Genomic DNA, 1,112,114 nt, shown 5'->3' on the forward strand with positions numbered 1-1,112,114 from the left:
GAGCTTGAGGAAATCCTCAAAGTACTTGTTAATAGCTTTAGGCACATAAATATTGCTTCTGTATTTGTCACTATATGCATTTGAGCAACCGGGGTCTCCTGGGCTGGGAGGAGACGAACAGGACAGTCCTCTACGCCTGTGAGCACTACGGTTTTGCATATTTAATTTCTCTAGGAAGCATTTGGCAGCAGTCGATGCCATAAAAGCTGGTGCTGGCAGAAATTATCCACCTGATAGCTTCTGCAAATACTGTTTTGGTCTGCACTTTGCACTTGTCTGCTTGGCTGGAAGTATCCAGTGTTTGAACCGGGCCAGGAGATCCCCAGGAGTTATTTCTCTCCCTAGACTGACTGATGCTTCAGCCTGCATTTCCAGCGACAACACTTAGATGTACAGTCTGCATTTTTGTATTGTGAAGATGCTGCGAAATTTCCTGGAAACTGTCTGCTTTTGCAAATATTCCGGCAAGCAGAGCATTACTGTGTCACTATACTCAGGTAATAAGGGCTGAATCCCACGGCTGTGTCCCCACTGTCACCGCTATATTAAAGTTCGCCATTAGCATTTCTAGGGGAAATCAGAGCAGCTGTTCCCAGCCTGCTGTTTTCTCCGTAAACAGACTTGTGTTGCCTCAACAGCCGTCGTGACTCGGCGTGACTCGGCTCCGGGGCTCGAGCCTGAGCGGATTTTCCGCCTGGAGCCCTCTCCTGGAGGAAAAGGCAGCCTGGCTGGCGGGGAGAGCACGAGAGGCGAGAGGGGCGCTTGCTCCTGTGTCCGGGCCCTGAGGGCAGCGCTGGGGCTGGGGAGGTCCCTGGCCTTGCCGTGAGGGCTGGGGAGGCCGGAGAGGGGGACGCAGAGGTGCTGGGAGAGGGGAACCCCAGGCCCTGCTCTCGCAGAGTCCTCTGGGCATTTTACACCGAAATCCTTGGGGTGAGCGAGCTGCAAGCTGGGCTTCTGGCCCCCTCCCTCTCCCCGAGTGCCAGCCCAGCTGGCAGAGCTCTGGCCATGCCTCTCCCGCGCAGCTTCTCGGGGGGCCCTGCCACCCCGCAGCCGCCTCCAGCACCTGCGTCCAAAGCCATCCCTGGGGACGCCGTGAGCTCGGGCCGTCCCCTCGGTCTGGGGAGGGGACCAAACCAGCAGCTCCCAGCGCTGTCGGAGCGCTCTCTCCAGTATGCTGCCTTTAATAAGGGGAGATCCCCTCAGCCGCTGTTTTTAAAAGCAAGCGGCAGCTACCATTGCTTTTTTCGGCATGCCCGGGAGCAGAGGGGGTTTCGGAGCAGGCTGCTGGGCTGAATCTGCAGGAGCAGGGGAGCCCAATGGCCGGATCCTGCCCAGGCTTAGGGGCGAGGGAGGCACCGAAAAGCCCCGTGGAGCCAGCAGAGCCCTGGGACATGCATGCGAGCAGGACACTCAGCGGCGCCCAGAGGACTTTTTAGGAAGAAACAGCAGTTTCTGGTGTCAGGCACCTCCAGGGAGAGGCAGCAGCTGAGCTGGGGTTAAGGGATCAGCGCTCAGGCTGTGGCTGGCTAACCCTTGCCCTGACCGGGCTCTGCACGCCTTTTTTTTAAAGCCTCCATGAAAAAATAATTTCCACTTCATAAGGACTTTGTGGGGCCCAACTGACTGACACTTGCAAAACAGGCTAAGCTCACTTTACAGAAATAATCTGACGTCGGAGCCGCGTGGAGGCCGCTCTCACAGCTAGCCTCCCCACAGCAGGGGCTCACGGGGGGCTTTCTCCCCCCAAGAAATGCTCTTTTTTTGCCCCCACCGGCCAGCAGCGCGCGGCACGCCAGCCGGAGAGGTGGCTTGTCCCGGCTGGCCGTGGCGGCTGCCGACGGCATGGAGCGGAGCTCGCCTTTCCCACCGCCCTGGATGCGGGGCTGACCACTCCCCCTCCCTTTGAATAGGCGGCCCTGCTGCAAACACCATGGTATTTCCATCCTCTCCCGCTCCAGCGCAGAGGATAGCGCCAGGTAGTTGGGAAGAGATCGGAGACAAGTGTGGCAAGCCGTGGAGGACATAACCGTTTTCCCCGGTCTCTCAGAGAAGTAGTAAGTGACGGCGGGGAGAGGTTCTTTTTAAACTCTTTTGTGGGCTGTAGGTACCTGTGTTCATTTTCAGGACATCTAAGATTTGTTTTGCTAATGATTTACTTTTGCTCTCCCCATTAACAGTTTCACTCCATCATTGATTCGTGTGTTTGCTAATAGCACGGCGGGATTTTGTAAATATCTGAGCTATTCCCCTAAAAATCCATTTTCCATAGGGCATATAAAGTTTATATGTGTGTTTAGGAGAACACTATTGTTTTCCTCACCTAGGGGTAGAAGGCTGCTCCTAGGCATTACTACAGTCAGTTGAGTTTGCAGTTCATTTTGTTTTTCCGAGTTGCCTATGTTTTGATGCTGCTGGTTTGTTTTTGTTGCGAGGCAGGGGGAGAAGCGGAGCGCCCGGGCTCAGACGCTCGCTCAGCTCCCTCCAGCCAGCACAGCGCTGTGCTGCGCGCACGCTGGCTTTCCCCCCCGGTACGGGGGGCTGAGGACTGCTTGTAAGGGGGTTGTTTCTGCACCTCTGCATGTTTTTAATAGCAACGGTATCCTCCAACAGGCAGAAAATGCCACATGGGCCAGCGTTTGCTTTTGGGAGCAGCTGGAGCTCAGAGCCCTGACATGCGGCAGCCGCAGGGATTTGCAGATATGTTGTTGCCATTCCCTGGGAAGGGCACAATCCTGCCTCTCTCACCCAGCCGAAAATGCCAGCGGGATCCGTGAGTGCCCGAGAAGCACAGTCAAGGCCTTCCACGTTCCTATTAGCCTCTAAATTATTGCTTTGCATGTGGCCACTCATTTGGTATTACAGTTACCATCGACTTCCCATCCAGTGCTGTCAACTGACACCTTTGGGGGCTGTGGGCTGGCTCCAGCGTGGTTTCCTGGTTACAGGCTGTTCGTGCTGCCTCTAATTCTGCTGGTTTTTATCTTGCCCCTGAATGTCATGTAAACAATTTTCTGGCAAGCCAGATATTTTGGGCTACCCAGACATTTTCACCTGGGGCAGCAGAGAATGGCAGTGTTTATCTGGTGGCTTTAGTTTTTAGGGAAGTCTGTTGTGCATCCAACATCTGTGCACATCTGTGCATCGGTATTTCTGTGTCACCTGCCCTCAGCCTCTCTGCTGTGCTTCAGGGTCCCACGTGCTCTCAGAGGCACCAAGCAGCCCCGGGTTATTGCCCCCTTTGCACATTTGGCAAGCTGAGGCACAGAGAAACTAAGCATGATCGAGCTTTCTAAAGCCGTTTGGATACCTAATGGTGACGAGAGGTGCCCAGTGGGATTTTCAAAGCGCCAGCAGAGCTGGCTGCTCTGCGGCAGCTGATCTCTCACTGAATAACGAGAAACATATCCGCTTCTTCCCCACTCCGCTTTGCCCCACTTGAGGATCTGGTCCATGATGTTGTGCTTTAAGTCTGTTCCTTCACGGAGGGAAATGCATGAGGGAAATAACAGGTGACCTAATTACCCCCTCCCTCCTGTTCACATCTTCCTGCAATTACAAATAGCAATTATGATCTGAGAGCGCAGCACGATTTAATGGCGACGGCTGCTCTGGTTTAGTGTCTCACCTAAACCTGCGTCCTTGGCAGGACTTCCAGATGTCAGTTTACTATAGATTTGATGGTGCTGTCGATGGCAGCATTATTTTAGCTTAATCATAAAATAGTGATAGCTAGTATTTTTTTTTTTCATGGACTAATGAGTTGGGTAAAGGAGAAGTCTAAATCAGAAAGTGGTTTAGTGCCAAGCTCAGGGAGCAAGGGCTTGTGTGTGCATGTATGTATCTGGCTGGTCCAAACCTTAACCAACCTGGTGCTGTCTTGCTAGCGCTGTAATCCAGCCTGGATAGAGTTGGTCCATCCAAGTGGGAAGGCTCTTAAGGCACCATCAAATCTGCTTCAGATCTGGCAGCCGCTGCAGAAAGAAAGGGCACGGCATTAAAGCAGATAGCGGTGTGCTGACAAGCCGCCCCCTCCCTGCCCTCCTGGGCACGCCGTCCCCAGAAACAGTGCGGACAACATCCTTAAAGCGCCGCTAATCCAACGGCAATCGCTGCCGTGGCGTTAAGATAACGGCTTAGGGGCTCAGATGCTCGACCTCTCTCCCTCACTTTCTACGTCAAGCCATTTAATCGCTTTGAGTATTTACAGAGAGTGCAGAAGGGCTCTGGCTGTGTTTACCATAGCATCATTATTTACCATTCTTCCTGGCTTCCCCTCAGTAAATTAGGTATTATCTTTGCCATTGCTGCAAAGTTTCAAAATCATAATAAATGTAAATTCCCATGATGTGAAACGGAGACAGCAGGCAGCAATCTGTTAAAAAGCATGTTTTGTAAATAGTCTTCTCTGCAGCAAGTGAAGCATGCTCATTTGTACTGCTTGTATCCCTGCATTAGGAATGCTCCTTTTATTTTAAAGTTGGTGCCAGGATTTGATGAACTGAATGAGTTTTTAATGTACCAGCAGATCTACAAACACTGTTTCTCCTGGGACTTAAATTGGCAGACAGCCTGGAAAATGCCAGCATTTCACAGGTTAAAACCTTGCGGAAGAATGTCATTTCCATGAGCTATTTTCCCCACCCCCTCGGAGATGATAAATTATTACTTGATGCAAAAATAAAATGGCCATCACTAAGCAGCTTCGGGTCAGCGAGCCACCCCGACGCAGCAGCCCACGGAGGATGGTTGCATTGGAGGTGTGCAATTTTTAAAGACTTTGTTCAGGTTCTTGAGGACAGAAATGCTGCGATGGGGTTGCGAGTGTTGTCCCTTCCTCCCGGCTCCCTGCCTAAGCTGGCGGAAGGGGAACCTTCTTGGTTTATCAGGATGGAGAAAAGCACCCAGATCCTGTTTTGCGGCCGTCCCCAGTGTGGTACCCTCATGTGACACTTTAACTGAGACGCCAGCCTGGGACTGATGGGTACGGGATGGGCAGAGGCTGAGCGTGGCCCTGCGACCCAGAAATTGGGGAGCAATCTGAGCCCTGGGCTTTTACAAAAGACAGCGGGGATCCGTGCAGAGACCGCTAAACTGGGAAACAGAGAGGGGGGCTGCTGGCCTTGTCTCTGCCGCAGGAAAGTCCTCCAGCCTCGCTCTGCCTCCCCATTCCCCATCTTTTAAACAGTATAATACTGAGATCCTTTATGGCATTATTGTGAAGGGTCTTCATAAACATAGCACACAAATTTAGCCTTGCTTTAATATGTATTTTTTTACTCCCTCCTAACTTCTGCAAAGGTGTATGTGTTCATCATGGGGAGGAAAAAATAGTTTTTCCCTTTTCACACTAAATTTGGTAGTTAATTAAAAGAAATCTCCTGTAAAAGAGGAGGGATGAAATGAAAATTTTAATTTAGCTTAGAAATGACCCAAGAGTCTAATAGCTTTGGCTGGTATTTGATCGAGCCCTAAAAAAAAATGCTGCTCCTCCCACACGTTTTCACAATAAGACTCAAATAATAATAGCAAACAATAACCCTGAAGTCAAGCTGTTAAGTCATTAAGGATTTTACCAAATGGTTCAGATCCCGCTTTTATTTATTAACAGTTCTCAGCACGCTGCGGTTCTTGATTATCTTGGTGTAAATCTGCAGTTATTCCCCTAATATTGGCCGAGTTACCTGACGTGCAGAACGCTGGCGTTGAGGGCAGGATTTAGTCGGGCTGCAAGCTCCTGAGTGGTCATTAAAGCTACCTCCTGGCATCCAAAGGGAGGAGAGGAACTGTTGAGGCTCATCTTAGAGGAAGCTAAAGAGAAGAAAAATATCACCTGAACATCAGGGAAACTTGCTGACAGTGAGAGATGTATTGGGCTGTGAAGTAGTTTCCTATGGGAAGTGGTGGAAGTTCTGTTAAAATTAGCCCAGACAAAGCATGCCAGAGCTCCCTTTCTGAAGTCATCTTGCCTCCTGCTGCCAGCCTTGCATTCCTGTTTTCCCAGAGCATAATTTTGGGGTGTGTGTCTGCACAGAATCTGCTCACCTGCTCTGCCTGTTTGCTAGCAGGGTTGGTCTTCTCCATCCCTCCCGCAGCCTAATGCTGGCATCTCTTTGTCCTGTAACTGGAGCCTGGTCACCCCCAAAATGCGTATCGGCTTTTGGGAGGGGCCAAGTTTAATGTGTATTTTTAGCTGGACCTGCCTTGAACAGCCACAGCTCTGAGAAACTTTGGTTGCCCAAGCTGTACTGTGCTTCTGAGCAATGGACACTTTCTCACAGTGCAGCTTGCCACAGCGCGTGCAGGGGAATAGAAACAAATAGAAAAGCAAGCAGCCTTCGCTATAAATCTCTGGGCTAGAGATGATAGCTCCCCTTTCCCAGTGAGAGGCTCAGGAGGGGATTGCCGGTGCTGCATTAAAGCTCTGTGGCAATCTTATTGATATTCATTATCGCATGAAGCCTTGTCCTGGGTGTCGGGATGGGTTTAGCGCTTCTCCTGTGAGCGCGGCGAGGCCGCTTTGAGCGTTAACGCGTGGCCCTTTGCTGGAAGGTTCAGACAGTGAGGCGTCCTGAGAAAAATGCAAATGATATTCAGCGAGGCGTGAAAGCCGTTCTCAAGAACCGGTGCGACGTAGGTGTCTTGATCGAAAAAAAAGAAACAATTGCTTATTGCACAAGCTGCAAAGCAGGAAAAAAACGCTGCTCATGGTTACTGCTGTGCTAAGGCTGCAACTCTCACAAGTGTGCGGTGTTGAAATAGCTGGGCCAGCCCAGTGATTTCTTTGCCTCCATTTATTTTGCAGTGTCTGCCTTGTTTTGGGAACAAACAGTTTGGCAACATTCATCCTAACTCAGAGCAAGAGAGAGATCAGTCATGTTGACGTGAGACAGTTATACTTGTTTTAGGTTAGGCTTGGGGACAGGCGTGTGATTCAACGGGATTGAGTTACCGTGGTCTGAGACTTACCATTCGTTAGCTGAGTCGCAGAAATGGGCTCCGTGCGCCTTCTTGGTTTTACCCAGCTGCAGGGCGACCCAGCTGCAAGGAGATTTAAATGTGTTTTTAATGCCTAGTTAGAGTGCATGAGGATGTGCTCAGACGCAAACGGATGAGTTAAGGCTTCTCAGCCACAGTAACTTGCAGCGTGTGTGCTTCTGGGTTGCTGTAAGTGCAAAATGAAGTGTGCTAGCTGTTCTTTCACCATGTAGGTAGTGTCAAGTTTTGTGAATTAAACGGCATTAAAAAAAGAGAAGTTAAAAAAAAACACTGGTGTTGGAGCAAAAGTTAGCAATAATAAGCAGGAAATGATGATAATAATTTAATACGCATACACACGCAGGTGTTTCACATTTGGCCATTAGTCACACAGCACGGTGGGGAGAGGCTATCTGGAGCCCCCGCTGAGACCCCCTCCCGTGGCGGTGAGTGAGGCGCGGCTGGAGCCGGCCCTGCCGATCGCCTCGACATCGCAGGGCACGTGCTAGCCCTGTCCCCGGGGTGAGGAGCAAGCCGTGGGGAGGCTCGGAGCGGGTGTGGGAGCTGTGCCGGGCCGCAACGTCGCTTTGGACAGCCGGGCAGTACGGTCAGTGGGACAGGAGGTCTGCAGAAACCATGCGGCAGGTATTTCGGAGGAGCCCGCACTGCTGCGCCCTCAGAGAGGCCGAAGCAGTGGCAGCTCTTCCCTCTCGGGCTGTGCTGTACACCAGCACGATGAAAACAGCCGTTCCCTTCGGCTCCGAGTCACATCCTGCCTGAGCGAGTCCTTCCCAGCTACTCCCCCTTTACCGTTTCCTTCCAGCACCTTTCAGTCATACACCAAACGCAAAGTTCATCGGCCCTGTGTTCTCTCCTGAGCATTTAAAGGAGAGAAGGAGAAACACCTACCTGTTGGCAAAGAGAACCAGATTTCAGCTCCTCCACCTCACCCACACGAACAAGCCAGCAGATAACTAAAAATCCCATCTAGTGAACAGCACCAGGAAAAAGACTTGCTCAGGGGAGTGCATCCCATTCCAGTAACAACACGCGAAACTTTGACACACTCCTCTGAGCTGAGATGGACGTTTGCCACGCTGCAGATGAGTTGGGAGTAGGGCCTGGGGTCTCTGCAGCTCAAGGGAGAGCTACAGCAAGGGGGACATAAGCTAATCGAGGAAGAGAGCTTCCTCCAGAAGATCTCTCTCGAAAATGGAGAAGTTTTTTGCTGAAAACAAATTGGTTTTGAAGAAACTTCTACAGGAATAGTGCTGATGTCAACAAGCTGGTTTTTTTGTCCAAAAAAAAAAAAAAGGAAACAATTTCTCACCAGTTCTACGGCAAAGGAAACATGATCTCATCTATCCTCTGAGTAGCTCTATCAGCTTCCAGCTGATAATTCATTCACCGTCATCAGGCTCCCATCACAGTTTACACCAATGGGTTTGCGTTGTTAGTATATACACACAATCACAAAATCCGCTTTTAAGGCAGATCTTTTTTTTGTAACTTTTCCAGTTTAAGCTAATTAAAGACGATAGTGTAATCCTACCTTTGTAGAGCTGTGGCAAAGCATAGGTTATGCGGTTGGTTTAGCCGATACTGTCCACTTCTGCGGCGTGCCAGGCTTCTGCAGCAGGGCACCCAGCGTCCGTTTCCATCTCCGCAGGCACCTTGGGGATGATGAGCTACTACATGGACACAACCATCGGCGGTCCGGCCCCCTATCCGTTGGCTCGTCCTGGAGTGATGGTAAGAGAGGAGACTGGGTTAATTTGTTAATCCCAGCGGAGGGGGGGGTTTGTCTCTGCTTGCCGAGGCGGCTGGTTAAGTGTAATGTATATTAGTATACAAGCGCGCGCGTGCGGCTGGCAGACCGGGCTCGGTGACCGCTCACGGGCTGCTCTTAATGCCCCCGGTTGCAGTGGCCGCCTGAATATATCCTGCTTTCTCAGAGTGTCTTATATATAAATATATATTATTTAGACAGATATTTAGGCTGTTACTTAGACAAATCGCATTAATGGGCATTTAAGCAGAGACGTGATGGCTAATGTTTCAGGCCCTCGACAAGGCCAGAGGTGAGGCGCTGGGCGACACAGAAGCCTTGCTGCAAAGCAAAATTTCCACCAGATTAGGGACAAAAAGCCATTTTCACACAAGAAATATCTGTCGCATGGCTCAATACCTCTCCTTTAAACAGGTCCAAGCACAGACTTGGCATTTGAAGTGTTAACTGGAAATGAAGAAAAACTATTTTCCCTGGAAGAAAACGATATGAATTGAGGGAAAAATGATAAATCCTGGATTTGTGTGTGTGAATATACATACACATGCACATATATATACACACACATCGTATTTATATATATATATAAAATATATAAATATATATAGAGTGTGTGTGTCTATAAAAATAGATATATAAAAGCATCTAAAATATTCATTTTATATATAGGTATAGTTTACACTTGCATTTCTTATATATACACACATATAAAATATATAATGTATACATAAAAATATATATAACATACTTTTGTGTGTGTATATACAAATTATCCACACATATATATTTTATATTTATATAAAAAGAATATAATGAAAATTATATCCTGGGATTATTTTTTTATAGTCTCATATATTTTATATTTAAAAATATTTTAAATATGTGTATATAAACAGACGTGTTTCTTACAAAACAGGTTGTCATTTTTGTCCTACATAATGTGTGTGTGCGTGTGCAGACTACACGCTATGTATGTGTATTATATGTAGGTCTTATAAGCATGTATGCACATTTAACACATAAATGTGTCATACGTGTGTTTATAACCCTATATAAATTATGGAAACAACATAGAAAATTTGTGTTATATTTTACTAGGTAATATATAGTGATATAATAATTATATTTAGTAAATATGTATAGGATATGAACAGGAACGTGTGTAAAAGTGGCCTTCTGCTTACCGGGAGCTGCCTGGGCCCGGGGAGGCCTGAGGGGCCGGGGGGCCCTGCCCTGGGGGGCTGGGGGTTGGGGGGTCCTGCCCCAGGGAGCCGGGGGGTGGGGGGCCGGGGGGTCCTGCCCCAGGGAGCCGGGGGTTGGGGGGTCCTGCCCCAGGGAGCCGGGGGTTGGGGGGCCGGGGGGTCCTGCCCCAGGGAGCCGGGGGTTGGGGGGCCGCATCGCGGCCCTGAGGCGCCGGAGCCCCGAGGCCGCCTCCCCTCAGGACCAGGCCGCGGCGGGCGGCGAGGCCTGGCGGCCCCTTCGCTCGGGCGCTCGCCCAGAGGGGCCTCGCGCCGCTGAGGGGGCCTCGTGCTCCTGAGGGGGCCTCGTGCTCCTGAGGGGGCCTCGCGCTGCTGAGGGGGCCTCGCGCTGCTGAGGGGGCCTCGCGCTCCTGAGGGGGCCTCGCGCTGCTGAGGGGGCCTCGTGCTCCTGAGGGGGCCTCGCGCTCCTGAGGGGGCCTCGCGCTGCTGAGGGGGCCTCGCGCTGCTGAGGGGGCCTCGCGCTCCTGAGGGGCCTCGTGCTCCTGAGGGGGCCTCGCGCTGCTGAGGGGCCTCGTGCTGCTGAGGGGGCCTCGTGCTCCTGAGGGGCCTCGTGCTGCTGAGGGGGCCTCGCGCTGCTGAGGGGGCCTCGTGCCCCTGAGGGGGCCTCGCGCTCCTGAGGGGCCTCGTGCTCCTGAGGGGGCCTCGCGCTGCTGAGGGGCCTCGTGCTGCTGAGGGGGCCTCGCGCTGCTGAGGGGGCCTCGCGCCCCTGAGGGGGCCTCGCGCTGCTGAGGGGGCCTCGTGCTGCTGAGGGGGCCTCGTGCTCCTGAGGGGGCCTCGTGCTCCTGAGGGGCCTCGTGCTCCTGAGGGGCCTCGCGCTCCTGAGGGGGCCTCGTGCTCCTGAGGGGGCCTCGTGCTGCTGAGGGGGCCTCGCGCTCCTGAGGGGGCCTCGTGCTCCTGAGGGGGCCTCGTGCTGCTGAGGGGGCCTCGCGCCCCTGAGGGGCCTCGCGCTGCTGAGGGGGCCTCGCGCCGCTGAGGCGGGGAGCCGCTCCCCACGGCGCCCGCTCTGTCCCCCGCGCCTCACGGCCCGGTTTTTAGGGCTGCCTCCGGCCGCCACCGCCGAGCCTGGGGCTGGCCTCGGCCCCCGACAAGGTGGGAGCAGGAGAGGAGCCGGCCAAAGCCGCGAGCTCCTTTCTCCCTCTGCTGGCGCGCGGCGGTCTGGCCGGAGCCCTGCGTCCCCGGGGAGCCACCATGGCCCGGGGCCTTGGCCCTGGGAGCGCTGCCGCCCGCCCGCCCGCCCGCGCGGGGCCTCGGGGGGCCAAAGGGGTGAGCGAGGGGCGAAGCGGGGCCGGTGCGGCGGTGGCGACGCGCTGCCCGCCCCGGGTGTCGCGGGGCCGCGGAGCTGAGCTCGCCGTTCCCAGAGCCGCCCGCGTTCCGCTGAGGTTTAGCTTCCCTTCGCCTTGTGTTGCTTGGCTCGGCTTTCGGAAGCCAAACTGCAAACTGCCGCTTCTTTTTGTTGTTGTTTTGCATTTGAATGGGGATGAAAACGCAGGGTTTTGTAACGTGCTGCGAGAAGGGCTTCTTCGGAGACCTGCTGCCGGGTGGGCGCTCCCGGCTCCGCTCGCCTGCCGACCCGATGTTTTTCTCTCCCCGTTGCGCTCAGAAGCAAGGTGCTGCCAGCTCCTACGAAGACCCTTGGATGACCTGCGGGTTTCAGTCCACCTGCTACCAGCAAAGGACGTGCTACCCCGGCTGGGATGAGTCCGCCATTCAGGAGGTGCCCACGGGCTTGGAGCACTACGGCACAGGTAGGACGGCCTTTCCGCGAAGATGGGGGAGAAGGAGGACACGAGCGCGTGAGCAGGGAAAGCGGCCGCTTGCCCCTCTTGGTGCAACTGGGCAGCGTGTTTAAATGGGAAGAGCAGCTCCGGTGTCTGTGGAGTCCTGCTCTGCGGGTGAATCTGAGGGAGAAGTGCGATGCTCTTACCGTACGACACCTGCTCATGTCCTCCTTGTCTCATTTTTCCTACCACACTTTACGTTTGCTTTCCTCCCCAGGCCTGACTTAACATAAGGCAGGCTGAAATGGCTGTGCATTAGGAGCATTTTGTCCTCTAGCTTAAGTAGCAACAGTATCGCCCCTGGAAAGCAGATCTGTACCTGTCTCCCTGCTCTCTTCTGGCCGGCACTGTGTGAGGGTCTCCCTCAGTGGAGATGGGGCTAGAGAGCAGAAAAAGCCGCAACGCTGCTTAGCCTAAATAAAGATCCTTCTCCTGCTGGAGCAATGGAAGTGATGCGGTGAGTGCTGCAGGCCGGGAGTTTTGTTCCTCCCCTCCTTTGCGTGGGTGCCTAGCCGGGAGAAGGTGTCTCTGCTCTTCCAGGTGGCGACTTCTGCTAGGCATGGTTGTGTGCATGTCCCTCTTGGAACAGGAATTGCAGTTCGGTGACAACAAGGCTTCTCCATGGGGCCTTGACAGGCCCTGGGTCTCTGAGAGGATAATGTGCGCAGGAGCAAGCCGGATCTGCCCACCAGCTGGCTGCATCCTCACTGTTTCCAGCTTTCCTAGCGGCATTAGCACTGCCTTTAGCTGGAGCGACTTCTTGCAGGTTGCTTTTGAGAGGCAGTGTGGCCTCCACTGAGCACGGCGGGGAGCCTGGGACTCCTGAATTTTAATTCTGGTGTCACAATAACTTTCTGTGTCTGCTTCTGGGTCTCTTGCCCTTGCAGCTCAACTCTCTTCTCTTGCTGCCGGTGGTGGTGGTGGGGTGTTGAGGCACTGCAGAATAACCCCAGCTGGAGCTGGGTGGGTCACTCTCTGCTGTCAGGGCTATATGGTTGTCACGTGCTGTACAGTTAAGGCAATTCACTGACTTTGACTAGATGATTACATTCTCAAATGTATTCATAATTTGAAAGTCGTTACAAAATTGCCAGTGACTAATTCTTGCCCTGCACGTTGTTCAGCCTGTGCATCTCGAAGCTGAACTTGCAGTTTGGGCTGCTTCTTGTATAACCAACTGACTCAGTGCAGATCTCGGAGTGGACAGTTGGTACTCTTTCTTGCGAGGGGGATGGGGAAGGGTTACCCAGAGATGAGGCTTTAGCAAAGAGCTTTGGACCTTGGTGCAAGCCCTGTTTGCGCCGTGGAGTGTGCAATGTTCGCTGACCCTTACGATTTGGAGGCTTCCCCTGTCCACAGCAAGCAGATCTGGGCTTGACAGTGGTTTTAGGAAGGTGTGCCTCCAAGTTTCAGTTCCCCACATGTACCATGGCAAAAGAGAGGGCTGAGGTATGCTATGGCACAGGCCAACTATATAACTAAGTAAAAGAGCTCAAGTTGCATGAATGTGACCTTTGCAAAGGGCCAATATGAAGTTTATGTTTCGCTTAAGTCCCACATAAGCCTATCGTGAAGCACTTAAATCCCATGTAAGCTTTTGCATGGCATGTGCTGGTCTTCTGTGACTTGTTCCCGGCTCGTTAGTTATGCACATCGGCCCCTTGGGAGGGGAAAAGCCCTGATGTTTAGAGACTCTTTGCAGCTAAAGAGTTCAGCAGAACCAGTGACTGTTGCGGTCAAATGTGCAGTTTGAAATCTCTCCTTGGCAAATATTCAGGCATTTCGGATTTTTTTTCCTTTGGTGAGCACTTGCGTGTTAGCCAGAGATGGACACAGAGAGCTGTGCCTGTGGTTGGAGCAAAACTCCGATGTCTATTCCCAGCCGTTCTTATTTCAGCTATTTGCTCAACTCCTGTGGGTGACCTTTCTCAGCATGATGTCAACTCTGCTCTGATGAAATCTGCCCTTGCAGCATTTGGATTTACTCAAACATTTTGCAAATCTGTGCCTGGAAAGTTCTCTTTGCATTTTTCCCTACCCTCTCCCCTTTTCTGTGAAAGTGCTCTCTCCAAGGACCAACATATCTACAACCCAGATCTTCATAACCCCATGCTGGGTCTGTGAAATCTCTTGCTGCAAAGACTGGAGCCTGGTTCAGACCTCAGTAAAGTCAGTAAAAAAGCTGTCATTGACTTGAACAGGGTTAGATCAAACTTTCAATACCTGGGTACTGCTAGGATAGGCCTCTGAGTCTCTTTCTGTACCTAAGAATTACTTTTCAGTTCTTCCGGTTGCACTGCAAGGTACTCTTTCTCTGATTTTCTTCTTCGCGCTGTCGTTTCTTCAGTCTAGAGCATTTTCTAATTTTAAATGAGAGGAAACTCTCATTTGTATATACCGCTAGGAACATTCTTTCGTTTCTCCTTTGTGCTTCGGTGCACATTAGAACCATTCATTTGTCGTCTATTCTTCTGGTGTGCTGGAGGCTATTTTGGTTTTCATGGTCGTGGTGTTGGTAAGAGAAACAAGTCAACAAGGAAAAATGCAAGTGTGAATATGTCTTCTCACAATAGAAACCCACAACACTTCTAAAAGTTTTAGAGTTGCTTGCATTTAGAGAAGATATGTTGCCTTTGAAGCTTGGGTGAGTTTATTTACACTGTGCTTGAAGTCAGATAAGATTATTCAGTGATACGGATAAGGAAAACCTGACTTGGATCTAGCTTGATCATACAGACAAGTTTTGGCTAGGAAGAGAGATGTTTTTCTTGGTAATTTTTTTTAAGGCAAAAATTTGCCAATATTCAGTTTTATTCGTTAGTTTGCTACCACAGTCTGCAGTGTATAGCGTTACCGCCCAGAAATCAGCCCAGAATGGGTTGGAAGTAAGTCAGGGACGCATCCCAAAGATGAAGGAAAAGAACTGCAAGAATGGAGCTAGTGCTTCTTTATGAAAACTAGCTCTATCCCCTCGGATAGGTGGGAATAGGAGTGCAGAGGCCGTAGCACATTAACCTGCTGCCCGGCGGCCCAAAGCTAAGGGTGCCGTGTGCCTGCCGGGAGGTTCGTAGGCAGAGCTGAGCGCCGGGGCTGCCGAAGGCTGAGGGACGCCGAGAGTCGCGCCTCGCACCGGGACGTCGGTGTGCTTTGGGGCAGGAGAGATGAAGGGAGCTCATGCGTCGCTGTGTTGCTGGACCCCAGGAGACCAGCTCAGGCTGTTTCTTAGCTAGGAAACAGGGCTGGCTTTGTCGTGCTGTGGAGGAAGCAGCCGGCTGCCTCCTCTCCTTTCCTATCTGGCTAAATATATTTAATCCCTTGGGTAGCAGTATCCTACTCTTACCAGCTGGTAATAGCATCTGAGGGCTTTGCTATGCCTACACTGGTTATCCAGGGCTCTGCGAAAGAGTAACAAGCCTGTTCTCCGGGGAAACGTGGCCACATGGGCCCAGAAATTGCTACCAGCTACTGGCACTGGTGGCTCACTTAAGAGAGCATAAACTTGTTGCCCACCCGTTCATGGCCAAAACGGAGGCCTTGTGGCAGCCGGTAGCAGAGCAGACCTTTCCCTCCTGTCGTCCAGCGTCTCAGGCAGGTTGGAAGCTGGCGTGGGTCCCTCATTTGTCTGGTATCCAGAAGGTTGGGCACAAAGGTGAAGTGGAGGGAAAGATTCGATAGCAATATTACGATTTTGGCAGTGGCAGTGCTGCACCGCCTTTTTGAGCCAAGGTCATTTTGACAGCCCTTTCCACTACGAACTGGTTTATTTTCTGTAGTGATAAGGGAGATAAAGCTGTTTTTAATGGCAAGAGAAAGATGGAATGACTCTAGATGAAGAAGTTTCTATGACTGTTGCTGTGCTGAATTAGTACATTTGGAGTGAAGGTGCTCTCAGCCTTTCAGACAGTGTGAGTGCATTTGCGGGAACGATCCCACTCTCGCTGAAGAAAATGGGATTGGCTTGGGGATTTGCGTAACACGAAATGCAATTGAAGTCTTCACTAGAGGAGAGAAGCAGTGCTGTGAGCTGGATTCTGCTTTCCTGGCTAGAGCCACTGTGAAAGCTGATTTCAGTCAGACTTCCCACACTGAGACACTGTCGTGGATAACAGGCATCACCTGGAGCTGGCCTGCAACACCCGGTTCAGGCCAGACGCTGCGGGAGGGCATGGTGCACAGAGACCTGAGACCGCTGAGGGTCCAGGTGCCGTCTGGTCACGTCAGCTTCGTGCCACCTCTCAGCCCAGGACGTTTGGGGCTTTTCAGCTTGGGGATGGGACGTCCCTAATGCAGCAAACCTGCATCCAACCCCGTGGTGCTTTGTGGGCACCTTACCTCGGGTCCCTGCGGCCTGAGCCATAGCAGTGCCGTGCTGGGCTTGGCAGAAAAAAGAAAAGGAGGCTTTTGCCTGCAGCAGAGCGTTACGTGGCATTGCATTGCCCGTGCCCGTGGCCTTTGCCATCACCCTGCTAATTTTGGCGCCGATCTTCCCTCCGAGCCTGGACGGCCACCAGAAACCCCGCGGGGACGGCCTGCCTGCATCCGCGACGCGCCCGCCCTGCTCGTCCCCACGCTGCTCCCTCCTATGCTGCGCGACCTGCTCTTTCTCCCGGCCTGGTCCCTGGTGGAGTTCCCCGGAGGAGAGCGGTTTCTGCGAGCGGTTTCTGGGCCGTCTTCCAGGCCCACGCTCGGAGGAATGGGGCTTTGGGGAGGGGGAGAGAGAGCAGGGGGAAGGCGAAAGCTGACCGGCCTCAGCCCGATGGCTTCTCCAGCTGCAGCACATTTTCCAAGCGAAGCTTAAGGGGGAAAAAAAAAAAATCTGCATTTTTTCATGTCCTTTTATCCTATTTTTAACTGCGGCCTCCTTCCTTTTCTCAGCCTCCTCCAACACGTCCCCCTCCCCCAGCGCCGCTGCCTCCCCCGCACGCTCGCTGCCGAGATGAATGGGCGCCTTTGCACGGCGCAGGCACATCTGCTCGCGGCCGGGGGACCCGCAGGAGGTCTCCGGCGGTTCGGGATGGCTCTCCCGGCCCGGCCCGCCTGTCCTCTGCCTCCTTAATAAATGAGGAGGGGGCAAGGGAGGATGTGGAGGAAGGTGGAGGGAAACAGAGAAGGGGGCAGAGGGTGGGGAAAAAAATGAGCCGCTCCAGCAAAAAGATGGGGTGAGCTGCCGCGGGGAGAGATGAGCGAGAGCCGCGGCCGGGGATGCTAATTCGCCCCGAGGCCGAACAAAAGCAGCGCACGACATCCTCCGGGCAGCCGCCTCTGCCCAACCTGCTGCTGGGCGATCCCCCCGCGTCCGCAGCCCTCCCGGCCAGCGCTCCGGCCCGCGGCGATGAATGAGCCCTTTCTGCTGGGCTCTGCTCTGTCCCCCGGCCGGCGAGGCGGCACAGCCTCTCGCGAGCGCCGCAGCCTTGGCACTGCCTGTAGCCCGGCTGGAAGGGGTTTCTTCGACCCTTTTTCTTCCTGGTGGTCTTTGGGTGTTTTGCTGGCTCTGCTTTGGGGCTGAAGTCGGTGTCTGACCTGTCTGGACCCTAGCTGCAGGTGAAGGCCACCCCGTGAGAGCTAGATCCCCTCCCTGTGCATCCCCCCGAGTAACCTGCAAGTCAGCACTGGGCAGGTTTATTTGCACTGAAGCAACAGAATGACAGAAATCCAGGCTTTCACTTTTCTATTTGTTTCCTGCCTGACTCTGGAAAAAAATCCCTGTCTCGCCTCTGAGAGGCAAAACCCAAGGGAGATCCCTGCACGTTGGGTCATCACCGGAGAAGGAGCGCGGAGCTCTTTCCCGCTTGTGCTGGAGGCAGGAGCTGCTCAGCGGGAATGAGCGCTGCGCGGGGAGGGATCCTGCCGTGAGCCGGGTGTTGGTCCCCGGTGAGGCTGGGCGGACACTGCAGGGATGCTGCCCGGTTTTGGGTGATGCTGGCACATTTGTCAGGGCCTTCCAGGGTGAAAACAGGAGGATGGGAGGGGGCTGGATGAGCAGCAGCACTGGCAGCTTCAGGATGCCACGGGAAAGGAAAAGCTTGACGCAGAGGCGGGGAGGAAGAGGAGTGTCCCCTGCTCCCGTAGTGCCATTGCGGGTGACCGTGGAAGGCGTCTCGCTTTGGTCTTAGAGCATGATCGATGCCCCTGCAGGGATGGGCTGCATCTCCCTCCAGATTTACCTGTTCCTTCCCTTTTTCTGGAGGAGGAGGCTATCCTGCTCCACCCAACGCTTGCTTCAGAGCGGCCACACGACGCAGGATGCTTTCCTGAGCTTCCCCCCTGCTTCGCCTGCAGAACCGCGCTGGGGCCGGGGGGGCTCGCTTCTGGGGGTGCGGGGCAGCCCAGAGCCCTCTCCGGTTTTCCGGGCCAGCCCAGGTGCACCAGCACGGAGCAGGACGGGCAACGTGAGCGGGGCCAGCTGCCTGCTCCGTTTTCTCCCCGGATGGAAAGAGCCGGGTGCTGCTCGGAGGGCAGCGTGCGTATGCGCGGGGCAGGCGGCGGGGGAGCGGGGAGCGCGGGGGGCTGGGACCCTGGAAACAGCCTGTTTCTCTCAGCTCCTGGCAGCATGAAGCACCTCTCTCTCCCTCCAGATGTTCACTGTGTTTATAGCTGCTGAGGCAAGAGGCTGAACTCTCTCATTAATATGTTTCTCTCTCTCCCTCTCTCACATTGAAGCCAGAAGTCTCAGCTCAGAGGTTGCAGCTGGGAAGGAGCGGAGGGTGAGGGGTGGGAGAGCGGAGGGAGGTGTATGCAAGCCTCCCATCCCATTCAACTCCCCCTCTCCACTTTCCTCCCCCCGAAGCCTCCCAAAATACACATGCCCCGAAAAAAGAAAAACACTAGCAGATTTTTTATTTCAGAAAGTAAACACTTAGGCCATGGGGGTCTGGAGGTTATGGGAAAAGAGGAAACCATTGGGCTAATCAGGCCGGGACACACTTCCCCTGCTGAAATAAACCAGAAATCATTGCATTACAGGGCGCCGTCGTGGTTAACCCTGGTGCTGCCAACACAGCTGAGCGCAGGGGAGCTGGAGAAGGCTCTTTGCCTGCCCACGCATTTTCCCCTGCTCCCTGGTCCCTAGCCAGAGTGAAGCGCCGAGGCAGAAGGGGAGCCAGCTTTCGGAGGCAGCCCTTTGGCATGCTTGCCCTTTGGGAACGAGTCGTTGGGAATTTTTAGTAGGAAATGAAACCTTTTTTTCTATGGTTTATGAGTGTTCTTGCAGAATTTCATAGTTATTCTTGCTTGAGAACGCTGCCTGTTGGTTCCAAACACCCACGGAAGAGGAAACCTTTCTCTGCCAGAATCAGTGAGATTTTGAGGCAGTTTCTGCAGAGCTTTGCACAGTTTTCAGGGAGCTTTCTTTTCCCTCCTCATTCGATTTGCATTAGGGAGATGAATTACTAGATTACTCATTATTTGGTTGCAAGCTCTTTAGGAAGGAACTCGTCCTGCTTTCTTTTCCCCTGGGTTTGTAGAGCGCCCAGCACATGGGACCCGGCTGTGAGACGGGGACCACTGATGCTCCTGCGGGACAAATAGCTTTAGTGCTGGTGCAAATGAGGTAGCAGGCCCTTTGCACCAACTGTGCAAAGAGATCTCCATTTTCTGTGTCTAGGCCTGGCTTTGGACCTCTCCTGGCTCCTTTTGCAGTCACAGACTATAAATGGATACTCAGTACCAGGACTCCCACATTTTAAGACCACTGTGGCTCTCCGTTTCGGGAAGGTTGGCTCTCTAAGCACTGAAGTTTATTACTGTAAATGAATATTGGAAATTGTCTATTATTGCAAACCTGGGTCTGTTCTGTCAGAGCTCCTTCATGCGATCAATGTGCTGCTAACTCCCTTTATATCCCGCCGGGCCGGGGCTTTCGGGGAGGTCTAGGTGGGTTTAGCACCCAGCTCCTCACTGCCTCCAGGTTGCTTTGGACACCCCCGTCTTAGCACGATGCCCGTGCTGATGATCTGAGTCCACAGATGCAGACTTTTCCACCCTAACCTGGCGCTTTCGCTGCAAGCCTTCCCATTGCTAGCAGTCACTGGGGTAAGGAAAGTCCAGCATGGAGCCCTTAATAGCCGAGGGAAAGTGATCTTTCCAATGACACCGCCGAAGGAGGTTTTTAACTCATCTATTATAGTGCAAGCGTCCGCGGTGAAAGGTGCCGTCACCGGTTCCTTGAGCCATCAGCCAGGCTCTTGCGACATTCCCACCAGAAGGCAAACGCACAGATAGCGCGTGATAGGCGAGCGCTGCAGACGGGCTGCGTCCCACCCCGCTATCTCAAGAATGCATTCGAACAGGAGCTGCTGCTGCAGCCTCTGGAGGTTGAAGTCCCAGATGGAAATCGAGTTCCATGGAGATAGTCCCACAGGGCAAATCGCAGGAGTTTTGGAGTTGGTGTTCAGCTCAGATAAGCCCTTGAGAACTCAGATACTTTATCTGTACCTTATCTGAGCTATTTGCATCACTTGAGGCTGAGAAGCCACGCTGGAAAACGTTCGGGGCGGGGGCAAGTGTTCTTAGGATGGTCTGTTTTTCCCTTGTTCCTTCTCAGACACCTCCAGGAGGATTGGACTGTCCTTGTGCCACATGCAGCTCCCAGAGTTTATTTTCCATGCAGACCAGATGAGAAGCAGGGAGGAGAAATACCACGCTTCGAGTCGCACAGTAGCAGGGACGGGGTTAGGACTTATACCCCCTGCAAGCCCTGTAAGGGGGCTGAATCTCTCTGCTCTTTTGCTAAAATTGAATAGAAATGGGACTGATCTGCCCTTGTGAATGGGAGTGCTTCCTCCTTTTCAGCGGAGAGCTGGGTCTGAGCTTTTTCAAACGGGATGTGCTTTCCGTGCCTTGTTTCCTAGACCCTGTTTTGGGCACATGAAGCTTCTCACCTTGTCTAGGGCTCCCAGGGGGAGGTTCGGGGCCTGCGCTCCCTTCCTGCTCCCTTAGCATCTCTCCAGCCTGCGGACGAGTTGCTCCTCTTCATTCCTGCTCTGCAGCAAATCCCACTGTTTGCCCTGAAAGGGCCCTGGAGCTCTTGGTCTCTGTAGTGCAACATCCCCCGTCCCTCCCGGAGCGCAGGGCAGCTTCGCTCACCCGAGCTCTCGGTCTGGGAGGGAGTTCCCCGGCATCTATGATCTTTTTATGGAGGAAGGATTCGCAGGGATAAGAACAGAGGATTTAGGAGACCTGGCTGAGATTACTGGGTCTAACAGCTGGGCTTTGAAAGACTCTGGCTACATCACTTAAAGCGACTTTAACAGAAAGTCCTTAGGCACCTAAAACCCATTGATTTCCATTGCAGTTAGATGCCTAAATCGTTCCAAAGGCTGTCCCTGAGCCACTGCGCAGCAGTTTCTCACGTCGAAGATGCAGATGATTAATTCATTACGCATTTTATTGCCATGCTTAATTCATTGAGGTCAGCCTAGTGGCTGGAAGTCTCTGGAGAATAGCGTTTTACAAGAGGGCAATACTGTAAAAAGATATATATAGAGAGAGACATCTTAAGCGATACCAAGCCTTGAAGCTATGTATAGTCTGCCGAGCACGTGCTGAAGTTTACCCAGTCCACCGGAAGGGCCTTCCCCCGTGGGGTTTTGTATCAATAGGCTTTGGAAAGCTGCAGCGGGTCGATTGTTGGCTCTTTCACAATGGATTAAATAGAGTTTCTCCCTTTGCAGCTGGTGCAGGGGAAGGGAGCTGCCTCTCCGGCAGCAGCCTGGGCTGATGCGGTTGTGTGTGTGTGTGTGCGTCGGGAGGATGCTCTCCTGTCCGGCAGCGAGCCCGGGAGCCGGGGGGAGTTGCAGCAGGAGGTGTGGTGACGTGGGGGAAAAGCTCGCGATAAAGGGTGGAGGTCACCTGCGAGCTTATTTTTGGTGTTAGACTTCCAAGAGAATCTCGGTTCGGTTGAGAAAATGTTGCTGTTTTGCCCGCTGGCAGATTGCTGCCCCAATATCTGCTTTTTTGGCACGTGCAAACCTTGACCGGGGGGTGGACGCTCTCCTGAAAGCCAGGCTGAATGCCTGCGGGCCGCACCGAAAGGCAGTATAATAATGATCAGGAGTTCACGACAGGACTTCCCTTGCTGGGAAGGGAAGCCAGCCCGCTGAGACGGCATGCGTTGCCTGCGTGGCGGGGCACGGCGCAGCCGAAGCGCTCGGAGGTATTCGTGTTTTCAGCAGCGCAAGCGGGAAGCAGCAAGATGACTTGCTCTGTCAAAGCGTAGGTTTGATATGAAGAACTGACCCAAACGACTTCTCCCTAAATCGGCAGCTGTTTTGCTGGGCCCAGAAATTGAGATAATGCATTTCTCCCCTGGTTTTCATGATTCACTCTCCACATCCTAAGTTCAAGAGGGCCAGAGGGCACTCGTTTTTGCCAGACTTATGTCAGCATTGAGGTAGAATAGGAAAAAAAAGGATGAAATGCCCCAAGAGAGCCTGTGCATGGAAAATTTCTGACTTGGTCAGTTCCAGACATCTCGCAGAAGATGCACTTGGGAGCTTTCAGCCTAGTTTTGCCAGCTCAGGAGGCTTGAATAATTACGGAAGGTAGTGATGGAAATAAACCTGGCATCTCAGCCCTGGACCAGCGCTTCCCCGTGCTGCGACTTGGGGGTATCTGTGTCTGCTGTGAAATGTCTCCTGAGATAATCAAGCCTCCTCTTTCCCTGCTCTGCATCTCGTTGCCAGCTCACCCTCTGAGACCAGATGCTTCCTTTGTCTGGCAGCTCGCGGTGTCTTTCTGTCCAGGCAAACAGCTACGACGTGAAAGTAGTAACAGTTTCCCGTGCTGTGGAGTAATCAACACGACAATATAACGAGGCAGCGCGGTAGCCTGCCTTGCCTTATGCCTGCTGCTGAGTTCCAGGCTGGCTGTCAGCTTGGTCTCCTTCTTCAGCAAAATGCTGCTTTTTGGCTTTTTTTTTTTTGTTGTTGCTGCCAAAAGTGACTGATTGCTCTGCAGAAATCAATATTTTGTCAAAACAAAACGTAAACATTTCCAGCCAAAACTCAGCATTTTCTGGTGCTGGCTATGCTGACGTGCAAGCAAATCTCCGTGGGAAGCGCCAACGTGAAAAGAAAATGGAGAAATACGTTAGGATATTCTGCAGAATGTTTCCCCCGGCTCTCAAATTCAGACGTGTATCTGGACGGCTGCGAGGCAGAGACGGCTGAACCCGGGGGGTTCATCTGGGCCCCTCTTCGTGGTTATTTAGACCGGGTGAGTTTAAGCAGACAGATGCCCCCACAGAGAGAGCTGCTCTGATGGCGGCACGAGGAGCCCTGCTCCATGCCGTTTGTGCCATCGAGGATGCCGGTACAGTGAGCACCAACATTCGCTCCCTCTTTTCCAAGCGTCACGATGTGATGCTTCATTTGGGCTAAAGCTTCGAGCTGAGGAAGCCGATTTCTAAGGTTTCATACATCTGCTCTCGTCTCGTTGCTTGGTCTATCTTCCCTCCCTCTGCTTTTGCACCCAGTAAGACCGTCCGTCCCTCTCTCCGTCCAGCGCAGCAGATACTTCCATAGTGGTCGGTCTTCTCTGCTCCCTCCGCCGCGGCCTGCCAGCACTGCGGCGAGGGACGTGCGGTGGCACGGTGGCACGGTGGCACGGTGGCACGGCGGGAGGACTTTCCGCTGCACGCCCACCTGAAGCGAAACGGTTTTCTCGGGGCTCTCCCACGCCTGCCGAGTGCGTCTCGACGCTCCCCTCCCCGCCGCCGCCGCTCCTCACTTCATTAGCGCTGGAGATGTTTATAAATGGAAGAGATAATATTTTTCGTTTCCAGTTTGGGTTTCCAGGGCAGCCACTTTCTAAAGCACTTAGGAAGTTTAGAGAAGAGGAGGTTATATAAACGATTTTTCCCCCCTGGGCTCTTATTAATCAAGTGGCTTGTGGAGCCATTCCCATACCTTTGGGATAAAGGGCACTGGCTGGGTGAGGGGAGGCAGGCAGCTCATGCAAGACATCTTTTTTTTCGGCTCTTGCCCTTTTTTGTGCATTTGAGATGAATGAAGCAGTCAGACCTGGCTGGCTGGGCCTGAAAGCAGTCGAAGAGCTAAGCAGCGTGATCTTAGGTTATCTTCAGACTGTGTTTTGGACTTGAGTCTTGTACCAGCCCATTGCAGGCCTTCAGGCAAGTCACGTAGTGTCTTTTAACGATATTTTTACCTGGTCTTGGTTGATATTTCCCTGTAATTTGCTGTAAAATGTTTGCACTGCCTGAGCCTAGAGGACGTGTGATTTCAATAGCGATGGGCAATGAGTTCTTCCTTGTGCTTTTACTGTAAAACCCTGCGCACAGGCATACACGCACACTAATTAATATATTTCCTGGCAAGCGCCGATGCATTTCTGCAGCTTCCCGGCATTTTCCCACCCAGGCTCCAACAGCAGCTGCTGCCCAGGATGGCTGTGAGCAGCAAGGGAATCTCGGGGGCTTGCAGAGCGGGAGCAAGCTTCACATCGGCTTCCCCTGTTCCCATCGGCACGTAACGGAGCTCTGCTCCTCCTCCGGGTCCTTCCTCCCACCGCCTCCCCGTGACGAGAGCCGAGGGCCGGGGTCTCGCCGCTTGCCTGGGGTGGAAGGAGCTCTGGCAGTAGCGGCCGGTCCAGCTGTTTCGGGGCTGGAGCCGCAGGTCCACAGGAAATCGGCTCGTGAGCCTGCTGAGCCACCTTCCAGCTTTCCAGCCCTGCTCTCCTCGTGTGAAAAGAATGATTTAAAGAGGGTGGAAAATAACGATTTAAAGGGGGTAAAGGGGATATTCGCAACTATTGCTGACTGTAGACTTGGCAGAAGGAAACTGTATTTCTTCCGGGTCTGGGGAGCATGAGATGTGGTGGGGGAAAGGTGTTGAACATCTGGAGTGATTTAGCAGGCTTGTGCCGTTGCGCGAGGCCGTTGGCGTGCCGTGGTGGCCAGGCCTTGGCTCGCCTACAACCGTAGCTCGCCCCGAAGAGCCGCGATGGACTGAAGGAGAGCAAAGCCGCTGGCTTCTCGTGGCTGGCGCAGGGTAGGTCGGGCTTTGCAGAGCGTCCACGTTGACCTTCTCCAGGGCCGGACGTCGGGTCGCACCGGGCCTCACCAAAACATTGCGCAGGCCGTTCGAGACAGCTCCTCTGGTTTTTGGCCAATCATCCAAATGCATTTTCTTAACTTGCCAGAAATAATGTTCCAGCTGGAAGGAAACATCAAGTACCATGTTAAAATGCTGAGAGACATATTTTGTTTCTTCTCGCTTTTGGTGCTAGGACATGGTGTAGGCTTCCCAGCGAAAACGGCAGGTTCACTTCAGCTCCGCTGCGTCCAAGAGCCACCCCTCCCGCCAGAAACCTCCTCGAAGAAGCGAACAGACTGGGTGGAAAGTGGTTTTGTTAAAGGATTATGTTTAATTGACTTTTTTTTTTTCATTTTGAAATTTCCTTCCATGTGAAAAGTGCAAAAATGGAAAGTTTTAGCTCAGGTTGAATGACACAGGGCTTTCCTTGCTTTTATTTTCTTTTCGCTGTTTTAGCCCACTGAGAAGAGTGTGAAAAAAAAACTGGTTCACATCAGCCCAGGACATATTTAGAAAAAATATTTACATATACTCTTTTCCTCTGACTACTAGCAAAGCAAAAAAAAAAAAAAAAAAGAAATCAGCTATTTGCACAACTTTTGCTGTAGGCGGTCGGGAAGCGGGTGGGGAAGCGAAGCGGCGTGTGTGCCGAACCCCTTGTATCTCTACGTCTCCATTCGACAGCTCTCAGGAGATAATTAAAAAAAACCCTGAAATAACTGGTGATGATGATGGCTGTGTAATGGGTGACGATGTTTCCAGCGGCGCGGAGGCCCCTACCGACCAGCTGTCCCTTGGCCATTTACACCAGCGAGGATGGAGGACTGAGGCAGACTAATCAGGAGACCCTCATGGGGAGAGAGGCGTGTTATTTAATTAGCTTTACAATGGACTGACTGGGAGGCACGTGGTGGCTCTAATAGAAGGAGATAGATGTCCTTTTAGCCGGGCTAATTGTTAGGAAATAGCGGAGGCTTTGTTCAGCCCCAGCATGTGGCCTGTGATCTCTCAGAGCCCAGGGGCTGCCCGCTTATAATTTTAGACAGATCTATTCAAGCCGGCTCTGTAGCGCAGGGCCGAACAAGACGGGTATTGTTGGAGAGCCAGGATCGCTGTCCAAGAAAACCACCCCGAAAAACCCAAACACGTGTAGAGCGGAATATTTCTCTGTCGTTTATTCACTATCAGGCAAGGCTGCCAAGCGGAGACGATCGCAGGCGAGGAGGTTTCCAGCGCCGGGCGAGGGTTTTCGCTTTGAGACACACGCACGGGCGAATCCTTTGTCGTAGGGGTGGTGCGAGCGCCTTCGCGAGCGTGCCGAGGGGCCGTCCCTGCCCACGGAGCGCGTCTGGGGCGGGGATGCTCCTGCTTTTTTAGGGCTTTTGTTGGCAGGGTCGTCCCCATCCGGCAATTCCCACGCTAAGCCGGTGGCCTGCTCCGGTCATGGGGTGCCTGGGCTCATCGTGCCCATCTCCCGGTTCCTGTCTCCATAGATCCGCCGTTTGCACGGGTTGTCTCCTGATCTGCAGGGCTGCACGGTGCTTCGGGCCAGAGGGGTCCTGGCCATCGTGGACGGGGTGTCTGTAGCTCGCAGGGTGCTGAGTGACAAGTGACAGGAATCCCAGCTGTCTCGTTTGGGAACTGTCCCCTCGAGTGTCCCCGCAGCTGGACACGCCAGGTCCCCGCTGCTTGCAGGCCTGGGCTTTTCCTCGGGGGCCGCCGAGCCAAAAATGAAAGGTGCCTGTTACAGGACATCTCCTGCAGGGATTTTTTTTTTTTTAAGATTGAAAAAGTAGGGAAGGGTTAGCAAACAGCACCTAGCTGCGCAGGAAATCTGCTTTATCGGGGTGCTAGCAATGATCCCGCTGCACATGGCAGCACTGATATATTTGAGAATATAAACACCCCTTTTTCCAGGGGAGAAGAGACCTGACCTAGAGGGTGGGATGAAGGAGGAGGCTGCGAATAACGCACTCTCTCCCTTGTGATCCCTCACCTGTTTCCCAGGGAAGGGGATCTCGGGGCCATCGTAAATCAGCCCAGGAGCCTCTGTCACCAGAGATCGGTGAGTGCCGGGGCTGAGGACACGAGCAGGGACGCGTCGCTCAGGTCCGAGCTGGCGGCATTTGCCTCTGTTGCGAAGGAGGCTGCGCGATAGACCCGGCCGGAGGAGAGAGGTCCTGCAGATACGATTCGATGTGTGTGGGTGCTGCGGGAGGAGAAGTGGCCGTGCGTGCTCAGAGTAATCCTGGATGGCAAGCGTTAAACAGCAAAATCCCTCAGGTTACGTTTACCAGGAATTCAGTGCTGTTCGTCGCGGAGGAGAGGACGAACGTACTGAGAGCAAACAGCGCTGCAGAGCAGCTTACAAAGATTTTCCATGCGGCCAGTTCTTCCAGCAGGGTAACAAGTGAGGGACGGCACCTCCCGCCAACGAAGCTCGAGGCAGAACTGCATTGCTCGAGCCCAGATCAGCTCATCAGGTTAGGAAGCAGCGTGGGAGCTGGGGGAGACCAATCGCCGGAGCCGCTCCAAGATGCGTAAGCGGCGTGGGAGATCCCCGACTGAGGTGCCACGGGGCGCCGAGCGGAGCTGCTGCTCCGCCACAGCCGTGCGGTGATCCGCGCCCGCTGGAGCGCCTTCCCCACGGACAACGCGGGGCCGCATGCCGGCCGCGCGGACTAACGGGCTGTGTTTCCCTTATCCACGACGGGGAGGCTGCAGCCACCGGGATTAGCAAGCCAGCCTCCTTCCACCAACGTCAACCCGCTCGCTCCAATACTTCCCAGCTATGACGGCGCTTGAAAGACTTTCTCATATCATTTTAAATTCCAGGAAAGGTATCTCCCTGGGGAAAGGCCATGGCAGCTGCTGGCTCTTTCCTCTCATTGCAGCCGGCCACCTCCACGCCCAGAGCCACCTCCCTGCTCTTTCCTTTCTTGGAGCGGTGGCGGCAGCTCCCTCCAACAATGACCCCCTTACGATAAATCCTTTCATGTCTCCGTTTCTCCCTGGAATTGCACGACACTTTTTTTCCCCTTTGCTCCTGATTTTTGCCTCCTGCCCTCTGGATATTGTTTACCCGACAAAACATCAAACCGAGGCCCTGGCCGCTCGCGGTCGTTAAAAATCCCACGGCCGTTTTGGGGCAGGCTCCAATTTGGCTAATTGCGTTCTGCCATAAATATCCCCCTGCAGTTTTAATTGCATGCGGTGGTCTTCATTTCCTGCCCCCCCAGCTGGGCGGGGGGGCTCCGCGGCCCGAGGGACGCAGCCGCGCTTCGCCCCGGCGGCGGCCGCCTCGTGCTAGTAGCGGTGCCGGGAGAGAGCTGTCCTGGGGCTGCCGGTGATGCCTAATCCGGAGACTGCCGTGACGTCTGCGTTGAGCCCAGCCCCAAGGTTAGGCAGCGGCCCTGGGAACGACGGGCCGTTGTTGCCTGTCCTTTCTTCGTCCCGAACACGCGGAAAACCTCCAGGCTGCATTGCGGAGGAGGGCAGATGGTGATCTCCCACCAGCAGCCGAATCTTTCGACTATATTAATGGCAAGAGGGCTGCTCTCCGCGCTCGGCATCCTCCCGCCACGGGAGAGAGCCTTCATGGATGTGAGCGTTGCACGATGGCAGAGGGAGCGAGCGAATGGAAAAAGGAGGGTGAGACTTGGATGTTCACGAGGAAAGATTTTCCTGCAGGCTGAGAGCGGCAAATAGGAACCAGTTGCTGAGGCGGACTCGTGTCTGGCAGGTCTTGGCCTCCAGACGGTCACATCCCAGCTGAAGAAACTCATCAATGGATTCCTTCCATGCCTTCCGCGAACACTGAGCCATTGAGCGGCTCAGCTGGAGCTCAGAGCAGGGCTTTCATGTCGCAGGCTCTGAAGTGAGCACAAATTAAGGCGGCAGCTCGGACTGAGGGCAGTCTGAAGCAGGGATTCAGCTGTCCTGGGAGGAAATTTCTGTCCGCAGCCTCTCAGTCCTTTCCCCCTCCCTTCCTCCGCTTTGGGGGGTTTGGCCCCGGCGCTGCTTTTGGGAGCACGTCTAGTTTTCCCGCATGAGCAAAATGAGAGAGAAGTTTGGGGGAAGGGGGGCACGGAGGAACGGGGGAGCTCAAAGCTTAAGCCATGCTGCCCCAAGATGTGGCTTAACATCCTCAGCTTTGCAGGAGCAGGACTGAGCGGGGATGCCGACAGCGCGCATCTCTCCCCTAATAAAAAACACGCAGGCTGCAAGCGACGTCTTTATTAAAGTCTTTGCACTAGCGCAGAAGAGCCGGAGCCTCGTTACAGGTGCGCTGGAGTTTGGCCAGTCCTCCAGGCTGTAACGCGAGCGGGGGAGGCCCGGCCAAGCGCGTCGGCCCCCGGCCCCCAGCGCAGCTTTCCGAAGCCCACGGGGATCAGCGGGTCGCTGGAGGTGCAGAGAGGTGGAGACGCCTTGGTGAAGCATCCCTCCTGCTCCGTTGCTGGGGGAGCAGGTTTCCCCGGGGGCGAGGCACTGCGCTCGCAAAGGGCCGGTAAATCGGAAATAGGGCTGCATGTAGACGGGCGAGACACCTGAGAGACGAACTTTCGGTTGGAGCCAACTGCCTGCCCGGCTCTGACAGCTTTCGAACTTCCTCCCGTCTGCGCGGCGAGCTGCCAGGCTGCGTACGACGGCCTGCGCTGTGAGAACCCCCCTCCTGATTTCGGGCCCCCAAACCCCACAGCTCCTTTTAGCCGCGTGAGCATTTCTGCTATAAATACGCGTTAGGCGAACGCGAAAAGCGCCGCCGAAGAAAGCTAGAAATAATTCTGAGCTGCCGAGTTTGCATCTGCGGCTGGTGTCCGGGCAGGGCTGGGAGGTGTCTGAGCCTGGTGCATCCTATCAGCGGGCAGCCGGGAGCCCCGGCGGTTCCCTCCGTGCACGGCCGCGACGCTCGCCTGAGCCCGGCTTTGGTGGGAAGAGCCCGGGAACGTGTCGGCGACTGTTAGACTTTCTGAGCGAGAACCACAAAAGCGGGTTGCTAATGACTTTTCTTTCTTTTTTTTTTTTTTGCACTTGTACCGGTAAATTGACATCTGTGAGTCATAATCTCCTTTCTGCTCTGCCGTTTGCGGTCTCGCGTTTCTGCTACCTAAATATAATAAAACCTATTTTACGTGAAAGCCGAGAGCCCCGGGCCGCGCTGCCGCGCTGCCGATCGCGCATCCCCGGGACGCGCCCGGCCCCCCCGGCGCCCGCCCCCCCCGGCGCTCCGCGGCCCCCGGCGGCTCCGCGGGGCCGGGCCGGGGCCGCCCCCGGGGCGGGGCAGGCGGGTCCCTCCCCCGGGCGCCGCGGCTGCGGCGCGGGGCCGGCGCAGCGCCCTCCCCTCGGCGGCTCGGGCCGGGCCGGGCGAGGCGGAGCGGGAGCGGGGGAGCGCGGAAGAGGAGAGGAGAGGAGAGCAGAGGAGAGGAGGCGGCCGGAGCGGGGGAGCGCGGAAGAGAGGAGAGGAGGCGGCCGGAGCGGGGGAGCGCGGCAGGAGGAGAGGAGGCAGGAGCGCGGCAGGAGGGAGCGCGCAAGGCGGCGGCGCGGAGGGAGGGAGGCAGCGAGGCGCCCGGCGCCCTGCTCCGCGCACGGCGGGGCGCAGCCAGCCGCCCCCCAGCCCCGCGCCCGGCCGCACCATGAAGGCGGCCGTGGACCTCAAGCCCACGCTCACCATCATCAAGACGGAGAAGGTGGACATCGAGCTCTTCCCCTCCCCCGGTAAGCGCCGCCGGGGCGTCCCTCCCCGGCCGGGGGGAGCCGGCTGGGTCCCGCTCCCCCCCCCCGGTCTCTCCCGGCTGTGTTGCAAGGGAGGGGGGGGGCAGCGATTTGCGTGCGGAGTTTGGCTTTTGCTTTTTTCCTGCCTTTGGAAAAAGAGAGGAAAAACGAAACGCGGCGGCCGGACCCCGCAAGTCGCGGCCGGCGGAGACAAACTTGCTGTCGGGGCAGTTTTGAAGACTTTCCCCCCCCCTCCTTCTCCTCAGCAGCCCTTGCGCCCCCCGCCGCCCTTTTCCCTCGTTTCGGGCCTGCTCGGGGCGGGGGGGGGGGGGGGCGCTGGGGCGGCCCCCCCGGGCCCGCCGCGCTCAAGGCAGGGAAACCCGCTGCTTTGGGTTTTTTTTCCCGTTTTTGGCCGCTCAGGGGCTGGCGGAGCCGGAGGGGAGGTGCCGCAGCCCCCGCGGCAGACGCGCGGCCGGAGCGAGCCCTGCTTTTCCCGTCCGCTCCCGGGGGAGCGACGCGCCGGCTCGCAGGGAGGGATGCTCCCGCCCCGCGCAGCGCCCGGGGACCGCGCAGCGCACCGAGGAAAGTTGCAGTCGGGCTGCGGAGCTTGTAGGAAAGCCCGGAGGGGGCAACTGTCCCCCCGGCAGCCGATTCGGTTTCAGGCTGCACTGGGGAGGGAAATGACAGCTGGGTGCTGGAGCGCAAGGGGGGCCACAGCTGCACGGTGGTTGCACCCAGAAAGGTCTCCAAAGCACCTATACAGGCTGGGGGAAAGACTCCCGCTGCATCCAGCGGCGTTAAGGACCGATCTGTTACGGTTTTGGTTAAAAGAACATTTGCCGGAGGCTTAATCCCGCGCTTCGGGTCCCGACTGCGGTCTTCTCGCTTGCAGCGGACGCGATGGGGAGAAACACCTGGTTGGGGAGGGCAGGGCGGGGGGGGGGATGCGGGGTCTGGTTGTTTCTCTATTCGGACCGGCTCTCTGCTTAAATTTAACCCCCCCCCGGCAGGGGCGAGGGCCCGTCGCTGCGGCGCCCATCGCTTGGGTGTGCAGGGCTCTCCCGGGCCGGGGACCCTCGTTGCCCAAAGCGAGGGCAGCGCCCCGCGTCCTGCACCGCCGAGCCCCTCTTCCTCCCCCTTTGAGAGCCCTCCTTTGGCGTCTGGTGTCAGCAAGCGATTTTTAGCGTTGACCCAGCGTTTAAACCTTGGCAGGAAGAGCCCTGAAAAACAACACCAGAAAGGTAAAAAAGAGCTGACTCCCTGTCGACTGGAGCGGCCGTTGCTTCTGTTCTGGTGGTTGTACCAGCGCTGCGAGCCAGAAAGGTCAACGCTGTCAATTAGCTGGCTTAACCTCATTTCCCCCGCAACTTTTTGGGAGGATGCTGCAGCTTTCTGGCTCGGCCGGCTCTGGTGGCGGGAGGCAGCGTGGAGGCTGCTGGCGCGCGGTGCCCGCCGTGGGGCACGGGAGTGCTCCGCTGGCACCCGCTCCGCTCGGGACCTGCCCATCCCTCGGCCTCTTGGCTGAGTCCGCCACCGAACATAAGAGCTAGCTGGGGTCCGTAGTGCGTCCAAAGGGCTTAAAAACAACTTGAAAGGGAGGCGAAGTTGTGCAAAGCTCCCAGAGTGGAGGCCGCGCCGTCGCCGGCGAGGAGGTGTGAGCGAGGGCAGCGGGTCGGGAGCCGAGGTGCCGCGGCGGGGGCTGCCTCCGGCGAGGCGTGGGTTGGTTTTGGGTGGTTTTTTGGTGTAACGGTCTGGCATGCAGTGTGATAACGTCAGGTTTGATTCCAGATAGCTGGCTGATCCACCAGGGGTTGGTGGGACTTGGTTTACCGGCTCTTTTCTTATGACAACTGGAGGAAAGTTTATCCGTTGGAGTGAAAGCTCCAGCAAGGTGCAGATCCGCCCCGGCAGGAGCATCCTGCTGCCTTTGCTAACCGCCGCCCTCTGCAAATGGCTTTGTCTCCTTCGGCTCTGCACAGATCTGCTTGCTGCCTGCGGTCGGGGTGAAAAGCAGCTCCGCGGCCCGGCTGCGAGCTGGCGGCGTGTAGCTGGGAGTGCGAAGCGCTGTGAGATAACTGCGGTTCTTGCTGATGAAGCTGCTGACTTGCTGCCCCGGGGCTCCGCGCGAGGAAGGGTAAAAGGGCTGCAAGGGCACGAGGCGGAGGCCGGCCTCTGCGTCCCCTCGCTGCGTATCCCGGGCGGAGAAGGGGAACTGGGATCCCGGCGGCTGGGGGGTGGAAGGGCGCTCGTGTTTCCGGACTTCCCGCGTGCATCCTCGGCGCTGGGAGCCGGCCTCTCCGCGGAGCGCGGCACCGTGGTTGGCGCAGGACCTGCCGGCGTCGTGTGGCTTCCCCTGTCCCCAGCCAGGCCGCTTTTCCTTTTGTCCTTCCCTTTGGATGCGGACAAATGAGGGCGTTTATGGTTACAGCAAATCCTCTGGCAAGCACACGCCCTCCACCGTGGTGCCTTGCTACAGGGAAGTGTCAAAGTGCTTTGCAGGCCTAGATGTGTCTTCAGACCTCTTCAGATGGGGTTTGCACGCTTGGCCTGTGAGGGGAGGGCATGAGAGGCAGAGAAGAGGGCAACAGCCTGTGCAATGAGGGCCCAGGGGCGCTGAGAGCAGATTTGGTGACTCCTGGCTGCCAGGTCTCCCCGGCATCTCTCTCATCTGGGGAGCATGAGCTTCCAAACCTGCCTTCGCTCCTGGGCTTTGGGAGTCAACTCAATGGCCCCAGGTTGCTCTTCGTGCCCTGGGATCGTTCGCTCTTTTTCTCCTCTCACCTCCCATTTCTTAGCGAGGGAAAAAAAAAAAAGGTGAAAGACCAGAGCACTGATTATTTGCAGTGAATCCTGGCTCTCGCCCAGGACCATAAATGCTGCTTGCTGGGATCTCACCCTTTAATGCAGGAGCGCAGGGGCTGGGGCTGGGCCCGGGGCCCCTTAGCAGAAGCAGGCGCTTCCCTGGGAAAGAAAGGGGCAGTTCTCTCCTTGCTGAGCTCCTCGGGGCTGCAGGAGTACAGCACATAACTCAGATCTTCTCTTCTGGGTTTGATCTTGCATGATCCCTGCACAGCCCTCGCACTCTGGGCTGCTCGCTCCAGCTGTGCCAGCTGCTACTTCTAGGCGACTCAGTTTTTCTGTTGCCTTAACGATTGGTCTTGGTGGCTCGTGTTTTCACGCGAGTGCAGGTCCTGCAAGGTGAAGCCATTTCGGGGCAGGGGATTTCAGGCCAGGCTGCATCTGGCATCTTTCTGCACGCGAAGAGAAAGCTGTTGCTTCTGCAGGAACAGCCGGGGTGAGAGCTGCTCTTTGGTGGTGGCTACTTCTGCGCCGGGATGAATCATCAGCCAGCAGGAGAGTCTAATAAATTGAGGGCTTTGGGCTGCGGTGGCATTTTCGGTGCTGATTGCCTGTGGAGGAGGTGAGAATTTGAACTGAAAAAGAGCAATTACCTTGCTATCCACTTACAAAATGCCCATCACTGTGGTATCCACCTGGGATGGGGGAAGGATCACTTCCCGGGGAGGGAGGGAGGGAGGGAGGGGACGGCTGCCCCTGGCTCCCCGAGCTCCACCTCTTCGCGGTGGCAGCTCCTGGCTGCTCCAGGGGTGAAGCTGTGAGAAGAGGGAAGCTGGTGCAAACCTGACACATGCAAAGCTAACTGAGTGGGATGTGTGTTGTTACTCTGTGCATCCTTCTTCCGCGCGGATTAAAGGGGCGTTTTTAACTTGGGCACAGGGAGCAGACGGATATCTCCAAGGAAAAGGAGCAAAGCCCCGTTCCTTCCTCTTTTTTTCATCCTAAACTCCCCAAACCATGTAACAACTGTGTAATTACAGCGTAGTTACACGAAGCGGCCTCTAATTTGCCGTGTAATTACGGCACGCTATGCTTTGATAGGCCTTAGAAGCAGAGGGCTGGCGAGTCCCGTGCTGGAGCACCGTGCTCCGATGGGAGCTGCCGGGCGAGCTTGCGCCGTCCCAAATCCACCACACGCTGCCGGCAGGCAGGCGGCAAGTAGCCGGAGCGCGCGCGTGCCGGCGGGACCGTGGCAGGCTGCGGCTCCGCAGGGAGCCGGCTTCCCGGCACGTCACCCTCCGGTCGCTCTCACCGCGAGGCATCCCCGCTGCGGGGACGTTTCCCTGCCGTGGTTAAGGCCCTGCAGATAGACCTCCAGAGGCCGGTTTGGTGCTGGAGGCAAAACCGGGGGTGGCTTGCTGTCCTCCGGCTGTGACCGTGCGCCTGAGAGCAGAGGCGACTCAGGCCCTCGGGGAAGAGGTAGGTGTGAGCAAGACCAGCCCTTAGTCTGGAAATTGCGTAGTGGTGTAGCCTTGGAGGTCCACCATCCAGAACGGCTGGTTTGCGTTGTGCAGTGTCAACCAGGATTTTTGGAAGGGAAGAGAAGAACGATCCCAGGTGGATCTGCCCCAAACCGGGACAGAGGGTCTTCTCCTTTTCGCACCCCCAGCCGGCACTTGCGTCGGCACCCGAATGGCCGCAGGTGAGCAGGTTGCACGGCCTCCGGAAACCGGTGCCATCCCTGTCCCTGGGGCGGATCCAAGGGATGGAGCTGATTTCCCAGGTTTGGATGGCGGCTGTGAGTTGAGGACCAGTTTGCCGCTCGCGCCCATCAGCTCCGCCGCAGCCCGGCATACACGCTCCGATCCGCCGTAAAGCCTCGTTGCCGCAAATCTTTAGCTGATATAAACTGCACAGTTGTCTCGCGGCCAAAAATTGGGCCTGCATCCCCGTCTTTTTTTTTTTCCCCCTTACCCGCGACATCGTTATGCATCTCAGCTCTTTTGTTCCTCTTCCGTGACTAAGCTGCTCACTGCCTTGCGTTGCTTTTTTTTTTCTTCGCTGTGTAGTTTATAATCTTCCAACTAGATACAAAAAAAATTTGTTTGCAGCGCTGGCCAAGGCGGCTCTGGTTTCGCTGGCATCGGGCCATGCTTACATCTCCAGTCAAAATACTGCTGGTTAAACAATAAATATTTATTGATTCTCTTGCAAGCTCCTACATTTTTCCCAGGTGCGGTGGAATTTGGGGGGCCACTCGAGGCCCTCGAGAGGCTTTATTTTAGCTTGAAACGGCTGGGCTGGCTTTCTGCGGAGCTGGCCGTTGCTCCTAGCGATCGCAAAATCGTGAGATGGCTCCAGAGATAGTGGATCTCCGGTTGTCCTGGCTGCGGAGGTGACCCCGGGCGAGCTGGTGCCTGCGGCTCTGCTCCCTGCTGCCCTCGGCCAGGTTTGCGGAGGGGACCTGCCCCCGTGCCCCCCCCCCCGGCCCCGCTGGTGACTACGTGGAAACGTGCAAACCCGCACGTGGCTTCACCTGCCTGAACATCCCCGCGAACACGGGAGCAGCCCCTGTCCGGGGGGATGCGGACGTCAACGTCTGGTGGCCCCCGACGGAGGGTGGTGTCACCGAAGCCGCGGCGGGCCCGGCGCGGCACTTAGGGGGTGGGTTTTTTCCTTTCAGTTCTATTTATTTATTTACTTATTTTCCCGTCAGCTCCATTTATCGCAATAATCAAAATGTGGCTTTTCGACCCACATGAAAGTTGGTTTTTTTATGTTGCTTTTGCATGTACGGAGCTGCATGTGTTTGTGCAAAACCGCTTCGTTTTGGTCAACGTTCTGGAAGCTGAAAAGCAGCGAGGTTGGTTTCTTTTTTCAAAAAAACCTTGCCGATTTCAGAAATTGTTGACGGAGAGCCGTAGCGTGGCGAGGAGCAGCTCCGCGAAGCCTTGCTCTGCCGGGGCGCCCGGGGCAGCCGCTGGGCTCTCCGGGCGGGTTGCAAACGCCGATGGGGAGCCGGAGTCGGGCCTCTGCCTATCTTCAAAAAAATAAATAAATAAAAATAAGGGAGGAAAAAAACCACCCAGAGAGAAGAAAGGAGAAAAACCAAGAGACGGTGTGCCTTTAAGCAGCAGCGCGCCGGCGGGTGCGAGCGCGCTTGCTAAGCTGGTGACTAATGCGGCGCTGGGAAGCAGCGCCCGGCCGGTGGGTTACTCATCCGCAGGCCCGGCCCGGCGGCCGCTTGACTCAGCGGGGCCACCGGGAGCTGCCGGAGCAAATTCCAGGGAAAGCAACCGGCTCCCGCCTCGTCTCGGAAAAGATGGTTCCCCCAAAAGTCCCCGCGCCGGCCCGGAGCTCCGCGTCGCGGGGAGGCGGATTGGGACCCCCGGCTGCTCCCCGGGGACGGGCGGCTGCCCTGGGGTCTCGCAGAGCCGCGGACCGGCCCCGCGCTCTCCAGCCCGGCCCCTGCCGAAGCGTCGCCGGGCTCTTGCCGGCGGCGGAGGATTCCCGGCGGCACTGGCAAGGGCTCGGGGCTCCCGGGTAGCCAACCGCCGCCCCCGCCGCCCCCTCCTCCGTTTGCGTCTCCTCCTAATAGCCTCTTGGCCCGAGCAGCCGAATTCAATCAGCCCTTTCACCATCTGCTCCCAGGCACTTCTGCCGGGGAAGGCTCGGGGCCAGGCAGGCTGTAATTCCTTAATAGCTTCCGGATGCTGCGCGCACGGTGGATGCGAGGGCTGCGAGCGTCTCGGCCTCTCTCCCCCCCTTCCCCCCGCGCTTCGCTCGGCCTTCCAAGTTCGGGCTTCCTCCGGGCCGATCCGAGCACCCCCAGCCGCTCCGGCCCCCGGCTCCCCCGGCGGGTGACATAATCCCCGGCCCGGCAAGCCCAGCGCACGGGGCTCCTGGCTGCCTTCCCCAGCTCCCTCCCACCTTCCCGGGGTTTGGTTTGCCCAGTGGCCGCGCTGGGTCCTTCCCCGACGGGAAGTTTCCTAGAAGTCGGAGCTGAAGGAGCCGACGGCATCGGGGTCGTTTCTGGAAAGGCCTCGAGCTCGCGCGTGCGGGGCTGGTGCTGTTGGCAGCGCGGAGGTTGAGCAGCGTAGCCCTGAAAAGCGGCAGAGCCCGGGAGCGCGGCCCCGTGTTCGCGCCGGCTCTCCGGACACCCGCGCTCCTCTCCAAGCCGCTGTCTGGAGCATGACGTGGGAGAGGGACGGAGGAGGCTCCCCGTCAGGGCTGTTCGGCTGTTGCGCTCGGGAAAATCCCCTCGTTCCTTGCCTTCGTTCCCTTGTCTGCTTAAAAATAACAATAGCAGAAAGCGGATAATTCATAGGATGTTGTGAAACAAAACCAGTTTGGCACCAGCGTTTCTAAGGCACTCGGCTCAGCGTGGGCTGGAGGTTGTTGGTTCCCAGGTTTCTCTCGGGGCCATTTCTGGCCTCCATCGCTGGAGGAACTGAGCAGCTTGTTGTTTTACTGTCCACTTGCTCTTAAACCCATTATACAGATGGGGAAACTGAGGCACGGAGCAAGTGGGGCCAGATTCATGCTTCCCATGTTGAACCGAGGTGATTTGCTGTGGCCTTGATTCCTCCCATGGCTGATGGCGAGGGGAGGTCACCTCCAGAAGGTGTCACCTCTCCGAGGAGCATTAAGGAGCCGCCATGTGATGAAGCATGGCCTTCTTCTCTGCCCTCTCCCTGCCCGGAGGCCGATGTAAAGCTGACCCTTGGGCATCTTTCTCCAGCAACACATTCATTTGCACGGCTTTCATGCCAGCCAAAAAATTCCCCACCTCTGTGGCTGCTGGGAATCACCTGTCGCTGTGTCGAGCGGGCCCGGGCCAGGCCTGGCATGTGCCAACATTTCATGTGCCGGGGGTGGGCGTCGCGCGCGTGCGGTTCTCGGCCCACGGGATGGCACAGGAGAGCGTGGTGCTTGCTGCGGTTGTGGGCTACCTGCGCTCCTAAGTGATGCTCACGGAGGTGGCATGCGGTGGCCTGACGGACCAGCCCCGTCACAAGTTGGTGGGGTGGCTTTAGCGGAGTCACCGCCCCGATGGGTGCCCGGTGCTCCTGGTGCAGGTCTCAGGGCACTGAGGAGAAGGGCTTGCTCAGGCAACCTTGCTTTGACCATCCTTGGCCTCTTTTTGGTCTCGCTGGCTGTTTCTCCTGCCCCCTCCACACCATGATGGTGCGCTGAGAGGCTCAGCTAGCATCGGGAAGACACCTGGAGCGAGCAGCGAATAGCGTGAGCTGCTCTGGTTTTGATTTAAGCTGCAGGAAGCTACTGTGCGTGTTGGTGAGCCGCTGCGAGGGAGGACGGACACCTTCAGAGAGGTGAGGTCAGGATGGTTGCAAGTGCAAATCTCCATCGGCCGTAAATCCAGGGATGCAAAGCAGCAAATCCACATATAGTGCAGGGGAATTGGAGGTAGGTGGGTCATTGCTCTACCTGCGATCTCTTGGCAGCAGCTGACAGAGTTGACTATTTGTTCTAAAGAGTCATAAATAATTCTGTTGATTAAAATGATTGATTATCCTTGGTCTAATATTATTTAGTCAGAGCAAACAGTGCTGAGATTTACCAGCTGCACTCTGACCTTCCAACCCTGATCTGTTTGCAGAAGCCTGTGCAATTATTTGTTTGATTTCAAACCTAAATATACCAATCTCTTCTCCTTTTGGAGTTGCAAAGAAAGCTGGGCAGCTCGGCCTGATAAGGCAGGGCAGCGGAGGTGGGTGCTCCCGCTGTCTCGTGCGCGGGAGTCCTCGCGCGCTGTGGCAGGTTGTGGGTTGACGGGAAGGGGTGATGCTGCGAGGCGGAGGCCGGGCGGTTGCTGCGGGAGCGCGGGGAGCGAGAGCAAAGCCTTCAGCTCCTCGTCTTCCTCTGCACATCCTCACCATGTTCGAGCGCTGTCTGTGCATCCTGGGCAGAACTGAAACACTCCCTGCCGTGCAGGAAAAGATGCTATCGATAGCCTAATATTAGAAAATGGGCCGTCACAGGGTAAGGTAGAGCAGGGATCCCTGTGCAATCCACGGGGGATGTGATACGCTACGACTTGCACTGTCCCATTGAGCAACCGGCGGCGGTTTATCGCGCTCTTGGCTGTGTGTCTCACTGGCGTTGCCCTGAAGCGAAGGGTTGGCCGGGGAGGCTGTGGAGGTGGGGAGCGGCAGGAATCTGCAGCTGCAGCGCGGTGTGGCAAGCTTCGCCCCCGTACCTTCCAGCCCCCGGGGCAGCGTGCATGCTCGGGAGGTGACCCCGCGCTGCCGAGCCGCCCTTCCTTGCCACCGGTGAGCTCGGTCGCGTCTGCGTCGCTGGCTTTGGGCTTTCTGCATCCCACGGAGATGTCCTGGGCTTGAGCGTGGGGCACTCGGCACTGTCCACTCGTGACCTCTAGGCACTTGCCGTATGGATCCCACCAAGGTGCTCTCCATAGCCGGTCTGGCCCTTCCCGCTTTTACAAACCTTCCGGGTTTATGGACGAGAGAGCTGGCAGGAGAAGCTGGTGAGCGGAGTTGAGTGGCTTTGATGTAGAGGGAGATATTTTGGGGGTTAGACATCATCCTGGCTGGAGGGCACTTCAGACTGCGTCCTGCCATGTGGTACCCACGTGTCTGGCATGACGTGGCATTGATTCAGCCTCCGGGCCAGGGCTAATGCCAGGACACAGAGATGAGTTTATGAAGGACTTGGGCTGAAAATCAAGTGAAGCCTGGGGAATTCCAGGCTGGGCTTGGGACAGACGGATTGGAGGGAGGAGGAAAAGGAGGGATTTGGCTCGGCTTCTGCATGTCTCATCCCTTTCTGATGCAAAGAGAATTAAGGCTCCTCTCTGGGACCAGGCTAGCAGCGGACTCCCGGCAGCAGGGACATCCGTGGAGTCTATCCACGTAAGAAGTGTGTCGTATCATGGTGATGGACACTACGCATGAGGGATCACATTCTGGGCACAGAGTCATTTCATGAGACCACGGATATGCAACCAAACCATCTCGAGTTGTAAGCTCATGTGTAGTATGGCTACTTAGAAAATACGCTGGCATGGCATGTTCTTCCGGTGTGTTGGGGCAGACTTTGGGAGGCTGCGATCCGTTTGTAGGGTGATGAAAGAGCTAAGCATGACTGAACAGTCCTTGGCCCGTATCCCTGCTGCTAGGGGACAGCTCTGCCAAGAGATCTCAGCCTTCCTTCTTCACACTTCCAAACCTGACAGCATCTTTCTCACACAATGTACTGCCGATTGACCTTCTCCCTGACTTGCAAAATCTCTGCTTTCCCTATTTTGGGAGACTATCATGTGCTGCTTGGCCATGCTTTGGCCTCCCTGGAGCGGAGAGAGAGGCAGCAGCTGGAGGCGGTGGAGCCGAATCCGCGTTGCACGTTTTGTCCATGTCTTTGGAGGGTGAAGGGGATGGAGATTAACATCTGGAGGAGACTGAGGGCTTGTTTGGGTAGGGAAGTGAGCAACCTGAACTGCCCGGGTGCGATCACAGCAGTACAGATTTACCTCAATAGCATCGTTTGTGTACTTTTGCAGTCCAGAGTAGGAGTGGGTCATCGTGCTGGGGCGCCAGGGCATCTTCCTCCGGGGACAGGTCCTCTGCTTGCATCACTTGTTCACCAAAGACATTAGGGATGATGCTGCCGGCCAGAGATCTGAGGCGAGAACAACCGAATTCCTGTTTTTAACCTAGTTGGGAAGAAACGTTGCTGTTGCAGGTGGTGGGAGGGTGGGAGTGGGGCAGGGCGTGGGTGCCTGCTGGCTCCCACGCAGCGGGGACTGGCTGCAGTGGGAAGGGGATGGGGTGGAAGACGTGGACCGCTGCCTCCTCCTTGGAGAAGCGGAGCCCAGCCCTGGGTTTGCCTGGGAAGGGCTCGGGCCGTGCTCTCGTGGCTACGTAAACCTCAAGGGCCATTAAGGCAGGATGGTTGGTCTTAGGGGGTTTGCAGCCTCCCAGAAGAGAGCGAGGAATTTCAAGAGGCTTCTGGGTGCAGGCGTGAGCCATTCGAATACCTCGGGCACCGTTCCAGGGAGCAAATGAATATCTGCTTGTTTGTTCAGTCAGAATCGCTGGATTTTTGGAGGTTTTTTCTCATCGCTGTTGAGCAATTTGAGCCGTGCTGCTGGGGCTCGGGGTGTGAGAAGCTGGGTTTAGCCGCTTGTTTGTGGAGGAGCATCTCCCGGCGCAGAAGCGCTGATGCGGGGCAGCCGACACAGGCGTGACCCGTACTTGCTATTTACACTTGACCTCCTTTCAGCCGGGGCTGGGTGTCCGTTACGGGCTTTGCTGGGCCCACCCCGCTCTCCCATTAGCGAGTGTGTGCGCGCGCCTGTGCATGGGGATTAGAGCTATTTAGCAAAGCGGTTAGTGGGGATTAGAGTGAATTATCGCAGGGGAAGCACGTCCCGGAGCAGAGCGCCGGGTCCGCGAGGGGCAGGGAGCGTCCTTCCACCGGGCTGAGGAGGGCTGGAGGGCAAACCGGCCGGAAAGCGAGATGCTAATCCCGCATCCCGGGGGGACGCCCTGGCTCACGTGCCCTTTGCCTGGGAAAACGGGAGGCTGAAGGGCGATGAGGGCCCGACCGCTGGAGTCGGAGCTTCGGCTCCCAGGCAGGAGTGGTTTGGGCACGTGGAGATTATTCATTGCTGTCTCTGTGTTGACTCCAGCCTCCTAGCAACCTCCTGATCTGGCTACCTCCAGAGTGCTGACCTGTAAGTCTAGCCTACCGCAAACATGCACAGCTTTGCACCGGTTTAATTCGCCCCGTACCACACGGGCAGCTTAGGATGGGGCTTGAACCAGTTCTCAGTTGTGATGCTGCTAAATCGGAACCGACAGCAGCAGTTTCGGAGCCGACTTCAGAGCGGTCGCCTTTGCAGGGGGCTTGTATTGGGTTAATGCAACGGCTGTAGCTAAACCACTGAAACGCGCCTGCCTTGTCGGCACGGCCTAACCTCTGCCGTTGCTTCATCTCAATGGAAAAAATCTTTTTGCTGCCTCCACTGACTGCTTTGCATAGTTTTGATGAACGTCGTTAAACTGTGGCTGCATTCCCCGGCCCCAGCGGTGCCTGCAGCTCCCCCGTGCCCGCGCTCGTCCGCCTGGGCTCCCCGCCGCAGCCGGGATGGGAAGTGCCGAGCGAAGGTCTCCGCCGAGGGAAGCCCTGCTCCGGATGGGGCCGAGCGTCCAGCCCCGGCTGTCGTGCCCTGCCGCTTTGCTCTGCTGCCTGGCCGTTGTCAGAGCTCGCGATGGGAGTGTCTTCACTGCTGGCAACACCTTGCAGAAAACGGGGGGTTTCCCTGCTCTGCGGAGCGAGGACGAGGGGGAGGGAGGAGTAACCAGCTTGCTAGTGAATCTCGTCAAGCCAAAAATATTCTTTTTTCATGCTTTTTGTGCTTTACACCCAAAACATGCTCTTTGTTTCCATCGAGCCTGGAAGCCCAGGTCGTGCAAGATGCCTCCTGCGCTCGTGCTGGGTGGCACCTCTTTGCCCGCACCCTCAGCGGAGGAGAAGCCGCGGCAGGCCCCGGCCCCAGCCCTCCCTCCGGAGCTGGGCAAGCTTTCCCATAATTGCAGCCATCGCTGACTTAAGCCCTGTGGTTTTGCTTCGCTGTGACCCAGGGGTTTCTTCAGCCCGTCTCTTCTTACTCGCCCCCACAAAAGCCGGGCAGGATCGAGGGAGCTGACCACGGGGCTGCTGTTCCCCCGCAAGCTCCTGGGACGAAAAGGGATGCCGTTTTCCCAGGATCCGAGTCCAACACCCTCATTATCAGGCCAGGGGAGAGAAGGAGGGTGGAAAGCAGCCTGAGCGAACCCAGCGAGCAGGCTCGGAGGGAGCAGCGGGGCCCGCGTGGGCGGCGGGTGAAGCATCCTTTCACCTGCCGCTGCTGTGCCCTGGCCCTGTGCCGGCTCGCAGACACGCCGCGCCGGCCGAGGGCGACCAGCGCTTCTCATCCCGGAGCCCAAACAGCAAGAGCATCCTGCCATCCGAGTGCCACCCTCGCCTCAGCCTTTCCCGTTCCTCCCTCGCCGCGATGCTCGAAGCGCAGAGGGTCCAAACTTCGACGAAATCCTTTTCTCTGCAGCTTGCGGAAGACGGTTTTCGGGCCCTTTTTTGGTGGCAGAGCTCTGCCCCCGTGACACGCCGCATCTCCATAAGAAAGCTGCTGAATGCCGGAAGAAAGCCGGCTTTGTTGTGCTTTCTGCAGCGCTAAGCAGTGTGGGCTTTCGGTTTCCTCTCTTGTTTTTCTCTTGAAGCCCAGCTTTCATCTCCGAGTATTTATTTTTCACTGCTTGAAGGAAAAAAAGAAAGAGTTATTTTTCTTTTTTTCAAGAAGGGAAGAAATATATTTGTTTTAAACGAGAACAGCAGACGTCTGTCCCTTTTGTGCCGTTCCTTGGAGAGAGGAGCAGGGCCGGCTTCTGCAGGCCCCGTGCAGGAAGGGGTGGCAAATCTCTGCTCCCTACCCGCCCCGCGGTCTCTGCCGCGTCCCCGGCGCCCCAGCCGTACGCCTGCCCCTGCGCTCCTTGCTCCGCGCCCGCCCTTGCATCCCGCTTTTCCCTGGTGCCTTTTTCCAGCCTTCGGTCCCGCTTTCCCTCTCCTCCCCCTGAGTTTCGCTGCCCTCTCGGGCCGAGGAGCCCTAATTGGAACAGGCCGGCTCCTCTCCAGCTTCCTGCGGGGGAGTGAGAGGCTCGGCTTGTGAAAACAGTTCAAAAGTGCAGACAAATTTTTGCCTAATCCTGCCTAAATAACTGGGGCTCAGCTGGGGTTATTCGCCCGGCGTCGCTGCCCTGCTCCGGCACGGGCACCCGGCGGAGGCGAGGCCGCCCTGGGCTGGGTGGAGGAGCCTCCGAGGTGCCCGGGCCGAGGCCGCTGCGCCGGGGAGCGTGGGAAGGGTCTCGCTGCCGTCCCCCCGCTGCAGCCTCCTCCTTTCGTGAGAAAGGTTCCTCCGCGCCTGAACCCTGCCAGCTGGGAGGCTTTGAAATTCCTCCGCGGTTCCTCCTGCCCCCATTGCTAGCTCTGCCCTGGTTTTGGTCCTGGTGAAAGCCGGGGTAGAGGAGCCTCCGTGCGCGGTGGGGACCAGCTCGGGTGGCATCAGGCTTGACGTGAGCTGCGCTGGGGAAACACAGAGGCTTTTTTGCTCCTCTGCTCCTTGGTGGTCACGGGCTCGTTGGAGGCACGTGAGAGGAGGGTAGGACCACAAATCCTTGCCTCAGCGTGGAGGCGATTCCCGTCTTGCAAACCCTCTGAGATCCATCTCACGCCATCGCAGACATGCAACGGCAAGGAGCGTGAGCTCCTGCCCCGGGCCCTGGGCACCCCGAGTGCGCTGCGCAAATTCCTGCAGTCCTCCCCTTGCACACTCCTCCCAGAGAGACCTTTTCTGGACTCTCTGCAAACGGTCTGGTGTGAAGGCAACATGCATCTTCTCCCAAGCTTGTCTGTGTCCTTCAAGCCACCAGGTCCCGGACCTCCCCGGGATCCCAGCTCCCCAGCAGCCCCTGGGTTTAATCTCAGCCCTGGAAGGGGGGACGAGGAGGCTGGGCAGGGAGCGTGCTTTTACCTGAGACAACAGCCTGCTGGGTTCCTGACCTTGGTGTCCATCCATCAGAGCACGGCAGGCGGGGCGGTGGGGTCAGCCGGCCCCGCTCTGACCCACCGGACATCCATTTGCGCGCAGGCTTCTGTGCGCAGCAGCGGCGCCCGGACGGGGACACACTGGGGCTTTTGATGGGAAACAAAGTGAGCGGCCGGGGCGAGCTTTAACGGGGCAATGACTTGGAGTGGAAACTTGGGAGAAAAATGACTTTGCTCCCGTCCTCCCGCTCAGAGCGCCTTTTTATTTTTTCTTTAATGTCATTTGTTTTGCTTAGGCGGTCGGATGCTAACGTTTTGGCATGCGGCGGAGTCCTTTGCATTTTAAGGTCAAAATCCCTGAAGTTTGTAAATCGCAGCCCTTTACAAATATCAAATGTGTAGGAACAGTTTACAGATGCGAAGCCTGGTGAGAGCAGCATGAGAGCGGGACGGCGGGATGAACTCGGTGCTCTCGGCCCCTCTGGCCGCTTGCCGCGGGTGCTGGGAGAGCGGGTTTGGGGTAGGACCCCCCTGGGCGTAGATGCCGCGTAGGGATGACGTGCTGGCCCTTGGCGTTGGCGGGAGCGTTATCCTTTTGTCCTTCTGAGGTCTCGTCTGCAGGGATCGAAGAGAACCGGAGGAAAAACGGGGTTTCGAGAAGCCTGGCCTCTGGGTGGGACGGCTCAAACTGAGCCCCCAAATCCCTCGTTGCTTTGGGAAGCGGCAGCCGGCTGCAGAGACGTCGCCCTCTGCCTCCCCGCTGCGTAAGGCAAAGTGCTTCTCCCTGCTCTACACATGCTGCAGATGCTGGGGACATAATTTTCCAGAGCAACTGCAACTCCTGGTAGCGTTTAAAAACCAAACCAGAAGGCCCTGCCTGGTCTCCCGGGAGGAAAATCGCATGCAGCTCCCCGTCCGTGTAGCGGCAGCAACTGCAGGCAGGGCATCGAGGCAAACGGCTGCACGTGGAAGCGGCGTAGATGAGGTTTTAATGGGTGTCGTAAAACTACACAGCCGGCCGAGCCTGGGGTCCCGACGCGCGGCCTCGGCGGCCCTCGCTGCCGTGCTTGCTTTTCGGCTTTAAACCCCGAATTTCCGAGCGGCGCTTAGGTGTGACAGCTGCTTTTGGTGCGGATTCGTGCTCCTTTCCCACACATTCCTCCGGAGCCGCTGTGTGTGCGTGCCTGCCCGTGTGCGCCTGTGTACTTTGGGGACAGCGGGAGGTAGGCGAAAGGGGACATTTTATTTGTGTAAGATTTGATTAAAATCTTGGAAACAGGTTTCAGATGACAGTGAAAGCTGAAACCCGGGCAAGCTTAGCCCGGTCTGCTTTTGTTACTGCGTTTCTGACCTTTAGGCACCCCAAACTGAAGGCGAGTGATTTGTCTGCTGGCGAGGGGGGGCTCCATCCCGCGCCGAGACGCCCCTGCCGCCGGCAAAGTTGCCTCGGGGAGAGCAGGATAAGGCCCCACGCGCTCCCGGGGCCGACAGGGATTTTTAAAAAAAAAAAGATGTTTAAGTAGCTTCTGTATCTCAAAACCAGAAGAGGCAGAGCTGAGGTAAAAACCGTCCCCCCCAAATCTCCTGCAGATCACTCAGCTAGGACTTGTCCACAAACACGTATGCAGAGCTTGATGAACGCGTTTAATTTTACATGTTTGACCTCGTATATAGATGTGGGACACTGCTGACTAAAATTAGGCTTCTGCGAGTGTTTGCAAGCTTGGGGCTTTTCGCTGTGTTTCGTTCTGAAGAAATTTTAACTAGTAGCTGCTGGTCCAATAACAAAAGTGTCGATGGTGCTTCACTTCTAAATTTGCAGAGCGCAAAATATTTTGAATGAGAAGTCCTGAAATGCACGTTTTGGTTTGTTTTGGCATAAAAAAAAAAAAAAACACAACCAACAACAACCTTCCTTTAGCGCTTTGCAGGCGCATTTTTTTTTTTCATCTGCAGCCAGACCGTTTTCTTCTGCGGCGACCTCTCCCTGGGAATCGCTTTTCAGGATCCCGTGTTTTGACGTTTTGTTTGCGCAGGGCTCAGCGTTCACCTTACCGAGCTGAAACCCTATCCCCTGCTACTGAAAAATCGATGCGCGGGGCTGCGTGCAAGCCCAGCCGCGAGCCTTGCAGGCGAACGCGGGAGCCGTAGATGCTCCCTTTCTTGCGCCGCAAAGATGAAAAACGCAGGTTTGCAGAGCCGAGCGCCTCGTCCCCCCGGGTCCCTCGGTGGCTTGCTGAAGGAGGTCATCTGCGCAGAGGTTTTTGTGAGTGGCTCGGCGTAAAGCAGGGGCAGGACCGTTTTCTTGGGCTGACTGACTCATCTTCCCATAGCGCCGGGGAGCAGTGAACTGCCGTTTAAGCAGCCGGCGCAGGGGGGTGATTCCTGGGTGGTCCCTGCAGCCACAGAGCACAGCAAGCGCAGCATTAAAATGTAACATGAGGATGAAGGGAAAGGGGCACTGAACCACTTTCTCCCAGCGTTATCTCAAAGCAGCAGATGGAGAACAGAGATATCTAGGGTGCCTGCTCGTTTTTCCATGCCCTCTCCAGCCAAATCCAGTAAATAATGAAGTGTAATTTGCCAAACAGCCCTTGAATGTGCTCTTTGCTTTCGAAGGTCCAGATACTTCCACTGCAGCAGGCCAATTCCCTGATTTATGTGGCAGGGTTAGGGAGAGGAGTCAGGCCCCGAGAGGCCTGGAGTCGGCGAGGGATCTGCACAACCGGACTGGTGCTACCTGAGCAAAGGATTGTGCAAGTCGCTACTGCAGTGGCTTGGTGGCTGATGGGAGAGGGAGCCGAAAAGAGGGAGGTTTGGCGTGTGTTTTACCCCGACACGATAGCTGGAAGGGGCAAAGACGGGGACAGAAAGTGGCTTTTTTTAGTGTGCAGGCAGAATTGCGTCGGGGCCGGCCGCTGGCCTGGGGTTGCTCTGAAGATGGGTCGTCCAAGCCCTTTTGCACTTGAAACCCCTCCTCGCGCCCCTTGGGCTTGGGTTTGGCTGGGCAGGACCGGGGTGGACCATGAAGTCCAGAGAGGCTCAGGGTACCTCAGCCCGGCGGCTGCAGAGCTGTCCTAGCCCTGGCTCACCGGGGCATTAGTTCTTCTCGAAATAAGCCCTGGCCAACATTTTGCAGGTATGATGGGTTATTAAATCAGAGCCTGGATTCGCATCTGTGACGTAGAGCTACGGAAAGCAAACGTGGCTAAGATTTCCACAAAAAAAGGAGAATTCTTTGCATTTTGGTGTCCGCATCCAGACAGTCCTGAAAACACCAAAAAAAGCATGTGCAAGTTGTCTCGTTTTCCACTGAGAACAGTTTTCATTGAAAAATGTCCAGCAGGCTACAGTCGCTCTGGCTCCTACCCTCAGGTGGAAGCGCTCTGAGGTTTGCAGTGAGACTGATGGAGGTCGGTCATTTGAGACGGTGATTTTAGGAGAGGCCTGCCTTCTCCACAAAAGACGTTTTTCAGGAATGCTTAAAATACGTGAAAAAGAGCCAAACCTTTGTTCCGATTGAGGGGATTTCTTTTTTTTAAGCGGGTTTATGAAATGCTTAGGCTACAAATATCCACCCCCTTCCAAATCAATTAGAAAAAGAGAAGGAAAAAAGAAAAAAAAAGGAAAGAAAGTGCGCGAGACCTTTGCTTCCCACCAGGCCTCGGTCCAAGGCCCCGGCGCACGGCCTGGCCCGCGGCTCTCCCATGGGGGTGGCTGAGCGTTGGGTGGTGACTCACTCCGAATCGCGGCGCTCTGCTCCCCGGGCCGCGTTGTTATGTAACTCCAGGCTAATGTGGGATTTTCCAGCTCTTTGTTTTGCCTCCCTCCTCGGATGGATTTTTCTGCTCGTTCTTCATCATGCCTCATCCTGCCGTGAACTTAGTTTTTCCAGGATTGCCTGGGATTCTTCTAAAATTGTGTGTCCCCTTTGCTTTGGCGGTAATTCAGAGATGCTGGTGTTGGTGATGGTCTTTGATATGACCATCAACGCAACCGTGTCCATGGTTGGCTCACGGAGAGACCATGTGCATCATGTAACTCGGCTTACCGGGCAAGGCTTGTCTCTGCCCTTCAGCCCCAGCATGGTGAAACACTTCAGCACAGGCTGCTTACAAGCATATGGTTATTTCCCTTGTGTTCAAGCAAATCTACTCATGGGCTTGCGGTTAATAGCAGGTTTAGGGCTAGAGAGTCTTGGTGGGAAACTTTCAAGAGGAAAAACGGGATTGTTCTGTTTTTCTGACAGTTAACGTAGCTAAGGAGTACTTCTGGTGTGTTGGGTGTGCGTAAGGTGATGGACGTGACTTCAAATGAAACAGGGCAATGCTGGAACACAACGGTGTGGGTAATCAGTCGTCCCGACGGGTGTCGACACTGCGGCGTGCCGTTCCGGAGAGCTGCTGGAAGGGGGATCCCAGACTGCGCTTGAGGACTCATGTTGTCTTTCCTGGTCCTATGTCCTTATGGCTGTTCTTCTCTCCTGCTTCTTTCAGATATGGAATGTGCGGACGTGCCTTTGTTAACCCCCAGCAGCAAAGAAATGATGTCTCAGGCGTTGAAGGCCACCTTCAGTGGCTTCGCAAAAGAGCAGCAGCGGCTGGGAATCCCCAAAGGTAAGGCACAGCACCCTGGTGAGCACCCATGGGAGACACGGAGAACGTTCCCCCTGCCAGGATCCCCGTCTCCAAATCTGCCATCTCCTTTATTGATTCTCTTCATGTAGTACTGCCTCATTTCCCAGCAGCTTCAGCTGGAAAAGTCTGGACGTAACAGGCAAAATTTTTCAGACTGTGTCTGTCTTTTCTGCTAACAAAGTGAGATGACCTCTACTGCGTGACTGCTCCTATAGTTTTGGTGCTCTTTTGGAGACAGCTCAGGGACCTCTATCTGAAAGCACCTGGTCATGTCCACAATATGGAGAAGCAGCTGGTACCTTTTACAAGAGGCCGATGAAGAAGCGGGTGGAAGAAGGGGATCAGAGAACCATAGGGATGAAGCTGTGCAGGTGGCTTATCCATCAGTATAGCTGTAGGCTTGTTTGTGTCCTGTTTTCCTGGGACGATGTCTTGCGGTTGCTCTCTAATGGGTCTCTTCCACAATTCCTTGGCGCAGATCCCCAGCAGTGGACGGAGACGCACGTGCGGGACTGGGTGATGTGGGCGGTGAACGAGTTTAGCCTCAAGGGTGTGGATTTCCAGAAGTTCTGCATGAACGGAGCTGCCCTCTGCGCCCTGGGCAAGGAGTGCTTCCTGGAGCTAGCGCCCGACTTTGTGGGAGATATCCTCTGGGAACACTTGGAGATCCTGCAGAAAGGTGAGTCCTGTTGTCTCTGGGGTGAATTGCTCCTGTGGTTTGGGCTAGTCTGGTTTTGGGCCTTTCCGAAGAGCTTGGCTTACAGTGTGGCTCTGCAATGAGGTGCTCACCTTGGGCTGTGGTACCAGCAAGGGCAGCTGTGTCCTTCCAGTAGGACCGAAATGGATATTCCAACCAGTACTAGGCAATGCAAATCCTGGCCCCTCTTGAAAGAGGAGGGATGTCCATGCCGGTCTCTGGCAGGAATACGCAGCAGGCAGGGACATTTTGCTTGCCTGGAAACTAACGGTGGGATTTTCCAAAGCATTCTTTGTCGGTTCACTCAGCTCCCGTTGTGAATTTTACTGCTTCCTCCAGCGGAACAGCATCAACAAAATCCCACCCAGTCACGACTGAAAGCTGCTTTTCTGTGGTTCGTGTCTCAAAAGGTGTAATAACATTTAGGTAAGGGTGGCTGTGTCCCCCGCGGGAGGCTGCAATCTCTGCCAGTCCCTGCCTGCGAGCATGTGAGGGCATTAATTTCTGTTGATCTGGGGGGCATTGATTTTAGGTGTTGATTTTCATAGCGTTTGGCTGAAGGATGCTCGAGCACCGCTTGAAAGCTGGGAAGGTTTCTAAAGAGCAGGTGAAAAGTCTGAGACCTTTAACTGAGTCTCGAACAAGAGTGGCAGCAAATCTGGGCTCTCTCCCTAGCTGGGTTTTGTGCAGGGCTGTTTGCTTTCCGGGAATATCCCTTGCACTGCTGCCGAGACCGTGCGTGCCTGTCTCTGGGCCTGCCGTGGTGGCAGGAAGGAGAGGGGGAGCAAGGTTATGCCTTCCAGGAAACCATTGACAAATGGATGTTAATTACTGATTACTAATTTTACTGGTACCTGTGGTTTGCAAAAGGTAAACATGGTTCTTCCCAGGGTCTGCGACGGGCTGTTTTTCTGCTCTTTGACTCCGTATGTGTTCGGTTCTTTTCTTTTTGCATTATTTTTATTGAGTGCTTTTATCAACAGCGAGCAGTTTAACGAAAGCAAGATGACATGGTCAGTTCAATTTCTCCTTGCTGTGTGCTGTTGCTCATAACATAACTCTGCCTTCCCGATACCCTTCTTCATTCCCTTGTGCCGTAAACTGCTGAAGCAGGGCGCGCTGGGTGGTAGGGACTTGCAGAGCCATCAGAGATCTGGGTTTGCTCCCATTTCTGTTCTTCCCAGACATGTTCTGCGGATCCGCCAAGACATGGAAGTAAAGCTGGCACTGTAGTTTCGCTAGCTGTAAAGTAGGGATCATATTTCCTTATCTTACAGCACTGACACGTGGGTGTTCAGATGCTGCAGTCATGCGGGCATAAGGTCTTAGGTAGATAAGAGCTTTTACAGAATAAGGTGCTTGTCGGGTTCTGGACTCAAAAGCTGCAGCTTTTATTCCAAAAGGATGGAATAAAAGAGAATTTCTTTATCTCAGTGCTGTTGGCACAGCCCTGGGAATGAAGAAATCTCCATTCTGTGTCCAGTTTTACTGGTGACTTTTGTCACTTCTTGCATGAGTTATCTGAGATCTAGCTCCCGTGGTGGGTTCTTAACACATTTCCCAGAGGTGCGATATCTGTGAAGTGTTTGGAGATTAACTGAAAAGAGCTTCCAAGAAATAACCAGCTTCACCCCTAGGACTAATTCCTGTCCTCACTAAGTCCTGGGACTCGTCTTACTGGTATTACGTCTCACAACGCCAGACGAGGTCTGGGTTCTGTTGGGCTGGGCGCTGCACAAGGATAACGTGCCAAATAGTCCCTGCCATGTCTCTCGATGGTCCTCTCCGCTCACACGAGATGGTCCTCTCCACTTTGCAGCTGGGGATGTGAAGCATAAAAGGACGAAGGTTTCGTCAGGCTCACAAATAAGAGGGTCCAACTCATCACTCTCCATCTCTTCCATCCTGGCCAGCCGCCCACCAATGTCGCTAGGCCCTGCGGGTGCTGGGAGCGGCTGTTAACCCCAATGGTGGGAGAGCCAAACATAACCACATGTTTGGCTTTACCTATAGCTGTCCCACCACCGGCGTCAGGTCACGCTGGGACAGGCTGTGACCTCAGTGTCCCTCCTATTAACATGCCTCCCTTGTGAGCTCTTTCCGAGAGGGTGACTCATGTACCACAGGCTGCTCAGGGTTTAAAAACGGCAGGAGCTTGGCGACTTTTCCCTGCATGGATTTGGGTATTTTCAGGCATTATTTTTTTCCAAATTTCTTCTTAAAATAACCTCCTCAGTTACCAGCAGTCAGCAGTGCCCCGCGCTTGACTGTAAGCCTAGCTGAAGGTTGCTCCCTGTCTCTGTGGTCGCCCACCCTGCCCCTTGGCAGGCTCCGCGGGGAGAGGAGCAGAGCGTTTCTCATTAGGTCCCTCTGTTTGCACAAACCCTCCTTTTGTTAGAGCATATTTTCCACCCTGCAATCCCCAGGAGAGAAGGCCAAAATTAGGCTTCTTGCAAGCGAACGTGCGTTATCTTTGGTTGGTTTCTCTTAAGCCTCAGCAGAAATAAACAGAACCTGGCGTTGTCTGTGTTTTTTATTTTTGCTACCCGCTGCAAAGAAAATAAAATCTCCCATGGCGGTATCTCTGCCCGCATGCTGTGCTGCAACTGGAGCCCAAATTAGTAAGGTGCTAATGGAAAAACTGGCCGGGGAGCTGCAGCGGGGCTACTAAATAGGAAGGCAAACTCAGCGCCAAGCCCCGAGTACCAAGGTGTGGGGAAAAAGCAGTGGAAAGCGGAAAATCTCTGCTTTGATGTGCTACATACTCCTTCTTTTAGTGAATCACGCCTATATAAAGCCTGCAACTGTAGGTGCTGCGTATACGTGCATGCAGCACCGAGTATGTCAGGCGTTGGTCGATGGTCAGAGCAACAAAGTGTTTCTGAGCATAGGATCCTCTGCCTTCGCCAGGTGTAAGCTAAACGGCCTAAAAATAGAGGCTTTTTCAGGAAAACAACTGTCCTTTTGTGGTGGGTTTTTCATGAGCTCATACATGTAACCTTGCTAAACAATCATCAAAAGGGTGAAAGACAACAAAACTTAAAGGAAGCAAGGAAATTATGCAACTAATATTTCAAAACCACCTGGAGCCGCTGATTGAGAAAGGGGTTGAGGTTCTTTGTCCTGTTTTGTGTGTTTGTTTGGGCTTTTCTGCTTGTTTTGCTGTGTTTTATTTATTTGGCCATGCCTGGGACTAGACTTCCCAGAGGAACCCAAGTGCATTGGGCGCTTGTTGCACTGGGATTTCGGCACTTACCCCATTTCTGTTCCTTTGAAAGTCCCAGTTTAAACTGGAGAGGAGAATTTTAGGAAGTTCAGACCTGTCTGTGTTACTGAAAGTTTTGCAAAGCACGATATGCCTGTGGACATGTGACATTTGCTTCCTTTTCTCGTTGCAGAAGAGGTGAAACCGTACCCAGCAAATGGAGTGAATGCAGCATATCCAGAATCCCGCTATACTTCAGACTACTTCATTAGTAAGTCCCAGTGCTTCAGGACAGAAAAGTGTCACCTCTCATAGGTTTGTCTGCATCATATGAGGCTGCACCATGCAGCTGTTGCCCTGTCATGGCAGAGCTTGCAAAGTATGTAGCTCGGTCTTTCCTCCTCTTTCTTCTACTCTTCGTAGTGAAACGACTGTGGTAGCATTTATCAGAGTCTCGGTGTTAACCTCCAGTGACAGTAGCTGCACGTGATATGTGCTTAAAGGTGTGATTCAGGATATCTGTAAACTCAGAGCAAATGCTGCTTTTGTCTAGTGTTTTGGGTCGACATTTTTAGAAGCCGTCTTTACGTTTCGGTGACTGCCCTGAGATGTCGTGATCTGACCTGGCAAGCACTGTTTGTTTGAAGCTGTAGCTCAACAGGTCTGGAAAGAGACCGGCTCAACACCCCAGAATATTGGGAATGTTTCTAATATGGGAACCCATTTAAAAAAAAAGAAAAAAAGAAGGGGCAGAGGGGAAGAGAGCTCTCATTCTGGATTGCTAGATAGGAACCTGGCAAGGAAAGAGATGGATGATCAGTCTGGACCCCTGCACTTCCCATTGCCATTGGTTTGGAGGTTTTCTGTAAGAGAACAGCATCTGAGATCTCAGTGTGCTGTGGGAGACTTAAGGGAGACTTAACGCTCTGGCTTTCTTCGAGCTGGCCTGTTTCGGGCTGCGTCCTGACGTTCCCGCTCTGCCGGCAGGTTATGGCATCGAGCACGCGCAGTGCGTGCCTCCCTCAGAGTTCTCCGAGCCCAGCTTCATCACCGAGTCCTACCAGACCCTCCATCCCATCAGCTCCGAGGAGCTCCTGTCCCTCAAGTACGAGAACGACTATCCCTCGGTCATCCTGCGGGACCCTGTGCAGACGGACTCCCTGCAGACAGACTACTTCACGATCAAGCAAGAAGTGGTCACGCCAGATAACATGTGCATGGGCCGTGCCAGCCGAGGTAAAGTCAGGCTTCTCCCGGGGTGCTGCTTGGGTTCTTGCTACCTCTACCCGTATCAACGCGTACAAGCGCTGCCTTTCCCTCTGTAGGAGACAGTCCTTTGCCCAACAGGGAGCTGTGCGATGGCATTAAGGAAGCCTATTTCCCAATGTTTATATCTTGTGGGATTGAACCTCCCAGGCAGATTCCTTGATGGCTTTGAGCCCTCCCTGCCTTTTTCTCGAGGGAAAACATTAAGAGGGTATTTCTCTTCTCTGCTCAGCTGCCTGTTTTTACAACATCTGCAAAAATACAACATTTCTGGCTCTCTACTTTGATGTCAAACTTGAGTGAAGTTGAAATAGGCTTAGAAGTTGCTAGGGAGGACAGACTGCTGTGTGCTTGTATAAATCTCATTTTCCTAGGGGACCAGGCAAAAACCCACAAATCCTTCACAAGTTCTCATCAGGAATTACTGTCCAAGGCTCTGAAAGCTTTTACGCATGATGATCTGAAGTCTTTATCCATTATCTCCATTGATTTTAATGGCTGTTTGCCTGAACTGATAATCTCTTCCAGTGAACTCAGGCCCTATGCTTTGTTAGGAGATGCAGATGTCATGCGTTGGGTCAATGACAGAGCCGAATGACCCCCTGAATTCTTGTGCTACTACCCTGCATCTCCAAAGAATGATAGGTACATAATTCCTGTTTGAATTGATGGCAGTTAAACACCTAAACACTTTGGAGGATCTGAGCCCAAATGCCGTTTCAATTAATATCATTAAATTCTGAACACATGGGGCCCAGATGCCCCATTACATTGTAACTACATTGCTTAAAACTAGGCTGAGGATCTGGCTCACAGTATCTGTTCAAAGCTAAAGTTTAATCCGTAGCGTCAAAGCCACTTCCAAAGGGGTATCATTATCTCCAGATTGCAGGTAGGGAACCCGAGGCCCAGGGAAGAGATCTGACCTGCCTGTGATCGCACCCTGAATAGAAAGCAGGCGTCCCCGTTCCTAAAATTCATTATAGGGACGTGTTGCTGTGAGCCAGGTTTGATGTTGGATGTTTAAACCCATTCATACAGCACCGAGAGCGGAAGATGTGTTGGTTCCCCGGGAAAGCTGGAGCCCCTTGCAGGTCTGCATCGCACATGCAGGGCTCCGTGGAGCTCGTTTTAAGCCTCTCATTCCTCTTCCGAGCTGGGAGAGCTAATGACAGGAAAGTTATTATTTGTGTTATTACCCCTGCTTCTGCTAGCTGAGTGTTAACATGCGAGAGGTGATGATATGGCGAGCCGAGAGGGCAGCTGTGTTTTAGGTATTTTTTTTTTTAGGTAAGCTGCTTTTTCTGGGGTTGTCTCTTCCATTTGCGTCTTCCCCTTTTCTTGACCTTCTCTTTCATGTAGGTGATTTCATAATAGTTCTCATTGAGATGCAATGATTCAGGCCTGCTTTTGCAATTGTACCTTGAGCCTGTTCTCTCTGGCAAGCCTAAAAAGGCTCGAAGGGAGAGAAGTAAGAGACCTGAAGCTTGCGTTGGGGACCCAGGGCCACAAGTGTTAGCAAACACTTTAACCGTGGTGGGGATTTAAGAAATGCAACAGGCTACGGTCTTGCTTACATGAACACTCATTTTAGCAATGCAGAAGGGCCTTTGGGTGGTATAAATCCTCCCAGAGTGGTATAAAGAAGCCTTAATATAAACCAGAGTCCAGCTTATTTATATTTACATACATTTTTACCTTCCACATCAAGTAACTGCATTAAAAGATTAATCAGCTGCAAAGTCAAACACTTCAGAAGCAGGAAGGTCAGGATGAAGGTTTTCCAGGCAGTCCCCTCCTACCTTGCTTTGTGCAGGCGTTAGGAGTTAATTCTGTGGTTCCTTGGGAGTTTTTTCCCCTCTGCCTTATCAGCGAGGGCGTCTCTTTGGAAAGCGTAGCTGCCAAAGCCTTAACAAGTTTCTACTTAGGAGGTGCAAGGAGTGATTTTCCAAGGCTCACAGCTAGGTCAAATTTAGGTGAGTTTTCAGTGAAATGACAAAAGTTGCGTCTCTGACGCTGCGGCTGTTCATCTGGGAGATTTTTCATTCCCTTTCTACAGGAACTCATGCCCCAGGACTTCCCAGGGAAGTGGTTTTGCCGATTAATGAATGTGCACAAAGCGGTGTATTTTCCCGTTGCAGGATCTGGGAAGTAATTGAACTGTTTTTTGTGCAGTTCTCAAAAAACTAAAAGAAAAAAAAAAGAGCTTGAAGCGCAGATATTATCAGTAGAAACATATGACGTTTGGACCCATTATAAGTAACTAGCCAGAAAGCTTTTAAGGGGAGATGTTGGGCATTGCACTACACTAAGCCTCATGAATTCATTTTAAGGGGAATTTGGGCATCTCAGACGTGAAGGGAGTCAGGGCTGGCTCGTGGGACCAGTTCATGTGGTCGGAGAGACGGCATCTTCTTAGGCTGGGCAGGGACTGCCCGTCGCCAGGTCGGGGATCGGGGGAGAGCCGCCTTCGGCAGCGCTCTGCACCCACAGCAGTTAAAGTTGTTTTGCAGCAAGTGCTCCTCAAACTACAACACACCAAATATCTGGGGGAGCGTGCCAGCGTTGTTCCACGTTCCCGCTCCCCCGTGATTTACTATCTGGGCTCAAGCGGCGGGTCGCTCTGCCAATGGAAATTTCTCCAGGAGTTCTTGCACAATCCCAGCAGCTGTTTTTAGCCCGGTTTGGGAAATTGGTGAACTTGAATGATCCTGTTACGCTCGTAGCTTGTCAGCAAAGATGTTGAGCAATTGGCAGCGTAAGGGAGATCAGAGAGAGCAATTTCAGTTTGTTCTTGGGATCCTTTTTTAGTTCTCCGTTCTTTTAAGTACAGCGGGTATATTACACTGTCTCTAGTGGGTGTAAATCACCATAGCACTGGTGAGGATCTGGCCTTTTGTATTCTGGTCTTTACTAAAAATACCCCAGAGAGCAGCCTTGATACGACCCAGCTGTGCTCACCTTACCAGAACTGGAAAAATAGCTGTTTGAGCTCCCAGCCTTTGGCTCTCCTCCTCCATCAAGTCTGCTGCTGTTTGGGGATTTGGGGGGTGGAAGCTGGTTGTAACATATGGCAATAAAAGGCAGTTGTATAGTTTTGTAGGAAACATGAAAAGTAAGGGTGTGCAGTGGCCTAGAATATGCCGGAGCAGCATTTATACGGGGTTGGCAGATACAGCATGGGGCTTACGGGAGACCCTTGTCTTTCTGCAGCAGGTGCTAGAGGCCAAATAGGTGGCCCTGGAGTGCACTAGTGGCCTGTGTTAAGGCACCTGAACTGAGCCAGAAGTATCTGGTAAAGTGGAATATTTCTCGAAACAGAGGACAATTTCCAGTGCGCCTCAGGCATCTCTCTTGGGTGGACAGTCAGGACTCCCGTTTTCTTTTTCCTGACTCTGTCTGCCTTGCTCTGCAGCCGTCACTTCCCTGGAGCTCGGATGGCCCTGCTCTGAGCTATGCAAATAATCAAAGTATCCCAGCTTCAGGGCTTACTTTCGAGTTTGTTTGGAGGTGAAGCGCGGTGGGACGGCGTTTGCCCGGCTGTGTGCTGCCTGCGCGCCCTTCTCCCGGCCGTGCCGCGTCGCGGCAGCCCCTGCCAGCCAGGCGCCTCTCACGTGCCCCTTCCTCTCGCCAGGTAAGCTGGGCGGCCAGGACTCCTTTGAGAGCATAGAGAGCTACGACAGCTGCGACCGCCTGACGCAGTCCTGGAGCAGCCAGTCCTCCTTCCAGAGCCTCCAGCGCGTCCCCTCCTACGACAGCTTTGACTCGGAGGACTACCCCGCCGCCTTGCCCAACCACAAGCCCAAGGGCACCTTCAAGGACTATGTTCGCGATCGGGCCGATATGAACAAGGACAAGCCCGTCATTCCTGCTGCTGCCCTGGCTGGCTACACAGGTAGGGTCACGCTCGGCATGGAGCCGCCTCTCTGCCGAGCGTCCGGGGCGGTGCCGGCGGTGCGGTGAGGGCAGCACCCGTGCTCACACCTCCTTCTGCGGGGCCTCCACGGTCTGTGGGTTGCCCAGGGTCGGCATCGGCAGCCCAAAAGTCAGCGAGTGAGGGCTTTTGGAGTGCCCCTGGGGTCAGCCACATGCATGTGGTCCCGGCGCGGGCACATCTGCCAGCACGCTGACCCCCAAGACTGCGCTTCCTTCAAGCGTGGGCACCCCAAAACTAACTCATGGAGAATCTAGGATCTGGCGGAGTGCAGGATTTTAGGCTCATCTCGTCAGCCACTGATATGAGCTCTGCAGCTGCTCTGTTGCCTTTGCTGATGGCTCTTGCCTATTACTAATGCCTTGTGTTTTCATTTATACCTGGATGCCTCCCAGTTGAGCCTTGTAGGGACCGATGTCTGCTTTGTACTGCTGAGAGCACAAGCTGCTAGGGAGCCCTCGCTTCCTCCTCCACCACTTTTATGCAACTTGCTGGCCTCTTGCTTGTGGTCTCTGATCTCAGGCAGGAGCGGCTGCGTTTCCAGCATAGCTGCATGTGATGTGAAATGATCTCATCCCCCTTTGGCACGGAGGAAACACCTTGTTTTGCTCTTTGCACTGGTGTGAGGCAAGGGTGGGACAGTGCCAAAGCAGACCCAAACATTTTCCGTCCCCTGCGCTGGGAGAGAGGAGAAGGTGCGAGGCCGTGCAGGCTGCAGCTCTTTATATGACAGCTCTGAGCCCTCCAGCAAGCTGGCCACCTCCTGTCTCCACGGAGGGAAGCCTGGTGCAATGGGGCTTCAAGCGAGTGCTGGGAGGATGCTTTCCCGTTCTTCTGTGCCCATGTCTTTTTCCTGCACTATAGGTAAAATTTGCAGGGCAGCCTCCTGCCCGTTCCCCTTTCTCTTGTAAATACTGATCCCTCCTGCCCTGGTTGGTAGCAGGGTTGTGGCCCGGAGGAACCAAGTGGTGGAAATAGTTTGTGCAGATAAAGATCATCAAAAGCTTCAGAGCAGATCCTGAGGTGTGACTGTCCCTGAAATCTCCTCCCACGCACCGCTCATCTTAGGGCTGATAACTCATTTTTTTTGTTGGGGGGTGCTGCAGAGGGGAGGAGAGGTGGGGAGATAATTTTAGGAGCTATGTGTAAAAAAGGAAGTGGTTTGTTGCTATAGCTTTAGTTAGAAAGACAGCTCAGCCCGGCCTGCTGAATGGGACTGTTTCAAGGAGGCCTATGCAAAACCATTCCTGAATGGTTCTTGGCCGGGGGATGTGGCAGAGAGAGGCATGAGCGGTGGGAGGGGCTGTGCCCCGGGACACACCGTTGCCGTTGCTCCACCGTTTGGCGGAAGTTGGTGTTCCTAAGAAAAGAGACCCGCGAGCACTAGTTACGCTTTTTCTTCCTCTTTTCTCCTGATAACGCCTTTCACTGGGGCCTGCAAAAAGCGTTTGGGGTACCCAGCGCTTGGGTGGGAGCGTTGCTCGCCTTTTAGCAGGTAGGGAAACTGAGGCACGGAGGTACTGGCGAAACTGGGGGCTGTGTTTTCAGAGCTGGGTAGCTGGACGTTTCGCTCCGCTTTTGCTCCATCTCATTAAAAGAACAGCCGCCCCCACGGAGAGGCAATGTTCCCAGCTGCCTCCGTGAGAGGAGCCCAAGTCAGTGGCTGGACCCTGTGGTCTTGCCAAGGAGTATTATCACCCCAAAAAGCGTCCTTGGACGCATGCCACCAGGAGAGTGAGACTTCAGTTAATGCCGTGCCAGAGCACAGTTGCAAGCCCTTTGTGCCGCATAACATCTTCCCTTGCCTCATTTCAAACCCTCTGTGGAGCTGGGAAGATAATCCCTTGGCCCAGGTGTTTCAGAATGATCAATATTAGGGAGCGCGTTATTTTTTTCATTGCTTCACTTGAGAAACCTTAAAACAGGAGAGGAAAATTGGAGGCTTCCTGAATCACCGTCACTTGGAAATCCTTGGGTGGGAGTGATGCTTGCTTGCTCAGCGCTGAAACAGCCACAGCCTGCGTTTACCATTGGGAAAGCTCTCTGAACAGATGAGTTTTGCAGACATTGACTCCAGAGATGTCACCTGCCCCTTTTTACAGCCTGCTGCCTTGTCAGCACCTTGTATTTTCTGCTGCTGCCCCTGCCTGTGCAGAGGGAGCACAGCACGGGTGCAAAGTGAAGCCAGGTTGCTGTGAAAACAGGTTGCAGCGAGAGCAAGCAATAACACGTTACAAGCCGTAGGAGAACGGGGCCCTCTCAACACTGCTCTGGATTAGGGTAGTTCTGCAAAAGACATCCCGGCTGGCCGGTGGGAAGTGCGGGCCCTCTCTCGGTGCCGCTGAGCAGGAGTGTGGTGACTCCCAGGCAGAACTCTTGGGTTCTTCGCTTTACTTTGCTTTTACTTTACGCAGGGGAGGAAGTGCTGTCTAGTGGCTAGAGCAGAGGAACTGCAAGTCTAGGCTGTGCTTCCAGCTCTGGTGAAGAGGTGGAGCCTAGCGAGTAGACCAGGGGATTACCAGCACCGGGTCCCAAAGCAGCCGGGACCTCTGGTTTCCATTCCTCGCTCAGGTGAGGGCATGTCCAACGCCAGGCATGTGGTCACCAGCCAGTGGAGCACCCAACAGATACCCCGAGGTGCCTCGGTGTGCCGTTCTAGGACGTGCAGAGCAGAGGTGGAAGAGTGAAGCCTGGGAGGTCGTAGCATCGTTTTTCTCCGGGGCTCTCTGTGTTGACTTCAGGAATTTGACAACACCGTTCAGATTTTGTTACCAAGGGCCTGTTTTGCTGGTGGCCCTGGGAGGTGGCACTGTGCTTTATCACAGCCGCGGCAGAGCTCTGATGGTATCTGCCCTAGGAGGCACAGGCTTCGGTGAGAAGGTGCATTTTGGCGGAAGCTCCATTTGCGTTTGATGTGTTCTTCACCCAGCTCGCAAGCAGCTTTTCAAAGCTGCGTTATCTGCCCCCACATCTTGACCTAATTTAACAAGTTGCCATGGTTGCTCAGATAGAGGTTGATGCAATTTTCTTATCTATTTTGAAGGAGAAATGTAACTGCTCAGGAGTTGGTGAACTTCAGTTTCCATAGCCGCAGGGACCCACAGGGAGGGCCGTCCCTGGACACCTCTGGTTTAGGGGCCGGCTTGAGTCTTACGTTGAGCGAGATTTTACATTTTTGAAGTGACCCAGCAAATGGAGACAGAGCATCTCTATTAAAATTAAGCAGGTGGTACGTTAGGACTTATCTGCTCTGTAGGCAGATGTGCTCGAGCTCACGGTGACTTATTTGAGCTAGTTTTGAACTCCCTCGTTCGTGCAGCAGTGTGGTGTTTGGTGTGGGCGGGTGGCTGGCGCTAGGTGCCATGCTGTCACAGATGCCTAACACACAGACCCAGATACCTCAGCCCTGGGGCCCAGCTGGGTTAAACAGCTCGGCTTGGCCTCCGTGCCACCTGCAGTCCTGCCTTTGGCTGTGTCGGAGCCGGATCCTGCAAGCTGCTGGCTCCAACGGGTACCACAACCGCCCGCATCCTTCGCGATACTCCACGTCGCGTGGATGAACACTGGCAGTCTACGGCAGAGAAGTGTCCTGCCCATAGAAAGGGCAGGTGGTGTGGGTCTAACCGCACTGCTCTTTGTCCTTTCTGCCCTATTTTTATTTTTCCACTCCTCTGACCTACTTGTGCTGCTGCCCTCCTAGTCATGCAGGTCCAGAGAAGGTTCAAATCCTCCCGCCGGCCCTGTGGTCGTTCGCGCTCGCCACGCTGGGCTGAACTGTTTGCAGCCTCTCTCGAGCGCCTCGAGGCACTTGCGTGGGTTTCTAGGCGAGTTGTGGTGTTTGTTTGCTTTGTGGCATGTAGAACCTCAGCATCTTCTGTGCAGGCTGGGGCTTTCCATCTCGCGGCGTTATCTGCGTCGCCGCAGTACCTGGAAGCCCAGTGGCAGGGCTCTGATGTGCCGAGCTGCTGCTCTGAAGAGCTGAATAGGCAGAGCAGAGCAGAGGTAAGAGGGACAAGAGACACGAAGTGGCTTGCAAGCAAATCTGCCACTGCTCAGGGAACCAAACCATGATCTCCTTTCCGCAGGGCCAGCATTGCAGCTGGAGTGCTGTCCTTTGGTCCCCAGACCTGCTTAAGATGTTATTGAAGCCTTCACAGATGAGCTCAGCACCTAAAGGGTTAATACCCCCTTCCCAGCTAATGTCACACGTGACCTGACTGTCTCCCTTAGCTGACAGATTGATGTTATCTTCATTATCATGCTGCCCTTAGAGAAGACAAAGTAGCGCAGGACCTCTCTGAGATGCTATCTCGCCCAAGCACCCAGAAGCGTTTCTGCGTAGCAAAGGGTTTTTGCCCAAGCCAGATCCAGCCCTGAGCCTTGCTATCAGCCTCCCCGGTACCATGCAGATGTCTCCGAGATGCGCCCGGTAAACCCACTGCCCCCGTCCAAATCGTCCCAGCCTGCAGCGCGTGCCTTCAACGAGCCTCTGTTTCTGGGCGATGCTTATCTGTGGCACAAAAGTGAAAGCGCGCAGCTGCCGTTTTGCAGGAAAGTCAAGTCAGCGCCAAAGAAAGTGGGTCTTTTGAGAGAGCTCGTGTGCTTCTTCCCCTCCTCTTGCTGCCTACGCTGCTGGCCTCAAGCTTTCAGGCAGTGAGCTCCCCAGGTGTGCTCCCGGGAAGGAAGCACGCTGGCTGTCACCGGTGTCCGGGAGCCTGCCAGCAGCGGCGTTCCCGGCCCCTCTCCTGTCACGCTCTGGAGCCGGGGGTGTCCTTGGCATCCAGAACCTCTGCAGTTGCTTTCCTAGAAGCATCAGGCCTGCACCCTGCTCCCATGGGTGGTGGAGTGTGCCAGGAGGTGAGTGTGAGCTGCCTGGCGTGTGGGTGTCCATAGGCTCCTGTGTCTTGGTCAGGGGAAGTCAGAGATGCTGTCAGCTGCCCCAACGGTCAGAAGAAGCAAAGCAGCACCTCCAAACCCTCTGAGATACAGGTGATGGTGTCAGCTCGCTTGTTCTGTTCTTGCCCTCGCAGGGTGACTGCTCGGTGGCTTCCCCTGCCTGCTTTCTGCCTCCAGCGCCCAGAGCCCCTCAGCTCTACGAGCTAAGCGGGGCTTTTCTCATCCCAAGGTGGGAAGCTCGAGGGTGGGGCTCAGGGCTGCTTCGGTGGCTCACGACCCACCTGCCAGACGTGTGCAAATGACAGTGAAATCAGCCCCACGCAACGCTGCCCAACCGTGACTGCAGCTCAGCGCTTACAGGAGCTGCTGCAGCCGCCAGCAGCAGCCTCGCTGCAGCCTGGAGAAGCTGCCGAGGCGGCGAGCGCTGCTTAGTCGCTCCTCTGAGCAGTGAGTCAGACCGTCGCATGGCAGCTCCTGTGAGCCTGGCTGTGCTGGGGCTGAGCTGGGCCTGCAGGACCGGCTTCACGAGGGAGGTGGAGAGTTCACAGAGACTCTTTTGCTCATCCTTGCAGCAGGGGACATGCATGAGAAAAGCTGAACTGGCACAGAGTGGCCCGTCTGGCCACTCTCCTGTCTGTAACCATGGCCAAAAGCAGGTGGCACGCCGAGGAAGGGTGCTTCCTGGGTCCTCTGGGCACACTTGCTTCATATCTGCTCTTCAAAGATGCTTCGATCTGAGCTTCACTGCCGTCCTCCCTGCCTACGCAAGCTGGTGCCTCCCTGCAGTGTGTCTAACCGAGCCAGCCTGGGCACGAGACGGGGAGGAGGCAAGAGCGGGTGGTGTGGCAAGGAAGCGATGGAGATGAGCTGCACCTTCCCATTCCCCACGCTCGGCCAAGAGGGATCTGGCTCCTGCTGAACCTCCACCGCCGCAGCGCTGTCGACGGGGGGCTTGGGCGCGGAGAGCACGTGACGGGAGCAGAGGCTGTTTTGGAGATGTTGCTATGCCCATTTGTTTTGTTTGGTGGGAACCACAAACCACATAGCGAGAAGAATAGGTGCGCCGCGCTCGGGTTTTTTTGTAGGTTTTTTCTGTTTTCCTTCTTTCAAACGGAGGCCGTTGGGAGGGGTGGGGGTGTCAAGCCGGCTCGAGAGAAGGGGCGATGACGCGTTTGGTGCCGGGCCTTCCCAAGTGCAGTGCCGGCGCCTGTCTGCACCGGCTGGGTGGTACCAACGTCACCGCGAGTGAAAGTGGCCGGCGTGGGTGTGTGGCACCAGGGCGAGAAAGGGCTTGGAGCAGGGCGGGTGGCTTGCTACGCTGCGGTCTGGCAGCCCCCCTTGCCGCAGGGTCTCTCTGCCTGGGCACCGGCTGCAGGCGAACAGATGCAAAGCCGCGTCTTCTTCCAGCCCGGACCTACCCAACCTACCCGACTTATTTCGTCCTGTTGGTCTCGGTCGTTCCCTCCCTCTCCCTCCCAACCCTTTAGGACACAAGGAGCTCCTCTTCGTTAGTGAGGCTCCTCAAAGCCCTATAAAAACGAGGCGCCGCCGCAAATTGCGGCAGCGCGTCCCATCACGGCCAACGCTTCTGTCACCGGGGTTTTGGCGTCACTTCTGAGAGCGCTGACGGCGGGTGGGCAAGGTGCTTCTCCAGCTCCGCGTTTTAAGCTGCGGAGTCACAGACGCCACATTCATCTGACTCCGTGGGGAACGTTTGGCTTGGCAGAGCTGTGCTGCCCAGCCTCGGTTTTGGTTTAAAAGCTGAGGCTTGCAAAGCACTTCTCGCAAAGGGGCCGGAGGAACTTTGCAGATTGTGTGTTTTGGTTTCCAAGTCTTCCCAGCCCAGGGCCGGGCGAGGAGGTGGGGCAGGATCTCGCAGGGCGGTCGAGTACCTTACATTGCGGCCGGGCGTTTTCCAGGAGGACGGAGCCGGTCCGATAAGGGCGGCCGGGTGGGGATGGAGCGGTTCGCGCCCAACGCGGCGGTGTGCAGAAACCCGCCTCCGGCGCAGGGCTGGTGCGATGCCGCCGGGGAGCGCGCGGGGCGTGCAGGCTCGCTCCCGCGCCCGGCTCCGCTCGGACAGGGTTCCCACTGTACCGCCTGGCGTCGGCAGGCTTCGGAGGCATATTTTCCCCGTGACGCCGGAGCATTCCTGCGGGGTGACGCCGGCCAGCGGGCCCCGCTGAAGGACCCTCTTCAGGGCCACCGGGGCGAGACAGGGCCGCCTTTGTGAGCCCCACTCGGCGGACGCTATTCTTAGCAGCCTCCCGTGGTGCCGGAGGCGGTGGCGGGGCGGCCTGGCCCGGCCTGGGCTCCGGGAAGCCCCGGGACACGTAACTTGGGAGCGGTGCCATAAAGGGTGGCTCGTGCCCTCCCTCACCGCGCCGACAGCCGCCAACGCCGCTGCCCCGGGACGGTCGGCTCCTCCTCACGGCCGCGCACAACGAGGCAGGCTTTTGCTCTCGCGGCCGGAGCCCGAGGCGCTGTCTGGGCTCCGATGGCTCCCGGCACGCTCCGGCCCGGCAGGGCGCGGGGACAGGCTTTCCCTGGGGTTCGGTCCGCTTGCGTCCTCCGAGGACCTGCTGGGGATGGTGGGGCAGGAAGAAACGGAAGGGAGAGCCGGCAGCTAGTTTCGGAGACGGCTAGCGACCCCAGGAAGGAAGTGTTTTCCAGATGAGATTGGAGTTAGCCGTGTCGCTCAAGAAAACGCTGGCGGCAGTTGTTTTTTGGCGATAACAAAGACAGCAGCTCGGGGGCTGGCGTGGATCGGCCCGGCCGCGCTGCCTTCGGCGGAGCTGGTGGCACCGTGCGTGTTTGCACCAAGAAGTGACGTGGACCAGGCGTCCGGGGGGGAATTCCAGCCTCGGGCCGGGGATGCGCGGAAGGGATGAGCGACACGGGGTGGGAAACGGGCTCTGCTCCCAGGCGGCGGTTCAGAGCCCACGGACGGGTCGTGGTTGCCCCCAGGCTTTGGAGATGCGATGGAGACGCTGAGGACCACTCGGTGGGTGGACTTCTGCGTGCGAGCAGAGGGTTAGGTCGCAGAGAAATGCCCTTTTGGGTGTTGCAGGAGAAACTCAGTGCTGAGATAGCTCTCCCGGCGCTCATCACGGCCGTGCCGGCCGGAGCAGACCGAGCGTGGATCCCCCACGCTCGCCCCGGCACCCCTGCCCCGGTCATCTGGGCTTCTCACAACAGGCGGAGGGGTGGAGCGGCTGCCGTGGGCTCCGCAGAGCTGCTCCCGGCGCGCAGGCCGGGGCATGTGCCGGGGTTGGTCCCTGCCACCTCGCGCACCACTCGCCTCGCTGACGTTTCGGAGCCGTGCCCCGGCAGCGGCACATCTGCCGGCCTCCGCTGCCTTGCCCTCTCGCAGGGCGGGTGTTTATAGGAGCCGCAACATGCTTGCGAGCCCTGCCGTAAACACATTCTTGACATAATGACTTGTCCAGCGCGGAGGAATTTGGGGTTTTACGCGAGTCCCGCAGGCGGCTGGGAAGAGACCTCGGGAATCCCTGCTCCGAGGCGCAAGCCGCCGAGCGCCGCTGCTTCCTCCGAGGTCCAGAAATACCCCCGGCCGAGCATCGCGCGGGGCCGGCGGCCTGCCTCCCTTTCAGAGAGAGGGTGATAAATGGCTGGGTTTCCCGACACCTCGCCATGCCAGCTGGCAGCCAAGCGCTCACCAAGCGTGAGCTGCCCTGGCCGCTTGGCTCAGGGTTAAGGACACTTTTCTCAGCAAGCCTTTGAAACCCTGAAAGCCTCCAGTGAAGCCAAGGTGGCCTGGGGCTGTTTGGAGGGCAGTCGTTCGCAAAGAGCCTGGCTCCCGGACAATAAATTTCCATCCATTTTACTTTGGGGAGGGAGTAAAAGAAAAAAAAAATCCTTGTTCTTTGGCTAGGAAGGAGGGGAATCGATGAGAGGTGACAGTTCTGGTCTTGCTTCAATCCTGCGGCCTCGGGCTGCTGCTCTGCCAGCCTGGCTTGGGCGCTGGCTGCTCTGCTGCACCTGGGAACTGGTGTAAAGCCGCGCGGGACAGGAGGAGTTGGAGCCCCGTGTGAACGCACCTGCGATGCCTTTCGGGAGGCCTCAGGAGGCCGAATGGACCTTCTGCCTCATGTACCCCCAAGGTTTCCCAGCATCCGAAGCTATAAACAGGCCTAAACTCTGCCCGAGGCGTGGTGGCACCTCGGGTCAGGGCTTGGGGGGCTTCGGTTGCGGGTGCGATGCCTGCTCTGACCCTCCTGCCTCGTTTCGGCATGGGTGCGACTCCGTCTGCGCCGGGGAGGCCGCGAGCAGCACCGTCATTGAGTCACCGTCCTGGCAGCGCTTCCGCCGCGGACACCTGGCTGGAGCCTTTCCCGCCGGATGTTTCCTTCCGCCCCGTTCCGATGTGCAAGCGGGGAGGTGCTGCGAACAGGGATCGCTCGTGTCCCGTGGCTTGGCGGAGGACCCCGGGCCCGAAATCCCCCGTGTTTCGGGTGCGGCCACATTTGAAAGTTGCTCATCAGGGAGGGTTTGGCTTGAGGGCTTCTCTCGTAGCTGTGATTGGGACACCAGTGCGAAGGAGAGAGGAGTGTTTTGAAATCCCTCAGCGTACGGCATTAATCGAGCCAAAAGCCAGATTGTGCTCTGGGTGCTGTGCGTGAGCCATGCTTAAATGTGTAGGGCCCCGGAGCTCGAGGCATGGCAGGACACGAAGCAAATAGGCTTGTGTTTTGAAATTACCTTTTGGGCTGGTGGTTTTGATGTCAGACCTTGGCTGCTACTTGTTTCGTGCAGTGACGCTGGGCTGTGTCAGGCGGGATCGGGGATTGCAGTATCCTTTGGAGGCTTTGGACCACGGTGCGTTTGGAGGCGTTTCTTAGCCTGCTTGACAAATTGCTGTTGGCCAGAATTAACACCCCACGGCGTTGTAAAGAGAGGCTGGTCGTGACTCGACCGTACGTGGCAGGGGATGCTTCACGGTGACTCTTGGCTCTCCGGCTGGGTTAGGAGAACCAGCAGCCGCGGGGAATTTGCGTAGACCGGGTTGGCCTGTGCCAGCTCTTCTGTCATGCAAAAACGCGCTTAGGATGGAGGAACTGCTCTACCGAGAGCCGGTGCTTGCTGGATTCCCTGGCCAGAAGGTGCTTTTAAAGACAGTGACGGCAACATCTGCCAGTCCCGAGCTAGGAGACCTCCCTCCCACGCCGCACGCGGGGCCACCAGCCTGCCGAGCTGGCCGGCCCTGCCTCGCCGCGCTCCAGCAACCCGCCGATCCCGGTGAGCTGACGCAGTCCGTTCCTGCAGCGACATGCCCTGGAAAGAGGCCAAATAATTTTCATACCTGGGTCCCCTTTATCTCAGTAAACAGTCACGGAGCAAAGAGTCAAGGTCGGGAAGCAGGAGTCTGCTGGAGTTCATGCAGTGGCCAGGAGCTTTTTGGCACGTAGCAAATGGTGGTGCTCCTGTGCCAAAACAATGACTCCTCACTGCTCGGGTGCCAGAAAAATAATCCTATTTATGTAACTCTGGGTGAAGCATTCCAGTGCATGAATATTCAGCTCTTGCTGCAAGTAGGAAGCTCTTTTACCTGCAGGATTTAACTCTCAAGCTGTCATCTCGGCCCAGATCTTGCCCTTTGGCCACTGATGCTTTTTTTTGATAGCGGAAGGGTTTTTTTTCAGTGAGCACCATTTGTCCTTATAAAGACTGACGTGTGGAGCCCCTCGGGTTAACCGTGGAGGAAAGCAGAAACCCCGGGTTTCCAGTGAAATGGGTGAAGCAGCTGAAAGGGTGGTGGACCTTCTCACGCCAGGGACGTGGCAGAGCTGCTGGCATAACTCAGCGCAGATGAATGCGTGCCCTTTTTGCCTGTGAATTTTTTCCCCTGGGTGAGCCTGGCTTGGGCCAGAAAGGGCCATTTCTTTCCTGGCATTAACGTCTCATGTCTCCTTTGCGTTTCTAGGCAGCGGCCCCATCCAGCTGTGGCAATTCCTGCTGGAACTGCTCACCGACAAGTCCTGTCAATCCTTCATCAGCTGGACGGGCGATGGCTGGGAATTCAAGCTTTCCGACCCGGATGAGGTAGGGTGCCCTCGAATTAAACGCACAGCCCAAACGCTGCTGCAGCCCTTGTGCGGCCAGCCCTCCTGCCCTCCCTTCGCGGCTGCGATCTGGGCAGTTGCATTACTGTTGTCCTGCCCATGTGTAGAGGAAAACAGTGATTTAGAGCCTAACTGAGCCCTCGTTAAAGAGCAGCTATTAATTGGGCTGCAGTAATACCTCGGAGGCATGATCCAGGCCCAAAGTTGAAGGGGAGCAGAGGAGATATCATGAAAAGAGGCGTAGCGCCAGCGCTCTTCGTAGAGGAGCAAGACATAGGCAGCTAAGAGGTGGGGCTTCCCACGGATGTCCCCTCCGTCCCCCTCCCTGCCCTCCACGTCCTCGTGGAGCCCTCCCTGCTCTCCCCGAGGGTCCTTTCTGCCGCCGGGCGGAGGTTGGGTTTCCTAAGCTTCAGCGCTCGCGTCCCGAGTCCGTCCGGCGGACGGGGACGAACCCTTTCCCGTCCTGCGGCTCCGGTGGCTCTGCCTGACTCTCGGCCACCCCTCTCCCAGGTGGCCCGGCGGTGGGGCAAGCGGAAAAACAAGCCCAAGATGAACTACGAGAAGCTGAGCCGCGGCCTGCGCTACTACTACGACAAGAACATCATCCACAAGACGGCCGGGAAGCGCTACGTCTACCGCTTCGTCTGCGACCTGCAGAGCCTGCTGGGCTACACGCCCGAGGAGCTCCACGCCATGCTGGACGTCAAGCCCGACGCCGACGAGTGAAGCCGGCCCACCGGCGCCTCGCGTCGCTCCGGAGAGTCGGCGGGACTTTTTTTATTTTTTTGGGCCATTTGTTTTCCTTTTCTTTTTTTTTTTCAATTTTTTTAAAGAGCAACTCAGATTTGATGCTTTGAGGATGTTGGGAGAGAGGGTGGCGGAAGAGTCAATGCTTTTGCCTGGAACCAAAAACCTTTGGTTCGGAGAGAGATGGGCTTTTGATTTTTTTTTTTTTTTTTCTGGAAAGCTCCGAGACAGGCTTTTTTTGGGATGAAATTCTGAGTTTTAAGGAAGCCAGAAAAATGTAGCTCACTTTAAAAAACAAACAGAAAAAAAACCCCAACCCCTCCGCATCCCTTGCTGTATAGAACAAATATTAAGAAACGGATCCCTTCGGTTATCGTGTTTTTAGCACAACAAACTGACAGTTCAGGAAATGGCAATATTCCTAGGGATTTGAGGATTTTAAACTTTTTTGGGGGGGGAGGGATAGGGAAAACAAAAGTGAGTGAAACTTCCTGTTTTGGGGAGGGGCAATAGAGAAAACGAAGAACCGTTTGTCCTTCTTGTTACGTTGCCTTTCTGTCCATGGTCTTCTTTTCTACAAAAGACAGAATTTTTTGCTAGGAGGGATCAAGACTTTTTTTTTTGTTTTTAATTTGTTAAAATTTTATTTTATTAAATTTTGTGCCAGTATTTTTTTTTTAAATAGTCTTAAGCTCTAAGATGGTCTCAGTATTGCAATATTGTGTGTGTTCGTTTCTGTTATGCCAGCAGAGAGTTTTATCACAGCGAGGAAAGGAAAAAAAAAATCAGTTTATGTAGACCCCACCGGAGAAGCGTAGCGCTGTGGCTCACGATCTCTGAATCGTATGTGAAGGAAAATTAATCCCAAAGCGCCTATAGGGATGCTGGCTGGGTGTGCCGCTCTTGCTCGGAGTCCCGCGTGCTTTGCTCTGTCGTTTGCTGATAAAGCTGGAAATTTCTGAGAGCGCTTTTTTTTGTTGTTGCTGTTGTTAAAAATAGGTCTTTTTTTTTTCCCTGACATCTGCGTTTTGTGCACAAAACGGCTTTCCAAAATGTGTCAGGAGGCGCGTTGAACATGTCATTCACATTTTCCAAATAGGATTTTTTTTCTTTTTTTTTTTTTTGGAAAGGAACGCCTTGGTGCTTTGGAGAACTTTTTCTGAGGGGCGAGGGAGGAAAAGGGAGGAATTTCCACATTTTTTCTTGCAAACGGGGCTCCCTCCGTCCGCGAACCCTTGGCGGGAGCAGCTTGAGGAGGAGAAGGAGGAGGAGGAGGAGGAGCGGGCACCCCCCCGACACCAGATCCATGCGGATCGGCCTGGGGGATCGGGGCTTTGCACCCCGAGACCATCTGGGTGTTTTATTTCTCAAGTCAGTATTATGCATTTGAGCCAAAAGTACCTTTTTTCGGGGGGGAACAAGGCGGCCAAGGACGAGCTCCGGCCGCGGGTGATGGGAGCAGGCAGCGTTTCGGGGGGAGGAAGTTGTGTTTTGGGACCCCCGGGCTGGGCTTCGCGTGATCCCGCCGGGCGCAGGAATGGACAGGGCGGGATGGACGGGAAGGCAGGGAAAGAGGATAGCAGGAAGGAGAACGGAGCGTGCACCAAAGGGAAAAAAAAGGGAAGCTGCCCCCGGGGAGGTGAAATCGCCCCCGGGCTCCGCGAGCGCCCTTGGAGCGGGAGGCAGAAGCGGAGTGGAGCGCAGTGATTTCCCGCAGCCGGCCGCGGAGGCAAGGGGCGCTTCCGAGGCTGGAAAAGGGAATCGAGCGGGCCGTGACAGCCCCGAAATGCTCGTCAGGACACCAGCAAACCATAGGACATGCCGGCTGGGTAGCGGCTCCGCTTCGGCCCGAGCGCCCTTTCCAAGCGGAAAACAGGGATAACGCTTTATTCCGGCTGGAAAAAACACAGGTGCGGGTAGCGCCCCCGGCCAGGCGCTCATTTTCCTTAAAGGTTTCCCAAATGTAGCTGTCGGCACCCGGCGATCCGCTCAGCCGGAGCCCGGCGAGCGCTTAGAGCGGGCAAGCACCGGGAAGCGGCTCCGGTTTCGGGAAGCCGGCCCTGGCCGGCACCGTGGCGATTTGCCCTTCTCCGCTACTTCTTCCCGCCCGGGGGGGCCGGGGGGGCTGTTCATACACTGGAAATTGGCCGGTTTGTCTGCTTTGGGGTTCGTTGCTTGCTTTTTTTTGGGGCGGCGTTTCCGGGCTGGTTCCTTTGCGCGGGGCGAGCGTCACCTCGGCGGGTGCTCGCGGCACTCGGATTTTAGTTTTGGCTTTTTTGTGCCGCCGCTTCCCCGTGTTTTTTGCGGCTCGCTCTTGCTGGCTTGTTCGCCGGCCCGCTGGCTTTTTTTTAGGGGAATTGCCCAAAGGGGCCGTTTCGCAGTTCAGGGGTATTTTGTGCGCAGAGCAAGCGGGTGCATCCAGCCTTGTTGCTCCCTCCCTCGCCGCCCGTGCCGGTGCAAAGCCGCGCGCGTGCCAAGCCTAGCTCCGATCTATTTCCACGCTGCTACCATCCAGGTCCGCACGCGTCGCTCCGGAAAAACAGCAAAGCAGGGCAAAAATCCGCAGATACCTAAATTCTCCAATGATTTCACTCTCCATTGCCCGAGCCCCCCAAGCAGCATCTCCCCCAAGAGCATCTCCCCTGGCTTCTCGGCGCGCTCCGCTCGCTGGTGGGGTCTACGTAACCTCGGTCGAGCTTGTCTACATTCCAAAGAGGTTTTTAAAGAGATGAGAAATCTATGTATACGTATATGTTATAACGGAATATCTCCAGGAATTAACTGCCTCAGTGTTAAAAAAAAAAAAAAAATTAATGTCTTTTTGTTCTGTTCTGTTTTTACACATGGGATTTTTTTTTTAAGCTGATAAACATAGAAGAGAAAAAAAAAGAGATTGTTATATTGTGCTGTTCGACTATTTTCCAACTTGTATTTTCATATAATTTATATTTTTTAAAAGTGGAAAAAAATTTTAAAAGCGAGATTACAAAAAAAGGAAAAAGCAGGTGCTTTTTAAAAAAACTGAGCTGAGGTAGCTTAGAGATGTAGCGATGTGTGTGTGTGTCCGTGTGTTGTGTTTGTTTTTTTTTTTAAAGAATACAAAAAAAGTCCCTCCTACATCGAATCCTTAAAGAAGGAGGGGGTCGGTCTTGTTTTAATTGCTGATGCTGGCACATCATTTTGCTGGAGAGTTTTTTATATACTGTAGCCTTATTTCATATCGTATTTTAAACCATGTGAAATTAAAAGAAGAATAATTCATAGCGCGCGGTGTCGGCGTGCTTATTCGCCCCTCCGGGCCGGGGAGCGCTCGCGGATGCTTTTAGGCTTTTGCTCCAACGCCCGCGGGTTAAAAATACCCCGCGGCGGCCCGTCGGGGCGGCCCCCGCGCACCTGGCTAACGCCGGCGCCCGGCACCGGGGAAGTCCCCGCAGGCCGGCCGCCCCCGGCGCTGCTCGCTGCCCGGGGCTGGTGACGGTGGAGGAGGCATCCTCATCCGCATCCTCATCCTCATCCTCGTCCTTGTCCTCATCCTCATCCATCCTCATCCTCATCCTTATCCATCCTTATCCTCATTCTCTTTCTCATCCTTATCCATCCTCATCCTCATCTTCATCCTCATCCTCATCCTCATCCATCCTCATTCTCATCCTTATCCATCCTCATCCTCATTCTCTTTCTCATCCTTATCCATCCTCATCCTCATCTTCATCCTCATCCTCATCCTCATCCATCCTCATCCTCATTCTCTTTCTCATCCTTATCCATCCTCATCCTCATCTTCATCCTCATCCTCATCCTCATTCTCATCCTTATCCATCCTCATCCTCATCCATCCTCATTCTCATCCTTATCCATCCTCATCCTCATTCTCTTTCTCATCCTTATCCATCCTCATCCTCATCCTCATCCATCCTCATTCTCATCCTCATCCTCATCCATCCTCATTCTCATCCTCATCCATCCTTATCCTCATCCTCATCCTCATCCTCATGCATCCTCATCCTCATCCATCCTCATCGTCATCCATCCTCATCCATTCTCATCCTCATCCTCATCCATCCTCCTTCTCATCCTCATCCATCCTCATCCTCATCCATCCTCATCCTCATCCTCATCCATCCTCATCCTCATCCTCATCCTCGTCCCCGCTGCCAGGAAAGTGGTTGGAAGAAAGAGGGAGAGAGCATCCAGCCAAGCCGGACGCCGGGGGGTTTTGCCAGGAGGGGATGGGTTTTCGGAGCGGTTTCCCGGGTGGAAAAGCGGCGCGGACGGCCGGCTAGCCGCGTCCCCCCGCCGTGCCCACCGCGTGCCTCCGGGGAAGCAGGGATTTGCGGGAAGGGCCGTCCTGGCTCGCGGCTCTCCCGGCAGCAGCAGCAGCCCTGGGGCGCTTTTCCGCCTGCCTCCCCCCAGCCCCCCAGGGCCGCCCTGAGGTTTTAGGGTGAAAACGGAGCGTTTCAGCGCGGGGAGGGCAGTAGAGGGACGACACGCAGCTCCCCGGGGGGGCAAAAGCCACCCGGGCGCTCTCTGACCTCGGCGAGAGGCGGCTCTGCGCAGCGCCCGCCGCCTCCTGCGCTCCATCCCACTGCTCCTTTTTCACCCGGAAAAGGGGAAAAAAAGGGCGAGCGGAGGGCAGCGCCCGCCTGGCACGGCCCCTTTCCACCCTGTCCGCCGCTCGGCCTCGCCGGGAAACGGCGCCCGGCCTGCCAGCGCTGGGATATTTTCTCCCTTTCCCCCCTTTTTTTGTCCGCGTTTAGAAGTCTCAGCAGCGGGAGCACTCAGCCCCCCGCCGCGAGCATCAGGCGTCGAGCAGAGGGGAAAAACACGACCCCCAGCCCGCGTCCAGAATGAGCTTTTAGCCGAATGAGCTTAATAAACAGTTTGGGTTGCGACTGCAGCCCCCTTAACCGCACGAGCCGAGGGCAGCCGGTCTCCTCCTGTGCGCTTTTCACGAGGGCTTGTGGTGCAACGAGCCCCTCCTGCGCCCGTTCCCGTTAGAAGTGCTGGCAAACGGGAATTCGGGTCCTGCCTTCCCTATTTTCCCCCCAAAACACCGAGTCCCTGGAGAAACACGAAGCCTGGGATGTCCGTTTGCTTTTCTCGTTTGCTCTGGTGGCACAGAGAGCTCCAAACCGCGCGTGTCCCCCGTCTCCGCCAGCCAAAGCCGCTCCGTGGGATTTGCCTCCGACTCCGTCCTGCAGCCCCAGCGTGGGGATGGGACAGAAAACGGTGGGGACGGTCACGGGCTCCCCTGGGTGCCGGCTGGGTGGCTTCGAAGGAGCAACAGCCGCTGACGCAGAAGATGCGCTGTCGTTGGTCAAAGGATGCAGTGTTTTGGGGGCAAAAGATGCGGAATTGCGGGAATCTCGCATCCTGCATCTCCAGGTGCCAAACCTCGCAGCGTCCTCCAGCGACGGGCTCTTGGCCACCGGCAGACAAGGTTTCGGGAGCATCCCTTGGGAAGCGAGGCAGGGAGGAGGGAGGCCGCTCTCCTGCTTCGGGAAAAGCGGAGCCCGGAGCAGAGCAGCCAGCGGGAAGCGGAGGGAAGTCCAGCAAACCGGCTCGGAGCTGCGAAGATCCCAGCCCGCCGGTGGGGCAGCCTAAGCTGAACCAGATTGCTGTTGGAAATAACTCCGGGCCGTTTCCACCGCAAACTATGCAGCGCTGCTGCTCGGAGGAGTCCGCACACCGTCATCCGAGGCTATTTTTTTCCCCCTTTTTCCCTTCCAAGCATTGTTCCATGCCTGAAGACGCTGCCTCAGCCGGCTGGGCTCCCTGGGAAACAGCTTTCCCACCCCTTTCCCTCCCCGCGAGGGCCACGGAGGGAGGCGGACGGGAGGGCAGCGGGAAGCGCCGGCTTGTCCGTGTTGCCGGTGGGCACATCCCTGCAAGCTTGCGCCAGCGCCGGCTTCCCGCTCCGGATGCTCGGAGGCCCGGGATGCATCCAACCCACAGCCCGGGGGGGGGGGGGTGGGGGGGTCCTCGAGGCTCTGCCAACTTTGGGGTTGTTCGAATTAGTGAATGAAAGCGAAGCCTGAAAAAGGCGCGATTTGAATTCCTGGAAAAGCGCAGCGGCGCGGGGAGAAACGGGACCGCTGATGGATTAGGAGTTTTCTCGGAGAAACGTCTGCTTTCTGTCAAAATCCGGGGATTGGCATTACAAAGAGGAGCCAGCGCAGACTTCAACTGAAATACTTACCGTGTGGGAGTGAACCGGGTCGAATTTGACTTGTAGCTGAAAAAGAGCAATTTTTCTGGGGGTGGAAAGGAACCAAATTAAATCAAAACAGGTTTTGGCCGGCTCTCCGAAAAATCCCGGCGTCCTGCTCCCCGAAGGGCTCCGCAGCGCTGCAGCCGATGACCCCAGCGGCTCCCCCGGCACGGCACCGGCTCGCTCCCGTCCCCCCTTTTGCAGCTCTTGTAGCCCCTATTTGGGGCAAAAGGCACGTATTTATTACTTGGACGGGGTTTTAGCGTTAAAAATGTGCATCAATGACTTTAAAAGTTATTCGGAGCGAAGCCACGGTTTTAAACACGATGGAAATTTGTGCTTTCGGAAAAGCCGCTTCTGGCGGGGGAAGATTTCGGTGGCTCTGACATAAGTATCCCTAATCCCGCTTTCTGTCAGATCTCCCATAAAGACACCAAGCATTTTTGGCAGAAAATTCTCAAGGTTATCGATCTTAAAAAAGCACTTGAGAAAGAAAAAAGCTTTCAGAAGGGTCTATAACCAGCTGAAATCGCTCCGGGAGGCGAGCGCGGACGGATGAAACCTTCCTGCCGGCTGCTGCCTCGTTCGGGATTGGGATGACGGCAGAGGCGGACGCCTGCGGCAACTCGGCTTTTTGCTCGAATCTCTCGATTTGGTCCCTACGGTGAAAAATGGAGGGGAAGAGTCTCCCCCCAGACGTGGGCTTTTCCCCAGGTCTCGTCTCCGGGCAGCTCCCGGCCGGCTTGGCCCGAGTCCCGGGAAAGGATTTATACCGGCAAGAGCGGAAGGATAAGCTACACCTCCGACCCGCTGACAGCTAAAGCTACCTGCAAGAGGAGACTTTATTTCTTTAACGCGGCGCTATTTAAACATCTGGTTTTGAAGGTATTTGGGGAGCACGGGCGCTTCCCCACCGGGCTAATCCGATTCACCCAGCTCGGAGCCGCCGCGGCAGAAGCTTCACCCGGCCGGGCTCTGCGGGATACGGGAGATGCTCCTCGCCGTGGCATCTCGCAGCCCATCCCAGGAGGGCGCCAGCAGCGTTATCCTCATTTTGTACACCGGCAAATGGAGATATGGGGGGATTCAGGATATAAATATGGATTTCCAGGGCCTAAGTCAGCTGTGAGTGGAGGGGGGTCAGGAAGATGCTTGCACAATGGTCACTATCCGGTGTCCCCCATCGGAAGGGGGACGTTGGAGGGCAGAGGGAGGAGAGCCAAGGAAAACGCTGGGACAGGAGGAACACGTCGCATCCGACCTGCTTTCTCCCACGACGGCTGGATGCAGCCTCTCACCGCCGCTCGGCTCCCTTCCTCCCCTCTCGCCTTGCCGCGCCGGCACGTTTCCCACCCGGGAAAGCGGGCGCCTGCATCCGAGCCCGAAGCAACCGTATCCACAAGCCCCGTAAAACCGGCGAGCCTTGGCAGCCGCCGGGAGCCGGAGCGGTCCCCGCGTGCCGCTCGTTCCCACCCTCCCGGGGATCCGGCTTCAAAACGCCGGCCGGTAACGCGAGCCCGGCCTGCAGCCGCCCGCTAGCGACTGAGTATTTTAGCAGGGCTGGTACCCAAATTCCCTCGGCCCCTCGCCGGCGTGTGAGCTCTGGGAGTCTGAGCATGTTCCCTGGCATTAATCACTGGTAATAGAAACCAGAGCTGGCTCTTGTCCCCGCTGAGTCAATGCAGCCCTTCACAGCGCGTTGGGAAACGCGGGCTGAGAACAGGGCATGAAAGAAATTCCAGGCAGGGCTTTTTTTTTTTTTTTTTCCTTTGCAATGGAATTTCGAAATTGGAAAAACATAAAGGGAGTAAAAATAGAAACAACAACAACAGAAACCTCAGGCCTCCAAAGGGCCGCCGGCTCCGAGCCTCCCTCCTCTACCTCCCTGGCTGCCTCCTCCCGCTCCCTGCCAGTGACTCCAAGAGCAAAGGTTGAACTTTTCGGGGGGGGACGGAGGGGGGGATAAGGCAGGATCCGGTGACGGAGAAATGACTCCTACAGCGTGGCTGACAAGCTCGTACGGGAGATCCAGTTTGCACACGATTTCGGTGGGGATAGACGGGGCCGGGGCGCCCTGGAGCGAAGGGTGTTGAGACACGGTGTGGTTGCACCGTCCGCAGGACCTCACGAGCCCCCCGCCAGTTGAGGTGCTCCTGCTCGAGACGAGAACTTCCCACCCTAATCGTTTCACCGCCCTAAATGCCGAGAGAAGAGGGGTCGCCCAGCGAGGAGGGTTTCTCCCTTCTCCACCCTCGGGCACGGCACGGCTCCGTGGATAGGTGCTGTCGAGCACGGGGATCCGGCCCCGTTTTGCAGCTGCGTTGCACGGATGACCTCAGAAAAAGCTTGCGGAGAGATTAATTGCGGTCCCGGAGACCACACGAGCACTTAAGAGAGAGATGGAAGCGCTAAACACTTAACGAGGCTCCGCCGAAATGGCAGCTAAATGGTCTCCTTCCGCCAGGATTTCGGAAGCGATCGATGGAGGGTTGTGATGGGGAGAGAAATCTCCCCCCGCTTTTACCGGATGCTGCCAAAAAGCGACAGGATTGCTTGCGAATAAGCGTCCGTAAGCGTCTGCGGTCACTGGAGTGTTTCGAAAGAAGCAGCAGGGATCTACATCCATATGGAGCAAAATGCCGTCGGGAAAAAAACCCCAAAGGCCTGAACAACCCGCCTTCGCTTGCTGCAGATTTTCCCACCAGGCGAAAACTTGGATATTGTATAGAAATGCGAAAAATGTGATGACCGTCCCAGCCCCGTTCCAGCCTCGTGCTGTTCCCTGGAGGGCTGTTTCAGTGCAGGCTCCTCCGAAACCGCCCCGGCTCCTCATCCCCCGGGAGTTATCCCTGGAGCAGAGGGATAGAAATGCTCCTTTTAGGAAGCTCACCCAGGCCTGAAGCCTCGGCATCTCCCTAAGACAGGCAGGGAAAGTGAGGCACGCACGGGGCCACGCCGGGACGGTGCCGAGCGAGGAATTAGCGGCCAGAGCCCATTTCCCGCGGCGTCGCTCCTGGGAGGAGCCGAAAGCTGAGGTTTGCTCGTGCTCCGTGCCATTTCCTTCTTTATCTTCAGCATCTTCCCCCACTTCCCTAAAACGTAGAGGGAATCCAAAGCAGTTGTTTTCTCGGAAGTTCATTATCGAAGATTCCTTGGAAAGGGCAACACGGATACTAGCACGACGCGTTTGCACTATCACGACGTCCAAGGGCCCCTCGGAGGGAAGAGGTCATGTTTCTGCGCAATCCGGGAGCAAAACGAGACAAAAAGATGCTTCCTGCGCCCGCACGGCGCTGCTGAAGGAGATGCTCGGTCCCGGGTGGATGCAATCGGGGGGAGGCAGCGAGAAAAAAGTATTACGCAGGTGCTGCGGGGCAGTTCTGGAAACTGCAGGTTTCCTAATGCTCGAAATGCCGCTGCTGCGATTTGCATTCCCAAAAAACCAAAAGCCTTCCCCAGGCTCTGCGTTTTAGGTCCGGGGCACGTTCCCTCGTGCGGAGGAGCAGGTCCAGCGGAGCAGGCGGAGGAATGCAAGAAAATGGGGAGAAATCCTATTTTCATTCCCATGCAAACTGCTTCTTGCTTGCAAACAGCCGGGGAAATCCTGCTCCCTGCGCAGCCTGGACCGAGGTCTGAGCCCTGCCGGGTCCAGAGCCGCCGAAAAGCCCAGCCGGGCTGGCAGGAGCCGACGGTCGGGCTGACGTCCCTGGTGGCCCTGGCAAGAGGGGGCTTTGCAGGCACAAGCGGAGCCTGTTTTTCCGCCTCCATGGCGCGTTAAGGAATCCCAGGGCCGACGCGTCCTACGCGGGGTCATCTCCTCCGGGACAGGGTCCGGCCGAGGCTGCGGGCTCCTGCCGCACATCTGCTACCGCTTCGGCCCCGGCCTCGCGGGTCAGCGGCTCTGCCCGCTCCCTCTCCCCTTTCACCTCGGCCTGCTCGCGCACGGGAGCTTTGCGTCCTCGCCGTCGCGCCCGGGCGCACTCCGCGCTTGCCGGCCGGGTTCCCCCCTCCGGCCCCCGTGCGGGGTCATCTGCGCGGGTCACATCGTTTCGTGGCGGTGGCCTTTGCCCCGTCCCTCCCTGCAGCGCTACCTCGCACGAAGCAAGCTGCTCTACCCCTCAAACCAGCAGGGCATCACCGTCCGCCCTGAGCGTAGCGGTGCCGGGCTGCGCAGCCCGCGCTCAGCCCCGTAGTAGACATCAGAGAATCTCCACCGCCGCTCACCTAGAGGCGCGAGCGCGTTGGAAACCCTGTGGTTCCTGCTGCGCAGGCAGCGTCAAATTAAGGCTCCGGCTGCCTCCGCCGGGTGATCAGGCTCCGCTTCCCGGATAAATGGTTTTGCTAGGGGCAGGGGAGAACCAGGTCCCAAAGGAGCGCCGGAGCCGGCGTGCACCCCGAGCCGCAGCTTCCAGCGCGAATCCCCAAAACCACCCCAAAACGTCCAGCCCTGGGTGCTGGTGGGCGACAGGGCCTCGTTGGCAAACAGCGAGCGTGGTTTTAATTTTCCTCTGGATCGGCGGAGAAAAGCAAAGGGCGAAGAGTTACGGCCTCCCCTCTCCGCCTCCGGGTCTGCGAGCGGCGTTCCGCAGGCGTCGGGCACGCGGTGGCTTTGGGGACGCCGCGAGGGAGCGGAGCCGGCCCGGTCCCTCCTCCCCAGCCCGGCTATAAAGGGCCACGTCAAGCTCTCCGGTGTCCGAAACCCTCCGAACCGGCCCCCGGCCCCGGCTCCCTCCCGCTCGGGTGGTTTCGGGTGTTTCCCCCGCACGATGCTCGGATCCGACGCTACCGCCGAGGAGAGGAGGGATCTGCCCAGGCCGTTCTGCGTCTAATCTGCCGTTTTTCCTGGAAACGGTTCTTCAAGGTTGAAAATTTTCTCTGAGCAGAAATATCCCGTTGGAAAACCCAAAGGTGAGCCGAGGTCATGGACGCAGCGCTCCCGGCTCCGCGGGGCATCTCCAGCCGCAGCGCAGCTCCCCGGAGGGCCCGCGGCCCTTTGCCGCTCGGGTTAACCTTTGCAGCCCTTTCTCTGAATTCAGAAAGCTGTTTTTTTCTTTCCTTTTTTTTCCTTTCGGACGCCTGGCCCGCGAGCAAACGGATGAGACAAGTTTTCCAGCGCTCGATGATTCAGCTCGCCTCCTGCGCACGCTCAGCGAGCTCCCGGTTCGCAGCCCCCTCTCCCCGCTTCCCCCCTCTGATTTGCCCCAGAGAAGCTGTAAATGGAAGATTCCAACTCTCCGCTAAACAACGTTGCTTAAAACACATTTGGCCCGCGTTTCCAGGTAATATAACTCCACTAACGTCAGCAGCGATGGCCACGCGGGTGGAAAATCGCTGTCAACGGCATTGCAAAAGGACCGTCGGCTGGCTCCGGGCTCTTAAAGCGGAACGAGGAGCTGCTGGCGCTTCAGCTCCGACGGCCGCGCTTCTGCACGCGCCGGGCTTTCAGGTGTGCCGTGCTGAGTTTGCTGGGGGACGGGGGTCTTTCAGGCTCGACGGCCACGTGAATCACGCTTTTTGCAGCGCTCGCGGCCCCTGCGAGGTGGCTGCGCGCTCGGCGTTGCGCGGGGCTGGACTTCGGGGCTTGCAGCCCGCCGGCTCGGAGCAGCCTCATGCGCTTTGCATCCGCTCGCTTGCACGGTGCCTTCGGTTCGGGCATTTTTTGGGACGGATGCTGTTCCCACCGTTACGGCTGCCCGGCTCCGGCCGGGGCGTTTTTGCATCCCCTGCGGCAAAAGCCATCGCGGGCCGCGATCTCTCGCCTCCCGCTGCCCTCCGTGGCCAGGGACAAGCATTATTCCGTATAATTCACAGGTTTTATTCCCTTTATTCCTTCTCATCCCCCCGCCCACTTGGCCCTCGCCATCCTGCCGTGCTCCAGCCTTTCCCGACTCCCCGGAGCGCACGGCGGGGCAGGCCCGGCCCGGGAAAAGGCCCGCGGGGTTCATTTCTCAGCACCGCTGGGGGATCCAGGGAATTTCCAGGTCCCCGGGAAATCAGGGACGCTCGGGGCTGCTGATCGACCTGCAACGAAGCCGCGTTTCTAGCGATGAAGCTGCAAAAAGCTGCGGATGGATGAGCGCGGGGAAAAGCTCGGCTCCTTGCTCCGGCCCTGCCGCAGCCGCCTCCGCGCAGAGTCTGCGCGATCTATTAAACATCTCGGAGAAGGATTTAATTTAGTTTTAATAAGACAGTTTGGGAGATGTTAATTAAATCGAGTTATTAAAAACACATGCTCTGGGGTTAGCTAATACGTTTCCTTTTTTATTAAGTCCATTAAAAAATAGGAAAGATGGAAGAAGAAGGAGGAAAAAAAAAAAAAAAAAGCTGGCTTCAGATGCAGAAGCTTGTCCAAAAGCTGCTTCTCCTTTGGTCAATTAAATACACCTCAAGCGCACCCAAAATGAGGAAATAAATAGGAAAAACCCAGCAAGGTGAACTCGAACCCTCCCGGGCACAGCGAAGCGCCGGCGAACGTCGCGCCCGAAGGGAGGGATCCCCTGGAGCCCGGGCGCTCGGCGGCCCTCTGCCATCTCGCCTAATCCGATTTCTTCCCACCGCCGGCAAAAGCGCTGCTGGGAACCTCTTCGGGAGACTGTCAGGGTGATTCGGTTAAGCCGAAGAAAAACTCCCGCATGCCTTTAACATGACAAATATTTTATGAGGTGGAAGTGCAACCAGATGTAATTAGATTAGCAGCCCCGAGTTAATATATTTATAAGCTTTTAAGGATACCATGCGCCGGTGAGACGATCAAAGCGACCTGGATAGGAAACTACGGTTTCCAAATCAACCTATACTTTCTGTCTGGGTTATTCATCGCCAACTTGTAGAAAAGGACTTAATCCTGCCAAAAAGGCTGCAAGGGACTGGGAAACCACCAGGGCTTTATTCCAGCTCGGCCACCGACCCGCAGGGCAATTGTGGCCGTACGTCGTCCCACGCTGCTTTTTTTTCCCCCTGTATATTTGGTTGTGAGAAAAGATGCAAATATTTGAAAATATGCAAATAACAGCTTTCCTCGCCTTCCTTCAGGAAAGGTTTTTGAGCTCTGCGAGTTGCGTAGCGGAGTGAAATGCCATTAAAAGCCAGGGCATGCCTCTATACGGCATCTGTAAGCATCAGCTTGCGGGAATGTTATTAATAATAATTAATTATTATTATTAATATTAATAATTGTTATTAATGTTATTAATAGCGCATCAATATTGGCAGGTCTCATTGCTCCCGGCTGCAACGGCTGGGGAGATAAAGACACTTTTTCGGATCAGCCCGTGGGTAGAAAGGGCTCCTTGCGCTCCGGAGTAGCAACTGCAGAAAAGGCGGATATAAAACCATTTTCTATCCATGGAAATGGATACATGGAAATGGAAAACAAACCGAAGCGACCCTCGCTTCTCCTCCCCTGCCCGCGGGGCCGTGTGACGGCGGAGCACGGCGAGCAGCACCCGTCCATCCCCACCAGAGAGGATCCTAATGGATTTGTGACGGCTCTCGGGGCGGCGGTGATTCCCGGCTGCTGGAGAGCAACTCCTGGCTCCACCGGTGCAAAGACCAGGACGTTAAGTGCCGGAAAATGCATTAAAAATTATATTTATTATCCACACCCGTCGTGCAAAGGGAGAAGGGGGAGAGGGTAGGGATGGGTGTTTGGACAGTTTTTCTGGAAGGGCTGCTGTGCTCGGAAACGTTACCTTTAATGTTACGATTGTTAACGATTAATTTTTCTTTTTTTAAAAAAGGAGGTATTTGTTTTGGGGCCAAAAAATGGGAATTTATTTAAAAAACTCCGCAGTCGCCCCGAGTGCCCAGGTGCCGGCCCTTGGCAATGCGGCTTCACGGAGGTACGTGGGACATCGCTGCGAAGGTCTGCAGGGTCTCGTTGCCCACCCCAAATTACCCGTTTTCCAGCCCACAGCTCTCGTTGCTCTGCCTTCCCCTGTCCCTACGTCTCCGACGCTCTCTCTAAGGTCATATTAGCAATAAGGCTATATTATATACAGCTTTAAAGTTATATATTTTTTATACATAGCAATAAAGCTATCTATATAAAGCAATAAAGCTGTATTAGCCGACAGGCTAAAAACGGTGTGTGGGGGAGGAACGTTGCTACTCGCTGCCTTGCCTCAGTTTTCCCGGCTGAAAAATGGGATGCTACGATCACCAGCACGGGAAAAACCCTCTTTGGGGAAGAGCATCAGGCCCGGGTGAGGGTGTCACGGACGGGTTTTCGGTGTCACGCGATGGCTTTCTGCCTGTGGCTCGTGCTCTGCAGGGCAGCTGCCCCGTCCGCCTGCCGCTCCCCGCCGCCAGGGCCCGGACACTAATAAAAGCTGCTGAATTCACCGACGCGGCGACGTTTACCGGCAGCGGACACGCTTTCGGGCGCTCGCAGCGCTGGGACGTGCAGCGCGGCAGGCCGGGGAGGTTAGTTACCACCCGGGATCCGGGGGCTTTGGGTCGCCGTAGAGCGGAGAACGGGATTTGGCCTCCTGGAGAGGCTTTCCCGGGAGATTTGCTCCGTCGCGAGCCCAAACCCCGCTGCTGCTCCGCGCGGCGAGGCCCCGGCGCGCGGGAGGGTCCCTCCAAGACCAACGCAACCCAAACGCTTGACAGCGGCGTGGTGCGGCCGCGGGGTCCGTCGGAGGCTCGTAGCATCCCCGGGGGCAGCAGCCGCCCCCGGCTGCCGACGCTCGCCGGGAGGAGGCCGACACCAGCCACTTCCGCAACCTCGGCGGCTGCCAAGCAGCTCGAAACCACCCAAAGAGTTTCATGGCTCAGACTCTAACGGTGTCCCGGGGCTCCGGGGATCAGCTCTAAGGAAACATCTATTTTTTAGGTGGCGGACGTGAAGCGAGACGAATCCCACCCTTAGCAAGCGAGCAAAGAGCAGCAGGCATCTCTCAGAGCTTGTCTCTCTCTGTCCAGCCTTTCATCTAGACGCCCGCAAGATAAAAATCCGCAGCTCCGAGTGTTTCTTTGCAGCGACCTGAATACGAACAGAGGGGAACGCCGCTTCCTGCAGCTACGGCTTTGCGGCCTCCGCTAACCCACAGCAACGGGGAGCAAAAGAAGGGCTTTGCCCCCCACTTTGTGCCAGGTCTTGTGTAGGCGCTCAACGCGAACCCAGATGGGCTTGATGTCCCATGGGGCCTGAAGGCCTCCACCTCTCTCCTTTGGACACGGACGGGCTACGGTTTTCCAGTTATATCCCTAAGGCAGGACACTTCTCCTTGCTCCTCCTTGGTTAGCAGAGATGGAGTTCAGGTCCCCTGACTCTGAGGTTCAGATCTAGGTATGAGCTTCGATTTCTCCAAATTAGGGAAAGAGCAGAAAGCGCCTGGGCATCGGCACAGGGGACCCGGCCAGGCATGGTGAGAGGGAGGATTAACCCCAGGACAAAATCCTGGCCATAGACCCCTGGCAGGAGTCTCACACCTCTTTCTGAAGCCACCATCCCGGACAAGATATTGGGGCAGCTGGGTCTCAACCGCAGCCACCCCAGCGTTGCTGTAGTTTCCCTGCTTCACACAACAGCTGCCTTTCGTTTTGTCCTGAGAAAGCACATACTGACCTGCCGTAAGCTCCCATAAGCTCCAGCTCCTTGGTCCTTGCGGAGAGGGGATCACCCCACACAACTCCTTCCACCAAGGAATGACGCCTGTCTGCAGACGCTTGCAAGAAACAGCTTTCCTTCTGCATTTTTTAGCTCGAAAATGCAACAGCTTGGAAAGATGGTATGAGAAGCATTTTTCTGTCCTGCTTCACTTGTGTATCACCTTCGTCTTCGCCTGGTCTCAGGGGAGCTGTATCTATCAAGTGTCCAACGGTTGAGATTTGCCCTCTGCGGAAAATTCTGCCAATTCACGTTTTGTCTTCACGTAGCATCCAGCCAAAACCCCAACAGACCTGCTCTGCGAACCAGCCCCCGTAACGCTTCTCCCGGATGGCATTTTTCGCTGAAACTGCCTCATTTGCAAGCACCTGCCATATTTTGCTTTAGAATTAAAATGAAAATCGAAAAGAAAGCTAGTTGTGAAGCGCAAGCGTAAACCCCTTTGTTCCCGCAAAGGCAACCTGGGACGTTTGGACATTGTCAAAAGCCTGTTTCTTATTTTCCTCCCGCGATCCGGCTGCGCCAAAATCAACAGGCTCCAATTTGAGGCAGCCTCTGACTTCCCGCATCTCAGGGAAACCTGGCGCAGCGCGCGGAGGCCAGGGACGCGGGTCGGCTCGCCGAGGCCAGCCCTGACGACGTGCTGGCACGTCTCCCCATGCCGTAACGGAGGATTATCCGCCCTCTCCGCCTCTTTTCCCTGCCGCCGCGCTGCTGAGCGAGCCCCGGCGCGGGCCGCGGAGGGAGGCGGCTGCGGAGGAAGCCGCCCGCGATGGCAACCTGCGAAAACACAAACCGGCCCGATAAATACGGCAGCACCGGAGATTTTGTGTTGCTGCTAAATCTTTGATTAACAGGAGCTGCGTGGCGGAAAATAAGCTTTGTATTTTTTTGCTTCGCGTCTCTTTTTCAGGGCAGCCTGTGCTCCGGGGCAGCACCGCCGGCTACCCCGGCCGCCCGCGAGCGCGAAGCCCGGCTAACCTCGGGCCTCGCTCCGGGTAGGAAACATCTGGAAATGCATTTGCCTGGGCTGTCACAGCGAGATAAAGCCTAAGTGCTAAGTGACAGCCGGCGGGGGCTCCAGGTGGAGCTGGCGGGGGATCCTCCCCAACCGGCATGCTGGAAAGGGGAAAAAACACCAAGCGATGAGTTTTGGGAGGGATCGCGGGGCCGTCGCAGCTGGCCGGCCGCTGACGCAAGGCTGTTGTTGGCCCCGCCGCCGTTTGCACCTTGGAAGGGGGGAAACTGCCTCCCACCTCGCCGCGGTGATGCCGGGGCACCGGGCCCCGCCGGGACCGGGGGGCTGCGGCGCGGGGAAGCTGCATCCCGCAGCCGAGAGGATGATCCGGGCAGCGCCGGGCTAGCGAGTGACGTTGGCCGGGGGCTTCCTGGCGCGGCCGCTCCGCCCGGCGTTGGCGGGGCAGAGATCAGCGCCGGGAGGTTTTTGTTTTGCTTTAATTCCCGCTGCCGGGACTTTCGTGCATCGGGAGGTGACGCACACGCGCTTTTGCGGCCTGGCTGAGCCAGCCCCTGCCCGGTTTCGGGTCGGTACCTCCGGAGGAGCCAGTCCTTCCCCAAACCACCCGCTTTGCTCCGCTGCAGGGGTCCGATCGCCTCGGCTGTCGGTGCCCCCCTGCATCCCGGCGGCTGCCTTCGCCCTCCCGGCCGGCGAAGCCTCGCCTCCAGCCGCCCCCTCCGAGCAAACGTCCTGCTTTCTTGCAGGAAATTGCAACTTGGGGGTCGGCTGGGAATTTTTTTTGGATGCACCACGTTTTTCCAGGCCGAAACCAAGGCGGAGAGGGGAGCCGAGGCCGTGGCAGCCTGCGCGGGCACCGCCGCCGCTCAGCTTTGCCAGGCAGGGAAGAGATGCTGGGGACGGGCACGGTGCATACGTTGGACTTTGCAAAGCCGAGCAAATTCCCGCTGCGGGGGAGGTTGCCGGAGGCCTCCGAGGAGTGGCCGGGGCCGGCTCCTCCCGAGCCCCGTAAACAGGAAGGCGAGGAAACGCCGCGTCGAGGCCCGGCTCATCCCGGAGCCGGCGGCGGGCAGGAAGCGGGGCGCGCGCCGCGTCTGCCCGGCGCACAATGCCGGGGCGGAAAGCGGGGGGTTTATAAATACCCCGGGGTCAGGGCCGGGCCCCGGCAAACAATAGGCGAACGGAGGCCGGAAGAGGCCGGCGAGGCCGAGGCCGGGGCACCGAGCGCGGCCAAGGCCGCCGGCGGGTTGGCCTCTTCCTGCGCGGGGCCTGGCCGCGCTGGAGACGGGTGGGTGTCGTGGTCCCCAGCGCGCTCGCGGGCGCTGCCGGGCGCCGTCGGCGTCGTGACGCCCAGCGCCCGCTCTGCGCGTCAGCGGCGGGGACGCTCGGAAAGCCGCTTGGCCGGGAGCCGGCTTCGCCCTCAAGGGCCTCCTGGATGTCAAAGAGGTGCAGCACTAAATGCAACGGGTCCGGGGAATGGTGGAGGGTCCGTGTGTCCGCAGGGACGTCCCCAAGGCCAGGCCACCACGTAGGAAAATGCTCAAGCACCGCTGCTGGCAGCACCTGGGAGCATGATGAAGTTGACCGTGGAAGCCCCCGTCTTCAGATGAGAAGATGCCCCAAGGCCCTTGCTCTGCTTTGAAGGCTTTGCGCCGTGAAATTGGACTTTCTGACCGACCCATCCAAGCCCAAAGTGCCGACAAGGGTGGTTGACCCGGCGCCGAGCTGCCCTGCCCAAGCATCCTCAAAGGCGGGGGGCTTCGTGCTGGGTGCCCCCTCCTTTGGTGGGACCCCAGGCCACGAGCTGCCCTCAGGGGGCCACGACGGGGGAAGGAGGAGGGCGTGATCGCAGGCAGGTTTCTGAAAACTTTGGCTGAAAACGTGGTATTTCTGATGGGATTTAGGGCAACTTGGAGGCTGATCCCCAGACTAAAGCCTCCCACTTTTCCAAGGTTCAAAACCACTCGGGAAAGGGGGCCGTGCCCGGCACCCATGCCCACCGCTCCCTGGGCGCCTTCTCCGAGCTGTCTCAAGCCGCTTCTGCTCCCGCTCGCCCCTCATTACCGCCCCGATTAAGGGCTGCATTTCCCATCTCCTCGCCCGTAACGGTGCCCCGAGGAGCAGCCGCTCGCCGCTCATGCCTCTCGCCGCCGCGCATTAGCCGAATGACAGGGTTAATTTGGGGGGGGCAGAGGAGCCGGGAGGGGGGCAGGGACGGCGGCTCCGGCATCAGGAGCCGGATATTGCAAGGATACAGTGCAGCAAAAAAATATTCCACTTCTCGCCTTTTTTTTAAATGAAAACTCAATTCACGGAGGGAATTAAGAAAAGCAATTTAAAACTCTCATGAGGGATAATTCTCGGCTTTCAGCTGCAGCCGATCGGAGGCAGCGGGGTCCTGCCACGCCGGCGCTGCGCTGCTTAACCGCGGCGCGCGGGGCAGCGTGGTGGCATAATTACACCCCGCGTAGCTGAATGTCACCTTGGAGAAAGCGCGGGCGAGTTATACTGGTGCAAACCAACTTCATGCAGCGGTAAATATAGCCAAATTCAGCTTAGTGTCTGCAACAATTAGGAACTGGTGATTGCAACCGTGGCATAAAACCCCTAAGCACAGGCTGTTGCAATTAAGGCAAGGTTATAAACTTGGAGTCACCATAGCAAGATCCTTCCCAGTGACCACCGGTACCTGTTTATTCTTAGCCGTCTTTCTCTTTTTTATTCTTCATATTTATTCAGCTATCAAGACAATTTTCGGGGGGGAGGATGGAGGGATACACAAATAGCGCTGCCATTTTTAAGGCAGCGGTTACCGAAACGGCGCGCGGGAACGCACCAGTATCGCTTCAGACTGGTTTTGGGCCCTCTAGTGGTTTGCGCCGCGCCGGATTCGGCTTGAAAAAAGGTGCCTTTGTTCCGAGCGAAAAGCAAAAAAGCAATTTCGGCAGTTTGACTGCGCTTTTGCCCCAAATAGGGAGAAAAAGCCCAAATCCCCCTCTTTTTTTTTTCTGCTTTTCTGCAGACGGGCTTATGGAAGGAGCCCGGCTTCCGGCTGGCTGCGACAGTCATTCGGCGCCTCTTAAACCGACGAAGGCGCCCGGCCACTCATTCCAAAACCGAAAAGCCATTTCAAAAGCCCGAGGCGGGCGCTGGCCGCGCGGGGACGAGCCGAGGGCCGGGCAGGGCGGCAGCCGCTTCGCCTGACCTGCTCCCCCCCCGCTTCACCGCTAAAGATAAGGATACTACAGTTTAGCGTGATTTCATTTCCAAAAAGCGGCACCGGCGGATGAGGAGGCAGCCGCCGAAGCCCAGACGCCCGGGTGACGGGCTCGCGACAGCGGGGATGCTTCGGGGCGCCTGCCCCAGCCGCCGTCCCCCGCCGCTTCGCCTTTCTTTCCCCCAAGCCGCGTTTCTACGGCACGCCGGTGTTTATTTGGGTTGCCAGGAATAAATATTGGCTTTCCGGGCGGCGCTGGCGATTGCACGCCTTCAACAAAGGCAAGGGGGCGGGGGGAAGCGACTGAAAAAGCCCCCTCCTTACGTTGCCTTTTTTTTTTGTTTATGAAATAAGCTACGCATAATGAAATCATCCCTGCAAGTCACCCGGTGTGTCATATCCTGCCCAGTTTTTCATGGAAAACAGCTCGCGTTTTCTTCTGCCCCTATCCCGGTCGCTCCACGCACCACTATATGCATTGCCCCCGCTTCGCCCGTGAGGGGTGCGACTTTTGGCCAGAAATAGCTTATTTCTCGTGGCCGCAGCAAGCGTGGATGGCTGTGCCCTCTCCCGCGGGGCAGACCCAGCTCTGCGGCCTCGGAGGTATTTCGGGGTGGCTTTCGGAGCAATCAGCCACGGCCTGAGATAAAATACTGCTAAGGCAAGCAAGAGCTTTTTCTTCTTATTTTTCTGGAAGAAAAACGCAGGAGGGAGGTAAATCGGGGCTCGGAGGTGCTAACCCCATGCTCGAGGGACCGGGGGGGTTACAGTGGCACGGGGCAGGGATGCGATTACACCAGAGCATCGTTAAAACACCACCATTTAATGTGCAGAGCGGCCAAGACGGTACCCGGATTGAATTTGATGGCGCCTTTCTTCAGAGGCCTTTAAAAGAGTTTCCCAGCATGGGAAAAACCTCGGGGCTGGTCGAAAAAACTTTTATCAGTGGGAAAATGCTTTCTACTAAATGCAAATCAGCGCCGAGAGCTGCCACCTCGCTCAACGGAAAGGTGCTGCCGTTTTCGCGTCGGTTTGCAATTTATTCTCTTTTTCCTTTCAACGCGGGCGGTTGCTTCTGAGCTTTTACAGGTCACGTTTGCAAGCGCTCAGCTCCAAACCTGGGACCTAAAACTCCTCGTTGGCTTAGTCTATAACACGCTAAAGAGGAGGTTTGCTCAGAAGGCAGGTTTGGATCCTGTGCCAAATTATTTCGCCAAATCCCCTTCCCAGCTGCTGACGTTCGGAAAGCCAAAAGCGGCGTCTTTGCTGCCGAGACAGCGGTGCTCCGTTCGCCCTTAATTCCCACTTAAAGACAGGTCCCAAAACCAGTCCTTTCCCTTTCTTTCATCATTAACCGCTTTCCCCAAATAATGGAATTATTGCATGCGACTCTGGGTTTTAACACGATTCGGGTCGCTTCTCTGCTTGGTGACGTAAAATTTGGGGTGGAATTTGCATTTCTGAGCATTGTTTTCCCTTTGAACACCTTTAAGGTTTTATCTTTATTAGGATGCTTGAACAGTCCCTACAGACGGGGGTTGTCATGTCCAGCAACCCTTGCAAAGCGCTTGTTCATCTCCAGAGATGCTGCAGGCCAATTCCTGCCGCTTTCTACCCCTAAGGACGGCCGTGCCCAGGCCAGCGCGGGATGCGGCCAGCCCCGTCGTGCCCGTAGCGAGGATGCTGCAAGCGGCCGTTTCCTCCTCTCCCGCTTTCTCCCATTTTCTCCTCCGACACCGGAAAGCGAGTTTTCCTTCCCTGCCTATAACCCTCATGGGAAAAATGATGCTGTTAAAGGCTTCGATCTGCAAACGGATCCAAATCTGCCTGAAAAAAGCGTATTGCAGGCCCTGGACCGCAGGCTGCTGCTTTCCCAGCATCCAGCTCGTATCCTACCAGCGAGTTTACACCGAGCTGCAAGTTTTTAGGGGAAAGGCGCTCCACATCTATCTGCAAACCTAAGCTCGAGAGAGGATCTCAAGGCCACAAAGTCTCGGGGCCGGGACTGCCATTTTCTGTCTTTTGGCGTCACTCGAGAGTAGCGGCAGCCGTCCCCAGGAGCATGTTTTCCTCAAACCCGCCGCCGCTCTGATGTTCGTTCTCGCCGCCAAAACTGCTGCGGTTAATAGTCCTCTGCACTTATTTATTTTGTTTTTCTTACCGCCGTCGTTCTACGTATCTGGGTGCAGCATTTGCAAAAAAAAAAAACAACCCAAAAAACAAACAAATGCATGGAGGAACCTGCCTTTTATGATGGGCTGCTGCGAGCACGACCCGCAAACAAAAAGGAGCCGTAGAGCTGTTTTCGCATGGGCTTGAAACCGATATCGCACATAAGTCTGAGTCACGGCGCTGTTTGCCCCGGGTTTTTTTTTTGTGTACATGGCAACGCTCAGAATCTCGGCTCGGGGCGGCTGGAGCGCTATCTCTGCTGCATCTACAGCATTTGATTTTCAGAGAGGTGAAACGCGAGAGATAAGGCGAAGAAAAAGCCCCGCCGTGCCTCGACGCGCGCCGAGGCGTCTACCCACAGGCCTCCTCTGCCGAAGCGCTAAGCGGCTCGTTGACGTTGCTGGGGGCCGTATTTTAAGAAAACAAGAGTCTCGTACGGGCTTTTTTGGATGCAGACTTCTGAGCGCGCTGTCAGGTGCACGATGCCGAAAAATTTCGCTCTGCAACGGCAGCAACTTGGGTTGCAACTTTGCAATTTTGCCGCGCCGCTCGGCCGGAGCAGTCTCGCTGCAGCTGCGCCTTTTCTTTTCTTTCCCTCTCTTTGTGTCTCTTTTTTTTGCTTTTCTTCCTGTTAGCAAATTACCTGCAAGGTGGTTTCTGAGCCGTCGAACGCGCGTGTGTGAGTCAGGCGCCTTTCAACCCGTGGGCTGCCGGCAAACTGCGTCCCGGGTGCAATAAAGCGAAGCCGCCGGCACTCGGGCAGCCGACGGCCACGGGCGCCTCCGAAACCCTCCCGCGGCAACTCGGGGCGGGATGTTTCAGCAGACCCGTGGCGACCCGGGGGCACACGTGCGGGCTTCCAGGGGGATTCAAGCCCTTAAATCATTCGGCGACCTCCCCCCTTTGAAATACATAATCTCCGTAATATCGCTGATTTATTGCAGGGTTTTGTTTCCGTTCCCGCAGTGACCCGCGGCTTTACCTGCTCGGGCTGGTAATAAGAATACGCCGAGGAACTGCTGCATAAACCACCCCCGGCCTGAGCTTTTTTTTTTTGCGTAATCATGTTTTTGGCAGGCCAGATGGGATGGAGAGAAGAACCGCGGGAGCGCCGGAGATGCTGGAGCAGCCTGCGGGAAACGAGGGGGTGCGAGGCCGGAGCAGCCCCCGCTCCGGCAGCTATTGCTCCATCAGCCTTTTCCCATCCTGCCCAGCAAAACAGGGAATCCCACGAGGAATAGGTCCCCGGGTGAATACAAGCATCGGCCTTGCGTTTCCACCCGCACCTGGGGCTGTTTTAGGGCACCTTAGGGCCCGGAGGGTGCCACGTGCCTAGGGAGAGCCACGGAGAGCATCAGGAATGGCCGGGACGGGCTCGCTTTCCCCGCGTGCTGCAGCTGCAAACGCGCCGGCAAAAGGTCCGCGCGGTGCCCGCGGGTGGGAAAAGGGGCAGGGAAAGAGCAGGGCCGCGCGCGCGATGCCGAATAACCCCGGGAAGCCTAGGGGAATTTGGGGAAAGGCGCCACGGGGTGGAAAACCTGGCCCTCTTGCTCTTTAATAGAGGGATTTTCCTCCGGAGCTGGAAAAAGCCAGGAGCAGGGTGAAAAGGGTTCAGAGCGGATTTGGCAAGTCTCCGCCTCACGCAAGGCTTTTGCCCGCGGATGGACAAATCCAGGAGGCTGATAGAAACGGAGACACTTCCCACCGGTTTGATACCTTTGCACCCTCCGATCGGCGAGGCTGAAATTTCGGGGATGCCGCGACGGGTCCCCAGCGGCGGCCGCAGCCGGGGCTGAGCCCGGGGGCTGCTCGGAGGGGGATTTTTGGGGAGGGGGGGGCAGCACCCCTCTGCCCCCCCCCCGGCCCAGCGCTCGCTCTTTCTCTTGGCACCATCTAGTGGCTGCAGGGACCGAGAGCCCGGCTCTGCTGCGGGGCCGAGGCGCCCTCGAAACCGCGGTTAAACGTGGACGTGCGAAAGGAGGGGGGAAAAAAATAAAGAAAAGCAGCGAAACCTCGTCTGGGTTTGCGCCACACTTTGTGGCCTTGGGGCTTCGCATCTCCTCGCCCCGCGGCCCGTCGGGACCGGCGGCTTCTCCCGCTCGCCGCTGCCTCCCCGACGTCCTCTGCGCCTCGTGAGGACCGCGCTTCCACCCGAAGCCTCGCGGACCAAATTTGGGGCATCTCAGCTGGCAGGAAAGCTGGCTCCCTCCATCCAGCAGCCGAAATCGAGCCTCCCCCCCCCCCCCCCCCCGCCAGGATCCCTTTGATTTCCCTTGGTAGGAAGCCCTGCTTTTACCTCAAAGAGGTGTTTCGTGGAGACGGGATGCTGCGCGTCACATCTCCCTGCCTTCACGTGGGGGGTCGGGCCGGAGGTGCCCAGCCGAAGGCCGGCAGGGTCCAAATTAGCCCCAATTTCTGCAGAATCCCAAATGCCTGAAAGATAAATATTTCAATGCGCCGGAAAGTTTCGGAGGGGAAAGGACGGGAAGCAGCACTCCCATCCCACCCGCCGCCTGCCCTAAGGCCTTGCACAGCCCTGGAGAAGGGGCTAAGCAGCAACCCCTTCCCCGTGTTGTGCCCATGCTACAGCCGGGTAAACTGAGGCACTCGCCCCAGGGGACCCAGCGCTGTGTTTTCCGGACGGCACTGCCTTGCGCCAGCCCTTGGGAGGCAAAACCCAGGGAAGCAAGGCCGGCATTTTAAGGGGGCTGTTGTGCAACGTCAGAAGTCCTGACCGAGCCCTCGTGGGCGCTGGGAGCCCCAGGAGAAAGCCGGGCTCTGCTGGCCCCAGCGAAGGCAGCTGGCCGGGGGCCCGGAGGAGGCGGCGAAGGATTTCGCCGCGTGTCTGCAACCCGTCGGGGGGACGCTGCGAGCAGAGAGGTCTCCCCAAGTGATGGATCGTACGCAGAGGCTGGATGCGGCGTGATACACGGCTGCGGCCGAGGGCGGCCGTGAAAGCGTCGTGATCGTCTCCCGTTTCAATCACCGCCCTGCACTCTGCGTGACCCGACAGAGAGGTCACCCTCTCCGGAGCCGGAGACCGGGAGGAGGAAACCCCTGGAAGAGGGCAGAGGGTGCCACAGTCACCACCGCTAACATGAACCGGCATCTCTGGACCTTCTCAGGCCGCCTGTGGTGCCTTGGGCCTGCGCCGTGGTGGGGGAGAGGTCCTGCTTCCCGTCCCATCCCCGGTATTTTAATCGGCCGCTGAAGTGTGGCAGAAAACCCCAGCTCCATCGCTTCCCATTATTCAAAAATAAAAAGCAAATGTTGGACCGCGCATCCCGGAGTTCAGCTCAGGGGAGAAGCCACAAATCTCCCAGCCGTCTGGGATCTTTTGTTTATCGCTGCGGTTAATCCCATTTTGGGGTCTCCCAGGCTCAGCCTCGCAAGAAAGACGGATGAGGTGCGTCAGAAGCTCACCTGATTAGCTGGCCTAATTCAATGATTTCGTTTCTTTTCTGGGGCCGGTTTGGCGAGGGAGCCCAGGCAATTTCTGCGTGCAGAGCGCCGAGTCGCGAGCTCGCCGAGGGGAACGAGCAGGGCTCCTCGCGCGAAGGACAGCCGGCCAGGAGGATGGGCAGAAGGATGTCAGGTTTTGGGGAAAACAGCCTTTCTGCCACCTCTTCATGGGCCTCAACCTCTGTTTGGCCCCAGGGAGTAGTCTAGCAACGCGAAAACCCTCCTTCCACCTTTTTTTCCCACTGGGATGCCTCCACGCTGGGGCTGGGCTTTGCCACCGGCTTCTGTATCGCCCTGGGTGTATCACGTTCCCTTTGGATAGCACAGAAAATAAGGAGATAATCTGCTATAAGGAGCTTTTTGGGCTGCTGCTGGGTAAGGATTGGGATCTCATGGCATGTCAGATTATAGGAAGCATTTAAACTAGGGAGTCCAGGAATAAAGTTTCCGCAGAGCCAGTGCGGCACGCAACACCCTGAACCAAACTGCAAAAAATACTGCAAATATTGCAAAACCAGCAACTTCTGTGCCGCCGGCCAGAGATCTGCCATTGCAACGGCGCAGCGGCGCACGCTGCGTTTCCTTTTTGCCGAACAAAACCGTGAAAAGAGGAAATTTCACCGTGCTGTTTCAGGGGCTTCTGCTGTAAGAGAGGGACCTTGCGTGCAAGCCCCAGCACCCCGCGCTGCGAGATGTCGCCTGTGCCGGCCCAGCAGTTCTGCCGGCAGCGTGAAAGCAGAGCCGGGAGCCTTTGCAACGCCGCGGCGTTGGTGCCGTGGGGGCAGGATTGGCCCAGGGGAACCGCTCGGGGCTGCCGGCCTGGCAGGGAGGCGCGGGAAGAAAAAAAAAGGGAACTCAGACCTGGGTACTGTCAAGTCTCCGATAAGTCGGTTTTTGGAAATGAGAGCGTTTCCAAGCGAGGTTCCCAGGGTGGAAAAAGCCCCGGAGTTATTCGTGTCCAGACGCTGGCCCGTACCAGCCCTCCTCCCCCGCGGCCGGCGGCTTGGCATGTCCCAGCTGCAGACAAAAGCCCTTCTGAAAAGGAGCAGGAGGCGCGCCCTGACTCCAGCCGCCGTGATTTATCCCAGCCGCTGGCATCCCGCGAGCCAGCCGGCGGCTGCGGACGCAGGGCCCGATCCGGTGGCACCCGCTGCCCTAGGGGAAGGGTGCTCCGCGCCGGCGAGCATCCCCGCGAGGACGTCTCTCCCCAGCTTTCCCTCCCCTCCCGGGGCGCCTCTCCTCCCTTTCCGCAGCCCATCTATTTTAACAGCCCGGGCGCCCGCTCGCTCCCTCCCCAAAACCAGCCGTCGCCTCCCATCTGGTTCGGGTTAGGAGTTCATTCGCGGCGCGCGGGGCCGGGGGGGCGCCGGGCTGGGACCCCCCGCGGGTGCTGCTGCCGCTCTCCCCGGCCCCCGCCGCTCGCGGCCCCCGCCGGGCCCCGCCGGCCCCCGCGCAGCGCGACGCTGCCGCCCACATCTGCTTCCAATTGCCGCTCCGCTGCGCCGGTGCTGGGAAAAGGGGAAGCCTTCGCCGCGCTTCGGGGTCTTAAAGGCCCCGCGGGCGGGCAAAACCCGGCGTCTCCGTGCGCTGCCAACCCCAGGCAGGTTTTCCCGTCGTTCCGTACCAAAGCGCGGGCTCTTCTTCTCCTCATTCTGCGAAATCAATGCAGAACTGTTTCAAATCTCTGACAAATGCGTTTTTTTCCAGCCGGATCCTCAGGCGCAGCAGCAGACAAGCAATGCACCTACCTGCGCGCTTGCAGGATTCGTGCCTTTGCGGCTCCTCACGAGCAGAACTGCAAAGCCAGGGAGAAGACAACCTTAGGTCTAGCCCAGCGCCAGCAGGCTTAGCGTGGGCTTGCTCTTAGGGAAGGGCGGTAAGGAAGAAAACAAATACATCTGAGAACAGAATGCATTCATCCAAACCGTATTCTGCCGAGATACAGGGCCTAAGTTCGCGTAAGTTTGCTGTTTGCCCGCAGCCAACGGGCACCAGGAGCAACACGGGACTGTAGTTAGCACTTGTCACCTTTGGTGCATCACGTGCGGCCATCACTTGCCTTTCGTTCCAGTCCTTTCTGCACGCTTCCCTCATGCTTTAATTCTCCTAAAGGAAAAAACCTGCTGCAATTTCATCACAACGCTTCCTCGGCGCGGAGCGAGGCGTGAGAGCCGAGACCTTGCGTGCCGGGAGCAGCATCCCACCTCCTTCCAGCCAGGCATCGCCTTTCCAGACCCGTCACAAGAGGGAGACAAAAAGCCAACGGCAGCCGGAGGCTTGGCCTGGAAACATGGATTTGCAACAGAAAATGGAAATGTTTCATCTCCTAAATGAGAAGCAGGGTGTTTCAGCTCTTCGTGTGTTAGGGCCGGCGTAGGAAAATGGCCTGGGCTGAAGCTCTCCCTCGAGTTCAATAGACATTTTCCATAAAATGCAGTTTCGGGATTGTTTCATACTCTGTTTCCCCGCAAATAAAACGCTTTATCTGAAAAACCTGTGGGCCTGACTGAGGGAAAAATGTGCAACTACCAGAGAGAGCTGCAAGGAAGAAGACTGAGGGCTCTTTACACGTCCAGAAGATATTTGCATGCCCCGGACCTCTGTCGCGGTGGATTTATGCAGCTCCACCAGAAGGAAGCGGACATGTCAGGCTTGCGCTTCTTCAGCTTGATCTTCTCCTGCACCCAGCGAAGGTCATCACCACCCAGCGTCAGCCAAATTAGCCACGCGTGCAGCCGACACATAAACCACGGGCCAAAAGGCCTCGTTAGGAGCTGTTTATCTTCATCCTTGCGACAGATAACCTCGACAAAACGGGCATCCGGGGTCACACGCTCTGCACACTCCTGTGTGGAAAGCCCTCCGCGGATGGGCGGCTTTCGGGCTGAGAAAGCCCAAGAACGGGGCGGGCGAAGCGAGCCGCTGCGCCGGGAAGAGGACCGGAGCCGCTAGACCAACGCGGACCCAAGGAGGCAGCAAGGGAGCGTGCCAGGGCCCATCCCGGATGGCCCCGGAGCCGGCACGGCGGTGATGCCCCTGATCCCATGCCGCTCGGCGGAGTGCTCCGGCGTTCAGGCCACCAGTCGCTTTTAAGGGAAGGAGCCTGCAGCTCTATTCGTGCATTAAAAACTGGAGAGAGTATAAAAGAGCTGTCTTTAAAACACTCAAGATGTACTCAAAGCTCGGCTGAAACGAGCTGTGAAATCTTAGGGCAGCGCCAGAATTGGGAAAGAGCAAGGGGAAAATCTGTTCCAGAGGTTCGCAGGGCCTAAAACTTGCATTTTGTTGAAAAAAGCGCTGCGTTAGACTCGAAACTGGGAAAATTCCCCCACCCAAGTGAGATCAAGCACTGGAGGAACCTTCTGATGGGACCGGTGGAACGTGGTTTCTAAAATTAGGCTGGACAAAGCCTTGGATAACAGTGAAAGTGTCTACGTTGACAGAAGTGGGACGGCTCAGCTAAAAACAGGCAGAAAAGGAGCGTTATCTGCCCGTCTTGCAGCACGGGCTGTGCAGGTGCTGGCGCGTCCTCAGCTCGAGCCGTTTGCGTGGTGCTGGGAGCCAAGATGTGCCGGGGACGCTCTTCCCTTGCTAAGCCACCGCCGGTCTGTGTATCCAGAGTACGTGACATCCCCACGACCAGCTCCTTTCCCTGCGCTGCTGAGGCCGGCGGGATGAAGGGGCTCCTGTTTCTGGAGGATGCTGGAACCGCTCCACGGTTTCCTTCTCCCCGCGCGCTCAGCGTTTTGCTTTATTTTCCTAGAAACTGCAATGCCGGCCGACGGCCCATCGTACCAACCGCCTGCCTTGCTGATGCAGCAGGGAGCATTACCGCTCGTATTAATAGCTGCCCTTCATTTCAACTTGCTGACACCGCGAAGATGGTTTTAATTAAAACTCGTTAGCGGCAACCTGTTACCGAAAATGAGCGTGGCTAACCCAATTACGGAGGCAGCTCCACAGCAATCCTGCTCTTCCCAGAAACCTGTCCGGGGTGCACACGTATCCCACCGCCCTCCTCCGCAGGGACCTTGTTCCCAAGGACAAGGGGGTCGGATACCCCAGGCGGGCGGCGAGCTGGAGTTTTGGGCGCTGCCGAGATTTCCCGGGGTGCCGGAGGCGGCCGGGGGTTGGATGCAGGCAGAAAGAGGGCAGCGAGGGACTGGGACACCTGCGACCGTGCCAGCTGCCACCGCCACGTATGGGAAGGAAGGAGAAGACAGACGGAAGGACAAGAGCCCGTGTGGAGGGCAGGAAGACCCTCCAGACCCCAATTGCTTCGGTAGATGGTCCTCCCTGTGGGCCCAGTTGCCCCAGTTCGTCCCAGCCAGTGCAGAGCAGTGATTTGAGCTATGGGGCGAGGTGTGGGGGGCGGAGGGCCTCACTGAAGCACCCCAAAACTTCGGGTTCATCTCAGCGGGCAGGTGGGCAGGCTGCGAAGCTCGGCTCCCGGGGGCCCGAGCATCCCCGCGGCGGGGGCTCCCGCCGAAGCCCCGTGCAAGGAGCGAGAAATTACGAATGGCTCCTTTCCCCCCCGCCGGCCCCTTTCGCTCACGCTTCGCCGTCCCCCGCCGGCAGCTGCTTCCCATTACCGTAAAAGCTGACAAGGTGCAGGGCTGGCGCGGAGCCTCCCCGGCAGGTAATTTTGACGAGACGCAGAGGGCCCCGGCCGGGTGTCTCTGATGGGTTTCCGGTGCTGTTATCAGCTCTGCCCGGCCCCCCCCCCCCCCCCCCGCCAGACGTCTGCCCTTGGGCGGCGGCGCGGGGGGGAGACCCCCGGCTGCCCCGCGGTCCCGTCCGTGGGGCTGCAGCGCTTGCTTTTTTCCGCTTGCGCTGCAAGTCGGAAAGGGGATGGGAGGAGGGAAGGTGCCGGGCGCTCGTGGGGTGTCCCCCCCGAGCTGGGGGACGCGGCGCGGTCCCCGTCCGGAAATGGGCCGCAACATCAGCCCGTGGGAAATACATCCGCGGCACACCTGGCCGGGACACGTTTACAGCCTTCCCTCTCCCCGCGGTGGTTATCACACACGGCCGCGCGCTGCGGAGGGATAACCCAGCCCGGGTGTCTTCCCGGGCCGCGCACAAGGCACCGCAGCATCCCCCGGCGCAGAGGGATGCGGGAGGCCGGGTACCGCCGGGGTTGGACGCGCCACCCGGCTTGGCCAGCTTGGCTGCTCTGGGCCGGGTGAGGGATGTCCCGGACCGGGCCTTGGACGGCGGGAGATGGGCAAAAGGGCAAACAGAAATACCGAAAGGGCAAAGGAGGCTCTCGAAAGGTGTCAAGGGTCTGAAGCTTTTTGCAAACCGGCGCTCGGCGCCTCGCAGAGGGGTTTCCCCCGGTTTTGCATGTAGCAAGGAGCTCGTGAAACCTCAGCTCAGCCTTTCGGTCTTCCCCGTGAAGGCACCGGGAAGATGTCCCCCCCGGCACGGTCCCCTCTCCGGGCGGCTCCCCGCGGCCGGCCAGCCGAGGCTCCTGCCAAGCGGGGCTGCGCGTGTCATCGTTAAACATCGCCTTGGCTCTCAGGCTTTTGCCGAACAGGCTCTCTATTCATCCAGGTTAGCTTAGGCTGTGAGGCCGGGCAAGGCTTAGTGATTGCGTGTGTTTATTTAAAAAGCAGAAAAAATAAAGAGGTGTCCCTTCTTCGGGGGACCTGTGGGTTCCCTGCCGCAACCCGGGGTGAAAAGTGCAGCACCCGCCTGCCCCCGGGTGAACTAACAACCTTCCTCCGAGTCTGACACGGCAAATATTATTCTGTAGGTCTGCAGCAGGGCTGAGATGACCGCAGGCTTGGACACACGACTGCTACCTTGCATTAACTGTGAATTGAGGGTGTGTGAGCAGGGACCCGCAGAGCTACGGCGGTTCCCCTGCCCGGGGGGGTTTATCCTGCACCTGAGCCCGGAGCCCTTCGCACCCGGATGCCTAAAACAGCTTCCCAGCTCTCCCAGCCCGGGAGATTTTCAGCCAAAAATGAGTATTTTGAAATAGAAGGTGAAGAAGGTCTCATGAGGGGATCCCATCCCCGAGCCCCGCAGCATCTCCTCCCCGCGCGGTCCGGGCGTTTGCGGAGGATGGAGGCTCGCAGCCCCGCGAGGGCCAACGGGCATCTCGCGCAGCCGGCGGCCTGGGATGCTCGTGGGGCTGGAAAACGGGACATGGGGCAGCTCCAGCATGGGGAAATGCTGAGGATACTAAGTCAAAAAAGGCGTCTTCCTTTCTAGGTTAGCATGTCAGGCGGCTAGAGCTTCCCTTTCCCCTCAATTAACTCCTGGCCGGGTTGGATGAGATCACGCCAATTTTGTCTCCCTAGAAACTCCGCGGCCGGCCTCGTTTGCCTTCCCGAGCAGGGCTGCTCCATTTCCAGTGTCCTTCATTAGCCAATAATCGGATAATTGCCTTCCCTTTATCTCCGGCGTGGGCCGGGCGGGCAGCTCGCAAGCCTGCTTGCCCCCGCGGCATCTTCCACTTCGCTAATCCGATCAGCGGCGGGTCGTCATCCTTCTCTGCCAAACTTTCCGGCAACGGCACTTCGGCCCGGCTGAACCCTCTCCCGGCGCCAGCCCAACTCCTACCGCCCTGGTGACAGAGCCCGGCACGGGCCGCGGCAAATTTTCGGGACTAAAGAGGCATCGAAGAGCTCAGCAGCTCCCGGAGCCAAAACCTGTCCTACATCAGCATTTGCAAGGTCCCGCTGCACCCAGAGCTGTCTTCTCCCGGCTCGCATCCCACGGGAAATCCCACTCTGCAGCCCGGCGCTGAAAGAGTGAAGGCTTCGGGGCCGATCGCCTCTCGGTGGCGATTTTAAGGAAAACAGAAGATTAAAATCTGCCTGAGCGGGAAGGATTGAGTTCCAAGTGCAACATGTGAGCGGGGCCTTGGGCACTGAGCGCTCTTTGTGCGGCTGCTGTGACCTGCCTGTGAGCCGGAGGATTTTCGCAGCCGAGCCATACGGGCGTTTGCCGAGTGTCAGATTTAATCATGGGGAAAGGGAGTTTTTCCTCACCCACATCTAAGGTGTTATCTGCTTCTTGAAAAACAGTGTAACAGGAAGAGCTAAACTTTGCAAAAATGCCTTGTGTGTGGGTGAGGTTCTTCATCTCGTCTGAAGGAGGATAGAAAGAGGAGCTCAAACGCTTGGGGTCCGGCCAAGGACACATCAGCACATCCCTCAGCTCCAGGCGCCGGGGGCCAGATGCAGGTTTGCAGATGCCATTCGCTGCAGCCCAAAGCGGCGGTGCCGGTGATGCTCAGCGCCAGCAAGCCTGGTGGCATCGCCCTGCGGGATTTTAAAGGGCAGAGCACGCAAAACCGTTACACAGCCCTTTGCATCACCCGCAGAGCTGCTACAGCAGGTTCCCTCTTTGCTCGAATGGGCATCTGGGCAAATGCGTGCGCTAGGCTAGACTGGTGGGGCTTTAATTTTGCATTTTGGCCAGGTGAGGGACCCTCTTTGGGGACCTCCGCTGGAGTCCTCCGGCCTTCCTCGCTGGCACAAGCGGGGGCTTCTCCTCTACGAGGCCGTTGGTGGGAAAGCGTAGTGTGAACGCATCCTTCGCTGCTTACTCAGAGGGGTCAAAAGCCTCACGGGGATGAAGGCGGGTTTGCAGGCTCCGAGAGGATGTTTAGGTTTACGAAGCGTCGCTCACGCAGCCGAGGAGCGGGAACACCAGCACGTCACGGAGCGAGCTCATCGGGTGACTAACGGGGCAGATATTCACGCAGACGGACAAAAAGAGGCAAACAAACCGGAGGCCAGCTTGTCTGCACATAAACAAGCACGAGCTCTCGATCCTGCCCTCTTTTCCATACGCAGGCTGCCAGCCGCAGTGCAAACCCGCTCGCCTCGGACCGCAGCCCCGGGCCCTAAATCCCTGCAAGGGTCGTCCCAAAGCAGGACCTTTATCGGATGGGTCCCAGCCCCATTGCAGCCGGGCTGCAGCATCCCAGCTGCATCCTCACGGCCGGGCAAAGCAAGGATGTTTCCCCTCCTAGACCGCCGCGCAGGGGAACCGTGCATGCTCCAGGCATGTCACTACACTGCTGAACGTGCTGAGATTTCGCTTATTTCTATGGGTGCTCAGCACCGCGCACAAATCCCCCAGGATCTGGCCCGTGAAGAAGACCCACGCTAGCCCAGACGAGGCCGGGCTCCAGCGGTGGTCGTTGGCTTGTCAAGCACTTCAGCACGAAAGGCAGGCGGGAAGCGTCAAATATTACGCTAAATAGCGGCGCGAGAAGTCCTGGCTGTTTTAGGAGGGCTGCCAGGCAGCGAGCTGAAAAAAGCCCAGCTCTCCCCACGTATTTATTTTCCAAAGCTTGGAGCTGTTTAAACAGCAAGGTCGCGGCAGATAACAGGGCTGAGCCCGCAGGTGCCCGGGTCGCTTCCTCCGTACGCGGGGTGACGTGGAGACCCTCCGCACGGAGCACCCCCCAAAAACCGAATGGTTGGGGTCCACCCAACACATCGGCGTGTTATTTGTGGCAGTTTGCTATCCGATATAGCAAATCTGGGTGCGAGCCGAGCTAGCTATCTATTACTAATCGCGGGATTACGGCTTTAATCACGCATGGGCGTTGCTGTTTTGGGGCACGAAACAGGGAGCCTGGAGGGGATCCAGTGCTCTGCGGGTGGCCCGGGAGCCCCGAACCTGGCCGGGACACCGAGGGCTGCTTCCTCTCCCGGCGCTCAGCTAAGGAGATGCGACCGGGGCCGCGTCGGGGCAGCCGGAGGACGCGGCAGCAGCCAACGGAGCAGCCGAGCGGGGCCGAGGTCGGGCTTGCAAAACTCCCTCTTGTCATTTACTGATGCTAATCAGGCGGCAATAAAACCTGTGATTGCCCATCTCATGAGCTAGATCACAGGGAGAACAGGAAATGAGCTAAGTTAATCAAATTAGATGAAAGACAAGGAAAAAGGAGGCTGAGAATCCCATATGGGGAGCAATTTTATTAGTGCTTTGCACTCCCGTGGAACATTTTGATGGGAAGAGCTCGGGCATTAATTCGTCCGTTCAGCGCACTTAGCAATAGCAGTGCCCGAGGTAATGCACAGAGGTGAGCGCCGTTTCCACCCTTGCGCTTTGGGAATGGACAAGGCAGCTCGTTAGGATGGGAAGAAGGGTCCTGAGAAAGGTTTGAGATCGCACCGTGACAGGTGAGGACCAGGCTGCCCCTTAGGGCTGCAGCATGCATCTGCCTTGCAGGGCACAGGTAGCCCATGAAGACGTATTTCTTGCTGCGATGCTCTCCTTTTGCTAAAATTCAGATAGGCCCATGCTTCTCTTCTTCACAGATTAAGAAAGGATTTCTTGTCTCTCCCACCAGAGCCCTCGTCCTGCTTTTGCTACTTAGGACCTCGCTTTGGATGCAGTGGTGGTGTGGATGCAGGCATCTCTGCACCCTGCTCTCCCGCTCCGGGTTACAGAAACGCAAATGTAAAGAGCAGGACGCGTCTTCCTGTCTTGATCTCGCATGCGGCTCCTCCTTCCTGCCTTTTGCTGAATTTCCTTAACAGAAGGAATGAATATTTCATTACATTCTTTCTGACACTGAATTCTCTTGCAAGCCACCACAAAAGCCTGGCAAAAATTTAGAAGACGAAAGCAAAGTATTGTGCATCAAACCCGTAACTTTTAGACCACCCAATAATACAGGCTCGATACTGAATGGCGATTTAATATTTCCGTTTATTATTAGTTCAGGGATCATGCTGCTGCATATTGGCTTACTGTGGTCCCCAGGACAAGGGGTGACACTGAAGCTTGACGGAGCTGGGATCTCCTGGGTCCCTCTAGGGCTGCGCAGATGCAACGTCCAGGCCACGTTTAGCAGCAGTCCCTGCCGTGTCCCGGGTAGCGTTGCCTCCTCTGCAGGAGACACCTCAAAGGAGCATTGGCTCCTCCTCAGTCGAGGCTTTCCACGCTGGGAGAGCCAGGTTTTCTTCCTCCTGGAGACCGAGTCTAAGCCAAGCAAGGTGGCGATGGTTTGAAACCAAGCCAGGATTTGTTGGTCCCATTTCTAAGCAAATAAAGGAATAATATCACCGAATACCTATGCTGTTTGTAACCGGTTCACTTCGCCCGAGCGTTGCCCGAGGGCACCGCTGTCCTGGAGATGTCCCGGCTCCACCAACGGCCGGATCCTGTGACCCAGGCTAGGAAAGGAGGAGAGCTCTTTGGAAAGGGATCCCATCTGCTGCTCGGTTAATGAATGCCACATGCGGGCCAGCTGAGAGCTATCCGTCGGGAGGTTAAAGGGCTGTAACGGATACTACACAAACACGGCCTTCCTCAGCGTCACCGTGAGGCAGATGCTTCCGCACACAGCAGGTTGGGACGGCTTCTCCTCCAGCTCCGAGGCGAAAAACGGCGCGGGTTATATTTCTCAAGCTCCCGGGATGGTTTCGTCGAGAGCTATTTGAGAGAGGCTCCGAGGACCAGGCCTGGACTGTTACGCGAAGCAGGGCTGCTTTCCTCTGAGCTGATGGCGAAAAGCTCATCCGGATGCTCATGTCAAGGACAGCTCAAGGGCTTTGTAGTTACACGGCTCAGGGGTGCTCTTGGTGGAAAGGTCGGGCATGGAGGATGCCGTCGCAGGACCGCTGATTCCGATCTTATGTTTGGTTGGCGTTTTTTAAAAAATGGTCGGAAAGTGCTAGCTCATCAAAACTGAAGGAGCCCAAGGCCTGAGCATGACCTCGGCTCAAAACAGTCCGTAAATGGTGTACGAGGGGACTGGATGCAAGGACATGCAAGGACGTGACTTGTTCCAACATCACAGTTAGCGGTAAAATAAGCAGTAAGAGCCAGGAAGAAATGAAGCGTTGGCCATCTTCCTGCCCTGTGCAAGAGGTCCTATGTTTTAGTCTACCAGGAAACCCCCCAACTATTCTTTTAGCCCCTTTCACCTGCCTTCAACACATTTCCCTCTGTGTGCAAAGAGGGAAAGAATTTGACTTGCAAATGCTGTTTCAGTTCCTCTTTGAGAAAGGAGCCTTTTGAGTAGCGAGGTGTTGCACCAGAATTACTCCACTGTCTACCACTGCCCCTCCCGCAGCCCCCGGTCCCCCCGCCGCCCACGCAGCCAGAACAGGGTCTTTCATATGGACCGAAGTGGGGTGAAGAGAGCGGATGAGCGAGAAGCAGCCTGCGCACAGCGGGCTGGAAAGAGGAGTGTGATCTCCTCCCTTCAGAGCAGCTTCATTTTGAGTTGGCCCATGCCAACAAGCAGTGTTTCCAGCATGACCGCGGGGCTCCACACCCAGTGTGGGGCAGCTGGCCAGGCTGTGGGTCCAGTGCTGCGTGCTGTGCAAGGGGGGCTCAAAGCTGAGGGACCTCCAAGGCAACGACTCCCAGAGGTCCCCATTGCCAGAAGAGCCCCGGGGATGTCCATCGTCCCCTGGGTAGACATTCGGGCTGTCTGCCCCATGCCGGTGGGGCCACGGGGAACAACTGGGCTGCAATGGGTGTCATGCCCAGCTTCCCAGCGGCTTCACTCGCTCGGCCGGACCTTGTTTCCATCCCTCCACGTCAACCACCTCCTCTTCCACGGGCACATTAGCCCACCTAGGGCCTTCTTTAGGCGGACACGGTCTGTGCCGGGCACGGCGTACGGATGCAGTCCCGCCCTCAGCGCAGAGATGCCTGGCAGAGCTTTTTTTTTGGGGGGGTGGCACTTAAAAAAGAAAAAATTATCAGAAAGCGCTAGTTCTGTCAAAACTGAAACCGTTCACAGGAAAGGGCTTTTGAACGAGCTTCCTGTTTCAAAAAAAAAGGGGGGAAAAAGGCTTTTAGAATGCCCTGAAATTGTCAAAAACATCCTGTTTTGACATTTAAAGAAAATTTGTCTTTTGGTTGGCAGTGAGTTTGTTAAAAAATCATAATTTTCTGAAAGAGTGGAGGGAAAAAAAAAACCCCAATCCCCAAACCCAAGTCTCCTTCAAAGTAAAAGATTTTTCGAGGCCAGTATTCAAGGTTTGGGATTTTTTGATTTATGAAAGGTAAAATTGAGCCTGCTCACTTTAGGAAGCGACAGGGTGTTCGGTGTCTCAAACGATGTTGTTGCACTGGAAAAAAATCCCGCTGAACTCAGATCACATGCAGGGCTGACTCATCTGATACTGTCTGAATCCAGGTTTAGGCAGGAAAAATCCATTAACGCCAGCATGTGTTGCCTGCAGGCCCTGGTTAGCAACCAGATATGGTTTTATCCTCCAAAACGAACACGACTCTGCTTTTTAGGAAATACGGGAGGTTTGGGAAGACGAGACTCCAGGACCTTGAATTCGCCTCACCTGTACCTGACGCTGCAGGGTTTCTAGCCCTGGAAGGTCTCCGGCATGCGCAGGACGGAGAGTCCTTCGGATCAGCGTGGATCTGCCAGGCTTTCACACCCCAACTCCCATTTTCACAGCAGGAGGATTGGAGATGGGGGGGGGGGGGGGGAGAAAAAAAAAATCCAAGCACCGTTTTAGAAAATGGCAAGACAAAGAACAGATTGTTTGAATGATTTGCCCAAATTTGGTCAAAACTAAGTTCAGTCTGAAACTGTGGTGTTTCCTTCCTCCACCCCATCGGCCTCCACAGAAATCTGCCACATTTTAGCAGATCTGAGCACCTTACAAGCACAAAAGTTAGGCCACACAATATATCCCCCGGCGGCTTTTAAATGCTTGCATGGCGTTTTGAGATTTTGTGGTGGCAAAGTGGGATACTAGCAGCTAACGAATTTAGTGATTTATAAGCCATGACATGCTAAATTAATTAAGAAACAGTGGACAAAATGCAAATATAGGAATAGTGAATTAGACCCTGTTACTAACCAGATTTCAGATGATGAATATCTAAGCTCATACGTGATGAAAAAGCAAAGCTATGAGAAGTGTCTGCAGTCACAAAACAAAGTCTATTAAGCCTACTTGTTCTGGATAGTATTGAACAAAGCTCGGGAGAAAAAATTGGATAAAATAAATGCTTTTGATTCTCTAATGTGTTTTGAGCCGAGGCCAAGGACTCAGATGGTTTTCCTAAGAATTACGCTTGGTTGTTTGCAGGGAAATAGCTCTTTACGTTCGAACAATCTTTGGGACTGGTGAAATGCTTCCCAGCTGTTGCCTGTTGAATTCAGATGTCACTTTGGGCTTAGAAAAGCCTTCCCCAGTCACAGATGCAAACGGGCTTATTCATCAGAGCGCTCAATATTAAGCAACAGCCCTTAAAAGCGGGGTTAGGTGGTGCACAGACCCAGGATCGCCTCTGAAGCAGAGATTTTGCAAAAAATTGCCTGCTCCGGGCAAGCTTTGAGTCTGCGTAAGGGGACGAGGAGGATGCTGGCCACGGCGGCACAAGGCAACCCGGAGGCAGCGGCGCTTGGAAAGTGGGATAAATCTCACGTCCCTGCCAGGGCAAAACTCCCCATCGGACGTCTCTGGCTGACGTCTGTGTGCTTGTCCCACCCGGGGACCCTCCTCGGCAGGAGGGGGGGGTTCAGGGCCGCCAAGAGCAGGGACGTGGCAGGGAGCCGGGCAAGGCGGACCTGCTCCCTGCCGGCACGGACCGGCCAGGTTTGGTGGCCTTGGGGACATGAGCTCAGCCAGCTGGGTCTTTCAGGCCACCATGATTCACCCTTGAGGGTATTGAGCCCCGTGGCAACCTCTGGACGTGCCTCTTCCACGTTCTCCTTTTGAAGGATAGAGCTTTGCTCCTCCTTCCCCTGTTTCTCCCCCCCCTCATCCAAACCCTCTTGCCAGCATATTTCCCGCTTGCAAATGAGAGCAAAAAGGAGGTTTTGGGGGAGAGAAGTGAACGTCTGGACGTTCCTGGGCCTCTGATAAAGGGATGGGGGGTGCCGGCAGCTCCGTCACGCAGCGGCTGATGGTTTTGCGATGTGGGCTGTGCAACGTCCCATCTGGGAGGGAGGCGAGGCCAAGCTCACCCACTCACATATTTTCTGGAGACGTGCAACTGCACATGTGTCCGGAGGACAGGAGAAACCTGGGGAGGAGGCAACCTCGCCGCGCCACAACGCCTGCCTTCCCCCTCGGCAGTCTCTCCTCCCTGCTCCCCAAGGAGCCACGCGCCGTCTCGGCCCTGCGAGACGACAACCTCCAGCCGGGAAAAGCCCAGGGCAAGCGTTTGCCAGCTTCTGGCCTACACGTTAAACCAAGAAGGTGGTCCGGAGAGAGCAGGGGTCGGAGCAAGGCTCTGCCTCGGGCGCAGCCAGGCTGCGAGGAGCTTGCCCACGCGCTGGTGCAAACCACAGGAGGATGGGAAAGAAGAAGTGCAGGTTAGCGAAGGGCTCACAGCAAAGCACCACCTCCGTTTTACACAGGGGAAAACGAGAGAAATGGTCCGTCACCGGACTCGGCCGAAAGTAATGCGGCTAACTGCAGGCGGGATGACAAGCAGGCTATTTATCATCCGTCCAAGTAGCATCTCCGAGCGCCGGATTAAAATCCCACTGCACTCCATGCCGTCCAAGCAGAACAAGAAACAACAGGGATTCCCCAAAAGCCTTGGGAAAGTCCTCCGTTTTCTTGACAGCCTCGGCTGAGATTTCCAGACCGCCGTTTGCAGAGGACGTTGGCCCCGAGCCCCGGGGTGCCCTGCACCCCCAGAGCAGAGTGCCCCAAAACGTGGGGCACCACCCTCCCAGATAGTCCGTGCAAGGGTGAGGGCTGTGCTGAATGCAGAGGGATGGCCGTCACGCGAAGGGGGACCGAGCCTGGAGGGGCCCCGGGGGGAGAAGAGTCGCGTCCGACTCGTCTCAGGTCAACGCGCAGAACTGCTGCCTGCGCAGCCGTGGACTTTCGCCTCCTTGCACCCACGTGCACATGCAGACCGCAGCACGCAAGGGTTTACGTGCTCTTCTGCAACCACTTGATGCTCCAGGCTCCTTCTGGCACATGCTTTAGGAGCGGTTCGGAGCTAAAACCTTCAGTCTTGCGGGGGGATGCAAGGGCTTGCTGCTGGAGAGCCCAGATGGAGCTGGAAAGCAAGGGTTTGGCACGCGATTTTATCACCTCTACTCATCTCAGGGGCCGGCTGCCAGACTGCTCAAAGGTCAGGGAATTAGAGATGGATGTGAGAGGAGTATCATTTGCATCTCTCGCGCTGTTATTATGGAAAAATGTTCTTGTTCATCCATTTCATTTTACACCAGGGTATAGCCTGGCTAGCCCGAAGTTGGCGGTGACCTCTTCTTCACGCGCCAAGACTCTTTTACACACATGCAATAAAATAAATCACTGGAGCGAGTTGCGTTTCAGCTTATTCTCGCCCCGGTCTTCGGACCGGGAGGCCGGAGCCCAGAGCCGTTCCCGGGCGGCACACAGCCGGCCGTGCGCGGAGCGGCGTGCACGCGGGCGCTTGGCCGGTTCCTCTGCTGCCTTCCTGGGCTGGTGACTTTACGGCCTGTTCGTTATAAACCATTAGAAGCCCCCCGTGCTCTTTTCTTGCTCTTAAGCTGAGTTAAACTCTTTGCATGCAGCAAATCTGTACGAGGGGCAGGTGACGTAAAAAGATTGCGGGCGCTTAAGCAGGCAATGGACTCGGATGACATGGGCAGGTGCTAAACCGCAAGGCACCAACTTTAGGGACCTCTTTGCTCCCGAAAGCAAAGAGCTGCCTGCCGCGGTGCTCCTCTCCCGCGGACTCCGTAAGGCGCCTTGGGATGCAGGTGGAGCAGCGGGAACCGCCTGGCACGCGCGCTCCGGGAGCCAGCACGCTCCGCGGCGGATGAACAACGGCTGGCTGCGGGAATGCAAACCCACAGCTTTGCAGCCCGAGCTGGAAAAGCCTCCGGCTGCCGACCTGCTGCGGCTGCGCGGCCGGGCTGTGCCAAGCGCCCCGGGTGCTTTGCGAGGACTCCCTCGCGCCGGCCACCCGCCGCTGCCGCGCCGGCGTCATCCACCCTCGGCAGGGAAAGGCAGACAGGTCAGGGCAGAGGCACCCGGCCAGGACGGCCGGTCCCTTCCAGATTTATTTTGGATCCCGGAGGCGAATGTGCTCACAGTTATTACGCACCGGGCTGGAAGCAGCTGCCGCAGAGGTTTTGCCGGTCGTTTCCTCGCTCGGCCGTCAGGCTGAGAGCTCCCACCTTGCTGCCTCTACCGACCGCGGCCAGGCGCTTCCGCGCCCTGCGTTAGGGAAAACGCTGACGTTATACGGCTGCGATCAACACCTAGTTTTCCTGATATCAGTCTTTTTGACCGCGATAGTTTCATAGGGGCAGTAATTAGGACAGGCGGTGCCTTGCTGGGTCGCTACGTCCAGTCCCCAGCTATTGCAGGCAAATGCACTAAATAATACATTTCTCACGCTCCGCACTCGGCTTTTCCATACAGCCAGTACTTAAAGCTCATGGATTTCCATATCAGGGCCAGATATTACTCGTTTTTCCACGATAGCACTTTTGACCTGCTGTGGGAATAGCTTTCCCTTCGCATACCATCCATAAGCTTCTTGACCCAGCCCTGACTTAACCCGTCTCATCAGGAGCTTAGCACTAACCCAGGCACCTTTGCACTAGCATCCTAGAGGTCCAAATCTCAAATAACTTATTGGCTGGCTCTGAAAACCCATAATTCCTTATTTTTTTGAGCACTGTTCCAAGTATCTAGCCTCAGATATTTCTGGCTTGCTGGAAAAGGAGCAACAGCGCCCATTAATAAAACGATTTCAGTGCTTTTTCAACAGCATCAGTAAGAGTTAGTAGAACATTTTCACCTCTTGTGCCGCAGAGAGCAGTGACTTTCTGCACAGGGAGGCCGCGTCCTCGGACGCGCGGATGTGCCGGGGCTTTCTGCTATGCTAATAGCGCACGAAAGCAGCTCATTAGCATGCAGTGGCTAACTGCAAATCTGGGATTTGTTCACTTCGCTGCCTCCTAATGCGCAGATTTCTGGTTCGTGAATTCGCATTAGGCATTCTTTGCATGCACATCGAATGTGTGCAGAAATGTGCGCATGCAGACTTTGATGTCTGCAATCTTTAGCTTCATCTGGTTTCCGATAAACTTGTCTTCTGAGCTCAAGGTTTCATTCCGGGATCCTTCTGCACGATGCCTGCATTTCTGACAACTTTGGGCAACATCTGGGGAGTTTAGCACATGCTCAGGAGGGCAGCACGCTATTAATTGGACATTAAGTGGCAGGCCATGTCTGAGGCTATTGCACATTGTATTAATTACCGAGCGGCTAATAACAACCTTCTGCCCCTGGTATTTATAGAATAATAAAATCTACCCATGACACTGGCCTCACATCTGGTGAAACTGGCAGCCACATTTTCATTTGCCTCCCTTTCTCCAGCGTGCTAATAGCTTTCAGATTGCCAGGGGGACAACTGGAGATCTGAGCGTATTACGGACCCGTCGCTAATGGCTCCGGAGTGAAGGGTGAGCTGAGATTTGCACTTCAAACGGGGCCGCGGCCCCGACTCCTGCCCGCGCTGAGCGCGACGCGGCGGCAGGCGAAGAGCCGAGACGCTTCACCCACCAAACTAGCTACAGGCACTGCAGGCCAAAACGCTCCGGGTTTGAAACTCTGCTCGTATCGCCGGCGCGAGGGATGCTGAGGGTCGCGCCGGGCGCTTCGTTCTCGGGGATAACCCCAGCTCGCGGCGGGTTTGCTCGCTGCTGCGGGGCACGGACCTGCTGGGCAAACTGGGATGGGGAAGGGCCAGCTGGTGCCGATCTCCCCCAAGGTGCTGGGAAATGGGATGGCCTGCGGCTGTATAAGGCGGGTATCGCCCTTTCCCCGGGGGAATGGCTGGGAGGAGAGCAGTTTTGGGGTAAGGTGCTGGGGAGGAAGCTATGCTATTTAGGCGAGTGACTCTAGCTTCAGCGGACGCTGTAGCAGGGCATAGCTTGCGAGAGCCCTCTGACCTAATCTGAGAAAGCTTCTGGAGAAGCAGAACTGGGGACAGCAGCAGATCCCTGCTGGGCTGGTGTTGCCCTCTCTGCTTTCCGGGGCTGGCTTGCAGGCAGGGCGTGCAGGATGCCGCTCTGCAAGCACAGAGCCGTGGGGTAGCTGGGTGTCTTGTCTCTCCAAAAGAGTGAGATTGCAGAAAGACCTTTGGTGGGGAAGCTCCATCTCCTCTCTTTTCCTCTTCAAATTAGCTCAGATGCGTGGGGTCTCCCAGCACTGAGGAGACATACCCTGAGTTAAGCTACTTCTGTCCCTAAGGAAAGAGAAGTAGACATCCATCTTGCAGCATTCCCCGGCCTCGGTGGGGCTGCTGGGGAGCAAGGAGGGGGCCTCGCTGGGGCAGGCAGTGTGTTGAGCTCCTGCGTGCGCTGCTGCACGGGCAAAGATGCCCTGCAGGACCAGGGTCCGGGAGGCAGGCTGCAGGGGGGAACGCCTCCTCCAAGAGGCTGTGGGTGCCCGCCTCTGCCCACGGCCAGCACGCTGCTTCTCCTCCGCTTTGGCTTTCACAGGCGCTGGCTGTCAGCGGGCCAGCCGTGGGGCACTGCCGGCTGATTGCCCCGGAGGAGCGGGCATTTCTGCGCAGCCTGGCAGGGAGGTCCAGCTGTGCTCGCGCTGTGCGCTCCGGCAGAGCGGCAGCACCCACAAAACCTGCTCCAGGGCTGCCTAGTCCCTGGCGACACGAGGGAAGGAGAGCACGGGCTGCACATGGCCACAGATAGCGTGTCTGCAAGGAAATCGGAAAAGCCCGGCGAGGCTCCAGGGTGCCTAAGCCCTGTCTGCGGCTGGTCGGAGGAGCAGCGTGTTTGGGGAGCACCTGAAAGCAATCAGAAGCACAGTAAAAGGAAAGTGCTACTCTCTTGCTAGGGCTGAAATCCATCCTAGCCCATGTCTAGGACTGAGCCCCCGGCCAGCAGCTGCTGCAGCAGTGGCACTGATGTGGGTCCCTGCTCGTCTGCGAGGAAACCTTTCTGGCAAGAGGACAGCACCTCAGTCTGGGTACCCAAAACAGAAGGTTGCAGAGGCTAAAATAGCTGGGATAAAACTGGCTTGAGTACTAAAGTGCTCTGGAGTTGGTAAGGGCATTGCTAGTGACGGGTGCGCCTCTCCTGGAAAGCATTGCTCTGCATCTTGGCGTGTGAAATGACAGAGCTTTCTCTCTCCGTCTCTGCCTCTGGGTTGAGGAGGATAAAAATAGTGCCATGCAGCCCAATAACTGCCCTGTGACCTTTGCATACCTCAGCCAGGGCTGAGATAGCCAAATGGGTGTGCGTGCAGCTTGCTCTGCTCTAAAGCTCTCGGGAAAACGCACTGCGCGACTTGGGCTCGCATTCATAGCGGCGCGGCGCCTCGTTTTCCAGGGGATGGCTAATAATGTCCCGTCTGTCCTGCCGGCTTCGTGAGCGTGGCGGGGAGGATGCTCTCGCCCTCCTTCCCCTCTCCGCCCGCGAACAATCGCTGCTCTCAGACACTGAGTCCCGGTTTGTCTCCGTTTCAGCCTCGCATGAGCCTCTCTCGGTGGAGGAAGTTATATCACTCTCCAGGAATTGCTTGGCAAATACAAGGAGATTAAGGTATGTCCCCCTCGTAATCATCTTTGGCAGCGGGCCAGAGTCCCCCACGCTATCAAAGGCTCTCTGTCATGGTCTCTGCCTCTCGCCTTATCACGAGGCTGGAGGGCATGATGTAATTCAGACCCCAAAGCAGGAGCCACAGAGAAATCAAGTATTTCTGTAATCCCCTCGTCTCTCAGTCAAAAATCTGGCAGTTCCTAGCAAAAGAGCTTCTCACAGACATTCAGATGGCCTGTTTGTTGGACAGGCTGCCAGAAATAGCCTCCCACGGGCCATTAGCCCTCCCGAGCATGAAGGCCACCACTGTGTCACCTCAAAATTGGGCGGGCAGGCGAGGCCTGGTCCCAGCCTGTGCCTTGGGAATGGAAACGGCCCCTGACAACAGCCTGGAGCTCTGGGTTTCCCTGCTGTGGTCTGTGCTGTGGGTGTTCGTGAGGTTTGCTGGAGAGCTCAAGCGACGGCCTTGAGACACTGGGTATGGGCGTGCACCTGGGATGGGAGCGACCACCTTCCCAGCTGAGGTGCCTTCCGCGTTCCTGCTCCTTGGCGAACGGAGATGATGGAAAACCACCTCTGAAAGACAGTCAGGCCGTCCTTCTGGTCGTCTCTGTCCTCCTTTCCATCCTTTATGGAGGAAACCCCTCCAAAAGGACTACTGACGTTGCCTTTATCTCTGTTTTTCCACTGGAATTGAAGCACTCAGTGAGGAAAGAGTTCTCATCTGCAACAGGTTTAACCAGTTGGAAGCTCCGGCACAGGTTTAATTTCTGAAATCTAGAGGATGAAAGGCAATGAAGTTTTGCCAGCCTGTCTTTCCTAGCAATTTCTTTCCCCCTTTCTTGTCTTCACTCTCCTGCTTGGCAGTAGCTGTAGTGTGAGTAGGTCTGGTCTTACTTAGGTTTAAATATGTGCACATTGAGCTTTTAGCAGTATAAACGCTACTGATTTACAGAATTTAGTGGTATCAAGCTAAAATCTGTACGTTTACATAGGTTGTGATTCTAAAATACCAATTTACTAGAGCAAAAGAGACCTGCCTTTGAAACCTTCAGCTTTGCAATAGTCGAGGGAGAATTCAGCATCAATTTTTTCTTCAAACACAGGAGGAAGGAGAACGGCAAAGCCTTCTGTTTTCAGTTTTCAAAATTCAGAAAACACATCTGATTCTGTGTGGATTCAAATGATAATGAGCAGATGCAGTAAAACCATCTTCTTTGTTTTCTTTATACTTCTCTCCTATCCTTTGTCTTTAAGTTGGAGGTGTGATATGGTTTTTTTGGAGGGGGGAAAGCCTATGACTGCTCCATGCGGTGTTCTTCCAGTGGCTTTCATTTCCAATCGGCTAAATTAGACTATACTGTGGTTTTCACTCATTTCCCCAAGTTTGTTTCCTCACATCCATGGAAAGCCACCTAGTTTTCAGCTCTTTGGCAGTCATTTGATGACCCAAAGTAAAAAAAATGCTTTGAATGGCAAAGGAAAGTGGCCAAAATAAGTAAAAAGCCATTTTTAGCGATGAGTGGCATCCGGCTGTGCCAGAGGGCTGCCTAATGTCTCTCCTCCCTCGTGCCTCTGCTCCGTAAGAGCCTCCGGTAGCCTTCAGGGAAGCAGATGGGCTCGATGCTCTCCAAGGAAGACCATGAAGAAGAGGTGGCCCAGCTTCTTCCTGACCAGTGGAAGGACGGCCAAGACATCAGGCCATGGTTGGGAAGACAAATCTCTTCTGGCCACCTTGGAGCATCTCCAGCGTTCCCATCCCAGGCCCGGGGAGCGCCGCACGGAGGCTCTCCGTATGGCAGTGGGGAGCGCTCGACTCAAGCAAAGCGTTGGTCCTTTGAGGTGTCCTGTCTAGAATCTCCTTTCATCTCTTCCCCTCCCCGATGCCTTTTCTTCCACACACACACTTGTCACCACTTCTTCTCCAAGCTCTTGAGACATCTGCTCTGCCCATGGCCTATAGAAACGCTGAGGGGAGGGATCGCTCATTGGGAGAAATGTCATAGTGCTCCCTGCCTTTAAACAATAACTTCTGAAAACATCTGAAATGGACATAATTCTCCTTTTCAAGAGCCCTATCTGAACAGCTCCCCAAATGCTTGGCTCTAGCTTCAAAGTTGGCGTTTCACTATAAATAAATAACATTTCATTAAAAAAAAAGGAGCAAAATTAGCCAAAAAACTTCTACAAGCAGAAGCCTAACCAATGCCAGATAATGGGGCAATATGGATTTTTATTTTTATCCACGTGGATCCATGTGCTCTTTATCTCCCGCTATAATTTATCCTTATAAATTAGGTTCAGGATATTAAAATAACATTACAGAATTTACCTACCACAGAGAAAGGCAGTGGAGTTTCATCAAGTGCTTTGAGATCCTTAGATGAAAGGGACAACGACCTTGACCACACAGCCTGTTGCTTCTCGTTAAATGCACATGAGCACTTTGAGTAGCAAGGATGTGTTTAAAGATGAACCTTAACTGGCCCTGATGGCAGAGCACAAGAACATCAGCAGATTCGTATCCTTCCAGCTCAGGACCTTATCTTGGGCATGTGCTTCAGGGAAGGGAGTTCGGCTGATGCGGGGTGAGGAGGGCTCGTTGTTACTGCTGACCTCTGTCCTGAAGCTGAAGTTCTGGTTCTCCCTTCCACAATACGTATATGGTCAGTGGTAGCATCTGGTGGTGCGGTCTCCTCTGTCCCCAGACCCTGCTGGGGTGTCACCTCCTGCCTATCGAGGTGCCTAAGAGCTTATTCCTACCCCAGGGCCTCTCTGGGCAAGTGTACAAATATCTATGCACCTTCTCTTGCCTTGCCTGTTGTGCCTGAAATGCCCTTGCCAAAATGGCCTTGTAACCATCTTTCCACCAGTTCCTCCTGCCAGAGCTCTCTCTGCCTCTTAGGAAGTTCTTGTGCCACACGCGAAGGCACAGAGAAAATTAAATTCTCTGCAGTTCCCTACACATTCGCTTCCTTTCTGTCACTGTGCCTCCTGATGGAAAACAGCCCTTCTAATCTCGATCCTCCAGAAAGTGTCTGGAATCGGACTCCGAAATGACGTTGTGGTGGAACTGGGTCTTCTCAAGGTGGCCCTTGGCACATCGTGGGTGTCCAGCGCCGAGTTCAACAGAGCTCCGAACCCATCAGTCCTTTGGATAATCTAAATACCTGATGGAAATCACCTGCCTTTGCGTCTTTATCCAATCTGTCTTAATGCAATAAAAACCTTCACTTTGCTGATCTTTCCAAACTCTCGTGAGGAACTTGGCTTATTCAGGTTTCTGTTGGTGCTCGTGAAGAGCAGGGCGAGAAAAATAGAAGGTTCGTCTGGGGACGACGCACCTCCTCGGTGGCACGGGCAGCTCGGACGTCTCTCCCGGCTGCCGTAAACCTCCCCTCGCCCCAGCGTCCTCCCTCCTTCCCCCAGTTACCAATCACACCCATCCCAGACCTGCTGCTGGAAACCCGAGAGGTCGCGCAGCCCGTTATTTACGGGCCTGGCGACTCGCGGGTCAATCTGCAGACCGTCTGCAACAAGCCCTCCACGTCGTGGCACGCCGCTGGGGATTTAAGGTGAGGATTTAAGGTGAGGATTTAAGGTGAGGATTTAAGGTGAGGATGCCCGTGGAGCAGGAGCCGCGAGCGGCCTGCAGGCACGCGGGGCTTGGCAGAGGCAACGTGTACGAAATCACCCGCTCCATCTGGGGCTGGGTTTCCCTCGTAGTCGGGGGCTGGTTGCTTTTTTGGCTCGTTACCAGTTTGTGTGCATGCGGCACCCGTAGCATTTGGGTTTTCTGCCGGTCGTATGTCCCTGCATGCAGAACGCAGATCCGCTGCTTTTTTATCAATGCCTGAATTTTCTCCAGCCTTAATGTTCCCCGAGGCCTTTGGCACAAAGGAATACTTGTTTCTGACTGTTTTTCCCCCAGACACATCAGTTTGAGATTGCCCCTTAGTCCTATTTACGATGCCTTTGCCCCAAATGTGCATACATTTAAAAATCAATCCAGGCCTTTGACTCCTTCGCTTTTACCCATCGATAATGAGAATTCAGACTCAGATATAGAATAGATGCGTTTCTTTGACTGATTTCGACTGCCTGGTTGTCGACCCTCTCGGTTTCAGGGGTTTCGCTGTCAATCGCCGCACCCCGGCACGGCGGCACCCGCGGAGGCTGCACACCCCAGGCTTTGCCCCTCGCAGCGGTCGGCCCTGCTCGTCCGGAGACGGGCTGCAGATCTCGGTGCAGGATTTCCTGGGAAATCCTGGGAATTTTAACCCTGTCCAGATGCCAGCGTGAAACGTCTCCGCCACTTTCTCCCATGCTGGGTCCCGAAGAAAGATATAAGTAGTTCCTAACTGCAAACATAGCTCAGGCTGTTAATAACCACAGAGATACGAGCGGCATCCTCTGGCAGCCCGGCTCTCTGCAAACCTGCCCAGAAAATGCGGTTTGCTGCCTCAGGTGGGTGCTCTCTGGATCTTTCCTCCTCTTATTCCCTGAAAATTGAGTGTGCTGGAAAGCCGGAGCGTGGCCTCTGTGGCACTGCACTCAAAGTCACACCATCGGTTGCCAAGTGGTGGTTTAAAGAAGAGCATCGCTAGACGCTGGGGATTTCCAGTGACTCATATCTAGTACCAGAAACGCTCGAAGATGTTGAGGAAAAGTGAGCTGAAGCGAACGGGGCTGGCTTTTACCTGCAGCCACCCGCTGATCAGGCTTGCCTTGCAGCCCAGCGTAAATTTTGGGTTTTCTCTGAAAAATGCGCGCTGGAAGGTTTCTTAGAGTGCACCGCAGACACGTCTGCGAAACTGCCGGAGCAAAGTAACCGCGTTTTCTTTAGCAGCAAAAATACAGCTCCCTGCATTTAATTTAATCAGAGCCGCCTCCGCCCGGGGTCTTTCGGACCCGAAAGCGCCGTGGAAGTGCCGCATCCATCGGCGGAGCAGAGCTAAAAACCCCCCCGGTGCCGGCGTTGAGCACCCGCCCCGGCCGCGGGCGGCGAATAATTTCATTTTTGGCCGGACGACGGGCTCTCAGCACCACCTCTCGGGCCCCATCTCCCCCCTCCTTACGGCGAGGACCGCGGCGGATGCAGGGGCCAGGAGGCATCCGACACTGGCAGAGATGCTGCTTCTTGCCCCGACCCGCTTCCAGCTTGCTTTGGGCTTTGGTGCCCAAATCTTCCAGCGGTGAAGATTCGGGCAAAAGCTGGGGATATCCCTGTTTTCCCCTTGTTGTTGCTTTGAGGCAAAATGCCCTTCGTTGGGTGGGATGCGGTGGGTTCGCCGACACAGCCAGAGAGTTTTATTCGTGATGAGGACCGGCAAACTCCATCCCTTAATGAAAACCTGTCGTCTTCTCTCTCTTTTCCTCTGAAACTTTAAACCGGCTGCGGCGCGCTGCGGTTTCGAAGCCTGATCTTTCCTCGCCCTGTCGTCCGCAGCTGCGGTGATGCCCGAAGGTGGGAGGAAGGATGCGAAAAGCCCCTCGAATAACAGCTTCCTTCCTTCCTTCCTTCCTTCCTTCCTTCCTTCCTTCCTTCCTTCCACTTCTCTGATTTTAACCTGAGCCTGGCAAGGGGAGAGAGGAGGAAAAGGGCACAGGGTAGAAAGCTCGTGGCGGTGTGTTTTTTAACGAAGGAAGGATCCTTCTTCGGTGCATCCTAGCGCAGCCCGCAGCGGCGGTCGCTGCCATTGCACACGCCTCTTTTTTTTTTAATGCTTGCCAAAATTATTCTCTGGCGAATAGCAAAACGCTGGGCAAAGTGTGTCTGGTGCTGGCATCGCTGCTCCTCGAGCGGCTCCCTCGTCCCCCGCGCGCCCTGCGCGAACGCTGACCTCCGAGCGCTAATAACCCCGCCGGGCTCCCGGGGGCCCGTTTGGGCACATGTGCTTTAACGTAACAACATTTGGCGTCTCAACTGGTTTTTTCCCCCTTTTCGCTGCTCCTCAGGGCTCGGAAACCACCAGGTCAGCTCGGTCTTGGAGCGGAGGGACGCAGACAACGCTGGCTTTGATGCTCGGAGTTATAGCACCGGCGGTCAGGGATCACATCCTGCTGTCTTTGCAAAGATAACTCCAGCCCCCTCGCTCCTTCCCCGGTCCCCGAGGAACCTGGCTCGGCGCACGACCCGGCGGAGCGGGAATACCCAGCGCAACATCTTGCATCAGTTAGGAGCTTTTCCGATGAGCTCCAACTCATATTTCATATCGTTCCCCCCCCGTCAGGAGAGTTGCGCCTGTCACATTTACCGAAGGCGAAAGTACAGCCATGCTTTATTCATTAGCCGTCCCCGGCTCCGCAGCAAGCACCTGCAAAACATTTCGGAGCGCGCCCGGATCAGCGAGGCTTCATTAGGCATGACACTTTCTCCCTGGCTCGGAGGAGGAAGCTACATTTTATCCCCGAACTTTTTCGGCTGTAAAACTGCTCTGAGATCATCACCTTGTAAGAGCGCAGCCTCCACAGACCTCTCGACTCGGCCGGGGGAGAGACGGAGCTAGGTAACGATGCAGCCGTGAGCGCCGCAACGCGATGGGGGCTTTGACGGTTGATGGAGCTGTTTTATCCGTGCGGCATCCGAAAGCAAGCAGCGTCCCACGCCGCCGGCAGAACGATGTACGGAGCGGCCGTGCAGGGAGTTTGCAAGCTGTTTTGAGCAGCGATGCGCTATTATTTTTTAAACCAGCGCCAATCGCAGGGGGATCCGGAGTTTGCCTTAATCCCGGCCCACCGTCCTCCTAAAAACCCCGTGAGGATAGCCGGGGCCGTGCGGGGAAGGCAATCCCGCAGCGGGGTCGCCAGCTTGGCTCGTCCTTTTTGAGTTATTTTGGGGAAAGCAGCGTGCGAGCTGGCTCTGCCCCTCTGCGTCTCGCCCCTGAGCCGGGGCTCACGTGTGGCTGAGGCTTTGCCAAGCTTAAATACCGGGGAAAAGCGCTTCGGCGCGTCGTGCCGGCCCTCCCTCCACCTGCTCCCCGGCATGCCGCCTCGCCTTGCTTTCCCTCTACCTCCACAAACACGCGGGTTTTTCTCCCGCTTTCATTTCTGAAGTCTTTAATCACTTTCCCCCCCCTCTTTTTTTTTGCCTTCCCTCTCTTCTCCCATCTTCTGACACATGCAATAAAAAGGCCGGTAAAATATTCATGAAGAAACACTGATCTAGCGCCTCTGGGGTCCGGCAGACGAGGTGGATACGGCCGGGTAATTAAAAGCTACCGCCGGTAGAGCAAGAGCCTGTGCCGAGCTAATGGTCCGCTGCTGCTCGATAGGGGCCAGGGAGAAGCAAAGTCTGATTTCCGAGGCGCCTTGCTGTCAGCCAGAGCCCTACGGCTGCGTGATTAATGCAAATCAATGATAACCCTGAAAAATCAATGGCAATACTGCAAATCAGTGATAATCCTGAAAAAAAGCTTGCTACGTCCTTCCAAACCCAACAGGCACCGAGCTCAGCGGGGTCCCGGGACCAGCTCGACATGCTGCTGTTTGCCCTGCCCCGAGCGTAGCATTAAACGCGCTGCAAATAGGTGCGTTTTCGTGTGCGGCAGCAAGGGAAACATCCCTTTTTTTCCCTTTTTTTTCCCTTTTTTTTCCCTTTTCTCATTGTGCAGCTCAGGGTGGTGTTTTGCCAGGCCAAATATCGGCCTCTGATTAGCCGCGTCCCCAGGGGCATCGCAAAGTTTTGCTTTTAACCCCTCTTTGCTCCCTGCCCTTCCCGCCGCATCCCCCGGCGCGGCCTCCCTGCCCTTTCCTGTTATTGTCCTGCCTGCCTCTGATAAGATTAAATACGGGCCCTTCCAAAAAGAAAAAAAAAGCCCTTTTTTTCCCCCCCGCTCCCGTACCACGTTGCTCTTCAAAGAGATGGGGGAGACGAGATCCCGCTCCGAACCCCCACGAAGAAAAGCCCCTGCGCTCCGAGGCCGAGCAAACACCCCGGAGCCCCGCGGCACATACGTATATACATATATATGTAAAAAATATATATATAGTATATTATGTGTTTTTTTATATCTGTGTATTATGCATTTGCTAGAAGCAGAGCAGACCCACGTCGAGAAAACGCATCCCTGCTGGAGAATTCAGCAGATTCTTTGCATTTTCGGGAAAACGGTCCCCGCCGGGGCGGCTGGCAGAGCGGGAGGAGGCAGGAGGTGACACGAAGGGACAGGCCCCGCTCCCGTTTCGTGCCGGGTCACCTCCGCAGCCCGGCGTCCGTGTGTCAGGGCCGGGGCCGCTCCGACGGAGGGACCCGCTTATTTATAGGGCTGCTCCCTAAGGGCTTCGCTGGAGATGAAGGCACAGCTGTGGCAAGTGGAGTGTGCATGTAAATACATATATATATCAGCTTTTTACCCTTAAGTGCTAAAAAGAGGAGACAGGTGCAGGTTGGGGTGGGCATATGTTTTTTTCCCAGCTCTGCAGCCAAAAAGCCTAAAGCACGGCAAAATCCTTGCCTTCTGCTAGCACCGAACGACGATTTTCTTCCCATCCCACAAGTCCTTTTGCAGTAGCGGGACCTTCCCTTCTGCTAGCACGCAAACCGGACAACGTTTCTAAACATTTTTCCAAAAATGTAATGGTGCCTGGTGCTTCTGGTGCCCAAAGCAAGTGGGGTTAGATGAAGGAAAGAGAAATTTAGGGGCGGGAGGTTGCAGAGCAGCCCCCAGGTTGGATATTGCCCCCGCGCAGCTCTCCCCCAAATCGGGTTTCGGAGCATTTCTTCTCTTCGACGCACTGCGCAGACAGGGAGGGGTTTGGGAAAATTTTTGACCAGCTCCGTTCCCAAGGCTTGGAGTCAGGGTGTGGCGTGGAAAAATGTCCAAACGCCAAGGTGTTTGGCACGCCAAAGCCCGGAGCCTCCGACGGTGCAAACCGGCCCGGCTTTCCTCGCCTCCCTGCTTTGAAGCTCACCTCCGCGGCGCGGCCAAGGGCTCAGCACCCTCAGCGCATCTGCGAGCAGCCTCGCATTTGCAAGGAACATGCAGACATCTAGCTCTTTCGCTGAAAAAACTCTTATTTCCCATCTTCATTCGTGCTGTTGACTTCCGCCGTTCCCCGCCTTGCCTTGCCGTGTTACTTGCAAAACGGCTGCTGCTGCTGGAGGCCCCGGAGCCCATGGAGACAAGCGTTTTCCGAGCTGCTCCTACAAATTTTAGGTGAGAAAGAGGCAAATAATGAGTTTTTACAAAAGAAATCCTCAGCTGGTAAATGCACCTCTCTCCAAAGAGCCGGCTCGGCCCTCCGTGCCAAAACTGCTTGGGAATCGCAATTGCTGTCCCACAGGAAACTCCAGCGTTTAGCTCAGTCCTGCATTGCAGGGAGGGGGGAAAGGTTGAAAACGGCTAAGCTGCATTTTGTGCAACAAAACGCCTTGTTTCTTCTTGAGAAAACCCCCGAGGCAGCTCGAGCTGCGCTGATACCGACGGCAGCGCTTGCCGGGGCGCGCGGGGCCGGAGCCGGAGGTGCCGTAGGGAAGCGAGCTCCCGCGAGGCTCCGCGGCCGTAACTTGGCTCTTTGCTGCGAAATCTCTGTGAAAACAAGCAAACTTCCCTCGCTGTAAAATTCGCCGAGATTGGGACAGGGCTTTGTAACGCAACCAAAGCGGGCAAGCGCCTTCTCTTACCTCCGCGTTAAAAGACTTCCCACTTGACCCAGCTCTCCCCCAACCCTCGGGTAAAAAAAAGATGACTGCAGAGCCAACATATAATCCTCCCCAGAGCATGTTCGGGGCTTGACAGCCTTCAATAGGTTAATTTTTCAAAGCGGTAAGCTGATATTTCTGCATAAAATGCACATCTGCAGGGTAAATGCTATTAAGTGTCGGTGAATTATGGTCCCAGAGTAGAGATCACTTGAGCCTTAATGCTACAAGCACCTTAATGTTTTTTTGAATGAAGTTTCGGCTAATTGCTTCCATATGATTTCTTTTCCTTTCTTTTCTCCCATAGTTTTTCCCCCTGCCGCTGCAAAGAACGAGCAAGGAAACTGCAGCTTAAGGATAGGCCTGGGTCTAACGCGCGCTCCAGGGGCTTTCGCCCGCGGCCGGAGGCACCGAGCACCGGCCCTGCGATATTGCCGCTCCCGGCGTTTGCTGCGCTGGGTCGGAGGAAGAGCTCGGCCAAGCCGAGCACTGCGGAGCTGGCCCAGCGTTATCCCCAGGCCTGGCAAGCGAAGCGGCCCTTTAAAGAGAAGCCGTTTGGATCCAGGGTTGCTTTTATCCCGGGATGCAGATTTCACGAGAGCTTTGATCGCATCTTTCTGGCTGTAAACTTTATTTGAATAGCGGAAAATAAACACAACCTCCCTCCCTGCAAAAAAAGCTTTCCAATCTGGTTTAATTTACCGGGGGAAAAGGAAGGAGAAGCAGCGCAGGTTCCTACAGCTTTTTGCGGACCGCTCGACTCGCGGGGCTGCTCCCGGGTGCGGGTTCCCGGGAATTGCAATTCCCGCGCTGCCCCGCTCCGTTTGCTAGAGCTGCTTGCAAAACGGGGACACAGCGTTGGAAAAAGCTCTTTCATGGAAACACCAAGCCTTTTTTTTTTTCCTCTCCCCCCAGCCAAAGTCAACACGTGAAGGAAAAGCTCGATCCACCCTGCAAAGCCGGAATAGTGTCCTGCAGCGTTATGGAAGAAGCAGCAACCCAATTTCTTCCTCGCCGTTTCCGAGTCACCTTCCTGAACCGTCCGGTGGGTTCGGGCAGAGGGTTTGGGCAAAACGTGCACATCCGCGCATTTCCCGCCCTGAAATGCCGCCTGCCCCGAGCATCGCCGTTCGTTACGCTTCTGGAGCCGGAGGGGGCCGAGCCGAAGCGTCCCACGCGGCGTGCCGGGGAAGCCGAAGGCTCGGCGAGGCGGAGGGCAACGCCGCGCTCTGAAAGAAAGCAGAAGCGGGCGGAGAGCGGTGCAGACCGGCCCCGGTGCTGGGTGCTGGGACCTTTGATTTGCAGGCTGCGTTTTTATTGCCAGGGCTCGGGGGCTTGCGGATACGATGTGGGAGCACAGCCCCAAAGCAGGCAGCTGAATTAGCGCCATTTGGGCGGTAATGAAAGGCCCACGGGCTGCCGGAGGCTGTTGCTGCCACGACCCCTTCCTGAAAGCCTAAAGCTCTCGCTCCGGTCACGCATAGGTGCACCTCCATCGCCCTTCATGCAATCAGTCTAATTACTCTTCGGTATCCGTGTAACAGAGAACAGGATCCGGCCCGAAGGAGCAGAGAAGGTTTTCAGCTGTTTCCCAAGTTCAGCTCAGGTGCCGCTGCTGGTGCCGCTTGCGCCAAGGGCAGCGTTTTACCCGCTTGCAGCCAGGCAGCAGTGCAAGCGTCCAGCCCCCACGGGATGCGGGGGCATCCGCCCGCCCTCCGAGCATCCCGCTCTGCAACGGGCAGAGGTTGAGCCCAAGCCGGAGGAAATGCGATGCTATAAACAGGTCTCGATGACCGTCCGCCCCGGGTGGGACTGTAATTGCGGGTCCCATGGAAGCGGGTTTTTTGCAGACGTCGGAAATGGAGACTGTCGTGCAAACAGCGACTGGAAAAAAAGCATTAGCGCGCAGAATCACGTGGGATTTCTCCTGGAGTAATCGAAAACAACCCCAGGCGTTCACGAAACACACGTTTCTGCCAGGACTGGTGTTTTCATCCGACTGCGCTCGGGTCCCTTCGAAACGCGGTTCTCTCCCGGAGGGCAGCTCTGCAGAGTCTGTGCTCCGTGTCCCAACGCAGCACGCTCCGGTCACCGGAATATACGCACGTGCACATATATATACATCTCCGTTTTACTTAATAGCTATGCAAAATACTTGAAAAGCGCCATCGTGAGCTGTCCCCGCTCCGTGCAGGAGGGGGACCAGAGCATCCCACCGAAAAGCACCTCTCCTCTGTGCAACCTGCCACCCCGCGCAGGCCAAATCCCTCCCGGCTTCGCTCCCGGCAGGTGCTGGCTGCACGCAGAACGGCACTAATTTAACAAAAAGCGAGATTGGAGGCCGATCTGACTTAAACGGAGGCAAAGCGCATGTGAAGGGTTAAGTCTTTGCTATATAGGGAACTTAATTTGGATTAATTGGAAGCAGGGATGCTATTCCTGATGAACTCCCTGTGCGGATGTTCCCCGTCTGAACTAGAAGCGTCTGATTCTGCAAAAAAAAGCTGATTCACGCTGAAAGTGGATTAAGATTGTTTGCAATACCGCGTTCAGCCTAACTCCCACGGAGGACTCCTTAGTCTAGCGCAACGTGCTGCTCTGACAAGAACTACGCTTAGGTTTAAACCTGGCTGCTTTGTGTTCCTGCGGCAATTGAGGACAGGTTTACCTTCAACCAGAAAAAGCACGTCCGTGTAGAAGACCACGTTGCATAAATCGAGCACAGTAATTAGCTGGAAGGAAGTTGAACCCAACCAGCAAACCTTAGCGGACAGGGAATTCATTAAATATCTATTCGGCCAAGCGCAGGGCTGACTTTGCAAGTGAAAGATGATTTTAATTGTATTTTCTTTAGCTTTTTTGCCAGGAAAAAATCCTTGCGTGTCGTTCGCAAAGGCTCCAGCCGGCAGCGCACGACAGAGACGGGCGCTCCGCTTCCCCGTAGCTCGCTTCTTGGCAGCAGCAGAGATCCTTCTCTCTTGTCTTTTAATTCAGAAGATTTATTGACTCGCACATGAGACGATGACTTCCAAAGCATGGAGCAGGGAGCTGGAGATTGATGTTTCGCACTGTCGACCCCGGCGGGGTTTTGCAAAGAGCGGGTTGGCCCTCGACTTTCAAGGAGAACGGAAAGCGCTGCCTTAGGGACTTCTTTTGCCTTTCTCCTATTTTTTTTCGCATGTTTTTTTTTGATGCCTTTCTGCTTACAGGCTCACACAGGTGAGCGGGGTCTCTGGCCAGGCAAAGCCGGTGGCTCTTTCCACCCAATGCTGGTTGCTTGCCCACACACCAGCGAACCCTCACGTGCTGGTTCCCAGCTGTGGATTCCCAAAATGAGCGACACCAAGCAAAGGAGAACCTTGGGGCGGGGGGAAGGCCTCCGTCATCATCCTCGCAGCGAGGAAGGGCAGTCCTCTTCGGGAGGCTGTCCTTAAGCACGGGGCGTGCCGTGGGAAGGAAAGCGAAACTGGGCAATCTTTGGTGGCTCCACAGCCTTAGCGTTTCGTCCGGGCACCGAACGCAGTTAAGGCGAGCGGGAAAGGCCCACGCACGCGGCCAGCGGCACGTTTCGGGTCGGCTCCCTTCAGCCGTCGTGCCGGGCCTGACCTCGGCGGAGGGGGCTGTTTCCCACCACCCCTCCGCCTCTTCCGAAAAGCGCTAGGGCGCAATCAATAACCCACGGCCGGACAGGAGGTCGAGCCGGGTCGCCGTGCTGGGCCTTTATTGACTCCCTCCCGCCGGCGGGCGGAGGCTGGAGCCCGGCCAGAGGCAACAGCAGGCTCGCGCACCGCCCCGGGCGCCGGGTTTCCAGCAGCGCGGGCGAGCAGGGGGGGGTCCCCCCGCTCCCTCCCTCTCCCCAGCCCACCGCCGGCTCCCGCAGCGGGAGGGCGGAGGTGCGGAGATGGGCCTGCGGCAGTGCACGGGGGCTCTCGCCTTCCCGGCCTGGGGGGTCCCGTCTGCTGCTGTTTGGGTGCCACGCGGTCCCCGAGGTGCAAGTGGATGGGTGCCGACACGCAGCGCGTGCATCTGGCTGGTATCTCCCCGTGCTTTCCGTGCCACACCAGCTAGCCATGTCTTGGCTCTCCTCTCTTCGAGTAAATCCAGTATTTCTGCACAGGCTTTGAATCCCAGGCCCGGGAGACACCCGCCACGGGGAAGCCGCGACGCTTTGCATGCAGAAGCACATGGCTCTGCCTCAGGATCTGCTCGAAGCTGAGTGATGCCTCATTTACCTGTCCCATGGGATGAGTTTCAGGCCTGTCCTTGGGTGGCCAGGAAAAGCGCCACCAAAAATAGATTATGCTTCACTCATCTAACACCCTCTTTATATCTAAAGATGGCTAAAGAAGTATCGGTGAGGATCTCTCCGCAGATGTTTTGATTAGGCAATCTGAGGAGAAGCAGCCTAATGGGTTTTTGAGCTAGAAATCATTAAATATACGATTGGGATCAAATAATATTTGCCCAAAAGCTTCCCTGCACCGATGGCTCTCGTATTCCTGGGGATTTATGAAATGCATTTTTCCCGGTGTTTGCAGGCTACGGCCTATTTGTGATCCCCACTCGAGGTCCCCTGGGGCAGCTCATTTCAGCATGGGACCACGCTTGGGGTGTCCGGTTGCCGCTTCCCACACCCAGCCCACGGTGCTAGTAAATCCCCAAAACCTATGGAAAAGCGTCCCCCTGCCCTGCGTTTATCCGGAGCTGCAATTTGGGATAACCGCGGTCATTTACGAGGACCCGCTGGGAGGGAAATGCAAAGTGTCACCCCTTGCAAGGAGACGGAGACGGACAATAGCTGGGAGCGCGAGGGCTCTGCTGCCTCAAACTGGGCCTCTCTCACAGTGATCCCAAATCCCAAATCTATCCGGGAAGGCCGGCAGCAAAAAAGACAACTTCTTGCATTTTTTTGCAAGACTCGAAGCTCATCCGTTTTGCCCGGGAATCACGTATGTAACGGGGATATTAGGGAAAGCCTCGGATGCCTTAATTCCTTCGGTGAGCCTGCTCCAGCGCTTCAGGGCGGTCCAGGGGCGATTGGGAAGGGAAGGGCTCAGACGTGCTTTTAAAAGCTGGAAACTTGGTGAAAATCAAGCTTTGCCCTGGGGAAATGAAAAGAGCTAGAGTCCATTAAAAAAAAAAAAAAAAAAAAAAAGACTTGGCCAAATCGCTAAGCAGGATTTAAAAATTGTTGTATTAAATCATTCGACGAGCTGTGCTGTACGAGATCCAAAAAGTCGTTCTTTGGTATTAATGGTTTTTTCCCCCCCTTCCAAGGCAATATATACAGATATTTTGCTCCCTTAGTTCAGATGGCTTCATCCGACTTTATTGAGGCTGTGGAAAGGGCAGCGACAGAGGTTTTTAGCATCCTCCTTCGCAAAACGCATACGCGCGTGATCCACTTTGAGGCCTGGCTTCACTCCCGGTGACCTGGCATTCGCTTGACGTGATGCTCATGCTCGTGCTCTATCCCGGGATGAGCCTTCGGCCTCGCGCGCCCCGGGTCGGCTCTGCCGACCACTGACACTTTGGAAGAAGCTGCATCGCGGCGAAACACCGACGGGCGATGGTCAGCCCATGCTTGCGGAGCAGGTGGCTCCTGGGGCTCAAGGGGCTTTGGGAGGACCTCAGCCGAAGGCACCATTCCTGCCCAAGGACCTCCAGGGCCACCAGGCAGATGCTCCCGGCGAGGCCAGGGCTCCTTCGGGCTCTGGAGGCTGCACAAAAGGAGGGATTTTCCTGGCTCTCCTCGGGGCTTGGCAGCCACTAGCTAGCCAAAACAAGGGAAAGAGGCTAAAGAGACTTTCTATCGCGTCCGGAGTCGGCGGCGCGGTAAAGTCTGTGCTTACAGGCTTGCAAGCAAGCAGTCGCTGACGTGATTTGCTGTGCTGGGCCCTAAATACCGGGTTAGACTGCAGCGAGCTGGGCTGCAAGAGTTACAATTTCCTCTCCGCATTTGCTCTTTCTTCCTAGCAGGCTTGCGGCTAGACAGGATTCAGCTCCGAAATATCTCCATCATTTTGGGGCATTAAAAAGTCAAACTTTCCCTTCCGAGGGAGGTGGAAAACGAAAGCTTTTTAGGGGGAAAGGAGTCGTTGGCAGTCAGCCCCTGCTCCTGGCTGGGCTAGCAGAGGGTCTTGGCGGAGACGGTGCATTTGAAGGGCTGCACTGCCATCTCCAGGTCTGTCCGCACAGCCGGGGACGCGTCGCCGGGAGCAGGCGGCATCCCGGATTCATCCTGCAGCAGGTATATTAAGCCAAGCATTAAAATGTTTCTCTTGGACCAATTTTTAGCTCAAGCCCCCAGGGTTTTTTTGTCTGTAAGAATGAAAAAGTCACCGTGGGCGTTTCACCTTGGTCCACACAACGTGTTAATGCTTGCAGCGGGAGCCCAGAGGGATTTCACGATGACACCGCCCTGGCCCGGCACCGGGGGAATTATTCCTTGGGAATAACTCGGCGTTTCCCTTTTCCGCATCCTGCTCTCGCTCAGTAGGAATCTGCCATGTGAGCGAGCCGGGTGCAGGAGAGGAGCCAGACCAAAAGCCCGGGGAAAAGACAATTTCCTTGGAAAATCCCAGTTTTTATGGTTTTCCCAAAGGGCTGGGCTGTTTTCTCAGCCCAGGAGGTCCTGGTGTGGCTGTCTGGACCTTCTCCTCTACCTGTACCTCCCTCAAGTTGGGGAGGTTGTGGGAGATGAGGCACCTGCTGAGGACCACGGGAGCTTGGCTAGGTGGAGGTCACAGATGTCCCCGCGTCTCCCACCGCCTTGGGGGCAGCAATAAACGCTCAGGGCTCTGCCGCAGGGATGCTGGATGTCGGGGTCCTTGGCTAGGGACCGGCAAGTCGTTGTTGCACCCGGGGACCCATCGCTGGGCTCTGCCTCGGGGGCCGGCAGCGTGGCGTCGGGCGCGTTTCGTGCCGTGCGCCCCGCACCGTTGCGTGCACACCCGTACGCAACCGTCCTCGCTCCGTGCCGGCGTATCCTTCTGCACGAGCGCCTGGATCCGGCCTGGCCGCGTCGAGCTGCAGCAGCCCCGCGCACCCATGAGATGGCACTGGAGCCGCGGCTCCGGCACCCTCCGGGCCGGATTTGCCGGCTCCCACCCGCCGCTCGGCCAGAAAACCCGGCACAGGGCCTCTTCTCCCCATGGAGACCCAAGGGAGCCCTCTCTCCTCGATGGCTTTCCCACCACTTCCCGGCTCGAAGAATACGTGGAGACAGTTTTCCTTTCGGTTCAGCCTCAAACCAGTATCGACAGCTTTTATTTTTGCCCTTTATCCATATTTGACGGGAGCCCAAGGGGTCATTGCTCACCTTCAGCCCAGCGCCGGGCAGATTTTGCACCGCTATGGCCCTCCCTGCTCTGCTCAGCGGTGCAAAACACCTTCTCAGGGGTTTTTTTTAGCTATTTTGCTAAGTTTTTTGAGCTCGTTTCCCATCTGCACAGGGCCACATTTGCTCCAAGCGCTCCTGAACAGGTTTGCCAGTGCCCCAAATCCTCCTTTCACCCCTGCGTTTCGGACAGGGTGCCCCTAGCTCCCGAATCCCGGGTGATTCCTTCACCTCTTGATGCCAGTAAATACCCGTTAGGGGATTTACTTCTTCCCTCCATGCAGGCACGGCAGCTTGTGGCTCAGCCCCGCATGCTTTTTCTGCACATCCTTGCATGCAGGACATAAATTCACCGCGTTTTTCCCTTCTTCAAAGTGCATGCATATACATATATATATATATACACACACACACACGTATTTATGCAACCAGTGTGCTCTGCAAAAGGAAAATCAGCAAGCTATATCTTGGCAGAGAAGCGTTTTTATTATTATTATTGTTTATGAGGCTCAGGAAAAAAACAATTAAAACTTCTCTTTAGAAAAACCGCACGAAATCGGAGCCCACATTTAATCTGCAGTCTTCAAAAGTTTCTTGGAAAGCTTAATTAAATGGTAATTCATCTGTGCATTGGCTCTGTCTTGTGAAGCCTGATAATGCCGGAGTCTTAATTAAAAAAAACTAATGCAGCTTTTAGTTTTTATTCTGCCAGTTCAAGGGGAAAAAATCACCAGCCGGCGCTGTCAATAGAGCTGAGAGATGCCTCAGCATCGCATTGATTTTATTCTACTTAAATTCTCGGTGTCAGTTCAGGTAATCATATTAAAAGTTATGCTGCTTTTATTTATTTATTTGCTCTTTGGGGTGAGATGAAGCAGCGGGCACTGGAGGATTTTTAATGCCTGTAAATATTTAATAGAAAAGCCGGGTGAATGAGTGTCCCTCCTCAGCTCCCCCCTTCCTTCTCACATGTTAATTCTCGTCTTATATATAACCAGGAGCGGGGAAGGATGTTGAGCCAAGAGGCAATGGAGAGACCAAAATGGGGTTTTGCTTGCCGGTGGAAATTGGGAATAACAGCAGGGAAAAAGCCAAGGAAACCCCAGGAAAGGGCCGTGCCCCGGTGCGTCGAAGCCACCTCTCCGTCGTCCCCGCGGCCCAGGGAAATGTGCTTTTCCCGCGGCGCTCACATCGTTTCTCTGTGCTGACGAAGCCGGTGCTCCGGCTCCGACCCCCGAGGAAGTTACGGAGAGTCTTAAACGGATTTGGTGGGTTTAGGTAACATCGGTCTCATCACAGCAGGGCTTCGGCATCTTTAATCGACGGCGTTTAAAGGGGAGAATCACGTTGGCAGCACGAAAGTGTTCGTTGCGGGGAAGCAAGGTCGGGGTGAATAGGCAAGGGACGGTGGGAAAGGAAAGGGCTGGGAAAAGCCGGCTGGGAGAAGCACCCAGGACACGTAACCCCTGCCCCTTTGGTCCCTGTTTTATCTTAGCATGAAATTAAGGCTGCTGCTTTCGCGGGTGCACGTGCTTTCCCTCCCTCTGCTCCCCATCTCCTCCCGCTCGGGCTAGAAATCCCCAAGGAGTTTCCACCTCCCACCAAGCCACGCAGGAGGGCCTGCACGTATTTACCTTTGCCTTTCTGATACGAATCAGGCTTTTTCCATGCATGAAAAACCCAGATCTTTTGCCCCGCTTTCTGCACGCGTCTCGGCATCCTTACCCTTGGCATCGGAGCGGCCCGGCACCGCCGCCTGCCCGGAGAGGGAAAAGGGCACAGCGGAGCGTCGCCAAAGACAACTCTTTGGAGCCACTTCTGCAAGCTCCAACTTTGCATTTGTGACCAAACCCGCTCCCCTTCCAGCTACCGACAGTGATAGAAGGGCCTCTTTAATGCTAATTAATGCAATAGCACAATGAATTAATACTGTATTAGGCAAAGCTGTTAATTATACCCAAATAAAACAAAAAAAGCAATCAAGGCAGGGAGAAGTGACAAGCGGCACTTGGCTTCCTTCTCGCCATCCTCCGCAAATATCCCGTCGCGGGTTGGCAGAGGGGGAGCTCGGCCTCGGGAATGTTTTCCTGGCCTTTCTTCGGGGCGGGACATTTAATTCGGAAGGAGGACAAGGATGGCCATCATCATCCTCATTTCATAAATGGTGGAAATGGAGGCACGGGCATCTCCTGGGATGGGGGCTGATTTTGTATCCCTCAGGCGGAGGAGCGGGAATGCCATGGGAAAATCCTGCTCCTCGTCTCCCCGAGCGCGGATGGTCCCTGCTCTCCCGGCAGCACCGGTCTCCGGCTTTAGACACCCCGCTGCCCTATTCCTGCGTTACCTGCAGGAGCAGATGCCGCTTTTTTCTCCCCAAAGGCCCCTTCGGTGCTGCACCCAGCACCTTGGCGAACTCTATAATCACCTTTCCAGCTCCATTTTATTTATTTATTTTTTAAGTCTTGCTGAAGTCATCCGTAATCCCTTTAAAGGTGCAGAAGGCGTTGGAGATACTGCAGGGATACGGCACTTTGTCAGCAAGACAGGCCCTATAAATAATGCACAGACGGAAAGCGGCAGCAGCGGGGCCAAGTCGCGAGGCGCCGTTCGGACGAGCCCCAAAACGGGGCGAGCGGGGTGTCTGCCCGTGGATTCCCCTCTCTCCCTGATTTTCCAAGATTTTCCAGCTTTGGCTGTGCCCTGCTTGGGCTCTGAAGAGCTGCAGACCCCGGCAGCGATCGAACCCGGCTCCTTGCACACTCTGCACCAAGATTTTGGGGAAAAACAGACTGAAATGGAGGCGAGAGCAAAGCCAGGCCATGCATTTCCCGTGCCTCAGTTTCCCCATGCTGGCAGTGATGCTGCTGCTTTATGAAAGGGCTTTTTTGCATGATCTGCTGGTTGAAAAGGTGAAAAAGCTTCCCTGCCAAACTGGAATTAAACGGTGCTAATGTGGGATAAGTGACTGTTCAGGGTAATAGCAGGAGAGAAAAATTACATGGCACGTTATTTATAAATAATAAAGTATAATTTATTAATAATCCTGAATTGAACAAAGAATCTATGAAGCTTAATTAATTATTACTTGCAAAGTGCTTTGGAGATTATTGGGTAGAGGCTGCTATAGAAGTAAAAGGTATTGCAAGAAGCGGGAGAGGGAGCAACGGGATCTCTGCTTGCCGGGGGAAGCTTTGATCCATGCTAGAAAATGTTCCTCTAAGTTGTTTTGGAGGAAACGGAGCAGCAGGGCAAAAGAGGGGATGCTCCGACCCTGGAGCCCATCTGCCCGCCCAGCGGCCGCTGGATTTTCGCACGGACACAATCTCTTACGTTAGCTCCCGCTTCCCGGTCCTTGACCAAAACCCTGGGGTTTTTCCACCGTTTAGGTGAGCGGAGCGGCTGCTGCATCCGAAGGCGGCTGGAGTTTGGATCGTCGCCTCTCCGAGCAGCGCTATTGCTATTCAGTGCCTTGAGGAAGGGCCGTTGACGGGCTCTGTGTTCTCACTAACCTTGATTTTGGGAGGAAAACAAGCACGTGCTGTCCAATAATAATAGTTTTCAAAACCAAGCAAATCTGCCGAAGCTAATGAAGGCCGCGCAAGCAGCCGGCCGGCATAAATCATGTTATTTCGTAGAAGACGTTGACAAACGACAGCCAGGAGGGAAGGTAACACCACGATTCCCCCCTCCCGACACCTCTGGGAGGGATGCAAAATTTGGGAAAGGCATCAAATCCCCCCTGCAGCTACGGGTCTGCTGGATACCGGGCCCGGTTAGAAGAGCGACCGCTGGGAAAGAGGCGCTTGCAGCTGATTTAATGCCGGTATCAAACTGAAGCACGAGCTCTCCGGGTTAGAATATGGCTGATTTTAAAATCGCCTCCTTAAAACTCATGCATCTTCCTTAGCTTTCCACGAACCATCATCCTCTGGCCTTAAGAGCCATTTACTAATGTCTGCGCAATGGACTTCAACGGCTCTACGGCTCCGTTTTCTGCCCTGAACCGACCCGAAACCAGGCCTTGCCGCGCTGCCGAGCAGCACCGTGGTCTTTGGCTTTCCGGGCTTTATTTTTTAACTGCTTTTTAAAGTGCCGGCGTGTTCTTTTGGAGTCATATTAACCATGCAATAAATTTGCATAATGCGGCTCCATAATGTTTAATCAAAGCCTCTCCGGAAAGCAGTTATTGCCCGCGAGCTCCCATAAATTCTCGCTATCGCCTCCACGTTAAATACTAAAGCTGCTCGGGGCGTAGCGTGCGCTAATCGCCTGCACCGCCGCGTTTGAGAGAAAGGGAAAATAAAAAAAGGAAAAAAAGGGGGAGAAAGCCAAGCACGCAAGCGCGTGGTTTCCCGGATCTCCGTGCCTCTCCCAACGGCTCCAAGCCTCTTAGGAGGCTAATTCCAGCGCTAATTCGGCGTAATGCTCTCCTGAATAGCGATGGGGCTAAGGCGGGTTTGCCTGAGTTAGGCGGCTTATTCTCACCGCTCTTAATTGAAAGCGACGTCTGGCCGCGGGAGACGTCGCGCTCGCAGCACCCATCGGCGCGACCGGGAACGGAGCTGAGCTGCGGGTTTCTCGGCTGCAAGAAAAAAAAAGGCAGTTTTTACCCCAAATCCCAAAATGTGGATCGGCCCCTTTTTGGTGTAAACGCACCTTAAAGGCACATTATTGCTCCGATTAGCACTAATATCCAGAGAAAGGATAACCGATGTGTTTAGCTAGTCTTAGATTTGAAGCTTAGGCTTAGGAAGAAAAGTTTCTTTTGGTGCTTTCCCAGGGGAAAAAGAAATCCCTTTTTGGCACTCTCTCCCCTGCTAGCTCTCCGGCAAAAATCTGGCCCGACATCTTCTTCCCAGGCATCAGGTTCAGACCCAAATTGATCCTTCGATAAACGATTTTATGTGCTCTGTCCCCGGCGAGCAGCGGACGCGTCTGATGCCAAACACAACACAGAAAACTTCCACGGGGAGCGAAACCGGGGGCGGTTTCGGTGAACCGGCTGCGCTCAGAAATTGGTGAGAAAATAGCGAGGAGCAGATGTTATTTTCCTCGTGGCATAGATCATCTTTTTTTTCGGTTTGTTTCGTGAGAATTGTATTTAATTGTATTTAAATTAAAGTTGGATCCCAAAAGCCTGCGTTTTGAAAGAAAAAGTGACGGGCTCTTGAATTTTCACCTTTCTTTCACTTTTGCACACCCTATAAACCCTTCGCCACCTTCCAGCCACAGCGGGAACCAGCGGGAGCCAAGCCCAAGCTGCGTTGCTGCGGGCTCCCGACTAACTCAGCCTGGAAGCGGTGCTCCCCTCCGCTCGATCCTGCAAGCGGTGAAAACACATCCAGCGCCGAAGCATTAATACGGAGCGGCCGCGATGCATCGGGATCAGCAGCCGCGGAGCAACGCAGGGAGCTGCCTTAGTTTTTCCTCCCTTTGCATCGGACAAAAATCCGCGAGCGGGATGGGAAAGAAAAATGCCTCCCCCCTCCCTTAAACTGCCTTTTTAAAAACATAGTTCCTGGAATAACCATTTGCAAACGTGCCATCTGACCCTGCTCTGTGCCGCTGGTCCGCGTCTCCGCTCCCGGCCTGATTACGAGGCAATGACTCCGTTTAATACTATCTAATTTTTATTGCAATATCAATAAGGAGAACTGCCAGTCAGCGGCGCGGTTCAGAGTGCATTAGTGCATTAGCCTCCTGCAAGCCAGCGTGTCCCTAATGCTTGGGGACGGCAAAGCAACTGGGTGCCAACAGCATCGGCTTTGACACCGCGCCGGAGCGGGGCCGCGGCGAGCACTGCGCGGGGGAGCTCGGCCCCAAAAGCGTCATAAATCAGCATTATTATATAGCGAGGCCGATGCAAACCTGGACCGAACCTTGGTCAGAAGGAAGAGGCGGACGGGCATTGCTGAGCTGCCGCCCTGGGGCTGCAAAAACCCCAGATTTGCACAGTTTTGGCTCCTCCTCTCCTCTCGACGCAGCTTGGCATCCATCCTCCTCCAAACCACGGGAAATCCCACCCGGTGACACCGTTTTATGGCTAAACCGCCCCAACGCGGGCTCGCTTTGCCCACCCGCCCGCAGCGAGGACAGGACTTCACGTCCCCCCGCTGCCGCCGCGTTGCAGATCCGTTTTCGCGGCTGCTTGAATTACGACGGATGGCTGGGCTTGGGTAAAGAGACCCTTTTCATCTGGAGCATAAGAAATTGGATATTCCCGGAGGCGAGACTTTCCGGGCTTGATGGATCTAGTTGGATCTGGTAGAGCGAATCCCAGGAAGCCTAAAGGTTGAAATGCCTTAAAAGTTTAAATATTACAAAAGCACAGATTTATTACATGGAGTGACCTTTAAAACTTGTCTCATTAAACTACATCTCCTGGCCCTTCTGGGCCTCGGCGCCTCTGAAGATGAGGCTGGGGAGTTCAAAGCAATGAGCAAAAATGGTTAAAAAATGTCACCGCTTTATAGACTTTCCTGCAAAACCGAAACCTGCACAAGAAAAAAAAAAGGAAAAAAAAAGAGTGTTAATTCCCCTTTGGGCCTCCACCATCATCTGTAATAATATTTCTTGTCTCTAATGATAATAATAATATTTTCTGTTGCTGTTATCGTCTTTTTTTGAGGAGTTGAGGGCAACTCCTGCAACCAGAGGAGGAAACATTTATTTATGATGGACAGACCTGTGTGTAACGGCCTCCCCGCAGCAGTCAGGGATTTGTCTCTTGCTGAAGCGAAGCTTTTTGGAATTTTTGGGGGGACGAATCTCAAATTTCACTCTTTCTTGTTCCGATTTGCAGGAAAAACCCCCATTCGGCGCTGCTGGAAATTTCAGCACTGCAGACGGTCTTATCTTACGTCTACTTCTGAATCCTTGTTTGCAATTCAGATTAAAGAGGGACGGGGAGGGGGAGGTTGTTTACTTGCGATTTGTCTACGGCCCAGGTATGTTCGGAATAATCAATCTGCGAGAAAAAAAACGATTCGGCCTCAAGTTGGTTGAGTGCACCGTCATTCCTCGTTTTCACCTGCACTGAAAAATCAGGCGCGCGATAGAATAACGTGATCACTTTCCCCAATGCAATTTGCTGCTCTTCCTCATAAAATCAACCTAATTACAGCCGCGCACGTTAAGTGAATGCCAGATACGGGAGGCACCTGCGCTTCCACGTGCGGCGCGGCCGCGGCGCGGGGGTCTCGCGCCTTCTGCAGCCAGGTCTCAGCTCGCGCTCGTGACACGGGTGGAGCCCTAGAGGAAAGCAGAGTCCCAAGCTTGCATGCAGAGTATGTCAAGATTAGTTTGCATGGGTAATTTTGCAAAAAGCCTTCATGTTTTGCAAGTTTTTGCAGTGGGACTGGTGTTGCTCTCTAACTTCGGTGCTAAGGAGAGCAGAACGTGATGGGTTTGGAAGAAGAGGTGGAGGGGGATAAAAAAACAGGCCGAAAAAATGAAGAAAGTGGAAGTTGTCAATTGACTAATGAAATGAAATCACATTTGCCAAATGGTATTTTTTTATGCTGCCCTGCCTGTCTGTCCGGCTTGCTGCTGGGTTGAACGACTCCGCCGGTGATTAGGCATTGAAAACTCTCGATGCTGGCTCCGGCATGGCTCTGGCACGCTCAGAGGTCCCAAAACGCCCGGCGCGGTGCCGTCCCCGCTGCGCCGGCGGGTATTTCCGCTGAGGCTGGTGTGGCACAAAAGATCTCCCCAACCTTTAGCTCCTGCCTCCCGTCTCCCTCCCAGCCTAACCTCCGCCAGCCACTCCAGTCTGCAGCTGCTTGTTTGATTTTTAATTATTCTTCATTATATTTAAGGCAATTTTGAAGAGAAGGAGGGGGGGAAGTTTACGGCAATTTACTCCGCTTTGTAATTAGAGCCGGTGATTAGAGAATCTTTCGCTTCGTGATGGAATTTTTCTTTTAAAAGGGGGGGAAAAAAAATCAAAAAAGAGAAATGAAAAAGGGCCGCCAAAAGAGCTCAAAGACTAGAATTAAACAGATTATATCTCATTACTTCCAAATGGAAAGGAAAGTTACAGCTTATTAGAGCAGTTGCATCTGCAGCTGAGCGGGAGGGGAAGCGAATTCCCGACACGTTAGCAGGCACCGGCATGACCGCAGCGTACCGAGCGGCGTCGGGCCTCAGCCTTCGCCGCCGTGGGCCCAGGAGCTCACCGGCCCGAAACCTGAAGAGCACGTGGTGAGGGGGAATGAGGGATGGTGTCTCCTGCCTCTTCCCACTTCGTCTAGCTGGGAAAAATCGGATCGCGCCGCTCCTCCCGCCAGCCGCGCTCGGCCCCGAGCTGCCACCACGCGCGCCGCGGCGGAGAAAAGGCCAAAGCCGAGCAAGCGGCAGGGCTCTTCGGATGCCTTTAAAAATAATAGCGTATTGATCTCGGCTTAATGGCATTCCCAGGCAGCAACGTTAGCATTTCAGTGATATTTCACCCCAAAATAAACAGGCGGGGGGGGGGAGCTAGGAGGAATGGGCTTCGGTGGGCTGGTTGGCTGATATTTCTCCAAGCCTTCTGTTCCTGCTTGGAAATGGATGGCTTTTTTATCTTTTCACGTCCCTTTTGCCGCAGACAAATGCCATTTTCCTTTCGGCCCGTTTAAAGGCCAAGGCTAATCCGGCGACGGACCCCGCGGCCCGCGCGCCGCCCCCTCCCCTCCCCGGCCTCCGGCCTACGCGGCCCACACGGGGCGTCGGGCCTGCAGGGCGAGGGGGCGAAGGCGAGGGGGGTGTCAGCTGGGCACGGGGAAGTGTGTCCCCTCCTTGTCCCCAGGGGAAGTGTTTGGGCCGGGCTAGGCAGCGGCGGAGCCGGGGAAGCCCGGCCAAGGCTTGTGCGCGGGTGGAGGCCGGGCCAAGGCCGGGCGAGGAGGCCGCCCTTGGAGGCGCGGTTCGGGAGGCCTGGTCTACCCAGAGGGCGCAGGTGCGCCTGGCCCAGCCCTGAGGCGAAGTGGGCGGGAGCTGATAAACGGAGGAGGAGGAAGGAGGAGGAAGGAAGTGGAGGTGGCTGTGAGCTGTGTGGGGTGTGGTGGAGAGCTGCCCTGGAGGCTCCTAGGCTAAGGTAAGGGCTTTGGGAAGCAGCAGGGGCCGTATTCCCGATGGGATTCGCAGGCCTCAGTGAGGCCTGTGAGGCCGAAGGCAGCCGGGAGCTGGAATTTTTCTCAGGGCAGCCTCTGGCTTTCTCAAGGTCAGCAGGAGTGAGGCAGGGTGTTAGGCCCTCCCCTGCCATCACCAGTTATGCTGTGCTGGGCCAGGGTTTGTTCCCCTCCATGGCAGGTGGCACCTGCAGCAGCGTAAAATCCTGTGTGGGGGGGAAAATGGGGGGGGGGGGTCCTCAAATACGCCCTGTTGTGCAATGTACTTAGGAAACTGGCATTTTTGGTTTCCCAGATGCTGTTTCTGCACCCTCCTTTCTGCTCCCTCACCCCGGAGCCTCGGCCTTGCGAGGTGCCCCCGGGCCGGGGGACGGCGGTGCCGGCTCCCTGGGTGCTGCGGATGCGGTCGCAGCCCGGCCGTGGCTGCTGCTGGCCTTGGCAGGAGAAGTTGGGGCTGGAGACCGATATAGGCAGGCAACTCCATTAAATTGGAGCTCAGAATCAGTATTGATGACACTTCCCTGCTTTTTTTTTTTTTTCCTAAAGAATTTTTTCATTAGCGAGTAACAAAAATTATTTAGGCGCTTGACACATCCGGAGCGGTGGTGGATTTGCAGCGTGCATTAGCTCGCGAGCTCACCCAGCCCTTAATAGGCTTCAAGAGGGATGGATGCATTTTGGTGAAACCAGGCAAGCTGATTGCTGCCTAAAGAACTAATTCGTCTTTATAGCAGACAGCCGTCAGAGGACAGTAAAAAGGAGTAACACCCAAGGTCGTGCCAATTAGCCGCAGAGGAGAGCTGCGACGGGGATAAGTGGAGATGTGAGCAGCTTGGGATGCGTCTATGCACCTGGAGCCGCCGTGTTGTGCCCGGCCTGGGAGGGAATTTGCTTCGGCACGGCCGCTGGCAGATGCTTCGGGGCAGCCCGGGGAAGGGGCATGGCTCTGTTGCGACCTGCATCGGCTGGTTTTTGCATTAGCGGTGGGGAAGAGAGGGGAGAGGAGAGTCGCTCGGGCGGGATGCAAGCGCTCCGCTTTCGGCGGCGCGACAGATGGGCCGGTAAATGAAGCTGCGAGAGGATCGAAACGGGTCACGGCAAAAAGGCTTTCGTGTAGTTTTTAATGCCGTAAGGGATCCCTGCAGTACCCTGTCTGCCTGCATAGCTCAGGCTGTTGAGCTCCTCCAGAATGAGGTCAAGAATCTGGTTAAAATTTCTTCTATAAAGGGGAAAAACCACCCCCTTGCGAGCCCCCACCCCATGCGCAGGGGCACATCCTCTCTGGGCGAGAAGTTTTCCAGCCTGACTGTTAAACAAGCAGTAAGTGCCGGTTGTCACTGTAACAGCCTCCCGTGGCTTGCGCCGCGTCGTGATTGAAGCTCCCATTAACTTGCATTTCCCTTTTCATTTATTTATTATTATTATTTTTTTACTTGAAGCCTTGCTAGCCTTAATTTGATTTTTCTTTTTTTTCCTTAAGCTCTGTCGCCACTGCTCTCGTTTAATAAGTAGTTAATCAATTCTACTGTTGCTGCAGCCCCGCTGCTCGCAGCCATGCTAAAATGGGATGCTCTGATTAATTCCCCCCCAATTTGTTTGCTGGCAATTCATTCCAATAACTCGCCCCGTGGGGGCTCTGGGAGGGGGGTACGCGGATGCGCCTTTCCGAGGAGCCGCTGTTTTGCCTCGTGGCTGGCGATCGGATCAGGAATCAACGCAGTTTCCAGGCCCTGCTATTCCTGGGGGCATTTAACACTGTCTGGGGACCATGTGGGAACGTTTCCCATGTTTTTCCCGGAGGTCTCCATAAACAAGGGAACTTTGAGGGAAGGTTGGAGAGCAGCAGGTTTAAAGGATGGGCCAAATCCTGCTGACAGCTGGATGTGTCCCTACATCCTTTCGCCACTGTGAAAATGGAAACCCTGAGCATTTTCTACAGGCACAAAGTTCTCCCCTTGCTTTTCTTTCCTCCTTCCGAAGGCAATATCGTGCCCGGTTCCCCTGAGCTGCAGAAGTTAATCATGAAAAACTAATAGGCTCAGGTCCCCAAGCAAAGAAAAGTTGGATGGGGGAAAAAAAAACAATGCCTCCCTCCTTTGGAGAGACTTTCCAAGGGGAAAATATGAAATTGGTCAACTGAGTTGCTACCTCTTATTGAGGACAACTTGGAATGATTTGCAGTTTGATTTTGGTTTTTCCTGGGGATTCAATTCTGCACAGCATTTGAGTAGTTGATTTTCTATAAAGGCCTGGAAAACCTACTTTCAAAAGATAATAGAGCTCGATCGGTTCACCTGGGTTTCATTTTTAATTCACTCTGCACGAGTACTTAAGCCTCCCTCCCTGTTTGTGAATACACCTATTATACATGCTCTTGGCACTTTGGATAATAGAACGAAGACTTTTAACTCAATGATAAAAATAATGCACAGATAATGGAATAATTATGAAGTGCTTCCTTTGTGAATGCAAATCTGGAGTCTCCCTGTTTGCTGTTTTCCCCCATGTGCCGATTTGTGCCGCCGTGCTTTTGACCGAGCCGAAACGTAGCATGGAAACAGAGCAAAGTAATTAACGGGCTTTGATAACGTCGCCTCTCCGGTTAAATGGTTTTCTAGGAACAAGCAGTCCGAGGTAGCCCTGCGGCACGTAGCGTGCCCTTCTCTGTAGATGTGAGAGGCAGAAGTTCCTTTTTTGAGAGGGAAACAGGCAGAAATGGCCCATGTGGGCAGGTAGAGTCTACCAGCATCCTGGTGCCTAAGCCTGTGCTAAGTCTTTTGCTAAAAGAGCAAGTCCTAGTGACCCAGGACCAAAGCAACCATCAGCAAGGTGCTGGCAAGCTGGTGGCTAGTGGGTCCTTTTTTTGGATTCTCACACCTTAGGGACATGCAGTGGTGTTGCTAGAGGTGTGTTGTTTGGTGTTTTCCTTTCTGGATGGTTTCTAACTATTTTGGATCCACTGGGAACGTGTGTCTCTATTTTAAAGGCTAATGCTGTTAATATAAAGAGTGCGAGTTAGGGGTTATGAGTGTACTATGCAAGAAGAATGTTGTTACGGTTGTTTTTATTAAAACCTTTATTCTAATAGAAGTGGCACTTATAAAAACTTAAATGACTCCGTGGAGCTGGTGGGAAAAGGAGCAGCTCCTTTGGCAATTATTTTACCTCAAAAACACTTCAAAGATAAAAAGAAAATCAGCCTGTTCCATTCAGGAGAAAGACTACCTTTCTGTTTTGCTATAAAAATACCTCCAGAGTTTGTCCTAGAGAAGTGCTCACACTTTAAATTCACCTTCAGCTTGACTATTTATTAAGCCTCCCTGTGTGGACAATAAAAAGATCCCCCCTAGTCTTGATTTACAGACCATAGGACGAAGGTTTCCCCATGTGCCCGGAGCATCTTGCTTGACGGGTGCATCCCTTCCTTGGTGGGAGTCTCGGATAAAATTGGTGCTATCCATATTGCGAGCGGCACATGAGGCGTTTGACATGCACTAAGTTCTGTTTAATGTGTTTTGTTCCTTATCATATTTACATGTTTGTGCTTAGTTTCTCTCATAAAATACCCTGAACCTAGAATTTACAGAGCGCAAGTCTGTGGGGCTCCATGCTGCTGGGTAGTGGTGCAATCAAGGAGTTAGCAGAATTCAAAAAAAAAAAAGAAACTTTTTAAATTGAAGATGAGATGGATGTAAGGGATAAAGCTTTCATTTTGTAAATGTTAATTGCTGGAGCGAGGGGAGAAATAAAATAGAGATGTGCAATAGGTGTGCTTTGCCAGGATGGTGTGCCGCCAGGGAGAGCGATGGCACTTTTTGCATTTTTTTCTGGAGTGCGTGTGGATGCTGTTTGCACGGGATGCTCTTCAGATCTGGCCTGGAAATGCTGTTGTGCTGTTTGTATCGTTTCCACAAAAGTACCTTTCTGGGAAAGCCGCAAGTGTTGATTTTGCTAAGCGTTCAGCTCTCATGGGGGGGAAGGACAACCTCCCTGCTCTCTTCCAGCGCGCCCGCACCTGCGGGTGAGCTACGGCAGGGCCGTCGTGGGGGCAGAGATGAAGCACGGCATTTGTTAGGACGCCTTGAAGGCTCCCGGATTGCTATTTCAGGAGAGCAAGATTTATGACCGCACTTAATGAATGCTAATCGTTCTGCTATCGGGCTGCAGCCGTGCGAACGCTCCTGCCCTGCGCGAGGTAGAAATGTGCCTTCAAAGTAGCTCGAAACGAGGGGAAGGTGGGAGATTAGCTCTTGGCACGTGCAGGTGACAGCAGGGACAAAAGGGCCTTTGCTTTGGTCTTGCCTTGTTAAAATAGCCGGCACCGAAGGGGTTTTCAGGCTTGTACTAGGTCTCTGTCGGCGCTAGCCTGACTATAAATAACTTATTCACATTCTCCTCGCTCTCTGGAGGCTCCTCCTTATCCATTCCTGTTGGCTTCAGGTGTAATTAAAGACAATCTGGAAAGCAAAGATTTTTTTTTTTTTAAAAGCAGTTCCTGGGGACTCGAATGTCATCTTGAGAAGAAGCTCTTGTAGAAAAAAGAAAGCAATAATCATCCCCACCCCAAAAAGGGGGAGATCATCCTCAATCCTCCCTCCTCTCGATTGCTCCAGGCTGCTCAGCCCTCCCAGGACCAGCTCTGGACCAGTTTGGCTTCATGGGAGCCCAGCTTGTGCTGAAGGAGAGCTCAGCATCTTGGGCAACTTGTTTGCTTTTAATTTCAAAGCAGAGAGAGCTTTTAATGAAAGGGGAGGACTGGACCTGAGGCAGCACAGGACCTGACGCTTATATCTCCTAGAAGAGCTTTTGCTGAGTGTCAGCCCACTTTTTGATGAGACTCCTGGTTCTTAATAGCTTTATGCTATTAGGTGCTGCAGCACGGATGACAGATTCCCACCCAAAAACCTCTATTCTTCAAATGGGGCTTGTTTCCTGCTCCCTTCTTGGACCCAAAGGGTGTGGAAGGCTAATAAGCACTGTGAACCATGTGTTCATGTTAAGAACCATGATTATCCTTTGGTACTGCCGGCATTGGGTTGGTATTTGCATGATGCCAGTGGTTTACTTTAAGTGCATCTCTTTAAATGTGAAAAGGTGGTGTTTACACTTGAGGTAGATGGAGATACGGAGGCAGGGCTGGTTAATGGTCCTGGGAAAACAGGCTGTGGCTGTGCAGCAGGCACCCTATTTTCAGTCATCGAGCCTCTACCACAAGGCCATTGGTCTTAAAGCCTAGACTGAAGGAGCGCTTCACTGCTGTGAATCACAGCAAAGGCAATTCAGACAGTCTTCATAGGATCTAGCTGATTTTGTTCATCCAAGTATGGGTTGCGAAGACCCACTCTGTCTTCAGCACCCACTTCTGGCTGCAAAACAGTGGAGAAAAGCCAGTGATAATGATGCTTCCTGGTACATAAGTTAAGTTTCTCGAACTAACTTGGGAAAAATGGAGGGAAAAATGGAGGTCATGGCTTTTCTCCATTGCTGTCTGGATTTGTGTCTGAACGCCGAGGAGGACAGCATAACTGGACAGTGAGTGGCAGGTACAACTCACCCAGCACTCAAACACAAGCCGGTCATGCCGTGTAGGTCACCAGACAGCCAAACGGATCACGCCTCAGAGCGCGGATGAGCTCATCCCTGTAAAGATCTTATGCGTCTTTATCCATTTCGTCCCCCTGGAGCGGAGAGCGAAACTCCTTGACCTCCATCACCTCTCTGAAGCATCTCAGCCTCTTACGCTTGCAATTAGTGTCAATATTTGGAGCCCTGTTTGGTAACACTCCCAAGGTCTCCGTGCCACCGGGGCTGGAGCAACACCTGCCAATTCTGCACTGCCTGGGCGGGGGAAAGGGTGTCAACCTGGCTGTGATGCACAAAGACGCTGCAATGATAATAAATTGGCTTGTCAAAGAGGAGGGCAGAGTCGCTATTAATGGAAATAATAGTAGATTACATGGGCTTTTGTCACACAATATAATCAAAGGCAGGATCAAAGGGAGGGAATACAGCAAATGGTTAGCAGGGAAGACATGCTAATGAGATAAAAACGCTAGCCTTGCCACCTCTCAGAGCTTCAATCGAAGGATAATTGATACTAAATAATGTAGTTTTGAGCTGTGGTGAATTGCACTTAAAACCAGTAGACAGGGCTGTGAAAATGTTTTAGTTTTTCTGTTACTTCTCTGTCATCTCCATCACTTTTTTTTTTACGTTGCAGCTGATTGCATGTGTGGGAGCTGCTGGAGGAAGATAGAATAAGCTTAAAAAAAAAAAACCCCTTGGTTGGCAAGGGGTTGGTATACTTATTTGCATGGCTTTGACTTGGTGCTGCCAGGTCCATGGCTCTGCCTCTGCGGTGGGGTTTCCTCAGCTGATTTGTTTTTGAGTTTCTGCAGCAGGATGGACCATGCTCTGTGCAGAGGCACCAGGGATGGTCCCTTGGGGCTCCCCGCGCTCCAGAGCCAGTGCTCGCAGCATGCCCAAATGCCGGCTGCTGCTTCAGCCTGCCCATTTTGAGGTGATTTAACTAATTCTCTAGCAATAAGGCAATGAAGTGCAGAAGTTTTGCCTGGTATGGTGTCCAAGCAATGTTATTTTATGCCCTGAAGCCCTCTAGCCATCATGGCCAAAGCTCCACTGCATTTCGATCATCTACTTATAGCCCAAGGAACTAATGATACTCTAGTTTTCTCTTGGAAAACTCCTGTATTGTCTGCTTTCTGGAAGGAAAAAACAAAAAGCCAGACTGGACATATCTTAAACAGCTCCTAGATTATAAGGTGCTTCACATAGTGCTTTCTGTGCATCTTGGGGCAACTCTGATTTGAGCCTGGTAGTCTGAGTTTGTGCTAACAGTGCTCCAGAGATATAGAGCTCCCTTCCTCCCGTATAAGACTCATCTATTCTTCTTTCGTCGCCTAATGTTGCATATTAAAGGTACCTCCATTACAGTTGCAAGCGCCAGCTCAGAGTGCTCTTTAATCACCGCCCAACGAACCTGGCTGTCAGGACGAACTAGCCAGAGAGCATCTGGAGCATGTCAGCAGATGGGGTGGGGGATGTTGTAACGCAATTTCCAAGGATCCGCAGGCAGCGCGGGAAGCTGGATACTGCCTGGGGACAGCACACGAACAAGCCCCGCGTGGAGCAGAGCTGGCCCAAGGACTTGTTTGTACTGAGCCCAGCAGATCCCACATATGGCAGTACTTGCTCAGGAGTTGCAAGCTTCGAGGAATGACAGCTTGCACCAAGATTCGCACATCCCAGGAGGGAACAGCTGTAAATTAAAAAATGGGAGAGCTGTCGTAGTCCAAAGAGCATCACTTTGGAACTGGAGGGAGAAATGTTCATTCCTCAGGCTGGCAACAGTGGGAATATTAAAGAGCGTGGTTAACGATGAACAGCAATAGCCCAGCATCATCAGCACGGGGTGTTTCTCATCGTGGTGGATGCCTTCTCCAGCTTATTTCCCGTCCCAGACACGGGCGGCTAGCCGTCGGTTCCTGCCGGGCTTTGCAGAGGTAGCCTACTTGAATACGTGCTTATTCTGAACATCTTCAAATTGCGCTGAGGGTCTGGGTTTAAGAAGCTATGCAAGTGCTTTGCTGAGTGTGGGTGGTGGAGGATTTTTCTGGGATCCCATAACAGCTGCTCGGGATCTCAGTGGTGCAGCTAAGCCATGCAAAAGCATCCACTGGTTTGAAGTCAGTCAGAGGCCTGTGGTAAATACAGTGAATGACAAGCTAAAAATAAAAACTGCACTGGGGGTTGCAGGGCTTTTTTACTTCCTTGTGGCAAAAATAATCAAATCAGAACATTCCCCAGAAACTTTTGGTTTTGCTTATTTATTGCAATGGGTCCAACTGAGTAGTTTCCCAGCAGAAAGAAGACTGTTCTGTGCCACGGAAAATAAATAATGAAAAATAGAGCATCTCTTCTTTTGCATTTCCAACCCCTCTTTGCTGGCTGATGCCAAAGATGATTACCAAGGCTAAATTAAGACTAATTTTGCCAGATCTCCTCTGAAGAGACTTGGAAGTGCTTCTTAACGTAAGGTTGCCCCGAGGGACTGGAGAACATGAAAGATCCAGATTTGTGCCACTGTATAATGTAGAGCTTACATACTGACTCAAAGGTACATCAATCTGAGGAGAAGGAGGGATAACAGATGGATTCCTATTAAGTTGGACTCCCAGAAACACAAGCAAAGTCTGAATTTCAGAGCAGGTGTGATGAAGTGTGATTGCCATCTTCAACATCAGAAGCCAAGACAGACTTTACAGCTGCTGAAACAGTTTACTGGAATTTAATGAAGCCAGACCTCTTTAGACTTGAGTCCAGGCTGTCAGACAAGCTGTTTTCATATAGGAGCCATATTTCAATAGCTTATGCATCACCAAAGTCCACCTGTGAGTAAAGGCATAGAGAAAAGTGGGGTTTGAGATGGGATTAAGTTCTTCTGCTTGACCTTGGGACAGTTGGCATTAAGGCAAGTCGGTGTCAGGAACTCATCATTTCTGGATAAGAGGACTGTATTTGCAGGACTCTTTATAGATGTTTTTGTCTCCTTTAATCAGGCAAAAAGGAAGGTAAAATGGTCCTGTGAGGGTCTTGTGCGCTGCTGAGACAATTGCTACAGATTTTAAGTGTCAGCGCACATATGCTTAGAGAGCGTGTGAGCGTCAGCATCTTTTCACATGAGACGCTGTGGTCAAGGTTTTGCATACGCTCAAGTGTCTATATTTCCCCTACCAGAAGGATTAATGGTTCTGGTTGTTATGGGGATGATAAAGGTAAATGAATTACAACAACATAAGCAGAGAAGGGCTCCAAGCAGTTTCTGCCATTTATAGCTGTGTGTGTGTAAAGTATACATTCAAGATGCATCTCTCAAAATACAGGTGTGAACTACCTGAGCCGCATTTCGATGGAGTTTCTCAGCAGTCTCTGTTGAAAGGACCTGATAATGGTGCAATGGGCTTTCACCCAGCCCCATCAGCTCTGCCTCTCCAGAGGCAGCTGAGGACAGACCCTTACCAAGGATGCAGGAATGATGGAGTCCATTTCCTGGAACAAAAAAAGAGGGGAAAAAACTTTAAATCGGGCCAGAACAGTGATGCTGTCTCTTCCTGAATTGTCAGTTAATTTGGGATGTAAGGGGTGAGTCTTTTTAAATTCTTCCTCTATTCCTTCTCTCATCCCGTTATTAGTCCACTCTGAAGCAAAATAGCAGCACTGCAACTCAAAAAGCCAGAAGTCATGTGTCAGTGGTGTAAAAATAATGCATTTCAATGTGGCCAATGTCTTCCTCGCGTTGTTCTTGTCTATAAGGCTTTGGTGGTGCCGTGCATTCAGAATGAGCATTTTTTGGTCTACCTGGCAGTATTTCCTGGTAAATTTACTACTGTCTGAAACAAAAAAATGCCCAGGTCTCATTTTCAATGTTTTTTTATTTGCTTTATGAGTAAAGCTAAGAGCTGGAGGACAATATGTGCTGCTCTGGCCATGCTTGAGCAGAGGCAGAGAAACCAAGGCGAGAACATTATATAACTTGCCTGTGGTCATACAAGTGATATGTTGCCAGGCCAAGGCTATGTGAGGTATATTTAGAAATGAGTTAAATAGAGCATGGAGCCAGCTGGGAGGGGAGCGATGGCTTTGGGTCTGCTTAAACTGCACACGTGGGTTCAAAGTGGCTGCTTGCTCCCAGGAAACATGTGGGAGTCCTTTGGGTGGAGATGAGAGTGAAAATGCATGGAGATACCTGTGCTCTGTGGTGGTCCCGCAGGTCTTGAGGGAGGTTTCCAAGTGCCCCATCGGATATCATGCTTGGAGTAAGCTGTGACTGGCAGCGAGAGCAAAGCTCTGAGATGGGAGCCAGCTCCAGGTCTCACCAAGCCCAACCCAACACGGAGGGGTCAGCTCCGGTTTTGACAATCAAGGATGCGCTTTGCCGAATAAACATCATAACGAAAGTTTTCAAGCTGTAAGGATCCAAAAAGACATTAAACGTAGGAGAAAGAACTGCTGTGTCTCAGCAATGCAGTGTCTGCGCTCTGCCCGTGTCTAATGAAGTGATTGTGTAAAGCCTCCCCAGAGATGCAGTGGTTCTTGCTGCCTCTCCAGCCCAACCCCTGACTCAGTGACTTTAAATATCTGCTTTTTTTAAGGCCACAGGTGTATGGCTTTGGGGTGAGTGAGAGAACTAGACTGAGCCATTCCCAGAAGAACTAGGATGAAAATCAGTTTTTTTCCTCTTTCTTGTACCAGCCTCTTCGAACCTACTGTAGCTGGCAATAGCACCCATCAGAGCAGAATAGTCCCCCTTTCTCCTCCCTCCATGGACCTGTTTCTGCTTGGAGCATCTCGTTTGGAGCCAGGTGATCTGTAAGCTACAGCTTGCACATGGTTCTCCAGGGCCTGATTTACCTGCTCGTTCCCCTTTTTTTAGCATACATTTTGCAGATCGCTGTGCGAGCCTGTGTTTTATTGATCAGACGGTTGCAAACTCCTTTTCTCCAGCCCTTCATTAAAGCTGAGATCACTCTTTCTGAAGGTCTCCCTCAAGGCTTGTTGCTTGTGGAAACCATGTGATTATTGCTAAGGCCTGAGACCATGTTCTCTGGTTCCCCATTGTTTGTTGTGGAGATGCTCTATTTATCATGGATTTTCTTTTCGCACTCGTTTTTCTCTGGCCTTCAGAAGGATAGAGGAAAAGAGTACTTGAATTTTCTTTCTTGGCTTTGTTGATTAGCGGATTTTTGGTTTCATTTCGTTCTGTTGAAAGCAAGCGCAGAGAAGTTGGGATCTTCTGGGTTTTTCCTTCTTAACGAAAAGGTCATGTTAATTAACTGTCCTCGTTATGACAGGCAGTGCTAAAGACCAAGTAAAGAATTGGTTATGTTCCCACCTCTGTGTGGGAGTTGGTGTGATAAGGATACTCCAATATACATAATACAGTAATTGTAATGGCTTGCATAGGGCTTGGGCTATTCAAGCTGTTATGTAAACTGAATAACATGCCACTTCTTCCCTTTTCACTGATGGACTATTATATCAGCTGGGCTTGGAAACGGGACGCTGGAGATTAACTCATTGAATACTGGACTCTGAGGGGGAAAAAGGCATTCAGGGAAAGGCTCCTAAAAGTTTCCCTTTCCCCTCTAAAACCTAAACCTAAAATCCTAAACCAAGTCCTAAAACAAATATTCACCATATAACTTCAGCTGGAAAAAGGCAGAGCTCCCCCCTGCCCCCCTTTTAGATGAAGTCTTTTTGCTCTGACCATTCTGGAGAGGCGCCTCTCTTGCAGAAGACCTGCACTTGTTTAAACAGAAACGAATCGAGGTAATAAATTGTACCCCCCTGTCGTTCACTGAACTGAGAACACTTTTTTCCCCCTTCCAGCTGTTATAAAATAGACCAAAAGAGGGCTATTTTAGATCAATAATCTTTTTTTCCCCTCTCCCTTGATATTCCAGGTCAGCTGGCAAATGGAGAATTATTCTTTACACAGTTCTAAAAAGCTCCTGTTATCACCCTTATGAGACATCCACTGGCCCCAGATAACGGAAAGCGTTTCTGAGCAAATGGGTAATAAAATGAATTGCATTTCCAATGAGCAGGCGTCAGTTTTGCCCTTGACAGCGCCTAGTTCCTCGCGATCTCCCAGCCGTGCGCTCGGAGGCAGAGGTGCGGGAATTAGCAGACCTCGGTCCTTCCTGCCTGCCTCCATTCCCGTTTTTCTGCTCCGTTTCAGCCCAAGGTTTTCGTGGAATGGCGGCCCTGAGCCTCTCCGTGTCAGAAATTCATTAACTAACTTTGCATTTTGATGTAGTACGTGGAAATGCCATCTGCTACCCGACGGCTGCGCGCTCTAATCTGCCTAAATCCCGCTGAATCCCGCCAGCGTCGCCGAGATTGGTTGGTCCGCCACTCGCTTTCCTGTTATTAGCAAATTAAGACTTGCTTCCTGATGTTGATTTCCTCCTCTAAAATACTGCAGCGGGAACAGACATAACCCTATTACTGGGCCAGGATATAATCTAGCCATAATGTTAATCTTTGCTGGGCTGAGACGGGATGTGTTTCTGCATCTGTTGTCATTCTCCGTATTCCTAAAGCTTGGGAAATCTGTTTCCTTTTCAAACAGCTTCATTTAAGTCAAATTAGATAAAGCGGACAGGTCAATCGGTCTAGTATCTCTCCTTCCACTGGCGCTGCCTTAAGTGTTAGTGTGTGCTTAAGGAAGTCTTTCTGCAGAGGGGGGGAAAAAAAAAAAGAAAATCAGCTTTGGGATTCGTGCATCCTTCTGCGCTAAGCGCGGGCACGGCAGCCATCCCCGGGCGGGTAGGGAGTGTCTCGTGCCACGAGGAGCAGTGCTGAAGTCTAGAGATCCAAGATCTGGATCATCACAGATACGGTGGAAAAGTGGAAAATCCAGAGCGGGGTTTTGCTGATTTGGGTGGGGATTTGAATGGTCCTTGTTGCGCTCTCGAAGCACGAGAGGTTGGTAAAACATGAGTGGCATATTCTCCAAAAGAATGGGATTTGCTTGCCTGTACTTCAGAGTCAAACTCAGTCACCCGCTTGCTATAAGCGCTCTTTACAGTCAGCGGAGAGAGATAAGGCGATTCATCTCATCCTCAGAGAGGTCAGTGAGCTGCCCTTGGCCACTGGAGCTTGCAGCTCAGAACTGGATGTCTATTTTTCAGATGCCTTGAGGACGGGATTCATCGGAGTAAGAACAGGACGATGTGACTTCTACGTGGGGCTCGGATGGCAATGCCCCCGCCATGATACCGCTCCTTCCTTGACTCTGAGAATAACCTAGATGAGCACGTTGGACTTGGACAACCCGCTCTTAGACACCTAACGTTTGGTGGTGGGAGGAAGGACTCAAAGCCGAGCACTAACTACTCTTCCAGTGACCTTCCCCACTTTTCATGAGCTGGACCATCTTCACCTGCGCAGTCCCTTTCCGTTGCTCCAACGCTTTCCAGTGCAACGGACAAGCAGGGCATAACGCAGACGTGTTGCGCCGGGGTTGGAAAGGTAAGTGCAGCTCCTAATTACCTCGTTTGCATTCTTTTGCTTCCCAAAGCGGAATTGCTAATGACTGCGCGTGAAGGCAGTGTGATGAGCAGGAGCTGAGCTTGCAGATGCCAGCTGGGAATGTCAGCTGAGCCGGTGGGTTTCCAGCAGGCCGAGAGGGGGGATATGTTGCTCTCCTGGTGGATGCAGCGGTGTAGATGACGCGGGGTGAGGTTTGCCTTCCTCTTAAACCTTGTAAAACTTGCAGGGAGCAATTCATGTAAGCAAGTTGGGACCTCCATGAAAAGACAAATCATGTCCTCGCCTCCATTGATTACCTTGACTTACAGGGTCGCTATCCCTCTAACGGCGGTGTGAACATCCACTCTGTTTTAGTCAGACACTTCCCATCTGAAAGAACTGACGTGCTGCAGGAGGTTGTCAGGAGCAAATAGATCAAGCCGCAGCGCTAATCCATAGCTCCTTCACGGGCCAGACCAAATCGAAGCCCCAGGGCCTTCGTTTGAACCAGGATTTCAATCGGGCGGGTTGCTGGCAAGTGGGATTTCATCCCGTGGAGACTTGTGCGTCTCCGAGCAGATCTCGGGGTGTCGCAGGGACGGAGGCATGTGGTCCTCGGGCTGTGTGCACGTGTGGTTCTTGGCAGCAGGCACCACCATCCCGTCAATACAATCAGACAAAGCAGTGAGAGGAAGGTTTGATTATGAGAAATGGCCAGGAATGAGAGTCAGGTTTCATGAAAACATGTGACTCTCTTCAATCCATGAATGCTGTCACCAAGCCTGGCTTTGATGGGACTTCTAGTTTCAGTGCAGCTGCATTCACAGCTTTCATCCAAGTATCTCTCTTTTCTAGTTTTTGACCTAGAAAGTCCATCTGGGTTTTGGGAGCTTTGCTGATGAAATGGGTGTGTTTCTGTGAATGGCTTCAGCCTCAAAGCAGCAGCAATTTTCAGTGCTCCTGAGCACATATAGGAAACCCGAATATTTCTGCTGGAAAGGTTCGAGGTTTTTTAATTCATGCTGATTACTTAGCAGAAGAGAAAGGGCTAAAAGTGCAAGCAAAGTGGCCAGACGCAGAGGCTGGCTGTGGCAGAGGCAGAATTTGCCCTTGGAGGCACAGCTGAGGTCAAAGCAACCTTTACCCCCCCCTCCAAGAACTGAACTAGCAAAAGACAAGAGGAAAATGAAGTGCTTGAGAGGGGTCAGACCTGACCCCGCTCCCGGCATCGTGGCACGGGTTATCAGCAGCGTAATTCAGGTCCCTTGCAGTGGGCACAAGCGTGCCAGCTTGCATCAGTCAGAAATCAGGCTGTTCTGCCAGTGACGACTTGCATTCGACTTTATTTTTTTTGCCCGGCTCATGCTCGCGGAGCCTCCTCCAGCTTCGGCTGAGCTGTGAATCAGCGGGAGGCTCGCGGATATTCCCAGCGCTCGATGCAGCTGCTTTGCAGCTCTGGGGCCCCGCAGCAGCGAGACGGGAGTTCAACCGTCCAACGCCCTTGGCAGGGCAGCCAGGGCTCCCCGGCGAGAGGAAGATGGGCATCCGAGTCAGCTGTGCCCCTGGGCACCCATCTGCCGCCCGGGAAAGCTGGCGCTGGGGCCAAACCGTGCCTGGTTCAGGGCTCCCGTGGGATGCGGCGAGGTTCGGGGGCTTGGCGGGGATTTGCTTCTTGCAAATCCCCGCACTCAGCAAAAGATGCTGTGGGAAAAGCCCTGGGAAAGCGGCGTGGTGTTGGCACTTAAATCCCAAGTGTGGTGCCAGCTCTATCCCTCGCGGTGGGCATCGCTGCTGGGGAGAGGGAGCCGTCTCCCACCGCGGCACTCCCGTCTGCCTCCGTGCCTTTCGCCACTGCTGATCCAGGGCTTCTCCGGCACTAATTTGCCCGGGGCGCGGGGTCAAGCGAAGCAATTTAGAGTAAATTGCGGTCACCTCAGACTTTTGCATTAAACTCTGAACTTTGGGAGCTCGGCTGCACTGAAACTGTTGGCGATGTGCTCCCGAGGGACTGGTATGTATTTATATCCAGAGTGCTCCTTACTGCATAACCTACGGAGGCTGAGGAGGTCAGGGGAAGGAGGGGGGAGCAAGGAATATGCCTTTGGCCTGCCTTTCCTTTTATAAACCCAAAGACAACTGAGTTTAAGGGCCCCTGCTCGTTCAGAAGGCCAGCGCGCGGTCAGCATTCAGCAAAAAGATCTGGAAACAGAGGTAAAGGGGATCCTTAACAGTCACAGTTTAGTTGCTCCTTTTTTCAACCTGCCGAAAACATCAGGAATACCTCAGGCTGGCTTTGCAGAAATCAAAAATCATAAAGCAGATGCATTCCCGGCCCCAGGAAGTTAGATCCTGGGATTTTCCAAAAAACTCCAAATACGGTGAGTTTGGCGTGTCCATGGCTCACGTTACTCCCGGGCTTTGCAGACCTGCAGATGTGCCTTTTCTTGTCTCATTTTCCCAGCTCATGTCTCTTAGCGCAGATGGGAAGTTTACCTTTCCCAGCCCAGTGCTCTTGCTGCATGTAAATGAAGAAATTCAAGCCTAAAATCTGTCAAGCCAACACCTTCCACCTGGATTAAATTGACTTTGAAAGTGTACGCTTAAAGAAAAAGAAACAACAAACAGGCTAAAATCCCAAAAGGGAAAGAATTAATAACCACGGTGTTTTCTAATATGCACACAAAACAACTCCTTAAATCTAAATGAAATCTATATTGCATTCGTTTCCTATTTCTGAGCAGAGACGGGACAAGTTTGGCTCCACATTCATCCCAATTTCATGCTTCGCCTTTGAACCCAGCTTATCGGAAATGTTCGCTTTCTGCTTTTCTCCCCCGTTGCCTCATGGTGGGGTTTTGAAACTCGAATCGAAGCGGCGGCCGGCGTGCCGGGGAGAAGCAAACACCCGTCCCGTGCCCTTGCCCCTGCGCACGTGGGCTAGGACATGGCACATCCAGGGGCAGCTTCCCTGGAGCATCCGTCCCCACCGGATTGCGTCGGCTCGGCTTGCTCCGGGGAGAAATTTTCCTTTCGGAGGCTTTGAAGGATGTTATCAGGCGAAGGTAATCTGACAGTCACAACGATGCTGCAAGCATCGTTCTTGAGGATTTATGCCCGTAGCGTGTGAAATCTGCATCCGCGACAACAGGTTTTCTGTGAATTTAGTGTATATAATCTCCCTTCCACGCTGGGCTCAATACCGCTTCCCCTCATGATAAGGTGCCCATGTCACTTTTCCTCTAATGGACATATATTTTTTTTTTGCTTCTTTCAATGTGAAAAAAGGAAAATGGCTCTTATTTGAAATGACTTTCATTCCCTCCTTAGGCAATGCAGAGAAACAGTATGGATCTTCCTAGAGGGTTTACACACTCAGGCCATTCTTCATGTAACCTTGCTCATTTTTTCATGGAGAAAACTAGGAAGATTAAAAGAAATCTTTGGGATTCTTGCTGGGGCATCCTTATCTATAGCTGTCACCTCACAGCATCCAGCAAAGCAAACCTAGGGTGTTTATTCTTCCCTTTAGTTTGCAAAATTCTGCATTTTATTGAAGCATCGGAGATGGGGACCCAGATCCCCACAGGGCAGCAAACAAAATGTCATCCTCTTCTGCTCAGCGGTGCTGTCTCACGACGGTGCCTCAACTGTTCAGCGCTTCAGCCTGACTTCCCCCATCGTTTTGGCTGTAGAAAAGAGTTGAATGAGGACCCAATGAAGCTGGTTTTCCAGGGATGCGTGAGCTCTTCCGTGGAGCCGAGGCTGTCTAGCAAAACCAGGATTCACGTGGTGACATGGGGCAACTTCGAGGCAATCGCCAGATTTTGTTTGAAATGGGCCAAAACGGGTTGCAGAGCAGCTAGGGAGGAAGCCGGTGGACAGACGGACGTCCTGCATGCACACACACCCAGCTCTGCTCCTGCAAGCCACGTACCCTTAGGAAGCAGACCCGAGGAGGAAAAATCCGCAAGAGCCCTGTCTGCCCGAGGCCTGGAGAGAGAAACCACGGAGGAGCCAACTTTAATTAAAATTATTTGTGGCTGGGGGGACCGCGAGCTGCGCCTGTGTCCTGAAGATGCAATTAAAAATACAAGCCTGAGCAAAGGAGCAGATGGACAGCAGTTGTTTCGCTGTCTGGCTGCACCTGCCAAACGAGCTTTCTTTTCCGAGCCGCAGCGGTATCGGAGGGCTCTTGGAAGCAGGAGGAGTTTGCAAGCTGGCTGGCTTCTTCCGCACGCCGTGCAGGGGCCTGGGGCTGTGCCGGGCTCAATGGATGGAGGTAAGACAAATCCCCCCACAGCTTTTTACCCCAGGGAGAATTTGGCAGGTTGGAGGCTATTTAGGTCCCTTGGTGCTTTCCAGCAGGTTGTCGTCTGCCTCGCTTACGCCTGGACGTCTTGGCTTTTGCTGCTGTAAAAAAAAAAAACTGGCTCCCAAATCTTCGTGGGCTATTTCTGCGGACGTTTTGATGCAAGCCCTGGCCCTGCTGAAGTCGAGTTTGTTATCAGCTTAATAGGGCCAAGGCTTCAATCCATCCTCGCAATAAAATAGAGAAATGTTGTTGGCCGTGCGTTTTCTGATCAAATAAGATTTTCTCGCGGAGAAACCCTGCTAACCCTGCGATAGCGGCCCTGCCTCGGCATGTGGAGGCAGAGATACTGCCAGCTGCAATTAACTGTAAGAGTCTTTGCATTGATAACTGCGGAAGAGATTTGTGCCTTGAAATTAGAAGCACTATCCCCCACAACAAAACTTTGCCTGTGGCTCAATCCAAATTGGGGTCCTTGGAGGAAGTAAATAAGGCAACAGGCATTAATTGCCGTCACTGGCATCTTAGCAGTGCCTGGACAGGAGGGACCAAGTTCCTCTCTTGCTCTTGAAGTGCTCCTGGCCTGCCAAGGTCAAGCCCTTTTGGCAAGTTATTGGGGAATATTTTCTACTTTTATGGACCCTAATTCTTGGGGTGCCTCCCTGCAAGCTGCACAGGCAGCAAGCGGAAAGAAGGTGCTTTATCCAAAACACTCTGCTGTGCGCAAGGAGAAGTCTTTTAAGCCAAAGAGTAGGGAGCACCTCGGACACGTATTTTGACCCAATGTAATGCTTCAGGATGGGGATTAAGGGGAGCTTCCCCCGCCAGCAATGGGGACTGGAACGAACACAACCGCAGCTCAACTCACCAGCTGGGCTACTTTCTAAATTCAAAGCCAGTCCAAAAAGCTAATACAGACAATAAAAAGGCACCACCTCAGCTTGGTTTCCCATTGCATTAAAACCCGGTGCTTGGTCTCCAAGAAAAGCTCAAGCTCAGCTTTGCCTGGCATCCTTTGAAACGCGGCTGGAGAAGTCGTGTCATCCCAACTCCTGTCCCCAGGCCATTAACTCTGCCTGAACTATTCGTGACAGCTGCTTGTCTAAACTATTCTTAAACCTGCGACGGAGAGGCGGCAGGCTCCCTGGGTAACCATTTCCTCATCAAAGCAGAATTTGCCAGCGCTCTCCTCCTAATGTGCCCTGGAGGAAATTACGAGACATCACTGAAACTTTGTACGTGTTTAATCTTCATTACGCAGGAGCCGCGCGCTCCCGCATGGGCAGCCCCGTCTCAAGCCGGCTGCGCGAGGAGAGCGATGCTCGCTTGCCCGGCGCGGCCGTGCAGCACCAGCAGCTTTGTCGTGACTCCCACGAGGTTTGGTTTGTTCTGGAAAGCCCTGGCTCCCGGAGGTATGTCATTAGGGCAAAATCTCGGTTTTTGTTAAGCAGGCAATGCGTGTTTAGGTCTGACGGTTGCAGGGGAAGGCCGTGACCTACACGATTCCCAAAACCTCCGAAGGCAAATTAACTGAGTCTTGCCATCCTTGACTTAGCATCATAAAATCCATTGCAATCACCCAGACAACCCTCCTGCTCCCTAGCAATCAAGCAGCAAGCCCCACGCGCGATCCCGGCCACAGGATTTGCCTTGCGATCCTTCGGGAAGGACCTCGGAGCAGCGTGTTGTTCACAGGCAAAATGCAGTCGGGGCATCTGACACTGGGAGCTCGAGCCCTTGCCAGACTTTCCGGCCACAGCAATAAATAATGAGCCTGACCAAGCATCCACTCGTCATGCAAAGGAAAACCATGAATTAGCAACTCCCTTAGGCTCCCTGGATATTGAGGAGTCACCCGGCGCCCTGTTGTTTGCCCACAGCTGGTTGGGTTTGTTCAGTTTTGCAGGACCCCGGTGTTTTTGCCACCGAATCGAAAGCAATGTCTCTTGGGAGGCTGGAAGGACTCTGGAAAAGAGCTCCCGCCGTGAGTAAATCTCTGTAAGCTGACCCATGTGGGCTGAGGTTCAGGGACGGGAGCGGGGATAGCCCTGGGCGGGCGATTGCTCATCTCTGCTCTGGGCTGTGGCTATAAATAAAGCCCAGGCTCCCAGAAGAAGCAATGGGTGACTTGGTTTATTCTCCCTCCTCGATGATAGCTGAACGAGAGAGGACAGCCTTAAAGGGACGTGAGAGCCAAATATAACACAACAAGCGTGGTTTCCTAGAAATTAAGGGCGAGCTAAAAATCGGAGCTGCCAGCTCATACGGCTGATGACCGGGGGCAATGCGCTGGTCTGCAAGAACTTGCTTTTGCATCTGAGCCCTTCACCTCGACTCAGCAGGCGTAAAATAGAGAACAAAATGCTTTCTGCCCGGCTGGGCTCTCTTCTGCCCACTTCCACTGCACAGCTGTAATGCAGAGATGCAAAGAAAGACCACGAGATACCAGGGATGCGATGGATGGTCAAATACAGCCCAAGCCACATTGATCCCAGGCATCTGTAATGAGCCGCTGCTGAATTCTGCTGTGCAGGCATTAATCAGATGAAATGGGAAGGCATTTAGGCGAGGACTTTTTGGTGCCATGTTTCGTTAGAGCCTGGGAGCTGACAGCTGCCACGGAGCTCTCCTCTTGCTTCTCAAATGGCTTTAGAAAGGCCAAATAGGTTTTGCAGTGGAGACATCTGCCATTAGACCCTGCACACTCTCTGGGACTCGCAGGTTTTTAAATGATTTCTCAGGAAGGTCTGAGGGTTTCTTTGCAGCCCTGGAGGTAGCAAGATGGCCAGCTCACAGGATATTTATCTTTTATTTCATGCAAGGGCATCAGCACCAGCTTTGTCCTTCTCTCACATTGCATTTCTTTGGGCATCCCCATGACTCGGGGCTCTCTCCTCTTCTCCATTCCCCGTCCGCTTGCCTTGTCAGGCCGTGCCGCCGTTCCTACAGCGATCCCGTCATGCCGGCATGCATTTGCCAGCTGTCTACAGCCCTCTCTCTCTGCGGCTAATGCCATTACAGATCTTGTTGAAGCCTCATGCAGACTCCAAACAACCTTCATCAGCCTCAAAAAGCTCCTCGTTTGCTGCTGCATCTGTCACTGCAGATGCTGGCGGGGAAGGTCTCGGCAGGGTGGTGGGGACTGCGGTGGTGGGGGGAGCCTGGAAGGATGCTGGTCCCTGAGTGCCCCGTGTATGTTCCTGAAGGTCAGAAACAGGCTGGCCGAGGAGAGCTCACCTCCGTGTGTGGGGACGGGACGGGTGGATGTCCCCAAGCAAATGGTTCGGTCACCTGCACCGAGCCGGCACTAGCCAAGGACGAGGGATGGAGCCTGGTTTTGCCACGGGCAGTATTTCCCAGCTGAGAGAGAGAGAGCAGTGAATCTCGCCTTGCTGAGAAACTTGAGATCCCATCCTCGCCCCTACTTACGAACAAGAAGAGTGAAAGGAGAGGGCAAGATTATCATTTTCTGTTCTCCTGCGCCTTCCAGAGTGGTTTGCATTTGAACATTTTGCTTCAAGAACAGCAGCAACTGCCCTTGAGCCCTGCCCTTCTCATTCATGGGGCTCCTGTGCTTTGTAGGATCTTTGCATGTGTTGCTTATACATTTGTGTACCTTTCCCAAGAAGAGGTGGGTTTTTTTTATCTGGTTACAAGCTGAAAGAGAAGCTGAAGGCTTCTCATGTTCTGTTGCGTTAACTGGACTGTAGGGACATGAGAAGGTGTACTTAATGTTACAGGTAGATGTTCAAGAATCAAAAGGATCCAATAAATGGAAACTCAGACAGCTCAGCTTGCCTCTTTCCACTGTGAAGCAATTAGGTTCAGAAAAGGCAAAGGAACTTATTTTGTGCCTTTTTTTAAAAAAAACCATCTCGAGCTAAGCAAAGCAACTGCAAAAATCCCTAATCAGCAGCCGGCCGCTTCAAAGCAGGGGCCTGTAGCCCTGCTGTGAGGGCTGGCAGTAATGAATGCAGGTCTATAGCGTGGGGCATTGCCATGGGGGGAAAACAAATGGAGGGGGGGGATGCACCATATCTTCCTCTTGGGCTAACTAGCATGGCTTGGTTCGTTTTTAGTGGAGATGGACATATTTACAGCTGCTGGTGTGCTGACTCTGGCTGTGCAATCACTGTGTGAGCGCAACCAGTTTTGCTAGAAAAAAAGCTGGAGCGAAGCATGCAGGTTACCTGCGTCGCTCTTGGCCCCTGGGTTGGCACCTAGTCACAGCTCCATCCTCTCCTTAAAGAGGAGGCTGCCACATTTGCGTGCCGCATCGATGTGTCATCGCCTATTTTTTCCAGCAGAGAATCCTCTCCCAGCTCCGTTCGCACCTCTCTGTGTTTTTACATTCTCTCTAGGGTTTTTGGAAGAGATAAGCGAGGAGATGCAAGAAGGAAATGAGCATGCAGCTTTCTTGGTGCGTCGCAAGAGCGGCGTTTCAAGGCATAGGAGCTAAAGAGACTCTGGGGATGTGTGAAGGTACCTTTGCCCTTACCATTAAACACTCGCATTGGCTGTAGCTCTTTCCTAAGAAAGCGTGCCCTAATCTTTGAGGTGAAGTTATGCATGCTGGTCTGTGTATGGCTCTCCTGCCCTTTGGCATGGGACACATGGCACAAGGTCTCACCATGCTCTTGCCTCTAGTCCATGCCTGGCTTTCCCCATTAAGGGAGCCTAGAGGGGAGCTCAAGTGGAAATAGGTTTATTCATAGCTTGGACATTCAGAGCACTAGGACCTGGGATAAAACATAACCCTGTAGATGCTACGCGATTCACATAGCTTCTACGGACCTTGAACTTATCTGCTGTTCCAAGAGTGATTTTTCCTGGATTGGCACCCACTGGGACAGCCCTGAAATGTTGTCTTAGCACAAGACACAGAAGGATGGGCCTAAAATGGTATCCAGTGCTACGTGGGTTTAGGGGGTGTATCTGTGGCTGGGAAATGCGTGGCTTAGTTGTGTTCAGTGTCGCAGCAAAAGGCCCTTTCCCTTTCCTGCTAACAGAGGACTGTGGGACCTGAAGTATTGCACCTTGCTGAGCTTCTCACTTTGATGTTAGATAAGATATTCAGGATCTGATAGATGCCAGTCTCTCCCGCGTAGGCAGACGGATAGGTAATGTATCACCGGCGCGCAGACTGACGGTTGTGTTAGGGATGCCGGGGCAGACGTTCCTCCTCTTTCAGCAGCCCCTCTCGTCCCACACCCACTCGCGAAGCGCGATGGAAATCGTTTTGCGGTGTTTTAGGGCCCATGAATAATGCACTCGCAAAAATGCCCTGGTGCAACCGAGCATGTTTCATCCCATCAATATGATAAATGCAGGTACAGTTGTTTTAATTGTCGCGATCATGTTATAGGGGAAACACGTCTGTGCTTAGCCTGGGGGGACGTTAATGTTGCCCTGATCTTGACAAACCGGTTCATTCGAACACAGTCGTTGTGCTGTCGTCCTTGCCAGCGAGGTCTTCCCGTTTCCTCCGGGAGCAGCCGTGGTGCCTCGGGTCCAGGAAAGGATGAAGGCACCTATGAGTTAGGCACTGATCTTTCAGTCAGATGTCTCCGAAGCAGATGATAAAATTGAGAGCTGGACACCTCTGTGTCCCCCGACCTGGCCAGGGAGTTTATGGATGAGCCCAAGGTCCAGGGAGATGCTTGGAGCTGGCAGGAGCTGCTTGCATTGGCCAAGCTCTTTTGCTTTGGACTGCAAAATACCCAAAACGTGTAATACCCGAACGAGCCTGTGCCAGCTCTGCGCTCCCCCTCGATGGGCCGAGATGCGGGACTGACAGCCGGTCTGCTTCACAAGATGGGTTATTTTGGCCTAACAACGTACAGCGGACTAAACAGGGCACTGGCCAGAGGCAGGAGTAAAATATCTCCGTAATAAACTGAAACATTTGGCTCTTTGAGCCCGTGCCAGCTTTTATAACAATTTCCATCTTAAGCCGGCTCAATACATATTTAATGAAATCTTCTATAAAACCTTTAACAGCCCTCAATTCATTTCAAGTGGTAAATGAGTCAGCAGTTTGAAATGATGAGCAGGATTCAGACTCCACGGTCGTTACTTAAGGAGGAGAAGTGATTCTTTTTTAATGCTTTTTCCTCTAAATAACATTTCCCTTCTTCTCGCTCTTCTCTCGTTGCTGGTGTGATGCTGCTCGATAAAGAGGTGAAGCTAGGCGTGGGCTTAAGTCTGCATCTCGCATGGATCGCCCCTCACCACCAGCACCTTCCCGCCTGTCCTGGTGGGCAGAGCTTTTCATCTGGAGGCCAGACTGACCCATCTGACTGTCCCTTATCGCATCTCTTGGTAGAGCCAGCTCTGAGTAGGGGTTCATCTCTCCCTGCCTCAGTTTCCCCATGGCGTTAGCGATGCCGACCTCCTGTAAGGCATTTCTGGGACCTCCGCAAGGAGAGCACAGCGGGCCGTGCCTGGAGCATCCCACATATTAGTAGCGTGGGACATGAAAGCGGTGGGTATGGGGACGTTGCTCCTGGCCTCCAATCCCAAGCATATCCCACTGGCGGAGCTGTTGCCTGGCCCGTTATTCCCCTTTCCCTGGGTATCCGACTGCAAAATCCCCTGAAGGATTCAAGCGGCGGAGGAAGCCAGCTACCAGCTGGGTAATCACCGCTATATGGTACCTGCTCATTTGAATAATGAAATGGCATCTTTGTTGAAGGCGGGGAGACTTCCAAGTTGTCTTGTTCCGCAGCTCACCTATAAAAGCCGGGCGAGCTCTGCAAAACATTTCAATTCTCCTGATCACTGTAATTACTGGACAGGTTCCAGCGCTGCTCTCTGGCTTTCGCGTGCCAGCAGGTTAGACAGAAGGGGGGTGGGCAAACGCTGTAGAATAAAGTGAATCATTCTTCCCTTTTTATCCAAAGGCCTTTGTCTTGCGTTATATCGATTTTTTTCCTTTATGGCAGCAGGTTGCTGCAATGCAAAACAGCCTCCTGCCGCGGTGAGGCTGCGCCGGGTCGTTTTTGGTCAGCAGAAGGGTGAGGTGCAGTTGCTGGACGTGGGTGTCCATCACCGGCCGTGGTATGACACCGAGTCTGGGATCGCTGCAGGGACAGAAGTGCCCTTACATATCGCTTTTAAGTTTCGGCTAGCGGGTGAAGGTGGCACGCAGCCTGACGCGGTCCTGCGGATGTCTGGATTCAATTTCTGGCTCTGCCACAGGCCGCCTGGCCTGGGTCAGCTCACCTAGAGCAATTTGGTGGCAGGCTTTCTAGCACACCCGCAGCTACAGTCATTCAGCGTTTTCAATTAACTTTTGCATTTAAATGGCTTGCATTCTGCTGAATTACTATTAGATGCACAACAGGCGACCGTCCCTAGTAGTTTTATTCTGGCTACGTGGAGAAATGACAGCCCCGGTAGCTGTGTTTGGGGCATGTTTGTGCAAGATCCGTGCTGAAATCTTTGCAGCTGTGGACACGGGTTTGCAGGGAGTCGAAGTAGCAAATTAAGCGCAGCTTTGGGAAGCTGACCTGAGCTGAGAAAATGGTTTGGACCACGGTATCCGCTCACTCTGAATGCCAGGTGAAGTATGAATTTGTCTTGTGGGCTGGGCTCCTCTTCTCTGACCCTGACCATCTAATGGAGGGATAGCGTCTTGTTTACTGTCCAGGGACTGGCATGTGCAAAACAATATGCATCCCCTCTGCCTTAAAAGAGGGGAGTCACCCTCAAAGCTGCTCATCCCTCTCTCCATTAATGGAGGAGCTCAGCCCTTAACTCGGATGAAGCCTCTGAAGTTTGGATGGCTGAAGCGAGGTGGGATGGTCTCAGCTAAGATGCTGGACATGGTTTTTGAGAGGTTAGAAACAGAAATCAGGCTACTCTGTGAGGTAGATGCCAGATTTGTCCTGTGTTGGCCAAGCAGAAAGCTAGACCCAGCCCCGGGTTTGTCATGAATTTCTTAATTCGGGCTGTACAGCAGGTAGCTAGCGCAGCTTGGGTTGCAAGAAGGCTTGCAGTTTCTCAAGCCTGCTGATCTTCTGAGCGCCGTCACGACTTTCAAGCTCTACGATTGTATCAGCTCCTCACGCGTGGTCTGCAGCTCAAGTTTCGAGCAGCCATGATGTTGTATGGCCAGGAAAAAGAAATCCATATGCTGCCCTTAAGTGCTTGAAGTACTTTAAGGTATATCTTGAATGGAAGATATTTCTAGCCAAGATGGGGAGGTATTCCTGTTACTCTGCTCCAGCCAGGTGAGATTGCCTCTCAAACACAGTATATGATTTTAATCACTGCTATTGAAAAAGGCTGAACTGGACCTGGAAGAGCTGCGGAAAAAAGCAACTGCATTGTCCTCGGAAATGGAGAGCAATCTCGGGAGAGGAAAGTGGAAGAGCCGGACTAAGCAGAGACAGAGAGGGGACCGGCTTGTTCTTTATAAATATGTCCAAGAAGAAAACACCAGGGGAGGACAAAATAATGGCTTCAGTTCAAGGCCATCACTGAACAATGGCGAAATTGAGGCTGGAGTTCCCGGCTGGCGAAGCAATTCGGTTCAGGACAGACCGAACCGCTTGGAAGATTTAACCCAATTAGCGGGTGAAAGGGATGAGGGGACGAGACCCAACAACGCAGCCCGGCTGGTGGTGGCTGCAGATGGAGTTTGATCTAGGGCAGTCACAGAGGTGCAACCGAGAGTCCTGCGAGAGGCATGGGAAACCTCTAGATCCGCCGTGTGATCTTTTCAAACCTAAATTTTCAGCAGAAGCTTCGTGAGTGGGGGCCACGCAACTAAGGAGAGCCCCACACGCTAAATGGAGGCGACCTCTGTTTCAAATTCTTAATCGCGCTTCAGACCCATCAGCGAGGAGCGCGTCTGCCGAAACCCGCCGCCTCCATCTATCTTTCATGCGGTTCCCGTGCAGACGGCCTTGGTGGCCACCCGGCTGGGATGGGACCTGTCACTTCCCCTCAGCCTGCGGCAGAGCCGGGGAGGAGTTTGTTGAACAAAACCCATCGCAAGCTGTTATCTCCTACACGCATCACCCAGATTAAATGGCACTTAATGGAATAATGAACCACAGGGAGAAACATACAAGGAAACTTCATTAAATCTTGTTAAAAATGAATAAAATTCCGAATCAATTCCCATTAGTGGATGCACTGATATTTCACATATCTTTAGGAGTTTTATTATGCATTCATGCATAATCTGATATAATGATGGCTATTTTCTCCCAAACTCCTTTCTTCCTAATAAAAATGAGCGGGACGAAGGATCCAGTACTTCACTCTCTCACGCTTTTTTCTTTTTTTTTTTAAGCATTATATGAAATATTTAAGCAATGTCTTTTGCTTCTCATGGCCATGCCCTTATTGTGTCAAGTCCAATTAGTTAAGTATACAAATGAGAGTAAACAAAGGTGACAGATAAATGAAACACATGCTTACCAAAGTGTCAGAGGTCCCCTATGTACAATCCAGCCATAGGTCACTTGATGGGCTGCTCTTACTCAACCGTGTGAGAAGTTGAGAGGAAGATGATGATGAAAGCTTCCAACAAACTACTTTCTTACAGGACCAGATGTGTTTGCCCCCCCCCCCCCCTTTTCCTCCCTCTCTGCCTTGCCCGCTTTCAGCTCTCGTTTAAGCACTAAGTGTATATTAAGCAGAGCCAAACAAACAGTGGAAAACAGCTTCCCTTGGATATTCATAATTAATAACGTTTGGAAAACGCCAGAAGTTCCAGCAAGGTTTGGGCCTCATGCTAAGTGCCGGAAAAGCGCATTGCGGATGCAGTCCATGCTCAGCATGTCTTCAGGGTCTCCCAGGCAAGCTGCAGAAGCTGGATAAGATAAACCTAGAAGAATTAGCGACAACTTGGACAGTAAGCACTTTGGCGTGAGGACCGGATAGATGTGCTTTTTTCCAGCCCCCAGCTCTTCAGCACTGCAAACTTAGCAAAGGTCTTTGGTGACCGCCTTAAATCCAACATCTGCAGGATGTATTAGTGCCTAGTTTTTCTACTTGTTGTCCCAGTCAAAGAACGCAACTGCCTTCTGCTAGGTGTTGCGGGAGCTCTGAACAAAAAGTGCCCGAGACAAAAACCCGGTAGGTGGATAGAGGCAGACAGATGGAAGAGCAAAAAGTAGCAATGAGGCAATATTGGTCGGCATGTTAAACAGGAGTCAAGGCATGATAGACAGCAAGACACCAGCTGCTTAACTGTTGTCAGGATTTTAATAATAATAACAGGCTTGTTTTGCATAAACTAGCGGTGTGCATAATTCATAGGCGTAATAAGATGATCATTAGGAGAAGTCTCAGCTCACCTCCTAGCTGCATGTGGTCAGGCCGAGGTATTCAGTATGTATCGCGGCAGAGGAAGACCATTAAGGAGGCATATGAAAGAGGATAATTTATTCAAATTCGAAAGACAGCTTCAGCTTGACCCTTATGTGTTCACTCACCTTGAACAGCCATTCTAGCTTCGCTAGCGCGAATGCTCCTGGAAAGCAAACGTCTCCCTCAAATAGTCCCCGCAGTCGGCGTTTCAGAACTTCTCACCGCTTGCAGAATTCACGGTTTTCCTGGCAGTTAGCTCAAGAAGACGTGCCCTACTGCTTCGGATGCAGGCTGGGCTGGTTTAAAAGCGCTGCAGCCCAATTGCAAGCGAAGGCTCCGGCTCTGCAGATGCAAAGTGCTGCGCTCAAACTGCGGACAAGGCGGCGGGGATGCCTGCGGGTCTATGGGCAGCCGCCCCGGGAGAAGCAGCTGAGAGCCAAGGGATCTCTAGAAAAGGCAAAACAGGAGCTGAATGTAAACTAGAAATGGCCAGATACAAATTAAACAGCAAGGGTAATTAAGCCCTGGCTCAGCTAACTGAAGAAGGCGGTAAATTCTTCGCTACTTAAAGCTGCTGAATCGAGACACAGAGTTTTTCTAAAAGTTGCTGTTCTGGGTAGGTTATTAGGCGCAGAGCAGCGCTTGCTGGAGGAAAATCTCTAGGAAGGCAAACTAGATGATTTTGTTTCCTTCTGGCCTTAAAACTGTGACTTTCTGACTTCTTTGTTGAATATTTATGTGGCAGCAACATCAAAAGGCCACTGCTAGGTCAGGGGGAATTGTGCAAATGTGAATTGTAGATTCCATAATCGCATTTTCAACTCGAATTGATCCTCAGACCGTGAAGAAATTTGCAAATATTTTCAGACGAGGAATATGGTGGAGACTTTTTCAATCTGTTTGCAGGCAATTTGCAAACGAAACCTTGGCAGCATTGGTTGAATACGTAATTAATTCCATGATTTATGTGACCGGCTATAACTTCTTCCAGCCTTCCAACTCCACGCTAAACAATTCAGGAAAGGAATGACTTGTTTTCTCCCTGTTTCATTTTGCTGGTACTGCTCACTCTAATCCGATGGTCTGAGACGTCCGTGTATTGAAAAGACATCTTTTCTTCCGGGGGAAATACAGGGGGAAGGCAGTGTGCTTTTCTGATGGATGTGTGCGGAGAAGATAACTTGTTGTTTTGGAGCTTTCCCTATATTCCCCTGCCGCAGGCGGTAGATAAACTCGATCAAGGCCTTTGAGTGGCAGAAGTTGCAAATCGATGCGTGTGTTATACAAAGCAGGTAATCCTAAGTGTCCAAGATATGGCAGCATTTGTGTTGTAGATGAGCTTCCTGGCTATCGTCTCCTTTAGTACTTGTGTATCTCCCTGAAGCCCTGGAGAAACAGCTAGATTCAGGTCATGGAAACCCCAGACTCCTTCTCCTACCTTGTGGTTTTAGGGGTGGAGGACAGGTCCTTGGTGGAGGAGCAGGGAGGAGACACAGTTGGGAAATAAGGACCTGTCTGATGTTGATGATGATGATGAATTTAGGACACAAACTCATGCATGAAGCTCTGAAGGAACAGGGCGACTGATTTCCCATCAACCAGTCGGTGAAAGCAGTCCCCAGCAAGGTCCTTCCAAAGGTCCTTTCCAGCAAGCTCCTTGCTGAAAAACGTACCAACCTAGTTGGCCTTGCTGGTGGCTTGTTCTCTCCCTGTTACCTGTTTGCGCGGACTGGGGGGGTTGAGCCAACACACTTGTCAAAGCATGTTGTTTTTAACCCCAATTTTTGAATTGTCCAAGCTCGGTTATCACAGCAACTAAGTTCATTGCTCCCAGGCTACAAACGTCCGACCGCTCGCTCCAATAACTTACAAAAGCTGCTTGATGAAAAGTGAACTTTTTTTTTTTTTGCGGCAAAAAAAACACATTTTGGAAGAAAGGGAAGGAGGGAGAAAGGTCTGGGTTTTTTACAGCCACTTCTTCTTCCTGGCAGAGCTAGAGTATGATTGATAGAAAGAGATCCCGTCGTGATATTAAGATATCACATAATGGAGAGTCTACCACCTCTCCTGATAAGGCTTTACTTAGCTGGGCATTTAATGTATGTGTATCCATTCTTCTACTTTAGAATGGGGACAGTTATAGTTCCTATTTCTTGCAGCGTTGTTGTGAGCCTGAAGTTATTAAGGTCTGTAAAGCATCTGAGAGCCATTATAGTATTTTGCTTTTCTACCGCCGGAAATCATCCAGCTCGCTAGAGTACAGCAAATGGTGTTGTCTCCAAAGCATCCATTGTATTTAAGTGCAAACTGATAAGATGTCCAGCGGCAGAGGAATTGCATGGAAAGCCTGCGCGCTCGCCCAGAGCAGCCGGCACAGCTGAGCCCATTTCCCCCAACTGGTCTGACACAGTTTTGCATAATATTCTATAAGCCGTTCATTTTCCACGGGCCTTTTCATGAGCGAATCCCCAAGCGCTTCCCTAATGAGCTGGCAAATTGCTTAATTCGTGAATTCGCGGAGGGAAGGACGGCCTCTTTGCGCTGCCCTTGCACAGAGCAGTGCTCAGCGGGGTCCCCTTCGCGGAGGTCACCTATGCCATCTCCGCTTTAAACGGGCCACCTGAGGTGCCAAGTCATTACCGGCCTCATTTTACAGCCCGCGAAACGGAGCCGGGGGCGACGTGAGGGCTCCCCAGCAGCGCTCGCTCGTGCCCTCGCCCCCGAGCAGAAGCCCTATAAAAAGGTCGACCTTCAAATCTCATCAACAAACTGGAGTCAAAGCAGATGGAGATCCAGGCCACCGGTCCGTCTCGCTCCCCTCCTCTTCCTCGTGCAAACGGGGCCCTTCTGGAAAGAGTTGCCGCTCAGCTGTTGGTATTTACATCCCCATTACATCTCCATCTTCGCTGACAGCATAACTAAAATAAGCAAATCTGGGCAACATAAATCCCTGTGATGAATCAAAAAATATCAGGCAGACCCAAAATGCTGCATCCCCGCCAAAATAAAACTATTTGATAGCTAAATAAATCCCCCAGGGCATGTTAGCGGCTCGAAAGAGCTCTGGGGAAATCCTGGGATGATGCGATTTGTCTGTCAAATGAGAGTGACAGGAAATAAATATCCTGAGAATGAAAACTATTATCCTTTCGGAAAGTCACTCCAGCCCTGTGATTTACTCAGCTGCCAGTTTCTGGGTCCTGCGCCCCGGCAGCTGGGGTGGAAGGGAGGTGGCTCGCAGGAGCAGATAATCCTGAGAAATACCTTTAAAAAAGACCCCGTGAAGCACCATCTCCACGTCGGAGTTATCGCTCCAAAATCGTGGGATGCCGGCAATCTTTTACGAATAGCATTTGCTCTTCCCCAGCAGGAGCCACTCGTAACAACAGATACAAAGAAGGTGATATATCCCTTCCCCTGCCGGGTTGCATCCGATGCCGGGGCTGGTCTGGCCCCTTATTGCCACATTGGGTCCAAGCTTGCTAAAGAGGGTGCGACACTTGGCCAGGTTTGCAGGCATCTCATTGACATTGGTGGCCCTGGAAGCATCGCTTTGGTCCTCCCTGCCTCAGTTTCCCTCTTTGAAAATGCAGATCTGCACACTAAAAAAATTCCCTGTGGCCCAAATCACAGCTCTCGCACCCAGGATGTCCCCAGAGGGCTGCTGATGGCTGGAGAAGCGAAGGTCCACGTTTGGAAAGATGTCGAACTCGACAGCGTATGCAAAGCCTGAAAGCGAAGTGCAAAGTGAACTGAAGTTTCCTGTCCCAGCCCAACCTGTTCAGCTCAAGGCTTGAAGCCACGGCCACGTATCGGGCTCTGCCTCCTCTTTAGGACCTTTTTAGGTCTCCTTTGTAGGGAGCGCGGAGGAGCGGAAAGCAGCGCGGTTGGCGGCACGGATGGGATGTGGTGCCTCGTGCTCCCAGCGAGGACTGGGGCTGGGGCCGGTGGCAAACCTCCTGCCCTAACAGCTCGCTGCCAATTCACTGCATATTCAATTATGCATCATTTCCTGCTCTCATTAGAGGCCTTCAAAGAGCCTGGAAAATATCTTCATCCAGGGCTTATTTCACCCACGTTAAATTTTCATCTCAGCTCGGGGAGGGAGATACTGGCATCAAACCCCGTGCAGAAGCACACGGACGAGCGACGGGAAAAATCCCACCAGCCCGGCCCCTTGCTGCCCACCCATCCCTGCAAATACCCCTCCAAATCCGTTAAAAAACGCCTTTAAAAATCTCCTTCCTGCAGGCAGTACCTTTTGGGGAAAGCTGCATTACCGAGGCGTTTTTAGCCTCCTCGTCCCCGCTTAAAGCCCTCCCTGCAGCAAGAGGTGAGCGGGGAGGACTCGTTTCTGAGGGTCCGGCTTGCGTCGGGGCTCCTGAGGATGCATCACTCAGCTTCCCATGGGCAGACGCCTATTAAACGAGTGCCAAGAAAACTATTTATTGCAGCGGGGAAACTGGGCTGCCTCTTTGTACCTGCACATATTTATAGCGATTTAATAATCAGTTATTCCATCAGCAGTCAATAAGGGCCCTGTTAAATCTTTGCGGGATGTGGACGCAAGAACTTTCGATTAAGACGTTTATTTTGATTCTCTTCTGTAATTGTGCTTTTATTCCCCCGTCAGCAGCCCGGAGCCTGCGTGCGACACGCTGCAGATGGACTGTGGCAAGGAGGCTTGTGGTCGTGTGTTAATGGAGCCAGGAATTGATTTTTATTTTGGGTCTTTATTCACTTTTTTTTTCCCCCTTCCCCTAACTTTTTTCCCTCGCAAGGGATAATTCATTTCACGAGCACAAATAGATCATTGTAAACGCGGCATAATGGAGCAGTAATTACCTAAGAAGTGATGGATTTGGGTGGGTTTGGTCGGCGAAACGAGCCGAAACGTTCTGTACGGAGCCGCAGCAACGATTCTGAAGCCGATCAATGAAATGACGGGAGTTTTTGGCTTCTTCCTCTTCAGTCCGGCTGCTATTTTAACCTTCCCGGAGACTGTACCTTCCAGACATCTCCCTCACGGGGCTAAAAATAAGGATGCTGCTTACGGAGCCTTAACGGGGCAAAGCTGCCCCGCAGCTTGGCGCATCGGCACGATGCTCTGAAACAAGGGACCGAAAGGTGACACGGAGCAACCTGAGCGCGGAGGAACCTGGGGCAGAGATGCTGCTCCGCGTCCTGGTATCTTGTAGGATCTGCTAATGTCCAGGAAGGCAAAAAAGAGGCATGGGTAATTCATTAACAGCTATGATCTACCGTGCGTGGGGTTCGGTTAGGCGCGGTATGTATCGTGTGCCTCGAAAGCAAGGAAATGAGAGGTTAACGTGCTTCCTTGGTTTTTTGCACTGTCTACAGACCACACGCTTATCTTAATTGCTGCAGCATCAGCCTTTCTGTGTCTGGATCTGACAACAAACCCGGCTTTTTGTCCTCTTGAGTTATTAAAGACGCCGTCCTAGATGGCAGAAATAACAGATAGGCCTGCTGAGGAAGCGGCTATGCTGGTGCCAAGCCCCAAACCTCCTTTTCGCCAGCTTCCCAGCCATCAGGAGGTCTTTCATCTCCTTCCAGCGTCTGAAGTCTTGCAGGGCTCTTTGGCAGAGGCAGCCCGCGAGGAGACGGCTCTGCTTCTGCAACCTCAAAGCCGGTAGCGCGCTTAGAGAGCAGACTTGTGTTTTAATTGAAGGGGTTATTGAAGGGATAATACAACGCGGGTGTGGAAAGCAGGTTGCTGTCATATGCTAGGTGGATCTATCGCTCCAGCGGTCAAGGAGTCTCCAGACAACGCGCTGCTTTGGCTGCTGACCGCAGTGGCTTCCGCGAGTGTCCGGGGCTTGCAGCTCTCGGCCCCGCAGCGGAGGGTGGGATCCCTCGGCATCCCCAGCCCCAAGCCGCAGCTCCCGTGCGGGAACAGGTCTTGGAAGTCCGGAAACAGGGAGGAGGCGGGTGGCATATGAAGCTCACCGAAGGTTTTCATGAAACATCTTGGTTTCAGCATACGTCTTTCCTTGAGAAAAAAAACCTGTATTGCTGGAATATTCCCCGTTCTAGCTCAAATCCTGCTGAGGAGCAGCATTGCCTCACGCAGCTGGATGCAGGAGGAGGGTGAACAGGGACTGGTAACCTTGATTTGAAGTTTCCATCTTGATGGTAAAGGTTGGTCATTTATATTTATTCTGCAGATACTGCTATCAGTGGCTAGGATTTGGGGCCCAAATCCACCAAGTAAGGTGGCACCAATGTGCTTAGTTGCTTTTCGCCGCCGAGCAGCATTTTCTAGCCTCTCGATCGACAGCTGTGACAGTACCAGGCAAATAAGAATACATGTAGGAATAAAAACAGAGCAGGGGGACTGCAAAAAATAAATCTGAGGATTAAAAAAACCAGAAGGATTTCTATTAGCCGTGATCCAAGCTCTCAGATGTTACCGGGGATGTTCCGGCATGGATGCAACCTGCCCCTGCCTGGGACCTGCACTGGTAGCGTTTGCTGGGACTGGATGCCCAAGTGCTGGGACTGGATGCCCAAGTGCTCTCGTTGCTTCTCGATATGCAGCGTCAGCAGCCGGTGGTGAAAATAGTCTGCGCCGACGTCCTCCGCCTTCAGCAGAGCCGTAATGGGAAACAAATTGTGCGAGACTCCCCGGCGGTGGAGCGAGCTCAATCTGCATTTGTGCTCTCGAGCGAGCAGGGCTTCAGCCCGGAGTTTGATAAACACGGGCAGAGTAACGCTGCGAGGGCCGCGCGTCTCGCCGGCGGCGGGCGAGATTGGCAGCTGCCAGCGGAGCTGACGGCGGGCCGCTGCCGCGGTTCCCGGCTGAGATTTAGCTTGGTCCGTGCCCGAGTTCAGGCTGTCGGGGAAAGCGGACGCTAAGCGGTGGGTGATGAGGTTGCACGACGGGGATCGCCCGCAGTCCTTCATCCCAGCCCAGCTTCTGCGGGGATGAAGGAGAGCAAGACGGGGAGATGCGGGGGCGATGGCTCTCATCGAGCCAAAAAATCAGTGCTAGGCACTGCAGCCGCCCAGGGAAGGGAAGCGATCCCTTAGGAAGGTTGATGCACCGGGGCCGTTGCGGATCAGCCCTTCTGGGGTCTTGCGGCATGGGAGAGCGCTTGGGGCTCGTCGAGGCCGCGGGAGGACAGCATGTGTCAGCAGCGAAGGGCTCGCTTCCCCCGTTTTTTTTCCTAGCTGCTTCATTAGCTTAATCATCCGAAGCAGGTTTTACGTGCTTCTCCGGCAGCAGAATGATTAGCACTCCCCAGACGGAGGAGGCTGTCAAACGCCAGTCATTACACAGGGCTGCAAAGAGGATTTGCTTTGGCATTAAAAGACCAAGGCATTAAAGACCGGTGCCAGGGGTCGTTCAGGCTGCCGGAGACGTCACGCACCACCCACGAGCTGCCTTCTCGGAGCTGTCTTTAAAAGTCCTTGTTGAGATAGATATATCTGAATACTTTGGAGGATGCTTTTGCTCACCTTCTCCTCACCGACCCCTTTCTGGTTCCTGTTTGCAGGCTTATTCCTGCAAAAGGCACCGACCCTGCTTTTTAATAAAAGCTGGGATTCCTGTAGGACTCTAGGATCAAGGGATTTAAGAAAAAAAAAAAAAGCCAATCTTCGCATTGCTGAGACCCCCAAGAACCAGCCGTGCTTCAGCTCGACGCTTTTCCCACCTGAAGCTGATTAAAGCATAAAACTCGAGAGCTTGAAATGAGCTGTAAGAAACGCCGGTCTGAACGGTAAGAGGGGGAGCCGCAAGGAATTGCTATTACGCACATCATGTAGTGCCTGCAAGTGCTGCCGAGCCTAGTCATACGTTCATATATAGCCATCGAGGAGTCCGTTTTTACATGCCTATGGGCAGGCAGATGGATACACGGACCATTAAACGTGCCCAGCTGGAGAAGAGCATGCCCTTGGCTCTATGCAGCTCCCATTGCTTTTTATTCCCTGGCCTTAGCCACCTTTCCGGGCCGGCAGTGATTTTGGATCGGAGTCCGTACCGTGCGGAGATGCTCTTAGCACCTCCAAGCCAAGTCGCTCCAAAAGACGTTGGCCAAACCACCGAGGCCGCCAAGTCCTAACTCTAAGTAGCCGTCAAGATCATTCTGTCTCTTCTTCCGCCTCTGCCATCCGGCCCTTAAATTAAAGTGAAATTCTTGCAATTGCCAAGCTCGTTCACACAAAACAACATTTTGCATTGGAGACCCGAGTGGCCTCACATCCCTTTTAGGACAAAATTAGGATACAGCAACAGTCATAAGGGCTTTGCTCACCCTTCTTCTTTCCCTTCGTGGGGCCTGGAGACCTCTCTGCCCCTTTAGGTCAAAGCACGTGGTGGGTGATTGAGTTATCCAAACTCTTCTCCCCTCTCCACTGGGGTGGTCTTCTCCAGCGGCTCTGAGCCGCAACAAGTTGCCTCTTTCCTAGTTAGACCTCCCCGGGGCCGAGCGCCGCGGCAAATTAGGTATTAACATCTGTACAGCTGTGTTATCCCCGACGCCAGTCACGGCTCCGTAATTGCCCCGAACGCCTTCCCTGAAGGATCCCTGCTTGTATGTTTAATAAAACAACCGCACCAGGTCTCGGATTTCCTTGCTTGCATGAAAAATTCATGGCTGCAGCTTCCCGTAGGTGTTGATTCGCCTTACGTCTGCCACCAGCCGCAGGAGGAAATCCTTTCCGCGCCGAGCGGGATGCCAGGAGCGAGCGGATCGTCCCGGAGGAGGATCTGGAGCTCCGAAGGCCCTGCAAACCCCAGGGAAGCAAAGAGGGAAACTGAGGCACTGAGATGCGAAGTGACAGGTTTGGGGCCAGGAAGGTGGAAAGTGGGAACGGGGCATCCCTCTGCCCCCGTGTCGCCAGGGATCGGTGGGGGTCTGGCGCTGCAGGCGTTGCGCTAAGGGACCGAAACGCCCCGGTGCCGAGGAGGGAAGCAGGAGCGGCGCTGGCTGCGCTGCCCGGGCGCGCGGCATTAATAGAGGAATAAAAGCGCTTAAATGCACACGAGCTGCGCAGCGCCGATGTGTCAGACAAACCCGAAAGGAAGGGAGAGGTTTGCATTAAACTTTTGCATCGCTTCAGGGCCAATGCTGAGCATTTGCCCCCCGTTGAGCATCATGAGCGCCGCTGACGGGGGAAACTGAGGCACAGGATGGGAAGGGCTTTGCCCAAGCTCCCACAGCAAGTTTGGGGGCAGCTTGAGCTTCCCAGCTCAGATACCTGATTTTCGGCAGTGCCAGATGGGCAGGAGAGGGAGGGAGGTGGCGGCCCTCTGCCCTATCTGGCGGAGAGAGAAATGGAGAAATACAGATAGAGAAATTCCCGCGCTGCGGGACGAGGCCGCGCAGGCAGGCGGCAAGCTGGGAGGACAGACGTGTTCGATGGTAATTAGAGACGTTAATAATTGACCGGACGATGATGCGGGGAGATTAAAGCGGAGCTTCGCCGAAGGTGATTGCATGCGCGAGCCCGGTTAGGATGAACGAGAGCAATGCTGCAAAATTTGGGCTGAGTTCCCAAATCCCGTAAGCCTCAGCCTGGCCGGGACCTCAAGACCTGAGTTTTGTCCGTGCTCTGCCCTAACCCCTAACCAAAGAGAGCCCCATCGTCTTTTCTTTCCCACGTGCTCCGAAGGAGAAACCGGGCGTTTCATTCCGAAATAAACCCCTCGGATTTTATTTTTTTTTCCTTCCCGGCCACTGCCAAAGTGGTTGTAATAATAATAATTAATCACCAGCGAAGCTCGTGCTTTTGAACGGGCCCCTGTTAATAATGCGCGGCGAGTCGTATCGCGCTTTACAGGCGTCAGCTAATTAATCCGCCCCACACTCCCCCGGCCTATGCTCATGACCGCGTGGGAAAATAAGGGGGATTTTAACGTGCCTTCCTGGGTGAATCCCGATGGATGCAGCGAGGGGATAAATCTCCTTCCGCGCCGAGAAGGGCTGCTTCGGGGCTCGGGGCTGCCGGGGATGCTCGCGCGTGCCAGGGTCCAGCAGAGCCTCGTGCTGTGGGTCTCACGGGCACGTTCCTGCCATGCTGCTGCCCTTTAAGGATTAATAGCTAACTCTAGGCTTTTTTTACTTTTCTCTCTAATTTACTGACTTCCCCCCCCCCACCTTTCAGGTAGAACAACAGGAGGGTTTTGAAGCCGGAGAGGCAATAATGCCGGAGTCTTCAGTTTCCCGTTACCATCCCTCATTTTAAACTTATTTCCCCGTGATTTGAAATATAAATGACGCTTTTGATGTCTGCGTTTTTTTAAAACGCTTGTTTCAATTTTCGCCTTTTAATTTTTCCCAGTAATTTCCCCCCCGCCCCAGCCCGCACCGGTTAGCTCAAGCCCGCCGCTCCGGCACGGCGGCGTAAACACAGCTCGGGCAGAATAAATAAAATGCCTTGAACTGCAAGATTTCGCTTTGAACAAATGGGATAATTGGGGCAGCTGGAAAAAAGGAAAAAAGAAACCGCCTCGAACGCAATTTTTTTTTTAAGGGGGGGAGAAATGAAGCCCGACCCCCCGCTCCGTTTTGGTCCTGCATTAATAAATAGGAGGTGGCGAGCCCAGCGCGGCGCTGGCTCCCCCGCTTTCCCCTGCGAGCCCAAAGGATATAGATGGATGGATGGGTGGTTAAATGGATAGATATGGATATGGAGATATATATAGATAGATAGATATATTCACACACACATACATGCATATTTATTGATTTATTTATCTATTTGTATATGACTCAGCCAGGTCGGTCCCGTGCTGTAAGGACGAGCCAGGGCCGAGCCCCGTCCTCCCGACAGCGTCGAATTAGCAGATCCGATCGCGGCCCCTCGATGCGCTTTTAATCGGGTAGGAGGGAATCGCAGGATCGTTAATCCCCCGAATCGCAGCGGCGCAATTAGGCTGCGCGGAGGCGGTGAGCCTTTCCGCTCCGCGGCACGTGGCCGCTTCGAAGGGAGGCGAAGAGCGTGCCGGAGGTTGTGTTTAAAGCCTTTATTCTATGTGTTTTTAACAGGCCTGCCCCTAAAGTGGGCAGATTATTGTTTTATAGAAATAAGGTGTTGAAATACAATCGGGCTCGGATGAAATATTTGCCGGCGACCGCGGCTGAAGTTTGCATCTCGGAGCGGCGTCCGGACAACGGCTTCCGTCTCGGGAAGGACAAACCGCAGATTAAAGTGATAGCCAGGTGATAAAAGTCCCCGCTTAAAATACACATTTCTCACCCGTGTTATTAATAACATGCTCGATTAATATTTTAAACCGAGCGGATTTTGAAGGGCCGTTTGCGAGCCAGATTGAGGGCTTTTTGCTGAGGTTTTCACGTCGCGGGAGGGACCGTCTCTTTATGCATTGCGAGAGCGCTATGCATATTTTATAGACGTTAAATATAAATATCACCGTCCTCACCCTCCTCATCCTCGCCATCCTTTCTTGTGGCTATTTTTGCGCTTTGCTCCTCTTTGAGGCCGAGGGTCCCTTGCCGGGGGGATTTCCCTGGCGAAGTGGTGGGGCCGTTTCCCTAAGCAGATCCAGCAGATCCCTACGCCCAGATGCAGGTTCCCAAAAAAGGGAAGAAAATAAAGAGGGGAAAAAAGCCCTAACAGATCGGGAGCGCTGATGTACGCGGGCCCCAGCGCTGGAAGACGATGCTCTCGGCCGGACGCTTCCCCGCGCCGCGGAGCAGAGCAGCGGCGCGGGCGGCCGAGAGCGGCGAAGGCATCGATAGATGGCACTCGAGAACTGCTCCCGTTTCCCCGGCGCAAATTCGGGTTTCGCGGGGCGCCGGGGAGCCCAAAGGGCCTCGGGAGCCTTCACCGTCGCTCTTCTCCAAGGCAGAGCCGGGCGCTCGAGGGCGGCTCCGGCGCTCGGCCGCGGCACCTCTCCGCTGAGCTCCCCGGCTTCGGAGCGGGGCAAAAAAAACATCGGGAAAGGCGTTGCAAGGACTCGCGCTTCGGCTCGGGCTGCGCCGCGCGGCACCAGGGAGGAAAAACACAGAGAGAAAGAGGGGAGGAAAAAAAAAACCCTTAACCTCCTCCACCAAATTGCTTTTGCTTAACAGTTTAGGTCAGCTTCAAGTAGGTCACAAGGATATGTGTATCTTCAGAATAAAGTCTTTAATCGGCTGATGGATATGAAAAAATAAATTACAGTGGCAAAATGTAATAAACGTTAAAGGGAAAATGATGAGGGTAATATAACTACATTGATTTAACTAGGATGATATAGAGGAATTGTCTGGTTTATAGGTCTTTAGATGTCTATTAGCGGCTCGGTATTAAGGAAGAGGGCTGCTCTCTTGATATACTTAAGAGCTGTCAGTAATTCCTATTTCACAGCCCGCTGCCTCCATTCGGCGAGCGTGCCGGGGCCCCGGCGGCCGCATCCCGGGCTCGCCGGAGGGTGACTGCCGCCGGGACGAGCCGCCGCCGGGCCACGCGCTTCCATCCGGCAAAGTCACGCCGCGGCTGCCGGCCCGGCCCCTGCGCCGCCACTGCGGTGCCATTCGTTTTAATAACGCCCGGCGCGTGCTCTTTGCCGGGATGCCCTTTTTTCCCCTTGGTTACTGCAAGTATTTAGGTGTTTAGATGCATTTTCAGGCCTCAAAATAGCTTTTAGCAGCTACCCGCGTGTGCTGGATGCGGCCCAAGGCACGGCGAAGTGCTCCTGCTCTCCCTGCTTTCCCCCTCCTCCTGCCAAGGAGCATTTCAGCCCAATTCCCAGAGCGCCGGGGAGGCCAGGCCTGATGAAAATAGAGAAATAGTCCAAAAACCCTGAGATTGAGCAGCAAATTCGCTCCGTCGTCCCTGCCTGGATGGCTGCCAGCAGGTAGGATGGTCCTCGGCCAGCTCGTGCAAAGCTTCAGGTTGTCCAACTACTGCACAGCACGCTCCTCGTTTGGGAAGGAGGTTTGTAATTGGTAACGAATTGATAACCGAGCATTGCTAGCAAACCAGTGGTGCTCCAAAACTGCAATTAAATTAATTAAATTAATTAAAATTAAAGCCTTAGGAGGCTCAGCCGGGCTCTGTTGTGGCACGTGAGCTCTTCAGAAAGACCAAGGAGCATCATGGCCCAGGCCTGGTGCAGAGCGCAAAGCCCAGATGCAAAAAAAAGACTGAATAAACAAAAGGCAGGATGGGGTTTGGGCCTAAAACGGCTTTTTTTTTTCCTTTTTGCTTCTCAACAAGACAGGAACATTTCAAAAAGTATGAGAAACATGCCAGAGATGTTGCTTTTCTTGATATTTCATAACGTTCTCACCTGAGGCATTTTGTGGGTTTTTTCCTTTTCCTTTTTGGTTATGAGTAAAAGAGGTTGTTATCAGAAGTGTGCTTTTCAGGAACAAAAAAAAATTCAATGAGGTATATCAGTTCAAGCCTTTGTTAAAAATACATATATATGAAAAGATCCCCTTGTGCACAGAGAACACCTAAATGTCTCATTTGAATTAAACACCGAATTTTCCAATGTCTAGTTATGCTTAACGCAGAGTTTTACATACCAGGCTATTTATAAAGTTCATGGTGCCATCATGAGCAAGCCGTGAACGAGCAGAAAGGGCTAAATCCATTGAAGAAATGGTTTGCGGTGATTGATTTGGCCAATTCCAGCCATAACTGAATTCCTGCGGCTCCGATAACCTCTTTAGCATTGTCAGATCGCGCTCTGCGCCCCACGGGTTTCTCCTTTTCCTTCCCTTCTTCCACTCGTCTTAAACGAACAAAAAATAATGATGTAGCGCAGTCGGTCTGGCGCTTATCTGTCTTCCTCTGATGGCGAGGTGTCAGCGGGTCATGTTGAGACTCCGGGGATTTTCACCTCTTCTCCCCATCGCAGGCTTTCGCTAAGGCTTAGGTGCTCCCGGCAGGTGTTTCTCTGTTTTTTAGCTGGAAATACTTCAGAAGACCCGGGATGTGCTTGACGTTGCTCCTTCCGAAGCAGAGAGTTAAAAGCGCAACAAGCGTGGAAGGAAGGCGAAAGGTGTTTTAGCTCCTCGCTTCGTCCGTGAACGGCCTGGAGCCCGGACTTCTTGCCTCCCTTCCAGCCACACGACGTGGCCGCATCCCAAAATCAGGTGCAATCAGGAAAGTGGAGGTGCACACCTCTGGAGAGGGGGCCAAGCCTTCGTTCCGACACAGCTTTCCCGTGCGACCTGCAGAAGGTCAGGAGGACCTGGAGCTGAACTTCTCCGAGGAGCCGGCGAGCTTATGTCTTGCCCCTGGGGCTTGCATCTCACCCTTGGGGCTTGCATCTCACCCTTGGGGCTTGCATCTCGCCCCTAGTCCTTGCATCTCGCCCCTGGGGCTTGCATCTCACCCTTGGGGCTTGCATCTCGCCCCTGGAGCTTGCGTCTTGCCCCTAGTCCTTGCATCTCGCCCCTGGGACTTGCATCTTGCCACCCCAGCAAGAGCCCGCAGCCACCGCTCTCCGAGATCCTCGCTAGGAACGATGCTCTGTTTCATACGGACATTAAAATAAAAAATAACCCCCCAGCTCTCTCCATCGTCTCCGTGTCCTTTTGGCGATCGCTGCCCTTGGATAAATAAAATATCACGCTGAGCGCTGCGGACGGAGCCGGATTGGCAACGGGAGAGCGACAGAGCCATCTCCGGGGTCACTTTGCAGCCCTCGCCTTCCTCCGCGGGCTCGGCCGCTTCCCAGATGCTGACTAATGCATTCGTTATTAGCTAATAACGAGCGATGCTCATTAACAGCGGGGACCATGTCTTCCGCCGCCTCGGGCCAAGCACGCCACGGGCGCTCGACGAATAAAAACAGAAGGCCACGACACCGGCCCTTTCCTCAGGCTTTGCAAAGGAAAGGAGATTTATGGAGGCGAGAAATGCATTCGCTGGGCACCCTGGATCCCGTCGGAGTCCGGAGTCAAAGCCTCCGTTTCGGCCCTTGCTTTCTCCGATCCCGTCCCTGGGGCTGGTTTTGCGGCAGATTTGCTCTTTTTGACGATCGCCCGATGCCGCGTATCCATCGTGCCGCAAATAACGGGCACACTCGGCGGCTATAAATACAGGTGGGCCAATTAAGCAGAAAAATAGGATGGGGGTTGCTGTGTACAATGAGGTTTTTAAATGTCCTTTGTGAGCGTAACGATCGCTATTCAGAGCGAGACAAAAGCAAAGATGCGTCCTTTGCAAAGTGGATCTCGCATCGCTTTTTTTTTTATTCCCTTGCACAAACCCAGCCAGAAAAATATATTATTCATATTGAGACGGAGAGCGGATGAAGTATTTGCAGCTGAGGAAGCAGCACATCCTCACCCAAACCGGCCAAGAGACCGACCCGGGGTGCTTCGTTTCAAGGTGGGAGAAAGCAAATGTTTGGGTTTGTCATTCTCCGGTAATTAAACTGCCAGTTCGCCCCTTTAAAGAGAAGGGGGGAAAAAAAAGCTTTTTGGGAGCTTGCAGCAGAAAAGTGTTTTGGCACTTCTGCAACAAAGCGTTTCACTTCAGAGCTACTGGAATGAAACATCTCAGCGCTTTTCAAAGGTTTCCTCCTCTTTTATTCTTTTTTAACCTGGAATTATTCATCTCGTTAACATAATCCTGAATTCGCACCGTGCGGGTCCTCTTCAAGAGCCCTTGCAACTGATGTGCTCATGGATCCAAAAAGCCCACATGCTATATTGACTGAAGGCCACGATTCTGCCTATATTCACGCTTTATTGCTAATGTTTCCTGCTCCGATTAGTCTATACGTTTCTGGACGGGTGTGTGGCAATGCAACCCCATGGCAGGACAGACGGGGACAGAAGGGACCAGCTATGGGACAACATAGCAGAAGGTTGCAACCCCTTGAGTCTGAATGTGCCAAGGAGAGTTTGCAGGAGGCTGCTGGCAATTTCCCCACCTGAAAAGGTGTATTTCTGTAAACAGGAACGCACGTTCCTATATGAGGCTATAAATATAGATGCGGGTGCGTGGGGCTCGGTTTATTGAGACAGATGCGGAAGGTGTTTCGCAGGCATCACATAATGCAGGTGCGTGTTTACTTCTATCTATGCCTCATATAAATACTTATAGATGTAGTCCATCTTGGTTTGGGCACAGCCTCATTGCTATGGATGTATTCCTCTGAATTGTGCATCCCTCCGCTGCGTTTCCGCCCCGGATGGATCTGTCTGGTGCAGCCCAGCCTAGGTGCGAGCTCCCGGCGCTTCGCGTTCGGATACGCCTGGGGAAACGCGGCTGCCTAGAGAAACTTCTGCGCCTCCATCAATCTCCGTTGCCAGCCCCGTAAATGCAGGGAGGCGCGGGGAAAGCCAGCCCGTGGTTTTGGGTTGATTTCTGTGTTTGAAAGAGTGTATTTGAGCGTAGCAAAATAAATCTGGATGCGCCATTAGCTGCAAAGGCTCCTGCTGCTGGCAACGCACGCGAAGGTGTCGAACCCACAAAAAGCCCGACTGCTCGGAGACTGGATTTATTAATGCAAAAAAGAGCGGGGAGGAAAGAGCGGTTTGGCTATGGCGCACAAAAAGATGCTCATCTTTTACTGAGGGGCTAATGAGGTTATAGAAAATTTGGAGTGCTAATAGGTGCTGTTTGCGCCGCGGCAGCTTGCGGAGGCCGCGGGATCGGCACCGCCGGGTGCTGCCCGCGTGCAGCCGTCCGGTCGCTGTTATTGCTGGTGTTGGGGAAAAAGCGGTTCTTTACGCTTCTCTTTTGCATCGCGAGATGTGCACGAAGTGCCCGTGGGCTCCGCACGGAGCCATACGGATCGACTGCCCGGGTCCAGGCAATTCCCAGGGTTTTGCTCTGTTTCCGATGCATCGATAGGTGCAGATAGAGATGCAGATACATATATTGGCATATAAGCTGCAAAATGCAAGTGGTTTCTTGGGCGTTAGCACAGATTTCGGGCCAGGAGCCCCTAATCCGTGTTGCATCTGGAGGCAAACAGCACCCGCAGGCGAGGGGAAGCCACCAGCCAAAGAGGAAGGGGGAAAAGTTGAGTTTTGGCTTGAAACACCTGCAAAACGCCCTCCAGGGACAAAGCGCAGTCGTTACGCGAAGCGGTGCCCGCAGCCAGCGCCGAGCAAATGCGAGTTATTAAAGGGCAGGAGATGGATGGAGCCCGGCACCTCCATTTGTTCGGCCAGCGCCAAATTCGTTTCCAGAAAAAGCCCTTATCAATTTCCCGGGAATCGTCTGCCCTGTCACCGCGGCCGGGGCGCTAATGTGCTTTACGGCGCCGTGCGAGCCGGCGCGGCGACACCAATCTAAATAAGGGAGGAAGGACGGCTTAATCAGCCTGTCGCTGACCGGTTATTAACGGTGGAGAAACAAGGGCGTTAGAGGAGAAAATTCGGGGAGGTCAGCTCGTACTTGAGGAGGGAGCCGGGAGGAGAAGGAGGGAGAGGTGGGAGAGCAGGAGATGGCCCGGGACGAGCTGGCCGGGGACGTCCCCGCGCTCCCGCTCTCCGCCGGCGTCCTTGGTGCCGGTTGCTGCAGATCCCTGCGGGAGGCAAGCTGCCTGCTTGGATATGCTTTATCCCTCGCAGCCCCTGAGGATAAGCCAGGATTAGTCCTTCCAGGAGGTGATTGCGTTTTGCCTGCCGGAGCCCTCCCTCGAATCGTTTCTCCAAGGAGGGATGAAAAGGAGGAGGAGGAAAAAGGATGCTGCGCAAAAGGATGCGCCCAGCACCGGGCTGCGAATTGGTCGCCCTATTTATCCGGCTTTTCTGCCCCCCGGATGGGGCTTATGTAGCACGTTCGGGCTGGATGCCCTGGAAAAAAGGGGGAAGAGGCAAAAAAAAGAGCAAGGAGGGATGGCGCTGCCTTTGCAGACCCGCCACCGGTCGGGTGTTTGATTTTTCCCAGCCGGCATCAGCACTTCTAAGAAACGAAGGTCCCCGGCCCATCGGATGCAGGTCGGAGGAGAGCGGCTCCGTCTCGGCTTGAGCACGGCGAGGCAGGTCGGGCTCAGTGGTGCCATGAGCCAACCCCGAGCAGCGACGTGAAGTGTTGGACTTGGCTTCCCTTGGCTCGTTAGAGCTGATTACACTAATTGACATGTTTGTTTGGGGCGGATATATTTTGTTGTCCTTTTTCTTTATGTTTTTTTCCCCCCTTTTTTTGGAGCTGGAACCACATGTTTGTTGCCAGCTGGTTGCAACAGCGGGCGCTTTCGAGGGGAGATCCCCGGCCTCGGGGACCGGCCACCCTCTCCTGCAAAGCGGGGCCAAGGGCAGCGTGACGGATCATTTGCTGCGGAGGGTGGAGAAAGGGGGCCAGGGCGAAGCGGGCCAGGGACATCGCCCCGAGCCGCTGTCTGCTCCATGCCCTCCATCCCAGGAGTGATTTCCCAGTGCTGGCCGAGCCGAAAGGCCAAAAGAAGCAAGCAAAACCCTTTAATACTGAGTCAGCCCCAAACCAACACACAGTTTTCCAAAAAAAAGAAACCTCTCCAAAAAAAAAAAAAAAAGGTGTGACTGCTGAGCAAATGGAGCATTGCCCTGTCCGGAGCAAAAGCCTTGCTTTTGTGGAATTCGCCACAACCTGCCGCCCCGCTCCTCTATCGGTATTAAAAATCACAGCAATTCATTTAGGCATTGCAGTTTCTAACAGGCAAATGTGCGATAACGCGCTCGGCCTGCTAAGGCCGCAGCTGCACGGCAGATTAGTTATATTGTGCTGCGAGGCACCCGGCTAAAGCAGCGGCGAGGCACTTAGGGAATTAGGGCCCCGCGCTTAATCGCTTAGCTGGTGGCTGCGTCTTATTAAATTCCCCTGAGTTCAGCAACTTTGGAGCCGGCTCTTTTTTTCCGCAAGGCTAACAGCGAAGCATCCGAGCGTCCGCGGAGCTTGGGTGATTTGGGGTCAGTAATGGCATCTAAGGAAATGTTTTCCTTTTAATGCCACCAATCTATCTTTATCTTGGTAGTCAAAGCAGGTAGATGGCCAGCGCGGTTTCCCCAGGGGAGTTAAATGCCTCAGTCCTGCCGAAACTGGTGGGAACTGGGGGCTTGGGGTGGAAATCCTCTCGCCAGCTTCAGGTGGAGGTATCTCCAAAGCTTGGTTCATGTAACCCATACTAAATTCCCGTTTGGATGAGAGGACTTGCCCTCAAGAGGTGCCTCCTTCTCCTTATTCCCTGCAGAGGTAACATGGAGTGCCGACAAGGCAGGTGACTTCCAGTTGAATCCCGTCCTCCGTTATCCACTCCGACCTTCATGCTCCGGCCGAGCAGCGTTTTACAGCGGTGTTTTTGCCAGGGGATATTCAAGGAGCAAGACTGTGTTTGGCACAAAGCGAGGGTGACAGAGTTTGTCCCCGATGTGCCACCGGCTGGGCGGGCTGTGAAAAATGATCCCTGTCTCAAGCGTTACTCCATCCATTTGCAACTAGAAAAGACAGAAAACTGAGAAAGCACAACAACCCCCCGGCATTAGGGAAGGGCTTTCATTTGTTTAAATGCTGTTTGGCAAAGAAAGGCAGCGTTTTGCTGCCGGTGCCGGCACCGACGGCAGCTCCCCGGTGCACCTGCACCTCTCTCTAAGGTGATGCATCCTCCGAGAGCAAAGGCTTTCTGTGCTGTTTCCCATCACACTCTTACCATTGCCTGAAGATCCACCTTCTTGCCCTTCTGCAAGGCCCTAAGGCAATACTTCTCCCATTTTTTCCCAGCGCGGGAATTGGCCGCGCTCCTGCTCCGTGCCAGCCCTGCGCTCCAGAGGAAGGCCGAGAGCGGGTAGCTGCATTTAGAGAGCATTCGTTTGGAGACAACGCATGAATACAGAGATCCGGAGAGAAAAACAGAGCAAGATCGCAGACTAGAAGAATATTAATATTTAATCACAGCAGGCCAGAGGTTGCCGAGGCAATCGCTGTTAAATGTTATTGAAACAAAGCATTCGTATTCCCAGTGTATCGGTACTTTAGAAGAGCTGCCTTCCTCATCGCTACCCCGTTGGTCTGTGCTGGGGATTGGTGCTCTAAGTAAAGACTTCCTATTAGGACTTTTCCCTGTGGAGGGAAGGAAAGGGATCCCCAGATAAAAGTGGGTTTCAAAGCTGCTTTCTGCAAGATCGCTCTCTCGCTGCGCAAGGGATGGCTTGGAGGACTTCTCCTGGCACTCCAGTAAAGAGCAACAATTACGCTGGGGAAAAGTGACAGGTATTTTGCATACCCTGTGGCTCTGCACGTTAGGGGATACACATTTATCATTCACGCCCGGCTGGCAAAGTGGTCTAGGATGCGCTGCAGATGTAGAGAAGCAGAGCGCACAGGCTTCTGCCTGTTTTTCCCCATCTTCCCCAAAACTGGTCCTTTCTCCTCCTTTTTGCTTGTTGGTCCAGCCCTGGTTGAAGCAAGCAATGCCTTCTCCATCCAGGTCTCCTGTCAAATGCTCCCTCCACCGTCTCTCTTCTCTCTCTCCCTGCCCAGTTTAAGATCTTCAAAAGAAAATGAAGCAGCCCAAAGTGGTCCAAGGAGCTGTTTCACTCTTCCTCGGATTCTCAGCAACAACCTGCCCACATCTCCTGAACCAGGAGTCCCGGAAAGTCCTTAGGACATGTTTTGGAAGGGGCTTCAAGGGTTGGGAACGTGTCTCACCCCACGCTGGAGGATCTTTGGAACATGCAAGGAGTTAAACCTTGGGCAGCAGCTCCTTGCCACCTGGTTTGACATGTCATTAGCAGATTTGATATCTCACTTTTGTCAAAGTGGGATTTCTTCCCTGAGAATTAATTCTAATCTTTCCCCGCACACAAATCATTAGCCTGGCTCTCCAAATGAAGTGCTAACATTTCCTGTCACCTCCTGCTCCTCACTAGCTGCAGTTCCTTAAAGCTGCTGCAATCAAGACCATGAAAAGCTAATCAATTAAGTCCCAATGTATCAAGAGCTCATGAGCCACTGTGAAGAACCCAACACATCATTACCGATCTCGAGAAATTTCTGCCTAAAGAGCGGATGTGCGGAAAGCAAAGGCATACTTTGGCCCAAGGTCCTTTTTTCTCACAACCACCTTCATGTCAGAGCTCCTGGCTGTGTTAATACAAGCTACCCTCCACTCCCGGAGTAGCAGTTGCGCTTGTGCCATCTTTAACTTCTCTAGCACTTTATGACCCATAGAAGAACCTTGTCTTCTCTCTGTTGATGAAAGGAGATGATTAGGTCTAGCCTGGGTCTTCCATGTGGATCCACATTGTGGACATCTTATTTGTTAGGCAGTGCTGGTTATGCCCCTGATGATTTTATCATCCCTGTGTGGGCTTTTTTGCCTGGGAAATCGATTCATAGAGGACGGGAGGGGTTGTTTCCCCATCTTCAATCAGCATGAAAACTCAACAGATTGGAAACTCTGACTCCTACACACACACACACGCACCAAAAATCTGCCTGACAGCTCTACGCCAAGTCTCCAGCCCCAGCCTACCCTTCCCCTGAAGTTAAACCCAAGCATCTGCATCAAAATACAACATACAGAGCTCGTCTGTACTCGGATTTTACAGCAGAACTGTTGTCTCCATGGAAACCAACACTCTTGCTCTTTTTCCCCCCTTTTTTTTTTTTTTTTTTTGAGTTCCGATGCAGCCACATCATTGAACATCTCTTAGGCCGTGTCCACCCGAGGAAGGTTCGTGGGCTACTTCAGCCCACATTTCAGAAGCACCAGCGGCTGCCGCGGCTGGACACCACGATGGAGAAACCGGAGTGCACAGCAACGCAAGGGGCGAGGTGGGAGCGCTGATCCGAGGTACTGGACTTGCTCCTAGGACCAGACGGGGCACGGGCATCTGAGCAGGATGGGCTGGAGAGCAGAGCCAGGCCCAGGGACCATTTCTGAAAGCACAGGCATCACCAGATGACGTGCTGAGCTGCCAAGGGCCACTGACCAGACCTTATTGACTGAAGACATGGGGCAAACTATTAGTTGGATACCTGGATAATCCCTCTCCTTCCCCAGCTATTCAGCTTTATCATCCCCTTTGTTTTTGGGGTGATTAGTTGGAGAAGATCCAGAAGGTAAGGCCAGGACAGGTCTCCTGTTGCTGCCTCAGTCCCACCATGGCTGCCTGCACTAATACAAGAATTACTGAGCTGAGATTTTACAACAAATCAGTTATCTCCATGGAAACATGCCACTTCTTAGCCCATCTTCGCATGGGAGAAGTTACTCGGTGGTGCTAACAGCGGCGTGACAACAGCTGGGCATTACTTGGTCCATATCACAAAGTCATGCAGAGGGGATGCATCCATTTCTTTTCTGGAGAAGAGCTGTTTGTACGGGGTTTATCTTTATGCTTTTTCCAGGTAGAAAGCCCAACTTCAGTGTGGTTGAAGATGAGGCCTTCCCCCTAACACCTCAAAGATAGCACAGTGGATCTGGGCTCCCTGGACATGAATCGCAGCTGGCCAGTCCTGGGTCAGGCCGGCAGACCGGCGCAGTCCTGAAACCCAGCACGGTGCCTCCAGACTGACTCGAGTCAGGCTTTTTGCTTGAATTGCCTTAAACAGAGCCCAGCTTCATTCCTGAGAGGGAACAGCATGAGCCTGATGAATGTTTCTTCAAGCCCTCGGAGCTGCTCTTAAGGCAGGGTAGAGATTTCCCCAGGGACTTTGGCAGGTGTAAAAAGAGCACGCTTACGGGAATGAAGATAAGCCGCTGCATCCCCAAATATTTTAGTTTTCAGTCTTTCCAGAGGGCAAAATCCGCATTGCACAGCCAAACCGTTGTGGTCAGGCGCTGACAAGCTGTGGCCAGCCTTACTCAACACCCTGGATCCCGGCGCCCTTTCCAAAGGTCGTTCGTATCTCCTCCAGCATCCTGTATCCTCCTCGAAGCATTCGGCACCGGCCACTTTTTAGGAAAAGATTACCAGGTTTTAGCCACCAGCTGATGGAAAGTGGGCTTTTCAGTAGCAAATACGTACTTGATGAATTAGCCTCTTCAGGCTAAAATTGGAGTTATCACCTCTGCACATCCCCTGGGTCTTCATTAAAGATGCCGAGTGCCCTGCATCTTTTGCAGGCTTTAGCTGGCCTTCTCTGCCAGAAATTTCCGTGCACAGAGCCTGCAGGATTTTTTCTCCAAGCCTCAGCCATCCGCACTTCAGGAACGCTATCTCATCCGCCTAATCCTGTAATATTACACACACACACACACACACACGCACGGCTCATTTAGCACGTGTTGCTCTGCAGCATAAAAGCTGCTCTGTATTAATACTGTTATCAACAGGCCTCGAATATTGCCGGGCTTACTAATTAAGCCTGACGACACGATAGATGACAGAAGGGAAGGTTAAGGCCAACCACTGAAAAAAACAGCATTGGCTTCCGCCTCGCGAGGGGACAGATGGAAACCGCAAGAAAGGTCTCACGCTTTCCCCGCACAGCCGAGCCTTTCGGCACGGCGCTCGTAGCGGCGTTCGCAGCTCTGCTCCGGCTTGCACAAGATGCTCTGGGGTGAGGCTCCTCCTTTCTCTGATTTAAGAAGTTTGCCCCGGCCTTTACTGGCAAGTAATATTTACAGGTGAAAAGGCAGGGCAATATTTAGAAGTAAGTGGTATTTATAAGTGCCTTTGCAGGGAAATGTTTACAAGCACGGCACTCAGGGGTAATTACAGATCAATACGTCGAAGCAGAGCAAATAGGCAGGTAGCAGGCTTTGGCTGGAATATTACAAATGAATATTTAGATGCAGCACATGCACATAAGTATGTGTACACCGTATGGAGGAAGCTCAGCCAAGCAACGAACGGAAAGCCTGGCGATGCCTGGGAAATCCCCGTGCAATTTATCAAGTCAAAACCCGCTGTCAGATGGGAGCTAGCCGGGATAAGGCTGGGATCAAGGCTGGAGATAAGGGCAGAGTCAGCGGCAGAGATTGCGGCTGGGAGGCGGCGCGGGAGGCCGCAGGGCGAAGAGGTGCTGCTCGGAGCCGGGCGCAGCTGGAGATAAGAGGCAAATAAAACCGCCGGGGAACCGCGTGTCCGATCAGTGCCCGTCTCCGGCAGCATTATTTTCCAGGCTTTTCACCCAGAATGCTAAAGGGCGTTTGCAAAGGCGAGAACAAAGCTACAACCTGATTTGCGAGCAAAACAGAAGTGAACAAATACATACCCAGAAGACCGGGGCATTGAAAGGAGTGCGACAGACTGTGCAGCCACCATCTGAAGTGCTTCTTGGGCAGCTCGTGACTCTTAAAAGGTTTCCCCAGGAGCAAATGCTTTTTTCTTTTTCTTTTTCTTTTTCTCTTTCTCTTTCTCTTTCTCTTTCTCTTTCTCTTTCTCTTTCTCTTTCTCTTTCTCTTTCTCTTTCTCTCTTTTTTTTTTTTTGCATGGAGAAAAAGAAAAGCAAAAGGACTGCTGATGCCTTCAGGAGGAAATGGAGACAAATATGCCCTGACCACGAGGGTTGCCAGAACAGTAAAAGGACAAGTCCCATCGTTTTGGAAAGTGTCCGAGTGATGCTTTTAGGGTCCAGAGGCTTCTTTTCATGAGGCATTTGCACCTCAAATCCCAGGGGGCCCAGATGTGAGCTGTGGCCCTCCATGGGAGCTCGGCACCGAAACATCCCCTCTTGCTCAGAGGATGTCACGAGACTCAGAGTCCCCTGATCCCCCAGGAGTTTACCCCAATGGTTTTGCACTCTCCACCTTTTGCAAAAAGTGCCGTTTCTCACTTAAATTTGGCCTGACTCTCCCTTCGACCTGTTCCTTCCCACTCTGCCTTTCCCCAGTGGCTTAAAGAGCCCTTTAGTAGCTGGTGTTTTCTTCTTGCGAAGGTACTTAGACATGCTAATGAAGTCACCTCTCTGCCTCCTTTTTTAATAAATTAAACAGATGGAGCACTTTAAAGCATTTTTTCCCAGCCTTTGAACCTTTTTTTGTGCCTCCTGCTTTCCATCTGTGGTGCTTTACTGGCAGAGCCCGACGAGGCCAGGGACGCTACCTGTCCGCATCCCGGCGTCACCGGTGTCGGCTCCCGAAATCCCTCCCTCCGCCGACCCTCTCCTCCATCCCGCGTGTCCCCTTGGATGCCAGGAAAGCAGTCGCTAACATCAGTGGGTTTTATCGTTTCAAACCTCTAGCCATTCCCGCGCTTCAGACAATCCAGCTCATTAAGAGGAAAGAAAGACTTTAAATTTACTGCCTCTATCAACATATAAAGCCTTTGCCTTTCCAAAGGCCTCTGTCCAACTGGCGTTATACCATAATAGGCCTTTTCTTTTTTTTTTTTCTGAAGCAAGAGATAATAATTAAAGATTGGATTATGAGCTAGCCCGGCATCACAAAAAAAAGCCACAATTTTATCGTATTACACGGCATCAGAATTAATTAGAAGCGCCTTAATCGCTAATCTCAGAAAATATTGCGGGATCTCTGGCCTCGATGTAACATCCCCCCAGTAACGCCGCCCGGCAGTTCGCTGCTTTGAAAACCCGCCGGCAGCAGCCCTGCAAAGAAACCTTTGCGAAACTCGGTGTGATCAGTGTGGCTTTGCTTAGCGAGAGCTTGCAGACGCCCCGGCAGACGGCTCCCGCGATGCCGCCTGCCCGGCCCCTTTGCACCCGCAGCCCGGCGCTCCGTGGCGGCTGCTCTAGCAGCGGGAGCGACTCAGGCTCAGCACCGCGTCTGCTGGCAAATCGGCACGGAAAATGCTCCGGCGCGTCCCCGTGGGTTTCTGGATGTCCTTGGGAGCGGGGATTTAGCGCGGGGCCGAGCAGGGTGGAAAGCCAGGTTGCTTTAAAGAAACCCCTTTGCCTTGAAGGAGCCCCTTCGCGCCAGCACGGCGTTACCCGCCGGCGGGGTTTGGGGGTGAAGAGCATCACTGGTGCAGCCCCAACACGGTCCGTCCGTGCCTCCGCCGCGCTTGCCGCTCCGATGCTTTTCCCAGGGCAAACCGGCTGCCGAGCAATCTCCCGGGCCGTTTCCTTTGAAGACAAAACCGGCAACCGAAGTGCTCTATGCTTTCGCCAGCAAAATGGGAGTTTCGCTGCCAGGAAAGGTGTCGTTCAGTTTGCTTTTCCGAATTTTAATTCTTTCCAAAGCGACACACTTGTTGAAATGTTTCCATTGGGGTGAAGGCAGCCAAAATCCCATTTTAGCCAAAAACTCCCACCTGCTAGAGCAAACAGCCATCACTAAGGAATGTTCTGCCTTTATCTGAACCTACTGAAATCCACGGGAAGAAGCCTTTATTTTGACTGCTAAGGAGGAGCTCCAGCCTCTCCAAACAAAGTCGTCCAGCTGAAATAGCGGAGTTCAAAATTCCCCATGCCTTCGGGCAAGCAGCTCCTCTTTCCATTTCAAGCTTCACTTAAAAAACCGAATTCCCTTTGGGATCATGATCCCAGTCCTGCCGGGTCGCCCGGTGCCATCCTTAGTTCAGGATCCACCAATCTGTTCTTACATTTCTCGCAATAACCTGGAAGGAGCAAGGAGAAGACACAGGCCTTTGGTAGAAGTAGCGGCTTAGAAATGTCGGCTGCGTGGCAGACGCCCTGGTGCAAGAACGAAAGGATCCTGTGGGACAGCGGGGTTTTCTGACCTCATCCAAATATTTTGGTTATTCAAGTCAAAAGGGGCTTGAAAGAAATGCAGAAGGCACCAACCAGGCTGGGTACAGTCCCGGGGCAACGAGATGGGAGATGATACTCAACGGAGAGAGGTGCAGGAGAGGGGGATGTGGGGAGACCGACTAAGCTCTTCCTGCAGTGCAGCGGTTCCTGAATTAATTGCAGCCTTGCAGGAACACAGCCAGGCATCCCGCCGGAGCGCCTGATGGGCGGATCTGCTGCTGGCAACGCCGTAATTAGGGGGAGAAATGAGCCGTTAGGCTGCATTAACACGGGGATGGGCAGTTTTAATGCAATGGTGTTGCTCAGCTGTGCAAATTCGGGGACCGTGGAGGACCCTGTCCCTTTGGGGACACTCGGAGGACCGTGATCTCAGTGTCACCGGGGATGTGATTGCCCAAGGGTCCAACACAGCAGGTCCAGTGCCTGCTGCAAATGAGGAGATGTCCAAGACCCTCCAGGCTTGCTGCTGCCTCCAAGATGGATGAGGTTGTTTGGAGCCAAGCTCCAGCTTGTCAGAGCGGTTCCCATAACTTTATGGAGTTGGCGAGCCTTTCCATGAGCCTAGGACGAATACACTAGATGGGAAGGACTTGAATTTGTGTCCGCAGTTTGGTAACACGTTTCTTAAGCTGCAAGGATCAATTTGTTATCCCTCGGTGCGATCAGAGCGAATGTACACACATAAATACATATGAGAACCTGTGCGTGGCTATAGTTCCCTGTCCCTGCTTTAAAGCATCCTGTCAGCCTCCTCTTGATCCTAGTTGCTGCCACACGTTGGGCTTATATCGCAGCCATAAATATGTATTTATAATCTCAAGGACAGTCTCATTGCCAGCTGATAAATTCAAAGATGCGTCCATCACCCTTTGGGTGTCACCTCCTGTCACTTGACCTTTACGAAAGAATAAACTACAGCCATTTTTCGGCCTCATTTTGCATGCGCGGGTGTTACGGATGTGAATGCGCTACACGCGTTTTTGCCCCCCGCTTTACGCTCTTTCGGGTGCCGACGGTGGGGGCATGCTCTTCTGATGCATCCCTCTGGCACCCCGGGCGCCTGGAGTCCCACCTGACCCAATTCACCCATGTTTTCTTGATTTCTGATGGCCCTTTTTGGTTGGCAGAGGGTAGCACTCACTAAACCCTCCACCCCATCTCCCTGGGGGCCAGGATCTAAATTCCTCGATAAAAGACATGAAGCAACGAGCCGTTTGCAGCCACCGAAGGGCAGGAGCAGACGGGCAGAGCCGCGGGTCGGCGTCTCGCCTAGCATAAATCAGCGCAGCTCCCGGCGATAGCGGGGGGACTTGTGCCAGCTGGGAGGATCCAGCCTCCCCTTTCTGGGCTGCATCTCTGCAAGGATCAATAGCAGAGAAGCGGGATGCCAGTTTGCCGATATAGTCAAGGTGCTGAAGCTGGAGGCGACCTAATTTGCCAGTGCTCACGAAACGCCGAGAAGCTGCAGCTTTGCAGAGCCCCAGCGGCTGCGAAGTCCCGGCCCTCCGTGGCTGAAGAAGGCGATACTTAGGCAGGTAGAGCGCTCCAATTCTGGATTTTTTACTGCTTTATGAGCTTGTGCATGTGCGTGAACATGTTCGCCAGCCTCCCATCCTGTCTGCTGCCGAATCCCCCCGAAATACAGCACCAACACAGCCCTCAAAATGTACCACGGGGCCACAACCATCCCTGCTGCCTGCTTTTTGTCACCCCGTCAACATAACAAGGTGCAGGCGGCCGTTGGAAGGAATCTGCCTAATTTCAGCCCATTTTATGCTCCTGAGAGCCCACGGGTTTATACCCCGGCCCTTCTCGCGCCCTGTCCCTCTTCCGTCCCGGCGCCGCGCTTTACTCCCGGCGAAGACGGCGGACCAGCTCCGCTGTGAATTCGGGTTAGCTCCCCGCGGAGCTTTGCCAGCCTCTGCCAGCTGGCGATTTGGCCCGCGCTGGATTTAATGATCTTCTTTGTCCGTCGAACTTTATGACTAATTATTATAAAAGACAAAAAAAGAAGTTATAAAATCCAGCTGAATGGCGGCGGTTTAATCTGCTGCTCTTTTCAGCCGGCACTTATGGAATTTTTAATATCCACTCCTTAAAAGAGAAGCAAATTAAGATAAAAACCCCGATGAAGGGGATAAAACGCAAACAAATAGGTTCTCTGTCAAAGATGACGGCTTCGAAACGGAGCGGAGAGCCGCGAGAGCCAGCTGGCAGGCGGCTAGCGGCTGCCTCCTCCCCGGCCAGCACAGCTCTGTGCCCAGAAATGAGGGATTTCAGGGAAAAACTACACGGTTTTGGAGCCATCCTGCCTGTTTGCCCCAATCCGCAGCTTGACGGAGGCTCGTGGACGCTCAACTTTCCCTTCCAGCTGCAGAAAGAAATCACCTGGATGATCAGAATAGAGAGACCTTCTCGCAGAGGTGCAGAGATGGAGCGCTAAGCAGATTGCCGGGCTCATCTCACCAAAGGAGATGAAAAGAAAACCGTCTAAGCTGGCGATCCAGCCTTAACCGTTTTGGCTGCCGTTCTCATGCGCCCGGCGAAGGCAGATTGCATTGCTCGTTGCTCAGTGCTCCGCTCCTGCATCCGTTTTCCATGCTGGAGCCAAAAGGCTCAAGGCATTTCTGGGACCGAAGCAGGAGGCCAACGCTTTCTTCTGCCCCTGTTAAACTGACTTCGTTAAGAAAAGAAATCATTGAAAAAACTGCAGTTTGCATCTGCTCAGGAGGGAGGGTTTGCCCTTACTGGCTACGTGCCTTAAAGATCCTGCTGGTCTGGCGACGCGAGAAACCCTGAAATGAATGATTGGGAAGCTCAGGTGATGGAAGAGGGCGAGAGAAGGGAAAGGGCTTTTTTCTTCTCCCCTGCTGAAGACAGCAGGAATTGGGGAAGGACTGCCTTACACACTATCCATCAGGAAAAGACTTTCCTTTCAAAAAGTGAGCAAGAAAAATAGTGCCTGGGAAAAAGGCGCAAGAAAGAGTGCAAGGAGAGCAGCTCTGCTCTTCTCCTCCGCCAGAAGGTCTTGGAGGTCAGTCAAGTCCGGCTGGTCTTTCCAAGAAGCACCCAGCGGCGTGGCAGCGGGATGGGAACATGGAGAGCCCTGGAAAATGGGGCAATGCTGGGCGCCTTTCCGCAAAATCCCGGCCCGGGGGTCCTGGGAACGAAGGAGGGAGCTAGAGCGGTTTGGGGTGAGGAGCAGGGGGGGCTCAGCCCACTGCACATCAACGACAGCTGCAGAGAGCAGATACAGCCAGGCCCGGCGGTGACGGAAAAGCAGATTTTTCCCGGGATCCCAGAGGAGACCATGCAGAATTTGTTGCAACCCAGGAAACCATAGAAAAGTTGATGGAGTGAGGATAAATCTGAAGGAAAGGATGTGCTCTGCAAGGGCAATGAGCTCTGTTGCAAACCCTTTTTTTCCCCCCATCCTGTTCCCTTCTGGGCTGCCTCTATTGCAATATTTTCACTCCTCAAATTTGTTTTACCACCGCCCAGCTCCACGACGGAGCAAACACTCCCGGGGGCTAAGCAGGTTGCCTTGAAGGGAGCAGCTCAGACGCATCCAGCAGGGACGTTTTGCCCACGCAGGATCCCACCCCGTTTCCACAGAAAACCGAGACGGCATTTGCATTATGCAAATCTGGCATATGCAGATTGCCACTTCCAAAAATAATGCGCAATCACGCAATTAACAGCTGCCTCGTCTTGCGCTCCCAGGTAGTCTTAATCCCTGCAGTTCTCCGTGACGTTATTTTAGCTGGGGACGTTGCCCCTTTCGAGGACATTTTGCGATTTCTGCCAGGCAGGCGAAGGCCGTTTGGACTCTGCGTGAAACGCTGGGCTTGTCTGGGGTAGGGTTTTCTTTTTCGGCTCCTCTGCCCTGAATTTCCCGCAGACGCGGGCACGTGGAGAAGCGCTCCCGGCAGGCGGAGGAGACATTTCTGCTTGCCCACGGTTTTGCAAAACGCTCGGCACGGCTCCAGCGCAAGCGGACAACTCGGCTCGCCCGAGGAGGGGAGCTTTCCCCAGTGCAGCCATAAATTTCCCTTCGCTCCGGTGCAACACAGGCATCCAATTAAGCCCATAATCCTATAAACCTGCCAGCAATCAAACACACTTTTAAAAATCAAGAGAGACAGGTACCTTAAATCAATACGGCTCGGTAACAACGCGCAGCTTGTCGGCTCGTCGGACACCGCAGCTTTTGCTGCGGCGCCGGTTTTACACCGCAATGCAAGCAGCAAATGTGCTGCCTCGTGGGCTGGGTTTCTTGCTTTTTCCCCCCCCTTTTAGCTTAAGCAAAGTGGATTCCTGAATGGGGCGAAATGGTCAGCGGCTGGAGTCGAGGGGGAGCCGAAGGAGCTCGGTTCGGCTGTAAAAATTCACAATTTGGCCAGCAGCGACGATGCCTCCGGGGATATGCAAGCGCGCGGAGGCTTGCAGAGGGCTGTAGGACGGGAAGAAGGGACTGCAAACCTCTTGGCAACCACTTTCCGGTTGGTATAATATTTAAGAGTGCTTTAAAGAGTTTTATTGGGGCTATTTTTTTGGATCCCTTCACCCGTAAAACCAGATACTTTCATCTCTCAGAGTCCAAGCGCACTAAACTTGGAGGTAGTCATAAAAAAATCTTTTAGACTGAGCTAGAAAAGCTTTCCCGGACCTCCAAACCTCCCAGCTTTAAAGTATGCAAGTTCGGGCTTTTCCAGGGCTGGGAGTTTAACCACAGCAGGAACCGGCCCGTGCCCCAGCCCCATGGAGGGCATCCCCCTTTCCCAGGCCTTTACAGCAATGAACTAAAGGCTGTAAATTAATGACTGCTTCGTAGAGAGAAAATGTCCCCGTTGGCCCAGGGCTGGACTCCATCCATTCGAAGCAAAGCATTTGATCTCCGCGGTGAGGAGCCCAGGATCTGCGTCCCGACACCCGCAATCTCCGCCTCTCACTGAGAGAAAAACCCGTTTTTTCTTTGCAGGCTGCCGGTATTTGGTCCAACCATGGGTACGAGACAGGAGCCCAGCACGGGGTATAATTCAGGCGACTGGCGTATCCCTGCCGGCTCCGCGTGAGCGAGTTGGGCAGGTTAAGCTAGTGGCAGGGAGCCGCCTCGCCAACACCCCTGCAAAAATCCCTCTTTCGCGACCGTCGTCCTCAAGAGGATCTGCCTCATCTGACGCCTTTAATCTGCTGCAGACCTGGAGTTAAGGGGGGAAGAAAAAAAAAAATCTGTCATTTAAACAGCCCTGTTTCCTTTCCCAGCTAATAGGATTATTCAGAAAGGCTTTAAATCAAAATCCCGAAGCCTGTTATTGGTTTTTAAATGAGGCCGAGCCTTTCTCGTGCGGCTTTTTTCTCGCTCTTGCTGCGGCGCGTCCGCTCCGAGTTGGACAGTCACAAACCTCTTCTGGGGTCGGGGCCGCTCTGAACCACCCGGTCGCTGGGGATAGAGGGGGATTTGGGGATGGAAAAGCGCCGATTTTCCATCTCAGCACCCAGGGCTCCGGCTTTTTATCTTACCAAAGAGAGGGATGGGGCTGACTTGATCAGAGCATGCGAGGGCGCGCGCGGGGAGGAAACCCTGGGCACCGGGAAACCTCTTTAATCCATCAGCGAAAGGCGCAACGAGAAGCCGAAGCTGGGAGCAGAAGCCAGATAAATCCAAATTAGAAACTAGGCCCCCACTTAATTTTTTTCTTTTTTTTAGATCAGCAGGAGCAATTAGCCGCCGAACCAAGCTCCCGGCGAAGCGATGTGGCCTCATCTCCTGACGTCTGTCCGATCGATGCCGGGTAATACGCTTCGGCTGAGCAACTCGATCCCGGTGTAGGAGAAAACCGAGCGGGCCGAGCGACGCGGGCAGTCGGATCAAGCAACGCGGCGACCCCTTCCAGCCTTTGCCCTGCCCGTAAGTGGTCCGCGGCTCCGCGCTCCATCCAGGCTCCGTAGGGATCAGCTGGCAAATGCAGGTGCGAGGCAGAAAACGGAGCTTTCTCGTGCCGGCTTCGAGGATGCTGCAGCTGAAAACGCCGTTTCCAGGCCGCTCGGTGCGGGAGAAAGCCATTTGCAGGTAGGAAGCGCCTCTCCGAAGCAGCGGCACCGTGGCATGGCCACGCTTTGCACGGGAGCGGGGAGACGGCCGATTTTCTCCAGCCTCTGCCCCGCTCCTCCGCCCTGGAGCCCCTCTGCTAGACGGGGGAGCTCGCCGCTGCCTCGCCTCGCTCGCGCCGCGCAGCCTGCAGATGCATCGGATCCGCGCTGGAGATAATGATAGAAAATTACAGTGTAATAAGATAATGGGATTTATTTATAGCATTTGCTTTCCAATCACGCCCCCATGATATATGCATCCCCACACACACGGGCCCGCGCGCCCGTGCGCATCCGCGGCACTTTTGCTGTATCCGTATTATCCTAAGTGGCTGGTTTGGGAAGCAAAAAGCCAGCTGGGGCATGCGGAGACGCTCCCGAGCGCTTCGCCACCAGCGCGAAGGGTGCTGGCACGTCGCAAACAGGCCCCTCGTCAGCATGACAATACCGGCGTGTTTCTATGACACTTTTATCCCAGAGCACTCGGGGGGAAAAAAAGAAAAATATGTAAACTGCTGCACAAACGCCAGCGTCTGCAGGGAGGATTGAAATGCAGTGACACATTTAACTGGAGACGAATCCTGTATCCGAGAGAAACGAGCTAAGGGGAGATTTAGGAATGAGGGACCGGGGTGGGCTCGTGGGTGCAAAACGGCAGCGGGGCCCAGCCGGTACCAACCTCTTTGGGGAGATCCAGCTCTGCAGCAGCGGCACCTCGATCCCCCCATGCAGAAACCCTTCTGCGCCCGTGGCTGAGCCCCGTCCCGCCTCCCCGTGCCTCAGTTTCCCCAGCGCTGAGGCAGAGCCAGTGCAATTATTTTCCCAGGGCTGCTGCAAATCTCCTTCGAGCCAGCTCTTCCCGGGATGGAGATGAAAGGCGCCGAGGCCAACCTCTGATCGGGGAGCCGGGCGAGAAACTCCTTTACGAACAGCGGGAGAGGGAAAAATAAAAGGGAAAAAGAGGGGGGTGGCTCCGAGCAGGGGAACGTCACCAATTACGGGGCTGAATAAGCCCTAAATAAACCCCGCTTTGATGACACCTCCCTCCCAACGGCCCGGCCGTGCTGCCCTCGCCTTTCCAGCAGCTCCCGGGCTGGAAGTTCATGGCCGGCTGCTCATTTCTGCGCAAGAATAAATGCAAAACCGCCGGCGGGTAGCAAAGGGCGAGGAGGAGCCGCGCTCAGCCGTCGCGCTCCCTCCTCCCAGCCGGCGAGAAATCCAGCCCTGCCGAAACGGAGGGCAGCGAATTGCCGGGTCCGGCCGCGGGCAGGACGCGGAGACGGCGCGGGGCTGCCGGCTGCTCCCCCCTGCCGCCTCCCGCCACGTTTCGCTGCCATCTATACTCAAACTCCGGTTTAATGAGCCCTTTCCTTATTTCCAGAAACTTTAGCACATCATTAAAGCAGAGGAATGAATAATACATCTAGCGGGCGAATTCAGCTGGGCTCCGCACTGGAGGCAGCCTCCGAAAGGAGGAGCGAGGCGGGCGGAGGGGAAGGGATGCCGGGCGAAGCATCCCAACCGCCCCTGCAGCCTCCTTCCCACCCTTAAAAATGAGGCAAATTGGGGAATACGGGAATGTATTTTTTTCCAGGTGAGGATCCAAGTGTGAAAGGCTTGGGCCGTTAGCTGGGCAGAGGTTTCCCTTCCCGGGAAGGCTCCCGCCGAGCTGCTCTGCTGTCGTTTGGGGCTTTTTTTTTTCATTTTAACGAACAAATTGCCCTTGCCCAAAGTGGTCTTTCCGTGCGCGTGGCTTGCGGACGTTGATTTATTCCTCCCCGATTCTTTCTGGTTGTTACATTTCGGATGGTGCTTAGTGATGTGAGAAGAGCCATCGCGGGCTGCTGCTAAACTGGAGATAGCCGCAGAGGTCAAGGAGGGAAGAAGGGGGAAAAAAGAGGAGCGACCGGGGAAAAAAGGGCCAGCCGTCTCCCGGCGTGTCCCCACTGTCCCCAAACCTGCCGAAAACCGGCGCAGAACGGTTAATTAGCCGCATTTCCCCCGGGCCCTGGCTGGGGGGAGGAAGGAAGGAAGCAATTTAACTCTATTTCCTCGTTATCTGATCTCAGTCATTTTAATTTGTGTTCTCTTTGAGGCTGCTTCTTTGCTTCTTTTCTTCTTTTCTTCTTTTCTTTCCCTGTGGTTCAGCTTCTCCCGGCGCCTTCAGCTGAGTGATGGGTGCTGCTGCAGGAAAAGGGGAGATTTTTCCCAAGGTCGCACGTGCCGGCGGGCGACGGCGCTTGCAAGGTGAGGCAGGGCGCGGGAAAGGCCCCTTAGCGAATCGTCGCCGTTCCTCAGCACCCCTCTGCCGCATTCCCGTCACGAGCTGTGCACGGCCTCAGCCCTCTGCGGCGAGGGGCGTGCGATGCAGCCGAGCTGCTTCCCAGCCCGGCCGCCGCGAGCTCGGCTTAGTCGTTGCGCCCGCGCTAAGCTCCGCTTTGCTGCCGCCGCGGTCCCGCGCTCAGGATTTGGCCCCTGGCGTCGGGATTTAGCGACGCGGCCGAAAGGAGCTCTCGGCGCCCCAACCCGCCGCGGGGGAGCGGGAACCCGGGGTGGGAACGGCGCGATCGCGGCGGCTGCGGGGGAGGCTCGAAAGATCTAGGCGGAAAGCGAGCCCTGCAGCCCTAATTAAAAGGGCCGCTGTCGCTAACGATCGGCCCGCCGCTAATTAACTGCAAAACTCGGCTGTCGAGCCCGCGTCTCGCTCTGCCGCCGTCGTCATCGGCGGCTGGAAGTGCCTCCTGCGGGCGCAGCGACGAGTCGGCCCGCTGCTCGCAGGACGGGCTCGCGAGCAGGGCCGGCTCTCTGCAAATTCCTCGCGCCAAGATCTTCTCGTTCTTTGCCTCTCTCCTTCTTCTTTTTTTCCCTAATTTGACCAATTCTAGCGCTAGGCTTCAGAAATCAGTGACTTATAATAGAAGTGTCTCCTCAGCCGTATTTATAGCATCACACCAGCATGACGCTGTCATAAAGTTCAGGTAGCACGGTAATTTAAATTTAGCTCGGAGAGGCAGCTCGGAGGTGGCGATGTCCTTCTGGAGCGTGCGTTCCCCACCTTCTCCCTCCTTTCCCCAGGTCAGACGAATCTCCGCACCGAACCTCCCATGTGCTGCTTGGACGGATGCGAATTTGGAAGTGGGATGGCAGGGATGGGACGTGGTCTTTGCGTCCCTGCTTCGCTCTGAGAAGCAGACCTCCAGGCTGCTGTGCTGGGGAGAAACCAGCAGGTTCTTGGGCTTCCAGTCGTTGCCCAGAAAGTTCAAAATCTTCCTCACCAGCCTTGGTGGACTTCATTTTCTTCTGATTCGCTTCTCTTTCATGGGCAAGGGACCATGGTGCATGGCGAAAAAGGAGATTCCCATCCCAAAGAGCTGGTCCGCAGAGTGCTCAGTGCTTTGCCCTCCTGGTCCAATCCCACCCCAGGGCCTCCAGGTCCGAGAAATCCAGCGCTCCCAAAGCACGGCTGGCGCCAAGCCTTTCCCATCTGCTCTGGCCCCTCGTCACGAACGCACAACAAACATATGTGGCAATTAGATCCATAAAATATCACGTCTCGTACGTGACTGAGCTCCAGGCATACGCTCTTCGCAGCGTACGTCTGCGGTGGGTTTGCTCCTGGAGAAGACACCGAGGAAGAGGGATTCGACGTTCTGCTCACCTACGCTCGTGACTCAGAGGCGGCTCAGCCGAGTGCCCGGGCAGGCTGAGGGCTGCAGGACTCGGGGTCTCCTTCGCTGAAGAAACACCTCTGTGCCAGCGCCGCTGATCGCGTGAGTGTTTGATTGCGATGATAACCGCTCGTGGGAGCCGTAATTGAATTGCCGCTCAGCCAGATTTGGCGAAGCGGCATCTCAAAGGGAGACCGGCGGCACTAATAGTCACAAGATCCTCCGCAGCCTCCGTACGGCCGCTTCATCCGTGGAGGGCACCAGGAGAACATCAGGCTCCTCCGCCAGAGCTGCTCCTCCGGATCACCCACCACCCACCCGGAATTTCCCATGGACTAGGCGAAACTTGCCTCCGAGTCCGGGAAGCTGCCCATGGGTCACCCCGTGTGTCTCCTGGGCTTCTCCAGTCCCCATCCAGCTCGTTACCCTTTGGAAGAAGCTCTTCCTCGTCCCCTCTCATTGCTCTGCAGCACCTCCAAGCAGGCATCCACCGGCCTCCGCTGCGGCAGTAAGTGGGAGCGCGGCGTCGGCACGTCAGGCACTTCCAAGCGCGTCGACTCCGGTAGCGTTTATTTATCCCCCCCTTTTCCCGTAGTTAACTTCCACCGCGGAAAAGGGATGCGCCGCTCGCTATCCACAGGGAAAGAAAGAAATGTGCAAGAGGGAAACCCATCCTTCCTGAAAATAAAAGCAAGAAGAGACGGTGCGAACTATTCAATTAGTGCCCCGCGATCTCAGCCTCCCCCCGTGTTTAAATAGGCCACCCGAAACACGGCCGGGTCAAATCCAGCTCCCTCGGTGCTGCGGGATTTTGCTTCGTCGCCACGAGCAGCTTTGGAAGGGCTTCCCGGGAAGCTCCCATCGCCAAGAGGGAAACGGAGAGGCCGGCGGGGTTTTTGTCTTCGGCAGGGCAGGCTGCCGTGTAGGAAACACGGAGAGGATTTTGTTTTCTCCCTGTAACACGTTTCCCCCAGCCCCTTGCGTGCTTGCCAGGAAAAAAGGGGGAAAAAAGAAACTTTTCTGGAATTGCACTGTACGGCACGGCGCGGGCGCCAGCACGGGGGCTCTCGCCACCCGAAACGCTGCCGGTTCTCCCTGTGGAAGGGGAAACCGAGGCAAGGGGAGAGGTTTCTTTCTTTTTTACTCTTTGGAGCAGGCGAACGGGCCGAGCTCGGCGGGAAAATACGGTGCTAAGGAGGGCGGTTTCACGGGAAGCCAAAATGCTGCGATTCCCCCCAAAACCTCTCACCTCTACCAAAAGCAAGTGCCCCGCCGCCGCCGCGCATCCCCTTCCCCGGGCTTTGGCCCTCGGCTACTGCTGTAGCCTCTGTTGCGGCCCAATATTAACCGAAGCAAAAGCTGCCGGGGGAAAAGCAGAGGTGCTGGGCTCCGAGACGGATTGCGGGAGCCGAGGAGATAAATCCTGCGAGCGCAGCCTACGTGGGGAGAAGAAGACAAATACCGAAATAAATATGAAAAGAAGACAAATTTGGGCTACAGGGAGCAAGTGAGCCAGAGAGAGAGAGGAAATTGCGCTCAAACAGACAAGGTTTCCTGGAGACAAAGGTAAAATTGGGAAAAATGAGATCGAGACCAAAGGGGGATAAATCATGAGGGCAGCCCGTCTGAAAATTATTGGGAATGAAGCCTTCCCGGTAAGTGAGACATCCACCGCAAGACAAATCTGCTGCGAGGAGCCAATACAGATGCCGCGGCAGGGATACAGGCTGGGGAAGACGGATGTGCCGGGGGACGGCGACCTCTCCGCCTGCCCAGAAGTGGGGTTTGGGGTCCCACGCGGGGGATTTCACCGTGCCAGCCGCAACGTAGAGCTTGCTGCACGTTTTTCCCCGCGGCTCCCCCCGCCTCGTGTTTTCAGCTGCGAGGAGCGGGTGCCGAGCTAAACGCACCCGGGTTTCTGCTGGAAAAGCAGCAATGTGCACACCAACACACACTGAAACGCGGTACTTCTATTTAGGGGGCCTTTTCTACGCCTGTATTTGCCCTGCGCTCGCTGCTCTGCCGGCCTTTCCCCTCTCTTCCCCGCGCTGATTTATGTAGTTTGGAGTCCTGCTCGGGAGCTGATAGCATGACACGGCCAGACTTCAGAATAAACCTCCCTCTTGATACCGGGTTATTTTATTGGGTGCATCAAGGCTGCAAACAACCTCGTTCATCTTCGGGAACGTATTTTCCCATTTGCTGTATAAATACATACATGTTTCCTTGCATTATTCACCTCGGCGCCGCAGATAGATGAGCGGCAGCAAGGGCACCACATTTTTATTCCTCGCTCGGCGAGGGGAAGGCACGAGGGAGGCTCGCGGCGGGATGGGGCGGCCGCGTGCGGCACGGGCAGCCTTCTCCCCATCACTTCAGGCTCATTTTCGGAATTGCAACCGCGGGGCGTTTGCTTTCCTGTTACGCCTATGAAATTAAGTGAGACGGCGCAATAAGAGCATTGCCTTCAAAATGATGCTGCGCTGGAAGAGCAAGCTCGCCACTGCCGCCGGCGCGGCGGGTTCGTCTCGGGCTTAATTTCCGCGGGCTGTTGTGTTATTAGGCGTTAACATGCTGGTTTTGTTTAATCTCCGGCTCCGTCGCCCATGGCTGCCTCCAAGCCGACGGCTCGCTCCCGTTGAGGGAAGTCCTCATTCATCCTCGTTAGCGCAATTAGGGGGAGAGCGGAGCGCGGCGGCGCTGCTCCACGCGGGGCCGGGCCAGGGCGAGCCGGGCAGCGGGGCCTCGCCGCCGGCGGAGCGAACGGCTCCCGGGAAGGCGGCGAGAGCAAATGAATTGAGCCTTCAAGACGTCTTCGAGTGGGTGCTGGCGGCTTTGCTTCTCCAAGCACGGGGATTGCAGGGCGCCCAGAAATTTGGAAATTCAGAGGATGCCTTCCCGACGTGGGCTCGAGGCAGAAGGGATGCCGGGGCAAAAGCATCCTCACCTTACGTGCACCTAAATGCAAAAAGAACAGGGTTGTTATTTTTTTCTGCCAAATAAGTCAGTGAAATTGTTCAGAAAAGTTGCAGTGGGCTTTGCAGTGTTTGCTCTCCGCGGGCGAAAACCACCGTCTCCAAAATGCGGGGCACCGAGCCTGCCGGTGGCCCGGCCCAGGCGAAGCTCTCCGCGGAAGCCGTCGGCGCTCGGCCCCTGGAAACGACGCTAAAATAGACCTGCGGAGTCGGGATCGCACCTCCCGAACGGTGATGCCGGTGGTTATGGGCTCTAGCAAAGCCCCTGCGGGAATTTGCTGCCTATCGGGAAAAATCAGGCAAGCGGAGCCCAGCTTCAAGCTGACTTCACCGCAAGCGTAAGCGGGAATAAAAGGGAAGCGGCTGAAATTTGAGCATCCCACACCTCCTCTCCGCTTTCACCTATTCTGTTTTTATAAACCAGGGTTTATTCACATATATTTTCACGTGGGCTTGTTATCCGCGCAGACAGCCCCGACGGTAATTCCCCCAAACCCTGCTCTGCTCTTGACCTCAAAACGTTCGGGCTCGCGCCCGGCCCTGCATGCCGGGGACGGGGATTTTATTTTTCCCTCCTGAAAGCCTGTCGAAGAGGAAGGGCGCGGGGCAATTTAAAGTCACCAAAAAGCCGATGACTTTTCCGGAGTTCCGTGAAAGGGAAAAGTCGAGCTTGCACTTCTGATGTACTTTGGATAAGGGGATGCAGAGGAGGGGGGGAGAGATCGCTGAGCCGGGGCGATTTTGGCCCAAGGGGTTGTTGGGTCCGGATACCCCTTTTCTGGGACGGTTTTCCTTCCCCGGGCACATGGCAGCCAGGCTGGCGAAGCATTAGCACGCAGCTCGCTGCCAGGGGCCCGGGGAAAACCGGCTCGGAGAGCGGCAGGTGGAAGGGAAAGCCGTGTGGATATGTGTCTTGTTGTCACAGTCCCATTAACCTCCGCTCAGGCTAATCCTGTCCTTAATTGACTTGACCGTGATTATATTCAAGATAGGCGGAGCGCGGCTGCCGTTGCCCGAAGTGGCTCTCCATGACAGTGCGGCGATCCTCTCCGCGGAGAGCAGCGCGTCCCCGTCGCGCACAGCGGCAGACCGGGGATAATAACGTCTCTTTCCCAAATAATCCTCGGGCAGAGGCAGAATCCGGCAGGGAAGGTGGTGCGGCGTGGGGCCGCGGTGCCAGGCCCGCGGGTTGACGCGCTGCAAAGACGCCGAGCGCTTCCCGCGTCTCCACCATTGACATAATATAGCGTTATTATTCACGTGCAGCCATAAGGCTGGTGGTGTCTGTATCTTTTTTAATCTATTTTTTTTCCCTGACTTTCTCATGCCGTGGCGGTACTCGGCAAACTAAGTCTGCTTTTGTATTTACTGATTCATCCCTTGGTGCCTTTATTGGTTCTGATTTTTTTTTCCTTTTTCTCCAGAAAAACTATTGGAATGGTTTTAAGCAATTCTTCTTACTGGGGAGCTGATAAGGTTGATTTACAGCAACCCAATGGATGCCGAGAGGGCGAAAAGATACCGGAGCAGCGCTTGGTTTCAGGCCTCGCCTTGGAGCGGATGCTGATGCCAGGAGGAGCATCGGGCCACGATGGCTGGAAAAAGAAAGGTTGGGAATTGTTTCGCTGAAATTGGGATTGTAAGTGAGGGGGGAAAAATCTCACTGCCCCAAGAGACAATTTGTGTCAGCCTCTTGAGGGAAAAAAATCAAGTTTCCGTAGTTTACAGATTTCCTCCAAGGCGTGTGGGGGGAATCTTTTATTTTTCCTGCTTTTTGTTTAAGAAGCAAGGGAATAGGGGAAGGGAACAGCAGGGAACTGAGGTTTTATTTCAAAACGATGCAGCCGAAGCAGCTGCTGAGCAGTTTGGCAAGGCCACATGCAGCTTCTCTTGCTTTGCCGTGAAGATACGGCCCCCAAAGCTCGCCGAGGGGGCATTTTGCTGCTTTGCTTTTCCACCGATCGAGGCCAGGCTGGGTCTTGGGACGGACTTCCAAAGGGCTAATCTGCCAAAACAGTTATATTTTCCACACTACTGGGGCTGAGGACTCCGGGGAGCCTGAGCTCCCTGTCGCAGCCTGGCCCGAGCAGCTCCACAACCTGCCCCGAATCCCAGCGCACGGCTGGAGGGAGCCCGGAGCGGAGCTATTCCAAGTACACCAAGTCCACTGCTGCCCTTGGGCTTGCACAGAGCAGAGGAGACTATATTTTAGCCCACAACGGTGGAGCAACCTCCTCCTCGAAAGCACGAGGGCTTTATAACCCATCTCTCCGCAGATGCTGCCGTTTTCAGGTCCCCATCCAGAAGACAGCTCAGGCGGCAGCTCCGGGCAGGGGCACCTCGAGGGCCATGCGGGACTCCAGAAGCCGGCCCGGCTTCAGCTCCACAAGCACCCGAAGCTGGGGGAGAAGCTGGTGGATGCATCCTCCACGCACACTCTTGCAAACGCGGGGTACCTCCGCCAGCCCCTGCCTTCGAACGCATCGGTGCAACCCAGCCGCGTCCCCCCTGCTCGGCCTTTTTCTTGACGAGCATGGGATGTTTAGCGGCTCCTCTTGGCACGCGCTCGGCAGCCAGAGGCAGAGGCAGAAGCGATCAAACCCGGCGGCTCTTGCCTCTTGTCTCCTCCACGCGGCCCCTCTTGCGAGAAGGAGCCCTGCTTGGAAACCAAAGCTGAACGCCGGCAGCGGAAGAGCGGAGCAGGCGCCCTCTGAAATGCAAATGCCTCTTGGAGAGCCACCTGCCTGGAAAGCGCCGATGCTGCCGGCTCAGCTCGGGAAGGGGGAGAGCTGCTTCGGGGCCCTTGCCGCTGCCGCTCTTCCCGTCCTATGGCCTTATCCGCTGGGCCTGGGCTGGGGTCGCGCGCGGCGGGCGGCACGGAGGCGCACGCAGCACACGCCAGCCACATCGAGCAGCTTTTTGCACCCGCTCTGTAAATCCCTTTCCCTCCCTTTCTCATTTGTAACATTTCTTTTTTTTTTTCCCCCGCTTTCCTCAGTGTCCTGTTCATCTCCCGGCTCAGCATCCTTTCATCCTGCTTCAGCTTCATTAGGAGGGAGCCTGAACCCAGCTGCGAGCTACAGCTGCGAGGAGGCAGGTAGCTCGGGGCTGCAGAGCCGGCTGCAATTTCCATTTAAAAGCTGATCCTGGCCTGCTTTGCAGGTTTGCCTGCTTGGAGGAGGGGGGCCCTGGCCTGTGTGTGAAGGCGAAGGCGAAGGCTCTGCTGCCAGGAGGGTGAAAAGTTTCTAGACCTCCCAGTGCAAAGTGCTTGCAAATGGCACAAGAAAAAATTCCCAGGTATTTCTAGGTTTCTTTTTACTTTTATATCTTGGTTGTTGTTTTTGAGGCCTGGCTGTTGCTTTGGCTGCTCGGACCTGGCAGTGCTGCCCTGGAGTGTGCACATCTCCTGGCCTAAAGTCTGGATCAGGCTGTGGGTTTGTGACCCTGAAGCACCTGCAAAAGGCCCAGAGAGGGAGGAAACGCTGGTGTCTGTGTGCATGAGGCAGAGGGCCTAAAAATGAGCATGTGTGTTCTTGCCTAAGCTATATGGCATTGCTCCATCCATTTGCTCATGAGTTTAATTTAATAAACATCTGCAAAGTGTCTTTGATGCAATGCAAGCGCGTTGCTCCCGGAGCGATGGGGAGCTGACAGGGTGGTTGTGCAGTGGTGTCTGAGTCTGGGATTGAGCTGCTTGTAAGTGGCTCACCTGACATCAAAACATGCAGTAATAGTAATAATAGCAATTATAACCAGAATGAAAATACTGTGGTGGCAGAGATTTTTGAGCTCCAGGTGTGTAATGGAAATTTGGATTTTTTGCTAATGTACTTCTCCCTAATAACCACTTTTTCCCCCTGATGTTTTTCATCTGAAAGAGCTGGTGTGCTGCACACGCTATAGTAGATCAAGACACATCTTGCTCCTTATCCTCGTTTTACACGAGGGGCAACGGGGAGGATTTACAGCACCCAATTTTGTAGAAATGTTGCCCAAAGTGGAATACCCAACCGTGCATGCTCCGGGAAGGCTGTAGCTGTGCCGGGGCTAGGACTAGCAGAGGCGAGAGTTTATAGGGGCCGATAAAAGCTTTTATTAGACCAACTGATCTAGCTGGAAGACGCTCTGAAAAATCTGTGTTGTGGCTCGGGCTATTTTCCCCCGTAGCCGGCCCCGCGTTGCCCTGTTGTATCGCTGGCGGGGTAGATGCCATGTGTGCAACAATTTCTCCTTGTGGAAAAATAATCTAAGGGTTCATCCCGACAGTAATTTATAGCAGTCGTAGTAACCTGATAATAACTTCTAGCAATTAAGCACCACACTAATTCACTCATTCACTGAGGACTATCTTTTTGTTATTTATGGGGGCTGTGCTGGAGTATAAATATCTGCCTCTCTCTGTTGCATAATGAAAATTTACTAAGTAGCTTTTTTTTTTAATGTTTATTCATTTTAAGCTATTCTTAGTAATCACGTGTAAATAAGGAGTAATTGCCTTACTTTGGGATGGTAATTAGAAAGTACTAAGTCATTGTTGCCTCTTTGCGAGCGGATGGTTTGCTTAAGTGCGCATCTGCTCTCGCAGCATTAATTCAACCCACCACCCACTCGTGGGCCATGCGAGGCCCCGGGGCTGCATCCGGCTCTCTCTGGAGCCGAAATGAGCCCGGGTGCTGTTTTTTAGGGACTGTTGGGCTGGATTAGCCTCAGGGTTGAACAGCGGATGGGGCAAGGTACCCAGATGGGCTCAGCCCTCGCCGCGCCGAAATCCCGGGTCGGACTGCAGCCGTTTTCCCCCGGCGCGGGGCAGCGAGGCCGAGTCGCGCGGAGCAGCGCGCCAGGCTGGATTTGCATCTGCTCATCGGAGCTGGATGCGGAGAAGTAACTTCCAGTAAAAAAAATCCCATTACGGAGTGTCAGGCTGTGAAATGCCGGACTGGCATCACACCTTGCACAGAGAGGGGCGAGAAAATGGATGCCCATTTTGGCCAAGGGGAATTTCTTGTTTGAAATAGTTAAAATGAAACATTTGGAGTTTGCAGACTCAGATGACAGTTTTAGCCCAAATTGAGTCATGCTGATTTTTTTTTTTTAAGTTAAAGAAAAAAAAACCTTAGAAAAATCCCCTCCCCTCCAAAAGCAGACAGAAACATTTCATTTAACTCCAAATGCTTCTTGCCAGGGCTTCGTCTGGATGAGAGGAGCCCTGCTTATTTATTTATTTGCTTGACTCGAGGCAGCTTTTCCTTTTGCAGCCTCCTTAGTTCAGCCATCAAACCAGGAAAAAAAAAAAATCAATGCTTTACCCAGCTCTCCTTCCACGAGGCTCAAAAGCAGCGGTGACTGATGGGGGCCCCGTGGCCTGAGCCCTCGCAGGCTCTATAAAGTCATGAGTCGTCCTAGAGACGTACCTGGCTCCCTGAAGCTTTTACCTGGAAGCTTTTGGGGTTAATTCTGCATTTTTCTGGGTTTTTTTATTATTTTTCTCAGTGAGTCAACAAGATGGGGAAAAAGCCTCTTTTGCGCAGACCGAAATGTCTCGCGCCACCTAAAATGAAGCACTATGCTAAGGTGTGGTGAGGGCAGGCAAGCGTTGTTCAACCACCTTTTAACCCTTTTCATGTTATACCATGTTATATTCAAGCACTGCTTGAAATGAAAACTCAAAATATTTCTTTGGAAAATCGCAGGGATGAAATATTTTGCCTCTCCATTCTTCTTTTTGGCCCAAACTGCTCACCTAATTTGCCTTGGAAACGGCTTCAGCTGACGTTTTCTACAAACATCTTCAATCAGAAGTTGACCCAGCCTGAGAAATGGGTTTGCTGGTTCATCCTGACCAGCCGAAGAGGTAGAGAAGGACCGAATGAATCGGAAAAGGTGGAGGACGGGAAGGAGGTTTTGCCTCCCCAGGCACCATCTCATGGGAAACTCGGTGGAAATGGAGGTGGGACCCCATGGCCGGGCTTAGAGCAGCCCCGGGGCTGCTCCGGGTTTGCCGCGGGAGCCGCTTCGCCCCGTGTCCGCCTCCTTCGCCCAGCTGTGCCCCGGGAGGGCTCCTGGCAGCCTGTTCCCCTTGCAGAGAGCCTGCAAAGGGGGAGTTTTTGGCCTTTGGCCCAGCGAAAAGGAGGGAGAGAGATTTTGGGACTGGTCTTGTTCTCCTGCCTCCTCTCTTCTTCCTGCCTCCTGCTGCTGCGGCCAAGTATTCAGTGAGCTCCGAGCGGCGGATTGGGGCTCCCGGTGCGGGAATTATTCCCACGCTGACACTGTTTGCTTTCACAGCCCGCTCAGGCTGCAAAAATAAATGCTCAGAGACACAGGCAGGCCAAAAAGGTGCACCATCCCCTTCCCTTTGCCTCGCCAGCGGTGCCATTTGCTCGGGACGGCGGCAGGAGCGAAGGTTTTTGGCAGCCGCCGGGAGAGCCCGAGCAGCGCTGCCGCGGGTTGCATCCTCCGAGGAGCGGAGCTGTTTACTGGAGACGTAATGAGATAATCAAGGAGACATTTCAACTCCTCCGGAGGCGGATAAATGCCTCCAGGAAACTTCCCGCGCCGCCGCTGACCCACTTGCGTTTTGTGCGTTCGAAGAGCCGTCCCCACCACTCGCCCCTGCCAGCACCGAGCTCCCGAGCTGCCACCCTGTTCGGGGGGCTGGCGGTGAGCTCTCAATACCTCCGTGCCCATATGGTCTCCCGACTCCGCCGAGCACATTTTTAGGGCACACTTCTCAGCCCGCTGCTCCCTCGACTCGAAATAGAAAGCTGAATTTGGGATGAAATGCACGGGAGTTGGCTGGGGAAACGGCATGCAATTAAAAAGGATCGGCTGCCAGGAATATTTTATCCTGTGCATATGCTGCTTGCGATCCTGTGCACGCAAAAAAATAATGGATTTTTTTTTTGAGAGAGAGAAGAGATAGTTGCCCATGGTCTGAATTGCTAGGACCATTTTGGAAAAGCCGTGCTGAAGTGCTGCTCTCTGCTGCAGGATGGAAGATGGGTGCAATGAGCCTTTCCTGGTGAAAAGCCCAAGCAGCAGCGATGAAATCCTTGGTTTTGCATACATGAAAGGCAAGGGACATTTTTTTTTCCAAGTCATATTATTTAAAGCTTAGATTGGGACCACTGTTGCTGCCTCATGGGTCATATTCAGCGACCCTCTAGCCAGCGTCGCTGTGCAAAAAATGGGAATTCCCACTGCGTGGAGGAAAGGCTGCGAGAAAAATGAGTTCCAATTGAGCAAAACTTTGCATTCCTCTAGTCTTGGCCCTTTTAATACAGTCACTAAAGCCCCTTCAACATAAAAAGAAGACAACAGCAAAGAAAAGATGTAGCCAAAGAGCAGGAGGAAGGCAACCGCTCTGGCTCGGGCGTCTAGCTGTGACCACGGCTCTAGCAGAGATGTCACCGGGCAGTGAAGGTCCCACAACCTGCCAGTCCCACGTCACCATGGCTCGTCCAGCGCCCAGGACCCCACAGGGCAGTGAGCCCATGTGGTTGAGAGTTTGTACAGCTCCGAGCACGCGGACGGGCACGAAGGCGTTCCCAGGATATGGCCGTTAATCCGTAATGACCCCGCCAGCATGCCCGGTGCCGCTTGCTGGTCCCCAGCCTCAGCAAAGCCAGCGTTGCGCGCAGGGCTGGCTGCTTCTCTCTTTCGGCTGCAAAGAAAAGAGCTACGGAAGGGGAAGGAAACGCTCTGAAAAAGCCATTTGTCCCCTCGGCTTTATTCCGACTGCAGAGCCGGAGCAGCTTGTAGCTCCAGAGAACTTTTAATAGAAATCTTCGGAATGAAATGGGCTACAGCTGTTTGCCTTGATAAATATATTTTATGCTACATGCCTCAGCCGCCATCTGTTTGCTGATACGAGCATTTCTCCTCCGCGGCAGCTGAGGAGAAGTCATCAAAGGGACTAGCAGGCGCCGGGGCGCGTCACAGGTACAGGGGACGAGGTGAAGTGGCCCATGCAATGGAATTATTCTGCCGGCTTAATGTGGCAAAGCTTTTACAAGAACAACGGGGAAGGCGGCGGGTGGGCACGGAGAGGCGGGGGAGTTTGCATTTCCGAAGGGAGCCGGTTTTTCTTGCATTTCTGTTGTTGTTGTTAGAGGAAAAATGCACTGTGTAATGCCAAGGGCCAGACTTGCAGAGGTATTTGGGCGTTTTGAGATGCAGGGAGAAGCCTAGGTGCTTCAGAGGTTGACATGCTTCATGTGCATGGAAAAATGCCACACTAAGTTTCGGGGCATTGGGAATTCCCTCCGAGGTGTCTTTATGCACCTAAATAAGAGGTCACCTGAGTGGGGGCCTTCCTCAGTCCCTCTCCATCCTCACTCAGGAAAGCTCCCGTTTAGCAAAAGTACTTGAGGCATCACGAGCCGCCGCCGCAAGCAGCTTGTTCAAAACCGCTCTCAGCCTCGTGCCTCCCGCTGCTTTTCGCTGGCGACGCTAGCTATCTCTCCCCGTTTGCGAGGGCAAGCTGAGACCCAGCATGGAAATCGTTCCCGATTGATTTGCAAGCTTGCAGCAACAGAGAATCCACCAGCGTCCTTGATAAGCGGTTTTAATGGTTAGCTGTGCTCACAGCTGAAACCCCTGCCTCTCCGCTCTTTGCAGAGTAAAGACTGTTTGCCGGAGCGAATGCCACTGATTTCCGCTCACCGGTACCAATTCGGCATCAAAACGTCCGTGCAACCAGCAGACTGCAGCCACGTCGGCCCAAACGTCCTGGCTCTCTGCGGGTACTTACCCCCCTGGAAACGTCGCTTCGTCGGTCACCGCTTCGTCGCGGCTGAGGTCTGCCGCACCAAGCAACGCTATCGGAGTTGGGGTTTGCTCGCCCAGTTTTGCCTGTGCTTGCGTCAACACCCAGCCGCGGCGCTGCTGCATTTCGCCTAGGTACGTAATAGTGGGTTGTCAGTGACACTCGGGTGCCGAGGTGACAGGTGCCTGCGCCATATCATGGATTATTATGATTATTGCCATCATGGCTATTATTATCATATTATTTTATATTGCCTAGACGCCTCGGCCAAGGTCAGGGCTCTCATGAGGCCGCAGGGCAGCGGTTCGGCACGCGCACACCACCCTCCTCGCTCTGCGGAGCCCCTGCCGCCCGCCAGCCCACGCTTGCCGCTTCCTCCCTCCGTACCTGTGCTTCGCACGCAGCAGATAGCAGCAAACCCAGCACCCAGCTCCCCCCCTCGCCTTGCATCTGCACCCCGCAGCAGGATGCGGCCCTATGGTTAGCAACCAGACCACAGCTCGCTCCACCCCGGGGTGACATGTAAGGGCAATCGCAGGCTCTTTATTGCATTTATTACTGTCAGGTGGGTTCCTCCCCCTTAGGCCTGTCTTCCCGCTTGCCTCTGTGTTGCTTTGCCCACCGCAGGCCGTGCACGGGGCAATCCTGCAACCCCGTGAGCCGGCAGGTAGGGAGACAAGGATCCTCGTGGTGCAAAATTCCCCCTCCCTCCCGGGCTCCGGGGGTTGCACTGCTGTTCCTTCTCCCCTCAGATTTGGGGGCAAAACCTCCAGAACCGGTATGCGATTCCCCTCCGTCGCTCCCAGCCAGGCGCCCGGGGCTGACATGAGGACGTGTTCCCCGCTCGCAGGCAGCAGCCCGCTCGTGCCCGCGCACCGCACGGGCACCGGGGAGCGAGAGCAGCAGCTGGCCGGTGGCTTAGCAGCTCCGCGGAGCCGTATCCATCATGCTTGCAGGTGTCAGCTGTTCCTTGTCACCTACCGCTGGCCGCACGGGTGCAAAGCGAACTGTCTTGCTGGGGTCAGGCTCAATTTTCGCGCCGCTGATAGCTGTCTTGTAAGCCTTGTCGGTCCATCTATCTGCACGCCCGCCCGTGCCCTCCCTGCGCCGCGGCTCTGCCAGCGCGACCCGGCCCCCGAACAAGGCACGTTTGCTGCCAGGTCCCCCCTTTTAGGGAGGGCATGGAGACAGGACCTTGGAGCGTCCCAGGACTGCCTGTCCTCGGTGGGGCTCTCCTCCAAGGCTGCAGGATAAGTTCCCCCGGCGTCAGCGGGAGCTGAATCAGGCCCGACCTGGGGCCAGAGCAATTGGTGCCTGCTCCTCGCCACGACTCTGAAACGCTCCTTTTGTTCCGCATCTCTCTCTCTCTGCCCACTCCTATTCTTCCACCCAGAGAGCTTCAAGCTCGGAGAACTTTAAAACTCAAGGGGCTTCAATTCAATGCAGGGATTTTCTTTATTGTTATTATTTTCCTCCTCCTCCCTCATCGCTGGCATCTTTCACACAAAGCGCCTCGAAGCACTTTGCAGGGGGAGGTAAAGGCCGAGCAGAGCCCTTTTGCAGAGCGCGGCATCTCGGCGGTTCAGAGAAACCATACGGGGAGGAAGGCAGCTATTTCAGAGCAGGGCTCCCAGCAGCTCCCAGTCCGGCAGCAGGTTGCTGGATGGGAGCCGGAGCTGGAAAAGCCTGCGGACGCCATGGGGAAAAGAGCCTTTAGCATCACCAAGCACCATGTCCTCTCTCCACCCAGCCTGTCCCGAGCTCCCATCCCTTCCTGGCTGCATCAAGAGCTAAGGCCAAAAGGGAAGATTTGATCATTTGGCGCAAAACTTTGCATTATGCAAACGCAGGAAATGGGCCACGCAACGTGCCCTGACCTGCAGACCATCCGGCACCTCAGGACCACGGTAGCACGTGGCTCCCTTGGGATTTTGCTGGACTCACGATTCACACGGGAGCTTTTGCTGCCGGGAGGTCGTGGATTTAGGTGTTTTCATGTCAGCAGACGCTCGTTGCTGTGAATGATTCCTTTCAGTAAAGCCAGGCACTGAATCATTGGTCTGTGATCCTGTAAAATCAACGTGCCCCACTATAAATAACCGCTCTCTAATGGGCTGTCATTTGATGGCTTTTGGAAAGGCTCGGCTCGTGTGAGCAGAAGTTTTAATGACTGTAATTGAAATTAGATGAAACCCATCAATGTTGGGCTTTCTGTGACCCATGCTAGGACAAAATCTATCATGCATCAGGGAAGAATTACACCCCCGGGACGTAGCAGGCATGATGAAGCCAGCGTAACTCCATGGACATGTGCTGAAAGTTTAGCCAGGGGGAGTTTCCAGTGCAGAATACGCTCAGCATTTTCCCCTTCCCGTTTATTTCACTGTTTGCATCAGGATGGGTCCGAGACGCCACGCGCACGTGTATTTTTGTTGGCGGGTGGGCATCCGTGCCGCGGGGCCGGGGCACCCTCCCGAGGAGGGTTGCGTTCATGGGGTTGGCGTGGGACGTGCGTTTCGGGGGAGCCCTGAGAAGAGGCGAGGCGGTGGTGCCGCCGTTCGAAGGAGGCACGCTCACGGCTCACACGTGACTCCTTTTGCACGCAGCTCGGCATTTTGTTGTCTTTTTTCCTTCCATCGCAACCCGAGCGCTTGCCCGAGCAACCACGCGCCTCTGGGCCGCCAAAGCTTTGCGGGGAAACTTGGAGCCTGTCCCCGAGCGGCCACCAGCCCGCGGGGACGGGGGACAAGTCCCCCCTTGCGTCACGTGCACGCATCGCGTGGGCAAAACAGCCGCTCTCCCGAGACAGGCAGTGTCGCGTGGCAAATTAAGAGCTGTTGCAGGGCCCCCGCGGTGCCGATAGACCTCGGTCCCGAGCCGCGGCGCAGGCTTGGAGAAGTGCTGGTAATTAGGCGGTGCGGGAGAGGGGATTTCTGCACGCTTTGGTTTTGCTCCTGAGGGGCAGAGAGGAGGAGGAGACAGGAAAACGGGCTTTTTTTTGTTTTTTGTTCTTTCCTAATAGGCCACGGCGATTTGCAGACACGCAGAGACATCCCGAGAAACACTTTGCTCTCATTAGGCGGGGAAAGAGGCTGGAGGCCCGGCAGGGATGCACGGGAAGGCAAAGGGGGGTCGCTTCGGGCAGGGCTCGAGTGACTGCTGCGGGACTTTGCAGCAAAGGGACCTGCTCAACAGCAGCCAAACCTCCCGGCAAGGCACCCATTGCATTTCGGGGGAAACTGAGGCACGGGATGCTCCGAGGTGCCACCATGCACCTAGTGCTCTCCCTGCATCAAAATGGGCATTTTGTATGGGCAAGCACGGAGGCAAGCGGACGCCCCTGGAGAAGGGCGTGAAATCAAGTCAAAATGGCTCAGAGATCAGCTTCAATCCAGGAATTTCTCAACTTCTCAAGAGTTGCCTCCAATATAGTCATCGCTTGCAAATCTTTCCAGCCTGTGGGAATAAAATGCAGGTTCCTGCTTGTTTACTACAGAGGAGATCCATGCTTCTTTTGCCTAAGAAACTTTTCCTGGCCAAAGATATACTTTTTAATCGCAAATATTTTTTTGCCTGTTTTTCAACATGCTGTTTGCGTTTTTTCACATTCAAACATTTTCGCTCACTTTAACATTCGATTTCTTAAAAGTCACAAGAAAATGTGAAGCCTCAAAATAGAAAGGGAGTGGGTAGGGGCTATCAAAATGATATGTTTGATTGCCCTGCAATGAAATATATTTTGAATTTAACGGTTGCAGAAGATTTTAAAAGGATTGGTTAACATACCCCATCAGAGACAATGTTTTTATTTCAAAATTGCCAGCAAACCTAAAATTTCATTTTCGTCTATCTCTATTTGTAAGTGAATAGTCACTGGGATATTTGATAGCTGTAATTTACTCTTCAAGCTGTGCAATTAGCCACCTCAATCAAATAGCATCATTTCTATCTTTGCTTGAAGAATAGCTATTCCACTGCAAAATAAATGCCTTTACTTGACTTGAGCAAATCTCAGGGATAGGCTGAAATTTGCTCTGTGCAGCCAACTCTTTATTTCATTTGATGCTCACACTCGTTGTGCTTTTTTAAAGCTTTTTTGGAGCAAAAATGCGTCTGAAAATTAACTCAGGGCTCTTGCTTCTAAATACGACTCATCCACCTGCACAAGCAACCAGCTCGTGGTGGGGAGGCAGGAATTTCCCGATATTTTGGTGAATGTCTTTTCCCCTGTCCTGCGGTTTGGGGGATTCATCCCTTTTGCCCTTCTCTCTCATCCTGTGCCATTGGCTCTCATGGAAGAAGGAGGGGAGGCAGCTGTGCGGGCAGGGGCAGAGCCAGCGGAGAAGGGGTTACCCGCGGCAAGTTTTTCCTCTTGGCATTTGGAAGCACTGGAAGTGTTAGAGGAAAGTCATTTTAGTGCAATTATTTGTCTTTTTCAGCAGATAAAATGACCCTTATTTCCAACAAAGAACTAATTTCCCCAGAAGGTCAGAAAGCAGAAATCTCCAGTGGCCCATTTACCTTCCCTTCGCGGGCCTGGAGTTGTCATGTGTAAAACCCTGCTCACGGGGATGCCTCCGCTGATCACGTTTTAAATTTTAGGAGGTGGCTAGATCTAGGTATAGGCACCGTAATCTAGGCATATTATTTACCAGTAACGCTCATCTGAATCAAGTCTCTGGAGATTCACCCATGGCTGGTAACTGCTAGTTAGAGTTACAGCCTCCACACAGCCTACTGCAGTAAAACAGAGAGAAGGAAAAGAGGGAAATTGCCTTGTAAAAACTGCAAGGACTTTTGCTTTCTTCTTTTGCTGGAGCTCTTAAATTCAAGGCTAGCTTTAGAGCCTCCGAATCCTTGTCTTGTTATTGGCAGACGTGAGAGAGACAACTTTCCTTTCTATTCTTCTTAGCATAACAATCCCTTGTTAACATAATAAGATTAATCCTTGTGCTGCAATCAGGAAGCCATACGTTCTCCAAGCCCTAAATAATATCACTCTCTTTGCCACATTTATAAGGCTTTTTTTTTCTTTGCATTGGAAAAAAAATTGAAATCTTGTAATCTTGAGATAAATATAACGGTGTGGAAGCTTCCCATTCTCCTCCAATCTGATTGCAGTGGCAGCAAAAGGACATGGGCCTAATTAAAGTGCCAATCAAGCAAAAATGGAACTCATTGTTTTTGTACAAATGCTCCATTTAACCCTCTGAGGCTCATTTGTCTTTTAGGGGTTTAATTCATCCACCGGTTCTTTCCTTGGCTGCAAAGTCCAGGCCAGGTTTCTGAACGCGCTAGTGTGATGAAGCCCATGCAAAGGATGTTAAAAGCTACAAAGCCGGCAAAGAGGATGGGGTCTGTCCGTGTCCAGCAGTCTTATGAAATAGTTTTCTTTGCATTTTTCCACAGCCGGATCCTCTCCCTTCTAGCCCACGAGGGGAGCTGCAGAGCTCTTTCCGTTCCTCCAGGGTCCTAGCTGATCTGGAAACTTTTATGGGGCCTGAAAAAGTCAGGGTCTGAATTTTGCAGCCCCCCGGGAAGTTTCACAGACCTTGATAACTGTCTGCAACGTGGCAAATGCTCAGAAGTCCAGACCCGGGGGAGGTAATATATGTGCAAACACACGTGCATCAGTGCTTCTTAAGAAGTTCCCACCTGCGAGCCGAACTGCAGAGCGATGGGAGTTACTTATCGCTTCAGTGGGGCTTTTACGGTGGTGTAAGCGAAGCCTTTTTCTTCTCAGCTGACACTGAAAGTCCACATTTCAGCTGGCAGACGGTAACTTCTTAGGAAGCACCACCCCAGCCCCGTGCGTTTATCGTGTTCGGGCACACTGGTGAATGACACCCTCCTCCAAAGCCTGGGTAGTTTTTACGGCGGGCTGAGCCCAACTACCCAGATCTGAACACCCTAGGGCATCTACGGGAAAGGGAGGGTGAGGTGAAATCTGGCCCCTGATTCTCCTGTAATGCATTTCAGCCCGACAGCTTATTCCTAATAACATCTATCTGGGCACATCTGGACAGTAAAACAGAAGCTAGGAGCCTGTTGACGTAAAGGCTTTCTGGTGCTCCCTACTTCTGTTCAGACCAAGGAGTACTCACTCACATGTCGTCAACTATCGCTTGACCCCGGGAAATGCCTTGCACGGTTTTACCCCAGGGCTTGGAGGCGATCTCGACCCTAAACGCACTTCTCAGCAGAGTGCCGTAAACCCCCTGCTCCCGTAAACGGGCCAAAATGCATTTAGACCATCCATGCAAGAAATCGCAGTGGTTCAACTCAGCTGTTTTAACCTTGCATTGCAGGGACCGTTGACATGAAAACAGCCAGCCAGCTGAATGCAAAACATGACATGAAAATAACTTAGCATGAAAAAAACCTGCATGAAAGGCTGCATCGAAGCTTTTAGAGGATGGTTTCGGGATCGTACTTGGTTAAGCCAGGAGGGCTTAGCAGGAAACCAGTTGGTGAGGTGACACACGGGAGACTGAACCTCAGCGAAGTCTGCAGCATGGTTTGGCTTTCAAAGGACACCCGGGTGCTGCGATGAACCGTGCTGCAGCCCGGGGAAATGCATGGCTGCGCCGCGATGCCACGTGGCTATTAGCAGAGGGCACGACGCCTGCATGAAACCACAGGAGGAATTGGGGAAAACGAGCTTGACAAGGACCGTGGCCCTTGCAAAAGCATCGCAGAGGCATACTGACCCAGCCGACGCTTCTCGTCTCGGGGGTGTTGCGGCTGTGCATTGCCAAAGAGGCACCTACAGCACTCCCACTCCTGTCTACACTCGATGCCCAGCTTTGGCAGCACCTTCTGCTTTCCCAGAGGTCCCTCAAGCCCAGCCCAGCCCTGCCCAGTCTCTAAAAAAGGGGATGGCAGCCCGGAGTAGGAAGCTGATCTGCTTTGCTACATCCCCATGAAACAAAATGTCGTCAAAGCGCTTTTTTTTTTTTGTCTTTCACCCTCAAAGCCTGAGTGTCTTTCTCCCCCTGTGGCTGTTTCCAGGGCCTGCCTATCTCTCCCTGTATTGTTCCCGGACCTGCTGTACAAGAGCTTTATCAAGTGCCACAAGCAGAGATTTTTGGCTGCTGTCCATACAGCAGGGAGAGAAAGAACGAGGCAGGGAAAAAAGAGCTCCGGCACTCCCCCTTATCTGGTTTCCTGGCCTCTGTCTGGGTTGTTTTCAAAGGCAGTCCATGGGGAGATGCGGAAAAGAAGTGGCCCTTTTTGGATGCGGTTGCTTCGAAAGCCCGAGCGCTGCAAATCCCCCCCGTGCACGGGGAGCGGAGCCTGCCTCGGCGCCGGCTTGGCCGGGAGAGGCGAGAGCACGGGAAAAGCCTGCCCGGCGGCTGTGCCAGCGTCCTACGGTAAAGCTAAAGGCCTGCGGTAGAGCAGGAAAAGCTTCCGCGGCCCGGTTCGGAGTTTGAACAGCAGGACTACGTGCTGGTAGCAGCTTTTGCTTGTCATACATATTTAAATGGCAAGGAAAAGATTTCATGTGCTACACCAGGGGAATGCCTGATTGCGTCGTCCCTCTCTTCCAGGTGTTTGGCTTAGCTTTGTAATACACTGGGATGAAATCTATCCGAGTTGCTGTTGTCCTGCTGTTTAAAACTCCATTTTCTGTCAATATTGCTTCATTTTTACCAAGTTGCTTACATGTTTTATTTTATTCTTTTTTCCCCGCTTCGCTGCAGCATTGCAGAAGATTTTGTTTCTCCAGCTCCTCAGTAAATAGCCCAGAAGTAAGAGAGTCGGAGACATGGGAAAGTTATTTGTTTTCATTGTCGTGATGTTTCATATCTATTGCACTTGTCAATGCGGAATATCAAAAAAAATAGAAAGAAAGAAAGAAGAAAGGTGCCTGGTTTATCCCCTTTGACTTTCAGAAGCAGTGGAGAGGCTTATCATCTGGTCTTCCCAGCTCCTAGCCTTGCTCTTTGCTACTAGAGATTGCACGGTGACGGAGGCAGACACAACACCCGAGTTACGGTGTGAGAAGGGAAGACGCGCTTGGGACCCCACCAAAGAAAGTCAAGGACAAAATTCTGCCCTGAATCTGCCTGGTGCTTTTTGCCTGTAATACCCAGCTTCTGGACCTCACATGACCTCGGGGTGAACTAGGCATTAAGCTGATTTCCAGGTGATTTGGGCTCTTCTCAGCCGGTGGAAGTCCCTTGGCCTCTGGCTTCCCGCTTGTAGCAGCAATACAACCGTGCAGCGTCCGCTGCGCTCGCAGCTTTGTGCAGCCTCTGCTCGGACTCTTGGCTGCCCTCTCCAATAGAGACAGGGGTAGCAAGGCAAGAAATTGTAAAAAAATAGTGTATCATGAGACTTGCAGTGTCCTGTGGTCCCACAGCGAGGGCTTCTTCAGAGGACACCCTGAATAAGGGGACAGGAAGGGGCTGAACGCAGGGTTTCGAGCTGCAAAACACAAACATTAAGCACCGGCTTAACATCTCTCCCCAAAGGCGAGGTTTCACCTATCTGTGTTATTTCCTTAGCTTTTTAATTGGAACAATTCATTTTCTCATACAAAGCACGGCAGATCTAAATAAGATATCCAAGAAGAGCATTTAAATAATCAGATTGCACTTCATTTTGTCTCCTGTAATAATGAGGTCTTGCACGCAAGGAAACAGGGTCTGAAAGATTGTTTAAAGCTGCTTTTAAATGCTTGTACTGGTCATGGATTAGGGCTGCATGGTGCGAGGTTTCACATTTTTGACTTGGAGCCAGTTGGCATTTTGTTCTCGACAGGTAAAAACAAGCTGCAGCAGATGATCGATCGATTAATTGATCCATCTATCTATCCATCCATGCATCTATCCATCCATCTATATATCTATCTACCCCTCCATCCACCTATCCATCCATCTATCCATCTATATATTTATTCATCTATCTATCCATCCCTCCCTCTCTCCATCCGTCCATCTGTCCATCTATCCATCTACCTATCAATGTCTGAAGATAGCGGAAACAGTCACTTCCAGCTTTGGTGCAAGGTTGGGACTCCTTTGACCTCTGAATAATGATATAGTTACAAGTATTATTATGGTTACTTGAATTTTAACTGAAAAAAAAGGGGTTTTGGCGGGGGTAAGAACTGGCAGTTGGGTAACTTGTGTTCCCCCGTGTTTTTATCCAAACTGTGCTGATCCCACTATGCTAAAAATACCTAGTAAGTCGCTACCGATAAGACCACAACCGACACGTAGCAAGTTCAGAGGTGCGGCCGGAGGCAATCAGCTATCTTTCAGCTGTGACGATCCAAAATGGTGTTACAAGGCAGATTTTTACATGCATAGTACAACCACCTATTCCTCTAAATCAAATTTGACTACCAATGTACAACAGCAGCGGTAATCAGTTAATAAAACTTCGCACTTAGATGCTACTTTCATGCAAGGATTTAAAGCCCTTTGCAAAGGTCAATATTACAATGATGGGAATTTTCCAGTTGAAATGTTTTCACTGCGAAGGAAAAAAAGAGAAATACTTGCTTTTTCCTGCGAGTTAAAAATTCTACTGTTTGCAATGCGGGCGAGAAATAACTCTCTTTGTCAAAAAAAAAAAGAAGAAGAAATTGCCATGGAAATGTTAATAGAGCTTTGAAGCCACGTCGAAATTCCTTACTCCTTGTTTAAGAGCCGCGATGTGCATTAGCGTCCCTAGTCTGTAAGCAAACAGCATTTTGCAGATTAAACTAAAACACAACGGGAAAGTCGCAGAATTATTTAGAAATCTAATTCCCACTGAAATCAGCCACCGAGCGTTTTTCGCCTGCAATTTGACGTGCATCTAAATCAGCGCCACTGCCCTCAAAAAAAATACGCCACCTGCAAGTGCTCCCCGGCCCTACGTGCCACCTTGCGCAGCGCCGGCGTCAGTCTCGGTGGAACCAGTGAAAAAACACCCTGTTTTGCCCAAAGGTTATTTTTCAGCTGGATGGATTAGGTAGAAGAGCCCAGGAGGGTGAACGTCCCCTTGGCCGAGCTCACTCAGGAACGCAGGAATATGGCGGTGGTGAGCAAATGTCCCCGCTTTTGGGTCTTTCTGTCGCAAATGGGATGATGGGGGTGGGAAAACAGGCATGCAGGAAAATCAAATAAACTTTATTTCCTCAGGGATTCAGGCTAAAAAGCTCCATTTCCACGGTGGCTCCCCCCAGAAGCGAGCACAGCGTGATGGTGTAGGGCTAAAACACCTGTGTTTCAGTCAAGAAATCTCCCTCCCCGGCGGCTCCTGAGGTGGTTTGAGTGAGCCACAAGTGAGCCCAGATGAAGAAAAAAAAAATTAAAAAGGTAAAAAAAAATTTTAAACAATTTTTAAGCCCCCCCAAATTTAAAAATTCAAAAGAATTTTAAAAAAATTTAAAAAGCCGAAAAATTAACCCTCCCCCCAAATGTCCCCCAATTAAAGCAGCCCCCCCACACACCTGGCAGCCCCCCCCCCCCCCGCCGCGCGCGCGGGCCCCCCTTTGGGCGGGAAACGGCCGGGCCGCCCCTCCCCCCCTCGCCTCATGAAGGAAAGAGGCAAAACCCCACTTTATTTCGTTTTTTTTTCTTTTTTTTTTGGGGAGGGGGGTTGTTCTCCGTCACACTCGGCCGCCCGGACGCTTGCGAGTGGAAATAAATTTTATTTTGGCGGCGGCAGAGGGCGAGGATGCGGCCGTTGGGGGGGTGTTAGCCGGCGTGAGGCGGCGGGCGCGAGGCGGCGGGCGCGCGGGGGCCCCGCCCCCCCGTAACGGTCGCAGCCCCCCCCCGTAACGGTCGCAGCCCGCCCGCCGGTGCGCGGCCGTTACTCCCCCCGCCATAATCACTTTCCGCCCTCCCTCCGCCCGCCTCAAAAAGCCGGGCTGCGCCGGCGAGGCTCGCTCCGCCACTCACGGCAGCGCCTGCCGGGGGAGGAGCTCGGGGGGGCGGCGGCGGCGGCGATGGAGCCGGGCGAGCGGAGCCGGCGGGCGGCCGCGGCGTGAGCCCCCCGCGGCGGCGGCGGCAGCAGCAGCGGGGCAAGCGGGGCGCCGCCGCTCCCCCCCGCCCCGGCGCCGCGCCGCGCCGGCCCGCGCCCACCCTGAGGAATGAGAGCTTTCCAGGCAGACCTCCTCCTCCTCCTCGGCTGCTTCCTCCTCAGCCACGGTAGGACCGGCGCCGCACTTACTTTCCAAGTGGGGCTCGGGGTTGAGGGGGGCGCTTGGGGGGGGGGTGCGGAGTCGGCGCGGCTGCCCCCGGCCGCGGCGAGGCTGCTTGCCTCAAAAAAAAAAAAAAATCTTTAGCATGTAAATGAGTTTTTTTTCCTGCTCCGGCTCTGTTAATTAGACCGTGTTTGTGTGTATACACGGCTCTGTCTAGCACCCCCCCCCCCCTTCCAGACCTCGCTCCTTCAGCCGGGTCGCCGGTGCTGGGGAGGCGATGGTAGTTTGTTTGTTTATTTATTTATTTGGCGAGGGGAAAGGGGACGGGAGAAGCCGCTTCGGCTCGCGCCGGCGGCAGAGGCCGGTTGAAGCCCGCGGAGAGCCCGCTGCCTGCGGTTGCAGATCCGGGAAGGGAGCGCTTTGCTCCCGGTGGGGAAAGAGCCGCTGTGACTGCGGCCAGCCGAGGGGAGAGGGGGGGGCTCCTCGGGGAAGGGGGGGTACAGCCCCATCCTGACTCCCCAGCAGCCAGGGCAAGGGCTGGGGAGCCTCGAGGAATTCGCCCTGGAACTTCATTGCCTGCCTACCCCCCCCCGTCCCCCGAAAACAGGAGGGGGTTTTTGTTTTTTGGAAGGAGGGGCGGTTGGGGTAGCTTGATTTGATATGCTCCTGCATGCCTGTTCCCTGGAGTGGCTGTCACCTGTGGAGGATGCGGAGCTACAGCCAGACCCGAGCTTCTTGTATCTGCTTCTCTCCCTGCCACGCCGGTGTCAAATACCATCTGTGTCACGCCGTGATGGTCCCGAAGCCAAGGCGGCCTTTATGAGGGAAGGGCTTGGGGTTGCTTTAAAAAACGAAAACCACACAAACGGGGGGAAAAAAAAACCCACGCAGGTCGTCCATCTGTTGATTAAATGAAGGATAAAACTTTTGGAGAGAGTGATGCTTCTCAATAGGCAGCTGTTTTTTTGCTCAGCCAGACATTATTGCTAAACAACCCTCCCTGCCCTGTCCTCCCTCTCTTCTCCAAGCAGAGATGCCTTGTTTAGAGCTGGCTGCATACTTCTGGCTGTCCTTACCGCTTTTTTCCCTGAGCCGTGGACTCGGATGTGGTGTTGGGTTCCTACTCTGCCCTCCCTTCCCCTTTTCTCTTTCCCTCTCTCTGCTTGTACTAATTTTCCTTCAGGGAGAAAGCTGTGTTTGCACTCGTCTTTGCTTCTGCACAAAAGAAACCCACTGTGTCTTCCATGTAGATTTCTGGCTGAACAAATTTGAACTCTCCCTGGTACAGCAGGGCAGCAGCAGGTCCAGGGATATAGGCAATTTGGAAGCTTATCCTGGCCTTTAGCAGCTCTGCTCCCCTGTATCTCTCAACTCCCTGCAGGTCAAATGACAGTTTGTTAGTGAAGCCGAAGAAGTTTGTGTCTTAGATCCAGTGGGGATTTGTGTGCTTTTTTTTTTGTAATTTTTGCCTCCTCCCTTTTGCAGCTGTTATTTTTAATAAGGGCTAATGCACTTTTTAATAGGCTGTGTGTTTGAAAGCGGCCGTGGCTCCTCTGTTCTGCTGTGTACAGCCTGAGCTGAGTTGATTTGTCTCCCCTGTCTGTATCGTGGAGTGCGCGTCTGGTACCTTGCTTATTCATGCTGGGTTATGTGGTGGAGAGAGAGTGCTTTGCAGAGCGGTTTAGACTGTCTCCTCCAGTCGGAGAACTGAATGCATTCGTATGGAGTTGCTGCTTGCAGTGCATGAAAGGGGCTGTCAGTTGCCTTTCACCCTTTGGGGTGAAATAATGCAAAGGATTCCTGATAGGATTTCACGTGAAGGATTCCTTAAAGCACATGGTGATTTGGGGAAGGAATGGCCAGGAGGTAGGACCTGAAACTTTTATTTTCCAGGATGTGTGTTGTGTTTGTGCCCTTGGAGCAGCTGCTGTGGCTGTTTGGGCATGCCCAGCTGTGGTGGCATTTGCTCTCCTTGGGCACAGGTGCTCCTAACAACCAGTGTGCTGTGCCGGTGGGTTGTTCCTTGTGCATCCAGAGGGCAGTCGTGCCTCATTCTGGAAGAAGCCAGTGGGCCAAAGCTCACTTGCAGGATGAGTGCCATTAAAATCACTTGGCCCTGTCTGCCAGGAGTTTCAGTGGCTCCTTTTTGAAGGCAAAGAGCAGGGCTGCATTCTCTTACCTGCAGCAGCAAACTGGTTTGAGGGGATTTGTCATAATGAGGCAGGCATGACTTACGTTTCCTATGTGTTTGGCTCAGGGGAATTTCACCTCTGCAGAAAACCTCACTTGGGGAGCCAAGGTCCAGACCCTAGTTTAAAACCTCCCTTACACAAAAGCCCCACAGGAAGGGCGTTCTTCCTCACCAGATCTTTAAGCTTATGCCCTTGGGTTTGTACTTCGTGGGCCCTATGCCTCCTTGTGGCATGCTGGGTTCCTGCTGCTCCTGCAAGCAGCACAGGCTGGAAGTTGGGCTCCTGGCTGAGCTTACAGGAGGAAGGTGCTTGTTGCTCCCTATCAGAGGCTGTGCTACACCTGGGTGCCAAGCACAAAGGATGGCCTTGTGGGGTGGGGAGGGGGAGGAACTCAGGGATTTGATCTACTGTTTTCCTGACCCTGCTAGGATTTCCTGTGTGAGATGTAACATTTTCAGGAGATGTAACATCTCACTAAGGTTTCTGCTTCCCCTCAGATCCTTCCAAAGCCCCTAAGCAGAATAATTTTCAAACACATTCTTCAAAGCCAGATCAGAGTACAGTATATAAATGTCCACCAACTAGTTACCAGTCACATGTTCACTCCGCCTGCTCCCCTGCCTGTCCCTTGTAAAGAAACATTGCAAAATAGTCCAGGAGGAGGATCTCTTTGCAGCTGACTTCTGCGCTTGGGAGGCGTTGCATTTTGCTTCTCTTGAGGTAATCCAGGAAGAACAAATTTCCTTTCCCTGACTTTCTGCTGTCTTACTCCCTTGCAAATGGTCCGAAAGAACCCATAGCTTTCTGTTTCTGAAGGTTGATGGGTCAGTGTCTTCTACGTAGGGCAGTTTTTTCTCTGGTATTGCTCTTCTATCTGCCCCCCCCACCTGTCAAGACCACTGCAGCTTCTGATGGAAGTCAGAGTGAAGTCACAGCATGACTTACCTCCTGCTGAGACTAGATGTGTAGTGCCCCTTGGTGGGAAGAAATTGATGCTGCCATGAAACTAGCTGCTTTTGTTTCCATCTTGTGAATAGCCTCTTCCTCTCTCCTCTACTTCAATGTCATCCAAACTGGGTGAGGCTGGAAGCAACTGAGGAAAATGTGTACTGTCTGTGAGGCCTGGAGTGATGGGAAGGAGCACCAGTGAAGGTGTACCTGCAGCCACATCCTTCTTGTACTGTCCTGCACTGTAATAACCTAGATGAACTTGGCAAGATCAGGAATTTCTCTTGGATGGGAAGAGCTCTGTCTGTCTTGGAATCTCTCTGCTATTCTAAGGGAAAGCAAACATGCATTTGACTAAGTTCTTGGGTGTTGTAGAGTGTGTTTTTTCTCCTTCCCAGTTCACTGGGTTCCTCCCTGGAAGTAAATTCTTTACAGTCAAACCAAGCTCTTTTGTCAGAAGGGTCCATTATTAGCAGCAGTGGCTCAATTTTCAGTGGCTTGTCATCAGACCACAGGTGAGAAGGGTGAAATTACACTGATGAGAGAAACCAGGCCAATTCCACCACCACCACCTAGGGCTGGAAGAATCTGAGGATTTTAGCATCACAAGAAAGGTTACTGGGTGGCAATGAAGAAAATACAAGCCTTCAGAGTGATGCAAGGTGTGTATAAAAGGGCTAGTGACTTTTGTCTGCAAACCACCGGGTGCAAGGGGGATTTGTGGATTGCTGCATTCAGCAAGGGTGATCCAAAGTAGTGCCTGCTAAGGTAAAGCCCGGAAATCTCTAGTTGTGATTCCTCTTTAAAGTTAATTCCTCCTGCCCTGTAGAGAGCCGCGTAGCTGCACAAGAGAGAAGTGTTAGCCTATTTCCTAAACCCAGCAGATGAATCCCCGCTGTCAGGTATTGTTTGAGGAAGTACAAGGAATGCACAGGGTGCTGAAAAACAAGTAAGTGCTAATGGGCTTTAAGAGCTAAATCAAGGAACAGGGTGGTGTGTGTGGTGGTGGCTGTTGTTGTTTTTTGTAGCAGCTAGCATTTGTAGTAGCTAGCAGCACAAGAAGAAGTAACAACTAAAAATGATTGAGGAAGGGGGAAGACAGTAATGGGCAAGAAAGTGATTTGTACAGACCTGGGAGGTGTTGCTGATGAAGTGTGCAGGTTTGTCAGTGCCACAGGAGTTCACAACTAGTGTGCATGAGAGGCAGACTGAAATAAGCCTCAAATTAGAGCTGGTGTTATCCAGCCTGTGCTGTCCTGAGGGAACAACACGAGACTGCCTCTTCTGACACATTGTCCAGTCTGGTTTGATGCACTTGAGATTTCTGCATGCTTTCCTATCTTCTGTCTGTACCTTCTGCAGTGAGATTTGCTACAGGACCGCAGACTTGCCTCAAGCTGGCTTTTTTGTGGGGTTTGGGTTATTTGAAAAGAGTGAGAGTGGTGCTGTGGTTACATTCAGATTCCCTTACTTGGCCAGGGTGAGGAAACTGTGAGGAAGAGCACCTGCTCTGGTGCTAATGCTGCATCTGTAACCAGCCTCCCTGCTCCAAGGTTACGTGGAGGTCTCTGGGCAGTTTGTGTGCAGTATGTCTTGCACAGCACATCTCGGGCAGATGTCGATTACTTCTGTGCTTTCCTGTTGTTTTAAAGGGACACCAGTCAGAGTAGAAATGTACATAGAAATTCCTGACAGGTTACCAGCACTGTGTGTCACTAGCTGCCAGACTCTCTGTAGTTGGACTGCATATGTTAGAATAAAAAAGCTCAATGTTCTTCTTTCTTTTGTAGCCATAAATAAAGGGGAGAGGCTGATGTGCCCCTTAGGTTGTGAATTGGCTGAGGATCAAGGGCTTTGAATAAACTACTTTCTCTTGCTACAAGCGGGCTGTGATGGAGAGTGTGGTTCACTTCAAACCTCTGATTTAATGATCAGTTTTGTGAGTTTGTGCCATGCTCCCAGCATTCAGCTCCTCAGCGTGCTAACGTTGAAATGCTGGAGTTGCAGTGCTGGATGGGGGGACTTTATGAAAGTCTTCTAGACAATACTGATTTTGCATCGCTTCCAGTAGGATTTAACAGGTTTTTCTAAAGACTACCAGCAAATTTGTGACAACTGATGCAGCAATTGCTGAAGGCCCTAAGTCAGCTTCTGTTCAGAAGCAACACAGGTCTCTCCTCAGGCTTCACTGGGTGCTGCTTCTGACCACTGAGTGGTAGTGACTGTGTACAGCTTATCTTATAAATCAGTAGGTAGTGAAACAAATTGGTTGTAAATCAGTCTCTTATTTTCTCTTCTGAGATTTAAGGCAGCTGGTGTAACTGCAGGTTTTTAAGGTAGTCTGTCCTGTGTTTGGGGCTGGTCATAGTCCCGCTTTTGCAGGGGGAGGTATGAATCCATGGACTGCAGTATTAATTCCAAGCATGCCAGGAAAGGGACAGGATTTCTTTCCTCAGTGACAATAGTGGCCTCCAAAGCAGAGCAGAAGGAGCTGTCTGCAGAATGTATAGGTCACTTGGCTTTTATATGGCTCTTCCTTTTACTGAGTTGTATTAAACAGCTTAAAACATAAATGTGCTTTTAGTATACCTTTTAGCAGTGGGCTTTGGGCTTCCTGCCTCTTTAAATGTCACATGCTATAAGTAGGAGGTGGAATGCTTGCATCTTAAATTCAGATGCTAACTTCAGGATAAGATCTTGTCTTAATGTGTTCATTCAACGCCCCCACTTGCAAAGAAAGCTATAGCAAGCTTTTGGTCTGTAGTGTTTTGGACTCTTGCTGTGGAACAGAATATAATTTTTTTTGAGGGCTCAGCCGTAACTGCTGTTCCTTAACTGTTAATGCAAGCACTTCAGACTTTCAACTAGGATAATAAATGCTTCCTTTTGTTTTCAGTTACTTTGTGTTTGGTGGAATCACTGCTCAGGCTTGTGTGTGTGGTTGAATGGTGGATAGGAACCTCTAGGTGCTGGTGAATTCAAGTCCTTGGGTCCGCTATAGTCATTCCCAAGACTGCATATGGCAAAGCCAGGTCACGTACGCCTTGACTGGGATTAATATAGCCATGCCCAGCGTCTGATTGGATGCTATAGCACCTGAAGGCTGAAAATTTAAGGTGTTGTCTTGGTGAACAAGCCTATCTTTGTATGGGGGGGGGGGGGGAAGAGAATCCTTTAATAACAGTGCTTTTTGGAAGCTTGCTGCCCAGTGGTACATGCACTACAGGCTAGAGGAGCCTTGGCAATTACAGATTAAATGCACACTGATAGTGGAAGGGATGAGCTTTCTCAAACTTCCTCTTGGGTGAAGGATCAAAACTCTGTGCTGAAGTTCAGTGTTGCTTTTTTCTCTCCAAGCAGGGAGTGTGTGGGAGTCGAGGAGAAGCCCATGGGGTTTGGATTCCCACCTTGCATTCTGGGCAGGTTTGTTTTCTCCCTTAACTTCATACTGCCTAACTCATTAAAAGATCAGAAATGAGGGAACTAGATCCTTCTCAGACTCTTCCCCTTCCCCCCCCCCCCCCCCCGCAGTAGCATGAATGAGTATTCAAGCTGTATGCTGCCAGTCAGTAAATGTCAATATTGGATAAGTGTTTCCTTTATATCAGTGCAATTTAGCATAAGCTGCTTGGAAACAAATGTCTTCCATAAGCATGAGGTGTTTCAGTAAGTACACAGTCAACATTACTATGAGGATTAAATAAATGTCAGCCCCACTTGTATGCTCAGTAACAAGTTAAGACAGCTGAACTTACATAATGGCCAGCGTGGCAGTGACAACAGGAGGGATTAGGTGAGTCTCCATGGAGAAGGTGGGCATGCAGGCTGGAGGTTTCTGGCTCACAAGGGGATGTGGTATCTTGGGGTGCGGATCCAGCTGTGAGATTAGTCCCTGCTGGCAAGGCTTATGCACATGAAGATGAATGAGGGAAGACTGTAACCTCTGGCAGATCTACTCTGAGCTGTGTGAGTGAGGTTTTCTCTGCCAAGCAGGCATAGTTTTTGTGCAAGGGGACCTGGCTTCTTAAAAGGGATCCAAATCCAGCTAGCAAATCGAGATGTTGCTTGATTTGTCAGCAGAGGCTTAAATCGCTTCCTCAAGCTGCTTGTGCAGGAAATGCCTACTCTTTACCACCCCTTACTTTGCATCTCCACCAGTCACCCAGCGATGTCACTGGATACTGTCTTGATCAATCCATAGCAAGCTTCACCCCCTGTGCAAGCAAGGAGAAAAAAACTTGAGAGCAAGATGGAGAACTGAGCTGGATGTGTCTCCATTCCCAGAGATGCAAAACTGCTTATTTCCCCTAGCTGGCAAGGAGCTTACTGTAGCCACTTGTTCCCAGTGGCACAAAAGTAACAGTAGACAAAATTGTTAGCAGTCAGATGAGCCTTATCAGCTTCTCTAATGCCTGTCTCTCTCTAGTCCATGTGGACTTGTTACCCGCAGAGCGCCTATTTTAATGACTGGCCATTGCTGTTCCAGGTGACTTGAGCAGAGCATCTCGGTTGCATCCTAGCAGCCCCTGTGAGCAGTTGGAGGCTTTGCAGCTAGCTCATACAGTGGAGTCTAACTGTGGCTCTCTGCTTGTTAGGCTGTGCACTTACAAAGCTGAAGAAGCAGCTTGCAGACATGTGGGGTGTCTTAGTAATTCAGATGACTGGAAGGGAGTGCTGGTGTGCACAGGGGAAGGAATATCCAAGTATTTTGAATATCAGACCAGGTCAGCTGGCAGAGCTAATGCAGTTTCATCCTCACTTTTTCAGTTCAGCCTGGTGGTGGCAGCAGCAGCGCTTGCATGGAGCAAAGTAGTCTGCTCCAACCTGTCAGTGCTGGGTTCCTTTGGAAAGGTGCAATGAGACTTTTTGGGTTCCAGCTCTGTGGAGAGGCTGAAAGCACCAAGCCCGTGTCCTGGGGTTAAGCAGCAACTCCATTCCCCCCTCCTGTGCTGCAGAGAGGGCTTTTGGAGGGATTGAGTGGGGAGGAGAGTTGAAGGAGACCTGAAGTTCCCGCCTCTCCCCTGAGGAGCCCTGGTCACCCAGCTGCACGGTTGGATGTATCTCCTATCCCCCTCTAGGAAATGGGAGAGATCTTGAGATGACCCTGACAGGGAGCACATAGTAGTAGTGCAAATGCCATCAGCAGACCTTGCTCAGAAAGCAGAAGGGGTGAGGGGTCAGGGGGAGCATGGCGCTGTTCCTGGCACACTGCTTCTCGGTGACTGGTGATGAATGCATCGAGTCTTGTGGTGCGGTGGAAGGAGGTGATGAACAGCCTGTGTGTGCTGGAGGGGAGTGTAGTAACCTTCAGCAGCTCCAAGGAGCGGACTGCTGTTGCTGGTCAGCGGTGCCTGCTGTGCTGTTATTTTACTGTCTTTTCATGAGCTAATCCCAGAGTGCGATTTAACACTTTTCTATTCTGCTTCTGGCTGTGTCTTTAATAAGCTGGGAGTGACTAGGCCAGCCCCCCCATGCCAAAGAAATGGAACAAACAGATGCTAAAATTAGGCACAGCTGTTTGCAGTGTTTTGTCCTCCTGATTGTGAAGTCTGACACTGTCTATGCTTATTCCTTGTTCTGTCCAGAGACTGAAAAGGTTTAAGATATCAAAGCTTTGAGTGGGTGTAAATTAACTCCTTATGTTTGAGCTGAAGCTTGATTTATTGGTAGGTGGTAGCTTTCTTGCAATTTCCTTATTCACACTCTTAATCCTGGAAATTGCCAGGTAACCTCAAGACAGGCATATTCTTTCTGTACTTGGGAGACTGCAGTGCTGGATTTCCTTTGCTTATATGCTTCCTACTCGGAGACCAAGAAAACTATCCTCAGCCCTGCTGTCCCTTACCCTTTATGTGCCTAAACCAAGTTCCAAGAGCAGGTTGGGTAACTGCCACTGTCAGACTCAGTCTGTGGGTGGCTAAGGGTGCCTCAAGCAGTCCTGATCCAGCACCACATACTGGATAGGTGATCTGCTGTCACTTCAGGGAGATGGAAGACTTGCTGAGCTTTTTTTGCTTGGTTAGTATGTGGTCTCTGCATTTGTAGTTGAGTTGTTGGGGTGGGTATTGTCCCATGTGGCTGGCCTTCCCCAGGCATCTGGGATGTGTTTACTCCTGGCAATGAATGAAAGAGGGGTGTGTGTGTGTGGTTTTCCTTGTTTGTTTGTTTTTTAAGAGATGTTGGCTGCTTCTTATGCCCCTTGGAAAATGTATGTTTCCTTTTACTTGAGTTGTGGCAGTAGGGGCTCTGTGTCAGAGGGGGAAGCTTTATGGAAGATCAGAAGTGTCTTTTTCTGTCAAGCCTGGAATGGTGAAAATGTTGCCTGCTGACAGATCTGTGATGATAGCAGCAGCAGTGTTGCTGGGCTGCATGCGAGCTGGGGTCTTGCATAATGCTGTGAGTCTGAGGGATATTTGCTTCTTGTGTGAATATCTGTCCTATACCAGAAACAGTTTCTGGAAATTCTTCTTCCTCCATTCATGCTTAAAGTGGTAATATTGGTTTAAGATAATGCTTGTGATAAACTAGGAAACGGTGTCCTTTGAAGTCTTCAGAGCCCCCTTCGATCAAATCGGCTGGCTAAAAAGATGAATGGTAGGGCATTCAGATCTCCTTGTTTCAGATGCAAAGCTCCTCCTAAAGATGTGTTTTCTTCAAAAAGCTGACACCTCACCTTCCTCTCCTTCTCCAGGAGGTGCTGACTGCATCGAGATGGTGTCTGCTACACTTGCTCAGCATCTCTGTTCTGCTTGTTGTGTACTATTCTTGATCTCCGAAATATGCCTGGGTTTCTCTTCCTTTTGTGATGGAAGCAAACCAGAAGGGGAGTGCTGATGAGACAGTGGATTTTGCCTGGGAGTGGCTGGAGGTGGAGGAAGGGGAAAAAGTGAAACACTGCTCTTCTCAAGAAAGAGAGAAGGGCCATGGGCACTTGCCAAATGGTTGGGTGTCCCTTGATGATGTTTTTACAGTGATGATTGCAGCAGGCTTTTCCTCCAACTGATTTTTTTCTGCAGCCAGCAGATTTCTCTGTATGGTTTGGCTTTCTTCCAAGCATGCACAGAAATCCATATTGTGCTTGTAACCTGTAAAGTTGCTGGGCAACTTCAGCAGATCAAAACTGCTGTCCCAGTGGAAACAGCTTATTCAAAATTGGGAAGAAGAGTTGGAACTCAAACTTCCTGTAGAACAGGAAACTTCCAAGGATTCTGGACTGGAAACTTTGAAATACACCTCCCTGGAATTTTGGCAGGTCTGTGTGTCTTTGTGGGTAGTTCTTCCCTCCCTTCAGTCTTAACTTTGAGCTCCAGAAGGGCTTTTTGCGTGCAAAGGATTGTGAGTACTACTGTCCTCTAGTGGATGAAGTGGGGCTGGGAAGCTGTCATAGAAAAACTGCCCAGCAGCCGTTGGCCATCCTTTTCTGGGGTCTGGAAATGGGATGCAGACCTCATCTTGCCATGAGGATGCCATTTTGTCACAATATGTTTAAGTGTATAAGAGCGTTAACCTGATTTGTATGTCTGTAAAGCACTTTGCAGTAGGTTCAATATGATTAGGTTTTATTCTTGACGCACAGTTTTTCTCTTGGTTTGCTAGCATGCTTTTATCCCCCGTTCTTCTGTACACTGTGACAACATTGTGTGCCTGTATGTGTCCTGTATGTTGTTTTTTTTATGCACACCCTTGAAATCCGGTCATAATTTTTAGAAAATGTGGAAAGATGAAAAAGGTGCCAGTGGCATTCGTCTGGCCCCGGTGCCTTGAGCAGGTAAGGAAAGGACCCAAGAGGCAATTGAATAGATTGATGGGCAGTAATGGGTATAATAATTTTTGTCCTATGTTTTTAATAAAGTGATTGACGACAAACGCAGCTGGAGCCCCCGTGCGGAGACCAAGAGATGCAGTTAAATTATGGAGGCTTCTTAACTTAATGAGGCCGTGTAATAAAAATGAGGCATAATGAGCGAAGTATAATAGTACTATTATGCTTACGACTGCTCTAGCAGAGGGCTGAGCAGGCAGTGCTTGAACATGCTGGGGAATGATCTCTGGGAGGAAGGGTTTTCTTGGTTGGAATGAAGATGGGGAAGCCAGAGCACATCTGGGAGACTTGAAAAATTATTGGCTAGCCATGTAACATACTTCCATTCCCCTCTCCAGCAGAGGACAGGTAAAATAGAGCACCAGTCTGGGCTCTGCAGGAGTTGATTTCTGCACACATGCACCCTTATTTGTGTGGGGTTTTTTCTTAATGGTTTTGGGCAGGTCTCTGCTGCTCTGGGTTTTATTCACCTCATGTAACCTTAGGGAAGTCTGTGGGGATGAAGGGTTGCCTGGCTATGTAGATGAAATTGTGAGGGGTTTAGATTTTATAACAGACAGGTAAAGCATTAGGACTTTGTCAGAACCACAGAGGCAGGATGTATGGGGAAGTGATGGGCAGGCTCTTGGAGAGGTTCACCAGGGCTGCAGCGACTTCTTCCAGAAGAGAGTCTGCATGCCAGCACCTTGATTTGGAGACTCAGTGTTGAGTTTTGCCTTGTATACATTAGCTGGATTGGGGCCTCTGTGGAGGTGGAGGTGGGAGGTGGATTAGCGTCTGCAGAACAGTTTTGTCCCTGCTGCTGTTAAATGTAGTTAAACTCGAGCGACTTCTAATCTAATAATGAAAGGAAGAGAAATAAGCGTTCTCAGTGATGCATGCCCCTCACGGTAAGTACTAATTGAAAACAGATATTTACTTTAAAATGAAAATGTAATATGATAAATGATGGGTTGAGAATTTTGCATGTGTAGGAGGGAGAAGTAAGCACACAGCCTCCCATCTGCTCTGTCCAAGCTTTGTGGATGACAAGGAGTAGGATCTCCATGCCTTGGGGTCAGCATGCCAGGAAGTCAGGAGAAAGGGCCTGAGGCTCAAGCCTTCCCCAGAGCTCAGGGCCTTAACTTGCTAAAATTGAGGTGCATTTGGATTCTCTTTGTTGACCCTGGTCTGCAAAGGATCTTCCAACTGGGGCTTCTCTTTCTTCTTCCAGGCCTTGCAGACCCCTCCCAGCCAGCAGCTCCTGGGGAAGGAGAGGTTGAGCCCTGTAAGGCAGGGGAAAGTGTCATCTCCCTTGTCACTAGGAGTGTGGAGCTGAGTGGTGGTGCCGACGCTGTTCCTGATGGTCTCCACCACTTGAGACCACCTTGCTGCGATGAGCTGGCTGTCCTGGCCCCAAGGCCTGACCTGGTGGGTGAGGTGGCCAGTGCTGGAGAGATGCCAGTCGTTGCTGCCCTCTGGGGCTGCTGGAGCAGGGTCAGGCATGTCTCTGCTTCCCTCAGGCCGCTCTGATTGGGCCCTAGTCCACTGGGGAGATGGTTGGCCAGGAGTGCTGAGGCTGGGGCAGAGGACATGAGTGAGCAGCCATTGATTCAGTGTCCTTTTTGCTTCCTGGCAAAAAGCCTGGCAGGATCCAGTTTACCCCAGAATCCCCGTAAGGCCTGCTTAGACCTTGCTGCAACTCCTTGCCTCTTGGCCTTGGTTTGCCCACCTTCCTCTTGTCTCCTGCAACCTGTCTCTACTAAGGCATTGTTCCAGCCTCAGAAGCCAGAGATTCAGTGCTTTTTGAAGTAGTTTGTAGGCAAAGCCCAGTGCTGCATGACCAGTGACCATTAAAGGTTGTGCTGTGGATGCTCTCGGACAAAAGTCCCCCCCAGCTGTAATCTGTGGAGGAAAACAGTCTGGCCCTAATCCTTTTGTGCAGAGTTCCTGCTTGTTTCTCCTTATGGGTGCATTTGTATAATTTGCATTTTGCACTCTGATCATATGCATAGAATTCAAATTGAAATGGGGGCTTGAATAGATTTGCATGCTGATGAGGCACTGGTTTTATTTATTTATTTGGAGTCCTCTCGGGCAGGCAGCAATGTGCTGAAAAGCAGCTCGTGCAGCTCTGTTGGTTACAGAGCTCTGACAGTGCGAGGACCCTTGGTTTTTCCTGAGACCCACTTAGCCCCAGTGTGTAAGCAGCTGAAGCTAATTGTCTCTGCTCCAGCCTTCTTGGTTCAGTCCTTATGAACCCTTATGATGGCAGCTATCCATCAAGAGCAAAGGATAGTTTTACTCCACTTTAACCAGAGCTACATCTTTAAGAGTATATTTGTGCCCAGCCACCTCTGAAAGCCACAGAAGTCAGGCACTCCAAGAGCCTTTGAGAGCTGTAGTGTGGACCTAGGTATGTGGGTCTGAGTAGAAATGCTGCCTGAGCTGCAGCTGGTTTTAGCCAGTACGAGCCACTGGGTGCTGAATATAGTTGTCGGTGCACAAAATAATCGGAGCATGGTCCTGCTTTCTCCTTGACTTAGTTTGCAGTGGTATTCAGGGTGACTTGTGGCACTTGCTGGCCTCTGCTACTTGCATTCCTCATCGGAGCATGACCCGCCTTCATCGCAGGGCTGTTACTTCTGGTGTCTTTCAGGAGCTGACCCTTGCATATGGGCTTTGGCTGTGATGGCCATCAATCCTGCTCTGCCTTGGCATGTGGTGCTGCTGTGAGGCCAGGTTCCTTCAGTGCTGTTGTGGTACACCCATACTGCTCTCCCCTGATGGGAACCTTGAAGCCTCCTTCAAAGTCAGCAATAGCAAAGAAAGCTTAGAAATGTCAAGACACGGTCAGCTAGAGAAAGGGAAGCTGAGGGCTAGGAGAAAACTGGTTCCCAAAACTACATGCTGTTGCTGGGGGCAGGGGGACGTGCCAAAGCCCAGCCACATGAATGAATTGCAGTACCTTGTCCCTTTGCATTCCTGCTCCCTGCCCCATATTTATGGCAGAGACACCTGGTGTATAACTTAGTGTTTTCCATGCCAGCTCTCCTTCCCCAGATGACTTCTGCTGCAGCTGAGTTCATAGCTGGCATGCTGAGAAACAGCTAAGGGAGAGCTTCTGCGATGGCAGCAGGAATTGGGTCAAATTGCACTGCCCCAGGAGAGTAAGTTTCTCTCAGATCAGTCTGGCATACTGTTATTATTTTACAGGGGATGTTATAGGTTGATAAGGGAGCTGTTCTGCTTTAACTGCCAGTGGGGCTTGTTTGGGGCTTATTGTATGCCCTAGTTTATATTTTAATATAGTCAAAGGTGACTTACAACTTTAATATTCCTTTTAAAACTGATTGTATGAGTGTGGTGTGTGTTTTTAAACCTATCGACATGAAGCCAGATTAATCGTAGCCTTCCTTGATCCTGCTGGTATCTTTTCTTTCCCTGGCTGGAGACATGTGTGGTCTGTGTTGCACCAACAATAGAAGAGAAGGAAGATGTTTGCATGGTGATAAATAATTGTCACGGGGTCTGCTTTTCTTCCAGAGAAATTTCTGCTCTACAAGCTTAACAATGGCATCAGTGGGAGCTCTTGCTTTTGTATGAGGTTCTCTGCCTCGCCTTGTGGAGCAGGGCTTTAGTGAACAATGTCCAGCTTTATGCTTCCCATAGAAATCTCATTTTTGTCGTTCTGTTTCTCTTGTATCGCAGGCTCTCCATAATACAGTTTCTTCCTCTCCTCATTGTGCCACCTGCATTAAAAATTTTTGCACGCTTGTTGTGCTTGTTGCTACTTGCGAGATGTTTCATGCCAGAGACAACAAGGTTCCCTGTGGGGAGGGATGGCCTTGTGGTGGAGGTGGTGGGGTGGGCCATGGGGAGTTGGAGTTAAATTGGTGTCCTTCAAGGAGTCCTTCAGCATCTTCGGGCAGTCATGCTAGGTGGAGCATTCAACAGCTGCCAGAGCTTGGAGATGCTTCTGTCTTTGGATGCCTAACTCAGAGTACTCTAAGTCACCTTCAATATCAGATATTTGCTTGATGCTTTTGAGTAAATGCGATGCTTTTAAGATGACCGAAGTCAGGCGCACAAACTAGTTGCTTTTGGCAAAATTCAGTATTAACTTCAGGCTACCAGGCCTCCTTTGTCAAAGTAGGCTGGTGTTCTGACGCTTCTGTAGATGAGAAACTCAAATCTCGTTTTTTAAGTGAATCCCCTTGACTTGTCTTGAAGACACCCAGTAGTTAGCTGTGCCGCTGTAGATGCTGTGGGTCTAAGAGCAGTCTTGCTGGTGTTGCCAATCTGTGAAGCCTCAAAGGATGCTTGGTCTTCATAACTGGGAGAAGAAAAAAAAAAAAAAAGGTTCAGTCTTGGCTCTAGAGACCTGTGGTTGTGAATCTTCATGTCTCTAGCATTGATCAGCCTGTCTACCCTTGGCCCTTGTTAAATTTACCCAAAATGGTGAGTTCATAATGGGCTGGGAGTGCTCTCTGTACCTCAGTGAATGATTACTAGAATCAAATGTGCTATAACTTTTAGGTTTTATTTTGTATGTGGGATAGAATTTCACTCTTATGGCCCATCTTCTCCAAAATACCTCCCAAATTCTGCCCTTAATTTTTCTCATTTCAGCCTTATGAAAATGTGCTTTTCAGAGCTTGTTATGCATGCATAATGTAACTTGCTGAGTATAAACGTTAGATTGCTGGGCTGAGGTCTTGGAGTTGAATAAGCACTGTGACTCTGACCATGACAGGTGGGGGAAACTGAGGCACAGAAGTCTGGAGCAGTGTTCCATGCCAGTCAGTATCACAACCTGGAAAATAAGTAGGGGAGCTTGCTTGCCAAACCTACCTCATCTGTCTTTTCCCCATGTAGCATTTAAGCCTGGGATGGCAAACCGTCAGGTATGGTATGTTGGCTCAGAAGTCAAACAGAAGCGATCTTAAGACAGTGATGAGACTGAAGAGCCATTAAAGGCAAGACTTGACATTGCAAGCAAATGCCAAATAGCAGCCACATAAATCCCATTTGTTTTACATTTCAGAGCTTAATGAGACAGAAATCGCATGGCAATTGTCATATGTGAAGGCAGAGATTGCTAGTTTGCATTTGAGTAAAGCAATCGCTGTGTGCAGCACCAGCATGACAACCCCCCTGCAACTAACATCACTTTGTCTTGCGGCCCTGGAGATTACCAGCCTTACATCCCCCAGTTACTGATGTAGTAGAAGATTGCACCCTTTTCATACAAAGAATTGAGATGTGCAGTAATTGGGTCTAGGAGCCCAACTTCTGTGCAGTTTCACTAGGATATGGGTGTTAACCTTTGGGATCTGTCTGGCATAGCTGAATACTGTGGGTCTACAAGTAGGCTGAAGCACTGACCTCTGCGCCATCCTGTATGCAATGTGATAGCCCTTGTGCATGTGGAAACACTTCTGTGAGTTCTCTAACCCATAAACCATGAAGCTTTCCTCAGGTTTTTTTGGTGCAAACCTGTATGTAGTTTAAAATTAGTTGAACAATAGAAAGGTGTTAATGTCAAAATGCATTGTCTTGGGTAGCTTGCTTCACCTCTGCTAATTTGTGCCTTAGCTTTCCAGATAATGTTCATAAATTGTTAAAGCAATATTTTAGTATTAAACATAAGCTACACTTTTTGACAACTGTTGCAGAGTAGGCTGTGTTACAGAGCTCTGAAAATTGTTTTTTCAGTCTGAACTGAAAAACTGAAGAAAAATGCTATACTGGGTTACCTGAAAACAAGACTGAAAATATTTGTTTCAGGTGAAATAAATGTTTCAATTAAATGCTCTTTGTTCAGACTTAAACCTTTTTTTAAAGTAAATTTGCTTTAGAAACATTGTCTTGAAACAAACTTGAATGTTTCATGTAGAGGGGAAAATGGCTAAATAAAATATTTTCACTTTTGACCCTTCTCACCCCCATTTTCAGTCAGAACAATTGAATGGCTTTGGGAGTTCACAAATAGCACCAGTTGACCCATATCTGAATGTTGGAAGTATTATGCCCAAGATGCAGGGGGAAGAGCTAATGAGTCATTTTTCTAATGGGTATCTCAGTAGTTGAGAAAAGGGCTGAAATTATATATTTGAAGGAATAATAGGATGCTTGTCAGATGACTAAAGAATCTTATTTTTAATCATCCTGGGGGCGATGAAGAAGGGAAATTGTGAGGTGGATCATCCTGATTTGAGAAGTTGTGGGTGAGTAGTATTTTACAGCTAGCCTAGAGCTTTGGGGGGGTGGAGGGGGACAAAAGACTGTTGACAAGCCCTGCTGTTTGCATTGCAACCCACATCCATCTAGGTCACCCCTGGAGTTGAACCTCAGTCATGAGGCCTGTTCTCGTTGAGAGGAGCCCCCTAGACAGCGTGATTCTGGAAGGGGCGCGTTGGGTTGCTGAATCCATTCTGTGCTATTGAGCATGTTTTGTCAGCGGTTTCTTCAGAATGTTACTAAATGCCACCTAGTCCAGGGGTTGCTATACCATTGGCTGTTACACTTGGCTTCCTGATGAAGGTTTCTGGTGATCCTTACTAAAATATCTAAGACCTTCTCAGTGTTGTGAAAATCTCCCCAGGCCTTTTGTTGCTATTGCAGTGTACTCTGAGAAAGTCCTTCCATGATTTAGTTCCCACTGCTGATTTGTCTTAAAGCTGAAGTGAGCAAAGGCTTTGAAAATAGTTGCAGCAGGACTGCTGTGCTGGTTCAGGTTGTCTTCTCAACAAGTGATGCCTTTCTAGGCACACAAATTTGGATGCATCCCCACCAAGTTTGTGTCCGGGGCCCTGGGAAAGGTGCTATCTGTTTGAATAGAGTAATTAAGCAATAGCATTGTCCTGGACATAGCAACTAAAGATTTTTTTTTTCCCCCTCTATGATAATATGTCTTCATTTCTTTAAGGAAATCATTTGCTCCTGTGAAGACAGGCCTCTCATTCCTTTCATTGTGTGGGTTCAGGGGGAAGACACTAATGGCTTAATTAAAAGGTTGGAGAGAAAAGTCTGTCTTGATGTGTGTGTGTGTGTGTGTGTGTGTGTGTGTGTGTTTTTTTTTTTTTTTTGTATCAAATGAGGGACACATGTCAGGTCTCTGATTTCCTCTTTCACCCTTGTCTCGTGTAGATCTGCCCACTGGAGTAGCCTGGGGTGGGTATGCACTGTACTTCATGGAAAAGGCTGAGGTTTATTCTGTGTGAAAGGGGAACATTATTTCAATTTGCAAATTTTGCAGGATGTGGAAGCAGCTCTGCATTATATACAGCCTTCCTGTCTGCTGGGACTGTTCTATTAACATCTTTCACTTGTTCAGCTGGATGCTTTGCAATTCCTTTTAGTGGTGATAATCCAGCAAAGACCTCTGTTGTTCATGCTGTAATATTTATGGATCCAGCCCTCCTTTCAGTCTCCATGCAGAGTTTGACCATATGCAAGGATATAATACAAACAGCAGCTTTAGTCACACAGTAGTTCAGGCTTTTTCCTAGTTGGGATGTAGGGCTCTTCAGTGCCTTGTTTAGAGGCCTAGCTGATTGGGTATTCCTTTGGAAATGGGATAGAAAAGTTTGAGCGTGCCTGACAGAGATTGTGCTCTCCCTAGCTGCCTCTGAAGGCAGGTGTCCTTTCCTGGGAACAGTTAAACTACTCTGAACAGAGTCATCAACTGGTGCTTCAACCATTTTCTTAGGACGCAGAGGATGCACATGTATGTAATCCTTCATGCAAGCTTTTGAACAAAGGTGTCTCAGCATAAGGCATGTCTGTGTGGGTGAGAAAAGCCATCCTGCAAATGAGCAGAGCCCCACCTCCTTTACAAGCTGATCTTTTTGGGTGATACAGTGGACAGAGGGGAAGGGAGCCCTTCTCAGGCGGCTCATGCTTACGAGTGTCTGTGCTGGGATGTGAGTGCCAGTAGCTTTCCTATGTGTGAGGGCAGATGGATTTAGCAGCTTGGTCGAGTCATAGACCTGGTGCACTGACCTTATCCCTTTTGGCTTTCGCTTTGGACTTTCCCTCTGAATCAGCATATCTGCATGCCCTGCTGACTGCCATATGTGATGCCTTTCCCTTTGCCTACTCTGCAGGTAGCATCTCCCCCCATGCTCTGTTCTCCCAAACCAGAGGGGAGAGGACTTTCCCCTGCCAGGGAAGAAAGCAGAAGGGAGCCTGGCAGCAGCAAACATGATGGGCACATTTAAGTGAGTGCTCTTGAGATTGGTACTTTAGCTCATTTAGGTGCTCAGCTTGGCATGAAGGCACTCAGAGCATCTGACACACGTACATCTCTCTGCAGTTCTGATTCCTCAGCTTCTTTCTCTTCTTCATTTTGCACAATTAAATATTAAAGCCATAAACACTTCAGTTTGTCTGCACAGCACTGTCTGCCCAATTACCCTCCTGCAGGGATGTTGTATTGTGCAAGTGTTTTCCCTGGTGCTGGCAGCCTTTGGGCTATGTTCCGGTCCTTGCTACAAGAAAAGCCCGTGTTCTCCAAGCCTCTCCTCCCACCTTTATCTGCGGCTGTCCTGCTCCTTGGGGTACCTCAGTGTGAGAGATCCCCCTGCGGTAGTGGAGTGGCTGGGTCTTTTCCAAAGGCCATGGGGCCAGTAGGAGCTCTGGTGTTCCTCCCCACCCCAAGCTGTTTTACAGGTATTGACAAGAGACTAAAGGGAGAATTCAGATGGTGGATCCCCAGAAACCTGATAAGCACAGAAACAGTTCTTCCCCAGAAGGTACAAGATGGCCCCTCTGCAGGTCTGCAGTTTGGTAGTTTTGATCTGAGAGTCTGTGGATCAAAGCAGTGTGTTTGTGACCATCAGAGCAAACTGCTGACCGACTTGCCAGTCACATTCTGGGGAATCATCCTGATTTGAAAACATCGCTGGGGGGGGAAAGGGGTTTGGGCTGGTCCTGACAAACTTCAGCACTTTGTGTTGGTCTGCAGTACCTTATAAATCCTTGCTGCCTCCCTGAAGCAGTGAGTGTGGTTGAAGGTGGGATTTTGGTGTCTCCAAGATGTTGGAGGTAAGGCATTAGTTTCTGAAGTTTTAAAATCTGTCCATAGATCCTAGTCCATATCCCAATATTGGGGACCCCTTTCTGGTAAGTAAAATTCCTTTTGGATTTTTATACATCTGATGAGATTTTGCTGACAGCCTCAGTCAAGCAAAGCTGCTCTTTTGGCCTTCCAGGGCCTTGGTATTCAGTAGAGCCCATTTCCAAGAGGGATGGGATGGCAGGATTTTACTGCGCAGTTTTGAAAGACATTTTAAGTACTTGACTCCTGCCATCACTGAGTTACGTGCCTGAATCTGCCCTTGACTGTGCAGGTTGAATTTCTTATGATTTTCAAGGTAGTCTGTATTAGCAGCTTGTCCTTTGCCAGACAGATCAGTGCTAACAGCTAATAGAGTTTCTCTTTTCATTCATTCAGCAGAGATGTGCTGTCCCAGACCTTGGCATCTGAGATGGTCAGTGTGAATTTCAGCATAATAGCTAGGAGTCCCTGGCTCACTCTGGGATTGTGATAATGAGCATGTGCTTAGTTGTGCCCCAAGACCAAAATTCAGATAGGAAATATTTATGGTCACTGTTAGAACTTATTATCCATTGGGATTGGTATTGACTAGGTGCTCGTGTCAGTCAATATTTCTTTCCTGAATCAATAAATCTTGGTACTGAACTCAAAATAAGTTTGTCTTGGAAGTACAGTGATCTGGAGCAGGCAGCTCAGGATTCCACTGCTGTCTGAGATAGAAATCTCTGCTCTCTGTGGGTTGCCACTCGTATAGTGAGCTGTAGGGTTTTGTGCCTGTGGTCTCAAACCAACCTCTCCTTCCAGAGAGGGGATAGGAAATACTGCAGCTAAAATGAGAGTCCCTCTGCATGGTTGTATTCTGCCTCGCACACTAAGGGCTGCAGATCTCCTGTGCATTTGTTTCTACCTAGGATCAGTCCCAATCCTCCCAGCTGCCATGGGATGCTACCTGCTGGTACGTGAGCCACCTGTTTGGCAGACTGCAGACTGTTTGGGGCAAGGAAGGATAACTGCTCCTTTTGTCTTCTCTAAACTTTTTGTGGTGCATTACAAGCTGTACCAACAGCTTCTGGGCTCCCCAGGTGGGAATTGTTTGGAAACATGAGACCTTCATGCTACCTTCCTGTGTCTTTCTATAATGCTCTTCTGGTCATAGCCATCTTCAGTTGCTGCTTTTCCTCCTTACATGTGCATGGAGTTGTTCTTCTCCCTGCCTCTGCTTTTTAGAGCTGTTGAATTTACTGCTGGCACCAGCAGTCCTTGTCCCCTTTGTGTGCATTGCTCTTGAGTGCGTTGCTTTCCAGCTCAAGGAGGCCCTCCTGGAAAGCCAGTTATTAATGCATGAATCTCTCTAGGCTTGATGAACTTGCTGCTGTGGTGGCTTTTGTCCTTTACAAGATGTTTCATGAGAAACTTTACTGTTTTATAGTAGTACCAGATCTTCTGGGCTTAGCTGGCTTAGAAGCAGCTAAGGCCTCAGGCAAGTTCCCGTACAAAACCTGTTGGGAGTAATGAACCACAGATGACACTGTTCTCTGAATCGATATTGAGCCACTGTTTCTAGAGAGCTGCCAGCCACGCAAATGCAAGGGTAGCAAGGGAAGAGTGCTTTCATGGGGGGAGTTAAGTCCACTTGCTAAACTGTTGGTACCATCAAATATCTGTCTCTTCCCCCCCCCCCCCCAAGGCTTCTGTATTTGCCTTGGACAAGAAGTGACTCTTCCTGTTTTCTTCCTTGTTTCTTTCAGATGCTGTGAGGCTTAGCGCAGTTCATGCTCGCAGAGCGCTTCTTGGGTAAAGCGTGCTTGAAAAGTGTAGAGTATTTATTATTATTTGCATAGCAGCCCCTGACCTGCTGTGAAGAAGCAGCCCTTCAGCTCTGCTGAGTAAATATACTTTAATTTAAAAAACTGTGCCTGTGCTGCATTGAACCAGTCTGTCTCACGTTGATTTGCTTTCTCATGGGTAAAAGTCTTAGGAGTATTTGACTTTAATGAGTTGGGAGCATGCAAAGCGCCTGCTTGGACCAACACAGTGCACCATCTCGACCCTGACAGCGCTAGTGCCAGATATGAATAGCATCCAGGTGGACTGCTAAGAAACAATTTGCTTAAGGAGTACTTCTGCACCCAGTTTAGAAGTTGCCTTACGGCTGGAAACCTGCAGGCTTCTGTCCAAGCGAAAGGACCGCTTTGAGGTGGAGCGCGGGTGACTTGCAACTGTTCTCGTGGGAAAGCTGCATGGTTTGGGGATGTTGTGAGGCTCTGTTGAAACTGCTGCCAGCTCTAGCCCCAATTCTGGGACATCACCCTTGTGCTTAATCCACTTTGGTCCCACTAGTGCAAAGCTGTTTGAATTGCAAATAGGATGCCAAGGTCCTAGATGCTCCTGGTGGCCCATAAAATCTTCTTGAGCTTTACATGACATTAAAGCTTGAATAGTTCCTATTTAAAGAGTGTTTTTCCAAGTGCTTGAGGTTGGCTTAGTGCTGTTCTTGTTGATGTTGATTTAACTCTAGTTCAAACAAACTTTGCTCAACACTGAGCGCACTCTGGAAATCTTTCCCCCAGAGGAAGGAAGGCAGATACCTGTATTAGAAATGTATTTGGAAGCTCTGGTCTTGCTTTATGACACAGCAGCTTAGGGCAGTTTGCGGTGTGACTGCTGGAGCTGTTGAGGACGGAAAGCATTTGCCATGATCCTTCAGTTTCCTGGCCTTGGCAGATGTGTAAATCAGATGCTAGGCAATACTGCGTGTTAGAGGGAGGGGTTATTTCTGCTTTGTATTTCACTGAGCAGTGTATAAGTTCAAGTGGGAAAGCTGCTTTATCTTCAGCATCTTGCTTGAAAAAGTTGCACATCTCGACAGATTTCCTTGATAAATTTCTGGAGCATACCTTCATCTTTCCCTCTTGTCTGACAAATGAGTTTTTTTCCGTGGTGTTTCTTATCGACTTATTTGCTTTTAATGTTCCTGTGTTGCAGAGAATGAAGAACCCAAGCAGCAGGAGTGTCTTGCTTGTAATACTGGGGTATTGTGTTTTATTTAGGAACGTGGGTGCTTCCTTGCAGTCTTTAAGAGGGTGCTGGTTTTGATGGAGACTTGGTTTTATTTGCAGATTAAAAACACACTTGGCAAGAGATGTCTGTTTGTGCCCCTCATCAGTGAACTGTTGGTGCCTACCTCCTATCTCTGGACTCTGACTTGCATGTGCATCTGCGCTCATTTACCTTTGCTTCCCTCTATGCAAGTGGTTTATAGACATTATAGCCAAGTTGGGACCATCTGGACTGTGCTCATAGCTGTCACAGGTGGAGAATCTTGTGAAATGTCATAGTTTAATCTGAAGTCCTCTGTTAAGAGTAATGCTTGTTTCCCAAAAGCCCCAGGATATGATATGGGTAGAGGAAACAGCAACAGGCACTGCAGTGTCCCTGAACAGAACTGGAAAAGGATAATCCATCCATATGTGCACGATGCCTCCACTCTGCATGTTGTTTCCCATGTGGCCTCCTGGTCAGCAATAGCGTTTAAGGCTGTGCAGCTACAGATGCAAGTTCCTGATAACTCTTGCCCAGAATGGGATGCTGCAAAAGAGTTGTGCTTCTGCGGAGTTGCTTGTTAATCCACAGAAGATAGGATTTGCCAAAACGCTGAAGAACTGAAGTTCAGCTGGCTTGCAATAGGATTAGAGCTCCTAAAGCGGTGAAGATTTTCAGAAGCCTGTGTTACTGTTGCCTCTGTCCTGGAGTGGGCAGAGAATGGGTGTTGTAATGGTTTGGATGCAGGTGTATTTTTGTGCTTCCCAAGTGGTGTAGCAGGTAGGCTGATTTTTGAGGGGTTTCTTGTCTTTTTCCCCTCCCCTCTTGCCTTTTTGTTTTTTGATCTCTTAGTGTCTTCCATACTGAACCGCCTTTAAGTTAGTATCACTTCATTTGCCACAAATGCAGCCAGCGCTCACATGGAGCGCTGCAGCTAGCAGCATTCTAGCATACTGCCACATCTCTCACCAGTTTATGACAGGTTGAGAAGAATTAAACCCAGAGGGATTATAAGCAGGCAAAATGCAATTACTCAGGGAGAAATCCCCTAGGATTCTGGTGGCTACCATGTCTTAAAGGGACTGCTGGGGCTTCTTAGCAGTCTGAAAGCCTTGAGATCTGTTAATGCTGTGCTTTGAGAAAGCTGTCACCCTAAGTACACACTGGGGAGGACTTGCCAGGTTGGAGGTGACATAGAGGCTGTTCTTCATTCAAGCAGGAAGTTCAGACCCTGAAATCTGGAGGAGCAGATCTGGTCATGATGCAGCCTCTTGTAGCTCTGTATGCCTGGGGAGTGTTGTCCCCCATAAGTGTGAGTGCTTAGCTTGCCTGGCTCATGTGCGCCTTTATATGCATGGGTTTGATGCATAAGAGAATTGCATGTTGATTCCGATTTCTAGAGCAAGAAAGAGATGGGATGCATGTTTGTTCTGACCTGTGCTAGCACTTCTGCATGTGGCTTGTAATAGCCGGAGGCCATGTAGGGTCTGGTGGCTGCAGAGTATGAGGCCGGAATAGAGGAGGAAAGCAAGATCAGCCTTTCCTGTGGGAAATTCTGGAAAGGTGCAACGTCCTTTGGGAAACAAGTAGCTATTGTGGGCAAGTCCAAAGAAGAATTGCATAGTGTGGTGGACCAACATCCTTTCTCTTACAGCTTCTTTTTCAGATTCTTCCTTCACCAGCAAATCTCTTTCCAGGACCTTTCCCTCAGCCCTAGGACTCTGCCTGGTTGCTAACAGTACTTACTTTTTTTGTCTGCCTCCTTTTCTGAGTGAAGCTCCCTCCCCCAAGTCCCAGAACCATATGTCATTAAAATGCTTAGACATGTGGAAAAGGCCTTGACAGAGATTCAAGGAGACAGGGGAGATGCGGACGAGTGGAGACTTTGTCAGATGGAATGATTCTGACATTAGAAACACTAACCCAAAGAGAAAGATATAGCTATAGGAGGGGGATGAATGGGTAGAGAGACGTGAGTTGACAGAGGCGTGGAGACAGGCATCGTGGGTGAGGGAGATCGAGACAGAGGAGAGGCGGAGGAAAAACAGAAGCAATTTCCAGTAGCAAATGAAGTGAAAAGCAGCGGTGAGAATGGAAGACCTGAGTGTTGTCTCGGTTTCAGGGGCACTGCAGGGGAGCCTGCGATCCTGCCCTCCCTTCAGTTTGGAAACCTTTAGTTCCAAGAGCAGCAAAGCAGGATTTCCCGCACCCCCAACCTGTGGGCATCCCAGGAGTGTTTTGAAAGGTCATCCAAGAGCCTTCCCTTCTAGCCTGTCCTCCTACTGCCCTTTTCTGCTGTGAATAAAGCTGTTAGCTGGCTCCAGCCTCCACCCATACCTGTGGGCGAGAGTGGAAAAATAACCCTGTGAACATCTCTAGGAAGAAAGGAGGATGGAGACAGCTTTTCCCCTCATTCTCTCTTTGTTGAGTCTGTCTCCCCACCATAGTCCCTTTCTGTCACCTGCTGCGGTGGTAGGGTGCAGGATTCCCCCTGTTATCTGCTGTTTGTTTAGGCCCTTCATAAAAAGACAACAGTACTGTTTTGCTGGTTGTTATCATGTTTTGAAGATAGCTTTTTGCCTGCAGAGAACACCTGAATTGCTTTGTGATCCTGTAGAGAAAACAAATGAAACCAAGCCTACTCTGCTCCCATTGACAGGAGGAATTCAAGCATCCACACATGCGGGAAGCAAGGATGTATGGCCTGGTATATTTGATATTCAAGGCAGGAAGCCGGTGGGGAAAACCTAGCAAAGAGTTCCTTGCATTGTTAATGCAAATATGCCCGTGGTTCAGAAAAACCAAACAAATGAAACGGAGCTAGAAAAAAAAGCAATTCCCGAACTACATGCAACTTGCAACAGAAACACAGATTCTATTGTTTAAACAGACTTGGCCAGAAAGTGCCAGGAGAAATACCACCTGCAGTGGGGAAGGGAACAAAAGGTCTGACTTCAGGTAATGTAAGTCATTAGCAAGCCAGGGAGGGCAGCTGTATTGTAGGGGATGCTTCTACACATCCTTCCTCACCACCTCTGTACTGTATGCTGAGAGGAGTTATTTTTACTTAGGATGAGTTAGAGGGTAGAAGTCTCTGACCAGCAAGGATTTGCCCTTGGCTGTGCTTTCTGTGCCCTTTGGGGAGGAACTGGTGGGCTGCACACACTGGAATACTTTATTTTAAAGTAACCTATTTGGCATATGCATCATGTCCTCTTGGGCGGTTGAATTGGAGTGCGTCTTCAAATGGGGCGATTGCACAGGTGGCCATTCCCAGATGGCTCTTGCGGCCCCTCTGCCTTATGGGGCCTGAAGCAATTCCACTGCCTGCGGGTTTGGTAGTGACACTCCTGGGACAAGGCACTTCTCTTGGGAAGCTGTGCTCGCATGCGGGTTGGTCACTATTGCTGAATCTTAGTGCTCATTTTCAAGGAGCTGTGTTTTGCTTCCCAGCAGCCTGAAGCCAGCGAGCCCAGGTCTGTGCAGCAGAGGAGCAGGGAGCTCTTTCCTGCTCATCCCTGCCCATAGTAGTCTCCTACTTTTGTTTTCTTGAGCTGAGACTTTAGTGGGTTTCTTGGAGGATGTAGCGACCCACCTCTAGATGTAGGAACAGATATATTCTAGTGGGCAGGAAATGTTTTGATTGAGGCTGGGCGAAGACAGATCTTGTGGTTTTCTCTGGTACCCAGACATGATTACTTCTGTCTTCCAGAACTCATAGGGTCTTCCTAGCTTTGGTCTGGTGGCTGTAGCCCTGCAGTGGACTGCAGTAGCGAGGGAAGCTGTTATTCCACCTGTTTTCTGGGTATAATTCTCTTCCTTGTTTTTCAGCATGCTGCACCCCTGACAGTGGCATTTCCTTAGATGAGTCACTCCACAGACAGCCCATAATTTTTCTGAAAGTAGCCTATCTAGAACAAACTTTGTACTCTTAAGTACGAAGGAAAGCGTTCTTAGGCGAGATGAGCTCAATTTGTTTAACACTGTAATTCACTGTTAGAAATCTCTCCCTTTTGTCACAGGCAGAGTCACTAGATGCATCAGCCTTTGATCTCAGCGGCTGATCTTCTGTATGTAAGAAATTTCAGTAACACTTTAAATTATGTGTCTAAGATACCCATTACCACCATGTTGCGTTTAGATTTAGGAAGACTGTCGAGTAGTAGATAAATACTAGATGAGGTGCTTTTTAAAATAGTTTATTATACTGGTATTTTGCTGTCTGTGAGCTGCTCTTAGGAACTTGGAAACTGCAGTTTCTTTCCTGCCATCTTAAAAAAAAAAAAAAAAAAAAAAAAAAAAGCCCCATGAGCATGAGTTTATGGTACTTCAATTGCCTAATTTGACAGAAGTTGATGAATGACAGGCCTTATAACTAGTGGCTCTGAGGCGAGGTGTGCCTGGTGATTGGATTCAGGTTCACTTCTTGTTCTGCAATTAATTGCTAAAGTGACCTTGCTTCATAACTGCCTCATTTTACCTATATGAAATAGAAATGAAGTCCTTTGATTCAGAGAGCAAAATCTAAGTGAAATCTTCGTTAGGAGTTGGGAGATGACCTAGCTGTGTTCAACAGGTTGCAAAACGGGTGCGTTGACCCCCTCATAGTACACTGAGGTCTGTTGTGTTTCCTTGGAGTTGAATCTAGCCTGTTGCACTCATCCGTCAGGTTGCTGTGCTAAAGAGAATCACCTTGTTGCTTTTATGAGTTCAGGTCCCCATGCTTCACTTGAAAGTATTGTCTGTCCTAGAGACAGCTTGGGGAAATTTAAAGATGTGGTTTTGCTTCCAGTGTTCTCAGTATCACCTACCTAGGAAAATCTTTGGGAGAAAAATCTAAGTGCAGCAGGGAATGCTGAAGTAACACATACCAAGACTTTTTAATTTTGCCTCTGAAAGCATACACCTGAGCACCAACTATGTCTTAAAACGAGCTTTAGGTGGAGAGACCTGAAGAACTCCTCTTCTGTGCATGTGTAAGCTGAGAAAGAGATGGACCACAAAATCCTGCAGTGTGATTTGTAAAGTAATAGCTTTGAAGCATCTCTTCCAGAGCTGGAAGAGGTTGAGACTGGTTTCACAAGGCACAGTGCTGCACCTCTGAGGGCTTGGCTACTGTTTGGTGGCTGGCTTCTGACTTGCTGTCAGCTCCCTGCTGCTTTCAGCTCCTGGTGTTTTCTCTCTGTGCAGTTGCTAAAGGCTTGTGCTTCAGAGCTAGAGCTTTCGGGTTCAGTTCCTGCTGATGACCGAGCTAGCAAGTCGTCAGGCAGCGCTGCTGGAATAGCTTCTAATTTTGAAACCCTTCCTTTAGCATCTGCAGCTCCAGCCATCGTCCCCTTTCACTTGTGTGGTGGCTGGAAAGTGAAACTGAACATATTTAAGGACCTTCAGGAGAGGAAGTGACCGGTCTCTACTGCACACACAAACCTGATGGTGTGCAAAGAGGAAGCCAACATTTTTTTCCAGGGCTAACAGCCTGTAGTCTTGCTAACAGCATAATTTTCAAGCTGGCATTCTCTCTTAAAATCCTGTGAATGTGGTGTGAATGGGATAGAAAAGGTCAAATTTTGAGCTTTTAGCTACTTGGCCTCTTCCTTTTTAGTTTGAATAAACTGTGATCCTGTTTGTTAGCGTAGCGGCCAACTGCAAAGGAGAATGTTACAAGATGGCACTGAGTGTGTGTCTGTATCACTGGTGTTCAAAAATAGGCTTGTAGTCACAGTGGTGGCTATTCTTAACCAGATGATTAAGTCATCTCTGAATATAATTTATCATACTAAATTTTCAAAGCTGGTTGTGTTGTTAAATATGAACTTGTGCTCTGAGCATATTGTGTTTTTACTTGAGGAAGTCTGCCTGCTTCTGTAGGCAGAGACATATGTAGATGGGAAAGATTTTCCTCAGGTGGGTGTGAGAAGGAAGACAGGTTGCTGGAAGCAGTGATGCCTGGTTGACCACATACCTGCCTAAGGCCTACGGATTTGGAGCAGTCTTTGTTATGCCATGCCCATGCTACTGAAACACCCGTGGAGGCAAAGGGACTTGCTCAGTGGAGAATGCAAAGTTTTGCTTCCTTTTGAAGTGCTCTGAGACCTGCAGAAAAAAATGAATTTGGTGCAGAAGTCTTTTCTGATGGATTGTTGCTTCGTTTCTTTGGAGATGTGTCATTGAGGGATGCAGATATGACCTTAAGATGGAAGAGGTGAGCCCCAGCAGATGGTGGTGTGGCCAGAATACCTGTAAGCATGGCTGCTTAAGTCCATTAATGCTTAATAAGTCGATTATAGACTTATTGCTATTCCTTGCAACTAAGATATATTACAAGCTCCAGCAGATATTTCTATATCTGAGATGGAATGAACTTTTTAAGAGCAGCTGCTGTACTATGTCAAGACAGTGCTGCACTGTGCAGGTTAGCAGAGGTCCCTGTGAGGCATTGTAATGAAACGCAGAACCTTTCACCCTTAGCCAAAGCTTTCGTAAATTGCAAACGGGGATTAAAATGGTAGCAGAAGCCTGGGCCCTGTACCTCGTCGTGCAAAATGCACGGTGAATTTTGCTCAAGACAAATTGAAAAGACCCACTAGGACAACAAGTGTTATGGGGCAAAGGGGCAAGTCTAATGAAACTAACTGTGACCGCTTTCCCCAAATTAAATCCAGAGCACTCAGTTTGCTGAGAACTTCCTGGCCTTGGTTTCTTTTTTCTTATTTAATAAAGCAGTCATGTAGTACCTGAAAGGCCAGAGAACTGCAGAGATCGAGAGTTGCTGGGAGGGGGGAGCGCAGGAGGAGGAGATCAAAATGGGTTTGTCAGCGCAAAAATCGCATAGCGCACAGCAAAGAGACAGAGAGAAACAGATCGTATGGGAAAATGAGACTGAGAAACAGTGAAGGTGTCAAAGCAGGTTTGTCGCTGGCAGAGCCAACTGAAAGTGAAAGCGTCATGGAGAACTAGAGGCAGATCGAGACTGTCAGGGAGATTTAATTTGTTTGAGGACTGAAAACACTCACAGCCTTGTTGTGATTGGAGTGGACAGCAGGGAGGTAGGTGCCTGCAGATGCTGGAGCAACCCACCGAACCAGAATGGGGAGAGAAGTGAGGTGGGGGTAAGAAGGCCACTTCCAGTAATGTTGGAAGAGTAGTAAGGAAGATGCAGATTTAGATAGTATTCAGCCAAGATTTGCTCCTTCCCCCAACCTGTGCCCCCCTACTGCTACCTACGTGGTACCCAATGAAGCACCCAGCTTGGGAGTCGGAGAGTTTAGGTTCTCTTGCCCAACTTTGGGCAAATAGCTTCACTGCACTGCCAACTGTGATGTCCAAGGGGAGCACTGGCCTCTCTTGGGAAGGGTTGGTACCTTCCAGATAGCTAAGGGGCCTTTTAGTAGCAGGAGCTGAGGAATAGAAGTGTGTTTTCATTCCAGCACACAGCATCGTAGCTTGGAGTCCTGCCCATGGAAAAAGTGGCAGCAGGTAGATTTTTGCTCTGTTTGGTTTTTGTGGAGGAAGAGATACCCTGAGATCTTAGGACATCTGGGTGCTGCTTCTGGCTCTGCCACAGTAACTACCAAGGATCTTGTATCGCCTTTCACTCTTACGGCTCATTTGCAAACAAGGTGGGCAGGAATACTTCTGTCTTCTGACTTATCTAACCTAGCTTGGGCACCTGGCCAAAAACAAGACAAAAAGGCATCTGGAAGCATCTGTTTTGGCTCAAACTCTAAACTCACTGGCAAACAGTGGGTCTGACTTCCAGGTTAGGTCGATGAATCCTGTTCTGAGCGTGTGCAAAGCCCTCATGAAGGGTCCTTTAAGCTCAAATGGAGCCTGTTGTGCTTAGTCTCTTCTGGGTTATATTTCTGACTTCTGGAGACACCCATAGCTGAGTATTTACTCTGCATCCACAAAGGTTGCCCTTATGCCAGCGGTGATGTGTCTGCTTGCAAGTAAGAGGAAGGCTGAGGGCATTAAGGAGCTGAGTGGAGGAGTAAGCTCCCATCGTTGCATTGCCCAGGGACTTCCCTTTGGAAGTCTTGGACCTTCCATTGAGCTCCCTGGGAGTTGGGTGGAAAGGAACTGGTGTGTGAGGGAGTGGTTGCAGTTTGTCTGGAGTTTGTCCAGGTGGTGGAAGGAGAGAGATGTTCCCTCCTACTCTGTTTTCCTCCTCCTTGCCTCTGCTTGCTGGCAAATTCCCTTTTAATATTCCTTCTGGATCCTTTTAATATGACAGCCAGGGCATGCTGCCGTGCTTTATTGCCACCATGTTAATGAAAGGCCATTGTAACTGAGCCTCTTTTTGTGACTTGAAGATGGATTTTTCTCTTAAGATGAGTAAAATGAGCTATCTTCATCCACTGTGTAGATAAGAAACGGTGAAAGATAGCTGGAGCTAGAGCATTTTTTTTGCTGGTCGGCAGCCCTTCTTCTGCCTCATGAGTTGTTACTTAAAATCTCTAAGACAGCCGCCTCTTGTCAAGCTGCAATATGGATGGTGCAGGTAGGATAAGACAGCTTCTAATGATTCTTTTTGAGTCCAGGGCACCAGGGGCCTCACTAAAGATGGGCAGGAAGAAACCCTCTCCACTGCTGGGGATCCAAAGTAAGCTCTCTGTGTGATTAATATCGCAACTGTTGAAACCTGTGCCTCTGACTGCATTTGCCCTGGACCTGATGCAGGCAGTGCTGCTGCACCCACTCTCAGAGGTGCTGTATTAGATGATTGAAGCTTGCAAGTTAAGGACAGTCAAGCTTAGCAAGCAGTGGGAGGACAGGCTTCTGCTTCTCTTCCACGTGCGTTGTAAGGGATGTAAACAGAGCTAAGGAGACACTGATACCAGATGAGTGTAGCTCAGCATGGTGCTGGGGAGCATTGGGTTGTTGCCATTCACACCTGCTGTAAAGCTGTAGTTGTGATCGCACATGCTAATTAAAATTCTCATGGCTCTTTCCACTTGAATCTAGGTGCTTGGGCTGCTCCCAGACCAGACACAGTTCACTGAGCTTTCCCAAGCTGGTAAATGTGGTTTTCTGGCTCTGAGATGGGCTCTTCCAACGTATGCCTGTAGTGTCCTAGACCAATGCGTATGTAACATGTGATTGGGATCTCAAGGTACTACTGCAGTAAAAATTCTTTAAAAAAAAAAAAAAAAAAGCCCCACAGCTGCTGTGTGCAAACAGTCCACCCCTTCCCTTTCAATACTGTGGAGGGGAGTTTTGAAAAGATGGTAGTCTTTAAAGCAAATTTAGTATATTTAGTATTCCCCTGGGGGGGGGGGGGGTCGATCAAGGAAGACTCTAAATGCTAGGTGTTTCTCAGGTTTTGGTATTGGGTGACAAGTTTGGGGTCAGAGCACCACTGAATCCAGGGCAGAGACCCTGGAAACAGTTGAAGGAGCATTGAGCCTAGTGGAGCCTTACCTGCTTCTGCCTGCCAAGATTTTGGCCCCTTACTGCTGAACTTGATGCATCTTTTTCATTTTGCACACTTCTCCTGCAGAAAAGCTGGGATTAAAAAATAGGGAGGGGAAAAGTTTCCTATCTGCTTTAAATTAAAATAAATCCAGAGCAGAGAAGGCCTTTTGTAAGGTCTGCTGAGTTAATGGATTCATAATGACTTTTAAAGCTTCACTTGGGTAAGAAATACTGTTCATTTCATAATTGCATATAAATATACTCTCTCATAATCTAGGACAGCATAGCAAAAGGAAATCTACTGGCTTAATTATAAATCTTTTTATTAGCTGGAACCCCGCTGGAATGAAGAAAAAAAAAAAGCCACATATTGTTTTTATCTAAGAGGAAGAGCATGGGGAAAGGGGGGGCAGGCTTGGAGCTGAGCTATGAGGAATTAGACAGGAAGCAAAACAACCTGGAGTACCCAGGGCTGTAGGGTAGCAATGCAGGGTTTATGTGAGCACTTCTCTCCATATAGATCTATATGTATTCTGCATGCCTTCCCTGGGTTTTCTGGGTGTTTTGAGCTAGCGCAGAAGATCAGTTCAATCTCCAGTCAGTGGCTTCTCAGACATGTATTTTTTTATCACTTTGACCTACTGTGACCTAAGTTTGCTGGGCAGCCCTGCAAGCTGAAGCAGATTGGCATCTCCAATGCACATCTGCACTGCTGGCACAGGCAAATTTCTCTTTTAAACATGGGTACTGAGGGCTAGAGCAGAAAGCTTTCATGGAGGGTTTGAGAGCCTGTGCTGCATTTTGGGTAGCTGAGGAAGGAAGCCATGTCTCTGCTTGGGTGCTTTGTTGGAAGTGAGGTGCTATGTGTGTACTACATAAGGGACCCGAGGTCAGCAGAGGGACCCTGGGGTGAGTTCCTGGCTCTGGGAAGTAGTGGGTGTGAAGCCTAGTTGTTTAGGCAGCTGCCACCAGCGAGCAGCTCTGGCCTCAGAAGCTGTTTCCGCAAACCTGCGGTGCCTTGCTGCGCAGGATAGCACTGGCTGTTTGAGGCTGAAGGATTGGGCTGCTGTGCCCCTGCAAACTGTCTATCCATCATACCCTGTTCTCCCTTTCCAAGGGAGCGCAGCACCCAAATGTTTCTTTTAAAAATGAAGAGAAACTAAGTGCTTAAAGGTCAAGCAGCCCATTTGGGCCTGATGGAGATGAAGGAGGCTACCTTTTGGTCCTGGAGACCTGGTGGTGTTATTCTGTTCTCAGGTGGCTGTGTGTAATTAAAGGCTCACTCCAAACCCCCAGCAGTGCCAGACACCTGCCAGCTGCTTCCTCTCTCTGCAGAGCCGTGGGTCAGGCATGGATGTGCTGTGCCTGGCATCCACCTGCTTGAATGTGGCAGCCCAGCTGGTAGCAGTCCCTGGGTATCTCTCTAAATCCTCCTGACTGTGCTTGTGCAGCCTTGGCGTCCCACTGCTCTCCTCAGGAAGAGTTTCCCCCTGGCCCAGGGGACTTGAAATGATTGTGTTTCATAAGGCTTTTCATAGACACTGTGCACATATCTCTTTACTGCCTGCTTGTGGGCTGGCAAGCTTTGGGTTTTCCTGCTGCATCTCCTGTGCAGGCATGACTGATTTAAAGGACCATGAGCAAATGGCACCAAGTCTTTAGCCATTTTGGGGTGGGCATTACTCTGGGTGCTGACCCCAGTGGGGGAAACAGCAGTAAGCATATCGTCCCTGCTGGGAGGCCAAGTTTCTTTTTATCCAGGGGAAAGAAATCGCATATTGGTTGGCCTTTCAGCACCAGCAAAGTGCTCTTGGAAACCTAGGTCCTAAAAGCAGTAGACGATGTGGCCAAAAAAGCAGGCTAAAAGGGGCTTCTAAAACAAAAGCTGTGCAGCTAGCACAGGGGCTCAGGGCTACCTTCTCAGCTGTAGGAAGGCCTAGAGCTGCATGACTGTAGGAAGACCCACCCAAATGTCTTCAACTGGTGGTTCTAGAATGGTGTATCTTCCTCCAGCCCTTTGAGGGTTTTTTATCCCAGACTTGTTGAATCCCTTCTTGAACCTATGCAGACTTTGCAGCCAGTGTCCCATGGCACAGAGTTGCTCAGTTCAATTACACTGTTTCTTCCTGTATCAGCCTTGTTTGGGGGTGGGGGGGAGCTGTATGAGGCTTGGTTTTCTTCTTGAGAAACATAAAATTCCTGTCTAGACTAGCTGTCTTGCGATTCCTGACTTTTTCTCCCCTCTGCATGCGTTTGCAGAGAGCATTGGGTTTAGTTCATGACAGCATTATTCCCTGTAGCCATAAGGGAAGCATGAGAACTCCCATTGGTCTTCCTCTCCTGAAACAGGGTGCTGAAGTCTTCAGAGTTGTTTCTGTGTAGTGTGGAAATGTAACTGGAAAGTGTGAAATCTGAGGGGCTACAAATAAACTTAGCTGAAAGAAAATGTAAACTTCTCCTGTCTGGGTATAACTCAGTTCTTCTGAAGGATTTAAAATAGCAGAGAGGCTGGGCAAATAATTTTGCCTGTCGATTTGACCTTGTATATTGAAAGATCCTGTATTAATTCATTCCCTCTTAGGGGAACCTAGGAATGTTTAATCCATGCTAAATTGTCAACGATTTTGTCTAGATCTTCCCTGGGTCCTTTATTGATGGAGGTGTTAGGGGAAGGGAAAGATGTAGCAGAACCAGAGAATTAAAGCAAAGCAGACCAGTGCAGTAATTTGGTTTTAGATTTGCCTTTCTCCCCCCTTTCCTCTCCTTTTGAAAAGGTGTGTGGGGGAGAAATCTCTCCCTTACTCTTCCCTCCAGACCATCGAATTTAATCTATAACTATTAAAGAAACATTTCGACCCAGACATCTTTTTCTTCTTTTCTCTGTATTCAGAAGCCTCCAAAGTGTCAGCATGTTTCCATGCAGGCAAGATGTGCATAGCATCTAAACAACATAATGTCAGTGTGGTAGAGAAAATTCCCACTGAGGGCCCTGCAGGTCAAAGCAAGCTAATGTATGATGCCCTCCCTTGCACTATTGAGTGTGAGTTGTGCTGATAAGACTCTGTATACTCTATTAAATCTTGTCTACTGTATAAGCAATACACATGGAGTTATTTATTTATTTTTCCTGCCTTCTTCCCCTGTAAATTGTCATCCTTGTGCAGGTGGACCTGCTCAGCCATAGGAATTGGTGGTAGCCATTTTTCTTTTTTTAATTTTTAACTGTGTGACGCTAGCAACTTGTGTCTGGTTGCTTTATGCGCTGTGACTTAGCTCTAGGGCCTTGTGTAGCGCCAAGCCTATCTTCCATGCTGTCGAGGGTTTGAGGTGAGTGCCGAATCGCCGTTGGCGCCTTTGGAAAACAGAGCGCTTTGCAGTAAGCGGCTGAAATTTTATCCCTGTCTGAGGCTTTTGATGTGGAAGGCCTTCAGGAGAGCGCTGCCCTGTTGTGGGGCCCCAGGACAAGGCTGGCCTGTGTCACTGCCTGTGAGCCCTGTCTTTCTCAGTTAAGCAAGGCTGGTCCTGTACTGAGCCTGCAGCACAGGGTACCTGGCCTCTCTGTTTCCTGTTGCTGTGCTCTGCCCAGGCCTTTTGGTGCAGTTTCTCCCTCCCCATGCCTTTTGTTGTTCCAGTCCTGGGACTATCTGAGCTTCTGATGAATGCATCCTCTTCTCTGGATTGCAACAGAAATGCTCTTGCTTCTGGTTTGAACCTGGCTGGAAAAAGGCTCCCATTTAACCATGTTTGTACCACCTTGCTTAGCCCAGCTCCAGCAAGGGGGAGGAGAGGTCAAACTGCAAAAGCTGCTGAGGTGGGCCTTGAATTAAGAAACTATTTGTTGAAGTCTGTTAGAAAAGAGGCCTTGGGGACTCATTATCTGCTGTGGATGTTACAGGGAGTGAACTGGCCATTCGTCTGCTTTTAAATGTAAACAGACAAAAGTTCACACCTCATGGTGGGTCTTGGCATGCCTGCCACAATTAACCAGGATCCTGGGGTGCTCTGACAGCAGGAGGATGGGCTCCCCCGAAGGGTTTGCTGTTTTGGGGTGGGAGAGGATAAAAGCAGGAAAAGAAAAGAAAAGGACCTCCTTTCCATCCTGAGGACCTCCTGTTCCGTGGACAAAGAGCAGGGTGGCTGTGCAGCCTGTGTAGGCCACCAAGGGGAAGATTTGCCACCGAGCCTGGTAATGGACATTTACACTGTCTATATATAAGGTAGGTCTTGGACTGCTGTGGGGGTGCCTGTGTTATAGAGAAATGTGGCCACATAGTCACCTTAACCCTCTTTCACCTTAACTGTGTTTTTTTCCTTCTTTGTGTGTGTGGGGGGTTTTTTTTGTGCTGCTGTGGATTTGGGGAGTGCAGCTGGCTCCTGTACAGCCACCCTGGTGAATAAAAAAAGGATGATGGCAGATCACTGATATTGAGAGTGGATAATGTTTGTGGAAGAGAGCATTGGGGTGAGGAGGAGCAACATGAGGGAAATCACCGACATCTGCTCTCACATTCAGTCTTCACACTGATCCCTCTTCAAATCTGACAATCCGCTCCCCCTAATCCTTAAATCCCACCAATCTGCTGCATCCACCCACCCTAAAACTTCATCTCTGTGTAATCTGCCTGCCTACCCGAGCTCTGCTGGCTAATAGGTTGTCTCTCTGCAGTAAGGCAAGAGGCAGCTGCTTTGCATGATACAGCCCAAATGAGACTGTGGCCTTCTTGTCAAATGCTGATGACTCTCCTCACCCAGCTGACATGAGCACAGACATGAATTAATCAAACAGGCATCAGATGCTGAGAGGAACTGTGAGGAGTTACTTTCAATTACTGCCTGACAGACAGTGGGGTTCAACTGGGCTGTAGGGTGGTAAATAGCAAGTCTGTAATGCAGCCTTTTGACTGGGTTCCTGTAGTTTGTCTGGCCACTGCGAAACATATTAGTTTAAATACAGGGAAGCCCCCTTCCCTTGAGAGCACTTCCCGTGGCTGACTTTGCAGTGCTTGGTGCAAAACAGTGATGGGGAAAATACTGGGAGGAGAGGCCTCTCTTAAACCTCTTGTGACTGCTGGAAACATGTTGTCATGTTGTTGTGCCAAAGACAGATAGCTGAGCTGTCTTTGGGAGTGGAACTAATGTCTGTTCCCATTACTTGTGGACAAGTTTACGGTGCTTTAGGTTGGCAGCAATTTTGCTTTTGGGGAAGTACGTATAGGGGACAAGACAGGCTACATCTAAGGGTGTGAATCTGGCACCAGTGGAAACCTTTCTGGGCTTTGGGAGTTATATTGGGTCCATCCAGTGGAACAAGCAAAGTGCTTCTGAATTGTGTTGACTTGCCAGATGGAGCAAGGAAGGGTTTGGGGGCCACCTACTTCGTGTTCGCTGCTCTTCTCTTGCATGTGTGGTGTGATTTATTGCTGCAGCAAGAGCTGGGAAAAGCACATCCCCAGAGCTGATGGTCATTAACTCAGGACATCCTGCACCACAGGTGTTCTGTAGATCTACTGCACTTCTTGGCTAGAGGGCTGACATCTAGGGATGTGTTGCTAATTACTCTAATTACTATTACCCAGGACTGCCAAGGTCATCTCTCAGTTGTAGTTCCAGGCTTTGCTGTACTGATGCAGCTCTGCCAGTTTTAGCAGGAGTGATTTAAATGACACTCAAAGACTGCAGGCAGTAAAATGGGATGGGGAAGGAGAGAGAGAATATTGTCCCTCCTTTGCAGACCCATGCTACAGCAATGTCAAAATTTGGCACTTGCACAGCAATGCTGCTTTGGTCTCTAGCAGCTTCTCTGGGAAGGAATAGAGAAACAGAAGAGACTTTGGAGCATGAGCTGAGACTGGCCCCGCTCATGCTTGTTGTCTGGGTGGCTGTGCCATGCCCCTCCGGCCCACAGATAGATTGCCAGCTTCGGCTCGCAGATGGGAAAACGGTTAGTGACTGGTTCTGCTCGGCATGAGCTAGCTGGCTGGGAACACTTGCATGGCATGCTACCCTTTGCTTGTTACCTAAAGGTGACTGAAGAATAGATGACTCCTGTAGCTTTTTTATTTTTGGGGGGGGGGGGGGGGGGGGGGGGGGGGAGAAAAAAGATTCAGTGACACCAGAATCTTTCCTAAATTTGTCTGTCTTGTGTGAATAAATCATCTTAAAAAAAAAAAAACCCAAAAAATCCAACAACAAAGAACCCCCGGAAACCTTATCTGTATTTCTTTGCTCAGCTTTGGCTTTGTAGCAGTGAGGCCTGGGTTGTTGCCAGTTTGGGGGCAATTTGAGCAGGTCTTGACTCGGAGGAGTTCTGTGGAGCTGGGTTATCTTATCTCTACCCATGTTTGTCATTCACCTGAAAAGGGGAGAAGAAAATCACTCTTGAGTGGTGGCTTTTCCTCTTTCCTTGTTGCCAAAAAAAATTATGAAGCTCCTTCTTGCTTGTTAGAGCTAAATTAGTTTAAGCCTCCTTTTTTGTTTAGGTAACCCTAGTAGCTTATTTTAAACATATACCCAGCAAGTAGGATTCATTACTTATTAATTTACAAAGTGGTAAATTTCAAAGCTGTCATAATACTGAAGTCATGTTCACTTTACTTATTCTGCATAATTAATTGTAAAGTAATAATTTGTACATCATGATATTTTCATTCCAACATGAAAGTGAAAGACTTGGAGCCGTAACAGCCTCAGGCACGAAAGCGAGAAGACGGCGGCTTACAGATGTGCCTGCACTGAATGGAATCTCAATTCAGCTTTGCTGGCCACAGTGCTGTGCACAGGAGAAACATTTGGGGAGAGGCTCTGCTTTTTGTCAGAGCTGCTGATTTTCATCAGATGAGGTGTGCCTCATCTGCAAATCAATCCTCAAGCCCCTTAGATCAGGGCAAGTTCATGAGGCACTGCGCTGGGTGTTGTCTGCTCGGCTGGAGGGCAAGCTGTGGTCTGTAAAATCGTGTGGGATCCTTGGAGCAGTGTGGGAGGAATGTGAGCACAGCCTGGCAGCAGGACTCGCTAGGGTTTGGTAGCTGGGGAGAAGGTGCTCCCAGCAAGAAGGAAGCTGTAGAAAAGGGCTGTTCCCTGCAGCTCTTCATGCCTAATGTGGAGAAGTCTCCAACTGCAGTTAGCTGCATGTGCTTTGTACAGACCTTTCCCTTGCTCTCTGGCGCTCTTCCACCACATTGAGTGTGTGCGCCGCAGAGGAGTCGCTTGGGCAGCCTAAAGCGCTGGTATTGGTGAGAAATCTGGGAGGATGCTGCTACAGGCGGTAGCTAAGCAACAGGGATGGGAATATAGCTCTGCATTTTGGGTTTGGGAGCATTGGGCTCTATCTGGATATAGTAGCAGAGAGTTTCCCCCCTCATATGGCTCTTGCCTAATCCTTTTGTCTGCGAGGCAGAGCTGTCTGATAACTGTAGTACTGGGCCAGAGGCTCCTGTTCTTGAGTGCCAGCCTTCTCCATGCTCTCTTCCTTACCTATAGATGGAAGTAGCTCTCTGAGAAGGTCAGCATCACTGTGGACAGAAAGAGTGAAGGTCAGTGTTTGTCAAACCTTCATGCTTTCTCTTGCACCTCAGCCAGTTTGTCCAACCTGCTGTTTAGCCTGGTGCCAAGACCACTTGCGGCGCTTTGCAGAGTGCTTTTCGGTACTCTTTGGGACCCCCAGAAGGGGGCTGGTGGTCTGCTGAATCGCCACGCAGTCGGTTTCTTGAACACTGAATGCATCTGGGTCCTGCTAGTGGAGAGCAAGGCAGAGGCTTCTCTGTCTCCTTCACTGTGTCTGGCCTATGAAAGTTGCCTGCGTGAATCTGCTTGCTGGGAACCTTAGGAGGGGAGCTGGTTTAGCTGAACCTGCTTAGACAGTGTCCCAGCACCTGTGATGACACAGCCAGCACTGCTCCGACCTGGCCTGTGGCAGTCTGTCCCTCTGGGATCTGTTATCCTGCAGGCTCTGGGGAGGGTGCTACAGGCTGGCAAGGAAGAGTAGGATGAGTGGCAGTTTGGAGGCTCTGACTGTGGTGGTGGGGGAAAGGGCATTGCAGAGTCACCTCTGGTTTATCCAGGATGCTGAAAAATAGAGGTTGATTTGGTGGGAAGAATACCTGTGTCTGTGGAGCTTCACAGGGAACAGAAACCGTGGGTGTTTTTGGCTTGGTTTGTTCTTTTGATGCTCTTTTTCCTTATAAACAAAAGGAGAAGTGGATAGCATCTGAAACTGCTGAGGACCCTGAGCCCTAAAGATGCTGAATGCATGTAGATAAACACTGCTCCAGGGATGGAGCAAGAGCTATTTTCCCCAGTGTACAGATGGTACAAAGCCACGCTGAAACTGAGGTTTATAGGCAACGCTTCTGTTGGTCCATACCTTGGATGCTTTAAGCTTTTCTTTCTCCTGATGTTGCTTTGGAGGGAATTAAACACGTTTCCAAGCTTTTCAGTCATGAGAATTAAAAGCTTTCACATGACAGCTGAGAGTACCAGACTCAACTGACCCGTGGAGCTGGGGCTTTTTGGTAGTACTTCAAGAGAACCCAGCAAAACTCCCAGTAAGCTCAGTGGTATTGATTTCAGCCCAGGCATAATGAGCCTTGGCAGCTCTGTCAGTTGCAGATCTTTGATCTCCATTTTACTATTAGTTTCCCTATCTCTCCAAAAAGCTCTGACTTCTGGTTTCCTGTCAGTTAGTTCCTCTCATATTTAGGTGTTCTTGAAGCGAGTATGTTGGTTTCTGAAGCGTGTGTTTGTATCTCTCCCACTCCTTGAGGAGACTTTTGCTGTTTGCCCCCAATCCAGTTTCTCCTTGGCAGACGTGGATGTTCTCATGCCTTCCCATTTTAATGTGGTTGGTCCACGAGGTCCTGGAGATGAAGCCATTTTAGTAGCTTGGCCCATACAAAGCTCTGAAGACCCTACAGGCAAGGGAGAAGGTGCAAAGGAGGCCTTGTACAGCATATGCTATTAAGATGCCTTAATCCTGGGTGTGCATGATGGACAGGATTCAAGTATGCGACTGTACAAAGCACCATGTATGCTCAAGGGCAGTCTGTGCTTGCATTTAAGTGCCTGAGAAGCAGTGATAAATTGATCATTTTAGACTTGATCTTTCACAAGGGGAGCTGCCTTCAGTCTGGTGTCACTGACCCAGCAGACAGCTCTTCAGTGGAAGATGGGTCGCTCTTGTGTTTTATTGCGTCTCTGCTATCTGCCTGATGAACCCCTCCGCTGCAGTGAAGCAGCACAGGAGGCAAAGCCCCTGAAGGAAAGGGTAAGATCACAGATCTCCCAGCGTTGAATTAGTCCTGTACTTCTGGAATATGCTGTATCAGGAGTGTCACTTCCCAGTCCTATAGTCAAAAAAAACCCTCCTCCTGACAAGTCTTGATACGTTAATTGCGGATGATGATGCCACTTGCAATTGCAACAGCAAACGGCAAAGGGGATGTTAACAGTAAACATTGCAAGGATATCTTGAGCAATGTGCACTTCATGTCCTTCAACATATCCAGCTTTAACATCCCATTAGCAGTGAATTGCATTCCTAGTGATACGGTAAAGGCTTTTCGACCCTCTGGAAGCAGGACTGTAATTTTTGTGAAGTCTGTCTGTTTATTTAGTGAGAAAACAAAAACAAGATATTGAAGGTAAACAGCTTTCAAAAATGAGTGGTGTAACAGTAAACTTGTAATTTGCAAATGGTTGTTACACTTACTATTGCAAAGATCAATTTATAGCTTTTGTGAACTGGTTATTTTGCGCAGTCTGTACAACTTATTTTAATCACTGGAAGCTAATCTCATTTCTAAGCCTGAAAGTGGTCCCAAACATTGAAATTATATGTTAATGTACAGAGATTGACAAAAGGAAGCTGGTCGTATCGACTTGGAATTAATGAAGCAATTCAGCAACGAACAATAATGCTGGCAGGAGGTGTTAAGGAGAATTGTTGCAGTTGTTAAATTTTTGGCACCGAGAGGTCTCATTGCTCTGAGGAGACAGTTGGATCACAGCATAATGAAAATTACCTAGGACCTTTGGAGATATGTAGCTGAACGGAGTCATTTCATAAAGAGTATGTGAGGAAATGGGAAAATGCTGATGGAGGGACTCCTATATTTTTTTTTCTTTTAAGTGGTTTACCACATTGAGAGAGGACTCCTCTCTGTGTTTACTTGGGACAGTAGAGGTAACATGTTCATTTGCATTGGGCTATACCCCTGCTGCAGGCAGCGATTATTAGCTAAATCTTACTCCGAGTTACAGAAAAGACTGAGCTTCAGGCAGGATGGTGTTCTGGCAGTTAGTCATAGTTTGCAGCTATGAAGCTGCACGTCTCGAGATGAAGTGCTTGCAAAGCAGAAGTGTGTTTATCAGCCTGTTGCAGATCAGGAGTGTAACCATGCACAGGTGGCAGCAGGACCCTGTATAATTTTGCAAGGGTGGCTGAAAATTTTGCATTTGCTGCAGATTTTCCTCTTCTGTGGGATGCTCTTTAGCTTTATCTGGTTTGGGGCTTCCTGAATGCAGTATGCAAACTGTTCTTTTAGTTTTTGCCTTTGTGAAGAAGCTGCGCGTGTTTTGGCTGCTGGCACCTCAGAGTGTTTCTCTTAACCTAGAATCAAATTTGTAAGCGGCTCTGTTATGCTTGGTGGTCAGCAGTGCGAGGACTTGGAAGGGGCTGAGCTGGTCTTTGATTTCTTTGACCAGTGATCAAGATCATCCAAGAGATACAAAGCATGAAGCTTTATGTCAGTTAAAAAAAAAAAAAAAAAAAAAAAAGGAAACTTGTTCAGAAATAGCTCTGTTCTTTGGAATAAAATTCTCAAGTAAGGCTGTACAGAAAGATGCCAAGTTGTGTTGCTGCTGTTAACATCTCAAGTCTTTGAACTCGTACACACAATACTTGAGAGACCAATTTGAAGAAACTGAATTCAAGGCACAGCAAAAATGCTTTAGAAGCTGCTTTCTGACAGCGATAAACATGTGAGACAGTGAAGTAGTTGCCCAATGGATTTTGAAGGAGCTGCTAGTGAAAATTCCTTCAAGGAAGCCACAGTTGAAAGTTGAAACATATTTACCAATTATTGACTTGTGGAGTGATGGTTTAGTAAGAGGAATGAGACGTGAAAACATCAACACTGGTCTCCTCACAGAAGAGGGAAATTCGGTACACCACTGCAAAACCAGAGCAGGACCATCAATGGGAGACGCTTTCCTCCTTGCTTAGCAGTGTTTGGCAAAAACAGATCTTGTTTATGACTGTGTGATCTTCTTAAGCATCTCAGGAACAGAAGAATCGATGTCCGTGTCCAGACTTTGCTCATCAGTCTTTGCCTTTTGAATGGAATTTCACATTCCCTGATGTTAATGCATGCCTCAAGGGTTTTCTTGTCTGTGGCAGCAGCAAACTGCATGCGCTGCTTGTGTGCCTGTTTAGACTTGCAGTGCTGTTTTGGGTATGTAAATGACTCAGTGGGAAAGAAAAATATTTTCCTTTACAGCAGGAAGGCTAGGACTTTTTCTGTATCCCAGCAGTAATTCTTTTTCCTAGAGCACCAAGTCTTAGTGATAGACCTCTTTGAGGACACTGAGGATCAGCATAAAATGTAGAGCTCTCTGAGTTGCATCCTTTTTTGTTTTGGTAGCTGGATGAGGGTTCCAGGGAGGGGGGAGTCTCCTTTGGACAGATATCAAGCGTAGGGGATTTATTTGCACCAAAGCAAAGTAAGGGTTCTTGTTGATCTGTCTTGTGGATGCTGCAAACAAAATATTTATTTTTTAACTATAAAGTTAATCCCAAAACATGCGTGTGTTTTCTTGGAATAAAAGGTGAAAATGCTGAATATTGTAAATATCTTCATTTCATAAACTGAAGACATTCCTCAAATGTAACTCAGATTTGCAAGTTAATTCAGGTTGTCTCTCTGCCTTTCTTATTCGCACAAATCCTCAAAAACCTGAGCTCTATGAAAATGTCAGTTTGGGGCAGCAATGCTTTGAATTTTAGGCTCAAATGAATTCAAAATCTCCATGTGAAAGTCTCCAAAATCTTCATATCCTCCTTTAACACTGTTATGTGTGTGAATCTCACAGATGTCTCTGCATCCCTTTGAAATATAAGGTAGTGTTATCCCTTTTTTAATGATACAAAATGGAACATACTTCGGGGTCATGGATTGAATCTATGACTAAGGTAGGACTTCAGATCATCTGTGTTTGAGCCCTGGGTCTTAACTACAAGACCATTCTTCTGCCCTAAGAATTAATCCCATTTGTGAGCAGAGACATAATGTGGGTTTAAGCTCCTCTGTAATGTGTGTTACTTCTTGACATAAGGTTTGAGATGGCACTGAAACGTCCCACCAGGACTCGTTCCCAAGTGCTAGCATGCATTCTGGGAGTTGCGGGGTCTCTAAGCCAGGAGCAGCATCTCTGCTTCTGAAAAATTGATGTTCTGCACTTTGTTTGCTTTGGTATCTGAAAACTCAGCAGGCAAGAGATCTGGATGTCACCAAGACAAAATACAGCATTAAATGCCGATCCGTGCCACTGTTGATGCTCTACGCGGTGCAGACATACAGCTTGTGAGATGGATGGCTTGCATTGTTTTATGACAATAATGAGGGTTTCTGGTGCTAGCAGGCTATCCATTCAGAGGGTGTGACAGTGCCCTGTGAAAGGCAAGCTGTTAATTAGCTAAAGCTGTACCAGCACAGAGGGAGGCAGGCCTGTAAAGAAAAAATACGTGTTTCTTACAGTGAGCCCAAGTCTTTGGGTGCATGAACAGGCCCACAGCTTGCTGACATCAGGAACAGCAGTCCAAAAACTTCTTACTGTGTGCGCCACTGAAATACGGTGCCCCTAGGACAGTGCAAGATGGAGCTGTTATAATGGATTCCTGTTAACTCAACCCTTCTGTGAGTTGCAAAGGGCTCAGGCTCACTGGCTGCTTGGAATTAAATTTTGTCCTCCTTATTACCTTGGGTGGCTGCTCTGATCTCCTAGTTCAGACCCTCCCAGGTGGCAGGGCTGTGTGATCTCTGTAATGGTGCAGATGAGCTTGTTGCATCTGTGCTGGATCTATAACTGGCCTGTGGTTTGCTGCAGAGATCTTTGTGCTCTGGTAGCGCTGCCCAAGTGGATTTGATGTTAACTTGCTACCGGTTCCCAGGGAGCCATCAGCCAGTTTGTGCTTGAATTTGTAAATGGCATTTTCATCTCTAAGGGCATTTAATAGACTTAGCATGGCTGAGTGGGTGCAAAGCGATGTGATTCTTGTTGGGTCTGTTGTCATACTCCTGCTAGGGCTGGGTGCAAACAGACTGCCTCCTGGGGAAGGCTGTGCTGCTTGCTCTTGGGGCTGGTGTGTGTCTGCTTCAGCTTCTGGCTGGAAAGCTTTTGAGGACTGCAAGGATTAGTTTAGAAGGGGAGATTTTTAGCTCACTTTTTACAATGCAATTTGAAGTGGCCTCATCTTTTTTTGCCTTTTTTTTTTTTTTTTTTTTTTTTTTTAATTAAAAGGCAAGTTGCATTAGGGAAGGAAGAGGAGTCTTGGAAAACTCCAGAGGTTGAAAGTGAGGATTTGAAATGGTTGCAGGTATGCAACAGAAGGTGTGGTAGAGTGAGGTAAGGGGAGAGGTGGTTAGAAACAGGATGTTTTTTATTTGCAGTGCCCATCTGAAATTGATGAAGCAGGGAAATGAGGAAATGCATTGTTTGTTTTTCTTTTCTATGGAAGTTTGTATGTTTAAGAATAGTGAGGCACTGAAATACTACAGCCCAAACCCCAAGCGTTAATGAGTATGTCCATGTGGTTTTGGAACTGTGCGTCTTCTGTACGTCTTGTACTGTCCCTGTGGAGAGTGATTGTGTGGTTTTGGAGTGTAGACCAGTTGCATAGCAGTCTCTATTTTGGGGGTCAGATTTTGTGATGGCCTGCAAAAACTCCTTTTCAGTCCAGTGTGCTTCCTCATAAGTAAGTAGCTCCAGGAAAAAACAGCTAATCTAAACTGTCTTAGTGCTTTAGTGTTTTACTGTGGCATTCAGTACCCCTTTCTCTGAGCCTTTGCTGCCTTTATTGTTAAGCTTGTAGGTGTGATATTGAGCAATTTTTTTGGCCAGCCTACTGGTAATGAGAAGTGGTACATACTGGGAAAGGTAATTCATCTCCTGAGAAATGAGGTAAACTTGTGAGGAGTCCTGGGGGGAAAACACAGCAGCATATCAAAATATCTCACTCCTTGGCTAAATAGTTCAGGATTTTGCTGTCTTTGAGAGAAGAAAGTCCAACTTGTCACCCTTCTCATTCTGCTGATTATTTTTGGAGAAAAAAGAAATCTGTCTTTAACAAAAAGTCTGCTTTTTGGTCAAAGACCAGGTTTCAGTGGAAAACTGAAGAAAATTGATCAACCCTATTGAAAACTTGCCTCTGCAGCTGTCACCATGTCTTCTCCAGTGTGTGTGAAGCAGCAGTTGCCCTTCTTTACTCCCTCAACTGCTCCGGTGAGATGCTGTGTGCTCCAAGCAGGAACATCATCAGCCAAGCGCAGTGTCTGCCTTTGCAACAAAAGATGATAAAATTCCCCCAATCTCCAGCCATAATGACCTTGGGTGTTGCTCAGACTGGTCGTCTGCTGTCAGAAAGGGGAATAGGAGTTGGTCTGGGTGGGTTGAGGAGATCTACTCATCTCTCAGATGAGAATCCAGCCCTCTCTACTGACTGCTTAATTAGGCTGCCCAGAACCTGGGATTAAAGACTTTGCTTTATTGGCTGAATTAAAATAAAGTCTGTGTAGCATGACTTCATCAAGCAACCTTCAGCAGCATCCGTTTTACTGTGCCACATCCCGTGCGTTTTGAACCGCTGGCCCTGAAGCATGGCAGTGAGTTAGTGCTTAGAGATTCCTCCCGGACATTTATTCTGAGCGTTCAAGTTGACGGCCGTGAACCTGACCACTGGAGATGCTTTTTCTATGCCTGGCTACTCAGTTTGATAGACTGTCCATCATTTTTATTTATTTTTATTTTGGAGAAAGGACTTATTTATTTTTATTTATTTTGGAGAGGGGATTTATTATTATTTTGTTTCATGGACTCTGTGGATGGATGTGTGCAGTGGCACAAAAAAGCATCTGACTTGGACTTGCAGGCTTGCAACAGACTAAAATAAACCACAGGGTTTAGTAGGCAAGGTTAGCATGAACCAAAGCAAAGATGGTGAGGTATTTTTCCCTGTGTGTTCAGTATGGGTCATGCTAGGCAGGAAATTTGGTCCATGTTTGGGTTTTTCTTGCGAAGCATTCTGTAGATAAATGCAAAGACTTAGTGACTCATGCCCCAAGAGCTGAACCTTGGTGGGTTACCCCATCTTGTGTGAAGCCAAGATTTGTGCGTGGGCAACAACCCTCAACTGCAAAAACTTCTGACAGTTGTGAGCTGGGATGGCATTCTGGGGTGCACATGCTGAATTTATTTTGCTCTAAGGACGTTCAGTGAGACATTATGGAAACAGCCATTAAGAAAGACTTTTATTGTGAATGCCAAGGTGTTTTTTCTTGTGGAGAGTGGTGTTTTTGTGTGTGTGTGTGTGTATGTATGTATGGATCTTTAGAATAGGATATTATAAGTAGAGTGGGATGAACTGGTGGTTTTCTTTCTCGTAGCGATTTGTGGACTAAGGGCAAGAGGAGAAAACCTCTTTTGTAGCATGGTAATAATAAATAGGAAGCAAGTGTCTAGAGATGTTTGGTGTGGTATTGTGCTCCTTAAAATACATATGTCTTGAAGTCCGCCAGGCGTTTTGTCTTACAAAGCATATGGTTTAACAGATAAAATGATTTCTGACCTGGAGACCTGAACTGACAACACTGGAGACAAACAAAAACCAGAATGGCTCCATCTGTCAGGCCCGTTTCATCTCCATGCTGCTTACTGACATTTACGTGTTTGCAGTAGGAAAGTCTCTCTCAGTGCCCCTCTCCCTCCTTCCCTTTCCCCAGAAGTTGGTCGTCGCCTGTCCTCGTGTGCCTTGGCTTGGTGCGCGTGTTCAACTCCGGGCTCCTGGCTGTGACCTCTTCTTTGAAGAGCTTTGCCATCTCTGCAGCTTGCTGCTTTAGCAGTTGCTGGCTGGGGGAATGGGTCAGCTGCTGGATCCAGTCTGAAGCATTAAGCAGTATCTCTTCTTGCCCTCTCTGTAGGTCAGGAGCTTGCCACAAGTGTTTGCAGGTCGGATTAGTTTGATCTCTCTTCACACCAGGCAAATGATAATTCATGGATGTCACTCTAGTAGCATAGTCTTTTGCATGACAAAAGCTTCGGGTGCTGGCCCTTGTCCTCTACTTCCATTTCAGTTTCTGTGTTTTTCCTCTAAATTCAAGATCCCTTGTCAGTTTTCTGCCAGTGTGTTGTTTGACTGGAGTATCTGGCCGTGCATCCGTTGACTCTGTATATCCTGGCAAGTTCCTTTAACACCTCCTGTCATGTGCAGGAGTCAAGTATCCCTTGCAGAGGTGATTGCTGGCCTAATTCCTTATATCAGTGTTGAATTCAGAGTGTGAATGCCAGTCTGGAAAGCCTGCCATCACCTCCCTTGCAGACAAGAGTCTTGCATCGTCCTCTGTGCGGTCGCTGCATTAAGATCTTGATTGTGGTGGGGAGTGGTAATGCTCAAGATTGCTTATTTGCCTCCATTGCCTTGAGAGTGTGATGGTGGTGCAGTGAGGTGGGGCTGTATCTGGGGATGGATTGCGAGGGGTGGGTGCTGCCAGCTGTGTGAGGCTTTGGATGATGAGCTTTTCCCATGTTGCTTTCTAGAGTAAACTTTGACATCTCTCTCTCCTTCTTGTCTCATTATTCTTTCAGTACCCCCAATCTGCCTGTGCCTATGTGTGTTCAGTGGTGGAACAGATGACAGCTTAGGAGAAGGGGATTATTTCTGCTTTTCCCAGCAAATATATACCCACATAGTTATTTAAAGCTGAAACGAAAAAGCCAGTAGCATCTGAGAACAGAAGCTCTGCTAAGAAGTTTCAAGCAAACATTATTAGATATGACCTCTTGTTTATGAAAGACTTTGCAAGTGGAAGTCTGTTACCCTGTTATTGCCTTAGCGAAAGACCTATTTTCCGAGCCATAATATCCCCGCCAGCAATCAGTCTGATTAGAGTTTAGGATGATGCAGTAAATATATGAAAGCTCAATTTAACCAACAGCACAGAAGCAAATAATAAGTTGGGGCCTTTGGCCATAAAAATGCAGACGTTTACCTTGAATGTTGACTTAAACCATTTCAATTTTGTGCCAAATGAGGCTTGAAATGTATCATCCAACATAGTGTCCAACCAATAAAAATTGTCTTAAATACTGTACCTTCCTGCTGGTAGCATGCTACAAAAGTTAAACCTCTCTGTTGTTGGGGCTCTCTGGACATGATGCAGTAACTGATGTACTGCTTATTTTGGGATCTCAAAGCATGAATATCTAGGTGACATGGAAGCTTTCTGTCTTCAACTAGACTGTACAGCAGGGTAAAATCCTGGTGTCTTTCTGCTTCAAGAGCCAAGCCTGTAATTTTAGAGTGAAGAAGCAGGATATGACGATGGAGGGGTAATGACAAATATAAAGCAAAGCTGCAGGATCTTCATCTCTTTGCTTTGCTGAGCTTCCTGATTATTCAGTTTCTTGGCTTTAATCTCTAATTAAACACCACTACAGACAGTGTGTTTGTGCCACGCTGAACATAAGTGGCCTCTTCTCAACAAATGTGTAACTATGATCTCCATACTGTTAACCAAAAAAATGAAGGAGCCTAAAGTTCTCAGGGAATGGCAATTGCCAAAGAGACTTGGTTTTCCCTTTAAGTGCACAGCAGATGACTGTTGGGCTTTCAATGTCTTTTAAATGGTAATTGCTTGAATCAAAAGCATATTTAGAAGAATGGAGGAGATTGGCCTCTGTATATGACTCTCAGCCATCATGGTGGTAATGAATCTCTCTGGAGAAGAGTCCAGGAGCTGGGAGTGCTGCGTTTTGCTTTCAGCTCTCGAGGCAGCTCTGTTTCCTCTGTAGCTTTTCTGTGGGGTAGGAAGGATGCTTGAGGTGCTCAAGCATCATTCCTGATGGCACCGAAATGTGTTTTTTCTGTCTCAATAGTGTGTTAAAGATGCGCAGTGGTGTTTGAATTTCTGTTCTGTTTTTGGTTCGAGCCTGTGCTGGGGTGGTCCGTGTGAGACAGTTACTGGGGCAGAGGGGAAGGGTGCATTTTTAGAGTGGAGAAACTATTACAAAACATGGGTGTAATCTGATGCTCATGTAGCCAAGTTTGGTTTGTCCCTCTGCTTCTCCTCAGAACTGCTAGTTTGGAGGTGACCTGCTTTGAAAAGGGTTAGGCAAAATCACGCTGTCTCTGGAAGGGTGGTAATATCTAAACTGCTCAAGCTTGGCTGCAAAAATGCAGCTGACTGCACTGCGCTCTTCCATGTATACAAGCATTTTCTTTGAGCCCTTCTAGCATGTTGCCTAAAATAAGAATAACTTCTTTGCAGAAGGCCAAGAAGCACTGAGGTGATAAAGGCTTGCAGCTGACGTGCAGACGCTTATACATGGCTCAGGACTAAAGTGGTGTTATGTTTTAGTTTACAAAATCTGGGACTGACTAGAAAGCTTTCGGCCAGAACTTTCAGGCCTGTGGTTTAGAGAGGACGAGGGATGTGGCTGGAGATGTGTGTGTGATTGAAGATCTCATGTATGTGAAATAGTGCATACCCGAAAGCTCTAGCGTTTGGGGTGGCTGTTGCGATCTGTGGAGGAGCTGCTGCCTGCCTATTCATTTGAACTGTTTCCCCTTGTGTTCTTTAACTCTCTCTTAAATACCTGCTTCCTTTCCCTGTCGGTGATCTGCATAGTTGGGCTCTGCCTTGGGGGTAGGAGCAGCTCCCCTGAGATCTCAGGGTGAGCAGCTGACATCTGGGTGGAGAAGGGGGATTGCTGCCGCAGAGCGGACAGGCACATTTTTTCCTCTGTACTGGGACCCTGCCCCTTTAAAGTTGCAGGGTGCTGCTCTTTCTCCACTTCCCGAGGGCTGTGATTCAGCTGTGGAGGCAGCAGCAGATGGATAGGCTGCCCCCATTGCTAGAGGCTTTTCTATAAATTCCCCGTGCCCTCAGAGGTCAGCGCCCCGCAGAGCTCTCCTGGCGCTCCGCTGGAAAGGCTCGCTGGGCTCCAGCTCTGGCATTTTGCATCCTCTGCCGCGTTCGTGTGCAGCCTGCCTGGCAGAGCACCAGCCCACCCGGTCCCGCTGCAGGCGCAGGGCACGCTGGCAGGGCTGGGCCCGGTTCCGATCGGCACCGGGGGTCCTTTGCGCTTGGCTTCCGCCTAGACCTCCAAAGGAATCGCAGAAGCAAATGTGTTGGGTTTTCTACTGGGTCCTGTGGTTAGGTGAAGGCGGGCAGGGATGCAGGTAGCTGCAGTGTTAAAGGGGCTGTTGATGCTGCTGTTTCTCCACGGATGCCTCCAGGCCTTCCCCGCCCGCTGGATCAGGCTGTTTCTCTGGCCAGCTCTGTTTGCCCCATGCAATTCCCTGGTGTAGCCATCACCCTGGCTGTGGTATGTAATGAGTGTGCGAGGTCCCAGCATGGTTAGATGGGAGATGGAGGGAGAAGCTACCAGGCTGGAAGAAACATAGTGCTAGCTTTTTGTATCGGTGCTCTTTATGCAGAGAAATTGTGCCTATTTTCGAGGAAGGGCTGCAGGACAGTTTGTTCTTTAGCCCCCTGCATGGAAACTGGGGCCTGGGGAAGACAACCTGCCCAGCGTGGCTCAGTGGCCCTGGGCAGGGAGAGCACTGGCCTGTTTTTTGGCTGCATGGCAGTGCAGCTCTCTGGTAGCTACACAAACCTGGCCCTTCAAAGGGGGCAGGATGATGCTCTGATGTTGCCCCCAATTCCTAGATGCACTGCGTGGAAGTGCTGTTATCCACTTGTTGAATACAGGGAGAGCTTGAGGAACAATCTGAGTCTGTACCCCCAAATTCAGGTGTGTGAGGTGAGATAAACTCTGCCCCTGCTGCCCTCAAACTGGCAGGTGTGGGGTTTCATAAGGGGGGCTTTTTAAGAGGTAGACACATAAGGAATTGCAACCACTCCCCCTCCCTTTTTCAAGCATCTGTGACGATTATGCTTTTGTCAGCTTTCCTCTCCCTCAAAAGAGGGAAGAATTTGAAAAGGATATTAAATTGCGTTTGGGAAGGGTGCACAGAAAGGATGGGGGCAAGTTTTCCTGTCACTCATCAGAGCCATGTGTCCCACATTCCACCCCTTGAGGCATATCCTTTGCCTTGGTTTCTCTTCTATACCTTTCTCTTTTCTTCTGTCATGACTCCTGGAATAATTAGTTACTAGCACTGTGTGTGTGTGTGTGTGTGTGTGTGTGGTTTTAAAGGTATCTCTTAAATCTGCAGCATGGGTTCCCTTTGCCACAGCTCTCTGCAGTGGCTCATTCCCTTGAAGATATGCAATCAATACTTCTCTTGAACCCACTGATATACTTGGCCATCACTTAAATATCATTACAGGAAAGATTTCAACAAGATCACTGCACATTATACTTTAAAGTTTGACTTTAAAAGAATGCCTGGGCTTTGCTAAAAGGCATTAGTAATGGGATTCTCTATCTTTGAGCTTAATTTATTCTGAAGAGAATAAGGCCATTATCTTAAATCTTTTTCCCCTTTTCCTCCTGGTAGAAAAAAGGAAAAAGCAGGCCTCTGAAGTCCAGCACTTATGGCAAAATCATTGTTTAATTACTTACTCTTTTAACCCTTTAGAGGATGCTGAGGTTAGGGAATGCGGAAGCCAACTTCTCTCGACCCACTTTGTTCCGGAGGGAATTCCTCACAGCAACTCCCACAGGCCAAGGCCCAAAGGATTAGCAAGTTGTGGGCTTATCTTTGGCAAGGAAGCTAGAGCTGGTTCCCTGTTAATGTTACACAGTGTTGTGCTTTTCCGGAGATGTGCGCTGACTAAACCAGAAAGAGTAGCAAAATCGTGGGTTTTATATCATTGCTGGCCAACAAGTGTAGGATGGAAGCCTCCCTTTTGAAAGCTCTCCTTTTGACAGTCAAACCCTGCTTTACAGAGTTCCTATGGGCTATGCCGAAAATCAGACCAAAGGTGAATACTTGTCTGTAGATGTATTTTGCGCACAGAGACTGTGTGAACGGATGTTGAGTTCTTGAGGGTTGTATTTGCATCAGTATCACCAGAGCAGAGAGCTTCTGAACATTGTATTAATGCTCAGCCAACCTTGAATTTTTTTTGATGCATCCCCAAAGCCTGCGTTGCATTTATGTCTGTGCTTCAAAGTCGAGCTAAAAGCAGGCTCTCCACTCCAGGATAGGTTACGCCTTGGTTTTAAAGCATGCAGAACTCCTTGGGTTAGGACAGAAGCATAATCCAAGCTCTGTTTTGAGCAGGGGAGATTTTTTTTGCAAGAGTGAGGAGCAGAACCAAGGAAAGCTTTTCAACTAGGAGCAAAAGGTGGTTCTCCAGAGCACTGGGGTGAGTCTTCATTTACATTAGTATACTTAACTGCAAAATCTGTGGGGCACTGAAGCAGAGGAGAGCAGAGGCTTTGCCCCTGGGCTGTAGGAAATGTATTAAATCCGGATGTCCTGCATCCTGGGGCTGGGGCTTTCCCATTTCACTTGAATTGGTTTCTTCTCTCTGGGACCCTCCTTAGGTAGAGGCAGGATTCTGTATCCCTTAGAGCTATAGCTGCTGGTGCCTGAGTTACCATATGAGCTAAGGATCAATTATACATTAGAGACCTGGTAATGATGAGAATTAAATGAGCTTTCGCTGAAGTGTGCTGTGCTTCTGTTCACCTTCAAATAGAAACCACTCCAAAGAGCACCAACATCTGCACAAATAATCCGTCTTCTGGAAAGCACATTGATCTCCTGTTTACATATGGGAGTGTTCTCCTGTTGTCTCTCCTGGGGCAATGAACTCTGCACACAAGAATGCGAAATATTACGGCTTTCCACAGGACCCTGCCCCGTGTTTGCACATTACCTCTAGCTCCCACTGACAGGGAGCAGGGGGCAGCCGGCGCTGGTGCCGGGGGCTCAGCCTGATTCTAGGCTCTTGAGGCTTGGCCACGTAGCAGTGTCAAACATCTGCCTGGATGCATATGGATGCTCCAGCTGTTCCAGCTGCTTCTTCCCAGATCTGTAGAGTTGCCAGTTGTTATTAAAGGTATAAAACTGTGTTTTTCCTAAACCGCTGCTCAAACCTGCCTCCCAAGAGTGATGCTGCTACTCCTCAGTTTGAGGAGTATTTTGGCATCCCTCCATTGCGTCTCCTCTCTATCTCCAACCCAGAGCTTGCGCTCGGTCGTTGCAGTTTGGCATGGTTCTTGCCCAGGCTGTCCCTTGTCCTAGGCTTGGGTGTTTATACACTGGGCCTTAACTTTGGGCCTCTACCCAGGGGTTTGTTGAATCATTCAAGATTTCTAAATTTTTGGATACTGTCTCAAGGTTTTGGCCCTAAGCAGGTCTTCTGACTTAAACCGGTGTCACAGAGCATTAATCTGTAGCATAGCCTTTAATTTGTGCAACTTATAGGGTTGTATTGATTACTGTTTGAGTCCTTGTGACAATCCTGTCTAGCGGTTAAAGCAGCGTCAGGCACTTTTCTTTTATTTGAATCCCTTTGACTCAGTTTCTCCCTATGGTAAAACTGCATTAATGATGCTTACCTATTTCAGTGCAGTTCTGAAGGTTAATTTATTTTTTCCAAAGCACTTAGCAAACATTAAGTGTTACATAAATCTGAAGTAGTATTATTTTCAAGAGTCATTGATTTGCCAAATGTGGTCATATTGTCTGTATTTCATTTTTCCTATAAAAATTTCAAACCATTAAAAAAAAAAGAAAAAGTAGCTCTTGCACTAGACCAAATAATTGCATAAGCAAACAGCACAAAATGCCTGATCAATGAGAAGGCAAACAGGGCCAATTGCATACCAACTCCTGTCTCCATTTATGGTTCTCATGGACCACATTGGAGAGTCAGGACTTGCTGGGATTGATGTTACTGCACTCAAGTGCAGCGACAAGTTTGCAGCCCCAGCACTGCATGAGAGCTTGCCAGATGTGTGCGCTGCGGTTCCCACATTTTCCCCCTCTTTGTTATTGCCGTGCTCTGTATGACTCTGTGCTGCCTCCAGTTGCTTGGCTGTTAAAGGGAGCAGCTCGTACACCCTTGGGAAAATCAAATTATTCTTCCAGCAAAAAGCAATATTATTTACACACCACTACCCCTATTATCTCTCTCAGGGCATTGCAGTACAGACTGGCATTTTTTTGGGGGGTGCTGGATGTAACCACAAGGAATAAATCATCAGGGAGCAGTGTTGAAGAGCAGGGTTGCTTCATACAGCTCTTCCATAATGCTGTAATTTACCCTATCAGGAACAGCAGGACGTAGAGATAACTATGCTTTCTATTAAGGTGGGAGAAATAATAGAGAAGGGTGTCTGTGGGGGGAGGGTGGTTGTTGTTGTTTGACTCAGTAAATGGCAAGCATCTTGTTTTTCTCCATTTTTATTTGGTAAGCCAAGATGAAGTAAGCAGAGGCTATCTGTTTTTTAGCCTCTTCAGAGCCACGACCCTTCCCCAGCTCCAAATCAATCATAATTCTCTTAGACTCATTGATTTGCAGACAGCGTGAAGCCATCTGCTCCCTATATCTCCAGGTTATTTTCTTCTTGCTAGAAATCCTGAATTTTGCATTAGTGTGAGCTGCAAGCGTCAGGACTGTTGTAACCGGGGGCTGGGCTGAGCGAGCTCTGCCTACCTAGGTCTGCTCCTGTGGCCTGGAGAGCCCAGCTCCTGCGTTCCCAGAGTCCTCGCTTTTGTGGTGGCAAGTGATTGGACACAAGTTCCCAAAACCCAGATGTCTTGGCTGCTGCTGTCTGGACTGAGACCAAGCAAACTTGTTTCATGTAAGTGTGTAAGATCAGGAGCTTTTGAGTGAGATGGGAGTTGCTGATCTAGGGGGGAACCAGCTCTTGCCAGGGGCCTCTAGGCTGGCGCTTGGCGATTCAGGCATGACTTGTTTCTCTGGGCAGAGCCATGCCAGCTCCGGCTTCCTGCCTGTCGCTGCTTGATTCGGGTGGAGAAAGGAGAGGTGTGTAGTGTCTGCACCAGGCCCTCAGGCTTCTCTGCCTGCACTTCTGTGTGTCCCCTTGTGTGTAGTAGGCCCTTTAATTTGCCGTGGTGCATCGCTTTCAGAGACATGGAAAAGCGATGAAGTTACTGCTTTTCAGTAAGCCAAAAAGCATGGCTTTCTTGTTGAGGGTTTTGTTTGCTGCTGGATGGGATTCGTGTTTGCAGAAGTGCTTTGACATTCTGGGCAGATGGACTTGACAGAATCGTAGAGCACCGTTTTCATCCGAGGACTAGACGTGAATGCTGAAGATGTAACAAACTTCCTGCAAATCTGAAGTGGGCTGTGGGTTTCAGAGCTGATCCATTCAGTGCCTCTGCTCTTCAGAAGAGTGGCCCTTCTGAGTCAGTAGATTACAGCAGTAAGTGTATACTACTGAATAGGATATCTCTCCTGCAGTACATGCTTTCATTGTCCCATCCACATTTTGGTATTTGCCATAAGCCATGTGCTCTTATGAAAAACCATTTGCAAGATAAGTAAAGGAAAATGTAATCCCTGAGTGGAATGAAGGGTGCTTTGAAATGAATGGAGGATAATCCTTTTGTTGTCTGTTACAAATGCACTTTATTTCTGCATTATCTGAGCATGAGAATAGACTATTCACTCAGCCAACAAATCCATTGCAGCACCCTCTCCCCAGCGCGTCAAACTCCAGTGGCAGGCGGCGGAGCAGCCTCTGAACTTTCTTGCTGGCATGATTATTTTAGTGCTTGCGGTGTGCACCGTGTTGGCTTAAGTCATGCTAAAAGACTTAGGTCGAGATTCACAAAGTGGTCTGAAGGATTTAACTGTCTGCCTGTCCCTGATTTCCTGTCGAGGCAGATAGGGAAATCTGCCTGAATTGCTTTGAAAATCAGGAACCCCAATCCCTCCCCCAGGGGCTTCTAGTCCAGGAGATAGCAGCTAGAGAAAAATTTCATCCACTTGCATTCAGTGTTTTCTCTCTTTTTTTCTTTCTTTCTCTTGCTGGCAAATTTCTCATAGCAAGTTCAAGCCCATTGACTTAAGCAAGGAAATACCTCCAGCTTCTGCAGAGCATGGACTTTCTGACCAGTATGGCCAGCAGCCAGGTGTGATCCATCCAGCCACACTGGCAGAAAATAAAGCTCAGACCTTAAAGACTATAAACACTATGTTACCTTGAACTGTAGCAACTATTTTCAGCTAATACTAAGGTCCTTTTAGTTATTGCAGACATTGATTCTTAGGGCCTGTAAAATGAGTCACAGCCTTCTCCCTGGCTTTTAGAGACTAACCCAAGTTCAGCAGCATTTCATGAGATGCGTTTGTTCACTCTGGTTTGACTGGCTGCTATTCCCAGCCTTCAGCCGGCAGTTCCAGACTTCCCTTTGACTAGCGGTTGCCTTGCTTACACTCACCTGCTCTCCTGGTTGCATGTGTAGTCTCTAGTTGCATTTCCAGTGTCTCAAACACAGGGTGCAGAGTTTTTTTTTTTTTTTTTGGGTGGGTGGGGGGAATAGGCCTTTGAAGTGAGGTCTCTCCTGGGTCAAACGGTGTCACCCAGCTGGCAACCTTGGCAGCCTCAGCAGCTGCTGTAGGGAGGGATGCTGCCGGTGACAGAGATGTCCCAAGTGCCCTATGCCACACTCTTTCTTTATACATCCAAATGGGCTTTTCCTGGGTAAATTCCCAGCAATGTTGGATGCTCCGAAGTATAAGGGTATAAATGGGGTTTCTGTCCAGTTGGAGCCCAACTGTGCTGGGACCATCATGATTTTCCCTAATCAACAGGTTTAGGCGTGCAGCTCCAGTCTGTGGGCTCCCCAGCAATCGCCTATTAACTGCCTTTTAAGCATGGATGGTATCAGTCTTGGAATAATCTAGTTGCTTTTAGTAGAACAATTATAGCTGGCAGAATCTTTCTGTGCCTGCATAGTAATTAGGGGTGAATAGGAAATTAATTAAAAAGCTAATTATAAAGCCTATGAATGTTGTTTCCTGATTTTTTTTTTTTTTTTTGAGGAATTTGCTTTTGCTATAAATGCCACCTTTTCCAATTTATTCAGCTCTGGTGGTTGTAGGTGGGGAAGCAGAGGGAAATGCAACATCAGTTCCTGAAGCTGCATGATGCTGTGCTGTCTTCTAAAGAGATTGTCATATATGATTGAAAAGACACAGGAACAGTACTAAGCTGACTGTAAGCCTGTTGTTTTCCAGCTTTTTCCATTATGAAGCACAAAGGAAACTCAAGTTTTCTGCCTCCTGGAGTCTCATACCATTCTAATCTAAAGCTAATCCCTTCAAACAAGCATACCGTCTACCCTTGGAATAGCATCACAGGTTCATGGTGGGACCTTGCTTTCTTGGGAGCTACACGGCCCTACAATTAATCGGGGTATTTAGGTGGCTTCTAGACCATGTTGTGCTCAGTAGCAATTTAAACCAAGTGTCCACTGGTACATGGTAAAAACTACCAAGGGAAAACATGTGGTGTTCCCATGCATAGCAAATGTATTCATTAGCATCAAAGCTATTACGCGGAATACCAAAATGACCTTGCAGTCATTAGAAGCTAGATATGTTACGACTTAAGTTTAGAGGGACTTGCATTACAATGTAAAACCTAATTAGTGTTACCTCTACTAACTGCTACATATTGCTGAGGTATATAAAATAAATGCATGATTGATACCAGGTACCATCAATGCTAACCCCAGCCTCGGTCTTTAAAAGGAAGAGAAATTTACTGGGATAATGAGTAGCACTAAATTAGTTACCTTTGGCACCTTGTTAATGTATCTGTTGTTGTGTGCTTGAATGTTAAGAAGATTTTCTTATGCAGCTGGTGACCATAGGGTTTGCCAGTGCGCTTCATAAATATCTGTCTGTGAATCGGACTGCTGGAGTCTCTCGGGCAGAAGCTGGGGAGAGCGCGGCTGGAGAAAATACTAGGAGTAGTTAGTGGTGCTGGAGTTGCCAGATGGCTAAGTGGAAGGAAATACTGAGGGTTTTTTAATCCTCAAGTCTCTTGCGTGTCCTCTCCCCAAAGCTCCGGGTTTGTTCTTGGAGCTGAAAATCTTAGCATGAATTCTGTGTGAATCAGCTAAGAAAAAGTGATGGGTTGATCAAGGAACAGTTTCTCCTGGCAGCTGTGCTCAGCATTGGTAACAGCTGCTTTTTCATGTGTTTGAGTAACTGATTACTGGTTTAAAAAAGAGGCAATTTTGTCTTCAACCTGCCTTGCAGGTGAATAGTGTTGTACATGTAACGCGAGGCAAAGGCCTGGGCTGGAGCAAGTGGACAAACCCAGCAGGTAAAGGGACAGACATGCGGCTGGTGTGACCACGAGGACACCTCCACGCAGCAGCAGTTTCGTATGTACTGGAAGTACAGGTAATGGGGGGAGTGGGTTAGCAGTGAGAGAAGCAACTGTGAACAGGTTAAAAACAAAACGGGGACCCAGATCAATTGCAGACAAAAGCTTCCTGTTGGAAGTGACAGTAAGGCTATGCTTACCTTAAATGCTGACTTCTGAACACTTTTCCTTCTTTGCTTCATAACACTTTTGTTTCCCAGCTGTCTTGTCTTTTTTTTTTTTTTTTCTTTTTTCTTTTTTTTTTTTGCAATAACCAGGTTGGGAAAAACTGAACTGCTGATAATTAAAATGAAATCTTTGTTCCATGCTGTCTCTAGTTCTAGGAAGTCGTCGTCATCAGAGCCAGGCGGTGATATTTTGATAGTCTAGATTTTTTTTGATATCTGGAGTGAAGTTACAAAGCGGGGAAGGACAGCAGGCCTAGCAGTTTTATAATCGCTCTTTCTAATGTGCAGTATCATGGGAATGTTCTTAGATGTCTCCACAGTGGCTGTGCTTCAAACACGTGTGCTGTTAAATGCAGAAACCAGCTACTGAATTAATGAATGCGGCTTCAAAGCACCCTCCCCCCTTTCCTAAGCTGGAGATCTGAAGGCGATCTCGAAGTGGGTGACGTGCCTTTGAAAATTATGCAGCGCAAACAATAAACCTCATTAAATGAAGTCAGCAAAAACAGCACAGAAATCCAGTGTGGAGTCAGAGGCAGGGATGGACATAGCAGGAACTAGCTTGGTCATTTCCAGTTGCTTCCAAGGCAGGCAGCTCCAAAAAGGTGCAGTGTGCTTGCTGCAGGGGATGCAGGGAGCAGAGCAGAGTGTGCCTGACTCCCAGTCACTATCGGGTTGTAGCTTTGAGGAGTTTTGGGATGCCAAAGTTGAGCAGAAGAAGCCTGGGTACGATACTGGTGTGTCTTAAATATGAGACTTACTCTTGTAGTATATGGGTGGCTCTGCCAGGTGAGGGAGATTGGATGGGTTTCTCTTCTGCTGTGTCATCTGCCTGGTGAGAACAGTTGCCTTGGGTAATGCAAGGTGCAACTGCTCGCCTGGTCCTTCTTTAAGTTGTTGTTGGGGGGGGGGTGTGTGTGGCGGGGGTGCTCTTCTGCCTGGATGAAATCTGAGCTTTGGCACACTGCAGTCACATTTATGTCTTGGCTTCTTCACAGCCTGCCCCAAGAGCTGAAAGAAAATCCAGTCCGCTCACCCCGGCTGCAACGCGGAGGAGGGCTTAACTCCACCAGCACCCTCTGCAAGCAGGTCCACCCTCCTGTTCAGTGCGGGGCCGGGTTGGCTCTGATACTTGCCCATTCTGAAATGAGGATTAATGAGTTCTTCCATCTGATACTTGTTTGAGATTGCCATTTGGGTTCGTTTTAAACTAATTTTATTCTTCACGTCACTGGCAATTTATGCAGCAAATGCAATTATTGGAGATGAACGCTTGCCACAGCTGAAGGCTAGAAGTGCCACTTCCTCAGATGCGCGAGGCATGGAGAGCTGGGGAATTGGGGGGGGAGGCAAAAAAGAATATTAGAAAAATAATCTTTCTCTACAATACTCTCAGAGCTGATACACACACCTTCATAAAAAAGTAATTTAATTTTCCCAGTGCAGCACGAAAGGGAGATCTAATTATCCACTTCTAAATTGCTTTCTTAATTTTTCAAAACATGGCTTTTTGTTTATGCCTTTCCCTGAGCCCTGCTTAGAGGCTGCCATAGAACTCGCCTCCATATGGAGGTCAGTGATAAAGCCACCTGGAAACGTACTTTCTCTTGATAGCAGGTGTCAGAGCTTCTAATGCGCCACGTGGGCCTTTTGTCCATTTTAATGGTGCCTCTTAACAGAGCAAGGCTGTGAGCGTGAATACGCTTTGAAGATGTTCTTCACACGATGGTGGAAAAGGCAGGGCCGCGCAGATGTTTTGGGAAGCAGCCCTGAAGCTTCACTGAGGACTCGTATCAAATTCACATTGAATGTTTCCTTGAGGTTTGAGGGAGTTTATTCCCTCATCCTCTAAACTGTTGGTTGCTGTGTTTCTAGGTTTCACTCGCAAGTATCTCTAGGTCCTCATGGTCTGCAAAGACTATAATTCTCTGTAATGAAATTTCTAGAGTCTCCTAGAGATTCCTGCAGGCGCTGCCTTCTAGGCTGTTTATTTACCTTATGCCTGGACAGTCTTTCTGTGTAGTCCCCAAAAGTCCATGCTCCTGCAGGAAACTATTTAAAGAAACATCAGTCAGTGTTAGAGCAAAGACAAGTGTTTGAAGAACTTGGTTTTGATCGTATTCCATAGTACCCTTCTCCATGCTTCATGTGTTCTTTACATAAATTTCCCCAAAGTTCAGCTAACAGGCTTGTCTTCTGAATTTAAAATGATGTACACACACCTTCTCTAGTATTTGTAGCATAAATGCTAAGCTGTACTTTAGCAATTATCATGAGTTTCTGGAAAAACAGGTTTCACATCTTGAAGATGATATGACACCTTCAATTATTTAGTGGTAACTGTTTTCAAACTGCAGGCTACAATCTATCAATGTTAAGAGATTCAGAGGAGCACAAAGTAGCTCAGACATGTTGTCCGTATTTTGTACTTGCATTGCATCTCACTGTTAAACTTTTCTTCTGCGTGCTCCCTTAGATTTGTTCTTGGCTGGGACTGGGACTAGGCAATGGGATTTGTGTAGAAGGCCATGAGGTCTCTTTTTTGTCCCCAGTTTGTCTCACTTGTGCTGGTTTTTTGTTCAGTGATTGAGACTTGGGACTTATTGTGCAATGGGCAGCTCATCTTTAAAAGTTGAAGCTTGGAGAGACACATAACTTGCATCTCCAATTAATGCTTTTTTTTTTTTTACATGTACTTATGGGAGGTCCTAGATCCATGCTTGCCCGAGAATTCCTTCCTTCGTCTTCGTTGCAAACGCATTGCATAGGCTGAAAGGAAGGCTGGTTTCAGAAGGATTGGAAACAGTGCAAAATGTCAGAATCATGTGAAAGGCAGAAGAAGGGTTGTACCTGCTCCTGTGCTGTGATCCTGCTTAACTGTAGTGAGTTTCTTGTATATGGGTAGGTGCAAGGTATCTGCTAGCCCTCCGCATGGCTTAACAATCTTCCTCATCTCTTCTTTTTCTCTTTTCTTCCCCCCTCTTTTTTCTTTTTTATGCTCCAAATGTAATGGCAAACTGTGTGCAGCAGGCTGATGAGCAGAGCTCTTCAGGCCAGCACCCTTCTTGCCGGTTTGGGTTTGGCTAACTGCAACCGAGGACGTTCCTACCTTGCACGCGTATAGGATCCGAATTAGTGCCCTCGCATTGCCGTGGTGCGTGCAGGTCAAGAACTAACCTGATTCTGAGTATGGGAGATGGAGCTGTCAGCTCCTTGTGAAGCTCGCCTGCAAAGCCTGGCTGCTCAATAATGCTCTAATTAACTACTGCAAACTTCAGAGGACCCAGCTAACTATAATTGAGAGATCAACAGAGGCTGCAATGAAGTTAGATGTGCATACTAATTACTGAATTATCTAACACCTGCTTTTGAGAGCAGTACCAAAATATAAATACATTTTGCATTGTGAGGCCCTTGCTATGAGGAATGCAAGCAGATCTTGTGTGAGTGAGAGATGAAGTGAATTGTCAGGCAGCTCTTGGATGCCTTTTCTCATCTGCAGTTTTCTAGAGGCGGCTGCAAGACCTCATTTGACAAATCTCTATCCTCTATTTTTAGTCAGGGTATTGAGGCTGTCTTGTTGCAGGCTCAACCTGCAAGAAGCCAATTAAGCAGTATTCCAAACATTAAATCAGATGCTCCTGAGGTAGTGATGATGATGATGACGTACTTCGCAAGGCCCTGGTGAATTCTTTCAGCCCTATAAGTTTCATGTCAGTGTCCAAATGACACTCAATTTGCTGCCTGCTCTGAAGCCTCTTGGAGGAAAAAATATTAGGATTCATTTTTCAGCTGCCGTGACGACAAATATAAAGGTTAAATGTCCCAGATTTTAGTGCAGCAGTCTACTGAAGGTCTGTCGCCAATCATTCTTGGTATGGGGAGTAGAAACAGGTGAGGGGAGAGAAAAAGCTGTTTTTCTTTATTCCATTTTGCTTTAATACTGATCTAAGGTGCGATTTCCACATCATCAGCTCAATCAGCCATTGCCATCAGCCCTCTGAAGGCAATAATTTTCTGCTAAGCAATTTTGTCACCAGACTGGAGGAAAAATGAAACCAACGTTTTAGTGTTTTGTCCAACCTGGAATCAGCGTGCACGGTTCACCATCTCCCCCTCAACAAGTGGCTATTCGCTTTTTCCTCTCCTGAGGATTAAGCCACTTGCTGTGGAAAATACTTGAGCTTTGTCATTTTCTCCCTTTTTTGAGTATCATATTTGCTCAAGTACCATAAGATTTGTTGACTGTTTTGATGATTTCAAGTAGCATTGTTTAGGTTCATAGCATAACTGGTTGCATACTTTGCTGTTGATAACTACCTATTCTATCCCTTCTGAAAGGCAGGACCTCATGTGAAGTCTCCTGCTCTTGAAATGATGCTTTTAGTCACCGTTTCTGTTATCTTTGCCGCAGTGCGCCAGAGCACCAGCTTACCCAGGCTCTGCCGGTGAGGTGGTGCACAGCGTGGCCCCGTCGCTCAGGCTGTAACTGGTTCCAGTGCAGCTGCTTGCGTGCCGTGTCGCTGCTAACATTTCTGCTTTATTTTTGCACCAGCAAAACCAGGCTTAATCTGAGCATCTGCACCAAGATGTCGGACTTATCCCCAATGTTGGGAGGAGGGGGAATGTGTCCAAATGTTTACGGCAACGTTTCTGCCGATGGCCTTTTACCTCTCTGCTCTGTAGCTCTAGTACTTGGGAAAGAGCAATAAAGTCAATGCACTCTCCCAGTCTTCAGCTGAATTGTGCTCTCCTCTAGATCAGCTGAGCATCTGCCAGCTGCCTCTCTTGCTTATGACTTCTCCCCGTGCTTTGATGTCTGGTCTCTGTATCGCTCCCTTCTCTACCCTTTCATCATCAAAAACAAACAAAGCCCCCAGGAAAAGGCTGGCCAGACCTGCTCCAGCTTTCAGACCCTCAGGAAGTTATTGAATGACATCAAACAGGTGAAATGCACATGTTCCCTTGAGAGAAAACCATACCAAAGATCTTTATGTTCCACCCCAAATCTGTTTCCCCCGGCTTGGTTTAGGTTCTCCAAAAAGCCTTGAGTGTGTTGGGCCCAAGCCAGGGAGGTTAAAGGGTTGGCAGTGTGAATTTCTTGCAGAGCTGCACAATTGCAAAGGAGGACTCTCCGACTGAAAGAGCCTGCCCTTTGGAGGGGGCACTGGCTGGCACTGCTCTGCCAGTGATGCTTTGCTGTAACCTCGTTTGCTTCAGCCTGTTGTTGCCTCACGAGAGGAGAAAGGGATCCTGCTTCAGTCGCAGCACCCCAGAATCCCAATGACCCTCCGTCTGAAGCATGCGGTACCTTCCGGCATCATGATGCTTTTGTTGTGGACATCTCAAAAGATGCAGACAACTTGCCCCTCACTGCCTTGTCCCAACAACGGTCTTCTGCAGCTCCTGATCAAGCAGCCTGTGTGAAGGCATGTTAGGTGTTTGTGGTGTTTAGGGGGAGGGAGTTTTCTAAATTCCTCTCTCCTGCTCCTCTTATCAGAAGCAAAGCCAGGATTATTGACTGCTTGTAATGCTAAACTTTCCATACACTGGCCAGAGCCTATTGCTCACTTTGAAAATCTTTTTGTAACTGCAGTTGCCAAGCAACTGTCAGCTGTATTTTTAAGATGCTTACCATCTTTGAGATGTTGGGACCCAAATGCTACTGTTACAGTCTCCAAGATTACTGTTTCCCCAGGCAGCAGGCCTTGTGAAGGCCAGGTAGCATTCTTCCAATTTTTGTCCTTATCTCTGCTCGCTTTATTAGTGTGCTTTCACAAAGCTCTCCCTCCGCTAACCCGATTGATTATCTTGCTGGTTAGGTTTCAGGGGAGTACCTGGCGCTCTGTTTGTCCTTCAGTATGTGCTTTGACATCTAGCACTGAATTGAGTCTCTTGACACAAATCACGTGCTGTCTGAGTCTGGAAAACCAGGTGTTGCCTCTTGTAACTAGTAAAACTAGTAAAGCCTTCCAGTAGTGTGTCTTTTTGTCTCCCGAACTTATGGGAAATGCTGTCTCTTTGACACGGCTGAGATGATAAATGCTGGGCGTGTTGTGGCTGGAGACTGCTGCCAGCAGTGCCTCGGGGAGGCCGTAGCTTGGGTGTCGTCTGCTCCCGGTGTGCTGCGGGCTCTCTGGCCGAGCTCTGCTCCTCGGGCTGCGAGGCGGCAGTGCAGGTGCTCCGCGTGGCTTCTGCAATGGCAGACGCCTGGCAGTATCTCTCGTGGTCTGTGCAGAATGAGAGGGCCAAGGGGAAATCAGAAGCCCATCAAACTTTGCCTATAGAAGTGCTTATTAACAGACTCCCTCTGTACATGGATATGCATGGTTTATTTCATTTTCGTGCCAGCCTATTCCATTTGGGTTAATAAAAGAAATATCCGTTCTATTAGGTGCATTACAGTGACAAAGCACCAAGGGAGAGGGAAGCTGCGTGCTTGTCAGCCGCCTGAGTATTGGGCTGTCAGTTGTGCCATCAAGCCTTCCTGCTTATTTGCAATTTTATTTTCAGATGTGATTGACATCTGGAGGCTCTGACATTCTCGGCACAAACATACAGCCTGTTATTATGCTTGCATTAACATTTTGATAAACACACAGTGCGGCATTGAAAAAGTAATTACATGTCATCACATCTCTGCCTCATCAAAGAAAACTTTGCTGTGTAATTGCTCCAAGATTTACCCAGGTACAATGTGTGCTGCTTCTAGCAAACGCTACTTTCTATTGAATGAGTTTTCATTTACCTTTAGAGATGCACAATATCCTTTCCCCGTGGGGCTTTCTGGGGCTAAAATAAACTTGGTGATATAATTTAGCTTTCCATAAATATGCTTGGATATTAGAGTGCAGTGCTTTTTGGATAATAGTTATTTAATGCTTGATGTAAATATGTTGTGTGTTGTATTGGCTAAGCTATCAAGGTAAGTTTCTGACGACTGGGAGAAATAGCGTATTGTTACATTGGTTTCTGCATTAGCAGAAGGGCCCTTTTGCACTTATATTTATATCGGTACTTCTCACAATGACATCTAATTTTACAATAAAGTGAGCCTAGCTGAAGCGCCTCGCTGCAGATTCTAAAATATTGGCTATTTCCTCGCTTGTAAAGGACTTTTCTGATGCCTCTCTGAAAGAGGTATTATATGGAAGAATACAAATAATTCCAAGGGGTTTTTTCTTCTCTTCTTCAGAGCTAAGTAAGGAAGGGAAAGGCTCATAGATGTTCTGTCAATAAGTCTTGTAAGGCAGACACTGAAAGACCTGAATGAAAAGTAGAGAAAAATCACGTGTATATCATAAAATAGGTGACAGTGGCCAACTGGACAATTGCTCATTAGCCACAGTGCGTTTTCGGGTTATTTAAGATGCCGAGTGCTGGCTAAGTCAGCTTTGCTCCTTGCTGGGTAGCCTGGAGAATGTGAGCATGTTTTTACTGCTGACTGATGAGATTATTTCTTTTGCTCAAATAGTGCTCACCTCCACTCTAGAATTACAAGCTAGAAGTTGTGTTCCCAGTTCTGGTGGGATAATGTTTAACCTTGATGCTTCCTTTAGCTAGGCGATGTGTTAAGTATTTCATCTGATCTAGAGGGGAGAGGGTTAATCCCCCCCCAACTAGAACAGATTGCATGGTACCAAAAGTGATTATGCATTTTAATTTTTGTATCTGTGTACTCGCTTGCAATCTTTCATCACTGTCAGTGGGTTGCTGGGGAAAATATGGGGGGCTTGTGCATCTCGAAGTGGTTGGTCGAATGCCTGCTCTGGAGAGGAGAATATTTCTCGGGGCTAGGTATGAGAGAGGGAGCGTTATGAACAGACATACTGAGATGCCTTTTCTTTCTTGCAGTAGCAGTAAGGAAAATGAGTGCGGGATGACCTCAACAGTCAATTCTTCCCATCTTCTGTCCTCTCACTTTCTTCAGCATTCTCTGTTCCAAGGGACACGCTCCCCTTCTGCAGGAACAACTTTTCTCTCTTTTTTTCTTTCAGCTTGACATAAGGGGAACGATTTCTGGAAGCTTTCCTCCTCCTGTAGACTATAGGCAATGCTAGCTTGTTTACATGAAGGTCTGTAGCCATCACTGCATTTCCCCAAAGCCATTTTCCTTTCTCCCAAGACCTGTGCCCGCTCTACTGGGGGAGGACAACCTTACTGAAACAAGCCAGCACCTTCTGGCTTTGGGAGCCCTGGGGAAGGGGGTCTCTCCCGGAGCCACTACCAAGCAGTGGATGGCAATGGTTGGCCATCCATCCCCTGTCCAGGAATCGGTGAGCTCTAGATGACAGCTAAAGCCCTGCTGCGTGCGGCAGCCGTAGGTAGGGGAGATCAGCGTTGCTGACTTTGTTGGGGTGGTGACTTTAATAATAAGAAGCATTAAAGACAGACAGAATGGCACACATTTCCAAGTGTGTTTAATGGTTGGATAATGCGATGTTAGTGTCTATTAATCCTCTAAGGAGATTGGTATTAGCTCAGCTTTAGCACTAGACTGAATAAATACGTTAACAGGATGCACCCAGGCTTGTGCCTGGAACATCTGTATGCAACATCTGTATTATGATTATAGGCTTGTGGCCTATATACAGTATCGATGAAATTAGATCTGGTATTATATCTTTAGTGCAGCTGGGATAGGTTAATTCCCTACTGCCAATGACAACGGGAAGGACTTGAGCAACAAGCCCGGGTGGTGCTGAGGGACCCTGCAGTGCTCCAGAGAGGCTTAGGGCAGCTCTGGGTTGCTCCTCTGGCTTTTGTAGCTGCTGCTGGGGTACTGCACGTGCTGACCCTGCATCTGTAGAAGGTCACAGGCTCTGTCTGGGGAAGTAGCAGCAATTACAGCACAGGAGGGTCTTTCTGGAGTTGCACTTAACCTTCTGCTTTCTTGCCTTTTGAGGGGGACTGCTCTCTGGATTTTAATCTTTCCCAACCCAATGGCACAGAAAGAACAACAACCGCATCCGCTTTGGGTAAAGAGCGGGGAGCAGAGAAGGGCTTTCAGGCCAGAATGCTTTGTCCCAAAGCTTCAAAGTGTGATCCTGCTAATGTGCAGCCTCGTACCCGTGAGGAGCTGGGGGTTTCTTGCTGTACCAAACCCAGGCCGTGGTCCTCCAACAGGCTTTGTGCAGCAAGGCCTCTGCACCCATGCCTGAACATCGAATGGGGCATCTGTGTGTGTGCTGTCCTGCCCTACCACGCTTTATTATGTGACTTATCCCGAGGAGCCATTACAGGGTTGTGGCAGGCTCAGGATTCCTGCTCATCTTTTCAGCTCTTACCCATTTCCTTTCAGGACATTTACATTTAAATATGTGTTCCAGCAAAAGCTTTACAGGACTGCAACATCGGACCAAAAAAAGCAGTTTAAAAATGCATTTTTCATGCTGTTTTATACTCTATTGATCTTGTTTTTCTCATTTTTGTCTTATAAAGAGAGGGTTTTCTAATACAGTTTTCAGAAATAAAGGAGTCAGCAGTTCTGCCCTCCTAAAGCAATAGTTATTCACCCAGATTATAAACAGAATTTGTGAGGGAGGGAAATGTATACACATGCGTACACACGCGCATACATATACAAAAAAAAAAAATCCTTTTTCAGCTTGGAGTGAATGGCTCTTCAGGTGGAGGGTTCAGTACCTGGCTTCTCTCCTTGGCTGGGCTGCTGCTGCTGAGCAACGTGCTTCATTTTGCTGACATGTGAAAGCTGGTGAGGAGTGAGCTCAGAAACAGTTGCTTGTTCCCTATGAGAACTGCTTGTAGGCAGAGATCAGTTTTGTCTTGTTATGAGGCAATAATTGTTGGATTGCTGTAGTTTGGCATTGTTGATGTCCAAAAATCTCAATTCTCAGTTTGAAATGGCTGTTTTCAAATGCTGTTTGTGTTTGTCTTTTGGGGAGGGCATAAAACATGTCAAAAGTATTGAGAAGAATTGCTGTCATTGACTTGATTCTCTAATCTTCCAGAATTTTTTTTTCTGGTTAGCAAATATTTCTGAAATGTTGATAGGTTTTTTTTTTTTCTTTGCATTTGTGAGCGTCAGTTTTTTGATACCTCAAAAAAAAATCATAGAGCAGGAAACTGCTTTCCATCTGTATTTTGATGTTGACAACCATGTATCCTGGTTTAAACTCCCAGAGTTTGTGTGAAGCTGCCAATGATAGTCAATAATATGCCCTTTTATATGAAATCTGCCTTCTCAGTTTGGTGGGAAACAAATGGGACCACATATATTAAATGACAAACTTTGGCTCAGAGGCTTAGCTCATCTTTTCAGCTCTGCAAAATTCGAGCCAAGCTGTTGTCAAGTGCGGCGCTTTCCCGAGTCCCGGTCAGCCAGGGAGGACTGTCGTGCTCTTGTGCTCCCAGGTCGGGCACTTGCGATTGCGGAGGTTTGGGCGAACGGCATGGACCAGGCTGCTTTGGGTTGGGGTCTGGGTGGACGCGGTGCAACAGGGAGCCTGCGTCAGCCTTGTGTAACTATTCAGCTTTGACTTAAATCTTGTGTTTTGTGTGTGTTTTTTTTTCTTTAGCTTATCTCCTCTTCTGCACTGCTGGGGATGCATGTTGCCATGTGCCTCTGGAATATCATCCCTCTTTCTTGCTCCGGGTCCCTGCAATCTCTCCCTGTTTAAGGATGAGCTCTGCCTTACTGGCTTTTTGCTGAGGGTTATTTCCTCCTCCCCCATTTTATTGGACCAAAAAGTCCTTGTTGGCTGTGGGAACCTCCCCTCTTATTTATCCTTGTTCTCTGTAATCTTGTACAATAAAGCTTAATCAACCCACTGGTGCTCCATTGAATCCTGTCTGGGAGACACAAAAGAATTAAAGCAGCCGGGTGTCGAAAAGCTTTACCCAGCCTCTGCAGTTGACTCTGGGGGCAGCCCTTGTTGTGCCAGCATCGGAGCGCTGCTGGGCAGAGTGACGTGGCCTCGTTCTGTGATGACAACGAACGGGAGGTGGCTCCCGTGGGGAGTCCTCCCCCCACCGCCTCTTCTTTCCCTGTGTCCTTGTCCCATGCGCAGCTCTAGGGTTTGCCTGTCTGCAGCCTACCTGCTGCGGTGGGCGTGCTGTTTTGCGGTTGGTAGGCGTGTATGCACCACGGTAGGTGTGTACACCATCCAGAGGGTGAAACGCAGCCAAGAGAAGGCTCAGCTGTCTTTGCTTTTGCTGCACTGGACAGTACGTCGTCTGAGGTGCTCCCAAAGCGTGTGCTGCAAGCAGTGGCAGACCCCCAAACTCTCCTTGCAGAGAAGTGGAGTGTCTTTATCCCCCGGTATGAGCAGAGGACTTGCAGAGAAGACTGGCGCTGCTTTTAAGCTAGTGCACCTACTTCTATAGCTCGGTTGTGCCTCATGCTTTTTAGGCACAGCATTGCTGAAGACAGCCCTCCAGAGATGCTGGCTTGGTTCTCGTGTGTACCACTTTCCATCTGTTACCAGAGGAACTGTTGGTTTAATTGCGTTTCCATCTCCTCCACGGTTTATAATAACCTGTAGTGAAGGGCGTGGAGTTGCCCATGGGAATATCACTTTCCTGCATCCCATTGGGTTCATTAATAACCACATTATGTTACGATGTTTTCCCCTTGTATTATTCTATAGATCATTTTTATTATGTAGATACAAACCCTTTGATATTGTAATTGTGAAGTACATGTTATGAAGACAAATGTGTTTGGTTTAATGAGAATGGATTGCCAATAAAAGCCGAAAGAGAGGAAAGCATTTTTTAGTGTTAACCCTCGTAGAAAGTGCTGTCAAACTGAGCGTTCAGCAGAAAACATCCTGAGATGCAAAGGGAGTATTTTTAGTTTGCTAATAAGGCATTGACTTCCGGAGCATTGTAATTATCTGATAAAAAGAAAAAAGCTACCTCTGATAGTTCTGCGTAATGCTAAGCAAGCTGCTCTAAGATGGCAGTGTAACGTGCAGCAGAGGTGGAGTTGGATCAGTCCTGGTAGTCCGTGGGACAGGGAGTCCCTCTGGAGCAGCTTTGGGCTTGCCCTCCTCAGAGGACCAGCTGGCCACAGGCTGTGCTTGCGGGTCTGTCTAGCCAGTGCAGATGACATAACCTCAGCAGAGGTGAAGCCACACTGCTATTAGCATGTGCTGGAAAGCGGTAAGCTCAGAGGGCCTGCAGCTTGGTCCTGCCACCTCTGCGTGCCAGGGCTCTGTCTCCGTTATTGATGCTTGTGTTTTCTAAGGTAGGTAGCGTAGGCATGGGAGAATATACTGCTGTGATGCTGTTTTTTTGCTGTGTTCCCAGTGATGGCTTGTTTTATGGGACTCCCACTGCAGTATCAGGAGGTATTTTGCCTTCCAAAGCCTATAGAGAAGGGGAAATACAATACTGCTTAACCCATGGAAATATTTTGAGAGTTGGCTGTGGGGGGGGAAGCATCCATGTAATCTCCCACTGCATTAAAGGAAGGACTGGGAGATTTTGAAATGTGAAGGCTAGAAGGCTTGCCTGCTGTGGCTTGCATAATGTGGGTCAGAAATCGCCCCTTGGTCAGCTGGAGGAGAGAGATCCAGGAACTTCAGCACCTAGAGCTGGAATCAGCATCTTCTTCCGTTCTTCTATTTCTGAATTTATTAGATAGGGGTTCTTTATGAAGAAGAAGGTATGCACAAATGCACACATTCGGACGCACACACCTCCCCAAACACACATCTCTAGGATGGTCTCTGTTAACCTGTGACTGCCAAAGTGAAGTAATTCTGCGAGACCAGCCAAGGGATTCTTTGAGTTAACAGATGGAAGGAGCCTTCTCCCCATCTGATGCGAGCACAGATTTAATCAGCTCACACTTTCGTTTTCCACCTGGCATAGACTCTGGGAAATGCATCTTGATTTGCGTCCTTCCCGTTCTCCCCACAGACTTTTGACATCTTTGTTTTTTTGTGACTTAACAGCAGCAATCGCATCGAGGCACTTTGCCACCTGTCACAGGGACGAACGCGTTCCCTCCCTGTCTGTTGCAGACTGCTTTGCATCGCAGCCTCTACCGGCTGGTAGGGAGCAAGGTGAGGTGAGATTTGTGGTTCAGCCATTCAGCATTGCTGTTTAGCACTGGGGACGAAGCAGGAAAGCAAGAGGGCTGGTCCAGCGCTGAGGCTATTGACTCAGCTTGTTGGGTGCCTGGTTCCTTTCCTTTTTCCCTGGCGAAAGGCTTTCTACCCAGCTTTAGAAAAACATTTAAGTTCCCTCTTCCTCAGGTGCCTTTTTATGCTGTAAACAGTTAAAACACCCTCAGTGTGCGACAAGGGTCACTAGTAAGACACACTTAGAAGTGTGGGGTCAGGTAGAGCTCCAGGTAAGAGTGATATGTAAGCAGAATAGAAAAAGGTGGGCTCAACTTGTTCTAAATATTGGTAAAAATGGGGCTGTTTATGCTTGTAGGTGCTGCTGTTGCTTGCAAGTTTCTTAATATTTAATGTCGTTCTGTTCTTGAAACCTGGCTCTTGGAGTCTGGTTACTGAATGTAAATCTGTATTCTCTAAGAAAACCAAAGCAAAAAGCCCTAGATGCCCTCCAGCACTATATTAAAGCTTAAAAAGATTTTTTTTTTCCTTTGAGGTGGGAAAATGAACGTAAGCCTCGGCAAAGTTCTGTTGCATGGGAGGAGGAGAATGAGATTTCTGCAAAGTTGTTGACTGCTTCCTTGGATAGATCTTGCTGAGGAGGGAAGGCATTGCTGCCTCTGTTGTATGGATGGGGAAACTGAGAAACAAAAGCAATTTGATCAAAGCCACCTGGGAGGAGAGTGGCAAAGCTGAGCAAAGGAGCCAGGTTTCATGTGCTATATCTGGTAGCCTTTGCACACATTATCTTCCTGTTAGAAAGTAGATTAGACTAGTTTGTATTGCCTCTGCTGAGGGAAATGCTTTATTGTGTTGATTTTTAAGCAGGAAAAAAATCATTCCTCTAGCTGCATTAGCTGAGATATTTGTGCGTCTTAGCAGAGCTGTCAGAGTTAAATCCCGGATACAACCATTGGAGGAAAGTAAACTGAGAAAAGTATTTTATTAGTATTCTAGTATTGATTTCTTAATGGCTTTCCTTCCTGGAAACCAGGAAAATATTTACTCTGCTCTGAAGTCATTTGGGGCAGGGGCTGCTGTGTGTAGGGCAGCAGGGCCCTGGTCCGTGATTACATGGAGGGGCAGTGGCAGAGCTCTGGCCTGCGCCTGCCGGGGGGAAGGAGATGCCTGGAGTAGAAACTATACAAACTTTTCCAAGGTTGAATTTGGTTTCCCTCCTCGGTACACCCTCTCTCGCTTGCACAGTTCTGTTGTTTTAAGCTTTCAGTGCAGCAGGCGGAAGAAAAGAAAATCGCTTTCCACCTGCAAATGATTATATAAAACACATCAGTGCTGTAATGCTAGGTGAGGAATTGGAGATAATAAGAAAAACCTATAAGGAGGATCATCGGTTTAGTTTGCCTACCCACAGTCACGGGGAAAGCGATGCATTTGATATTGGGCTGTTCAGTCTTAGCTGATAAACCAAGCAAGCCAGTCACCTGGAAAGCTAAATACCGTGTTTGGTCTGCTCTTGACTTCTTATTCTTTTCTCTTTCCATCTAATTTTTTTTAGGGACTGTGTTATATGAATATCCTTGGCTTAATTTGCATTGCATTAGAGTAAAACATTTTAAATTCTTCACAGCAGAAGTAAATCTGACAGACTTTATGAAGCCATTATACCTGCAGGTATTTTATACTTTTAAAATACATTCTTGTCAAGCTATCTTAATTATATTATTATATGTACTTTTGAACTCGGATCTAGTCTCGGGTGATATATTACACTTTTGACAGCGCAGTCCTAAAAAGCTACAATTTATATCCAAGTTCCATGGCTGAACAAAGATGTATCTATTATGGATTCAGGGGAATTTATTAATTTACTGTTTTGGAACACTTATTCATTGACAAAACTGCTGGCTTTAAATTTCTAGTGGGTGATTATTACGTGGAATGTTTACATGTACCGAACAGCCGCTTTTGGGGCTGACAGGATTGCAGTTGAGAATAGCTGAGAGCAGCGTTAGGTAGCAGGCTGCTGATAGTGCAGCCGGAAAGCGAGCTCCATAAACTCTGCTTGCGTTTTAGCATGGTCGCTGTTAGAGCATTATCTCATTCCTGCGTGCGTGTCCACCTTGCAACCCACTTAGGGTCATCGGCATAGCTTTAACAGGGCCTACTCTGGCAAATGTCTTCAGCGAGTACTTAAGCAAAGCCATTCAATGCTTGCAATCGATGAGAGTTAAGAAGATGCAAGTTAAGTGCTTTGCTGAATCACAGACCTTATTTGTGAGAGTGATTTTGCTCTCAAAAGCAAGTCTAGTGGGCTGGAATTGCAAGTGGAACTGTTTAGTTGAGTTAAGTGCCCAGAGGCTGGGGCAATGGGAGGGGGCACAGCGGCCTGTGGAGCAGTTTAGCTGGCCGTGTGACCGTGGACAGGGTGCTTGCTTTTCCTGAGCCTCACTTTTGTCATCTGAAAAAGCGACCTGGAAAGAGGAAAGGCCTCTCTGTCCCTCCCTTTCAAACTCTTCACCAGCTCTGAGACTGCTGCAGCCAAGGCTTGTGCCAGGGCTGGCGACAGCAAAGTCCCTTTGAGTTCTCGTGGTCTCTTTCCTCCCATTGAACAGCAAGAGAAGTATGGGTAAGCAGCGGTTCATGTGCTCATTAAATTGCCGTCAGCTTTCTGGTTGATCTGTTCCAATAGATGGGAGGCTGTTAGCTAAACTGGCAGCAAGGTGAGGGAAACATCTGCCTCCCCAGTTGTTTGCTTGCCAGCGTTGGCACGTGGGGTCCTTGGCTGTTCCAGAAGAGTCTCGTCTGTGCCGGGCTGTGGATTTGCAATGAGCTGCGACTGTTTTGTGTGAACTGCCTCCTTCAGCTGCTCTTTTCTTCCTGCAGCAATGTCGACAGCTCTTTCCTCTGAGAAGGCATAGAGGAGTGGAGAGGCAGCACAGACTTTCTATTCCAAGCTAGCAATCACTGAAATCTATTCAGAAGGTTTAATTGCTGCACGTAAAACTTGTAAATGGCATAAAGCACAGTCGAGCAAGCAGTTTTTCCCTGCCTCCTGAAAATTCAGATGATTTTTTGTCCCCCCCTTATTGGTAGCTTAAAGGTTCCAAATAGCACTGATTTTCCTCAAACCCTGCACTTTCATCCAGAAACAGGTTCCAGCCAGGTTCATTGAAAATGTCTTGGTATTGTCAAAAATCAGTTTGACTGCTTTATCTTGTAAAACTTTTAAAAGTAAAAATTAACTGACATTTCAAAGTGAAATGTCATTTTGCTCCAAATAAATAACTAAGTTGAATGTTTTGACATTTCTAAAGCACTTTCCCTACAAAAGAAAAGATGCTTCCTGAGTGAAAATTGTGTCAAAACTGACTTCTTTCTTTGAGAAATCTTGACTTTCATGGATTTCTTCTTGTGAGAAGAAATTCAGCAGTTCACCTGCGGGTCTTGCTGACCGAAGAGTGACTGGTGGTTGGGTTCTTTGGGGCTCTTATAGGGTGCAGCATGCTGAGGTACTACAGAACATCTTTGCTGCTTGACACCCCTGAATGGTTATGCCTGGTTTTATTTTTAATCTTTAATTTGTGTTGGCCTGACTGCTCGTTAAGAAACTTTGAGATAAGCTTGCAAAGAAGCTGAGCAACTCGGTGGTTTCCCATGGTGCCCCGGAAGCAATGTTGGGGCACATGAATGTGTTCGACATCAGTTCAAACCAGGCGAACGCTGGTTTAGTTTGCATCCACCCCATCACTGGATTTAAGACAGCCCGCATACAGAGTTGTACTGATTTTTTTAAAACGATTGATGTGATACTTGCCTTCAGTAGAAGTGGCATGCCTTGCTGAGTAAAGCAGATCTGAGTGTATTTATTTAGACACACTGCATGAATCAAGGGGCTCATGGAAGTGCTGTATCTGAACACAAGTTTAAGGAAGGTAAGGACAGCTTCCTAACAACAAAAAAAGCTCCAGGATGATATCCTCATCAGTGGGTTAGCTCCGCTTGCTCCAGCAGAGCTGCAGCAGAGGATCTGCTCCTTTTTGTATGTAGCAATGAAAGTCTGTTGTGGTAGCTTACAGCAGGCCTGAGATGCTTGCTTGCCTCTCAGACATCAAGAATAAATGTGTCTGTAGCTGTTTCTTCTGGTTCATGTTTGGGAGTTAAATTGACATTACAACATACTGCAGTGATTTAGCAAATGGAAGGAGAGAAAAAAGATTCCCCATCTTGATGCAGGGCAAGGTTCTGTGCTGTGGGAAGTCTCTTGCACACCGTTTCCTGTACCAGCAGAGCAGGGAAAGCTCTGGGACCAGAAACTTTCAACTCAAAAGGACAGGATTCCTTTCTCCTTCTTTCATTCTTTTTTTCCCCTTTTATGCTTTCTTTTTAATATCTTATTTCCCTATGAATCCCCCTCCCCACACATTGACAGGTCCTCCCCAACCAAAGTTGGCATATCTGGGTCAGACGAGCCTTTCAGACACAATCACAGATTTCAGCCTCCAAACTACCCCCGCTCCCCCTGCTGCTGAGATTTCTGGAGAGCATTTAAAAGTGAAGACCCTTTTCCCTTTTGGAAGGCCGTGTAGTTTTCGTGCTTGTAATGCCTTCCCCCATGACTTCCTGGGGTGGTCTGAAGGCTCTGGGTCCAGAGAGTGGGGAGACGGTGATAATGGCCTTAGCACATGCCAGAGGCTGCTGCAAAGCGCAGGGGAATCATGAGCAACTGTGGTGGGGAAGAGAAGTAGTAACATATTTAAATTGCAGTCAGGCAGATTTAGCTTGGACATCTGGAAAATCCGTCTCTCAGTAAGGAGAGTGAAGCTCCGGGCCAGATTACGTGGGGAGGATGTGAACTCTCCATCCCTGGAGGTTTTTAGGGCAGCTTAGACACACATCAGCTGCTTTTCTTGGAGGCAGAGTTTCTGCTGTCCTGGAGAAATACAGAATAAGAAAAGTGGCTCGAGAGGACCTGGAAGGCTCATCTCCCCATCTGCCTTGCTCTAATTCCTGAGCTAAGCAGCCTCAGGCTGGCTTTATCTGGGGATCAGAGACCGCTGCAGGCCCCTCACCTGCAAGGGGAGGTTTCTGTGGCCGAAGGAGGTGCGCGTCTGGGACGCTGGTGAAGGGGTGTCCTCCCGTCTTGCTGGGCAGGTGCAGTTATTTCTCACATGAGCCCTGACTAGTGCCAGTGAAAGTCCCTGTGCTGCTTTTCTGAGAACAGCTCTGGAAGATGGACTCTTCTGTGATGAAATGCCAAAGGGACAGTCTGTCCCACTGTGTGACAGTAAAACCAGTAAGGTAATGCTAAATAAGAGTAGATGTTTGTCTTGTCCAAATTCCAGCTAGATATGTAACATCTTTATATTTCCATGCGCTTTTATTTGGTAACTGCAGCCATCTCTTTTGTTTCCCATCCTGAGTTGCTGTTTATCTTTCTACAGTTTTAGGGGGTGTTCTTGCCTAAGATTGACTGCTTGTCAGAAGCTGGTGAAATTTTTTTTCATTCAGTCAGTACCTGCCAAGGGTGTCAGGACCAGCATTTGTACTCTCGTACGTGGTCATGTAAAAAGTCGCCTTCTGGGCTGCTTTTGGGTTCAGCGGTTGAGGTCATCTTAGGGCGATACAGATTAAGTGAACTGGGGACCACAGTCTAGGTAGGCGATGTTGCCAACTGCTGACTCTGGGTTCAAACATCCTCGATTTGGGAACAGGCAGCCGTCTTTGGTATCTGGTGTTTGTCTCCCAGCGCTCTTATGTCCTCGGTCTTCTCCCAGCAGCGACCTGTACTGAGTTGGCTGGTCCTTGTGTTCCAGAGCAGCGATTAAGGAACCCGTTAGCCGTTGCTTTAGAGAAAGGGAAGGGCTTGTATATTCCTTGGCCAAGGTCCAGATTCAGAGACTGGCCAAAGTGTGAGCAAAAACCCAGACGCAGCTTTCAGCCGTGGTGGAAACCTATTTTGGGAAGTGAATGGATGCAAGAGGCTATTGGTTATCTGTCAGAACAGGCGAGCCGGTAAGTGAGAGGTAGTCAATGACATAAGAGATGTCAGGTTTTATTTCCAGTAAGAGCCGGTGAAGCTCGGAAAATTGTTCATTAATGCTTTATTGATATTTACGTTACTGTTGAAGTCTGGGGTGGGAGTTGGGGGGTCTGTGCCCACGTAAATAGGACTAGGCTGAAAATAGGTTCTCTTACGCCTGGCCAGAGGGTGTGCACTGACCACTGGAGGTTTGACTGTCACTCTCTCTGAACAGAGAAGAGATCGGTCCTGCAGCTGAGCCAAAAGCTGTGGAGGAAAAAAATCTAGTAGCATAGGTCAGACTGAGGCAGGAGTCTTGGAGTATTTTTTTCACAAAGTAAAAACTAAAGCATCTGGTTCTCCTTCTTCACATACCTGTCCTCCCGGGGGTTTTTATGGTGCCCTTTGCATCAGGCATGCAAATTAAAGCAAATGATGCATCTCTGGCAGTGTTGCTCTTTTTCAAAGATTACACAGGAATACAAAGAAAACCTCTTCCTGCCCCAGTTTACCTGTATGCTAAACCAGGAACCACAGTGTCGTCCTCTGCTGTCTGGTGTACGCAGATCTTCTGGAGACAAGCAGACAGACAGTGTGTATCTCTCTACCTGAACCAGCTTCCTGCATTTCCTGTCTAGTGAGAACCATCTCGCTGGGTTTAGATGAAGCCTGGACTTTGCCATCCAGAACTGCCTGTTGCTTCTCACCGATAGTAAAGGAGCTTTGGCAGCTAGCTCAGAGGTACATCTGCACACTGAAGACGTGGTCCACCTGCTAGGAAAACCATGGTGTTGCTGTTTTGCAGTGAAAAATATCCAGAGGTGTGTATTAGCTATTCAGCAGGCAGCTGTAGGAAACTGAGAGCAGGTGGTTGTGAAGCTGCCTCTTCAAGATCCAGGGGAGAAGGAGGTGGTTCAGGCAGCAGGGAACCTAGAGGAGAGTTTTGCAGACCTTGGACTGTCACGTGTGGAGCGCAGCTGTGCTAACCAGGGCTGGGGAGTTGGCATCAGCAGAGTTGGCCACCCAGGTGGATGCAGAGTGAGGTGAAGTTTCCCTCTGTGACCAAATTGGCCCAAAGCTGGGTCCAGAGGGGTGTGATAAATGATGCCAAGGCTCCAAGCTAGACTGCCAAAATCACTGCCCAGGCACAGACCCAAAATCGCTTCCCAGTTTGCCCTGACTTCGCAGGCAGCAGCATCCCTGCATGCCTCGTGCCTGCAAGTCACTTGAGCAGTCAGTTCCTGCGGAGCCTTGCTGGAGGGAAAGCTAGGGCTGCTGTGCATCTGAGCAGTGCTTGGCCAGAGCAAACCTGAAACCCGTGCCTATAAATAACGCAATAATTGAGATAGTTTAGAAGATAAAATATCTCCTGGTATCATGTTTAATAAAGCTCTGTATCTCAGCTGTCATCAAGCAGCCTAATTTCCTGGGCTGCAGATCAGCAGGGAGGCAGCCTATTGCTGAAATCCAGTCAGTGCCGCGCATCCATCTCAGAGGCCCACCATGCATAATTCCCTTGCTTTTCTGGGGTTTGGCTTTTTGTTGTTGCTCCCATCTGCGTTCACATGCATAGCGAGTGTTTGATCCCAGTAGGGTTTGTGGAAGGACTGGATGTAACATCCTGAAGGCTGAATTTGACCCAAGAGTCCTTGCTGCTCCCTGAACCACTCATTTTGAATTTTATTTTAAGCATAACATTTTCCCTGGTCTCCTGCATTCGGTCTAATCCTTCTGTCTCCTGGGACATTGTCTTAATGGAGCATTGGGCATCCCATAGCTGTTAATAAGCTTATCCTTGTTGTTCCCGGGATATAAAGGCAGCAGCACTATTCTCACTTCATAGGTGGAGAAAATTGTCCCTTATGACATCTGCTGTCAGTCAGCTTTTCCAAAGCAAGGAGGGTTCCCATTAATGCTTTTCTTCCAGAGGCAATTGCGGTTAGAGGGCTGAGTATTCTCTCTGCAACACATCCGGTGGGAATGAGGGCATTTCACCTCATTACCAAGCATGATGGAAAATAGCTTGCAAGTAAGTTTAAAAATGCCCATTTTACACTTTTGATACTTCAGGGGAATTGAGGTCAGGCTACCTGGCTTTATTTCCTGCTGCTCTCTCGGCATGGCACTGGGGCTTCCCTGTGCCCAATGCTTCCCTGTTGTGTCACGGGAGTCGCAGCACCTTTCTAACGCTTGGGGAGGGTTATCTCGCCAGTCCTGGAAGAGTGTATTGAGATATACGGGGTGAAGAGAAACCCGGGGCGCATTGCTTAGCCCCCTGCTGCAGCTCTCCAGTCTGCTAAATGGGCAGAGCAATCATCTGCTCTTCCCCCCTCTGGTGTGGAGAGAAGGGATTAATTAACGTTTATAGGTGCTGTGAAGATGAAAGGTGCTGCAGTCAGCATTGCAGCACTGCTGCTCCCAGAGCTACGCAGAGCATAAGGCCATGGAAGAAACAACGTGCAGAATAACGCTCTGTTCTATGGTTTTTCCACTGTCAAAAGTTGGTTCAACCGGAATGTAATTGAACTTACAGGGAAAGATACTGATTTAATCCAAACCAATCCTCCCAACCCCTTTGTACCTGTAATGTGAATTAAGGGTGATTAATATTAAATGGCAGGCTCCCTTCTGTCTTGCTTTTGGGTCAGGCCATCAGAAGCATCTTCACTTCTCCACCAGAGCCATCTCCACTTGCTCCACCAGGTCCCTGGTTGCCAGAAAGTGATAGGAGAGCAGGGCATGGGCCAAAACACAGGAGCATGGTAGCTATTATTCTAAACGAAAAGCATCTCTTCTCATTAAAGCTGGAAATTATGGGCCACAGATACCTCTGATGGTGGTTCATAGAATCAATAAAACCCCAGTTTGTTTTGAAAGCCAAGTTGCCGATATGCCAAAATACATATTTTGCAAATTGCTTAATTTACATTTGAAAAGATCAAACCTTATTTCTCCTGGAAGCTGAGAGGTGGGGTGGGGGAAGCAATATGCACGCAGCAATTCAAATCTTTTTGCTATTCTGCAATATACATAATTTGATCAAAATTGATAGCATTTGAGAAACTATTTTCTTTTCTCTTTTTTTCTTAACGACAACAATGCAGGGAAGCTGATAGCCTAAGTTGTCAGGGAGCTTTTACTAATTCTGAAACAGCAGTAGCTAATTCTTAGAAGTAACATTTCTAGCTAGGCAGGGTGTCTTCATTTGCAGCATCTGTCTTCTGGAGGCATGATGGTCATCTGTACTCTAGGGGTGCTCATTACTTCAGTCTCGGTTCTTTACTCATTCCTAGCGACTTTGCGGCATCCACACTGGAAGCGTAGACTACAAAAGCCTCTCTTAAATGAGGCAGAGATGTACACTGGCAGGAGCACTAAACAGCAGCTGACAAGGCTTGAAGGCTGCTTGGCTTCCTTGCTTGGTGCTTGTGGAAATGAGCTTTCTTTTCATGTGTCTCCCGTGGTCAGCGGGCTGTGCTGCTGCAGGTGAAGAGCTGCGATGTGAAGTCGGTGAGAACCACTTGCCAGAGATGAGGCGGAGCTGCAGGCTGGGATCTGGACCCAGAGTGTGGAGCCTGTTGATCATCTCGGAGTTTGGTTCCCGGCTGCCTGTACAGACAGGCGTCAGCGATGCAGTTTGCATCTCAAACCTATTTTAGCCAAGCTGTGGGATACGTGGAGCTGAGCTTCCTACCGGCCCCTGTAACGTGCCAGCAAAATTTAGTTGAAGTAACTGCTGCTGGCTGTTAACTTGCTCAGAAAGGGGGGAAGAAGTGCACTGGAGCAAGACTGAGTTGGGCCAAAGAAATGGTCCAATGAATAGATAGAGTCTTAGGAGCATCCATGTGCAGGGGAAAATCTGGAGCTGAAGCTCAGCCCTGTGTGTTTCTTTTGCTGATGGAGTCGAGGGCCTGACTCTCTTACGTTATAGGGACTCCATAGACCGGCCTGGGTAATGCTTATCCAAGTGAGAAGTGTTTCATGTGACAAAAGAAGAAAAAAGTAAACGTTTCTCATCTTAGGACTTACACAGGTGAGTAGGAGTATGGAAGGTGAGAGACATTCTTGTTCTAGGGAGAGAAATGACATTTTGGTGAGGTTTAGGTTATGTAGAGATCTAAGTATTGCAGCTGCTGTGAGGAGGAGAAGCTGAATGAAATGGGTTATCGGGGAGAGGGACAGACAGCTGTTTCCTCAGGCAATGAGCTGTGCTCAGCTAGGGACTTGGGTCTGTATGTGAAGAAGCTGTAGTTTGCTGTAGTCGGTGCTGCTGAGGCCTCCGCTGGAGCGCTGCATCCAGCTGCTGAGCGCTTGCTTGGAGGAGGACAAGGGATGGAGAGCGGGTAAGAGGACGGCAAGGGACATCCACTGTCACAAGTCCAGAAGGATGAGCGTTGATTGGGGTGGCTCGCAGCGCTCGTCCTGCCTCGAGGCAGCAGGACTGAGCAGACCTTGCGGTTACGGTGCTTATTTACCTGCTGTCCTTGTCGCAGGCCCGTGGGTGCCTGCTCCCTTTCCAGAGAGTACCTGCACACCTTTCTGCCGTGTGCTTCCCCACCCAGGGAATTTCTTTTTTCATAACCAGCCTCCCTACCCACTTGAAAAATAAAGATGTATGACTCTCACTTGAGGAGAATAGATTGTTTTCGATTGCTATTCATCTATTATTTTAGAAAGTAAAATGAATAAAACTTATGCAGGTCACAGACATTAAAGAGCCTTTTTATATCAGTTTGGGAGCGCTTGTCAGCTTTGATTTATTAAGTAAAGTTCCCCGACTGGCTACTAGTATGTGTTGTCAGTCTCTTGATAATGGATAGACCTCACAGCTGAGTGCTCTGTGATTAGACTTCTCAACTATGTATTTTTAAATAAAGGCATTGCTTTTTTGGGTTTGCTCATTTCCCTCTGTTAGGCGATTCTGTTCATCTCCTCCTGCCCTCCCTCCCTCTGCTGTAAATTTGTTTTTGTTGGAAGCTATGAGGAAGGTAAATGGAAGGCATCTTTAAGGATTTTTTTTCCCTAAACCCCGCTCCCAACTTAGCTTGATTGATTAAATGTCACGGGGGACAAAACCGGATAAGAAGAAGCTATCTAAACAGCTTTCCGGAGAGACCCGTTCCACAATGCTGCTCCGCCATGCACTGCTCTATTGCTATGATTGTGTCAGCATTTTTATGATCAGGCTTCTCTTCCTTGGGGTTTACAGATGGAAATTACTAGTGCTGTGTGGAGAGATGACTGATAGAGCCTGACCTCTCCAAAGAGCCCATGGGCTGAGCCGACCTGTTACTTCCGACAGTGGTACCTCCTTTGCAAGGTCACCGAGAGTTAATTGGGAATATGAAACGCTGCATATGTCATGAGCAATAACACACGGGAAAATGAGCGGCTCTGCATTCAGGGGCACGACTGCGTGTCTGACGATGGTCCTTCGCTGCCGGGCTGTGCTCGAGCCCTCGTTGCTTGCCGGCAGGAGTCACCTGTAAGGTGTCTGAGCAGCTGCTCCGGAGCGGAGGGCAGGGCCTGGCAGTGCTTGCTGCCCTTTTGGGTGTGCTCGGTGATGCTGTTACCAGCTGTAACCGCTGCTGACTCCGAGTAGGGATGACAGCAAACGGGTACTGAAGAAAAGTGTTCTGGACTAAAACTGTACATCCGCAGCTAGAACTTAATTATGGTTTTATACAGACCTGAGCTGGAGCAGGGATGAGATTGTTTCCCAAGGGGCAGGGGGAGAACTGGAACGAACTAGTGTGTAATTGAAATAGCCCAGGTGCGAGGCTGCCGAGTACCTCCTGTAAATGGGGTTACAGATCCTTTGCCAAGGGCAAAACTGCACCAACTTCCCTGGGAGTCTGGGCTGAGACAAGGCCTGAGTTAGAGCGTCTGGTTTTGTTACCCCATGTCTCAGTCTCAGAACAAAACTGAGTCATGTAACTTCTGAAATACAGAATGTGCTGAAAGGAAAAAAAAAATCCAATTGTACCAATTTCATAAGCCTCTTTGCTCTCGTATGACTCCAAAAATTGCTTTGATTTAAAGGCTAAAATCTGACAAGCCAATAGACCTTATAGAAAGATCTTTTCTTCCCCCTCCTCTTCCAGTTTGTTCAAAATTGAAAGACGAGGAGCATTTGTATGGGGAGAGTGGGAAGCAATTCGTTCAGGGAAATGCTTTCTGCAGCCCCTCGGCTGTTATTTCAGGATGCGGTGGTTGGAAGAGGCCTTTGGTTGCCTCAGTCTTCAGCCGCTGCCACCTCCTGCTCCATCCTGCAGCAAAATCTCTGCCCCTGTGTGCGCCTTCAAAGCCTGTGGGCAAGGAAATGAGTGACTCTGGGTGTAGGCGGGGAGAAGAGGGATGAGAAAGGGGAGTGCAAAGAAAGCACAGCATGGGGTTTAGAGTGGTGGTGGTGGAAGTTGAGGTGACGTGGCTTTAGTTATCAGCTCTGCCGCAGCTTTTCGGAGCAGCTCCGCGACCGTAACTGATGGCTGTGGCCTGCCGAGGTGGGGATTAATGAGAACTGTGCGCTGGTGCTTCTGGCCGAGGCGCGCCCTGGGGCACCCCGTCCCTGGGGGGATGCCAGTTCTGGTGCTCTGCAGGAGGGAGATTTCCACTGTCCCTGGTCTCCTGGAGTCATTCTCTTCCTGCAGAGCATTGGGCTCGTCTCTGGTGCTGGGGGACGCTTGTAGCAATGTCTTTTGCGGTTCATTAAGCGTCTCAGTGTTGCTGTTGCTCTGCCTGAATGGCATTAGCTGCTCTGCACGTTCCAGTGACACTGCCATTATCTCCTAATAACACATGCATTAATTATTAAGCTGGCTTATTCTACACCTTTAAATGATAACCCTGCCATACGTGCATGCTTAATATATGGAACCCCAGTGTGCTTTGAAATAGCTCGTTAGGGGCATTTTTAGCTGGTCCCTCTTGACTATTGTTAAACTGTTGTTTCTTAAACTGCCACAGTGACAGGCATGCAGGGACATCACAGGCTAGTAATGCTGGAGACTCACGGTGCTATTGGGGTGCCCGTATGAAGCGCTGGGAAATGCGGATTCGCTCTCAGGGCTGTGGGAACCTCATCAGATTCAAAGTGAAGCATCTCCGCTGAAACAGGGAAGACCAGGCCCAGCCCAGCTCCCTCGGTTCGTCAGAGCTAGGCAGGTTGACGTTAGCAGGGAGCTCCCACCCTGCTTGTGTCCTTAGCATCGGTGGCAGAAGCTTCTCTTCCAGCCCTCGGCGTTAGCAGCTTGTTTCATCGTGCCTAGTTGGTACCGGGAGGATGTCTGCAGCCAGGCCCAGCAGGGATGGGGCTTGCGGTTGGGATGACAGTGCAGTGTTTTGGGTGGGAGTTAGGCTGAGCTCTCCCAGAGCCTGAGGGCGAGCAGCTTCTGCACTTCATGCCTTAGAGCCAGCAGGAGTGCAGGTAAACCTCCACATCCTAAAGCAGAATCTGCCTAACCAGGTCTCTTTTTTTTTTTTTTTTTTTGGTCCCCCCTCTCTTTCCCTTTCCCCTTCCCTCCTCTTTTATTTCTCCTGAATAAAATTGGCTACATTCTTTCTCTAAGGAATAAAGACCTAGAGAAATTCCCCCGTAGTCATTTGTTGAGAACGTGTAAAATAGTATTTCTCTGCAGCAGGCCTGAGTAACCCGCTTCCCTTTGCCAGCAGCAGGTTGGTGGCTCAATGCCTTCATGGTGTTTCTCTCACTAGCCGAGTACTGCAAGTTGCTTTTTTTGTCCTTGGTGTGCCCATGTCTATCCTTCGAGCCCTACAGGGAATTCATGGGCTATCACGAGGAGTAAGACTTCCAGGTCAAAGACAGTGAGGGAGTGTAGATGCGTGCTAGAAAATTTGATGAAGCTGCTGTCTGGCCCCCCCAGCCCTCTTGTTTCCTGGACCACTCCTGTTGACGCAGCAGATGGGGTTTAATCAGGACCGCCACAGTGCTGAGGGGGTATTATTAAGAGACATCTAGTTCTGGATGAAAAAAGATTATCCAGGGTTTATTTCTAGCTGATAACACTCTGCCCTTTTATAACACCTTTTAGCTGAGGATCTCAAAGCTCTTTATGGACTTGAGTTAATTAAGCCTCACATTGCCCTCTGCTGTCCTGGGTATGACCAGGTGGATGACTGGATAACAATTAGGAGGGATCCAGCTCTGGCAGGAGGATGGGATAGATGATCTCCAGGCTCTTCATTACTATCTTATTTGCATGTTTATCTCCGTTGCACAGTTGAGGAAAGTTGAACCCAGAGACCTCAACTAGTTCATCACCGCATCAGGTTAGGAACTGGCAGGTCCCCTCTTCGAGCCACGCACTGTGCTGGCTGCAAAAATACCTAGGTAGTAAAGCATTGCTGTCTCTGCCCTTCTCCTTTCCTGGCTTTGGTTTTCCATTGGGTTCTTGTGTGTCAGCTCTGCTGAACTTTTCACCAAGTTTCCTTCCTGCAAACCCGATCTCAAAGTTTTGCATTGGTAGAAAACAGTCAAATGAACAGCCCCTTGCCCCAAAACCACCACCATAAAAAAAATCCTCTGACAGGGCCCCAGAAAAGAGCTTTTGCTGCCTGTCTCTACTGGGCCAGATTTCTAACGGTGATTTCCTCAGAGAATAGTTGGGCCTAAGGTTTCCTTCCCGTCCTCTTTTCTTTACTTTCCCCTAACTAAAAATCAGGAAGCTCTGAAATCCTCTTTGAAGTAACACTGTATGAAGAGGATTTATCCTTGTCCACTTAAATATTCATGACAGCTTGCATTTCTGTTCAAAAAGACACTTGTTTATTTAGATAAGATTTAATTTATTCATAATTTACCTAAATTTGCAGGAGCGTGCATGTACGTTTTAGCTTATAAGCAGCATAATACATAAAACATTATTGAGGCATGCAAATTACACAAATACAGCATTTGAAACTGCCTGCTTGTTTTAGGCAGATAACTAATTTCTTACCCTGAGTAGAGACACAAACACAATTGCATGGGCTTGTTGCCTGGGATTCAGTGACTCAGAATTATGCTTCCCTTAATGGAAGAGGCACATCTTTTTAACAGGGCCGTGATAGAGCCCACTTTTCCCAGAGCGTGAACCGTGGTAATTCTCAAGTCCTTTGCTGGCAATGTTTTCGCAGTCCTGATTTGCAGTCCTTTCCCAGCGGCTGGATTCTGATTCATTGAAGTCTCTGGGCAAGTTACTGTTTGCTCCCTGGGATCAAGGTTGAATTTGCAGTGGGGCTTATCACCAGCGCCTAAGGGGGACGGCGGGGTGAGCAGTCTTCTCTCTTCCACACGATCAGTCAGACAGTGCAGGATGGGTTCTTGCTGCATATCGACCTCATTCGAATGCGTGATGGCATTGCCACTGATTAATCCCCGCGTCCGCCAGGGCGATGCAGCCACTTGTTGCTTTTCTTTAGGCAGATCTCATGCTACGTGTTCCCTTCCTACAAAATCCCACCTGCTATGGCTTCCAGGTTATAATTGCTCAAATTAATATCTGTAGAGGGGGCCAGGCCCTCCCTAAGGGAGGGAAAGATCCTGAGTACGAGGATGCACCGGCCTTGGAGCTGGTAAACTAGGCTTGGCTTCCTCCCAGATCATGAACACGGTGTGCTGTAAGGCCGATGGCGTGGACGAGGGCCGAGGTCTGGAGACGGAGCATGGTTTCTTGAGTTGTGCAGTTGGCAGCTGGGCAAGATGCACTTAGCATCGCGAGGACTCTTAGCGCAGTCAAAAATTGTTTCTAACTGGTCCTAGTCAGGAAGTACATCTGCAGTTGTGTATATGAAATCTGGGGTAGATGCACGTGAAACCTAAAGAGAGAGGTATCTTGGACTTGCATGCTATTCAGATTTCTTTGTGTACGGCTGCATTAGCCCACAACCTGTTATTAAGATTGCCTGCCACTTCACATAAGACTCTGTTTTCAGTTGCTTGTAACAGTGCCAAGCTGTAACTATTTGGGCTGAAATTTTCATGGCCAGATGTCCTCCTCGGGCTGACAGGTTTTGTTTGCTCTGGAGGGAGGGGCAGAAGAGGAGAGCTGGGGACAGCTGAATTGTTCAGTGGTTTGGGGTTTTCGTGTCTCAAACTGTAGCCAGAATTTTTGGTAGTATCCAGTTGAGGCTAATGGGGGAAAACAGATCTCTTCTGTTTTTTTTCTCCACTGTAAAATGACCTGTGCAATTCAGAGCAGGGACTGGAGCTTTGGAGCTGGCATGGTGCAGTCATGAAAATGGCTTTCTAACCTTGGAAAAACCCTTTGCATGCTGGAAAAATCTCTTCCCTGCACTGAGCCCGGTGGTGTTGGTGTGATGTGCTGCAGGTCTATCGGCAGGATAGAGACTGGCTGGATCTGACGTGCTGGGCGAACACGCCAAGGAGGCCGTCCGTGTTGGCCATGTCCCGTGTGTCCCCTGTCCGCGCGGCTTTAAGGCTGCCAAGTGAATTGGGGCACGGAGTCTGCCTTCTCCGTGATACCTGCTGGGTCGCACCGCAGAGAAGAGGAGGTGGCTATGTTTGAATGCAGTCTGCGTTTGTGTTTTCAGAGACTTTAATTACAGAGGCTTAATTACATGATCACAGCACATTTGCTTTTTCCACAGGACGATGCCTTCACTCGGAGCGCAGGATGGACAGTATTCACTTAATGAGCTGCTCGCACTCAGGTAGCGCAGTGGTGAGCACTATAGGAGAGCCCAGGAGAAAATTAATACTCTGTCTCTGAGTAACATGCAGTAAAGTAAGGCCTGGGGCCACCCATAGAGCAGCAAGGAGAAATAGCAATATCAAACACCAGCTTACTAAGGGAGCACAGCTTATTGTATGTGCGCTGTAGGTGCTGAAATGAAATGTTATAGCCAGTATGCACGGGGGGGCTTTGGTGGTCGTAATTCTGGCATTCCTTAATTTATCGTGAATGACTGCGTTATCTGAATGTGCCCTTCCAACGTAGGTATCTCTGTCTGCGCAGTAGATTGTATATGTGGATCAGAGCTATTCCTTATGTAGGTTTTATCATCTGATCGCCCTCTTGCACCTTCGCTGCCTGGTGTTGTGCACAGACAGTATTTTTAGGCAGGAATTTTGTGATGGATCAGTAGTGCTCAGAAGAGCTTTGATATCAGATGGGGCCTGCTGGAGGGACAGAAATGCAAAGAAAAGGTAGTAGTGGTGATGGGCTACGAGTAGTGTTACACAGGTGAATAAATGCACGTGTCAGAAATGAGTGTTGGAGAGAAGGCTGGTTTCACCCTTAATATTGGGTGAGTTGAGATAAGAGAGTATGTTTGTAGGAGCATATGCGTGGAGGAGAATTTTGAATAAAAATTTGAGGTTTCAGATCACTTCACTTAACAGCTCGTAATTGCGTGTTTGAATGACATGATGCTTACACTGTGCAGAACATGGGAAATGCAATGTTTTGGTATGCACGCGCACACATTAATAATGTCAAGAGCTGAATATTTACTGAATAACATTGAGCATGGTGTATTGGAGAAGAATAAGCTATTGATTGGAGTTAAAAATAAATAAAAAATTCCTCCCTCCCCACCACCTGTAGGTGTATTAGGGAGAAAATACTGAACTGGGCACTCCTGGCTCCCATGCAATTGATGCAATTTATTTTCAATTTGTCAGATGTGGCATTGGAGCAGCAATTGTTTTTGGTGATTTATTAGGAATTTTCTAACTGGGGCGCTCTGTTGTTGGAGTCACTTCACTTGTGTCCCAGTAGATTTTGGCTTTCTATAGGCTCCAGCTGTGAACTGAAGAAGGTGAGTTTTTCTTTGTTTTGGTTTTGTTTGGTTATTTTTAAACTGAAAGGGAAAAAACAAAAATCTAAGCCGAAAGGGAGATGTGGGGCAAAGTAGCAGAAATTGGCATATTTTAAACATGATGACAGAATGGGCTGGTTAAATTGCTTCTGTGAACTGATTTAAAACATGTTGGTAGGCATCTCTATTTCATTAACTGTCTTTCTCCATCCCTCATTTCAGTCACTGGAGTCGTTGTCTCTTATTACCTTCCAGGCTCATGATATCGTCCACATGGTTATTTTAGTTATTGCTATGTGTATACAGAAAATAGAAGAGGCAATTTTGGGACAGAAGCAGCTTGGGAGGGATGTGAGTAGAGTGAAATAATTTGAATTCTGTGTGACACCAAATGGTACCAAGTCATCAGGATTACTGCAGCATCAGGGGTGTATTTCAGCCAGAACCTGTGGGAGAAGCGTCTGTGGTTTGCGATAGCAGGTCTGGACCCCGTGGCCGCGTGCTTTCCCACCGTGAGCAGCCGATAGTGAGCCAGAGCCAAGCTCTCTCCTGGGAATCAGGTGGTCCAATGCCAGCTCAGTTTGCCCACTGTTTTTTAGCCTTCCTGACTGATGCTGGGTCATGAATTTGGTGAAGGTAAAGTGTATCCTCACTTAACTCCCCCTTCAAGAAGAGGCTTGGGGAGCAGGGGGACCCCGTCCGTGTCCTTAGGGAAAGGAATTAGCTTGTCCCTCCAATATGCTGGGAACGTTGGTACTCCACTGAAGTCGTAGGTACAGCGTGAAGGCGTATGCGATGCTCACAGCGATCGGTGAGTGTGAAGGCAAGTAAATACAGGAGGGAGCCCCGCAGACCCCTGCTTGATAGCAGAGGGAAGGGAGTTACAGTGTGACAGCTAGAGTTGCACATGAGATGTGATTTCTGTTCTTGCTGTTGCTCGTGTCCCCCCTCCTTCCGTGCCTCTTTTTTCCTTTCCACTGGCATCATATAGGCTCAGTAAGGCCTATAGGATGGGTCGGGTCCAAAGGAGGTGCCCGGCGGGGAGGCCGAGCGAAGGGGCACAGCTCTGCAGGGTGGCGTGGCGGCTGCTTAGGAGGGAGTGGTGCGCCCTGACAGCCGGGCACGTTTGGAAACGGTCAGAACAAAGCAGCGGGGAGCCTCGATAAGAGCGCTCGAATGATCCTATTATCAGGATAACCGCAGAGGGAAGAGACTGTTCCTGGCTGCACATAGCAACATTACTGTGATTTAAAGGCAGCATTTGTGACTTTAAACTCTGAATTCCCCGGCTTTGCTTGGTTTAATTCAGACCCTAACAAAGCGTGTTGGGTGTATTGCGAAAGGACACTATTCGCCCAGATCCCTGTTAAAAGTGATGTCGCTCCACACGCAGCGGCACAATGAAATACACTAGTGGTCTTAATAATAAAGCGTGCTGGAAAGGCACTAGCTTATTGAAAGCATGGCCTGCCCGAGTACTGAGAGGAGAATGGCAAGCTGCCCTAACAAGAGCGAGCTGACCTCTTAAAGGAATTGATCCACGGCATGAGGGCTCCGGCAGTAAACAGCAAAGCCTCCTGAAAGGCAGGACGGCTGAAAGGGTGACCGTGAACCTGAGGCGCAAAGCTCTGCTTCAGACTGAAACCTTTACGCAAGCTTCAGGGCTTAGGAACATGCTTTTTCATCTGGCTCTTTCCTAATGTCTCTGCATCCAGACCTAGCACGTAAGAGGATCTGGTGCCAGGATTTTGACCCATGCTTATCTTGCCATTGAAATGAAACTGTCTCAAAGCAAATCCCAGCTCTCCTGACTAGCTGGGAGGGTTGCTTTAGCTCCCTCTTCCCATTATTGTTGGTGTTTTAAGTCACGGTGCATGTTAATAGAAATACAACTGGAACTAGCCGGAGGATCAGTCTGGGAGCACCACCAGCTTCTGTGCTGGCTGCCTGCCCTCATGCATGGTTTTGGGAACTGCAAAGGGAATACAGTCTGTGCTTGTTAGCTCTTTTCTACTCTCTTTGTGTAGTTGCTTGGTATATTTGGGATAGTCTCATTAACCCTTTAGTAACTCTTCTTTCTTGCATTCTTGCATCCTGGGCAAAGGAAGCACCTAGCTCCTGAGTTTGGGAGGTCCAGTCTGAAGTCCGGGGACTGAAGAGGTCCCTGGACTTGAGATTTCTGCCGTCGCTGCTTGCTGGTGCGCAGGAGTCTGCAATTGAAGAGCTCTCAGACTTCATCCCTCGCACTAAGTTAGCTCTGTGTCCGTGCCGGGCATGCAGCCTACGGCAGCAGGTATGAGCACATCACCCGGCCACCTGTAGAAAGCTGCAGAAGTCCCTCATTAATTGCAAATGCATTGCTCGCAATGTCCAATTTCCAAGGGCCATCACTTAGAAATGTTAATGCTGCTTACTGTAGCACGTGCTGGATAATGGCGTTTCTCAACATCTGTTTTCATTTAAAACTTCTGAGCCTCTTCTTGCGTGCAGCTTTCGGTAACGATGCTGTCTCATACTTGCTGGGCAGCAGGATGGGAAGTGGTAGTCTCCAGCCCAAACAAAGCAAACCCCAAAATTTTATTAATGAAGATTTGCAGCTGCTCATGGGACTTGGCAACTGTCTGCAAGAGCTGGTGACGAGATTCATCTTGTGAAACGTACCCGTGATAAATATCAAGTAGGAGTGATTAGCAAGAGGTGGTTAATTCATGAGCGGGCTTTGCATGTAAGCTGGGGAGTAATTTGATTTACAGTGGCAGCAGAATGCATTATTTCTTCCCTCTCTCTCCCAACCTCCTAAAGGAGCTGCAGGCCTGAGCTCGTAAAGCAGCAACTGTTGTAGCTACTCACCTCACTTACAGCCCAGGGCTGATCAGCCTGGAAAGGAGAAGGACCTAGTGAAGTGTTTGACAGACAGTTTCCAAATTATGAAGGGCACAGTGAAAACTAACATGTCCCTCCTGGACTGTTAGTGAGCCGATAAGGGGATCTGAGAGTTTTGGAAGGTAAATAAAGTGGAAAGTGGAGAAGTTTTACTACTGTATCATGTTGGTGATGGTGGTCTGGTAGTTAAAGCGCTGGGATGAATCTCATTTTACAGCAATAGCACTATTTCCCTGCATTCCTCTGGCAAAGCGAGTCTATCAGCTTGCTTCATATGCAAAAACAGGGTAATAAATCTTCCCTCCCTGCTGTCTGTGGTCCTTATCTGCTGTCTTCCGCCCGTACGGTATTTCAGCACATCGCGGCCGCACGTGTTTGTGCTCACGGTGCAGTTTTCCCTGGGTGACTTGGCCAGGCCCTCGCGGGGAGGCTGCGCCCTGTCAGAGGGCGAAGGCAGGGTGCCCGGACACCCCCCTTCATCGCCGCGCTGGCCCTCCTGATCCCACTTCCTTTCCTGCATGCCGCCCCGGCAGCGCCTTGCGGGCAAACTCCGGCTGCTTTTTATCCGGGTGGAAACCGGCCGCGCTCGCAGCCTGACAGCGCAGGCTTTAGCGTGGGTGGCCCAAGCCACCCTTTGGCTGCGGGGAGGTGGGTGGTTGGTTGGATTACCGGCCTGCTCTGACCATCCTTGGTGGACACAGCCCCATGTCGAGGAGACTTTCATGTCCCAGCACTGTTGCCTGCTCTAAGAGCTGGGAAGTGCTCAGGGAGGAGACTGAAGGGTTAAACGAGGCAGGTTTTTGCAGGAGAAGACAGTATGGTGGTTATGGCAGATAATTGTCATGTCCCACTGGAGCTGAAAAATCTGTTAATCGAAACAGGACTCACTTCATGTGTGAGGAAGAAACCTCCATGTTTTCAAGGTATTAACTGCCCCTTCTTGCTGGGGTCAGGGACAAGCTACCCCTTTGCAGGGGCTCCCTACCTCACTGTGAGACAGAGTTAGCTGAAGTAGTGTTAAATTTCTTTGTCTCGTATTTTCATCCAGCCTCACATGCTCCATCTCCATATTGTTATAGGCTTGGAAGGGGAAAGAGGAGGGAGAGGAGAAAAGAAATGTTGCATTTCCATTTCCAAAGCTGTGTTTCAGCTCCCGAAGAGCAGGAGCGCAAAAGTGATGCTCATGGAGCCGGCTGTGACAGCTCGATGCCGAGGGGAAACCTGTGCTTCCATTTCCAGCCCTGTCCCCTGCGGGCAAAACGAGCTGAGCAGAAGAGTTCACTAGGATCAGCGTGGAAAAGGAAAACAATTTGATCAAGGGGCCCTGGAGTCAGGCACATGGAGCACTGGTCTGGTGGGGTTTTTCAGCTCTAATCAGTGTCAAGTTGATTTTATTTTTAGAGAAGTGATCATATTAAAAAGGGGGAGGGGGGACACCTACAGGTATATGAGGCAGAGCCCCCATCAGCTATTCACCTGGTACTTCCCCACTTGCTTAAAGCTTTTTAGAGCTAATTGCACGAGAAATGCGTGACGCGGGGTTGCAGATGCAACGTTTTACCCTGCGTAGCAGTGCCTGTCTTAGGAGCATCCTTCTGTTTTGTAGCAACTAGGGGGAAAGAGGGAGAGACTGTTTTATGCCATGACCAGTGTTGCTTTCAGGAAAAAATAGGCTGGGAGGTGCTGCCCCCACGCACGCCCTCTGCCCCGGTACACATGCTCGTGTTTGGGACTGGGCTCGCCGCCGGGAACAGGGCGGACAGTTGTCATGGCCTGTTCAGCCCTCGACCCCCTCTGCTAAGCTGCCAGCGAGGAAGGCAATTAAAGTCAGTTATGGTGCTCCTGAGGAGTTGCCCTGTGGTCTGTTCTGCACTGCATCCTGTCACAGCTAGTGCCCGGCATGAGATATTTATAAGGAAGACTGAGGAAAATTCTGCAGTATGTAGATATGGGTCATCTACCCTCCAGGCAGGTCTTGTCCTAACTCTTAATTGTTGGAAATTGCTCTAAGACCTGAAGTCTGAAGGTTTTCTCTTCCTTCCCAAGCTGCTTCCTTTTAGCATTAACTACTCTAACTCTTGTCACCTTTGTTGTCCATGTAAACCCTTGATTCCTTTGGAAACTAGGCAAAGTCATGTTCTTGTTGACACGTGCTGATGGAAGCGAGCTGGTGTTTTGGGGACACGCGTACCCTTTCCACAGGCGGTGAATGGAGACCACCTGGAAATGTGCCCCTTGGGTTTTCCAACTGTTACACCTCTGTGCAGACAAAAGAAGGAAAACCTGTGGTTGACAGGCTGTTGTCTGCAGGAGTATTGCTTCCTTTATTTGTTTTCACTCAACCTCAAATTCTTTCCTGTTAATGATGGATATAATTTATTTTCCTTTTTTGGGGGATGATCTGAATTGCACCAGTACAGCTAACCTAAAATAAACCTTGAAGGAAGGTGAAAGTCCATTTCTGCCTTCTGTGGCAGAGAACATGAAAACAAGAGGTTTTTCAAGCTTCTCTGACATTTTCTGTTCTTCTGAGTGAAGGGTAGTAGGAAAACAATGAAATAAGACTTCCAGTCTGGACTCTAGCTGCCAAGAAAATTATTAGGCTTTTTTTCAGGCTAGTCTCTCTAAGAGCTTTTTTACATCCCAAGCCAAGGGGGTGAGATGAAACACTGATGTTTGAAGGTGCACAGGCAGGCCTGTCTTTTAAAGTGCAGCTGCAGCCAGCAGTGAAGAGGTCGAGTCATACGATGTCTTCTTCTCTCCCAGCCTCAAGTCAGGCAAAACCATGAATTTCCCTAACCTTACTCCAAGTGAGAAAGGCAGCTCTGTTGCAGAGATCATGCTGTTCGTGCAAAAACGATGAGTCTGCGCAAAGCAGTTCTGACCCTGTGCTGGCAGAAATGCCAGTGCGGTATAATGAAGAATCTGAGGTGGGTAAAAGACTGTTAATGCGTGTGGGCTTACAAGCCCACAGAGGTGAGCCATTCCTCTTGATAGAAGAATGGATAAAAATTGCCCCGTACAGCTTTCATCCTACCTCAATTGATCAAGGTAATGGTGGTCTTGTGATGAGCACTTCTGCTTTGCCACATCCTTTGATCGCTTTGAATTTCATGGCGACAGTGGTAGTGCAATCATGGGATTCCCACACTTGAAAAGCTCAGGCCCTTTCAGAAAAACAAGAGAAAGTCTCCACTGAACAGCACGTTGCCCTGGCTTGGTGGTTATCTCCGCCAGAAGATGGTGGTGGTAGGCAAATGGAGGCTCACAGATGGAGCCACAGATGACTTAGCCGGATCTAAGCAATCAGCAGCTCATTCCTCCTGGCTTTGACTGTCATGCTCTAGTAACCAGGTAGTTCTTGTTGCTCATCTAGAAACCCCAATCGAATACCTCCATTATCACACAGCAGTATTTCCTTTGTGGATAACAAGTCATACTGTGAGCATTAATGTAGCCTGAGTTGTATGGATTTGTGTTGTGGGATTGTTGTAAGCTCTGATTGAAGCTTTTTCTGTGATTAGAGTATTTATTCAGGTGTGAGATAGAGAGTCTCTGTTGTCTACTAAGATCTGAGTTCACAGCACAGTGCTTCTCCTAGGGGTGTTTATAGGGCTGTGCCATACGAAGTCAGATTAACGAGTTGTATGCGTGAGATCTCTTTCCTCTATCCCATGATATATCCGTCAGGGCGGTACCTGGGCACCACAAGCCTTGTCGCTGTCTCACTGGAGGACATATGCTATGCACACGGGAAACCACAATCTAGACACTGCCTGGGACGGAGCAGCCAGCCATCTGAAGGGGTCTGTGGGCTGGAGCATCGTCCGTTCTCCAGGGCTGTAGATGTTTTTCTGCAGAGGTGGGTGTGCAGCTACACAGCGGAGAGGGGAAGGACACAAGCACACTTCCTATCTGTCCAGCTCAAGCCCTCGCAGGGCTGAAGAAATGATCTGTCCTCACTGCACGGAGAGGAGCCTGGAAGAGTGCATCAGGTAGAGTGAGGGTTTCCAGTCCAGCAACTGCAGGAGTTCAGAGGCAAAGTTCCCCCATCACAGCTGAGACGTGCGATGCTTTCGTTCTTTGAGGGGGTTAGTTGAGATTCCCTTAATTGGGATTAATGTGTAATTGGGGGAGAGGCTGGAGGCACAATCTATCAGTTCTACCAATGAAAAATGATAGGAAATGGCATCCTCCCACTGTCTGGCAGGCTCCCAGCCTCCTCCACTGCACACCTCATTATCCCGTTAGACTGCTTCATCTGGATAGTGTTCGCCCTTAATGAGAGCTGAGTGATATTAAGTTTCTGCAATGTTACTTGGTTATTACCTTCCCACTCCGTTTCTTCTGCAGTAGCAATGGGGCATACTTCCAAGATGCCATGGGTCGCTAGACCTGGAACGAGAGCTCCAAGACAAGGGAGAAGGGTGTCCGCACTTAGGGCATTGTTTTCTGCGTAATATTTCACATTCAGCCTTTTCATCAGCGTTTCTGGCCAGACTTCTGTTCTCTTGGCTCCAGCAGAAGTTTTAGCTTTGACTCCAGCAGAAGGAGCATGCTTAGTCCTGCCAGGGAGTCGTATAGCTGAGTTGTGGGCTAGACGGAAAGCTGGAAGGTATAATAAAACGGACAAGGCTTGGTCCTACTGTACGAACAGGTGTGTCCAGGCCAGACAGTAAAACAGTTAAATTACCCTGTGAGTTGTGGCCAGTATGGGCTATAAAACCTGCTCCTTCTTACCTACCTTCTGGTGAGCCTCATGCGGTATCTGAGGGCCAGTTGCTCCCCTGTGAAATGTCCTTCTGGTCCTTCCTTGCACCCCACTTGCTTACTTTCATCATCATCAGGAGCTTCAGACCCTCGCCGTTAGTACTAGCCTCGTGGGCTAGGCTTTGTCAAATGTTCCCTGCCCATCGGAGAGATGCGTGCCAAGTGCAGCTCACTTGTCCACTGAGTCAAGTAATCTCTTCAAAGACTTCTAGCAAGTTAATAAGGATTGATCTGCCTTTCATGAGATCATGTTGACTGTTCTTAATGAACCTGGGCATTTTCCAGCCTTCCCTTCCCCTTTGAAAATTAGCTTCTAAATAAATACTCTTCTTCCAGTCAATTGGCAGCTCTGTCTGCATATCCCAGATGCACATTAAGATCTAGATTCAAGGAGGCACCCCTTTAGGTGCAGTGATGTTCACATGTGTATTTTTTAAGGCAAGTATAAGCTTGTGGTTGGTCCTAAATAAAGATGTATTTGGTTATATTGAACTATCTCTTTTGAGTGATGGCTTGAAAAAGCAGGTTCAGGCCCGGCTCTTCCAGAAGATACACAAAATGTAGATGCTGCACAGCTTAAGACAGCTGGATCTTGATCTTCTTTTGGAGAGGCTAAGTCTCCATCAGTACCAATAAAGCTGGGAACAGCATTTCAAGATGAGTACTCAGGGCAAAGAAATTAGTGACTTCCCACAAAACCATTGCTGTTAGCAGCTAGAGCAATCCATCTTACTGTCTGTAGCAAAACCAAGGAAGAGATGCCAGAGTAATGAAGTCTTTGAGACATCGGTGGTGGTTCTGGTACAAATATCCACGTACCCGCACTCTTGCGTTCCCTGCCTTACCCACTTTAAGGGACGTTCGTGAGACTGGAGTCCTGCTCTGTCATTGCTTTCCCTGCTTGCAAAGTCCCATGTGCGTGCATTACCATCTGATCCCTAATGCTTTGTGTCAGTGTTAAGTTCCCCGTAGTTTTTATTGACCGTTTCTTGTGTTATCTGCACACTCCCCAATTCCTCTCCTCTCACAGGAGAGCTGATCCTTGACTTAGGCAAATCCTCATCCTCTTCGTTTGCGAACACAGTTGCGAAAGCAAATATTGTAAGTGTGAGCTTCTTATCCTCCTCTGCTTCCAAATTCCCTCTGTCACTCTTATGTATGCTCTATCCACTTATCTGCTGTGTATATGTAGTGGTCTTCTCTTCTGTTGCTGTACAAGCCCAGGGATTCTCTCTCGTTTGCTTTCTTCGCTCCTTTAATTACATACTTGTGTGTTTACCTTCACGCACCCATGCCCCCTACTTCTAAGACATCCCTACTTCTAAGTAGATAGGTTTTCTTTATACGTGACTTTGATTAAAGATAGAGACAAACCAAAATCGCAGGCTTTGAAGATGCAAAACCTTGGGCTGTTTGAAGCTGAATCTGAATTTTGTGTTGAGCCAACCTTTTAGTCTCCGCTTTGAGTGCTGTTGTGACTGTTTGGGTTGTGCGTGCGCGCTGTGCGAGATGCAGAATCGAACGCCATCACAGCGCTCACAGTGATACACTGTATGAAATCAAGGCTGTTTTGTTGCGTCTTGATTTTTTTTTGCCTGTCTGTGAGATGGAGATAATACGTTCTACAGAGAGAAGATGGAGGAGTCGTACCGGTGAAAGCCGCTGCTGAGGGCAGCCACTGGCAGATGTGGGAGCCCAGCTGCCCTTTCTATTGCGGTTTTGCGTGGTAAGGATACAGGAACGACACCTGGACATAGACTTTGCCCAGAGCGTGTCTGGTATACGCTGCATGTAGTAGAGTTAAAGGCTTCAGAGGCTTTTGCTGCTGTGGGAGCTGCAGCCTTAGTGGATTTGGTCCATGGGAGTCCGTACCCAACTTTGCGCTACCATCGGCTCCACCCCAAGTCTTGTGATTTGTGGTCCGATCATCGCTAATGTTATAACCTGGTTACGTATCGATTTTTACCTGCAAATGCCACGCAATAGTGTTTATTACATAACAGTTCCCATCAGGAAAATGTCTTGTCGCATGATATACAGCAATGCTAAATGTTGCCAGAGCTTAAGGACTGTGCTTTTTGCAAGATGCAGCAGTTTGTAATTTCAAGATCAATATGATGATGTGGTTTTTGAATTTTAATGAATACACTACGCCAGTGTTTGTTGTTTACCTGCTTTCTGATTTTTTAACAAGTGGCTCTAGTGATAATTACCGAAATTCTGCATCCACAAAAGGGGGGGGGGGGAGGGAAATGGGATCCTTCGTAACTATCCAACTGGGCAATTATCTCCATACTGTATGTGCTGCTTTTCTATAAATGTTGAAATTCAGTAATTACCACTAGAGCCAGCCGTGACATTTCAAAAGCAGATACATAACAAATAGGGATGCCATGGAGTCATTAAAATTCAGATATCAAAACAGCTCTCCCTATTCTTCTTTGCATGAATCCATCTCTTTGTCTCACAAGGAATTCAGTTACCAATTAAATACCTTTTTTTTTCTCTTTTCTTCTCTCTTTTTTTTTTTCTTCCTTTTTGCTTTTCTCCTTTTACAAGTGAATTTTAATCTCAATGAAAGGAGCTGAATTGACAGTCATGACAGTTGTAGTGAGGAAAAATGTGGGTAAGTTTAGCCTTGCCTAAGGAACCTCGCCAATACCTCCCAGCTCAGGAAGGGCCCAGCTGGGCTGAGCCCTTGCAGGGGGGGCTGTTTTCCTGCAGCTTCTTCCCAGGGCCATTGAAGTGAGACGTATCGGGGTGGAAAGGAAGCGAGATGGTTCGGTGAGGGTTTACCTCGCGCTGTCCCTTTGCCCCATCCCAAAGGCAGCCTGTTTCCAGCTCCCTTCTCCTTTGGGCCCAATTTTTTCTTGTCACCTGCTAAGGAAAAAGAACCTTTTCAGATTCCTAACAGCTTGCGGAGATCACTCTTGCCCGTTGCCTGTCTTTGAGACGCTGCAGAGAAATGTGGCTGCCTGGCATCGTGTGCCCAACGTTTCTCGCGCGCTGGTCAACTCCCAGCCTTGTTAGCGGCCCCTGGTTTTGGCTCTGCTGAAGAGCAGCTTTTGCTCCACGTGAAACGCCATGCCAGGGCGCCGGCTTGGCGTCAGCCGCAGGCGCGTGCCATCCACCGCCCCCAGGAACAGCTGAGCTACTCGGAGAATTGTCGTTCGCCTTCCCATCTCCTAGCAGTCGCTGACGTCTGGCAGTTGTTTGTAACAGTGTTGTCTTGTTTACGGGCTTGACTGGTGGAAGATGGGATTTGATGCCTCCCAATCAGCAGCTAATGAAATGGAGGAATTGACAGCGTGGAATTGATCCTTTCTTTGTAATCTCGTGCCGGTGAGACAGGTTTGTTTCTGCATCTGTCAGGGCGTCGTGTGTACACCGCGTATGATAAGGAGCCGTGCGCCGAAAACAAGGTGAACAGCGGTTTCGTAAGGGAGAAAAAGCTGTAGGGTTTTTACGCCTCCTCTCTTCCCATATCTAAGGGCCTCTCATATTTTCAGTGCATGTGCTCGAGAGGCAGGATAAATCCATGCTGAGAGAGGCCAATGTGCACAGAGGTGATCGGGCTCCTTAAGGATGGCTGAGTGTTAGGAGCCTAAATCCTGGTGTGGAAGGGGCCTACACAGATGAAAGTCCGTATACTTAAGGACCCATTGGTTCTGTGTTTTCTGGCTTTACTCCAAATCATCCCTGGATTTGTCTGTAACAAAGATCTCTAGCTCCTAGACAGCACCCTGACCACTCTATTTCAGGAAGATTATTTATTTCACCTTACCTTCAAACAGAATTCTACTGGAGCTGAGATTGATTTTGCAAAGCATGTCTGGCTAAACGAGTTGCTGCTTTAGGTGGTTTGATTTTCTCAATAGGTCTGAAGGCCATCCTTTGGCTGTCCAGGAGAGGACAGTTTCAATTACTCCTTCATCAGCTTGTCTCTGGGAGCAAAAGTTTCAATGCGGCCTATTCAAGGAAAGCTTGCCTAAGGTTTATTCTGTAGCTTGACGCATGTGTGGTAAGGTGGATAGGAATTACACTCACTTCAAGGAGAGATGAGGCCCTTGTGTTGACTACATTATCATTTATACTAACAAAAAGGGCTTAAAATGTTAGCATATTCTTTTGAAAACTGAGCTTTGCATGCTATTAAGAGAAAGGAAATAGAACCCACGGTGCATTATATTTCCAAGCGCCTGTCAAGAAACGCTTAAGGATGTCGCCTGCTTACTGAGCATCCAGCTAGAGGAATAAATTCAGAATTTCCACCCGTGTGCTGATCCCCTAACTAAGAGATAGAAAACTCTATTCAATTAAAATACGAGCCAACCCTAAATCTCTCAGATTTGCATTGGCTAGAAACTTTGGGGACTGCAGTTTGAGAGCTATCGAAGTTTGTGTGTGTGGAAGGCACGAAGAGAAGCACATTTTGTGGCTTGTTTTTAGAGGATGAGAGAATTTGGATGAGATTCCCCCAGCTTTCTTTTGAGAACCATAGCACTGTGGATTTTGGCAGAGTGATTTCCAGCCTGATCTCACTTGCTGGAATAGATAGGAAAAACAAACTTAATTTAACCTCTCAGTCTTGGACTCCGATTTGGGAAAAGCACTTAAGCGTCAACTTTAGATCCTGCTGATTTACTGAGAGCTGCTGGCATGAGATGGCTGGTTCAGGTGCAAGGGGATAAGCTGAAAGTCTTCAGTTCCTGCTGGATAAAAGCTTGCAATACAAGACCACAGCTAGCACGTGGCTCTCGATTGCAGAGATGTCGCACGCTAAAGTGGTCATGGGGACTCCCTGAAGCGGCCTCCTGAGGGAGGCAGTAATTTCTGGGTGTGCCATGTGCCGGTGCATGCAGAATCCTCCTAGATGCCAAACAGAAAAACTCAACCCTTCCCCGGAGAGGGTTTTTGGAGATGAGCTGCTGCTCGGCACTTTGCTGGCTTGAGTTTTGGCAACACCTGTAGTAACCTTGATACAGCTTTGTTAATCTTTTCTGTATGTCACTTGTTTGGGTAACTTAAAATTGGCTTGAGTAGTGTAGTGTAGCAAACAATCCACCCCCGGCTAGCGTGGGAGGAAAGGGAAGGAGGGAAGGACTGGATGAGTGCTATGGCTCTGTCTGGAAACTTAAGACGTGAGCAGGGCAGTGGGAAGCCTGCATTGTACTGGGATCTCCCTGCTCTGCTAATAAATAGACAACCTCAGTTTCCAGGGCTGTCTGCCTGGAACCTTTCTGTAGCCACAAATTCACCTTGAGGGGAGGAAACAAAATCATAAAACGCGCTGTACAGGGGAGATGCAGACTTGCTGTATCAGGCTGCTGAGTCTAATGCTTTGAGTCTTTTACTGTTGCATCCTCCGGTTTGGAAGGAAATCACTCACGTACCCTTCACGCTAGTTGCTATCTCTGCTGAGTTGCACAAGGAAGATGCATGTAGCTCCCATAACAACTCAAGTTCAATTTGGGAGCAGGAGCAGGTGGGGGCTCAGCACAGCATCCCTGAAGAGCAGCTTTCCCAAGCTGGAAAACCAGAGCCAATTTTTAAAAGACAACATTTTTAATTTCTGTAAAGGCCCTGCAGCTCAACTTTTGTGTCTGATTACCTGCTGATGAGCGTGTCTGTAAGTTGAGATCCTCAGTTGCTGTAAAGCATTGCAGCTCTGCTCTTAGGCAACAGAGTAGGGCTTATACTGGGTGAGGCAGTGGGCATGGCACACCCTTCCGAGCTTTATACCTTTACACCTTCCTACAGAAAGTGTTTTTAAAAAAATAAGTCTCTGTAGGAAAGATTAGTGGTCAAATTCTGTTCTCAGTCAAATGCTTTCCTACCTGGGCCCTCTCCAAAGAGATAGGTATCCTCATGGCCATTTTACAGATAGGGGTGCTGAGGTGGAGACCTCGGAGCATCTTGCATGGGGTCACCCAGCAAATCCACAGCAGCATCTGGGACTGAATTTGAGTATGGGGGCTCCCCGTTATCTCCCACCGCACTAGGCAGAGCTCCATCATGCACAAGCTGCAGGAGAAGAGGCAAAAAATGGCATCAGGCAGGCTTTGCCAGCAGGCTGGAGGCGTCTTTATTGGCATCTGTTATCTCTGAGCAATCCACACACACTGACACGTGCTGCGTCTGTCTCCACAAGCACAAGCGGGTGAAATGAAGATGTCTTGCCGTCCTTTCTCATCAACAGTGGTGCGTCCGAGATCCCACTGATACATTGTTCCCTTTCCTGTCCGCTTTGATTGATTTGGTGCCTCCTCTCTGGAGTAAGGGAATTTGTCTTGGTTCCGCTCTCCCCTTTGATGCGGAAGGACTTTCTCTCCCACCTTTTAGCCACCGTTCTGCTATGAAGCCCCATCCTATCTGGGCTGTTCTGACACGGTGAGACTGGGCAGGAGAGGACGTGCTGAGCCCCTGCGCATTGCAGGGCAGGATGGCCAGCCGCAAATCCTCTTTACAGGGATCCTCCAGAAACTGCTGCTGACACCGACGCACCAGCCAGAGAACTGGCCAAAACGCTGCTGCTTTCAGGCACTTCCAACCCAGAGATAGCGGCAGGGCTTTGGACTTGCACAGAGTACTTTCAGCTTTAACGCAGAGGAGGGAATAAAAGCTCTGCAACAGCGAAGTCCATTGGAAAGGTTTTTTTGTGTGTGCAGTAAGATAATATATGGTAATGAGGACAGCACCGAGTTGCTGTAAGTTACAGGAACTTATCGCTGCTCTCTGCTGTTGCTGCACGTTCCAAGGATTCGGTCTCACCAGAGCAGCATGAATAGATTTATTTTGTATTGTTAGACTGTCAAGCCACTGCAGAGCAACAACTTCAAATGATAACTTCTCCAGCTTACAGAAGCTGTGAATTACATGCTTTTAGTCCCCAGTAAACAAACGGGGTTGACAGCTGTTCTGCGGAAGCCTTCCTTCCCCTCCATCCCTCTGCACGCCTGCTACGGTCTGCGGCTTGGTATTAGCTCCTTCCTACCCCATCTGATGGGGCTGTTATTAGGAATGGCAAGAATTTATTCCTGGTGGCAGAGCATACCAGAGCAACTGAACATATAATCAAGGTGTGTGTGTGGGGGGGAAATGCTCTCCCACCAAACCCTGCCATCTCCTGCCAACCAAACTGGGCAAACCTGAGTTGTTTGGGAGGAATTGCCTTCAAGGAGGAGGAGGTGGCAGCCCAGGAGGAAATGTTGTGATGTGACACCTCCTTTACTTGCTTGATGGGGCCGTGTCTCTTTGCTGGGGCTTTGGCCCCTGTTGCTGTCTCCAGCGAAGGGGATCCCAGCGTGTTGGTATGGGGTGACTTCGGGATGGAAACCGGCCAGGCCACGCGGAGCTGGAAACGTACAGCCGTTGGCAGTGTTTGGCTGTCTCGTTGTCCACAGCTCTAGGTGACCCAGCACAAAATGTACCCGGCGATGGGTACTCTGTACAGGTGAGGTAGTTCAGCCTTTACGCGAGCCACGTGGGCACTGAGATAACTCAGGTAAGAGCGAGAATTGCTCTTGGGTGTGGAGTAAAAGAGAGTGCGAACGGGAGCCACAGAGATGAAACAGAGGGAGGCTGGGAGGCGAGCCCAGGCTCTCGTGCAATTGTTCTTGGGCTTTCATTTAGTCCTGAAAAGATGAAAAATAATGGCCGGGCCTGGGCGTTTGGTGCTGAATGTTGGGCTTTTCTTTTCCTTTGGCTCTTCTGAATATCTATAGAAGTTTATTTCTTCTCGTGATGGGTGTTGCACAGGCAGGCTGGGCCTGCGTGTCTTTTCCAGATTAATAGAATTATCATTGGGAAGGACTAACACTTCCCAAAACCTGCTCTTGCAGTGCTGCCTGCGTTGAGGCGTGGAGGTATGGGGATGGCGTGTGAGTACAGGATGCCGTTCTGCTCGCGTAATAGCATTCGCGCTAGGCCAGGCTGGAAAGTCTTATTTTAAATATTCCGGTAGAGTTTGAGACTGTATCAAGTAACGTCTCTGAAAAGGAAATAAACCCATAAATTATAGCACAGTCTTATAGCAGAAAGGCAAAAAGAATACAAGATTAGTTAAATGTATTATTTGCTGACCTTGACGGCTTGCTTGTAACATTATTTAAACATTTGGTTTTGCAGGGCGATGTTCTTATTTATTTATTTCATGAGCTGCCAGCTTACAAATTGCAAAACTTTTGCAGTTCCTCTTATCTTCTGCAGAACCACTGAGATGGCAAAATATATTCTCTGTCTCAACAGTTCAGTCTATATTTGCATGAGGAAATTGGAAAGCAAGTTGTTTTTCTTCGTTTGCATGACAATACCCTGAGCGCAATACAATTCACTATTTAATTTGTGATAGTTAGTGTGCAAGAAGAATGGGCCAGGCAGTTTGGCTCAGTTTTGTTGCTGATGTTGTTGTTGTAATTAAAATTGATTTATAAGTGAAGGCGAAGAGATCGGACAAGAAAGAAGGCAAGTACCTGTTTGTTCAGCATATTGTCAACCTGTGGAACGCGATGGTCGGGGTCAGCGAGTTCAGGTCTCCTACTGAAGGCTCTGGAGGAGTTTTGCTGAGTAAGTTTCCAGGGTTGAGCTTCTAATTAGTCAAATATTTCCAAGTGGATGTAGTGGGAAATGGCAGATCCGACATCAGACTGGGCCTCAAGAAAGGAGCAAAATACCCGCCGAGCCTCCCCTGGTGTCGCAGGACCTGGCTGCAGCAGCACGAACCCGTTGTGACGTCCTCACCAGGATGCGTGCACAGATTTTTACAGCATAAAATTTATGTGCCAGGAGTGACTTAATCCTCGACTTGTTGTGTTAATTTGGCTAGAGCGGCATAGCTCTGCTGATAACGGCTCAGGGCAGAGATGACCGTATCCTAAATAAATACGTGGTAGGATTGGACCTGGAATACAGGGAAAAATGTAGAATACAGCGTTGATGTAAGGCATGCCCTGCAGTTTGTTAGTATTTCTTGCTATGCTGGGTATTACTGAAGATGGTTAATGTTTCGGGTGGGATCTAAAAATCGGACACCTGGATGTGAGTTAGGAAGCTTGTACTCACGGGGCTTTTGTAGTCGATGGAGAGAAATTGGCAGCCTCAGATGACAATTTGTCTCATCTGAAAATAGGCATTTGAGGAGACTTGCCTGCTAAAAGTGCTCATTTCTCTGTTTGACTTTAAAGGAAATCTCGGGTGACTGATTCATTCTTCAGTGTCTGACTTTAGATATCTGTAGGTAAATGAATCCTACCCGTCCTGCCTGCTTCAAGCTACTTTGAAGCTTTTCTGCGCTGAGTGTTTTGAGAGGAATTGAGTTTCCTGACTTTCCCTGTACGTCACTAGATTAATCCTCTAGCTGGGACCCATCTGTTTCAAGTGAGACAGCCCAATTGTAATTACGAAGCTGTTAAGACAACAAGAAGCGTTTTGGACAACAGTTTTGGTCACGAAGGAGTTTTGAAAGGCAGATTTAGGCCAGTGCCAAGCAGTTTTTGAAAATCCCTCACTTTTCAGACTATGCAGTAATAGAGATTTTGAGTAATTCCAGTACTTCTTCAGCGCAAAGAAATATTAACATTAGATAGTGATCGTCTGACTTCATAAAAGAATGAACAAGGCCAGAAGGATTAAAAGGTTGGAGAAAACTGCGTAGCAATTGAAAATCCATTTCACTTGCCCTCGACAAGTATGGGCCAAGGGTGGAGAGAGGATGAAGTATTGGTCTCTTCTAAATATGGGTCACCGAGGGGGAGCTAGATGAAATATGTATATACAGCCTTAATGATAGCAGTTACCGTAAGTGAATTTTTTTTTCCTTGTACTTAAGTGCTAGGGGCATCGTGGACTAAAAGTTATTTTTGGAGGGATGAAGTTTATGAAGTCAAGGAGAAAAGATGGAGCAGACCAAAAAAAAACCACCCAAAGAGCTTCTCAGTGCTGGATCACGAACACAAGCTAAGGATATGGCCAGGTTAGAATTAATACTAACAAAACTAATCTATGCCCACGTACATCTGAGATCAGAGTTGCATCTGGAAGGGCTGCAGCTTGTAAGGTGCCAGAAGTGCTGGGAAGTCCTGGCTGCCTCGTCCTCTCCATCCTGGAAAGCTGGAGCTGGGTGACGCTGCCTCAAACCAGGGGCAAGAAGGGGCTCGCGGGGGAGTCCCAGTAGAGGGAAGGGCTCAGCAGTATCAAAAAAGCTGAAAGCTTTTGTATGTCTGTATGTAGCAAGTACTGTTTGCCATTTATGATATTTCAGGGGAGTCCTGACTTTATAAAGCATTCGTGAGCTGGCCTCATGGTATGCATTTTTTCCCCCCCAGTTATTAGGAAATATTCAAATATTGCAAACAAATGTCAGTCTGTGGAATATTCATGAAGTCTCCTGTTCGAGTTAGTCCCCCAAGTCGCTACTGGCTGGAATATATCAAGCTAATGCTGATTGTGTGCATTTAGAGCTGAATAAAGATATTCAGCCAAGTAAGCGCAGAACTGCTTTTGTAGCTATGAGACTCTGGGAATTTAAAGGCTCAGATGAGTCCCGGTGCCAGAGAGCTATTAATGGACATTGTTGTTTCTGTGTACTTGACCATCTCTGGTATCAAGGGTAAAATTTACCTCATCTACCTCTGGTCATCTCAAAGTTAGGATTCCTGTCGAAACAGTTTATCTGGGCTCCCCTTGATCTCGAGAGCAGCTGTTTCATCTCAAGTCAAGGTAAAAAGCTGACATTTGAAAATGTTGTGAAAATATAAAAATTAAAACTCATTTCAGATTGGTTACAGTGTTTGATTTCAATGCGTGCAAGCCATGCTCTTATGGTTTTTGCTTACTTTTGAAATAAAATTTCATTTCAAAAGAAGGCAGAGTAAGTTTTCAGTATGTAATTGCCAGGAGAGGATATTCCACCCCTCTAAAATGACTTTGTCAATGTTTTCTGTTTTTGTCAGGCTGGAAGTTTTGCAAATGAAGTAACTGCTTTAGACAAAATAATACTACATGGTAGGAAATCATTTGGATCCAAAAAAACAAACAAATAAAAAAACCCCCAAACAGTTAGCTCTTGGCATACCCAGTTTCTCTTCCCGATTCTGGGTTTGGAAAATGTCTTCTCCACAGCAGAGGTGAAAGAAGGGGACACCTCGGCCCCGGGAGAACAGGATTAGGAAGATGGGCTCGTTGGTCTGGCCATCAGAAGTATAACGAAACCCAGTAGCTGCAACTGGAAGCTTCCAGGCAAGCTCGGACTAGAAAATAAACAATATACTTTTTAATAGGGAGGCTAATTAGCGCTCGGTACAAATGTGTCAGGGGTTCTGATAAATTCTTGGTTATTGGCAGTCTTTCAGGGGAAACCAGATGTTTTCCTAACATCTAGTTACTACAGTTCAAGCAGGCGTTAGCACAGGGAAGTCCTAATGTGCTGCTGAGGCCAGAGGTCGAACGAGCTGATCGCGGTGGTCCCACAAACCTCACAAATCTGTGTATCTGATCTCGGGTAGGGTGTGTGGACGCTGCTGCCGTACACGCTCCTAACGAGAGCTTTGCAGTACCTTTCCGTAGCAGCCACTTGCTTTTTAGTAACCATCTTTAGCATGCAAGCTGCAGGGAGAAATAATTACGTTTAATAGAAACGGTGGGTTCCCGATGAAGATGTACGGTGCCTATACACAGAGTGCTTCTAATGAACAGAAATGTCAGGCCAAAATAATAGATGAAAAGGATTATATTCTCTGAGGTGTATTATATTACCCTGCCTTTTTGTTTGGTTGTCTGGAGATACTGTGCTGTAGCTGGAGGCAGGTGTTGGATGGGAAAGACCAGTGAGTTGATTGAAAGGAAGAGACTCCAACGCTGTTTTTAAGAGCGATACTAATTAGTGGGTTTAATTGGAAAGGGGAGGTGCTGTCTTCAGGTCTGTTTGCAAAGCACCCTGCGGAAGCCCTGGGCGCAGGTGGGAGAGGAAGACACCTTTTTCTGGGTGGCCGCGGTTCGCATGTGGAGATGGTGAGAGCACGTTCTCCTGGGGCTGGCGCGAGGGCTCGCGGTGGTGGGAGGGCAGAGCTGGCCTCCCTTGGTGTGCAGCCCAGCTCCCCTTTTCGTTGCCTCTGTGTCTGTTGTTACGAGACCCTGGCTTTGGGAGCTACATAAAAAACTGCTGCATGAGGTTATATTAAGAAGTCATGGCCCCTGCGGATATTAATTTTTTAATAAAAACTAGGCATGAAAGTCACTAGCTGAAAACAGCTGTGTCCTGCTTTGCTAGTGTCACAACGGTATTTTTTAAGATCATAGCTCGTAACACGGGGAGAGCTGTCTGCAGAGGGAGTGAGAAGCAACTCTGTGTTTATGGCCATTTACCTTCCGCTGTAATCTATTTAAGGAGGAAAATTGCCACTTACACTTGCAAAGCAAATTGGCTTATGCTCAGTAATAGGTTTCTCAACTCTTACATGTGTCTAGGAAAGGTCATCCCGAAGACTTCTGCCCTGCACAACTTAGTCTTGACAGCCAGGAGAAATCCTAGGATCCCAAACTGTAATTTGTTCCACGTATGAAGCTCACAACAAAACCGTGCTCGCGTTTACCGGGTTTCTCTGGCATTATTGCTGCCTGGCTGGGTGGTAGATGTGTCCCTGTCATCTCCTTATTAGAACGGGAGTCTCTCAGCATGAAAACCCCCAGCCCGTGTCGCGCAGACCAGGTGGACCGTGCCTCCCCCTCCCTGCCGCTGCTGCCGCTCTGCAGATGCGTCAGCCTGCCACATCCTGCTACAGAGGGCCCATGCTCTGTTTTAATGTTATTAGCCATCGCCTTGGCAGCAAATATAGATGTTGTGTTTGCAGTAGTAACATTTCACAGGTCCCGGAGGAGTCTTTACCCTTGAGTGCATTTAGTTGATAGCGAAACCAAAGTGAACATAAAAACAAGCAGGTCGGAAGAGAGGCAGTGGCCTTTTTTGCTCCAGTCAGGCTCTGGAAGTGCAAATTATCAGGCCAGGTAATGTAGCTGACTGTCTTCCCCCGTGTAAATCTCGCCCACTTATCTGTCCGTGCAACTGTGAAGTAAGCAGTGTTATCAGCTAGTGAAAGCCGCTGTTGTGGCAAGGCTGGCAAAGTAATTATCTTAATAACTTAAATAGCAACAACAGTAATAATATAACCCTGTGTTTGTTTGTAAGTATTCTCACCTTTATTGAAACATCAATTTAGGGGAGCAACAGGAGACAGGAGAACAGAGTTTGTGTTCTGTGCATAAAGTAAAACCGTCTCAGATAATTGTGGTTTGTATGGTGAGCATCTTGCCTCCAAATGCAAGGCAGAAGCCAGTGCTAGCTACTGAGGTACCTGGTGCAGGGAGACTGAATGCCTTGGAAAGCAGCCTGAAGCATCCCAAGAGCCAGAAGGCAAGGACAGGAGAGTGATGAGAGTGCTCAAAAACACTGTTACATAAATAATCTTGAGAACAAGGACCAAGGCACGATGTCAGCTCTAACAGGAGGGCATGTTACCATGTTAATTGGACTTCCAGCAGTCCAGAAATTCATCTCAGCCTCAGGAGAGAGCAGACTGGTTCTGTTTCTGCCTTGTCTCATTGCTGCTTCATATCTTCCTGGTCCTGGTTCTTTGCTGAATTCATCCCTTGTCCCTACTTAGCCCAGGACCTGTCTGAAGCAAAGACTGGCTTTACCATTTATTTGCACGCCCTTCCTCACGTGGTGATGCTCTGATTCATCTGGCCATCTCAGCCCAAATGGCATCTGAAGTGCGTTTCCCCATAGCTCGCACGAGCAAACCGCTGGTTAACAGCGTGCTTCTTGGTCTCTTCCATCAGTCTGTCATCCGTCATCCTCAGCGCAATAAAAAGATCTCCCTGGTGCTCTGGTGCCCACTGCATCATTAAACTTGGGCACGTTCTGGCTTGTTCAGCCAGGCGCCAAGGGCTGAAAAGACTGGAGCTTTGTGGACTGTCCCTGCAAAACACTAGAAGATGCCCTAGTTCGGAGGCCAGAGAAACGAGTGTCACGTCAAAGATTCGCTAATGGACCCTGCTAAAAGGATGCCTGGGGCTCATTATAGTGGAAGTAAAACTTGAAGGTCAAAATGGCATAACATGATGTTTTCAGACTTTACAAAGAAAGGAAGGAAAAAAAAATGTATCGGAATTTTCTTTCGTCTATTTTGAGATTTCTGGCGCAGCAGGCTCGGAGGGCAAGCTCCTCATAGGAGATATGTTTCTGATATTCCACTGCACTTGAATCTTAATCATGATGATGATGGGTTTTTTCCCCCTGGCAGCCCTTTTGTATCTATATTATGTTTTTCAAGCAAATGTCCTAATGACATTTTTCCATTTATTTAGTTACATTTTCCTTTCACCAGTGCTGTGTTTTTGTTATGAGCGTGGCACTGTGTTCTCCCCTTATAACAAGGTGCAGAAATAAGAAACCCTGGTGGGAGGAGGTTGTGTGTCCTTCTTGGCAGCAGAGCTTGTGATGGCTGGTTCCCCGTGACTCCTTTCTGTGTTGATTCCTGATGGTTGAGCTGCTGCTGCATCCTGAGAGCCAATGAGGGAATATTTTCTTTGGTTGCAGGGAGAGGGGTCACTTGCTGTCTTTTTCTCCTTCTTCTTTTCTTTTGTCTTTCTTTTTTAGCGTTGAGTCTCATCATCCCTTGTCAAGTTTGGTTGAGATTAGCCAAGAAGTTCAAAAGTACTTAGGAGAGACTGATTGATGGACCAACAAGGCTGTCAAGCTAGCTTAAGAAAAGCAAGCTAAAACTAAAGATAATAATTAGTGAAATCAATGAGAACAAAAGAGGCTGGAAGGGTTTCTGGCTGCTTGGCCTAGTGGGGATCATAAACGCAGTCAGGCACCTGGAGTAGAGACTACTAGAAGACGAGCTGAGGTCTTCTGCAGAAAACTTTGAGACAGACAGAGTTTGACATTGTTTTCATTATATGCCAGCTACTTTGGGGAAAAATGAAGAAAAGATTTTGATTGATGTACCTTGAGAGTTGTCATTCAGATGTAGCATACTCTCATTTTCCTTCATAAATGGGTCTCTGCTGTTGGCTTCTCTCTTCTACAATGCGCAGACCGTCTATGCCATTAGTGAGATACCGCATAGGCGAAAGGACCCCCAAATTACCTGGGGATTTGCAGAGTGACGTGTGAGATGGACTGACAGGCACATTCCTGAGGGTGGCTAAGGGAAATGTGGTTTTACGCTGGATTTTCTTTCCCAGCTGACTGTGTTCTGATCAAGGGATGAAGTAGTGTAAGATCGCCAAAGGCAATGCAGGAAGCCACATCCCCTGCAAGCTGATGAACCTGAGGTTTGTAAAGGCCTGGAGAAGACAGCCTAGAGCGGGTCTAAGTAGCACCTCTTCCCGCAGATTTCTTTCTTGAGCAGCTGAGCATCTCCTGCTACCTGCAGATAGATAGCAGAAGGCTGATCTGTCCCATAGACATTTAAGGTTAAAAGAAACTATTCTGATGGCCTGATTTTGTCCTTCTGCAAAACACATGCTGAAGAATTTACCAAGGAGGGATGCTGCATCCTTTTCCTCATGGGGAGGCCCTGTTTCTTGTCCCCACCCGTATTGTCACTGGTGCCCTTTTTGCAGCAGGGCAGTGTGGGACTGTGTCTTCTTCAGGGGTGCCACTTGATAAGCATGTCGGGTGTCACAGGGCAGATCCGCCTGGTGCCACCGTTACAGACGTTGTACCCGTCACTGTTGCAGTGTAAGTGGTACGAGGTTCGAGATTTGGCCATAAGCTTTGTGAGCGGACATGAGTTTTACCAGTCATGTGTGAGCGCCTGTAAGATACTGGCGGAGCTCCTGCTGTCTGGGCCAGAGATGCTGTAGGCCGTGCAAAACCTGAAGTAGTTTCCCTAGACGCTCTCCTCCATTCCTCCATCCTGCTCAAAAATGGAGTCAGTTCGTGCTCCAGCGTCACGTATGCAAACAGAGTAGTTCTAGTTGTTCTGATAGATTCGTCAGCACAGAGCCGTTGTTAGACTAATCCTTGCAGCGCGTGTGTATCCCTTAAAATCCAGGTGGAGAGCTGGAACTTGGTCTTGTGTTACATAACACCCGGAGTATGGTGCGTGGGTCAACGAGTGTGAAGTAAGGACTGCCGCAAGTGAAGAGGTGAACTGGCAGAGCTAAGGTACCTGCACATGCGTGGGTAGGAGCAAGGCTGGAGTAGCTGGGGATGGGGTGGGAAGATGCCAAGAGGAGGAGAGCCGGGCCTGGGGCTAGGACACGCAGGCAGAGAGGTCTGCGCAGGCCGTTTTGGCATTGCTGCCTCCCTGCAGCACTGGTTAATTATTTCAGTTTCTGTGAGCTCTGGATGTGAATACCAAATTCCTGGCAAAGTTTTGAAGGAGGAGCCCCTCCTGCCCTCGCAGCGCTGTGCGACTGTCGATTCTGATGGGCACATTGAAGCAGACAATGCGCGTGATGGAGTGCCTTTACACTTGACACCCGTGTTTATAAATATGTATCCGCATGCAGAGGAATTGTCTCAAGCTGGTCAAAACACAATTATTTCATTTTCCTCCCTGTTCAGGATTGTTGTTGTTTAGGAATAAATCGCTGCTGCTGCTGATTTACAAGGGCAGGAATGACTGCACAAAATGGGCTCAGTGAAGTGATTTTGAATTTCCGCTACAATTACTCTTCTCTTCAACCATATGATTCCCTTTTTCTTGCATGCACCAGCCAGGTCCTGGGTTTGTTTTGCTCGCTGCAGCGCGCTGCTGCCCTGTGAGGTTTGCCTGTCCTTACCTTTCGGTGAGCCCTGGGGCTGGACGTGCAGGAGAAACAAACTTCAAGCGCTAAAAGGAAGCTGGCAGAAGAGCTGTGTCCCACGGTCCCAGTGCACTAGTACCAAGGGATGTCGATGCTCTGGCTTCAGCGGCGAAGCCAAGAGTTAAGACCTTGTTTTTGTGTATAGCTGTTGTGTATATACCTACTATCTACTGGGTAAATGTCTTCTCTTCTTGGTACCTCAGTTTGCTTGCTATTGCACTCGGGATAAGTCTTCCTGCCCCAGACTGATCTCCTCAGCAAGCTAGTGTTCCCCTCCTAAAGGGCTTGGCAATCCTCTGAGGAGGATGTTTAAGTTCAAACAGATGGTTGGGACTTAGTGTTTCCTTACTAAAGCTTTTCACAGCCCAAAGGGTGACGTGGTTATTAGAAGCTGGCCATAGGCTTGGTTAAAGTTCATCTCTTGGTTTCTTCATCATCTTCTGGTTTCTTCTGTGGTCTTCTCCAGCTCATTCAGTTCTGCCTTTGCCCAGTTTCACTTTTGTAAGCAGGCCTAAAACCCCATCTCAGAACAAAGGGGCAATTCAAGTGAGCAGAGGAGTCATTTGGGAGAGTCCAACTTTCTCTGCTGTTTCCTGGCTTAGTTTGGCATTGAGGGGAAACGTGCAAGGATGACCTTGAGGCTGCATGTGTCACTTTGCGTCCCTTCTCCCCCCCATGTCTTCCCTGTTCCTTTAACAATGTCCGCAGTAGCTTTGCAGCCCCAAGCAACGCTGCTGACTCTTTCACGACACTGGGATTTTGGGTGGTGTTAATAGTTCAGGGCTATTTTCCCCCCTCTCTCGTTGTTTTATGAAAGGTACGTGCTGGTGACTCCAAAGTTATTAGCAAAAATCTGAGTTTTATAGCACTAACACAAAACCACGCCAGCTAAGCCGAGCTCTAAATAGTATAATAAATGGGAACATCTTGGGTAATGTGATTTATTATTGGCAGCATGAATAGAAAAATAATAAAACAATATAATGACTCTGCAAGAAAAATGAGCTTTTTTTATTATTATTCATACTTCGAAGCTTGTTTACAAGGCAGGAATGAGGTCAGCCTCTTAAACAGAGTTGTTGATGCCAGATCCTCGACTTCGTGCATGTCAGGAAATGCAATTCCCCTTTCCCCCATGTTCGTTTGCGTGGGGAATTAGGCTCCCCAGTTTCATTATCGTTAATAGACCTTGCATGTGTCTGAGTGGCGTAGTGTGTTGGAGTGCCGGATTGATAACTGAATCCGCACGGCTCGATGGGCACGTCTCTTTTCCACGCCTGGCGAAGAGAGCGATGCCTTGAGAAGCGGGGTTCGTTGGTCCAGCTTGGTAGGGCAAGGGCCGAGGCCACTGATGGCTCCGGGGTTGGGTGGGCAGCTGCCGGTCAGGGCCGCGGGGTATCCGTAACGCCGTTTGGGAAGGGCGTTCTTCAGCAGTGCTTCGGAAAGGGCAGGAACAGCACTTGAAACGGATTTGCTGGGAGGGAAGCTGAGGCACAGAGGGTGGACTCAGCGATCAGGGACAGAGCTGTCAGTAGGACATCAGTCTCCATCCGCAGATGGTCCGTCAGGACACAGCTTGGCGGGTGTGTTGGTGGGGGGTGCCACCCCGAGGCCCTCCTTCCTTTCCCACCCGTTGCCTTGGCCAGTTTCCTGGAGAGCCTCCTGTTTTCCAAGGGGTAAATGGAGTCATCACCTTCCCTCGGTACTGGCTGGTGCGTGCTGTAACTTCCCGGAAAATGCCTTCATCCATCTTTTTATTTTGCCTTCCATTTCTTGCCAAACACAGCAACATTTAACTGAGACAGGACTGAGCAACACTTATTTTCTCTTTATTTTGCCTCAGCCCGGCAGTACTCGAGACCGATTGGATTTTCCATTACTGTGGCAGGTTACGATCCTCTGGTAACTTTTCCTGTAATTTTCATGTTTGCCTTTTAATATTTCTTATGAGATTGAAAGCCTCGGATAAGAGGTGGTAAGCTTTTGCTCAGCATGTTACAGAGGAGCTACTTGAATTTGAATGAGGCAGTAGGAGGGTTGCGAGATACCAGGGCTTCCTCCGGCTTTGAGGCTGCACAGACGAGGGAACGTGATGGAGCCGGGAGCAGCGAGGCTGCAACGCGCCGAGCAGCTTCTGCGGAGAGCGTTTCCTAAGGCCCAGCAGCGCTAAATCTCTGCGCCTTTATAATGACAGCTTCTGCTAGCATCAACATCTCCCATGTTTTTCAGTGAAGTAATTCTTTTGGATGTCTTATGGATAGATTTTTACAGAGAGGGATTTTTTATTTATATATAAATATATATCTATATCTATTGTCAGTTTGTGTTATAAAGAGTATAAAGTACATCTCTGGCTTCTGCGTGTTCAGCTCGATTGGGATCACGTAACAGGTAGCTTTGGGAGAACGGAAACGAATGCAAGAACTAGCGTTTCCCCTTCATCCCGGTGGCTTCTGGGCACCGCTGCAGTCGTTGCTGGGCCGGGCTTTGAATGGCCGTGGGATACCACTGGTGTCACTGGGATTGCAAAATACCCCCCTGCGCCCTCCCCTCCCCCAAATAAAAATAATTCCTGGGTGTTGTAGGGAGAGAATATGTATAATTGAGCTCTTAATGACACCTTATTTTCCTCCTTATGGAAAAGAAAGGCACGCTGGGCTTTGTCTCCAGTGACTTTGGTGCAGACCGCTAGCTTCCCTCTCCACAGCCCCCCAGAAAACAGGGCTGTGCAGAACTGCTTTTAACAGAAAGTTTAACAAATGCTGCCAGTGACACTCGGGTAAACCCTCTTCCCGTGGCGTTTCACACGTGGTGGCAAAGAGACAGTAAAGCATCTCCCCTAGCTGGGCGCTGGAGTGGCCAACCCACGGAGGGACGCGGTGCCGGCGTGCAGGAAATCTTTGCTGCGGGACCCAGATATTGCATTTAGATGTAGTCGCTTTCATTAGCTCCTTGCTTTTATAGCACTCATCAGTCTTTTTCCCCTGCCAGAAAGTCTCAAATGTGCTGGAGAATATTCAGACCTCTTTTGGCAAGCGTCAGAGATAAGTGGATAATAAAACACACCGTGAAAATATTCTCTATCCTATTATTAGCCACTTTCTTATTATACTTGCAAAAAGGGAAAAAAATCCAGTTATAAAACAGTACATTTCTATATTGTCAGTCCATCGTGTCCAGGCGCCTGCAAAGAAAGTCTTTCAGCGAAATTCTCACTATTGTTTGTTGATTGACTCCATTAATCAGTCGTTCATAGCTTCAGCTCCGTATTTCCATGAGTTTGCGCCGTTTAAATCCTCCCCACAGCCTCCTTTTGTGCTACCAGGAAAGTTTGAAAACACTTAAACCAAGGCTGCAGCAGGAATGAGAGGAGACAGTTCTGCAAAGATACCTGCTCTCCTTTTATAGAGAACAAAAGCTCCCTGGAATAGCAGCTGTTATTTACTCATCTCTCATCAGCAGATTTGACCTAATTTTGGGCTCTAGCCTTTGTTTCAAACACCTGGTTGCAGCATCGCCAGCAGATCCAGCTCCTTTCTAGTGGCTGGTTTTATTTGATGGGGAAGGAGGGGGGAATCTTACTCAAGCTGCAGCCAGGGAAGGATTGACAGCAGCTCTTGTAAAATCCTTAGCTGCTGCGGTTTCATTGCGACTGTCTGTTGGGTTGAATGAGAGCTGCTGAAATCTTTGCAGAGCAGACCTCCACCCGGAGTATTTAGTGTTGGGGAACCCTGCAAGGGGCTTTCTTCAGTATGTGCTGTGTTGGCATGTGTGTGCTGCGTGTTGAAACAGGCTAGTGGCATGTACAGGACCATCTGGCAATCAGCAGCGACATTGCAAACGGTGACATGACAGCTTTGGATACGTCTCATCGAGCTCAGTTTGTCTCAGGTGAGAGAGGCATGAAATGGCAGCTTGCAGGCCACAGAGAAGCCATCCGATCTGATAAGCGTGCCAGACCCCCTAGTCCAGCGAGCCTGCCTAATTTAAAAGCCGAGTGCCCACTGACGGGCACCTAAGTCTCTTGCTCAGTTTTGCGTTAGCTCCCCATGATGGGGAGCCATTACTTTAACCTGAGAAGCTGCCAAGCTTGTGCACTGCCTGGATGAATGTAGCCGTGGATTTGTTGTGGCTTTCCATTTCAAATAGCCCACAGCCTCCTGTGCTGGCGAGAAGGCAGCAATGGCGAGAGATGTGCTGATGAGAAATGCTGGGCCCCGAAATTCATTTTTCAAAGATGGCAAGCAAAGCTGGTGATTTATCTGCTGTCACTCCGGCCCGAGCAAACCTTCCCCACCAGGTGAGTGACGTAGAAAGGATGGCTCAGCAAACATTAAGCATAAAGAAGCTCTGTCAAGTTTCCCCGACTTTTATTTTGAGCCTCTGAAGTAATTAACGGCGCTGACTTGAGAAAAGCCGAGCGCCTCTCCCATGCAGAGCCTCTTGAGCCTGTTAGCGAACTTTCCTACCTGTTTGCCTCGCGCCCTCCGTATGTCTTTTCAGTCTGGTTGCTCACCGCGTAATCTTGGTTGATTTATTGCCTTCAGAATGGGGCCCGTTGTCCTCGGGGCTCATCAGTCTCACAGCAGCTCTAAATTGGCTTTAAAGAGACCTTCGCTATCTTTCGGAAAGATCTGCTATCTAGCACGGCATTATAATTTTTGGCAGCAGAGAGTGCTACTCCCTTCATGTGCTTATCAGAGTCCGTAAGCCAGTCTTCTCCAGGGGACGCCTGGTAGCAAACCTTTCTGGCAGGAGTTTCAGCTATCTTATTAGAGTTGCGCGCTGGGGAAGCCAGCTCTTCCTTCATTTATTTGGGAACCATGTGATAAACTAGCCGCTGTTGCAAGGTGATAACTGCGCTTACCCTCTCGTTTATGTACAGTCAGTGAGGGCCCTCTGCACCCGCTCTCAACCACGGTAGGATCGGCCTGGGAGAGCAACAGAGCTGGGATCGGATCTGCACTGGGTGCAGAGAGGAGGCAGGTTTTGACCCACCTCAAATTGGAGCAGGGGATTGCAAGGTCACACGAGAATCGTACCGCTTGTGAAGCTTTAAAAAAGAAAAATGAAGGGGAATACAGCAGAAACAAACATCTGTTTTGTTCCCCATCTCTTTATGGTACATATATAGATTGGAGAGGCCCTAAAAGGCCCAAAGCGTTCCGTAGGTGTTTAAATATTGTGGAGAGAAGTCTGATGCTGTTGGAGGTGTAACGCCACTTTAATCTCATTAGATCTGCAGAGGTTGTGCTGATGGTACACACAGCACAAGACAGATCTAGCAATGATTATTCTTCTGTCCCCATAGTCCCTTCTGCGGCACTAAAGCTTTTGCAAGCTGTCCTCAGGCACGATATATTAAGGGAGGTGAGTGCCGTGCGATGCAGCTGCATCTGGGGTGGAGGTTAGCACATTTGATGTGCACCATTTCCTTCTAGCGATGGCGAGAAAGGCGGTTTAAGGTGTGACTCTTGCTTAGCAATAACTTTGAGTTGTGAGAAGAAGTACGGAGTGTTTGGAGGTCATGGCCAAAATACACTAGACTTTTAATTTTAAAGACTGTCTTCAGTTGGCTCCCCTGTGCTGGATATAAGGTCTGACACCCAGTTCCTGGGTGCCCCAGGCTTACCTCCTGCTGGCTTCACCTTCTCACAGCAATGCAGATCAGCTGGGTATCTAATTGGAAAACAAGTGAATGGTTAATGTTGATCAAATGAAATAAGGGATCTTTGCTCCCATATCATCACTGTTTTCTAATAAGCATGCAAAGAAAACTGCAGGTGCCGGCTCCTAGATATCCTCACTGTTTCATCTATGGAGATGGTCCTTCCTGCAGGCAACTTCCACAGGAGCTTCGTGAGCTGTGGCTACAGCTCACTGGTTTCACTGGGTCTTTTCTGGTCAACAGCTTAGCTGGAAGATCAGTTGGAAAACCCAAGCTGCTGGTAATTTCCTGCCGTACCTCACGTAAAATGGGAAGTGAGGCTTTCTTTTTGGCAAGATTAACCAAGAATGGGAAGAGTAATTCACTGGCTGTGTGTGGTTCTTAAAGAACCTCTAGCAAAAGATTAAAGGTGGCAACCATGCGCTCTGGTGAAATTCAGATTATTTCAACCATATTGCTTTTCCTTAAATACCCTTTTTTTGTGGTTTCAGATGGCTGAGTTGTTCTTGACCTCCTGCTTTGAATTCTCATGGTTTGTTACTGTTCGTTGTTAAAGAGCTGCTGTGCTCTACACCAGAATCAATGCAGTTCAGGCCTAGGTAAATGAATCCTGTAGATAGTCGATTATAAGCACTTTGGGACCCTTCTGAGTGTAAAGGAGTTATATAAATGCAAGCAGTTATCTTGTCATTTAGATAGTGAGATGAATAGGCCCTTCAGAAGTACCCAATAGGTGTGGATAGTTACTGCTATTGAAAAGCTTCCACCTGATATTTAGTTTAATTATCAAAATTATGTCAGAAGCAAGTTCCTGAAGACCTTCTTTCTTCCTCCTAAATGGCAGTACAACCTGGCATCAGGTCATACCTGACCAGCTAAATGCTGTAGATCTCTACCACTCCGCTGAAAACTTGCTGCTCAGTATCACTGCAGAATGTATTGGGAGGAGAACCTGGTGGTATGTATGGGAGGAATACCTGGGTGCGCAACGTGTTTGCCCAGATTAAATGAAAGTTATAGTTATGAGACCGGATTATCTTTGCCTTCCCTTTTTCTCAATGCGTTGGCTGGAAAAGCGGGCCCTGTTCACGCTCCTCTCCTCAGCGGGCGCACGCTGAATGCACTCTGCTTCGGGTTTCCAAAGCTGGTTGTGGGTCTTTTTTGCCCCTCTCAGTCAAACATCTTGAACAACCTTTTAATTTCCTGTCACCACCATCCCCTTTAACATAATAAAGTGTGCGACGTTCTCCTTAATTTATTAATGCCCAGATCACTTTTATTAATGTTCTCAGTGTGCTCTCAAAGGGCTGGGACCTTGGGAGAGGGGGTTGTTCTTGAAATGTGCTATTTTACTCTGAAAAGAAATAGAAAATATTGTGAGACTCACGATAAATCATGTGCTCTACGTCACTGCAGTTGTGACAGAAATTAATGGGAGTTGTGAGGCTAAATTCCCCATCATCTTTTGCTAATCTCAACTTGGGTTTACGTCCTCTATTGCTGGCTTTGTACATTGCTATGCTGTGGAGTTGAACAATATTTCCGCGCTCGTTTTTCATGTAAAAAGGGCCCTAAAGCAGACTGTAAACTTTACAATGCGATGGAACAAACTGGAGTTATAATGTAAGCTTTTTGTCATAACCAAATGCAGCCGCTTCTGGGGCTCGGCAGGGACGATCAGCTACAAAGGGAAGGAAACAAAAAGGAGCAAAGTCTTCAGGCAGTTACGAAAAGATGCAGAGCAGCAGAACCGCTTTGGAGCGAGGCCATACTCCGAGTTGCTCTCCTGACTCTAATAACCCAAATGTTCGAGGCATCGGGTTGTATCTCATCTGAAGCATAGTTCCTCTAGCAGTGTAGCGTACTTACTGCTGTGCAGGAGCACCGGAGACGTAAAGGCCCTTAATGAAGCATTATTTCATACGGCGTTGGCTTTGGAGTCTCCTAGCTGAATGCAAGACGACGTGGCGTGTTTGTAGTTTGAGGACCCGGGACTGCATGTTAATGCCCAGAAGCATGTTTTAAACGTGTGCCTTTTAAGATGTCACCTTTATTTTTTCCTTGTTTTCTGTTTCTGGCAAATTGCTAAAGCCGACTGTGCTGATGACTGGTAAAAATTTAAAGATACCGAGTTGTGCAGAACTATCTGTAAAGAAACATCCAAGCAGTTACTTGCAAGGAAGGTGTTGTATGGTGCTTTTTTCTCTCTTTTTCTCTCTCACATACACATTCTCTCTTTTTTAAATTATTATCTCTCAGCATGTTTGGGGTTTCTAAGACCTCTTTGCAGCTTTCAGAACGTAGCAGCCATTCAAATTTCTTCACATTTGAGTCAGGCATCTGGACTCTCCGCTCTAGTCCCTCTCTATCTGAGTGTCCTAACTCAAAGGAGACATGTGGCATCAGCCCTCAAAAGCCTCGGAGACCGAGGGTGTACAACAACAACGTCGTATTGTTCCATGGGCTTTTTGAAGCCCTTTTTAGCCAGACAGTACCAAGAGACAAAGCCAAGCAGAGAGGACAAGAAATAAAGCACAGAGAGATGCAATCGGTGGGGAGGGGCGTGAGGTCTCCGAGATGGAGGCTCTCCGCTGGATTTTGAAGTCGATAGGGCAGTGATGGTTTTGGGTCACGTGCAGACAGCAGTCTTTTCCCAGCCGGCTTCGCTGCTGCTGGTGGTGACGGTGTGCAAATTCCTGTCATTCGCTCAGCACCCAGCTGCACTGTCCGGTCTCCGTTATTGAAAGCTGTGTGTTGGTAACAGGTCTAGATCCCTCTTTTGTATAGTAGCTATGTGTGTGCACGTGCAATATAGCTGGTTGGGTAAGCTGCTGCATACAGGATTAGGACTTTTTCCCCCATAATATTGGTTGAGCTAGTAGCTGAACTTGCAGCTTTTTTTCCCTCCCCTATAAAAAAAAATAAGCTTCTTGTCAGCATGGGCTTTTCGCTGCGAAGTATCTGGTTTTGATCAACAGTTTGAGGTTATCACTTTAAAAAAAAAATTGCTAATTTTGCCCAAAACTTGGTAGTTTGTATTTGAAATAAGAATTCTTTACTTTTCAGATGTAGTGTTTTTCAGTGAAACACTTGCAAAAAAATGTTAACGTAGTAAAAACTTCAGCCCCTCCACTTTTTTTTGTTGCTGAGCTTTCTTGTGGAAACAAATTTCCTAACTAGCTGTAAACGTTTATTCCTTTTCCCTGTTCATGAATTATCCAGTGCTATTCCAGTGCCTCGTGGTGGAGCTCAGCCAGCGAACAGGCTCCATCATGAAACACTCCACGACTGTAATTAATAGCATGACCTGCAGAAAGAGCTTCAATTTAGAGCTGCAGACTCCGGTGAGCTCCTCCGACGCTCTACCTGCTCCGCTGGGCCTCTTTGGTGACCGGTGCCGTGTAGTGTTGCTTCTCTTCCCTGGCCGGATGGGTATAAACACCTGTGCAAATTCACAAAGAGAAAAATAGCAGGGATTTATATTCAGGCAAACTAAGGAGTTTTTGAGAAGAGCAGCCAGCGAATGGGATGAAAATGCTTCCAGAGCACCGATTCCAGTCCAGTCCCTAGGCAGAAGTCTAGGAGGATCAGGGAATATGGTAGAGCCTTTAGTCTTAGCGGGTTCCCAATACAGCAAGTTAACTGTTTTCCACCAAAGCTGGGAAGGAGACAGAGCCTGGCGGGGGGAAGCAGCATGGGGAAGCTCCACTGGGTTCATCCGATGCCACTCCAGCGAGTCGCAGATGTGGGCTTGCTCCTGCCGCCCCGCGCGGGATGCTCACCGAGCCTCCTGCCCCCTGCGAGCCTGCCGCCTTCCTCCAGCCCTGGCAAAGCCACTCCTGTCGCTTCGTTACTGCAGGTGCCTGTTCAGAGTAATGAGCCACGTCGATGTGTGTGAAAATGCCCCCTCAGACCACTTTTCGAGAGCGAGAGCTGTCTGCCGCGCCGCAGAGCCTCGCCGGCTGGTTTTGATGGCAGTGCGGAGAACTCGGAGAGCTAGCGTGCCGTAGGGGAAGCCGTCTGGGGATCTTGGTTTGTCTGGGGGATTTTGAGCTGTTTATTTCTGGCTTTATTTTGTTGGGCAGGGATTTTTCCTTTTGAAAACGAGGCAGGGAGGATTAGCGCACATGGCTGCGCCTTTGGCAGCCGGTCTGCGCTCTCCTTCCCCTCGCCCCACCTTGCCTTCACGTAGGAGCGACCGCGCTAACTCAACAAAAGCCGTCATTACCGGAGCAGCCGTGGCAGGTCACTATTATGGCACCAGAGCCATCAAGACTAGCTGGCATGTTGTCTGCGGTGGCTTCCCGCTGTTTGCAGCTGTCCTGTGCACACGCAGAATGGAGGAAATGTGGGAGGGAAGGAGGGAGGTGCAAGCCTTCCCCCTCTCATCCTTTGTACTGGTCCCAGCCCCATCTCTTGTTATCTGGCTGACATAAATTGCACAAAAACATACAGGTGTGGAAATCTTCCACTAAGACAGTGGAGAAAAACAGCTGTAATTAAAATGGTGATACGTCCTGTTTCTAGCATCCATCTCTGTTCCCCGTCCAGCTGCCGAGGTCTAGGCCGATTAAACCATTACAGGTGGGAGTTAACTTTAATACTGTGTCCGAAGTCGGCGGGGCTGCTTCTTTTTCCACGGTCTGACTTGGTACTCCTGCCCTCTTGCCTTCATTAATGTGAGACAGTGAAGAAAATTATAGGATAGCCTGCTCAAGGCAGCCACATGGAAAGGTTTTTTAAAAAGGCAGAAGTAAATAACAGTGACCTGGCAATTACTGGAGCATTGTTTATTCCAGTGCTAAATGCAGAAGCCACAAACCTGTTAAACTGTGGCAATGTGGAAACCTATTATAAGGAGGATTAAAAACAGCTAGCCTTTGAAATACTTTTTTTTTTTAATAGGTGATGCACGCTGAATTGCTTGCTCTTCCTTCCCGGTGCTCACCTAACACTCACCTCTGTAGTATCGTACCTAGTTTTGGGGCCGTGGCCAGGCAATTTGCTTAATTAGATAAGGAGCAGTACTTGGATCATTTGTGTCTGCTTTCATCAGGGGTCTGAAAGTATTTTGCAAGCGTTTGGGTGGCTTTTTCACCAGCTCAATTTTTCAGCCGGGTTTGGGTGCCCTGGTTGTGGACTGAGATGCTCGGGGGCTGATTTTTCGGTGATGCCAAGGCCATGTGCATCTGTGGTCCTCGTTCTCCAGCACCTCTGAAAAACAGGCCATAAGGCTTGGAGGAAAACAAGGCACTGTCCTTTCCGTTCATGGCCAAAGGCAGGGTGATGGTCACCAGGGCTACTGTACTGGGCAGCTGGTTCCAGTTGGCTTGAGAGCCAACCGAGGGAAGATGGACTGGGGAGCAGCCCCTGTAGGTCGTGTCTGCCTCAGCGGGACGTGGTTGTTGGAAAATAACGAGCGGCAGTCACATTTATTCTGACTTAAATACCTTTTTAATGCTTAAATGCACAAATTATCTTTCCGTTAATTAGGGGATTTGAAATATCAGTGAGCATACGCGCAGCCTTACCTCGCTCTGCCCCCGGAAAAGGGTAGAAGCGAAAAGGCCCTCGCAGGGAGATGGTGGGAGCGGGAATGGAGGCAGCTGGCGCCGTCTCCCCGCTGACACCGAGAAGGTCAGCTGGAAATGGGTGCTTGCTGCTCGCTGGCAAACTCAGACGGCGAGGGCTCCGGCGCAGCGTCGTGCCCGGTTCGGGAGATAGAGCATCCCTCCTCAGCACACGCCGGTGCTCCCGGCTCACCTCCTACGCGCCGTCTCGGCCTCCCAAGCGTCCCTGGCCCGACCCTGGCTGCCTTCTAGGACGGAGGCAGTGGAGGGCTGGGGAGGCCTCACAAAAGTCACCCTTTCCCCCAGGGGCTGCTGATACGATTAGGGGGGTGAGGAGTGGACCCTGTTGTTCTGTGCAAGCCCTGTGCTCGCGGACGTGAGGCTGGGAATCAAAACCACCGCTCAAGCAGCCTGACTGCAAGAGAAGCTCAGCCGTAGGATTAAGGGGGTTCATTTCCAAGAGGGAAACCAGGGTCTCTTACCCTTAAATTACCTGCGTGCGGAAGCCCTTTCGTCCAAGCTTCTGCCAAGACGCCATTGCTTCGTCTGCTGGGAGGAAAGGAAACCCTGGTTCTCCTCCTAGCATCCTCCTTGCAAAGCTCTGCTTTCTCCAGGCTGAAATGGGCCGAGTCCCATGTTCAGAGCTGATGGTTTTCTTCCATCCACTTGGTGTGGATGTGGTAACCGTGCCGGGAAGCTTGGCCCCTCCTGCTCCTTCTGTTTGCTACTGCAGGCAAAAATCAGCTACTAGCAAGAGTCCTGATCCTTCGTAGCTTGCTGGATTTTACCGGAGTCACGGCCAGATTTTAATCTGGGTTGTGCGGGTGTAAATCCTCACTGGTTTCAGTAGAGTCCATCCAGGCTTTGCAATAGTCTGAGCGAGATAAGAATCCTCTGCTGTCCCTTCCTCCGCTCCGCGCGCCCAAGCCCTGGGAGAGCCTGAGTTAATATATACTCCCAGCCTCATAAATCTATACATGAACTTGACCACTCTTCCCCTAGGGTAATGCAAATCAATATGGCATTTTTTTTCGCGCGCGCTCTCTCTCTCTTAACGGAGCTATCTCAGGAAAATATAAATCTCTGTATTAACTGGAGCCGCCAGCCCTGAGGCAGCCCATAAAGGCACGGAGGGCAGCCGCAGCGTGCCCTGCTCGCGGGGAGAGTTTCCTCGAGGAGGCTTGCGCAGCAGCGGGGAGGAGGCAGAGCGCTGCTCGGGGCCTCCTGGGGTACGAGCAAGCGGGCTCCGTTTGCAGGTCTTCCTCCCGTCCCTGGCTGCCAGCTCCGTTTAAATTAAAAGCTCCTCGCTGTGTTCCCCGTGGCATCGGTGCAAATTTGGTGTCTGAGCGCTTCTAGGAATCAGTGTCCCGGCAGGCGGAGCTGGGCAGAGCGCGGCGTTTCATCACTCGCTCCACTAAAAGCGGGTGCCCCAGGGATGCGGCAGCGTCCGGGCCTCCCATCACCTTGGACGCTCCCTGGCCGGAGTCCGTGTGCGGTTACCACGGCACGCAGCGGTTCGCCCTCCCGTCGGGAGCCGCTTGCAGCAAAAAGCCGCTAAAGCCGGTGCCAGCGGGGAGGGCAGCTGAGCCACGTGTGCAAACTGGTGCAAAAAGCAGGAAACTTTAGGCTAAAAACTGATGCTTTCTAAGCTGCTGGTGTCCTACGTGGAGCAGAGTCTGGAAAAGAGCCGTAGGTCTTGGGGAACCCCAGCACGGGGCGATCTCACTCCCTGCCTTTGGACAGCAGGTTGCTCTGGGTGGGAGGTGAGGCTCTTCCAGGCTGGGATGCCATCGCCATGCCTCCGTGAAACGCCTGGTGAATAAACGGAGGGATGTGGGAAGTACGGCATCCGGATGGCCCTGGGAAGTCTCCTCTCTGCACTGTGCTGGTAAGGGGAATTTTGTCCTCAGATCTAGAAAATTGGTGCTTGCTGTCAAATGTGACTTTCTTCCAAAGATCGACGGCACTGCAGATAGAGGCAAAGAGCCGCTCCCGAGACCTGGAGAAGGGAAGAGACCCTGACACCACCAGAGGTTTCCCCAGGTGTCTTTCCAGTGAACTGTTGCTGTCATAAAAACTATAATGGCCACGATCAGCTCAATTAGCCAGTGCCACCGTCTGTATTTTGAGTTAATAACACAGCAGAAGTGAGCACAGCCAGGGAGGGCATTGCAAAGTAAGTTTGTTTGTTTATTAAAGAACACATTTTTCACCCCTTTCCCATAGATTAATAACTGAGCAGAGACCTTGAAAGGTTAAGAGCTTGCATCCCGGTTCATACTTTCTTGCTGTTTAAAGAATATCCAATTCATTCAAGTCACAGCTTTTTCTGCAGCTAAAGCAGTTTCCCGGAAGAAGCTGTCACGCAGCCTCACAGTTATGTAAATGCGATAGTTATTTCTGACGCTGGTAAATAATAGTTCTGTATGCACCGACACTGTTTTCTTACCTTATCGTGCTAGGGCTCGAGCCATGATTTAGATGTTTGCAGCTTATTAGCATTTCTTGGACTGTGGCAAGCTATTTGTATGGTGTGTTTCAATCTTATTTTATGCACACGAAAGGGAAGAAAAGGTGATTAGCACTCTTTGGGAAGAAACGTCTACTAAATTGCTGTTCTGATCAAGGTAAATCAAGCCATCCGGTACGATGATCTGGTGTCATCTGTGAGTCAATCGTGCCCAGAGCTATTCCACATTAAATTAAGACCTTGAGGTTTTTGTTTGTCGGTTGAGGGTTTTTTTTTTTTTTCCTTTCTGCTCTGGAAAGATCTTTCTGCAAAATACGTTACCTTAATCCAGAAAAAATAGGATCTAGCTTCTTCCATCAGGGATCTCAGAGCATGTAGAATGCTGAAATAAGATTCAAAATAGGCTCAGGAGAAAAGTAGCATGTCTCTTCTTTGCTCAGATTGAAATATAATTCTGCACAAATAAAGTTTACTCAATAACCCGCGGCAGAGCCGAGGTGCAGGACCGGAGCGCCGCGAAGGCTGTGCCATTTCTTTGGTCTCTTTGCCATGCTCTTTTGCGGCAGGTTTTCTGTGCCGGCGTGTGGTGGTTGTTCTTACAGGAACAGCGAGGGAATCGGCAAGTCCATCTGCCTGCTCCAACGCAGGGATTTCTGTGCTTCTGCCATCCCTGAAAGAGGTTCGTCTGAGCTGTACTTAAGGGCCTGCCGTGATGGAAACCGTGCTAGGTTATCCGTGGAAAGTTCTCTCTCATGTCTTTCCTAGCTCGCTCTTGCAATTTAAGCTCATTATTTTTTATCCTCTCTGCTGCGGACATGGAGAGTGGATTTCCTTCCTCCTGACATTGGCTTTTTATGTATTTGAAGATTATTCTTGCGGCTCTCCTCCGTCACCTCTTCTGCAGACAAAACAGCCCCGTTTCTCTCGCGCTTGCTCCTCTTCGGTATTTCTGCCTCCTCCGGCCGTTCTCGCTGCCGGCCCCCGGACGCTCATCCCCGGCGCCTTTTCGTGCACGTGGTGCAAACCGGGCTGCTGCTTTATCCGAGCTGAGCAGAGCGCGGGGATTACTTCGAGTGTCTCACAGATGCTACTTGATTGCCTACAAAGAAAGAGCAGACTCTTTGTGAGCAGGGAAAAATAGATATCCCGAATCCATTTCCAGCTTGCAGTGAATATGCTGCAGGCCTAGGAGATGGTCAGGAGGCCACGCAGACTGTGCAGCCCTGGGAAAGCCCTCTCGGGGCACGTCTGGTCTTCTCACAAGCGACCACATCTGCTTACTCACCAGTGTTTGTACTAAAACTAATTAAAATCTTAGCTGGCATCATCCGGCAGTACTCCTGAGATGCTCTTCCACCACTTCACGCTCGTAACAATTTAAACACTCATAAGGTTTCCAGCCAAAATTCATTCCCGTGGCAGCATAAGGTCTGGGAGGGCTGGTAGATGAGCCACGTTTTGGTGAAATGAAAGGGCAATGCAATCGTGCTAGGACTTGTGCATCCTCCAGCTGTACGATCACACTGGTACGTGGCAATGTGAAAGCCGGATTGATTTGTGCGGTGCGATGAGTTCCCAATGCCGGCCCCAGGCATCGCTGGCGTTTGGGCTCCTCTCGGATGCTGGGAAGCTTGTGTGCAGCTCGGAGGGAGGGCTCCGTGGTGAGTGTTCGAGATGAGTCACTCGTGCAACCTGGCTGTCTCGCAGAGCTCAGCTCCATCCTCTGCCTCCCCGCAAAGTGTCTTCCTGCCCCAGTTTTTCTTTTCTTTTCGTGTTTATAGGTGCCTTGCTCTGACCTCGAGGCTGTTCGCTCAGCCGCCGGCGAGGTCGTACGGTGAAATCTTCACCCTCGGTGCTTGGGATGCGTCTGTGCCCTGCCGCCTTTGGCGATTATCCCCTGTGCGACTGCTCATTTCCACCCGAACTTTAAACATTGTTCCGTTTTATGTAGTGCAGCTTTTAATTTTCCTCCCGAACAGAAGCGATTGTTTATGTTGTAAATGCCACATTAGGCTCTGTGAAATGGAGATGGAATTGATTTTCATTTCAGAGATTTCACAGCTTGCCCCAGAACTTTCTGCTTGATTGCTGGTGCTTAGGAGGGCGCGGGGCTCTGAGAGAGTCAGAAATGGGGGGTGTAATGTGGTGTACAAAAACAGGAGAATCTTACTCAAAAGCGAGATCCTCATGCTTTGGTTGCTGTAATTTGCCCGCCATCTCAGCTGATGTTTTCAGCTCTGGCATCCTGCTCATTTTGGATGCTATTGCTCGGTCCAGGGCTGCCAGTCGAGCTTGCGAGGCTCCTCACCCCGTTGGAGGGCAAATCAAGAGGGTAAGGGGCCGCGCAGTGATTTCTTGGCTCTTGGGGGGAGTGCTTGGATCAGCCTCTCCCTTTCAGCTGTGTTTCACGGCAACGCGTGAAAATTGAGGCAAGGTGAACCCAAACCGGCCAGTCCAACCCGCACTGGACCATTCTCATTTGATCTGCTGTTCTGCTTGACTCGTAGCCGCCTGTCCCCCTGGATGTCCCACGGTCTGAGTCCCTGAGTGCTTTGTAGTGAGCAGTGAGGGGGAAGAATCTCTTGGTCTTGCTTTTTCCCCCATGGAAAGGTCTTGGCTGTGTTTTCCATTTTATTTTTTTTAATCTCTCCTTTTCTTTCCTTGGTGTAATGGGAAGTCATGATTCCTGCCGGTGCAGCTCAGCTGTCCTTGTAGGATCAGGATTAGCTGGGAGGAAAAGAAGATTTTCCTGTGGACTCCTTCCTGCTAGGTATCAAACAGAGATTATCTGTCTCCATCATTAAAAAAAAAAGAAGTGACTCTATCAAGTCACTTGACTTCTGCTGGACTCAGGATTGAATCCACCACAGCCAAAAAGTATTTTCACGCTCTTTTATTCTCAGCCCGGCAAGGAAAGCCTGTTAGGGCTCTGGTTAGGAAAATGCATCCTAAAGGCAGTAGCTGGCTGTAGCACAGATAGAGGCTGCGGGTTGACTGTGAATTACTCGTGACCATTTCATTTGCTTCCTTACTGTTCTTGCAACATGTAGCTGTATTGTTGTTCGTGTCAGCGAGGCTTGTGAAGACATCTTGAAGGATCCTTGGGGACCTGGAAGTCATCCGCGGAGGGAGCAGAAGTAGCACTACCTGATTTACAAGGCTGTAAAGATGCCTTTCGCTTCTGTGTATCCGTCAGGCTGGGGAAGTGGGAGCTGTGCGAGGTTGGCGGTGTTTTCGGGTAAGCGAAGCGGGACCCCGAGCGGCACGGCAGCCCCTCCGTGCCGGTTGCCATAGCTGTTTCTTTTAATGAACTACTCATGTTTAATCACTCTGAGGCCATGTATCAAAGCCGGCCGAGCTTTGCGAGGGGAATGTGTGTGCCCTCAGCGCTATCACAGTGAATCATTTGCGAGCAACCCAAAGGCTGAAATATGTTTGCATCAACCATTTCTCAAAGAATGCTACATAAAGAATCAGTTCATAAATAACGAGGCTTGAACGTGGAAAGTTCATAAACATCAGAGCCTGTTGAACAATTTGTTGCAAATAATTCACCAGTGCAAATCACTGCGGTGGGGGTTTTATAGAGGGCAGAGGGAGAAGCACAGGGTTTTCCTCCCTGTTGCCTTACAAATGAATTAGAAGAAACTGGAGAATAATCTGTCGTCCTCCCCAAATGTATTTTTGGAGCCGACTTCTTCAATTCCAGTGCAAATATGAATTCCCCTCTAGGCAGTGGAGCACGATATAGTTCTGTGTACAAAGAAGGGAGACAGAGGAGAATTGCAAGTAAGTGGCATAAAGACAATTTGTTTGGAACAGGGAGAAAGATGCACTGTGACAAGGATAGATGGAATGAGGTTGTTGCCAGAGAAAATCTTGAGGAATTGTGAGCCAAGTTGGGGGGGAGCCTTGGATGCTGCTAGCATGCAAATCTCGCCGAGTTTTTTTGGTCGTGAAGCAAGAGAAGGGGAACAGAAATCCACAGAAGCTTTGTCAAGTCTGGCATTCCTTTTGCATCCAAAAGCGGGTATTGATTTTCCACCCATGACTGCTATAAATGAGAATTTCTGTGTTGAAGCTAAGGCCTGGGCTGGTTGTGTTTCTTATCTCTTTAAATATGATTACCTGCACTTCATGGTTTCATGGTTAAAATCATAATGAACTTTGCTGGTGGAGTCAGTCCATCGTCGCAAGCGCGTTTGTGTGTGTGATCAAATGAATTCTCCCGCCGGTTACTCACAGCTCTATCTCCAGGCTACAGGTTTATTGACTTGCTGCTAATTTTCTTGTCGGGATAATTCTTCCAATCAAGATTTAAAACAAACTGGGAGGTTACTAAAGTGCCAGAGATTAAAGTCCTAATGCTTTTTGATTTGATTAAGGTACCTTTGAGCTTAGGTATTTATTTTAGGGGAGCAGGAGAAGGAAGCGGGGTGGCGGGGGGAGATGCACTCGATTTTAGTTTGGTGCAAAGCTTTCCTTTAAGGGACTGGGTTGTTTGTTTAGAGCAAATCCTTTCTTCCTTGCCAACATCTGCTGTTCTGTATTTGCTCGCAGGGGAAACTTAAAAAAAAAAAAAAGAAAAAAAAAGAAAAGAAAGAAAGAAAAGGGAGGAAAAAAAAAGAAACAGATTATTCCCACTGCATCAACCTACAGGCTGCTGCTGGCTGCAATTTTCTTCAATTTCTTGCCGTGAAAAGCAAGACCGTTCATTTTGTAAGTGCTGCTTTTGTGTGTGACCTATATTTTGAAAACTGATGGGGTCACCACCTCCCTCCTCCCAACCTGTTGAACCAAAGAGCGTTTGAGATCTGCACTAGATTGTATTTATTTGTGAGATTATTTAAAAGGCAAGGTAGCTATTACTAATAAGATAGTGTTCTTCTGTTGTTTTTCCTTTTGATTTATGTTTTTCCCCCCTTTACTCTCCTTTGGAAATGAAAATCCTAGCCTGGCGCCGTCTGGGCGAGAACACGCTCTCCTCCACGCCGCTGCCCTTCGCAGCTGGTTTAGGAAGCGCGTAATCTTTCTCCGTTCAGCAGCTTCTGGCCCTTTTTTGTTTTTTCCCCTATCGGTTGCTATTAGGCCGGCTGGCAAGTTTTGGAAGATGTCTTAGCTTGGCAGGTCAGTTTGCAGACGTTGTGTTTGGGCACGTGAATACGCAATTTCAGAACTGAAGTTGCTCAGTGACGTGTCTCATTCCCATCCGACTGGCGGCTGGAAGAAGCGTAGCTAGAGCCAGGTAGGAGGCAACCCGGCTCCATCCACGCTCAGGACTTCCTCCTGTCTTTATTGCGTTTGGGTTGGGCTTTTTTTTTCGTCTGAAGTGCCTTTTTTTTCTATTCCCTTTTAATCTCACTTTCTATTAAAAGTCTTCCCAGAGCTAATATAATAAATTTAGATCCAAAGCCAGATGCATAGCAAAACTTTTGGCAGAGAATACTCTATCAGAAGACATTGCAAATGAAATATGCTTTCCCTTGGGGATTATTCTACAGTTTAATTTAATTTGATATTTCAAATTAAATTAATTCAAATGGTTATGCAGTTTCCAGGGAAAACAGACTTCATTTATGATGTTCTGCCACCAAATTGTTTTGCTCCTATCATATATCTTATATTGTTAAGCAGGAATGATAAGCAGTGACAATGTAGGATGTTTCGTGACCTGTGTTTTACAACTGCTGCCGTAAAGGGAACCACTGCGTTTCCTTGTGCAGGGGCTTCTGTGCGTGGTTAATCCAACGCTTCCACTGAAACTTTCTTTCCTATGAGGACAAAGGGGGGAAAACTTGTACGCTTCCCAGCCGGATGCACTGAGCACTGTTAGTGCCTGGAGTTTCAAAGCGTCCCTGTGAAGTGTTGCTCGGTGAGCCTCAAGAACAAGGGCACTAGAGACACCAAAGGCCAAATATCAGAGGAGCCTAGATACCCCCTGGATCGGTTTCCCCGCGGTCAGGTGGGAAGTCTGGGCGACAGCAAGGTTTTTTGGAGAGCCTGGGGCCAGGAGCTTGTTCTCCAGGCTCCTCCGTCCTGTGCAGGATTGCTTCTGCTGGCCGGTCCGCGCTGCGCAGGGTTACTGGCGGTCTAACAGCCCTAAAACAGTTGCCTCCTGAGACCTACGTGGACTCCCCTGGGATTTCCTTATCATCTTACATTGCTTTTGAAGTGACTGATGTATTTAGCGTGGCTTTTCCCCACTAGCTCTTACTACCCAGAGTCATCAAGGAACTTGCACCAAACTCTGAAGTACATTAAGACAAGGTAATTCAGGGAAGTGTTTGCATCTGGAAATATATGTAAGCACTTTCCTATCTGCTGGCCTGTAGAAAAGCCATTATTCTCGACAGGGGGAAAAAAATATTGGTAATATCACAAGAGGCTTTAGAAGAGAACATAAAACTAGTTTCATTTTCCAGTCAACTGAGATCTAATATTTCCTATACAAGATGTTTGGATGTTTTTAGAAAAAGGAGCTATGTTTATTTGTCTAAAGTGACACACACTCCAAAGTTCTGTATTGTGCTTGTGGGTTTTTTCCACTGTAAATGGTTTTGTAGGAAGAAAGCTCTTTCTCATCCATCACAGCCAGTAGATTAGAGAAATATAAATATCATCTAAAGAGAATGGAGCCCAGCGTCTGCTAACGAATGCACAGGAGGAAAATGAGAAACGCAGGGTCTGTTCTGACGGGGAAGATCGCCGTGTGCTGAGACGGAGGTAGCCCTGTTGTGTCCCCAGCTGCCGGGGCTTTGTCTGCTGGAGTATTCTGGGGCGCGGGTCCCAGAGCGGTCCGTCTGCTCGGGCACGTGGTGTGCGATGAGGTTCAGATGCCCGCAGTCTTGCTCGCGGCAGGGACCGGAGCCTGGCAGCAGGTCGATGCTGAGAGCTTTTGCCTTTTGAATTGTGGCCGTTCACCAACCTCTTTCAGGCGCGATGGGAGGTGAGTCTTTGCCTCGGGGAGCTCGGGGGGCGATAGGCAGGCGGGAGGCACGAGGGGGGGACAAAACAGGCAATTACAGGGCCAGAACCAGTGGCTCGCAGCTGGAGTTGACCCTCTCCCTCCGCCAGTTTGCAGGTTAATTGGAAGGAGCGGGCCACGGCGCTGAGCACCCGCGGTGCCGCTGGCTCCTGGAGGTGCAGCGAGGTCTCCAGACCCCGACTCGCGCCCCTGGAAGAGGGGTCTGGGCTCCAGGTCCTTTGTGCACCGTCACGTCTGACTGCTATTTGAAGGGCCTAAGTGTCTGGATTTTCTGTTTTCCTGTTTTAACTCCTCTCGTTTTGTTTCTTTTGTGAGAGCAATTTCCTCTTCAGTGCTTCCCCAGCAGCGAGGACGGCAGCCAGGAATTCTTAACCTTGAAGCTTCAGTGCTTCGCTTTTGATTGTGTGCTTCCAGTGGTTTCAGCGCGGAAACCCTGCTACAGCTAAAGTGGCTCTTTGGATGTTATCAGGGTAATCAGGGAAACAAATCCCGGTGAATTAGTGCAAATTTCATGGTGCACAGAATATGCAGGAGTACCTGGTGCTCGGCTGCGTCTCACCGCTTACGTTGCTCGCGCAGAGATCAAACCCACCTTCCAGCACAGGTTCCTCTTTTTTCATCTCGTCTCAGTGATTTACCTTGCGATCTCTCTTCTCTGCCTCTGAAACCACTCTGTCCCTGCTAATGGGCCTGGGAGGCAAAGCGCAGGCTTGCAAGTGCAGCGGCCTGAACGCGTGCAGAGCGCGAGGGGCCGGCAGGCAGGGAAAGCCTTCCCGGCAGTGGAACATGGCAGCGGTGCGTTGGTTTTGCTTTTTCTCCTTGCGCATCCTTTCTCCTGCAGTTAGGTCTTGCTCAGGCCTGTGGTCTCGTGGGCTGTGTTTGCAGGGTCAGGCCTTTGAAAAGTAATTGCTTCAAGAGGTCCCTGTTATATAGCGCTCATGCCGTGAACAGATGTGCGCATCACCTGTTCTGCTGCTGTGTGCGGGAAAAACCATGTGCTGGAAATTAAAAAGTGCAGACCCTACAGGAAGATGCCCTTCCGTAGCCAGCCCTGATCCTGCAAGCCGTTAGTTTTCTTTCTCCTTTTGTCTGTCTTTAAAAAGTTGCTGTGGTTCCTCGGGACACAGTGTGCTCCACAACTCCCCTTTTCTTCTACAGCAGCGGTTTGAGTCTCAGCAAAGTCACTGTGTCAAAGAGAGATGGCTTGAACCTGGCTCTGGTTTGGGTGGGTTTTTTTTTCCCCTGTGCACCTGAGTAGCATCCGCGAGGGGCTGGAGCCGCTCGACGTCTCCGTGCCTGTGCAGCAGCAAACTGCTGGGCTCCGAAGAGCTGATGTTGATGCGCACAACGGAGCAGGTGAGGGGCAGCGCGTGGGGGTTATAGATGGGCAACAGGGCCAGGGGCTGTCAGAGGGTTTTTCCAAAGTCATGCAGACCCATCTGGACTCAAGGCAAGGGGAGCTACCATCCATAGCTGCCGTCTATAAATACCCACAGAAAAACTGTATTAAGGCAGGAGGGGATTATTTGCCGTCTTAGCGGAAGGGGGAACAGGAAGGTTTCAGCAAGGGATGAGTTTTGGCCACCAGTAGCCAAATGATGGGAGTGGGGCCTGGCTTCATGGGGAAGCTCCTCTTTGCTCTGGGGAGTGGACTGGAAGAGGTGTCACTGGGCCCAGTTAGTTGGGTAGCGATATTGCTGCCTGACTTTTACGGTCAAAGCAACTCGGGCTGCCTTTTTTCCCATCTCAGTTGCAGTACGGTCTTTCCCTCCTCACTCTCGGGAGGAATCTTATGACCTGTTATTGCAGCTACCTGCTTTGCTTCTGAATGAGCTGTTTGCCACCAAGGTTAATGACCATCGGAGGAAAAGCTTTCAGCTCAGGTGATGAAGAGCATTTGCCCTGCGTGTTTTTAAGTGCGATAAAGCCAAGGGGAAAGACACTTGTGCACACCCAAGTCCTCAGAGGTGTTTAAACACCTGATTCCTGCTGCCCACATAACTTTGAGTACTGGTATCTTGCATACTGCATTACTTAGGGCAGCTTACAACCCTCCCCTGAGCCGAGCGGGGTCTCATTTCCCTGACCTCCGGAGCACTGGCTGTTATTGCTTAAATACGTCAGCGCAGCTAAAACCTGTGATCTAGGAGGCTGTTCAGAGCAGTTTCACAAGCCCTTTGGGGGTGGCACTGCTGCCCTCGTGACAGTTTAGGAGTTATTGATGGAACAGCCTTTGGGGACCAAGTCTTGCCTTTCAACGAGGCGAGGCAGAGATGATTGTTTAAATAACCCCTGGGGACTGGAACTGGTGGTGACCCAGAAACAGTTTATTCTTTTTATTGCTTTCCATAACTTCCCCAGGCTAAAATGGTCTCCAGTAAAGGAAAACTGTGTTGTTACTGGGGGAGTAAGCAAACTGGCAGATGAGGGCAAAAGCTTAACAGACTCAAGCATCCAGGAGGCAGGAGCTTAGACAGCCCCATGCCTGAGCTAAGCAGCACTTGCGCTTTTCTCTTATCTTCATTTTTAAAGTGACATTCGGTGACAGAGGGGAGGAATTGCCCTTTGGCAACATGAATCTTTCCTCTAGAAACACAGCAAAGGACCCTCATTCACTGGTGGGAAAGACAGAGGTAGCCTGACGGGGAAGGCCCATGGCAGTGGGCCTCAGCATGGGAAACCAAAAGTTGAGTGCTGAGATACCCTTCAAATGATCCAGCCAATGATCAAATGGCTCAGAAAGATGAAGCATTGCAGCTTTCCCCCAAAATTTATTGTTTATTTTTTGATGCCATAAAACACTATTCCAGTAACTCAGGGTGAAAACAAATGTGGCCTTTGCACAGGATGGCGATTCCAGTTTTCGCTGATGTGCTACTTGTCAAAGGCCAACCAACTTCTTCATCCGCTGAGGGTGCTTTCAAGAGCTGTATTCTTCTTTATCATTTGAGCTGCTGTGTGGTTGCTCACTGGTCAAGAAAGTATCTCGTAGCCCGTGTACCTGGTAATGCCTAAGTGTGTCAGAGCTAGGAGTGCGAGGAGATTCATGCGCTCTTCTTTACCAGTTTCTTACCTAAGTGCAGACCACCAGCAGCCCTAATTACGGCAAGGTTGAATTCGGGGTTGTGGCCAGCAGTTTGCTCGCTAGCAGTTACAACAAGACCTTTCCATTCACTTTGTGGAAGCAGCTCATCAGCTCTGGCACATAACGAGTCTTAAATTCTCTGACCCAGGCTGCAGTTTAGCCAGCACAAAGGGTTTTTAAAGCTTGTTTTTCTAAGTGCATTTTGCACTGAAGGGCACCGTTCTGGCTCCACGTAACAGCCCCCTCAGCCTAAACCGTCAGCGTGGAGTCGATCCCAGGCCGTCAGTACTGAGAGCACAAGCCGTAGCGTCTTGGGCTCCGGGAGAAACGTTGTCATATCCTATCACTGTGAGCTCTTACACTCTTATGAACACCAGCCACGAGCAGGGAACGTGACAAATGCAGTGCTAGCACAGATGTAGAGAATAAACAAGCCTTTGCCCACATTAGTGGATTACTAATGAGGAGAGACCTCATCAACCGCCCAGCCATCTAATTTGTCATGCCTGTGATTACACTCGGTCAGGAATTGTACGTGGCATGGCATTTCTTGACACAGAAACAGTTCTGGGAGAGGGAGATTTGCAATGGGAAGACGGCCATTCTCCCACTTCTGTCCCCTCTTCGCTTTTGGAAATTTCATCTGGATCAAGCGTTTTCTGGTGCCAGACAAAAGTATGATCCTGACGGCTTCTCGTTGAGCTCCCAGATTTCCAAGCACTTCCCATGGCTGCAGCCCGTCGGCCGTGGTGATACGGCAGCAGCCCGGTGTGCCTCCAGCTGCCAGCCAAGCAGCGATCCTCTCTGGGGTGGGACGTAGACGAGACTAAATCTGCACTCTGCATTACACTATTGCCATGTTGTGAAATCTGAGGCGTCCGGTTTTGGAAACCGGTACCAGCCCGCCTTTGCGCGTGTTCCCATTCATGTTACGTGAAAATCTACTGCTGCCCAGCAGAGTCTTGATTCGCTGACTAGTTAAAGCTCACGTCACACAGGGAAGATGTAAAATGCTATCTGAGTGCTAGATGTTATTATTTTAAGCTTCCCTTCTTTTCCTGAGGCACGGCAACTCCCCAAATCCCAGCTGGCACACCACATCCAGCCACAAAACACCGCTAATTGGGTATTTCTCCTGTTGACCTCATTTCTCAAGCAGACGTTGGCTTTTTTCTTTTTTTTAACCAAGAGGGCCCAGATCTGAGACAGACAAAACCCAGCCACCTGATGCATGTCGGGGCTAATGCTTTGTTGCATCTGTCTCCAAGACCCTGCCCTCCTTTAAGGTGCTGCGATGCTGCTCTTCCTCCACCTTCATCCCTTTTACAGAGAAACAAATAAAGGATAGAGAGTAATCACTGAGGGGAGGGAGGGATTGAGAATAGAGTGATATTTTTGGAAGAGTTTTCAGGCAGACATGCCCTACACTGCAGCCGCTTCCCGTCAGGACTTTATGTCCTACTTCAGTAAGGCAGCAAAGGTTTTCTCCCTTGTCGCCCAGCTAAGGTTGAGCATGATCAGTCCTTTCTTTTCCTCTTGATGCTCTCCTCAAGCCAGACAGGGTGCTGGCTCTTCTTTGGGGAGTAGGAATGGGCAAGCCTGCAGCTCCAGCTCTGTCTCGATGGGATGGGGATGAAAGTGTGGGTGACTGGCTTCAGTTGGTACTCGGGACGGCATTTCCGCTCATAAAGCAGTCTGGGCAGCCGAAACTGCAGCGGGGCTCTTAAAAGGACTGACATTTTGGAAAGTAGTTGGGACAGGGGTTTCCATCTTGCTCGTAAGGAAGCAGACATGAGGTTTTTTAATAACTAGCAGAGAACAGGGCCTCAGCTTTGTCTCATCTTTGCAGACTGGATGGCCCGGAGCAAACTGCAGACCCAGATCTGTAAATCGGCACAGCTCTTCTTGCCTGCAGCGCAGCTAAGCCGATTTACACCGGAGGAGGATATGGCCAGCAAGGCATTATCAGGTCTACTATCCTTAAGATGTTTTACTGTAACAAGATTTGGATACTGAAAGGCATCTTTTGTTGCCAATTCCCCTTCAAAAGATAAGGTGACTTGTGCTATTAATGCTGTAATGCTCAGCGAGTCTGGGCTGGTGTGACTCCCGCTGCCTGCTGAACGCGTCGAGTTCATTAGAGCTGGCTTTGTTCAGGTCTGCGCGACCTGCTTCGCCTCCCAAAGAATCAAGTATCATCCCATTAATTTCTTAATTGTCTGGCGTTCTTGAGAAAGTGCCTCCTCCAGGAAAGGCTCAATGTCACATTGTGGAGGTGGCAGATGGAAACCTCACCCCGGCGTTCTCGGTGGCGTCTCGTGTTCTTCCCCTCCTATTTATGAAAACATATCTGAGTCTGTTCCTCTGATTCTGCCCCATCTGCCTTCCCGACATTCATCAGCTGTGCCGTTTCCCCCGTAGCCTTCGTTACCTCCTCAAAAATGAACACGGAGGGAAAACACGATTAGCTGCCGCTTTGGTTAAATAGTACCTTGAGAAACAGAACAATGACTTTAAAAATAAGGAGAGAGTGCAAATCGCACAGTTTGAACTAATGATGGAAATTACCTCGGGTTAACTTGGATTTTAAATCAGAGGTTTGGGGGGAGGTTTTTTTTTTCTTTTCTTTCCAGCGAATTATGACAAATATAGAGGCCTGCTGGATGGATGATTAGATTTTTTTTTCCCCCATCCGCGTTGAAAAATGAAATATTTCCGTAATATTAAATCCCTCAAACTGATCAAAGAGCTGTGTCGAAAAATGTTGTAAGCGCTTCTTCTCATCCAGTCCTGCTAGCGACCGCAGAGCAGAGGCCTCTCGCTGTCCCTCTCCGGCAGCAGCTGGAGGTTGCCTCTGCAGAAGGAGCTCGTGCCAGAAACGGGGCTGCGTCTCACCTGCGAATTCCCTCAGCCGGGGTCCTACGCATGGGCTGCGGGTCGGGGCACATTAGGGAAAGCATGAAACTAAAACACAGGGGCATCAGCGTTGCGCTCTTGCCTGTACGAGCCGCGTGTCCGTAATCTGTCCTAGTGTGGTCTGACTTTTTTGCTGTCCAGTGCTGGGGCTGTGACTAGGGTGGATCTGGCAAAAAAGCACTGCATTTTCCCGCGGTTCTGCATAACCGGTGTGATAAGGGGATGTTTCTGTTTCTGGGGTACAGCTTTATGAGCAAATGATGGGAATTTTATTAGTATTTCCCTTCTCCTCCTCTTGGTTTTCTTTCCCCTACTTCCTTTTACTGGAGAGCAAGAAAAAGAAACCAGAAACCCCCAAATATTTAGTAATCCTTTGAGAAAACTAGCACGGAACGTGTGCAAACACTGGTAAAGGCTGTGATTTGGGGCTTCGCACTGTAGGAGAAATGCAGAGCGTGTCCAAAAAGGCCAGCAGAGAAGGAGGATTGTTAAAAGCAGTCAATGAGGAAGAGTGGAAAGGGTTGTGGTTTGCTTAGTCTAGAAAATAAGGGGCGACATGATGGTCTTCTGCGGGGTAAGAGGTTATTATAAATCAGATGCTGAACAAACAGCTCTTTTCCGTTCAGAGTAGTGACGAGATGAGAAGAAATCAACCTGGTTTTCAGCGAGAAAGATTTATGTTAGCTATCAAAGGGCGAAAAAAGATCCCTTCCGTTAGGGCACAGGAGCACGGCACAAGCAATTCGGGATATTACGGAGTCTCCTTCGCTGGAAACTTCATTAAGAACAGGTTAAACAAGTATCCGTTGGAGATTGCTTATGTGTACTTGATCCTGTCCCAGGGGAGGCGTGGGGATGGCGAATGACCCGATGCCTCTTTTATTTATACAGTACTGCACTTAAAAGCGTCTGAGAGTTACTTCTGTTGCTGCTAGGTCTCCTGTGCCGTTCAACACGAAGCTCCTGTTGTCTTCAAACAAAAACAGAGCAGGGGGAAGAAAGGACTGGGCTTTTGGATGTGCTTGCGTATCGGAAAAGCGTGTTTTCTCGCTCTGGGAGGATTGTAGAGAGGTGTGCTCTGAACTTCCCTAGCATTTGCAGTGAGTTTTGATTCATCTGTCATTGAGTATGTGGTGCTTTTTACATGCAAAGTGAGAATAGAAAGAAGCTTGTCGATTGTTTTGCTGCTTTGTGCCTCAGTTTCCCCGGCTCCCTGTGCATGTATGCATTCGCAATCGCAAGATGGAAATCTCCACCCTTCCACCTATTGATTATCCTGCTTTAGGAGCTCAGAACTCTTGGTGCTGTTGACTAACCCTCACAAGGAAAAAATAAGCGTTTTCTCTAGTTACACAGATGGAGAAACGGGTGTAAAAGAGATGAAGTCATTTTTCAGCAAGTCACTGGGCAGAATCGCCGGCAGAAAGCCGGAGCCCTCGTTCCCCAGCGCGGGCTCTGGCGAGCGGCCTGCGGGCTGGGGTTAACCTACGGGAGGTTCGCGAACAACCCTACGGAAATCGGGCGGTTTTGCAGATGGAGGGAAGGAAAGCAGCAAAGAAATGGATTACTGCAACTTTGCTGCTTACAAAATTAGAAACAATTTAAGGATTTAAGGATTAAGTACCATTAATTACTGCCCAACAAATGCTGAACTACAATGGAGCACTTGTGGAAATAGAGAGAACTTCTGCATGAATACGAAATGGCTTCATTAATGCTTGGTGCAATTTCATTGAGTGATGAATTAATTCGTCCGATGCTCCAGGAATTACTGAGTGGAACGGCGGGCAAACGCAGCGGAGGCGGAGGGGGAGCCTGGTCTCCTTCCGCCCAGGCAGAACAAGTCGCAAGGTGAGGGGGATGCTTGTGTGAAAAAATAGTAATAAATGGGGAAGTTGGTTACCTAATGGTGGGAAAAAAATAGCGAGAGAGAGACAAACTACAGCCGTGCCTCAGCTGGAAGATACTAGAGGCTTTGGAGGTCAGGGTGGGACCAGTGGGGCTAAGGTGGTCCTCCCCCCTTGCGTCTGGAGAAGATCTTCCTATGAATGAGGCTGTTTTGCTGCAGACGGTGGGCCACTTGGACATCAGCTCTGACTTGCTGTGACGTTCCCTGCATTTCTATTTCCTCCTTCCTTTTCGCCTCAGCAGTAACCATGGGGCTGAATAGAGTCTTCCAGCTCATTTATTTTCTTTGGCTTCTGTGTTCAGCCACAGCTCCTTGGCTCATGCCGTGAAAGCTAGGTGGTCCTCTATTCAGGTCCCCGAGAGGCCCCAGACCAAGCAAGACGAGCGAGCCTGCACTTTGTTTTCCCCCTTGCTCTCATGATCATCGCGAGCTCTTGCAAGGCCTGCAGCGTCCCAGCGTGGTGGCGGTGGCGTGTCACCACCTGGCCTTGCTCCCTTGGGCGAACGGAGAGCCCTCTGCCCTGCCGGCACCGAGCTCCCATACAGGTCTGGATGCAAGGGCCTGTTTCCCCAGGGAAGTCATGTTCCCTGGGCCTGGAGAAAGACTTGCTGCTTTCGAAATCAGGGAGAGGCCCGTCTCGCGTAGGACCCTGGGGAAGCAGTGACAGCTCTGACCGGAGACCTCTTCCTTGGCAGCAGTTTCCTCCAGAAGAGGTGGAAAATGGGGAGGGAGTTGCATCTAGCCAGCACGCCTTGCGCCGAGTAACTTCCATTCTTCGTCTCGCTGCCTTGGCATGACGGCTGCCTGCGTAGCGCCTCACCATCTCCCTTCAGTACCTGTTACCTGGAGCTCAGCATCGGTTTTTGGTCCCTCAAGACTTCTTAGCCTTCCGATCCGTCGCAGCGTTATTGTTTGCTCATCCGGCCGTGGCCTGGAGCCTGTGCGAGGTGTCAGCAAAGAGTTGGCCCCAGTCGGCCTGCGACACAGGGCGGGGTGCACTGAGGTGGCTTTGCCATCGGTCTCCTTTTTATCTCTTTCCTGCATTGTCCTTTGGCTGCTTCTGTGCCTCACGCTGCGCCGCTCTCCTCCGGGGGAAATTTGCTGCGACCGTGGAGGTCAGATCATTTCTCCGCTCAGCGTGGGTCCCTTTGAGCTCCGTGGTTTAGGGTCCCTCAGCTTGCTCGGTTTGCATTCAGGAGTCTCACAGCTAAAGGACAAGGGTGAGAAAAAGCAGAGAGGCTTTGTTCCCTCCCTGCCAACGGGAGACTCAACGGTGCTGGCACAGCACTGCAGAAGGCACGTGCAGGGGCTGTTTCTAGCCCATGTAGCAGACCATGGCTCTCCACCTCCCTCTGCCTGCTTCCTCTCCCAACCCCGCAAGCCTCTCATGTCTTCAGGGCAGCAGAGGTTGTCTCTTGCTATCAAGAGACATGAGGACCCTGGTCTTGGTTGGTGCAGCTAAATGAGCCTTCAAAATATGCTCCAAATGTGCCAGAGCTGCATTGGCCTAAGAATGGTGGCTCTCCAGCGTGCCTGAGTGGAAGGATGCAGGCAGAGGTGGAAGGAGGTCTGCTCTACCGCGTTAGCGTGGTGCTGCCTTTTGTGCCTGCCTTAGTAGTTAATGGTCCTCTATGGCTCCTGGTCCAGAACCGCCTCACGTCTGGGTGGTTCAGAAATGCGATGAGCAGGGATACTCCTGTCTGTCTGCACCTGCCCGTGGAGACGTGTCCTGGATTGACGATTAAAGAACTGGGAAAGAATATCTAATTAACAACCTCGATGCTAGCAACATGCAGAACCCAGACCAAAGTTTTCCTAGCGTAATGAGCTGATGTAAAAGCAGCCAGAGGGAGACATCGGCAGCGTTACTGGGCTGGCAAACCCAGGCACACAGCAGCCCATTCTTGAGTGCCATCTTCTGGTCCCTGATATGTGAGCGAGCTGCAGAGCTCTCCGGCTGGAGCAGTCCGGTGGCAGAGCTGCTGCCAGGCATACGGAGGGAAGCGCGTTTCCTCTCCACACCTTCTTGCGAGATGTGCTGGAAGTGGACACTTTTCTCCCTTGCTCTGCTCTCCCCCGTAGCCTGCCGCTCGTTTGGCCGTCGTAAGCGGTGGGAGGACCTCCGTTCCTCAGCGCGTGGAGCTGCACATCTGCCAGTCGGCCCCTGCAGTTAGTTGGTACGAGCTCCCCGTGCCAGCTTGGGAAGCAGCTGTTTACTGGTTTATTTATCCCCTCTGCAATCACCACGGGAGGATAATCTCAGCGACATGCCACATCTTGTTTACAGCCGGCCCCTGAAAAGTTAGAAGTGCAAGTTGTGGGGTGGGGAAGAGGCGGGGGAAGACGTGCGGTCCTGTGCACTGGGGACAGAAAGAGGAGTTGGAGAAATGTATAAAACATTAACTGACATTGTGGCAAGACACAGACGGGGTAGAACAATAATTAAAGTAAACAGCACATCAAAAGCCTAGCTAAAACTCTCATTTAAATTGAAAGTCAATGTAGAAACAGCTCATGTAGCCATGTATAAATGTGTTTCTGGGAACCTGTTAAGAATATTAATGATGATGGAAGCAGAGCAGCAATGATTCAGACTTTATGGTATGTGACAATTCAGGCAGCCACCAGGCTTGTGCTTGGCTGTTGGCATAAGGAAGCTGATGAGAGCTTGGATCTTGCCAGAAGAGGTTTCTTTCTGGGGAGACTTTAGAAGAGAGGCGTCCTAAAGCGAGCAGGAATGGAGCCTCTTCTTCTGCCAGGGACGTGCGTGGGTTTCGTTCAGCCTTTGCTGCCTGTGTCCTTCTTAGAGGTAATTAGTCAGGGACTTGCCAGCAAAACACTTAGGCCTTAATTCGTACCATTAATGTTTCATGCCAGCACCGCAGACTGGCGAGCTTTTGTTGTTGGAAAACGCCAGTTTGTCCTAAATGGCAGTTCTGAGGGAAGTATATTGTTTTTGAGGAAACTCCTTGGAGATTGGGTTAGAGTCTCTGGTCAGAGATATCATAACCCTGGCTTAGTCCAGTAGTTGGAAAGGCCTTTTCTGTACTTGTGGTTTCTGTTCTGTGGTTTTGTTCTCTACGGCCAACCCCAGATTGTATCTCGCTGTCTGTTCCCCCAGGCTTTGCCCAATTTAGAGTTAAATGACCCAAATCAGATTCTTGCGAGTTCTTGCTTGGGATCCTCCAACACATTTCACCACCCGTGCTGCCTTCCTGATCTTCCCTTTGCTTGCGACCGCCCTGTTGCTCCTGGTTCTGCCTGCTTGTCCCTTGCTACTCTACAGAGCTCTCGTCCCCAAGCCTGTCTCATTAGTACCTGAATATAGCGAGGGACCCATAATTTGCAAGCTCAGGTCAAGATTCAGGCCGTGCAGAACGAGCTGAGCAGCACCGCCGGTGCCCCGTCGCAGATGCCTTGCTCCTCCCTCGGCACAGGAGATGACGCAGCCCCTTTCCTCCCCGGCTCAGCCCTTGCCGAACGTGGTCTGCAGAGCAGCGCAGTTTGAGTTAAGGACGAGAAATCAGTGTCAGATTTGTCTCGGCTCCGGCACCGAGCACCTTTGGGCTGAAGAGCAAATCTCTTAATTATTCCCCGTGCCATTTGCCCTTGCCTGTACGAGGACTACAATAGCTCTGTCCTTGGGGAGGACAAATTCTCCTTAGTCCTGATAATACTGTGATTTACAGAGGCTTTCCCTGGCTAGCCTTCAGGGCACCGTGTTACCTAATGGAAGCAATTAAAAAGCGTTGGGAAGTGACCCCCCGAAAGTTCAGGCAGTCGCAGATGAAATACGGGGATTAAGAGGCAGAGTGTGGGAAGCTGCAATTACCTTCACCCCGAGCAAGAGCTGGGGCGTGTGGCTGCAGGAGGGGTGTCCCCGTGGGCACGGGGAAAATGTAGCGTGGCCGACTGAGCGCCGATGTTGCGGGCGAAATATCCGTGCTCTCAGCCCCTTCCTGAGTGCATAAGACACCGTTTGGGCATTTCCAGCTTGGGAGGTCCTTGCCGGGAGACTGCGTAAAGGTTTCATTTTCCAGAAGTTTCAGTTTCCAGAAGTTCCAGTTTTCTCATAGCAGTGACAAGCTCTTTTGGGGTCTTCTAAGCTGCGGCTCCCAAGCGGCTGTGTAGAGGAGGGCATTAGCTCTGCTTTACGGATGGGGAAACCGAGGCCGGGCTGCCCCGTCCTGCCCGCGGGCCCGGCAGCCGTCTGCCCGCCTTCGAGGGAGGCTGCTCCTGTCTCCCGAGGGCGAGCTCAGGGCATTTTGAGGTGTCCGTGGTTCGCAGTAGTTTGACTGTCAGGAAAGTGTCACAGCGAAAGTTTTTATTTCCCTAGCCACATCAGCTCCTTGCCCCTCCATAGGGAAAGTCGTAACTTGGCTTTGGGAATGACTGGCTCTAAATTGGATCCGATTTTTTAGTGCCTAGATGAAAATTGAATACCGCGTGGAGCGGTTCCTAGAAATGATGGCGTGTTTAGTAAGGAGGGGGTTTTCTCCCCCCCTCCCTGCAAGCAGAGGGGCTGCAAGGCTTCTGTCAGAGCTTTCCCAGCCTGCTGATATCGGTGTGACCTAGATGCTTAAGCATTCGTTTACTGCTGAAGTTTTGCATTTCGAGGTCTTAAGAGTTTGTATCGTGGGCTGTCTGAAAGGCTCCGAGAGGGAAAAAATAGCGAGGGCAGCTCACAAGTTACAGAGGCAAACCGATTTGACATTATTATGCCTTCGTTTATTGGCAGCCCACAATGAGATGTAAAGAAATGTCAAAAAATCCCGTGTGCGCCTGGGTTTGGTTCAGGAGAAATTGCTGCTTGCCTCTGCCCCGAGGCTACGAGTCGCTCCGCTAATGCACAAGGCACTAAAATGACCCCTTTGTTTTTCTTATGATCACTTCTGATAGCGCGCTCTGCCAGAGATATCATATCTTTGATCTCTCCGCACTGATGTTAAGTCTCTCTTGAGTTCAGTAGCATCTCCTTGAGATTAATACTTCGTGGCATTCTCAGCACCAAGCTGTCCTAGCCCATACATCACCAGATGTCACGCTTGGCGCTAGCCTCCTGCCTCAGTGACTCCGCGCCGGCACGATAAATAACCCTTGGCCGGCTCCGCTCTTCCCTGTTTGCTGTGTACAAATAGTTTAGCGGGGAACGCGGGAACTCTTTGGTGGGAAGGAGGAAGGGAAGTTCCTGCAGGAGCAGCGCGGCGAGCGGACCGAGCTGCAGAGCCGGCGCGGGAGCGGCCCGATTCCCGCTGCCCGCTCTCCGGCGGGAGGAGGCTCCTTCGCCGCTGACGGCGATCCGCGAGGCTTCCTCTGTCCTCTCCCCGGCAGAGAGCGCGAAGTCATGCAGCGGCTCCTCTGAAACGCCTTACAGAGAGTGACAAAGCGGTGTACCTCTAGGGTACCCATCTGCCAACTAACTCATTTCCTATCTTGTCCATTAGGCGAATGAGTTATGAAAATCGCTTTCTGCTTTGGCTTTTCTTTTGGCTCGTGTCTCTTTGCTCGCCTGGTTGCTTTCCGAGGGGCGGGCGGGCGGGCAGCCCGGCGTCCTCGCGCGGGCCTGGCTCGGTGTAGAAACACCTTTGTTGCTCGCGAGAGGAGCAACCTGCCCGCGATGGCTTGTGCCCATCAGAGGCCGGGCTGCAGCAGGGGACTCGGCGCCCGCTCCCGGCGTACCGTGCAATCCCGAAGCATCACGCGCTGGGCAGGTACCCGAGAGGCGGAGCCGGGGCGCACGTCCCCAGCGTGGGTCGGGGCTGCTGCGGCCTTGCTGCTCTCGGTACCTCGGCTCGGGATTGCAGCTGGGTCGTGCACGTGCCGTGGAGCAGGGGAAGTGCTGGTGTTCGCGAGGCTTGAATAGAGGCTTGGAGAGCAAACGCCGGGGGATGCGATCTGCTGGCGTCGTGTGCAGCTGGCGTGGCTTTGCGCAAAGCGGGGCTTGCAGGGTGTTTTCATTAGCACAGCGTCTGTCGCTTGTGTGCTGGGCATTTCCGTGGTGTTGCTGGTGCTGCTGAAGTCTGAAGTGCCGTTCAGCCCCTAAAAGTGACTCTTTCAGGAAAAAAGAGCAAAACGATGGGGGAGAACTGGGGAAACCATCCTTATGCAGCAGGGGAAACACCTTGGGCTCCGCGTCTCCTGGCAGCAGGCGCTCTGCAAGCGTGAGGGGACTGTCGCCGTGCGGGAGACGTCCCCCCGACTCACCCCTGGCGAGGCTGGCGGGGAAGCGAGCCTGGAGGACCTACCCCAGCGTGGCGTTAATGGCTTTGCCTGGGAGCGCCCCGCGCATGGCGTGGCATGACATTACACCACAGCACGTCACCCTGCGTGACGCGGTGTCCTGGGGCGAGGACCGCGCTGCAGACCGTCCTGGAGTCCCAACCTGACGGATGCAGACGGACGTTCATCCCGCGCAAGCAGTGTTTGGCGTTTATGCGCACAGTTGCCAAGGAGAAAATCCTTTAATTCCCTTGCTATTTATTTTACTGAGATAATTGAAAGAAAGGAAGAAAGTCTCGGGGAGGGGAGTGAAAACCCCGGTGCCAAACGGTGCTCAAATTAACCAGCCTTGAGCCCGTGGACCTGCCCGTTGGCGGGCAGACGGGCTGCGCAGCCTGGCTGGCCTCCGTCGCTGGGCCGAGCACCCCTGCCCGCCGCAGCCCCCGGCCCTGGGGCTCTGCCCTCTCGCTTGGGCCCTTCTCCGGGCTCTTTCCCCACCTTTAAGGTGCATTTAAGCAGCCCTCCCCGCTCGGGAGCACGGGTGGAGCGCACCGGGGGGCTGCCGCTGAGAAGGGCCATTGCAATTAGAGAGCTGCCCTCCTGCCTCCCCCTCTTTTTTCATCACTTCCCTTCAGTGGCCTCTGGGGAAGAGGGTTTCAATATTTTAAGTTCTGTCACAACAGGTTAGAGTATTAGCAATCATGGTTCACTGCCATCTGTATTTGTTCCATTTGTGGCGTTTATGATGGTTATCCACATTAATTATTTCACTGCTAAAGTCCCTTCTAATTTCAGAGCACTGTTATTTCTACGAAAGATGGATATTAAATATGCCACACATCAGCACGGGGTGGCATTACACCATGCTATTAAGTTCTGATGCGAAGGCTTGGCAAAAAATAACTTTGCTATTTGTAATCACCGTGAAGTGTTTTAGTGTTGCAGCTTGGAATAAGAAATAAAGATGATGACAGGAACTGATTTCTTATTAGGACACGGTGCTGGAGTTTACATAAATCAGAAGGGAAATAACGGTGTAACTCTTAGCTAGCCAAATCCACTCGGGTACCTGTCGGCCCAACGGGGAACGGGCCCGAAGCACGTGGAGGGGACCTGCAGCTGCCATGAGGTCCCTTTTCTGCCTGGGCAGGAGCCGAGAGCCTGCGATATTTTGCTCAATCCCTGGCTGAAATATTCCCTCTTAGCAGCGAGTGTTTGTACGCAGGGTTCGGTAAGAGCAAAGGGTGTTTTGAAATGAAAAGTGAACTTGGGGGGGAAGCTTCCCTCGTTTTTTTTCTTCAAGCATCAAAACAAATGTCTCTAATTCCCTGGGTTTTGATTGTTTGCTGGGGCTGCTGTGGTTTTCCTTCCCCAAGCCTGAGCAAATTTGGCTGCGAGGAGGTTCGCCAGCGTCATCGGAGCCGTGTCTGTCCCTGAGCAGTATTGTAGCGCAGAAAACTTCCACGGCATCCGCTCGGGCATCTCGGCGTCACGCTCTCAGGGTCCAACCCCAAAAGGGACTGGTAGGAAAGGGTGCTCAGCCCCTTGCAAACCGAAACCCCGAATGCAAGTCGTCCTGCGCCAGGCAGAGCCCCGAGTCCTGCCCTGCTTCGTGCGTCGGCACGCAAGCGCCTAGTGCTCCGTGCAGAAGGATGCACCCAGCCTCCTCAACTGTTATTGTCTATTAATTAAGTGCTAATTAATTATTAAAAGGGTATTTATTGAGATTTAACAACTCTGCAGCTTAAAAAAAGAAAAAATGACTGTGACAGGTGTTACACTTCGGTAATGAGGTTCTTAATAATCAATTGGCGTTTGTTTGACTTGGAATAACATTCTTATTAAAGCTAAATCAACTCTTTACTTGAGACACTTAATTACATGTGGGTTATTTTTCCCCCCCGCCTTTCCTTGGTGCGGTGGGAGTTCCCAGCCCACGTCTCGAGGCAGAGCCGGGAGAGGCTGTGCCTTACTAAATATGAGAGGTGATGGTTATTCACTGAGAGTGCCATTTAAAGAGCGATTTCCCCAAGCTCCTCGGCACGCGCAGGCTTTGAGGGCTCGTGCTCGTCGCATTAGGAGCGCCGGCGTCCTGGGGAGAGTCGCTTCGCCGACACCAGCCGCGAAACCTCCGTTTCCATCCAGGGGCAGGCGCCGAGCATCCCGCTTCCCGGAGCTGGGGAGAGAATTACCAGCTTTGCGTTTTGCTTTATTTTGTGTATTCATTAAAAATTGCGGTCAGCACTGGTAGAAATAAAAGCTCAGTGCTGGAAAAAACCGCGAGGGCTGCGTAGCAAGGTGCTTTTCCCTTGGCTTCTCCTAAGCGCGGGGCCGAGCGGTGCCCGTGGTGCCAGAGGTCCCCTTTCCACGCAGAGAGCCGGCAACCCCTGGCAACTGCTCCGGCTTGAGTGCGTTTTGCTGATCCCAAGGCAACGGGCTTTTGTCTCCATTCTCCAGGCAGCCGAGCCGTTGGGTTCCTGTAGGGTCAGCGCCGTCTTTGCAAACGTTGCGGTTGGGCATATTTTCCCGTTGCAAAGAGCTGGAAGGCTGGGCAGGGGAGCCACTGTTGGCTTTAATCGAAATTTAATTACTTCCCCTTTTAATGCGGCTTTTAAAAAGGAAACAAGAATCCCAACCGGGCGCTCTCTTAGCACAAACAACAACAGCAAAAAAAAAAAAAGTAACCGACAGCAACAAACAATCTGTGCTATTAGATGATCATTATTCTGATATTATTTATTTCAGACTTTTTGATACTCTCCAGTGCTTGGCTTCGCAGGCTCATTTAGTTCCTTTCAGAAGCAATGCAGCACTGCAATTTGCCAGGAGAAAATGTGATAAACATTATCAAGGGGGAATGAAAAAAAAACCGACCGTAGAGATAAATATATATATATTACGGATTGGGGAGATGTGTGGGTGTGTGGCGAGTGCAGTTTATGGCTTCAAAGCTGCAGGCGATGGCACGCAGCCTGGGGCAACGGGTGCAAAGGTTTGAGCTAAGTCCGGGCTGAGCCTGGCACCGGTGGGTCGAGCTGCTGTAACTTTATTTCCCTCGTGCCTGACTCTGCGTGCCAAAGCGACGTATTACTGTTTACCCGAAGACCACTCCAGGAGCCTGAAAATATACGTGTGTAGTTTACATCTTTTCGAGGCTGTTTTGCTCTGCGCTGTTGCCTCGGCCCAGGCACAGTGTGAATGCGAAGCAGTGTGGTGCGGAGGGGGGATGCTGAAGCGGATCTAGGCAGTGGTAGGTTAATGAGTCCCCTCCTCCCACGGCGAGAGAGGTGGATGTCGGGAAGGTTGGGAAGAAGGTGGATGACATTTTAAAGTGCAAAATCCCTCCTTAAAACCCAAAGCGAAGAGCAGCCGTGCGAGAGGAACGCTGGGCCAGCTCGGGTCCCGGGCCAGCTGGGCGAAAAATGCTTAGAAAAGCATCTCCGCCTCTGCTCAGGGGCCTCTTACTGATGCCTTTGCATTTTCTTCCTCATGCGTCCTGCATGCAAAGATCTCAGCCCCGTTTCCCCACAGTTTTCATGCTGTCCTCAATTTTTTGAGGACAGACGGCAGAGGGTGCTGGGGACCAGCGCGGCCGGAGGCGAGCTCCAGCCCCATGGGAGCGCGGGCCCTGGAGACTGCTCCGCCGAAGCCCCTACGCCCAGCGTTACTGCTGGAGGAGCCCTGAAACTCTGGGAGCTCCTGGACTCTCCCAGCCTTGCTGCCAGAAAGCATTAAATCGCGGTATCGTTAGATCGCGAGAGCCTGCGTGAATTATTATCGATAGTCAGTGAGAGCTGTTGCACCCCATTAGTTGTATGGATTAAGAGAATCTGTTCCAAAGTTTGCTATCCCAGAAAAAAAGCTCAAACAAACTGGTTTGGACCAAAAGAAAGCCCCCAGAAACGCCGTTCGTAGGGGACTCTCTCAAGTCACGCTGCCAACGCAGCCTTGATGGGAGCACGCTCACCTCCATGGGTAAAACGAGCTGATTCTGGAAAGCTTTGGTGGAAGAGAAGTTGGTGAAAATTGCATTTTCTTGTAGTCCTATTCTTGCGAATGAGATGCTTTCCGGACATCTCCGAACCGGCTTATCGCCAGGCACGCTTCCCAGCGTGCAGCTTAGCAGGAGCCAGCGTATTATTGTTGTATTGATTTAACTAAATCATTTGGGGGGAAGGAAAAAAAAAACACTACAGCACAGCTAGATTTAGTTCAGCCGGTGCAGCTCTCCAGTGGGCACACGCTTATTGATTGGAGAGCATCGGCAGTCGCTTAGTTTGTGATAGTAAATGTACCATATGGACGGACGCTCCTCTACAGGCTGCTCACATATCACTTCGCAGCCCGACTCCGAGAACGGGAGCGTGATAAGAGCCAGAGCAGCGCACGCTGCACACCGAGGGGCCGGGAGGAAAGATTTGGGTGAGCAGTGTATCCCGCACCTTGTCTCCGTGGGAAAGGCTTGTTGCCCGTCGAACTGATCCACTTTAGGCAAGAAATACAAGCCTGAGCAGGCATTTGGGAAGGAATAGCAAGACCTGCTTGTGGATTAGAGCAGTGTAACTTTGCCAGCTTCAATTCCCTTCTGCGCTTGCCAAAACCTCTCCCGTGTCAGCAGTGGCCTACGTTCCCTTGCTCATCAGCTCATGGGTAGCCCTAAGTTTTTGAAGCCATCCGCCCCATTTTATCACCCCACCTGGGAGTGACAATCTGTCCTATTAGCTCAGGCTAATGGTAGTTTTTCAGCACAATTTTTGCCTTTCTTTGCCTCTTCCTCGTCCCTCCGCAGCATCTCCCCTGGCAAGCAGGCCAGCCCGGCGGCCAGCGGCCGACGTGACGGCTTGGCGTTCGGGGGGTTGAGCAGATGGATGGCTAGGCGGACGGATCGCTTTTGATGTCCCTCATCGAGAAATTCCTTATGAAAGGGAGTCTTAAAAAAACCAAATCATGCAATTCATTTATTGTCAAAAGCACCATGATATTGAAAAATGAGCCTTGATGATGTGAAATGATTGGGATGCACTGACATACCTTAACTCTAGCTACCTCGTCCAAACAGCTCTTCTAAGCTCAATGCAGCGTGATTTTATACGTGTTTACGTGTTTTTATTTTTTGCAAAGAGACACCGTGACACACATTGATGCTCGCAAAGGCCGTTTTGGGATGACCACGAATACACCCATAACGTGCCGGTGCTTCCGCGTGTGCTTTCATCTCGGCACAGGCGACGGCCGCTGGTGCGCGGCTGTTGCAGATCGGCCAGATTTACTGCGTATGGCGATGGGAAGAAGGGCAAAAGGAGGGGTTAAAAAAAAAAAGCTGCAACCCCCCCCCCCAAACACCACCAGCCGTACCAAACCCAGCAGCCCCCCAAGCCCCCTCCGCTCCTCTCCTGTTTTGACACCGTAATGGAGCTCGTAGAGATTATATGACTTTTTTAATAGAGTCTTAGCAGGCCTAGGAGAGGGATTTGCTCTCCCGAGAGCCTTGTCTTTGGGATGTGTGTCAGAAGCGTTCTTAAATCTTCGAAAAACCTCGGCTCGCTGCGAGGACGAGAGCCCGGCTGCCGTAAGGAGCTGTAAAAAACCTGCCGATAGACAGATGGAGCGGCGTAATTATCCATGGGGGGGAGCGGGGCGCGCGCGCCGAAATTATTAGTGTGGGCAGACAATTAGAGGCTTTTCCAGAAGATTACCCTCTCCCTCCCATCTGTGCGCCGCTTCGGAGTTTTACGCTCGTGCTGCTATTGCCTTTTGCCGCCGGCCGGTCTGCCCAGGTTGTCCTCGCGCTCGCCTCTGCCTGGCCTCGGGCTCTCCCAGCGCCGGGCTTGGCCCCCCTGCTTGGCCCTGTCCCCCTGGGCGGTCAGCTGCCACCTGGGCTTGTCCATGGTCACCATCCCTTCTCCACCCAGGCGCAACCTGAGGCTGGCGGCAAAAGGTTCGGCTCCTTTCAGCCACGTTTCGGCCAGAAAAAAGGAGCTCGTTATATTTTCAGGTCAATAACTTTTTAAGTTTGACTATTTGAAGCACCGAAGAGTTAAACAGGGATTATTTGGGATGGGTTGCGCCACTAGTTTTTGTTCAGCCCAGCTCACGTGCTTCGTTTCGGCGTCGAGGGGTTATTTTCCAACAGTTTTTTTTTCACGTTACAGTCGCTTCGTTTGGAAAACATTGCTACCGGCCGTTTGTTGCATTTCTTGAATTAGGAACAAAAAAAAGAAATCCGAAAGTAGACGACTTGCGTGATTCATGAATTACCGCATCAGCTGTTTTCCCTAGCAAAGAAAAAAATAGATGGCGTGAAAACTTTCGCCGGGCTCCGGCAGTGGCGATCCTTGCGGTGATGGTTCCCGGGCGCAGGGCCTGGGCACTGGCGATGGCGCTTCAATGAGGGGCCCCGTGAGCCCAAACCCGTCACCGAGCTAGGAAAATTTCCGTGGCTGTTTCCCACGAGGCCGCTTCCTCCTTCCTCCCCCTCTGCCTGTCAGGCAAACTCACAAAAAGTTTGGATACGGGCACGTCTTGAATGAAACTGCTTCTGACGCACGTGCCGGGGTTTGGGGTTTGGGGTGGGTTGGTTGGATGGATGGATGGATGGTTGGATGGATGGTTGGATGGATGGATGGATGGTTTTTTTCCTTCTGCTGTATCTTAAAAGGCCTGTCGAGATCCTGTGCTTCAAACCTACCCAGACTTAAGAGGCAACCTGAGGCCTTAGCACTCATTTCTGTCCCATAAACATATATACAGGGGGAGACGTATAAATAAAAGAAGAATTCAGTAAACTGCATGGTTCAAGTTGACATCCAAATATGCTGGCAGCAAAAATGGGGGAGCAATAAATAATCCAGGACGCAGGAAGGCAATTAATCATTTATGAAGGTCGCTGGATGACGCTGCCCATAGGTAGAGGCTGCTCTTGGGGTGAGGGTGACCTTTTCCTTCTCGTGCATGTCCAGCAGCCTTGGCGCTTAGCTGGCTGCCCGACGCGCCCCGCCGCCGTGGCACGTTTGGGTGAGGCGATGAGACGGGTTGACATCGCTCAAAGGCCGCACACCGATGGCTCTGTCGCTTCTGGAACGGGTGGCAGCAGTGGTGGCAGCTTTCAGAGCCCGCGAGGAGACGCGCGGCCCCGCTCGCCGAGCCGGAGGCGGCTCTGAGCAGCCCCCAGCCAAAAGCGAGCTGAGCAGCGGAGAGCCGCACCTCGCGTAAGCCCAGGCTTATTTTGGCACGGTTTGATCTGGCGCTGCGCACTTCTCCTTCGCATCCGAGACGCGCAGAGGGAGCGTAGGAGGGTTTATTTATTTATTTGCACGCCGCGTTATAAATGGCAGACTGCGGAGCCCACCGCCGCGCTGGGGGAAGGAGAGGCTCGCGCACGGATCTGGCGCTCTGCAAGCAGGAGTTCAGGAGACCAGAGCCGGAGCTGGGCACATGGGTTCGGCAGCACTTTGCAGCTCTCCCTCCCCTCCGGCCGCTGCTCGGAGCACCCCCGGCAGCTCCCCATTGCCTCCCTCCAGCCAAAACCTCCGCGAGAGGTTCGGGCCCCTCGCTCCCGCTGCAAGCCCGGCAGCAGCTCTCGGGACGCATCCTGCCGCTCCTCCGCCGCCCCGCACCTCCTCCCGGCTTTGTGCGTTTTCCCTCCTTTCGTTCAGGGCCAGCTGACACCGTATCTCCCCGGTTTTACGGTGATGAGATGCATACGTGGCACTGCCGGATAAAGTTAGAGTCAGTCGAGGGGGTGTTCGCCCACCACCCGTTTCAGCCACGGCTGATTTTTCCCCCTTTTTCCCCCCGTTGGTGTGCTCGGCGGCGTTTCCCCAGGTTCGGCAGTGAATGAGCTGCTGCTGTCGCCGAGCCCCGCAGGAGGAAGCTCCCCGCCACGCTGCTGGTTCCACTCGGTTAAACCCACAAAGCTCTTTGTTTTCTTTTTCTATATGTTTTTCCCCCGCTGCCAGTTGCACTCCATCCTCTTTTTTCCCCATCTTCCCCATATATCACACCCGAGGGTTGGCAACCTTTGGCGATCAATACTCTTTATGTAATGGTGTGCTTACAGTCGTCTTGGAAGTGGGAAAAGGAGAATTTATGAAAGTCTTTAAACGGGGAGAGAGAGAGAGAGAGATGTTGCCGGAGAAGAGAGAGAAAAAGTGCAGGTTTGCCGCCGGAGTTTGGGAGAAGTTTGACAAGGCGGCTCAGAGGGCGGCGAGGAGGTGTGAAATGATCTCTTCTTGCTCCCCTAATTTACGGCTCTGACAATATGATGCCGTTAGTGCGCATCCATCTTCAAGGATAAGAAAAAAAATCAAAATAAAAAAAAATCATTACGTGCCTTTCAGCATTGACCAGCCTGAGGAGACGGGAGTTATTCTTAAGAAAGTCGTGTATCTTCTTTACTTTGGCATCAATATAAATAAAATTATTTATCTCTCAAATTTAAATGCTCTGCACCTTTAGCAGGCGGTAAATCCTTCTCCTCTGTCCCTTTATGTATTTATTTCTTGCTCCATCCTTCACGGCTGAATATGAAATCACAACTCTGCTCTTCCCCCGGGCCTCCTCGCCCCCGCACAGGGCGGGGGGCGGACGCCGAAGCCTTCTCCAGCCTCTCCAGGCCCGTTAGCCTCAGGGATGCTGCCGCGCTGCAAGGTTGGGCTGGGATCCGCAGGGTCCCGGGACGGCTCGACGGGCTTTCCGCCCCTCCGCATCGCTCGCGGCCGGGTCACGTGCGTCCGCGCCTGCTTTTAACAGGCCTCCGCTGCAGCGCTCTTCGAGCAAAGGCGTCTCGGCCTAACGCCGTCGCTGCTGGACCACGTTGCCTCCCGGGGAGCTCCTTGCTCTCCCGCCCTCCGTGTAACGCAGTCGCCGTTGTTGGGAAGTTGGGGTTTGCCCGTAGTCCCCGGTGTGCGATCTGAAATACTACCTTTCCCGTTGTTCCTCCTGCGGGAGCTCCCTCTCTGTCCTCCTCTGGTCTTTGCGCCAAGTTTTGATGGGATCTGTTGACTCGGGATCCAAGGATAGGCGCAGTGACAGCAGGGAAGGGCTGCTCGGCCCTTCGCCAGCCCCGGCCTCGCTTTCCGGGAGCCCCCGCGCTCGGCGGCGCCGGCTGACAGCATCGTTAGCTTCCCCCTGCTCTGGGTCATCCGTGACATTTTATCATTTGGGTATTAATTGCCGCTCGAGATGGCAGCTGATGGCGTGCGATGCCTGGGCGGGGGGGCCCTTGCCGTGATGCGTCGGCTGTGGCTGTTCCTGGTCTGCCGTCAGCACTTTTCTCTTGTCTGACGTCTTTAATCGAGAGGGCTGTTGGATTGCCGGGGTTGACAGCAGCGAGGCACAGAAAGCAGGGAACAAAAACAGCGAGACTTCATAAACATTGCATCCGATCTCTCTCTCTGCTTCTCTGTCTCCTCAGTGCTTTATCTGACATGATCAACTTCTGTTCCACTTTGCTTCCTCTCCTGGATTTAAAACGGGAATAAAATAGTAATAATAATAATAATCTTGCAAATCAATGTGTATTCTCACAGTGGCCAAATCATAAAGATTTCAATAGCAACCTCTATATTACTGTCTGTCTTGCACAGCGCTGTGAATTATTACGGCAATTACTCGCCTGGTGCCGGAGCGGTCTAGCGGTCAGCGTTACAGCCGAGGACGTGGGATCCGCGGGTCAGGTTCCCTGCGTTGCTCTGCGCCGCCTTGGGCAACTTCGAGCCCCTCGGAGGCACGCGGGCCTTCGGCGACGTGGCCTGGGGTGGTCTGCACGGCACGACGGAGCTGCGCGGGGACAGCCGAGCTAGCTCCCGACCCGGCAGCGCTGCCTGCGACAAGGCGGGTTAGTGCCAGAGCCGCTCGAGGGCTCTCAGGAGCCGAGTCAGTGCCGCAGCCTGGTGCCAGGAAGCGAACGTGTTGTCTAGGGGCTCTTCAGCTTGCCTCAGGGCTCTTCAGCGTGGCCTTAAACTCCTTGGCTGGCTCTGCAGTGCTGCAGGTCCCTGCGAAAGAGGGTGGTGGAGGGCTCGCAGAGTTGAGACGGGGAAAAGACGCTGGAGGAGTGTCAAGGGTCCCCAGTTTGCAGGAGGAAGTCCGAGATGACGCATCCGAGGTGGGACAAAGTGAAGCTCCCAACCTTTGTCCATCACGTTGGGCTCCTTGGAGGTCCCCCCGGCCCGGCCCGGCTGCTCCTGCCCCGGTTTTAGTGGGCAAAATAAAGCCGACTGGAAACCACGCATTTGCCCCAGCGGGACGTTCAAGTGGGACATCTTAATTCCAGGATGTGTTTTTGATGGGAAGCTGTTCACTTTCTTTGGAAATCTAAAGAAATTTGGGATGACTGTTTTTGTCTCGGGACCACGTGTAGAAACGCGAGGGGAAGCAGTCCTCTCACCTAGGCTTATTTTTTCATTTGGAGCCCTCGTTTTGCAAAGCCGCCTCTCCCTCTCCCCCGACCAAAAATAACCTACCAGCAATGACATTTTAACAGGAAATTGAATGAAAACATTTGTTTTAAATGGACATTTTGACTTGAAATGTTGATTTGTTCGGGATTTTTTCGCTACGGAGCAGTAACATGCTGTCATTTCGAATGGGGGAAAAACGTAATTGTCTGGAAAAATAGCCGGGGCCTCGCTGGGGGGACAGGCAGGGGCTCGCGCTTCGCGCCCCGCGAGCTCCCGCGGCCTCGGTGGCAGCTCTCTGGGGCAAGATGCGGACCCAGCTCCTGCCAGGCACCGCGCTGAGCAGGTGAGGAATGAGTTTGCATTGCGTTAAAAAACAAAAAAAAGGGGCAGTTTTCAGTTTTCATGAGAAAGCTGGAATTTTTTGCAGGGGAAAAAAAACGATCGATTTTTTCCAGCCAGCCATTCTTCAGCGCCGTTAGGAGGATGAGCGTGTAGATGTATTGAAGTTTCGCCTTCTTTAAATATCACTGGTATTTATTTTCATTACTTGCTCTTAATTGTAATGAAGCTGAAGTCTCCTCTGTGCCCTAGTGGGTAATTTATCCTGAAAAGTATCTAGAAGTGTTTCTTGGTGTGCAAACATGCTTTCATCTATCCAGCGTCCCATCTGTCTGTCTGGATGCTCCTCCACCACTTCCTTCCTCTTCCTCGTGATCGGAGCCACGAGACCTGTTCAACGAGCGCTGCTAAAAAATCATCGTTTGCATTTCAAACGAGACAAAGCAAAAAAACCCCAAAACCCCAGGGGAAAAGAAACAACTTTGCTTTCCCAGTTCCTCCCTGTTTCTTGCATCTAAAGCAATTATTAAACTTGTCCAAAGGTAAAACTCTCCAGCCTTCCCCCCATGCTTCCCAAGGACAGGATTTCCCCTGGACAGGCTCCCCCCATCCCTTTTTCAAGGCCCATTCCTCCTCGCCGGGCTTTGATGTTGTGATGAATTTGTGCGATGTTGCCCTCTAATGGCTGATCAACAGGAAAACGATGGCTCCGACCACGAAGGCTTTCCCAGGAGATCTTCCTTTCCTACCCCGGGAGAAGATGGGGCTTTGGGAGGTGGGGTCCAGGCTTCTGCTCCTGTCGCTGATGGAAGTGCACAAGAAACGGGTGAGAGCTCTCACCACACCGCCTCCCGAAATCCCTTCTGGCATTCGTCCCTCTAACCCCAACCGGAGAGAACCCAAACCGGTGTCGGGGAGGGGGATTCTTCCCCAAAACGCCCTTTCCGACCTCTCCAAGGGTTGAGCCGGCTTTCCGCCCCGTGCCGGAGCTCCAGAGCAGACGGCTCGCCAGCCCCGGCACCCCACAGGCAGCAGCTCCTCTACTCGCTCCTTTTTCCGAGTGAAAACATTTTGACTTGAACTTTCATACATAATAATGAGGGTTAGTTACCAAAATGCACACATTTGCTTTAGTCACTTTCATTTACTACTGTTTTAAATTATTTCACAGCCTCGCAAATCTCCCTGTGACAGACAGAGCCTAGGCAGGGAGAGGGAGAGAGGGAAAAAAACCCTACTAAGTGTTCATTTTTCATATAATATATTCCAATCCTGTTAGGTCGTGCTGGTGAAGGTAATATTTCTGGCATTCATTTAATGAAGTTGACATTGATGAATGGTTAATTATACAAATTACATTCTTATTAAATCCCCTGGAATCAGTGCCTTATGAAGTCTTAGCTGTGGACTTCTTGTGCTATATACGTATTTTTTTAGGAGCATCTTTACTGCTGGCTGCTGCAAAACCTTCTTCTGAAAACCTTGAGAAGCATTAAAAATCCCCTAGTTAAGTCAATTACTGCAGATAAGTTAATCTTAATGGGTTGCTTCAACCCCTGTCCTTGTGCGAGTTTGCTTTCCATTCCTCCCTCTCGCACGCACACGGCTCTGGAGGCGGCTGAAGAGAAAAGTTTTCGGGCGGTTGTTGTGACAGATGGATTAAGAACGGCTAAATAGGGCTGGTGGCAACATTTCAGCAAATTTTGCCCCCTGCAAGCGTCGACCTTGCACAGAAAGTTGTGATTTGGGGCAGGGAGGCGGCGAGGAGGCTGGTGCCTCCCGCTCCCATCGGCAGCTCCGGCTTTTTTCCTTCTGGAAACTCGGTTTCGATGTAGGGACGGGGAAGCGCGATGGGGCAGCCCTGCTCGCAGCCCCGCCAGGGCCCCTCCTGCGGATGCCTGGCACGAGCTGTAACCGTGCGGCACGGGCCGGACTGGGAGATATCGAGCAGGCCGTGTGCGCTCGGGGAATAAACGTAATAAATAGACTATTAAGTTAAGCAAGTTTTCAGCTTCAGCGGTGGAAGTGCCCATCTATCTTGCGTGGCTTGCTGCATGCTTCATTACCGCATGTAACCACACTGAAAAAATATGCTTTATCCTTTATAATTAGATGATAAGTTCCCAAAGATATACGTTAGCGCTGCCAACCACCTGACACTCTGCAGCGGCTCAGCGTCGCCCGCTTCCAGCAGCTTCTAATGAAATTTATTGCCGAGCCTCGTATTGGACTAAGTTAACATCACTTAATCTTCTTTCTTGACAGCGTTATGGACGAGGCACTCCAGGATCTATCGTCCTGGATTTAGGGACTGTGCAGCGAGCGCGGCGTGCCGAGGGCGCGCGGAGGTACGGAGAGGGCTGCAGCCGGTGGGGAGGGCAGGCGGGCCCCGGGCTTTCTTCCCAGAGCTGCCGCCTGGGTTTGCTGTGCTTAATAGAGATAACGGTGGCAGTTAGTAATTGGGAAATGAGCTGTGACCTCTTCGGAGAGGGAGGAGAGCGCGCCGCGTTATTTGCCGTGGGAAGAATGTCACGAAAAATGGGAAACGCTTTCCTAATGATATAGGCTGTGTCCGCGGATCGGAAAATTGTCGTAACACCCCTGTCCTTTCTTAGCCGTGCTGGGCCGTGGTGCTGGGCTTCTGCCTCGGCCGCGAGCTCTCGCCTCGTCCCGCAAAGCAGCCCGAATCCTTCAGCGAGAGAAAAACGGGCTGGGTTTTGTTCCACGTTTTCCTGCTGCTTTGAGGGGAGGTTGCAGGGTACGAGGATTACGGGGAGTTTCCTCCCCTCCTGGTCTTCACAAGCGCAGAACTGTCTGGCTTGGAGCTTGGAGCTCCGTCCTCCTTTTCTTCTGCGTCTTCTCCCATTTCTTTTCCTTGTCACAAAACGTTGACCCCTGCCGCTTGCCAGGGCCTTGAGCGAGCCAAAGGCGGGAGAAACGGTAGAGCTGCCATTGTGTCACCCTCCTTGTAACCTCCGTATAACTGCCTCTATCGCAGGAAGGCAGGAAGAGCAGGAGGAACCTCATGAGCTGGTTGGGGCAGGCAGCTCCATCACCAGCCATGACTCTTATTATAAAATATTCTGGAAGTTAACTCAATAAAAAAAAAAAAATAATGAGAGGAACCATCTCTGCCTTTGTTTATAGCTTCTTTAAGTGTATAAATGAGCACAAGGTGATTAATGAGGGGGATCTGAGAGAGAAAGATTTGCATGCACAGCGCTTGAATTATTTCCTTATTGCATGTGCTTCCCAGTCGCACTGTTTATCGTGCTGCTCCGTGCTATTTAATACAGGATGACTAAAGTTATGAGATCCTATTTATTCCCCCTGACACTGTCCCCTCTGCCAGCTCAGCCCGTGGGACAGAGAGCGCATGCACAATGAATTCGGGAAATATATTAAAAAGCAATTATAAACTCCCTGCCTTCAGTCCGGCCTTATTCTTCACTCCGCTCCCTGAGAATTAGCATAATGTCTACAGGCTCTCACGGAGTTATCAAAACATGATGAGTCTGTGTCTTATTTGCAAGAGCCGATGGGTTGGAGAGTTAAAGGATGCCAAAGGTGCGCTCAGATGCTCCTTTTCTGTGCCCTGCCAAGTGGTGCTTGTGCTGATAGCGTTTCCCCCCCACCTCCACCCCCAGGAGACGGGGGCAGCCTAAATTTTGCTGGCACAGCATCTGCTTCTTGCATTAAGTCATGTCCTTTGCTCTTCCCACCACGGTTGCTCCATTATTAGAATTTCATTAGGTTCTTGGAGTGCTTTCACTGCCATCTTCTGCTTTATAGACTTCCCAACATCTCTCTGAGGGAAAGAAAAGACATCAGGGAGAGCAATTTCCTACATGACTGGTAATTTTTGCTTCCATCTCGAACGTTACAGGGTAAGATCCCATTGGCTGTGAGCAAAATTTCATCATTTCTGGTCTGCCGTTCCTTTTCCAGAGCTTTTTTGATGTGCTTGCGTGCGTTTAGGCATTAACAGGTCTGCAGGTCTGCAACGCCGCTCACCCCGGCAGCCCGTGCTGGGTCACGGCCGACAAAACCGCATCGCTGCAGCCCAAGGAGGCCAGGTGGGAAGAAACCAGGATTTGGGGGCTGAAATCACAGCAGGGCCTGGGGGAGCTGAGGCAATCCTTAGTGGACAACCCTGCGCTTCTGCCAGGCAGGCTCGAACGAGGCATCGCAAAGGCAAAATGGTAGGCGAGGTTGTTTTCTCCACGCCTGCTCGTCTTTCAGTTAAAACGACAGTGAAGCTGGAGCCTTTCAGCCCCCCAGCTGGAGCAAGCCAGGTTTGCATTGGAAAAACTTCTAGCCTCATTATCGCACACTTTTTTTTGATGTCTTCTCATACGCAGAATAATACATGTAGACCTAGCAAATATAAGGTACCATTTAACGAGCTAGTACTGCATCTCTCCATTTAATTATATGCAGTCTTTTGGATTTGGGATTTTTTGTTCCAACTATGCCATAATTCTCTTCGGCAAACCTTGTGTAGGATTTTAACTCACCCCCCAGCCCAAACAGTTCATCTCTGTTAGACGTGAGGGCACACGCAAATTTATTTGCATGTCAGGGAGCGCTTGAAGGCTTTCCTAGCCCGTCTTTGCCCAAAAAGTGTTTATCAAGCATCTTAATACAGACCAATTTGTATACCTCAAAAATACATTTATTCTATAAATGGTTTATAGAAAACCAACAGAAGGAAATGGGCTTTACTGCTGTTGAATTCATTAGTAGCAAACTGCCTGATTGCTTTTATTCCTTTTAACCTCCTATTGTACGTTTTATTTGCTTGGAATATTTTATATAGCTTGGTGGCATTCTGAGCTGGTCTGATCCTGCTCCAGTTACGCTGATTTAAGCCAGGAGCTGTTTCAGGGAGCTCTAAGGGAGATATATCGGCCTGGACAGGATAGAAATCAGTTGTTGTCGCTGCGTTTTACCCCACGTGCTGTTTCTGTTTGAACAGGCGGGAGTGGAAGGAGCAGAAGGTATTGACAATTTAAATTATCTTGTTTATCTCATCTCGGTCTGTTCTCAGCGTTCGCAGAAAAGCTCTAATCCTCTGGCCTTCCACATTCGCCCGCATCCACGCAAGGGCTCTGAGTCATGTTTATCTGAAAACCTAGAGCCCGCGGGCTGTCGATGATGTCTTTCGCGGAGGGAGTCGCGGCTCCGAGGAGTCGCGCTGCTGTTTGCAGCAGAGGAGCGGCGGCTCGGGAAACATCTGTGCCGTATGCAAGCGCTGGTGGATGAGCACCGGGTTGTTTCCTTGGGATGCCTTGCGATATTCCTGGAAGGGCTCAGTTTTAAATGCATGCGGATAGGGATGCGCAGGGGAGGAGAGGGCAGGAGCGGTTCTCGGCGGCAGGGTTGGTTTAAGGCATGCACGTGCCTGCCGGCTGGACGTCGCATCGTGGCTGGACCTCCGTTCCCGGTGCTGAGCTAGCTTGGCTGGTTTCCCTTAAACCCAACAGGTTTGTGCTTTGCTGCCTTGTCACGGCGAAGCCTCACGCGTTTCTTAAGCCCTCTGGGTCCTGGAAGTGACTGTGCCCGTGTTTAACGTGTCCCCTCGTGCGGCGCGGTGAGGCGTGTGCCGCGCGGACGCTGCTCCCGCCGTGGACAGGCCTGTTCTCCTTGATGGCTCGCCAACGTACGTCTTCCATCGCGCTCAGTGATGCTTCCCCATGCCGTGCGTACGGAGAAGGAGTTTCAAGAGGAGATCGATGGCTTTGAGTCGGGGAGTCAAAGTGAGGTTTGCACCTCCGGGGCCTGCTGAGCAAAGTAGCTGGAAAGTCGATCAATCAATTCCTCGCGTTCCCCCTCTCCCCGTGCACTTCCCTTTCATTCACTTCTCCTCCGAGGCATGAAGTCTTGGATTTTAGAGTGTCAATGAATAAAATATCTCTGTTCAGTTGCAAAACACTTTACTGCAAAATGTTGAAAGGATCCAGGACAGGGGGAGCGTGTCCTTCGGCGTGCAACGCCAGGTACACAGCGAGTTTCTAGAAGGAAAATGCCGAGGAGCCGAGAGAGCGCCGAGGCCAGGCGAAGCCCAAAGCGAGCTGCCGGCGGCGAAGGCGACGGGCTCCTTCCATCCGCTTCCCGACGAGGTTTCCAGGGTTTCAGCCTCCTCCCCGGGCTTGGCGGCGGGGGCGAGCAGAAACGCTGTCCTCTCCGGAGAGAGGAATTGCCTCCCGCAGCCGCCGATACCAGTGCCCCCGTTTCCCGAGGCGGAGGGCTGTTAATAATTCGAGGCTCAGGTAGGAGCGTTTCCAATGTGTCATTTACCTCCTTGCCCAAAGGGAAGGAAGAGAGCAGCAGGGCGAAAGGAGAGGGAGAACCGCTCTTTGCACAAGCAGAACGAGCTGACTTCAAAAAGAAGGGGAGGAAGAAGAGGAGAAAAGGAAAAAGAAAAAGAAAATTGGGGCGTGGAGGGGGGGCATTTCTCAGCGAGTCAAAGTTTGTGTGCAAACAAGCAAAGTGTTGCCAGACCGCGAGGCCCCGGCAAACTGAGGCATTTAGCGCTTTGGCAAGGCTCGTTTGGACGCTTCCGTGTGACCCAGTTTGGAGAGCAGTAGCCGGCAGTATTTTTTTCCTCCCTTCAAATAAAAGTAAATGAGAGAAGGAAATAAAAAGAGAAGAAAGAGGGAGCCTTGCTGTGGAAGGAGTTTTGACACTGGGAAAAAATATCCCACTGAAAGGGATTAATCCTCTCTTTCTTTCTTCCTTCTATCAAAAACCTTCCTGTCCCTGCCAAATCTGTACAGCTCCAACGGGGGGAGAGGGCAGGGTATTGGCACCTGCCTGTTGTTTTGTCCTCCTACCTTCATCCCGCCTGCATTCAGGCTTGCTAAAGAGCTTGGGAGGTAGATTTTCTTCTCCTCTTTCTTCATGCAAATACACCTGGTTTATTGGCGCTTTTGATGGGAGCGAGCCTGGGAGCCCGGCAGCCCGGCGCGCCTGAGCAAACCCCTGCGCGTGCCGCTGGCGAATCGCTGCAGCCAGGACCCGGGGGGAGTCTCCAGGAATCCCTTAAGAAAGCAAGGTGGAAATCCCTGAGCGGGGCTTGGGGTGCAGGAAAACAGGGGGCCAGTGCACGTGGTTTCTTCCCTTCAGTTTGTGCATGGTGGTTAGGAGAGGTCTTCCTGGAGGAGCAAGGAGTGGACAAGGGTGCAAGGCTGCTTTGGTAGTTGTACCTGTGATTTTGTTATCCTACCCCATGGTGGAACAGCAGGAAGACACTGGCATGCTCCTGCAGCCCCTTCTCTTCCCTCTTTGCGTGCTGGGGGCAGAAGAAGTCTCCGAAAAGAAAATGGGCGCAACTGCCTTAAAGATGTGCTCTTGTTTTCCGTAGGCGAGAGGCAAAACTTTCCGCTGAGCTCCACTTCAAAGGCAGGCATCCAGCCTTAAGATATTCATTTTAGTAATTCATGTACAGCTGCATTAGTTAGGGGCTTCACAATGTTTTATCCACTTGTCACAATTAGACATTATTATTATTGCTGAAAACAGAGATGGCTGAGAGATAATGATTCTTTATGAACCTTCCGTCACAATTAATGTAGACTCCATACTTGCCCATTTATTGAGTTTCAAGCTAATCATTCCTTATATGTGTTTCAAGCCTTTAGTGAAGTGCAAATAATTTGAACTAATTAGCTTATTTTAAAAAGGGAATGAAAACAAATGGCACATGAATGAATTGTGGGGTTTCATATGGAATTAATATCTCACTAATACATGTGGATTTGGTAAATTCATTATGCATTCATAATCAGACCTGATGAATCACCTAGCTAATTCAGGAGTAATTAGGCATGAACTACTGACACTTATTTTAAAGTGCGACCAAACTTGTTGGATTTATCCTAAGGACTCAATTATGGTCTCGGAGGCACAAGGAAGCACTATTGTATGTCTTGTAAAATCGTCCAGTGTTAAACAGGGCTTCAGCAGGACCCACTGTGATTTATGGCGGTGCTGAAGCCGGTCGCCCCTGCAGCCCGGAGGCGTGCTGGCTGGCCGCGGTACCTCGGGCTTGGTTGGCGTTCGAAACGCTGCTCGCACTGAGCAATCGCTCGCAGGAGATTTTTGTGGCCGCCTCCCCCCCCCCAGAATAAATGACTGTGCAGTCGGTAGGTCTGCGACCAGCCAGTTTTTCACTGCTCGGCAGTTAGAGTGCATTAACGATTCTCATAATTATTTATTTCTGTATTACCATAATGGCTTGCTCAGCACAGCATCGCCCTCGTGCAGCATCCCGCCGCACAAGACGCCGTGCGGATGCCGAGCTCAAAGCAGCGCGTTGGCCCCGCTAGCAAGGGGAGGCAGGTGCGCGGGGATGCGCGGGGAGCGAGGCGGCGCTGGGAGGAAAAGTCGCAGCCAGCCGGCTGGTTTTGGAGATGCTGAGGCAGAGGAGGGAGAACGGGCGGCTTTGCTGATATCCATGGGGAGCTGATGAGGGAGGCGCGGGACGGAAGGAAGCACCAAGGTGTTTGGTCGGTGTTGGCACAGCAGGGTGACGGAAAGTGCAGGACTAGCACTGCATGGACAAGCGTGGAGGAGAGGGCAGGAATGACTGGAAGAGCGTGCGTTGTGCCTGATGGGCTACAGGAGGTGGCTAGGTCGAGCTCATCAGGAGGAGTTTAGCAAAATGGTGACCTTTGCAATAGGATTCAGGGTGGACGTGAGCAAGGCGAGTTTGCATTTGCAAAGGTCAGAGAAGGATGTTGAGGTAACAAGGGACAGACGGCTCGGAGCTTGGACGCGTGTCTGAGCAGGTGGATGGAGGAGGTGGGCAGAGGGGGAGGATGCAGGAAGACTTTGCGGGAAGAGGACCAGAAGGAAGCCAGCACCCGGGGTACGGCTCAAGGGATAGGCAGCGCAGCGGCGGTGACCACGTGGATCGAGAAAGGGTCGGAGGGAATGGCCAAAACGAACACTACAGCAGCCCAGCTGAGCTTGGCCTGGTGGTGAGGTGTCTACGAGGAGAGGGCAGAAAGCAGGCTGGGCTTCTGCCTGGGCAGGTGGAAACAGGTCTACGTCTCGGTGCTAGCTAGCTCTCCGTCTCTCTAAACCAAACCTCTGCTGCAGATCTGAGAATCATCTGCCTTCAGGTACTGAACTTGTGTTTGCAGATAAGATTATCCAGGGATTAATTGTAGAGGGAGAGGAGAAATGTAGATTAGTCATCCCTTGAGAATAGACATAGATCAACAGCGTTTAGAATTACCTTTGGGTATTTAACAGCCACGGATCAGCGGAGTACCTGAACACCTAGCATGTAAAATCAACAGCCTTGTTAATTATGAAAAATAATTCATGTCACACAAATCTAAACCCACAAAAATCTCTACGTTCGTTCCCGAGGCAGCTGGGTCCCTCTCACGCTCACCCGGCGCCAGGGGCCAGCAGACCGTCTTTTTTTCATTTCGTCCTGTGCCGTCTCCGCAAAGCCGAGCGAGGCAGGTCTGGGCTATGCCGACCCTCGGTGCTCGCTGTAGCCTCTTGGTGCAGCCCTCCGTTTGCAGTAGCTGCTGCTGCTGCGAGCGCTAATACCGCAGCAGCGCTGGGAGCTGGCGATACGCCGCGGGGGAAACCTTCAAAGATGCAGTTACCTGCGTTCGCCTTCCCTCTGTGGGGCAGAGCTGCCCCCATGGTATTGCTAAGAGGCCGTGGACGGCGAGAGGGGCTGCATTGGCCCCTGTACATGGGTATATATATCTGTGGGGGTCAGTACTCACAGTTCCTAGCAAAGCTGGAGCGACCCAGGCTCGGCACCTCTGCCAGTCCAGCCCTACGTTAATGCCTACCTAAATTCAAAGACCAAGCCACAGAAATGGAGAGCTTCCCAGGGCGTGTGCATGACCACGCAGTCTTCCCTCACCACGTGCCAAAGAGCTGAAGAGAAGAGAACCGAAGTGTGAAATCATATTCTGGGCACGCAGAGAGCTCGAGTTTGTGTGCTTGCTGCCTGGATCCCCCAAACAGTAGGCCTGGGACCCGCTCCGCTCTTGGCTGGGTACTTGTGATGCTGCGTGCAGATCCAAAGCACAGGGCAATCACAAAGAACAAACAGCAGCGATTACTTAATACTTCATGGTGATGGAGTACTGAAAATTAGCACTAGAGTTAAGCACTAATAAGACGCATAACACTCCGTAAGCTTGCAGAATTTTATATAGCAGAATGAAGGGTAAATAAAATTACAATTTAAACAAAGGCAGATAATTTAATTATCTTGTAGGCTCAGTACTAAAATTTGGAGTGATTGGCTAATCAATACGCTGTTACAAAATACAACAATGCAACACGCCTGTAAGGTTATAGGAGATGGGTACTTTGAGGTGACAGAGTGAGTTGTTGGAACTGGGTAGTTGTAGCAGACAGTGCCAGTCCCTGGGCAGGTTACGCTGGCAGCTCTGTCTGGAAGAGCAGCATTAGCATGCAAGCAGTATTTGTTGCGGTGGAGATGAACCAGACTCCGGAGGTTTGGAGCTGCGGAAGAAAGTAACATGAGATACTTTCACCATTCCCTCTGTGTGGTTTTTGACTCTCAACCTAAAGGCTTTCGCTGCTTTGGCATTTAAATTATGCTTTCGGGAAATGAGGGAAAGAGGCAAAGCCTGGCGCTGGCTATATGAGCAGTGAAGGATCTGCCACCCACGTACGTGTGTATAAAACCCTGCCCTGCTGCAGCAGCTCAGACTCGGTGCCAGTCTGCAGGAGTCCATGCAGCGATCTGTCCGACTGTGCAAAATGGCACAGAAAGGTCTCATGTCCATCTCCATGACCCAAACTTCTGCAGGATGCTTGGAGCTCTCAAGCTCCTGCCCTTGGTGGCCTTCCAGATTATGGGTCAAGCAGTCTTTCTCGAGTAATTTCTTCATGTTAGGACTTGAGGTCTGTTTTCCATCCCTGACATCTTCCAAAGATGACGAGGAGGTGACACTCCGGAAAGCCATGACCCTTTGCCTTTTGCCCCTTGAGATTTCAACCCCTGAGGCTCCCGGATGCCTCCCTGCTCCATGTGTGAGACAAGCAGCAGAGCGTTGTCGGCTCGTGTGACGCCTCTGCTGCTTCCTTTCCCTCCGAGAGGCAGGATCTCTCCTCTCCTGGAGCGCTTTGCACAGCGATGGCTGCCTTGGCCACATCCGCAGCTGGTAGGAGCTGCCTTTGCTGTGCTGCCTGTCGGAGAGCCGCGCCAAATTGCACCACCTGAGGAGGTGGCCGCTGCACGGAGCGAACGGAGATTTGTGACAAGCGATAGCCTGCTATCCCGGCGTGAAATGCCCTCCTCTGGTTCCAGGCCGATGCCAATCCCAGGGAAAGCAGATCTTCTTTCCAGCCCATTGTATCTCGCTAATTTAATTCCATTCTGTATGTCAAATCGCATTATATATTCACACCGACGGAAGATCTATTTCTTTTCCTTTATTAATATTAAGACATTTATTTGTCATTTTTTAGCAAAATTGAAAAGGAATCAAAACCTCATTTTCTGGAAAAGCGGTATTCTTGGCGTGGACGTGCTGCTGCACAGCTGTCTCTCCGTGTGCCGGCTCCGATTTTTCTGCCGTTCTCCCCCCCGTTTCCAAAGGCTGGCTTTCGCACGTGACTCCCCTACCCCCACTGGCACCCTGGGGGGCTTCACGTAGTAAAGTCCCCTCTTCCGTGGGGCACGAGGCCGGGTTCGGAGGGATTTGGGATGCCTGCTCCCAGCATCTCGGAGCGAGGCCCGGTTCGATGACGGTGATGCCTCCTCGCGCTGCGAATTAAGTCGGGTTTGCCCTGAGCGCAGTTAGCTGAATCCCTAAGGGACGCACACGGGGGGAAGCGTGACGTTTGCTCGGGGATTTGGGGGCTGCCGGGATCCAGCACAGACTGCAGTCACGGCAAGGGGGCTGGATGGACGGTGCCGGCCACGCGGCCAGGAAAGGCACCGGGACACCAGCCTGCGGCTGCGCCAAGACGATCGTCCCTCCGGCTCCCTCCCCTTTCATCCCCCTCCGCCCGAGTAGCGTTTCCCCCGGCGGGTCTGGCTTTCCCCTCCTCTGCGCCTGAAATCAAACCGCTTGTCGGAGAGCACTGGGGTTTTTTGAAGTCCGATTATTCCATGCCATGGCCGGTGGGAAATTCATCGTGTCGTACAAGGCGCTGAGCTCCTCTTTCTACTTTGGCATCTGAGAGCTGTTTTTTTTTTTTTTCCCTGTCTTTTTTGAAGCTCTTTGAGGGCAGGTTCTTTGGGGAATCGAATCGCTTGAATGAACTTGTTGTGTTGCCACGGCTGGAGCAGGACAGGCCTCTGGGCTTCGCGGCAAATGCAGGTTCAGTCGAGGCTGTCGTGCCTCTGGCTTCGTTGCAGCAGACGTTTGCACTTTGTGCACTTCTCCAGCTCGTGCTCCGATTCAAAGGTGCTCAGGCCACATCTGCTCTCAGAGGGCCTGCGCGTGGCTTCCCCAGATGTCAGCCTGCGCTTTGCAAGGGCATCTCTCATCGCTGATGCCCTGATCGCCCGTAGGGTCTGTGATCCCCACGGCTTGCTTCGTACTTGAGAGGGTGACAGGGCCGGCAAGGTGCGGTCCTGCCCCACGTCGTTCTCACCGCTGGTTTTTCTCAAGCCTGCCCGCTTGCTTGCAGAGTAGCCCACAAGCTGCGTGCGCCAGCGAGGAGCCACAACTTGCTTTCTTGTTCCTAGAGCTCAATTGACCACCCAGAACGAAGGAAGCAGCATTTCTCATAACTTCTAGTGTTTGTTCTTTATTGGCAAGGCTACGTTGCCCGCAGACGCTCGTACAGCTCCGATTTTCTGAGCCCCGCGACGTGCAGCCGCAGGAGGCCGGTGCAAACGAGAAGTCCTGCACGACTGCCTGCAGGGGAGCCCGAAAGCTTCCCTGTTAAACGGAGGATCTCAGCACAAGCAGAGCCCTTCGCCAGCCCCGGGAGAGCAAATGCAGGAGCCATCAGGGATAAACCAAGGGATAGATAAGTCGATTGGCCTTTGCAGCCCGCAGAGCTCACCGGCACTTTTGGCCCTTTGCTCACCGGGAGATTTCTGCTGCATTCGCCGTCTCTCTTGCGGCAAAACGTCCGCAGTGCTCATTGCCAGGCGCTCCCGGCGAGCGCGAGGTGGAAAATGGCATTTTTTCTGTAGGGAAGCCCAGCACGCCGCTGTTCACCTGGCCTGGGGCAAGAAACAGGCGTTTCTTGCAAAAGGAGACGTTTGTTAGAAGGAAGAAAAAAAAACCCCTCTTTTCTCTCTTCTCAACGTAACCTCATAGAAAGCCGTTGCTTTGGTAAGGGCGGTGTGTTGCCGTTCCGCTTTATGGTGTCAGATGATTATAAAGTTGAAACAATAAAAGCAAATCAAAGCCCTTTGATAACATGAAAATGAAACATTTGGGGTTTGGCTAAAATGAAATATATTACTGAACCTGGAGTAAAATGCTTGTATTTTAAGGATTGCCTTGTGTTGCTTTCTGAAAAAGCTTTGTATTAAATTTAGGTAAATTTTAAAACCAAGTATGATTTCAAACAAGAAAAAACATCCACATGTTTTGCTTTGAGAAAGCAGGCACAAAAAGTTCTAAATTTCCCTAATTTTCCCGTAAAAAAAGAACGAGTATTTCCAGTCAGAAGTGTTTCAAACCCGTTTTGAGAGGTTTCTGACACTTCAGTTTTCGGCAAATGCGCTTTCTGATTGAAAGGAACTGGCCCATCTGTAGGAGAATGTCCTATATTCAGAATTAATAATATTGCCATGAATAATTCATTGCTCTTTATTACATGGGCAGGTATGTGTGGAGTGCAACGCGCACACATGCAGTCTCATCATATTCAGTTAAAAAGTCATCAGTTAGGATTTTGGAGTGCTTCCGTTAGACTCTCTCTTTGCAAATTAGCCGGTGTCTGGCAAATCAGCCTCCAAGCCCTGCTTTTGTTTGTCTCCACGTAATCTGTAGGGAGATTATTACTATCATGTACCATTCAGTTAATAGGTCAGATATGAGACCTTATTACAGCTCCAGGATAAATTGCCTCTCCAGTGGTCTGTGGCTTGACCTTCACAGACTTTGGAGTTCGATGTTCGACCTTCACACCTTCAGCAGGCTTTAATTACCGTCGGCACGTGCCGGAGAGCCGCCGCACGGGGAAGGGGCCGGGCGCGTTTAACCGGGGCACCGCATTTGCACAGTCTTGCTGCACGCTGCTGTGCCGGGGACGGACACAGCAAACTCTCCTTCCTGGGGGAGGTTTAGACCCGGGGTCTTGTCCAGTCCCTCTTCTAGTTGCTTTTCACCCAGGAATGGGGCAGTCGCCTGCAGTCAGTGGGGCTGCGGGAGCACAGTGCCTTGCAGCCGCGCAGTAAAGGCATGCGGTCCTGCGTAGACCTGCTGCTCCCCGATTTAACCCAGATCTCCGGACTTTGGCAAGGCATTTGGAGGGTATTACATTTCCGTCAAGCTCCCCAGCCACCCGGGAGCAGGGCAGCAATTGCAGGAGAGGAGAACTGGAAAGACAGAGCAGTTTCCCCAGAAAAGCTCAGCGGGGCTGGTGGGAACATCTCTGAATTTGCCCAGGAGAACTGTTGGGCTTTTGCTCCTCATAGGAGCAACTGTGATTCTCTGTAGTATTGTCTCTAGTTAAATACACACGGGAACGGGGATGGTTGCCTGCTGATAAGTGCAGGTATGGAGGCACGTTTTGGGGAGCATGGGTTCAGCTTTCATTGCCCTTTTTCTCCCCGGCGTCCCAAAGCCTGGAGCAAGCTGTGGAGAAAGCCCGGTTCTTTGCCCACCGTGGGAGGAGAGCGGCCACTAAACAAAACGCAGCGACCTGCGTGAAGGGAGCGCGTCCAGCTGGCTGGGTGGGTGGCACTCGGAGGACAAGGCTCCCGTGGGTCCTCCGAGCCCTGCCCTGGAAATCCACCTCCTCGGCTGTACTAAATTACGCCCCGTGCGAAAGTCGATGGCCTTCATTATGCGTTGGTGCAGGTGACATAATTCTCCCTTGGCGCGTTCGAATTGGTGAGCACATGAACTGAATATTAGCAACACAGATACAAATAGCGTTTTAACTCAGTATTTATCACAGCACTTTCTCAGGAGAAAATCTATCAAAGCTTTAAATCTCAAACTCTACCATTCTTGTCGAGCGGCAAGATCAATTCATTAATATTTGGAAAGCTCTCAGTGTTATTAATCATCTGTTATTATTTTATTTATGTAGCTCTTTGTAAGAAAAAGCGCACGAACCAAGGCCAGTCTAACTTATGGCATTTGTTGCCGTGGGGGCTCAGGGAAGAAGAAGGATGGGAATAATTTTGTTGGGTAAAAAAACATCATTTGTGCTTGAGTTTTCCATGGTACTCTGAAGTAGTAATGGATGCTGCAAGCCATCTAAAGGCTCAGAAAGGTAGAAGGTTAATTGTCGTATCATTATGAATTCACTTCGTATTCGTTGTCACAGCGCAGAGCCTAATGAATTCATTTAATATTCATGTGGATGTCACTTCGTGTTGCCTCCACGGGTGTTGCGATGTAGTGTGAGAAACGTCCGTGCTCCAGGCCCCGCAGCTGAGGAAGGAGCCTTCCAGTGCGATGGCCCCGGTTCGAGTGGACGGAGCGGGGAAGTTATTAAACTGTGTTGCTAAACAGCTAGCCGGAGAGGTCAAACCCCTAAATGAGTTGAGCTCCTTCCCTGGGTCTATTTCATAAGAGTACTCACAGCTCGAAAATAGGTTTGTAATTGACTGATCGAGACAGATGAGTTTGGGAAGAGGTGATTGATGTCAGCAATGTATGTGAACACAATCAGTGTGGCTGAGAATACTAATTTCCCAGCCGGGTCCGGCGCACAGACGCGCTGCCTAAGCGCACGTCGGGTAAGTAGATCAGATCTGTGGCTGCCAGGCCCCTGAAGGGATCAAAACGGTGCCCTGGGCTCGTGCTGCTCTGTGCCTCTTGAAGCGGGGCAGGCTCAGGAGTTGCTAAATCAGTCGTGTTTTATTGGGACTAAGCTGCAGTTAGCTCTGAAGGTCTGGATGCCCCGGAGCTTTTTGGTGGGTGCTTACCTTTAAGCCCGGGAGTAGTCTGGCTGATCTGGAGAGGAGCAATCCCACCCCAGATGTCAAGAACGTGCAAGCGCTGTGCTCAATCAGGCCAGACGCAGGCCCTGCGAGTTAAGCGCGCCCTGGAAAGCTGGAGGCATCGAGGCCTGCAAGCTTAAGGGATTTAGATAGAATTGTGAAAAACAACAGCCTGCCGTGCGTTTCGGTCACGGAAAGCCTTTTCATAAGCCACACGCTCAAATGGCAGAGAGAGAAACGCAAGGATTATCACCTAGGTCATTAGCGGCAGCAGAACATAGATGGCCAATGCTTTTATAGAACGGGGTTGCGAGCGGTATAACCTTTTGGTCACTGCAGCTGTGTCCAAACGGAGCTTCATCCACAGCGGTCAAGCCTGCGGCTCCTGAGTCTCCGTGCGTTTACTTGGGGACTGTCGCTCTTGATGGGTTTGTGGGCTGTGCCATCGCGCCGGGCTCGGGAAACGTCAAGAAAATCAAGGTGGGTCAACTAAACCAGATGCTCCTGCTCACTGGGGGCCGGAGAGAGGTGAATGGCAACTGTAGCATGGACAAATGGGAAAATCCGTGTTTCCCTGCTCTTGTACTTCCCACAGCTGCGACAATAACTCAGACAAAATTGGGGTTTAGTTGCTTTACTGCAAGACCAAAACTACATGCTGGCGCTCCTTCACCTTGAGGAGCAGTGCAGAGGAGCCGTTTCCCTTTCCATGTTCTGGATAATTAGATTAATGGTGCACTCTGGGTGAGCTTTAATGTATGGAGGCTACATCAGAGCACTGTAATTCATTGCTCTACCAGCGAAAGTGCTCAGAGCCCGGCTGCGGGTGGGTAAGTTCAGGGCTGTGCTGTGTCTCTCCTGGACTCGGTGACGAAGGTCTCTATTTAGCTGGCTAAAAGATGTGACGTTGCCAAGGGCAACGCCTAAAGAAGTTCACTTGATAGGACAGAGCCCGCAAAGTTAAAACCCGGAGAAGGGGTTTATTGCCCCAAAATCACCAGGGGAAGGAGCACCGCCCCGGCCACTATTAGCAGAGCAATAATTATCTTCTCATTATGAAAAAACTTGCGATTGCTGAGGATGAGGATGGTAGGTAGGTGCCGCACCTCCTCTGCAAGCCGGCGTGGGAGGAGCACAGCGTCGCAGCCTCCCGCCAAGCCGCAGGTTGAGCGCGGCCCCGGAGGGACGAGTGCCTCCCTTGGGGCTCCCTGGCATCGCTTCCCGCCGCGCCGTGGCCTTTGAGATCTTCCTCGCCTGCGTGCTTGTTTGTGCTTTTCTTCTTTCAAAACCTGAGCGGCGATACCTCCAGCGTGGCGCGGGGATGTTGAGAGCAGGGCAGCGAAGCTACCCGCTCCCCTCCCCTGCAAACGGCCGCCAAAGCCCTCGCGCGGCTCGGAAAATCTCTGCCTCTGTCTGCATCCAATTCTGCACTCAAAGCAGCGCCTGCAGAGGTAATTACCGAACGTCTGCGTTGCTAGAAAGCTGGCACGTACAGCCAGAAAGCGCAGCTCAAGATTTACGAAGTGCCACTTCTTTTTTTTTCCCTTTCCCCTCTATAAATACAGGAGTCTGATAATTGGCATCGACACAAACTGGGAATCAGCACCGGTTTGTTCTGCGTAGCGGGATGTGCCGACCGGAGATCCTGGTCGGTCTCCAGCCGCTATCCGTACTGGTCTGGGGGCTCGATTCCTTGGCGACGTTGGGTCTCTGAGCGAGTTCAAATCCGGGTTAGTTGGTGGCGGCTGCTCTGGCCTCGGGCACGCGGGCGATGGAGATGATCCGCCGTGCCCGGCTGGGGAGCGGTGGTGTGCCGCGCTGCGTTCACCTTCCCACAGCCTCCTCTTTTACGGCCGCGTTGTCCGGGATAACGGCCTCGCCGAGCAGCGTCAGTTGGTGCTACCGCTGTCGAGGGAGACGAGCGGTTTTATTTCGATATCAACTGCTTAGCTGTTAACCTTCGGCTCACTTGGGGTCTCTGAATTGTGCGTGCGGCTCGCTCGTGTGTCGCTGTCACCTCGTGCCCACCAGCCTCTCCCTCTCTCCCCGCGGTAGCGGCGGCAGCGAGGCCCCAGCTCGGGCCAGAGACCCTCGGTTGGGTGGCCTGGCTGCGTGCACCTCGCTGGGTGCTGCGTTGCAGTCCCTCCCGCCCCGGCGACGGCCGCGAGACCCTTGCTCAGGACTTGCCGGGAGCTGGGGAACGACGGGCACGGATGGGAGGCAGCATCTGCGTGGATCCCCGGCCCCGTCGGGCGCGTGCTGCTCCCGCTGCGGTGTGTCGTACGGCTCGGCTGAACGGGAGCTGACCTTTCCAGGGGAGCCTTTTCCCTCCCCTGCCCTCTTCCTCTTCCTCTTCCTCGGCTTGGCAGGCTCGGCAGCGGGACAGGCATCTCCTGCCCGTTCTGCCCCTCCGAGCTCCCACGTGCTCTGCAGCATTTGCAGTCGCTCCAAGCCTGTCTCCACCCAAAGGGTAGGTGCCACCTTCCTCCCTGCGTCTCCGCGACGCTGCACTCCTTACGCCTTGTTTTCCTCGGTGGCGGGATATGAAAAAGGCACAGAAATTGAATCCCATTTAAAGGTATCCGCCAAGAGAGGAATTTTTTATCCTCCTTCCCCTTCCCTCCTCCTTGAAATGAAGTTTCTTACACTGCTCATTAGATGATAAGTGAATATAGAAAAACCTTTGAGCGAAGGTAATTCCTGGCGCGCGGAAGAGGGCTGTGGTGCTGGCTGCACATTTATGAATGCAAACGAGTCTGGGCGTCCTGTGGGGATGCTTTGTCAGGCCTTTTATCTCCAAAACCAAAGTTCAAACCGACTTCCTGAGTCAAGAACCATAAAATTATTCCGCTGAAAGAATTCTCAAATGCCATCTACGGAGGGGGAGACCTTCATTTATCAGCCTCTAAACCGCTCCGTGCATGCGCGCGGGAAATGAAAGGGGCCCTCATTATCAAGGTCCTATTCAGCTTCACGCTGCTCTCCTATAATTGATGGAATATATTATGCTCCAGCAGGGAAAGTCCTGGTGACTCAAATGGAAACCCGTAATAATAATAATAACCCGGTGTACTTCTGTAGCCCATTTCATCTCCAGATCTCCAAGCGCTTTTGAGACAATTAAGCAAGACCCACAGAAATCCCTGCGAGTCTGAGAAGTCTTTAGCACAAGTTTTGCCTTCGCTGCAAACTTAGCGCGAGTTGGAGCTTGAGTATCGGCCCTTCGGCTCAGCGCCGGCGCCAGCCCGGATTTGGGGCCGGCGGCCGGCGGGAGCGGACCCTGTGCGCCCCGGGATGCTGCTTTGAGGAGCAAGGTGGGACACCGTGCTGTTCGTTTCTGAGCCCAGCTTCCCCCGTGTTTCTAGCCCCAAAATCAAGGGCGGATCAGAGCTTTGCAATCTGCTTTTCCAGTGACATCGGTGGGGCTTCAGCATCCCCGCGTGAGCGCCTCGTTCAGCCAGGACCGCTGCAACGTCCCTGACGGAGGCTGCGCCTTTCGGCCGAGATGGGTCCAGCTGTGCAGAAACGCCTGCGCAGAAATGTCGAAACGGATAAATAAAACAGAGGGAGCCACGTGGCGGGGAGATGAGGGGAACAGCCAGCGCTGACGCCGGAAAAGGAGAAATCTGACTCCTGCGACTGCCAACGCATCTGTCCCAGTTACTTCCCACCAAGGAAAAATAACAGCGCTGCATCGTTAACGCCTTGCTCGTTACCAGTCGCTCCGTGCCAAATATTGTGAACGTTGTGGAGATTTTAATTTAATTGCGGCACCAATTAATAGGCTGGTTTACAGGCAGTTTGCTGGGGTTTTTTGTTTGTTTTTAATCACATAAAAGGTACTTTACCTTCATCACTTTTTTTAAGAGCTCTTCCTGCAGCTACAAATTGCTGTCGTTCTGGTGGAGCCCGGAATAGCTGCGTGCGCCCTTATTTGCGATGACTGGGGAGCCGCTTTTCGGAGCGGCAGAGACGTCTTTGCCCGTGCAGCTCGGCTGTGCTTTAAAAGCCCGCGGATGGAGATGCAGGGATCAAGCCCAGCTCATGAATACAGCTCGCCTGGAGTGGAGGGAAACCTTTGGGGACCGAAAGGAGAGCTCAGACTCTGTTCCCTTTTCATCTTTAGTACTTTTATTGCCGAGCAGGTTGCAGCCGGGGTAGGGGAGCGGGCAGCGCGGCCCCGTCCGTTGAGGACGAAGCTGAGAGCTGCGCGTGGCGGCGGCGGCTGCGTGCCGATGCGGAGCGAGAAACGGAGGATGCTCCCGTCCCCGGGCGGCCTTCCCTGCAGCCAGCCGCTTCCACCGTCCTCCGGTCCTGCCTCGAAGGTGGAGGACCCCATTTAATTAAGTCAGGAGAATTGAATATGATTGCTACAAGCATCAGCTAATTAAAAGGAGGGAAACTGCAAATGAGAAGTGCCATGAATTCAGTAAAAATCAATCAAATTAGAGCGTCTCATCATCCCCTCAACTGGGCCTGATCTTCTCCCTCCTCCCGGCTTAACCCCTTGAGAAACAAGTTTTTGCTCTGTGTTAGAGGAGGAAGCTGAGGAGACAGGCACGGGATCAGAAGGTGGTATTTGGCGCTCCAGAGGCGTGCGATCACCCTGGTATTTTAATTTTCTCATGATCGCTGCTGGCCCCACGTCTCCCTTTCCTCTCTGCAGGTACTTGCCTTAGGACTGGCAGGGCCCCTCTGCCTTTAAAGCTTAAACAAAGAGTGTGACAGCAACACCCACAAGAAGAGGAGGAAGAAAAATCCCACTTAATCAAAGAGAATATTAAAGCGGAGCTTTTTGTACAGCATGGGCCTCAGATTGAGAAATCCCCTCCGCTGGCGGGGAGTGAGGCAGAGCGAAGGAGATAAAAAGGCGTCAGAGTTTTAATTAAAAAGCCGCATTCCGCCTTCGTTTGCGGCTTGTTGCCGGCTCCCTTCATTAGGCTTCACCCTTTAAACGCTCGTTATCAAAGATTTACAAATGCCAGCGGTTCGGGTGCCCGCGCTCGCTTGAAAGGGCCCCAGCTGTTTGCTGGCTCGTTTTGCAGCGCGGTCAGCGGCCGCTGGAGGAGAGGAGAGGAGAGGATGGAGGGCGAGAAGCAGCGCGGGCGCCCGTAATTGCCTCGCTGCTTGGGAGAGCTCGTAGGCGGCGGCAGCACCGATGGGGTCAGATCCACCGCCGCTGGCTTTCCCCATCCCTCGTCTTCCTGCGGCAGGGCTGCTAAAATCACTTCTGTTTGCAAAGCACGAAGCCTTGCTGGGGAAACCGGCTGCCGAGAGCGCGGGCGGCTGCTTTTGCCTCCTCGCAAGATGGGGGGGAGCTGGCAAACCTTGCTCTTCTAGGAGCCCAGGTGAGGTGGGGTCAGAGCTGCAGCCGCCTCGCGATCTCTGATTTAGGACCATGCTCCGTCCCTCTTCCCTTAAATAAAATTGTCAGGATCACTCCTTGCCGCCTAACTAGGCTGCCCTGGTCCCTCCGCTGGGTCCCAGTGACAGCTGCTGGCAACACGTTACCGAAGCCAACTGCTGGACCTGACAAGATGTGTTAATTAGGATGTGATGTACCACGATACGACACATCTAAAGCACAGCAGAATTGGCAGCATCAGTCACAGCGGAGAGAGGGGGCACGCACGCCGTTTTTAATTAAAAAGAAGCATGTTCTGACAGCGAGGTGTCAGCGCCAACGCTGCCGCGTCGCTCACGCCGGTGGGGCCGTGATCGTTCGAGGTCTGCGGCTGTTGTCCCCGGGCTGGTCTGGAGGGACGTTTCCTGCCTGGGAGCAAATCCGGACACGAGGTTCCTGCCTTCTGTCTTCCCTGAAGGAAGGACGAAGCCAGGATACTGGCTTACGCAGCCGCTCCGTTGTCAGCCAGATGCTGGTGTCTCGGTTAGGTCAAGTGTCTCTCGGGGTGGGAGGTATCTGTCTGTCTCGCCCTGCCACTCGTGCTCTCCGTCTCTGTCAAGGCTGCGTTTTTGACTGTCCTTGTTGCCACCGACTGCATGCGAACCTGTGCTGAGGGATGGGCTTGGGCGACCTGCATGTGCCCAGGGTGGAAACCTAGGTGTCTGATGCCCTTTGGCAGAGACCCAGCGGTGCATCTACCCACAGCTCCTGCCACCTGCCCCAGGTACCGCTCTGGCCCTGTGGGATGGCCCCAGCGTCACGCCTGGACGTTACCTGTCCCCGGGCAGGTGGAGTCCGTGGGCAACCCCGCTGGAAACCCCCCTGTGCGGGGTGGATGCCATCAGTCCAAGCCGCCAGTGTCCAAAGGCGTTGCCAGGACATGAAGAGCTGGGTGAGAAGCCCTGCAAGGTCCACGTGCCGCTCCGTGTTTTTCCGGACAACATAGGCTACGTGATCTTGTGTTGGTCACCTCGTTCCTCACAACCTCAGTGGGATTAATAGGACTCACAAAGCTTTTAGAGTGACTTAAGTAATGTCTTTGCGAAGTAATCTTCATTATTAATGCAGCCTCAGCCCCAGAAACCAGGCCCCCTTGTCTGGTCTCAGGCCAACGTTTCTGTAAATACAGGAGCTTTTTGTGTCGCGATGCCGGTACCTTTATATTCACCCTGTTCCTTCGGGTCTCCCTGTTTGCTAGCCTCAGAGCGTCCTCCTGGGCTCACCAAAGCAGGCCTGAAGGCAGAGCTCTGCTGCGGCACAAGCTAAGCGCAGGCTTAAGCCTCTAGGTCACTGCACACAAGACCTCAGCAGTGGGAGCTGAAGGCACCCGCCAAGGGACCCCTTCCTCGTCCGCAGAGCAAACGCGGCTCGCAACCCCTTCGCCTTCGGCGTAGCTGCGCCCAAGTAGATCCGGGGAAGAATCCGGCTCCCGGCGCAGTCCTGGAGCCCTGGAGGTGGCCGTGCCGCGCTGTTTGTCTCCGTGATTCCTCGTAGCCGCGTGGTTATGAATCAGTGGCAGACTTATTTCCCAGTACGCCCCGGCCTATACACACGGGCTCAGTTAGGCGGGCGAATGGAATAGCTTGCGTGGTGGTGTTGTATAATAATTGTCATTGCTCTACCAGGAGTTTCAGATGTATCTCCAGTGGAAATAATAGCCCTGGTTTTATAGGAATGTAAAGTATGTATCCATGCCTATTTCCATACAGGGGCAGAACAGCCTTCCCCATGCACCGTGTACGTGATTGCTTTTTCCAGTTCCAAGGGAGCTTTTCTTGAGCAGATGATACATATTTTCATTTCCGCACAACACACATGGGCTTCCAGGAGAAGGCTAGGGAGATGGAAAGGCGCAGATTGATCCGGGAACCTGCAAGCCGGATCCGACTCTTTAAGGGAAATCTCTCCAAAGTGTAGTGCTCGATGTATCCCGTGCTTTACCTCGTGTGTCCTGGGCCAGCTCCTCTGGTCCAGCCGCTGGTGCGTGGCTGTCGGGGTTGAGCGTCTCCCTGGGCCTTTTATCTTTTATCCGGGCCGGGGAGCGAAACGTTGGGGCGGGATGGGGGCGGAAAAGAATTTCTCAACGCAATGGAAACACGAATGGACAAGATGATTATCTTCGTCTTCATAAGGGTTTGGCTCTGCGACAATCCACCGCATTTTATAAAGCTCGTTAGAGCTGGAACTTTATGCAAAACGCTAAACGAAATCTAAAAATATAAGGCAATAGAGGCAAAGCAATGGGGATTATTAAAGGGGGGGGAGTGTTATATTGGAGACAATAAACCCTGGAAGAACCGGGAAAACAATGTTCTAGTAAAACCGTAATAAATGACTGTGGTTTAATCACTTGGTAAATAACTAAGATATTTCTGCATGTTTTATAGTATCACTAAAAAAAACCCCCAAGCCCTTCTACGTTAGGGATTCAGCCAAGATGATTTTTGTGGAGACACAGTCGCAGAAGAGAGTCATTTTAGCAATCTACTTTTCTTAAATAATGGTATATTATTTTCTACATGGATCCACTTTTTCAACCTCTCCCATGCTTTTAAGATACCATTTACCATTAGCTGGTTTCTTCCCTTTCCCCACTCAGCGTGCTCTTGAGTCTTTGAACACAGGGAATTACATTATTCCGAGCAATCTTCCCCACCGCAGCAAAAAGCAAACACTTCGGGAAGCTCCTGGAGGGTCTCAATTTTAATAATGATCTTTCATGTGCTTGGACCCTAATTGCAAGATATTATATGGGTGGTTTAGCAAATACAAGCACATTTTGCGCGACTTTCTCTTTGCCAATTAGGCTGGAATCAAAAGGCTGGGTGGCCTTCCCCCCCCCCCCCCGGTTACAGTGCGTTATATTAAGATGAAGTGCCTTAATTTAATACGCTTGCCTTTCCTCTGAGTCAGGCCTGCGCTGCTGAATGAAACCCGGCTCTCGAGTGAGTTTTGAAGCAGGCGGGTTAAGCGCGGGGGAGGCGTTAGTTTTTACGGTTTCGGTCTCCTGTGGTTGCAGGGGAAAGCGATAAAACACGACCCCTTAAAAGCTCAAAGCTCAGAAGGAAAATAAAAAGAAACACTAAAATTTACTTGTTAAGCAAGTGCATGTGATTTTCTTTTTTTAAGCCGATCCCATGACTCGGGGCGTAAATCACGGTTTTATTTGAGTGCTCGGATCAGGAAATACATCGCTTTCTTTCTGCTCGGAGCCAGGGAGCGATGGATGCTCAAAGCTTGCAAAGCCCCCTCAGATGTACTTCTCCACCCGACACGGTGCCCCGCAAAGGTGCGGATCCAAGCAGCCCTTGCAGCCGCGCGGCCGGCACTAAAGAGCGGCGGTTTCCTCTTTTCTCCCGGCAGCTCGGCCCCCTCGGCGCGAGGTCGGCCACCTCCAGCGGCAAGACGCGCTCTGTTTACTGCTTCGGGTGTTATTCCGCAAAAAGGAGCTCTGCCGGGAGCAATTCCTAAAACGGAATTAAAGTCCTGAACTTGATGCTTTAAAAAAAGAAAGAAGAAAAAAACCCCAAACCTGCTAGGTTTACTCCCTAGCTGGCAGGCAAGTGAAATAAATAAATAAAGGCTTGAATTAAAATTCTAGGGAAGCCGTCCAAACTAAATATGCAATATTTTCCTGCAAAGGACCATAATGTTATTTTTATTTTTTCGCTCCCGACATGTTCAGAGTGCTTTACATTTTAATAAATGCATATTTTGAAGGGGGAAATATTATTGCTTTGATATGGCAAGGATTATTTGATCAAATAACGTATTAGAAGTTTTTCAGGACTCTGTTATTGAGGGAGAATGTTTGTTCTTTGCCGTATTCTTCCGTCTAATAGGCGATGATTGCAAACAAATAATTATACGCTGAAACAAATGGGGGAAAATTAAGGTTATCTGGCATGGAAGAGTAAAAAAAATCAAGTAAGAAAATAAGGGAGGAATTTATAGCTGAGTATTTGGGAGATAATTGCCTATCAATCGGCTGATTGCGGAGTGGGTCTGGAGGGATAACGGCGTTAGCCGGCGTAGCTGGGCAGGTGGGCCGCCCCTGCGGGGACAAACCTCGGGGGTCCTTGAGAACAGGTTTTTCTTGGCTTCGTCTCCTCGCTCGCGTTGATAAAGGCCTGAGAGGAAAACCCGGCGGGTGATAACCAAGCGCCGCCGCCCCTGGGGACTGCCGTCTCTCCAAAGCACCGATAAGGCTCTCGTCGCCTCCGCTTTGGAGCATCTCGGATCCGCCGCAAAGATCCTGCCCCGCTATGCAGCCGTCACTGCACGTGCCTAACACAATTCACCCAGAGCGAAACCCTCTTTTCCTGGAGCCCGGAGATGCTCCGGCATGCCGGAGCCGTGCCGGGAACGCAGCTGCCTCCCTCGGCTGCAGCCTGGCCGCCTTTTCATGTACGCCGCGGCTCGGAGGGATCAGTGCAGGCGCCCGGGATCACTTGACGCCTCCGTTCCTCGCCGGCGACCGCCCCGCGGAGGGCTGTGTGCGCCTGCCACGTGCTCAGGGCTGCTTCCAGCTGGGAAGAGGACTAGGAGCAGCCTTTTCCTGGGGAGCGCAGAGCAATTCTCCCCTGCCCCTCGCAGCCTTCCTGCGATAATCCACTTAGACTTGGTGGCTTTTTTTATACATAACCTTCCCTTTCAACTCTCGGCGTCGTTCTTTTCCCATCTGGTTCTGCCTATGCGTCTTTTCTGCACTCTGTCTGATGACTTACTCTTAGCAAGAAGATTTTGTATATTAATATTATCATTATAATTCTTCTCTCCACCACTTCAGATCTTGGGAGGAATGTAATTGCCAAAGCAGACTTTCAGTTACATTACATCCTGATATCCGAGCAAGTTACGGGGGAGTTCACACTATCAATTTGCTCAGTGGTTTCAATTTCCCTTCGGTGTTACTTGCTGAAGGACCCCGGTTGTGCAAAGGAGCCAAATCCCGCAGCACCGAATTCATTAGTAATATCGTTGTTACTGACTTCATTAGGCTGGTGCCCGGCAATCCCAATTACCGGCTGCGGTGCCGTTTCACTGGGTGGCCTGTTTCCCACGTCATGCCTCTTCCGTCCGCCCTAGGTCCTTTATCGTCTGCTTGTTCTGCACCCTGAGGCGTATCACTTGTTTCAGTCCGCGTTTTGCGAGGGAGAGTATTTTCCCCTGCCTTTCTCCCCGGAGAAGCGGGACGTGAGGTTCCCGTGCAGGTTGCTTGCCCCGAGGTGTTTCTTCCATTCCACCGCGACGGAGTTAATGGTCTCCGCGGGTTCACTGTGCACCTGAAATTAATCTTCGTTTTTACGGTGGGGTGAGGAAGCCGAGGGGAGCGGATGCGCGGTCGCCCTCCGAGCGGGTTCCCGCAGTCGAGGGGACGCAAAGGGAGCCCTCCGACGCGGACCGCGCTTGCCCTCGTGCCGCTGCCGTGCTGGGGCTGCGGTCCTCCCCGGAGCCACCGCCACAGCGGGAGCGCTCGTGAATAATAAGAGTAATCATTCTGTCGGCGGCCTCGGTGCTTACTCGGTAGGTGCTGGGGTTAATTTGGAAGCGGCCGGGAGGGAGGGATGCTCTCCTCGGCCCAGCCCCTGGTTTACCTGCCGGCCGCTAATGCGTCTGCCCCGTGACTGCCTTTACACTAACGAGCTTCCTTGTTTGTGCCGGGGTCAGCGCCGTCGGAGAGCGAAGCCAGCCCGGTGCTGCCTGCTGGGGAGCCCCGCGTTAGGCAGACGGATGGTGTGCGAGTCCCTTGCGCTTATTGAGCGGAGCAGAATAGTTTCATTAAGAGACGCTGACATTATTAAGGCCAGTTAAATGTCTCCTGGAGACGGTGGGCCCAGTGTGTGCTTAATACAGCACATTCGCCAGTTCGGCTGGGACACCCAGAATTCATCCATCAGGCCGCAGCGTTTTTGCCCGTTGTCCCTCGGCTGCCGGGTTTCGTTTGGGCAGTTCTTCTCTCCCCCTCGTCCAACGTGGTGCCAGGGACTCAGGTGGACTGAGAGCGGGGGACCGAGAGAGCTTCAGTATTTACGTTGCGTGCATCTGGAAACTGCATTGCCTGCTGGCTTCCAAATTGAGTACATTAAATACAGCGCGTTAAACCTCCAAAATATGGAGATAGCCAGGGAGGGCCTCAAATTTCAGACGGTGCTCGGCCGAGACCCAATTTTAGAGACTACTGAGTTCGGTTAAGAGATGGGAGGGTTGTTGGTGCGGAGCCAGGGAGGAGGGGGGAAGCTGGCCACTGGGGTGGACGGAGGCGAGCCAGATGGGGTCCTGGTCAACGAGGAGATTGCGTGGGATGCTGGCAAAGGGGAAGAATCGGGCTGGATTAAAACGCAGTAAAAATCAGGCTTCATCCCTTGCCCAACCGCACGTACTGTCAGCTTTTGTGTTAGGCATCAGCCGCAACATTGAACAGAGCTAGGAGCAGAGAAGTGCTCAGTGCTAAATGCCATTGCTTTGGCCCAGCTCTCCGAAAGGGCTTCAGAGGCATCGAGTGATTAAATGGCAGTGGGAGGTGTTGCTGTTCTACAGGTGGGGAAGCTGAGGCAGAGTAGGGAAAACGACTTTTCTGAAGTCAGGCGTCTCAGCACAAAAGCCTGGAGCAAAACCTGGGCATCTCGCGTTCCCTGGAGGGAAATCAGGTTGGTACTTTCGGCTTTACATCCACCACTCATCTGACCCAGTTATCGCAGCGTTATTCACTCTGTTACTTCTAATGACACGTCAGTATCTCCCTGAAACGCATATTTTTTCATTAAAGACGGCGAAACCGAAGCGGGAGCGCTGCCATTCAGATAAGATGTTCAAACTGCCTTCCCGTTCACGCAGCGCAGCTCGCTGCTCCCCTTTGATGAGTCTCTCGGCGCCTCGCGAGCCCCGTGAATGGCTTTCGCAAACGCCGCTTTGCGTGCGTGCCGCAATCCCCGCGCGGACGCGTCGAGACTTCCTTCCCCGCTCCCGAAAACGCAGCTTGCTCCGGCCCTCCCTGCGTAACAGCGCTCCGGTGCAGCCGCTCCGGTCAGGAAATGAATGAGGGGAGAATATTGGGTTTCAGCTGGGAATTTAATTAACCGCGATTTGATTTAGATACCGCATTTACACATCCGTGATTAGAAGAGCACTGCAGGGTCTTCGGTGACCAAGAGCGATCAAAACTTTGACTTAAGAAAGGCGTCTGCGCTGCTAAACAGACCCTTTTTGCTATGGAAAAGCGTCTTGGCCCTAACTCTTCCCCACGCTGCTCTGGTTTAGAGACAGGCCAAATCTGAATCCCGATTTTCTCCCCGTCTCTGGGTTGTTCCAGTCTCGGGTTTTGCTTTCACTCCGTCTCTAACCGAGCTGCCAAGTTTTACCTCCTTTAAAGTCAGTGCCGGCCAGCGTGTTCCCCATCTCCGGCTAGGAGAGCGTTGCTCAGCGCCGCCCCCCGCTCCCCCACGCTGCCCTGGGCTCCTGCGTTAATTGAATAGTATATTTTAATGCCAGGCCTGGCAGCCCGCTCTAAGTGATTGTAAATAGGGAGCGTTACATAAAAGAGAGCAGAGGGAAGACTGCAAACATAAAATTTTATGGCTTAATGTAGACAATTAGAGGGGGACTCGGGTATCTGTTGGAGCAAAGGTTCCTGCTCTCTTTGGAGGGTCAGTTTTGCTTGCACGGTATTTCTGAGCCCCCCCTCGGTTGCATTCCCCTCCCCGGTGCAATGCCCGGCTCTGTCCCCCCATCCGCGTGGGGTCTGGGGGATGCCCCGGACCGGCCTGGGTGGCCGCGGCCGGGCGCCCCTGGCCGCGAGGGAGGGCGAGCCCCACGCGTGCCGGGGCTGCCACCGCGGAGGCTGCCGGGAGCTTGGCAGGAGGAGGCGAGTGGCAGCAGATGCCGGCTGTCACACGGAGCAGATGCCTCATTAGCCACCGCGCCGCACAGCAACAGCCCAGCAACAGCCCAGCTGTGCGGAGGGGGCGGCCCGCTGCCCCCGCCCGGCTCGTTTGCTAAACGAAGTTGTTGAGCGCTCGCTCCTGCTCGCCTCTCTCCCGTTGCTTCCCGTGGTTTTTTCCTGCTTTCCCCACCCCACTGTCCTCAGCTTGTCCCCTGGTGCAATGTCTCCCTGCAGCCTTCCTGCCAGCTCCCGCAGGACGTCTGCCCGCCACGGGCCCCTCACGAACATCACGTCCCCGCTGCAACCCTCCAAGTTTGTCCCTGAGCATCGTCGCTCACTGCGTGGGGAGAAATGGTCAGAGCCCCTCGCTCACGCCAGCACCCAAGGGTGCTCTCCGCAGGAGAGGGGGCTGCTTTTCGGGAGCGGGCGTTGGGTAGCCAGAGAGGTTTGAGACCGAGCGTGTCGGCTCCGACCTTATTTCACCGTGAGCTGGATACTCGAGCGAGAGCCATCGCTCATCGGCTTAAACAAAGTGTAGTACAAGACAATTCAATTAACCGCGGGCGGAAGTCAATAGCACGGCTCGGTTTGTGCGCTGCTTCCCGAGCCGGCGAGATCGAACCGCTGCGTTGGCGCCGTTGGCCAAGGGCTGTGTTTCTGATGGGGGAGAGACCCCTCTCCGGCGGCGTCCCTTGGAGGGAAGAGGCGGGTTTGCCTGCGGAGCGAGGGAGCGTGCTGGACCCTGTGTTTCTCCATAGCCATCTGCATCCCGAGCCAGTTCCTGGGATAAAGCAAAGGAAAAGGGAAGATCTGAATGAAGATTAATGAGGGAGCACTGGCTGGAGGATCAAAACTGCACCACTAGTGACGATAGGTAGGAGGGACAGTGGGATTTTCTTAACGAAGGTTTCCTCACTTCTGGACACCAGGCCTGGGACAGATCCGTTCTGAGCTGGTGTTATCCAGCGGGACTTTCCAGGCCTGACAGACAGCACCGTTTGTGAGAGAGGGACAGCGAGGCGTGTATCTAGAGGCGTTGGAAAGTGTGAATCGATGCGATGCTTTGTGGTATCTCTCAACCCAAGGCGGAGTTTGCTGAGCTCGCTAAAGCCAGCTCTCCGTTTCTGAGCGCTGAGCCGCGCCAGCCAGCCAGCGCTTTGTCCGCCGCGCTTTTGAGGAATATCTGACTTCTCTCTCTAGAGACCCAGCTTTCTTGTCAAATCACTGGAAATATCCAAAGATCCTCCAATTTTGCTTCTCCTTCCTGTGCCCATCCTTTTCTTCTCCTAGCATATTGCTTCTCCCTGAGCTTTGCCAACAATTCCCCCTCCGATGTAGTTGTAATGCTATTCCCGTGTTTCCTGGGGTTTGCTTGTGTTTGATGAAAAGACCTCATCATTCCAGATTTGTCTTGCGTGAGCTATCACAGGATTAGCGAACTGGAAATCTTTCAGAGTTTTCTTTCAGAAGCTAGTCTCTCGGGAGCATCGCTTTAGTAAGTGATTTTTCTGTTCTAGCCCAAGGAATTGGATCCGCATCCGGTAGCCAAATTGAATTCATTCGGGCAAGGTTAAGAGCCATTTGATACAGTTTTAGATTAGGTGAAGGCAGCCCTATATATTTCATATTCTGAACTAACGGCTGCAGAGTTACCAGGGATGGGCCAGCATAGTGCTTATTGACTGCTCCCCAGTGATCCCAGTGTTACAAATGGATGTTACTAAACAAGGGAACGGGACCTAAATCTTTCCCTGCTGAAAGGTAGTGGAAATAAGACAGGGCGATAGGCAAAGGAAATGGCTCGATGCTTAATAAAAAGCTGGGGTGGCTGTCGGGATGGTTGTGGACAGCTTGCAAGGGCCTTCTGCTTCGGATGCGGGGGTCTGTCTGGATTCCTCCTGTTGGCTTGCGCTGCCTTGTCAAGAGCCGTGCAGGACAGCATGGGACCTTGTAAGAAAGTATTGCTGTAGGCAGCAGCGTGGTACCCAACAGTACTGCTGTGTTCCCACAGTAACGCGGTGGTGTTTGGGCTTGCCGCATGCTTCCCCACCTGCGCTTGCAAATAACGGGAGTAAACTGAGGTAGGTTTGTGTATACCGATGAGGGAACGCTGACTGGTGTCAGCTGAGACTAGACATGGATCCGAATAGAAGGACAAATGGGTTTCTGTTTTCTTGAGGTGAGCCCATCCATGATCAGAGCGACGTCTGATGTGCTCATGTGCAACTGCCATCTGCTCCCTGCTGGAAAGCTCTCAAGAGCTCTGTCCCCTGGGGTCGGAGCCCTTCTTCTGTTTACTTGGCCCGTTGCAGGAAAAGGGTACAAGAAATCGCTCGAGGGTCTGTAGAGAGCTACTGTTCGGGCTGTGAGCCGTGTACAGAAGCACGCAGGTCCGAGGGGTTGTACCTTGGGTGTCCACTCACAGCCATGGAAAGCAGTAATACAGGAGGGCTCATTTACAGCAGTGCCCTGTGCATAGGCTTTAGCACAAGCCAGACAGAGCCAGGCTGATGGAAGAGGGCTCTGGAAAAAAAATAAATTATATTTAGGATAACATAAAGTCCCCTCTGAAGGATTCTAAGGCAAGTGACAGTCAAGGCCTATAAAATGCTGTACTCACTGACAAACCTCGCCCATGATCAAGAACTCAGTAGCGGTCCCATGTGGTTTATTGCTATTGCAAATGCTCCTCGAGTCATGGGATGAAGCGAGAAGCTCAGTTTTCCTTTCCTCTTGACTATTTGGTCTTCACTATGGCAGAGAAAAGTTTGAAAACATAACCTTTTTATAACATAACATAACATAACATCCTGCAGAGCTAGGTACATCCTGTAGAGCTAGGGAGCAAATAAAAAGGTCATGGAGGTAGTTAGTTACCTTTTCCTTTTTCAAAAAAAAATCATAGTTTCTTCTTTTAAGAGTAGCTCAGTCTTATTTATTTATTCATTTATTACTGCTTGGAGCTGGTGGTGTGTAAACAGTGACAGGGGTTAGGCCTTTTTTTGTATCCCCTGAGTTGTTCCCCAGGCTGCTAGGCGCAAGGGGAAGAAGGACTAGTTAAAAAGAAAGAGGCATACGGAGCTGGCAGAGCGCAAGATGAGCACAAGTCCTCTCCTAGGCACGAAGGAGGTGGGGGCAAACTGAGGAGGCTTGAATCGAATCCTCACACCGCACAAGGAGAGCTCTTCAACGCAGGAAGCAGCAGAGGAGGGCTCTTCGCCTTTATGACGGCAGAAGCAGCTTTGGAAATAGTGTTCAAAGTCAACTCCCACTCCACGCTGGCCCTAAGAGAGTTGTCAAGGCAGTTCTGGGCAATTTTGTTAGCCGGCATCCTAGGAGTTGTAGACCTGCGACTGTGTGCAGTCAGCTTTGTGAGACATCTCTGCTTCGCCCCCCAGACAAAGTGGGGGACGAGAGGTGCTGGCTGTCACAGCAGAGGACACAGGGCACCGCCGCAAGTGGCTGCAGATTGCCTCAAGAGCCAGTGGGACATTTAGGCTGTGCTAATGCTTGGCTCGACCCTTTGCCCATCCTTCCTACGTACAGTTTTACAAGCCTTCCTCCTGCTTCACTCACCTTCATCACCCAACCAACCCAAACCAGCACTAGAAAACTGGGTTTTCTTCCATGCTATGGCTACAGTCACCTCAAAGGCTTTGCTGTGCCTCCCCCGAGCTAATTCCATTATGCCTCCCCCCATGAAGCCTTCACATCTCGATTTTCTGGCCATGAACCTGCTTCGCCCCACTTCCCCCATGTATTTACCCCCGTGTTAAAATGGCAGGAGGACTGGTGGAGAAAATGGACATTTTTGTCCTTGTTTGAACCAGAGGAAAAGTGTTCTTCCTATGCAGAACCCCTCCTTGAAAAATTCCTTTGTTGCTGTTGTTTGGTTTGTTGGGTTTTTTTAATAAAACAGTTGAAAGCTACAAGTTTTTATTTCAGTTAGAAATGAGCACAATCCAGGTAGAAATGTTTTTGCTTGGGGGATTTTCCAAGCTAAAAAGAAATAGGAGAAAGCACAGAAGGAAGCACGGAGGAAACAAAGCTCAAATAACACATCGCTGTGAATCCCACTGAACCGGGATTTAAATATTGTTCGTTTTCAATTGTTTCCTCAGAGAAGACCAGCCACTGTGAACAGTTATGACAAATGTGTTTATATTGTTTGATGGAAATCTTATAGTCAGTACTAAAATGTAATATTGTGGGGCAGGATGGGAGGAAAGCTGTACATTTATCTGCATCCTGCAAGCAGCCAGACGCTTCAGGATTTAAGTGGATACAGGCATCTTAGGATTTACTGGGCAGTAGCCGTAGGTCCTTAGTTTAGGATGTCTGATGGCGGTGTATCTAATAGTGTCAATGCGAGGGACAGCATTCCCCCGTTGGCATCTGCACAGACCGTAGCAATAGCGTCGGGATGAAGCACGGCCCTCGGTGCTGTGGTACCCGAAAGGCATGGCCAGGCGTGGAGGTGGAGAGTGCTGTATCACCCCTGCCTTCAGCAGAGGTGGCACAGGCAGGAGCCTCGTTCCCCCAGGAGGTAACCTGGACTCGCAGAAGCCCATTTTTGCTCCCCTGCAGAATTCATCCTTTCTCCAAGACCCCAGTTCCATACTGTTTTAAGAAGGAGGCTCACTTTGGTGTTGGCTCTGACTGTCTCCATAGGCCAGCTTTGGAGGCAGCTGTGCCATCTCAAACCTTTCAAGGAACCCACAAGGGCTTAATTAAAAACTAAGCTTGGGCACTGTATTCAGATGAGACTGTCGGCTCCTCTGCTGACGGCAGCTCAAGCTTGTCACTTTGCTGATCTGTGCTGTAAGGTAGGAAATTTCAGCTGAGAGACAGGCCCTGGGCTGGCATAGGCTGAACCTTTCTACCATAATCCTCAGGCTGGCGAGAGCGGGGTGGGGTGACAGCGGCATTGCAGTAAGGGCAGGGAGCGATCAATCATCGAGACTTCATTAAAAGAAGCATTGAAGGCGGATGCTTGACAGAGCCAGTCTGTGGAGGTGACACAGACCTGACTCCAATCACTAGTACTTCAGGGAGAAGAAAATCTGCATTTCCTAATCACACTGCTTTGGTCAGAAGTCTCTTGTTTTCAGTTCCATTCTGGGCATTTGCACATTTTGAAGGAAAAATGTAATATTAACCATTGCCTCCCGTCCCTGGAGGGTCAGTGGTGACACAAAAAGGAGTAACTTGAGAGAGAGACAGGTTTTGGGGGGTGTAAGAGATCCAGAGGAATGTGAAGTTGGAGGGTGGCCTAAAGGAATGGAAGATACAGCATGTTAACGCAATAATCGCTTGTGATTCCCAGCTAAGCCCCAAGCCGGGTATTGAAAGAGGGGCATGTGTGCGATGTGTTTACTCCTGTGGGTTTGTGTGCATGCCATGTCAAGGGGTGCGGGTGTGGGCTTAGCGGGCACACTTCGTGCCTGCTTGGAAAGGGTGGTAGATGTGTTCACGTAGGTACCGGGCGTGCAGGACACAGGCAGTGTCGTGTGCGTGCGTGCGTGCTGGGAGCGTGCGTATGTGCATCCGGGTAGAGGGCAGTGTACATGTGGGCACGTCCGTGTCCGTGTTTATACACGGTACGGCTGCGCCGTGGCGTGTGTCGTCCTCCTGCAGGCATCTGCTGTGTGGGTGCAGAGCCTGGCGCGTGGCGTACATCTGCGCTCTTTTTTGCACGCAGATGGCACGGCTGTTTGCACAGCGGGAGCAGTTGTCCTGTGGAAGAGGTGGTTGTTGCCAATGTCCTGGAAAAGACAGAGCAGTTTCGGGGCTATGATCTCACGGTACTCATCCCCGAATAGCCTGTGAGCTGGCTTTTCCTCCTGGCCCTGGGGCTGGAGACCCCACTGATTTTTCTCCAGGTTTTTCCTGTCCCTGGTGGTTTTTAAAGGTGAGCCTTAATACAGGCTGTGAGGAAAGGCCCCCTTACACAGCTTGCTGTTCCTGAGCTGAGCCTTTCCAGGCCCTGCCTCTTTCTGTTCCCATGGGAAATATTTCCCCCAAGCTTCGGATTCATTTCGTTTTTGAGTTCAAAATCCAGGCACTTGTCTCCTTTTGCTTGGCCCGTAACCAAGCCAGATCCCTCTGGCATACCAAGAAATTGTTCTTGAACTGCAGCCTAGAAGAAAAGAGAGATCAACGTTCAGATCTGTCCCAGCTGGGAAGCAGAGGACAGAAGGGACCACAGGTGAGAGCACGGAGGTACCTGCACATGTTCTGGAGACCACGGTGAGGTGGGTCCCTCTCTTGGCCCCATAAAACTCCTGGATCTCTGCCGTGCAGAAGGCTCCCTCTCCTTGTTTCTAGGAGCGTGTGAGCAGCGCTGTCCGCGCTGGCAAGGCTTTTATTTGCCAAGTCTGGAGCCTGTGGAGCAGTGGGCAAAAGACACTGAGCTAAGTGCAAAGTGACTGCTAAATTTAGACTGTCTGGGGGAGGAAATGAGGGGAAAAAAAGCTTAGACAAAAACCCTTGTGAAAAAAGTGCCATCCTTAAAATGAGAGAGAGCGAGAGAAGAAAGATGGAGAAAGAAGAGGAAATAGCAAGGCAGAGAAAATAAAGGGAGAGTTTAATTTACTCCCTTGAAAAGCTGAGATGTACCAGAGGAGCTTTTGCGCAACCGATGTCAACTTTTCCATTTTGCGGCAGCCCCAACTCGTGCCCGTAGCCGGAGCAGGGTGCCACGTTGTACCGAGTCGCCCATGGGCCACACCATGGGAGCTGCTGGTGTGGGCCTGCAGATGCAACGTGGGAATCCCCACAGATGGAGGACCGAGGCATGGCGATGGCGGTAGGAAGCAGAAGGCAAGGAAGCAGGTCCCAGGGCCAGAAGGGCCGGCCAAGACCTTTCTGCTGTTGCCCCCGTGGCCCTCGCTGTCCCAAGAGCTGAGCATCACACCTGGCATCACGATCGCGGCCCCGCCGCAACCCGCGGCTGTCTGAGCGGGGTGATGCTGTGCACACACACACACACGCACACACGCACACACGCGTGCCCCCTCCAGCCTGCCGTTTGCTACATCTCTCTCCAAGGAGATCCCAGCTGCTCTTGGCGCTCCATCTGCAGCCTTCAAACAGTTGCTACGGGGAAAAAAAAAAAAAGAGGAAAAAAAATAATAGATTGAGTTCTGGGAGAAAAAAAAGAAAAAGCCCAGCTCTTCTGGCATCCCATAAATCTCAATTTATTTGTCCCTTTCTTCTTCTGTGAGCGAGAAGGAAAGGGTCCCTCCTCGGAAGCACCCGAGGCTGAGCGCGGCATGCCGGCACCGGTGCGATGTTCCAGTTTTATGGAATTGCCCCCGCTCCGCTTCCCTCGTGCCCGTTAATTACGGCCCGGGGCCGTTAAGCAGCACGAGCTTTCAGAGCAGGAGCCTTTCTGCCTTCAGCCACCGTCGGCAGCAGCCAGCGGGCAGGGAAAGGGAAGGCGAAAGATGGGTTTCGGGGGGGTTTGGGTGCATGGGTGGGAGGGTGCAGCACCCCGGAGCAGATGGGTGCTGCCTCCCTAAATAATATTGTGTTGCCACAGGACTTTGGGAACGTCGTGCCAGGGAATTGGGCCCTATTAGAGCTGCCTGTTGCCGCAAAAGGGACCTGGATTTATCCTCACATTCCCAGCCCAAGGGCATGGATCGCCACCTTGGCGTTTCCCAGCCAAAATGCCCCCCGAAACAGGCCCTGCCGGCCCAGCGGGGCACGGCTTCGCCCCGGGCGCTGGCTGTTTTGCAAATCCAGCAAAACTTGAGGAAATGCCTGCGACGGGGAGATGCCCTTTGGCTTTTCTTGGCACAGCCGCCGCAGGCATCTCCGCCGCCCGTTCGAGCCGTTTCCCCGCTCATCAAAATGGCGGTTAATGGCAGGCGCTCCAAATCTGTTGAAATTAGGCCCACAGGCAGCACAAGAAGGCGTCAGGCTGGGATTTAGCGGCACCTCCGAGGCCTCAGAAGCCCCCAAAAGCCCAAAGAGCCCAAACCGGCGCCCGGCGGAGGGCAACGTAAATGAAGGTGCCTCCACACATCCCATTTCTCCAGGAATAATTCAGAGCGGGAAGCCTGCTGCCCAGTCCTCCACCCCTGAGGCCAGTTAGACCCTTAAAAAAGAAAAAAAATACTATTTTTCCCTCAGATTTATTCTTCCCCTCAGGTTAGAGCTGCGGCGGGAGCCGGCAGGTGGCCGGGGAAGGTTCCGGAAGGCTGGTGGGGGCGGGGGGAGGGGCGCTCGTTAGCGCCAGGTGCTGCCGCCTGCCTTAATCGGTGCTGAGGCAGCTGCTCGCCTTGCTGCTTCTCCGTGCTCTCCTGAGGTAAATGGGGCTCGGGATGGCTCAGTGGAGGCTCAGGACCAACAGAGGATGGCAGGGCTGGACCACGGTGGACCCGTGTCCCCCCGGTGAGGCGATGGGGAGTGCAGCATCCTTGCTGCGGAGCAGAGGTACATTTTTGCACCACTTTTGAGAAGTTATGTGGAAACAGCTGCGTGGGGAGGCTTAAAATCACCTCAGAGAGAGTGTTAACTCGTATGTAAGGGAAGGCTGGCACTACACCATGTGAAAACCATAAAATTGCTTGCCTCCCTGGGGGTTTCCCTTGGGTGTAGCTCCCCTGGGGACAGCGAGGCTCTGCCTGCTCACCCCGGGGCACGATGCTAGGTGCTCCTTGTTCAGAAAAATCCTGTTTGGAGGCAGCTGCAGGTGTAAAAAGGCCTGCCGGGCAGGAGGACGTGGCTGGGTGCTGGTGTGCCCCACTGCCCGTGGCGTGGTTGGGTGGCTGGTTGCTCTCGGGAGGCACCCGGGGTTACCCACCCTTTTGAGCTGTTCTGGCATGCCTGCCTTGCAAACAAGGAGTGGAAACCAGAAAGGCTCTGCAAGCCTTGGGCTGAAGGGAGGTAGTTTTTTGAGTTGCCTGTTACCACACCTGAGTGGGGTCAGGTGGTGGCTGATGAGTAATTACCTGCCGAGCTGGCAGGGAGATGTTGCAATGGGAATGTGAACCAGCTGGCAGCAGCTCTGCTGCCACTGCCCTTCAGCTGCACGAGAGGGATTGCTTTCCAAGCCAGAAGTCTCCTCCGTGGCTCGTGCCGAAGCCACGTGCCCTTTAATTCGGCTTTTGCTTTGCTCACTCCTCTTGTAAATGCGGTGTCCTGCTTGGAGACTGGTTTCCTTCTGGTGTGGTGCTGTTGAACTTGCAGAGGATGCATTTGTGTCCATGTTGCGTGCAGCCTGGCAGTGTTGCAGGAGGCTAAACTCTCAGCCATCTGAAGGCTCGGTTGTATTTATCTGATTGCAGGCTGCTCTTTCTTCTTTTGCCTACTGGCACCTGCAGGAAAAAGTGCTCCTGCCAAAGTGCAGCCACAGAGGGAGAAGAGGGTGCCAGCCTGGCACAGCGTGAGCTTGTGTCTGAGCATCACCTATGGCTTGTGTGGTATCAGCTGTGTCCTGAGGAACAGCTAAAGTGCTCCCTCTTAGGCTGGAGGTGTGTGGAGCCTTCTGCTGCTCAGGGGTGAAGGCTCTGGCTTTCCTGAGCTTGCAGAGAGATTTGTGTAGGAGTTTGCCCTCCACAGCACGCGGATTTGATACACCATGTAATAGCAGAGAGGTGCGTTTTGGGTCACTTCTACCATCAAGCAGTGGCAGAAGTAATGCAGCCGCCCAGGAAGTACATGCTGGAAAGTCAGGGGCACTCAGTGAACTTGGTTTCTGCTGCTTTCTCTGTAGGCATCAATCAGCTGGCTACAGATACCGACAGCAGCATTAGAGGGGGTATCGAAAGAAATGAATCTCTCGCTCCCCTTTGTTAGCATGAAGGGGAACGTTTCCTGGCTGGAGCCAGAGTCAGCTCTGTCAGAGCAAAGCTCCCTGCTTCTCTCAGCAGCCTCTGTTCATTACTGCCTCTCTGGGGATGCTTGAAGGATTGCGAGAGAACAATTTCCTGCAGTTGTCTCTGTAATCTCTCTGAGCAGGGGACCTGGGAGCTGGAAAGCCTAGGCTTTTGTCGAGTATTGCCGAAGTTGCTTTGGTTGAGCAGAGAGGGGCTGGTGGGAGGGTTTGGGGTGCTGCTGCGCAGCCCACGCCCTGAAACAGGGCAGGCACAGTGGTGGGTACTGCAGGGTGAGAACTGGTGCATTGGCTGGTGCAGCAGCAGTGTGACTTGAGGAACCGAACAGCAAGGAGCTGAGCAAAGCGCACTGAGAGATGGGGGCTGTGAAGGACACTGGGTGCGTTGCTGGCATGTTACAGGCTGACTCGGGTTGGAACAAAGCTGAAAGCAGGCTCTGGCTTCTGTCTCCCACAACCAAGTGGGTGCTGGCAGCTCAGCTGCTGTGCAATGGGTCTGTCTTCTCCCATGAGCAAGCTGATGATGACACCCTGGTAGTGCTTCTCTCATTGTGGGAGCTGGCAAGGACTGTTTGACGCCCCTCTCTTCCTTTCTCCCCTCCTTCCCACAGAACTTGTATGAGTCTTCAGTTCCTGGCCTAGGATGCTTGTAACTTGTACAGCAGTAATTACACTCTCCATCTCTTTCCCATCAAGAAATAAATGGCAGCAAATCACACCCCCCAAATCATATAACCTTCATTTCTAAAGGTTAGGTGCAGTCAGTTGGGTAAATTAAGGGCTAGGTTATACCCAAGACCTTGCAGTTCCCTCAAGTTTCTCATATGCTGTTAGTGCAGGGTTGTTGCCACTACTTAAAAGCTTGACAGGGAAAGCACAAGTGCTATGGGAGCAGTTCTCTGTTGGAGAAGGCCTCCAAGTGAGGAGGGGCTCGGGGTGGCCTTTGGAGGGGAGGAGGTGACATGCTGACTGCAACAGATGGTACCTGCCCCTGTGCTTCAAGTAGTTACTGGGTTAGAAAATGGGAAGGTATCGGGGTCCCTTGAGGTCAGACATTTAAAGTTCATTAAACCTGTTCTCTTCTGTGGCCCGGCATAGCCTGCATCTCCCTGAAATGTCATCTTCCTCATGTGTGTTTTGATATCTTCCTTATACTTAAGTTGTGGTGCTTGACTTTGCTTTAAAAGAATACATGCTTCCTTCCCTCAGTCCTGCATAGGTAAATGATGAAAATCCTGAATGGGGTTGGATATGCCAGGATGAGGCTAAGGAAAGGCCAGTATGTCTGCCCAGTTCCTTCCTACCTGTTTGTCGTTAGATGCAGGGCTGCATGAAGTGCACTTCTGCATCGTGCCCTGACAAGTTTTATTGGCCCTTGCACTAACCAGCCTGCTTTTAACAGCAGTGACTGGCATGTTCCAGTTCCCCTACCTGTAACCTGTCTGGGTAACCCTCTGGGGATATGGTCGCTGTCCTCAGCTTGTTTCTCAGCCTGTCACCTGAAGCATTTAAAGTTAGCTGGGGAAAAATCTTATTTCAAGGCTAGAGACCTTGGGAGGCCATCTCGTAGTGTCCTGAGCCCCAGGGCAGGCCTTCACCTTCTCCGTCTTGTACAGTGCTTTGAAGGAGGGTGGTTGCTGCACCAAGTGGTTCTGAATATTCACTAGGGAAACTGCTACTTCTATTATGAGGCATCTCTGTCTCCTTCCTTCCAAAATGGTTCTTGTTGTGAGCCGCCAAAGAGGGTGGCTGGGGTCTGGGTGAGGTGGAAAGGTGTCTGCTGTACCCTGTCATTGGTAAGCTGCCCTGCGTGTGAGTTGGTGCACACCCTTGCTGCAGAGGAGCGGCTTCTTTGGGAGGATGTGTAGGTGAAAGCCACTATATTGATAGTTTGTATTTTACCCTCTTGCTGTCCTGAGGGATGATTCCCTGCTTGGACTTGAGTTAATGTATATGTCTGAGAGACCAGGTGACAGCTTCACATCAGCAAAACATTAGGAGAGGAAACTTGTTTTCCTTTGCTTCCATTGAAATTTAAAAAAGAAAAAGTGGGCTGAAAGCAGGGTTCTGCATTGGAGCTTTACTTAATACCACTGCTATGGTTGAAATGTCTTACTGTTATCAGCTGAGGCAGGAAACAACAGGGAGCAAAGGGCCAGCAGGCTCTAGCAGTACACTCCCCAAACGAGCTCACGTTGTGTTGCTGAGAGGAGGTGCTTGGCCCTTCCTGGGCTGTGTCCGAAGGAGCGTAGCCTCCCAACCCAGCATTATCCCCAAAGTGCTGTGGGGTCACCGCTGGAGAGTGCGGTCAGGTTTGGGGCTCTGGGTGATCTGTGCGGAGAAAGCGGCAGCGGAAAGCAGTGAGCACAGTCAGAGGCAGGTTTGGGAGGACAGGCTGGGTAAAGAGGGCTCCTCAGGTGAAGAGGTGAGAGCAGGAAGGAAGGTGCAAGTCTTGAAACAGGTAAAAGGCTGCCACACAAATCTCTTGGCTTGTCTTAGCCAGAAGAGGCTTAAATTGTAGCAAGAGCAGCTTAGGTTGGATGTTAGAAAAATCTGCTCGTGGATGGACTTAGAGGCTCCCAAGGGAGTGAGGTCTGTCCTATCCTTCCAAAAGTAAGTGAGGAAGAATAGAAATGTCCATTGTACCTATAGCTGCACTTCTGGGGCTCGGATCTCCTAATATGAGATGCAGGGCAAGAACAGGATCCTGGCATCTTTAGTCTTCCTCTAGGCTTGCTCTGCTCCTCCCACTTGCTGTCTCGCATTCGGAAGAGGAGGAAAAATAAATGGCAATAAGAATTGTGTTCAGCTCTTTTATTTAAGTCATAATCATTCCTAATCTAAATGTGCAGGAACTGTATTACACTGCCTAATCAGTCACATATATTGTACTGTGTTTTTGGTTTAGTGAAAAGTAAAAGCCATCTAGAAGGCAGAAATATGTTAAATGAGCATCTCTTAGACTGTGTACTTTTTTCAATGGATAAAACAGCCCCGGCATCTCAAGCTTAGTGGCTTATGCAAGCTGATCCTGCAGGGTGAGTGTACATCCCCACACCCTGTGAGGTGGATGGTGGAAGGAATGATGGGATAGGGAATAACGAGCTGGAGGTGGGCAGGCTTCTGCCCTTGCTGCAGGTGGTGTAGAGGGGCTGCAGCAGGTTACCATACGTGTCCCCCATGGGATACCCTGAGGAGGAGCTTCCTTGGGCAGTGAGTGTGTCTGGAACAGTGACGGTTTATCTGGGCAGGTTACAACAGGGCTGTGCTGGCTGGGGGTGTGCAGCCTGGCTCTAGCGCAGCTGGAAAGCTGCTGTTGTGAGCCCTGCAGCAGCTCGAGGGGGGACTCTGCCAGGCCACTGCAAGGTGGGATCTGGTCCTTGGCATTCAGGGCAGGGGTGAGGGAATTGGGCAGGAGGTTTTCCTCTTTGTCCCATTGAGTCTGTGTGCTTGTCATCCTATAATACATGTTGTTGATTCCTCCCACCCCAACAGTCGTGTTGCCTTGCTGAGGGTACTTATCTGCCCAAAGACAGTGCTGGAGATGATGTGGGTGGTCTGATGTGCTGCAGGACTCTCCTGTGGAAAGTCCCTGAGCTGGTGGAAGGAAGGAATATTATTGGGGAAGCTGGAATCTCTCCAGGTTCTCTTATTGCATCATGTTTGTTCCCTCCCTGTTTGCCAAAAGCACCCTTATTTATTTCATCAACTAAATGCTGAAAACCAGATGCCTGACTTCCATCAAGGCATTTAATGATGATGATCATTGCTTCCTCTAATGCAGTGCCTTCTAGTGTGGGATGATGCCAGAGCAGTGCACAGCTGTTGACCGATGGGTGCCTGTCTGTTTTCTTCAGTATTTTAGGCTACTTATCTATTTTTGTGCTAGGATCCTGTTCTGCTGAGTTGCAGGAAGTTCTGAGGTGGAACGTGGCAGCTGTTTAATGGTGTGCAGGAGTGCAGCGAGGCAGATGAGCTCGGGGAGTGAAGAAAATGTCCTGCTCCTCCATAGTGCTTCAGAACACCTCGTGCATACTAAAAAAAAAAAAAAAGTGATCTCTATGTCCTCGTAGAAGCAGAAAAAGATTACTGTTGCCCTTTCCTAGGTAGGTCATGGATAAATAATGTGGACAAGGCTGCAGAAGGAGTATGTGGCAGAGCCAGGAGGAAAGGTGTGTGTTTGTCAGCTTGGAGGCTTTTACCTATGGAGTGGAGGCCTGCGTTTCCTTCTCCAGGTACCATGCTGAGCTTCGGTGGGCACTAGGCAGAGACACCCATGTTAGGAAATAGCACAGGCCAGTATTGGAGGTGCTGGCCGTGCTGGGATAACCTGGTGGTGAAAGCTGCTCGTACCCCGCCTTTATGCAGGCGTGAACCTGAATGTTTCTGTGGGCTGCTCCATTGATTTCAGAGTATGGTTGTGAGCAACCCCAATTGCTTCCCTTTTATCTGCTAGCCCCACCTAAGAAGGTGGGAACAGGGTCACTTCCTCACCTTCTCCCTGTGCTGCAGGCCACTGCTGAGACCCGCAGAGGCACCTCAGCATTGCTGTTCTGAAAGGTGTCGAGAGACCTTTTGGCTCACAACGTGTGGCAAATGTGTGATACTTAGGTTTAACTGCAGCGCTGCCTTCCCCCTGAGGAGTTCTGCTTAGCTTCTGGAGGTGGATCTTCTTAGATCTTCTAAGAAACAATTTAATTTAGAATTTCAGTATTTGCTTTGATATTTGTTGAACAAAGTGTTGACACAAAACACCAGGCTGCTCAGACTTCCCCCCCCCCCCCCACGTGTAGTTAGGGCTTCAAAAATAGTTTAAATGAATTAGCAAATTATCTTGATTGCCCTATTCATTTTTCAGCAAATAAGCTACTCACCTGGAAATACTGACTGGCTTGAGGCAGGAGCAGAATTTATTTCTTCAGATAAGTGGAACTGGGATGAAAGTCCTCTTTATTTTTTCATTTTAACTGCAAAGGAGGATATGCTTTTGTTGTGCTATTCTGTGCAAAAGGTAAAATAAGAAGAACTCTGCATAAGTGTGCCAGTGCCTTTCAAGAAAGTTTCTTCCCCTGCCACAACTCTTTCCTTGTAGAAGTAGCACCTCAGTTTTAAAGTTAAAACAAGACTTAATGTTCCTTTCACAACAATGTGGGCATGACTCTGAATCCCAGCATTTGGCACTCTTCTGCTGTTTTCTGTTCCATGTGCGTGTTTTCTTTGATCTCTGCACTGTGGCCTTGTTTTATTTTTTTTCTTTCTTTTCCCCATTTCACTCACGAAGACGGCTTTGTGGAAGAAGCATCATTTCATTTTCATGGAGGTCCTGAGAGGGCAGCTGGCAGATCTCATATGCTGGGTGTCAGCTACATTAAATGAACGCATTCAGATCACTGTAAATCCCTATTTACACATAATAAATGGGAGGATATAAAGCAGGGGAAATAATACATTATTGATTCAAACAATGGCATGTAATGTCCTTTGAAAGGCAGGTGGTGCCTGCCCATCCATCAGCATTCCTAAGGCATATCCTCTCGCTTTGGGAATGCAAGGCGAATCCGTGGCTTTGAGTGACTCCTTCAGCTCGGTGCGGGGAGAGGAGGGGCAGAGCTCTGTGCCTGGTGGAAGATGGATTACAGTCTGATGTTACTCTCTCTCCAGACCATCTTCTAATAGCAAAGTGGGATGTTTCTCTGGGTGACCTGAAATCCAGCCTGTTTGGATTTTTTGTTGAGCATGCAATTGCTCGAAAGGAGATTTTCTTACAAGTCGATCCAAAGCATCCAAGTCTCCTTGACTTCCCCCCGAATACAGGGGAGTCTCTCCCTTCATGTTTGGCCTGCAACCAAAGAGTTTTGTGTGCAGGGGCCCTTGTTTGCAGACAGGCAATGGCCTAGCTGCCCTCGCCTGCTCCAGACCCTGTTCAGTTTTAGGGGATTGCAAACCTCGCTCCTCCTCATGGTGTCAGCTTGCAGGCTAGCTGTCTGGGTCATGACAAGTTCAAGATGCAGCCACTCTTACAGAGAGAGCAGCATCTTTGTCAAAGCTGGATATCTTGAATTGGCACGTGGGAAAGCTTTCCTCCCAAGCTTCCCCAGCCTCAGATCTGAGCTGTTTGCTCACTCGTGTGAACTCTGCAGTGAAAACATATTAAAGTTCCCTTTTCCTCTAGCTGTTTCCCTCCAGGTATTTAATCTTAGTTTACAGATGAAATGTGCAGTGGAGAAAAAGATGCTAATCACACAGTTACTGCACTCTGCTCCAGCCACTGAAAAATTTATTACCATCTGTCCTGGATTGGACGGAACTGTGAGCATCAAGACTTTAACGTCTTTGAAGCAGCAGCAGATAGACTCGGCACTGCAATGGGCCAAGGCCTCAAATCTGCAGAGGCTGTGGGTGCATGGTTTGGTACAGAAAAGATACTGCTTTGTAGTTTTGCCTTTGCCGAGGGCAGAGGCAAAAGATGTGTGGTGCTCAAAACTTCCATCACTTGACTGAAAGTGGAGTCGCCTCAGCTCCTTTCAGTGTCTTATGGTGGAGGGAGCCTTCTCTTTCTTTCAACCATTTGACTGGTCAGGTCTTCCCACCTTTTTTAGGCTGTGTAGTGAGGTGGCTGCTGTTAGTTCAGCGTCACGGATATGTGATTATGGGACTTGTGTCCTTAATAGGCCCCTTTCCCAGGCTGAGAAGGGGGCGGATGGCTTTGTGTAGTCAGGTTCTGGCAGGTTTTTATGAAACTGGAGTAGAAGGTGAAGTCAAAAACTTGGCCAGAAATGGTATTTCTCAAGCTCCCAGGAAATGCTGTTTTTGCAGTGCAGGCTTCTGAGCATGCTGAAATATCAAACTGCCTTGGAAGCTAAGTGTGCATGGGGCTTTCTGTTGGTTGGTTTTGCCTGTCTCTGCCCTTAGTGTCTTATTGGACTTGCAGTTCAGCAAGTACTTGGACTACAGCTCCCATGATGCATCTTGGACATCTGATTTGCACTTGGCTTTTTGCAAGAGCTGTGTTTCTTCCCTACTAGCTCTTCCTGGAGCTGTACTTTCCCTCCAGGAGCAGCAAGGCCAGCTGAATCTCAGAGCACGTAATGATTTCATAGAGTGCCTCTCTTGTGGCTGTGTGCGTGCATATGTTTCTCTCCCCTTTTGTAAGGGTTTAAGCTATTTCTGTAAAATCTCACACCTTGAAAGTCATCTCCTTAAAAACAAAAATTGCTGAGCAAGGAGATAATTGTCAGTGGTGCAAGGAATACTTTTGTCTCTCCTGGAGCAATTAACAAACCTAAGCGCAGGCTTGCCTGTCTTTCCAATTAAGCTCTGGCAAGCTGGAATGCATGATGTGATAATTAAGCAGAGAGGTTTGGAGCAACTGTGCCTGCTATTTTGAGGATACGGGAGCTTTAGGCTGTCTGGCTGAAATGAAGCTATTGAAAGTAATGGGCTGGACAATCTCACCCCATTACTTTTAATGGGACTGCGAGAGTGTGCGCTTGGTGGCAGTGCACTGACATGGGGATAAGCAGGGGAGCGGTTTTCACATATCGCTCATACCATGGCCAACCCTGGGAGAATGGCCCCCAGCAGTGGAAGATGGACTACCCCCAGTAAGTTATTTGGTTTGGCAGCAGATAGGAGGAGTAGTAGCAAGGAAGGTGCATGAAGGCATATAATGGCATCAGCTGTGAGCTCAGGCTCAACTCTGTCAAGGCATGTAATGAGGAGGGGAAATGCAGTGTGAGAGCCCTGCTGCTTGCACATCCTTTGGGCTGCATAAAGGCACAAGCAGGGGGCTAAATCCCTCCCCTGTCTCTTCCAATTTACCTTCCTACCTCTTGTGCATGATAATTGTGTCTGTAGGAGCGGAGGGAGTATTTAATGTTTTGTGAACCCCACTAGCCTTTTTGCTGAAACTGTTGTGTACCACTACTAGCAAAGTTCACAGTGTGAGAAGCTGACTAGGGCAACTAGAGGGATCCACCTGGTAGGACCAACTGCAGAAATTGGGAGTTTTCAGGTCTGTGAGGAAACTGGTAATGCAGTGGCTCTAAAAGGGGACCTGGGATGGTCATGAGACAAAGCCAGTGTTGCAGCCTCAAAAGATTTAGGCAAGGAAGTGGCATCGTTAGCACCTTCTGATGTGCTGAATGCTGCGACCTGCTTCTGGGGTTGTGAATACTCAATATCTTCCCTGGCTCTAGGAGAGGTGGCTGGTGCTGACTTGCACAGAAGCAGTGCAGTCTGACTGCTGTTGCAGCAGGATGCCTGTCCAGCCTAACAGTCTTGATGATGGGTTTGCTTCTCGGGGTGGGACCAGATCTGCTACTGCTGGGGCACTGAAGGAACGTGGTCAAGGCAGGGCAGCAATCAGCCTCCCGCAGCCTGAAATTTGTCCGTTTGGTTTCTAACTCTGCTGCTGCTGAACACAGCAAATGCTCTCCCTGCCAGCGCACTGTTAAGCTTCAATACCCTAATCAAAGCAGCCTTCCTGCAGAAAGCAACGGAAGCATAATGATTAGATAATCCCTTAATTCTTGTGGCTTTCTCCCCTTTCTTGTAATTGGTGCCTTGTTGGCTGTCAGTGGGTAGGGACCTGTGTTCCTGCTGCCCCTTCTTTTAGCACCGCGTGTTGTTCGAGCAAGTCTGAGCAGAAGTGAAAGAGCAGGAGCCAGGAGTAGGGGCTCCATTCAGGCACAGGCAGCTCCAGCCTGTGCCTCAAGCACAGCTTTCCTGTGTCACCCTGTTGTCCCCTCTCTGCCAGTGGGGGCTGAACCAGTGCAGCAGGCCAGCAGCCATGCTCCCAGCAAATGCACCTCCAGTGGGATTACCTCTCCACGAGGGATCTGCTGCTACTCTCCTGGGCCAGGTTACTCATCTGATAGTTCTGCAATCCCGTCACATGTTGGATTCCCCAAGATACTGGGGAGCCAAAGCTCCCATTCAGACTGCTGGGAAGTTTAAATATCTAAATGGGAAATAGAGATCCACATATGCATATGCAGATCTGGCCCGAAGTGGCTTGTTCACATCACGGGTCACCTTCGGCTTGACCCCCTTGCCTGCGGTGGGAGCAAGGAGGCCGGTGAGCTTTGAGCGTTGTACCCTGCAGCCCAAGTGCCATCTGTGAACAGCCGCACGAGGTCTCGCACAGCTGGCGAATGGCCCAAGAGGAGATGGCTTCACTTGGGCTGGTGCTGCACAGCGTGCCCCTGCCCCCTTCTCACCTCTGCGAGGCAATTTAAGGAGTTTTGTGAGCTTGCAGAGAGTTGGCAAGGAGGGAGAAATAAAGTAGAAGCTGAAGATCAAAAATAAAAAGTCTCTGATGCACAAGAATTGCAGACGTGCTGTGAGGTAACTGGCAGATACAATTTAATTATAAGATACACAGAAGTAATGGCATTTGCGAGGCTGGAGCATGATTTTCCAGTAATAGAAGGACCACAGGGTTCCTTGTCTGACTGCCGTGTCATCTTCAAATGATAGCACGACTGCACTTCATTGCTTTTGCTGCCTTCAGAGGGGTTTAAAGGGCCACAGCTACTTGGTGTCAGCAGAGCCAGGGCAGTTGTCAAGGGTATAAAGCAATTGCATCCAAAGGAGTTGGGGCAGCTAGGCAACAGGCTTTGTAGGATCTGGGGCAGGAGGATCTCGTGTACACAGAGCAGATGGGCTTGAAGGCAGTGGTGATGATTTCTGGGTCAATCAGGAAAGCTGTGTTTGGGCATTTCTAAGGTTAGAAGCACAGTGTGCTTCCTTGTACTGTCTTCTGTCTTTCTAGATTTCCTAAAACTGATACCTCAACCAGAAGTGCTTCCAAGGTGGCTGGAGAGAGCCCACAGGCTCTGTGCAGAGGTGTGAGGGACCATTGTTGTTGATCCAGACCATAACAGATGTGAACTCTACAGTGCTGGGATTTTTTTCCCCCCTGCCAGTGTGTCCATGTCCTGGCAGCCCAAAGTAGGGACTTCCAGGGCTCATTCTAGTGCCTCCATTTCCAGGTTTTCCTCTTAGTTGAGCAGAAGTGGTTGGGGAGTAGTCTGGGTGGGGTGTGAGGGTGGTATGTCTTCTGTTCTGTGCTGATCTCTAGACCCGCAGGTAAATGTGGCTCTTTGTATGCCTGGGAGGGTAGAATGTGCTGTTTATTTCAAGGTGAGATGCTCTCACCAGGTTTCAGGATAATATCATGCTGTGTGTGCTTGGATCGCAGTGGGATGTGCAGGGGTCCTGCAGTGGAACCTAGGAGCAGTGCAGTGGTTTTAAGTAAAATGAGAAACCAGAGTGTTTGGTAATTGAAAGTGGTTCTTTTAAAAACAAACAGAAAAAACAAACAAAACCAGCTGTCTCTCTTAAGGAACCAAAATATTTGGATCTTCTATCTTTCTTCATGTCAATTTTGTTTTGAGCTTTTTTTTTTTTCATCCAGACTTCAGGTCAACTGAGGCTAACAGTCTCCCCCACTGAAAGCCACTTTGGAGCTTGGGAACAAGTCCTGATGCCATTGCAATCCCCTGGGAGACAGAGTAGAAAGGCAAGCCCATCTTAAACTGGCCTGATCCATCTTCCGAATGTCCCTCCATCCCCTCACACTGTGCTGTTCCAGTCCAGATACCTGCTTTGTGCAGCATCCATGTGCTGCCGTGGCCCAGGCGGCAGTTGAGCTTTCCCAGTCTCTGGAGCATGCATTCGTGAGGGCATGCCGATTCCCTGCAGATCCTGCTTCCTCGGCTGCAGTGGGAGAGGCATGGCAGAAATGTGTGCTGGTTTCCTGATAGGTGCGGGGGCTTTCGCATGCATCCTCCCCACCTGCCTCTCTGGTAGGGCAGTGTTGTTTTTCAGCTATAGGGAGCTGAATATACAGCTCCTGGCTGGGGGGTAGGAGGGGAGAGAAGGCTGGGCAGAGAGGAGCAAGTAATGCCATATTGGTGCCACTGCAGACCTTGTTAACAGCCCCCCAAGTGACTGTAAGTTCAGGTCTGACCCGCCAAGTGGAGCAAGATGCAGGTGACAGACAGCCTGGGGCCACCCCGGCCCTCAGCTTGTGAGAAAGGGAATGCCTGGGGGAGGCAGAGCAGATGGACAGAGCAAGGGACAAGGCTCAGACTGTCTGTAAGCCTCTCCTGCCCTCGCCGTTCAAGCCCCAGCAGGCTCGGGAAGGTACATGGAGTGCAGATGGGCTGGTGCAGCGCAACCACTGGACTGTGATGGAGACAGATGTGACCATCACCTGGCTGTCCTCCGGTGGCTCTGGCTGCCCTGGCAGGGGTAGAGTCTCCTTGGAGTCAGTAAATGTATCCTTAGCAGCCAAGGAGAGGGGAGAGGATGCAGGTGGTGCCTGTGAGCCAGATGGCAGTTGCACTGTGTGGCTTTGGGGGCTGACCTGGGAAAGTGTCAAGGAGAGACTGGGGGATTCATGGGAAGGCATTCATGTACTGCCCAGACTGCTCTGGAAGAAGTCTTGTCCTGACCTTCCTGCAGTGAGTCGCCGCCTTGAAACACGAGATTCATTTTGTGGCTTGAATGTAGCAGCAGATACAATGGGCTTTAGTGAAAAGCAGATTAAATCCTCAGGAAGATCTTAAAGTGCAGGTCAAATCCACTGCTGAGGTAAATTGCCTGTATCCTAGGGATGGCCCAAGCCCTCTGTGTCTGTGGGAAGCAGGGGAGCTTCAGGGGGTCTGAGCTAAGCAAGATGAAAAGGCAACAGGATAACTTGCCATTGCAAAATACGGCAGAAATCATGTAAATCGGGAGGAAGTGTTTGAACTGTGTCTGCATGCTGAGAGGCTGTAAAAGGAAATGTAACCATGCAGGCGTGGACAGGGCCTTGATGCATTGCTGTGGACAGTTCACTGCAAATCTGTCCTTAGAAATAGGATGAGGAGAGAGCAAGTGAGGAAGATCATGCCATGGTAACAAGAGGGCGCATTGTACACCAGCATGGCACTGTTGGCGGAAGGAAGGTGATGGCAAATGATTTCTAGACCTGAAATATGAAGCAAAGACTCTGATATTGGCCAGTCCTTCATACCTCTCCCTCCTGTGTTGGCAAAAAGGGCTTGTGTAGCAAAAAAGGGCTCTTGAAAGGATGGTTGTGAGATGGGATAGGGCTCTATCTAGGTGTCCTGCACTCCTTGCCTGCGTGGTATGTAGCACTATTCGTAGCCTGCTGTGTTGTGGTACCTCAGCTGGCCCCCAGTTCCTGTAGCTGGTCCTTCCCACTGTCTAATTTGTGCCAGAAACCTTGCACAAATCCCTGGTGCCGCTGAGGCCTAACAAGACTGGTGAATTCACAGCACCTTTTCCCTGTCCTGTGGGGCAGCATGTTCTGCATGGCACGTCCAGGCTGCAGTGTGCGACCACCCTGGAGAAGCACTAGTTGGGGACCAAAGCTGCAAATTGATGGTCTCTTGCTGGTACTGCCTAAGGGTGTGTTATCTGGGCACAGCCATTTCACTACGGCCTTTTGAAGAGCCTATGTATGTTTTGGCAAAATTACGTGGAAGTCTCTGGTTGCATTTGTTACCTGATCAGCAGTGCTGTCTAAGTGCAAGCAGGAATTGGCCTACTGCTGCCAGTGACATAGAAAGCAGCCTGTGTTTCTACACAGCTTCTTTAAATAGAGCAAAAGCTATGTGAAAGCTGAGACTTTTGCAACAGGGAATGCATACTGAGGGATGAAAACCTGTTTGTGCAAGGAAGTTCAAGTACTCTTAAGTTTTCTTACTCGGGGGGGTGAATTGCTCTTGCTGTAGCATTCCCTGCAGGCTTCTGTGCTTTGGGCTGAGTGGAGGGGAAGTACCCTCAGAATGACCGGATTTGGGGGCTGCGAGGATTCCTTGTCACTTGATTGATGCTCTGTAAATACAATGAGCTTGTAAGATATCTGGAGGGCAACTGCCATGGAGGATGTGAGGAGGAGGAATATAGACAGATGCAGCTTACTGAGCTTTAGGGGCCAAAGGTGCTCTCTGTTGCCACTAGAGAAGCTCTTCAAAATGTCTCAGCGCTGAGCTGCAGTTCGAAGGTGCCTCTTTGTTTGTTAGCCAAGGAACATAGGAAAGTAAGTCTCTTTGCTCAGCAGCATGAATCCCCGTTCCTTCTTTCCCCTGCTTCCAGTTGTCCTTCCTGCTCAGAAGCAACTTTTAATTGTCTGGTACTAGGGCAGAACTCTCTTGGGGAAATCTACTTACTGCATGGTTTCTCTAGTCTTCCTCTTGAAGCTTTTGGTCCTGATATTTGGAGAGAGTTGTGGCAGCTAGATGCCAGGTATAGTATGATATTTCAAAGTATGTGCCTGTCCAAAGTTGTTTGTCCCAGACAACCCCATCCTGGGCCATGGATGGCACTTCCCCCTCCAGTGGTTTGAAACAAGCTCAGTTAAAGTAAGCATACCCCAGTTTTCCTGTCGTCTTCCATTATGTTTTGTAGCCTAAAAGAGTATTTGGTAGAGGGTAAAAGCAGAACCAGAGCCAATTGGCTTGCACTGTTTAAAAGGCCCTGAGGAGCTACTGTCATCTTTCAGCATCAGAGACTCCCTTCAGGGGAAACAGCGCTGGGGTTGCTTTGTTTTGGCGATGCTGCTGTTTCTTAGGTGCAGATGCACACTTAACTTCAGCTTTGGTTAAAGCAAATTCAGATCGTAACGGAGGTATTTCACAGGGTTTTGACCTTGGGCATTTTCCTTTGCGATGCAAGTTGAGCCATCCTCCCCAAGGTGACATTCACCCCTGTGCAGGGGCAATGGCAAAGACTTGCTGCTCTGAAGTCTTCAAACAGGACTGGCTTCTGACCGGGAATGAGGTTTCTGCAAGCAAGGAAACTTCAGAATGAGGCTTAAAGCTGCCCTGGACGTGGCTTCCCTCATTAATATGAGCAGGACTTCCAGGTCTGTGCATCATCAGAGAGAAGCCCTTCTGCGCAGTTGCGTTTTAGATCTTGGAGCAATGAGCTGGCAAACACCTCTGCTCCATCTGTTTTACTTCATTGATGGATTCTTTAAAGTCAGATTGTGGTCCCAGAGGGACACACTCAACTAATCCTCTGCTTTTAAGATTTTATTTGTGCAATAAATGGATGACAAGGTGGTTTGCAAGTACATAATACAATAAATGGGTTTATAAATGTAACTTTTCTGCAGAGCACTATAGAATAAAATACAGTATTACTACAGCTTTTAACACTGATATCTACTTCATTCCTCTTTCGAACTGTAATGTGACCATTTTCTCATCTGGGAAGCCTCTTAGTTTTTTTAATACGGTTTTATAAATTAACTGGGCACAGATTTAATAACAACTTGCATATGTATAGCTTTTTTCATCTCTGAGGAACTTGGATTGCTTTGCAGACTTAACAGTGTAATAGACAAATTACATGTGGAAGAATCGGTTTGCTCACTGCCAAAACGTGGCAGCTGCTTGGAGTTGCTCAGCAACGCTTGTGAACGCGAAGGGTGGCGAGGGAAGGATCTTGAATCAAGCACTTGCAGTGAAAGGAGAACTTGGAGGGGAAGCATGCAGCTTCCTTTACTGGCGCCCAGAGCAAATTCCCCTGAAAAAAAGGTCACAGGGATGCTTATGAAATCCGCACAAGAAAAGCAGGATGATTCCTGAGCCTGGAAGGCAGCACAACAAAAAGCAATGAAGGAAATGCTTCCTCACACACGTCTCCTAACTTCTGGGATGCAAAGTCAGTAGGTCTCACTGAAGCTGAGAACTTGGAAATGCTTGGGCGATTGGGCTTTTCTGTGCCTAATGAGTCTCCTTAGCAAGATATCCAACAACAGGCACCTTCGCACCTTGGAAGAGAAGATTGTTTCTAAGCAGGAGCATAAGGTTTCTAGGCAAAGGTTTTTGAAAAGTGATCCAAACCTGTTAGTTTTGGTGACGTGGGGCCTTGTAATGTCTCGCTGGGTGGCTAACTTAGAAACAAACAGAAAGGTATTGAGTGTTTTCCCTTGAAGCCTTCCATGCCCTTTCAGGAGCTCCCATCCAAGTTGTCTGCTGCTTAGATCCCCAGGTGAGATGATATGGGGGCTGTTTACAGGCTGCTGTCTCTTCAAGCTGCCATGTCGCAGCGTTGCAGGCGGACACTGGGATTTCTGTCATGGAGACTGTCAGTTTGCCACCCTGGAAAGAAAGTTCAGAGCTACAAACAAAGCTCATGCATATAACATGCGATTGGAAAAATATTTACAAATAGCAAATTGCCATCCTTACAGAATGAAAACATGAGAAAATGGAAACGTGATATTTATTTCAATACAATGTTTTTAAAATTTAATTTAAGAGACCAGCTGTTTCTGCTTCTCTTATAAGAGCTTAATTGGTATATAATAGCATAGTTAATTAAATACAAATCAATAGTTTAAAACAGCTAATTGATATTTAATATGTATGGGAAAAAATAACTTAGTTGTAATATAATTAACTCAATATTGAATAAGCAATGGAATTGCAATTATGCCTTTACAGCAATTATAAAGTTTATCGTTCTTTAATAAACTTGCAATTAGACAAGATGAGCTGAAAAATTATTAAAACAGGTATTATTGGGCTATTAAACATTTATTATCATTCCTGGTGGAATACAGCTACACAATAGTACACATTACGGTTGTGTTAATAAACCTTTACTACTCCTTTGCAGCGTTAGCCTTTACCGCGCTGGTTGATCAGACTCCTAGAGCCCTCTGACTTGTGGGTAGGGTAATTGCCTTGAAAGTGGGTAATGAAATTCCAAATGATAGGAGGAAAGAGGGGGGTGGAATGAGAAAAAGCAGGGGGATGCCATAATTTGGGTCAGCAAAGAGTCATTGTTCTTCCAAAGCAAACTGATCCCCTCCGGTTGCCCAGGTCGGACCTAAGATGCCTTTCTAGAGGTTGCTGTGCCTGGCTCATCTGCTCTAAGCTCTTTCTTTTTACTGGCTTTTGTTTCTTTGTTGCTTGATGCTGCTAATGCTGGCAATGTTTGGTTTGAAATTGCTTCTGCTTTGTCCTAGTGGTTTTTCCTCTAAGTTTTGAGATGAATTAATGCAAGTGTAAATGTGTTTCTGCATGTTTTTCTAAACCAAATACTTAAGCTCATGCGTCTCGAAAGTGACTGAGATGATAAACTTCGAATGTGGCTTGTTTTGGTATGCTTGAAAAATCAATTGCCACTGCAAGGAGATGGATGGGATTGTTTTGGGGAGTGGGGGGCCTGCATGGGTTAAAAGGTAGGTTCCTTTTCAGTGCTATCTCAGCACCCCCCTAAAGCCAGAACACTTAAAATGGTGGGTATCTGCTTAACTGTTTTAGCTTTAGGCAGCCTCTGAAAGCCATGAAGTGGTGAGCCATCCTTAGGCATCCAAGTCATCTTGAAATGTTTTTGCCTTTTAAAGGCACTCTCAAGTATTTAAAGGTGCCTTTAGCTATAAAGGTTTTTGCATGTTCTCACAAATTTATAGTATGAATTATTATATGTAGTGCTGTTATATAGCTCCTTTCATCATGGCATATCAAAGTGCTTTTTAAGCATTAATTATAGCACCCCTCGGGGAGGCAGAAGACAAACACCCATACCCGTGTGCTCTGGTCAGGGCTCCAGACAGGGAATAATCCAGATTTAAGATGGATCCAGCCCGTGTGGCTCCTCTCTGGCTATTCCCCCCCCTCAAGGGCTGCACTAGCTGAGCTGTTGTGATGGTGAGCTCTTGGGCAGCACAGCTGCAGGCTTGGGTTACAGCCCCTTGCCACAACCTCTAAAGCACAGCTTCTCTCGGGTGTGTTTCTCTCCCGATGGTCTGGAAGATAAGAGCTGGCTGTCTGAGGTGTGGGTGCTGTGGTGTGGTATTCACCCCTTGTGTAGGCTGAGGCTGTTGCAGCCTGTATCCCAGCTCCCCCTCTCTGCTTTGGCTCGAGGTGCTTTTGCGGGTGTTTGTGGAGCCTCTGCAGTCCCAGGACTGTGCCTGCTTCTCTGCCCCCTTTGGCAAGTTGCCTGTGTCAGGGAAAAACCCGGCTGGCATCAGCAAACAGGACAGTACGTGCAGGCCAGGATGTGCGACCCATGTCTGAATTAGTCAGGTAGGGATGCTGGCTTGCTCAACTCTGCTGTGGACTGCGCTGTCTTGTGTGGTGCTAATCTAATTGTGTTGTTTTAATTACACTTTGATACCTCGGTGCTCACCAGAGGCTCAATAGGAATCGATGGTATTTTGCTTTGCTATCAATAAAGACACAAATGCCTCTTGCCCGCTCCGCAGGTTCTGCATAAACAGTCGCGGAGGCTTGGGATGCTGTCGCAGGCTCGCAGCTGTTCTGCTGCGTGCACGTTGATGTGTGTGGGGTGTCTGTCTGCCCAGGCCTTGCACCACCCTCTGTGGAAACGCCACGTGAAGTCCCGTGAGGTCCCATCGATTCTGGTTATCGGACAGCGCTAAAGGAGACAACCTGTGCTGAATGTCCTTCAGCTAAAACCAGCAGGTCCTAACTGTAATCAGGAGTATCAAGTAGAGGCATCTAATGCTCTGCAGGTTGATGTATTTGTTAGTGTATTTGTAGTTGCTAAGTAGGCTGTGCCACGGCAGCACAGATCCTGCTGCCTTAGTCCTGAAGAGCAAGAGGGCTGGTTTCTGCTTCTGTATTGGAGGTTAGTTTACTACTTTCTGTTGACTAGGACTCTGATTCAAGAAACTGCTGAGGAAGAGGATGGTTGGTTTGCCTGCCCCAATTTAATCTTGAGGCAACTATATCTGAGTTTGCTACCTTTTATAGTCAGTGAGAGAAAAACAGACACCTCCAGATTTGCCCAAGATAGGCGAGATGAGTCACTTTCTAGAGATGCCCGTTTCTTTCTGTCTGGGGGACTACTGTAGGTGTCAGTGTGGATTTAGGGGTGTAATTAAATCTCAACTTGCCTTAAGGATCTCAGGAGACACACTGAGCATTGACGTCAGTGGGATTGCTTCTGTGTTTTATTTTAAGGACATGTTGAAGTCCTCCCTAGTTGGGAGCCTTAGGACCAGGAGCTGCGGGTTCTGAGCCTCTTGCAAGATGGAGCCATGTATAATGTTAGAGAAACCTCTTTAACTGCTCCTTGCAGAGAGGAGGATGCTGACCTGACCCCTCTGCCAGGATGCCCTGTCGGCTTGTATCAGGGAAGGGTGTTGTATATGCAGTGCTGTGTAAATCCAGGTGCTGTTCCTGTGCATCACACTGGTGAGCAACTTTCTCTTCCCCTGGGAGCAGCCCAGATGTGCAAGCCAACCCCAAACTTGTATCCTGGAGTGAAAAGCCAAACCTGTGTGGCTAGGCTCTGCCTGGCACGAGCGAAGGCTGCCGTGCAGTGCTCGCTGTGGTCCAACACTGTTGCTGTGCTCTGAGCCCTCCTGCTTCGCTGCCTTCCCCTCTTAGATTCAGCGACACTCCCGAGTGCTCCTCTCTCGGCAGAGGGGGGGCTCTAAAGATGCCACAGCCACATTAAGTAAACATCAAAGGGGCTTTGATCAGCGGGGCTCTGCAGAGCGCAGGGGCCCCCGAGGAGCTCAGCAGGTCCATAGGCAGGCAGTGTCAGGGACGCGGTACCTTAATTTTCTCCACTGCGACACAGGAGAATTTGTTTGAAGAACTGGAGCTTTTCGCCGCTCTGGGATGCACACGGGGAGAACGCATGCATGCAGCCTACTTCTGGAAAATCCTTGCTCAGATCTCTTGCTCTGCTTGTTACTGATAGTCAGAAACCCCCATTAAGAAATCAAGGGATCAAAGGCAAGTGCCTCCTCAGGCTCTGGCACTCTGCCACTCTTAGGGTCACTTGTTTGTTTCTAAAGGGCAAGATGCCTCAAGTCAGACTTGTCTTCCCTTTAGAGGTCCGTGTCCCATTTCACCATGCTGCCTGTTAAAGGCAAAAGGGATTAAAAAGTCCATATTGCTGCAAAGCACTGATGGGAAGGAAGCTGCAGCTTGCTCCCTATGCATAATAAAAAGGAGCACTTAAAAAATGGACAAGGGTGGGGGTGGTCACCTGCCTCTTTCTGGATGTGTGTGGCAAAGCAGAGCAGCACGGAGGCTGCAGCTGGCAGCAGTTGGGTTGGAACCACTGGCTCACATCTGTCCCTCTGTGTTGCTGGGACCTCAGCAAAGTGCAGCTATCAAACTGGGCAGAGACTGATTGCCTGCCTGCCTCTCTTGTGCTTTGCCTAAACAGCGTCACCAGCAGACTTTGCTCCCTGTGGCATCCCCACGTGCTTGCCCTTGTGCCCAGCGCAGTCTCACCTGCTAACGTCGCTCCTTCTCCTCTTGCAGAACTGGGGCTCCCAGGAAGAGGATGCTGCCTAGTACTGGGGTTCATGTACAAGGAGAAGTACCGCAGGATGACTGAAGGTGAGTGGCTTCCCCACCTTCTGTTCTTCCTTCCTCTTTAATAAGCTCACTGCAAGGGGATGAGAATGTCTGCTATTGCTAGCAGTGTGCTTGGTTCTTGTTCGCACAGAGGAGAAAAACCCGCTCCCTTTTGATTTCTCAAGCATCCTAATGGGTAAAGATGTTGGAAGCCCCCTATGTGAGGCTGCAAGACAAGAGCAGAAGCTTACTAGTTCCATACATCCATCATCCACCATCTTTTCCCTGGGCTACAGGAAGGATTTGGCACATGGGAAGTTCTTGCAGCAATTGCTGCATGTGGTCCTTTTATTCTGGCTCTGTGGTAGTACCTCACCATGACACCTTCAGAGTACAAGTCTTCAGCTGTTCATACCGGTGCATCGAGTGTGACCGATTACCTTCGTATCACCAGTATCCAGGAAGCTGCAACATCCTAGAGCTTCTGTGGGCTACCTGGCTGCACGAATGTCCACCTTATTGGTGACAGTTACAAAAGCCAACTGGGGAGTCAGGCCTAGCCTTGATGTGATCAAAAGGCATCATCATTTGCTTGGAAAAATCCATTTGTTCCTGATCTGGAATCAGGGCTGCCAGAGCCTTTGTACCTCTCAGAAGCAGAGACTTTACTCTGTTGCTTGTCAAGCTCTTACACGGAGGCTGAGATCTCTAAAATTTCCCTGTTATATATTCTAGTCACTCTGAATTGCTTTACAAGCATTGATTAATCCACAGAAATATAAATAATTATGAATCATAATACTAAACAAAAAAGTATTTACACTTAGAGTGAGCGTTTTTGCTTCTGGTAGCTTTATTGCTTGGCTTTTTCCTGAAGTAAACCGTTGGTGCAGTGCCATCTGGGATTAATGCTGAATCAGAGAAGGGTTAAAGGTCCCAGAGCTGTGTGATATGGGAAATCTGTGCTGGGGATGTGGCAGGGGGAGCTTGGCTATTGCAAGGTTGCTCTGGGGATCCAAACAGGCCTGAGCTGGATTTGGTTCTTGTTTGAGGTTTTGATTGGAAATGCTTTGAAAAGAGGCGAGGGTGTGATTATCTCCCCTGTTGTGCTTCCTTTGACTTGTGTGGGATAGTGTATTCCCCATGACTAGCCTCAGGGGTCCTTACTCTTGCAAGGAAGCCTTGTCTTCATGAAAGTAAAAGGTGCATTAGCTTTCTTGGGGTAAAACTAGCGGAGACAGGTTATGGCTTGAATATCAGTTAGGAGATCAAAAGTTCCATAGTGTTCCCAGGAGCTTTGGTACTGAGCTGATAATATGGAAAAAGTACTTCAGAAGATTTCACCTCATGTTTGTTAATTATTGTGTGCTTTTTAAACGCTGATTAGAGTATGTTTCTTTAATGGCAAGGGGCTGCCCCATGGGAGAATAGATGGCAAAGCTTGGTCTAAGTATTGTGAGAAGGTGAAATCTCTCTCAATACTTTCTTGTCCCCCAAGCCTCTCAAGGAAAGGCTGTGGCCATGCTCAGGTGAGTAGGAGCGCTCTGGGGATGTTCTCCTGGTGCTGGAGAGCCAGCAGGCATGGGGACAGGCCTGGGCATCCCACCTGAGCCTTTGGCATCATTCAGAGACGCTCCTGTCCCCAGTGGATTTGAGTTCTGCTTCCACCTGTGAAGCGAGCCCCCTTTGCAGCCTGAATGTGGCTTTGTGTGAAGAGAACAAAGAAACATGAAAGGCCAAAAGTAAAGGCTTTGTGTGGGAAAGGGAACAAAGTGTGCCTGCCTTCCTCTGTGCAGCAGACGAGTTTCTGGGCCCTACAGACTGCGGGACCCTTGCATTTAAAGGTACAATCTGCAAAATACAAAGTCAAGGGATTTCCATGGCTACAAAGACCACCTAGGATATGCATGTGTTTTCACTAGAGGCGGTTCTGGGTGACGGTGGCAGGCCTCGAGCCTCCCAGGCTTTGGATTTCAGTGCAGATCCAAGCTGTGCAGCGTGGGCTGAGCTTTGATGTGAGCCAAGGCAGGTTTCAGATGTCTGGTCATCTCCAGTGGTACAGCTAAGCTGCTTCCTGCCCAGAGTACATGAGCCAGACTCTTTGGCCAGTTACCTTGTGGGGATAAGGAGGGAGACAGGTTCCCTTTTGCATTTTGCCAAGTGGGAACTTTTCCTTTTTTACTATGTTTTGGTGTTAATAGCCCTAGTAATTACAGGGTACCTGAAGGGACTGAAAGCAGAGGTAGGCAGGGGGGGCAGTTGGACACTTATGAGGTGTGGGGTCTCCATCGTAGTGGGAATGGGTGATTACAGGGATCATTAGAACCTTGCTGTCACTTAATGGCAGTGTCTGCAAAATGTACTTGGAGGTAGAGAAGCTGGGGGGGACTTAGACACCTCTTCAGTGTGGAAGAATTGCACCTCATTGTGCTGCTTTAGCTGGCTACGGCAGTAGACCCCCTAGTACGAATCATCTTAGGATGCATATCGTAAGAACTGGAAAAGTCTGAATGTTCGTTAACACATGTCAACTCTCAACCCGTTTCGTCAGAAAGCAGGTCTGGACGAGGTGCCGGCCTCTGCCAGCCGTAAGTCAACGGCGCGGTCTTGGCCGCTGCCAGCACTGCTGGTGACGTGCGAGACAAAGCCGAGTCGGGCGCTGTCCCCGCAGCTGGCACTGCTGCGATGCATGGGGTGCCGTCGGCTCCCGGTCTGCCTCCCGCCGTGTTGCTGCTGTGAAGCACGTGGCAGGGAGGCGGCTTGGGTTTGGGTGCAATTTAGAGGCACGTGTGGGGAGCAGAGCTGGGACACAGGAAGGTGCCGCTCCGGTGCGGCTGCGACCTGATCATCCCTCTGCCGTGATTGACGATTGCTGTGTCTGCGTGCTGGGATGGCTGTGTGGTGTGCGGCTGTGAGTTGTAGGGTGAAATTAAGCTGGCAACAGTTGTAGACAGAGGGAGAGAGGTAGAGCTGTCTGTAATGACGGCCTCGCAATAAAGACACTTTAGAGTTAATCCTCCACCATCTGTCTTCATTCTGCTAATAACCCACTCAATCAGATGCTGCAGACTGTTTGTTAACATCCAGAAACAGATACATAATTGGGAGGAGTGTGCTGTTTATTCGCTAGGGGCTGGTTCCTCCTCAGGAAAAGCTCTCCCCTGGCCACAGTGGCAGTTCAGTGGGAGCCAAGGCCGTTGGACGCGATCTGCCAATGCACGTACCATAAAACCAAGGTCACGCTGAGGCTGGCAATGAGATGAATTCCCCTGCTTTTCCCAGGTCTTGTGCTGTCTTGGCTCAAGTTGATGTTTTGGGGGGGCAGAAAGGTGGTATCTGTGATGTGGCTCACCTTAGTCCCGTCCTATCCCCCAGTCCAAAAGCAAGGCTCTCAAAACCTAGCCTGAAAACTAGGACTGGATTTCTGTTCCCTCTTCCCCTTCCCCATTCAGTTGTCTTCCCTTTCCGAAGCCGAAGGTCTTCAGTGGGCAGCTCAGCCTTCACAGGCACATGTGCTGTAGAATCCCTCCCTGCTCACCCTGGTGTGCTTGGGCTCTGCTTGTCCCTATTTGCACTTGCCCTGCTCTCCTGTGAGGTGGCCAAAGACTGGTATTCAAATGTTGATCCTACTCCTGGTTTTTTTTGTCTTTCTCCTTCCTGTCTTTGACTTCTTGCCAGATCTAACTCGAGTCATTAGCAAGCGTCACTGCAGCAATTATGGCACTTTTTGGCTGCCATTCATAAAGCTACAAATGGGAACGATTAAGTGCTAAGAGGTGTCAGCCTACTCCTTCACCACCTGTTCCCGCCAGCGCCGGCTGCTAGAAGGTGCTTGCAACTGTCTCTCCGCTCGCAGGCGAGCGGGAGCACGGCAAGGCAGCGTGCTCCCTCCCTCTCACCTCCCTTCTCGGGGGCTTCTCTGGCTCCTGTGTTGTCCTGCATCGCAGGCAGCTGGCATCCGTGCAGGCCCAGCCTTCTGGATTGGTTATTGCGTGGAGGGGAAGGACGTGCTTTCTGCTTGTCTGAGGCTGGCTGGTGAAAGCAGCGGTGGCTGGGAAAAGGGATGGTACAGGACTTGGCACAGCATGTTCCTCCTGGACAGGCTGATGGATGTGGGAGAATGATCCGTGTTTGGGGAAGGCTGATCTCCCCCTCTTCGACTCCCTGTTTGGCTTATATCCCTGCTTTGCTCACATCCACGCCATCAGTCAGGGACAGGCACCAGGCTACAATCGGTATCTTCATCTCCAGGCAGTTTCCTCCAGCTTGGCTGCTGTAGCTGTGAGCGCTAGCTGGTGTGCCAGGAGAGGTGTTTGTGTTAGTTATCCCAGGCAGGAGGAACCCAGCCCATACATCATGGCTGGGAGCAGAACTTGCTTTCTGTGGCGTTTCTGCATTCGAGGTGTCTCGGTTCACTTTACAAGGTACTGCGATACAAGCAGCCATTACATGCTGAGCTGTTGCTTCCACGTAGCAACGGATGCTGCTCTGTGTTTAACTGGGAGAGGGTGTTGCTTAGCAAATTGTATTTGCTGGATAATGACAATAGAAATCTGCTCAGATGAGGGTTGACTGAATCCAAGGCAGGAAGTCTTTCTCTAAAGACCACGTGGATGTTGTGGGGCTGTTGGTTAGCAGAAGAAAAATCTTCAAGTCTGTGAGTTTGGTTTGGACTCTGAGCTGAAGCTGGTAAAAGTAATGGCTTTGAAAACTTCATCTCAACCATTTTGTTCAGAAGGGATGGGATCTCGTCAGTTAAAGGCACTGGGTCTAAAATAAGGTGGTCATGTTTCTTGTCAGGGGCTGATGGTGGTCCCAACAGGGTGAGATACATCCCCCTAGCTCTGGCCTTAAGATGCAGGCCAGGGTTGACCCGTGACAGTGATGGCCTGAATGGAGGGAGAGCTGTGGACCTGCTCTGTTATCCCGGCTCTGCTCCTCTGCAACATGGTTTGTGTCCCTGTGCAGCCATCGGGGCCTGGGACTAGTAGGGATATTTCAGATCAGCCTCCAGCCTGCCTGGCGCAACAAGCTGCCCGCTTCTGGCTTATGTTATCAGCTGCATTTTTCGCGCTCACGAGCTGCAAGCAGCGTAGCTTTGGATGGTTTTTTTGTCTTAAACGCCTGTGTATCTCTAGTTTGCAGATAGGTTCCAGTTCTGCTAGATGCAGGGAGAAAATTGTGCTTGCATATGAAAGCTGTTTTTATGGCTTATAATTATCTTGTAGCCATCCTCAGAATAATTATAGCTCCTACATTATTAATAATTGGAATTCCAGTCCTTGCCATAGATCACAAAATGGAAAGGAAGCTCAACCCGGGGTTTGCATAATGTACCTTGGTCTAAACTGAATAATTGGAAAATGGTGGAAATCGTTATTTTTTTCCCCCATTCCTTGATGCTGGAATTAGTGAGATATTAGTGCAATTAGCCAGTGCTTCCATTTGAGCCTGCAATCATTTGGTTTGTAATTTAGAATAAATGTAAAAGCCCACTTGTGCTGCTGAACAGATTATTTGTCCTGTTTAAAAGTATCTAATGGGGTGGCTGTCATCTGAGCAAGATACATTTGACCTATTTCAATTTGTTTCCCTGTTAATCTGCTATCTGTTTTCCTGGATCTTTTTTAATAAAAACAAAGAAGTGGGTGAGAGACACCAAGGAGGGAGAGAATGGAAGCGTTATAGATCTGGAGTTTATCATAAGCCAAAGTAACTTGAAATCAAGGCTGTTAAACTGCACAAAGCAATAAAAAGAAAACGCTATTTGGAGATCATTTAAAGGGCCGAGTGACTTGTCAATGAAAGGTTGCTCTATTCAACTGGCTCTTAATAGCTTTTCCAAGGGAATCTGCAGCTCTTGCCAGAATGAAGGCTGCAGATCCTTTTGCAGCTTTGTTGTGGGAAGGAGTATTTAGGTTACAGGGTGTTGGGGTGCAGCAGCAGCAAGGCTGAGATGGGTGGTGGATTTCACCCCTGCCAGAGAGCAGAGGAGAGTGACTTAAACCTGAACCTGGGGGCTTCAGGCTTTAAAAGATGTCTTAAATATCGAAGCCCTGGATATGCAGGTAGATACACAGGCTGAGTGTGTCACTCTGTGACGGACCAGTGTCTAGCGTTCGGTTCAGTCCCACTCTGCTCTGACTGTGCCTGCCTGCCTGCTCCTTCGGTGAAGGAGATGGCCAACAAAGAAACTCCATGCGTTTCCCTTCTGCAGGCTGAGCAGCCTGGATATGCCATCTCTGTCATGCCCTGTCTTACTGTCTGGGGAGAAACCAGCTGGGACTCTGGGATGGAGCTGCTGCTGTTTTGGGAAAAAAAGCTTGTTCAGAGGAGCTGGCTGTGTCTCTGCTCCACATGTCTCTTGCTTGGATCCCATTTCTGCTCCCTGCAGTAGCTCAAAACAGGTTCAGTGAGCACTTCTGGCCAGGAAAATGTCCTATTAGAGTATGGCACTAAGACACAATGATGTCTTTGTGCCACCATTAGCAGCCCATCAAGGCAGTTGCTGCCTCACGGATGGTGGATTTATAGGGAAACATAACCTGACTTAGGATCTTGCAAGAGGCTTTACATCTGCAACAGCACAGTCTGAGCATGGGTCCCCCACACTCAAGGATAAGGTGGAGCCAAACCCCCTCATCTCTGTAAAAGATGACCCTTCTTTTCTATGAATGCCAAGAGCCAGCCTCCATGCTCCTGGGTACCCACCTGCGCTGCTGGAGAAACTGAGATTTAATCAAGTCCTTTGGCCTGCTGGTGGAGAGCTGCTGTCTTTCAAGACCTGGATGTTGCAGGGGACCAGACCTTTAATGCCTTGTTTTGGTTAGTGAAAGCAGTGGTCCCCAGCACCTTACATGTGGCCATCTGAGGTGCTGCTCACCTGCCTGGGCAATGAGCAGGACCCTGTGGTGTTCAGTGTGCAGCTTGGGAACAGGATCCCTGGCATGAGATCTAGTGGGATCCATTGTAGCGGTGGGTCCTTCGCTAGCTGATCTCCAAGGCTCGCTGCAGGGTGTGGTGCAAACTTTGCCCTAACTCTGCTGCTGTCATCACCAATACCAGTCCTGTCTCCTGGGGGCTTGGCAGCTCTGTGATAGGGAAAGCTTGCCTTACCCCAAGGGTTGTCACTTGTCTCTGAGAAGACACAATTGCAAGTGATTAGGGAAGGCATCTCCTGTATGAGCTGCATTGAGCCTTTTGTTCTTTATCTGACAAAGGCCTTTGAGAAGGAAGAGGAGAGTGGATGGAGCTCCGGATAAGTTGTTAAAGATGCATTCTTATCAGCAGAGGTCTCGTTGACATCTCTCTGATGCTTTGCGTGCCTGTTAGGCAAACAAGGCAGGGATGCAAGTTAAACTGGAGGAGAAAACAGCAAATAAGCTGTCTCTTGTCTAGTGCTGGGGAGGACTTCACCTGGGCTGGGTCAGCTGGAAGACTGGGTAAAATGGTCCCGCTCCTCCTGTCTTACCTTTTGCTATGAGGAACACAGGCCTTCGATAACTCCCTGATTTACTGCAGCTCCCTGCCCCTCTGGAGAGCGGGAGCCGAGTTTCATCCTCGATGCTCCGATTGTCTAGAGTGGTTGTGGTGCACAGCTGAGCAGCACCGCTGGTTAAGTCTGTTAAAAACCTTATGCTTTTTATGGCAACGGTGGTGTAGCAGTTAACGGTCTAAGGGTATAATTTTATATATTGATTTGAGTAGAGGTCCCCTGTGGAAAGTTATTGCTGTGTGGTCTTAACTAAATGAATACAGTACTTCTTCACTCCCTGCATACTAGCTGAGGACAGCGTGTTCTTCCTCAGATAGTGTAAAATAATTCAATCGCTTCCATTCCTGTTAAACCTGCAAGTGTGTATGAGAGAACCAGAGATCACGTGGAAGCTGTGCCATTCCTTTGCAAGTGATGAAGGGCCCCTTAAAGACATTTAAGGGATCTGAGATGTTAATAGACCCAGATAAATATCTCGGAGGGAGTTAGACTATCTTGGCTATTTAAATTCTGTTGTACTTGTCTTCCTCTTTAAGTTCTTACTCACATTTGTTATGAGATGTGCATGTAAGGAACAGAGTGATCTGTTATGCATCTGAAAAAGGGCAGAGTTAAGGTTATATACCTCACCTAAGACTGAGTGTCTGTCTTGTGGTGTTGCTATCTTTGGGTTTGGGGTGGTTTGTTTTTAAAGTGTGCATGTGGGGGAGTATGAATTAAAGGAGATGCAAGCCTGCTCTATCAGGACAGTGACTCTGGCTTTCCTCATCTATGTGCTGCCTCCAGGCTACCCTCAGCTTCCCTCCAGGCGTGTGTATTTATTGGCAATTTCCCCCTCTCTGCAGAGCCATTGCAATAGCCCAGGGGTCTTTTTTTAGCTTTCCTTCCTCGGTGTCTATGGGACCCTGCCAGAGAGGTTGCTGGCAGACTGTATTTCATAAGCAATACAGGTCACCCCGTTGACTTGGTGTCCACCAGACCAGAACCTGGACACGCAGGTCTGGCTATACCATTAAGTCAGGTTCTGATGATGCCATAAATCCTCCTGTAAGCTCTCCCCACGTCAGCACAAGGGCATGATTGTGCGGAAGCCTCCAGCTTCGCAGTGTACTTGGAAGTAATTGCTTCCAAGAAAAAGACCCAGGCTTTGATTGAGGAAAGGGGCAGGTGGGTAGCAGCGTAGGCCTACCTAGGCCTGGAGAAAGGAAGAGCTCTTTGCTGCCGTTGTCTGGAAGCCTTCCTTGGGCACAGCTGCTGCAATGCAGTACCGCCTTCTACAAGGCTTTGCAGGCCTTCCGCCCGCAGCCAGGAAACACGCCGTTCGTGTCAGCCGTGGCCTGCCTGGTCCAGCTCGTGAAGAGGCAGGGGACATGCGCGTGCTTCTGCCAGCACATCCGGAGTTGTAGGTTCATAGACTGGAGCAATGAAGCAGTACCGGCTTACCGTAGCTTAGAGTATCAATTAAAACTGATGCAGTCTTGTAAGCTGCTCTCAGGCACAAGCTCTGTATTGATAAACAGCCAGGCTTGCCATTGAACTGGCTCTCAAGCCAGCGGAAATAAAGCCACTGCTCAGGTGCGAACAGAAACTTGCTGTGGCCGTGGTTAGAGTACGTCCAGCTAAGGCTAGGCTGCAGGGTGATGAAAGTCCTTTCTCACTGCGCAAGATACTGTGCTTTACAGATATAATGAAAAATTGGAAGAAAGGGTATGTTTCAGGCCTAAATGCAAAATGAACCTGTTTCTGTTTCTCAGTGAAGTGGAACTTGGTTGGAGTTGACTGGAAGGTATTGCAAAAGTCCCAGCAGAACAGCCTGCTTTGTTTGGGTTGGCGTTTTTTTAACCCTTCTGAAAATCCATTCTTATCACAAGGAAATGGCGAAATATTGTTTTCGAAGTATCGAGTTGAATGTTGCAAGTCCTGTTCTTTTTCATCCCGAGCTATTTGCTGTATCTGGCCAAACCCTGCCATCTGTATTCAGTAAATAAACCTGCAGTGCATTAGCAGCCTTCAGGGTGAGGCTGATGAAGACAGAAGGAACAGGCATGATCACAAAACTGAAGGACAGGTAGAGAGGATGTTTGAGGGGGAGCGCGACTGAAATTCCCTTTGGCCGGGCAGTCAATGTGACGGTTATTTAGCACTCAAGGCTGCCCCTGTGTTCCCGCACAAAGAAATGAACTTAAACCACAAACCTTAACAGTTACGTCCAGTGCAGCAGCAATCTCAGTGCCCTGTGTGTGTGTATGTATGTGTATATATATATGCTTTTATGCCCAGCATTTGCTCCCGTAAGTATATACTCAATCTATAAATGTATTAATGGGTCTAATCTTAAAACACATCTAGAGATATAGATTGAGACTCCCTCTGCCCCTCGCCCTTAACAAAGATGAAGGTTTTATGTAGATGGGGAAAGAGAAAGGAAGTGAATTGTTCAGTGACTAATAATCTTCATCAATATGCATGAGAGACAGTATGCATTTTGGGCTTTAAAATGAAGGAAGAAAGAAATTGACTTCTTTAGAAGCTAAATGAAATATTTAGTTTGACCTGGAGATAAATATGCCAGGTCTTTGTTGCCAGCAGCTTAGAGCAGCATTCAGCTGAGCTTTCAGTGAAGGGGCCTGGCAGAGACTTCTGGGAGGCAGCAAGGTAGGAGGGTGTTGGCAGCTCGCGTTGGTGCACGCAGCGGCAGCAGAAGTCTTCAGCATCTGACACGACATGGGCTTCAAATGGGGAGGTGATCCCTACCTCCGGGGAACCCGCGATCCAGGCAAACTGAGGGGGAAATGTGGAATAGCAACAAGGGGGGGCTGTCCAAGGTATGCCAGTGGCAAGGCTGGGATTAGGCTTGGGCTACCCCAAATGCCCCTCCTTTCCTGCCTGCTCTGTCCTTCCTAAAGCAGAAAAGGAGCCCAATTACACTTAACTTGATGTTGAAATGTGTAAACCCCCCCCCCCCCCCCCCCCCCAGTACCTGAAGGTAGATGCTTGATCCTTCCCCATTTTGATCATCTGTTAGCTACAGTTGGGAGGAGAAGGAAAGAAAGGATTTTTTTTCCCTCTGCAGAAGAATTTGAACTGTGACTTCTTTTTTTTGGTCAGAAGGATGTCAGTCCAGATTTGCAGCGGTTTTAGTGGAGGATAGAAAGATCACCAGGATTTTAGTACAAGATTTAATTGCTGAAAGAGCAGGTCAGGTCTGCAGGAAAGGCTTTTCCCTAGCCCTCTGTATTTCTCCTCTTCTCAATCTTATTCTCTGCAGGTTGCCCTTGTCTCCTCTTCAGGCCTCCTCTGCTTTCAAGGCTCCTCCTCTTCATTTCCGTGCCATCCCTCTCCTCCCCGGAGTGACAGCTGTCCCACCCCCGCCAAGGTCGTTTGCCCTTGAGACCATCTCTGATCTGTGCCCTGATAGAAGGGCCTGGTATTGACTTTGGCTTCGGCTTCATTAAGAGGCAGCCTCATTTGTCAACTTGTTTGTTTCGATAGCTGCTTGGGAGATGCAGGGCCCGCAAACCCCTCCTTGCTGTGCCGTGGCATTATTCCAGCCTTACCTCCCTCCTCAGGGGTTTCCAGGCAAGGTCATTGCAGGTGGCCCTGCACAGTCCTTTCCTTCTCATTAATCGATGTCGCAGAGGCTTTCAGCAAGGCTAGATCCAGTTGGTTCTTGGAGGGGAGACCTCTGAAGGGACTCCGGGGGCTGTGAGAAGCCGTGTGCAGGTGCATTAATCTGCAGTGCTCCCAGCTGGAAATGCACGTGGTCGCACAGGGGGCCTTTCTGCTCCCAGGGAGCCAAGAGGTGGGGTCCGAGACAGGCTGTCCTGGGAAGCTCCCTTCTGGGGGTTCGCGAGCGCTGGGTGAGTAAGGATCGCAAGTAATGAAGATTAATTTCGCTTGTCAGCTGTCATCAGGTAACACATGTGCCAATAATAGCTTCTGGTTTTTATCCAGATGGCCAAATGAGGTTAATCAAAGAAGTTACCCATGCCTTTTTTTTTTTCCTCCTTTCCTGTTGGTCGGTGAATAACGTACTGACAGGCATCTGCTTGCAGTGTTTGACCTCTCAGTGATTGCCTCCCAGTGCGCGTGCCTCCAGGGTGGCTATCCTGGAGAGCCCATGGTAGCAGGGACTTTAGCTGACGGTAGGGTATAGAGACCCCTGAATGACAAATGCAGTTGCTGTCTGCTGTTCCTCTGTTGGAATATTCTGGTGGAAATGATCTTTCTCTAAAGTCACATGAGATAACTGAAGCTCTAGGCATAAGTGTTCCCTAGGGCTGTTGAAAAACTTGGAGTGGGTCAGCACAGCAGGCTTGGGAGGCGGAGAGGCTCACGGCAAAGTGGGAGGAATGTGTTTCTCTGCAAGGGTTAAAGCTGCATTTGGTGCTAGCTGTCCCGGGCACTGCAGCATTTCTGGCAGCCAAGAGGGAGCTTGGGGAAAGATGTTCCTGTCTGTTGCCACGAGCATTTTGCTTCAGCAGATCCCGAGGTAATAAGGCATCAGTAATTGTGCGGCTCCACGCGGGCTGCGGTGTGACTGGCACCGGCGCGTTGTGTGCGACGCTGGTCCCCGTAGCCCGGGCAGCGTGGAGCAGAGCCGGGGGGAATGCTAAGAGTGGCAGCAGGAATGGCACAGGGATTAGAGAACAAATCATATGAGGAGAGACCGAGGGAGGTAAATTTATATAGTCTGGAGAAGGCTCAAGGGGAGACACGACTGGAGTCTATAAATACCCGCAGGAGGAGAAGCCAAGGGAGGAAATTATTCATGGCCTTAAAAGAAGGGAGGACAAGGAGCAATGCCTGGAGCAAAGACAGGAAAAGTTTATTCTAGGCCTTATGTGGAAGGAGAATGGCCTTCAGAGTTGGTCCCCTGACCAAGGTAGGGTAGAGCTGCAGCTCGGTGCTCGGCATGCTCTCTGGCCCCTTTTCGAAGCCCTACAAACCCAGTCTCTCTTTCTCTTGATCCCTCTCATACCGAGCTCCGTTTTGTCTCACAGCAGCTCCACCTCGTTTCTTCCCTCTCAGCCATTTCACATGGGCATCTTGCACTGAGCGGCCTCCGAATGCCTCAGAAGGCTTAATAAAACAGATTGAGATGCGATGGGGCTTACGGCTTGACAACTAGTTCCCCTTGGACTGGAACATATTTGCCTTTGCTGGGTGACAATGCTTTAAGCCCGTAGCCTTGGGCACCTTGGCTCATTGCTAGTCATCTCTCCAATGAATAATACACAGACCTGAATATCTGTCTGCATACATCTTCCTCTCCTATAGGGTAATTTAATGTTATCTTTGGGCATCCTGCTCCTGAGATGAAGAGATTACTTCAAACCTGCAGCCCACAACCACAGCCATTGGTTTCAAACGTCATTAAGTTTCATTATAACAAATAAACACTGCAGTGACATTTATAAGTTACCGGAGAGCACACAAACACAAATATGAAGCAGATAAACTGCATTTGATCCAAATAATTACTGCAGGCAATATCAAGCTTAGGCTGAGCTGGCAGCCGGGTGCCGAGTAATTTATTGGAGTCCGTAAGGCGCTGTGTTGCACATTGCTTTTTAAAAATTATGATGATGGTTATGTGTCTCTCTCTAAGGCCTTAGATAGGTTATGTTTGTGCCTTGCTGAAGGCAGGAAGCTTTTCCTCAAGTCAAAAATGGAGGTGGGACTGACTGACTGTGCTGCTGTTGACTAGGTTTGGGACTCTCCTATCTGTCTTCCTCAGGGTTTTAGTCTGAGAAAGGACCTGCATTTGGCTTCTGCCATGGTTGAAACTGCAGAGGAGGCATTTTTTCCTCTTTTCCGCAGAGGTTTCTGTCCCCAGTTGTGGACTCAAAGTCTCAAGTAGATGGAATCCTTCCAGAGAGCTTTCCACTGTGTGAGACTAATATTGTAATAATAAAGTTCATTCATTTTTGACTCAGCCTCTGGTCTGAACTCCGGGCTTTACACTACCTGCCTGAAACCCCAAGCAAGAAACGCTCTAATAGCAAACCAGAACAAAAATAATCTCCCCCAAAAATGTGAGTGCCAAGTGGTCCCTGGTTGTTTGCACTCATGAATCTTTGCCTTGCTCTGTAGTGGAAGGAAGGGCTCTGCCTGCTCCAGCACGCCTTGGGAGAGAGCATGTCTTGTTAGTGAGCCATGTGGAGCTTGTCACGGGACGGAAAGCTTCCTCTGTCCCGCAGGCATGGAGGCTCAACCCAGGAGGGGGTGCGGAAACAGCTGGGTTTATTGATGAGCATCTCTCATTACCTGCTAATTAACTCAGCAGGCTGGAATGCTGTAATCTTCTCTTGGACTGGGGTTTCACACATCCAAGCCATTGATTCTGCAGTGGAGATCACTGAAAGGGAGCTAGTTTAGAAAAAAAAAAAAAAATCCAGTCTTGTGCTTAAATACATTGGGGTCCCCTTCTGATGTGGGTCTTTTCTCTTCCAGCAATGAAGCAGAGACATGGCTGTGTCTGATAACAGCAGTAAGGCATGGTCACTTCTCCTTGGCTTCTCCCAAGGATGCATGTGTTTTGACAGAGCAGTTGCAGGGTGTAAATATTGGCAGAGCTCTAATCTCCTCTCTTTACATGTTTCTTGTTTGTACTGGGTAAATCCCAGTCAAAAAGCAGGACCTCGTTGTAGGTGTGGGTGCATGTCACTGATCTCCATAATGCTCATTTCTGCTGGAAGTGGCATTCCTCCCCTTCAAGCTGAGCAATGGCTAAATGCACTTTCTAGGCATTTCCCCCAGCTCTGCGGATACTGTGGAGGCAATGAGGAGACCGCTCTTATTAGGCCATCAGGTATGGATAGAAAAGTAGATGAGTTTTAAGCACCTTTGTCAGTTAACGAGTATGGGCACGCGCCTGAAACGTTTCCTGCTCAACCGATAATCTGTGACCTTAGTGTCTCTTACCTCCCCCGTCTTTTCCCTCTTTGTGTATTGCTTATGCACAACTTCAGAATTGAAACAAATTATTCTAAAGAACAGTCTAAATATGAATATTGCATTTTTTTAAAGTGCACATATTTACAATCATTTCTGCTTGGAAAAATCAAAACAAACAATAATTACAGCAGAAATCTGTTAATTCTCACTTCACTTCATCTTCAGACTTGATAATTCACACAACACAACCTGAAGCAATCTTGCCCTGCTTCTCAGCTCAGCTGAACAGCAGAGAGCCTCAGTGAGGTCTCGGATCCTTTTTTAATATCACGTAGCTAATGTGACCCAGAGTCGCCCAGAAACAGCATGGTTGATGTTTCTTGCAGGTAGTGGCATCCCAGCGCTTCAGTACGATAGTAAGATTTGTTCTCATAGCTTCCTGCCTACAAATGTTGGGTTTGATGCACAATATGGGTATTTCTGTTTCAGTGGAGGTATCTGCTGGAGGGGCTTTGCGTGGGCAGTTGAAGAACCTGGAAAAGTTGGAAACAGTCTGTCGGAGAGCTTGGCCTCTCGGTGCTAAGCTGGTTAACTGCTCTTTGCCTGAATTTCCCAATCTGTAACATGGGCATAATGTCTCACCAGCCTGTAGTGAGATCCCTTATGTAGAGGCACTCAAATATTTTGAGGAGGAGATGGGTGTATAAATAGTAAAGCTTATCAGAAATAACCCAAGCTATGGATTAGCTGCCAGAGAGACTCTGAAGAACCTTGTTTAAACTAGCAGAAGGCAATGGGGCTGAAATAAAAGCTTGTCATGCAACAGGGTCACTTTCACTGGAAGTTTGGCTAAAAGGTGGAAGAGCAGAGCAGAATGTTTCAGTAGCTTTGGTATTAAATATCTGCATTTTCTGTTCTGAAAAGAATCTTTTTGATTTCTGTCTGTGACTCAAAGTATGTGATAACAGATTCTGAAAAATGAGGATGGAAGTAAAACATTGTGTGACCCAGGGCAAGTTCTTTGGTCTAATTTTCCACCCTGTAGACAGCATAACTTCCAGTTTCTGCTATTCCTGGGATCAGAGCCAGACTTTGAAATCTCAAAATCATTTGTGAAATGGATTATTCATCCTTCTCCTAGTTTTCCTCTTGATGAGTGTCCTGTGTGCCCTCTAACTCAGAGATGGGCTTTCTGAGATTTATAGGACCATATTTCAGAAGAGCAGCCCTGATCTGGGAGCAGGGGGTGGACCAGGAGGATGTAGCTAGATGGAGTGTAATCCAGGGAATCACCTGAGAGCTTCCAGAAGGTCACAGGAGAGAAGGTCCTTGAGGATTTTATCAGGGGTATTTTGGGGATCAAAAGAAGCTAATTTGCCAATTTATAGCCCAGAATGGAGGTATCTGGCTGTGTGGATGGGAGCGTTAGGCACAGACTACTGCCCACCTGTCTGAGTGTTAGCTGTTTTGTGAATTAAAATGGGTATTTGCAGATAATTTGCCTCCCAGGAGTGTCTGTGCAGTACTCCTGGAGCTGAGAATCCTGCCGATAGCTTTGCAAGTGTGGCCGTCGGCTACGGAGGGATGGTGTCAGAAAAGCACCCGTAGCCGGCACGAAGGCGGCTGGCTTGGCTGGAGTTACCGAGGCGGCCCCTGCTCACGTATCGGCTCCCGCGTGAGCATGTCGGCCTGGCTGTTGTGGAGCAGTGCCAGGACAGCTATGCCTTGACAGAAGAGCAAATGGTAATTTATTATTCTGCGACAGGTTCCTCATGAGCACTGATAACAAAATATTTCTTACAGTCATGGACAGTTTTCAGTTGGCGCTAGGGCCTCCAGCTGGATCAATGCGAGGAAGTCTCTGCCCCTCTGCTAATGAGACTGAAGCATCTCCTGCCTCAGGGTAGGGATGCTGCTCAGGTAGTTCTCCAGTCCCCTCCCTCCACTGTCCCCCTGCAAAGCCTCGCCTGCATCCTCTGCTGCAGGAGCGCGCTAGCTCCAAGGCAGCCAAGTTTATGAAGAGGAGCCTTTAATGTGCTGACCCTTGTGGCAAAATGCCACCTGATTCGGTTTGCTGCTTCTATTTCCAACCCAGGGAAAGTCTTGTGTGCCCCAAAGCTCATCTGTTGTGGGTTTTGTTTCGTTTCTTCTTCCTCCAGCTGTGTCAGCTGGAGTAATAGAAGATAACACATCTTCCTGTGAGCCTTTGCTGCTTCTGGGCAGCAGGTACGTGCCAGCGTGTTAAAGCGGAACGTCCAGGATCGTATGTTCTGATCCTGAATATTCAGTGCGATCCAGTCTGTAAGGTCACTTGAACACTGCTTTTTGGAGCCTGTTTATTTTTCCTTCCTTGATGCAGCACATTAGCTTGTTTTCTATCAGCGCAGCTACCGAGAACAGGTATTTAATCTCACAAGAAGTAATTCTCAAAGCTGGTGCTGGGAGGAGGTTGCCAATAAATATCCCATGGTAAGTGTACTCTTACACCTTTCCCAATTGGTAGCTAATAACAGAGCAGACGATGACATTAAGCCCTTTCTGCATGGCTGATCAAACTACTCACAGTGACTTTGAGAGCAGTGCTGGGATTTCACACGGGTATCAAAGCAAGCAGAATACTCAATAGTTCAGATCTCTTGCCTGTGTGACTAATAGACAAAAAGATTTCTAAAAGGTCTAATATCTTATTCAAAATTGCCCTATCTCATATTTGAAGCTACTTAGTGGACACAGTGGGATGCTGATGTTGCTTAGAGAAGAAACATTAAGAGAATATCTGACATCACCGCAGGATGAGCTCGGTCGCTGTGCTGAGCAGGCTTGCTTGGAGCCGGTGCGTGGATGAAAGGTGAAGGGTTATGCAGAGGCAAGGCCGAAGAGCCGCATGCCGCCTGTGCCCATCCTCACACTCAGCTGTGACTGTTGGCCCTGCTTTCTCTGGGGTGGTACCTGAGCTAGCAATCTCCTTGTCTTTACCTAAATGTAGCCTGCTTCTTCCCCTTGGGCGCTGAACAGCTGGCTGGAATTGGTAGGGACCATCAGTCTTTGCCTGCTGGGTTGCTTCAAGGGGAAAATGGGTCCCGTCTCCCTGGGCATTTGTGGGTGAGAAAGGTCCAGGCTCAGCTCCCTGCCCTGTGCTAGCAGGCATCGAAGAGGGGACTCATCTGATGCCAGATCCCGCAGCTGCTCAGCGAGAGGTGGGCTGTTGCTTGCCTTTCAGTGCAGCTGATTCACTCCTTGACTCAGGTTTGTGAGGTTTTTTTCTTATAAATTGAATAATTCAGCAGCATCAAGCTTATCAAAGCCATGTGAGCTGGGCTTACATAGTCAAACTAATATTACTAAAAAAGGCCATACTGACATTTTATTTCTTTTTTTCTTCTAAGGGGACAAACTGTAATAATGAAGGCTTACATGAGAGAAACTTGAGCTGTCCCCTTTTTTCTTTTTGCTTGCTTGCTTGAAGCAGGAAACACACAGCATTGCTTTTGGCTGTCCCCAATACCTGACCTCTCGGGTGAGCTGCTCCGTGCCTCCTCACTCTGGACTGCATTGACAGCTTTGCTGGTGTGATTTATTTGCTCCTGTCTGGGGAGCCAAAAGCCTTTCACTCCTCCAAAGGTGCAAGGAAAGCTTGCGTTTGCGCTGTCTGTGAAAATCCTTGCTGTGCCCCAGGGTGTCCCTGGGGACGCTCTCCAGGTCCTCTGCTTTCTGCTTCATGGGCACCTGTGCTCAGCCAGCGCGGAGCTCGCTGCTGTCACCGCATGCGACCCCGAGGCCGGCGCCTCTTGCTGGGGAGGTAACTGGGAGGAGAGCAGGCTGCGAAGGCTGCGCTGTGGCTGTCCAACATGCTATCGGCTGCTCTGCCTGTTTGCTTCCCTGTGACTGACAGTTCCAGGGAGCACTGTAAATAATGTAACACCTTGTCTGCTTGCTCTTCCTAGTCATCTAAAAATCGATGTAGGCGTGTGTGTTAAAGTGCAATGGGCCTTCTGCAGGGAGCTCCTTGTCCTTGGCACAGGGAGAGGACCCATCTCAGTGAACACTGAGAACTAGCCCGTTCGTTACAGGATGGAGACCAGAAGCTGTGCGGGGTGACGCAGAAGCACAATCCTGAGCGTGTGGCGGGAGAGCGCAGGGACGTAGCCACCGCTGCCTCCCCTTCCCAGGCCTCTCCCTGGTCAAGAGACAGCTCCAGCTCTGAGCATCACGTAACTGGTCCCAATGAAACCAGCACTGAGGAGGGCTGAAACACCAGGACTTGATGTCGGGGCACTTGGAGGCAGAGGAAGGAAACGAGGGGTGCAGGGGTATGCAGAGAAGAGAGGTGACCGTTTTGCTCATCTGGTGAAACACCTTGGTCTGCTTGTGCCTCTTACAGCTGGGGTTATTTGGAGGTTGGCGCATAGCAGAGGCTTTACTGCAGTGTTAGAAACCCCCCCAAATGTGCCAGGTTTTCTTGTTGCTTTGTCAAGTCAGTGGTGTTCATGTAGCTCTCACATAAGGGAAGGTTTCACCAGCTTGATCCCCTCCTTCCTTTCCATACTACACCTCAATGGGGTCAAACTGGGAAGTGAAGAGAAGTTGATGGACTGTGGGTGACCACTCTCCACCCACAGAACCAGCCTTGAGGGGTAGTGTCATCCGCTTCTTCTGGAGAGGGATCCTCCTGAGATGCAGCAGAGACAGGGCAGCCCCTTGGTAATGCTTCTGCATTGCGTCGTGCCTGCGCTCAGTCTGCATGTCTGGAAATCGCTGCTGGCAGAGGGCGCCTAGGTTTGGGAGTGCCACTGAATCCTGGTGTTTGCTGGAAGCGGCTTTCTCTGGGACTGCCGCTTGTGGTGTCTCCTCACCATCCAAAACTGCAGATGTCCCTCAGGCATGCTCGTACCGTGCTGGCTCACGGCAACAGCTTGGGCTCTGTCTGCATCTCCACAAAACACACCATGTTCAGCCTTGCAGCTGGTGGGATGGATCCCCATTGCATCGGGACCAAGAGCTGGCTCTGGAGATGGGAGTACGTTTTCTGAAAAGGAAGCAAGGATTCAGGTAGTGCTGGGTTTTCTCCTCCCACATCACCACCGTTGTCAGGGTAGGTCTAGCTCTCGGCATTGTGGGAGAGGGGCTCCACAAATAGTCCTTGGCGAGGAAAATGTCCCACCGCCCTTAATCACTGAGCTTTTTATTTCTAAACAGTAACATTTTACGAGGCGCTTCATAGTCCTCCTTCACCACTATCCTTCTCCTCAACAAAAAGAACTAATTCTTTTCCAAACACAATGGAAATTCAAAGTGCCACTTACATAAAAGGAGCCACAGCGTCTCCATTTCTAATGAGTCATTGTTCCCCCTAAGTCCCTTGCTTCTTATTACAATACTTGCTTCTCTGGGGTAATGAAAATTTAACTATCTGCTGTTCCTGGTTGCCTCTTCTTGCAGCAAGTTGTCTGCAGGCAGGCTTATTTTTACACAGGAGGCTACAAGTTGAAATAATTCAGCCAAGAGCTTGTGCAAACAGATTTCAGTCTTCAGAGAGCTCAGAAAGCCGGTCGCTGATTAGGGCTTCAGCGGTGGAAGGAGACTCCAGGTTGTGCTCCGGCATAGGCTCCCTCGGTGACCTCGGCAATGCCACCGTGTAGGTGTGTCCCTCAGTTTTTTCAGGCTGTAAAACAGGGTTTCGGTCTTTCCCACCACGCATGGGTGTCGGGACTTTTCTGGAAAGGAAGACTGCGGCCGTGGTGGCGTGATTTCCCTTGGAAGTCGCAAACGCAGCAGAGTCTCAGCCTTTGTCTGAGAGAACAAGGCAGCATTAGAGAAGCACTGAAAAACAGGAGCCACAGGTGCAAAATCCATTAAGGAAATATAAAGGGTTCTAAAGTGATTTTCTTTTTCTTCCTTTTTTCTTATACTCTTATGACATGCTTGTGACTTCTTAAGGGTCCTGCTTTTGATTTTTTGAAAGCAGGGTTAGCATTAACTGCTTGCTGTCCTTGGTAAATCCTTTATTCTCCCATTTTGTTCCTGGCACTCAGGAGTTCAATAGCTGCAGGAAGCACCCCCTGTTTTGTTTTGGAGAGGCTGCCTTCAGGAAGGCAGGAGCACGCCGGGCCAGAAAGTGGGTCAGGCAGTGGTCTGATGGTGCAAATAGCTCCTCGGGGAGCGAAGCAGAGCCAGCAACCGGGAGAAGATGAGACTCGGAGATCAAGAGCCTCTTGCACCTCCTCTGACACCAAAGCCCCGTCTACAATAGCAGATTGACCTGCTGCTGACAATCTGCATTCAGCAGAAGGGCAGCTTGAGAGCGCAGATAGGGCTTTGCCGTCACGCTGGAACGTGGCCAAGAGGCATTGTTAGCATCTCATTTACATATCCATTTGCTTTGTTTAAAAAAAAAAAAAAAAAAAATCAGCGACGAATTTAGAGTCCTAATATTTGCTTCTGCTTGGTGCATCTCCTCTGTTAGATGAACAGCGGAAGATGCTCGCATGGATGCTCTTGGGGGCAGAGTTGGTGCTGAGCGACTCCTGGTGACACTCGAAGGAATCTAAGCATCACTTGGGCTGTTTCTTTCTGTGAAAGCTTTCCATGTCTTTATCCTTGAAAAGGGGTGATGTGGGAATGGAACAGGACCACGTTTCCAGGAATGCAGTGCATGGGGTTGTGTACAAGCTGCTGCATCGCACTGCTGTTCACTGTTGCTGCCGTGGGGCAGGTGAGCACTTGCAAAAACCAGGACCCGAATCCCCTTTGCACGGCAGGGAGGTGCTGTAGGAGGTGGGAGCAGGATTATGGGTGGGTGATGGCTAGTCATGGACACCTTGCTTGGACAGTCGGCTGGGCGAATGTGGCAGTCCTCCATCGACTTTGCTGGAGATGGCTGGAGACTGGGAATAGGGATCTCCCAGGATTGCAGCAGGCTGGAATGGTTTGTGAGAGACTTCATACACCTGCCCTCCGATTTTCAGCTACCGCTGTCTCCTGCTGTGGTATCCTCCTCTGTCCCCCAAAATGTCACCTGCCCCACACCTTTGCTGGTCACTGCCATGAGCCCAGTGCCTGCCCTGTGCCCCATGGAGGGGAGAACTGGCCGCTTCCTTTAGGGTGGGCTCCACAGCCTAATAATACCCGATAATGCCACCACTGCTGAACTCTGCTTATTGCTGCTTAACCAGATGGAAATGTCCCCGCTAACCTGAGATTTTCCCTTTCTTGTAATCCCCGTCCCTGCTGGTCTCGGATGAAGCTTGGAGGTAGCTGCAAAGAAAAGCTGCTCCCAGCGAGCCGCCTTTGCAGCCAGCGCAGCCTGGCCAGGCTTAGTCACAGGTGGTCTCATCCTAACTCCGGTCTGTACGAGGATTGGGATTTGGGAGACTGGGTTATAGTTAAGTGTGTTTTTTTGGTGTGTGTTTTTTTTTTTTTTAGACTGTCTATTTGGAGACAGGGGAAGTGGGAAACCTCTGGGAAACAAACTTTGAGTTGACCCGACCACACGTGTGACCAGTGAAATGTTTGTTTCATTCTGTCCTTGCAGTGAAATAACCCTGTTCTGAAACAAAAGCATTGTTTTATAATGATGTTGTAGAAGTTCATATGAAAAATACCAAATTGAAGAGCTTCAGCCCATTTTTTTTGTAGCTGAAACTGTTCAACGTGCATTTGTGAATCATCCTCTCCCAATCTTCCCATTCTCAGTTACTTTCTGTCAAGTATCTTATCTCCCTTAAAACTTTTCTGCAAATTACTTGTTCTTTTTACATTAAGACATCAGACAGCTAAAAGCTGTAATGTGGTCAGGGCTCTGATCTTCCAAACCCAGTTAAACCCAATAATCGGACTTTAAGCTGCTTTGAAAACCGGTTGAGCTCTGCCTTCAGTACTTCTTTACTTTTTGCATCTGATTTATGGGGAGATGATCCTGCTGTGGAGCAGGGACGGGACCAGGTAATGCTCTTAAGGTCTTTACCCCCTTTTCTCCTCTGCTGTGGCTGAAACTGAACCGGTGATGTTTGTAGCAGAGATGAAGCCTTGGACAAAAAAACAGTTTCAAGTAACAGTTTTTCACATTCAACAAACAGAGGGAAGGAAAAGACAGGAGACATATGCTGTGTTTTCGCTCTAATTTTCCATGGCCGTCAGCTGCTCCCTAAAACAAATCAAGAAACAAAAAACCCCAAAATGGCTTCATTTCCAACAGCAATTACCAAATGAAGTCTCTGCTTAATGGACATTTTCAGAGGGCATGGACACCACTTTGTGTTTCTGCTTTCTCATTACGGCTCTTGCAGCTCCCAGCTGACAACCTGATAATTCTTGCCGATAAAACAATCTTTTTTGGTTATTGCTGCATTCCGGCGCTGTCCCCGCTTGCCCGACTTGCCTTGAGAATTGTCAAGATTACGGAGTGAGCTGTGAAAACATAGTTAGCGGGTGGAATATAAAAAATAATAAGGCAAAATGCTCACTTTTTCCCCTTCCTAATTTTCTCTCTCCCCCATCCCCGCTTTTCCCTATTGTACTGGTAGTGCCTGTCCTTTGTGAGTCCAAATAAAATATACAGCAGATTAGAAATTTGTTTTCCTAGGAAATATTAAATCTTAATTCAGAATAGCAAGTGTTTCTGCTGGTATTGGAGGCCAACGTGACTTCTAATGTGTCTCCTGGCAAAAAGAGCTGGAATCTCATCAGTTCGCCGCAGTTTGAGAGTGCGCAGCAGTAAACCCGCCCTGCTGTGCCTGCAGCACGCCCTAGCGCCGAGGTCCCCCACTGTGGTATTTCTGAGCACGTGTGATGAAAATGAGACTCCTCTGCAGGTACGTGGGTGACGAGGGAGCCAGGAGCTCTGCTGCAGCTGGGATAACCGCGCTCGAGGTGCGAGCGGATGCCGAGCTGCCTGGCTGGCGCGGGGAGAGTTGCACCAGTGTCGGGAGTGCTCTTTAACCTGATGTACGTACAGGAGTAAAAATCCCGAAGAAAGAGTAGAAATCTCTGACCAGGAGCAAGTTTAAGTGAAGCTCAGATAAGTTAAATTAAAACATAAGCGTTCATGTGGGGGCTTATGTTGGTTTAACTGCATGCATTAGAGACTTAGCTTTCTGGCTTTGCCCTGTAGGCAAAGCCTAACAACTCATTTGGAAACAAGTTTATTTGCAAGAACTTGTGTCACACTTAACCTTGGTTTAGGATTAATCATCAATTGATGATTAAATTGAGTAAATGTAAATTAGGATTGAATTGATTTAGGGTGGTTCAAATGGAGACTGTTCTGGTTTAACAAAACTGATTTGAAAGAGAAACTTTTTCTTTGACCTGCTACTATTCTGTGTATCGAGCTGTTGTTTAGCAAAGGAGTGTGGGCTTTTAATTCTGTGCCTGGTACAGGGCAAAAATTCACACACAGCAAGGCTCCTGATCTTTAAAACCCCAGAGGTAATACAGTAAGTCGCTATCCAGTCACTCTGCCTTTCTTCCAGCTTCTCTCCTTTCAGATCTCTCTGTGTCTAGAGTAAAAGCAAGACTTTTAAGTGCTGGCAAAGTGGTAGCAATAGGTAGATGCTCTACAAATAACTAACATGAAAAACAACACTCGCAAGATGTCCAGATATCGGCAGAGTAGCCTGGAATGGCTTTTACAGCCCTCGACCTTCCAGCATGCGGCGGGAGCAATACCTGTATGTGCTAGCTATAGCGCAACAGGCTGTCCACCTAAGGCGTCCCACATGTATATGTGGCTTAGGGATACTTTCTTAGCGTTTTTTCTTGTTTTTGCAATATTGGCTTTGCACACTCACGTCCAAGAGAAGGGAGCGAACAAGCGCTGTGCTGAAACGTGCCCTGGTCTGCCCTGAACCATGGGGGCCTTCTGTATGGGAGCCTGAGACTTGCACTTTGCCTGGTTGAAAAATGGAGCACCGGTTTTGGGGAAAAAAACAGAAGGATTTAATGTTTTGAATGTATTTCAATCACAGCAAAGCCAAGCAGTGCTGATAGTCTTCAGAGCAAAAATAAAATAACGCCACTGCTTAGCAAACCGTGATGTGCAATGAGAAGTTTCAGTTACTTCTGAGATGTGAGATATTTCAGGCAAAACAGGAGATGATGTGAGGGCTATTTTGAGTTTTTATTGTGTCATTTGGAGGGGTGAAGGGTGAGGAGGGGATTATATGATAGACCACTAAATTCAGCCCATCTGTGTCAACCAAGATGGTAGGTGTCATGCTGAAGAGCTTGGCTAATTAGGGCTGGATTGCTTGTGAGTTCAAAGATAAAACTTTAGCAAAAAGGAATGATGAACCCAGGGCTATTACTTCCTTTTCTCCACAGACTTGTGTGGAGCTTCCAGCAGATACTAGTAGGTTATGTTTTGAATCTGGGAGAAGAGAGCAGTAGTAACCAACCGTCACTGTGTTTTGTAGTGGGTTCTCAGTTGTGTGTCCTGATTCAAGAATACCGAAGAAGTGGGAGCGAGTCTCGGAAGCCGAGGACCAGCATCCTCTTATATTAGGTGTAACACAGAATATCACTGCTTCCTGAGACCCTGCTGCTTTCCCTTAGATCAGCTACAACGCTAGCACTGCGTTCCTGAATAAAATGATAAGAGGAAATGCCTGGCACTACTTTGCCATGGATTTTTTCCCTAGGGAAGAAAAATCCTTGCAATTTTTTGTCTGGGAGTGTGAGTGGGCAACAGGTGATCCCACAAGTAAGAGCTACAGGATTCAGCCTCGGGTTTGTGATGAGGCTGACGCAGGAGCATCTTGGGCTGTTGCATCCCAAGACAGGAAACATCACCTAACAGCTTTGTTCCTCTCTCTTGTCCCCATATCCAGGTCAAGCCTCTTCCTTCACCCAGCAGCCGCAGGACCAGGTGGTGATAGCGGGGCAGCCCGTGACGCTGCTGTGTGCCATCCCTGAGTATAATGGCATCGTGCTGTGGATTAAAGATGGGCTCGCCCTCGGAGTCGGACGGGATCTCTCAAGTAAGTCCCGGTACTAGTTCTGCCTGAAAGAAGAAAATGGGAGCTCACCCAGCCAAACGATACGGGTGCAGCTGCCTGGGTCGATGAGATTTTTTCCTACCTGGTAACTCCTAAATTGTGATTGTATATTGATCACTATGTGGACATTATATTTTTCACCTCTTGGAGAAAAAAAAAAAAAAAAAAAGAAATGCTTGGTGTAGGTCAAACCAGAATCCAGTTCGTCTTTAAAAACTTCAAATAAGTATTTTTACTGAAAATAACAAATGTTTTCATGTTGAGTTGACTGAGAGTCTTCTAGCTGACCAAAACAAAAATGTTGAAACTTACAGCAGAGAGAACTTTAATGCTACCTCAAAACAAAGCAGTTTATTTCCTGTAGGGGTAACCCAACCCTTTGGAAAGCCTTGCTTTGGTTTTGGTGGATTTTTTGAAACAAAAAACACTCAACAAAACAAAAAAACACTTTTTGGTCTCTAGGAACCCTGCTCTTTAAAGTGTGATGCCTGCTTTTTCTTCTTTTATTTTTAATGTATATAGTTATTATTTTCTCAGAATTGCCTGAGTGAGCAGTCCCCTTTTCAAATGTTTTTCAAAGCTCTGTGCCATAACTTATGCACATGTTAGAGAGCTGATCTTTCCCTACTAGACCTTGCAAATAAATGGGTAACAACAGCTCTGCTGAAGTATGTAGCTTATGTGAATGACTTCCACAATTAACAGAGCTGGGGCTGCTTTAGCAAGAGGAACTGCCAGCTCGCATGATACCAGCTCAGCCAGTCATCTAATTAGCTAAATACAAACAAACCCATCATTTGTATTTCTTGCGGTTCAGGAGAGCAAATCCTGCTGTTGATAGCTTGCAAAACAACAAAAACACAAGCGTGTGCCAGGATGCCTGTGTTACACAGTGCATTAATCATCAGCGCAGGGAAGGAGGGGTGATGGCATCCTTCCTTCCGTGGTGCTTCAGATGTCTTGCAGAACAAAGGGCAGGCTGATCAGGGCTGTTGGTACCCTAGCAGGCCCTTCCCAGGCTTAATGCATAGGCTTAATAATGGAATTATTCCATGGTCTCAGCACAAGAACATGTCCAAAAGCTGACTCAAGTCAGGGCTTCAGGACTTGTAGCACCTCCTGCCCAACACCTGCAATACTTTGAATTAAAGAAATCCCATGACAGGCCTCAGAGGAGCTGGCGGTGCTGGGATTCCTAGCGGAGGTGCTTGTTTTGGAGTGTGGGACACATCCATGCGTAGGGCAGCAGCTGTCTGAAGTGGGAGAATAGTTCCCCACATCATGGCAGCTCAGTACCAGTCTGCTATTTGCACATCGAGTTGCCTTCCAAATTTAGTGTCACTTTGCAAGACAAACCTGAAGTCAGGTTTTACCCATCTCACAGCCAAGCAGAGGCCTTTCTCCACCTGCAGCTGTGAATGTTGCCTGTGAAAGGCCTCTGATACTGCCTCTGAAAATAGAGGTGAACACTGAGCTATGCAAATTCCATCCCTTTCCTGAGGGTTTTGGCTATTGCTTTTTCATCAATGCTTTCTTTTTAAACTCTTAGAGCAAAACCTCTAGTCTCTCCCTGAATCTGGAAGGCCCCTCCATCTTTTTGGACCAGCTGTCAAGGCAGGGAAGAAGCTACCGAGCTCCTGGACATCAAGACAGGGGCCCTTTGCCACAGAAAGGCTTGGGATTGTGTCACCCTTCACCCTAGGGGACATCCGGCTGCCTGCCTTCTAACTCGTGCTTTGTGCCCGCAGGTTATCCGCGCTACCTGGTTGTAGGAGACCATCTCTCTGGAGAGCATCACTTGAAAATCTTGAGAGCTGACCTCCAAGATGACGCCGTCTACGAATGTCAGGCCATCCAAGCGGCCATCCGATCCAGACCTGCCCGGCTGACGGTTCTCGGTAAGTCCCATCTCCCCGTCGGTTGGAGATGATTTGTTTTCTCATCTTCACGGTTGCAGCGAGTGGCTCTGTGACAAAATGTTCTGTTGCTCAATCAAAACACCTGGAAAAGAACCTGTCATGGGAGCAATGGGGGCGCATCTTGGTCCCAACAGCAATAGCAGAGATATCTGTTTAAAGGGTACAACAGTTCTGGGATGTGCGTGGTACTTCAGCTGAGCAAACACAGGTACCAGTTCAACAGTGCACGTAAGTAAATTTAAGGATATGAATAGCATCAGTGGCATCAGCGCATTATGTTACACCTGGTGGCAGGACCAGAAGTACTGCACTGCTTGGGAAAAGGCTGGTTTTCATAGTAGATCTTGTATCATCGTGTGTTTCTCTGCAATTAAGGTTTCCCATGAGCAACACAGGGGAATGTTGCAGGGGATTGCAAACAGGAGACTTCACCCAGCACCTTGTAAAGACCCTTGGTGGGTGGGAGATGGAAGAGTGATGCTGGCAAAGGTAAAGGGCTGTGTCGACAGGCTGGCAGAGCATGCGTGCGTGTTTGTCAGGAGTGCTGGGAAAGGCAGGCTGGACCAGTGAAACCTCCCAGTGTGGAGGATTAAAATGGTATTTTTCTTGAAACGTTTTGATAAAACCCAGAATGTTTCCTGTCAGTATTTCTCCCAGATATATTCTGATTATTCCGTCCAAAAACTGAATGTATGTACCTTTTTTTAAGTTTCTTTAAATTGAAGTTTGGGGTTTTTTCTTTCTTCTCAGTCAATTTACAGGAAAAAGAAACTTTCCTGAAAGAAAAGATCTAAACCAAGAATTTCTGTGCTTTTAGTTGGGTAATGCGTCTTATCTCAACTAATTAGTTTTAAGCAGCTGAAAAAGTTAATTACGGAACTAGTTCTGGTTGAAGTTGTACCTCGCTGGAGCCTGTGCATCCCAGAGGAAATGGCTTCTAATTTATGCTTTGTAATTTCCACGGAATCTGCTTTTCTCTCTCCGAAACCGTACGCAGTACCGTACCCACTAACTTAGATCAACTGCCATCTCTTCATTCCCTGACCCTGAAGACGGTAATGATTTTCTTTTGATCCATCCTTCTGCTCAATCAGCCCTTTGCAGTAGCTCAGCTCTGACATGTGCCCATACATGAAAGAAGGCTGCAAATGAGGGGGAAAGCAGAACAGGGCTGTCAGTGGTGCTTTTTCACTTACCATAAACCTCTGCAAGCTCCGTCGCCTTCCCCTCCCTTGTCTGGGCCTCTGCCTTCTGTTGCGAAGTCAGAATATGTTGCTGAAGCTAGACAAAAGAAATAATGTTATTTAATTAGAGCTAAAGATTCCAAAACTAATTTAGTCCCAGGGTGCACAGGCGTACGTCAGAGCTCAGAGCTACTGCAAAGCGTTGATTGAGCAGAGAGATGTTTTTATGGATCAAAAGGAAATCGTTATTATCTTTGGGGTTATGGAATGTGTTGAATAGATGGTAGTTAATGTTTATGTGAATATACATGGTAGTTGCTAATTGGTACATTTACCTAAGATGTTCAGCAACTTATATTTGCAGCATGTTTTCCTTTTAAGAAAATTAAAGTTACAGCACATTCAATTTAAACGCGATCGATAAGAAAATGGAGCTTTGCAATGCACTGGTAGTACATTTTTCATTTCAGATGTATTTATGCAGATGTTCTGGGGAAATTTAAGGCTGGTTGGGGAGGTATGAGTGATAATTCACACCCCCGGAAAGGGGGTCATTAGTGTCAGCGGATCGCAGTTTGAAGCTGTCGCAGTAGGACAGCGTGTCCTTCTGCACCGGCGGTGAAGGTGGATGTTGCCGCAGGTGGTCTGCGTTTCCACCAGCCTGGTGGAGGGGAATCGAAATGGCACGTTTTGAGTAGATGCCTCCAACACCCCATGTGTTCAGAGCTAGCTCTGGCTCCTGACAGTTGGTTACAGCATTCAGTGTGTCAAGCTGAAGTTACGGTATACTGTACGCTAGGGAAGCAAAGTGCATATTTGTACAGGAAAATGGAGAGACGTTTTAGGTAGTTACGGAAGTGTAATGCCACCAGCTGTGCAGACATCTCTCCCGTTCGGATCTGGAGCGTGCAGACTCAACGTGCCTGCTTTTGTCATGAGCTGAGCAGCAATCCCTGGGGGAATCTGGATTCCCCAAATTTCAGCTCACTGGGCAGTCAGGTGTGTGACATGTTACCTGAGCCGCCTGGCTTGAAGTAGTTGCTTGCTGGGTGTTCCTGGCACCCATTATCAAGGATAATTTTTAGATCCAGGAGAGATTATTTTCTTAAAAAGAAATTTAAAGACACTCGGCTTGATACCCAGCCTGCCTCAGGTGTCCTGCCACCCGTGACCCCCAGAAGCCCACGCTGGCCTTTTCTGCGGCCCTGGAGAGGGAAGTTGGCCGAGAGTGAGACCTCAGGCAGCCTGTGTTTGGAGGACCTAGCTCTCACCTCCAGCATCCTGGCAAGTAGAAGGGCTGGAAACCTCCAGTACTCGAAGACTTGTGATTTCAGATGGAGAAATGGGGAGGCAGTGCAGGAACAGGAGGCAAGTTTGGCTCCGTGTTCATAATTCCCAGGTGCAATCTCCATGCACTTGTCCTTGGGTACAGGAGCTATCCTTCCCGTTGATCCAAGAGGTGCGTCGTCATAACACGGTTATAAAACACAAAAAGGCGTCCGCTTTACTGCATGCCGCGAGCAAGCTCTGCTCTTGGCGTTCTTGGAGCTGAGAGAAAGTTTCTTGGCGGTTTAAGGCAAGGAGGAGGTTGTTTTAAGGCTTGGAGGTTGGGCAAGGGTGCTGCTTTGGGAGTTTGTTACTGTGTGTCTTGCTTCTGCGCTTGTTCAGAGGAGCTTCATGGCTCAGAGGTGCCAAGGACTGAGCCGGTAACAGTGGCATAAAATCAGCAGGGCATCGGTGCATCGCGTCGCTCGGGGGGGTGGGGTGGGGGGGACAAACCCTGCAGCAAAGCCAAATGTGCTCTGTGTGGGTCCGGCACTGCCGATCAAAGCATCTGTGCTGGCAAAGCAATCGGCTGGCCGTGTTACTGGTGGCGATACCCGGCCCGGCTCTGCGCGAGGAGGTAATGAGACTCGTAAACCCCTCCCGCGGCAGTGATTTCTCTTTATTTACATGGGTTCTTGCTGCATTTATAGAGGGAGGCGATACTGTCGTGGCTGTTACCCGGGGATATTATGCAATAAAACGGTGTACGTGGTCACCGTAAAACTGTACTGCTGGGCAAATAATCGGCAGCTCTGTGTCTGCAGACGATACACAGCTCTGCAAAAAGATGCAGGACCTTGGGTCTGGCTGTCCAGCTCTTCCGACTCGTTCTGCAGAAGGCCCCCCTGAATACGCGGGTGTCTTCCACAGCGGTGATTTCTCACCGGCTGTGCATCCACCTTGCTGTATTGCAGTCAGCCGTACCCTGTAGCAGTGATCTTTGGAGCGCAGAGCCAGAACAGCCCCGGCCAGAGCCGTGCAGTCGAACGGAGAGGCGCCGCTTTCCAGTGTATTTCTCCCCATGCCCCAGGTGCTCCTTGGGGGAGCTGATACAAGGAAGGGAGCTGTTTCTGCCAGAGCTGATGCAAGTACCGTGGGTGTTGTGGTAAAAGAGCTTATTGCTGTGTAAAGCACTGAGATGGAGGGAAAATAACGATTAAAAGGAGGAGGGGAATGGATTTTAAGCAATGTTTGGCATCTTTGGAGCTGTTGCTGTTGCTCTGGCTTTGATTTGGGGAGTTTTTTTTTTAATGATATTTTTCACTTCCAACCAACCTCGCTTCATCTTTGAGGTTTAAGCAAGCCTAAATCATCGCAGTCAGCCCAGCTTCACCTGGGCTGGTGCTGAGACTGCCGGTGTCGCCTGGGCAGGAGGGGATCCGTAAGGCAAACCTTGCCTGCCTCGAGGAGGTGGTTTGCCGCAGCCACGTCAGAGCTGCGGGGCTGTCGTGGCTTGGAGCCATGGTGTGGTGCTGGGTTTGCCAACAGCTCTTAACAGTTTGTCAGCCGGTCGGGGATGTTGTAGGCAGTTCCCTGTTTTGAGGGGTTTCGCTGTATCCCCCTCCCTCACACCCCAGCCTTGGCCTCTTAAAAATACCTTCACTTGCGCGTTCTTCTGTGTGGGTTGGTGCAGCCTTGTCCGTTCTTGCCAGCTTTTCCACTTCCTTGGTATCGAGAAATCCCCTCATGCCACCAAATTCAGTTTCCAACTGCTGTCATTCATGTCTGACAACAGATTTACGGGTCTGATGCCTCCTACTTCCCTGCTCAGAGGCAGAGCTACACCGTATTTTAATTAAATATTTAAGATTTTGTCACATTGTTTTCAAATCTACATGGTTAAATGTAGTGGAACAGATCATTCTATAGCCGTGGAAGTCCAAACACTCCAACAGATGAGCCTATTAGTGCCATCAGCGTCGGGAGAAGTGTTGTGTTTGTAGAGTCACAGGGACAAATACTGCTCGGGGGCCCTGCTAACCCATCCCAAAGCTGAGGGCCCTCCTTTCTCCGCGTGCGTGGCCTAACGCGCCCACTCACCCTCCATCCTACCGCTGCCCAAATGGCACAGGGCAGGAGCTGCTGCTCGCTCTCCTGGGGACATCCACCCTGGCGTGGCAGGCAGCAGCGGATAAACCCCTGGGAGATGGGATGTAGGAGATGTGGAGGCACCCACGTGCAGCCCAGCCCTGCAGAGATGCCAAGGCACCTTTGGCAGCTTATCCAGCACAACCAGAGCTCCTCGGGGCAGGTCCCACGGGCGTGCTCCTGGCAGCCCCTTGCTGGGGCTACAGGTCCAGCCTTGGGACTTTGGGGGCAGCAGAACCAGAAAGTGGACACAGAAAGCAGTGTTTTCTGCAAGCCAAGTACGTCAGCGCAGCAGCTTGGTGGGACAGCCCAAGCTAGGCAGGCTCTTGGAAGCCACTGGAGGGCTGTTCGTTACCTGGTACATCTTTAATGGAAGGGCTTCTTAATTTATGGTCTATTTAACTAAGCTGGGGTATTAATTAAATAAAGTAAGAGCCTGATTAGGACTTGGAGAAATTTAAAAATAAAATCAGACGGCAATTGAGCAAAATTGCAAAGCAAACACTTTGGCTGTAACCACTGGAGAGTTCCCTCCGGTCTTCCATCAAAGCTTGGAGCAGGGAGGGCAAATACAAGAGATTATATAGCCAACAGATGTGTGTTGTTAAAATATGCATCTTGCAGCCGTGTAGTTGAAGGAGCCAGAGGGCTAGCTTGTGGATCCTTCTGCACTCGGGGGACTGTGCATGAATTCCAGGCCCCGGCAGCCGAGCTGGGATTTGCAGACATGTTAATTAGTGTTGAGTTTCCAGATCTCGAATGCAACCAAGCGAGGAGAAGCTTTCAACAGAGCATTGGCTTCCCCAGGAGGGAGAAAAGGGGAGGGGAAGAGGTGAGCCTCGGCTTGCCCCGTGGATCCGGCAGTGGCCTTGCGAAGCCTCAGCCCAGGCTGGCCAGGGGTGCCAGGAGCCGTGCCAGGCGGCAGGGGAATCCAGGCCAAGCAAAACGGATCTCCAGAGGAACAGCCGGGCTAGGGAAGCCGGAAGGTAGCGTGGCTGCTCTCCTTCGCTGGCGTCTGCACAGGTACATCGCAAGCTGGGGAGCTTTAAAAACTAGGACATATATCCTCAAAGACTGGGAGAGGCAGAAAAAGGATCCAGGATCCAAACTCGGAGCATAAGTAGCCACTCATGGCAAAAGCTCATAAACAGCTGCTCATGGCAAAAGCTCGCCCCTTGCAAGTATGCTTTACTGCCCAAGCTGGCTCTGTGTTATCCGCTTTCTGCCCTTTTTGCGGGAAGACGGAGAGGAAGCAGCCCATCCCTGGCCATGCAGCAGCAGCATGACACATTGGGGAGTTACAGCCCAGGAGTCAGTACTCCCGAGGCCCCAAATTGCAAATGGTGGCACTCTGCCTTCTGATGGCTGATGGTACCTGGCCACATCTGGACGTGTTGCTAGAGATAGCAGCAGGGCTGCAGGATGAGGCCATCTTCCTTCCCCTGCTCCTAGGCAGGCCCCCAATCTGATCTGCTAGCTTTTTGTTTCATGAGCCATCCGCCCCAGCCCCTTATTTTAGCCCCTCTGTTGGCACTGCTGGCGCTGAGCGGCGTTAGGCAAAAGGCTGGTTTTAAACAGCTTCTGGCAGACCCGTTTGCAGCGCTGGCTCTGCAGGTCGGCGCGGGCAAAGGTTTTGCTCCAGGGAGACAGTGGTGGGAACTGTGTGACAACCAGGACAAGGGGGCCATGGGGGTAGGAGGAGGGAGAGAGGAGCTACTTGCAGAGACTTACAGTTAATAATTGATAGACAATTAACTGGTACATTCACCTTTCATCATCTAATTCCATCTCCTCCCCCTCCGAGGCCTTTTCTAATATTAACTCTGCCTTCATGTGTGTCCCATTAGAAATAAAGCTTTCTTAAATCAACATGAATTATTTAATGCTACAGATTGAGTTAATTTGAAGTGAAAGCTCCTGTCTTTTAAGACGGCACAAGCCGAGACAGGAGAAGAGGAGGGTCACCTCGGCATCACGTGCATTTGCGTTAAATCACAGCCCTTTTCTTTTTTTCTTTTTTTATTTTATTTGAAGGTTTCCTTCTAGCCTAGTCTTTCCAGTCCGCCCCTGCAGAGCAAGCTATTCGTGTTACCAAAACAATCTCTGGCAGCTTGAGACATCTGCGTTTCCCAGCTTTTCTGCTCTTAGAGTTTGATCAGAAAACAAAAAGGCTATGGCCTTGGAAAGCCTGTTTTTCAATATTTGTTTGTAATCCCAAGCTGCACTGAGAAAATTTGAAATAATGGGTGTTTCACATCCAGAAGCAGTTGAGCTTGGAACTATCTAAACTATTTTTCCTTACTTCTAAAACAACATGTAGAGTCAGAATATCAATTCAGAATAAAAGAGCAATGGAAAAAGTGATTGTTTTCTTCCAGAGAGGCTCTTCTCCTTGAAAAAGTTTGCATTTGCACAAAACTACATTTTCTACTGGGAATATTTTCACTGTCAGAATAGCAACCGGGTCTACAGAGAATGAAACAGAAACATCAAACAATGCAAACATAAATCCCAGATAACTTAAATATTTGATGCCGCGTCTGAGCAGCTGAAGTTCATGGTGCTCTGAGCCGGGAGAGGTAGGATGGGTTCTTTGCTAAGCTGGGGTGGGCAGGCATCCCTGCAGGCTCCACCAGGTTTGGCTAAGCGGACCCAGGGGGCTTGGATGGGCCTGGCGCTGTATGAATTTGGGATGAAAACAGCCCGTCGCGTGCGAAAACAGACCAGACAGAGGTGCAAAATGCTCAGCACCAGCTGAAGAAACAGCTCTCTCTGAGCTGGGTTTCACCTGGGTGTTGGGAAGTGCTCTTCCTCCCCTTCCGTTGAGGGGTTTGCGTGTGCCAGGGAGGAGGAGGAGGGGAAGGGAGGGCACGGCAGCATCCGCACGTGCTCTGCTCCCCTCGCTTTGAAGGAGACAAGCAAAATTGATTCACTTACATCTCTATTAAGCACATCTTAGCCAGCTGTGCGGTACTTGTTTGCAATGCTGTACAGGATGTGTCTGCCAGCCTTGGGCTCTGCAAAGTTCATTACTGTAGAATCATGTCTTAGAGATTACACGTGTGGCAAATATAGGGGAGGGGGGAGTGAAAAAGTGCAAAGAGAAGAAAGGGCCATTTCCCCGGCTCTCTTTTTTGTTTTATATTAAAGATATGCCTGCCATGCTGCTGCTTTTAGCGTGTGGTTGCAGAGCTGCTGAGACAAGGAATAGCTCGGTGTGTCCAATTGCCATGGAAATGTAAAAAGCCCCTTCCTTAAGGACCCTGGAGGGACTTTTGCAGTGATTGGTGGGAAACCTGGAGCTTCTGCAGACAGCCTGGTCTGTGGACTGCTTTTGACAGCACCCTGATGGGGATAAAACCTGTCCTAGGCTGACAAACAGGCTCAGTTAATCTGCCACTATGTGACTAGGAACTAAAAAAGAAAAAGACACCCAAGATATTCAGATGCTTTTAAAATGATAGATGTATTCCTTCCTGCCTAGACAGGGCTGTATCTCAACAGCGGCGGGTGCCCAGTGGTACAGAGGAGAGTTCATCTGGACCAGGCCCCTCGAAGTGACGAGTCCAGCACCGAGCAGATGCGATCCCTGATTACTTGAACTTGGGTCCAGTGTTACTGCCGTTTTATGAGCAGTCTTGCAAAATTCATGTTTTCTTAAAGCCCTAGGCTCTGGAGTCAGGTGATACCGTAAGAATCGTCTTGTTCTGTACATAAATTAATGGCTAGCCTTTGGCACTGCAGAGACAGGCTTCAATACTGGAGGAAGATTTGTGTGCCTGGAAGCTTGTCTGTTTTCTTTGAAGTGTATCATTTGGTCTACCTCTCCCATGGAGCCTCACCTTGCTTCTGTCCTCAGAGCATTGCTGCAGCATTCCTCCCTGAATGCTGACAACTGAAAAACTAGAGAATAAATAAAAGGAGACACGTTTAGGGATGATTCATGTTAGGAGAATGGGGTGAATGAATGGGATTCTTGCGCCAATCTGCGACTTCTTGTCTCGATGGGGTAGGGTCTGACCCGTGGTTTTATCAAACGAGGTATTGGGCTGTTCTATGAGGGTTCTTCTGGTCTGTACCAAACAGATAGATGCAAAGCGCATAAAGAGGATGGAAAGCCTTCCTGATTCTCCGTTGTTCCTTAAGATGCAGCGGTGGCTCCTTCTTTTTGACTTCCTCCCAGCTCCTCTTGCTAGCTCTGCTTACATTCCTGCTGCTCGCAGAGGAGCCGCGAGCAGTTACTCCTGGCACCGATGGCCATGAAGTTGCCATGAAGCGATGTGGTGGTGGAGCAATTAACTTGGGGTGCCGCTTTGCACGTGAAGCCAGCTCCCTCTCTCCCAGCCCTCAGCAGCTTCAGGCGTGTGCCATTTTGCGTGTGCCCCCCTGCCTAACTGGGGGGCCGAGCGTGGCGCCGGGGGGCCAAGCAGCCGGCAGGGCTGCCTGTGGCGCAGAGATCTCCAGCTATCTGCAGTTGGCAGCAGGGACCTGCTCACCTCTTTGCTGCTCTGCGCAGGTGAGCCTGGCAAATCTTAATGAGGCTGTTCTTCCTTAAAAGCCCGTGTCCAGCGCTGACATTTCAGAGCGCCTGGGCCGGGCGAGGCTGCACAGCCTGCGGCACCGAGCAGCCGCGGCCCCAGATGTGAGCTGGGACGGGCAAAGCGCTGCAGCCGTAAATAAGGGCTCCAGCACTTCCAATTTCACATAGTTCTAACAAGGGGCTCGTGCTTTCCATCAAGCTCAGAAACGTGAGAGGCAAGAAAGCGCAGGCTCCTTGCTGTGTGTCAAAATCCCTCTGTCTTGCTGTGTTGATCGCTTGTACTGCTGTGCCTATGCCGCCTCCTGCTCTGCAACGCATGGGCACAAACTGTCTGCATCTCACCCCCGAATCCTGCCCAGACACAGCACAACAAGTGGCCCCTGCTCTGCGTAATGCATATGGACACAGGCGAGTGTTTTACTTGATGGCTTTTGGATCACTGACGTGTTGCATTCCTCATCACACAAACAAAGCACGTGCATGTGCAAATCTCCCTTTGCTTTGCACGCCTACGCACATTCCTCCCTCTGTCGCTAGTCAAGACAGAGCTCCTCTCTCTGTACCCTACCTGCGCTCCTCTCTGTCTGCATTATGTATACACGCGACATCACCTTTTTCTCTCTCCTGCATGCACGCACGCATGCACGCGCAGTGCATTCCTCCTTGATGCAATATAGATTACAGGGCTACGCGCTTGGGCGTCTCTGCGATCGGTGGCTGCTCAGCCGGGGATCTGTCACTGCTGAGAACTTGGTGGGTTGTTAGTGACCTGACAAAAGTATTGACTCCCTCTCCCCTTGTCAGCTGGCAGAGAAGAATGAGGCCCTCGAAGCGTGACATCACCTGAGCGACAGCCCCCGCTTTCCTATCGATCCCACCTAATGAAAAATGAACCTGAGGCTTGGCAGGGGCAGGGACAGCCGTGAAAGTAGAGCAAATGCTTGTGGAGCAGGCGCGGCAAAGCGTTCGTTCGGGTGTTCCTCCTGCAGGCCCCTCTGCCAGCCTCGCCAGCTCTCCGCTCGTGGTTGTCCTGGAGGGATGGGTGTAGTGCTTAAGGGTCTGGTTTGGTACTTCAGAGCAAACCCCTCATCTGCCGCTGTCACCGCTGCACTTCCCCGGGAGGCCTCGTGGATGGAGGCGCTGTGCTTTTGCTTGCTCCGTTTGCAGCTGAGCCCTCCTCGTGCCGTCAAATGCGACTGCGAGTTTTGCCCGCGCTGTCCATCCTGGGCTGCCCGTTGCGTGTCTTGCATTTCCCCCCTTAGGCGTTGTTTCACGGAGGCCTCGCACCAGCTCAGCCTGCTTCTGAGCTGTTCTGCCTGCCCTGGTGGAGCTCTGCCTTCTTAGCACAGGTCCCAGCTACGACCATCTTCTTCCCCGGGTAATTGCGGAGAAAGGGTTGTCGAACCCCGCGACGGATCTTTGTCCCTGTTACAAATCCACCGCAGTACTCTCTGTTCCTGGCATTTCTGAGTGGCGCTTGCTTTTGAAGCCTCTCTGTGCACGTCTAACAGATGTCGGCTGCCCACCCAGTGCTGGGCAGGGATTGCTTTGGGGCTGCAGTGTTCCTAGCTTGGTCTTTTAGCTGAACGTGGGCTTCAAAATCAGATGGCCGTGTCTTCATGATTGACCTTTGGGCATGCTTTGTAACTGATGGGCATCCCAGAGGATATTCATCTTATGCTAAAGCAGAGTTTAGATAAATGGCCCTCTGGAAGGGCCTATTTCTCTTTTTTTGACATTAAAGGGTGCCCAGGGTGCTCAGATTAGTTGACCGCACAGATATCTGAAGTTTTGGGGGGATAACAGCAACCGCCTGCTGACTCCGGGAGCCTCCCTTTGGCCGGTGCTTCCTTACGGAGGCATGTGGATACGTTTGGCTCTGTGCTGTGGGCAGTCCCTACCAGGGCTGGCATTAGAGGTCGCAGTGAGATGAGCGCTGCCCCTAATTTGTTATTAGCTGACTCGTTTCTGCAGTCTACCTAGTCTTACCTAGAGGGATCGCTGGCAGAGTCAGATCACCGTTTGCTCCCTTCGCAGTAGCATGGGCCGCCCAAGACGTCCTCCCGCCGCACGCGTACTTAGGTCAGAGTACTCCGCTCGCCGAGTGAGACTCATCTCAGCTCCCTGTACACAGCTGCTAATGAGTTGCTAAAGTGCAAGCCAGGCATGTAGCTCGGAAGAAAACGTATCCCGTCTCAGGCTCCGTCGCAAAACCAGCCTGTGGTTCTGGTTGTCCTCGGGCAGCTCAGCCCCTTGGCCTGCCTGCTTCCCGGCGCCTGCCCTGGCCCGGCTTTCGGCTTTGAGCCGCAGCTGGGAGCTGCTGTGCTGATGCTGCCGGACGTGCAAAGGCAAAGGGAGGCGGTGAGCGTGGAAGCGGCGCTCGGGCTGCAGCCCGGGACCCCTCTCCCTGGCCTCCCTCCCGCTCTGAGGGATGAGACCTGGGCTTTCCCTGCCGGGGGCAGGCAGGAAGAGGCACTATCGGCCTCCTTTAACGTGCTCAACTCTGACCTCCGCGGAGTGAGACGAGGGATTCACGGCAAATTATGGATTTAACACCTATGATGAATCTCCATTACAGCATGAAATGAGAAAGAAAAATGTAGCTAAATGGAAGATCTCCCCTGGGCAGCAGGAGGCTGCAACTTATGAGAGGCTGCAACTTATGAGAGACTGCGGGGAAAAAAGAAAAAACAGGAACTGGGAAAAAGCTTGTTTCCTTTAACTACATATTGCAGAACCTCGGCAGGCCACTGCTTGCAGGTTAACGGGGACACGAATTAAGGGCAGGACTCAGACTCGTGATACATCAGAGGTTCCCAGCTCTGTCGCTTCCGCTTGGCATGACCAGAGGAGATGAAACATTGTTGGTTACTGGTCCCTTGAGTGCTCAGGGCTACCTGGGACCAGGACCAGGACCAGGACCCTTAATCACAGCAATGACTGTAGCCTGGCTGGATCGGTCATCTCCCTTTAGGAAATGCTCTGGTCGGTGTTGGTAACACCGATGCCTGTGTGCTCAGAGCTGGCCTGAAGTGGCTTCCAAAACGGCTCCTCCACCTCCGGCAAACCTGTGGCAGCGCTGGCCAGGCCCTGCTCTGAGCCGGAGGGACTTGGCCCCTGGCTCCCAGGCACCGGGGGCTCCCACCGCGGCACCTGCGCCTGGCTGCCCTCCCGCTCGGTGGCTGCAGTTGGCCACCTTCGACAGGGTTAATCCCTCTCCCAGGCCCTCGATGCAGCCAGCTCTCCGTCAGCGGCGATGACCCAGGAACCTATTGATATTTCCAAGGCTCCTATTGAGCTGGGCGCGGGAAGCCGCGGTGGGAGTGGAAGCACCGCGCTTGGTGTAACGTGGCTTGAGCCGTGGTGGCTGAGCTGAATTCCCACTGGGAGGAACTGTCAGTAGCTCCCAGCCAGGCAGCCGAGCGGCTTTGCCGGAGATGCAGGAAGGAAAACGGGCTTAGGGACAAAACACAGGTTTAGCGCTGGTGGGAAAACCAAGAAACGGGCACCCTGCGTGCTGTCGGCTTAACTTGCCTTCCTGGCTGTATGGGTGGAAAGGTGATTTATGGCCTGGATGGAAGCACAAGAGTCCCAGGTTCATTTCTGTGCTGCCAAAGCCTCCGTGTGTGACCTTGCGGGAGTCCTTCAGGCTCAGATCCCTCGCTCCCCTAAGAAAAGGAAAAAAGGGCTGGGGTGGAACGGGCAGGAAACTCCAGGCTACATCCGTGATCTGCCTTATACCCCGCGTCCACTGCTGCAGCGCGGGTGGCATCCCGAAGAAGAGGGGTTTGTGCGGTCGCTCGCCTCTGGGGCAGGGAGCAGGAGCTGAGCAGAGATTCTGCAGAGTCACAGCTTTGGACATAAGTGTCTGCATTTTTGTTTGGGTCGTAAATCCTTTAGGAATCGAACTCTTCTGCCTGCGATGCAGCTGTGCGTGAGGGATCCTCTGACTGCCCTCGCCCCACCGCGATGCTGCGGGGATAAATCCCTGACCGCTTGCAAAGGGTTCAGATGATACGGGGAGCATCCCTGTACCTGAGGTAGCTGTTTCTTATTCAGGTTGTTGCTAGGGAAGTCTGCATAGATTTCTCATAGTGGGTGAAAAGTGAGTTTCAAATCAGAGGCAGCATGAAAAATTGCAAGGGGAAAATAAAGTCTTTTATGATATCACATTTAATTGCTAACAAAGAAAAATCACACCTCTCACATTTGGTTCACCAGCTAAAACCCGGATACCAGCTGCCCCATATGTATTTGAATCCAACTGGTAGGTTTAAAAGATGCAGAAGGTATTTAATGATAATGGTAATGATTTACATTTATATAGTGCCTTGTATCCACTGGGATCACAAAGTGCTTTATATATCTATGGATAAAAATATACTGGATAACAAGCGCTACATCCATCACCAAATCAGAGCCACTTCTCCAGCAAGGCAGCAAGCTGTTCAGGAGAGAGCTGCTGCGTTTCCAGAGCTGCTCTCCCTCCTCGCTGCTGTGGCACTTGGGGTGCTATACGGTAATTTTGTAATAAAATCAGGTGATAAAAGCACTTTAAAAACAACAATGTCATAAAAAGGAGAACCCTCACTGTCATAAAACTGCACACAACCGAACAGGAGGGGGAACCGAAAGGGAGAAGGTTATAAATAGGGATTGTCACTGTCATAAAAATCAACTCTAGAGGAGAAATGTCATGTAGCTACTACGGCTCGGGAGGTGAAGCGCCTACGCCGGCGACAGCATCTCCAAAAGGGCAGGTACCATCAGAGTTCATGGCTGCAGAGTGACCTCCCAAGATTAGCTTAGAGGTGTCAAGGCAGGGAAAATTTGTGTCCCCTGGGGCTTGGACACTGTCTTGCCCCGTCCCCCGGTTAGTCCTGCGACGGATCAGGGACCCCAGGTGCGATCCAGCCACCCTCCCTCGGCTCCCCGAGCAAGCGAGCTCTGCCGGCGGCACCGGAGGGCCAGCAGGGATCAGGTATCCGTGGGGCAGAGACATGCCTCGCCGCTCTGGGTTTCGGGACACCCTCCCCGCGTGGGTCAGAGCGTCCTGGAGGTGACCGTCACCATCTCCCCCGTGCGGCCTCGAACCTCGCGAGCTCCAGCGTCCGCCTGCTGAAGGAGCCTCTCCGTCGGGACCGTTTCGTGGCGGTGACTCGTTCAGCTGGCGTCTGGTAGGCAGGAGAAGGGAGGTAAGGAAGGAAGGGAGAGAGGAACTGAGCCCTCACAAAAGGCTCTTAGAGATAGTCATTCAAAATTCATGGGCACAAAATTGCAGTCTGCATGGATTTGTTTCCTTTTGGAAATTACAGGAAACTACAGGCACCAACAACTGTTATTCAAATAGCCACTTGAGATGATTAGGATGGCAGGAGGCTGTACTTATACATGCAGACCCAATATAATCAGACGCGAGGCAGGGTGGGAAGGCGAGGCCAGGCAGGGGGACGCTGAAGGAGCTCCAAAGTGTAACCCAGCAGCAGGGCAGCTCTGTGGGAACAGGCAAGGGGCCGAATCCTGCCCCTTTGCTGCGATCTGAAGCGCAAGTGGCGTATTAGCCCTCCGGCGCTGGAGACCGGCAGGCTCGGGATGCTAAGGGGGAGCGTGCGTGCCCTTGCTCTCATCCGTGCACCCGTCATCCTTCCACCCATGCTCTGCCCTCCGTCCTCTGTCTGCAGCTACCTGTGGTCCTACCAGGACCTGAAGCAGGCTGGGAAATACCCTGGCAGGATCCCTCCCCAGCCTGCTATAAATCAAGAAAGAAGGAGAGTTTTAGCCCATCCTGAATTTATTAAAAAAAAAAACAACCCACATACACACACAAACCTCAGAGCAAATATTGTTTTGAGGATCAGCCTGAGGGTCAGCAACGAAACGCAGGCAAAACATTGGAGCCACTGAAGGGTGGAAATTGTATAATAAAAATAGACTCTGCAATACATGCAGAGTGAAGGAGAGACTTCTAGCTTTTCGTCTGGAGAGCTGTTTCTTTACTTTTAAAATACTCCACAGCAATGTCGTGGGGTGCAGAATGACGAGAGCGTCTCGGCCTTGCTTCCTCGCCGCTCGGGGCGGCACAGCCTGCCCAAGCCCCTCTCAGCTGAGGCTCCCACCCACTTGCGTCCTGACTCATTTCCCTCTCTGCCTCGATTAGGGATCTCAAAGGGACTTTTTGACACTTTGATGGGAAACGTGCAGGGACAAAATAGGGATGAAGAGGAAAGCGAGTCCCCACCTTCCTATCCTCCCACCGCACGCGTGCCCCTCTCCTTCCTGCGTATGGACAGCTTCTAGCAACCTGCCGTGTTTTCACGAGTCGCTCAAGGTGTTTGTAAATGTTTGTACACAGGCAGGCGTCCCATCTGCGGGCGCGTTGGGCAAGCGTTGGCAGCCGCGAACGCGCTGCTTGGCAGGGTTCTAGCTGGAAGCGCCTGCAGCAAACGGTAGGCACAGCGTGAACCGCACAGCGTGAACCGCGCAGCGCCAGGGCCTCGCTGCAGCTCTGCTCCCGAGTACCAGTCCTCCAGCATCTTTAATGTGCCAGACCAAAATCCTGGGATGCAAGGCCCTCTTTCTCCTCCTCTGCCTACACCCAGCTCCTTTTCCTGGCCGCAAGGTCGCAGGGGACTTCACAGGTCTATCGAGGTCTTCCCTGGGCTCATCCTGGCCAGCAAGTCTTGTTATAAAGCACCTGGATGAGGGAAAAAGATGTATGTGCACATCTTGGAAGTGAGAGAGGCCTGAAGGGCAGAGCAGGAGGTCCTCAAGGGACTAACTTTCAGGTGTAGGCAACTGAGGAAAAGGCTTTGGCACCCTGGATGGGTCAGGAAGCCTTAGCAAACCTAGGCTGTCATTAAACACGTGCGCTAATCAGATAACCCCTGTTGCTCCCTCCATGGCACTTTTCGGGGTGACCTTGAGGATTTGCTGGCCAGACCCAGGTGCTGATGAGCTGCTTTGCACACACTGGCTTCCATTTCTATTTCTTTTTAAGCATTATTCTCTTATTCAGTAGTATTTTGCAAAACTTCACAAGCTTTAAGTCCCAAGACCTTTGCTAAGAGGTTGTTGATAAATCTGGAGCAGACCGCAGAAAAGCTTTAGTGCCATATTCTCTTTCTTTACATTGGAAAAGCTGCTTATCTGCTCCAGAGAATACAGGTCCTCCCTCCTTATCCGTGCTGAAATCTTATCTAAACTGGTTCAGGTGGCAGGGCTGAGAGAGGGAAATAATTAAGCAAGAGACAGGTGAAATGCTGACATTATTATTACTTAAATGGCCCAAACCTTTTACCTCTTTTTTTTTTTTATACTGCTGGTGACACATAACAAGGGAGAAATCCGTTTTTGCAGATTATCTCACCTATCCACGCACGCAAAGTTGCCCCCGCTCCTGCCCACTGAAATATAAATCGCGTTTAACTGGTTCCGTTGGCAAGACAGAGAAATAATTAAGGCGAAGGTGGTTGAAATGTTGATGTTATTACTGTAATGCAGCAGCCTGTTTAGTTTCTTTGCTGATGAAATGCGACCAGGGGAAAATCAGTTTTCGAGATTACCTCCCAGAGATGCAAATTGAGGAGCGGAAACCATGTAGTCAGGAAGAAATGGTCTCAAACTAGGAAACATTTCAAAGTCTGTGGCAGTCTCTTAGGGGCTTTTAAGACCACAATTTACCTTTTGACTGCATTCTATTTTCTCCAAAATCCTTTATTTCCCTCTTATTTATTGACTAGAGAGACAGCACAAAACTGAGAAAGTGATTCTCCAGCCGCTGGTCTTAAAAATCCATAGAAGAAAATTATTCTCAAGAGGGTGGGATTTTTTTTTGTTGAGCTCCTTTTTTTTTCTTAGCACTCTCTGTGAACCGGGGCTTAATTGAAACTCTTTGCCTTAGAGCGGCCTCGAACTGGAAGGTATCAGGGTCAGCGGCATCTCGGGGTTAGATGAGGGAGGTGGGAACTCTGGCAATAGGCGCCGAGATGCTGCTCTTCTGCAGGGAGCGGGTCTCGCTCTGGGCCACACGTGCATTGAATGCATCGGGTCTCCGCACGTCCGAAGGCAGCTCTGCCAGGAGGCCGCGGCTGCACTGCTGCAACGCGCCCTGGATGGGCTGGGCCTGAGTTCGGACATGGCGCTCGGAAGCAGGCAGACGTGAACCGCTGCTGCTTGAATTACCAGCTCTCCCGGAGCAGCGGCACTAACGGATTGATTAGCCTCCGTGCCTCGCTTCGCGATTCGTGCTGCTAACATGTACTTCTCTTCCGCCCGCACGCGTCTCACCATAGTAACTGAGTCACTCCTCCGCTGCCGGAGCGAGGAACGCCCCCGCTCGCCGCGCAGATGCCGGGGCTGCTCCCGGCTCTGCTCTTCGCCGCTGGACAGAGCTTTCTAAAGAAACGCGCGTCCTCGCCGAAGCCTTGGCGCGGTGGCAGTGCCTCCCGCAGCTCCGCTGCCTCCCCTTGCCCGCTGGCTGCCTGGCGCAGCGCTCGGCATCTCGGCAGCTGCTCCTTTTCCCTCCAGAGGCAGCTGCTGGGGAGGCAAAACGATCCCTTGGCGGTGCTCAGAGCACTTTGTATGCAAATACCCCGCAAACGGCGCTGCAGGATTTTTGCTGCCGGTGCATGGCTGTCCTTCAGCCTCCCCTTCGCCGGGCCCTCCGCGGCCTCCACCTTCCCCTGAGGAGCGCGCACATCTCCTGGCACGCACACACGCGTGGCGCACGCAGCTCCGTCTGCGGGTGTTCCCTGCCAGGAGCGACACGGAGACGAGGAGAAAAAAAAATCATAGAGAAGTCCTGCAGCGTTGGCCTAGTTAGACCGTTCCCAGCTGTGAGGTAGCTCTGCTGCCCCAGTGAGCCCCCCTGAGACGTCTCTGCTTGGAAGGACGTAACTAGATTAGAAAATAATGCATCAGCTTAGGCTAATATGGGTCAGAATTGGTGCAGCCTAGTAATTAGAGCCCAGGTATCGGAGATGAAACCCTTTTAGGCCATCCAGTCAGTCTTGCAGCTAGAGCAGGGCTGTGTTTAGTTACTCATCTTGCAGCTTTCTGTCCTGCTTAGGGTGCTGCAAGCGAGGCAGGAGGGCTGGGGGTGAGGCAGCTCCGGACCCGCCGTTGGGGTACCAGCAGCAGACCCCGCGCAGCATCGCCGTGCCCACGGTGGGTTAACTCACCCACAGAGCTCGCTCGCTCCCTCCGAGCTCTGTGCAGCCGGGACCTGAGCAGCATAAATCCGTCCCAGGTATCTCCTTCCAGCCCTGCCTTTGCAGAAATGACCGCACTAGGGCATCTCCCGAGCCTCCATCACTAACGGGAGGAGGGGAGCGCAGCTCAGCCTGTTTCGGGAGGCAGGCACTTTTCCCAGGCGCTCGTTTTAAATCCTGCTGTGTCTTAATTCCTCCCCCTCCGTTAGCTAGCTTTCCCCGCTGGGTCGCTCTCCCCGGTGCCTCGGCATCCATGCCCCATCCCCGCGTGTCCGGGGACTTCGTTACCACGACCTCCCAGATGTCCCCTCGGCCCTGTGAGATACGTTTAGCTCTTTTCATCGTTCCTCATCGGTCGGTTCCTGCAGCCTCCTGATACTGCTTGGTCGCTCTCGTCTGAACCTTTGCGCGCTCGTCGATACCCTTCTGCTTAGTTTCCGAGGCGGCGCTAGGGAAGATCTGTGCAGAGCCGGAGGCCGGCTGCCCTGCCCCGCAGCAAAGTCACGCCTGACCGTGCGGCAAAGGCCGAGCCGTACCTCCCCTCCGTCCTTCCTCCCAAGCACTTTGGGCGATACCACGGACTCGGCTCGGCTCCCGGCCGGGCCGGCGCTCCCCTCGCTCCCCGCTGGCCGCAGCGGTGGGAAGGACCTGGCGTGCCCGCTGCTTCGGGACTGCTCCTGGCAGGGCTGGAAAGGGGGTTGCAGCCTTGTGAAACCTCCCGTTAGATCTAGAGCCGTGATTTCCTCGCAGAGCCGCGCCAGACCTGCTGCTTCCTTTCCTAGCTGCCTGTTCCTCTGCAGTTTTCTGGGTCTGCTCCCCAGGCACGACTTTGAGGGAGCTTTGCTTCCTAGTGCTGTTCAAAGATACCTTTGACTGGTGCCCACGGAACAAGAGGAATGGAGAAATAAAACTGCAGAGGTTTGAAAAGTTCCCTTTTTGGCATGACAGGTTTTGCTGCAGTTGAAATGGGAGAAGTCTGATTTGGGCAGGGTTTTCACCAGAGTGAAACCTTTCCTTTCAAGCCCACCTTCTGTGAAAATGGCCACCGGGGGTGGTCGTGGCCCCGTTCACCTCCGTGGACTTAGCTGTCTCCCGTGCCACGTTGCAGTGTCTCCTTCCGCACCCCGTGTTGTCTTTCCAGGGGCTGGGAGCCTTTCTGAGGGTGGGAGCAAAGCAGGGGGAGGGCAGGGGTCCTCCGCCCTCCGCAAAGCGCGGCTCCGTGCTGCCTCGCTGCTGGCCGGTCCAGCCACGGACCCCCGCTTCCCTCCGCGCCTCCATTGCTGCGGTGACAGCACCCTCTCCTGTCTCAGCCTGTTCCACTGCATTTTCTCGGCTCGCTTCTCTCGCGCAGAAAGCCGGTGCTGCGGCTGTGCGACGCACGCGGGGTCCCGCGTCCTCCGCGGGGTGAGCACGCGGGTCCCGGGAGCCGGGCACCAGGGATGCCGCCTGCGGTGTTCGAAGACGGGCTCTGCAGCCCTGCCGACGCCTCAGCCCGGCACGGCAGCCCCGTGCGACCCAGCAGGCTCCTGACAACGGTACTAAAAGACTATTAGGAGGACTATGGGAATATTTAACTAAAAACAATTTCTAGGAGAGATCTGTTATAATTACTAATTAGATCTGGTTATAATTATCTCTCTTTGCAATCCCATACCTGACACAGAATAGCTCCAGTTCCTCCTAACAATTAACAGAGAAAGTCTTTTACGATACACTGGGTGATTACATTGCAGTTGCAGCCTCTGTGGCAAATTCTGACTTATTAAAGAAGGGCTGATATTTACAGAAGAACATTGTGATCAAATTAGGCTAAAATTAACTGGAGTAAATTAAGAATAGCAGGTTTTTTCATCTGTTTCCCTTTCTTTTCTGCCACAGCGTTGCCTCTGGGTTCGTTCTTAATGCGTTGTGTTGATTGTGTTACTTGACTGGACAAAAAGATGCAGAAAGTGGTGGCAAACCATTTCTCAGCTCTGATTTGCCTCTGTGCAGCCAGTCGAATCAGCATTCGCCTCTCAGGCGCACGCGCTTCCCTGATCCACCTTCTCCTGCTGCCAAGCAGCTCTTACATAGCAGAACCACGAAACCACGGGGACCCATCGTAAACCTTTCTGCTGGGCGCTGAGTCTCCAGCTTTTGCAGACCCCCAACTTTAATAAACTTGTTATAGGCTCTGCCTGCAGTTCTCTGTTGCGCAGAAAGCTGGCTCAAAGCTGGCTCCTTGCACGCTTTGGTTAGTGCCTAGGATTTCTCTTAACGATATCAAGGGGGTGGATTTCCCCCGGTGGAACTAGGACCAGCAATCGCTTGTACTTAAGGTGCTCCTTAAGTCAGAAGTTAAGGTGCTCCTTAAGTCAGAAGTTAAGACTCCCACTCAGAGTTAGGAAGAATTGCACGATCTGGAGATCATATAATAGCGAGGAGCCATGTACTCAGTGCAAAATAATCATTAGATGACTTGAGACCTTTTTATTTTTTCCACCAGGGACTGAATTATTGGTGACCAGAATGTGATTTCTGGGAGTGTCAATGTTATAAACATCCAGCAAATAGTTGATGCAGATAAACTGGCTATGGCAGCGTGTGGTGGGTCACATGGACCATGGCTTTGCTTCTGCTCCCGCGTCGGGGGCTGAATCATTCTACACCATAGTGTGGCAGAGGATGGTTAAGGTAATGAATAATACAGTCTCTGGCCCAAGTCTTTGGATAGATTATCCTTCCAGTTAAAACGCATGAATTTGACAGGCTTTGCAAATTGCTTCTTATTATGGATTCACCAACTTCTCCACCTCACTTGGTTGCCTCATCCATAATCCATCAGATCAAAGCGTTGCACTAAACGCGTGTCCGTTATTGTATGTTTAGCAGTCCTGGATTTTCCCCTAATCCCGGAGCCCCACCCCAGTTGTTCGGGTTTAATGCCACCTAGCTGGTGCCTGGAGGCTGAACCTCCGTCCCGGGAACTCCGCTTTTAGCTTTAATCCCCATTCTGCCACGCGGAGGACACACCAGCTCCACACCAGCTCCGCTGCCGCGGTTCCCGAAGGAAGCGAGCCCCTCGGCAGGGAAAAGGCTGTGTTTTGTTCCCAGGCAGCGGCACGTGGGGAGATGTAGGGCCAGTGGAGTGACCGTGGCAGTAACCAACCAAATGATGTTTTTGGTTTGGTTTTAGTTATCGCTTTGTCGTCTTTTTTTCTTCCACTTTTTTCCGCTAGAGAGGAAGAAAGGAGAGATGTCTTACTGGAATAGGTGGGCGGAAATGAGGCGAAAAACCGTCATCTTTTTCAGTTTTTGTATCATTGGAAAACTGAAAAATTCCATATTGTCTGCACAAAATGAAATGCTGAAGTTTATTGTCCTTTCTAGGGCAGCGTAACATTCTCTGATGAGCTCTTCTGCCTGCTCTTTTGCATGACTGTAGAGTTCACAGGGAGGCAGGATTATTGCCCACCCTTCGCGGGACAATAGGACAGCCGGGCTGGAAGGGCTGATGGGAATCCGCAGTGCAACTGGGCACATACACGTTTTGGCAACCCTGACTTCAGAGGATGTTGTGAATAAAAAGCAAGTAGGACCTGGCTTTGAAAGCCTGCCTTCCGTTAAGCCGCAGTACGGGTTTACAGGAGCCCACACCAGCCATCAGGCTGCAGTCGCCTTTGAAGCAAGCCCCAGCCAAGAGGCTGGACCCCTGGGAAACGGCTTTGGGAGGGTTACTGCAGCAGGTGAGGGAGCTGGGCCTTCCTCTGCCCCCTTGTCGCAAAAGGAACAGGCACTACAGCGAATGTCTCCTCCAGGCACTAAAGCAAACACCCCCCTGGCAAGCAGGCCGTGTCGGCCCCTCTGGCCCCCCCTCAAGGGAGCTTGCAGGGACTAACGCTTTTGCTGGTGGCGCCTTGTTCCTGCTTTTCCATGGTCACCTTAGAAGCTTTTCTTCCCAGAAAACCCAACTTGGGGAATCAAAGAAGGAAAACGAGTGTTCGCAATTCACATCACACCTGAATATTGGCAAGACATGCAAATTATGCACCTGCATCACATGGACTAGAATGAGATGTCTTTACTGAGTGGTACCTTATTCCTTGAGCAGCCTCATTGCAATGAAGGGGAAAATTAGGAATGCTTTTTGCTTTGGGGACAATTCTTTCATGCAAATTGTCTTCAGAAACCAGCAAGGATTTTTTTCATTTCCAAAGAGCCCAATCCCTTTTTGAACGCAGGGGGTTGTTGGCAAGAGGAAGCCATCTCAAGTCAGGTTTCTGAACCAATTCTTATCGTTCCAGGCACCGTGATCAATACTGAGAGAAAGCAGACCCCCTCCGAACCCGTCAGAGCCGCATCTCCAAGGGGAGTTTTCCCCAAATCCCGCTCCCCTGTTTCCCAGCCTGCCTTTGCGTTAGTGGGACAGAGCAAAGAGTTAATTGGATTGGTAGAAATAAGCCGAGGGCAGAAGCAGCAGCATCCTTTTCTCCATTGTAGTGAGTCATATGTTTCCTTAACGCATTCCTGCCCCTTTTGCCGCCGTCGTGACCTCTCGGCGTTGCTGAACACCCTGTTCCTGGTTAGGATCTCCAGCCAGCCTTTGTAGCGCCTTGTCAGCCCTAATTGCTTTCTGCTCGGACCCGTAAAACATTCAGTTCAGCAAGGCTGCAGGAACAGAGCAAAGGAGGACAGAGGGATCGGTGTAGTAATCCCTGGCTTTCTACAATGCCCACGGTGCTGGGCACCCCTACGGCGTCCATCGCCGCTCCTTTCGAACAGACGGGAATGGTTCATCAGCCCCAACGGAGCAAACAGCGTGGGTCTGTCGGGCAACGCCAGTCCCTTTCCATTCGGGATCTGAGACCGTGATTTAGTTGGAGACAAGCAGCCAGAGACATAATTACAAGCCAGTTGCTGACTCGTGTCAGGGTGGCAGTGGCAAATTGGAATATCATGAACACCACTGTGAATCTGGAAGAAACTGTCCTCTTCGGGGGAGTTTCAGTGCTGAACCTGTTCAGTCCGTGGCACGGAGGAGGAGGAGGAGGAGCTCGCATATATTCATATTCATGCAGAAGTCACCGTGTTTCACGTTCCTCTCTGCGCACAGCGGGAGCGAGCCCATTCTCCTCCCGAGCTTGTCTCGGCAGTGCAAGCTGTCACAGTGCTTGTTTTAGCCCTGGAGGTCCGCTGTTTAGTGACCCAACATCAGGGCTAAGATGGCAGCTGTCACTTGCTAATATCTCTCTGGCACGTAACAGTAGCACCCATTGCCATGCTGTCAGCGCGGTCCAAATATGTGTCCGTAGGTTGCATGCGACTCAGGCAACGCGTCCTTCATTTCCTGGCTCTGACAGGTCAGCCCTGCTTGCAGGAGCTAGCGAAACTTGTCGCAGAGCCCTGCCTGGCTGCCCGCGGCTCCTTAAAGAGTCGTGCTCTCTGAAACCCAAAGGGCAGCGTCCAAAACTTCTTGTGCAGGTTTGGTATTTCCTCGCTTGCCTGGCTGAAAATGGTGTGAACGCGTCAGGTAGCCACTCGGCTCCTTCGGCTGCGCTGCTGCGTTCGCTAGAGCTGCGTCGCTGGACGCGGGCACCGGCTGTGGGGCGCCCACCCAGGGCAGGGCGCAGCCAACGCCGGCCCCGTCAGCCCCACATCGGTGACCGCACCGAGGGCAGGGACGTGCCCCGATGGGCAAAGAGCGAGAGCCCGCCCCGGCCTCGCGCTGGGCAGCCCGGGATGAAAAGCTCCTCTGTGTTTCATCTTCACAAACAATCCCCAAGCAGACGCTGAGGCAAGCGCGTCTGTTTGCAGATGTGTATAACCCTTTCTGTTTGAGGCTAAGGTTTGTTTGTGGAGCTGCTGCTTGTCGGCGCCGGGATGAATGCCATTACGGGGAGGCTTAGAAACGGCTGCGACGCACAAGAGGCACTCCAGCCTCAGAAGTCAGGTCCCCAAAGCCTGGAGCCTGCAGGAAGAAGTGAGGGACTTTCTAGTGAAAATAAAAACGCTTTGCCTCGGTTATTGGTGGAGCATCCCAGGGTCATGTTCTGAAGCTTTGCTACGCTGAAGACTAGAAACGTGTTGTCTTTTCTTTGATGAAAGCTCTGACTCTCTTGTGTTCAAATGGATTTAGGATCTGAGCTGTGAGAAAGGCGAGAAATGATGTGACGAGCGTGGTGCAGTTGCTGTGTATTTGGTAACACGGCGCGAGTTGGCTGGCAGATGCTCGCTGCCCATGCCTTCCACCCCGCAGAAGCTGAGCAAGGCGTCTCCTCTCTCAGAAGCGGCCGAAGACGCCGGTAAGCTCCCCTGCCGGTGCCGATAGACCCCTTTCTGGGAAGGGGATGGTTTGCCAGGCAGGCAGCTCTGCCCCTGCACTCGCCGGCCCCTCTCTGGAGCTGCAAGCGGAGCTCGAGGCAGAGGGGCAGCTCTTTGGGGATGTTTTGCCCAGACTGCAATGCCCGGCACGCGCCAGGTGCCACCATCCCGGGACCAGCATGGGGCTCATGCCGCAGGCATGCCTGTGTTCAGAGTCAGGCCATCTTCCCCTCGGCAGCCTTTCCTTTCCACCTCTCCTTTCCTCTTTGCCCCTCCGCTGGTGTCAACATGAGCTTAGTGAGAAAGCAGCAGATGTGCCTTTGATTTCAATTGACTCAAGACTTTAACCTAATGAAAATGGTAATTTGCATCCAGCTGTAGCGAGGCAAACGCTGCTGAGCTCCCCCCCAGCTGCGGGAGATGTAGGAAACAGCCCAGCGGTGAAGCACTTCTGAGTCCAGCCAGTTTCCCAAGGCGCGGAGGGAGTTTCAGCGCCCAACGGCTGCGTTTTTGTGGAAATGAGCCCACCCGCCTGGCTCTGCAGCGCCAGTGACGGCCCCGGCCTCCTGGCTGTCCCGCACACCATCCCCTCGCCCACGCCGGAGGACAGCAGACAGCAAGTATCTAGCTAGGAGCGAGCTTTCAGCATCCTGCACCAGTTCCCCAAAGGTGGAAACAGCCCGTGCTTCCACGAGGCAGTGGGACTCGGCTCCCGCCGTCACTTTGCTCCCGCTGTCGCTCCCCTCTCCAACCCTCCCCATCCGCTTCCGATCTGCCTCTCCACTTTCGAACCTCATGAATTTTTCAGTTAATTATTAGACTCGCTAAATTGCGCCGTCTGCTCGCGCTACAGCTGTCATTAATAACGCCGGGGCTGGCCGTCGCCGGCTGCCGTTCGCGAAGCGAGTGCTCCGTAAAGTCGCGGGGTCCGTGGCTCTGTGGGCCAAGCGTATCGCGCCGAGTGGCTTCTTTTCCGCAACCAATGAATTCACCTGGAGTCATTTGTTGTGTGAGGCGAAGATGGCAAACAGTTTTGGCTGGAAAAGAATAGCTGAGGGATTTGCTTTCCTGCAAACGTTCACACATTTCACAGGAGCTTTTCTGAAATGAAAGGTTAGGCGTGGGAAAGAGTGAAACGTTTGTTTTGACATGTTCCAAACATCCCTTTTTGTTCTAAATCAGCACTTTTTGTTGAACAGAATTGGCCTAAATTTCTAAGAAGCTTTGAAATAACCAAGCGGGAAAGCAAGACATTTCCTGTCAGGTGCAATGAAGCCTTTCAAGCCGATTGAAAACAAACATTTTCACCTTTTAGTTCCCCTGCAAAAAAAATCCCTCCCACGTTCCCTTTCCATTCAGCGCAGCCTGAACGTCTTTCTTGACTTCTCCTTTCAGCCACCGAGCAGCAACCGCGACACAACCCAAGGCCGCGGCTCCCCTCGGACAGACTGGCTTTGCTCTCTTTGCACCTTTCCCTTTTTTTTTCTCTTTTTCCATCGTCCGGCTCCGGCCGAGGCTGAGCGGCCCGAATGATTAAAACCCTCGGAGGCGGGAGAGGGACTTTGATGGATGCTTTCGGCAATGCCGGTAGCATCTCTATCCGTACGTCCTGCCGGGGAGATCTATCTTCCGCCGGGAAGGAGCTGTCGCGGGGTCAGGCGGGGGCTCCCAGCAGCCGGGAGGAGCCAAACCCGCGCGGGGCCGGAGGGGCCCAGGGGCTGGAGCATCCTGCACGCGTCGCCGCCGGCTCCCACGCAGGCCAGGGCTCCAGCACTTGCGTTTATTTTTCCGTAGGCATTCCTGGTTTTCGCCAGCTTTTGTTAATGCCTTTGGGAGCCATTTGTGGGTCAAACTAAATGAGAGCTGCTCTCCTTGTGCGCTCGCTGTTCCTGGGTAGGGGGAATAACGCGAAAGAGCCAATAGAGCCTCGTCATGGCCCTCAAAGTAGGCTCCCCTGGGAACTAAAAGCTGATACGCCATAAACACGAATAACAGAAAGAAAAAAAAGAAGAGAAAAGATAATGCAAGTATTTCCACTCTGCTGTGCCGCCACAGTAACTCCTGGGAGCCGTCATGCAGATACCCTGCCCTCCCCGTCTCTTCCCTCGCCTTGGTTCCTCGGCCAGAGCAATGACGCATGGTCGCCCCGACTCGGGAAGAGGAAAGGGATTTGCAAACCTCCCTGACCAGAGCGTTTCCCCGGCTGACATGTTGCTGGCTTTCTGCTAGTGAGTTTTTAATTAAAAAATAATAAAATTCCACCGGAGCACACGTTTTGCCTGGAACACTGAATCAGTCAAAAAAAAGATCGATAGCCTATTTAAAAAAAAAAAAAATTGGATGAGCCAGAGGTAGTTTTGGTAGTTTTTTGGGGAGCGGGAGCGGTGCCGGCCGGCGGCTCCCCGAGGCCCCTGGGGGCTCCCCCCGGCTCAGCCAACCTCCCAGGCAGTAACTGCAGACCCGGGAAATGCCACGTCCTGCGGCGAGCGGAGGACTCCGGTACTTAGTGAATTATATATCCTCACCTCGGTGAGCCCGGGAGCACCTTTTGCATCTTGGTATTTTACTATTAACAGTTGTTGAGCTGTAAACTGCTCGTAAAGAAAGCACCTTTCCGAATCAATTTATCCGGGGTTGATAGGAAACCATAACATACCGTTTTCTTCCGTGAGTGTCAGGGTGCGGCTGGCACGATGTGCTGGGAGGAGATTTTTGTGCTGCAGGGAGGATGCAATTAGCTCAGCCACACTCTCCTCTGCAGTTGCTTTAGCTCAGCTTGTTTTGTTATCTCTCCCTTCACAGACTCTCCGGTCCCTTTTCTCTTTCCTTTCTGCCTTTCATCTGCTATTTCTTTTATCGTTGTCGTTGTTTTTATAGGGCTGAAGCCCCGGGGCTCTGCCCATGGCCTTGCTGGGCAAGGAGCTGGGCAAGCACAGGGCAGGGATGTCACCTGTGTCCCTAAGAGCACGCAAGCTCTGTTGGTGCTCCTCGCAGAGAAACCCACATGCCAAAACACCAAGATGTAGCAAAATAACGACCAAACCCGTTATTTGTCAGGCTCCTTTTGTTTTGTTTTTAAGCAGCTATCAGGTAGAACTGCCGTTGCAGCCCTTTCTTTCTGCTACCGTGTAATTTGCAAGCTCTCACTGCAAGCTGTATTAATGGGTCTGGCTACGCGGGGATGTGTTCAAAGGAGGGACCTGAGAACGAGAAGCAGCCTGGGGGAATTCGCTCTGAGATTTAAAGACTCGGATAATTTATCTTAAAAAGGGGATCTGCTAAAGGTTTATGCGAGGAGGAATGATCTCGAGAAAGGAGACCGAGAGCATCTCTCCCTCTCCCTTTACAAGGCAGGGCAGGAGGGCGGACAAAGGCGTTCAGAGTTTGCGCCTTTGAGACTGCACCTTTTCCATGCAGCGTGCAACTGAACTGCGGCACGTGCTGCCGCTGCCTGATAACCGGATTCACAGCGGGCCGAGACATGTGTCAATGCCGGGAACATTGTGATTGATCGCGCCGCGTGCTGGAAGGGCTGTTTTGGTTTCCTTCGAAACATCTGGCCCCGGCCAGCGTCAGAGATAAGGCATTGCAGCGCATTGATCAGGCCCCATCTGATAGTTCCTCTCCATCCATAATGATTTGCTCTGCCCTTATTACCTGCGCAGCTGAAGGGCAGAGGCATAGCTGGATCTGAGCGAGTGTTACGCCGGGGTGTACGAGCTTGGCCTGGAGGGTAACTCATGACAAAGCTGAAATCAGTCCCCACTGGGGGGATTTTGGAGTATCGGGCTGGCAGCGTCCACCGCCGCATGAGACTTCCAGCGCCTCAGCCAACGCCTGAGCCATGCCAAAGGCAACCACCCTCCCCGGCCCGCAGCCGAGGTCGGAGTGGCGATGTCTGCCGAGCCTCAGCTTGCACGACTTAGGGACACGTGTCCCCGGAGTTCGGCAGGTTTGAATTCAAGCCCCGCTTGGGACCCGCTGTTTAGATCACAGCACAGGGGGGTTGGTTGGTTTGGTTTTCAAACACCACGCTGCGTACAGCACTGAAGATAGCCGTGGGGTTCATTTCTTGTTTATTGTAGCATTATGTCAGGTTGCAATTGCACTTTTGCACCACAAAATGCACCGCAGGGCTGACTTAGCAGCCGGCTAACACGGGGAACTGGAGGATTCCTGCAGGTGTTAAATGGCACGGTCAGTGGCGACTCCGGGAACGACAATTAGCTGGGAGTAGGAGTAGCACCTTCCCCGCAAGGCAGCAGATCTGTCAGCGCGCAAAGCTCCAGCGCAGGAGGATTTCAGGCACGGGAGGCAGCCGGGGTGGTGGGGCACAGGCCAGCCGGCGCTTTCAGAGCTGTGCTACCACATCGTGCAGAAAGCAGCCTGGGGCCTCAACGTGCTGCGTAACAGGCCTGGGCCTGTCGTGTGAGTCGAGGATCCTAGTGCTTTCTAACCTGCTGCCTCTCATATGCTGGATGCCCCAGTGGTTGTGAGTCCAGATGCTTTGCGTGGCCACAGTGCCGCGGAGACAGGAGTGAAGAGTAGAGCTGACAGATCTGGGACATGGCAGGGGATTAGTGTGTTTCTAAGTCCTTAATTTAGTTCTGATGGCGTCTTAAACCCGAGAGGGTTCAGCTGGTACCCAGATCAAAGCACGCTACTCTCAGCCAGCCCATGCGTACACTGTCCTTGTCCTAGTGCTTCCGAAAGACAGCCACTGAGCACCGTGTTTTCATTCCCCCGAGGCGTTTCCCTAGCGTCAGCTGCCCTGGATTCCTCGGCAGCAGCAGAGCCGTGGATGTGAGCGGGAATCTCCCTGGCCCACCAGCGCGCAAGGCAGCAGGTTCCTTGGTTGGTGCAGCACGTCTTTCTCCCACCCAGCCTCCATAAAACACAAAAAGAGGAGTAAATTCAGACAAGATGTGGACAAAGGGGGCTGACTCACAGCTGGTTCTGCAGACCTGTAGGACCGTATTAGTCTTGAAAGCCAAACGAGACATGCAGTCCCTTCCCACCCAAGAAGAAAGTATTTCCGAGGAGAGGAGATCTCCAGCTGTTGAGCTGCAGACAGAAGTATTGCCCTGGCCTAGGCTGATGAGTGCTCGAAGTGGGTAGATCAGACATGACTGTAGTTATTTTTCAACAGGCAGAGGTGAGCCGTAAGCAGGACCCCAGGTCCAGACTTTGCAGCTCTCCTTATCCCATTCCCTTCCCTCGGTGATAAACCCCGGTGACCGGATCCAGGCTTTCTGCCTCCTTCCCCAACCCCAGGCTGCAGCTGAGGGAAGCAGTAATAACTAGCTGCTTCGGGGAGATGGGCATGATTTAAAGGGGAGCACGTGATGAAGCTGTGGCCTTTAAGAAAAAGAGGAGAGGAAAAGAAAAAGCATCCTTTCACCTTAAAAAAAAATCAATCCTCCCAGAGCCAGAACAGGCGAAACTCCTCAAGCAGCAGTGCGGGCATGACAAGGCACGCCTGTGACTTCTCAGTCCGGCGGCAGAGCGCCCGGCCCCGTCCGAGCGGGCAGCGCTGCTCCCGTGCCAGCCGAGGGCAGCTCAGCGAGCCGAGACCAAGTGCCTGCAGATCCCAGCCGGGCAAGGCTGCGAAAACACCTTGCACACGGGGGAGGTCAGGGAGCCCCCGGGACTGAGCGGCTGCGTCAGCTCGGGGGCTGCGAAAGGGGCAGCGATGGTGCAAATTAGTTACCGAGCTGGAAACGCAAGTGCCACCGTCTGCCCCTGCAAACCAGGCAGCAGCAGCAGCCCTGCAAACGCAGAGGGCTCGAAGTGCGGGCGTCAGCGCCCTGCCTGCCCGAGCAGGGCCTTTGAGCCTCGCCAGAGCAGGCAGGACCTCTCCCACCCCAGCCCGCGAGAGGCGAGATCTAAGAGCGACTCCCGCCAGCAGCAGCTGGCTGCAGGAGGGGGCCCGCTAGCGGGATTCGCTCCAGAGCGTGCTTTCTTGGCTTTTTTCTTCCTCTCTCTTTTTTTTTTAATGAACAATAATAATCCTCGTCTTTTTGGTACAATTTGAAAATATATGACAGATGGGGAAAATAATGAATTCCGTTTTTCTCCTGCGTTCTCTGATGTGTCAGTCTGCACCCAGGAGCAGCGCGTGCCGGGGAGGAGGCGGCAGTGGGGGCTGGCCTATATTGTGTGGATAATGATTTTATTGCCTATCGCCCCCTCCTAGGAGACGGCTCGCGCGTGTCCTGCGGTTGAAGGGAGTTGGGAAGCTGCTGGGCTCTCTTGCAGTGTCTGTCAGTCTTGCATTTCTGTTTGGGAGAGGGTGTTAAGGGACACGCTGGGGCCTCCCTGCAGCCGGGCTCTTCCCCGGCGCCTGCGGGCTTGGGGGACCGGCCTTGACCTGTGCAGCTCCCTGCGGGGCTGCCGCCTCCTCCACGGCGGCTGGCTGATGAGCCGAGCGGTGCTTGTTGGCTCGCGCACGCATTGACACAAGTCTGTGCTGTTTAGTCCTAGCATCACCCCCAAAGGTGTCCTAAATCGTGGCCCGCTGGAGGAAATCAGTGCATTCGCGGTGTTTGCAGTTCAAGCTAAGCAGACCGCGGAGTCCACGCGTGCCTCAGTTTCCGCTCGTGGTGCGCGTAGCTCCCCGTGCTGCGGCGGCTGCGTGGCGGGGTCGTATTAGCAACAGGGTGTGCATGGTACGACGGTAGCAAGGCCAGTTACGCGGATAATTTTTCCTCCCTTCCGATCCCTCCCCTCCTGACATGTCTGGTAAGTCCTACCCTGACCTTCCCCCGTCCCCTGACAGGCAGAATTGGAGCCATTACTCACCATCACCGCGGGTCAGACGTTCACCTCGCTCCTTAATCGCTTGCAATACCCTTCGGTTTAAAGAGAGCCGCTTTGGGGGCCAGAGCAACTTGTCTCAGACACGAGCAAACCCGGACAACCCAGCCCGAGTCCTCGTGCTGCCGAGAGGCTCGGCCGGGCTCCGCGTGCGTGCGGGAGGTCTCAGGACATGAGGCAGGGCTTGGCGGTAGCTGTTTGTGTGATCTATCCAAACACAGGCACGATCGGGGGGATTAAATGAGGCACTGGCAGCTCTGATATATCTGCTGGGGTTAGATTTTCCTTTCAGCTGCAAGAGGAAATTCTAAATTTCTTACTCTCTGCAGAGAGGATATTTCAAATAAGCAATCGATGGCTGGCCAGCTACCTGCCTGCCTACGCGCACAGCATCTGGCTGTTTATTAAAGCTTGAAGGCATTTGCCAAAACTTTTTTTCCTGGTATAAAAGGCTTTTCGATAGAATACAAATGCTCATTTATCTGGTGTCAGATTTGCTTGTTTTGTCTGAAAATGGATGCTGTCCAGAGCCAGGTCGTTCTGCCTCACAAAGGAGTTCAGAACTTTGAAATTCAGTTTAATTCCGATCTGACACCAAAATCAAATATTTAAAAAAACATCTCTCCGAAAGAACCTGGGACCAAAAAAACCGCTCAGCTTGAAAGAGCAAAATGCATTACATGTGACCTGGGGCGAGGTTTGGTGGGGGAAGATCAGCCACTGGCGGGCAGCAAGTGGGGAAGTGCGGCTGAGCCGGCGCGTCCAGGCAGACCTTTGCCGAAATCAAATGAAACCCTCTGTGCAGAGCTCTGGGCTCGCTGGATCTGCGTTCCCCAGCAGGACACCGAAAGGAGTCTGGGAAATAGGGGGCTTTCGGTAGCTGGATGACTACCGAGATAAACAGTATTTCCTAAAGCTTTTTTTAGTTATGGAGAGGAGACATCATTGCCGGCGACTTCCTCGCATCCTCTCCCTCTCAGACGCACACGCCAAAGCGCCACAAGACGAATAGGACCAAGAAAGAGATGCACTATTTAAACTTTCATTGCTATTTTTCTCCCTGCTCCCCTTGTTTCTTTTGATTTATTTTTTAGTGTGTTTTCCCCAGGCCGTGCTGTTTGCCTGCATCTGTTGCCTGTCCTCCGTCACTCCGCAGCAGCCAGGCAGCTTTCCGAGAGTACCCGCAGCCGCCCTGGCTCCTTCAGGCCGGCAGCAGGAACAGGCAGCAGAGCTTCAGCCTGCCTCGTCCGAGCGAAAGAGGACACGGGAGGCTCTTTCCTTGCAGAAGAGCTGAACCCATCCTGCTGAGTGCCTTGCAGGCTGAAACGGTCTCAAGGTTGCAGGTGCAGGACGCAGAGGAAGGTCTGGCCGGTTGTTCTTGGAGGGAATACTACAGGTTGAATCAGGACCCTCAGCCCGGCGGCTGACCCGTTTGCAGACTCAGAGCAGTCATTCACTCTGCTGTGTCCCTTGTTCCCTGTCTGCAAAGCTCCTCGCTTGCAAAGCGGTTGCAGTCCTGGCTGCATCCCGTTGGGGAACTGACGCATGTCCAGATGGTCGAGGGGAAGAGGCAGTTGCAGTCCAGGATTAGGTCTGCTCCAGAACCGGGTCACCAAGCCCCGCGGTTTTGCCATGGGTAACATCACTCAGACACAGCAAATCTCAGCCTTTAAAGCATTGGACAAACCCTAGAAGTATGTTTATATCCCTCCTAGCTATGAGGAGCTGCTGGAAATCTGAATCATAAATGTGTGAAGTCCCGATAAATGCAAGGCTAAACATCCATGTAGCTGTAAGCTGCTCTGCAGTTGTTTGGACCCGCACAGTCTGTAGCCTTCAGGGCTTGGTGATGCAGTGAGACCCCAGGCTGGCAGTCTGCTGGAAAACTACCGCCGGAAACACAGTCCTTGTAAGGGGATTCTCTTTTCCAATATAGCAAGCTCCATCCTAAAAGCAATTTGGTTTCTTCCTCCCCTTGAGAAGCTATTCTAGAAACATGATGAAACAAAGGACCTTCTTTCTTTCCCATCCTCCAAATATTCCTGCTTATTCCCTTGTCTTCTCCCTTCCCCCAAAACATTCACAGCCTCTCCTAGCCTTCATTTTGCTAAATGAAACAAGCCAAACTCTTCTGGTCTCGCCTCGAAGGGAAGCTTCTCCATTCCTATGCCGAACTCAGCAGCCTTCCTCTGTGTCTGTCCCAGACCGAGTCCATCATCCATGAACCTGGCCAAGCCCCCCAAGGGCTCAGCCTTCCTCTGTGTCTGTCCCAGACCGAGTCCATCATCCATGAACCTGGCCAAGGCCCCCAAGGGCTCACCCATGTCTGGCAGAGCAACACCACCGGCCTCTGCAAATTCCTCCGACGCTGGCAAGGAAAGCAGCCGTTGGCTTCGGAGTGACCCCTTCCTGGGGAGGCAGAGACCACACAGTCCACAGGCCCAAATCCCCCGCTTTCGCGAGCGCTTTGCCAGCCAGCAGACCTGGTCTCAAAATGCCCCGGCGTGGAGCGGAGATTGGGTTTGCAGAGGAAGACGCTCTTCGCGGGGTTTGCGTCGCGGAGGCCTCCACGCAGCAAGCAGCTGTATGCAGAGCAGGCCAGCGCCTGGGTACAGTCACCCGGAGCAAGTGTACTGTGATGCCCTCATAAACTTGACTTGTCTACAAAAGGCAAACATGCCTCTTTGACAAGCCTGTGATGCAGCGTCTGAATACACAAATACTTCACCGCGGCCAGAGCAGAGCTTTAAAATCCCTGCTCGCCGCAGGAGAGGGTAGGCTGAGCCAGCCGGCTCCCTTCAGGCTGCCTCCCCGGGGCTCCCCATGCTTTCCTCTGCAGCATCTCACGGCACCGCTGTCGAGAAGAGCGCGGGAGCAGGCGAATCCTTGTTCACTTCCATGGGGCCTTGGGTGTTCGCACTGAGAACTTTTGGTCTGCGCTGTGTGCTCGGACTCTCAGCTTTTGGGCTGGGGACCATCTCCTGGTGGTTTATAGCATGTCGCAGCCAGTGAGGGAGCATCTCTGGTCGCTGTTCTTGGCCTAAACAACACATAAGATGAACCCGAAGCCTTGAATACCACAGGGCCTTTAGGGAAGATGAGCAACTTGCCACCGATTTCTCACTCTTCAGGGGACACTTAGACTGAGCCTCACATCATGTGAACGTGACCTGCCCGCAGATTGCTCAGAGGGGTCCTCGGGGGCTGCTAAATATTTGCCTCTCCGCCCCAGCAGCCGGGCGGTCGTTGCCCGCTGCTGAGCACTTGGGGTGACTCTGTTCACACCGCCTCGAAAAGAGGCGGCTTGTTGCACGGACCGATCGGAGGGAGAGGCCAGCACCGGCAAAAAGCGCTCAGCGTTAATTAGGAGGCAGCGCTCGTGGCTGCAGGGCTTGTTGCCTTCTGCACTTCCAGGAGCTGCCTTCTCCCTGGAGAGTCCTGTTATCTCAGTAACTATTGCTGATAATTGAGGCTCTGTCTGCTTGCCACCGGACTGTCCAGCTGTCTAACGGCCGTGAGTCTTTAGAGATCGCCGTATTATTTCTTAGTCAAAACTATACTGTTAGCCTGGGGTATTAGTTCAGCACTGAATAATTCTGCATGGTCTTATTGATTACTCGTGTGGTTACGGTTTGCGGGGTAGGACTGCTTGCAGGAAGGACTCTAACTAGTCAACTAATTTAAGAAGTTGCTGAGTGTGTAGTCCAAGAGCAGCATGCATTTATTTATATTTCTTTATGCTGATGGGCTAAAAAGTGTGGTTTTCCCAAAGCGCTCCAAAGGACAAGGAGCAGAGACCCCAAGCTGTCCTTAGGTACTCATCCAGGCAGCCCACAGCTATGCAGAACAGATTAATGCCTGTCCTCCATAGCTTTAAAATATTCAGCAGATTGTATATTTTGACAGAAAACAGGGGTTTTGAGAAGGTAAAATGTGCCATGTTTTCTTTGGGAAGTTTTGTCTTTGGTCAAGAAAAGAGCAAGTCCTCCAGCTGAGGTCCTGAGTGGGCTCTTAGGAGCATGAAACCTTCTGCAGGGAGTTTTCACCCCCCATCCCACAAGGACCCAGGGCAAATGTCTGTTTGGGGATAATCCATCAGGACTGAGCACGCTGTCCCCAAAAGGCGAGCTGCGTACCGCCTAGCTCTGCAGCTTGCTCATCGCCCCGTGGGCTTGGGCTGAGCTTTCCCGTGCCTCGCACAAGGCACCTCTCTTAGGAGGAACCCCGCAGAGGGCTGCACTCGGCGCCGGTGGATGCTCCGTGTTGGTGCAAGGACAGGGTGTAACGCAGGGGTGTGCGTGCACGCGCTTGCGTTTCTGTGCTATATAAGCAGGTTTGCATGCAGCACTGCACATGGGCAGAGCCTGCGTGTCAGTGTGTATGTTGGCATATGCTCGTGTGTGTAGCTGAATGTTTATCCGCATAAATGGGTCCGGGGGTGTGTGCGCAGACAGGCAATCGCACAGGAGCGTTTCTCCATCAAGCAGGCACCAGTGACACCCACAGACAGCATGTGCTAAGTTCATTGATCCCTTTTATTCTCTCCCTCTTTAAATTTTCCAGGCGGGTAATGGTTAACTCCTTTTTCTTTGCTGTCAGGGAAAAAAAAAAAAAACACAACCCCAAACAACTCTTCCTATTTATATCCCGGAATTAATCAGAAAGGCTAGCACTTCTGCATCTGCGTGATTAAAAATTAGGAGACCAGATTCTGTAGTGGTACCTTATAATAATAACCAATGCTGGGAGTGCAATGGATGAATAATGGATCACGGCTCTGCGCTCCTGGCTTCTTGCTTTCCCTTCTTTCTTCCTCTCTTTTTATCTTTCTTTCTTCTCTTCCTTCCTCGTTTTCCAGGCTGGAGATTGAATGGGGAAGTGATGCATCATCCTTCATTTTGTAGAAGTTAGAGATGTTGAGAGACATTGCTGATTTCTATTCATCAGACCCTCTCTGCCCCAACCAGATCCCCTGGTTAGTGAGCCTGAAGACGATCAATAATTCATGGCTACGTGAATAACCGGGGGATGATAACCACTTATTTGGGAAGCTGTAATCAGGACCCATTCTCTCTCCTGCTCTTCCTCTCCTCTCTCCTCTGGAGCCTCTTATCTCAATCGCCTCCCCCTGTCTTGCTGCTAATCCAATAGACTGAAGCAGGAGCAAAGCCATCGGTTAGAAAACAAGGTTTTCTGGCAGGGGGAAAACAGGCAGCACGATGCTTTTCTGCGTGGCGTTGTCCCCCATCCTGCAACGTCCCCTGGGTTTCACGGGGCAGCCGAAGGACAGCCGGGGCTGCTCTGGGGGGCTGTGTTAAACCGGCGCCTGCAAAACACCACTTCAGCCCGTGGCACCAGCCGTTTGCAGGGCATCGGTCAGGAATATTCAAGCCTGTGCAAGTCCCTTCAGTTAATTCTGAGATGCTCTTCAAGGGAAGGGTTGTGGGCTGGGTTTTTTCCACGCGTCACAGGATGAATTGCCAATATTTCACAAGCTGAGGTCAAATTCAATTAATAGCTTCAGTGGGGAAAGAAATGTTAAAAAACATGTATTTCCTTTTTGAAAACAGTATAAATGCATCCAGTGAAATGAATGTGTTTTTTAAAAAGTAAAAAAAAAACCCTACTTCCTTAAATAGCAACGGAATGAAGCAAAAGTTTCATGTTTTCATATTTCAGGGGCTGCCACATTTAGACTAACCCAAAACACTGGTTTTCACATTTTTCACTTTCTTCTAACCTGAAAAATGTACATTTTGAATCAGTGTAGAAAAGCTTTTTCCCCCCCAGTTTTTGGGTTCCACCCACTGAGCTGAAAAATCCCATTACTCACAGCATTTGGCAGATGTGTGTGTGACCAGCGTTGTGTGTAACCAGCGCATCTGCCTCGCCTACAAATCCTGGGCTGATGCGGGCAGCCACCTTTGGATTGTCGGAGAACATAATCCCTTTCCATCTCGTGAATTCAGCCCCATGCTGGAGAAGCTAGGAACGCGGTTTTAAATATTTCTCAGCCAGCTAAAGTGCACAGGAAGCTCAGCAGCAGAGATGTATTGGGGGGTTTCAAAGCAGTCTTTGCCCGGCTTAGACATTCACTTTGCAGGGCTCAGCCGGCTCTGAGAGGGGGGAGCAGCACAGGCATGCCACAAAAGCAGCTCCGCTTTGGTGAAAACAGGCAGGTTTTCCCCAGCAGCATCCCCTCCGCGAGGATGTGGAAAGGCAGGAGGCATTTGCCACCTGTTTGGCCTTCCTCCGAGCTGTGTGTGAAGCCGTGATTTCCTTCTACGCCCTTTGCTAGGATGAGCTCTTGTGCTTGCGCAGAAGGTCCTGCAGCGTCCACCTCCCTGCTTGTCCAAGCCCAAGTGCGCTCTCCTCTCCTAGAGCACCCCAAAGTGCTACCCACAGGCACTGGTGGTCCCGGCCCCCCCAGGCTGGTCCCTGTGTCCCTCCCTCCTGTCCTGACCGCCACCAGCACAGCGAGAGATGGGAAACTCAGTTTGGAGACCAGGGCTACGCTTTCATCCTGCAGAGAGCTGTGCTGGTGGTGGTCAGAGGTGCCAGGCCTCGAGGGCTGGTCACCAAGAAGGGTCCCCCTCGTCGCCAGCTTCCTCGTTTCCATCCTGCCCGGTCTCCGGCATGAAACACCTCCCCGGGCGAGAGTCTGGGGCGGTGCGGTGCCGAGCAAAGCCACGGCCTGTAACGAGGCCGCAGGCTCACGCTGGCTCTGAGGCTGAGGCGCTTTCAAAGAAAGGTTGAGATCTCAAATCTCTCTTTGACACCCCCGGCAAAATCTGCTTTCACAGAGGGAGATGCTTAAAAGACTCACTGCGGCGAGAGGGCGTCTCCGACTGAGCGAGAGGAGTTTGGCAGCCTTTTGTGCAGCGAGATGGCGGCACAGATGATGAGCGAAAGCGACAGGGAAATCAAAGCGGGGCGAAGGAGCGATCAGTGGATCCTCCATCCCTCCGTGACGGAGGGATGCCAAGGGAGCCCTGTTCAAAGGCGAGCAGCTAGCAGCCGTGCTCCTGAAGCTCCCGATAAGCAGTTCCCCCGAGCGCAAAAGATACCAGTCCAAATCCAGCCCCCCACCCTCCCCTTCCAAATCCCCCACGTCCCCGTTGCTCTGATAACTCTGCCCCCTGCTCCCCCCGCAGATACCCTGCCCCAGGACCAAATAGCGCAGCCGCTCCCCGAGATCCCCCAATTGCTCTTTGGCATTTCAGGGTGCCGAACTTCCAGACGCCTTCAACGGTTCACACGTTGCCTGACCGAAGCCCGTCGGGGCTGTGCCGCGCAGCCCTGCTCCAGGGAGCCCGGCGCACTTTCCGCCGTTAGGGATTGCGCGTGCCTGCGGCGAGCGGGTTTGCTCTCGGCTTTGCAGCAGGCTGTTAGCGGGGAGAGGCGCGCTCCCCCCAGGGTCTTGGCACGGATCCTGCCCCCTTATCTGCCAGAACTGGAGGGATGAGGCCTTTTACACCATGTGTTGCTCTTTGTACACTGGCGGCTTCCCCAGCCTTTGCAGTCTTTCCTCTGCCAGCCCAAGCCAGCGCTTTTCCTCTGGCTCCTGTCTGGAGCAAGAGCCGTTCCTCTGCAGCTCACCCTTGCCTGCCTTCCAATTTGCAAGCAGAGGAGCAGGGTCAGACCAAAGCCCCGTGAAACCCCTTCTCCTGTGTCCAGCGGTGGCTAGTTACGGTTGCCTAGGGAGGAAGAGAAGAACAGGGCCAGCAAGCAGTGATATTTCTTCCAAACGCTCTCCAGCCTCCCACAGCCTGCAGCTCAGGGACATCCTGGGCCAGAAGTGTTTCTATGTATTTAGTAGCCCTCCGTGGATTTCTCTGCCACAGGCCTGATCTTTTGCGTTTCTGCAAATCTCAGGCAGCAACCTGTGCTGTGCCCCCTCTAAAACACCAGCTGGTTTCTGCCGCTGCTCTGTTCAGACCTGGGGCACAGCTTTTATGTGAGCAGCAAAGGGAAAGCCAGTTGTAACATATTGAAATGGGGTTGCATCCAGCCACAGCGTTTTTAAAACCATCTGCACAGGGAGGTGTGGGAGATCACAGTCCTGTCTGCTCTTGCTGTCTCCTTTATATGGTCCTTTTCAATGCCTGCTGGCAGTGCAGGCCCACAGGCAGCAATCGGCAGCTTGGTTTAATGCTAGCAAATGACGTTCCCTCCTTCTTGCTGTTTCCTTGCAGTTCCTCCAGATGATCCAGTCATTATGGGGGGACCGATCATTAGCCTGCGAGCAGGAGACCCCCTCAACTTGACCTGCCACGCGGACAACGCCAAGCCAGCAGCCTCCATCATCTGGATGCGGAAAGGAGAAGTCATCAATGGAGCCACCTACTCCAAGGTGAGGCAGGACTGGGCTGGGGACACATGCCGAGCTCTTCCACTCCGTTCAGAAAGGTTTCCCAGGCCTGGTGCTGCTCTTCACGCCACCCCGGTACATCTAGGCAGTTCTTCAACTCTGCAGAGCTGGGGCTCACACCCCACATCACCCCATGCAGACTCCTTTATGGAGGGGCTGGGAGCAAAACCTGACTGGGAAAATGTAAGAAACCATGAGCAGACACTGAGAAGGGCTCCGCTCTGAATTTGGCTCTCTTTCTGTACTCTCTTATAGCTGGTAATTTGCCTGGTGTGCCCTTTCTCCCCTCAAAATCACACCTGGGTGTTGTTCTAGCGTTGCTTGGAGGAGCACACAGCCAGCACTGACCTGGCCTTGGCTGTAGCAGAACCTCTGCAACAAAAGGTTTTTGCAGTGGCGTATGTCCCTGCCTCTTAACTGCAATTTTCCATGAAAAATTGTCATAGTTGTTGGCATTTTTTAATTTAAATGGAAAGCCTTTATTGGGTCATAAAGGAAAACATCAAAGAGCAATCAGCAGTGCACTTAGAATGGGTACCCACATGTTTTCCTGTTTATAGAAGCCTGATGTCTGGTAAGTACTAAAGATTCAGTAACACTTGACATTTTTAATGAAAATTTCTAAGGAACAAAATTCAAGGCACAAAATGGGTCCATTTCCAGCCATTTTTAATGCAAGCAACTTCAAAGTTTGGAGTCACAGGCATTCTTCTCACAAGCCCTTGAGATTTTTTATTAAACATTTCACCCTGTGCTACTGCTGGGAAGCCTCCATCCAGTCTTGCCCCAGCAATATCCCAGTTCGCTTGGAAAAACAAAACGGAGCTAAAACAGTCTCCTCTCTTCTTCCCTGTTGCTCTGCAAAGCACACTGATATCCCAGAAGACAGCTTAAACTGAGCTGCTGCGCCGAGCCTTACTGCTGCTTCCTTGTAGCTGATGGGAATGCGCAGAGGGGAAAATGGCCCCGTCTCCCCGTGTGCAATGCAAGAGGCAGCGCTAATTAAAGCTAGAGAGAACTGACCTCTCCCTCTGCCGATTCAAATGAAAGTAATTAAAATCCAGGCCATTAACATGCAATTGTTTAACTTATTCCATTCACTCCAAGCCTTCCTGTCCGCTGCAGGCCTGGCCCTGGGGAGCCGGCGGTTAAGCCCTCTCTCTTTCAGACGCACAGGTAGTGGATAGCAGGGAAGGAAGAATACCCTCCCCCCCTTTTGTTTTTCTTTAGAAAATCCCTTCCAAAAAATCTTCCACAGCCAAGGTTTCAGGCTGCATGGGAACTACAGAGCCGTAAAACACCGGAAGTAAGTTTTTAGATGAGGTTGTACGACACTTGTAATCATGAGCCCGGAAGATCCTAAGAGCTCCTAACTCAAAGCCAGTAAAAAGAACCAGTGCTGATTATTTCTATTGTAAAACAGTCTTACACAGCTGGGGTTGGCAGCAGTGATGCAGAACCTCAGCTTCTCCTGCCTTACTGGAAATCTCCATAAGGCCCTTCCACAAATGCTTCCCTGCCGTGCGCCGGGAAAAGCAACGCTCCAGGGCTGGGTGTGCGCAGAGGTGGTCAGCCAGCACCCGCTGCCGCCAGAGCTTGGCACCTCAAACATCACGTTCCCCACACATATGCACAAGAAACCCTGACTTGACCGTATAAAACATTTCTGTGACTGTCTTAGCCTTGTTGCATTAAAAAAAAGAAAAAAACCACCCTTCAGGAAAACTACTGGCCACTTGTAGCCATTTTTTGAATGGGAGTTTTTTTATTTTTGGAGTGTGAGAAACCTTTCCCTTTTGAATTTTCCGTTAAGACCATTCCTCAGTTTTCTCTTTCAGTTTTTCAAAAGAATCTAAAACCCAACCCAGATTTTATTTGATCCACATATTCCAGTCAACCAAGTAAAAATGCTGTTCAGGTTACTGATTGCCTCAAGACATTTGTACTGAGTGATAATTTCTTTGTTTCTCTGAATTTCAAATTCATCAACTGATTAATACATAATCCCACTGTAATCGCAGCCAGGCAGTACAGATTAGCCACATCTGGCTAATAACTCCCCGTCCCCTCGCCCGATCCCTACTGAAGGGCACAGGGAATTGGGGCAGGGTCCCTAAGGCCACAGGGATATCATAGGATCCTGGGGCCTCCTCCAGGGCTCGGAGGGTACCCTGGAGCTTGGGGGAGCCGTGGGGCAAGGTCCTGTGCAGCCAGGACCCACAGTGCTTGGCTTGGGGTTCAAGACATCCTCAGGGCAGCCTTGGAGGCCCCACATGAGGTTCCTCAAGGAAATTAAGGGCAGTTGGTGCACTTAGGGCCCTGATGGTCAAGGACTAATAGGTCTCGGTCCTGCTCCTGCCCAGCTTCTGGGCTGATTGCGGTGACTTATCAGAGAGGAAAACTGGCAGGGTCCAAAATGCGATTGAACAGTTAGTGAATGGGTGTGTCCGTGGGCGTTTGCCGTTACTAGCAATGGCCAGGAATAGCTGTGCTTCTGGCATTTCTGGTCCCTGGAGGCTGTTGGTAAACTGGAGAAGGGTCAGGGAATGATTAAAGCACTGGAAACTGTGCCACATCTTGAGAGCCTCTGAGGGCTCGATCGGTTCAGTTTATCGAAGACAAAGCTACAGGGTGACATGAGCATAGTCTATATGAATTTATGTGGGGATTAAGAGTTCGATAAGGAAGGGCTCTCTAAGCCAGCAGGTAGAGGCACAACAAGCCCTCGTGGCTGAAAGTCAACATCAGATATGTCCAGGGAAGAAACGAGGCGCCAAGGCTGAGCAGGGACGGTGGTTAACCAGTGCTGTATCAGGTCCCCATCACAGTGCACACCAGTACAGGACAAGCCAGAGTGGTTATGATCCACCACAGGCTGGTCTGGACAGCTGCAGAGCAGCCGGGGCCCGTGGCTCACACGGATGCGGACACGGGAGACAGGCAGGGAGGGGGAGGCTATTAGCTGGCAGAGGAGCAGAGCCCTTTTCCCTTGGCGTGGTGAGGCAAACAGGGCGTCCCTGGAGGCACCATGGAGGCTCTGGGGTTGGTTTGCACCCGCCCCTGCTGGGAGAGTCTCTGCTCCAAGGGGCCTGTCCAGCTGCCACGAAAACCAGTGGAAAAAATTTGCCTTGACTCGTGGGCTCCATCTGTGTCCGCTGGCTCCGGTGTCAACCCCAGCATGGCCCGGGCCCCAGGCACCAGCACGCTGTGACCAGAAAGGGAGCAGCTGGCTCTAGCAAGGCCACGACCCCTTCCTCGCACACCAGCACCCGCAGCACCCTCTCACCGTTCCCCCCATATCTGCCTGCATTAGCATGTGCTACTTGGCAGAGCTGCCATCCCCTTGTCTTGGGGAATTTTTGCAGGATCAGTCCTGCGCCACTGGCAGCTGGTGTCACCACTGCGCAAAGTGGCTGCAAACTGCAGCTGGATCGGTCCGGGCAGCTTTTCACACTTGCTCTGTGCAGGTGTGGAAGGTGGCACCAGGTTCAAGAAGCCGATGGCCGTGTCTCTCCCCTGGCTCCCCCTTTCCTAGGGTGGTGGGTGACACGTATCTCACTGGAGCTGTGATTCTCAGGTCTAGGCACAGCAGGGTTGGAAGGAAGCAGATGGGAGTTAAGTACCCAATTCCCAGGAAAGCGCAGTGAAATTTGTCTATGTTATTCCCCTAAGGCTTCTTGGCAGATTCCAGCCAGAGAATTGTTATTGCAGAGGCTGCTGTTTGGCTGACGAGCCCGCAAGAGCAAGGCCGAGCAGTGTGTACAGAGCCTAGCACAACTCTCAGCCAGGAGGAAAGGGGCTGCGCCTCTCTCCTGCAGGAAGTTGCCTTGTTTCATCTTCATTTCTCCCCCTGCAGACGCTTCTCCGCGATGGCAAGAGGGAGAGTATCATGAGCACACTTTTCATCGCCCCTTCTGACATTGAGAACGGGGAGAGCATCGTCTGCCGGGCCACCAACAAAGCCATTCCCAGCGGGAAGGAGACTTCGGTCACCATTGATATCCAGCGTGAGTACGCAGCTGGCTGGGCTAGCTCTGGGTCCTGTTTGACTCCAGCCTCCCTGGTGCCTCCAGGACTACCTCCGTGGTCCGAGTTGCATGGGTCAGGACCTGGATGCTGGGGTTTGGGCATTTCTCTTCACTGGGGTTTACTGGTGGTGCCAGCTGCCATGCTTTTGAGTGGCTGGTGTGCTCTGCGCACCCGGATCAGGGCCCTTCTGGGGCCTCTGGAGCAGGGATGGATCCCAAATGGCTTTGGCTGAGAAAGCAGCATTTCTGGATACAGACAGTAGCAGAAGTAAGGCTTATTAAGATTTCTGGTACAAAAATGGGTGTTTCTAGTCTTACAGGCTGTTCAGTGGTTAGCTTTTTGTTCTCCCTCTAGGTAGCATGTTAGACACCTAAGTGCTCTGTGGGAATTCTCCCTCCCGTGAAATACAGCTAGCGTAGATCACCATCTGATGGGGACAGGGGCATGCTGAGAGTAATATCGCTTACCTTTTACTGTAAATCCGTGGAGCAAAATCTTCCTTCCTCAAGAATTCAGCTGGCTGAGATGTTTCACAGTTGTTCCCTCCTCCTCTGCAATAGCTGTTGCTTTCAGGCTCATCCTGACCTCTCTCCAGCCGGGCTTCATTTGCACACACAATTCCTGCAGCTGTATTTACCAACAATTTGCAAATGCAGGGTGTTCAATATTAGCATGCCAGCTGCTTTCCAGAGTCCAATTAAAACTGGCTGAACAAACTCAAGCACAGCAGAAAATTCACCATTTAAGACTCCCAGCTTTTGCTGCCGGAAGATTAACAGGCTCTTGGGTCGCTCTATAGCATGTCCTGACAGAACCGGCCAGATAAAATGAGATAATAGCATGGGTTATTTCACAGCCGGCAAACAGTTACAATAGCTGGAGACGCACACACTTTCCTACAAACAACACAAAGCCTGAGACGTCATTACACTGTGCTGTACAGTATGGGGCAGGAGACGTGAGCTGAATCCCCGAGCCTGGCGGAATCTGCTTTCAAAAGAGAAAGACCCAATAAAGAACACCAGTTTCCACTCCGAGCCATTAAATACTCCATGCTGTGAAAGTAATAATAATAATATCCTATCCGGCTATTAAAAGTGTGTTGTTCTTAATGGGGTCTAATGAGGATATCAATTTCCCAGTGCTGGATGGCTGATGGAGGGATGGAATAATACCGAGATGGATTAACCAGCCTGTGCTGGGGTGGATTTGATCCCAGATGCAAGAGCCTGCTCTAGGTGCTGCCAGTCCCTTAGCTTCCCACACTCCCTGCCTTGTAGGGAAGCGGCTACATTTGCTCTGCATAGAGCTAAGGGTGCTTTTCCTTGGCAAGAGAGGCTGGGCCAGGCACTTCTCCTGGAGAGCAGTCCTCAGGCAGGGCTGGCTGCGGAGGCAAGGCAGGCTGCGAGCCCCCCTGCACCACCCTGTGATGAGATGAGGCCTCCCCACGAGTCTCCTCCAAGAGCCAGCAGAGCAGTAGCACCTTGGGGGAAAAAAGAAGTGCTTTCTGCAAGAATAAGGAGGGAGCCCAGCAATCCTTACGGCTGTTTTGCTGGTGAGCGTTCCCCAGCCCGGCACAGCCCGCTGCATTTGCCCTGGAGGGTGTGCGTCTCCGGATCTGCCGTTCGCACCGCAGCAAATGCTGCCCAGCTGCCCGGTGGCTGCTGTTCCGGTTTGGAAGCGATAGCCTTGCAAAATAATCACAGGGAAGCAAAAATAATCCCTCCCAGGAACCAGCAGCCCAGTAAATCACTCCTCCTGCTTTCATTTTCTTTTGCACTGAAAACAGCATCAAAAAAGCTCACATTCAGCAAAGAAATGCCAGGGTGGGGTTTATTTCCTACACAGGGTGTACGCGCGTGCGTGTGCTCGCGGTGGGAGAGAATATCCTATTTCTGCTGATGGGAAGTTTAAGTTCGGCTCCCAACAATCTCATGCAGGCACCAGATCTGCCTGCCAAGCTTAGCCTGACCTGCAGTGAAATAGCTGAGTCATAAACAGCCTCCCCTTCCAAAAAAAGGGAAAAAGAGAAAGAAAAACCGGAAAAAAAAAAAACAGAGCAGAGTCTGTAATGGAAACACTAAGCGACTCCAGCTGGAACATCTGTTCAATGTGATTTCCGTTCCACCAGCCACATCAAAGTCAGCCTCCTGTGAGTTATGCGCCGAACATCACAAGTGGGATTAAAATCATGTTTAATAGTTTGATATGCCATAAACTATTTATACTGCTAGAGCCCAGTGGCTGTATGGAAATTCGCATCCGGCGTGCCGGGATGGGGAGGAGCAGGGTTATTGCTTATCCAAAGCCATTTGCTCCAAGCCTCTGCACACACATGTGTAGTTGCTCATTTTTACACCTTTTCTTCATGACAAGAAAGGATTTGGCTGTACCTAATATTTTTTTCATTTCAGTATAAGACAGAAAATGGAGGATCTGTGGGCTGGGGCAATGAGCAAACTGATGGCCACGTTGCTGTATTGGAGCACCCCGTGCTGTCTTTATCCTTGTAGCATGGGAGCGTTTTTATTCCCTTTTGCCATTCCCCCTGGGAAGTGTGAAAGCCCAGAGGTACAGAGGGTTTTAGGCATCTTAGTCAGCTTTAAGTCCCAAATTCCTGCTCGTTTTGACCTTTGCCCACAGCCTGCTGTATTTCTCTGCCGGGGCAGTTGGGCACGATGCGAGCCCCCACCGCGAGCGTGCCGAGATGCGCCGTACCTGCGCGTGCAAGCGTTGGCATGCCCGCTCTCCTCCCAGCTGCCTGTGGGCTGGGTCTCTCTGATCCCATCATTCAAGTTAATTACAAGAAGGCAGGCAGGAATTGTAATTGTAACCGAGTGGGATTACATTCTGATGAGTTACAATTTGTGTCCTTTTTTTTTTTTCCTAAAACACCCCAAAACACCACTCACACACACAAAACCCACGCTATTCCAGGCACCAGCCGGCTCCTGGGGAGGCTCCCGAGCATTACCACCGTATTAGAAAGCACAAGCCCATTTGTGAAAGGGGAGATCAAAGACTTTAATTCATTTCCTTTGCTCTTTTTCTTTTTAATCTGCATTTTTTATTTTGAGTGCAGGAGGGAGCCAGGCTCATTTTAATCCAAAGGGGCTCCTCTGTAAATCGTAGGCACAGCGACTAACCCATCAAACAATGGGGAAGCTACTAAAGAGAAGTGTGATTCATACTTAACAAAGGAAGGTGATTAGCTGTTGTTGTATAACAATGGGGAAGTGTCAGGATGCCTGCAAATGAATTAGGAGCGCACTATATATCTCTGGGCTGTTATGTTAGTGGAGCTCATTTATATTCCCAACTGCGCCCATCTTTATTGTCATTTGAATTGCACATTTTAAAATGAGATTAGGGTAAATTGAAAATACCTATAATTTCCCGTCATAATTTCCCATCAAAAAGGCAGGTGGCTTAGCTCGCGACAAAGCCGGGCTCTGGCTGGGTAAATATCACCCGGCCTAATGAGGTGGGGACGCAGGGGAGGAGGAGGCGCTCGGGGTGCTATGGCACGCGGGGTGCTGGCTCGCCAGCCCAGCCGCTGGCCCTCTGCATCTCCGATGCCAGCTGCCTGCACCGCAGCACCCGGCCCCATCGCGGCCCCTTCTTCCCCAGCCGCCAGCCTTCCTGCAGGGATGATCCCAACCAGTCCCACGCCGGGCAGGCTGGAATAACACAGGGTTGCTTTGGATGCAGACCTGCGAAACAACTGAGGGCTCTCAACATCTGTGTGTGTGGACAGGCTTTCTCCTTTCCTCTCCTCGCCTTCAGCTTCCTCGGTGCCAACCCTTCCTGTGCCTTTGCAGATGACATTGCTCCAGCGGCTTTTTCCTCCACAGCTCCTCATACACCCAAGAGCTGGCGAAGGGCTAACTCCATGCTTCAGGTGAAACCGGTTGCTGTTACCTTTGCGAAGTGGTACCCTGAGTGCTGGCAGGAGGGATTTGGGAGCCCACCTCACCCACGGAAGGCAAGGATGGAGAGGTGTGGTGGCGGTGGGGTTGGTCCTGCATCCGTATGCTCAGGAAGAGCCTGTACCTTCAAGCTAAGGGGGAGAGCAGTTTCCAGAGAACCGGATATCTAGCAGGACCTTCTCTTGTCCACGGCGAAGGAGGCCGGTGGCCTGGGCTTTGAAGGAGGAGCCAACAGGGAAACTTGGTCCCCTTAAACTCAACAGCATCACTCCTTGGGCTTGCAACAGAGCCGTGACTAAACCACGTCCAAGCAGTAACTACTGCAGTCTCCAGCCCTGTGGTGCTAACACCTTGCACCAGCGCTGTGCTCCAGGATGGTCACCCGCGCGAAACGTGAAGGGAAATGGGTATAGATCAGCTCATCTTCCCTCAGGTCACCAGGGCTGTCCCCCTCTCTCCACTATGGCTCTGGCCCAAGACTTCTTCTTTTCTTTTTTTTTTCCCCCATGGTTCAGACCCGGCTTAGTTTGTCTTGCAGATAAAATCCCCAGCGTTCTCATTAATTTTCCATGAGCCTTGCCAATGTCTTCAAGGCTTTCTTGACGAAGACGGGGGGTGATGTCTGTGCTGCGGGCTCCCTTCGCAGGCGGCAGCACAGATCAATAGCGGCCAGCCCTCCCTTGCCGAGCCCACGGCGCGACGCAGCCCCACTCGTGAATAAACGACGGCCATTTGGACAGCGAGCTGGGGAGCCCCAAGCAGCTAGACCCTGGCTCCCACCTCCTGCAGAGCTGGCAGCACAGCCGGGACCCAGGTCACCCCCAGCCCTGTCTGCTCAGACCCTGAGGAGGAGGGTGGCCCTGTTGTCCTCTGGCACACAGAATATGCTCAACCACATCTGTTCCTCATGGTCAAACCGGCAGAAATGTTGCTGAGACCTTTAGGAAGAGGAGAGAGGCAGCAGGCAGAGGTGAGCCCAGTGCATCCTGTTTCAGGATGTGTTTTTGCACATGCCGTACCAGACTTCAGGGCACGACTGGACTGAGGAGCTGACCTCACCCCCGCTCCGTGGCCCCGGTGCAGTTTGCGGCAGGACAGCTCGTTCTTCGGGCATCATCTCAACCTTCTGGAAAACCTCTTGACACAGCCGTTTCATTCTGCTTTTTGTTTGATTGCTTTTCCTTTATAACTAACCACTCTGGGAACTGCCGGGCAGAGCGCGATCAGGGTCTGTCTAGCACTGTACTGTCTAACAACGACCTGCAACGGTGCCTCGGGGAAGACAGAAGAGCTCCGAAATACCGCATGAAGTTTTTTCTTCTCTCAAATGAGGTCTCATCCTTAAAATCTGAAGCTGGAAGTCTAACACCCTCCCTGAGATATCATGAAAAATTAAAACAACTCTGGATATTCTTATTATCCACCTAAACATCCCTGCCTTTTCTCTTCTTGTTTGCTTGCTTTCATCAGTTCTCTTCTAAATTTTGTTTGCTGCTAAAGCATTTAGATGCTTATCATGTAGAAGGAGAAGAGAAACAGAGCACCAGTCGGAGGAACCAAAAGGCCTGTGACACCAATAAGGACTTGCCAGCGATGATTAGGCTGATGAAAGAGCAGAAATGCCACTTTCAAGTTAACAGATGCACAGAAGATCATCATTACACAGTGAGATATTAAATGGGAACTTTTCAAAGCGGGCAAGTTTATTTCCTTAAATGGGAATCAGAGCCTGCATTAATGCTTTTGAAGTGAAATGCTGTGTCGAAGGGGATGCTTGGTGTGGCAGCCTGGTAGGTTGGTGTGGGCAGGCACTCGCTTGTGAGCACCCTTGTTTGGAAGGAGGGTTTGGAGCCTATAGAAGTAAAGGAGATAAAAACAGTGTACGCGGCTGTCCTGGCGGGTGTCTGCCCCAAAGGACTTCTGTACCACAGGCCTCTGCCACATCCGAGCCTCTTCTGCTCCCAGGTATCGGCTATGTGGGTGGGTATGGTTTGTGGCAGTAGGTGGGCAGAGAGGCAGGGACAGCGTCTTTCGTCTAGCTTGGGTCTAGGAGGATTCCCCTGTATGAGGTATACGTATGCGTGTTGGAGAAACCCTCATCTCACCATACGTCCTGGGGAAGAACCCCTTGCTGGTGGCTCCCAGGCACAGAGGGGAGATGGGAGGGAAGCGACTGAGGTATTTTTGGCTGAGTGCTGCCTGCTTTGGGGAACAAGTGATCATGCAGCTAGAAGGGGAAAGAGAAAACCAGCCTGGCAGAGCAACTGCTGAAGGGTTTCGGCTAAACCCAGGCTTTGCCGTATCAGCTGGCAGCTTGGACATTAGCTGCTGTCAGGGACTGTGGAGGCTGCAGTTGAGCTTCCCTTACGCCGATAATGTTTTCCTGAGGTGGAATAGGAGTCACGGGTTAGGCCTGCCCAGCCAGGCTGGGGCTGCGCCTACTCACAAAACGAAGCCTTAGCCAAGGTGTCACGTAGCTTGGGCTGTGGATATTGGTAGTCCTTCCTCCTAGCACTGGCTCCCCTTTCTGTTTTATCTACTGAAGCCCTCCAAGACCAGAGCTGTCTGAGAGTGTATCTGTACAGCCACGTGCACAGTATGACCCTGTGCCCTGTTTTACAAAGCACTGAGCGTTATATCACAGCATGAAGGAGTCTCGGCAAGGCTTGCCTTGTTTTCTCACAACTGAGTTTTGCTTTCCAGGTCCAGAAAACCTGGGGAGCCTGGCAGTCAGTGGGCAATGGGATTTTTGATGGTGAGCTTCACGTCGCTCACGGGCTTGTCGCTGCCTCTTTGCAGACCCACCCCTGGTGAACTTGTCCGTGGAGCCGCAGCCGGTCCTAGAGGATAACGCCGTCAAGTTCCACTGCTCCGCCAAGGCGAACCCTGCCGTGACCCAGTACAGGTAAGCTGGCCGCCCCGCTCGCCATCGCTGCACGGTAGCTCCAGCCCTCCACTGCAGAGCTCTTTGTATCCCCCACCCCGAACAGAGTTACTTCTGGGGGACCCAGGAGTGGTCAGTGGCTCTGAATGCAATTTCTGGCAGCTATTCCACTTGCTCCCATATTTATTGCCCCCTGGCATTTCTTCTAGCTCGCCCCATCGCCGCTGCTGTCCATCCCAGGCTGTGCTTAGGTGTAGCTCCTGTGGCCGGTGGATGTGACCACTGGAGCCAGACACAGCCGCTGACCCCGCAGAGCAGCAGGGACCTGCTCTGGCACAGTTCTGCTGCTGCTGAGGAAAGCCAGCGCTGCCTGGCGCCACGATACTGTTCTTGCCTTGATGATGTTGTTATACATTAAGAGGCTCCAATTGCCTCCGCGTTAGGCCGTCTGGTACGCTTTGCTGCATGCAGCAAGTCCTCGGTCAGAGATTCACTGGTGCTTTAGAGAGGATTAGAGGCCTGGCACGTTGTTGGTGGAGCCATCTGTTTGGGGACATAACTAGCAAAACGCGCCGAATGAAAACTCTATTATGGGAAAATTCTTTTTCTTTTTTTTTTCTGTATAATCTTTTATGTTTGGAACACTACAGCTCCATTAACCTCTGCATGTAACCCTCAAGCACCTGCCCCAGGCCTCTCTAACCCCAGCAGAGCTCAGAGGGGAGACATGAGCCAGAGGCCTGTGGGGCAGTGGGACATCGGGGATGTGCAGCAGAAAGTCTCCCCTTGGCTCCCGAGTGCTGCCCACCCAAAGATCCTCTTCCTGGTTGTGCACAGACATCGGGGCAGGCTGCAGTCGTTGGGTACACAACAAGCCTGAGACAAAGCTCCTAGCTTTGGCAATCACATTATCGTTAGCACGTTTTGTAGCTGAATGCTCTCCACCCACTAAGCCTCATCCCTTACTATTTTTGAGCTGGGGGAGCTTGCAAGACACGAAACTTGAAGTCAAACCCACTGCCATGAGCCCTTGGATATCTGGCCCAGCAGTACTCATGGGGTCTGATGGTAACTGCTAGCATTAAGAAACACACCGTCTCTCAAAGGTTTCTCAGGCTAGGCAAACAAAACGTTATGGAAAGAGGTGTGGGCTGTCGTCACGCCTCAGGATGAGAGAGCGTCTTACTCAGCCTCCTGGCTCCAGCTCTGTGCCCACTCTCGATCAGGACGGCCCTTGTCTGAGCCAGCGTGGAGACGTTTCACAGCAATCACATATCCTTGTGTCCCGCCACTGTAATCAGCCGTTCATCACTCCTGACTTGAAGTTACGTGCATGCACACGCACGCATGCAATCAGTTATGTTTTTGCAACAGCACCAGTTTGTAATAACGGAGGAGGCACCTCCAGGGACAGGTTACCATGACCCACCTCCTGTTAGACTCGTACAGCTTAATTAGTGCAATCGAGTTTGCTGGTAGGAATGATTCCTTCCGGCTGGATATCTGCTATCAGCACAGCAAAGCAATAATTGCATTCCTAGTTACACAGAAGAGTTATTAATTTGAGAAGTCAATTAATGTCAAAGATACAAATAGCCCTGTTTTCATATTTACCTTTAGGAAGAAAAAAGAAGTGCGCGACAACCTGGGGAAGTATCTGGGTGAACTTCCCCTGTGCATGTTACACCTTGATTGCTTCTTGTACAGTCCAAGGCAGAACAACTGTGTTTGGCTGAGGAACAAGACTGTGGCAAGAGCCGGACAGCCTCTGCTGCAAAGACAGCTCGTCTGGCCTGATCCTCAGCTCTGCCCTAGCAGGAGGAGGCTTTTACTTGCCTCTCCTCGGCCCAAAGCAGCTCTGCCCTGGGCTGCCCCAGCTAGCCCCGGTGCGTGTTAGAGCAGCCTTGAAAGGCTTTGGTCTGTTCTGTCCTCTGGGTGCCAGGTCCCAGCTATTTCCACCCTCTGGGTATGTGGCTCTCCCCGGCCAAAGCAACGCTGGGTTGCTTTTCTCCACCAAATAGCACACAGACCCGCCGCGCTCTTCTCCCACCTTTGGTGTCGTCTCATTAGTGCGAGGTTTTTGCTGTCCCCTGGAGCTATAAGTGCCGTCTGCAGCCGTCGTCTTTTCTTCTTTCCCACCTCAAGGCCGTGTGTCTTTTCACCCTTCCTGGCTGCTTGAGCATCGGTCTCCCTCGCACCACAGAGCTCTCTGCTTTGCCGCAAAGTGCTTTATGTTTCGTCTCATGATGGACTTTCATATCAAAATTAATTGCACAGTTTTTTGGGTTATATTTTCTCATAAAAAGGATTTTAAAAAAGAGGCATGAAAAATTCAAGCACTTTAGTTTTTCATTTCTTAAACTCCCTTAGCATGTTAACATCACACAAGGCTTTTTCCCTACCACTGTGACAAGTAAACAGGATTCAGTGCACTGCAGGGCTTCCTTCCCTTTAATGGCTTTGATTGATTGGGGGAACTTTCAGTTCCCTTCCCAAGGATCCCAAAGCTCTTCACCAGCTATGAAAAGGAGACAGACATCTCCGTGTGTCCTCTGGAGCAGGACATCACAGCTGGGAGGCGAGGACAGGATTTAAGGCTTTAGTATAGAAATTGAAGAATCCTGTCTGGGGCTGAAACAGCCAGAGAAGAAAGAGATTTACTCCTCCAGAGTACAGCCCAGATGCTGGCAGTGCAAGACCCATGGTTAGCAGCAAGACCCTCAGACCTTTTGTAGTGTTTATCCTCTAGTTGCCAGCATTTTCAGAAATATGACAATGTATCCCCATCCTAAAAGGGCATTATAAATGCCCTAAGTAAAGCCAGGACTCTCTGAATCATAAGGGATGGCCCGAATAACTTGCCCAGCCACCAGCAACCTCTATAACACTGTGGCAGCATCGTTGCGGGCACAGAAGTCTCCACAGGCCCTGCGTTGCACTCAGCCCAAGGCGAGAGCATCGTGTGGACACGGGGATGGAGGAGGCAGTGGCTCTGAAGGCATCTCAGGAAGAAGAAAGAGAGAGAGAGGAAATGTTACAGGAATCAACAGGCTGTGCTGTGTGGTTCAGGCACTGGGAGCTGTGACAGGGGAAAACATGAGCCAAGCAGCCTTTTGCACCTCACCTCTACCTAGAAGGGAAAACAGATTAAGGAGTGGAACGTGTAAAGCCTCAGGACTGAGACGTGGGTCTCAGAGGTGTGAAAAGGCAGGATAACGTGAGCGTGGTGTGAGTAATGGGGTCCCTAGGGTCACTCGGTGTGTGCCGTTCACGTCTCCCCAGGGAGAGGGGCTCTGCTTGAGGCTTGGGATTCAAGCAAGAGCCCATGACTGGTGAAAATGAACCTATTCTGCCTTAAAAAACAAGCAATAGATAATAAACTGGGAACAGAAAGAAAGTGTGATATTTCTTCTCCCTGGGGAGAGAACCACTCTGATACATTTTCTGTGGCTTCCCTCATCCTCAGATAGAAATATCAGATCTTGGTCTTCAGCCGACATTTATTTTTAATACCTCCCAATATGTTTGTCAGTAAACAGCTCTGAACACAAAGGAAAATGTCTAAACAATATAAATCCCCTTTTCTGGGCATAAATCCACAGCCAACTCTGCAGTGCCATCTCTGTTATGAATATCAAGCAAGCTGTCACCTTACTTGAATTTGCACCGGGCTCTGACACTGCGGCACCGTCATACAACGCTTGCGTGCCCACCGTGAGCGTCCCACGGCCACCGCCACGTCCCATGTGCCTAGAGCCACCGGCCAGAGGGCCACCGGGCTCTGCGAAGGGGGACAGCGGGTGGCATCACCAACACAGCGCACTGTCTCCTTTCTTGCTCTTGGACCGGGTTTGCACCACGAGGTTTTCCGGCTGGGAGAAGCCAGCTCGCGCAAGCACCTTGCTCGAAGGCTGCGTAAGGGCCTGGAGACCCTCGGCTGAGAGGCGCCTGCGAACCGCGTTGTACGTTAGCAATAGACACAAAGCCAGCCCCGCGGCTCTGCCGCCCTGCGCTTTTAAGCACAGGCCCTTACATAAGGGTCTGTAAGAAAAAAAATAATTCAACAAAATTTCCCAGGAGACCAAATCTCCTCCACCCCCGCCAAAGCCCCACATTTCAGTCAATGTAAGAACACAGTTTTGATAAAATCGAGACAGCTGCTTTTTCCTTAAGAGGTTTTGTTCATGTTCTCTCTTATATAATACATCACATACGGTTTTTTAATATAACGAAAACCTGTTTAGAAATGAAAACTCAAAGTGTTCTGTTCCCGGCGTCAGAATGGAAAGTTACAGCCGTAGCAGAATGTTCTGTTCTGAGGGGGTTTAAATGACATTTTGTCAGAATTGACAGGCTCCCGTGAAATGTTTCCATTTGGCCTCGGTGGCATTTTCTAATGGGAGGAAAAGCCAGAACCCTCGGTCATAAATTTGCTGCCATCTCAACCTGTTAGTGCCTTTCTCTGCCATCAGGGCCGGGCAGGTGGTCCTTTTCTGGAGACATGGTTTCTTCACTTGTTTTCTTATTTGAGGACCCCCAGCAGCTGGAGAAGCTGCTTAAGCTAAAATCCCAACCTGCCTCCCTCTCCGGCGGCAGCGATTCCCTTACGAGAAGCGTCTCGTCCCCGGGTGTTTCAGGTGCTCTCACCCGTGGCGTTGCTCACCTTCGGATGGGCGGCATCGCCAAGAGCACACGGCGCGTTGAGCAGAGGGCTGGCGAGGGATCGCAGCGTCACGCTCACGCGGTTGAGCAGCAGGCTCGGGGGGGGTTTTTGGCATAGGGGTGAATTAACCCCGACAGCAGGGTTTTCTGCTGTTTGCACATTTTCCCTCTCACCTCGTAGAGCAATCAGGTTCAAGGGGACCTGGTCTGCTTAAAGGACCTTCACGGATGTGTCCCCATCTGCTTTAGTGCTGCATTTTTCTGTCCGGCCCCCACAGGCGTCGTGGGACTGAGAGCTCGAAGGGGCCCTCCTGGGCCGGGGGAAGCCCTTACGCTGCCCTCACTCCGGCTGCGGCATCAGCTGGATCTGCCGCCCTGTCCTAGGCGATTACGGAGAGGTGCACGTGCTGTTAAACCAGATGCCTTGCAGCAGCTGGGGAGGGGTAGCTGTCCCTCTGTCCGTACGTGCCTGTCTGTCCGTCAGCCCATGCCGTGTTTGAGGCACGCCGTGCACCCCAGAAATGCAGCCGATGCAGGAGGTTGGCCAGAAGTCCCCCGCCGTGATCACAAGAGATAACGTCACTCGCAAAGGTCTCTGCTAGCCTTGGAGGGGAGAGCACTGTATCAGTGCACGAGAGTGAGATATTTATTATTGCCCTGCCTGTACCAGCTCCCCATCTCTCTGCGAAAATAATCATTACCACAGAAGCCCAAAAGGCTGAGGGACTCTGCCTCTTGCAATATTAAACTTTCCCATTTTCTTCTGCCACTTTAAAGATTCTCTTTCTTACTGCGAGTGATAAATAATAACAGCAAAAAAACACCCCACAGACACACAACAGACATCAAAAGCCAAGGGAAGATTGGCAAATAGAGAGATCTGAAGTGAGCAAAGAGGAGGCCTGGTTGTGAATCAGTTCACGTAGCCGTGACTTCTGTTGCTTTCCATTAATTTTACCCACCATCACAGGTGGCAGAACAACAGCGACAGCTAATTACTCTCTCTCGCTTTCCCTTTCTTGCCCGTTTGCTTGCAGCAAAAGAAAGTCAGTAAATTCCCATATTCCTCCCCCCTCCATCCCAGAGTTGTCCGCCGAGAGGCCGCAGCGCGTGGGAAGCGCGTTCTTAGAGGAAGACCCGTCGGTGCAATCTGCACGCACATATGCTCGCTGCCTGGGCTGGCTGGAGGGGCCGTTCGCCACCGCTCCTCCGTGCCTCGGCTTGCGGCAGGAGGGTGGGAAGGGAGGCTTGCTTGTTTGTTGGCTCAGTGGGCTCCGTTCTGCAGACAGGGCCTTTTTGTTTGGAAAAACGCTGTTTTGTCTTTGGACCAACAGCATGCTGTTGCTCATCAAATATTAATCCAAACTCAAGTGCTTCTTAAGAGGTTTGCTTTAAAGGCAGTGGGGCTTGAACACACCTGATGGGAGACAGTGTCCTGACCTCCCGGTGCCTCTCCGCAGGAGAAGACAAGGACGTGACCTCCTGCTGCTGCAAAGGGCCCTGTGGGAGGAGATCCAGTGCCGCCTGCTCCGCGGGGTCCTCGCGCTGGTGGGGGTACGGGGCGGACACTTCACACCCCAGCCTCAGGGGGGTGGCCGGGACGAAGAGCCCAAGCGCTGAGGCCGAGGTGGTCTGGGCACCGTCGGCGGATCTGCTAACTCTGAGGGTCGTGGGGCAAGTTAGATGTCTGCCAGGTTCCTGCTGCAGGCGGCAGAGTCGGGGGGGCAGGAGGGATTGGGGTGGAGCCGAGTCCAAATGCGATTCGGTGTGACGTTCCTAGAAATGCATGTTGGGATCCAGTTTCTGTCTGCTTTGAAACAGAAAATGTAAGAACAGTGCACTAGAAATGTAGTGTATGTCTCCTTGAGAGCACGGATGCTTTGCGTGCATTTCGTCTTGTGCTAGACAAAGGTTTGTAACTGCTTGGAACACCTACAACCCGCATCTTCACACTGCGACCATATTTTGGGGTCTTGCTAGGGTTGATTTTTGCCTTGAGCGAAGTCAGCGGCTGCTGGGAACAGAGGGAGCGCGGTGCAGCCAGAAATCAGGCCCAGGGGCCTGCGATGCAGGAAACGTCCCTTTTCCGGCGTGCAGGGCTGCCTCGCGGAGGTCAGTGCGTTATCGTGTCCCGCTGCCATCGGCTGGAGGTGTGAGTGCTCAGAAAGCTGGAAAGCGATATTTGTGAATTCTGGGCTGAGTATCCTGCTGTGTTACAGTAAAGTCGTTTTGGGGAGCTAAATATTTATTGTGTATCATACCTAAGTACTGGTCTGTGAGCACTTTGGCTGCTGGTCTTGCTGGGAAAAAGTGTCATGTTTGTTCGGGTTCAGGTAGATAGAGAAAAATTACACCTGGTATCTATGAGCTCTGAGGAAAGAGAGAGAAAACAAAAAAATGTGTGTAAGTTGTGCTTGGACCCGCCTGCCTTATCCTGTATCGTCTCAAAGGCCTTCCTTCCACGGGGAAGCATTCCCACATTTTGTTTGAACAAACCCAGAGGAAAAGCTCAAACTGCATAGAGCATTGCAGCTCCTTCTGGTTTGGGTCTTATTTGCGCACTTCTGGGAGCTGCTGGGAAAGAATATCTCACCGGAGTTATTCACGAGGCGCTCCGGGCCACCGCGGAGGAGCCAAGTTCTGCAGGAGCGAGGGCCCCACGTCCTGCTGGGAACAGCACTGCCGCGCCTTGGAAGTTTACTCAGACGCTGAACCAGCTTGGCTTGGCTTTGCCTTCGCTAAACAGCAAAGAACCAGTTCACTGCAGTGCATACCGGGTTTCTGGACGTGCACAACTTCTCTATTCGCAGGGTGAAAGGCCAAGGGAAGGCGCATTTGAAGCGTAATACTCTTTGGTGACACCAAAGTTGTCCTTACTTCTTGCATTTAGCTGCTGCAGGATACATTCACAGATCCATAGGCTGTAAAGGCCAGAAGGGATTAGTGGATCATGGAAGGCTGATGGAGAGATACAGCGTGATGCATTTCATTGGCAATTTTTGATGGAGAAGTAGTAAATGGTCAATTTACTGGGCCCGCCTGGTGCTGCTGCAGCCAAGCCACAGCAGGAGCCATTTTCCCTATTCTGGCACTGAAAGGACCTGAATACATTTTAATATGGATTCAGATGACTTTGAAAAATATCTTCTGTGACTTTGTGTGTTGGTATTTTGCTTACTTTCTTTTGTCCAGTCATGAAAGCCCTGTAAAAGAGAGCCTTCCCCCGCGCTCTGCGTCCTCCAGGGCTTCTGAGCGCTGGGACCGCTACGTAAGCGTCACGTTTTTTGTCTCCCCGGCAGTCTCTGCCAGTTGAGGGGCATCTGCAATATTAGGCACTTATTAAATGACAGTCACATCTCCATTAATATTTGAAGGGGACTCTTGAGAGTTCGAACCACGCTGCAGAGCAGCCAGTGACGACAGCGGAGGTGTGAGCTGCGCAGACGCGTGGGCACGCACCCCGGCACCCATCAGACCAGCAGCGAGCTCCCTTCAAAGCGATTTGTACCTGTTTAAGTGCTAAAGCTTTTCAGGTGTCACCAAACACAAACTCCCAGCCTGAGACGTTAAAATGCAATCAGCAGCGCGGCTGGCGACCAGGACAACAGCAGGAGACACAAGGAGGAAGACCCGGACGTCCCCACCAGTGATGACGAGGGGACCTGCGGCTGGTTCACCACGCTGGCCCTGCAGAGCCTTGGCGATGGCTGATAGGCGAGAGGATGCAGACACCAAGCATCTGCTCGAGGAAGCAGGCAGGTAGCATCTCAGCAGCTTCAGCACCAAATTAGGGGGATAATCAAAGACCATGTGCGCCCAGCTGTATCAGTGTCTGTGGCCAGGGGGCTGCGGTGGCTATAGCCCGAGACCGCTCAGAAACCTGATGGCTGAAGGCTGCTGATGGCTCAGCATTGTGCAAGAAGAGGAGTTAAAGCCCCATTTTTCCATCTTCCGTTTGAGAGGAACAGCGGCTCTGTTTTCGCAGCCGTTTCTTGGCCCACTGGGACCCTCTCCCCCCAGACCAGCCCCCGCTTCAGTTTGGCGTGGCGTCAGCTTGGGGAAGCTGCTCACTTCCACCGGCGCGCAGGCTCCGGCTGCCCACGCTCCCCGCTTTTGCTGCCTTCCTCCTCCCTGCCCGGAGTGGCAGCGCTCCCATCTGCTCCCTCCTCCGGCAGAGGCCAAGGCTGCCGTCTGTCCAGCGCCGGGACGCGGCGGGTCCATATGCTGTCCCCCGGCAGGGCTGTCACCTCTCCCCCGCCTCCTGCAGCCGAGCTCGGCAAGGGAGGCAAGAGAAAACGGAGCAGAGAAGGGGCCCGCAGGCGTTTCACAGCAGCAACAGAATAAATCTAATTTATAGACATAGGAAAATGCAGCTAAAGCAGGAGTTGAAATGAATGCAAAGCACACAGAGGTCTCAAGTTATCGGCACAGTAACGTTTTTCCTGACTATCTCTGTTTTCCTGCCTGGGTTTCTCTTTGTAGCTTCCTCCCAGACAACTGGACCTTTGCTCTGAAGTGAAAATGAAAGCTGGGGAAATAAAAAAATAATGGGAAATGGATTCTTCAGATCTCCTTCGCGATGCGCCAGCCCCATCTGCCAGCTCCCTCTGCCAGGGAGCGCGGTGTGGCCGGGCGGCAGGCAGCGGGGGAAAGGCGGGCTCTAAAAAATGAAGTAAAAGCAAATGCCCAGACCCCTTTGCCCCCGGGAAGCGGGACCAGGCCGCTGGGCTCCAGACGCGAGCGAGAAGACGGGGTTGGAGGAGCAGAGCCTCCCCGTGCCCGCGGAGGCGCAAGCGCCCAGAGGTTTGTCTCGCCCGTGCCCGGCTCGTCAGGGTAATGGGGACAAGCGTGCGGGAGACGTTCGGCGGCAGCTCAAGCTAATTAGGAGAGAGCGTAAAGGAGAGAGAATCTGATGCCGGGAAAGACAAAAAAAAGGGGGGGGGTGGGAGGAGAAGGGAAGTTCTTTATTCTTCTGAGCACCATTTCCCGAAGCAGAAATGATTAAAGGTACCAGATTAAATGAGCGAAGAAGCAGCCAAGGCAAACTGCTCCGTCGCTGGAGCCTCTCCTGCGGAGGGGTTTTGCCAACACGTTTGGATAAGATTCACCACGCTGCAACGGAGAGCTTTGGGACACCGGGCGCCCCGTGGTCGTCCCCATCCCAACTAGGAGCACTGGGCCTTCACTGCTCCGCCGGTGCCGGTCCCCCCGAGCGTTGTCCCGCTCCGTGCCCCCCTCGGTGGTGCCGCGGCCCGGCGGCAGCAAGCACGTGCAGCCAGCCAGCATCGCCCACGCTGTCTGCTCCTCAGTGCGAAAAGGTCAGCGAGGTTTTGAGCAGGGCTCGGAAAAAGAGAGCAAACACGGCAACCTTTCTGAAGCAAGAAAAACCGACATCAAGGAGGGGGAAAAAATCCAATTCAGTCCGTTTCAGCTGAAGGAAGCAACTAGACAGCGTGGGCAGAAAAATGCCGTGGTTGAGCAGTGCTTTCCTCGCCTGGCACGTTGCAAGAGCAGCCATCCCTGGCGAGCGTGGAGGCAGGACGAGAAGATCAGGCCGGTGGGTCACTGGCTGGTTGATCTGGAAATCCAGACAGCCTTGCAAGACTGAAAAATCACACCGTCACCTTGATCGTGTTGGCAGTGCTTTAAGTTTGAAGTAATTCCCAAGAAAGCAATGGAGTTAGGCCAAGACATAGCCCACGAGAGGCAGAAATCAGGCTCCCCTGGGAAGCTGGGCAGTGACAGCCTATCTCCAGGTAGAGATATCTCCATCTTCATGGCTCCATGGGAGATACGTTGGGCAGGAGTCAGCAACCTCACGAGCCGCCCGCTCCCTCTTAGCAGTCTTTGAGACTTGGTTCCTGCCAGGTGAGCGAACCTGCATCCAAGGCATCTCATTTCCCGCAAACTTTGCATCCGGATCTCTGCGCATTAGCAAAGACCTTATGGTTTGCTACCAAGCAAAGCTGCTAACACGTCTTTTAAACACCCGTAACTTTCGGAGAGATCTAAGCCGTTGTACCACAAGTGAGATATCCCCTTTTTTTTAAAGGGAGATGTTTTTTTCCAGGCCTGCTGGTCCCCTCTCCTTTGAGACAGTCTCACGCCAGGACCGGTGATTGATTGGGAACAGAGTATCGTTGGCTGCTCTGACTGGATCTCCTCCTTACTCTTTGCAGGGGAGGTGGTGGCCTCTCAAGCCTAATTTAGAGGCCTTTAATCTGAGTTATTCCAAACCACGCTTGCCACTTCCTTCATGTGTTCCTGGAGGATGATGGGCTGATTTCACAGAACGAAAAGCCTTAAGCAAATCTTGTCACACAAGAAAATTGATTTTTCAAAACTGACTTTTACAAGATTACTGGAGTTTTTTTCCCCTCATCTTTCTTCTATATCGTTCCCTTCCAGTCTCTCGAGGTGGCTTCAGATCTAAGGAAATTAGAGATGCTGTGACTAAATTGAAAATGTAAAAAGGGGGAGAAGAAGAAGAAAAGACACCCAGCACTCAGCTCCTCTCCTCGTGCTGTCTCTGAAGGATGCGGCCTTGTGTGCTTGTGCTGTGAAGTACCGGAGAGGCTTCCTTCCCTTCCCTCCCCTCCTGACACAACCTCCAGGCGACGTCGGATCCCCGCGTCTGAGCGCCCGTGTTGTCCTGCCCGTCGCAGCTCGGCCGCCGGCCCTCCCAGCCTCGCTTCCTCCCATCGAGTCGTGCCTTTTGCCAAGTGCTCGCGAGGTCTAGGGATCGTGCCAGCCTCTTAGGGGGAACGTGCCCGGATGCCGCTGTGCTGGTGGGCATTCCTGGGTGATGCCAAGGTGCCAGTCTTCCCTTTTCTCTCCCTCACTCCCTCTATTTTATTTTCTCTTTCTAAAGAGTTCCCCCCCCAGCTCAATTCGGAGACGTCTCGGTGTGTTTTGTTAAAAAAAGAGGGAAAGAGTTGCACTGAAGTCGTTTCAGACAGCTTAAAATATGCTAAGCTCTTGTGTTTCTGTGATATAAATAATAAATCCTCTTACAGCTGTTGAGTTGGAAGGGACGTTGATTTAAGATGCCTTCAGCTCTTTTGGAGGGTTTTCTGCTTTCCTGCCAGAGGGTAGGGAATAGGGCAGAGGGCAGGTGAGCTAGAAATGTCTCCTGGGTCCTTCCCGGGACGGGAGCAGGGGGTTGCACCCCCCTCAGCCCGCAGGCGTGTTGCGAAGGATTTCACTTCTTGATTCCCTCTGAGCTCCTTTACTGCAGGTCGCAGAGGACAGAGCAAAGTTTAAATGGAAAGTGAAGCTGTTACCATCTACTTCTGTCCCAGGCACCGTCTCTGCTCTGGTAAACAAGCGGTGATTTGGTGATTCCAGTTCACATCAGTTATTATTCATTAGACTAATTCCCCCAGCACTGTCCTTAGAAACGCTGTCTGTACTTGAGCGCGCTATCAGAATAGCTACAAAATGTAGGCCAGCATTGGAGCTGCAAGGCAGGAGCATGAGAAAACCCAGGGGACGTCGGCATCCCAAAGTAGATCCGCCGGGTCCCACTCAGCCCCCGGGAACACGTGCCCCAGTTATTTCCTCCATACAGGACTGATCTTGGACACTGGCATTCGGAGGGCTCATCCTGCCATATGCAGGCTGTTGACTCGCGGATCTGCTGCTGAGCTTGGGCAGATGTCACGCAGACTCGCTCTAGCTGGGAATTCAGGCTGGGATCACTGGGAAGGAGCCAAATCTAAGGGAAAACAAGGGAATAGTGATGCATGGCACGAGCTGAGCTGGGGAAGTTTGTAGCATGAGAGACTTTCCTCCACAATAGTGCTTTAAATGTTTCAGGAATGAAGAAGCTGCTGGTAAGGATGGGTTGTTCATCCAGAGCGACATCTCCCTGTGCTGCGAAGTCATCCTGCGTGTTTGTTTGCCATAGACGGCACCCTGGCCTTGCTAGGCACGTCCCAAAAAGGCCCGAGAGGTATTCTGGCCTCGCAGTGTCAGACCGCGGAGTAACTCTGTTAACTTCAGGTCTTGAAGATATCCTTGGGTTTCTGTTCCTGTGCCAGCTCTCTAGAAGCTATTGGCAAATATTAAAGCAAGGGGAAAACTCAAGCTGTTGTCTTTGGATTGTATGGCCATTTGTCTATAAAGCGTCAAGCAACACTTACTGCTCAGCTCTGGTTCGCTGTTGAAGCATGTAATTAAGGACTCGCGGTTTTTGCTTTTAGAGACTTCTTTTTTTGAAATGTTGTTTCTTACTGTTTCACACTGAAGCCTGTATGCAACAGCGTAGCTTGTGTGGGTCAGCCCGTTTTATCAGTATGCTGCAACTTTTGACTGTTTTCTCATGAATATGAAGTTAGTGTTTAGGACCTGGCTGCTGTTCCTGGTTTCTTGCCCTGTCCCCAACGAGAGATTCTCTGTTGGTGAGATGAGGAGCTCTACAGAAGAGCAGTGTTGTTAGCAGGCTGGCCTAGGGGATTCAAGAGGCTTGTCCAAAAATAATGGCATGAGAATAAGCATTCACGAGGCTTGTCCAAAAATAATGGCATGAGAATAAGTTTGGGGATGGATGGATGGATGGATGGATAAACAGAAATTAGGAGAATTTTCTAGTGAAAAGATGAGATCTTTTGGTGAACTTGTAACTTTGTTCTCCTCCTCTACCCGTGTGTTGCCTGTATTTTTGCGTTCTCACGAAGGGAGTGCGTTTCTGGATAAGTCATGTGTTACTCCTCCTTATGAATTGCCAGATCCCCAAGTTACTCGCAGTTTAGCCAGCAGGAGCCCGTGTCGGATTACACAGAAATCTCTGCCCTTGGCATCTTCTTCAAGAAGATTCTCACATAATTAGTATTTGCCCCTCTTCACCTGGGGCTGCCCGTCTCCTAGCGCGGTTGCCTCTGTTGATAATCCTAACTTGAATCGTTTGATCTAGACACAGTTCAGCTCTGAATAATTAACGGTTCTGGCAGGACGGGGCTAGGAACCTGCCAGAGGAGCTGTGCCTCCCACCAACCTGAGAGCAAGCCAAAATCCAGACTAACGGAGCCTAAAAAGCGCGCCCAAATGGTGCAGTGACCACACCAGGTGTTGCAAGGGAAGGAAGGACTTTAGAGGGGGCTCAGTGTGTCCGCTCTGAGCTGGGGCTGGAGAAGCAGAGCTGTCTCAGCCTGGCAGCAGCGTGTCCAGATCAGGGACAGTGCCCTGGCTGTTCATCACGACCAAGGCTGGTCCTCCTCCGTGCTCGTACTGTTAATACAAACCGGCCCCCTGACCTGCACCTTCTCTGCTGGAAGCACCGTGCCAGCGAGAGTGCAAAGCTGGTGTGTGCTGAAGCCCTCTCGCACTGCAGAGACGGAGCCTGAGCAGCTCCGCAGCCCAGGTTCACCTTGCTACTCATGCGCTAAGCACACGGGGATAAACACGTCAGCAGACTTAGCAGTTTTACCAGCCGGTCTCCATAAATCTGGCTAAAGAAGTTCCGTCGTGGCGGTGGAGTGGGCCAGGAAGGACCCCAGCAAGGAATAATCCTGTCAAATGATTTGAGGAAACACAAACCACTTGATGAAATTGGATTACCCGGGCTGTGTAAGGAATAATAATAGGTAAGCTATTAGTCATGTGTATTGTGCGGCAGGATAAGTCAAGACGATGAAGGCAGGAAAAATGAAATGCGTGGAAGGGCCTGCAGGACAGGGTGAGCTTCACCCCGTAGAGGTGGCACATCCGAGCTCATCCAGGAGGCTCCTGCCAGAGCAGCATCAACCCTGACTTTCCCTCCCTCCGCAAAATGGTTCAAGTCAGGATTAGCACACTCAGCAGCTCTTTATCGTAGCCTGGCTTCCCTCTGTCACTTCAGGTGACCTGTCTGGATGGTTTTAGACTTTCTGTGCACCTAGAATGGTCAGGAATTAAATGCTAGTAATCTACCTTGGGGAAAAGGTACTTTTTTCATATCGCCTTGTGACTCCAGGGGTTGAAGATTTAAGGAGTGGAGAGGAGTTACTGCAGAAGATGGCAGTGCTGTGAAGGTGTTATGGGCGTCTAGCAACCAGCACAGCAGCCTCGCCGCTGCGGCGAGGTCCGGCGAGGGAAGCTCGTGCACGGCGCGGGTGTCCGTGCAGTCGCTGGGCCGCACCGCCCCATGCGGGCTGCAGCTGCCCCGCGTTTCTGGCAGACGCAACACGCTTACAGCCGAGTCTTCCGCAGGTCAGCACAGCCCCAGCTGCAGCTTCCCGTTTTACCGGTTCCTCAGGCTCTGGCGCATAGCGTTACGCCGCGTATTAGCTGCACGGCTCATCAGCCGGGTTTAACGGTTGATCAGTCAAGTCAGGGACAAGTTAACAACTTTGTTTACTTCTTCCCCTCTGCTGCTGTGGCCAGTTTGTTCTGGTTGCTGTAACGGAGCGGAAGGCTATTTTGACTGTTTTCTCACCAAAATGAACCGCGGCTTGTCCAGGCTTGTGCAGTGACACCGGCTTTAATTGCATCATCTGTGAGCGAGAAGCCTTCTCAGCCCGCGTCCTCCCTGCTCCCACACCCCAGAGCTCACGGTCAGCACAGGTCTGGCACGGGGCTGTTCCTGCTCTGCCATTTCTCTCATCTGGCAAAACAGCGCAAGAAGGTCCCGTTTTGCCAGAAATCAAAAAGTTTGCACAAAGCAGCACCTGAGCAAGACGTCGGCTCTGCGGCCAGAGCCCAAACCCAGCTCTCCGGGGAAACCATCTCCTGTCCGGCACCCCAGATGCTCTAAGGAGATGTCCTCCACGCGGGCCAGCACAAGCACAGCGCGCTCCCGGCAGAGTTAAGCTCGGGTTGCACCGCTCCAGGGTGATCTGGGGAGATGCAAGCAGCCCCTCGCTGATTTTCCCCACCCTTGGGATCTGCCGATGGTAAGGAGGAGATGCAAAATCTCTGCATTTAAGACAGTCACCTCCTTTGAAGACTGCAGTCTGATGAGCAATCAGGCTCACAGCAGACTTCCTGGCTTGGTGGGAGGGGGAACACTAAAGGAAATCAAGACAGAGGTTTCTTCTGCGCAGCAAGGTGTTATTATTATCATCAAAACCTCGGAGTGTTTAAAAACAATCAAACCCCGGTAGCAGCAACTGATGTGTTACGGCAAGGGCAATCAGGCACCAAACGTGTCCATGTCTGGGATTCAAGCCTGACCTCCTGAACTCCTGAAATTCAGGAAAAGGTTGCAGTTTTTCTCACTGTTTATTTGTTTCTAAAGAAAGGCAACATGGAGGAAAAACATGGGCAGGGGCCGCGTGACCCTTTGCGGCACCACTGAGATGCCCGCATCCCGGCTGGAGGAGCAGAAGAAGCTGTCGTCGCGGCAGGGGCGGCTGCGTCGGGCTGTGCGAGGCCAGAGGTTCGTCAGGGCAGGGGTCTGACGCCCACACTTCAAGGCTGGGATGTGCGTCAGACAAAATGATACCAGTTGTTTAATGCCCGAGACCGTGCGGGATGGGGGGTAAACGCTCTCGGCATCTTCCGGTGGTGCTGGCCCCAGGTGTGTGTCCTCCCGGGGGGCCCAGCCCGGCTTGAGTGCCCACGTGCAGCTGCCAGCGGTAAGAAATCCAATTACTTCACAACTCAGGCTGGGAAGTTCTGAGGAATGGAAAATGAAGACAAGAAATTCCCAGGGCTGCTGCTAACAAGGCAGTGAGCATTTCTCCAGCGAACGCCGAAAGAAGGCGAGCTCTGCCCTGCTCCCAGCCTGCCGGCTTCTTTATTAAACCTCGGAGCTCTTCAGCAGGGGTGATAACTGATAATTGTGCCTGGGATGCAAATGGGACCCAAGCATGGAGGAAACCTGCGGGACACTGTAGGAAAAAAGGAGATATATATATATATATATAAATATATATATAATCTGCAGAGACTGCAGGATGGATGCTCTCAAACAGCCGCCTGCTCGAGGACAGGCCAGCCGCCAGCCGGGACGCCCAGCGCCGAGCTCCGGGCTTTGCCCTCCTGAACTTGAATAAAGCTCCGACGGCCCAAACTGGAAGGCCCAGCCGTGTCATTTTTGGATGGCGGCGAGATCACCCATCGCCCGTGCCGGCGGATGAATGACCCGCTGCATCGGCGCGGAGGGAGCGCGGCCGAGGCCCCGCGCATGGCTCCGCCGGGGCCCACACGTCTTCATTAGGGAGGGAGCCGACAGGAGAAGAGGCATCACCCCATATATCACCATTATGGAAATTCGCTCTTAATAAAGAAATAATTTGCGCGATGCATCATGCGGGAGCCGTGCAGGGGGGCAGCGCGACACTGCTCAGGCCCCGCTGCTCGCTCAGTCTTTGCTGTCCTCTGCCCCTTACGGACCTCCAAGGTCCTACACCAGCGTCCGCCGTCCTTCTCCGCAGCCCCGTCCTCGGTGCAGGGGCCCAGGCTGGTGCTCACGGTGTCCCGCCGGCAGTCACCGCGCGGGAGCAAAGTCGGCGGATGAGAGGGGCCCGCCACGCCGTAGCGCGAGTAATTGAAGGTACTGCTGGCAATAAAGCAACAAAACCCATTCTTGGAGCAATTTGTAGCAATTAATAGCCCTTCCCAGGAATGAAATGTTAATTAATTCATTCCGTGAGCCATGCATTTATTTAAGGTATTTGTGGGTGTTCTCGGTACTTTTATTAGGCAATTAAAATGCATCCAGGAAAATATTTATCTATTTTAAGTCATTCATGGTAAACACAATTTATATGGCAAGCAACTGTTTTATTTTGCATTGTTAATTAAAAATTACGACACACTCCACTTCCCTGGGTTGCACTCGCTCAGAGCAGCCGGTGTCGGGAGGTCTGCTCGGGAGCTGGGCCGAGCAAAAACGTGCTGCAGCGCTCGGCCGCGCTCGTTCCCCTTGGCCCTGGGCTGCGAGGGGATGCTGGAGGGAGCAAAACCGTCCCGAGGAGCGCGCGCTTTCTGAAGGCCTCGCTGGCCGCTGGGGAGAGGCTTTTGCTGCAGGATTCAACACCCAAAGCTGAGCCAGTGTTTCAGAGCATTTGCTTTCAAGTTATCCGGTGTGAGCTTGCAGAAGCCGGGAAATTAAGAGCGGGCTCAAGAGCTCAGTGCTTAAACCAGGGGAGAGCGAACGGCTTAGCAAAACCACGGCTAGGGGAAACGCGCGTCTCCAAATCGCCGGAGCGGTGTGAGCAAAGAGAGGCTGTGTGCGGAGAATTAAAAGCCGGTACCGGAGTCTGTCTGCGAGGGCTAAATCCGACCCTGAGCGGCTGCGCGGGCCCGGCGTGGCCCTGGGCTGCCCGGGAGAGGAGGCTGCCCGAAACGCCAGGAGAAAAGGTTGCGTGTTCCCAGTGGGGGAATCACCAACCGCTGGGTTGCTGCTTGGAGAAATCGGTGTTTCCCACCGATGTTGGGGCTGTTGTGGGGGAAGCGAAGGTATTAACGCGGGAGCGAGAGCGTCGAGCAGGCATGGCTGGCTTTCAGATCCGAAAATTTTCCCTCATCCAAGCACGCACCCAAGCAGCATCGCTTTACTCAGAGGGGCAACGACATGACACGGCTACAAATTCCAGTAAATAGCTTCTTCACACACACTGTTTGCTGAAGAATTACAAGTCCTCTTGCTGCAGACAGAGGAATTTATTTGTTACGGCGAGCGTGGCCAGCGCTGAGGCCGATGCAGCACTTGCTAGCGATGCTTCGCGACGCGCCGGTGCTCCGCAGGGCGCCCAACGCTCCCGTTGCTGGATCTAACCCCGCTGGCTGTTGACGGGCTCCACGAGCAGCATCTCCTCCAGTTTTGGCATTGCAGGGCAAGGTCTCGAGCCCAGCCGGGTTGTGTCTACAAACAGGTTCAGCAGCTTTGCCTGAGACCCTGGAAGGAAGCGAGGCTGCTTCGTCCCAGCCCAGGGCGCTTCCAGCAGCGCCCGGTCCCCCCGCGTTCGGCAGGTTTCCTTCGGAAACCGGAGCAGGTTGCGGAAGCAACACTGAGGCACGAGAAGCAAAACAAACCGCCAACAGTGCTCGTGAACAAACTGTCCTTTTTTATTTATTGGCTTGCGCATGTAGCTGGGAAGCAATCGATGCAGCCAGAAAAATGCTGCTTCTCTGGAGAGTGTCTCCTTGGAGAAGTACCTTCCTTCCCGCTAATTTTTAAGTGTTAAAAGGACCCAGTAGAGGGTTTTTTTTATTATTCTTTAATCACTTTTTTCTCATTGCTGTCCGTAATAACCCCTTTGAAGCTTGGATCGAAATACCTGTTTCCTGGTTGAAATTTGTTTTCCTCCATCGCCGAGGCCGATTCAATTTCCAGAAGATACCAAATTGGGAGGCACTGGGCGCTCACCCCAGAGAGGCTGGCGAAAAATAAACGCAGAGCTGCAGAGAGCTTAGAAACCTGGGGAAGGAAAGAGCGAAAGGAGACTCGGCCCAGAGGGGGAAAAAGGCTCGTGTGGGGCAGCGGGCTGAGACGGTGCTTCGTGAAGAGAAGGGAAGACCTGGGGCTGTGCCAAGCGCAGCGGCTCGTAGGGAACGAGACCCCCGTTACGGGACACGGGGAGGAGCGGTGGGGGATTTGGGGTCCTGCGCGGAAAGCCCGGGGAAAGGGACGGCCCGGGTCCTGCGGCAGGATGCCAACAGGCCGGCTTGGTGTGGGGAGACGCCCCGGCACTGGCGAGGGCTACCAAAAATGAGCAGTTTCATGGCAGGTGAAGATCAAGCAAATAAATCCCCTTTAAGGCTCCAGGACAGGCTGTCTCTCTGGCTCACCAGCATAGATGACTGCGCTTAATAAAGAGGTAGCACAGGTGGAAATTGCAGGCTGTGTTCCTGAGATCAAAGCGGATGAGCGGTGCCCTCTCATCTTTAACAGCCGCCAGTCTGTGAGATGTTTGAGAGGAGCAAAATTGGCTTTGGGGAGGTGCAGGTGCCCCCGCCGCGTCTGCTCCAGCCGGGTTTGCGGGGAGGGGGGACGAGTCCGTGGGGATGCACCAGGCAGAGGGCCCCGCGCGGGAGTCACGCATCCTCCGACGTATTCTCGGCTACGTTTTATCTAGCCTCCATTTATAAATAATTGACAAAAGGTTAATAGGTAGGAAAGGCATGTTGCAGGCTTGTTAAAGACATGGGTAACTTGGCTCGTGGCTGTCCACAAGCACATCATGGGAAGCTGCGCCGCGGGTTATCAGCTGTTGTTATTAAAAAGCAATTTGGCATTATAAAAGGTCCATAGTGCTTGTTCAGCCACATTGATTCAGAAGTGTTAAACCTTGGAAAACTAGAGCAAGAACCTTGATCTCTGCTGAAGCACAAAAAATTGCTTTTTATGACACATCTCTCCACTGGGCAAATCCAGTTTTGCAGAAGCAATAGGTTTTGAACAAATATGTAAAGCACTGTGCTCTTGTCTATAGGAAACGCGACGAGTCCACGGGTTGCTAATAATATTTCATTCCTGGCAATAGAAGAGCTGGAGAAAACTCTCCCTTTGCCTTTGCCTTCCCTTCTACCTTTCCACCTTCCTTTCTAACTTTCCAACTTCCTTTCTACCTTCCTTTCTGACTTTCTACCTTCCTTGCTCCCCTCAAGCGCTGGCGAGGGGCAGATTCAGGTCCCCTTGACCAGCAGAGCAAGCACGAGGAGATGAGGACCTGTTTCTTCTCCACCCCACAAGCTCTGCGAAGCTCCGGGGAAGAGAAAGGCCAGCTCCGGCGAATCCCCGCGGGCTCTGCCGCCGCGGCCCCGGGCGAGGAGCAGCCCTTGGAGCCCAGCTGCTGCCCGAGCACCGGCAGATGCCCTCCGGGATGGGCAGCGAGGCTCCCGCCGCCGCTCCGGTGGGAAGTGGGCAACATCCAGCCTCAGGCAGTGAAGCACACCGGTTCGATCAGGCTTGCTGTCCGGCCTCTCATGAGCCGGTTGGCTTCGGGTTCGGTTCCCTGCGGAATGAGAAAGGCGCAACCAGAACATTAACGATAATTCAGCGTTTTGGAGCAGCAGGTGGGAGGTGCGGTTTGCGCTCTCCCTGCCGTAAGAGGAGCTTCCCCCGTTAGCACGTGAAGCACAGCCCTAGGAACACAAGCAGCGTCTGCTGATGAATTATTGAAGGGGGGCGCAGAGAGGAAGGCAGGACAGGGAAGCCAAACTGGCCAGTCAGCATCTGTTAGAGGTGCAGAGATAAATGAAACAAGAGAGCAGATAAGTGCATACAAATCAGCTCGCATCTGCGCTGCTAATACATCTCTTTCAAAACGCTTGTGTCATCAGACGGCGGGTGAAGCCTTGCAGGTTGGCTGTCCTGATTCAATTAGGTTCACTTTAGCCCGCGCGCGGGGAATTTGCTCTAGCGGCGCTGTCAGAGCGCTTCCCCCGCCCGGGCCGCGGCAGCCCACGACGAGCCGGCGTTTCGCTCTCCGGAGCTGACGGCAGGGGCTCGTGCGAGCCCCGCTGAGCCCCGCGGGGGACCTGTCTGTGTCTGACAGCGTCCCTCTTTGGTTGTACACGTTCGCTGCTGGAGGAGAGAGATGCTGGGGAAGAGTTTGCAATGCTGGAGGTTTGCAGAGCATCTGCAGCCCTCCCCGAAATGCTGCCCAGCTCCCCGGAGCACAGGAGAGGCCACGGGGTTTGTAGCTGGCTCAGAGAGATGCCCTGGAATTGCCCCGTGCCCCAACAGCAGACTCCCGGCACCTGCGTCTTTCCCCAGCCCGTCCCATCTTTTCCAAACATCCCGTCCCATCTGTTGCAACCAGAGGCAAACGCCCCCGAGACAAACAGGGGCAGAGATTCCTCAGGGAAATCCTCTTCCCTCTGCTTTAACTGTCAGTTGTTTCAGTACGCTTATTATTTTTTTTCCCCCAGGCTGTTTTCCACGCTTTCTTTCCCTCCCCCCAAAGAGCGGCTGGAGTTTCACACAGGCTGACAGCATCTCCCGTCTTTTCCACCCGCCCCAGAGTGGCAGGTTGCCAGATGGTGCCCCATTAGGTCACATTTGCTCATTGTTTGGCAAACAGCGGCTTAATTCAAGTGCTGAGTTGACAGCTTGTTCTCCAAGACAATTTGCAAGTTGCAGTGTTGCAAATGCCAGCTTGGCTTTTCAGGGTAATGTTATTTCAGCTGCCTTAAAGGGATAAAAGTTCTTTTTGATGGACAAAAAAAGAAGAGAGGGGAAAAGGGTGGAAGTAGGGGGAAGCTGAAAGGGTTTTTAGTGGTTTTGGTGTGGAAGGGCCAACAGCATTGGTTGGCAAGGGTTCAGCAAGTGGCAGCTCTGTCCTGGCACCATGTTCCCCACCTTCTGAGACTCGTCCTGTCCCATCTCTCCCATCACCAGGCTCTTCTCCCCCTTGCCTGCGCTCCTGAGGAGTAAAGTTTATTTCCAGTGAAACTGGTTTTCATTGGGAAATAGCAATTTTGGTTTATTTTGAAAACATTCCAGCGGGGATACGTGCACTTTGATGGCTCCTGTCCACGACCTGCAGAGGCTGAAAAGGGAGAAGGCCTCAGGCCACTCCGTCTGCCCCATCGCTGAGGATGAGGGTGATGCCGAAGATGAGCACATCCCTCCTAAGTCAAGGGCAGCAGTGGGAACCCTGCAGCCCTTCAGCACTGCCAGCCGTGTGCGTGACAGCACGGCTGCGAGGGCACCTCTGTCACTGCACGTCTGTGGATGGAAAGCAGCACAAAACAGCAACACAACCCTGCTCTTTCTCATACCACAGGTGGGCAAAGAAAGGCCAGGTAATAAAGGAAGCATCTGGTGACTTCTATGAAACCATCGTGGACCACACCTTCTTCTTTGAGCCGGTCTCCTGTGAGGTTACCAACGCGCTGGGCAGCACAAACATCAGCAGGACTGTGGACGTCTATTGTGAGTAATCTGTCAGCTCGAGACTGACTTCCCAGGGCTCAGTTTATAAACGGCATCTAATCTCAGGGTCAGCAGAGCTGCCAAAAATTAATGGGAAGGGGAGGACGTGCAATTCCTTGGCTAGCTCTGACAGTCCCAGAGTGACCAGGACTCGCTGGGCTCCCTCGCAGCCCAGACGCTGTAAACGCTCTGCAGAGCTGTTGACGGGACTCCCGCCTCGCGAATGCCCAGCCCTGGGGGCAGTGGTCCCTCAGGCATCCGGCACTTCTGGGACGGCAGAAGCAGGCACCTGGCTCCAGCTCTTCTAGTTTATTTGGGGGCCGTATGCAGCTGTGACCCGGGGTTACATCAGGACCCTCCACAGCTTCCTCTGACACAGTGACCGTTTGGTTTGAGGGCTTCTAGTTGACAGAGCCCATCACTGGGAGTGATGCCGGTCTCCTCCATACAGTTGGGCCCCGGATGGCGACAGAACCGCAGTCCCTCCTCGTTGACCTGGGCTCAGACGCAGTCTTCAACTGTGCCTGGACCGGGAACCCGTCTCTCACCATTGTCTGGATGAAGCGAGGCTCAGGCGTGGTAAGAACTGCTGCTCGGGCGGTGGGGAATGACTAGCACATGCAGGGCCCAAGACATCCCTGCATAAACCTCCCCATCCAGGCACAAGTCCCACAGGCCGTACCTACAGGCTGGGAGACGCTGTCTGGACAAACGCTGGCCCTGCCAGGCTGCTCCTAAAGCCAGTCGATTGAAGGGGCTGGCGTGGCATTGCAGAGTAGTGGCTCTCAGGCCGTGGTCCTGGTCAGCAAGGCTGCGGCGAGTGTCCACAGTTAGTCCAGAGACGTGCATAAAGCAGTGAAGTGTTTATTACCTTTGTGACATTTTAGATAAAGGTGCATGTGAATTCACGAGGCATTTTGATGGCAGGCTGGAAAGTCGGGCCGTGCGCTAGCCTGGAGTCCCTAGAGCCCAGGGACCTTGGCTGAGTAGCTTCAAGAACTCACTTCTCCACCCTCTCACCTGGCTTGAGACCCGTCCAGCTGCTCCAGCCACCGGGTGCCCCCCCTTGAGGTTAATTAATGTTCCTGGAAGCAGCATGCTCATCCCGGAGCAACTCCATCTTTGGAGAGGCAAAGGGAAAACGAGGCTGCCGAAAATGAGGACGCCACTGCTGCAAGCAGAGGAAACAAGGCGGTGGATTATCTGACCCTGCCCCATCGAGGCCTAGCAAGGAGGAACGTGCAGAGCCACGTTCTAGGGCGCACGGGGGTCTCCCCTGCAGGATACGTTCGTAAAGCAGTCCTAACAGGAGCAGAATTGATTCACGTGATGATCAACATCAGGGTTAAACAGAGGCCAGAGCATCACTTAACCTCTCGCTGACAGGTAGCAGTTTTATAAATCATATACATGTTAAACACTGTGCCCGTGGGAAGGAGCAGGGTCTTTCCCGGCTGCTCAGGGACTCCTTCAGCCCGGGCTCCCAGTGCTGCCACGGCCAGCAAACGGGTGACAAGGGCAGCGATGGGGCCAGCGGGTGATGTCTCAAGCCTGCCTTGAGCAGGGGGCTCAGATGGGAAGACTGTAGCGGTCCTCGCTGGCCTCCAGACCTGTGGGTCTCCTGAACCTCGAGGCTCCTCAACCAGCCCTTAAATATTAGCTCGATTCTCCTTTGTGCTCCGCTGTTGCACACCTCCGAGCTGTTTGGAAGCTTTTCTCCTCTGGAATTGATCTGGGGCCCACTGCTGTCAAGGGAGGTTTTGCCATCGACTTCAGTAGAAACAAGCTTAAAGTGGGAAAAGCTACTGCAGTGCTTAACAGCTGTTTCGGGGATGAGTCCTAGAATTATAAGCACATCTTTCCTCAAATCCATTCATTCCTGCATTGCATTTGAAATTATGACAGGGCACAAGATACTTTGAGATCAGAGGTCGCATTGTAACGTGCTTACCCCAGCTCAGCCCCTCTGCGTGGGCTGGAGCCTGCTCAAACGAGGGAAGGCCGGATCCGGCCCAGCAGACTCCTCAGCGTCTCTCTTGTCCTGAAAAGCGTAATGAGCTTTGCAAATACTCATCATGTCTCAGCCAGCGCAGGGAGGTGCAAGGTGCTCTGATCCCCTCTTCACAGGCAGGACAGCTGAGCAAGCAGAGTGAAGAAGCTAAAGGAGGGTTGAGAAGTTAAGCAGTAGCTGCCCAAGGTACACGCAAGTTTGGGTTTGAAAGCATCTTTTGCCTTCGTCTGGGCAAATGAAGTCTGAGGTAGCGCTGACTTACACGGCTCAGGATGAGGTATTATTAGGCTGCTAAACTCACATGGGAGTGAGCTGGATGGGCTGAGCCACGCTGCTCACCTCCGCTCCCTCCCTGGCCAGGGCCCACATAGTGCACAGGCCGGGAAGGGGAGCTGGGATCGCCCAGCGCCGGAAACGTGTGCGAGGCAAGTGTCTGCGTTAACCGCTGGGGTGTTTTTTCCAAGCGGGAATGGCCTCAGAGGAGGCTGTCTCCCGGGAAGTAATTACAGACTTGGGAAAGCTGATGGCTTGAATCAGAGCGAGGGAATCCCAGTGGGTCAATAATCCCTGGGTGGCTTCCCGTCCCACAGCGGCAGTTGTTGTTCCTCTCGGTTATTACCATCATCTGAACGCAGGCAGCACTCTCGCCCTAGGCGATTATCTCGGTTTCGCAAAGCCGCTGGAGTGTGCCGAGCGGTTAGGAAGGAGCCCTGGGAGGACGAGGGCTGCCTGACCCTCGGTGTCCAGCGCCAGCCGCGCTTCAGGCCTCGCCTTTGCTCCCAACCCATCTCGTGGTGCCAGGGGACGGCCGTGGCTCTCAGCTCCGCAGCGCCCAGGCAGCACGCCGGCCAGCCGGCTCCCTTTTTATTTGGCTCCCTCTAGCTGACTCATGCTGTCTTGGAGCATGCCACAGATCTCAGGGCTCAGGACAGACTCGCCAGCCTTTTTAACCCCAAGGAGATACTTGTGCTGTTCAGCAGAGCTGTCTCCATTTCCCCCGAGGGATGCTGACAGCTGATACTGCTTCGTAAAGCCCATCAGCCTCCAGCTTTTGCAGTGAGATGTGGGAGCAGGGCTGCTCTTTTCCCAGCCCTCCACTGTAGGAGCCGGTTTGGGATCCTAGGAAACACCTCCCCACAAGTTGCCTCCTTTCCTGTGCCCTTTTACCAGGAAGAAAACAGATCAAAAGCCAAAGAAAGGACTCCTATGGGGCTTTTTGCAAAATGGGAATTTGTAAGAATTCAAATGCACGAGAACAGGACTTGTATTCCCCCCCCAACTGGGTGGTTTCCTTATTCCTTGGCCAACAGCAATGAGTGATATTTCCATGCCATTTTAGACGATGGGCTTAGTCACTTCGGATAGTACTGTTTTCCCTGAGCTGCCCTTGAGCTCCTAGCGAGCTCTGTTCCACTTCACGTTGCCCACCCTGAAAGCAGTCCCCTCCTCTCTTCCAGGTCCTGAGCAACGAGAACAAGCTGACGCTGAAGTCCGTCCGCCAGGAAGATGCTGGGAAATACGTGTGCCGAGCAGTGGTCCCGCGGGTTGGCGCGGGTGAACGCGAGGTTACGCTGACCGTCAACGGTACCTCTTGCTTTTCTGTTGTTATTCTGTCCTGGTGTCTCATTGTGTTTCTCCCTGTTGCTCTGACAGCTTGTTTTGCATGAGTTTTGAAGTATCCACTTAGGTTTTTGCTTTTCTGGGTAAATCCTATCCTTAGTTGGAGCTGGGAGGATCATGCTGTGTGGGCAGTATGAGCAATTTGGATTTCTGAAACTGCATTCATTCGCCTGGAAATTCATCGGTTAAAGCAAGACCCGGAATTGCAAAAACCAACATTAGCTGAGATCTGTTTGGTTCCATATTGTCAACAAGGGTTTATTGAGTAGTTGGGAGCGAGCATCTTTAAATCTTTAATAGATTTATCTTGCAAAACCCTTGCAAGGTCAGAGAGCGCTGTCATCGCTGTTGTACAGCTAGAGAGCTGGGAATTGAGCCTGGATCCGAAACCAGAAGCCTAATCACTCTCTCGGAGCACACATGGAAATACCTGTGAGAGAAAGCGCTGCTAAATAACTGGGCTGCCTGGGTCTCCCCCGGCACAGCGGCAGGATGCAGCCTGGACCCTCACCCAGGCCCAGGAGCTGGGAAGCACTCCACACCTCTGTCGTTTATCAGTGACCTGGCCGGGATGCTGCAGCAGCCAGATGATTTCCAGTCTCACCATGCCTTGTGCCAGGCAGGCTGCAAATGGTGTAAATACAGTATGAATCTTGCATTGTCTCTCACCTGCCTGACAAACTGGCAGGTTTCAGTCCCCCCTCACTATCGCAAAGAGGAGAAAATAAGCAGGGAAGCAGCACAGGCAGCAGCAAGCCTTCATTTTAAATGGAGATAATGCTAGAAAGAGAAGCCAAGGGCAACACAGCAGGGTACTGAAAACCAACCACTGCCTTGACTTCAGCTGAGCTCCTTGGCGCCGGCGTGCTCCTTCCCCATCGGCTGCTGGGTTTTAATTACAATTAAAATTGCCTGCAGAAAACAAAGCAACAAATTAGCACAAACAAAGAACCTGCTCCCTTTCTGACACCTACCAGGCACCCATCCGCCTTGGATGCAGAGCAAAGCGCCCAGTGGGCTGTTTGCAGTGCGCAGCACGGAAAAGCCTCTCTCGAGAGCTCTGCAGCTCGCGCTGCTGCTGAGCTTTTTGTCCTGCAGAGCTGGCGCGGGAGCAAATGAAATCTTTGCTTCTCAGCTTTGCACATCTCCCCGGAGCCGACTGCCTGCTGTGCCCCTCGCCGCTAACACGTGCTGCTGGGGCCCTGCCGTTCGGGCTAGGCATAACCCCGAGGTGACAGCACTGGCGTCACGGGTGTCAGGCCTTGCAGTGGAGGGGGATCCCACACCCCAGCGGCGTGACAGGCTCCTGTCCCTGCGGAGTGACCAAAGGCCGAATCCGGGCTAGGAGACTCGAGGCAGGCAAGCCCCAGAGCAGTGTCCTGGGTCTGACATCTGGCAGCACTGCGGGTGTGCAGCCTGTGCTGGAGCTGCGCGTTGCAGCTGGAGCAGAAGTCCGGCTCCATGAGCGCGAGGCAGCGTACCTAATCCAGCTAATGGATTCTTCTGAAAGGGTTTTTCCGCCGTAAGTTGAGAGGGAAGCTGGACGCCTCATATTTTCAAGTGATTTTAAATCCAGAAGGTGATACAAGTGTCTTGTTATTATCAGGTGCATTTCTCCATGGGGTGGGATTTGTCACAGGAAAATTAAGCATTTGGAAGTGTCTGTTCTGGGCTAGTTGCATAGACTCTGTCTGCAATCAATGCACAGGGACTTCAGAAGGGCTGATCAATCCCACTGAAAGCCTAAAGCTCAACAGGGACCTGGGCTGAGGGATCTGCATCCGCCCCAGCGTGAGCCTGCGATCCCGGCTGTCCCTGTGTGCGGCCCGGGGAGGCCGGTCAGAAGTGGCAGCAGCACGACGCGGAGACGGGAGAGCTCTCCGTCCGCCTGCCGGAGCGGCGATGGGGTCTCGCGGCCCTTCCCGCCGGCTCCTTGGCATTGCCGTCCCCAGCCCGCGGCCTCGCGAGCCAGGTTGACTGTTGCAGCGAGCGGCTGGCAGTCCACCCCCGAATCAGAGCGGGAGGCCGCAAGCCTGAAGGGAAGCAGATATGATTCAGGGCTTTGTTAATGGGAAGGAGGATTATGCAAACGAGCAGCGCTTGGCAGGGCCAGAGCAGCAGAGACATGAAGGAAGCGAGGAACTGTTGGTGCCGTAATAAAAATCAGCCGCAGTCTGATTTACGGTCCCCGCACGAGCCAAAGCCTCTTGATCTTCCTGAGTGCACGCGGTCCTGTTTGCAGCTCCCACAGCCGCTGCCTGCTGTCTGCAGCGCGGGGCGGGAAGCAGCACAGCATCACCTTCACGCCAGGGCTGCCTGCCCGGCGCATCGGCCAGGCTTGGCGGAGGCCGGTGAGCAGGAGCCACCGCCCTGGCTCTTCGGGACAGAGCCCCTCTGCAAGAGAAGGTTTGTTGCTAGGGCTGACCAATCTGAGGTGGCTAATTCAGGATTTAAACCACCTTGAATTCGCTCCAGCAAGCAGTTGTGGGGCTGATTTGCCCCAGTGCTTGGTCAGGAGCATGCCGTGAGCTTTGCAGCACGCCGGCCCCTTGGCTCACGCCTGCAGCAAGCCTCCGAGGGCCCTGGGCTTCCCCACGCGCGTTCCCACGGGGCTCTCCCTGGCTGCGCTGCGGTTACGCTGAGCGGGAGCGGAGCATCCTGCCCGTCTCCGGCGAGTCCCAGCATCAGGGCTCTTTCTTCCTCCTCACCCAGCACAGTTTCTGCAGGAAGCAAAGAGTTAAACCGAAATCTCCCAACCAGACCATTTCCGAAGTCGCGAAGGCTTGAGAGGAAAGGTTGGTATTGACTCAGGCAGCCTGGAGAAGTTCGGGCCATCCTTTCATTCCTCCAAGGCTCCCGAGTCAGCAAGCTGCCTTCTCTTTTGTGCGAGCCTCCAGGACCGCACAAATAAATTGGCCCTGCCGTGCTAAAAATAACCGCAACCAATAGCTCCATCATTTATATCCATAGCAACATTGTTTAAAGCTTTTTCCTGCCTGTGGGCTGTCTAACACTTAGCGCTGAATGCCAGGCCGGAGATTGGCAGCTTTCATAAGGAGCCAGCGCCTGGTGGAGAATCAAACGCCGGCCCCAAATGTGAAGAGGCTGCAACTTTGTGCTATTATTTCTGGGCATGTTCATTTCACAAATGGTCTTTAGTCATATGCTATTATCATGATGATAAGCCTTCGACTCTGAACTCCTAAAGCAATAATAAAACCCAAAGCCGTTGGCATTTGTGCCATTTAAAATCCGCTCTCCTTGGGGAAAATGATCTTTTTTATGATTATTAAGCCATTTTTCTCTAGCGTCACCCAGTCTTGGAGCACTTCCAGAATTTGTAACTAACATACAAGTGCCGAAAGAGAAAGAAGCTAGCTTTTCTTTATTTAGGCCTGGCCTGCAGATCCGGTCGCTGGTTTTGCCTCCGTTGGCTTGGGGTCATCAGCAGTCAGTGCCGCCAAGCCGAGCCGGCAGCCCGCGGGGCGGCGGGATCATCTGCTAGCGCATCTTGAGCTAGCCAAAAAGCTCAGCCCACGTTCCTCGTGCCACCCTGGGAGCGTGACGGGATGGAAGTGTCCTCTCCAGGAGGAAAAGGCACCGATGCACCTTTAAAGCCAGCCCGTCACAGTTAGCTGCCAGCGCAGGGAACGGGAGCTCTCCAGGCACCACGTGCCATTTTGCTCTTGCACCGTACGTGGGGATTGAAGGCCAAGACAAGCCGAAGTTGCCGCTGACTCTGAACACATCACGCTTGGACTCGGCTGGAAAGAGCTATTTCAAGAAGGCCAGGTGCTGTTGTCATCCTCCTACGGGGCCTGGCAACAATCGTTCAGGCACAGAAGCACCCAGAGTCCCTATGTGTTTTTAAAATCACAGCAAAGCAAGGAATGCACGAAGAGCTCCCAGGCCAGCACTTTTGAAAGATGTTTAGATCACAGATGTATAAATGAGCATGCGTCTTGTGAGCACACCTAGAAAAACATCTCAGAGAAGACCATTTGGGCAGAAAACAGCAACAAAACGTTTTTTCTCTTTTCCGAAGAAAAAATGCACAGAAGTTTCCAATAACACACAGTTACGACCAGTGTATTCAATTAGCGGCAAACAAACCTTAACTTCTCCTTCATGCACATCTCCTGCTATTACCAATTCTGACCACAGCGCGCTTTGAGCAGTCAGCTCGTGTGCTGCTTGTGTGCGGTGCTTCCAGCGCTTTCTGGACGTGCGGATTTGCAGGGTGCGGTGAGTCTCCGTGCAGTGCTTTAAGCGAGCCCCGTCTCCAAAGCGATGCTCTCAGCCCTGCAACATGCTGGTCCTATGAAGGCAGCCTCCGTGGCAGTATATTTACCAGCCGATGTTTCATCTGGCAAGGGCCTGGGTGGCCATAATCATGCCGCTTTCCCCTGGGCGAAGGAGACACAGCACGTTTCCGTTCCCTGGTTAGCTAAGCACACTTTAGCAAGCTGGTTTTCCGTGCGTCTCGCCTTGGAATACCATAGCGAAAGAGGGATGTGGCTCTATTTCCATGGGAATTATTTGAGGAGGTTGACACTTCAGTGCAGAACGGTATTATTAGGGCAATTTCAGTAGGCAGTTGTATGCATTAGTGCACCACGGCTAAGAATTTAGCACTTCAGTACATTTTTGTGCACTCTGCAAATTTACAAGTTGGTGATTTTAATGAGAATCAGTTGGGAATACCTGGATGAATCCGTTTCTCACCACTCTACCCAAATCCCTGAGACTTTTTTAGAGGAACACATCTACTGCAGAAGAAAAAACAGCCAGGAAAAGCCTCTCGATCCTGCAATGGAGCAATCAAGAGGGGACCGCCACAGGGAGCTCGCCCAGCTCCGACTGCCCCGGGGACGTGCGCCCGAGATCAGGCCCTGGCTGTGTCTGTGCAAGCTCTCATGCTTACGCCTGCTTTGTACGGCTAAATGAGCGCACACAGGTTCAAGCCCCCGTGCAACCCTTCGGCTGTGAGCCCTGCGTGTGGGAGTGCTACAGGCGAAGAACAGGCTGCAGCTGAAGCGCTCGTGTGCGTGCTTGCACGTGGCCTGTGTTGCTCCAAACGCGTGGGTGGGTATTGCCAGAAGGACGTCTTTTCTGGCAAACCCGGGGTAAATTAAAAAAAAACAACCCTGAGCAAATGTCCGAAATAGCCAGGCTGGGGCAGAGGGAGCCCCTGCCAGCCGCTGCCCGCTCGCCCCAGCCGTCGCCTTCCCTGCCCCGCGCAGCCTGCCCGCATCCTGGCTTGCTGCTGCTTTCTCTTTTGCCAGCAGCAAGCCACTCTCAGAAATGCAAATCTGTTTTAATTAAGGAGGCTAATAAACAGCAATTAGGATTGCGGCTCTTCTGCTGCTCCCCTGGGGTCATTCCCTCCTCAGGCCCTGTCCTCGTGCGGGTCCCCACGCCGCTGTTTGACACGGCGTTGGGAGAGCAGAGGACACCCCGGGACCTCCAAGCCGTGCTCTTGGCCCCAGCCCCTCTTTTCATTCCCACTGCTGCAAGGTTTCCACCAAGGAGGGACAAGGACATTTCCCTGCAGGTTGTGTGTCCCCAAATCCCTGTGCCTCTCAGCAGCCGGCAGGAAGCTTCCCCTGAAGGAGGGACGCTGCTGTGCCTCCGCAGCCTGCAAAAAATTAAAAACAAGGAGCCAGCCCAGCTACGGAGACCCCAGAGGGAAAAAGCACTTGTACCTGCAGCAGATTTCAAAATTAAATAGACAGACTGGGGCTTCTGGTTCATTTCAGTTTGGGCGTTGCTCTGTTTTTCCCCTTTCCAGTTACTGAATTCCCAGGCTGAACTTTCCCTGGTCGTCATCAAACGTCTGTCGGGCTGGGGCTGTCCCCCACGTCCCCCCGGCTTTGCAGCTGAGCAAGGGGGCCGAGGAGGACAGGGCTGCATCCAGCCAGCGCCGGATGCCTCTGCCGCACGCGGGAGGCACCGCACAACGAATACGAGTGCACGACGGAAACGTATCTTGTGTTGGCCGGGGCTGAGCTGGGGACACTTGGGTTACGTTACAACCGGGCAGTCGCCTTGAATAACGCACCCAGGGAGTCGAAGTGCTGTGCGAACACGTGCTTTTGAGGACGGGAGGAGGCCAAGGCATGGAGAGAGGAGTAGTCAGAGCTTGTTTAACATGATACTCATCGAAAGGAGGGCACAAAACCCAAGTCCCTGTTGCTCTGCATCACGGGGGGGCTGATTTCAGGTTACCGATGCACGGCTTGCAGGTAGCAGCTGTCTCCGCCGGTGCCTCATTCGCTCCCTACCCTCCGCACACGCTGCCTTAATCCCCTGGGGAGCAATTAGTGTAATTGTTGCCTACCGGATCCAGGAGAGCGCTGAAGAGGAGCGGGCTGGGCCCTCGCCTTGCTGCTGGAGCAGTCAGCCCTTCTCAGAGGCCGGCTTTGCCACGGAGATGCCCACCGCAGGAGGAGGGTTAGGGGAAGGGCACAGAGCGGCTTCTGGGTAGGGCTGGACACAGAAACGGTGGGGGAGAGGGTGGCTCTGGGGCAGAAGGGGACCTGGCAGAGGGAGATTGAAGCAGGGTGGTTCAATCACTATCAGACAGCAGGGATGATAGCGATAGACGCCCGCCTTGAAGCGAAGATGCCCTTCTGTCCCATGCGCAATGTCCCTCTGTGTCACAAATGAGGGAGCTGTTTCTCCATCCATCTCTCTCAGAGGGGGACCTCAGTGTCCTGCTGTTTCCCCCGCTGTCTCCAGTGCGCTGTGTTTCTGGCTGTGGGACTGCAGCCATCCGTGGGAGAAGCCAGCGTCCCTCTTGTCTCTCTTGCAGGGCCGCCCATCATCTCCAGCACGCAGACGCAGCACGCCTTGCATGGCCAGAAGGGGCAGATCAAGTGCTTCATCCGCAGCACCCCTCCGCCGGACCGAATTGTGAGTAGCACCCTCCAGGGCAGCGCCTCTCGGGGCGTATCTCATGCGTTGCATGTCTTAGGGTGCCCTAAGGTGGGCAAACCACAAGCTCTCCCTGCCCCCGTCTGATCCCTCTTCTCGGTTGGCAGGCCTGGTCCTGGAAGGAGAACGTCCTGGAGTCTGGCACCTCCGGGCGCTACACGGTGGAGACGGTCAGCACTGACGAGGGCGTCATCTCTACGCTGACCATCAGCAACATCGTCCGGGCCGATTTCCAAACCATTTACAACTGCACTGCCTGGAACAGCTTTGGCTCAGACACAGAGATCATCCGGCTCAAAGAGCAAGGTGGGCATCTCCGCCGTGGGGCTGAGGCGCCAGCGGGGACTGCTCGGCAGTGGGAATTAGCTCCTGGCCAGGCTGTAAGAGTGGGGAGATGCTGTGAGAGGCACAAAGTGCTCCAAAAAGCTCTTGGGATGTTGGAAGAGGAAACTAGAAAGGGCAGTGAAAATATGCCAGCTGTGCTAGTGTAGAATCACATCCTTAGGGTACCTGGCGCTGGCAGAGGGACGAGGACATGGGAAAGGCCCTGTAAAGTCTCTGCCACCCAGCACTGATAGGGTTTTGCCCCACTTTGCCAGTGCCTGGCTTGCTGGAGCCGGAGGGCATGGGCCAGGCCTGGGCCTGGGGCAGCTGCATCTCTTGCTCCCTGCCCCAGAGCCTAAAACGATGCCACTGCCGTGGGCTGGAGGATCTTTTGTATCCACCGAGAAACAGGAATGGCTGCTCCTGCTGAACCCCGCTGCTCCGCAGTGCCGGGAGCGGAAGGAAGGCATCTGGGCTGATGGTCGTTGCATCCCACCAAACAGGGCTGCGGCACCATGCAGCGGCCATCAGATGCGATGCCGGCACGTGGTTTGGCAGGGCTGGGCTCACCCATCCGGCCTCGAAGGCCTGTTAAGCAATTCTGAGGGGATTTCTGGGTTGGCCGGGGGATTTCCACTCTCCTGGGGCTCTCCGTAGCAAGGGAGGGAGATATCTCTGTGAGGAATATGTAGCTCCTGGAGGGACTCCAGTTCTATTTTATTAAATGCCAGGGCAGGCAGGTGGATTGTTCTCATTAAGCTGTGATTTATAGGCAAGGCTGCCGTCCAGATTAAATCAGAGCTAAATGAACCCCTTAAAATTAGCCTTGGGCTTCTTCCAATTCAAACAGAGCCAGTGGTTTTTCCAGGTCTTCTGCCAGTCGGAGAGTGAGCAGCAGCAAGCCCGCGTCCCGGCGGAGGGTGGCCGGGCAGCTCCGCGGGGCGTCGGGGCCAGGCCGGGGTGCCGCAGGGCGGAGCGAACACCCCGGCGGGCAGGCGGGCAGCCCAGCAGGGCGCTTGAGCTAAGTTTAAGCAGGCGCCGCAGCACCCGAGTCCACGGCGGCCCAGCAGAGCCGGCTCCGCCTCTGAGGTCCGAGTGTCCCTGCTAGGCAACGCGAGGACGTCCCACGCCAGCAGCAGCCCCTGCCCCGGGCAGGTGACACCGTAGGGTGGCAGAGGACGCCGTAGGGTGGCAGAGGACGTCCCCTTCAGGGGGACCTCCCTGCGCTCGCAGCGGAGAGCAGAGCCGAGGGCTGAGCGCTCAGAAATACTGGTGTGTGCGCTTGGGCTGTGCAAGGCTGTGGACACTTGCTTTATTTTCAAACAGGTACGGAAATGAAATCAGGAGCTGGTATGCACGCAGGTATGGAAATCATGAGCTGACGGTGAACGTGACTTGTCCCCAGCCGCCACCGCACCTTAGGACCCGGCGTCCTCCTCCCAGCTCTGCTTTTCCGGCGCTGCAGGCAGGGCCGGCAGGGCAGGAAGGGGTGTAGGAGAGCTGCAGGGAGCACGGGACGGTGGTCGGGGTGCGGACTGGGAGGCAGGAGCAGTCTGGTCTCAGCTCTGCCACTGACCTGCTCTGCAAACAGGGGCAAATCGCACTGCCTCTCTGTGCCCCAGCTCCCCGTCCGCTGAGAGAGGGATAATGCTGCACAGCCGCATTTTGAGTGCTGGGGAAGGGACCACGTAAGTGCTATTACGGGCGAAACAGAGGGACAAGGACAGGGTTCCTGGGAGAGGAATAGCCAGTGCAGGACTGGATGGATGTTTGGACAGATGCCTGTGCGATGTGCTGCCCTTGTGCCTTCCTTGTCTCCTCCAGCCAGAGCAGGGGTCATGGGAGAGCACATAGCCAGCAAACAGCTCCTTCTCGGCTTGCATCACTACCTGCTTCTGCACCACAGACCCTGCTTCCCGAAAGCTTTGAGCCAGCCAGCATTCCCAAAGGCGCCAGGCTCCTGCCTCCTCACCCTTTGGCTCCATGCGTCCCTGGGAGAGCCAAGCATTTGCAGAAATCCTGCAAGGAGTTACCACCGTCTGTAGCAGCATTGCCTAGGAGGTGGTGGTAGACTAACGAGCAAAGAAAATCCCAAATTCTTCTGGCTGTGGCTCAGCTAGTCTGTCATAGACGTTGTTTTTAAGATGAGCTCCTTGGGACAGCTAGGACCAGCTCTGGCCTCTGCTGTTTGAGCTCCAGTTAGAGTTCCCAGAGCACTTGGGAACTGCATTCTCCCGAGGTGTCCCCGGGGAAATAGTCGCGCTGCCACGGTGAACACTCTCAGTGGGTCTGGCAGTCTAATCAGGAAGCAGGAAAAGCCGTCTGAGTCACGTCACCGAGGGCCTAGCTCAAGTGACAAGTGACAAATGGAGGGATCAGCAGGCCCAGCAGAAAATTCACGAGCAAGCCAGAAAGTGAAAAGCATCAGCATAAACCACAAACCGAATCACTTCAAACAACAAGCTAAGCAGGGAAGATTAAAGGCTCTTTCTAGATCAAGCATGAGCAGAAGAGGCTAAACTCAAGCAGTACAATTTTTTTAACCATCTCATCTAGGACTGTAAGAAAATAGAGGGGTTGCCCTGCTAGTCTGGTGCAGTCCTCAAGGTAGGGCTCAGGACCCACTAGGCGCCATGGCCACTGCGAAGGGGTACCGTGAGGTGGCTTTATACCCTTCTAGCCCTGCTGGTGTTAGATAGCTGTAAAGAAACCCTTCACTGATTGCAAAGAGCCTATGGTAAAGATGCCGGTGGAATTATTATAATCCCTTAAGTCACACTGGCCGATGGATCTGCTAGTGAGGATGTACACCCGAAAGTCTGCCCATCAAGAAGGTTAAAAGACGGGATCCGTGACCACTACAAGATGTTCTTTGTTGCTGCTTTTGGTATCATCCACCTTTGTACAGCCACAGCATCCAGCGACAGCCACCGGCGACCAATGAAAAACATAGTGCTGAAGCTCTATAGCCAGCATCTCGTGTTATCCATCACCACAGCCTTGCAAAAGCCAGATCTCCACTGCAGATTTGCTGGCAGCATCAGCAGATACCTGGTAAGATAGGAGGAAGTGTCAGTGAAAGAAAAAGAACAGTCCCCCTATGTACCCTGAGTTTCTCAGGTCCGAGGTGAAATTCTGTGGTCCAAAAAGAGAATGAGACTTACCCCAGCCCAGAAAATCCCAGCTAGATCATCTGTTTGACCTCATGTTCCCCTACCAACAGCATCCACGTCCCCCATCTGCTCAGGAGACAAGGAAAGAGGACCGCCGAGCATTCATTTTTCCCTAGATTCGGTATGAACCCCTCCATTTACAAGGCAGGTCAGCCCGAGCAGGAAACACGTGCTGGAGGTGTGCAGGGAAGGTGGTGAGGACACACTTGGGTCTCCTCCAGAGATGCTGTGGCATTTCATGTGTTCATTCTCTCTTACTGAGTCCTGATCTGATGTGCTCATTCAGTGCCAGTTCCTCCCTTCCAGCTAACTCCTTCTCCCCCTTTGCCCCCTGAGCAGGAATAGCAACGCAGCATTTAGTAAGTGGCCAAGAGCTTCAGAGCCAGCGCGCACAACTCTTTCCCCCGTAGCTGAATGCGCTTCTCCATCGCCAGCAGGAACAGCTCTGCTGCCAAATATCCCAGCAGCTTGGGGCAGGACAAGCCATCCTTGCAATCACCTCCTGCCTCCAAAGCTTCCCATTGCAGGGCCAAGAGACAGGCAGGGACGACGGTCTGGTCTCACTGCTGATCAAGGGTAAAGTCTGGGTGAAAGCCTTTGCTTTGCCAGTCAGCCTGTGTGTCACCTTAGGTGAGTCACTCAGGGCATGTTTTTAACACCCCACTGAGCAAGTTGGAGCTCCTGGGAGCTCGGCTGGCCCCCAGGGAAAGGGTCGCCCCGCTTTTGGGCTGTCGTGGGTTCACAGGAGGCCAAGTGGGGCTTAGAAATAACAGGCGCGGGGAGGTGTAGGCCTCTGGGGGCCAGCCCCTCTGCTTCCCCTGGCTTTTTGCAGTGGCTGCTCTGAAATCCAGCCTCACCTCCTGCCACCCCGGTCTCCGTTTAGCAGCCCTGGGGTCGGTTGGGAGCCCACGGGAGGGCAGGAGGGAGGGGTGGCCAGGCGTGCGCAGAGCAGACCTGCGAGGAGACGGCTTTCTACCCGTCGGCTGGGCTGAGGAAACATCTCTGCCTGCCCGTCCGTGCCTGCTGACGTGCCGCTCACCCACTAACAAGGCAGACACCCGAGGCAATTAGTGGTACCAACTGCTTTGGTACCCGCAGCCCTCGAGAGCGAGTGCTGAGTGTCCATGTCTAGCAATAATCCTGAGGAAGAGGCACAAATGCAATATTCGCTGTTAAGTGGGGACCGTGCTTTGAGGGACTGAAGGAACTGAGCAGGGAGATAACAAGGCTCTTGGGCTGAAAAATCTGACCCTTTCGCCATAAATGTGATTTCATATTCCCCCCGCACCTTGCAAACTGCTGCCTGGATCTGTGCAAATAAATCGGCTTTGCCGTCTAAGCTGCAGCCCGAAATCCCCGCTGGGAACTGAACTACAAAGTTATCGTCGGCAGAAGGATGCGAGCACGTAACCCCCGCTCTGCGGCCGGCCCCGCTCCTCCAGCGGCGCGGCGGGGCCGCCGTCTCGCCTCCCCCCGCACGCCCCCGGCCCGCTCGACGCACCCCTCCTCGGCACGGGCCCATCCCGCAGCCGCAGCACGCACCTCAAGGGCTCCGGAGAAGGACGGCCGACTCGATGAGCCAAGGGAGAAGGCAGGGGAGACCATTTGGATGTAGAACAGGCAGAGGCGGTGAATGATGGCTTGGGGTTAATTCAGGCACGTACACTTTACAGCCAGGCACCTTCCTGCGCCGGCTCCCGGCAGCTGAGCTATTACCTCGGGCAGAAGGGGCTGCTCCCCGTCTCCATCTTTCGCCGTTGCACCCAGCCTGGCTCCCGAACCTTTCTGCCGCCCGGCGCTGACTCCGTTTTGTCTTAATAACATTAACACGCTGCCTTCTTACGTGCTGTTCATCCTTTCAGAGAGGGTTTTTCGTTAAACCGCGCAGCACTCCTTAAAGCAGTCATTAGCCTCTTCTTCTGGTCCCCTCCTCGTCCATCCCCCGCAGGGAAACTGAGGCATGGAGAGGTCAGGGCCTGCCCAGCTTGCAGCGTGTGTCAGTGGCAGAGCTACGAGATCTGCTCCCTGGGCCCAGGCTCGGGACTTGCTGGGCCCCCTCCAGAGCGCACGCTCGTGCGCGGAGCGCGGCAGCGCTGCGTCCCACCTCCCCAGCCCCTCCGTCCCCGGCAGCCGGGACCGGGGAAGCGAGCCGGGCTCCCTCCACCTAGCTCGCTTCCCCCGTCCGCTCCTCCCGAGGACGTGCCGGCGTCCACGCAGGGACGAGGGAGCAGCCTGCATTGCAGCGGGGCGGGAGCGGGGAAGAAGATCCGTTTTGGCGGGGGGAGGCCTCCCCCAAATCCTCCCCAGGTAGCCGGGGAGCTCAGGGGAAAGCCGCACGCCCACCTTCGTCCGGGCTTCATGCACCCTCTCCTTCCTCTTGCAGAGTCGGTGCCGATGGCGGTGATCATCGGAGTGGCCGTGGGGGCCGGCGTGGCGTTCCTGGTGCTGATGGCCACCATCGTTGCCTTCTGCTGCGCCCGCTCCCAGAGAAGTAAGTGTCCCCCGCCAGCCCCCCTGCACCCAGCGGGGGCTGAAAGCCGGGCCCGGAGAAGGGCCGGGGGCACACAGCCGCCTCTCCACGGCGAGGCACGCAGCTCGGCCAAGGCATTCGGCCTGTTGGCTGAGGGGAGAGGGCTTTGCATGGCGTCAGCGTGTGTGGGAGGCAAAGAAATTAGAGGCTGAGTTTACTGACACGACACCAGAGCAAGCTGGCTCTCATACGGCTCCACCAAATGCTCAGTGCAGGTTTGCAGCTCATGGCAGCCCTGCGGGGAAAGGGCTGCAGAGCGCTTTAAAAACATGCTCATCTCCATTTGCACGGGGCGCAGCTCGAGGAGGGGTGGGAAGCCTGGGCCCTGGGGGCAAAGGGGCTGCAAAGAAGGGGCCTGTTCTCCGCTCTCCGCTCTCCGCGCTGGCAAGATCGTGACGCCCAAGAGGGAGAAGCAATCCCGGCCTCGGCGTGACAAGTTGGTGCTACACACACCCCTCTCTTCGTGCTCTCTTTGTTGCTGTTTAAGTCCATTTTCTCGACATAAAACATATTTCCTAGAGGGAAATTGCAGCCAGCTGAGGGGTTTTTGCATGGGACACATGGTATTGGAAGCGTGGCTGCGGTGGGAATGCAAGTTAACGTGACATTAGAGACGCAGGTAGAGGGAAGGAGGGGTAAACAGAGTGGTATCATGTTGCCTCATTAAAAAGACACCGGGAAATTAAAGGATGATTGTTGGCTAAATGAAAAGGCATCAAACCATGAGGGAGAGGAGTCGGATTGTTTGGAGCATCTCGGGCCGCGTGAGAGAACGAGCGATGCTTGATGGTTTTCCCAGCTCGGGGGATGTGCGATACAGCTGCCGCGAAGCCAAGCGCCATACACAAGCTCTGTGTGCGCCTGCCAAGAAACAGTTGGTTTTCTTTTCTTGGGTTTTTTTCACCTCTTTTTTTGATTGTTTGCAAAGGAATCAAAGAGCCCCAGCTCCTCCTGGATTTGGATATGAACGCCTGGCCTCCCGCGGCAGAAATGTGTTTAATTTTAAGAGCAATAATGATATCTCTGCCTGTTTTATCCCCCGTTTTTTGAACTCTTGCAAACTCCATTAGCAGCTCCTGCAAGTATTAACAAATTAAAGCCGGGGCAGTCATTAATCTTGCTTTTTGGGAGGGATTGCTGATGGACAGGAGCAGCGCTAGGACCTGAGAAGAGGCCAATTCAATTTTGCTGAAATCATTCAGCGGTGATGAGCGACGCGAGCGCCCGAAGGAAGCAGGCCAAGCCGTGTTGCCACGTCCATGGTCAGACGTAATCAGCCGTGCTCCCCCCCGGTGCGCAGCGAGACGTGCACATGCTGCATCACTCGGAGCCGGCGAGAGCCTGTGGTTCATTCTATTCCTCTTATTTGATGCAACCAGATGGTGCGGGGTTCTTTACAGGACACACAATTTAACACTAATGCTGTGACAACAGATCGAATACGTGGCGCAAGGGCCAGGTTTTAGAGCAGAGAGCGAAGCCAGCGATTGGAAGCGATGGTCACTCAAAAGCATCCAGAGGAAGGGACTTTTGGAGGAAAAGGCACTGCCCGTCCTTCCTGAAGGACATTGGCGCTTGTGCAGAGCAAGCTTGGATCTGGGAGAGGAATAAGAGGCATTTTTCTGTTCAGGAATGGGGGGATAAATAGCAGAAGGAGGGTCCTGGGAACATGGCAGCGTGTCAGTGTTCGACGTCCCGTTCCTCCAGGTATTTTCCAGTGCAGCCCCGCTTAGGAAGGACTTGTCGGTCTCCTGAAGGCAGCACGCGGGGACGCCGGCTCCGCGGCAGGCGCTTTGCGGCAGCAGAGCGGCACGAACGCTCGGCGAGGCTGCTGCTGGGGAGGCGGCGGAGCAGGATGCCGCGGCACTAATGAACCATCAGCACCGAGCGGCAGAGGAACCTCTCCGTGTCCTCACGGCCCCGGGGGGCCGCGGCGGGTGGCAGGAACTTCCCTGGCTAATGATGCACTCAGCCGATTTCTCTCTTCTGCCTGCGACCTGCGGGCGCTGGCTGAAACCTGGCTGGTGCCACGTAGCTGAGCACGGCACTGTCCCAAAACCTGGGTGCAGGTTGGGTTCCCTGGCGCCGTGCAGGGACCCCCGGATGCTCGTGGTGTGGGTGCTCGGCCCCCAGCAGAGCCGCTCAGCAGGTGTCCTGCTCAGAGGACATTGGGAGCTGCCCAGACGGGGTTTCTCCAGGGAGCAGGTTGCTCCGCTCCGTGGGCAGCTCTGCCGCGACTCGCGTTTATACACCACGCGGCGAGGGTGAGGAGAGGACTTTGGTCATGGTTAGCGGCGTGAGAGCAGCAGAGGTATTGCAGAGAGCGGCTCAGCGCTGACGGGACAAGCAGAGCCGTTTGCTAGGAGGAGAGGGACTCGTTTCCTGCCAGCGCGGCTGCAGATTCGTCTCGCAGGACAAATCCTGGAGCGTCGCTGCGTCATTTAAAACAGCTGCCTGCAAACACAGCCCTCAGGCGGACCGTGGAGGGCACAAGGTGACCCGGCGGTAACTTTGGGAAAGGCGTTTCCTCCATGCCCCCAAGCTGCTGCCTGACACGGCTCACGGGATCGGGAGAGGCAGTCGCTGGACCTGCTCTTTGGGAGACGCAGCAAGAGGCAGCACCAAGTACGTGCCGAGCAGAGAGCTGCCTGCAGGCCATTTCTTTTCCTAAAAAGAAAAAAAAATACCACACATCTGTTGTTGTATCTTTGGTGACATAACGGCCCAGAGTTATTTAAGGGGGAACACCCCCGGGAGAGAGGATGTGCAAGACAGTAATTAGCTTTTCCTTGTGATTAAATACAGAGGCTCCAGCACCAGGAACATCATTCCAGCAAAAAAAAAAAAAAAAAGACGACACAGGAAAGAGCAATAGCAGTTTCCCAGAGAAGCCTTTTGTCTTGCACTTGGAGATGTCTCTGGATGGCAGCAGGGCTGCGCTTCCCCAAAGCTCCGGCAGGGAAGGGCGAGGGACACTGAGGAGAGAAGACGGCTTGATTCAAGGAAGGGGCTTCAAGCCAGCCCTGATGATGTGTTGGCCAACCTCCTGAGAGCTGACGCCGGCCTTGTGCTCCCATCTCCTTGGGTCTCCGCAGTGCCCCCTCACCTCCCAGGCTGCATTTTATATATAAGCGTTTCAAAGCTTCTCCTGCTCTAGCGTGTCTCCAGCTCGGTTTATAAAATGGCTCATCCTGTAAGCCACAAAGAGCTCGACGAGCCAAGTGCCGGGGTGTGAGAGTGCAAGCGATTGTGCTTGGTTTAAAAATAAAATCACCTTCCCCTCCTGCGCGGTCCAGCCTGGAGCTTGGCTATGCTGGTGCTGAGCTGGTGCAGAACGGGCTGGAGCTGGGAGAGGCGCCCGGGGAAGTGAGCGTGGAGACCTGGCCTTGCTCTGCAGGGACCTGAGGGCTTGAGGGGCAGGAGCTGATGCTCCTGGATGGGGTTCATCCCGTCTTTCTGGCGCTTGCGCTGGCTGGAGGAGCACTCCAAGAGCTGGCTGTATTCCTGCTGCTCGCTGGACGTGGCGGCTGGTGATGCACAGCCAACCACTCAGTCCCTGCAAGAGGCCCTGTTAATGGACGGACTCAGTCCTCGCTTGGCAGGGCACTGTCGGTCCCTTCGGCAACGTGCGCTGGAGACAGATCTGACGAGTCCAGAGGTTCAAGGCACATTGGATCCACGAGGGTTGGTCCAGCCATCCCCGGAGGCGAGAGCCCGCCGCGGTACGCAGAGGCAGATCGCAGGCTGGAGCCCAGCTTCAAAGTTGGACGCTGTTTAGATCTTGCTGTTCAGATTTGCATCCCTCTCCGCTTTTCATCTCAGATTCGCGCAGCCGTTTCTTCTCCTGCTGCTTGGTCTCTTTGGTTTAATTTTTCTAAAATGACTTCTTCAAAGCATGCCCAACACCTCCGGGGAAACCAGAGAGTCTCTCCAGAAACCTCTCCCTCCCTCCCTCCCTCTCTCTCTCTCTCTCTCTCTCTCTCTCTGTCCCCCAGGCCTTGCATTGCCCTGCGTGAAAACAGGCTGTTTGGAGCAGCAGCCAGGGATGATTTCATCGTCTTTCCCCAAAAAACTCCCACTTAGTCTTTGTTCATTGCTTAGCCTTAATTGCCTTAAGCCTATTGCTTCCCATTTGTAGCTGCACCCCAAACTTGGGGATGGCTTTTCTCAGCGGCTTCCCAGCACCCGGGAAGAGCTGTGCATTAAGCCCCTCAAGAGCAGCTATTTCACATACTCTTAAAGCGTACGCTATAGGTCAGCAACCTGGACATACATCCCACCACTGGAGTGTTGGCCCTGTGCCTCGTCGCCCAAGACTGTGTCTGCAAGGTGCCAACCTGAGCTGCTCAGCAGCGCTCTGGCTTGGCGAGGGTTAATTTTCCTCGGCGGGGACAGAAGTCCTTGGCGATCAGTCCGGTCCCTGAGGTTGTCCAGGCACAGTCGCCTCCAGGTAACCCCTTCTCCCTCTCCGTCTCCCTCTCTGCGCAGATCTGAAAGGTGTGGTGTCCGCCAAGAACGATATCCGCGTGGAGATCGTGCACAAGGAGCCGGCCTCGGGCAGGGAGACGGAGGAGCATCCCACTATCAAGCAGCTGATGGTAAGGATTTACTTCTGCCCCCTGGAAGCAATCATCCCGGGTAAATGTTTGATGGTAATGAGCACGGGCACGTGTAGCTCAGTGCCGCAATCCCCACTCAAGGCAAAGATGCTCTTCCAAACGCTTGCTCGGAGATGCACAATCTCCTGCCATAAAAAACTCCTCAAGTGAGACTTTGCTAACGAGGAGGGAGAGGTTTATTACAGTAGCCCAGCTGCCCACGGGGCTGATTGCGAAGCACGTTTGCCACCTCGCACGGGTAAATTGCTGCAGACTGCACATGGACACACAGTAGGTGAACACAATATAATAATAAACTAATTAGCCGGCGGTAACTGCACCCCTCTGAACATGCTTTGGAGATTCATCTGTGCGAAAAGAGTAGGTGCACAAGAGTCATTTGCAGATTGTTAACTTTTTTTTTTTTTTTTGGGGGGGGGGGGGGGGGGCAGCCCAGCCTGACGTGGATGTGTTCGTGACCCGTATGTGTAATAACCTTGGAGATGTCCCTCATTCCTGAAGCCTCTGCTTCAACCCGAGGCCTCTGCTTTCACCTGAGGGGACCAAATGACAGAGGCAGCGCGAGATGCTGCTAAGTGAGATCCAGGGAATTCAGCCCCTGGGTGAAATCTGCTTCAGTCCCTGTGCACACGGTGCATCGCATCCGTGCAGCCCTACCCTGGGCTGCTCCTCACTGCTGTCACCGCTCTGTGCCTGAGACCCAATTTGCCTTTGCTTTGCTTGTTAGTGTCATGTTGTAAATGACAAATACAAGCCGAACAAATGGCACAGAAAGCTTAGCCACAGAAAGCCGCGCGGCCGTGAAAGGTGAGACAATAGAGATGTGGAAGGGGGAAGTGAGTGCAGAGACCAGAGGCTGTTTTCAGGGCTGCTGGTTGGGTTTTCCTGCTCCAAACCTCCACATTTTGGGGCAGCACTTGTAAGAACTGGTTTTCCTGCCTGCGAAAGCGAGCTGAAGAATCACCGGCGGAAACGCAAGGCTGAGCTCCCTGGGGCAGGCAGAGCAGATTTCTGCGGGTGCACGTGTGCAGCAAGGGAACCTCAAAACCGAGAGGCAGGAGGAGATGAAGATCTGATGGCACCTGTTACGCCGGTGCTGCCAGCAAAGTGCGTCGGAGAGTCCTGAGCAGAGGCCCTTCGTTCTCAGCACAGCTATGAGCTTTGCCCAGGAGGTACCAGCACAGGCGAGGAAACATTCGGGGCAGGAGCACGCCCTGGCGCGGGTCTGTTCAAGGTGGGCCTCGCTAGGCGCGTCCTGACGGCCATGTGTGGGCTGCCACCGCTTCCCAAGCAGGGGGGAAACAGCCCGCGCAGGGCCCCGACGCGTTCGCAGATGCGCAGCGGGGTTGTCTGAAGCTCAAGCAAACAGCGTTGCCCCGCGGAAGGGCAGAGGAGGCCAGCACTGTGCTTTGGACCGCGCTGCTCACGGGAAGGGGAGTAAGGAGCTCTCTCGCCCCAGGACCCCCCTACTGCCATCTGTATTGGCAGCGATCAGCAGAGCCGAGCTGCCACGGGGCTGCCGGAGAGGCATCGGCACGCGAAGGAGGGGCTGGGCTCTGCCCAAATGCTGTTCAGCCCCTCAACCAACACGTTGGAAGCAAATGTAAAGCCACAGCAGAGATTATTTGCCAAACGCAGGAGATTTTGCCTCGATGTGCGCCCTTGGCGGGACTAGCACTGGAGCGGTGCAGAGAGCGGCGCTGGGCACGTTTCGGTAAGGCGGCCGGCAGGACGGAAACGGTGCAGAAAAAAATGACACTGCAATAGCTGGGAAAAAAAAATGCCTTACAGGGAGACGGCTACAAAGCTGGTGCTTGAGCTTATCAGAACGACTTTTGAGGGGTGATTTGCTCACGGCGTTGTATAAAGGGGCTATTTAGGTCCGAATAGGGCAGGCGAAGCCGAGCACTTTCAAGTGCCGGCCTCCCTGGCCCACGGCAGCGGCGTCCCCAGCCCGCACGCCTGGCAAACGCCTCCCGCTTTGCTCGCCACGCTGCTTAGCTCAGAGCCCCCGGGGACGCCCGGCTCCGTCCTCCCCCTCCGCGCTGTTTGCAGCAGCTGGCAGAAGCGTCCTCCTAGGGCTGTTAGACACCCCGGCTCCGGATGCTGAACGGATTCCTAATAGGAGAGTCCGAGTTTGTCAATGACATGACAGATCAAGTTAAAGAAGTCGTCCTTGCTAACGAGCGGCAGCGATGTCTCTCTGGCAGGGGCTGAGCGGCACGAGGGGAGATGCTCTGCGCCACTCGCGTGCTCTCGACCCTCACCCCAAGACCGTCCTGCTCCCCCTCCTCCCTGCACCGGCGTTATTTCCCCTGCTGGCTCTTCGTTTGCCTTCCCTAAGCTTACTGTTACATTTCCTGCCCCGACTCAACCTCACGGTGTCCTTTGAAATTATCTCCTTGCCCTCAACAATGTTCGCAACACCTTGCAATTTAATATCAACTGCGAGTTTCATTAACATGCTGGGTGCTCACACGGAGAGATCATTAATGCAGATGTTAAATAAAACCGGGCCACGCGTCAAGCGTGGCAGTTGCGCTCGCTTGCAAACAGTTCCCCTCTGCTCGACAGCTTGCCGCTTAGCATCAGCCTCTTCGCTCTTCCCAGACCGTTTGCGAAGCATATGACGGGGCTCCTGTCCAGCCCGGCGCCTGCAAAGCTGCAGGAGCGAAAAACCCAACTGTCTCCTTGCTGCCGCATCCCTCCCACCCGCTAATTTTGCAATTCCACCAGCAAAGCCATCCCGCTCGCCTGCCACCGTTTGCGCCTCGCAGAGCTGCCGCTCTGCGGCACTAACGATGCCTCTGCCCCTGCATTTCCCTCGGCCGGCTTCGCCCTGCTGGAGCCTTTCTGGTGAGCGAGTGCCAAAATGAGTCTCCCCCCCCCCCCCCGCTCCCTTTTTCCTGAAAATTGCTATTGCATTTGTTATTCTCCAGCCATCTGTGACCTCCACGGCTCTCTGTGCTTTTCACAAATAATTATTCATGCATCTATAAATTCATTAACACCTTAGGAAGCAGGTTCTGCCGGCTGATCTGCAGCCGCTCGCATTGCCGCCGCACTGCCTCCCCGCCTTCGCTGCCTCTTGGCCGTTGTGCAGGGCAGGGCTGCGGGCCCGCGGAGGCCAAGGCACGGGAAGGCGGGCAGCATCCAACGGCTGGAGGCCAAAGAGCCCATGGGAGAGGCTGATCCTGGAAAAAAATATCTGTACAAGGGCGGCTTTATCGTTCCCGTCCGGTTCGGCTCCGGGATTCGTTGCATCGGCGCTCTGCTTTGGCTCGTCTTTTGCCTGTGCTGTATCGAGGGGGTTGAAGAGCAACACCTCAGCCAGCTCAGAAATCTCAGCGGGGCTTGTTTTTATGGCGTTTTTATTTCTTCGCCGGCCATCAGCCCCCACTGGGCGCAGCCGAGGCCGCTGGCTCGGGGATCCGCACCCATCTCGCAGCCCCGCTGGGCGTCATCCAGTTACGCGACGAGCAGGAAACAATCCCGAGGCGGGAAGGCGCTCGCGGGGAAACCGAGGCACAGAGCCGCCAACCCTGGCCGCCTCTGAGCTTTGCCGCTGGGAAAAACAGCGCTAACCGCCCGCTCCGGCGCGTCAGCAGCCCCGAGGCTGGAAATGGGCCCTGCGCTCGGAGCCGCTTCGCTCTCCTTCGCGTCTTCCTCTCTTCCATCCTCTTCCTCCCTCCCACCCGCCGTCTGTGCATTCATCATCCCTGCTAACAGTGGTAATGGAGTTAACTTTTGTCCCCGCGACGCGTATCGACACGTGTAGCCACCTGTTTAAATTAAGAGCCTCCTCATTAACAGGCTATTTATATACAGTAACTCGGGGCGGCGTTTGCTATTCATGCCGCGATCCGAGGGCTGCTCGCGCCGGCTTTGCAGCCCTTTTGTGCTCAGGCAGACCGAAAAGAGCTGGAAAGTGTTCAGTGAGGGGGAAAAAAGAAAAAAAGCAGACAAGGAAAAGGCCGTTTGCCTCCGGTGAGCGGTGCCCCATGGTAAAAAAGCAGCGCCTGCTCCTGCCCCAGTGCCGCTCCGGGGGGGCCGGGTCCCGTCGGACACCGGGCCGGGAGCGAGCCTGGGTCCTCTGTTTGCCCAGGGATCAAAAAGCGACGCGGGAAAGCAAACGCCCGTCCCGCCGGCTGCCGAATCAGCGGAGCGAGGTGGCATTGCGCTAAGCCGCGGCGCAAACTTTCGCAAAGGTCACGTTAATGAATGGCTTAATTTGGGAATTAGAAATTAACTGATGCGATTTCGCTTTCTGAACTGCTCCTTTTGCCGCCACGCGTCCCCCCCTCCCTCCCCGGAGCGGGGGGCTCGCTGCGCGGGGTCCCAGTGCCCTCTGACGGCGCGCCGGCTCACTGCAGCCCCCGGCTCGGCTGCCGGGAGGATCCACGCGGGAGAGCCACGGCGGACGCTGCCGGACGCGGGGGCTCCTGACCCCTTAACTTGCCGCTTGCTGACTGTGCCCTGGCCTGCGTCTCGTGGAAAAGCCCCGTTTCCAGCCCCTGCGAGCGATGGAGGGTCCCGTTTCTGCAGCCGTCAAACCCGCTACGCCGCCGTCCCCGTCACCCATGGGTGCCCCACGCTCTGCCCTGCTCCGGCTGCAGAGCGGCGCCACGCGAGGAGCCAGCGCTGACGGCTCGGCCCCGGATCCAGCATCGCCCCCGGCAGCAACGCGGACCGGACCACCGCCGGGAAACCACAGCGTCCCTCCAGCACCGGCAAAGGTTTTGTAAGGCCACGTGCCCGCACCGCCGTCTCCCAACAGCCTTCCTCCGGGGCTCGTGGTGTCACCACAGTGGACACGCGGCCGCTGGAGCTAACAGCCCCCCTTGCGCAGTTTTAGCCACCCTGAATTTAATACTTGTGACACCTGTATTTACCCTGGTAAATCAATGGCTGTTACAGGCTTTTTTCCAGGAAAAAAAACAAAAAAAAACTCAGGTACTTTAATTTATTGCATTTAATAGCTGTATCAAAGGCTTTCGGAAGATCAACAGAGAGTGCTGTAGGGCAAAGTTCTACAACCACTTACCGCTTCAAAAAGGGAAAAGAGAGGAAAAAAAAAACCGAGGTGGCAGCAGCCAAGCTGGGCAGTAACCAAGCCTTGCTCGCAGCTCGGGGGCCGCGATTAGCTCAGGTGCTCGCCGGCAGCACGTCCGGCGCCGGGGTTAGGCCGGAGAAAGCGAAGCGACCGCGCGCGGGCTGGAGCCCCGCGATCGATGCCGGAGAAGATAAAAGGCAGCTGAGAAATTGGCTGGTAATTATTGGGCTTCGGCAGGGCCCCACCTTGCTGAAGGAAGGGTAATTAAAGCCGTCTTCCAATTAGCGTGCACCGTGCCCCCAGTCGCAGTCAGCCTTCAAAGAAAAACTAATGAGGCGGCGAGAATTGGGCTGCGGTGCCCCCCTCCCTCCCTCCCTCCCCGCGACTCCCACGCACCCGGCCGGCAGCGCCCGTCTCAGGCCTGCGGCCGCCAAGGAGCCCTGCGAGCCAAAAAATCAAAGCCAAGGGAAACGCCTGCGCCGTCCCAGCCGCCTTCTGCGCCCGGCGGGGCCTTGGCAAGCGCCCGCCGCTCTGGCGGGGCCGGTTCGGCAAAACTGCCGGGCCGCAAAGCTGCGGAGAAGAGCCCAAGTCCAAAAAAAAAGCAGCAACTCACCGGCTTTCATGTTATTTACAGCGTTGCGGAAATGCCCAGAAGTCGCTGGGGTTTTGAGAAGTTGTTAGCAGCCGATTTCAGATGGGAAGGGAGAGATGGGGGGGTCGGGGGGGGGGAAGGCGATTCTTGCTTTTCGGTTTGGGCAGGTGCGCTGGAGTCAGCGTCTGCAGCCCCACAGCCAGGGCCGGCATCAATAATGCAGCTCCCCGTCAGCCCGTGGTTTACAGCCTTGGACGGGGAAAACATCAACCGCGGCACCGCTCTGCCCTTTGGCTGAGCCGGTGGGGGAGCCGCCGCGGCCTCGGCTCTGCCACGAACCTGCCGCGTGCCCTTGGGCCTGTCCCTGCGCTTCGGGTGGTGGGGGGACATGGGGGGACGCAGGGGGATGCGGGGCCGCTCACGGCCTCCTGCCTGCTCTCCTAGATGGACCGCGGGGAGTTCCAGCAGGACTCGGTGCTGAAGCAGCTGGAGGTGCTCAAGGAGGAGGAGAAGGAGTTTCAAAACCTGAAGGTGAGCCGGTGGCAGCCTGGGGCGCCGGGCTGGCCCTTCCCCTCCCAGTGCCGCGCGGCAGGTCCCCTCGTGCTCCTCATGTCACCAGTCTGAGGCCCAGCTCCAGAGGCCTGTCCCCTGCGCCAGGGAGGATGCTGCGGTACCCAGCCAAGGATGCTGCGGTACCCAGGGGAGGATGCTGTGGTACCCAGCGAAGGATGCTGCGGTACCCAGCGGAGCTGTTGCCGTAGCGACCGAGGAGCACTCTGGGCATTCACGCCATGGGACCGGGGTTCATCCTCTCCCCTCCCCAAGCCCAAGTTTGGGGGCTGGTCCCAGGCACCCTTTAGAAAACGGGGGGGGTGGGGGCACGTATTTGAGAGGTCCCCATTGGTGCGGGTGGCACGGGGCCCCGGGGAGGGCGGGCGGGCGGCCCCGCGCCGGCGAACAACGGCTGCCCGTGCCCGCAGGACCCCACCAACGGCTACTACAGCGTGAACACCTTCAAGGAGCACCACTCGACGCCCACCATCTCGCTGTCGGGCTGCCAGCCGGACCTGCGGCCCGCCAGCAAGCAGCAGGTGCCCACGGGCATGTCCTTCACCAACATCTACAGCACGCTGAGCGGGCAGACCCGCCTCTACGACTACAGCCAGCGCTTCGTGCTGGGCATGGGCAGCAGCTCCATCGAGCTGTGCGAGCGCGAGTTCCAGCGCGGCTCCCTGAGCGACAGCAGCTCCTTCCTCGACACCCAGTGCGACAGCAGCATCAGCAGCAGCGGCAAGCAGGACGGCTACGTGCAGTTCGACAAGGCCAGCAAGGCGTCCGCCTCCTCCTCCCACCACTCCCAGTCCTCCTCCCAGAACTCGGACCCCAGCCGGCCCCTGCAGAGGCGGATGCAGACGCACGTTTGAGCGGCCCCGGGGGGGGGGACGGGGCGGGCGGCAGCGGGACCCTCCGAGGAGCTCGCGGCCGCGCCGGAGAGGCCACAGCCGGTGGGAAGGCCGAGCGCCGGCACACGCTAAGCACAAACCCGGACCCTCGGCGGCGGCCGGACCGAGACGGGAAGGAAAAGCCGAGGGCCGCGCCGGCGGGGGGGGGGAGCCCGACCCCCAGCCGCTCTCGCCGCCCCCCCGCTCGCCCGGCTCTTCCTTTGCGTTTTTTTGGTGTTCAGTGTCCATAATCCTACAGTGCGTTTCGGGGATTCGGCTCGCGCGGGGGGTGGGGGTGGGGATCGGGGACGCCGGCGGCTCGGGGACGTGACGGTCACTTGGGGGGGGACACCCCCCCGCTTCTCCCCCCCCCCCAAATAAAAGTGCCCCCGGGGAGGGGGCCGCGCCAGCGCAGCGCCGCCCCCGCTGTGGGTGTAGCGCCCGGCGCCACGAAATAAAGAGAAAGCTGAAAGCAGAGGGAGCTGGGGGTGGGGGGGGCCGTCGCTGCTGCTTTGCGCCGCTGGGACCCACACATGTGGGACAGGGGGGGAGGGGGCGCGCGGTGGCACCGGGGGACCCCGTCGCGGGGACGCGGAGTGGGCTCGGACGGGGCTCGGCTCAGCGCACCACCCCCAGCGGGAGCCAGGACGCGGGGCGCAACGCCGGCGCGGCAGCAGGTAAGGGCCACCACGGGCTGGGGACACGGGCACAAGGCACAGGACATGGGGACACGGCCTGGGGACAGCAACATGGCATGGGGACATGGGCACAACACAGGGATGGGGCCATGGCACGGCACAGCGACATGGGCACAGCGACATGGGAATGGGGACAGGGCTCGAGCACAGGGACACGGCCTGGGGACAGAGATGGGGACACAGGGACCCAGGCTTGTGGACATGGCAGGGGGACAGGGCCATAAGGACACCATGGGAATTGGGTTTGGGGACATGGCACAGGAACATGGGGTGGGGACATGGGGACAGGGCCATGGGCTTGGGGACATGGGGCAGAAACACAGGACATGGGGATGGGGACATAGACATGGGACCAGGCCATGGGGACAGGAACATGGGGACATGGCACAGGACCATGGGGATGGGGACATGGGGATGGGGACAGGGCACAGGGCCATGGGGGCAGAGCCATAGGGCAGAGACACAGGACATGGGGACAGGGACATGGGATTGGGGACATGGCACAGGGCCATGGGGTAGGGACATAGGGCAGAGACACAGGACATGGAGATAGGGACATGGACATGGCACCAGGCCATGGGGACAGGAACATTGCCTTGGGGACATGGGACAGGGACATGGGGCAGAGACACGGGACATGGGGATGGGGACAGGGATGTGGCACAGGGCCATGGGCTTGGGGACATGGCACAGGGACACGGGGTGGGGACACAGGACATGGTGACATGGGCTTGGGGACATGGGACAGGGACACGGGGACACCAACATGGGCTTGGGGACATGGCACTGGGACATGGGGACAGGGACACAGGCCCATGGGGACAGGAACGTGGGTCCGGGGACATGGCCATGGCCCAGGGACACAGGACAGGGGGACACGACGCAGGGGGAGCCCAGCACAGACGGTGTCAGGGCACACTCATACTCACACTCCTGCTCCCACTCAAACCCCCCTCACACTCCCACTGCTATGGGCACTGGCTGCACTCACACTCCCACCTCACTCACCTCAACCTCCCACAGCCCCCTCCCATGGGCCCTGAGCCTGCACTCACACTCAGCTGAGCCTACACTCAACTTTCACACTTGGACCTGCACTCACAGCCATGCTTGAGCATACACTCACATCCGTAGTCCCCCAAGCCGCACTCTACCTGCACTCACAACCACACTGCTGCTCAGGTGAGTGTGAGTGGAGGCTCAAGTGTGGCTCTGAAGATGCAGGTGAGTATGAGTGAATGCAGGCTTGAGTGGGTGCAGGTGAGTGCAAGTATGGGTGCAGGTATGTGTATGAGTGAGTGCTGTTTGAGTGCAGGTGTGTGAGTGTAGGTGCAGGTGAGTATGAGTGCAGGCTCATGTATGAGTGTATGTCCTAATGTGAGTGCAGGTTGAGAGCAGGTGAGTGTGAGCCCACACTCAACCTGCACTCACACTCACCTGAGCCCACACTCACCCTGCCCTGTAAGACCAGCACTCACACTGACCGGAAGTCACAGCCACACTCAAGCCTCCACTTGCCTGAGGTCACACTTCCCTGATCCTGCACTCAGACACATTTGAACCTACACCTGCACCCACAGCCATGCTCACTTGAGCTTGCACTCACACTCTGCTGAGACCATGTTCAACCTGCACTGACCACACTCACCAGAGCCACCACTCACCTGAGCCCACACTGACCCAGCACTCACCTCAAAATGCACTCATACTTGCACTCACAGCCACTTGAGCCTGCACTCACACTCACACTCAACCAAGAACACCTCAGCCTGCACTCATGCACCTGATCATGCACTCACACTCACCTGATTCCACACTCAACCTGCACTCACATACTAAAATGTGCACTCCTAGTTGCACTCACAGCCACTTAAGCCTGCACTCATACTCCTGAGAACACCTCAAGCTGCACTCACCTGAGCATGCACTCACATTCATCTGAGCCCACATTCAACCTGCACTCATAAACATGCACTACTTGCACTCACGGCCACTTGATTGAGCCTGCACTCACACTCATACTCACCTGAGAACATAACCTGTGCCCATACTCACCTGATCATGTACTCACACTCCCCTTAGCCCACACTCAATCTGCACATCCACTCAAGTGTGCATTCTTACTTGCACTCACTCAAGCCTGCACTCATACTCATCTGAGAACCTCCACCTGCACTCACCTGATCATGCACTCATGCTCACCTCATCCACACTCAACTTGCACTAGCACTCAAGTGTGCACTCATACTTGCACTCACTTGACCCTGTGCTCACTTATACCTGAGAACACAACCTGCACTCACCTGATCATGCACTCACACTCACCTGGGCCCACACTCAACCTGCACTCACACTCATACTCAAGCATGCCCTCCTACTTGCATTCAGCCAATTGAGCCTGCACTCACTCATACTCGAGACTGCCTCAACCTGCACTCACCTGATCATGCACACACCCCATCCCACTCAACCTGCACTCACACTGAAATGTGCACTTATGTGCACTCACATCCACTCCATTGAGCCTGCACTCATACTCACCTGAGAACACCTCAGCCTGCATTCCCCTGATCATGCACTCACACCTAAGCTCACACTCAACCTACACTCACACTCATACTTGAGTGTTCACTCCTACTTGCACTCAGCCACTAGAGCCTGCACTCACACTCATACTCACCTGAGAACATAACCTGTGCCCATACTCACCTGATCATGTGCTCACACTCCCCTTAGCCCACACTCAACCTGCACATCCACTCACTCAAGTGTGCATTCCTACTTGCAGTCACTCACTTGAGCCTGCACTCACCTGATGATGCACTCACTCACCTGAGCCTGCACTCACACTCATACTCAAGCATGCCCTCCTACTTGCATTCACCCACTCATACTCACCTGAGACTACCTCAGCCTGCACTCACCTGATCATGCACACACCCCATCCCACTCAACCTGCACTCACTTACCTGAGCCCACACTCAACCTGCACTCATACTGAAATGTGCACTTATATGCACTCACATGCACTCCATTGAGCCTGCACTCACACTCATACTCACCTGAGAACACCTCAGCCTGCACTCCCCTGATCATGCACTCACACTCATACTTGAGTGTTCACTTCTACTTGCACTCAGCCACTTGAGCCTGCACTCACACTCACCCAAGAACACGTCGGTCTGTAGTCACATTCACCTGATTATGCACTCAGCCACACTCAAGCCTGCACTCACGCAATTGAGCCTTCACTCATACTCACCTGAGAACATTGCAACCTGCACTCACACTCAAATGTGTACTTGCACTCAAATCCACTCAAGTCTGCACTCACACTCATACTCACCTAAGAACACCTCAACCTGCACACTCACCTAATCATGCACTCACTTGCCTGAGCCCACTCAACCTGCACCCATACTCAAATGTGTACTTGCACTCACACTCGTACCCAAGCCCATCTTAACCCGCACCTGCACTCACCTGATCATGCACTCAGCCGCACTCACTTGAGCTTGCACTCACACCTGAGACCACACTTGACCTGCACTCATACTCACCTGATCCAACACCTGGACCACACACCTGAGTCCCCACTCACACTTGAGTGGGCACTCATACTCACCTGAGGCCACACTCAACCTGCACTCACACTTACACTCATGCACTCCTACTTGCACTCACACCCATACTCCCCCAGAACACCTCAACCTGCACTCACACTCCCCTGATCATGCACTTACAGCCACTCAAGCTTGCACTCACACCTGATCCAACACTCACCTGCACCACACGCCTGAGACTCTATTCACAATCACACTTCAGTGTGCACTCATACTCACTTGAGAACACCTTAGCCTGCACTCACCTGATCATGCACTCACACTCACCCAAGTCCACAGTCAACTTCTACCCACCTAAAAACTACTTGCACTCAGCCACTCAACTGAGGCTGCACTGACACTCACGCTCACCTGAGACCACATCAACCTGCACTCACACTTGATCATACACTCACACTCAGCTGAGTCCCCAACATGCACTCACATAAAATAACTATTTACACTCACACTCATACTCACCCAAGAACACCTCAACCTGCACTTACCTGATCAGGCACTCACCAGAGCCCACACTGAACCTGCATTCATTCTCAGGTGCGCACTCCTACTTGCACTCAGCCATCCACTTGAGCCTGTGCTCACACTCATACCTGAGAACTTGCATCCACTCCCCTGATCATACACTCACACTCACCTGAGCCCACACTCAACCTGCACTCAAATGTGCATTCATACATGCACTCACACTCAACTGAGCCTGCACTCACTCAAATTCACCTGAGAACCTCAATCTCCACTCATGCTCACCTGATCATGCACTCACCTGAGCCCACACAACCTGCACTTACTCACCCAAGACCACACTCAACCTGCACTCATACTCAAGTGTGCATTCCTACTTGCACTCAGCCATGCAGTTGAGCCTGCACTCACACTCATCTAACCTGCATCCACTCCCCTGATCATGCACTCACACTCACCTGACTCCACACTCAACCTGCACTCACTCATACTCAAGTGTGCACTACTTGCACGCACATCCACTCAATTGAGCCTGCACTCACACTCATACTCACCTGAGAACACCCCAACCTGCACTCATATAATCATGCACTCACCTGAGTCCACACTCAACCTGCACTCATACTCAAATGTGCACTACTTGCACTCACAGCCACTCACTTGAGCCTGCACTCACACTCATACCCAAGACCATCTCAACCTGCACTCACCTGATCATGCACTCACAGCCACACTCACTTGAGCTTGCACTCACACCCGAGACCACACTTGGCCTGCACTCATACTCACCTGATCCAACACCTGGACCACACACCTGAGCCTCCACTCACACTCAACTGTGCACTCATACTCATCTCAGCCCACACCCAACCTGCACACATACACCTAATTCTGCACTTGCACTCACAGCCACTCAAGCCTACACTCACACTCATACTCACCTGATCATGCACTCACAGCCACACTCAAGCCTATACTCAACTGATCCACCACTCACCTGAGCCTCCACTCACCACTTGAGTGTTCCCTCATACCTAATCATGTACTCATACTTGCACTCACAGCCACTTGAGCCTGCACTCACATACTCACCTGAGCCTGCACTCCCCTGCACAATCACGCACATCTGAGCCTCCACTCACTTGAGTGTGCAGTCACCTGAGCCCATGCTCAATCTGCACTCACAACCACTTGAGCTTGCATTCACTCATACTCACCTGAGCCTGCACTTGCACTCATACACTCACAAGGTTGCACTCACACCTATACTGTCCTGAGACTACACTCAGCCTGCACTGACCACTCACCTGAGCCTGCACTCAATCCTGCCCTCATACTAGCACTCACTCACCTGATCTTGCACTCATACTTGCACTCACAGCCACTCGAGCTTGCACTCACACCTGAGCCCACACTCAGCCTGCACTCAATACTCACCTCAACACTCCACACACCCCTGAGCCTCCACTCATAACCACACTTGAGTGTGCACTCACACTCATACTTACCTGAGATCACACTCAACCTGAACTCATACCTCATTCTGCACTCATATTCACACTCACAGCTACTCAAGCCTACACTCACACTCAAAACCATCTCAGCCTGCACTCACTCACCTGATCATGCACTCGTCTGCACAACCTGAGCCTCCACTGACCAAAGGGTGCACTCCCACTCACCTGAACCCACAACCTGCACTCATACTAACCATGCACTCACACTTGCACTTGCAGCCACTTCGGCCTGCACTCACACTTATACTCACCTGACCTTGCACTCATGCTTGCACTCAGCCACTCACTCCAGCCTACACTCACACCTGAGCCCACACTTTGCACCCTCACTCATACTCACCTGATCCTGCCCTCCTCTGTACCTGCACAACCACATGCACCTGAGCCTCCACTCACCACTCGTGTGCACTCACACTCATCCTCACCTGAGCCCAAGCTCAACCTGCATTCACAACCACACTCAGTTGAGCTTGAATTCATGCTCATACTCACCTGAGCCTGCACTCACAGGCACTCTCAAGCCTACAGATACCTACACTCGAGGTTGCCCTCACACTTATACTGTCCTGAGATCATGCTCAACCTGCACTGACACTCACCAGAGCCTCCACTCACCTGAGCCCATACTCAACCTGTACTCACAAACCTGCCCAGCCCTGCATACTTGAACTCACAGCCAATTGAGCCTACACTCACACTCACCTGAGACTATCTCAGCCTGCACTCACTCACCTGATCATGCACTCACAGCCACACACTTGAGCACTCACCTGATCCAACACTCACCTGCACCCACACCTGAGCCTCAAGTGTGCACTCATACTCACCTGAGATCACACTCAACTTGCACTCATACCTGATCATGCACTCATACCTGCGCTCACTCACATGAGCCTGCACTCACCCAAGACCATCTCAACTTTCACTCACACTCACCTGATCATGCACTCACAGCCACACTCAAGCCTCACTCACCTAAGCCCAGACTGCACTCACTCACCTGATCTTGCACTCACCTGCACATGCACCTGAACCTCCACTCACCACTCAAGTGTGCACTCACACCTCAGACCACTCAATGTGCACTCACCACTCACCAGAACCCACTCTCATACTCACCCAATCATGCATACTTGCACTCACAGCCACACTCCAGCCTACACTCACCTGAGCCCACACTTGGCCTGCACTCACACTTATGCTCACCTGATCCTGTGCTCCCTGCACCTGCACAACCACATGTACCTGAGCCTCCACTCACACCTGGGTGCACTCACACTCACCCAAGCACAGCCTGCACTCACATTTCAGCTTGCATTTACACTCATACTCACCTGAGCCTGCACTCACCTGCATCTATGGCACACTTGAACCTACACTCATACTCACCTGAGACCACACTCAGCTTACACTCATGCCTACATGCACAGCCACTCATGTAAGCCTCCACTCACACTCACCTGAGGTCATGCTCAACCTGCACTTGCACTCACCTGATGCTGCATTCACAGCCACTCTTGAGCCTCCACTTTCACCTGAGCCCACACTCAACCTGCACTCAGCCACATTCAAGCCTGCACTCACACTCATATCCACTCACAGCCATATTCACTTGAGCCTCCACTCACAGTCCACACTCAACCTGCACTCATACTCACCTGATCCTGCACCTACATCTCCACTGACACTCACCTGAGCCAAAACTCAACCTGCACTCACATATACTCACCTGATGCTGCACTCGTACTCGCACCCACACTCATCCTGCACTCAGCCACTTAAGCCCACACTCACACCTGAGACCACACTCACACTTGGAGCTGCACTCACCTGATCCTCTGCTCACAACCACACTTGAGCTTGTACTCACACTCCCCTGAGCCCACACTCAACCTGTACTCACACTCAGACTGGCACTTTCATAGTGACCTGATCCTGCACTTACACTCACCTGCACCCACAGCCACACTCAAGCCTTAACTCACGCTCACACCTGGTCGTGCACTCTACCTGCACTCACAGCCACACTCACTCAACACAGCACCCACCCTCATGCCCACCTGCACCCACACTCAACCTGCACTACCTGCACTCACAGCCACACTCAAAACTCCAAATACTGCCACTCATGCTCACCTGCACCCACTCAACCCACACTCACAGCCTGAGCCTCCACTCACACAACTTGCACTCACACTCCATCCCTGCACTCACACTTGCATTCAGCCACATTCAACACAGCACTCATACCTGCACTCACACTCATGCTCACCTGAGCCTGCACTTTCAGTCCAGACTCACAGCCACACTCACTTGATGCTGCACTCACACACAACCTGCACTCACTGCCACACTCGCTGATGCTGAGCTCACACTCACACTCCCCTACACCTGCATGCACTTGAACTTGCACTCACAACCTGCACTCAGCCCGCACTCACAGCCACACTCAATCCTGCACTCACACTTGAGCCTCCACTCACACATTCACTTGATCCTGCACTCACCTGCACACTCATACTCACCTGAAGCTGCACTCACAGCCACGCTCCCTTGGTCCCACACTCACACTTGTGCCCACACTCAGCCTCCACTCACCCTTACCTGCACTCACACTCAAGGGCACACACACACATCGCTGTGCTCACACCTGTCCCACTCATGCTCACACTCACACCTGCATACAAACTCCACCTCATACGAACCTGCCCCTTGCTCACTCACAAACATGCACTCACAAATGCACCCTCACACCCATACCCTCGCTCACACTCGCACTCACAAAAGCACCCTCACACCCATACCCTCGTTCACACACACTTGCACTCACAAACATGCACTCTCAAATGCACCCTCACACTCACCCATACCCTCACTCACACTCGCACTTAAACATGCACTCACAAATGCACCCTCACACCCACACCCTCGCTCACACTCACACCTCCACCTCATCCCTCATGCCCACTCCAGAGCCTCTCACTCACACCCCACTTACACTTGAGCACTCGCTCACACTTGCCCTCACACTGCATACTCGCGTTCCCATGCTCAGCCCCACCCGCACGCACTCACACTCATGCTCACACTCACGCTAATACTCACACTCACCCAAGGAGACGCCAGCCCAGACTCAGCACCGGCTTTATTGGCGCGGGGGCTCCGGGGCCCGCGGGGTCCTGCCGCGGCGGCGGGGCCCCGCGCGAGCCGGCTTGCCGCGCCGGGACGAGCGGCGCCAGGGGCCGGCGCAGCCCCGCGGAGGCGGGCTCCCGAGATAAATAACCTTTTAAATTAATTAAATTAAATCTGTGCCGAGCGCTGGGCGTTGCTGCCTCCGGGCCGCCCTCGCCCGGGGGAGGCAGCGGCGGCCTCTGGGGATCGCGGCCCCGAACGCCGCAACTGTGGACTCGGCTTTAAAAAAAAGGAGGGAGGGGGGGAAGGGAAGGAATTGAATATTTACACCTATTGCAGCCCGCGGCGCGGGGCGCCGAGCCCCGTCCCTGCCGCGAGGAGCGGTGGCGGCTCCGCCACAGAAAGTCCCCCGTCTCCTCCCAAAAGAGGCGCGCGGAGATGCCGGCTCTCGCCGCTTGGGCCCCGCGTCGGGGCCGTCGTCCTGGTAGGGAAGAGCTGAGGGGGAGAGAAGGAGACAGGCAGGAGCCCCCGCGGCCCGGCGCTTCGCCCCGGCAGCCCCCCAGGCCGGCTGGGAGGTGGACGCAGCCGGCCAGACCCCCAAGCGGAGCCCCCCAGCCGCTCGGCGTTTCGGCAGAGGCAGGACGGGGAGCGGGCGGCGCTTCCCCGGGGCCCCGGCGCCCCAGCGGACCGTCCCTGCGAGGCAGCGGGGCCCGAGCCGCCCGGCCCAGAGGCCCCTCAGAAGTAAGTGAGGTTCCTGACGAGGCCCAGCTCCAGCATCCGCTTTATGGCCAACGCCTCGTGCGAGACGTTGTGCTCCGACATCTGCGGGAGAGAGGAAACGGCCCATCAGGTTACGGCAGCCTTAGTCTGAGCTCGTTAAACCGAACGGGGGTTTTGGCAGAGCCCAGCCGAGCACCGGATGCCAGGCCGAAAGCGAGGGGCCGCGCGTGGGCCCCCTTCCAGGACGCGGGCAGCCGCTCACCGCCATAGACTTAAGCGTGATTTGCTCGTAGTAGTGGATGGTCTGCTTCTTGTTGGCCGAGTCGGGGTAGCCGAAGCCCGCGATGTGCACCAGGTCGCAGAAGTGCAGCGCCAAGGTTATGGCCAGCAACCCCGTCGTCGGCTTCTGCAGGGAGACGGAGAGGGAGAGGCCAGGCGCTGAGCACTCCAGCTCCCCTGCGCGAGCCGCGGGGCGGCCGGCCGCCTCCCCTCACCTGTTTCACCTTGCGCGGCTGCTTCATCGGCAGGTTTAGTAGTTTAGCAGCAGTCACTTCCATGTAATAGGGGTTGAGGATCCGCACTTGCTCGGGGTCAGCATCCCAGATCAAAGGGGGCTGTTTCCAGAAGCCCTTTCGAACCTGCGCGGAGACAGCAACATGTCCCGCGACCTCCCTCCCCACAGGGAAGGAGAAGCCCCCCAGGCAGGGGGCACGGGCAGGATTGGTCCCCAAGGGAGGCGCGGACGGGGGGAGCCAGCCCCGAGGCCTCCCGCCGCACTCACGCGCTTCTTGTCGTTGAGAATGGCCTCCATCCACTGGAAGTCCATGGGCTTGAAGGGCACCAGCACCAGCAGCGTGTCGGGGTCGTTCTCCCTGCGGGGGTTGAAGTGGGCCGACTCCGGGTAGAAGAGGCGCATGGTGGTCTTGGAGCCCACGTCCTGCTCGTAGCCGTGCACCGGGGCGTTGTTCAACCTGCGGGGGTGGCAGCCGGTGAGCGACAGGCGTCAATCACACCCGCAGGCCGGAGCGGGGAGGAACAAACGCGGAGCAGCCGGGAGGCCGAGGCGGCGCTGACCGCCGGCCGCCTGTCCCAGCGCTCCCACGCCGGCGGGTGTCTCGGGGAGCGGCGGTACCGCACCTGATCACGACGTCGTACGTGTTGATGGTCTCCCCCATGGAGCTGTTGCGCAGCCGGTGCCCGTTCCCCACCACCGCGCACCGCCGGCACTTCAGGCTGCAAGAGAAAAACACCGCCTGAGCCCACCACGCGCGGCAACGAGGCCTTTTTTCACCCAAAGGGGCTTCGAAACCCTGTGTTTTCCCAGGCACAAAGCTTGCTGACACTCTCCGCCACTCCTGCATCCCGGGGATGGTGGAGGCCCAGGGTTTTCGCCCTCTTCCAGCCCCCCTGGGGTCTCTGGCCCCCCCCAGCCGCCTCCGCTCCATCCAAATGCAACAGCTCGCTCCGCGCTCGGGCCGAGGCAGACCCCGAGTGATTCACGGCCTTTTCACGCCAGCACTCGCGGTGCTGGCAGCGCCGGCGAGTTCGTGTCCTGGAGCAGCGTCTACGGGGCTGGAGGAGACGGGAAGCCTCCCGGGGACTGGGCGCGGGCCAGGCGGTGCGGAGACGAGACGCCGGGCAGGCAGCGAGGCCAGCTGAGACCCCGGGAGCTCGGCACAGGGTCCGCAGCCCCCATCCCACCGCAGCGAGGGGCGCAGGGTGCCGGGAGCGCATGGGAGGATGGGGCAGCTCCCCTCGCCGCCCGCGTGCTACCCGTTACCAACCGCCCTCGCTGTTGGTTATCGAATCGGGTTCGTTTTGGACCCAGTCTCGTCCCGCGGAGACAGTTTGCCCTTGCAAAACCGCCAGGGGCAAATTTGCCTCTCAGGAGAGCAACTTTAAAGGAAATAAAGACAAATCCAAAGCACCCTTGCTGTTACCTCTGGATGCTCTCGGGCATGGCGTAGCTGGTGACCGACAGCAAGCGCAGGAGGACATCTTCTGCAGAGGGACAGCAAGAAGCAGGTGGTGAGGCCGCTCTGGAGAAGACACCCGCTCCCCGGAGCTGACCCCCTGCGCCGCGCCGCGTCCGGCGAGGCACCTCGCCGACGGCCATGACACCCCGGCTCCTACTTCATCCCTGAGGGTCACTTTTCACCTCGTTAACTGCCGACATTGCGGGCTCAGAGGCTCGACCTGTTGCGGCTCCTGGAGAGCTGCAGAGACAGCCCTTTAACCGGGCTCAGTAAAGCCTCTCCTTCCCTGTGCCCCCGCCCCTTCGTAGGGGCCACGCACCGCCAGCAGACCAGATACGTGCCTCAAAATTGATAAACACAAGCACCGACTGAAATCGTTTGCGAACGGGAAAAGAGAAACAGTCACAAAGATCAGCCCGGATCTGTTTTTAGGACCACGTCCACGCGGCCTCCAAGGGCAACGCCAACACGAGCAGCCCGGGCTGAAACCCGAGGGAACAACGGGAGGCGGCCGGGCGGAGGGAAACCCACCACGGCAGGTTGTGCGAGGTGCCAGCCCGCTCGCTTACCGCTTCCTTTGGTGCCGTAGGGCAGCTCGTAGAGCGACGGCGTCTTCACCCAGAAGTAGTCCTTCAGCTGCAAGAACAGCGGGTGATCCCTCGTGTAACTGCGAGGGGCAAAGCGCCAGTGAGACCACGGGGCAGAGCGTGGGCGAGGACCCGCAGGCTGCGCCGGGCTCCCCACCCCTCCCGCCCGCCCGCTGCCCTCACTCACTTCGCTATGAGCTGCGCCGCTTTCTTTTCCACCTCTCCGACCGGACACATCGTCTTGTTTTCTTGCACGGGGAAATAAAAGCTGCAAGGGCAACGATAAAACCAGTGACCACGCTTCCAGGGAAGGGGACTCGGGACAGAGCGGGGGCAAAGTCTGATTAAGCACTCGGCGCAACCATGGCCTAATTCAAGCCCTGCTAGAGGAGGAAACCAGCCGAGATGGCACTGATTTGTCCTGCAGAGGTTGGATCTTACAGTGCGCGCTCGGTCTTTGAAATAAGAACCTGCCAGCTGGGTAAAAGTCATTTATTTTCTGGGCTTTTCAGTGTAACTAACACCAGAAAAGGTCTCTCTTTTATGCTATTAATAGGTCTTATGCTATAAACTTCCCCTGCCTTCATCAGCATCACCACAACTGGAAAAATGGTGGGATTTTCCTATCTCCAAAGGTCAGGGGAATCACTGAAATTTGCCCAGCGCCCAGCAGCACAGTGACAGGATACCACGGCCGGGGAAATCGCGGCCCACATCCCTCATCCGCTGCCCAGTGACGCTGACGGCGTCCAACCTCCGACGTCACGGCTTGGACAGGCCGAGGTGGGACCTCGCACCGTGTCCACCCACCTCCGGCAGAAGCTGAAGGCGCTGCCACAGCCCCCGCTTGGGCGCCGGTGCCTCCGTCCGAGCCGCCTCGTCTCTCCCGGGCGTCTCCAGCGAGACGGGCTTTACGCGAGGCATCGGCAGGGCTCAAAGCCCCCGCGGGCCCGGGACCGAGACGCTGCCCCTCCTGAGGGCGAAGGAAGGGGCAGAAAGCCGAGCCTCCTGCCCCTGCTTAAACTTTAAAAAATACACTCACAGCTGTATGTACCTGTCTTCCCGGGAGATCGAGTACCACACCATCACCAGAAACAAAGCCAGCACTCCAAGGATCTTCCCACCTAGGTGCAGAGAGAGGAAGAGGACGGGCCGTGAGGCCGGAGCAAGCGAACCCGCGCGCGGTGGGAAAGCCCGGCAGCCAAGGGGCGAGGAGGGGGAAGCCCTGCCCCACCGCGGTGCTCCTGGGCACGGAGAGCCCACGGAGAGCCAGGAAGCAGCACGCGGGTGCACGTGAAAGAAGGGATGGGCGACGTCTAGGACACTCGGCTTTCTGCGAGGGAAGAGCCGAAGGAGGAGGAAAAACGCCCGTTCAGATGCCTGCTCCACACTTCCCTTCCTCGATGATGGTTTTCCACCGCTACATCCCGCCTAGTTTTTAATACGCGGAGCAAGTGCCTTTTCCCGACATCCCTGCAGGAAATCAGCGTGGCCAGTGGATGTCACCAGCAGGAAATCTTTCTGTTCCTGCCGCTTCGCTCATGCCTGTGCTGCCTACCTCCGCCAAACCCCTCGGCACGAGGTGCTTCTGGCCGCAGCCAGGCCATGCGAACGACCAGCCCGACGCTGCCTTCAGGGTGGAGGCCCTGGAGGAGAGGAGAGTGCTCCAGGCACCCTGCACCTTGCAGTACTGAGCCCTTGGAAGATGTAAGCCAGCACCGACTCCACTGCGTTCGCCGGACAACTTTATGAGGCACAGAGCAGCAGAACTGCTGAATTTCCGTTTCTGGAGTCTGCAAAACCCCTCCCCGTCTGGCTTCAACATGAGCTTTATGAGCTGTCGGTTCCTTTCTTAAATCCTTTCTGGAGATGTTAAAGGAAACCAGCTCCGCCGTCTGCGCTCCCCACCTTGCTTTATGAGCCGTCGCACCCCTGCTGCGCCCTTCCTCACGCTGGCAGACCTCGCTCACGCGAGAGCTTTCCCTCCCCTCTACCCGCCCCGCATGGGGTATCATCTGTGCGGCAACGACTTCACGCAGCCGTGCCAATGTTCAGCTCCGTCCCCAAGCTCTACTGCAGAAAGGGACGGAGCAGGTGCCGGGAGCCCCTAATCCACCTGCAGAAAACACGCTGAGAAAACGTGGGCTCAACACCAGAGGGGTCATCTGCAAAGACGCCGATGCTCCGGTAGATCCACCACCCTGGGCAGGTCGCTCTTGGCCAACACCTCCCTCTAACCCAAGCTCGTTTCCGGACGCATCCATGGCCAGCTCCCGCTGTGCCTTCGCCATCTTGTGCAAAGCCCTTCGCCCAGACAGCAGCGCTGGCCTTGCTGGCATGGTTCCCTCCTCCGCAGGTTCAAGGCTGAACCTCAATCTCATGCCCTAGGTCCAAAAACCACTGCTCCGCCATTTCCTTGTGCCTGGCTGATGCAGCAGGCTTCACAAGCACCGCAAACGTGGCACACCCTTTCCTGGTGACTGCCCCTGAACTCCATCCCTCGTTTCAAGTCCCAGAGCGGCCGGGACGGCCGGCCAGGTTCTGGCGCGTGAGCCTGGCGGAGCAGGGCCGACGCTGGCAGGGAGCAGCGCATAGCGAGCCCATGACAAAACAAACACAGCCCGACCCCCGGCTCGCGCTCGGAGCGCAGCCCAACAGCGGCGCGGGGCCGGCGCCCACCTCTCCTGCGAGGGCAGGCGGCGAGACGATGAGGCAAAGCCGGGTTAGAGCGTTGCACGGAGAGAGGCAGCCGTGAGCGCGCCAGGCTCTGGCAAGCTGACTGCAGGCAGCTGAGGGAGAGGGAAAGGTAACGAAGCACGTGGGGAGCAGCAGAAGCGTGGGAGGGTTTCACAAGCAGGGAAAGAGGTGGGACCACCAAAAACACACGTGCAGCACACTTTCAGCCTCTAATAACACCCTGTCATTTGATGTAACCAAACGGAGTGTCCCCAACCACAAAAATGTCACTAGGGAGGGTTCAAATGCGAACTTTGGGGACCTCCTTTTTCCCCCTCTATCCCCGCTCGGGATCCCCACGAAAAGGGACCCCGCACCCCGTGCAAACAGCTCAAGAGAAAGCAAGAAGGTCCCCAGGAGCCCTCCCACAGCGCAGCGACCCGGGGAGCCTCCCGGAGCAGGGACACAACGGGAACGCGGACTCACGAGACTTGAGCATTTTTATCACCGAGGGGGGTGTCACCCGAGGGCTCGAGCTCTCATCGCGGCTGCCGCTGGTCACCTGCAGCGAGAAGAGAAAGGAGAAGGGAGTCAGCTCCGCTGGGCAGAAGCAACCAGACCCACCCCTGCAAGAAGATCCAAAGGCTGCTTCCGACCCGCTTCCGCCCACATTTCTCAGGCGTGATCATGCCGCAGAGACGTTATTACACCCGCCTCCCAACAGGGCCGCGAGCCCAGCTCCCCGCAAGCGTGCCGCCGGGACCTCGGTGCCGCCGCGCGCCCAGCCACGCTCCCGAGGAAGCGACGGCGGCCGAGCTCCGTGGCGCGCGGTGAAAACCCTCTGCGAGATTTCTGCTTGCGCTCAGATGCGCTCGCACGTCTCTGACCCACGTTCACAAAATGTGGTTTTGATACGGATGCGGCTCCTCCAGAATTTATAAGCCCAGGCTAACGGCTGTGCTGCGGTGCCCAAGAAGCCTCTGACTTCTGGTGCATCTAAACGCAGATTTAACTACTAAAGTCCAGGATTAAAAGGGAAAAACAAACCCGAGTTCGAGCTTCAGCGCAAAGGGAGGAGCAGCATCACACATCGAGGCTTGCATCTAGAGCTCCAACCAAAAAACCCCCCAAGTTCCCCGACTGACTAATCCCTGATGTATCTAGCAGCAACTTTGGGCGAGTTTTGAGCACAGTTGTGCCGCGAGCGCTGAAGCGGCACCAGCTGCTAGAGGTGCTGGCAGCTACGAGGCCACGTGCCCGGCCGCTGCACCGACCCATCACCAAGCTGAGCAGAAACGACGGACTAAGCAGACTAACGTTAAAGCGACGCACATCACGTACTTGCAAAAACTCCAGCTGCTTTAATTCAACCATCCCAGCACCGAGGACCTCTGCCCGTTCAGCACAAACACCAGCCGCAGCGGCAGGACAACCTTCTTCTGCCTCCGAAACCTCTGGCTCCTGGAATAAGTTAGCAAATACCTGCGGTCACGGCTGCCCCCGTAGCCTCGGACTACGTTCCTCGGAGTCTCGCACAACTCCCTAATTAAATCACGTTCCCGGGAAATCCTTATATCGCCAGTGCCTGCGGAGAGCGAGACGCCCCTCCGGAGCGGCGGCGGCGCCTGCCAGCAGCGCGGGCCAGGACATTCTTCCCAAATGACCCTGGCGCTCGGCGTCGCGCTCGCCGCTTTGCGGCCCAGACGAGCTCAGGAGTTTGCCCGCTCGCAAAATAAAGAGGCATCTTCCACGGGAGGGAACGTGAAAGCGCTCGGAGGAAATAACCCCTCCTCCCGAGCCGCAGAGGGATCCATCCCACACCGCTGGAGCGCAGCACAGGCTCGGTACCGACCAGGCGTTCCCAATTTATGCGTTTGCGATGTAAATGTCGGAGGCGGCGTTTGCCGCGTGCCCGGCCGAGGAAACGAGGCGCCCAAGTTAGCATGGCAAAACCGGCTCTGTGGGAGTCGGGAGAGCGGTACCCGTTCGCCCCCGAAGCGCCAGGATCAGCTGCGGCAAAGCAAAAAGAAAAACCACCTCTTTTTCCGGCCACCGGGACCGGGCTTTGGACGATCTTCGGAAAACCTCTGCGGTCCCAAGCCCTGCCCGTCGGTGCCGGCAGGCACGTCAGCTCCGGGGCGCTCAGCTAATTTGCGCTGCAGAATTAGAGGTCGTTATCGCAGGGAATAAGGGTCCAGCAGCGCCGCAGAAGGCAACGAGGCAAATGCTACCAAAGCGGGAGCAGGAGCACGAAATGGAGCCGGGGAGCCAGTGCCAGGGATCCCCGTGCCGAGCCCCGGCCTGGCCGCGGGCAGCTGCCGACTCCAAGGGCAATAAGGCGTTGCGGCTCCTGCCTCGCACCGGCCCCGGCCGCACTTTGCCCCTCTGCCTGCCCGGAGACGCTCCTGCCACTGGGAAGCGCAGCCTCCCCTCTCGTGTTTGCCTTCTACGTACCAGCTTCTCCAAATATTGTTCTTTCAGGCCGGAGGATGTTTCCTCGTGCCTGCATGCACAAGCTGAGCCTTGATAAAGCTGAGCTAAGGCAAACACAATTAATAACACCGAGTTAAACAAGCGCTCTTCAGCAGAGGGATTTGGGGCAGGCGAGCGCACCCACCTCCCGCCGATTCCCCCAGACACAAACCAGCAGCTTTCGGTGCAGAGGCAGAATCGAGCAATTTTCTCCCTGATTTACGGCGTCGGTTACCGCAGGAATTTGTAAGATGTCAAATTACCCGGCTCATTACCCAGCCTCCGCCAAACCCCTGCGTGCCGCAACCTGAGCCCAACCTGAGCGTTGGGGTGCCGCTGACTCCCCCCGCCCTCGGATCGGCGGCTCGCCTGGGGCCGGATCCCTCCCGCCACGCTGAGCCGCGCCGAGGCGTCTCCTCCGCAGGCTGCGGCTCAAGGTCTCGGCGCTCTCGGAGCCACGGGGCCGGCGGCGGCGGAGGGGGAGAGGAGGGCGGCCCCCGCCCTGCAGGTGCACCGGGAGCGGCTCCTCCCGGACCGCAGCGGCAAGCGGGCGCCGCTTTGAAGCTGGGCAGGGAGGCGGCGGCGGCAGCGGCAGCGCTGCGGGGATCAGCATCTGCTTGGAAGGGTTTCAGCGCCCAAACAATCGCGTTGGCGCCGGGCGCGTTTCCCAGCCCTGCCGGGACCGGGGCACCGAGGCAGCGGCTGCAGCCCCGCTCGCCGTGTCCCTGCCGCCCCCTGCGCTGCCTTGCCGACGGGTCGGGGCTTGGGGACGGCTTGCTCGAGGCCGCGGGGCGCCGGGCCGAGCCTGCTTCGTTAGCGCGGCAAATGCCATCGTTTATCACGTTTTCTGCGCCTCAGCTACTCGCGAGAGCGCTTGAAGGGCTCTAATTGCGCTCTAACGAGAGGCAGGCTGCTTCCTCGGCCCGCGGTATCTTGGACAAATAAGAAGCTGTCCGCGGATTTACACGAGGAAACGGATATGGCTCGTCGTGGTGTCTACCCGCGACGTCGCTTCGACGGAGCTGGCAAACAGCCCCCGAAGGTCGCTCCTTCGCCATGGAAGCACTCTCCGCTCCGAGCTGCTCATGCCAAACCCAAGGGGGAAAAACCTCGGGATTTCTTTTCCCTGCGAAAGGCACCGAGACCTCCCCCGGAGCAGCGGAGCGCCCCGCGGCAGGCGCCTGCGTAGCACACGTGTGTTTGCACAGGGTCAGCTCTCCGGTGTAAATCAGCACGGCTCCCTCCCTTTTCCGCTGCGCGAGTCTCGGCCGCGGGTGGGCCGCAAAATTCGGCTCCAGAGCTCAAAAGCCCCTTCGGCCCCGCTCACGCGGCTCCCCAAGAAAAGCAAACACCAAAAACCTGCATTTCCCGGCGGGAACAGAGCCAGCGAGCAGCCCCAGCTCCCCCGAGAAGCGGCACCAGCGGCAAGCGCGGACACGCCGCGGCGCTTCCCTCTCCTCTCCCACAAATTCTTCTCATTTCTCCGTCCTCCCGCACCAGCTCGACCCTCGCAGCAGGGACGCGACCCAAGTCCTCCTCCGGAGGAAACACCCGGCCCCGTGCAATCCCAAAGCGCTCCTTTCCCAGGCTAAGGCAGAAACGGTGTCGGTATTTGCACCTAATAGTCCAAAAACCTCCTGCTGAGCCTCCCCACCGCTGATTCTCGGCCGCAGGGGACAAACCAGTGCAGCCGAACACCGCAGGCCGCAGCGTTTCAGCCCAAAACGTTCGTTAACGCTCTATTTCCCCAAAAAGGGGCTTTTAGCAGGACCCGCTCTCCGGGGTCCGGAGCCATCAGCCGCGTGAGGGTGCAGGACGTGGGACGAGCGACGCCGCAGCCCAAGTGGGAAACCAGGTGCTCCTGCACATCCCGGAGCCTTGGCACAACCTGGCTCCGCACCGAATCCCTCGAGATCTTCCGTCCCCCCGCCGCAGCGGACGGGTGACGAGCCTCCGGGCCTGTAAACGCCCGGGCTGTCGGGACATGCCGCAGAGAGGAGCCGGACACCCTCGAGGGGAGCATCCGACCAGGAGAGGATCTCAGGAGGAGATATGGGTCCTTCTCGCGCGCAGAAAGGCGCTCAAAGCGCTAACGATCATCATTAATCACACTAACACTCAGAAACGCCACGGCCTTACCTCGCCGGCGTCGCACAAGCTGCCCAGCTCCTCCATGCACGCGGGTGCCGAGCCGGCTTCGCCCGACAGCAGCGGCAGCGGCTCCCGTTCGGTTAATTAGGCTTTATTTTATTCCATTTGCGAGAGGTACCAGCTCGGTTCTCTGCACGGTAATTTGGCTTTGTTAGCGGAGCCGCGGTTGGGTTTAATTGTTCTTTTCCCTCCGCTATTTAAAAAAGAAGAAGAGAAAAAAAGACCCTCCTGGCGAGACGCTGCTTGCCATAACCAAGCGGGAATTTTTCGCCGAGCTGTTTAAGGAGGACCGAGGCATCGAACGCGTCGCTACCACACGCCGCCCCACACTCACGTCAAGGCAAGCCCCGCCGCTGACCCCGGATCGGAGACGGGAGCTGCCGCCGCCGGAGGAAAAACGAGCAGCCGGAGGAGCGGAAAATCCCCACCGTGCGCTTGGCGCAGGGCTGAGCTTGGGCAAAACGAACCCGCGGAGAGCGCGCGGGGCGAGGGGCCGCCCGAGGCACGCCTCCCGCCCCCGGGCCAGCCGGCACGCGGCGGGGGAAACCACCGCTCCGGGGCAAAGCAAGAACACCCAGGAGCTCCCGGCTGCGGCGCTGCGGCTCAGCCCACCGGGCGAACTCAACAGCGATGCTAATTTTGTGCCTCGCTCTTCCCCGTTGCGCAGGATTTCACCTGCTTACCCGAGCGGGTCCTGCCGTTTCCCCACCGGATACCAGACGCTGTTTGTCGCCATTACCGCGTCGCTCTGTTTACTCGCCAGCCGCCTTTCGCCCGGGGAATAGGCGCCTGGGGATGGCTCGCAGCCAAGGGAGACGCGGGGCGACGCGGAGAGCGGCGAGAGGAGGGCGAAGCCAGCGCCCGGAGAGACCCGCGGGGCGGTGGCGACTTTTCGCCACCTTAACCCTCACCCGCTGGGCGGCCCCACGGTTTCCGCGTGGGTTTTCTCCGCGCCAGCACCCACGTCCTGTTTTGCGCCGGCCCAATGGCCTCCCCCAGCAGCAGAAAAACCAGCGGGGGCCTGTGCGGGGCAGCCAGGCCGCCCCCAGGGCTGCCGCCCTCAACAAAACCCCGCGAGAGGGGCAGCAATCCCCCCTCACAGGCGCATCTGCCAATTCCCCCAGGAACCACCCCGGCCGAGGGAGCCCCAATGCGCTTGCGGCACCGGCCTGCGCCCCGAATGTCCCTCGGTTTATCCATCAACCCGATCCGCCCGGCGCAGCTCTGGCGCCCAGAGCGAGCGATGCCGGCATTGCCGCTTCCCTGGCTGCTTCTGCTGCGCCGCCGCTGCTCCCGCTCTGGGGTGGACGAGCTCCAGAGCCCGGTGTTTCGTTTCTGGGAGAAAGCCGCGCTCTCGGCTCTGCTACCGGGGCACCGAGGGGAACACGGGGAGCCAGGAAGAGACGGCAGCTACTTACGGTCCGTCCTCTCGATCCGAGCGGAGGCGGCGATATCCCCGTAGGCTGGGCGTCTACAGATCCATCCTCTCTTCCCCTGGTGAAGGAAACAGAGAAAGTCTTAGTGCGAGAGCAAGCTGCACATGACGGTGGCCTTCTCCGCGGGCAGGATAAACTCCAATTGTAGCCTGCAGATACCCCGGCTCCTGCCAAGCCCTGGCCTCTCACGGCAGCTCCGTGGCACCCGGCCACGCTGCACTCACCCGGGCTTCAGCCCCGTCCGACCCGGAGCTGGTTTAACCTCGCGTCTCCGCTGTCAGTCCCCCTCTCCCCGGCCCAGGCACCTTCACCTCGGCCACTGCCACCGCAGGGGCTTTTTTTAGGCTCCGCACCATGATTTGGGGAAGAAAAAATAACCACAGCAAGAAGCTTCTGCGTGCAGAAACGCTTCTGCTGCACTGCAAGAGAAGCCACTGCCTTTACATGAGGCAGGAGCAGCTGTTCTACATCTACCTTAATTTTCCCGTCCTGCTTGGGTAACCACTAACGAGGGGCAGGTGGGGAACGAGCCAGGCCCCATCACCTGTGGGCCCCAGCCCTTTCGGTGGCCACAGCAACCACATGTTGGCAAGTTTTCCGCCCCGGCTGCGCGTCCCCTTGGCCTGGGTCAGCGCCAGGAAGCTCTGCGAGGCCTGGAGCTGTTGAAAGCCATGGGGAAAAGCAAAAATCGCGCTTGTAAGCGAGCTTTTAGCCCTCGCTGGGAAACTTGCCGAGAGAGAAACCATCCTACGGCGAGAATTAACCTTAAGTCGGCCCGTTCCCCTCTCCGGCGCTTTGCAGAGGGCTGCGGCAGGACGGACACGCGCTGCTGGGAGCAAAATATCACAGCTCCCCCCGCCAAAACCATGCTGAACACCGACTCCGTCCAGCCCCAGGCACATAGGGAAGCTGCGGGTGGTTTTTATTTCGCATCCTCATCTGGTTGCTCCAAACCCGTGTTCAGTTCAGCCCCTGCCTGCCCCCCACCTGCGCCACCACCTCCTCCCTGCTGACTCTGAGCCTGGCTCTCACGCCGCGTCCATTCTTGGACGGGACCCAAAAGCCACCAAAGTTGCGATCGGGTCCCAGAAAGGCAACTCGATACGAGCAGGTGAGCAGTGCCGCCCGAAAGCAGCACCTGCGGCTGCCTCGAGCCGTGCCCGGCCTCCTTCCAACAATTCCGGCCTTCGAACACAACAAAACCCCCCAAACGAAGCAAAACAAAGCAAAAACCTCCCCAAGCTCAGCAGCGTTCAAAGCCTCCAGCCCCAAAGCCAGCCTAGAAAACCACGACCGGAGAGTTTCCCGCTGGAAAGCGCCATTCTAGCAAAACCAGAACGCTTCAGGGAATTAGGTGGATTCTGGCAAAGTTTGAGTTTGGAGGGGAAAAACAAAACTCCCAACAGTGACAGAAGAGCCGGGACCTGATCGCCAAGAGATTCGGGGGCAGTGGGAGGGCTCTGCCCCAGGGCAGCGCCAGAGGCTGGCAGCGGGGAAAGGGCGCGAGGAGCAGCTGCGTGCCCTGGGGCGACTCGGCACATGCCTGGCGCCTCCTTAAGCGTCTACTCAGCTCCTACGCGTCTCCGAGTTCTCCTAGCCGTCCAGCTCCGCGCTTCTCAGGTTTTCGCTTTCCCTCAGTGATTTTCCACCCTTCCTCATTTTTAATTTATAGACCACGTTTTCCCTTCCTTCTCGAGCAGGACGGGCTGTCGCTGGAAGTTACGTTCACCCTTTGCTGCAAACGCAGTGTTTTTCTTCAGAGGACTCCGGCCGCTGCGGCCCGAGGCGAGGACGGGCGATGCCACGGAGAGACCCAGCAACACAGAGCTGGATTATCCAGAGCAGCAGCTGAGCTGAAAACAAGCGATTGCTACTGCAGGTGCACGAGAAACCTCCCCAAAAAGCAGCACCAAGGAGGGAGCAGCGCAAGAAACAGCTGTGGGGCGCAGTCCTTTCCAGGCCGGAGCCTTTCGCGACGCAGAACCGCAGAGAGCTGGTACCGAAAACCCGGGACTCGCCCGGGGCTGCCTGGAAGCAGGAAACGATTCACGATTTAAATGTGCATTTACATAACGCAGATAATCTGTCGATTTAACTTGTAAATGCAATCTCTACCGGCATCCAAATTAAGCGGCCGCGCTGTTGAGGTGGCGGTAAGCCCCGCGAAGCCGCAGCGCAGCTCCGCTGTGGATGGCAAGGGAAAGGGCCTCAGGTGTCCCCGGCCCTCGCCGCGAGCCACCACGTCTCCCGTCCCGGACACGCGAGCTGAACAGCCAGAACTGAGCGCTACAGGGCCGCGACCATCCCGCGATAAGCGGCATCTCACAGACAAATCACGTTTTTGTTGCGTAAATAGCGCGCTTTGAAAGCCGGGCTGTTTTGGGCTGCTCCCCCCAGCCCAAATACCATAGCTCGCTCCGCGGGCTGAAGCTGCAGGCAAACCTGCCGAGCCCGTATTTGCACAAACAGACACTTCTTTGTGATTTTGTTTTTTTTTTTTTTTTTTTTTAAGCAGAAGCGGTTATCAGACAGGGATGGGCCCAAGGACTTCCCCATCCTTGGCTCCGTTCCCTCGTGGCCTGCTCCTCCAGCTGAATTCGGCGAGGGGAAGGCAGCATTTGGTTTAACCCACGCTTCCCTTCCCCGCTCCGCAGGCCAGCATCGCCCCCGAGCAAATCAAACGCGGGTCTCCGCGGCCCCGTCGCTCGCACCTCGCCCGGTTCCTCTCGTTTCTCCGCCTGCCTGGCACCAGCCCCCCCATCTCGTGGGTTGACAGGGAGCTCAGGCGTCCCCGGCATCCCCATGGGCAGCGGGGCGGGAGGAGAGCTCTCGCGGGCGCACCAGAAGGGCGCTTCTCCAGCAACGGAGGGGCCCGACGTCCCGGGAAGGAAAATCCAGCTGCGATGGAAGCGAAACGACACGGAGCAACTGTCCGGGCTGAACGCGGGCCAGGGAAATAATCTCCTTGCGATCGCCACAATTAAGGACTGTTTTATTAGCAGCTTAACTGTCCCTGGCAGGCCTTGGGGCTCTTCAGCTTGGCTCGCAAAGCAGCAGAGAGATCCGCGGGCCAAAACCCAAAACAAACGGGGAATTGGCGGCGTTTTCCCCCCTCCTAAAAGCAAAGGGCTCGCCCCCAGCATTTCCCCCATTTTCTGCTGGAAACGGGGGCTCCGAGCGGGCGGCCGCCCCGGGGGACGCCAAGGCCCCGCGCGGCACGGCGGGCTTTCCGGCGGCGTCCTGCAAGGGGAACAGCTGAAGTGGAAGCGGCATCTGGAAGCGATTGGACGCTAAGAGCCTCTCCCAGGCGCAGAAGGGAATTCCAATGGTGTGAGCTCAGGTTAAAGCCTCCTTCGGAGAACCAGCGGAGCAGTGTCTCATATATATTTTTAAACCTACAAACCATAACAAAGCACTGCGAAGGGGAGTCGGCAGCCCTCGCGCTCCGACCTGGACGCGGCTTCGCCATCGGACCCATCAGGGCGCTTCCACGCTCCTGCTTTGCGAAAGGACAAGTCTCTCCCCAGGTCTGTTGATACAACCTCACAGGCGTGGTGGCAGAAAGAGGCTTCACCTCTTCAAAAATAACCTTGTTTGTGTTACCAGCGAGGGTATAAACGTTAATCTCCTGAATAAACACTTCTGCGGAGAGAAGTTTGGCTCTCCAGCAGCAATGAGGCTGAAAGAAAAGCCCGGGCCGTGCTCGCAGCAGGCTGGTCTCCACTGAAACGCGCTCTCCTCCCGCGACCCGCGGCCCGGGTTCGACGCTAGCCAGGCGCAGAGAAGAGCCCTGGAGCAGCCGTGTCGGTGTGGGATGGCGCTCCGCGGGGACGCGCAGCCCCGGCACTAAGCCTGGCCCGGCAAAGCCAGCCAAGCTCCGAAGCGCGCTTCATACCTGGGAGCGCACCAGAGCCGGCATTTCCCTGCAGATTCGCCGCCTCCTTCCCACCCGGCGCCGATTAGCAAACGCCGGCGCTGCTTGCGACACGCTCGCAGAAACCGCCAAGGTTCTCGCTGGGGCAGCGGACGTGCCGCAACCGGCAGGCTGCTCCGCGGGGGCAACTCCCGGCAGCCCCAAACCCCCACCCAACGCGCGGGGACCCGCAGCGCCGGCCCCGAGCGCGTAACCCTGCAGGCACCGGCGCACAAACCCGCTTGCCGAGACGCCTAAGCCGCCGCGCGTTCCTGCCGTGCCTCTCTGCGCGGCCGGGGCAGGCACGTACACCTTAAAAGAAAAGAGAAGCCGGTTTGCATCAACACCCACATCCCCTTTATATAAATAACCTGCACGCAAACACGGCGGTTTGCGCGCTCAGGAAATCTCGAGCGCACGCCCGGCCGAAGCAGCATCGCCTTCACCCCAGCGAGTCCCTCGCTTTGCACGAGAGCAGTTTATCCCCCAAAAAGAATTGCGGGAAGGAAAAAGCAAATAAAGGATGCGTGCGGTTACCCGTGCATCCACTCGCCCCGCTGCGGCAGAAATATTTGCTGTTCCCAAACACTCGCGTGCTCCCTCACACCCTCCTCCGGCTCCCGCGCGCTCCCAAGCCATGGAAACGGGAAGGCGATGGAGCAGGTCGCAGAGGCCGGGGCGCGTCCCGCCCTTCTCTGGCGGCTCCCGCAGAGCCGGAGCACCCCGTGTTTTCCCAGCAAGCAGCCGGAGCCCCGAGCAGCGCCAGCAAAACCGGAGGGGAGGCTCGTCTCTCCGAGGTGACGGCCAGGCGCCGAAGCGCGATTAGCTGCTGCCGGAGTCGGCTCAGCAGCTTCACGTCTCGCCGCCGGCCAAGTTTGGCTCTCCCTTTCCCCGAGGAAACTTCCAATCCCAGCCCCGGTCACGTGGAAGGGGTCAGGAGTCGTAAATACGCGAGATTAGCAGGAACTAGCCTTTTCTTTTCTTTTCCCCAAGACGACGCAGGGTTTTCCTAGAGGAAGATCAATAAACGCACCTCCCCGAGGGTTTCGGCCGAAGGAGCCGCGCTCTCCTGGAAGGACGAGCTCCCCCGGGCATCCAAGCACCCGAGCGCTGCAGCAACGGGAGGGAGTTAAAAGAGAACCAGAATTTGCAAATAGCCGCGTACACCGTTAAATCATTTCCTCTTCTACTTACTGCAAAAATAAAGCTACTAGTACGGGCTCCATCTACTTCCTGACGGCTGCGAGAACAGGCTCGCGGGCAGGAGCGGCTTGGGAGGGAGCGGGTGGCCGGCACGGCGCGACGCAGGCCTGGGGGAGCGGGGGAGCATCGCCGGGACACCAGCCTCGGCGCAGACAGGTTTGCCCCCGAGCAGCAGCAGGGCCCGGTCCCGCATGCGAAATCACCGCTACTTACACAATCGCCGCATTATGCAACCTGCCAAGAAACAACAACTGAGAAAAATAAGGAAAAAGCAGCGGAAAAAAAAGCACAGTAGTGAAAGCTCTCAAGGAGACGGCAGCTGAGAGCAGAGCCAACTGCGGGGAAGGGGAAATCGTTCCTCCATCCTTTTCCTGTGCCGGCTCCCCGGGCTGCCAGCCGCCGCGGCAGATTTATACCTCCTCGCGCCGATCCCTCCCGCGAGCCGGCCAGCTGGTTTCAGAGCGCTCGCCTCACGGAGCCCCGGCTCCGGCGCTCTGCCCGCACGCATTTTTGGGGGTCCCGACGGCAAAGCCTCTCCGAGAGGAGCGGGGTCCCCGCGCGCCGACAGCTGGAATTAGCTCTGGAATACGAGGGACTAAAGCAACAGGATATTGTTGCTTATATAAGAGAACGAGCAGTGGAATATGTGGCAGATGCACCCGGCTTTGTGGATACCGTCGGATAACTAGGTACCGAGCCCACCCGGCTCCTGCGCACGCATCCCACGTTCACCTGAATCCCCCGAGGTGCTGCCGGAGCGGTACCCAGCGCTGCCACGTGGCTCTGGAGGAGGGGGACATCGGGTCTTTGCGGTCCCTTATCCCCGTCCACAGCCCGGCAGGAAGACGGTTGTTGGAGCCATCTCCACTGGAAAGGGATCCCTCATGGCTTGTTCCCGCTGGAACTGCCAGGAGATTCCCCGTTTGAGCCCGTCGGGTTGGAGCATGGGAAGGCGTGACATCGTCCCGCGCTCGCTATCTCTGCGGTCAAAGCTTCCTGCCTCTGCCGACACGGTTATTTCCCTGATGGGCTGGAGATGCTATCTGCCAGCCCTCCTCCGCTCCGCTGTTTCTCTCACTAGCTATACGACAGCCCAAGACCTTCAATACCGCAGAAGACACAGGCTATAAAAATCCAGGCTTAAAGACACGAGTCTGGTTGCTCCAACTTTACAATCCATGCTGATCCCGTGCTATGGCTCGCAGCGACACGAGGAACTCATTACAGATGTGACATGTCACGAGGAGCTGGCAGCCCAGCATCTCCAGAGCTTCTGCTGATCAGGGAAGGGCTTCACACTCAAATGTGCCCAGGACACCGTCTTCCTTCATCCCGATGGTGTCTTCCTCCGCACAGGATACATCCCTTTTCTCTGGGCCGTTTTGGGGGGAGGCAAAGCCACCTCTGCTGCTGCACCTGTACCTCCATCCCACCTGGCTCCTCAATCCCCACTCCCAAAACGCAGGGCAGCGGAGCCCGGTGAGCCCTTCAGCTCTCCCATCCTGTCCTTCCAAGGCATTCGGAGACATCCAACCGCTCCAGGGAAAAGCGTGCGAGATCTGGGATGCACTGATGTGGTCAAGAAGACCAGGCCAGCCCATCGTCAGCCAAAGATGCGTTAAACGGGGCCATGCTGCGCGCCCGTTCCTGTAGCCAACCGCTGCGCAACGCACGTTCCTGGGATCATCTGGCGATAAAACGGGCCCCAGGAAGAGGCCGCTCGTTGGTGACATCCACCCGGAGAGGCTGTGCACACTGTCCTGGGCTCTTGGCCTCCTCCTCTCTCCGCAGGCCAGGACTCTCTAACAGTGCTTGGTGGATCTCCCTTCTGCTCCAGTCGCCCTTGACTCCAGCCAAACTTTGGGCAAGTCTCTCCCGGTCCCCTCGTTATACAGAGGGAGGAGGCTTGTCGCACGGGCTTAAAATAACCAGATGCGTTGTTTCTGCAGACAAAGGCTGACATGGCAGGGCTCGCGCCCTCCCCGGGGCTTGCAGAGGGCCTCCCGTGCCGCTCCGCACAGTCGCCGGCTGCGTAAAGCCTCCATGAATGCAGCTGACGGGAGTCCGTGTGATCCGTCTGCCCCGCTGAAAGCCTCTCTAGCCGACGGGGCTGTCGCAGGGGGATCCCGGCAGAGCCGCTCGCCAGGGGAGAAGGGCAAATTCAGCAGGGCTTTCCGAAGGCTCCGCCGCGAGGAATCGGTTAGCTCCTCTCCAACAATTTGCCGAGGTGAGGAAGGCAGACTGGACTCACTGAGCCACCGATGGCTCCACGACGGCCCCACGAGTGACCCAGGGTGCCGAACCAGCCCTGAGGGTTTGTTTTTTTTCCCTTTAAAAGCAGTGGTTTACAGAAATCAATCCAGAGCCTGGTTTCCTGTAAGAACCATCATCTTTTTCACCGGCACGCTCTCCTGCGAGACGCAGGCTCTCAGGGCTGGGTTTGCGTCGCTGGGGCCGGGATCCTTCCCTGTGCCGCGGGAGACGCCGGTGGGAAGGACGCGACACGAGCGGAGCTCGCCGTTCCCCAGCCCCTGCGTCTGCACATGGTTTGCCTTCCATTAAATGGTGTCACCTGAAAACCCCGCCGCATCCAGGCACTCATTTTTTGAAAAACAGGAATAATGCCCCTTTCTTGCCTCCCGGCAGCAAGCTGCACGAACTGGGATCGCTCCGGCACGACCGCTGTTGCCTCGGGGTGCCGTGCGGACGGACGGTGATAACCCACCCCCGGTCTAACGACCCCCACCAGCGTCCCCCCCCCCACACGCCTCTCGCGCAAACCCTTTCCCCAGCCTGAAGTTTGCCGGCGCCGTTTGCTCTGCCGCCCACCCCGACCCCCCCGGAGATCTGCCAGCCTCCCGCTCGCCCCCCCCCTCCTCTCGCAAGCCTAAAGAAGCAGCACAGCAGGGGCAGAGCCCGGCCGCAAGTTCAGACGCAGCAACAACGGCGCAGCCCGCGCGCCGGAGCGGGCGAGCTCAGCCTTCCGCAGCTCCCAAATCCGCTTTGCGGCTGTATTTTTAGCTCGGAAGCCCCCCCCCCCCCGCCCCGCGCCCCCCGAGCCCCCGCGCACTCACCATGGGGCGGGCACGGCGGGCGCGCTGGGCCGCGGCGAGCCGGCGAGGGGGCGGCAGGGCTGCGGCGCGGAGGAGGCCCGGCGAGACGGCGGCAGCAGCAGCAGCGGCGGCGGTGGGGCTCCGCGGCGGGCAAGGCTGGGGGGACGGATGCCAAAGTTAGCCGGGGCCGGGCGGGCGGAGGAGGGGAGCCCCGGGCACGCTTGCGCACAGAGCCCGGATCAGCCGGGGGAGGCGGCAGCGGCGGGCCGGGAAGGCAGGCGCAGCCCAGCCCGCCGAGGGTCCCCGGCGCCGCCCGCCGGCAGCGGCGCTCCCGCGCTCTCTCCGGTTCGGTGTCGCACCCCCGCTGAGACACTGAAACCATCAGCCTCCCCCCTCGGGGCTTTAATTTCTAGGGTTTGGGATCCATTTCTCCGAGCGCCCTGGGTGCTTCCACCCACCGCGTAATCACCGAGACAATCAGCGGTATCAGCGCTGGTACCTGAACGGGTAACAGCGGGAAACGCCGGCTTCTCCGCAGGCAGCTCCCTGCAGACGGGAGGAAGGACGGGGGCAAAGTTTTATCCCTCTTTGCCGCGGCAGCTGGGAGGGGGCCCCTCCAGCTGAGGGCAACCGCGTCCAGCGCCAGTGATTTTAATTGATAAATTATCTGTTGGCTGTTGATTGCTCTGATGGCCCAGCGCAAACAGGGCTAGTTGAGTGGCCGTATCAGTATTTCCAGAGCCGGCCTTACCTCGCGTCCTGCTGCGAAGTGTCTCAGAAACGACGGACCGCTCTGCTGGAAGAAAATTCCCGACTCAACGACAGCAAAGCAAGAGCTCCCAGAGCCCGTGTTAAGGGTGGCAGCCACGCGAGCTGCCAAGCCCAGTAACATCTCGATAACTTTTGCTGAAGGGCTTTATCCCCTGAGCCACTTACTCTCTGTATGTCTCGCTACACATGGTGACAGGGTTGCCTCTGCGGTGAGGAGCGAGGCAGAAGGGGACGGGCTCATCCAGGGAGTTTTTACGCATCCCGACCAGCGAGCTGTCCGTAACCGTGCCTCAACTGCCATCGGCTCGTGAGCAATCCGGGGAAATCACCAGGCCCGCAGCTCGGTGGGGGAGCGGGGACTCGCCTAAGGAATAGTTAGATCCTCCAGTCTCTTGGGTTCCCCCGCGAGGTTTATTGCATCTGCAAGCGATAAACAGCATTCTATAAAACGCCAGCAATAATAATGCATCCCAAATGTCTCTTCTTGCCATACCCCCAAGGAAGAATATTAAAAGAACATTGCAGCTGTAAAGCTCAGCTTCCCGGGTACTCCTGAGCCTGCGGGTCCCAAACTCCGCTGTGCCGGTGCGGCAGGACGGCCTCCCTCCGGGTGCACTCCCCCAGCCCAAAACGACTGCTGTCTTTTCTGTGGCAGCACCAACACGAACGAGACCAGAGTAAAAACACTGCCCGGAGGCGGAGATTCGAACCCAGTGCCAGGGAACGACCTTGGTCCTCTCCCTCCGGCAGGAAACCTGCTTCTCTGGCCAACAGCAGCCCTTTTCCCGTGCCGAGGAGCCAGGACCCCGAGCCCATCCCGCGAGCGGAGCTGCAGGTCTCCTGCGCAGCGCGTCAGCCGTCTCATGCAGGCAGGAGGGAAAATCCCAGCAGCTTCTCACGTCGGTGGAGGCAATTGGGTCCCATCGGGCCGCTGCTTTTCCACGCGGGAATCTTGGTGTGCCGCTGGGTCACGTTTGGGGAAAAGCCGCAAAGATTGCGAGTTCCCGGATGTCTGCAGCATTTCACAGCTCTTCTAACTGCTCCCCAGGTCTGAGAGAGCCCGAGGCGCACGATAACACGGCGCGTGGCCAGCGGGAAGCCAGGCCACCGCGAGATGCCGGAGGTGTGGAAGCACCCTCATCCCTCGCAGCCAGCGGACGTTTGGGCCTCAGAGAAACTGGCAGGAGATTAAAGCAGCGCCACGGAGGACCGAAAGCTCACGAGGGCTCTGGTATCTCCAGCCATAACTTGAGGCAAACATTGAGAGCTTGGCTTTGCGGGGAAAACCTCCGCGAGGAGACGGAGACGGCCAACAGCGCGTGGCGGAGGACTTCGGGGGACTCATCCGGAGGTCCAAGTTAATTCCCAGCTGATCGCAACTCTAACAGATGACATATTTTAAAGTCTGATCATCATAATAAAGCACGATCCGTAATTTAGGAGCGCCGTACAGCGGTTCTCCTCCACTCGAAAACACGCGTTTTGGAAACATATTTGCTGCGTTAGCAGAACGCCGCAAGCGTTTGCTGGGTAGTTAAGTCATTGCTAATGACTACACCCTGCCCTAGTATTTAATTTACAAAGCGCGGAATGGATAAATTGCCAGTTACATTAATTCAGCATGATCAGCGCGCAGTAATTTAAAGGAAAAAAGGGAGAAAAAACACTGCTGGCTGTTTGAGAAGCGGATTTGTAACGAGCCCTGTATCACCCTGTTCAAAGCTATTTGCTCCAGCCTCACGGGAGGAATTCGCGTCCGTAAAATGGCCCTCGCGGAGCCACAAAGCCCTGCGCCCCATCACACCCAGGGCTGGCGCCATCCCTGCTCGGGCTCCGAACGGGGCAGCGGCAACGTATCTCCTCCCTGCTCCAAACACCTCCGGGTGGGCTCCGGGGCCAAACGTGGCCATGTGGAGTGCGTGCTCCTTGTACCCATCACCGATGTCTCCGCCAGCCGACGGCCAGAAACAGGCAAACGTCTAAAACGGGGCATCCCGATCACAACCCAGGAGCGACTGTTTTTCTCAGGGTGACTCATGGCGGAAGCGACACCTAATCCTGGCGCGTCCCGAGAGGTTTGCAGGGGGCGGCAGTCAAAGCGCCGGGGCCGGAGCCAGGGATAAGCGGAGGCGGAAGGCACGCGGGGCCTGGTACAGCATTCCCAGGCCCTCTCCGGGATGCCGCCCCGTGGGAAATGCCGGTCGCTCGCCCCGAGGCGTTTGGCAACGCGGATCCACTGAAGCAGTGTCTAAAATGCCTCCCCCCGGCTCTCTCTCAGGGTGGCTCCTCGCCCCAGGCTGCTTGTGGCTCCCGAAGGACACAGGCAGTGGCCAGGCCTCCTCGTTTTCCCGGGAGAAGCCATCCCAGCTCCGTCACGGCAGGCAGTCGCCCCTTCCGGAAGCATGGAGCAAGGTCTGCTCCGAGCACGGATCACACAGCAACTCACAGCCGCCGCCGTCCTCCAGCATGAGCGGGCAGAGGCTCCAAGGAAGATGGATGTGCTGTTCAGTTGTCTGTCACAGTCGGTTCTCAAAGCACTTATACACCTGGAAAAGAGGGACCAGGGACGCTTCTGGGATGAAAGGATTGTCCCAGCTGTTTCTAACTGCCTCTGTTCCTGGCCTGGCCATAAGACCATGACTTCCTCGACCCAAAAAGACAAAGCAAGCAGCTGCCTCTTGGCACAAAAAAGCCACTAGAACCCAAAAACAAAACAAAAAAGGAAGCATTTCACCTCTTTTCCTTAGCAACTTAAAATACTGCAGAAGAAGGACAGACCTGAAGCGAGGGAGACAATTCCCCAGCACGTTACACCTTGCTTTGCTACAGCATACGGCGTTTTCACAGAGAGAGCAGCAAACCTCACAAAGCAGCTGCGCTGGGATGCTCTGCCTCTCCCACTGCTGAAAGGCACCGGGGAACTGCCTGACCTGGATGTTTATCAGTCAGACGAGCATCCCTGCTGGTCCTGCTCACAAGCCAGCACGCTCCGGACCACCTTGCTACAGGCCAGCCCCCTGACACACTGAGCAGCCCCAGGAGGAACAAACTGCATCTATTTTCACCCCCCAGAGCAAAGGAATCAGCAAGAAAACACCTCAAACTCCAGAGCGTGGAAAGGAGTAAATAACCGGGATAGACAGCAACATGAATCCTTCAATTACATCCCTGGTTACCAAGTGACCAGAAGCCAAAACCCTTTTTGGCAGCCAGAACTTAGGAAACTTCAAGAGGTTTGTGTCCAGCAGAGGAGATGCCAGTCCCCTGAGACACCGAGGGCCGGGAAGGCAGCCGAGCTCGCTCCCGCCCAGGCCTTTCTCCGCAGGCAGAAATGGGTTTTCCCCAAGCAACGGGCAGCTCGCTCTAGGTCACAGCTCAAGCGCTGTTAGACAGAGTAAAATGGTGAGGGGGAATTTGTTATCTCCCTGAAACAGCAGGGAAAACTTACCAGAGCTGGAAAGATGAGCAGTTCTGCCGTCCAGGGCCTCACCTGAAAACAGCTCTCGTTAGAGACAGCTTTCGGCCACATACAGGCAGCTTTTAACTCCTGCTCCCCTGCAGGGAGATTTTGAAGGGCCCCAGCATGCCCGTGCCTTACCTGCGAGAGCGTCACAGCCTGGAAGATCTGAGGAGCCCCATGGCCCCCTCGCCCTCCCCGCAGGCCCAGCTCAGCCACGACTCCCGTTTCTCCCCCACCCCCCCAGAAGCCAGATCCCCCGGGCGAGACGATTCGGCACTGGGGTTACCTGCCCCAGCACCCCAAACGACTTACCCCATGGAAAGGCCTCGAGGTCCCAGCGCCGAGCAGCTCACGCGGTCACAGGAGGCTCCTCTGTCTGCGGGAAGGGACGCTGTCACACCAGGGCCTGGGCCAAAGGGAGCGCAGCCACCCCTTCCCTCCTTCCCTCCCTCCCCCCGGGGGGGGGGGGGGGGGGGGCAAGGAACCCCTGGCAGACCAGGGAGCACCCACTCCCTTAAACGAGCCCATTCCCCTGCTCCGGAGACACTCGGAGATGAGGAATTGGGCAACAAGCGGTGCCCTTGCGGGGCCACATGTCAGTTAAAAACACCACACACAACGGTTACTCAAGCAACATTTTAATTGACTTCAGCAGAAGCAGTTTCCATAGCAATGGACCGTCGGTCCCAATTCGTACAAAACCTGAGTTAAAAAAGCACCGAGAACCTTTTAAAAAACACATCCACGTTTATTAAAACAAAAAGGTACAAAAGTAGCCGCGCGCTGAGCTCCGCCAGCTCAGACTCTTCCCGCTTCCTGGAATTTCTTAAACAGGGGCTCGTCCGCCCGCAGGGCGAAGGTCAGGGCCCGTTTCCGGTAGTAGCCGGCGTCGAGGGCCAGGTTGTCGATGACGTCCGCGAGGAGATGGGCCCGCTCCGCCGAGCTGCCCGGCGCCTCGTAGCCCAGGGCGGTGAAGTGCACGTGCAGGTGGTAGTAGGAGGGCTGGTAGTGCAGGTAGATGCGCAGCTGCGATCCGGCCACGCCGAAGCGCTTGGCTATGGCTTCCTGAGGAGAAAGACAGGTCAGGAAGAGCAACGCGCGGCGAAGGCCGGGCAGCCGGGACGGCCGCGTGAGGAGGGAGATCCCGAAGGCATCGCAAGAGTCCCCCGACTGCCGAGAAGGCAGAGAAACGGGGCGCCGCTGGGGCAGAAGGCAGCAGAGGCGCGTAAAAGCATCGCGGAGGGAAGCGCCGCAGCCGGACGCGCCTGCGCAGGCAGGAAGAGAGCATGCAGGTAGCAGGAAGCGACCGTTCCATGGGGATCCAGCCAGGGCAGTGGGATTAAGGCGATGCCGGGGTCAAGAGCTGCCGCTGAAGTCGGGCACTGCTCCTCCAACGCGGACACGCGCCTTCCCGAGCTCCCACCGAGGTCCTGCCCCCTCCTGCGTGGCAGGACGTGCCATCCGCTCGCGTTGTTTTCCATCCCGCTCTTATCTCCTCAGCTCGCTCGGCAAGCAGCAGGATCCCGTTACCAGCTGGTGTAATTAAAGCTATAAACAGCAGCAGCAAACTCCACTGCGCTGGCTCGCTCTGCCACCCGGCACGCTGCAATCCCCTGACTAATCTCTTAATTAATCTCCGCTTTCCCCGGTACAATTACTTTCCAAATTTCTAAGCAATGAGAGAGAAACTCCATCACACTCCGATCTACCAAGCACGCAGGGCTGGAAAAACTCGGCGGCCACAGAGAGCGGTTAGGTTAGAAAGCGTGTTATTAACGTGGAGCAGAGCGGACGGGGCTCAGCGCGCGGAGCTCGTCACTAGTGGAGCGATATCGAGTCGCCCCGCGGGCCCCGCCGGGGAAGGTGCCCGACAAGGGAGGCCAGAGGCAGCTCGCAACGGGCCGCGCTGTCCTCTCTAAAGCCACGAATTTCGGCTCCTCAGCTCAAACGCAGCCGTGAGGAGCTGGCTGGCTGCGGCGAGGCATCCCGGCTCCGAGACAGACAGTGCTTAGACACAGTCCGGCTGCCAAGAGAGGGTGTTTGCTTCTTTAAGCAGCGCACGATGCTTCTCCGAAGGGCTGGGTAATCGCGGCTACATCCAGCGCCTCTCCCAGAAAGACGCTGCCTTCTCCCGGAACGAGCCGCGGTGACGCACGAGCCAGGGGACAACGCGGGAGGCCGAACAGGGCCTCGGGAAGCTACGGGTTGCTTCCCACTGCACACCCGAGCGAGAGCAGGGAGAGCTTAGCGCGAGCTTAAGGGAAGAGCTGCTGAGGCAGGAGAGGACGTGCTCCGAGCCAGGGAAAGCTCCAGCCATGCCATTAGCGCTTAGCGGCGAGGTGGGAACGCTGCGAGGGGAAAGGAGGAGCCCCCGGGGTCCGCAGGAAGAGATGCCGAAGGTGGCAGCACAGCCAGTCACGCAGGCGTTGCCACGACAGACCCTTGTAAGGCTACGGCAGCGCCCGCTGGGCCGGCTCCGCTCCGCTCCCAGGAATGGAGGGCAGAGAGGGAGGCATTCCCACCTCCCCCTCCGCCTCCCAGGAGAGGGGATAAGTCAAGGAGGAAAGGAAACCGGAAAATGCTTCCCATGGCCCTGCGGAGACTCACTGCTTTCCTGGGCACCGAGCCCTGCACAGGGCCTGCAGCAGTTCGAGACGCTGTTGTCAGGCATCCGGCCTCAGGGGCACAGAAGCCGGAGCACGAGGCAGGATTTAAAGCGCCCTCTTTCCACGCCAGGCTCGTCCTCCCCTTCCCCGCGTGCCCAGAGCGGACTGGACCGCCAGCGGCTCCTCGCAAGGACGGGCACTGCGGGCTGGCCGCACCGTGCCCTCCCAGGCCGGGGGCAGCTCGCACGAGCGCCCCGACAGCCCTGCACTCACCTTGCCTTCTTGCAGGATGTTCCTCAGCAGAGGCAGGTGCTCAGCGGTGAGGTCCCGGAGCGACTGTATCCCCCGGCGGTGAGCGAGGGCTATCAGGTAGAGGTCGTCCAGCTGCAGAGAGACAGGGGACATCGACAGAGCTGGTAAGAGAAGGAACAGGCGCACTACAGCTTCCCAGACCGCGTGACAACACGCAGACGCACCGCACGCGCTACCTGCCGACCTCTTGCTGACAGCCAGGCTGGGCTGACCTGTGGCGCTACAGGCGTTCACCCCCACACCCAGCCTGTTTTGGGGAATCTGCCTTGACAAGTCAGGTTGTCAACTGTTTAATTGACTCAGACCGCTAATAAACAGAAGATGACAACTTCACCCCCGGCCAGTAAATGCTGTGACCACAAGTATTTGCTCTGCTCTAAAGGTAGATCGACCAAGCCTTTGAGGCTGCAAACACAGCCTCCGTCGTCACTAGGTTTTATTTTAGTGCTCCAAAATGATCATAGGAAGTTTCCTCTGTCCTTTATTTCTAGTATATGTCGGACTTGAAAGCTAAACCACCTTTCACAGAAATAAGGTGCACATTTATAACATCTCCTTCAAAGGCTGTTTCAGAGCATAGGTCAAGACTAGCAACACCCACAAGGCAGAAAAGCATCCTGCCCCGTGGCACGGGGAAACCGAGGCACGGATCAGCGGGACACAGAGCAAGTCGGTGGCAGGCTGGGAAGAGCTGCCAGGAATCCCGAGGCGCACACAACTCCGAGCACGGTCTCTCTGCAAAGGCGAGTGGTTTATCTCCGCGCGCAGGCGCTCGGACGAGGATTTACAACAAACTCCAGGAGCCAAAACTGTAACTGTAGACTTCCAAATGAAAAGGCTGCTCTGTTTCCGCTCTGGCATGACAAGTACTCGACCACTTTGCAGTCGCTCCAGCTCTATAAATAACTGTGTTAGGCCTCATCCATCACCTGACACCACCGAGGCACGAGACACAGCCGTCCAGCGGCTCTTCAGGCAGGCCTCGGCATCTCCGGGAGCATCCTCCCAACGAGACGCTTGGCGAGATGCACAGGCATGGAGCATTGCGTGTTTAAGGAGAAAAACAAGCGCTAAATCAAATCACCTCCTGTGTAGTAGTGCCACAGCGTAACAGAGATGAAGCCCCTCTTATAGGGAGCCTGACATTTGGAGCCAGACGCACCCGCGAAGGCCCGGCACAGGCCCGCTGATAGGCGCTCGCTGGAAACCAAGTGCTCGGATAACCCAGGCCCAGCGCGTCTTTTCAAGGCCCTAAGAAATCCATCTGGCTGTGCTGAAACAGATGTTTGTTTGCAAAGACGCTCTCCAGACCCTGCTTTGGGACTCTCAAAACACCACGCTTTCATTTATAGCCAACGAGCGAAGCGATTCTCACGGCCGATTTGCTGCTTCCCAGAGCGGCCTGCGCAGCGCTCCAGAAAAAGATGGCGCGTTACTTTTGTGCAAACCCAAGCTGGCGCGCAAGGGAAAAGCAAACGGCTCTTCCCTTAGAACAACATCTGTACATTACTGTTTGAGATAAATAAGCCTGTTGCTAAAAGGGCCCTCAGTGATGTAATGCGAGGCATCATTTCAGGCAACGCCTCGGGGCTCCTGCGGGCTTGAGAAAAGCAAAGCTCGAGCGAGCTAAACTCGGCCTTCCAGCATGTTTAACAGGAACTTTATTCCTCTGCACAGTCCAAGTTGACAAACAGCCACTGCGGACTTTTTTTTTTTTTTTTTTTTTTTAAGGTATCAGCTTACTAATGTCAAGTGGAGCCTGCTGATCCTGGCCAGCCTCCCGCCAGCCCAAAGCTCAGCAGAGGGGAGAGGACCACAGGCACTCCCCGCCTCGATCTGAAGGCCCGGGCTCTCCCGCGCGGCCGCGCCAGACCCTCCCCTCCGCCCGATGTCAGCGCAGCAAACGACTCCCAGACATCGCACGAGTAAACACCTCACTCAAGCGAAGCAGAATTACACGCAAGAAAACAAAATCCAAGAAAAAGCCCAACTCAGCCCAGTATTGAGGGCCAACAGGCTGAGCAGCAGCAGCCATCTCGGCGCCCAGAACATCAAGGTCGCCAGCAAACGGAAAGACTTCAAAACACAAATAAACCTCCCTCCCACCCCTCAGACTGCAATAGTCACAGGTGAACACGCAGCACTAGCAGGCAAAGCGCTAAGTCAGGGCAACGCAATGCGATTGAACAGACCTCTAAACCTTCCCCCCAGGGAGGCTCAGCAAATCCTGCCGGGAGCCCTATCTAGCACCGTAATTTAATTTAGCGGCCTGCGGCTCTGAGACACTGCCTGTGGAGCGCGCCGATCGGATGAATCAAAATCAGAGCATCCGAGCGCTTTGAAGAGCGGCCGCCGCGACGAGATCTGTTCTGACAGATCCCGAGTTAATCTAATACATCAGGACTGGAGACACACTGCACTCAAACGCACCGCGTCTTTCAGGATATAATTTATTTATGCCAGCATGTAACCTGAAAGACGCTCCCTCTTTCCTGAGCACGCGTCCAGCTTCCTGCAAGGCAGGAAGAGCCGCTCTGCTCTTTCCCAGGACCACGTCACCAAAGAGGGGCTGTGCGCGTGCCCTGCTCGATGTGGGAGACCAGCCGGAGGGCGAGGGCACACAGGTAGGGCAGCCTTTACGGGCGGCAGCCTGTGAGGGCCAAACCAAGACGACCCTGTTCTGCCTGCAAAGAAGCAACAGCAGGACGGGGAAACACCCCCTAAAGACAAGCACCACCATCTTAGCACTCCTCAACTGCACTAGCTCCAAGCTATGGATACAGTAAAGTCCCCAGAAAACCTGAAGCGCGGTTTCTAGCCCATCTGTCCGCAGTACAGGTCAGAGTCGCAACAGCCAGTTCCAGAGACTTTGCTCAGAGCAAGGGAACAACGGCCCGCTGCATGGAATACGCTGCATCTCTTAGGAGCGCTAGATATTGCTGTTGCCACCCATAGGCAGCTGGGAGCCCAGAAATTAAAGGCACCAAACAAGGCCTAACGACTGCAAGTTTGCAGTCCATCGCCCGCTTGGCAAGAACTGCCTGCGCACGAGGTCTCACCGTCCGGGGAGGCGGCAGCAACATGAGGTAGTTTTCTCCACATACAGGCAGGGGATTTTTGGAGAAGCTGGTGGGGGGGATTCAGTATATCTAGAGCACCCTCTGCAGTCACCCACGTCCTCACCCAGCCCTCCACCCAAGGCCGTGCCGCCAACAGTTCGGCAACACAAGCAGTACATTCCTCCGACTCCTCACCTGCCTCAGGCCCGCACTCGGCAAGAGAAACAGAGTTGTGCTGGCCTAACAGCTCGCGAGTGGGGCTTATTTTTAGCTCCCGTTTGTACGTTATCAAACAGTAGCTTTCCCTCGCCGCCACCCACAGCAGCTTTCTGAGGACGAGGAACACGAAGGGGACGTTTCCAGCTCCGCTGACAGCTCTGGGCATTTCATCTCCGTGGGCACCCCGCAGGCCTTGATGCCTTCAGACCGCAGAAGTGCTGCCTGAAACCAAGTCAGAGCGCCGAAGGGAATAACGAGCCTCTCAGTTTAGGATTGCAGCCTGGGCTCAAGGCTCCGAATCTCAACAAGTGGCCACTCCAGTGAGGAGCTCAGCAGCTGCGCACAAGCCAACAGCCATCTGTTTAATACCGCACAGAGGAGAGTTAATTGGAGCAACTGAAGGACAGCACATCTGCCTGATTTACATCCAAAGTTTAGGCTTACAGAGCCCAAAACAAATTCATCAGGAATACACACACAGCTGGATTTGGGTTCAAAGGCATCACGAGAACTTTTGGGCTAATGCAGGAAAGAAACTGAAGCTAATAAGTCACTGAGCAACAGCGAAAGGAGTCCGTTTTGCGGTGTCCATAGTCTGCATGCGATAAAAAGGCCTGAATCACTGGTAAATCATTACTTAATGGCAACGTGAACAGGAAGGATACATTCCCCTACTAAAATTTGCATCGGTGTGCTATTAATAGGAAAGCAGGCGCTTCTTCCGCATTACCTTTAAACAAGCAGTATCCCTCCAAAGGCGGTAAGAGCAGCAAACAAACCTGGTTTTGATTCCACTTAAAGTCCGGAACTAGAACAAAGCCGTCGCGAGGATCTGGGTTTTCGTGGATTATTCGATCGGCCTCGGCTTTCTTCTCCAGGATATTATAGACCCACTGAAAGAGAAATGTGATTTATAAGTCAGCAGAGAAATATCAGCAGGCACGTTCAGCCCAAGCTCACTGATTAATGCCTACTCACTACAAGTAAGAAATGTCATAAAACCCCCAAGGACTCTATTTTGAAAAGACCAAATAATTTCATGGCCAATAACATGTAGTTAATTAAACATAAAGCCCTCAAACACACACCAGAGTACTGTGAGCACCTCAGGTAAGAGATATCCTCCCGACCCCACCGCACGGCACCGCAACGTCGGCTTGCTGAATTACACAGGGATTTTTGTTTTCCTCTCAAGCATTAAGAATTCACCACAGCTGGAGATGAGGTATTGAGCAGAGACTGTTTAGTCCACTATAGAAGTGGTTATATTTGCATTTAATAGGATTTGGAAATAATTCTCCCTGACAGGGTCTAGCTGTACCCCAAACAGATTCAGCTGCTTTAGAAGCCACATATTAGGTCTGCATTAAGGTACTAGAGCAGATTTTCAAGTGCCCAACACCGAGCCTCTGATCCAGCCTTACCGCTCTAGAGATTCTTACAGAAAACCCCCCACAGAGACGATTGTGTATTATTTGGACAGCCCATGTTCTTTTATGGCCCCAAAAGGCTTTAACTGGTTCCAAGCAAGCCCAATTCCAGGCACACAGGCCAGCGCAACTGGCTACAGCATTCGCGGGGCTGAAAACCCTCCAAGGGCCAAGATCTCTGGTCAGCGCTTCACGCTGCAGCCTCTCATTAACCGGCTGCAACGCCATCTCTGTGAGCGCTTCCTGCGGGTTTTGCCAAATGACCCTCCAATGGGCTTGCTTGTCATTAATGCCTTTGATTAATACATTATCTGTAATAAAACCAATGCTCCGAAAAGGAAGCCATGGCCACGGCTCACGCAGCGGGAGTTTTCTCTGGGAAACAGCAATAAACAGAAAGGGAACTCCCTGGTGCCTCGAGGCCTCGCTGCAGAAGGCCGCGGCATGACTCAGTATCCACAAGGAAACCAGCAGTCAAGAGTTCAAACCCCGCTGATTTAACCCCAGCGAGCCGAGAGCGGAGGCCAGCGTGGACCTCGGCGCCTCGCTCGCTCTGCTCCGGAGCGGCCGCGAGATGCAGGGCCGCACATCGATGCCTCCGCGACGGACCAACAGCAGGAGCCGGCGCCCCGCAGCTCACCGCGCTCTGCCGCCTGTCAACACCATGAGCGACGGCACCTGTGGAGCGGGCCGGCCCCCTCGGGCCCCAGCGAGACACACGGGGCGGCAAGTCAGCTCTTCTGGGGCGCAGCGGAGCTCTCTCACAGCGCTGCGCAGAGCTCTGTGCCTGTTTGCACCTTTTACCCCCCACGTTGTGCTGAAGCCTTTACGACTCCTCCTGGAAAGGAAACTCGGATGATTTTCCGTTCAAAAAAGGCAGCAGCAGATTGCCTGGGAGCCTGCGGCTGGACGCAGCTCCCGCTGTTGGCAGCTACCACTGTACTGGTGAGCACAAAAGGCCTGTGCTTTCCTGAGCAAAGTATTTCACTGGGTTTCCTGGCTGATTAGAACACAGCTCCCCCTTCTTCCTCCACATTTCAAGCTTCACAACCCAGATGGCCTGTAATTCTTGCTCTGATTATTCCCCTGCATTGCTCCACCAGGGAGCACCCTCCGCAGCTCCAGCCGGGCTAGCGGGAAGAGGAACCTCGGATCCCAGAGGGACCCCTTGCTGGAGCACAGCCATCAAAGCAAAGCGCCATCCACGGACGACACAACTCTGCTAGGAAATGGGGAAAACAGCGGTAGGTGACGGGGTACGCTTCTAACATTACCTCGGGGTCTTACCCAAGGCTTCCACCATCAACCAGCTCTTGAAAAGACAAGACGAGGCAGTAGAACTGGCTGGGGTTTGGAGGTTTACTTAACTCATTTCGAAACATCAGCTTTCCTCCCAGCTAATCCCTAAAAAAATAAAGTCTTAACTGAGACAAGTAGTTTGCAGGCAAACCCAGTGTTGTCTTAAGGACGTGGGCAAACATCTAAGCCAAATATAACGCTGATCGCGGTCACGCTCATCTTCCGCTGAGCTCAGGTATGAGACATCCCTGTTACTCCAAGCAGGAACAGAACCAAACCACTGCCAATCTACCGGCAGCACAGACACCACGCGAGCTGGGTCAGCGGAGGGTGTGCGCACAGCCAAGATAGAAGAAAATCCTGTGGGGGAACTCTGTCAGGAGTTCAATTAATCTAATCAAAACTTAATATCATTGTGAACTGACCTGGATATATCCTTAGGGGCAAACCAACGTCTCCTCCCTTGATCTTTTTCTTTTCCCCCCTTAAGTTTCTTTTCTCCCTAGCAACAACATCTCACGGAAGATTAGATTCTCGGAGAGATTTTGGGAGTCACGGAACAAGATCACTGCGCTCTGTGACCCTAGGAGAAAAGCAGGGCAGGAAGCTCGGCAGGAAATAAAAGTTTGCCTTTTTTTCCTTGTGCCTCCTCTCTTCAGCGGTGCCAAGCTCTCGGCACCCCAGTAAGTCCAGTGACCAGATGAACTAAGTTCTAAACTAGCGCTACCTCATATGATCAGCAGGTGATGCCAGTACCAGCGCGGGGAGGACAACACGCGTCCAGAGCCCGAGGCCACAATGAAACGATTGTGCTGAAATCGGCCACCCTTTGAACTCGAACCTCCTCCCGGCAGAACAGAGCCTCCTCTGTACCCCTCCCACGCTTCTGCTGCCCTTCATATTTCTTCCTCCTCTTGGGAAACCAGCCGCACAAAGACAAGAAGCTCCATTATCAAGGCACAGAGCGAGGACCCATCACCAGACTGCGCTGGCCAAGATCTCTCAGCTCAGCTGAGAGCGACCCTCCTGACAGCTTCCCCGCAACCATGTGGGGCAGGAGCCGGCCCGCGAGCGCACGGGGGAGAGGCACAGAGGCCTTGCTCTAGCAGCTTCCAAAGGCATCCGCCAAACCGGGAAACCCAACGGCCTGCAAAGACAAGGAGAAAACACCTGCACAGGCTGCTGGCGTTTTCTGGCACACACTCGCCTCCCTCCAGCTAATAAACGCCGCCCGTACGCTGTCGGTGTTGCGGCCTGGCTGCCGGCAGGAAAGCTGAAAGACGGAGCAAACAGGAGCAGGCAAACAAGCAGTAATTGAGCGGACGCTGCGGCTCGCAAGGTGCCTTCTGGTACGAGATGCAAGCAGCAAAACTCGTGTTCGTCTGCGAGTGATTAGAAACCAGACATCCCAACCCCAAAGCCTGTTAACCCTGCTGGTTAAGGCAGCAGGAGAGGGGTCGGTGGGGAGGCAACGCAGTGGGTATTCCAAGACCTTCCTCCCACCACCCTTTTGAGGAAAAAAGGGGGTTATTTTTAATGTATGGCCTCAGGAGACCCTCCCCTGCAGCCAGCAAGCTGCAGAGGCAGCAGAGGAGAGCGTGGAGAAGCCACCAACCAATTTTAAACACTCAGGTTGTGCGCCGGTTTCCATTTCACAGCAGTGGCTGCACAGATTAGGCACACGAGCAAATCGGTTGCTTTTAACGCACTGAAAAAGCAAAACCCAATTACTCAGTAAGCCTGGCATTGCTGGAATCCATTTTATTTCCCCTTCTGCTCAAGCTGGCACGAATTGGTCCCTACAGACTCAAGACACGTGTTCCTTCTCTCTCTTTCTTTAGATGAGGTAGGGACAGAGACAGACAAAAAGGAGACCTGGCAGCGGGCTCAAACCTGCTGCTACTGCAGCAGAAGCACTTTGTGCCGAGCTGCGACGCAGGAACCCACGGGGGATCTAGGCCTTCCCACTTCCGCAACACCCAGGAGGCTCCCGAAAGCCCAGCAAACCGCACCACCGCCCAGGGAGCCACCCTCGAAGACAAGGCATCGCGCCCCAGCACAGGCAGCCTCTGGAAAGCTCGAGAGAGGCAGCTTTGGACACATCTCCACAGCAGACATTTTGCTATGAAAAGATGGAAGTGCCGCCTGCCACAGGGAGAACAGAGGGATGGGAACAGCGAGGGGTTTTAAGGGAGAGAGTCCTGTTTTGGCATCACTGAGCTTAGCCCAAAGGTCAGACATCCCCAAGAAAGGGCAGTAGGTGAGTGGGTGCTTCCAAGAGAATGGACAACTCCAAGGCATCACAACTCCATCGTTCCTATGGTCTGCAGCCGATCACATTTGGGAAACGGGCTGCCCAGAAGGAAGAGAGGGTGAAGCACTGCCGAGCTGGTAACACACTGAAGGAGCAACCAAGAGGGAGACTGGGCCAAGGACTCTCGATTCACCCATCTCTGATCTGGGCTCGTGAGGAGACCCCAACGGCCCAGCACGTTAAAGAGGCAGACCAAAGGCAGCCAGAGCCCCGCTGCTGTCCCCAAGGCTCCTGCAAACGGCAAGCTTCTTGACTTGAAGGCATGTTTTCACTTCTGGTTTGTCTGGAGGAACAAAGGACTAACAAACACGCAAGGAATGCAACCGCACGAGGCCTCGAACGGCTCCTCACGCTCCTACAGGTACAGCCCCCGGCAGCTGCGGGGACAGGGAGCAGCCGGGCTGCACACGTGAACACCGAAACCAAGGCTGCCAGCAAAACCCAAAGCCAGAAGCTAAAACTCTCTCCCACGCTCAGCTCCAGCCACCCAAATCCACACCAATGCCAGCACTGTCTGAGCAACGGGGCCGGGGGGCAGACCCCCCGGCAGCACCCGTACCTGGATGCTGAAGCTCTGCGAGCGGAGGAAGGGCAGCGTCACGCTCTCGTAGTCCTCCCAGGTTTCTCGGATGAGGTGCACTTCCTGACGGAGATACTTCTGCAGGTGCTTCTCTGTGGCGGGATACACCACTGTGGTTTTTATCTCTGCAAATAAAAACGTTCGCTGAGTTATAATCAGAGATGAAGCCTCCTTCAGTCTCCAGTAAGTCTGTTTTCCCTTCTAATAAATGTTACGCCAACACATTTCAAATGAGACGCCACTAAAATAGCAGGGTGGGGGGAACTGGCATAAGCAGCAAACAAATACATTAAACTGCAGGGCTCCTCCTGCACTTCAGAAGGAAACGTTCATACAGCTGCGGACCTGGAAAGCGATAAGCGACACCACAGCTGGAGCCTGTATTTCCAGTCCAGGTGGAATGGTGTACTGGGTGAAAGCATTGTTCCCACAGCCACTTTTCAGATGCGACAGCAGCAATGGGGCAGAGCCAGGGTTTCAGAAGAGGTTACGTGCAGTCAACAACCAACGACACAACCATCTCACTACCCTATTCCCACCCCTCTGGGGACTCTGCCTAGGTTTTTAGCATATGTGTGCGGAGCAGGGCAGGAATTGTCTCAAACAGACTAACCTGCATGGCTTTATCTGAGCTTAGAGCTGCTAACTGCACTGTAACTATTACTTTCCAGGACAAAACAACGGAAGCCCAGAAAACCCCGAGCTATTTCAGCCCTGGTGCAGAAGGGGTTTGCGCAGCTTCGGTGGAGCCGCCCAGATTCCCACAAAGGGAAGGAGGCTGTTAAGCTGCTTTCTGGTGGTAAATAGCCAGATTTGAAGGAGCTTGGCTCCCACTTCGGCTCCAAGATGAGGCAGCCTGATTTGTGAGAGCCAAGAGCCAAACCTGAATTGAATGCAGCTTGGAGGGTCCTTCTCAGCAGAGCCTGCTGCGCGCGAGCGCTCGGGCTGCCTGCTTCAAGGGCAGCAAGATTAGGCCAAGGTTTCTGCCGTTCGGCCAACAAAGCGGAACAAAAGCTGAAGCAGGGAAACCAGACCAGACAGCCTGTCCGAGGACACGCGTGCAGCAGCGCGGACAGCAGCACCCAAGAGCATACAGGTCTTGGGGCGCGGTTACATTATCTCGGCCACCTATTAGCAACCTGGTTCGGGTAGGGATTCCCATTATGGCCCAGCACCTCACCAACGCCCCTACCTTGTCCATGAAGAGAGAGCAGATGGGATACAGGAGCACAGAAGCAGGAGAAATCGTTAATACTTCTGCCACAATAATTCATTATACCCCAGTGCCACTCATCCAGTCCCGAACCTCCTGTCCTGCTCTGTTCAGGCTATGCACCTCACACCCCAGCGTCCCAAAAGCTCTGTCCATTCACAACACGTAACGCGACAGGGAAACGAGCACTCAGCTCCTCTCAAAGCCGCTTTCAGGCACCGAGCCGGGACCGCTTTGCACTCCTCGTGAGCAGCCACATGACATCCAGGCCATCCCCTCTACCCCGCAGGCGAGTCCCTCCGCTAGCCGATTCCCCCTGCCAAACACAGCACGCGGGAACAAAACCTCCTTGTGCGCGGTGACTAGTGGCATTCATCTGGTGCAGACCCCGACTCGCATCACCTCTCCCGGAGGGAGGAGACCCCGACCGCTTCCCGGGGCACACCAACAAGATAAGGGCTGGCTCCACTCCCTCAGAGAGCTCCTGGCCACAAGCACGCTCCGCTTTGAGGCCTTCCGAGCACACAAAGCAAGGGCTGGGCTGCATCCAGAGCGGACGACACCGGCTGATTAACGCAGCCAGGAGGAAGGCTCAGGGGAAAAAAGGGTTGGAAGATTCAATCTGTTCCCCTGGAGCAGTTGGCAAAGAGCATTTAGCTGTTTACTCTCTCTAACAAGATAAAAACAACTGCTGTTTACCTTGAGATTAGAACTTTGCCAGGTACTTTCCAGGCCATTGAACAGGATGCAGGCGTGCACCCGACGGACCCGAGAGGTCTGACCTCGGCAGCGCTGAATCCGACCCGCAGCACTAACGCGGTCGGAAAATATCCCTCTTTGGCCGCGATTAGATCTGCGATATGGAACCTAACATAACCCCAATGGCACGAGCACTGCCTCTGCGTTCCCAGCTAACAGAAAGCCGCTGCAAAATTTACCGCTGGAAGGGGAAAACAGCCTGCAACTCTGAACAAATGCCGGCTGGCAGCTGCCTCCATCTGAACAGAGCGGCAGCAGCACCATCAATGCGAGTTGGCTGTCGGAGCTGGTGTCTCCTCTTCCTCATCCCCCCTTCCAGGCGGGATCACCCCTCCGAACGCAAGGCCACCTCGTGATTCAGGTTTTCATATCGAGATCCGTGCCCGCGTTCAGCATCCTTCACACGCGGGAGACAACGCGGCCCAGGGCCTGACTCCCTGCTCGCACCGAGGTCTAACGGTGCTTTGCCGCTGCCATGAGGACCGTTGGCTACACACCACCGGCCAAGTCACTCACCATGGTATGGAATAGTTACGCTTCATGCTTGGTATACTATGTTCCCCAAACACCAAACTTAAATATCTATTTGTTCTGAAAGCCAGGACTTTCTGAAAGCTTTTTTTTCCCCCCCTTTTTTTCCTTTAAGGTCAGCACTGCACAAGCTGGGAGACTCTGCTTTTTCATTCCGTGCCAAACCCAGCTTAATGAAATCCACAGGAAAATGCTGGTAACATGAAATAGGAAAATGCAAACCACAAGGGCAGTCTGGTCCGCTTCCCACCATACACATGTTCAAACACGGTTGTTTTCCAGGACTCGATTAGCACTTCTAGCGGGATGATGTAATAGCAAGAGACGAGGCTGCAGCTCTTCCACTCCTTGCTTAAAAAGACAAACACACAAAGCGCTGGGAGAAAAAAAAAACAACACAAGAGAGAAGAAAATACCAAGTTCAGCCTTAGGCTGAAGCTGCCACGAATTAATTTCATACTCCAAGACAAGGGAGGAGCAAGGACTCCAGGGAAGCCCCCTATACCCTGGGGACGGTGACAGTTGCAACACACGCACCTGTATTTATTTATTTTTTTACGTTTCTGCAGAGAGTTTCCCTCCGGCTGCTCCGAGGCTGCAGAGCATCCCAACCTCCCCGGCTTCGCGTCCACAAGGCGCCGACAGCAAATGGGCGCTGCTGCCTCCGCAATTTGGGGGCGGCCGCTCTCGGTGCAGACAGCCACTTAAAGTGCTTTAAAACGTAACACAAGATCAGAGAAATCCTTAATGCGCAGCTGCGGTTGAGCAGCAGATGTTTTGAAGAGAAGAGGGGGAAGAAACTGTGGTTTGCTAATGATAATTTCCTTTCAAAAGGTCTCAGCAACCCCACAACACCCCAGCACTGCTAACATAAGTGACAAAGACCAGGGAAGCTGGCTGGAAAGCGTTCAGAGCCCGACTTTTATGACGAGCCCAGCACCCGCATTCGGTGCGCAAAGGCCGGGCCTCGCTAATGCCGAACAGCCCCGCTCAGCCACAGAAGACGTCCGCGCTACAGGCATCAGCCAGACCACGCTCCCTGCTCAGTCTTTCCATTTGCTGGCGACCAACCGCACTCATACCTCAGAGCTACCCTGTTCCTGAAAGGCTCCGCAAGCATTAAAACACCCTGCACGGTGCAGTGTGGCCAAAACCTAGGCTAGCGTGGAAACAGAGGGGTAAAGATTCACTTGGCACACGGGGGGATTTTTTTCTTCTCTTTTTTAAGCTCTTTGAAGGCTCAGAGATTGTCTCCACTCGCATTTAAGTCACATTAGCTTGCGTGTTTCTGTGCGCCAGCCCAGGGACTCCACAAAGCGCCTGCGGTTTGCTCTGGAAGTCAGAGCTGACCATCGATTAGCCAGAGGTAAAAAGAAAGTCTAATTGAGCAAACTTGAACAAATACAGGCCAGAGGTGCTTTGGTGGTACAGAACAACCGCTTGGGCAGTTCCTCCCAAAAAGGGAGTAGCTAGATGCTTGAGGGAATAGTCCATATTTTGGTTCACCGCCCAGAAGAAAAGTGAAGCTCAAAACTGACGAGAAACAAATGACTTTCCTCCTCTCCTGCTAAGGAGGAGAGAGTAAAACAAACCAGCACAAGCCTTTGGGCCACAAAGGTACCCCAGCTCAATTTGGGGAATTTAAGAGGAATAAAAGGCTGCGCAGAGCTGCCACCAGAAGCAGAGGACAAAACATGCTACCCCACACTGCCTGTGCCTTCGAAGCAGCCCAACTAAATCAACAGCACAGCTCAAGCTGTCCTGAACAGCTTGCCGGCATTTTAGAGACGGTTTTATCTTATCACAGGTTTTACCATCGGCTTGCACCTCATTTTTAATTCAATTAACAGGCGAGCCTAATCATGGAGCCAATTCCCAAATTCGGGTTTTCAAAGGAATGATGTATCCTGGCACGGGAAGAAGAAAAGCAGCCATTCGGAGTAGCGCAGCCATCTTATTTCAGGTGCTTGAGGGATCCAGGCTCTCTACCAATGTCTTGTCTCTTCCCCCGCCCCTGCTGTGCGGTCTCGGGGCTCTGCAGAAATTCACACCCAGCTCAGCATGTCAGATGTCAAACCAATGCAAATTACGAGGAGGAACAGCTAGGGCGGCTTCCTGCGCCAAAGCCCAGGCGCCTCGTGCTCTCTTCTCTCATCCTCCTCAAAAAAAACCCACCCTCAGAGGCGGTATTAAAATGGACTATTATCATTTTTTTGTTTAAAATAAATGAAAATGTGCTGAGGAGCTGAGGGAAGCCCATGGGGCAGGAACAACCTGACTCTGCTCTTGGGTAGAGCTGCATTTTCCTCCCTCTGCTAAAAGGAAATTGAGATGGCGGCTTGGCTTGTAATAAATTCAATCAATCCAGGAGCGCATCAAGCACAGGAACCAGGGAAGAAAACTGCGTTGCCTTCTTGCAAGTGGCTCCTTTACAACATCTGTCCTGTTACCTAATCTCCTTTCCACGCTGTCTTTTCATCTTTAGGCTCTCCTTTAATGCAGCTGTAACAATAGTGACTCCACCTCCCCCTTCCCCTGTTGGATTACCGTCAGCTATAACAACTGTGCAGCAGTCCCAGGGGAACACCTGGATTTAACCTCTCTCTCCGCTCATTTAAGCGTTAATCCAGAGCGCTCTGCCGGGCCACATCCACAGGCAGGCCGAGCGACGGAACGAGGCTCTGGAAGTGCCGCAGGCTCCGAGACAGACCTTCACGGCGCAGCTCCGGCGTGTTTCTTCAGCTCCTGCTGCCTGAAACTGGATACCTTCTGGGCTCAGGAATGCAAGAATATGTATCACTTCCTGGATGACTGAATAGTTTCCCTGCTGGCTTCCACGCTCTTCCATTTCTCCCACAATTTCTCCACCCCGAGCTGGAGTCGGAGCGTCTCCTGATGCCCTCGTTTTTAGACCAGGAGTCTAGTAAGCTTAAGTCTGCAGCATAAAGACAGGTCGGGCTTGTAGAAAGGATGAGTGACAGGTAGCCGCACCCCGCCAATCATTGCCATGCAAAGCTGCACGCAGGGAATAAAGACCCCGTCAAGCGGGAGGCTGATAAGCAGCACCGGCGTAATTCGAGGGCTCTTCGGTGCCACGAAGTACGACATCCTTCAGCAGCCGGACAAGAGGCGGCTGCATTTCGCTGGAAACCCCAAACACTCTTTGCTAAACAGATGTCAGTTGAACAAATGCATCACCAGGAGCTGGATGTTATTAGGGGACGCGTTGCTTAAGTGATCTGGCTTTTACAATTGATCCTTTGGCACCTGGAAAAGCTTTTCCTTGCAATGAAAGCAAGCCTTGCTCTCCCTCCCCTTAGCAGGCTGGTCATGGAGCTGTGGTTTCCTCTGCCAGCGCCTCCCACCTTTAAACATAAGCTGTCTGTTAGATCCAGGCAGGAGGAGGGGGAAAAGGCACCGGACTGATATTTATGCATGGCGATAAAAGCTTGTTTGGATGAGAACTACATTCCTCCCTCACTCTCCATATCAGTTAACGCTACCCTGTTTTCCAAATACAGCGTTCGCAGTTTCTCTACACTGATCCACACACAGTGATCACACACCGACTGCCCTCAGAAACCAGCAGCTGCCCTAAAACAAAGCTGAAAATATTCTCCTTCCCAGTGAGTAGACCAGTTAGGGATAGAGGGCACGCTCTCCGACAGCAAATCCCACCAACAAACATTCTTCTCCACCATCAGGTGGTTTTGGGTTGCCAATTGAACAATGACCATTTTTAAACTGGTTCCCAAATACATTTCCCATTTTACCCTTGGCATGTCTCTCTCCTGGTGGCCCATAAGTCCGACGAGCAGAGCAAGCCAAGGATGAGGTGCCATTTCTGACGGGCACGTAAACCAGCTTCGTCTTGGTGAGTCCTCCAGCCAGGAGCCACCTCTAGCACGCTCTCAGCCCTACAAAGCTTGTCCTCGAGCTGCAGCAGAGCGAGACTGCTACTCCCAGGGCAAAGCGAAGGCCCAAAGTCATTTGCTCAAGGCAACCTGCATCCTCTGGCCTTCCTTTCTGTGCCCTCACCACAAAGGCAGCCACGTAAACAAAGCAACTCACCCAGCCCCGCGGGCTTCTTTTGCTACGAGACAAAAGCAAGCTTTCATTACATAACGTCTGTGCTAGCTTTGCTCCACAGATGAAGCTGCATCCAACTCACTTAAAGGAGGAGGCGGGCAAAAGGGAAGGGCAAAGAGAATATCAGCTTTCCACTGTGAAGAAACTCTGAAGGCAGAGCCTCCCAGGGTGTTTGGGCCACAAAGGCAACACTGAGGAAAGTGCTTTGAAAAAGCGGAGCACGCCAGCTTTTCAGCATCCCCGCCCAGAGGCGCCTAACCAAAAGCAGCACACAGCTCCTCCTCCAAGGCATTTTACACCAGTAACACACCCAGTTTTGACAACCGGCTCTGTCACCTGCGCTGTGACCTCCTCAGCCTGGGCTGTGGGCAGGAAGTGTTTTTACTCATCTTCAGAAAGCGAGCGGTGGCGTTCTGGGGATGTGGCTGCCCTGCAGAGGGAACCCCGTGGGTAAATATTTCTCCGTATGACAAGTGACCCAGGACTTCTCAGGGGAACTGCTTAGTGCCAAAGTCAGGCCTTTTCCTGCAAAACACTCTTCCTGAATCCCATTAGTCTGGCTATGGATGGACGTAAACCCGCAAGTGCCAGAAGATAGATCCCTGCGTACCTCCGACTCCATGACCAAGACAGCCAAGCTGGGCCGCTTGCTGAGTCCCACCAGGTCTCCACGTGATCAGTTGGCATCTAGAGATTTCCTCCACACCCCGACACCACAAACAGCACTGCAGGAAATCACTCATCTTCCTATTTTAGGCTTATCAGCTTCCACCGCTTATGTCAAGCGCCTTCTTGGGCCGTGACTCAACTCGAAACAACCATTTCCTACTCCTCCCAAAACGCCGGGCTTTCCCTCCCCTGCTAAGCGTCCTGCAAGATCAAGTGCAAGAGCAGCTCAGACATCCACAAAAACAACCGAGCAGAGTGTCGCGGCACCTTGCAGGGGAGCCGGAGGAGACCAGCCACTACCAACCACGCCAGAGGCAGAGCGGAGAGCTCAACACAGAGCCCACTCATTCCCAAAGCCAGGGCAACACATAATAAATCTGGGGCGCCCCAGACCTGCAGAGCCAGGCACAGAGAAGCCAGCTCTTGTTCAAGCTGCGGCAGGAGGCAGGGTATCTAATAAACCAAGCCCCAGCTCCTTCAGCACTGAGTTTCTTGGGAGGAAGAAATAAGCCATTCTTAGCATCGGCACACAGGCCCCCAACTGCCAAGGAGGGCTGGAAGATCTCTCTTAGCAGAGTTCATTATTTACTCTGCTTGCATTTTCTTTGGTGAAATTTTAATGAAATGTTAGCATGCGAAGCTGGAAAGATTAAGTGTCCCTTAAGTCATCCATATTTCAGTGAAGAGAGGCCTGCTAGGCCCTGAAACTGTGACACAGCTTCCAGCCTGCGCAGCAACAATCATTTCCAAGGAGGGGCAAAGCACAAGCTCCCCAAGACAAACAGCGACACACCCTGCACACAGGCAGTGCTCCCGCTACGCCGGCCGTCTCCATCAGGTCCTCTTGCTGAGGCTGTCCGAGTTGTGCCAGGAAGGGTGGGAAGTAAAGATGCCCCGTGTTTCCTTCATGCTCAGTCACACCACGCCATTTCCAGACCATACCAGATGCGTTACTGGATAGCGTTTCTGCAAAACCTGCCTTTTAAAGGCCTCGGACCAATTTAGATTTCACCAGCCCTCAAGGAGGAACAAGGAAGTAAGTTACCCCGCTTTACTCGTGAAAAACAGGAGCCTTGACTCCTCGCTATTAACCCAGCCCCACAGCCCTCACTGCCTGCAGGCTCACCCTGTTTGAAATGAGCTTCCTCCTGCTGCCCCCTACCTCCCCCGAGCAGTACAGGGCGGAAACAACAGAGCAGCAGCTAGTTCTTCGGTCAAGCAATGACAGACAGCACAACTGCTGCTATAGAAGAGACAAACGGCAGCAGAAGGAAGCACATTTCACACATCAAAAATGGTCTGTTGATTCCAGCAGCATCTCCCAAACAACTCATTTTTAGGTGTTCCACCAAAAGCCGGCATCCTTTTCCAACCCTCGCTGCAGTCAGGAAGAGTCGCACCAGCTCTGAAGCACGGAGCAGGATCCGCAGACATGGAGCAGCGCCTTTGCTGCGCAGGGTCCAGGAGGCCCTTCTCCCCCGCCACACGACCGAAGCGCCGGGGAGGCCTGGGCACAGCCCGCGTCCCCTCCCTGCTGTGGCTGCCTCTCTGCACCAGCTGCCAGAACACCCACGCCCACGTCACCCGGACAGGCCCGGCTTGGCCCCAACAAATTGTCACCTCCCCGAACAGCAGGACCTGGCGCCGTGATAACAGAAATGAGCAGCTCCAACAGCCTTCTCGCGTGGTCCCGGGTCTCACATCTGGAACAGCTGTTTGGTGAAGCTACCCGCAACAGTGCCTCGGGCTCCCAGTCATCACCAGTCACAACTGCCAGGGACAGCAGCAGCCCCAGCCAGAACCCGACCCTCACACCGCTCTGCCCCCACAGCCTCCTTTTATTTCAAGCAGACTGCCATCAAGACAGAGCACGCTGAGCACAGGAGGAGTGGGGATTTTAATAAGATGGCTGAAGGTTAACTCTCTTCACAGAGAAGTTAGTAAGCACTGAAACACAAAGCTCCCGGCCTGACATAAATCTGGAACGTTTCTGCTACCAGAGTAACGAGAGAGTTATACAGCGCCATAACAAAGTCAAATGCCAGCACCTAACGCTTCTCGTTACCGCTTCTCATTACCGGCGGGGTTGCAGCTCGAAAGAGGCCCCGGGATTTCAGTGTTGCAATGCCACCTCGTGGGAATCACTGCGAGTTACTACCAGCCCCGAAAGCAGCGCTCCCAAGCATCTGAGTTCGGATTGCTCAGCGGTCACGCTAACGGTCTGCCCACAGCATCGTGGGATCACCCTGCCGTGAACGCAGGACGTAAGGTTACTCAGGACAGCTTTAAAATGGACACCGACCAGAGCGATCCCTTCAGCATCCGGGCAGCGTTAATCCCTCCGCCGCTCCCTCATCGCCAAAGCACGCTCTGCTTCGCTCCTCGGGCGTACGAGGCATTGCACAGCCCTCAGAAACGGCAAACTCACACACAGCCCACGACCACAGCTGCCTGGGAAACAGTCCCCAGGTCACAGGCTCAAAAATGTCTTTAAAAGTAATAATGAAAAATCACGCACAAGTTTTGGAAGCTTCTCATTAAGATGGTCTGAAAACTTAATTCAGAACCACAACAACTTCTCACGTAAGACTATCAGTTTCACTCCTTTTTGTTAAACCTGTCTGTTTAGCACATCTACAGAAGCACCAGCACAACCACTACACTTCCACAATCCAAGCAGCCATCAGCATTAAACCAGAGCATCAAGAGTACTCGCTGAAAGAGCGTTCCCGTTTCCCGCCTGCTGAGGAGTGCCACCAACAGAGCATCCTTCTATCGCAACAAAACCGCGTTCGCAGCACACCGCGCCGCTGAGGTTTCGCAACCAGCTCTGACCTCACATTAATCGGGTATCATGACGCAAGACTGTGTCAAATCCCCCGGGAGCAGCTCTACATCAAGGCACAGACAGATGTCGGCAAGCAAGTTACAGGTGAGGCTCCCCCTCGCGCTCACTGCGCTCCCCCCAAGGTGGGCTGCCATCCCTGGCAGGGGTGGGAGCTTACCACTCAGCTCTGGCGGGGGATAGAGGTGGTAGGTGCTGTAGATGTCGTTGGACATCTGCAGCTCCAGTTTCGTGTGCTTTTTCAGCAGGTCGGGTATCTTCTCCTCCCGGAACGGCGTCTTTTCCAGGATCACCACAGCATCCGTCTCTTCTCCAGAGGGGCCGGTCACCTAAACAAGGAGGGAAAAAGCAGTCAGTGAACGCCGATCCCACACCAGCTGGGGATCCAAACGCCTCGCCAGCCGTGCTCCCCAGGAACGTGCGGGACCCCCCGCGTCCCCACGCACACCCAAGCCGCTCCGCTCGGAGGAACCGCAGTGCCCACGCGCCTTCCGCAGCCCGATCCCAGCGAGCCGCAAGCCAGCCCAGATGCAGACCTGACCTAGCGCAGTTACTCAGCTTTGCGGTGTGGGGGTCAGAGCACGCTCCAAATCGCTCCCGGGCACACCAGACCTGGGGCAGGCCGCGCTCCTGCATCGCCTAAAGGCGCAGGTTCATCCAGACTGCCGAATTCAGAGGTGGCCTGCAGCTCCATGCCCAGTTCAGACCAGTATGAACGCCACTGCTGCTGGGACAGTCCCAGCTCCAGGACCGGCAGAAGACCCTCCACGGTCACACCAGCACACAGCCAGCCCGCAGGCGGCACAACCGGCACAAGGCAGGAGACGCTCTTCCGGCAGCAGCAGCATTTAAATCAAGCCAGGAGCAGAACCGTACCCTAATTCGCACCCTCACTAATAAAACTTTGTTTAATTACACATTAAGCAGTGCTGCCGCAAAGCCCGAGGAGCCCAGGGAGGCTCGTGCCACGCCACAGCCTGTTCCGTGAACGCTGTCCTGCCCACAGAGCCGACAGCAACAGTACTGACAAACCCCCTTCCGCGGGGCCTTTTATTTAAGCGCATTTTATTTACACGGTTTGAGCAAGCTACTCGTTTGCAATTCAACTCCACTTTAAACGCTAAACATAACAAACCCATCTCCGGGCCAAAAGCAAAAGACAGACTAATAAGAAAAATAATCTCGGGCTCGAGAAGCGTTTCCAGCGCTTTGTCACCGAGACCGGTCACCACCTTCCCCTTTCCGACGCAAGGCTGCGGAGCAAGGAACCAAACAGATTTGGACAGTGCTGGACCTCGAAAAGGAAGTGCTGGGCCAACTTGAACACGCTTCAAACTGGTCTTTATTCAAACAGAAAGCCCGCATCAGTGGAAGGAAGTTTTAACAGAGGCAGGTTAGCGCGGCTAGTCTTTACAAACAGCGTGCTCGTTTCTGTCCCGTCTAGGGCGGCTTCACGCTGGGAGGGGGGCAGACGCTGCCCAAGCGCCTGCACACAAGAGTGTTGGAGGGTTTTGCAGACGGGGCTCCTGCTTCCCCGCGGTGAAGCCTTCTGCCTCCGCCCCAGCCGCACACGGACCCAGGGCAACGTGCTCAGAGCGCGGCCAGGGGGCTGCAGGCACCATGGCTCCAGCTGCAGGCAGCCCGCTTCCCCCATAACCGCCGCCAACCGCCGCCTCACGCACCCAACCCCCCTCAGCCATCACCTCATGCAGCCCCCCAACCGCCGCCTCATCCGCCCCCATAACCATTACCTCACGCGCCCCCATAACCGTCACCACGCGCCACCTCATGCGCCCCCATAACCGCCCCCCACGGCCGTTACCTCACGTGAGCGCCCCCCCACGGCCGTTACCTCATGTGAGCGCCCCCCCACCCACGGCCTCCAACCGTCACCTCACGCGCCCCCCAACCGTCACCTCACGCGCGCGCCCCCCGAGCCGCCACCAACCGCCTCCCTCACGCGCCCCCCAACCGTCACCTCACGCGCCCCCCAACCGTCACCTCAGGCGCGCGCCGCCCCAGCCGCCACCAACCGCCTCCCTCACACGCGCCCCCTCCCCCCCGCCGCCTCACGCGGCCCCGCAACGGCCGCCAACCGCCCCCCTCACGCGCCTCCCCCCAACCGTTACCTCACGCGCCCTCCTTCCCCCCCCCCCCCGCGGCCCGGCGCCCCGCGGCACCTGCCCGTGCAGGAAAAGCGCCTTGTCCCGCGCCGACTCGCGCAGCACCCGCCGCACGCGCAGCCCCGCCAGCGGGAACGGCAACGCGGCGGCGGCGCCATCGCGGGGCTCCGCGGCCTCCTCCTCCTCCTCCTCCTCTTCCTCGCGCTTCCTCTTTGTGCGCGCGCCCTCCGCCATGGCCGCCCGCGCCTGCGCCGCCCCGCGCCGGACAAACCCCCCTCGCGGGCGGGGCGCGGGGGGGGGGGGGGGCGGGAAGCGACACTTCTACCTTCCCGCGCGCGGCCGCCGCTGCCCTCGGCGCTGTCCTCGGCGTCACTCGGGGCGGCCCGCGGAGCCGCGGCACAGCTCACGCAGGTCTGCGGCGGGGGGGACACGGCCGTCACCGCGGGGCCGGCCCCCCCCCCGGCCCCCGGCCCCCCCCCCCCCCCCGGGCCCGCACTCACAGCGCAGCACGGCGTCGCGGACCTGGCGGAAGGCTGTGTCGCGGCGGGCGGCGGGGATGTAGTAGAGGCTGCGCAGCTCGGCCGGGTACTCGCCGCGGCCCACGTCCTTCAGCACGGGGATGGCGCGGCCGTCGGCCGCCGGCGCCTCCGCCAGCGCCTGGTGCAGCTGGTACTTGCACCACGGGTCGCGCAGGAAGGCGGGCGTGATGAGCAGCACCCAGCAGTGGCTGCCGCGCACCGCCTCGCACAGCTCCGTGGGCACGGCCGCGCCAGGCGCCGCGTCGCGGGGCTGCAGGAAGCAGCGCAGCCCCTCGGGCTGCCCCTCCAGGTAGGCCGCCAGCTCCTCGGCGAAGGGCAGGTCGCCCGCGCTGTGGCAGATGCAGGCGTCGTAGCTCTTGGCCCAGCGGGCGCTGCTGGCGCTGCTGATGTCCACCGAGCAGGGGCTGGCAGCCAGCCGGCGCGCCTCGGACGACGAAGGCGAGGAGGAGGAGGAGGAGGAGGAGGAGGGCGGCGGGTGCCGGGCGGCGGCGCTGAGGCCGCTCTCCATGGAGCCCGGGCTCGGCTTGCGCCGGCGCAGCAGCCGCTGGAACCAGCCTGCGGGGCACCTGGCATCGTGAGACTCCCCAAAACGGCCCGTTCCCCCCCAAAACCGGGCGGGGGGGGGATGCCAGAGCCGGGAGGGCAACCGAGGCGACACTCACCCGCCATGAGGGCCCACTGGAAACCCGTCCTGCGAGCAGCCACGGGGAGAAGCCGGCCGTCAGCGCCGCCGCCAGAGCCGCCCGGAGCTATCCGGACCCGCCGCTGGGGCTGGGACTCAGGACGGAGGGGCAGGTGGCAGCGTGCCGGGACGCTCGGTCGTGGCCTGCCGGCCCCCCGCTGCTGAGCGATCGCCAAAGCACCCGGTGGGGCCAAAATCGGGGCTACGCGACGCCCCCGGCCTTGGGGAACACGCACCTGGGACGCGGGAGCCGGAGCAGGGCAGTGCGGCGCATCAGCCCCGGGGATCAGCGAGGCAGTGGCTCCTCCTGGGGTCACCTAGAGCAGAAAGGAAAGGAAGGATGCGGCACATTCACTCTGGAGCCTAATGGGATCGCTGGCAAACAGCGAGGCCAAGCCGTCCCTAGCAGCCCCCAGCGCCATGTGCCACCTTCTCCCCGCCTCCGTGCTTCCTCCTCTGCGATAAGGATGGAGCCGTTCCCTGCTCGGCCCCATCTCTTCCCACCCCCAGCGACGGGATGCCCCCCCCACCACACACCGGGACAGAGCCCAGAAGCCTCCCGGCAGCAGCTCCGGCTGCCCTGGCTCCCGCTCCGCAGCCGGCAGCCCCAGGAGGCGGGCCGGGGCCCCGCAGCAGCGAGCAGAGCAACAGCTCGGGGCACCGCTGGCCCGGCCCAAGCCCCGCCTCGGTGTGCGGAAGCGGCAGCAGCCTTGGGGCCTCCCTCTGCCACTGCTGCCCTCCCACATCCACCCGCGGCCCCAGGGACCCGGGCAGGAGCCGGCAGCAAGGCAAGGGCTCTGCAGATGCCCCCGGGAGCAGGGCACTAGGCCGGTGGGAAGGAAGGGAGGCCCAGCATCCCGGGATATCCGCCAGGATCGACAGCGAGGCCGGTCTCCCTGGAGAGGGGAGGCCCTGGCAGAGCCCCCACGCACTTATCTGCTATATACACAGAGCTGCTGGCCCCGGGGGGGCGCAACCCGTAACACCGCGGGGATCGAAGGAAAAGCACAAAAACACCCACAGCCTGTTGCCACTTGTCTCGCTACACGCAGAGGCCTCAAAAAACACGGCCCCCCAAGTGCGAGGCCCAAGCAGCGAGGCTGGGGGTCGCAGCCCCCTCCCCGGGAGGAAGGAGAAGCTGGGGGCAGGGAAGGGGAGGCTGGCCGGGCTCCTCCCCAGGCGCTGCGCTGCGCCACAGCACTTCGCTACCAGCGGGACAGCGTACACGCCCCCCTCCCAGCACCCCCGCCGCCCACCACTAAGGGGCGGGCCGCCGCGGACCACTTTTATAGCTCCCCGAAGCATCGCGAGAATGTGGGGGGGGGGAGCCAATGGGCGCGCGGCGGGGCGGGGCGGGGCGAGGAGGGAGGCGGGGCGGCCGCAACGCGCCTGCGCGGGCCGGCGGCGGTCGGGGCGTTTCCGCGTGGGGGCCGTGCGCGCGCGGCGGCGCCAGGTGCGGGCGGGGGGCGCGCGGCGTTGCCGGGGCGACGGCGGGGCCGTTGCCAGGGCGACGCGGGGGCCGCGAGGGGAGCGGCCGGTTTCCAACCGCCGCTACAGAGTCGCGTAGACGCCGCAGCGGCGTCCGCGCTGGCGGGGCGCCCCCAAACCGGCACCGCGAGTCTCAGCGCGGTGACGAGCTCCCGGTGGCTCCGTGCGCCGCAGGGCCGGATGGCGTCCACGGGGAGCCCGGGCGAGGAGGCGCCGCTGGAGGACGGGCTGCCGCCCGCCAAAAAGCCCAGGTAACTTTAACTCCCCTTCGGAGAGAGCGGCGCGGCACAGACCCGCGGCGATCGTCCCGCAGCAACGGTGTCCGTTGCCCTTCCCGTTCTTGCCAAACATCACATGTCTGCAGATCGAAAGATTTCGACGAGGCCTCCTTCAGTTTCTGCCGCTACCATTTGCGCTTCCTCCCCTTGCAGGAAGCTGCTGCCGAGCCTGAAAACCAAGAAGCCCCGGGAGCTCGTTCTGGTGATCGGCACGGGAATCAGCGCGGCGGTGGCTCCCCGGGTCCCGGCGCTGCAGTCGTGGAAAGGGCTAATCCAGGCCCTGCTGGATGCTGCTATCGACTTCGATCTGCTGGAAGACGAAGAGAGCAGAAGGTTCCAGAAGTGTCTGCACGAAGACAAGAACCTGGTCCACGTCGCCCACGACCTCATCCAGAAGCTGTCTCCGGTGAGTACGCTTGTCGCGCTGGACGTGACCATCCCAGTGTCCCGCCTGAGCGTAGCGTTTGGCTTTCGGGAATAATTCGGTCCTCCGGCACCCCCTGAGAGCCGAGGGAGTGCCCGATGTCTCCTGTAGCCTTGCAGAGCTCTTGGAGAAGCGTGCGTGGGGTTGTCGCACGTTCCTTTTGCGTGAAGTATCGCGAGAAGCCGGGCTCTGACCTCGCCCTCCCTCCCCCTCCCAGCGCACGAGCAACATCCACTCGACGTTTTTCAAAGACTGTTTGTACGAGGTGTTTGACAACCTGGAGTCCAAGATGGAGGACTCGGGGAAGCAGCTGCTGCAGTCCGTGCTCCACCTGATGGAGAACGGGGCGCTGGTGCTGACCACCAACTTCGACAACCTGCTGGAGCTGTACGCGGCCCACCAGGGGAAGCACCTGGAGTCCCTCGACCTCACCGATGAGAAGAAGGTGAGTAAAGCAGGTGGGTTTTTATTGTCGGGGCCGAGCTGGTACAAGGTCGGACTGTCCGGCGCCGTGGCTCTTCCACCGCCCGCCTTCTGACCCGCTTCCTCGTTATGCTGCGGCTTTTTCGTGTCAGCGTGTCCTTTTTCTATTTGTTATTTCGATTTCTCTTGTAGTTCTGCTGCTAAAGTCTCTTCTCAGACTAGAGCAGCTGAAGAATAAACTTTGTAGACCTGAGAAACGTGCTGAAATAATATTTGGAGTTTTCTCCTCCTTTTTCCCCGCTGGGTGCAGCACTCTGGGTCAGCCTCCTTCCCTCAGCGGCAGCACAGGCTGCTGCCCTCGTCCTCTCTCGAGCAGGTACAGCGAAACCCGAAGAAGAAGCTGCAAAGCTTCTCCAAAAATTTTTAACAGCGCGTATTCGGAAAGCGGAGGAGGTAGGAAGCGGGTCCTGGAGCAGGAGATGCGGGCCGGCGGTGGAGAGCGCCCTCGGGCCGGGATCCCGTGGAGGCGGCCTCGGCGGCGTGCTGAGGTCCCCGGGGCGTTTGCTTGGTGCAGGTGCTGGAGTGGGCGCAGGAGAAGAGGAAGCTGAGCGTGCTGCACATCCACGGCGTTTACACGAACCCCAGCGGCATCGTGCTGCACCCGGCCGGCTACCAGAACGTGCTGCGCAACACCGAGGTGATGGTGAGGCGGCCGCGGCTCGGAGGCGGGGCGTGCACGGGTCGGGCGCCGGGCGCGGAAACGAGCGGAAATCCACCGCGTGCTGCAGGAACAGCGCGCAGAAAGCGATGCTCCCATTCCCGGTGCCGCTCGGTTTTCCAGCCGGACCTGGCTGTCCCTCACCGGCCGAGCGTTGCGCCCTGGGGAAGCTCGGGGGACACCCACCCTTCCTAAAAACGCCTTTCCTCCTCCAAGCGGGAGATCCAGAAGCTGTACGAAACCAAGTCGTTCCTGTTCCTGGGCTGCGGCTGGACCGTGGACGACACCACGTTTCAGGCGCTGTTCTTGGAGGCCATGAAGCACAAGTCGGACCTGGAGCACTTCATGCTCGTGCGGCGGGGAGACGTGGACGAGTTCAAGAAGCTCCGCGAGAACATGCTGGACAAAGGCATCAAGGTGATTTCCTACGGCGACGAGTACACGGACCTGCCCGAGTACTTCGAGAGGCTGGCGAGCGAGGTCGCCACCCGGGGCCAAGCAGGTATGGGGGCCGCTGGCCGCGTCGCGCGCGTCTTGGGGATCCCGGCGCGCGAGCTGAGCGCGGGTAGAATAACACCTCCCTTTTCTCTGCGTTGTGTTGTGTCGTTAAGCCTTTTCTGTTTTGTTTCCCCGCGGAGGGGCGCGGGGACGTCCCCCTCCGCTCTCCCCCAGGCGCGCCCAGAGAGGGGCAGCAGCTCAACGGCCCCGCGGCCGCCCGCGCCGAGGCGAGAGGTAAGGCGGCCCCGCGCGCGCGGCGGCTCCGGCGCCAGGGAGGGGAAGCAGCTTCCAAAGGGCCTTTCATTCCCCGCAGGCTGCAGCAGCTGAGCCCCGGGACCCGGCTGCTCCCCAGGACGAGCCCAAGCCGGTGCCTCCGGGGGAGCCAGTTGTGGAGCCCCTCCAGCGCCCGGCACCGGCGAGGCCAGGGCAGAGCCTCTTCACATGATGTAGAGAACCGGTTCTCTCCATGCGGTTTTGTCTCGACGTTGCTGCTGCTGCTGCAAAGCCGCCGCTGCCGAGGCGCCTCGGGCAACGCCGTGCCGGCACCCCCAGGAGCCGTCTGCGAGGTGAACCACCTCGTGCACCTGCACGGGGGAAAAAGGGTGCGAAAAGGGCAGAAGGTCATCTCTAGGGCACGGACCGCACATACTCTTTTGCCATCTGCGCATGAGGAGGAGACCCCCAGATACCCCCAGCCCGTTTCTGGAAGGGTCCGAGAGGGCGGACTGCGCGTGACAGCTAATCTGCATGGGAAGCGAGGAAGCACCTCCCAGAGCGGGGCAAAAACCTATAAAAACTGCAGACTGTGTGAATGGGGGGGGGGCTTGCTTGCGACGACTGAAGAACTCGAGCGGAGTCAGCGGAACCAGACAGGAGCTTCCTGCCTCTGCCCCCCGCCGCCGAAACTCCCGAAAGAAAAAGGACCAACAGGACAACGCTGGATCCGCGGGTGGTGATATCTTTTCTTTCGCGCTCTCTCTCTCTCCCCTCTCTTTTTCACTCTTTTGTTGAATATCTTTGTGTTAATAAATCTTAAAACTGGTTGGCTGGTGTTGTTTCACCTTAATTCAGTCCAAGGGCATCACAAACTTGGTCGTTTGGCCCCAACGGAAGGGAGGTCGTGCTGAACGACTCCCTTCGGGCCGCGACACATGATGCCTGGTTTGATATCATTCTTTTTTATTTAAATCAAGGCTGTCCCCAGCCGCCTCTAATAACACACTTAGCGCTTTTGTATTCTGTACTTTCAACTAAAAAATGGGACTCGAGCAGGTTTTTTTTTTTACTTGAAGCTCTAGTTTTCTAGCCCTTTCTTTATACTGTACAGTATTTTGTATGTTAGAGCTTGTATTAAAGGCCTGATCCGTTATTCCCTCGTGTCTGGCGTTTGATTTATATTCCACCTTAAGTGTTTTATACGGACCATGTGGACTTAGACCGTTGCACACCGCAGACAAGGCAGGAGCCCGGCACCCCGCCGAGGAGGAAACACGTCCTTGCTGCAGGCAAGTTAGTTATACGCAGAAAAAACAAATTACCAAGTTTATTTATATAAATTATGTCTCTTGGAGCAGACAGCGTTCAGTTTATTGCACTAGAGCACATCTGCGATACGGAGCTACACGACACGGCACAAGTTTGGTATTATCCGACGTAGCACTTGAGACCGGGATCAAGAGGCACTCGAGGGCGAGGAGGGCGCAGGGAAGCAGCAAGCGGCCGCCGCCTCCCAGGGATTTTTTCTCTCTTTGCCAGCGCCGTCGAGCGTACGCGGGGGCAGGCAACGGCGCGGAGGATTGTTCGTACCGCGCAGCGGGGCCACGAGCCGCTCCCGACCCTCGGATCGCCCCGCGGAGGCCGGTACGAACAGTACAAAGCTCCGAAGGAGGCCGAGTCGCTCGGCAGAATGGAGGAACCCAGGGGAAGGGCCCGTACGAGCGCTCCAGCTGGAGGAGACAGGTTTTATCCAAAAATAAACTATAGTCAATAAATACGGCAGGAGCACGGAGCTGGCGGGAGTAAGCACAACACGATCACGCCACCTCCTCCTCCCCTGGCGGCCCCCCGCCCCGGCGGCCCTTCTCTCTGCCTCGCGCTACGCGGGAAAGACTACAGTCGGTCGCAGGGTAAAGCATGTTCTCCCGAGACATCCGCAAACAGCGATTTGGTGCGATAATCGGCGTTAGGCCTTCATGAGCGCCGCCACCACCGCCTTGGCGTTAAGGCTACGCAGATCACAGTAGGTTTGTCCAGTACCGACGAAGACGATGGGCTTGCTCGTGATGTAGGTCATGGAGATGGCGGCACCGACCTGCCGGCAACAAGCGTTTTATGCTACAGTCATTCTGGAAGGCTTTTAACACAGGCGTTGAGCATAATTTGCGGTACGTGTCCCCCCGGGCTGCGTGGGATGCGCTTGCCGCAGCAATTCCAGCCTTATCTCCTTGGGGGACCACGCTGAGGGAGTGGTCAAACGTTCAGCCTCATCCCCCTTCCCATAGCTGCCTGATCCCAGTTTTGTTTCCCTACTGCAATAACACAGGCAAACGGGAAGAGCGCGCAGCCGTCTTTCCGCGCGTGCGGAAATTGGGTCAGTCTGCTCCATTTTAAGTGGCTCAGGTGCAGGGGGAGGCAGAGGACCGCGGCCGAGCCACCCACCTTGGCTCGCTCGGCCCCTGCCCCTCCTGCCACCCGCGGGAAGCTCTGTGCGAGAAGAAAGAGACCCCCCGGGTGACGAAACGGCCGCCTCACCTTGTCATCGATGGTGTCGAACTTGGTGAGCACGATGCCGTCGATGAGCCGCGGCGTCTGGGCCATGGAGTGATCAGCCAGGGCCTTGTTGAACTTCACCTGGGGAAGAAAACGTGCCCAGGAAACGCGTTTGTGATGGGGCTGCGGTGTGAAACCCTCAGTGTCCGCCCTCATCCCGTCTTTGGGTTCGGGGAACGAATTCCTGGCGCTCACCAGCTGATCCACGGCCTCGTTGCCCACCAGAGCTTCCCCGACGAACAGCACCAGGTCCGGAGCATTGACGGCGATGAGCTTGGCCAGGGCCGTCATCAAGGGCGCATTGTCCTGCATGCGGCCGGCGGTGTCCACCAGGACCACGTCGAAGCCCTGGTTACGAGCTGGGGAGCGGGGAGGCGGCGTGAGCGGGAGAACACCCGCGGCTCCCCCGGGACGGCGCCCGCGGCGACCCACCGTAGGAGATGGCCTCCATGGCGATGCCGGCGGCGTCCTTGCCGTAGCCCTTCTCGTAGAGCTGCACCATGGCCCGCCCGCCGTGGCTCTCCGGCGGGTGCAGCGCGTTGAGGCGGCGGGTGTGCGTGCGGAGCTGCTCCACCGCCCCGGCGCGGAAGGTGTCGCAGGCGGCGATCAGGACGCTGAAGCCGTTCTCGATCAGCCAGAAGGAGATCTGCGGGCGGCAGCGCCCCGTCACCGCCGCGCCCGCCGAAACGCCCCCCGCCGCCTCGCGCGCCGGCCCCGGCCGCGCCGCCCCCCACCTTGGCCAGGTTGGTGGACTTGCCGACGCCGTTGACGCCGCAGAAGGTGACCACGTAAGGGCGGTGCTGGCGCTGGGCGTCCATGACGTCCCGCAGGACGTCCACGCGGCGCTGGGGCTGCAGGATCTGCACCAGGGCCTCCTGCAGCGCCTGCTTCACCGTCGAGGTCACCGCTGGGAGAGAGGAAGCGGAAACAACCCGTCACGACCGCGAGCGCCGGGGACACGGGGGGACTCGCGTGAGCCGCGTCAGACGGAGACACAGCGCAGCGCGGCCACTTACTGGTGAACGTTCCCATCACTTTGCCTTCCAGTTTCTTGGCCACCGACTCGCAGAGCTGGACCGCGATCTCAGCCGCCACGTTTTTCGCTGCGAGGAGGAGGAGAGCGGGGTTAGCGCTGCCGGGTGAGGTCCACGCACGGGACGTGGCGGGGTCCCGCTGGGCCCCAGGAGCTCGGTGGGTCAAGGGAAGGAGAGGGATGGAGACGGCGTTGCAGGATCCCCATCAGACTAGCTCAGATGTTCCTTCAGAGCATCCCAAACTACAGGATAGCCTAAACGGGACCCGCAGCCCAGCAAGACACCACTGCTGTCCTCCCTTGGCTTGTTTCTGTGCTGCTGAGGACCCCCCAGATGCGAGGCAGGAACCTGCTGCACCATGGGTGAACAAGAGCTGCCCAAATCTTCAGCGCCACCCACTCTGGAGCCCATCTGAAGCAGCGCAAGGACTTGGGGATCAACTCAGAAGAGTTCCTTCCTCTAGAAGGATCTAACGCCCCTTTTCCCACAGCCTAAAACGTTCCCAGCGTATTCCAGACGCACCAATCAGGTGATCCTTCATCTTCTCCAGCACCGGGTCCATGTCCTCTCTCGTCAGGCTCTTGGATCCCACCAGGCCCTTCAGCATGCCAAACATACCTCCCAGGCCACCCTTCTTCGCGCTGCAGAGAAGCAGAGCCGTTACCTTCACGCGCGAGGAGCAAACTGCACGAAGCACGCAACAGCGAGACGCAGAAAGAGCCCATAATACAGCAGAAACACTATTTTTCTCCGCTGCATTACAAACTGGTTAGACTGGGAGATGAGTTTTGGGAGAGAAAGCAAGGAGTGTGCGGCGATGGGGGGCTGCGAGAGCCCTCACCTTGGTTTCGAAGGGTTCTGGATGACCTTCTCCTCCTCAGGCTCTTCGTCGCTCTCGTATTCGAGGTCGTAGAGGCGGCCGGGCTCCCGGTTGCGATCCCCCAGGGCCTGCGAGGGAAAGACGCGCGCTGAGCAGCTGTAGCTGCTTCGCAGAGAAGCCGCAGCTTCTCGGGAAGCGGGTGGGAGCTGTGATCCTAGATAACAGCACTTTCCCAGCCAGCCGCGGAGACCGGGCTGATCCAGGAACAACACCCCCACGCCGACAGAGCATCCCAAATTCCCTTACCGCATCGGGGTCGAACTCCTCGGCGGGAGAAGCCTCCGAGCTTCCGTTGGTAGTGGAGTTACTGTAATCGAGTACTTTGGCATTAGAGTTCCCCAGATCCCACACGCGGGGTTTCTTCCCCTTCTCCTTCTGAGCCTCAGGCTTCGGAGACTTGCTGGAAGAAAGAGCAAAAACACATTTTGTCCGACATAATCAAGAAGGAGCAAAGATCGCCTTGAAAACCCTGAAGTTTAAGAGCCCAGATTTCGATCAGAAAGGTCAACATTAAGGTTAAACCTGGCCGATTCCAAATCTCCACAGAGTTTATTTATCTGAACTTTAATCCTTGATCAGGCTCGATGCAGGCTGCTTTCGCCCCAGCCAGGCGCCCAAGCCCGCTGCCCTTTGCTCGCGCCACGGCCCGCCACGGCAAGCTCCGCGTCCACATGCTTGGCAGCCGGGGCCGGCACCGCGGCGCTCCCGGGCACGCTCGGCATTGCCGGGTTTCTGGGGGAAGAGACCGGACCGTTTCATCCCACCAGCAATCCCGAGCAGGCCATCTCCCCTTCTTTCTAGCAAACAGCAGGCACAGAGGGATATAACTCTGAAGGCTAAATATCCAGTCTTAAATCTAGATTATATCTAGATTATCTAGAACATCTAGATTAATAGAGCCCCAGAAGTAGCGACCAATAATCTCAGTTTCAGACAGAAATCCTTACTGAAGCTTTGAACTCAAAATGATATCACGAGCATGGTCTGATGACTGGGACAACTAATTTACAGAGATCACCATAGGAAACGGGGGCTTGGAGATCACAGAGATGGCAGAAAGCGTCGTTTCCACCAGTCTTCTCCACGCAAACCCCCAAGGGCTGGTTCCAAACATGGGCAAATCGACCGCTGCCAAGGACGGAGCCGTCCCCCTTACCCACCTCGACTTCTCTCCTGCTTTCATGTGTCTCTTGAAGAACTCCTCCCGGTTCTTCTGCAGTATCTCGTCCTTGGTCAGCTCTTCCTTGTCCCCAGCTGCGGAGGGCTGCTTGTCACCTGTGGCCGCTTTGCCGGATGCCGTAATGGCTTCGGTTCCTGGACGAAACAGCCCCCGTCAGCCTTTACGCGGCACTTGAGCTGGGCTCAGTGACTGCGAGGCTGCACCGTGCCGTGGCCAGTGCTGTCTCGGCTTCTGCCGAGAGGCCCAGGACAGCTGGGGGCACCTGGCCCGCGTTTCAGAGCTCTGGCTTATTTATTTCACTCTTATTTACGCTTCCCCTCAACTCACCCTCCTTTTTGGAACCTTTGTTCTTCTTGTTCTTGGCTTTCTCCTTCGGCTTCTCCCCGCGGGTTTCTATCATGCACTTGACGGTCTTCTGAGACTTCATCGACTGCTCAAATGTCTTCATGACAGTGGGAGCTCGGACTTTGCTGCTCTCCTCTGCCTCCCTGCGGAGAGGCAGCCCGTCAGCTCCGTCCCCCAAACCGCCTCTGCTCCGCACAGCGGCTCAAAGCCCCCAAAAGGTCAAACCCAGCCCAACCCGGTTTGATCCCACCCTGAGATTTCCCCGGGGCAGGGAGCCTCGTTACCGGAGCAGACGCAAAAAGTCATCCTTGAAATCAAAGGTGCCGTTTAGGAGGCCCAGGGCGCCCTTCTGCTGGAACTCGTTGCGGTATTTATCCCTGAACTCCTTGTGCACATCGTCTATCAGCTTGTCCACGTAGGTTAGCGTCAGGATCTTCTGGAAGCCCACCTGCGCAGCAGCATAACGAGACGCGCTTCAGCCAGCGGCACGCACACAACTGCACTGGGGAATTTAATTAATTGCGCTATCTCGTCAGTGGGGAGGAAGCAACGAGCTTTCCTGGATGTCACACGTTTGATGTGAAGCTCTTTAATTTCAGCGATCAGACGATGCGTGAGGCTGCAGGCTATGATTTCTAATCTGATCTCCCGAGCTTTTAATACGCCCTCAAAAAAGAAACGTAGCACACAGCAGAGCTTTGCGTTAAAGGTGACACCGCTAAAAACGGGCTGACTGTTTCAGAGCAATGAAGATGCGCTGAAGGTTGGTTGAATTCAGAAATAAGATAGAGAAAATCTGAAGAGAAAATCGATAGAATACGTGCTAAAGGAGGAAAAATTGGGTGTTTCTGGTTTTCTAAATAGATACGGTCAAACCGAGCTCCCACGTTACTGCTCTGTGCCGGGGTTTTATTAGGATTAACGGTCTGTATGTTTTCTTCTGAGTTTCAGTGCTGAAGTTTTAACCCTATTGTATTTTATTAGGATGCAGCATGACAAATTGGGGCAGTTTGTCACTAAAAACAGAGCCATGTTGCACTGCAAAACCCTGTCCGTGGGGGGAAACGACACGAGAATCCCCGAAACGCCGGGAAGCCCCCAGGGCCGGGCCTCGGCCTGGCCGAGCCCCTCATTTGGGGGAAATTCAGGAAAAAACAGGCGCCCGCTCACCACGAAGACCAGCTCGAACTGGTTGTCCAGCTTGTACTTGAGCGTGAGCGCCTCATGGGTGAAGGAGTTGCTGCCGCCGCGCTCCTGTGGGAGAGACACCGTCAGCCACCCAAAATGGCGGCCCCCCCCACAAGGACAGGGTGACCCCCCCCATAATGGTCCAGCCCAACCCCCCCCCCATAATGGTTCAGTCCACCTCCCGCAGGGCCGTTGGTGCAGCCCCCCGCCCCCCCCCCAGGGCCGTTGGTCCAGCCTCCCCCCGCCGCCATGTCAGGTGGTGCCGCCCATCCGCCCACCCCCCCCCGCCGCCATGTCAGGTGGTGCCGCCCGCCCCAGCCCGGCGCAGCCCCCCACCCCCACCCCACCCCCCCGGCGGCGGCGGCGGCACCTGGAGCAGGACGGAGCGGATGAGGGCGTTGACGGGCGCGGTGGCGGCGGCGGCGGGCCCGCGCACGCCCTGGAAGCACCACAGCACCAGGCCGCCCTTGCTGAAGATGGTGAAGAAGTCGAGCATGGCGGCAGCGGCGGCACCGGGCCGGGCTGCGGCAGCGCCGGGCACCGCCTGCGCACACGTCGCACTGCCGCCGCGCGCTTCCGCCGGAAGCGGCCGCCCGTCGGGGGAGGGCGGGGATTGGCGGGCGGGGCGGAAGGGGCGGGGCGAGGCGAGGCGGCATGCTGCGCTGGGGGCGCTGGGGGCGCGCGCTGCGCCCGCGGGGGGGGGCGGGGGCCGCGCGGCGGGGGGGCCCGTCCCCCCGCTGCGCCTCCGACCTGTTCGGCGGTGAGTGGGGGGGGGGGGGACACGGGGGGGGGCATGGGGGGGCTCGGTGGGGTTGGGGACCTGGGGGTCATTGGGGACTGGGGGGGGAGATCGGGGGGTTTGGGGACCTGGGGGGTCATTGGGGACTGGGGGGGCACTGAGGGATCAGGGGTCATAGGGGATTGGGGGGGGGATCGGGGGGATTTGGGTACCTGGGGGGGGCATTGGGGACTGGGGGGGGCGCTGGGGGATCAGGGGTCATAGGGGACTAGGGGGGGATCGGGGGGATTTGGGGACCTGGGGGGGCATTGGGGACTGGGGGGGGAGATCGGGGGGTTTGGGGACCTGGGGGGGCATTCGGGGACATGTGGGGGCGCTGGGGGATCGGAGGTCATAGGGGACTGGGGGGTCATTGGGGACTGGGGGGGGATCGGGGGGATTTGGGGACCTGGGGGGGATCATTGGGGACAGGGGGATTGGGGGACTTGGGGGTCACAGGAGACTGCGGGGGTCCCCGGAGCACTGGGGGGGGGGTCCCTGGGCACTGGGGGGGTCACAGGAGCATTGGGGAGCTGGGGGGGGGTCACTGGGGGCTAGGGGGTCTTTGGGGATTCGGGGACCGGGGGGGGGCACTGGGGACCTGGGGAGGACACTGGTGGATCAGGGGTCCTTGGGATCCTGGGGGGAAACTAGGGACCTGGGGGGGGTCACTGGGGGCTCAGGGGTCCCTGGGGGATTTGGGGACCTGGGGGGGGTCACTGGGGACTCGGGGGCCCTTGGGGGATTTGGGGACCTGGGGGGGTCACTGGGGACGTGGGGGGGTCACTAGGAGCTCAGGGGCCCTTGGGGGATTCAGGGACTTGGGGGGGGTCACTGGGGGACCGGGGGGGGGGTCCTTGGGTGATCAGGGCTTATAGGAGACTGGGAGGTCCCTGGGGGTCATGGGAGGATTGGGGGGGGCACTGGGGGCTCAGGGGCCCCTAGGAGATTTGGGGACCCTTGGGGGCATTGGGGACCTGGGGGGGGGGAGTCACTGGGGGCTTGAGGACCCTTGGGGGCATTGGGGACCTGGGGGGGGTCCTTGATGGATCAGGGCTCATAGGAGACTGGGGGGGTCCCAGAAGGATTGGGGGGGGCACTGGGGGCTCAGGGGCCCCTAGGGGATTTGGGGACCCTTGGGGGCATTGGGGACCTGGGGGGGGGGAGTCACTGGGGGCTTGAGGACCCTTGAGGGCATTGGGGACCTGGGGGGGGGAGTCACTGGGGGCTTGAGGACCCTTGGGGGCATTGGGGACCTGGGGGGGGTCCTTGAGGGATCAGGGCTCATAGGAGACTGGGGGGTCCTAGAAGGATTGGGGGGGGGCCACTGGGGTCCCTAGGGGCCTGGGAGGGGTCTATAGGGGTCGGGGGAGTCTATAGGGGTCTGGGGGGGGGTCCCTAGGGCACCGGGGGGGCACAGGGGAGTCGCTGTGGCCCTTGGGGGCCCGGAGGGGGTGCCGGGGGGGTCCCGTCCCGGCGGTGACCCCCCCCCCCGGTGCGTCCGGCAGAGGTGGGGCGGGCGCTGCAGCGCGGGCTGCCGGGGGGGCACTGGGGGGGGCCGGGGCGCCCCCCGCCCGAGCAGGCCGACGTGGTGGTGGTGGGGGGCGGCGTGCTGGGCTGGGCCGTCGCCTACTGGCTCAAGGCGCTGGAGGGGCCGCGGCGCGGCGGCATGCGGGTGCTGGTGGTGGAGCGCGACCCCACGGTGAGTGTGTGTGTCCCCCCCCCCCGCCGTGAGGCCACGTTGGGGGGGTCCCCGTGCTCCCCCCCCCACGGCCACCCACCCCTGGGTGCCCCCCCCGCAGTACTCCCGCGCCTCCTCGGTGCTCTCCATCGGCGGCATCCGGCAGCAGTTCTCCCTGCCCGAAAACATCCGCATGTCCCGCTTCTCCGCCTCCTTCCTGCGCTCCATCAACGTGAGTCGGCCTGGGGGGGGGGGGGGGGCTGGGGGGGCAGCACCCCCCCCCCCACGGCGCTGACCCCCCCCCCCAACAGGAGCACCTGGGGGTGCCGGATGAGCCCCCCATCGACCTGCAGTTCAACCCCTCCGGCTACCTGTTCCTGGCGTCGGAGCGGGGCGCCGCCACGCTGGAGCACAACGTGCGGGTGCAGAGGTGCGGCCCCCCCGCAGGCCCCCCCCTCAAATCCCCCCCCCGGGCCCGTCCCACCCCCCCGGCCTCCCCGCAGGGAGGAGGGGGTGCAGGTGGCCCTGCTGTCACCCGCCCAGCTGCAGGAGAAGTTCCCCTGGGTCAACGTGGACGGCGTCGCCTTGGCCTCCTACGGTAGGGGGGCTTTTCTTGGGGGGGGGGCTGAAGGGGGGGGGCCGGCGGGCGCCCCCCAATCTTGCCCTCTCGCCCAGGCCTGGAGGGCGAAGGCTGGTTCGACCCCTGGGCCCTGCTGGGCGCGTTTCGGCGGAAAGCCACGTCCCTGGGCGTCTACAGCTGCGTCGGCGAGGTGAAATGTGAGCGGAGCCCCCCCCTTGTGTCCCCCCCCCCCAAAAAAAAACCACCGGGGTCACCACTCATCACCTCATCTCCCTCCCCAGCTTTCGTCATGTCCTCTGAAAATGAGGTGACGGCGCAGGGGCAGTCGGAGCCCGTGTCCCGCATCAAATACGTCAACGTAAGTCGTCCCCCCCCACCCCGCCGGGGCGGCTCGGCCGCCGGCGTCCTCGGCAGCCCCCCCGCCGTGTTGTGCCCCCCCCCAGGTCCACGCTCCGGACAGCCGCGAGTACCAGCCCGTGGCCTGCGCCATCGTGGTGAACGCCGCCGGCGCCTGGGCCGGCCAGCTGGCCCGCCTGGCCGGTGCCGAGCTGCCCGTGGAGCCCCGGAAACGGTGGGTGCTGATGGGGGGGGGGGGGGTGCATGGGACCCCCCCCCCCCCAAAAAAAAAATAACCCCGGTGTTCAAGCCCCCGCCGGCAGGTTCGTCTTCGTGTGGCACTGCCCCGAGGGGCCCGGCCTGGAGTGCCCGCTGCTGGTGGACACCTCCGGCGCCTACTTCCGCCGCGACGGCATCGCCGGCAACTACCTGGGCAGCATCAGCCCCGCCGAGGTGCGCGGGGGGGGTCCGGGGGGGGCACGGGGAGCGGGGGAACAGCAGCGTTCCCACCTCCCTGCTCCACGCAGGAGGACGAGCCGGATACCGGGGACCTGGAGGTGGATCACAGCTTCTTCGAGGAGCAAGTGTGGCCCAAGCTGGCGCATCGGGTGCCCGCCTTCGCCTCCCTCAAGGTAACCCCCCGCCTCCCGCCGCTCGGCCACGATTTTTGGGGGGAAAACCGCCCTGTTTGGTCCCGCGGGGCAGGTGCGGAGCGCCTGGGCCGGCTACTACGACTACAACACCTTCGACCGCAACGGGCTGCTGGGGCAGCAGCCGGGCGTGGGGAACCTGCTCGTGGCGGCGGGCTTCAGCGGGCACGGGCTGCAGCAGGCGCCGGCGGCCGGGCGCGCCTTGGCCGAGCTGCTCCTCGCCGGCCGCTTCCGCAGCCTCGACCTGCGCCGCCTCGCCTGCGCCCGCCTGCCCGCCCGCCAGCCCGCCCCCGAGAGCAGCATCGTCTGAGCCCCCCCCGCCCCCGAATAAAGCGCTTGGCCCCTGCAGCCATGTTGTCACGGCCCCAGCATGTTACTGGGGGGGATGCGAGGGGGGAATGGGTTCAGGGCTGGTGCCTCCATCGCCTCCTGTGCTGCCTGCTGCCCCCCCCGGGGCCTCCCAGCTGTTCCCAGTTCCCCCCAGTGGCTCTCTCTGCACCCCCACCTGCTCCCAGTGCCCCCCAATGCCCCTCTGGCTGCTCCCAGTGCCCCCCACCTGCTCCTGGTGCCACCCCAGTGCCCCTACAGCTACTCGTGGTGCCCCTCAGCTGCCCCTGGTGCCCACCAGCTGTCCTCAGTGCCCCCCACCTGCTCCCAGTGCCACCTCAGTGCCCCCCCAGCTGCTCCCAGTGCCCTCCTGGTGCCCCTACAGCTGCCCTCGGTGCCTCCCAGCTGCTCCCAGTGTCCCTACAGCTGCCCCTAGCTCCCCCCCAGCTATCTCCAGTGCCCCCCAGCTGCTCCCAGTGCCACCCTGGTGCCCCTACAGCTGCCCCTGGTGCCCCCCAGCTGCTCCCAGTGTCCCCCAATGCCCCCCAGCTGTCCCCAGTGCCCCCCAGCTGCTCCCGGTGCCACCCTAGTGCCCCCCAGCTGCTCCCAGTGTCCCTACAGCTGCTCCCAGTATCCCCCAATGCCCCCTAGCTGTCTCCAGTGCCCTCCCAGCTGCTCCCAGTGTCCCCCACTGCCCCCTAGATGCCCTCAATGCCCCGGTGGCCTCCCAGTTGCCCCCAGCACGCCCCAGAGGCCCCACACCTGCCCCCAGTGCCCCCCAGTTCTTCCAGTGCCCCCCCAGTTGCCCCCCAGCAGCTCCCAATCGCCTCCAGCGCCCCCGCGCCCTTGGGCGACGCCTGGCGGCGCGGCGCAGCGCAGCGCTAGGCGGGCGAATGGACATGGCGCCTGCGCGGAGCCGGGCGGCCGGGGGAGTGCGCGCATGCGCAGCGGGACACACGCATGCGCAGTGCGGCGCCTGGGGCCGCGCGCCTGCGCGGCGCGGCGGCGGCGCCTGCGCGTTGCGGGCGGCGGCGCCCGGTGAGCGCAGCGCATCGAGGCGGCGGCGGCGGCGGGGCCGGGCCGCGCCATGAGAGCGCGCCGGGCTCGGCGGCCGCCCGCGCGCCGCGGCGGGGAGCGGCGCTGAGGCGCCATGGCGGGCAGCGCGAGGGCCTTCCTGCGCGACCTGGGCACGGTGAGTCCCGTCCATCCCCTCTCCCCCCCCCCGCACCGGGCGGCCCCCGGGCCGGGCCGGGCCTGACGCGGCGGCTCCGCGCAGGGCGTCCGGGACTCCGTGTGGGGCATCTGCACCATCGCCCGGCTCGACGCCCGCATCCAGCAGAAGAGGGAGGAGCAGCGGCGGCGGCGGGCGGGCAGCGCCGCGGCCCAGCGCCGCGGCCAGGCCGACAGGACCCGCCAGGGGTGAGCGGGCAGCATCCGCCGCGCTGGGGGCTTCCAGCACCGAGCCGCCCCCCCGGCGCCCCCCGCCCCGTTTCCCTCACCCCATATGTTAAATCAACCCCCCGCGGGGCCCTCACCGGCCTTCCCTGGGGTTCCCCGGGCCCCCACGGCTTCTCCCGCTTTGCTTGTCATAACCAACCCCCAGGCGCTTTCCGTCTAAATTAGTTATTTCTGGGTTTTTACCCCATTTTAACGTGCTCTGGGGGAGTAATCAAGGTTTGGGTGCCGGGAGTGAAGCCCCGACGCACGTCTCACTCTTGCCTTGCAGCGAGCCGCGGATCGTCAGCCGGATCTTCCAGTGCTGCGCCTGGAACGGCGGCGTCTTCTGGGTGAGTGGCTGCTCCGGCGCCTTGGCTCACTGGAGAAATCCAGAGCGGGGCTTCCCCGTCCCTGTGTCGAGAGACCCGGTGTGGGATTTACAGCTGCTCCACTCGCTCGGGAAACCTGTGCGTTGATCCCACACTGATTTTCCAAGTGTTTGAGGCTGTTCTTCACCCAAATATTCAGCTCCTGCTCAGGCACTGCCAGGATATTCCTTCATCACGTTGAATATTGATATCTTAATGCTTTCTTTGGCCTTACTACAGCTTTTGAGGCTCGTTTTTAACAGAGCGGAGGCATTTCAGCCTGATGAATCCCTGCCGCCGTTTTCCCACTTGGCCCCGTGCAGGCGGAAGGAACCGGCGCGGGGATGTCGTAAGGAAAACGTTGAGTTGTAGGTTTTGGTGGCGTTTAGACACCCTCGGCGCTCCGTTTCCATATCACCGCCTTTGGATCAGCCCCTGCTGTCACGACACGTGAACGGCTTCCGCTTTTATGTGAAGCGGAGCCATTTACGCGCCAAATGCCGCTTTGGGGGGGGGTTCCGCCAGGCCGTGCTCAGACACACTGGCCTTTCTCCGCAGAAAGAGCGGAGAGAAGCGCCAGGAACGAGCCCGAAACCTCCCCGAGACCCCTTATTTCTTTCCCCCGCAGCTTAGCCTCTTCCTCTTTTACCGAGTCTTTATCCCGGTGCTTCAGTCGCTCACGGCGCGCATCATTGGTGAGTCCCGTCGCCGCGGGGGGTCTGGGGGGGGCACCGCCGCCCCCTGACGCGCCCCCGCCCGCAGGCGACCCCTCGCTGCACGGCGACGTCTGGTCGTGGCTCGAGTTCCTGCTCACCTCCGTCTTCGGCGCCCTCTGGGTCCTGCCCCTCTTCGTGCTCAGCAAGGTCGTCAACGCCATCTGGTTTCAGGTGGGTCGTGTTCGAGGCAGAATGAGGAAAAAAAAAGCAAATTTTTACCCGTAATGACCTTAGAAAACGTGCAGTTGCCCCCAAGACAGCTTTGGCTGCGCTCAGAGTGGGCGACCGCCCGCGGGTGATGGATTCTCCCCCCTTAACTGCTTTTCGGGCCTCCCTGAGGGCCGTTTCTCCCGCAGGACATCGCTGACCTTGCCTTCGAGGTGTCCGGCCGGAAGCCTCACCCCTTCCCCAGCGTCAGCAAGATCATCGCCGACATGTTGTTCAACCTGCTGCTGCAGGCGCTGTTCCTCATCCAGGTGAGGCGGCCGCGGGGGGAGGTGGCGGCGGGGGGGCCCCGGGACGCGCCTCACGCACCGCTCGCTCCGCAGGGCATGATCGTGAGCCTCTTCCCCATCGACCTCGTGGGCCAGCTCGTGGGCCTGCTCCACATGTCGCTGCTCTACTCGCTCTACTGCTTCGAGTACCGCTGGTTCAACAAGGGTGAGCGCCGCGGAGGTGGGGACGTCCCTGCGGAGCGCGGGGGGACGCTGCTGCCTCCGCTCGCGGCTCCGTCGCGTTCCCGACGCGCGAAAAGCGACGCCCGGGCTGGTTTTGTCCCCGCCAGGAATCGAGATGCACCAACGCTTGTCCAACATCGAGCGGAACTGGCCCTACTACTTCGGCTTCGGCCTGCCGCTGGCTTTCCTCACCGCCATGCAGTCCTCCTACATCGTCAGGTGAGCGGCACGGTGGGCTTTCCGCCCGCTCCTCCTGCTCCGAGATGTTCCCGGAGGGAAGCGCGGGATGTTCCCGTGCTGCTGGCGGAGCTGGTGTCCTTTCCCCCCCGCAGCGGCTGCCTCTTCTCCATCCTCTTCCCGCTCTTCATCATCAGCGCCAACGAGGCGAGGACGCCCGGCAAGGCATAGTGAGTATCAGACCGGCGGGGGGAGCCCCGGGTGCCGCCGCGGCGCCGCAATGAGGGGCTCCCGCCGTCTCTTGCAGCCACTTCCAGCTGCGCCTCTTCTCCCTGGTGGTTTTCCTCAGCAACCGGCTCTTCCACAAGACCGTCTACCTGCAGGCGGCCCTGGGCGGCCCCTCCGCCGAGCGCCTGCCCTCCCCGCAGCCCTCCCCGGCCAAGCACGCCGCCCCCCCAGGCCGCTGACCCCCCCAAACCCCGGCACCCGCCTTCCCTTCCCCCTCAGGCCGTTTCCCCTCCGCCGGCAGCTTCGGCGTTGCGGTTTTTCTGTGATTCCCGCCAAAAAGCAGCGCCGGAGCTGCCCCGGGCGGGGAGGGGGACAGAATTGTGTCCTCGTTCGGTGTTTTTAAACCTCTCGCGGAGCCGAGGAAAAGCCCCGCAACCACAAAGGGAAACCGCTTCGGTGGGACAGCAGCTCGGGCGGCGTGAAAGCAGGGCCACGCTGCTGGGGGGGGGCTTTTTTTTTTTTTTTTAACATACTGCGTTTTTTTCGGCGGTTAGATGCTTCTGAGAGGTCGCCCGGCCTCCAAAACGGCGCCCGCCGGCCTCAGCCCGGGCGTGTGGCCAAACCGCGCCTCCCCCTCTGTTTTTTTCTTTAATTTTTATTTTTAAGGGGGGGCGGCGCAGCGGTGTGCGGGCGGGAACACCGGGGCGGGAATGGCGGCACGGCTCCGGCAGCCCTTGGGTTTTTCAGGACTGCGGCCGGTCTCCGGATCCGACTTTTCTCTAGTATTTTCACACTGAAATATTAAATCCGAATAAAAAAAAGAAAGGAAAAAGCCAAGTTTGTTGTGATTCCGTCTCTTGGGGGGGCAGGATGGGGGGGGTTTCCCGGGGCGGAGCCTCCGAAGGCCCTTGGGGAAGAGGCGCCGTCGCGCTGCTGCCTCGGTTTCCCCATGGCGGCGCCCACGTGGCGCCTCCCCACGTGGCGGCCGCCGTCCGCTTCCGCGTCGCGCTTCCGCATCCGGCCACGTGATGCGCCCCGCCCCCTCGGGCACCCTTAGCCCGGGCGGACACGTCACTGCTCCGCGCTTCAACCGACCTTGCCCGCCCGCCCGCCGCCGCCGCGCTCCTCCAATCGCAAGGCGCCGCCGCGGCCCCGCCCCCCTCCCCGGCCACCAATGAGCGGCGGCGGCGCCGGAGTGGCGGCGGCACGGGCCAATGGGAGGCGCGCGGGCGCGGCGGAGGGCAGGGGCGGCTGCGCGGGGTGGATGGCCGGGGCGGCGGGGCCGAGCGCGGCGCCCAGGTGAGGCCGCGGCCGCCGCGGGGCCCTAGCGCCGAGCGGGCCGGGGGCTGCGGCGGGGGGAGCTCGTGCCGGGGGGGGCCTGGAGGCGAGGGGGCGCCAGACCTGTGGGGTGAGGCTGGGGGGCGAGGGGTTGTGGGGTGCCCAGGCCTGAGGGGTGCCCGGGGCTATGGGGTGAGGGTCTATGGGGTGCCCAGGGCTGTGGGGCTGGGGGGTGCCTAGGGCTATGGGGTGGGGGGGTTGGGGGGCTGTGGGGGGCTTGGGGGCTGTGGGGTGAGGGGCTGGGGGGTGCCTGGGGGCTGGGGGGTGCCCAGGCCCATGGGGTGAGGGACTATGGGGTGCCCAGGGCTGTGGGGTGGGGGGTTGGGGGCCTGAGGGGGGCCTGTGGGTCCTGGGATGAGGGCTGGGGGGTGCCTGGGGCATTTGGGGTGCCCAGGGCCATGGGGTGAGGGACTATGGGTTGCCCAGGGCTGTGGGGTTCCTAGGGCTATGGGGTGGGGGGATTGGGGGTCTGTGGGGGGCTTGGGGGCTGGGGGGTGAGGGGCTGGGGGGTGCCTGGGGGCTGGGGGGTGCCCAGGCCCATGGGGTGAGGGACTGTGGGGTGCCCAGGGCTGTGGGGTGGGGGGTTGGGGGCCTGAGGGGGGCCTGTGGGCCCTGGGATGGGGGCTGGGGGGTGCCTGGGGCATTTGGGGTGCCCAGGGCCATGGGGTGGGGGGTTGTGGTGCAGTGGGTTGCCCAGGGCTGTGGGGCTGGTGGCTGTGGGCCTTGAGGGGTCCCTGGGGGCTGGGGGGTGCCCAGGGCCACGGGGTGGGGGGATCATGGTCCCATGGGGCTGAGGGAGGCCGGGGGGTGCTTGTGGGGGGCATGGGGAGACCCCCTACCACTTCCCCCCCTTTGCCCGCTGGGGGAAATGGGCCAAAAACATGGGAATTTGGGTAACAGGCCTGCGGGCACCTGCTTTACGTTATTACCTGCTTTTTGCTCCTGGGCGGAGGAACCGGGAGGTCACTGCGGCGCCAGTTGCTTCCGTGTTAACATGCCATAACTGAGTGGCAGCCGGAGCCGCCGCCGCATCCCGGCGGGATTTCAGGGTCTTCTCCGAGTTGCCGTAAGGACAAGGCGGCGTCTCCGTCCCCGCAGGTGACGGCTTATGCGCTGCTCCGCACGGGAAGACCCGGCCGCCCGCTGCGCCCCGAGGGAGCCGCGCGCTCCGTGAAGGCAGGACCCCCGCCAGGCCGCGGCAGCTTCATCCGCCGAGGCGACCATGACCAAGCTGGGCTTCCTCCGGCTCTCCTACGAGAAGCAGGACACCCTGCTCAAGCTGCTCATCCTGTCCATGGCGGCGGTGCTGTGTGAGTGCGGCCCCGGGTGCCGGCGCTGCCCGGAGCGTCCTCGGGGAGGGACCCCGGAGCGGAGCTGGCCCTGCTCCTCCTTTTGCAGGGCTTTTTTAAGTTGTGACGTTCTCCTTGTCTTCAGAGCAGGCCTTAAGTGAACACTTCTGTTCCTTTAGTACTTGTGTTTTTACAAACAGTATCTTTTCCTAGCTTCCTCGCAACCAAATTCACGCCAAAACAGTTTTTATTTAATAAAAAAGTCGATCGACATGGTGTTGACTCTGATTCTGCGGGCGCTCTGTCTTCATCCTGCTTTTTGCCTGTTTTGCAGCTTTCTCCACGAGGCTGTTTTCTGTCTTAAGATTCGAGAGCGTCATCCATGAGTTTGACCCGTGAGTACCTTCCTCCCGTCCCCCCAGGACCTCCTGGGCTTCCCTGGTGCGCGCGAGCTGCTCGCTGGGCTCCGGTTGTTCCCCTCCGCATTCAAATTCCCCGTTAAGGACGGGAGATGGGGAGCGTTTCCCTCTTCCAGAGCCAAAACTCACTCCTGGGTCTCCAGGCGAGGTCAGGGCGAGGGTTTCGTCTCTGTCCTGGCCGCGCGGTCGGCGCCGCTCAGCGCTCTTTGCCCTTCCAGGTACTTCAACTACCGCACGACCCGCTTCCTGGCCGAGGAGGGTTTCTACAAGTTCCACAACTGGTTCGACGACCGCGCCTGGTACCCCCTGGGCCGCATCATCGGCGGCACCATCTACCCGGGTAAGGCCACGCGCTCGCCGGGCCGGGTCGCGCCCCGCGGCGCGGCGCGGCACGGCACAGCGGAGAGCTTCCCTCTGCCCTCCCGCAGGCCTCATGATCACCTCGGCGGCCATCTACCACGTGCTCCACTTCTTCCACGTCACCATCGACATCCGGAACGTCTGCGTTTTCCTGGCTCCGCTTTTCTCCTCCTTCACCACCATCGTGACCTACCACCTCACCAAGGAGCTCAAGGTACAGGGCCGGGTGGAGCCAAAACCGCTGGGAAAGGAAAGATCCACTTGGAAACTTCCCTTCCCGGGCGGAGCGGGGCAGAGCCACGCGCCCTGACGGCTCTCCCCGCCGCGCACGTGCTTCCCAGGACGCCGGCGCGGGGCTCCTCGCCGCCGCCATGATCGCCGTGGTGCCCGGGTACATCTCCCGCTCCGTCGCCGGCTCCTACGACAACGAAGGTGAGCGCGCGGTGCCGGGGGCGGCCTGGCGAGAGCCGACGCCGCGAGCTGGCCGTGACGTCTCCGCGCCGTCCCCGCCTAGGCATCGCCATATTCTGCATGCTGCTGACCTACTACATGTGGATCAAGGCGGTGAAGACGGGGTCCATCTATTGGGCGGCCATGTGCGCCCTCGCCTACTTCTACATGGTGAGCTCGCGCGCGCGCCGCCACGGCGTTCCCGACTCCCCTCGCAATCCCAGAGCTGGGACCTCCGTGGAGGCCCGGCCTCGGATCCGGCCGCCCCGGCGGAGCGCCGTTGTCCTCAGGCGCGGGGGTCCTTAACCGCGCCGGCGCTCGGCTCTTCTCTCACCAGGTCTCCTCGTGGGGCGGCTACGTCTTTCTGATTAACCTCATCCCGCTGCACGTCCTCGTGCTGATGCTGACCGGGCGCTTCTCCCACAGGATCTACGTAGCCTACTGCACGGTCTACTGCTTGGGGACCATCCTCTCCATGCAGATCTCCTTTGTGGGCTTTCAGGTGGGGACCCCAGGGTTCACAGCCCGGAGCACGGGGGTAGTTCGGTGGGTTGCCCTTGTTTTTTCCGTCCACACTTTGGCGTCGGTAAAAGCTCCTCCTCGATCAGGATCGCAGCGTTTCGCTGGTTTGGGAAAGCCGTAGCAGAGCGATTTGCTGTTGTGTCGTTGCTCACCCGGCTTTTAGGTGTCGCCTTGCTCTGAAACGCAGAGCGAGAAGGTGGCTGTTGTCCTACCACCGTTGACCTAGGCCTTTCCGAGCAACGCGCTGCTGATAACCTTCACGGTGCTGGTTGCCCCCCGTGAACACGTTCCCGTTTCGAGCGTTGACCTTCTCGAGCGCGTTCGGTTTGACCTGCGGCCCGTCGCTCCCCCTCGGCCGCCCCGGCAGGCGAATATCCCGCCTGGCGCCCCGTTAACGGCGCTCTCGCCCCCGCGCAGCCCGTCCTCTCCTCGGAGCACATGGCCGCCCTGGGCGTCTTCGGCTTGTGCCAGATCCACGCCTTCGTGGACTACCTGCGCAGCAAGCTCAACCCGCAGCAGTTTGAGGTCCTCTTCCGCAGCGTCATCTCCCTGGTCGGCTTCCTCCTCCTCACCGTGGGGGCCGTGCTGATGCTGACAGGTACCGCGAGCCCCCGGGCTTCCCCGCTCCCCCCCGGCGCCTCGAGGAGCCCGAGCGACGGTTCTTCATCGCCGCGACCTCGCGCCGAGGTTTCGGCATCTGCTCGTCCTCCCGTTGGGAAGGACCTGCCCTCGTTTGCGTGTTCTTGGGACAGTTTTGCTGGCATGCCGGGTTGCTCCGCACTGGGATTAAAGGCTGTTTTCTCCCCTCTTTGCCAGGGAAGATCTCCCCGTGGACGGGGCGCTTCTACTCGCTGCTGGACCCTTCCTACGCGAAGAACAACATCCCCATCATCGCCTCCGTCTCCGAGCACCAGCCCACCACCTGGTCCTCCTACTACTTCGACCTGCAGCTCCTCGTGTTCATGTTCCCAGGTGCGGCCCACGCGCGCTGGCCTTCGCGCCGCATTTTCGCCCGAAACCTCGCTGAGCAGGAGGGGTCTGCGCCGAAGGCCGGGCTCTTCCCCGCCGTGGTGGAGGCGGCGGCACGTCGCCGGGGCGGATCTGACCCGTTTCTCCTCTCCCCTCGCAGTCGGGCTATACTACTGCTTCAGCAACCTCTCCGACGCCCGCATCTTCATCATCATGTACGGCGTCACCAGCATGTACTTCTCCGCCGTCATGGTGAGGGCCACCGCGACGGCGCGGTGACGAAACGGTCTCGACGGAGCGCCGTTTCCCCCAGCGTGGCCGAAACGCCCGGGCTCACCGGGGGCCCCGGCCGGGCGCTAGCGGTTCTCCTCTCGCCCCAGGTGCGTCTGATGCTGGTGCTGGCCCCGGTCATGTGCATCCTGTCCGGCATCGGCGTCTCCCAGGTGCTCTCCACCTACATGAAGAACCTGGACATCAGCCGGCCGGACAAGAAGAGCAAGAAGCAGCAGGACTCCACCTACCCCATCAAGAACGAGGTGAGCATCGGAAGCGCTCGCGGAGGGGAAGAGCTCGGGGGGGCCACAGCCTCCGGTGCCGGCGAGGACCGGTGTAGCGTCTTCTTCCGGAGCGAGCGGGCCCGGACGCTGCCGCTCCGCTTCTGCAGGTCGCCAGCGGCATGATCCTGGTCATGGCTTTCTTCCTGATCACCTACACCTTCCACTCGACCTGGGTGACCAGCGAGGCCTACTCCTCTCCCTCCATCGTGCTCTCCGCTCGTGGCGGGGACGGCAGCAGGATCATCTTCGACGACTTCCGAGAGGCTTACTACTGGCTGCGCCACAACACGCCGGAGGTGAGCCCCCCCGGCCCCCGCCCTCGCCCCCGCCGCGCTCCCGGGGACGGGGCCGAGCGTCGCCGGCGCTAACCGCCCGCCCCGCCTCGCCTCGGAGCGCAGGACGCCAAGGTCATGTCGTGGTGGGACTACGGGTACCAGATAACCGCCATGGCCAACCGGACCATCCTGGTGGACAACAACACCTGGAACAACACGCACATCTCGCGCGTCGGCCAGGTAGGCGCCCGCCCTGCTCCGCGCCACCGTGGCTCTTCGGGTTCCCAGCAGACCTTCTCCAGGTGACGGTTCCCTTTTGGGGGGAGACCTCGGGTTGACGCGGTTTATCCCAGGCCATGGCCTCGACGGAGGAGAAGGCCTACGAGATCATGCGGGAGCTGGACGTCAGCTACGTGCTGGTGATATTCGGCGGCCTCACGGGCTACTCGTCCGACGGTAAGGCCTCGCCCCGAGCCCGCGCGCGCCCTCCGCTCCCCCGCGCTCGGCTCCGGCCCCCGGGACGCGCTGGGAACCGCCGCTGCCCCTCGCAGACATCAACAAGTTCCTGTGGATGGTGCGCATCGGCGGCAGCACGGACACGGGCCGCCACATCAAGGAGCACGACTACTACACGGCCACGGGCGAGTTCCGCGTCGACCGCGAGGGCTCCCCGGTGCTGCTCAACTGCCTCATGTACAAGATGTGCTACTACCGCTTCGGGCAGGTCTACACCGAAGCCAGTGAGTGCCGGGGGGGCGCGCGGCGGCCGGGGGGGGGGGGGTCGGGGCCGCGCTCACACCGCGCTCTGCCTCTCCCCGCAGAGCGGCCGCCGGGCTACGACCGGGTGCGGAACGCCGAGATCGGCAACAAGGACTTTGAGCTGGACGTGCTGGAGGAGGCCTACACCACCGAGCACTGGCTCGTCCGCATCTACAAGGTGAGAGGGGGGCGGCCGGCCGGCCCCGGAGCCGGGAAGGGCGCCCGGAGCCGGAGGGAAGCGGCGGCGGCTCCGGGATCGCTCCGGCACCCGCAGCCGCTGAGCGTCCCCCTCCCCTTCCTCTCCTTAGGTCAAGGACTTGGACAACCGGGGCCTGTCGCGGACGTAGAGGCGCCGCCGCCGCCAACCGCGCTCACCCGGCCTTTGCCCCGTGACGCCGTTTTGGGGTTGTTTTCTTCTTTTTTTTTTTTTGGTTTGGTTTTTTCTTTTTTTTTATACACCGTTTGTAAGCGAGTGGCTGGTGCCGCCGGCCGAGTCCCGTCCGGGTTTTTATAACGCCGCCCGGCTCCTCAATCGGAAACGCTGCCTTTGCCGGGGGTCGATTAAAGGGGAATTCCAAGAAAAAGCCGGAAAACACACAAAAATGATGGTGTGTCTTGTCCGTCGTCTCCCCCCCCCCCCCCCCCCCCCCCCGGCCGCTGCCCTGGCTCGGCATCAAACCGCGGCGCTTTCCCCTCTCCCCTCAACGGAGCCAAACGGGCACCGGGGGGGGGGGGGGGGGGGGGGGGCAACGGGGCGAAACCTGCCCCGGCGTTGGCTGGAAGGGGGAAAGGGGGCTGGGCCCAAGCAGGGGCCCAGGCGTCCGGGGCGAAGCAGGAAAGCGGGGAGGGGCCGGGGGGGGGGGGAGTGCAGAGGGGCCCAGGTGTCTGGGAGGGGTGAGGAGGAGGAGGGGCCCAGGCGTCCGGGGGGAGGGGGATTGGGGGGGGGCGGAGGGCCGGCGGCTTTCGGGGGCGGGGCCTGACTTCCCGCGCGGGGGGGGCGGGGCCGGCGGCTTTCGGGGGCGGGGCCTGACTTCCTGCGAGGGGGGGGCGGGGCCGGCGGCTTCCGGGGGCGGGGCCTGGCTTCCCGCGCGGGGGGGGCGGGGCCGGCGGCTTTCGGGGGCGGGGCCTGGCTTTCTGCGTGGGGGGGCGGGGCCGGCGGCTTTCGGGGCGGGGCCTGGCTTTCTGCGTGGGGGGGCGGGGCCGGCGGCTTTCGGGGCGGGGCCTGGCTTTCTGCGTGGGGGGGCGGGGCCGGCGGCTTTCGGGGCGGGGCCTGGCTTTCTGCGTGGGGGGGCGGGGCCGGCGGCTTTCGGGGGCGGGGCCTGGCTTCCCGCGCGGGGGGGGCGGGGCCGGCGGCTTTCGGGGCGGGGCCTGGCTTCCCGCGCGGGGGGGCGGGGCCAGCGGCTTTCGGGGCGGGGCCTGGCTTCCCACGCGGGGGGGGCGGGGCCGGCGGCTTTCGGGGGCGGGGCCTGGCTTTCTGCGTGGGGGGGCGGAGGGCCGGCGGCTTTCGGGGGCGGGGCCTGGCTTCCCGCGCGGGGGGGGCGGGGCCTGGCTTCCCGCGCGGGGGGGGGCGGGGCCTGGCTTCCCGCGCGCGGGGGGGGCGGGGCCAGCGGCTTTCGGGGCGGGGCCTGGCTTCCCGCGCGGGGGGGGGCGGGGCGGGACGGGGGCCGGCGAGCTGCGCGCGCGGCTCCCGCCTGGGTCAGCGGCGGCGGCGGCGGGGCCGGGGCCCGCGGGGCCGCGCCGGGGGGCGGCGGGATGGCGGTGCCCTTCGTGGAGGACTGGGACCTGGTGCAGACGCTGGGCGAAGGCGCCTACGGGGAGTGAGTGCGGCCGGGGGGGCGGGGCGGCGCGCGCGGCCCCCGCGCGCCCGGGACACGTGCGCTGCGCCCCCCATTGCGGCCCCATTGCACCCCCCATTGCACCCCCCATTGCGGCCCCATTGCACCCCCCATTGCGCCCCTATTGCGCCTCCATTGCGCCTCCATTGCACCCCCCATTGTGCCCCCCATTACACCCCCCATTGCGCCCCATTGCCCCCCCATTGCGCCCCCATTGCACCCTCTATTACGCCCCCATTGCGCCCCCATTGTGCCCCTGTTGCCCCCCACTGCGCCCCCATTGCGCCCTCTCTTGCACCCCATTGCCCCCCCTTTGCGCCCCCCATTGCGCCCCCCTTGCGCCCCCCATTGCACCCCGTATTGTGCCTCCCATTGCCCCCCATGGTGCCCCCCATTGCGCCCCCCATTGCCCCCCATTTCGCCCCCCATTGCGCCCCCCATTGCCCCCCATTGCCCCCCCATTGTGCCCCATTGCACCCCCCCCATTGCATGCCCACTGTGCACCCTTTGCACACCCGTTGCACCCCTATTGCACCCCCTCACTGTGCACCCATTGCACGCCCACTGCACCCCTATTGCACCCCCGTTGCACGCTCACCGTGCACCCACTGCATGCCCATTGCACCCCATTGCACCCACGTTGCACATTCACTGTGCACCCGTTGCACGCCTGTTGCACGCTCACTGTGCACCCATTGCACACCTGCTGCACCCCTATTGCCCCCCCATTGCACGCTCACTGTGCACCCACTGCACACCTGTTGCACCACTATTGCACCCCCGTTGCACGCCACTGTGCGCCCATTGCACCCCCGTTGCACGCCCACTGTGCACCCATTGCACGCCCGCTGCACCCCTATTGCACCCCTGTTGCACGCTCACCGTGCACCCACTGCATGCCCATTGCACCCACGTTGCACATTCACTGTGCACCCGTTGCACCCCCGTTGCACGCTCACTGTGCACCCACTGCACGCCCGTTGCACCCCTATTGCACCCCCGTTGCACACCCGCTGTGCACCCACTGCACGCCCGCTGCACGCCCCTCGCCCGCCCCTCGCAGGCCCGGCGGGCGCTAGCCGTGCCCCCCCCCTCCGCAGGGTGCAGCTGGCGGTGAACCGGCGCACGGAGGAGGCCGTGGCCGTGAAGATCGTGGACATGAAGCGGGCGGCCGAGTGCCCGGACGACGTCAGGAAGGAGATCTGCATCCACAAGATGCTCAGCCACGAGCACGTCGTGCGCTTCTACGGGCACCGGCGCGAGGGGGCCACGCACTACCTCTTCCTCGAGTACTGCAGCGGCGGCGAGCTCTTCGACCGCATCGGTGCGTCGCCTGCAAACGCCTCCGGCGGGGTTTCGCGCTTTGCATTCAACCGGTTTTGTGATTTTCTTCCGTTTTGCATCTAAACATTTTGCATTGAAGCATCTGGCGTTTAGGTATCTATCGCCAGCTTTTCCGGTTTGCGTTGAAACGTTGCCTGCGGGTTTTGCATTTTTGCGTTCAATCGTTTCGTGCTGTTCTTCCATTTTGCATTTAAACATTTATGGCGGGTTTTTGCGTTTTGCATTTCAACATTTCATGTGGGTTTTTGCATTCTGCATTTAACGATTTTTGTGATTTTTCCCCCCCATTTTGCATTTAAAGGTTTTGCGTTACACGTTTTGCATTACACATTTTGCATTACACATTTTGCATTTACACGTTTTGCATTTACACGTTTTGCATTACACGTTTTGCATTTACACGTTTTGCATTTACACGTTTTGCATTTACACGTTTTGCATTTAAACGTTTATTGCGAGTTTTTGCGTTTTGCATTTAAACATTTCATGCGGGTTTTTGCGTTTTGCATTTAAACACTTTTGTGATTTTTTTTCCATTTTGCATTCAAACATTTTGCATTTAAAGGTTTTGCGTTTAAACATTTATTGCGGGTTTTGCATTTTGCATTTAATTATTTTGTGGTGTTCTTCCATTTTGCATTTAAACGTTTTGCATTTAAACACTCATGGCGAGTTTTTGCATTTTGCGTTTAAACATTTCGTGCGGGCTTTGCATTTTCCATTTAATCATTTTGTGATGTTCTTCCATTTTGCATTTAAACATTTTTGCATTTAAACATTTTGCATTTAAGCCTTTATTGTGGGTTTTTGCATTTTGCATTTAACCATTTTTGGGTTTTCTTTCATTTTGCATTTAAACATTTTTGCATTTAAACATTTTTGCATTTAAACATTTTGCATTTAAGCCTTTATTGCAGGTTTTTGCGTTTTGCATTTAAACATTTTGTAATTAAATATTCGTGCGGGTCTTTGCATTTGCCGTTTAAGCATTTTTGCAGACAATCGCCTTTTGCATTTACGCTCTTTGCATTTAAGCCTGTCGCCTTTTGCATTTAGCCTTTTTTCTAGATCTACGCGGTTTGCACTTGAACACGTTGTGATTTGCACTGGAACATGTTGCAGTCTGCATTTGGACACTTTTGCAAATCTTTGCAGCTTGCATAAAAAGCACTTTTGCAGATTTTGCATTTAAAGCGCTTTTGCAAATGTTGCATTTAAAGCGCTTCTGCAAATTTTGTGTTTAAAATGCTTCTGCAAATGTTGCATTTAAAGCACTTCTGCAAATTTTGCATGTAAAATGATTTTGCAGATTTTGCATGTAAAGCGCTTTTGCAGATTTTGCATGTAAAACGCTTCTGCAAATGTTGCATGTAAAACGCTTTTGCAAATTTTGCATGTAAAATGCTTTTGCAAATCTTGCATTTAAAGCGCTTCTGCAAATTTTGTTTAAAATGCTTCTGCAAATGTTGCATTTAAAGCGCTTTTGCAAATGTTGCATGTAAAACACTTTTGCAAATGTTGCATTTAAAGCACTTTTGCAAATGTTGCATGTAAAACACTTTTGCAAATTTTGCATTTAAAGCGCTTCTGCAAATGTTGCATGTAAAATGCTTTTGCAAATTTTGCATATAAAATGCTTTTGCAAATGTTGCATGTAAAACGCTTTTGCAAATTTTGCATTTAAAGCACTTTTGCAAATGTTGCAAAAACCGCTTCTGCAAATTTTGCATGTAAAACGCTTTTGCAAATTTTGCGTTTAAAATGCTTCTGCAAATGTTGCATGTAAAGCGCTTTTGCAAATGTTGCATGTAAAACGTTTTTGCAAACCTTGCATGTAAAACGCCTCTGCAAACCTTGCAAATAAAGCGCGCTCTGCCCCGCGGCGCCGGCCCGGCCGCACTCGCGCCCTCTCCTTTGCACAGAGCCCGACGTCGGCATGCCCGAGGCGGAGGCGCAGCGCTTCTTCCAGCAGCTCATCGCCGGCGTGGTGAGTGCCCACGTCCCCCGCCGTGTCCCCCCCCCGTGTCCCCCCCCCCCAGCACCCACCCACCCGCCCGCTCCGGCCCTCAGGTCTACCTGCACGGCCTCGGCATCACCCACCGCGACCTCAAGCCCGAGAACCTGCTGCTGGACGAGCGAGGTAGGGCCCCGGCCCCCCCCGCGCCCCCCGCCCCCCTTTCCACCCCCTTTTCCTCCCCCCCGGGTGTTGTTTTTTTTTTGCAGACAACCTCAAAATCTCCGACTTCGGCCTGGCCACCGTCTTCAAGCACAACGGCCGCGAGCGGCGGCTCAGCAGGATGTGCGGCACGCTGCCCTACGTGGCCCCCGAGCTGCTGCGCCGCGGCCCCTTCCGCGCCGAGCCCGCCGACCTCTGGGCCTGCGGCATCGTCCTCACCGCCATGCTGGCCGGAGGTAGCGCCCCGCCGCGCCCCCGCCTCTGCCCGCGCTCTGGCTGTGGCTTTGGCTTTGGCTTTTGCTTTGGTTTTGGTTTGCTTTTGCTTTTGCATTTGCTTTTGCATTCGCTTTTGGTTTGGTTTTGGTTTCTGCATTTCTTTTGGCTTTTGCATTTCCTTTTGCATTGCATCTCCTTTTGCATTGCATTTCCCTCTGTGTTTCCCTCTGCATTTCCCTTTGCTTTTGCGTTTGCTTTTGGTTTGCTTTTGCGTTTGCTTTTGCGTTTGCTTTTGGTTTGCTTTTGCCCTTGCTTTTGCCTTTACTTTTGCCTTTGCTTTTGCCTTTGCCTTTGCCTTTGCCTTTGCGTTTGCCTTTGCCTTTGCTTTTGCTTTTGCTTTTGCTTTTGCTTTTGCTTTTGCTTTTGCTTTTGCTTTTGTTTTGCTTTTGCATTTCCCTTTGCACTGCATTTCCCTTTGCGTTTCCCTTTGCGTTTCCCTTTGCGTTTCCCTTTGCGTTTCCCTTTGCATTTCCCTTTGCATTTGCTTTTGCATTTGCTTTTGCATTTGCTTTTGCATTTGCTTTTGCATTTGCTTTTGCAATGCCCCAGGGGCTTTTATGCATTGCAGTACGTCAAAAGCAGATAAGAAACAGCGCATTGAATAGAAAAAAAAATCACAGTATTGCCCGTTCCCCGATGCTTTTGCATTTGCAGCGCCCAGCAGCTTTTATGTATTGTAGCGTTTTAAAAGCGTAGAGGAGGCAGTTGCATTTGGTAGGAAAATTGCAGTATCGCCTATTCCCGCTTGCTTTGTTTTTGCTTTCGCTTTCGCTTTTGCATTTGCATTTCCTTTTCCTTTTGCATCTGCAATGCCTCACGGGCTTTTATGCATTGCGGTGCTTTAAAAGCACATAGGGAACGGTGCATTGAATAGAAAAATCACATTATTGCCCGTTCCCCGATGCTTTTGCATTTGCAACACCCCGGCGGCTTTTACGCACTGCAGCGGTGCAAAAGCGGGTTGGGGACGGTGCATTGAGCCGAAAGGCCGGCGAGCCCCCGCTGGCCTTTGCAGCTGGTTTTTTGCCGCTTTTCCCCCGTGGCGGAGGGGGAAAACGGTGCTTTCGCGCCGCCAGAGCTGCCCTGGGACCAGCCGAGCGACGCCTGCCAGGAGTACAGCGACTGGAAGGAGAGGAAGACCTACCTGCCGCCCTGGAAGAAGATCGACTCGGCGCCGCTGGGTAGGAGCTGCCGTGGGGGGGGGGGGGGGGCGCGGCCCCCTCCCTCCAGGCGGGTTTTTTGCAACGGCGTCCGTCCCCCCCCCGCAGCGCTGCTGCGCAAGATGCTGGCGGAGAGCCCCGCGGCGCGGGCCACCGTGGCCGACGTGGCCCAGGACCGCTGGTACTGCCGCCCGGCGCGGCGCCCGGGGCGCGAGGCCGGCGGCAAGCGGGCGCGGGCGGCCTCGCCGGGCGGCCTGGGCAAGCAGGCGCGCTCCCACGCCCACCTCCCGCCCGCCGAGGGCCCGCTCAGGTGAGAGGGGCGCGCGGCCGCGCCGCTGCAGTCCCTGCTTGCAATTCCTGCTTGCAATCCCCTCCTTGCAATCCCCTCCTTGCAATCCCTCCTTGCAATCCCTCCTTGCAATCCCTCCTTGCAAATCCCTCCTTGCAAATCCCCCGCTTGCAAATCCCCCGCTTGCAATCCCTCCTTTTAATCCCTCCTTTTAATCCCTCCTTGCAAATCCCTTTGAAATCCCTCTTTGCAATCCCCCGCTTGCACATCCCCCGCTTGCACATCCCCCGCTTGCACATCCCCCGCTTGCAATCCCTCCTTGCAAATCCCTCCTTGCAAATCCCTTTTTGCAATCCCACGCTTGCAAATCCCACGCTTGCAATCCCTCCTTGCAATCCCTCCTTGCAATCCCTCCTTGCAATCCCTTCTTGCAATCCCTCCTTGCAAATCCCTCTTTGCAATCCCCTGCTTGCAACTCCCGCGCTTGCAATCCCTCCTTTTAATCCCTCCTTGCAAATCCCTCCTTGCAAATCCCTTTTTGCAATCCCGTGCTTGCAAATCCCGCACGTGCAAATCCCTCCTTGCAATCCCTCCTTTTAATCCCTCCTTTTAATCCCCTCCTTGCAATCCCCTCCTTGCAATCCCTCCTTGCAATCCCTCCTTGCAATCCCTCCTTGCAAATCCCTCCTTGCAAATCCCTCCTTTTAATCCCTCCTTGCAAATCCCTCTTTGCAATCCCGCGCTTGCAAATCCTGCGCTTGCAATCCCTCCTTTTAGTCCCTTCTTGCAAATCCCTCCTTGCAAATCCCTTTGCAATCCCTCTTTGCAATCCCACGCTTGCAAATCCCACGCTTGCAAATCCCGCGCTTGCAATCCCTCCTTGCAATCCCTCCTTGCAATCCCTCCTTGCAATCCCTCCTTGCAATCCCTCCTTGCAAATCCCTCCTTGCAAATCCCTCCTTTTAATCCCTCCTTGCAAATCCCTCTTTGCAATCCCGCGCTTGCAAATCCTGCGCTTGCAAATCCCGCCCTTGCAAATCCCCTGCTTGCACATCCCACGCTTGCAATCCCTCCTTTTAATCCCTCCTTTTAATCCCTCCTTGCAAATCCCTCCTTGCAAATCCCTCCTTGCAACCCCCCCCTTGCAACCCCCCCCTTGCAACCCCCCCTTTTGCAAACCCAGCCCCGCTGACCCCCCCGCCCCCCCGTTGCCTTGCAGCGAGGAGCAGACGAGCTACTCGACGTCGCAGCCCGAGCCCGGCACCGGCGGCGCCCCGTGGGACAGCGGCGCGGGCGGCAGCGAGCGCCCGGCGCGCGGCATCAGCTTCTCGCAGCCGGCGCGCCCCGAGCACATGCTGCTCAACAGCCAGCTGCTGGGCACCCCCGGCTCCTCGCAGGTGCCCCCCCCGCGCCGCGCGGCCGTCGCGGGGGCGGGGGGGCCGCTTGGCCTGCGGGTTTGCGATACGTGCGCAACCAGGGCGCGGCTGTGCAGTCTGCGGGGTGCAACTGTGCAGTGTTTGCAATGCTGCGATGCAGCGTTGCCGGTTGCAGGATGCAACTTTGCAATGTTTGTAGTGCTGCGGTGCAGCTTTGCAATATCTGGGGCGCGGCTTTGCAACGGGCACGCAACCAGGATGCAGCGTTGCAGTATTCAGGGTGCAGCTTTGCAGGGTCTATAAGATCGAGGCGCAACTTTGCAAAATATCAAGATGCAACTTTGCAAAATATCGATGCAACTTTGCAAAATATCGATGCAACTTTGCAAAATATCGATGCAACTTTGCAAAGTATCATGATGCAACTTTGCAAAATATCAAGATGCAACTTTGCAATTTATCAAGATGCAACTTTGCAAAATATCAAGATGCAACTTTGCAATATATTAAGATGCAACTTTGCAATTTATCAAGATGCAACTTTGCAAAATATCCTGATGCGACTTTGCAAAATATCACGATGCGACTTTGCAAAATATCATGATGCAACTTTGCAATATATTAAGATGCAACTTTGCAATGTATCATGATGCGACTTTGCAATGTATCATGATGCAACTTTGCAATATGTCGATGCAACTTTGCAATATATTGTGATGCAACTTTGCAAAATATCAAGATGCAACTTTGCAATTTATCAAGATGCAACTTTGCAAAATATCAAGATGCAACTTTGCAATATATTATGATGCAACTTTGCAATATATCAATGCAACTTTGCAATATATCAAGATGCAACTTTGCAAAATATTGATGCAACTTTGCAAAATATCGATGCAACTTTGCAATATATTAAGAGGCAACTTTGCAATATATCAAGATGCAACTTTGCAAAGTGTTATGATGCAACTTTGCAAAATATCAAGATGCAACTTTGCAAAATATCAAGATGCAACTTTGCAAAATATCATGATGCAACTTTGCAATATATTAAGATACAACTTTGCAAAATGTCATGATGCAACTTTGCAAAGTATTATGATGCAACTTTGCAGTCTATTAAGATGCAACGTTGCAAAATACCAAGATGCAACTTTGCAGCCTATTAAGATGCGACTCGGCGCCGTTTGCCCCCGCAGAGCCCCTGGCAGCGCCTGGTGAAGCGCATGACGCGCTTCTTCACCAAGCTGGACGCCGCCTGCTCGTACCGGGCGCTCAAGGAGGTCTGCGAGAGGATGGGCTACGGCTGGAAGAGGAGCTGCACCAACCAGGTGGGGCCGGGGGCGGGCGGGACCCCCCCCCCCCGCGTGTGCCCCCCGCGCCCTGACGCCGTGTCCCCCCCCCCCCGGCAGGTCACCATCTCCACCACGGACCGGCGCAACAACCAGCTGGTCTTCAAGGTGAACCTGCTGCAGATGGAGAGCAGGATCCTGGTGGACTTCCGCCTCTCCAAGGTGAGCGGCGCCGGGGGCGGCTGGGGGCGCGGGGGGGCGCGGGGGGTGCAGGGCAGCGTGGCACCCGTGCAGGGTGCTGCAGGGCGTTGCAGGTGGTGCGAGGTGGGTGCACGGTGGTGCAAGGTGGGTGCAAGTGGTGCAAGACGTTGCAGATGGTGCAAGGTGGGTGCAAGGTGGGTGCACGGTGGTGCAGATGGTGCAAGGTGGGTGCACGGTGGTGCAAGGTGGGTGCAAGGCGTTGCAGATGGTGCAAGGTGGGTGCACGGTGCTGCAGATGGTGCAAGGTGGGTGCAAGGCGTTGCAGATGGTGCAAGGTGGGTGCATGGTGGTGCAGATGGTGCAAGGTGGGTGCATGGTGGTGCAGATGGTGCAAGGTGGGTGCACGGCAGTGCAAGACTTTGCAGATGGTGCAAGGTGGGTGCACGGTGGTGCAAGGTGGGTGCAAGGTGGGTGCACGGTGCTGCAGATGGTGCAAGGTGGGTGCAAGGCGTTGCAGATGGTGCAAGGTGGGTGCACGGTGCTGCAGATGGTGCAAGGTGGGTGCACGGCGGTGCAAATGGTGCAAGGCGGGTGCACGGTGCTGCAGATGGTGCAAGGTGGGTGCAAGGCGTTGCAGATGGTGCAAGGTGGGTGCAAGGTGGGTGCAAGACGTTGCAGAAGGTGCAAGGTGGGTGCACGGTGCTGCAGATGGTGCAAGGTGGGTGCACGGTGCTGCAGATGGTGCAAGGTGGGTGCACGGTGCTGCAAGGCGTTGCAGATGGTGCAAGGTGGGTGCAAGGTGGGTGCAGGGGGGCGCGAGGCAGCTGCCCGCAGCGCTTCCCCCCCCCCCCCGTGTCCCCCGGCGCAGGGCGACGGCCTGGAGTTCAAGCGGCACTTCCTGAAGATCAAGGGCGAGCTGGGCGACGTGGTCAGCGCCCACCGGCTGTGGCTGCCGCCGAGCTGAGCCTCTTCCTCCCCCTCCTCCTCCTCCTCCTCTTCCTCTTCCTCCTCCTCCTCCTCAGGACCCCCCGCTCCCCCCCTCCCTCCTTTCCCGGAGCCACCCGGTGGGTGCACGTGTCTGTCCCCCCCCCCCCCGACGGGGGCTTTCGTCCGTCAAGAAATAAATTTAATTGCTTTATTAATAAATGAACCCAAGGGCAGGGGAAAAAAGCACGGGGGGGGCGCAACAGTAATATATATATTTTTTGCTTTCCCTTTTTTCCCCTTTTTCCCTTTTTTTCTTCTTTTTTTCAAGTGCAATCTGCTTTTTTTCCTGCCAGGTCGGTTTTTACCCAAACAGGAGGAAAAAAAGAGGGGGGAAGGAAAAAAAAACCGCAAAAGGCAGCGGGAAGGGGCGAGGGGGGATTTTTTCCCCTCTTTTGGTTCTTTTTTTTGCTTTGGGTCCCTTAAAGTCTCCGACTTTGGGTCCCTTAAATTCCCTTAAAGTCGCTGGCTTAAGGGCAACTTTAAGAGCAGCCTAAGTGCCACTTAGGCTACAGGGGGGTCGGGCCGGGCCGCCGCCCCCCGAGGGAGCCAGTGGCATCGCGGCCTGGCCCCTGCACCCACCGCTTTCGAGGTGGCCAATGGAAAACGGTCTTGCAGCTGGGTGCGTTAACTCTGAAACCTACTGAGGGCGCAGCAGCTCTTGCACAGCCCACACCAGCACGCTCCCGCTCCCGATTTGGCTTTTGGGGCCGGATCCTCCTTTTGTGCCCAGCTGAAAAATAACCCCCCCGTAGCGCAGGCCGCGGTCCAGCTTGCCGGCACGCGGGGGCCCTCGCCCTGCCCGTCACCGACGGCCCCCCGGGGCCGGGAGGGAGGGACCTCGAGGGGCTTTTTATCATCCCCGGAGCTCGGCGATCGCGACTGCGATGAGGTGGGCTGGTGTTTGGGGGGGGGGGAAGGTTCGGGGAGGGGTTTCCACCGGCCTCCCGCAGCATGAGGCCACGCACAACTCGTTGCATGAGTGCCACACGGCAGATGTGCAGTGCGGGACGTGGCGGATTCGGATGCCAGGCAGGGTGGGGGATGCGGATGCGGGATGCGGATGCGGGATGTGGATGCGGGATGCAGATGCGGGATGTGGATGCGGAATGTGGATGCGGGATGCGGATGCAGGATGCAGATGCGGGATGCGGATGCGGGATGTGGATGCACACGATGCGGGACATGGCGGATTTGGATGCGCAGTGCAAGACGGGATGCAGGGTGCAGATTTGGATGCGGGATGCGGATGCGGGATGCGGATGCAGACGCAAGATGCAGGACACGGACACGGACACGGATGCAGGATGCAGCCGCACAGCGCAGGCGGCCCTCAGCCCTCTCCCGCCTCCGAGCCGCGAGGGAAAGGGGCCGGGGGAGCGAGCGGTGCCGATTGCAGCCCCACACTGGGAGCCACTGCCAAAATTAGGGGCCGACCGCCCCACCCAAAAAAAAACCCAAATCCCCCCCAAAAAAGGCCTGTTTCTCGCCGCGGGCCGGGCCCGTTGGTGGCGGCAGCCAGGGCTTTCCCCGCTCGCCCCCCCCCAGCTGGGCGGCAGAGCCCGACTGTGCGGCCACATCTGCCCGCCAGATGTGCGGGAGGCTCCCGCCGCCTTGGCATCTGCAGCCCATCTTTCCCCCCCCCCCCCCGGCCTGGAGCTGGGGGATGCAGCTGGGTTCCCGCGCCCGGGGCTCGATCCGGCCCCCCCCGGGGGGGGGGGGGTTCGCTCTGGTGGGTTTTTCCCTGGATTCGTGGCTGCTTTTTCCCAGGAAAAGGGGCCAGGAGGGGAAGCAGCCCCCGCTCCCGCTGCCCTGGCTCTGCCTGCGGCACTGCCCCGGGGCAGGATGCCGCCCCGGCTGGGCTTGGATTGGGGGGGGTGGCGGGGGGGGGCAGGTGAGGGTGCTCAGGCCGTGAGCATCGCTGGGCCCCGAGGGGGGGTGGCTGTGGGGTGGGGGGGGCAGGGTTAGGGGTGGGATGCAGGAGGCGGGTGTGGGGTGCAGGGTGTGGGGTGCAGGGTGCCGATGTGGGGTGCAGATGTGGGGTGGTGGATGCAGATGTGGGAGGCAGATGTGGGTGCAGGATCCGGGGTGCAGGTTGCAGATGTGGGGTGGAGGCTGTGGGATGCAGATGTGGGGTGCAGGATGCAGGTGTGGGGTGCAGATGTTGGTGGCAGGATCTGGAGTGCCGGATGCAGATGTGGGGTGGAGGCTGTGGGATGCAGATGTGGGGTGCAGGATGCAGGTGTGGGGTGCAGATGTTGGTGGCAGGATCTGGAGTGCCGGATGCAGATGTGGGGTGGAGGCTGTGGGGTGCAGATGTGGGATGCAGGTGTGGGGTGGTGGATGCAGATGTGGGGTGCAGATGCGGGTGCAGGATGCAGATGTGGGGTGGGGTTGCAGGATGCGGGTGCTGGGTGCAGGATCTGGGTGCAGGATGCAGATGTGGGGTGAAGGATGTGGGGTGCAGGGTGCAGAAGTGGGGTGCAGGGTGCAGATGTGCCGTTGAGGTTGTGGGGTGCAGATGTGGGGCACAGGATCCGGGGTGCAGGAGGCAGAGGCCAGATGGAGGCTGCAGATGTGGGGTGATGGATGCAGATGTGGGGTGCAGGCTGCAGATGTGGGGCGGGATGCAGATGTGGGGCGCAGGCTGCAGCTGCCGGATGACGCCGCGGGGCCGTGGGGCGGGCCCAGCAGGAGCATCGCCCCGGCTCCTCTTTTTGGGTGGGAAAACGGGAATTTCCGTGCCAAAGCCCCATCTTCCTTTTCTCCATCTTTTCTCCATCTTTTCTTCAAGTTCCCTTCATCTTCCCCTCTTCTTCCCTTCTCTTCTCTTCACGTTCCTTCCTTTCTTCGTCTTCTCTTCATCTTCCCCTCATCGGCCCTTCTCGCCTCTTCTTCTCATCCTCCCTCTCCTCTTCACACTCGCTCCTCTCCAGCTTCTCTTCATCTTCCCTTCTCCTTTCTTCTCTTCTCATTTTCCTTTTCTTCATCTTTTCAACTTCCCTTCATCTTCCCCTCGTCTTCTCTCCTCTTCGTGTTCCTTCCTCCCTTCCTCGTCTCCTCTTGTCTTTTCTCTTCCCTCTCTTCTTCATACTCCCTCTTCTCTTCATCTTCTCTTCATCTTCACGTCTCATCTCTTCTCTCCATTTTCCTGTTCTTCTCTTCTCTCCTTTTCTCTTCCCTTCTTTTCTCCTCTCTTTTCTCCTCTTCTCTTTTCTCTCTTCTCTTCTCTCCTCTCCTCTTCTCCTTTTCATCTTCCTTCTTTTCTTCTTCTCTTCCCTTCATCTTGCCTTCTCTTTTCTCTTCTCTCTTCTCCTCCTTTTCATCTTCCTTCTTTTCTCCATCTTCCCTTCATCTTCCCTTCTCATCTTGTCTCATCTTCCTTCTTTTCATCTTCTCTTCAACTTCTCTTCATCTTCCCCTCGTCTTCTCTTCTCTTCGTGTTCCTTCCTCCCTTCATCTTCCCTTCTCATCTTATCTTCTTTCTCCTCTTCATACTCCTGCTCTTCATCTTCTCTTCATCTTCTCCTCATCTCTGCTTCTCATCTCTTCTCTCCGTTTTCCCGTTCTTCTCTTCTCTTCTCTCTTCGGCTTCCCCGCCAGCCCAGCGCTACCTGCTGCCGCCTCCGGAAAAAAGATGCACCAAAACCAGGAGTTTTAACCCCGTTCCGGAGGCGCTCGGCCGCCGGCCCGGCTGCCGCACCGCCTTTGCGCCGGTGGAAATAGTTACGTGCTGCAGGAAACCTTTTCTGGGATAAAATTAGCGCCGGTAAACACAGGGTAGCGGAGCCGGCGGGCGCGCGGGAGTGGACTTTCCACCCTGCGTGTAAAAATACTGCGCGTGGGGCGGCCGGTGCATGGTGCATGCAAACCCCCCATGCATGGGGCGGCCGGTGCATGGTGCATGCAAGCACCCCGAATGCAGGGCGGCTGGTGCACGGTGCATGCAAGCGCTCTGCGTGCAAGGCAGCCAGTGCATGGTGCATGCAAGCCCTCCGTGCATGGTGCATGCAAGCACCCCGCATGCAGGGCGGCCGGTGCATGGTGCATGCAAGCCCTCCGCGCACGGAGCAGCCATGCATGGTGCACGCAAGCACTGCATGCACAGGGCGGCCGCTGCACGCTGCATGCAAGCACCCGGTGCGCACGGTGGCCCGTGCACGGTGCACGGTGCAGAGCTCCCGCCGCGCGGCGGCGCGCGCGCGCACGTGCGGCGCGCGGGGCGCTCTCCTCCCCCCCCCCCTCTTAAAGGGCCCGCGGGCGGTGCGCACTGCGCGCGCCCCTGAGCGCTTGGCGCGGCCCGCGCGGCGCCGCTCCCCCCCCCCCCGCGGCGGGGGCGGTGGTACGGTCCGGCGGGGCGGGGCGGGGGCGTGGCCGCGGGGAGGCGGCGGCGGGCGCGCGCGTGTGCGAGGTGGAGGCGGCGCGGCGCGGCGCGGCCGGCGGGTCGGGTCGGGGCGGCGGTGGATGGAGGCTCCCGTCCGGATCGGCCGCCCCGCCTGGAATGCGCTGCGAGCGGGCGCCGGGCGGGCAGGGGCCGCGGCGGCGCCGGCGGAGAGGTAAGGCGAGGCGAGGCGAGGCGCGGCGCTTCCCCCCTGCGCTGCCCGCGGCGGAGGTGCGGGGGCACCGGCGGGGCGGAGGTTGGGGGGGGCCGCGCTGCCCTCCCCGGCCCTTGGCTCCCCCGCCGCGGGGGGGCGCGAGGAGCCGCTGGGGCGCTGCCGTGGGGGGCTGCGAGGAGCCGTGGGGGGCGTCAGGAGGCGTTGGGGGCGCGAGGCGCTGCCGTTGGGGGCCCTGAGGAGCCGTTGTGGGGGCGCGAGGCGCTGCCGTGGGGGCCGTCAGGAGCCGTTGGGGGGGGGCGCGAGGCGCTGCCGTTGGGGGCCGTCAGGAGCCGTTGGGGGGGCGCGAGGCGCAGCCGTTGGGGGCCGTCAGGAGCCGTTGGGGGGGCGCGAGGCGCAGCCGTTGGGGGCCGTCAGGAGCCGTTGGGGGGGCGCGAGGCGCAGCCGTTGGGGCCGTGAGGAGCCGTTGGGGGGGCGCGAGGCGGCGCCTTTGGGGGCCCTGAGGAGCCGTTGGGGGGGCGCGAGGCGCTGCCGTTGGGGCCGTCAGGAGCTGTTGGGGGGGCGCGAGGCGCTGCCGTTGGGGGCGTCAGGAGCCGTTTGGGCTGCGAGGCGCTGCCGTTGGGGCCGTCAGGAGCCGTTGGGGGGGGGCGCGAGGCGCAGCCGTTGGGGCCGTCAGGAGCCGTTGGGGGGGGCGCGAGGCGCTGCCGTTGGGGCCGTCAGGAGCCGTTGGGGGGGCACGAGGCGCTGCCGTTGGGGCCGTCAGGAGCCGTTGGGGGGGGCGCGAGGCGCAGCCGTTGGGGGCCGTCAGGAGCCGTTGGGGGGGCGCGAGGCGCTGCCGTTGGGGCCGTCAGGAGCCGTTGGGGGGGCGCGAGGCGCAGCCGTTGGGGCCGTCAGGAGCCGTTGGGGGGGCGCGAGGCGCTGCCGTTGGGGCCGTCAGGAGCCGTTGGGGGGGGCGCGAGGCGCTGCCGTTGGGGGCCGTCAGGAGCCGTTGGGGGGGGCGCGAGGCGCTGCCGTTGGGGGCCGTCAGGAGCCGTTGGGGGGGGGCGCGAGGCGCTGCCGTTGGGGCCGTCAGGAGCCGTTGGGGGGCGCGAGGCGGCGCCTTTGGGGGCTGTCAGGAGCCGTTGGGGGGCGCGAGGCGGCGCCATGATGCGCTGCTGCAGGTGGCAGCTTTCCCCCCCCCCCCCCCCCCCCCCCCCCCGCATGGAGCGGCCCCGCCCGTCCTGCACAGCGGCCTAAAATGCGCCCCCCCCCCCCCCCGCCCATAGCAGCGCCCTGGCAGCAGCCTCTGCACCCCGGCATCGCCCTTAGCGAGCACCTGAGCAGCTGCTGCCCCACGGGGCCTTCCCCCCCTTTCCCCCCCCTTTTCCCCCCCCAAGGGGGCCCTGCCTCGCACAGAGCCCCGCGTCAGCAGGCCTCAAAGCAAGGCCCGGCCCAAGCAGCATGTTGCACTCCAGCAAAGCCCGGCCCAAAAGCACACGAGCGGCCTGGGCTCCCAATGTTCGAAGCCGGAGCTCGGCCACGCGATTTATCTAAACCATCTGACGCCTTTTTTTTGCCCTCTCTGAGTCCAAATGGGAGAAAACACTAAAACGAGCCAACTTAGAGCGTGCTTTGAGTTAAAAAATCCGCGCAGCACCATTTGCAGTGCTGCTCTGCCTCGGGTCTGTTACTGATTTAAGGTCTCGTTTCGCAGTGAAAGTTAATCCGGCTCGGCTATGTTTGTCACCAGCTTTAATTAAAACGCTTTTTCTCCCTGAAGCCGCTGCAGGACGCGGTGGGAGACGGATTGGTGCTCCGCCGTAAAATCGGTATCTCCACGCGGGTTTTTAATGCGAGCGTGATTTTCTCCGCAGTTAGGGCGGCTGAAAGCCCCCGAAGCGAGAGGAGGTGCGTAATCCCCGAGGAATCCTGCTGTAAGGCTTCGCGGCGTCTTAACTCTTCGCGTTGAGACCTTCTGGGTGCGTTGGCACCTCCCATCCTCGAAGCCGCCTCATTCCCGACTTTGAGATCGATTTTATTTGCTTTGTCTCCACCAGAGAAACGAAACAGCGGGTGAATTTTAATCAAAGAGCTTTTCAGCTGCCTCTTGCGTGTTTTCAGTACTTATATTTTTTTAAACCGGAGGGGGAAACGGCTTCTCAGACCTAAGGCGCAGCACTTGCAAGGCTGAACCCGCTGTTTATTTTGTCGCTGCCTCGTAACTCCTTGAAGGATGGGTGAATCCGCGAGCGTGACTGCTTTACGCAGCTTTTTTACTGCCTTTCTAAAATGATTTGCCGCGTCTCGTGTCAGGCTTTGCGACGGGAGCAGCGGCGCTGTAAAGCTGTCGGCTTTGAAGGGCTGTTTACCCAGCGAGCCGCGTCTTTCGCACGCGTGTCCGCAGCACTGTTTAGTCGCCTAAAAGCTAAAAATCGCCGTTTTGCAGCCACCGGTTGCCGGGAGAATTATTAGCTTCCCCGGCGCTGGCGGCTCCCGGCCGAGCGTCCTCGTTTTGTGCCTTGGAACAAAGCAGGTAATCCTGTTAGGTGCGGGCTTAAAACCGGAGCGGCGCTTTGTGGAGCCGCTGGGTTTTCTCCTTACTTCAAAAACCGTCGGGGCTTTGACAGCTTCAGTCGACGTGATGTACCGCTCCTCCGTAATTCCTTCAGCGAGAAAAAGTGCTCTTGTCATAGCTTAGTTGCTGATGGCAACAGCGCATGGGTTTTTTTAGAAATGCTGCTATATTGCGACAATTCCCAGCTCGCGAGCGGTGCTAAATGCTTCGCGGCCCGAATTCTGGACAGTTTTTTTTGTTAAACTTGATATTATATGCCCTAATCATAAACAGCGTGCTTTTGTTCCGGCAAGCCAAAGCAGGCTACGAGCATGTGATTCAAATGCACTGAAACCCAAACCCTGCTGCTTTTTTTCTTTATTTTTTATTTTTTTTAAGCATTTACAAGCTCATGTCTTGGGGAAGGCCTGATAACAGAGCTACAGCAGTAAAAAGAAATAAACATTTTTCATTTAATCCCTTCTCCGAAACGAGGAGGAGGCATCTGCCTGGCTTGGTCTGTGACTTCGCAGGAAAATCCGCAGGCTTGTGAAGCAACCGATGACCAATACTCAAAACTATTTGGTTATTTAAAGCCGGGCTCGTAAATAGAAATGCCAAGATGGGAATCTGCCAAATTACCTGTTTCACGCTAAAACTCAGTGGTTATTTTTCCTCTCAGCGGTGGGAAAGACGACGGGGTTTTGTGGGATGCCAGCTAAGACCAGCTTGGTTCTGTTTGCTCCTGCGTGCTCCCTCTGCTGGCTTGCCGGACCCCCCGGCTCCCTAAAACTAGTACTAAACAACATATTTTACCCAAAACCTGGCAAAAATGAGTAAAGTCGCGCCTGGGCTTTCATTATCTCAAGGTGCGCTGCGTGGCTGGTGCTTGCGTTGGCCTGCTTTTGTGCCAGAGGGCTGGAGCAGCTGTGCCGTGACTTCAGGTGATGTCACCGGAGGATTTTAGCTGTCAGAGCGTAAAAATACCCTGCCTCGTTTCAACACCGCAGATGTGGAGAAAGGCGAAGCGAAGCAATTGATTTCCTCGTGTGAGCGCGGCCCGGCTCATTGCGAGAGCCCCGAAACGCCTCCAGCGCCTACGTGAGGGACGAGCTGGGCTTAGATAGTACCAGCAAGCGCGAGGACGGTAAAGCTTCGCCTGCCAAAAGCGCGATGCCAAAAACCGAACCGGGAAGCATGTGATAAATCATTTCCCAGCGTTAACCGAGCATCTGCATTGCAGGAGCTGATCGACGCCGTAGACTCGACCTTTCAGTCTCTTGCTTTTCTCATCAGCTTCCTCTGATTTCTCTTCGCCTGATAACCTGCCTTTTTTTTTTTTTTGCTTTTATACTCGCACATATTTGCGGATACAGACGCTCCCTAACCAGCCTGGCGGGAGCAGCGCTGGGAGAAGACGCTGTTAGGCGCTTGGGAATGTGACATCCACATCGTGCAGCTGCCGCTCGGATCAGTTCCGCTCGCGTCAAGCGGGATCGATCAAATTTCTGCTCTAAATGAGAATTGCCAGCTTTTCTTTTCCGCTTGTTTTTCCCCGCGATACAGACTCATTGAGCTGGTTTAGGGGGACCAAGTGCTCTGGGGAGCGAGCCTCTCTCTTTCCATCCCTACCCCTGCTGTCTTCCCGGGAAATTTGGCAAAAACCAGCTGTGAGTGTAGTCACCTCTTAAGACAAGCCAGCTCCATCCAAACACGTATATAATATATATATTTATTTATTCCCCAGCTTGGCAGTGGGGGCAATGCCAAAACCAGCGGGGGGAGGAGAGCGAGACCCTCCCGGCAGCGATGCTCGGCTGCGGTGGGAAGCGGGCCTGATCCCGCCTGGGATTTATCTCTGAGGTTTTGCTGTCCGGTTTTTCCCCACGACCGTCGTGTTTGATAATGCACCAAGTGCTTGCGCCTTGTTTAATTCGAAGGCAGGTTTAATGTTCCCTGCCCCGGATTTGACTCGGCCTGTCGTAGCCCCGGTATAAGCGGAGACGCCCTCGTTTCTGCGAGGGGACGGCGCTAGGAGCTTTCCACCCTGTAAAAAACCCCAGTTATCTGGCTGAAAGGACAAGTTGCCTCGCTCTGAGGAATCCTAAAAGGAATTATTACTATTTTATTTGGCTTTGGATACCCCGGTTGAGGAGGTAACGCCCCTCTGACGGCTTCTCGGCCCCGCAGGGGAACGGCAGCAAGGAACGGTTACTGACGGGCCCTTCTGCAAGCGGCTGAAGGTTATTCTTTTCTTTAAGGGTTTGAATTTCCCCTTTGGTTCCAGAATGATCTAAAATAGGGTTTTCTGCGTAAAGTCACTGTAATTAGGTTTATCTTTTTTTCCCCTCCTGTTAAGAGATGATAGCTGAGCCGAAATAAGGGTATGGAAAAGCTGGAGGTTTTCAGGAGGCTCTCTAGACCGTCCGCGCATGACTTGTTGCCTTTATCTCCAAGATCAGGAGATTCCTCTGCGGTGATGGATGAATCCCCTCTCGAGTGAATAATGGAACCGAGAACGAGCCGGAGCTCCAAGGAGATGATTTATTTAGCGCCCGGGAAGAAGAAAACGTGCCGCTTTGGTGTCCTCGGCTGCCCAGCCACTGGCTTCGGTCACCCTGAATTGCCGTGAAGCCGCGCCCCGAGGAGCCGCTTCTGCGTGACGCACATGGGATACGCCGGGATAACTTATTCTTGGCAGCAGTTCGGCTGCGTGAGCTGTCATCTCGACATCTCCGAACACGCCGAGGGCGGACGCCGCGGATGGGTGTAGACAGAAGGATTTTATGGCCGTGGATACCTGGCCGGCTCCTCCCTGCACTCAGGACACCCGGTTCCTTCACGGTCTTGTTTCCGCGCTGGCAAACGCTCCGATAGCAAGGGCCAATTGGCGAAATGCGTCGACTTTGTTTCCTTGCTTTCATGGAAGTCAATATTCCCCAAGTCGATGAAATCGAGGCAAGATGTGGGTTTGTAAGTGCTAACGGCAGCTTTTGGTTGTATTTTGGAGGATTTTCGGGTGCTGTAGGGGACCAAGATGAGTCTTTAACATGCTGTTTTCCTGGTTTTAATTCAGATTTTGGTTGTGTCGGATGCGATTCAGGGAGCCGAGGAGGTTTATTGCGTCACGTTCCACCTCTGCACCGCTTAAACGAATTGCAGAGTTGAACGAAACAATCGTCTGCGGTTCCTCCTTATTTCCCCCACCTCTTCCTCCCCTGATAAGACCTCACAAAAGTCTCCGAATTACTCCCGTGCTGGAGGCTGCTGCTTCTGAGCAGCTATTTTACGCTTGCAAGAGCTTCAGAAACTCTTGTAATTCCTTAACGACCTCTTCCAACGCAGGTTTTGCTGTAGCGCCCTGATACTCATTGCCTGAATACTTTGCAGTGACAATGTATCACGGCTTGATAGGAGATTGGAGTCTCCTCTCATAAAAGGAGGGGGGAAAAAAAACCCTCGGGGTTTTTTGGAACAGAAGATGTTTTCTGTTCCTGCCACTAATCTCTGTTGCAGCAAGGAGGAGGAATGTATGCTTTAAATCGTTGGGAGGGTGTAGAAGGAAGCTGGCAACGGATGTAATTGGAAAAAAAAAAAAAGCTATTATCAAAACTCGCTAAATATGTCGAAATTTCAGGCTTAGTGATACAGCTTGGAAGTGAGCTAGGCGGAGCGCGACGTTTCCTCGAGCCGCGTCGCGACCGAATTTGGGTCCGAGAGAGGACTCGCGTTCTTCGCCGAGTTTGAGCAGAGGCCGACGCCGCGGTGCTGCTTCACCTTGTTCCTCTTGCTGTTTGATGGTACCGTGGCCTGGAGCTCGGTTGTCCCTGCGGGAAAACCGTGTTTTTGCCTCGTGGTTTGGACTCGGGGTTCGAAAGCGGGTCGGATCCGTGAGCGTGGGCGAAGGGAGGCGGAGGACGGCGCGTTAGCGAGCGGAATGGATCGGCCGCTCGCTGGCGCGGCGAGTTTTACAGGCAGCTGAACCGAGCTCTTGAAGGTGCGGGCTTGGCCCTGTGCTTCCAGCGCGCCTCCCGTATCCTGCAGCCATGAGTTTGCGGGCTCCTAATTGCCGATGACGTAAGACGGCGCTCAACGGGGTTGCTATAAATCCCGGCTGCAGGTGTGGGTTTAATAGCCGCGCTCCGCTGCGAGGCGGCGTGGCAGCGTCGATCCCTGCGAGCTCCAACGCACTGAGCGGGGCCCAGGGCGTTTTTCCAGAGCCGTCACTTGCCGGAGGGTATTGCCGGCCGCTTTGACCCGCTCCGTGGCCGTGGGGCAGCTCGTGCCGATAGCAGAACATAAGCCTGGTCCCGGAGGAAGGTGTTAACCGCCCTCTCCGCCAGCGGCTGCGCTTCAAATCGCCTTCAACTGGTGGTGAAATCACAACTGCGGCTGGAAACGCGCAGCTCTGCGATGGCACCGACGGGAAGCCCCGATAGGACTGTTAGGCTAATGATACCTTTGGCTTCTTTGAGGTCTAAAAAGCCCTTATTTAGGCACTTAAGCATAATTACAGCCCGGAAAAACCGTATATTAGGCTAATACTCTGTTCTTCTCCTCCCCCCGAGGCTAGAAGATGCGGAAACCGTACCCGCTTCATTAGCGCGGCAGCAGGGGGGAGCGCGCCGAGTCTTTATCTATTTATTTTTAGCTTAATAATAAAATTAACCTAATTGTTACGCCTGCTTGTGGGAAGGAAAGCACGGCTTCTGTGAGATGTTTTGATTTATAGCCCGCTTTGACCGGCGTGTGTGCCACGGGGTGGGAATTCAGGCTCTGCCAGGTGCGAACGCGTGCGCGGGGCGCTGGCAACGTTGCTTTATCGCCGCTTTATTGAGGCCGCGTGACGGTTTATCTGACTTTGGAGAAACGCTCGCTGGTGGGACGACTTCGATTCTGAATGAGGCTCCTAAAATCGCGTTTGTGAAGCTCATCTTTGTTCGGCGCGGAGGCGGCGCTCTGAACGGCAGCTACACCGACGCTGATGCGCGCCCGAGGCGGAGAAACCCGGAGCAGGAGCGGAATAACCTCAGAGCCGGGCTGTTAAAATACCCTCCCGCCCTAGCAAACCAGGAGCGCTTTCCGCTTCGCTTTCAAAGGCGCAGCGCACAAACCGTTAAATTCCCTTCACTCTGCTCGCAAATCCCCTTCTGCAGCCAAGGCGAAAGCACGTGTTCCTCTATCAAGACCATATGTATGCCAGGCCTGAGGTTTTAAAGTCAAGGTGTTTCTGAAATATCGGAGTGCAAATTAAGTATCTGAGCAATCTTGACTGTCTTCTTAAAAAAAAAAAAAAAAAAAAAAAAAAAAAAAAAGCCCTGCTATCAGCCTCACATATAACTCAAAGGATTAATGGAAAGTTGAACTTTGATCAGAGTCCAATGGCTGATACCGAGCGTGAGGCTTTCCAGGCCTGAAAGCGAAATAAAAAATCCACAGAGCGACTCTGAAAGAAAAAAAAAAAACACAGGGTGTGCGACAGCGTAAACCATTTTGCGCGCAGGTCGGTCTGGATTTAAGTGGCTCTTGCTGGCAGGTGGAAGCCTCTCGCTGTCGCAGCGCAGAGCTGCTTCTCCGTCTTGGCGATGACCCGACTGGTTGGCTGTGTTTTCGGGCTGATGTCTTCCCCTCCTTCAGAGACCTTCAGCGTTTTCGTGCGTCACTCGTGCAATTTGAGCGTACTTTGCCTTTGTCCCACTGAAAATCTTGCCAGTAGCGGAGATTAGGTTACTGAGGTTATTCCAGGTATTTTATAGCTTTGGAAAGAGATGCTTTTGCCGTGCTGTTAAGGAAGAGGATCAGGATGACCTGCATGGTAAGCGTAGGTACAGAGGGACGTTTGGAGAAGTTAGAGCTGAGCAAGCTTGGCCTCTAACTTCTCCCCTCGCCATTTTGAGCGAGAGAACGCGCTTTAATTTGTTCAAAACTAAATAACTAAATACGAGCGTGACATCGAAGGATGCCGTTTCCTCTAGCTCGAAGCGGGTCTCCGTTCGGTGCCTTTGGAGAGGCCTCGCTGCCTTCTCTCCTCCGTTCACCTCTTTCGCGCTTGGTTTCTAGGGCTGCTGTCGGCAAACTGGCTTCCGTGGCGTTTTCCCGTGCGGATCTCGAAGCGTCTCGCAGGTGACCGGAGAAAACCCGAGGTTTGCAGCAGCAGAAGGTAGCGTTTGCCTTCTTTTACTTACTCTCTCAAAATCCCATCTTTCATGACGCTGTCATTCCAACACAAACGCCTAATTACGGGGTTTTGAAGGAAAACCCACGTATGCAAATGCCCGATTCCTTATCAGCATCACTCAGCTTCCTGTAATTTCGCAGCACAGAAGCCGCGGCGCTCGCGGCACGGGGTTTATTTATTTATTTTCTGCATGAGATGTGATCACGGCACGACTCTTTTTTTAAATTTATTCCTCCCCCCTTGGCTTTTCGGCGCTCGAGTCCCCTCTTGGGCGCGTAATTAGGGGCGCGTTGAGCCTCCTCGCAGCTGGCAGCCGCTCGCCGGCGCCTTTTCCCAGCTCCTGACCCCCGCGGTCCCGGCGACCCCTCCTGGGGTTGGTCGCGGGCCCGCTCCATTGTGGCGGCCGACGAGCGGCTCATGTGGAGTTGATTATTTCCTCGCTCGTCTGGCCTTTTCGGTGCCGCGGCTCCGAGCCGCTTCCATTTTCTCTTCCCCCCCCCCCCCGCGCCTCGCTTTTTTTGGGCTGCCGGCAGTGAAAGGAAATGCTTTCGCTGGCGACGGGCTCGCTTTGCATGCTCGGCTGCCTCGACGGAGACCCCGAGCGCGGGCTGGGGGGGGAGAGGGCGCCGCGGGGGCTGCTCTTGCTTCTTAAAGGGTGACGCCTTCCGAAAAGCCCCCGCTCCTCCCGCGCCGCGGTGCCCGCCTCGCCCCTCGCAGCGCCCCGGCAGCCGCTCCGCCCTGCCGCAAGAAGCTAATGAAGTGGCTGTGCCAGCTGCTGGCCTCATTTTGCAGACCCCAGGAGGACGGCACGAAGACAGCCGGTGATCAAAGGCCTGCGAGCCGGCCGCGGAGCCGGCGCTGGAGGAATGTCTGATTACTTTCTCCTGGAATGCTGCAGGCTTCAATACCTCTTTTTTTTTTTTCCCTTCCCCTCCCTCCCTTCTTTTTAAGGTGTCTCGGTGCGAGATTTAATGATCTCGCTCAGCGTGCTCGGGCTGAAGGCAGGGTGGGTTTAATTCGTGGCGGGGGTTTGTTTGCCTGAAGTCTGCTTGCTTTGGAAATCTTTCCGTTGTTTCCATCCCTACGGCGCAAAACCTCGGGGAGCAATTTAAAATGACATTCTTCTTGCTGGTAACACCGTCACTTACTGAATAACCGGAGGGGGGAAAAATCTCGCCGTTCACCACGCTTTAGGCGTTAGCTGGCACGCGGCGCTGGGCGAAGTGGCTCGCAGGTGCCAAAATTCCGAAGCGCTCGGCGTCGGAAGCCACCTCATCCCGAGCAGAAGGGCGTTCAGGTTCCTCTGCTTTTCGCCACCGCCGTCTCGCACTTCTCTGTTTTCTCGTAGAGCAGAGCACTTTCGCCCTGTACCGAGCACACCCGGGAGGAGATTCATCACTTATTTCCCAGAGTCATCCTCTAAATGCAGCGAGCCTGGCAAAAGCCTTTTTTTTTTCCGTTTTCCCCTTTGCTCAGGCCGCAAAAGCCGTGGCCACCGTTACTCAGCTCCCAAAATATTCCTGTTTCTGTGAATGGTCCCCGTTGTTGCTGCTCTCTTTTACGAGGCCTGGAAATAGCGTCATCTTCGCGGTGGCACTTAGAGTTGCATCTGAGCAGGATGTTTTGGCTGGTCCCGCTAGACCTGATGATGATCCATGTTGTCAAACGCTGTGGTCAGGAAGGGAATTTGGGGTGATTTCTGCTTTTAAGGTGGGGTGGAAAGCCTAGAGCTGAGCTCTTCCATACGCATCAACGCTGTGTTTGGGCAAAGAGACTAAAAGTTGCTCTGTTGGGTGTCCAGCGACCTCCAAAACGGTGGCTTTGCCCTCTGTGAGCAGCAAGAGGCTTCTGCGGTGCCAGGGGGTGAAGCAGGTGTGGAAGGAGGGAGGAAAAAAAAGAGCAAATCCCGCGTTTGGAGCACAAATTGAAGTGTCCTGTCTTCTCCACGCGCTCCCACCTTCGGCAAGTGGAGGACTCCAACCTCCAAAGCAGACGTTAGAACTTCCTCTTTCAGCCCGTTGCCGAACGGCGCTACACCCATTAAAATTAACACTTTTCTCTTTTTCCCAGCCCAAAGATGCTGGATATACGTCTCACTTTGCGTGCTCACGCTGTCAGAGTCGGTCCTACCGCTCTGCGAGCCTACAAAAGCCACACTGGTAGGTCAAAAGACGAGTAGCTGTTGACACTGGCAGCCGGGAGCATGTGAAGAGAAAGATAAACAGAGGGAAATCAGAGACTGGCTGAAGTCGATCTCCAAAGATAAAGTTTAGTTAAAGATAATGAGCTGGCCTTGTTTAAAAAGACAGCTGCAAAATAACCCAGTAGCTCCATGTGCCGGGGTTAAAGTTGACCGAGAATATACGTTTCATTGCTTTTCATAAATAAATAGCGGAGGAAAGATTTGGCAAAAAGCAACATTGCCCCCCAGCCTCTTCAGAGAAGCGTTTGATGTTAACAAGTCCTCGGTGTGTTTACTTTGTCCGCCGCGCGCGCCGGCGGAGCGGCCCCGCCGCCCTCGAACCCAGCGCGCGTTCAAATAAACCCCGAGGAGGCAGCAAACCTTCGCGGCCCGGCCGCGGAGATACCGGATCGTCCCGGTGTTGGACCGCCGTTCGCAGCCATATCGGATAAAAACGCCCGGGAATGGGAGCGGAGCTCCGCCGAATTTCTCGGAGCCTCCTAAAAACGGTCGATTTGGGCGATATGTGGGGAGAAGTCGCAAGCGGCAAATAGCCGTAGGCTGGAAGTGATCATTGTTATTACTATTGGAGTCTCTTCCTGATGCTTGTTTGCGTCTATTTTACAGTGACCTGGTGATAAATGCAGCAATATTCAATAAATTGGGGAAGCAATTTCTGCTGTTGATACTTGGCTGCTCGGAAACCAAACAGCTCCGTGACTGTTTGATAAACCGCGAGCGATGTTTGGGGCTTGCGTCCGTCAAACAAGCTGTTGCACTTGTTTCTGCGCGCTGCCAGGAAAACCAGTCCTCGTCCGCGTGTTAGATATGTGTTTATATACGTGTCTGATGTGTGAGATGCTTAAAACACATGTTGTTATCAGCAGCGACATTGTACGGTCTGTTTTGGGCGGCTTGATAAATGAAGTAATTGAGCCACGCGAGCAGAAACTGCATTCGTCATCACATTGCAAAAGGCGATTTAAGCGCTGGAGAAGCCGAGTGTCAGGAAAACTGTATCTGAGACCGTCGCCTCATTCGAGCGAGGCCACCGGCGTCTCGGTGGTATTTGTTTGGTGCCGAAAGGGAGATGTAACGTGGCAGGATTACGTTGGATGTATAGGTTACATAACTCCGCAGCATACGGATTCAAAATAAATAATAAAAAAGCATAGCCTGGTGATAGACGATCGAGTGATTATTGTTTGCAAACAATATTATCTCGGCGAGATAAGCTGTTTACTTTGGCCTGCCGTTGCTCTGCTTGGGAAGTAGTCTAATTTATCACGGCCGCATGGATACGGATACAGCGCGTAAGCCTCACAGCCCATCTGCGGGAAAATATTAGGAATCGTGCTTGGAAACGTTAAGAAGTCTAACTTCTAACTCACTTTTGCAGCTGGTTTCTGTACCGCGAGGAAAATTGGCTCTTCCCTGGTGGTGCTTTTTAATTAATTAATTTATTTTTATCCAAGTGCTTTGTAAGAGAGTTAAAAGAATAATCCCTGATGCTAATGTCTGTCTGTTTTGTTTCGTAGCTGTTTTGGTGCCTCGTCCTAGCCCGGAGCATTGCGTTTCCGCCGCCCGTGGTCCGGCGCTATGCGTGCGGAGCCCGGTCCCTCGCAGGTGCTGCTCACCGTCGCCGTCCTCATCTCCGCCACGCGCTCAGGTAAGGCCTGCTCGCCCGCCCGCAGCCCCTGCTTTTGAAGCTAGCCGCGATTTTGGCTGCCTCGGGTTTGAAATGGCCGGTTTTAATGCATATTAAAACCTGGCTTTTTCTTTTTTAAGGCAGCACTTGAACTCTGAAACCCCCCGTCTTAAGCTGAACGTACGACTCGTTTTTGCAGACGTGGCTGCAAGCGAACGCCAGAGTTTGGTAGACTCAGTCCCATAGGGCTGTGTTTCGGGATATCCACGAACGAGCTGGACTTTGATTTCTTTGCCGCGTACAGCGCATCCCGTGTTCTCACAGGAGTAGGAGTGGCTCGATGTTTGCGAGGGAAAAAGGGGGATCGGATCTTTAAAACGCAAACATTGCTGTATGGCTGCAGTTGGAGCAGCTCTGGCGCGTTTAAAAAAAGAAGAGGCATGGTTTTAATTGCCACATCTGCTCTGTGTAGTCAGCTTGTCTTAACGTAACCACACAAAAAAAGAAGCTTTTACTACTTTTAGCACTTCACAGCCGATCGTTGGAGGCAAACGGGATAAATTTTATTTTTCAGGCGGTCGTGGGAGATAAATTCCAGCTGCGGGGTCACTGCTACCAAGCTCGACTTTTGCGTCGAGCCCAACGTGTTGGTGGTGTAAGCGAGGGCAGGGATGAAGACAAGGCAGGATGGAGAGTCGCGGCGCGATTTTGTTGCGTTGGTGGCTAGCAAATTAGAAAGGTCACTGCTTTTCTCACCCCTGGAAACTCAAACCGAGCTAACAGGCAAAACAGTTTTCTAATTAGAAGCTAAAAATGCACATCTGGAGTCCCGTGAAACGCCTGGATGCCATTTTTATGGATTTCATATTTTTTCTAAGTGAAGCCACACTTGAATTTCCAGTTTGATTTCGTGTTTATGCAGATAGTTTATGGTTCAGTTAAAAACGCACGGCTTCTCATCTGAAACTCATCTGGGCAAAGTCAGTCCACCCAAGCGCCGCTGAGCGGAAAAGCGTGAGTGAGGGCCCCACCTACCCGAAAACTGTCTCCTAGTTGGATGTCGCTTAACATCATCTTGCCTCGTGCTCTCTGGACTTAGCTTATTTGCAAACTAGAAGTTATTTTCCCTTGCCACTCTGCTCTTAAATATTTATACATATATTTTTTCCTCACGTGTTTTTAACCAAATAAGAGCTTTCGGTATGAACTGCCTTTTGTTTCCGTCCTTTCTACATAGTCTTCAGTAGAGAATCCCGTAGAAAACAAATGGAAATGATTCCCAATGCTTCGTTGGCCAGGAGAGGAAAAAATTTCTTCCAAGAAGCAGGAATTTTCTCCTGGCAAGTAAATGGATTCTCATAACCAAGTTTTGTGGAGCTGGAGCTTTTATTTATTAGCAGCTTTTCCTGTTTCTGTTCGTCCTTACGGAATAAAGATAATAGAGCCCCAATTCATCATTCGCATCCTGATGAAGTCCATGTCCTTGGAATTAACAGGCGCCTTTGCTGCTCCTCCAGCTTTCTAATCCTGCTATTTTTAATTAGCTTTGCAGACTCGGAGACGTTTCTGTAGAAATGGCAGCAGCCTGCCAGGTATTTCTAAGATTTTACAAGTCACGTCTGGGCCAGCTTCATATGGGACAGATCAGCCGCAGCCGCGCGCTGCTGCGTTCCGTCTCGTCAGGTGACGAGGGCTGTTTTGCCCTGCGACTACGTCCCGGCTCGCTGTAGCCGTTGTGATCTTTTTGTGTCTTTATCGAGTGCTGTTGGTCTTATGTGGATGCAAAAAAATTACCAAAATCTCAAAATACCCTTGTAACCTCCCCGCTCTGCCTTGTTCCCCTTTGCAGTATGTTCTGGGGGCGCCGTCTTTCCCTTGCGCGTACTCTGAGATTTATCCTGCCCTTCCTGTAAGTCGAACCTGCGTTTACTTAATCGCTTACTCTCTTCCCGGGGTTTGAATCTGGTCCCGTTTTCCCCGGCATCTGAGTCTCTCTGATAGAGCGGGAATCTGCGAGCCTGAGTCTCTCCCGCAGGAGAAAAGGCGATCCTGTTTGGATATCGCTGGCGATTTGGAGCCGGGAGGGCCTTTGTCCGTGTTTTATTTGAATGGTCTTTTAGGGATATTTGATCCTCTGCTGCGCAACTTGTTTTTTGAGGCCTTCGGTCCCTTCCGGTATCAATGCAAGAAGTTTGCCAGGTTTGTGAACAGCGGGAGAGGCCTCAGGAGAAGGCGTTACTGTAATTCGGTTTATGGCCTGCTGTCTGTACGAGTCAACGCTTCGTTTATCTGCAGAGAAAGATTTTGCTGTGTGTGTTTGCAGAACGCACGAATAAATGCTGCTCGCTAACTCAATGCCATTTTTCCCTTGCAGATTTAACTCCCCGCTTCGTTTCGGAGCCCCTGTCCACCGTGCAGAAGCCCGGCGGGCCCGTGCGCCTGCGCTGCTCCGCCGAGCCTCCCGCCGTTCCCATTTCTTGGCTGTTTAACGGCGAGCGCCTGGATGGCAGGGTGGGACAAATGGAAATCCAGCCGGGATCTTTGACCATCGTCTCCCTCGGCCCGTCCACGGCCGGCTCCTATCAGTGCGTCGCCAACAGCAGCGTGGGCGCCGTCGTGAGCAGGCCTGCGACGGTCACCATAGGCAGTAAGTTCCTTCTCGTTTATAATCCTTGGATTATACACTATAAATCCAAATTATGGAGGCTTTGCTTTGTATAATTTCTATAATTAGGGGGAATCTGACTTGTAGAAAACTCCCGCCTGCAACTTATTTTTCCCGCTCATAAGTACTTAGTATGCCTACAAATATGTTATATTGTGTATATATTATATGTGTATATATTATTATACAAATAATGTTATATTGTGTGAAATGCCTGTTTTCTTCCTCGAGTACGGTTTGTCCGCCCGGGATCGCGGCGCCGTCTGAATCAGGCCTTTGTCGAGCGGGGTTTGAGTGATTCCTCTGTAAGGGCACCTCCGCTATGGAGCATGTCCAAAATCCCCCTGAGAGGAAAAATGCTTATGAGTGCGAGAAGTAAGTGTTTTGGTAAAGTACTGACCCATAGCGAGACCCTCTCCGGAGAGCTATAAGGGTAGCCAGGATAGAAAAACTTCGCAGCCTGGAAGATGCTTTGAACGTGGAGTGGAAGAAGAGGAGCCCTTCACGCTTTTTTTCCCCTCCCGTTGAGGTTTTTAGCAGCAAACCGGGAGGTGCCGTTAGCTGCGCGAAGCAACGAGCGGGAGATGCTGCCGTGCTCAGTGTCGCGTTAATTATAATCTCGGAGAGAATTTAATTTCTCTTGTGGCTGGCCTGCTGTTAGTGTAAATCGTCTCCCACTCGCCTTCAGAGCCGGGATTAACGCTGCAGTCTTCCCTCACCAATATCTGCGCTCGCTTTTTACGAGGCCGTTGATGGAAAAAAGGACATCTTTGGGTCTTTTTTCCTTGCTATTTAAACGCTGGCTGGTTGCGCAGCGAGGAAGCTCGCAAATGGTAAGCGGGTTTAGAGTATTACGGACCGCAGAAAAGAGCGCGCCCGTTGATACGAACGCCCAAATGCTGCACCAGAACAAACAACCAGCTTGACACCAGCTTTATTTTAAATACTGCGCTTGCTGCCCCTCGCCTTTCCTGAGCTTTGGCCGCTCTTAGTCTTTTACAAATCCTCTTCTAGGTCTGGGTGACTTTGACACGTCGGTGAAACCTGTCGTCACAGCCGAGGAAGGAGGTACCGCTTTCATTGGGTGCAGGGTGCCGGAAAGCAACCCCAGAGCACAGGTCCGCTTCCGCGTGCGGGGAAAATGGCTGGAGCGATCGACAGGTGAGAGGTTTTACGCCACTGCTCAGCGACGTAAATATCTACAGAAGCTTTTGGGGGGGAATTTTATCCCCAAACTTGCACAACTCACTGTACAATTTGTTTTCTCTAAATGTAATCCTCTTTTTCCTTCCCCCCTTGTTTAGATAACTACCTAATTCTTCCATCTGGAAACCTGCAGATTTTGAACGTATCCCTAGCGGACAGAGGCTCCTATAAATGTGCCGTATACAACCCGGTCACTCACGATCTCAAAATAGAACCCGTTGGACGAAAGCTCGTAGTCACTCGTAAGTATTTAATTTGACGCTTTGCAGAATGGATGCACTTGAAACTCAATAAATCACGCCCTTGGCCGGCTCTGGAGTTCTTACTCTTCTGACAGTCGAATGGTTGTGCTCTGCTGTGTATGGCGTGGTTAATAAACATCTCACGAGCGTTATTTTTCATTTTTTGTTGTTCAATCTGGGTCTATTAAGGGGAATTAAAAAAAAAACCCTAAGGTTTTAGCGTGGACGCATCAGCCTAAATATCTGCTGGCCTTAAGCACCGTGTTCTGTAGGCTCTCTCTGGTGTACTTGCGTGTGTGTTTGTTTTTTCCTGGATTGAACTCCAAGAGCCGGGTGTGCGTGGCTTTGCCGAAACCGGTCGGTGTTAGCGCTTCCCTGCTTCTTTCCGACGCGCGTTAACGAGGGAGCGCTTTCTGATTAAATGCTTATTTTCCCCTCGCTGTGGAGGAGCGACGCGGCGGCCTCCACGGCAAAGCTTTGGGACCGGAGGGCGGGATGGGACTTGGCGGTGCCGTGTAAAACCCGACTTAGCGACAAGTCTCATCTCCTTTCTTCCAGGCTCTTCCTCAGCAGGCGTTCGCATCCTCCACCCGCCGGTTTCGCAGGCGCTGGCGGTGCCCCGGCACAGCCCCCTGACGCTCGAGTGCATTGTCAGCGGCTCGCCTCCGGCCTCCGTCCGCTGGTTCAAAGACGGCCGAGACGCGCTGGGCGGAGGCGGCTGGAAGCTGCTGCATTCCCACCTGGCCACAGACAGGCTTGAGGCGTCCGACTCCGGCAATTACTCCTGCGTGGCGCGAAACGAGCTCGGAGTGGCAAAATACGTCAACTATTCGCTCAACATACTCGGTAAGAAATAAAGGAGGGAACTTGTAATCGCGAGGTTTCTGTTGAAGCCCAGGTCACGCGTATTTTGCTTGGTTGTATCCTTGCTATTTTTGGCCAAACCTTCTTTCTCAAGCGTATTAAAACAAAGATAAGATCATAACAAGCGTATCTCGTGATCTCTCCCCGGTCAAAATCTATAACTATTTATCTCTTTTCAAATCCTTTGCAGCCTGAAAGAATTTAACAGTAAAAGATAACAAACTCTGAAGGCAAAACATGATCAATTTATTTTTGTGCAAAGGGCCAAGTGGGTATGTGAGACAGTGTAAATAACGTGGTTGCGTTCGCATGTTGCTCTTCTGAGGCTGTATATAAGCAAAAAGCTGGCGAGGAGAGGTGATGCGTTCTGATGAGGACAAAAAAGTGAAAACGGACTCTCCTATACGGCTGCAATTCATCCCTGGTCTCTTTGCTTTGTAGTAGTCCTCTATTTTTTGAGGTTTTTCTCCTCACAGCATGTTTGGTTTTGTTTTTGGAACGTATAATGAGGAACTCAGAAAATAGACTGACATAGAATACACCTTTTGTCATGGGCATGTCGTGGGAGAATTATTGAAAAAAGACAAGTGTTCTCTTTAAAATATTAATGTAACTGTTTGGAATAGACGGAAAAGGCTTTTAAAATAAGCAAGTGTTTTGGGAAAAAGCTTTATGTCACACACAGTGAGAAGTACGTGGTGCTTGCTTAGCTTTGGGTAAGTTTGTGTAATCTTTTGCATAACGATTCAAGCAGGTTTTTGTCAGGATTTTGGCTAAGATATAGCTGACAACGAAATTATGTCTTCTTGCAGAACCTGCCTCAATTTCTAAGGGCCTGCAGGATGAAACGGCGGTCGCTGGAGCGGCCGTGCGTCTCTCGTGCGACGTTCGCGGCAACCCGGCTCCCACCCTCACCTGGCTGCACAACGCGGCCTCTGTCCTGCCATCCGCACGGCACCTGGCGACCGGCGGCAGCCTGAGCATCAGCGGCGTCACCGCGGAGGACTCGGGCTTGTACCAGTGCGTCGCCAGCAACGGGGTCGGACTGGCGCAGTCCACGGGGAGGCTTCGCGTCCAGTTGGGTAGGAGCCCTTGTAATCCTCCAGCAACTCAAATTAAGCGTTTATATTTTCTTATCTTGAGCTTTATTCTGGCTACTCTGGGTTTACGTATCCATTTGCTTCCCGCCGCAGCGTGCAGCAGGCTTTACAAACACAGCGCCGACTCCTCACTGAATTTTAAGGGCTGCCCCTTAAAACCTAAACTACCAGGTGCCGTTAGAGCAGTTTCCACTTGGATCTGACACGAGTTATCCTCAAGTGGATGCTCAGTAGCGTTGTTACACTGGATGAGCTGGTGTTCTTAGTACCGCTGGGTAATTATGCCCCTTTCCTCTGCCTAAGGCTACAAAATGCTCATCAAATCGTGGGTTAATCTTCCCTTGGGCCACGTTAGCAGATACCAGGAGTTTTTTTCAGTCCGAGATGGGCTGTGGTTTGAGTGTGGTTTTGGTATTAGCCTCCCTCAGCACAAGTTTCGACTGATCTCTTAATTTTAGAGCGGGCATAGCAGTTAAATGTTAAAGAAAACCCCCAAAATGAAAAGCCTGCTTGACACTTCTTACTCTGTCAACTCCCTTTGGTCTTAAGCGTGTTATTCTCTACCCAAATTTATTCTGTTTTTCTCCCCCTCTCCAGGCAAAGGTTCCAGGCCGGTTATCGTCGCCCCGCCAGCCAGCGCCAGCGTGACGGACGGCGGGGACGTCACGCTGTCCTGCAACGCCACGGGGCTGCCCCCGCCCGTGATCCGCTGGTACGGCGGCGGAGGCCTTATCGCCAGCCCCCCTCCCCGGGGGCTCCGCGCTGTCGCTGCCGCGCCGCCCCCCTACGTCGCCGTGGCTCGAGCGGGCTCGAGCTCCCTGCACATCCGGAACGTGACCCCCGACCGCGCCGGGGCCTACGCGTGCGAGGCCACCAACGACCACGGCTCGGCGGTGTCTGAGGCGTTCCTGACAGTCGGTGAGGTTCACCTACGAGATCGGTCTCAAATCCCGATTTTTAGGCACACGGGGTTGACTTAAATTTGTTTGTTCAACGTCTCATCTCTAGCAGTTAGCTAAAGATCAGCGGGATTAAGATTCTTGCTATATATAGTCCCATATTTAAAGTCCTTTATTACTACAGATTAGATTTTTAAACTCACTTATATAAAACCTGAAAAGATGCTGAAAGCTTCTAGAGGAAGGCAAAACCCCCCTGAACAAAGCGATCCCATTGCGTAGTTTTGTAAAATAAAAGTTATCGTTGGACCTTGTTGAGGGGAAACACAAAACCAAATATCATCTCCGAATTTGGCCTGTATCAAATATAAAAAATCCCAGCTTTGCCTCAGCGTTTTATGGCAGCGAGTTCAAGTTTAATGTTTTGTTTATTAACTTTTATCGGTTCCTAATACGTTGTACTAGCTGCTGATTATGGGGCAGAGAGTGGTTAAGGCATTTGGTTTTGATATAAAAGTCCTTAAGTAGTTTCTGGGAGCTGTTAAGGTTTTAAAACAGCTTCCCCGTGTGCCAACAGACATGCTCGAACACTTAGGGCGCTTAATGAAGAATTTGTGCCAGGTAACACTTCCGAAGCACCTGAGCGGCTAACGCTGCGATTCCAGCATTTCTTCGGTCGGATCCGCTTAGCTCCCGGCCTGAGCGGCGTATTCCCGTGTTTGCCTTGTGCAAGCGCACAGCGAGAGAGCTGCTTTGGCTGAAAAACGTAATTTTTTTTTTTTTCTCTTTCTGCTGGATCTGTTCCATAACCTGATTCACTGCGTGGCCTTAAAAGTGGGCAGGGCGACCGAAGCCACCAGCATAGCGAGAAACCACCAAAATGTGAAATAGCTTTAGGATCCTCGAGCCGCGGCGCTCGCTCCGAGTCTCTTTTAGACGGTCGCGGTGCTCGCGTGCGTGGCGGGAGCTTCCCGGAAAGGGTTTTCCAGGCGCGTTTGACCTCGCCGATCTGCCGGGCTCGGATTTTTAGGGCGCTTTCCTGGCCTTTGCTGCGGTACTCGGAGGCTAATAGGAGGGAGGATACCGTGGTCGCTTAAGCGGGGGATGAAACGCCTGGGAACGCGATCCGCTCGCACAGCAGAGACGCCGCCGACGGATGGCGAAGCTGAGGAAGAGGAGGAAGCTGAAGCAGCCGAGGGGAAGGAGACGGTCCCAAAAGCAAGAGCTGTAATGACACAGAAGGGAGCAAAAATCCAACGTTGCTGGTTTATGAGGGAAGCGATTATACCGAAACTCGGCGAGAAAACCGTGCCGCGATCCAAACCGCTCGCCCCACGGCTCCCCCAGCGAGCCCGGCTTTTGTTTCCTGTCTCCACACACGGCACCGCGTTGTTCTCCGAAATAAATCGAAAGCGACAAACAACGTGTGCGTGCGGAGAAGCCGCCGGCGAAAGAGAGCTTCCCTTCCCTCCCCGGCTTTTAAAAAGCAGCCAAAAACAGCAGCCACACTTGCTGCTGGTATTTTAATGGAGGCCTGGAGGAATCTGAGTCGGCCGGGCTCGCACCGCCGAGGCTTTACATTACCGAGGGATTTGTTTGCTTTGTAAACCGAGTTCCCTTCCAGCCCCCGGCCCGTACCGGCAACCCCTGCAAACCCGAAAGGACGCGCGGGGCTGGGAACGTCCCCCGCCGTCGTGGCCGCTCGCTCATCCTGGATAATCTCCCGCGTCCGAGCTGCCGCCCCTGCGCCTGGCGTGCCGACGAGCCCCGCGTGGGCCCGGCAGCGTTTTCCCTGCCTCGCGGCCTCTCTTCCTAGTACCGATATTATTTTTTTCATAGCGGGCAAAGTAAATAGCGTGAAGAAGGCCGGAGCAGGCCCGCTGCGAACGCACCGGTATTAAATTGCACGTTAGATCTGCCTGCGGACTAAATTTATGCGCAGCATAAATTTCCCGACGCAATGCTCGAGTCGTGCAGCTTTCAAAGCCGCTCGAAATTACAGCTAAAAACCTCAAAAAACGGAGGTAGGAGAATGTCCTCTTGTGTGCACGCCAGGTCGAGGCATGAAAAGTGCCTTGTGCGACTGCGAGTGAGCTGAAATTACACAATTTGGGCCACAAGCGTGGCTGTGTGACCCTTCTTTGAAAGTCCGCTGCCGCTGCTTAATTAAGCCGAGGTACTAATCTAACCGTGCCTGGCGGTGCCGTGTTTTGGGCTTTCTGTCTCTGTTGCTGGGAAATGGTGCTTGAGGGGAAAAAATCGTCCCGTTCGGCCCTGGAAAAACAAGCCGGGGCGCCAGGGCGCAGTTTGGCGCTGCTTTTGAGCCCGCTTGGCGTCTCTGGAAGCGGCTTTGCGGCAGAGTGTGTTTTGGAAACGCTCTTAAACGCCGTAGCGTCGCCTCTGTGGGGGGATGGATTTATTTCGGAGGTGTAATTGCTCCTCTTTTCTCTTTTCCTCTAGAAACGGGCACGAAAGCTGACGAAAGCGCCCCTTTGGAGGGTGCCCAAAGCGACGAGGGCGATGGCGGTGCGGCTGCAGAGCTCTGGAGCTCGCCCCCGACGAAGCCGCGCGCCGGCGCGACGGAGAAAGCCTTCAGCGGCGTCGCTCCCCCCGAAGCCCCCATCATCCTCAGCCCCCCGCAGACGCTTAAGCCGGACACGTACAACCTGGTGTGGCGCGCGGGGCGGGACGGCGGCTCGCCCGTCAACGCCTATTTTGTGAAGTATCGCAAGGTAACGGCCCTGGCAGCCGCGTTTCGGCGCTTTAGGCTTCTCGGGGAGCCGATAACTGTCGCGGTATCGGTGTTAACAAGACCGCGGCGTCAGGCCGGAGAGAACACAGCCGAACCGCGGCTTTGCTGCGGCCACGCAGGCAGCTTATTTTAGGAAAGCCTGAATTTGGTCGCGAGTACGCCGCTCTATCCAGATTTAAGCGGGATTTATTCAGCAGAGCCACTGTTTTCATTAAAACGAGAACCAAGAGATGCCTGTGCCCGTGCTCCCGAGCAAAAAAGCTTTCTCCGTGGCAAAACCCTTCGGTTTATTTTTTCATAAGCTTTTTAATCCTCTGCATCCTGCTCTTGTCTTAGCCTGCGGGGGAACGCTCAGATTTCTGACCTGTCGGTTCCTGAAAGCCCGACGCCAAACCTGTCGACGCGATTTCTCATGCAGAGCGAGCTGGCGCACCTAAGCGCCGTCGGTTTTGAGCACCCATTCAGCCTTTTGGATGCCTCCCCTTCCCTCGTAACAGTCCTTCCCATGTCAAACATGCTTGCTCGTGTTTCTCAGCAGTGCTGGTCCCTTTTTTTAGGGTGATAGTCTTTTTGTCATAAACCTGCTTTATTGATATCCTTCTTTAAAAAATCTCGAGGGGGAAAAAAACAGTTATGTCCTCAGAAAAAAATCATTTAAAAGACCTCTGCATAACCTCTGATAATCCAGAGCATTTAGCTCTGCCTTCCATGTTTTATTAAAGTCTTACGTTGTTTAGTCATTTATTTTTGGTAGAATCTCTGTCTTTTCCTTTGGGATTTGGGGTGATGTTTTCCCGAAAAAAGGTCAAGCATTAAGAGACTACCCTGAATCTCTTTGCTTTCCTCCCTGGAGCTGGCGATTGTGCTGTTAAATTAAAAAGCCTTTTTTTCAAAAAAGGAACCATGCATTAATAAAACCCAACTCTTTAGTCTCCCTACTGACTTTTGTTTTTCCCCCCCAACCTCTAGAAGTAACCAAGACATGCTTTTGTTGCCCGTTTTGGCCAATAAATATTTCAAAACGCTTCAGTATGGGGAAAGCTGGGGTGGTTCAGCATATCTTTCTCCCTAGGGTGTTGGGTCCGGCCTTTAACACCCTGCACGCCGCGAGCTAAAGGCGGGTTGAAGCATTAAACATCTTTTGGTCTCCCGCTAGTTCTAGGCGCACGTGGTAGCGATGGTTTGTCTCCGCAGCTGGAGGACGGCGGCGGCGCGGCGGGCGGCTGGCACACGGTGCGCGTCCCCGGCAGCGAGCACGAGCTGCGGCTGGCGGAGCTGGAGCCCTCGAGCCTCTACGAGGTGCTGATGGTGGCCAGGAGCGCTGCCGGCGAGGGGCAGCCGGCCATGCTGACGTTCCGCACGAGCAAAGGTGGGTGCCGCACGGGCTCCCCGCATCCTCGGCTTTCGGGGGGACATTTATTTGAGTTGCATGAGCTGTTAAACCCTTGATAAAATGCTCTGCAATTTGGCTGCTTTTGCTTTAACGAAGCTATGTCGTGGTTGGGAGCAGCCTGTCCTTCAGCTTTTCACAGGCCCCAAAAACTCTCCGCAGTGATGAGCTGCCTTTGTGCTTCCCTGTCTAACTGAGCGATGCTGCTCCTGGTCCAATTTGCAGGCATTTCGCTAAAAAGCCCTCTGTGGTTTTGGACCAGAAGCCAGCTGTTTTGATACATGTGCGCAGAGAAGGACAAACAAATGAGCATTTCCCAATGGGGTTTTTTTTCCACTCCAGCTTAGAAGCTGGTGTTCTTAAGCATACAGATAATCAGATATTTTTCCTACTTTTGAACAAGAACCAGATAGCTTAAAATTTCATTAAAAAGGTAACGTGAAATCCGTTAATTCACAGAACATATGAACGGGGCTGCATGGGCACAGGCCAGAAGTCCATCCAGCTCAGTATCCTTGGTCCAGCTGGGCCAAACCCGGTTCCCGTAGTATTTTCCTTTCGGCAAGGTGAGAATCCCTGGGCTGGAGGGAGAAGTCTCTTCTCTTGCTCCCCTGGAGAAACTCCCGAATAAATTGCCATCCTGCCCGTTCGGTTGTGATTCGGAGCCAGGCTTTCACCCTCTGCGCTGTAGCTAGCGATCCCGCGGAGCGGGCACATTGCAAGAAGCCGTGGATATCGTTTTCTCCAGTCCCTGAGTTTATTTACCGTGTATCAAACGTTTTTAGAAAGATCATCGTCCTCAAAGAACACGCAGGCTCCGTCTCCGCCGGTGGGCGTTCCTAAACACCCCGTCCTTCACGAAGGCACGAATAATTTCGGTGTCGTCCTTCCGGACCTGTCTCGACACAGCGGAGGTAGGTGTCCGGCTTGCTTGCGTGTTAAGAGTTACCGTGCGAGCCCAGATGCATCTGAGTTAACATCCAAAGTGTTTATTCCTATTCTAGATGTTTGCATTATCTACTTTATTTCCTATTTATTCCTTCGGACTCTTTGCAGATGGGCTTTTTCTCCTCTTGTGAGACTTTGGTGAGGGAGGTCAGATCTTAGCAACTGCATCTGGCCGGGGTTGCTGTTCTAATGTATGTTTCCAGAGTAAAAGCTTGGTTTATTCCAGTCAGCGTTTTAAGTTAGCCACCTGCACTGCCTCATCGATGCTTCTACAGCACCTTTTAATGCGTCTCTTCCAGAATTTAGCTTTTTTGGTGAGATATTTGATGCTATGGGGGTTAGCAAACGCGTGCCCTAGCCTAGCGAGCATGAAAGATGCTCTTGCCTTTGTATTCGGCTCTTAAATAGGAGCTAAAAGTAGTCTTTCGTATGTAACCTGCGTTCTTGCTGCTGATTTTTAAACCCGCCATTGCTTTTCTTTCCTGAGTGCTCTGGTTTTCCCTTCTCTTGCGCTGTGGAAGCAGAACCGAGAGGAAGAGCCCGAGGGGATGCCCCTATCCAAAGTCCCGAGTTCTCAGAGCGGATCATATCCGTCCTGACCACGTTTTGGGGGGCTTCCCAGAAACAGGCGTGTTTCTTTTTTTACAAGAAGAGGCATCTGCTTCCCGATAGGGGTGACTTTTAGCCTGCTTTCCGGTGAAAACACGATGATTATGCTCCTTCCTCTCTTCACCCCAAGCTTTGAACCCGTTTGCCTGCTTGGGGCAAATTTATCTGGGGGCAGAGAGCTTAAAAGCATTTTGGTATCCGAAGTGTGGTAAAGCGGCGGCTGAATGGCGAGGCTTATCCATCCCTGGGCGAGGGAGCCGAGCGCCGCGTGCTCCCGGTGTCGCTAAATCTGAAGCAGCCGCGCAGGGGGGCTTGGCTGCGGCCTGCTCAGTGGCCCCCGAGCTGCCACCGGCGCTCGGATCCCGTTCCCATCGGTGGCAGGCACCGCCTTGGTGAAAACGAGCTGGTTTGGTAAAGCCTGGCGTGGTTTTAAGCAGATTCACTAACGCCACCTCTTTCCGTTCTCTCTGCTCCGCTGCTGTCTGTCTTCCAGGGAGCTCAGTAAGTACTTCACTTGTTGCATGCTTTGTTTGCTCTTCGCTTCTCCCAAATGATATTTTTGGCACTGCCGCGCTCGTTAGTGCGTACGGATCAAAGCCTCGCTGGGTCTGTGGGAATTTGTGTGTTGTTTTTTTTTTTAAATAGACCCAAATTGTTCCCATTCATTTAGCATGTGCTTCTGCTCCATGTGCAGATGGGTCGGGGCAGTGTGCTCCCATATTATTTTGGATTATTTTGCTGATAAAATAAATGTTTTATGATGAATTCCTGCTCTTCAAGGGTATTTCTGTGACCTCATAGTTTAATTATTTCCTCCAATAACTTAAATATCCGTTCAGAGACAAGTACTGTCATTTCTTTCGACTAGAAATGTCGTACGCCTTTTCCGGAAGAGTGAAGGGAGCAGTTGTTAAAGGAGGATTTAAAGGTTTTCATTGTTAATACCTGAATCCAACTTAAGCATCAGCATCTAGTTTAATCACTTCCCGTAGAAAACGGAGCTTCACGTGGCTCTAATCCCCTCGTAACCGAATCCCTCGTTTCAGTTCCAGAAGCTCCCGACCGACCTACCATCTCCACGGCGTCGGAATCGTCCGTCTACGTCACCTGGATACCGCGAGCCAACGGCGGCTCCCCCATCACCGCCTTTAAAGTGGAGTATAAGCGCCTGGGCCGAAACAGCGACTGGCTGATTGCAGCCGACAACATCTCTCCGTCTAAACTGTCCGTGGAAGTCCGGAACTTGGAGCCAGGTATTAAAAAAAAAATCTTTGCTTCGGCAGCTCTTGGTGCCATTTTCTTTGCTTAGACGGCTGCGCTCCTGCTGAGTAAATACTTCGGATTTTGGATCGTTTCATTAACTTCTGCTTGGATTATCTTGTTTTCCTGGGGGATAGGAGTTCATTACCCAAATTAGTGTTGATTTCTTAGCTTTCCAAGTGAAAGGAGATGCCATAATTCAGCACTTCATCGCAGGGAGATGAAGGTTATGTTTTATGGCTGTTTTGAACTTAACCCTCATGCCGGTAAGCACTCAGAACATAAAAAAACAGAAGAATGTTTTAAAGAAAAGATGTTTCTCCTGGTTTCTGGTCTTTTCTAGTGTTAAAAGCATAAGGAAAGAGGTTAAGGATAGGGGGAACAGATGATGATGATTCATGTCCTCTGTATCTTCTCAGTGCTCACTGGTTTGCAGCTCAGGGACTTCCTGAGCTGATGGGGGCATCTCCGTCTCTGCGTCTCTTCGGATTTTTCTTCACTGAATTTCCCTCTTCACTCTCGCAAGCTGTTTGTGTTTCCCATGTCCGCGTCGGTCTGTGGCGACAAGGCCTGCGTTTTTTCTAATTGGTGGCTGGGCAAAAAGTGCTTCCTAATCTGTTTAGTCTCCTTGAATCCTGTTTGTAGTGCTTGTTTTTGCTGCGACTCCTTCCTCTCGCTTTTCTTCCCTTAAAAGGAGAAATGTATAAGTTCCGCGTGATCGCCGTGAACAACTATGGGGAGAGCCCGCGGAGCGCAGCCTCGCGACCTTACCAAGTGGCCGGCTTCACCAACCGCTTCTCCAGCCGCCCCATCGCAGGACCTCACATTGCTTACACCGAAGCCATCAGCGACACTCAGATCATGTTGAAATGGACTGTAAGTACGACTGTCTTCCGCTCTTTTCACAGCTGTGGGCCAGTTTTTACTGCTTTGGGTAATAAAACGCCTTTTTCATGCCGTTGGCTGCTTCCTTGCCCTCTGCACCGCTCGTTTCCCAGCTCGCCTCGGCCGCCGCGCGGCAGCATCGAGGTCTTGCCCTCCTCTGAGCGCGTTTAAGGTTAGCCCAGATACAAGCGGTTCCGGTGCAAGGCTCCTTGGCCTGCTCGCTTTGGCACAGACGGACCGCTGCTAACGTCGCGAGCGAGCTGGCCTCCGCTTGCCGCGGTCCGGTCAGCCCGGGCGGCTCTGCCTGGAGCCGCTGTCGCGCTTGGAAACCCGTCACCTTCCCTCGCGCCTGGTAGGAGCTTTGCCTCGGAGAAACATTTGCCTTTCCCCCGTTACCTCGGCTTTTGTAAACAAGTACTTTAAGGTCCTTATTGAAACCCGCAGAAATTCTCTGCTCGTGTTTTGAAATCTAAGCCCCCGGTGTACTTTGGAGGATTAAACGCGTCGAGTTCCCGGTGTTAGTTTGCTCTACCAGCTCAGCTCGAAGAGATGTTAAGGATAATAAACTTAAAATAACCTCTGGTTCCTCAGGAGGCTGCATAACTTCGAGTAAAATATTCCCAGCCGAAGTTTAGAACGGCGGTAACTGTTTCTGAGGTAAAAATACTCCTGCAGCTTTTCCACTACCGTTTTTTATGCAAATTTCCGTGCTGTTGATGGTCAAACCCTGACGGACTGTTCGGAAAGCGAGACGGGAGGACGGTGCCCGGCGCTCTGCGTGAAGTCACCTGAATGAAGCTTCTAACATTTTAGTGGGGTGAGGGACGTATTTTCCTTCTGGCGCAGAAATAGCTGCGCTGTTCGCATCCGCTTCGTCTTGCAGCGAGGGAAAATGGTCAAAACAGTTTGACCTTCGTATAACAGAGAGGGACTGTGGTGCTTGCGGATCACTGCTGTCGCGCTGAAGCTGCTGCTGCTTGAAAACAGTCCTGCATGGAAAAAAAAAAAAGGCTTTTGAAGTGTTTAGTCAGGGGTGATGACTCAGTAGCGCTTGATTTAAAGCTGTCTTTAATGCGGTCTCTCCCTTCCCTTTTAGTACATCACTTCAAGCAACAACAACACGCCCATCCAAGGGTTTTACATCTACTACCGGCCGACGGACAGCGACAACGACAGCGACTACAAGAGGGACGTCGTGGAAGGTGCGGTATTTGCCCGCTTAATAACGCTGCTGGATGGGGAGGAACATCGCGTAGCCGCGTTGGCTGTGTTTATGTGAAATCTAAACTGCTTTTCCCAAACTAAGCCTTTATAATATATTTCACAGGAGGAGCTATCGCAACTACATACCGTCAAATCCTGCCCACACATGAACTTGTTTCTTCCCTCTGAAGCCGTGGCTACGTTGAGGATTGAGATCTAAATACTGTTTTTAAGTTTATCTTGTTACTGCGCTGCAAATCCTTAATGCAGATGTGTTTCATACTGGCTTAACTGAAGTAATGGAATAAAGAGAAACCAGCATAAATGAGACTTAAGCCAGGGTGGGTGCATCTGTGTTACAGGCTGTTGTAACTAGGCGGGTTTTAAGATGTTGAACCCCAGCACAGGCTTTTCAGTTGCCCTTTTGAAATCATTTCTCCTTTTACCTCACTTATCCTGCTGTAAGGAAGCTACTTTTAGCCCCAAGTGCAGCAGGACCCTGCAAACGCAGGTAGGTCTGTGCTTCGTTTTGCATTTTAATCAGGGGCTGTTTTCTTTTTCTACGCATATTAGATCATTATTTTCCTGGAAGAAGTTATTAGATAATGTCTGTGCTAGTCCAGAAGTGGAAAACACTTTTAAAAACATTTTACTTAAAACGTCCTTATTGCTTGGGCTGAGTCAACGCAGTGATCTCATTCTGTCCCAATGACGTTAATTATTTTTCCCCCCTGTTTTCTTCAGTTACAGGAGGAATGAGCCTTTATTTTGAAAACTTTCCCTGGTGCAAACAGTACGCACAGTACTTTGATGCGTGACACAAGCTTTTGCACACTCTAACGCTATTAAAGACCCGGGGTTTCTGCTCAGAGGTTTGCTTTCAAGACGCTCAGGCAGGCAGCTTTGTCTGCAAACGTGTTTTACCCTTCGCTAGGCAGAACCTGTGTTTATAAATCTTACACACTGAGCAGTTAGTTGTTTAAGTGGGCTCCGCCTGCTGTGAAATTAGCTCGTTTCTGATTTTTTTTCTCTTTTCCCTCCCCTGAGCGTACGTGTGTTGAACTCTCTGGCAGTCTGAAGCCATTAGCAGCCGCTCTGCTCTGCCAGAGGCTGCAGCAAAAACGTGTTTGGTGGAAATAACTCCGGCTTTCTCAGGGCTGCGCTCCCCGAACAGGCTTTTTGACGAAAAAACTCTTAATCAAAGCGCCGTCAGAAGCGCCCGATATGGAAAAACATAGAGAAGCATGTGACTCGCTTCAGCTCTTTTGCCATAAATCTTTTGCCTTCTTTCTCCCCCCTCTGTTACCTTTGAATTCGTCAGCTTGCCCTTGACGGGGGAATTTTATCTCAAAACGGCTGCGCGAGCCGTGTGGAAAGGGCCGCGGTGCCTGTAGGAGCGAAGCAGTCGCCCCAGGCTTTACCTCGCTGCTTCCTGTCGAGTCTTGTCTTCGGAGACATCCAAAACGCCACGGAAAACTTCCCTCTTATAAACCCTGCTACGGGCAAAATTGGATTTTCTTTTTTTTTTTTTTTTTTTTTTTTTTTTTTTTTTTTTAGAGGGGAAAAGCTTGGCCGGGCTGGCTCGGCAGTATCTTTCGGCAGCGTTAAGCGAATGTGGAACTGGCCCTAACCCGCGTTTCGCTTGCCGCGAGGCTCCAGGCGATCGAGTCGGGACCGTAAACGCAGCCCGATGTCGGTTGTTTAAATGTTTTTCCTCGCTAATGGTGCGCGGCGAGGACGGTCGGAGGGCCTGCGCTCGTTGCAGTTCCCCTAATGGTTGGAAGTGGAAACCTAAAACCTGCTGCAGTAATTACAGAAAGGAATGCTTGGGGGTGGGAGCGCCGGGGACGGAGCAGGGAGAAGTCCGGAGCCGGGGAAAAGCCGGTCGCGGCTTCGGCCCCAGGGTTTGTGCCTCCTCGCCGGGGATGCCCGCTCGATTTTAGCCTCCCGAGCGCGCTGGGGAGCCCCGAAGCCCTGCAGCGGAGACGGGCGCCCCGGGGCCTTTTCCCAGCCAGAGCGGAGTCACTGCGACAGCCCCTGCCAGCCGAGTGGGCTTCGTTGTTATTATTATTATTTTATTTTTTATTAATGCTTAAATCAGTAGGTGGTATGACAGTTTCTTAGAAACAGTGGAAACAGTTCAAGGTGGTATTTTCCAAGAGGGATTAGAAGTGCTCAAACAGTTAATTAAACTCGCTGGGAGGAAAAAAAAAAAAAGAAAAAAAAAGAAAAAAAAGTCGCTGTTTATTAAAGTTTGTCACAAGCCCGCGAAAGTAAAACCGGCGAGTGATTTATGTGGAAGCGCTCGGCACTTCAGGAGGGTGTCTAAATGAAACGCTGGCCGCCGGCCAGGCCTGACAAACCCGTCCTATTAGAGAAGATTGCTTGGCCTGCGCTCCCGCTCCCCGGGGGCAGGCGGAGGCAGAGCGGCGGCCTTGCCGGCCGCTTGGGTTTCCCGGGACGTTTAATAAAACCCACCTTCGCCTCTCTGCGGCTTCTCGCTAAGCGGGCGACCCCGACGCGTCCTCCCGGAGAAAATAGCGACTAGCGATGCCGTGGGATTGCGCATGGCGGCGGGTTTTACCCCCCCGGCGTTTCCCCCCCATCCAAAAATAATCTATTTTCTGTTACGCTTGTTTTTCCTTGCTGTTTGCCCTGAATGTCATAAAAAAAACTGGTATAAGCCATCCTAGACATCTGTATGCCAGTGATGAATGAAGGAAAGCTTATTCTGTATTAAAAATACATAGTTTGTAAACTGCTACAACATATATCAGGGTAGAAGAGAGCAATGCTGTATGTAACACCCAGAACTGCCGCTGACGTTAAGTTTCGGGATTTGGGAAATTTGGAGATCTGGTTTGCAGGTTCAGCGCTTCCCTCTTCTTCGTAGAGAAGAGTATTTATAGTAATTTCTATTTTTTAAATGTACAAAATCAAAAGAATGTTTTCGTTCAAGGTTGTTTTGCAAAACGGATTTTTTTAAACATGGAAAATTCTGTAATTCCCAGAAAAAAGCCAAAGAAGGGTTAGTGAAGACTGCTGCGCTGAGAGGAACAGCCGTGGTACCGCAGCGTTTTATCCGGACAGGCCCAGCAACATGCGTGTAGCTAATTCTGCCCCCGAGTCGATGACACGTGGTTAAATCTCTCCCCGTAGGTACGAAGCAGTGGCACTTGATAAACCACCTGCAGCCGGAAACGTCCTACGACATCAAAATGCAGTGCTACAACGAAGGCGGCGAAAGCGAGTACAGCAACGTGATGATCTGCGAAACCAAAGGTGAGGCGTGCGGCACCGAGTTCAATGCCGCTTTTCTTTCTCCTCACTTTTGCAATGCAAAAATCGAAGGCGCTTTAATTCTCCAGAGCCTTTTTAGGGGCATTGCTCCGTCTCCAGCTCTGCGATAGGACTGCTGCTCCGCAGTGGTTTTGCCGGGACGATAGCCTCCCCGCGGGACGCAGCCGGGCTCTCGCAGACGATGGGATTGATTCGTACGTCTGGTTTGTGTCTTCGGGGCTCCGTGACACGTTGTATAAGTGCGGAGCGCAGCAATTGATGGCCGCGCTGGCCGCCTCCCTCGCTAATCCCGCGTGCCTCTGGCACGGAGTCTGCGCTGCTCTCTGCAAGCGTCAGATATGGCAGTCACATTTATTTTGCGAAGGGTTCCTGCCTCCTCTAATCTCTAAAACCAAGTAAGGCCCTAAAGGGAAAATGCAGGCAGCAAACTTCAAATGCAGCGCTACAAGAAAATGGCTTTTCTCTTTAAGCCCCTAAGAGCAGCTTCGCTCCTCGCCTAACTAAGCGCGCGGGGTGTTAGCGGTAGGTAGAACGACCCTGGGCAGCGGCCCGTCGAAAACCCATGTGGATTCATGTCCCAGCCGAGACTGGCGTCTCGTCTCGGTGATTTGCAATACCTCCAACGAGCGGGGGGTCATGTCGGATAGAAGCCGGTCATCTGGCCGCGGGCAAACACCCGCTGTGGTTTCTTCTGACCTCAGAAGCGCAAAGATTTGCGCTCTCGCGAGCCGGGAGTCGGCGCGCTTCGAGCCGCGCGTACGCCGGGCCGCTCATTAAAGCTGCAGGCGACCTCAATGAGAGGGTTAGCAAGCTGGATAATAACCGTTTTCCAAGGCAAATAGTTATTACCCAATCGTAGTTGGCCTCCTTATTATACTTTTTAATACCGGCTTGGAAGCGTTCCCTCGGAGGCATTAGGATCTTAACTCCAGCGGTAATTATTTTCGCTTCGTAACTTGAAAACGCGTTTAGAAAACTCGTTTTATGAACGTACCCGCACTTGTTTCTTATCTTATCCAGTGAAACGCACACCGGGAGCGTCAGAATACCCCGTCAAAGACCTGAGCACGCCACCCAACGCCCCGGACCGAGTCGGGGGCGGCGGAGCCGGCCCCTCCAACGGCCCCGTCCGCAGCAGCGACATGCTCTACTTGATCGTGGGCAGCGTCCTGGGGGTGATGGTCCTTATTCTGATAGTCTTCATTGCCATGTGCCTCTGGAAGAACCGGCAGCAGAACGCCATGCAGAGTGAGTCGGGTTCGGTTTCCCTTCGCGTTGGCGTTGGATGGGAAACTATCGCCCGGGTAAAGGCGGCAATGTCCCTATTGCGTTTCTGTGAGCGGGAAACGGTCACGAGCCGACTGGCGTTTCTCCTGCGTTATCGTGGGGTTGTGCCGCAGTTTACCCACCAGCCTTTTCGGAGCTAGCAGAATCCCTTTAGCACGCTTTTCTGCTCCCAGTGCGTAAATCAACTGTGTTCTTTCTGTAGCTTGGGGTTATTTTTAAATGTCCTTACAATGAGAAACGAAGCAAAACTTCTCCTAAGATAAGATAGTGTCTTCAGGCGCTGGCCAAAGATATTTTTTTGGCAGTAGTTCATAAAAGATAGCAGAGGGTCTATCGATTATATAAATGGTTTGTTTTTAGAACGCTCTTCTCGGGGACTGACGTCAGCCGAGTCCTTTAAGACCAGCGTTCCTGATCTGTTTTCCAGGACATGGCTGTTTTCCATGTCTGCATTTACATACTGAGCACTTAAACACTGCAGTTAATTTACAGCAACTGTAGAAAGAGGAGATAAGTGTGTCGCATTTTAGAGGTGCTCGCTCAGCTGCTCCCTTGGAAAGCCGCGTGCTTTCTGCGGCAAAACGACAGTCGTGCTGTCTGGATCTCTTGCAGAATACGACCCTCCCGGCTACCTCTACCAAGGCACAGATATCAACGGGCAAATGATCGAATACGCGACCTTGCCCGGCCCGAGCCACGTCAACGGCAGCGTTCACGGCGGCTTCCTCGCCAACGGCTGCCCGCACCTCCATCACAAAGTCGCCAACGGAGTTAACGGGATTGGGAACGGAGGAGCTGGGCTTTACCCGGGCCACGGCAGCTCCCTGGCGCGGGCACGTGTGGACTACGAACATCCCCACCATCTTGTGAACGTAAGGTCTTACCCTGAGCGAAAGGCCCAACCTCGGGGATTTATCCAGAATTTGTAGGAACAGGCTTAGTTTGGGTGGGGAGCTGCTGATCCCTTGATAACAGCCAGTTCCACCAAGCGATTTTTCCCAAAGGAGGCAACGGGGCCGATATTTCTGATCCAAATATCGCGTTTCTATTTGAGGCTATCGGATGACAGCAGAAATTCCGCTTATTCCGCTTTTACCCTCCCCAGAACAGCATGCGAGCTTGGAGAATTCCTCGGCGCTGGGTCGAGACGCTTTCCTCGTGCATATGGTATTTCTCAATCTTCACGTTAAATAGATTTAATTATAGCTGCTTATTCTGCAGCTTTATGGATCACCCGCTTTCCCCCACCTGTTTCAGATCTGTAACTCTAAGCAACGCTATTAATTATACTGAAGCACGAATGTAGCGGGAGGGTCCATAAAATAAAACATCCCATACGTCTCTCAGTGCAGCAACGTAATGAGACCGTCTTTCTTACTCCCTCGTTTTGAAACTTTGGAGACGGGCTCATTTTTTTGTTCCGAAATTTGAAAATAAAATGAAAAACTAGCTCGAGTCTGGGATCCAGCCTTTGTATGCTGTGGAAAAATACTTCATTTGCTGAAACGCGTCCCGTTTCCAAGAGAGAATAATGATTTCATTATTGTCTATGGAAACAGATGGCTTGCATTCAAACTCACTAAACTCACTCAAAACTGTGAACATTGCCCAGGAAAACTGAAAGAAAAAGTTCAAAAAGTCTGAGCAACGCATGCTGTTTCTGGAGGGGGAGAAAAAAAACCGGGGCTATTGTTTGCGTTAGTAATTGAACGCAAGCGCTTCGTTTTATTGAGCAACAAATTAGCGCTCGCACAGTAGTTGCCGCTTCGGATAAGCCCGGTTTTGAGCGGAGCTTTGGTTTGAAAAGCCAGGGCCCAAACTTGCTGGCGAGCCGCATGGCGCCTTCCCAGCGCCTACAAGCTCAGCCCAGGCGCACGCTACGCAGGTGCTCCTGTGCTGATGTTTTCCCCCGTAGCCGAAACGGGGTTGGCGAGGCAGAGAGAGAAGGACAGGATGTTCCCATTCTCATTAGCGCGCTCTTTATTGTTCCATTGATTGGACTGAATGAGGAGGAGAGCAACTGGCCAGGATGGCAATCAGCGCTAATTAGGCATTTCCTCGCTGATCCCTATCGGACTGAGCCGCCTCAGGCCCGGCCGGGTTTTTCAGCAGAAGCAAACGAGATGGGTCGAAGCTGCCGCGGCTTCGCGTCTCGAAATTCAGGCGTTTTTTCCCCACCTTGCCGCTCGCCGCGTGGTAGCGTGGCCCGGCGGCACCGTTTGCTGCCGGCTCTCGCGCCGGCGTCCGCCCGGCACTTAACAATGAGGTATGTGTTAATCTGGGCATCGCGCTTGCTCGCAACGGCCCCTCCGGCCAAAACTAACACCGCCGAATCCCTCTCACCCCGAGTCATTGCTGGCGGAGGAATTACCCCATCTGTGCAAACAGCAAGTGTTTCAAAAATCAGCGTAGCGGAGTCGACTGATCTAATCGGAGTAATTGCGGGGAAGTGGGATGGGTTTGGGCTGTGACATCAGCCCCGCGAGGTTAACGCTCCGTCTCCCCACGCGGGCGCAGTTGGCTAACGAGCACAAATTTGCTTTCATGTCCGTCGCCAGCGTTAAAAATCAACCTATTTACAGCGTGTTTATTAAATTAAACCTGAGCACGTTAAGCTGCAAACAGACCGGGGAAATTACCGCATGCTTGTCTGAGTTACGGTTATTTACTTTACTGACACACGCGCTGGCAAAAAACCTCTGCTCGACTTTGCATAATGGCTCAGTGTCCCCGTGCCCCGCAACGGGGGACGGAGCCGGAGATCGATAAGGCGATTCGCGTTGGGAAACAAAGCTCCGGGATCGCTCGGCCTTCTCTGTTATCCGCCTCTGCCTCTTGTGTATTTGATTAGCAGCTGATTTCTTGACTCCTTCCCCCTCCAGGGCGGTGGGATGTACACGGCGGTGCCGCAGACCGACCCCTCCGAGTGTATCAACTGCCGAAACTGCCGGAATAACAACAGGTAATGGAACAGCAGCAGGTAATGTGAAGTGTTGTGCGTAGCTGCAGCACTCCGGCAAACCAAAGCCCTTATTTTACACCCCGGGTTTGAGATGGGAAAGCAAAAGCAGAGAGCTCGAGCCCTGACCGGAGGCGGCGTGGGTATTTTGCCGTGAGTTCAGAGAAGTAACCGCTTGGCGCTATCTGTGGGACAGAATAAAATGAATTATTAAACCCCCAGAACTCATTTTGCTCAAAATAATCAGCTGGTTCTCTCTCAGGAATAATAATAATAATAATAAAAAGGTAAGTTGGGTGCTGGATTTCTTTTAAACCTTTGTTCAGTCTTCAGCTTTGAGAGAGCAAAATCCGCTCCGTGTGGAAAGGCGAAAAGGGCAGTTTCTCAAGTGCAATTTAATCCATCTTTCGTATTCTGCATTTCCTGCCATTCTTTTAACAACGCCAAGGAACTGGAACGGCAGCGCTGGTTTCGCAGCGCTGTTCTCCATAAAACGCTGGATTTGAGCTGGTTTTGGGCCAAATTACGCTGTAATTAATGGCTTGTTTTCCGGTTTCACGCATACAGAAACTTTGTCATTGCTCTTTTTCCCTAAGAGAACAGGGAAAGCGGGATCTGCCCCGTGCCGCCGCAGCCTCCCTCCTGGATGGGCCATCAGTAGCGCCTGAACTTTGAACCCACAGCCCCCGGTTCTATATTTGACCTCTTGCCGCAGAAACGAGCCGTCCTTGATGGCCGCCCGCGCCGGCAGGGAGTATTAACCCCTGTTTGGCAAGAGACACTTGGGAGCGGGGAGCGCTCGGTTCTGTCCCCGCGGTGGGGCCTGAGAAGGAGAAGGGAGCCAGAAGCGTCTCTGGATATTGCACCAGACTCCAGCGAGTTGTATTTATGGGGAGGAGGAGGAGGAAGGCTGTAGCGGTTAGCGTGGTCACGTTAGGTTTCAAGAGGTAGAAATTAGGCGCTGGGCTTCTGACCCCATCTTTGTGCCGCTCGGGAGCATTTTGGCTGCACTTGTCCTTGCTGCACGTTCCACCTCGATGCTGCCGGGCCCTAAACCAGCATTTTTTTCCACCAAATGCCTGGAATTGCTGCTGATACGGGGTTAGTTTAGTAGTTGGTGCGCGTCTCGACCGCGTATTTAGCCGCTGGCTACCGGAGCTGGTTTCGGCAGCCGCCATCACGGAGCAGGTTCCTGCTACAGTGGTGAAATCCCTTGGTTTGGGTTCAAATTAGCACTTTGTGCTCTTGTTACCACTCGTGGAGGCTCGCCAGGGGCAGAAGTTGCTGAAACGCAAATACCCGTTTTGCTGTTGGGGATAGAGCCTGGAAGACGAGGATGTTTTATGCTTATTACGTTAGGACTGAGAACCAATCTTTTTTTTTCCGTTCTCCGGTGATGATTTTTTATCGCTTTTTAAAGTTTCGTAGCTACGCAGTTGTTGCAAACGGGTTGCAAGTTCTCTCTTTGCAAATCCGCTTCCCTTCAGCACGTCTTTTTGACCACAAATCTGAAAAAACACCTTCCAAAGTTGCTGCTATCATCCTGTTTGCCCAACTTTAAGTCATTGCGATGTGGGTTTGCAGGTCGGGTTATGGCTTGACGGTGGGGTTTTGAGACGCGAGACGCGTTTTTCTGCAGCACAGATTTTACGCTGCTGTTCGCACGTGCTCCACTCTGGACACGTTTGCTGAATTTCCATCAGAACGTGGTTATTTAAAAAGCTGAACGGGATCGGTTACATCTTCCTTCGCGCTAGTGTGAGGAATTATACTGACATCTGCCTTTAAAAAGGGAAGTCCCAGGAACATGCAAAAACAAACATTTTTAAAACAGCTTTTGCTGAGGATTTCTTTTTTTCATAACAAGCGAGTGTAGTCGAAACCTCTGCGGAAAGAAATGCAAACTAATAAACGGATTTGTTTGAAGACCAGATGTGTTTCATGTGGATTCCTCGGCGGCTTCTGTGGTATTTTGGTACTTGGAAGACGGATTCGGAGGCCGCCGCGGAAGCGCGAGGACAAAGCGGGGAAGCTGCCCGGCGCCACGGGACGAGGTGCCGCCAGGCTCGCTGCGGGGGGCTCCCGGCCATCGTGGGGGTCCCGGGGGGCCCCCGAGCGCCCGCTTCGGCTCTCGTCCTTCATTCCGACCTGTTCCAAAACGGGAAGGAGCTCAGGTTTTTGGGGCAGAATCACTTAAAAGAACCAGTTTGCGCTACTGGATAATGCAGCTAGCGGCTGACCGCCGCCCTCCTTGGTCCTGGTTCTTGCATTTGGTAGCTTTACAGATCCGTTCATGTTCCAGCTGGTTTCGTTCAGCACAGATGCGATATTTGAGCTCTGCAGACACTGTGCCGTGAATTGCACGGGCAGGTTTTAAACCTGCATGGCCTTGTTTCCGCGGCCAGATGATCACAGAAATGAGCTTGCTTAGGAGAAGCAAACCTGTACCTTCTGAGCCCGCGCAGAGCAGCGCGCGGTCTCGGGCACCAGCTCAAACCGTGCTTAGGAACTAAATAAGCAGTGATAAACAGTCGGGTGCAGCGAGATGGATGGGGCTCGTCATCGCCAGCGCCACGGGCCACGGTTATGTTCAGGTCCCGCAGCAAAAAAACAGTGTTTTCTTTTTCCCTGTTGGTTCCGAAGAAGCAAGCAAAAGGACATAGCAATGGCACTTTTTTGGGGTGGTTTCCCCAGTTTTAGATACCTCTGAAGTTGGACCTTTTGCTTCTGCGGTGATGACGGCTTCATATATGTTTTGTTTAAATAGCTTCACTGTCACAACTGACTTAGCATCGCTTTGGTTTCCCACGCTTAAGCGAGTATTGCTGGGCCACGATCCGAGCAGCATAGCGCGGCGGGGGGGTTATACGTATAGCACTGGATATATTTTTAATTTGCCCTCGCTCTGACGCTTGGCCTTCATCTTCTAAGGCGCTTCGGTTCAGGCTTCAGGCTCGAGCCCTTTCTCTCGGCGACGAAAGCCTGGTTTGCCGGGCCGCTTCGTGGCTTGGGTCAGCGGGCCCCGGTGGGGGGGGAAATAACTGCGTGAGCGGTTTGAATGCTTTCAGCTGCCTCTTGGGAGGCCAAAATGCTTAAGCCTCTTCCTCATGTCAGGATCGATCCAGAAAATGTCATTAAAGCCGACTTGGCGAGCGCTCTTACTGTCATTACAGTGAACGACACATGGCGAAGTACTTAAAAATCGCCATGCCTCGAAATAGCTGCAGCGGTGGGAAGCAGAAACGCGCGCGCGGTCGGGCCCCGGACTAACTCTGCTTTTGGCTCCCGTCCGCAGGTGCTTCGGCAAACCGGGCAGCGCTCTGGGCGGCGGCACCCTGCCCGTCGCGGCGCCTTGCCGGCAGGACGGCTTGGAGATGAAGCCTCTGAACCACGTCGTGGTGGCCATGTGCTTGGCCTCGGCCCTGCCCGAGGACGGCGGCAAGGAGAGAGCGGAGCAGCCCTCCGGCCGGCGTTCCTGCTGCCGGGAAGACACGCGGCGGCTCTCCGTGGATCACGCCGACGGTGAGCGGAGTAGCATAGCCGCGACGCTGCCCGGCGGCGTTCCTCCGGGTGAGCGGGCGCCTGGGGCCGTCCCCGAGGCAGTGCCGGGCCCAAAAAAGATGGGAATTAGACAGAGAATCGCTCTTAGTGTGACCTGTCGGGTATCAGCGCAGTCGGCACACTTAGAGCTGACGCTCTCAGCCAGTGCTTAATGCTTTGCCGAAGCTTCGTGCCTGGTCGAGCGCCGATTAATTCACACTTTCCGCGTATTAATCGGAGTTTTTTTGTGCTCGCGGGTCCGGGGAGCCGAAAGACGTGCCGAAAAACCCCGCCCCGACTCGCTGTCGCTTTGCAGGTGACCGCTGCGCGCACTCGGAAACGGCGAACCACCTCTTGAGCTGGAGCCCCCTTATCCTGCAGCCCCTCGCGAAGGACTGTGCCGAAAAGCCGGCGTGGAAACCGTCCGGAGTCACTTTAAACGGCGCCGGGGACCTTCGACAGCTCCAGCTACAGGAGACCTGAGGAAGCGACCGTTTCGCTCCGCTTAAAGCCAGTAACTGCACAGCAGCGTCACTGAATGGGACCGAGGGAGGGAGGTTAATTATAACAGAGAGAGTCACTATTTATTTTTTGTAGTAGTGTCATATGAATGTATCTTGTTTTTCAAATGGTTGCCTTTTTATATTATTTATGCCTTGAAATTCCTCCTTTTTCCCCACGCACCATGAAACTAGCCTGATTTATGTGTTTAAAAAAAGAAAAAGAAAGAAAAAAATAATAATATAAAGAACGACGGGAAATACGTAGTGTGGTTTCCGTGGAATATAACCGGCGGGAGAAGCGCTTCGGGGGAGAGAGGCGAAGGTGTTAACACCCGGACAGAGCAGAGCTCAGCAGCCGTGGGGAGTTTCCACCGGACGACGTCCATGTTTGCTGGCGCTCCCCAAAAAACATGGAAAAACATGGAAAAACGTCTGCTCTCCGGGCGAGCTTTGCTTTGGGCACCGCTCGGAGCGGCCTCTCCGGTGCCAGTTGCTGAGCTGGAGCAGCGAGTTGGCCTAAAACCACTCATCTCCTCGCCGTCCCCCTGTGCCGAGCGGCCCACGCAGCATGATGCAGGTGTTGCACTATTAACCGCCTTTTTTTCCCCCCTCTGTTTCCCCCCTAAAATTTAATCAGAGTAAATAAACTGGGGCTTGTAAAGTGCTCGGTCCAAAAATCAGAGCACCTGACCCCAGAAATGAGGCGCATAAATTGCAATTACAGCTGCCCCGAGGCAACGCATGTGCAGCCTCCTTTTAATGGAACAAGTGTGTATGTATATACAGATTATATAAAATGTATATATATTTTTTTCTCCTAGCTCTGGCCGGTTGGGGAAGGGCGGAAGCGAAGCCGGCCTGGCCCTCGGGGCGATGCAGCGCTGCAGGTGCGCCGGGACCCGCTGAGAAAACCACCTCGTACGTCCCAAAAAGCCTCTGGGCGGTCGCGATGAACAGCAAAGCGGTGTCGTATATACGGCATGAAGGTAATATATAATATATATTTTATAAAAAGAGCCCTTAATGAGGATTTATTAGGTCGGTGCAGTTTGCTACGCGAGAGTTGACACTGGCACCGGCTCCACGGGGTGAGAGCCGGGCTGGCAGGAGGCGATTTGATGCGGGACGTTGCGGCCAGAGGCCTCGACTGCTGAGACGGCGTCAAATTTGGGGATTTCTGGGCGAGGACAAACTGTTGTCATCTGCTGCGTTGGCAGCTTCTCTGCGTGGGCTGCTTTATTTACATGGAGCGACACTGTTTTAAGTGTGTGTGGGTTTTTCCCCCCCTTCTAATTGTATTTTAATTATAAAAATACATGTTTTGCTTTTCTTACTGTTATTTATCTTTTTTTCTTTAGGGGTTGCGTGTTCTCCCAGCTGTAGGTACACAAAGCTAAACCTTTCTCTGGCTCGCGCTCCTCGGATCACCACATCCGCAGGCTTTGACTGCCACCTACCCAGAGAGGTCGGAAAGCCCCGCTGCTCCGGCCTTACTGATCTCTCCCGCATAAACCTGCTCTTTTCCCTTTACCCTTGCACAAACGTGCAAGTTTCTTCCTAAAAAAAAAGGAGGAAAAAAGCCCACCCTCTCGAATCCTCCTCCAAAAACGCCCCTGGGCTGCTGAAAGCAGCTCGAATAGAAAAATACACTTAGACGTTGTCCTATTCCTTGGGAAATTGCAGTTTTTGCAGGGTCTTTTGGGGGGGTTGATAATTAAATGCCTCCCTTGAACCAAATGCGAGAGCAAACCGCCCCGAAGGCCGGGGGAAGAAAGGAGATGTTTATTGGAGTTTCAGGAATGATTTTTACATCGCCTTGACTAAGCTAAGCATCAAAACGGGCCCCATCCTGCATCCGATACCGCTGCTGGAGGCGAAACGGAGGCCCAAAGCTTTCCCGAGCGGCCCAGGCCGGCCCGGCTCACGGTGGCACGGCGGCGGCCACGGTCGGCGGCGGCTCCTCGGCGACAGGGGCCCCGGTGTCCCTCGGCGCGGCGGGGCCGGCCCTGCGCGGCGGCGGGCGCTCAGCTGGGGCAGCGGGGCTGCGCCCGGGCGAGCGGCGCGGAGCGGCGTGGGCACTTACGTCCGGAAGAGCAGCTCGTGCAGCCCTGCGGATGGACAGACAGACGGATAAGGAGGCAGCGTTGCAGCGGGGGCCCCGCGGACGGACGCCCCCCCGCCCCCAGGTGCCACTCACGGGGGTGGTTGTCCCGGTTGCGGGCGATGTAGCGGGCGGCCAGCAGCGCAGCGGTGGCGGCCAGCAACATCCCCCCTACGGCTGCCACTGCCGGGGCTGCGTAGGAGGCGGTGGGCGGCCGGGCTGCGAGGGAGGGGCCCCATCAGCCCCCACGCACGGGGGGAGCAGGGCGTGAGGACCCCCACAGCCCCCCCCAGCTTGATGGGGATGCTTGAGGTGCCTGCCAGGTGCCATCTGGCCTGGGAGTGCTGAGTGAGGGGGAGCCTTTGGCCTGTTCACTCTGAAACCTACTGAGGGCTGCTCAGGTGCAGAACCCACGCAGCTCCTTGGCTGCACTGGGGTGTCGATGTCACGTGTGGCAGGGGCTCGAAGCACCCTAGCTCTGGGCTTAGCGCTCCCGCTCTGGTGGCTTGTGCGGCCACGACCGTAGGTCTCTATGGAGCTGGGAAACCTGGGAACTGAGCTGGGAAGCAAACTGGGAACCCAACTGGGCCTGGAGCTGGGAATGAAGCTGGAACCAAACTGGAAATGGAACTGGGAACCCAACTGGGAACAGAGCTGGGAATGGAGCCAGGAAGCAAACAGAATGGAGCTGGGAAGGGAGCTGTAACCAAACTGGGGCTAGGCCTGAGAAGCAAACTGGGAACCCAACTGGGCCTGGAGCTGGGAACGAAGCTGGAACCAAACTGGAAATGGAACTGGGAAGCAAACTGGGAACCCAACTGGGAAGGGAGCTGTAACCAAACGGGACCTGGAGCTGGGAAGCAAACTGGGACCCCAAGTGGGACTGGAGCTGGGAAGGGAGCTGCAACCAAACTGGGACTGGAGCTGAGAAGCAAACTGGGAACCCAACTGGGAAGGGAGCTGGAACGCAACTGGGAATGACGCTGGGAAGCAAACTGGGAACCCAACTGGGAATGACGCTGGGAAGCAAGCTGAGAACCCAGCTGTGACTGGAGCTGGGAAGGGAGCTGGGAGCAGAGGTGGGAACGGAGCTGGGAACCAAGGAGGGAGTGGAGCTGGGGATGGAGCCAGGAGCCAAAGTGGGAGCTGAGCTGGGAACGGAGCTGGGGACCCAACTGGGAGGCGGGCTGGGGCGGGATGCAGGCAGGGATGCAGGCAAGATGCAGGGCGGGATGCAGGCGGGATGCAGGCAGGAAGGGAGCCGGGATGCAGGCAGGGATGCAGGCGGGATGCAGGCAGGGATGCAGGCAGGCAGGCGGTACTCACGGCGCACGGCGAGGCGCAGGACGGCGCGGGCGCGGGCGCGGGTGCGGGGGTTGCGGGCGAGGCAGGCGTAGGTGCCGGCGTGGGCGGGCGCCAGGCGGGGCAGCGCCAGGGTGGCTCCGCGCTGCAGGCGGCCGCCGTCGCGCAGCCAGGCGTAACGGCAGCGGGGCCACGACGCCGCCCGGCACCGCAGCACCAGCGCCGCCCCCTCGGCAGCCGCCACCGCCCGCCGCCCCCCGCCGCCGCCGCCCGCCGTGATCACCGGCGCGTCGGGGCCGTCTGCGGCGACAGCGGCGCCCCGTCACCCTCAAAAAGCAGCCAGAACTGCCGAACGGCCCCAAAACGGCGCCGGGGGACACTCACAGGCCACGTCGAGGTAGGCTGGGGCGCTGCGGCGGCTGCTGACCTCGTTGCGCGCCGTGCACGAGTACCAGCCCGCGTGGCTGCGGGCGGCGGGCGCCAGCCGCAGCGCCGGGCCGTGCCACGTTGCGCCGTCGAGGTCGCCGTCACCGTCGTCGTCGCCGTCACCATCGCGGCCGCGGCGCCAGGAGAAGCGCAGCGGGGCCGAGCCCTCGCGCACGGCGCAGCGCAGTGCCGCCGCCGCCCCCTCAGCCACCGCCGCCGTCGCCGGCCGCACCGCCGGCTTCGACACGGGCACTGCAGGGCCCCGCCGCCGCCGTCGGCCCCCGCGGCACGGCCCGCCGCCCGCCTTTCCCGGCTCAAATCCCGCCTTTCCCACCCCCAGTCCCTCCTTACGCGCCCTGCATCCCCCTTTCCCACTCCCAACCCCTCTTTTCCCACCTCCGCTCTCCCCCTTTTCCCCCAATCCTTCTTTTTCCAATACCACATCCCTCCTTTCCCACCCCGCATCCCTTCTTCCACAGGCCACATCTCTCTCTCCCACCTCCATTCTCCCCCCTTCCCCCCCAATCCTTCTTTTTCCAATACCACATCCCTCCTTTCCCACCCCACGTCCCTCTTTTCCCATCTCCATTCTCCCCAAATCCCTTTTCCCACCCCAATACCTCCTTTTCCATCTCTATTCTCCCTCTTTTCCCAATACCACATCCCTCCTTTCCCACCCCAATCCCTCCTTTCCCACCTCCATTCTTCCCCTTTTCCCCCAAATCCCTCTTTTCCCAATACCACATCCCTTCTTTCCCACCTCCATTCTCTCCTTTCCCATCCCAGTCCCTCTTTTCCTACCCCCAATCCCTCTTTGCCCACCCCAAATTCCTCCTTTCCCAATCCCTCCCTTCCCACCCCGCATCCCTCCTTCCACACCCCATATCCCTTTTCCCTCTCCATTCTCCCCCTTTTCCCCCAAATCCCTCTTTTTCCAATACCACATCCCTCTTTTTCCACCCCAATCCCTCTTTTCCCAACCCCAATCCCTCTTTTCCCAAGTCCAAATCCCTTCTTTCCTACCCCATCCCTCTTTTTCCACACCCCACATCCCTTCTTGCCCACCCCAAATTCTTTTGCCTACCCCCATTCCCTCTTTTTCCCACCCTCCCTCCTTTCCCACCCCAAATCCCTCTTTTCTGACCTTCATTCTCCCTCTTTCCCCAAATCCCTCTTTTTCCAATACCACATCCCTCCTCTCCCACCCCCAATCCCTCATTTTCCCACCCTCATCCCTCTTTTCCCAGCTCCAAATCCCCCCTTGCCCACCCCAGTCCCTCTTTTCCCAACTCCAAATCCCTTCTTTCCTATCCTATTCCTCTTTTTCCACACCCCAATTCCTCCTGGCCCACCTCAAATCCCTTTTTCCCACCCCATTCTCTCTTTTTCCCACCCCAAATCCCTCTTTTCCCATCTCTATTCTCTCTTCTCCCCCAAGTCCCTCTTTTTCCAACACTACATTCCTCCTTTTGCACCCCAATCCCTCTTTTCCCAACCCCAATTCCTCCTTTCCCACCCTCATCCTTCTTTTCCTAATTCCAAACCCCTTCTTTCCTACCCCATTCCTCCTTTTCCACACCCCAAATCCTTTTTCCCCACCCCCATTCCCTCCGTTTCCCACCTCAATTCCTCCTTTCCCACCCAAAATCCCTATTTTCTCACCTCCATTCTCCCTCTTCTCCCAATCCCTCTTTTTCCAATACCACATCCCTCCTCTCCCACTCCCAATCCCTCATTTTCCCACCCTCATCCCTCTTTTTCCAACTCCAAATCCCTCCTTTCCCATCCTCATCTTTTCCCAAGTCCAAATCCCTTCTTTCCTACCCCATCCCTCTTTTTCCACATCCCAAATCCCTCCTTGCCCACCCCAAATCCCTTTTCTCCACCCCATTCTCTTTTTCCCACCCCACGTCCCTCCTTTCCCACCCCCAATTCCCCCTTTCCCACCCCAAGCAGGATGCAATATGGGCTAGCGGGGCACTGGGCGGGCTAGTGGGATGGCAATTTTGGCTAGTGGGATGCAACATGGGCTAGTGGGATGGCAATTTTGGCTAGTGGGATGCAGTATGGGCTAGCGGGACGGCAATTTTGGCTAGTGGGATGCAGTATGGGCTAGCAGGACGCAATATGGGCTAGCGGGATGGCAATATGGACTAGTGGGCTGCAATATGGGCTAGTGGGAAGGAACATGGACTAGCAGGATCCAATATGGACTAGCAGGACGCAATATGGGCTACTGGGACACTACGTGGGCTAGTGGGCTGGCAATATGGGCTAGCGGGCTGCAACATGGGCTACTGGGACACAGTATGGGTTACTGGGATGGCAGTTTTGGCTAGTGGGCTGCAATATGGGCTAGTGGGCTGCAATATGGGCTAGCAGGATGGAACATGGGCGAGTGGGCTGCAATATGGGCTAGCGGGATGCAATATTGGCTAGTGGGATGCTCTGTGGGCTAGTGGGATGCAGTATGGGCTAGTAGGATGCAATATGGGCTACTGGGACACAGTATGGGTTACTGGGGTGGCAATTTTGGCTAGCAGGATGCAATATGGGCTAGCGGGATGCTCTGTGGGCTAGTGGGCTGCAATATGGGCTAGTGGGCTGCTTCGTGGGCTAGTGGGCTGCTTCGTGGGCTAGTGGGCTGCGACATGGGCTACTGGGACACAGTATGGGTTACTGGGATGGCAGTTTTGGCTAGTGGGCTGCAATATGGGCTAGCGGGATGGCAATATTGGCTAGCGGGCTGCAATATGGGCTAGCGGGATGGCAATTTTGGCTAGTGGGCTGCAATATGGGCTAGTGGGCTGCAACATGGGCTACTGGGACACAGTATGGGTTACTGGGATGGCAGTTTTGGCTAGTGGGCTGCAATATGGGCTAGCGGGATGGCAATTTTGGCTAGCGGGATGGCAATTTTGGCTAACGGGCTGCAATATGGGCTAGTGGGATGGCAATTTTGGCTAGCGGGATGGCAATATGGGCTAACGGGCTGCAATATGGGCTAGCGGGATGGCAATATTGGCTAGCGGGATGGCAGTATTGGCTAGCGGGATGGCAGTATTGGCTAGCGGGATGCAATATGGGCTAGCGGGATGCTCTGCGGGCTAGCGGGATGGCAATTTTGGCTAACGGGCTGCAATATGGGCTAGCGGGATGGCAATTTTGGCTAGCGGGATGGCAATATGGGCTAGCGGGATGGCAATATTGGCTAGCGGGATGGCAATATTGGCTAGCAGGATGGCAGTATTGGCTAGCGGGATGCAATATGGGCTAGCAGGATGCAATATGGGCTAGCGGGATGCTCTGCGGGCTAGCGGGATGGCAATTTTGGCTAACGGGCTGCAATATGGGCTAGCGGGATGGCAATATGGGCTAGCGGGATGGCAATTTTGGCTAGCGGGCTGCAACGCGGGCGAGCGGGCTGCCGCGGGGGCTCACCGAGGACGCGGAGGCGGACGGCGGCGGAGGCGGCGCGCGGGGGGCCCGGCTCGGGGCGCAGCAGCAGCGCCTGGCAGAGGAAGCGGCCCTGGGCGGCGGGGCGCAGGCGGCCCAGGCGCAGGCTGCCGTTGCGCACGCTGGCGGGGCCCAGGGCAGCGGCGACGCCGGGGGCCAGCGCCGCCCGCCCCCCCGCCGCCGCCGCCGCCACCGCCCGCGGCCAGGGCCCCGGCGTCCCCGGAGGCCCCGCGAAGCTCCAGAAGACGGCGGCCGCCCCCGCCGCCGCCGGCCCGCAGCCCAGCTCCACCGCCCGGCCCCGCACGCCCGTCACCGTCCGCTCCTCCGAGGGCCCCGCCGCCGGCTCCCCGGCCTGCGCTGCGGCAGGGGGGTGAGCCGGGGGGGGGGGGTGCCGAGCTGCGCAGGCCTCAGCACCCCCCCCCCCACGGGGAAGGGGTTCAGGGGGGGCTGCACCCATGGGACCCCCCTCCCTGGGGAACCGCCCCCGCCGTGCCTCGGTTTCCCCCTTTGCGTGCGGTGACAACCTGGGGTGCGACGAGTTGGGCAGGGCTCAGCACCCCCCACCCCATTGAGGAAGGGGGTCTTTTGGGGTGCGGGGGGCTGCACCCATGGGACATCCCCCCCCCCCCACCGCCGTCCCCCGCCCCGGCTCACCGCCCGCCAGCGCCGGGAGCAGCCAGAGGATCCAGGGGCCCCCGCAGCGCGGCGGCACCCGGCCCCGCTCCATGGTGCCATGTCCCCCCGCCGCGCTCCTCCTCGCCGCGGCCCCCCGGGCCGGCTCCGGTTACCCGGCCCCGAGCCACCTTCAATTATTCATCCCCCCTCTCCGCTCACCCCCGCCGAAACCCGAGGCCGCTCGCCCCCCCCCCCCCCCCCCAGCCAGCCGGCAAGCGGGCTGAGGACGGGCGCGCTCGTCGCAGGAGTGGCGCGACGCAACCCCGAAGCCCCCGGCGGGGCGGCTGCATTTCTCCGCCGCCGCCGGGTTTGATATTTCATCCCCGGCGCCCATGCAACATTCATGCGGCGCCGCGCCGCAGCGGTCGGAGCGGGGAGAGGCTCCTTGCAACGGGCGGTTTGCCCAAAACCCCGACGTTTTGCCCCAAAACCCGTCATTTTGCCCATTTTTTTGCAGCCCCCGGCCCCATCCCGCCTGGCGCCGTTATCCGGCTACGCCAGCCGCAACGAGCGCTTGCAAACCGGCTCCGGGCGCTGATCCGGCTGCAAAATAACGGGGAGGGGAAAAAAAAAAAAAGGATTTTAAGTGTTTGCACCGGGCACCGAAATAACAGCAGGGGCCAAAAAGAGCTGCCGCCGGCCCCGTTTTCCGCCTGCGCGGCTCGGGGTCGGGAGGGAATCGGATCGGGCGAGGTGGGATCGATGCTGGCGACCTCCTAAAACCACCCGCAGGGGGGGAAAATAAACGATAAACGCGATGGCGCCGAAGCCTCGGGAATTAACTGCGGTTTATTACCGATGATTTTGGCTCGACGAGAGGCGCCGGGACGCCGTGGGGATTCGGGATGGCGGCTGCATCCCAAATTCCTGCTGCCATCTAGCGGGATGCGATGCTTCCTCCTACCTCACTCCTCTCTCCCGCTTTTCGGGCGCTGATGTTTTCCGGCCGCGGCGGGTTTCTCGGGGAAAATACTCATTTGTATCGGCTCTGCGTGGGCCTAGATTTTGGGGATGAGCGGCCCCATTTTGGGGCCCTGCGCGGTCCCGAGCGATGCATCAAGCCAGGCAAAGCGGCGGCTCTCGGAGCCTCCGAAAACACGGAAAACAACCAGAGTTTCTGCGTCTGAGGGTTTTTTCCCCCCCTTCTAAAACAGCACAATAACAAACTTGGGAAAAACAACTGCAAAACTTCACCTTAAATCTCCCTTTTCAACCCCAAACCGGCAGCGGGGAAGCGAGGGCCCCGCTCGTCAGGCGTCGATCTTCTCGAGCTCGTCCATGTCCTCCGGGTCCAGCCTCTTGATCTCCGTCTCTGCGGGAAGGAATCGTTTCCAAGCGCTTGACATCACCGGGGCAAAACGGAGCCCGGCACCGAGCGTGCGAGCCGGCGGCGGAGGGAGCCGGCGACCGACGAACGCGGGACAGAGGCCCCGAGAAACCCGCTCGGAGTTTCGCGACGTTCATGGATTAATTTGTCGGCGATTCCCGCCGCCGGCACGCCGGACACTCACGGAAATGCTCCTCGATCATGCGCACGAGGTACAAGCTGCAGCTTTCGACCATGTTGAAGGCGATGCCCTTCTTGCCGAAGCGGCCCGTGCGCCCGATGCGGTGCAGGTAGGTCTCGAAATCGGGCTGCTGCTTCAGGGTGACCGGGAGGTTGAAGTTCACCACCACCGTCACCTGTTTCACGTCGATCCCTGGAAAAGAAAGAGAAGCGTCACCCAGAGAAGCGTCACCTGGAGAAGCGTCACCCGGCCCGGAGCGCGGCGCTGAGCTAAAGCAACCCCCCTCGGCCCTGCGGCACGTTGCGTTGACATGTGACGGCAACTCAAGGAGGAGAAGAGCAGCCCGTGGCCACGTTGCCCACAGATTGCCGTGGCCAAACGCGGGCGGTTTCGGCCCGTTACCTCTGGCGCAGACGTTGGTGGTGATGAGGACCTTCTCCTTGCCGTCGCGAAACCTCTGGATCACGTCGGCCCGCTGCTCCACCGTCAGCTCGGCCGTCAGCATGGCCACCTGGTGCCCGTCCTCCGTCATCTCCAGCGACAGCCATTCCGCCATCTTCCGCGTCTGCACAGCCGGCGAATTAGCATTTCCCGCCCCAGAAAAGCGGTGCCGAAAGCCGAAACGGAGGGGAGAGCCGAGGGGGACCGTCGGGAAGCCACGTCCGCGCCGGACACGCGGCGGCACCTCACCTGGCAGAAGATGATGGCCTGGCCGATGGTGATGCTGCCGTAGATGTTGCACAGGGCCCGGTACTTGGCCACGCGGTCCTCGCACACCAGGTAGTACTGCCGCACGGCGCTGAGGGCCAGCTCCTCCTGGCGCAGCTTGATGACAATGGGGGCGCGGATGAGCTGCGTCGCGAACGTCCACACCGACGTCTTGAAGGTGGCCGAGAAGAGCAGCATCTGGCAGCCCTTGGGCAGGACCCTGCAGCGGCGAAAGGCCCCGTGAGCCGCCCGGCGGCCCCGGGCGCGCGGGGCTCTCGCCAGCCGGAGATAGCAGCTAGCTGGAAGAGGCTCGTCTTAAATAAGTGGCTTTTTGGGGGCAAATTCCGCATTTATAGCGTTATTTGGAGAGAACATCTGTGAGAGGGGGCAAAAAAACCCAGCGGAGACTTGGTTTTTTCCCTGGGATCTGCAGGAGACCGCTCTCATAAAGCCCTCGCGCGCTCCGGGCACCGAGTCCCGGTACTCCCGATCCTTAGCTACATCTTAAACCCTTAAACTCACTCCGTAAAAACCTCCGTGGCCCACAATCGCTTTCAGTGGCAACCTGAAGCCGTCGGCAACCTGTGAAAGCGGCTGCACAAGAGGCTTTTGGAAGCGGCTCTTTATCCAGGGCAGTTCGAGATCTGCTCCGGGTAACGGCAAATAAAATACATCCCTGTTACGGGGCGGCGAAGAGCTCTGGGCCGAGCTCGGATCACAAACATCTCGTAACAGAGGAGGCAGAAACAGCCTCTTTGGCTCCTTAGTTTGACACTCTCTTGTGTGAAAATCGGCTTTTCTCGCTTTCTCCCACCACCCGACACAGTTAAGGTCATCCAGAAACACCGCGTTTGAGTGTCCCCGCTCGGATTGCGGTCCGCATCGCGTTTTTTAACTTGGGATTTAATCTTTAAAGCAGTTATTGGCTCAAAACGGTGCTGGATTAGCTCGCTGGCCGACCGCTCACCTCTGGATGCGAATGCTCTGGCTGGAGAAGCCCTGCTTGTCGATCATGACGTCGGCCTCGTCCAGCACGAACACTCTGATGTTCTTCGGGTCGAGCACGTGGCGCTTGAAGCACCAGTCCAGCACCGTGCCGGGCGTCCCGATGACGATCTGCTCCTGCAGCCTGGTGCCGGGAGCCACTGCGGGAGACGGCGGCGGGTCGGAAAGAGCCGCGGCTCGTTAGGGCCTTCGTTTAGGGGCGCCGAGCAGCGCCCGCCGGCGCGACTCACCCCTGTTGCCCTGGATGGCGTAGGTGACGCGGACGTCGACGCAGAACCGCCCCATCTTCTCCACCACGCGCCCGATCTGCAGGGCCAGCTCGAAGGTGGGGGCCAGGCAGAGGCACTGGGGCGGCAAAGCGAGCGGCGGCGTCGGATTCGGGGCTCCGCCAACCGCGGACGTAACCCAGCCGCGGGGATTCGGGCGGGCGAACCGCCCCCCCCCCGGCCCCCCCGGCACCTGCGGGTATCTCTCGGCGGCGTCCACCCTGCTCAGCATGGCCAGGACGAAAGCCGCCGTCTTGCCCGTCCCCGACTGGCTCTGCGCGATGAGGTTTTGGGGCCTGCGAGGCGACGGGGCGGCTCAGGGGGGGCCGGGGGGGGGCCTCGCCGTGGGGCCGTGCCGCCGCCGCTACTCACGGATGCGCCAGCATGATGGGCAGCGCCGTCTCCTGAATTTTGGAAGGCCTGTTGAAGCCCATGTCGTAGACGCCGCGTAAGAGCTCTTTTTTCCTGGAAGTGAGTAATAATGATTAATAAAAAGGAGCGGGGAAGCGGGGGGGGGGGGGGCATGGGGGGGGCGGGGCGCGCTCACAGCCGCAGCTCCTCGAAGGTCTTGGCGGAGAAGAGGGGCGAGCGGGGGTCCCGCTGCAGGACCTCCACGTGGTGCCGGGGCTCCACCAGCGACGTGCGCAGCAGCTTGTTCAGCAGGGAGCTCTCGGCCGGGTCCGCTGGAGGGGAGAGGTGGGGAGGGGGGAGTCTGCCGGCCCCCCCCCCCCCGCGGTTGCCCCCCCGCTCTGGGGCGCGGTGGGGGGGGACCCGCAGGACCCACCTCGGTCCTCTTCCGCCTCCTCCTCTTCCTCCTCGGCGCTGGCGTAGCTTCGCTCTCGGGGGGGGAAGGAAAGGCTGGCGCTGACCCCGATGGCCGGGAGCTGCCGCTTGGGGGGGGCCGGTGCCCCCCATTGCCCGGATGGGGCCCGGCGCCGTGGGGCAGGGGACAGGGCTCACAGGGCCACCGTGGGGCAGGGGGACAGGGCTCACGGGGCCTGCTGTGGGGCAGGGGGATGGGACACTATGGGGCAGGGGAACAGGGCTCACTGTGGGGCAGGGGGATGGGCCCACCGTGGGGCAGGGGGACAGGGCTCATGGGGCCCATCATGGGGTAGGGGGGTGGGACGCCATGGGGCAGGGGGAGGGGACGCCATGGGGCAGGGGGACAGGGCTCACGGGGCCTGCTGTGGGGCAGGGGGATGGGACACTGTGGGGCAGGGGGATGGGACGCCGTGGGGCAGGGGGACAGGGCCCACCATGGGGCAGGGGGGGCAAGGCTCATCGGGCCCACCATGGGGCAGGGCTTATGGGGCTTGCCATGGGGCAGGGGGACAGGGCTCACGGGGCCTGCTGTGGGGCAGGGGGATGGGGCCCACCGTGGGGCAGGGGGGCAGGTCACCACGGGGCAGGGGGATGGGGCCCACCGTGGGGCAGGGGGGTCAAGCCGCCATGGGGCAGGGGGCCAGGCCCACCGTGGGGCAGGGGCACGGGGCTCACGGGGCCCACCGTGGGGCAGGGGGGTCAAGCCGCCATGGGGCAGGGGGCCAGGCCCACCGTGGGGCAGGGGCACGGGGCCCCGCAGGCCCCCACGGAGGCCGGGCCGGGCCCTTACCGCGGCGGCGCCTGGAGAAGTCGCGGCGGCCGCGGAGCCCGGCGAGCTGCGGAGGCGAGAGACCGTTACCGGGGGGGGTCGGGGCCGGGGGGGGGCCCGGGGACTGGGGGGGCCCCTCACCCGCTGCGCCAGCGCCTCGACGTCCCCCTCCGCCGAGCCCATGACGGCCGTTACCGGGGCCGCCGCGCGCTCATGAATATGCATGAGGGGCGCCCCGCCCCCTCCTCCTCCCCCCTCCCCCCTCCCCCGGCACGAGCCTGCGCTGCTGCCGCGCGGGCGGGAGGGGCGACCGCCCCTGGAGGCGGTGCGGGGGCGTGGCCTAGAGGGGCGTGGCCTAAAGGGAGGGCGGCTTCATTGGGGGCGTGGCCTGGCGCTGAGCGCGCGGCCTCGCTGGGGGCGTGGTCTCCCTGGGGGCGTGGTCTCGCTGCGGGCGCGGCCTGGCTCTGCGTGCGTGCCCTCGCTGGGGGCGTGGCCTCGCTGGGGGCGTGTCCCTGATGGGGGGCGTGGCCTGGCGTGGTCGTTGGCGGGGAGAGCGCCGCTTCCGGGGCGGACCCGGCAGTGGCGGCGCGGCGCGGAGGTAGGGCTGGGCCTGCACCCCCCCCCCCCCCCCCCGCGGTGGGGACCCCCCTAGGGTGCTGGCGACCTCCCCTATAGGGTCCCCAGGGTGCTGTGGGGCAGCCTCGGGTGCAGGTGACCAGCGCAGCCCACAGTCCCCCCCCACGTGGGGGCCTTTACCCCCGGGCCTGCTCCCCTCTCATCCCCCCTCACCCCCCCCAGGGATAAAAAGGGGTATTTTAACTTCACCCACGGCTTCGGCTTTAAAAACGGGGTAAAATAAGGGAAATCGAGCACTTATAGCTGCAAAGACACGTGTAGAATAACGCACATGTACTGTGAGATTTAGCAGCGTCTCATGCCAATCGCGTTTCTCAGTAACGCACAGGCGTTTTCAGGTGCTTTATTAAAGAAACATATCGCTGAGAAACCATAAATAAAACGGTCCCCATGGAGGAACGGGCGCAGGGAAATGCAGAGAAGCCCCAGGGCTCGTCACGCTGGTGATTCGAGCGCGGAAGTCCTGCGGGCTGAGCGGTTGTTCTTCATTTTGTCTGTTTTCCACGACTTTCTGACAAAACGGTTATTCAGACGGAAGCTTTGCGGAGGCGACGTTGTTGCACGCAGCCGAGTGCCGCTGTTTGGCACCGGATGGAAAATTAAGGCGTCGAGGGGAGCGACGGGCAGCCGTGCGGGTTCCCGGCATGGCGGAGGCCTCGGCGCGGCTACGAGGAGGAGCCGTGCGCGGGCACGAGGCCGTCGGCCAGGCGGCAGCGCACCTGCCAGCGCAGGGCGGCCCGCTTCTTCTCGGTGGGCGCCACGTAGCCGTTGGGGCCGGCGGCGCGGCGCGGCCTGCTCGGCTCCTCGGCCCTGCCCAGCATCCGCTCGCGGACGGCCCAGCGCAGCTCCTTGCGCCCGTCCTCCCCCGGGATGGGGAACGCCTCCCAGTCTCGCTTGTACTCCAGGTACTTGGCCACGCGGTCGGTTTTCCCGTGGTTGCGGCCCGGTTGGTCCAACCTCGGAGGGATGAAAGATTTGGGGTGTCCCGTCGCGTCCTGCCGGGAAGAGGGAGATCCCTGGAAGTCCCCGAGGAGGAAGGGGGGGCGACGATACAGCTCCGGGGAAGGCTCGCTGAGGAAACTGCTGCCGGACTCGGTTTCCCCCTCGGAAGTGCCATCTCCCGGCGCGGCGCCGAGCTGGAGCGACTCCTCCCGCCGGTCCCAGACCTCCGGCTCGCTCTCGCCGCCGGCGTCCGCTTCGCTGGCGACCGATTCGTCGGACACCTCCACCCCGCCGTCGGGCCGCCGCCGCAGCACCTTCCTCTTCATCGCCAGCCTCCGGGGCCCCGTCGACGGCGCGGGGAAAGCGGGCCGGGCGCCGGGAGCCACGGAGGCCTTGGTGTAGGGATCGTAGTGGGGAAGCGGCCAGGCTCCTCCCGGGCGGCCGTCGCCGTCGCCTTGCTCCGCGTAGAGCTGGCTGAGCGCCAGGGCGGCCGCTCCCGCCAGGCGCTCCTCGTCCGTCAGAGCCGCCCAGCCGTACCTGCCGCCTGCCATCATCTCCTCCATGGCGCCTGCCGCGCCCTGCAAAGAGCAACGGCGGTTAATTCGGGTGCGCTGACTCTCTCGTGCCTCGAAACCCCCCCTCAAAACGACTTCTAAACCCCCGCGTGAAACTACACCGAAAGGAATCGCTCTGGGTACGAAAGACGGATGCGACGGTGCATAAATGTGAGGCGCATCCCGTTTGCTCTGTCAGCGCCGCGCAGACGCATTAACGACTCTTCCCTGTGCGAACAAATACGGTGTTTTTAAAACCGGTACCTAGTTGTGATTAAATCTAGGGGCGTCCAGGAGAGGGTGTTTTACTTCCACGCCTAAGGAAAAGGTGTTTTAGATGTTTATTTAGACGCCAGGCACAGCCTAAGGCAAAGCGCGGACCGCTCGAGTCTCGTGCTGGGCCGGTCCGGTTTGTAGCAGGACTCGAGATCTGCGTAAGGGATCGGGACGTTGTTTGCATTTGCTGCAAAGGTTTGGATGTCTTTATTGCGTGAAACGGGTTTGGAAAGGCAAGTTTTGGTTGCGCCGCGGTGTCGGAGCAGGTGGCTGTGAGAGGAATGACAGCCGTCAGCGGGCTGTCTGGAGCGCTGACGCTCGCTGAGCGCGCTGTGAAAGTGGGAACCGTTCCGTGACAGCGCTGCACGGAGAGCAAAAGGCTAGCTGAAAATGGGAAAATGTGTAATAAAAGCCATAAAAACACCCCCTGACACCCAAACTTCCTTCTCTCCCTGCAGATCCCAGTAACCAGCCAAGACCACGAGGAATCCGCTCGCCATGGCGGAGGAGAGCGCGGTCGCCGACCAAGAACGGCTCCTGAAGAGGGTGCAGGAGCTGGAAGAGGAGGTGAAGAGGCTGCAGGAGAAGCTCCTGGAGGACAAGGAAGGCCCTCGCGTGGGAGACGCTCCTCCGGCAGCCGGGAAAGGCAGGAAACGCCAGCAGCGGCCGTTCGACTTCGGCGCCTACGGCCGCAGACACGTGGCACTGAAGATCGCCTACCTGGGCTGGGGCTACCAGGGCTTCGCCAGCCAGGAGAACACCAGCAACACGATCGAGGAGAAGCTGTTCGAGGCGCTGAAGAAGACGCGGCTGGTGGATGACAGGCAGACCTCCAACTACCACCGCTGCGGGCGGACGGACAAGGGAGTCAGCGCCTTCGGCCAGGTCAGGATCCCCGGGGGCCATCCCGGTTTTCCGGGCTTGGGGGAAGGTGGTGGAGCTTGAGCCGGAGATCCCGTAAGGTTCAACGGTGATGAACCCAGCGCAGGTTAGATTTGTTTTTAAAAGCCATCAGTGTTTTAGTGATTTCCAGGTGAGCACGGTGATGGTTTCCTGCACGTGGAATGATAATTTAATAGATTTTCGGTGCTTATTAGCGCTGTTTTTTCAGGGCTTGGCTTTGAGAGGATGGAACGTGCTTGAGGCTGCAGCTTCCTGAGCAGGGACTAGCAATTAGGACAGCTCGGTGCTGCCAAGACGGGGAGATGCCCCTTCCTCCGCGTGCGTGCGCGTTGCGTTTCCCGCGGCGCTTGGCAGAGCCCGCCGAGCTGACTTCGCTCCCTAACCCAGCGCAAATAATAACTGGAGCGCTTCCCGTGGCGTGAGGAAGCCAAATTCCTGCGCAGGAGGGTTCGAGGAGAGCGGCGGCGAGTGGAAGGGAGCGTGGGAGCGGGAATGGAGGGAGGGGAGCGAGCCATCCCGCTCGGTGGCGAGCTGTTGGCGAAAGCACGGCCTTCTCGCGCGAGCGAGGGCGCCCAGACGATCAGGCCATTAGCGGCTTGGAGTCACAGTCTCCAGAAGAAAAAAAAGCACGTGCGTATCCTGAAAGTGCTGATAAAAACCTAAGCTGCTTGGAGACCGCGCTGTGTAGGCAGCCTGCAGCTTCCTCCGTTTTATTAAAGGAATCTCCAGCATCTGCTCGGAGCCTTGGCAGAGGCGCTCGCCTTCATCTGCGAGAGATCCTGGGTTTATTTCAAGCTGAGGTGTAGGCAGGGAGTCAGTTTTACATGCTGAATAAGCCCAGGCGTGGTATAATTGCGGGTTTTTTTTGCTCCCTAATTTCGCAGGTGATTTCCCTAGATCTGCGCTCAAACCTGTCAGAGGGGAAGCAACTAAACGGTCACCGGGGTGACGCGGAGGGCGAAGGCTGCGAGGAGGAGCTCCGCTACACCCATATGCTGAACAGGGTGCTCCCGCCTGACATCCGCGTGTTGGCCTGGGCCGCTGTGGAGCCCGGCTTCAGCGCTCGGTTCAGCTGCCTCAGGAGGACCTACCGCTACTTCTTCCCCTGCGCCGACCTGGACGTGGCCCTCATGGACGCCGCCGCCCAGAGATACGTGGGCACCCACGACTTCCGCAACCTCTGCAAAATGGACGTCGCCAACGGCGTGACCAACTTCCAGAGAACCGTCCTGGGTGCCCGGGTGACGTGGGCGGATGGCGGAGCGGCAGCGGGGCCACCGGACCCTTTCCGCCTGTGCCAGTTCGAGGTGACGGGGCTGGCGTTCCTGTACCACCAGGTCCGCTGCATGATGGCCATCCTCTTCCTCATCGGGCAGAGGATGGAGAGCCCGGAGATCATCGAGGAGCTGCTGGATGTAGAGAAGAACCCCCGAAAGCCGCAGTACAGGTACAAACAGCTTAGCGGAGCCGCTTTTCGCGGCGCTTGGGTGGAAGAGAAGTGCTGCTGGCAAACTATTTATCTGTCAGCCTGCAAAGCAGTCTCCCCCCACATGGGAGGAAGCTGCCGGGGCCTCTGAGCGAGATCCTTGAGGATCCCAGTTACTTGTTACCTCTTTGTTCTTGCTAAAACAAGGTCTAACTTATTGACGCTTTCACTTGGGATTTGGTGAAACTAATCCTACAAACAACGCTTAACATTTTATCGAAACAGGGTTTCTATATGTGACCCTGTTTTTAGCAGAAAGGAGAAAGACGCGGTGTTGTTACACTGGACCTGCGTTAATCCGCTGCGAAGCCTTCTCCGTCACGGCATCTGTGCTCTAGCGCGTCCCAGCATCTTTAACGCCTTCTCTCCCCTTCCTAGCATGGCAGTCGAGTTCCCCCTGGTCCTCTACGACTGCGAGTTTGAGAACGTCGAGTGGCTCTACGACCGGGAAGTGCAGGAGTTCAACGTTACGCACCTGCAGCAGCTCTGGGCCAACCACGCGGTCAAAACGCAAGTGCTGCGGGACATGTTACGGGGCCTAGACGCTGCTCCCGTGCCTACTGAGAAAGGTGAGGAGCGGCTTTGGGGCAACGCCTGACTCGGAGTGACACAGGGGCGAGGGATAATGGTTTAAAAAAGGAAAAAAAGGCGGGGGGAATCATCAGATAGGTGGTTCAAACTATTGTTGTTCCTTTGTTTATGTGACAGGCGCAGGAAACCTCAGTGTCGCCCTTTGGGGAGATCGGAAGCCTCCGGTGCGGCGCCAGGCCAGCGGCTTTGTGGAAGGAGTCAAAGCCCGCGCTTACAAACCGCTGCTGGCCCGGCCCAAGTGCGAGGCCTTGGAGGCCCGCATCCGGCACTTCGCGCGCAGGGGCCGTATCGAAATGCCGCGCGGAGACACCCCCGGCGAGCCGGAGCCTAAGAGGAGCCACGGTGACGAGGACAGCAACGCTGGGGACGGTGACACCATGGAAAACAGCACCGCCACGGAGGACGGCACCACCGCCGCGGAGCAAGCGGCCAAGCGGGTGTGCGTAGGTGCCGAGTGACAGTGACAGGCTCCCTCGGGGGGCAGCACTGAAAGGCCGCAACGAGGGCAGCGCTTTCCCCCCCTTTTTTAACTGCAGTTTCGCGTTGGTGCTTTTATAAATTGTAGTGAATCCTGCAGATGCCTCGTGCGGTGTGTGAACGCCTTGGGGGGGGGCTTGTCCCTTCTGGGGGAACTTACTGGGGGCTTACTGGGAGCTACTGGGAGGGGGCAGCTGGGGGCCGCCCGCCCGGCCTGCCCGCGCGCCCCTCGGTACCTGCCGCGCCTCCGCCGTCCTCGCGCCGCGGCCGTTAACGGTCGCCAACCGTCGCCGGGTTGTTTAAACGGCGGGGCGGGGCGCCCCCCTCCTCCCCGAGGCCCGCCCTCCGCGGCGGCGCCCATTGGCTGCCGCGCCGCTGCCTCGCGCTCCCATTGGGCGGGCTCGCTGAGGCGGCGCCGCCGCGCTCCCGCCGACGGAAGGGGACGGCGAAGAGAAAATGGCGGCGGCGGCGAGCGGCGGGCTGTGGCGCCCCGCCGCCGCCGCGCTGGGCCCGGCCGCGCGCGGCCTCTGCGGCAGCGGGCGGGCGGCGGCGGCGGTGCGGGCCGAGGAGCTGGCGGAGCGGCTGCGGGCGCAGAAGAGCGAGCGGCAGAAGCGGGAGGTGAGCGCGGCGGCGGCGCTGAGGCGCCGGACTACACCTCCCGGCGGGCCTTGCGCGCGGGGGCGCCTACACCTCCCGGCGGGCCCCGCGCGGGGGTGGCTCTGTGTGTGGGGGGACTACAGCTCCCGGCGTGCCCCGCGGCCCCATAGGCGGCGCGCTGCGCGCGGACTACATCTCCCAGCGCCCCCCGCGGCGCGGGAGGGGTGCGCACACGTGGAGCCCGGGCGGGCAGCGGGGCGCGGTGCCTCGGGGCAGGACTGCGGGGCGACGCCCGGCTTTTGTCGCCGTGGGAGGCGGCAGCGTCGCCGCTGTCCCCGGAGCAGCGCGGGGAAGCGCGGGGCAGATGGAAATGAAGCGAATGGCAGAAGGTCGCGCAGGAGCGTGGTGTAAAACCCCAGAGTTGGACACAAAGCGGTTTCTCCCCCGTGTAAACGCGGTTTCTCCCCCGTGTAAACGCCGTTTCTCCTTCCCGCAGGTGCCCGGAGACCCGCTGCGGCGGCGGGTGCGGGAGCTCGCCGCGCTGAGCCAGCAGCTGCAGCGAGTGCACCCCAACGTGCTGGCCAAGGCGCTCCGGCGGGCGGTCGTGTACCAGGATGAGGAGATCGTGGCCATCAACAAACCCTACGGCCTTCCCGTGCACGGTGAGGCGAGGCGGGCGCCGCTGTGCCTGTTTTGCTTCGCCCTCCTCGCGGCAAAACCTCCTCCTGTCTTCCTTCCCATGCGCAACAAAGCGTTGGGGCTCTCCTAGCTTCAAATATCGGTCAAAACTGGCTGCAAATTTAGTAAATGCTTTAGTTTAGAGAGTCCCACGCTGTCCCTTCCTCTAGCGTTGCGGGCGGTCATTTAAGGGCGTTAAGGGAGGCGGATCCCGCTCTGAGCTCTCCGCTCCTCGCCGCTTACGCAGGCGGCCCTGGGGTCAAGAACTGCATCACGGACGTGCTGCCGGTTTTGGGCAAGCTGCTGGCGAACGCGCGGGACGAGCCCCTGCGCCTCTGTCACCGGCTGGACAAAGAGACCACGGGCGTCATGGTCCTGGCGCGGAGTGAGGAGGCAGCGGAGAAGATCCGGCTCCTCTTCAAAACCCGCCGGGTGGAGAAGATATACTGGTAGGGGGGGATTTGGGGGGAGAAAGTGTCTTTGGAGGGCCTGTAGCTTTGGGGAGGGGCGTGGGGACGGGTATTTGCTTATCTTTGCTTTGCTTCTCTTGTTTTGGGGGTGGGAGAGGGATAACTGGGGTGGTCGCGGCCCTCTGGGCGCACAGAGGACTGACTCCCACTCCAGGGCGATCATTTTGGGGGAGCCGGACCCCGCCGAGGGGCTTGTGGAGATCCCCATCGTGGAGAAGGAGGTGCAGAGCCACCAGCCGCACTACAAGGTGAGCGGTGGCCGCCGCGGCGCAGGGCTCACGCTCACCCGCCGCCGCGCGCCGAGCTCACCCTCTCGCCCCGCTCCAGATGACGCTGGCCCCCAGCTACCGCCTGGCCGCCGAGGACGGGAAAGTGGTGAAAATCCGCAAGAACCGCGACGCCCAGAGCGCCGTGACGCGCTACCGCCGCTTGGCTAGCTCCTCCGCCTGCTCCCTCCTGGAGCTCCAGCCCATCACCGGTAAGGCCCGGCATCGGCACGCCGCTTCCATGGCCCTGGCCGTGTTTTCCACGGCTGTGGGGCACTCGGAGCCGCCCCGGAGGCAGAAACTGATCTTTAGACATGACTTAAAGCCTTAAGCTCTGGGCACCAGCTGCCTCTCGGCCGCGGTTTGCTGCCGCGAGCTCGGCACGGGGTTATCCGGGGCCTTGGCGCGTGCCGGGCGGGCGCTGGAGCGACGGCGGTAACGTTTCTCCTCTTCCTCCTCCTTCCTCAGGAGTGAAACACCAGATCCGGGTCCACCTGGCCTACGGTTTGGGGTGCCCCATCCTGGGCGACCACAAATACTCGCACTGGAGCAAGCTGGCGCCCCAGGTAAGGCCGTTCCCGCGGGGCTGGATGGAGCCTCCGGCGTTTCGAGGCCTCCCCGCTGGCCGGAGCGGTCGGGAGGCTCCGTTCTCACCCAGCTCTTGTTGCAGAAGCTTCCGGAAATCGCCTTGAAGAGGCTGAAACTGGAGCAGCGCAAGGCTCGCCACCTCCCCCTGCACCTGCACGCCCGCCGCCTCTGCCTGCCGTGGGGCGAGGGTGGGCGGGTCGAGCTCGCGTGCAAACCGCCCCGCTTCTTCACCAACGCCATGCTGAGGCTGAAGCTGGAGCTTCCCGAGGACTAAGAGGCAGGACGAGCCCGGTGTGATGAAATCTACGGCCTCAGCCGCTCGAGAGAGACTTTGTTCGTGCGGTAATGGCGCGCCGAAGAGCCCCTTGCTCGGACTAACGGGGCCGGGCGGAAAGCGGCCTCGCTCGCCGCGCTTTGGACTTGTCCCTGAGCAATAAAGGCTCCGGTTCGCCTAGCGCCCGAGGTCTGCGTGCTCTCTGGGTTATTTTGTGCCGCGCAGAGCCGCGGCGTCGCGGGGAGGATCCTCCCCTCGGCTTGGCCGAGCCGCTCCGGCACTCGGGGGATTCCTGCTGTCCTTGATTTCCATATCATTTATTTTGGGATCCCTTTTATCCGCGTCCTGCTGCCGCCGAAGCGCGGACCCTCGCAGCCCGGCTCCTTCCCGCGAGCGGGGAGACGGAGGAGCTGCCACCCGGGGGGATCCGAAGCCGGATCGTCCTTCCCGCGTCCCCTCTTTGCCGCTAGCCGAATTTGGGTGCCGCAAAGGGGTCCCTGTACCCCAGTGGGGCCGGTGCCGCTGCCTGGAGCGACGCCCCGGCCCTGCCTCCCCACTGCGGACGCGAGGCGAAAATAGCCCGGGAGCCCCACGCCCCTGCGGCGGGCCGCTAGAAATACATCCATTTATGAGAGAGGGGAGTAAAACCACGAGGAGCCGGGCCGCGATGTGGCCGGGCAGGAATGCCGTCGCCGTGCGCGGCCGGCTTGGTTTCCATTTCGGGCCGTGCTATTTGCGTCTTCCCCTGTAATTATCAGTCGATTTAACGCGTGGTTTAAGCTGTCGTTTACAGCCGCCCGGGACAAAACGCTCGGCCGGCGACGCCTGCAGCCCTCCGAAGACACTTGCCACGCGTCAGACGGGACTGGAGCCCTCGGTGACAGCAGCGTCTCCTCTTCCCCGTGGCCACCGACCGGAAAAATGTCCCTCTCGCACACGGCCGCCGAGTACATGCTCTCCGACGCCCTGCTGCCGGACCCCGACGGCTCCCGGGCCAAGGGCCTGCGCCTGGAGCTGCCGAGCGACCGCGTGCTCAAGTTCGTCACTGTGGGGCTGCCGCTCTTCCTTGTCTCGCTGGCTTTCGCCCGCGAGTTCTCCGCAGGTGAGTCGCTGCCGCCGCGTGGGAGCATCCGTGCTTGCGTTCGCCGCTCCCGTGGAGCCGTCACGGCTGCAGAGCCCTTAATTTTGCACCACAATCTGACGTGGATGTCTGGAAATCCCTGTTTTAGGAAGCATCCTGCCCTGAGGGAATTACACATTGCTGATAAGCAGTTATTAATTAATTACTTGGAACCGGGACAATCTGGGAATGGGAATAGCGATGCTGCGGGCTGTTTCGGAGCCGTTCGGGTGGGATCTCCCGGGAGGATTTTGCCCGGAGCTAGGGCTCCTCGGGGAGGGCGAAGCCGTTTCCGCGCGCCGATGCGATCGGCGGTGCTGCTGTTTATTTTGAGCCGCGGGCGACTTCTCTCCCCCGCGCGTCCGTGGGCGTTCTCCGGACTTTTCGCTGTCCCCGCGTCCCCCGGGGGAGCCGGGCCGCCCTGGAGACCTTTTCACGCTGATTATTTTTTGTGTTTTCCCCCCCGGTTGATGGGAGCGGGGCTGCGATCGCAGCACACAGGGCCCCTTTGATAACACAATCGGATGCGTCGCCACCTCGAGCTAAATCCGGCCGTGGCTGCCGGTCTGCCGCCGCCCCGGGGTGGGGGGGGATTTGGTTTCCCTCTGCTTTCTGGCCTGTCCCTATTCATTTCTTTGCCACGGTCGTGCTAAAAAGGTGTCTGTGGTAGGGAAGCGATGAAAAAGTCCTTGCTGGGCAGCAATGTCCCTCCAAGAGCTGGAAAATCCAGTGATGGAGAAGGGCAGCTATGAGATTACTGTGAAATGGGCTTTTCTGCCTGTTTTTATGTGTTTATGTGTATATATGTATATATTCGCTTTCCTCGGGCGACGCTTGTGCTCGCCGGCCCTCCGCGGCTGAGGTTTGCGGCCGCCGTCGCCTCCGGCCTCGGTCCCGCGGGGCCACCGACGCCGCTCTCCGCCCTAGGCTCGCAGATCAGCTGCTTCCCCCCCGCCAACTTCACGGCGAAGCAGGCGGCCTACGTCGACGCGGCCTGCTGGGAGTCGCTGGTCCACCACGGCTTCGACGCCGAGGGCCGCGCGGTCACCAAGTCCCTCTGGGCGCTCAAGGTAGGACGCGCGTGGGCTCGGCTCGGCGCTGCTCGACGCCGGCGGACGCTTTACGGGCCGCTTTATTGTCCCCTTCGCCCAGGTCTTCCCCTACTCGCTGCTGCTCGTCGCCGTGCTCATGTACCTGCCCTACCTGCTGTGGCGCTACGCGGCCGTCCCCGCGCTCCACTGCGACCTCCTCTTCGTCATCGACGAGCTGGACAAGTCCTACAACCGCTCCGTGCGCCTGGTGCAGCACATGAGGAAGGTGCAGCAGGCCAGCGCCGAGCCCGAGCGCGTCTGGGAGGAGTACGAGAGGTGAGGCCGGCTCCCGGGCAGCGGCTCCTTCTCCAGCCGTTGCCCCGTGGCCCCTCTGCGTTGCTCCGTGGGGTTTAGGCCCTCGCCGAGGACCTTCAGCGATGGAGGTGGCTCTGATGTCTTGTCTCCCGTCTCCTTCCAGGGCCCGCGAGGAGAGATACTTCGAGTTCCCGCTGCTGGAGCGCTACCTCACCTGCAAGCAGCGCTCCCACTCCCTGGTGTTCATCTACCTCCTGAGGAACCTGCTGCTGCTCCTCTTCTTGGCCGCCACCTGCCTCTACCTCGTCTTCCTCCACCTCAGCGTCTTCTTCCAGGACGAGTTCGGCTGCGCCGTCCAGACGGGGCTGCTCCAGGAGCACCGCGTGCCCCCGCTGGTGCCCTGCAAGCTGGTCTTCTTCTCGGTCTTCCAGCTCATCGGCCTCTCCGTCGGCAGCGTCTACGTCCTCCTCGTGCCCGTGGCGGTCTACAACGCCCTGCAGCTCTGCCGGTGGGACAAGGGGCTGCTGGCCGTCTACGAGATGCTGCCCGCCTTCGACCTCCTCAGCCGCCGCATGCTCACCTGCCCCGTCAACGACCTCAACGTCCTGCTGCTCTTCCTGCGGGCCAACGTGGCCGAGCTGCCCTCCTTCCGCCGCCTCAACGCCCTCGGCGCCCTGCGCCGCGACACCGCCGCCCGCGACGCCCGCGACATCGACACCGTCGTCGACTTCATGACGCTGCTGGCGGGGCTGGAGCCCGCCAAGGCCAAAGGCCGGGTTTGCGCCCCGGCGGCTGCCGGTGCCGCCTCCCCGCCCAACGGCGAGGCCCCAGGTAGGTCCGCGGGCGCTTTTTGGGGAGAAACGGTCGCTCGACGCTCTTCTCCCCGTTTGGGCCACCAGATCCCAGCCAGGGGGTGAGCTTGGATCCGGATCCACCACCTTAACCCTTTGCCGTCACCTTATGGTGGTGGGGGGAGAATTAAGGGGGTCGCCGGCGGCTCCGTCCCCCCCCCCTTTCCGGCAGGGCTCGGCGCCGCGCCGCTACCCGCGTGTGGGCGGGGGTTGCTATAGGAACGGTTTTGCCGAGGAACGGGAGAGCTGGTGGCTTCAAACGGGGCTTGGCTGGGGGGGCTGAGAGATTGGGGGGCCCCTTTTTTTAAAAATATAAGGTGGATGGAGCTGTATTTAGCCGCAGTGTTGTCACGGCAACCAGCGGGCTAGCGCGCCTGGCTCGTTGGCTAGTTGCGGCTTAGTTAATAATTTCCTTCTTTTTCTCCTTCCCAGAAATGAAACCCGGAGTGGAAACGGAGGAAAAAAACGCCAGGGACTCGCTCGGTTCGGCCTGACCCTGGGAATCGGCAGCCCCAACGCCACGCGGCCCCGCTTTGGGTCCAGTTTGCCCCACTTGCAGTGTTGCTTAAATAAATTAAACTCAGGTTTTGATACAAGCCGGTGTGGTGGTGTCTGTAACGCACGGCGAGCGGCCCGAGCTCTCCCTGCCCGCAGAGCTGCTGGCTCTGGAGGGCTTTTGTCCTCTTGGGCTTTGAGCCCTTCATCATCTCCAGCGAAAAAAGGCCAAAAAATCACCTTTTCGTGTAGAAACTATCTCAGACGTCTTATTCAGAGTGTTGGGTGCCGTGAAGTGCCTGATTTTTGCAAGACCCTCCCTGCTGTTACAGCAGGGGGGGGACCAAGGGGGACGGGGGGGGGGGGGGAAACAAGGGGGACACGGGGACGGGGGGGGGAAACAAGGGGGACACGGGGCGGGTGGGAGGGAAACAAGGGGAAAAGGACCAAAGAATTAAACGAGCCACTTTAAAATCCTTTATTAAACCAGTTTCCTACATACACAGCACTCGACTACAACACAGCATTTTGCCCTGTGCAAATCACTGTCCCGGCCACAGCGTGGGCCACGTCTGACTTAGTTTTTTTTCAGGGCGGGGGGCTCTGATCTGCCTCTTTCCCCCCCCCCAGTCACTGGCTGAAGGCTCCCGCATGCGTCCGGGCCGGGTGAAGCGGCAGTTCGGCCCTCTCCGTCCCCCAGAAGCAGCAGCGAAGGGAGAGATTCCCACGGCGGAGGCTGGCGCTTGTCTTAGAGCTTTCTCGAAGCCAATTCTCAACCTCAGGCCCAAGCGGAGCTGGGAGTTGTTTAATTAGGAGGCCAGTAATCAGCTCAGCCTCCTCTTCCCCAATTTGGGAAGCCGCAGCACTGGATGCGTCACCCAGCAGGACTCCAGACCTGGGGGGAGAAACATCCGTCAGCACGAGCTCCCTGTCTCCCACCCTGACCTCCTCCCTGCTGCTTTGCACCCACCTCTGTAGTTTTCCAGGGCTCCTGATGCCATTTTGGGTTCAAACAGCAGCAAAAAAAAGCCGTGGGGCCGTTCTCGCGCCTCACCTCAAACACGTGCTCGGCCATCTGGCGCCACGGGAGCTCCCGGGCGCGGGTGACATCAAGCAGGTCCCTGGCGGCCCGCGTAGGCGGGAGGGGGGCAAAGCTGGCGTCACCCGCGGCCCCGAGAGATGCTCGTGAAGGGAGAGCCTGAAACGGAGCTGGAGGGGGGGCAGATCCGGCACCAAACACCCCGCCAGCTCCGTTGGCGCTTCGCGAGGCCTTTCCTTGCCGGGAACGGGGCTCATTCGAGCCGGTGAAGCCACCCTGACTCCGCGCCACGGGGTTTTACCTGCTGGCCGGTCATTGCTGCGGAGCCGGACGTCCCCAAAGCAGCCGTCCCGCAGCCCCAGGCTCTCCGAGCGCCGCTCTGCCGTGAGCAGGACAGTTTTCCATCTCCCAGAGGGCTCTGAAAGGAGAAAAAAAAGCCGGGCACATTTTTGGGAGCCCTACGGAGCCTCGCGAAGGGGAGGGATAAGCGGCCGACACCTGGCAGAGATAATTTAACAGAGGAAAACCATACGGAAGCAGCTCGGGGAGCCGGGGGAGTGCTTTCAGATAAGGCGCCTCTGCACGCAGAGGGTCTCTCTCCTTGCGGGAAAGCAGGGGTTAAAAAAGAAAAGAGATCTCGAAGACAAATGTGTGTCAGAGCAGAAGCTGCTGGGAGGAAGGGGATTAGAGCAGCAGCTTGGCGTGCGCGACACCGCAACGGCTCCGGCTAATTTTAGCGGCGCAGAACCGAGGCACCAAAAAACTCGCCTGGAGCCTGACACGGATTTTTTTTTTTCCCTGGCCCAGCTGGGAACAGGGCAGCACAGATTTGCCGCCCGCTGCCTCCGTGGCCCGTGGAGGAGCCGCGGGTGGGATATTACCCCGAGGAGCCCCCCGGCTCGGGGCAGGGCAGTGGGGACGCCAGGCGACGTCAACGGAGGGACACAGTCACGGTGGCTCCTGGGGGTTCCCGTAACAGGATGCCAAGCGAAACGTTGCCCCTAGAAAGTAAAAAAAATATAAAATAAAGCTTGGCAATGGCCCGGTTAAAGCAGAAACCCCTCCAAAACCGTCTCAGGGGCGTCGGCGGCTTTGCAAAGCTGCTGGCGAGGCAAAAAACAATGAGAAAAATCACATTACAGCACAGATATTTGGCCTCCGGCTCCCTCTTCAGCACAGGTCGGCCTAGATGTCGCGTTATTTTAGTTTCCCCCAGCGCCAGGCGATGCCACAGTGGTAAAATCAAGGGGTTGTGCCCAAAGGGGGGGTCCCATAACCCCCCCCCGGCCCTATCCCCCCCACCCCGGGGGCAGCGGCTCGGCCTGAAGCACCCGGCGCTGCCCCAGGAGCCAGGCAGCACGTGGGGGGGCGTGGCCGCCGCCGAGAAGGGGCGTGGCTGCCGCCGGGAGAGGGCGTGGTCACCGCCGAGAGGGGGCGTGGCCAGGGCGTCGCGTCAGAGCAGCCCGCCGTTGCCCGGGGGAAAGCAGGCGGGGGGTGGGGGGGGCTGGTTGCCAGGCAACGGCGCGGCCTGAGCGGTGAGCGCGGCCTGGTCGCGGCCTAGGGAAGGGAGCGGGGCTGGCGGCGGCCCGGGGCGGCGGGAGAAGGCCGCGGCCGGGGCCCGGGGAGCGGGAAGGGGCCGGGACCGGGGTCAGGGCCCGGGGGAGCGGGAAGGAACCGGAGCAGGGTCTGGAGCAGCGGCCGGAGCCCCCCGCCTCTCCCTCCTCACCCCCCCCGCCATTGTCTGAGGCGCGGCCGCGCATGCGCATTTATAGGCGCGCGCAGGCGCGGTGGCGGCGCCTCCTGGCGGCTCGGCGCGGCTCCCTCCCCCGCCCCCCCGGCACCTCTCGGCGGGTCGCGGGTTCGAGTCCCGGCGCCGCCGTGGCCGTGGGCCGCTGTTCTGTCCCCGCAGGTGAGGCGGGACATGGCCATCCCCTTCTCCAACACCCACCTGCGGGTGCCCGCCGGCTTCAGGAACCTGCTGGAAGGGCTGGCGCGGGAGGTGCTGCGGGCCCAGCCCCAGGACGTGGTGGGCTTCGCTGCCGAGCACTTCCAGGCGCTGCTCGAGGAGCGAGAGCGTGAGTGGCCCGGCTGCATCCCCACCGCGCAGCCCCCCCCAGCGCCGGCAAACCCCTATCCCCATCCTGGGGGAAGTGGGGCCTGCCCCGTGGTGCCCATCTCCCGTGGCGTCAGGCCTGCCCTATGTGCCCATCCAGTGTGGTATCAAGGCTGCCCCATGGTGCCCATCTCCCATGGTGTTGGGCCTGCCCTATGTGCCCATCCAGTGTGGTATCAGGCCTGCCCCGTAGTGCCCATCTCCCGTGGCGTCAGGCCTGCCCTATGTGCCCATGCAGTGTGGTATCAGGCCTGCCCCGTAGTGCCCATCTCCCGTGGCATCAGGCCTGCCCTATGTGCCCATGCAGTGTGGTATCAGGCCTGCCCCACAGTGCCCATCTCCCGTGGTGTCAGGCCTGCCCCATGGTGCCCATCTCCCATGGCGTCAGGCCTGCCCTGTGTGCCCATCCAGTGTGGTATCAAGGCTGCCCCATGGTGCCCATCTCCCATGGTGTCGGGCCTGCCCTATGTGCCCATCCAGTGTGGTATCAGGCCTGCCCCGTAGTGCCCATCTCCCGTGGCATCAGGCCTGCCCTATGTGCCCATGCAGTGTGGTATCAGGCCTGCCCCACAGTGCCCATCTCCCGTGGTGTCAGGCCTGCCCCATGGTGCCCATCTCCCATGGCGTCAGGCCTGCCCTGTGTGCCCATCCGGGGGGTATCAAGGCTGCCCCATAGTGCCCATCTCCCATGGCGTCAGGCCTGCCCTGTGTGCCCATCTGGGGGGTATCAAGGCTGCCCCATAGTGCCCATCTCCCATGGCGTCAGGCCTGCCCTATGTGCCCATCCCATGTGGTATCAGGCCTGCCCCATGGTGCCCATCTCCCGTGGCGTTGGGCCTGCCCTGTGTGCCCATCCCAGTGGCATCAGGCCTGCCCCATGGTGCCCATCTCCCATGGCGTCGGGCCTGCCCTGTGTGCCCATCCAGTGTGGTATCAGGCCTGCCCCATGGTGCCCATCTCCCATGGCGTCAGGCCTGCCCTGTGTGCCCATGCAGTGTGGTATCAGGCCTGCCCCATGGTGCCCATCTCCCATGGCATCAGGCCTGCCCTATGTGCCCATCCCGTGTGGTATCAGGCCTGCCCTGTGGTGCCCATCTCCCATGGCGTCAGGCCCACCGAGCGCCCCCATCCCGTTGGGGGGGGGGAAATACCCCTAGCCCCCCCCCCGCCCCCCCCCCGCGTGCCCATCTACCACGGCGTCGGGGCAGCACCCGCCCACGGCGCCTTCCTTCCGCAGGCAGCCAGGCCGACCCGGCCGAGCGGGGGGGCCGCCTGGAGGACCTCTGCGACAGCCCCCCCCCCGCCCAGGTAACCCCCCCACCCCGGGCAGGGGGGGTCCCGCTCGCCCCCCCCCCCCCTCACCCCCATTTCCCGGCAGGAGGAGGAGGAGGAGGAGGAGGAGGAAGATGAGAAAAGGCGCCGAGCCGCCGTGCGCATCCAGGCGGCCGTGCGGGGCTGGCGGGCCCGACGGGGGGACAGCTGGGCTTGACCCCCCCCCCGCACCCCCCCCCCCCCCACAGATTAAACCCCAATTCGGGGCTTTTTCCCCCCCAAAAAATCCCCAAAAACTGGCGATTTTTGACTTTCCTCCCGGCCGCCTCCAGCGAGCTCAGACCCCACGGGAAAATCCGGCCGCCGGTTCCCACGGGCCCCCCCATGACCCCCCCACCCCCCCCCGACGGTCACCCACCAAATTTGGCCATTGCACCTTTTTTTCCCCTGCCCCCCCCACCCATAACCCCCTTTTTTAAGCAGAGCGCCCCCCCCCGACCCCCCCCCCCCCCACAAATTTGGGGCTATAATACGAAGTGAAAAGCAGTGATTTGAGGACGCCCCCCCCCCCCCCCCGGTTTAATGAGCGCTTAATGAATCGGTGCCGGTAATTGGGGGGGGGGGGGTCCCCGAGGGCCCCCGCTGCTATTTGCGGCGCTCGCCCCAGATTCCCCCCCCCCCCCCCCCCCGGCGGCTGCCTCGGAGCTGCGGGGCCGGGGGGGGGGGGGCGGGGGGGGCGCCCTATATTTTGTCCCTGGGAAAAAAATCGTGGCAGGGCACCGGGGGGGGGGGGGGGAATAAACCGGGGGGGCTGAATGGGGAGGGGGGGGGGCGAGCTGCCCGCGGGCCTTCAGCGCTCGTCCTGCGCCGCCTCCCTTTTTTCCCCTTTTTTGGGGATTTTTTTTTTCCTTTTCTTCTTTTTTTCCTATTTTTTTTCTATGTTTTCTTTTTTCTGTGTTTTCTTTTTTCCCTTTTTCCTTTTTTCTATTTTTTCTTTTTTTCTGCTTTTTCTATTTTTTCTTTTTCCTTTTTTCAATTTTTTCAATTTTTTCTTTCTCTCTTTCTTTTTTCCTTTTTTCCTTTTTCCTTTTTTCTCTTTTTCTTTTTTCTTTTTTCCTTTTTCTTTTTTCCTTTTTCTTTTTTCCTTTTTCTATTTTTTCTATTTTTCTTTTTTCCTTTTTCTATTTTTTCCTTTTTCCGTTTTCCTTTTTTCTTTTATCCTTTGTCTTTTTTCCTTTTTCTATTTTTCCTTTTTGTCTTTTTCCTTTTTTCCTTTCTTCCCTTTTTTTATTTTTTCCTTTTTGTCTTTTTCCTTTTTTCCTTTTTCTATTTTTTCTTTTTTCCCTTTTCCCTTTTTTCTATTTTTTTCAATTTTTTCTTTTTTCTTTTTTTCTTTTCTCTATTTTTTCTTTTGCCTTTTTTTCCTTTTTCCCTTTTTCTACTTTTTCTATTTTTTCTATTTTTTCTTTTTTTCCTTTTTTCTATTTTCTCTATTCTTTCTTTTGCCTTTTCTCTTTTTTCCTTTTCCTTTTTCTACTTTTTCCCATTTTTTCTATTTTTTCTTTTTTCTTTTTTCTTTTTTCTTTTTTCCTTTTTTCTATTTTCTCTATTTTTTCTTTTGCCTTTTTTCTTTTTGCCTTTTTCCCTTTTTCTACTTACTTTTTCTCTCTTTTTCCTATTTTTTCTTTTTCCTTTTTTCCTTTTTTCTCTTTTTCCTATGGTTTTCCATTTTTCCTTTTTTCCCATTTTTCCCATTTTTCTATTTTTGGTACGTTTTTCTTTTTTCCTATTTTTTTCCTATTTTTCCCTTTTTTCTATTTTTGGTACGGTTTTCTTTTTTTCCTATTCTTTTTCCTATTTTTCTTAATTTTTTTTGGTACGGTTTTCTTTTTTTCCTATTTTTTCCTATTTTTCCCTATTTTTCCCTATTTTTTCTTTTTTTCTCTTTTTTCTCTTTTTTCTCTTTTCTCTCTTTTTCTTCCCTTTTCCCCCCCAGCCCCCCCGGCCCCCCCGGCCCCCCCGCCGCCATCTGCGCCGCAGCAGCACTCGCCCCCGCTCGGGGCGCCGGGGCACCTCGTCGCTCCCCGCCGAAAACAGGAAGGCGGCGCGGGAAGGAGCTGGCAGCCGCCCCGGCCCCCTCCCTCCCTCCCTGCCTCCTTCCCTCCTTCCCTGCCTCCTCCTGCCTCCGCTGCCCCGGAGCAGCCGCTCGGCCTGCCCTCCCCTCCGCTTTTTGGGGGAGAAAACCGAAAAATAGGAGGTTTAGCATCACCGGGGCCAGCAAACGGCTCCGTGGGCCGACCCCGCCGGCGCTGCTGAACTCGCCGCGAGCAGCAGCCTGGAAAACGGGGGAAAAAACCTAAAACACCCCCAAAAAACCCCCCCCCAAACCGCCCAGGCTGGCGGCGGCTCAAGCCGATATTAGCGATCAGAAACGCTCCGGCATCCGCCGGCCGCCTCCGCAGCGGGAGCCTCTGCCAGGGCCGGCGGAGGAGGGAGGCTCCGGCTACATCCCGACCCCCCAAAAAATCCCACCGGGAAAAAAAGAAAAAAAGGAAAAAAGAAAAAAATCCCCCCGATTTTGCCCGTTCCCCGGCGCCGGGAGCGCAGGCCGCGGCCCGAGGCTGCGGAAAAAGCCGGGAAAAGGGGTTTTTTTTAGCGCGGCGCGGCGCGGAGCGCGAGAGGAGCTATTTTTTCCCGGCGCTGGTGGGAAGAGGTGGCATTTGCGGCGCTCGGAAGCGGCTCTGCCGGGCGAACGGCATCGAGGGATGCTTGGAAAGCAGCCTGTTCCCGCGAGCGCGGCCGCCGCCGGGGAGGAGGGGGGAAAAAAAAATCCCAAAAAAATCCGCCGTCTCCGGGCTGGGAGAACGCGCTCGCCGCCTCCGTGCCGCTCCGGAGGCGGCTCGGGGTGGCCCGGGGTCAGGGGCTGGTTTGGGGACTCGGCAGCGTGGTCGGAGATGGGACGGCTCCCGAGTCGCCTCGGAGCAGCCGGGCCGTTGCGGCCGGGAGCTGGAGATGGGAATGCTGGGATGGGGATGGATGGGGTGGGAATGGGAATGGTTGGGTTCGGATGCCACATGGGGAGCTGGAGGGGGAGAGCGGATGGGGATGGTGGTGGGGATGGGAATAGGGATGGAGAAGGTCATGGGGATGGGGATGATGATGGCGATGGTGACAGTGATGGGAAGGAGATGGAGGTGGTGATGGAGATGGGGAAGGTGATGGGGGGATGATGGAGAAGGTGATGGGGATGGAGAAGGTGATGGGGAGGAGGATGGAGAAGGTGATGGGGGGAGGATGGAGAAGGTGATGGGGATGGAGAAGGTGATGGGGAGGAGGATGGAGAAGGTCATGGAGAGGAGGATAGAGAAGGTGATGGAGATGGAGAAGGTGATGGAGATGGAGAAGGTGATGAGGAGGAGGATGGAGAAGGTGATGGGGAGGAGGATGGAGAAGGTGATGGGGATGGAGAAGGTGATGGAGATGGAGAATGTGATGGGGGGGAGGATGGAGAAGGTGATGGGGATGGAGAAGGTGATGAGAAGGGGGATGGAGAAGGTGATGGGGAGGAGGATGGAGAAGGTGATGGGGATGGAGAAGGTCATGGGGATGGAGAAGGTCATGGGGAGGAGGATGGAGAAGGTGATGAGGAGGAGGATGGAGAAGGTGATGGGGAGGAGGATGGAGAAGGTGATGGGGAGGAGGATGGAGAAGGTGATGGGGAGGAGGATGGAGAAGGTGATGAGGAGGAGGATGGAGAAGGTGATGGGGATGGGGCTGGAGAAGGTGATGAGGAGGAGGATGGAGAAGGTGATGGGGAGGATGATGGAGAAGGTGATGGGGATGGAGAAGGTCATGGAGAGGAGGATGGAGAAGGTGATGAGGAGGAGGATGGAGAAGGTGATGGGGAGGAGGATGGAGAAGGTGATGGGGATGGAGAAGGTCATGGAGAGGAGGATGGAGAAGGTGATGGGGAGGAGGATGGAGAAGGTCATGGAGAGGAGGATGGAGAAGGTGATGGGGTTTGACAGCGGAAGGGAGGTGATGGGCCTGGGGATGGTGACGATGACAGCGATGGGCATGGCGATCAGGATGGGGATGGGATGGTGGCAGCCGTGGGGAGGTGACGGCGATGGGCAAGGTAAGGACGGCAGGGCTGGGGACCACGATGGGGATGGTGACAGTGGTGGGGAGGCGACGGGCGTGGGGACGGTGATGATGGCGGGGATGGGGATGGCCGTGGTGTTGGGGGTGGTGACGGGAGCGGTGGTGGTGACACTGATAGCGATGGAGATGGCAAAGGAGCAGGCTGAAGCCACCAGATGCCCCGAGAAGGAGCATCTCGATGGCCTCTTACCAGCAGCCGAGGAGGGATGAGGAGCCACGTCCAAAGCCCAGCTGGGGCTCACGTCTGCTTCGTCCCCTCCGGGACGGCGCTATGGGGCAGGGGGAGAGGCACAGCCTGTGGGACACCCACCCGCGGTGGGGGGACATGGGACGGCCGCTGCCCGCGTCCCCGGGAGCGTTTCGGAGCGGGACGGAGCCAGCATCGGCACGCGGAGCCGGCGAGTTGTGCAGTTGCTTAGCAACTCCCAAGCCCGGGATTAGAGGCGAGCGCGGGAAGGCGGCGGCGGGGGGCTCCGGGGTGGAAACGGGCAGGGTGGCCCTCGGGCCGGGGCCGCGCGTCTCACCCCGGGACCGGGCGTCTCGCCGTGGGACCGGGCGTCTCGCCCCGGAGCTGTGCCCATCACCCTGAGGCTGGGCAGCTCGTCCTGGGACCACGCGTCTTGTCCTGGGACCACGCGTCTCACCCCGGGACCACGCGTCATGTCCTGGGACCATGGATCTTGCCCCTGGACCATGCATGTCACCCTGGGACCATGCATGTCACCTTGGGTGATGCAGCTCACCCTGCAGATGTGCATCTCACCCCGGGACCATGCATCTTGCCCCAGGGCCATGGATCTCTCCTTGGGACCATGGATCTCACCTTGGGACCATGCGTCTCACCTTGGGACCATGCGTCTCACCTTGGGACCATGCGTCTCACCTTGGGACCATGGATCTCACCCTGGGACCATGGATCTCACCTTGGGACCATGCGTCTCTCCTTGGGACCATGTGTCTCTCCGTGGGGCCATGCATCTCACCCTGGGACCATGGATCTCACCCTGGGACCATGGATCTCACCTTGGGACCATGCGTCTCTCCTTGGGACCATGCGTCTCTCCTTGGGGCCATGCGTCTCTCCTTGGGGCCATGCATCTCACCTTGGGACCATGGATCTCACCCTGGGACCATGGATCTCACCTTGGGACCATGCGTCTCTCCTTGGGACCATGCGTCTCTCCTTGGGGCCATGCATCTCGCCTTGGGACCATGGATCTCACCCTGGGACCATGGATCTCACCTTGGGACCATGCGTCTCTCCTTGGGACCATGCATCTCGTCTTGGGACCATGGATCTCACCTTGGGACCATGCGTCTCTCCTTGGGACCATGCGTCTCTCCTTGGGGCCATGCATCTCGTCTTGGGACCATGCATCTCGTCTTGGGACCATGGATCTCACCTTGGGACCATGCGTCTCTCCTTGGGACCATGCGTCTCTCCTTGGGGCCATGCATCTCGTCTTGGGACCATGGATCTCACCTTGGGACCATGGATCTCACCTTGGGACCATGGATCTCACCCTTGGGTGAAGCATCTTGCCCTGCAGATGTGCATCTCACTCCAGGGCCACGGATCCCACCCTGGGACCATGGATCTCACCTTGGGACCATGGATCTCACCCTGGGACCATACATCTTGTCCTGGGACCACGCATCTCACCCTTGGGTGATGCATCTCGCCCCGGGGCCGTGCATCTCACCCCACCAGCCCCAAGGGGCTCCCGGGCTTTGCCGCAGCCGCGGCGCTCCGAGGACGAAAGCCGCCTTCGGAAGCAGCCCCTCTCCGACCAGAGCGGCGCAGAGGGCTGGAAAACCCCCGGGGCTGCTTTGGCCCCTCTCCTTTCCCCGGAAACCCCCGAGGTTTTGGGGATCAAACGCTCCCAGCGAGCGGAAAAAGCTGGATGGACTTAGCCAAAAAAAACCCCTCATCCAGAGGTGAGCTCATCCAGAGCATCGCTCCGAACGGCCCCCGCGGGCCAGACCCACATTTCGGCGCATCCCGGGCTGCCGGTCGGAGCCCTTTTCCCGGAGCGCCGTGCCGGGGGCGGGCGGGGGGGAGGCAGCTCCGAAAACTAGGTCAGAGCCGGCTGCGCCGGCGAGGCTGAGCTGGCGGCGCGGGGAGGGGGCGATCGGCCCCGCTCGGGGGCTCCTGGCCTCGCCGGGAAGTTTTTCCCTTCGTTTCGGTGGAAAAAAAACCCTCCGGATAACGCAGGGCAGCCGGGACGCCCCGATCCGAAGCCCTGAGCATCTCCCTGCGGGAAAGTTTTTCCCCTCACCGCATCCAGCATCCCTGAGCATCAGGCACCGAAAAATTCACATTACCCCCGTTAACCCTTCCGGGCTTCGTCCCGCAGCAAATATTTCACCCCAAATCGGTGCAAACGGGGGGGAATTATTAAATCAGCCACGTCGGAGCATCGCTCCGAGCATCCCTCCCCGCCTGGGGTTATTTTCGCACCCTCCGTGTCGGCCCTGGGAATATTTGCCGGCGGCGGCCGTGGGCTGCCTGCGCCTTTGGGCGGTGCGAGGGAGTTGGGAGCGAGGGGAGATGCTGGGGAGGGAAAATGGGGTGAGGAGGGGGGGGAAAGGAGGAAAAAGGGGGGGAAAGGGGAATAAAGGGGGGAAAAAGGGGGGAAAAGGGGGAAATAAAGGGGGGAAAAGGAGAGAAAAGGGGGAAAAGGAGAAAAAGGGGGAAAGGAGAAAAAAGGGGGAAAAGGGAAAAAAGGGAGAGAAAGGAGAAAAAGGGGAGAAAAGGGGAAAAAGGAGAAAAAGGGGGGAATAAAGGGGGGAAAGGAGAGAAAAGGGGGAAAAGGGGAAAAAGGAGAAAAAGGGGAAAAGGGAGAAATGGGGGGAAAAGAAAAAGGGGGAAATAAAGGGGGAAAAAGGAGAGAAAAGGGGAAAAGGAGAAAAAGGGGGGAAGGAGAAAAAGGGGGGAAGGAGAAAAAGGGGGAAAAGGGGGAAAAGGGAGAGAAAGGAGAAAAGGGGGAAAAACAAGAAAAGGGGAAATAAAGGGGGGAAAAGGAGAGAAAAGGGGGAAAGGGGGAAAAAGGAGAAAAAGGGAGAAAAGGAGAAAAAGGGCGAAAAGGGGGGAAAAAGAAAGAGAGAAAAGGGGGAATAAAGGGGGGAAAGGGAGAGAAAAGGGGGAAAAGGGGAGAATAAAGGGGGGAAAGGAGAAAAAGGAGGGAAAAGGGGGAAAAGAGGGGAAAAGGGGGAAAGGAGAAAAAGGGGGAAAAGGGGAGAAAATAAAGGGGAAAAAGGGGGGGAAAAGGGGGAATAAAGGAAAAAAGGGGGACAAAAGGAGGAAAAAGGGAGAAAAAAGGAGGGGGAAAAGGGGAAAAAAAGGAGGGGGGGAAAAGGAGGGGGGAAAAAGGAGGGGGGAAAAAGGAGGGGGGAAAAAGGAGGGGGGAAAAAAGGAGGGGGAAAAAAAGGAGGGGGAAAAAGGAAGGGGGAAAAAGGAGGGGGGAAAAAGGAGGGGGGAAAAAGGAGGGGGAAAAAGAAAGGGGGAAAAAGGAGGGGGAAAAAGGAAGGGGGAAAAAGGAAGGGGGAAAAAGGAGGGGGAAAAAAAGGAGGGGGAAAAAAAGGAGGGGGAAAAAAAGGAGGGGGAAAAAAGGAGAAATAGAGGAGGAGAAAAAAGGCGAAAAAAGGAGGGGGAAAAAGGAGGAGGAAAAAGAAAGGAGGGGGAAAAAGAGGAGGGGGAAAAAGAGGAGGGGAAAAAGAGGAGGGGGGAAAAAAGGAGCAAAAAATAAAAAAAAGGAGGGGAAAAAAAAAGGAAGGGGGCCCCGGCAGGCTGCCGAGGAGCGGTGCGGGTCTGATAGGCTCGCGGCGCAGCGCGGCATTACGTAGGCAAGCAGCTCCGCTCAACTTGGCACCTGCAAGCGGGGCGCCCGGGAGAGCAGCGCGGCACCTCTCGCCCTCCGGCCGCCCATCACCGTGGCCTCCACCATGGACTGCTGCAACGTGCGTAGCCGCGCCGGCCTGGGGGGGGGGATTTAGGCCTTTTTTGGGGGCTTTTTTCGAATTTAATTTTTTTTTTTTCCCCCCCCTTTCTCAGCCCTCCCATGCGCACGCCAACGCCAGCCCGATGTTTGCAGCCCCGGCGCTTCCCACGCCGGTGGGGTTTGGGGTGTGGGAGGGGGTGATGGACGCTGCGGGGGGGGGTATTTTTAAGGGGGGGGGTCTCCTCGGCACCCGCGATCGCCAAACCGCCGCCCGAGCCCCCGCGCATCCCACGTGCGCCGGCGTTTCGCCGGCTCCGCGCGGCCGCCGGAGCCCCGCGACCTTTTTCCCACGCTCCGATTTGGGGGTTTTTCCCCTCGCTGCTTCCCAGCTCCGGGCGATCGGGGCGGAGGGGGGGGGGTCCTGGTCCTGCTTTGCCAGCCGGTGCCCCCCAGTCCCGGCAGCCCGAGGACAGGGACATCCCCCCCCCCTCCTTGACCCCCCTGACCCGGCACCGAGGAATTTGCCGGCGGGCATTTTTCCAAGGAAAACCCCGGCTCGGCGGGTGGCCTTTTCCGTCTCCCCACGGGGGGGGGGGGGGGGTCACCTTATATCACTCGAGCTCACCGCAAAAAGGCTCCGCAGGCGATTTTTGGGGGGCTTTTCCTAGGAAAGGGGCGACCTCACCTGGCTCCCGAGCCAGTTCGGGGAGCCGATCCGGCAGAAAATCCCCCTCGTTTTTTTTTTTCCTTCCCCCCTTTCGGCTGCTTTTCCTCCCGCGCGGGCGACGGGTCCGGCTCTCCCCACCGGAGCCGCCCTCCCGGGGAGGCTCCTACCCCAAATATATCCTTTCCTCCGCGAATATATCACTTAAACGGCCCCCACGGACTGGTCGGAGCACGGCGTGAACTGGTCCGCCGCAGCTATACTGGGCCTTACTGGTTTCCATGCAACAGCCGGTAGCCTCGGCAGCAGCCGGCTCCGCTCGTTTTTACCCCCCCCGCTTTCGATTTTATTCTCTCGCAGAATAAAATTCGGGCTTCGCAAACAAGCCGAACTCTCCAAAGTCCTTTAAAGCCGCCCAAAAAAAAGCCGGGCTGGCGCGGGGCAGGGAGCCGGGCCGGCGAGGAAGAGGAGCAGCCGCGGCGCGGAAAAGCCGCCTTTGCCTTCAGCCAGCCCCTCATCTTCCTCCCCCCGCCGCCGGCTCTCGGGGGGGGGTTTTTTTCCTTTCCCTTTTTCTTTTTCCCCTCTGCATTCGTTTCCGCTCATCCGGGGCGATCCTGTTTCGCCGCGCTCTTAATTATTGATGGCAGAGCCCGGCGGCTTTCGTTACATGTCACGGCCGGGGCAGGGCCCGGGGGGGGGGGGGGGGGGCCTCGCCGCCACCCTCGTAGACACCCTAAAACCCCCCAAATCAGCCCCAATTTCACGAGTCCGGCTTGAATTTAACCCCCACCCCGGCCAGGCTGCAGGTGGAGTGAGGTGCAGTGATTTATTTAAGCTGCTCCAGGTGGGATTTTCCCCCTTCTCCATCCCGCTCCGGATGGATGGGAGGGGGCTGATTTCCCCCCCCCGGGGTCTAGACCGGCGCGTGATTCATCCCCCGTCTATTTTCGCCGCCTCGAATCGTGCCGGGGTGGGTGGTTTTATTTTTTTTTACCCCCCCCTCCCTTTCCCCGGGTATAAAACGCCGAGGAGTTCGCAGCCTCCGGCGCTAAATCCGGCGTCCCGGCTCGCCCCCGCGGCCCCGCTCCGGGGCTCCGGCCGCGGCGCCTTTTCCCGCCGGGAGCCGCAGCGGGAAGCTGAGATTCCTCCCCAGAGGGCCGATCCGGGGGGCTTGATCCCGGTTTTCCCGCCCGGTTGGCAGGAGGGAGCGTGCACGAAGCTGGACGAGGACATCCTGGACATCCCGCTGGACGACCCCGACGCCAACGCCGCCGCCGCCAAGATCCAGGCCAGCTTCCGCGGCCACATGACTCGGAAGAAGATAAAGGGCGGCGAGATCGAGCGGAAAAGCAAGGACGCCGAGTGCGCCAACAGCACCCGCGTGGGCGACCTCCGCAACGGCGACTAGCCGGGCCGGGTGAGGGCACTTTTTGGGCTAAAAAACCCCCTTTTTTTGATCCCCTCCATCACCTCGGCGTCGTTCTGTCCCCCCAAATCCCCCCCCCCGCCTTGGGCTCTTCTTGGCTGCCCCGATTTGCAAAGACAACATCGTGCAACCTCCCGAGCCGGGGTGGTTTCGAAGCCGGGGCCGGGGGCGAAAGGGGCTTTGGGGCTTTTTCCGCCTTTTTTTTCCGCCTTTTTCCCTTTTTCCCTTTTTTTTTTCCCTCCATTTTCCAGGCCCGGCCTTGCCCTAATTCCAAGGCCCGGATGGGGAGTCGCGGCTCTCCCTTAGCAACGCCGCCCCGGCCGCCTCGCCTCGGCACACGCTATTTTTAAAAGCTCTGTGTCACCGTCTCCCGGCAGGAGCCGGGAAATCGAGCGGATCCCACGGCGCGCTCCAAAGGGCGGGGGGGGGGGGCCGGGATGCCGCCGGGATGCAGCACCCGGCAGAGCTGGGCTTTTCCCGGGATGGGAAACGGGAACCGTCGGGGGGCTGGATTCCCCCCCCCCCCCCCCCGAAATTGGGGGCTGGTTGCCCCGGGGGGGGGTGGGGGGGGGCTGGGGCTGGGGCTGGGCTGCCTGCGGGTGCGGGCAGGGGTTGGGTGCCCAAAAAGGGGGCAGGAAAAGGGTGCAGGTGGGAAATGGGTGCACACAGGGATGCAGGCAGGGATGCAGGCAGGGATGCGGGATGCAGGCAGGGATGCAGGCAGGATGCAGGCAGCGGCAAGATGCACACAGGGATGCAGGCAGGGATGCAGGCAGGGATGCAGGATGCACTAGGGATGCAGCCAGGGATGCAGGATGCACTAGGGATGCAGGCAGGATGCAGGCAGGGATGCGGGATGCACTAGGGATGCAGGCAGGACACAGGCAGGGGCAGGGTGTACACAGGGATGCAGGCAGGGATGCAGGTGGCGGCAAGATGCACACAAGGATGCAGGCAGCGGCGGGATGCAGGCAGGGATGCACTAGGGATGCAGGCAGGACACAGGCAGGGATGCAGGCAGGGTGCAGGCAGGGGCAGGGTGCACACAGGGATGCAGACAGGGATGCGGGATGCACTAGGGATGCAGGCAGGACACAGGCAGGGGCAGGGTCCACACAGGGATGCTGTCAGGGATGCAGGCAGGATGCAGGCAGGGATGCAAGATGCACACAAGGATGCAGGCAGGGATGCAGGCAGGGATGCACGAGGCACTAGGGATGCAGGCAGGGATGCAGGCAGCAGCAAGAAGCACACAGGGATGCAGGCAGGGATGCAGGCAGGGATGCAGGATGCAGTAGGGATGCAGGCAGGGATGCAGGCAGCAGCAAGATGCAGGCAGGGATGCAGGCAGGGACGCAGGATGCACTAGGGATGCAGGCAGGATGCAGGCAGCGGCACGATGCACACAGGGATGCAGGCAGGGATGCAGGCAGGGGTGCGGGCAGGGACGCTGACCCCTCTCTCCCTTGCTTGCAGCAGCCGCCAGGCGCCGGCCGGAGCCCCCCCGCGCCGCCACGCCGCCCGCCAGCCGTGGCCCCGCCGCTGGACGCCCGCGCCCTCCCCGCCGTGCCGGCCCCCCCGCTTCGCCCCCCACCCCCACCCCGCCGGGGCCCCGCGGCTCGTTAAGCCTTTTTTAGCCCCCGGCGAGCTGGCCCCCGCATGCGCCCGCCGGGCCGCCCCACGCCACGCCGGTGCCCGCCGGGTCCCCCCCGGGGCCCGGTCCCGTCCCCCGCGCCGGTGTGCATGTCCCCCCCCCCGCCCCGGCCGCCTCGGGCCGCCAATAAACATCCGCGTGCGAGGCGCCGCCTTTCCTTGGGCTCTCCCGGCCCCCCGCGACCGCCGTGAGGTCACGCTGACGGGGCGTGATGTCATACCGATGGAGGCGTGATGTCATGGAGGCGTGACGTCATGGAGGCGTGACGTCGGGCAGCGTGGCACCATGGGGGGAGGCGTGTTGGCCGGGGTGAGCTTCTACAGCCGCAAGTCGGGTGGTGTGATGTCATTCACGGCCGTGCGACGGCCGGCATGATGTCATACGGGTGTGCGTCGGGTGGTGTGAGGTCACCGATGGGTGGGAGACGGCCGCTGTGATGTCATACAGCTGAGAGGCAGATGGTGTGATGTCACTGATGGACCTGTGATGGCCACCATGATGTCATACGGGCGTGAGCTGGCTGGTGTGACACCTCTGATGGATGTATGATGGCTGGCGTGATGTCATACATGTGGGGCTTGGATGGTCCAACATCACTGGTGGACGTGTGATGGCCACCACGATGTCCTACAGGTGTGAGTCTGCTGGTGTGACATCACACTGGTGGACGTGTGATGGCCAGTGTGATGTCATCCATGGGTCCTGGATGGCCCAACATCACTGGTGGACGTGTGATGGCTGGTGTGATGTCATCCATGGGTCCTGGATGGTCCAACATCACTGGTGGACGTGTGATGGCCGGTGTGATGTCATCCATGGGTCCTGGATGGCCCAACATCACTGGTGGACGTGTGATGGCTGGTGTGATGTCATCCATGGGTCCTGGATGGTCCAACATCACTGGTGGACGTGTGATGGCCGGTGTGATGTCATCCATGGGTCCTGGATGGTCCAACATCACTGGTGGACGTGTGATGGCTGGTGTGATGTCATCCATGGGTCCTGGATGGCCCAACATCACTGGTGGATGTGTGATGGCTCACGTGATGTCATCCATGGGTCCTGGATGGCCCAACATCACTGGTGGACGTGTGATGGCTGGTGTGATGTCATCCATGGGTCCTGGATGGCCCAACATCACTGGTGGACGTGTGATGGCTGGTGTGATGTCATCCATGGGTCCTGGATGGTCCAACATCACTGGTGGACGTGTGATGGCCGGTGTGATGTCATCCATGGGTCCTGGATGGTCCAACATCACTGGTGGACGTGTGATGGCTGGTGTGATGTCATCCATGGGTCCTGGATGGTCCAACATCACTGGTGGACGTGTGATGGCTGGTGTGATGTCATCCATGGGTCCTGGATGGCCCAACATCACTGGTGGACGTGTGATGGCTGGTGTGATGTCATCCATGGGTCCTGGATGGCCCAACATCACTGGTGGACGTGTGATGGCCGGTGTGATGTCATCCATGGGTCCTGGATGGCCCAACATCACTGGTGGACGTGTGATGGCTGGTGTGATGTCATCCATGGGTCCTGGATGGCCCAACATCACTGGTGGACGTGTGATGGCTGGTGTGATGTCATCCATGGGTCCTGGATGGCCCAACATCACTGGTGGACGTGTGATGGCCAGTGTGACATCATCCAGGTGTGAGCTGGCCACTGTGACATCACTGATGGACGTGTGATGGCCGGTGTGACGTCACAGCGGCACGGGCCAGATGCCGTGCCACCACCCAACCCTGGTGGCACCACGACACGGGGCGGCCGGTGCGACGCCACGGAGACGGACGCACGGACACGTCCCACGGGGCGACCTCGAGGGACGGACAGGCCACCGGCCCGCGTGACATCACCGGGGGCCACATAAACCCCCCCAAAACCCCCCCAAAAAGCAAGAGCTGGGGCAGCACGCCCGCTCCGGCAGCCCCCTCCGCCCGGGGGCCGACAAAAAAACGATAGCTACATCAAAAAAAAAACCCCAACGCTTTTAATGCTTTTATGAAAAATATTACATTTCAAATCGTACATAAAAAAAAAAGAAAAAAACGCACAAAAAAAAAATCCCCCCCCGCGGCCGGGGCTGCGAGAGCAGTTAGTATCCTACAGGGCTAAAAATTAATTGCTACCCCCCCCCAAAAAAAAAATTAAGAGCGATATAGAGGGTTTTGGGTGGCTGTTAAAAAAGCGCGAGCCCCGCGTTAGAAAGCTGAGGGGAAAAAAAAAAACCCCAAAAAATCGAAATAAAGGGGTGGGGTGGGTTTTTCGGGCGGGGGGGGGGTCACACCAGGGAGCCGGCCTGGCTCTGCGCCGGCACCATGACGGCCACGGCACCCATCCTGGCCAGGCCGGCGGCGGCGGGCGGCGGGCGGTGGCGGGGGGGACCCTGGGGCCGGCGGCCCCGCGAGCCGGCGGTGCCGTTGGCCGGGCCGTCGGAGGCGGCGTCGGAGGCGGCGCGGGGGCCCTCGAGCTTGGGGCGGGCGCCCGGCGCCGAGGACAGGGTGCTGGTGCGGGAGGCGGCGTCCGGCGCGGCGCTTTTGGCCCACGCCAGGCTTTTGGGAGCCACGGCGTCTTCCCTGCGGAGGAGAAACGAGCGGAGCGGCGGGAAGCGGGCGGGAAAACCCGCCGGCGCCTCAGCACCCACCGAATCCGGGCTCCGAGGACCCCGGGATGTCCCCCCCTCCCCACCCCCGGCCAGCTCACTTGATCTCGTTGGCCGCCTCCTCCTGCCCGTCCCGCTTCTTCCGCCGGTAGACGCGGAGCTGCAAGCCGAGGAAGACGAGGAGGCCGAAGCCCACCAGGGAGCCCAGCACGGCGCCGGCGACGACGGCCGCGTTGCTGCCTGCCGGGCGGCGCGGCGGCGTGAGCGGGACCCCCGCTGCCCCCGCTCCCGGACGGACGCAGGGACGCGCGGACGCCTACTCACTCGAGAGCACCTCCAGGGTGACGTTGCACGTGGCCGAGCCGGCCCGGTTCTCCGCCGCGCACACGTAGACGCCCGACATGTCCAGCGAGAGGTTGGTCAGCTTGAGGGTGCCCCTGGCGCGGTCTGCGGGGGGAGAAACCTCGGTGCCGCTGCCCCCCCGGCCGCCTCTCGCCGGCGAGGGCAGAGTTAAGGTGACCGCGACCGGCGCCGGCAGCACCGACAGCGCTTTTTCCCTCTTTTTCCCCCCCCGTTTTCCCCCTGGCCTCACCTTGCATCGGCGGGAAGAAGACCTGGGCGGCGGGCGCGGCGCGCTGCCACTGGTAGGAAGGCAGCGGTTTGCCCTTGCGCGAGGCGCAGCTCAGCGTCACGTTGCCCCCCACGGCGGGGCTGCCCTGCAGCCGGCAAGCCGGGGCGGCCGGCGGCACTGCGGACGGGCACGGCTTCAGCGGCGGCGGGCGCGGGGGCGTTTCCCCACGCCGCCGTGGGAGAACGCCCCCCGGACTTGCCCATGGTGGCGTGGGAAAAGGCCCCAGGATTTTCCCACGCCGCCGTGGGAAAACACCCCAAGATTTTCCCATGCCTCGTGGGAAAATGCAGCAGGACTTTCCCACGCTGCCGTGGGAAAACACCCCAAGATTTTCCCATGCCACTGTGGGAAAATGCCCCCAGGACTCCCAGGATTTTCCCACGCCACCGTGGGAAAACACCCCAAGATTTTCCCACACCACTGTGGGAAAACACCCCTGGGACTTTCCCATGCCACCGTGGGAAAACACCCCAAGACTTTCCCACACCACTGTGGGAAAATGCCCCATGATTTTCCCATGCCACTGTGGGAAAACACCCCAAGATTTTTCCCACGCCACCGTGGGAAAATGCCCCCGGGACTTTCCCATGCCACCGTGGGAAACACCCCAAGATTTTCCCATGCCACCGTGGGAAAACACCCCAAGATTTTCCCATGCCACTGTGGGAAAATGCCCCCAGGACTCCCAGGATTTTCCCACGCCACCGTGGGAAAACACCCCAAGATTTTCCCACACCACCGTGGGAAAATGCCCCCGGGACTTTCCCATGCCACCGTGGGAAACACCCCAAGATTTTCCCATGCCACCGTGGGAAAACACCCCAAGATTTTCCCACGTCGCCATGGGGGAACACCCCAAGATTTTCCCATGCCCCTGTGGGGAAACACCCCAAGATTTTCCCATGCCTCGTGGGAAAACGCACCAGGACTTTCCCACGCCACCATGGGAAAACACCCAAGGTTTTTCCCACGCCACCGTGGGAAAACACCCCAAGATTTTCCCACGTCGCCATGGGGGAACACCCCAAGATTTTCCCACACCACTGTGGGAAATCACCCAAGGTTTTTCCTATGCCACCGTGGGAAAACACCCCAAGATTTTCCCATGCCACCGTGGGAAAACACCCCAAGATTTTCCCACACCACTGTGGGAAAACACCCAAGGTTTTTCCTATGCCACCGTGGGAAAACACCCCAAGATTTTCCCACGCCACCGTGGGAAAACACCCCAAGATTTTCCCACACCACCGTGGGAAAACACCCCAAGATTTTCCCACACCACTGTGGGAAAATGCCCCATGATTTTCCCATGCCACTGTGGGAAAACACCCAAGGTTTTCCCATGCCACCGTGGGAAAATGCCCCCGGGACTTTCCCACGCCGCCATGGGGAAACACCCCAAGATTTTCCCACACCACCATGGGAAAACACCCCAAGATTTTCCCATGCCACTGTGGGAAAATGCACCAGGATTTTCCCACACCACCATGGGAAAACACCCCAAGATTTTCCCATGCCCCTGTGGGGAAACACCCCAAGATTTTCCCATGCCTCGTGGGAAAACGCACCAGGACTTTCCCACGCCACCATGGGAAAACACCCAAGGTTTTTCCCATGCCACCGTGGGAAAACACCCCAAGATTTTCCCACGTCGCCATGGGGAAACACCCCAAGATTTTCCCACGCCGCCATGGGGAAACACCCCAAGATTTTCCCATGCCACCGTGGGAAAACACCCAAGGTTTTTCCCATGCCACCGTGGGAAAACACCCCAAGATTTTCCCACGCCACCATGGGAAAACGCCCCGGAGTTCTCCCGCGCCGCCCGCCTTACCCAGCACGGTGAGGTTGATGACGCCGACGTTCTTGCCCGTGCTGCTGGAGTCATCCGCCACGTTGACGGTGCACATGTACTGGCCCGAGTCGTGCTCCTGCGTGCCGTTGATGAGCACCGAGAGGTTGTGCGAGAGCACCGGGTAGAGGAAGCTGATGCGGCGCTTCAGGTCGCTCTCCTCCACCTTCACCACCCCGTCCAGGTAGGTCAAGATCTGCCGAGAGCAAAAAGACCCGATGGAGACCCGGAAAAAAACCCTTTCCGGGGAATTAACGCCGCGACGCGCAGCTGGTGCCAGCTCCGACGTCCCGGCGCCCGACCTGGAAGGGGTCGGCGTCGGGCTTGTGCAGCAGCCAGGTGACGTAGGGCTTCTTCTGCGAGCGGCTCGTGTACCACACGGGCAGCACCGCCGGGCGCCCTTCCACGGCGAAGACGGAGCCGCTCGCCACGTGCACCTCCAGCATCGCCGCCGCCGGACCTGCCGGGGGCCCCGAGAAACAAAATAAATCACGTCGATCCACACCCCGGCGAGCCGAACCTCCCTTTTTACCCATCTTAAATGGGAAAAAGGGGAGGAAAAAAAGGGGAAAAATTTGTGTACCCCGGTTGTGATCATCTCCTAGGATTGTTTTTTTGGTTTTTTGTTTTTTTCCTGGCCCGTTTAGCCGCGTTTTTTGGGCGGGGAAGGGGGCCGTTTCCGGTCATGGTGGGGAGGACGTGACACAATAGACGGGGGCCGTTTCCCCCCCCCCGCCCCGGACCGGCGAACAAAAGAGCCGGCGCCGGCAGGAAAAGGCGCTCGACGCCCCTGCTGCAATCTCCGCCCGCTCACTCCCGAATGCACCCGGTCTCCTTCCCCCCCGGGACCAGACCCATTTTTTTGGGGGGGGGGCACCCATCTAGCACGACGCAGCACCCCGGGCACCCAGCAGCGCCCGCCCCGTGGTTTGGGCCCCTCCGTAAGCCGCCGGCTGTATTTATAGGTGACCCGCGTTGCCCTGAGGCCGCCTGCGCCGCTTCGCTCCGACACCGGGAAAAAACCCGGAGCGTGATGAATTCACAGCCAAAAACATCCCCTTTCCCATCCCGGGCTGATATTCCCCCCCAAAACCAGGCGATGAGGATGGGGGGGACGGTGACGCTCGCCCCCAGGCCGGGAAAAAGCCCACGGGGGCAGCGAGGCCGCGCGCTGCCGGCACGGAGATTATTCCCCAGCGCTGCCAAGGAAGGATCAACGGGAAAGTAATCTCCTCAAGGCAGGTCGGCCTGGAAACGCTTCGCCTCGGCTTCCCCCAGGATCTGCCACGGGCTTGGGGGGGGGATGAGCAGCCTTTCCGCGCCGGGGCGTTTTCCCGTGCCGGGGCGTTTTCCCGCGCCGGGGCGTTTTCCCGCGCTAGGTGTTTTTTCCCGCGCCACGTGATTTTTTCCCGCATCAGGTGTTTTTTTCCCGTGCCAGGTGGTTTTTTTCCCGCGTCAGGTGGTTTATTCCCGCATCAGGTGTTTTTTTCCCGTGCCAGGTCGTTTTTTCCCGCGCCGGGGCCCCGCGAAGCAGCCGGCCGAGGCCATCGATCCCCCGAGACGGCACCCAAGCGTGAACGAGCGGCTCCATCATTTCGCCCCTCGGCGAGCGGGTGCCCCCGCCCCGGGCGCCCATTACCCCGCGCTCGGTGCCGTCACCCCCGTCCCCCTCCCGCGACACCGGCCACCAGTTTTCTGGGAGGGGGGAGAAAATAAATCAGCATTTAGGCACGGGAAAAATCGGGATGTGTCGCAAGAACGGCGCCGAGCTCGACGTCTCCCCCCCCGAATTATCCCCCCCCGCCGAAAACCGCCCTGCACCATCCCCTTTTTTCCAGGGCGGACAAATTCCCGGGGGTATTTTTAGCCTCCTTGGCGCATCCGTTTTTTTTTCTTTCCCTTCCCCTGCCCAGACATCCGTAACGGATCCCGGCGGCTCCTCGCGCGGCTCCTGGGCAGGAAACGCTGCCGCGGGCCGATAACCGGCCGAGACAATGCGGCCGCCGAAAGCCGCCTCCGCCTAAACCCCCCCGGCGCCCGCCGGAGTGAAGGTTAAACCCCCCCCGCCGCCAGCCCGGATCGAGCCCGGGTCCCCCAGGGAAAAGCCGCCGCGCTCCGGCCCTAAGAATAGCTAAGCCCGTCCTAAGCGCTTAAAACCTTAAGTCCCGCCGAGGGGGAAAACGGGCGAAAACCTGACATTTCTGGCCCTGGCGGCATTGAGATGTATCTTGATATTTCGAAATTTATCCTGATTTTTTGAAATATATCCCGATATTTCGAACTATATCCCGATATTTCAAACTATATCCCGATATTTCGAATTATATCCCGATATTTCGAACTATATCCTGATATTTCGAACTATATCCCAGTATTTCGAACTATATCCCAGTATTTCGAACTATATCCCGATATTTCAAACTATATCCCGGTATTTCAAACTATATCCCGATATTTCAAACTATATCCCGATATTTCAAACTATATCCCGATATTTCGAACTATATCCTGATATTTCGAACTATATCCCGATATTTCAAACTATATCCCGATATTTCAAACTATATCCCGGTATTTCAAACTATATCCCGATATTTCAAACTATATCCCGATATTTCGAAATAAAAGCCGAAATGCAGCTTTGAAATCAGCCCCGTGGTTGCTCGGCCCCTCCGGATGCTTCAAGTTGCTCGGATTAGTTTTCCAGGGAAAACCGGGGTGGGGAGCCGGAAAAATCGGCTAAGCGTAGGCACCCGCCGGCCCTGACCGCAGGCGATTGCTTGCCTAAAACGGGGGATTTTAGGCAAGCTGCAGGTGCCGGATTCCCATTTCCGAGAGCTTCCCGGCATAAAGCCGACCGGGAGCAGTGGGATCGGCGGAAAAGGGGGCGACTCGACCGCTTCTCGATAAATCCCTGCTGGGGCGGCCGGGAAAAGCCGGCAAAGGGCAGCTTAAAACTGCAGGAAAGGGGGGGAAAAAAAACAATCCGCAAAATCTTCCCGAGTGGGAAACCGCACGTTTTTCCCCCCTTTTTGTTCCCGAGAAACGGCTTTTCCCCGGCGGAGGCCCAACACCTGCAGGATTTCCTGCCAAAGGCCCCCGTGCTCGGCCCCCCCCCCCCCCCCCGGCTTGGGGAAGCGCCAAGGAGCCGTTTGGAGGATGCTCCGGGCGTCTAAGGAAAATTTGGGATTGGGGGGAGGGCGAAGCCGGCCGCCCTCACCCGGTTCCCCCCCCCCCCCCCCGCTGTTATTAAACATTAAAATCGCCCTATTTCGGGCCATTTAAGGCATGCGAGCGGCTGGCACCGGGAGGAAATATTTTCTTGAAGAGTTGTTTTTTCCAGAGCCGGGGAAGGAGCGGGGGGGGGGGGGGGATCAGGAGGGCTTTTCCCAAGGGATGAATAGGCACGAACACCCCCCGCCCCCGCCCTGAGACGATTCGGGGTTATTTGGGGAGCCCGACACCCCGCGGGAACCGCCGGGCTGATTTTCCCGTGGCACCGTCGCCCCAAAAACCGGGTGCCCCCTTCGCCTCGGGAGCCGTTGGTTGAAAAACCGGGAGAAAAACCCCGCTTTCTGCTTAATTTGGGGAGGGGAAAGTGTCCCCCCCCCATTTTGGTGGGGGGGCTCGCTTTGATTGCTGAGAAAAAAGGGACATCGCTGGTGCTGCCGATGCCATTTCGGCTTTTAGAGGGCTGAGCGCGACCTACAGCTCTGGAAACCACCCAATTAGTAGAAAAAACAGCCGCTCTGCCGCAGGCCAAGCTCCCTTTGTCATCGTTGGGGTGCGTTAACTCTGAAACCTAATGACGACCGGCCAAATGTCACCCCACCGCCGCAGTGCTGAGAGAATCGGCGCAATTCCCCAGGCACCTCGGCACCGTGCGGCAATGCGGACGATCCCGGCTCCTTTCCCTGCACCCCCAGCGCGTCGGGACAAGCTGTAACCCTCAGGACGGGGGGGGGTTTCCGGAGAACGTTATCTTCCAAACCCGCCCGTTTCCTGGGGAATCGATCTCACGTTGCGAAAGGCCGGATGAAAAAGCGGCATCGCGGCGGGCCCGAGCTCGAGCGCCGGCCCCGGCGCTCCTCTTCCTCGAGGCGAGGAAGGCCGAGCCTGGGGCTCCCGTTGGCGCCGGCGCCGGCTTTCGCCACCTTGCCGCCTCCAATCCCCTAAGGCTTTAATCGGCTCGAAAAATTAATCCCGACAGACCCGATCTGGGGGGAAACGGCCCCGAAAAGGCAGCGAAACCAGGGGGCAAATGGAAACGCCCGGACGCCGGGCCGTAAACGTAATCCTGCCTCGTTTTCCCCTCGCCGCCGGGCCCTACAACCCCCCAAATTCCCCCGCTCCGCCGTTTTTCCCCCGCTGAGGACGTCCGACCCCGAAACCCGGCAAAACCCCTCCGAATAACCCATCCTTGAGCGTTTTTTCCCGGCAACCCCAATTTTCCACCCTCGGAGCTATTAAATATGGGGGAATTAAAAGCGGAGGAAGAGGAGGGGGGGTTTTTGCCTTCGCTCGATAGGATTAAGGCGATTACGCGCCGTGAAACCGAGACAGAAATTAAACCGAGAGCTTCGATCGAACGTGATCGCGGCGGGCTGGTGCGCGGCCAAGCCGCCCGGAAAAACTGCCCCCGAGCCCGGCGGAAAGGTCAAGAAAACGGCTTTTTTGGGGGGGTTTTCCTCTTTTTTTTTTGCTTTTTTGCCCCCCCGGACCTCTCCGAGGAAGCGGCACCGGCCGTGCCCTGCGCCCGCGCTATTTATAACCGAGCAGATAGGAGTCGCCGGGTCCCGGGAGCGAGGTCCGTTGGGAAAAATCCCCGGCCGCTTTTCTCACGACCCGGGGGCCGAAAAGCGGCCGTATCCTCCGGAGAGTCAAATCCAAGGGAAAAAAAAGAAAAAAAAAGAAAAAAAAAAAAGGAAAAACCCAAAAAAACGCCGCTTCGCTAGAGATAGCGGCCGGCCGGCTCGCTTTAACCCCGACGCCGCCGCCGATTTTTTGCAGTTTTGGGGGTTTTTTCCCCCCCCCCCGGTTTTTACACCCCGCGGGACGAGGCGATAAATAAATAAATAAATATATATATATATATATATTTACTTTTTTTATATATCTATTGCCCGATATATTTACTTAATATATATACGTTGCCCGGCGGGACCCACGGGAGCGTTTAACGTCCCCGGTAGCGGAAAAAACCTTCCCGATAGTAAAAAAATTAAGGGAAAAGCCGCCCGTAAGCCCCGTTAACGGGTTTATTGCCCCATTTCGGGCCGAGCGCGGTGCCCCGGGGATGCTCCGGGCCCCGGCGGGGGGAAACCCGCCCGGTCGCTCGGCCAAATCGCCCCTCGCGGCGGCTCCGGTGCCCGCCCGCCGCCCGCCGCGGTGCCCCCCGCCCCGGTGCGCGGCCCCCGCCGGTCCCGGTGCCGCCCCGCTCACCCAGCAGCGCGGCGAGCGCCAGCGCGGCCGCCGCCAGCGCCCTCATGGCCCCGCGCCGCCGCCGCTCGCAGCGCAGCAGGTGCCGCAGCGGCGGCGGCGGCGGCGGCAGCGGCGGCGGCGGCGGCGGAGCGGGGCGGGGGGCGGCGCCCAGGTGGGGCGGCCCCGCAGGTGGGGGCGTGGCCTCCGCCGCGGGGGCGTGGCCTCCGCCGCGGGGGCGTGGCCTCCGCCGCGGGGGCGTGGCCGCCGCACCAGAGGCGCGGCCACCTCTCCGGGGGGCGCGATCCTCTCCCCGGGGGGCGTGGCCTCCGCGCTGGGGGGCGTGGCCTCCGCGCTGGGGGCGTGGCCTCCGAGGTGGTGGGGGCGTGGCCTCCGAGGTGGTGGGGGCGTGGCCTCCGAGGTGGTGGGGGCGTGGCCTCCGCCCCATCCTCGCCTCCCGCACCCCGACGTTTCGGGGGAAGGTTGCGAGGTTTTGGGGCCGGCGGGGGCTGAGCGATCCCCCCCCCCCCCCCGACCTCCGCCGTGCCCGGCCTTTCCCCGCCCCATAGAATAATAATAATAAAAATAAAAATAATAATAATAATAATAATAATAATAATAATATAAAATATATATAATAATATTAAATGCAATAATAATAAATGCAATATTAAATGCAATAATATTAAATGCGATAATATAATAGTAAATGCGATAATATTAAATGCGAAAATATTAAATGCCATGATATTAAACGTGATGTTAAATGTGATAATAAATCCATCAATAATTGCAACAATAATTGCAACAATGATTGCAATAATAAATGCAATAATAAATGCAATATTAAATGCAGCAATAATTGCAATAATAAATGCACTATTAAATGCACTATTAAATGCACTATTAAATGCAGCAATAATTGCAATACGAAATGCACTATTAAATGCAGCAATAATTGCAATAAGAAATGCAATATTAAATGCAATGATAAGCGCAATAATAATTGCCGTACTTGCAATAATAATAAATATAATACTAAATACTATAATAATTATTATTATAATAATAAATATTATAATAATATTAGACTGATCTCATTTAATATTATTAAATCGGTAAATAAATCTGCTCCGGGGGCAGCCCCATGCCGCTCCGGCTGGAACGGCCCACAGCGGGCGATTTTGCCCCATTTAGGGGCTTTTTGCCCTAAAACACTCAGGCCCAGAGCAGGATGCAGTGGGACCCTGCTCATCCCGAGGCCCCCGACGTGGTTTAAATACCGCTTAATTCTCCATAACGTCTAATTTGGCCGCCGAAAACCCGCGTCCGTCCTTCCAAAAGGCCGTTTCGGCGCGCGAGCGGTTTCCTTACCCCAGTTTTACGGCCGGAGGCAGCGGGGAGGGAAAGACGGGGGGTGGATCGGACCCCCAGGGAGGACGCCGCTTCCAGGGTTTTTTTCCCTCCCCTCCCGGCCGCCGGCCCCATCTGCCTGCCCGGCGATCCCGGGAAGGATCCGTCCCTCGGAGCCGGACAGGGGGGTTAATCCCGGCGCGGGACGCCGCTTAATCGGCTCAACAGCGGCCGGTAACGACTTTAACATGGTCTTAAATCAAATCGGGCCGGGGAGGGGGGGAAAAAACCGCTAAATATGAGAAAAGGGATTAGAGGAGGCGGATTAAGCCCCGCTTTGCCCTCCTGCTTCCAAGCGGCGCCGCGCTCGCGGGATCCGGCCGGGCTTCCCCGCGGGAACGGGGAAGATCCCGAATTTCTGCGGCTGCCCGTCCCGCCGAGGAAGAGAGAGACATCTCCGCGTGCGTTTGCTCGATTTTATTAGGACCGACACATTCATCGTATGTCACAACTTCCACGGATCGATGAGTTTTCGGGGGGGGGGAAAAAAACCAAAAAAAAAGAAAAAAACAACCAAAACGCCGGCCAGCAAGAAAATGGGGCTTAATATATAGGAACAGCTCCGAAAAGGCGTTAAATGTTTCTTCCCGGCCCTCCCCTCCCGCCGACATCCCCCCCTCCCCAAAACCCCGTCCCCGATTCTCACAGCTTTGATTGCATCGATAAGCACGGTTCGACAAAACGGCTCCCGGGTTTTCCGCCCGGCCACGGAAAGAGGCTAAACTAGAACGTAAAAAAAAAAAAAAAAAGGAAGAAAAAAAAAAAAAAAGGCCAGGAATTGTTTTAATGTTAAAAAATAAAATAAAATAAAAAGCGGATATGGCGACACTACGAGTAAAGTGGGAATACATCACGGAAACCAAAGTCTTTTTGCAGGCAACACTGTCTGGAAACGGGAGAACACTTTGACGGGCGGAAAAAAGTGAAACTCTAAATTATATACAAGAGTCTCTAAGGGTGGCGTTGAAAAACAGTCTCGTTTAATGTGATTCGAGGCTTAACTCGCCGTTAGCTATTGCTTATTTATTCAGGTCTGTAATAACACTTTATATAGAGACGGATGTGTAAAAATGAAACGTCGTGGGGGGGACAAAAAAAACCAAAAAAGGGGGGTTTTGTATGAAACGCAAAGCGTTCGCTCTGTCCGATGTGGAATGTACCTACAAGTCAGTTCGTTTTCGGGGCTCCCCTGGCTCCGTAGAAAACCGGCCGGGCCGCCCGGCCACGTGCCCCGCTGGCCCGGGACGAGCTCGGATTTTGTTTTGCGTAACCGTCCGCGAGCGTCTTTCGCTCCGGAGCTTCCCCGGCGCTCGGAAAGGCTCCGACTTGCCCGACCGCCGACGGACGGGATCCCAAAGCGTCTGGTAGTGAGATGGAGACCGGGCAGAAGCCCTAAATCCTTATGAAGGACGAGATTCAGTTGTTAAACTTTAAGGGGTATCCGATGGCTTTTTCCAGGCACTCTACCAAAGAGCCGGCGGAAAGAAAATCCCTCTCCACTTCCACAAATTTGATGTAGATGGACTTGGGCGAGACGCCCGGCTCTACGACGCAGTTCTGCGATAAAAACCCATTGATCCCGACCCACTCTTTGCTGAAGGTTTTGGTGTTGGCCTGGAAATGTAAAAACAGGCACTGCTGCAGAGTCCTCACCTCGGCGATGCCCAGGTAACAGTAGATGATCCTGGCCGCCTCCATCTCCACCCGGAGCGAGGCCGGCGGCGACGGCACGTCCATCTCCGCCGGCGCCTCGGCGACGGCGTCTCGGTGCTCGGCCAGGGGCGAGCGGGGCTTCTCGTGGCACTCTTCGTACCCGATGGCGTACAAGCCCGGGCTTTTGGGGATGCCCCCCGGCAATAAATACTGCACGACGTTGCCGCCGGTGGGCTTGGAGTGGGCGATGGGTATCCAGTCGATCTCCATGTGCAGCTCCAGGCACCGGGCTTCGCTGATGGTGATCTCCAGGAATTTGTAGTAAACGTTTTTCCAGTTCATTTTCTGCACCCTGGTCATGATGACCCGCCCCTCCGGCTTCTCCGAGTTGAAATACTCCCGGAGCCGCTTGCCGAGGGGCACCTGCGAGCTGATCTCGGCGTAGTGGTAGCGGATGTCCTCCTTCCAGCGCGTGTTGTAGCCGATGCCGAAAATGGCCAGCTTGTTGGAGAGGTGCAGCCTGGAGAAGTCCGTCCAGCTCTGAAACAGCTCCCACTTCAGCTGCACCGACTCCAAGATCTGCATGATGTTCTGCATCACGTCCCGCTTCCTAGGGGAAAAAAAAAAAACAGAAGAAAAGTAGCAAAACACGGACAGAAGGATAAGCCGTGAACAACGGCTTGGCCGCGAGCGGAGCTGCAAAACCGCCGCGGCCAAGGCGCTTTCGGGGAACGCGGCGCGAGCTGAGTTTCCACATCGTGACGCTAACGCGGCCGAAACCTCCCCGGATGTTAAAGACCCTCCCGCGTTTCCCACGGCTGCTTCTGGCTTCTGCCGACGACGTCGAAGCAGGTTTCGATGGGATTTATACTTTGGGAAGCCGTCGGGGTGGGAGCTTGGCGCGCGCAGAAGCACGTTGGAGCAGCTCCGGTGAAGCCGGCCAACACAATCAAAGGCATAATTAGACAGGAGGCAAAAAACTCTTAATTTTATGAGGTCTCGTTCCCTAATCGAAGCCGTGGGAAGATGCAATTTTGATGCCTGCCCCGCTTAACCCCCCCGCTCACGCTTCCCTGTTGCAAAAACGCACTGCAATCATTTTGGTGGCATCACAGCCCCAAGAGGATCAAGGTCCAAAGCCGCCGGGTGCCTTCTCCTCCCACCGCCCTGGGGTCATCCCGCTGCAGCCCAAATCCCCGCACCAGGCGACACGTTTTTCTGCTGCAGGAACAAGAAATGAGAAGCAGGAGAGAGGGAAAAACCCTCTGGAAAAGCCAGGCCGGCACTAGAGAGCTCACGCAGCTGGTGAGCAGGTCCTCCAGACCCCTGGGCAGGTCTTGAGACCTGGCCCTACACCCTACGTCTCGCCAATCCCCACTTAGGACAACATGAAGCACTAAAACTAAGCAGGACTAAACCTATGCGGTCTTTATAAGAGCCCCCAAAATGCGATTTCTAGCTTGAAATCTCCCGCCGGCATTAAACGGAAAACCCCCTTTTTTTTTGCTCTCGGCCGACTCTGAATCCGCTCAGCTTTGATTTTCCGGCTCCAAAGGTGCATTTTGTCTGACGCACTCCGCCGGCCTTGGGCAAACAAGCGAACCAGGGCACAGAGCCTGGTTTTTCTGCCTCGCGTTTGTTTTGCCGTTTGCACAAGAGGCGCTTCGAGAAAAAAAAATCTCAGCGGGAGACAAAACCTTTCCTTTTCAGAGGGTCTCCTCCTCCTTTCGCCATTAGTGATTATTTTAAGGAGGAAAACACGAAGAATTTGCTGCATTTCTCTCCGCTACAGCAGCCAGCCCTGAAGTCGAGGGGCCAGGTGCTGTCAAAGCTTTATTTTTCTTTTTATTATTGCCCTTTTTTGGCTTTATTTTTATTTTATAAGTGCCCTCGGAGGGCGCCAGGGTTTCGCCACTATTTCTCGCTTGCGGAAAGCTCCTACCTGCTCCAGCTCGCAGCCCGGGACGGAAAGGCTAAGGACAGCAACCCCGTACAAGCAAAATGCACGAGTATTTACCCCCTAAAACACTTTTATTCACGTGCAAACCCTGCAGCGCACCATCCTGTACGTTTTCGACATTTCGGAATAATTTATCCGGAGAGGATCGCTGGCAGCGCTTTGCAGGCGGGAGAGGACGGGGGAATTTCCCGCGGAGGGAAAAAGGGGAAAAGAAGTCCTGAAAAGCTACGTGGCACCGAGGACCGAAACCGTCCCCCCCAAGCGCGCGTCGTCCTCTCCAAGGGTCGAGCAGATGTGGGAAAAGCCTGGGGCCATCCAAGCCAGAGCAGCAAGAAAAGTCAAACCCTTACTGCTCTTTTTTCCCTTATTTTTCCTTTTTTAAAAGCAAATCCCAACCGAGCGAGACGAAATTCCCGCGCCCGGCGAGCTCTGGATTGGACTCAGAAGCCGCGTGCTGGAAGCAAGCCATTAAATTTATAGCGAACTCATTTGCTGCACCTTCCTCCAGCACGTCGCCTGCGAACGCGCGATCCCTTCCACCGATTGCACCGAGACGACTCAAAACCGGGCCCAAACGTTCAAAATTTGCACGTGCCCGAGAACGCAGACGAGCTGGAGTCCCCCCTGCTTTGAGTCAACTCCCCTGCGTTTCATTAACGCCAATAAATTCAACGTTTATCTCTTCTCTGCGGCTTTTAAGAATAGCTGCACTCTTATTTTCTTTTTTTTTTTTTAAAGGTAATAAATAATACCTGGCTTATCTGCGTTATCAGCCGTGTTTATCCTGCCTGCTTTTAATCACCGAACGCTTATTTCCTTATCTGATTTCCCACGCGAGCGCGGAGCTGCCGGCTGCGCTCTCCCCGTGCAGCATAAATCCTCCGCGGAGCCACACGGGCAGGTAAATCGGTTTGTTTTTACCCAAACCCGCAGCTTGGAAGGGATCTGAAGGCGAGAAAGCCAAAACGGGACCGAGCAAACTCCCCGGCACGTCGGCGCGTGGGAATTTCCCGATTTCCATAGCCTCAACTTGGAAACTACTTTTACTACCTCCTACTAAAAGCCCCGACGGTGCAGAAAGCAGGAAAAGCGCTTATTTAAACCCCTTGCTTTGGATTGCTCAATGTATTAAAATGACAAAGCGTTCAGGTTTCTTTACGGTTTTAACAGATGGGAACTAAGTCAGAGTTAAAAAGTTCCACGTAGAAGGGTAAAAAAAAGCGATTTTCAGCAGATCTCGGTGCTGAGAGCAGCTCTGTGCTTTCACTGAAGCCGTAAGACCGGCTTCCCACCTGCGTGCTTCCCAAAATGCCCAAGTTTGGAGACTCCTGTGTTTTATAGAGGGAATTGGGGGGAAAAAAAAGCACCCTGGAAAGGTCTAAGGTACCAAATGCCAACCTAGCCGTGCATCCACACAACCAAAACCTGGGAGGGAAAATTCAGTCTTCACATGCTCCCCTGAGTCTTGATTTAGGAAAATTCAAGCTTGTTTTAATGTGACCCCCTAAAGGCACTTCCCAAAGGTGAATTTATACCAGAACAGTGCTGAGACACCATTCGAAGAGGCCAGAATACTGTTTATGCTGGAAAAAAATTACATTTTCCTCATCCTTGTGTTACTAAACTGAATTTGCTCCACGGTTCTCTAAGAAAAGGTCACCTTCAGGTAGGGGCTAACCCTGGCAAATCCATCTGAAAGGTGGAAGCAAAGAGCTCAACGAAGCCAGACCATTACAAAAACAGCTTATTTTTAACGTTTGCAATTTTTTTTTCATTTAATTGCTGTAAAAAGCCTTATATTCCTAACCAAGGACCCTACATAAATGTATATAGCGCTGATGAATTACTACCCTACGCAAGCTTGTTTTCCAGCCTGGGAAATCACATATTTTCTTAGGACAACCCTATAAATTATTGGGAGGGGAGGATGGAGGAGACCGTTGCCCATATATGCTGCTGCCCTGAAGGGCCTGCAAGGCAATTTGAGACACTTCCCTGCATCGCAGACAGATCTAAAACCACCCCAAGGCTTTTAAAACCCTACAGATTGGAAGCAAGCAGCCGGTCTGAATAAATACGGCACGATTCCTTTCATTTTCCGAAATACTCTGTTATCGTTGGCGAGGCAACGGCGCTTCACACGCTCACGACCTTCTGAACGCTCGGGTATCTGTCAGCTTAAACCGATCCAAAAAGGTTACAAGGCAGCTCTGCAAAAGTTACAGAAATAAATAAAAAAAAAACCGCAAGTTTTGGCATGCTTTCCCACCCCGGAAGGGAAACGCATGAACTTTTCATGCGAGGATTCCTCGCGCCGAGCCAAGTCGACGACACGCACTGCTAGCGGCGTGGTGCGTCCCGCTCCTCCCTCTTTCTCCTGCTCCTTCTATATTTGCCTTTCCATCTATTTTTTATTAAAATACCTGCCCAACGTGCCCTGCTCTACACCTGAGCATCCAGGTTGTGTTTCTGCAATTACTTTGGTAAGATAGATACTTAACAACACAAGGAATGCTTAAAAAAAAAAAAAAAAAAAAGCTTTTTTCCTTATGTCCCAAGGGGCAACAACCTTCAGGCAGATGGAAAAAAAACCCACAAAAACCAGACTACAAATAGATCCAAGAGTCTGGACTCGTCTCTCGACACCCACAGCCTGCCCACACACATCCCTAATGATGCTGATGTGCATTTTACCCGCGTCTTAAGTCCTCGCATTCATGTAGTGAGTCTTGTTTCATTTGCTGTAGCCAAGAAAAGACCGAGTTGTGAAGCTTTTCAGATGCTCTGAGGTAACTGGAATAATGCATAAAGCAGATTCAACTGTATGAAGAGTCTTGCACAACGTATTTATAATTATAATCAGAAGTTTCGAATATCCTCCCTCCTGCACAACATCCCTAGGGAAACGCATTCCAGGGTAAAACATTCATAAATTACTTACTGCGTGTCTTCTGAAGACTCCTGTTTTATCTTTAATGTTCTTTTTGTGGTAGGCATTTCATCTGAAAGGTAAAATTCCAACACATAATTATATTTTAAATAACGTTCCCGGGGCTGTCTTTTAAGGCTGAAATTAAAATCAAAGTCGCTTCCCAAGCCTGACCGTCCCCTCAAGTTCTGTCGCATGCGCGAGGCAGCTCCTATTCCCCAATCCTTCATTACTGTTTTTTTTTTTGTTATTTTTTTTTGATGTGACACCGTTGAAAGGTTTTGCACTTGCAAAGACAGATTTGGATCTTTTAAGGACAGCAGCACCGTTCCTGCTATTAAATCACGAGTCGATTTAATTGCAAACTAAAATTGTGAATAAAAAAAATGGGGGGAAGAGGAGACTATTCTGCTTTCAATAGCAGATTTGAAGAGCAAATACCAGAACAAATGCATCTATATCCCATTTAGATCGCGAGTGCAAAGCGTTTTTCTCATAATTTCTCCGCACATTAAGAACATCGTCAGCCCAAGCGCCCGTAAACGTCTCGGCGACGCTACCGAAGGAAAACGGTGACAAACCATGAGACCACAGTTTGAGTCACCGGAGCGGCGAGACAGATTTAGCCGTCGTTTACGTGAGATTTAAAATGTCGCCTTCCCCCTCTGCCCGTCTCTCCCACGTGCTTCTGACTTCTCGAATTCCCTAGGGAAGCCCGCGGGAGCCGCGACGCCGCTCGCTCGCAAGCCCGCCGTCTCGACACGGCGCTGCAATTCCAGCCTCGCTTCCCAAGCGTCCGAATCCAGATCCGAATCCGCGGCCGCCTCTCCCAGCCCTATTTTCGTCTACAAATCTCAAGAAGGAAAAAAAAAAAGCACGCCAAGGGCCTTTACCCAATTCGCCGTCTAACCGCGGCCTCGCTCGGGTCTCCGGGGAAATGCGTTTGATTTACTTAAGTTCCCTCCGCGAAAATAAACCTGTTTCCTCCATGCTCGGGCCAGGGAGGAGCGCGCACCCATAAAACCAGCGGCTCGAGGGATGCAAATACCTATAATATATATACATATACCTATAATAATACACAGCATCTATTGTAGCTGGACCAAACCGCTCAGATCAGCGTTTTTATTTATTTTTGCTTTTAATCGAGGCAACGATGCGGTAGCTTGCTTTGACAAAGTTAAATAAGCCATAGGCAACAAGTCTCCAAATTAATTCTTATCCAGAGGACCTGATATCACTAATTTAAACAGGAAAACCATATGCGGGGGGGTTCGTGTCGGCTCCCAACATCGGCCTTTGAGCTCTCTCGAGGCCGCACATCTGGTTACGAGCGTATTTACGTGTCGAAAACTGACCTGCCAGCGAGGGCGCGGGGGAAGAAAGCGAAGCGTTTTTAAAAATCGGCAGCATTAAAAGCAGCGGTCTAGGAGTTTTGCCCTGAAGTTAAACGAAAAGCTGCTAAATGGTGACCCACGGGGCTCAGCTGCGCCCGGGGGGCCTCCGAAGGAGGGTTTTGGGATGGAAAAAGCTAATATTGGTCTAGATGCCATGAGTAAAACTGAGCAGGGGGGTGGGAGGGAAGGAGAATGAGGATCGCTGTCTCCTCCTCTTCCTCCTCCGCAACTTCTGGCCTCGTACCCTTTTTCTCCAGCTTTGCCCTCGAAAAACAAGTCCCGATGGCAGTTCCAGCAGCCTTTGGGGGCCACGGATTGCTTTCGCCGGCGAAACGGGGAGTTTTCCCCCTTTCTCCCCGTTTATACCAGTCGCTCAGCATCCGAGCGCGTTAGGGCCGAGCCGTGGACGGGAGGGAAACCCGGCGCCGCAGGATTTCCTTACCCAACTCCTGCTCGCCGGTCTGGTAGCAGTGCAGGTCCTGGCTGTGGTTGCCCCAGTCCTCCTGCGAGTACTCCTCCATGGTGCTGCCGTCCGACTCCAGCTCCTGGTACAGGCCGCTGCTGTTGATGAGCACGGGCTGGCAGGGCTGCGAGTCCCATCCGCCCTGCCCGAAGACCTGCTCCAGCTGCTCGAAGGTGTAGCTGCTTTTCCGCTTCCCCACGCCGTGCTCCTTCACCCGGCTGTAGCACCTGCGGAGGGTCTGAGACAGAAAACCCACACGTTCATCACCCGCGGGCGACGCTGCGCGACGGCACACGTTCGCTCGCGGCTGCTAGAGCTTTTTGGGGGGGTTTTCTTCTTAAACTTATGCTGCTCGGTCTTTGCCACGCGCTACGATACGAACTGCAAGTTAATCTACGCCCGGCGGGCTTTAGCGGGAGCATCTACGACACGGGACCGCGTCGCGTAGCGCCTACGGGCTCGCCCGGTTTAACTTGCCCGGTTCGTCCTCGTCCCCGCTTCGAAATGCCCCCAAATCTGCTCTATACCATAAGGGGGAAAGAAAAAAAACCCAACGGATTTCCCCAGAGATACCAACCAGCCAAGAAAACGCGTACCTACTGCGAGGAGGAGAAAGCAGAGGCGGTGCGGTGCCCACAGCTCGGAGAAGGGGAGCGGGGAGGAGAGAGGAGGGAAGGAAGAGAGAGGAGAGTCCCCGAAAGCACAGTCCAACCTTCCTTACTCTGGTAAGAAGGCACGAGGTGCAAAAACGTAGGCCTAAGCTATTTAGCTAGGAAAATATATATTACTTACATATTTTGCCTTCCTTACTAACTCACTCTGTCTCTTGGGGAGCTGCTGAAATTTAAAAGAGGTCAAATCAATAATGCTCCAAAGCCCCAACCTTGCACATATCAATCATCCCGTACGAAACACCACCGAGATGGCTCCGTCTGCTAATCCATTAAAACAGATTTCAGCGCAGAGGCCAGAGCTGCCAATAAAGACAGATGCAAAAACCTGGTCTAGTTTTGCCGAGCTTTTTAACACCCCCGAGCCGGCAAAGCTGCGTAAGCCCACGATTTCCGTCTACATTTCCCCCCTAATCCAGGGCGACGGCCAGCTGTTTGGGGGAGAAACCGGCCTTTACGCACATCCCTCAGTGTGTTTTTAATTCTAGCACCGGTCGTCTTTTCAAAGACGGCACCGGGCTCCAGGTTTGTTATATCCCGATGGTTTGCAGATCGGTTTAGTAGAAAAAACAGCCTTTTTGGGCGTGAAGCTTATTAGGCTGCCTGGGCTCCAGCTTTAACAGCAGCCAAAGCCACCTCTGGAGTTCAAAAGAGGCCTTAATTTGGGACTAGCTAGTCCTGGCACGTTGCTTTCTGGAGGAGGACCACAGCTCTTAAAGGATTCATCGTGTACATATCACGGCAAAAAAAAAAAAAGCGTGTTTTTCCCCAAAGGAACCTTACGTCTCCAGAAAGCTCCAACCTACCTAATGCTCCTCATACACTGGTTTAGCAGCATCGGCAGGGAAGGAATACATTTCTAACCAGTTTTCCGCGGGATATTCAGAGCCCCGGGGGCAGAAGCAAAACTGCTAAGCAGCGAGCCAGTTCTACCCTGCTGTTTGAGGAGAAAAAATAAAATAAAAAATAGCAATAGGCACAAGAGTTACTCGGCGGTTTAAGAGGAGGACAGGAAAGCTTTCGCCTCGCTCGCCGTCGGGAGGCTGCAGAGAGGAGGCTCGCTGTTTTGCGACGGCAGAAAAGCGGTTTCAGAGAGCCGAGGCCGAGCTCGAGCAACATCCCGGCGCGATATCCTAGCAGCGCCTTCGGGAAAGGGATTTAGGCTTCCCCACGGGGCACTGTGCCTACCAAGCCCTCCGGATTTGGGCTCGTCCACCTCTCCAGGCAAACGGGCAGCGTCCTCTCCGAATGGGAATTTTAAGCTCCCGCCGTCTCCGCTGCCAGCGGGGTGGAAAGCAACCGAGCGTGTAAACACGAAACGAAGGACCCGGCCAACAAAACCTCTCGTATTCACTGGAGATGCTTTCAGGTCCCCAGGGCTGGAGGCACGGAAAAATTCGGCTGTTAAAAGCAGGCAGCAAGACCCCCTCGGGGGACACGGAGGCAGTTTTAAGCAGTCACGTTTCGGAGCAGAAGCGCGCTTGAATGTGGTTTCCTTAGCGCCGTAGCTCTATTTTCTCGCCTTTAGGTTAAAACCTCCCAGAGCAACATGGGCAAACTCTCATATCGCTCCCAAACTCTTAAAAGCCACCTGAGCCAGATCTTGAAATAAGTTCCCCAGGTTTTTGCAGCCACCCCGGCTTATCCAAGCGAGCCAACCGCACGTTTAGAGCCTCAAACGGCACGTTTAAAGCTGTGTCTCGTTAGCAGTCGAGCCAAACGAACCGTCCCTACCACGGTTAACCAAAAAACTTCAGTATCCCTGGACAAACCCTCTTGGGAACGCTCAACATCTGCAGTCGCAGGCTCTATTTTTAAGTGCGTGTTTCAAACAGCTCTGCCTAGGAATGAAGTTCTCGACTATCCCGTGCTGGGCTGTAGCCTAGTAGTAATTAGCTATTCCACGCCGGCTAAGAACTGGCTTATTTTGTCACGAAAATCAGTTAAGCCAGAACCTAATCAGCAGGGACTAGTACAAAAATTAAAACTGAGCAATGCAAAGAGGGGGAAAAACTAAGGGGGCAAAACTCTTGGTCGGTAGGTCGAAAGTATATACAAGGCTACCGCCTAGCATGATCCATCTTTTATCTCCCTTTCCGGCAAGAGATGAGCTAAAATTTGAGCATTCAGCTTTTGAAAGGTCCCACCAGGAGGCTGAAGGCCAAGCAGCTGATGGCTCCTCAGTCCAGCTGCCTGGAGCACCGAGATTCCTACTTTTCCTTCTCTGGTTTCTCCAAGAAGAAGCAACATCCTCGTCGCACATCGCTCTTCCAAGATGGATCTGTCCTGGAGCAGGAAGATGGTTTTGCCTCTGCAGCTGCCTGCGGCTCCCGCAACGATTCTCATCGTCGAGTCCACGACGAGACCTAAATTGCTTGGACTTCGGAAAAAAATCCCCTAGATGTTACGGCACCGAACGGCTCAGGCATCTTTCCGAGAGCAGGACACTTGGCTCGCTAAGGTTTAAGGATGAGTTTTTCCTTACGTACCTCCTCCTCTTCTCCTGGAGTCCAGCTCAAATCCTGCGCCAGGGTTTTTAAAGTGAATATCCCCACTTCGGTGAGGATACAGTCAGGAAACTAGTAAATAAGACAGGTCTGTTTTCCATTTCTTGATAACCGCTTGGTCATTGAGCAGACTGGAAGAGACCACGGCTTTGGTTTATCATTCTGCAACACTGGCTGCTCCATACAAAAACCGATTATCCTTGCTTAATTTAGCATTTAAACACTCCACTGAAAGCCCACAGGAAGGGGTGGTTGAAGAGCTCAACGTGGAGGTTTGCCACCTTCTGATCTTGCCACCATTTCTACCTTACGAGCCCTACAAGAAGCAAAGCTGTGCAAGAACTGATTGCCCTGCAGGAACCTCAGCATGTGGATTAGAAAGTCTGGTCAGAAAAGAGGTTTTTTAAATAGAAATATATGCATATATGTAAGTTTTGAAGGTGGCTGTAGATGCAGCCCTCTTTTGGGCAAAAAGTACAGTGAGGTCCACACCACGGTGAGCTTTTTAGATACAACCTCAGAAATGGTCTGACACAAGAAGCTCCAAGACGTCCGATCCGAGACATACTCTGCTCGGCTGGATGCTCCACAGAGCGGTCACCTGGCCGACGTGCGTGTTCACATTAAATGGTCACGTTGAGCTATTAAAGTCTTAAACGATAGCTGCTGGCCCAGAACGGGTCCCAGTTGCCCAGAGCACCACTTAGCAGCATTCAACTCCAAAGATGCACTTTTACTTAACGGCAGAGAAGGGCTCCCTGGCTTTATGTACTAAATTAAGAAGGGCAGTATCAAATGGCTTCCTTCCTCCCTGTGCCAGGATACTCGCAAGCAGCAAGAGATGAAGCTGTGCTGAGACGAGAGAAACGGCTTTTGAAGCACGGAGGGATGAACGGCACGGTGACAGCTCTTCAAATCCTCGTTCCCAAGTTGTCCGTTCGGAGCCCGTGGAAATGGAATTGAACACTGTCATCTGATACCTCCGTCCGACTCGCTAGCTTGTGAACCAACCTTTAGGTTAGAAGATGCCGGAGAAACATCAGACCCAAGTGGGATATTGCCACGACAAGCCCTGTTTCCATGGTTTACGTATCAGTTTCTCTCCGGAATAAAAGAAAAAGCACCTTAGACCCTCAAGAGAGCCATATTCCTTTGCAAAAAAGATAGCTGATGATTTAAGAGCAGCCTCACGCAAACCCACCCTGAAAATTTTGCAGAAGCCGTCGCTGAAGCTGCGGCCGAACATCTGCCCGATCACAGCACTCCGGGATACCCCGGCAGTCAAAACAAATCATCCTGTGCACCAAAGAATGAAGCCTCGATCATATCCTGATGCGCCAGGACGCACGGGCACTTCCTGAAGGATCTGGCTCCTGGTCCAAAGGTCTCCAGCCTAAAACACGGAAAGCGATGCAAAGGTCTCGAGGGGAGAAGGGTGGTGAGGGGGGAAGATAAGCAAGTTCATGACCTGATCAAGATAGGAACTAGAGATCTCTTTGGACAACGACACTTCAAGAAGGCAAAGTCATCCTACAAGATAAGGCATGTCAGTCAACACAAGTAAGACTTAAGTCACGTTAATTAACTGGAGCTAGAACCAACCAAAAAACCACAGCGGATTTTTCACCACTACCAATTTCTAAATCACTGTTAAATATATATATAAAAAATAAGCTCGTCTGAACAGGGATTATTTACAGAAGTGCTGTAATGCATCGAGTCTCCCACTTTTCCTTCACCGGGACGGCAGAGTTCGGATACACGCAAGCTCTGAGACCTGAGCCTTATTGCGTTAGCAGGAATTCACATCTCTAATCAACCTGAGACCTGCGGGGCTTCGCCAGGGAACGACGGCGAAAGAAGCCAGGCTCAAACGAGCCGCGGCCCCGCTGGGCGAGGAAGTCACGCAGCGATACGCGGCGCTGGGAGATGGTGTCTCAAAATAGCCACCCGAGAAGATACTCTGTTGGCTGCTGCTATTGGAGTCAAGAGAATAAAATTATTCCTACCCTTCTCGTGGATTTGATGCTAATCGGGCTACTCATCTCGAGGGGAGAGATGAGCTTTCTCCAGCATTGCCTGCGCACGTGCAGATGGCCGGGCACCTCGGCCTCCCTACAAACGAAGCTCTCGGGTCTAACACCGAAGGAAAAGAACAGAAACTCGTTAGAGCTCCTTGCCTCGAGAAGGCCGAGCAGTGAAACCCTCCACCTTGCCCGCACTCACGACAGCCAAAGGCTTCTCGCCCCGTAAAATGGTTAGATGGGATGCGTGCGTCTTCAAGGCAAAGAGTTCTGCTCACAGAGACACAAGAAAGAGGTTCAACTTAGTCCAGGCGTGAGCTTCACCTGGCATTAACCGCCCAGGAACGGTGGGACTGGAGTGATGTCTCCTCAGAGACATGTCTTTAGCCATAAATCTTTAAACTGCGTGCCAGGAGGAAGCCCCACCGATGTCAGCGGGAATGAAACCGCACAGAAATGCCGCAAATCCGCACGGAGGAACACCTGGAGCTAGGCAGGCTCTTGCTCACTCGGAGACAGCAGGTTGCCAAAACCGGGGCTAGGAGAAGGCTTCTTTCCCCAGGTTAGACTAGGTGCTGGTGGGGGTTTTTTGCCCTTGCGTGACGGAGGACAAATTCCGCTTCCAAAATGCATCTGGAATCTCACCCACGTTCAACGCGATGAAACTCCAACGAATTCAACCAGTATTAAGGGCTTGTTTTCTTCGTGCTTTCCTTGCTAAACCCTAATAGCAGAGCTCTTCAGGACAACTGCACCTAGCAGCGCTTTTCCATACCGCTTGGTCAACCAAGGCATTCTTTGGTAGATTACTGAAAAACAGTATTTAAAATGTTATTACTTGGAAGCAAGAAAGGCCATGCTTGAGTAGATTGTGTTGCCATCAGAAACACTCTTCCCTAAACCACGCTCCAGGCTTTGCTCATCCCCTGTGAAGGGGACAAATATCGTTACGCCATCCATAATCTGGCTCTCAAGAATAGCCCTAAGTACAGCAGTCCGGACCAGAAAGATGAAAAGCCCTCAAACAGGCGAGATCTTGGCTATGAGCAAGACAAGACAGACCATCACGGCTTACATCCCTGCTGGTTCTAGTTCTCAAATGAAGCAGCAGAGCGAGCCCAGAGGCCTCTCCAGAAGAGAGAGAAGAATACAAACCCTCCCACCGGCGGCAGGGAAAAACTCTTCTCTCCAAAACCAACGTCGGTCAAGCGGTAGAAAGCATCAGTTTAGCGGCACCACGCGGGAAACCACTCGGGTAGTTCAGAAAGCTTAAAAAAATGTTGACGTGCAACATGATCCTGGAAGCGTATAATCACCCTTCCTGAGGCTGGGGTCTCCGGAGGAAGGCCAACGCCAAGCGAGAGTCCAACCTTGCTGCCGTTACAGGATCCGGGAAGTGAGCCAACGCTGTGGGAAGCTGCCGACAGACAAGAGATCAGCACCTGTGCTTTAGCTGCGTGAAGAAAACGTTATCAGTGGAGAGTAATGTCTAAATCCAGACCAAGGGAAAAAGCTGGGAATGAAGTGCTGGAAGTGACCGAAACTCCCGTCTTCATCAGAAAAACCAGTCAAAAGAAGGGATGGCAAGTGGTAAGACCGTGGTGGCCCAGAGCATCATCTACTTAACCCCTAAATTTATACCTTTAGCAGGATGAAGCGTAGCCTGGGACAGCGACAAAGGTGAATCTACTCCCGTACAAGCACTCAGAGCTGTATGCTTTCGCAGCAGCTTCACTCTGTTAAGCATTTCAGGTGCATCCAGTTACTTCTAAAAGCAATAAAAGCCACCATCAACCATTTAACAACTGCTGCAGCACTGTCAGGGAAGAGTCCCGGTGGCATCAAAGCGGTCTCTGGAATACTACTGCCAACGGGACACCCCAAATTTCAGCCTGCTTTTGTGTGTTGGCTAAAAGCAAGTGATAAAAAGGTTTCTAATGCTTTTCAAGTCCTCAGTAGTCTACGGCAGAGGAGCAGGATACAGAAAGATGGAAGATTTAATGTTCACAACAGATTTAATGTGCACAACGGTGACTCGCTCAGAGAGGCATCCTCCGCAAGCGGCTTTTAAATGACAAATGCTCTTTGTGCCGCGCAGTTTAGCACCTTTGCAACCTGCAGAAGAAGCAGCGAGTGACCTTTTGTTCCTTTGGCGACCCAACTTAGGGCGCATCTGCATGACAAAGCCACCACCAAAGCGCTGCGGGCCAGATGACGCAGGCGATGGGGTCTGTGCCACTAAACCACCTCCCGGGGCAGCTCACCTCTGCCGGCTTTGTTACAGCCATCGATTTTCTTTCTCTGGGTGCTTTTTGCTCGCCTACCTCTGTGGGACAAGCCCTGTGCCGCGAACCAAGCTGCAGGATCTGAAGAGCTTTGGGGGAAAATATCAGGTTAGTGAGTCTGAACCTCTACGACGAGTTCTTAGCTTACAGCGATTTCTGGTGGTGACCCCCCAGCTCACTCCCAGGCTGGTTACAGATAACAGGTTTTGGGGAGGACAGTTTACACCCCAGGACTGATATTAGTCAGAGGCCACATGGCTCCCTCCCTCTATGGGTCCCTGCACCCATGATGGTCATTTTGCACCCATGCAACAAGCAGCAGATGACCCAAGAGCGCCAGAACGACCACGTGCGGGTGGACCAGGGCGCTTTAAACTTGCGATAAGGCCGCAGGAGCTACGGGGCAGTGGAGACGCTCGTCCCGCACGTGCAAAGTGTGCCAGATGCAGAAGAGCATGACACCGCTCTGCAAGGACACCGCAGCGAGTGGCCTGGCCGGCCAAAGAGAGCGGATGCAGCTGCTCTCAGGCAGGGTTCACTCCACGTGACGCCCACACCACCGATCTCCCAGCGATGCTGCGCCCCTGGAGCTCCACGATACGTCCAAGAAGGAGCAAAAAAAAAAAAAAATCCGTTCTTTGTCACGGAAGACTTTATTTTTTCTGGCCTATAAATGTCAACAGAAGGTTGCTCCCACCTACTGAGGCCTGGGAGATTCTCCGGCAAGCAGTTCGCTGTTGGAGACGACTCAGAACAGGAACTGCAAGAAACCACCCAGCCTGGAAAACTTACAGCTTATTTGAATCTACTTGAACGAACTTCTTTGAATCTATTTAAGCCCAAGAAAAGAGCAAGAGTTAACTCGAACGCCGCCCGCGAGTATCTCAGTGGGTGGAGCAACTAGGACAAGGATCTCTGAGACAACAAGAGAGGAGGTCCCGAATGCAAGGCAAAGATAAAACGCGCCCGAAAAAGGGAAGGCAAAGCTGTTTTAAACGCGATTAGCCCTCGGATAGGCTGATACGCCATCCTTTGAAGCCTTCAAATTAAAAGACAGCTCGGTGCTTAAAAGTTTGTGGACCCGATGGTGAACGTCTGGAAGAAATTCCACCACTTGCATTAGACAGGAGGCCAAACTAGATAACAGCAGTTGCCCCTTCTGACACAGGCTCATTAGCGTAGTTTTTTCTTCTTTAACAACCACTTCTCGCTAGAAAGGTCTAAAAATAGATTGTTTACATCGTAAAGCAGCTAAAACCACAGCCACATTAAAACTAAGCCCGTCATCATCGTTTTACATATAGCTTAAAGCGAGAGAACTTGAAAAGCTGATATTCGAGCGCGATTTTTCACTCCTCCCTGTTTAATGTGGGCTAGTGGCATTCGCTTCTCCCCTTTGTGGGGAGAAGACACTAACCAGTGTCTTCAAGGTGTATTTTCTTTCTTTGCAATGTGAACTGCATACTTAGCACCCAGCCACAAAAATCTACATAAAATAACCTGTCGAAGGTGAGGCTGAGCTCGCTACAGTCAGAAATTCGAATACCAGGGCTTGCGACCAGCAGCAGAAGTCATGAATCGTCGCAACAGAGTTAGAGGCTAGATCTGCTCTTTAAATAAACGCCTTGGCCCTGACTATGGAGAGAAGTAGATAAGTTTCAGTGGCTCCATCACACGCAAAAAGCAGAACCTGCACCTTCCATGGCTTTACAGGTGAAGAAATGACAGGTTAAAGATGCCTCCAAATTCGTTTTACCCTTCTCCCGCCGCTCCGCTGCAACTCTTCAGGAGGAATTCCTCTTCGCTCGAAGAAGGGAGCGCTCGCTGCAATTACGGCCAGCGAGTTTCCAGCCCTGGGAGAGTCTTGCAGCTCAGCGAAACAAAGCGCCGGCAGAAGAAGGAGCCTTTGATTTCACCTTTGATGGAGAAAGAGGCACGCGCCAGAGGAAGAAATGCTCTTTCTGCAGATTTAAAAACGCATATGATTAGCTATTGAAAAATAACCGCTGCGTATTCGCTCAAGAACGCTCCTTGAAAAGCCCTTTATGGCCTGAAAATGACCCTCGACTTGCCTGGCGCTCGTTCTGCTGCGACGACCGTAAAGCCCGAGCTCATCGGCACTTTCCCACAGCGCCCGCCTCAACCTGCCGTTTCGGCCACGTTTAAAGGCTGGAAGAGGATGAAACGATGACGTTTGGGTTCCCCGATCAAAAGCAAACGCGAGGAATACATACTGGGCGTCTCGGCTTTTGGCCTTCATACGGCAACTTCACTGCGCGGAGCACGAAGCAATAGCTCACGTTTCGAAGGTTATAAATCTCCGTTTTGCAGCTCCAGTAAGCAGCTAACCTCCCGCTCTCTAGCTGAAGCGAAAACATCGCTAGGGGAAGGGCAAAAAAAAAAGAGAGAGAGGTGACCGCATGCAAATCTGGAAAGGGTTTGGCAAAATATTCCCTCATCTGCATTAAAATTAATAAGGCGGATGTTAAAACCGAGAGCAAAAGGCCGTCTGCACCTTGCTGCGGGGGGACAACTGCTCGCAGGATCTATAAACTGATCGCAGGATCTAGCCGCGCCAGGCTAAATCTCCAGCTGTAATTTCCGACTAGGAACGGGCTTTGCCAAAAGTAGCAGGGCTGGACAAAAAGCACGCGCGCTTTAGTAAACAGCTCTTTTAACGAGCGCTGAGAGACCACAGTCATAGGAACAGTCGGAGAACACTGTTAAACAAAAAAAAGGATTAAGGATACAGCCCGAAGTGCCAGGATGAGGAAGCTACAGAGCAAAAAGCAGCTTCTGGGAACCCGGCAGGCGGAAATCGAGACACTTCAAAGCATCTGCAGCTCCCCGATAGTTAAGTTAACTGAGCCAGAGACCTCGGATCAATAAAAATCAGGCTCTTCCGAAGGAATAAACCAGGAATAGTTGTTGGAGCTGTTACGTGTGAATCCCTAAATTTGAAACAGACCCTCCGGAGCGGCCAAATTGAGCAGCGGTCTCGTTTCCAGATCGCAGGCCAGCCCCGCTCATGTGCGTGAAAGCACATGCAGATGTTCGGAGACAGACAAAATCCGAACTGGGACCTTCCTTTACATCCTGTTTGAATTTGGAGGGAATGCATACATTTGATATAACCGGAGAATCGGAAAACTCTGCTCTTCGGAGCTGACTTCTTCCTTTTCTGCTCATTTCTAACCCGCTCTTCAAGGCTTGGCGGCGGCCGGGGAATTCAGGTGTCTTGAAGAAAGCCAATATACAGTTCGTATCTAAAAGGTTATTTGGAAAATCCGTTGAATCCAACATAACTTAAGCGTGATTTCGACTTATAATACATCAGCAAACCCTTACGGTACTGTCCCTTGATGGGCATTATATCAAAGTATCATATAAAAATCATGGAAACAGGGAACATCACAGCTACAGTTGATAATAAATGGAAGGATGCAGCTAAGCCCTCCCTCATTCATCGGTCATCTCCTCGGCTCCGCTTTTAGCTCAGGCGGCCAATAGCAGGAGACCGGGAAACTCCTGTGAGCCGCCCTTGTTGCAACAGGGTGCCTGAGTTTTTCCGCTCCATCTGAAGGGATTCGAATATTGCCCTTTCCAAAGACCCTCGTAACAGCAGGGATCCAGGAGACGCGAAAGCTCAGGCAACAGCACGACCTCACCGTCGGGTGCACGGGAACACGGCAAGCCCCGGGACGTGGGCGAGAAGCAAGGAAACCCGCCGGGAAGAGTCGAATCTTCGCAAGCGAGCGGGCAGCAGCTGAATCGGGGTCGGACGCCGCTAACGTCGCGCTGCTGCTCTTCACCTGGCCGCTCTGGCAGAAAGCCCAAGGCTGGGCCAAGCACGAATATTTGGGACAGACTAACGCGCCGATGGCAAACAGACAAGACGCTTTAGATCGAACCTATTAACCTCGACGCAAAGGCGCACGTTATTTAAGAAGAGTTGACCCAAGCGTGTCGCGTGCTCATCTAGAAAGATCCACAGACAAATATCTAACAGATCTGTCGAGATGCTCTTGAAGCTTTTGCAACATAAGTGTGAGCCCTGTTCTCTTTTGCTCCTCCTAAGCTGTTTCACATGTACAATTTGTTTTCTTTTCCCTCAACATTTAACATTATATTGACAAAGATCTGTTTGGGCTTTTCTCCCCCCTCAATGGAAAGGAGGAGAAACAGCTCCCCTGCAATAAGCTCATAAATCACCGGGAAGGCGGGATCTCGCGGCAGTCGCTAAAGCGATTTCCCTGGCCTGAGCGCGCTTCTTGGGCAGCCACGACCAGCTCCGACTAAAAGTCTCGTCCAAACCCAAACAGCCGCTCCCAGGCTGCTCTAAAAGCGAGACTTTTCTCCCTCAAAACCTGCTTAACACCTTGCAAAATATTAAGTTTCAAAGCTCAAAACAACTGCAGCCAAAAATGAGGGTAGCGGTCCTCTACTGGCATTGCATAAACTCCCACGACAACCAGAAACAGCCTTGCGGACAAGCAAAGCTGCCTTAAATCGTTTTCCCACCACGCATCGGACAAGCAAAACCTAAACTGCACAAGTTTCTGGGAAGAAGAACCGATTTAAGCAACGATACCTTGAGAGGTGCTCAGAAAACAAGGCACTTGGAGAGGTTTCCCAAGGTATCAAGTGCCTGCTTAAAAGCAGCATCTCTCCAAAATATTCTGGTGCATTTTAAGCGTTCTGGGAAACAAATCGCTGAGTTGAATGGCGAATATATGGAATCAAAGGGATAATGGGAGAAAATATGTTAAGAAACTAAGGCTGAGCTTCCATCTATAGGAAGGGTTTGCTTGTTTCTTTACCACCTACTTGATTTCCAGAAACGAAGCGCTATCCTAATTAACGGAGATTGAAGGGCGAGCCTCTTGCTGGTAGGATGCTCAGCAAGATATTTAGCTGCCTACAAGACACACTGCTTTACAGAAACCCTGCAGAATCCCCTCACAGGAGCTTATTTCACATATTTTGCAAATCCAAGAAGGATATAGACCCAGAGAACCACAGCCTGGCTCGATTAGTGCAGCTGTATTTAAGGGATGAAAAGGGGCGCAGAGAAGCAAACGGCTTTGCTGACCCCGAGCAATAAAAGATAAGATGTTACTTTTTTATTGATCGACATTTTAAGCGACTGCTTGGGGAAACCTAATGGGTCGCAAAAGGGGATATAAAAGCCTCGGGGGAACTCGGAGCGTTTAATTCGCCCTTCTAGGTTTCATTCGTGCTTACAAACTGAAACCCGTAGCGATTCCTAGGCACCTGCCGCTGGATTGCTGATGACCCCAGAGCGTTGGCGCCTGCCCTGCGCTCGCACGCTGCAAACCAGCTTTTACTATTCCATTGGACGGCTCCTCCGAACACCTCTCCTTAAAAAAAGCAGGATAAGCAGAGCAGCTACTGCTGAAATAAACCCCAGCTCCAACCTTTCCCTTCTCCCGCGGGAGCGATGCGACTGGGACGACGTGCCTCTCTGAAACCCGCCGCTGGAGGAAACGCCTCCAATCGCGCTGTTTAACGCGCTTCAATTATTAAAGAGGTTTCCCAGACCGCAGCGCGCTCCGCCGCGACCCGAGGGAAGCCGTTTCCCCCCCGTAACGCAACTCCGACACGAAGGACGGAGCTCCGCAAACCGCGGGGGTCGCAAACCCCTCGTTCGGCAGGGAGCCGCCAGCGCGGCCACGCTCGAGGCTGGAAGATGCCGGAGGATGAGGAAGGGGATGGATGCGGGGAGGCGGTGCCGGATGCCCCCGCGGGAGGGGGACGGCCGCCCCGCTTGGGGCCGAGGGATGCTGGTGGCTGTCACCCGCACCGGGGGGGACCCGGAGGGCCGAGGCCTCGCGACGCAGGGCCCGGCACCCCCGGCACCCCCGCGGCCGGCCGAGGCGGGGACGCGGCCCCGGGGTACCTTGATGCGCTCGCGGCACTGCGAGGGCGTGCGCTCGTAGCCCAGCTCGGCCAGGGCGCGGGAGACGCGCTCGTACATGGCGGGCCCGGGGGCCTTGCTGCCGAAGACGGTGCCGGCGCCCTCCAGCTGCTGGTACCGCGCCTCCACCAGCCGCTCGTTGCCCCACACGGCGATGAGCGCGTTGGTCTCCGCCGGCGTCCACGACATGCCGCGGCAGGCGGCGGCGGCGGCGGCGGCGGCGGCGCCGCCCGGCGAGAAGGAGACGGAGGGCGAGGCCCCGCCGCGGCCCCCCGCGCCGCCGCCGCCCCCCAGCCCCGCCGCGCCGGCCGCCGGCCCGGCGCCGAGCGGCGAGGCGCCGCTGGGGGTGGAGGGGTCCGAGAGGCTGGGGTTGCCGTCGCTCAGCGCCCCCGGCGAGCCCGGCGACAGCACCTCCATCTTGGGGATCTTCAGCGGCGACTCGGCGGCCGGGAGCTGCGAGGAGCCGCAGGACGCCGCCATATTGGAGCTGCCGGACCGAGCGGGCGGAAGTGACGCGCGGCTCCCCCCGGGAGGGACTTCCGGCAGCCCCGAGGAGCTGGGGAGGGGGAGGCGGGCGGAGGGCGGGGGGGGAACGGCGCGCGCGGAGCACGTGCCGCCGCCGGCAGGGGGCGGGGCCGCGGGGAGTGGGCGGGGCCAGGGAGGCGTGGCCTGGCGCCAGGGGGGCGTGGCCGCTGGGGCAGGCGGCGGGGGCGTTGCAGGCGGCGGGGCGCGGGGGCGTGGCTTTGCGGAAGGGGGTGTGGCCTCGCGGAGGTGGGCGTGGTCAGGGTTCGGGGCGGGGCTGGGGGCGTGGGGGGCGTGGCCTCGGGGGGGATGGGTGGGGGGGAGGCGGCCGAGCTGGCGGAGCCAACCCATCGGAGTGGGCGTGGCTCCGGGGGGAGTGGGCGTGGCTCCCGGGGGAGTGGGCGTGGCTCCCGGGGAGTGGGCGTGGCCAGGGCAGGGAGGGGGCCCCGGGCTGGGAGGCGGGTCCCGCGGAGCCCGCAGGGACGGGGCGCTTATAGACCCCATAGGGACAGAGACCCCGCAGAGGGACACGGGCCCCGTGGATCCTATAGGGACACGGGCCCCATAGGGGCAGAGACCCCACGGATCCTATAGGGCCGTGGGCGCCACTGGGAGAGACGCTGTCGGACCCCATAGGGGCAGAGACCCCACAGGGACGCGGCTCCCATAGCTCCTGCAGGGCCGTGCGCCCCATAGGGAGACACCCCCTAGACCCCATAGGCACATAGACCACATGGTGACCCCACAGACCCTATAGGGACACGGACCCCATAGGGACAGAGACCCTGTAGGCCCCATATGGGTGCAGACCCCATAGACCCCATAGGGATATAGACCCCGTAGACCCCATAGGGACAGGGACCCCATAGGCATGAAGAACCTCATAGACCCCATAGGGACACTGTAGGCCCCATAGGGATGTGGTGTAGACCCTATAGGGACATGGACCCCATAGGCATGTAGACCCCGTAGATCCCATAGGAATGTAGACCCTATAGACCCTATGGGGACATGGGTCCCATAGGGATGCAGACATCCCACAGACGCCATAGGGACAGACACCCTGTAGATCCTATAGGGACGTGGTACTCATAGGGGCAGAGATCCTGTGGACCCCCTAGAGACAGAGACTCCGTGGATGCTATAGGGCCGTGGAGGGCACAGGGAGACACCCTGTAGACCCCATAGGGACAGCGAGCCTGCAGACTTCATAGGGGCGAAGACCCTGTAGATCCTATAGGGACGCGGAGCCCCTGGGGATGAAAAACCTCATAGATAGACCCCATAGGGACAGACACCCTATAGGCCCCATAGGGACGTGGGCCCTGTAGACCCTATGGGGACATAGACGCCATAGTGATGTAGACACCATAGGTATATAGACCCTATAGACCCTATAGGGACATGGGCCCCATAGGGACAGAGACCATGTAGGTGCCATATGGGTGCAGACCCCATAGACCCCCATTGGGGTATAGACCCCATAGACCCTATAGGGACATGGACCCCATAGGCATGAAGACCCCATAGACCCCATAGGGACACTGTAGGCCCCATAGGGATGTGGTGTAGACTCTATAGCGACATGGACCCCATAGGCGTGTAGACCCCACAGACCCCATAGGAATGTAGACCCTATAGACCCTATAGGAACATGGGCCCCATAGGGTCATGGACCCCATAGACCCCGTAGACATGGGGACCCCCTGTACAGACCCCACAGACCCTATAGGAACAGGGCCCCCCCAGGCAGCCCGTAGCCCCTATGAGGGCCACAGGCCCTATAGACCCCCCCCAGTGCCATAGGCACCCCGAAACCCCTATAACCCCCCCCAAACGCCCCTTGGCCCCCGGCCCCCCCGAGGCCGCCCGCCAGCCGCGCTGGCAATTAAAGCGGCCGCGAGCAGAGGGCTCGTTTCGTCCCGCCGCTGATTAACGAGGGCTTTGGGGAAGGGGGAGGGGGGGGTTAATGAAGGGAGGGTTTGGGCTGCCCCCCCCCTCCCCGCACGGCCCCCTTCTCCCGGGGTCCCGCGGGGGACGGGGGCAGCAGCTGCTCCCCGCGCTCGGCCGGTGGTTCTGGCGCTCGGCCCCCCCCCATTGCCGTGCTCAGCCCCCCCCCAGTTCCTCTGCTCGGCCCCCCCATTCCCATGCTCATCGCCCCCCCGTTCCCACATTCGCCCCCCCAGTTTCCATGCTCACCCCCCCAGTTTCCCATGCTTGGCCCCCATTCCTGCGGCCCCCCCCCCAGTTTCCGTGTTTGCCCCCCCATTCCCACGCTCATCACCCCAAATTCTGCACTCATCCCCCCCATTCCCATGCTCCTCGCCCCCCCGTTCCCACATTTGCCCACCCCAGTTTCCATGCTCACCCCCCCAGTTTCCCATGCTTGGCCCCCATTCCTGCGGCCCCCCCCCCAGTTTCCGTGTTTGCCCCCCCATTCCCACGCTCATCACCCCAAATTCTGCACTCACCCCCCCATTCCCGTGCTCGCCCCCCCATTCCCACGCTCGCCCCCCAATTCCCACGCTCGCCCCCCAATTTCCACGCTCGCCCCCCATTTTCCGCACTCGTCCCCCCCATTCCCACACTTGCCCCCCCAATTTCTGCGCTCACCCCCCAATTTCTGCACTCGTCCCCCCAATTCCCGCACTCGCCCCCCCATTCCTGTGCTTGCCCCCCAATTCCCATGCTCACCCCCCCAATTCCCACACTCGCCCCCCAATTCCCGTGCTTGGCCCCCCCATTCCCGTGCTCACCCCCCCATTTCCTGCGCTCGCCCCCCCATTCCTGCACCTGCCCCCCAATTTCCATGCTCACCTCCCAAATCCTGCGCTCCCCCCCCCATTCCTGCGCTCGTAACCCCCCGGTCCCGCTCTCGTCCCCCATTTTCGGGGCTGGGGGGCACCCGGGCCCCCAGGACGGGCGATCCGAGCCGGACGCCGGGAGCGAGGCGTCCCATCCGACGGGATTATCCGCCGCCGCAGCTGGCCGTGGCAGCGGGCTGCCAGCAATCGGGGGGGGGGGGGGGACAATTATCCCAGCCTAATTACGGGGATTACGGAGAGCGGCATATATTAAACGCCTCCTCCCCGGGGGCCGCCGGCGAGGGGGGTTTTTTTAAGGGGGGGGGTCCCAAAACAGCCCTGGGGGGGGCGGATGCCCTGGGTGCCCCCGGCGGCTCTTCGCCCGCTCCAAAGCCCCCCCCGGTAGGGAGCTAATCAGCAGCCAATTAGAGGGGCTCTCGTTAATCCCGGGCGCGCGGCCGAGGCATGCAGACGAGGGGAGCCTTAATTAACTGTTAAAAAATTCATTATCCCCCCCCCCACCTCCCCGGAACGGCTGATTGGGACGTGGCCCCCCCGGCTCCGTCCGGGCCGGGAGTGAGGCGCAGTGATTTCGGTCCAAAGGGCGCCGCATCCCCATCCCAACCCCAAAACGGGGCGGGGGGGGGGGGGAAACCCACATTTCCCTCGGCACAAAGTCCTAATCGATCCTAGGATTTCATTTGAAAGCTCTTTTTAAAAGAAAGGGGGGGGGGGGAAAAAAAGACCCCCACAAAACCAGACCGTATTTGCGCGGCCCTTGCCGGCGGCGGCGAGACCGAAATCCGGGCGGATCAATCGAACCGGGAGCCGGAGGAGCCGAACGCTTGGGTTCGCCGTGTCTTTTTCCAAGCGCGGGCTGACGCTGCGGGAAGGGGGGTATATATATATATATATGTATATGTATATGGTGGCGTTTCGGGGGGCCGCGGGCCCAGCTGCGCGCCTTTGTCTGCCGCCCGGCGGCAATCCCGCGGCCCCAGATGGGTCAATCCATAACGCAGACAAGCACGTAATTGGGGGCCTTTGTGCGGCCGTCAGCCGCCGTCCCCGGCCCTCTGATCCCCCATCAGCGGCCGCGCAAACGAGCCTTCCGCCCAATTAGGCCCAGCTTTGGTCGCGCCTTGCCCAACGGCGCCGGGGTCCCGCGCCGGCGAGTCGCACATGAGCCGCTACCCGTTAGACGCCGCGGCCGCCTTCCTCCGGGGCCCTGGCTTCGTGCCGGGCCCCAGCTGCCCGCGCTGGAGGGAGGCCCGGCTGATGAATGAGCTCGGCGCCGGGTCTATTAAAGCGGGCGAAATGGGCTGTTAATAGAGCCCCAGCGGCTCGGCTCCGGGGCTTGCTTCCCCCCTCCCGGCCCCCGGCAGCCGTAATGAGGCGGGTTGGGATGCCCCAGCCGGGGACAGCGGGGCTCGGCCGCCCTCCGGGGCCCCCCAAGTCGGCCTTCCGAAAGGTCCCGGCGTCCTGCTGCTGCGAACGTCCCGGCATCCTGCTTCCGAAAGAAAAAAGACATCTCGGCAGCTCTCTTGTGGAAAGATCGCAGCATCCTTCTTCCTGAAAAATCTCAGCGTCCCGCTTCTAAGACATCCCGGCTTCCCTATTCTGAAGCATCCTGAAAAATCTCAGCATCCCATTTCTAGAAAATCTCAGCGTCCCACTTCTAAGACATCCCGGCTTCCCTATTCTGAAGCATCCTGAAAAATCTCAGCATCCCATTTCTAGAAAATCTCAGCGTCCCACTTCTAAGACATCCCGGCTTCCCTATTCTGAAGCATCCTGAAAAATCTCAGCATCCCATTTCTAGAAAATCTCAGCGTCCCACTTCTAAGACATCCCGGCTTCCCAATTCTGAAGCATCCTGAAAAACCCCAGCATCCCATTTCTAGAAAATCTCTGCATCCCATTTCTAGAAAATCTCAGCGTCCCACTTCCAAAACATCCCAGCTTCCCTATTCCGAAACATCCTGAAAAATCTCATCCCACTTCTAAAACATCCCGGCATCCCTATTCCAAAACATCCTGAAAAATCTCAGCGTCCCACTTCTAAGACATCCCGGCGTCCCTATTCCGAAGCATCCTGAAAAAAATCTCATCCCACTTCGAAAACATCCCGGCTTCCCTATTCCGAAGCATCCTGAAAAAAATCTCATCCCACTTCTAAAACATCCCAGCTTCCCTATTCCGAAGCATCCTGAAAAACCTCAGCATCCCATTTCTAGAAAATCTCAGCATCCCACTTCTAAAACATCCCGGCTTCCCAATTCTGAAGCATCCTGAAAAACCCCAGCATCCCATTTCTAGAAAATCTCTGCATCCCATTTCTAGAAAATCTCAGCGTCCCACTTCTAAAACATCCCAGCATCCCTATTCCAAAACATCCTGAAAAATCTCAGTGTCCCACTTCTAAAACATCCCGGCGTCCCTATTCCAAAGCATCCTGAAAAACCTCAGCATCCCATTTCTAGAAAATCTCAGCATCCCACTTCTAAAACATCCCGGCTTCCCTATTCCGAAACATCCTGGCATCCCTCTTCTGAAAAATCTCAGCGTCCCACTTCTAAAACATCCCGGCATCTCTATTCCGAAACATCCTGGCATTCCTCCTCTAAAACATCCCGGCATCCCTATTCCAAAACATCCCGGCTTCCCTATTCTGAAGCATCCTGGCATCCTGAAAAACCTCAGCATCCCATTTCTAGAAAATCTCAGCATCCCTCTTCTAAAACATCCTGGCTTCCCTATTCCGAAACATCCCAGCATCCCTATTCCAAAATATCCCAGCATCCCACTTCTAAAAACATCCCGGCATCCTTCTTCTTCTAAAAAAAAATCTCGGCATCTCTCTTATAGAAAAACCCCAGCACCTCATAGAGAAATCTCAGCATCCCACTTCCAGAAAATCTCAATATCCCACTTCTAAAACATCCTGGCGTCCCTATTCCGAAACATCCCGGCATCCCTCTTCCAAAAACATCCTGACATCCCTCTTCTAAAAATCTCAGCATCTCTCTTAGAGAAAAATCTCAGCATCCCGTTTCTAGAAAATCTCAGCATCCCTCTTCCAAAAAATCCCTGCGTCCCTCCTAAAAAAACCCCCCAAATCTCAGCATCCCTCTTCCAAAACCACCCCGGCGCCCCTTTCCTAGGAAACCCCGGCATCGTCCTGGCCGCAGGGTCCCCGCGAGAAACGGGGGGCCCCGTGTGCCCCCCCCCGCCGATCCGGGGGCCCGTTGCCCTCCTGTATAAATATTCAAAGCGCCGAATTTTGCGCCAGCTGAGCCGCTCGGGGCGGGGGGGCGGAGGGGGGGTCCCGGGGGGTATGTTAATGACCCAGCTGGGCCCAGGGGGGGATTTTTCCCCCCCCCCCGGCATCGCGCGGGGGGGCTTCGCGGCCGCTCGTTCGCCCGTACAAATGTCTCGCCGCTCGTCATTGCTCCGCCGTCCCGGCTGGGGCCCCGCGGCCGCTCCCCACCTGCGTCCGCCCCGGGAGCCGCCGGCCCCGGCGTGAAATTCCCCCTCTTTCCGGGAATTTCCAGCCGGGAAGGACGCGAGGGGAGGAAGGAGATTCGGCTCGGCCGGCGGCCGCTCGGTTTTCGCGCCGTGGGCAGAGTTAAGGGGATGCCGCAGCGGCGCGGTCCGTCCCGGCCCTGCGCGGGAATCCGTCGCCCCCGTCACCCCCCCCCAAAACCCCCCCCCCAGCGAAGCAGAAACGAGGGTGAAGAGCCCCTTTTCAGCTTAACCGGATTAAAAAACCCGGGGGGATTCGGGCGGATTAGCCAGGCCCGTGCCGACACGCGGGCCGTTCCGGGCCGTTCCCATCCGGGAGCCCTGAGCAAACACCGGCTTAATCGCCGGAGAAAAGCACAATTAGCCGCGACGCCTCCGTTAATAAATCTGCTAACGAAGGAGCCGCAGCCCGGCCCCTCTGTTTGCGGAGGCGATTAAGGGGACAAATCGGGGGGGGGGGGGGGATTGCCGGCGAGCCGGGCTCCTTTTGTCTCCTTTTCCCAACCTGCGCCGCGGGGAGCCCATCACCCAGCCTCAGGCCTCGCCCAAGCGGCGGATTAACGCTCCTCTCTTCAAAGAGCTCCCTTAAAAGGGATCCGAAGGGTCTCCGGGGGCTTTTGCCAGCGGGGGGGGGCACCCTGGGACGCCGCTCGGCGTCGCTTTTGGGGGGGAAATGGCAGCTTCTCGCTGCGGCGAAGGGGCCTGCAAAAACCCGGCGATATTCCGGTCGCCGTCGAAATTGTCATCCGAAATCGTTGTTCCCGTAATTGCCCGATAACCCAGGATTTTGCAGGTAATTTAGTTCCGCCGCTTCCTACCGGGAGTCCCTGGGAAGCCGAAAACCCCCGGCAGGAGGAAGAGCAAAGCTCGGTGCTGCTGTTAAATTAATATTTATTCGCTGCTTTCCGAAGGCAGCGAGAAGAGGGCGCGTGAATAATGCATGGACACGGCGGTGCCCGGCCGGGAGCTCCGCTTCCGCCGCCGCGCCTGGAGCCGGGAGCTCCGGCCGGAGCTGCAGGGATCGCGGGGGGTTTGGCCGGAGAAGCGGCGCCGGGGCGGGAGAGCGGGGAGAGGGCGCTGGCTCCAGATGTGCGCGCCCGGGGAGGGACGTGCTGGCGGTGCTGCCCTTGCCTCCAGATGTGCCCGCGCGTAGGACGTTGCATCCGGAGGCATTGGCGTGCCGAGGGTCCCCCGGCCTCCAGATGTGCGCGCAGGCGGGGCGTGATGGACATCCAGATGTGCGCGGGCCTTTACATCTCTGCGTGCACGCAGTGCTGCTGCCCTTGCCTCCAGCTGTGCAGGCGCACAGAGTGTGGTCATCATCCAGATGTGCACAGGCCCCTACATCTCTGGATGCACGCAAACACGGTGCTGCCCTTGCGTCCAGATGTGCGCGAATACAGAACCGGCATCCAGATGTGTCTGCACATAGGGGGTCCCCCGCCTCCACATGTGCATGCAGGCAGAGCCTGACCTGCATCCAGATGTGCCAGTGCCAGAGGCAACGTCTCCAGATGTGCACGCACATGACAGCCCCTGTCTCCAGATGTGCCCCACTAGCCTGGTGTGCGTGTGCAGAGTGTCACCTGCATCCAGATGTGCACACGCGCCCTGCGCCCTTGCTTCCAGATGTGCACATGTCCTGAGTGTCCCACCCTCCCCAGATGTTGTCGTGCCTCGATGGCCCCCTCATCCAGATGTGAGGCCAGCTGTGCCCACCCATGGGCCCGCTTGCGTGAGGGCCATCCCACCCCCACGGCCCAGATGTTCCCCCCCCCGCGGATGAGCCCCCTCCAGATGTGCCCGTTGTTAGCGCCGGCTTAACGAGCATCCCCCCGCGCCCCATCTGGCCTGGGGGGGGGGAAGCAGCCGGGGGGGGGTCTCACCGCGGCCCCAATTAGCGGCGAGGCGGCTGCGGCGGGCGCATTGCTGCACACGCTCGCCCCGCGCCTTCATAAAGCCGCTAATTAGCACTTAACGAAGCCGGGGGGGGGTTTTGGACGGCCCCGCAAAAAGCAAGGCCGCGGGAAAAATACGGGGTGGGGGTCTCCGGCTTTGTCCCCCCCCCAGCATCCCCCCAGCCCCCCAGCCCCCCAAGGTGCCCCTCACCCACCTCCCTAGCATCCCCCCAGCCCCCTAACCCCCCAGGGTGCCCCCCACCCACCTCCCTAGCATCCCCCCAGCCCCCAAAGGTGCCCCCCCACCTCCCCAGTGTCCCCCCAGCCCCATAACCCCCCAAGGCTGCCCCCACCCCCCTCCCTAGCATCCCCCCACCCCCAAGGCTGCCCCCCACCCACCTCCCTAGCATCCACCCAGCCCCCAAAGGTGCCCCCCCACCTCCCCTGTGTCCCCCCAGCCCCCCAACCCCCAAGGCTGCCCCCCACCCACCTCCCTAGCATCCCCCCAGCCCCCTAATCCCCCAAGGCCGCCCCCCACCCACCTCCCCAGTGTCCCCCCACCCCCCTAACCCTCCAAGGCTGCCCCCCACCTCCCTCCCTAGCATCCCCCCAGCCCCCTAACCCCCCAGGGTGCCCCCCACCCGCCTCCCTAGCATACCCCCAGCCCCCAAAGGTGCCCCCCCACCTCCCCAGTGTCCCCCCAGCCCCATAACCCCCCAGGTTGCCCCCCACCCACCTCCCTAGGGTCCCGCAGCCCCCCAACCCCCCAAGGTTGCCCCCCCCACCTCCCTAGCATCCCCCCAGCCCCCAAAAGTGACCCCCCCACTGTCCCCCCAGCCCCCCAACCCCCAAGGCCGCCCCCCACCCACCTCCCTAGCATCCCCCCAGCCCCCAAAAGTCCCCCCCCAGTGTCCCCCCAGCCCCCCAACCCCCAAGGCCGCCCCTCACCCACCTCCCTAGCATCCCCCCAGCCCCAAGGGTGCCCCCCACCTCCCTCCCTAGCATCCCCCCAGCACCCCAACCCCCAAGGGTGCCCCCCACCTCCCTCCCTAGGGTCCCCCAGCCCCCTAACCCCCAAAGGGTGCCCCCCACCCACCTCCCTAGCATCCCCCAGCCCCATAACCCCCCAAGGTGCCCCCCACCCACCTCCCTAGCATCCCCCCAGCCCCCCAACCCCCCAAGGGTGCCCCCCACCCACCTCCCTAGCATCCCCCCAGCCCCCAAAGGTGCCCCCCACCTCCCTCCCTATGGTCTCCCCAGCCCCCCAACCCCCAAGGCTGCCCCCCACCCACCTCCCTAGCATCCCCCCAGCCCCCAAAAGTGACCCCCCCACTGTCCCCCCAGCCCCCCAACCCCCAAGGGTGCCCCCCACCCACCTCCCTAGCATCACCCCAGCCCCCCAACCCCCAAGGCCGCCCCCCACCCACCTCCCTAGAGCCCCCCCACCCCCCCAGGAGTTACCCCCACCCCGCAGGACCACCACCTCCCCGCTCCCCCCCCCCTCCCCGCCCCCTCGCTGCCGGCCCCGGGGGCGGTGCCGCGGGCAGGGCCGGGTCGGGCCGGGCGGGCGCGGGGAGCAGCGCGGGGCGGCGGCGGCGGCGGCGGCGGCAGCGGCACCGCGATGCTGCGCTACCTGCTCAAGACGCTGCTGCAGATGAACCTCTTCGCCGACTCGCTGGCGGCCGAGCCGCCCAACTCCTCCGAGCCGCTGCCCGGCCTCGACGGCACCCGCGGAGCCCTCGACCTGCGCAACCTCTCCGCGCCCGCCGGTACGCGCCGGGGCTCCCAGCCCGGGGCAGCCGCCGCCTCGGGTCCTGCCCCCTCCTCCCGAGCCCGGCCCGGCTTCGTCTCCCCGAACCGGGTCCGGATCCGTGTTTCTGAGCCGTGGGGCAGCCCCACCTCGGGTCCAGCCTCGGGTTCCTGAGCCGGGGGGCAGCCCCACGTCGGGTCCTGCCCCGCGTCTCCGAACCGGGTCCATCCCCGTCTTTCCGAGCCGGGTCCAGCCCCGGGTCTCCGAGCCGTGGGGCAGCCCCACGTCGGGTCTAGTCCCGGGTCTCCGAGCCGGGTCCAGCTCCGTCGTTCCGAGTCGGGTCCAGCTCCGTGTTTCCGAGCCGTGGGGCAGCCCCGCGTCGGGTCCTGCCCCCTCCTCCCGAGCCCGGCCCGGCTTCGTCTCCCCGAGCCGGGTCCGGATCCGTGTTCCTGAGCCGTGGGGCAGCCCCACGTCGGGTCCAGCTCCGTCTTCCCCAGTCGGGTCCAGCCCTGGGTTTCTGAGCCATGGGGCAGCCTCATGTCGGGTCTAGTCCCGGGTCTCCGAGCCGGGTCCAGCTCCGTCTTCCTGAGCCGGGTCCAGCTCCAGGCTTCTGAGCCGTGGGGCAGCCCCACGTCGGGTCCAGCTCCGTCTTCCCGAGTCAGGTCCGTCTCCGTCTTTCTGAGCCGTGGGGCAGCCCCACGTCGGGTCCTGCCCCGCGTCTCCGAACCGGGTCCATCCCCGTCTTTCCGAGCCGGGTCCAGCCCCGTGTTGCTGAGCCGGGTCCAGCCCCGGGTCTCCGAGCCGTGGGGCAGCCCCACGTCGGGTCCAGCTGTGTCTTTCCGAGCCGGGGGGCTGCCCCACGTCGGGTCCAGCTCCGTCTTTCCGAGTCGGGTCCAGCCCTGGGTTTCTGAGCCGTGGGGCAGCCCCATGTCGGGTCCAGTCCCGGGTCTCCGAGCCAGGTCCATCCCCGTCTTCCCGAACCGGGTCCAGCTCCGTGTTTCCGAGCCGTGGGGCAGCCCCACGTCGGGTCCAGCTCCGTCTTCCCGAGCCGTGGGGCAGCCCCGCGTCGGGTCCTGCCCCATCCTCCCGAGCCGGGTCCAGCTCCGTCTTCCCGAGCCATGGGGCAGCCCCACGTCGAGTCCAGTCCCGGGTCTCCGAACCAGGTCCATCCCTGTCTTTCTGAGCCGGGTCCAGCTCCGTCTTTCTGAGCCGTGGGGCAGCCCCATGTCGGGTCCAGCCCCGGGTCTCCGAGCTGTGGGGCAGCCCCACGTCGGCTCCAGCTGTGTCTTTCCGAGCCGTGGGGCAGCCCCACGTCGGGTCCAGCCCCGTCTTTCCAAGCTGAGAGCAACCCCGCGCCTGAGAATGCTCCGGGTTCCCGAGCCGTGGGGCAGCCCCACATCGAGCCCAGCCTCACGTTCCCCAGCCGTGGGGCAGCCCCGCATCGAGCCCAGCCCCATCTCCCCATGCCGCTTTCGGGGTGCGCAGGGTCCCCCCGCCAGAGCAGGGAGGGTCCCACTGCCGCATGGGGACAGGGGTGACCCCAGCAGTGGGGTGATCCCCTAACACCCTCGCCCTCCCCACACCCTGCTTTTTTTTGCGGGGGGGGGGAAGCCGGGGACCCCCCTGCTAGTGCCGAGAGCCGCCAAGGGGGGGGACGGATCAACTCGGCGGCCGCGTTTTGAGCGCTCGTGGAGCTCGTCGGGTCCCTCCGAGCCTGAATTTTACCCCAAATTTAGGTGCTGGATCATGGGGGGGGGGTCAGAGCCCCCCAAACCTCCCCGCTTGTCCCCGTCCACCCCGGCAGAGGGGCCTCGGGGCCGGAGGGGCCTCTCCTGCTCATCCCGATTAAGCCGCCGGGATGGGGCCGCTCGGAGCATCCCGCTCGGAGCATCCCGGGTACCACCCGCATCCCCAGGCTGCCGCCTCCATGGCAACCGCATCCCTGGCGGCCCAGACACCCTGGCCGCCCTCTCCATCCCCGCCAGGCCCCAAATTTTGGGGGGGCCCCAGCGAGGTGGGGAGAAGCCGGGGGGGGGCCGGTGACCCGCTGGGGACGGGCGCGCGGCCCGCCGCGTCTCCCGCCGGCGTGAGCTTCCCCGTGCTGCGCCCGGCGCTTGTTTAATGAGCCGCCGAGCGCCCCGCGGTGCCGGGGGGTGACGGGGGGGGGGGCTCCGCTGTCCCCACGCCGTCCCCGCGGCCACCTGCACCCTGATGTGGGGGAGCTGGGCTGGGAAATGGGGGCTCGGGCGGGGGGAGCAGGGGCTTTGGGGCAGGACGGCAGCGGCTTTTTTTGGGTGCTGGGGGGGCTGCGCCGGGAAAGGGACTGGGGGGGTTTGGGTGCACACGCGTGGGCCTGGGCGGGCTTGCACACGCGTGTGCGTGCAGGGCTGGGCGCACACGTGGGTGCAGCTGGCGGCCGGTGCCTGTGACAACAGTGACGCTCGGTGACTGCTGGCCGAACTGCAGGGCCAGCGCGGGGACACAGGCTGTGGGTGGCCCTGGGGACACGATGGGCTGTGACATGGGTGGCCCTGGGGACATGATGGACCCTGCTGTGGGTGGCCCTGGGGACACGATGGGCTGTGACATGGGTGGCTCTGGGGACACGATGGGCTGTGACATGGGTGGCCCTGGGGACACGATGGACCCTGCCGTGGGTGGCTCTGGGGACATGATGGGCTGTGACATGGGTGGCCCTGGGGACACGATGGACCCTGTCGTGGGTGGCCCTGGGGACAGGATGGGCTGTGACATGGGTGGCCCTGGGGACACGATGGACCCTGCCGTGGGTGGCCCTGGGGACAGGATGGGCTGTGACATGGGTGGCCCTGGGGACACGATGGGCTGTGACATGGGTGGCCCTGGGGACAGGATGGACCCTGTCGTGGGTGGCCCTGGGGACAGGATGGGCTGTGACATGGGTGGCCCTGGGGACACGATGGACCCTGCTGTGGGTGGCCCTGGGGACACGATGGGCTGTGACATGGGTGGCCCTGGGGACACGATGGACCCTGTCGTGGGTGGCCCTGGGGACAGGATGGGCTGTGACATGGGTGGCCCTGGGGACACGATGGACCCTGCTGTGGGTGGCCCTGGGGACACGATGGGCTGTGACATGGGTGGCCCTGGGGACAGGATGGACCCTGCCGTGGGTGGCCCTGGGGACACGATGGGCTGTGACATGGGTGGCTCTGGGGACAGGATGGGCTGTGACATGGGTGGCCCTGGGGACACGATGGACCCTGCCGTGGGTGGCCCTGGGGACAGGATGGACCGTGATGTGGGTGGCCCTGGGGACATGATGCCCTTTTGCTGTCTCCCTCATGAGCCCCTTGGATTTCTCCTGAGCCGGGATGCTGGGGGGGGGGGTTGTTGTCCTGTCCCCCCCCCGGGAAGGGGGTAAATCCCCTGGGAAGGGCTGGACCCCTCCCCAGGTGGGAGTGGGGGATAAATCCTGGGGGAGGGGTGAGCTGGACCCCAGGGTCCCCCCTTTGCCCCCCACCCCTGTCCCAAGGTCTCCCCTCCCCTCCCCCCACCTTGGGGCCCCCCTTCCCTCTCCCCACCCCAGGGACCCCCTTCCTTCTCCTCCCACCCCTGGGTTCCCCCTTCCCTCTCCCCCTTCCCGCCTCCCCCGCTTTGGGCCCCTCTTCCCTCCCCCCAGGTCCCGCCGTTCCCTCTCCCCACTTCCCTCCCCACCACCCCAGCGACCCCCTTCCCTCTCCCCCCCAGGGTCCCCCCTACCCTCTCCCCCCTTCCCTCCCCCCAAGGTCCTCCCCTTCCCTCTCCCCCGAGTAGGCACCCTCTTCCCTTCCCCCTCCCACCCCAGGGTCCCCCTTTCCCTCTCCCCCCCTTCCCTCCCCCCCCAGGGTCCCTCCTTTCCCTCTTCCCCCTCCAGGGTCCCCCCTTCCCTCTCCCCCTTCCCTCTCCCCGCCCAGGGTCCCCCCTACCCTCTCCCCACTTCCTCCCCCCCAGGGTCCCTCCTTCCCTCTCCCCCTTCCCTCCCCCCCAACTCAAGGGTCCCCCCATTCGCTCTTCCCCCCCAGGGTCCCCCATACCCTCTCCCCACTTCCCTCCCCCCATTCCAGGGTCCTCCCTACCCTCTCCCCCTTCCCTCCCCCCCAACTTAAGGGTCCCCCCTTCCCTCCCCCCCATCCCAGGGTGCCGCCTTCCCTCTCTCCCTTCCCTCCCCCCCAACTTAAGGGTCCCCTCATTCCCTCTCCCCCCCCAGCATCCCCCCTACCCTCTCCCCCCTTCCCTCCCCCCCCAGCATCCCCCCTACCCTCTCCCCACCTCCTCCCCCCAGGGTCCCCCCTTCCCTCTCCCCCTTCCCTCCCCCCCAGCATCCCCCCTACCCTCTCCCCACCTCCCCCCCCCAGGGTCCCCCCTTCCCTCTCCCCCTTCCCTCCCCCCCAGCATCCCCTCTACCCTCTCCCCACCTCCTCCCCCCAGGGTCCCCCCTTCCCTCTCCCCCTTCCCTCCCCCCCAGCATCCCCCCTACCCTCTCCCCACCTCCCCCCCCCAGGGTCCCCCCTTCCCTCTCCCCCTTCCCTCCCCCCCAGCATCCCCCCTACCCTCTCCCCACCTCCCCCCCCAGGGTCCCCCCTTCCCTCTCCCCCCCCAGCATCCCCCCTACCCTTTACCCCCTTCCCTCCCCCCCCCAGGGTCCCCCCTACCCTCTCCCCCTTCCTTCCCCCCCCAACTTAAGGATCCCCATTTCCCTCTCCCCCATCCCAGGGTCCCCCTTCCCTCTCCCCCTTCCCTCCCCCCCAACTTAAGGGTCCCACCATTCCCTCTCCCCCCTCCAGCATCCCCCCTACCCTCTCCCCACCTCCTCCCCCCCAGCATCCCCCCTACCCTCTCCCCACTTCCCTCCCCCCCCAGCATCCCCCCTACCCTCTCCCCACTTCCCTCCCCCCCAGCATCCCCCCTACCCTCTCCCCACCTCCCTCCCCCCCAGCATCCCCCCTTCCCTCTCCCCCTTCCCTCCCCCCCAGCATCCCCCCTACCCTCTCCCCACCTCCCCCCCCCAGGGTCCCTCCTTCCCTCTCCCCCTTCCCTCCCCACTCAGGGTCCCCCATACCCTCTCCCCCCTTCCCTCCCCCTCCCAGGGTCCCCCCTACCCTCTCCCCCTTCCCTCCCCCCCAACTTAAGGGTCCCCCCTTCCCTCTCCCCCATCCCAGGGTCCCCCCACCCTCTCCCCCTTCCCTCCCCCCCAGCATCCCCCCTACCCTCTCCCCACCTCCCTCCCCCCCAGCATCCCCCCTTCCCTCTCCCCCTTCCCTCCCCCCCAAGCAAGGGCCCAGGGCCGCACCGAGCCCCGGGGCCCCACGTCGTGTCCCCTGTCCCCCCCCCCCCCCGGCCACCCCGGGGGCGCAGGCTCGGGGCCTCGGCGGGCCGACGCGCCGCCCCGCATCGTGGAGCACCCGGCCGACGTGCTGGTGCCGCGGGGCGAGGCGGCCACGCTGCGGTGCCGGGCCGAGGGCCGCCCGGCGCCCGCCGTCCGCTGGTACCGCGACGGCGCCCGGGTGCCCACCGACCGCGAGGAGCCCCGCTCGCACCGCACCCTGCTCCCCGGCGGCTCCCTCTTCTTCGCCCGCGTGCTCCACGGCCGCCGCGGCCGGGCCGACGAGGGCGTCTACGTCTGCGTGGCCGGCAACTACCTGGGCGAAGCCGCCAGCCGCAACGCCTCCCTCGAGGTGGCCGGTGAGTCGCCGCGGGGGGAAAAGACCACCCCATCCTCCCCATCCCACTTCAGGGACCACCCCGTCCTCCCCATCCCACTTTGGGGGCCACCCCGTCCTCCCCATCCCGCTTTGGGGGCCACCCCATCCTCCCCAGCCCGCTTCGGGGACCACCCTGTCCTCCCCATCCCACTTTGGGGGCCACCCCGTCCTCCCCAGCCCGCTTTGGGGACCTCCCCGTCCTCCCCAGCCCGCTTCGGGGGCCACCCCGTCCTCCCCAGCCCACTTTGGGGACCACCCCGTCCTCCCCATCCCGCTTCGGAGGCCACCCCGTCCTCCCCAGCCCACTTTGGGGGCCACCCCGTCCTCCCCATCCCGCTTTGGGGACCACCCCGTCCTCCCCATCCCACTTTGGGGGCCACCCCGTCCTCCCCATCCCGCTTCAGGGACCACCCCGTCCTCCCCATCCCGCTTCGGGGACCTCCCCGTCCTCCCCATCCCGCTTTGGGGACCACCCCGTTCTCCCCATCCCGCTTTGGGGACCACCCCGTCCTCCCCATCCCGCTTTGGGGGCCACCCCGTCCTCCCCATCCCGCTTCGGGGACCACCCCGTCCTCCCCATCCCGCTTTGGGGACCACCTTGTCCTCCCCATCCCGCTTTGGGGACCACCCCGTCCTCCCCAGCCCGCTTTGGGGACCACCCCGTCCTCCCCAGCCCACTTTGGGGACCACCCCGTCCTCCCCAGCCCGCTTTGGGGACCACCCCGTCCTCCCCATCCCGCTTCGGGGGCCACCCCGTCCTCCCCATCCCACTTCGGGGACCACCCCGTCCGCCCCATCCCACTTTGGGGACCACCCCGTCCTCCCCAGCCCGCTTTGGGGACCACCCCGTCCTCCCCATCCCCCTTTGGGGACCACCCCGTCCTCCCCATCCCTCTTCGGGGACCACCCCGTCCTCCCCATCTCACTTTGGGGGCCACCCCGTCCTCCCCATCCCACTTCGGGGACCACCCCGTCCTCCCCATCTCACTTCAGGGACCACGCCATCCGCCCCATCCCACTTCGGGGGCCACCCCGTCCTCCCCATCCCCCTTTGGGGACCACCCCGTCCTCCCCATCCCACTTCGGGGGTCTCCATCAGGGAATTCGGATGGGCTCCCGAACCACAAACGGCCTCTTCTTGCCCCAAAATCCACCGCGGGAAGGTCGGGGGGGAGCGTAGCCGTTTCCCAGACGGGGAGGCGGAGGCCGGGGGTCTCCGTGGGGAATTCCAGCTGGGGAATCCGCAGTGCTGCGGGAGGATTTCCGCCAGGCGCCCGGTGCCGTGGTGGTGGCGGCGGGCGAGCCGGCCGTGCTGGAGTGCGTGCCGCCCCGCGGGCACCCCGAGCCCAGCGTCTCCTGGAAGAAGGACGGCGCCCGTCTCGGCGACGAGGACGAGCGGCTCACGGTGAGGCGGCCGGATCCGCGTCCCCCCCCCCCCCCCCAGCTTATCCCGAGCCTCCCGACCCGGCCGTCATCCCGGCTCCGCTTCCCGGCAGATGCGCGGCGGGAAGCTGATGATGGCCAGCACCCGCAAGAGCGACGCCGGCGCCTACGTCTGCGTGGCCACCAACGTGGCGGGCGAGCGGGCCAGCGAGCCGGCCGAGCTGGTGGTCCTCGGTGCGTGGGGACGGGCTTGGGATTGTTTTGGGGGGGTCACGACGGCGGCGTGGGCTCACGGTGGCCTCCCCGCAGAGCGTCCCGTCTTCAGCAAGCGGCCGCTCGCCCGGGCGGTGCTGGCCGAGGCCACGGCGGAGTTCGCCTGCGAGGCCCGGGGCGATCCGCCGCCCGCCGTCCGCTGGCGCAGGGAGGACGGCGAGCTGCCGCCGGGAAGGTGAGCGGAGCGGGGCCGGGCACCGGGCACGCCAGTGCTGAGGTTGCTGCGTGGCGGCGTCCACGTTGCAGCCGGTGTCCGGGCTGCGGGCGGCATCCGGGCTGCGTCCAGCATCTTTGCTGCATCCGGCATCCTTGCAGGGTGCTGGCATCCTCGCTGCATGCAGCATCCGTGCCGCATCCAGCATCCTTGTCCTGTGCCGGCATCCTTGCTGCATCCAGCATCTGTGCCACGTTCGGCATCTTTGCTGCGTGCCAGCATCCGGGCTGCAGCCGACATCCCTGCCACGTGCTGGCATCCTCGCTGCATGCAGTATCCGTGCTGCATCCAGTATTCATACTGCATCCAGCATCCGTGCTGCGTGCCAGCATCTGGGCTGCACTCGGCATCCGGGCTGCATCCAGCATCCTTGCTGCATCCAGCATCCCTGCTGCAGCCGCTGTCTTTGCCACGTGCTGCCATCCATGCTGCATGCAGGATCCGTGCTGCATCCGGCGTCCTTGCTGCATCCGGCGTCCTTGCTGCATCCAGCATCCTTGCAAGCACTGGCATCCATGCTGCATGTGGTCTCTGTGCTGCATCCAGCATCCTTGTCGCATGCTGGCATCCGTGCTGCATGCAGTATCCGTGCTGCATCCAGCATCCTTGCCACGTGTTGGCATCCTCGCTGCATGCAGTATCCGTGCTGCATCCGGCGTCCTTGCTGCAGCCGGTGTCTTTGCCAAGGGCCGGCATCCTTGCTGCATCCAGCATCTCTGCCACATTCAGCATTGTCGCTGCGTGCCAGCATCCGGGCTGCGTCCGACATCCTTGCCACGTGCTGGCATCCTCGCTGCATGCAGTATCCGCGCTGCATCCGGCATCCTCACCTGGTGCTGGCATCTTTGCCAAGTGCCGGCATCCTTACTGCATCCAGCATGTGTGCCATGTTCGGCACCTTTGCTGCGTGCCAGCATCCGGGCTGCATCCGGCATCCTTGCTGCGTGCTGGCATCTGGGCTGTATCCAGCATCCTTGCTGCATCTGGCATCCGTGCTGCATCTGGCATCCTTGCTGCGTGCTGGCATCTGGGCTGTATCCAGCATCCTTGCTGCATCTGGCATCCGTGCTGTATCCGGCATCCTTGTGCCAGCATCCGGGCTGCATCCAGCATCCTTGCTGTATCCAGCATCCTTGCTGCATCTGGCATCCATGCTGCATCCAGCTTCCTTGCTGTATCCAGCATCCTTGTGCCAGCATCCTTGCTGCATCCAGCATCCTTGCTGTATCCGGCATCCTTGTGCCAGCATCTGTGCTGTATCCGGCATCCTTGTGCCAGCATCCGTGCTGTATCCAGCATCCTTGCTGTATCCAGCATCCTTGCTGCATCCAGCATCCTTGCTGCATCCAGCATCCTTGTGCCAGCATCCTTGCTGCATCCAGCATCCTTGCTGTATCCGGCATCCTTGTGCCAGCATCCTTGCCGTATCCAGCATCCTTGCTGCATCCAGCATCCTTGCTGCATCCAGCATCCTTGCTGCATCTGGCATCCTTGTGCCAGCATCCTTGCTGCATCCAGCATCCTTGCTGCATCCAGCATCCTTGCTGTATCCAGCATCCTTGCTGCATCCAGCATCCTTGCTGTATCCGGCATCCTTGTGCCAGCATCCGTGCTGTATCCAGCTTCCTTGCTGTATCCAGCATCCTTGTGCCAGCATCCTTGCTGCATCCAGCATCCTTGCCGTATCCAGCATCCTTGCTGTATCCAGCATCCTTGCTGCATCCAGCATCTGGGCTGCATCCAGCATCCTTGTGCCAGCATCCTTGCTGCATCTGGCATCCTTGTGCCAGCATCCCTGCCGCATCCGGCATCTGTGCCGTATCCGGCATCCTTGTGCCAGCATCCTTGCTGCATCCAGCATCCTTGCTGTATCCAGCATCCTTGCTGCATCCAGCATCCTTGCTGTATCCGGCATCCTTGTGCCAGCATCCTTGCTGCATCTGGCATCCTTGTGCCAGCATCCCTGCCGCATCCGGCATCCGTGCCGTAGCCGGCATCCTTGTGCCAGCATCCTTGCTGTATCCAGCATCCTTGCTGTATCCAGCATCCTTGTGCCAGCATCCTTGCTGCATCCAGCATCCTTGCTGTATCCGGCATCCTTGTGCCAGCATCCGTGCTGTATCCAGCTTCCTTGCTGTATCCAGCATCCTTGTGCCAGCATCCGTGCTGTATCCAGCATCCTTGTGCCAGCATCCTTGCTGCATCCAGCATCCGTGCCGTATCCGGCATCCTTGCCGCGTGCCGGCAGCCTCCCCCGGCGCCGGCATCCCCGCCCCGTGCCGACCTCCGTGCCGGGACGCGGGGCCGGCGCTGGGGGCTCGCGGGGCCTCTCTCGCCGCAGGTGGGAGGTGCGGGACGACAACGCCGCGCTGCGCATCAGCCGGGTGACGGCGGCGGACGAGGGCACCTACACCTGCGTGGCCGAGAACAGCGTGGGCCGGGCCGAGGCCTCGGCCGCCCTCAGCGTGCACGGTGAGGACCCGCCGCCCCGCCGCCGCCGCCCCCGGCCCCGCCGCCCCGCCGCTCACGCCTTTCCCTCCGCCGCCGCGCTTCTCTTCCCCCCTTTTTCCCCCCCCTCCAGTCCCCCCGCGGCTGGTGACGGGGCCCCGCGACCAGATCGTGGCCCGGGGCCGGACGGCGACTTTCCAGTGCGAGACCCAGGGCAACCCGCCGCCGGCCGTGTTTTGGCAGAAGGAAGGCAGCCAGGTAGGACGGCGCGGCTCGCCGGCGCCGCGTCCGCCTTTCCCGCCTTTTTCCGAAGCTTTTTCTTTCCCCGCTCCGTCTCTCCCGCCAGATCCTGCTGTTCCCCAGCCAGCCCCCGCAGCCGGCGGGCCGCTTCGCGGTGGCCCCCAGCGGCGAGATGACCATCGCGGCGGTGCGGGCGGCCGACGCCGGGTACTACACGTGCCAGGCCGTCAGCGTGGCCGGCAGCGTCGTGGCCAAGGCGCTGCTGGAGGTGGAGGACGGTAGGTGGGCGGCGAGGGGGGAAAATCAGCGCCGCCTCACTCGGGGCGTTCCCGCGGGGCGATGCCTTCCTCTTCCTCCTCTTCCTCCCCACGGCGGCGAGGCCGGGTGGCGCGGGAAAAAATCAGTGCTGCCTCGCTTGGGGCCTTCGGTCTCGGCCATCTCTTCCTTCATCTCTTCCTTCTTCCTCCTCCTCTTCCTCCCCATGGCGGCGAGGCCGGGTGGTGCGGGAAAAATCAGTGCTGCCTCACTCGGGGCATCCCCACGGGACGATCCCTTCCTCTTCCTCCTCTTCCTCCCAATGCAGCGAGGCCGGGTGGTGTGGGAAAAACCAGTGCTGCCTCACTTGGAGCATCTCCATGGGGTGATCTCTTCCTCTTCCTCTTCCCCTTCCTCTTCCTCTTCCCCTTCCCCTTCCTCTTCCCCTTCCCCTTCCCCTTCCCCTTCCCCTTCTCCTTCCCCTTCCCCTTCCCCTTCCCCTTCCCCTTCCCCTTCCCCTTCCCCTTCCCCTTCCCCTTCCCCTTCCCCTTCCCCTTCTCCTTCCCCTTCCCCTTCCCCTTCCCCTTCCCCTTCTCCTTCCTCCTCTTCCTCCCCATTGCAGCGAGGCCGAGTGGCACGGGAAAAATCAGTGCTGCCTCACTCAGAGCATCTCCATGGGGTGATCCCTTCCTCTTCCTCTTCCTCTTCCTCTTCCTCTTCCTCTTCCTCTTCCCCTTCCCCTTCCCCTTCCCCTTCCCCTTCCCCTTCCCCTTCCCCTTCCCCTTCCCCTTCCTCTTCCTCTTCCCCTTCCCCTTCCCCTTCCTCTTTCCCTTCCTCTTCCCCTTCCCCTTCCCCTTCCCCTTCCCCTTCCCCTTCCCCTTCCTCTTTCCCTTCCCCTTCCCCTTCCCCTTCCTCTTCCTCTTCCTCTTCCCCTTCCCCTTCCTCTTCCTCTTCCCCTTCCCCTTCCCCTTCCCCTTCCCCTTCCTCTTCCTCTTCCCCTTCCCCTTCCCCTTCCTCTTCCCCTTCCCCTTCCCCTTCCCCTTCCTCTTCCTCTTCCCCTTCCCCTTCCCTTCCTTCCTTTCCCTTCCTCTTCCCCTTCCCCTTCCCCTTCCTCTTCCTCTTCCCCTTCCTCTTCCCCTTCCCCTTCCCCTTCCCCTTCCTCTTTCCCTTCCCCTTCCCCTTCCTCTTCCTCTTCCTCTTCCCCTTCCCCTTCCCCTTCCTCTTCCTCTTTCCCTTCCCCTTCCCCTTCCCCTTCCTCTTCCCCTTCCCCTTCCCCTTCCCCTTCCCCTTCCCCTTCCCCTTCCCCTTCCCCTTCCTCTTCCTCTTCCCCTTCCCCTTCCCCTTCCCCTTCCCCTTCCCCTTCCCCCTTCCTCTTCCTCTTTCCCTTCCCCTTCCCCTTCCCCTTCCCCTTCCCCTTCCCCTTCCTCTTCCTCTTCCCCTTCCCTTCCTCTTCCCCTTCCCCTTCCCTTCCCCTTCCCCTTCCCCTTCCCCTTCCTCTTCCCCTTCCCCTTCCTCTTTCCCTTCCTCTTCCCCTTCCCCTTCCCCTTCCTCTTCCCCTTCCCCTTCCCCTTCCCCTTCCTCTTCCCCTTCCTCTTCCTCTTCCTCTTCCCCTTCCCCTTCCCCTTCCTCTTCCTCTTTCCCTTCCCCTTCCCCTTCCCCTTCCTCTTCCCCTTCCCCTTCCCCTTCCCCTTCCCCTTCCCCTTCCCCTTCCCCTTCCCCTTCCTCTTCCTCTTCCCCTTCCCTTCCCCTTCCCTTCCTCTTTCCCTTCCTCTTCCCCTTCCCCTTCCCCTTCCCCTTCCCCTTCCCCTTCCCCTTCCTCTTTCCCTTCCCCTTCCCTTCCCCTTCCTCTTCCTCTTCCTCTTCCCCTTCCCTTCCTCTTCCCCTTCCCCTTCCCCTTCCCCTTCCCCTTCCCCTTCCCTTCCCCTTCTCCTTCCTCCTCTTCCTCCCCATCGCAGCGAGGCTGAGTGGCACGGGGAAAAACCAGCGCTGCCTCGCTCGGGGCATCCCCGCGGGGCGATGCCTGCCTTCCTCCCCCTCCTCTTCCTCCCCCTCGCCCCGGGGCCCCGGGTGACGGCGCCTCTCCCCCCGCAGCCGCCGCCGAGCGCCTGCCGCCCGTCATCCACCGGGGCCCCGGCAACCAGACGCTGCCGGCGGCCGCCACGGCGCTGCTGCCGTGCCGCGCCGCCGGCAACCCCCTGCCCCGCGTCCGCTGGCTCAAGGACGGGCGGGCGCTGGCGGGCGCCGAGCCCCGCGCCAGCCTGCTGGAGAACGGCACCCTGCGCGTCACCGGCCTCCGCGTGAGCCCCCCAAGACGCGTCCCCGGAACGGGCCGGGTGCTACGGCGCGGTCGGGTGCCGGCGCGGCGCGGTCCGTCTCCCGCCGGGCGGGGGGGAAAAACCCCCAAAGCGGAGTTTACGGCGTGAATTGGGCGGCAGGGCCGGGGGGTCCCTGCGCCCCGGGGCGGGCTGGCGGGCGGAGCACCCACGGGGGGGAAAAAAGGCCAAAAAAGGGAGCGCCGGGAGGGGAGGCGTTTTTGCAGGGGGCTGAGCGTTTCTCGCCGCGGGCGCGCGGCAGGTGTCGGACTCGGGGCAGTACGTGTGCGTGGCGGCCAGCTCGGCGGGCGAGACGCGCTGGAGCGGGGCCCTGCGGGTGCAGGAAGGTGAGCGGCGGCGGGGGGGGGGGGGGGGTGACAGCGACGGGGTCCGCGGTGGTGGCGGTGGGGACGCTAAGGCGCTCGGCGCCCGCAGGCGCGGCGTCGCCGGAGCCCGGCGTGCCGCCCGGCCCCCCCTCGGCGCCCCGCGTCACCAGCGTCACCGAGAGCAGCGTCACGCTGGCGTGGGAAAGCGGCCGGCAGAGCGACGCCGACGCCGACGCCGCCGTCACCTCCTACGTCGTGGAGGCTTTCAGGTACCGGCCGGCCCGGAGCGGGCGGGCGTCGGGATTCGGAGCCGGGCGCGACGCCTCCATCCCTGCCCCGCTCCCCTCTCCGGCAGCCAGTCCGCCGGCAGCGCCTGGCGCACGGTGGCGGCCGACGTCAAGGCCCCGGCGCACACGGTGAGCGGCCTGGAGCCCGGCACCGTCTACCTGTTCCTGGTGCGGGCGGTGAACGCCTTCGGCCTCAGCGACCCCAGCGCCGCCTCGGAGCCCGTCCGCACCCGCCGGCCCCCCGCCAGCCCCCCGCCTTCGCCCGCCGCCCGCCTGGCCGTGCGCCTGCAGGAGCCCCTCGTCCTGCCGCCCGGCGCCGTCCGCCTCGCCTGGACCGTGAGCGCGGGGACGGCGGCGGGGCGATGGCGATGGCGATGGGGCGATGGCGATGGCGATGGGGCGATGGGGATGGCGATGGGGTGATGGGGATGGCGATGGCGGGGTGATGGGGATGGTGACGGTGGGGTGATGGGGATGGCGATGGGGCGATGGCGATGGCGATGGGGCGATGGCGATGGCGATGGCGGGGTGATGGGGACAACGATGGGGCGATGGGGATGGCGATGGGGCGATGGGGATGGCAACGGGGCGATGGCGATGATGATGGGGCAATGGGGACGGTGATGGGGCGATGGGGATGGCGACGGCGGGGTGATGGGGACAACGATGGGGCGATGGGGATGGTGACGGCGGGGTGATGGGGATGGCAACGGGGTGATGGTGATGACGGTGGGGTGATGGGGATGGCGACGGCGGGGTGGTGGGGACGACGATGGGGTGATGGGGAGAACGATGGGGTGATGGGAACGACGATGGGGTGATGGGGACGGCGGCGGGGCGATGGTGATGACGATGGGGTGATGGGGACGGCGGCGGGGCGATGGGGATGATGACGGCGGGGTGATGGGGATGGCAACGGCGTGATGGCGATGACGGTGGGGTGATGGGGATGGCGATGGGGTGATGGGGACGACGATGGGGTGATGGGGACGGCAGCAGGGCGATGGAGATGACAATGGGGTGATGGAGACAGCAATGGGGTGATGGGGATGGCGACAGCAGGGTGATGGCGATGACGATGGGGTGATGGGGATGGCAATGGGGTGATGGGGACGACAATGGGGTGATGGGGACAACAATGGGGTGACAGGGACAGTGATGGGGTGATGGGGATGATGGCAGGGTGATGGGGATGACGATGGGGCGATGGGGATGGTGATGGCGGGGTGACGGGGATGGCAATGGGGTGATGGCAATGACGATGGGGCGATGGGGATGGCGACAGCGGGGTGATGGGGACGACAATGGGGTGACGGGGACGACGATGGGGTGATGGGGATGATGGCGGGATGATGGGGATGACGATGGGGCGATGGGGACGGCGATGGGGCGATGGGGATGGCGATGGCGGGGTGATGGGGACGACGATGGGGTGCTGGACACGGCAATGGGGCGATGGCGATGGCGACGGGGCGACGGGGACGGGGACGGCGGGGCGACGCCCGCCTCTTCCCGCAGGTGGAGGGCCCGGCGGCGCTGCTGCGGGGCTACCGGGTGCTGTACCGGCGGCGCGGCGACGCGGGCGCCTGGGAGGCGCGGGAGGTGGCGGGCGGCGGGCAGCGGGGCGCCCTGCTCGCCGAGCTGCGCCCGGGCCGGGAGTACGAAATCAAGGTCCGACCGGTGCCCGAGGGGCTGCGGGGCGCCGAAAGCGCCGTCCGCTCCGTCCGCACGCCCGAGGCAGGTGGGTGGCTCGGCGGCGGGTCGCGGCCATCCCCCCGGCGCCGCCGAGCCCCCCGCCGGCGCTGAGCCCCCCCCCCGTCGCCGCCCGCCTTGCAGCGCCCAGCGCCCCGCCGCGAGCCGTCCGCGTGGCCCCGCTGGGTGACGGCGTCAGCATCTCGTGGGAGCCGCCGCCGGCCGCCGAGCAGAACGGCGTCATCCGCGATTACCGGGTAAGGCCGGGGCCGCCGCGCCGGTGCCGCCGCCGCCGCCGCCGCCGCCGCGCCGTGACCTGCCTCCTTCGCCGCGCAGATTTGGTGCTTGGGCAACGAGAGCCGCTTCGACCTCAACGCCAGCGTGGAGGGCACGGCGCTGGCGGCGGTGCTGCGCGGGCTGGTGCCCGGCGTGCCCTACCGCGCCCAGGTGGCCGCCGCCACCGGCGCCGGCGTCGGCGTCCGCAGCCCGCCCGTCCCCATCCGCATCGGTGAGTGGCCGGCCGGACCCTTCCCCGCGCCGCTGGACGGCAAGCGCCTGCCCGTTGTGCCGTCCGGGCCGGTTGTGCCATCCGGGCCGGTTGTGCAATCCATGCCGGTTGTGCAGTCTGTGCTGGCTGTGCACCCTATGCCGGTTGTGCCCCCTGTGCTGGTTGTGCATCTCATGCCGATTGTGCATCTCGTGCCTGTTGTGCAGTCCCTGCTGGTTGTGCATCCTGAGCCGGTTGTGCACCCCGTGCCGGTTGTGCAATCCATGCTGGCGATGCACCCCGAGCCGGTTGTGCACCCTGTGCCGGTTGTGCATCCCATACTGGTTGTGCAGTCCATGTCCATTGTGCGTCTTGTGCCAGATGTGCAATCTGTGCTGGATATGCATCCCGTGCCGGCTGTGCATCTTGTGCCTGTTGTGCAATCCCTGCCGGTTGTGCACCCCATGCCGGTTGTGCAATCCATGCTGGCCATGCACCCCGTGCCGGTTGTGCACCCCGTGCCAGCTGTGCAATCCCTGCTGGTTGTGCATCCTAAGCCGGTTGTGCACCCCGTGCCGGTTGCGCAATCCATGCTGGCCATGCACCCCGAGCCGGTTCTGCACCTTGAGCCGATTGTGCACCCTGTTCCGGTTGTGCACCCCATGCCGGTTGTGCAATCCCTGCTGGTTATGCATCCCGAGCCGATTGTGCACCCGGTGCCGGTTGTGCGCCCCGTGCCAGTTGTGCACCCCATGCCAGTTGTGCAATCCCTGCTGGTTGTGCACCCTGTGCTGGTTGTGCATCCCATGCCGGTTGTGCAATCCATGCTGGCCATGCACCCCGTGCCGGTTGTGCACCCTGTGCCAGCTGTGCAATCCCTGCTGGTTGTGCATCCTAAGCCGGTTGTGCACCCCGTGCCGGTTGTGCACCCCATGCCAGTTGTGCAGTCCCTGCTGGTTGTGCATCCTGAGCCAGTTGTGCACCCTGTGCCAGCTGTGCACCCCGTGCTGGTTGTGCATCTCGTGCCTGTTGTGCACCCTGTGCCAGATGTGCAATCCGTGCTGGTGATGCACCCCGAGCCAGCTGTGCACCTTGAGCCGATTGTGCACCCCGTGCCGGTTGTGCACCCCGTGCCAGTTGTGCAATCCCTGCTGGTTGTGCATCCCGAGCCGGTTGTGCATCCCGAGCCGGTTGTGCACCCCGCGCCGGTTGTGCACCCCGAGCCGGTTGTGCACCCGCGCCGGTTGTGCACCCCGTGCCGGTTGTGCACCCCATGCCAGTTGTGCAATCCCTGCCAGTTGTGCACCCCAAGCCGGTTGTGCACCCGCGCCGATTGTGCACCCGAGCCGATTGTGCACCCCGTGCCGGTTGTGCACCCCATGCCAGTTGTGCACCCCGAGCCGGTTGTGCACCCCACGCTGGTTGTGCACCCCATGCCAGTTGTGCACCCCGAGCCGGTTGTGCACCCTGTGCCGGTTGTGCATCCCATACTGGTTGTGCAGTCCATGTCCACTGTGCGTCTTGTGCCAGATGTGCAATCTGTGCTGGATATGCATCCCGTGCCGGCTGTGCATCTTGTGCCTGTTGTGCCATCCCTGCCGGTTGTGCACCCCATGCCGGTTGTGCAATCCATACTGGCCACGCACCCCATGCCGGTTGTGCACCCCGTGCCAGCTGTGCAATCCCTGCTGGTTGTGCATCCTAAGCCGGTTGTGCACCCCGTGCCGGTTGTGCACCTTGAGCCGATTGTGCACCCCGTGCCGGTTGTGCAATCCATGCTGGCCATGCACCCCGAGCCGGTTCTGCACCTTGAGCCGATTGTGCGCCCCATGCCGGTTGTGCACCCCGTGCCAGTTGTGCAATCCCTGCCGGTTGTGCACCCCGAGCCGGTTGTGCACCTTGAGCCGATTGTGCACCCCGTGCTGGTTGTGCATCCCAAGCCAGTTGTGCACCTGTGCTGGTTGTGCGCCCCATGCTGGTTGTGCGCCCCGTGCCGGTTGTGCAATCCCTGCTGGCTGTGCATCCCGAGCCGGTTGTGCATCCCAAGCCGATTGTGCACCCCGTGCCGGTTGTGCACCCCATGCCGGTTGTGCAATCCCTGCTGGTTGTGCACCCTGAGCCGGTTGTGCACCCGCGCCGGTTGTGCACCCCATGCCGGTTGTGCAGTCCCTGCTGGCTGTGCATCCCGCGCCGGTTGTGCACCCCATGCCAGTTGTGCACCCCGAGCCGGTTGTGCACCCGCGCCGGTTGTGCACCCCGCGCCGCCCGCTCACCCGCCGTCTCCCCCCGCCGTTGCAGCCCCGGCGCGACGCGGCCCTGGGGACAGCCTGGCGGAGCGGGTGGCGGCGGTGGCCAAGCGTCCGGCCTTCCTCGCCGGCCTCGCCGGCCTCGCCGCCTGCGTCATCCTCGCGGCCTCCGGCGCCTGGATCTACCTGCGCCGCAAGAAGCGGAAGGAGCTGAGCCGCTTCGCGGGTAGGGGGGCGGCGCGCCGGCGGGGAAAGCGCCGGCAAAACCGGATCGCGGCGGGATGCCGTCCACGGGTTTTTTTTCCGCCTAAACTCCTCCTTTCCTCGCAGCCTACGTGCCCGCAGGTGAGGCCCGCCGCCGGCGTGGGCCCGGCCCGCTGTGCCGCGCCGCCCTCACCCGTCTCCGTGTCTCCCCGCAGCCGCCTTCCCGCGCGCCGACGGCCCCGCGCGCCGCGGCCCCAGGTAACGCCGCGGCCCCCCCCGCCGCCGCCGCCGTCCCCCCCGCCGCCCGCCGTCCCCGCGCCCACCGGAGTCTCCTTGCAGGCCCGGCATCGCCGCCGGCGCTTATCCCTGGCTGGCGGATTCGTGGCCGGCGCCCGGCGCCCGGCGCCCGGATGCGGCCGCCGAGAGCTGCCGCGACGGCGAGGCGGCGGCGTGGGAGAAATTCGGGGCCGCCGCCAGGCCCTTCGCCCGGCCCCATCACGGTAGGGGGGGCGTCGGGGCTGGGGGGGGGGGGGGTCGCCCCGACCCCCCCACGTCCCCCACGTGCCTCCTCTCCGCAGCGACGGGCAAAGCGATGGGGAAAGCGGTGCCGCCGCCGGTGCTCAACTGGCCCGAGCTGCTGCCCCCGCCGCCCTCGGCCAGCGAGCTGAGCCAGTACGAGGAGGAGGAGGAGGAGGAGGAGGAGGAAGAGCTGGCTGGAAGGTGAGTGCAGGGCAATGGGCTGCGGGGGGGGGGGGGCACGGTGCCCGCCGCAGCGCCCGCCCCGTGCCGCTGCCCCCCCGCGCAGCTCGGGGCCGGAGGACTGGTGCCCGCCGCTGCCCGAGCGCGGCTACGTGGCCGGAGACGCCGCCGGGGAGGAAGGCTCGCCGCCCGGCACCCCCTCGCCCGCCGGCTCCTGCGGGTGCCGGTCCGCCGCCACGCTGACGCCCTCGCCCCGCGCCGCCGACCGCATCCCCCGGCTCCGCGACTTCGACGGCCGCCGGCTGCCCCGGTAGGAGAGGCGGGGTGCCGCGGCGGGAGGGTGGCGGCGCGGCCGTGCCGGGGCGATCCGGCTGTGCCGGGGCGGTCCGGCTGTGCCCGCGCGGTCCGACTGTGCGGTTGCGGTGTGGGCATGGCAGCGTGAGCCGGCTGTGCCGTGGGGGGGGGGTCCGGGCTTGCCATCGCAGCCCGGACGTGTCCCCCCCCATCTGGCCGTGCCATCGGGATGCGGCAGAGCTGACGTGATCCAGCTGTGCCGCCACGGTCGGGCAGAGCCATGGCGACCCGGCAGTCCTATCGCAATCCAGCTGTGCTATTAGAATGAAGCATTACTATTGTGATCCAGATGTGCAATCATGACCCAGCTGCGTCCTCGCAGTGAGGCATTGGCTCTGCCATCCAGATGTGCAGCTGCAATCGGGCCATGCCATTGCAATCCAGCTGTGTTGCCTTGATCCAGCTGTGCCAACATGACCAGCTGCCCTATTTCCATACAGTTGCATTATTATTATCCAGCTGTGTCATCAGGACCTGGAAGTGCTATTGCCATCCAGCTGTCCAGTCCTGATCCAGCTGTGCCATCATGATCCAGCTGTGCTGTCATGGTCCTGTTCTACCATTACAAACCAGCTGTGCCATCATGACCTGCCAGTGCCATTGCCAGTTTCTGCCAGTGCCATCGTGATCCAGCTGTGCTATCACCGTCTGGCAGTATCCAGCTGTTATGTCACAGCCCAGCTGTGCCCCAATCTGGCCGTGCCAATGCCTTCCAGCTGTTCCAGCCCAATACAGCTGTGCCATCATGATCTGCCATTGCTACTGTGATCCAGATGGGCAGTCGTGATGCAGCTGTGCCATCTCGGACTGTGCCATGATAGCCTGGCAGTGCCATTGTCATCCAGCTGTGCTTCTGCGATCCAGCTGTGCCATCCTGACCTGGCCATGCCATTGTCATCCAGCTGTGCTATCGCGATCCAGCTGTGCCATCCTGACCTGGCAGTGCCGTGACAATCTGGCCAAGCCGTCGTGATCCAGCTGTGCTATCGCGATCCAGCTGTGCCATCCTGACCTGGCAGTGCTGTGGCAATCTGGCCAAGCCGTCGCAATCCAGCTGTGCTATCGCGATCCAGCTGTGCCATCCTCACCTGGCAGTGCTGTGGCAATCTGGCCAAGCCGTCGCGATCCAGCTGTGCCATCGCGATCCAGCTGTGCCATCCTCACCTGGCAGTGCTGTGGCAATCTGGCCAAGCCGTCGCGATCCAGCTGTGCCGTCGCGATCCAGCTGTGCCATCCTGACCTGGCAGTGCTGTGGCAATCTGGCCAAGCCGTCGCGATCCAGCTGTGCTATCGCGATCCAGCTGTGCCATCCTGACCTGGCAGTGCTGTGGCAATCTGGCCAAACTGTCGCGATCCAGCTGTGCTATCGCGATCCAGTTGTGCCATCCTGACCTGGCAGTGCCGTGACAATCTGGCCAAGCCGTCACGATCCAGCTGTGCCATCGCGATCCAGCTGTGCCATCCTGACCTGGCAGTGCCGTGGCAATCTGGCCAAGCCGTCGTGATCCAGCTGTGCTATCGCAAAGCAGCTGTGCCATCCTGACCTGGCAGTGCCGTGACAATCTGGCCAAGCCGTCGCGATCCAGCTGTGCCGTCGCGATCCAGCTGTGCCATCGCGATCCAGCTGTGCCATCCTGACCTGGCAGTGCCGTGACAATCTGGCCAAGCCGTCGCGATCCAGCTGTGCTGCCGCGACCCAGCTGTGCCCTCGGCTTCCCCTCCCTCTCCCGTTTGCCAGGAGGCCACCAAACGGCACCGGCACCCTGCCGCGGGCACCGAGCCCCAGCACCGGCACCGAGGACGGCGCCGAGGGCCCCGCGCCCCGAGCCCGGCGCGACCCCAGCCTCAGCGAGCGCCGGGGTTGCGCCGGAGCCGCCGCCGCGCCGAAAAGTCGCCCGAAGGCCAAAGCCGGCCGCTACCGGCGGGAGCAGCAGCCGGCAGGTGAGCGGGGGGTGAGGAAGAGCCCAGCGGCGGCTCGGCGAGGCCGAAGGCGCTCACCCCTCTGCTCTGCCGCAGACCTGCCGCCGCCGCCGCTGCCGCCGCCGCTGCCCGAGGACCCCGGTGTCCCCTGTGTGGGGACGGCCTCGCTGGAGCGCCGTCCCGTGCCGCAGCCTGACGGTAACCCTGCTAAAACAGCCAAAAAAACGGCATTTTTTTCTTTTTTCCCCCCGCTGCGGCGCGGGCGCACAAAGCCCCGACCCCTCTCCTTCCCCTCGCAGACGTCGTCCCCTACGGCAAACCCACCTTCCTCACCTCATCCCGCGGCTCGACGGGCTCCCGAGGCCACGGCTCGGGGCGCAGCCGGACGCCGGGGGACCGCGGCGAGGTGACGGGGCGCGGGGCGGGCGCCGGCACCCCACCGCCGCCGCCCTCACCCCTCTTTTCCTTCCCCTCCGCAGGAGACGAGATGAAGGCGACGGCGCTGGAGCCGGGGGCGGCGCGAGCCGGGGCGGGAATGGGGCCACGGGGGGACGATTTTTAATTTAGGACCGGCCTTGCGGAGAGCTTGGCCCCTTGTAAATAGGTTTTTGCGGAGCCAGCGGGTGTAGCGGGGTGGGCGAGGGAGGGATGCGGATGGTCTGGAGCGATGAGGATGGTCTGGAGCGATGAAGATGCTCGGGAGGGATGAGGATGCTTGGGAATGATGAGGATGCTCGGGCTGGATGAAGATGCTCAGGAGGGATGAGGATGCTCGGGCAGGATGAAGATGCTCAGGAGGGATGAGGATGCTCGGGAGTGACACGGATGCTCAGGAGGGATGAGGATGCTCGGGAGGGATGAGGATGCTCGGGAAGGACGAGGATGCTCGGGAGCAATGAGGATGCTCGGGAGGGACGAGGATGCTCGGGAGCAATGAGGATGCTCGGGAGGGACGCGGATGCTCGCCGAGGAGGGATGCCCGCCCGGCTCAGCGCCACTTTTTTGTCCACTTTTTGCTCACGGAAAACGCCTTTTGTAAAACGACCAATAAACCCAATTTGTTAAGCAGTGCCGAGCGGCTCGGGACCCCACGTCGCAGCCCGCGCCGGCTCGCCGTTTCCGCCGGGAAGCGGCTCTTTATTGCCAAGCCGCGTGCGGGTTAGTACGCGGGAAAACGCGGCCGGGTTAGTAGCGGATGAAGAAATCCGAGCGGGAGCGAGTCCGTGCCACGGCGCTGGCCGTCCTACACCCTCCGTGCCGATGTCCCTCTGCTCCTCTCCCTCCCGGGCCCGGCAGCGGCGTGCGGGACCCCGAGCGCCGGCACGGCCCAGGGGCTGCCGGCCGCCAGCCCGCGGGAACCTGGAAGGAAAGGATATTTCGGGATGCTGTGTCACCCCAGGGGTGACGGTGGCACGTCACCGAGGGGTGCCCGGGGCAGGGTAGCCGGTCCCCGATGGCAGTTGGGGTCCCGGATTTAGCCCGAATGATGGGTGCCCATCACCCCGGCGTCGGGGCGCCGCCGTGCCCAGCCGTCGCTCACCGTGCCATTGATGCGGGAGGGCCCAAGCCGGGCTCAGCGCCGCCTCCTCCTCCTCCGGCTTCGCCCTCCAGCCCGGCTCGGCCTCCGGCACCGCCATCCAGCCCCAGGCGGGCCGCGGCGGGCCCTCGAGGAAGAGGAGCCCCTCCGAGGGCGAGGAAGGCGGCGAGAAGCCTGCCGGGAAAACGCCCCGTCTCAACCCATCCGTTCCCCCAAATTTCCCCGGCGGGGACGGCTCCCCGCCCGGCCGGGAGGCGCTCACCCGCGTAGAGCCCCTCGTCTTCATCATCGTCGCGGCCGAGGCTGAAGCAGAGGCTGTCGACGGCCAGGGCCAGGGCGCGGGCGAAGTCGGCGTCGGCGAGGAAGGAGCCGTCGGAGGAGCTCACCAGGCTGCAGCGGGCGCTGGCGAAGTTCTCCTCCGAGACGGAGCCCCAGCCGTTGAGCAGCGAGCCCGCCGCCGTCCGCTCTTCCTCCTCCTCCTCCTCCTCTTCCTCGGGGTCGCCCAGCTCGGAGGCCGGCGGCCCGCAGATGTAGCCGTAGGTGTGCGACGGCGAGGAGGGCCGCGGGGACGGGGACGGCTGGCGCCCCGCGGCCGGTGGCCCCGGGGGAACGTCCTCGGCCGGCTCCAGGGACTCGGCCGCCCGCCGCGGCGTCAGGACGCTGTCGCCGTCGTCGCCGAGCGATGGGGACGGCGAGAGGCGGCCGCCGGCCGTCGGCCCCGGGGACCTGCGGGAGCCGCGGGACGATCCGGCCACTTGTTCCCGTACGCGACCGCCCCGTAGCACCCTGAGCCCGGCGCGGGGACTCACCGGGCCGGTGGGTGCCGGGTGCGGGGTGGCCCCCCGGGGTGGGGGGAGCCCGGCGAGGTGCTGCAGTGCCGCGGTTTTGGGGAGCCGAACGCCGGTGGCGGGTCCGGGGCGGCTCCTTGCAGGGGACGGAGGTGGTGGCATCACCGCGGATGTCCCCACCCTTGAGGTCACCTTGCCCCTGGGTGCCAGGGTGGCCCCACGGGGCTGAGGGTGCTCCCCTCCAGCCCCCCCCTCCACTCACCTCGCTCGCCAGCCAGCACCCCTGGGTGCCCCCCGCGGTGGCAGGGGGGGTGGGGGAAGCCTCTGGCCTCCTCGGGTGGCAGGTCCCCGCGGAGGGGGCCGGGGGACCTCGGGGCACCTCGGCTCGGCTGCTCCAAGGACAGGGCTGGTGGGGCGAGAAGGGCAGGGCCGGGCACCCATGGGTGCCGGACCCCCTTCCCCGGTGAGGGGCCATGGGGGCCACCCGCACGCCCCCCTCCATCCTGGGCGACGGCCCACCCCGACTCCCTGCTGCTGGTGGAGCAGGTCCCATGGCAGTGGGTGGGGTCCCGGGTGCCCTCTGTGGGTCCCATGTCACCACGGGGGGGGGTCCCATGGTACCCGGTGGGGGTCCCAGCCACCCTCAGCACCATGGTGGGTGTCCCAGGGTGGGAGGTCCCACAACATCATGAAGGGGTCCTGGGCACTGGGTGGGGGTCCCATGGCCCTACATGTGTCCCACGGCACCAAGTGGGGGTCCCAGCCACCCTGTGGGGGTCCCACACGACCGTGGTGGGTGTCCCAGGCACCGGGTGGGGGTCCCCTGGCACTGGGTGGGGGTCCCATGGCACCACGGAGGGGTCCCAGACCCCCGGGTGGGTCCCATGGCAGTGGGTGGGGGTCCCATGGCACCACGGAGGGGTCCCAGATCCCTGGGTGGGTCCCCTGGCACTGGGTGGGGGTCCCATGGCACCACGGAGCGGTCCCAGACCCCTGTGTGGGTCCCATGGCACTGGGTGGGGGTCCCATGGCACCACGGAGCGGTCCCAGACCCCCGTGTGGGTCCCATGGCACTGGGTGGGGGTCCCATGGCACCACGGAGGGGTCCCAGACCCCTGTGTGGGTCCCATGGCACTGCGTGGGGGTCCCATGGCACCACGGAGGGGTCCCAGACCCCCTGGGTGGGTCCCCTGGCACTGGGTGGGGGTCCCATGGCACCACGGAGTGGTCCCAGATCCCTGTGTGGGTCCCCTCGTACTGGGTGGGGGTCCCATGGCACCACGGAGCGGTCCCAGACCCCCTGGGTGGGTCCCCTGGCACTGGGTGGGGGTCCCATGGCACCACGGAGGGGTCCCAGACCACTGGGTGGGTCCCCTGGCACTGGGTGGGGGTCCCATGGCACCACGGAGGGGTCCCAGACGCCTGGGTGGGTCCCCTGGCACTGGGTGGGGGTCCCATGGCACCACGGAGGGGTCCCAGACACCCTCAGCACCATGGTGGGTGTTCCAGGGTGGGAGGTCCCACAACATCATGAAGGGGTCCTGGGCACTGGGTGGGGGTCCCATGGCCCTACATGTGTCCCACGGCACCAAGTGGGGGTCTCAGCCACCCTGTGGGGGTCCCACACGACCGTGGTGGGTGTCCCAGGCACCGGGTGGGGGTCCCCTGGCACTGGGTGGGGGTCCCATGGCACCACGGAGGGGTCCCAGACCCCCGTGTGGGTCCCATGGCAGTGGGTGGGGGTCCCATGGCACCACGGAGGGGTCCCAGACCCCCGTGTGGGTCCCCTGGCACTGGGTGGGGGTCCCATGGCACCACGGAGCGGTCCCAGACCCCCGCGCACGTACGTACCACCACACGGGATGGAGGTCCCGCAGCACCACGGAGGAGGTCCCACACCCCCCGGGCGGGTGCCACCACACCGCGGGGGGCTCCCAGGCCCCGTGGGGGGGGTCCCGGGCCCCCGGGGCCGGGGGGACTCACTGGTGTCGCTCCAGAGGAGGTGGCTGCTGAGGCTGCTGCTGCTGCCCAGCGTTTTGGAGCCGGAGGCGGATTTCCAGGTGCCCGAGAGCCAGGGCGAGTCGCCGGCCTCCAGCCTGCGGGGACAAGGAGGTCTCGGGACGCCGCTCCCGCCGCCCCGGGGTGCCCCAGCCCGGCCCCCCGTCTCTCCTTGCTCACCTCTGCCGGGCCACCGCGTCCTCGCCGGCGCGGCAGCACAGACCTGCGGAGACGGGCACGGGGGTGACTCCTGGGCGGCACGCGGCGGGTGCCGAGGGGGGTCCACGGTTGGTCCCCGCCGACCGCGGTCGGTCCCCGCCGACCCTCCGGGCTCACCTTTGCCGCGGCGGCCGCCGGCGCGGCGCTGGCGCTGGCACAGGTGGACCAGGAAGGCCAGGAGGGTCACCCAGAGCAGGGCGCCGGCGCCGGCGACGAGGGCGGCCAAGGGCATCGCCTCGGGGCCCCGCGCCACCGCCTCCAGGAGCGGCTCTGCGGGGGGCCACGGTGTTACCCCCCCCACCGGGATGCGATGCCGCGGAGGGATCCCCTTCCTTCCCTGCGCCCCGTCACCTACCCGGGACGCCGCAGGTGACATTGCTGGGCACCCCCAGCCCCGCGCCGTTGAAAGCTGCCACCTGGATGCAGTACGTGGCCCCGGGGCCCGGCGGGAGGGTTTCCAAGCGGTGGGTGCCTCCATCGACTGTCCTGGTGGGGTGGTGAGAGCCGTTGCCCAGGGACCAGACCTGCCGGGCACGGAGAGGCAACTGGCACTCGCCCTTGCTCCTGTCCCGCGCCGTGCACGGGTGTCCCCTTGGATGGGCACCCTGTCCTTGGATGGATCCTTTTGGATGGCCCCGTGGGTGGGTCCCTTTGGGTAGACCCTCCTTGGGTGGATCATCTCGGATGGATCCCCTGGGATGGACATCCACCTTGTGTGGACCCTTGCATGGACCCCCTTGGCTGGCCCCACCTCGGATGGATCCTTTGGTCGGATTCCACACGGATAGGCTCCTTCAGTGGATCCCTCTTGGACAGACCCTCCCTTGGACTGACCCCTCTGGATGGACTCCTTGGATGCCAACCCCTTGGACTGGACTTCCCAGGATGGACCCTGTGCATGCACCCCCCCTTGGAGGGACCTCCTAGGCTGGAGCCCTTGGATGATCCCTTTGGATGGGTGCCCTTAGAAGGACCTTCTTGGATGGATCCCCTTAGATGGGCGTCCTTGGATGCCTTTCTTTGGATGGACCCCCTTGGATGCCCCCCGGTTGGATCCCTTGGATGGACCTCCTTGGATCAACCCCTTGCATTGGCCACCTTAGATGGACCTCCCAGCACGTATCCCGTGACATGGGTCCCTTGGGCGGATGCCTTGGGTGGATCCCTCTTGGATAGACCCTCCCTTGGACGGATCCCCTCGGATAGACCCTCCCTTGGACGGATCCCCTCGGATAGACCCGCCCGGATGAACCTCCTTGGCCAGCAGCCCCCGGTGCCTCCCCGGGGCCCCCAACCTTGTAGCCGCGGATGATGCCGTTGTGGGCGTCGGGAGGAGGCGGCTCCCAGCTCACGACCACGGTGCCGTTCCCCGTCTCAGCCCGGCCCACGGTGACGTGCCGGGGCGCCGCGCTCGGTGCTGCCGGGACAGCAAGGCTGAGACCCCCCCGCGGCCCCCAGCTGGCCCTCGTGGCCCGGGGGTCCTGCTGGGCCAGGGGGGCCCCCGGTCCCTCGCGCGCCCCGTGCCCAGAGCTACCTTCCTCGGGTATCCAGAGGTGCCTGGTGTTGCTGTCCACGCCCTGGGCTCCCCCGGCGTAGGGCCGGACCTTGAACTCGTACTTGTAGCCCCTCCGGAGCGCGGGGATGACGGCGCTGAGCTCCCTGCCGACGTCGTGCTGGGCCCAGGCGGTGCTGGCAGGGAGCAGGCAGCGGTACAGCACCATGAAGCCCTCCGGCGCCGGCGCCGGCGTCAGCACCTGCAAGGCGCGACGGCACGGAGCTGGGGGACGGGGACGGGGACGCTGGGTGGCTTCGGCCCCCTCCGTTCCCCCCTCCGCCCCGCCGCATCCCGGGAGTGCACCAACCCGCCAGCGGAGCTGGACGGCGGCCGCGGAGGGGAGCGCGGTGCTGTTGTCCAGGTGCAGCCGCACGGCCCGCAGGTCCCGCGGCACGGCCTCCTGCCCGCCCGCCTCTGGGAGATCTGCAGGCAGGAGAAGGACTAACGGCAGCGTCGGGCAGGGTGTTGGGCTGCCGGCATCGGCCCAGGCACCCGCCTGAGACGCCTGGAGAGCCTGTTGCCTCCTTAGACGGATCCCCTCGGATGAACCCCCTGTGATGGAGCCCTCTTGGATGGATCCCCTTGGATGGACCCCCCCCTCAATGAATCCCACTTGTTGGATCCCCTTCGATGGATCCCTTTTGGGTAGATCTCCCTTTTACGGACCCCACCCTTGGATGAACCCCCCCACCCCGGGCCTTGGATGGGCCAGCTTGGGTGGATCTCCTTTAGATGGTCTCCCTCTGATGGATCCTCCTTGGGTGGACCCTCCTTAGTTGGACCCCCTTGGATGGATCCCACTTGGATGAACCCTGCTTAGATGGACCCCCTTGATGGACCCTGCTTAGATGGACCCCCTTGGACGGATCCCACTTGGATGGATCCCCCTTAGATGGACACCCTCCCCCTTGGATGGATACCCTTGGATGGGCCAGCTTGGGTAGATCCCCTTTAGATGGGCCTCTCTGAATGGCCCCCCCTTCAGATGGACCCTCTTGGATGGACCCTGCTTAGATGGACCCCCTTGATGGACCCTGCTTAGATGGACCCCCTTGGACGGATCCCACTTGGATGGACCCTCCTTAGACGGACACCTCCTCCTTGAGTGGACCCCCTTGAGATGGACCACCTCGAATGGCCCCCCTTTAGATGGACCCTCTTGGATGGACCCTGCTTAGATGGACCCCCTTGATGGACCCTGCTTAGATGGACCCCCTTGGACGGATCCCACTTGGATGGACCCTCCTTAGACGGACACCTCCTCCTTGAGTAGATCCCCTTGAGATGGACCACCTCGAACGGCCCCCCTTTAGATGGACCCCCGTAGATGAACCCCCCCCCTCCCCAGCCCCGGGCAGGTGGGTGCCACCGCTCACCCTCCACGCGGAGGACGGCCGTGGCGGCCACGATGCCCAGCTGGCTCTGGGCCGTGCAGACGTAGGTGCCCGCGTCGGCGGGCGACACGGCGTAGAGGCGCAGCGTGTGCTCCCGGTCCACCTCGTGCCTGGGGACGCGAGCGCTCCCGTCAGCGCGGCATCGGCGGCGGCGTCCCCCCGCCGTGCCCGTCACCTACCTGCCCCAGGGCAGGTCCCCGCGCTCCTTGTGCCACTGCACCCACGGCAGCGGGTCGCCCTGGGTGCCGCAGGGCAGCTCCACGGTGCTGCCGGCGGCCGCCGCCGTGTCGCTGGGGGGCCGCACGATGGCCGGCTTCTCTGGGGACAACGGGGAGGGGGGGGGGGACGTGAGGGGTGAGACGCCACCAGACACCCCAAAGCCCACCGCGACCTTCTGGTTGTCCCCTCCGCTCACCCAGGACGGAGACCAGCGCCGGGCGGCTCTCCCGCTGGCCCGCCGCGTTGGTGGCCACGCACACGTAGGCGCCCGAGTCGCTCCGCCGCGCCTGGGCCACCCGCAGCTTCCCGCGGGTCACCTTGGGGGGGGGGGGGGGGGGACACATGGCGGAGGGGGGGGGGGTGTCAGGGCCACCGTCCCCACCGCCCGCCCCGAAAACGCTCGTCGCCCCGCGCCCACCTCGTAGCGCCCCGAGGCCACGTCGAGGGGCACGCCGTCCTTCCTCCAGGCCACGCGGGGCTCGGGGTGTCCCCAGGGCGGCACGCAGGGCAGCTCCAGCGCCTGTCCCGCCGTGGCCACCAAGTCACCGGGCTGCAGGCGGAAATTGTCCCGCAGGGCTGCAGGGCGCAGAAGCGTCGGCGGGTGCCACCGACCCGTTCCGGTGACGCCCAGGACGCCGCCGCCACTTACCGTCCCCGGGCGCCGCCGCGTCGGACGGGTGCTGCACCGTGCGGGGAGCCGCCTCGGAGGCCGGGAGCCGGCAGCCTGCGGGGCGCGCGGCGAGCGGGTCGGGTCTCAGCGGCGCCGCTTTGCTCCGGGACCCCCCAACCCTGACGCCCCCCCCCCGCCCTTGCACCCGTTTTTGGGTGCAAGGCCCGGTCCCGCGCTACGTCGCGTCCACCGCGTCCGCCCTCCCGGCGCTGCGAGGAGCAAAGGGCGCAGCCGGGCGCCCCGGGGGCAGAGTTAAGGGGATTTTTGCCCCGTCGCAGCCCAGACCCCACGGTGGTGGCCGTCCCCCCCCCTCCCCGTTCCCCGGCTCCCGGCCCCCCCGCCGGCCGCGCTCACCCGCCAGGCGCAGCAAAGCGGCGCAGAGCCCCAGGCCCAGCGCCGCGGCCCGGCCGCCCGCCATGCCGGTCCCGCCGGCCTCCCGCCGCTGCCGACCTTCCCGTTTCCTCCCGGAGCCGCCGGGCCGGATCCGGGCCCTCCCTGGAGCGGAGCCCCGCCAAGGACGGCCGCCGCTTAGCCCACGTTTCGCGGCGCCCATCCGACACCCCCCAGACCCCCGGGCATCTCCCTAAAACCCGCGGGGGTCCGTCCCGACCCGCTGCAGCGCTGCCCCGAATGAAACGGGGGTTTAGAAGCGATGCAAAGGGACCCCCCCCTCCCCCGTGCAACCCCGCGGCGCGGGGACAATGGCCGGACGCGGGGCAGGAAGCGCCGAGACGGACGCGAGCAGCTCGGAGGGGCCGGCGCAGCGGGTGCTCTGCTGCAGGGGCACCCTCGGGCCCGCGGCGCCGGGGGCCGCGAGCGGCGGGTTTGGGGTGCCGGGTTGGAGGGGTGGCCGTGCACGTGTGTCCCGTGTCCCATGCCGTGCGCATGCCGCACGTCCCGTGTGCCCATGGTGCACAGAGCGTGCACATCCCACGTGCCACGATGCACGCAGCATCTCAGCAGGAGACAGGGCGAGGACTGACCCTGGGAACAGCTTCAGCTGAAAAAGCCGGAGGAGCGTGGCACTCCCACCCCCACCCCAGCAGGGAGCAGCGTGGACTGGAGGCCGTTCCTCTGGGAAGCCATCAGTAGGGACCAGAGTGAACGGCCCGTGCGTTCTCAGCTGCCGCCCTCCTCTCGGAGGCCCCGGGCACCCGGGTCCCATCGGCACCCCCCCAGCACACAAAGGCACCCGCGGGTCCCGCCGCCCGGGTAGTACGTTTAGTTTATTGGTTAGTAGCAACCGTGGGGCCCGGGGAGCAGGGCCTTGCCCCCCCGCACCCCGAGCGCCCCGGGGCGCCCCGGCACCAGCCCCGGGGCCCGGCGAGCTCAGCCGGCCGCTCTCCGCTTTCATCCTAAACCTATTTCCCGGTGAGGCCTAGGGGAGATGCAAAAGTGCGCGCAAAAAAAAAAAACACCCGGGCGATTTTCACAGAAAATCCAGACGCGGCGGAGGGAAGGGACTAACTAGCGAGCGGGCGGCGAGCGGCGCGGCGGGGGCCTGGTTTCGGGGACGGGGCGGCCGGGGAGCTGGGGGGAGAAGCGGGGGGGCCCGCTCCCCGCCGGGGGGGGGGGGGGGTTGCACGCTGCGTGCGTGCCCCCTCCGCGTGCTCCGTGCACGGTCTTACCCGCACGCTGGGTGCGTGCTCGTTTTCCGTGCGCGCTCTCGCTGCAGGCTCCGTGCACGCGCTCTCGGCACACCTTGCACGCACGCTCTCGCTGCACGCTGCTGCACGCTCCGGGCATGCCCCTTGCACGCTCCCTGCGTGCCCCTTGCACGCTCCCTGCACGCTCGCGTTGCAAGCTTTGCGCACGCTTTCTCTGCGCGCTCGGTGCACGCTGTCTCCAAACGCTCGGTGCACGCCCTCTCGCACGCTCCGTGCAGGCTCTCTCTGCACACTCTGTGCACACTTTCTCCATATGCTCCGTGCACAGTCTCTCTGCACGCTCCGGGCATGCTCACGCCACATGCTCTGTGCATGCTGTCTCTGCACGCTCCGGGCACGCTCTCTCCATGTGCTCCATGCGTGCCCTCTTGCACGCTCCGTGCATGCTCCAGGTGCACTCTCTTTGCACAGTCCATGCACGCTTTCTCTGCATGATCCATGCACGCTCACACCACACGCTCCGTGCATGCCCCCTTGCATGCTCCGGGCACGCTCTGGGCACACTCTCTTTGCACACTCTGTGCACGCTCACACCACATGCTCTGTGCACGCTCTGTCTGCGTGCTCCGTGCTTGCCCTCTTGCACGCTCCGTGCATACTCCGGGCACACTCTCTTTGCACGGTCTGTGCCCACTCACACCATACACTCTGTGCATGCCCTCTTGCACGCTCCATGCACACTCTGGGCACACTCTCTCTGCACACTCACACCACACGCTCCGTGCACGCTCTGCGTGCTCCGTGCATGCCCTCTTGCACACTCTGTGCATGCTCTGAGCACACTCTCTTTGCACGGTCTGTGCATGCTCTCTCCGCACGCTCCGTGCACGCTCACACCACATGCTCCGTGCATGCTCTCTCCGCACACACCATGCATGCCCTCTTGCACGCTCCGTGCTTGCCCTCTTGCACGCTCTGGGCACACTCTCTCTGCACACTCCGTGCACGCTCACACCACACGCTCTGCGCATGCCCTCTTGCACGCTCCAGACATGCTCTGGGCACACTCTCTTTGCACAGCCCGTGCACGCTCACACCTCACGCTCCGTGCACGCTCTCTCCGCGTGCTCCATCCATGCCCTCTTGCACGCTCCGTGCACGCTCCGGGCACACTCTCTCTGCACGGTCTGTGCACGCTCACACCACACGCTCCGTGCTTGCCCTCTTGCACGCTCCGGGCATGCTCTGGGCACACTCTCTTTGCACAGCCCATGCACGCTCACACCAAACGCTCCGTGCACGCTCTGTCTGCGTGCTCTATCCATGCCCTCTTGCACGCTCCGTGCATACTCCGGGTACACTCTCTTTGCACGGCACGTGCACGCTCACACCAAACGCTCCGTGCACGCTCTCTCTGCGTGCTCCGTGCATGCCCTCTTGCACGCTCCGGGCACGCTCCGGGCACACTCTCTCTGCACGGTCTGTGCACACTCACACCACACGCTCTGTGCTTGCCCTCTTGCACGCTCCGTGCACACTCTGGGCACACTCTCTCTGCACACTCTGTGCACGCTCACACCACACACTCCGTGCACGCTCTCTCCGCGTGCTCCGTGCTTGCCCTCTTGCACGCTCTGTGCATGCTCTGGGCACACTCTCTTTGCACAGTCTGTGCATGCTCTCTCCGCACGCTCCGTGCACGCTCCGGGCACACTTTTTCTGCATGCTCCATGCATACTCCGGGCACACTCTCTTTGCACGGCCCGTGCACGCTCACACCACATGCTCCGTGCTTGCCCTCTTGCACGCTCTGTGCATGCTCCGGGCACACTCTCTCTGCACGGTCTGTGCACGCTCTCACGACATGCTCCGTGCACGCTCTCTCCGCGTGCTCCGTGCATGCCCTCTTGCACGCTCCGTGCATGCTCTGAGCACACTCTCTTTGCACGGTCTGTGCATGCTCTCTCTGCACGCTCCGTGCACGCTCCCACCACACGCTCCGTGCATGCCCTCTTGCACGCTCCGTGCACGCTCTCTTTGCACACTCCGTGCTTGCCCTCTTGCACACTCCGTGCATGCTCCCTGCACGCTCTCTCTGCATGCTCCCTGCATGTTCGCTCTGCACGCTCCGTGCACGCTCAGACCATACACTCCGTGCTTGCCCTCTTGCACGCTCCGTGCCCGCTCCCTCCGCACGCTCCGTGCCCGCTCCCTCCGCACGCCCCAGCCCCGGGCGGACGCGCTTCCCGCGCGCTCCGCACCGGCTGCCGCATCCCGCGCCGACGGGCAGGCAGAGGGAGCGCGGCGTGCCGGTGCCGGTGCCGGAGCCGGAGCCGGTGCCGGTGCCGGTGCCGGGGCCGACTCCGTAGCGAATTAGTGAGTTGAGGCCGAGCCGCCCGCGCCGGGCGCCCGCCGCTCAGGCGCTGATCTCCACGGCGGCCGCCTCCTCCTGCTCCCGGATGACGGGCACGGCGGCAGTCCGCAGCAGCCGCGGGGCACCGCGGGAGCGGGCCGGAGAGCCCGGAGGCGAGCGGGGCGGCCGGGCCGAGGCCGGCGAGCGGGCCGGCGAGCGGTGGTAGCGGCGGGCCGAGCGGGCCGGGGCGCCCGGCGAACGGCCAGCCGGCGGGTAGCCCGGCCCGCTTTCGCCCGGCGGATCCTCCTCGGTCTCGGGCGGCTCCTGCAACGGGAAGCGAGCGGGGCGCCGGGTTTGGCCCAGGCCGCGGGGCGGCCGGGCGCGCCGAAGGCTCCCGCCGCCATCGTCGTCGTCGTCGTCGTCATCGTCACCGTGGCCGTACCTGGTCCTTGAGGATGTAGAGGGCCACGGGGTTCTTGCGGTCGGGCTCGGCGCTCCGCGCGATGCTCTCGGCTGCGGGGGGTTGAGGGCGGCCGTGGCGTCCCCCCTCCCCGGCCCGGCCCCAGTGCGGGGCTGGGGGGGTTATGGGGGGGGCCGCACTCTGGCCCCGGTGGCAGGGAGGGAGGGGGGTGGCGAGGGGGTGGCCGCTATGGGGCTGCTGTGGGGGCGGCTGTTGGGGTGTCATGGGGGATGCTATGGGGACGCTATGGGGACACTATGGGGGAGGTTGTGGGGGATGCTATGGGGACGCTATGGGGACGCTATGGGGGAGATTGTGGGGGATGCTATGGGGACACTATGGGGGATGCTATAGGGATGCTATGGGGGACACTATGGGGACGCTATGGGGGCTGCTGTGGGAGATGCTATGGGGATGCTATGGGGACACTGTGGGGGACACTATGGGGACACTATGGGGGAGGTTGTGGGGGATGCTATGGGGACGCTATGGGGGCTGCTGTGGGGGCTGCTGTGGGGGTGTCATGGGGGATGCTATGGGGACACTATGGGGACACTATGGGGGAGGTTGTGGGGGATGCTATGGGGACGCTATGGGGGCTGCTCTGGGAGATGCTATGAGGATGCTATGGGGAATGCTATAGGGATGCTATGGGGGACACTATGGGGATGCTATGGGGGCTGCTGTGGGAGATGCTATGGGGATGTTATGGGGACACTGTGGGGGATGCTATGGCGACGCTATGGGGGCTGCTGTAGGGGTGTCATGGGGGATGCTATGGGGACACTATGGGGACACTATGGGGGAGGTTGTGGGGGATGCTATGGGGACGCTATGGGGGCTGCTGTGCGGACGCTATAGGAGACTGCGGGGACTCTATGGGGGACACTCTGGGAGATGCTATTGGGGACCCTATGGAGGGCCCTATGGGGTGCTATGGAAGATGTTATAGGGGGTGCTATGGGGGACGCTGTGGGGGTATGCTTTGGGGGGGGAATGCTATGGAAGGCACAATGGGGACGCTATGGGGACGCTATGGAGATGCCATGGGGGACACTTGGGGGACGCTACGGGGGATGCTTTGGGGACACTATGGGGGACGCTATGGGGGGATGCCATGGGGACACTATGGGGACTCTATGGAGATGCCATGGGTGATGCTTTGGGGACACTATGGGGGACGCCATGGGGACACTATGGGGACTCTATGGAGATGCCATGGGTGATGCTTTGGGGACGCCATGGGGGACGCCATGGGGACACTATGGGGACACTATGGAGATGCCATGGGTGATGCTTTGGGGACACTATGGGGAATGCCATGGGGACACTATGGGGACACTATGGAGATGCCATGGGTGATGCTTTGGGGACACTATGGGGGACGCCATGGGGACACTATGGGGACTCTGGAGATGCCATGGGTGATGCTTTGGGGACGCCATGGGGGACGCCATGGGGACACTATGGGGACACTATGGAGATGCCATGGGTGATGCTTTGGGGACACTATGGGGAATGCCATGGGGACACTATGGGGACACTATGGAGATGCCATGGGTGATGCTTTGGGGACACTATGGGGGATGCCATGGGGACGCTATGGGGACTCTGGAGATGCCATGGGTGATGCTTTGGGGACGCCATGGGGGACGCCATGGGGACACTATGGGGACACTATGGAGATGCCATGGGTGATGCTTTGGGGACGCTATGGGGGACGCCATGGGGACACTATGGCGATGCTCTGGGGCACTCTATGGAGATGCCATGGGGGATGCCTTGGGGACGCTCTGGGGACACCCCGGGGACATTAGGGGGGACGCCATGGGGGACACCCCAGGGACACCCCGGGGACACCCCGGGGACACCCTCACCCCCCCGCCCGCGCTCACCCTCGTGCTTGAGGTGCTCCTCGTCCTGCTCGGCGAAGTCGGCCGCGCCGGGCGCCTCCGCTCCCCGCTTGCCCCTGCCCGGGGCGAGAGCCCGTGACCCACCGACCCAAACCACCCGCCCCCACGACCCGGGGCGGGGGTGGGGGGGCTTCCAACCCCCCCCAAACCCCCCCCAATGACCCCATACTTTTTGGAGGGCTTCCAGCAGGCGCAGACGGTCACCAGCGTGACGAGGAGGAAGATGCCGCCGGTGGAGAGGATGATGTAGAGGGAGCTGCGGCCTGGGGGAGAGCGGCCGTTGGAGCTCCCGAGGCGGCGGAGGGGGGAAAAAGGGGGGAAAAAAACAAAAAAAAACACCAAAATAACCCAAATTTGAGGCGGGAGCATCGGCGACGCAAGCAGCCCTTGGCCGCCGGTCCAGCCCCAGCCTGGTGGCACCGCAACGGTGCCAAGCGCCCGTGCAACCCTGCTGCCTGCAACGCGGTGGCCCGCTTGCCACCAGCGATGCGCCGGGCTCGCTTTGGGGCTAGAAAGGGGGAAAAGAAGGCAAAACCCCACCCTCTCCCGGAGCCGGGATGCGACGCCAAACAACCCGCCCGCCCGCCCGTCGCCGCCGCTTACGGTAGACGGTGAGCTTGACGGGGACGCTGCGGCCGTGGCTGATGGGGTTCTCCACCAGGCAGCTGTAGACGTCGTCGTCGGCCATGAGGACGCGGGTGATGGTGAGGACCTTGTGGTCGGGCGAGAGCAGCAGGCGGGAGTCGTTGCTCAGCGGGCGCCCGTCCTTGAGCCACGTGTAGCTGGGCTTGGTGCCGTTCTCGTGCGAGCAGTTGAGGGTGAAGAACTCGCTGAGCTCCAGCACCGTCGAGGAGGCCACCACCACTTGCGGCTTCGAGATGGGGACTGGAGGGGGGGGGGCGAGGGAAGAGGGAGGCGCCTGCGAGGCGGGTGACCCCCCCTGCAAGGCGGCTGGGGCTGCAAAACCCTCGTGACTAGCGCGTGCCGAAATATTGGGGGGTCCTCGGTGCATCCCGACGCCTCCTTGCAACCCCTTCCCAAACCCTGCTGCATCCCGACACCTTCTTGCAACCCCTTCCCAAACCTCCCCATTGCATCCCGACGCCTCCTTGCAACCCCTTCCCAACCCCCCCCATTGCATCCCACCACATCCTTGCAACTCCTTCCCAAATGTTTCCATTGCATCCCGACGCCTCCTTGCAACCCCTTCCCAGACCTCCCTGTTGCATCCCAACACCTCCTCCCAACCCCTTCCCAAACCCTGCTGCATCCCAACACCTCCTTGCAACCCTTTCCCGAACCCCCCCCGTTGCATCCCAACATCTCCTTGCAACCCCTTCCCAAACGTTTCCGTTGCATCCCGACACCTCCTTGCAGCCCCTTCCCAAATCCTGCTGCATCCTGATGCTTCCTTGCAATCCCTTCCTCAACTTCCCTGTTGAATCCCGACGCCTCCTTGCAATCCCTTCCTGACCGTTCCCATTGCATCCTGACAGCTCCTCGCAACCCCTTCCCGAACCCTGTTGCATCCCAACACCTCCTCACAACCCCTTCCCAAACTTTTCCATTGCATCCCAATGCCTCCGCGCGGCCCCTTCCCGACCGTTCCCATTGCATCCCGCTGCCTTCTCGCAACCCCTTCCCAAACCTCCCTATTGCATCCTGATGCCTCCTTGCAGCCCCTTCCCGAACATCCCTGTTCCATCCCAGCTCCTCCTTGCAACCCCTTCCCAACCATTCCCACTGCATCCCACCACCTCCTTGCAACCCCTTCCCAACCATTCCCATTGCATCCCAACATCTCCTCGCAACCCCTTCCCAACTATTCCCACTGCATCCCACCACCTCCTCGCAGCCCCTTCCCAACCATTCCCACTGCATCCCACCACCTCCTTGCAATCCCTTCCCAAACCTCCCTATTGCATCCCAACTCCTCCTTGCAACCCCTTCCCGAATCCTGCTGCATCCCGATGCCTCCGCGCAGCCCCTTCCCAACCATTCCCACCGCATCCCACCACCTCCTCGCAACCCCTTCCCAACCATTCCCACTGCATCCCACCACCTCCTCGCAACCCCTTCCCAACCGTTCCCATTGCATCCCAACTCCTCCTTGCAATCTCTTCCCAACCATTCCCACCGCATCCCACCACCTCCTCGCAACCCCTTCCCAACCATTCCCACTGCATCCCACCACCTCCTCGCAACCCCTTCCCAACCATTCCCACTGCATCTCACCACCTCCTCGCAAACCCTTCCCAACCATTCCCACTGCATCCCACCACCTCCTCGCTTCCCCTTCCCAACCATTCCCACCGCATCCCAACGCCTCCTCACTTCCCCTTCCCAACCATTCCCACCGCATCCCAACGCCTCCTCACTTCCCCTTCCCAACCATTCCCACCGCATCCCACCACCTCCTCGCTTCCCCTTCCCAACCGTTCCCATTGCATCCCACCACCTCCTCGCTTCCCCTTCCCAACCGTTCCCACCGCATCCCGCCGCCCCCGTGCAGCCCCTTCCCAACCGTTCCCATTGCATCCCAACTCCTCCGTGCAACCCCTTCCCAACCGTTCCCATTGCATCCCGCCGCCTCCTTGCAACCCCTTCCCAACCGTTCCCATTGCATCCCACCACCTCCTCGCTTCCCCTTCCCAACCGTTCCCACTGCATCCCACCACCTCCTCGCTTCCCCTTCCCAACCGTTCCCATTGCATCCCACCACCTCCTCGCTTCCCCTTCCCAACCGTTCCCATTGCATCCCACCACCTCCTCGCTTCCCCTTCCCAACCATTCCCACCGCATCCTGCCGCCTCCTTGCAACCCCTTCCCAAACCTCCCTATTGCATCCTGATGCTTCCTTGCAACCTGTTCCCGAACTGCCCCGTTGCATCCCAACTCCTCCTTGCAATCTCTTCCCAACCATTCCCATTGCATCCCAGCTCCTCCTCGCAACCCCTTCCCAACCATTCCCATTGCATCCCACCACCTCCTCGCTTCCCCTTCCCAACCGTTCCCACCGCATCCCACCGCCTCCTCGCAACCCCTTCCCAACCATTCCCACCGCATCCCACCGCCTCCTCGCAACCCCTTCCCAACCATTCCCACCGCATCCCACCGCCTCCTTGCAACCCCTTCCCAACCATTCCCACCGCATCCCACCGCCTCCTCGCAGCCCCTTCCCAACCATTCCCACTGCATCCCACCACCTCCTCGCTTCCCCTTCCCAACCGTTCCCATTGCATCCCACCACCTCCTTGCAACCCCTTCCCAACCATTCCCACCGCATCCCACCGCCTCCTCGCAACCCCTTCCCAACCATTCCCACCGCATCCCACCACCTCCTTGCAACCCCTTCCCAACCATTCCCACCGCATCCCACCGCCTCCTTGCAACCCCTTCCCAACCGTTCCCATTGCATCCCACCACCTCCTTGCAACCCCTTCCCAAACCTCCCTATTGCATCCCACCACCTCCTTGCAACCCCTTCCCAAACCTCCCTATTGCATCCTGATGCTTCCTTGCAACCTGTTCCCGAACTGCCCCGTTGCATCCCAACTCCTCCTTGCAATCTCTTCCCAACCGTTCCCATTGCATCCCACCACCTCCTTGCAATCCCTTCCCAACCGTTCCCACCGCATCCCACCACCTCCTTGCAATCCCTTCCCAACCGTTCCCATTGCATCCCACCACCTCCTTGCAACCCCTTCCCAAACCCTGCTGCATCCCGATGCCTCCTCGCTTCCCCTTCCCAACCGTTCCCACTGCATCCCACCACCTCCTCGCAGCCCCTTCCCAACCGTTCCCATTGCATCCCACCACCTCCTCGCTTCCCCTTCCCAACCGTTCCCACCGCATCCCGCCGCCCCCGCGCAGCCCCTTCCCAACCATTCCCATTGCATCCCACCACCTCCTCGCTTCCCCTTCCCAACCATTCCCACCGCATCCCACCGCCTCCTTGCAACCCCTTCCCAAACCCTGCTGCATCCCGATGCCTCCTTGCTTCCCCTTCCCAACCGTTCCCATTGCATCCCACCACCTCCTCGCTTCCCCTTCCCAACCGTTCCCATTGCATCCCACCACCTCCTCGCAGCCCCTTCCCAACCATTCCCACCGCATCCCGCTGCCTCCTTGCAACCCCTTCCCAAACCTCCCTATTGCATCCTGATGCTTCCTTGCAACCTGTTCCCGAACTGCCCCGTTGCATCCCAACTCCTCCTTGCAATCTCTTCCCAACCGTTCCCATTGCATCCCAACTCCTCCTTGCAATCTCTTCCCAACCGTTCCCATTGCATCCCAACTCCTCCTTGCAATCTCTTCCCAACCGTTCCCACCGCATCCCACCACCTCCTCGCTTCCCCTTCCCAACCATTCCCATTGCATCCCACCACCTCCTTGCAACCCCTGCCCGAATCCTGCTGCATCCCGATGCCTCCTTGCTTCCCCTTCCCAACCATTCCCACTGCATCCCACCACCTCCGTGCAACCCCTTCCCAACCATTCCCATTGCATCCCAACTCCTCCTCGCAACCCCTTCCCAACCATTCCCACCGCATCCCACCACCTCCTCGCTTCCCCTTCCCAACCGTTCCCATTGCATCCCACCACCTCCTCGCAGCCCCTTCCCAACCATTCCCACCGCATCCCACCACCTCCTTGCAACCCCTTCCCAACCGTTCCCATTGCATCCCACCGCCTCCTTGCAACCCCTTCCCAAACCCTGCTGCATCCCGATGCCTCCTCGCAGCCCCTTCCCAACCGTTCCCACCGCATCCCACCACCTCCTCGCAGCCCCTTACTGTCCACGGTGAGGTTGATGCTCTTCTCGCCGGTGAAGGTGTCGTCGGTGATGGACACCTCCACCTCGTAGGTGCCCTCGTCGGCCAGCTGCAGCGGGCTGATGAGCAGCGAGCCGTTGCGCAGCACCCGCAGGCGGTCGCGGTAGTCGGGCCGCAGGGTGCCGATGATCTCGGTGCCGACGGACTGCACCACGGTGACGGGCTTGTCGCGCCTGAGCTGCCACTTCACCACGGGCCGGTCGGCGCTGGCGCTGCTGTAGCGCACCGAGAGCAGGGCCGCCTCGCCCGCCGTGCCGCGCACCAGCGGCGCCGCGCTGGTGACGTTCACCCCGCGCGACGGGCCTGCCGGGGAGAGCGGGCGCACGGGCAGCGCGGCGCAGGGGACCCCCCCCCCGCCCGCCCCGCCGAAACGCGCCAGCACCCGATTGACGCGGCGGCGGCGGTGCTGGCCCCGGCGGGTGCACGCGGGAATGCTTGCAGGGCGGCGGGCGTGTTCGCACCGCGGGGCGCGTGCGGAAATGCTTTGCAACCTAATATGCACGCAGGAATGTTTGCAACACAGTGTGCATGCAAAAAATGTTTGCAACGTAATATGCATGCAGAAATGTTTGCAACCTGGCGTGCATGCAGAATCCTTGCAGCACGGGGTGCATGCAGAAATGCTTGCAACACCGTGTGCATGCAGAATCCTTGCACTGCAGAAATGCTTGCAGCGCGACGTGCGTGTTTGCACTGCGGGGCACGTGCGGAAATGCTTTGCAACCTAATATGCACGCAGGAATGCTTGCAACACGGTGTGCATGCAAAAAATGTTTGCAACGTAATATGCACGCAGGAATGTTTGCAACCTGGCGTGCATGCAGAATCCTTGCAGCACGGGGTGCATGCAGAAATGCTTGCAACCTGGTGTGCATGCAGAATCCTTGCACTGCAGAAATGCTTGCAGCGCGGCGTGCGTGTTTGCACCGCGGGGCGCGTGCGGAAATGCTTTGCAACCTAATATGCACGCAGGAATGCTTGCAACACGGCGTGCATGCAAAAAATGTTTGCAACCTGGCGTGCATGCAGAATCCTTGCAGCACGGGGTGCATGCAAAAAATGTTTGCAACCTGGCGTGCATGCAGAATTCTTGCACTGCAGAAAAGCTTGCAGCGCAGCGTGCGTGTTTGCACCACGGGGCACGTGCGGAAATGCTTTGCAACCTAATATGCACGCAGGAATGCTTGCAACACAGTGTGCATGCAGGAATGCTTGCAACCTAATATGCATGCAGAAAGGCTTGCAACACGGTGTGCATGCAGAATCCTTGCAGCACAGGGTGCATGCAGAAATGCTTTGCAACACAGCATGTGCATGCAGAAATGCTTGCAACCTGGTGTGCATGCAAAGAAATGTTTGCAACCTAATATGCATGCAGAAATGCTTGCAACACAACGTGCATGCAGAATTCGTGCACTGCTGGCTGCATGCAGAAATGCTTGCAGCGCGGTGTGCGTGTTTGCACCGTGGGGCGCGTGCAGAAATGCTTTGCAACCTAATATGCACGCAGGAATGCTTGCAACCTGGCGTGCATGCAAAAAATGTTTGCAACCTAATATGCATGCAGAAATGTTTGCAACCTGGCGTGCATGCAGAATCCTTGCAGCACGGGGTGCATGCAAAAAATGTTTGCAACCTGGCGTGCATGCAGAATTCTTGCACTGCAGAAAAGCTTGCAGCGCGACGTGCGTGTTTGCACCACGGGGCACGTGCGGAAATGCTTTGCAACCTAATATGCACGCAGGAATGCTTGCAACATGGCGTGCATGCAAAAAATGTTTGCAACGTAACATGCATGCAGAATGCTTGCAACCTGGCGTGCATGCAGAATCCTTGCAGCACGGGGTGCATGCAAAAAAATGTTTGCAACCTAATATGCATGCAGAAATGCTTGCAACACGGCGTGCATGCAGAAATGCTTGCAACCTGGCGTGCATGCAGGATGTTTGCACTGTGGGGTGCATGCAGAAATGTTTGCAACCTGGTGTGCATGCAGAAAGGCTTGCAACACAACATGCATGCAGAATTCGTGCACTGCTGGCTGCATGCAGAAATGCTTGCAGCGCGGCGTGCGTGTTTGCACCGCGGGGCGTGTGCGGAAATGCTTTGCAACCTAATATGCACGCAGAAATGTTTGCAACACGGCGTGCATGCAAAAAATGCTTGCTACCTAATATGCATGCAGAAATGCTTGCAACACGGTGTGCGTGCAGGAATGCTTGCAACTTAATATGCATGCAGAAATGCTTGCAACACAGCGTGCATGCAGAATCCTTGCAGCACAGGGTGCATGCAGAAATGCTTGCAATGCAACGTGCATGCAGAATTCTTGCACTGCTGGGTGCATGCAGAAATGCCTGCAACCTAATATGCATGCAGAAATGCTTGCAACACAACGTGCATGCAGGAATGCTTGCAACACAACGTGCATGCAGAATCCTTGCAACACGGCGTGCATGCAGGAATGCTTGCAACCTGACGTGCATGCAGAATCCTTGCAGCACGGGGTGCATGCAGAAAGGCTTGCAACACGGTGTGCATGCAGAAATGCTTGCAACACAGCGTGCATGCAGAATCCTTGCACTGCAGAAATGCTTGCAGCGCGGCGTGCGTGTTTGCACTGCGGGGCGTGTGCGGAAATGCTTTGCAACCTAATATGCACACAGGAATGCTTGCAACACGGTGTGCATGCAAAAAATGTTTGCAACGTAATATGCACGCAGGAATGTTTGCAACCTGGTGTGCATGCAGAATCCTTGCACTGCAGAAAAGCTTGCAGCGCGGCATGCGTGTTTGCACCGCAGGGCGCGTGCGGAAATGCTTTGCAACCTAATATGCACGCAGAAATGCTTGCAACCTGGCGTGCATGCAGGATGCTTGCGCTGCGGGGTGCGTGCAGAAATGCTTGCAGCACCACATGCATGCAGAAATGTTTGCATCGTGGGGTGCATGCAGAAAACGCTCACAAACTGGCGTGCATGCAGAAATATTTGCACCGCGGGGTGCGTGCAGAACTGCCTGCACTGCTGGGTGCGTGCAGAAAAGCTTGCAACACGGCATGCAAGCAAAAATGCACCACCACCCCCCAAAAAAGAGCAGGCATAAGTGGAAAACCCAGCGCTCGGGCCCAGAGGACGCTCCAATCCCGTGTTTCACCCCTCGGCACCGCTTGCAAGCCAAAAAAAGGGCAGGGAAACACCGCGAGAGCCACGGACGGAGCAATCTTGGGGGGCTGCAGAGGGATTTCGGCACCCGCTTGCACCCGGCGCGAGGAGCAGCCGCCCGCCACGCCGGGCTGCAAGACCGCCACACGCAAACACCAAATGCAAAAAAAGAAGCAATTTTCAGCCTTAACGCAGGGCGTGCAAACCACCAGTGCAATCCAGCACGAGGAAAACCCCAAAACATGCTTTTTTGCCCCCAAAACGCCGCAAGCCCCCCGGGGCCGGATGCTGGCAATCCGAGGGTGAACAAGTCCCGGATTGAGGGAAGGCGCCCGGCAGCGCCCGGAGCGGCAAGAAAGGCTTTAAACAAGCCCCAAAGTCATGGGACCTATTGGTATGCAGAGCCCGTCCTCCTTCCCCGCAGGCTGCTCCGAGAAAAAAAACAAGGATCCCGATTTAAGGCCGCTTTTTTAGCTCCGGGGAACGAGCCGTGCAAAAAAGCCGGGGTGTTTTTTGCAGGAAAAGTGGCCTGTTTGGGGCTTGGCCCCGCGGCGTTTTGCAAAGCGGGTGCTCTCGGGTGCTGCGCCCGCTGCTTTGCCCGGCCCCGCTCGGCCTCTTGCAAAAGTTGTTCTCCTCCCGCCCTGCAAATTCTGGGTTTGCAAATCCTTTTCCTGCAAATTCTGCTTTGGCAAATCCTTGTTTTGCAAAACCTTTTCTGCAAATCCCTTTTTTTGCAAATCCCTTTCTTGCAAATCCCTTTCTTGCAAATCCCTTTCTTGCAAATCCCTTTCTTGCAAATCCCTTTCTTGCAAATCCTTTTTCTGCAAATGCTTTTTCTGCAAATCCCTTTTTTTCCAAATCCTTTTTCTGCAAATCCCTTTTTTTGCAAGTCCCTTTTCTTGCAAATCCCTTTTTTGCAAATACTTTTTCTGCAAATCCTTTTTCTGCAAATCCTTTTCTTGCAAATCCCTTTCTTGCAAATCCTTTTTCTGCAAACGCTTTTTCTGCAAATCCCTTTTTTTCCAAATCCTTTTCTGCAAATCCTTTTTCTGTAAATCCTTTTCTGCAAATCCCTTTTCTTGCAAATCCCTTTTCTGCAAATCCTTTTTCTGCAAATCCCTTTTCTTGCAAATCCCTTTTTTGCAAATCCTTTTTCTGCAAATCCCTTTTTTGCAAATCCCTTTCTTGCAAATCCTTTTCTTGCAAATCCCTTTCTTGCAAATCCTTTTTCTGCAAATGCTTTTTCTGCAAATCCCTTTTCTTGCAAATCCCTTTTTTGCAAATCCTTTTTCTGCAAATCCCTTTTTTTGCAAATCCCTTTTCTTGCAAATCCCTTTTTTGCAAATCCCTTTTTTGCAAATCCTTTTTCTGCAAATCCTTTTCTTGCAAATCCTATGTTTTTGCAAATCCCCTTTTTGCATTTTTTCTTTGCATGCTTTCCCCCCCCCCCTTTTTTCCCCTCCTTTTTGCATTTTTTCCCCTTCCCCCCCTCCGCGGCCGGGCGGCTTTCGCGCATGAATTCCCAAAAATAACGGCGCGCGCAGAGCCCAAAACCCTTTGCGAGCGTCCCGCTTGCCCCCGCCGCTCTTTTAACCGCTTCGGCCCGATTTCAACCCAAGGCCAGCGGCGTTTTTCCGCCCGGGATGGCCGAGGCCACGGAGGTGTTAAGCGCTTCGGACCTCCCCGGGGTGATTTTTCCCCCTTTGCGGCATTCAAATCCCTATTCCCTTGCGGGAACCTCCCGAAAAACTCCCAAATTTCTCCGTTGGTTTTCAGGCTGCGTCGCTTTGCCCCCAAAATTCCCATTTTTTTTGCCTGGTTTCTTCCCCCTCCCGCAGCAAAAATCCATCCCGTATCGCCGCCTCCCGAAATTCCCCGCTCCCCATCGGATAAACGGAGGGATTAACGGATAAACGGCCCCAAAATCCCTTTTGCTCCCGGCTCCCTTCGCCTTCCCTCGCTACCCGCTGCCGCAGGTGCATCGGCGCCCGAATCGCCCCGGGAAAGCGGATTAAATCCGGAATGAGCTGCGGAGATTTCCCTATTCCTGGGGAAAAGATGCTGCCCCCCCCCATCGGTTTTTGGGCACAGATTGGGGGAAAAAAAGGAAAAATAGGTGGTTTTGGGGGGGTTTGGGAGCTGGGTGCTGGGTGACCTGTCCCCCCCGCCGCAGGAATGGGGAGCAAACCCCAAAATTAGGAGCCTGGAGGGGGAAAACAGCCGCGTCAGCGTTTCCCACGCTGCCGCCGCCGGCTTTCCCGCGGGCCGGCCGGCCAAGGGCCGGGTTTTTTCCCCTTTTCCCGAAAAAAAAGAGGCCGCCGAGGGGGTTTAGAAGCTTTGGGAAGAAATAGGTTGAGGCGGAAAGGACGATGAAGCAGCAAAAGCTGAATTTGGGCTGTGGGGCCCCTTGTAAAGGGGGTGTCGTCGTCCCCCCCCCGACGGCGGGCGGAAAAATAGCGTTTTTGGAGGCCGAACAAGCGCCGCCGGGAAAAAAAAATGATTTTTCAGCAGGGGGTGTTCGGATTGGGGCATTTGGTCCTTTTTCCCTAGTTTTTCCCCCAGTTTCCCCCCTCCCTTCTCCCCCTCCGCCCCGGGGGGGGCTCGGGGGGGCCCCTACCTGCGTGCAGGGCCAGGAGGCAGGCGAGGAGGGCGGCGGGCGCCGGGCGCATTTCGGCCTCGCTCGGCCTCGCCTGGGCCGCTCCGGGCACGTCCCCGGGCGCTCGCCTCGCCGCTGCCAAGGGCGGGTTTTTTTTTTTTTCTTTTCTTTTTTTTTTCCCTTTTTCTCCTTCCCCCCCCCCTTTTCTTTTTTTCTTTTTTTTTTTTTTTCTTTTCTTTTTCTGCGCTCTCCGGGCACACAGAGGCCCTGTGTGTTGCCGGGGCTGCCGCGAGGCCGAGCTGACATTTGCAGCCGGAGAGCGGCTTCCCCGCGGGGGGGTGTGTTTTTTTGGGGGGGGGCTTTTTTTTTTTGGGGGGGGGGGGATTTTGAGGGGGGGGATTTGGGGCTGTTTGTTAAGGGGAAGGGCCGGGCGGATGCTCTGCTTGGAGGAAAAGGAGCCCCCCCCCGCCCCCCCCCCACCCTGGGCTGCTGCCTGCTGAGACCTGCAAAACTCATCACCCAAGTGCAGGGTGTTCTCCCCCCCCCGCCCCCAAAATGGGGGTCCATATGGAGCTGGGGAGATCCGTGGCCTTGGATTTTGGGGAGGGGTTTTGGGGGGCGCTATGGGGGGATCTGGGGGGCCTCTATGGGGACGCTATGGGGGACCCTATGGGGATGCTATTGGGATCCTTATGGGGATGCTTTGGGGGACCCTATGGGGTGCTATAGGGATGCAACGAGGGATGCTATGGGGGGATGCAGTGGGGACACTATGGGGGGTGCTATGGGGGACACTGTGGGGGTGCTATGGGGATGCTGTGGGGTCCTTATGGGGATGCTATGGGGGACGCTATGGGGATGCTATGGAAATGCTATGGGGGTGCTATAGGGACACTGTGGGGGTGCTATAGGGACGCTATGGGGTGCTATGGGGGATGCTATGGTGACACTATGGGGTGCTATGGGGATGATATGGGGGTGCTCTAGGGGATGCTATGGGGACGCTATGGGGATGCTATGAAGGATGCTATGGCTATGCTATAGGGGTGCTATAAGGACACTATGGGGTGCTATGGAGTGCTATGGGGTGCTATGGGGGACGCTATGGGGTGCTATGGGGTGCTATGGGGGACGCTGTGGGGATACTATAGCAGTGCTATAGGTGTGCTATGGGGGACGCTATGGGGCTGCTATAGGGGTGCTATAGGGGTGCTATGGGGACGCTATGGGGACGCTATGGGGACACCGCGGGGTCGCGGTAGGACACGGCCAGCCCCGGTACCGCCCCACCCCGCCCCGCCGAGGCGGGACGCGAACCCGCGGCCCTGGGGCGGAGCGGGGAAGGGGGCGGGGCCAGGGGCGGGGCGGGGGCGGGGCCAGGTTCGTGGGCGGGGAGAGGCGGGGCCCGGCGCGGGGGGCGGAGCCGGGGCGGAGCAGGGGCGTGGCCAAGCGCGGGGGGGCGTGGCCCGGCGCGGGGGCGGGGCCGGCAGGGCGGAAGTGGCGCCAGGATTCAAAGCGGCCGTTGAGGCGGAAGCGGCCGTTGCCGGGGCTGAGGTGAGGGGAGGGGGGGGCGGGGCGCCCGGGGCCTTGCGCGGCTGGTGGGTGCCCGGGGGGGTGGTGGTGGGGTGCAGCCGGGTGCACGGTGGTTATGGGGGGATGCCCAGGGGGTGGCGGGTGCCAGGGGGTCGTAGGGGGCCAGGGGATGTGGGGGGGGTGTTTGGGGGGGGGGGCTGGGGTGCCCAGGGGGTGAAGGGGGGGTGTTGGGAGGTTATGGGGGCTCCGGGAGGTGAGGGAGGTGTTTTCGGGGGTGTCTAGGGTGCCCGGGGGGGAGGGGGGGAGCTTAGGGGTGCTGAGGGGGTCTGAGGTGCCTAGGAGGTAAGGGGGGGTGTTGGGAGGGTCTGGGGGGCCCCCGGGAGGTGTTTGGGGGTGTCTAGGGTGCCCAGGGGGTGGGGGTGGGATCTTAGCGGTGCTGCGGGGGGGTGACAGGGGTCCTGAGGGGGTCTGAGGTGCCCAGGGGATGAGGGGGGGTGTTGAGAGGATATGGGGGGGCCCAGGGGATGAGTGGGATATTTGGGGGGTCTGGGGTGCTCAGGGGGTGAGGGGGGGTGTTGAGAGGATATGGGGGGGCCCAGGGGATGAGTGGGATATTTGGGGGGTCTGGGGTGCTCAGGGGGTGAGGGGGGGATCTTAGGGGTGTTGAGGGGGATGACAGGGTTGCTGATGGGGTCCAGAGGGCCCAGAGAGTGTGGAGAGTGCACTGGGGGTCTGGGGTGCCCAGGGGGTGCAGGGGAGATGCTGAGGGGGGCATCTAGGGTGCCCAGGGGGGTGTTTGGGAGGGATCTGGGGTGCCCAGGGGGTGTGGGGGAGATGCTGAGGGGGGGATCTGGGGTGCCCGGGGGTGTGGGGGAGGTGCTGAGGGGGATTATGGGGTGCCTGGGGGGTGTTTGGGGGGGGTCTGAGGTACCCAGGGAGTGAGGGGGATGTTTGGTGGGGGTATGAGGTGCCCAGGGGGTTTTGGGGGGTGGTATGGGGTGCCCAGGCAATATGGGGGGCCTGGGGGATGCTGAGGAGGTGTGGGGTGCCCAGGGGATGAGGGGGGAGTCCCCTGGGGGTGAGGGGGGGGATGCTGAGGGGTTACAGGGTGCCTGGGGGGTGAGCGGGGTGCTCACAGGGTAGGGGGTGCCCAGGGGGTGGGGAGTACACTGCAAGAGCACCCTGGGGTGCCTGGGGGGTGGGAAGAGCTTGTGCTTGGGGGGGGTACAACATGGGTGCTCACGCCCACCCCCGTTGTCCCCTGCCCCTTCCCCAGAGCCGAGCCTGCGATGCCGCCCCCCGTTCCTTCGCGGGGGGCCCCCCCCGGCGCGAGACCCCCACGGCCGAGCTGGCGGGTGCTGGCCGAGAGGAACCAGAGCGTGGCCCCCGTGGGCGCCTGGGTGGAGAGCGGCCCGCAGGAGCCCGAGCAGAGCCTCGCCTTCGTGAGTGCCGCCTCCGGGCTTCCCCCGACGCCGTCCCTCCGTCTGTCCGTGCTCAAGAGCCTTTCCGAAGGCTCCTCTGCCTTCCCTGGCTGGGACGGAGCCGAAGGCGAGCATTATCTCTGTGTTTGAAGGCAGCCTGCAGCGCCGCTCCAAAAAAAAAGCAGATTTTACACTTATTTTTCAGTAGGGTTGAAAGATAGGTTGTAGCCTGGCAAGCCCACAATACCTCTCCGAATTGATTCCCCTCGACTAAGCTATATATATATTTTTTTTAAACGGAAAATCCATCGATTTTAAAAATCAATCAGGTGGAGGATCCAGCCCCTGCTCTAATCAATGCTCCTTAATTACTTAATTATTTGCACTGTGCTGGAACTGTATAGTTTCAACTCCTTGTCACTAGATGTTGACTTCCAGCAAAGGTAGCACGGGTAAAATTAGCTTTTTTTTGTTCCCTGTGGGGATTTTTCTACTCCCCCCCAATCTTCTCACTTTTTCTGAACACGCTTTGTTTTATCAGCACTGATTTTGATGATTTTCATGCCCGTATGTTGTAACTTTGCGTTCGGCACGTGTGAAATACCCTTGGTTTACCCAGCTGGCCGGTTCACTGTGGTCCCCCGTATCGACGCTCTGTTCTCCGCGTTGTTTACCGCCTTCCTGTCTGTTCACCTGTAAAGAATGAGCTGAGATTTTTATTCCATGTCACTGATAAAAATGTTAAATATTTCAGGGTCTGGAGCCAATCTCTGCAGCACCCCATTAGAAACACTTAAAGGAAGTCTTTGCTGATGCTTATCTCGGGGATTTCTGCTTTGAGGGTTATTATAAGAGGACTAAAAGTGCATTAAAAATAGGATGATGAGTTCAGTCCCCTGTAATTAATGTCTAAACGTTACAGAAGCTCTTGCGCTTCGGAGATGATTTATTTCCATATTGTAATTTAAATTCTGAAAGGTTGAGATAATATATGGAAATGAGCCGTCTCCATATTCCGCACAACTTTGAGCTCAGCGCTTCGAAACTTCTCGGGGAGCTGAAGTCTTCCCGGGGGGCCTGGGCGCTCCTGGCTGGCTTCACCGCCCCGTGGCTTCGCGTCCTCTCCTTGGCCGCCTGGAAACTTGTCGTCCTCGCCGCGAGAGCTGAGCCTGGGCGTCGAGCGCGCTCGAAACGGCCCAGCGGTGCTCGGGTTTCGCCTGGCACGGATTCGCGGCCCCTCCTGCGAGCGGGGCTTATCGCGCGGCGTGTTTTGTCGCACGAAGCTGGGCGCGCTGGCGTTCCTTATCTCGCCTCAGGCCTTGTGCCTTCAGGTGGTGACAAAGGTGCACGGGGTTATTGGAGCTTATTTAATACACTTTTATAGGCCAGTGGCTCATATTAAAAAAAAATTAGTGCCTCCTGAATCAGAATTGCTAATGACGTTGCGAACAGGGAGAGCACCAAGTTATCGATGGTGCCTTCAGCGTGGTTTCATGTAGCTCCGACTCACTTTCTTTGTTCATAGCGCAAAATTCTCCCTGTTTTCATGCTTGTGGCGATGGGGCCGTGCTGTTGTTAATATTCGTGATAGTAAATGGGATGTGGGTTGTATCCAGCTCGTTGTTTTGAGGCTTGTAAAACAGTGCATATCGCAAAATGTGATCCAGTGCATGCCAGCCACGAGCTCCTGCCTGACAGCTCCTCACCAGTCACCTTCTGCGCTGCTCGTCTTCCTCCATTCCCTTACTGGCTGCGCGAAGCGTGCTTAACGTCAAGCAAACTAAAACTGAACATCGGAATTAATAAAACTAGAAACTGTCACGCAGTAGGTGGCAAACTGCCTCTGCAAACCTTGCTGGTCACTTCTTTAAGGTTCTGCAGAGTCATTTATTAATTTGTTTTTCAGGCTGGTCCCCTCTGCTCCGTCCCTGGAGACTGATTTCCTTGCTTTAGGCTGTGCCGTGGTTGCTCTCGGCGTGGTGGTGACGGCCAGGAGCGTAGCAGCAGCTTCCCTGAAAGCTTGGCAGCGTTAGCTGAATTGTTGGCCTGACTTCAAGCGAGAACCTTGAAAACGCTGATTTTTTTAGGGCAGTGTTTTTAATCTTTTACTTGAGAGGGTAGAAATATCGTCAGAGCGGTAGCCCTCCCTGTGCCGCGGTCCGAAAACGACTTCCGCGATACGCTTCCGGCGTTGCTCTTGCGAGACATTCGGCTGAAAAGTGGATGTGGGACGTTGTACACGGTGTTAATGGGATCGGAGGTCAACCTGTTGCTTTCCGATCCGGGCGGTGAATATTTGAGCATCCTTCCGTGGGAGCGGGGTCTCGGCATTGCTCTGTTCGACCGCATTTCTTTCTTCATTCTTTCCGTGGTACAGTCACGGGAGGACGTGTGTGTTGTCTGTACCCTCACGCGGCTAGCGAGGGCAGGTACGCGGTGATTTACGAGGCACTGCCCAAGCCGTCGTTGTGCAAGTTTGGAACAAGATGTTGATGTTAAGTTGCCTGTTTGCTCCGGGCGCCGCTTGCCCAACTCGTATCTGCGGGTCTGGGGAGGGAAACCGGCAGTGCAAGCTGTCCTGCTGCAACGTAGCAGAAGTAACCCGAAATCTGCTCTCGCCCCTTCTAGGCTTCAGCGTTTCAGGTCGAAGAAGAACTAAAGGAGCAGGAGAGGGAGAAAGCGGCGAGCCTGAGGCGTTTCCAGGGAGAGGTAAAGCAGAGGGTGAATCAGCAAGTCAGGATGAGAAGAAAGCAGCAGCTGCAGAGATCCTATGAAGCGGTGAGCAAACCTCTGTCCCTGCCTCGGGAGGAGTCGTGCAGGAGAAGCTGCCCTCTCCTGAAAACATCACACCCTCTGTAATTTAGAAAAAAAACCTTATAAACCTTAAGGCCAAGACATTAATAAGACCAAGCGAGGAAACCCGTGGTTATGGCAGGCCCTGTGGCTCCAAATAGTCACCCCCTGAGCAAGATCAGCACGACACCTTGCCTTGCTCTGACCCCCGAGGCGCGTTAAGCCCTTTGCCTCCCCGTGGAAAGGTCGCCAGCTCCCTTGGACGGTAGCTGGAGAGCAGAGTCCTGGTGCCCGGCACGGAAATGCGTGGAGTTTAAAAAACAGCCAGGCCCCAAACTGTGAATGGGAACGTCTCTGAGCAAAGCGGTTGAGTAGCTGGTTGCTGCTATTCCTTTCCCAGGGCAGTCGGTCGAACATCTTGCAAACAACACGCTTTGATGCTGAGTCCGTTTTCCTATTTCCCCCACGGGCTTGTTTTACGTTACCCTCTGAATATATATAACCTTTCTGACTTTTCAACAACCACCACTAAGACTTGCCAGCAACTCGCTGCCGGGTGTCCTGTGCCGTAACACGTGACTGCCTGGGAGCTCTTGTAGCTGGAAGGATAAAATCCTAGGAGTAGCGGTAGCCGGGTGTGAGCTGCCTCAGGGACCCGTTTCAGCCTCCTGGGGTCATGCAGCACGGGTGACCTCGGCTAGAGTGGTCGTTCCAGATCTGCCCGTGGCTTTTTATCTCGAGCGTTTTGTCCCCGCAGGCAGAGAAGGAGAGCTGCGTTGCCCTGCGGTACTCGGACTCGGCGCTGCACTTGACGCCCAAGAAGAACACGTGTGTGTTTCAGAGCAACCCCACCTCCGCCATCTGCAGTCCCCGCGCTCGCTCGGCCCCCGCGCAGCAGCTTGGAGAGCAGGAGCGAGGGCAGCAAAACGAGTTGTTCCAGCAGCAAGCCGCCAAGGTGAGTGATTTCTGGCTGCGGATCCTGAATAGTTGACTTGGTCTCTGGTCGCAAGGTCATTAATAGGAAGCTGGAGGATGTGGTGAGCAGCTTTCCCACCTGGGGCATGACAGAAATTAACCTTTTTCACGTCTTGAACCTGCATGTTGAGGTCCTCTGGTCATTGGGTTGAGAAGAAGCACGTGCACTTTACGTAAGCGGCCGTATGATACTGTACGGGCCTCCCCTCTTCAGTTAAACATCTTCGTACCTGCTTCATCATGCTGGTTGGTCACCACTTGAAATGGAAGGCAGGCAATATTTCTAAATATTGTGGTAGCCCTCCGTAGGGCTCATCAGAGCGTCAAAATTGATAGTAAATGTCTTCTGAGGATGCCGTGTTTGTACTGGACGCACTGCTTCTAGATATAGTACATTTTTAGTAAATCTACTGTGTAAATTCTAGTAAAGCTACTGCAACCCCTCTGCAAAATGACCTGTTGCTGTGCTCGATGTCCTGTTGGAGAGGAGGCACTAGGTGGTGCCACCTCCTTGCAGCTTGTGTTCTGCAGACTCGCGTACGAGCTCCTGAAGTCTTGCGAAACGCAGGTTAGGAACTGACTTAAGCTTCTTAACAGCAATACTTATCGCCGCGTTTGACATTTGATAAAGTACTTGGGTTCATCTAGGAGTTAGTTTTTTCTAGTTGAACTACTGCTTCCCTTTGGGCAGATCAACATCATTTCTTCCGGGACGCTAGGCATGAGAATCGAGGATCTGGGACTTTTGGCACCTCAGGAGCGTGACTCAGGAGTGCACAAGCTGTAACTGAGCCCTTTACCGTGCTTGGGTCAGGATTTGGGTATATTGGGGCAGCTGTGGAAGATATTTGGGATTGCAGGTTACCCCGCTTGTGTGTTTTATCTATTCGAGGAGCAAATTCTGTGTTGAATCTCACTCCCTTGGCAAAGCAACAAAGCTCTGCTTGGTTCACACTAGATACGTTAGGAGACTCTTTAGTTACACTAAGCTTCTTGGCGTAGCCCTCGCAGAAAGCAGCTGGTGACCTGTTGTCGTTTTGTCTTCACGTTCCCTCTCACGGCAGCTGAGCAAAACCGTGAAACAAGTCCGTCGCCGGCTGGCGTCCTGCAGAACGGTGCCCGACGGAGCGGGGCCCCCCGAGCTCCCCGGCGGCATCTGGAGCGTCGGCGCGAGGCGAGATGTGAGTGAGGGCGTCGGGCTGTGGGAAGGTCTGACGCTAATCAGCAGCTCCAAAGCATAACTCGGTGTTTTGGCAGAGGTAAAACAAACGGGGTTTTTGTGACTGAGTTGGTAATCGGCCTGGGGATTTAAAGGAACTGGGCCTGAGGGCTCGGTCCCATCAGACACCTCCACCTCTGCTTTTATTGCTCCTGTTCAAAGAAAGGCGGCAGGATAAAGTGAATGAAAACATCTCTGTTTGCAGAGACTGACGAAAGATAAGATAAACTAGAAATAAGACTTCAAAAAAGGTTTAAAAGCTTAGGTGGTGATATGAGCCTTGGATATCTGGGAAGAATGTAATGATAAAGCCTCCTTTTCTGTGCCTTTGCTTCTTCAACAAACCTCAGCAACTGTTTCCCTTGCATCAGCCCATGTTTCACGTGGGTGGCAGAGATCTGGAGGGCTTTCCTCACCCCAGGCTGGCTCTGGGGGAAAAGTGTTGGTGGTGAACATCGCTTTCCTCCAAAGCAGTCTGTGGTAGCTGCGTACGGGGGTTAGTCCCAAGTGCCCGACCTTTTGTGCTGTTGAGTTTCATCGTGTTTGTGTCATTTTGCCTTCTGTGCAAAGATTGTTCTGAAACAAGGATAGCATTTGTCCTTCAATGGGTCCCGCAGCAACCCAACCTGGTATTTTGTCTCGTTGCTTCCTCTGGAGCCAGTTTGCTGCCCATCTTGTAATTCTTGGATCCTCTTTTCAGCTTCATCAAAGGTGCAGTAGGTCTTGGCTGTTATCTAGAAGATGCCTTTTTTACAAAGGGCTGGTCTGGCTCTTTCCCCTCTGTGTGCTGTTGGATTTCTGTCCAAGAAAGCCAGCTTTGTGGAAAAGAGCTGGAGGAGCCGTGTAATTATGGGCTCAGAAATCTCGTATATAGTTTAAATGCTAAACATACCTTCTGTTTAAATCCTTGATGCATTCAAACTGCTCGGCAAGATGGAGTGATTCAGTTTCTGGCTATTAGCAGCAGTGAAGCCTCGCATGAATAATACAGTGACTGCCCATGCGAGCCAGATGGTTAGAGAAGACAGTGAGAAGTTGCGGGATGTGTGGCGGGGGAGTCCTGTGACAAGCCATCCACGGCACTAAGAAACAGGGCTGGGGGGGGACTGTGAGCCATCCTGTCCTTCCCCCTACCCGAAACTTGCCGTACTTATTGTTTCTGAGAAATGTTAATCTACCTCTTTTTTAAAACCTCTGGCAAAGAGGATTTAATAGCTTCCCTAGGCAATTTATTCCAGGAGGGAATATCTTGATTAACTGCATTAGTCTGTTTTAGTACTCCGAGACAGTAGGGGGGAAAAAAAAATCTCTAATGATAATCCGAATCTTTCTTCCTGTAATGAATGCCTGTTTCTCCGTATCCACAGTAGACAGGACAAGGACAACAGCTTATGCCCTTCTCTTCAAACGCAAGAGGCTGCTGTAGACTTGTCGGCTGGAGTATCGCCGCTGTAGCATGCTACCTTGCCCTTTGCGTTTGTCCTTGTTGAATTGCTTTCTGTTTCTTTCCTGGCCTTTCTTTGGTGTGAACGCAGGTGTGTTTAGCCTATTCTCAAACACTTCTGCAGCTTCATGTAGCTCGGGGGTGTTTGCAAATGTAATCAAGATATTTCTTTCTCCTGTCGCCCGGGTGGTTAATGAAATTATCAAGTAGAGCCCAGTTAATACTTCCTCTCATTTTCTCAGTGAGCTACTGAGATGGACTCTGAATATTGGTTTTAATCAGTATCGCACCTCACTTATTATAGTTTCATCTAACACATCTTTCTGTAGTATGCTCACAAAAACGGGGAATTAGGCCACGGCTAAAACTAGGCTAAAATAGCGATGTTTCCTGCTGCTCGCTTCTCTGTGAGGCTTGTTCTTCTGTTGTAGGAGAAATTTGAACCAGCTAGATGCGGCTTGCTCTGGACAGGTTCATGTTGCTTGTTGTGTATATTGTTGTGTTCTAGCTGCTTACAAGCAGTTTGCAGGATGATTTCTTCTTGTTTTTCCAGAAGTGAGAGCTAAGCTTTGGAGGCTAAAATCCCTGGTTTCTCCTCTTTAGTATTCCTTTTTTTTTTTCCCCTCCTTTAAATAAAGATAAACACTACTCTTGCCCTTTTCTGCTGGTCTGATGGGCCATCCTTGCTCTCTACAGGTTCTCAAAGGTGATCATTAGCAGCCTGTCTGCCAGTCCTGGAGATATCCCAGGACACGTCCTGCCCAATAAAAAAACCCCCTCTACTTCTAGGAATAATCTGACCTTTTCTTGCCAGTTCTAGTCAGAGATTTTTCTTGCTGCTGCTCTTTGCTCAGACGAAAGCATAAAACACTTTTTGGTTCTTCTTGGTGTCCTCTGATAGCCGCCCCTCTCCTGGAGTAGCGAGTCCTTTTTTAGTGTCTCTCACAAAAAGCATGATTTTTTCCTTACCTTGATGTCTCTTGTTTCGCTTAGGGCTTTGGCCTTTTTGCTGCTTGTTTTGGTTTTTTGTCCCTGCGCGCTCGTGTTGTCTCCTACGTGCTTCTTTTAGTAATCTGACCCGTGCTCCATTTCCTCTGTGCTCGCATTGATCGCCGGCACAAGAAGAGCTTGGGACTTGGCCAGGTTCGTGTCTCACTACGCTTCATGTCTTTCCACTGCAGCGGGGTAGTTTGCGCTTGTTCAATTAGCGTCGTTTAAAGGAACTGCCACCTCTCCTTCAGTTCTCTTTTCCTCCCCCCCCACCACCTTTTTTTTCCTTTTCATTCTTCCCCTAAAGAGTTGCATTCGCTGAGATCAATAAACAAGAAGTCTGTGTTCCTGAAATCTCTGCTGTTCCCCTCTCCCAGAGATTTCTTTGGAGATCAAAAGCGTTCAAAGAGCTTGCTGGATGGTCTGTTCCCTGCTGCATTCCCTTCCCAAGCAGATCGCTACAAGGTAATGGAGTGGAAATTACCTCTCCTGTGTTTCAGATGATCCTGTTCAAAGTCTACAGCCACTTGGTGGACTGCTGTAGGTCCCCAGCACGACAGCGCCCAAATTCTTCTCCCCAACTGATTGTTGTCCAAAGAAGTTCAGCAGTTTAATTTCCTTTTAACGGTCTGGGCTTCAGAGTGTCCTTAGTATTACAAAGTGACAACTGTTTCTTTCTACTCCCTTGTCCTTACTGAAGCAGCTCTCCTGTGCCGTGTTTCTGCCAGAATTGACAGGGTAGTTCCTGTGCCTACTAAATAACTTCATGTTTAAACTGGCTCCAGGCTGTCCTCACCATTTCTGGCGTGGCAGCACAGCCGTCTAAAGCGATCGCTGCCTTGACCCGCCGTCCTCCTGTCGAGCCATCCTCTCCCCCCACGAACGATCCTGTTGTTCCCCGTCTCCCTTTGCAGCCGGCTGGAGGGGCAGCAAGGCAGACTAAAATCCTGGCTCAGAGCTTGCTTCTGGCGTTTTGGTTGCTAATTTGCAGGAAACAATCTGCTGCCTCTCAAAATATTGTTAACGGCGATCGAGTAGCCTGCCCACTTACCATCTGAGCGAGTGCTCGTGTGTCCCTCGAGAGATCCCAGCCACCCCTAATCTCCGCGGTTGCAAAATGGTGTCTGGAGAGGTCGTTCCCTCTCCTTCCCTTCACCCCGCACACATCTGTCCCTCTGTTTCTGCAGTCTACGAGAACGTAGTCACAAGTTATCCTCCTAGTTCCGATTCTCCGGCTCTTGTGCCCTTCGGTGATGCTTGAACGTGTTGCGTTGCTGCTTGCCAGATCTCAGCTGGCTCTACAGAACAAGTGCCCTCGAGTTGAAGTGTCTTCTGACCGCGCTCTAGGCTGTTGCATTTGCCCTCTGCACAGCGGCGTCTAAACTTCATATTTATACCTGTCTCCTCCTCTTTATTCCAGAAACCGGTGTCATACGGGACCGCCCCAGGACCTACAGAAGATGAGGGTGAGGAGTTTCTTCTAGCCGGACATCACGACCTTCCAGCTGAACTGCAAGACCAGGCGACTGCCCCGCATCAGGCTGCGCAAGAAGATGGCTTCTACTTCAAAATTGAATTTGAAAAAGTAAGACTCGTACGGGGCTGGGTTAGTTGGTCTTAAGAGCTTCAGATTTGGGGGCTTTGGGCTTGTTTAAGCAGAGACAGCAAGTCTGCTTTAATCATCTGTTTCAGTTCCTGCCTGAGGTCTGATTAACTCTTAAACCTACTGTCACCTTTGGTCTAAACTGGCCAGGGGAAGGCGCTTGCGAATTTATTTCTTGATCTGTGGGCACAAGATCAATGTCTGACTGTTAGTGGATATAACTAGGACGAGAGCTCTGACTCTTGCGTCCCCTTTTTCGGAATAGCTGTGCTATTTCCACATTACTGTTTTTACTGCTTTAATCTTACAGCTGTGGCTTCCAAAGCTGAGCTTCATGCGTGCCTGCCTAGTCACGCCAGTTGGCTGGTGCTCAGTAGAAATCTGAAACTGAGGCTGCAATTGCATCGTATGCTCAACCTAACCCCGCGCCGCAGCGGGGAGGACCTGCAGCTGCCTCTCCCATCCCGCTGCCCGCGCTGGAGGCAGCGGTGGGGTGGGAGAACGGCGGGTGCCTCAAATCAGCTGGAAACCTCCTATAAAAGAGACGAGCTTTGCCTCGGATGAGCGAGCTGGCTTCACTCGCGCAATCGCGCTGCGATTCCCTTGCCTCGAGGGCTCACAGGCAGCAGGATGGGGTGAAACCTCTCCCGTAGAGGCAGCGGGGAGCTGCTTGCGCGAATGGAGTTTATTGATTCTTCTTTTGTTTTTAGGCAGCTCCTTGTTAAGTGTTTGGGCTGGGGAAATGTTTCACCCTGCGCGTTACTTTGAGGAGTTAGCAAATACTTCACGGCTATAGCAGTGTCACCCTTACGCGGTGATTAGTCCAGCTAGAGAGCAGAAGTCCAGCTTGGCAACTGAGGCGAAGGTAGTGAAGAAGGGGGGGAAGTTTGTTCTGAGGTTTTGGGAGGCGTCGTTCAACTCCCAGGTCCCTCTTCTTTGTTACCACGTTTGAGTTTTTCCTGTAATCCGTGAAGTTCAGAACAAAAGCTTGCGGGGTGGGTTACGAATCCATATTTAAACTAAACCGGAAAACTCCTCCGCGGGCGTCTCGGAGGCATTTTGACAAAGCTTTTGTGCTCATGCTGCCACGTAGAGATGTAGAGCACGTCCCTTGGGACCGGTGGTGGGGAAGAGATGCCAAGCTATACCCTGAGAGCAAGTGCAGCACGCGCTAGGTGTTACCCTGTGAAGGCTGGAGGGATTGCGTATGGAGGACTCCTCTCCAGCTAGGAGGACTTTGCTGAGGGAAGATGAGAAACCTGACTGTCGAGGTGCTGATGTTGCCCTCTCGTATTGTCTTTCAGCTTTGCGGCGGATCAGTGAAGGATTCAAGCTTGCCCACCTCTCCCCAGAGACCGACCACTGGTTACCGCGCTCCCCTCGAGCTCTGGGCTGGTGTGGACAGAGAGGAAACGAAGAAGCAGGTTTGTCCACCAGTGCCAAGTCCTCGCTGTGGGGTCACCATTTCGGGCCTGGAAGGTGTTGAGCCTAGAGCATGCTGCTAGCTCAGATAAACCTCAGGAACAGCCCTGATGTAGGAAGCAGCTGCTAGTTTTGTAAGTTCATCAGTGCTGGTGACATCTCAGGTCTTGAGCAAACCTATCACCTTCTTTTCTATGGTCAGTTGTGTCCATAATTGCAACCGTTACTTCTCCTCCTGCAAAATCTGGAAGCTGAATAATACTGAAGGATGAATAATACTCAAGCTGAGTAATAGTGAGTACGATAGTTTTGGGAGAAATGAGCATAGTTCATCGATGAAGGCTGAAAAGTGTTGCCATTTGTTTTCCACAGTTACGTGCAGGGAGAGGAGCTGCCAAAAAGGCTAAGAAAAAAGAAATAAATACCCACTTTATCTCGTTTGGGTATTAGGCTGGGAATAAAAAGGCTTTTGCTGTATCAGCACGTAACACGCGGGCCTGACGCTTGCAGAAGTCCCTTGGCTGTGCTCTCAGCAGGCCCCGCGCAAGCGAGTGGAGCGGTTGAAGAAGTTACCTCCCTCTTGGCTGGCAGATGGGGCTCCCTCTGTTTGTTCAAGCAAAACAACTTTCTCGTTTTTATTTTAAATTGATTCAGGAGTGGTCTAAGCTTGCTGGGTTTTATTGTGTGTCACCAGTGGGGCTCAGCTCTTTCTTGTGGCACGCTGAGAGCCTGATTTGATGGCGAAGACCGATCGGGCTGCGTCCAAGACGGTTTGGCTCTGCTGATGAAGGGGATCCAAAGAGACTGTGTCAGTCTGGGATGCCTGAAGGAAGCGTTTTCTTTTTACCTGCTTCCTTCTGACTTTAAATCCCTCTTCATTTCCCGGTTTCCTTGCAGTTTATAGCCTAAAACTCTACAGGACTTTGAACAGGTTGCGTTTTGGTTCTTTCTATATGCCTTTCTAGCAAACTGACCCAAAATCCGATTGTGGTTTCTAGAAGGTATGAGAGCAGCTGGGGTTTGTCAGGCTATTCCTTCCCCCATCGGTTCCCTCAGCCACTTTCTTTCTCTCTCCCTGGCTGTGATCCACCTGGAGATAACTGCTGTTGCAGCAGTCTCTTTTCCCTCGTGGGTCTTTTTCCATCCAGCTTTCTCCACTGTCAGCCCGGCAATCTCCTGAGCACCTTTATTTCCAGCTCTCTCAAAGGCGAGATGGCCCAGCCCAGCCCAAAGCTCTCGGGCTTGATGACAAAATCCACGCCTCAAATTTTCTGGCATTGGTGGAGATCAAACTAGCTGTGTACTGACCACTTCCCATGGAGCTGGGAGGGCTTTTGATGTGAGCTTTAACCAGAAGGTTTCCCTACCCTTGCTACATCTGGGGGTTAAAGCTGAAGTCCCGGGTGCTAAAAATCTCCATGTGGTCAGTTGGAGACTTGTGGTTCCTCAGGACTCTTGGATTTGTCTCGGCAATGAGTCTGTCGCATCCATGATACTCGTTTCACTTCAGGAGTCCAACTCTTGGGCTGTTTTGTGGGTTTTTTGATTGTTTTTGTTTTCTTGGGAGATCACAGGTTTCCTCCAGTGAACAGCAGGGGACCGCTGGTCCCCTGGTTGATAGAAGCTCTTGGGCTGTAGCTCGTAGCGCTCATCTAGCGGTGTGTAGCGGCAACTAGCTCTTGTACTGTCCAGAAAGCATGAATTTAGGAATTTGTGAGATGAAGAGTTTCCATCTGTAGGAAATTTCAGTCTGAGGGTGTCGGTACAAAGCTCTCTGATGCTCCAAGATGTCTCGGTCCTCCTCTCGTAGCTAGGCACCATCTCTCCAGGGCTGAGGAGAAGCTGGAGCACGTGCGCTAGGAGATGTTTGAGGATCCGCTGGGGAGGGAGGGAGGTTTCTATCCTCGCAGGCAGGAGCTCCAGGCAGCGACCGAGCTGAGCACCGATGCTGCCTGATACAGATACTACTGCCCATACCAAGATGTCCTCCTCGGAGCTGTATCTTCTTTCCCGTAGCGTCAGAACGAGTACCTGCGATACCGGCGCCTCTTCATGGATATCGAGCGGGAGCAGGTGAAGGAACAGCAGAGGCAGAAAGAGCGGCAGAAGCGAATCGCCAAGTGAGTAAGCGCTGATGAGCGCCGGTTTCTCCGTGCTGCCCTCGCTCGTGGCTGGGGCAGGCAGAGCGGAGGTGAGCAGGCCGTTTTCGAGGCTGGAAAGGTCTCGTGCGCTGGCACTGGTTCCCACTTCCCTTTTGCGGCCTGGTAACCAAAACGCAGATGCTTTAAAAAGACTCTCCAGTGATATACAAACATCATGTGACGAGTAGTGTTCTTCCTCATTTGCAGCAAACTGGTCCTGATAGATTCAAAAGGCAAATTTATCTACTTAAAAAAAAAATCAAGGAGTAAGTTGAAGGAAGCCCAGTGCTGCAAGTGCCCGCTGTAAAAGCTGAGGCTGTTTCCTCGCTTTTCTTTGTACCCAGTCTGCTAACCCTGGGGTGGGATCCACTCTTCTAACCCAGGAAGAGGGACCTCTGGGCCACCTTGGAGCTCCTCAGCACTTCTCTCTCATTTCTGAGTCCCAGCACAGCTTGGATAGGAGCTGGGAACTGAAATCTCCGGCTGGGAGAGCTGCGATTCACCGAGCCGTGGCTACCTGGGGAACCAAGCCAGACCCTGTGGTCCATGCTCACGTTGGTGGTAAATTGGTCTTATCTCTGAGGTGTTTATATGGGCCTTTCACTCTCACGGCTATAAATGTATATAGCGTAATAAAAAAGATTTCCTCGCATGCGTTCCGGAGCTGAGAACTGGCTATCTGCATAAAAGTATCTGTTCTTGATTTGGTGACTCAGTCATCTCCTTTAAGGAGAATGTATATAGCCTAATAAAAATTTCCTAGCATTTGTTCCAGAGCTGAGAACTGGATATCTGTGTAAAAGTATCTGTTCTTGATTTGGTGACTCAGCCATCTTCTCCTTTAAGGAGGTCCTTAAGGAGGAGCTCTGCAAGCTCGTGTCAAAACATGAAAAATACTCTAGATTTCTGACTTCCTCTAGAACAAAACGATGCAAATCTGTGGCCGTATCGCGCTCTACTGCCGGCTCTGCCATGGGCAGACTTTGTGGGAGCAGCGCCGGCTTGCGAGGGCAGGATTTGGCCTCCCATTAGGCTTAGATTAAGGGGTATAACCCAGAGGACGCTACAGCGGGTCACCTACAACCAGCTGCGATCGCTCCGAGTGGGCAAACTGGCCGCAGAATAAAAGACTAAGCCTTTAAATCTAGATCTCCGCCTGTGCAGCGGTCTTGTGGCTGAAGAGCCGGGATTTTTCGTGGTCGCTTTTCGGCGAGAAATTGCAATTCCAAAGAAAAGTCTCTCCAGTCACATTCCTCAAGTATAAATTGGCTTTCAGAGCTTTGGAGTCCCTTTCCTGCCCTGGAAGTGCTAGCGAGACACCAGGGGGCTTTCTAGTTAGTGATCTTTTCTTATTTTTTTATTTTTCTTATTTTTTTTTCCTCTAGTTTAGGGGCATTGCTAGACCTGCGAGCCGCTCAGAGCATGTGCAGAAAAGAGCTGGTTTTGTAATTACTTAGCATAAAGCTAAGTTGACCTTGGCCTTACTTTCTATAGCAGAAGATTTATGGTGGTGTAGTTAAGGCTGTATTACCACTTCATTTAAAAGACATTTTTGGAGTTTATAACTCGACTAGAGAAGCTTGGCTTTGGCACTTTCCTTCTCGATGTACGTATTTGACCCACCAACTGGAGTAACATCCGAAACGTCTTATTCTATTATGCTTTCTCCCCCTGGCTTCTACCCAGCTTTGATTTTTGAATGACTTTTGGCAGTGATTGGTGTATAATATGTTATTGCATTTGGTATTCATCAAAAGAAATAAAATGGCAGATGCTTCGGTTTAAAGTCTTTGTGCTGCGTAATAGCTGCTTGTCAGGGGAATGTGCTGTGCGTTTTTGTGAATTTATACAACCCAGATTCCGCTAAAAGGGCTCAAGTGCCGCATACGTGCAAGGAAGATGAGGAAAAAATTGGCAGAAAATGCCTCTTTAGGCACCGAGAATACAGTGGTGTGTCTCAGCCCAGGGTTACGTCTTCCCAGGCTGGTTCTCGGACACTTCTGTACCCTTAAATTTCTGAGAGACGGGGCAAAATAGCTTCTGGCCTGTTTAGAGGAGGTGTGGGATCCTTGGAGCTTGTCTGCCGCACCTGGCACTCCTCCACAGCCCTGGCGCGTTCCCTGTGCTGGGAACGGCAAGGACGGCTTCTGGTAGGACCCGGTCTGCCCCGTGTCTTGTCTGGACCAAGTAGATCTCCAAGCAAGGCCTTGGGAAAGCTTGGACAGCTGGCTTTCAGCAGCCAAAATCCAAAGAGGAAGCTCTCGGTGGAGGTGGCCTCTTGGGGCATCCCGTACCGACTCCTTCCCCAGAGCCCGCGGACCTCTCTGGCGCCTTGCAAGCGTGCTGGAGAGTTTGCTCTCCCGGAGAAGTCAAAAGTGGGGGAGATGGGGCTGGGAAGCTGTTGGCCTGCTGAATATGGAGGACTGTTGTTCCTTCTGAGGGATATGTAAGAGCCCGACCACCGCTGTTGGTTTCTGAAGGGTAGGAGAGCATCTCGGGAGCTTCTTTTGAGAGCTGCAAGTGACGCTTTCAAAGAGGAGCACATGTAAAGGGGATGTGGGAGGTTAGCTGCAAGGAGACCACGATGGTGAGGAAACGAGCAGGCAGGAGGAGGGAAGGAGAGCGTTCAGTGTGCTATTTTCACGTGGGAGGAAATAAAGGCGTTTGTGTCCGCAGGATTAAGAGCAAGAAGGAGAACCAGCGTCGCGCGGAGGAGCAGAGGATGCAGGAGATGGCTCAGCAGCAGGAACCCTGCTCGGGGGAGAGAACCTGCGAAATCCTGGCCCAGCTCAAGCTGGAGGAGAGGAGACTGAAGAAGATCAAGGAAAAACAGCAGCGAAATAAGGAATACATGAGGTGAGCTGGTAATGGTTGGATCCCCTCTCCTCGTGCGAAGCCAGACGTTGCTGGCAAGCGTGGACGCTTTGTCCTTTGTAGGTACGTAGAAGCTCTGAGAGCCCAGATGAGGGAGAAGATCAAGCTGTGCAACATCGACTTGCCTCCGCTGTGCTCCTGTGGGTCCGATTTCTGGGACTCCCATCCAGATACTTGTGCCAACAACTGTGTCTTCTACAAAAACCACAAAGGTAGGAGCTTCTTTTCAGAGCAAAGTGACGTAGACCGGGTGACAGCGGGCAGCTGTCCGTGATCCCGGATTTTACAAGGAGAAATCAAACCTGGCTGGATGTTTCCGTGGTCCTGAGCCGCTGATGCTGTGCAGAGCAGCTTGCGGCTGCCAGGGCTATAAACATACTCCGGAGAGGGCCCAGATACTCGTGCGTGCACTCACTTAGGGACTTCAGACAACGGCAGTTGATAGACTCAACATTGTATTTAACTAGATTTTTTTCCCCCACCCTGTGCTTCAGGTATGTCTCATAATACTGCACAGATGTGCGCCAGCTGCTAGGTTTAACTAATACAAAACTCGGGGAGACTCGAGTGCGGTGCTCAGGGAGAAATCGGGTGCTCTGCTGCTTTTTTTTTCTCTTCTAACCACCCCCTGTCTCTTCAGGAAACTCCCGGTGGGATCCTCAGCAAAATACCAGCCTCTATTTCTAGCACATTAAATAATGCCGCTGTAATACGTGCGTTGATGGGGGGGGAGAACCACCATGAGGATACTGCAAAAGAGGCTCGTTTAAGGGCACGGAAAACAAGCAGCTTTTGGAAATCTCGCACCCAGCGGGACGGGAGGGAAGGTTGTCTCCGGCCGTGCATATGAGGAGAGCGCTCCGATCTTTGTTACAGCTTGCCAAAATACCTGGCTGAGTAACCGGCAGTCGTCTTTTAGGTGGCTTTGCAAACTGCAGAAATCGGCCTCGTAAAAAAAAAAAAAATCTTTGGCTTGTGAACCGCTTTGTAATCGTGAAGGCAGAGTCTGCAGGGTGCAAACAAGCATATGGAAAACTTCAGGCAGGACGCGATGGCTTATCTTAAACGCCAGATCTTCTGTCTCTTTCTGGTTTACGGTAAATGGCTCTGAAGGTGACCCCTGGTTTTGGCTGTAAATAAAACACTTAACGCTGCTCCTTGATGTCTCTCTCGCTCAGCGTACAGCCAAGCTCTGCAGTCCGTCGTCTCGTCCTGCGACCTCGCGGACGGGAATTCGACGGCGAGGCTCCCGATCCGCAGCTTTGCCGCTCTCTGCGCTCCTTCTGCGAAGCACCCGTGAAGAGAGCCGCCGAATCGCCCCGCGTTTCACCGACCGCCCCGGGGCGCGTCGTAAGTAGACGTCGCCCGTGTCCCGGCGCGAACGGAGGAGCGGGGCTGCGCCGCGGCCTGCTGCTTGTCGTTGGCCGGGGTCGCCTAGCGCAAAGGGACGTCCGCTCTGCTGCTGTTCGCGCTCGGGGCGTTTGGTTTTGCTCGGGGCGCGCGACTCGCCTGCAGCCCTGACCCCGCTGCTCCCGCTGTCCAGAAGCGCAGGGTGACGGTAGGTGTGAAGGAGCCGACCGCCGTCCCGCCTCGTTTATAAGCCGACACTTGAATTTTGGCCTTCAGCTGCAGAACGAACCGTTTGCAGCGTGTGTGTGTGATTCTCTTCTCTCCTTGGAGTGAGAAATAAAGTGAAATAAGGAGAAATGAGATGCCTGGGGTGAGTATGAATTCATCTCGGTCATCGCCTGCGAGCTCGCTCGTGCCACGCGTCTGGGATCACTTTGAGAGGTGCTGCCCGCTGTTTTGGGGAGCGGGGTTTCTTCCCCTCCAGAGCCTTGGGGAAAGAGGCAGAAGGACTTTGGAGCAGCAGCTCCAAAACAACTCAAGTAGGAGACACCAAACTGCTAAGGTTTGGGTGCTTTCGCGCACATTGGGACCCAGAAGGTGAGGGTGACTTCGGGGATGGAGCGGAGACGCTCAGCGTCTGGGCAGGGGGAAGTCCAGTGCCGGCTTTTGAGCTGGGAAGCGATCCGAGTCCCCGGGGAGACGGCGTTTGCTGTCCCCTCTGACTCACACGCCGCTGGGCGCCCGAGCTGCCGGCAGAGCGCGTGGACGGCAGCCAGCGGGGCTCGGAGGGCCCAACCTTTGCTCGCCTCGATACCTTCCCGAAGGCGTGAGCCCGGGCGCTTGGCCAGCCTACGGTCGCTGGCGCTAGCAGCACGAGGGAAGCGCTTGGCGTGAGCCGGCTCGTCGCCGAAAGATCCTCCTGGTTGCCCACCTCTTCCTCTCTGCCCCCCTGCTCCCGATTTCCGTATCGTTCGCGGGCCGCCGCGAGGTATTTCTGAGGATCTCTCCTGCTACAAGAGCCCCCCGGATAAGTACCGGAGCGATGCTCCCCGAGTTCACTCCTGAAAGGAGCTTTGTCCCGGCAAAAGTCTGCGTTTGATCTCCCGACGGTGCCTTCGCCGCGGGAGGGCGATGCCGGAGCGAGGCCCGTCCCTGAAACCACCTCAATCCCGTTTCCCTCGGAGACGGCGGCCGATCCCGCTGGGAGGCTGCTGGTTTTCTCCAGCACGGGGCCGTCACAGGGAGCCACTGGGCTTTATCGCAGGTGTGTCCCGTCCGCGCCGCGCCGGATGCGGAGAAGGGAGGAATCGCTGATAGGGCAAGCGCCACCGGAGAGCGAGCTACTTATCGGTACCCGATAGCGAGCCGATTATCAGGCCCCAATAACCGCAGTAAGCATTTTTTTTTCTTTTTTTTTTTCCTCTTCTCTCGTGTTTTCCTCCCTCTGAAGCCCGAGGCGCAAACGGCTTTTGGCTAAAGTCGCAAGTCCTGATACGGCGTCCCGGACCAGAGGTCGCGGCATAACCCGTCGTTAACTTTTACCGCCGGCCGCCTCGAGATCGCCGGGACCCGGCGGCGTGCCGAGGGTCACCTCGGCCCCGCTTCCTCCCTTCTCCAATATTAACCGAGGCCGGAAGGCCGGCCGGGCGCCGGGGCCTCCGAGTGCGCCACGCTCGCCTATTTTCTTTTAATTTTTTTTCGCTTTGGCTCTCGAGCGCGAGCTGTTATCGGCGAGGAAACGCCGCGATCCGGAACCGCCGGCGGCTCCGGGGCCAAAATTCAGCTGCCGCCCTGGTTTTCCCTCCCCGCCGCCGGCCGCTCGCCATCGGGCATCTCGCCCGCGGGTGCCCGGGGTCTGTAAATCCCGCTGCCTCCGGCCGTTGCTTTTTTTTCCCCTCGTTTATCCCTTTTTTCCCATGGGCGGAGGTGCCTTCGTGGGGTTTTATCACCCTCCTCCTCCTCGCTTCCGCCACCGGAGCGGGGGGAGCCGGTGCCGTGGCTCAGTGCCGCCTCGAGCCCCCGTATCCAGCTCCCCGGAGCTGCTGGATCCCTTTTTCTCCGGGGAAAAAAAAGGGACGGGAGCTGCTCGCGGGGCTCCAAATCTCGCCTTCCCCGGGAGCGGGGTTTGCCGCATGAAAGCGAAGCTGAACTGAAAGGTTTGGGGCCCAGGCGATCCCTTGGGCCCTTCCCGGCTCCGCATTTCTCGCGACCCTGTTTCGCGGCGTAGATCCGGGCAGGCTGGTTTTGCTCGGCAGGATCAGGCCGAGAAAAACACCTCTAAATACCACAACTTTGGCTTTTTTTTTGTTTTGTTTTTCTCCCTAGGAAAAAAGGCTCCGGCTTTGCAAAGCGACAGCCAGGACGGCCGCGGGCTTTGCTCTGCGCCGACGGCCGCAGCCCTTGGGCCCCTTCTCTCCTCCAGCTCCCAGATGCCAACAGCGCTCGGCTCCGGGAACGGATCCAGCAAAAAATAGAAAAAAAAAGTCCTTTTTTTTTTTTTTTTTGCCTTTTTTTTGCCTTTTTTTCTCCCTCTCTGACTCCCCTTTCCACCTCTCCAAAGTGCTTTTGGGATAAAACCACCCGGAAAGCTTTTTCTTGTGCCTCTCCCCCCTGCACCCGGCGGTCAGGTGCCAGTGAGCCGTTCGCTTCCCCCCTTGCGCCTTTATTTCCCTTTTGGCTTAAAATAGCCGCCGGCACCGTTTGGAGGGCCAAAAACCAGGAAAAAAAAGCAAAAAACCCCCCAGTTTTTAAAACACGGAGCTGAAAATTTGCAGCAGGGCTGGGGGGAGCCCAGCTCCATGCTGCTGCGGGGAATCCGGGCTCTTTTACTCGGTTCTCGTTATTTTCGCACCCGATTTTTAGCTGATTTGAGCTTTTTCTGCCGCCGGGCTGCGGCGCCGGCTCCGGCCCGTCCCCCCTGGGCCCCCGCGCGGCTTCGTTTTGGGGTTTTCCAGCCCGGTTTTGGGCCCGGAGCGAGGGGCAACGTGAGCTTTGGGGGTGCCCCACCTCTGGTGCAGGTCCTTGGGGGGGGGGATATATAGGGTCTGTATAGGGGGCAGGGGCTGTAGAGAAGGATGGGGCTGGGTGTGGGCAGGGTCTCTATAGGGGGCAGGGGTGCTGCTCGGGCGGGCTGTAAGTGGGCAAGGGGCTCTATAGGGGGCTAGGGCTCTATATGGGGCAGGGCCTGCAAGTGGATGCTGTAGATAGGGCTGAGGGTGGGGGCTGTATATGGCGAAGGGACTGTCTATAGGAATAAGGCTGGGGGGGCCATATATGGGGATGGGGCTGTTAGGGGGGCTCTATATTACAAGGGGGTCTGTATAGGGCGTGGGGGCTGTATAAGGGGTCTGAATTATAAGGAGGTCTGTATAGGGGACGGGGGCTGTATAGGGGGCCTATATTACAAGGGGGTCTGTATAGGAGTGGGGACTGTATAGGGGATCTATTACAAGGGGGTCTGTATAGGGGGTGGGGGCTGTATGGGGGGGTCTATATTACAAGGGGGTCTGTATATCAGGTGGGGGCTGTATAGGGGGCAGGGGCTGTATGGGGGGTTCTATATTACAAGGGGGCCTGTATAGGGGGCAGGGGCTGTATAGGGGGCTCTATATTACAAGGGGGTCTGTATAGGGGGCGGGGGCTGTATGGGGGGTTCTATATTACAAGGGGGCCTGTATAGGAGGCAGGGGCTGTATAGGGGGCCTATATTACAAGGGGGTCTGTACAGGGGGTGGGGACTGTATAAGGGGTCTGAATTATAAGGAGGTCTGTATAGGGGGCAGGAGCTGTATGGGGGGTTCTATATTACAAGGGGGTCTGTATATGGGGTGGGGGCTGTATAGGGGGTGGGGGCTGTATGGGGGGCTCTATATTACAAGGGGGTCTGTACAGGGGGTGGGGGCTGTATAAGGGGTCTGAATTATAAGGAGGTCTGTATAGGGGGCGGGGGCTGTATGGGGGGGTCTATATTACAAGGGGGTCCGTATAGGGGGTGGGGGCTGTATAGGGGGTTCTATATTACAAGGGGGTCTGTATAGGGGGTGGGGGCTGTATGGGGGGGTGTCTATATTACAAGGGGGTCCGTATAGGGGGCGGGGGCTGTATGGGGGCCTATATTACAAGGGGGTCTGTATAGGGCACCTATATTACAAGGGGGTCTGTACAGGGGGTGGGGGCTGTATAAGGGGTCTGAATTATAAGGAGGTCTGTACAGGGGGCAGGAGCTGTATGGGGGGGTCTATATTACAAGGGGGTCTGTATATGGGGTGGGGGCTGTATAGGGGGTGGGGGCTGTATGGGGGGCTCTGTATTACAAGGGGGTCTGTATAGGGGGTGGGGGCCGTATGGGGGGGGTCTATATTACAAGAGGGTCCGTATAGGGGGGGTGGGGGCTGTATGGGGGGTTCTATATTACAAGGGGGCCTGTATAGGGGGCAGGGGCTGTATAGGGGGCCTATATTACAAGGGGGTCTGTATAGGGGGTGGGGGCTGTATAAGGGGTCTGAATTATAAGGAGGTCTGTATAGGGGGCGGGGGCTGTATAGGGGGGTCTATATTACAAGGGGGTCTGTATATGGGGTGGGGGCTGTATAGGGGGTAGGGGCCGTATGGGGGGCCCTATATTACAAGGGAGTCCGTATAGGGGGTGGGGGCTGTATGGGGGGTGTCTATATTACAAGAGGGTCCGTATAGGGGGTGGGGGCTGTATGGGGGGTTCTATGTTACAAGGGGGCCTGTATAGGGGGCAGGGGCTGTATAGGGGGCCTATATTACAAGGGGGTCTGTATAGGGGGTGGGGGCTGTATGGGGGGGTCTGTATTACAAGGGGGTCTGTATAGGGGGTGGGGGCTGTATGGGGGGTTCTATATTACAAGGGGGCCTGTATAGGGGGTGGGGGCTGTATAGGGGGTCTATATTACAAGGGGGTCCGTATAGGGGGTAGGGGCCGTATGGGGGGTGTCTATATTACAAGGGGGTCCGTATAGGGGGCGGGGGCTGTATAGGGGGCAGCGGCTCGGGGGGGGGGGTCTGGATATGGGGCAGGGGTTTCTCCGTAGGGCAGCGGGGGTCGGGCCGGGGCCGGGAGCGCGGCCGGGGCGGGGCCGAGCGGGGCGGGACCGAGCCGGGCGCCGGGGCGGCGCGGCCCCGCGGGGCATTTAAGCGGCGGCGGCGGCTCCGGGCCGCCCCGTCCCGTCCCGTGCGGTCCCGGTCCTGGTCCCGGTCCTGGTCCCGGTCCCGGTCCGGCCATGAGGGCCGCTCTCGCCCCCGGCATCCGCCTGCTCCGCGCGGTGCCCCGCGACAGCCGGTGAGCGGGGCCGGGGGGGCCGGGGACGGCGGGGGGCACCGGGACGGGGCCTGGGGACAGCGGCCAGGGGACACCGGCACTGGGAGTGGGGACACTGGTACCGGCCTGGGACTGGTGTCGGACCAGGGGACACCAGTGCTGGGAGTGGGGACACTGGTACCAGTTTGGGACTGGTGTCGGACCAGGGGACACCAGTGCTGGGAGTGGGGACACTGGTACCAGTCTGGGACTGGTGTCGGACCAGGGGACACCGGCACTGGGAGTGGGGACACTGGTACCAGTCTGGGACTGGTGTCGGACCAGGGGACACAGTCCAGGGGTTGGGGACACTGGTACTGGGAGCAGGGACACCAATACCAGTCTGGGACTGGTGTTGGACCAGGGGACACCGGTACTGGGAGTGGGGACACCAGTACCGGCCTGGGACCGGTGTTGGACTAGGGGACACCAGTACTGGCTTGGGACTGGTATTGGACTGGGGGACACAGTCCAGGCGCTGGGGACACCAGTACCAGCCTGGGACTGGTATTGGACCAGGGGACACAGTCCAGGGGTTGGGGACACCGGTACTGGGAGCAGGGACACCAATACCAGACTGGGACTGGTATTGGACCAGGGGACACAGCCCAGGGGCTAGGGACACCGGTACTGGCCTGGGACTGGTGCTGGACCAGGGGACACCAGTACTGGGGGTGGGGACACTGGTCCCAGTCTGGGACTGGTATTGGACCAGGGGACACAGCCCAGGGGCTGGGGACACTGATACTGGGAGCAGGGACACCCGTATCAGTCTGGGACTGATGTTGGACCAGGGGACACAGTCCAGGCGCTGGGGATACTGGTACTGGGAGTGGGGACACGGGTATCAGTCTGGGACTGGTGTTGGACCAGGGGACACAGTCCAGGGGCTGGGGACACTGGCACCAGGCTTGGGGACACCAGCGCTGGACCAGGGGACACTGGCGCGGGGACTGGGGGACACCAGCACTGGGCCTGGGGACATTGGTCCCAGGACTGGGGGACACCAGCACTGGGCCTGGGGACATCGGTCCCAGGCCTGGGGCCACCAGGGACCTGGGGCCACCGGGGACCTGGGGCCACCGGGGACGCTGGCGCCCAGCCAGGCGCTGAGGCCACCGGGGCCGGTGCCACCGGCTCGGGGACGCCCGGCCGTGCGACGTGGCCCTGGATCTGGCCCCGCTCCCGCAGCTCGGGGCATCCCGTTCTGCGAGGTGACAAACCCGCCTCAATTTTTTTCTTTTAAGTGCATATATATATCTTTTTTAAGCCGCCGGTTTTCAGAGCTCGTCCTCACGCGACACCGTTGCCAAACGACTCGGCGCTGAGGCAGCCGCCGGCTTCCTCTTTCCGTCCCGCCGTCAATCTTTCCGTCCGCTCCTTGACTCAACCTTCCCCAATCCCCTTTTTTTTCGGCCGGCCCCGTTTCCCGCGCCCCTTACTCACTCCCATCCTCCGCGGCGGCGACCGGCCGTGATTTCTCCTTTTTTCTTTAATTTTTAGGGCGATGGGAAAGCGTGATTTCTCGGCGCCGGGTCAATCCCGGCTCCGCTCTTTTCGCCGAGCCTCTCCGATTTTTGCGGGCGCTTTTCTGCAGGCGAAGCGAAACCGCGGGGCGGCTTGAGCTAGAAACGCCGCGAGCGAGGCGCGTTTTTTTTTGTGCTTATAAAGAAAAAAAAAAACCAAACAGCCCAACCCTTCTTGCTGCCGGATCGGGGCTTGATTATTCTCTGCCTTAAAAGGTGCGAAAATTGGGTGTGTTTGAGGTGAAAACGGTGCAAATCCCGCCCGGGCATTGCCCCGGCCAGGGCGGCGGCTCCCGAGCGCCGCGGGAATCGGGATAGCCGGGCTTTTCCCACGCTCGGTGCCGAGACAACGGGTTTCCCACCTGAATCGCTCCGCGATGCCGGTCGCAGGGAGGTTTTTCGGGCGTGTTTGGAGCTCGGCGTCGAGGTTCGGCCCCGGCGGGGTCCGCGAGCGCTCCGGTTGGCTCCGTTCCCGGTTCTCCCGACGCCTCTCGTCCGCAGCTACCGGGGCCTGATGCTGCTGCTCACCTTCCTGTGCTACACGACCTACCACATGTCGCGCAAATCCATCAGCATCGTCAAGGTAGCGGCCGGGATGACGCCCGAAAATCCGGGCAGGGCGGTGCAGCCCCCCCGCCGCGGTCCCCCCCCCGGCGCCGACGCGGCCCCCTCCGCTCTCTCCGCAGAGCCAGCTGCACCTCAACTGCTCGGCCGCCGGCTCCGAGCGCTCCAACGACACCGCCGGCTGCAGCTGGGCGCCTTTCGGTAAGGCCCCCCCCTCCAAAAAAACCCCCCCCCCGGGGGTTTTCAACACGAAACGCCCCGCGTTGGCATGCCGGGCCGAAGGGCAGCGCCATCCGGCCGGATCCCGGCGCCGTTTCCCCGCGGAGCCGTGGCGCGTTAGCCTTTTTTTTAACGTCTCGCAGACCAGGATAACTACAAGGAGCTTTTCGGCGCCCTGGATAACGCCTTCCTGGTGGCTTACACCATCGCGATGTTCTTCAGGTGCGCTGCCTCGCTCCGGCCCTTTTTTCCCCCATCTCCGGCTTCGCGCGCCTCCGAGGCCCGGGAAATCCGGTTTTCCTTGGTTTTTTTTTAAGTTTTTCCCTTCCTTTGGGCTCGCAGCGGGATTTTCAGCGAGCGGCTGCCGCTGCGGTACTACCTGTCCGTGGGGATGCTGCTGAGCGGGCTCTTCTCGGCGCTCTTCGGCCTCGGCTACTTCTGGGACATCCACGCGCTCTGGTACTTCATCATCATGCAGGTGAGCCCGGCTCCAAAATTACCGCTGGGAAGAGTCGCCCTGGGGGGAAAAAAACCCAAATCCGTCAGTTTTATCCGGAAAAAAACCCGTTGAGCAAAGAACTGGCGTTTCCCGGCCTCGTCGCTGCGGGATTCACTCGTGTGATGAGTTGGCAGCTCTGAAGCGGGTCGGGCGCCTCGGGCTGGGCGGATGACGGCGGCGAAACCGGCGCCGAGCGCATCCGAAGCCCTCGGCCGGTGGCCCAGTTTCCGAGCGGGAGGCGCCGGGCGGCTCCTCCCACCGCCCCAGATCCGGGCGGATTTCGCGTGGGCGCCGAAACCGCCTCGTCCTTAATCGCAGCCGCCTGGTTGAGCCGGGGCAGCGCGGCCCGTTTGGCAACAGCCGGAAACGCCGGCATCCGCCCATGGGAATGTGGGCCACGGGAATATGGGCCGCAGGAATACAGCCCGCGGGAATATGGGCCACAGGAATATGGGCTGCAGGAACGCTGGGCACGGGAATACGGGCCGCGGGAATACGGGCCGCGGGAACATCAGCTGTGGGAATACAGCCTATAGGAATGTGGGGCCCCTGGGAATATGGCCTGTGGGAATACGGGCTGCGGGAGTACGGGCTGCGGGAATATGGCCCATGGGAATACGGGCTGCGGGAATATGGGCCGCAGGAATACAGACTGCGGGAATATAGCCCATGGGAATATGGGCTGCGGGAATACGGGCTGCAGAAACATCAGCTGTAGGAATAGGGGCTGCAGGAATACGGCCTGTGGGAATACGGGCTGCGGGAATATCAGCTGTGGGAATATGGCCCGCGGGAACATTGGCTGCGGGAATACAGGCTGCGGGAATATGGGCTGCAGGAACACAGGCTGCAGGAACATCATCCATGGGAATATGGGCTGCGGGAATACGGGCTGCGGGAACATCAGCCACGGGAATATGGGCTGCGGGAATATGGCCTGCGGGAACATCGGCTGCGGGAATATCAGCCGCGGGAACCATCCCAACCTGGCAACCTGCCCTCTGCGATTCGCTCCGGGGCACCTGGCAGATCCGCAGCGCCGGCACCTCCTTGGCGATTTGGGAAAGCCCCAAATCCGAGTGTTTTGCGCCGGGTCCGTCCGGTTTGGGGTGAACGGGGGCAGAACGAAATCACTCGGCTTCTGCGATACCGCAGAAGAAATGCTGAGCCGGCGCCGCGTGACGCCGCTCTTTTTTTTTTCCCGGTTTCCCCTCTCTTTCCTCGGCAGATCTTCAGCGGTTTGGCGCAGACGACGGGCTGGCCGGCCGTGGTGACGTGCATGGGGAACTGGTTCGGCAAGGGCAAGTGAGTGCGCCTCGGCACGCGGCGGGGGCCGGCGGCCCGCTCCCGACGGAGCCGGCTCTCACGCGCGCCGCCCGGCCCTGCCGCCAGGCGAGGGCTCATCATGGGCGTCTGGAACTCGCACACCTCCGTGGGCAACATCCTGGGCTCGCTCATCGCCGGCGTGTGGGTCACGTCCGCCTGGGGCCTCTCCTTCATCGTGCCCGGCGCCATCATCGCCGCCATGGGGGTCGTCTGCTTCTTCTTCCTCGTGGAGCGTGAGTGGCGGCCGAAAGGATACATCCGCGCGGATGCTGCTGGGAAACCCCCTGGGAAACCTTTTGGGGTTCTTCCCGGGGCGTTTGGCCGCCGGGAAAAACCGGCGACGCAGCCCGGCGCCGGCCGTTCCCGGCCCCGCGTTTCTCCCCATGGCCGGGAGAGGATTTAGGGGCGAGCACTCACCGGGCGGCCTCTCTCCTTGCAGATCCCGAGGACGTTGGCTGCAGCCCGCCTCTGCACCACGTAAGTCAGCTCCAAACCGGCCCAGGCAGCAAAAAAAAGAACCCCGTGGATTTGGGAAAATAGGTTTTTTCCGACGTATCGGCTGAGCTTTAAGTGCTTCAGCGTGAGCGGGAGGTTTACGGGGAACTCAGCGGCCTGCAGGTCGCGTGGGGGGATGCTCGCTGTGTCCCGCCATCTCTTCCCCATCCGGAAACGGCAGCCCAACCGTCTCGTTTCAGACGGCAGCCAAGGAGAAAGAAGCCGAAGCGGGGACGCCCGACGACGGGCCGCTGAGCACCTCCAGCCGCACCAGCCTGGACCGCTCGGAGAGTACGGAGGAGCCCAAAGCCATCAGCTTCCTCAGGGCGCTCCGGATACCTGTGAGTTGCCGCGTTGGGCCGGTGGGATGCTGCTCCGGGTCCGAGGTGCACCACCATCACCTCCTGATGGGTCACCAAGCTCCTCCGGCATCCGCCGCCCTCCGTATCCCAGTTGGAAAGCCGCCGGCAAGGCGGGGTGGTTGAGAAAGGGGCTCAAAACCACCTGGAGATGGTGACGGTGATGGGGACCGAGGTTGTCCACCTCCCGATGTCTTCTCCTGGCCTCCTAGGGCGTCGTGGAGTTTTCCCTCTCCCTGCTCTTCGCCAAGATGGTGAGCTACACCTTCCTCTACTGGCTGCCCCTCTACATCGCCAACGTGGGTGAGTTTCGGGGAGGCGGTGGCACCGCCGCGGCCGGTCCCCCCGCTCTCCGCTGGCGCCGCGGCTCCTCACCCCTCCGCCCTTCTCCCCGGCAGCTCATTTCGGCGCCAAGCAGGCGGGCAACCTGTCGACCCTCTTCGACGTCGGCGGCATTTTTGGTTCGTCGCCGGCGCGCGGCTCCTTCCCCGGGGCGCCGTGGGCGGGAAAGGGCCCTTCCTGCCGGGCTTTCTCGGCCGGGCTCTCGCTTTTCTCCGCCGAAGCGGGTATTTTCCGAAGGCGGAGGAGAGCGGAGCGCGGGGGGGATTTGCGGAAACCATCCAGAAGGGAAAGCAGGCAGCGGGGAAATCAAAGCTCTCCCCTCTGCTATGAGGGTTTGGGGGTTTTCGGGGTGTTTCTTCCCCTTCCGAAGGGAAAGGCCGCTTGTTTCGGCCGGCGAACACCTCGTAGGCCCCCGGGCGCGCCCGCCGTGGTGGGGGACGCGCGCCCGACGGCCGCTGCCGTTGCTCTCCGCAGGCGGCATCATCGCTGGCCTCGTCTCCGACTACGCCGGCGGCCGGGCCGTCACGTGCTGCGTCATGCTGGTCATCGCCGCTCCCATGGTGGGTGTCCCGCGGGCGCCGGCTCGCTCCGCTGGCGCTTTTTTCCCCTCCCTAAAAATAAAAACAAATAATAATAATTAATAATAAAATAATAACGATAATTTCCCATGAGCTTGAACGCGACCGTGGAGGGGGGGTAAAAAATGGGATGGTTATAACTGGTTTAATCTGTGCCGCTTTCCCCCAATCTGAGCTGCTTTTCCCCAATCCGTGCTGCTTTTCCCCAATCCGTGCTGCTTTTCCCCAATCCCTGTCTCCCTCCCAGCTCTTCCTGTACAACCACATCGGCCAGGACAGCATCGGCACGTCGATCGGTGAGGAGCTTCCCGCGGCGGCCGCCTGGGTTTTCCCTCTCCGTCCCGGCTCCGTTCCCACGAGAGCCGGCGGGATGCGGGGAAGCGGCGCCGGGCGAGCGCGGTGTGGTTTTCCCACCTTTCCGAGGGAAACGGGGGCGGCGGAGGCGTTTGCGGGATGCGACCCCCTCCGCGACGCCTTGCCGCCTTCTCGCCCCCCTCGCAGCCATGCTGATCGTGTGCGGCGGGCTGGTCAACGGGCCCTACACCCTCATCACCACGGCGGTTTCGGCCGATCTGGTAAGCGCGGCGGGCGGCCGGGAGGGCGGGCGCGCGCCCCGGCTCTTCGTCACCCCCCCCAGACGCCTTTTCCGCTTTTCCCTCCTCTCCGCAAGGGAACGCACGAGAGCCTCAAGGGCAACGCCAAGGCGCTCTCCACCGTCGCAGCCATCATCGACGGCACGGGGTCTATAGGTAACGGCGCGGGAACGGGCGGCGCGTTTTTCCCGCGCCGGACGGAGGGATCCGGCGCGTCCTGACGCCCGTCCCGCTCCGTCCTCGCGCAGGCGCCGCGCTGGGGCCGCTGCTGGCCGGCCTCATCTCGCCCACGGGCTGGAACAACGTCTTCTACATGCTGATAACCGCCGACGTCTTGGCTTGCTTGGTGGGTCCCTGCGGCGGCGGGCCGAATCCTGCTTCTCCTCCTTCCTGAGCCCCAAGAGACGCTCGGCGGCTACGGGCTCCGCGCGATGGCAAAGCGTTCTCCCTCCTCTTCCTCCCCAGCTGCTCTCCCGCCTGATGGTCAAGGAGGTCCGGGGCTGGCGCGGCTGCGTGGCGAGGAAGAGAGGGTAGGTGCGAGGCAGCGCGGGATGGAGGCAGCGCCGGCGCGGGAAGCCGGGTCCTCTCCGCGGCGTCGCCGCTCGGCCGCATCCTGAGCCGGGGAAAGGCCGGTGCCGGGCGCTTTCGGGGGGCTGAGCCCGCCGCCGCCGTCCCTCTCGTTGTAGCTCTAGCGTGCAGCTAACCGAGTCGGCGCTGGCTGGCAAGTAGCCCGGCGTGAGTACCGCCGGCCTCTTCCCGCGCCGGCTTTTCCCCCTAAAAAAAAAAAAAAGAAAAAAAAAAAAAATCAAACCACAAGGAAACGGGCCGAGAAAAAAAAAAATCCAGACGCCGGCGTAGCGACCTGTTGATTGACGCTCCGGCCTCCTTGGCCGGCCGGCGCTAATGAGCTTGATTACAAACGAGCCCGAAAATCAAATCGAATCTCTTCCCGAATCGCCGCGCCGGGGGGAGCTGATAACCCTCCCCAACGTTCGGTCCGTCGTATCTCGATTTTTGCAGGTAAAAGAGCAGTTTTCCGGGCCTTGCGCTACGGTAAGTTGGGCGCCGCTCTGCTCTTGCTCCGGCTGCCGGTGGAGGGAGCCGCTGGTGTCCGCTCTGGTTCGGCACGGGAAGATGCTCCGGGCTTTGCCGTCCCCGGCGTGGCGTTCCCGGGCTGCGGGAATTGCGGCTCCCATTCCCGGCAATATTGCGATATCCCAGCGGGGCTTTTTGGGATCACAGACAGCGGCTTCTCGTGGTGCTGGGCCACCCGTGGCGCTTCCCGTTCTCCGGCCGTCGTCCTCGGAGCGCCGCCGGCCTCAGCCGCTCGCTCTTCTTCCCGCAGGTTCGCCGAGTTTTGACGTCCCCCCGCTGCCTCTCAGCCACGAGGAGCCGGAGGGCGGCGATCCACCGGGAGCGGACGCCGGAGCGGCCCCCGTCCCGCCGCGGTCGGGGCAGATGCGGCGACGAGAAGCGGCGAGGAGCCCCCTTTTTCCGGGCTCAGTCCTGGCCGCCGTCCTTTATTTTATTTTATTTTTTCATATTAAAAAAGAAAAAAAAAAAAAAAAAGTGCTCGGGCTGCGCCGCCGCTCTCACCTCTTCCCGCGGGCAGGTCGTGCCGGCAAAGTGGGAGCTCGCGCTGTGCCGGGGATTTTTGGGAGACGGGGCCGGAGGGGAGCTGCTTACGGTGCCACTCGCTGAATTTGGGCTTGTTGTTGAGTCCCAATTTGGCTGTTTTCTCCAAAACAACCAGCCCTGCTGGAAAAAGCGGCGTTTTGGGGCTTTTTTTCCTCCTTTTCCTACCATCCGTTCCCGCTAATTAGCCGGGCCCCGCTGCAAGCGCCCGGCTCGTCCCCGCGAGCTCTCCCGGGGCGCCACGAGGTTATGACCGGCCAGATGTGCAGCCAGATGTGTGTGTGTGTGGGGGGGGGAAGGGGGGTTACCACGTCCTAGGCTCTGGCATCAGCCCCAAATCCAACATTTTGCCATAGGAAGGGGAGATTTTCCCCTTTTAGAGGAAGAGGAGGAAGACAGGAGGGCTCAAAGTACAGTTTTAAAGCAAAAAATCCCGGGAGATTTGATGCCTGCGGGAGCTCGTTGCAAGAGCAAATTGCATTTTCTTGCTTGCCTTTTTTTTTTTTTTTTCCTACCTCCCGTCCCAGCTTTTAGCGTCTCCTCGTTTTTCCGGGCTGGATTTCTTTAGGCTGGGGACTGACTCACGCTTTTGGCAAGTCCGCGGCGACTCGGCCGCCAGCTCTGGCACCGATTTGAAACGGCGCTCGCAAAAAAACCCTCCGAGCGCCTAAACAACCCTCCGTCGCTGAGATTTCCGAGGTCGGAGGGCGGATGGGGAGGCAGGGAAAAGCCTGCACGGCCTCTTCTTTGCCTTTATTCCATAAAAATTGGGTGAAGATCTTGGTTTAGCAGCACCCCGCTAGGGAAGGGGGTCGGTGTGATGTCTTTTTCCTGCTTTCCAGGAAAAATCCAGGTGCGTCCAGGGCGATTCCCTGGCTTTGCCCCAGCCAAGAGGCTGTTTCCATCCCAGCTTCTCCTGGCGGGCTAATTAAAGGCAGCAGCTAATTAAAGGGGTTGAATTGCACCGAGTCGCTTAATCCTTGGGTTTTCAGGCGTTTCGAAGAGGGGCTGTTTCGGGGAGAGGGACTTCCCGTGGCAGAAAACATCGGCGAGGCCGTCTCGGCTGATTATTTTTTTTTATTTCCTCGCTTTTCTGGTGCCGCGGGAAGGGCTCCACGGCACCCGCCGTCGCGGGCACGTTTCGGGGGGCGCGAAGAGCAGCCGGCGGGCGCCGAAGGGCTTTTTAATTAGCAGCCGAAGGCGACGCGGGATTCGAGAGCGGGAAGCTGAAGTCAGCAGAGTCAAGGTGGAAATCCGAGGGCGGCTTTTACCGAGGAGGGCAATTAAGCGCCGGCGGAGCGTGGCAGCGGACGTGAGGAATTGCCAGTGGCGTCCGAGGCCCTTAAATCGCGGCGAGGAGCCTCTCCTCCCGGCCGGCCCCGCGGGATTTTGCTGCTGGACCGACAGTGGGATACGGCCGGGCTGGAGCTGGCATCCGGCTGTAATATCCGCCAAGCCCGGAGCATCTTCGCCAGCGAATAAAGGTTGGGATTTAACCCCAAACCGCTCACCTGCTGCGTTTGCTTTAATTGCAAAAAAATCGGAGAGACGGAGGCGGACACGCTAGCGAGAGCCGAGAGAGCAGCGGTTGGTGGGATGGATGGCTGCGAAATTTTGCAGAAAAAAAAGAAAAAGAGAGAGAAAAAAAAAAAAGCTGCCATTCGGGGCTGGCTGGAAAGCAGCTCCGTTTCATACCGATTCCTTGACGTGGTCTTCCTTTCCGAAAAATAAACAGGACCCGTCTGGAAAGCCCTCGCGCTGGGGGGGGAGAAGGATTGCGTGCCTGCGCTCAAAATAAATAAATAGGCGCGGAGGGTTGAGTTCATCCAGCCGCTCGATCCCCGCCGGGGCGAAAGGTGGGAAGGGGTGAGCCTGAAGCTGGAAATGGTGTTTTTTTTCCCTCCCCAATTTTTATTTTTCTTCCTATTCGCAGCTGCCAACCATTGCTGCGTTAATCCCCACGCACTTCAGCTCCTTTGCTCATTTGCTCCCCAGAAAAACAAGCGATTTCTGCTCACTCCCAGCCCGTTCTGGGGATTTTCAGCAAAGCCCCAAAATCTCTGCTATTCAGGTTTTTTTTTTTTTGTTCCCTGAATGCTTTTCCAGCATTTCCAGCCAGATGCGAGCTGTGAGGCTCGCGGCGCGCACAGAAACGTTGCTAAGATGCTGAATTAAAGATGAATTTTGTTCCGGGCGGGACTTTGAAATCGCCGAGAGACCCCACGCGCTTGTGTTGCATAAACGCTCGACGCCTTCCTTAACGCGATCGTTTGAATCCCTTGGACATCGGCTTTAGGAGGAGCGTTTACGCACTCACAAAATGTACAGCGTCGCCTTTCAGCTTTTGAAGAATACTCACATTTTTTGTTGGACAGATGCTGGGGCTTTTTCTGCAGGGCAGCGCTGTTTTCAAGCCTGGGAGCTTCGGCTTATTCATCTTTAAAGTCCTGGTAGCGCATTTCGGGACTGGCAGGAGAGGGCCGGAAAGACCAGGCCATTTCTTTTATTTGTTGTTGAGCGTCTCGAGTTCAAAATGAGAAAGGCAAAAGCTCTAAAAGGAGGAAAAAAAAAATCAATACCGAGCTGTGAGATTTTTGCCCTCGGTTTTGCTGATATTGCCCCCGAACGCAGCTCCGGCCCGGTCCCACGTGGCTGAACTTTGCTTTAACCTCGCAGCAATATCCGCTGCCCGCTCGACTGTTAAAGGCGAAACGGGGCTCGGAGACGCGAGCGACTCTCCCCGCACCCGGCTGCCGCTTGGCCCCTGTAGGAACAACAGAAAAAACAGTATTAAGGGATTTTTAAGATGGTGAAGACGCGAAGGCTGAGCTGTGCCAGTTACAGAGACGACGGAGGAGTGAACGGCCAAAGGGATCCCAAACCATCCCCAACCACACGCCAAAGAGGGTGAAATTCCCCCAAAACACGGCCACCAAGGGAAAAGCGGAAAGTCCTTCCGCGCTTTACGGTGCCGCTGTCACCGCAGCGCTACAAAAGATCACATTCCCGGAGAATAAAGAAAGGCTAAGGCAGGGGTTTCTTAGAGAGTTTTATTAGTCTTAAGCTTACATGAAAAAGGAGGGATAACAAACCAATCCTTGCGGATCCGCTCAGGGCAGCTCATTAAATCAAGTGCAGTACAAAGGAGTCCACGGATTTTATTTCTCCCGTACCCAGAACGAGAGAGGTTGAAAAGACCGTTGCAGCCCGCAGAGCACCACACTTCGCTGGCCGCACTGGCTCTTTCTAAGCGCCGAAAAACAGAAGCGTTCAGCTTTAGCAGAGGCTCCCGTTCGCCTTCCTGTTTTATTGCCATGAATGTGGGATTTCCTCTTCTCGAGGATTTACCTTGCTGCCGAAGGGGGAGAAAAAAAGAAAAATCCCTCAGTTGCTAAAAATTATTAAAAGGGGCAGAGGGAACATTAACCAAAACCAACCCAAACTTTGAATACCCATCGTTCAAGCAGACACGGCTGGATCTTTGATTTCGGCTCCCTTTTTATCTTTGGCATCTCCCTAAAAGCTAAAGCAGAGAAAAATCTAGCTAAAAGCAGAGACAAATTTAGACGAGCATTCGGTGCAGCGCTCTGCAGCTGGCCACCACCTGGAACTACCGAAATCTCATCCTGGAAAGGTTTCTCATCCCGTTTCTGTTCTACAGCTGTTTGGCTCTGATCTCCTTCCAGCCCAGTGACAGTTTTCCATCTCTCTACAGAATGTGCACGTGGAAAATAGGGGTATAAGAGAAAGCGAATTCCTACAGAGGATGCGGAGGCCTCTGCGGATGCCGCCCTGGCGAGGCGGTGCCCGTGCCGGCGCGCGGCGGCTGCTCCCTGCGGATGCTGCTAGCCGGGACGCAGCGGTTTGGCGTACACCGGCTCGGCGATGTGGTAAATCAGGATGAGGAAGAGGCTTCCGAGAAAGACCAGGCTGAGGACGGCGAGGAGGACGTAGCGGCCGATGAAGAAGGTGTCCACGATCTGCGGAGAGCGGAAAACACACAGGTTACGACGTCGGTCTGCTCCGGGGGCCGGAGTCAAAGCGTGCAGCAGCTCTTATGGATCGCCGGACCGAGGACGCCGCCGCGCACCTTCGCCCTGAAAGGAACTGCATCTTTCTTTTCAGAAGGAAGGGAAAAAGAGGGAAAAAAGATGATTAAAAAGAAAAAAAAAGATACAGACTGCAAGCAAGACAAGACAGACATAATAAGAGGAGGCAACCGAAAGGCGGCCGGTTATGAAACCATCCTCTCGGCTCCCGAGACGACCCCGGAGCTTTGCTTACCCCCCAGCTCCGTTCTACAAGATGCATTAGCGCGAGCTCAGCCTTGGTGTTGCTACAGAAAAAGTCTCCTGTGAGCGATCCGTTCGCTGCGTTTCACTTTTTAATAAGCCAATTAGCAGCGTTTCGGTGCGGCGAGCCCAGATCATGTATTATTGATAGTCGGGACAGGTCCAGCCCAATTGAAGATGCTCAAAAAAAGAATAACCTTCCCGTTTCTGTCGGCCTGCCAGACGCAGGCGCTTCCTTGGCGGCCCTTTGAATCGATGCCAACGTTTACAAGAGCGATTCACATCCAAGGCGGAGAAAATACAAAAATAAGGACCTTACTTGTAGCTTTTATGGTACAAATTGACACAAGTCAGTGTCAAGAAGAGTAACAATCCTCTGTGCATTGATAACAGAACGGAGGAAACTGCACCTGAAAGTAAAAAAGACGTAAAACTTTGCATATTCAAAGCCCCAAATGGGAAGATCGGGATGGCAGCTAAACCGGCAACGGCGCAGGCAGCCTGACGGGGTCAGAAATCACGGGATCGCCGCATCCGAACTCTGGCTGACAACACAAACAAGAGGCCGTGGTTATAAAAACACATATGGCTCCACGCTGGAGGACGGCAATAACCTACAAGAAAGCGAGAGGAGCGGTTGCTGGGCTCTAAAACATAACGCGCGCGGAGGCCGGGGAAAGCGAAAGGTGGCCGAATTGGGAAACCAATGGATAACGGCACGTGAGCGAGGGATATTGTTAGGGAAAGCCCAGCCGCTGCCGGCCTCACGCGCTTCTGCTCGGAAAAGGAGGAAAGTGGTGAAAATAAAGCCAAACAAAAGCGCGGCAAGGAGCGGCGGCAGTCGGGCCCTCCCGTGCGGAGGTCCAGGCCCGTCCCCGGGGTGGCCGTTGGGGGACGTCCCCAAGGCAACGGCCCCGTCCTGTGACACCCGAGGTAATGGCCGTCCTTGGGGTGGCCATGAGGGACATCCGTGAGGTGACAGCCGTCCCTGGGAGAACGGCCTGTCCCCTTGGCCTTGGGGACGTCCCTGAGGTAAAGGCTCTCCCTGAGGGCAGCTGGGGACAGCCCTGAGGTAATGTGTGTCCGCCCCCCCATGACCGTTGGGGACCTCCCTGAGGTAACGTGTCCCCCCTGGTGACCACTGGGGACATCCATGAAGCAACGTGTCCCCCCCCCCCCCCCCATGGCCATTGGGGACCTCCCTGAGGTAACGTGTCCCCTCGGTGACCATTGGGACATCCCTGAGGTAACATGTCCCCCCCCCATGACCATTGGGGACCTCCCTGAGGTAACATGTCCCCTCCTATGGCCATTGGGGACCTCCCTGAGGTAATGTGTCCCCCCCATGGCCTTTGGGGACATCCCTGAGGTAACCCCCCCCCATGACTGTTAGAGACATCCCTGAGGTAACATATATCCCCCCCATGACCGTTGGGGACCTCCCTGAGGTAACGTGTCCCCTCGGTGACCATTGGGACATCCCTGAGGTAACATGTGTCCCCCCCATGGCCCTTAGGGACCTCCCTGATGTACCCCCCCCCCAGTGACCGTTGGGGACCTCCCTGAGGTAACGTGTCCCCTCAGTGACCATTGGGACATCCCTGAGGTAACATGTGTCCCCCCCATGGCCATTAGGGACCTCCCTGAGGTACCCCCCCCCCAGTGACCATTGGGGACCTCCCTGAGGTAACATGTGTCCCCCCTCACGACTGTTGGGGACCTCCCTGAGGTAATGTGTCCCCCCATGGCCTTTGGGGACATCCCTGAGGTAACATATGTCCCCCCCATGACCATTGGGGACCTCCCCAAGGTAACATGTGTCCCCCCATGGCCTTTGGGGACATCCCTGAGGTAACCCCCCCCCATGGCCATTAGGGACCTCCCTGAGGTAACATGTCCCCCCCTATGGCCGTTGGGGACCTCCCTGAGGTAATGTGTTCCCCCCATGGCCATTGGGGACCTCCCCGAGGTAACATGTCCCCCCCATGGCCGTTGGGGACCTCCCTGAGGTAACATGTGTCCCCCCCCACGACTGTTGGGGACCTCCCTGAGGTAATGTGTCCCCCCATGGCCTTTGGGGACATCCCTGAGGTAACATGTGTCCCCCCCCACGACTGTTGGGGACCTCCCTGAGGTAACATGTCCCCCCCCCATGACCGCTGGGGACCTCCCCGAGGTCCCGCCCCCCCCCGCAGCCGTCGGGGACCCCCCAAGGTGTCCCCCCCCCCCCCGCCGGGGCGGGCCTCTCACCTGGAGGTCGGCGGGCGGCGCCGGGCGCTCGGCCTCGCGCGGGAAGAGCAGCAGCGCGGCGCTGAGCAGCGCGGCGCCCAGCGGCACCAGCCCCACGGCGAGCCTGCGGCGAGAGGCGGGGGCGCAGCGGCCTCAGCACCGGGCCCGCTCCCCCCTCCCGACCCCCCCCGCCCCCCCAGCCGCCGCCCCTCACCGCGCCGGGCCGGACGCGCGGGCCAGCGCCAGGCAGAGCAGCAGCGCCAGGGCCCAGAGCAGCGCCAGCACCAGCACGCCGGGCCCCACGCCCAGCGCCGGGCCGCCCATGCCGCGCCGCCGCCGCCGCCGCTTCCCCCTAGCAACCGCGCGCGCCGGAAGCGGCGGCGCCAATCAGCGCCGCCCGCCCGCCCGCCCGCCGCTTCGCATTGGCTGCGCCGGGTGGGCGGGGAAGGGGCGCGGCCCGCTGGGGGGGCGGGGCCAAGGGGGTGGGTTTTTTCCCGCGCCGCACGTGGTCGTGGCGCGCCGCGGGGCTCCGCCACCGGCCCCTCTCTGCTCCCGGCCTTACCGGCGGCCCCCGGGCCCTACCGGCGGCAGCTCCCTCCCAGCCCTGCCCCTGCTCTGCTGGGGGCACCACCGTCCTTCGGGCTCCATCGCGATGCTCGCAGGCAGCCCCGCCGGAGGCCCAGGGCCTCGGGGCCGGGCAAAGCAGGCTGGTTGATGCACCAAACCTCTTTTAACGTCAGGACGAGGGAAGTTTCCATTTTCAGCTCGCTCCTGTGCTGGGCGAGAGGTTAAATCCTGTTTCCTTCCAACCACTCTCACACTTCGCCCATCAAATCCTGACCTGAGCTTTATAGTTTCATGGGCGACTTGACATCAGCACTCCTCACTCTTACAGCCATCTTGTCTACCAGTTAACCTGAGAAAAGTAAATACGTTAATATATTCAGCTTTTTTTTTAAAAAATACTTCAATTCCGATGATTCTGTGATTGCATAAAATGTCACGTAACTGCTGTTTAATCGGTGTTTTATTTCTGTCGCCTCTTTCAGTGGGAGGAATAAAATGACAATTAATTATACCGTGCGGCGTCGACCTGCCTTTTCCTGAGCCGGAATAAAGGTTTCGAGCGTGACATCAACCAGTTCAGCAAGCAAAGCACAGACTGTCTCTGACACCTGCCTTGGCTTGGCATGAAGCAGGAACCGGCTGCCAGCATTTTAAAAGCATATGTTTGATAGCAAACTCCTTCCTGCACCGTCTCGCGCCGTTAACCCCGCGAGAGCGGTTTCTTCCCCAGACCCCACCGGTGAAGCCAGTCCTCGCCGCTGCCTGTTTCGCACCCCAGAAACCCGTTTTGGGGACTCATTTCTCGGCAGGGTCAGGGGACGCCTTGACTTTCCGTTTTTTTTTCTGGATTTGGGATCAGATGGAGGTTTGGGAGACTTTTAGCAATTCAGTCGTCTCAGCTGTTCTCTTTTCCCCCCGGCAAAACTTTGGAGCCTCGTTTTCCTGACCTTCCTTTTTTTCGCAGGCTGCTCTTGTCATTTGAGAACCTCCCTGTTTTTCTCTGTTTTCCACTTTCCTTGTGTGTTTTGTCCCCCAGTAGCTTCCAAAACTCTTGTATCCTCCTCATGGCTCTGTTTTCAAAGGAACTGCTCCGTTTCCACCGTTCATCTTCCTCCTAGGACTCTCTGCATCTGTAAAAATGAAAATTTTTGTCCATTAGCCAATGGGGTTTTTCATTTACTGATTCCTTTTTGTGCATTTTATCTGCAGCTTTTCTATTTGCGTCTTTAAACTGCTCCCGTGCCAAGCAAGTCCTTTGGTATTTACCATCTTCTTGATCGCTTCGTGGTGCTGCCAGAGGCGTGAGGCCGAAGGCTCAAAGCGATTGAAGAAGCAATGGGAACCCGCGATGAGGAGAAAGCCTTCCTCATCGCGCTGGGGAGGGGAAACGCCCTCTGTTCCTCCTTAGGACCAGCCGAAAGGAGTGAGCGACCGCGTTTGGAAGAGGGGGGATGTGTCCGGTGGGATATTTCCAAGCACGGCCTTCCTCAGGGATCTCTTCAACCTTCCTGCGATTAATCATGCCTTGCTTTTAGGCCTCAACACCCTTTTTCCATCTCTGCCTCCCCCAACATCAGAAAGGCTTTGGCAGGGAAAGACGGATTTGTCCTACAGGAGCACTCCAGCACTGGGCAGCTGAATTTCAAGATTAAATTTTATGGCCGAAGAGGAAATCATTGCTGACCTAGAATAAGGGTTTTTTTTCCAGCTTTTACCCGTGATACTGCAGACTGAATAGGAAATTTCCCCTCTGTACTACAGGAGGATCTGAGAGGAAAGGAGAAACCATTGCATGACTTTTGGAGGAGCTTTGTGTGTTTGTAGTATTTTTGTACCGGATAACGGTGATGATGGGACATCTGGCGTTGTAGATCATGGTTTCTCCGAGGCTTTGGACCGAGCACTGTGGGGATTTTGCATCCAAAACCTTGCGCTGGATAGAAAAGGCGGGAGACACATCAAACAGATGAAAAAATGGCACTCTGACAGTTGTTAATGACATAATGATGCCTGATTCCTGGCCCAACATGATTTAATATTTTTATCCATAATCTAGGTGGTATGAAGCATTTACTGGCAAGGCTCTCAAGTGACACAGCACTCTATGTGGTGAATAAAGAGGACTGGAGTCGGCCGAATGCTGTTAAACGCTCACAGTCCACCGATGCTTCATACAAAGGTTTTATTAGGAAACAAATAATTCAGGTGATCTCTACCGGACGCGAGATCCTGTCCTGCCAAGCAGTGAAAAGAAACAGAGAGAAAAAAAGAAAAAAGAAAAGAGAGAAACACTGCAGAGCTTAAAAGAAAGCGATGAGAAAGGAATCGGGAGCTGGAAATGTGAATTCACAGAGTTGAATTCAGTTAACAAATTGGTGAAGGTGGCTTCATCACCGGGTAGGGACTTCCATGAGAAAAAAGATCAGGGGGTTGCAGCATTTCTGGCAAAAGCATGAAAAGATCCTGCAACTAGAGGTCGAAACTGCGCAAATTGAGCTTTGCAGAGAGCCGCAGTTTCCTAGCGATGAGGCTAATTAAACACTGGCCCGGGAGGACGGAGAGGTCACCTTTATTCAGCGCTTGCAAAGCGGGATTGGATAGATCAAAGCTCGTTTGTAAAACAGCACTCCAGGAAAAGCCGTTTGACCTGGAAAGGGGGCGAGTTTGGGCCTCCCGTGGGTGTTACCTGCTGATCCGCGATGCCCGAGATGCCCCGCAATGCCGGGAGGTGCCTGTTGGAGGCGGTGGGATGTGCGAGAAGAGGAAAACTCCCCTGGTCAGACAGCCACGCTTTTTTATGCTGCTTTTCCAAGCACGGATCACCGCATGGGATCTTCTGGGAACATCCCACGCCACCACCAACCTGTTGCGACAGGGCCTTGAACGCCGGCGGTCACCGCCTCTCCTGCTCCTTCCTCGTGGCACGCAACCGTGCAGCCTCCGGAGGACCGAAACGTCACCGTCTGACCCAAATTGCTGCTTTCGGTGCGGTGGTATCTGGGTGAAATTTAACGGCCTGTGAAATGTAAGAGGTCAGACAAGATGATCTAATCGTTTCCCCTGGCCTTAAAGCCCAGGAAAGCTGCTCGCTGGAATCAGGCTGCGGAGTTAGAAGAGCTGGGGGAATTGATTTAAAACTCTTCGCACAGTCGTAAAACTTGCCGTTTTACAGCTTTCGCTCCGCGATTTGAGCTTGATTATCAAATATTAGAATTGGAAGAAACAAGCACTGATGCAAGTACGAAAATATTCTGCTCCTGATTTAAAGACTAGTGAATTGCTAAATATTTTTATTAGCAGCAAATTTGCAGCTTGCTGGAACTAATTTCACGCCCGGTAGATATGGAGCTTAAGCCGGGAATGGCGTTAAATTACTCTCTTGTAAAGGCATTTAAGCCTTGTGGCGGGGACGCCGCTAGATGGCAGGGAGCTGGCAGGGGAGCGGGTGCCGGGGGCCCTCGGGTTGCTGCTCGTGGTGGTTCCCTGCCGGCCGGGAGCCAAAGGCCGGGGAAGCCGAGCGCGCCTCCGCTGCGGTGTCGGTGTCTCCGGCCCCGTCGGCGGGACCGTTGTCTCGTCCTCTCCGAAATTCGGTCGCTGGGAGGCAGTGGATCCCGCGTGGATCTCCCGATGGTTCTGGAGAGGCTGTTCTGAAACTCTAAGCTCTCCGGTGTATCCCTGGAAAAGGAGACGTAATAACAGATGGGAGAACAGGCAGCAAAGCAAGAGGTGCTCAGCGGCGACCAGGGCTTCTTGCAACACGCATTCACGAGTCTAATTTATTTAACAGAGTCGCAAATGCGCCGTGACTACACACGTGACGCGAGGGCCTAGCAGCTCGCGATTGTGTTACAAGCGTCTCGCAAAATAAAAACCTTCCTTTCCCCGCTGCAAAGCCCTGCCCGAGAGCGAAGGGCTTGGAGGCCCTCGCCAAGGGCAGAGAGAGGATTTGGAGAGGGAATCCGGCTTGCTCCCGTTTGGATCCTTGCTGGGAATGAGCAGCAACGTGGAAGTGGTTTACAGCGAGGCCAGGGGACTGCTGGTGACCGTCCCGTTCTGGCTGGGTAGGACCGAGTTGCCTTTTGATGGCGCAGGATGGTTTCGATGACTTGGAGGCCTAGAGGAAGAGAAATAAGATTAAAAATGGCTCGTGCAGAAGCGCAAAGGGGTTATAAACCATGGGGCTTCTGCCGGAGACCCCAGGAGAGCAAAACCACGGGTGCATCAGGCGCTTTGAGCGCAGTCACGTTGGTTTGCGGGAGCTAAATACAACCCGGGACAGGTGCAGGGAAGGGATCCGGGGCGCCCGGGAGGATGCAGAGCCGATCTCGCTGGCGGGGCCTGAAAAAGCAAAATGAAGGCAGAGAGCGGATCTGATTACGCTCTATAAATACAACCGGGGGGGTGGCGGCGGTAGTAAACAAGAGCTATTTAAATCCTTTGTTCCCCTTGCGTTCCTGCAGTGGAAACCTAAGAGGTTAAACAGTCCTCGCCAGCTTCTTGGGAGACACGTATGGCCCATAATCGACCACGAGAAAAGTTGCCCTTTTCCAAAGAGAATCACTAATAAAAGAAAGTTAAAATAATATAAGAGAGTTTGTAATGGCTCCGGTGAGGATACAGCTCTCTCTCACAGGAACCCATTTTGTATTATCTTTCTCTTGCTCATGGCGGAAATCAATTTTAATAGTGCTGACAGGAAATGAGGATGTAAGACTTCAAATAGAACAAATCCTGCAACATTCAAAAATAATAAAATGGGATATGAAGTCATTTTTTTTAAATAAAAATGTGATACTATCAAGAGAAAACGCTTCTAAAAGCACCAAAACACCCGGGTTGATGCGACACTGATGAGAGAAAGCATTTCCCGTGGTCAGGCAGCGAGGCGATGAGCCACACGCAAGTCCAGCCGAAACCGAGACGCACTTGGAGAACGTGAATTTGGAAAGAGGGGGTTTCAATTTAAAGCCCTCCTGAGCGGGAGGAATCGGCCTGCTTTTTGGTTTGGTGGACGTTTTATACTAAATACAGTTTTAACTCAATCCAGTAAATTGCTTTTCAAAACACACGTCAATACAAATAAGACTTTCTGATACCTTGTTCTCCAAAGCTAGAGCAGCGGCAGAATGATTTTCCTTACAGATAGGATAAAAAGCGCTACCCCCCCATCCAATAATAGTCTCTGGGGGTGTTTAAAAGTCATCTTGCATATATGGGGCGCGTTTTCCCCCGGAGATCACGGTCTCTGGGATACATCGCAAGGGAGTTTGAGCTTGTATTGATCGCGTCTTCCTTCTACCTGGCCTCCAAGCACCAACCTTTTTCCAAGTTGAATCCCAGCCCGAGCGTCGTCTCGGCATCGACCACCAAAATCCACGTCGCGTGGAGGAGAGGAGCCGTGAATCGAATCGCACGTCCATCATGAGGTGCTGCGAGTGATGGATCGGAGGAAAAATTAAAGGACGAAGCGAAAGAATCAATGGAAAATGAATATAAGAAGGCCGAGCGGAGAAATAAACCTGGGAATAAACGTTTTCATGCGGAGAAGGAAACCGGCATCCCGCTGCAATGCTACTGAGGCTTTAGGAAAAGGCCGGCGCGGACTATGGGGCTCCTCCAAATTGCAGAAGACGCCGCCACGAATCCCCAGCGAAGCCGACGAGCTAGATATGAGAAAGCCTTGAGTTCGTCCGCGTTTAGCTATGAATATTTGACCTGCCGCGAGGAAGAAACACCCGCCTTGGGCTTTTGTGGTGCCAGCCCCGCGGGCGACCAGCTGGGGGTATGTGGGCTCAGGAGGAGGCATTTTGGGCAATATGCCTTGTGACAGCTTTGTTTATTAATCCCTGATATTCTGCTTCCTGAATACCCCCGGTGACATTTTTTTGTCTAAGGATATTTTAATTATCGAGGCTTTTTTCTTCTCCAAAAGGAAAGACCAGGTTCTAGGGAGCTGCTAAAAATTATAATAAGCTTCCTTCAAAGTGACATTCCCAAAGGCGCTAAAACATCACAAGACATCTTCCGCCAAACTGTGTTGCCGTTTCCCATTGATCTTATCTTTAAAAGAGGAGAAATATAGTACCTCCTTTGTGCATCTCTTCCGGGAACCTCTCGCCTTTACCCCGCGCTTCGTCAGCCTCTTCCTCCCGTGCCATCCCCGAGCGCCGGCGGCCTCCTCCGGAGCCGACCTCGGCGGCGAATGCCGTCAGGGAACAAGAGTTACGCGCGAAACCAAGGAGTCATCGATAATGAAACTCTCAACACTTAACTTTAAGTGGCTAATCATCATTAGTTCTTTTGGTATTCCTCCTAATGGCATTAATCACGGGCCACTCATTAGATTTTAATGTGCCTGTAATATGTTAATCCATAGTAATTCAATTGCAATTTAGCATCGGATAACGTCTGCTTATTGGGAAGGGCTAGCGACGGAGCCGAGGTCCGTTTTGCTCCAAGTCGGTGAAAGGAGGCTCTCGGGCGGCAGAAGATGTGCTTCACTTGTTGAGGAAGAGGAGGAGGAGGAGGGTGGCCCCACAGTCCAGGGAGGCCTGAGCCGGTCCTCGTCCCCGCTGCCCGGGAGAAAATTAAAAACTTCTCCCGCTGTAGTCCCGAGGACTTTCAGCCAGGTGCTAAGCCGGCTTCTAGTTTTAATTACAGTTTTATTCTCCGCTGTTTGCAACACCTTGCTTCTGCCCTTTTTCATTTGACAAACATTGATTTTTCCTCCCCTTCCCAGGCGGCAGCTCAGAATTGATGCGGCCGTTGTTGTTTTTCTAATTTAATTTCCTTCCTTATTTGTGTGCGGCGGCGTTGAATTAGCCGTGGCGGGAGCCGGCGCGGCTGGGACGCCGCTGCCGAGGTCGGAGCGCCGCACGGCTCCCGGGAGCTTCCTTGGAAAGTCGCGGAGTGCCCAGAGCGTGCCCATAAAATCTGCTTTTCCACTGACCTTGGGCTGCGGCTTTTACGTCCGGAAATTAAATGTCGGCTTTTCACACCCTGCAGGTTTGCAGCAGTGTTGGCAGAAAGGATGTCGGGAGCCGCCACGGCGGTAGCTAAGGTTGTGGCTTTGTCCAGCCGCGTATGGACAACGCGAGGGTGGAGATCGCCTGCCTCTCGGGGACCTTAAGCTGTGCCAACCTGATTTTTTATTGCTGATGGATTAAAAAAAATAGGAGACGAGTCCTTTGTGCTGCGTCACGGCTCCACAATCTTTCCAGGAACAAGCACCGGTTGCCCCGTTTTCTCCATGGCATCATTTTATTTGAGCCCTGGGTTTCTGGACCCGGACCTGGCGATCTTTTGCATCCCCAAGGACGTGTAAAACTTATTTTATTTTCCTTTGCACGCAGAGGAGGAATACGTAAGGCTTTGGCTTTCTCAGATCCATCTGCAAGCCTTTGAGATAACCGTAGCAGCAAGTGGTATGAATCATCTAGATGGTATTTAGGATACTTCTGGGTAACCTGCGCAAAAATTAAAAGCCAGCTAATCAAATGGCCGCTTGTAATTCTAATGCAAAGGCACACAGTCGTAACAGAGGCTATAAAAAAGCAGAATTCAATCTAGGCAAACTTTCATAGTTATAATTTCAGGAGAGATCAAAAATGACACCAACCTAAGTAAGTAAAGCTACTCAAAATTCAAAGTTTATAGTCCATCTGTCTCTTTGCTTCAGGGAGCCTGTATTAAATTTATTGCTAAATAAAACAAACAAGCCTCGCAAAAGTCAGCGCCGAAATCTGCATACTCATAAGAGAATTAACAGAACTCCCTTGTTATGATGGCTGATTCTCAATTTGCATCTTTAAAGAGTTGTGACCATCTCCCGGTTTCTCCCTGCGCAGCCCCGTCTGAAGCCGGGCCAGCGTTGCGCTTTGCGCCGCGGGAGAAGAGGTGAGCGCCCGCCGCGAGGCGAACCGAAACGAGGCGTGGAGGGGAGGCCGCGGAGCAGCCAAGGTTGCAAATTGCCTGGGGTTCACCCAAAATTTACAGGCAACAGCGAGGACCGAATTTGTTGTTTCCGCGTCGCCTACGTTCAGCTTTCCCTGTGCGTCTCACCTGCAGCTCCCGCAGATGTGCGAGTGAAACGTGGGGTGGGGGCTTGTATTGCATTACCCGTATTCCATTAGTCCATTTTTCGCAGCGTTTGTACAAGGTGTAATTTTTATTATTTAATATTTAATTATTTAGCCAGGCCTTTTGCTTTTCCCGTCGCTAACAGCTCCGTGACAGAGCACGGCTTTCAAGCCCGTATCTCTGTCCCGGCCAACACTGCCTGCGTAAAACGGACTCCGAATCTCGCCAAAGTGCTGGGGGTGAGTCGCCTGGGAGAGGCTTTACAACACCCAGATCCTCCTTTTTGCTGGAAAAGCTTGGGAAAGGATCAATCGATACAAACCTACCAGAAACTTTGCATTTAGAAGCATCCCAGTAGCGCAGCCAGGAGACCCTGCAGGAGCGGCGAGAACAAGCCATGGACTTATTACGGCTTGAAATGAAACATTAAAAAGCAGTAAGCTGGCAGTGGGGATTTTCTAATAAAAATGATATAACCTTCCGTTTATCCAGCACTTTCAGCCGGAAGGACCCCAAAGTGCTTTCCCGGCTCGACGAGACACAATTAACCCACATTCGGTCGGCGCAGGAACGAGCGTGGCAGCTGTTTAAAACCATGTGGCAGCCTGAGGCTCGGCTCACAAAAACCATGTTTTTTGGGGCGGTTTCAACCGTGGTTGGTTCAGCCACGCGCTGCTTGCCTTATCCTCTGCCCGGCTTTGAGGCGAAACACGTCTTTTGGGCGTCTGGTCTTGCAGGACGGCATCACGAAAAGGCAACAAGTCAAAAATACAAATCCAGGGGGTTTTCCTAGCGTAATTTGCACCACAGTCCAGAAAAAAAACCCCATGTAGAGCCAGCCACCCCGCTGGGAGCAACGCTGCCCTCGAGCCTGCTTGAGCCGAGCAGCTCTGCCCAGAGCGGTTTTAGGTAGGCGATAAATTACTCTGGAAATGCCCAGATTGCTTTGAAGTTGCAAAGCAAACCCTTGCTAAACTCTGCAGGAAGAGAAGACCGAAAAAGCTGCAGTTTAGGAGACACTGGGCTTTTTAGAAGCAGATTTTTAGCCCTCTCGGGCAAGACATTACAGCAAAATTTTTTTTAAAAAGTAAGAGCTCAGGACAGCTTCCGAGATGTTTGTCTCTCAGTATGGGATGAGAAAATATTCAAGGGACAGGAAAACCACTTCCCACCTGCCTCTGGCCTCTTCTCTTGCAACTGATGGGTATTGACAGACCGAAATCCTTTATTTTGAATTTGGTTTTGCTTATCACAGATATATCAGTTCTCAGATATATCAGGCCTGCAAAAGAAACAAGTTTAAAGATTAAACTGGAGTTTAATCTTGCATAGGAAACCTCTGGGAATATCGAGCCTTTCCAACATTGATCACTTGTTCTTAATATATCTTTCTTGGGCCTATGGATTATTGATAAAGTCTTTAATTATATTCTCATGTGTACTTTTCTATTAGTAGTTGTCAAATCTGTGTAGCTGCACATTAGATTACACGTGTGTCTGAGACTATTTAAAATAACACAGCGGCTTCACACGGCTGATTTTTCTGCAGAAATCATGTACAGAGATAAAGATGAGAACATATTAAAAAGCAGTAGCTATTCTGTAGATATCTTAAGCCCTGGCATCACACACCAAGGCAAATCACTTGGGATCGGCCTTGAAAGAAACCCTCTGCGAGCTCAGGTTTAGCTAAAACTTGGAGAAACCCTTAATCTCAGCCCTGCAAGAATCACTGAGTGCAGACTGGCAACAATTTCTGGTCCCAAACTAGGTTACACTGGTTTTAAGGCTGTATTGGATGATACTGATTTTTTTCCTCTCTTCTTTAGATTTCTAACTGGAGAGTTTTAAAAGGTATGGGGAAATGAGTGTGTATCCTAAATGCCTTAAAAATGAGACACAACCTCCAGTGTGTGGTTTGTATTAACGTAGTCCCGTGACGAAAGCATGTTGCCGGAGCGGTGAAGGTCATCCCGCTCGCTTGTGGGTACCGAAAATATCTGAGCTGGGACAGTCCAGAGCAGCAGCTGATCTGAAACAGGTGCTAAATTTTCTTTTGAGATCCCCTTTTTAGGTCCTTTAACTCACAAACAGGATGAATATTCTCCACGTTTGGGAAGTAAGTTGGCAATTTGGAGAGGGTAGTGTCTCTCTAACCTGCTGCAACGCCGGCTCCGAGCGCAAAACTCCATCCCGGGAGTGAAGCCGCGACCGTGGCTGCGTCATAAAACCTTGTGTTGTTTTTAACATCTATTGTTTAATAATTTACTCGGCTTCTCTCTTATGTATATTTCAGAAGATTTCATCTGGCGCTCACGGAGAGCTATACGCATTCATTTCCCCTAGTATCCTGTCACAGTTTTCTTAGAGAAATTCGACACCAGCAATAATGCAATCTTGGAAAGAGAATTGAATTATTTATGGAGAAGTAGTCAAATGACTGAGAATAAAATGCTATATTTTTATGTAATTTGTTTTCTCCTGAAGCCTGTTATGTAAAAATGTAAATATTACAAGTTATAGATGTCACTGCTCTTGCCAAATGTTTAATATTTTAGTAAACTTGCTCCAAGTACTCTTGTCACTTTTCAGAAGGAACCGTTAGCGTATTCCTTGAATAAGCGCTGATTAGTTTGCCGTAATTATATATTTACAACACTGACTTTGAGCGCACAGAGAAACACTCACCCCGCCGAGGCACCACCCTCTCCCCAGTCTCGGCGCAGATGCGATTGCTCCGCCACGACGCGACTCCCAAATCTGGGGACCCCAAGAGGGTTGAATTTGAGGGAGGTTTCCCAGCTGCGTGCGACCCGGCTTGCTGCGGGGACATGGAAAAATGGGTTTAATCAAGGGTTTAATGTGTTCAAGGCTCGGATTCCTCTTCCAGGGGGCCCAGCTGGGTGCCGGTGGCATCCCTGGTCTGCAGTCACCGGAGGGTGCTCCGATGGCCTCAATTTGAGCCCAGAGACGGGAAAAACTCAGCTGTGGTGAGGAGCCGGATGGTCCTGGCACGAGCGTGTGCGGAGATCGAGGCGGCAGGAACGGAAAAGGCACCGAGGGATGAGTCCGCTGCCGGCAGCACCTTGGGAAGCGGCTCCGAAGATCACAGCATGACCGGTTCGCCTCCCGCGCGCTCTGCATCCCTGTAGCGATGTCGCTCCATGTCCCCCATCCCTGCGAAGGACCAGGCTGCTCCGAGCAGGCGGCGGGGCTGGCGGATCAGAAAGACGGTCCAGGGGTGACCCGGTACGGCAGAGAGATGCTTTGCTGGGGAGAAAAGGCTGGGCACAGACGGTTTTTAATGTACCCGTGAAAAACACAGCGAGACCCAATGGCTAGATGTGGAAGCTGAACCAATTCAAATGGGAAATCAGGCCGCTATTTTTAACAGGGATGATAATTAACCTCTGGAAAAACTCTCAAGGGAAGAAGTAGCTGCTGCGTTTGCAGAGGAGAAATCCAGGCCTGGACACTCGTCTGAAGGATGCTGCAGCCGAAGAAGAGTTACCGAACGCAGCAGAGAGATTGTGCTGTGATAAGCGGGTGCTCGGAGCAGAGGAACGAGGGCTCCTTTGGAGCTGTGAAACATCAAACTCTCGGTGTCCACGTGGGACGCTCGGAGCAAGGTATCCAACGAAATTCCTGCACATCAGAGGGAATAATCGGGAAATATTGGGCACTCAAACATTTTCAGCACTGGTTGGGGTTACAATACACACGCACCTGACCTGGTGGGGCTGGTGGGACCCAGCAAAAGCGTGGGGGTGAAAGGAGCAGGTTGACGCTGCGAATGCGGACGGCTTTAATTGCCTTTCCCAAGCAGCCATTTCTTGCTCGCTCGCTTTTCATCTGTTTCGCAAAATAAGATGCAAGCTCGGCGATCCTGCAGTCCTTTGATATCAAGATCAGTGTTTTATGTCTGCCTCTACTTATCTATCCCATTCAAATTATACAGTCTCTGAAGACCTAAATATTTTTTGCCTGGCACCAAATCTGGCTGAAACAACTGAGTACTGAAGACAGCTTTATGGCTCCTTGTCTTAGATTGCTCTTGTGGAATAGTAATGAGAGTGGGAAGACCGTCCTGTTTCCTGATTTACAAGGCGCTTAGAGGTCTCCATTGTATTCCAAACCCCGAACAGCAAGGAATTATTATAAATCATTGCCCCAACATCTCCAAAGACTTATCGACAGTGAGCGAGGAAAGGGGGATGCTCCAAGTTCCTGCTGGAATGATGTTTGTCATGGTGACATGCTGTGCTGATAGAAATCTGGCTGCGTCTCGGGGAGAAATCTCCATCTGACTCGCTGGCTGAGTAATATCCCCGTGATTTACAGCAGACACGCTCGGCGCGGTGTCGGGGAGGCCGCGGCGAGCCCCGCGGCCGCAAAGCCGAAGCTCGGCCCGGCGCGCCCCCGCGGTGGCGGCACCGCTCCTCGGCATGGGCGAAGAAATGCATTTTGCAAGCTCTAGATCGCCCCGTGAAACCCAGGACGGAGGTTTGTACGGTCTTAAAACCACAAGGGTGTTCCCAGGCTTAAATTTAAGCTCGGGACCGAGAGCGTTGCCCAGAATTGTGCGTGCGTGTCCATACCGGAGAGCAAAGCAGCAGAAAAGCTGACGTGGCCTGGAAATGAGCTCCTGCCAGGTGATCGCCTTCCACCGTGCGCCCCGAAATGGCTCCTAGTTTTTCTCCTAGAAAGAGAGAAAAATCACTTGCTTTCACCCTTCCCACAATGTCCATGACCCTATAGGCCTCCGTTATATGTAATTTATAGACACTGACTTGTATATGACATGTTACTGCTCCGTTCGCAGCCCTGTGAAGTCCTGCTAGCTCTTTGCAGCCGTCTTCAGCCCATCCTGAAATAATCTGGGGTTATTTTGAGTGACTGCAACGAGCCCAGAATGAAACGCAGGCTATTCCCCTGGGCTTCGGGAGGAACAACCTACCAGCTTTGATTTCTAGCCAGCCTGGGGCCGTAGGACCTCATTTGCTGGTGAAGACGATGCACCAGGACACGTAAAATGAAATTAGCCCCTGGAAGGAGATGCGGTTTTGATTTTTTTTTTTCACTTGATGGGGACCGAGTGAATTAGCGCCTCTCGACAAACAGTGACCACAGTCAGAATAATGAACCCGAAACCCCGTCGGAGAAATATCCTAGCGGCGAGCGGGATGCTGTTTCCTCTCCGGTTTTAGTGCCGTCGAAGCAATAACGTGTAATGATGTGAGCCCTGCCATTTCTCTGCCGCCTCCCCGCAGTGGGGATGCCGGCTGACCTGAGGAGAAGCGGAGGGTGGCTAATGGACCATTAGCAGGCGCGATCAAATTAGGATTATAATCCAGTTCGGAGCGGGAAAATGAAACGTCTCAAATTGCCGGCCTTCTTAATTGCATCTCCAAAATTTGGCAGGATATTAGCCCAGGAGATGCTGTCTTGAGCGGCGGCACCGCTTCGCCTTTCTCGCTTTGGACCTGCTGTGCGCTGTGAACGTCTCCTTCCCCATGTGCCCGTGTTTCACTCGGTGGTTGGAGACATCCCGGCTCTTCCGGTTTGCAAGGTGCAGCAACATTTTTGAGTGAAACGGGACCGATTGTGTCATTTAGAGGAGCTTTTGTATCACCCTGCCTTCCCTGAACGTTAACTTTCCCCAGCTGGGCCCAAGAGGACAGCGGATGTGAGACAGCGAGCGCGAGAGATGTCGTATTATTTTTGGCCGTTGAGCATCTGAGCACCTCGCACGTGTAAAAATAGAAATTAAAGTAATTCTCTCTCCCTGCCGCTGTCTGTGGGAAAGGCAGGCTGATTCATCCGCAAGTTTTTTTTATTAAGCACCGGTTATATGTAAGTGGATGTGCCGCGCGTCCCTGCACGGGTCCCCGTGCATCGGCGGCGCAGCGCTGGGGTTAACATCACCGCGACGCGAATTTTTGCTGTTTTGGAGCTTGCGGAGCGACTCGTTCGCATGGCGGTAACTAGGAGTCGGTGCGAACAGCACCAATTCGTGAGGATTTTATCTCACAGTGCCGGGATCACAGAGAGGTAGGTCTGGGCCGGGCGAAGTGCAAAGAGCTCCAAGGCTAGCGCTCTTTTTCAGCAGGTTTTCTCCGGTTTACAACGCATTGTTTCCCCACAATTCCTTTGGGATCAGCCCCCAAAAATGAGCTTTTCACCCAGGTTTCGGGGCTCGTCTGCGAAGTGCAGGGACTGGCGCCTTCACGCAAAGTCTAGCCGCTCCGTTTATCCGCCGCCCCCGCAGAACATCGCTGAGCGAAGCGGCACAAATTCAACGTTTCCTGCAGCATCGGGCCGTTTTCGCTACGTCTCCCTGAGGCTTATCCGCTTGCTTGCTGATGAGAGCAGCCCCCGGGCATGGAAAGAGGAGGATCCGGAGGGTTTTCCTCTTCGGGATGCCATCTGCAAGGATGTGACAGGCCACCGTGAGCTCCGAGCGGGATTTTTCCGAGCCGTTGAGCTGGTTTGCCCAGCGTTACCCAAACGAGGCAAAATTGGGGCTGGATGATGAGGATGGGTCTCCCACAAAGCATCTCCGTGCTTTTTCGTGGCTTTTGGGAACATCCCCGGGGGGAAACGCACCTGGAACGAGACCCCCCGCCCCGGGGACGCGCGGCCTTCGGGGGAGGACGCCCCACGGACGGAGCAACAACCCGAACCCTCCCTCCCGGCATAAAGGAGCCAAACTTACGCTAAAAGCCAAACGTTAGGAACCGCGACGCTCCCGGCCGGGCTGCCGACCTCTCCCTTCCCTCGCCGGCTCCCCGATTTTGCCGTAAAACCACAGAAAAGGCGTCCGCGGGGCCTTGGAGGATGCCCGGGGCGCTGGGAGAGGAGGGAGAGCGGTGCCGCTGCGTCTCCTCGTGGCGCTGCCCGAATCCTCGAGGGCGGCTGTTCCCTCGCGCCGCGGCCTGTTTCGTACATTTTTGGACGTTTTAGTCACAATTTCCATTAGCAAGTACCCCGGGTAGGTGTCGGGGGGGGGGGCAAATGGCACCTCAGGGGGTGTTGGGGGACGAATGGCGCCTCGGGGGGGTGTTGGGGGGCAAATGGCACCTCAGGGGGGTATTGGGGGGGCAAATGGTGCGTCAGAGGGTTTTGGGGGGCGAATGGCACCTCAGGGGGGTGTTGGGGGGCAAATGGCACCTCAGGGGGGTATTGGGGGGGCAAATTATACCTCAGGGGTGTTGGGGGGCAAATGGTGCCTCAGAGGGTTTTGGGGGGTGAATGATGCCTCGAGGGGGGGTGTTGGGGGGCAAATGGCACCTCAGGGGGGTGTTGGGGGCATAGGGCGCCTCAGGAGGTGTTGGGGGGGCGAATGGCGCCTCAGGGGGTGTTGGGGGGCAAATGGTGCCTCGGGGGAGTTTGGGGGGGCAAATGGCGCCTCAGGGGGTTGTTTGGGGGGGAAATGGCATCTCACGGAGGTGTTGGGGGGGTGAATGGCACCTCAGGGGGTTGTTGGGGGGCAAATGGCGCCTAGGGGGGTGTTGGGGGCGAATGGTGCCTCAGGGGGGTATTGGGGGGGCAAATTATACCTCAGGGGTGTTGGGGGGCAAATGGTGCCTCAGAGGGTTTTGGGGGGTGAATGATGCCTCGAGGGGGGGTGTTGGGGGGCGAATGGCACCTCAGGGGGTGTTGGGGGGCAAATGGTGCTTTGGGGGGGTGTTGGGGGCGAATGGCACCTCAGGGTGTTGTTGGGGGGTGAATGGCACCTCAGGGGGTGTTGGGGGGGGGTGAATGGCACCTCAGGGGGGTGTTGGGGGGCAAATGGCACCTCAGGGGGGTGTTGGGGGGACAAATGGCACCTCAGGGGGGTATTGGGGGGCAAATTATACCTCAGAGAGGTGTTGGGGGGGGCAAATGGCACCTCAGGGGGGTGTTGGGGGGGCAAATGGCGCCTCAGGGGAGTTTGGGGGGGGGCGAATGGCACCTCAGGGGGTGTTGGGGGGCAAATGGTGCTTTGGGGAGGTGTTGGGGGCAAATGGCACCTCAGGGTGTTGTTGGGGGGCGAATGGCACCTCAGGGGGTGTCGGGGGGGCAAATGGCACCTCAGGGGGGTGTTGGGGGGGCAAATTATACCTCAGAGAGGTGTTGGGGGGGCAAATGGCACCTCAGGGGGGTGTTGGGGGGCAAATGGCGCCTCAGGGTGTTGTTGGGGGGTGAATGGCACCTCAGGGGGTGTCGGGGGGGGGTGAGTGGCGCCTCAGGGAGGTGTTGGGGGGGCAAATGATGCCTGAGGGGGTGTTGGGGGGGCGAATGGCACCTCAGGGAGGTGTTGGGGGGCTGAGTGGCGCCTCAGGGGGGTGTTGGGGGGGGCGAGTGGCGCCTCAGGGGGGTGTTGGGGGGGCAAACGGCGCCTCAGGGAGGTGTTGGGGGGCGAGTGGCGCCTCGGGGGGGTCTGGAGGCTGCCTGGGGGTGTTGGGGGGGCTCTGAAACCACCTGATTTGGGGGAGGGGGTGTCGAAGGCTGCGCGGGGCGGTTTGGGGGGGGGGCTGGAGGCTGCCTGGGAGGGCGGCAGCCCGCACCCGGTGTGAGGCGGCACGGGGGGGGGGGGGGCGCTGCGGGCTCCGCCGCGGGAGGGGCTTGGGGGAGGGGAGGGGCGGCCGTTGGGCGCGCGGCGGCGGGCGCCGGCAGGGGGCGCGCGGCGGCGGCGGCGGCGGCGGCGGCGCGGCGGGCCGGGCGGGGGGGGGGGGGCGGGGCGCGCAGCGGGGGGGGCGGGGCGGGGCGGGGCGGGGCGGGGGGGCGGCGCGGCGGGGCCGGGCCGGGACGCGCGGCGGCGGCGGCGGCAGCGGCGGCGGCGCGAGGCCGGTGCGGTGCGGCGGGGATTGGCGGCAGGTAGGCTGTCACTCACGGCGGGGCGCCGCGCGGGGGCGGGCGGAGCCGCGCCGCGGACAAAGCGGCCCGGCCGCCGGGGCACGTGCGGCGGCGGCGGCGGCGGCGGGTAACCCCCCCCCCCGCCCCCCCCATCCCCTCATTCCCCGGTGCGGGAAGTAACTTGCCGTTCCGCAGCGCCGCCGCCGCCCCCCCCCCCCCCCCCGCGGCTCCCGGTGCGCGGGCTGCGGCGGCGGGGCATGGCGGCCGCGCGGCGCGGCGGGGGGGGGGGGGGGTGAGAGGGGGGGCGCGGAGCCGAACGGGCAGCGGGGGGCACGCGCCTGCCTTGCACCCGCTCGCAGTGCCCGGCGACCCGTTGCAACGCTTTGCAGCCGCTTGCAACGCTTTGCAGCCGCTTGCAACGCTTTGCAGGCGGTTGCAATGCCCGCCGGCCCGTTGCAATGCCCTCTGGCCGCTTGCAACGCTTTCCAGCCGGTTGCAATGCCCTCTGGCCGGTTGCAACGCTTTCCAGCCGGTTGGCAGTGCCCTCCGGCCGCTTGCAATCCTCTCCGGCTGGTTGCAGTGCCTGCCGGCCCGTTGCAATGCCCGCCGGCCGGTTGCAACGCTTTCCAGCAGATCGCAATGCCCTCTGGCCGGTTGTGATCCTCTCCAGCCGGTTGCAACGCTTTGCAGCCGGTTGCAGTGCTCTCTGGCCGGTTGCAGTGCCCTCCGGCCGGTTGCAACGGTTTCCAGCGGGTTGCAATCCTCTCTGGCCGGTTGCAATCCTCTCTGGCCGGTTGCAGTGCCTGCCGGCCCATTGCAATGTTCTCCAGCGGGTTGCAGTGCCTTCCAGCCGGTTGCAACGCTTTCCAGCCGGTTGCAATCCTCTCCAGCCGGTTGCGATGCCCGCCAGCCCGTTGCAACGCTTTCCAGCGAGTTACAGTGCCCTCTGGCCCATTGCAACGCTTTGCAGCGCGTTGCAATGCCCTCCGGCCGGTTGCAACGCTTTCCAGACGGTTGCAACGCTTTCCAGCCGGTTGCAATCCTCCCCAGCCGGTTGCGATGCCCGCCAGCTCGTTGCAATGCTTTCCAGCGGGTTGCAGTGCCCGCCGGCCGGCTGCAACGCCCTCCAGCTGGTCACGCTGCCCTCCAGCCGGTTGCAACGCTCTCCGGCCGGGTTGCAGCACGCTGCGGCTGTCGCGATGCCCTCTGACCGCTCGCGAGCCTCTCCGGGCGGCTGCCGCGCTCTCCGGCCGGTTGCAACGCGCTCGCACCGTCGCGGTTCCCTGCAGCTGGTTGCATTTTGCGGGCACGGAGTCGCCCCAGCCGTGCAAAACCTTCGCGAGGCGCCTTCGGCCTCGGGGCGGGCGCCGGGCCTTGGCGTCGAGCGCCGAAACCGCCGCCGGGGCCTCGGGAGCCGAAACGCCGCCGTTTGCCCCCGTTTCCGCCGCGGCGGGATGCCGGCGGGCCTACGTGCAAGCTTTCCTACGCCGGGGGGGGGGGGTTGCGTGAGCACGGCGAGGGGGAAACCCGAACAATTCGGCAGCTTTATTTTGGGGGCACCGCTGGGTTTTGCCGTTTTAGTGCCCCTTTTCTCTCCGCCTTTGCATCCGCGGGAGATCCCGCGCCGACTTTCTTGCAGCCGGCCGCCCGCGAAGTTTGCGCCGGCGCCGGCGGGCGCCTCTTTGTTTCGGGGGCTGCGGCGGGGAGCAGCCCTCCGCCGTTTCCCCGGACGCCCGCGGCTCCTCCGCGGGACCCGTCTCGCGAAAAAACGCGGCCCTCCGTGTAACGAGAAACCCGCCGCCGAGCCGGGCATTTGCAAACTGAAGCCGCGGAGATTAGATTAAGTCTCCTGCGAACAGCTCCGGGCCGGTATTATTTTTGGCTGGAACGCGGGGGCAGCTGTCTGCCGGGCCGGGGAAGGAGGGAAGGGGGGGGGGGGGGAGACAGGAATGAGGGCGGAACGGGCGCTTTTGGGCTTTGGGAAAAAAAATTATCGTTATTATTATTATTTTGTTTGCATTTCAAGAGTTAAAAAACGGCCCGTTCGCAAGCGGCGCCCTGCTTCCTCCTCTTCTCCCCCCCTCCCCCCCCCCCGGTTATTTAACTCCCCGTGCCGAGATTTCCTTTATTAGGGGCAAAAGTTAATTGATCGAGTCTAATTACGAGTGAGATTAATTCGAAGCGCCGCAGCGGTGGGCTCGCTCGGAGCCGCCTTCGCCCGAGGCCCGTCCTGGACCCGACCGCCGCGACGTGCCGGATGCTCCGGCCTCCGAAACGGGGCTCTCCGCGCCCGGTGGGGAGGTAAGACATTTCCCGGGGGAAAAAACGCCTCTATGCTTCGCGTCTCCGAATTTTGAACCCGTAGCGTTGGCCGGACGTCCCAGTTTTGTGGTTTTTCCGCCTTCCCGGCGAACTTCCCGATGGCTCGATGCTTCCCTCGGGTTTGCCTTTCATCCCGGGCAGGTTTGGAGGAGCAGCCGGTCGGCTCGTCGCTCCGCGCGGGGAAGCGGCTCCGTCTTTTCTGGCGGAAACGTCGGGAAACGTGACGTCGGACCGCGGTGCGATTCCCCGCTCCGGGAAAAAGCCTCCTTTGCTTTGCTCGGGAAACGCAGGCGGCGGATGCTCCCCGTGGATGGACCCGCTGCGATACCTGCATGGATGTTTAATCCCTGTTAACCACCGCGGGATCCGCTCCTTTTCCCTCCGCTTACGTCTCCGCTGGGGAAAACGCTGGGAATTTGGGCGGAAACCTACCGCGCTGAGCCGGGACCCTGCTTTTCTCGCCCCGTTATTTTCCTCTTTCTCCTGCGTTTCCGAAAGCTGCTTCTGCTGCAGAAGGTTTTTACGGAGAGGCCGAGGTGACTCCCGGCGGTGGCATCGTCCTTCTCGGAGCCGGCGGCTACGCCAAAACCAGCCTGGGAGCCTACGACAAATATATCAGCGTTATAACAAACATATCAGTCTTAAACCGGCGCTGCCAAGACTCCGCTACGATGGGAAACGCTCGTTTGATGTTTCAAGCGGAAGGTTTCTCTCGACCGAGCTTCCTTTCTCCTGGCTCCCGATGGAAAAGCCTCACCGACGCGTTTTTCCTTGCAAAAAGACGAGAGGAAAACACTGAAATGCGTTGCCTGAAGTTTGGAGGAGACGTCGGGGGTGTTTAAGTCGATGGGGGATAACCGAGCTACTCGAAACGGCCCCTCTGGCCTAATCCAGTTGCCGTTCATCCTGCGGACCAAATTTAGGGAATTGCTTTATACGGAGAGCTGCCGGCGGGGATAAATGATCCGAAACCAGCTCCTGCATCCCCTTGATGCCCCGCGCCCCGGCGGCCGAGCTGGATTAGCCGTCGATCCCTCCGCTTAGGAGGCCCGTCCGAACGTTGCTGGCCTCGCTGGCGATGGGAAGCGCCGCTTTTTTGCCGGCGGGGTCCGTTTAATCCTTGCAAATTTTGCAGCCCGGGTGAAGCCGGTCGCGGCGACCCCGGGAGCCGCTTTGGGAAAACACGAGAGGCGGACGGCGTTTGGGATGCGTCCCCGGCGTGCCGGGCGTCGGGGCTGAGCCTTGCGGGATCCCGAGCGGATTTGGTCTTGGATAGAGGAGGTGGGAAGGTCGCGACGCAGTATTTTTGCCCCTGCCGAATTTTAACCCGCGCCGAAATCGGATGTGTTTTTAATTGGGGTTAGGCTGAAGTGAGTTTCGCACGCGCCGCCGAATAACCCGGTCCTAAAATAATCTTGCAGGCAGCTTTCGCCGTGCCGAGGGTCGTAACGATGGTTAGGTCGATCGCGGGAAGCTTTCGCGGCGGCCCGAACGGGCTCTCGGCACGCGCAGAGCCGATTTCTCCCCCCAACGAGCATCGTGAACGCGATCCCGTGAAGAATGGATGCCCCCTAATTAGCAAAAAAATTATTTCGCGGCGTCGTTAGGCCGTTACGATTCCAGCTCGGAATAACAGGACGGAGGGAAAGCGATAACGGGCCCCTGGGAACGACTGGGAGTCTCGTCCCCGGTCGGAGGCAGGACTGAGTCATCCGCGAGCAAGTCGAGAGCTGTTTCCCCCCCGTTTCGGAGAGCGCGAGGATCCACGGAGCCGGAGCATCGTCGTCTCCATCGAACCCCTTTTCCAGGTAATTCCCCCTCGGGGCAGCGCTCGCTTGCCCGGGGCCCTCGGCCGAGCCGCCGTCCCCCCTCTGCGCAGCTGCAAATCTGGAGCGAGTCCGACTCGGCCGGGCCCGAACGCCGGTTTGCAGCTGTGTAAATAAGAGGAGAAGTTGGCCTCGGCTCCGTCGGGCTGATTACATCTTTTTGTGTTCCCTCTCGGCCGCTTCGGCCAAGAGGAGCCGGGGAGGAGGGCGGCGGGTGAAAACAAGCGCTTGGTAGCGTCGCGCGGCGGATGCTCAACTTCAATCGGCGTTTGCAAAACTTAAATCGGCGTTTGCTGAATATTTGCAGGATGAGGCGCTGCTGGAGAGCATATCAGCGTGATTATTTTTTTTTTTAAGAGGCCGCGCGAAGCCGAACGGTGCCTTTTTGGTCGCGCGATGCTCGTTGCGGCTAACGAGACGCAGATGCGCCCAACTCCGAGCAGCTGCTGACGCCGGAGGAGCGAGCCGGGGCGGGGGGGAGGCCGGCCGCTCGGGATCCTTCCCCGATAACGCCGCGGAGAGCGGAGCGAAATTAGGAGCGGGGTTGGCCGGCGGTGTTGCCGCTTGGAAAACGAGCATTGGCCGTCCCTGGAAATCATGCGAGTGGTGCAATGAGCGGGGAGATCCCAAAAGTGATTGATGGGAGAAGGGAATGCAAAAAGGATGAGCGTTTTTCCTATTTCTCGGCTTATTCCCTTAACCTCCGGCAAGAGGCAGCCGGGGGGGGGCTTCCTGAGCTGGAAACGGTTTCGGTGACCCTCGAGAGGTTTCTTTTCCGGTCTTTCCTTGAATCCGTCTTTTAGCATCCGCAGCGTCTCGCCGCGGGGATTTCCTACGCGTTACGGGACGAGCCGGCGGCTCCCGTTCGCTTTGAACCTGCCGGATGGCCCGGAAGGGAAATACCAAACCCGCGTTTCAGGTAGGCGATGCAACGCAGCAGCCCCGCGAATCCACACCGCGACGGCGTAGAAATGCGGCGGAGAGATGCTTTGCGACGCCGGCCGAAAGCCGAAGCGCCTCTTTTCCGCTCCGAAGAAAGAGGTTTTTCCCTGGCTGCAGCCTCCGCGAAAGGGCAGAGCGAAAACGCCCGACCGCATCGCCTTCGCGCGGTGAAATGCCGCTTCGGCGGCGTAGGAAAGTGCCACCAGTAACGTTATATGTGTAGCTTTCAACTTTAATAAGGTGTCGCGAAAACTATGAAAATAGTTATAACTGAAACCACATTTTGCAGCCAGCGCCGGCTCCGTTCGCCCTTTTCCCCGGCTACAACGTCTCGCTTTGTGCCCTGGCTCGGGCTGCTAAAGCCGATCGGAAAACGCTAATGGCGCGATCGGCGGGTTTGGGGTTAATCGCCGCGATAGCCCCAAATCTCGGCCTTATTTTCAGCCCTTTTGAGTGGCGAATGTGTCACTTTGCATCGGTCGTGCGCTTTTTCCAGAACGTGTTTCCAGCCGGGATTTGGACCGTTAAAATCGCATCCCCCAAAGCCGGGGAGCTGCCCCGTAATCGCTTCCCGCACTAGCGGGGGCTGCGTTAACCTAAGAGATGCTGCTGTCGCGCTAAAATTAACGCTTTGAATGTAGTTATAAAGCTCAAACCTTTTTTCCCTGGTAGCAAAAGTGCCGTTTCCCCCTTTGGATCCCGTTGTCCCGCTGCTTCCCAGCATCCCAGGTAATAAAACCTGCGCGCGGCGGGGAGGATTGAGCTCGGCGTCGACGCGGAGCAGGACGCGGAGACGAGACCTCGGCAGGGTAACGCCGAGAAAATCGCCCGGACGGCATCCGACTCGCAGCTGATTTCTTCCGTGGGAGCAGCGGTTCTTCTCTTGCTCCGTTTCTGCTGGATCAGGCCAACGTTGGGATGAAATTCTGCTTTCCCGGGCGCCGCTTCCAAGCTTTTCCCCGCCGCCGAGGGACCCGGTTGCGCGGCCGTTGCAGCTCTAGTCCCGGGCTAAGTAGCTCTGTGAATCAAGCAGCAAATCGCAACTTTCCCAAATCCTCCCTTTAATCCCTTCGAAAAAGGAACATCTCATTTCGGTGGTTTCCTCCCCGAGAACGTCGTTATTATCTGATCGGCTGCGCACGATTCCTCGCCTCCTATTTTTCGGAGGCAGGACCGGTCTTTTTAGATATATCCCTTCCAGGTTTGTCGGAAAGGCGCTTTATAGCTTTGTAAAGCCCTTAAAATGTTTTTTTAAACACTACTTCGAGCTTATAAGGCTAGTTTTAGAATAGCAATTACAAGCTCCCTTATCCCCGAGCAAATTCCCACTGTGATGGGGTATGTAAACCGTTTTAGACATTTTTAATGCTCGCGAGCAATAAATTTGAAAGGGGAAGCCGAGCCACCTCAGCCTGCGCGACTGCAAACGGACTGTCCTAATTTATGTGCCGTATAAAACTCTCGGGAAGTCGCCTCGCGTCTTTTTCTGCGGGGAAGTTGATGGGTTTTTTACTGTTTCAAGCTGTTTCTCCGTTCGGCCGGCTGTTCCCGGGGTCCGCGCGGGGATGCCGGAGCCCCCGGGATCCGCCGGGATCCGCCGGGGGGGTGTTGTGGGGCCGAGGGTGCCGATCCGCTGGGGTTTCCTGGGATTTTGCCTCACTTCGGATAAAGAGCAAAAAAACCCCCCCCCCGAAATCCCCTGCAAACCCAGAATCCGGATCCTGCGTGCATAAACTTTCCTTGGGAAAAAAAAAAAAAATTGCATCCCGATCCCGGGGAGATCCCATTTGTGCCGAGTGTCCGGAAAGGTCTTTAATGCATTCGTGCAGAAATTGCTTTCCTTATATCTCCGTGACAGATCCAACGTATCGAACGGCGGCAATTAATTTAGCGGCGTAAAAAATGAAGCGGGGCATTTCGTCGGCGGAGCGGTCGGCTCTTGGCGAGCTGCGTTTACGCGCCGAGGCATTCCCTTTGTCTTGGCGAGCGCTTAAACACTTAAAAATAGCCTTAAAAACGCGTTTTGAAGTTGCTCGCCGGATGAAAACGGTACTTTTGGCAAATATTTAGCACAGAAAGTGGATGCAAAAGCTGTTTGGCTCTAAGCAAACGCTCCGTAAATTGGAGCACTTTGTCAGCTTGACAGCACAGAACAAACTTAATAAACGGTATTGGTGGGTTATTTCCCTGCAAGGATCGGAGCTGTCGTCGCGTAATAGGATGGGTAAAATAACCGGGATTAAGAGACGGATTTCTGGGCGCGGGGCTTAATTGAATTAATCTGGCGCAGATTTGCTCGGGAAATCTCGCTTTTCCGCCGCGGCGCTCGGCGTCGGGCTTGAACGATGGGCTGGGACGTCTGCCGCTCCGAGCCCCGCGGGTCCCTCTTCTCCCCGCCATCCGAGCGGCGCCGCTGCCGTCTAAATCCGACGGATAACGCCGGGATCGGGAGGCTGCGGGAAAGCCCAGGCTGGCAACGCCTTGATTTGCACCCGTAAGTAAATAATGCTTAAAGAACGGACTTTTTTCCCTTTTTCTTTTCACCTCTCCTTTATTTTTTTTTCCCGGGGAGACGCGTGCGTGTCCGGTTCCCGCGGCGCCCGACTTTCCCCCAACTTTGGATTTGTAGGAGCTCGGAAACCCTTCGCCCGGGCACCCGCGACCGCCTCCCCCCCCACCTCGAAGGAGCAATTCTGCGGCGGATAAAGGTTAATCTGATAATTGCCGCTCTCTTAATGAGCTAATAATTAAAACTTCTATCAGCGATTGCAGCCGGGCCCCGGCGTGGCTCTCCCCGCCGCCCGGCTCCGGGGAGGCACGCGCCGTTTTAACGCCGCTCCCCCGGCTTTCGGGGCGGAAACGGGGCCGAAACCGGTCGCTTTGGGGTTTTGGCGGTGTAAACGCGATCCGACCTCCCGAATCCGGGCCGGGAAAGGGGCGTTAACGGCCCCGGCCGGCCTTTCCGCCGGGCGCAGCCGCTCGGCTTCGCCGCGGGGACCGACTGGCGGCGTTCCCGCCGTCGGGAAGCCTCCGCTCCTATTTCACCTAACCTTTTCCATTTTAAAGACATCCAGCGCGCCGCGCTAAATCGCTCCTCTTTATCCTCCCCGGCTGCATCCCGCGCGTCTTCCCAGGCAGCAACAACACCGATTTCCCCCCTGCTTTTTTTTTCCCCCCCTTTTTTCCCCCCCTGCTTCTTCCTCTGCTTTTAAAACCCAGCGTGCGGAGCAGCTCGGACGGAGCAGCGGGGCGCAAACACGCGTGCCGAGACCCCCCCCAAATAAAGCCGTTTCGCACCTGGAAAGGGGCCAAGGTTATCTCAAGGTAGGCAGCTTGTTGTCTCCCCGCGGCCGCCACGGGCTCCGCGGCCAGGGACATCGCCGGCCCTTCTTTCCCGGGGAAATCGGCTCCGGGCCGCGGGAGCTTTCCCTTGTTTTTTCCCGCGCGGAATTGGTCGCCCCCTCGGAGCGGCTCCGGGCCCAGGCGCCGCGTCCCGAGTTGGGCGGGCTCAGCTCGGGCGGGCGAAACCCTGCCGGGGAAGCGATGAGGGGAATGCTTTTTAATCGTTATTATCATTTTTTTGGGGGGCTCCCCTCCCCGCTTTCCAATTCCGCCGCGAAACCTTCAGCAAGCGCCGAATTCACGGCGGATTTGGGGGGAAAAAACCCCCCGAACGGCAGCAAGAGCATCCCGCCGCCCCAAAAAGAGGTGAAACGCCCCAAAGCGTCGCCCTTCGCCTCGAGCGTGAGTACCGGGGGAAGGAAAAAGAGGGGAAAAACCCCGAAAGCGAGCTGCAAAACGCCCTTCGGAGATGGGAAGGGGCCTTTTGCCCGCGCGCCGGGGAGCGCTGGCCCCGCTCCAGCACCTGGCCGGGACATACAGCACCCTTCATGAAGCCAGACAGAATTAAACCCTTTGTTTCCTGTTTGCCGGCCCGACTTAGCGAGCCCGCGAGCGCTCAACAGACCCCTCTTTGTGCTAATTTAATTAATCGCCGGGGCTGAGGATGAGAGCGCCGGCTATAAATACCTGCTTTTTCTCGGGGCGGGCGGGAAGGGCCGCCGGGCCGCGGCGCCCGGGGCCGATCGCCGGTGGAAAACCCGCCCGGGTGCAAAAAAATCTGCAAAAAAACCCCCCCCGCGAGCCGTTTTCTCGGAAAGGGCGCGAAACGCTCGGTGCCTGCCGCCCGTCGGAGACGCGGGAAGCTGGTGCAGCCCTTTCCCCCCTTTTTTTCCCTTTTTTTCCCCCCCTTTTTCTTTTTTTCCCCCCTGGAAAATCCCTCCGACGATCTTCCTCACATCCAAAAATTGCCGAAAAACCCGCGCCGAAACGCCCGGGAGCTCGGCTGCCTCCTGCATCCTCCTCCGCAGGGAGATGGCGGCGGGTTTTGGGATAACTTAGGGTTTTTCCCCCCTCTTAACACGCTTAAAGCCGCCGGGGAAAGTTTGGTAGGAGGCTGCGGGCTGAGCCAACGTCCCGGCGTTGCGGCATCTCCCAACTTTGCGTGGAAAACGGACCCGTCCACGAGCAAACGCCGAGCCTCAAATATTTGCCAAAAGCAGATTTGGAGCCGTACTCTTGGGCATCGCGTTTAGCCACTCGATGCCGTCCCGAAATCCCCGTGGAAGGAGAGGGAAAACCGCTTCGCCCTCACCGGACCTCGCAGCGCCGGAGCCGCGCGGGTAATTTTCTGCCTCTTCCATGCGGCTACTTTTTTAACGCTTTTCATTTATTTTTTTTAAAAGATAAAAGAGGCCTCGTTCGGCACGCGAGCTTAAAGATTTATGAGCGTTACGCGTCTCGAATAATCCTACCTGCAGGATCCCCTTCGCGCTCCTTGCTTTTCGCATTCCCCGGGGCGAATAAAAAACCTTCCGCTAAAAAACCCTGAAAAACTGAGTTTCTCGGGAAAACCTCGCGGCGGATGCTGTAAAGAAAACCCTCCAAAATCAGGATAAAACACAGAAATCGGCAGCGCTCTCAGGATCCCAAACTGAAACTCCCTTCTCGGACTTTACCCGCGGAAAAGCATCTGTTGCTGCGTGATACGGGGCTGCGCGCATCCTGCACCCGGTTCCCTTTCGGTCATTGAATTAGCTGAATTTCCGAGTGTTTTATGAAATATCAGGTGTTGGAGGGCTTTTATTGTCGCTCCTATAAATACCACGCGGGAAGAAGGATTGGCAATAGAAATGCTGTCGGTGTCTGGGTTATTATATTTAACGCTTGTATTAATTCTCCCGCGTTTGAAACGGGCCGGCGGTGTTGGAGCGTTTATTTTCGGGATGAATTTAAGCGCGGAGCGGAGCCACGTCATCCGAAACCGCCAGAAAGCGCTTGTGAAACACTATCTCGCCAAAAACCTCGCCGGCCGCCTCAAAATAGCCGCTTTATAGCCTGGCCGCCGCAGAGATGAGAGCCGCGGCCGGCGAGGACGGAGCCGTGACGTATCCCGGCCGATCCCGTGGGTGTTTTCCCGACGGAGGGGAGCCGGATGGAAATCGGCACCGAAAACCCGCGGGAGAGCGGCGTTTCGCCCGGCTGCCTTCGGCATCCTGCGGCATCGCCCAGGTTTGGTCCCCGGCGTGATAAATCCCCGTTTCGGGGTGCGATAAATCCCCGTGGCCTCGAAAGGCTTTTGCTCCCGCGGTTTTTGGCGGGACGAATGGGCTTTTCCCGGCGGGAGAGAAGGCGCCGGGCATGAAATCCCCGCGGGAGCACCCCGGGGACGATGCTTGAGCCGTTAAAGGGTCTAAAAAGCGAGAATTATTTACCCCTTCGTGTAAAATCAGCATCGAATAGGTCGGGTTTGGTGCATTGCACTGGCTTTTCCCGCGGCTTCAGTTCCCGCGGCTTCGGCAGCGCCCCGGGTTTTCCGACGTCGCATCCCGCGTCGGAGCCGTTTCAAGGCGCTCGGGGGCGTTTCGCCCTGGCTCGGAGCATCTTTATTCCGCTTTGAATCCCGGATTTCCTGGCTTTTAGCCGGCTTCGCTCCGGCCGAAACTGTTGTGCGAGCTTTTTATTTATTTATTTTTTTCCCCCAAGGCAAAGCCGCCTTGCGGGAAGCAACGCTGCCGTTTCGGAGCCGCCGCTTCCCCATCCGCAACCCTCCCTTTCGCCTTGATTTCACATCGCTCTTTTTATTTCTTCCCTGTCCCCGTTTGTACGAGGGGCAGCCGGGACCCGGGACGCCCCATCCCGCAGAGGGCAGCTGGGATGCCGCCGTCGTTCCAGCTCTCCGAGCCGCCTTTAGAGGATGCGACCTCGCGTTTTGGGGCAAAACCACGCGTTATCGGCGACGTTTCATCAACGAAGCTCTCCCTGCAGCTTGCTCGCCTGCCCCGAGTCCCGGCCAAGCCGTTTCTTTCGGCGGGGACGACTCCGAGCAAAAGCGCGCGGTGGGGAGCGTTGGGGCAGGATGCGTGCTGGAAAATGAGCGTTTTTGCAAAATCTTCCCGGCCCGCCGGGCTCCCCGGAGGGTCGTGTGAGCTCGGGCAGCGTGCGGCCTGCTTTGCGAGTGATTAACAGGGGTGTAAGCAATCTGCATACAGAGAAAAGCCCCGTTGGTATTACATTATTCTATTAGAGTTTCCAAGCTGGTATTAAGTGGACATGATTTCTGCCCATGGACCATTAATTTTGTTTTATTGCCGGCCTGATGGCCATTACCCTTTTTTGCCAATGCGTTCCCCCATTAGGTTTGTACAATTAACAAAATAGGAGCTGTTAAAGCCGTGGGGGGAGCAAGGGGGACGGCGGGGAGGGGAGGGCAAACACCCTCCTGCGTCCCCGAAATGCCGCGGCTGGAGGGGTGGATGCGGCCCGAGTGGTGCTGAGCCCCTGCCCGGCACGGCGCGCATCCGCGGTCCATGTTAGGACCGCGCTGGGAGCAGAAGTAGCCGTCGTAACGCTGCCTTCATTGCCTGCCGATGACGGGTGCTGCCCTCGATCTGCGTCCTTGCTTGCTTTCCGCCCGCCCGGGCAGCCAAAGGAGCAAAGACCCTAGAGGGACCCCAAAATTAGCACTGGGAGGGCACCCAAAAATGAGCAAAGACCTTAGGAGGGTGCAAAAAGAAGCGAAGGTTCTAGGAGGGCACCAAAAATTAGCAAAAACTCCAGCAGGCGCCAAAAATTAGCACGAGCAGGGCACCCAAAATGAGCAAAGACCTTAGGAGGGCACCCAAAATGAGCTAAGACCCTAGTAGGGACCCCAAAATCGGTGTTAGCTGGGCACCCAAAATGGGCAAAGACCCTAACGGGGCACCCAAAATGAGGAAAGACCCTAGGAAGGCCCCGAATATGAGCAAAGATCCTAGCAGGGATCTAAAAATTGGCATTAGCAGGACACTAGAGATGAGCGAAGACCCTAGAAGGGCACCAAAACTGAAGAAAGATGCTAGCAAGGACCCAAAAATAAGCAAAGAGCCTAGGGTGACACCAAAAATCAGCAAAGATCTTAGCAGGGACCCCAAAATTAGCATTAGCAGGGCACCCAAAATGAGCAAAGATCCTAGGAGGGCCCCAAAAATTAGCAAAAACCCTGATAGGCACCAAAAACAAGCACTAGCAGGGCACGAAAAATGAGCAAAGACCCTAGCAGGGACCCCAAAATTAGCACTAACAGGGCAGCAGAAAATAGCAAAGACCTTAATGGGGCACCCAAAGTGTGCAAAGATCTCAGGAGGACATCGAAAATGAGCAAAGACCTTAGGAGGGCACCAAAAACGAGCAAAGACCCCAAAGGGGGCACCAAAAATGAGCAAAGACCCTAGCAGGGACCCCAAAATTAGCACTAACAGGGCAGCAGAAAATAGAAAAGACCCTAATGGGGCGCCTAAAGCATTGAAAGACCTCAGGAGGACACCGAAAATGAGAAAGACTCCAACGGGGGCACCAAAAATGAGCAAAGACCCCAACGAGGGCACCAAAAATGAGCAGAGATCCTAGCAGGGACCCCAAAATTAGCACTAAGCAGGGCAACAGAGAATAGCAAAGACCCTAACGGAGCACCCAAAGTGTGCAAAGACCCTAGGAGGACACCCGAAGTGTGCAAAGACCTCAGGAGGACACCGAAAATGAGCAAAGACCTTAGGAGGGCTCCAAAAACGAGCAAAGACCCCAAAGGGGGCACCAAAAATGAGCAAAGATCCTTGCAGGGACCCCAAAATTAGCAGTAAGGGCCCTCCAAAATGAGCAAAGACCCTAGGAGGACACTGAAAATGAGCAGAGACCTTAGGAGGGCACCAAAAATGAGCAAAGACCCCAATGGGGGCACCAAAAATGAGCAAAGATCCTAGCAGGGACCCGAAAATTAGCAGTAAGGGCCCCCCAAAATGAGCAAAGACCCTAGGAGGACACTGAAAATGAGCAGAGACCTTAGGAGGGCACCAAAAATGAGCAAAGACCCCAATGGGGGCACCAAAAATGAGCCAAGATCCTAGCAGGGACCCGAAAATTAGCAGTAAGGGCCCCCCAAAATGAGCAAAAACCCTAGCGGGGCACCAAAAGGAGGGCAGCAGCCGTCGGCGGGTCCCGGCCGCTCTTGGCGGGTTCCTGGGGGTCCCGTCCCCGCTCCGGGTGGTCCTCACCCCCCTCCGTGGGACGTTTCGGGGAGCGGGGGCCCGCGGGCGGCAGCTGCTGCCGGGGGGAAAGCCGAGCGGAGCCGGGGCGGCGCGGCGGAGCCGGCGTGCGTGCGCGCCGCGTCTCCCGGGAAGCCCCGGCTGACAGATGGTCCATCTCCCGCGCTGACAGATGATCTCCCCGTTTCGCTTCCCGACTCCGGCCCCGTAATTATATCCGAGCTCTTTTTGCAGGAGAAGCCGGAGAGGAAAATCAGCGCTTTCCGCTCGCTTTCTCCCTCCGCCGCGGAGCCCGGGGGGGCTCCGGTGGCATTTGACACGCGCCGCGCTCGACGAAATACAGAGCAGAGCCCGGTCCCCCCCCCGCCGCCGCCTCCTCCCCGAGTCACGCCGCGTGCGATGCTCAGAGGTTAGGATGATGTTGCTTTTATATTTCCCCATAAATCAGCTGCAAACGGTTGCGCCCGCGGCTGTTTTCCTTGCCGAGCGTGCCGTTCAACCTGTTGGCCGCCGCCGAGCCCCCCTCCATGCCGTTGGCGTGCTTTTCCCCCCCCCACCTCCCTACGGCAGCGGTCGGCTGCAACGGGGGGGTTATTTTTTCCCCCCTCGCCGCGCGAAACGCTCCCTCCGCCGGGTGCCGAATCCCGGCGCGATTCGTCCTTCCGCGGTTCGACCTCCGCGGAGCGGCGGGAGTTGCGTTTGCCAACCCGGCTGCTCTCGTTTGCTCCCCTTCGCTCTTCCAAGGCCCGAAACCGCGGGCCGCGTTTGGTGCCCGTTGGGCGCTCGGCGTCGAAAACGGAGCTGGCGCCGGCAAAATCCGCTTCGCTTCGTGCCCGAGTCGAGCAAAACCGCGGTTTCCACCTTCGGCTGCGGCTTCCGCGCTGCAATCACAACTTTCCGGCTTCGGGACCGTAAAAAATAAACTGTTTTCCCGCACTAAGGCTGCAAACGCTTAAGCGGGTTTTGCTCCAGCTTCCTAGCGAACTCGGCTGGGAAGCAGCTGGCGGAGGATTGAGCCCGAAAAGTGGGAACATCGCAAATAATTCCGAGCTTTTCCGGTGATGCTCTGGCCGCCGGGAGCCGGCAAGCGCTGCGGGAGCCCTGGTGAACGTCGCGAGCTGCTTTTGGATGCCGCGGCCGAATCCTGTTGCCGTAACCTTTTCACCGCTGTAATCCCAGCCCTGCTCGTTTTCCCGTGGGAAGCCAAGTCCGATCCGGGCCGTTTTCCCTGGCTCCGGAGCTGGCTGCCTTCCCGATTTAGGAGGGAGAAACACTCCGGTCCTCTCCCTCCGAGACACAGCGGAGAAGCCGGGTTTCGAAGCTCGCTCCTCCCTCGGCCGCGGGGTTTGTCCCAAAGCGGCGTCTGGATTTTTCGCTTCGCCGCGACTCGGTTTGCAATAATTCTTCGCCTAAAAGGTTTCTTTAACGTCAGCAGGTACCTCCTGGGGTCGGATCCTGAGGCTTCCCTTCCCTCCGCGCGGAGCTGCCGGAAAGCGCCCGAACCGTAAGTAACTTCGCCTGGCGTTTGCTCTCCTCCTCCTCCGTCGCCGCCGTGGGTTAAAGACGGGATTTGGATTTTCCTTGCGGAAAGAGCAGTTCGGACGAGCGGCAGCGCGCAGGTAGGTTCGCGGCCGCCCCGACGTGTCCAAACCCCGCGGACGTTTTGCCTCGATCTGCTTCTCTTGCCTTCTGGCGCGAGGAAGAGGAAGGAGTTTCGCCGCCGGTGCCCAAGCCTCGGCGCTCCGGAGATCGGAGCAAGCGCGATTGGGGTTTCCTAATTACCCACTGCTTTTTTTTGCTTTTTTTTTCATTGCTGGGGACGAACGGCTTGTTCGGGGCGAAAGGGGCCTTGGGTGGCCGCGTGGTTTCTCTGCGTTCGCCGGGCCGCGCTTGCGACGTGCGTTTCCTCTTGCCCCCACGCGTTCCTAGGGAAAGGGAGGCAAAAAAGCGAAAGAAAAGCAAAGGCGAAAGCAAAAAAAAGAAAAAGCAGAGGCGAGAAAAAAGTGAAAGCAAAAAAAATGAAAGAAAAAAGCAAAAGCAAAAAAAAGCAAAAGCAGCAAAAAGCAAAAGTGAAATAAAGCAGAAGCGAAGTAAAGCAAAAGTGAAATAAAAGCAAAAGCTAAAAAGCAAAAGCAAAAAAAAGCGAAAGCGGAAAAAAGCGAAAGTGAAAAAGTGAAAGAAAACAACGAAAGCGGAAAAAAGCGAAAGCAAAGTAAAGGCAAAAGCAAAGTAAAGGCAAAAGCGAAATAAAGGCAAAAGCGAAATAAAGGCAAGAGCAGAAAGAAGCAAAAGCAAAATAAAAGCGAAAGCGGAAAAAAACGGAAGTGAAAGAAAGCGAAAGCCAAAAAAGCAAAAGCGGAAAAAAGCAAAAGCGGGAAAAAGCAAAAGCGGGAAAAGGCAAAAGCGGGAAAAGCAAAAGTGGAAAAAAGCAAAAGCGAAAAGAGCAAAAGTGGAAAAAAGCAAAAGGCAAAAAGCAAAAGCTAAAAAAGTAAAAGCGGAAAAAAAGCAAAAGCAAAAAAAGCAAAAAAAAAGTAAAAAAAAGCAAAAAAAAGCAAAAGCAAAAAACGAAAGCAAAAAAAGCAAAAGCAAAAAAAGAGCAAGCGGCTGGTGCAAGTGCAAGCTCTCCGGCTGTTACCGTCGCACCAGCGTAATAAAACCGAGAGAGCCGCCTGGCTATATATAAACCCAAAGCGTGCGCAGGGTACCTATTTTTACGAGTTTTTCTTTTTCTTTCCTTTTTTATTTAAAAAAAAAACCCCGCGTCGCGGCGTGCTTCCTGGAAAACGCAAAGCTCCTGGCGGGAACGGGCGCTTTTATAGGTCACCCCGTAATACGCTAATAAAGCGAAAGGTTAAAAGCAAAGCCGCGTCTCTCTTTTCTTACCTGGTTGGGTAAGAATATACCCGTGCCGTATATATACATACATATATATATATAAAAATGCTGGATATAATTCTGTATATATTTATTTCAACATTTTGCTCGCTTAGCTTGGGGTGGCCTCGCCGCGGCCGCTTCTGCCTTATCCGCCTCGTCGCCGTCGGCGTTTTGCAGCGTGGCTTTAAATAAATGAATAAATAATAAAATAAATAAATAATAAAATAAATAAATAAATAAATAAATATATTAAAAAAAAAAAATAAGGGCAGGAGTCGATTGCAATTTGCATTATGCAAATCGCCCGTTATGCAATCAAGGCGCTCGCGGGGAAAGCGTGGCAGGGCCAGCGCGCTGATGAGCTGCCAGAGGCCCCGAGCCCGGCGTTGCGCCCTCTCCAAATCTTGGTGGCATTTTTCCCTTAAATGCTCCCCAAAAAATTAAAAAAAACCCCACCCGACGTGCTCGGCTCGACCCCGGAGAGGTAACGCGGAGCCGGCGCCGAGCCGGATGAATTCAGTGAGCTGTCGGAGCCACTTTCTCAATTAACGGCTTTGTTTAATCATACCCCCTGTCCGGAGGAGTATTGTCTTACGGATAATTTCGTTTGCCTAACGAGATTTTGCTAATTAAATCTCCTTTCGGTCCCTGTGACTCTCCCTGCAGGGTAGGGGAATGTTTGTGAATCCTTCGCCGCCGCCGGCAAAATAAACCTTTCTGCTCTGCTACCGGAGAAAACACGGGAATTTCTTTAGCCAAACGCTGGGATTGGATTTAATTGGCTTTTGCAACCCCCAAAAAGGCGATTTTTTCCCTTTTTGGCCTGGTTTTCGTGGCGGTGAGCAGCCCGATAGCATGGCGACGCTGTTTTTCTTCCAAAAACCTGGTTTTGCCCATCGAGCTTGTGGCCGCCAGCGGCCCCGGGGACACACGGTGCGTTGGCTTCTGTGTGGATCCCATCCGAGGGCCAAAAAAAATTCAAAATAAATAAAAAAAAGGATGTGGGGTGCAAAAGCAAGCTCGGAAATCAAGCTGTAGCAGATGACAAACCGCCTTTAATACGTTTGCTTTCCCTTCTCTGTAGGAGAGGGGCAGAGCCGGCGCGGGAAAAAGGCATTTCCGAGCGGAGAGCGGCCGGCCGAAGACTTCCAGCCGCCGCGGCGATCCCCGGCTTAAAGCAGGTTAGAGGCCCCCCGAGCAAACGGCTGCTTTTATTAAACCCGCGCTCCTCCGGCGCACCGATACCCCATCCCAAATACCGGAAAGCGGCTCCGATCCGTCTCCAACCCTTCCGACGGCTCGCGGGGAAAAACCTCCGAGCTCGGACTCCGCCGCCCGGTCGGTCGCCGTTAAACCGCTTGGCGCTGGCTGCGGTTATGCTAACGGTGACCCAATTAAGCGCCGCTCGTTACCTTGCGCCGTCGCTCGGCTAAATCCTTTCCCGGAGAGGCAACCCGATAAAACCGGGCCTTTGGCCGCTGCTCCGACGAAGAGGACTAAACCGTATGTTTATCCCGCCGCCTTTTCCCGCGCATCTTTTGATACAGCCCGAACTCCGAGTGGAGCAGCAGTGATTTATTCCGGTGCGGCGCCTGGCTCAAATTATCCCCCAAAGCACCAAAAAACACCCCGTTCCCCAAGGCAGCAGCAACATTTCGGACAAGGCATGCGAACTCCTTGCAAAGCGTTTTCTGATGCAAAACCCTCCGAAAAGTTGTTTCCCCACCCCAAAAAAATCACGCGTCTCCCTCCAACAGCTGTCGATCAATGCAAACTCCCCGGCGGGGCAAACGCGTTTTTCTGCAAGATTTCAGCTGGTGGCCCCGCAAGCGGGCAGCTTGGGGGGCGTTTGGGGGCGGCGGGGGGGTTGCTTGGGTGTGTTTTTATATAAAGGAGGGAGTTTTAGGGGTTTTTTCCCTCTTATTTATCGAAAGGGGGGAGAAACGAGTTGAAAAAAGGGTAAAAATTCACTCGTCCTCTCGCCCGATGTGCTGCCCTGCTGCTTCTGCCGGTTGCGTCTTGCTCCTTGCTGCTGGTTCATGCCTGGTGCGTCTCTTGTGTGTGCACCCATATGGGCACCCCGTGCACCCGTATGTGCACCCTTGCACCTGTACGTGCACCCATCTGTGCACCTGTACGTGCATACGTGCGTGCACCCGTGCACCTGTACGTGCACCTGTAGGTGCACCTGTACGTGCATACGTGCGTGCACCCGTGCACCTGTATGTACACCCACGTGTGCATCCGTGCACCTGTACGTACACCCATGCATGCACCCCTGCACCTATACATACATCTGTGCGTGGACCCGGCACCCGTATGTGTACCTGTGCATGCACCCGTTCGTGCACCCATGTGTGCATCCGTGCACCTGTATGTACACCCATGCGTGCACCCGTGCACCCGTATGTACAGCTGTGCGTGCACCCCTGCACCCATACATTCATCTGTGCATGGACCCGTGCAGCCATACGTGTATCCGATCGTGCACCTATACATGCACCCGCGCGTGCACCCATGCGTGCACCCATGCACCCATACGTACACCCGTGCATTCACCCCTGCACCTATACATACATCTGTGCATGGACCCGTGGACCTGTATGTGCACCCATTCATGCACCTATACGTGCACCCCTGTACCCATACATTCATCTGTGCATGGACCCGTGCAGCCATATGTGTATCCGATCGTGCACCTATACATGCACCCGCGCGTGCACCCATGCGTGCACCCATGCAACCCATATGTACACCCATGCGTGCACCCATGCACCCGTACATACACCTGTGCATGCACCCCTGCACCTATACATACATCTGTGCGTGCACCCGTGCACCCATATGTGTACCCGTTTGTGCACCTATACGTGCACCTGTACGTGCACCCATGTGTGCACCCCTGCACCTATACATACATCTGTACACGGACCTGTGCACCTATATGCGTACCTGTGCGTGCACCCGTGCATGCACCCCTGCACCCGTATGTGCACCCATATGTGCACCTGTGCACCTGAATGTACACCCGTGTGTGCACCTGTGCACCCATAGGTGCAGCTGTGCATGCACCCACGCATGCAGCTGTACAAGCACCCGTGCATGCATACATACACCTGTGCACCCACACGTGCACCCATACGTGCACCCGTGCATGCACCTGTGCACGCTGGGCTCCCTATCCGAGACCTCAGCACCCTCCAAGACCTCCGAACCCGCCCCGTTCCCAGCGGGATATTTAATAACCCGATAAGCCGGAGCGCGACGCTCCTCCTCCGGAGGCGTTAGGTGAGGATCCGGCCGCCCGCGCGCGCCTCTAAACGCTCCCTCCGAGGCGGCAAACCTCAAAAAAAGTCACGGGAAGCGCGCGGAGAACGGGGGGGGGGGGGGTGGCATGGCGGGGACGCCGCTTCGGGAATCGCCGTGACGGTTGCATTTTGCAGTCGCAGTTTTAACCGTTGCGTTTTGCAATTGCAATTTCAACAATTGCGTTTCGCAACTGCAATTTCAACGAGCAGCGGTTGCATTTTGCAATTGCAATGTCAACGGTTGCATTTTGCAGTCGCAATTTCGACGGTTGCCTTTTGCAATCGCAATTTTAACGCGTAACGATCGCATTCTGCCTTTCCGGACCCGACGCAGCGCCGCTAACCGGTTTCCTCGCGGTTCAGCCCGCGCTCGCCGAATCGCCGCGGCTTTGCGCCGATTTATTGAGTAAATAACGGAGTTGGCGCCGCTTTTTCCCCGCCGCTCTTCCCGCGTGCGGCGAGCGCTTGCCGCCCTGCTGTCTGCTTTTCCTTGCCGAGGGTTCGCTTCTAATTATGTTGATTTTCTTCAGCCCACCCCCTCCTGGAAGCTTATTAGGGCGAATATTTTTATTTATTATCATTTCGCCCAACTCCTGCCAGCATTTCCAATTACTCTCGCCGCTTCCTTGTAATTGTCTTTCCGTAATGGCTCTGAAACAATTGCGCTAAATGAGGTGTCTCCGGCAAGATGAGGGTTTCACTTCATTAAAGGCTAATGTATTCTCAGCTCCAGCTCGGTGGGGCCGGCTTGCAAAAAAAAAGAGACATTTAAGCAGCTTCTTTTATTTTATAGGGAACAACTTTCCCCGGCGGGAGAGGCTTTTGTGCACGCGCGGTGATTTAAGGGACGTTTAACGCCGGAGCTTCGTGTTGGTAAATCCTCGGGTTTCGCCGGGGCGGGTTTGGCCGCTTTGGGCGAAGATGCCAAAAAGACGTGCGTCGGGGTGGGAAGGGAAAAAAAAAAGGAGGTTTTGGTGCTTTCTGTCGCGTTCAGCAAAGCCGAGGTATTTATTTATTTCTCTTAATTTTGATTTAGAGGAGCGCGGCTTTTCCGCAGGGGCGACGGTTCGATATCGGATCGCGCCGAAGAGCGGGTGGAAAAGGGGAGGCGGAGGGGAGGGAGAAAAATCCTTCGACCCGCAGGATGCCGGGCGGGATTTAATGAACTGTGATTTCCAGAAGGTCGGACGCGATGATCTCCGTGCTCTCGCCTGGCCCCGAGCGATACGAAATCGTAAACGCCGGGAAACCGAGCAGCGCCCCAAGACCGGTAGGGATAAAAAGAGGTCGCTCGGCTCATCGCCCGACTCCGGGAGCCGAGGCTTTAATTGCAAAAAAATAAAAAAAAGGGAATGCAAAATGCATTAAGGAGATTTCACAACAGCAACAAAATCGCTAATATTTGCCCTCGCAACGCGAGCGGAGCTGCCCGGAGCGCAAAGGTTTTCGCCGAAACGCTGGAGGGTCTTCGGGGATTATTTCTGACAATCCGCTGTTCTTTCAGCATTCTTAAAACTCTTTATTTATTTCTTTTTTCCCTTCTTTTTTCACCGCGGCCTTCCTTGCTGTTTGGCCCCGTTGGGAGCCTGGCGAAGCTTTCGGCACGGTTCGCTTCGTTCGCGAGCGCGCGGATGTGGTTTCTCGACCCGAGCGAACGGCATCCTCGGACGTCGGCAGCCGATAAAACGAAGCGGCTTTTGCAAAGCGACGTAAAAATCGGCTCGGAAACAGCGGGAAACGGCTAAGCGGATGCTCATTCCGGTGAAGCGGGAATAGTCGGTCGGCAGGCAAAACTGCAAGTGCCTTGGTGGACGTCTAAAAACGGGTAAAAGCCTGGTTTTAAATCTTATTATTGCTTAAATAAGCACCAAACGCGGGAATAGGGACTCTTTGCCAGTCTCGGCGGCTGCGCTTTTTTTGTAGCCGCGGCAGCCTGGTTAAAACGATCCTGAAACCCGTTTAGCCGGCGATAACATCCCATCCCGTCCTTAAAATGAGTCCGCCGTGCATCGGCTCTCCTCTCCGCTGGTTTTCCTTAGAGGAATACTCCGTCTTGATAACTCAGAGCGTCGTTCCTGAAAGCTGGTTACACCAGATTAAAGAAAAAACCCCCTTTTCGCCGTAATGATGTGGATTTCTTGTTCCAAATATGCTTTTTGCTTAATTTTAGCTGGATGCGGACGTGCCTGGTAGCTCCTAACGCTGCACGCGGCCCTTTGCAGGCTATTTCTTCCCATTTTATTTTTTTTCCCCTTTTCGAAGTCGGATAACGCGGCGAAAGAAACTCTGAAGCTCGCGGCTAAAACGAAAACCGAAATAGCTCCGGCCACCGAAGCCCCGCGCGTCGCCGCAGCCCGGGTGCTCATGGAAATGCCGTCGCGTGCTGCCGTAGATAGTTGGCTGGTCGATAAAGGCACCGACCTCAATTTTTCCCCGTCTCAGGGGTACCAGCAGCAAAAAGACCGTCCGAATTTGACCACTTGGGAAGAGTGACAGCGTCCGGGATTAAATGGAAGCAGGAGACGGAGCGGTCACCTTGCCGGTGAGAGCAATGAAGGCGGTTTTGCGCAGGTTTTGGGGGATTAAGAGCCAAAAGAAAGAAAAGAAAATAATTGCACAAGATGAAGCCATCAGCTAACGATCGCTTTTGTTTTTAGTCCGCTGTCTTTTGTTCTTCGCCGCTGCGAGTGCGGAAATATCGTGGGTCATGTATCCCGCGGGACTTCAGAGACAAATCCCACGTGGGTTATTCCCGCGGCAGCCCGTGCCAGCTTTCACCTGTTTTCCTTCTCAAAAATGCAAGGAGGTAAAGTAATTAAAAAAAAAATCCAATTGAAGTGGATCCCCTGAAAGACCTGGAGCAAATCCCTCAGTCCGGAGGAGACGGACCCTCTGCAAATCCCGTTGTAGCGGAGATATTTGGGGGTTCAAACTCCTCGATTTCCCCACGATGTTTGTTTGAACGCGGGTAGCTCCCGCTGTTTTAGGTTCAACCCCTGCCCGCGTTTGAGCCGCCTCCTCCACGGAGAATGGCATTATTTTGGGGGAGGAAGCGCAGATTTGCTCGACCTGGCCGAAACTTTGCAACGTGCCTTGAAGCTGCTGGAAATGCCCGGCGATGGGTTTGGGAAGGGGCAAATCCTCCAAAAAGCAAGCGGAAAAACACAGTCGCTCGCCGCAGCCGTAGCAGTTTGGCCGAAGCAACGCTGAGCCCTTTCGCTGCAAAACAGTCCGGGCTGCTTTGGCTCGAAGCTGTTTGCAAATCGCCGGAGACATGCCTTTATCCGAACGATGATAAAACCATCGCTCGGTGATGCAGGTTTTTCGGGATACCGCCCTAAACAGGAGACAGAGGGGCTTTTCCACCACCCGCGGCTTAAATCGCTTTCAAGTTACGGCAGCAAAAGCAAAGCAGCTCTTCGGCGAAGGAAAGATTTTCCGTATTTCTGTGCTCGGGTGCGTTTGGCAGCCAGCCCTGAGCATCGTTTGGGAGCGCGACGTGCGGCTGGGGATGGTTTTTTCTCCGGCTTTTGCATTTCTCGGGGAAACACCCCTTTCGCCATCGCGCTCGGTCCTGAAGTTACTTCTGCGTGTTAAATCCAGCCGAGCCGTGCCGAGGGGATGCCAATAAATCAAACCTGGCCGATATTTCTGGGAAAAGCGACGGTTTTAAGATGCAGAAGGAAAAACGCGGTTGCTGGAATTGCAAAACACGCGGTGTTTCTTTTCACTGGCAGGTCAAGGAGATGGTTTGCAAAATAGGTCGCCCCAAATACTGTATTTAAAGGCAAAAAACCCTCCTGCCACCTTCACACCGCAGTGCAGACTACAAGGGGCGCAGCATGGTTATTTTTTGCCCTCCCTCTTGAGTGCAAAAAGCCGATTTCTGCTGTTATTAACCCAAAGAGGATGCACTCTCTCTGGGAGCTGAGCGGGGTTTGCTCTTTGCTTTTAGGAGCAGAGGGAAGGCGAAAACCTCTCCTGGGGCAGCAGAAAAGCCGTCGCTGCCACTTCCAAAGCGCTCACTTGGAACCGGGGGAGAAGTTACCCGATACGCGATGGCTGACGGCGTTTGTAGACAAACACAGAAAATGTAAGAGCCTGGGGACAGGATACAGTTTTGTTTTGCTTTTTTTTTTGGCAATGGAGGATAACTGCCCGGTTTGCGTTTTGCAAGAGGTCCGAGAAGAGCCGCACTGAGCCGTATGCCCGGAGAAGCAGCAAAACCCTTCTTGGAAAAAAAAAACATGCAGAAAAAAAAAAAACCCGTCACGGTAACCAGTGGCCCGCGGGGTCTTTGGGGAGTTGAACCGACTTAAAGGCAGGTCCGGGCAAGGCAAAGTGCCCAGGGTGGCTGTGCAGCGTGCCAAGAGCCAGTGGCAGCGGGATGCACCTTTGCGGAGCTGCAGAAGGACTCGGGTGCCAGAAAACCCGTCTGGTTTTCCCGGCAGCATCAGCCGGGCTAATAAAAGATATTTTTATCCCGCTCGCTGCCGACCACGGGGCCTGCCTCGCTTGCAGGGGGACAGAGAAGTGATTTAGTGACGGTGCTGTGGAGCTGCACCCGGCCTCGCCGTCTGCTCGCGGGTCTCCTGGCCCCGGCGCTTAGGTGGTGCGTGCTGGGTGCTGTGACACCCTGCTGCATCCTGCCCTGGCTGCTGGAAGCCTGGAGAAACCCCAGATAACATTTGGTTTTAGGTGGATCGAAAGGGAGAGTCACAGAGCACTGGTTCTAGCCAGCACCTGTGGTTCAGTGCTAGACAGCATCCTTGCTGTGGCCCTAACCAGTGTCTTTGGTTTATTTTAACTGGTGTCCATGGTTTGGTGTTAGCTAACATCCATGGTTTGGTATGAGCTAGTATCCATGGTTTGGAGTTAGCTAACATCCAAGGTTTGGTGTTAGCTAGCGTCCATGGTTTGGTGTTACCTAGCGTCCATGGTTTGGTCTTAGCTAGCATCCATGGTTTGGTATGAGTTGGTGTCTGTGGTTTGGTGTTAGCTAGTGTCCATGGTTTGATATGAGCTAGTGTCCATGGTTTGATGTTACCTAGTGTCCATGGTTTGGTATTACTTAACATTCATGGTTTGGTCTTGGCTAGCATCCATGGTTTGGAGTTAGCTAGCATCCATGGTTTAGTATGAGCTAGCATCCGTGGTTTGGAGTTAGCTAACATCCGAGGTTTGGTGTTAGCTGGTGTCCATGGTTTGGTATTACTTAACATCCATGGTTTGGTCTTGGCTAGCATCCATGGTTTGATATTAGCTAGCGTCCATGGTTTGGTGTTAGGTAGCCTCCATGGTTTGGTATGAGCTGGTGTCCATGGTTTGGAGTTAGCTAGCATCCAAGGTTTGGTGTTAGCTAGCATCCACGGCTTGGTGTTAGCTAGCATCCACGGCTTGGTATGAGCTAGTGTCCATGGTTTGATATTACTCAACATCCATGGTTTGGCATTAGCTAGCATCCATGGTTTGGAGCTAGAGTCCATGGTTTGGTATTAGCCAGTGTCCAGGGTTTGGTGTTAACTAGTGTCCATGGCTTGGTGTTAGCTAGAGTCCATGGTTTGGTATTAGCCAGCGTCCAAGGTTTGGTGTTGGCTAGTGTCCATGGCTTGGTGTTACTTAACATCCATCGTTTGGCGTTAGCTAGCATCCATGCTTTCATATTAGCTAGCGTCCAAGGTCTGGTGTTAGCTAGTGTCCACGGTTTGGTGTTGGCTAGTGTCCATGGCTTGGTGTTACTTAACATCCATCGTTTGGCATTAGCTAGCATCCATGGTTTCATATTAGCTAGCGTCCAAGGTCTGGTGTTAGCTAGTGTCCATGGTTTGGTGTTGGCTAGTGTCCATGGCTTGGTGTTGGCTAGGGTCCATGGCTTGGTGTTAGCTATCATCCATCGTTTGGCATGAACTAGCATCCACGGTTTGATTTTAGCTAGTATCTTTGGTTGAGTCCCAGCCAGCATCCTGCACCGATCCTGTCCAGCATCTTCGGTTTGATTTCAGTGATCTTCCTCGTCTCCGTCATAGCCAGCGTCCTTGCTTTGATTTCAGCTACCATCCATGGCTTGAATTGAGCGACTATCCTTGCCTCAGTCCTTCTGAGCATCCGTATGTTGGTCCTAGCCACCATCTTTGGTCTGATTTTAGCTAGACCCAAAACCAGGCGCTGGCGACCTCAGGCAAAGAGTCAAATCTGGGCGTTTGCCCTCTGCCCAGTCGCGTTTTTGCCGAAGCTTTTCATTTACTCACGAGCTCCGGCTGCAAAAAATATTTCTCAGTATTTATGTGGTTTATTCTCGGATGGGGACTCGCTTTTTGGTGCGAAGGGGCCCAAACGGCGCGCCTGAGAGCGCCGAGCGCGCCAGCCCCTCCTCGAACCCCTTTGGCCCCGCGTCTCCTTCCAGAGCCGCTGCATCCGTCGGCACGTTTTGCATCGGGCGGATAATTAAGTTGCATTTCTGCGCGTTGTTTACCGTTCCTCTGAACCGGCGGCTCTTCCCCAGAGACCCATCGCGGGCTCCTGCAAGCCCGTTTGCAGCCCGTTCTTCATTATGCTTCGGTTACAGTTTTAATTTTGCTGTTATTAAATCTTCCCAGCCGCTGCCTCATTAGCTGCCTCTGAGCTTAAATTCCTGAATTGGGGACTCGCATCTGGGCTCGTTCGGCGGACGCTTGTCCTCTCATCCGAAGGTGCCGACGCGGGAGCCGAGCGGCGCCGCGCTTCGCCGTAACGCCGCGGGATGGGGCCGCGCAGGTAGGCGCCGCGCTGCGATCCGGAGGGAACGGGCTTGGTGCCGAGGCCGCTCCGAAAACGCTGCTAATCCTCCCGTGGAGGCCGAAGCATCGGGAGGCTTCGCCTCGGCTTTGCAGCACTGAGATAAAAACATTTCGGAGAGGGTCACGGCTCCGCTTCTTCGCTGCTCCAGGAAAAACCGGGTGAGAAAACAGGATTTACGCTCAAATGCTCCTCAGGGTGGGTAACGCTCCCTGGGCGACTTTTTCCCGTTGGGCAGCCAAAAATCCCAGCCAGGCATCCGGGAGCTTCTCCCTGCAAACGCGTGCATGACACAGGCATCCTCCTAGCACATATACAAGTATTTTTAAGTATAAAATATAAACATTTGCATGCTAAGATGCATGCACGGGCACAGACAGGTGCCCTCCTATGCGCAGATACCCTTGCCCGTATGCAGAAACGCTGATTTACACCCGCGCACACATTATAACTTTCTCCTATTCCCATTATCTCTAACCCATATACTCCGGGAAGTTTAATTTGTTCTCGCTAGTAATCACCATTAAATAGAAATTGTCTTTTTCTGTGTAAACACGTCATTAGCGAAGCTGGTTTCTGCAGGGTCCGGATTTCGTTTTTATTAAAATGCAACACTTTTCGGCTCCTCGCTGGGGCCGGAGACGAGCGGGATCGTTTTAACCCGTCGGGTTGAGCGCGGATAATTGCGCCGGGGCACAACTGGGCGATTAGGGGAAATCTCCGCTTTCCGCGCAAAGAAAATTTGCATTTTTTCCCCCACTTCTCCGAAGCTAAGTCATGCTTTTTGTACCCGGCCCGTTTTAATGAGCGTTATAAATCCTAATGAATGTATTTTCATGTTCATTTTATTGGCTTGTTTTTATTACCGACGGGCTAGAAAACAGGTCCGGTTAAAAACCTGCCGATGAAATGAGTGCGCAGTTTAAGTTGGTAAAAAGCACTATATTTCTCCCCTTTCCCTTCTCAAGCATCACTATGAATAAGGAAGTCTCCTCTCCATGCCGTAAAAACCGTCTCAATTTTTTGCAGCACTTAAAGCTTTTTCTCCTCAATGCAATCCCTCCCTGAAATGAAGCAGTGGTTTTGGGGGGAAAAAACACGTCTTTGGGGTTGGCGGCTTGCAAGAGCACGGTGGGGAGCTGCTGGCGGGGTTGAAACCCAGCATCGCCGTCGGGCTTTGCCTATATTTTTACAAAAATAAGAAACCTAAAACGTCCGGACTGAGCGTATCCCTTGATGATCCAATCGCCGTTCATTCCCTTTCATTTTTTGTCTTTTTGGGGCATTATTCTCCCCAAAACCCTTTCGGCAGCCGCCTCGCTGATCCCGTCCCACCGCGCCGTCTTCGCGGAGCTTTTCTTCCCTCAAAACACCCGGCATTTTTTATATATAAATAGCGGGTTTTTGTGTGAGTGGCGTGGTGTTTCCTCAGGGTGGGCTAAGACCAAGTCTCATCGGAAACCCGATTCGCTTATATTTAACTTTCGTGTCATCCCAGTCATTAACTACGTCTAAAAAGTGTCATTTTTTGTTAACTAATGTAAAAAAAAAAAGGTAATTCCAAGCTGTTGACGTCGCGGCCCAAAAAGTGGATGCGCTCACCCAGTGTTGCTGAAGCAATATTACTACAATTTAATTTTTTTTGATTTAATTTAATTTCTTAAGCGATATCAGTGTGTTTTTGAGCAAATAAAATTCAGCCTGTGCCAGCTCGCGAGTCTTGCACGGGACAGCTCGACTGCCGAGGTGCCCCCTTCCCCGGGAAAAACCAAAAAAAAAGACCCCAAAGCGAGCAAAAACGCCCGTGCCAAACTGAGATTTAAGGACGGGAATTAGCGCAAGGTTAATTCCGATATTTTAAAACTCCGGAGTTTGCGTTCCCATGGAAACGGGTATTTTTATCCTCTTAGTCCTGCGCGTTGCAAGATTGAGCCATCAGAAAATACCAGCCGTCTCGGCTCCCAAGACCCGGGAAGGCGTCGGGGTCGGGGCGGCCCTGCGCACTGTAATTCCTCCAGGAAAAGGGGGAAAAAAAAGGAAAAACCTCCTTGGTGGCCAAAATGCTGCTTTTCCACCCGTTCCCAAATTACGGCATGCCTGACCGCGGCTCCGTGCAACAGCCCTGTGCGGCAGCGCTGCAAAAAACTCCCATTTTGTCCCATCCTCCCCATCCGAGCGGCGTTTTTCCGCTTGTGCCGCTCAACGGCCTGCCTTAAAAAACCCCAAAAAAGGCAGAAAACACATGAAAAAGGAGCATTGGAACCGCCTGGGCCGCCTTTCCTTGGCGCGATGCCGGCGGCCCGCTGAATTCCCGTGGCATCCGACTCGTGTCCGACTCTCCGAGCCGGCTCTCGGCTCTGCGGGGTGAAAACACAGCTCGGGGAAAACGCCTTGCGGATTTTCCTACTTTACCGGCTTGGAAATAATTAAAAGAAATAATAATAATAAAAAAAAACCCAGTGAAATGCTGAGATTTTTTTTTTCCCCCAAATTTTCTGGCCAGCGGGTGAATTTGGTCCCTGACCCTTATAATTTACCCGCTGTCTCCAGCGCGGGACCCATCCCGGAGGGATTTGCCTTAAATAAAAGACGGGATGGATCCTGTCTTTTCCCAGGAAATGCCTCCTTCTAAAATTGAATTTCTGATTCGCAGCAAACGCTTTATCCCGGGGAAAATTGGGGGATTTGGGGGATTTGGCGCCGTGGCAGTTTCGCACCAGGAGCCGACGCTTGCGGCTGCAGGTTCGCGATGGGAGACGGCGGCTTTTTCCAGCTTCGGGCGCCCTTCAAATCGCCGGATTTTCCCTCGGCGCTGGGAATTTGCAGCCAGATTCGGCTTTTGGTGGCAGCACGCCGAGGACGGATGGGATGCCCGTGCCGGCCGGCCCCGCTTACCACCTTCTCCCGCTTATTTCAGGACCTGAAACCACTGTAATTTTTCCCAGGATGGGGTTTATCCGGCGTGCGCCGGCTCGCGGCGATCCGACCCCTCTCGGTGCAAAACGGGATGTCGAATTAAGTGAAATTAAATACCTTTTCCCGCGGTATTTTATTTTTTTCTCTCGGCTGACTCAAACAACGCTGTTGTCATAGAAACAGCCTTTTTGTGAAAAGGTCACCTGCGAGGAACTGTGTTTTAGGTGTAATTCAAGGAGATTACAGGGGATTAGGCACACACATATATAAATACATATATAGGGTGCATACGTGCCCATAGTGCACATGTGCCCCTATATATATATATATGCATATGTGTACATATGCATACGTACACACGTGCACACGCGTAGACACCCCCCTGTATGTGTATGTATATATATATATGCATTTCTTTAAAGGAAATACGATAAAGAAGTAATATCCAACTGAGCTGGAAGGTTCTCTCAGCAAATTAAAAAGTCGGTGATAAAGGTTTTATTTTCCCTTCTTTTTCTTTTTTTTTTTTGTCTTTTGGAGCCGCATGCAGTGGGGTGATATCTGAAACAGCGATTCTCCTCTGTGTTTTTCCTTGGCTTTAATTAAACCTCAGGCAGGGCTGAAAAATGTGGCGAGCCGAGATAATTGCGCTATTCCCAGCGCGGTTTGGAAACTCCGGCTTGGAGACGCGCCTCGGGACGGCGCGGGATAAAAAGGGGGAAAAAGAGGAATTTGGGGCCGTCGGGGCCGCTGCGAAAAAACCCCACGTTTGCAAAAGCCACCTTTCGCGGCGACGTCTCCGAAATATCCCGCTTTCGCCCCGTTTTGCAGCGCTGCTTTTTTGCGGCTCCCAGAGCTGCCCGGGAAAGCGCTTTCTCCCCGGAGCGGCGAGGTCCGAAGGGTTAACGGTGCTGCGGAAAAGCCAGAAGAAGTTAAAACGCTGCGATTTCAGACAAGCCCCCCTGCAAGGCGGTTATTTCGAGGGTGAGATCACTGGAACGTTGCGTTTCGTTTTGCTTCGACTGCCTTCGGATGGGTTAAGAAAATATCGCCCTGCGCCTCGGCCCCGCGCCGAAACCATGCCGTGACGTCCCGGCCGGCCGCCCCGAGCCGCAATCCTCCCCCTAAAAACACGTCGGGAGCCTCGGAGACGCGCCGGGATGCTGGAAACGTGCAGGAAAAGCCATTTTTGGGGGCCAGAGAGGCGACGGGGGCAGCTGGCAACGGGATGGTTTTCCGAGGGCTGTTTATCCGCGGAGGCAGCGCCGAGCCAAGCCGCCTTCGCTGCAGGAGACACTAAGTCTTTTTTTCCATTTTTTCCTTTTTTCCAGCCTTAAGTCTCCTCTTTAGAAAAAATAAAAATAAATCAGCGCGTTGCACGTTGCTCTGGCTAACGGAGGGGCGTTTTCCCGTGCCCCAGGGATGCTCAAAGTCCCGCGAGCGCTGCCGGGATGCAAATCCCAAAGAAGCAACCACCCTCCAACGCGCCGCCTTCGTCTGCACGTTCCCGAAACACTGAATTCCCGTTTCCCCGCAAACCTACGGTGAAGCCGGCTGTGATTTTCGGCAATTTGGGCAAAGCGAGAAAGTCCAAATTTTGCATTTACACCGCCTGGGCTCGTGCTCCCCGGCTTCATTGCTGTTCATCCGGCGAGAGAAGGAAAAGGCTTCGCTGCCCCCCGATTTCACCCCATTGGGGGGAAAAAAATAAGGAGAAAAACTCATTGCCGCATTTGGAAATAACCAGCAAAGAAAGGGTTCAGCCCGAACACGATAACAAGCTCGCTGTTTTTCCTCCTTCTTCCTATGTATCTATAACATGGTAGCAAGCATTTGGTTCAGATTAGTTTTTGGTGATTACAGCTTGTCAGAAAATATCGTTTGCATCCTGGAGGAAATATTATATTTTAGCTTTGTTTTCGTTCCGAGAAGTCAAAATATTGATTTTTCTTTTCTTTTCTTTTCTTTTTTTTTGCAGGGTAAAATTCCAAAGTAATTTCTGTTTGGCCACATGGAAGCGAAAAAAATATATCGGCTCTGTCTGCAGAAATGAAATGTTTTGACATTTTTAAATGTTAGTTTCAAATTGACATTTCAACTTAAAATAGCATTCAAATGGCACAAAGTGAAGCTGTTGATTCAAACAAAAATTAAATTTCGTAGAGGCATTTCAAAACTTGGCTTTTTTTCTCCATTCTAAACTCTTGCTTTGGAGAAAGGAGCATTTTATTGCGGTCGATGCTGTTCCTGTGTTCAGAGGCAGCTGGGCTTTCAAAAAAAAAAAATCAATTACGGCCACGTTTCCCCCCTCCAAAATTGGTATTAAATAGCTCTTCCCCCTCTGTTTGCCATTTTGCACAAAACAAAACCCAAATGCCCTTCCTCTGTGAGCAAGACCGCAGAATAAATCGGAAAAAACACTCTCAGGATAAATCAACTGTGCTTGAAGAGCGCCCTGCTGGGATGCAGGGGCTGGGATTTGGCATGTTCCTTGGGAATGCCCCCAAAATTAGCTTGGGTTTCCTGCAAAGAGCCGTTTTTGCCGCAGATGGAGGCATCTCGTCTCCTCTTTCCCCCATGCAGGGAGCCGTTTTGGGCTGAGAAATTGCCCATCCCGGCACCCCGCTGCCTGCCTTTGCCTCCATTTCAAGGTAGATAAAGCCGGGATGACCACCGGACATGGATGGACAAGCTGCCTCCAGCCCGCTGGGCCATGTGGCACCACGGCTGCCTCCAATTTGTCCCTTGTTGGCCTGTTTTTTGGAGAAACGGTGCAGAAGGGCCTTCTCTGGGCTCGATGTGTTTTTGGGTCGTAGAAACGTCCTTTCTGAATGCCCCAAATCAGCACTGAGAAGGTGAAGGTGAGCACCGGTCATCCCTTGGAAGACGGTTTTGCTACTTCTCAAGGTTCTCCTTCTATCGCCCCACCAAAGAAATACAGAAAAACACCTGGTTTTGCCTGGTTTTGGGTCCTCCAGTGGTGCAAATCAGCATCTCTTGGGTGGGCATCCTCAGTGTCCGCTAAGAAAGGCTCGTTCCTACCCTCCAGCTTCTTCTCGTAGATGGCTAGACCTTGCGGTCGTAGACCTTGCGGCCGCTATTCACAGGCTGGAAATATTTAAGAGAGAGGAGAACTAAACTTTGGAAAAATTACCATTTCCATTGGGTCTTCGATGTCTGTGTTGAAAGATCTTCCCTAGTTTGAAGAGAATTGATGGCCAAGGCTAGGATTGCAGAGTGGCGTTTGCAGCCCAAATTGTCGAGCTAGGTTATCGTAGTCACTTCTGGGGATTTCTTTTAATATAGAAAATCATTTTATAGTGGTTTTTGGTCAGTCCAGTTGAGTCATTGATGGTGCTCCAGATACATTTGCTCTCCTGTGAAGGATCAGCAGGTTACTGATGGATGTTATTTAATAAATGATCAAATAAATCCATGTCTGTGGGTCATTTCTGACCACAGTTTATTGCTAAGGGTGTGTAGGGACCAGAATATCCATTTTGCAAGGGTTTCCAAGAGTTTGCCTTTTTGTCATTCTGAATTGGGCTGAAAACATGCAGATTCTCAACTTGCATCGAAATGAAAGTTCAGAACGATCCAGGACCGTCTAAACTTTTAGTTTCCGCAGTGTTACGCTGTTGCATCTGAACTTCATGCCTAGTTTTCGACTAGTTTTCCTTGAATATTGATGACAACCAAGTGCGGATCAGCACCGATTAACATGTCGATGGCGCAGGGTAACATGGCCTCAAATGCCGTGTGGAGCGAACATCCTTTAATCACTTACCCTAAAATCGCCAGATTTCGTTTTGTTGTCAGAAATCCTGCAAATACGCATCTTTCCGTGAGAAATATCGGCTTTCCTGAAACCGTGGTTTTACTGGAAGATGTCTGTGATTTTTTGATGCCTTCTCCATGCAGACATCAGCAAGCAATAACACCTTGTACTGAAGCACCTATAACACACACGGCTCAAATCTATAACGGGCTTACCGCAGGCTATTAATAGTTTATTAACTCCCTTTAAACTCTGCCTAAATGTTCCCTGAGTGCCAAGCGTCTCTGCATAGAAATAATTTAGAGAAGAGCTTCTATATAGAATTACAGAGGGGACCTAGGGCACGTTTACAGCCTCCGCTGTGTCCCGCGTAGCAGCATTTCTGCAAATACCCACATGGATTTGGAAATGATTTGGGACGTGCCCTGTCTTTCCGTAAAGATTCAAGTGGCCCTGGAAAAAACACTTCCCGGGAGTTTTTCCAAACTCTTCCTGACTGCAGCAAAGTCAAAAGTCTGGGCAACATATTACAGACAACCGGTTGAATATTTGGGCCCCGGAGGTGGGAACCTCCTATTTATATTTGCTTTGATTTCCAGTGCCCACCAACGGAGAGACCGTCCTCCGTCCCCGGCACCTTCCCTTCCTTCCAAGCTTGGAAATAGCTATTTTTTAAACCCTTCTCTTTCCTGGGATGCCGCTTTGCCTCTTACAGGTCCCCGGGTATCGCACGGCAACGGGGACATTAATATTGATGCGCACCTCGCTTAGTAGCAGCCGTGTTTCCGAGCGTGCCGGCAGCATATAAATACGATTACCGGGTAATTAGTGAGCATCAAGCTGAGTTTGGGTTTAGCGGGCCTTGGCGTCCTACTTTCGTGTTTTTTTTCCCACCGCCTTCTTGGAGTTTCGCCCTGAGCGGCAGCCGAGGACGGGGATTTCGGATGGATGCTGTGACGCTAGGTGCTCCCCGCTGACAGCCGGGAAGCAGGTCCTGAGCCTTGGTGGAAAAAGCCTGGTTTTAGGAGCAGGGGACATTTTTTAAAGCAGGTTTTGAGCTTTTAACTCTTCTGTCCGAAAAAAATAACCCTGAAATCCACCTGATTGTTGGATTAAATTTCAACTTGTGTTTTTGCAGCCTGTTTCCCAGTCCTTGTCCTCTTGTGGTCTGCTCCCCTCCTCCTCATCCATTGCTCCTCCTCTTTCTTTTTTCCTTCTCCCCCAAAAAAGAGAGGAAAAACAGGAAGAAACACTCTTTCAGGGATTTCCTTTATTGAAAAATTTGTCTGTTTGAAATGTGAAATTGTTTCAGTTTCGTATTCGCTTTCCCCCATTATTTGCTTAGATGCCTTCTTTGCCACAGAGAGCGTCGTAATCAAGGTGGGATTTTTTGGTTTGACGTTTTTCTTTTTCCTTCCCGTCCCCTACTTTAATTTTGCTTCTCCAATACTGTGAATTTTGGAAAAGCTTCAGCGTGGCCAAAGGACAAACCAAAGTCCGTCGCTCTGCCGCTTGCTGAGCGCCCAGAAATTTTGCAGATCTCTTGGCTTCCCAAACCTGCAAAAATCTTGCGCTTCTGGAAATTTTACACTGTAAAAAAACTAATAATTTAGGAGGGAAGAATTGCAACCCCCCCCAGATTTGAGCATGCCGTCGTGGAGGTGCGTTGGATCTGCTGTCTGGCTTGTTGCTCCTCGTCGCAAGGGATGCTTGCGGCAGGAAAAACGGACCCTCCTTGCGGTGCCTCACTCTCAGTCCTTTCTGGATCAGGGAGATCCCTTTCTTTTATCCTCTCCTCCATTTCCTTTCTTCCAGCAAATACAAAAAAGGCTTTTCCATCCAAAGAGAGACAAGGAGACAACACAGGGGTCACGGCTTTGTCGCCAGATCCTCCGCTTTATCATTTTCCTGTGCCATTACCGGCTTAAGAGTGAAACGCTGTGTGAATAATTTAGGGGTGTTTTACATCTTTTATACCTCTGAACTTTGACTAAAAGGAGTTTTGAGAAAGTGCTGCCTGCGAAATGAAGTATGAATGTGTCTGTAGGCGAAAAAAGCTCAATCTTGCATGAGCTAAAAAGGACGTGGCTTCCGGGGGCAGGTATTGCCAGGCTTGGGGGGCGCGAAGGCAGCGGGCTCAATTCTCTGCTGGGGAAATCTGCAAAAGCGGAGAGCTATCAGAAGTGCTTTAACGCATTATTTTAACTCATTACCCTGGGTGTTGGATGAAACGCCTCCGCTCGCAGGCCGGCGAGCGAAGCTTTGCTCCGTTTTTATGAATGCGCAGCCAGAAAAGCGTTGGGGAAAGTGGGGACGTTGCAGGGTTTGTCGGTCTTTGTGGGCAGCCCTCGGATAAATCACTGCGGTTCACTGCATCGGGGGTAAATCACTGCGGTTCACTGCATCGGGGGTAAATCACTGGCTGACTGCGTTGGGGTGTAAATCAGTGCGGCTCGTTGCATTCGGGTGAAACTGCGGCTGACGGCTTCGGGGATAAATCACTGTAGCTCACTGCAGCTGACTGCATCGGGGTAAATCACTGCGGCTCACTGCAGCGGGGTAAATCACTGCAGCCGACAGTGCTGGGGTGAATCACTGCGGCTGACAGAATTGGGGTGAATCACTGCGGCTCACTGCTTCGGCCAAATCTTTGGGTGAATTTGTGCCCAAATCATATTTCTGCAGGACTTTGTCCTCGCTCGCTGCTTGTTCATGCTCTGCGGTGGCTTTTGGGGCCAGCGCTGCTGCCGTGGGGCTGGCTAGGTCTTGGGGGGGGGGGTGCATCAGCCTCGTTAGTGGTGCGCTAACGGGGGGCATCTGCAGGCCCTGGATTTGTCCCCCGCTTTCGGATGCTTGCGGAGCATCTTTGGTTTGGGGCCGGCGGGCGAGCGGCTGCAGCCTGGGGCTGTGCACGCCGCAACATGTGGGCTTTGGCAGGGCGTCTACGTCAAGCTGCTGGAAAGATTTTAAATTCCCGACTAATTTCTTTTCCGCAAAACAAATGAATCTTCTGAAGGGCCTTTCCTCGCAGCTGCTAAGCCGGTTAATTTATCTGAGTCATTTCCAATTTGTGATGGGACTGTTAATGGCCTGATGTGGGGATCAACATCACTTAAAGACTTGGGATTTTTGGTTTTCCTTTTTCGTTTTTTTGCGTTCCTTGTTTTTAATTTATTTCTGGATTTTCCCCCAGAGGCCCAAAGCTGTGTTTGGAAAATGTCAGCTCTGTGTCCCCAGCCCCTTTGTCATGTCGGGGCAGCTCTGGCTGAAAGCACAAACCGCAGCCCACCCAGGGGGACCTGCCGCCCTGCTACTACTTACTGCTTCAAAGTACCTGTCTGTGATATGAAACATGCCATAAACTGAATATATTCCAGATGTCCCTGCAAATTCCCCTCGGTTTTGCCGTCCACCTGAAGGCTGCCGACGCGGTGAGGCTCCTCGGCCCCAGTCGCCCTGCTCCTGCGGGGCTTTGCTGCCGTCCCTTTGTGGGATGGGGACTTTTGGGGGGTGTGCGTGTCCCTCCGGCGGAGAGGGGGCTACTGCCAGGCAAGACTTGTGGGGTGAGGTCTGTGGTTGCCAGCTGTCGAGGTCCTGGGGGGCTGCTGGGGAAACGGTGTTCCCGGGAGGGACAGTTCCCTGAAGTGGATGATCTCCATCCTTGGGTTTTGGGGATCTCCAACCTTGGGGTTGGGGAGTCTCCATCCTTGGGTTTTTGGGGGCTCTCCCTCCTTGGGTTTTGGAGGTTTCCAAACTTGGCTTCGGGGAGGTCTCCCTCCCTGGGGTTGGGGGCAGTCTCCACCCTTGGGTTTTGGGAGTCTCTATCCACAGGGTTTGGGATCTCCATCCTTGAGGTTGAGGGTTTCCATCCCTGGATGATCTCCACCCTTAAGGGTGGGGGGTATCCAACCTCAAGGTGAGGCATCTCCCTCTTTGGGGGATCTCCATCCTTGGGTTTTGGGGATCTCCTCCTTGGGATGGGGGAGATGTCCATCTTCAGGGTTGGGGCATCTCTGTCCTTGAGGGATCTGCATCCTTGGGGGATCTCCTTCCTTGTGTTTAGGTGTATCTCCATCTTTGGATTTTGGGGGTCTCCATCCTCGGGGTTGGGCAGTCTCCATCCTCAGGGCTGGGGGGATCTCCATCCTTCGGATTGAGGGATCCCCATCCTCAGAGGATCTCCATCCTTGGAGGATCTCTCTCCTCCATCACGGCCCACACCACACCACCTCGCCAGGGGTGGGTCCAGCCAGCTGCAGCCCCCTTTTTGCTCGCACCCTTGGGTGACTGCACTTTTGGGGTGATGGGCAGCTGCTCTGCTGGTGAAGACCCTCCTGTGAGCAGAGCTTACGTTGCGGCTGGCAAACAGGAATGTGAAATGTGTGAGCTGCACAGAAAATACACAGCGAGGGGGGGGTTCAGCAATGGATAGAGCATTTTCAGGAGATACAGGCAACAATTTCTTTGGTGCCCTCAATATTTAGGGCCTCATTGGCCAGGAGGACCATGTAAAAGCCGGAATAACAGTGGCATGGTAGGTACAAAAACCAAAATTACTATTCATCGCTAATACGTTGCATGGCACTAATTAATTTTTAAACAGACTCACTGGGGACCTTGTTGCTAAAACATGATGTTTTCTCCTCCGGCACAAGAACTGTTAATTCAAAACAAAGCAGAAGAAAGCAAAATAGAAAGCGGGACCGTGCCGGCCGCGGAACAAAGTGGCCCCTGGATTTTCCACCTCCCTTCCCCGCCCCGTAACGCTGCCGAATCGAAAGTCCCGCGAGGGGATCCCGGAGGCGATTAATAAAGACCCGTCTGTTTGCAGCACCTGGATGCCTTTGGGGGAGCGCTTTTTCGGGGCCGCCTTTCCTCTGCCGCGAGGCTTCGCACAGAGCCGGCATTGATGCCCGCGCCGCCGAAGGTGCCCTGTGCCCTCCCTCCGGGCCTCGCACGGGGCTCCGCTGTCCCGAAAAGCGCCTCGCTGCTCCCGGCCTGGGGCTGCGGCGAAGGGAAAAGCTATTTGCAACTCTGTCTCGCTCTCTCCGTGAACCGTGTGGCTTTTCCGAATATTTTTAGCCGGTTTTGCAAGCCCTGAACCAGGGGATGCTCATGTTGCACCGTTGCTCACCCAAATATAAAATAGCCAACTCAAACAGTCTTTGGGAGCACTAGGAACGGGCTTTCCTGAACGTTTCCAGTGTCACTGACACCTAGACGGAAGCAAACATCCCGGTATAATTATTTGACGCATCCCGCCGCGTGATAAACGGAGTATTACTCCTTAAAATGACAAGAGCTGAAACCACTTTATCTTCAATTTGCGCCTAATCATTATTTATTACCGGGCCAGACCCTTCGCTCGTGACCGCTTTGAGTCACCCAGCTCTTTCGCTATTAATTTTTCCACGTGGGAAAATTTTTCCAGAGGGAGAAGAGCGACGAGAAGGTCTGAAAGGCGTTTTGCTGGCATTTATTTCTGAGCGTGGCTGCAAAGCGGGAGCCTGATCGGATGGGCTCTGACCTCCAGCCCCAAATCCATCCCTCTCCAGCGTTTCCGCGCCCCGAGACGGAAGGATTTTTCCCCGCGTCAAAGGGATGTGGCATCTGGTTTCACTCCCAGCAGCTGGCAGCTTGAAGCCTGTGTTTTCTGCGGTGCAAAGTAAAGAGAAAATAAAGTGTCGAATTGTTTGGCATTATCAAGGATTTCTGCTCCCCAGGACTCCTGCATAAAGAGATGGAAATTTGAGCTGCCGGAGCCAAGAAACACACAGAAGTGTATGAATTTATTACATTTTATCTCGTTCCCCTGCAAACAGCACTGCAAATGTCAAAAGATCATCTATTGTTTCATCATTTATAAAGAATTTTTGTTTTCGAGTTGTAATTTCTTCGATGCGTGGCTGTGGGGAAGGAAGAGAAATTGGAGCAGGAGACGGGAGGGCTCTGGCAGGTTGAACACGCGGCTTGCCTGGCCGCAGAGCTGCGCGCGTTTCAATTTCTCCCATTCCAGTTTTTAATTTAACAAATGTAATTAAGGCTGGGATAGGTACTCGGATTATTCATTTACTCCAGATGGAAAAAATTAAATTGAATGCAAATTCTGCAATCAGACATGAAGTTGAGGCTGTCGGACGTGATGGGGAAGTGGCAGCACATTAATCGGACCGCTTTCCCTCGACAGCGCCCAAACCGAGACGCGGGGATTGTTTGAATAATTGAGGTGGCATTTGATCAGATACCTGATTGCTGATACCTCCTTAAGACGGAGCCCTAATTGGAAAGCTCCGTCAAGGTGGATTAATCTGCGTAACCGGGCGGCGCACTGGGAATCGTGGCGGGCGGCCGCTTCCGCCTGGCTGCCTCGAATTTTGGGCTTTCATTGAGGTCAGCCACTCCTGACAGCACTGGTGAGCGTGCCGAAAAAACGCGTGGTTTTTCGACGTTATTTCCAACGCATGCTGAGATGCCTCCGGGGAGCAAGCGTCAGCCCTGAGGACCCCAGTGGCGGAGACCTCCTGTTTCCCATCTCCTTGGAGCTCGGTCCTCAGTGCCATCAAGGTGGGATGTCCGAAAATTTGAGCGTTTCGATTCATTTTCCTGCACCATCGATAGTGAGGACTCCATCCCAACTCCATCTCTGTCATAGCTCCTCCACGGATCCATCCCTGGCACCCTCTGAAAGCCCTTGGGTTGATGGCCGTTGACTCCCAACTCCACCTGGACTGGGATAGCAAAGACTTTCCCCTCAATACCATGGCAGATGCTCGGTCATCACTGTAGACCTCTTTTTCTTGCGTTTGCCACCAATTACGCGTTTGTTTTGGGGGAACTGCATTTTTGGAAGGAGACCTCTGGGCTGCTGGCACCGTTTGTTCCTCTTCAAATTGGGTGTTGCAAGACGGTGAGATGGGGATGGGCTTTGCTTCATGAATCCCCGCTGCGTGCTGGTGTTAGAAATGATTAAAAATAGTCACTGCTTTCACTGAAAACGCTGATTTAAAAAAAATGGTCCTTTAATGGTGAATATCTGGACTCATGAACCAATAATTCCCAGGGGCTTTCTTCCTCACCTCTTATATCTAGCAGCAAATGAAAAAAGAGGGGAAAAAAAACGAAAGACGGCAAAGGGGTAGAACTTGAAAAAATTCTTTTTTTTCTTTTTTGCAAGCGTGAAAATTTGGAGACAAAATGTAAATGCAATACAAAAAACCACGCTCATGAGCCTTTCCTACAATCCTTGGATTGCCCAGTGGTGAAGGCGGTGGCTCGTATTTCTACCTGTGTTTCTCTAAAGCAAAGCCAACTGCAAAGATTTCTTAATTTCCGATTTTCCTACCCTCCTGCCTCCATCTGTGGCCATGTCGTAATGTCAGTTCCCACCGAACGGGCACATCAGTCCTCGTGGAAATGCTCTTTTAGCCAAGCACGGCCACTCAGAGCCCACCAGCAAAGGCTCCATCTCATGCTCCGCAACCAGAAAGGCAAGATTTCCTCCCAAAACTTAAATCACTGCAGCTAAGTTGGGCGTTCGCTTAAGGTTGCAAATTGCTCGTTTGCTCCTCCAGCTGGAGCTGTTAATTCAGAGCAATTAATGTGCGGTTTTAAAATGGAAACGAAGCGTATGGTGGTGATCCTGGGAAAAGTCTCTGCTGTGGCGTGAGAGCTGCGGACCCGGGTGCATCCCATCGTGGAAAAAGCCAACGTGTGGCTCCATCTTTCTCTTAAGATAGCGGTTTTAAGATGCCGTCGCAGCGGGTGATGTTTTTAAAATCCATGTCGTTGCATGCTATTTTGGTATCCTGGTTTTCCCCATCTTAATGCGCTCTGGGATGGAGACTTCCTTCGCCTGAAAATCCTCTGTGCGCCGCTGACCGCCGCTTTCGTCTTGACCACACTTGCGTGAAATGACGTCTGGTTTGCTGGACAAAAATAGCTTGCAGAGCCGCGAAACTCTGCTCCGGCTCCATCCTGCAAGCCTTTTTGAGCACCGTTTTGCTTAGGCTTCCTCTCAAGCGTCTATTTTGCAGGCTGTGTTGCTGATCGCTGCCTTTTTTTGATGCAGGTGAGGAGCACAGGTGTAAAGCCAGAAATAAACCCAAAATTATGCTGGGGCAGGCGAGCAAAACCCGTTTAAAGTATTTCTGCGTCAAGAAGCAATGAGGCAAGTCCTGAGTTTTGTGCAAGGAAATAAAGTGCTTTATTAGCTGCGTAAACAAACACCGTGGCGGAAGATGTTGCGTTTTTGCAGGCCCGTGACGAGATGCGGTGTCTGCAGTGAGGTTGCAGCTCTGATGCACCCACGCAGTCACGGTTGAGCTCATCCAACTGGGCTTTGCAAGAAGTTTTTATGGGACCCTAGAGGAGGATTGGGTTTTGGCGTGCCCAGGCACAGATGGGCAATGCAGGAGACATCCTTCCCTGGAGGAGGGCTCCAGCAAGGTTATGTTTTTTTTTTGTTGTTGTTCTCCTTTTAGTAAATGCTGGTGGGGAAAAAGTTCATAAAAATATGTCCCCCATTACAGCCTTCTTTTCCGTCCATCCATGAATCTATCCATGCATGCTTCTCTCAGTGCATCTCTCCGTGCATTCAGTGCATCCATCTATGCATCCATACATGTGTCCACTGCACCCAATCCATGCATCCATGCACGCATCCAGTGCATCCATCCGTGCAACTGTGTATGCATCCAAGCAGCCATCCAGCGCATCCAGCCATGCGTGCAGCCATCACACACATCCATGCATGTGTCCAATGCATCCGTGCATCCAGCCATCCATGCACCCATCCAGTGCATCCGTGCATGTGTCCAGTACAAGCATCCATGCCTCCATTCCATGCATCCCTGTATACATCCATGCATCCATCCTTTTGGGTCATATTGTGACATGGATGTGGTGTTACACGACTGGTAAATAGTCAGGTCAAACTGCAGCCGGGCAGAAATTAGATTAAAAGTGCCCAAGACTTCATTTTTCACACAAAAAGAAGAAACATTCCCTCGTGTTTATATAAATCCGTGTGGCCCCACATATATTCTATCGCAGTAGCTTTACTCATCCCTCCAAATGATAGAAAAATGAGCTTTTCCCTGCAAAAGTTGGGGTTTCGGTTTCGGCGAGCGCCCCGAAACCTGCGGCCGCGGGACCTGGAGTCGCCGCGGAAGCGGCGCGGGTCGTCTTTAAGAGCTTTGCCGCAACCCTTTTCCCGTTATTCCCCCACCCGAGGATGGATGGAGGCAGCGCTGGCAAATCTGAATAACTAATCAGAGTCCTCATTAACCCCCTGCCGAGATGCTCAAACATTCACTTTGCTGTTTGTGAAGCAGAAAAGAAGAAAGGGGGAGGGAGGAACCCCCCGCCCTGCATTAAAATTGATGTGTTATTAATCCCACTGTTCCAGACCTCATGGGCACCGAATTCGCCTCCGCCTCGCCCGAGGCCGAACAGTGTGGTGCCGCTTCCGCCGGCCGCTCCGGCTTTCTATTATTTATCGGCGCGGCGGCGCGAGGCCGCCTTTGTTCCCCGGCCCCCGCCGGCCTGCGCCCAGATGTGCCCCCGTGGGCAGATGTGCACCCCCTCGCCGGGCAGATCCTCTTCTCCGGGCTCAGCTCGCCCGGCTCCCGGCTGACCGTGCGCAAGCCGGCAAAATCGTTATCGGTGATTTTATCACTCCTCGTTTCGGCTTAATTCAGAGGAGCCGGCATCAAGTGCTTTGTTCGATACCCGTAGCTACATCTTCGCACCTCCGAAACGCTGACGTTCAGAGTGTTGCCACCTGCTCACGTTGGAAACAAGGCAACGTAAAAAGCCTTCTTGTTCTGCCAGAGCTTAAAAATAAGCAGTTGAGTGCTAGTATTTTTTATTTTTGCAGCTACCAACGTGATGCCCAGCTGTATTGCTGATATGCAGGTACAGATTTGGGTTCTCCAATCAGTATAAAAATTAGCTTCATTCGCATTTGCTTACATGGTTAAAAAGACAAGTTTCGTGCATGCGGCAAGCCCAGATGACAAAAATCTCTCCAAGGGGAGGAAAAAAATCTTCACAGGGATGAGGCTTCGGGGCAAAACGCAAGCTCTTTGCGTCGTTGTCTGGGCAAGTAGTCCCAGATCCTTAATGTGTAGTTGGTGTGAGCACCTGCACATGCTCTTTTTCCAAGCCTGAGCCTGTAGGTGTTTTATTCCCATCATAAATATCCTTATGATATTTAAGTTGCCTTTTTGGCTTTGGACTTGAGTCCCATCTGAGCATTTTGTGCAGTCCAGATGAAGTATCTAAGCCTCTTTGAAGTATCTAAGCCTCTTTGAGGGACCTAGACCTGCTTGAGGAGTCAATAGCCCTCAGCTCTTTCATCCCCTTCCTCAGGCTTTCCAGGTTTAGGGGTTTGGTCTGACTTTTGAATGGAAAGAGCAAACATTGCGCAAAGAGCAGATGTCGAAACATCCGCTCAGAGCGGGAGAAAGCTCAGTGCCGCTGCGGGTTATCTCCTCGAAACACGCCATGACAACTGTGGTCTCTTCTGCGTTGTTGGTGCCTGGCTCTGCCCCGACATTGCCTGGTTACCTCCAATACCCGTCCTTGGCCAACAGCCTTGGTGATGTCTAGGTTTCCGGGAATGACGCTTCCAGTGTGATCCTTTACATTTTCCCGTGTCTTTCAGGCTTCAACTTCAAGATCTCCCAGCTGTGATCAGTACATGAGGGCAAGAAAATGTGTTTTTATTGTGATGTGTTGGGGAGGGAATTAAAACCAAGGGAAGCCATTCTCATTGGTAGGTTTATTGCTGTTTTGGGGGGAGTTACCATATGATGGTGAACAGTGGAGCCTCTCTGTTAGAAAGGGAGATATGGACCCACCAGAGAGGTGGAGCTCTCTGGAGATGACGTATATCAGAGATGTATATGTCAGGCTTATACCGGAGACCTGAGGAGCTCTGGAGAGGTGATATATATCAAAGCAGATATATCAGACATATATCAGAGATCCTGAGGAGCTCTCTAGAGGTGGTGAATATCAAAGTAGATATATCAGACATATATTGCATCAAGGTGCATATATCAGATGGATATCAGAGATCTGAGGCGGTCTCTAGAGGTGATGTACGTCAAGGTAGATATATCAGACATGTATCAGAGATCCAAGGAGATTTCTAGAGGTGATGTACATCAAGGTAGCTATATCAGACATATATCAGATCTGAGACGCTTCTAGAGGTGATGTACATCTAGGTAGATACATCAAACGTTGGAGATCTGAGGAGCTCTCTAGAGGTGATGAACATCAAGGTATACATATATCAGACAAGTGTCAGAGATCTGAGGAGCTCTCTAGAGGCATTGTACATCAAGGAATGCATATATCAGACATATATCAGAGACTGGGGGAGGTTTCTAGAGGTGATGTACATCAAGGTATACATATATCACACATATATCAGAGATCCGAGGAGGTCTCTAGAGCTGATATATATCAAGGTACGTATATCAGACAACTATCGGAGATCTGAATGTATATCAAGGTAGGTGATGTATATCAAGGTAGATATATCAGACATATATTGCATCAAGATGCATATGTCAGGTGGATATCAGAGATCTGAGGAGGTCTCTAGAGGTGATGTACATTAAGGCATACATATATCAGATGAATGTCGGAGATCTGAGGAGCTCTCTATAGGTGAGGTATATTGAGGCATATATGTATCAGAGCCTAACTCGTTTCTCACAACATCTGTATGGTGGCTGTGGTGTCTTTAAGCTGTGGTTAGAATCGCTATGGCCTCAATGCTTTTGGATTTAAAATCATTGAAAGATTGCAATTACCCTAAAGCTGGAAAATTCAAAAACTAGGACACTTACACTGAGAATTGTGAGAAAGAGAGAAATGATGATTTATTAGAGCCTGGAAATGCACATCTGGGACAGCCCTGTGCTTCCCCTGGACTGTTGGCCTTGTGAGGTATCAGCCCTGCTGCTCATTTAGTTGGCTTTTAAGGAAAAGACTGATTTTTCCTGGCTTTTTTTTTGCTTTGATCTTATCGCAGAGGGGGATGCAGGTGAGAAAAACATCCAATGCTTCTTTCCCCAAACCCTCATCGGCAAACTGCCGGATGAGAGAGGGGCCGTGCCACCGCCCTGGCACCACGCACACGCCTGCACGTGCCTGCACACGTGTGTCGAAGGCGGGTCCTTTGCCTTGCAGCTCCCCTTGTCAGCCAAGTGCACCTGGGCTGCGGGACCTGCCAAAAAATGCATGCCTTCCCGGGATGGGAAAAAAAGAGCAAAAAAAGGATTTGCGTATGAAGTCTGGGAGGGAGCCCCTTGCTTTGCAGCGAATGCTGTGTTGGAAATTCATCGTTAATGGCTCTTTCCTAGCTAACACCATCTAGGTCGGCGTGTAAAAGCACATTTGCACCTCAGCTTAAGTTATAATCAAGGACCAGGCGCAAAATGGCCAGGGCTGCTTCACCTCTTTTTTCCTTGATTTCTCCTTTGCAGGTTGCACCGCTAATCCCACCCGAGACGCCGTGCTGGAGATCCCGCCGCCCTCGCCCATCCCGGAGAAGCAGAAAGCAGCTCTTCGCCCACGCAGGACGGCACCGCGTCACCCTTCGTCTCTCGTGGGCGCTGCGAAAATACCGGCAACCAGCTCGTGCCGGCATCGGCTCTGGGGTCACCTGCGAGAGGAGGCGGCTTGCTGTGTGTAAATCCACATTGCTTGGCACTACTGGTGCTTTAGGAGCATTTTTTTTAGCTTTAAGTAGCTTTCCTAGGATAATTGCCGTAGGAAGGCTTCCAAAAAATCTCACTTAGAGTCACTGTTTATGGCACTTTTCCTGTACCCATCTCGATTTGGCCTCTAAAAGTCTGCTTTGCTTTTGCCCTTCCTTGGAGATATTCGGACCTCACCCAGGGCTGCTGGTCTAGCTTTGGTGTCAGCCCGGCTTTGACCTCCCAGGGCTGTCCCCGCCTGCATTTTTTCTTAGATCCTCCCATTTTACACATTCTCACTACTTTCCCTCACTGCCCTGCAAAAAAAAAGTGCGTTAAGAGCGGACGTATTCCCATCGGGCAGCCCGTGCCAGCTTCGTTCTTGCTGTGAGAAGACCTTCCCTATCGCACAGAAAGGCTCAGCCTTAATATTAATTAATATTTCATCTTTTTTCTTTCCAGCTTGTGACTGATACCCGGAAATTTTGCTTTTCTGGCAGCGGGAAGGTGTTTGCAGGACAGCCGGCTCCCCAAGCACCCCCAAAAAAGTAAGGCTGCTCTTCTGCTTTCTATTAATCAGGCGAGTAAACACATGAAAGCGATATTTTTACGAGTGGGATTGGCATAATTAGAACGCCCCTTCTTTTCCCGCACCTGGCAGTGGTCATTTGTGCTGCGAAATGCATCAGTCAGGAGTATCATGCAGACCAGGCTGCTGGATTTTGGGAGGGGGACAATATAAGAAGGACAATGCAATGTGCATTTTTTGAGGGGAAAAAAGCGAATTCCTGGCTAATAATAGCAGCGCCTGTGGCTTTTTCTTTTTTTTTTTAAAGAAATCAGGCTGTGCAGAGCCTGATTCATTTCTTTAAACTTCAGCTGTCATGAACACGTTGAAAGAGTCCTACAAGCTGTAGCCGGCCTTGAGAAAAACACAGATTTTTCAAAAATGCCCCTAAATAGGGGGTGTTATCACTGCAAAATTTTGGGAGACAGTAGGATGTGGCCTGGTGAGAAACTATCACTGGTTAAAAATAACTTCAACGCAGACCATAAAATAAGCTGTATGTGAAATGAAGGGTCTAACAGTTCTTTGTTCAACGCAAAATGCTATGCTTAGGGCTGGTAAAGTGCCAAATTTGTCTGTTTTGTGCCTAAATTGTAGGCACCCATTGGGTGACAAATAAAATACAAACTGTCGGCTGCAAGTTTCCTTTGCTCTGTCTGAAGAAGTAACAGAAAACAACATTGGTCATTGAACAAAACCTAGCATTTAGCCTGAAAACGGAGGTGCAGCCTTGAGATCCTGTAAGCATCCTTAAAAGGGGCATCCTAAATCAGCGAGGATTAAGGTTGGCACATCTCAGGTTAAAACCAAAAAGCTATTTGTGCTCTTTCAGCCTGATGGGAAGCTTCCTTCGATCCACGGTGTGGCAGAGCACGAGATGAGACCTTTCGCGTCTTTGCTTTGAATAGCCTCCTCTTGCCTCCTCTGAAAGCCCTTTTAATAAATGCCATCAAATAACGGCAGGATTATTTTCTGCCCTTTCAGCCCTCGTTCTTGGCTATGACCTTCCCTGGCCACCAACCTGCAAAGAGGATTAAGGATCTGCTGACAGAGTGTGAGGCTGAATTTTGTGTTATTCCAGATTTCGTTCCATTCCTAATAAAAGGGCCTCAGCTCGTCCTACAGGTCCAAGGTTTTAATCTGAGGAAAGGCAGCGTTGTTTTTGCTATCTGCTGGGTTACCTTGCCTTCTCTGTGGGAGAAAAATCGAGTTACAAGTTGGGCACACCTGGAGTTGCTTCTCCAGGTGCCTTTGTGGGGGCTTGGTGTTGATAATCCCTTGTGTATCATCACATGGGCTCCTCAGGGAGACTCCTCCACACCTTGAATCCCTCTCTCCTCTCTTGCTCATATCCATGAGTATTTCAGAGCTGCCTGATGCTTTTGTGGAAGGACTTGGCACCCCACAAGGCATGGTGGGCGTGTTGGGCTCCTCCTTTTGAGGGAACCAAGCCTGTGGAGGACACGAGCGCATGCAGGAACAGCACGACCTAGCCTGGGAAGCGTTCCCAGCAAGAAAACCAAGGTTCCTTCTCAGCAAGCCATGCCAGCAGTTCCCTGGTGCAAACACCAGATGTGGTATAGAAAGATGTGATGTTGGGCATGCAGCAAGGTATGGAAAGATGTGATGTTGGGCATGCGTCAAAGCATAGAAAGGTGTGATGCTGGGCATGCATCAAGGTATGGAAAGAGGTGATGTTGGGCATGTGTCAAGGTATAAAAAGACGTGACGTTGGGCACACGTCAAGGAACAGAAAGACATGATGGGGATGTGTCAAGGTACAGAAAGATGTGATGGGGACACATCAAGGTAGAAAGATGTGCTGTTGGGCATGCATCAAGGTACAGAAAGACGTGACATTGGGCATGGGTCTAAATCGCTTCCAGACCAGAAGCTGTTTCAGGCATCGCTTCAAGTGGTTAATGACAGGTAGAAATGATCCATCCTGAAGACCTCATCCTGTGAGATATGCTGTGGTCCCTTTAGTATTCTCCACCCCGTGCATATATCACCCCATTTTTCAGGGATGAACCCATTTTGGCTTTCCTCCCCCTGAGGCCCGTACATGCATGGAGGGGCAGCTCAGAGGCTAGGTTGCCCCTTTCATTGCCAGTGTCCAGAAATTCATCATGTCCTTCTCAAGTCCTAAACCCTTTCCCAACCCTTTTTGTCCCTAATTCCCTCCTTGTGTTGAGTCTGGATCAGGCTTTTAACGCCGTCTCATGTATTTTATGGTCCAAAATTTGGAGTAAACAGAGGAGACAGCACGCTAAATATCAAGCCTAATTAAGGCAGTTCAAAACTACCTGTAATTCCCTAATTATCTGGTGTTTTGTATAAATCATCATATAATACCTCAAACCAGTCTTTTGTCATGGAGGATATAAGAGGCCGAAAATTGCCTTCAAATGTGGGAATGAAAAGTGTTTAAACGGGCGCAATTAATCTAGCAGCTCCCGTTGCATTCATTTGTGTTGCGGGTGCGTTTTCAGAGGTGGGAGCTGCAGTTTGGTGGAACAGGGCTCCGACAGGGAAGGCACTCAGGCGATATCGGAAAGCCTGGCCTGTTCTTTTCTTAAAGGAAGATCTCACCGTGCCTTCTGGTCTTGAAAGCCGTTTTGTTTTGGGAGTTTCTGAGAAGAAGTGGTGAGCTACGGGAGAGGGGCACGAACTGAAATGTTGCTCGTAGAGAGCTCTGATTTATCTGCCATATGGGAAAGAGGAAAACAGCCGTCTGGAAAGGGATTTCTTTCCCTCTCCGTAAGGATAAACAGCCGTTTGCAAATACGTTAGTGGAACACAGGAAGAAAAGAGGCAGATTTACGTGTGGGAAGGGTTTCATCAGTGCGGTAGCCCTCCTCCTCCCCATAGCACTGTGTGAACGGTGCGGCTCTTGCAGCCACATGGTTCAACCCGTTGTAATTCCTTCCAGGAATATTGCGAGCTTTGCTCGAAAACCGAAGGTGAAACCACTCAAAACTTGAATCGCAGAATATAGCAGGTCGTAGACTGGAAGGAGAGGGCGGTCGTGCGTGCTGCGCTTCTAACGTATCCCCAAACGCTTTTGCACAGGTGGAGTAGTTGAGGCATTCGTCGGATCCACACTTTACGATATTTGCACCTGCTGGGAGATTTGCGAAGCACCCCAAAGCTGTAACCAGCCAGTTTGGGACCAAAAACAGGGCTAACTCATTTATATCTTTTTGATGGACAGGGTTATATTTGAGAGCCTTCCTTCTTGGTGGAGAATCCTTAAATCAACAGCTCTGACTGTGCATTTGCCAGTGGCACACACCAAAAAAGCACAAATCTGCTCTCTTTGGTACATCTCTTTCATCCAAGGCCCATACTTACTTTTAGCCTCCTCAGTGGTAGGGCGCCTCTCCAAAATTCATGTCATTTATTGACCTCAGTTGTCTTTTTCCTCCAGAGCGTCTCAGTGATGAGGTCTAAACCACTGGCACTGTTGTCTGCTGGTTGGGACCTTGAGGGTCAAAACTTTCTGGTGGCTCTTCACAGCAGCTCAGTCTTTGTCGGAGATTGTCTTTGGCCAAAATAAAGCCCTGTGGCAAAAAATTGCATTGGGTTCGTATTTGTTGGGACATGACTATCCAGCTCCCTTGTCCTCTCAGTTCTTCAATTTTGAGCAGTATCAGCTCTGAACCCAATTTGTGGTCTTTTCGTTTCAACCTCAAGAGCTTCTGGGGTGTTACCTTAGGATGCAATGAAGTTTTTAATCCACAGAAGTAATTTTTAAGGATGGTTTAAGAGAGAAAGACTGGAAATTGTATTAAACTCACCCCAAGTGTCTTGCATGGAGGTTCAGGAGGTGTTTGCCACCCTCACAGCTCTGGTAGGTTTTAATAGGAGAGCACGTTGGTTAACCAAAGGTGAAGAGCTTGGGAGGAGAGGGGCAAGAGTTGGGTGTTGCATGGACATGCGTGGATTTATTGTCAGCCCTCCAGCTTCTCCAAGGGGCTTGTGTTGTTTGTCTTGCACATCTCCACGTCTTGGTGCCAGGCCATTTCTGCCCGGGTTGGGCATGTAGTTGGGTTCAGCAGGAACGGTCCCAGCTATCTCCTGGAGACCTTCAGTGACCAGGGTCAACCTCTTGCAGTCCTGTTTTCTTTGCAAAACTTGTACAGTGATCTGTATTCTCAAATCCCATCAAATTCCTATTGCTTTTTCTCAGCTGAAGTTTATAGCTTCCAGCTCGCTTTGGTTCAGTTCTAAGATTTTATCTCTTTGTATCCCCATTACTGTCTAGACTTGAATCAAGAGATTCCAGAAACACAAAAAACCTGCACTTTTCCAAACTAAATCTACCCACAAACTCGCTGTTGGTGCTTTAAAATTCTTCCTCATTTCTCTCTCATGTGAAACTGGTCTTTTTCCAATGCAAAGGTTTTGGGAGCATGCAAACCCCCAGAGCCTGGAGGCCTGAAAAATGGCTCCAGCCTCCTTGTCCAACCTTTGTAATCATGTTCCTCCTAAAGCTTTCTTTTGACAGGCTCGATAAATCGGGGTGTTTGAAGGGCTGCAGCAGGGATTTTCCTGTGGCCTTCTGATAAATTTTATTCTCTGCTCCTTCTTCAATTTTCACCCAAAACCGTGGCCTCTTGGATTGCTCATGGACCCTCCGGGTGGAAGAAGACCATGAGAAAATTAATAGTGCCATAGCCAACGTGAGATTCGGGATATGTGGGGGGACAAAACTAGGAATAAAACTCCATCCAGGTATGGGGCCAGCAGAATCTGCCAAAACCTTGACTTGTCTCCCAAAACTACGTGGCATTTTCATCTGTTCTCCAGGGACACTGTTCATGGTTAGAGGGCTCACATTGACATTGTGCTACCAGAGGGTGGAGAGCTTGCCACTATTATACGAACATTTAGGGCTAGAGAGGGTTTTGTCTTCGTTTTTTGGGGTTTTTTTTTTGCCTTTGATATTTTTTTGCCGCTGAAAATCCTTCAGCAGAAGCTGGTGTCTGATTATATTCTCCTTCGGAGGAGTTTGGGGATTTTTAATTTTTTGATTATTTTTTGAAGCAGCCACCATCTCATCTTCACCAGGCCAAGGTGGAAGGACTTGGTTTTCGTCCTCATGACTCTTCTGAACATAAATTTGTAGACGTCTGCTTTTCAATTTTGAAGCTTTACAAGTTCTGTGATTTCCTCATGCAGGTTATTTTAAGCAAAATCCAGCTTTTGTTGCAGCACTGTGGAAAGCGATCTAAATTTTCATGAAAAAAAAAAAAAAAAGAAAAGCCAGGAGGGGATATTTGGCTGAATAAAAGAAATGATCGTTAAGTGAGTGACCCACATCTGTGATTGCGCTTAATTTTGGTCACGGCCAGGGAAATAAGACAAATTCATAGAAGATGCATCCAAAAAATCCCCATGGAAATGTTTTTTGACATTTTTTAACAAACCTATTTTCAAATAAATTGCAAGACTTCTGTCTTGCATCGAGGAAATGTGTGTGCGGGGCCACATTCCTCTGTCGTGGAATTAGCAGGATGCAATCAAATATTAAGTGCGCAAAGGAAATTTTGAAAAGCATCAGATAAGATTCTGATTATAAATTATTCACAATTAATTGCTCGGAGTAAAGAAGTGTGGGAAAATTAATCCCCTAACTATTCTTGGTAATACTCTCAAGGAAATCAAAAACTTGAACAATTGATGTCCGGCAAGAAGAAGTTTGCACATTTTCAGCATCCTGAGCTATGTTTCACTTCAAAGCTTTTCAATTTGCCCTCCAAAAAAAATCCACGATTCGTTCTTTTGGGAACTTATGCTGGGCCGGGGGCTGTATTGCAAAAAATGCAAGTATTTTCGCGTTACTTTGAAGAAGCCTCTTTGATGTTTTCCTTTGCCGGTTTGTTTTGGAAGGTACTTTAATGGTCTCTCTCTATAAAAATAACACTTAAAAATGTATGTAGGTATCTCAGCTCTCCACTTAAAAAAAGAACAAAGTTGCTTAATGCTGCCGTTCAAGGTACATTAACCTTGTCTACTAAAGCTCTGACTGGCTCTTGCGGGTTTTATTCTCCCGTTTATGTTGCAGAGATGTCCCTGGAGCATTTTAGTCATTGACGGCGATGGGTATCTTTGGTGAGGAGGGAATTATTTTGCGGTAATTGTTGTTCTCGTCAGATATGCACCATAGCAGCTCCCCCTCTCCCGTACCTACTCTTTTTTATCGAGCTGGAGGAGGCAGATCAGAAACGCAGACCTCATTCATTTTCTTTTTATTGGAAAATACTCAATAACGCAATGCCAGAGAGGGTACGATGCTCCAGCTATGGCCCGGTGTTGAGTTAACCGGTGTCCAGGCTGAGCACGAAAGACGTTTCCAGCATGGAAACCCTTCCATGGGTGGTGTAGAGAAGATTTGTCTACTGTGGATTGCTAAAAAGGTGGAAACGTTGGCCAGCCTGGTGATATTTCTGGCACTAATGCTTCTGACCTCCTCCGATAAGCGGCTTCATGCAAGCGCGTGTAGTAGCATGCAGGAGCGCAGGTGTGAGAACCGCCAGAAAATGGGTAACGTCTTGAAAAAACAGGATTCTTCCCCACTTTCAGCAATTTAGTTGCATCAGTCATGCTTTTAGGCAGGAGTTTAGGGTGGTGGTAGAGCTATCCTTGCCTCACTTGCAAAAAACTGATGTTTTTCTGCCTGTTGAAGCTTTCGCTTAAGTGCAAGGAGTGAATTTGTGTAAAAACAAGCGAGGATAGTAAAGATTAGTGGAGGGTAAGATGCGGCCAGCAGACCCCGGAGAGCTGGGGAAGAGGCAGGGAAGTGCAAGACAGCTCGGCAGGCAGCAATTTTTAGAGAAATCTCCAAAGTGGGAGAGTTTTTCCATGGGGCTGAGCCTGGATTACATTGCGTGCTGCTGCGAATCACTGGAGACATTAGGCGTGCCTCGGTTACCACACAATATGGCGATCCTTGGAGGGAAATAAACCCTTTCTTGGGATTTTAAATCCCCTTTTCTCCAAGAGCTCTGTGCTTTTGCTAAACGCATCGTTTTGCTTGAAGCTGTCTTGAAGCGTTGGAGGTAGGAAACCCGAAATGTGATGGGGGGGGAGTGAACCAGCAAGCACAATGTCGATGGTGTCTCCCCCAAAATGTGGGTTCTCGCTGACTTCTGAGGACTCTGAAGACCATTTCAAGGTGCTCGTTGTCTGGTTTGCAGAGAGGAAGTCAAATTTTCTTTGACGTAGGCATGGAAATCGTCCTCCCCAGGGAGGACCAACTGCCCCGCCTCACTCCTGCTCTTTTTTGTTGCTCGTCACTTCAACCTCAAAGCTGCTGGCACAAGACGGGAGCTCAACGCCCTTCCAGTTGGGTTGATGCTCGACTGAAGAAGAGCTCAAGGCTGTGCCTACGGACTCCACACCTCCCTTTCCCCGTGCAAATTTGCACCATTTGCAAGATCAGCCAAATCTGAAGACTTTACCCCTCCCCTGCGCACCAGGAGGACTCAACGGCAAGGCAGAAGTGGCTCTTACCACTGCCAAAAAGCATAAAAAGACTTAGTATGGCCGTTTTCCCGGATGGCTTCACCCAAAAGAGGGCCGCTCACTCTTTTATTGATGAAAGCTGGTAACCTTTGCAGCGTTTTTTCCATCAGAAACGAGAAAATGTGGGGGTGAACTGCATGTGGCCTCATTTCAGCACATAAAAATTAGATGTTCAAGTGTGAGATAGTCGCTCCAGATTCACTTTATGGTCAGTGGAGAGACATTGTCACCCGCAGAGGGTGAATCTGTCTTCGGCTTACATTTCTGAGTGAGATATATAGTCCTCTGGAGGTGCTTGTTCCTTTCCGTCAGCGATATTTCTTCATTTTAACTTATATATATTCATATAATGAATGCATATATCATAAAATTCAGCATACACAAACCCGGTTGTTCCGCCGTGAAGACTGTAACATAAAAAACTTCAAGCATAACTCACCTGCTGTCATTGGAAATGCTGCTCCATCCCGTCTTTATTATACTTAAAAAAAGAAAAAAAAAACCCTTTAGAAAGGCAGTCTTCTGCTAATATGCAAAAATATCTTCTAATAGCTGGAAAACATTTTCAAACACAGGCTATACATAACCATCTCCCGGGGATGTGCCTCAAGATTTCCATGTGCGAGAAGGGAAAACAAATCTCTAATAATTCTGAAATTCGGGGCAGATGCGGAAAAGTGCTTGAAAACTTCGCTCATGTAATTTCCCATGTTGGATCTTCCCTTATCGATTGCCGGCTTCACTGCCATGGAGAAGCCAGTGATTTAGCTAGGAAAGCGTTCCCGCTTATTTTCCATTGAATTGGAAAAAAGAGTTGTGTGTTGCAAAGCTGGTGTTAACATTATCAGCTGTATATGGTAACACATAGTCCAACAATGTGATTTTTTTGTGTTCAGCGATACTTCTAATACCGTTTTATAGTTATTTTGATAATCAGGCAGGTCAGAGAGTATTTCCTTTTCGCCTTGTAATGGCAGGTGACCATCAGAAATACTTTGAGTTTTTAAGTGTTTTGAGGCATCAGTGACCGCACTGAAAAACGACTTCTCAGCTCAAGTCTTTAATTATTTTTATTTGAAAGAGGAGGTAATATACTGCTGGCAAAAAGCAGCAGATAAATCTATCTTGGCGGTGACTCTTTTAGGTAGACTCAAGCTCTTCGGGAAATACATTTCCAACTTAATGGCATTATTGCAGTGGTAGCTGAAATAATTTTATTTCCGAAGGAAATTTAGGACTCTTTGCTCTTCGGTTGCTGCCAAAATCTAAAGTGCTGCTGTTTCCGGAAACGAAAGAGCCTTTACCAAAGGTTGTTCAGCTTCATTGCTCACAGTTTCTTTTTAGGGGGGGGCGTGAGGCTCTGAATATTTGCTCTTTGCCCAAAATTCAACCGTTCGATGGAGCAGGTCGATGAGGGGTTGGTGGTGTTCGGTGTCGCACTGCTCTATGTCTTCTTCCCTTTCTTCTTCAGACGAGTCAATCTGGAGAGAGCATATAAACTGATTTAAGGGGGGGAAAAATACAGATTATTACCTAAAATGCCAGCAAATCACTGCAGCTCTCTCGTGCCCTTTTCGGGCTGGTTGAGCCCCGAAACGCGACACTGTCAGCAGTGGTGGCCTCCCACGTTTCTTCGTTTTCACATTTGACTACAAGTCCAATTTTCCAAACAAATCCAAGCCTGTAAAGTCTCCATGATTTAGCGAATGCGTTATATTATATTTGGCAATTAACTTGGGCCCTGGACTGCTCTCTACTCTGCCGTAAATCACCGAGCACTTTGCGTGTGCTGTCTTCTCAGTGTTCAGTTCATGGGACGTTGGATGGCAGGGCAAAGCGAGTAAGAAGTAATTGCACTTTACTTTTTTTTTAAAAAAAGTTTATTTGCGCAAAATGAATAAAAGAGCGCTCAGTGCTCTGCCTGTGCAGATAGCCCTCGGCTTTCCGTGGGGGCAGGCTACGTTGCGTTTTCGGGAGGCTGATACCTGCTGGCAGACATCAAGCCCAGCAGAGAGGTCTCAGGAAGAAGACCAGAATATTTGAAGTCTTCTCCAAAAGCTGGTGGTGGCTGAGCCAAGCATGCCAAATCGCACCTGCGTTTTCGCGGACATGGTTGGCGTCCCCGCTCCCCTGGGGCGTTGGAGCATTTCTTCCAAAAGCGTCACCTATTTCGTTGCAGAGCGCAGGGCTAAAGCTATGAGTTAGTATTTCCCAACACAACTTGGCATAACTTTCCATTTTATGGGGTGTCTTCTTGTGACGGGATGCCAAGGGAACGCGTGGAGCAGAACGGGTGAAACAGTGGGCAGCACTCCAAAAATCACTTGCGGCTTGTTTTGATGGGAGAAATGCATTTTGGGAGGCTCGGGGAGATTTTCCTAGGTGGCTTTATGAACTTGCTAAATCCTTCAATCAGTGATGCAGTGACAAACATGGCAGGTCTGCAGCAAATTTCCAAGGAATGAGTGCTCCCAAAAATGTAGAATTTAGTCCAGCTCTTGCCTAATTTGATGACAGACTTAGGATGGGTTTTTCTTGAGGATTTAAACAAGACTATCGTCCCTTCTGGAGTCTATTTTTTCACCTGCGGGTTCACTTTTCCCCCTGGAGAGCTCATGGTTTCAGCAGACGTGACCCACATGTCTCAGGGCAAGAGGGGACCGGTCTACTGGGTTTCACAGTGCCACCTCCTAATGACACTCGCCATCTAATGAGTTCATTATTTTTCAAGCCTGTTGGCAGAGGGTGGCTTTTCAAAGTTTTTTTTTTGGAAAGACATGCTTTTTTGGTTACACTTGGCCACCATGTCTACACTTTGGGAGAGCAGCCAAGAGCTCCTCTGCAAGGAGCTCCCTTCCCTGTGTCCCTCTGCCTTCCCTGTCATGTTGGGGTTGGATGGCGTGGCTTGAAGATACCCAAAGAAGAGGCAGGGGACCCCCCAAAATAGCTGTATTTTTACAGAAAGCGGAAAGTTTCTGCAAGAGAGATTGAGGACGGTGCATCTCAGAGCACTTCTTGGAGTCCATGAGTAGGCAAGTGGAGGTGGCTTGAACTAGCAATGCTGGTGGACGGCACTCTGTGGTGGCCGAAGGCAGAGTGCACTGTGTTTTTCAGGGCTATTTTTGGTGTGGTGTAGGAAAACAGAAGCTTTTGCATTTCTGACTTTCCTTCCCACTTCAAGAGCATGAGGAACAACTGGAAAAGAGATGGGAATCCCCACTTGACACCAGGTATAGGCATGAGGAATGGAAAATAAAGTCATCTACGCACTGGGGTTCATGTGGTGGAAGTACAGTGAGCTTCATCGATTGCAACCATCGTTTCCAAGAGCTCTGCCCACATCTGTCCTGTGTGCATGCAATGTCTACTTGCAAGCCACCTTCTTCTCTTCTCCCTTGATGCATTTTTCCTCCCAAATTCCTCAAATAATCATTAAATACTGATCATGCTCATCAAATAATGTTAGGTTTCGTCAGGGGACATTTTTCTTGGAGGGTCTGAGCATCCATGTAGGTCTTGCGTGGTCTTGCATCATCCATGTAGGTATTTGCATGGTCCAGGGCTGATTCTGGGAGCATTTTGGAGGGATCTGTCTCATTGCTCGTATTTATTTTTAACCACCTTCTCCAGCAGGTTGTGGTGCAGGATCCTCTATTTTAGGACGGTCTGCAGGGATTGATTTCCGTGCCTTCGGCATGCTTGTGGCTAGACGCTGCTCCTCTAGATACAATTGAATTTTGGAAATATATCTGGGCTTGCGAGCTGGAGCCCACGGTGGGAGGACCACCATGACACACCAGAGAACTTCAGTTCAATAAAAAGAGTGAAAACAAACAAAAAAAAAAGAGTAAAAGGCAACAAAAATTGCCCCCTGGCCTTTGGGGACCCTCAACATCACTGCAAGAGGCTGAGTGGGCGGCTGTGATTTGCAGTGGGGCACACAGGAGGGGAGCGGTGCATTTCTGTTCTCCTTTCTGCCTTTTTTTCCCCTTTTTTTTTGCTTTTTTGGGGGTGTTTCGGTGGGGGGCTGACCCCGCTGCCTTTCTCCCACCCACAGCTTCTCGATGTGACGCCCGCCCAGGATGCACCATGTCTCCCCGGCGCCGGCTCTGACAATGATGGCCACCCAGAGTGTGCCCCCTCCCCCTTACCAGGACACCCCGCAGGTGAGTGTCCCGCGGCACCCACGGGACCCCCCCAAACTCCACGAGACACCCCAAAACCCCCCTGAATCCCCTTCGCCGCATCCCCTTGACCAACGCAGCCTCCTGCTACAGGGCTGCTGCTTTGCAGTAAAATGCCCTTCCCAGCTAAAAATGCACTAAGGCAAATGCCCAGCAGACTCAATCCGCCCTTACGATGCTGATATTTTGCAATAAAGGGCTTTTGCACACTAAAAATGCACTGAGGGATATGCTTAGTCTCCCCCTTCGGTGCCGATATTTTGCAATAAATTGCCTTTCCAGGCTAAAAATGCCCCGAGGGATATGCTCAGCCTCCCCGAGTGGCGACACTGTTTTGCGATAAAGTGCCTTTCCAGGTGAAAGATGCACCAGGAGAAATGCTCACTCTCCCCAAACGGTGCTGAAATGTTGCAATGAAGTTCCTTTCGAGGCTAAAAATGCACTCAGGGAAATGCCCGGTCTACCTGGTCTCCCCAAGCGGTGCTGATATTCTGCAATAAAGTGCTTTTCCCGGCGAAAAATGCACCGAGGGAAATGCCCAGAACATGCACTCTCCCCAAATAGTGCCAATATTTTGTAATAAAGTGCCTTTCCCGGTGAAAAATGCACCAAGGGAAATGCTTGGTCTCCCTGCAGCATGCTGATATTTTGCAAGAAAATCCCTTTCTTGGCTAAAAATGCCCCAAAAGAAATGCCTGTTGCTGCTTGGCTCTGCAGGGTCGCTCACCCTGCATCACGGGCGCCGGGCAACCGGGTGCGAAACCGAATCGTCTCGCTAAATGGGACTGGGGAAAGAGGATTTGAATGGCGTTTTGATTTATTTTATGGATTTTTCACAAAAAAAGGGAAAAACAACTTCATGCATGACGTTGCTCTAAGCATTGGAACAACCCCCCCTTTGCAAGTGGAATTATGGCATTTTTTATTTTAAGAAATGGGTTTTTCCATGGGAAACCTTGCCGCAGCATCCTAATGTGCTCGTTGTGCTGTGATTTCGGCCAGATTACGGGGACATTCCTGCCTTTTTTGATGCAGACCCATTGCAGGTTTCCAGAAGTGGCTGCAGAAAGCCTTTCCCAGGCATTGCAAAAAAGCAAATAACCTTTTTGGGCTGAGAACCCAAAGTTTTGGGCATGCTGGTCTCGCACGTGGTAGCGGTGAGATGTTGCCTTTCGACAACGCTACGAGGCGTGTGCTAAATATTGCTGATTTAGCAGGTTTTCTGCCCTGAAACCTTCACCCCTTTCCATCTCCAGCATTGACCTATTTGTCTGTAGTCTTTGAAAAAAATGGCAGAAAAAGGGAATATCCCAGTGTGTGAAAAACCGAAGTTTGCCCAGTGAGCGGGCGTTAATTTTGGCAAGAGATTTTACCCATTGGGAATGGAAAACGGGAGCATGACTGCAAGAAATGCACTTGGCCAAGGAGAAATTGGCTGTTTCCCGACCTCAAAATTGGCTTTTCTGGCTCAAAACCCAGCAGCGGGAGACACAGGTCCCTTACCCAGAACTCTGCTCTGCATTTTTCGCTGCAGGACATTTTTACTCTTAAATATACGCCTTTCCCCTGCAAAAAAAACCCCAAACAAACCCCCAAAAGGTGTAAAAACAAAATTTGCCCCCTTAGTAACATAGCACCTGGGAAATAAAGAGCGAGGGGGTGAAAACATGGGTAAATCCACATTTTTTAAAGGCAGCGAGCAAAAAAACCCCAACTTTGGGGCCGGCCAAATGACGAGCGCTAAAAGAGATTAAAAAAAGCTCCGGAGCAGCAGCGAAAGGTCAGCCAGGAGATATTAAAGTTAAACATTTTAAAACCGAGATTTGGGCCCGCTTAGGTTTGCGCAGGGCCGCCGCTTTTCAGCCGGGCGAGAAAAAGCAGCTTCTTAATGCCAAAAGTGGGAATATGAGGGTGAGTTTGGCTGCAGATGGGGTTAGCACACATATATATGTATGCATTCATATATATTTCTAAAAAAACAGGCAGCAGGAGAAATGTTTAGGCTGAAATATTAAGAATATTTCTGAATATGAGACACGTTAACGAAGGTTAAGGCTTCTTCTCGCTGCCTGCCTGGGGGCAAGCAAAGGTTTTCCCGTGCAACCAGGCAAATGCATATTTGTGCAATTTGTGCAAAATGCGTGTTGCACTTGGTGCAAGAGCAGCAGTGGCACCGTTTTAGGGCAAATTGAGCTTAAAGACATGCCACGAAGCCGCGGCGGAGCTTGCAAAGCCCTCCGGGGGCGCGGGAAAGTTGCAATAACCCCTCGTTTTAACGCTCTTTCTGATTTTCTTTTTCTTTTCTTGCCTCCCCGCAGATGACGGCCACGGCCCAGCAGCCGGCCAAGGCGCAGCCCGTGCACGTCGCGGCGCCGGCGGGCGGCAGTGCCCCGGTGCCCACCGCTGCCACCGACCCCCAGGCCCAGCTGGAGGCCGACAAACGGGCCGTCTACAGGTGACGCCTCCTTTTCACCCTTTCCCTCCTTTTTTTTTGCAAAAACGGTGGGTTTCTTTTTTTTTTTTGCTTTTTCTGCATGGTGCGTTTTTCCCTATGGGGCAGGTTTCTTTATATCGTCCTTCTCTATATTCCTCTTTTTCATAAGTAGCAAAAGAAGGTGCAAAATAAAATACGGTGCAAAAATATAAGGTGCAAAATAAAAGATGCACAAAAGCCCTGGGGGATGCAGCACCCACGTGCGTCCTCGGGGCCCCGACATGCAGAGAAACCCTTCCCGGGGTCGTATGGAGGGAAAACAACCCCTTTCCACCCCGAATGACCAAAAACCCCCCCCCAAAAAACTATCGCTGTTGGGTTGCAGCAGGTGCTGGGCTTGATTTTGCCTCAAGCAATCGTTCTGTCCCAAATTGGAACCGTGAGCATCTATTTGGGGCAACCCCCATCCCGACACAGGAATGTGAAAGCAAAAATTGCATTTTTTTGCATCCCAGCAAGATTCGCTGCTTCTTGACCAAGAGGCTTAGCCAGGCCTTAATAATACACGCTCTGCTCCAAAACTGGGGGAAATTCTCTCTGAATTGGGCCATGTGGGAGCTGATCAGCGCTACCAGGATTTGTCAGCCGCGAGGGCACTCGTGGTAAAATGGACAACCCCCAAATTTCTGCCAACGGGGCAAAAAAGCGAATCTGGCCGGCCTGGAAAGGAAGCAAAAGGCTGGGAATAAACCCAGCGGGGAAAGGCAGGAGTTATCCAGAGCGCGTTGCAAGTGGACTCGCGAGGGGACGTTCCCCAAAGGGACAGAAATCATTCTCCGGAGACACGGAAAAAAAGAAAGAAAAGAGCCTTTTTGCCATGCGCTAGATTGCAACCTAGTGGGTTTTTTGCAAATTGCATTTTTTTTGCAAATAAGGCATTCTTTTGCCAATCGCATTTTTGAAAAATATTAGGTTGTTTTGTATTTTGCAAAATGCATTTGTTGCAAATCGCATTTGTTGCAGACTGCACTTCTTGCACCGGTCATAGGCAGCTGGCTCAGTTTTAACCACGGGGTTCACTGGGGCGGCTTCGGGGCATCCCAAATTTGCCGGTAGGCAAAAGTCCTTATTCCTTTGCATTGTTTTTTTCTTAAGAAACGTGCAAATCGGGGCCGGGCCGGGCAGCGTGTCCCCCCCCGCCACTGGGCTTGCAGGCAGAGCGCTGCTGAATGTGCAAAATTAGGCCATTAGAGGAATTCATTTCTCTTTATTAGCCCGTGTCAAATCCTTTTTATTAGCGGCTGCCAACGACCTCTCTCCTGCAGGAAAATGTCAGGCCGGTTCAGCCCTTTTATTTGTTCGGCGCCGGCGAGGATCAAACTCTCCCCGGATCCGCGCTGCCAAGATTTATTTCCGACGGCTGGAGAGGGGGGAAAGGGAGCGAAGGAGCGGGCGCCTGACCCTCGGCTTTGCAAAACCGCCTTTTGCAAAACCCGGGTTTTCTAGCCCCGAATCCTTTCCGGCGAAAATCCTGCTTGTTAGGAAACATCCTGGTGTTTTGCTTTCTCTTTTCACCTATTTGTAACTACTTTTTTTTTTTTTTTTTGGTGAAAAAATCCCAGTCCTGCGGCAGACCTGGGTTTCGCTGCTCCTTGACACCGCTCTGCCTCCGGGGCCTTGGTCCTCTCCCTTAACCTGGCTGTGCCTCTCCCTCATTTTTTTCCCTTTTTCCCCCAAAACAGGCTCCAAATCTCTTCCCCCCCATCACGCCACGCTCAGCCTCCACGTCCTCCTTGCCGCGGGTGCTGCTCCAACCTGAAGTGGCGGCAGCTGAGTGCTAATAAATCCCCTTTTTGGGTTAAAAATCGCTCTTTTCCGCCCTGGTTCGGGGCCGATTTACCCCTCTCATTCCTGATCGATCGAGGGGCTGCTGAAACGGTGGCCGGGTTCGTGCGCTGCAATAATTCATAACGCCGCCTGGAATTTGCCTTTCATATCCCTCGGCTAAGCCGCTGCCTAAATTACGACCGCTGAGGCTTTTTTTTTTTTTTTAATTTTTCCCCGTTTTCTTCCCTCCCTCCCTCCGTTTTCTGCTCCGGGCTCAGCGAATCTTGCATTAAACTGGGATCAGGCGAGATTAGGCTATAATATGCTGCAGTATTAGTGGCTGCAAATGAAGATTTAGCCAAGGGTTTAACCCCTTCGACAGCCTCCAGCTCAGCCCCGGCTAATCCAGCAGGTTCGAGGAAGCGTCCGACAACCGGCTTTTCAGCAATAAAAGTGCAAACTGCCCGGAGGAAACAGAGTTGGCATAAAATGGCAACCCTGAAACGTTGTACATACAAAATTATGTGATTTAAATCCTAATTATTACATGGCTGGTGCGTGGGAAATTGCGGGCGTGAATCACGACATGGGCAATTTCTTCCCCTTTCGCTCCTGGCTACTGTTTTGCCATCCCACCTGAAAATATGACTTTCTGTGGAAACCCCTTTTGGGCTTTGCTGCGGGAATGGGGGGAAAAAAAGGGATTTTTGGCGTTTTCGGTGAGGACCTCTCCTGCCCAAAAATATTCTTTGGATTAACCCCCATCGTGCACCTTGTGCCCTGTTGTCTCCAGTGCCGGGAATAAGCTACGAGGTTGTTTTTTGGATGCAAACCCTAATCCCGTGACATCTCGATTGGATTCGACTGAAATGCAGGAGATGCAGAAATGCAAAGAACAAGAGGAAAAAAATCCCCGAGGTGGAAAAGATCTGCAAAAAGAGAGAGATTGGAAGAGATCGTCAGCCTCTCCTCTGGGCCAAAATGGGGTTTTCCCATATTTATAATACTTTTTATACCATTTCGTATTACTGGGAGCCCCGATAATGCCACGGTGAATGCCCAAGGATGTTATTTTAGGGTAATCATCCAAAGGAGAGAAAGCGGTCTCCCAAATCCCACTGCTCCTGCAGGGAATAACTGGGGTCCAGTGACTCGGGAACAACCTATGCAGCAGCATTTTGCATTTTTTCCCTCCAAGTTGCCAAAAATATTCCCAATTTAAAAACCTGAATGCATGGAGAAGGTTGTCTTCATTTAAGGTTGCACTAACTGGTAGTCTTCATGTTTTTCCCACGCTCCGTGTGATGTACATATTTTATATTGCACTGATTTAGTGGTGTGATTGGAGGGGAGTGCTGAGGATTGCAAGAGTATTTTGGAAGAGGGAGTTCACGGGTGATACAGGTGAAGAAGTGGGGTTTTTGGTTCATATGTAATCACAGATCTGCTCAATGGCAATGCAGAGCCCTCCTGAGGGAGGATCAACGCGCAAAACCACAGGCAAATAGAAATCGCAGTCCCTTCCCATGCGTCTCAAACTGACTCACATTTTGGGGTGAAATGGGCCACCCTGGGAGGCAGCGTTGCTCTTGATGGGCTGTAAGGTGGTCAGCGTGGATTTAGGGGTTGTGCTTTTGGGTGTACAAGGCTTGAGGAACTCTCTGGAGTCTTTGTGGAGTGGGTCATCATGGGGTCCGATCCCAGGACAGATGTTGGTGCCCAAAATGCGAAAATGGAAGAGAGCATGAAATGCAAAAATGGAGGAAAGCATGAAATGCAAAGACGGAGGAAAGCATGAAATGCAAAGACGGAGGAGAGCACAAAATGCAAAGATGAAGGAGAACACAAATGCAAAGGTGGAGGAGAGCACTGAGAGGAAGTCCCTGCTCCAAGGATGCCCCAACCTCCAGGATTTCCCCCAGGGATATCCCCCAAGGTGCAGCAGAGCAAGGCAGCCTTTTCCCAGCAGAAAATACTGCAGAACTACCCCAACGCGGTGGTGCATCCTTTCTGTGGGCTTTCAGTGCGTTGCAGAGAAGTGCCAAGACGGGGGAGAAGATATGCCTGGAGGAGAGGACGATGCATTTCTCTTTTGGGGGGTTTCCACCTTGCAGGGAAAAGGTCTGGCTGGATTCATGCTGAGCTCTGATGCGTCCTCAGGGTGGTCAGGCTTAATTTCAGTGCTGGCTTGGGTGGGGGTGAGGTTTGCATGGTCCGTATCTGGCAGGGTAGGCAGGTGTACGGGCCTGTCCCATGGCATTAACGGAGGCCCCCTCTCACCTCTGCAGGCACCCGCTCTTCCCGTTGCTGACGTTGCTCTTCGAGAAGTGCGAGCAGGCGACGCAGGGCTCCGAGTGCATCACCTCGGCCAGCTTCGACGTCGACATCGAGAACTTCGTCCACCAGCAGGAGCAGGAGCACAAACCCTTCTTCAGTGATGACCCCGAGCTGGACAACCTGGTAAACGTGGGACGGTGGTTGCCGGATGCTTTTTGTGTGCGTGCTTTGCGGGGGGACAAGCGGGTAGAGAATGAATTATGGGGGGACACCCCTTGGACAACATCTTGGAGGTCCACATGGCTGCTCTGAGTGCTTAAAAACCTCTACATACCCCAGATTTATCGCACTGGCTTCCTTGGTGCTGCTCTCAGTAGACCTCGCTATACCTTCTCCAGCACCTTCCCCATAAAAGCCCAGCAGAAATGGACCCGAGCCCATTTGTAGAGTAGTTTTCCTCGCAAACGCCGCGGGGTTGAAGCATTGCATGGGAACTGGCAAGCCTGTAGGCTGGTTTGTACCCCAAACTTGGAGAAATTAGCCCTGTTCTTCAGTGCAATGTAAACCACGGTGTGGTTGGGTTCGTTGGTTGGGTTGGTTGGCTGGATTGGGTTGGTTGGATTGGTTGATTGGATTGGGTTGGGTTGAGTTGGTTGGGTTGGCCGTCAGCTCAGCTCGCCTGCAATGCTGCAGAACGGGTGCACTCGTCTCCAAGAAACAGGGCAAGATGAGACCTTTTCTGAAAAGAGTGATACATACCAATCATTTGGGCAATTTTACCAATGCTGTCCTGGCCAAACTGGGTCTAACATCCCCTGCCATCTCAGCTCAACCCCTGGGTGCTCTGTGAGCACATTTTAAGGCCCATGAGGTCTTGAAACTCCTCCATGCCTTACAGCTGATGACAGTTTGCAAGCCAAGGAGGTCTTGAAACTTTTGCAACTCTTATGGCCGATTTCAACTCGTGGAGGCGGTTTTGCAAGATCTTGAGTTTGAGACCAGCTTGGTGGAGCTATCACCAGTTTGGGGGTACACACCAAGCCCCCGACCTCCAAATTACAGCGTGTGCAAAGCCTCATTTGTAACTACCAAAGCCATTTCGCGATGTCCAACAGACAAAACCAGAAACTGCCCTGGGACAATGTGAAGGCATCACAACCCTCCTGAAGGCCGAGTCGATGTTACGGGTGTAAAACAGATCAATAAGGAAGAGGAATTATTTATGGGGGCTGCTCGGAAGATGCTCACACCAAGAGCCTGGAATATTTATTACCCTGTACACCTAAAAGCTGGCCCGAATTTGTATGACATTACAGTAAAGAGCTTGGAGGGAGGCCCAAGCCGTGGAGAGCAGAAAAAGCCTGAGGACAACCTAAAACTTGAAAAAGCAACATGTGTTTTGGGAAAGGCAGTGTAGGTTTTTGGGCTGAAAACACATCAACCATTGAGCAAAAAAATCCCATCCCGTTAAATGAGATTAAAATGGGTCCAACAGATGGAGGGATGCTGGAGCTGACCAGAAGTCTAACCTTCTCGGGAGGAAAAGCTATTTCCATCTGTAGCAGAGTCTCCAGTCTATTTTGACTCTTTTGTGGTGGTTTCTCCTAGAAAAACCCATCGATTGTGTTTTCTGGGCCTGAAATACTCCGTTTGGGAGCAGCTCTCCTGGGTTGCTGCCGAGGTTAAATCCACCCGTGGCGGGTTGCACGCAGCAGGCTGCTGGACCTAAAAACGGGAAAATCTGACCCAGGACGGCACTGGCTCAATGTTTCCACCTGTTTGAGAGCCACCGCGACCCGCCGGCCAAAATCTGCGCTATCTGGCTTATTTTTTAATTTTTTTTTTCCAACGCCGCCGGCTCTCTGGGAAGGGGCCGCCACGGCTCATGGCGAAGCGGCACCGAAAAGGCCAGCGGCGTTAGCGATCATTAGAATAAGAGTCATGTATTCCTCGCAGCCGAGATGCACATAATTAGAAATTAGAAAAAGGTCAGATCTCCCCATTATCAACTCAATCAGCTGCTGAGTGCCACACAGTCAATTAATTCAGCATCTGTATTTTTTACAACCCCGTGCACGTACTCCGTCCGACTGTAACTCTTTATCCGGACAGATATACGGCGCAGCGGAGCAGGGACATAAAATGAGACCCTAAGCAAATGAGCTGAGATAATTGAGAGATTTATTTTTGAGACGTCGATGTGGCAGGTCGTCTTGCCTTTGCCCTTGAATAGTGACTTTCATGGCCATGACCGCCGGGGCGATGCAGGGGGCGCGACTCCGTCCCGCTGCCCCCCGTGCCGAGGAGGAAAAGAAAGCAAAATGAGAAAAAATACGAGAAAAAAAGTTTATTTTTTTTTCCCCGGCCGCTCTAGTGTTTGCAAACCGCTTTGTGAGAAACGTCGTCCCCCCGCGGCAGAGCCGGCGGCCGGGGCTCAGTTTTCGGGGAGCTGTTTCCAGACCTCGGCGACTAACAGTTTGTAAAGATGACCACTAAAATTTGCAAGTTGAAAAACACCCTTTGAAATGCAAAGACGTTTTGTTACATAAAACCGGCTTTATTGCCCCGGAGTGAATAGCTGAGATTTTATATATTATGCAAGATTTCAAACAGCGGCTGTAAAACTTAAGGTTTCGGCTCCACAAGAGGAATGGTTTATGTGTAAATTTTTTAACATTTATGGGGTACATTTTAATGAGGCCCAGGCTTTGCACCGGCAACAGCTTATGGCGGTGTTGCGGCCCCGTAATCTCGTTATTTCAAAAGAGTGGCCTGCTGAGGATAAAAAAACCCACGCTTTTCCATCCGGGTCCTTGGCTCCGATTTTTTGGGGGTATTTCCCAGAACGGCAGCGGTTAATTATTGTGAATTTTCATCAGGTGGGATTGCAGAGAAATTTTGGCTGGGGAGGGTGAAAGAAATCTGAGATTTCTGCCTTGGAGATGGATTTTGGTGGAAATCTTTATTTTTTTGGCCTGGCAAGTTAAAAAAAAAAAAGGCTTTTGAATGCATTAATTAAACCAGTGGGTGCCGGTCCCCGTCTTTTCCCTCTTGTTTAGATGGTGAAGGCGATCCAGGTGCTGCGCATTCACCTCCTGGAGCTGGAAAAGGTGAATGAATTGTGCAAGGACTTTTGCAACCGCTACATCACCTGCCTCAAAACCAAGATGCACAGCGACAACCTACTCAGGAACGACCTCGGCGGGCCCTACTCGCCCAGCCAGGCCTCCCTCAACCTCCACCCCCAGGTAACGCACGCCCACGTCTTCACCTTTTCCCCCTGTGATGTCCCGCGAGACCTAGAATTTCATTAAAAAAAAATCAAAAAAATTGATAATTAAAAAAAAAGACCCGTATCCTGCTCACGCAATGCAATAGGGGTTATTATGACTTACTTGGCATGGGTTTCATTGGGGAGCGCTTGCAAAACGCAACCCCGACGCTCACTGTTACGCCGTTCTTTCTTAAAATTAAACAAAATCCGATAAATCAGGGTTTATTTGCAGGTGGTTGAATCAGCGGGAATCGGAGGAGCCTTGGGCAGGTTGCATGGGAAGCATGGGAATTTCGCGTTGGCGCCCTGCGAAAGTCTTGCAAGAAAATGCTTTTTTCCTTCGTGGCAGAGCAGAAACGCTGCTATTTCCTCCGTTTCTTTTGCCCTGTATTTTGGGTCTACTCGGGTGGCTTTTGGGACACACCGCATCTTGGCGCCGTCGTCTTGCCACAGCAGGCCGCCTTGCTGGCTGCCCTCTGGGCCACGCTGTGATATTTTTTGGTGTAACGACCAAATTTGCCTAAATAACGTAGAACAGGACTGCGTAGCATTAATAAAACACTGATTTGCTTAATTAACGGGTGGCAAATTTGACGCACGGGCCGTAGCTTGGAGAGCCAAACTGGCGATAGGTCCAGTGCAAGTGGGAAGGTGAGTGGAAACGCCGCAAAAAGGATTTTAAAAAAGCAGTGAAATGCCCCAGGGATGCCGAACTGGCGGAAAAAAATGCCAAAATACCAGCAGAAACGGCCAAAGCAAGTGGCAACCGGGGGTGAAATCCCCAAATCTTCTTTCTGGGTTGAGGTTCCCAAGGGGGTTCGGCAATGATGATGATGACCCAAATGATGATGACCCAAAGTGCCAGGTCAGCCGTGACATATTTTTTCTTGTTTCTTCCCCAAAACAGCCAGAGCATCCCCAGACAGCGCTTGGCATTTTCTTCCGGTCTTTTAAAGGCCTTTTTAGGCAAAAACGTTGTTTTCAGCTGCTCGGCTCTGCGTGCTGCCGAATGCAAAACTCCCGCGGCGGCACTACCGGCCTCTCACCGCCGGGAGGAAAAAAGACCAAAAAAAAAAAAAAACTTTTATTTCTTATTTGGGTTTCCGGAAAGAGCCAAACCACTTAATCATTGATCTAAAAACCTGGCCTCTCTCGATTTTCTCATCAGCTCGAGAAACGGACTTATTATCCCTCTGCCGCTTTATTGTGGCGTTCCTTATGATCAAAATTAGCGAGACGCTGGCATAAAAGGGAACAATAATTGCCCGACGAGCATCTCGTTTGTAATTTATTAGTTTCTATTATTGTGGGTCGCCATGGCAACGGCTCGCATCCAGGGCGATGAGAGAGATGTTAGATATGAGCCGACGAAGCTCCAAGTCCCAGCAAATGGAGATGCCCGGTTTTATCAGTAATTTTCCTGAAAATAATAAGTGAGGAGTTAATGAGATGGAAAGCCGTCCTGTGGCTATTGTGAATTTTCTTTCTTTTTTTTTTTTTCCCCCTTTTTTTCCTCCCCCTCCTTCCTTAAAGTGTTGATCTAATTAGAATGCATCGGTCAGGAAAAGTAATGAGGATTTAGCAGCTCACAAAGAGGTGGGGATCGTATCAGAAAATTAGCACAAGCCTTTGGAAAAATATCAGCCCCGGGGAGCGGCGCCCAGTGCCCGTGCTCCCGGTGCCTCCGATTTCACCGGCGCCGTTTCGAGCGGGGAGGGAGAGTCGAGAAACCGGAGCGAGACTTGGAGGCTGCTCGGGAAATCAGAGAAAATGAGGAGACTCCGGATTTGCATGCTGGCTCGAAATGGAAAGGTTTTGGCAAAAATGGGCAACGAGAGCTGGAAAATTACCGGTGGCAACTGAACGAGCTGCCAACTCCACCACGCTTGGATGGGGAGGACGTTTTGATGGCGATAATAAGGGTAAACTTTTTATTATTGCGCAGCTGAACCATGGCTAGCACCCGAGTTCTTCAAATCATCGAGTATCCTTGAGTTTGCATGAAAAAAGCTTAAGAAAAATGGGTTGAAATGCTCTTTATCCAGGGCCGTTAGCATCGAATACATCTTAAAAGCTGGGGATCTTGCAGAGATGCCATCACGCGATCAAGATTTAAAAGTGGCAAAGGGGATGACTTTGCTAATTCTTATCCTATTAATCTCCTGCTGAAGGGAAGTAAAAGAGCTAAGCGGCCACTAATTTAGGAATTAAAAAAAGCCTAAAGGCTGGAAATGTGATTAATATCAATCAATGAGGTTTCTCAGCAAATAGCTTTTTTCAAGGGTATTTATACGCTTATATATCAATCATCGTGTGAGATTGACTGGCTGGTTGTGAAAGCAAGTTGTTTTAGGTTTTTGCAAAGTTTTTGACCATCCGACAGAATGCTTGAAGAAGTTCAGCTACTCGATAAACCAACATCCACCAAAACGGCGGCAAAAGCTTGAAAAATGTCATTGCGGGAGAATCGCTGTTGGGTTTCCCTGGAGTCTCCAAAAAGGATGGCCCATGGCCCGGTGTTATTTGGACTTTGTGTGATGATGGGAAATAAAAAAAAAGCAGGAATTACTGTCCTGAACTGGATAGACGCTGTCCGTCGTGAGGAAAAACTCTAATTTCTCCCGTGGGCGAATGCAAGACGCAAAATTTGCTGTGTGGCAGGAGTCCAGTGACTCTTGGAGTTGGCCAACTTTGGGCAGAAAGTTGGGTTTTTCCTTTTCCCAAGCCTTCAGTTGCCTTACAGATGCTTTTTTACCCTGTTTTGCCGATTGGTTTCTTATTTCGTCCCCTCCTTTGTTCTGCAAAGTTTTAGCCTCTTCATTGCAGCTTATGGACTCGGGATATGCAACCTAATCTCTCCTAATTCAGCAATTCCCTTTATTCCATTTTTTCTTACAGTTTTTCTCTTTGTCTCCTCCATGGGGCTCTTCCTCTCCCTTGAGTCCTCCTCAGACACTTTGTAACTTCCTTCCTTCATTTAATGACTATTTTCCTGCTTTTTCGGACGAGCGGAGGAGAAGGGAGCTGCTTGTTGTATGGTGGGGAGGAAACCGCCCATCCAAATCAACTCTTAAAAACCAGGTCAACCTGTGCAAAAACTCCCCTTGGATGCCAAAGGGCCCTTCGATGCTCCCGATGTTGCTTCACTTGCGAGGGAGAACCACCCCAAAGCCCATCCCCGCTGCTTCGTGTGGGAATTGAAGCGCTGCCGAGGTCTAATTCAGGTTAAATCTTCTGTTTTTGGCTCCTGTTCGGAGCCAAAGCAACAGGTCCTAGCAGCGGTCCGAGGGGTGTTTTTTGAACGAATTTTCCTCATCTTACATCCATTTCTAGTCCCAGTTGTAGGCTAATGGCCTGGGTTGGATTGGCCTGACTTAAGGCAGCTTTTTCCATCTCGACCTTAATTTATCCAAGTTTTGCCCTGTGGACAAGTCTTTATTTCTGTGTTACTTCAAGCCAACATTTCTTCATCTCTTTCCACCCATCCATCCATGCGGAAAGGAGCTCTCCCAGTCCTCTGGCCCATGTTCAAGCTTGGCCGGCTCTTCCTTGGCAGACGCACAGTTTTTTTCCCAATATTTTAACTCGCACGCAAATAAATTGCACAAAGTTAGGAAGAGTCTTTGTGCATCTACGGACCCTCTAAAAATAAATGATGGTCTTATGAAGAGCTGGCAGAAGCACGTTAGTCCATGTTTGAGCACTTGCTTGTTGACACTTCTCTTCTTTCGAAAGAGGTATGGATGAGATAGATTGCCTTCCTCGTTAAAGCGCCTTTTAATTTGGACCAGCGGCATTTTGCCGTAGAGCTCTGTAAGGTTTGGGTGCCAGGACGGATCTGCAGAGACACCTAGTGATACGTGTTTTATACTGAAGTGTCCAAATTGCCACAAACTTTTCAACTTCTTTGAGACCTTAATCTCAAAAAAGGAAACATTATCCAACATGATGGAATAGCAAGTTCAGAATAAGTTGGCTGATGTTTGTGACCCAATATCTTTAGGATGTGAACCATATATTTTTATGCTCCGTGGAGATCTGTCTGTATTTATTTTACCGCAGAGCCTCTACTTCTGTTGGGTCTCCCTGGTTTTGCGTTGCTGGGAAGACAAAACGGTGTCCTGCAGTGAAGACATGGAAACACCATAAATTTCTCTCATGTCCTTTTCTTATAATTCCTAATATTCTGCTTTTTTTGCATGCCACTGAGCCGGTGTTTTGAGACAATTCTCCACTATGCCACCAAAACGTCTCTCTGGATGGTCGTATCTCCTTGAGAAGTCATGGTGGGCCACCTAGATGGGAGCACCTGGAGATGGGAGTTTCTCCTTCCAGCGTTGGGATCATCCCCCCAAAATTTCCAAAAACAGTCTTCTGGCCACCCGTCTTTTTGGGTGAATCGTGGAAAGATGAGACAGGAGAGGAGCACTGGAGGCCGACCTAAAACTCTGGTTGCTCCCAGCCGCATTTTGAAGCTCTCCGAGGAGCATAACGTGGTTTTATGTAAACATATAAATATTTCCACCCTGTTCCTCATGTGGCAGCTCGGAGGTTTTGCAAAAGCTACTAGGTTTTGGTTTCCTTATGATGAGGATGCCTCATTTTTTAGACCACACCACGAAACACCAGAGCCAGGAAAAGGAGATATATATATATTTATATATAAAAGGTTTTACTGGCACACTCGTCATTTGTTTCAGTGGCTTTGCGAGGGGCAAAAAGCACAGCCAATATTTTCATTTCAAAGGTGTGCAGGCAAATCAGAGTTTGTTCATAACCGCTGTGCGGGAGAAAAAAGATTAGAAGAAAAAAACCGACTGCCAAGGGAAATGTTTGCGCTGGATCCAAAAAAACACCAAAAGGGGCCATTTTTTGCCCAGCAATGGGAAATGCTATTTCTAAAACCCTCCCCCTCCGCTAAACGGCACGCCGTCCCTCCTTACCCCGGCATCCTTCGCTATAAAATTAACAGCTTTGTGCGCTCAAAATTACCATCTTTTGTTTTATTGCAAGGGAAAAGAGGAACTACGGCTTTTTTTCCAACCACTTTGATTTTCCGGTGTTGCTGCCTCTTGGAAATAGTGCAGAGAAATCCTCGTTTCTTAACCCAAGAAACACGTTTCTCGAAGAAACGCATGCAAATGAATTTCAAATTGAATAAAAAGGTGAACGGGAGAACGGGGAGCTCCTTGGGTTGGTGTTCTCCTCGACAGGGAGACGCTGGGGAAAAAGCGAGGCCGAATGGGAAAAATGGGTAGAAAAAGAGGGGGGGAGAAATCCTAATTTTATTACATACAATGCGCGCGGTTTTATCTCCATCGCAGCTGGGCAAATTATAGATATATCGCTATCTCGGGCTTCTTGTGAAATGATAATTACATAAATATCTCTGGCATAACGCACAAAAAAACCCCTACACATCTGGGATGTGCCTTGCTGGTTGCAACGCCTCGGCCCATACTCGCCCGTCTCCTCCCACCGCGGCACCCTTCCTTTCCCAAAATATCCCATTTTATCATGAAATACTCAAATAATCCTTCTGTTCATGCTTTTCCCAGTTGCCACTCATGCGCAAAAGCTAGCCCTGCGGTGCCAGGGGAAGAAAATCCCTTTTTTTTGGCAAAACCTCCATGAACGGCACCAGGAATGACTGCAAATTGGGGTTTATTATAGCGGGGCCACGCTTTTTGCTGGGTGCCTGCATCGGCGCTGAGTGATTTAACTCCAGCTGCCAAAACCGGCAGCCCAATTTTATTATTTTTTATTTGAATGTTCTTTTTGTTTTTAATAATTCTAGCAAGGAACAAACCGCTGCTGGTTTTTTTTTCCCCGCGGCTGCTTTTAGTGGCCCATGGCCGTTCGCGCGCTTAAGATTTTGCTTCCTCTTTAAACGCGGTGCCAGACCCAGGTTATTACAAAATACTCTTTAATGCTGCTGCAGCCAAAGGATGAGAAAGGAGCATTCATATTTTAGAAGAAAATTCCTTTTCTTGCTCTTTTTTCCTTAATGGAAATAGTGGCTGGACAAAAGGGAAGAGTTTGGGAAGACAGAAATTGGCAGCTTTGCAAAGCATAATACCTCTTTTTCTGTTGTTTTTCCACTTGCAGCTTGCAGGAAAGGGGAACCCCCCTTTTTTTTACAATTTCCCTTGCGAAACCCACAGGAAAAATAACGAAGGTGGAAAAAAAGTGTTGCCAAGGGCATCCGAAATGCCGCCAGCACCCCTGCATTGGCCACCGGTTTGGGGGCCGCCGCGTCAGGCTTTTGCATTGCATTTTTGAATATGTTTTTTTAACTTTTTAACTTTAAAGGAATATATATATATTTTTTTTATTCCCCTCCCTGCAGGAGATGCTGCAGAGCTCGCCCGCGGCGTTGCCGGCTGCCTCCAACCCACCGCCGGGCATCGTGGTGCCGGCGGCCGCCCTGCCGCCGGGCAACCTCGCCATGAGCACCGGAAGCTCGCCGGCCGTGCCAGGTATTTTTGTGAAAGGGGGAAATCCAGAAATTGGGGTTTTTTTTCCTCCGTTTGCCCTCCACGAGCCTCTTTTTCCCGCAGGCGGAGCCCTGTACCAGCCCATGACGATGGTGACGTCGCAGGGCCAGGTCCTCGCCCAAGCCATCGCCCCCGGCGCCCTGCAGATCCCCAACGCCCAGGTAAGACGCCCAAAAAAACCCCTCAAATTTCCCTTTCCCGGTGTTTTTGCAGCTGCAGAGATACCGGTGGCTTCTAAAACAAGCAGGAATTCACTGACACGTTTCCCAGTTTAGGGCAAAAAATTAATTAAAAGAGCACAAACACCTGGGCAGCGCCTGGGCACGGCTGCGCTGGGGCTGCGGGAATTGCGATAATAACCAATTTATCAATAAAGTCAATCCTCAGATGGTCCCAGATTTTTAATTAGCAAGGAAGGCTAATTAACTCCATCTGCAAAGCTCACTTTGGGGGTTATTCCCCACTTTTTTCTCCTGATGCCCGCCAAGCTTTTTTGCATACAGATTGGGCAGAAACAGAGTGATTTATCACTTAAGGCAGTGGCGAATCGGCGAAGGAGCCGTGCCGAACCAGTCCGACGTTTTCGGTTTCGTGCTCAGAGCCGTTTGGGGCCGTTTCACCCCATTTTGGCCGCGGCTCAGGTGTCTATCTCGCCGGCAGGTGAACCTGGATCTCACCTCGCTTCTCGACGGTGAGGACAAGAAGTCCAAGAACAAGCGGGGCGTCCTGCCCAAACACGCCACCAACATCATGCGCTCGTGGCTCTTCCAGCATCTCATGGTGAGGACCGCGGCCAGCATCGCGTTCCCTGATGGAGCGATTTTTGGGCTGATGGGAAAAGGGATGACCAATAGGGCTGTAATTTGTCCCAGTTCGGGGCAAATCCGGGTGGATTTGCTACAAAACCTGATCCCGTGGACACTCCTGGGTTTATCCCAGCCTGTTGACCGGCCCCACAGTGAGAAACTGAAATGCAAAATTGGCCTGTTTTACCATTTTGGTGGTGCGCAGGTGCTTAGCGAGCTGGAGGGTGCGACTGGGCTTGGGTGCAAGGAGCCCCCTGGCCTGGGACGGGGGTGTATAGCTGGGAGTGGGGCAAAAAGCTAAGAAAAAACCCCTTTTCTGCATAATCAGGTTTAAAAAAAAGCTCACATGCTGATTGCATGCACCGAGGCGGCTGTGATGCAATCAGTGCGGCATCGTTGGGTTTGGCGGCACGCTGGGGACCTCACAGGAACCAGCTGGGATTTTTTTTTAAGAGAAACTCCAGCTGGGTTTGCACGGCCGGAAAGCTTTGGCCCCGCTACTTTATTGTGAAACGGCTGGAAAAATAGGTGAAAAAAAAGTAGCGTTCGGTTCAGCTGGAAGCACCAAATCTGGTTGCAGAGAGTTTTGCAAGAGTTTTTTGCAGTTGGCGAAGGAGCCCCTTGACGTGGAGTGTTTTTAGCACTCCAAATCACTAAACTGAGTTTTTCCTTGGAAGAAAAGGTACTTCTATAAGGTCCTTCAGTGAGGAGGACGTGGTGGAGCCTCACTGCCTGGACATGGGCACGCACCAATTTGTAGGGTCTTACTGTTGCCAGAAGACCAAAATTTCAGGTCTCTGTCTTGCCATCTAAAAATGAAAAATAATAGTTCGAAGATTCAGCATGGGGAAGATCATGGCTTGGAGATTGTCCTGAAGACATTCCACGGCTGGTTGGGAACTTCTTGCTATTTCTCATGGAAAATTTTGGATTGACCAAACCCAGGACTGGGGGGTCAGCACGTTGGATGGACATCTCACGATGCTGCCATCCATCTCCCACACCATGCTGGTGGCTTGGAGGGCCCAGTTCCAGGTTTGCCGCTCTAAAAATGGATTTGGAAGATCAGAAGCTGGTTCCTCCCAGGTGCCCCATCATGTGAGATGGGATGGAAAACGAGAAAAAAATTGTTCCTCCACCAGCAGAGACACGGCGTTGGGATGGGCTCCACCCTCCCACTAGTCCTTACTGCCAGCACATGGTTGGGCTTCCCGCTAGGATATCTCCAGCTTAAATTACTCCATGATTTTGCCAGAAACGCTTCCTTAGGCTGAATATTTTCTCGGAGCTCTTTCTTGCAAGAGGGACTAAAAGCCACTTTGCAGATTTGCCTGTGCGCCACTTTGTAGGCAACTTTTGGCTGGTTGGGAGGATGAGTGGCGTTGGCCTGCGGCTCTGGGACACAACACGTGGGGCTGCCTTGAGTGAAATTTGGGGTTCAAAAAGGAGGATTTTAGCACAGTATAGTGTGTGGGTTTTTTTTTTCCCCCAAGTGGAATTAGAAAATGATGGGAAAATTGCTAAGACTAATGAAAAATGTTCCATTACTTCAAGAACAGCGCTAAGGGTGCCAGGGAAATGGTGGGATGCTTGGCCACCGGTCAAGCCTTGTATCTTGCAAGTGGGAAAAAATGCTGGATTTGGGGGGGGGGGGGGTGGAAAACAAAATAACATGCATTTTTTCATTTCCGGAGCTGCCGTTTCTCCCCGTGGGGGTGTAACGTTGCTGCCGTCTCTCTTCTCCCAGCACCCGTACCCGACGGAGGATGAGAAGCGGCAAATCGCGGCCCAAACCAACCTGACGCTCTTGCAAGTCAACAACTGGTGAGTTCTGCGGTGTGCGACGTGCAACCAGGGCCTTTTTTTCTTCTCAGTGTTGGACAGTCATGAGGCCTCCTCTACGTGCCAATACGCCACAAGTCCCTGACTCCCTGTAAGTCTCTTTCGAGAGGGAATGCTTAAAACTTTTGGGTCTGCAAAGTTGCACTGGATACAGCAGAGCATTCCCATGGCCTTGTTCCATAGCCGAAAATTGTGGCCTTAAAAATTGCTTAAGTACAAAACACGGGACAAGTTTTGCAATGTATTTAGCCTCTGTGTAAAGCACTGTGGGATACGAGACCGAGCTCGGGTTTATTTAAGGCGTTAAATTGTTGGCGTTCATTTGCGATGACTCAGTGCCCTCTCCTGGGCATCCCGAGATGTTGCAGCCAGTATTTTCCCGCTGCTATTAATAGCTGGAAAAAATCAGTGCAACGATAGAACAAACCACAAACGAAGCAGGGTTTAAAAAAAAAAAAGGCTTTCTGGGCCATCCAGCCACTTTTGCAAAGAGTTTTGTATTCTGATTTATTAAATTTTTATAACGACTATGATTTATTGGAGTGCTCTTGGCCGTTGCGGCTAACTCCCTCCCCGCTCTCGCCCGGAAAGGTTCATCAACGCCCGGAGACGCATCCTGCAGCCCATGCTTGACGCCAGCAACCCAGACCCAGCCCCGAAAGCCAAGAAAATCAAATCTCAGCACCGGCCCACCCAGCGGTTTTGGCCCAACTCCATCGCCGCTGGGGTCTTGCAGCAGCAGGGTGGCAACTCGGGGACAAATCCTGACGGTAAGGATGGCCTGGGGCACGTACCAGCTTGGGCCACCGCGTGTAAAATTACGACCTGACGTTGCTAATTAAGTGTATCTAGAGCCCTTGATTAAACCCACTGAGAGGGCTGCACGAGAAGGGTCTTCCACTTGGCCGTCACAAGTGCATTGCCAACAGGGCCCTTGTGCATCATCGTCATGGCCCCGGCGCCTGGCACGCTGCTGTCACCTCAGCCTGGGAACATCCCTCTTCTCCTCAGGGATTTTTTCCTCAGGGTTCTCCACAACATTGGGCGTCACCTTGGAGACCTCCTGAGGACCTGGGGAGAGGGGGAAAGAGAGGAGGAGGAGAGGAGAAGATGAAAGAAGATGCGAGAAGAGGGAAGATGAGCAAAGAGGTGAGACGAGACTAGACAAGATGGGAAAAGAGAAGACGAAGAGAAGATGACGAGATGATGATCGAGAGGAGAGAGACTAGAAGATTAGGAGAAGATGAAGAGGATGAAGAGATGAGAGAACATGAAAAGACTGAGATGAAGAGACAATAAAGAGCTGAAAATGAGAGCTGAAGAGATGGAGAGAAAAGACATGATGAAGAGATAAGACGAGACAAAAGACAAGCTGAAGAGAGGATGAGACGATGAAGAGATGAAGAGGTGAGTAGAAAGGAGATGAGAAAGACGAAGGGAGAAGACGAAGAGATGAGAGAAGGTGAGTTGTGAATCTACAAGAGAGACTAGACTAGACGAGAAGAGGAAGAGAAGGTGCAAGGAGAAGATGAAGAGAAGATGGAGGAAGGGAAAAGAGATCAGAAGAGGCTAGACAAAACAAGAGGAGATGAAAAGGAAACCAAGAAGAACAGGAGGAGAACAGAAAAGAAGATAGGGCTTCCCACTTGGAGTCATATAGGCACGGGGGTGGCAAATTTGTTTTTCCCCTTTTTTTATATGAGCAGCAGGGCATTATTTTAATTTCTTGGGTTTTTTTTCACCGCAGGCTCCCTCAGCATGGACAACCTGCAGCCCCTCTCCTCAGCCACGGCCACCATGGCCATGCAGCAGGCCATGCTGGCGGCCCATGACGACTCCCTTGACGGCACCGAGGAGGAGGAGGATGAGGAGGAGGAGGAAGACGAGATGGAGGAGGACGAGGACGAGGACGAGGAGCTGGAGGAAGAGCCTGGCGGCGCCCTCGGCTTGGACCACAGTGACTCGCTGGAGTAGCGAGGCGCCCGCCGCGCCGCGAGGAGGATTCCCGCCCCCCAAAACCGCCGGGAAAGGAGACAAAACGGGGGGGGGCGGAAAAAGGATTTTTAGGAAAAAAAACAAAAAAGCTAATTTCAGCCCCTCGAAAATGCCCCGCGGGGGAACGACGGGAGTGTGCCGGGCTCCGCTCCGACCTGTCGGCTTATTTAAGTGAAGGACACGTTTACAAGGCACATATTGTGGCCATTTTTTTTTCTTTTTTTCCCCTTTTTCCCTTTTTTCGATAAAAAGCACGTCCATCGGGCAAGCTGTTTCCCCCGCGACGGCCGCTCTCGTGTGATGCCGTTCCCACCGCTTTGATTTCCCGGCGCAGAAGGACGGATGCCTCTTTTCGGTGTTTTTCACCCCGAAAATACGTCGGACGGCTGCGCCGATCGCCACTCTCCACGCGTGGGAAAAGCCTGGAGTGCAAACTGGATTTTCCGAGGGTTTAATTGTCCAAAACCTTCTCATCTGGGGACTCGACACGCGACTTGCCAGAAAAGGCCGAATCCCTCCCCGCAATCCTTTAATTTATACGCTAAAAAAAAAAGGGCGAATCTGGGAAAAAAACCCACCCTCGTTAATAAGGGCTGAGATTGGCCGCAGAATTGGGCAAAACCTGCCGTAAGCAAGATTTTCCCACGGCACTTTTGGCTCCAAGTCGGTAAAAATGACAAAAAACCCAGAATTTCACTCAAAACGCAACGGTGACCTGGAGACTCACCCGGGAGGAAGGAAATTAAAGTCACAAAAAATGATGATTTCGCCCCGATACTGCTCCCTCCACCTGCCAGGCAGGACACGGGCAGGAAAACAGTCTTTTTCTCCCCAAAAATGCCCCAGGGGAGCATGCTCTGCAAAAACACCGTTTTTTGGGGGAAGGGGGGGATTTTTAATGCTATCAAAAGGGGAAAATTCGCCTTAAAACGTGGTGCGGGATGGAAGCGGCGCCGGGGGCTCGCTCTGGCACCCCGGGGAGGGGGGGGGAAAATTGCATTTTCTCCTGCAGGCTCACCCCCAAAAAGGTGAGATTTGCCTGATAATAAGGATTTTGCAGCTGGGAGAATCACCATTTTTTCCCTTTGGCCTTTTTTTGGCTCTTGAGGAGTTGAGACATCGCCGCCGCGAGATTAAAAACAGGGGGTGGCGGCGCCGCGACGTGATGCAACGGGCCGAAACGCCTATTTTTCGATACCGATTCTGGCGTGAATGTAATCTGTAATTTCATAAAGAATTCATTGTAATTTAGTATTAATTCATGTCCATTTATTATAAAGTGCTACGAGACGACGTTTCGCCCCTGTATTTTATTGGGAGCTTCTTCCGCTGGGGCCGGCGCAGAGGGAGCAGTGGCGGCCCCGAAAACAGGGAAATCGCCCCCGAAACGCATGGCTCCCCCCACCCCGAGATCCAAGAAATGCAGGTGCTTGCTCAAATCAAGTGAATCTCACCCAAAATGAGCAATGCACTGTGGAAATTAGCGTTTCCAAAAATGAGATCATCTGCCCCCAAAATGAGTGGTCAGCCAAAAATCTGTGATGCTCCCCCAAAATGAGAGATGCAGCCAAAAAATGAGTGATTTTTCTCTCAATTGAGCAAAGCTCCCCCAAAATGAGTGACTCTCCTCCAAAATGAGTGATGCTCCCCCAAAATGAGTGATGTTCCCCCAAAATGTGTGATGCTATCCCCAAAATGAGCAAATCCCAACCAAAAAGAGCAGTGGTCCGCGCAAAGTGAGATGTTCCTCCAAAAATGCATGATTCTCCCCCAAAATGAGGGATGGAGCCCCAAAATGAGCGATTCTCCCCCAAATGTGTGATGCTGTCCCCAAAGTGAGCAAATCCTGCCCAAGGATGAGTGATGCTTCCCCAAAAAGGATGCCCCCCCCCAATGAGTGATGTAGCCCCAAAATTAGCAATTCTCCCCCCAAATGAGCAATATTCCTCCAAAATGAAGGACGGAGCCCCAAAAGGAGTGATTCTCCCCCAAATGAGTGATGTCCCCCCCAAAATGTGATGCTGTCCCCCAAAATGAGCAATTCTTGCCCAAAATGAGCGATGCTCCCCCAAAATGAGCCGTGGACCCATAAAATGAGCGGTGCTCCACTAAAATGAGATATTCCCCCCCCCAAAATGAGCAATGCTCCCCCAAAATGAGTGATGCTACCCCCCAAAAAGAGCAATTTTCACCAAAAAAGCAATTCTCCCCCCAAAGGAGTGCTGTAACCCCAAAATGAGCAACTCTCCCCCCAAATGAGGGATATTCCCCCCAAATGAGTGGTGCTCCCCTAAAATGTGCAGCATAGCCCCAAAATGAGCAATTCTCCCCCTAAACGGAGCATCGCCACCCCCAAAATGTGCCAGCCCCCCCCCCAAATCGTGATGCTCTCCAAAATGCATGTGGTTGCCCCCAAATTAGCGATTTGCTAAAACAAGGGCAATATCCCCCCCAAATTAGTAATTCTCGCCCAAAATGAGCGTAGCCCCCCCAAAATGTTACGCCCCCAAAATCCGCGACTCTCCTCCCAAATAATTCCTCCCTCAAAATGAGCAATTCTCCTCAAAGTGCGTGATACTCCCCCAAAAACGCACGTTCCCTAAATAGCAGCAATATAGCCCGGGGGGCTGCAAAAATCTGCAATTTCCCTTAAATTCAGGTTTCAGGGTCGTTCCCCCCCCCCCCCCCAAATTTGCAGCTTTCCTGCAGCATCGCTTCCCCCCCCCCCAAAAGCGCCTTTTGGGCACCCGCGGGCGAGCGGAGATCGAGGCGGGAGGTGGGGGGTGGTTAATTAATGAAACGACTTAATTTATTTCTTTCCCGGCAGTGTGAGGGGGGAGGGGGCGCGGGGGGGGGGGGCGGCGGGGGCCCCTTTTCCCTCGGGTTTGGCCCCGGTTTCGGCAGCGCCGCGTCAGGTCGGGCAGAGCACTGCAAGAGAGAGAGCGTCACGGCGGGGGGGGACACGAGGGGGCACAGGGGGTGCAAAGGGGGGGGGTGCACGAAAAATGCACATAGGTGCAAGAATGACGCTTGGGGGATGCACCAACGGCGCAGGAACGATGCACGGGGGGTGCAGGAGGGTGCACGGGGGGTGCAGGAGGGTGCACGGGGGGTGCACGATGGATGCACGGGTGATGCATGATGGATGCACGAGGGATGAAGGAGGAACGCACGCGGGTGCAAGGGCGATGCACGACGGATGCACGAGGGATGAAGGAGGAACGCACGCGGGTGCAAGAGCGATGCACGATGGATGCACGAGGGATGAAGGAGGAACGCACGCGGGTGCAAGGGCGATGCACGACGGATGCACAAGGGATGAAGGAGGAACGTGCGCGGGTGCAAGAGCGATGCACGACGGATGCACGAGGGATGAAGGAGGAACGCACACGGGTGCAAGAGCGATGCACGATGGATGCACGAGGGATGAAGGAGGAACGCGCGTGGGTGCAAGAGCGATGCACGACGGATGCACGAGGGATGACGGAGGAACGCACGCGGGTGCAAGAGCGATGCACGAGGGATGCACGAGGGATGAAGGGATGAAGGAGGAACGCACGCGCGGGTGCAAGGGTGATGCACGACGGATGCACGAGGGATGAAGGAGGAACACGCGCGGGTGCAAGGGCGATGCACGATGGATGCACGAGGGATGAAGGAGGAACGCGCGCGGGTGCAAGGGCGATGCACGATGGATGCACGAGGGATGAAGGAGGAACGCACGCGGGTGCAAGAGCGATGCACGATGGATGCACGAGGGATGAAGGAGGAACGCACGCGGGTGCAAGGGCGATGCACGATGGATGCACGAGGGATGAAGGAGGAACGCACGCGCGTGCAAGGGCGATGCACGATGGATGAAGGAGGAACGCACGCGGGTGCAAGGGCGACGCACGACGGATGCACGAGGGATGAAGGAGGAACGCACGCGGGTGCAAGGGCGATGCACGAGGGATGCACGAGGGATGAAGGAGGAACGCGCGCGGGTGCAAGGGCGATGCACGATGGATGCACGAGGGATGAAGGAGGAACGCACGCGGGTGCAAGGGCGATGCACGAGGGATGAAGGAGGAACGCACGCGGGTGCAAGAGCGATGCATGATGCACGATGGATGCACGAGGGATGAAGGGATGAAGGAGGAACGCACATGGGTGCAAGGGCGACGCACGACGGATGCACAAGGGATGAAGGGATGAAGGAGGAACGCATGCGGGTGCAAGGGCGATGCACGATGTACGATGGATGCACGAGGGATGAAGGAGGAACGCACGCGGGTGCAAGGGCAATGCACGAGGGATGCACGAGGGATGAAGGAGGAACGCACGCGGGTGCAAGGGCAATGCACGAGGGATGCACGAGGGATGAAGGAGGAACGCACGCGGGTGCAAGGGCGATGCACGAGGGATGCACGAGGGATGAAGGAGGAACGCACGCAGGTGCAAGGGCGATGCACGACGGATGCACGAGGGATGAAGGAGGAACGCACGCGCGTGCAAGGGCGATGCACAACGGCTGCACCAGGGCGCAAGCCGGCCGCCCAAGGGACGCCCAAAAAGTGCAAGAACGAGGCATGGGAGCTGCAGAAGTGGGTGTGCAAGGAAGGCAGGAGCTTGCACGGGGGATGCACAAGGGTGCGAGCCGGACGCGTGAGGGATGCACGGAAGGTGCAAGAACGATGCAAAAGCAATGCATGAGCACACGGATAATGCACAAGGCTGCAAGCTGGATGCATCGGGGTGCAAGAGGGATGCATGAGGGTGCCATGGGGATGCACAAAAGGTGCAAGAACGATGCATCAGTGACGCACGAAGGTCGCATGACGGATGCACGAAGGTTGCATGAGGGATGCACGAAGGTTGCAAGGAGGGGATGCAAGACGGCTGCACGAGGGTGCAAGGGGGATGCACAAAAGCGGCAAGGACGACGCCAAAATGATGCACAAGCGATGCATGAGCGATGCGCGAGGCCAGCGGCAAGGGGGGGGGCTGCGCAGGCGTCCTAACGAGACGGCCCTCGTTACCTTTGAGGATGTAGTCCGTCAGCAAGGTGGGCACCTTCTCGTTCCCCTCCTTCATGGCGAAGAGGACTGGAAGGAGGCAGGGGGCCGTGAGGGGGTGCAGCAGACCCCCCCCGCCCATTAATTACACAAACGAGCCACAAGTTAATTAGGCAGCCCCACTGCCACTGGCTTCCGCCCTTCCAAAATGCCCTTTCCCCCCCTTTTCCATACAAAAACAGGTGTTTTCACCCCCAAATCGGCCGCACTGCTGCAAAACCGCACGTGTTGCTGCAAATCAGCCATGCCGCAGTGATGTAAAACGGGCGATTGCACCCCAAATTCTCGGTGCTGCAATGATGCAAAATGGTCCCCCGCCTCCCCCCAAAGTGGCTGTGCCGCAGTTTGCAAAATGAGCAATTGTACCCCAAACTGGCCATGCCGGGGGCTGCAAAATGGGTGATTGCATCCCAAATCGCCTGTACTGCAACGATGCAAAAAACCGTAGTTTCTCCCCCAAACCGGCTGCGCTGCAATGATGCAAAATGGGCCATGCTTGACTGTGTTGCAATGATGCAAATGGGTGTTTTGCCCCCAAATCAGCTGTGCTGCGATGATGCAAAATGCATTATTTTGTTCCAGTTTGAACCACGCTGCTGCGATGCAAAATGGGCGACTGCACCCCAAATTGGCTGTGCTGCAGCGATGCAAAATGGGGGACTTCACCCCAAATGGGCTTTGCCAGGAATCGCAAAATGGGTTTTTTCCTCCCAGATTGATTGCGCTGCAAAGCAGGCGACTGTGCCCGAGTCACCCATGCTGCAATGATGCAAAATGGGTGATTGCTCCCCAAACTGGCCACGCTAGAGCAATGCAAATGGGTGATTGCACCCCAAACTGGCCATGCTGCAACCATGCAAAATGGGCGCTTGCACCCCAAATTGGCCGTGGCACCCCAAAGCTGCCCAAGCGAGGACTCACTGTTGGTGAGCATCTGCAGGTCCTCAACGGAGGGCGGCGAGCCCTTCTTCTCGTAGGGGATCACCGTGTTCAGGTACTGCAAAAAAAAAAACGACCCCAAAACCCATGCAAAAAAAAGATAATTTAAAAAAAATGCATTTCTTGTATCTCCCCGAATTGGTGCAATTGCAAGCTCGCGCGCTTGCAAGCTGCCGCTTTTTTTTGGCTGGCGCAGCGAAGGGTTCATTTTAATTTGCACTTGGTTTTTGGTCGTTTTGGGGGCAAAAAAAAAAAGGGCGAAAGGGAGAACCTGCTTGTCGGCGGTGCCGGAGCCGAAGGTGTGCCGGATGCCCGTCTGCAGGATGCTGGAGATGCCCTCCATGCTGAAGCGCTGCGGGGAGCAGTAGGCTGGTCCCTGCAGGTCCCCTTCTGCATCCTCCTCCATGTCCCCATCCCCATCCTGGTCCCCACATCCCTGTCCCCATGTCTTTGTCGCCATCTTGGTCCCCGCGTCCCCATCCTTGTCCCCATATCCTCATCCCACGTCCTGGTCCTCATGTTCTTGTGCCCCTCCTGGTCTTCATATCCCCATCCCAGTCCCCGTCCCCATCCTGGTCCCAGTCCACGTCCCCATCCCAGTCCCCAAGTCCCATCCCCATCCTGATGCCCGTGTTCCCATGCCAGTCCCCACATCCTTGTCCCCATCCCAGTCCCATGTCCCCATTCCAGTCCCCATGTCCCCATCCCCATCCTGGTGCCTGTATCCCTGTCCCGGTCCCCACGTCCTTGTCCTCACCCTGGTCCCGTGTCCCCATGCCCGTGTCCTCTTCCCCCTCATGGTCCCCATGTCCCCATCATGGTCACCACGTTCCTGTCCCCATCCCCATGTCCTTGTCCTCCTCCTGGTCCCCATATCCCCATCCCCATCCTGGTCCCCCTGTCCTCATCCCAGTCCCCATGTCCCCATCCTGGTCCCCATGTCCCCCTCTCCTGGTCCCTGTGTCCCCATCCCTGTTCCTGATAACATCCCGGTCCCCATGTCCCCATCCTGGTCCCCATCCCTGCCTCATCCCTATTTCCCCGTTCTGGTGCCCCCCTCATCTCCATCCCATCCCGTTTTCTGTCCCCATCTCCATCCCGGTCCCTGTCCCCATCCAAGTCCCCACATAGCTCTGTGTCCCCGTCCTGCCCTGGTCCCCGTGTCCCCAGCCCTGCCACCCCCCACCGTGCGGCCACCCTCCCCCTGCCCCCCGCCACCCGCACTGCACGACCGCTGCCTGCTCTGTACAGCTGCAACCGCTGTTTTAACTCTGCAATCGCTATTTTACCCGCGCAATTGCCATTTTTATCCGTGCAACTGCTACCTTTTCTGTGCTATCACTATTTTACCCGTGCAATTGCTATTTTATTCGTGCAATTGTTATTTTATCCGTGCAATTGCTATTTTGCCTGTGCAATTGCTATTTTATTCGTGCAATTGCTATTTTACTTGTGCAATCGCTATTTTACTTGTGCAATCGCTATTTTATCCATGCAATTGCTATTTTACCTGTGCAATCGCTATTTCTATCCATGCAATCGCTATTTCTATCCATGCAATCGCTATTTTATCCATGCAACAGCCATCTTATCCATGCAACGACTATTTTATCCATGCAACGACTATTTTTATCTGTGCAGTCACTAGTTTACCCGTGCAATAACTAGTCCATTGATTCACCTGCTATTTTATCCACTTGCTATTCTACATTTTCATCTGCTATATTACTGATATGATCGCTATTTGCTCTATGCAATTGCTTTTTTAATCTATCCAACTACTACACTACCCATGCAACTGCTATTCTGAGCAACTGCTACTGTCTCCACCTGTGTGCTATTTCCTCTATGCAATCGCTGCTTTATCTATCCAAGAGCTACGTTATCAATGCAGCTGCTATTTCATCTCCGTGACTGATATTTTATCTACTCGACTGCTGTTTTATTTATGCAATAGCTCTGTTATCTATGCAATAGCTCTGTTATCTATGCAATAGCTCTATTATTTATGCAATAGCTCTGTTATCTATGCAATCGCTATATTACGGACCCGATTGCTGTTTTATCTATCCAGTTTGCATCTTCTCTATCCAGTTTGCATTCTATCTATTGAGCTGGCGTTTTTTATCTGTGCAATTGCGATTTTATCTCTATTTTCTCCATGCAAGCCCTAATGTCTCTCCCCTATTGCTATTTTGTTCTATGCAACGGTTACTTCGGGCCGTACCTTGCGGGGCATGTGCGGGCCGCGCTCGGGGCGTCCGCCCTGCAGGCTGAGCCCCTTGTCGCGGCGGCGGCGGCGGGCGGCCTCGCGCTGCTCCCGCTGCTCGCCCTGCACGGCCAGCAGCGCCCCGATGAACGCCGTCTTCACCTCCTTCTCGAAGGCCAGCTCGTCGCGGCGCGCCAGCTGCGCCACCAGCTCCGCCGAGAGCGCCCGGCTCGCCGCCTCCGCCCGCCCCGCCGCCGCCGCCAGCTCCGCCGCCGACAGCCGCCCCAGGCCTGCCGCCGAGGCGGTGCGCGAAATGCAGGGGGCAATTAGCACAATGCAGGGGGCAATCGGCAAAATGCACGGGGCGATTAGCAAAACACAGGGGGCAATCGGCAAAATGCACGGGGCGATTAGCAAAACACAGGGGGCGGTTAGCAAAATGCATGGGGCGATTAGCAAAAAGCAGGGTGAGATTAGCAAAATGCATGGGGCAATTAGCAAAAAGCAGGGTGAGATAAGCAAAATGCAGGGTGAGATTAGCAAAATGCAGGGGGCAATCGGCAAAATGCACGGGGCGATTAGCAAAACGCAGGGGGCGGTTAGCAAAATGCATGGGGCGATTAGCAAAATGCAGGGTGAGATTAGCAAAATGCAGGGGGCAATTAGCAAAATGCATGGGGCAATTAGCAAAAAGCAGGGTGAGATTAGCAAAATGCAGGGTGAGATAAGCAAAATGCATGGGGCAATTAGCAAAATGCAGGGGGCGATTAGCAAAACGCAGCGTGAGATTAGCAAAACGCAGCGTGAGATTAGCAAAACGCAGGGGGCAATTAGCAAAACGCAGGGTGAGATTAGCAAAATGCATGGGGCGGTTAGCAAAACGCAGGGGGCAATTAGCAAAACGCAGGGGGCAATTAGCAAAACGCAGGGTGAGATTAGCAAAACGCAGGGTGAGATTAGCAAAACGCAGGTGAGATTAGCAAAACGCAGGGGGCAGTTAGCAAAATGCAGGGGGCAGTTAGCAAAATGCAGGGTGAGATTAGCAAAACGCAGCGTGAGATTAGCAAAACGCAGCGTGAGATCAGCAAAATGCAGGGTGAGATTAGCAAAACGCAGGTGAGATTAGCAACATGCAGGGGGCAATTAGCAAAACGCAGGGGGCAATTAGCAAAATGCAGGGTGAGATTAGCAAAATGCAGGGGGCAATTAGCAAAATGCAGGGTGAGATTAGCAAAATGCAGGGTGAGATTAGCAAAATGCATGGGGCAATTAGCAAAAAGCAGGGTGAGATTAGCAAAACGCAGGGGGCGGTTAGCAAAACGCAGGGCGCAACTGCAGAAGCACACGCTGCACGGTGCTTTTAGCAGCATGCAGGGCGCGCGCGGGGACAGGCGCAGTGTGATCGGTGAAATGCATGGAGCGCTTCGCGGCTCGCGCAGCGCCTTTGGGGGAACCGCATGAAATATCTTGCAAAATGCACGGTGCAACCGGGGAAATGCACGGTGCACGGAGCATTTAGGGAAATGCACGGTGCTTTTCGCAAAATGCAAGGTGCAACTGGGGAAACGCATGGCGACCGGGGCATTTAGTCACATGCACAGTGCATTTAGCAAAATGCACGGTGCAATCGGAGAAGGGCATGCATGAAGCATTTAGTGAAATGCTCAGTGCAACCGGGGAAATGCACGGTGCAGCGCATTTACTGAGATGCACGGTGCATTGAGCAAAATGCATGGTGCAAGCGGGGAACTGCGTGGTGCACGGAGCATTCAGTGAAATGCACGGTGCAGCCTGCAAAGTGCATGGTGCAGTCTGGGAAACGCATGGCGACCGCAGCATTCGGTGATACGCACAGTGCATTTAGCAAAACGCATGCGACATTTGTGGAAAGCTGTGCTGCAATCAGCGAAAAGCACGAGACAGCAAAATGCACGGTGCATCTGGACAAACGCAGGAGGTGCAGCAAAATGCACGGTGCAATCAGCAAAATGCACGATGCTTTTGGCGGCTTGCAAGGTGCTTTTGGGGGCAACACACGGTGCGAGCAGGGAAACAACACCCGCAGCGAAACGCCGGGTGCAATTAGTGAAATCTGCAGCGAGCGTGCAGGGTGCATTCACCGAAACACTAAAAGCAACATCCCCCCACCCTCCCTCCCCACCGGCTCTTTTTTGGGGGGCAAAGATCCTCCTCCCGGTCCCATATCGGGCGAGCAAGCCCCCAAGCCTGGAGACCCCTCTAGCTGGAAAAGCTCGTCCCGATTACCTGGATATACAAGTATTTCTCCTAATTTTGGCTATGGGACAGGCCTGCAAGGGAGGAAGCTGCTTTGGGTGGAAAAAAAGCCGTTTTGGCTGCATGGATACAGCCCTTGGCTTTATTTCCACCCCACAGGACCAAGATCTGGTTATTTAACATGGGGAATGAGGGTGTTTTGCAAGCCGATGCTTTCGGTTGTCCAATCTGGTGGGAATTGTCCCCAAAACAGGCCTGGACATACCTTCGTGGGAGCAGTTGTTGTTGAAAGCGGGAGAGAAGGCGCGCAGCTCCCGCAGCAGGATGGGCTCCGTGCCCCCGCCGTCGCCCGCCAGCTCGGCCTCGGCCTCCTCCTCCTCCTCGTCTTCGGCCTCAGGGTCGGCCTCAGGGTCGGGTGAACTCTGCATCAGCTCCTCCAGCTCCTCGATGACCTGCGGGACCGGGGAAAGCCGTGTCCTGCCTTGCGCCCGCAACAGCATCCTGCATCTGCATCCTGCACTCGTATTTGCATCCTGCATCTGCAGCCCATTTGCACCTGCCTCTGCATCCTGCACCTGCATTTATATCTTGTCTGTTCCTGCACCTACATCCTGCACCAGAATTTGTACCATGCATCTGCACCCTGTGCCCACATCTGTATTCTGCACCCGCATCTGAACATGCCTCTGCACCCACATCTGCAATCCTGCACCTGTCTTTGCATCCTGCATCTGTACCTGTCCACATGCACCCTGCACCTGAATATTTATCTGCATCTGCATCCTGCAACTGCATTTGTACCCTGCATCTGTATCGTGCACACACATCTGCACCCTGCACCTGCGCCCACATCTGCATTTGCATCTGGTACCCACATTTGCCTCTTGCATCCAAGTCTACACCCACATACAAATCTGCAACCTGCATCTGCATCCCGAATCTACACCTGCATTAGCGCCTGAATCCACATCTGTATCCTGCAGCAGCATCTGCATGCAGGTCTGCACCAATGCTTGAATCCACACCTGCATCTGGCATCCACACCTCTGTCTGCATCTGCATCCTGCTTCTGCATCCTGCATCTGCCCTGGCATCTGCCCGCACAATTGCATGGATGCCTGTATTCACACCTGCATCCTCCATGCGCATCTGCACCTGCATCTGTATGCTGCATCCATATCTGCACATGTTCTCTGCATCCACATGTGCATCCTGCATCCACATCTGCACCCACATCCGCATCCTGCACCAGCTACTCCAGCAATTTCCTGCATCCACATCTGCAGCTACATCTGCATGAACAGCCTGCGTGATGTATTCACATCTGCATCCTGCACCTGCATTTTTGCCTACATTCACACCTGCATCCACATCTGTACCTGTACCCTATGTGCACATCTGCAATCTCATCTGTCCTGCATGTACAACCGCACTCGTGCCTGCACGCCGCAGCCACATCTGCATCCACCAGTGCATCCTGCAGCAGCACCTGCATTTAGTTCTGCATTGACATACACAGCTGCATCTGCATCTGCATCTTCTCTGGCTTCTGCGCCAGCCCCTGCAGGCACATCTGCAACATCTGCAATGTTATCTGCATCCACGCCTGCATCCCGCACCTGCATCCACAGCTGCATCCTCCAACCTCATCTGCACCCAAACCCACGTTTACTCCTGCACCTGCAACCTACATCCACGCCTGCATCCCATATCCACGTCCCAAATTCCCACCTTCATCAATGCCCGCACCCGCGTCCTGCAGCCCCTGTGCCCCAAAGCTCAGGATTTGGCCTTTTTTTGTGCGTTTTGGGAAGACGCCGTGGGTCCATGCTGTGCTGGGCCACCCCAGCCCGGCACCGGGTACCTGCTCCGCTGTCAGCAGTGGCTCCTCGTTGATGCCGGAGTCGTGCTCGCTCCTCTCAGTGAGCTCTTCCTCCTCGTCATCCTCCTCCTCCTCCTCCTCCTTCCCGGAGAGCTGTGGGGACACACGGGCTGTGGGGGCATCGGTGGCACGGCCCCCTGGAGCAGCCACGGGGAGAGGTGGTAGCAGCAGGAGCTGACTGGGATGTTGGACGTGGACGTCGGATGCGGGGGGCTGTCGGACAGGGATGTGGGATGGGACATGGGATGGGGAGAGGGTAGATGAGGATGTCAGACCGGGATGTTGGATGGGGACGTGGGACAGGGAGGCGTTGGAGAGGGCAAGGTTGGGCAGGGATATTGGATGGGGAGAGGTCGGATGGGAACTTAGGATGGGGAGATGCTGGCTGGGAACGCTGGACAGGGATGTAGGTTGGGGATGTTGGATGAGGAAAGGTCAGGAGGATATTGGACAGGGAAAGGCTGCATGGGGAGATGTGGGATGGGGAGAAGTTGGACAGGGACATGTTGGATGAGGATGTTGGACAGGGCAAGGCTGGTCAGAGTGAGGTTGGACAGGGATGTGGGATGGGAAGAGGTTGGATGGGAAGATGTGGAACGGGGAGTGGTTGGATAGGGACATGCTGGACGGGGACATGGGATGGGGAGATGTTAGATGGGGAGAGGTTGGACGGGACATGGCATGTGGAGATGTTGGATGGGGACGTGGTATTGGGAGATTGGATGGGGAGAAGGTGGTTGCAGAGAGGTTGGACGGGGATGTGGGATGGGGAGATGCTGGACGTGGGACTGGGACACTGGACAGGGAGAGGGTGGACAGGGACGTGGGATGGGGAGATGCTGGATGGGGACATGGGATGGCGACGTGGGATGGGGACGTGGGGAGGCTGCACAGAGGGAGGTTGGATGGGGACATGGGATGAGGAGATGTTGGAGGGGACATTGGACGGGGAGAGGCTGGACGGGGACATGGCATGGGGACCACCCTTTTTTCCCCCGCCTGTGACAACCGATTTCCCCTTTTCCGCAGAAGATGCCCCTGGGAACGTACCTTTTCTGCCCCGATTCGCGATGGACTCGGGAACATCCCAACGGGCTCAATTCGGTGCCTTTTGGGGCGGTTTCGCTGCCCTCCCGCAACCCCAACCGTGGCTATTCGTGGCGTGTGCTTGCTACAGCGGGGAAAACACCTTTTTCTCCCCGAAAATGCACCACCCCGGCCCAGTAAAGCCCCAATCTTTCCCATTTTGGTGTGGTTTCCCCCCACAAGGGGGATGCCACCATCCAAAAATGACAGAAAATGATGGTTTAGGGTAGTCTGAAGAGCACCCTCCTTGACGGTCGCCACGTTTGGGAGTGGACTGACAGCTGTCAATCATCATGGGGCAGGATGCTGGGAGGGGGAGGGAGTTTTGGGGGATCCTGGATGTACCTGGGGGTCAGCATCATCAGGGGCCTCGGTGTCGGGAAGCAGCCAGTGCCGGGGGGAGCCGTGGGGGGCAAAGCTGTCAGTAAGGGCGTCCCAGACCCTGTGGGGAGGCAGGCGGTGAGTGGCGCCCCAAAACGTCCCTGAACACCCCCAAAATGCCACCTCAAAACACCCCCAAATGCCCCAAACCACTGTTTGGCAGCATTGCACTGAAATACTCCAAAATGGTCCCAAAACACGACCCCAGAATGCCCCCAAACACTGTCTGGAAACACTGCATCAAAATACCCCCAAATGCCCCAAAACGCTGCCTTGAAAAAACCCCAAATGCCCCAAAATGCAATCCTGAAACATCATCCTGAAACACCCTGCAACGCCCCAAAACACTGCCCTGAACATGCCAAAATGCCACCCTGTGACATCACCCTGAAATGCCCCAAAACACCCCAAAATGCCACCTGGAAACATTGCACCAAAACACCTACAATGCCCCCAAAACTGCTCTGGAACACCCTGAAATACCCCAAAATGCCATCCTGAAACATCGTGTCAAAACACCCCAAAAGGCTGACCCAGAATACCCTGAAATGCCCCAAAATGTTACCCTGAAATATCACGCTGAAACGCCCCAAAATGCCCCAAAATACTGCCCTGGAACACCCCGAAACGTCCCAAAATGCCATCTGGAAAAGCCAGCCCAAAACACCCCCAAATGTCACCCTGAAATGCCCCCGAACACCTGAAACCACCTGAAATATCTTGAAATGTCCCCAAATGACTTCCCAAAACACTGCTGCAACACCCCAAAATGCCCCAAAACACCTGGAAATGACCCCAAACGCCATCTCGAAACACTGCCACAACAACCCAAAATGCCCCCAAATGCCACCCTGGAACAGCCTGAAATGCCCCCAAATGCCACCCTGGAACAGCCTGAAATGGCCTGAAACACCCCAAAATGCTGTCCTAGAATATCCCAAAGTGCTGATGCAATGCCCCAAAATGCCCTTGAATTGCCCCAAAATGCCACCCTGAAACACCCCAAACTCCCTGAACACAGCCTCAAAACACCCCCAAAGTGCCCCAAAACACAGTCCTGGGACACCGAAAACTGCTGCCCTGAAACACCCCCAAAACTGCCTTGATTGACCCCAAAATGTGCCCTGCTGCCCCGAAATACCCCGAAACACCCCAAAACGCCCCTGAAAAACTCAGAAACGCCCCCAAAACACCCCAAAAAAACTCCAAATACCTTAAAATGCTGCCCTAAACCGCAGCCCCAAAACACCTGGAAACACCCCCAAAACTGCCCTCAAACACCCAGAAACTGCCCCAAAACACAAGCAACAGCCCTGATGCCCCAAAATGCAAAAAAACCCCCAAATTGGCCCAAAACACCCTGAAACACCCCAAAATGTGCCCCTCTGTGCTATTTCACCCCTGTAGCTCTGGGGCCAGGCTGTTTTTGCCCAGTTTCACCCCAAAAATGAGGTGTGGGGAAGAGGAATGAAAGGGGAAAGGGAAAAAGGAGGGGAAAAATGGCAGAAATGGGAAAAGGGAGAGGAAAAATAAGAGGAGAAAAAGGGAAATGGGGAAAAGCAGGGGAAAAGGGGGGAAAAGGAGGAAAAGGGGGGGAAAAGGAGGAAAAGGGGGGGAAAGGAGACTGCCCCCCCCGAAGATTTAAGGCAAACCCCCCAATTTTCCCTTTTTTTCCCACTGCCCAAACTGCTGCTTTTCTCACGGCCCAGAACCCCCCAAATCACCCCCAAAACAGTTCCCCCAGCCTCAAATCACCCACAAAAACACTCATTTTGGGTTATTTTTCCCCTCCCAGGCCCAGCCCAATTTTAATTTCCCTTAATTCTCACTTCTCATGTATTAATACACAAAAATGCACATTAAAAAAACCCATATTGCTATATTTAAGGAAAATGCAGTGAATAAGGAAAAAGAGGAAAAAACAAGCAATTAGCCCCAAAACTGGCTTTTTTCCCGGTCTTAAAGGGCCAGCGTCCTGCAGGGCCAGCCGCTGCTAGTGATTTTTGAGTCAATCGTGGCCACAATTGGTTAATAATTAGGAAAAAACGGTGCTTTTCAGCCCCAGCCCATCCCCCACCCCATGCACACAGGGCTCATTCAAAAGTGGGAAAAAAAAGCCCTGTTTTGCCCAAACCGACCCAAAACACCACGCCAAGCGGCACAAAGCGGCGACGGCGGCGCTCCAGGCACCGGGCCAAAAACCTGTTTCTTTTTTCCTATGAAATCCCACTGATTTGGCCGCTTCCAAAAAAGCGATCAGGCTAAAGCGTGTTTTGGGGCAAAAAGCCAGGATTTGGGGGTTTTGGGGTGAAAAAGTGACCACGTTGCTCGGCAAGAAATGAGCATTTGGGGCTGCAACCCGGCCTCGATCGGGCAAAACCCCCGCGTGGGGCTGGCGTGAATGGAGCAGCCCTGCCAAAATTGGTGCAAAATGGCCCTTTTCAGCAAAAAAACAAAAAAGCAAAGAAAAACAAAAAAACACAAAAAACAAACAAACAAACAAAAATATCGGAGCAAAACCCATGCATTTTCACACAAACGCCTCTGGAACAGGATTTGGCCAGGGCTACCCATAGCTCGCTTCAACGGGACCCACAGCTCACTCCAGCGGGACCCCATAGCTCGCTCCAATGCGGGACCCATAGCTCACTCCAGCGGGACCCCATAGCTCACACCAACGGGACCCATAGCTCACTCCAACATGGGACCCATAGCTTACTGCAGCGGGACCCCATAGCTCCCTCCAACATGGGACCCATAGCTCACTCCATTGCAGGACCCATAGTTCGCTCCACCATGACCTACAGCTCGCTCCAGCGGGACCCCATACCTCGCTCCAGCGCGACCCATAGTTTGCTCCACCATGACCTATAGCTCACTCCAACCAGACCCCATAGCTCACTCAAACGGGTCCTGCTGGAGTTTGCTCCACCACGACCTATAGCTCACTCCAACGTGGCCCCATAGCTCACTCCAGTGGGACCTACAGCTCACTCCAGCAGGACCCATAGTTTGCTCCACCATGATCTACAGCTCACACTAACGGGACCCATAGCTCACTCCAACAGGACCCCATAGCTCACTCCAACGTGGGACCCCATAGCTCACACCAGCGGGACCCCATAGCTCACTCCAACATGGGACCCATAGCTCACTCCATTGCAGGACCCATAGTTCGCTCCACCATGACCTACAGCTCGCTCCAGCGGGACCCACAGCTCGCTCCAGCGGGACCCCATAGCTCACGCCAGCAGGACCCATAGTTTGCTCCACCACGACCTATAGCTCACTCCAACTGGGCCCCATAGCTCACTCAAGCAGGTCCCGTTGGAGTTTGCTCCACCACGACCTATAGTTCGCTCCAGCGGGACCCACAGCTCACTCCAACGGGACCCCATAGCTTACTCCAGCAGGACCCATAGCTCACACCAGCGGGACCCCATAGCTCACTCCAATGCGGGACCCATAGCTCACTCCAGCGGGACCCATAGTTCGCTCCACCATGACCTACAGCTCGCTCCAGCGGGACCCCATACCTCGCTCCAGCGTGACCCATAGTTTGCTCCACCATGACCTATAGCTCACTCCAACCAGACCCCATAGCTCACTCAAATGGGTCCTGTTGGAGTTTGCTCCACCATGACCTATAGCTCACTCCAACGTGGCCCCATAGCTCACTCCAGTGGGACCTACAGCTCACTCCAGCAGGACCCATAGTTTGCTCCACCATGATCTACAGCTCACACTAACGGGACCCATAGCTCACTCCAACAGGACCCCATAGCTCACTCCAACGTGGGACCCATAGCTCACTCCAACGTGGGACCCCATAGCTCACACCAGCGGGACCCCATAGCTCACTCCAACATGGGACCCATAGCTCACTCCATTGCAGGACCCATAGCTCGCTCCACCATGACCTACAGCTCGCTCCAGCGGGACCCACAGCTCGCTCCAGCGGGACCCCATAGCTCACGCCAGCAGGACCCATAGTTTGCTCCACCACGACCTATAGCTCACTCCAACTGGGCCCCATAGCTCACTCAAGCAGGTCCCGTTGGAGTTTGCTCCACCACAACCTATAGTTCGCTCCAGCGGGACCCACAGCTCACTCCAATGGGACCCCATAGCTTACTCCAGCAGGACCCATAGCTCACGCCAGCGGGACCCCATAGCTCGCTCCAATGCGGGACCCATAGCTCACTCCAGCGGGACCCATCGTTCACTCCACCATGACCTATAGCTCGCTCCAGCGGGACCCCATACCTCGCTCCAGCGCGACCCATAGTTTGCTCCACCATGACCTATAGCTCACTCCAACCAGACCCCATAGCTCACTCAAACGGGTCCTGTTGGAGTTTGCTCCACCATGACCTATAGCTCACTCCAACGTGGCCCCATAGCTCACTCCAGTGGGACCTACAGCTCACTCCAGCAGGACCCATAGTTTGCTCCACCATGATCTACAGCTCACACTAACGGGACCCATAGCTCACTCCAACATGGGACCTACAGCTCACTCCAGCAGGACCCCATAGCTCACTCCAACGTGGGACCCCATAGCTCACACCAGCGGGACCCCATAGCTCACTCCAACATGGGACCCATAGCTCACTCCATTGCAGGACCCATAGTTCGCTCCACCATGACCTACAGCTCGCTCCAGCGGGACCCACAGCTCGCTCCAGCGGGACCCCATAGCTCACGCCAGCAGGACCCATAGTTTGCTCCACCACGACCTATAGCTCACTCCAACTGGGCCCCATAGCTCACTCAAGCAGGTCCCGTTGGAGTTTGCTCCACCACGACCTATAGTTCGCTCCAGCGGGACCCACAGCTCACTCCAACGGGACCCCATAGCTTACTCCAGCAGGACCCATAGCTCACACCAGCGGGACCCCATAGCTCACTCCAATGCGGGACCCATAGCTCACTCCAGCGGGACCCATAGTTCGCTCCACCATGACCTACAGCTCGCTCCAGCGGGACCCCATACCTCGCTCCAGCGTGACCCATAGTTTGCTCCACCATGACCTATAGCTCACTCCAACCAGACCCCATAGCTCACTCAAACGGGTCCTGTTGGAGTTTGCTCCACCATGACCTATAGCTCACTCCAACCAGACCCCATAGCTCACTCAAATGGGTCCTGTTGGAGTTTGCTCCACCATGACCTATAGCTCACTCCAACGTGGCCCCATAGCTCACTCCAGTGGGACCTACAGCTCACTCCAGCAGGACCCATAGTTTGCTCCACCATGATCTACAGCTCACACTAACGGGACCCATAGCTCACTCCAACATGGGACCTACAGCTCACTCCAGCAGGACCCCATAGCTCACTCCAACGTGGGACCCCATAGCTCACTCCAACGTGGGACCCCATAGCTCACACCAGCGGGACCCCATAGCTCACTCCAACATGGGACCCATAGCTCACTCCATTGCAGGACCCATAGTTCGCTCCACCATGACCTACAGCTCGCTCCAGCGGGACCCACAGCTCGCTCCAGCGGGACCCCATAGCTCACGCCAGCAGGACCCATAGTTTGCTCCACCACGACCTATAGCTCACTCCAACTGGGCCCCATAGCTCACTCAAGCAGGTCCCGTTGGAGTTTGCTCCACCACGACCTATAGTTCGCTCCAGCGGGACCCACAGCTCACTCCAATGGGACCCCATAGCTTACTCCAGCAGGACCCATAGCTCACGCCAGCGGGACCCCATAGCTCGCTCCAATGCGGGACCCATAGCTCACTCCAGCGGGACCCATCGTTCACTCCACCATGACCTATAGCTCGCTCCAGCGGGACCCCATACCTCGCTCCAGCGCGACCCATAGTTTGCTCCACCATGACCTATAGCTCACTCCAACCAGACCCCATAGCTCACTCAAACGGGTCCTGTTGGAGTTTGCTCCACCATGACCTATAGCTCACTCCAACCAGACCCCATAGCTCACTCCAGTGGGACCTACAGCTCACTCCAGCAGGACCCATAGTTTGCTCCACCATGATCTACAGCTCACACCAATGGGACCCATAGCTCACTCCAACATGGGACCTACAGCTCACTCCAGCAGGACCCCATAGCTCACTCCAACGTGGGACCCCATAGCTCACACCAGCGGGACCCCATAGCTCACTCCAATGTGGGACCCCATAGCTCACTCCAGCGGGACCCCATAGCTCCCTCCAACATGGGACCCATAGCTCACTCCATTGCAGGACCCATAGTTCGTTCCACCATGACCTACAGCTCGCTCCAGCAGGACCCCATAGCTCATGCCAGCGGGACCCCATAGCTCACACCAGCGGGACCCCATAGTTTGCTCCACCACGACCTATAGCTCACTCCAACTGGACCCCATAGCTCACTCAAGTGGGTCCCGTTGGAGTTTGCTCCACCACGACCTATAGCTCACTCCAGCAGGACCCATAGCTCGCTCCAACGGGACCCCATAGCTTACTCCAGCAGGACCCATAGCTCACTCCAGCGGGACCCCATAGCTCACTCCAACATGGGACCCATAGCTCATTCCAGTGGGACCCCATAGCTCACTCCAACATGGGACCCATAGCTCACCCCACTGCTACTCACAGCTCACATTGCCAGTACTCAGCTTACTCTGCTTGTACTCATAGGACATGCCACCACCACCCATAGGACATGCCACCGCCGTAGCTCTACTACACCGTAACTCAAAGTTTGTTTCACCACCACTCACAGCTCACACCACCACTCCTCGGAGTTTGCGCCAACGCTACTCATAGCTCACTCCGCCACTACTCATAGCTCACTCCACCACTCCTCAGAGTTTGCTCTAACGCTACTCATAGCTCGCTCCGCCACTACTCATAGTTCGCTCCACCACTCCTCAGAGTTTGCTCCAACGCTACTCATAGCTCACTCCGCCACTACTCATAGCTCGCTCCACCACTCCTCGGAGTTTGCTCCAACGCTACTCATAGCTCACTCCGCCGCTACTCATAGCTCGCTCCACCACCAGGCCGTGGTGCTGCGCCCTGCCAGGCGCGTTGCCGGCAGCCGGGGACCTTACTCACTCCTCGTCCTGGAGGCGCTCCTCCTCCTCCTGGGCCTGCAGACGGCCCCGCACGGGGGCCAGCGCCTCGGTGGCGGCGTCGTAGTTGCGGAAGCAGACGGTGAGCTTCTCGTCGAACTCCTGCACCAGGTCCTCCATCGACTTGAAGCTCATCATCTCGGCTGAGAAGCTCTCCAGCTCGGCCAGCGCCGGGTCCGCGGGGCCCCGCGGGGGCCCCCCGCCGCCGCCCCCGCTGCCGGGGCCCTCCTCGAACTCCTCCTCCAGGCTCACCAGGGGCGCCTCCATCCTCGCCGCTGCCCGCGTCGCCGCCTTAGCTGCCGGGAGAGGGGCCCCGTGAGGCTCCCCAGCCCCCAGGAACCAGCAGTGACCTGGTAGTGACCTGGTAGTAACCCAGCAGCAACCTAGTAGTGACCTGGTAGTGACTGGGAAGTAACCTAGTAGTGACCTGACAGCAACTTAGTAATGACCTGGTAGTAACCCAGCAGCGACCTAGTAGTGACCTGGTAGTGACTGGGAAGTAACCTAGTAGTGACCTGACAGCAACTTAGTAATGACCTGGTAGTGACCCAGCAGCGACCTAGTAGTGACCTGGTAGTGACTGGGAAGTAACCTACTAGTGACCCGATAGCAACTTAGTAATGACCTGGTAGTGACCCGGCAGCGACCTAGTAGTGACTTGGTAGTAACCTAGTAGTGACTTGGTAGTAACCTAGTAAGTAACCTGCTGGTAACCTAGTAGTGACCTGACAGCAACCTAGTAATGACCTGGTAGTGACCCAGCAGCAACCTAGTAGCGACCTAGTAGTGACTTGGTAGTAACCTGGTAGTAAACAAGTAGTGACCTAGTAAGTAACCTGCTAGTGACCTAGTAGTGACTTGGCAGTAACCTACTAGTGACCTGATAGGTACCTAGTAATGACCTGGTAGTAACCCAGCAGCAACCTAGTAGTGACCTAGTAGTGACTTGGTAGTAACCTAGTAGTGACCTGGTAGTGACCTAGTAAGTAACCTGGTAGTGACCTAGTAGTGACTTGGTAGTGACCTGGTAGTAACCAGGTAGCAACCTAGTAGTGACTTGGTATGAAGCTAGTACTGACCTAGTACTGACCTGGTAGGAACCTAGTAGTAGCCCAGTAGTAACCCAGTAATAACCTAATAGCATCCCACCACTGCCCTTAGAGCATCCTAGCAGTGTTGTGAACACACCCCAACAGCAGCTCCTGCTGCCTTGGTACTAAACTAGTAGTATCTTAGTAGCAACCTGATAATACCAGCAATACCCTGCTCGCACCCTAAAAGTACCAGAGCGTTGCCCTGAGGGGGTCCCACAAACATCTAAACGCCTTGGTTTCTAGTATTGTGCCAGTATCTTAGTAGTATGCCAGTAGTTTCCTAGTAGTGGAGTACCAGCAATCAGCTGCTAGTGTCCTCAGAGTATCTCAGTACTCCTCTAAGAGCATCGCAAAGATCTCTTAACACCATTTTTTCCCATTTTCCCACTATTTTGTGTGGGTAGTATCTCCGTAGTATCTTCATAGCATCCTAGAAGTATCTTACCAGTATCAGCAACATCTTAGTAGTATGCTAAGAGAATCCTAGTGCTATACCAGTAGTATCTGCAAAGTATAGCTCTTTCCAGCCTGCTGGTAGTATGTTGGGGGTTTCCTGAGGGTATCCGGATAGTATCATAGGGGTATCCAGATGGTATCATAGGAGTATCCTGAGAGTATCATAGGGGTATCCAGATAGTATCATAGGGGAATCCTGAGAGCAGCATAGGGGAATCCTGAGAGTAACTTTAGAATATCCTGATGGTAATGTTGGAGTATCCTGATAGTAACTTTGGAGTATCCTGATAGTAACTTTGGAGTATCCTGATAGTAACTTTAGAGTATCCTGGTAGTGTCTTAGGGGCATCCCAATAGTGTCTTAGGGGCATCCTGACAGTATCCTGAGTAGTAACCCAGGAGTAACCCCATAGCAAGTCACCTCACTGCTAGGAAGCACGCTGCTACCCCAGCTCGCCCCAGGCCTGGTCCTGCTGCCACTGGGGTAGGGGGGCAACTACGCTCAGCTTTTGGGGGAAAACCTGGCCAATTATGAAAATCGTTGGGGGTTTTTTGGATGGGGGGGGGGAGGTGCTGCAATGCTACTACTGCATGTCCACCTTTTCGTTACGCTGGGGGTGGGGGGGTTAAGTGCAGCAGGGCACCCTTGTGCAAGCCTGGTGCAAACCCCGTGCAACCCCCCTTTCCAGCCACGTACAAGCCCGGTGCAACCCCGGTGCAACCGCCATGTAAACCCCATGCAAGCCCCATGCAAACGCCGTTGCGACCCCAGTGCAAGCGCTGTGCAACCCCCATGCAAACCCAGTGCAACCGTCTTGCAAGCCCTGTGCAAGCCTCGTGCAACCCCCGTGCAAGCCCAGTGCGATTCCACCTAACCCCGGCGCAAGCGCCGTGCAAACCCCGTGCAAACCCCACGCAGGCTCTGCGCAATGGTGCAAGGCCCACGCAACGCCCGTGCGAGCGCGGTGCAACCCCAACGCCCGCAGCACCCTCGCCGGCACAGCTGAGTCATCATGCAGCGGCACGGCTCCACGCCAGCACCCTGCCACCCGTGTGCACCTCTGCGCCCCGTGCACCATGCCACCCCACGCAGGCGTGCACCGGGCGTGCAGGCGGCGGGGGCACGTGCGCGCGCCCTTGCACGTCGGCACTGCGCACGCATGCACCCACGGGTGCATCGACCTTGGGTGCACCTCCACGCGCGTGCACCCCCGTGCACGGTGCACCCCGTGCATGCACGACCCCCCCCATGCATGCACGCACCCCCCCCGCGCATGCACCCGTGCACGCGTGCATGCACCCCCAAAATGCACTCTGTGCATGCACGACCCCCCCATGCATGCACGCACCCCCCCCCCGCGAATGCACCGTGCATGCGCGCGCCTGCAGCCCCGTGCACCGACACCCCCCGGGTTTGCACCCCCCGATGCGCCCCCCCCCCCGCAAAAAGCACCCTGCCCCCTGCACCCCGCAGTGCATCCCACAATGCACCGCGGCTGCGGGGGGGGGGGGGGGATGCGCAGCGCGGAGGCCGCTGCACCCCCCCCTCCCAAAAAAGCCCCCCCGCCCCACAATGCACCGTGCTTCCCGCACCCCCCCCCGATGACAACCCGCGCTGCCCCCCTCTCCCCGTGCACGCCAAAGCAGCGCCCAATGCACCCCCCGCCCAATGCACCCCCCGCCCTGCACCCCCCCGAGCCCGGCCCCCCGCGCACCCCTGGCTGCCCCCCCCCAAAACCCCCCGAAATCCTCCCAAACCCCCGCGCCCCCCCCGCCCCCACCTGCGGCCCCGCATCCTCCCGCGCCGCCGCCGCGCGCGCACCCACTGCGGGGGGAGGGGCTGGGCGCGGCGCCGCACTGCGCACGCGCGGCCCCTGCGGGCGGGGGGGGGGAGGGAGGAGGGTGCCGCGCCGCCACGCGCATGCGCCGGGAGCGGAGCATTTCCCCCCCCCCCCCGCGGAACCGGCGGGAGTGACGTCACTGCTCCCCCTGCCACCCCCCCCCCCCTTAAGGCGGGTGAGGAGAGAGGGGGGCCCAGGCGTCCGGGACAGGCCTAAAGGGACCCCAAGGGAGCTCCGTGCCCCCATGGAGGCCAAGGTCCCTCTTCCCCCCTCCCGGACGCCTGGGTCCCTCCCGCGCGAGGGATGTGGGTCACACCCAGGTGGGCTTCCATAACCATGTCGGCATTGCAGTGATATGGGGCGGGGGACCCAGAGACCAAGGACAGGGAGGACACTGAGCCCTTCAGCACCTCCTCTGCCCCATCGTTTACTGGTGAGGCCCTGCCATGGCCTCCCACATCCCCAGTCCTCCCAGCAACACCCCTGGGAATGAAGCAGCACCCACCACAGAGGGATGGAGGCAACCCAACACCACCATAAACCGTTTTTTCCCTTGAGAGCGGTCAAGCGTGGGAAGTGGTTGATGAGAGGCATTGGGTCGTGGTGTCTCCATCCATGGAGATGTCGCAAACCCAGCTGGACGTGGCCCTGAGCCACCTGCTCTGAGTAAGCCCGCTCTGGGCGGCACGGGATGATCTTCGGAGTCTCCTTCCAACGCCAGGGTTTGGGTCACGGTGTGAAGATCCCATCGGGGTTCACCTCAGCCAAGGGGACACATCACGTGCCCATGGAATGGGACAGGCTGCCCATGTCACGCTGAGGTTGGTCTCCGCTGCCTTGGAAGGAGCAGAGTCATCTGATGACAGTGAAAAGGCCACCATCAACCCCGGCTTCATACAGGAGGGAGCTGCAGGCCACCCACCCCACCGCAGTCCCCAGAAAGGAGGGAGAAGCAGGTCAGTGAACCAGCATGGATGGACCGAGGGGGAGAAATGTCCGTCCGTCCCCATTGCCACCCGTGAGAAGGTGCATGGTGGCATGCACAAGGGGATGGCCACAGATGTTACGTGCATCACCAGTATGAAAAATATCATAAAGATTTTACTAAAAAACACTGTATATTCTGGAAATTAAGACCTTTTCCAGTTATTATAGATGGTATACGGGGAGTTTTTATTTTTTTTGTTTGTTTTTTTTGTTTTGCTTAGGTTTCCACTTTTGCCTAAAATTGACATTCATGGTCCCATAGAGGTAGTTTTTATGCCTCCAAGATGCCCTGGGGGAGCTGAAGCCCCATGTGGGGCTGGAAAATGGGACCCAGGACCTGCTGGAGCCCTTCTGGAGCACAAGCTGGTCCCAGGCAAGGTGCCTGTGGCCAGTGCGATGGCTGCTTCGTCTCTGGTGAGAGGAAGGGGAGGTCTGGACAATGCAGCTGAGCGCAGACATCTGCACCGAAGGTGTCCAACGCTGGAGGAGGTCAACCTTGTACCTGCCTCCCTTACAACAGAGTCACCTGTAGTTGTTGAAGTGAGGTGAATGGAGGAGAGATGCCTGGAAGAAGTCACCGTCACACAGATCTGCTCACATTGGGGCAAATGTGGCCGTTCAAGACAGTGTTTTTGGTCCTGTCACCCTCAGTCCCGCTCTCGGTCATGGGCACCCATCACCTCCATGTGTGACCCGTGTGACAGAGTATGACCCTGTCCCGTTCAGTGTCTTGAATCTCACTTGTCTTTCACGCATTTCCAAGATCCTGATGGAAATGGTCATTTCTAAAGTCACCTGACATCAGACTCACTGGACATCTGCATTTCCCACTCTCCACCCAGTTTTCCTCCTCCAGTTCCCCTTCCTTCCTGCAGAAACATCTCATCTACTGAGGTGCTGCTGGCAGTTTCAGGGAGGTTAACACTTGCCTGGTCTTTCTGTCATCCCCCCCCCGTTGCCTCGTTAGCCAGATCCTTAATTGCATTTGTATCTATCCTCTTCTATATATGCATCTATCCATCTGTCCATCTACCTATCCATCTATCTATCCATCTATCCATCACATATCCAGTGAGGTTATCCCTTGTGGAAAGTGGACTTTGGAGGAGGCAAGCTGGACTTTATGGACAGCTGAGGAATGTATTTTCTTTTTTTTCCCTGAACTATGACTTCATCTTTTTTTTTTTTTTTTTGCTGGCCATTAAGGGAAAGCCTTGTGTGCCTGTGTGCAGCGAGTTTTCCAGGTAACACATGTGGGAACTGGTGCAAATGAGCTGTCACCTTCAGCTGCCAACCTCAGTGGGAAAAGGCTGGATTTTGGAAAGAGTGAGGTAAAGCCCATGTGGATGATGAAAGACCTGACAGGGTTGGGGTGCATGTGGGGCAAGACTGTCCACATGGTCATGGACCTCAGGAGTCTTCCTTTTCCTACATGTCCAGGCTTTCTTAGGAGACCCTGAGGACCAACATCAGCTGGAGCATGTTGATATCACTTATTCTGATAGTTAAAAATGAGGAAAGCTGGACAAAGAGGACATCCTTTTTTATCTTCCAGTTTTGGCCAAACTCCTCAAATCTCTCCGGTTAGCCACCCAGAACTTGCAGAATTGAAGATAATTATGCAGACACTATGCTCGTCAACATTTTGCATCTTTGTGAGCCCTCTGGTGCCAAGTCCCTGAACTGCAGACGCTGAAGGAGGTTGAACAAACCTCAGCAGAAGTCGGAGTCAGGAGCAAACCCAAGAGCTTGTGAGAGCGTGAATGTCCCGCTAAGGGCGATCTCCAATACGGCTGTGATGGGATCCACAGGTCGAGGTGTCCCTCCCAGGGGTGGTCAGAGCAGAGGGTGGCCCTTGGCTATCCCCAGTGCTGTCCTGGGTGCAGGCAGAGCTGGTGGGGAGGACAACATATTCCTGGGAGGGGCCGAAGTAGCTCAGCTGGGAGAGCGTTAGACTGAAGATCTAAAGGTCCCTGGTTCAAGCCCGGGCTTCGGCAATGGGATCCTTGTTGGTTCCTCTTGGCTCTTTTGCAGAGCTGTTCTGTCTTCTCCCAGCCTCCACCAACCCTGGCTGCATCCCACCCCACAGCTGGGGGGAGCAGCCAGGACCCAGCTGGCTGGGGCTCACCCTTGCTCTGCCCCTTCCCATCCTGCCCTGCTTGATGTGTCTGTGGCCAAGGGAGGAGTTTGGTGTTACCATGGAGGATCTCGAATAGCGTGAGAGGCATTTGGGTGCTGCACTGGCTCCAGATGGTGGTGGAGATGGTCTGGGGGGTAGTTGCACTCTGCCCTTCTAAGTGCTCCTGGGTATCTCCCTGGCTGCCCTCCTGGGCAGTGGCCTCATCCTTACAGATGAAGCCTGCGAGCACTGCCTCCACACCCCCATGCATATCCTCCTTCTCCACCTTGTCTCCATCTCCACCACTGTCCCCAAATCCATGGCCAGGTCCCTGAGGGACACCAGGGCTGTTCCCTGCTTGTGAACAGCTGCCCAGGGCTTCCTGGGTATCTTCTTGATTACACAAAGCCTTTCCCACCTGCCTTTCTCCCCTGCTTATGGCCTCTTCCTGTCTCAGCACCTTCCTCTTTGCCCACCTGGACACCCCCTGCATGGCTTCCCTATCACTGGATATGCTGGTGGCTGCTCTGGCTCTTTGGTGCCTCTAGCTGTGAAGCCTCTCACCCACAGCATGAGGAAGGAGGAGCTCAAGGATGCCCCAAGGAGACTCTTGGAGACCTCAGTTATCCACCATCAGTAAAGCATGCGTCACCCTCTTATGGTCTCCAACTTCTCTACTGGGACTTGCCCCATGCAGCAGGGCTGACGGTGCACACCCATCCTGGAGGGACCATGAAGCTTCCAGGACAGCTCAGGAGACCTCCAGGGACCACATGTGGGACTGGGTGGGTGAGGAGTGGGGCCTCACCAGACCAGAGCCCATCCCAGGTGGAGTCATTCCAAGGCAGGAGGCTGAACCAAGGAGCTCAGAGGCACCGTGGGCTCTGCAGGGCCAGGAGAGGCCAGAAGGCCCCATCTGGCAAAGGGGGATCCCCCAGAGAGGGACTCATGACCAGCTCCATCACCATCTGGAAGCAGTGCAGCACCCAAATGCCTCTCCCACCATTTGAGGTCCCCCATGGTATGAGCAAGCCCCTCCCTTGGGCACAGGGACATGAGGTAAGGCAGGATGGGAAGGGTCAGAGCAAGGGTGAGCCCCACCCAGCTGGGTCCTGGCTGCCTGCTTTCCCCAGCTGTGGGGTGGGACATGGCCATCTGCATCCTGTGTGGGATACAGCCAGGGTTGGTGGAGGCTGGGAGAAGACAGAGCAGCTGTGCAAAAGAGCCAAGAGGAACCAACAAGGATCCCATTGACAAGGGCCCCATTGCCGAAGCCCTGCCTTGAAGCAGGGACCTTTAGATCTTCAGTCTAACGCTCTCCCAGCTGAGCTACTTTGGCCCTCCCCTTTGAGCTCTCTTCCCTGCGCCAGCTGTGCCCATACCCAGGCAGATGTGCAGGAGGTTGCTCCTGAAGGTGTTCCCTGTGCGTGGGAGGGGAGCACTGTGCCAGGGGGCAGAAGGGCAGAAGGCACACACACCCTCTCCTCTTGCAAGGGACGTTGGCCTCATGTGCGACAACCTTGGCTTGCTAGCTCAGTGACCAGTCCCCATCTCCACAGCTGCTGGGCAGCAGGCCACCACACCTGAAACAACCCTTGTCCCTAACAGCACGCCATGACTTGTCCCCACAATCCCATGCAGAAGCCAAGCTAAGCAGCAGACACGTTTTGTGGTGCAGATGCTGCAGCATGTTCTTTACCTAGACTGTAGATTAAGAGTCCAGCCTTTGGACGTTTGAATGAGGAGATCACCAGTTGTTAAGGACATGCTATTCTGGAGGCCAGTGTCGCTGAGCTGAGCAGCAGAGCCTGAGGAGCTGGGGGACTGCACAGGAGAGCTACTCCACAGTGTGGCCTTGACATGGTGACATTGGGAAGGTATCAGCCGTGGGCAGCACTGTGTGGACAAAGCACCACCCCAGGCCCCAAGCTCCGGAGACCAAGGTGCTCCCATAGTGCAGGGGTCTGCAGCTGGCCATGTGGCAGCTGTAGGCCATGACAGTGAGAAGACAAAACTCTGGTGCCATCAAGAAGAGAACCAGGAAGCCCTGCGCAGAACATCCGAGGGAGGCAAAAGCCCTGGTGTCCCTCCGGGAACTGGCCTCACTGGATTTGGGGACAGTGGTGGAGATGGAGCCAAGGTGGAGGAGGAAGATGTCCATGGGGGTGTGGAGGCAGTGGTTGCAGGCTTCAGCTCTAAGGATGAGGCCATTGCCCAGAAGGACAGCCAGGGAGATGCTCAGGAGCATTGAAAAGGGCAAGAGCTACAGTTCTCACATGGCCTGGATGCCTGGCTCTGCAAAAAGGTAAGGGCCACCCCAGTGCCCCAGCCCGGGCTTGAATCAGGGACCCTTAGACCTTCAGCCTAATGCTCTCCCAGATGAGCTACTTTGGCCCTGCCCTGGGAACCCTTGTCCCCATGACAGCTGTGCAGGAGCAGAGGCCAAGGATCAGGAGATCCCTCGGGTCAAGCTATGTCTTGCCTGAGCATTGCTGGACTGCAGCTGAGCCTGGTGACCATCCCCAAACCTGCTCTGCTCCTCTTCTCCAGGCATGGTGGCATGGCACCTCTTGGTGGGCCAGATGCCTCCACCGGTCCCTGTTCTGCCCAGCGTACGACTAAAGCAACTACAACACCTGCCTCATCCACAAAAATCCATCCCTCCTCCATAAGTGGCTTGAAATAGCTCCAGCCGCTGGGAATGCCCAAGGACAGCCAACAGAGGCGTCTCCACAGAGCAGCTTTCTCCCGTAGCTTTGCTGGGGAAGAAATGCCACAAATAGGGGTGTTTCTCCCCTGACGTGAAGAGCTCTGCAAGGACAAGCTCATCTCAGCACCCCTCTGAGACACAACATGGGGGTTGTGGTACAAACTGGGGAGGAATCAGGCAGGAACGGTCTCCCAGGCTTGGCTGGTTGTTGCTGTTCAGAGGGACCTTGAGGGTCTGGAGATGGGCAGAGAGGAATCTCCTGAAGTTCAGCAGGCTGCAAGGGGATGTAGCTCATTGGAAGAGCGCCTGCTTCGCTTGCAGTTCAGCAGGCTGCAAGGGGATGTAGCTCAGTGGAAGAGCGCCTGCTTCGCATGCAGGAGGCCCTGGCTTCAATCCCCAGCATCTCCAGGGCTGCTTTTGGCTTACATCTCCCTGCCCAGACTGGCGTCAGGGCTGGCAACTAGATGCATTGCTCCCCTGCAAATATGGGTCTTGCCCTGTGAGAGGATGCCCTGTGGGGAGGGGAGCTCCCAGGGTGGGAGGTGACCATCTGAAATGACATCTCTGGGCAAGGGGAGAGGGAGTTAAAACTGACACTGAGGGGGCATGGGCTTTTGTGTCACTACCATTGCAACAACCTGATTGACCAGCAACAGGCAAACAGGCAGGAGCTGGGAGGTCGTCGAGTGCATCAAAATGTCCTCTTAGGGGAGGTGGGCCAGCCCCCAACCTCCCGCGTGGCGGGGAGACATATGCATGTTTTGCTTCATACTTGGTACAAAAGAGGCTGCAAACACTCTCTTCTGCATCAAGATTATGCAGCAGGCTGGAAGAAGGATGAACTTTTAATGTTTTCTCCCTAGCAAACGCGCATCTCCAAATTCACTTGAACTTTTCACTTTCTGTCTTGCAGGGAGACTCCCAAATGGGGGTTTTGACCAAGATGGGACCAACCCCTTTTGGCTATTCCCCTAAAAATACATCTAGCAATGCCAAAGGAGCAACTTTCCCAAAGTTCCTTTGCTTCTCTGAAGAGCTTCAAGCAAACCCAGGAACTAGCAACTCCCATTTATCGATATTTATATACACAATTAATCTCTCTCCCTTTATAAATGTGAATATATGTATATATAAGTAAATATCTGAACACATATTATGCACAGAGTGTCATAAATAGAGGCATTACAAATAATGCTGCATTTTCACATAAATAAATGCAGTATATATTTGTACATATTTCTCCATTCCTCTCTCTCTCTCTCTATTTCTATATGTGCATAAACTGTCTATATTGTATATAACTTTATATATTTTGATGCTTGAGGACTTCCTGAGGCAAAAAGGCAGAGCAGCCAAGCAAAGCGGATCTGAGAGCACGTGGGAAAAACAGTCTGGGGAAAAAAAAAGCGACCGATCACAGAGCAGTGTGGAAAGACGAGGGGGTTGTGGCATTAAACAAGATGGCAGCCCCCAGGAATAAAATGGTGGCAGGAACAAAATGGCGGCACCTCTAGGGGGAAGACTTCCTGTCTGGAGGTACTTCCGGGGACACCGGAAGGAGGGAGCAGGGGCAGCCGGCCAATCACAGAGCATCTTGTGATCAGGTGATTGGGGGGGCAAAGTTACACAAAATGAGGCCATGTTGGGGGGGGCACAATGTGACCAGAAAAGAGGCGGGACTTCCTGGGAAGGTGGGACACATGGCTGCCTGCAGGGGGTGGGGCTTCAGCCAGATGTTGGGGGGGGAGCTAATGTCACCTCTTCTCCTGGGGTCGGGGGGATGTCCTTTATTCGCCCGTCCCCATGCAAACCCCTCCCCTGTGAACAGGGGACCCAGGTGTCCGGGGGGACCCAGGCACCCCAGTGTCACTCCACAGCTGAGCCCCCTCCCCCTCATGTAGGAGGGACCCAAGTGTCCAAGGCTCCCGGGTGGCTGGGGGCCCCGATTCTCCAAGGGACCCAGGCGCCCGAGTGAGGCCCCAATACCTGTCCCCTCTCGCCCCATGCACAGGGGACCCAGGGGTCCAGGCACCCCCCAAGAGCTGATCCACTGCCCTCCTGTATGAGGGATCCAGACGTTCAACCTCCCCCTTGAATCGCACCCACACACACAGAAGGCCCAGGTGTCCGGGCAGGGGAGGGGGCAGCTCTTTAGTGCATGCATGCGATGTCACATGTGTTACAAGTATGACATGTGTCCACAGCATCGCAAGCCCATCACACACGTCCTAAGCAGGTCCCAAATACCCCCTGGACCCCAAATACCCTCCAGGGTCCCCAGAGTCCACCCATGTCCCAAACTGTTCCCCAGTGCCCCCCCATGTCACCCGCACTGGTCCTGAGCATCCCCCACATCCTCACCCTGGTCCCCGCTGTCCCTACATGTCCCCAGTGTCCCCTTCTCCATTCCCAGAGTCCCCATGTGTCCCCTGCACCCTCATGTCCCCTGAGCCCCCCTTTATTCCCCATTGGTCCCCAGTGTCACCCCGTGTCCCCCACATCCCCAGCCTGGTCCCCACGTGTCCCCACAAACTCATTCTGTTCCCAAAGTCCTCACATGTCCCCACTCTGGTCCCAAACGTCCCTCCGTGTCCCCCATATCCTCACCCTGGTCCCAATGTGTCTCCCATGTATCCCCTATGTGTCCCCAATGTCCCCTCATGTCTCCCCCGTCCTTCCCCCAGTCCCCACATGTGCCCAGCGTCCCCACATCCTCATCCCAGTCCTTTCCCACACAAAGCCTTTCCCACCTGCCTCCCTCCCTGGCCATGGCCTCTTTGTATCTCAGCCCCTCATTCTTTGCCTGCCTGGAGCCTCCCTCCATCTTCTCCCCATCACTGGACATGCTGGTGGCTGCTCTGGCTCTTTGGTGCCTCTAGCCATGTATCCCCTCACCCATGGCATGAGGAAGGAGGAGCTCCAGGACTAAAGACTCCAAATTTCTCTCGTTTCATCCCTGTGTTGAGTTTGTGTCACCTGAGGTGATCATGGTCTTGGACAACTGTTCCAGTTCTTCCCACTGCTCCAGAGAGGTGAGCCCCATCGGCCCAACCTTTGGGCCTTCTGCAAATGTGTCACCACTGCACTAGAGCTGGCCTCCAGAGTAGCACATCCTTAATGAAGGGTGATCTCCTTACTGCAACATCCGAAGATTTGGCGTGCCTTGTGCTCAGGACCAGCTCCCTGGGTTGGCACAACTTGGCCTGAGGGACCTCCTGCTCCTTGGCCTCTGCTCCTGCACGGCTGTTATGGGGACAAAAGCTGCCAGGGAGGGGCCGAAGTAGCTCAGCTGGGAGAGCGTTAGACTGAAGATCTAAAGGTCCCTGGTTCAAGCCCGGGCTTTGGCAATGGGATCCTTGTTGGTTCCTCTTGGCTCTTTTGCAGAGCTGCTCAGTCTTCTCCCAGCCTCCACCAACCCTGGCTGCATCCCACCCCACAGCTGGGGGGAGCAGCCAGGACCCAGCTGGCTGGGGCTCACCCTTGCTCTGCCCCTTCCCATCCTGCCCTGCTTGATGTGTCTGTGGCCAAGGGAGGAGTTTGGTGTTACCATGGAGGATCTCGAATAGCGTGAGAGGCATTTGGGTGCTGCACTGGCTCCAGATGGTGGTGGAGATGGTCACTGAGCCACTCTTCCGTGGGACCCCCCCTTCGCCTCCTGGGTTCTCCTGGTGCAGGAGAGCCTGCGGTACCACTGAGCTGCTCAGTTCAGCCTCCTCCCTTGAGATGACTCCTCTGCCTGGGATGGGCTCTGCTCTGGTGAGGTGCTGCTCAGTGCCAGTGCCAGCCGCAGAGACTGGAAGGCTCCGAGCAGAGCCCTGCTTGACATGGGAGATTGGACCTGAGACCTCCAGAGCTCCTTCCCCAGTGACATTGAGCAGGGAGACTGGACTAGAAGATCTTCAGAGTTCCCTACCAACCTCAAACGTTCTGTGATTTCATCAACAGGAAGATACCAGTTGCAGAGATGGGCTCTACCCCTCCCCCTCATGCCTTTTTGCAGAGCTGCTCTGTCTTCTCTCACCCTGCACCAACCCTGGCTGCATCCTACCCCACAACTCGGGGGTGGGAGGGGAGCAGCCAGGACCTAGCTGGATGAGGCTCACCCTTGCTCTGACCCTTCCCATCCTGCCTTCCCTCATGCCTCTGTGGCCAAGGGAGGGGCTTGGTGGTACCATGGGGGACCTCAAATGGTGGGAGAGGCATTTGGGTGCTGTGCTGGATCCAGCCAAGTGGGGTTCCAAAAGGATGTCATCAGTCACTCTCCAGTCTCACCGCCTTATCATGCTGGGTCCTCACGGCCTCTCCTGTTGAACAGGTTGACGAGAGATGTTGGGTTGTGGTGTCTCCATCCATGGAGACCTGCCAACCATCCATGGAGATGTGCCAGACATGGCTGGACAAAGCCCTGAGAGACCTGCCCTAGGTGGCCCTGGTCTGAGCAGCTGCCTCCCATAGCTTTGCTGGGGAAGAAATGCCACAAATAGAGGGTTTCTCCCCTGACATGAACAGCTCTGCAAGGACAAGCTCATGGCAGCACCCCTCTGAGACACAACATGGGTGTTGTGGTACAAACTGGGGAGGAATCAGGCAGAAACGGTCTCCCAGGCTTGGCTGGTTGTTGCTGTTCAGAGGGAACTTGAGGGTCTGGAGATGGGCAGAGAGGAATCTCCTGAAGTTCAGCCAAGCAAAAACTTCCCCCACCGCAACCCGCAGCCCAGCAGGAGGGTTCCAGTGCTGTTTTCTGCTGCAGCTCTCAGCACCGGGGCACAGCAGGGCTGTGCTTGGCAAAGGGCACATCAGGGGACCAGAGGACATGCCAGGCCTCAGCAGGCTGCAGGGGGATGTAGCTCAGTGGAAGAGCGCCTGCTTTGCATGCAGGAGGCCCTGGCTTCAATCCCCAGCATCTCCAGGGCTGCTTTTGGCCTACATCTCCCTCCCCAAACTGGGGGTGAAGGCTTGTATCTACAGAAATGGGGGTCTTGTCCTCTGACAGGATGCCAGAGATGCGGGTATTAACTCTCGGTTTGTTGCAAACAAGTTTATTGAAGATAGCAATACAGTGTAGTCATAGCAGCCCACTGCTGGAGCAGGAGAGCTCGATGGGCTCTAGGCTGCAGCGCAATGTATGGGCATGGAGTTTGACTCATGGTCCTACGATATTTGGTGTGGAGATATGCCTTTTTTCTGATCTCGTGCTGTGTTGGGGAAAATATACCCCTTTTTGCTGATCTCATGCCCGTTTCTGGCCTCACCAGTTGCAACCAGTATCGCTTAGTTCCTCCTGGCCAGCTCTGGTCTGGTGAGGCCCCGCTCGTCGCCCCCCCAGACCCACATGTGGTCCCTGGAGGTCTCCTGAGCTGTCCTGGAAGCTTCATGGTCCCCTCCAGGATGGGTGTGCACCATCAGCCCTGCTGCCTGGGGCAAGTCCCAGTAGAGAAGTTGGAGACCATAAGAGGGTGACGCATGCTTTACTGATGGTGGATGACTGAGGTCTCCAAGAGTCTCCTTGGGGCATCCTTGAGCTCCTCCTTCCTCATGCTGCGGATGAGAGGCTTCACAGGAGCACTGAGAAGGGCAGAGCGCAACTACCCCCCACCCCTTATCTTCAGCCCCAGCTGACCACAACTAACTGACAGCACCCAGTGCTGGCCAGAGGGACCTAAGCCATACTGGTTGCAACTGGTGAGGCCAGAAATGGACATGAGATCAGCAAGAAGGGTATATTTTCCCCAACACAGCATGAGGTCTGCATAAAGATATATCTCCACAGCAAATATCATAGGACCATGAGTCAAGCTCAATGCCCACACATAGCGCTGCAGCCTAGAGCCCATAGAGCTCTCCTGCACGGCAGTGGGTTGCACGGTGGTGAATCTCCTCTTGAGCAGGGACACCTCTGAAGGTTACTCTCCGGGAGTTAAGAGAACCTCTCACAAAAAAAAAAAAGTTGGAGAGGTAAGAAACTGACACTTGTGCAATAACAAATATGCAGTAAGAGTGCTTGCTATGACTACACTGTATCGCTCTCTTCAATAAACTTGTTTGCAACAAACCCGGAGTTAATACCCTCCCTGCCCCATGACGATTCAGAAGGCCTTTCTCAGAAGAGACTTCCTTTTTACTCTTTTTTTTTAAGACTTTGCTCTAACCTTTTTCTGGGATGCTAATAAAATAGTATCTTTCTTAAGAGAGAGAGTTTGTTGCTTTCTTTGGGGATGAAAAAGAACCATCATGTCCTGGTGCAAAGCAGGAGCACTGGCTGCAGGAGGCACTGGGCAAGAGGCGGGAGATAGGTCCCATGAGGATGAGGTGGATGTTTCAAGGCAGTGGCTGGGGGTGTCAGAAAAGATGCAGTGCTGTGTGGTGCAGCCCCATTGCAGGAGCAGTGCCCAGCTGAGAGACCATCCCAACTTCCCCCACCCCAACCCGCAGCCCAGCAGGAGGGTTCCAGTGCTGTTTGCTGCTGCAGCTCTCGGCACCAGGGCACAGTAGGAATGTGCTTGGCAAAGGGGATGTAGCTCAGTGGAAGAGCGTCTGCTTTGCATGCAGGAGGCCCTGGCTTCAATCCCCAGCATCTCCAGGGCTGCTTTTGGCCTGCATCTCCCTCCCCAAACTAGCGTGAAGGCTGGCAACTAGCTGCATTGCTCCTCTACAGAAATGGGGGTCTTGCCCTCTGACAGGATGCCCTGTGGGGAGGGGAGCTCCCAGGGTGGGAGGTGACCATCTGAAATGACTGATGCACCTGACCATGGGGCATGAGAGCTCAGCAGGAGGGGAGAGGGGAGGCAGGTGGAGGTGACCACTGGGGTGTCGCTGGTGAATCACTACTGTCCCAGCAGCACCCAACCAGCAGCAGACGAGCAGGAACTGGGGTCACTGTGGGTGGCAGCAGCTGATTCAGCAGCTGGGGAGGTGGGAGCAGGAGCAGGAGAGGCAGGCGAAAGCACTAGGGCTGATGTGCTGGTTGTCAGGTCACTTCCGTTACACTTCCATGATTGGCCAGCAGTGGGCAGGCTGGCAGTATGAGGTCATTGATGGCATCACAGAGGCTGCCCAGCAGCTAGGAGAGCTTGGAGAGGAGGTGAGAGAGAGGAACAGGTGAAGGTGACTGTTAAAGAATAGCGAACTGAAACTGTCTCGAGGCAGCTGCTTAGCACAACTTCTATAAAACTTGCTTAGCATGAGGAGCTAAATTTGCTGAAGCTTTAGGCCGCACTTAGATAAAATAATGAACTTTTACTTAGTCCAGTAGGAAAAGGGCCTCAGAGCTGGTTCCAGCTGGGAAGATAAGGAAGCTACAGGCAGTCAGCATTCCTGTGTCTCACACTCCGAAAGGGAGGATGTCAAGGCTTTGAAATAAGACCAGTGCAGGGTATTAGGACCTTGAGGGACAAAGCCTCAGGTCACTGGTGGGGCGGTGTTAATTGTTATGATTTGGAATCACCTCCTGCTCCTGAGGACCTAGAGAGACAACAGTAAGATCCAACAAGAAATGAAGGTACAACCGTCAGCAGAAACCACAACAGTAAAGATAAGGGAGAAAAACAGCCTGCCTGGGAACAACCATGAGACCCAATAAGGAGCAGGAAACCACAGACCTAAAAATTACTAGTGGTCTGAACTACCGCATGAGGGGTGGGAAACTTTGAAAAAGCTATAATTGCCCAGGGATATCTTTGATCGGGGTCCCTCTTCGGAGGCACATTGCTTGAGCTGCAATTACTAAACGTGTGCCATTAAAATTTAATTATTTAATTTGCTTTGATTTGGCTCTGAACTTTTCTGCAGGGACCTAGGGTCGGGCCCTGTTATGGTGGATGACAAGCCTAATTTCCATAACACCTTCCCAACACTGCTCAAGATGCTTGGAAATGGCAGCTTTCCTACAGACTCCAACTCCAGAAAGTGCTCCAGCCTTTGCACTTCCACAGCCTTGCTAACTGCCATTTCCTCTCATTGCTGCTATCAAGGAAAAAACAAACAAACAAACAAAGAGACACCGAACTGTTGCTCCCAAAGGCTATCTCATTTAGAGAGGTGAACCTCCTTTCCTGTGCTTGGCCAGGTTGGCTGAAACAACAGCTTCTCAATCGCTGCTCAATCAACAGCTGGAAGGCCTGGCAGCAGCTGTCTCAGGGCATGGTCGTAGTGTTGACAGCCACAGGAGCCACTGTGTAAGCTTCCAGAGGTTGTGCTTCTGCTGAAGCCATGTTTAGAAGAGAGAGCCCTTCTTTGCTGGACCTGCTGCTGTTCTGTGCCTGAAGAAGTCCGGCTAGGGCCCTGGCACTGATGCTGTGCGGCAGGGCGGAAGATGGGCCTGCACCCGTGGCCCGGGGCCACGCTCTGGTGCCCAGAACAACTGAGCTCGCCCTCCCCTCCAACACACCCACCTCCAGCTGCCAGCAGGTCACTGCTGCCCAGCTGCTGGCACTGTGCCCAGCTCTGCCAAGCTCCCCGGCTGCTGGTGGAGCTGCGAGAGAAGCCACTTGCCAATGCCAGCATGTGACTGGACTGCTGCCCTTTCTGCAGTGACAGGGGCACCCTGGTGCACAGGGACACAGAGCAAGGAGCCCAGCAGGCTTTGCCGGCCACGCCCAGTGTGCAGCCGGGCAAGGAGAGGACCAGCTGCCCCGGTGTCCTGGGCACAGGGACTGCGCGAGGGCTGGCACCCCAGGGACCTTGTGCCATGCGCTGATGCTGGGCCAGCAGGCAGCTGGCAGGGGAGGCTGCGGCGGGGCCCCGGGGCCCCGATGTCACAGTGCTGTCCCCCGGCAACGCAGTCACAATGCCCCGCGGCAGCAGAAGAGGCGCAGCCTCCCGGGCCCCCTGCCAGAGCACAGAGCTGCCTGCAGCCAAGGGCTCTCGGCAGGCTCTCGGCAGGCTGTCCTTGGGCACGAACACACTCCTGCGAGGCCAGCAGGGCTATCCATGGCTACCGAGCAGGGCATTATCGCAGCACATGCAGGGGCACCAGTGCCTGCACCTCAGCACACTGAACCATGGAAGCACCCAGCAGCTGCACCTCTACTTGGTACGGAGACCTCCTCCTGGCCTTCCTCTGACCGTCCTTCCAGCCCTTGCTTTGCACCTTATCTGCCCGGCTTTGGTGCTGAGACCACTCACTGCTCTGCTTCGTGGGCTCGTCGAGTGCCTGTGTCTGCCGCTCCGCTCCCTAACACTGCCTCAACAGGGCCTGAAGAAAGCCAGGATGGAGAAGACAGGCATGGTGAGACCCTAGGATGCCTCTTGGCCAAGGAGAGTGAGAGAAGGGGCCTAGCAAAGAGAGGGGCACCACTCTGCAGCCTGCTCAGGCCACGAGGGAGACAGGAGAGCCCCAAAGCACTAGTGATCTCTCTGGCTGCACTGGCCTGCACGTCCCACTGGCAAGAGACTGCAGGCAACCGAGTAGCCTGGTGCTGGCCCAACCACTTTCCCATGCAGTGCAACAAAGCTCTGCCTGCCTCTTGCTCCGCCCCTGCTGCCCTTGTTTCTCCCTTTGTGGTGGCCATTGGTGTTGCATCGGGAGCTTTCTGAGGAGGCTGCATGAGCTTCAGCAGTGCTGAGACAAAGCCCAAGCTGTTCTGTGCTTTTGGGGTGGAGAAAACCCTGCCTTTGTGGAGCTCCCAGGTTGGCTGTGTTCCACATTGTGCTGGCTCCGGGGGTGCTGCTAGGTGTTTGGAGGTGTCCTCTGAAAGCTTGCCGTGACCTCAGGCATCTGGTGCTTGTCAGGCCCTCAAGGGGCATGGTGGAAATTGTCTTGGGGCTGCTCCATCTTGGGAGCTGTGGCAGCGGCATTTGCAGGAGGGGTCAGCGGGGAGGGCCATGCTGAGGTTGAAGTGTGCGGTGCTGTGTTGTGGTGCTAGTGCAGAACTTGGAGGCAGTGCACTGCGCAGGGCTCGAGGAAGTCTGCTTGGGCATTTGCAGGAGCTGTGCGGGATTTGACTGTGGAGCACTTCCTTCCTCCAGCTAACAGGAGGCAGACAAGGCGGCAAATCAGAGAGGCTGCCTGTGCCCGTGTGTCTCTCCAAATCCTGCTCTTGCAGTGTGCTTGCCTGCTGAGTGTCACGCAGGGCTATTCTGCACTTGCAGCTGCCCAGGGAGAGCTCCCTTCCACTGCTCTTCCCGAGAGGGAAACACAGCTCTTCCATAGACTCCAAAAAGATAGCCGCCATCTCATTCTTTCTGAAGCCATTTCCTGGCCCTTGCTGCCACCACTGGAATGCAGGTTCCAGTGCCCAGGAATCTGCTGGCTCATTGCAGGACTCAATGTGGTGGCAGGAGTCATCAATGGGTATTAGGATGCGTGTTGTGAGGCAGTGTTGTGTGTGTGCTTTCAGTCAAATGACCTAGAGCAGCTCTTGATGCTCGTGGCATGTGGCCACGACCTGGCCTGTGGCAACTGCCCTATGTGCAGCACCTTTGCTGGCCTGCTGAGCGCAGTGGCCCTCAGTGCCTGACCTGTGACAGCAGAGAGGGCTCTTTGAAAGAGCCTCAGGAAATGGCTGCCTGGGATGAGGACTGCTGAGAGCCTGATGGAGATGGGAGGTCCGAGCTCCCTGGCAAAGCCTCGCAGAGCTGCTGGAACTGGGAAGCAGGCGGCCCTTCCCCATCACGGCACCAATGTTCCCCCTGAGGACAAGGGACTCTCGGAGGTGCCAGTTCTCCTTGCCTGTGCTTGGCGTCTCGCGCCAGTCTGCACCGGAGGCAGGTTGCAGCAGCACGGGCAGAGAAGAGGTTGCCTGCTGCTTGTGGACCAATAGCCTTCTTTCTTCAGAGAAAGTGCTTGCAGCCTGCTGGGACAAGGGCCTGTGCCAGGAGGGGCTTTTGTTGGGCAGCAGCTACCTGTGGGGAGAGAGTGCTGCTGCAGTGGCCAGCACCTGCTCTCAGATTGGGCCTTTGGCTTGTCTGAGCCTCAGCAAGACTGCTGATGCTGTTCCTCTTCTGCCTGGGACACCTCCAAAGACGGAGAGAGCAATCCCAAGGCACAGCAATGTTTTCACAGTGTTTTCCCCCTCCGGAAAGCGGAGGGAGGTCAGCATCTGCCAGCTGCAGGTCTCTTGGAAGCCCCATCAGCTGAGCGGACCCAAGGAGGCCAAGGCAAGCAGGCTTGAAGGCTTGCTTCCTGTCCTCGTGTTGTGCTTCTGGGCACTGCTGGCCTCTGCAGGCCTGCTGTGGGCAATGGAAGGGACACCTCCCACCACTGTCAGCAGCCATTCCTCTGGGAGCGGAGACTGTGCCCAGGCATTTCCTGATGGGAAGGCAACAGGCTGAATCTCACAGCTGATGCAGCCCTTGTGTAGCCATTGGATCGTGGAAGCATTTCCATTGCAAGAGTTCTCTGCAGGTGCTCTGATCCAAGTCATGCTCCGAGCAGGCTCGGGTTCAAAGCTGGATGTAGCTGTTGTCCTGCAGAGACTGGACCAAGCCCTTGCTGGCACGAGAAGACCCCCACACGCCTGGAGATGCCCAAGGGCACCAGGCCTTTCCAGCTGGAGATCAGTGGGAAAAGTGAACTCGAGGGCCTGCAAAGAACAAGGACATCCCTTCTCGGCAGCCAAAGACCCTTCCAAAGCTCCCCATGCAGATCTGCTTCGGTGCCAGATGCAGCAGCCAGGAAATGCAGGCGATGGGATGTGAGGATGTTCCAGGTGGTTCTCCTCAGTGTCATACCTCTCCGCCAACCCTCTGGAGCAGCCGGTGGTTTCCTGCAGGGCGCGGGAAAGATTTCTTTCCCCCCAGCTCTGTCAGGTCTGTGTTTGGTTTTATTTGTTTTAGATTTTGGAGTTTTTTTTTTGCCACTCTCTGGAGCCCCTAAGGTGGCTGCAGTTTGAGAGAGGAAAGGGGTTGGGCAGCGCTGGTGTCTGATGCCCAGGTGGGCGTGAGAAGCCTCGCAGGGCTGGCCGGGAGGCAGGCCTTGCTCACATGCCCAGGGAAGAGCCGATCGCCAGCTTTGGGGTCAGGAAGGAATTTTCCCCCAGGACACACTGGCAGCAGTGCCTGGGGGTTTTTCGCCTTCCTCTGCAGCATTGAGCAGGGCCCATTGCCAAGGCTCCTCTGGGCCCTTGCAGGCCAGTGGCTGCCTGCTCTTGCAGCACCAAGACACCAGCTGTGCCCTGCAGCTCTCAGTCTCTGCCTGCCTTGGGGCAAGTTTGTCGCAGGAGCTCAGGGCCTGCCCTTGCTTCCACGTTCTTGGGGTGTTCTGGCTTGTGCAAGACAGCACAGTGTGTTTGGAAAGGCTGCAGGCTGGAGGATCCATGAGGAGCTGCCCCTTGTCATCTGTGCCTGCATGCACACAATAAAAGCAAAGTGCTGTTGTCCTCTCCTAGGTGTGCTGTTTGTGTTGCGCGTGTCCTGGCTGTGGCCTGAGAGCTTGCTGCTGCAGCTGCGCTGTCAGGTACCCTGCTGCCCACGGGGCTTGTCCTGCCGCGTGCCCTGGGGAGTTTGGAGGGTTGGCCTTTGCCCCAGCCCTTGCTGGGGGGGCGGTGGGTGTGTCTCAGCAGCCTGTGTCCAAGGCGTCTGTGGCGGACAGATGAGTGAACTTTTGCCTTAAACATTTCTTGGTACATAAGGTGCAAGCAAACCAGTACCCCGACCAAGCCATCTGTTCCCAGCGGAAACAGGACTGAGCTACTGCAACCACCTGGGACACACCGAGCTTGCACCAAACCAGGGCACGATCGGGCAGAGAGTTTGGCACCTGGACTGTAAATTATTGCCACTTAGCACAACTTTTATAAAACTTGCTTAGCATGAGTAGCTGAATTTGCTGAAGCCTTAGGCCGCACTCCCTAGTTCAGTGAAGAAGGGCTCCAGAGCTGGTGCAGACTGGAAAGATAAGGGAGTTACAAGCAGTTTGCATTCCTATGCGTCACACTCCGGGAGGGAGGATGTCAAGGCTTTGAAGTGAGGCCTGCTTGGGTTTCAGGACCCTGGGAAACAAAGCCTCCCCTCACTGCTGAAACAGTGTTAATTAGGGGGGGTCTGGATTATATCCTCTTCGTCAGGACCTTGGAAGATAACACCCACTGTCACTGCTGGGGCAGTGCTAATTGCTGGAACAACACCTGTTTGTCAGGGCCTTGAGAAAGAAGGGCAGAACCCGAGGGATCAAAACACATCTGTCAGCAGAAACCACAACAGTAAAGATAAGGGAGAAAAGCAGCCTGCCTAGGAACAACGATGAGACCCAATAGGGAGCAGGAGACCCCAGACCCAAAAATTACTATTAGTCTGAACTACCGCGTGAGGGGTGGGAAACTTAATTTGAAAAAGCTATAATTGCCCAGGGCTTTCTTTGTTCGGGGTCCCTCTTCAGAGGCACCCAACTCGAGCTGTAACCACTGCACGCATGTCATTACAATTTATTTATTTAATTTGCCTTGATTTGGCTCCAAACTTTTCAGCGGGAACCTAGGGTCGGACCCTGCTCGAGTTGTAATTACTGCACACGCATGGCTAAAATTTACACCCAGGGTGAAGAGGACCAATGGGACGCCGCTGGATCCACGGGTGGTGATATCTCTTTCTCTCTCCCCCTTTTCTCTCTCTCTCTTTCTCTCTCTCCTCCCCTTTGCCTTTCCCCACCTTTTCTCCCCACTCCATGGAAAATAAAGTTAAAAGGTTGTACGATATATAACTGGTTTTAGCGTCTTAATCTGGTCCTTGGGATCATAACGAAACCACCCCCCCCCCCCCCCCGAGATATTGGGTCGGGACACTAGGGCGGGTCTCTCAGGGCTTTGTCCAGCCATGTTTGGCAGATCTGCATGGATGGAGACACCACAACCCAACATCTCTCGTCAACCTGTTCAACAGGAGAGGCCGTGAGGACCCAGCATGATAAGGCGGTGAGACTGGAGAGTGATTGATGACATCCTTTTGGAACCCCACTTGGCTGGATCCAGCACAGCACCCAAATGCCTCTCCCACCATTTGAGGTCCCCCATGGTACCACCAAAACGCTCCCTTGGCCACAGAGACATGAGGGACGGCAGGATGGGAAGGGTCAGAGCAAGGGTGAGCCCCAGCCAGCTGGGTCCTGGCTGCTTCCTCCCCGAATTGTGGGGTGCGATACAGCCAGGGTTGGTGGAGGCTGGGAGAAGACAGAGCAGCTCTGCAAAAAGCCATGAGGCACCAAGAAGGACCCTATTGCCGAAGCCCAGGCGTGAAGCAGGGACCTTTAGATCTTCAGTCTAACACTCTCCCAGCTGAGCTACTTCTGTGTGGCCCTGGGGCTGCTGGTCCCCATGACAGCCGTGCAGGAGCAGAGGCCAAGGAGCAGGAGGTCCCTCAGGCCAAGTTGTGCCAACCCAGGGAGCTGGTCCTGAGCACAAGGCACACCAAATCTTCGGATGTTGCAGTAAGGAGATCACCCTTCATTAAGGATGTGCTACTCTGGAGGCCAGCTGTAACGCAGTGATGGCACATTTGCAGAAGGCCCAAAGGTTGGGCCGATGGGGCTCACATCTCTGGAGCAGTGGGAAGAAATGAAACAGTTGTCCAAGACCATGATCACCACAGGTGACACAAACTCAACACAGGGATGAAATGAGAGAAATTTGGAGTCTTCAGTGAGGGCAGCAGGGCAGCCCATTGCTCTGACGTGGCAGCCACTGAGTCTCCTCAGGGCGTCCTGGAGCTCCCCCTTCCTCATGCCGTGGATGAGGGGATACATGGCTAGAGGCACCAAAGAGCCAGAGCAGCCACCAGCATGTCCAGTGATGGGGAGAAGATGGAGGGAGGCTCCAGGCAGGCAAAGAATGAGGGGCTGAGATACAAAGAGGCCATGGCCAGGGAGGGAGGCAGGTGGGAAAGGCTTTGTGTGGGAAAGGACTGGGATGAGGATGTGGGGACGCTGGGGACATGTGGGGATTGGGGGAAGGATGGGGGAGACATGAGGGGACATTGGGGACACATAGGGGACACATGGGAGACACATTGGGACCAGGGTGAGAATATGGGGGACACGGAGGGACGTTTGGGACCAGAGTGGGGACATGTGAGGACTTTGGGAACAGAATGAGTTTGTGGGGACACGTGGGGACCAGGCTGGGGATGTGGGAGACACGGGGTGACACTGGGGACCAATGGGGAATAAAGGGGGGCTCAGGGGACATGAGGGTGCAGGGGACACATGGGGACTCTGGGGATGGAGAAGGGGACACTGGGGACATGTAGGGACAGTGGGGACCAGGGTGAGGATGTGGGGGATGCTGAGGACCAGTGCGGGTGACATTGGGGGGGCACTGGAGAACAGTTTGGGACACAAGCAGACTCTGGGGACCCTGGAGGTTATTTGGGGTCCAAGGGGAATTTGGGACCTGCTTAGGACGTGTGTGATGGGCTTGCGATGCTGTGGACACATGTAATACTTGTAACACACGTGACATCGCATGCATGCACTAAAGAGCTGCCCCCTCCCCTGCCCGGACACCTGGGCCTTCTGTGTGTGTGGGTGCGATTCAAGGGGGAGGTTGAACGTCTGGATCCCCCATACAGGAGGACAGTGGATCAGCTCTTGGGGGGTGCCTGGACCCCTGGGTCCCCTGTGCATGGGGCGAGGGAGGACAGGTATTGGGGCGTCACTCGGGCGCCTGGGTCCCTTGGAGAATCGGGGCCCCCAGCCACCCGGGAGCCTTGGACACTTGGGTCCCTCCTACACGAGGGGGAGGGGGCTCAGCTGTGGAGTGACACTGGGGTGCCTGGGTCCCCCCCGGACACCTGGGTCCCCTGTTCACAGGGGAGGGGTTTGTATGGGGAGGGGGGAATAAAGGACATCCCCCCTGACCTCTGGATATGCGCTGACATTAGCTCCGCCCCCAACATCTGGCTGAAGCCCCACCCCCTGCAGGCAGCCATGTGTCCCACCTTCCCAGGAAGTCCCGCCTCTTTTCTGGTCACATTGTGCCCCCCCCAACATGGCCTCATTTTGTGTAACATTGCCCCCCCAATCACCTGATCACAAGATGCTCTGTGATTGGCCGGCTGCTCCTGCTCCCTCCTTCCAGTGTCCCCGGAAGTACCTCCAGACAGGAAGTCTTCCCCCTAGAGGCGCCGCCATTTTGTTCCTGCCACCATTTTATTCCTGGGGGCTGCCATCTTGTTTAATGCCACAACCCCCTCGTCTTTCCACACTGCTCTGTGATTGGTCGCTTTTTTTTCCCCAGACTGTTTTTACCATATGCTCTCAGATCCCCTTTGCTTGGCTGCTCTGCATTTTTGCCTCAGGAAGTCCTCAAGCATCAAAATATATAAAGTTATATACAATATAGACAGTTTATGCACATATAGAAAGAGAGAGAGAGAGAGGAATGGAGAAATATGTACAAATATATACTGCATTTATTTATGTGAAAATGCAGCATTAGATGTAATGTCTCTATTTATGACACTCTATGCATAATATGTATTCAGATATTTCTTTATAGATACATATATTCACATTTATAAAGGGATAGAGATTAAATGTGTATATAAATATCGATAAATGGGAGTTGCTGGTTCCTGGGTTTGCTTGAAGCTCTTCAGAAAAGCAAAGGAACTTTGGGAAAGTTGCTCCTTTGGCATTGCTAGATGTATTTTTAGGGGAATAGCCAAAAGGGGTTGGTCCCATCTTGGTCAAAACCCCCATTTGGGAGTCTCCCTGCAAGACAGTGAAAAGTTCAAGTGAATTTGGAGATGTGCATTCACTAGGGAGAAAACATTAAAAGTTCATCCTTCTTCCAGCCTGCTGCATAATCTTGATGCAGAAGAGAGTTTTTGCAGCCTCTTTTGTACCAAGTATGAAGCAAAACATGCATATGTCTCCCCGCCACGCGGGAGGTTGGGGGCTGGCCCACCTCCCCTAAGAGGACATTTTGATGCACTCGATGACCTCCCAGCTCCTGCCTGTTTGCCTGTTGCTGGCCAATGAGGTTGTTGCAATGGTAGTGACACAAAAGCCCATGTCCCCTCAGTGTCAGTTTTAACTCCCTCTCCCCTTGCCCAGGGAGGTCATTTCAGATGGTCACCTCCCACCCTGGCAGCTCCCCTCCACACAGGCCATCCTCTCAGAGGACAGGACCCCCATTTCTGTAGAGGAGCAATGCAGCTAGTTGCCAGCCCTGACGCCAGTTTGGGGAGGGAGATGCAGGCCAAAAGCAGCCCTGGAGATGCTGGGGATTGAAGCCAGGGTCTCCTGCATGCGAAGCAGGCGCTCTTCCACTGAGCTACATCCCCTTGCAGCCTGCTGAGGGCTGGCATGTCCTCTCGTCCCCTGATGTGCCCTTTGCCCAGCACAGGCCTGCTGTGCCCTGGTGCCGAGAGCTGCAGCACAAAACAGCACTGGAACCCTCCTGCTGGGCTGCGGGTTGCGGTGGGGGAAGTTTTTGCTTGGCTGAACTTCAGGAGATTCCTCTCTGCCCATCTCCAGCCCCTCAACGTCCCTCTGAACAGCAACAACCAGCCAAGCCTGGGAGGCCGTTACTGCCTGATTCCTCCCCACTTTGTACCACAACCCCCATGTTGTGTCTCAGAGGGGTGCTGAGATCACCGTGTCCTTGCAGAGCTCTTCATGTCAGGGGAGAAACCCCCTATTTGTGGCATTTCTTCCCCAGCAAAGCTACGGGAGGAAGCTGCTCTTTGGAGACGCCTCTGTTGGCTGTCCTTGGGCATTCCCAGCGGCTGGAGCTATTTCAAGCCACTTATGGAGGAGGGATGGATTTTTGTGGGTGAGGCAGGTGTTGTAGTTGCTTTAGTCGTACGCTGGGCAGAACAGGGACCGGTGGAGGGATCTGGCCCACCAAGAGGTGCCATCCCACCATGCCTGGAGAAGAGGAGCAGAGCAGGTTTGGGGATGGTCACCAGGCTCAGCTGCAGTCCAGCAATGCTCAGGCAAGACATAGCTTGACCCGAGGGACCTCCTGCTCCTTGGCCTCTGCTCCTGCACAGCTGTCATGGGGACAAGGGTTCCCAGGGCAGGGCCAAAGTAGCTCATCTGGGAGAGCATTAGGCTGAAGGTCTAAGGGTCCCTGATTCAAGCCCGGGCTGAATCAAGTGCTGGGCCAGGGCACTGGAGTGGCCTTTACCTTTTTGCAGAGCCAGGCATCCAGGCCATGTGAGAACTGTAGCTCTTGCCCTTTTCAATGCTCCTGAGCATCTCCCTGGCTGTCCTTCTGGGCAATGGCCTCATCCTTACAGCTGAAGCCTGCGACCACTGCCTCCACACCCCCATGGACATCTTCCTCCTCCACCTTGGCTCCATCTCCACCACTGTCCCCAAATCCAGTGAGGCCAGTTCCCGGAGGGACACCAGGGCTTTTGCCTCCGTGGGATGCACTGCCCAGGGCTTCCTGGTTCTCTTCTTGATGGCACCAGAGTTTTGTCTTCTCACTGTCATGGCCTACAGCTGCCACATGGCCAGCTGCAGACCCCTGCACTATGGGACCCTCCTGGTGTTTGGGTCCTATGGCACCCTCCAGAGCTTGGGTCCTGGGGTGGTGCTTTGTCCACACAGTGCTGCCCACGGCTGATACCTTCCCAATGTCACCATGTCAAGGCCACAGTGTGGAGCAGCTCTCCTGTGCAGTCCCCCAGCTCCTCAGGCTCTGCTGCTCAGCTCAGCAACACTGGCCTCCAGAATAGCATGTCCGTAACGACAGGTGATCTCCTCATTCAAACGTCCAAAGGCTGGACTCTTAATCTACAGTCTAGGTAAAGAACATGCTGCAGCATCTGCACCACAAAAAGTGTCTGCTGCTTAGCTTGGGTTCTGCATGGGATTGTGGGGACAAGTCATGGCGTGCTGTTAGGGACAAGGGTTGTTTCAGGTGTGGTGGCCTGCTGCCCAGCAGCTGTGGAGATGGGGACTGGTCACTGAGCTAGCAACCCAAGGTTGTCGCACATGAGGCCAAGCTCCCTTGCAAGAGGAGAGGGTGTGTGTGCCTTCTGCCCTTCTGCCCCCTGGCACAGTGCTCCCCTCCCACGCACAGGGAACACCTTCAGGAGCAACCTCCTGCACATCTGCCTGGGTATGGCCACAGCTGGTGCAGGGAGGAGGGCTCAAAGGGGAGGGCCGAAGTAGCTCAGCTGGGAGAGCGTTAGACTGAAGATCTAAAGGTCCCTGGTTCAAGCCTGGGCTTTGGCAATGGGGCCCTTGTCAATGGCATCCTTGTTGGTTCCTCTTGGCTCTTTTGCACAGCTGCTCTGTCTTCTCCCAGCCTCCACCAACCCTGGCTGTATCCCACACAGGATGCAGATGGCCATGTCCCACCCCACAGCTGGGGGGAGCAGGCAGCCAGGACCCAGCTGGCCATGGGGCTCACCCTTGCTCTGACCCTTCCCATCCTGCCTGCCCTCATGTCCCTGTGCCCAAGGGAGGGGCTTGCTCATACCATGGGGGACCTCAAATGGTGGGAGAGGCATTTGGGTGCTGCACTGCTTCCAGATGCTGGTGGAGCTGGTCATGAGTCCCTCTCTGGGGGATCCCCCTTTGCCAGATGGGGCCTTCTGGCCTCTCCTGACCCTGCAGAGCCCATGGTGCCTCTGAGCTCCTTGGTTCAGCCTCCTCCCTTGGCATGACTCCACCTGGGATGGGCTCTGGTCTGGTTAGGCCCCACTCCTCGCCCAGCCAGACCCACATGTGGTCCCTGGAGGTCTCCTGAGCTGTCCTGGAAGCTTCATGGTCCCCTCCACGATGGGTGTGCACCGTCAGCCCTGCTGCCTGGGGCAAGTCCCAGTAGAGAAGTTGGAGACCATAAGAGGGTGACGCATGTTTTACTGATGGTGGATGACTGAGGTCTCCAAGAGTCTCCTTGGGGCATCCTTGAGCTCCTCCTTCCTCATGCCGTGGGTGAGAGGCTTCACAGCTAGAGGCACCAAAGAGCCAGAGCAGCCACCAGCACATCCAGTGATAGGGAAGCCATGCAGGGGGTGTCCAGGTGGGCAAAGAGGAAGGTGCTGAGACAGGAAGAGGCCATAAGCAGGGGAGAAAGGCAGGTGGGAAAGGCTTTGTGTAATCAAGAAGATACCCAGGAAGCCCTGGGCAGCTGCTCCCAAGCAGGGAACAGCCCTGGTGTCCCTCAGGGACCTGGCCATGGATTTGGGGACAGTGGTGGAGATGGAGACAAGGTGGAGGAGGAGGATGGGCATTGGGTTGTGGAGGCAGTGGTCGCAGGCTTCATCTGTAAGGATGAGGCCATTGCCCAGGAGGGCAGCCAGGCAGATACCCAGGAGCACTGAGAAGGGCAGAGCGCAACTACCCCCCACCCCTTATCTTAGGCCCCAGCTGACCACAACTAACTGACAGCACCCAGTGCTGACCAGGGGGAACTAAGAAATACTGGTTGCAATTGGTGAGGCCAGAAATAGGCATGAGATCAGCAAGAAGGGTATATTTTCCCCAACACAGCATGAGGTCTGCAACAAGGTATATCTCCACACCAAATATCGTAGGACCATGAGTCAAACTCCATGCCCATACATAGCACTGCAGCCTAAAGCCCATTGAACTCTCCTGCATGGCAGTGGGCTGCAGGGCGGTGAATCTCCCCTTGAGCAGGGATGCCTCTGAAGGTTGCTCTCCAGGAGTTAAGAGAACCTCTCACAAGAAACGGTTGGAGAGGTAAGAAACCAAGACTTGGGCAATAACAACTGTGCAGCAAGATTCGCTTGCTATGACTCCACTGTATCGCTCTCTTCAATAAACTTGTTTGCAATAAACCCAGAGTTAATACCCTCCCTGCCCCATGACGATTGAGAAGGGCAAGAGCTGCAGCTCCCACGTAGCCTGGATGCCCAACTCTGCAAAAGGGTGAGGGCCATGCTGCTGCCAAAGCCCAGGCTTGAAGCAGGGACCTTTAGATCTTCAGTCTAACACTCTCCCAGCTGAACTACTTCAATCCTGTCCTGTGAAGCCCTCTCCTTAGGACAGCTGTGCTGGAGCAGAGGCAGAGAGACAGGAGGTCCCTCAGGCCAAGCATGTTTCATCTGGCCATCCCTGGGCTGTGGCTAGCCCTGGTCACCATCCCCAAACCTGCTCTGCTCTTCTCCTTCAGGCATAGTGGGGTGGCTCCTCATGTCGGTGGATCACTGCCCTCCTGCCTTGCTGCCACCCTCCTCTATTTGGTGCTTCACCGCCCAGACATGGTGCTATACCTGTTGGGTGACTCCACATTAGATGCTCTCCCACGTCCTGAGACTCCACTGCTGGCTCACCCCCAGGCACTCAGTGTCCCTGCAGATTGCCTAAGCTCTCTGGTGGCTCCATGTTCCCCTCCAGAAGGACGGGTGCCCTCCACCAGCCCTGCCTCGTGTGGGACAGCCTTGGGTTGGTAACTCAGTGACCATTCACCATCTCCACAGCTGCTGGGCAACAGCCTGCCAAACCTGCAAACCTCTTCCTCTCTAACACACCACACCGTGACTCATCCCCCCAAGCCCATGGAAAAGCTGAGCAAAGCAGCAGACACCTTTAGGAGTGCAGGTGCTGGAGCTTTTTCTTTACTTCAGATTACCAAAAGGGCAAGAGCTGCATCTCCAACAAGGCCTGGACACCAGGCTCTGCAAAAGGCCACAGAGCACCCCATTGCCAAAGCCCGGGCTTAGAACCAGGGACCTTTAGCTCTTCAGTCTAACGCTCTCCCAGCTGAGCTACTTTGGCCCCACCCTGGGAGCTTTTGTCCCCATGACAGCTGTGCAGGAGCAGAGGCCAAGGAGCAGGAGGTCCCTGACGCCAAGTTGTGCCAACCCAGGGAGCTGGTCCTGAGCACAAGGCATGCCAAGGCTTCGGATGTTGCAGTGAGGAGATCACCCTTCATTAAGGATGTGCTACTCTGGTGGCCAGCTCTAGCGCAGTGCTGACACATTTGCAGAAGGCCCAAAGGTTGGGCCGATGGGGCTCACCTCTCTGGAGCAGTGGGAAGAACTGGAACAGTGGTCCAAGACCATGATCACCACAGGTGACACAAACTCAACACAGGGATGAAACGAGAGAAATTTGGATCCCTCACACAGGAGGACAGTGGATCAGCTCTTGGGGGGTGCCTGGACCCCTGGGTCCCCTGTGCATGGGGTGACAGGGGACAGGTATTGGGGCCTCACTCGGGCGCCTGGGTCCCTTGGAGAATCGGGGCCCCCAGCCACCCGGGAGCCTTGGACACTTGGGTCCCTCCTACACGAGGGGGAGGGGGCTCAGCTGTGGAGCGAGACTGGGGTGCCTGGGTCCCCCCCGGACACCTGGGTCCCCTGTTCACAGGGGAGGGGTTTGCATGGGGAGGGGGGAATAAAGGACATCCCCCCTGACCCCAGGAGAAGAGGTGACATTAGCTCCGCCCCCAACATCTGGCTGAAGCCCCACCCCCTGCAGGCAGCCATGTTCCCTCAGGAAATCCTCAAGCATCAAAATATATAAAGTTATATACAGTATAGACAGTTTCTGCACATATAGAAATAGAGAGAGAGAGAGGAATGGAGAAATATGTACAAATATATACTGCATTTATTTATGTGAAAATGCAGCATTATATGTAATGCCTCTATTTATGACACTCTATGCATAATATGTGTTCAGATATTTACTTATATATACATATATTCACATTTATAAAGGGAGAGAGATTAAATGTGTATATAAATATCGATAAATGGGAGTTGCTAGTTCCTGGGTTTGCTTGAAGCTCTTCAGAAAAGTGAAGGAACTTTGGGAAAGTTGCTCCTTTGGCATTGCTAGATGTATTTTTAGGGGAATAGCCAAAAGGGGTTGGTCCCATCTTGGTCAAAACCCCCATTTGAGAGTTTCCGGCAAGACAGAAAGTGAAAAGTTCAAGTGAATTTGGAGATGCACGTTTGCTAGGGAGAAAACATTAAAAGTTCATCCTTCTTCCAGCCTGCTGCATAATCTTGTTGCAGAACAGAGTTTTTACAGCCTTTTTTGTACCAAGTATGAAGCAAAATACACGTACGTCTCCCCGCCAGGCGGGAGGTTGGGGACTGGCCTGCTCGAGGTTTGAACATCTCCAAGGATCGAGCCGCCAGGTCGCAGTGCTTGACCCCCTCTTGGTGCAAACACCCCTACTCGAGGTCGAATTTGGATTTCCCATGCTCTGATGTGCCCCAGAACTGGTGGCTGGGCACCTTCAGGGTGACTGAGGTGAGGTGTCCCAGCAGGCATGGGGTCAGGGTGGGCACCGCGAGATGTCAGGGAACTGCAGGGTGCCATGAGCAATGCAAGTTGCAATTGCAAATGCAGGTGCTGGGAGAAGCGATCCCTCAGGATCAATCCATCCATGAGAGGACAGATGGGGCCCTCCACAGCCCTTTGGACAGCAGGTCTTGGCAGCACCTCCACATCCTTGCTGGGATGGCATCTGGGGGACAACCAGGCCCGGTTGTCCTGGATGTTCCTGGTGTTCCTAGTGCTCCTGGATAGAGGTGCAGCCCCACTGGTTTGGAGGGCCAAGTAACTTGGCCAGGCCAGGCTTGCAGCAGCAGTTCTTCTATGCCTTGAACCCAGGCTCGCCCTGAGCGGCCCTTCTTTCTCTCTGCAAAGATGGGTAAGCTAGAGATTAGATGCAGGGCTGCAATTTGGCAGGAAATAGTGGTCATTGAGGAGAACATGTGTGTCCATCTGCCTGGACTCCGCAGAGCAGGGGTGCCTTCTGCTTAAGACACAGCACCGTCATGGGGTTCATCAGGCCGATGAGGAAAAAGGGGGAGCAGACAGTTGTGGGGAGAAACTTGGGGTTGGGTGGGGACACAGACTGCCAGTAGCGATCCTTCTTCCCCAAGTCTCCTGTGGCATTTGAATGTGAAAAAGGCCCTGACTGGGGGCCAGGGAGGGTTTGCTCCATCTCTGATTTTGCCTTAGTTCCTGCAAGTGTCACTGGAGCCCATCAAGAGGCTCCCCAGCTGCTGAATCAGCTCCTGCCACCTGCAGTGACCCCAGTTCCTGCTCGTCTGCTGCTGGTTGGGCGCTGCTGGGACAGTAGCAAGTCACCAGTTAATGGCCGCAGTGGTCACCTCCACCTGCCTCCCCTCCCCCCTCCTGCTGAGCTCTCATGCCCCGTGGTTGGGTGCATCTGATGCACTTGATGCCCTCACAGGGTCTTCCTGTCTGCCCAGGGCAATCCTGATGCTGCAGCTAAAAGAACCTCTCAGGTACCATCCAGGCCTGTCACCACCACATACATGCCACCCCCTCCTGTCCCGCAGGGTAGTGATGTCTCCTGAGAGGACATTTTGATGCACTCCCAAGTCCTGCCTGTTTGCCTGTTGCTGGTCAATCAGGTTGTTGCAATGGTAGTGACACAAAAGCCCATGTCCCCTCAAGTGTCAGTTTTAACTCCCTCTCCCCTTGCCCGGGAGGTCATTTCAGATGGTCACCTCCCACCCTGGGAGCTCCCCTCCCCACAGGCCATCCTGTCAGAGGACAGGACCCCCATTTCTGTAGAGGAGCAATGCAGCTAGATGTCAGACTTCACGCCAGTTTGGGGAGGGAGATGCAGGCCAAAAGCAGCCCTGGAGATGCTGGGGATTGAAGCCAGGGCCTCCTGCATGCGAAGCAGGCGCTCTTCCACTGAGCTACATCCCCTTGCAGCCTGCTGAGGCCTGGCATGTCCTCTCGTCCCCTGATGTGCCCTTTGCCCAGCACAGGCCTGCTGTGCCCTGGTGCCGAGAGCTGCAGCAGAAAACAGCACTGGAACCCTCCTGCTGGGCTGCGGGTTGGGGTGGGGGAAGTTTTTGCTTGGCTGAACTTCAGGAGATTCCTCTCTGCCCATCTCCAGCCCCTCAATTTCCCTCTGAACAGGAACAACCAGCCAAGCCTGGGAGACCGTTACTGCCTGATTCCTCCCCAGTTTGTACCACGACACCCATGTTGTGTCTCAGAGGGGTGCTGCCATGAGCTTGTCCTTGCAGAGCTGTTCATGTCAGGGGAGAAACCCTCTATTTGTGGCATTTCTTCCCCAGCAAAGCTACGGGAGAAAGCTGCTCTTTGGAGACGCCTCTGTTGGCTGTCCTTGGGCATTCCCAATGGCTGGAGGTATTTCAAGCCACTTATGGAGGAGGGATGGATTTTTGTGGACGAGGCAGGTGTTTTATTTGTTTCACTCGTAGGCTGGTCCGAACAGGGACCGGTGGAGGGATCTGGCCCACCAAGAGGTGCCATGCCACCATGCCTGGAGAAGAGGAGCAGAGCAGGTTTGGGGATGGTCACCAGGCTCAGCTGCAGTCCAGCAATGCTCAGGCAAGACATAGCTTGACCCGAGGGATCTCCTGCTCCTTGGCCTCTGCTCCTGCACAGCTGTCATGGGGACAAGGATTCCCAGTGCTGGGCCAAAGTAGCTCATCTGGGAGAGTGTTAGCTTAAGGATCTAAGGGTTCCTGATTCAAGCCCGAGCTGGGGCACTGGAGTGGCCTTTACCTTTTTGCAGAGCCAGGCATCCAGGCCACACGGGAACTGTAGCTCTTGCCCTTTTCAATGCTCCTGAGCATCTCCCTGGCTGTCCTCCTAGGCAATGGCCTCATCCTTACAGCTGAAGCCTGCGACCACTGCCTCCACACCCCCATGGACATCTTCCTCCTCCACCTTGGCTCCATCTCCACCACTGTCCCCAAATCCAGTGAGGCCAGTTCCCGGAGGGACACCAGGGCTGTTCCCTATGTGGGATGTGCTGCCCAGGGCTCCCTGATTCTCTTCTTGATGGCACCAGAGTTTTGTCTTCTCACTGTCATGGCCTACAGCTGCCACATGGCCAGCTGCAGACCCCTGCACTATGGGACCCTCCTGGTGTTTGGGTCCTATGGCACCCTCCAGAGCTTGGGTCCTGGGGTGGTGCTTTGTCCACACAGTGCTGCCCACGGCTGATACCTTCCCAATGTCACCATGTCAAGGCCACAGTGTGGAGCAGCTCTCCTGTGCAGTCCCCCAGCTCCTCAGGCTCTGCTGCTCAGCTCAGCAACACTGGCCTCCAGAATAGCATGTCGTTAATGACAGGTGATCTCCTCATTGCAACATCCAAAGACCGGACTCTCAATCTACAATCTAGGTAAAGAAAATGCTGCAGCATCTGCACCACAAAAAGTGTCTGCTGCTTAGCTTGGCTTCTGCATGGGCTTGGGGGGACACGTCATGGCGTGCTGTTAGGAACAAGGGTTGTTTCAGGTGTGGTGGCCTGCTGCCCAGCAGCTGTGGAGATGGGGACTGGTCACTGAGCTAGCAACCCAAGGTTGTCGCACATGAGGCCAAGCTCCCTTGCAAGAGGAGAGGGGGTGTGTGCCTTCTGCCCCCTGGCACAGTGCTCCCCTCCCACGCACAGGGAACACCTTCAGGAGCAACCTCCTGCACATCTGCCTGGGTATGGCCACAGCTGGCGCAGGGAAGAGAGCTCAAAGGGGAGGGCCGAAGTAGCTCAGCTGGGAGAGCGTTAGACTGAAGATCTAAAGGTCCCTGCTTCAAGCCCGGGCTTTGGCAAGGGGGTCCTTCTTGGTGCCTCATGGCTTTTCGCAGAGCTGCTCTGTCTTCTCCCAGCCTCCACCAACCCTGGCTGCATCCCACCCCACAGCTGGGGGGAGCAGGCAGCCAGGACCCAGCTGGATGGGGCTCACCCTTGCTCTGACCCTTCCCATCCTGCCTGCCCTCATGTCTCTGTGCCCAAGGGAGGGGCTTGGTGTTACCATGGGGGACCTCAAATGGTGGGAGAGGCATTTGGGTGCTGCACTGGTTCTAGATGCTGGTGGAGCTGGTCCTGAGTCCCTCTCTGGGGGATCCCCCTTTGCCAGATGGGGCCTTCTGGCCTCTCCTGACCCTGCAGAGCCCATGGTGCCTCTGAGCTCCTCGGTTTGCCTCCTCCCTTGGAATGACTCCACCTGGGATGGGCTCTGGTCTGGTGAGGCCCTGCTCGTCACCCAGCCAACCCCACATGTGGTCCCTGGAGGTCTCCTGAGCTGTCCTGGAAGCTTCATGGTCCCTCCAGGATGGATGTGCACCGTCAGCCCTGCTGCATGGGGCAAGTCCCAGTAGAGAAGTTGGAGACCATAAGAGGGTGACGCATGCTTTACTGATGGTGGATGACTGAGGTCTCCAAGAGTCTCCTTGGGGCATCCTTGAGCTCCTCCTTCCTCATGCTGTGGATGAGAGGCTTCACAGGAGCACTGAGAAAGGCGGAGCACAACTCCCCCCCCCCCCTTATCTTAGGCCCCAGCTGACCACAAATAACTGACAGCACCCAGTGCTGGCCAGGGGGAACTAAGAAATACTGGTTGCAACTGGTGAGGCCAGAAATGGACATGAGATCAGCAAAAAGGGTATATTTTCCCCAACACAGCATGAGGTCTGCAGAAAGATATATCTCCACAGCAAATATCATAGGACCATGAGTCAAGCTCGATGCCCACACATAGCGCTGCAGCCTAGAGCCCATAGAGCTCTCCTGCACGGCAGTGGGTTGCACGGTGGTGAATCTCCTCTTGAGCAGGGACACCTCTGAAGGTTACTCTCTGGGAGTTAAGAGAACCTCTCACAAAAAAAAAAAAAAGTTGGAGAGGTAAGAAACTGACACTTGTGCAATAACAAATATGCAGTAAAAGTCGCTTGCTATGACTACACTGTATTGCTCTCTTCAATAAACTTGTTTGCAACAAACCCGGAGTTAATACCCTCCCTGCCCCATGACGATTCAGAAGGCTTTTCTCAGAAGAGACTTCCTTTTTATTTATTTTTTTTTTTTTTAAGAATTTGCTCTAACCTTTTTCTGGGATGCTAATAAAATAGTATCTTTCTTAAGAGAGAGAGTTTGTTGCTTTCTTTGGGGATCCAAAAGAACCATCATGTCCTGGTGCAAAGCAGGAGCACTGGCTGCAGGAGGCACTGGGCAAGAGGAGGGAGATAGATCCCATGAGGATGAGGTGGATGTTTCAAGGCAGTGGGTGGGGGTGTCAGAAAAGATGCAGTGCTGTGTGGTGCAGCCCCATTGCAGGAGCAGTGCCCAGCTGAGAGACCATCCCAACTTCCCCCACCCCAACCCGCAGCCCAGCAGGAGGGTTCCAGTGCTGTTTTCTGCTGCAGCTCTCGGCACCAGGGCACAGTAGGAATGTGCTTGGCAAAGGGGATGTAGCTCAGTGGAAGAGCGTCTGCTTCGCATGCAGGAGGCCCTGGGTTCAATCCCCAGCATCTCCAGGGCTGCTTTTGTCTTACATCTCCCTCCCCAAACTAGCGTGAAGGCTGGCAACTAGCTGCATTGCTCCTCTACAGAAATGGGGGTCTTGCCCTCTGACAGGATGCCCTGTGGGGAGGGGAGCTCCCAAGGTGGGAGGTGACCATCTGAAATGACTGATGCACCTGACCATGGGGCATGAGAGCTCAGCAGGAGGGGAGAGGGGAGGCAGGTGGAGGTGACCACTGGGGTGTCGCTGGTGAATCACTACTGTCCCAGCAGCGCCCAACCAGCAGCAGACGAGCAGGCCCTGGGGTCACTGCGGGTGGCAGCAGCTGATTCAGCAGCTGGGGAGGTGGGAGCAGGAGCAGGAGAGGCAGGCGAAAGCACTAGGGCTGATGTGCTGGTTGTCAGGTCACTTCCGTTACACTTCCATGATTGGCCAGCAGTGGGCAGGCTGGCAGTATGAGGTCATTGATGGCATCACAGAGGCTGCCCAGCAGCTAGGAGAGCTTGGAGAGGAGGTGAGAGAGAGGAACAGGTGAAGGTGACTGTTAAAGAATAGCGAACTGCAACTGTCTCGAGGCAGCTGCTTAGCACAACTTCTATAAAACTTGCTTAGCATGAGGAGCTAAATTTGCTGAAGCCTTAGGCCGCACTTAGATAAAATAATGAACTTTTACCTAGTCCAGTAGGAAAAGGGCCTCAGAGCTGGTTCCAGCTGGGAAGATAAGGAAGCTACAGGCAGTCAGCATTCCTGTGTCTCACACTCCGAAAGGGAGGATGTTGTAGGGAACGGCGATCGGAAGATCTCGCGATGGCACGGAAAGAGGAAGGAAGAGGAAGGATATGACGTAGAGATAGCAGTATGCTTGTAGGTATATAAGCAAATACATGCGTACAATAAACGCCATTTGCAGCATCCTCATATTGGTGTCAGTGCTCATTGGCCCGGAGGCTGGGGGAGCCTCCGTGCCGTCTCAGGCGAACGGGAGAGTGTCGCATCAGAAGGCGACAAGTGGTGACCCCGACGTGGTAGCTGAGACGGCGGACCGCAGGCGGTCGAGAGGATCCGGATCATGGACGCGGTAGTTAAGGTTATACGCGTGGGTGCCCGGGAATGGGGGCTCTCTATGAGAGCGGATGCAGTAGCAAACTGCGTTGGGCAGCTCCTGAAAGATGGAGCGATAGTTAGACCAGGGGACATTTTTTCCCCTTCTAACTGGGAGAAGTGCACTCGAGCACTTGCTCAGAGAGCTATGGCCACTAAGAAGGCCGCAGAGCTTAAGACGTGGGGAGATATAACGATCATTTTAGAAAGGACTAGGGAGGAGCTTGAGACCTGGCAGGCTGCCCGCGCGGTGCTACACATGTCCGCGGAAATGGCAACACAGACAGCAGCAAACGCAGAGAAGCGAACGGAGGCGATAGAGGAAGAGGCGATAGTAGGGGATGAAGTGAAAACGGAGAGTGTGGAAACAGACATAAAGGAGGAGGCGGTTAATCAAGAACCAGAGCGGGGAGAGGGGGAGGCAAAAACTCCAGAGGCTTACCCAATAACGCCCTCTTCTCCGCCTCCGCCGCGGTATCCGTGGAAAGAAATGAGGGCGATGGAAGGGGGAGAACTAGGAGAACCAGGAGACCTTTGTGGAGACCGAGATATGAAAAAGCCAGAGGCGGGTAGAGGAAAAGAAAGCAAGGTGAAAGTGGAGGAGGCAGAAGAAAAGGAAAGACCGCTTATAGTGGATGATCCCCGAGACTGGCTACTGGGGACCATGATTCGGGTGCAGTGGGAGGACGAAAGAAGAGAAGAAGCAGGGGAAAGACCAGAAGCAGGGGAAAAACCGAGGGTGCCGCACCCGGGAAAAGATGGCGCTGGCCGAGAGAGGAGTGGGCGTCGACCAGCATTGCGGGAGGAGGAGACTGAAGACTCAGGTACAGACTCTGACTCCTTAGAAGGAATAACAACGAAGATGCAGCAACTAGGGCGGAGTTCCCTGCGCAGTCAGAGGCGGGAGGAAAAAAAAGGGAGGAAAGTTACAAGAGATATGGAGCAGATGTTTATGCTGCTTACAGCTCTGGAAGAAGAAATAGCTAAACAAAGAGGGCTATTAGAGGCAACAACTAAACAAAGAGGGCTATCAGAGGCAGCAGCTAAACAAAGAGGGCTATCAGAGACAGCAGGTTCCACCCAAGCGGGAGGGGGAAAAGAAATTCCCCTAACAGACTGGAAACTGATAGCGACGGAATGTGCCCTGAGTGGCCTCAAGTTTCGTGCGCCAATAGGGGCCTTCCCAGTACGAGTTGCCCCGGGGGGTGGGGGCAGTGGAATGGATGCCCCTCGACCCAAAGACGGTACAACAGCTATTGAAAGCAGTGCAAGAACAGGGCCTGCGACACCCGGTGACACAGACGTTGCTGGACGCGGCGCACGCGGGAGGCCTAATACCGTGGGATTGTCGCGCCCTCGCGCGACTGGTTTTATCGCCCACGATGGTCCTTATGTGGAAAGAAGCGTGGACCTCGCGCCTGCAGCAGGCGTTGATGGCCGCACAGGCAGACCCGCAGAACCCACTGGGCCAATCCACCCTACCGCGGTTAAGAGGAAATGATGCGGCCATGGCTACACCCCAGCAGCAGGCAGCGGGCCTGAGACCTCGGGAGATACTGGTGGCAACAGAAGCATCTCGAAAAGCCTTTGATGATATTGGGCCACTGGTGCAGCAGGCAGACCCATGGACGACTGTGAAGCAGAGAGTGGGAGAGCCGTTTGACAAGTTTTTGTGACAGGCTACAGGCAGCAGTAGAACTTGCATCTTTACCAGACGCTGCAAAAGGAGCGGTGATGTTGGAATGTATCAAACAGCAGGGCAACGAGTTGACAAAAGAAATCCTAAGAACAGCGCCTAAGGGAGCAAGTCTAGGGCAGACGATCAAGTACGTATTAGAACACCGGGACAAGACCACAGCCCTACAAATTGCTGCAGCAGTTATGGCAATGCCGGAGGTTAGAGCTAGAGGAGGTCCAAAGGGAGGCCCATGCTTTGGCTGCGGGCGAATGGGCCATTTGAGAGCACAGTGCACGAATAAGGGAAGTTACGCGCGCCCAACAAGGGGTATGGGGAGCCTTACATGCTGGGCCTGTGGAAAACCAGGACACAGAGCACGAGATTGTCGGCGGTCGGGAAACGAGAAGCGGGGAGGGCAACTAGGGGGCCACCCCTCCCCGGTGAGCCGGCTTCAAGTAGCCCCTGTCAACAACAACACACTGCTGATGGACAGCTCCAGCGACCAAACTCCGAAGGGAAACCCCGCGTGGCCCTGGTCTTAGGGTGTGAGAAGAGACCCCGAGTGAAAGCGCATCTGATAGGCCCACCAGGGGCGGGTCCTCCTAGCATCCCCTTAATAATGATGCTAGATACGGGGGCAGATGTTACATGTGTGCCCTCGTGGTTGTGGCCATCGAGTTGGCCAGCAAAAGTGGCAAGCTCGTTAGATGGAGTGGGAGGCAGGGCAGAGGCTATGATTTCTGAAACCGATATCACAATTGTATTGGAGGACCCGGATAGGCCTGCTCAGATCATCCGTGTGCGGCCGTACATAACTGCCATAGGGGAACCATTGTTAGGGCGAGATGCCTTATTGCAAAGCGGCTTTCACCTGACAAATTTAGGGTAAGGGCCACTGCCTACCTCCTCGGGGCTCATTTCGCTGTCCCGCTGACATGGTGCTCCAATGAGCCTGTGTGGGTAGAGCAGTGGCCATTGACAGGGGACAAATTGGCGGCTGCCCGACAAATAGTAAGTAGAGAATTAGAGCAGGGACACCTGGAGGAAAGCCACAGTCCCTGGAACACTCCTATATTTGTGATACACAAAAAGGATAAGTCTAAATTTCGATTACTGCACGACCTACGAGCGGTAAATCAGCAGATGGAAGCGATGGGTGCCCTCCAGCCGGGGTTGCCACTACCATCAGCAATACCAAAGAATTGGCCAGTGGTGGTGATGGATATCCAAGATTGCTTTTTCTCTATACCATTAGCCCCTCAGGACAAAGCTCGATTTGCCTTCACACTGCCCTCAGAGAATCTGCAGGAGCCAGCAGCGCGATATCAATGGACCGTCCTCCCGCAGGGCATGAAAAATTCACCTACGATTTGTCAGGCGGCAGTAGCTAAGGTATTGCAGCCGGTAAGAGCGCAGTTCCCGCGCGCGCTTATCATCCATTACATGGACGACCTCCTAATAGCTGCAGAGACCCAGCAAGAAACCGATCAGGCAGAACAGGCAGTAATTAACTGCCTAAATGAAGCGGGACTGTACGTTCAGAAAGCAAAGACGCAAAGGGGAGAATCTGTCGACTATCTGGGAACCACCATCCTCCCCAGAGCTGTGGTCCCACAGCCGATAAAGCTCAATAAAGAGATACGAACGTTGCATGATGTACAGCAATTGGTTGGAGCTCTCCAATGGCTGTGAGGGCTGATAGGTATTCCCAAGGAGTGGATGGAGCCACTGTTCGAGTTGCTCAAGGGCCACAAACCATGGGAACCGAGGCAGATGACACCGAACGCGTTAGAAGCCCTCCGAGAAATAGAAGATCTCATGGCAAAGGGCGGAGTAACGAGATACGACCCGGCCAGACCTATCAATCTGTACGTGGCAGTTACAAGAACAGGAGCCATAGGCGTTCTAGGACAAGGGACACCGGAGCGTCCGGAAGTCGTATGGTGGATAGTGTCGAACCAAATAAGTACAGCATACGTCACAATCGTAACAGCGTTGGCACAGATGATACAGAAGGGACGAACCTCCACCGTTCGGCACTTCGCGAAGGAGCCTGAGTCCATTTACCTGCCGGTAAAAAGGAGTCAATGGGACAGCGTGGTCCAGAAACAAGATAGTATAGCAATAGCTTTAGAAGGATTCCCAGGAACAATCAGATTATCACCTGTGCTGGAGATGTATACACACCTCACCGTCCTTCGGCCCCATCTGAAAGCCCGAGTGCTACAGCGACCTGCACCAGGGCGCACAGTGTTCACCGACGCGTCATCGGTGACCAGGGCAGCGGTTGTTGTGTGGCAAGATCAGAAGGCCCAATGGCACCGAGTGAAGATCAGCGAGCCGGACAGTAGCGTACAGCATTTAGAGGCCCGAGCTGTGGCGCAGGCATTGCAAATGTGGCCAGAAGAGCATTTGAATGTAGTGACAGACTCCATGTTCGTCTTTAAATTGTTACACAACATGTCGTATCCCGGATGGGCCGGATCGCCCATTGCGCTAATGCTAGAAGAAGCCCTACAACAACGGCGGGCCACTGCCTCCATTATTCATGTTCGGAGTCATGAGGCAATCCAAGGAGTGTACCAAGAAGGCAACAATAAAGCCGATCAAGCGGCCAAAGGTGTGTGGACAGTCGCAGAAGCAAGGCAGGTGCACGACCTTCTCCATGTTGGTGCAAAAGCACTGGCAAAAAGCTGCAACATCCCCCTCACCACGGCTCGTGAAGTGGTTGCGACTTGCCCGTATTGCCAAAAAAACCCCCTGTGGGGCGCCGGCATCAACCCCAGGGGGCTGAAAGGAAACCAAATATGGCAAACGGACTTCACAATGTGCCAGCGACTTCGACCACGGCCCTGGCTGGCTGTCACAGTAGACACACACAGCGGTATCATCGTTGCGACCCAACATAAACGAGTCACAGCGCGGGCGGCACAGTTGCATTGGCACACGGCAATGGCCTGGCTGGGTGCCCCAGAAACTATTAAAACAGACAACGGCACGTGTTTCACAGTGCAAAGCACGAGAGAATGGGCCGTACGGTGGGGAATTAAGCTAGTGCACGGTATTGCCTATAATAGCACAGGTCAAGCCAGTGTCAAGCGAGCAAACCGCACTTTAAAGCAAAGGATCGAGATTCTTGGGGAGGGGGAAGGATATACACAAAGAATCCCCGCGCGCAAACAATCAGAAATAATTATGCGCGCCTTATTCGGTCTGAATCAGTTCATCAGGGGGGAGGAGAACAAGACGCCAGCGGAAAAGCATTGGGTGGTCCGAGCGATGCACGAGGGACCAGACGTAAAGGTTCGAATCCCGGAAAAAGGGGAATGGGAAGAGGGGTGGCAGCTGGTAACCCAAGGACGAGGGTATGCAGCGGTCAGGCAGGGAGAAATGGTAAGATGGGTCCCTATGAAGTGGGTGCGCCCAGACCTCAGGGCAAGGACAAGACAGGAAGCAGAGAGTCAGGTGAATTAATGAATGTCTGAGTTTTATTGCAGGGGAGGACCACCCTGAAAAGCTGATGATCCCTTCTAGCAGCAAAGACAGCAGACAGGAGAAGAAGAACAGATGAGAAAAGGCGCATGAAACCACAAGAAGAACGCGTAACCAGAAAACCCGAGAAGATGGCAGGGGGAGCAACCCAAGTAGCTCTCCTTGTAGCGATGCTGGGACTGGGACTCCAAGGGGTGAAAGGCGAACCAATGTTAGCGAAATGGGGTAGTAACAATCTATGGCTCACCTGGCAAACCGGACAGGAAATAAGCAATTTTGCCTGACGTTGGTGGGTGCGGGGCAGCCCTTTTAAGACATGCTTAATAGGGGTCCCATTGAATTTGACCGTAGACCTACGAAAGCTAAGAGAGCATTGCACAAACACAAGCAATATTAGTAACTGCTAGAACATGCTGAATGCGTCATTGCCCTGGGACCCGCAAGAGCTTGACCTTCTGGGTTCAGTAGTGGTAATTGGCTTGGGCTAGGACCATGGGCCAGGCAATTACCAATAGAAGAGTTGCACCTGCTGCTGATGCTCGTGCTAGGCATATTAGCATGTAGACTAGTGTTTAGATGCTTGGTAAGACAACTGCTAGAAAAGGGGTGGTCCCACCCACACCCACACTATGAACGCTTAACCCGCGACACGGCAATTTAAAGCAAATAGCATAGTCAAAGCATGGGGAGGGGGAGATGTAGGGAACGGCGATCGGAAGATCTCGCGATGGCACGGAAAGAGGAAGGAAGAGGAAGGATATGACGTAGAGATAGCAGTATGCTTGTAGGTATATAAGCAAATACATGCGTACAATAAACGCCATTTGCAGCATCCTCATATTGGTGTCAGTGCTCATTGGCCCGGAGGTTGGGGGAGCCTCCGTGCCGTCTCAGGCGAACGGGAGAGTGTCGCATCAGAAGGCGACAGGATGTCAAGGCTTTGAAATAAGACCAGTGCAGGTGTATTAGGACCTTGAGGGACAAAGCCTCAGCTCACTGGTGGGGCGGTGTTAATTGTTATGATTTGGAATCACCTCCTCCTTCTCAGGACCTTGAGAGACAACAGAAAGACCCAACAAGAAACGAAGGTACAACCGTCAGCAGAAACCACAACAGTAAAGATAAGGGAGAAAAACAGCCTGCCTGGGAACAACCATGAGACCCAATAAGGAGCAGGAAACCACAGACCTAAAAATTACTATTGGTCTGAACTACCGCATGACGGGTGGGAAACTTTGAAAAAGCTATAATTGCCCAGGGATATCTTTGTTCGGGGACCCTCTTCGGAGGCACATTGCTTGAGCTGCAATTACTAAACGTGTGCCATTAAAATTTAATTATTTAATTTGCTTTGATTTGGCTCTGAACTTTTCTGCAGGAACCTAGGGTCGGGCCCTGTTATGGTGGCCGACAAGCCTAATTTCCATAACACCTTCCCAACACTGCTCAAGATGCTTGGAAATGGCAGCTTTCCTACAGACTCCAACTCCAGAAAGTGCTCCAGCCTTTGCATTTCCACAGCCTTGCTAACTGCCATTTCCTCTCATTGCTGCTATCAAGGAAAAAACAAATAAACAAAGAAAGAGACACGGAACTGTTGCTCCCAAAGGCTATCTCATTTAGACAGGTGAACCTCCTTTCCTGTGCTTGGCTAGGTTGGCTGAAACAACAGCTTCTCAATCCCTGCTCAATCAACAGCTGGAAGGCCTGGCAGCAGCTGTCTCAGGGCATGGTCGTAGTGTTGACAGCCACAGGAGCCACTGTGTAAGCTTCCAGAGGTTGTGCTTCTGCTGAAGCCGTGTTGAGAAGAGAGAGCCCATCTTTGCTGGACCTGCTGCTGTTCTGTGCCTGAAGAAGTCCGGCTAGGGCCCTGGCACCGATGCTGTGCGGCAGGGCGGAAGATGGGCCTGCACCCGTGGCCCGGGGCCACGCTCTGGTGCCCAGAACAACTGAGCTCGCCCCTCCCCTCCAACACGCCCACCTCCAGCTGCCAGCAGGTCACTGCTGCCCAGCTGCTGGCACTGTGCCCAGCTCTGCCAAGCTCCCCGGCTGCTGGTGGAGCTGCGAGAGAAGCCACTTGCCAATGCCAGCATGTGACTGGACTGCTGCCCTTTCTGCAGTGACAGGGACACCCTGGTGCACAGGGACACAGAGCAAGGAGCCCAGCAGGCTTTGCCGGCCACGCCCAGTGTGCAGCCAGGCAAGGAGAGGACCAGCTGCCCTGGCGTCCTGGGCACAGGGACTGCGCGAGGGCTGGCACCCCAGGGACCTTGTGCCATGCGCTGATGCTGGGCCAGCAGGCAGCTGGCAGGGGAGGCTGCGGCGGGGCCCCGGGGCCCCGATGTCACAGTGCTGTCCCCCGGCAACGCAGTCACAATGCCCCGGGGCAGCAGAAGAGGCGCAGCCTCCCGGGCCCCCTGCCAGAGCACAGAGCTGCCTGCAGCCAAGGGCTCTCGGCAGGCTCTCGGCAGGCTGTCCTTGGGCACGAACACACTCCTGCGAGGCCAGCAGGGCTATCGATGGCTACCGAGCAGGGCATTATCGCAGCACATGCAGGAGCACCAGTGCCTGCACCTCAGCACACTGAACCATGGAAGCACCCAGCAGCTGCACCTCTACTTGGTACGGAGACCTCCTCCTGGCCTTCCTCTGACCGTCCTTCCAGCCCTTGCTTTGCACCTTATCTGCCCGGCTTTGGTGCTGAGACCACTCACTGCTCTGCTTCGCGGGCTCGTCGAGTGCCTGTGTCTGCCGCTCCGCTCCCTAACACTGCCTCAACAGGGCCTGAAGAAAGCCAGGATGGAGAAGACAGGCATGGTGAGACCCTAGGATGCCTCTTGGCCAAGGAGAGTGAGAGAAGGGGCCTAGCAAAGAGAGGGGCACCACTCTGCAGCCTGCTCAGGCCACGAGGGAGACAAGAGAGCCCCAAAGCACTAGTGATCTCTCTGGCCACACTGGCCTGCACGTCCCACTGGCAAGAGACTGCAGGCAACCGAGTAGCCTGGTGCTGGCCCAACCACTTTCCCATGCAGTGCAACAAAGCTCTGCCTGCCTCTTGCTCCGCCCCTGCTGCCCTTGTTTCTCCCTTTGTGGTGGCCATTGGTGTTGCATCGGGAGCTTTCTGAGGAGGCTGCATGAGCTTCAGCAGTGCTGAGACAAAGCCCAAGCTGTCCTGTGCTTTTGGGGTGGAGAAAACCCTGCCTTTGTGGAGCTCCCAGGTTGGCTGTGTTCTGCCTTGTGCTGACTCCGGGGGTGCTGCTAGGTGTTTGGAGGTGTCCTCTGAAAGCTTGCCGTGACCTCAGGCATCTGGTGCTTGTCAGGCCCTCAAGGGGCATGGTGGAAATTGTCTTGGGGCTGCTCCATCTTGGGAGCTGTGGCAGCGGCATTTGCAGGAGAGGTCAGCGGGGAGGGCCATGCTGAGGTTGAAGTGTGCGGTGCTGTGTTGTGGTGCTAGTGCAGAGCTTGGAGGCAGTGCACTGCGCAGGGCTGGAGGAAGTCTGCTTGGGCATTTGCAGGAGCTGTGCGGGATTTGACTGTGGAGCGCTCCCTTCCTCCAGCTAACAGGAGGCAGACAAGGCAGCAAATCAGAGAGGCTGCCTGTGCCCGCGTGTCTCTCCAAATCTTGCTCTTGCAGTGTGCTTGCCTGCTGAGTGTCACGCAGGGCTATTGTGCGCTTCCAGCTGCCCAGGGAGAGCTCCCTTCCACTGCTCTTCCCGAGAGGGAAACGCATCTCTTCCATAGACTCCAAAAAGATAGCCGCCATCTCATTCTTTCTGAAGCCATTTCCTGGCCCTTGTTGCCACCACTGGAATGCAGGTTCCAGTGCCTAGGAATCTGCTGGCTCATTGCAGGACTCAATGTGGTGGCAGGAGTCATCAATGGGTATTAGGATGCGTGTGGTGAGGCAGTGTTGTGTGTGTGCTTTCAGTCAAATGACGTAGAGCAGTTCTTGATGCTCGTGGCATGTGGCCACGACCTGGCCTGTGGCAACTGCCCGCGTGCAGCACCTTTGCTGGCCTGCTGAGCGCAGTGACCCTCATTGCCTGACCTGTGACAGCAGAGAGGGCTCTTTGAAAGAGCCTCAGGAAATGGCTGCCTGGGATGAGGACTGCTGAGAGCCTGACGCCTCCAAAGATGGAGAGAGCAATCCCAAGGCACAGCAATGTTTTCACAGTGTTTTCCCTCTCCGGAAAGCGGAGGGAGGTCAGCATCTGCCAGCTGCAGGTCTCTTGGAAGCCCCATCAGCTGAGCGGACCCAAGGAGGTCAAGGCAAGCAGGCTTGAAGGCTTTCTTCCTGTCCTCGTTTTGTGCTGCTGGGCACTGCTGGCCTCTGCATGCCTGCTGTGGGCAATGGAAGGGACACCTCCCACCACTGTCAGCAGCCATTCCTCTGGGAGCGGAGACTGTGGCCAGGCATTTCCTGATGGGAAGGCAAGGGGCTGAATCTCACAGCTGATTCAGCCCTTGTGTAGCCATTGGATCGTGGAAGAATTTCCATTGCAAGAGTTCTCTGCAGGTGCTCTGATCCAAGTCATGCTCCGAGCAGGCTCGGATTCCTAGCCGGATGTAGCTGTGGTCCTTCAGAGACTGGACCAAGCCCTTGCTGGCACGAGAAGACCCCCACACACCTGGAGATGCCCAAGGGCACCAGGCCTTTCCAGCTGGAGATCAGTGGGAAAAGTGAACTTGAGGGCCTGCAAAGAACAAGGACATGCCTTCTCGGCAGCCAAAGACCCTTCCAAAGCTCCCCATGCAGATCTGCTTCAGTGCCAGATGCAGCAGCCAGGAAATGCAGGCGATGGGATGTGAGGATGTTCCAGGTGGTTCTCCTCAGTGTCATAGCTCTCCGCCAACCCTCTGGAGCAGCTGGTAGTTTCCTGCAGGGCCCAGGAAAGACGTTTTTCCCCCAGCTCTGTTGGGTCAGTGGGTTGTTTTTTGGATTTTGGGTTTTTTTTGCTACTCTCTGGAGCCCCTAAGGTGGCTGCAGTTTGAGAGAGGAAAGGGGTTGGGCAGCGCTGGTGTCTGATGCCCTGGTGGGCGTGAGAAGCCTCGCAGGGCTGGCCGGGAGGCAGGCCTTGCTCACATGCCCAGGGAAGAGCCGATCGCCAGCTTTGGGGTCAGGAAGGAATTTTCCCCCAGGACACATTGGCAGCAGTGCCTGGGGGTTTTTCGCCTTCCTCTGCAGCATTGAGCAGGGCCCATTGCCAAGGCTCCTCTGGGCCCTTGCAGGCCAGTGGCTGCCTGCTCTTGCAGCACCAAGAAACCAGCTGTGCCCTGCAGCTCTCAGTCTCTGCCTGCCCTGGGGCAAGTTTGTCGCAGGAGCTCAGGGCCTGCCCTTGCTTCCACGTTCTTGGGGTGTTCTGGCTTGTGCAAGAAAACACAGTGTGTTTGGAAAGGCTGCAGGCTGGAGGTGCCATGAGGAGCTGCCCCTTGTCATCTATGCCTGCATGCACACAATAAAAGCAAAGTGCTGTTGTCCTCTCCTAGGTGTGCTGTTTGTGTTGCGCGTGTCCTGGCTGTGGCCTGAGAGCTTGCTGCTGCAGCTGCGCTGTCAGGACCTGCCGGTACCCTGCTGCCCACGGGGCTTGTCCTGCCGCGTGCCCTGGGGAGTTTGGAGGGTTGGCCTTTGCCCCAGCCCTTGCTGGGGGGCGGTGGGTGTGTCTCAGCAGCCTGTGTCCAAGGCGTCTTCAGTGCCTGCCTCCTGGCTTGGGGTTAGAGTGGGCCAGGGAGGAGAGTGGCCGGAGCTCTCCTGTGGCAGGGCTTTCTCGGCCCTCACAGCAGAGGTGGCCCTCACCTCCTGAAACAGATGGTGGCAGATGTGGCCACTGGCCCTGGAAAAGACACTCTGTGCCTCACTGTCATCCCCTTCCTTTCCTTGTTAGCCTTTTCTCCAAGTGGCCACCACCTTGAAGCCTCACCACGGCCACTGCCTCCTTGCCCTCTCCTGCCCGTCTCTTCTCGACCTCTACTGCCACCTCCTCCTCTTTCCCACTCCTAATGCCTGCACCTGCCTCCTCAGCCTGCCACAAACACACCTTCCGCTCCTTTGCTGCATCCTCCTCTGGTCTCCACATCTGCCAGACTTCTTACATAACCTCCTCCCCTTTCCTTGGGCATCAGGCACAGGCTGAGGGCCTTGCTGAGAATGGCCTGTGTGCTGGCTGACATCAAAAGAGCAACTCTGAACATGTGTGTCAGGAGAGGGCACCAGGTGCTGAGAGGCAGCAGAAGAGCCCCTTGGCACCATTCTGTGGGCTCAGCAGAGCTGAGCTGCTGGCCTGCACACAGAGCTGGCCACCCCTGCTTTCTCCTGAGGCGAGTACAAGTCCCACTGTAGGAGCACTAGTCTTCTGCTCAGCTCCAGCCATGCCTGTGCCTGGTCATGGACACCTGGCCCATGGCCAGACCTCTTGGCTTGACCCGGGACCTACCTGCTGATCACTGGGCTGTGTCTGACCCTAGGCACCCTCGTCAGACCTCATGCTGACCTTGACCTGTGCATTGGTTTCCCAGCTTGACCTCGCACCTGTCTCATCCCCACGAGCACGCCTGAGGATCTGGACTCTTGCTTGAAGCGAGCTGCCATCTCTGGGCCTGCCTCGCTCACCTCATGTGGCTACTGTGGGATGGGGCCCTGGCTGGGGACGTCGCTGCCATGGCAGCCGTGGGACTGTGTTTGGCTCCCAGCTCCCAGCAGCAGCAGAGGGAGCAGCTGGCCCTTGCTGCGGCCTGCCAATGTCAAAGCTCGAGTGAGAAAATGGGCCTGCACCTCTCAAGGTCAGTCTCCTGCCAAGAAACTAGGCATGCCCAAGACGAGACGAGGTCTTGTCCATGTTATGGAAATTAGGCCTTTCGGCCACCATAAGAGGGCTCGACTCTAGGTTCCCGCAGAAAAGTTCAGAGTCAAACCAAAACAAATCAGATTATTTTAATCACGCGCGTGCCGTAATTACAGCTCGACCTGGGTGCCTCCAAAGAGGGACCCTAACATAAACAAATTCTGGGTAATTATAGTGTTTTCGACTTACATTTCCCACCCCTCACGTGGTAGTTAGACCAATAGTAATTTTTTTGGTCTGGTGTCTCCTGCTCCTCATTGGGTCTCATCGTCATTCTGAGGCAAGCTGTTTTTCTCCTTATTCTTGTTTTTTGCAGTCTCTGATTATGGTTGTACTTCTGTTTTTGTTGGGTCTGGCGGTTGCCTCCCAAGGTCTTATTTTCCCCCATTGTTTTGGCATCTTCCATCTCGGAGTCAGTGACACAGCTGCGCCGACTGCGTGTGGCTCCCTTATTTTCCCAGCCTGAACGAGCTCTGAGGCACTATTTTTTATTAAGCTAAGTAAAGATTCGTTACTTTTCCCATGCTTGGCCTAAGGCTTCAGCAAGTCTAGCCACTCATGCTAAGCAAGTTTTATAGAAGTTGTGCTAAGCAGCTATTTCTAGACAGTTTCAATTCACTATTCTTTAACAGTTTCCCCCCTTTGTTTTTATGAAGCATCCCTGCTAATATTTTAAACAGAGTTCTCAAAGTCTTTCGAGGCATACTATCACTTTCCATACTCTTATATATAATATGATCGTAAGCAATAGACATAACACAGTTAAACTTAACACAACTACTACTGGGTGCAATACATGATTATAAATCGCTGTTGCGGTTGGTGACCACCCTAGAAGAGTTTCCCAGCCATGATGTTCTCTGTCCCATTTTACCCTTTCTAAGATATGATGTATCTCTTTTGCATCATGGTGAACAGTGATTAGAGTTTTCTGTCCACTGTTCCGGATGCGCTCTAGCAGTCGATGCAAATCATCATGTTGTAGTAGTTTCCTTACCAGGGTGAGATTCATCCCAATGGGGTTAGGTAGTAAATTTTGAATTAATATATAATTAGACTGTAACAATTGATAAGCCATAAATAGGAACTGAATAATTAAAATCACATCCCATGATTTTGGTAAAGTTACAAATACAAATATTTGAATGATTACTTGTATCTGCTACAATGTTATCTATGGATATAAGACTACAAAAGGTTCTCATACATACACACCCTCTCCCAATATATACCAGTGTGGAGGACTGGCTTGAGGGCAGAGGTCATGTGAAGATTGAACAACTAAAGGAAGCAGAACTAAGTGCATATCGCACACAGTTGATGTGAGCCAAGTCCCGTATGAGAGTAAAAACAGCTAGAGCCAAGGACACATTGTCCTTGGCTCCAAGGTGTTATCAATGATTAGTCCTGGGAACTTGCGGGTGATGTAATGCAGAAGTTGCTGGGTAAACCAAATTGCTGTTACCAATAAGGAGCTCAGCTTTTGCAATATGTATGAGCCTGATTAGTCCTATACTATATAAAGAAAGACCACACCTAATAAAGTTGAAGTACACTGATCACTCATATTGAGCGTCTGGGTCTTCCCTCCGTCGGCTCCTCCCGTGCAAGTTTCCAACATTCCAGTATAGTTTCAGCTGTTTCATCAGGGTGTATTTCCAAATGACAAACATTTTGCTCAGGGTCAAGACAAATGTCTTGGGCTTTGATAGTATTACTTTCACAAATAAACCCTTGCTGTTCCCGTACAATACATGCGCTAACGTCCACAGTTTGCCATTTATTTCTATTTCGTTGGGCCCATACTCTATGTTCCAATGGATAGAGTATAGCTCTATTGTGATTTAATCCTAACACAATGATTGGATATTTTGTATATGTTGAAGCATTACGTATTGTTAAAACAAAGGCTGTGGCCTTAGTGTTGATAGGATCATAAGTAAAATCGACCAGATACCACCAGGATTGGAATTCCTTTTCAAATTCAGTCGCATTATCCCAAATTACCTTTTGAATTTCAGTGTGTAAGGTGCCCTCTTCCCCTTCCCTTATAATCGCTGCTACCATAGATTGCATCCACAGTTGAGCTTGGATGCAGCTGAGGGCCAGAGAAATATTAACTTGGGCTTCCTCAAGTGCCTCCACTATCAATTGGTGATCTTTTTCATTCATTTTTTCCCATTGAGGTAATATCTTGGATGAAAGCCATTGGTTAGTTCCCAGTGCTAATAGAGAAGACCTCAATGGATGTTTTAATCTGTATAAGTCACTTGTTGTTGTGCTCAGTTTATTTACGAGGACTTCAGCATCTATACTGTTTAGGACTCCCAACCCTGTTCCTATGATACCGGTCACATCTCTCCTTGTTCGTTTTGGAGAGGTGAGGGTTCGCCTATGTAACCACGCCGTCCATCCCGCATAGGACGTACCTAAGAATGATGAACAGGTTGGTTTGATTGTAGAGATATTAATTTGCAGTAATAGCTCTACTCGTTTGAGAGACCATGACGGATTAAATAATACTCATTGTTGGCCTGTATTTTTGATCACATACGGTCCAGTTTCAAAGATTTGTGGGAATAAGGTTTTCTTATTCTTCATGGTAACCGAGCTATCTATATTGGTGAAAATAATTGTAGTTGGGGTAGGTATTGTTGTCCTGAGCTCAATAATGTCTCTTTTAAATTTAAGTGATAGTCCCACATTGTGGTGAGCCCACAGGCAAACTATAAAAACAGGTTGTTCTAAGGTAAAATTGTACCAACAATCCAGTCTTTCAGTGGCACAAATTTTCCTTTCTTTTTCATTTGATTTGATTTTAGTGAGAGAGATTTGAATTGCCTTCTCATGGGTGGCCCCGTTGATCACTCGACACCCTATCTTTATTTCCTTTCCTGTCCTTCCCAGGAGTTGGGGAAGTTGGTTAGTATTATCCCAGCTCCAGTCATTTTCTGAGTATACTTAGTTCCATGCATGACCAGGGTTGAGAGGTTTAAGTTTTTAGTAGAATTTAATCCTATACTTCCGGTATACTTAACACGGGCCAGGGACCACGGCCACTCTAAGGTTCTTTGACCACAGGTTAGGGAAAGTAGCATTGCCAGGGTTTGAAACAGCAACATGAGCACGGCACTTCTGCCTGCCATCCTGCAGCGTGCAGTAAAGGGAAAGAGATTTGTGTCAGTGAGGCGAGTCCGAACAGATTACCCTGGGGAAGTCGTGTATCCCATCGAGCTTTATGTGGTTGTCTTCATTGTTCTGCTGCAACCTCTGCTGTGTTTGCTTGTTGGACTCACTCGTTTCACGTGAGAGTGGTGAATCCAATTCTCTTTTCCTAGAATTTTAACAGCATAGTAAGAACTTAACAATACAGTATAGGGTCCTTCCCATTTTGGTTCTAATTTTGTTTTTCGCGAGAATACCTTTATCAACACTTTATCTCCAGGCTGTATATCATGTGCCTGAATGTCTGATGGCACCGGCTGAAACCACTGAGCCTGATTTTGCAAAGCCTTAAACCGTTCCTGTAAGGCTAGTACATATTGTGTCACTCGTTCATCTCCGTCTAATAGGCTGGTCTTAGCAGGGATATAAGTCCCTGGTATCGCTAAATGTCTCCCCAAAAGAATTTCTGCTGGTGTTAGTCCTAAGGGTTGCTGTGGGGAATTTCAAACATCCCATAGAGCTAAGTTTAATGCCTCTGGCCATTTTAGGCTAGCATGTGTGCATATTCTTGCTATTTTCTCTTTTAATGTTCTATTCATTCTTTCTACTTGTCCTGAAGATTGTGGGTGATAAGGGGTATGTAGGTTTCTTTTTATTCCTAACGATTTACATAACTGATTGATTATGCTTGCTGTAAAATGGGCACCCCTGTCTGAATCAATGGCTTCTGGGACCCCATACCTGGGTATGATTTCCTTCAGTAAGGCTTTTACCACTCCCCCTGTGTCGGCCTTTCTTGTTGGGAAAGCTCCTATCCAGCCTGATAACTGATCTACTATCACTAACAAGTGTTTGTATCCATAGACAGATGGCATATCCGCATAATCTATTTGCAGCTTCTGGAAAGGGAAGTAAGCCCATGGTCGTCCCCCCCAAATCTGAGCTTGGCTTGTTATTTGAAAACTTCTGGCAGGTCGGGCAGCTTTTTGTTATTCTTTTAGCAGCTGCATAAATTCCTGGAGCAGCCCATACTTTCTGTACCTGCTTAGCTATTGCCTCAGCTCTCCCATGAGCTTTATCATGAAACCACCTAGCTATAGTAATTAAATATTTTTTTGGTAGAATTGTTTTTTCCCCTATTGTCCATATTCCATCATCATTTTGTTTTGCTTCCCACTGCTCCCATTGTTTTTTCTCTTCCACTGAGCAGTCTTTTTCATACATAGTTTTGGGGTCTATTAAGTTTGGCCACTCACTCTGGTCCATCCTTGGAACTGCCCCCATACATTCTCTCAGGGGTTGTCGAGCTGCAGCCTTCGCAGCAGCGTCGGCTAAAGCATTTGCTCTGCCAGTTTCTGTAGTGTCTTTAGTATGGGCTGGGCAGTGTATTACCGCAATTTCTTTGGGCAGTTGAACTGCTTCCAGCAAATTACGCATTTCTTCTCCATTAGCTATTTTCTTTCCTGATGACGAAAAGAATCCTCGTTCTTTCCATAACATCCCTGTTGCATGACACACTCCAAATGCATATTTAGAGTCGGTATAGATGTTTACCCGCAAGCTCTTACCTTTTTTTGCTGCTTGGGTCAATGCTATTAATTCTGCTCCTTGAGTACTTACTGATGGAGACAAAGGATTGGCCTCGAGCACCTCAAAGATGTTAGTGACAGCGTAGCCGGAGTGACGTCTTCCGTGCAAATAATAGGATGACCCATCTGTAAACAGAACTAAGTCCGGGTTTCCCAAGGGTTCATCTTTAAGGTCCTGCTGGGGCTTGCTCGAGCTGACGACCACCTGCTCACAGGAATGATGTGGCTCTCCGTCCTCCGGTTGAGGCAATAGCGTTGCTGGGTTCAAAATATTGCATCTTTTTAAAGTCACATTATCTGCATGCAGTATTATCAGTTCATAGCGGTGAGCTCTCTGTGGGGATAGTGCTTGAGTTGCGTATTGTTTCATTAACAGTTCTACTTCATGTGGCACATACACAGTCAATGAGTGACCCAAAACTACAGGTCGTGTTTTTTCAATAAGAGCTGGAGTAGCTTCTATTGCTCTGATGCATCCTGGAGTGCCTTTAGCTACCTCATCTAGTTGCATGGAGTAATAGGCCACTGGTCTGCGGTGAGGGCCTAGTTTTTGAGTGAGTACCCCACTTGCTACTCCCTGTCATTCATGGACAAATAATTCAAATAGTTTGCTATAATCTGGTAACCCTAGAGCAGGGGCTGAAACCAATGCTCTTTTCACAGATGTAAAAGCTTTCTCCCTTTCTGGGCCCCAGGCCAAAGGCTCTATCTCCTCCTTTTTTGTTGCCTGTACTAGAGGCTTAGTAAGTTCTGCTAACCCAGGAATCCATGGTTGGCAAAATCCTACAGCTCCTAAAAATCCCCTAAGTTGTTTTTTTGTTACAGGACGAGGCATATCAAGAATTGTCTTTACTCCTTCTGGATCAACTAACCTGTGTCGTCCTTTTAAGATAAAACCCAAATATTTTACCTCTCTTTGACACAGCTGGAGTTTAGACAGAGATGCCCGATGCCCTTTTTCTGCAAGAGCGTTACATAGAGAAACAGTATCTTTTAAACATGTCTCATAATCTTTACTTGCTAATAACAAATCATCTACATATTGTATTAATACAGAATGTCCTGGAAGTTCGATATCTGAGAGGTCATTTTTGAGTATACGCGAAAAAATAGTCGGAGACCCAGTAAATCCCTGTGGCAGCCTTGTCCAAGTTAATTGTTGTCCCTTCCAAGTGAAAGCAAAGAGATCTTGGCTATCTTCAGCTATCGGTATACTAAAAAAGGCTGCTGTTAGGTCAATCACAGTAAAATAAGTTGCCCAGTGGGGTATCTGTAGTAAAATGGTTGGTGGGTCAGGGACTACTGGATGTGGAGCAACTACATGTTGGTTTATAGCCCTTAAGTCTTGTACAAAGCGATACTCTGGATCACCATCAGCATCTTGCCTGTTCTTTTTAACTGGCAGAATTGGGGTGTTATATGGGGATTCACAGACTCTAAGGATACGCAGTTTCAGATAATGATCAGTTTGTTTTGGATACTTTTCTCTGCTTCCTTTGGGATAGGGTATTGTTTAACTGCAGGAGGCAATCCCCCCTTTGTTTTTATCGAGACTGGACTGCCTGATTTCAGTAGTCCCACATCCATCCCTGAAGAGCTCCATAATTTTTTAGAAACTGATTGTAAACCTGTTGGAATTTGCAGATTAGTTGACTCTGGTTCTGGTGTCTTGGCCAGAACACACGAACCCATAATTATTAGCTTTATCCCTTCCAGTTGTAAGCAGATGTGAGTATCCAAGGCTTGCAGGAGATCTCTCCCCAAAAGGCATATAGGTGCGTCTGTGGAAATTATAAAACGTCCCCACACTGTTTTACCCCCAATAGTGAGTAATAAGGGCTTAGATAACATTCATTCGCCCTTTCCCATCACTCCTTCCATCACTATTTTATCTGATGATTTGCATCCTTTAGGCTCAAAATTTAAAAGGGAAAGGGTGGCTCCAGTATCCACTAGAAAGGGCACTTCTAAACCTTCTGTATTGCCATTACGTGACCCTCAAAATCCAAATCTACATCCCATAAATTTACTCCAATTTCCACAGTATTTTCTGAGTCTCCTGTTTCCTCTCATTGTGGATTGACTGGGAATCGCCTGGTCTCCTCCTTAGTGTTTGATTGTCTCATGCCGGTTCCTCTGTTCCTAACTGCACGGGGCCTCACTGGGCACTCCTGCTGCCAGTGTCCTTGTTCCCCACAATAATAACAAACATCATTAACTCCTGACTGTACAGCACGTTCACTTTGACTCCATCTATCTCTCCTGGCTCTTTCACGTCCCCTCCCCCTGGGTCCTCTAAATCCATCTCTTAACACAGCTGCTAAAACACTAACTTCTTTTTTTTTTTGCTGTCTCTTTTCTTTTGCCCTCTCCTCCTCTCGACTATTATACACAAATGTGGCTAAACGTAATATTTCATCCATTCGCTTTCCTGGCCAGTCAGGGACATGTTTGGAAAAATATTTTTTAATGTCCGGGGCTGCTTGGTCTGGGGTGCCAAACTGTTATGGAAGTCAGGCCTGTCGGCCACCATAACAGGGCTTGACCCCAGGTTCCCACAGAAAAGTTCAGAGTCAAATCAAAACAAATCAGATAATTTTAATCACACGTGTGCCGTAATTACAGTTCGAGCTGGGTGCCTCCAAAGAGGGACCCTAACTTAAACAAATTCTGGGTAATTATAGTCTTTTTGACTGACGCAAGCTGTTTTTCTCCTTATTCATACTTTTTGCAGTCTCTGATGACGGTTGTACCTCTGTTTTTGTTGGGTCTGGCAGTTGTCTCCCAAGGTCTTATTATTCCCCATTGTTTTGGCGTCTTCCCTCTCAGAGTCGGTGACACAGGTGCACCGACTGCGTGTGGCTCCCTTATCTTCCCAGCCTGAACAAGCTCTGAGGCACTTTTCTTTATTAAAATAAGTAAAGATTCGTTACCTATCCCACGCTTGGTCTAAGGCTTCAGCAAATCTAGCCACTCATGCTAAGCAAGTTTTACATAAGTTGTGCTAAGCAGCCATTTCTAGCCAGTTTCAATTCACTATTCTTTAACATGACCCTCCAAGCAGGCTCGGATTCAAAGCTGGATGTAGCTGTGATCCTGCAGAGACTGGACCAAGCCCTTGCTGGCATGAGAAGACCCCCACACACCTGGAGATGCCCAAGGGCACCAGGCCTTTCCAGCTGCAGATCAGTGGGAAAAGTGAACTCGAGGGCCTGCAAAGAACAAGGACATGCCTTCTCGGCAGCCAAAGACCCTTCCAAAGCTCCCCATGCAGATCTGCTTCGGTGCCAGATGCAGCAGTCAGGAAATGCAGGCGATGGGATGTGAGGATGTTCCAGGTGGTTCTGCTCAGTGTCATACCTCTCCGCCAACCCTCTGGAGCAGCCGGTGGATTCCTGCAGGGCCCAGGAAAGATTCTTTTCCCCCCAGCTCTGTCAGGTCTGTGCTTTTTTTTGGGTTTTTTTTTTTTGATTGTTTGTTTGCCACTCTCTGGAGCCCCTAAGGTGGCTGCAGGTTGAGAGAGGAAAGGGGTTGGGCAGCGCTGGTGCCTGATGCCCTGGTGGGCGTGAGAAGCCTCGCAGGGCTGGCCGGGAGGCAGGCCTTGCTCACATGCCCAGGGAAGAGCCGATCGCCAGCTTTGGGGTCAGGAAGGAATTTTCCCCCAGGACACATTGGCAGCAGTGCCTGGGGGTTTTTCGCCTTCCTCTGCAGCATTGAGCAGGGCCCATTGCCAAGGCTCCTCTGGGCCCTTGCAGGCCAGTGGCTGCCTGCTCTTGCAGCACCAAGACACCAGCTGTGCCCTGCAGCTCTCAGTCTCTGCCTGCCCTGGGGCAAGTTTGTTGCAGGAGCTCAGGGCCTGCCCTTGCTTCCACGTTCTTGGGGTGTTCTGGCTTGTGCAAGACAGCACAGTGTGTTTGGAAAGGCTGCAGGCTGGAGGATCCATGAGGAGCTGCCCCTTGCCATCTGTGCCTGCCTGCACACAATAAAAGCAAAGTGCTGTTGTCCTCTCCTAGGTGTGCTGTTTGTGTTGCGCGTGTCCTGGCTGTGGCCTGAGAGCTTGCTGCTGCAGCTGCGCTGTCAGGTACCCTGCTGCCCACGGGGCTTGTCCTGCCGCGTGCCCTGGGGAGTTTGGAGGGTTGGCCTTTGCCCCAGCCCTTGCTGGGGGGGCGGTGGGTGTGTCTCAGCAGCCTGTGTCCAAGGCGTCTTCAGTGCCTGCCTCCTGGCTTGGGGTTAGAGTGGGCCAGGGAGGAGAGTGGCCGGAGCTCTCCTGTGGCAGGGCTTTCTCGGCCCTCACAGCAGAGGTGGCCCTCACCTCCTGAAACAGATGGTGGTAGATGTGGCCACTGGCCCTGGAAAAGACACTCTGTGCCTCACTGTCATCCCCTTCCTTTCCTTGTTAGCCTTTTCTCCAAGTGGCCACCACCTTGAAGCCTCACCACGGCCACTGCCTCCTTGCCCTCTCCTGCCCGTCTCTTCTCGACCTCTACTGCCACCTCCTCCTATTTCCCACTCCTAATGCCTGCACCTGCCTCCTCAGCCTGCCACAAACACACCTTCCGCTCCGTTGCTGCATCCTCCTCTGGTCTCCACATCTGCCAGACTTCTTACATAACCTCCTCCCCTTTCCTTGGGCATCAGGCACAGGCTGAGGGCCTTGCTGAAAATGGCCTGTGTGCTGGCTGACATCAAAAGAGCAACTCTGAACATGTGTGTCAGGAGAGGGCCCCAGGTGCTGAGAGGCAGCAGAAGAGCCCCTTTGCACCATTCTGTGGGCTCAGCAGAGCTGAGCTGCTGGCCTGCACACAGAGCTGGCCACCCCTGCTTTCTCCTGAGGCGAGTACAAGTCCCACTGTAGGAGCACTAGTCTTCTGCTCAGCTCCAGCCATGCCTGTGCCTGGCCATGGACACCTGGCCCATGGCCAGACCTCTTGGCTTGACCCGGGACCTACCTGCTGGTCACTGGGCTGTGTCTGACCCTAGGCACCCTCGTCAGACCTCATGCTGACCTTGACCCGGGGATTGGTTTCCCGGCTTGACCTTGCAGTTCTTCTGCCTGGGACGCCTCCAAAGATGGAGAGAGCAATCCCAAGGCACAGCAATGTTTTCACAGTGTTTTCCCTCTCTGGAAAGCGGAGGGAGGTCGGCATCTGCCAGCTCCAGGTCTCTTCTAAGCCCCAGGTGTTTATCCTCAGTGTCATACCTCTCAGCCAACACTCTGGAGCAGCCAATGTTTTCCTGCCGGGCCCAGGAAAGATTTTTCCCCCCCGCAGCTCTGTCAGATTTGTGGAGGAGGGGGGGGTTGCCTCTCTCTGGAGCCCCTAAGTTGGCTGCAGGTTGAGAGAGGAAAGGGGTCGGGCAGTGCTGGTGCCTCACGCCCCAGTGGGAGTGCCTCTTTGCAGTTAGGCATTGATAAGAGCAATTGAGGGTCAATTCTTTCTGAAGTGGTTCCAGGCTGTCCCAGAAGGCCTTGCACAGTTCAGTTCATCCACCCAATGTCAAATTGTACATTAGAGCCTATGGTAGGATTCCTTCTTGGTATTGCACTATAAATAAAAGCTCTCCGTCTGGTAATAATCCATCATGCGCTACTTTGGGAAGGTCGAGCCGCCAAAGCAAACCTCCAGATAATGTCCACGGTGTGTTTGGGCTACAGGGGGAGCACGTTGGGCTCGGAGGAGACCTGGGTGGGGAGCTGTGCACTGCTTGGTGGCAGGTCCACTCCAGAGGACTAGTCCTGAGCAGGGTGGCCATGATCCATGCCTGCCTTTCTGCCAGCTGCAGGCTGATGGGGTGTCTGCAACAGAGGTTCCCTCACAATCAGCACCCAGATGGGCCCCTGTCACCCGCATCACCCCCTCCCCTCCCCAGGGCTGTCATTTGTGCTGGGTGGATGCTCTGAGGTGCTGGGTGACATCACAAAGCCTGCTGGTCAGCACATCCCTGAGGGCCAATCAGGCAGCTGCAGTGGAAGTGACCTCACAATCAACACTGCAGCCATGTCCCCTTTGCCTGCCTCTCCCCATCCTCCTGCCTCTATATATTGTCTGATGGGATGAGAGGTGGTGTGATTCTCTTCTTGCCCTCAAAATGGCTCCTACCACAACCCAGCCCATGAGGTTCCTCTACAAGAGGTGACCTCACCATCAACACTGCACATGTGTCACTTCTATCTTGTTCTCCCCACCCTTCTTCTGAGTCATCCTCTCTTCTGGACCTCCACATTCAACATCCCAGCCATGTCCCCTCTGCTGGCACTGCCCTCTCCCCTGTCCCTGTGGAATTACACACATGTGGTGGGACAGCACACCTGGCAGGATGAAACTGGGCTCCTGAGGAAGGCAGGCTGGGATGGTGAGAAGGGGCAGGTGTGCCCTGTGAAAAGGGATGGCTGTAGTGCACAGGGCTTTGCCTTGGAGCAGGTGATGAGCCAGTGGAGACCTTGTAGGAAGGAGAAGAGGACACAGCAGTCTGGGTGATATTCTGGGAGTGTTTGCTAACAGCTGCCTGAGGCGGGAAGGGAAGCAGCTGAAACCTTGTGTAGGCAGCTGGGGGAAGCCTCATGGTTGCTCATCCTGGTTCTCACAGGGTACTTCAACCCCCTTGAAATCTGCTGAGAGGGCAGTGGGCCTGGGCACAAGCAGCCCAGGAGATCCCTGGAGAGTGCTGAGAACAGTTTCTTGGCACAGGCAGTCAATGAGCCCACAACAGCTGGACTCTGTCAGTCACAAGGAAAACAGAACCAGATGGGGATGTAAAGGTTGAGGGCAGCCATGGCTGCAATGATCATGAGATGGTGGAGAAGTAAGAGAAGAAGCCAAAGCACAGCCCAGGGCTGCAGGAGAGCCGATTTCAGCTCATTCAGGATGTGCTTGGCAGGATCCCCCAGGAGACTTCCCTGGGGGGCAGAGGGTCCATGAGGCCTCTGTAAAGACAGACTAGGCAGAGGAAGAGAGGACAGAGAGGCAGAAGAAGAGAGTGGAATAATGCCAATTTGAATACAGTAGTTTCTCAGAACAAAGTTTCTCCATTCAGAGTGTTGGTAGGCAATGTATCGTGATGAGTGTTCATATATCTAAATATATACACTCACGTAATTACTGTAGTGAATGCATATGGTGGTGCAAATAAAAAAGAAAAGAAAATATTCATTAGGATTGATAAATAATGTTTGAAGTTCTGAAAATCAAGATATTTTTTCAGTTCCTGCATAGAGCTATTTTTTGAATAGATTCCAGCCTGTGCCGAGAACTTTACATTCAGGCCTTTATAGACACATATAGAGGCCACTGCTGCCTGGGATGCCCTGTGTAGCTGTGTTCCCATGTGGTGCTGGGAAATGTGACCCAGGAACTATGGGAACCTTTCTGGAGCATTGGCTGGTCACCTGGAGAAGCATCTCCAGACCTCTCCATGGGACAACTTTTTTCTTTCCTTTGACTAGAAAGGGAAGTCCAGACAACTGGGTAAGTCAGAGACATCTGCACTGAATGGTCTGGCATCAAGTGAGCTAATTCCTATCCCTGTTGTTGTCTCAAATGGGGTCACACTTCATGACCATGCAGGGAATGAAAAGGGAGAGTGGCTAGATGTTTTAGGGACTCCTTTAAGACATCACCGTCACACAGGTACGTTGAGATTGGTGCAAATTAGGCCATCCAGAAATAGAGCATTTCCTTGAAGCTGCTCAAGTTGCTTTCCTCTATCAGTTGTGAGAGCTCAACACCTCATGGTGCTATTAGCTGTGTGCAAAGAGCAAGGAGTAACGAGGAAGTTCCTGGGCAGGGAGTGGTTTGACGGTCACTGGAGCTGTGCGCTGGACACAAAAACAGCTTTTTTAATAGTGTAGGCCCTATTATAAAAGAAATTTTTAGAAACTATCAACAAAAAGGAAAGAAGAAAGAAATTAGTTAAATCATCTAAAGGAAAAAAAAGTTTTGTTACACTTTTCAGCTTTTGAAACTTCTTTGTGTTCTTATTGCCCTTTGTTGTTTGGTTCTTTTTTGATACACTGGTCTTTTGGGGAGATCCTTTTCCTTTCTTTGTTCTTTTTTTCTTTCTTTTTTGAAAGGGAAAGTGATTTCCAGAGCTGGGGTGGGATGCAGTCACGTGGTCATGGGCATGTGGTGCCATTGCAGGTGCCTTGGTCCCCTCTGCGTAGCCTTCGTCTGCAGCTCCAAGGGGCTCCTGTCTCCCGCAGGTCCCCTGTGAGAGCTGCCAGGCCCAGGCAGGTCCCTCAGAGACACCAGGGCCTCTCCCAGTGCCACTGGCTGCTTGTGGTTGGACACCTGAGCTCTGCCTGGAAAGGCGAAGAACTGTTCTCAACATTGGGGGGAAAAAAAAAAAAAAAAAGAGAGAGAGAGGCCATTTTCATCAGCTGAAAGGACTGAATAATTTTAATAAAATGTCTGTGTTTTCCCATGATGACGTAATGGAAATTTTGAGGAAGGGCATGACTCTCAGGAGAAGAAATGTTGATCTGCCCCTTAATTTGCATTATCACTGCTCTGTCTGTTGTACTGTGGCTTTAACCTCACTAATCTTTCACCCCTTTCCACATGTCCTGATTAAATTGAGTCAACTCAGTTAAGTCAACTTTGCATCAGATGATCTGGGCATATGCACTTTCCACTGCTTCCCAGTCTTCCTCCTCCCCTTGTTCTTTATCATTCACATACTGCTCAACTCTCCAGTTGCTGCTTTAGGCTTCTGGGAGTCCAAAGCTTGCCTCATCTTTCAGCAGTCTAATTGTCTCTTCAACCAGCTCCTTCACTGTGTGTCTAGTCAGCCTTTCCTATCTATTTGTGAAGAACATTTCAAGGAAGGTTATTCCTTGTAGACTGTGGACCTTACTGGAGGCAACTTGGACTTGACATAGAGTTGAGGAGTGTCTTTTATTTCTTATGACACTGGATCATGTTCATTTTTGCTTGATCACAGTTAAGACAAATCCTTCTGTGTCTGTTTGCAGCTAGTTCTCTACGGAAAGCAGGTGGGAATTGGTGCACATGAGCTGTAACATTCAGCTACAGACTGGAGAGGAAAAAGGTTAGATTTTACCAAGAGTGCTCTGTGTCCCCAGTGGCTGATGAGAGAAATGGCAGGGCTGGGGAGGTGGGGAGGAATCTTTTCCATGGATGTCTGCCCTCAAGGATGCTGCTTTTCCTACATGTGCAGACTTCATTAGGAGACACTCTGGATCAGTATCAGTTGGAGAATGTGGATATCACTCTAGCTTGTAAGCTGAAAAATAAGGAAAACTTTAAAAGCAGAAATCCTTTCTTTTCTTTCTTTTTTTTTTTTTTTTGATGTTCATTGAACTCTTCCTCTTGTAAATACACTCCTGAAAGCTCTCCAATTAGCTGCACAAGAATTGAAGAAAATTATGGAAAGAGGCATGGCTCCTTAGTGGTTTTGGCATTTTAATTTCCCCACGGGTATATTTGGTGCTGAAGCCATGAAACGCAGATGCTGAGACTGAACGGACTTCTCAAGAAGTTAAAGTCAGAAGCCAAGTTTCTTGGAGTGTTAACAGGTCCCACTGAGGGCCATTACTAAGAAAGCCTCCCCAGAGGCTGATTAGAGCACAAAGTTGGAGGCAGTGATTGCAGGCAGGCAAAGGCAATGTACAGGTGGCTCTGATGCCAAGTCAACCTGCATGTGTGTTTTCAAGCAGAATGGCCAAGCCCCATGGTCAGCCCTGGGGTAGGGTGATGCTTTCCCTCCCATGTTGCTCAGGGCTCTTGCTGGGGGCAGTGTCAGGGTGGGGGAGGTGTGCAATGCCTAGTACAGGACAATGATACAGCTCCATGCAGGTGAGGAGGCAGCAAGGCCACAGTGCTGTAAGGAAAAGTCATCTTGTCATAGGCCGCAGTGGCAGAGACACTAGCCATAGCAAAGGGGACAGAGACCTCAGTTCTTTTGGAGGCTTTCAGCCTTGGCATTGACCTCAGTTGTCTCCACCACAGGCTGTTCTAGGCTGTCCCAGAGCTGCACCTCTTTCCCTGCAGCCTGTAGACACCCAACCTGCTTCCCCACCTTGCTCTCACTGCAAGATCTCCCCACCTTTACTGATGTCCCTCTGTCCTTGCTGGCTGCTCCTTGAAACACAAAGCCAGGGGCTGATCACGGAGTCCCTCTGGGTGTCCTGTACTGCAGCGCTACCCTAAGAGTGACAGTCTTGTTACCTGAAGGGTAGTCTGAACCTCTCCAGATGCAGTCTGTGGCTCTTTCCCCTTCTCATGCTGCTTCCCACTACCAAGAAAAGCTCCAGCATCTCTGAAACACCCTGTCACAGGCAGTCACAGGCAACGACTATATTGGCCTTAGCCTTCCCTTCAGCAAGCTAAAGCAGCCCAGGTCCCTCAACCTCTCCATACAGGCCATGTGCTTCAGGCCCACAACCTCATCTTGGCAGACCTCCTCTGGACCCTCTCCAGTTGCTCCCCATTCCTCCAGCACTGGGTAGCCCACACTGGGACACACTGTTCCAGATGTGGCCACAGCAGTGCTGAGTTGAGGGGGATAAGAAGTGCCCTTGCCTGGGTGGCCATGCTCTTCCTAATGCAGTCCTGTATGCAGCTGAATTCATCTGTGGTGAGCACACATCACAGGCTCATACGGCATTGCTCGTAACATCCAGGGCCTTCTCCTTGGTTCACTCCTCTGCTAGTCAGGTCTCTGCCTGTCCTGATGCACGTGTTGTTCTGCCTTGCTGATGAGCCTTTCAAACAGGACAGGATGCAGGGTATACCCCTGCATATCCCACCTTTACCTGGCTTTGCAGTAAAGCATGACCTATTCATGAAAACCCTCTGAGCTCAATCATCCAGCCAGCTTTTTGGTCATCTGGATGTCTGCCTCTCCTCCACAAGTGCAGGTCTTTTATCACAGCAGGCAATCAGGTGGGTCAGGAGTGATTTACCTTCAAGAAATCCATGCTGACTGTTCCCAGGCGCCTTCTTCATGTGCCCAGAAATGTGATCGGAGAGCACTGGCTCCATGACACACTCCTCATCAGAGGAAGGCTGAATGGCCTGCAGCTCCCTGTTTTATCCTTGTGGCCTTTTTGGAAGATAGGCACAGCATGTTCCTTCTGCTCATTGGGCCCTCCCCTGATCTCTGCAACCTTTCAAAGATGACAGAGAGCAGCCTTGCTGTCACTGCAGCCAGCTCTGTCCATGTCTGTGGATGCCAGCCATCCAATCCCATAGACTTGTATAGGTTGAGTTCTAGAGACTTAGGCACTCCTCAGGAGTCCTGACTCTAGGCACAACAGCTCAGGAGACCTTGTTAGTGAAGGCTGAAGCCAGGAAGGACTTGACTTCCCCAGACCTATCTACACCCACTTCTGCTAGAATCCCCGCCCCATTCTGCAGTGAGCCCACATTTCCTTGTTGATTCTTTTGCTGTTACTGAAGCAGTAGCAGTTCTTCTTCCTGTCCTTCACATGCCCTGCAACTGTCCTTATCCTGGGGGAGCTTTGGCTTCCTTAACATCATCCCTGCCTTGCTGGACAATATTTCCAAATTCCTCCTTTGCAGTCTCTGCCTTCTTCCCCTTACCATAGGCTGCCTTATTGCCCTGGAGCTCCCGTGGGAGTTTCCTGTTTAGCCAAGCTGGGATCCAGGGATGCCTGCTGATTTCACAAACGGTTCATATGGAGCATTCTTGTGCTTGACGGGTGCTGTCCTTAATGACCTGCCTTTTCTCAGCTCCTCAGCCCTTCAGAGCTGCCTCCCTTGGTCCATCCCATGGAAGAGCTCCACACATCCAAGCCACCCCTTCACACATAGGGAACCTTCTCCTGATCTTCCCTGGTGGTGTCTCCTGAAGAACTTGCACCCTGCCATTGAAGGACTCCATCATGCGAGTGATCTCACCACTTCTCAGCTATTCCAACCATGCGGCACTCCTGTGACAGCCTGTGCCTCTCCATTTGCTGCTGCCTGCACCCCAGGTTGCATATGCTTGCATACATTTTAGCCCTGGGCCTGGGCCTGCACAGCCTGTGATCCAGCCTCCCTGAGATCATCATTCGCCTAGTCCCTGTTCATATCATCTGGCGGAGTGAGAAGACGTTCAGGGGAGGAGGAGAGCTAGAAGGGTGTGAGAGTGCTGAGACTAGAGTGGAGACCTTGGTGTGATGTGCCTCCCATTTATGCAGCACGCTTGGATGTAGACGGGATGGACTTTCCCTAAAGGCAGTGTTGGAATTCATTTGTTTGGGCATGGGTAGGAAACCCAAGAGGCTCTGGGGCACTTGCCCAGCACACACTTGAAAGCGGCATAGTCTTCCTTTAGGTCCCATGCTCTACCTATTAGAGACATGTGGTTGTGCTGGGCACCCCGGGCATCTGAAATGGCCCTGCCAGCCTATTTCTATGACATTAAATCAAGTGTCTGCACTGAACGACAACAGCTGTTCTTAACACTGGAATCTGCTTGTGTCTCTGCTTCATAGTGAGTGGGGCTCTAGTAGTAGATGGCATCTAGTGTCATTTCAGATGGCCAAGGAAATTCCCCACCTGGCCCCCACCTGATGCTCTAGGAGGATGCAGGTCTCCCAGTTGTTCCATCAGAGCAAGCAAACACTGGCACATGCCTTGGACCACCTCTGTCTCCTCAGCTGTCACCAGGTGTTTGTGTGTGAGCAGTTGACTCTCATCCTCCATCTCCAGTGATTTGAACGGGAGCTTAGATAAGGAGCTCACGTGCAGACCTCTATGTTGTGCTCACTTCAGTTTTGGCAAGGAGAATTCTGTCTGTGGAGTTCATGGGAAGGAACTGAATCTCACTCCAGCCCAGGGGCATTCTAAATAGGCATGCGATGTCCAGATTGACTCATCTGAATCAACACCTGAACCATGTGTCAATGAGCTCCCTTCTTGTCCCAGTCTAGGTGTCCTGCCTAGTGAAGAGATGGGAATAGGGGCTTCCAGAGTCGGACATTTCCACCTCTCATTAGATAGTCATCCTCTGATGAAATAAATTGCAACGTTGGAATCAGTCTCTCTGCACTCTTTAGAGAAGGACAATAGGTGATTATTTAAGTTTACTTCAGGGAACATTTCCCAGGAGGAGGGAGCACAAGGGACAGAGACATTCAAGCCTTCAGCTGCACCTCTGCTTCTGAGTGTGGCCAGGCTTTAGGGACAGAGGGAGCTCATGGCAGCCTGGCAGCACTGCCCAGAGACAGCTGTGTGCAGGAGCAGCTCCTCTGCCAAGAGCAGCAGGGCTGCAGGCACTGCCTGCTGCTGCTGACATGAGATGAGATGAGACAGAGTGAGGTGAACGGCTGTGTGGAGTGGGAGCATGGCTGAGTGCTCCTTGTGGGAGAAATCTTCACAGCCCCGGACACGGTAAGCCTCTGGCTACAGGGCAATACTACTGAGGTTCCTGGAGGGGTCTTCTAAACCGATCCCATCCCATGACTGTTTTTTTAAAGACTCTCTCCTGACTTCTCCAGTGCAGGGGAGAAGACGCTTCAGAGCAGGGATTCCCTGACCCACCATCACAGGGACAGGGCATCCTGCTGCCTTCTTCCATGGACACTGCAGGGGTGTGAAGCCACGGTGTGCCCTCATGTCTGCATAGACTGTAATTCAGAGCAGTGTCCCTGCGCCCCAGGGTGCTGTGTGCCTGGGGCAGTGACTCTGCCAGCTGTGAGGGTCAGCACTCAGCCTGCCTGGGGAGCTCCCCATGGCACTGTGGGGAGAAGCTCTGAGTGGGAGGAGCGACCACTAGCAGGGCAGGTACTTTCTACCATGGAGACTGCTGCATGGGTCAGGGCTGGGGGACATATCCAGAGGTGACTTTTCAACAAGAATGCCAATGCAGGGGATACCCGAAAGGGAAGGAGCTTTCACGACCTTTCAGTTATTTTCTGTCTGGGTGGGGTGAAATAGCATTGAATCTGTCAGGTTTAGACAGGGGACTAAGGCTCCAAAACAGTGACACGAAGAGAGGAGCAGCTCTGGGAGGCACTCAGCAAATGTCTTCATCCACCCCTCAGCCTACAGACACAGCCAGCATCACCTTCCCAGCCTCACCAAGGTTTGTCTGCCCTGCTCCGTAGCACCTGCAACCACGAAGGTGCCCCTGGGCAGTGTCCTGCCCCCGGGAGGTTTCTGCAAGGTAGAGCTGAGCACCCAGCCAGTGGGATGGGGCCTGTGAGCACTGACAGGGGAGAGATGGGACAGAGAAAGAGCTCCCTGCAGGGATGGCCCCAGGCAGCAGAGTCATGCGCAAAGTGTGAGGGGAAACTCTCAACTCCAGCACCTCCTGTCCTCTCCCAGCCAGCACAGCCCTCTGCTCTCAAGGCTGTGAGGTCCAGGGCGTGAGTTGTTTCTTCGGCAGCTGGACATGCAGGAGAGGAGACACTCCTCTGAGTGCCCCTCTGTGCCTGCCTGTCCCTGCCTGCCTGGGCACAAATGTCATGGTATTGCTCCATGTTTCCCAAATGTCCATGCTGCCCTTGTCCTTCCCCTTGGAGTCTCTGGGCAGGGGATTTCTGACGCAGTTCAGACACCGACCCTGCAGGTCCTGCCATGCAGACGTGTCCTTGACAGTGAGGTGCCCTTGTAGCCTGTGGGGCTCTGGGCAATGCAGTGTGGGGGGCTGGGAATGAGCCAACCCTCCTGTCAGGACTCCCCATCCTTAGGACATTCGGCCATTTCCCTGGATTGTCTGGCTGGGCTGCAAGCTGCCCTCCAGAAGGCCACAGTTCTCCCATTGCAGCTGGGTGTTATCTAGGTGCCCCAGGGAGAAGCCACCTACATACTGAGGCCACGGAAATGCTGCTGGGCTGGATGTGGGCAGCTGGAAGGAGCCTGGTGTGCTGCTTGCTGGCTAGAAGGGAAGGGCAGAGACCTGCCTCACACACCCTCAGAAAGAGTGCTGATGGGCACTTTGGAAGTGGATCCCTCTGCTCTCCACGGTGTCGTTTCTTTTTTGGGTAACATGAGTGCAGCTGTCCTCCATCTCCAAGGTGGGAGGACAGGGCAGCTGGGAACAAGCTGGATGGACAGACCAGCTCTCCTGCCTCTGCACTGAAGCCAGAGTGAATCCTTTTGCCTCTCTGGAATCACAGCTGGTCCCTCTGAGTGCAGCAGCAATGCTGAGGATTTCTACCTCCAAGAATCCTCCTCCGGTGTAACAGGGTGAGCTAAAAAAAAACCAAGAAGCCTTAAAACTATTCATGAACCAACATTATTTGGAGCTGGGAGTGAAGATGCTGAAATCCCTTCAACATTATGAGTAGAGCAAATCTGACCGGAACTGGGAATGTAAATCTTAGTCACCCCTGTTCCCATGTAGGCAGTGCTGTAGGTCAAGTCTGACTCCTCTGGAGCCCACGGGCAGAGGCCCCTGCTCCTCACGGCAAACTCAGCCAGCACAAACCAGAGCTCAAGCCATGGAGCTCAAGGACGGTGCTGCTGAGATGGGGAGAGGTAATGTGTGTGTGTGTTTGGGAGGGTTTTAGCACAAAGCTTTGCTCAGAGAAGTCTGTCCTAACTTGTCAATGTCTCTTCTTCCTTAGAAAATCCCCTTGTGCCCTAAAGGAGCAAATGTCCAACAGCAGCTCCTTCAACGAGTTCCTTCTCCGGGCATTTGCGGACAGTAGGGAGCTGCAGCTCTTGCACTTGTTGCTCTTCCTGGGCATCTACCTGGCTGCCCTCCTGGGCAACGGCCTCATCATCACAGCTGTAGCCTGCAGTCACCATCTCCACACCTCCATGTACTTCTTCCTCCTCAGTCTCTCTGTTCTAGACCTAGGCACCATCTCCACCACTGTCCCCAAAGCCATGGCCAATTCTCTGTGGGACACCAGGGCCATTTCCTACTCGGGATGTGCTGCCCAGGTCTTCCTGGTTGTGTTCTTGTTTGCGGCAGAGTATTTTCTTCTCACTGTCATGGCCTACGACCGCTTTGTTGCCATCTGCAGACCCCTGCACTACAGGACCATCATGGGCAGCAGAGCTTGTGTCAGAATGGCAGCAGCTGCCTGGGCCAGTGGTTTTCTCTATGCTGTGCTACACACTGGGAACACCTTTTCAATACCACTCTGCCAAGGCAACAGAGTGGACCAGTTCTTCTGTGAAATCCCCCAGATCCTCAAGCTCTCCTGTTCAGACTCCTACCTCAGGGAGGTTGCCCTTCTTGTAGTCAGTATCTTTTTAGTCTTTGGGTGTTTCATTGTCATTGTGCTGTCGTACGTGCAGATCTTCAGTGCTGTGCTGAGGATCCCCTCTGAGCAGGGCCGACACAAAGCCTTTTCCATGTGCCTCCCGCACCTGGCTGTGATCTCCTTGTTTGTCAGCACTCTCACGTTTGCCTACCTGAAGCCCCCCTCCATCTCCTCCCCATCCCTGGATCTGGTGCTGACTGTCCTGTATTCGATGGTGCCTCCAACAGTGAACCCCCTCATCTACAGCATGAGGAACAAGGAGCTCAAGGAGGCACTGAGGAAAATGATTCAGCTGGTACAATGTCAGCACCAATAACCATCCCATGTGCATCATCTCATCATGCTCAGGATATTTTTGGTCAAGGCTGTGAATTGTTCATTTCTTTTTGTCTTATTTTTCTATATTATACTCATTTTGAAAGGAAAACGGTTGGGTTCTTCCTGCTCCTCCTCAGTAATCCCTCTCCCGAATCTGACCCAGAAACCGTGTTGGAGCAGGAAGTCAGGCTTCCCCCTTCATCAGCAGAAATGGGGGAACCTCAGAGCCTGCTAGTCTGAGCTCCTTCGGATGCCCCCCATGCAATGAGGAGAGTTTCCCTTTGCAGTCTCTCTTTTGGCACTGACACCAAGGGAGCTCAGGGGCACAGAGTCAGGCTCAGATGAGTACAGGCAGGGGAGACCATGGCTCCCATGTCCATTAGGAGGGCTCAGCTCCCCTGGGCACCATCAGGGTGTGACCACACACCCCTCTCCTGTGAGGGTGATGGCCAGGTGTCACTGTGGGCTGGTCCCTTCCCTCTACAGACCTCCAACACTCAAAGCCGAGCAGGAGTGAAGGGGAGGAGAGTCAGGCAACAGCTTCTGGTGACAGACCTTCCACTCCTCAGTACCTTCGCCCTCTGCCGCAGCAGGCACTGCCCCACTGTAGCCTTTGTGTGAGGGCTGCAGCTTTCCTGGAGAGACATTGACGCAGCAGCAGGACTTTCTATTTTCAAGGTTCCTTCTCCTCATTTCCACACTGTCCGGCTGTGCTCTCATGTGGATATATGGCCCAGGAGTTCTCATAACCTGGTGGTGGTAGGGCTGTGTATCCATGTGCATGTGTCCTTTAAGTACAGGGAGGACCAGGCAATGGGCACCCTTATGCCAGACCTGGCCTCCAGAATAAGATTTCTGTCATAAAAGGGCATCTCCCCTGTGACATGCCTGAAGTCTGGCCACAGTGGGGTAACCAGAAGGTAAAGCACTAAATCCAGGGATGCATGGGGAAACGAGGGCTCTGCAATTGCAGGAGAGGCAGTGGGGACCCCGGCGGCCCAGGGAAGGGGCCCTGGGGAGTGATTCCTGCACCCCCAGTGAAACACCACAGGCTGGAGCTAGTGCACCCCCAAGCACATCTCCTGCCTTTGCAAATGCCCTGGGGTCACTCTGAGCACCATCAATGAGCACAGACACATGCCAGCAATATCACTGCTCCCTGCCCAGCTGGGTCTGCTTCCCACCCCAAGCAGCACAGCACAGCCAGTGTGGGATAACCACGTAGTCTCACATCTGCTTGCACTGCAGAGCAGCACCACCAGCCAGGTGCCCTGTGGGGAGCACGGGGCAGGGGTGCAGGAGTGGCCAGGCCAGCATGGACACACTGACCTGGGGAAAGGCTCTCTGGGGAGGGGGGATGTCCCGGGAGAAAAGCAAGGCAGCGTTCAGAGATAGAAAATGAGAAGGAGAACCAGGTTTCTCTGTGCCCCAGCTCAGGGCAGGCGGCTCTGTCCCTGGGGCAGCAGGAGCTGCTGGAGGGGCTGCAGGGCCAGGGCTCTCGTGCTGTGCTGGGCAGTGGGGTGGGCCTGGAGGGGCTGCAGGCAGACAGGGAGGGGGATCTGCTGGGCACAAGAGCAGGGGAGACAGAGAGTTACCAGCCTCACTGGGAGCCTTGTCCCCCTTGCCGGGGTGCTGCTGCCCTTGTCCTTGGGCCTGGCCTGAGTTACGCTGTGGACATGCCTGGGCCTGGCCCTGTGCTTCTCAGGTGCTGACCTGACTCTGTCCCCATCCTGCTGACCTGACTCTTTGTCTCTAGCTCAGACCTGCCCCTTCATTAATGTCAGGAAAGCCTTCTCAAGGGAAGCTATGACCTGAGGAGATCCCAGAGAAGTCTGTAGGTACAAAAGGTGACCATATAACCACAGCAGCAACTCTTGCCTGACAGCCAATTCAAAGGTGTGAGGAGAGCTTCAGGATCGGGGCCCCTACTCAGGTAATGCTGCATGCAGAGTTTTAGCTGGATGAAAAAGCAAGGGCAGCGACTTGGGTCTGATTTTGTGATGCATAGTTGGGAGAGCAGGTTTTTCTGTGTCACAGCTTTTCTGTTTATGAGCCATGTGTGATGGGCTTCTTGCTACGAAGAGTATGTTGTTGGGAGCAGCCAGAGCAGGGTGCTCCCTCCATGTGGAAAGTGGAGCCAGGAGCTGAAGGTGCTGGCAAGGCAGGTAGGCAGGGACCCACCAACAGGAGGTCCTGTCCCACAGTGCCCAGACAAGAGGAGCAGAGCAGGTTTGGGGATGGTAACCGGGGTCAGGCACAGTCCTGCAATGGACAGACAAGACTACAAGGCTCCAACAGGCCCTGCTTTGCATGGGAGGTAGGACTGGAGACCTCCAGAGGTCCCTTCCCACCAAATCTCCTCTGCAGCTCCAAGAATTCTTGCTCCTCAGCCTCTGCTCCGGAAGCACTGGCAGCTCACTCTACACTGGAAGCCCATGAATGTCCCGGCACTCCTACCCAGTAGCTGGCATCCACCCCAAACCTGAAGCCTGTACAGTGCCCTGGCTGTGCAATGGAGGGCAGGGGTCTTCACCCCAATTTCCCTGCTCCTTCGCTGCTCCTGGCACCGCGTGCTGCTGTGCCCATGTCAAATCCTTCTGCCGCCAGACTGCCCCAGGCCCGAGGCAGCTCCAGCTCCCTCCAGGGCTGCGCTGGAGCCTTTCAGGAGCAGGCTGAGGTGGGGCTGGCTCCGCTGGAGTGGGTTGTGAGCGGGCAGCTCCCTCTGCCACTTTGGGGCTGGGGCTGGGACTGGGCACAACATTTCTCTGGGGATTTCCCTGAGGAGCTGCTCCGGGGGATCCTCCACCTCTGCCCTGGCAGCAGCACCAGCACTTAGGGTGCCGGGGTGGAAGTGCACAGAGGGTGGAAGGGGCACAGGCTGCCCAGGGGGGAGCACTGAGATACTGTCTGTGCATGCGGGGATGGAGTGAGGAAAGTCAGAGCAGAGCTGGAAATGGAACCAGAGATTCCACATGGAAATGGCTGGGTTATTATTAAATGACTATTAAATGATCCCTTACAGTCTGGGGGATCGAAGCACCTGGCCCAGCCCATGTTGTGCCCTGCACAGGTATCAGTAGACAGCTGTGCTCTGGGATCTGCTGGGGTCTGATGCAGAAGAGAGGCCATGCAAGGCTGGCCTTTTCTCCTCCATTGGCATATGGAGCCCTGCAGAAGGATAAAGCTGGCCATGGACCACCCCACAGCTGGGTCAGCAGCCAGCGCTGGAAATGGGAGACGGGAGTGAGGTGCTGGTCTGGGATGACGACCCTGCAGCAGCTTCCCCAGTGTGTCCATGCAACACAGGGAACAACCTGGGCTCTTCTCTGCACCCTCCACGTCCTGCTGCCTATCCCAGGAGACCTGCATTTGCCCTGCAAGCACACGGCCCTGTGCTCCCACACTGCCGTTCACACACAGGAGCTGCCTGATGGCATTTTTCCTTTCCCAGGACCTTTCTAGCCCAGCCCAGTCCATCCCCGTCTTTCCCCACCTCCTTATCCCTCTCCCCAGCCCACCCAGCAGAGCAGAGCAGCCCAGGCTGGGGCTGCAGAGCTCAGGGCACTCACCCCACAGCCCCAGCCCCTACCCAGGACAGCACCAGAGTCCTGGTCCCTGGGCTCCTCAGGCAGATCCTGCTGCCTCAGTGACAGACACCTGCCCCGAGCTGGTGCACACATGAAAGGATTTCTCCTTCTGTTCCTGCCCTGCACCCCTACCCTTCCCCTGGATGTCCCTGCTCCCCACAGAGCCTTTCCCCAGCTGAGTGATGGCCTGGCCGGCTGTTCTTGCACTCTTGAGCTCATCCCCCCAAAGCTGTGGAGAACCCCAGAAAAGCAAGAGGCCCTCTTCGGGTGTAATTCCTTGCATGTATTCTTGACACCAGCTTTGGAGGAGGAGTCCAGCCTCCTGGCATTGCACTGAGGAGAGCCCCTTTCATTACAGTGGTGCTCACGGGGAGGTCAGTTCTGATACAGGGATTCACATTGCTTCTTCCTGCCTGTAGTCACAGGAATGTCACTGTGGACACAGCAGTAGTACAACAGACCTCAGGGTTTACACAAATACCAGGGTGTCAGAGTCCAATACTCTCTGACCAGGTTCGCCTAGATGTTCCATGCATGGAGGCCATGATGTTTAGTATCAAACTTGCGTATTTGAAGATATTTGACATTATACAGGATTTGGATTTGGCAGAGTTCCACTTAGCTGAATACAGCAATGGCAACATACAGTTGTGTGACAGTACAAATACGATTCCCATTACCGGTCTCTACAGCATGCTCATTGCCACAACACTGAGCATCCCCAGCTGCTGGGAAGGAATATGTCGTTTGAAAACAGCTCCAGCCCACAGTTGTCTTCAATGTTCTTTTATTAGTTTTTTGGTTTTTATACTCTGTGTTGGACTGAGCCATGTCTAAAGTCCCCCTGCCCCCTCGCATGCTGGTCTGGCTAACTCGGGGAGACACTCATTCTCTTATTGAATTACCTCTCTGATTTTCCTAATGAGAGCTTTCCACTGCACCAGTGTTTCCTGAGGGAGGAGGAGGCCATGGGCATTGCTCGTTGCTGGCTGGGCATTAGCTTGCTGGAAGCTCTTTGGAGGAAGGAAGGCCTTGTGGCAAGGTGGTCTTTGGAGATGGGCAGGGGTGTTCTTGGGAGCTGACTCTCAAGGGACTGACACACTTCCTGTGCCACATCTCCTTCGACAAGGAGTGCCTCTGAGGAGGAAAGCCCAGGCAAGAGTGCCCTGCAAGGGATGCACAGCCCAGGTCTCTCTCTTCCTTCCAGGTGCAGGCTCTGCAAGTTCCCCCACTGTCCTGCTGTAGGGGGACCTTCATGCGCCACAGCAGGGAAACGAGGAAGCACCCCACACGCAGGCATCAGTGTGCTAGGTGTGGTGTGGTTAGGTGCTGCCACTGCTGCCCCTGGCAAGACGCTGGTTTTTGCCTGAGCTTTGGGTGGGAGTGAGGAGCCCCAGTTAGCTCTAGATGCATTGCTGGGAGTAGCTGGAGTCAAGAAAGTGATGGTGATCACAGCCATCCTCCAAACAGCCATTCCCTTCCATGACATGCAATTCCTCTCCTCTCCTCTCCTCCCCTCTCCTTTCCTTTCCCCTTCTCTCCTCTCCCCTCCCTTCCCTTTCCCATTCCCATTCCGTTCCGTATCATCCCATTACTCTACCACAGTCTCTTTTAACTGATTCCCATTCCCTCCCAGGAGAGCCTTTCCTCTCTGCGCTGAACTCAGGGCTGGGCTGGGCTAAATAATGGGCTGCTTTTACAGCCGGGTGCTGTGGCTGGCCTCAACTGCACCCTGGTGTGGACTGGGTGGTCATGGCCTGGCTCTCTACTGACAGGTTGGGGTGTTAACGACATCTTGGGCTTGGCCTCTTCTCTTTCAGGGTTTCCTGGACAAGGCTCTGGGACAACACTGGCAGCTTGTCAGGACCTTACCTGTGTCCCGGGGCAGCTGCAGAAATACCTGAAGGGAACTGACTATTTGGAGATGTGTGAGACAGAGGTGAGGTTCCCTCTTCTCCTGCTGCTTTCCCCAGTATGCCCTGCATGTTCCTGGGAATGCAGGATTCTCTTTGCCCTGCCCCAGACCCTTCTGATTTCTTCTTTGCTGAGGTTTCCCTTGGGAAATATCATGACTTCTCCTTAAAGTGTGTTGTGACTGCATGCCTGGGCCAGAAGGCTCAGAAACAGACTCACTGTTTCTCATATCTTGCAGTGAATGATTGCTGTCATAGGCTACTCTGCTGAGAGCCACTTCCAGCTGGCTGTGGACGTGGTGCAGGAGCCTGGAGCTGCCATGAATGGAGCTCTGTTTTCTGGAGTTACACTTCAAAGGGGAATCCCAGAATTCTGGTCCTTAAGGTGCCTTTAGGGTTGCGTTTCATGGATCAGAGCCTCCCAGCTGGGGCGACTACAGTCGTGTAGTCGTGTGTGTGTGCCAACCATGTTTCTCTCACCCTAACCGTAACCCTTCCCAACCCTTCCCAGTCCTAGCAGAAGACAGGGAAGGACAGGGCAGGGAAGGAGGGAAGAGGACAGAATGGAATGGGAAGGAATGGGAAGGAACAGAACGGAATGGAATGGAAAGCAAAGCAAAGACAAGCAAAGCAAAGCAAAGTAATAGAACTGAATCGATGGAATGGCATAAATGGAATGGAATGGAATGGAATAAGTGAAATGGAATGTAACAGAAGCAAGGGCAAGGGCAAGGGCAGGGAAAGGAAAGGAGAAAGGGCAGGGAAAGGAAAGGAAGGGCAAGGCACAGATTGGATGGAACAAAATGGAACGGAATGGAACGGAATGGAATAGACTAGAATTGGTAGAATGGCATGGAATGGAATGGAATGGAATGCAACAGAAGAGAAGGGAACAGAACAGAATGGAATGGAACAAAATGGAACAGACTGGAACGGAAAAGAACAGAAAGGGTTGGAATGAAATGGAGTGGAATGGAGTAGGATAGCATGGGATAAGATAGGAGAGCATAAGATAGGATAGGATAGGATACAATACAATACAATACAATGAATGGATAGGACAGGAGAGGGGAGGAGAGAGGAATAAAGAGAATGGAATGGAATAGACTGGAATGGATTGGAATGGAAGGGAAGGGAAAGGAAAGAAAAGGAATGGAAAGGAGGAGAATGGAATGGAATTAAACAGAATGGGATAGAATCAAATGGAATGGAATAGAAGGGATTACAAGGGAAGGGAAAAGGGAGGGGGGAGGGGGAGGGACATAATAGAATGGAATGGAATACTTGGCAGGGAAGAGAAGGGAAGGAACAGATTGGAATGGAACAGAATGACATGGAATGGAATAGAAAGGAAAGAATAGAATGGAACAGATGGAATGTAATGGATTATGGGAAGGGAAGGCAAGGCAAAGGCAAGGCCAAAGGCAAGGCCAAAGGCAATAAATGGAGGGGAATGGGATGGGATGGGATATGCCAGTAATGTTCCCTTGTGGCCAAGAAGGCCAATGGTATCCTGAGGTGCATTAGGTATCCTGGTGCACTGCCAGCAGGTCGAGGGAGGTGATCCTCCCCCTCTCCTCAGCCCTGGTGAGGCCGCATATGGGGTACTGTGTCCAGTTCTGGGCTCCCCAATACCAGAGAGACATGGAGCTACTGGAGAGAGTCCAGTGAAGGGCTACTAAGATGGTAAAAGTACTGGAGCATCCCTCCTATGAGGAAAGGCTGAGAGAGCCGGGCCTGTCGAGCCTGGAGAAGCGAAGACTGAGGGAGGATCTTATCACTGTGTATAAGTATCTGAAGGGAGAGTGTCAAGAGGATGGGGCCAAACTCTTTTCAATGGTGCCCAGCAATAGGATGAGAGGCAACGATCACGAAATGAAACACAGGCAGTTCCATCTGAACATGAGGAAAAACTTCCTTACTGTGAGGGTGACTGAGCACTTGCACAGGTTGCCCAGAGAGGTTGTGGAGTCTCCTTCCTTGGAGATATTCAAAAATCGTCTGGACACAATCCTGGGCAACATGCACTAGCTGACCCTGCCTGAGCAGGGCGGTTGGACTAGATCCCCAGGGGTCCCTTCCAACCTCAACTGTTCTGTGATGCTGTGATTCACAGATTCTGTGATTCTGTGAATGTACTGGAAGGGACTGGACTGGACTGGACTAGACTGGAATGGAACAGAATAGAATGGAATGGAACAGAACAGAACAAAATAAAATAGATTGAAATGGACTGAAATGGACTGAAGTGGAATGCAGTGGAATGCAGTGGAATAGAACAGAAGGGAACAGAAGGGAACAGAAGGGAATGAACTGGCATAGATTAGATTGGATTGGATTGGAATGGAATGGAACAGAACGGAAGGGAATGGAACTGAATCAAATGACATGGAATGGGATAGAATAAAATGGTATGGAATGGAACAGAACAGAATGGAAGAGATGGAGTGGAATGGAACAGAATGGAATGGAATGGAACGGAACAGAATGGAACAACACTGAATAGAACAGAACGGAAGAGAATAACATGAATTGGCATGGATTGGCTTGGAATGGAATGGAACGGAACAGAAAGAAATGGAGAGAAACAGAATGAAATGGAATCACATGGAACTGAATGGGGCAGAATAAAATGCAATGGAAAGGAACAGAATGGAAAGAATGGAACAGAATCATATGAAGTAGCCTGGAATGGAATGGAATGGCATGGCGTGGAATGGAACAGAAGAGAATAAAATAGTATAGAAATGCAAAGTATATGGAAATGAAAGTAGATAGACCTGCAGTGTGCAAAGCTAGAAGAACACTGGCCCACACTGGCATGAACAAACACAACTTTAGTTTGTGAATGAAAGCCAATCCCTTCCTGTGCCTGTTCTGGTCCTTACCTGCAAGGGCTGTCGTCACTCCCATTCTCCTTGAGGAACAGGCTGCCCCGGGGACTCCCTGGAGAAAAAGGCATCTCCTTCTCCAGTGGCGAGCTGATCTGCTTCAGGAGTGCTGGGAGCACCTCTGGAAGTAGGTGCAGGACAGCATCCATGGTCTGCAGGGCAGGCACCACCTCAGAGATGGCACAGGCTATCTGTGGAGCAATCCCATCAAATACAACCTGGTGAAAACAAGGGTTTTTCCCACCAGGCCCCTGGCTTGCCTGCTGGCCTTTACCATCGGCACTTATCACTCCTGCAACAGCCTGGAGGCCGGGCAGCAGCAAACTGTCTCTGTTTCCCACACTGCAGACACTGAGAACATCCCAGCAAAGCACCCTCTGAGTCTCCACATGCATTCCCAAAGTGCGCACCATTCTCTCTGGCTCAAATGCTATCGGGAAAGTCAGAGATGAAGCTGCAGAAATGTGTCTGCCACTGAATGTCCCGCGAGCAGCTCCAGAGCAGCCAGCCTCTCATCCGGCTCACCAATGGAAGAGTCAATCCCAGGGCTGTTGTTTCCTGCAGTCCTCCATCTCTCCATTAAACACTTCAGGACCTTACTCCCAAAGAAGCTTCTCCCCAGCATCCTCCACAGCTCAACCGTGTCTCTGCCAGGGAACAGAAGTTCACCACAAGCCCAATTCCTCCGGCACCTGCAATGCCCTCCCAAGAGGCCAAACCCTCTCCTTGCCTGGAATGGGGCTTACAATGCCTTGTGTCTGACTGAGACAAAAGCACATGGTCTTGCAACATATGGGTTTTGCAGGGAGAGAAACATCCTGCTGCTTAGCTAACTTCCCTCTCACCCACTCCAGCTGTGGGGTCTCTGACTTTAGTGGGGGACCTGGGGAGTGCATGCACCTGTCCACAAGCAGACTTTTCTGTAGGAGGCTGTCAAACCTGGATGAAAGTGGGCTAGGACAAACACTGCCCCAAAAAGGAAAGGCCTGAGGGTATCTTCCTTCACTGTCCACCTGCAGGTGTAAGTGATGTTGTGAGGTATTTGGGTAAGGGTGTCCTCAAAATCAGCATCCAAGCCATGCTGCCTGCTGCTGGCCTTTCAGATACTCAGGCAAAATGACCTTATGGCCACATCCAAGTCATGTGCCTACAGCTGGCCTATCAGCATTCGGGCAACTGTAGCGTCACAATCCACATCCCAGCCATGTGCTTTCTGATGGCCTGTCGGGTGCTAGGGCAGCAATGATGTCACAAGACCCTACCACAGCCTTGTGCCTGCTTCTGGCTTATCAGGTACTCACGCAGAAGTGATGTCACAGCACATTAGCGCAGTCACCTGGCTGCTTCTGGCGAATCAGGTACTCAGGCAAAAGTGATCTTGTCATCACCTTCTAAGCCTGTTCCTGATGCTGTCCTATCCACACTCAGGAAGAAGTGACCCTGTAACCACATATCCAGACATGTGCCACCTTCTGTCTTCACAGGTACTGTGGGGGAAGTGACCTCAAAATCAACATGCAAGCCTTGTGCCTGCTGCTGGCCCATTAGGTACACAAGCAAAAGTGATCTCACAAGCACAAAGCCAAAGTGTCTCTGTTTCTGGAGTACCAGGTGCTGAGGCAGAAGAGAGCTTGTTCCTGGCCTACCATCTTCAGAGACAGAATGACCTTGCGTGCATTTTCACACCATGTTCTTCCTGATGGCCTATCAGCTGCTTAGACTGAGGCACTTGAATGAACCTGTGCCTGCTGCTGGCCTACAAGGTACTCAGGAAGAAGCCATCTCAGAATCAACATGGAAATCATTAACCGGGCTCTGGCCTATCAGGTGCTATGGAATAAGTGACATCACCAGGACATATCTGCTTCAAGCATGCAGCGTCCACACTGCCTACCCACAAGCCAGGAGGCTGCTTGGAGGATGGCTGTGCTCACCACCGCTCCCTTGACTCCAGCTACTCCCAGCAATGCATCGAGAGCTAAGTGGGGGTCATCACACCCATCCAAAGCTCGGGCAAAAACCAGCACCTTGCCAGGGGCAGCAGTGGCAGCACCTAACCACACCACACCTAGCACACTGATGCCTGCATGTGGGGTGCTTTCTTGTTTCCCTGCTGCAGCACACACAGGTCCCCCTACAGCAGGAGAGTGGGGGAACTTGCAGAGCCTGCACCTGGAAGGAAGAGAGAGACCTGGGCTGTGCATCCCTTGCAGGGCACTCTTGCCTGGGCTTTCCTCCTCAGAGGCACTCCTTGTCGAAGGAGATGTGGCACAGGAAGTGTGTCAGCCCCTTGAGAGTCAGCTCCCAAGAACACCCCTGCCTATCTCCAAGGACTGCCTCACAAGAAGGCTCTCATTCCTCCAAAGAGCTTCCAGCAAGCTAATGCCCAGCCAGCAACGAGCAGTGCCCATCGCCTCCTTCATCAGCAAACACTGCTGCAGGGGAAAGCTCTCATTAGCAAAAGCAAACAAGAGGAAAGGAGGGAAAAAGCAGACTTGGTTCACATCTCAGAGCAAGAAGAAACACTCCCTGGCCTTTAGGCAGCATCCTGGCTGCACATCCTGGCAAGTTCTTAGGAGACTCAAGGCCTGAACCTCAGTGCACAGAAGCAGGCTGCCAGCATCCCTGGCACATGCCATGAGGGCAGCCTGAGCCCTGTCAGCAAAGTCACCTCCTCACCTCGCAGCACTCCCCAGCTCTCCAGCCTGGCAGCATTCCCCATGCACAGCACTGCTCTCTCCAGCCACCCCCTCCTGTGCTGAGCAGCAAAATACTGGGGCCACCACCCGGCCCCACCACAGGGCATCCCACCACTGTGACACATTGCACCCACCACCTCTCGCCTCACAGAAGGCTGCTAGCCAACACGCACTGTGTGTCAGGGACAAACAAAGCACAACACCAGACTTGGCAGCAGCCAGGGCACCTCTGAGGGCCACAAAACACATACAGACCAACTCTCCAGCCCTTCCATTCCCTTCTAGTCCTCCAACGCCTTGCAACAGGCACTTCCCCAGAACAGCCAGGCACAGCTCTGTGTCTGCTCACTTCCCACCTCAAGGAAGCAAAGAACAGAGAGATCGTTCAGGTCTTAGAGAAAAATCTCACAAGCCCCCAGTGTTTGGATGGGGCAGAATTTCTACAGCATGCAGACACTGGAGATCAGAGATTACTAATACCACTGCTCACACCTGCACTTCATTCTTTTTGCAGCATAAAAATTCTATCTTGACCCCTCGTCAACCGGTAGCAGGTTGTAAGCTTATACTTAGCAAGAAGTACAAAGTCAAACTCCGTGTCTACGTTTACCAGAGAACATCATCCACATTTTAAAAGTAGCACTACCAATTCATGATGAAGGAGTGGAAGAAAATTTGTGTCACATGGTGTGCAAGATTATCATCTCCTTCTGCTTGTTTTATTAGTTGCATTTCTATATTGCTGTAGAGATCTGCAGGTGTCAATCCCTCCTCTGGGCACACTCACCACACCCAGAAGTCACCTCACCACCAACAGCTGCTGGCCTATCAGCTGCTCAGGCAGAAGTGACCTCACAAGTGCATGCCCCCACCAGGTGCCTGCTGATGGCCTGTGGCTTTAGAGACACAAGTTTCCTCAAAATACCTTCCCCAGGCATGAACATGCTGCTGCCCCACCATTTACCCTGCCAAGGAGACCTCACAATGAATTTCCACACCTATCTGCCTGCTGCTGGCCTAGTAGGCACGCAGGTACAAGTGACCTCACAAGCAAATACCCAAGCCATTAGCCAAGTGTGAACCTTGAAGAGAGAAGTGACCTCACAGCCACTTTCCCAGCAATGTGCCTCCACACAGTCTATCAGGCAGAGACAGACATGAGCTCACAAACACTGTCCCTGTCATGAGCCCGCTGCTGGCCTCCCTGCTGCTCTGGAGGAAAAGACCTCAAGGTCAATTCTCAGCAATGGGCCTGCTGCTGCTGGCCTATCACAGATGGACACACAGCTGACCTCACCAGCACACTCTCCACTTCAGAGCCGGCTGCTGGCCTATCAGCTTCTCACCCAGAAGGCACCTCACAGGCATCTTTACAGCCAGGCGCCTGCTGCAGCCCTCGAGGCTGCTGGGACAGGAGGGACCTCAAAGGAGATTCCCAGTCATGTGCCAGCTGCTGGCCTGCCAGCTGCTCTGTCAGCAGTGACCTCACAAGCAACTTCCCAGGCAGGGGCCTGCTGCTGGCCTAGCAGGGACTCAGAAAGAGATGGCCTCACAGTCCCCTTCACAGCAATGTGCCTGTCACTGACCCATAAGCCTCTGAGTCAGAAACTACCTCACTGTAACTTCCCCAGCCATGAGACAAATGCTGACCTACCAGCTGCTCAGGCAGAGTGATCGCAAAAGCACAGATCCCAGCCAGGTACCTGCTGCTGCCCTACCAACTGCTCAGGCAGAAGTGACCTCACAGTCACCTTTCCAGCCACAGCTCTGCTGCCATCCAAGCAGTTCATCAGTCACAGTGACCTCACAATCAACATCCAAGCCTTGATCCTGCAGCTGGCCTATCAGCTACTCCAGCAGAAGTGACCTCATCAGCAATAGCTGAGACATGTGCCTCCATGTGACCTGTCAGCTACTGACAAAGAATTGATTTGACAATGGTAATTTTCCAGCATAGCCCTTGCAGATAGCCATGACCTCACTACCCACACACCAGCCACACAGCTGTTGCCACCTGCAGCTCCCCCTGCCCTCCCCAAACCTGAACCAGCTACTCAACAGCCTCCCTTTAGTCACATCATGACATCACAGATTCACATCATCCCCTCACAATGCTCACAGGGCAGCCAAACACCCCTAGCCACCAGTTACTACAACAAAAGTTTAGCTTCTACCTAGGTAGTGCCTACACCTAGCCTATGCAACCGAAGAATTGGAGAATGGCCTGCAAGCAATTCTTGGCAACATTTTCTGATGGGAAGATTGCATGGGAACAGCGATCATGAGGCTGAAGACAGCAGGACCTCCTGTCCCATGCAGAGGGAGAAGCCTTCCCGCAACTCACAAGCCTGGTTCCTTCCCCAGGGCTGAACACGCCCAGTAAATCCTCCGCACACCAAGAACAACAAGCACTCTCCTATTTTATGCACTGACAATTTCAGACAAGGGGAATGACTCAGGCCAGGGTATCTCAATTGATGAAACCAGCAGAGCCAGAATTCGTCAACTCTTCACTCTGACCTAAGAGTAGGGCTAGTAACAACGGCAAGTGCAAGGACTGGCTGTACATCTGCTTCCAAGGCCCTTGAAAGGCAAAACAGCTCACACTTACAGAGCTGCTCTGGAAACACCCTTCAGGCTGCTGACAGGGTCACAAGTCTCAAGGTGAAGAAAGAAGCCTGCAGTAAAAGCAATGGCTAAGGCACTGCGTGACATGCGCGGACAGCCTCTCTCAGAGCCTCTCGGAAATGCCGTTTTCAGAACAGAAGAGACCACTGGGAAGGGCCCCTCACGAGGACACCAGCAGCCTGCTCACACTTTGCCCAGCAGCTCCCAAACGCAGCTCTAAGCAGCACCTGGGGGCTGCGGTGGCAGCAGCAGCTGAGGGAAACCCTTGCAAATGGGTCTGCAACCCAGGGCAGGGGCAAAGCTTCCTGCCCCCAAACCCCTCCAGCTGCCCCGGCCCAGCTGCTCGGGGGCAGTCGGCACGTCTGGCTGGCAGGGCAGCTCCCCCGGGGCCAGGGCGCTTTGTCCCGTGCTCCCGGCCCCAGCAGCCCCTGCTGCAGCTCCTGAACGAAAGCAGCCCCGGGGCAGCACCGCTGCCCCCGCCCCAGCGGGAGGGCACCCGCCACCATCGGGACATGCCCGCAGCCGCGCAAGCCCCATTCTCACCCGCCCCCTCGCTCCCGCTCTGCTCCCGCCCCGCTTCCAGGTCTGGGTTTTCCACATTGTGACCTCCAATTGGCTGGCAGAGCCACCAGTCAAATCCATCCCCGCCCTCCTCCTCACACCAGCCAATAGGAGGCAGAACTGGGGCGTTGCCAGGGAAACGTTGCAGCCTCCTGCCCTGGTGGCCAGCTCTACCCCTTCCCCCCCCCCCCCCCCCCCCCCCGTGGTGGGGCGCCATGTTGTGGGCGGCAGCACGGGGTGTGGCGGGGCACAGAGGGGCCTGGGGGCAGCCCGGCGCCGTGTGCACCGGGGCCTGGCCACTGCCCCGCAGTGGCTGAGCTCTGCCGCAGGGGCCCCGTGGGGTTCCTGGCTGCCCTGCGCCGGGGGGCCATGCCAGGCGCAGGGAAGCAGCCCCCGGGCTGGTGCTGGTGCTGGTGCCGGCCCTGGTGCTGGCACAGGGGCCCTGGGCATGGCTGGGGTGCTGGAGCCCACGGGTAGCGTCCTGCTGCCCCCAGGCCAGGCAGCGCAGGGCAGGGCAGCATCCTCTGGCCCCTGCGGCCCCATCAGAACTCTACAGCAGGGCTGTCACAGCAGCCCCCACCCTGTGCAGCCACCTCCACAGCCCAGAATCCACAGCTCTTTTTGCAGTTAACTGCCTCTGTGCGACCCCTGAGGAAGGAGCTCCCAAAGCCCTTACCCTCAGTGGAGACCACAGGAGCGCTGGGAACCAGGAACTGTGGTCTGGGCTAATGGCATTGGTCCATCAGTGCTCCATCTCACTCGCCCCTTTGCCCTCGGCTCGTCTCTCCAGCTGAGGGGGAAGGACGCTTTTCCCATCTCATCACCCAAAACTCCTCTCCAATGTTCCCCTTCTCCTCTGCCTGTTCACAAGGACCCCAGCATGACTCCCATCCCCTCTCCTTGCCACAGAGTGGCTCCAAAGGGCAGTGGTTGGCAGCACATGAGCAGTGACCACCCAGCAGGGCCCAGGCCTTGCAGGGAAGTGAGGGTGCCACAGTGGTCCTGGGGAGACCTCCCTGTGATGCAGCACATCCCACTGTGACCTCAGCTCGTGTCATCAGGGGGCTCAGGAGGTCACTGCCATGGAGATGGCACAGCCAGGGAGGGAGCAGAGAGATTTCCCCTCATGTCCTGGAATGCAGTCACCTCCCTTCACCCCAGTTATTTTCCAGAACTTGCTGATAAATCCTTCAGGAATGTCTCCAGATGGCAGCAAAGGCTGTGAAATATCTCACATGGGGCCCTGGAGAAGTCACTTCTGCACCCCTGCACTGACAGGTCTCTGCCCTGGGCAGTCCCATGCAGGAAGCTGAGGCTTCAGGGCTGGTTTAAGTTTTGGCATTTTTCAAAGCCAGGATCAAAGTCATGTAGGATGAAACAGCACAAAGAGTGGCCATTGGCTGAGATGCTTCGATGAGCCTCAAAACTGCTCTCTGCTGTGGGTCACTCTTTTTGCACAAGTAGGATGTTGGACAATAGGGGACAGGACATGGCCTGGCTCCTTTAGGCACCAAAGTTTTTAAAAGTCCTCAGCAAGGTTTCTCCATCTGCAGTGCTTAAGATAGAGAGGATATGCCAGAAAAGAGCAAACGTGCCCTGAATGCACATCATCCAGAGGGCTCTCTCCAGGACCCTGGTCCCTGCCAGGCTCCAAAGCCATAAGCCAGCCCAGGTAGCAAATTTGGGCATTTTCCCATCTCCCATGAATTTTGCCCTGCTTTCCTTTTGGCTGAGCCTGGGGAAAGCTGTTTCTCATCTTTGATGTGAGTTGGTCCATGGGCTTTTTCTGTGTCACCTCAAGGTAGTGATTCTCCATTGGGTACATTCCCTGGCACCCTGGACCCCCTCCAGGACACTGTCTCACTTGAGGGGTGTACAGCCCTGGCACCCTGGATCTCCCACATTTTTGACCCTGGGCTTCTCAGGACATGCCCACACACCACAGTGCTGCTGTCCAGACTCCGGTGCAGAGCCTGTAAGGCAGTGCAATGCCTCAGGATCGGCATTTTGGCTCATTCAGAAGTCTGTGAGGGGACCAGCTCCCACCTCTGCAAATCTTCCAGAAGGGGGACTCCATCCCCCTTGAATACTGTCAGAGATGTGGCTTTGCAAGTCACTGCCAAAGGAAGGACTCCTTTACTTCTTTGGGTTGCTTCTCCAGCCTGTGGCATCCCCTCTGTGATGCTGTGAGCCCAGCTGTGCACCCTGAGGTCTCTGCCCTTTCTCTGCCCTGTCTCCTGGGTGTCTACCCAAAGTCATCTCTCTGCACCAGGGCCATGGGAAGTGTTGCTTTAGAGAGTTAACTTGAAGCTGTGACACACTGTGGAGCTGAAGACCTGAAGGAGGCTAGTCTGGGACGTGGCCATGCCCCACATGGCCCCTCCTGCTCCTGCTCCAAGGCTCCAGGAAGGTTCCAAGAAGGGGAACAGTGGGTTTGGTGTGGGTGGGATGGATATCCCTTGACAAGCCTGAGTCCTGCCTGGGTTGCTCTGAGTGCCCAGGAAAATCCCTCTTCTCTAGGGGCTTGCATAGAGTGCTTTCCAGACTTTTGTAGAGAAACACAGCCTGGTCTGGGATCCCCAAGAGCAGCACGACCCCTGGCACAGCCTGGGACCCCCAGGAGCTGTGTGGCACTCTCTTGTGTGTCCCTATGTGCTGATTAAATTGACAGTTTCCAACATCACCTTTACAGCACACTATCTGGGCACTGTAACACTGTAACTCCTTCCATCACTGTTCATTCCCATACTGAGCTGCTGATTTCCATTTCCGTGAGTGTAAAGCTTGCTCCGTCTTTCAGTAGTTTGATCCTCTGGGTTAGTCCTAAATTCATTTTCTATCTATCCAAAAGATTCCTAGTCAGGCTATCCCTTGTGGAAAGTGAACCTCATTGGAGGCAGCTTGGACTTAGCATACAGTTGAGGGGTGTAATTATCTTTAAGGAACTATACCAAGCTTTATTTTTTCTCTTGCAATTAAGAAAAATTCTTCTGTGTCTATTTGCAGCTAGTTCTCTAAGGAAAGCAGGGGGGAATTGGGACATATATGAGCTGCAACATTCAGGTATAGACTTCAGTGGAATAAGGGTAGCTTTTATAAAGAGCTATGTAAGCTCCAGGTGATTGATGAGAGAAATGGCAGGGCTGGGGAGATGGGGAGGAATATTGTCCACACTGTGTCTGACCTCTGGGACACTGCTTTTCCTACATGTCCACACTTCATAAAGAGATGCACTTTGATAGCAATTGGAGAATGTTGCTGTCACTTATTCTGAAAGCTTGATAATCATGATAATAGTGGTAGTAGTAGTAATAATAATACCTTTAAAAGCAGAAACACTTATATGTTCTTGAAGTTTCCATCTTTCAGCTACACTCCTGCAACCTCTCCAGTTAGCCATGGAAGACTTGAAGAAAATTATAGGGAGAGATGTGGTTCATCAGGCCTTTTTGCATTGTAATGAGCCCCATGGTGTATTTGGTGCTGAGTCCATGAACCTCAGCTACTGCGAGGAGATTGAGCAAAATGTTCAAGTCAAAGTCAGAATTAAATCCCAAACTGCTGTAGAGCGTTAACAGATCCCACTGAGGGCCATTACCAGCAAAGACTCACTGGGGGCTGATTAGAGCAGAAAATTGTAATCACTGATTACAGGTAGGCAAAGGAAATGTGCAGGTGGCTCTGGTACCATGTTAACCCTTGGTGTGTTTTTCAAGCAAAATGGCCAAGCATGGACACTGAGAGCCTGGGAAGGGAGATCCTTTCCCCCACATGTTTTCCATGGCTCTTCCTGGGGGCAGTGTGTGGGTGGGGGTGTGCAATGCTGAATGCAGGACAATGACATGAGACCTGCTGGGCTCCCCAGGGGACAAGGGGACAGTGAGGCCCTGGTGTCTACTCATAGGCCTCAGTGACAGAGACAACAGCTATAGGGGACATAGACCTCAGTTCTTTTGGAGGCTTTCAGCCTGTTTCAGGCAGTTGGCCTCCCTTGCTGCCCGGGCACACTGCTGTCTAACTAACTTGCATACTAACTGGTGTGCAAGTATACTGTGGGAGAAAGTGTCAAAAGCCTTCCCAAACTTGAGTTAACTGACGTTCACTGTTCGCTGTTCCTCCATAAACACAGTTCTTTTAACACAGAAGGCCATGAGGTTGGTGAGGCATCAGTTCCCCTCAGTAAATCTTTGCTGACTGTTCCCAGTCACCTTCTTCTCCTTTGTTTACCTAGAAATGGGATCAGAGAAGACTTGGTCCATGACACACTCCTGTCACCCTTGCTGACCTATCTGGCTTAGCTGTGCTCGGAAGGTGTCCTCCACACCCTCCAGAATCCTCTTGGACTCTTTCTACCCTGCAGCATTGCCCTCCCAGGATATGCCAGGGAGATTAAAGTCTCCCCAAAGGAGCCGGGGTCTGTGATCCACAGAATTCCTCAGGTTGCTTAAGGTTGCTTTTGTAGTTCTGCAACAGCTTGTGCATCTCCCCTTCCTCTTGTTTTGTGACCCAGGCTTTGTGCCTTTGTGTATATTTGGGCTGCAGAACCTCAGCTGTGGCACCAGGGCTGAGCGCAGCGTTGTTGCTGTGAAACCTGTTCCCCAGAGCCAGGGACACCATGTATGCAAAGGCCAAAGTTCAGCACAGAGACCTGTTGGTGTAGATAGCAGATAGCAATGTAATGATGATATGAGGCACCCACGAAGAGAGCAAACCCTGCAGTAGCAAAGGCCAGAGAGAAACAGAGCTGGGCTGTGCAGCCATGTCAGGAGAGGTGTTTGGTGCCTGAGCTGAGTCTGTAGCACCTTGGGGCCTGTGACGGAGGTGACCGGATGTCCAGGAAGGACAAGGTGCCCCTGAGAAAGTGCCTGGGCCTGAATAGCCTGCGATCCAGCTATGCTGCAGCTGAATCATTAGCACAGTCCCTGTTCCTATCATAGGGAATGAGAAAAGGCTTAGGGAGAGGAAAATGAGCAGGGTTTGAGAGTATAGGCATACGTGTGCAGACCTTGGTGGGATGTGCCTTTCTGCTGGACACCCCATGCATTTGACAGCCCTCCAGGCCTCTTGTCGTTGCATTAAATCAAGTGTCTGCCCTGAATTACATGAGCTATTTGCAATGTGGAGATCTGCATATATTTCAGCTTCAGAGTGAGGGGAGCTCTTGCAGTAGTAGACGTCAAATGTCATTTCAGATGGCCAAGGAGATTCTCCACCCGGCCCCTACTTGATGCTCCACAAGGATGCAGGTCTCCTAGTTGCTCCATCAGAGCAAGGGACACTGGTACACATGTTGGACCACCTCTGGCACCTCAAATGTCCAAAAGTGTGTGTAAACAACTGGCACCCACCCTCCATCTCCATTGATCACTGTGGGAGCTTGGGCAAGGAGATTGCCTGCAGACACCCATTTTATGCACCCCAAAACTTGGGCAAGGGGAATCCCACCTCCTGTGCATTTGTGGAGTGCATGGGAGGCTGAATGCCAGTCCATCCCAAGGGGCTTCTCAATGGGCATTAGATGTATTGATTTCTTCCTCTAAATCACTCCCTGAAGCACAAGTCAATGAACTGGCTTCTTGTCTTTTGCAGGTGTCCTGTCTTCTTAGGAGATGGGAGCAGGGCCTTCTAGAGTGAGACATTTCCACCTCCCTCAGATAATCATCCTCTGGTGAGAGCAACTGCAATCCTGAAATCAGTCTCTCTCCACTGTTTAGGGAGGGACCATCGGTGATTGTCTTAGTCTACTTCAGTGGACATTTCCCTTGGGTGACCCTGCTGCCTTTCAGGAACTGTCAGCCTTGGAGCCCCAGGAATATCTTGAGGATGCACAGGGCACAGGGAAAGTCACATCTTCAGCTGGGCCTCTGCTCCTGAGCTGGGTCTGGCTCCTGGGACTGCAGGAGCCCATGGCAACCTGTCATGCGCTGCAGAGAGACAGCTCTGTCCAGGTGCAGCTCCTCTTAAAGGAGCAGCAAGACTGAGAGCACTGCCTGCAAGCACCAGAATGAGATGAGTGACTCAGAAGTTAAAGACAGCAACAGGAGGACAGCTGAGAGCTCACTGTGAGCAGAAATCTTCACCGCCCTTGACACAGTAAGTCCCTGGCTGCAGGCACTGCTGCTGTGGTTCCTGGCAGTTTCTTCTGAAGCTGGCACCTTCCACAGCTGATAGGGTCTGTCAGGGTGGCTCTCACAGCTTCTCCTGTTTGGAGCAGCTGGTGCTTTAGAGCACAGATTCCCAGCCACATGGTCAGATTGACAGGGCATCACAGCTACATTCTTCAGGGGGTGACGCAGGGGCATGAAGCCAGGGAGTGACCCAGGTCTGCCCAATGCTGCATTTCAGAGCAGTGTCCCTGCACCCCAGGGTGCTGTGTGCCCCGGGGCAGCGACTCTGCTGCCTGCGAGCGTCAGCACTCAGCCTGTCCGGGGAGCTCCCTGTGGTGCTGCAGGGAGAAGCTCTGCATGGAAGGAGCGACCGGCATCAGGGCAGGTTCATTCTGCTGTTGAGAGGGTGCTGCATGGGTCAGGCCTGCTCTCAGCTCCAGATCACTCCCAGAACATTTTCTGAAGGGGACTTTTCAAGAGGAAGGTATATGCTGGTCATACCTGCAAAGGGCAGAGCTTTCCTTCCTGAGTGTGTGCTTAATCTCCCCATCTCTTGACAGGGCTGCAATGGAAACAGAGTTGCTCAGTTTAGACAAGAAACTGCGACTCCTGAACTGTTTCACTGAGAGATCAAAAGGTCTGCAAGGAACCTCAGCAAATCCCTTCAGCCACCCCTCTGCCTACACACAGCACCACCATAATCTTTATTAGCCTCCTCAGAGTTGGTCTTAGCAGCTGCTTAGCACCTGCAAACTTGAAGATATCTGCCCCTGGGACAGTGGCAGGCAGCAGCACTATGATGCATGAAAGAGAGGAAACTCCTCACAGGAAAGGCTGTGGAAGGGTGTATGTGGGCAATTCCCTGACAGCTTCTGCAATGCTGATGCCTTTCCCTGAGGGAGCCCCTGTGTCTCCTCTGCCACCTAGCAGAGCCTCTGCCCTCAAGGCCACAGCATCCAGGGCATGGGACACCTCCTTTGCAGTCCAGACTCCAGGAGAGCAGAGGTGTGTCTGTGCTGTATGTGCCCATTTTACCACTGCCTGACAGAGGGGCTGAGAGCAAAACCTCCTCTGCAGGGGTGATATACTACACAGCTGAGTAAGATGCAGGCTTTCTTGTGTGCACTGGATCTGGAGGTGTTTGCATGGGAGCAAGGGGTCCAAGACCCCTTGCAGTCTGTGAGTCTTTGGGCTATGCAGTCTGTAGGGCTGGGGAATGCACCAGGTCTCCCTAAGGAGACATCCTCTTTTGGGCAATGCACTAACCCAAACACTTTTGCCCCTCAGGATTCTCTAGGAATGGAAAAAGCCAAGGATTTCTATCCCTTCAAGAGATGTGCCCCGTGTGTGGTGAGTAAGCCCCTCTGCTACAGCCCTTCTTCTGGAGAATGGGTTGTGAAGGGGTTGCACACCCCTTCCCCATTATGAGTAGGCTTAATCGGAGAGAGGATGTGGACACAGAGCTTGCCTGTACCCCCTGCCCCGCAACCCCTATTGTGGCTGCAGATGTGGTGCAGATGGTAAAGTGATGTGAGGATAGGCTCTACCTTAGTGGAATGGGGGCCTCTGCAATGGGTCCTGTAACCCCTACCTTCATGTGCCTATTTTCCTCCCTTGCACACAGTGGGAGCTGGGGGTGACTGATTTGGATACAGACACCTCTGTTCAGAAGGGTGAAAGAGGAGGAGATGAATTCCTCCCAGGGTTCTTCTCTTTCGAGGGTGATAGGCTGGATGCTAATGTCATCTGTCCCTGCAGGACTTGGAGAGTATTCCCACAGGGTCACTGTATGAAATCCCCCTCATTCAACTAAGGGCATCCATTCCCAGAAAGTGCCCCTCCCACCCCACCCCCAAATACATGTTGCTGTTTCCTCTCTCCATGTACCCAGTGTGGCAGAGCACATAGTGTGAGCTAAGGAACTGAAGTTACAGATGAGTTTCAGATATGAAAAAATCAGTTTTGTTCTGGAGTCATACTTGTGGTTTGGCTGGATACCAGGGCTACACTTGTGTGCACACCCCGAGCACTTTGGCCATTAGCTCCTTGCCTGGCCCGAGAATTTCCTGGCCAGTCATCTGCACAGATGAGAGAATAGGCTGTCATGAGACAATGGACTGCCTTGAAACTAGGTGATTGACTGGACCTAGGTAATTAAGTATTTGACTGAGAGTTATGGCAGCCCTGCAGGTGAGAATTTCTGAAGGTTCTAGAAATTCCCCCGTGGCAAATCCTGCTGTGTCTAGTCCAATTTGTATCCCAAAATGTGTTGATAAACATCCTGGGTGGAGGATCCCAAAGTGTCCTTGCTGCAACAGTGATCAGAGTGTGCATAGCTATGACATTTGTAAAGAGTCAAATACAAAGTGTTCCTGCAGTTATTGTCACATACTATGTGGTTGAGGTGTATCAATAGCAATGAATTATGCATGTGCTGGGTGGGCACGTGGGTCCCCAGACAACGGGATTAGACCTGAGCCAAATAGGGGTTCAGGAGTCTCACCTAATCCAGCTGACAGCACTGCAAGGAGACTTTGTCACTGCACAATGACTGACCATCCTGTTTTGATTCTGAGTGTCTGTGTAACAAGCGGGGCTGTCTCCTCTGGAGCCCATGGACAGAGGACCCTGTTCCCTATGGTAGACTGCAAAAGCACAGACCAGAGCAGAAGTAGAGGAGGCAATGGAAGGTCCTGCTGGCAAGGAGAAGGGACATGTGGGGAACTGCTCTGAGAAATGCTGTGGGTTTTGTTCCAAGTCAGTCCTAACTTGTCAATATCTTCTCCTCCCTGGACAGTCCTCCAAAGCCCAGAGGTAGCAAATGTCCAACAGCAGCTTCCTCAACGAGTTCCTTCTCCTGGGGTTTGCAGACACACAGGAGCTGCAGCTCTTGCACTTCTCGCTCTTCCTGGGCATCTATTTGGTTGCCCTCCTGGGCAACAGCCTCATCATCATAGCCATAGCCTGTGACTACCGCCTCCACACCCCCATGTACTTCTTCCTTCTCAACCTCGCCCTCCTCGACCTTGGCACCATCTCTGTCACTGTCCCCAAATCCATGGCCAATTCCCTCTGGAATACCAGGGCCATTTCCTACTCGGGATGTGCTGCCCAAGTCTTTTGGTTTCTCTTCTTACTTTCAGCAGAATATTTCCTTCTTACTGTCATGGCCTATGACCGCTACATTGCCATCTGCAGACCCCTGCACTACGGGACCCTCCTGGACAGCAGAGCTTGTGTCAAAATGGCAGCAGCTGTCTGGGTCAGTGGTTTTCTCTATTCTGCCCTGCACACTGCTAACACATTTTCAATACCACTCTGCCAAGGCAATGCCCTGGAGCAGTTCTTCTGTGAAGTTCCCCAGATCCTCAAGCTCTCCTGTTCAGACTCCTACCTCAGGGAAGCTGGCCTTCTTGTGGCTAGTGTTTGTTTAGTCTTCGGGTGTTTTGTTTTCATTGTGGTGTCCTATGTGCAGATCTTCACTGCTGTGCTGAGGATCCCCTCTGAGCAGGGCCAGCACAAAGCCTTTTCCATGTGCCTCCCGCACCTGGCCGTGGTCTCCCTGTTTGTCAGCACTGACATGTTTGTCTACCTGAAGCCCCCCTCCATCTCCTCCCCAGCTGTGGACCTGGTGCTGGCTGTTCTGTACTCGGTGGTGCCTCCAACAGTGAACCCCCTCATCTACAGCATGAGGAACAAGGAGCTCAAGGAGGCACTGAAGAAACTGATTCAACTGGTACCAGATCAGCAGCTGTAAGTTGCCCATCCCTCTTTGTAAGTGACTTGAATTTATCTCAGACAACTCTTGTGCTTTGACCATTCTCCCTGTGATAATCATGCTTGTACAGAATTATTTAAACTCATCCCACTTCTCCAGAGGCACAAACCCTGTCTGCCTAAGCCAGAGGCCTTCTGTAAATGTGTCTATCACTGTGTCAGAGCTGGCCTGGTTCTAATAAAAGGCTGTTTACTCAGTGCTGTGCTTGAAAGCTGGTTTCTTCTTCCAAAGCTGGAGACAAGAATTCACTCAAGGGCTTTCACCATGAAAAGGACTGTTGCTTTCTGGAGGGTTTCCATGGGCTCAAGGTGATGAGCTCATAGGGTGCTGTGTTAGGGAATGAGGGCTGCATTCAGCTCTCACTTGTGGGTGCCCAGTGCTCCTGGAGATGCTGAATCCTCAAAGAGTATCTGCCTGGGACTGTCTGCCCTATGATAGGGCTGGTGACAGATGTCCACAGTGGGGACCCTGCAGGCAGAGGGAAGGGAGCCTGGAGAGGGGTTCATGTCACCTTCATTGAAAAACCCTGGGCTGGATCTCGGGACACACCTGGATACAGCCTGAACCATTTGAAATGTCCTGTGATTGCTCAGAGCATCATCGACATCACAGATCCCTTGGTAGGGGGTTGTCAGGTGCAATGATGCCCATCCAGCTGCATCTGCTTCTCGCCCCAACCACCATGGCCAGTGCAGAGTCACCCCGAGGCCCTGGGGCACCCCTTCCTGCTCACTCTGCAGAGCAGCACCACCCGCTTGGGGCGCTGTGGGGAGCATAGGGGAGGCTCCAGGAATGGCCAGGCAGGCCAGCACTGATGCACTCCCTGGGGTGAGGACACACACTGGTGGGTTTTTGGGGCAGAGCCGTGTCTCGTGGAGGGGAATCAAGACATGCTGGGCACAGAAGAGTGGAGGCCATTTGCAGCCCTGGCTGCACACCCCAGGTTTATGGGTAAGTTTTGCCGTGTGGCCAGCTTGTTCCTGCTGGGCTCAGGGCCGGTATCGAGGGGAAGGGCCAGGCCTAGGCAGCCTCTCCTCTGGCCCAGACCCCATCAGGCCCTGGGGACAGCTGTGTGCTTACCTCTGTGCGGGACATGGCCAGGGCTGGGCAAGGTGCAGAAACTGTGGAGGCTGCCAAAGCAGGAGGGCTTTGGGGGACAGAATGTGGCAGACAGATGAATGAATTTTTTGCCTTAAACATTTCTTGGTGCATGGGGTGCAGGCAGGCCATAACCCCAAACAAGCCATCTGTCCCTGGCGGAAACAGGACTGCCTGCTGCGACCCCCGAGATGGTCTCCCTGCGACCACCCAGAACACACCGAGCCTGTACTGAACGAGACCACAATCGGGCAGAGACTTTGGGATCCATTTTTAGCACAACTTCTATAAAACTTGCTTGGCATGAGTGCTAAATTTGCTGAAGCCTTAGGCCGTACTCCCTAGTTGGGTAAGAAAGGGCCCCAGAGCTGGTGCAGGCGGGAACGATAAGGGAGTTACCAGCAATTTGCATTCCTGTGCACTGCTGAAACAGTGCTAATTGCTGGAGTTACCACCTCTTTGTCAAGACCTTGAGAGATGATGGTGGGACCCGAGGAAGGAAGACACACCTGTCTGCAGAAACTGCAACAGAAAAGATAAGGGAGAAAAGAAACAGCCTGCCTAGGAACAACGATGAGATCCAATAAGCAGCAGGAGACCCCAGACTCAAAAATTACTATTGGTCTGAACTACCACGTGGGGGGGTGGGAAACTTAATTTGAAAAAGCTGTAATTGCCCAGGGATCTCTTTGTTCAGGGTCCCTCTTCGGAGGTACCCAACTCGAGCTGTAACCACTGCACGCGTGTCATTCCGAGCTAACCTAGGGTCAGACCCAACTCGAGTTGTAATTACTGCACGCGCACCACCAAAACTTACACCCAGGGTGAAGAGGACCCACCTACCACCAGACAGGAGCCCCCCCCCACTGCCGAGACTCCCAAAGGAAGAGGACCAACAGGACGCCGCTGGATCCACGGGTGGTGATCTCTCTCTCTCTCTCTCTCTCTCTTTCCCCCTCTCTTTTGTTGAATGTTGGTAAGATCTGTTTTTGTCTAGCTAGTTGCAGTATTCGCCATTGAATTATCCTATTTGACCACATGCCTTATCTTTGTGTTAATAAATCTTAAAACCGGTTGGCTGGTGTCGTTTCACCTTAATTCAGTCCAAGGGCATCACGAACTTGGTCATTTGGCCCCAAGGGGAGGGAGGTTGTCCTGAAGGACTCCTTTCAGGCCGCGACATAATTGGCGTAGTCGGCAGGATGCCCTTGAGATACTGAACCTACCAGAAGGGACCAGGGCCCTTAGCGTGGCCCCTTCCTTGGGAAGTGCATGACAGGAGCGGGGACAGAGGATCTTGTTGTAAAGATCCATACTGGGTACGTGAACCCACAGTAGGCTGAAGAATTTGGAGTAGTCTCCTTTTGTGTTGTGTGATAGTTGTTGTCGGGATCGATTTGAGGATCCGACAGTGGAGGATAATCCTCTCTTTGAAAAATTGAAGGGCTATAAAGCCCTGCCCTCTCTTCCTGGCATGGCTTGGGCCCAAAACAATTGGCATGACTCAAAGGCGGTGGCAGATAGGATCACTCTTTTGGCAAAGGAACGAAAACTGCAAAAGGGGAAAGGAAAAGCAACAGTTTGTGCAGTTTTAGGGGCGGCACTAATTGCTGCCCAGAGGGAGAGGCAAGGCGATAAAGAGACAATTGAGTCCTTGCAAGAACAGGTTAGAAACTTGCAAAGTCAACTCACTGCTGAACGCAAGCATACTCTGCGGCTTCAAACAATCTTATCGGACTCATTAGACCGAGAGAGAATCCTGCGGTCTGAACTGGAAGAAAACAGACGGGGGTTTGATGATAGTGAACTGGGATTCTCGAATTTGGCAAAACTAGATGGAAAACAGGCATCTGATCTAAAATCCACATATCCAATTAAAGAATTAGAAGACAGCAGGGACCTCTTTTATCCTGGAGATGGGAACGTAGTAATGAGACCCTTGATTAAAACTGAAACCATTGATAATGGTCAAGGGGGTATTCAACAACATACCACGCGTATTATCCCCTATTCCCCTCAGGACTTGGCTAAAATACAGGAAAAATACTCCCGGGGCTCCTGGGAAACTGAAACTGAGTATGTGTGGAGAGTCTCCCTCACTGGGGGGGGATCGCATTCTGCTGAGCGAAGATGAGGCTAGAGGATATTGGGGACCCGGAGTCTTCCTAACCACAAATGATAATAGGGAACCATGGTCCTTGACCCAGAGGGTAGCCTACTGGGCAGGAGGATTAGACCCAATGGAAAGAGGAGACCCTTTTTCTATTAAAACACCCACAGCAGCCCACATTTTGGAAAGCGTGCAGAGAACTGCTTGCCTCCAATTGATGCATGACCGTTTGCTGCTTCCACAGCAGCCCTCCCCCATGCAGTGTGTGGCAGACCCCGAGAGGTTACATCCTCTGATCAGGGGACTTCCTGATGCTTTAAAGCTATATGCTGTTCAGCTGCAAGACCGATTACGAGCTCTCCGACTGAGGGGAAGGGGAGGCTCCCCTGACATGACTTGGGGGGAAGTGGCACAGGAGCTAATTAATTATGGAAGGCGTATGGGGTTCACTGGCCAGGGGGAAACAAAGCATAAAGCAGAAATAAGAAGAGTTGAGGAAAGTGGGAGGCAACATAAATCGCCGTGACCCCCACGTCCTGGGAAACCGGTACGGGTGTCGGGTAGCAGGAGACAATTATTATGGGCAGAAGGCATTTCAAAGTGAATTCCCAGAGAAGTCATGGATAGGTTACCAACTCCCAACCTGGAAAGTTTGGTAAGAAGTTGGGACAGGATAAGGGGAACCCCATCTTCCTCAAATCCCAAAGATCCTGCTCCCTTATCCCGAGAACCTAGAGTAGTAACCCCATCTGCACCCCAGGAAATTGATCTGATTGATTGATTTTAAAAGCCCGGAGTCGGGAAAACCCCCCAAGCTGTCCCTTTTAAGTGAGCCGGGGGATGGCCAGTGGGTCCACTTAAGGAGGCTCACAGAAAACAGCAGAGGAGACTTGTTGATAACTTTCCCACTAGGGCCCTTTAAAACTCCAGTTACTTTCTTAGTAGACACTGGGGCCCAGATATCAGCTCTTCGGAAGGATATTGCTGATAACAATGGAATAGTGGCCGATAAGAAACCAATCTGGGTCACTGATGTTTTTGGTAATTCTAAACCACAACCGACAGCCCGAATTAAATGCTGGCTGCCAGGTGATGAATCTCCAGTTGAAACCACAATGATACTAGGAGATTTGCCAACAAATATTATGGGACTTGACCTACTAAAAGGCCGTACCTGGGTAGACTCGGGAGGAAAAGAGTGGACATTTGGACTCCCTGTAGCCTCAATGAGGCTGCTTCAGTCAGCACCCGCACTTCCTCCTTCAAAAATAATCAATGTCAAACCCTATGCTCTGCCATTAGGAGCAAGGGAGGGAATTGCCCCTGTAATAACTGAATTACGAGAACAGGGGATAATTATTCCCACTCACTCACCTTATAACTCCCCTGTATGGCCAGTCCGTAAAAACCAAATGGAAAGTGGAGACTGAAAATTGATTATCGGCGTCTGAATGCCAATACAGGTCCTTTAACAGCTGCTGTGCCTAATATAGCTGAACTGATTGCAACTATACGGGAGCAAGCCCATCAAATTTTAGCAACCATCGATGTTAAAGACATGTTTTTTATGGTTCCCTTGCAGGAAACAGATAGAGATCATTTTGCTTTTACATGGTTGGGCATGCAATTCACTTTTACACGTCTCCCCCAGGGATACCGCCACTCACCAACCATTGCCCACTACGCACTGGCACAAGAGCTTGCTCAAATCACACCTGAAAAAGGGGTCAAAGTATATCAATATATTGATGATATATTGGTTGGCGGCTCTGATGCCACTGCAGTGGGAAAAACCCAATCTGAAATAATTAACCATTTGGAAAGTTTAGGACTCCAAATTCCGACAGAAGAGATACAGCCTCCCTCTTCTGAGGTGAAATTCCTAGGCATTTGGTGGAGGGGAGGAACAGTATGTATTCCCCCTGAGACTTTAACGTCCCTTGAACAAGTAAAGATGCCTGGAAATAAAAAGGACCTGCAACACGCTCTAGGGCTGCTCGTATTTTGGAGGAAGCACATTCCTGATTTTTCAATTATTGCCAGGCCATTATATGACGCTGGAAAACAGTACACTATGTGGGAGAAAGGTCTGTTTGTAGTCAGCCTCACCCTAAGGGAGGCTGAACGAACTATTCGAAAGCAACCCATAGTTCTCCAAGGTCCGTTTAAGGTGACCAAAGCGGTCCTGGCAGGGACCGCGCCCCCTGACGGGGTGGCTCAGAGAGCCTCTGTACGAAAATGGTACACACAAATAGAGCACTATTGCAAAATCTTCTCTGTAACAGAGGGAGCTGCTAAAGTATTAAATATACAAGATGAGGCAGACTTGAATAAAGAAACCCCCCAACTCCCCTCTGTAATTCTAGTAGCTCCACCATTTTCCGATCAGATCCTAAATGCTTCCTCAAGCTGGAAAGGGAAAACCTGGAGATACCAGGCTGTGGCGCTGCAAGTGGGGACTAAGGAGCAGATCATTACAGAGGGAGAGGGCAGTGCGCAGGTGGGAGAGCTGGCTGCAGTGTGAAATGTATTCCAATGCAAAGGCCAGGCTACTTCCCCTGTACACATCTACATGGACTCATATATGATGTTCAAAGGCTGCCCAGAATGGCTTCCTTTTTGGGAGCAAAACTGCTGGGAGATTAATAGAATAATAAATATACTTGGAGAGCAAAAGATGCTAGTGGGAAAACCCACAAGATTCACACAAAATGGATTATTCCCTCCTTCTGACCCAAGGAGCGAGTTTGTTCTTATTTATGTTTTCAAAGGTGGTGGTCTGACCAAGATGCATCTACTGCTCTGGACCATCCAGATTCAAGGATGCATCCATGAGGGCAACGAACGACCACTCCCTCTACCTTCCCCCAACTCATTTAATCTCTTCGAGAACAACGAGTTCGTGTTGCTGGTGAAAGCAGTAAGCCAAACTTTGAATTTAAGCCACTGCTGGGTTTGTGGAGGACTGCTAGGGTTATCAAGCTGGCCGTGGACGTCCACACCCCTCACCCCAGACCAGATCGTAAGCAATTACAGCGAAACCGTGGACGACATGTGGGACGACAGTGGGACCTGGCCAATTCAGTTTCCAGCCATGGGGCAATATTGTTTAAATCGTACCCAGGAGGGAGGGATCGAAGTGGGGGAAAGTAAATGCCGATGGACACTCACTCATAAGCCGCTCAACAAAAACAGGAATCTCCACCTATGGATGTGGCTCAATGAAACGGGGTGTCATCGGGGACTTGAGGGATACTGGTCAAACAAAAACAAAACTGTAACTCTCCAACGACCCAATTATCCCCCTTACAAGCAAACCTGCAAATGGGAAGGCACTTCTGGGGCTTGGTATTGTACCGGCCGAATAGGTGATGGGGCAACCACATTTTTCAGCCCTCTGGGCGACAGAGACACAACTTACTTTCAATTCCCACCAGGGATAAACGGGCCATTTGCTCAGGGCATCAGAGCTAAGAAGGGGCATTATTGGATCTGCGGGGACACAGCATATAAATTTTTACCCGCGGGGTGGTTGGGAATTTGTTATACAGGGATTGTCAGACCTTTGTTTTTCCTTTTACCAGAAACAGGCGGACCTTGGTTAGGCATAAAAGTATATGATAACCTCGGAGACAGAAGTGTTGCCCGTAAGACGCGATCCATTAAGGTAGATTTGGGTGAGACGCAAAAATGGGGAAATAATGAGTGGCCTCCTGAACGAATAATTCAACATTACGGGCCTGCAACCTGGAATCCTAATGAACTAATATCGGGGGCAAGAGAACCAATTTACAACCTAAAAGTGTCTCTAGAAATTATTACCAACAAAACCGCTGATGCAAAAGATCTTTTAACTCTGCAGTCCCAACAGATACGCATGGCAATCCTTCAGCACCGCATGGTTTTAGACTATCTGTTAGCTGAAGAGGGAGAGGTGTGTGGGAAATTAAATATTTCCAACTGTTGTTTAGAAATAGATGATGTAGGCGAGGTAGTTCTCCAGTTAACCAAAGATATCAGAAAAATAGCCCACGTCCCCGTCCAAACCTGGAACGGCTGGAGTGGCGATTTGTGGTCCTGGTTACTGGGGGCACCGTGGGTGAAACAGTTAATATTGTATTTGTTAGGTGCAGTTGCCGCTTTAATGTTTTTACCTTGTATAATTCCGTGCTTTGTGCAATCAATCCGACATGCAATTTGTTCCTACCACCTCACCCGACGGCATAAAGAAAATCCGTGCCATCTATCGGCCACAGTCAACCACAGTACCCATCATTTAAACCCATTCCGAGTTTACCCTGAAGGAGGAAATTGCATATTGACATCCATATCGCATTTGCCAGCTGTTATACCTGTTGTAACAATCACTTACCTTCGTTAACTCAATTTTGATGTGTGTTCTGTGAAGTTAAATGTTGCTAAAATTGTTAAAGCATGAGCTTGCATTGGGCAACACCTCTGTGTAACCACTGTTAAGCACCTTTTACCCGAACCTGTATCGTTCCTTTTACTCTTCCCGTGACTTGTTCTACCCTTTCTATACTTCTCTCTGATCTCTCTCTCTATCTCAGATCACCACTGTGGATGAAGGCCATGAAGACTTCAGGAAGGAGATGTACCAATCAATGTTTAAGTCACGGGGTGGTGTGGCGGACAGATGAATGAATTTTTTGCCTTAAACATTTCTTGGTGCATGGGGTGCAGGCAGGCCATAACCCCAAACAAGCCATCTGTCCCTGGCGGAAACAGGACTGCCTGCTGCGACCCCCGAGATGGTCTCCCTGCGACCACCCGGAACACACCGAGCCTGTACTGAACGAGACCACAATTGGGCAGAGACTTTGGGATCCATTTTTAGCACAACTTCTATAAAACTTGCTTGGCATGAGTGCTAAATTTGCTGAAGCCTTAGGCCGCACTCCCTAGTTGGGTAAGAAAGGGCCCCAGAGCTGGTGCAGGTGGGAACGATAAGGGAGTTACCAGCAATTTGCATTCCTGTGCACTGCTGAAACAGTGCTAATTGCTGGAGTTACCACCTCTTTGTCAAGACCTTGAGAGATGATGGTGGGACCCGAGGAAGGAAGACACACCTGTCTGCAGAAACTGCAACAGAAAAGATAAGGGAGAAAAGAAACAGCCTGCCTAGGAACAACGATGAGATCCAATAAGCAGCAGGAGACCCCAGACTCAAAAATTACTATTGGTCTGAACTACCACGTGGGGGGGTGGGAAACTTAATTTGAAAAAGCTGTAATTGCCCAGGGATCTCTTTGTTCAGGGTCCCTCTTCAGAGGTACCCAACTCGAGCTGTAACCACTGCACGCGTGTCATTCCGAGCTAACCTAGGGTCAGACCCAACTCGAGTTGTAATTACTGCACGCGCACCACCAAAACTTAC

General features: G+C 54.1%; 30 protein-coding genes, 4 long non-coding RNA genes and 7 other non-coding genes across 97 annotated transcripts; 24 read left to right on the plus strand and 17 right to left on the minus strand.

The window, feature by feature from the left end:
* Window positions 1-1,924: 1,924 nt before the first annotated feature.
* ETS1 (ETS proto-oncogene 1, transcription factor) lies at window positions 1,925-73,675 on the plus strand. 4 transcript variants are annotated; one of them, XM_064524340.1, is made up of 10 exons: window positions 1,925-2,054; window positions 8,645-8,727; window positions 11,624-11,768; window positions 49,444-49,563; window positions 50,063-50,263; window positions 53,683-53,757; window positions 54,474-54,722; window positions 58,387-58,647; window positions 69,527-69,645; window positions 70,176-73,675. In XM_064524340.1, exons 2-10 carry the CDS (start codon window positions 8,656-8,658, stop codon window positions 70,389-70,391), a joined length of 1,458 nt encoding a protein of 485 aa, XP_064380410.1. In that variant the 5' UTR covers window positions 1,925-2,054; window positions 8,645-8,655; the 3' UTR covers window positions 70,392-73,675. The 4 variants fall into 4 exon arrangements, with proteins under 4 accessions (XP_064380410.1, XP_025953071.1, XP_025953072.1 ...); XM_026097286.2 differs by having other exon boundaries at window positions 1,926-2,054; window positions 53,680-53,757; XM_026097287.2 differs by having other exon boundaries at window positions 1,926-2,054; window positions 11,627-11,768; window positions 53,680-53,757.
* Window positions 73,676-141,550: 67,875 nt separating this feature from the next.
* LOC112981543 (uncharacterized) lies at window positions 141,551-227,524 on the plus strand. Of its 2 annotated transcripts, XR_010392523.1 has the most exons (9): window positions 141,551-141,610; window positions 154,361-154,700; window positions 201,596-201,958; window positions 204,127-204,225; window positions 205,054-208,959; window positions 210,046-211,918; window positions 217,238-217,519; window positions 223,694-224,758; window positions 225,089-227,524. It is a non-coding gene; the product is annotated as an uncharacterized LOC112981543 (long non-coding RNA). The 2 variants fall into 2 exon arrangements; XR_003258740.2 differs by having other exon boundaries at window positions 223,694-227,524.
* Window positions 227,525-228,328: 804 nt separating this feature from the next.
* KIRREL3 (kirre like nephrin family adhesion molecule 3) lies at window positions 228,329-577,375 on the plus strand. Of its 3 annotated transcripts, XM_064524341.1 has the most exons (17): window positions 228,329-228,532; window positions 448,111-448,188; window positions 473,368-473,517; window positions 475,284-475,433; window positions 515,113-515,270; window positions 519,145-519,295; window positions 526,046-526,151; window positions 548,450-548,598; window positions 549,050-549,177; window positions 552,067-552,193; window positions 559,044-559,144; window positions 559,273-559,471; window positions 560,816-560,851; window positions 565,046-565,153; window positions 569,681-569,790; window positions 575,901-575,987; window positions 576,437-577,375. In XM_064524341.1, exons 1-17 carry the CDS (start codon window positions 228,475-228,477, stop codon window positions 576,878-576,880), a joined length of 2,340 nt encoding a protein of 779 aa, XP_064380411.1. In that variant the 5' UTR covers window positions 228,329-228,474; the 3' UTR covers window positions 576,881-577,375. The 3 variants fall into 3 exon arrangements, with proteins under 3 accessions (XP_064380411.1, XP_064380412.1, XP_064380413.1); XM_064524342.1 differs by lacking the exon at window positions 560,816-560,851; XM_064524343.1 differs by lacking the exon at window positions 448,111-448,188.
* Window positions 577,376-586,326: 8,951 nt separating this feature from the next.
* Window positions 586,327-606,583, minus strand: ST3GAL4 (ST3 beta-galactoside alpha-2,3-sialyltransferase 4). 13 transcript variants are annotated; one of them, XM_064524347.1, is made up of 13 exons: window positions 606,539-606,583; window positions 598,331-598,406; window positions 593,631-593,750; window positions 592,776-592,851; window positions 590,656-590,737; window positions 589,801-589,881; window positions 589,596-589,693; window positions 588,991-589,051; window positions 588,188-588,283; window positions 587,832-588,021; window positions 587,545-587,688; window positions 587,313-587,456; window positions 586,327-587,152 (listed from the first exon to the last, which is right to left on the minus strand). In XM_064524347.1, the coding sequence occupies exons 3-13, from the start codon at window positions 593,661-593,663 to the stop codon at window positions 587,066-587,068; spliced, it is 1,092 nt and encodes a 363-aa protein (XP_064380417.1). In that variant the 5' UTR covers window positions 593,664-593,750; window positions 598,331-598,406; window positions 606,539-606,583; the 3' UTR covers window positions 586,327-587,065. The 13 variants fall into 13 exon arrangements, with proteins under 13 accessions (XP_064380417.1, XP_025953102.2, XP_025953103.2 ...); XM_026097317.2 differs by lacking the exon at window positions 606,539-606,583 and adding an exon at window positions 604,197-605,843; XM_026097318.2 differs by lacking the exon at window positions 606,539-606,583 and adding an exon at window positions 603,295-603,862.
* A 505-nt stretch (window positions 606,584-607,088) lies between these two features.
* On the minus strand, window positions 607,089-611,145 carry LOC112981568 (uncharacterized). Of its 2 annotated transcripts, none has more exons than XR_003258750.2 (4): window positions 611,061-611,145; window positions 610,737-610,778; window positions 607,454-607,708; window positions 607,089-607,310 (listed from the first exon to the last, which is right to left on the minus strand). It is a non-coding gene; the product is annotated as an uncharacterized LOC112981568 (long non-coding RNA). The 2 variants fall into 2 exon arrangements; XR_010392524.1 differs by having other exon boundaries at window positions 607,089-607,313.
* Window positions 611,146-611,370: 225 nt separating this feature from the next.
* Window positions 611,371-635,080, minus strand: DCPS (decapping enzyme, scavenger). The gene is made up of 6 exons (XM_064524349.1): window positions 634,854-635,080; window positions 632,834-633,002; window positions 622,547-622,692; window positions 617,724-617,837; window positions 613,628-613,738; window positions 611,371-611,813 (listed from the first exon to the last, which is right to left on the minus strand). Exons 1-6 carry the CDS (start codon window positions 635,028-635,030, stop codon window positions 611,547-611,549), a joined length of 984 nt encoding a protein of 327 aa, XP_064380419.1. The 5' UTR covers window positions 635,031-635,080; the 3' UTR covers window positions 611,371-611,546.
* On the minus strand, window positions 633,998-637,245 carry TIRAP (TIR domain containing adaptor protein). The gene is made up of 6 exons (XM_064524350.1): window positions 636,555-637,245; window positions 636,254-636,334; window positions 635,998-636,161; window positions 635,297-635,890; window positions 635,122-635,209; window positions 633,998-634,159 (listed from the first exon to the last, which is right to left on the minus strand). Exons 2-5 carry the CDS (start codon window positions 636,289-636,291, stop codon window positions 635,166-635,168), a joined length of 840 nt encoding a protein of 279 aa, XP_064380420.1. The 5' UTR covers window positions 636,292-636,334; window positions 636,555-637,245; the 3' UTR covers window positions 633,998-634,159; window positions 635,122-635,165.
* A 141-nt stretch (window positions 637,246-637,386) lies between these two features.
* On the plus strand, window positions 637,387-640,311 carry FAM118B (family with sequence similarity 118 member B). Its single transcript, XM_026097284.2, has 7 exons — window positions 637,387-637,756; window positions 637,937-638,189; window positions 638,425-638,652; window positions 639,205-639,333; window positions 639,565-639,850; window positions 640,021-640,080; window positions 640,160-640,311. Exons 1-7 carry the CDS (start codon window positions 637,686-637,688, stop codon window positions 640,171-640,173), a joined length of 1,041 nt encoding a protein of 346 aa, XP_025953069.1. The 5' UTR covers window positions 637,387-637,685; the 3' UTR covers window positions 640,174-640,311.
* A 1,063-nt stretch (window positions 640,312-641,374) lies between these two features.
* Window positions 641,375-647,858, minus strand: SRPRA (SRP receptor subunit alpha). The gene is made up of 14 exons (XM_064524351.1): window positions 647,613-647,858; window positions 647,225-647,308; window positions 646,339-646,502; window positions 646,037-646,197; window positions 645,690-645,843; window positions 644,776-644,929; window positions 644,491-644,597; window positions 644,172-644,290; window positions 643,632-643,718; window positions 643,350-643,522; window positions 643,048-643,261; window positions 642,811-642,974; window positions 642,598-642,696; window positions 641,375-642,157 (listed from the first exon to the last, which is right to left on the minus strand). Exons 1-14 carry the CDS (start codon window positions 647,736-647,738, stop codon window positions 642,029-642,031), a joined length of 1,935 nt encoding a protein of 644 aa, XP_064380421.1. The 5' UTR covers window positions 647,739-647,858; the 3' UTR covers window positions 641,375-642,028.
* A 4-nt stretch (window positions 647,859-647,862) lies between these two features.
* FOXRED1 (FAD dependent oxidoreductase domain containing 1) lies at window positions 647,863-651,615 on the plus strand. Of its 2 annotated transcripts, XM_064524352.1 has the most exons (11): window positions 647,863-648,002; window positions 649,529-649,722; window positions 649,823-649,933; window positions 650,013-650,131; window positions 650,205-650,299; window positions 650,377-650,478; window positions 650,563-650,639; window positions 650,725-650,852; window positions 650,941-651,070; window positions 651,145-651,249; window positions 651,323-651,615. In XM_064524352.1, the coding sequence occupies exons 1-11, from the start codon at window positions 647,897-647,899 to the stop codon at window positions 651,575-651,577; spliced, it is 1,422 nt and encodes a 473-aa protein (XP_064380422.1). In that variant the 5' UTR covers window positions 647,863-647,896; the 3' UTR covers window positions 651,578-651,615. The 2 variants fall into 2 exon arrangements, with proteins under 2 accessions (XP_064380422.1, XP_064380423.1); XM_064524353.1 differs by lacking the exon at window positions 649,529-649,722 and having other exon boundaries at window positions 647,905-648,002.
* Window positions 651,616-652,564: 949 nt separating this feature from the next.
* Window positions 652,565-655,646, plus strand: EI24 (EI24 autophagy associated transmembrane protein). Its single transcript, XM_064524354.1, has 10 exons — window positions 652,565-652,786; window positions 652,871-653,013; window positions 653,321-653,381; window positions 654,028-654,094; window positions 654,162-654,286; window positions 654,472-654,591; window positions 654,664-654,775; window positions 654,900-655,011; window positions 655,125-655,199; window positions 655,277-655,646. Exons 1-10 carry the CDS (start codon window positions 652,745-652,747, stop codon window positions 655,434-655,436), a joined length of 1,017 nt encoding a protein of 338 aa, XP_064380424.1. The 5' UTR covers window positions 652,565-652,744; the 3' UTR covers window positions 655,437-655,646.
* Window positions 655,647-656,395: 749 nt separating this feature from the next.
* Window positions 656,396-662,738, plus strand: STT3A (STT3 oligosaccharyltransferase complex catalytic subunit A). The gene is made up of 18 exons (XM_064524356.1): window positions 656,396-656,496; window positions 657,634-657,845; window positions 658,159-658,219; window positions 658,462-658,583; window positions 658,672-658,817; window positions 658,945-659,035; window positions 659,118-659,224; window positions 659,391-659,555; window positions 659,993-660,173; window positions 660,392-660,547; window positions 660,705-660,796; window positions 660,925-661,080; window positions 661,209-661,397; window positions 661,500-661,616; window positions 661,730-661,832; window positions 661,928-662,116; window positions 662,198-662,313; window positions 662,444-662,738. Exons 2-18 carry the CDS (start codon window positions 657,758-657,760, stop codon window positions 662,480-662,482), a joined length of 2,118 nt encoding a protein of 705 aa, XP_064380426.1. The 5' UTR covers window positions 656,396-656,496; window positions 657,634-657,757; the 3' UTR covers window positions 662,483-662,738.
* Window positions 662,739-663,780: 1,042 nt separating this feature from the next.
* Window positions 663,781-673,230, plus strand: CHEK1 (checkpoint kinase 1). The gene is made up of 11 exons (XM_064524357.1): window positions 663,781-663,952; window positions 665,071-665,294; window positions 667,237-667,301; window positions 667,385-667,454; window positions 667,538-667,726; window positions 668,843-668,947; window positions 669,035-669,236; window positions 670,435-670,612; window positions 671,791-671,922; window positions 672,004-672,105; window positions 672,953-673,230. The coding sequence occupies exons 1-11, from the start codon at window positions 663,888-663,890 to the stop codon at window positions 673,046-673,048; spliced, it is 1,428 nt and encodes a 475-aa protein (XP_064380427.1). The 5' UTR covers window positions 663,781-663,887; the 3' UTR covers window positions 673,049-673,230.
* Window positions 673,231-677,439: 4,209 nt separating this feature from the next.
* CDON (cell adhesion associated, oncogene regulated) lies at window positions 677,440-718,034 on the plus strand. 3 transcript variants are annotated; one of them, XM_064524358.1, is made up of 21 exons: window positions 677,440-677,624; window positions 686,215-686,314; window positions 690,053-690,183; window positions 692,537-692,809; window positions 693,842-693,988; window positions 694,132-694,275; window positions 694,834-695,121; window positions 695,952-696,221; window positions 696,837-697,157; window positions 699,599-699,870; window positions 701,085-701,259; window positions 702,066-702,194; window positions 703,884-704,090; window positions 704,792-704,973; window positions 706,079-706,184; window positions 709,345-709,467; window positions 710,506-710,733; window positions 711,385-711,644; window positions 713,655-713,734; window positions 717,027-717,253; window positions 717,588-718,034. In XM_064524358.1, exons 3-21 carry the CDS (start codon window positions 690,114-690,116, stop codon window positions 717,752-717,754), a joined length of 3,669 nt encoding a protein of 1,222 aa, XP_064380428.1. In that variant the 5' UTR covers window positions 677,440-677,624; window positions 686,215-686,314; window positions 690,053-690,113; the 3' UTR covers window positions 717,755-718,034. The 3 variants fall into 3 exon arrangements, with proteins under 3 accessions (XP_064380428.1, XP_064380429.1, XP_025976247.2); XM_026120462.2 differs by lacking the exon at window positions 677,440-677,624 and adding an exon at window positions 683,755-685,969; XM_064524359.1 differs by lacking the exon at window positions 686,215-686,314.
* A 3,442-nt stretch (window positions 718,035-721,476) lies between these two features.
* VSIG10L2 (V-set and immunoglobulin domain containing 10 like 2) lies at window positions 721,477-725,786 on the minus strand. The gene is made up of 3 exons (XM_064524071.1): window positions 725,691-725,786; window positions 725,045-725,465; window positions 721,477-721,855 (listed from the first exon to the last, which is right to left on the minus strand). The coding sequence occupies exons 1-3, from the start codon at window positions 725,784-725,786 to the stop codon at window positions 721,506-721,508; spliced, it is 867 nt and encodes a 288-aa protein (XP_064380141.1). The 3' UTR covers window positions 721,477-721,505.
* Window positions 725,787-726,504: 718 nt separating this feature from the next.
* Window positions 726,505-731,053, minus strand: DDX25 (DEAD-box helicase 25). The gene is made up of 12 exons (XM_064524360.1): window positions 730,957-731,053; window positions 730,837-730,882; window positions 730,006-730,059; window positions 729,769-729,904; window positions 729,594-729,686; window positions 729,415-729,517; window positions 729,186-729,300; window positions 728,918-729,095; window positions 727,933-728,170; window positions 727,645-727,807; window positions 727,246-727,434; window positions 726,505-727,046 (listed from the first exon to the last, which is right to left on the minus strand). Exons 1-12 carry the CDS (start codon window positions 731,038-731,040, stop codon window positions 726,985-726,987), a joined length of 1,461 nt encoding a protein of 486 aa, XP_064380430.1. The 5' UTR covers window positions 731,041-731,053; the 3' UTR covers window positions 726,505-726,984.
* Window positions 731,054-731,317: 264 nt separating this feature from the next.
* PUS3 (pseudouridine synthase 3) lies at window positions 731,318-736,777 on the plus strand. The gene is made up of 5 exons (XM_064524361.1): window positions 731,318-731,413; window positions 733,682-734,108; window positions 735,011-735,573; window positions 735,991-736,181; window positions 736,321-736,777. Exons 2-5 carry the CDS (start codon window positions 733,722-733,724, stop codon window positions 736,659-736,661), a joined length of 1,482 nt encoding a protein of 493 aa, XP_064380431.1. The 5' UTR covers window positions 731,318-731,413; window positions 733,682-733,721; the 3' UTR covers window positions 736,662-736,777.
* Window positions 731,736-737,026, minus strand: HYLS1 (HYLS1 centriolar and ciliogenesis associated). Of its 2 annotated transcripts, none has more exons than XM_064524363.1 (2): window positions 736,917-737,026; window positions 731,736-732,971 (listed from the first exon to the last, which is right to left on the minus strand). In XM_064524363.1, the coding sequence occupies exon 2, from the start codon at window positions 732,954-732,956 to the stop codon at window positions 732,117-732,119; it is 840 nt and encodes a 279-aa protein (XP_064380433.1). In that variant the 5' UTR covers window positions 732,957-732,971; window positions 736,917-737,026; the 3' UTR covers window positions 731,736-732,116. The 2 variants fall into 2 exon arrangements, with proteins under 2 accessions (XP_064380433.1, XP_025978050.2); XM_026122265.2 differs by lacking the exon at window positions 736,917-737,026 and adding an exon at window positions 735,901-736,019.
* Window positions 737,027-737,077: 51 nt separating this feature from the next.
* On the plus strand, window positions 737,078-739,734 carry RPUSD4 (RNA pseudouridine synthase D4). Of its 2 annotated transcripts, none has more exons than XM_064524362.1 (7): window positions 737,078-737,298; window positions 737,774-737,939; window positions 738,203-738,404; window positions 738,580-738,673; window positions 738,753-738,903; window positions 739,160-739,257; window positions 739,365-739,734. In XM_064524362.1, the coding sequence occupies exons 1-7, from the start codon at window positions 737,137-737,139 to the stop codon at window positions 739,551-739,553; spliced, it is 1,062 nt and encodes a 353-aa protein (XP_064380432.1). In that variant the 5' UTR covers window positions 737,078-737,136; the 3' UTR covers window positions 739,554-739,734. The 2 variants fall into 2 exon arrangements, with proteins under 2 accessions (XP_064380432.1, XP_025978046.2); XM_026122261.2 differs by having other exon boundaries at window positions 737,082-737,298; window positions 739,362-739,734.
* Window positions 739,735-739,839: 105 nt separating this feature from the next.
* Window positions 739,840-743,466, plus strand: PANX3 (pannexin 3). Its single transcript, XM_026122264.2, has 5 exons — window positions 739,840-740,655; window positions 741,601-741,743; window positions 741,826-742,040; window positions 742,183-742,850; window positions 743,303-743,466. Exons 1-5 carry the CDS (start codon window positions 740,475-740,477, stop codon window positions 743,362-743,364), a joined length of 1,269 nt encoding a protein of 422 aa, XP_025978049.2. The 5' UTR covers window positions 739,840-740,474; the 3' UTR covers window positions 743,365-743,466.
* A 363-nt stretch (window positions 743,467-743,829) lies between these two features.
* On the minus strand, window positions 743,830-746,173 carry LOC112996651 (uncharacterized). 2 transcript variants are annotated; one of them, XR_003262513.2, is made up of 4 exons: window positions 745,545-746,173; window positions 745,286-745,405; window positions 744,336-744,822; window positions 743,830-744,260 (listed from the first exon to the last, which is right to left on the minus strand). It is a non-coding gene; the product is annotated as an uncharacterized LOC112996651 (long non-coding RNA). The 2 variants fall into 2 exon arrangements; XR_010392525.1 differs by having other exon boundaries at window positions 745,540-746,173.
* Window positions 745,845-759,782, plus strand: LOC112979350 (sperm surface protein Sp17). 2 transcript variants are annotated; one of them, XM_064524366.1, is made up of 5 exons: window positions 745,845-745,939; window positions 746,314-746,479; window positions 747,755-747,825; window positions 757,760-757,975; window positions 759,461-759,782. In XM_064524366.1, exons 2-4 carry the CDS (start codon window positions 746,326-746,328, stop codon window positions 757,964-757,966), a joined length of 432 nt encoding a protein of 143 aa, XP_064380436.1. In that variant the 5' UTR covers window positions 745,845-745,939; window positions 746,314-746,325; the 3' UTR covers window positions 757,967-757,975; window positions 759,461-759,782. The 2 variants fall into 2 exon arrangements, with proteins under 2 accessions (XP_064380436.1, XP_064380437.1); XM_064524367.1 differs by having other exon boundaries at window positions 759,464-759,782.
* A 1,840-nt stretch (window positions 759,783-761,622) lies between these two features.
* ESAM (endothelial cell adhesion molecule) lies at window positions 761,623-770,305 on the minus strand. 2 transcript variants are annotated; one of them, XM_064524365.1, is made up of 7 exons: window positions 770,175-770,305; window positions 765,035-765,192; window positions 764,715-764,928; window positions 762,842-762,997; window positions 762,574-762,696; window positions 762,351-762,409; window positions 761,623-762,223 (listed from the first exon to the last, which is right to left on the minus strand). In XM_064524365.1, exons 1-7 carry the CDS (start codon window positions 770,218-770,220, stop codon window positions 761,849-761,851), a joined length of 1,131 nt encoding a protein of 376 aa, XP_064380435.1. In that variant the 5' UTR covers window positions 770,221-770,305; the 3' UTR covers window positions 761,623-761,848. The 2 variants fall into 2 exon arrangements, with proteins under 2 accessions (XP_064380435.1, XP_064380434.1); XM_064524364.1 differs by having other exon boundaries at window positions 762,351-762,489.
* Window positions 770,306-771,965: 1,660 nt separating this feature from the next.
* Window positions 771,966-793,903, minus strand: MSANTD2 (Myb/SANT DNA binding domain containing 2). 5 transcript variants are annotated; one of them, XM_064524369.1, is made up of 6 exons: window positions 793,373-793,903; window positions 780,758-780,799; window positions 779,945-780,203; window positions 778,118-778,178; window positions 777,871-777,969; window positions 771,966-773,826 (listed from the first exon to the last, which is right to left on the minus strand). In XM_064524369.1, exons 1-6 carry the CDS (start codon window positions 793,868-793,870, stop codon window positions 772,980-772,982), a joined length of 1,806 nt encoding a protein of 601 aa, XP_064380439.1. In that variant the 5' UTR covers window positions 793,871-793,903; the 3' UTR covers window positions 771,966-772,979. The 5 variants fall into 5 exon arrangements, with proteins under 5 accessions (XP_064380439.1, XP_064380438.1, XP_064380440.1 ...); XM_064524368.1 differs by having other exon boundaries at window positions 780,758-780,802; XM_064524370.1 differs by lacking the exon at window positions 780,758-780,799.
* Window positions 793,904-803,760: 9,857 nt separating this feature from the next.
* Window positions 803,761-825,779, plus strand: ROBO3 (roundabout guidance receptor 3). The gene is made up of 24 exons (XM_064524072.1): window positions 803,761-803,908; window positions 809,266-809,592; window positions 810,860-811,017; window positions 811,109-811,229; window positions 811,305-811,443; window positions 813,824-813,954; window positions 814,064-814,188; window positions 814,277-814,448; window positions 816,517-816,722; window positions 817,000-817,094; window positions 817,156-817,332; window positions 817,419-817,686; window positions 818,869-819,091; window positions 819,187-819,299; window positions 819,379-821,485; window positions 821,828-822,001; window positions 822,106-822,120; window positions 822,195-822,237; window positions 822,319-822,479; window positions 822,558-822,699; window positions 822,785-822,988; window positions 824,594-824,973; window positions 825,049-825,150; window positions 825,252-825,779. Exons 1-24 carry the CDS (start codon window positions 803,761-803,763, stop codon window positions 825,512-825,514), a joined length of 5,994 nt encoding a protein of 1,997 aa, XP_064380142.1. The 3' UTR covers window positions 825,515-825,779.
* A 3-nt stretch (window positions 825,780-825,782) lies between these two features.
* Window positions 825,783-834,106, minus strand: ROBO4 (roundabout guidance receptor 4). Of its 3 annotated transcripts, none has more exons than XM_064524373.1 (18): window positions 833,687-834,106; window positions 833,312-833,386; window positions 833,081-833,238; window positions 832,859-832,979; window positions 832,623-832,761; window positions 832,426-832,553; window positions 831,357-831,490; window positions 831,029-831,248; window positions 830,790-830,911; window positions 829,850-830,018; window positions 829,612-829,764; window positions 829,456-829,498; window positions 829,129-829,373; window positions 827,540-827,683; window positions 827,299-827,413; window positions 826,752-827,215; window positions 826,493-826,663; window positions 825,783-826,311 (listed from the first exon to the last, which is right to left on the minus strand). In XM_064524373.1, the coding sequence occupies exons 1-18, from the start codon at window positions 833,883-833,885 to the stop codon at window positions 826,196-826,198; spliced, it is 2,916 nt and encodes a 971-aa protein (XP_064380443.1). In that variant the 5' UTR covers window positions 833,886-834,106; the 3' UTR covers window positions 825,783-826,195. The 3 variants fall into 3 exon arrangements, with proteins under 3 accessions (XP_064380443.1, XP_064380444.1, XP_064380445.1); XM_064524374.1 differs by having other exon boundaries at window positions 831,357-831,472; window positions 833,687-834,105; XM_064524375.1 differs by lacking the exon at window positions 829,612-829,764.
* Window positions 834,107-835,261: 1,155 nt separating this feature from the next.
* HEPACAM (hepatic and glial cell adhesion molecule) lies at window positions 835,262-850,381 on the minus strand. The gene is made up of 7 exons (XM_064524376.1): window positions 850,282-850,381; window positions 844,462-844,803; window positions 840,269-840,550; window positions 839,835-839,928; window positions 839,648-839,721; window positions 837,735-837,805; window positions 835,262-837,616 (listed from the first exon to the last, which is right to left on the minus strand). Exons 1-7 carry the CDS (start codon window positions 850,331-850,333, stop codon window positions 837,356-837,358), a joined length of 1,176 nt encoding a protein of 391 aa, XP_064380446.1. The 5' UTR covers window positions 850,334-850,381; the 3' UTR covers window positions 835,262-837,355.
* Window positions 850,382-851,703: 1,322 nt separating this feature from the next.
* On the plus strand, window positions 851,704-870,385 carry CCDC15 (coiled-coil domain containing 15). Its single transcript, XM_064524377.1, has 11 exons — window positions 851,704-851,814; window positions 853,070-853,235; window positions 855,843-855,992; window positions 856,765-856,962; window positions 858,047-858,163; window positions 862,056-862,220; window positions 863,543-863,662; window positions 865,677-865,780; window positions 868,478-868,657; window positions 868,739-868,887; window positions 869,854-870,385. The coding sequence occupies exons 2-11, from the start codon at window positions 853,083-853,085 to the stop codon at window positions 869,973-869,975; spliced, it is 1,458 nt and encodes a 485-aa protein (XP_064380447.1). The 5' UTR covers window positions 851,704-851,814; window positions 853,070-853,082; the 3' UTR covers window positions 869,976-870,385.
* A 4,756-nt stretch (window positions 870,386-875,141) lies between these two features.
* Window positions 875,142-883,345, plus strand: SLC37A2 (solute carrier family 37 member 2). Of its 4 annotated transcripts, XM_064524378.1 has the most exons (20): window positions 875,142-875,330; window positions 877,376-877,457; window positions 877,561-877,639; window positions 877,801-877,879; window positions 878,000-878,135; window positions 879,385-879,461; window positions 879,549-879,715; window positions 879,922-879,959; window positions 880,178-880,318; window positions 880,549-880,639; window positions 880,735-880,797; window positions 881,153-881,238; window positions 881,504-881,552; window positions 881,758-881,831; window positions 881,927-882,005; window positions 882,098-882,195; window positions 882,315-882,379; window positions 882,536-882,584; window positions 882,870-882,902; window positions 883,195-883,295. In XM_064524378.1, exons 1-18 carry the CDS (start codon window positions 875,272-875,274, stop codon window positions 882,576-882,578), a joined length of 1,506 nt encoding a protein of 501 aa, XP_064380448.1. In that variant the 5' UTR covers window positions 875,142-875,271; the 3' UTR covers window positions 882,579-882,584; window positions 882,870-882,902; window positions 883,195-883,295. The 4 variants fall into 4 exon arrangements, with proteins under 4 accessions (XP_064380448.1, XP_064380451.1, XP_064380450.1 ...); XM_064524381.1 differs by lacking the exon at window positions 880,735-880,797; XM_064524380.1 differs by lacking the exon at window positions 882,536-882,584 and having other exon boundaries at window positions 883,195-883,275.
* Window positions 876,527-879,387, minus strand: LOC112993703 (uncharacterized). Of its 2 annotated transcripts, none has more exons than XR_010392527.1 (4): window positions 879,179-879,387; window positions 878,037-878,174; window positions 877,237-877,420; window positions 876,527-876,939 (listed from the first exon to the last, which is right to left on the minus strand). It is a non-coding gene; the product is annotated as an uncharacterized LOC112993703 (long non-coding RNA). The 2 variants fall into 2 exon arrangements; XR_010392528.1 differs by having other exon boundaries at window positions 879,143-879,387.
* Window positions 883,346-886,520: 3,175 nt separating the features above from the next.
* Window positions 886,521-890,418, minus strand: TMEM218 (transmembrane protein 218). 2 transcript variants are annotated; one of them, XR_010392529.1, is made up of 4 exons: window positions 890,220-890,418; window positions 890,027-890,129; window positions 887,246-887,464; window positions 886,521-886,836 (listed from the first exon to the last, which is right to left on the minus strand). XR_010392529.1 is itself a non-coding variant. In XM_064524382.1 (3 exons), exons 1-3 carry the CDS (start codon window positions 890,327-890,329, stop codon window positions 887,330-887,332), a joined length of 348 nt encoding a protein of 115 aa, XP_064380452.1. In that variant the 5' UTR covers window positions 890,330-890,418; the 3' UTR covers window positions 886,521-887,329. The 2 variants fall into 2 exon arrangements, 1 of the variants encoding a protein (XP_064380452.1); XM_064524382.1 differs by having other exon boundaries at window positions 886,521-887,464.
* A 17,003-nt stretch (window positions 890,419-907,421) lies between these two features.
* Window positions 907,422-988,054, plus strand: PKNOX2 (PBX/knotted 1 homeobox 2). 17 transcript variants are annotated; one of them, XM_064524386.1, is made up of 17 exons: window positions 907,422-907,510; window positions 921,393-921,567; window positions 922,591-922,662; window positions 925,120-925,216; window positions 933,940-934,096; window positions 953,315-953,515; window positions 953,990-954,075; window positions 965,683-965,791; window positions 968,128-968,264; window positions 972,359-972,530; window positions 975,407-975,595; window positions 981,971-982,100; window positions 982,182-982,279; window positions 982,779-982,898; window positions 984,672-984,748; window positions 985,358-985,536; window positions 986,514-988,054. In XM_064524386.1, the coding sequence occupies exons 8-17, from the start codon at window positions 965,708-965,710 to the stop codon at window positions 986,738-986,740; spliced, it is 1,413 nt and encodes a 470-aa protein (XP_064380456.1). In that variant the 5' UTR covers window positions 907,422-907,510; window positions 921,393-921,567; window positions 922,591-922,662; window positions 925,120-925,216; window positions 933,940-934,096; window positions 953,315-953,515; window positions 953,990-954,075; window positions 965,683-965,707; the 3' UTR covers window positions 986,741-988,054. The 17 variants fall into 17 exon arrangements, with proteins under 17 accessions (XP_064380456.1, XP_064380455.1, XP_064380458.1 ...); XM_064524385.1 differs by lacking the exon at window positions 933,940-934,096; XM_064524388.1 differs by lacking the exon at window positions 925,120-925,216.
* Window positions 988,055-989,548: 1,494 nt separating this feature from the next.
* FEZ1 (fasciculation and elongation protein zeta 1) lies at window positions 989,549-1,011,049 on the minus strand. 3 transcript variants are annotated; one of them, XM_064524400.1, is made up of 11 exons: window positions 1,010,964-1,011,049; window positions 1,007,616-1,007,928; window positions 1,000,515-1,000,611; window positions 1,000,134-1,000,250; window positions 999,066-999,176; window positions 997,467-997,653; window positions 994,985-995,256; window positions 993,029-993,109; window positions 992,740-992,815; window positions 991,783-991,848; window positions 989,549-989,689 (listed from the first exon to the last, which is right to left on the minus strand). In XM_064524400.1, the coding sequence occupies exons 2-11, from the start codon at window positions 1,007,897-1,007,899 to the stop codon at window positions 989,673-989,675; spliced, it is 1,308 nt and encodes a 435-aa protein (XP_064380470.1). In that variant the 5' UTR covers window positions 1,007,900-1,007,928; window positions 1,010,964-1,011,049; the 3' UTR covers window positions 989,549-989,672. The 3 variants fall into 3 exon arrangements, with proteins under 3 accessions (XP_064380470.1, XP_064380472.1, XP_064380471.1); XM_064524402.1 differs by lacking the exon at window positions 1,000,134-1,000,250; XM_064524401.1 differs by lacking the exon at window positions 1,010,964-1,011,049.
* Window positions 1,011,050-1,013,934: 2,885 nt separating this feature from the next.
* TRNAF-GAA (transfer RNA phenylalanine (anticodon GAA)) lies at window positions 1,013,935-1,014,007 on the plus strand. The gene has a single exon. It is a non-coding gene; the product is annotated as a tRNA-Phe (tRNA).
* A 3,168-nt stretch (window positions 1,014,008-1,017,175) lies between these two features.
* On the plus strand, window positions 1,017,176-1,017,247 carry TRNAA-CGC (transfer RNA alanine (anticodon CGC)). Its single transcript has one exon. It is a non-coding gene; the product is annotated as a tRNA-Ala (tRNA).
* Window positions 1,017,248-1,020,113: 2,866 nt separating this feature from the next.
* Window positions 1,020,114-1,020,186, plus strand: TRNAF-GAA (transfer RNA phenylalanine (anticodon GAA)). The gene has a single exon. It is a non-coding gene; the product is annotated as a tRNA-Phe (tRNA).
* Window positions 1,020,187-1,035,889: 15,703 nt separating this feature from the next.
* Window positions 1,035,890-1,035,962, plus strand: TRNAF-GAA (transfer RNA phenylalanine (anticodon GAA)). Its single transcript has one exon. It is a non-coding gene; the product is annotated as a tRNA-Phe (tRNA).
* Window positions 1,035,963-1,041,332: 5,370 nt separating this feature from the next.
* Window positions 1,041,333-1,041,404, minus strand: TRNAA-CGC (transfer RNA alanine (anticodon CGC)). The gene has a single exon. It is a non-coding gene; the product is annotated as a tRNA-Ala (tRNA).
* Window positions 1,041,405-1,043,212: 1,808 nt separating this feature from the next.
* TRNAF-GAA (transfer RNA phenylalanine (anticodon GAA)) lies at window positions 1,043,213-1,043,285 on the plus strand. The gene has a single exon. It is a non-coding gene; the product is annotated as a tRNA-Phe (tRNA).
* A 1,632-nt stretch (window positions 1,043,286-1,044,917) lies between these two features.
* TRNAA-CGC (transfer RNA alanine (anticodon CGC)) lies at window positions 1,044,918-1,044,989 on the plus strand. The gene has a single exon. It is a non-coding gene; the product is annotated as a tRNA-Ala (tRNA).
* A 33,417-nt stretch (window positions 1,044,990-1,078,406) lies between these two features.
* Window positions 1,078,407-1,079,342, plus strand: LOC135330427 (olfactory receptor 14A16-like). Its single transcript, XM_064524073.1, has one exon. The coding sequence runs from the start codon at window positions 1,078,407-1,078,409 to the stop codon at window positions 1,079,340-1,079,342; it is 936 nt and encodes a 311-aa protein (XP_064380143.1).
* Window positions 1,079,343-1,112,114: the final 32,772 nt, after the last annotated feature.

This window comes from Dromaius novaehollandiae, chromosome 21 (genome assembly GCF_036370855.1).
Source record: "Dromaius novaehollandiae isolate bDroNov1 chromosome 21, bDroNov1.hap1, whole genome shotgun sequence".
NCBI classification, from domain to species: Eukaryota; Metazoa; Chordata; class Aves; order Casuariiformes; family Dromaiidae; genus Dromaius; species Dromaius novaehollandiae.

Excerpts from the sequence above, each read along its gene's own strand:
- ETS1 (XM_026097286.2), top strand. The coding sequence starts at position 8,656 with ATGATGAGCTACTACATGGACACAACCATCGGCGGTCCGGCCCCCTAT. Across the intron at positions 54,723-58,386 it reads CATGGGCCGTGCCAGCCGAG|GTAAGCTGGGCGGCCAGGAC; the intron begins GTAAAGTCAGGC and ends TCCTCTCGCCAG. Across the intron at positions 69,646-70,175 it reads AGCTTTCCGACCCGGATGAG|GTGGCCCGGCGGTGGGGCAA; the intron begins GTAGGGTGCCCT and ends CCCCTCTCCCAG.
- KIRREL3 (XM_064524341.1), top strand. The coding sequence starts at position 228,475 with ATGAGAGCTTTCCAGGCAGACCTCCTCCTCCTCCTCGGCTGCTTCCTC. Across the intron at positions 475,434-515,112 it reads TGCCCGGCTGACGGTTCTCG|TTCCTCCAGATGATCCAGTC; the intron begins GTAAGTCCCATC and ends GTTTCCTTGCAG. Across the intron at positions 560,852-565,045 it reads AGGAGCTGGTATGCACGCAG|AGTCGGTGCCGATGGCGGTG; the intron begins GTATGGAAATCA and ends TTCCTCTTGCAG.
- ST3GAL4 (XM_026097314.2), bottom strand. The coding sequence starts at position 599,216 with ATGGTTTTGGCGGGGGGAGCTGTGATATTTTGCTCCCAGCAGCGCGTG. Across the intron at positions 589,052-589,595 it reads CTACGGCACCAAAGGAAGCG|AAGATGTCCTCCTGCGCTTG; the intron begins GTAAGCGAGCGG and ends GTCCCTCTGCAG. Across the intron at positions 587,153-587,312 it reads TCACGCTTAAGTCTATGGCG|ATGTCGGAGCACAACGTCTC; the intron begins GTGAGCGGCTGC and ends TCTCTCCCGCAG.
- DCPS (XM_064524349.1), bottom strand. The coding sequence starts at position 635,030 with ATGGCGGAGGGCGCGCGCACAAAGAGGAAGCGCGAGGAAGAGGAGGAG. Across the intron at positions 622,693-632,833 it reads TCCCCCGCCAGAGCTGAGTG|AGATAAAAACCACAGTGGTG; the intron begins GTAAGCTCCCAC and ends TTTTATTTGCAG. Across the intron at positions 613,739-617,723 it reads TTAAGTGGAATCAAAACCAG|CTGGACGACCTCTACCTGAT; the intron begins GTTTGTTTGCTG and ends GTCTCTCTGCAG.
- TIRAP (XM_064524350.1), bottom strand. The coding sequence starts at position 636,291 with ATGCGCCGCACTGCCCTGCTCCGGCTCCCGCGTCCCAG. Across the intron at positions 635,891-635,997 it reads CCAGTGGGCCCTCATGGCGG|GCTGGTTCCAGCGGCTGCTG; the intron begins GTGAGTGTCGCC and ends GGTGCCCCGCAG. Across the intron at positions 635,210-635,296 it reads CCGCGACGCCGTGCTGCGCT|ACCTGCGTGAGCTGTGCCGC; the intron begins GTGAGTGCGGGC and ends CCCCCGCCGCAG.
- FAM118B (XM_026097284.2), top strand. The coding sequence starts at position 637,686 with ATGGCGTCCACGGGGAGCCCGGGCGAGGAGGCGCCGCTGGAGGACGGG. Across the intron at positions 637,757-637,936 it reads CCGCCCGCCAAAAAGCCCAG|GAAGCTGCTGCCGAGCCTGA; the intron begins GTAACTTTAACT and ends CTCCCCTTGCAG. Across the intron at positions 638,190-638,424 it reads TCATCCAGAAGCTGTCTCCG|CGCACGAGCAACATCCACTC; the intron begins GTGAGTACGCTT and ends TCCCCCTCCCAG.
- SRPRA (XM_064524351.1), bottom strand. The coding sequence starts at position 647,738 with ATGCTCGACTTCTTCACCATCTTCAGCAAGGGCGGCCTGGTGCTGTGG. Across the intron at positions 646,198-646,338 it reads GACTTTTTGCGTCTGCTCCG|GGAGGCAGAGGAGAGCAGCA; the intron begins GTAACGAGGCTC and ends GCCTCTCCGCAG. Across the intron at positions 643,523-643,631 it reads AGTGATGGGAACGTTCACCA|CGGTGACCTCGACGGTGAAG; the intron begins GTAAGTGGCCGC and ends CCTCTCTCCCAG.
- FOXRED1 (XM_064524352.1), top strand. The coding sequence starts at position 647,897 with ATGCTGCGCTGGGGGCGCTGGGGGCGCGCGCTGCGCCCGCGGGGGGGG. Across the intron at positions 649,723-649,822 it reads TGGTGGAGCGCGACCCCACG|TACTCCCGCGCCTCCTCGGT; the intron begins GTGAGTGTGTGT and ends CCCCCCCCGCAG. Across the intron at positions 650,479-650,562 it reads CTGCGTCGGCGAGGTGAAAT|CTTTCGTCATGTCCTCTGAA; the intron begins GTGAGCGGAGCC and ends CTCCCTCCCCAG.
- EI24 (XM_064524354.1), top strand. The coding sequence starts at position 652,745 with ATGGCGGGCAGCGCGAGGGCCTTCCTGCGCGACCTGGGCACG. Across the intron at positions 654,287-654,471 it reads TCAACGCCATCTGGTTTCAG|GACATCGCTGACCTTGCCTT; the intron begins GTGGGTCGTGTT and ends TTTCTCCCGCAG. Across the intron at positions 655,200-655,276 it reads AGGACGCCCGGCAAGGCATA|CCACTTCCAGCTGCGCCTCT; the intron begins GTGAGTATCAGA and ends CGTCTCTTGCAG.
- STT3A (XM_064524356.1), top strand. The coding sequence starts at position 657,758 with ATGACCAAGCTGGGCTTCCTCCGGCTCTCCTACGAGAAGCAGGACACC. Across the intron at positions 659,036-659,117 it reads CGGCTCCTACGACAACGAAG|GCATCGCCATATTCTGCATG; the intron begins GTGAGCGCGCGG and ends GTCCCCGCCTAG. Across the intron at positions 661,833-661,927 it reads CACGGGCTACTCGTCCGACG|ACATCAACAAGTTCCTGTGG; the intron begins GTAAGGCCTCGC and ends TGCCCCTCGCAG.
- CHEK1 (XM_064524357.1), top strand. The coding sequence starts at position 663,888 with ATGGCGGTGCCCTTCGTGGAGGACTGGGACCTGGTGCAGACGCTGGGC. Across the intron at positions 663,953-665,070 it reads GGCGAAGGCGCCTACGGGGA|GGTGCAGCTGGCGGTGAACC; the intron begins GTGAGTGCGGCC and ends CCCCCTCCGCAG. Across the intron at positions 669,237-670,434 it reads CCCGCCGAGGGCCCGCTCAG|CGAGGAGCAGACGAGCTACT; the intron begins GTGAGAGGGGCG and ends GTTGCCTTGCAG.
- CDON (XM_064524358.1), top strand. The coding sequence starts at position 690,114 with ATGCGTGCGGAGCCCGGTCCCTCGCAGGTGCTGCTCACCGTCGCCGTC. Across the intron at positions 694,276-694,833 it reads ACGAAAGCTCGTAGTCACTC|GCTCTTCCTCAGCAGGCGTT; the intron begins GTAAGTATTTAA and ends CCTTTCTTCCAG. Across the intron at positions 704,974-706,078 it reads AGATCATGTTGAAATGGACT|TACATCACTTCAAGCAACAA; the intron begins GTAAGTACGACT and ends CTTCCCTTTTAG.
- VSIG10L2 (XM_064524071.1), bottom strand. The coding sequence starts at position 725,786 with ATGGAGCGGGGCCGGGTGCCGCCGCGCTGCGGGGGCCCCTGGATCCTC. Across the intron at positions 725,466-725,690 it reads AGCCGGGGCGGGGGACGGCG|GCCTGCGCAGCTCGGCACCC; the intron begins GTGGGGGGGGGG and ends GGGGGTGCTGAG. Across the intron at positions 721,856-725,044 it reads CGTCCGCCTCCGCGTCCTCG|TGCCCGTGTCGAAGCCGGCG; the intron begins GTGAGCCCCCGC and ends GGGGCCCTGCAG.
- DDX25 (XM_064524360.1), bottom strand. The coding sequence starts at position 731,040 with ATGCATATTCATGAGCGCGCGGCGGCCCCGGTAACGGCCGTCATGGGC. Across the intron at positions 727,808-727,932 it reads AGGCCATCATCTTCTGCCAG|ACGCGGAAGATGGCGGAATG; the intron begins GTGAGGTGCCGC and ends CCGGCTGTGCAG. Across the intron at positions 727,435-727,644 it reads CACCAACGTCTGCGCCAGAG|GGATCGACGTGAAACAGGTG; the intron begins GTAACGGGCCGA and ends TTTCTTTTCCAG.
- HYLS1 (XM_064524363.1), bottom strand. The coding sequence starts at position 732,956 with ATGGAGGAGATGATGGCAGGCGGCAGGTACGGCTGGGCGGCTCTGACG.
- PUS3 (XM_064524361.1), top strand. The coding sequence starts at position 733,722 with ATGGCGGAGGAGAGCGCGGTCGCCGACCAAGAACGGCTCCTGAAGAGG. Across the intron at positions 734,109-735,010 it reads GAGTCAGCGCCTTCGGCCAG|GTGATTTCCCTAGATCTGCG; the intron begins GTCAGGATCCCC and ends CTAATTTCGCAG. Across the intron at positions 736,182-736,320 it reads TCCCGTGCCTACTGAGAAAG|GCGCAGGAAACCTCAGTGTC; the intron begins GTGAGGAGCGGC and ends TTTATGTGACAG.
- RPUSD4 (XM_026122261.2), top strand. The coding sequence starts at position 737,137 with ATGGCGGCGGCGGCGAGCGGCGGGCTGTGGCGCCCCGCCGCCGCCGCG. Across the intron at positions 738,405-738,579 it reads CGGGTGGAGAAGATATACTG|GGCGATCATTTTGGGGGAGC; the intron begins GTAGGGGGGGAT and ends CTCCCACTCCAG. Across the intron at positions 738,904-739,159 it reads GGAGCTCCAGCCCATCACCG|GAGTGAAACACCAGATCCGG; the intron begins GTAAGGCCCGGC and ends CTCCTTCCTCAG.
- PANX3 (XM_026122264.2), top strand. The coding sequence starts at position 740,475 with ATGTCCCTCTCGCACACGGCCGCCGAGTACATGCTCTCCGACGCCCTG. Across the intron at positions 740,656-741,600 it reads CGCCCGCGAGTTCTCCGCAG|GCTCGCAGATCAGCTGCTTC; the intron begins GTGAGTCGCTGC and ends TCTCCGCCCTAG. Across the intron at positions 742,041-742,182 it reads GTCTGGGAGGAGTACGAGAG|GGCCCGCGAGGAGAGATACT; the intron begins GTGAGGCCGGCT and ends GTCTCCTTCCAG.
- LOC112979350 (XM_064524366.1), top strand. The coding sequence starts at position 746,326 with ATGGCCATCCCCTTCTCCAACACCCACCTGCGGGTGCCCGCCGGCTTC. Across the intron at positions 746,480-747,754 it reads GCTGCTCGAGGAGCGAGAGC|GCAGCCAGGCCGACCCGGCC; the intron begins GTGAGTGGCCCG and ends TTCCTTCCGCAG. Across the intron at positions 747,826-757,759 it reads ACAGCCCCCCCCCCGCCCAG|GAGGGAGCGTGCACGAAGCT; the intron begins GTAACCCCCCCA and ends CCCGGTTGGCAG.
- ESAM (XM_064524365.1), bottom strand. The coding sequence starts at position 770,220 with ATGAGGGCGCTGGCGGCGGCCGCGCTGGCGCTCGCCGCGCTGCTGG. Across the intron at positions 762,410-762,573 it reads CACCCTGGAGGTGCTCTCGA|CTCCGCGTCTACCGGCGGAA; the intron begins GTGAGTAGGCGT and ends CTCGGCTTGCAG. Across the intron at positions 762,224-762,350 it reads GAGGCGGCCAACGAGATCAA|GGAAGACGCCGTGGCTCCCA; the intron begins GTGAGCTGGCCG and ends TCTCCTCCGCAG.
- MSANTD2 (XM_064524368.1), bottom strand. The coding sequence starts at position 793,870 with ATGGCGGCGTCCTGCGGCTCCTCGCAGCTCCCGGCCGCCGAGTCGCCG. Across the intron at positions 780,204-780,757 it reads TAGTAAGGAAGGCAAAATAT|ACCCTCCGCAGGTGCTACAG; the intron begins GTAAGTAATATA and ends TTTCTGTCTCAG. Across the intron at positions 777,970-778,117 it reads GAGTCTTCAGAAGACACGCA|TTACCTCAGAGCATCTGAAA; the intron begins GTAAGTAATTTA and ends GCATTATTCCAG.
- ROBO3 (XM_064524072.1), top strand. The coding sequence starts at position 803,761 with ATGCTGCGCTACCTGCTCAAGACGCTGCTGCAGATGAACCTCTTCGCC. Across the intron at positions 817,095-817,155 it reads GTGCAGGAAGGTGAGCGGCG|GCGCTCGGCGCCCGCAGGCG; the intron begins GCGGGGGGGGGG and ends GGGGACGCTAAG. Across the intron at positions 819,300-819,378 it reads GCGTCATCCGCGATTACCGG|ATTTGGTGCTTGGGCAACGA; the intron begins GTAAGGCCGGGG and ends TTCGCCGCGCAG.
- ROBO4 (XM_064524373.1), bottom strand. The coding sequence starts at position 833,885 with ATGGGCGCCGCGAAACGTGGGCTAAGCGGCGGCCGTCCTTGGCGGGGC. Across the intron at positions 830,912-831,028 it reads CCTCTGGATACCCGAGGAAG|CACCGAGCGCGGCGCCCCGG; the intron begins GTAGCTCTGGGC and ends CTGTCCCGGCAG. Across the intron at positions 827,684-829,128 it reads GACCTCCATCCCGTGTGGTG|CCCTGTCCTTGGAGCAGCCG; the intron begins GTACGTACGTGC and ends TCGCCCCACCAG.
- HEPACAM (XM_064524376.1), bottom strand. The coding sequence starts at position 850,333 with ATGCGCCCGGCGCCCGCCGCCCTCCTCGCCTGCCTCCTGGCCCTGCAC. Across the intron at positions 844,804-850,281 it reads CCTCCTGGCCCTGCACGCAG|GCCCGTCGCGCGGGGTGAAC; the intron begins GTAGGGGCCCCC and ends TCTCCCCGGCAG. Across the intron at positions 839,929-840,268 it reads CGTCAAGCTCACCGTCTACC|GCCGCAGCTCCCTCTACATC; the intron begins GTAAGCGGCGGC and ends GCTCTCCCCCAG.
- CCDC15 (XM_064524377.1), top strand. The coding sequence starts at position 853,083 with ATGCCGCCCCCCGTTCCTTCGCGGGGGGCCCCCCCCGGCGCGAGACCC. Across the intron at positions 858,164-862,055 it reads GCGTCGGCGCGAGGCGAGAT|AAACCGGTGTCATACGGGAC; the intron begins GTGAGTGAGGGC and ends TCTTTATTCCAG. Across the intron at positions 862,221-863,542 it reads TCAAAATTGAATTTGAAAAA|CTTTGCGGCGGATCAGTGAA; the intron begins GTAAGACTCGTA and ends ATTGTCTTTCAG.
- SLC37A2 (XM_064524378.1), top strand. The coding sequence starts at position 875,272 with ATGAGGGCCGCTCTCGCCCCCGGCATCCGCCTGCTCCGCGCGGTGCCC. Across the intron at positions 879,960-880,177 it reads GCAGCCCGCCTCTGCACCAC|ACGGCAGCCAAGGAGAAAGA; the intron begins GTAAGTCAGCTC and ends GTCTCGTTTCAG. Across the intron at positions 882,006-882,097 it reads CGACGGCACGGGGTCTATAG|GCGCCGCGCTGGGGCCGCTG; the intron begins GTAACGGCGCGG and ends GTCCTCGCGCAG.
- TMEM218 (XM_064524382.1), bottom strand. The coding sequence starts at position 890,329 with ATGGGCGGCCCGGCGCTGGGCGTGGGGCCCGGCGTGCTGGTGCTGGCG. Across the intron at positions 890,130-890,219 it reads CGCGCGTCCGGCCCGGCGCG|GCTCGCCGTGGGGCTGGTGC; the intron begins GTGAGGGGCGGC and ends CTCTCGCCGCAG. Across the intron at positions 887,465-890,026 it reads CGCCGCCCGCCGACCTCCAG|ATCGTGGACACCTTCTTCAT; the intron begins GTGAGAGGCCCG and ends CGCTCTCCGCAG.
- PKNOX2 (XM_064524386.1), top strand. The coding sequence starts at position 965,708 with ATGCACCATGTCTCCCCGGCGCCGGCTCTGACAATGATGGCCACCCAG. Across the intron at positions 968,265-972,358 it reads GACAAACGGGCCGTCTACAG|GCACCCGCTCTTCCCGTTGC; the intron begins GTGACGCCTCCT and ends TCACCTCTGCAG. Across the intron at positions 982,101-982,181 it reads AAGCTCGCCGGCCGTGCCAG|GCGGAGCCCTGTACCAGCCC; the intron begins GTATTTTTGTGA and ends TTTTTCCCGCAG.
- FEZ1 (XM_064524400.1), bottom strand. The coding sequence starts at position 1,007,899 with ATGGAGGCGCCCCTGGTGAGCCTGGAGGAGGAGTTCGAGGAGGGCCCC. Across the intron at positions 999,177-1,000,133 it reads CGCGAATCGGGGCAGAAAAG|CTCTCCGGGAAGGAGGAGGA; the intron begins GTACGTTCCCAG and ends GTGTCCCCACAG. Across the intron at positions 991,849-992,739 it reads CCTGCAGATGCTCACCAACA|TCCTCTTCGCCATGAAGGAG; the intron begins GTGAGTCCTCGC and ends GCCTCCTTCCAG.
- LOC135330427 (XM_064524073.1), top strand. The coding sequence starts at position 1,078,407 with ATGTCCAACAGCAGCTCCTTCAACGAGTTCCTTCTCCGGGCATTTGCG.